At 47.7% G+C, this 930,032-nt stretch overlaps 16 protein-coding genes, 3 long non-coding RNA genes, 3 other non-coding genes and 1 pseudogene across 65 annotated transcripts in view; 8 read left to right on the top strand and 15 right to left on the bottom strand.

Annotated features, from left to right (window-relative positions):
- ASB1 (ankyrin repeat and SOCS box containing 1) overlaps positions 1 to 86,816 on the bottom strand; it is a 105,441-nt gene extending 18,625 nt beyond the window's left edge. The window contains exons 1-6 of one of the 5 annotated variants that reach the window (XR_007718427.1): positions 85,731 to 86,816; positions 79,127 to 79,273; positions 76,819 to 77,121; positions 66,063 to 66,448; positions 64,138 to 64,410; positions 58,658 to 59,125 (exon numbers count right to left, since the gene is read on the bottom strand). Coding sequence is in view for 2 of the 5 variants with exons in the window: in XM_050752679.1 (XP_050608636.1) it covers positions 64,283 to 64,410; positions 66,063 to 66,448; positions 76,819 to 77,121; positions 79,127 to 79,273; positions 85,731 to 86,062 (1,296 nt within the window). In the remaining 3 variants the exon portion in view is untranslated. Of the gene's footprint in view, positions 1 to 58,657; positions 64,411 to 66,062; positions 66,449 to 76,818; positions 77,122 to 79,126; positions 79,274 to 85,730 lie in introns of those variants that run through there. The other 4 variants (XR_007718426.1, XR_007718428.1, XM_050752679.1 and 1 more) reach the window with 4 other exon arrangements.
- A 14,531-nt stretch (positions 86,817 to 101,347) lies between these two features.
- Positions 101,348 to 101,450, bottom strand: LOC126933233 (U6 spliceosomal RNA). Its single transcript, XR_007718477.1, has one exon. It is a non-coding gene; the product is annotated as a U6 spliceosomal RNA (small nuclear RNA).
- A 12,611-nt stretch (positions 101,451 to 114,061) lies between these two features.
- TRAF3IP1 (TRAF3 interacting protein 1) lies at positions 114,062 to 195,426 on the bottom strand. 5 transcript variants are annotated; one of them, XM_050750478.1, is made up of 18 exons: positions 195,189 to 195,417; positions 190,543 to 190,611; positions 189,949 to 190,110; positions 187,119 to 187,262; positions 186,606 to 187,022; positions 183,061 to 183,132; positions 181,939 to 182,014; positions 179,008 to 179,109; positions 176,915 to 177,010; positions 170,471 to 170,572; positions 167,603 to 167,623; positions 166,247 to 166,331; positions 165,693 to 165,776; positions 161,978 to 162,101; positions 161,718 to 161,754; positions 158,603 to 158,679; positions 117,721 to 117,941; positions 114,062 to 116,225 (listed from the first exon to the last, which is right to left on the bottom strand). In XM_050750478.1, the coding sequence occupies exons 1-18, from the start codon at positions 195,309 to 195,311 to the stop codon at positions 116,060 to 116,062; spliced, it is 2,178 nt and encodes a 725-aa protein (XP_050606435.1). In that variant the 5' UTR covers positions 195,312 to 195,417; the 3' UTR covers positions 114,062 to 116,059. The 5 variants fall into 5 exon arrangements, with proteins under 5 accessions (XP_050606435.1, XP_050606437.1, XP_050606438.1 ...); XM_050750479.1 differs by having other exon boundaries at positions 116,118 to 116,282; positions 195,189 to 195,332; XM_050750480.1 differs by lacking the exons at positions 176,915 to 177,010; positions 179,008 to 179,109 and having other exon boundaries at positions 195,189 to 195,332.
- Positions 195,427 to 195,663: 237 nt separating this feature from the next.
- LOC126933057 (uncharacterized) lies at positions 195,664 to 206,317 on the top strand. Its single transcript, XR_007718409.1, has 3 exons — positions 195,664 to 195,763; positions 204,089 to 204,208; positions 206,093 to 206,317. It is a non-coding gene; the product is annotated as an uncharacterized LOC126933057 (long non-coding RNA).
- Positions 206,318 to 217,631: 11,314 nt separating this feature from the next.
- On the bottom strand, positions 217,632 to 230,439 carry LOC126933056 (uncharacterized). The gene is made up of 4 exons (XR_007718408.1): positions 230,366 to 230,439; positions 220,109 to 220,229; positions 218,296 to 218,483; positions 217,632 to 218,032 (listed from the first exon to the last, which is right to left on the bottom strand). It is a non-coding gene; the product is annotated as an uncharacterized LOC126933056 (long non-coding RNA).
- On the top strand, positions 229,449 to 275,459 carry PER2 (period circadian regulator 2). 3 transcript variants are annotated; one of them, XM_050752511.1, is made up of 23 exons: positions 229,449 to 229,637; positions 240,357 to 240,605; positions 241,445 to 241,507; positions 242,546 to 242,700; positions 245,536 to 245,657; positions 247,200 to 247,401; positions 250,466 to 250,517; positions 251,272 to 251,414; positions 253,922 to 254,000; positions 256,429 to 256,535; positions 257,137 to 257,290; positions 257,643 to 257,751; positions 258,526 to 258,651; positions 259,436 to 259,520; positions 260,834 to 260,981; positions 261,078 to 261,202; positions 262,385 to 262,549; positions 263,564 to 263,818; positions 265,770 to 266,557; positions 267,695 to 267,857; positions 268,712 to 268,904; positions 270,246 to 270,396; positions 272,979 to 275,459. In XM_050752511.1, exons 2-23 carry the CDS (start codon positions 240,376 to 240,378, stop codon positions 273,126 to 273,128), a joined length of 3,765 nt encoding a protein of 1,254 aa, XP_050608468.1. In that variant the 5' UTR covers positions 229,449 to 229,637; positions 240,357 to 240,375; the 3' UTR covers positions 273,129 to 275,459. The 3 variants fall into 3 exon arrangements, with proteins under 3 accessions (XP_050608468.1, XP_050608469.1, XP_050608467.1); XM_050752512.1 differs by lacking the exon at positions 229,449 to 229,637 and adding an exon at positions 229,671 to 229,911; XM_050752510.1 differs by lacking the exon at positions 229,449 to 229,637 and having other exon boundaries at positions 237,257 to 240,605.
- On the top strand, positions 247,408 to 249,892 carry LOC126933055 (uncharacterized). 5 transcript variants are annotated; one of them, XR_007718406.1, is made up of 4 exons: positions 247,408 to 248,997; positions 249,043 to 249,222; positions 249,566 to 249,655; positions 249,702 to 249,892. It is a non-coding gene; the product is annotated as an uncharacterized LOC126933055 (long non-coding RNA). The 5 variants fall into 5 exon arrangements; XR_007718405.1 differs by having other exon boundaries at positions 247,408 to 249,312; XR_007718404.1 differs by having other exon boundaries at positions 247,408 to 249,267.
- A 3,857-nt stretch (positions 275,460 to 279,316) lies between the features above and the next one.
- On the top strand, positions 279,317 to 281,182 carry HES6 (hes family bHLH transcription factor 6). 2 transcript variants are annotated; one of them, XM_050752517.1, is made up of 4 exons: positions 279,317 to 279,614; positions 279,692 to 279,778; positions 279,879 to 279,960; positions 280,196 to 281,182. In XM_050752517.1, exons 1-4 carry the CDS (start codon positions 279,534 to 279,536, stop codon positions 280,618 to 280,620), a joined length of 675 nt encoding a protein of 224 aa, XP_050608474.1. In that variant the 5' UTR covers positions 279,317 to 279,533; the 3' UTR covers positions 280,621 to 281,182. The 2 variants fall into 2 exon arrangements, with proteins under 2 accessions (XP_050608474.1, XP_050608475.1); XM_050752518.1 differs by having other exon boundaries at positions 279,386 to 279,614; positions 279,879 to 279,920; positions 280,196 to 280,324.
- A 7,169-nt stretch (positions 281,183 to 288,351) lies between these two features.
- LOC126933050 (TAR DNA-binding protein 43-like) lies at positions 288,352 to 289,515 on the bottom strand (annotated as a pseudogene).
- Positions 289,516 to 289,600: 85 nt separating this feature from the next.
- Positions 289,601 to 300,994, top strand: LOC126933053 (uncharacterized). Of its 2 annotated transcripts, none has more exons than XM_050752519.1 (3): positions 289,601 to 290,134; positions 293,853 to 293,967; positions 296,142 to 300,994. In XM_050752519.1, exons 1-3 carry the CDS (start codon positions 290,116 to 290,118, stop codon positions 296,578 to 296,580), a joined length of 573 nt encoding a protein of 190 aa, XP_050608476.1. In that variant the 5' UTR covers positions 289,601 to 290,115; the 3' UTR covers positions 296,581 to 300,994. The 2 variants fall into 2 exon arrangements, with proteins under 2 accessions (XP_050608476.1, XP_050608477.1); XM_050752520.1 differs by lacking the exon at positions 296,142 to 300,994 and adding an exon at positions 295,033 to 295,318.
- Positions 300,995 to 318,156: 17,162 nt separating this feature from the next.
- On the top strand, positions 318,157 to 352,690 carry ILKAP (ILK associated serine/threonine phosphatase). 2 transcript variants are annotated; one of them, XM_050752513.1, is made up of 12 exons: positions 318,157 to 318,416; positions 328,162 to 328,227; positions 328,702 to 328,758; positions 333,075 to 333,194; positions 334,798 to 334,924; positions 337,527 to 337,633; positions 338,682 to 338,775; positions 339,055 to 339,142; positions 340,902 to 341,023; positions 349,447 to 349,566; positions 352,063 to 352,144; positions 352,419 to 352,690. In XM_050752513.1, the coding sequence occupies exons 1-12, from the start codon at positions 318,362 to 318,364 to the stop codon at positions 352,557 to 352,559; spliced, it is 1,179 nt and encodes a 392-aa protein (XP_050608470.1). In that variant the 5' UTR covers positions 318,157 to 318,361; the 3' UTR covers positions 352,560 to 352,690. The 2 variants fall into 2 exon arrangements, with proteins under 2 accessions (XP_050608470.1, XP_050608471.1); XM_050752514.1 differs by lacking the exon at positions 318,157 to 318,416 and having other exon boundaries at positions 328,212 to 328,250.
- A 1,479-nt stretch (positions 352,691 to 354,169) lies between these two features.
- Positions 354,170 to 355,921, bottom strand: LOC126933054 (uncharacterized). Its single transcript, XM_050752521.1, has 2 exons — positions 355,750 to 355,921; positions 354,170 to 355,687 (listed from the first exon to the last, which is right to left on the bottom strand). The coding sequence occupies exons 1-2, from the start codon at positions 355,919 to 355,921 to the stop codon at positions 355,419 to 355,421; spliced, it is 441 nt and encodes a 146-aa protein (XP_050608478.1). The 3' UTR covers positions 354,170 to 355,418.
- On the bottom strand, positions 354,170 to 364,523 carry ERFE (erythroferrone). Its single transcript, XM_050752515.1, has 8 exons — positions 364,329 to 364,523; positions 361,728 to 361,850; positions 360,612 to 360,714; positions 359,441 to 359,703; positions 359,253 to 359,361; positions 359,084 to 359,174; positions 357,334 to 357,412; positions 354,170 to 356,073 (listed from the first exon to the last, which is right to left on the bottom strand). The coding sequence occupies exons 1-8, from the start codon at positions 364,521 to 364,523 to the stop codon at positions 355,975 to 355,977; spliced, it is 1,062 nt and encodes a 353-aa protein (XP_050608472.1). The 3' UTR covers positions 354,170 to 355,974.
- Positions 364,524 to 371,112: 6,589 nt separating this feature from the next.
- KLHL30 (kelch like family member 30) lies at positions 371,113 to 385,291 on the bottom strand. Of its 2 annotated transcripts, XM_050751662.1 has the most exons (8): positions 385,203 to 385,291; positions 382,442 to 383,286; positions 381,066 to 381,198; positions 379,091 to 379,177; positions 378,191 to 378,346; positions 376,062 to 376,250; positions 374,733 to 374,878; positions 371,113 to 373,225 (listed from the first exon to the last, which is right to left on the bottom strand). In XM_050751662.1, exons 2-8 carry the CDS (start codon positions 383,213 to 383,215, stop codon positions 372,974 to 372,976), a joined length of 1,737 nt encoding a protein of 578 aa, XP_050607619.1. In that variant the 5' UTR covers positions 383,216 to 383,286; positions 385,203 to 385,291; the 3' UTR covers positions 371,113 to 372,973. The 2 variants fall into 2 exon arrangements, with proteins under 2 accessions (XP_050607619.1, XP_050607620.1); XM_050751663.1 differs by lacking the exon at positions 378,191 to 378,346 and having other exon boundaries at positions 385,203 to 385,290.
- A 7,040-nt stretch (positions 385,292 to 392,331) lies between these two features.
- On the bottom strand, positions 392,332 to 422,906 carry ESPNL (espin like). Its single transcript, XM_050751690.1, has 9 exons — positions 421,719 to 422,906; positions 420,323 to 420,513; positions 417,625 to 417,811; positions 414,548 to 414,730; positions 407,352 to 407,483; positions 398,753 to 398,867; positions 396,590 to 396,702; positions 395,427 to 395,624; positions 392,332 to 394,171 (listed from the first exon to the last, which is right to left on the bottom strand). Exons 1-9 carry the CDS (start codon positions 422,010 to 422,012, stop codon positions 392,567 to 392,569), a joined length of 3,018 nt encoding a protein of 1,005 aa, XP_050607647.1. The 5' UTR covers positions 422,013 to 422,906; the 3' UTR covers positions 392,332 to 392,566.
- Positions 422,907 to 422,988: 82 nt separating this feature from the next.
- Positions 422,989 to 491,101, bottom strand: SCLY (selenocysteine lyase). The gene is made up of 13 exons (XM_050751664.1): positions 490,273 to 491,101; positions 463,773 to 463,911; positions 459,739 to 459,851; positions 454,594 to 454,694; positions 453,271 to 453,451; positions 442,543 to 442,670; positions 442,170 to 442,334; positions 441,039 to 441,145; positions 431,339 to 431,375; positions 428,632 to 428,715; positions 428,054 to 428,156; positions 425,416 to 425,491; positions 422,989 to 424,109 (listed from the first exon to the last, which is right to left on the bottom strand). Exons 1-13 carry the CDS (start codon positions 490,415 to 490,417, stop codon positions 423,956 to 423,958), a joined length of 1,533 nt encoding a protein of 510 aa, XP_050607621.1. The 5' UTR covers positions 490,418 to 491,101; the 3' UTR covers positions 422,989 to 423,955.
- Positions 456,797 to 458,197, top strand: LOC126932612 (keratin, type I cytoskeletal 18-like). The gene has a single exon (XM_050751667.1). The coding sequence runs from the start codon at positions 456,839 to 456,841 to the stop codon at positions 458,132 to 458,134; it is 1,296 nt and encodes a 431-aa protein (XP_050607624.1). The 5' UTR covers positions 456,797 to 456,838; the 3' UTR covers positions 458,135 to 458,197.
- Positions 480,757 to 647,123, bottom strand: UBE2F (ubiquitin conjugating enzyme E2 F (putative)). The gene is made up of 11 exons (XM_050751685.1): positions 647,118 to 647,123; positions 556,994 to 557,098; positions 550,622 to 550,755; positions 535,747 to 535,776; positions 528,686 to 528,751; positions 505,859 to 505,926; positions 497,392 to 497,462; positions 492,760 to 492,817; positions 491,130 to 491,162; positions 487,416 to 487,478; positions 480,757 to 482,061 (listed from the first exon to the last, which is right to left on the bottom strand). The coding sequence occupies exons 3-11, from the start codon at positions 550,737 to 550,739 to the stop codon at positions 482,011 to 482,013; spliced, it is 558 nt and encodes a 185-aa protein (XP_050607642.1). The 5' UTR covers positions 550,740 to 550,755; positions 556,994 to 557,098; positions 647,118 to 647,123; the 3' UTR covers positions 480,757 to 482,010.
- Positions 494,039 to 494,141, top strand: LOC126933250 (U6 spliceosomal RNA). The gene has a single exon (XR_007718491.1). It is a non-coding gene; the product is annotated as a U6 spliceosomal RNA (small nuclear RNA).
- Positions 610,111 to 749,254, bottom strand: RAMP1 (receptor activity modifying protein 1). Of its 2 annotated transcripts, XM_050751684.1 has the most exons (4): positions 749,251 to 749,254; positions 665,257 to 665,361; positions 646,633 to 646,771; positions 610,111 to 610,693 (listed from the first exon to the last, which is right to left on the bottom strand). In XM_050751684.1, the coding sequence occupies exons 2-4, from the start codon at positions 665,306 to 665,308 to the stop codon at positions 610,438 to 610,440; spliced, it is 447 nt and encodes a 148-aa protein (XP_050607641.1). In that variant the 5' UTR covers positions 665,309 to 665,361; positions 749,251 to 749,254; the 3' UTR covers positions 610,111 to 610,437. The 2 variants fall into 2 exon arrangements, with proteins under 2 accessions (XP_050607641.1, XP_050607640.1); XM_050751683.1 differs by lacking the exons at positions 610,111 to 610,693; positions 749,251 to 749,254 and adding an exon at positions 614,095 to 614,506 and having other exon boundaries at positions 665,257 to 665,380.
- LOC126933266 (small nucleolar RNA SNORD55/SNORD39) lies at positions 654,021 to 654,099 on the bottom strand. The gene has a single exon (XR_007718505.1). It is a non-coding gene; the product is annotated as a small nucleolar RNA SNORD55/SNORD39 (small nucleolar RNA).
- Positions 682,136 to 705,125, bottom strand: RBM44 (RNA binding motif protein 44). 2 transcript variants are annotated; one of them, XM_050751665.1, is made up of 11 exons: positions 704,277 to 705,123; positions 704,166 to 704,188; positions 703,704 to 703,800; positions 702,000 to 702,114; positions 701,140 to 701,268; positions 698,217 to 698,296; positions 698,039 to 698,112; positions 696,040 to 696,325; positions 691,362 to 691,507; positions 691,077 to 691,222; positions 682,136 to 683,083 (listed from the first exon to the last, which is right to left on the bottom strand). In XM_050751665.1, exons 1-10 carry the CDS (start codon positions 704,511 to 704,513, stop codon positions 691,099 to 691,101), a joined length of 1,311 nt encoding a protein of 436 aa, XP_050607622.1. In that variant the 5' UTR covers positions 704,514 to 705,123; the 3' UTR covers positions 682,136 to 683,083; positions 691,077 to 691,098. The 2 variants fall into 2 exon arrangements, with proteins under 2 accessions (XP_050607622.1, XP_050607623.1); XM_050751666.1 differs by lacking the exons at positions 682,136 to 683,083; positions 691,077 to 691,222; positions 691,362 to 691,507; positions 698,039 to 698,112; positions 698,217 to 698,296 and having other exon boundaries at positions 696,251 to 696,325; positions 704,277 to 705,125.
- Positions 737,202 to 906,092, bottom strand: LRRFIP1 (LRR binding FLII interacting protein 1). 24 transcript variants are annotated; one of them, XM_050751640.1, is made up of 26 exons: positions 905,934 to 906,087; positions 817,821 to 817,907; positions 811,798 to 811,815; positions 807,978 to 808,025; positions 806,216 to 806,260; positions 804,969 to 805,019; positions 802,208 to 802,246; positions 797,517 to 797,576; positions 795,594 to 795,656; positions 793,323 to 793,400; positions 791,899 to 791,943; positions 790,409 to 790,474; positions 786,481 to 786,558; positions 776,146 to 776,181; positions 775,226 to 775,351; positions 773,278 to 773,349; positions 771,071 to 771,241; positions 768,371 to 768,463; positions 767,020 to 767,112; positions 765,735 to 765,827; positions 764,346 to 764,487; positions 754,624 to 754,673; positions 752,419 to 752,536; positions 751,665 to 751,744; positions 750,171 to 750,275; positions 737,202 to 738,094 (listed from the first exon to the last, which is right to left on the bottom strand). In XM_050751640.1, exons 1-26 carry the CDS (start codon positions 906,027 to 906,029, stop codon positions 737,984 to 737,986), a joined length of 2,064 nt encoding a protein of 687 aa, XP_050607597.1. In that variant the 5' UTR covers positions 906,030 to 906,087; the 3' UTR covers positions 737,202 to 737,983. The 24 variants fall into 24 exon arrangements, with proteins under 24 accessions (XP_050607597.1, XP_050607598.1, XP_050607599.1 ...); XM_050751641.1 differs by lacking the exon at positions 791,899 to 791,943; XM_050751642.1 differs by lacking the exons at positions 793,323 to 793,400; positions 795,594 to 795,656.
- Positions 906,093 to 930,032: the final 23,940 nt, after the last annotated feature.

Genomic DNA, 930,032 nt, shown 5'->3' on the forward strand with positions numbered 1-930,032 from the left:
GAGACATGGTTTGTAAGGACATTTATACAATTATGGGAGAGGCTGGGTTTGTTGTGGTGATAAACACATAAAAACAATGCAAATGAAAACATAACTAACTCCAGAGAAAACAAAAAGTTGTTCAGGTAAGGAGAAGTAATATTATTCTAATGGCTTGGCTGTGAATAGTAAACACCAACTATTCATCTTGGTGAAACGGTGAGATGCTGCTGGGAAAATGGAGGGATGGGATGTGTGTGTGTGTGTCTGTATGGGTGCATGTGTGTGTATATGTTAGAAAGAGACACACAGAGTGGCCGGGCATGGTGACTCATGCCAGTAATCCTGGCACTTTGGGAGCCTGAAGCAGGTAGATCACCTGAGGTCAGGAGTTCAAGACAGCCTGGCCAACATGGTGAAACCCCGTCTCTACTAAAAATACAAAAATTAGCCAGGTGTAGTGGCACGTGTCTGTAATCCCAGCTACTTGGGAGGTTGAATGAGGCAGGAGAATTGCTCGAAGCCAGGAGGTGGAGGTTGCAGTGAGCCGAGACTGCGCCACTGCACTCCAGCCTGGGCAATGAGAGCACAGCTCCATCTCAAAAAAAAAAAAAGAAGAAGAAAGAAAAAAAGAAAGAGACACACAAAGAGACAGATAGAGAGCAGAGGACAGAATGTGGGTCAAGGGTGAAGAGAAAACTGGAGCTTGCCCTGAAGGAAGCCAACAGACGATGCCCAAGGTGAAAAATCAGAAGTGGCAACATGAACATGTTATTCTAAGATATCCAGGCAAACATGAAAATAATTGGCTGAAAGACTAAAAGCGTTTGCCCCTGGAGAAGGAACTGTAGGACATCCCTGTGGAAGGGCTGCTGTTTTGCCTTTAAATTCTCTGCATGTATAACTGATTAAAAGAACAAGTAAATGTTTAAAGAAATAAAGTTTTCAAAAATGTAGGTAGGTGTGGAGTGAGAGCCAGGATAAGGATTGAGCCTTTTCAGCAATGGCTATGATTTAATATATGCCTTGGCAGGAAAGTGCAAACGTCTGGGGGTGGGTGTTGGCAATTGCACTGGGGAGGGCATTAGCCCTGGACCTTCATCTCACACACACACAGCCCTAGCACCCTAAATCACACAGATTCGCAGTGAAAATCGTTTGTAAGTACTGGCAGCTTCAGGCCAAAACCTCAGCGGCCTCCCTAAGTTCCTCCTATGTGGAAGGCTGAGGCCACCTGTTCCAGTTTCTTTTTGCTGCTGTAACAAATTACCACAGTTTAGTGGCTTAAAACAATAGGAACTTACTTTCTTACAATCTGAAGCTCAGAAATAAAAAATCAGTCTCGCTGGGCTACAATCAAGTTGCCAGCAGGGCTGGATCCTTGTGAAGGCTCCGAAGAATGCGTTGCCCTGCCTGTCCCTGCCTGGAGGGCCTCCGCAGGATAATCTCCCCATCCCAGAATCCTTGACTCAGTCACATCTGCAAAGACCCTTGCTATGATCCCACTGTCTGTGTCCTCCCAGAATGCATGTGTTGAAACATAAACTCCCAATGTGATGGTGTTAGGAGGCAAGACTCTGGGAGGTGGCAAAGTCACAAGCGTGGAACCCCATGGATGGGATTAGAGCCTCATTAAGGGGGCCCCAAAGCACCGCACTGGCCCTTCCATCGTGTGAGGACACAGTGAGAAGGTGCGTCACTAGCCTGCGAAGCAGAATTGGGGTCCTCTCCAGACACTGCCCCTGCCAGTGCCTTGATCTTAGACTTGCCAGGCTCCAGAACTGTGAGAAATACATTTCTGTTGTTTCTAAGCCACTCAATCTGCAGTGTTTTGTTATAGCAGCCAGAATGGACTAAGACAGAGGTCCCCAACCCCCCGGCCGTGGACCGGTACCCGACTGTGGCCTGTTAGGAAGCAGGCCACACAGCAAGAGGTGAGCGGCAGGTGAGCGAGCATTACTGCCTGAGCTGCCTGAGCTCCACTCCTGTCAGATCCTTAGATTCTCATTGGAGCATGAACCCTATTGTGAACCGCACATGTGCGGGATCTAGGTTGTCTGCTCCTTATGAGAATCTAATGCCTGATGATCTGAAGTGGAACAGTTTCATCCCAAAACATCCCCGTTCCCCTCGGGTCTGTGGAAAAATTGTCTTCCATGAAACTGGTCCCTGGTGCCAAAAAGGTTGGAGACCACTGGACTAAGACATCCTTTTGCCATCTAAAGTTATGGTCACAGGATCCAGGGATTAGGGTGAGAATATCTTTGGAGGTGGCCACACAGCCCACCGCAGCCCTGCTGTTGGTGACGTGGCAACAGAAGCCAGAGGTCAGAGTGACTCAAGGAGTGGGAGGTCCACGGATGAAGGAACACAAGGCATCTGCAGAAGTCAGAAAAGACAAAGAAATATATTTTCCCCTTAGAACCCCTAGAAGGATCCACTGTGGACTCCCGACCCCAGAAGCGTAAGAGAGAAAATGAGTGTTGTTTTAAGCCACTGGCTGTCTGGTAATTTGTGGCTGTAACCCTGGGAAGCGACGTGGCCTTGGGGTAGCGCCTTCCTGCAGCTGCCTTGGGGCACTAAGGGGCCTGGGAACCGAGCAGGAACCAGGAGACAGGCTGGGCTGTGCCTGTGGGTGGTTCTGGCTCCTGAGTCCAGGGGTGGCTCTGGGTGCCAAGCAGGGTCACGTGTCCGAGTCCCAGAGTCCACCAGGAGTGTCCAGGCATCTGGGACACCTGGCAGCGGCGGGAGGCCAGCTCCTTGGAAGCCACAGTGACCAGCGCACACAGGCACCGCACAGAGGGCAGATGTGAGGGGCACTCAGTGTGGCCTCGGTCAACACACTACCTGGTCTCAGGCTCTCAAAAGTCATTTTAAGCTGAAGGGGGTCAGTGAATCACATCTGAGGGTGCAGGGGCCTTGGACCCTCCTGGCTAACAGAGTTCCTTAGGAGGGCAGAACCCCAAACAGAACCGCCTTGGAAAGTCCACCCAGTCACTGCGGGGTCTGGGCAGGGGTGGAGGTGCAAGGTCCCCAGATAGTCTCGGAGATTTTCACGCCATCTCAGCAGCACATTCAGAACTCAGCCTGCACCGGCTGCAGCAAGAAGAAAGAATTATGACTTGTGACTTTGGAAAGCGAGAAGCTGCCCGGATTCCCCCTCCATGAGACATTTGGGGTGGGAAGTTCAGGGAGAATTTCAACTGCAAGACCAAGGTGATTTAGAAGGTAAAACATTTGCGTTTGTGTCAAATTTCCACACCTTCCCCCTCTGGATGCCGCCGCCCCTGCTTCCCACACAGCACGGCTCCCCCCACGGCCCGCCTGATGACAGCCGGCTTTGGGGGCTCACGTCTGCAGGTTAGAGCCCTCCCCACCCCAGCAGCCCCCTAGCCCCCTCGGGGCTCCACCCAAGCCCTTCCTCAGGCTGGATCAGATCCCCAGGCCACCCCGGGGTGGAAACTCGCCCTCCCGCTTGGCCCAAGCGCTCACACTGCCTCCATTGTCCGGGCAGCCCAGCTGGCCCGAGGCCAGCCTCACCCCAGCTATTACAGATTTTTCAAATCCTTCCATTTATGTATTTGGTTTGGTAGCTTTAGGTTGATGATGTACTTAATTTCACCACTATATTGAGTTTGAATGAGCTGAAAGGAAAAACATGCAAATAGAGAACAATGCCTGGCCAGCCCCCGCGAGCCCAGAAGACAGGTGTTTCCCATCGACAGTCTGCTGCGCACCCTTGGCCATTTTCCTCCTGGAGCTAGGTGCACCCCAGGCGTTTTCTTTTAGGCAGCTTTGTGATCAGTGCAGGTCCCAGGGCCCAGCGGGACTCCCTTTGGGACTGCTCTTTCTTGGGATTTTAAATACAGCAGGGTTAGCAGGAGGTAGCAGGAGGGTTCCTCTGTCACATAAATATCTGATCCTCAGGGGTGGCAGCCTCCAAGTTTTTCCCACTCCTGGCAGACACAGAATAGCACGAAGATCTGTGGACAAAGAGGGCAATCTGCTCCTCAATCCACCCCTCCCTCAGTTTAGAATTTGACTCTGTCTACAGTTTTGCAAAAGTGGTTTTGTAAAGGTTGTAAAAGGATAGAATAGCAAAATAAAATGGTCCAGTAAGTAAACCCAGGTATTTTAGAGAAGTTGCTTCTCTCTAGGCTTCCTTTGATGGGGGGCCTTGCTTCAGGCCAGTGACAGACGCTTGCCTCGGTGGAGGGCCTCAGCGGTCACCTCTCCAGGTTCAAGACCTGAGCGCACTCCAGCCACACCAATGGCCTGAGTTCCAGGGCACTGTGTCCACACCTCAGCCATAGAGCCAGCTGCCTGGGTGGGTGACCACACAGCTCCACAGTGCCCATGCTCGGAAGGGACCCCGCACATGGTGGCCATAGTTCTGTGGTCACTGTCTTGAGATTCTTCATAATTTTCTTTGAATTTGTGTTTCGTAAATAAAGTCTGATGGGCCAGTAGAGCTCGCAGCTCCCAGCAGCCCCACCTTCACAGGATGTGTGCTCTGCCCTCACCTAGCACCTGGGCGGGAGGGTCCGGATCAGGCGCACACAGCCTGCCTCCCACCCTGAGTGCCAAGTCACAATATAGGCCGGGCTCCTGTGTGGGCCATGCATTTGCACAGCTCTGCTGTGGGGGTGGGGAGAGGGTCTGCCACCCAGCCCAGAGGCCTCTGCGCTTGGAAACAGCCACAGAAATCCAAGCAAGCCCTGGCCTCAGGACATATGTCTACAAAGCCCAGCCTAGGCTCTGCCACCTCAGCCCAGAGTCCCCTGCACTTGGAAACGGCCCTCCCATCCAAGCAGGCCCAGAGAGGAACCACTGAGAAGACCTACAAGACACCCCATCCAGACCATCCGCATCCCTGTCTCCACCCTGAGCTGCATGGCACTGCATCGCACCCCTTTGTGGCACTCACTGTGATGAAATGGTGCACACTGAATTTTTTTTTTTTTTTTTTTTTTGGCACAGGGTCTCCCTCTCTCACCCAAGCTGGAGTGCAATGGCACAATCTTGGCTCATTGCAACCTCTGCCTCCTGGGTTCAAGCAATTCTCCCTCAGCCTCCTGAGTAGCTGGAATTATAGGCACACGCCACCACAGCCCAGCTAATTTTTGTATTTTTAGTACAGACACGGTTTCACCGTATTGGCCAGGCTGGTCTTGAACTCCTGACCTCAGGTGATCCACCCACCTTGGCCCCCCAAAGTGCTGGGATTACAGGCATGAGCCACTGCGCCTAGCCCGAATTCTTTACAGACACATACGGTGAGAGAAGTCCAGCTGCATCCAGGCTCTGCTAGTCACTTGCTGAGTGACCACAGGGAGTTTCTTAACCTCTCTGTGCATCGGTTTCCTCACCAAAAAGACAGAGGAGACAGACTCTCTGCGTCAATGGGACAATGCATGTGAAGAGCCTGGCCCAGCACCCAGCTGACACCTCATGGGACTCTGGAGCGACTTGTTCCTCTCCTGCACCTGCATGCACACCTGTGCTTGGCTGCACACACACACACTCATGTACACACACACGCATCACACTCATGCACACACATGCACACATGTGCACACACACACACATGCACACGGACACACTCATGCACACACACACATGCATCACACTCATGCACACACATGCACACATGTGCACACAGACATGCACACACACACACTCATGTACACACACGCATCACACTCATGCACACACATGCACACATGTGCACACACACACTCATACACACACACATGCATCACACTCATGCACACATGTGCACACACACACATGCACACGGACACACTCATGCACACACACACATGCATCACACTCATGCACACACACGCACACCTGTGCTTGGCTGCACACACACACTCATGTACACACACACATGCATCACACTCATGCACACACATGCACACATGTGCACACACACACATGCACACGGACACACTCATGCACACACATGCACACCTGTGCTTGGCTGCACACACACACACTCATGTACACACACACGCATGCACACGGACACACATGCACACACACACATGCATCACACTCATGCACACACATGCACACATGTGCACACACACACATGCACACGGACACACTCATGCACACACATGCACACCTGTGCTTGGCTGCACACACACACACTCATGTACACACACACGCATCACACTCATGCACACACATGCACACATGTGCACACACACACATGCACACGGACACACTCATGCACACACACACATGCATCACACTCATGCACACACATGCACACGTGCACACACACACACGCACACGGACACACTCATGCACACACACACATGCACCACACTCATGCACACACATGCACACATGTGCACACACACACATGCACACGGACACACTCATGCACACACACACATGCACGTGCACACAGAGATGCGTGCGCAGACATGCACACACACTCATGCACATGTACACACTCCGTGCACACACATACATGCACACAGAGATGTGTGCAGACATGTGTGCACACACACACCCTCTCGGTGAACACAAGCCATACTCTACACTTGTGTTTCTTACAAAGTCCAAACGTGGGCCTTGAAAATCCCAGGCAGGAAACAGATATTTGTTAAATAAATAAATGAATAATACACTCTTTACATCATGATTTTCTTCCTTCTGATAAGAGGAGATTCTACTCTTGTCCTGCTTTGTAACTGCATCCTTTACTAATCTGAGACTTAACATACATATTTTTGTTTTACTTCTAATACAGTCTAACTTAACCAACAACCCCAGGCCAGAAGCTGTCCACAGGATATTTGCTGTATGCTCAGAGGTGGGTGACCTCTAAAGCCCCCGCAGAACTGAGCATACAGTAAAGGTGTCAGAAAAGTGGTTGTGCCAATGAATAAGTGAATGGATGAGTGAATGGATGAGTGAATGAATGAGTGAACAGGTGAGTGAATGGGTGAGTGAATGGATGAGTGAGTGGGTGAGTGAGTGAGTGGGTGAGTGAATGAGTGAGTGGGTGAGTGAATGAGTGAGTGGATGAGTGAATGGATGAGTGAATGGATGAGAGAATGGATGAGTGAATGGATGAGTGAATGGATGAGTGAATGGAAGAGTGAATGGAAGAGTGAATGGATGAGTGAATGGATGAGTGAATGAATGAGTGGATGAGTGAATGGATGAGTGAATGGATGAGTGAATGGATGAGTGAATGGATGAGAGAATGGATGAGTGAATGGATGAGAGAATGGATGAGTGAATGGATGAGTGAATGGAAGAGTGAATGGATGAGTGAATGGATGAGTGAATGGATGAGTGAATGAGTGAATGGATGAGTGAATGGATGAGTGAATGGATGAGTGAATGGATGAGAGAATGGATGAGTGAATGGATGAGAGAATGGATGAGTGAATGGATGAGTGAATGGATGAGTGAATGGATGAGTGAATGGATGAGTGAATGAATGAGTGGATGAGTGAGTGAATGGCCTGGTGTCTTCATGGCCAATAGGATTTGTCTCCACACCAGCTTGGAGCTCTGTAGAGGGTGGTCATGAGGCTGAGTCTGTCCTCCATGAAGAGGGGTTGCTGACAGGCTGATGGTGTCTGCCCTGGTGTGAGAGGTGGCTGTTGGGTCATTGATGGGCTGGAGGTCTCTGTCCTAGCGTGGAGGTGGCCGTGGGGTTGTTGACAGACTGACAGTGTCTGTTCTGGCATAGGAGGTGGCTTTGGGGTCACTGACGGGCTATGGTATCTGTCCTGGCATGGGAGGTGGCCGCAGGGTCACTGACGGGCTGGTGGTATCTGTCCTGGCATGGGAAGTGGCCGTGGGGTCACTGATGGGCTATGGTGACTATTCTGGCATGGGATGTGGCCAAGGCAAGAGAGGGCTTCACGTATGCCAGCCCAGAGAGCCCTTCTAATTTTAAAGATAAGAAAACTGAGGCCCAGAGAGAAGAGCGAGATCCTAAAGATAAGCCCAGATTGGTTTGAGTGGAGAAAGAAGAACGAGCATGGCACGCACTCCAGGAACTCCATAGCCCGGGGGTGAGACGAACATCTCCAATCTGAGCTCGGTAATGCAAATAAGAGGCAGCAGATCTTGTACGGCCTGGGCCGGTTTCCGCCCCCCAGTAGTTACCATATTGCAGGGAGCTGGGTTCGATATGAAGGAAACGGTCAATAGCTCTTTCAATACCCTAAACCCACTCAGGCTGCCAACACCGCATTCTGCAGGGTAGTTTCCATTCCCTTAGTCAAAAAAAAGAAGAGAAATCACTTCATGTGAAACTACAAATGAGATTAATATAGATTTTTAAAGTTTATTTTGCTCTGACTAGGACCCCAATAACTATATGTATCTGTTAAATAAATGCAGCCCCGGAGTATTATTTCATGAAGCTTCGGAGTCCTCTAAATTCCTTGCCAGCCCCAGCCCTGTGAAAAGAACAGAATTCAAGAACCACAAGAGCATGCACTTGGCGGGGCAGCCACGCCGGTCACAGGGCCCTTTGTGTGACTGCACATACTTTGGCTTGGGGCGGAGAAAACACTTCTGCCAAAAGGGTTATTATTACCTGAACCGTGATTCACGCGAGCGTTTCCCGGGAGGGGTGTTTTATTATGATTTCTCAGCTCTCAGCTCCTTCTTGCCCCCGAAGTGGGGCTGGGCTGCATTCCTGTGATACTGGGCTGTTCATAAAACACAAATGGTCCATTCACTGTGCCCCAGGGGCCGCTGGAGGATGACTCCTACCTCCCACCTGGCCCTCCAGCCACAGTCCTCGCCCCAGGGGAGCTGGCCTGGGGGTCCCCATAGTGAGCCCGGCTGCAGCGGCCGCCTCCTGGTATCAAACCTCTTTTCCGTCTGTCCTAAGTGGCCGACCTTCCACAGTCACAGAAAACAGCCATTATGGATGGCACTGCAGGACCCTCATTCCACAGGAAGGAAAGGAGGCCACCTCTGTACCGGATTCCAGGACTGGGCACATGCGTGTGGTCAGGTCCCCTCAGTGTGTCCTGGCTGTGCCGACGGCACCATCGGGCTGGGCTGCTTCCGCCTTGCCCAGCCCCTAATGATGTCAAAGGAGGACACGGACCATGCACCGAGAAAAGGAATCTTACTCACAAGTAAGGTTTGCAGGAGGGTCAAACTGGAGAAAGATGGCTCACAAGGAAACATACACCGGGCATTTAAAGATGAGACACAGGCCTGGCACAGTGGCTCACTCCTGTAATCCCAGCACTTTGGGAGGCCGAGGCGGGCAGATCACGAGTTCAGGAGTTCAAGACCAGCCTGACCAACATGGCGAAACCCCATCTCTACTAAAAATACAAAAATGTAGCCGGGCGTGGCGGGCGCCTGTAATCTCAGCTACTCAGGAGGCTGAGGCGGGAGAATCGCTTGAACCCGGAAGGCAGAGGTTGCAGTGAGCTGAGATGGCACCACTGCACTCCAGCCTGGGTGACAGAGTGAGACTCTGTCTCAAAAAAAAAAAAAAAAAAAAAAAGATGAGACACAGACAAGATCCCATAGCTATCAAGTTTACAGCAGGTCTACTCCTGCTTTTTGGTAGAAAAATGGCCATTTTTAACATGATTCTCCTACCTGGACGGTCAAGCAAACGTTCCTACACCCAGCATTGCAGGAGTCAGAGAGACTTACAGGAAGGGTCCAGGTTTCTTTATTTGGGGGCGTGGAGCTTACGCCCCTGGAGCTGTGTGTGCCTCCAGCCTCACCCACCTCCACAACTCACTTCTCACAGCCCCGTCTCTCTGCCCCACAGGAGCGAAGCGAGACCCACTTTCTTCCTGAAGCAAGAACCCTCGTGCAGGAGCGCAGAGCCCAGTGGGAAGGGGCTTCCTATGCGGCTGCGGGCTCTGGGGAGGCTGAGGTGGCTCCCTCGAGTTCTGCCGCTCTCCCCAGAGATGACGGCTTCTTCCAGGAAACACGGCCCCACAGCTAGCTCGCCCAGGAGGAGGCCACTCATCCATCTGAAACACAGTGCCCTCCCTCTCGGAGGAGGCTGGCCTTGCTTCTCTTCATCAGGACCACACCCTCCCAGGAGCCACCTGAGCATCGCTGCCCCTCGCCCAGCCCCATCTCACCCTCAGACCTGCATGTCCCACACGGCGGCTGCCAGTCACAGGAGGCCACCAGGCACACGATACAAGGAAGCTGTCACAGATAGGCTACCAGTGTCAAAATCATACCACATGTCAAAGACTCGGGGTGAAAAGGAAGCACGGTATCACATTCACAATTTTACATTAATCATAGATTGAGATAGCATTTTAAACAGAGAGATGAATAAAATACATTGTTAGAATGGATGGCCCCTGTTTCTTTTTCCTGTTTTAATGCAGCATAGACACAGTAAGAAGGAGCCACAGCAGGTGCCATTAACAGACGTGGCCTGCATGTGTGTGCAGTGTTCACCACTGTCCTAGACCGTCCCGGCCACACTCAGCTCCGTATTCACCCCCCAGCTTGGCACAGAGCACCTGCCCCTGCTGGTGACTGGGTCCAGAAGGTCAGAAACTCCCTAAAGTGAAGAGTGGCCTCAGGGAGCCTGGATCGGAGGCCTCGTGTCCAGCCAGCCTCCGCCCTGGGACAGTCCTGAGACCTCCTTGGTCAGCCCCTCTCCTGGTGCCCTTAGGGACCCACCTTTCCCCCAGTCCCCAAGCTGCCAACCCAACTTCCTCCCCAACCCCCTGCCCCCCCTTCATCAGAAAAACAGGAGCCTCTGCTGGAACCCCCTTCCGAGTGGCCCCTTGAGGACTAGGCCTTGCCTGGAATTTCCCAGTCCTCTGTAGAGCCGCCCCTCCCTGAGTGCAGGGCTCAGAGGGGCTTCCTCCACCAGGCCTCCAGACAGCACCCCACTCACTCCATCTCTACCCCGTACCCTGCTTCCTAGCTCTTAACCCCATCTGATAGTCAATCTTCAGTTATTTTTCGTGACACCTCTGTCCTTCCACTAAAATACAAGCTCCCTGCAGGCCCAGACTTTCACTGCCCTTCACAGCCTGGAAGATAGACAGTGAGAGCCCCATGTGGCCCGTGTCCCCACATCCCCATGTGCAAAGGTGCCTGTGTCTCAAAGGCCAAGGGGCTTTTCTGTCCCAGGCCTCCACCCACACTCACCAGTCTCCCTAAGCTCCATCCACTCCCCTTCCCGTCTCCATGCTTCCCCATCCTGGGTCTCTCCCCCAGCTCACTCAGGGTCTCAGCCCTCTCTCTGTGTCTGCCTCTGCTGCCTTCTCCTCCATCCTCCCGTCTTCTGAGTGAAGCTCCCTAAGTGGCAGTGTCCCCAGGGCCCACCCACTCCCTGCGGCTCTGTCCAGGGAGCTCGCTTATGTCCATACTTGAGCCCCTGGGATCCTGAGGAGTGTTTCTGAGGATATTAAACTGGATTGGGGTGGACACATTATCATGAGCTTACGGGACAGGCTGAAGTCAGCAGGTATTTCAAACCCTGCTCTGGCTGTGGCTTCTCCCGCCTGGACAGGTAGTGTCAGCTCTCCAAAAGCTAAGGTCCTCACGCATCAGGATACCAGCTGCCTCTAGGGTGCCTGGGCCAGCACCACCCTCACAAGAAGCCAGGAGTCCACTCCGGACCAATGGCCACATGAGACTCTTGGAGAGCCAGGGGAAGGGTGGGGACAGGCTCACTGCCTCCTCTCCGTAAATGCCCCCGCCTTTCTGTGGGATGTTGGTGGTTATGGTGCCAGGAAGGGAAGCACGTGGGATCTGCCACCTCCTTGACACCTTCTTCCTTCCAGCTGCATGGAGAAGCAACGCACCTGTTCCCAAGATGCCAGTGAGCACACACAAGGTCAATAAGCTCACCCAGTTCTTGATTCCACACAAAAAAATCCACACATTAGCCTCTCTGCCCCCCACTGTTCAGAACCAGCCTGGTCCTCTGGAGCAGAGGCACCCGAATGTCCCGTGGGCACCACAGCAGGACCCGCACGCCATTCTCCATCATCCCCCAAATCTGATCCTCAGCAACAACCTCTCTTCTGTCTGCTTTGCTGTCCAGTCCAGAACCTTCTCTTCTTCAGCACCTCTCAACCCTCAGTCAGACGGTCTCCAGCCTTGCTCACTTAGCTCCTACATATTTCCGGAATCCCCCGCCCAGCCCTCTTTACTCTGCCCTATCCCAAACCTGGCATCTCACCACGACTGTGGCAGCCTCTCCCCATCTGTCACTTCTTTTCAGAGGCTCCTCCCCAAAGGGTCCTCACAGAGACCTATGTCCAGGGTAAGGCACCGTGAACGTTGTCAGAAGCAAAATGGAGTTGCTTGTGTTTAAAAAAAACCCTGACAAATAGAGCCAGGGAAGGGCATGGAGAGAGGTTTCTCATGCACAAATGCCTGACAACAGAAAGTATCACAAAAGACTGCGAAAACCACCACCTAGGCCGGGCGTGGTGACTCACACCTGTAATCCCAGCATTTTGGGAGGCCCAGGAGGGTGGATCACTTGAGGTCAGGAGTTCAAGACCAGCCTGGCCAACATGGCAAAACCCTGTCTTTACTAAAAATACAAAAACTTAGCTGGGCATGGTGGTGCACACCTGTAATCCCAGCTCATCGGGAGGCTGAGACAGGAGAATCGCTTGAACCCCAGAGGCAGAGGTTGCAGTGAGCTGAGATCGCACCACCGCACTCCAGCCTGGGCGACAGAGTAGGACTCTGTCTCAAAAAAAGAGAAAAGAAGAGAGGCGAGGGGAGGGGAGGGGAGGGAGAAAAAGAAAAAGAAATGAAACCCACCAAGAAATCCACCACCTTGCACAAAGGCCGTGGCACAAAAAAATATCTGTGAGGACATCACGGCAACTGCCTGACCAGCCGTGAACTGGCATCACCCTTGTGACTGATCTTTGTAGCCATGGATAATTATCCCAAAACAATGACATGATCCTCCTCGTTTTAGTGGCCAGTGTCTTCTCCCTCCCTGAGGGCGCACATGGCTTACTGTGGCACACGTGCTCCCACTGCAGTGCTCCATTCCCAGACACATTCCATTTTCTTTCAGAGTCTCCCTCTGTGCGTTATTTCGGTTAACAGGGCCTGGTGCTTTTGGGGTTATACCATCCTGTGAGCTCCCGTTCACCCACAGGATAAAAGTCCAAATGTTTAGTTAGTTTTTGAATCAGAAACAAGTCTCTCAATATCTCAAGTCAGGAATTTACTATGAATCTATGTACCATAGAACTTGAAGTATAATTAAAAAAAAAAAAAAGACTTTGTCTTCCTTGAATGTCCTCCTTGCTAAGTAAGCTCAGATTCCCCCAGGAATAAGATACATCAGTGGAGAAGAGAACTTCTCTGCAAGGAACCAATGGTAAGAAAAGGCCCGAGGCATCAGCTCCAGCACCTTCCATCCAGACACTGTCCTCCAAGAAGACACTTGGCTACTTATGCCAAATTGCACAGATTAACGCCCACCACCTCTGTCTGGAGCAGTGGAGAGCAATGTTCTTAAAACCTGCATGAAGAGAATCTGAGTGATTAAAAGATATTCTATGCACAAGAAAGGATCTTCTAAGTGTTCAGTCCAAGCCCTGGTGAAAAGAACAAGATCTGGACTGATGCCCAGCGTGAGAGCCCTTAGGATGTGCTGCCTGGAAGGTCCAGCCCTTTAATCATAACAATTAGGAAACTGAGGTTCAGAAAGGGCAGCTGGCTTTCCCAAGCCACTACAGCTGCCTAGTGGCAGAATCAGATTGCAGCTGGGGCTTGAGGGTGATTCCCTTTTGTCCTCTATTTCACTGGGTTTTTTAGTAACATAGGTGGAGGCAGAATGGAAGAAACTGGAATATTCATCTGCTTTTGCTCAGCTTGGAGCAAGGGAAGGAGGAGGACGCCGAGGAGGAGGAAGCAGACATGGACATGCCGGCAAAATAGAACCCGGTTCCTTGATTTGTACGGATATGTGGTAGGGGTAATATCCAGGCACATATTTTTCCCCCAGTTTTGAAAGAGGTGGTAGGACAATGGCCTGGGATGTGGAGACTCTGCCATGCATGAATCAAAACCAGTGTTCCCTGGAGCGGCCCAGTCTGGGGAAGGGCTTGCCTGGCCTTTCTGTGTCATCACACAGTCTCTGCCTCCCTTTGACCCCCAGGCGGTGGAAAAGACCCTCTCTGTGAATATGAGGTGGGCAACTGTATGTTTCCCCACGAGAATGTCACTAGAGGGACAGAGAAGAGCCGAGAATCTTGTGAGAGCTGCTCAGGCACGCGGAGTTTGTCTGCGAGTCAGCACCCTGCACATGTTTGACGTGTGAATGAATGGTGTGAGAGCATCCAGGAACCCAGACGACATCATTGTTCCCTAGAGGCAAATGGCAGGGATTGTCTTTGTGACAGCAACAATGAGAGGAGAGCAAACAGGGATCCCCTCTCTTCACCCATGTGGCTGCGGCCTGTGTGAGACAGACAAGCACTCAGGAGCAGAAATGTATGTGGGCAGAGAGAGGGCCAAGGGTTCGGGGACTCTGCAGGTCTTGCCGCCTCCACATTTCATCTCCAGAATACACCGACCGAGCCTCCCCGCTGTGCGGCACAGAAAAGGAAGTGAAATAAAAAGGGCTAAGGTCGTTTTCAGCTTCCTTCTGCACCTGGAAACCTCATCGCTGCCTCCCTTCCTAGGATGGCTCAGGTTAGATGAGCAGAGACAGGAAGCCTGCGGCCTGCACGGGCTGCCGGGAGAGCAGAGCCTGCACCTTGCCCACCTGCACGCTCACCTCCTGCGCTTTCCCTATCTGCTTGGACACTTAAACAGACCTTCTGGGAGGGACTTCTGGTACGAAAAACAGTCACTGGACCAGCTCAAAGCCGGAGCCAAATAGGAAGGGGGACGCACAGGTTGCATTTTTCGGGTATTAATTGTGTGAAACGCACAGGGTTGCGATTGTTCTGTTCCTTTCCTCGCATCAGCCCTCCTAGGGCTGAATGAATGTAAACATACAAAGCTGCATGGGAAATTCTGGCCAAAATATTTACATAGAGGTTTATGAGCAAAAGAGCCGTGGTATGGCTCAGATCTGTTGCCACTGGCCCGTTGAGTCCTTGCTCAGATTCATTTCAGCTTTAAGGCAGCCTTCTGCTCATTCTCTAATTTCTTCAACCTAATTACTGTGTAGCACTTGGTGAAACACGATTACATTTTAATTTTTCTGATTATCAAGGCAATGCATGTGGATATTAGCTTCCAGAAAGGTGAAGCAGACCTATGTTCCCTTTTCCTCTGCTAAGTACAACTAAAAGCCCTGGACATTATATGTAAACCAAACATGATAACACCCTGGGCTGGGTGTGGTGGCTCATGCCTGGAATCCCAGCACTTTGGGAGGGTGAGGCAGGAGGATCGCCTGAGCCCAGGAGTTCCAGACCAGCCTGGGCAACACAGCAAGACCCCATCTTTACGAATAACAAATAAAAAATGAGCCAGGCATGGTGGTACACTCCTGTAGTCTGAGCTACTTGGGAGTTGAGGCAGGAGGATCACTTGAGCCCAGGAGTTCCAGGCTGCAGTGAGTTATGATCGTGCCACTGCACTCCAGCCTAGGTGACACAGCAAGAATCCATCTCAAGAAAAGGAAAGGAAAGGAGAGGAGAGAAGAGGAGAGAAGGGGAACGGGAAGGGGAGGGGAAGAGGAGGGGAAGGGGCAGAGGGGAGGGGAGGACCCTGAAAGGTAGAGAGAAGAAGGTGGACCAGCTAGGAACCTTAGGATCCAAGGAAGGACACAATGGTGGGTTCCCTGGCTTTTCTTTTTGTCTCATATATCCCAGACTTAGAGATAAAGAAGTCTGCCACCCAGAAATGTCAACAGGCACAGACTACAAAAACTCCAGCAAAAGCTTGCTCTCTTTAGCCAAAGAATCAAGAAAGGTGCAGTCTCACGGGGCAGAAAACTGAGACAATAACTGTTCTCCAGCCAAACACTGCAGGGAGGACTGTGGACCCACCTCACACTGAGAGCAAGGGCCGAGTGGGGAGCCCCAGACTTCCACCCTCAAGAAGCTTTAATGAGGCACACCTCTCCCTCCCCAACCAGGAAGGGGAGATCTTTAACATAACCCAGGGAAAACAAGGCCACCTCCACCCTAGCATCAATGGTGCCAGGGCAGTGTCAAAAAGGGCCAGCTAAGAAGAAGGATTAGATAAGATCGAGACCCTCATAGCATAAGATGAAATTGTCCAGGTTGCAAGTAAAAATCCCTCATCATACCAAGAACCAGGAAGATCTCAAACTAAACAGGAAAAGACAGCCTGTAGATGCGGACTCTGAGGCAACAGAGATGCTAGAATTGACAAAGATTTTAAAGCAACCATGATAAAAATGCTTCAAGGAGCAATTACAAACATGATTGAAACAGATGAAAATTGAAAGTTTCAGCAAAGAAACAGAATATACCTTCTAAATGGAAATTTATGAATTAAAAAGTAATAACTGAAATATAAAGCTCAGTGAGTAAACTCAACAGCAGAGGGGAGAAGTCAGAGAAAAAGGTCAGTGAATGGAAAGACAGCACAACAGAAATCACCCACATTAAACGGTGGAGAGAAAATGAACTGAAAGACAGAGAGGCAGAGTCTCAGGGGCCTGTGGAATAGTAACAAAAGACCTTCTATTCATGTCACTGAAGTCCTGGAGGGAGAAGAGAAAAAGGGAGAGGCTAAACATTCCTATTTTTTGAAAATGTAATTGCCAAAAACACCCCCAATTTGGAAAAAGACATAAACCAACAGATTCAAGAAACTGAGAAAACCTCAAACTGGATAAGCCCAAAGAAATACATGCCAAGATACATCATAGTTCTGAAAACTAAGGACAAAGAAAAAAATCTTGAAAATAACAGAAGAAAAATAACGTCTTTTAAAATTGTAACCGATTTCTCATAAGAAACCAAGGAGGCCAGAAGGAAGTAGCAAAATATTTTTAAAGTGCTGGGGAAAAAAACAAACTGTCTGCCCAGAATCCGATACTCGGGGAAACTATCCTCCAGGAAAGAAGGAAAAATTGAAAATAAGGAGAATACGTCATCAGTGGACCTACCTAGAAGAATGGCTAAAGAAAATGCTCTAATCAGAAAGAAAATAATGAAAGACGGAAACTGAGAACATCAGGAAGGGAGAAAAACACACATAAGAAAATATATGAATCAATACAATAGGCTTTCCTTCTTTTGAGTTTTCTAAATTATGTTTGATCGTTGAAATGAAATCATAACACTGCGCAATATGGTTCTAAATAGATTTGAAGGAAATATTTTAAAGCAATTCTTTCAAAAATGGAGAGTGGTAAAGGAAAATACAGAGAAGCAAGGCTTCTACTCTTCATTCGGTTTAGCAGAGAGAAAGCAGTTCAACCATGTCTGAACTTGGCATCCAGTGCCAGGACAACAGTGGCCGCACTCACACACTACGAAGGGTCAAAATCTCCATCCTAGGGGCTCATCAGGCCCCTCTCCACCAGAGGAGGCAGAGCCCACATTGCTGGGAGGAATCCCTTTTCCTGGCAGAGGGTTTTCTACCACCTCTTCAAATCAGGCGGAAAGCCACATGCCTCTTGCTGAACATCGCCTGGGAAACAAGAAACTAGGGCAGCCTGAAATTGCCCCCTGAATCTAAGAGGTGGAGTCTGTCTGGGAAATGACTAGGGAACCACGTAAGAGTCATCTCTGCCTGCCTAGGCTTTGTATTAGCCAGTCACTACTATTAGCTCCTCGCTGGCCTCACTGAGGCTATCCTGACACCACGGATTCGTGGGCCCCTAAGCTGAGGCCAAGGTATGGGTTCAGGGTATGGTCGGTCTAAGAGTTTCCTGTGCAGGTACTGCTGTGGTGGGAAGCAGAATCATAGTCCAAATGAAGAACAAGAATGTGAGAATAAGGAAGAGTCAGTGCCCCAGAGTCATGAGTAGGAAGGAGGTCATGTGAGGCATGGATGTCCTAAAGGGATTCAGAGTAATTGTATGAAGAGGGGTCTTGGGAAGTTAGTAGCTGAATGGGAAGGGAAAGGGTGCAGAATCTTGGGTGAGCCCAGTCAGTGGCTCCCCAGCCACCAGCGGGCTTGTGTACAAAACAAGATGGCTACCTTGCCTCAGAGAGGAGATTTCTGAACTCCCACTCTTCCGCTATGGGGATGGGGTAAGGCGGGATCAGTTTCAAAGACTCTGGTGTTCAGACAGCAAATTCTCTTTTAAAATAGGCCAGGCACAGTGGCTCATGCCTGTAATCCCAGCACTCTGGGAAGCCGAGGTGGGAGAATTGATTGAGCCCAGGAGTTCAGGACCAGCCTGGGCAATGTAGCAAAACCCTGTCTATTCAAACAATTGTAAAAATTAGCTAGGTGTGGCGGCACATGCCTAGACTCCCAGCTGCTCCAGAGGCTGAGGCAGGAAGATGTCTTGAGCTCAGGAGTTCTAGGCTGCAGTGAACCATGATTGTGCCATTGCATTCCAGCCAGGGTGACAGAGCCAGACCCTGTGTCCAAAATAAAATTGTTAAAAATAGGGGCCATGAGGACAAAATGAATCTGAATTTTTAAGAGGTGAGCTGAGAGAGGATGCTAAATCACGAAGCATCCCTGGGTTTGATAACAGGTCTGAAGACAAGATTTCAGAGGCGGGGGGGGACAGCGGGAGGAAATACGGCATGGAACCACAGATCTGTCTGTGCTGGGAGAGCACACCTGGAAGGTGAAGCCTGGTGTCTCCTGGACATCCCCCCATGCACCTTTTCCCCTTGCTGATTTAAATCTGGATCTTTTCATTGTAATAAACAGCAACTGTGAGCATCCAGCTTTTCCTGAGTCCTGTGAGCCTTTCTGGTAAATCACTGAGCATGAGGATGGTCTTGGAGGCCCCCTGTACCCAGAGGTGGTTTATGAGGTCCCAGAGTGGCTGAGCTCTGTCAGTGCAGAAGCACTTCCTCTGGCTGCCCCCACTGTCACCTGCTGAGAGGTCACATGTGCTGCCCACTCGTTCATCCAGGACTGACCTCCTCCAGTGGGCCAGGTGATCCCTTCCTGCCCCTCCACAGCAAGGTCTCACCCTGCTCAGGATCCTGGGCCTGCAGGGGAACCTGAGGCCGCAGAGGGAAATAGGGCTGAGAGGGCTTGAGAACCACTGCTGTAGAAGTATTTAAACAATTGTTTATGTCCAGCTATTTTCATTTCTTTACATCTACTTTTGTTTTATCAGAGTGGTACACGCACACACACATGCACCACAAAAGCCAACTTCCCAGAGGTACAAATGAAGAAATATCCCAGAATGCAGTCAAGGAGCTTCAAGTGGGCAGATCTGCAATGGACCAGAGCTCAAGGCAGTGACGCCCCCACCATGCCCAATGCACAGGGAAGGCGGGCGTCAGAGAGGACTTTAGCTCCACATGGAGGTCTGCAAGCCCAGGCTGAGCAGGACTGTCTCCGCTCCGGCAGGCTCACTGTGGTGCCCGAGCTGCCCCTGAGCTTGGCCTCCACCCTGCAGATTCTTTGGGGAGGCCCTGGAACAGCTGGGGGGCTCTCATCCTCTCTCACCTAACAGGCCAAAGAACCATCCAGGCCCCAGTGTTAGCTTGGGGTGGCCCGGCAGGTTGAGGGGCTCCCATCCTCCTGCAGAAGAGTGGCATTAGACCTGGACGTCAGACACAGGGCAGGGGCACATTTTCCACCACTGGGTCTCCGGCAGTCTTTGAGGGCCCTGCCACAACCACAGTGTCTAGAGCAAGGCTTGGCACACAGAGATGCCCATCCAACCACAAACAGAGTAGGCCACTGCAGAGAGAGGAGGCAGAAGATGCCCAAAAGAAAGAGGGCTCAGGAATCCCAGAGCTGGTCGTTCCTATTTCCTGTGGCTGCAGGGAGCCCAGCCAGCCTCCTGCAGAGAGCACAGCTCTGAACGCCTGGGCACATCACAGCCACTTCATTTTTGGTCCCACAAGACCGTATGTTTTTAAAATCTCCCTGTGCACACGGAGGGGACTGAGACCTTTTGAGAACTTCCTTCAAAGCAAGCAACTTCCTCCAGGCTGGGACAATGCAGTGAAGGGGCTAAGCTCAAGTCTGTGAGGACTCCAGGCATCGCGGTCAAAGTCATGAAGAAAAAACCGATTTGATTTAGTCCCCATCCACCTGTCACTCACTCACTCTTTCATTTATTCACACCCCTTCGAATCAGAGGACCTTCCGGGGCTCCAGCATCTACCCAGTTCCCGTGGCTGGATCGGCTGCTGGAATGGGAGTCACACCCACACCCCCCTTTCAGATGGGGGTCAACCCTGGGACAGAGGAATTCCCCATTCCAAATCCTCCTACAAAATGCTGCAGGCAATGTATCAGCAGGCAGGTCCTGCCAAGGGGGCATCAGTGCAGTGGGGGTCCGTACTCTCCCGGGTCCATATTCTTCGGGAAACATCTGGAGGCTGACCGGTGCGAGGCTGTGATGGGAGCCACGTGGGCCAAGGGCGCCCAGGAGGAACAACTGCCCGGGTCACTGCCTTCCTCCAGGACTTTCTGAGAGGCGGCACTGGGGCCCCGGGGGAGGGAGGGAGTTGGCAGGAAGGAGAAATTTGTCAAGACTGACGATGGCCAGAGCGAGTAACCCTCAAACTGTGGTCAAAGTGCAGCCTCTCTCACCTTTCCATAATTCTAGACACTTGGTAAGAATGTGGACTCCACCTCAGGCCTGTGCCATGTAAACCAAAGGTGCAGCCAATTGGAAGCAACTTCTGGACCAAGCAGCGGCGGGGAGGGAGGCCCCTCCTAACAGAAACCAGCCCCCTGGACTGCACGAGGCACCCCTGTCCTCTGAGAGTTGACTCAGACCATGTGCAGGATGCTAGCGTTCAACCTGAACCATACACCAGGAGCCCTTGTGCAGGGAGTCATCTGTCTACCCTTCCCATCCCTGGCCCCCTAGAATGCTCTGGAAAAAATTCTAGCATCCAAAGGTACCTCCTTGACGAGGCCCAGCCTCCTCATGAGGGCTGTGGGCCCCAGGACACTGACACCTCACCAAGGGAGCCAGAATCCCTGGCCCAGGGCTGAGCCCTGCTCAGGGACCTACAGGACAGCCCAGCAAGATACTTGCATGGTACATCTCCTTATCTTTCCGTGGGTCCCTGAAGGGAAAGTCCCAGGAAGGCAGGATCGGGGCTGTCCCTTTTGCCCAAAGCCTTCTGCTGTGGCTGGCGCTCGGGAGGTGCGTATGGGGTTGTGCCAGCTTCCTGGAACTGCCATTACAGGTTGCCACACACCAAGGGGCTCCAAACAGCATCCTCTCACAGTTCTGCAGGCCAGGTCCAAAACCCAGGTGTCAGCAGGCCTGCTTCCTCCCGGAGGCCCTGAGGGAGAGCCTGCTCTGGCTGCTCCGACATGTGGGGGCTGCCAGCAGCCCTCGGGGTACCAACCTCGGCCTCATCCTCACAGGGTCTCTTCCCTTGTGTCTCCAGGTGCCCTCCTTTCCCTTTTAAGGACACAGACACTGGACTTATGGCCCACCCTACTCCGGCATGACTCTAGCTTAACTTACATCTGCCAAGACCCCATTCCCAAATAAGGTCACACTCACAGGTAACTTGGGCTAGGACTTCAACACACCCTCATGGGGCCACAGTTCAACCCCCTACATGATCGGCTGAAGGAAGGAACGTGGTCCCAGCCCCAGGAGGAACCTTCTCAGGTGCTCAGCCTCCCTGGACCTTGCCAAGGCCGCCTCAGTGGCTCCTGTGCAGGAAGAGTGAGTGCAGAGGGGGGCGCTGAGGAGGCTGCAGGGGCCGTCCCTGAGCGTCCGTCCACTCCCCGTCTGTGCACTGCCTGCACCTGCACTCAAACAATGGAAGGAAGCGCTTGGTCACTATCCATGACCGTGTCCCAAACACAGTGTGGGAATACACGCGAGGGGTTGGACGTGCCTGTGAGGAGTGGGTATGCGGAGGTGTGTGCATGGGGTGTGATGTGTGTGTGGTGTGTGTGTGTGGGATGTGTGTGGGGGGGGTGTGTGTGGCGTGTGTGTGGTGGTGTGTGTGTAGTGTGCAGTGTGTGTGCTGTGTGGTGTGCGGTGTGCAGTGTGTGTGCTGTGTGGTGTGCAGTGTGCAGTGTGTATGCTGTGGTATGTGTGTGTGTGGTGTGTGTGTAGTGTGCAGTGTGTGTGCTGTGTGGTGTGCGGTGTGCAGTGTGTGTGCTGTGGTGTGTGTGTGTGTGGTGTGCAGTCTGTGGTATGTGTGTGTTGTGCAGTGTGTGCACTGCGGTGTGTGTGTATACTGTGCAGTGTGTGGTGTGTGTGTGGTGTGCAGTGTGTGTGGTGTGTGGTGTGCAGTGTATGCGTATGTGATGTGTGTGTAGTGTGAAATGTGTGTGGTGTGGTGTGCAGTGTGTGTGTGTGGTGTGTGTGCAGTGTGCAGAGTGTGTGGTGTGCAGTGTGTGTGGTGTGTTCTGTGTGTGGTATGTGGTGTGCAGTGTGTGTGGTGTGTTTGTGTAGTGTGCAGTGTGTGTGGTGTGTAGTGTGTGTGGTGTGTTGTGTGTGTGGTGTGTGATGTGCAATGTGTGTGTGGTGTGTTTGTGTAGTGTGCAGTGTGTGTGGTGTGCAGTGTGTGGTGTGTGCTATGTGTGGTATGGGGTGTGCAGTGTGTGTGGTGTGCAGTGCGTGTAGGTTATGTTGTGTGTGGAGTGTGTGCAGGCATGAAAGCTGAAGTTCTGCTGTATTCTGCTTACTAGGGGAGAAGTTTGCAGTCAGTGGACTCGCTGGGTTTTATTAGACGAACCAGAAAATAACAGGTAGTTTCCCCAGCACGAGCAGGGGAAGGAAGAGCTCTATTTTTCGGGATTCTGAAGGAGAACCCTTCGCTGAGAATTGCAACTACTTCCATTGAACCAGATATTGAGCGTTCGTTTCTCAAAACAATGTCAAATATCCCACTAGTTTCATGTTGTCCTCTTCTTTTACTTTTATAATAAAAGTTATCAAAAAATTAATGACGTTTTATTACTTAGATATGAGTGGGTCCTGAAGGAAAAGTGGATTAGTTAGCTCGGCCTACCATGACCTAGTGCCCCAGCCTGGGAGGCTGACACACAGAAATGTATTTTCTCACAGTTCTGGGAGCAGGAAGTCTGAGCCCCAGGTGCCATCAGGCTGATTCCGAGACAACCTCTTCCCGGCTTACAGGTGGCTGCCTTGCTGCTGGGTCCTCCCACGGCCTCTCCTTTGTGAGCACATGGAGAGGCACACACAGAGACAAAGACCTCCCTCATCTCCTCCTCTTAGAAGGGCACCAATCCTGTCGGATCAGGGCCCCGCCTTTATGAACTTATTTAACTTTATAACCTCCTTACAGGCTCCATCTCCAATACAGTCACATGAAGGGTTTAGAAACTCAACATATGAATTTGGGGGACACAATTCAGTCCATAACAAAGTTACCCAGCAAAAGGGGCTCGCTGCCTATGTCAGTCCATTCTTGCATTGCTATTTTAAAGCAGGGGTGTCCAATCTTTCGGCTTCCCTGGGCCACAATGGAAGAAGAATTGTCTTGGACGACACATAAAATACACAAACACTAATAATAGCTGATAAGCTTTAAAAAAAAAAAAAAGTCCCTGCGGAATTTTCGTGATATCCGCCACCACAGATGAGCAAAACGGTCCTCACACCTGGCAGTCCTAACAATGTGCTGTCCCTTTCAGAGGGTCTTTTAAAATCGGCAAGCAGATCCCAACTTTGCAATCACTGATATAGAAAATGCACGTATCTAAGTAATAAAATGTCATTAATTTTTTGATAATTTTTATTATAAGTAAAAGAAAAGAGGACAACATGAAACTAGTGGGATATTTGACATTGTTTTGAGAAACGAACGCATCAATATCTGGTTCAATAGAAGTAGTTGCAATTCTCAGCGAGTTCTCAAGGTGCTCCTCAGATATTTTGGTTCTAATTTTATTCTTCATGTGCTTTATCCTTGAAAACAGCTGCTCACACACACACCACACACACACACCACACACACCACACACACACACCACACACACATACCACACACACACATCACACACACACACACCACACACAGCATACACCACAAACACATTATGGTGCTGCCAAAAAGTGACGACATGAGTAAGACATGATTGTGAAGTGAGGGATATTTGTCTCTGGGAAGACAGGTCTATAAAAGTCCAATGAAGAAGCAGGATGAGATTTTTGTTTAAGTTGAATGTCACATTGCAGCTCTATGCATTCCATTTGAAAATTGGCAGGTAACATATTTACGTCGGCTGAAAATGGAGTTGCAACTATACCAAAATATTATTTTTCCAGAAATCTTAAAACCTGTTTTCAAATTCCTTTATCAAATCAAAAAGCAAGGCAGAATATTTTTTGCTGTTGACAAGACCGTGTTTAGCAAACATGCTGAAATCTGTAAAATTGTTTGCCTTAATTTGAGCTTGCCATAATTTCAGTTTTATTTGGAACACTGTTATGGTTTGAAACATTGTATTGATAAGTTGGTTTTCACCTTGAAGAGTCATGTTTAACTCATTTAAATGAGTGGTCAAATCCACTAAAAATGCTAAATCTGTAAGTCAGTTCTCGTCATCAAGTTCTGGCACAAACTTTGTTTTTGATGCCATAAATAACTTGATTTCATATCGCAATCATAAAATCTTTTCAACATTTGTCTCGACTTTACTTCCGAAAAGTAAATGATGTTGCCGTAGTCAGCATTCATACTTTTAAGGAATTCCTGGAACTGGCGATGATTCAATCTCTTGGCCCCTATGAAATTCACAGCCTTGATGACAATTTGCATGACGTTATCCATTTTTAAAGCTTTTGTGCCTAAATTTTCTTGATGTACTACACAATGACACTTCATCTAATGTGAGTTTCGGGCGGCAACGGCATCATTTTCTATTAATTGTGCAAGTCCCTCTCTTTCACGTACCATCGCTGGGGCACCATCAGTAACTATACCAGGTATGTTCGCAATGGACAAAGAAAATTGCTTTAATGCGTCTTTTACTGCTTCGCATAAATCTCTTGATTTAGTTGTGTTTTTTAATGGCACTAAAAAAGTCATTTCTTCATTATATGGCTTTATTATTTCTTCATTATACGGCTTTATAATGATGACATTATATTCGTCATCAATGCCTCTAATAAAAATGGCAAGTTGTGCCACATGTGTAGCATCAGTGCTTTCATCCAGTGCCAAAGCACAAAATTTAAAATTAGCAGTTTTACACTCTCTTTTGATACACTTTCCAATTTCTCCAATTCGCCTGGCTACATTCTGGCAAGACAAACTGATTTTATAAATATCTTCTTTTTTATCAGGGCAAATTATATATGCCATGCCTCCCATACGTTGCTTAATAAACTCACCATAAGTAAATAGTTTTGATTTTTTGCTATTAAATTTGCTATCGTATAACTGCCTTTTACAACAGACTCCTTTTGAGTTGCAACTTTAAAAATATTTTTTTTGAGCAGACAGACATTTTTTCAGTTCTGTTATTTTTGTCCTTACGACACATTCCTCAATACGCACCAAATTTGGCAGCATGTCTTTGCATATAATGCCTTTTCAAATTATAGACTTTGAAAACTGGCACAAATTCCCTACAAATTGAGCAGAGTGCTTTACTATTTGCCTTGACAAAAAAGTCGTCATCTGTCCACTTTTCGTTGAACAATCTTCCCTCATCTGTATTTTTTTATTTTTGGGGGGTGGGTTGTTTTCTTTTGAGACATTGTAGAAGCCATGCTGGAATTTTAAAAAATAATAATAGATAAGCAATTCTATTTACTTTTATTATAAAAATTAATAGACAGGAAAATAGAAAGCAAGGTTTAATAACCAAATAAAATACTAATACTTACAGGTCTTCTAACTAATATGAAACACCTATCATTTACAAAGGCAGGTTGAAATATTATCAAAAATCATTGCTCAAGTCGCCAGAAGCACATACAACGCCTGATGGTGTCAATTCAACTGTCCGTGCTTGGAAGATAACACACTGGAGGCCACACATTGCCATAAAACTGAAGCCACACTTGCGTGCAGAGAGTGAGAGCATATGGTGCACGCGGCCTATGCCTAGTACAGAATACACACTTGAGTTCTTAGGCACAATTCATTTTACATGACATTGCAACAGAGTCCTCTTGTTCTTTATTAATTTTAACGTTGTTTTTTGTTTGTTTCTTCTGACCAAAGTGTTTGCAATTGTAATGTGCATTAGGGATAACACTCCAGTATTTGTGGACGTGATATACTCTGATTATTCCATTCTGTTCCGTTGTCATCTACAAAGTTCATGCTTGAGAACTGTGCAATAGGGTTTAAAAAAATCGCAAAAAATCTCATCATGTTTTAAGAAAGTTTACAAATTTGTGTTGGGACACATTCAAAGCCATCCTGAGCCACGTGCGGCCCATGTGCAGCAGGTTGGACATGCTTGCTATAAAGGAATACCTGAGGCTGGGTAACTTATAAAGAAAAGAGGTTTAATTGACTCACAGTTCTGCAGGCTGCACAGGCATGGCCCCAGCATCTGCTTGGCTTCTGGTGAGGCCTCAGGAAGCTTTCACTCACAGTGGAAGATGAAGTGGGAGCAGGCAGGTGGCATGGTGAGAGCAGGAGCAAGAGAAAGAGGGAGACATGCCACGCCTTTTAAACAGCCAGATCTCACAAGAACTCACTCACTATCTCAAGAACGCACCAAGGGGATGGTGCGAAACCATTCATGGAAAATCCACCCCATGATCCAATCACCTCCCGCCACGCGCCACCTCCGACACTGAAGATTACAATTCAGCATGAGATTAGAGGGTACAACATCCACACTGTATCACTGCCTGATGCGCTAGAAGCCAATACTATGACATGGGATTTTGGGAAAAGAAAAGCTTTTGATTGCAAGTCAACTAACAAGGAGATAGGAGTCGAGCTCAAATCTGTCCCTCTGTGCTAGCTTTAAGACAGTACTTTTCTTAGAAAAAAATTTCCAATAAACCTTTTCTGGTTTATTGAATTCTAGGATTATCAGAGATTGGTAGAGGAAAGGGGAGTGCTGGACAGTCCCCGGGCATGCACAGTCATTTCTTCATGCCTCCTCATGGGTCTCATGTGCAAACTCTGCGGTGGATGCCAGCAAGCTGCTTCTGTTCAACCCTAGCTGCCATATTGCTTCCAGGTGATTTCAGCCAGTTTTGTTATCTTACAAGCAGAGAGAGTTTCGGCGTTTCAGCAAGTTGTCTCTTTTCTTATCTGCCATTCTGCAAACTCAAGAATTTCTGTTAGTCATTAGTTTAACTCTTTGGGGCACGGTCTCAACAAGAAGTAATTTACGGAAATATATATTAAGGCAGATGTTACTTTTTTTTTCTTTTTTTTAAGACAAGAGTCTTGCTCTGTTGCCCAGGCTGGAGTGCAGTGGCATGATCTTGGCTCACTGCAACCTCTGCCTCCTGGGTTCAAGTGATTCTTGTGCCTCAGCCTCCCACAGAGCTGGTATTACAGATGCCCGCCACCATGCCCAGCTAATTTTTGTATTTTTAGCAGAGACGGGGTTTCATCATGTTGGCCAGGCTGGTCTCGAACTCCTGACCTCAGGTGATCCACCCGCCTTGGCCTCCCAAAGTGCTGGAATTACAGGCATGAGCCACAGCGCGCGGCCAGACATTACTATTTAAAAGGACGTAAAGCACTGCGGAGAAAGAGGCCTGAGGAGCTCGGAAAGAATTCAGAACATGGCACACCCGAACTCCAGGATGCTGAGGCGGGGGGTGCGACCAGCTTCTCAGCAGCACTCGGAACGGCCTGGAAGTGTGGCTCCTGGGTGTGCACCTGCAAGAAACACCAAGGAGCTTCCTGGCTCCCTGTCAGGGCCCCGAGTTCTCACATGAGGGCTGTGAAGAGAGAGTGTCTGAGAAACAACACTGGCCTGGTCCCTCTCACAGTTTCCCTCCCAGGGCATCCCTCATGGCCTCGGCACCACATGCTGAGCGGCTGAAGGAGGCTCCCAGGAGTGCACAGGCAGACTCTAGGAAGCCCAGAGCCGAGGGGACCCCAGGCAAGGAATGGCAACCAGGGGACCCAGTGCCGCCTGTCCTGAGTGTCCCACACTCCGCGAATGCACTAATGCAGCAAATGCGAAAGATGGCGGAGGGAGACTGGGTTCCATCAGGCGGTCACCCGGGTGCCAGCCATCCACCTACACTGCGAGCCAGCTGTCCACCCATTCAACTTCCTTCCCTGTCAGTTAGCATTTCTCCCAGGAAAAGTGGAGCAAATGGTATTCTGCTGGTGAAACTGGTTTGCAAATTGTCAACGCCAGCCAAGGAAAGTCCACAATTCACCCCTATGCTGCCCCTGGCATTTGAAGAGCGTTCCTGACGCAACAAACCAGTATAGGGCACCTCCATGGCCCCTGAACCTCTGGTCAGTGCAGGCGGGCTGGCATCTGCAGCTCGGCTTCTCAGCACCGCTGCTTGAAGGAGGTGGTGACGGTTCAGTTTGCTGAACATGGAGCAGGTTTATTTGCTGCTGGAATTTCCCAGGCACTTAGAGCTAAAATAATTGCATTTACATGGTATTTGTTTACAGAGAATTCCACTCATGTTTCATTGAGTGCCCTCCTTTTAACCCAGTGGCTGAACCACCACCCACCAGGCTCCTCTTCTTCAGTTAATGCTGTTTCCTCTTCCCTGAGTACAGTTTGGGTCCCATAAGATGGCATCAGGTACAGTGCAAGGGAATTTCAGTGTAGGGTAAGGGTCAAGAAGGTAGTCTACCATGTATTAGCTATGCAAACTCCGCCAACCACTTAACCCATCTGAACCTCAGTGTCCCCATCTGTAAAGTGGGGATAATAACTCTGCTAACTACCTCACAGGCTATTATGATAGTCACATTTTAAAATCATTGACAATACTCTAAGGCAAACCACTACTAAAACAAGTGGTCTGGAATTATTTCATCAATCTGCTTCTGGTATGACAGAGTCACTTTTATCAGACCAAACTCCCTGCCCAAAATAAGAAGAAACACTGGATAAAAGGCAAAGATCCCCGGAAGAAGGAAACTGCACTGAAGTGAACCTGACATTATGTGCTGCTTTCACCCTCCAGGTACTTAAAAATTCCTAAACAGCATGGAGTTGAGAGGATGAGAACCCAAGCAGAAACTGGCTACTATAAGTGAGAGAAGTTAAGCAGTTGCATTAGTCTCACAGGACTGAGGAATAAAAGTGGAGTTCAAGGTTATCAAGTCAGCTAAGAGCTGAGAAACTTAAGCAACAAGGGAGGGAAATGCAGGAAAGTGAGCCCAACCCTCTGTATCACTTATCTCCTCAAAATCATTGCTGATTTGCAAACAGTAGCCCAAAGGCTGAGAGAAAGCAAAAGTCAAGTGCCTGAAAAGCCAAGCAGAGCTTTGAGCACTCTCACTACGCTGTGGCAAAATTAGAGTTGGACCATCACATGTGAATAACAATAATCCAGAAATAGACTTGGACTTACAAAGACTGAAAATCACCTCAACGCAGCCCACTACCTGCCCCTAATCCAACTGCCTGTCATAAGCAAAAGTAAACCTTCTCTAGAGGAACACAACATCATTCATGACTGCACAATTCATGATCACAGTGTCCAGCATTCAGTTGAAAGTTACCAGACACACTGGACACAGCACTAAGATAAAAAATCCACAAGAGAATACTATTGTAGAAACAATTGAAATGTCCATCAACAACAGAATGAATAAATAAAATGTGGTATATTCATATAATGGGTTGATAGATAGCAATAAAAAACTGCTGCAGAGAATAGCATGGATAAATCTCAGGCATGATGCTAAGTTAACAAAGTCAGACACAAAGAGTTAATAGTATGGGATATATTTATAGAAAATCCAAATACACACAAAACTAATCCATGGTGACAGAGGTAAAAAAAAAATTGCTTATCTTTGAAGGAAATATCAGATACAAGGGACATGATGCAGACTTTGGGGTGCCAGAAACTTAAAACATCTTCATCTGTGTGATAATTATTTGGATATGGAGATACAATAGATATGTATACAGATATGCATGTGTGTGTGTGTGTGTGTAACAATTCATCAGGCTAAATACTTAGGATTACTATATACATTATACCTCATAAAAAAAAGTAAGAACTAGTCATTCTAAATAAATAAATAGGTCCAATACATGACTTTCAAAGCGGATTTGACATAGTTGAAGAGAGAATTAGAGAACTAGAAGATAAGTCCATAGAAAATTAAATACAGAAAGAGAAATACAAATAAAAATATAGAAAATCATGTTAAAAGAAATTTGGAGCAAGAAATATTTAACATGTGAGCAAAGAAAAAATAAAGTAACTACAATAAATATAAATTTATTAAATATATCAATTAAAAGACAGATGGATAAAAATACAAAGTCCAACTCTTTTATAAGAGACAGATCTTAAATATAAGGATACAGAGAATGTGAAAGTAAAAGGATTAAAAAAAGAAAAGATATACCATGCAATCACTAACCAATGGAAACACAGCAGAGCTACAATAACCAAATTAGACTTAAGAGAAAGAAACATCATGATCAGCCTGGCCAACATAGGAAACCATGTCTCTACTAAAAGTACAAAAAAATCAGCTGGGCATGGTGGTGGGTGTCTGTAATCCCAGCTACTCAGGAGGCTGAGGCACAAGAATCACTTGAACCCAGGAGGCAGAGGTTGCAGTAAGCCGGGATCACGCCACTGCACTCCAGCCTGGGAAACATAGCAAGACTCTGTCAAAAAAAAAACAAAAGAAAAAAAAAAGAAAGAAAGAAACATGAATAGAGATAACGAGGGATATTTCATAATAATAAAAGTGTCAACCCACCAGAAAGTTACGGCAATTCCTAATTTATATGCACCTAATAATATAGGCCTAAAATATGCAAATCAAATATTTATACAAAAAGAAAAATAGATGAATACACAACCAAAATGGGACATTTTAACAAATATCTCTCCAAAATGGACTGAATAAGCAGACAAAAATATCAGTAAACACATAGAAGATTTGAGCAACATGTTGAAATCTCAACAATTTCAAAGAATTTTCAATTTCAAAGAATAGAGATCATGTTCTCTATTTTCTGACTACAGTGGAATTAAGCTACAATTGTGGGAAAATTAAAATTCCCAAATACTCTTTTAAACAACCTGTGATTCAAAAAAGAAACGATAATGGAAATCAGAAATATTTTGAAATGAATGGACATGAAAATATAACGTATCAAAACATACAAACATATGAAATTAAAGCTGAAGCCATGCTTAGAGGGAAATTTTTATCAATTTAAATACACATAAGAGAAAAGAAGAAAGGCTTAAAACCAATTATCAAAGTCTCCATTTTAAGAAAACAGACAAAAACAGCAAACTAAACACAAAGAAAAAAAAAAAAACAAAGCTTAAGGGCTTATCCAGAAGACATTTGTGAATGTAACTTCTGTCTATTTTTTTGTATGACCTTTCCTGTGGTGCTGAAGCTTCTGTCTAATGGGGTATACCTGCAATGAAATTTACTGTAACCCACAATGTTTTGGAGAGATTTATTTCAGTAAAAAATACTGCCAGCTTAAACTGAAAAGGATAGAGATAGAACTAAATGAAAGGAGGTAGTTTGACCCCAAAACATATACTGACAAGAAGGCTGTGAAAACTACTCCACTCCAAACACACACTACTTTTCACCAAAAAAGAAAAGAAAAGTTGACTCGGGGTAGAACCAAGAGCTCAGAGAGCAGAATGAAGTGCTAGGAAGAGTCATTTCTGGGCCTCGAGACCTAATCAAGGAACTTCTAACATTTCCCCAGCTGGATTTCAGAATTGTTATGGACCAATGACTACTTTTTATCTCTCGTGTTTCCCTTTTACAAAAGGAACATCTATAATGGCAATATTATGCCTGTCCCACTGTGGTATATTACGCAGTGGGCAGACAATTTGTCTCTTTAGTTTCACAGGCCTGAAGATGGAGAAGCATTGTACAGCAGGAACTGTACTCGAAGAGCTTCATCCCAAAGACAGCAAACTTGGGGGTGTTTGACCCACGCATGGGAGGAAAGAGAAGGTGAATATAGCTACAGGGGTGTTTTAGACTGTTTGGGCTTCTATAACAAAATACCATAAACTGGATAGCTTAAAAACAACAGAAATTTACTTCTTGCAGCTCTGGAGGCTAGGAAGTCTGAGATCAAGGTACCAGCAGATTTGGTGTCTGATGAGCGCCCATTTTCTGGTTCATAGACAGTACCTTCTTTCTGTGTCCTCACATGATGGAAGGGGTGGGCTAGCTATCTGGGGCCTCTTTTATAAGGGCGCTAGTCTTCATGACCTAATCTCCTCCCAAAAGCCTACCTTCTAATACCATCGCCTTGTGGGTTATGATTTCAACATATGAATTTTGGAGTGACACAAACATTCAGACCATAGCAAAAGGGATTTGGGGTCAGGAAGATTTGGGGTTCTTTTTAAGGAAGATAGTTGAACCTACAGTCAAAGAAGAAAGTTCACTCTGCCTCTCAAGGGAGGAACTGAAAAGCTATTATGGCCGGGCACAATGGCTCGAGCCTGTAATCCCAGCAGTTTGGGAGGCTAAAGCAGGCAGATTACTTGAGGCCAGGAGTTTGAGACCTGCCTGACCAACATGGTGAAACCCCATCTCTACTAAAAATACAAGAATTAGCCAGGCGTGGTGGTGCATGCCTGTAATCCCAGCTACTTGGGAGGCTGAGACAGGAGAATCGCTTGAACCCAGGAGGCAGAGGTTGCAGTGAGCCGAGATCACACCACTGCACTCAAGCCTGGGCAACAGAGTGAGACTCTGTCTCAAAAAGAAAAAAGAAAAGTTATTCTGGCAGCTGGTATGGATACAGGAAAGATGAAAAAATGAGGCCAGACCTCATCTCTGAACTCCAAAATGGTACATCCTACTAACCTAGTCCATATTTTTCACTGAGTGTCTCAAAGGTACCTCAAATTCAGCATGTCCAAGACCAGGTCTCCAATGGTAACTTGCATCTCAGTGAACAACGAAACTCTATCCAGTGCATGAGGCAGAAATCTAGACCTCATCCTGATAGCTTCCTTTTCCCCACTACACATTATCCATCCAGTCAGTCACCAAGTTAAGGGGTTCTTTTTTTTTTTTCTTTTTCTTTTTTTTGAGACAGAGTCTTGCTCTGCCGCCCAGGCTGGAGTGCAGTGGCGCCATCTCTGCTTACTTCAAGCTCCGCCTCCTGGGTTCACACCATTCTCCTGCCTCAGCCTCCTGAGTAGCTGGGACTACAGGCGCCCGCCACCATGCCCGGCTAATTTTTTTGTATTTTTAGTAGACACGGGGTTTCACTGTGTTAGCCAGGATGGTCTCGATCTCGTGACCTCGTGATCCGCCTGCCTCGGCCTCCCAAAGTGCTGGGATTACAGGCGTGAGCCACTGAGCCCAGCCCAGAGGCTCTTAATTCTAACATCAGCCTCCTTCTACTCCTTCCCCTCCACCATTCGCCACCACCACAGTCCAAGCTGCCAGTATCAAGGCTGAACTCCAGCAATGGCCGGATTTTTAGCCTCCCTCAGACATCAAGGCCAGTTCCTGCAGTCAGAAGGCTCTTTCCAAAATGCAAGTCCCATGTAACTTTCCCTGCTTAAACCTGACCCAGCAATGCTCCATGGTCTCTATCTTCTGGCCTCTCCAGCCTCATTTTGCTCCTCTCTCTAGCCTTCTGCCCTCTAGCCTCACTGGCCTGTCTCCTCTCAGCCCCTGGAGTGGGTTGGGTGACTTCCCACCACAGGCCTCTGTACAAGCTACTCCTCTTCCTCCACTCTCCAACTTGCCCCTCTCCTATAGCAAACTCTCCCTGACAGATTTTGGCTAAATGCAGCTTCCCACAAGGAGCCCTCCCACTCTCACGTTGATGCTTGCCTCATTAAACAGCATCCTTTGCTTGGGGTGCCCCTTGATAAGCCCCAGGAAAGCAGGAGCCAGCTCCTAGCACAGGGGAAGGTGCATGGAGACAACAAATGCTTGTTGAATGACAATGAATCTCACTTAACCCTTGAAATAAACTTAAGCAGTGGACATTCTTGATCTCCCTCTGTAGATAAAGACACAGGCCCAAAAAAGTAAAGAGAAATGGCCAAGGTCACAGAGCTGGGGACAGGTCCCTCTCACTGAAAAGGAACAGAAAGTCTAATTCACTTCTGATTAACAAAGAGAAAAAAAAACTATTGGGAAAGTACATTTTACTTCAAAACTTATGATACAAAGAACAAATGGAGAAATAAAATGCTGTGACTGGGTTCCTTCTTGTTTAATACCTTTCCCCTTGTATTTTCTCTTTCTCTCTTCTGCCTAATTTTTCCCCTCTCCCTGCATTCAGTAGCTGACTTGTATCCCTTTAAATACTTCCCAAGGAAGCAGCCTGAACAGCCTTTCCCACAGATTTGGAAATGCTCTGCAATAAAAACGTCAAGGGTGAAATAAGACAATGCATTTTCTCAGCCCTACATCAGGCCAAATTACATAATAAAGGACCAACATCTGAACAATAAAACTCAGGATGAGAGTCACCTCTAACTTGCTGGAACCCTGGTTAAGGTCTGGATTAAATGGAGTGGGGGCTGGAGCTAAAGTTGTGATTCTCCAAGGACTTTCATACACGGGGCAAAAATCTGCTGGGCCCCTTCCCAATCTCCTCACTTACCTAGTCCCCACTCCGGCCAGAATGATACAAACCTTGCAGAGGCTCTGATGAACTTCCATCAGTTCTCAGTTGATTATTGAGAAATTGGCCTCTTGTGCTAGAATTAAAAGCCTGCATTGCTCCTGCTCGGAGTTCCTCCATCATAAGACAGATGCCCTTAGGCCCCAATATCCCTAGGGCTGTAGAAGCAATCCCCTTCCTGGCTTTCCTGTAGGTACCATGTACCTGCTAGACTAATCAGAGGTTTGTAACCACACACACCCCAAACAGGCCAGCTCAGGCCAGCAGCACAGCCAAATCCTGGGAGGCCAGGCAGCACTGGGCCAGTCCCCACTTGACAGTGTCAGGCCAGGCAGAGCCTGCAGGTCTAGATATCTCACACCCAGGCACAAGGTTGGTGTCCAGGGCTTTTCTCATCACTGTGTCTTTCATCACAGCAGGACCGACTTATGCTTCTGGTTGGTAGCTTTTTAAAGAATTTTCTTACTTAGGTGGAAGGACTGAAAGACTCCTCTCCCAAAGTACCGGAAAATCTCCCTTCTCTTCAAACACCAATTTGCACTTTGTTGCTCCCTCAATGACCAGCACACTTTTTCCCCTGGACTTTTATGATGTTAGAAGACAGTGCAAGTATCAGACATCAGCAGGATGGCCAGCTAGTGCTTCCTGGCACTTCCCCACACACCCCTAGAAAGGGAACAAAACAACAGATACCTGTATTTCCATTCCAGTGACTGAGAAGTTACAATGGAGAGCACCAGGGGAGTGGTGAAATCCCTGTGGGGCACAGAACCCCGGGATAGCACCCTAGAGAGGTGAGTGAGGTATCCTGCCTCTGCCACACTGTCTCCCCCACCAGGATCTGCTCAGAGTGAGGGGACTTCTTAGAACAAAAGCCAATGTGCCATTCCCAACCAACACCCTAGAACCCATTTACAAGGATGGGTTCCTACAAAAGCTGCCTTATAAAATTCAAAAAAGCAACTGTTCCATTAGATGTGCAGGTATGAATGTAGGGATATGAGAAACATGACACACGAAAAAGCAAGGAAACATGATATCCCCAAAGAAACACAGTAAGTATACAGTAACAGACCACAAAGAAAAGGATATTTATAAAGTACCTAAAAATAAATTCAAATAATGACCTTAAGGAAACTCAGTAACATACAAGAGAGTACAGACAAACAATTCAATAAGATCAGGAAAACAATTCACAATCTGAAAAAAAATTCAACTAACAAATAGATATCATAAAAAAATGACCAAAAAAAATTCTTGGAACTCAAAAATTCAATTAATGTAATAAAAAATACAGTTGAGAGCTTCAACAACAGACTAGATGAAGCAGAAAAGAATTTCTGAACTTAAAGACAGGTCTTTTGAAATAATCCAACCAGAGGGAAAAAACGAAACAATATTAAAAAATGAAGAAACTTACAAGACTTATGAGACACCATTAAATAAACAAATATTCACATGATAGGAATGCTACGGGGAGAAGAAATGGAGGAAAAAAGCACAGAAAACCTATTTAATAAAATTATAGCTGAAAACCTCCCAAGTCTTGGGAGAGACATAGATATCCAGATCTGAGAAGCTCAAAGATGCCCAATAAAACTCAACCAAAAATTATCCTCTTTGAGGCATATTATAGTCAAAGTCAAAGAGGGAATTCTAAAAGCCGCAAGAGAGAAGCATCAATTCACAAATAAGGAAATTTCCATTAGACTGTCAGCAGATTTCTCAGCAGAAACCTTTCAAGCTAGGAGAGAATGGGATAATATATTCAAAGTGTTTAAAGAAAAAAAAAAAACTGTCAGCCAAGAATACTATATCTATAAAAGCTGTCTTTCAGTAATGAAGGAGAAATAAAAAACTTCCCAGACAAGCAAAAACTGAGGGAATTCTTCACCACCCAACTGGCCTTACAAAGAATGCTTAAGGGAATGCTATACCTAAAAACAAAGAGACAATAATTACTATTGTTAAAACACATGAAATCATAAAACTCACCAGTATAGGTAAATCTATCATACTTAGAATACCCCAGTGCTGTAATGATGCTATGTAAATCTTTCAATCCTCTAGTTTGATATTTAAAAATAAAAAAGGTCAAAAACATCAACTACAAAAGATAAAGATGTAGATTAAGGCAACTAAAATACAAATTGTAGGAGGATGGGGGAAAGTCTAGAGTACTTTCATATCACCAAACTTAAGTTGTTAGCAGCTTAAAATAGTGTATTATATCACGAGGCACAGTGGCTCATGCCTGTAATTGCAGCACTTTGGGAGGCTGAGGCAGGAGGATCACTTGGGCCCAGGAGTTCAAGAACAGCCTGGGCAACAAAGTGAGACTATGTCTTTACAAAAAATGATCCAGGCATGGTGGCATGGGCCCATAGTCCCAGCTACTCAGGAGGCTGATGCAGGAGGATCTCTTGAGTCCTGGGAGATCAACCTGGGCAAGAGAGCAAGACCTTGTCTCAAAAAAAAAAAAAAAAAAAGTGTACTGTAACTACAAGACTGTTTATGTTAGACCCATGATAACTACAAAGAAAAAAATTACAGCAGATACCCAGATGAGAAAGAGAAAGAAAACAAACCTTAACACCAAAAAACCCACCAAACTACAGCTGTAAACAAAAAGAGAAGGACAAAGGTCTACAAAACAACCAGGAAACAATTAATAAAATGGTAGGAGTAAGTCTTTTTCTACCAATAATAACTTTGAATATAAACAGATTAATTCTACAGCTAAAAGATATAAAGTGGTTGAATTGATTTTTTTAAAACAGATCCATCTATATGCTGCCTACAAGAGACTCCCCTCACTACTAAAGACAAACAGACTAAAAGTGAAGACATGGAAAAAGATATTCCATGCAAACATAAACCAAAAACAAACAGGAACAGCCATATTGATAATCAGACAAAATAGACTTTAAGTCAAAAACTGTAAAAAGAGCAAAAGAAGGTCACTATAAAATAATAAAGGAAGCAATTCATTAAGAGGATATAACAACTATAAATATATATGCACCAAATATCACAGCATCCAAATATATAAGCAATGATTATTAGATCTAAAGGGAGAGATAGTCTACCACAAAAAATAGTAGGGAACTTCAGGGTTCCACTTTCAGCAGTGAATGCAGATCATCTAGACAGAAAATCAACAACAACAAAAAGTTGAACTTATACCACAGACCAAATAAACCTAACAGACATTTACAAAACATTTCATCTGACATCCGACAAAATACACCTTCTTTTCAACTGTACGTGGAATGTTCTTCAGGATAGATCATATGTTAGGCTACAAAACAAATCTTAAACTTAACAAAATAGAGATCTTATCAAGTAGTTCTTCAGACCATAATAGAAGTCAATGACAAGGAAAACTAGAAGTCAACAAGAAGAAAAATTTCAGTAGTCTTACAAGCACATGGAAATTTAACAACATGCTCCTAAATAACCAACGGGTTAATAAATAAATGAAAAAGGAAATTTTTAAACTCCCTGAGATCCAAGGTGGGAGGATCACTTAAGACCAGGAGTTTGAGACCAGCCTAGGCAACATAGTGAGACATTGTCTCTATAAGCAATTTTTTAAAAATAGCTAGGCATGGTAGCACATGGGAGGCTGAGGCAGGAGGATCACTTGAGCCCAGGAGTTCAAGGTTACAGAGAGCTATGATTGTGCCACTGTACTCCAGCCTGGGCAACAAAGCAAAACCCTGTCTGTAAAAAACAAAAACAAATTATAATAATTAAAATTCCTTAAGACAAATGAGAATAGAAACACATCATTCCAAAACCTATGGCACACAGCAAAAGCAGTTCTAAGAGGGAAGTTCATAGTGATAAACTTGTGTATCAAAAAAGAAGAAATATTTCTAATAAATGACCTGCCATGAACATCTAGGAACTAGAGAAGAACAAACTAAACCCAAGATTGGTAGAAGGAAGGAAATAATAAAGCTTAGAACAGAAATAAAATAGAGTGTAAAAAAAGGACCAATTCAAAAGATCAATGAAATAAAAAGTTCGTTTCTTTGAAAAGATAAACCATATCAACAAACCTTTAGCTAGGCTAAGAATAAAAGATGATAGAAACAAATATATAAAATCAGAAATAAAAAAAGAGACATTACAATTAATATCACAGAAATATAAAGGATCATAAGAGACTATTATGAACACATATACAACAAAAAATTTGTAAACAAAAAAGAAATGAATACATTCCTGATATAACCTATCAAGATTAAATTATGAAGAATAGGAAATTTTAACAGACCAGTAACAGGTAAGAAAATTGAATCAGTAATAAAAAGTCTTCCATGAAAAAAATAAGCAAGTTTTTTAAAAAGCCCAGGACCTGATGGCTTCACTGCTGAATTCTACCAAATATTTAATGAAGAACTAATACCAATTCTGCTCAAAATATTCCAGAAAATTGAATAGGGGGGAAAACTTGCGAACTAATTATATGAGGCCAGCATTACTCTGATTCCAAAACCAGATAAGAACACAACAAAAAAGAAAACCACAGGCCAATATCTCTGAGGAACATAGATGCAAAAATTCTCAAAAAGACACTAGCAAACTAAATTGAAAGGTACATTTAAAAGATCATTATGATCAAGTGGGATTCATCCCAGGAACTTGAGGATGGTTCAACATATGCAAATCAATACATGTGATATACTACATTAACCAAATAAGGCAACAAAATGATCATTTCAATAAACACGGAGCATTTGAAAATCCAACATTCCTTTATGATAAACACTCTTAGCAAATTAGGTATAGAAGATATATATACCTTGAAACAATAAATACCATTTATGACAAATCTACAGTTAACATCATACCAACTGGGGAAAAGATAAAATCTTTGCCTCTAAGATCAGGAAAAACAAGGATGCCCATTTTCACCACTCCTATTCCACACAGAACTGTAAGTCCTAGGAAAAGCAATTAGGCAAGAGAAAGAAATAAAAGACAATCTCTATGGAGTCTAAAAGATACTGCTTGAAATCTAAGGTCCTTTTTAGTATCAGTGACAAGGCAACATTGGATGTAGGGCTTCCCCTGAGATGACCATCTCCCAAACTAAGATCAAGAAAAGCAATGCCTCCAACTCCCCAGAGCGTCAGGGAAGGCCACGTGAGTAGGTCAAATCTTCATCTCCACCTGGCAGTAAAAGGTGGCCCTTCCCCTCCCCACTGGGTTTGTGTCAAAGGAAGCACAGTAAAGCCTAAATGTCTACCACTCCCCTACCCAGGAGTAGTAAAACATCTTTCTTCATCCTTCTGGGTGTCAACAGAGGCCAAGAGGGGAATTTGGACTTCCACTCCTCCTGACACCTTCTTTTTTTTTTTTTTTTGAGACGGAGTCTTGCTCTGTCACCCAGGCTGGAGTGCAGTGGCCGGATCTCAGCTCACTGCAAGCTCCGCCTCCCGGGTTTACGCCATTCTCCTGCCTCAGCCTCCCGAATAGCTGGGACTACAGGCGCCCGCCACCTCGCCCGGCTAGTTTTTTTGTATTTTGTAGTAGAGACGGGGTTTCACCGTGTTAGCCGGGATGGTCTCTCGATCTCCTGACCTCGTGATCCGCCCGTCTCGGCCTCCCAAAGTGCTGGGATTACAGGCTTGAGCCACCGCGCCCGGCCCTGACACCTTCTTAAGTGACAAAGTGGCAGAGGAAGCTTGTAAAGACAGGAGATTTAAATAAGATCCTGAATACCCAAAATGTCCAGGATACAACTGAAATTCACTTGTCATACCAAGAACCAGGAAAATAATCAACTTGAATGGAAAAAAAAACAGTAAATAGACACCAATATCAAGATGACACACACACATGGGAACTACATGATGAAGGTTTTTTAATTTGTTAATTAATTTTATTTATGTATTTATTTATTTTTTGAGACAGAGTCTCGCTCTGTCACCAGGCTGGAGTGCAGTGGCACGACCTCGGCTCACTGCAACCTCTGCCTCCTGGGTTCAATAAATTCTCCTGCCTCCACCTCCTGAGTAGCTAGGACTACAGGCATCTGCCACCACCACACCCAGCTATTTTTTTTTTTGTATTTTTAGAAGAGACAGGGTTTCACCGTGTTAGCCAGGATGCTATCGATCTCCTGACCTCATCATCTGCCTGCCTGCCTCAGCCTCCCTAAGTGTTGAGATTACAGGCGTGGCCACTGCACCCAGCCAATTAATTTCATTTTTAATTGACAAATAATAATTGCACATATTCATGGGGTACATAGTGATGTTTCAATACATATAATGTGATCAGAATAACATACATAAAAGATAAACATCAAATGTTTATCTTTTTTTGTGTTAATAATATTCAATATCTTGATGAATATTTTAAAGCAGCCATCATAAAAATGCTTCAACAAGGAATTGGAAACACACTGGACATAAATTTAAAAAAAAAATAGAAAGCCTTGGTAAAGACATGGAAATATGAAAAAGAAACAAATGGAAATATTAGAACTAAAGAATACAGTAACCAAAACAAAGACAAAAACTCACTGAATAGGTTCCACAACAGAACGGGGAAGACAGAGGAAGGAATCCGTGAACTGAAAGAGAGAACAATACAATCAATCTAAACAACAGAGAAAAAAAAACTGACTGAAAAACGAACAGAGCCTCAGGGACCTGTGGGATTATAACAAAAGATATAACATTTATGTCATGAGAGTCCTGGGAAAAGAAGAGAAAAAGGGAGAGACTGAAAAAGTACTCAAAGAAATAATGGCTGAAATTTCTCAAATTTGGCAAAAAACACAAACTTATAGATACAAGAAGCTGAGCAAATGCTAAATAGGATAACTTCAAAGACATTCACATCAAAGATAATCATAATGAAACTCCTGAGAACTATGAACAAAGAAAAATCTTGAAAGCATTAAGAGATAATTGGACGGGCGCAGTGGCTCATGCCTGTCATCCCAGCACTTTGGGAGGCCAAGGCAGGTGGATCACCTGAGGTTGGGAGTTCGAGACCAGCCTGACGAACATGGAACAACCCTATCTCTACTAAAAATACAAAATTACCCGGGCATGGTGGCGCATGCCTGTAATCCCAGTTACTTGGGAGGCTAAGGCATGAGAATTGCTCAAGGTGGAGGTTGCGGTGAGCCGAGATCATGCCATTGTACTCCAGCCCGGGCAAGAGCAAAACTCCCTCTCAAGAAAAAAAAAAAAAAAAAAAAAAAAAAAAAAGGATAATCAACATCTTACCTGTGTGAAAGAAGCAATTCAAATGACAGTAGATTGTTCATGAGAAACCATGGAAGCCAGAAGGAAATGGCACAAAACTTTTCAAATTCTGAAAGAAAAGAACTGTCAGTGAAGATATCCCTCAGAAATGAAGGGGGTGATCAAGACCTTCTTGGACTCAAAAAAACTAAGAAAATTTGGCACCAGAAGACCTGGCCTAAAAGAACGCTTAAGGAAGCTCTTGAAATGGAAAGGAAATGATAAAAGAAGGAATCTTGAAACATCAGGAATGAAAACAGAACAATAAGAAGAATAAAAACAAAATGGGTAAATACAAGAAATCAGGCTTTAGGAAAACATTTTACAAAACATGTATGTTTTTTCAGGCCATTGCAATGGTTACTATCAACAGATGCATGGATAATGAGTACTTGGAAAATCACTAATTCTTTTTAGGTTGTTTGAAAAAGCTAATTTAGAAGGGGTTTATTTAGGTTTTGTAAAGAAAAAAATGTCTTCCTGATTACTTTGTTTGCTTTTCAAAATATCATCATCCTTATTTATGAGTCAAATTTCTCACAGAGATCATTACATACTCATAAAAACTCAAATTTTATTCCTGAGCTTATTCCAAATACAGTTTCCAGATTTAGCAAATAAAAAATACAGGAGGCCCAGTTAAATTTAAATATTGCATGGGACATAATTATAATAAAATGTACGGTTTATCTGAAAGTCAAATTTAAGTGGGCATCATTTAATCCTACAGGATTTCCTGTAGGATTTAAATCATCAGCATCTATAGAACAGAAGCTCTTCCTGATTAGACAGAACAACTCTTCTGGAACCTCCTCCTCTCTCAACAAGCCCTGCCAAGGGACCGTCCATCCTACTATCATCAGTGTTGGACAATAAATAAAAGTCCATCTTCAGAAATGCCTCATTGACATGATCCAGTGGTTTGAATGTATGTGCCTCCCCACCAAAAATTCATATATTGGAACCTAAGACCCAAAGTGATGATATTAAGAGGTGGGGTCTTTAGAAGGTGATTCAGTCATGAGGTCTCCCTCCCTCCCTTATAAAAGGGCTCCAGGGCTGAGCACAGTGGCTCATGCCTGTAATCTCAGCCAAGAGGCTGGGAGGCTGAGGCAGGAGGATTGCTTGAGCCCAGGAGTTTGAGACCAGCCTTGGCAACATAGTGAGACCCCATATCCACACTCACAAATAATTATTTTTAATTATGCTGGTGTGGAGGCACATGCCAGTAGTCCCAGCTCCTCAGCAGGGCGGAGGTGGCGGGGATCACTTCAGCCTGGGAAGTCAAGGCTGCAGTGAGCTGTGACTGCACCACTGCACTCCAGCCTGGGTGACAGAGTGAGATTCTGTCTCCAGAAGAAAAAATAGGGCGGTGGCTCCAGCAAACTAGTTAAGCCCTTTGCCCTTCCTCCCCCTCTGCCATGTGAGGACACAGAAACGAGGTGCCATGGTAGAAGCAGAGGCCAGGCCCTCACCAGCCACGGAACCTGCCAGTGCCTTGATCTTGAACTCCCCAGCCTCCAGGACTATGAAAAATAGCTTTCTATGATTTTTAATTACCTAGTCTCAGGGACTGTGTTACAGCAGCAGGAATGGACTAAGACACATAGATGAGGATATTGTGGGGGCTTTTTTAAAGTTTTAACTCAGAAAGGTAAAACTTACCTGCTCCTAGTGGCCTTAAGAAGTAGGAGGCTTCAGAGCTACTCAGGCAGAGATCAGCTACGGGTCTCTGCACAAGAAGGACCCACTACCCCCACCCCAGCACACCTCCCTACCCTGGCTGTTGACCTACACTCGTTCACTGATCACCTCTGCCGGCCCCTCCAGGCATGAAGATGACAAACCTGTACTCAGACCCTTCCCACAAATGTTTGTTGCTAGGCATGTCTAAGATTACAGGCCTCTGGCGAGAGACTGGGGTGCGGTCACCACTCAGCTGGGAGGGGAGGGAAAGGCTTCCTGACAGAAGCAGCATCTTAAGTGGAGCATCCAAGAGAGAGGACGGGCCCCGCAGAGCTGTGCAACGAGCAGGCCGTGTGGTCAGGGGAAGCGCACAGCTCCCTATGGCTGGGGCCAGGAGAGAGGGCACAGGGCTGGGTGGCCACAGCGATGGGTTGGGAAGGTGAGGGCCAGTGGATTGGCAACCCTTCTCAGGAAGGTTCCCCAGTCTCTCCCCAAGTCCTCCATCCTGTTGTTACCTGGTTACTGGGACATCAAATGTGGTTTGCACACCTGGAATTCCGGTTGGGTTTTACAAGCCATGAAATGTGAGCTCTCAGTGCAGCACAACCTCTCCCGCCCAGGCCCCTTGGTCCTCTAGAGCCGCCCTGGAGCCCAGAGCTCACCACAGCTTGGCTCAGAGCCCAACTGCGCCTTCTGACACAGTGTGGATATCCCATTTGGGATTTCAAATCCATAAATGCACATTTTCTAAAAACCCCTTCCCAGGGATGCTGGATGGCCAGACTCCCAGATACAAGACCTGAAGAGAAAGCAGCCTGGGAGAGCCACAGGCAGCCCAGAGCACGTGGATGGCAGGGTCTCTGCAATGGGCTCCTCTCAGCCCAGGGCACGCGGATGGCTGGGTCTGTGCAATGGGCTCCTCTCAGCCCAGGGCACGCGGATGGCTGGGTCTGTGCAATGGGCTCCTCTCAGCCCAGGGCACGCGGATGGCTGGGTCTCTGCAATGGGCTCCTCTCAGCCTGGGGCACGCAGATGGCAGGGTCTCTGCAATGGGCTCCCCAGAGGCTATTTTAGTCTACAAAATAAATTCATTTTTGTTGAAAAACATCATTTACTCATTCCTTCACTGACTGGCATTGATAAAACACCTACAATGGGAAGGTTCTGAGAGGGACAAGGACACACAGCAAACAAACAGGCTGCCTCATTCCAAACCCAGGCCGCCTGCTTCTGTAGAAAGCATCCGTTACTCTTCTAATCCACTCTATCTTAGTTCCTCAACGAACAGGCTCCTCTTCCGCTCAGAAGGCACAGGGCACGGCATGAGAAAGGCCCTGGGCTCGGTCCTGGCACCGCCAGGGCAGGGGGGCCACCACAGCCAGCTGTGTCTCCTCACCTCCCCGAGCCTCAGTGTCTACAGCGAAAGCCGAGGCTGAGCTAGACTCCACTGGCCGCTCAGGGTCTGAAGATCAAAGCCGGAATACATTGGAACTCAGGTTTCCAACTGATAATCTAATCTTCAGGGGACCCACCTTGTGTATAAAGTTCTCTTTCCTGTAGGAAACAGTCAAAGAATAGCTTAAATACCCGAGGCCTTGATTCCGTTAGGCCTGAAACATCTCCCGACCTCCACCAACAGAAGTTGGAGTACCTCAAGGTCACAGAGTGCTTCTCTCCTAATTTTTTAAATGTACATGAAAGTGAGTCATACAAGAAAAGCCTGCTGGGACCGTCCAGGCCATGCACTGTGTGGAAGAGGCAACTGCGTGATAGAAATCCTGCATTTCTGCAATGCCGAGAGACACACGGGTCCGCATTTTACCACCTCTGATGCCAGGGCGCGTCACACCAGCAACGGTGGTGTCAGCTGTGATTGGCGTAGTCAGTGATGTCATTTATCAACACTGGTATCCTGGATGCAGTGAAGCGTGGGCCAGACATGATGCTCCGCGTCTGAGCTGCATTGTGTCATTTATCCCTCACAACATCCCACAAAGGACATTGCATCGGCAGCCCCACTTTGCAGATGAGGAAACAAGCTCAGTCAGCTACACTCAGCTACACAACGCTCCTAAGGCCCCTCCACTAGGGCATATTAGTGCCATAATCTTAGCCCCGCTGGCTCCGAAGCCTCAAGCTCTAACGAGGATGCCATAGCACCACCCTCATTCAGGGTCCTCGGTGTGGCGGGGAGCGGGGAGAGAGGAGGAGAAAGAGCCACGACGACCAGTGCTCACTGAGCGTCTCTTAAGACACAGGCATTGGCCGGGCGCGGTGGCTCAAGCCTGTAATCCCAGCACTTTGGGAGGCCGAGACGGGTGGATCACAAGGTCAGGAGATCGAGACCATCCTGGCTAACATGGTGAAACCCCATCTCTACTAAAAAATACAAAAAACTCCATCCTGGCTAACATGGTGAAACCCCATCTCTACTAAAAAATACAAAAAACTAGCCGGGCGAGGTGACGGGCGCCTGTAGTCCCAGCTACTCGGGAGGCTGAGGCAGGAGAATGGCGTAAACCCGGGAGGCGGAGCTTGCAGTGAGCTGAGATCCGGCCACTGCACTCCAGCCTGGGCGACAGAGCAAGACTCCGTCTCAAAAAAAAAAAAAAAAAAAAAAAAAAAGACACAGGCATCGTAAGGCGCCTGCCTGCTGGCCCATCCAGCTGTCCTAACAACCCTACCAGGCGGGCACTATTATGCTCCCCATATTGAAATGAAATTAAGAAAACAACCCCATTTACAATAGCATTAAAAGGAATAAAATACTTAGAAATAAATTTAACAAAAAAGAGCAAGACATGCATCCCCAAAACTATAAAACATTACTGAAAGAAATTAAAGAAGACCTAAATAAACTGGAAGATATCTTGGGATAATGAATTATTAGACTTAATATTGTTAAGATGGAAATATTCCCCCTAACAATCAATGGATTCAACACAATTACTATAAAAACCCAAGAAATTGACAAGCTGATTCTAAAATTCATATGGTAATGTAAGAAACCCAAAATAGCCAAAATGATCTTAAAAAACAACAAACTTGTAGTACTCATGCTTCGTGGTTTCAAAACTTATTACAAAACAACAGTAATCAAGACAGTGTTGGCCGGGCGCGGTGGCTCACGCCTGTAATCCCAGCACTTTGGGAGGCCGAGGCGGGCGAATCACAAGGTCAGGAGACCGAGACCACGGTGACACCCTGTCTCTACTAAAAATACAAAAAATGAGCCGGGCGAGGTGGCGGGCGCCTGTAGTCCCAGCTACTCGGGAGGCTGGGGCAGGAGAATGGCGTGAACCCAGGAGGCGGAGCTTGCAGTGAGCCAGGATCGCACCACTGCACTCCAGCTTGGGCGACAGAGCAAGACTCCGTCTCAAAAAAAAAAAAAAAAAAAAACAGTGTTGTATTGCCATAAGGTTAAAAATATATCAATAGAATTGAGAGTCCAAAATAAACTCTTATATTAATGGTCAATTGATGTTTTTTGTTTTGTTTTGTTTTGTTTTTAAATGGAGTGTCCCTCTGTCGCCAGGGTGGAGTGCAGTAGTGCACTCTTGGCTCACTACAACCTCCACCTCCCAGGTTCAAGCAATTATCCTGCCTCAGTCTCCCAAGTAGCTGGGATTACAGGCACCCATCACCACCCTCGGCTAATTTTTGTATTTTCAGTAGAGATGGGGTTTCACCATGTTGGCCAGGCTGGTCTCAAATTCCTGACCTCAGGTGATCCACCTAGCTCGGCCTCCCAAAGTGCTGGGATTACAGGCTTGAGCCACCATACCCAGCCATGGTCAACTGATTTTTGACAAGGGTGCCAAGACAACTCAATGGGGGAAAGAATAGACTATTCAACAAAAATAGTTGCTTGGACAACTAGATATCTGCATACAAAAGAATGAAGTTAGGCCCCCTACCTTATACCATATATACACATTAACTCAGAGTGGATCAAAGACATAAAATGTAACAGATACTAAAAGACTTGGAAGCAAGCATGGGAGTAAATCTTCATGATCTTGGATCGAGCAATGGATTCTCAGATCTGACACCAAAAGCACAAGTAAAAGAGAAAAATAGACAAATTGGACTTCTTCAAAATTAAATGCTTTTGTGCTTCAAAGAACATCATGAAGAAAGTTAAAAGAAAACCTACAGAATGGGAGAAAATATTTGCAAATCAAGTATCTGATAAGAGAATCATATCCAAAATATATAAAGACCTCTTCTAAGTCAAGAATAAAAAGACAACTCAATTTTAAAATGTGCAAAGGATCTAAACATACATTTCTCAAAGAACATATATAAACATCCAAAGAGCACATGAAAAGATGTGTGGTAGTATCACTCACTAGGGAAATGCAAATGAAAACCACAGTGAGATACCAATTCATCTTCACTAGGGTGACTAAAATAGAAAAGACAGACAATAACAAGTGTTAGCAAGAATGTAGGGCAATCAAAACCCTTGTGCATTGACAGTGGGAATATAAAACAGTTCAGCCACTAAGAAAATCAGTTCAGCAGTTCCTCAAAAATTAAACATTGAGTTAATGTATGACTCAGCAATTCCATTCCCAGGTATATACCGAAGAAAACTGAAAACATGTATCTATAGAAAACTTTGTACCCAACATAGAAGCCTTATTCACAATAACCAAAAAATAGAAACAACCCAAATGTTCATGGATAGATAAATGGATAAACAAAATGTAGTGCGTCCACACAGTAGAATATTATTTGTCCATGAAAAGGAAGGAAATTCTGACACATGCTACAACATAGGCGAACCTTAAAAACATCATGCTAAGTGAAAGAAGCCACTCACAAAAGGCCACATATTATATGATTCCATTTACATGAGTATAAATGGGATAGGTAAATCCATAAACACTGAAAGCAAATTAGTTGTTGCCAGGCCTGGCAGGGACAGAACTGGGGAGTGAGTGCAAATAGGTATGAAGTTTTTTGTCGGAGGTGATGGAAATGTTCTGGAATTAAGATAGTGGTGATCAACGCACAACTTTGTGGATATGCTAAAAATTGTTACACTTTTAAATAGCACACTTTAAAATGGTGAACTTTATGGTGTGTGATTAGATCTCCACAAAGGCATATAATTCTCTGCCACTGATGGCATGGCCTTGCTCAAGAACTCTGGAGGTGGTCCAGGCATGGTGGCTCACACCTGTAATCCCGGCGCTTTGGGAGGCCAAGGCAGGAAGATCACTTGAGGCCAGGAGTTCGAGATGAACCTGAGCAACATAGTAAGATCCTGTCTCTGCTAAAAACAAAAAATTTAAAAATTAGCCAGATGTGGTGGTGAGCAACTATAGTCCTAGCTTTCTGGGAAGCTGAAGCAGGAGGATCGCTTGAGCCCAGAAGTTCAAGGCTGCAGTGAGCTATGATCGTGCCACTGCATTCTAGCCTGGGTGGTAGAGTAAGACCCTGACTCACAAAAAAAAAAAAAAAAAAAAAAACCCCACAAAAAACAACAACAACAAAAAAAACCTCTGGGGGTGGGAGGTGCTGTACTGTGTGTCTTGTACTGTGGCTTCGTCTTGTCCAAGACTCCTCAAAATATTTGTGTATGTCCTTTACCCCAGTGCAGTACTCACTTAGTGGACACTGATCCTTTTGAGGAATGGCTGGCAAAACCAAGACTGCCTTGATCCCCAACAGCTGTCACTTGTCCACTGACTCAAGTCCCATCACAGTCCTCCCTCCCCCACCAGCCCACCCCTGACAGTGTAACTGGAACAGTATTTCTGAAATACAGATTGGGCCGCATTACTCCCTTTCTTGAAGCCCTCCAGTTGTTCCCCATAACCAGTCCTAGTTAAATGGCCTCATATTAGAATCCACTGGGAAGGTTTCTAAAACTATTGAGGCTCAAGTTCAGCTCCCAGAAATTCTGATTTTACGGCTGTGGTCAGCAGATAAGAGACTCCGGGGATGTCCACATCCTAATTCACAGAAGCTGTGATTATGTTGTGCTAACTGGGGTTGCTGATGGAATCAGTGTGGCTATTCAGCTGCCCTTAAGAGAGGGAGATCATCCTGGATGATCTGGTTGGCCTAGTATCATCACAGGGTCCTGAAAAGTATAGGAGGGCGGCAGAGTGGAGGTCAGAGTGATGTGCTGTGGGGAGGACCCCCAGCCAGGACTTTGTTGCTGGCTGTGAAGATGGAGGAGGGGGCTACAAGGCAAAAAATGTGGGCAGACTCCAGAAGCTGGAGAAGGCAAAGAAATGGAGTCTCCCCTGGCGTTTCCAGAAAACACACGGCTCTGCCCACATCTCGATTTTGGCCCAGTGAGGCTCATGTGGGGCTTCTGACCTACAGATCTATAAAATAACAAACCTGTGTTGTTTTAAACCACAAAGCTTGTGTCATCTGTTAATAACAATAGGAAACTAACACACAGTTGATCCAGACAATGCCCGGACAACAGGAGTTTTTTAACACACCTCAGTCACTGTGCAGCCAGAATTAAGAACCACTGACCAAGGGCAATATTCCTCAGCTTTCAGCATCCACACAGACTTCTCATTTTAAATAGACATTTTTAATGATCACACATTTTTATAAATAAAGCATTTCTTCATTACTGTCAACCACCTCACTTTCACGTCTGAGAGGGATGAAGGGATGACCTTTCTGCGCCCTTCACCAAAGCGTCTGTGTCTGGTTCAGTGATGGCTAAGTCCAGCTAAAGCACAAGTCTCACTGCCAGGCAGTTTCTTTCCTTATCCTTTTTTATTCCTTTGTTTAAACTAAATCAGAAAATTTTAGCCTACCATTACAGGTTTTCAGAAATGACACCCATCTGTGAGACGTTCTGAACATTTGGATCAAACGTGAATGCTAAACCTTTGGAGCTATCCCTGAGGAAGACTTACAGCGCCATCAGACACCACACCGGCCCCCCTCGCAGCCTGACTGGGACAGAGCGGATCAGGAGAATGGCAGCAGATGGACTCCTTGTTCACTCTTTGTAGCATTTCACTCTAGAAAATATTTTCTTCATGTTCTGCAGCCGCATTTGGACATGATTTTGAAAATATGCCAATAACATCAATTTCTCCAACAAAAGGCAGTGAGTTGGAAAGAACCCTTGTACGAAATCCTGGTACTAGCCAGGCATGGTGGCTCACACCTGTAATCCCAGGACTTTGGAGGCTGAGGCAGGTGGATTACTTGAGGCCAGGAGTTTGACACCAGCCTGGTCAACATGGCAAAACCCCATCTCTACTAAAAACACAAAAATTGGCCGGGCGTAGTGGCTCACATCTGTAATCCCAGTTACTCAGGAGGCTGAGTATCACTTGAATCCGGGAGGCAGACACTGCAGTGAACTGAGATTGCGCCACTGCACTCCAACCTGGGTGACAGAGTGAGACCTGTCTCAAAAAAAAAAAAAAAAAAAAAATCCCGTTACCTGACATCACCACCAACTGTGTTCTCTCGCCTTGAAACAGAAGGTTCACGCCACTCCAGGTACTGGATCCATCAGTGAGGCACACCCCAGGAACAAGCCACATGGCTCTTACTGCTTATTTGATTGTGTGACTGAAACTTGAACTCAGAAATGATCTACACTTAACAAGGTTGAGAGACGCTGGAGTTTTCCTAGTGTGGAGGAGGGATTCCAGAGGCGTAGGGAGATGGGAATGTTGGACTGGGTTTAACATGTGTGACCCGCACACCTATCTCTCAACTACACACTGCAAGAAGGCCCCAAAGCACTCCTGCTTTCACTTGGGCACCGAGAAATGCCTGGGAGCACCTGCACCCCTGAGAAGCTTTACAACTGCTCTCCTTGGCAGGCAGGTGCGATGGTGGGGACGCTGCCACTGAGCTGGGCTCTCTGATTTCAATGGGAATGATAGGGTTCCAGAGGAGCAGAGACCAAATGCCAGTACTTGACCAGCAAAGACCAGGGTGCTACGTCTGCCAAGGGAGGGAGCAGACACACGCCGGGGATCAAAACACCTTGGTCCACAGGGCTCTTTGCCAGTGGCTAATTGAACATGGTGTCCCTAGGAATACAAGAGGACTGACTGATGGGAAAAAGAACAAAACTTTAGGTCTGGGAGCCAAAAACCTGACTGGAGTCACAACTGTGGATAGCAACAGCCTCTGTCCCGGTTCCCAGACCTAGCTCAATTCACAGGCCAAGATTCTTGAAAGGAAGACTGGGTCCCCTGAGGAAGAAGCCTGTAACACTGCTTCAAGCACATGACACGCCTCCTCCTCCAGCCTGCAGATCCGTTCCCCAGTGCTCTGCTGGGACCCGGGAGCACACCTTCCTTGCCAGCTGGCACAGGGCTGATGAGCCTGTCGGTGGGCGGCTCTGGAGGGACACTGGTAAGAGGAAGGGGTTTCTCTTCCTAGTTCCACTGTGCTTTCCTTCCTTCCAACTCCCTTCGCACTCGCAGGTATGCGGGACGCCAGTGGGGCTCACCTCCAGCAGGTTTCAGCAGCACCCAACAGGGAGCATCCTGGCTGAGTTCTGCGGCTGTCCCAGCTAGCTTCCCAAAAAGTTCAGCTGCCCCACAGGCAGCCGTCCAGCATTTCCCCAGGAGCCCAGCCTTCTCCAGCTTCCCAGCAAGTCCAAAAGCATCCCCTGCAAGCAGCTATCCTGCAAATGTCTTTGGCATCCCAGCAAGTAACTTCCTGCCCACAGCTTTACCCTACCAAACATGAAGCCCTGGCCCAGGGCAACCCAGTGAACTTCTCCACCCTGGACTAGGCTGCTTTCGATTATTCACTCTGCCCTTGAGAGTGGCTGAGGGACACAGGTCTAGAGGTCCTGAGCATTTCTGTGCACTGTCATCCCACAGAGCAGCTACTGAACATGCGTGAATGCCTGGTTAGAAGGGGCACCTCCCTAGGTTTGCTGCAGTCTCCCCAACTCCCAACGATTCAGGCCTAGTATTTCTGCACTATAACTCCTACATGGCCCCAGCAGGTCTTACCATCAATGGCACCGCCCACCAGCTTCCCTGCTTCAGGGCACGTGGCTCCTGGCGGTCCCAGGGAAAAGCTTCCCCACACGGAACTGGAACGTGTGAGACATCCCCGGATACAAGGGACCAAGCTCAGGATGCCCCAAGACGTGCTGGGACCGTCCTACCAACCACTCTCTCCTCAGAGTGGCGTGGGCCCAGAAACAATCCTGACATCCAACCAGGTCACAGCACTGAGCTGCACACAGAGCCCTTCAGTCATTCCGAGGTCTTGCACAGCAAAACTTCAGCCAAATGGACTGAGAGCTCTTCCCTGTATCCTATTGCCTCCACACCCCATCCCTACCTCCAATGATGGCCGACCCCATTTCTGTTCTCAGCCACTCCACATAATAAACAAAAACCCCCAAGTTAAAGGTGGCCTAATGAGGCAGGCATTTCCCTTGGAAGTTGAGTTGGAAGCCAGACAAATCCACCCAGAGTCACATGAGGCCAGCAACATCCATGAAAAAAGGTAAACCGTCCCTGTGAGCCACAAAAAGACCCTGGCTAAATTCCCCTAATCGAAGCTAGGTCATGTCCATGCCCTATCCATCCAATCAGGAAGAAGGGCTCAGGCTATGTGGGTTTCCCTCAAGGGACTGGAAAGAGCATAGTGGGGTGGCTCAGGAGTCCCTGGCAGCTGGTAGAGGTGGCGGCTTCTGCCACAGGCACTGACAGTGACATGACTCTGGCAAGGGCTCTGGGCAGGCTGGAATATGCCACGTAGCTCCTGCAAGCTTCCCACGGACCCAGCACCATGCATGAGCAGCACCCAATGTGGACGTCTGAACAGAAGTTCAACTTCTGACTAAGGCCATCCCCACAAAGGCTGCTCTCAGATCTCCTCTCTGGCATGCGCTGTTAAGTCAAACAAGGACAGTGCACATTCCCTGCACACCTAAGGTCCTCCTCCAGCCAGAACTTTCTAGTGCAGAGTGAGGTGGAGCCCTTGGCTGAAGGTTTCCTCACACTGGCTGCACTTGTAAGGACTGGATCTCTGGTGCACATTCCGGTGCTGAATGAGGAGGTCTCTGTGGCAGAAGGCCTTCCCCTACATCTGCATTCATGAGGTCTTCCTTGGGTGGGAGTTTGCCGAGGGTGAGAGGCTGGACCTGCAACTTAAAGCTCTTCCAAACAGGCTGTACTGAGTGGCTTTTATGCAGCGCAAGCCTGGGATTTGGCAGGAGGTTCCTTCCGTTCATTGAACTCCGAGCAACATTCTGGGTGATGCACATTCCAGGGCTAAATCATCAAGCATTTTGAAAATTCCATTCCATTCCCTCCTGCCAAAACCCCCCAAGTTAAAGGTGGTTAGGGTTAGGGTATGGTTCTCCGTTGAGAATTCTGCTGTGAGATGAAACAGAACTCCATTAATTTATGTTATTTATGTTATTTGCTGCTTTTAGGATCCTCTTTTTGTCCTTGACTTTTGAGAGTTTGAGTAGTGTATGCCTTGGGGTAGTCTTATTTGGGTGGAATCTGTTTGGTGTTCTAGACCTTCCCGTGCCTGGATGTTTAACTCCTTCTCAAGCTTTGGGAAGTTCTCTGTTATTATTTCTTTGAATCTACTTTCTACCCCTTGCCCTTGCTCAGCTCCCTCCTGAACACCCATGATTCTCAGATTTGGTCTTTTGAGGTAATTTTCTATCTCTTGTAGGCGATCTCCATTCCTTCTCATTCTTTTTTCTCCTCTGCGTATTTTCAAAGAGACAGTCTTCAAGCTTACTGATTCTTTCCTCCGCTTGGTCCATTCTGCTGTTGAGAGCCTCTAATGAGTTCTTCAGTTCAGCAAACGTATTTCTCAGTTCCAAGATTTGTTTGATTATTTCCATCTTTTGTTAAATTTCTCTGATAAATTTCAGAAGTGATTTTCTGTGTTCTTGGTGATCCCTGAGTCTCCGTAAAACTGCTATTTTGAATTCTTGGTCAGAGCGCTCACAAACTGTCTTCTCGTTAGGATCACTAGGTTTTTGCTTCGTCGTTTTTGAAGAGGTCACAGTTTCCTGTTTGCTGTTGCTTCTTGTGGGTATACATCTGTCTTTGCATTGAAGGATTATTTATTCCCGTTTTCTCTGTCTGGCCTGTTTTGGTTTTTACTGGATTTTTGCTTAGCAAGTCTTTACTACTAGGTCACTGCCTCCTTTTCAGCTCCACATGGCACATTAAGCCCAGGCTCACCTCAACTCCAGTACATGATGGAAGCTTTGCCTGTCCTGAACTGGGAAGGTCCCAAAGGGATTATCCCAGCAGTGTGAGAAGGCTGGTGAGGGGTTTGTGCCCAAGGGACCTGGGAAACATACCTCCTCCAGCGTGCTGCTGCTGAACAGCCGCTCTGATTTGGCATCTCCTATGGCTGCTACAGAGCAGTCTCTCCCGGGCTGGGGATGGTAGTTCCCCCTCCTCCATTTGTCACTACCTGTCCTCAGAGATTTCTCTCTTCAGGCAGTCATGCTGCTGCCTGTGGGTTAATGCAAGGACAGGTCTCCCGCCAGGGATTCTAGCATGGTGGGAAAGCTGATTGACCACCTCAGTCTCACTTTTCCCAGTGTAAAAACTGGTGAGTCGGTGATATGGTTTGGCTCTGTGTCCCCAGCCAAATCTCATCTTGAACTGTAATTCCCATAATCCCCGGGAGTCAAGGGAGGGACCAGGTGGGAGGTGATTGGATCATGGGGGTGGTTTCCCCATGCTGTCCTCGCGCTAGTGAGTTCTCACGAGATCTGATGGTTTTGTAAGTGTGTGACAGTTCCTCCTTCACACACACTCTCTCTCCTGCCACCTTGTGAAGAAGGCACCTGCTTCCCCTTCCATCATGATTGTAAGTTTCCTGAGGCCTCCCCAACCATGCAGAACTGTGAGTCAATTAAAGCTCTTTTCTTTATAAATTACCCAGTCTCAAGCAGTTCTTCACAGCAGTGTACTAATACAGTCAGGGAAAGATTCTCCACTCAACTGTTGCTAGGCAGAATCCGGGGAAGGGGCATCATGGATGCAGAAGTCTGGTTCTCCTACCATCTGCCTGGAGTTTTTTCACTTCTCTGTGGCCCCAGAATCTGTCTCATTCTCTTACTTGAGTCCTGGGTTGTTGCTGGTGAAAATTTCACACTGTATATTTATTTTGGTTTTCTGTTGGAGGTGTGAAGCCAGCTTGATTCTATACCGCCATTTTAAAGCTGAAAATCCTCCAGGGCTAAATCAGAGCAGACCTTTGGCGGAACATTTTCTGCGCATTTGTAAGGACTTTCTATAGTGTGAACTCTCTGATGCTGAATGAACTTAGCGATATGGCTACAGGTTTTCCAACCTTTACTGCATTAATGAGGCCTTTCTGTTGTGAACCTTCTGGCAACAAAGAAAGGTGAGTCCTTTGCTGAATGCTTTCCCACGTCAGCTGCACTCACAAGGCTCAGCACCACAGTGGACTCCCATGTTCAATGCAGCTGGAGTTGCAGCTAAGAAACTTCCCATACTCACTGCACTCATGAGACCTTTCTCCAGCACTGGGTTCCCCGTCCTCGGGTTCCCTGGTGCTGAACTGTGCATTTGCAGCTTACGGCCCCCTCACATGCCATACTTTCCAGGTGAAAGGTTCCCCCAGCTTCGGTGCTCCCGCGTGGCTCCCCTCACCGTGATGGCCTCTGCTGCTGCTGAAGAGGCCAGTGCTGGGTCCCATCCTTGCCTCACACTAAGGGCTTCCAGGATGTGCGGACTCCACAGCTTTCCACGAGGCCCTGCCCTCGGCCCTACTGCAGTGATTCTCTCCGCTGTGCTGCTTCTGGGCTGGTTTAAACTGAAGCCAAAGCTTCTCCCACAGGCCTCTCAGGGGTATGCTTTCTGCCCGGGCTGTGCTCTCCGGCACTCAATCAGGGGCAAAATGCTTTTCAAGACTGAGCATTTTCTCTTCACTTCTCCCCATGGAAATGACGATTATTCAGCTTTTGCTCGCACACACTTCCCATCAGCCCTCCTCCTGCCCTCCATTCTCCTAATAGGGTACTATCATAATATGGTTACTGTTTAGTGCTTATATTTTAGGACTATATAAATACTATTCATAACTAAATTATATAATAGTATTACTGTGGTAACTTTTTCTTTCCTACCCAATTTGTTTTCCTTGGAGTTATGTCCCTTGGTTTCCTAGGTACTTGTCAATAATTCAATCTCAGCTCCTATGTAAACCCTCAATATGTTCAGAGGCAACAGGTGTTCTAACAGTTAAGTCATCTCTGGAGCCGACACCAAACCCAACCTGGCTGACTTCTATGCTGAGTGCACGGCTGCCATCCTGGAATCTCCTTTTGCTGTGCTCCTGGGGAGTCACCTTGCTCTTTGCGTTGGATCTCCCATTGCCTTTATGCCATGCTTTCTCCTTTTGGAGTACATTCTCTAGTCCTTTTATTTAAAAAGCTGTGTAAAGGCCGGGCGTGGTGGCTCACACCTGCAATCCCAGCAATTTTGGAGGCCAAGGCGGGCAGATGGCTTGAGTTCAGGAGTTCAACACCAGCCTGGCCAACATGGCAAAACCCTGTCTCGACAAAAAAATCAGCCAGGCATGGTGGCATATGCCTGTGGTCCCAGCTACTTGGGAGGCTCAGGCAGGAGAATCACTTGAGCCTGGGAGGTCAAGGCTGCAGTGAGCAGTGTTTGTGCCACTGCACTCTAGCCTAGGTGACAGACAGACCCTGTCTCAAAAAAAAAATAAAAATAAATAAAAGGGTGTGTGGAATATACATTTTTCAAGAGCCTACAAGTCTTTTGGCATGACTTTTAATCTATTTGGAAATAATCTTCCTTCAGAATTCAAGAAGGCCCACATTCCCTGTTTCCTATGTGGCATCTGAGGACTGCAAAGCTATTGATTCCTAATATTCTGCATGTGTACTGTTCATTCCCTCCAGCAGTTCCCCAGTGTTCTGAAATCTCACACTCATGTGCCTGGATGTGCACACTGATATGGAATGGAAGAAGGCAAGGTGCTTTCCCCTTCCATTGTGTTGGCACTAGGTTCGCTGAGCCCTTGTAATCTGCAAACTTACAGCCTTCATTCTCAGAATTCTTTTATTCGCTGGGATGCATTGAAAGACGTGTGAGGGCATGTCCTGGGCCACGTTATGTATGGATAACTTTAGGTCTTTCCTTTTAGGCTACTGAGATTCCTCAAAGAAGTATCTTTCTGTTTTATTTCTTGCTAGAGGATACGACTGAGCTATGGATTTGAGATACTGAAGGCTGAAAGCAGCATACCTCCTCCGGTCTTTCACTGGTTTGAAGTAGGCACAGTTGTCCAACCGTGTGGAATGGGGAGTCTAATGGCTTCTTAAACAGGCCTCAGCTTCTAGTTTCACCTTATCTCACAACTACTTCCAGAAGTACCTAGAAGTGCCAGTTCCAGAGCCTCTGGGAGCTCTGCAAGACAACTCGGACATTCAGATGTTCTCATTTATTTCTTACAATGTAGATTTCTCAGGTGTTTCTAAGGCAACTACCATTCACCTATTTTCTGGAGAGCTTCCCAATTTCGTTGCTATTTTTAATCCTCCTAGTGGATTTATGCTCTAAAGAAAAAAATTCCCTGTCATATCAATGGGATTTCAGGAAGCAGCAATGGTAAACAGTTACATTTAGCTGTACAGGAGGCTGGGAAATGAAGCCTTTATTCTGGGAATCCGAGTGTCCAGCTAAAAACTGTGAGTTGTATTATCACAGATGGAGAGAGTGGATGGTGAATGGAAACTAGCAATCTCTGCCACATAAATCCAGCTAGTTTCGAGGCAAAGAGAGACTGAGATTGTTCGTGATAAAAAGCCTTCTTTGCAGGAGAGTAGGAGAGATGGCAGAGGTTCCAGGACAAGCAATGAAGAGGCAGAACACACAAGGAACCGCTGACAGATGGATGCATGTCTTTATTTAGTTCGTTCATTCCAGGTTCATCCCGAATCTTCACATCTCACCCTCCCACTGTGAAAACAGGTCCCATGTAACAACAGGGGGCCAAAAGCAACAGGCTTGCCCACAGTCTCCATCACTCCCCACCCCACGGAACACTGTGGGGACAATGGCACCTTACTTGAAAGCCACGGGTTTCAAACATTTTTAGGGGCACAACTCTCTTCAAACTGGAAACCACGAGCCACTAAATAAAACAGGCTGTCAGGGAGTTTCAAACTGGGCAACATTTGGGGTACGTCCCTGGAGCCCGAAGCTCCCTCAGAGCAGGTGAAAATTCCTGCTTCAGAGTCCTTCTTTCTATCCAATCACTTGAAACGTTCCATAGAAAGAAGAAAGAAAAAAGAACTCCCTTCTTCTTGAAATGTGCACACCAAGATTTCACACGACCAACACTTCCACCTGTTGAAATAAACAGTCCACAAAATTAAGGCATTTGAGGGCAATTAGAGGGAAATAAAGCATTTATTAAAGTTACAATGGCATATCAAAAATGTCCATTATGCTTTTGAAGGCTCTTAACTAGGCACAAGGGCAGAAACAGTCATGATCCCGGCCACTGCAGGCAAACACGTGTTGATTACCAAAGCAGAAAGGGAGACAGAGGGCTGGTGGTGAGCATTCTCTTCAGCAGGTCCCCAGGCACCAGGCCCCCTCCAAGTCATGCCTCACATGCCCAACAGCAAAGAGAAGCAGTGGGAGCTGTGCAGACACCGCAGGGCAGGGCAGGGCACTGCCGGCTAAATTACAGCAGCAACTGTATGCACGAAACAGCTTCTTCATAAACACCATTCTCAAACTGGATTTATGCACATTCATACACTACCTAGTATATCTAAGAGATCTTGAAATCAAAGCAACATAAAAAAGAGAGACCCGCCTGCATTCCAGGCACTGAGCAATGACATGTCAAGGCAACAGAAGTCCCCCTCCTGCCCCCATTCACTTCTCCATCCCACTGTCTGCTGAGAATTTATAGTATTTATTCCACACATCACTGTACTTCAAAATCTGCACATTCCTCTCCGTGGGATTCTCCTGGGATGTGAATCCCACCACCGTGCATCATGTACGCATCTAAACTATTTCATTCCACACTGAGAGACTCGGGTTTGGAGCCGGAGGAGGGAAGTGAGGCGTAAGTGAGAAAGAAGGTCATATGGCCCAAACAGATACTTCCAGAGTCCAATCCCAGCTGGCAGGGATCCAGGCCCCTGGAGGCCAGGCCTGCTTGCTGAGTACAGACGGCCAGTGAGGAGGCGGAAGCTGTAGCCCCAGAGCCAGAAGACCCACACTAGTGTCATCGCCACAGGCTCCCAGAGTCCAGGTGAAGGGGCAGTCCTCACCGAGAAGGCACACCAGCTTCCTGTGAGCGTGTCCCATGGATCCAGGGGTGGCTAGAGGCCCATCACCATGGGTGTTTGCACTTCCTAAAACTGCACACAGCGACCTCCAAACTTGTTCTTGGTTGGCAGCAGTGGAAATGCTGCAGTGCTGTTCGCCAGTGTACAGGCTGTTCAAGGACCCAAGAGGAATTTCTCACCAATACGTAAACATGCACAACAGCTAGACTGCGGTTCCCTGACTTTGGGATTTCAGAGACAGGCGAACTGAAGAAGAAATTCTGGGGCTGACAAACAGCAACCAACATTTTGTTTTGCAACCACGAGCATTTCAAAAAGCAAAAATATTGCCCTCTACTTTTACCTTCATTACATAAAAGGACATTTTATCATCCAAATAAGGAAGAAAATAACCTCAAAACAAAAAACAATCCTTTAAGTTGAACAAATGTGACTTCATCAATTATTTACCATGTTGTTCTCATACACCTCACCTGCACAGAGCGCTCTGTCCCCTGTGCTATGCTATGGGCCACAAGGACTCTGGCCCATTGGGGCCCACAGTCCAGCCTGGATCTCCCAGGTCACAGGCTCATCCAGCCCTGTCATCACCTCAAATGTGTTTCCACTAAGAAGAGGGACAAGTCACCAGGACAGCAGTTTACACGCACATGGGGACTGCTTGCGTCACACACTGCTTCCCATGTGACCCCATAAAACCCTGCCGGAAAGGCACAGCAGGAAGCCTTGTCCCTGTCTAAAGCGGAGCCGCCTCTGTTAACAGGGACTTGGCCAAGGCCACATGGATGGCAGCGAAGCACAGGCCACGCATCTCTCAGACAGACTCTCCCTTAGCTCAGTTCTATGTCTGCTGTATCTTCCTCTCTTTCTCTCAAGAGCTTTTCATTTGAAAAATCAATTCATGGAAAAAGGAAAAAGAAAACTTACTTAAAACAATTGTTCCTTCTCTTTAAAATTACCTGTTTAACAAGTACATTTTAACTAAGTTTTCAAATGCCAAAAGAAAACACAAAAAAACAAGCATTGTTGCCTTAAACACTTTTCTGGAACAAGGCAGAATACAAATAAATAAATAAATAAATATATAAATAACGTGAGTGATACAGAGAGTCACAGAATGTGGGTGATATTGATGGGTTTCTCTAAAACCCCTCACCCGGGACTCCAAAGCTGAATTCTCAGAGGTGTCAGCGTTGTCCCCACTCCACCATGGCCCAGCCCAGCCCATCTGCTGACGGCAGCCAAGGCCCAGGGCCCAGGACTCTGTTCCACGGCCAGCAGCTGCCCTGGCAGTGGTGACAGTCAGATGCTCCTGGGATGCAACCAGGGGCAACCTTCAGGCTCCTTTCCCCTGGCCACCGAGCCCCTCTCCTGGGGAGCACTCCGGGCCAGCCAGGCAGCAGCCTCACTGAGACGGGACTTGGGCGCCCCAGGGCCTAGGAAGGTGATTTCCTAACGTGCTGAGGTGGAAAGTGCTCCTCTTTCCTGTTCTGTATCCTGTCCTTGCCAACAGAAGAAAAAGGGAGCTTTAGTGAAGGGAGTGTCGCTAAAACCAGGAGGAGTGACCTTAGCTACCCACCCTGTTTTCAGATTCATATTTGGCAGCTTTGAAACAAGACACTGAACCTCCAAATTGTTTGGATTCTGAAAAACTTGGCAAAGGCCGGCTTGAACAAAGAGGAAGTTGAACATGTCCTCTGCAAATGAAAAGCTGAGACCCTAGACACCTGCAGGCCAGCCGGGCCAGGCCACAGGCCAGGGAAGGGCTGCGAGAGGCCCCCTCCTCCAGCTCATTCTCTCCCCAGACACATCATTCCCTGGCCGGGTCTGAGTGAGGTTCCTCTGCAAGGATTCAGTCCATTCCTCCTAGAGAGACCAGGGGCAGTGACCTCGTCCCTCCAAAACAGACGCTGGCTGTGCAAAGGAGCGTGACGCCCACGCTACCACACCTGGGTCCTTGCCTCTGCGCAGCCTGAAGGTCACACCAGCGCACTCATGCATGCGACTCCCACAAGGCAGCATTCCCAGGTGCCGCTTCCCAAAAGTTCCAAGAACTGAGCCACCTCCTGTACCGGGCAGGGCTGGGGAGGCCTCATCCTTAACAGGCCCCTGCAGGAAGCACTCAGTAGAGCAGACAGAGCATGTCATGTGTCTACAACACGGCTCACCTTGAGAAAAGTCACCCTCCTCTCCTACACTGAGCCCAAAGGGTGGCAGGAAGAAGAGAGTCGAGGTGGGAGGAGCTAAATACTAAGCCAGTAAAGAGCCAGAGTGCAGGGAGCTAACAAGCCTCCCTGAAAGCCCCTATCAGCCTACCAGGGTGACGAGCCACTGCCTACGCCCTCCAGTGACAAGGCCCAGCCCACTGTGGTGGCTCCAACTTCCATATCATCATCCTTAACTCCCTATAGCGCCTGCCCCAGCCACAGCCCAATTTCTGTCCCAGTCCCGCTTTGGGTGCCACAGAGAACATGCCCACTCCCTCCCCCAGGCTGAAGCCCCCACAGCACCTGGCCGCGGCTGTCCTGGCCCTCCCCCGCCACTCACCTGCGGATCCTCTCCTATCTGGGGAAGACCCTCCTGGCTTCAGCAGGACCCAATCCCAAGCTCCCCTCGGGAACAGCACGCAGCCCATATTTACAGAACCATCGCAGCTTCTAACAGTGTCACCTCAGCTGAGGAAACACCTCCATTTACCCCTCTGAATCCCCTGAGGACTGTTCTTCCCTTCGGAACTGCATCTGCACACGCACGGGTCAGCGGGGGCGACCCACAGAGCCCATTTGTGACACAGGGGGCTGGGGTCTAGAATTCTATCCTCAGGCTGTAGAACGCAGTAATGGCCAGACCCTGCCTGCCGGCGAAGAGACGCAGCGATGCTACTAAGTAAATAAAATGATATCGTTGTTCAATTTTTACAAATTGGAATTCTCTTATTACAGAAAATCTAAACACAGATTTGAAATCTGCTCCTTCCTAAATCTATCTGAAGTCTAGAATCACCATGGATCCACACAATGGTCCTCACGGGCTTCAAATGATGAAATGTGATTCACTGGAAACAGCAGCAACCTGGGAGGGCTCTGAGGCTGCAGCCACCAGCCCACCTGCCAGTGACCCTCAAGCTGGCTGTGCAGCCCTGGGTGAGGGGAAGCCCCACCCACGCAGCCAAAGCTATCAGCAGTGATCACCCAGGCCATGTCTCTCTGGGGAAAGAAAGACTTCTGGCCTCACTGCCATCCCCTTGCAGAGATTCTAGAAGCAGCTACCAAGACAAAAGAGCAATCAACCAACCGCCAAATGTTTTGTGCACTGGACAGCATGCACCTGGAGGCTCAGAACCACCCAGAGGACTGGCTGCATTTTTCACTTTCTGGTATGTGGGGGGGGGTAGAAGACAGCGCCTTGGGCATTTCCTCGCCTGTTAGAACTGGCAGTGAATGCTGTTGGAACGGTCCTTGGTCCCAAGGAAGGCAGTCATTTCCTGGGGAGTTTGGTGTGGGCCTCCTAAAATCAATCACTGGATGCTCCCTAAGGTGAAGTGGCAGAAAAATCATGACACCTGATGAGAGGCACAGAAGGTATTGGAACAAGTGCTGTGCAGCCAGGAAACCACCCTTGAAGGAAGACAATCGCTATGAGACCTCCACCATAAAGCCAGAATACTGAAGTGGCAAGGAAGGGGCATGTATGACAAGCATGTGTTACCCCAGGAGCGGGGAAAAACCCAGCAAGTTCATGTCTGCATTTCTGTCCTCTACTTTGCTTACAAAACTCCCTTTTCATTGAGATACTAGAAGGCTTTAATCGAACAATCAAATTGAGAAGTAGAAAAATAAAGAGAAGCACAGTTCCAGAAGTGCTAGGAGTCCTCCCTACAGGGAAATTCGTAGGCCTCCAACCTCAGTCCCTACATGTACACATTCCATGGCCCGTTACATTAATATGCAACTGAAAATCCAGAAAAGAGAATTTGGGAAAAACAATAATAACTTTTGTATGAGCCTCTCAGCTGACAATGACCCAAGGACTGTTCGGCGGCCCAGGCACCTGAGGAGCAATGACAGTCCACGACGACATCTTCAGTAGCAACAGCCATCAGGATACCACCAGCAGCACAGCACTCAGGGTTTGGTGTCCACCTTCTCTGCAGATCACCTTCTCCCTTGCTGGAATCAACCGCAGCACTCGAAGTCTACTCATGAAGTAGAAACTTCTTTATGGGGTCTGGCAGAGGCAGCGAAGGAATCAGATGAAGCCGGTATTTGCCAAGAGCTCTTCTCACAGCCACACGGCACAGACACAGCAAGGTTCTGGGAACACCTGGAGGCCGTGGGAAGAAAGAGAGGGATAGCGGAAGGTTCATTCTATCCTAGCTCTAGAAAGCAAAGGCAGCCAGGACTGGCAGCCAGAAGTGCACAAATGCTCACGACCAACTTCCAAATGCTCAGCGAAACACAAAGTCATGGCTTTTCCTGATGGATGAGGAGAGCAGGCCCAAGGGCAGAAGGTCTCATTATCTGCTCCTTCTGTCGGTGGAAGGAGCCAAACCTTTCCAGCCTCGTTAACCCAGGGCATCTGCTCCCTGGGTCACAACTTGACCATGTTTAATGCACTAGAGAAAGAAATCAGAGTGGACCACTGAAGGCCCCAGCAGGTGCAGGCCGCTGACGCCCAGCCTCTGTCAGCGTCTTCCCTTAGTCAATCCCTGAAGCGCCACCAGAGCCTGGGGAACACAGGCCAAGCAGTGCTTGAGGGGCACAGGCTGACAACTTTGCCCCCAATGAAAAGAGCGCAGCCAAGTTCTGTCTCGATTAGCGAGGAAGCTGAGGAGTGGAATGGTCATAAATGCAAGCTGCTTTTTCTATCAGTCTAGTTCCCAGCTGACCACTCATTAACTATTTGCGGGAAGGCTACACAGGAGCATGCTTTAATCACTGGTTTAGGGAAATCCAGTAACAAAAACACAATGAATTTCAAGTCCTTTGAGAGGCACGGAGAAGGAAGAGGTTATCAACTTGGATGTCTCAAGACCCAGACTGGGAGCGGTGGGAGGGGCTGACACATGGGCAGGAAGTCAAAGACGACACATGAGGTCAATGTCTGAATCCCACAGAGAGCCTCAGACAACAAGACCTAGCTACGGATCGATTCCAATCTCTCATGTGATTAATGCATTAATCGCTAACAAAATCTTTGTTCATAAATAAGCAGACTAGGAACTTCATTGTAACAAAACTTAGGCTTATCACACAGTCCTAAATAGCGAAACTTCAGTGGAATTGAAAGGAGAGTGAGGAACCCTAGAAAGCCCCGCTTGCAATTTGTTTTAAGGGCTCACTTAAAAACCAGCATAAAAGAAGTCACTGTCTTTAAGAATCTGGGGCCACAAATTAGAGCAAAAGGATAAAGAGAATATAACTTTAGACTAGGGCAGTGGCTCATGCCTGTAATCCCAGCACTTTGGGAGGCTGAGGCAGGCAGATTACTTGAGTCCAGGAGTTCAACACAAGCCTGGGCAACACAGCAAAACATCATCTCTACGAAAAATACAAAAATTAGCTGGGCATGGTGTGCACCTACAGTCCCAGCTACTTGGGCGGCTGAGGTGGGAGGATCGCGAGAGCCCAGGAGGTCATGGTTACATGGTTGTGATTGTGCCACTGTACTCCAGCCTGGGTGACAGAGCAAGACCCTGTCTCAAAAAAAAAAAAAAAAAAGAGAGAGAGAGCAGCATAATTCAAGGAGTTCTGACAATACACATGTACTTTTAGAGATTCCCTGATACCAGTTCTTGGTATTCAGGAATTTAAAAAGAGAAGATCAATCTGAACAACCATCTGGAAAACTGCGAGTGCTAACTGAAGATTCTGGCCAAGTGCTCAGTTGGAGGTTTTTGTTTTTTGTTTATTGCTACATCTTGATTCATTCAATCAACCCAGCCCACAAGTCAGAGCTGAACTCAAGCCACTTACTTCTGGCCTCTTTAAAGACCTGCAAGGCCTCAGGGTCCACCTTTCTTCTTCCTCTCGACTCTGGGCCCAACGATTCCCACTTCACTAGATTCAGGTTGGCTCCAAACTCCACCAGCAGGCTCACGAAGGCTGCCTCACAGCCGTGACGCAGAACAGCATCCATGACGCACCCAGGGGAGCCCCTGTAGAATCCCTGTGTGTTGACAGGACCGTTGCAGTTGAAGTCGGGGTTCGCTCCTGCCAGGAGGAGCAGCCGGAAGCACTGGAGGTTGTGGTAGGCTGCGCTGATGTACAAGGGGCAGACCACCAAGGAAGTGAGCCGCCGGGAGAATCGGGGCTGGATGTCAGGAGTCAGGTGGTGGTTGACGTCGACATCAGCCCCATACCTGCAGGCAAGAAAGGGAAAGTCAGACCGTGCAGGGGACTGACCACAGCCCATAGATACCACAGATCCCACAGCCACCCTGAGCAGAAGGCCTTGATTCAGTGACACCAGCTGATACAGGAGACTCCACAGATCAGATAGCTTCATTACGTCCTGCAAGATAAGGCAGAGGAAAGAACTTGGAATCCCCGCACATACAAAAATTCCTAAGGGAAGTCCTTCAAACCTTTAAAGGTCCAATAATCCCAAGGCTATTTAAACTATTTCAGAGCAAAGACAAAGAAGAGAAACTTACAAATTCATGTGATGAAATTGGCACAATAACCCCAAAACCGGACAACGGCCAAAGCATAAGAAAAACTCCCAGCTAATTTCATTTATGAGTATCAACTTTTAAATCTTCAATAAAATTTTAACCGAAGAGAATCCTTAAGTATATTAAGAAAGCAACATACCATGACCTCATGGAGTTATCCCAAGAACGCACAGGTAGCTCCAATATTAGAAACTGTATTAATATAATCCATTGTAAAATGAGGCTGAGGGGAAAATCCTCTGATTATCTCTGCAGATGCAGAAAAAAAAAAGAAAAAAAGGTGGGCATATGACAAAACTCAAGAGCTATGCATGTTTAAAAATGCTCAATAAAACAGAAAGTGATGGCTTTTCTTTAACATGATAAAACATACTCCCTCAGGCCAGAAGTCAGCATCTCATTTAACAGGGAAAGGCTTGAAGCACTCTGGCTAAAGTTGGAGCAAGACAGCCTCCTACTTTCCAGCCTCCCATTGAACACTGGTGTTAAAGGTACCCCGTGCAATCAGGCAAGAGAACGAAATTAAACGCATAAAACTGGAAAATAAGAGGTAAAAATTTCCTATTTTCAGAGGATACAATGTGTCTGAAAAGCCCTAAATAATATGGAAAAACAATTAACAAGCAATGAGAGAAATGATTGAAGTAGCAGGTTGTCAAACCAATAGCCTTCATATAAAAAGTAGAAGGGAAAATTCCATTTATGATAGCAAAATAAATTTTACAATGACATATCTAAGCATAAACTTAACAATAAATGTCTAAAATTTGCATAAGGAAAATGATAAACTACTACTTAAAGTCAACAAAAGTAGACCTAAGAGAATGGAAAGACATAGCACAGTACTGATTGAGACTCAACATTAAGAATCCTCCCTAAATTTATTTTATAAATGAAAATGTCATTACTAGAACTAAGTAAGTTGATTACAAACATAAATAAATAAAAGTAGCATCCCTGAAGCTACATTAGTTGATTTATAAAGTTCATCTGTAAGATCAAAGAAGATGAAAAAGTCAAGCAGTAAAGGGGGCAGGGGTGAGAGGTAGCCACACCATAAGTGAAGTTTATTATAAAGGCTAAAAATAAAACTGTGGTATTGGTAAGTGTTGCGGGAAGTCAGGGACCCTGAACGGAGAGACTGGCTGAAGTCGCAGCAGAAGAACATAAATTGTGAGGATTTCATGGACATTTATTAGTTCCCCAATTTAATATGTTATAATTTCTCATGCCTGTCTTTACTGCAATCTCTGAACATAAATTGTGAAGATTTCATGGACACTTATCACTTCCCCAATCAATACCCTTGTGATTTCCTATGCCTGTCTTTACTTTTAATCTCTTAATCCTGTCATCTTCCGAGGAGGATGTATGTTGCCTCAGGACCGTGTGATGATTGTGTTAACTGTACAAATTGTTTATAGAGCATGTGTGCTTGAACAATATGAAATCTGGGCACCTTGAAAAAAGGAACAGGATAACAGCAATGTTCAGGGAATGAGGGAGATGGCCTTGGACCCTGACTGCCTGTGAGCCGGAGGGAACAGAGCCATATTTCTCTTCTTTCAGAAGCAAATAGGAGAAATATCACTGAATTCTTTTTCTCAGCAAGGAACATCCCTGAGAAAGAGAATGTGCCCTGAGGGCAGGTCTATGAACAGTCCCCTTAGAGGCATCCGTGTTTTACAGTCGAAGCCGAAGGGATGAAATAAGCCCCGGTCTCCTGTAGTGCTCCCAGGCTTATTAGGAGGGGGAAATTCCTGCCTAATAAATTTTGGTCAGACAGGTTGTCTGCTCTCAAACCCTGTCTCATGATAAGATGTTATCAATGACAATGCTTGCCGAAACTTCATTAGCAATTTTAATTTCGCCCCATCCTGTGGTCTTGTGATCTCACCCTGCCTCCATTTGCTTTGTGATATTTTATTACCTTGTGAAGTATGTGATCTCTGTGACCCACACCCCATTCATGCACTCCCTCCCCTTTTGAAAATCGCTAATAAAAACTTGCTGGTTTTACGGCTCTGGGAGCATCACGGAACCTACTGACATGTGATGTCTCCCCCGGACACCCAGCTTTAAAATTTCTCTCTCTTTCTCTTTCCCTTTACTTCTCAAACCAGTCGAGATGCTTAGGGAATAGAAAAGAACCTACGTTAACCATCGGGGGCGGGCTCCCCTGATAGGTATGTGAACAAAATGGCAGAATGATGGAACTTTAAGAAAAATCTCAAAATGGGCCAAATTGCATATAGAAATTTCATATATGATAAAGGCAGCATCTCAAATAAGGGAGAGTGTAGACGTTTTACTGTTTTTTGGGGTAACTGGACATCCATATGGAAAAAGGTAAAAGTATATCCATTCACCACAGCATATACCGGAATAAATTCCAAACTGACCATAACTTAAAATGTAAAATATGAAACCATGCAAAAACTAGAAAAAAAACTCCAAGTAAAATTTGCCTAATTCTGACACAAAATCCACAAAGAAAATGCTTTTAACATGAAAATTTTTAAAACAAGAACTCTTGCATAGCATAAGAATGACAAAACAACATAAGCAAAAGTAAACCAAGCAATGAAAAACTGGGGAAAAATGTTACAAAGGGGTTAATACCCTTTACATATAAAGAGCTTCTAAAAGAAAAAGATCAATAGCCCTACAGAAAAATTAAGAGAGATGGGGTCGGGCGTGGTGGCTCACACCTGTAATCCCAGCACTTTGGGAGGCCAAGGCGGGCGGATCATCTGAAGTCAAGAGTTCAAGACCAGCCTGGCCAACATGATGAAACCCCATCTCTACTAAAAATATAAAAATTAGCCAGGCGTGGGCGTGCCTGTAATCCCAGCCACTCAGGAGGCGGAGGCAGAGGAATTGCTTCAACTCGGGAGGCAGAGATTGCAGTGAGTTGAGATGGTGCCATTGCACTCCAGCCTGGGCAACAGAGCAAGACTTCGTCTCAAAAATAAATAAATAAAAATAAAAATAAAAAAAATTAGAGAGATGGACAGCTACAAATGGCTCTTAGCCACATGAAAAGACGCTCAGCCTCACTCGGAACAGAAATGCAAACTAAAACTATTCTGAGATATCACTTCTCACTTATCAGATTGGGAAAAATCCAAAAATTTATTGACCAGGCTTTTAGGAAACAGGAAATCTCATTCATTGTTTGAGCAATGGAAAGTGAACTTTCCTCGCGTGGAGGGGGAAATCTGTCAATCGCTAGTAAAATTACATATGCATTTACCCTTCGACCCATCAATCACACTTCTCGGAATCTATTTCCAAAATACATCTGCAAAACTATGAAAAGATATATGCACAAGGCAATTCATTAAAGCACTATCCATAACAGCTGGAGACAGTACACCATCCACGTGTCCACTAACGGGACTGGCTGAATGAACCTGCAGCTCATCTGCACTATGCAGCCCTGTGCAGCTCTGAAAAGGAGGAGGGTCGCTGTACACTGCTCCGGAACGGCCTCCGAGCACAGGAAGAGGGAAAGGAAGCAGCACAGTGAAAGCATACAGTCCACTACTCTTTCTATGGGGGAGGAGGTTGCAGTGTGCTTATGGTAAACCATGGAACTTTTTTTTTTTTTTTTTTTTTTTGAGACGGAGTCTTGCTCTGTCGCCCAGGCTGGAGTGCAGTGGCCGGATCTCAGCTCACAGCAAGCTCCGCCTCCCAGGTTCACACCATTCTCCCGCCTCAGCCTCCCGAGTAACTGGGACTACAGGCGCCCGCCACCTCGCCCGGCTAGTTTTTTGTATTTTTTTTAGTAGAGACGGGGTTTCACCGTGTCAGCCAGGATGGTCTCGATCTCCTGACCTCATGATCCACCCGTCTCAGCTTCCCAAAGTGCTGGGATTACAGGCTTGAGCCACCGCGCCCGGCCCAAACCATGGAACTTTTTAAATGGCTATCTACTAGGGAGGGAGAGAACAGGATCAAGGAGACAAGGACACAAGCTAGATTTCCAAAAATTTATACCATGGCCAAGCGTGGTAGCTCATGCCTGTAATCCCAATGCTTTGGGAGGCTAAGGCAGGCAGATCACTTGAGGCCAGGAGTTCCAGACCAGCTTGGTCAACATGGCAAAACCCAGTCTCTACTAAAAATACAAAAAAGAAAAAAGAAAAAGAGCTGAGCGTCATGCACACACCTGTAGTCCCAGCTACTTGGGAGGCTAAGGCATGAGAATAACCTGAACCCAGGAGGCAAAGGCTGCAGGGAGCCAAGATTGTGCCACTGCACCACAGCCTGGGAAACAGAGCGAGACTGTCTCAAAAAAAAAAAAAATTATACCTTGTTTTACAATTTGACTTTGGAACCACATAAATTTTTTATGTTGTAAAACAAAATTAAGTAAAAAGTAATCCTTAAAAACTGAAAGCAGCAGGATGTGGTGGCTCATGTCTATAATCGCAGCACTTTGGGAGGCCGAAGCAGGCAGATCACTGGAGATCTGGAGTTCGAGACTAGCCTGACCAACATGGCAAAACCCCGTCTCTACTAAAAATACAAAAATTAGCTGAGTGTGGTGGCAGGCACCTGAAATCTCAGCTACTCAGGAGGCTGAGGCAGAAGAATCGCTGGAACCTGGGGGGCAGAGGTTGCAGTAAGCCGAGATCGTGCCACTTCTCTAGCCTGGGTGACAGAGCAAGACCCCGTCTCAAAAAAAAAAGAAACACATGAACTCAATCAGATATCCAGCTGGTGCCATGATGTGCTGCCCACTAGGGCATCTTTCTTTTCAGGCACACTAAACATCCAGACTCCCATGATTAGCACAGATCACTCCCAGCATCAGGTTCACCCGGAAGGCCCCAGGCCAGGATGCACAGCTTGCCGGCAGGGCAGCGTCACACAGCTCTTCACATGGGCATGCACACAGCCATGAGTGAGGTAACCCCTAGGCTGCCCCTCCTGATCCCCACTGACAGCCCGATGGAGGAAACAAAACTCACATAGGGCAGGTGCAGGAGCCACCTGACGTAGAAGCCTCACTCTCCACCAAAGCCAATCTCTAAATGACTCCATTTACTTTACTTGCCCTTGTCACTGTACTCAGAGATGACCAAATATATGGCTCTCTATCAGACATTTAGGGTTCTTCCAGGCCAAGTGCAAACTCCCATTTTTACTCTAAAGAGGGATCAGTCAATGAGGGGGCCCTGGCTCAGAGTCAGAGTCCTGACAAGGTAGGAAGGCCACCTGGCATGAGAGGTGAGCGTCCAAACAGGTCAGGAGCCATGTATGGGAAGGGGCAGTAAAACGAGGCTAGCTGGTGCCACACAGCGGACAACACGGACAACACAGGCAATATGTGGAGGGCAGGGGAACCGGGTTTCTCACTGGTGAAAGGAGAATAACAAATGCGGAAAGGAAGAAAACTAGGATGAGTCTTGTGGTGTGAGCCTGGATTTAAGGTAGCCAGGTGAACTCCTATCAATGTATAATAAAGATATATAAACAGAAATGTGGAATGTACATACAACCTTAGCTTGGTCCAATAGGAGGGTGTGAAAACAGTGATACCCCAAAAGCAATAGGCACTTCTAGTGTCCAAAGGCAGGTTTCCGCACACCATTCTTCACTAAAAGAAACCAGGACTCCTTGGAGAAATGACTTATTCCAGGACTGAGGCAGTCAAAGCACGAGATGAGCCAAAAACATCTTGTTACAGGAGAAAGCAAGGCGCTGCTCACAGAACGATTAAAGACATGTCAAAAGGACAGAGATGGCTTGAAGCAGCTATCAGTAGCCAAACTGAGACAATATGAATATCAAAATAAGTAACAATAATAACTAATTATAACTCATTGAATAAATCAGAAACCATGAGTCTACACTAACAAATAAATGAACAAATTAAAAATCTGAGACGAACAGGACATATACACGGTTGTAAAGCGCCCCTCCACAAAATACTACTTACAGAGAGAACAGGAATAGCTTTACGGTAGCGAAACACAGCAGGCGCCACCTTAATCAAATAACGGAAGTGAGTATCGGCAGTAATGGGCACACGGAGATCATATGTAGCCTGATAGGATGGAAATGTGAATCTCACTTCGAGATTCCTGACCAAAACGCACGACGTGACTCTAATCTGAATCAACGTTAGAGTCGGCACCTGTTTTCTTGAGCTTTCATCAGCCCACACGGTCCCGCAATGTCTCACAAGATTTGTCACCACCGAAGTATTTCATTTGTAATAGGAAAGGGCAATATGTGGGGAGCAGCGATGACAGGGCCAGAACACACAGGGTGCAGGGAGGACAGAACGGCGTCACCTTCTGTGCTGCACTCACACCGCTCGCCAACAGGTAAGGCCAGCAACCACACTTTCTAACCATCTCGGCACCATCCTAAGTGTCCAGAGAAACGTTCCCCTGGAACCAAAACCGCTGCTTTCAGGCAGCACAGGCCTGAGGACGAGCACGTGGACCAACACACTCACATGACAATGAACTTCCTCTACAAACACAAACACCACCCACTCGCCAAGACATTCTAGGAGTGACAGGGGAAGCATTCTGAAGCACACAGAGCCAATGAGAAATTGATACTTTACTTCATACACCCAACCAATTAAGCAAAGGAAAACTAGATCTCAAGCAGTGATGGTTTTTTTCTCCTTATTCTTAGGGAAAATCTTCCAAAACGTTTGTAATTTTGGGCAATATGACAATCTGGTATTAGCTGAGTTATGGGACAGATAGCCCTTCATCCACTCATAAAAATATACTGGATGAGATCCAGTTAATTTTAATCCTGAATATTTTCCAAATTCCTCTATTGCTTTTAATATCACTGGCAAGGAACCACTGGAAGAACTCAATAAATCAATATAACTTTTGCACATACAGAAATACCACTCTGTACCTTTTTTCTAAAATATGAGCAATACATATCAAGGGAATTTACAAATAACAAAATGGAGGTGACTTACAGAGGGACAGAAAATTACAAGAGTGAAAGATGAGAGCCCTAAGGGGGAACTGGCACAGGGAAGGCAGAAGCTAAGTTATTTCCAGATAACATCACTGTTCAGTAACTTAACCACATCACTCTACTTTCCAAAAGTTAATTATCTTGGAATTTAGAACATAGAAAACTTTTTAATAGAATAATACATGTTCTTGGTACCACCTTGTAAAAGTAATGTCCTGTGCTCCAGTGAGGGAGTAAGATGTCTCAGTAACGTTTTCGCAAGAAGGGCATCTGTGGCTGGGCGCAGTGGCTCATGCCTATAATCCCAGCACTTTGAAGAGGCCGAGGTGGGGGGATCACAAGGTCAGGAGATCGAGACCATCCTGGCTAACATGGTGAAACCCAGTTTCTACTAAAAATACAAAAAAGTAGCCGGGCGTGGTGGCAGGTGCCTGTAGTCCCAGCTACTGGGGAGACAGAGGCAGGAGAATGGCGTAAACCCAGGAGGTGGAGCTTGCAGTGAGCCAAGATGGTACCACTGCACTCCAGCCTGGGCAACAGAGCGAAACTCCATCTCAAACAAAAAAAAAAAAAAAAAAAAGAAGGGCATCTGTATATGTACTTCTCGGGTAGCCTGCAGGTAACTCAAAGCAGTTGTGCATCATGAATTGACTGAAATACCCAAAGGGATTTCTGGAACCAACATGGAATTTCACTGATTGATCCTACTCAAAAACATTTCCAAATTAATAGCTTGCATTCTCCAAGGTGCAAAGACATGGGACTGAGGTAACTTAGATAATCAGGTTAGAAATCCTTAAAAAGAGGGAAAAGCCTCACAGCTTTATCACCCTCTAACATAACAACCTTACCACTCTCATTCCTTTATCCTCCCAAAAGCCAATTGTGTAGCTATTTAATTTATAAAACCCTTCAACAGGAAAAACACATTCTCAGTACCTAATTTAAAGACCATGTTCTGTGCTGGGTAAAGGGAATCCCAGGTCCCTGCTCATCGGAGCCACCCTGCAGCGTGTAACAACAGAACCCTTACCTAATCCTTTTCAATATGGGAAAATTTCCCTGAGAACCAGCTACCTAAACTGCACCCTGTCCAAACACAAAGCAATTTGGTCTCCAGAGTAAGACAGGGAAAAAAGCATCTTTGCTGGAAAGAAGTCACTAGAAACATGAAAAATAAAAACAATCTGGTTCAAACAGAAAAAAAAAAAAGGTAATCATTAGTATGATTAAAATAAGACCGTAGGCCAGGTGCGGTGGCTCACGCCTGTAATCCCAGCATTTTGGGAGGCCGAGGCGGGTGGATCACAAGGTCAGAAGATCGAGACCATCCTGGCTAACACGGTGAAACCCCATCTCTACCAAAAATACAAAAATTAGCCGGCCATGGTGGCGGGCACCTGTAGTCCCAGCTACTCAGGAGGCTGAGGCAGGAGAACTGCTTGAACCCGGGAGGCAGAGGTATGCAGTGAGCCAAGATCGGGCCACTGCACTCCAGACTGGGCAAAAGAGCAAGACTGTCTCAAAAAAATAAAATAAAATAAAATAAAATAAGACTGTAAACCTAATACAATGGAAGGGGAAAGCAAAAAAATATATATATATATGAAGAAAAGATATCAAATGGAAATAGTTACAAAACAGAAAGATAACAGAAACAAACCCTAACATCAGCTATAGCAATAATGTGAACTGTATTAAAAAACAAAACTTGGCCAGGCGCAGTGGCTCACGCCTGTAATCCCACCACTTTGGGAGGCCGAGGCGGGCTGATCACGAGCTCAGGAGATAGAGACCATGCTGGCTAACACAATGAAACCCCATCTCTACTAGAAATACAAAAAAAGAAATTAGCCGGGCGTGGTGGCGGGCGCCTGTAGTCCCAGCTACTGGGGAGGCTGAGGAAGGAGAATGGCGTGAACCCAGGATGCAGAGCTTGCCGTGAGCTGAGATCGCGCCACTGCACTCCAGCCTGGGCGACAGAGCGAGACTCTGTCCCAACAACAACAACAACAACAAAAAAAAAAACTCCTAGACAAATAGTTCCACACAAGCACAAATAGAACTTCCGAAACTCCCTAGGATTAAAACTAAATATTACATAACGACATGTAAATGGGCCTTAAATAAAATTAAAAGTACTCTTGTTTTGATAGAGCATAATACCTAAGCAGGAACTTTTATGAGCTCAATTAGCATCAAAATTTTCAAAGCAAAACCTATTCAAAGTACAAGGGGGAAAAAATGGCAAAATCACAAATGTGATCAGAGACTAACATGCTTCTTTAAATTTCTGGCAGATCCAATGACAAAAATGTTAAAAAAATAAAAAGAGAGAGAGAGAGAGAGAGCGCGAGCTAACCTAACAAAGTGTAATGTGTAAATAAAAGACCCATGCTCATGTACCTGTTTCAAGCATTCACGACAATGTAGTATGATATTAAAAAATAATAATAAGTCAGCACTGTGGTGCATAGCTGTAGTGTCAGCTACTAAGGAGGCTAAGGCAGGAGGATCACTTGAGCCCAGTAGTTTGAGGCTGCAGTGAGCTATGATCACCCCACAGCACTCAAGCCTGGGCAACAAAGTAAGACCCCATCTCAAAAACTAAACAATAATAATAATAATAATTTTTTTAATTCAAAGAATCCCCAAAATGAAAACTATCTGAGCATAATACAATAAAAAGTGTTATTAAAACCTTATCTTCCATAACTCTAAGAACAAAGAGGAAATCAACTTCAATTAGAGCTATTTAAACAATAAGGAAAAAGCTCAGACAGGATGGTCAAAACGACAGTAAAAGGTAAAACGTTGCAAGTTTGCATTCTTAATCAAGAAAAAATGAATAAGCAATCAACTCAAAAGGGAAAAAAACAAAAAATTAGAAAAAGATAAAAGTAGATATAAAGGAACAGGTAAGCAGAAAGACAAAGAGAACTGATAAAGTCAAGAGGCAGCTCTTCAGAAGACCAGCAAAACAGGCGAGTCATCTAAAGAGCCGAATTCTAAAGACAGAAAAACTGCAAATACAGAGAAGAAAAATGAAGTGGCTGCAGGAGCCAGGCGAGCTCCGCAGGACTGACCTGATAAGGGCCTTCAGGATGTCGGCCCGGCCCACGCGAGAGGCGTGGTAGACGGGGGTGCTGCGATGGTGCCGGCTTCCGTTGGGGTCCGCGCCAGCTTCAAGAAGGATCTGGGTACTCTCTAGGTGCCCGTTCACCACAGCCACATACAGGGCCGTCTGTCCTTTTACGTCCACCAGATCCACCTCGGCCCCCTTCCGGATGAGGAAGTCCACACAGTTCCCATGGCCTGCAGTGGCCGCGATTCGCAGCGGTGTGCAGGGGAGCCAGCCACAGCACCAGACAGACTTCTCATTGATGCGGCTGCAGGAGGAACACGAGGGGCTCATGAGAGGCAGCTGCAGGACAGGGACGGGCTGCACTGCCCCCCTCACCCTGGCAGCATGGACACGGTCCCCCTCTGGTTCATAACACCTCCACCTGGGCTCTGCCTTCTGAAATGCTCTCACACATTTCCCCTATGGGACCTGGGCATGGCAGGGCAGGCATTACAAGCCCCATTCCAGGGACAGGAAACTCAAGGCACCAGCGGAATGATCAGCACCAAAACTAAGATCTCTAGTTCTTTATTTCCCGACTGCCGTCCGAAGTGCCTTCTTCTATAAAGGTGGGAAGGGTCTGCCTGGGAGGCAGTGCCGAATGAACAGGAGTGTGGGTGAGAGCCCTAGTCTGCTCTTCCCCAGTTACCATCTGTGAAGGCTTGAGGCTGGGCCTCTCTCTGGGCCTCAGCATCCTCACCAGGACTAGCTGACTATGTAGGCCCCCAAACTCTAACACTGCACAAATCAAGGCCTGAAGGAATCACTAAGGTGGCACGGGAGCTACACCCCTGGCCAAGAGCAGCAGAGGAACCTGTCCAGACTCAGCTCTCGGCAGATGTCACAATCAGACTGCAAATGCCTGCCCCACCCACCGACCCAGCAAGGCAGCGACCATGAGGGGTTCACAGCGAGCTCCCAGTGTCACTGAGAACAAAGCTCAGGGGCCCAGAGCACCAAACCAGGGCCCAGGAACATGCAGTGGAAGCAGCTCCCAAGCCAGCCCTCGGGGCTCCTCCGCCAGCTGTGTGTAGGCTCTGACTGCCCAGGAAAGTAGAGGAACACTCCAGTAACTCATCACCGAAGAAAATAGCAATGGGAAAATGTAAAGAACCAGAGATGCCCGGAGCCTGAGTAAAAGGAGGAGAAACAGTGCTGGGAAATGCAATGTGGAAAGACTTGGGCTGAGACCTCACCGAACTCTATTTCATTCTGTTACATCTCCAAGTTGAATTAAGGTTTTCTTTGGGCTTGAGTCACCCACTTTACATATCTGTGCGTAATCCATTCATCTTCCTATGACAGTCCTTTCTGGAATTTTTCTTTTACATACTGATATCTGTTCTGATTAAATACTGCTAAGACACTAGAAGGAAATGAAGAAATACATTCCTGTACTGTTAGAAATCCTTTTCTTGGGAACTATGCAAAGAAAAGTTGTGGCATTAGTCTCGGCACAAACATGCAGGCACTGCTTCTATCACTGCACTGGCATGTGGGTCCTGAAGGGAAAGCGGAAACACAACAGCAGCATGGACAGTTCCTGGCTGCCGCTGAGTTTAAGCTGTAGCTGGGACTCCCGACCTTAGACCCGCAGAACAATCAGAGAACACTCCGGAAAGCAGGCACCGGAAAGCAGGCGGACTCTGCTCTCCCAGCAGCCTGAGCGGGGAGGGGGGGCAGGCGTCACTTGCCGCGAAGGAAGGGCTGGAGATGTTTTGTGGGGACAGGCAGAGTTTGGCAAGGCCAGGGCAGGGGACCACGGATGAGGGGAACAGTAAGGAGAAGGCTGATGAGGTAAAGGGCCTAAGGCTGAGGCCCAGGTCCTGCGGGCAAATGACTGAGGGCCTGAGAAGCTAGAGGAAAGGGCACCAGGGAAGCTGATGAAGCAGGGTGAACGCATAGAAGCGCCTGCAATCGAGAGCCACGAGAGACCCAAGATGGGGCAGGGCCACCACTGAAGAGGGAAACAGTGGTACCTTCAGGAGTGACATCAGGAGGCTGAGGCCCACAGAAGGCCAGAAGCTGCCAGAAGACACTAAGGTCAATGACAGAGCAGGACCTGAACTCAGGGCTCCCTGCCCACACTGTCTGGCTGTCTCCTACAACTCTGCCCATGCTGCCTGATTCTCCTTTATCCCCGTCCTCTAAAACTGGAACACATCCTTCCCAACATCAGGGTCTGCATCTGCACAGGGACTGTGGGGCTCAGCTTCGTGCAGACCTGCAGGGCCCGAGTACCCGGACCAGCCCCGGGGCAGGCCACTCACCTCCGGTAGCTCTCCTCTTGCAACAGGCTCCTGAGGGTCTGGAGGTCCCCGACGTAGGCTGCATCGTGGAGCCTCGTGTCCTCACAGTGCTCCAGCGGGTGATCACAAAATTGCTCCCTCAGCCACTCCTTCAGATTACGACCTGCACTGAAGAGAGGGGCTCCTGTTAGCTCGGGGAGGCCCTGCCAAGATTAATCAAAAGCAGGTGCCATCTGCAGCAAGCCTTCCCTCTCCCAGCTACAGGGCACCTTCAAATGCTCAAGAAATAAATCACAAGCTGGGCATGGTGGCACGTCTATAATCCCAGCTACTCAGGAGGCTGAGGCTGGAGGATTACTTGAGGTCAGGAGTTCAAGACCAGACTGGGCAACACGGCAAGACCCTGTCTGTAAAAACAAAATAAATAAACCACAGAAAATGGTAGAAACTTCCCCTTATTAAACTAGCACACTCCTGACACCAACCCTGACAAAAAATATTTTTAAAAGTTGATGGGGCCCAGGAACTATAACCCAAACCTACTGAAGAATAAAGAAGCAAGATCCTAAAGAAAATATCAGCAGATTGAATCAATATTGTGTCAAAGAATCTACTGATAAGCCAAACCTGAAGAATACAGATGCAAGATCCTAAAGAAAATATCAGCAGATTGAGCCAGACAAGGTGGCTCATGACTGTAATCCCAGAACTTTGAGAGGCCAAGGCAGGCAGATCACGAGGTCAAAAGATCAAGACCATCCTGGCCAACGTGGTGAAACCCCGTCTCTACTAAAAATACAAAAAATTAGCTGGGCGTGGTGCCGCGCACCTGTAGTCCCAGCTACTCGGAAGGCTGAGGCAGGAGAATTGCTTGAACCCAGAGGCAGACATTGCAGTGAGCTAAGATCGCGCCACTGCACTCCAGAGCCTGGTGACAGAGCAAGACTCCGTCTCAAAAAAAAAAAAAAAAGAGAATACTAGCAGATTGAATCAATATTGTAGCAAAGAATCTACTGAATAAGCCAAACCTACTGAAAAGTACAGAAGCAAGATCCTAAATATCATCAGACTGAATCAATACTGTATCAAAGAATCTAGCAAATACCTTAATACTGGGAAACTATGAAGGAGAACCACACTACACTACAAAAAAGACATACGGCAAAATCCAAGGGCTGAGCAAATGCTGCTATCTGCTACACGGGTGACTCCCTACCATGCTGCCCTGGGCAACGGCCACAGGGAGGCCTGCCTAAGAAACTCCTCAGACAGGTGCACTTGACCATAGAGAAATCCCACCTCAATAAAAACAAAGGTTAAAAAATACATGTACGTAAATACAAATCCAGCCCATTTAATGAAGACTATAAAACTCAAAGACAACACAAAAGAACAGAATAAGCCGAAAAAAACACCAAGTACTTGGATTAAAAGATTCAGTATTTAAGGAATTTTAAATAAAGTGCAACCCATTTCTTTGGTGTTTTGTTATCAGATGTCACAAAAAATATTCCAAAGTTTATATGAAAATATAAGGGAGAAGAACTTTTTTGGTTTAGTAAGTGTACAGAGAAAGGACCTACCCTACCAGGTAACAGAACGCTCACCAGAATAAAAAAGATAAATCAAACCATCAGCTGCCCAGAAAGACCTCAGTATAAACAGCTTAATACAGGCAGCCTTCATTTCACTGCATTTCACTTTATCAAGCTTCACAGGTAATTGTGTTTTTTTACAAACTGAAGGTTTGTGGCAACCCTGTGCTGAGCAAGTCTTTTGGTGCCATTTGTCCAACAGGATGTGGCCATTTTGTGTCTTCTGGGTCACAATCTGGTAATTCCTGCAATATGTCAAACTTTTTCATTATTATTTTATCTGTTTATGGTGATGAGTGATTTGTGATGTTACTATTGTAATTGTTTTGGGGTGCCACAAACTGTGCCATATGAGACAATTAACTTAATCCATCAACGTGGTCTGTGTTCTGACTGCTCCACCAACCAGCTGCTCCCTCTCTCTCCTCAGGCCTCCCTGTTCCCCAGACACCATATTGAAATTAGGCTAATTAATAACCCTACAACGGCTTCTGAGTGTTCAAGTTAAAGAAACAGTCACACATCTCTCACTTTAAAATTAAAAGATGGAAATGACGAATCTTAATGAGAAAGGCATGTGGAAAGCTGAGAAAGGTTCAAAGACAGGCTTCTTGTGCCAAACGACCAAGTTGTGAATGCAAAGGAAAAAGAGCTTGAGGGAAATTAAAAGTGCGACCCCCGTGAAGACACAATTGATAAGAAAGCAAAACAGCCTTATTGCTGATACAGAGGAAGTCTCAGTGGTCTGGAGATACGATCAAACCAGCCACAACATTCCCTTAGACCAAAGCCTAATCCAGAGCAAGGCCCTAACTCTCTCCAATTCTATGAAGCCTGAGAGAACTGAGGAAGGTGCAGAAGCAAAGTCTGAAGGTAGCAGAGGTTGGTTCACGAGGTTTAAAGAAGCCATCTCCATCACACAAAAGTTCAAAGTCAAGCAGCAAGTGCTGATGTGGACGCTGCAGCAAGTTATCCAGAAGACATGGCTAAGATAACTGATGAAGGTGGCTACTTGGTGTTTTTCCTGCTTATTCTGTTCTTTTGTGTTGTCTTTGAGTTTTACAGTCTTCATTAAACAACAGATTTTCAATGTGGAAGATGCCATCTAGGACTTTCATAGCTAGAGAGGAGAAGTCAATGCCTAGCATCAAACCTTTAAAGGACAAGTTGACTCTCGTTAGGGGCTAACGCATCTGGTGACTTTAAGTGGAAGTCAGTGCTCATTCACCATTCCAAAACTCCTTCTGCCTGTGCACTATAAATGGATCAACAAAGCCCAGGTGTCAGCACATCTGTTCACAGCATGGTTTAGTGAATATTTTCAGCCCACTGTTGAGACCTACTGCTCAGAAGATTCCTTTCAAAATAGTACTGCTTGCTGACAATACGCCTAGTCACCCAAGAGCTCTCATGGAGATGTACAAGACTCATGCTGTTTTCATGCCTGCGAACACAGCCATTCCGCAGCCAAAGGATCAAGGAGTCATTCTGACCTTCATGTGTTAGCATCATTTAATACATTTTGTCAGGCTATTGCTGCCATAGGTAGTGGTTCCTCAGATGGATCTGGGCAAAAATGAACTGAAAGCCTTCTGGAAAGGATTCACCAATTCAGATGTCATTTAGAACATCTGTGATTCATGGGAGGTCAAAATATCAACAGGAGTTTGAAAGAAGTTGATTCCAACACGCATGGATGACTTTGAAAGGCTCAAGACTTCAGTGAAGGAAGTAACTGCAGATGCAGTGGAAATCACAAGAGAACTAGAATTACAGCCTGAAGATGTGACTGAACTGCTGCAATCTCATGATCAAACTTGAAAGGATGAGCAAAGAAAGCAGTTTCTTGAGATGAAATCCACTCCTGGTAAAGATGCTGTGAACACTGTCATAATGACAACAAAGGATTCAGAAGGCCACATACACTTCATTGATAAAGCAGCAGTGGGGTTAGAGAAGACTGACTCCAATTTTGAAAGAAGCACTACTGTGGGTAAAATGCCATCAAACAACATCTCATGCTACAAAGAAATTTCATGAAAGGAAGAGTCAGTCGATATGGCAAACTTCATTGTCATCTAAGAACTACCATAGCCCCCAGTAAGTCAGGAGCCACCAATACTGGAGCAAAACCCTCCACCAGCAAAAAGACTATGTCTCACTGAGAGCTCAGATGATGGTTAGCATTTTTCAGCAATATTTTTAAATTAAAATGTGTACATTTTTAGACATAATGGTATTATTGCACTGTTTTTGTTTTGTTTTTTTGAGATAGAGTCTCATTCTGTGGCCCAGGCTGGAGTGCAGCAGCAGATCTCTGGTCACTGCAAGCTCCGCCTCCCGGGTTCACGCCATTCTCCTGCCTCAGCCTCCTGAGTAGCTGGTGGCGCTCGCCACCACACCTGGGTAATTTTTTGTGTGTGTATTTTTAGTAGAGACGCAGTTTCACCGTGTTAGCCAGGATGGTCTCAATCTCCTGACCTTGTGATCCGCCCGCCTCGGCCTCGCAAAGTGCTGGGATTACAGCGTGAGCCACCATGCCCTGCCTATTACACTCTTAATAGACCATGGTATCATCATGTAAACATAACATATATGCACTGGGAAACCAAAAATTTCATGTGACTTAGTTTATTGCAGTGTTCACTTTATTACAGTGTTCTGGAACTGAACACGCACTATCTCCAAGGTATGCCTGAATGTGATAAACTGGCATCACAATCAGCGAGAATGGAAGAGTATTCAACAAATGGCATCTGTACAATTAGATACTTATTAGGAAATAATTGAGTTATTCAACTCACATCATAACCCAAAATAAACTCCTGAAGATTTAAGAGTTTTGTAAAAATAGTTACACAGATTCGTGTGTAAGTAAAGAGCAAAAACTCAGACTGCTTGGATTCAAGTCCCTGCTCTGCCATGCTGTCCTAGTGTGAGACCAGACAGGCAGGTATAAAGCACCCCCTCCATAAGGGGGCTCTTTCCAGATGCTGACATTGTTTTTTATATTAAAATTAAATCTCTTTTGAGTACTACTGTACATGAGACTCAACCACAGGTACAATGGGGGTGATCAGTAAGTGTCCATGGTCTCCGGGGTTTGAGAGTCCATTGAGTTGCTCATGCTGATCCCACAACCAGACCAGCCGCAGATCAACAAGCAGGCATGAACAGCTCTTTAGGCCACCATCCCAACCTTCCTTCAGTAATTATCCTCCCCTGTAATTACTCCACAGTTGCAGTTACTATAGGGTGAAAAAGTCCAAAGTCGGAGTGGGAAAGATTCAGGTGTAGGGCAACAACCAACAGGTAAATGGCGGCCACAGGACTTTTGTTGAGCCCTCTTCTGGGCCCCCTCTCCTGGCCTCTGTGCTATCCATTCCTGGCCCTGCTCAAAGCAGACTCAATCTTTCCCCAGCTCCAGATTCAAAAGCAACTTCAAGTTTGTGTTTTGCTGATCAGCTACTCCAAGGACAACTTAACTGCCCCAGAGAGCACTTAAGCTTCAACTGAAAATCTGTTGCCCCTCTACCCCAGCTCTGAAACACACTGAATAACAAAACAGCAGTACATGAGGACATAAAAAGGAGCCCTCAGCCGAGTGTGGTGGCTGCCGCCTATAATCCCAGCACTTTGGGAGGCAGAGGCGGGAGGATCACCTGAGGTCTAGAGTTCGAGATCAGCCTGGCCAACATGGTGAAACCCTGTCTCTACTAAAATACAAAAATTAGCCGGGCATGATGGCCAGCATCTGTAATCCCAGCTACTAGGGAGGCTGAGGCAGTTCAAGTTCAATCGCTTGAACCCGGGAGGCGGAGGCTGCAGTGAGCCGAGATCACGCCACTGCACTCCAGCCTGGGCAACAAGAGCGAAACTCCGACTCAAAAAAAAGGAGTCCTGTGCAGCTGACAAATCCCGTGTTTCTTCCCCAGGACCCCTCTTTATACTGGGAAGTAGCTGTTAGTCCTCTTTTTCCCACAAACACCTATCATTCCGTCTTTCACTCTCACAAGAGATGACATCCTAGACCCTAAGGTCCTGGCTGTCTCTGAAGTCAAAGTCAATGCCAACCAAAGCCCAGGATGGTAGATGCTTTGTCTGGCTTGTTCTGGTCACTGCAGTATTCTCTGCTGGGTCTAGCCAACAGCAGGTCTTCAATACAAGTCTGTTAAATGATTGGAAGGAGGTGGGGAGGGAAGGATGGATGGAAAAGCCTGTCTGCACCAGTCTCCAAGTCAATCTTTTGAGATCTTTAAGAAATTTATTGGTTTATTACTAAGAAGGAGAGGGACCCCTCCAAAGACAAATATAGGCATGTAAAGAAAGCCCAGAGCACATGAAACTATTGGCGCTAATGGCAAGCTCAGAAATCCGGCAAGAAGGAACTCCCACCACACCACTGGGAAAGGGGAACCTGTCCTGACCGCTTCCTTCACATCTGCACGGTAGGGACACTTCAAGGTGGAGACTCTAAGTAGGACAGTTATTTCGGAAGGTGGGTGTGGGCCAAAGGCCCCTGGACATGCTGTGTCACTGACGAGCTCGCTGGAGACGGCGTCCCCGTCGTCCCTGGTCTGTGCCTGTGGGAGGTGGGAAGGCTGCCCCGCTGTGCCACCAGACACGCCATGGGCGGCAGAATGGTGAAAAGGTGCCTGCCCTCCCTACGGCTACCCTCTGGCTGGCTTTCCTGATCCGTGCGCTCAGAGCTGGAAGGTGGCCCACGTCCTACTTTTGCGGTTGGGTCATGTCAAATCCATATCGGCTAACCGGAGGGAAGTTCCACCGGAACGAAAATCTAGCGCGGGGACGGCACTCGAGGCCGAGGAGCGGGCAGCGCGTCCGTGGTGGGGTCGCCCAGCACTGCGAGCCGCGCTGACCCCCACCCCCGGCCTGCGGGGCGCGGCTCCCTGGCTCCCCCGTGGACCCGGCCAGGACGGGACCAGGACGCAGGGCCTCGGCAGGGACGCCGGAGCCAGCCCTCCGCCATCCCCACAAGCCCCGCGGCCCAGCGGCCGCGCGCACGTTACCTGCGGAGCCCGGCCCTGCCCGCCCGTCTGGGCTGCCGCCCTCCGCCATGGGTGCTTCGGCCTCCGCGGCCGCCCCGGGCCCCCGCGCGCCCCTCGGGCAGGAAGGAGAGCGGCCCGCGACCACTTCCGGCGCCGAGAGCGAGGGGGCCACGTCGGGGTCGCGGCTTCCGGCGGGCGCGCGCCGGCCTCACTGGTTTCCGGGGCCGCGCAGAGGCCGCGCCTCCGCTTCCGGCCTCGCTGCGGAGCCGGGTGCTGGCTGGTCTTGATGTCCGGCTAGGACTTCGCCAGTAATCGACTCTCAGGATGCCAGCCGCGCTGTGGTTTCCCCGCATAAGAAGCCAAGGAGTCAGAAAGCGCGTTGCCTGGGGCAGCAGCCTGGGAATTTCAGTCGGGCGGGCAGTCCCCACCCCACGGACGGGGCGTGGCTTCTCCAGATGTGGGCGGGGCCCCGAGGGCCGTGGCTGGCGGGACCCGGGCCTCGGCCGGGCTGGCTGGGTCCCCGCAGGTGGGCCCTAGCCGCGAGCAGCCCCCGGGAGGGTGGATTGGGAGGCGCGGGGACTGGTGAGGGACCACTGCAGGGCTGAGCGTCATGGCGTGCTGTGGTTTTAGATGAATGCTCCCCCAAATCCCTTCCATGAAGCCCCACAATCAGGTCCGTAGCTGATGACAGCCGGTGGCCGACACGAAGTGCATTGAATAAATGAATGCATTCGTGAACAAGTAATATTTCTTGCACACTCCCAACTTCAAATATCGCAGCGTCGTCCCACCATGAGTATTGGTGTTGGTCCTTCAGCGTGGATTCCCTTGGCTCCTCCCATTCTCCCCTGCTGTGTTAGCGGGGCCTCATGCAGGAGGAGGATTTGTACACAGCACAGCAGGAGGCTGATGAGGGAGTCCGGAGACCCCAGCAGTCGTGGGCGTGAGCTGCTGGCCCATCCATGTGTACAACATTCCAGACGGGAGTAAGGGAAGCCGCAGGGGCAGCCCTGCAAGTGCCCCCGCTGAAGCTGGCCCTGGGTGGCCCAGACCGGGTGGGCCCACTGGGGGCAGACATGGCAGGCCCTGTGGGGGGTGGAGGCAGGAGTAGGGGTACTTACTACAGTGGTGTTTGGACTTGTTAACAGCAGAAAGCACCACTGGCATGAGGGACAGGTGACTCCGATGATGACGCTGCTAGGCCAGGAGCCAGGAGTGTGCCCAGCCCCTGGCTCCACCACAGCCGCACATCTCAAACTCTTGGAGCTTCAGCAACTCTGAAGCCTGAAACCGACTCACGTGTTGTTGGATGGATGAATGGATAAACGAAATGCCGTCCATCCATACAGTGGACTGGTACTCAGCCTTAGAAAGTTAATGCCGTCCATCCATACAGTGGACTGGTACTCAGCCTTAGAAAGGAAATGCCGTCCATCCATACAGTGGACTGGTACTCAGCCTTAGAAAGGAAGGGAATCCTGACACACGCCACAACACGGATAACCTTGAGGACGTTATGCTGAGTGAGATAAGCCAGTCACAAAAAGACAAATACAGTACTGTGTGATTCCAGTTATTTGAGGTCCCTGTAGTAGTGAAATCGTAGAGCCGAAGGGGGGTTGCCAAGGACTGGGGGAGTGGGGAATGAGGAGTTAGTGTTTAATGGGGACAGTTTCAGTTGAGGAAGATGAAAAAGTTTTGGAGCCTGGTCGCACAACAATGTGAACTGTGAATTAACAGTACTGAACTGTGCATTTAAAGAAGGTTAAGTTTTATGTTCTGTATATTTTACCACAATCGTTTTAAATACGTTTTTAAAAGAGGTTCCGGTGCAGTCAGTCAGGGGTGCGGGTTGGGTGTTGGGTGTTGGGTGGTTCAGAGCACCCAGGTGATTCTGACGTGCAGCCTGGGCAGAGCCAGGTCTCCGTGGGCCTCCGCTGCTCCACCTGCCTGGTCCCGGTGGGCCAACAGTGGGTGTCCCGCGTGTCAGCAGCCTTTGCATCAAGGTATTGAGTGCCCTGAGCAGAGCGGCCCTCCTGCACCTGCACCTCCGTCTCCTCTGCCACATGTTGCCCTTGGGATCCTGCCTCTTAGAAGAACCTGAGGCAGCACGTGGTCCGTAGTGGGAAGGTGGCCTCACATCCCCGCTTCTGTGCCTCCTAAATGCCCACATGGTGCAGGGCAGTGTCCACAGAGCCAGTAGTGCTGGAGGGGGAAGGACACTCAATCACTGTCCACACTTTGCCAATGCCATCACCCCCATTTCTCAGGACCCTGAGATCTGCGGGCCTGGTGCTATGCCCAAAACCACACAGCCCACAGGTGGCTGAGTTGGGGTCACATCCAGACTGTCCAGCCCCACAGCCTGTCTCCCCCTCAGACCTCACCTCTCCAGGGTCCCTCTTCTTCAGGTCCTCTGAGTCCAAAAGACCCACCAACACAGGGACACTCAGTGACTGCTGGAGATGAATCAACTTGGGTCCCATCACCTACAAGCAACAGGGATTTGCCAGTGCCATCCCAGCCTGGCACAGCAGGGACAGGACCAGTGCACTGGGCTGTCTTGCCCCTCCAGGTCCCAGTGGCTCCCTCCCATTTTCCCACCCCTAAAATCACCTGGTGCTTCCTGTTGCCCCCTGGAGGCTCAGGCCTCCCCCAAAGAGAATGAATAATCCCTGATCAGAAATGCATCTTCCAGGCATTCATTCTAGGGAAATAATCAGATGTGTAAGAGATTCAGCTACAGTAGTGCTTGTTACCATCATTTTGTAACAAAAATGTCCGACAATGGGCTTTCTGGTTCAGGAGGTCTGAGAAGGGGCCCTCATCCCTCATCCTTCCTGTTGCAGGGAACCGGAGTTCCCTCTGGAAGCACGGCAGGTATATGAGAGGCTGGAAACCTGAGCTCCGCAGCTGCAGGCTGGTGAGGACCCTGACGGGCCTGGGTGTGCTGATGATGCTGCCGCTCAACCCCTACAGCTGTCTCCGGGAATTGGGCAGCAGATGTCACCCAGGCAGGGACCAGAAATGGGAATCTCTCCTGATCCTAGGCCCTGTGGGCCTGTGTTTGGGGTGTCTCCTCCCAGGAGGCCCAGCCCTCTCTTCCCCTTTTAAGGATCTCCTGCTTTGAAGGAAACAGGGCAGCTGAAGGTTTACCAGGTGAGGCCACGAGATGAGGGCAGCTCACTGACCCTCCATGCTTTGCCCTGGAAACATCTTTACCAGCCCCTGCCCCGCAGACCCTGTCTCAGGCCTTGGAGCCCACTGCGGACAGTCAGGGTGTTTGCCCCAAGCTAGGGAGCCAGATCCACATCCTTCCAGCTGAGTCATCAGGGCAGGGTGACTCCTCCGAGCACCAGCTGCCTCCCTGTCAAATGAGGCTGAGAATACCCACCTGGCAGGCTTTGTAAAGACACAAAATCCCATAGAACGTGCCACAGGCTTCCTGGGGCAGAGAGCGCCCCGCACACGGTGGGCGTCAGTGTCATGGCTGCTCATGCTCACTATGGCATGGCTTTGCTGAGTGGAGCCAGGCCCGCTTCCAACCTCCCACCCCACCCTACCCTGTCCGAAATTGAGCCCACCTTCTCTGCCCAGCTAGGAATAGAGCAAGGCTCAGGGGCAGAGGCAGTGTCCCAACAGGCCCTCAGCTTGGGGTTGGCGGGGCTGGGCAGGGCCCAGGCAGTGAAGTTCCTTGCAGCCCTTGAAGCCTCCCTCTTCCAGCCAGGTTGGCCTCTGGACATGGTTTAGCCTGGCAGTGGAGGCCCCAGGGGAGGACCGGGGAGCCCAGCCATGGGGACTGCAGAGGACAGTGTGGGCCCTGGGAGCCCTGCCAAGGGGGTGCCCTCTCTCAGTCCCCCTCACAGGTGCCATGCTGCCTCCCTTGGTGTGACCGAGAACTCCACTAGTGTCAGGAGGCCATGGCGCTCAGTGAGACCATGCATTCTCTGCCAGGGCCTGCGTCTCTCCAGGCAGCACCCATGGAAGGACCTACTATGTGCTGGTCACTGCCACAGTGGGAGGAGTCAGAGGTGAGGAAATCTCGGTCCCAGAGCAGGGACTGGCAGCAGAGACAGGAGATTCTTACAGACTCTTCGGCCGCAGGGGGACCCACAGCCCAGCTTGCCCAGCACTGAGTGGGCCCCAGAACACAGGGCTGCCAGTTTTCAAAGCAGGGTGAGTGGAGACCCTGTCCCAGCCCGCTCCCTGCCTGTCCTGCTGCAGTGCTGGAGTCTTTGAGCTGGCCCCACCATGCCCTCCTTACCACCAGGTGAACTTTTCCTGCCATACCAGTTGGTCTCTGTCACTCGGGCTCACAGACTCCTTCATGGTCCCCTGAATGCCCATCTATAGGCTCTTCGAGAAGCCTGGCATCTGAGGCCCTTCCCGAGAGGAGCCCCAACCTCCCTCCCCTCCTCCAGCTCCCAAGCTCCCTGCCTAGGACCTGACCCTCTAGGACCAGCACGCTGTCCCCGGGGTCTGTACACAAGGCTCCCTCCCTCCCACACCCCTGTCCTGGGGACCTCTCCCTCCTCACCAGATGCCCCCCACTCCCCCCACCCCCGCTTCCCACCCCGCAGCTGGGGCCTTGGCTCCAGGCCCTCCCGGCAACATTTATCTCCACCTAACAGCAGCTGCCAGAGGTGCTGGCCTATCTCTCCTGGCAGACACTTAGGTTCCACGAAAGTGGCTTCTGGTGGGACGGGTATTTTGATTCTCTCACAGGAGCTGGCCCAGGCCTTGCTCCTGAACCAATGGATAAAGTCATTCGTGCTCTGAAATTGACAAACTGCCACACCAGGGTACCGGGGTCCTAGGGTTCAGGTTAAGCAAAGCTGGACACCATCCCAAGGAACCTATAGACCAGCATGGGGGCATTGAATGGCAGCCCCCAAAACAGAGACATCCATGGCCTAAGCTCTGGAAACTGTGAATGGGACCTTATTTGGAAAAAGGGTCTTTGCAAATGCAATTAAGGATCTTGAGATGAGATCATTCTGGACTTAGGGCAGGCCCTAATCCAATGGCGGCTGCCTTTACAAGAGAAAGGCAAAGGCGGATTGGAGAGAGAGAAGACAGTGTGGAGACAGGGGTGGAGAGTGCAGTGACGCGGCCACAAGCCAAGGAACACCTGGGGCCCCCAGAAGCTGGCAGAGGCAGAAAGGACCCTCCCCTAGAACATGGGGGTTGGGGGAGCACAGCCCCGCCCACACCTGGGCTAAAGACGGGTCTATGGTGAGTTGTTTCCGCAACTTCAGGGCTCATACATCCAGTAAAGAAACGAATTACAGTTGCTCCTTGAGGTGAAGACCCAGCAGGAGAGCCCGGGGCCGGGAGCCCCGCCGAGGGTAGGAAGACCTAACTCCCCTTAGCCCTGTTACTCAGAAGCACGGCTTTGCTAACAGTTTCTTTTTCAGGAACTTTTCTCATGTTTAGAATGTTTTTTTCCCTAGGTTATCAGCAGAAAACACAGGCCCAAATGGGCACATCGGTGGAGCTGAGCCTGTCGCCTCATCCAGTGCCACTGAGGAGTCCTTGTGGTGTCTCCCTGCAGAGGTCACACTGGGGTCAGAACCGAGGCTGCCTTGGGCAAGGGCCAACCGCAAGGCTGTTTCTGAAACCATAAAGTACCAAGAGAATGCCCTGTGTTACAATTAATAAATAGCATTGTTAATTGACGTGAACAAAGCCGGCCTTCATTGCTTTATTTGGTGGCCCATTTGGTGAAGCACTTAAGAAGAGCCCTGGCCAACATACACACATCATGGTTTTAATTACATCCTGTGAATTTATTTTTCCAGAGAGAAATATTTCTCAGGGAAATGTCCATAAAAGCAACTTTAGCAGAGTGTGATGGTGTGTGTGTGTTTCCTCTAGGAAATCTGTTTAGTTTAAGTCCCAGCTTTGAGCAGCACTTTTTACAAAGACGGGACCTGAAGAAGGCTGCCGACAGCCGGAGCAGGCGGTGTCCCGGTGGAGAGGAAGTCTCCAGGCTGCTCTGCCCTTCGTCTCTCTGGGAACTTGCCCCTCTCCCCTTTTCCACACAGGGATTCTGAATTGCTCTTGAAAGCCCAAAGGGGGCTGGGCTTTTGTCTAAACCCCACACACTTCTGCCCCCTCCCCCAGCTGAGATCCCCTCTGTGGCTGGCATTTCTTAGTGGTGTGAAAAGGACATTTTTGAAAATGGAATCCTGTTTTCACCGCTCTGAGGAAAGTCACAACTTCAAACTCTTTTCCAGTGGTTCCTGTTGTCCCTCGAAAACATCTGTTTGAGGACTAGGCATTCTCCCCCAAACTGCTGGGATTTTTTCTTAGGTTGCCCTTCCAATGTTAAGGCATTTAGCCCCCATACCACTACTGCATCACCTAACTTCGTTCGCAGGCCACTGCTCACTGTGTACATAACCAGCATCACAAGCACAAGGACTCAGGACTGGGCATAACCAGCATCACAAGCACGAGGACTCAGGACTGGGCGCTTTCTAATCTCTTCAGTCTCTGGGTCTCCTGCTTCCAGGACAGGGCTGGAGCCAAGGACTCACTCGCGACTGACTGACTGACTGCACGGCTGGCGAAGGGAGGAGTGCATTTTTAAAAGGAAAGTAAGTTGTCCCCATTACACCAATCTAAGAAATGACCACTTTTCCTTTCTCTACGTGAACTTCATGTCCTTATTCACAGGCACATAAAATTACAAAATCATGATCATGGTGTAGACACACATTTACTCTCCGCTTTCCTTTCTGTCGTGAACCTAACGATGCACTTACCTATATGGAATTCCTCAGGCTGTCTCAGACACAAGCAAATACTTCTGACGGCAGAGAGAAAAGTCAAGACATGGTCAGAAAATCAATGTCCAGGAGCTACGGTTTCTATAGTGTGGGCGATTAGATGGCTGACGGCCCTCCTGATGGAAACAGCTAAAATGCTGAAGAAAATGTAAAACTCGTCTTGCTAGAGGCATCCTCAGGCTGCCATAGAGGCCAGAAGCAAAGAGAAGGCAGAAACCTTGGCAGCTTAGTGGAGCCTGAGCCAGCACTCATCTCAAACTCTGTGCTGAGAGCTTGAACTTCCACCTGGATGACTGCATAGGGTGCAGAAACCAATGAAGAGCAGGAGTCTAATACAAAATGCTTGCATAGCACCGGCACCCCACAGAGCCCCACCCCCAGTGGAAAAAGTAATGAGAATAAGAACAACAACAAAAAACACGAATAACCTCATTTAAAAAACAGGCAAAATGACTGGAAACAGTGGCTCATGCCTGTAATCCCAGTGTTTGGGGAGGCCAAGGTGAGAGAATTGCTTGAGTTCAGGAGTTTGCAACCAGCCTGGGCATCCCAGCAAGACCCTAACCCTATCAAAAGAGAAAACAACAGGCCAAAGACTTGAATAGACATTTGTCCAAAGATACATCAATACCAATAAGCATTTGAAAAGCTACTCAATGTCTTTAATCTTTACGGACATATAAATCAAAACCATAATGTAATAGCATTGTGCACCCATTAGGATGGCTACTATTTAAGAAAAAAAGAGAAAATACAAGTGTTGGCAAAGATATGGAGAAATTGGAACCCTTGTGCACTACTGGTGGGAACTGAAAATGGTACAGGCACTATGGAAAATGGTGTGGTGTGGCTGGGCACAGTGGCTCAAGCCTGTAATCCCAGCACTTTGGGAGGCCGAGACGGGCGGATCATGAGGTCAGGAGATGGAGACCATCCTGGCTAACCGGGTGAAACCCCGTCTCTACTAAAAAATACAAAAAACTAGCCAGGCGACGTGGTAGGCGCCTGTAGTTCCAGCTACACGGGAGGCTGAGGCAGGAGAATGGCGTAAAAACCTGGGAGGCGGAGCTTGCAGTGAGCTGAGATCTGGCCACTGCACTCCAGCCTGGGCAACAGAGTGAGATTCTTTCTCAAAAAAAAAAAAGAAAGAAAGAAAATGGGCCGGGCGCGGTGGCTCAAGCCTGTAATCCCAGCACTTTGGGAGGCCGAGACGGGCGGATCACGAGGTCAGGAGATCGAGACCATCCTGGCTAACACGGTGAAACCCCGTCTCTATTAAGAAATACAAAAAACTAGCCGGGGGAGGTGGCGGGCGCCTGTAGTCCCAGCTACTCGGGAGGTTGAGGCAGGAGAATGGCGTGAACCCGGGAGGCGGAGCTTGCAGTGAGCCGAGATCATGCCACTGCACTCCAGCCTGGGCGACAGAGCAAAACTCCGTCTCAAAAAAAAAAAAAAAAAAAAAAAAGAAAAAGAAAGAAAATGGTGCGGTGGTTCCTCAAAAAATTAAACAGAATTACCACGTGATCCAGCAATTCCACTTCTGAGTCTATCCAAAAGAACTGAAAGCAGGGACTTCGACATTTGTACACCCGTATCTATCTACAGCAGCGTTATTCCCAACAGCCAAAATGTGGAAGCAACCCAGGCGTCCGTGAGTGGACGGACGGAACAACAAAATGGGGTGTGTCCATATAACGGAATATTCTTCCGCCTTCAAAAGGAAGGAAATCCTGTTACATACTACAGTGTGGATGATTCCTGAAGATATTTATGCTATGCAAAATAATCCAGACACAAAAGGGCAGACATTGTATGATTTCACTCATGAGGTATCCAGAGTAGCCCAATTCATAAAGAGAAAGAATGGCAGTTCAGCCAGGGGCTGGGGGAGGGGAAATGGGGAGCTGGTGTTTAATGGGTACAGAGTTTCCATTTTTAAGGTGAAAACTTTCTAGAGATCAGTTGCCCAACAATGTGAACACACGTGACACTACTGAAATGTACACTTCAACGTGGTTAAGACGGTAAATTATATATTACGTGTATTTTATCACAATTTAAAAAAATTTTTAGGCCGGGCGCGGTGGCTCAAGCCTGTAATCCCAGCACTTTGGGAGGCCGAGACGGGCGGATCATGAGGTCAGGAGATCGAGACCATCCTGGCTAACACGGTGAAACCCCGTCTCTACTGAAAAATACAAAAAACTAGCCAGGTGAGTTGGCGGGCGCCTGTAGTCCCAGCTACTCAGGAGGCTGAGGCAGGAGAATGGTGTAAACCCGGGAGGCGGAGCTTGCAGTGAGCTGAGATCCGGCCACTGCACTCCAGCCTGGGCGACAGAGCGAGACTCCATCTCAAAACAAAAAAAAAAAAAAAAAAAAAATTTTTAAGATAACATTGAGGAGGAGCGGTGGAGGTAGAAGTAATAAGAACTAAAATATTGGCTCAGCAAAAAAGCCTGCTCATCTCAACCTTAGCCCAAGCTGGGCCTCACATGAAATTGAGGTCAAAAATCCCACCCAAATTCACACTTTGGTGTTCTGAAAACTCTCAAGCATAGAACCTAAGTGGCAGCAGTTCTAGGTTGATGGGGCCCAAAGCAACTGGCAGAAGCAAATATAGTTCCTTTCTAGAGATGACTTCAACCTGGGCCTCAAAGAATTCCCACAGATAAAGTTCCAAGAAAAATGACCTCTCATTGGGGCAAAAACAGCAAAGCACACACGAAGGGAGAGTCAGCGAAAGGGTTCATCACAGGCTTCAGACACTGACGAGACACCGCATATGAAGCCATCGTCTGTCCAACCAGTGCTGGCTTACTGAGCCCTGTTCAAGGAAGTAGACACAAAAGTGAGATAAACAGACAAAAGTCCCGGCTGCCATGGAGTTGACACACCTGTGCCCTGGAGACACACACAGGAGAAAGGCACAGGAAGTGCCAGGCTGGGGAGACACATACACACAAGAAAGGCACCGGAAGTGCCAGGCTGGGGAGACACACGCAGGAGAAGGGCACAGGGAGTGCCAGGCTGGGGAGACACACACAGGAGAAGGGCACAGGGAGTGCCAGGCTGGGGAGACACACACAGGAGAAGGGCGCAGGAAGTGCCAGGCTGGGGAGATACACACAGGAGAAGGGCGCAGGGAGTGCCAGGCCTGGGAGACACACACAGGAGAAGGGCGCAGGAAGTGCCAGGCTAGGGAGACACACAGGAGAAGGGCGCAGGAAGTGCCAGGCCTGGCAGACACACAGAGGAGAAGGGCGCAGGGAGTGCCAGGCTGGGGAGACACACACAAGAGAAGGGTGCAGGGAGTGCCAGGCTGGGGAAGGTGTCAATTTCAACTTTAATGTTTAAGTAGTAAAGAGAAGCCTGAAAATGTGAACAAAGTTGGTATGCAACAAGATCATAAAAAAAAAAAAAAGAAAATGTGAACAAGGGCCAAGAGACTTCACAGAAAGAACCAGTATATTTGAAAAAAAATTAAACAGAACTTCTAAAATGAAATTAAAAACAGTGGTCGGAAAAAAAAAAAAAACATTTAGTATAATGGTTGCAGTGAAAAGTATATTAGATATGTCTAAAGAAGCAATTGGTTGTGGACTTAAAGACGGTGCTCAAGAAATCATCCTAGCCAGGCAAGGTGGCTCACACCTGTAATCCCAGAGACTCAAGAGGCTGAGGTGGGAGGATTGCTTGAGGCCAGGAGTTTAAGACCAGCCTGGAAAGCAGAATGAGACCCCGTCTCTACAGAAAAAAAAAAAAATCCAGACATGGTGGCATGTGCCTATAGTCCTAGCTACTCAGGAGATTGAGGTGGGAGGATCACTTGAGCCCAGGAGGTTGAGGCTGCAGTGAGCTATGGTCTCACTATTGTACTGTCTGGCCTGGGTGGCAGAATAAGACCCCATCTCTAAAAAATAAATGAAATTTTTAAAATTTTAAAAAATCATCCCAACTATAGGACCAAGAGACAGAGATAGAAGAATATAAACAAGAAGTGAAGGACGTGGTGGCTGGGGTAGGAGGGTCTAAGGAGCATCTACTCTGGAGTTCAAGAAGGGAGTCAAGAGAGAAGAAAGGAAGCAATATTAAAGGAGATACAAATGAAATTTTTCCAGAGTTAGAAATCCAGGTATCTCTGTAAATCCTTACCAAGATTTAAATAAAAGCACACTTCAACGCATGTTGAAGTCCTGAGGCTACAGGACACCAAGGAAAAATTTTAAAAAGCAGCCAGAGAAAGAAGAGAGATCACATAGGAAACAAATGTAACTGAAAGCCGACTTCTCGACAGCATCAGTGGATGCCAGAATGCACTAGAATGACATCTTCAATGTGCTCTAAGAGATCAATTGTCATCCTAGAATTCTACACCCAGTGAAACTACCTTTCTGGTATGATGACAAAATAGACAAAGTTTGTCACTAAAAGGCACTGTCAAAAAGATGGGTCTCTTGGTGGTCACCACTTGCCACGAAGCAGATCTTAGATGATTTCCCAACAAAACACAGGATAGATTAAGGAATAAGCCTTATCAGGGAAGTGATAGCAGAAGGAGGTAGACAAATTATTAGGCAGACTGGGGGCAGGTCCCTAGTGAAACCCCAACTTCAAACCAAAGACAGTTTAAAGCCCGAAAGCCAAGCTACCAGTCTTGGATAAGTCCACAGACCAGACTAACCTGTCTTCCCATTTGGCACACTTTCCTCTGATTGATCCCCACCTTTCACCTATTTTACATATACCTACCCTTCCCTAATTGGTTTTTTTACACCGTCATGCCCTTCTCTGAATGGTGCCTTTGTTTTAGCCTTTTTTGCATACTCACAAACCAATCAGCACACACACCCCAATTCTGAGCCCATAAAAGCCCCAAACCCAGCCACACTGAGAGAGACACCACATGACTTGTGGTGGGAGACCATTCTCGAATCCCATCTATGCTGAGAGCTATTTCATCACTCAATAAAACTCTTCTCCAGGCCAGGCGCAGTGGTGCAAGCCTGTAATCCCAGCACTTTGGGAGGCCGAGACGGGCGGATCATGAGGTCAGGAGATCAAGACCATCCTGGCGAACATGGCGAAACCCCGTCTCTACTAAAAAATACAAAAAACTAGCCAGGCGAGATGGTGGGTGCCTGTAGTCCCAGCTACTCAGGAGGCTGAGGCAGGAGAATGGCGTAAACCCAGGAGGCGGAGCTTGCAGTGAGCTGAGATCCAGCCACTGCGCTCCAGCCTGGGCAACAGAGCAAGACTCCGTCTCAAAAAAAAAAAAAAAAAAAACTCTTCTCCACCCTTCTCACACTTCAATTGTCAGTGTAATCTCATTCTTCTTGGATGTGGGACAAGCACTCAGGACCTCGCTGAACTCAGGTACAAAAAACTCAGGTAACACTGTAGCCCTCTACCCTCCCCACCCATGATCGGTGCCTAGCGGCCGCACCACACCAACAGGGAGCAGCAGCAGGGCCAGGCCAGCCCCAGAGCCATGGGCCGGAGTAGGGCAACAGGACTGACAGAGATTTTAATACACCCCTGTTTGTCGGGCTGTAGCAGGTCTAAAAGACCTGTTAGCACATGTAGCACGACCTCTGGGGCTCCAAGGTTGCAGCCCTCCCTGTTTCGATGCCACCATATTCTCCTCATCTGGACGCTAGAATTCACTACAGGAGCTTGCAACATGCCTGGTCCAGCCACAAGCCCCACACAGGGCCTACTCCTCTGCCAGTGCTTGGAGCAGCTGGCCGGACTCCAGACTCACTCGCCCACACACACCCTCCAGCCGGGGGCTGAGCTCTCAGTCATGGCAGCCATGGGGTCTGCACCAGTGTGCAAGCCACATGCGGGCCAGCAGACTGAATGGGTAGGGCGCCTCCTATGGCAAACCTGGGGCTGAGCAAGGCCTGGGCAGAGGTGTAGCTGACCAGAGGTCTCTAGCTGGCAAAGCAGCCAAGAAAAATCCTGCATCAGAAGCTTACATGAGCAAGTAGCAGCAAGAGACACAAAAGCAGGGAGCCTGCAACCCCAACCTCACCTCAATCTGCTCACACACAGACAGCTCACCTTTCAGGGAGAAGCACCGGCCCCTGTTGCTACCCTTCTAAGGCAAACAGGAAGTGATCTATTAGGAGGGGGATGACTTGCTGAGGCAGCAGCAGTTGGGACTTGGGTACCAGCTGTTTTCATTGCTGTCTGAGAAGCCAGCTGCCCCACACCTGGGCCCCATGGGATGTCGAGCTTGCATCACTCCCCTCTACTGAAAGAAGGCAGGCTGAGTGGGGGCAGCGGTGGTTTTAACTGACTCTTTATCCAGGCCACCCTGAGTGAGCTTCTAGGGCTAGTTCCAGACAATTCTGCTTGTCATATCCTGTATCCCTTAAAGGAAATTCTAAAGGATCAACTTTAGAAAGATGGAAAGGGATCCCAGATGGAGGGTATTTGATGCAATATGTACCCATAAAAATGAAAAGAAATGATAAGCAAATATTGGTAAGTAGGTAAATTCTGACAAACCTTGGCTGCCTAAACAATAGAATGTTTAATTTGTGAGTTTAAAAACAGGATAAAATGGAAACACTGGACAATATAGCATATAAATTGGGATTGTCCTTGTATTATTTGAAGCTAAAGAAATTAAGCTTAGACTTTGTAAACTACCAGTGTTAAAATAGCTACTGTAACTATTAAAATAACAGTTATGTAATGTACAAACTCCAAACTAGACAGATCTAGGAAAAATAAGAGGATAAAACCTTTCTGTCTCCCAAAGAAGTTCAGAAAAAATGAGGTTGAGGAAAAACAAAAAGTGGGAAAAATAGCACTTAATAAGATAGTGTAATAAATCCAAATGTGATAAACTCTCCAGGTAAAAACAAAGACTACTGACTCAATGTTTCCTTTTCTTTTCTTTTTTTTTGAGACAAGGTCTCTGTCACCCATGCTGGAGTGCAGTGGCACGATCTCAGCTCATTGCAACTTCTGCACCCTGGCCCCCTCCCATACCCACTGCAATCCTCCCACCTCAGCCTCCAGAGTAGCTGGGACTGCACAGGCATGTACCACCACCCCCAGCTATTGTATTTATGTGTGTGTGTGTAGTGTGTGTATATTTTTAGTAGCAATGGGGTGTTGCCATGTTGCCCAGGCTCGTCTCAAACTCCTGAGATCAAGCAATCTGCCTGCTTCAGCCTCCCAAAGTGCTGAGATTACAGGCGTGAGCCACCACACCTGGCCCTGACTCAATGTTTATAAAAGACACAGTTAAGGCCAGGCATGGTGGCTCACGCCTGTAATCCCAGCACTTTGGGAGGCTGAGATAGGCAGATCACGATATCAGGAGATCAAGACCATCCTGGCTAATATGGTGAAACCCCGTCTCTACTAAAAATACAAAAAACTAGCCAGGCATGTTGGCAGGTGCCTGTAGTCCCAGCTACTCGGGAGGCTGAGGGAATGGCGTGAACCCAGGAGGCACACCTTGCAGTGCGCCGAGATTGCACCACTGCACTCCAGCCTGGGCAACAGAGCAAGACTCCATCTCAGAAAAAAAAAAAAAAAAGTTAGTTAAAATATAAGAATTCAGAAAGATTTAAAGCAAAGGATGGAAAAATATATGAGCCAGAAAAAACTACAAGAAGAAATAAATTGTTCATCGTAGTACTCGGGAGACTTTAAAACACCTCTCTCATTAAATGATGAATCAATAGAAAAAACATCTGTTAGCATGTCGATTTGAACGAAACAGTTACAAGCTCGACAGAATGGGCGTATATAGATGTAACACTGTGCCCAACAATGTGAAGGTACAGATCCTTTCCAAAGTTATAGGGAACACGAAAACAGCACATGTTGGTGAGGATATGGAGAAACCGGAACTTTCGCACATTGCTAGTGGGAATGCAAAGTAGTGGAGCCACTATGGACAATAGTATGCCAGTTCCTGAAAAGATTAAATGTAAAATTACCATGCAATCCAGCAATTCTGCTTCTGCGCATACACCCAAAAGAATTGAAAACAGGATCTCAGAGATATTTGCATATCCATATTCATAGCAGCATTATTCAAATAGCCAAAAGGTAGAAACAGAAGCTTTTACTGATGGATGAATGGATACACAAAATGTGGCATATACATACAATGGAATATTAGTCTCTGCCTTAAAACGGAAGGAAATGCTGACCCATGCTACAATGTGATGTATCTTGAGGACATGATGCCTAGTGAAACAAGTCAGTCACACAAAAGATAAATACTGTAGGATTCTATTCATAAGAGGTTCCTAGAGGAGTCAGATTCATAAACACAGAAAGTAGAATGGTGGGTGCCAGGGGCTGGGGGTAGGGGAAATGAGAAGTTACTGTTTAATGGATATAGAGCTTTAGTTTTGCAAGGGGAAAAAGTTCTAGGGATCAGCTGCACAATAGTGTGAATGTACTTAATGCCATTGACCTATACACTTAAAAATGGTTAAGATGATAGGCCGGGCAGGGTGGCTCACACCTGTAATCTCAGCACTTTGGAAGGCTGAGGCGGGCAGATCACCTGAGGTCAGGAGTTCGAGACCAGCCTGGCCAACATGACAAAACCCCATCACTACTAAAAATACAAAAAAATTAACTGGGTGTGGTGGTGCACACCTGTAGTCCCAGTTACTCAGGAGGCTGAGGCATGAGAATCACTTGAACCTGGGGGGTGGAGGTTGCAGTGAGCCAAGATCATGCCACTGCACTCCAGCCTGGGCAACAGAGTGAGACTCTGTCTCAAAAAAAAAAAAAAGGTTATTTTTGTTATGTGTATTTTATAGTAAAAAAATATAATGATATGTCAAAATATTATTATTTTTTAATTATATGGAATGCTTCAAAAATTTTGTGCTATCCTTGGCCAGGGGCCATGCTAATCTTCACTGCATCATTCCAATTTTAGTACAGCGAGCAGGAAATGCTATTTGTTAAGCCCAATAAAGTAATTAAGTTGTGAAAAAAATATATGGAGCTTTTATGAAAGTCACCATGTGCTGGGCCATCAGGGCAGCCTCCACACCGTTCACAGCATCAGTATTGGGCAGGCCACATTCTCTCACCAAGATGCAATCAAATCAGAAATCAATAATAAAAAGATAACCCAGGAGAAAAAAACAGAAGCATGTATTTCATAATGCAGTAAAGAATAAATCATTATAGAAATGACAAAATATACAAAACTGAACTAAAATAAGGTGCCCATTCAATGAAACTTAAAATCATGGTTACGAGAACATCAGTTAGTGACAGGGAAGAAATGTAGTAAAATTGTTTACGGAAAATAGAAAGAAGTCAACATTACCTAACACCGTAAGCAGCACAGTCCCGATGGTGTAAACGGGTGCTTCTGTGTATGTTATACGGACAACAGATTGTAATAGACAAGATTGTAAACACACACACACACACACACACACACACACGATGAGAATACATACCAGCAACTAGCATTATAAATTGTGGCCAATTTTGGAAGGTGGGATTTACAAGTGATGTTTGTTTACTTCTTCGTGGTGTTTTCTAGATGAATTAATATGAATTCGGTTATCAGAAAGGAAAACAATAAAGGGAACAAAGATAACAGCAACAGAGGCTTGGGAAACACAAGCCCCCAGGGCCCACCTCTTGTCCTCTCAGTGCTGCTGCAGGACTGACGCCCCTCACATGAACACAATAAACCACAGGACACTGGGTGCCCAGGAAAAGACACCAGAGACACCCCCAATCCTGCCTTCTCGGGTGAGGGATGCCACCCGGCAGGGCCCTGGGTAGGGGCAGCCTGGGTTCTGTCCCTAGATTCACTGAGGCCAGTTCCAATCTGCCTGCAACACCTCTCACCCTCCTTCCCCTATCCTCCCGCCCCCGTTTTCAGGCTCTTCGCTGGTTCTGGAGCCCCCAGCTGAAGCTGCTGGACCCCTGAGAACATCTCAGTACCCAGTTCCCTGGAGCCCGCTGAACCGAGGGGAAGAAGGCCATATCCAAAGCCCCTAAATGTGCCTGTTCACAAAAACAGAGCCTGAAGGAGCTGTAAACTCAGAGGCTGTGTGATGGCGAAGCAGGACAGGTGTAGTCATTTGGAAAGCAACCAACATACCTTCCATCCACACCCCCAGCCCAGCCCTCCCAGATCCAGGGAAACGGCTCTTTACACGGGCTTGGGGACTCGGGGAGAAATGTAACTTGAAGAACCTGTTATGTTAGGAGATGATCTTGGAAAGGAGGGCAAATCCCCAGCGACCCAGAGGATTTTCAGGGGCTGCTCTGGAGCGGAAGGAGGTTTCACTTCTCCAGGGGCCTGAATTCCGTGACCCCCCGCAGGGGTGAGGGCTACAGCTTTCAATGGTGCCCTGTCCCAGCTCTCCAGTCGGAGAGGACCAAAACCAGAGACAGTGTCTCCCCTCCTGGGAGAAGGAGAAATGTATATATATACACACACACACACACACACGCACACGCACACACATATATATAATTTTTTTTTTTAAGACAGAGTCTCGTTCTCTCGCCCAGGCTAGAGTGCAGAGACGTGACTTCGGCTCACTGCAACCTCTGCCTCCCGGCTTCCAGCGATTCTCCTGCCTCAGCATCCCAAGTAGCTGGGACTACAGGCGTGCACCACCACACTCTGCTCATTTTTGCATTTTTTAGTAGAGATGGGGCTTCATCATATTGGCTAGGCTGGTCTCAAACTCCTGACCTTGTGATCCACCCACCTTGGCCTCCCAAAGTGCTAGGATTACAGGCATGAACCACTGTGCCCAGCCTAGAAATATTAATAATAAATATGAAATTTCACCAGTGCGTACTCACAAAAACCTAGATGGTACATATATTCCTATTTGTGTATATATTTTTTCATATGGAAAACCAAATGTCCCAGCACCCTTACTGAATGTCAACCCTACTTGATCTGCAATGCCAGTATCAACTGCAATATATCAGGTTTCTAGATTTGCTCCTTTACGGCCTTAAGGGGACCACCATCCTATGTGCTATCCCTTGTTCACTGAATTGTGTGCCACATGATTGTGACAAAATATACAATATTCTTTATTACAAATTCCATATAGCTGATTCTCACAGAATGCTTTCGATTTTTGCTGAACTCTTATATTCACAGCCAACCTATGGTTCCAATTGACAAGTTTAGTTCAGACACGAATGCTGGTTATTTGCTTTTAACAAGTAAAAGTGAAACAACAAAGACTTACATAGAACCGCACTTGTTTGGCAATGACCCGAGGGACTTCTTTGTTGAACCGGGTAAGTTTCTGAACATTGGAAGAATTTTCCTCCATTTGCTTTGTGCTCATCACAATGGAATGGCTGTGGACATGGTTGTGACCTTTTTTTTTGAGACGGAGTCTCGCTCTGTCACCAGGGTGGAGTGCAGTGGCATGATCTTGGCTCACTGCACCCTCTGCCTTCCAGGTTCAAGCAATTCTCCTGCCTCAGCCTCCTGAGTAGCTAGGATTGCAGGTGCCCGCCACTATGCTCAGCTAATTTTTTGGTATTTTTAGTAGAGACAGGCTTTCACCATGATGGCCAGGCTGGACTCAAACTCGTGACCTCAGGTGATCTGCCTGGCTCAGCCTCCCAAAGCGCTGGGATTACAGGTGTGAGCCACTGCGCCTGGCCGGATGTGACATTTACTTCATGTTTACCAAGCAGTCCTTCCATTCACTTTCACACTATTACCTTCTTAAAATTAGATAAACAACAAAACAACAAGTCAAGCCCTGACTTGTAGCATCTGTCGATTTCCATGGTGTAAATACTCTCACCTTGGGCAATGTGATTTCACCCGACTTGGAGTTATAAGAGATGCACAATAGCACACACCCCCCAGCATTTCCTCCTGAGGTCCAAGATATAAATCACCTCAGGGCACGGACACGAGGAAAATGTAAAATAATTAGTTTTCGGTATTCCTTACCTTTGTATTTTAATGTAATGGCTTGTAACATTTCTGAACATCTAACTTTCACTGTACAGCCAGTCCCAGCTCACAAGTCCCCCTTGCGTCCTGTTCCTGGTGCCTAGGCCCTCGCCATGCCAGCCAGTAGCAGAAGGCTTTGGGGGTTGGAGAGGAGAGTGGGTAAGCATGGCCTGGAGGCCACCATGCAGCCGTGGATGTGCCCCATTCGTTGCATCCTGCCAGGCTTATCTTGGAGGTTACAGGGACCTTAACTCAGCCCAACTCACCCCAGAGGCCACTCTGCTCTTTATATAAATCACAGCCTTTTTCATTTCACTGCTAGGGAGTCCAAGTATTTTACCACCACAAATGGATGTTTTGGCAGGTGTAAAAATAGGGAAAATATAGAAATAAATGGGTGTGCAGTTTTACAGGCAATGGGAGAGAGCCCTTGTGGAGGAATAAAGGCCTGGCTCACAAGTTCACAAGCCTCGCCCATGTGACTATGCTCTGAACTGGGGCTAAGAAGCAACCGCAGCTCAAGAGGCGTCTGAGAGGAGAACTTCCCTGCACAGCATCGCGGGCTGCAAGATCCAGGTCGACGTGCTGACGGAAGGTTTTGATTTTGCAACTATCGAACGAGTTTAATGCTTAAAATCCATGGTTTAAGAGATTTTATTTGAAAGTTCTATTTTTAAAAGCATCCTGGTGTTTGTATTGAAACTGTCCCAAAGACGCTTTTCTTTAGAGCCATAATCCCTGGAAATGGAAACCCACCAGAAGAACGAGAGCTTGCTCCTCTCCCTGGGCGCACGCTGGGCTGCAGAGTAGAATGAGGTCAGCTTTGCGGTGGGTCCAAGCCACACGGGGGATGGCTGCGAGTCCAAGCAACCGGCCAAGGCTCGGGGCTGCATTATGACTTTCAGGAGCCCTTCCTCCATAAAAAATATTAAAAATTCTATTTTACGATGGCATCGATATAAAGATGAATATATTAATATTGTATATTAAAATATTTATTTTGACCTAAAAGTTCATTTTTTTCTTCTGATTATGAAAGAAATGAAAACACTTCCGAGGGCTGTGAAAGCGCCGTGGGGGCTGGCGCCACGCCTGCTGGGCTTAATGGGTCTGGCCACGCGATGTGGCGGACACTCCCACACTGAGCGGCTGCAGCCTCGGGGCAGGATGGGCCAAGTAGCAAGGTCTTGATTCAAGTGCATGGTTTGGGGCGAGCGGAGGCCATGCAGCCCAGTGGAATTGTTTAAGGCAGGAACGCCTGTCTGATTCTGCCCTCTCCAGTGTCCTCTCTCACCCACAGCCCTTGCTGTGACACCAGTCAAAAAAGTGGTCACGCTGATCTCAAGTCACCAACCTGCCCTTTCTCAGCTGTGTGCTCATGCAGACGACAGAACACTCAAGCAGAAAGACCTCAGGGACAGGCAGCTGTTGCCCAGTCTGGAGTGCAGTGGCCGGATCTCAGCTCACTGCAAGCTCCGCCTCCCGGGTTCACGCCATTCTCCTGCCTCAGCCTCCGGAGTAGCTGGGACTACAGGCGCCCGCCACCTCGCCCGGCTAGTTTTTGTATTTTTCAGTAGAGACGGGGTTTCACCGTGTTAGCCAGGATGGTCTCGATCTCCTGACCTTGTGATCCGCCCGTCTCGGCCTCCCAAAGTGCTGGGATTACAGGCTTGAGCCACCGCACCCGGCCCTCCAGGAGGCTTTTCTTTCTTCCCTGCGGCTCCAACAAAACAGCAGAGGGACTTCCCCGGCAGAGCAAATTTCAAGTCCTGACCAGGTGCCAAGCCCTGGAACACTGCAGGGCAGCTGCGGCCAACACAGGCGGCCAGTGTCAGGCACACGGTCACAGAGGGCAACTTTGCCCAGGGTTTGAAAACAATTTTTGGAAGACCCCCAATTCTGAAGGGGTCTTAAATAGGTTCCTTGAAAGTGAAGTAGGAAAACTGGCAAATGCAATCTGTTCTCAAAGAGGCGCAGGCCACTGAAGGCTGCCTGCAAGGTGGCCCCGTGTCCTTGCACCATGGGGAACCTCCCCAAAAGGTGGTTTCTATTCAAAAGGGAATGATGATATTCATTCCCCAGCTTGAAGAAGGACAAGTTAGGGGCCGGACAGGACTCCCCGGGCTAACGCTGAGCAGTGAGGCGGGGGACTGGAGACTTCAGAGGCCTTCCAGGGGTTGGGGGATAGGGGCAGGCAGGAACTGCAGCCCAGCCTCCATCTGCCTGGGGGCTCCTAAAGGTCATGTCTGCCAAGGCCTGAAGCCTACCTGGGGGCTGACATGTTGATGCAGTTGGTAGAAAGTGCAATGGGGGCGTGGAGATCCGGCCAGCTTGCATGCCTCCTGTGACGAGGAGCTCACCATCTACCAGATGAGGGGCTGTCCTGTCATCTTTGAACCCTGTTGGAAAGGAGACTCCCTCCTTACACAGAGCCAAAGTCAGTCTCCCTTTGTCTCCCACCCATGGGTTCCAGCGCCACAGAGAACAGCCTCAACCCTCCCTCTACCCCAGATCTGTAATTTCAAGACAGGGGGCCATGTCCCTGCTCCAGCTTTTTCTTGTGCCGGCAAAATATTTCTAAATTTGAGAAGTACTTCCAAAACGCCCCCAGAAGTCTCGCACAATTTACACCCCCACATCTTCAACCACTCCAAATACTATCAATTTTTAAATTGTTGGCAATCGAAAGATGTGTGCCACTGTGATAGTAACCCACGCTACACAGATCACAAACCAGAGCCAGGCTCCGCCGGGAGCGCGCCGTGTGCCGTGTGCTGAGGGCTGCCCTTCACGCTTTCCACCTGGTGCTGCGCATGTGCTCTGATGACAAGGTGAGGCCAGCACTCTTGGATCCAACCAAGCAGGTGGGAGAGGGAGGCCAGAGTCAGGCTACCTGCCTAAGCCAACAGCCAAGGCCAAGGGCGTGGCAGTGCCTGTCCTGCTGGGAAGCCCAGGTAACTCCTCTTCCAGTCTGGATTCCCACATCTCTGCCACCTTCTCTCTTGACAGCAAAGTCAAACATTGGTTTCTCATGCTTTGTGATTATTTGATTGCCTATTTATTCCTTTCCTCTATCGTTCAATTGGACTGTTTTTCTTATTAAAAAGTCCGTCTTTAAACAGAGTTTAAAATATATTGCAAGTTTATCCCAATGTGTTGTTTGTTTTTTACTTTTGCTTGGAATACAGAAAGTTTCACTTTTTAATGGAGCAAAGTGTCCATTTTTGGTTTTTTTTGCATTTGTGGATTCTGGAAATTGTTGTCTTTTTAAGGAAGTTCTTCAGCCCAAAAAGTATTTAGCACTAGCATCCTAGGCTGGGCTGCAGGAGGGCAGGGTCCCTCTCACCCCAGGTCCCCTGGACAGGGAGACAGAAGGGTCTGGGAGTTTCACAACTGTGCGTCCACACCACTGGGTCCCCACATCAGAATCGGACACAGACACCGCCCAGTCCTCTCGGGAGTCTAGTCCTGTTGAGGGTCCCTCACTGCCTCACCTGAAGCCTCTCCCTCCTCCTCCTCCTTGCGCTATCCCTCTGCCCAAGGTGCAGGGGAAGCTGGCCCTACGCACCCTCTCCCCACAGCCATCGGCCCCGCCTGTCCTCACCGGTTGGTCTGGCAGACGGTGGGCGGCCTGGGGAAGCATCTGCAGCAGCACCGCCAATTTCTTGCTGCTCAAGTCAGAAGGATTTTATGCACTTTATGAAAATAAAATAAATGCTTCCCAGAACTGTCAGGGCCCATTAGCTCTAAAGAGTCACATGCCCAGCTTTGAAACCACAAATTTCTAGCAGGCGCCTCTCTCATCCCAATGCCACTACCTAGGAGGCCCAACCCCCTCCCAAGAGGCCAAGCCCCCGACCCACAGGCCTGAGCCCCCCACCCCACCAGAGGCTGAGGCCGAGACAAACTTGCCCATCCCTGAGGTTCGTCAGTCCTCAGGGGTGGGGCCTGGGCTCTGCTTTCCTCATGTGACCTCAGCTTAGACTGCTGTTTCCGTCCCTCACAGGAACATGCTAATAGCAAGCTACCCAAACGTGGCAGAGGCGTTTCTGAACATCACTGTGTCTTTATGGCCCATTTCAGCCATTGGCTTCTCTGCCTAGGAGATGAGATGTGAGACCATCCACCAAGACGGGGCCACGGGCAACTGGTCCTGAAGGGTCGGAGCCAAGCAGGAGACCCCAGGCCCTGCCAGCCAACCGCTGAGACGAGGGACAGTACACGCCGCCAGCGCACCACACACCAACACTCACCAGGCACCCATGAGCCACACGTGCTCCCCGTGGCTAAGATGACCCATCAATGGACGACCGAGGCTCAAAGGAGACATAAAAAGGAGCACCCCAAATCACACATCCACACCTGACAGGAAGGGGGTCCTGAGCCCACACTCCGTGTTCTTCCACACCACCTCAAGAAGGGGCAAAATTTACCCTGCAGAGGTGCGGTTTGGCAGGGGAGAGGAATGAAGTCCAAAAGGTGAAAGAAGGCCTGAAGCTACGCCCACCACCCACAAAACTGGGAAGGGGAGGAGGAGTCTAGCCATAACCAGTGGTGGGACAGGAGGCCTGGCGGTCAGGGCCTGTGCTGTGGGCTCTGCAGGGCACTCACTGTGGTTCTTGCCTCAGCTACTTCCTGTTCAAGCTTGAACCCCACGCAGATCTGCCACTTACCGTTGATAATAAACCTCCTTTGTGCTTCAGAAACAATGCACATGACCCATGAACGAGACACAGAGGCCGGGGTGAAGAGTGAGACGCCGCTTCGGGCCAGGCTTTCCAAGTCAATCTGTGTGAAGGGCCTCTCAACCCAGTTTGGGTTAAGACCTAGGAAACACCTTCAGAAGTAGTAAGCAGAGGCTTCAGAATTTCCACTCTGGATTTTCTTTTATCTTTTTTTTTTTTTTTTTTTGAGACAGAGTCTCACTCTGTCACACAGGTTGGAGTGTAGTGTCATGATCTCGGCTCACTGCAACCTCTACCTCCTGGGTTCAAGCGATTCTCCTTCCTCAGCCTCCCAAGTAGCTGGGATTACAGGCATGTGCCAACATACCTGGCTAATTTTTATATTTTTAGTAGAGACGGGGTTACACCATGTTGGTCGGGCTGGTCTTGAACTCCTGATCGCAGGTGATCCGCCCACCTCAGCCTCCCAAAGTGCTGGGATTACAGGCGTGAGCCACCGTGCCTGGCTAGAATTTCTTCAGATGAAAAACAGCTGGACAAACCTAAGGACAGATAGCCAGGGGCCAGAGGAGGGTGGGGAGTGCAGGCCAGCCTGGGGAGCAGAGCTCAGTGGGGTGGCGGCAGGACAAGTATGCTCCAGGAGAGAGAACGCAAAGCCCCCGGGGCCTCAACAGGGGTCAGCTGCCTCCCCAAGGCTGTTTCCACAAAATCTCTCAGGAAAGACTGGAGAAAGTCTGAAGTGTCCCTTGCCATGCGTGCGCACCTGAGAAAGACCCTTCTTCCCTATGGGCCCTGTCTCCTACTCCCTTCCCAGCTCCAGCGGATTTCCCCATGCCCTAAGGCTGACAGGCTTCTCACTTGCTCCTGAATGGTATCTTTTGTCCCATAGGGGAGAAGGTTCCAACAGTAGTCATTGCTGGAGGGCACAGAACTCCTGCTGGAATCTTCTCCCCTATGGGACAGAAAACTGCAGGGGCAGGTGAGAAGCCTGTCAGCCTTAGGGCACTGGGGGAATCCCTGTAGCTGGGAAGGAATAGGAGACCCTGACTCCTGGGGGAGGAGCAGGAATGCAAGCTGGTTCCAGAGCTACAGCGAAGACCCAGGGACATGGTGTCCACCTAAGACTGGGGTTAATCAAGGAACAGAGTATGCCCCCAACCCCCCTGCCGGCTGACAAGCACCGGGCAGCAAGAAACACTGGACTCATGCATGTGCGGCAGAACCACTCAGCACGACGGAGGAACAGCCTGCCTGAGCACACAGGACTTCACCTATGAACACAGGATATTTTCATGTTGGGTAATCAAGGATAGCACATTACTAAGCCAAAGGAGAGAAAATGCCATCACCTTAACAGACAAGAACAATTCAACATCTATTCCTGCTAGAGGTTCTCTGTAATGAGGATCAGAAGAGTCTGTTTTCAACATGAGAAAAGAGCCGTCGCCATCATTCCTGGCAGCATCGGGCCAATTGTAAAATCACAAGGACTGTCCGTATTTGTCCAGCATCGCACTGGGGGAAGGAAGCTATAGCACAGTCAAAAGGCAAACTGGGAATAACATGAACTCAAAACACGAAGTGCTTCTAGAAATCCAGGAGGGAAAACCAAGAGTCCAACAGAATAAAGGGCAAATGAGCTGCTGCACAGTCAGCTCACAGAACAGAAAAGCAAACAAGCAAATGGTCCTTAAACACATCAAGAGAGGCTACAACTCAGTCAAAATGCGAAAGCGCAAATGAAAACCACGCTGAGATCCTTTCTCGCCTGAGTGGCGGAAGTCTCTGCGTGTGGCCGTCTGCTGCTGGAAGGCTGCGGGGAAAAGGCACTTCCACTATTCTCTGGTGCAGGAACATGGAACCATCCCACAAACAGCACCTGGCAACACCCACCAGTATGGTGACACACTGTGCTTTCACCCTGCAGTCTCACTTCTGGGTCTCTCCACACATAAGAAATGATGGGAGGACAAAGCCATTCGCGGCGGCATTGCTTTTAATGGTGGAAGATTAGAAACCATGCAACTGAGCACCAGGGAGCCAGCAGGAGAAGCCAGGCAGTTGCAGGGGGAGATCCACGCAGCCTGGAGAGAAGTGAGGATGGTGTCTAGGGTGGACACTCTGAGGTCCCCACAGACTGCATAAACCCAAAAAGCCAAGGTTCAGAACAGCATATTGACTATGACCTTTTGTGAAACTGTATGTTGGGGGGTTATAAAAGTAAATATTCATATCTGCTTGTACAACAGTCTAACGCAAATGGCTGCCTACAGGGGCAAGGAGAAGCAAGGCAGACAGGGACCGCAGGAGGGGACTTCTAAGTGAGGACCCTTTCAGCTAACTGTGATTGTGGATCCATGCTAATATATTACCTTTTCCATTAAAAGCCCTTTAAATAAGAAGAAATGAATACTTTAGGAATATGAATTAGTTATGCCAACATGAATACCAGGCACAACTAAGGGTGATATTGATACATGATTGACAGTAAGGATAATTTTCTTTAAAAACTTACGCATAGCACTATCCACAGGGTGTCATGCCTGGCTGCTGGAGAACACAAATCAGACCCTACCATCTGTGTGCACAGTGGGGCAGGGCCAGCCCACCCTCGTGTCACAAGCATCTCCTAGAATCACATGGCTCTGGGTGCCCGGCTTCATCAGAAGACACCCAGAGGTTTCCACGGTGCTTTGGCCAACACCACATGCCCACCAATCTGGACACACACATTTGACTGCAGTCATTGACATGGATATGATCCTGCCCTGGCTGACCAGAACACAACCTTCTTGTAATATGTGTACTTTAACTTTCTTTTGAACTCCATTTTCTTACCAGAAAGATCAATTTGCTTGGTTTAAGAAACTGATAACCAATTTGGAACTCAGCTCTATGTATGGATTTAAAAACAAGTTTTATGTATTATTATTAATATTTTAGAGTGGATTTTGCTCTGTCACCCAGCCTGGCATGCAGTGGCATGACTGTGACTCACCGCAGCCTCAACCTGCTGGGCTCAAGTGATCCTACCACCTCAGCCTCCGGAGTAACCAGGACTACAGGCGCGGATCACCACACCCAGCTTTTTTGTTTTGATGGGGCCTCACTCACTATGTTGCCAGGGCTGGTCACGAACTCCTGGGCTCAAGTGAGTCTCACGTCTCGGCCTCTGAAAATACTGGGATTGCACACGTGAGCCACCATGGCTGGCCAAAAGAAGTTTTGTGTGTTTTTTTTTTAGACAGGGTCTCACTCTTTCACACAGGCTGGAGTACAGTGGCACAATCTCGGCTCACTGCAACCTCCGCCTCCCTGGTTCAAGCAATTCTTCTGCCTCAGCCTCCCAAGTAGCTGGGATTACAGGCGCCCACCACCATGCCTGGCTAATTTTTTTTTTTTTAATTTTTAGTAGAGACAGGGTTTCACCATGTTGGCCAGGCTGGTCTCGAACTCCTGACCTCAGGTGATCTGCCTGCCTTGGCCTCCCAAAGTGCTGGGATTACAGGTGTGAGCCACCATGCCCGGCCAAGTTCTATAGCTTTAAAAGTCATTTAAATTTCTCTCGCTGAATTTAAAAGAAATCAAAGTCCCTCCCAATCTCCCTTTACGAAAATACACATAATAATCAAAAAGGGGTTCTGACTAGGGGGCTTTACTAATGCCCCAATGTAAAGCTTGCATAAACCATACTTATTGAAACACCTTTTAGAAAAATATAAAATGTTTTTATTAATAAAGTGTATCCTAGGATAGAGTTAAACTCAGAGCCCAAATGCAGCAAGTAGTTACATTTGAGAATGGCTGAGAACAGCTATTCCTTCCCCTCCGACTTAGGCTGGCTCATGCTTGACTTAGAATTTTTCTTTCTTCTACTTTGCTACGTTAGTCTTTGCTGGAGAGCCCCTCAGAGGAGCCCACAGTGGTAGAGGTGCCATGAACAAGGTTATTTACTCTCTGCGTTTTGGGTGTGGAAAGAAGAGTCCAGAAGGGGGAGCCAAGTCCAGGTCTGGGTGTTTAGTGTCTTCCCTGGTGGTGACATGCTGAGCCTTGATCCTGCTTGGGCGTGGCCTCCTTCTGAAGCAGGTTCCTGCAGAAGCTCAAACAGGCTGCTCATCCTGCTTGCTGCTGCCTCACACTGGCTACTGATCCAAAAGCTGCTCAAAGGCCCTGGCCATCTTTTCTCTCATTCGTGTGCCATGACACTGTACACACCGACCAATAGAAGATAAACCCCATGAGTCCAGGGCAGCTCGGAAGAGCAGCACTGGAATAGTTGAGGCGCACTCGCCAATACACTGACTAGAATCCGTATCACCCAAATCCTAAGTACACTTCATATCACCAAATGACATCATTCTTCTTGATTGATTTCAGTTTTTAAAAGTTGATTATTAAAAAGATAAGGATGAATATCAAAGTAGAAAGCTGCATTTTAGTCTTGAACTATTTCTTCCAAAGGTTTATTATGCATTTCCTTTGAATATAAATTATCATCAGCTCAACTTTTAAATTCAAATTCTGGAAGTATGACTCCAGTACTCCCTGAAAACTTATACACCAAAGTATAGAAAAATACTTAATAATCCCATTTGTGTATTTTCTCAAATTAAGAGAAAACTTAAATTTCTCAAATAAGATCAGGATCTGGTGTCTAGATAAGATACAGTAACAATCATGTGTAGAGACCTTCTAAAACTTCACAAATGATCTTACGATTTCCAGTAAATGCTTACCTATCTTATAAAACTTCATTTTATACTGAAAAGAGGTATGTGTCATAATATGAATGAAAAGATATATTTCCCTGAACTTTCCTCATGAGAAAAACAAAATGCACACATTTGAAAATAAAAAATCTAAATGCTTATGATTTTTCCATGTGTGAATTGAACTGCACAATCCATACACTTATGGAAAAAAATGTGATTATTTTTAATGATTTATGTATAAAAGAAAAATAAACTTTATGATACAATTTGACAGACTACTTCATAAAAAATTTTACTTACATACAATGTATGCAATTTTTCGCAATCCCCAAATTCTATTCATATATACAAATTCATAAAAGGCAGACATCTTAACTTGAAGTGAAACAAGGTCCATTCAGGGTCATGGCTAAGTCATTTGATTCAGTAGAAAAGAGATCATAAATACACGAAGGACTACTTAACTAATGTCCCTCCACTCCCCCAAAATGTATTCAGTATAATCTGATCAAACAGAATTTTATGGTGCACTATAGGAAGGAGAAAAAGACCAACGTTTCAGAATGGCAGATCTTAATAATCTGCTCCTGAACTTACTCAGCTCAGAAAGTCATATAACAACCTTAGTACAGAATTTATTTTGGAAATTGTATGAAGAAAAACCCAACGGTGCCATTTGTGCTAATCCTTAAAGAAACAAAACCTGGCAGGGCGCTGTGGCTCACGCCTGTAATCCCAGCACTTTGGGAGGCTGAGGCGGGCGGATCACGAGGTCAGGAGATCAAGACCATCCTGGCCAACATGGTGAAACCCCATCTCTACTAAAAATACAAAAATTAGCCGGGCGTGGTGGCGTGCGCCTGTAGTCCTGGTTACTCAGGAGGCTGAGGCAAGAGAATCACTTGAACTTGGGAGGCTGAGATTGCAGTGAGCCGAGATCACGCCACTGCACTCCAGCCTGGGTGACAGAGTAAGACTCCGTCTCAAAAAAAAAAAAAAGAAAGAAAACTTTTTCAGGCAATCCTCACATTTTAAATGGCACTCCTTAGTTTACATAATAAACACACTATTTAAAAATAAAAGTATTAGGACCCAGACCTTAAGACCCATAAGTATGTCTTCAAACACAATGAAATGTTTTATACAATAACTTAAGACTCTGCTACGTATTTACAATAGTATACGTAAGTGAAAAACTATAAACCATGTTTTTTAAAAAACCTTTGCATTAAAAAACAATTTCCAAAAAAATGGCTAACATCAAAAAACATCATAAATCAGTGCAGCCTTGTAAGTCTTCCTTATGTCATTTTTCCTAAGCTACCTGTCTCTCAGGTGTACACACCCATGCAAAGGAAAAGGCATGATGCCAGTGCCTCGCAGAGCAAGACCCTCTTAAGGAGAACAAGGACTCAAGGGTAGCTGTGCTAGCCTCTGCCTGAGGAAAACCAGGGTAAAATGCTGAAGAAAGTGAGGATGTAGCCCAAGACAATTTCATATCCAGACAATGTCCGTAAAGGCCATCCTGAAATCTCCTTTTTAAATTTATGAACTTCAAGGACTGGAAACACAAGCAAAAGATAGTAGAGATCAAGAAGAAAATTACATAGAGAAGTACATGCAATTACAAAGAGGTCAAAAAACAAAAACGAAAACAATCCAGTAGATAGGTACCTTATATGGAGACAGGCTGAGATTAGCCCTTTCAAATGGAAATTAACTAAAAATATAATTTATTCATTTTCAGGCCTCATTCTACTTATCAAGTGCCTATCAGAAAGTAAACAGTCATCCTTCATTCTGCATGGACCTCTGAGAGTCTTTCCACTAAACCAAAATAAAGGACTACTGTTCCCTCGGTACGGCCACACCACTTACCTGCTGGAGAGTTCTGGTACAGAACTAAACAGGCTACAGCAGAAACACAAAGAACAGGCTTTCAAAAAACCTTTCACAGAGGTGTTTGGAAGCGCTATTTATAACTAGCCAGTATTCCATCTGGAAGGAGGTAAGAAAACATGGTTTTTTTAATACACTTAACATGCTTACAGTTTTAAAGCTCTGAAAATTAGCTGGATAACAACATTGTAAACTGTTCATTTTCTTAGCAAACTGGAACTTAAAAGAGTAACGATTTTCTATCTTCCTTTTTGCTTTTAAACTGAGGTGACTTTTCATCTCTGAAACTTTTGAGTGTTCACCTTCTCGAAGTCAAATTGATACTATACACCATTTTCTGGATTTTTTCTTCATTCTTGAGGATGTTGGCCTTCACAGCGCAGATCTTGTCTTGCTGGTCTTTGATCAGCTGCTCCAGCTCCGCGAGCTCAGCCTTTAAGGGCTCCACGGCACAGTCTGTGATACTGAGGGAGAAGAAAACCAGCGGCTCGTCACTCTCTCATCTCATTGTGTGTTGGCTTCTTAATTAAGACATTGAAAGACAACAGAAGTAAATTATTCATCTCATCCAAAGAAAAGGATAAAATTTATTTCTTATTTTCACAACCCCTGCCACAACCAAAAGTGAAGTCAAACATGAGATTTATAAAAGCAGCAGTTAATATTTCTTCAATGATAAGCTTGAAGCCCTTAAATTATATACAGAACAGCCTCTGGGACAAGGAGGTATGCTGCAAAGTCCCTATCGACTTTGGGGACCTCCCCTCTACTACCCCCTACCTGTGCTCCTGCTGCAGGGCCCCCTCCCCATTACTCCCCCCTCCGCTACCCCCAACCTCTGCTCCTGCTGCAGGGCCTCCCCATTACTAACCGCCTGCTACCCCCCAACCTGTTCCTGCTGCAGGACCCCCTCCCCATTACTCTCCCAACTGCTACCCCCCACCTGTGCTCCTGCTGCTGGGCCCCCTCTCCATTACCCTCCTCCTACCCCTCAACCTGTTCCTGCTGCAGGGCCCCCTCCCCATTACTCCCTGCCTCTGCTACCCCCCACCCCTGCTCCTGCTGCAGGGCCCCCTCCCCATTACCCTCCTCCTACCCCTCAACCTGTTCCTGCTGCAGGGCCCTCTCCCCATTACTCCCTGCCTCTGCTACCCCCCCCACCCCTGCTCCTGCTGCAGGGCCCCCTCCCCATACCCTCCTGCTACCCCCGACCCCTGCTCCTGCTGCTGGGCCCCTCCCCATTACCCTCCTCCTACCCCTCAACCTCTGCTCCTACTGCAGGGCCCCTCCCCATTATTCGCCCGACTCTGCTACCCCCTACCTGTGCTCCTGCTGCAGTGCCCCCTCCCCACTACTCCCTGCCTCTGCTAACCCCACCCCTGCTCCTGCTGCAAGGCCCCCTCCCCGTTACCCTCTCGCTACCCCCAACCCATGCTCCTGCTGCAGGGCACTCCCTCATTACTATCCCCCACCTCTGCTCCTGCTGCAGGGCCCCCTCCCCATTACCCTCCTGCTACCCCCCAACCCCCTGCTCCTGTTGCAGGGCACCCTCCCCATTACCCTCCTGCTACCCCCCACCCCCCCTGCTCCTGCTGCAAGGCCCCCTCCCCATTACCCTCCTGCTACCCCCCACCTCTGCTCCTGCTGCAGGGCACTCCCTCATTACTATCCCCCACCTCTGCTCCTGCTGCAAGGCCCCCTCCCCATTACCCTCCTGCTACCCCCCACCCCTGCTCCTGTTGCAGGGCACCCTCCCCATTACTACCCCCCACCTCTCCTCCTGCTGCAGGGCACCCCCTCATTACTATCCCCCACCTCTCCTCCTGCTGCAGGGCACCCCCTCATTACTATCCCCCACCTCTCCTCCTGCTGCAGGGCACCCCCTCATTACTATCCCCCACCTCTCCTCCTGCTGCAGGGCACCCCCCCCCCCATTACTACCCCCCTGCTACCCCCAACCTCTGCTCCTGCTGCAGGGCCTCGGCGTGCTGCCTGTTCTCGCTGTGCCACAGCTGCAGCTCATTCTGCATGGCATCCACGTCTTCCTGGATGTAGTCCATGATCTTCCCCAGGGGAAGTGCACTCTTGCACAGGGTCTGGATGGACGTGCGGAGCTTCTCTATCTCCTTGGAAACGATGTCCTTCTCCTTCTTCCACGCCGACTCAAAGAGAGATCGCTCCTACAGACAGGGAGACATGGAAGAGGAACACGCCTCCTCAGTCTGAAGGCAGAACAGGGCTGGTTCACTCGGCACATGGCCACGGGGGTGGGAGGAAAGGTGCAGGCAGGGACAGTGCTGGCTGTGGGACACTCACTCCCGTGCAAAGGGAGAGCCATGCCACCTGACAGAGTAACCCTGAAGTGCTGCGTGCCATCAGAGGACACAGCACTGCCAGGGAGGGACCACTCCTTCCCTGCTCAATGGGGACGGGGATCTGTCTTTACCTGGAAATCCATCTGAGGGCAAATCTCTATACAGGCAGATTTCAGTTCCCAACTAACAAGCAACTTTCGTAGCTATTGTTACAAGAGCTTAGTGACATGGAGGATTTTTCCCAAATGGACTGGCAGAGAGGGGGCCTGACCCTACAGCTCCTCACATGGCCCACCTTCCATCCCAAATGACTCCAAAACCCAGCTTGCCAGGAGGAAGGGGGAAAGAAACCCAAAGGAGAGGCAGAAACTGGTGCCATGGAAAGGAAGGCATGGAGAATGTGCAGGGGGGCCAGCGCCAGCAGCACCCAGCGGCACCCAGCAGGCGCCCAGCAGGCACCCAGCGGCACCCAGCAGGCGCCCAGCAGGCACCCAGCAGGCAGACGGTCAGGTCGACTTAGACGTGACTGTGCTGGCCGCTTGGGGAGGCCACAGAGTCCGGGGCTCAGGGGCCAGATGGAAGGGGCCAGGTGGAGACAGCAGCAGGTGAAGGAGGTGAGGAGGCCACAGAGTCCGGGGCTCAGGGGCCGGATGGAAGGGGCCAGGTGGAGACAGCAGCAGGTGAAGGAGGTGGGGAGGCCACAGAGTCCGGGGCTCAGGGGCCGGATGGAAGGGGCCAGGCTGAGACAGCAGCAGGTGAAGGAGGTGGGGAGGCCACAGAGACGAGAGGAGAGCTGCATTCAATTTGGGCCACAGGAGTTCCTGGGTTCTTTGGCAAACAACATTTAGAATTCTCTTCATATGAGCTTTGATCACAGACATCCCTGAATGTCAAAAATTGAAGTGAGTTAAGAATCAATAAGCTAAATACAAAAAACTAGCCGGGCGAGGTGGCGGGCGCCTGTAGTCCCAGCTACTCGGGAGGCGGAGGCAGGAGAATGGCGTAAACCCGGGAGGCGGAGCCTGCAGTGAGCTGAGATCCGGCCACTGCACTCCAGCCCGGGCTACAGAGCGAGACTCTGTCTCAAAAAAAAAAAAAAAAAAAAGAATCAATAAGCTTGGGAAAATTAACATGGGTTCTTTCTCCTTCTTTCCTTTCTTTCTTCTATCTGTCTTTCTTTCTTTACAGCCAGGGTCTCACTATGTTGCCCAGGCTGCTCTCAAACTCCTGGGATCAAGTGATCCTCCTGCCTTTGCCTCCCAAAGTGCTGGGATTACAGGTGTGAGCCATCGTGCCCTGCAACACTGTTTCTTTAGGAAGCCCTCTCTGGGCACCCCCACCCCACTCCAGACCAGCGAAGGTGCCCTTCCTTGCCTCACCCACTTACAGAATGAGCTAGTAAATGCATTCAGTTGTAATAAATCTACTTATTTAGTTTGAACATATCATAGCTACATAATCACTTGCATTACTTCTGCCAGTTTCAGACTGTGGGCTCAGGAGGGCAGGATCTTGGTCTAGATTCATTGTGGTTCAAATAAGCTCTGCTTAAGAATTTGTGAAATGAACTAATGAAGTGGATAAATGATTTATGTATCAAGATCCTAGTTCCACCACTTACTGGCTTGGACAAGTACAAGAAAGCTTTAGCATAATGCCTGGCACACAGAAAGTGCTAAATAATTGGAACTTTAAATAAAACGTAAAACTCATACAACTAATAAGTGAGTTCAGCAAGGTTGTAGTACACAAGATGAGCATATGAAAATCAACTATATTTCTATATACGAGCAATGAACACATGGACACTGAAATTAAAAATACAATGCCATTGGCAATTGTTCAATAGAAGACAATGTTTAGTTGTAAATCTAACAAAACATGTATAGGGCTTGGAAACGGAAAACGAAATGGAAGACTCAACACAGTAAAGACATCAATTTTCCCCAAATCGATAGGCATATTTAATACAAATCCTACCAAACTTCCAGTCAATTTTTTGTATAGACAGGATTATCCTAAAATTTATGTGGAAAGGCAAAGGAACTACAACAGCTAAAACATTTTCAGAAAAAAGAATAAATACAGAACTAACCAGTCTACCCAATTTCAAGGCTTTTTTTTTAAAATTAAGTCTCATTCTTTCGCCCAGGCTGGAGTGCAGTTGCGTGATCTTGGCTCACTGCAACCTCTGCCTCCCAGATTAAAGCAATTCTCCTGCCTCAGCCTTCCAAGTAGCTGGGATCACAGGCGCACACCAGTATGCCCAGCTAATTTTTGTATTTTTAGTAGAGACGGGATTTCACCATGTTGGCCAAGCTAGTGTCGAAGTCCTGACCTCAGGCGATCCTCCCATCTCAGCCTCCCAAAGTGGTAGGATTATAGGCATGAGCCACCGCGCAGGTTTCAAGTCTTTTTAAACAATTACAGTAATCAAGACAGTGCAGTGTTGACAGAGGGACATAGATCAAATGAACAGAACAGAGAATCCAAAAGTAGATCTATACAAATATGTCCATATGCCCAAGCAATCTTTGACAAAGGTACAAAAACAAGTTAGTGGCAGAGAGAGTTTTGCACCATTTGGCACTGGGGTAAGTGGACCTCCATAAGCCAAACAAACAAATAAGACCTTGACCTAATCTCATATCTTAAACAAAAATTAACTCAAAATGAACTATGGATTTAAATCAGGAGGAAAAAGTCTTTGGGATCTAGGACTAGGCAAAGAGTTCGAAGACTTGACACCAAAAGCATGATTTCAAATGTTTGCTCCGCAAAAGACCCTGTGAAGAAGCTGCAAAGATAAGTCACAGAATGAGCAAAACAACCGCAAATGACACATCCAATAAAGACAGATAGCTAGAATAGGCAAAGAACTCCTAAAACACAACAGCAAGAAAGCAAATAATTCAATTACAAAACGGGCAAAAGACACAGATATTTCACTGAAGAGGATATAAGGATGGCCAACAAACAGACGAAAATACGTTTGAAATCATTAAGTATTAGGGAAATGCGAATTCAAACCACAATGAGCCATCACCACACAACAGTCAGAATGGCTAAAATAAAAAACAGTGACAACACCAAATGCTGCTTAGGGGAAACTGGATCACACATTGCTGATGGGAACGTAAAAAGATATGGCCACTCTGGAAAACAGTTTGGCAGTTTCCTATAAAACTAAACATGCGGCTGGGCACGGTGGCTCACACCTGTAATCCCAGCACTTTGGGAGGCTGAGGTGGATGGATCACGAGGTCAGAAGATCAAGACCATCCTGGCTAACACAGTGAAACCCTATCTCTACTAAAAATACAAAAAATTAGCTGGGCATGCTGGCGGGTGCCTGTAGTCCCAGCTACTAGGGAGGCTGAGGCAGGAGAATGGTGTGAACCCGGGAGGCAGAGCTTGCAGTGAGCTGAGATGGCACAATTGCACTCCAGCCTGGGCAACAGTGCAAAACTCCATCTCAAAAAAAAAAAAAAAAAAAAAAAAAAAAGCTCATCATGACTGGCCATCAGAGAAATGCAAATCAAAACCACAATGAGATACCATCTCACACCAGTTAGAATGGTGATCATTAAAAAGCCAGGAAACAACAGTGCTGGAGAGGATGTGGAGAAATAAGAACGCTTTTACACTGTTGGTGAGACTGTGAACTAGTTCAACAATTGTGGAAGATAGTGTGGCGACTCCTCAAGGATCTAGAACTAGAAATACCATTTGACCCAGCCATCCCATTACTGGGTATATACCCAAAGGATTATAAATCATGCTGCTATAAAGACACACGCACACGTATGTTTATTGCGGTACTATTCAAAGACTTGGAACCAACCCAAATGTCAATGATAAACTGGGTTAAGAAAATGTGGCACATATATACCATGGAATACTATGCAGCCATAAAAAACGATGAGCTCGTGTCCTTTGTAGGGACATGGATGAAGCTGGAAACCATCATTCTCAGCAAACTATTGCAAGGACAAAAAAAACCAAACACCACATGTTCTCACTCATAGGTGGGAATTGAACAATGAGAACACCTGGACACAGGGCGGGGAACATCACACACCGGGGCCTGTTGTGGGGTGGGGGAAGTGGGGAGGGATAGCATTAGGAGATATACCTAATGTAAATGATGAGTTAATGGGTGCAGCACACCAACATGGCACATGTATACATATGTAACAAACCTGCATGTTGTGCACATGTACCCTAAAACTTAAAAGTATAATAATAATAAAAAAATACTAAACATGCAACTACAGCATCACCCAGCAACTGTACTCCTGGGCACTTATCCAAACAAATGAAAATTCATGTTCATAGAAAAACCTGTATATAATATATATAGAAAAGTAACCACAAACTGGAAACAACTCCCGTGTCCTTCAACAGGTAATTGGTTAACTAAACTGTGGTGTATCCATACCAGGGAAAACTATCTACCCATAAAAAGGAACAGACTGGCCAGGCACGGTGGCTTATGCCTGTAACCCCAGCACTTTGGGAGGCTGAGGCAGGCGGATCACCTGAGGTCAGGAGTTCAAGACCAGCCTGACCAACGTGGAGAAACCCCACCTCTACTAAAAATACAAAATTAGCCGGGCATGGTGGCGCATGACTATAATCCCAGCTATTTGGGAGGCTGAGGCAGGAGAATCCCTTGAACCCGGGGTGGGGGGCGGAGGGGTTGCAGTGAGCTGAGATCACGCCACTGTACTCCAGCCTGGGCAACAAGAGCAAAACTCCGTCTCAAAAAAAAAAAAAAAAAAAAGGAACAGACTGCTAATCCATGGGATAACCTGGATGGCTCTCAGAGGATTATGAATGAGAAAAGTGAATCCCAAGAGGTTACACGCTGTAGGATTCCTTTTACACAAGATTCTTGAAAGACAAAGTTATAGAAATGGAGAACTGATGGTGGTAGCCGGGGGTGAAGGAAAAGTTCGAGGTGGGGAAAAAGGGTGTGGCCATAAAAAGGCAGTAAGAGGGATCTCTGAGGTGATAAAAATGTTCTGGATCCTGTTTCATTCTCAATATCCTGGTTGACAATGTACTATAGTTCTGCAAGATGTTATCACTGGGGGAAAATGGGCAAAAGGCATACAGTGTATCTCTACTATTTCCTTTTCTACTATTTTTTCTTTACAGGGTTTCATTGTGTTGCTCAGGCTGAACGCAAACTCCTGGGCTCAAGCGATTCTCCTGCCTCAGCCTCCCAAAGTAGCTGGGGCTACAGGCATGTGCCACCACACCTGGGCGTCTATTATTTCTTTTTTTCTTTTTTTTTTTTTTTGAGACGGAGTCTCGCTCTGTCGCCAAGGCTGGAGTGCAGTGGCCGGATCTCGGCTTACTGCAAGCTCTGCCTCCCGGGTTCCTGCCATTCTCCTGCCTCAGCCTCCCGAGTAGCTGGGACTACAGGCGCCCGCCACCTCGCCCGGCTAGTTTTTTGTATTTTTTAGTAGAGACGGGGTTTCACCGTGTTAGCCAGGATGGTCTTGATCTCCTAACCTCGTGATCCGCCCATCTCGGCCTCCCAAAGTGCTGGGATTACAGGCTTGAGCCACCACGCCCGGCCAATATTATTTCTAATAACTGCATATAAATCTATGGTTATATCAAAAGGTTTAATTTTTTAAAAGGCTATATAAAAATGCCTTTAAATTAAGATGCTAAATGACTGAAATGAATTCAATAAAATAATAAACTACTTCCCAAGAGAAAAATATATTTCTTTATTATACACAAATAAGCAAATGTCTCATTGACTTAGTTAACAATTTAAACTTCTATTAAAACTCACTCATAATGACTATTAAGTAATTCCTGTGCATTTGGCATCGTGTTAACTCTAATACAAAAATGTTTAGGGTATAGAACTTACGGTAGGAGACTAATACAAACAAATATCTTACAAAATTGGAGAGTTACAATGTAGAAAAAGACACTAAGAAGTAATCTGGCCAAACTCCTCGTATTTCTATTGCACAGGATCAAGCAGAATTTGGAACACTCATCTTAAAGCTTATAATTTTATTTTTAAGAGATTAAGACTTTAAAATAAATACACTTGGACTGGAATTGTGATAGTCAGGACAAACTTTTACTATTATCATAAAGGCACTGGAATACATTGCTGCAAAACATCAAACTTCTGGCAATTTTCAAGCTTTCATTTAACACAGCAGGGGCAGGGTGAATGCATCAAGCAGTGATTATTTGCTTTAAAAACTCACCTCTCTGATGACAGACCTCGAGTTATATGTTGCTCATGTAGATATATCAACAATTTTCCAGATAAAAACAACTTTGTTTTTAAAGACTTTTAATCCAGTAGTAGTTTGAGGATCTACTACCCCCACACAGGAATTAGTCATACACAATATGCTTAATTTTTGGAAACAGAAAGAAAAAAATATTGAAAATCTGTCATGGCTGGGCGTGTTGGCTCATGACAGTAATCCCAGCACTTTGGGAGGCTGAGGTGGGCAGATCACTTGAGGCCAGAAATTTGAGACCAGCCTGGCCAACATGGTGAAACTGTGCCTCTACAAAAAATGCAAAAATTACCCAGGTGTGGTGGCGCATACCTGTAGTCCCAGCTACTGAGGAGGCTAAGCAGGGAGGATTGCCTGAGCCCAGGAGGAGGAGGTTGCAGTAAGCCAAGACTGTGCCACTGTACTCCAGCCTGGGCAACAAAGCGAAACCCTTTTTTCTCAAAAAAGAAAAGAAAAAAAAAGAAAATCTGTCATTACACAAAATATGACCTAAAACCACCAAGACCATAGGAGGACTCAAGGGCAACAGGACCCGCAGTCAGTGCCTTGTGGTTCCATGGCCTGGTGCCAACCCAGCCTCACCACCTCCTAACTTTATGACCTTGGAATGACCTCTCTGTACCTCAGCTTCCTCACAATAAAATGGAAATAATAATATTTATCCTTCAGGTAAGATTAAATGGGATAATATAAAGTAAGCAGTTCAGTACCTCACACATAGTAAACCCTCAAATAGATGTTAACCATTATCGTAAATTTATTTCGCAGAAAGAAGCAAGTTGCAAGTCCCCCCAGGACGAAGCATGGGTGCTTTTTCCTGTGCACTGATATAGTTATTTTACCTCCTGTCAACTTGTTGGTTATGAAAGATTCTTAGCCAGGCATGTTTGGAATACTTTAGTGCACAAATGAAACAAGGATTTATAGATATTATCAGCACCACCTAACAAGCTGTCATGTCCAGGCAAGTTCTTTCATTAAAACGTAATTTACCTTCCTCATCGACATACTTCCTTCTCCATCTCCATTTTAAGGATATAAATAACCCACAGCTATGAAATTCATCTCTAAGTTCTTTTCTCTGCTGAAAGACTGGTGATCCTGAGCACAGAGGAAGTCTGCCGTGAACACTGCAGAACCACCCACGGCACCTTTTTGTGGCACCCTTGCCGTGGATCCAGTGTCTAAAGGTAGTTTCTCCAGGTTAGGCAAACAGAGAGGTGGCAGCCCATGTGTGTTTCAAGGGGACACGAAGTCACCCCTCTTGTCCCCTCCTGCCTCCTACCTGGCTGGCCTCCCTTTTCCTGCAGGCTGGAGACTGTTTGCTCAGCTGCCTTCTGGCAGGAAGGCCTCTGGCAAAGGCATCTCAGCCTTGGGCCACTTCAGGTGCTCACATACGCACATACTTTTCAGAAAATGCTTCCAAGATTTCTCAGGGGAACAGTTACTTCTGGGACTTACTATTTTATTTACATTTTACCACACACACACTTGTCCCCAGAAACACGGGCATTTGCACTTCTGGTGATTTTTAAATTTATAGTTATTGATTATAAGTCATATAAATACAAATTATTGACCTTAGAGATTTATTTGAATTTCAACTGCAATCCTCCAATAATAATAATAATTATTAATTATTATTATTATTAATATAATTATTATTATAATATAATATATAATATAATTAATAATATATAATTATTATTAATATAATTATTACTGTTAATATAATTAATATTAATTATTATTATTTAAGACAGAGTCTCACTCTGTCGCACAGGCTGGAGTGGAGTGTAGTGGCACAATCTCAGCTCACTGTAACCTCCACCTCCCACGTTCAAGAGATTCTTCTGCCTCAGCCTCCCAAGTAGCTGAGATTACAGGTGTGCGCCACCACATCTGGCTAATTTCTGTATTTTTAGTAGAGATTGGGTTTCACCATGTTGGTCAGGCTGGTCTCAAACTCCTGACCTCAAGTGATCCACCCACCTTGGCCTCCCAGAGTGCTGGGATTACAGGCGTGAGTCATCGCACCCAGCCAAAAGTATTATTTTTAAAATATCTTAAAAATTTTTTAAAATGAAGATGGAAATAATAGACACTGAGTACTCCAAAATGGGGGAGGGTTGGGAGGGGGAGGGCTGAAAAATTACATTCACCACTGGGTGATGGGTACACCACAAGCCAAATCCCTACCCATTAACAAGCATGCCCATGTACCCCCAAATCTAAAATAAAATAAAATGTAAAAAAAAAGAATGTCTTAAAAGTCTGGTCTTTAGATGTTGCCAGAAGTCCCTCTCGGAAGCAGGATCCAGGGCACATGGGGGTGGAGGCCTCCGACCCCTGCCCTGCCCCGCTGCTGGATGTGACTGGTCAGCCACACTCCTGAGCAGAGCTCTACCTGACATTAAGCAAACCCAATAAACAAAAGCCTGATTAATTGTAGGGTGGGGGGTGGGCAATAAATCAAAAAAGTATGTATTTGCTTCAAATAACATAGTCTCTCATGACCCCAGGAATTGATTTATATGCAACCTGTCAAAAGTTTGTTTTCTAGCCTGGGCGCAGTGGCTCACGCTGTAATGCCAGCACTTTGGGAGGCCAAGGCAGGCAGATGGCTTGAGCCCAGGAGTTTGAAACCAGCCTGGGCAACATGGTGAAACTCCGTCTCTACAAAAAATTAGCAAGGCATAGTGGTGCATGTTCGTGGTCCCAGCTGCCTAGGAGGCTGAGGTGGGAAGATTGCTTGAGCCCGGGACGCCGAGGTTACAGGGAGCCAAGATCCCTTGACCCCAGGAGGTCGAGGATGTAGTGAGCTGAGATCATGCCACTGCACTTAAGCCTGGGCAACAGAGCAGGACTCTGTCTCAAAAAAAAAAAAAGGTTGTGTTCTTCATAAATGGAGGAATACCTGCATTCAATTTACAAAAGAAAAGCACAGAATGACAGAATAATTATTCTAAGCGTCCTGTTCTTCCAGAAATAGTCCATCACCAAACTTCTTCATAAACCATACATTCATCTCGAATGCAGGTCAAGTTGGATCCCTTGAACACACAAGCAAAACAATCTGCAAACACATACTTTTTTTTTTTTACAGATGGAGTCTCCCTCTGTCCCTCAGGCTGGAGTGCCAAGGATGGAGTGCAGTGGTGCAATCTCAGCTCACTGCAACCTCCACCTTCCCAGTTCAAGTGATTCTCCTGCCTCAGCCTCTCGAGTAGCTGGGATTACAGGCACGTGTCATCACGCCAGCCTAATTTTTGTATTTTTTGTAGAGATGTGGTTTCACCATGTTGGCCAGGCTAGTCTTGAACTCCTGACCTCAAGTGATCCACCCACCTCAGCCCCCGCAAAGTGCTGGGATTACAAGCATGAGCCACCGGACCCAACCAATTTTTTGAGACAGAGTCTTGTTCTGTCACCCAGGCTGGAGTGCAGTGGTACAATCACAGCTCACTGCAGGCTTGAACTTCTAAGCTTAATAATCCTTCTATCTCAGCCTCCCAAGTAGCTGGGATACAGGTGGGTGTGCACCACCATGCCTGGCTAATTTTTTTAAATTTTTTACTTTCGCAGAGACAAGGTTTTGCTATGTTGCCCAGGCTGGTCTTGAACTCCCGGCCTCAAGTGATCCTCCTCCTTAGATCTCAAAGCATTGGGATTGCAGGCATGAGCCATCATGCCCAGCCTCAAAATTATGTTTAAGAATCAACCATGTTACATGTATTTTGTTCATTTGTGTTTCTGAATAGTGTTTTATTATATGAATGAAATAGCACTACTTATCCATTTTGCCGCTGATGGACAACATTTGGGTTATTATTTATTTATTTATTTATTTTGTCTAGGGCTATTACAAAAAAATACAACTCTGAATAATCTTATATATGTCCCAATAGAGATGAGCACATGACTGTCTCTGGTATGCAACAAGAAGCGGCATTACTGGGTCAAAGGGAGTGTGTGTTCTCAACTTTATGATATAATGCCAAACCATTTTCATATAGTTTTAGAAATGTACATCAACTATTTTTCATTAATCAATATCTTATTTCTAGGCATATAAAGGAAGCTTTAGCTCTACTCCTATGCCATTTCTACAATCTGACAACTGAAGGTAATAACTACTGAACTGTTATCTGGCAGCAGCTAGAAGACTGCTACTCCATGTCAGGAACAGGCTGTTAAAAGGAGCCTTCTAAATGACAGACAGTTGCTCATTAGATGAACTGCTTACAACTACTTACACATGGGTGGTAAGCTTTTAGCATGGATGTACGAGAAGCTGGACAGCATGAGGGCTAACTGGCCAGACTAGGCCCAACGGATCTGGGGTACCTCCTACCTCTAGGACTTACTGTCTATATCATCTTGGACAAGGTAACTTTTGTGCCTCATTTTCCTAACCTAGGAAATGGGTATAACGCCTATCTCATCTGTAGATGACCGTATTAAATACAATATGCAATTCCTTAGTCATGGTAAGTGCTCTATAAATGTTAGCTGTTAGAATCATTACATTGTCTACAATGAATAATGATTAATGGTAAATGTCTATAGGAGAAAAAATGTATACAGAGCAAAATATCATTAAATATTAGCTACTTTTACAGATAAACATGAATGTCCTTGGAAGATGAATGAGAAACCCTCTTAGAATTATGTGTTAAGGGCCGGGCGCGGTGGCTCAAGCCTGTAATCCCAGCACTTTGGGAGGCCGAGACAGGCGGATCACGAGGTCAGGAGATCGAGACGATCCTGGCAAACACGGTGAAACCCCGTCTCTATTAAATACAAAACAACTAGCCGGGCGAGGTGGCGGGCGCCTGTAGTCCCAGCTACTTGGGAGGCTGAGGCCGGAGAATGGCGTGAACCCGGGAGGCGGAGCTTGCAGTGAGCTGAGATCCGGCCACTGCACTCCAGCCTGGGTGACAGAGTGAGACTCCGTCTCAAAAAAAAAAAAAAAAGAATTATGTGTTAAGCCAGGGTGAGTGAGCTTGGCAAGAGCCCCAGTGGGTCACTGTGGTCAAGCCAAAAGATCAGAGCACAAAACAGAGAAATCTTCAGACTGGCCTTTCTGATGGACCTTAAAATGGTCTGAAAGTTGATTTAATCAGTTGGGTTATTCTTGTAATACCCAACTAAACCAGAGATAGGGTTGAGGGGAAAAAGCACTCAGGGCACCTGCTTCACGAGTTAAATTTTGGCTGGGCTCAGTGGCTCATGCCTGTAATCCCAGCACTTTAGGAGGCCAAGGTGGGCAGATCACCTGAGGTCAGGAGTTCGAGACCAGCCTGGCCAACATGGTGAAACCCCATCTCTACTAAAAATACAAAAATTAGCCAGGCGTGGTGGTGCACACCTGTAGTCCCAGCTACTTGGGAGGCTGAGGCAGGAGAATCTCTTGAACCTGGGAGGTGGAAGTTGCAGTGAGCCAAGATCGCACCACTGCACACTAGCCGGGGCGACAGAGTGAGACTCTGTCTCACCAAAAAAAAAAAAAAAAAAAAAATTAAAAAGAGTTAAAATTTTCAGAAGCCGAGTTGCTGAAACAACCTGCTGTAACCCTAAAACAAGTTTTACCTAGGAGCCACTGAAACAACCCTCTTGACTCTGAGACCAGTTTTACCTACCACTGTCACTCACCAATCCCAGCTTGCCAGCTCCCCAAAACTTCTCTAGTGCCAATGAGCTTTCTTCCAAGACAATATGAAACCTTCCTCTTTCTGGTAAAACTCCCAACCTGCTCTGTTCTTCAGACATACTGAAGACCACCTGGTCTGTGTGTATACCCCAAATTGCAATTCTTGCTTCCTGAATAAAACGCTTTAAATTTCAAGATTTGTCAGTATATTTGACTTCGACAATGGAAATATTTATTAAAATCACCTGTTCACTGACGGGTGACAGACTATCCCACTCAAAAATATGCTACTTTGGCAGGAGGATTATTTTGAGCTAAAGGCACTTAAAAAACAATGGTGCAAGAAGGCCAGTCTGACTTCCCCCTTTCTTCTCAAAAGCAGGCGATGAAACTCCCATGTAGCAGATGCTCTCCTTACACCAAAAGGAAAAACATTCTCACCACCAGAGGTGGGTTTGCGGCCAAAAGAATTCTGAACAAACAGACCTAGCAGTCCATGGAAAAACTGGCTTTCACGAAACCAGTCTCCGATAGCAAAAAGGTTGGGGACCACTGTTGTAGAATATCTAAACAGGGTCATGGTACTCCCCCTTGTTCCTGACTGTAGTGGAAGTATCTCCAGCCACTCACTATTACATACGATGTTGACTGTTTGACACAGGTGTTTTCTCTCATGAAAAAGAAGCATTTTTCTATTCCTAGTTCACTACAGGTTTTCAGTCATAATGGACATTATATTTTACATGAGTCATTTATTTTTAAGAGAAAGTACACTGACTAGTGATTTTATCTGGTTCAGGAATGATTTCTTGGTTAAATGTAAGGTAAGTAGTCCACACTTAAAAGATGCTACAGGCCGGGCGCACTGGCTCACGCCTGTAATCTCAGCACTTTGGGAGGCCGAGGCGGGCGGATCACGAGGTCAGGAGCTCGAGACCATCCTGGCTAACACAGTGAAACCCCATCTCTACTAAAAATACAAAAAATTAGCCGGGCATGGTGATAGGCACCTGTAGTCCCAGCTACTTGGGAGGCTGAGGCAGGAGAATGGCGTGACCCGGGAGGCGGAGCTTGCAGCAAGCCAAGATCACGCCACTGCACTCCAGCCTGGGCGACAGAGCAAGACTCCATCTCAAAAAAAAAAAAAAGGCTACAACAACTGACTTGAATTTCTCAAACTGAAATGACTGACTCTTCCCTGGACATGGCTGCATGAAGAAGGAAAAAATACTGAAGAAACTACTAAAGGGACTAGACACAAATATACTTACCTAATAGGAAAAAGAGTTGCAATCCTAGAATATATTCTATCTCACTTTTGATTATATAATAAAATACATGCTTTAGGAAAAAATTACTAGTAATTCTTAACTTTAACTTTTGTTCAAATTTCTTCATTTTTGCTGACATGAAATCTCTAAAGTCCATTCTAGCCATAGAGTTTTAGGATTCTGTGATCCTTTTTAAAGGATATCAGGCCAAGCATCGTGGCTCACGCCTGTAATTCCAGCACTTTGGGAGGCTAAAGCGGGCAGATCACAAGGTTAGGAGTTCGAGATCAGCCTGGCCAACAAGGTAAAATGTATTTTTTTTAAATACAAAAAAAAAAAAAAAAAAATTAGCCAGGTAGGGTGGCATGCGTCTGTAATCCCAGCTACTCCCGAGGCTGAGGCAGGAGAATTGTTTAAAACCAGGAGGCGGAGGTTGCAGTAAGCCAAGATCACGCCATTGCACCCCAGCCTGGGAAACAGAGCAAGAATACATAAACACACACACACACACACACACATATACATGTATCAGGTTGATTCTGGACAGATTAGAAAAGGGGAAACCAGACTAGCAAACAAGTGTAAAACAGAACGAAAGATCAGAGGCAACTGTTGTCAGCAGTGGGTGGAAGCAGCATACAAGTGAAAGCCCTGAAACAAGGGACATTCGGGAGGCCAGCCCACCAGTGCCCCAGCTCTTGTGTGGGGATGACAGCCTGATCAGGGCACAGAGCTAGTCTACATGGAGCATGAGAGTGCCACTGAGCCAAGGAGGATGCATCCAGATAGGGGGCCCTGCAAGACCACAGCTGAATCAGAGAACAAGCCAGTGGACAAAATGCAGTAGAAAACTAACAAATAGTCAACGCCAAAGATGGCAGGAAATGAGCAAAAGAGGAACAAAAACCATAAGGGGAGATAAACAAAGAGCAAGATGACAGACTTAAGCCTACCTACATCAACAACTGCACTAAATGTAAACGGACTAAATTAGAACACCATGCAAAGAATAACAACAGGAATTCACAAAAAGAGAGATGCAACTAGCACAAACAAAAAGTTATTCACCTTAATTTGCAACATGAAAAGTAATAAAACGGGTTTAGCTCCTAGCAAGGAATCCAAAAACAATTAAGCTGTCCAGTGTTTGCTAGAATATGAGGAAATGAACACATTCAGGTATGGGGCAGAAAGATGTTGACAATTTAGACGACCCAAGATTCTACTTCTGAGATTTACCCTTAGGAGATGTTAGAGAGGTGCCCAAAAATACATGGGCAAGATTTTTCATCTCAGCATTTCTAATTATAGCAAAAGCCTGTACCCACACCAGCAGCAAAGTCAGCAGGGACCTAGGGAAACGCCACGGTGTATCCGTGCAGTGGGACAGTGAGCATTCACCTGTTGGATGGTGACTGACAGACTCAATGCAGATTGTTCATTCATAAGTAGTTTCCAAAGGCCTATGCTGGACAGCACCATTATGTGCAGCCACACACTCACAGGCACCTACTGAGCACCACTGCCCTTAGGACCCTCACAATCTAGTCAGAAGAGAGAACAGCAAGTTTGATTCAAGTTGCCAACGAGACACCAAGGAGATGGGGGAATGGAAGAAGAGCCCCACGCAGCCTGGGTGGTAGGAGACTGCCTGGAGGGCAGGTGGGCCTATAGTGGGTGAGTATTCCAGACAAAGGGCAGAGCTGGCTGCAGACTTCCTCGGAGGTGAAAACCACCAGGAGGTTCCGGAAGCCAAGAGGCTGGAGGCAGTGTGCAGAGACAGGCAGGGAGGAGGCTGGAGCCTGAGAGTGGTGAGGATTTCGGACTTGATCCCATGGGCAATAAAAAGTCAGCAAAGGGATTTCAGCAGCACAGAAACCTAATGAGATCAGAGTTTTAATAAAAACACTTGCTTCCACCTTGGGGGAGAGAGAGAGGAGGCAAGGAGGCTCTTGTGACCAACTGTCCAGGGAACCAATGGAGGCAGGAGAAGGAGGCAGCAGGACTGGAGAGAAGCATGCAGGCTTCTTGCTTTATGAGATGTAGATGGGCAGGGAAAGAGGGCTGGGACTCTCTTAAGCAACTTGGGGGACAGTGATGCCCTATGCTGAGCCAGCAAAGGAGGTCTGTCTGGGAGGAAGCTGGTGACACTCGACTGTAAGCTGCTGAGCCTCAGACATCTATGGGGTGCCAAGGGAAGACGTGCAGCTCCCAGGAGAAGGCCTGCCTGCAGGCAGACATGCACATGTCCTCCACCCCCGCTCATCCTCCCCGACCTGCTGATCTGAACGCACCGTTTCACCACCTCCAGATGCAAATGACAACTTGAGCAGGTATATAAAGTTCCTGTATTGCAATGTTTCCTTTACAATCATGAATTTTTTCTGGATTCTTTCAACATTTAATGTTGCAAAAGTTTGTGGTCAATCTGATTTTTGTCCTTTTATCAGCTTTTTTGGCTGGGTCCTTTGTAGCACTCTTTCTTATCCTTGACAGCCAACGATTCCACCAGGATGTGTCTCAGTATCATACTGGTACTTTTTAGCTGACACTCAGGCAGTGCCTTCCTGTCTGCATACTTAGGTCTTCCGTGAAGGAGAACCGCCATGACATCTGTTTCGCCTGTTCTCATATCCTCCTTATGAATGCCAACCGTCACACCTGGGCTCTCTGTCCCCTTTCTGTCATCTCCTCTCTCACATGTCCCCATGGCTTTGGTGCTTCCTCCTTCATATCCTGGGAAGGCTTCTCAAGTTTGCCCCAAACATCACTGGTTGCTTATTCTGTTGTGTTGATTCTGCTTCTTTATGGCTTCAGGTAAATACTTTGTTCCTATGATCACATCCGTGTGCCTCCGTGACAATCCCTCCTTGACTCAGCGTGCTCCTCTTGCCCATCTGTGGCTTCCTACCTGCCAGCCCCTTTCCTTCTCAGCCTGTCTTCATGTCATTTTTTTGTTTTTTGCTAATCATTGGCATTTTTAAATTTGTAGAGCATGATGCACATGTTTACAGAAGTATAACACCCCATGCCCACAAGGAGCTTTCCTCAAAGGTCCCCGTCAGTTCTGCTTATAGACGGCAGGAGGGCCACCCACACATGGGGTGTGTCATGAACCCTCTCTCTGCTCACAACCTGGAACGGTGGTGCAAATGAATGCTTATACCCATATTTGAGGATCCCATCAGGGACAAGTGCCGGGCGGTGGCCCATCAGGGTGGTGTCTGCAAGGGAACTTCCGTCCATCTCTCTTCAGTGACTGGAGGAGCCCCTGGCCAGCATCCTTCCACACAGTGCTGCTCGCAGGCACAGGAATGGCCCCCACCTTCCCGGCTTCCAGTGTGGTACCTGCCTGAACCTGGGAGCTCCTCAGGGCCCACTTCCAAATGCCACTGAGCCACAGCAGGGAAAAAGAATTAAAGAGCACCCCATCCCCTACCCATGCCTATGGCCTTCCAAGGGTGTCAGTGGGGTTCAGTGGGCCCTACAAGCCTTCTCCATCCAGCCCCATCTGCAAGTCCCAAAGAAACTTTTTAAAGTTTCCAGAATGTGGGTGCAACCCTTGCTGGTTTTGCCCCATTTTTATGTCCCATTCATTTCACTGGGATTCTGAGAGGGGGAAGATAAACTTGGGTTCAAGCTACCCTAGCTGACCCAGGAGTTCCATGGAAACAGAATTTTGAAAAAAAATACAAAAAACAAACAAACAACAACAACAAAAAACCCCAAGCATCCTACCCAAGTCCCGTCATTGTGGCAAGAAAAATAGTTGCTATTCTGTAAACAGGACAGATGAAGCCTTTTGAGAGTATCCTCAGGAAACCAAAACAAATGAGTCAGACTCAACAGAGATCTGGAAAAACTGGTTTCAAGCACTCAAAGGAACTTAAGTCTCTATGGAAGACATTCCCAGGAAGGATCCTTGCTCTCCATCCTTGTTTTGTGGCTACAGCACTCACATTTAAACATCGACGCACACACCTTCATGGAAATGAAGGTTATTGACATGCTTTTACCTCATTTTCTTGCATTCTTCTAATCTCTTTACAACAGTGTTTCTGTTATTTTGATTTTTCAGGAGTTCAAAGACTAAAAGGTGTGATGCAGGCATTTCCTTTAAAATATTGTTGGGATCATCTCACCTTGGGGCTGGGGGTGAATCACGGGTAACTGAGGCTGCTCACGGTGAGGCTGGGCTCAGGAAGAACAGGATCTGCCTCTTTCACAACAGCCTGGAAACAAGCCCCCATGAAACAAGACTCATCCACATGCTCGAGAAGAAGATGCTGTGAGTGGCCAGCCCACGCCACTGGGCCGGGCAGCAGTGCGTGTTTCCTATCGGTTAGGGGGATACGGCAAGATTTGCTTCAATTGCAGAGCTTCCTGTTCAAATTAGCCAAATCCAAGAAGACACTCCCAGCATTCCCTTCTTGTGCATGAAGACACCGTATTTTCTGGAGCAGCCGTTGTGCATGGGAACCAAAGGGCCCACCCAGGTAAGCAGCTTCTCCACCTGGTTCCTGCGGGGCTCGGAGAGGCCCTCTGAGAAGCTGGAAGGCACCACAGGGACCCAGCTGCACACAAAGTAACCTGGGGAGCAGTTTTACCCAGTGCCAGCACCTGCCCAGAGACAGACCCTAATTGAGAGGGGAGGGGCCTGGGCACCAGCATTTCAGAAACACTCTGGATGGTTCTAATACGTAGACGTCTCTGAGCAGATGAACCTCTAAGCAAATTTCAAAGGACATAAGGTTCTAAAGTTCACTTTCTCTACATTTTAGAATCTCTTTCCATGTCACAGGCAGCAGCAGCAAAAGAATCTAAGTTCAAAAATGGACTTCAAAATTGTCTTTCTCCATCAATGCTGGAAATGGCCAGTGAGGGGATTATTCAATTACTTTGTTTTTTATTTCCATCTCTGTACTAACTAATTGGATTTGCTATTTTAAATGTCTTACTAAAATATTAATCATTTTCTACTGAGCCTATTGCTACAGTATTTCCTTATCATTCTGGCTCCAGTGTTATTATATATTTTGCCTTCTAAATTATTAACATATTTTTTTTTTTTTTTTTTTTTTTTTTTTTTTTGAGACGGAGTCTCGCTCTGTCGCCCAGGCTGGAGTGCAGTGGCCGGATCTCGGCTCACTGCAAGCTCCGCCTCCCGGGTTTACGCCATTCTCCTGCCTCAGCCTCCCGAGTAGCTGGGACTACAGGCGCCCGCCACCTCGACCGGCTAGTTTTTTGTATTTTTTAGTAGAGACGGGGTTTCACTGGGTTAGCCAGGATGGTCTCGATCTGCTGACCTCGTGATCCGCCCGTCTCGGCCTCCCAAAGTGCTGGGATTACAGGCTTGAGCCACCGCGCCCGGCCAATTATTAACATATTTAATCACTCCAAAAATACCAACTATAAAAGGCAGTTACTGGGCAACATGAGACCCACTGAACTGAATGGCTGGCATGTGAGCTGGGGAGGAAACCGTCGTCTAACCCTGCAGCAGGAAGTGGCCACGAAGTCAGAGGTCCTCAGCAGAAAACAAGTATCACAGAATTAATTATGAATAGAGGAAGTGAGTCTAACGACTGGATGAGCAAAGGAAAATTCACATACAGGAAGGTCAGGTTCCAAACACCCAAGCAATGGCACCACGCTGCCACCTTCACTCGAGCAGGTGTCTGTGGCTGCCAAGGCAGACAGAATGAGGAGTTCTGCTGAAGCTGGCACTCCTCACTCTTCCCTCCACCAGCATCCTGACAGCCAGCCGCACAGTCTCAGTCAGTCGCACGGTCTCAGTCAGTGATCGATGCCGTGAGGATACCAGAGTGGGGGTCAGAGATGGTGAGTGTGCAGCTGAGGCCCCACGCAGCTGGGTGGGCAGGAAAGGCCTCTCTGAAGACAACACTCATGGGCAGGGACTTGAATGTGGTGGGGGCTGCCGGGCCCAAGAGACCGGCAACCTCCAGGTAACTCTGGACTGCAAGAAAACGGGCCCCCAGTGATGCACGGATGACCAAAGAGTAAGTGGACAGGAAACAAGGAGAACAAGTCTGGGGTTTCGCTGAGCACCTGCCACAGGGTAGCTGCATCAGCATCGGTGCCAAGCTGCCTGAGGTGGGGACCGAAGGCTGAGTCACACGGAGAACACCAAAGAAGGACCAGACCCTCCAGGGCCTTTCTACTCCTGACCCACCTCCCCCGAAGGCAAGAGCAGAAGCAACCTGGTACTAGTCAGCAATGACCAACCACAAAATTGCTTGAGTGCCTCACGGTACTGGGTTTGCAAGTGTCTGGTGAGTAAGGAGCTTCCGACCCAGCAGCCTGGGGCCTGTGCGGGTCCCGGCTTCGGACCAAACTGGGGAGAAAGTGCCCATCCTCAAGGTTTCCTTAACCCAGATCGCCCATCAGACTTAAACTGTTCTAGGGCCCAGGAAAAAACACAGGGTCCCAAATTAATTTTATAAAATGGACATAACCTTGATTCTAAAACCTAAACACACACACACACACACACACACACACACACACGCTCGCTTGCTCTCTCTCTCTCTCTCTCTCTCAAACTCCAGGCCAATTCCACTTTAATATAGAGATGAAGTTCTATTTTTAATGTCAGCAAATTAGATATAGTTTTATATTGGGTAAATAATAGATGATGGCCAGGCAAAGGTTACTTGAGGAGTGTAAGAACTGTTCAACATTAGGAATTCTATTAATATAGGAACATCTCAACAGCTGCCAAAAAGACAGTGGTTAACCTTGTCATTCGTTTCTGACTGAATGCCGAGAACAGTGCCTAGCACATGGCAGGTGCCAGATGGCTGGTGAATGAATGAATGCTAACTTTTAAAACACAGTAATTTAGAGTCATAAAACAAGTTTCTGTTAGATTCTTAAAAGGCTAAATAAAAACTAGCAACTTAGGTGTCCAACTTAATAAATTTAAAAAGAAAAATAGTAGAGAAGGAAGAAAATTAAATAAAACTGGAGATATCAATGAAAAGAAAAACAAAGATTAAAAAAAGAGCAACAAAGCCAAAAGCCAGTGGTTTAGAGAGTCAGACAAACTTCTGGAAAAATATATATTTTTAAAAAACGCGTAAGTAGGCTGGGCGCGGTGGCTCAAGCCTGTAATCCCAGCACTTTGGGAGGCCGAGATGGGTGGATCACAAGGTCAGGAGATCAAGACCATCCTGGCTAACACGGTGAAACCCCGTCTCTACTAAAAAATACAAAAAAAAAAAAAAAACTAGCCGAGCGATGTGGCGGGCGCCTGTAGTCCCAGCTACTCAGGAGGCTGAGGCAGGAGAATGGCGTGAACCTGGGGGGCGGAGCTTGCAGTGAGCTGAGATCCGGCCACTGCACTCCAGCCTGGGCGACAGAGCGAGACTCCGTCTCAAAAAAAAAAAAAAAAAAAAAAAAAAAACGCGTAAGTAATATTGGTTAAAAAAAAAAAAAGCCACTAAACTATATCCAGAGCAAATATTAACGAGTTCTAGCAAGAGTTTTTTTCCAATAAGCTTGAAAATTTTCAAACAACTGATAGTCAAAATGGACTCAAAAACACATTTTTAAAATCCTGAATACTCTCATAATTAATACAAAAATGAAAACAATGGTTTACGTATTTCCCACAAAGAAACACCAAGCTCAGGTGGTTTTACATGTGAAACTGTCAAACTGTCAAGAAATATATTCCAATCATATACAATCTCTTCCAGAACAGATAAAAACAAAAAATATTCTCAATTCATTCTTGACCATGGTACTAAAAAAATATAAAGGATCATACAAGAAAAACAAAATTATGGGTCCATTTCATTCATGAATATAAATGGAAAAATACTAATTAGCAACTAGACTCTTTTTTTTTTTTTTTTTTTTTTTGAGACGGAGTCTCGCTCTGTCACCCAGGCTGGAGTGCAGTGGCCGGATTTCAGCTCACTGCAAGCTCCGCCTCCCGAGTTCACGCCATTCTCCTGCCTCAGCCTCCGGAGTAGCTGGGACTACAGGCACCCGCCACCTCGCCCGGCTAGTTTTTTGTATTTTTCAGTAGAGACGGGGTTTCACCGGGTTAGCCAGGATGGTCTCGATCTCCTGACCTTGTGATCCGCCCGTCTCGGCCTCCCAAAGTGCTGGGATTACAGGCTTGAGCCACCGCGCCCGGCCGCAACTAGACTCTTAACAGTGGATTAAAAATAATAATCATATGCCATAACAATGCTGAATTTATCCCAGGAATGGAAGGACTGCTTCATATTAGAAAAGCTACAAGTGTTGTATAGTGAATTAAGGAATATGATAGAATCATCTCAATCAACCCAGAAAAAGCATTTAGTAAAATTTAACACTCATTAATAACCAAGCCCCACAGTGGAGGGACAATCTACAAAAACTTAGCCAGGCACAGTGGCACTCGCCTGCAGTCCCAGCTACTTGGGAGGTGGACGGATCACCTGAGCCTAGGAAGGCAAGGCAGCAGTGAGCCGTGATTGCACCACTGCACTCTAGCCTGGGTGACAAGGGAGACCCTGTCTCAAAAAAAATATCAGGAAGGAAGGAAACAAAGTTACCCACAATGACCATTACTATTCCTATTCTAGCAGAGGGCCTAGCCACAGAAATGCAACAGTAAGAGGGAATAAATGCCTAAGACTGGAAAGAAGGAAATGAAGCCATCAGGACTTTCAGATGACATAGACAATGGTGTGGAGCTCGGGCTAAAGGCGTGGACTCTGGGTGCGATTGCCTGGGCTAGAATCCCGCCTCTGCCACTCACCACTCAAATGGCCCCAGACACGTTCCTTAACCTCCGGATGTTCCAATTTCAAAATGGGTAACAACAGTGCCCTAATCTCACTATGACCTATCTTATTAGCTATCTTAGAACAGAGCCCGCACACCAGGCGCTATTAGGTGTTTGCTGCTATTACAGCAAAGAAAACACAAAAGACTCAACAGACATATGTTTAAAGCAAACAGTTTTAAATGAAGCTGGTTATAAGTCAACAGCACTACTATCTACCAGCAACCAACAACTAGAAAACAATTTTAAATAAATATTCAGTACTTACAATAGCAGATAAACTATAAATACCCACATATAAATCTAACAAAAGATATGAACAACCTTAACAAATAAAATTATAAACATTCACTAAAAGACTTTAAAGCAAGTCTAACTAAATGGAGAGAGAGTTTTGTTCATAAATACTCCAACTGAAATCCCAAGAGGGTTTTTCACAGCACTCAGTAAGCAGGTTATAATATGTAGATGGCAGTGGACAGGATCAATTATTGCCAAAACATAGCTGAAGAGGAATAAGAAGGCAGGGGCTTTGTTACCAGACACGAGGCCTTGTTATGGAGCTACAGTCGTTACAGCAGGGTGGTATCAGTGTAGGCCAGCGGAACAGTATAAACTAGAGCCTGTGGGCCGGCCCACCACCTGGATTTCTGTACAGCCCATGAGCTAAGAATGATTTTTATATTTATAAATAGTTGAAAAACCCTGTTAAAGGATAATATTTTGTGGCACATGAAAGTTAAACAAAATTCAAGTTTCAGTGTCCATAAATAAATAAAGCCCCACTGGAAACCAGTCACATTCATTCATTTCTATATTGTCTGTGGTTGCTTTTACACTACAATAACAACGTTGAGTAGTGGCAACAGAGATTACATGGTTCTCACGGCTGAAAATATTTACTACCTGACCTTTTACAGAAAAAGTTTGCTAACCTCTGAGGTAGAGAACACAGAAAGAGTCCCACGCACGTGGAACTTTCATATTCAGTAGAGACAGCATGGCAGATCAATGTGGAAAGGAGGACAAAATGGTTATCCATCTGAGGAGAGAAAAAAGAAACTACATTTCTGTCCCACAGAATACAGGAGAATCAACTCCAGGTGGATTAAGCATGTACATGTCAAAACAAAGCTTTACTCTTTAAAAAAGAATAAATATCTTTCTGACCTTGGAATAGAGAAGGATTTCTTAATCGACTCGTAAAAAGCATTAACCATAAGAGAAAAGATTGAGAAATTTGATTAAAATTTAAAACGCCTTTAAAATGTCATTGAAAGACACCATAAAGAAAGTGAAGATGCACTCAGCTCTGGACCAAGCAGACCTAATAGACATCTACAGAATTCTACACCCCATATCAACAGAATATACATTCTTCTCAGCACCACATCATATTTATTCTAAAATTGACCACATAGTTGGTAGTAAAACACTCCTCAGCAAATGTAAAAGAACAGAAATCACAACAAGCTGTCTCTCGAACCACAGTGCAATCAAATTAGAACTCAGGATTAAGAAACTCACTCAAAACCGCACAACTACATGGAAACCGAACAACCTGCTCCTGAATGACTGGTGGGTAAATAACGAAATGAAAGCAGAAATAAAGATGTTCTTTGAAACCAATGAGAACAAAGACACAACGTACCAGAATCTCTGGGACACATTTAAAGCAGTGTGTAGAGGGAAATTTATAGCACTAAGTGCCCACAAAAGAAAGCAGGAAAGATCTAAAATCAACACCCTAACATCACAATTAAAAGAACGAGAGAAGCAAGAGCAAACAAATTCAAAAGCTAGAAGGCGGCAAGAAATAATTAAGACCAGAGCAGAACTGAAGGAGATAGAGACACAAGAAAACTTTCAAAAAAATCAATGAATCCAGGAGCTGGTTTTTTGAAAAGATCAACAAAATTGATAGATGCCTAGCAAGACTAACAAAGAAAAAAAGAGAGAAGAATCAAATAGATGCAATAAAAAATGATAAAGGAGGTATCACCACCAATCCCACAGAAATACAAACTACTATCAGAGAATACCATAAACACCTCTGTGCAAATAAACTAGAAAATCTAGAAGAAATAGATAAATTCCTGGACACATACACCCTCCCAAGACTAAACCAGGAAGAAGCTGAATCCCTGAATAGACCAATAACAGGCTCTGAAATTGAGGCAATAATTAATAGCCTACCAATCAAAAGAAGTCCAGGACCAGACAGATTCACAGCCAAATTCTACCAGAGGTACAAAGAGGAGCTGGTACCATTCCTTCTGAAACTATCCCAATCAACAGAAAAAGGCAGAATCCTCCCTAACTCATTTTATGCGGCCAACATCATCCTGATACCAAAGCCTGGTAGAGACACAACAAAAAAAGAGAACCACATGATTATCTCAATAGATGCAGAAAAGACCTTCGACGAAATTCAACAGCCATTCATGCTAAAAACTCTCAATAAACTAGGTATTGATGAAACGTATTTCAAAATAGTAAGAGCTATTTATGACAAACCCACAGCCAATATCATACTGAATGGGCAAAAACTGGAAGCATTCCCTTTGAAAACCGGCACAAGACAGGGATGCCCTCTCTCACCACTCCTATTCAACATAGTGTTGGAAGTTCTGGCCAGGGCAATCAGGCAAGAGAAAGAAATAAAGGGTATTCAATTAGGAAATGAGGAAGTCAAATTGTCCCTGTTTGCAGATGACATGATGGTACATTTAGAAAACCCCATCGTCTCAGCCCCAAATCTCCTTAAGCTGATAAGCAAGTTCAGCAAAGTGTCAGGATACAAAATCAATGTGAAAAAATCAGAAGAATTCCTATACACCATTAACAGACAAACAGCCAAATCATGAGTGAACTTCCACTCACAAATGCTACAAAGAGAATAAAATACCTAGGAATCCAACTTACAAGGGACGTGAAGGACCTCTTCAAGGAGAACTACAAACCACTGCTCAACTAAATAAAAGAAGACACAAACAAATGGAAGAATATTCCATGCTCATGGATAGGAATAATCAACTTCATGAAATGGCCATACTGCCAAAAGTAATTTATAGATTCAATGCCATCCCCATCAAGCTACCAATGACTTTCTTCACAGAATTGGAAAAAACTACTCTAAAGTTCATATGCAATCAATATAAAAATTTCTAAAGAGATAGTTTGTATTCTTCTTTTCCAACATCATATTTGAAATCTGGTGTGTGTTTTATACTTAGAATACATTTCAGTTGGGATTTATCAGTTTTCCAGTACCCCCACCACATGGGCGAGTGGTCACTGTGCTGGTCACCCCAGGCCCACACTCGGCCTTTCCTTAGGCTTGGGTTTGGGGCTTCATTTTGATGTTTGCTTGTCGATTTCTTAGTTATCTAGATATCTCTATTTTCTAAGCAATTTTTCCCCAAGAAGAATACAAGAACAATCTTTTTTTGAGCTCTTGCATTATCTGGATGTGTCTTCCACTGTTTTTCCGTATGAAACGACAGTCTACCTAAATAGTAAGAATCTTGGGTCAGTTTCTTTCTCTCCAAATGTTGAAGCAACTGTTCCTTTTTCTTCTGGCATTTAGGGCCACAGAGAAGTCTATAGCAAATCTGACTATGGTTCTTTTCAAAAGAACCTATGTTTTCTTGATGTACAATATCCTTGTAGGATTGTTTTTGGTTGTTGCCAAAGAAAAAAAAACCCACCTGATCTCAACAATACGGCTAATATTGTGAGTTCCCTTTTTACTTGGCACATGAAAGCCCTTTTCCAGTGCAGACTCATAGAAGGTCAAGCTTCATGCTCTTTACGAAAAGTACCAAAGCACCTCTAAAAAACATACTTTCAAAGTCACATTAACTGAGATCAGAAAGCTAGTAAACTTTATTCTTATCACACTTTACTTAGAAATCTATATTACTGTCCAAATGACAAATGTCCCAATTGCGGCAGAAAACCACATTACAAGGGAATCATGCCCACTCCCCAGCTCAGAGCCTCATGACAGGCTTAAAGCACCCCCTGGTGTTAGCATGGGGCTTACCGGAGGCTACATCATGAAAAATGTCCATAATTCCCCTAAATGCACATAGCTTCGTTTTTCACCTCTGGCAAGTGCTTCCCCACATTTTATCATTCATTCCCTTCCACTTCCCCCTTTCTCTTCTAACTTCTGTTCAACAGGCGATGAAATTCATCTCCTCAACAGTTGATGACATGCACTTACGTCCACTACTATGCTAGCCACGAGAGGGAGGTGACAGGCACTGATCTTCACCTTATGAGATGCCCATTCCAGGGGGAAGTCAGTAACTGATCTTCCCTCCTGAGCCATTTGGTCCTGAAGCCACGAAATGGGCAATGCCAGGGAAGCACGTGCACTAGGCTGGGGGTGGGAGGGCCTGGGGTAGGGAGCATGGAGGCAGCAGCCCAGTGCAGGAGGAAGAAGGCACCCACAGGGCCAAGGAGACCATGTCGGGAGAGCATAGACATGTGCACATACACATGTGTACACACATACATAGACATGCACAGACACACATATCACACATACGCATGCACATGCACACATGCATGCACACATATACATGTATACACTCAGACACGCGCACATACGCACACACACAGACATTCACAATACAGACATATACATACACACATGCACACACATAGACATTCACATAGACATGCATGCATACACATGCACACTTACATAGACACACATACGCATTCACATATATACACACATACATACAGACATGCACACACACGTATATACACAAACACAGACATGTACATTCTTCCCCTCTAGCTCTGCTGAGACGACCTGAGAGCTGAACCTCCAAAAGCGCAAACACTCCATTCTCCTGGGGAAATGGCTGATTCTGGGGCTGGAGCAGGGAAAGAATAGGATGAGCCCGAAAGCAAGAAACAGCTCAAAGAATGCTGGGCACAGGCTGAAAGGACACAAAGCCAGCTTGAAGGAGCTCTCCAGAGCCAAATCTGAGGCCATCTGCGCATGAAAATCATGACAGTAAGAGATTACCGCCCACAGAGTCCAAATGGAAGGCACGAGCCCATAATGATACAAACGAATGATTAAATTTAGTGAAGCACAGGGTACTTAGATTGTACAAAGTACTTCCTCCAAGATGCCAGTAATTACAAAGAGATAAGGAGCGGCTTGACAGCAGAGAAGCTGGCAGACAGCATCCTCATCGAGAAGCCAGAGAGTGTCTGCAGTCAGGAACAATCTGAAACCCCGAACCACTCAGCAGGACAGAGGAAGGGCAGCACAGCCTCGTTTCTGGAACGTTTCGGCCCAGAATGCAAAGTCTGACTCTGATCACAAGGAAACACCACACAAATCCAAACTGAGGGCCAGTCAGGAAAATAGCTGTATGTTCAAAACTATCAAGGCCAAATCAAGGGAAGAGCACAGACTGTTTGAGACTGAGAGAAACTTACAAAACACCTAACTCATTCTGGACTGGATGCTTCTGCAACAAAAAGCAGCAGAGCCAAAAAGCTCCTGCATGGAAGACAGTGGAACACACTCTACTTTTAATATCACTCTAATTAATCTCTGAAGGATCTGAAGTTCCCAAAAGTGTCTTTCACAACTGAATGTTTTGCCTGCTTCTAAACCTGGTTTTCTCAGAAAGCTGATTTTAAAATTGTTAAAAAATATATATTTAATTGCTTGGTTTGGTTATTACTATTAAATAACACCATTATTTTCTTTCATTTTTTACTGTAAATGAACTTTACTTGTAGTACAATAAAAGCTTTGTTAAGCTACCTAGAAACCTAGTCAGAACCAAAATTACTAATAAACAGAAATTACTCCCAAGTTTTAAAAACTAACATGGTGTGTCATATAAGAGTATAGATAGAGTGTATTTTATTTACATAGTATTTATTAATGGCCAGGCACAGTGGCTCACACTTATAATTCCAGCACTCTGAGAGGCCGAGGCGGGTGGATCACCTGAGGTCAGGAGCTTGAGATCAGCCTGGCCAACATGGTGAAACTCTGTCTCTACTAAAAATACAAAAAAAAAAAATTAGTTGGACATGGTGGCAGGCGCCTGTAATCTCAGCTACTGGGGAGGTTGTGGCAGGAGAATCACTTGAACTTGGGAGGCAGAGGTTGCAGTGAGCTGAGATCACGCCATTGCACTCCAGCCTGGGTAACAAGAGTGAAACTCTGTCTCAAAAAAATAAATATATATATATATATATATAAAAAACAATGTCTAAAATAAATGTATTTCTACTTTATTTTCATTTTTTTCTTTAAGGGATTTAAGAATATTCCTGAAAATATAAAACTTACATAGAGCAAAGCCTGATATAATACAAGTCCTTCACTAAGTGAATGTCAGTCCTGCTCTGTGACAAGTATTATAAGTATTATCAAGAGGCTTTATTAGTCTAAAAGGGGTCACATCTGGGGATGGAGGAAGTCTACTGGCCAGAAGAAACCGTATGGAGATTTCAATCAGAAAAACCTTAATAATACTCCAATATGAAAAATTATATATGCATCACTGCTATAAATCGGAAATCGAAGCATTTTAATGCCAAGAATTTTAGTTTTTCTTTATTCTAAAATATCCCCTATAATCCATGCCCTGGAGAAAAGTAATAAAGTTGTGCCATTGTTTCATCCATTTCAACCCTGCTGAGCCTGCTTTACCCACATTAAATTAAAAACTCAATAAAACCTAATTCATTCAGCCAAGTCCTGTTCCTCTAGTGATAGCTCTTCACTAGAAGCTGCTTTTCAGGTCAGAAACAGACAGCAAGGAATAATAGATGGGAACTAGAAAAATACACGTGTTTCTCACAACAGTTAGCACAAGTGAATACGTTTTGGAAAGGACAAAAATAGTAACTAAGACTTTTTAAAAACATAAATTTCTTTTTTTTTTCAAAGGGAAGCTGAAGAAATATGGAATTTAAGGATTAAAATAATCCTAGAAATAAGTCGCTCCAAATAAAGCCAAAAGAAGCTCAACGCACCCACCCGCACTGAGACAGGTAGGCACACGCTCCAGGCCTGGGGCGTGCTGGAGCCACGCGTGCTGCTCCCTCCTGTGGTCAGAACCTGTGCTTTGGGGCTGGATAAGAGTTTGGATCCAGGCTCTGGAGTGCAAGGCCTTGGGCAAGGGACTCAGACTCTCCTAAGCCTCAATTTCCTCAGCAGTGAGTTGTGGTGTGGGTGCAGGAGGCCATGCGTGGGAAGCCCTGCACAGAGAGGGCTCGGTAGTGCAGGCTCTCGGTCCCACTGCGGTCTCTCCCGTGTCCCACGGTCTGAGAAAGCTCAGTCCCACGAGGAGCAAGAGCTGTCACAGCCACCACCACATGCTAAGGGGACCCCAACCCATGCCAAGCGCACACCAAAAGCCCAGGCCCACTCGCTCAGCTAGGTCGTTTCTAAACCATTCCTTTCAAGGCCTAATGGCTAACAGATTTTAATAATTTCATGATGTCTCACTGGGTACCTTCTAAAGTCTTCACACCTCTTCAAACTAGTAAGATCCGCACCCTTAGTCTTCTGTTGCAGGGCGCTGAGGCTTCTCGAACTTGTGCCGCACCCCTTTGATTTCTCTACTTACTGCTCTTCAGATACCTCCTACACTTCTCTCCGCTGAGCTGGGGCATTGTTGAGTAGTGAATTTGACTAAATTCTATTTAATTCTAATCCTCATCCACTAATTTTCTTTTCTTTTCTTTTTTTCTTTTTTTTTTTTTTTTTTTTTTTTTGAGACAGAGTCTTGCTTTGTCGCCCAGGCTGGAGTGCAGTGGTTAGATCTTGGCTCACTGCAACCTCTGCCTCCCAGGTTCAAGCGATTCTCCTGCCTCAGTCTCCTGAGTAGCTGGGACTACAGACACGTGCCACCACGCCCGGCTAATTTTTTTGTATATTTAGTAGAGACGGGGTTTCACCTTGTTAGCCAGGATGATGGTCTCGATCTCCTAACGTCATGATCTGCCCACCTCAGCCTCCCAAAGTGCTGGGATTACAGGCGTGAGCCACCGCGCCCGGCCTCCACTAATTTTCATCCTGGGGCTAACATAACATCATTCTCTCATATATCCATCAATGTGTCACAGTGAATGTATTTAAACACCAGGGTCTACACTACTTAGAAACCCTGAATTGACATCCAAAGCAGACTGTCAAAACCAATCAAACTAAAGATTTTTTTAATGCAAAGCACAGAAAAGGGTACTGGTGAAATTAAGACCAGAAATAACCTATCAAGCCACAACTGACGAAAATCTAAAAAACCGAGGACATAATATGAATTTCGGTGACATTTTGAGTAAAAATAAAATCTTTATTGATTATATTATTTGCTGAATAATCATGAACCAGAAGATAATGGGCATATCAATTTGGAAATGTTTGTGACAATACAGCTAAACACATTTTTTTAATAATATAGTTTTCTTAGGTCATTTATATGTGTATCTTTTTTTGTTGTTTTTTCAGGAAAAGAACTCATATTGTATCCTTCTCACGAACTTTATTTGTCTATAAAGGCCTATCTCCTCCTAATCATCTTTATAAAGTTCACATACATGTAATATTTTAATGGCTCCCAAACCATTTTTGTGGTCTATAATACATCCATGGCATATGCTTATAAATATATATATATATATATATATATTTTTTTTTTTTTTTTTGAGACAGAGTCTCGCTCTGTCGCCCAGGCTGGAGTGCAGTGGCTCAATCTCTGCTCACTGCAAGTTTCGCCTCCCAGCTTCACGCCATTCTCCTGCCTCAGCCTCCCGACTAGCTGGGACTACAGGCGCCCACCACCACTTTGTATTTTCAGTAGAGACGGGATTTCACCATATTAGCCAGGATGGTCTCGATCTCCTGACCTCGTGATCCACCCACCTCGGCCTCCTCCCAAAGTGCTAGAATTACAGGCGTGAGCCACCGCGCCCAGCCAGTACCTGATTTTTTATAAGATAATGGGGTGGTAACAAATTTTATATCCAAAACTTAAAATCCCCAGCCTGCATATTGGAAGATAATTGCATTCAGAAATTTCATTTGGGATCATAAAACTATCACCTTATTTCTTTAAAAACAAAAACAAAACCCCTAAGACACGAACAAAAACACCCACCATAACCCTTCATGATTAGAATCAATTTCAGTAGTTCCCAATTTAACTATTAAAGTCTTACCAACAGAGTATGTCCCTTTTTATTTTTATTTATTTATTTTTTTTATTTTATTTTATTTTTTTGAGACAGGTCTCACACTATCACCCAGGCGGGAGGGCTGTGGCGTGAGCTTGGCTTACTGCAGCCTCAAACTTGTGGGCTCAAGCCATCCTTCTGCCTCAGCCTCCCAAGAGGCTGGAAACACAGGTATGCACCACCATGTCTGATTGTTTTTAATTTTTGTAGAGATGGTGTCTCACTATGTTGCCCAGGCTGGTCTCTAACTCTTAAACTCAAGTGATCTGCTTGACTTGGCCTCCCAAGTGCTAAGATTACAGACGTGAACCACTGCGCCTGGCCCATTTTTATTTCTTTAACAACAATTTCAATGGAAACAATATTCCTAGCAAAGGAAAAATCCAATAATACTAGGACCACAGATATCCAAACTAAAAATACTGTTGTCAGGTGTAGAATTTCAGGTAAGAAGAGATTCTGAATTGCATTTTTCTGAAAGAGTTATAGTACTTGTGATGAAATTGCACCATCTACCTACCAAAAAAAGAAATATGAAGATCTATTCCCATCACGAAAGTAAAATAATTTAAGACTCAAATCCCTGACTTTCATCAACAATTTAGCTAAATACGATTTGTTATATCCTACTGATTTTAATTAAAACATAACTTGTTCATGATAAGGTCACTGTAAGTATTAAGAGGCATTTCAAGATACAAGAAGTTCTTATAAGCCCAAATAAATGCCTCTTTAAGACATTCATCCATAATTTCCAGCAATATTTGCTTACAACTTTCTTTCAGAATGGCAACAAAAAACATATATGCAGGTCAAATTCAATACATGCCCACATGCTCACCAGGACAAGATGATGGGCATGACCTCTAGCAGTCCCAGAACAAGACTCAGTTTACGCGATCAAGAAAGTACAGGAGAGAGCAGTCACAAAACCTTAAAATGAAGAGAGAAGGAAATCTACAAAAAGAAGTACTCCAATAGCTATTTCAAAATAAAAATTTAAATGAAAAGAAAAAGCATCTAAAAATCATATTTATTAATAATTAGATATAAAATGAAAAAGAGAAACAAAGGGAAGATCATGTAAAAGAAGACTGAAAAATTAGGAGTGAGAAATATTTAAATACTTTAAAGTGAGTGAACAGTCTTTGAAACTGTTGGCCATTAGCCTAAAGCATCTTATATATAAACCTTTAGAAAGCATAAGAAACACTGTAATAAAATGGTTCTTTTGATGCTTTTTCAAAAACTTCTTCATAAACCTGAAGAAAGAAAAAAAATGCTGGCAGGAGCTAATATCTTACTATTAACAAAGTTTATATTTCCTCTTGAAAAGACAGCAAAAAAGTCAGGATAATAAAGAAAACGCTTAAAGCAATCTGATTCACATATTTATTCTATAATGTATTATTCAAGTCCATTAGTACAATAAGAAATGGCTTTTCTTCCAACGCAACTTCAAAGACAGGCTGGAGAGAGGCCCAGATTACAAATATGCATTTCTTTACCATTGAAAAAATCCTCCAAAAAAATAAAAAATATCAAAACTAAGGAAGGGCACACCACAACTTATGTGAAAAGCAGAGAAAACACCTGCTTTGTATGTTTTAATGAGACAGAGAGAAAATAAACAATTACTATGATAATATGTATAAATCAATGAAGATAGATTCAGCATACATGCTTTGAGGATATATTTTTATTTTATTTATTTTTTTTTTGAGACAGTGTCTCACTCTGTTGCCCAGACTAGAATGCAGTGGTGTGGTCTTGGCTCACTGCAACTTCCGCCTCCTGGGTTCAAGCAACTCTCTTGCCTCAGCCTCCTGAGTAGCTGAAACTACAGGCACATGCCACCAAGTCCGGCTAATTTCTGTATTTTTAGTACAGACGGGGTTTTACTATGTTGGCCAGGCTGGTCTTGAACTCCTGACCTCATGATCTGCCCACCTCGGCCTCCAAAAGTGCTGGGATTACAGGTGTGAGCCACCACACCTGGCCTGAGGATATAGTATTACATTTGCCTCTCTGTGAAATCAACAAGGGTATGCGGAAGCCTGGACCTGAAGTATGTCTAGAAGTAAGCAGCTTTGCAAGCACTTTGAAACACTTACAAAACTGACCACCAAATAGGCCACAATAAAAGTCTCATCAATTCCAAATAATCAATTTCATTACATTACATATTATCATTGGAAAGACTTTTAAAAATCTTTATGTGTAAAAAACTAAAAAAAGAATCCCAACTGCCCATGTTAAAATCATAACAAAGTACTTCACATTAAAATTCAAGGAATTTTTAAGATTCAATATCAAATTTAATATTCAAGGAATTTAGAAGTCAAGGATAAACCATGCTTAAAAGGAGATGTACAATCTTAAATACATGTAGGTTTAAAATGACAAAGATAAAGGATAAAGAAGCTGTGTGTTTTATTCAAGAGACTAGGAAAAGTCAATGTCCAAAGAAATTAAAAGGAAAAACAAAGAGTAGAAATTAATCAAATAAAACAAAAGTGAGTATCTATAAAACTGAAAGTTGATTCTTTGCTAGAGAGTGTCTATTTTAATAGTTTTTTCAAAGTCTTACCAAGAAGTAAAAAGACACAAAATTTTGGGAAGAAAAGAAAAACTAAGTACAGATAAGATATTTTAAAATCATAAAGGCTACTTCAAACATCTTTATGCCATGATTGTAAGACATGAATGAAATAAACAATTTCCTAGAGAAACATTGTGGAAGAGACAGCTGGCCGGCCCTGTTTCTGATCTCCACTTTGGCAAAACTTCCCGCCACTGTGTGCGGCCCACATGTGAGACGTGTGCTGGGTCCAGGAACCCTCGGCCTCTAGCCAGGGAGGCAGCCTCTTCCACTTACCCATGTGCCTTGCAAGCATTACCACTTTCTGAGCATGGCAGGCACTGAGAAAATTTGACACGTTCTAGTTTGTGATAATGGAATTCCTGATTTCTGGCTATGCAAATGGATGCCTAAAATAGAGATTTCACTTCATGGTTTCCTTTGTGACTAAGTTCCAGCCAACATAATCTAAGTGGAAGTGGTGCACAGCTTTCAGTAAATATCCTGGAGGAGGAGGGCAGGCCTTCTCCTTCCTCCTTTTCTCCCTCTTGCTGGCTGGAAGCTGAAGCTATGCTGGCCCATGAGGCTCCCTGAGGAAGGAAGGTCACATCATGCTGTGGAGGAATGAAGGCATCGGGGTCACTGCCACCTGGACGGCCACCTCCAGACTGACCCATGAGCTAAAACACTTTATACCTCATTAAAGACACTAATGTTTTAGCTTTCTTTTGCTTGCAGGTAAATCTAAACCTAACGGATTCAAACATTAATTACCAAAATAAGCAAGAAAAAGCAGAAAAGTGGAATACAACCACTAAGGAAGCTGACTTAGTAAAAAAAAAAAAAAAGTTTCAAAGGACATCTAATAACATTAAGACGGTGATACTAAGAAAAGAGTGAAAAGAGGAGGAACTAGTGAAGGACAGAGAGAAGGGGGACTGGCCTGGCAGGAGGGGTGCCAGAGGAGAGTGCTGTCCTGGAGGCCACGCCAAGGAGGGAGGGAGTGGCCAACAGCATCAAATGCTGTTGCAGGACACAGACATAACCAGCAGCTATAACAACTGAGAGGTGAGGTGACCCTGCCGAGGGCAACTCGGACAACTCAGACGAAGGTGTAGAGCCAGCGGCCTCCCTGGAATGGGGTTAGGAGAGAGTGGGAAGAGGTAGATTGTAGACAGCAAAAGATAAGCGATTATTTTAAAGTGTTTTGCTACAAAGACAGGCAAGGCAATGGAGTGGAAGTTACTGGTAAAAGTCAAGTCAAGAGAAGATCAATAAAATTCCAGTCAAAATCACAACAGGGTTTTTCATGGAACCACACAAACTGATCCCACAATGACATAAAGCCGTAAAGACTCACAATCAAGACAACCTGGAGAGTCGGGAAGGAGTGGAGGAACATTTAGAAAGGCCTTCCCAGAGATAAAACCATCGTGCTGAAACAAGGAGAGCCCAGAAACATGGGACACCCGGGCTCCCTAGAGAGGCGGGGGTACAAAGGCAGGGGTGAGGAAGCCTAGGCTGGCAACCACACAGCAGAAAATCACACTTCCAGACCACGCAGAGATCTAGACATGAAAAAGAAAACTAAACTAAAGACTACCTTTACAACCAGGATAGGACAGCTTTTTCAGACAAAATCAAAAATAAAGTATAACCTCACCTTAAACTCTTGGCCAAAACAAAAAGAAAAAATAAATAAATAACGTATAAAGAAAAGGCTGTTTAAATTTTACATCAAAATAGAAACGTTTGGCCAGGTGCAGTGGCTCACTTTGGGAGGCCAAGGCAGAAGGATCGCTTGAGCCTGGGAGATCAAGACCAGCCTGGGTAACATGGCAAAACCCCCCTACAAAAAATACAAAAATTAGCCAGGTGTGGTAGCGTATGCCTGTAGTCCCGGCTACTCGGGAGAGTGAGGTGGGAGGATCACTTGAGTCTGGGAGGCAGAGGTTGCAGTGAGCTGAGATTCGGACCACTGCACTCCAGCCTGGGCAACAGAGCCAGACTCTGTCTCAAAAAAAAAAGTTTTTTAAATAAAAAGGCAAAGTCAGACAAGTGATAGACTGGAAAAATATTTACAACATATGAGACACAAGGGCTTATATATTATATACATACAACCATAGGATAGATATTCAACATCATTAGCCATTAAGGAAATGCAAATTACAACTATGAAAAAAAATTTTTGTTTGAGACAGAATCTCACTCTGTCGCCCAGGATGGAGTACAGTGATGTGATCTCAGCTCACTGTAACCTCTGCCTCCCAGGTTCAAGCAATTCTCCTGCCTCAGTCTCCTGAGTATCTGGGACGACAGCCATGTGCCACCATGCCCAGCTAATTTTTTGTATTTTTAGTAGAGACAAAGTTTCACCATGCTAGCCACGATGGGGTCAATCTCCTGACCTCGTGATCTGCCCAACTCAGCCTCCCAAAGTGCTGGGATTACAGGTGTGAGCCACCGTGCCCGGCTGAAAAATTTTACAGTTTGACCATACCTAGTGCTGACGAGGATGTGAAGGAACTGAAACTCTTACACACTGCTGGTAGGAATGCGAAATGATACAACCACTTTGCAACACAGTTTGGCAATCTTTGTTTTTGTTTTTTTGTAGAGATAGGGTCTCCCTACGTTGCACAAGCTGGTCTTAAAATCCTGGCTTCAAGTGATCCTCACACTCCAGCCTCCCAGAGGGCTGGGATTACAGGTGTGAGCCACAGCACCCAGCCCTATAGTCTGGCAGTTTCTTAAAAAGTTAAGCACACATTTACCATATGCCTCAGCAGTACCCACTCCTAGGTATAACAGTCCTATCCCCATCCATAGTTTCACTTTCTGCAGTTTCAGTTACCTGCAGTCTGAAAATATTAAATGGAAAATTCCAGAAATAAACAATTCATTCATAAGTTTTCAATTGCATGCCATTCTGAGTAGTGTGATCAAATCTTGCACAGTTCCGCCGAGGACGTAAGTCATCCCTCTGTCCAATATATATACACACCGTATATACCATCCACCTGTTAAGTCACTTGGTAGCCCTCTCAGTTATCAGACAGTCTAGACGCTGCCAGTATCCCAGTGCTTGTGTGAAAGTAACCTTTATTTTATTTAAGAATGGCCCCGAAGTACAATGGAGTGATGCTGACATACTGTTAAAATTGTTCTGTGTAATATCAGTTATTGTCCATCTCTTATTGAACCTAATTCATAAAGTAAACTTTATCATCAGAACGTATCATGAAAAAACATGGTATATACAGGGTTTGGTACTATCCACAGTCTCAGGCATCTGCTAGGGGTCATGGAACATATCCCCTGCAAATAAGAGGGGTTCTACTGTATTGACACAACATAATGAAAGCATCTGTCAACACAAAGACGTGAACATGAATGTTCACAGCAGCTTTATTTATAATAGTCCAAACTAGAAGCAACTCAAATGTTCATCAACTGATACATGGATGAAACACACTGTGGTATATCCATACAATGGAATACTACTCAGCAATAAAAACAAACAAACTATGGATACATGCTGCAACAACATGGATAAATCTCAGAATAATTATGCTGAGTAAAAATGGCCAGACCAAAAAAAAAACCTCAAAAGAGTGCACATCACATGATTCCATTTAAACACAATTCTAGGAAATGCAAACTAAAGCACAGTGAACCAGAGCAGAGTGGCTGCTGGGGGTGGGGTGTGGGGAAAGGCGAACACGGAGATGGGCTGGAGGATGGGCTCACCAAGGGCACATGACACTGTGGAGGGTGATGAGATGAGTGTGTTCACTATCTTGACTGTTGTTGGCACGGATGTTTGGAAACAGACGTTCATTCTACTGGGAGGATAAATTGGTACAGCCGCTTTGAGGAGGAAAGTGGCCTATCTGGTGAAACTAAAGATCTGTGTACTTCCTGGCACAGCACTTCTAAGCCTGGGCATAGCCCCCAAAGCTGAAATCAGTAAACTATAGCCCACAGCCTGGACCTTGTTTTTGTAAAGTACGTTTTATTGAATACAGCCACACATGTTCATTTACATGGTCTAATGCTGTGGCTGCATTCCTGTGACATTGGCAGAATTCAATAGTTGCAAGAGACCATCTGGCTCAAAAAGCCTGAAGTATTTTTATCCAGCCCTTCACAGAAAGTGACCTGATTCTTGCTGGAAGAGACACTGGCTCTTGAAAGCTAGGAGGCATGGAAAAGAGCCATGGAAGCATTGTTTATGAAAGGAAATGGCTGAAAAACCTAAATGTCCATCAATAGAGTAATTAATAAGCAAATAATGGACTATAAGGCTTCAATTAAAATGAATAAACTACATCTACGAGTATCAAAACATGAGAGAGAGAAAAATGCTGCATGAAGAAAGCGACCTGCATAATGGATCAACACTAAGGTGACATTAGAAACTCACTAAACAACACGAGGCACATGCAAAATAGAAATACACACCAAGTTCATCCTGGGGACTGCCCTCAGGGAAGGGACTGGAGCAGGGGGAAAAAGGACTTTGGCTCTTCCTACATGATTTTTTTTGAGACAGTCTTGCTCTGTTATCCAGGCTGGAGTGCAGCAGTGCAATCACAGCTCACTGCAACCTCTGCTTCCTGGGCTCAGGTGATTCTCGTGCTTCAGCCTCCTGAGTAGCTGGGACTGCAAGTGTGCACCACCATACCCAGCTAATTTTCGTATTCTTAGTAGCAAGGGGATTGGCCATGTTGGCCAGGCTGATCTCAAACCCATGGCCTCAAGCAATCCACCCACCTTGGCTTCCTAAAGTGCTGGGATTACAGGTGTAAGCCACCGCGCCTGACCACATTTTTGTTTATTAAAAAAAAAAAAAAAATGTAGCAGGAGAATGGTGTGAACCTGGAAGGCAGAGCTTGCAGTGAGCCGAGATTGAGCCACTGCACTCCAGTCTGGGCGACAGAGCGAAATTCCATCTCAAAAAAAAAAAAGTAACAAAAATGTTTTAAGAAGACCAACAAGTTAAATTTAAGTCTGATGTTTATCAATAGCCTAAAGAAAATCATACAGACACTTGCTGATTTTCCCCTAACTGTAACATACATCACCCCTGACTTTGAAGTTCTCACTACCTACTTTTTTTCAAAACAGTAGATGTTGACCAAAAAAGGACACTTTTCCTTTTATCCTCTGAATCCAAAAGATTTACCAATCTGAAATAATTTACTCTCCCGGGGATACTTTGAAACACAATCCTAATATGCCTGCGTAAAAATCATAGCTACAAAATTTAAACAAATGGATGCTTCAAAGGTGACCTCCACTAGGAGCCTGGAGGGACACATTCAGGGTTTTCGACTGGGTCTCAGAAATACCACCAGTGACACCAGGACAACCCCTCATGCATACAGAAAGAACTATAATGTATTAACATTCCATCGATGAGAAACAAACTGCAGAAGGCATTTCTCCTTTCAGCAAGGCAAATAGTGGTGCTGTCAGCAAAGCCTCTATCGACATTCTCCAGTTATTATTGTTAAAAGGGCTCCCTCTACTGTTAGTCTCAATTGTACAGTTCTCATTGGCTATTTCAGGCCCTAGCTTCATGACAAACTAGGACATGTTAAGCAGAATTATCTAAAACAACCATTAATTCAGCTGGGGAAAGATATGTATATGTGTGCATGTGTGTGTGTACACGTGTGTGCACACACACCTATATATAAAACTTTTTTAAATTGTTGAGTTATTAGGCTAACTATCCAAGAAACTTCTGTTTAAAAGAAAAAAAAATTATTCTTCCTCTTTAAAGTGACTATAAGAGAAAGCTGGCTGTGGCATTTGAGACACACCCTGCTGGCCCACAGGTGCCCGCCCCAGTGGTCATGTGCCCAAGGAAAGGGTAGTGGCTGGCAAGAAGCCACAGGTCCCAACAAAAGCACATCACACATGTGTGAGGGGGACTGCAGGGAGCCAGGTACAATAGAACGCATATTTCAAAAAAAGACTTAAAAACATTCCCAGTCTCTTTGTAATCAGCCAGGGCCAGGCAGCCAGCCTCCCATTCTGCAGACGGGACCTGGGAGAAGGGATGGGCAAGGCCAGAAGGGGAGGGTCAGGGAGTTAGAGCCCAACAGGCCTTTGGCTCTTGGCTCCTGAGGTCCCCAAGCAAGCCACTGCCCCCTCCCAAGACGGGGCTGGATACCAGGCCAGGGAAGCAGCCCCATACAGAGAGTCCCACACTTTATATCCTCCCAACTGGGAGGAGGGAGGAATGGTATTTTTTGTTTCTTTCTGAGGCAGGGTCTCACTCTGTCACCCAGGTTGCAGTGCCATGGCACAATCAATCCACTACAACCTCCACCTCCTGGGTTCCAGCGATTCTCCTGCCTCAGCCCCCCAAGTAGCTGGGACTACAGACATGTGCCACCACACCTGGCTAATTTTTGTATTTTTTGTAAAGACAGGGTTTTGCCATGTTGCCCAGGCTGGTCTCGAACTCCTGGGCTCAGGTAATCTGTCTGCGCTGGCCTCCCAAAGTGCTGGGATTGCAGGTGTGAGCCACCAGGCCTGGCCAGAAATGGCATTTAAATATGCAAACAGACATCATTGATAATGGCAATATTTGAAAGATGTTCTAATTTGTAAGTTTGTAAATGTATGAAACAGACTGCTAAAATGCCTGTGTTTACGGAAATCATTCCATTACCTTCTCCCCAGGTTTGGGTGACTGCTGCAATTTCTCATAATCTTTCTTCGTCTCCAAAATTTTTTTCACAAGTCCACCTGTTGAAAAATCAGTGATTTTATGTTAAAAGTTTATTCTCTACCCCAAAAACCTATTCCAAATGGGTGGGATGGTGAGAAAAACACTAAGTTTTTATCCTATCTCTTTTTATGCTGAAACAGTTTCAAATAATCTTTATTTGTTAAGGAGATAGTATACAAGAGTGACACGACAGCTGGTAGTGGAAATTATCAAATTTCAAAGTGTTTCAGGGAAATCAGCTCCTTGAAAAGTAAAAAGCTTTAGAAATAAAACAGATTTTCTATTTTCAAAGATTAAGAAGGAATGTAGCTTGACATCCAAAAATACAGCCATCTATTACAAACAGAAATAACAATTAAGAAATGCTTCTAAGTACTGATACTTCTTTTACATTGGGGCAAGAATTTTTCCATTTCTTTCAGAATTTACTCATGGGATAAATATCATATGAAGTTTTTTGGAATAGTGTTTTACCCAAGCATGCATCAGCTCGAGGCTGACTGAATCAATGAGGGTGCGTCCACACAGTGGAGGACCATGTGGCTGTGAAGACAAATGAGGATGATTTCTCTGCATTGCTGCAGAATGAATGCCTGCATCTACTGTCAAATTAAAAAGAAGAGCAAGATGGAAAGAAGTGTAGATATCAATAAATACACATGCACGTGCATATGTATCTATTTATTTGTTTTTCAACTGTAAGCATAAACCCTATTTTTTACTGTTACCTACAGGGAGAGGGAGAGTAGAAGGTAGAGGAGACAGGGAGAGTAAAGGGTAGAGAAGACAGGGGTCAAAGCCCCACATTTCTGATTATACCTGGTTTTGCACATCTGACCTTAAAATCATGTGAATTATATTACATTAAAAAGGTAAACACTAATGCCTAAAGGTTGAATGCAAAATGAAATAAACTTAGTGATATCCAATTGGCAAGCATGTGCCACTAGAGAAGAATTGTTTCACAACTTTAAAACGGAAACTGACTATATATCCCTAATAGGATATACCCAACAAAGAGGAAGACCCACCTACCAAAAAAAAAAAAAAAATCCTTGGGCTGGCGAGGTCAGGAGTTTGAGACCAACCTGGCCAACATGGTGAAACCCCGTCTCCACCAAAAATACAAAAAAAAAAAAAAACTGGGTGTGGTGGTAGGCGCCTGTAATCCCAGTTACTTGGGAGGCTGAAGCAGGAGAATTGTTTGAACCCTGGAGGTGGAGGTTGCAGTGAGCCAAGATCACACCACTGCACTCCAGCCTAGATGACAGGGCGAGATTCCATCTCAAAAATAAATAAATAAATAAAAATTAAAAATAAAAATTAAATAAAATCCTTCAGCATTTCCAGTAATCCTACTGTTGTTAAAAACCGGTGGTGGTGTTCCAAAATTGCTGTGTGTGCATATGAAGGATCATAAAGCATGGGGACAGCTGCTGTTGCTGGGAGCCAGGCTTTTTGGCATGAGATGGAAGAGATGCACATATAAAACCAAAGAATGCAGGCAAAACCCTACAATCCTATATCGGAATTGAAAATATCATCATGAAGTCAGAATAAACTTTCTTATTTTAAAAAAGTATATCCCTGGCCGAGCGTGGTGGATCAAGCCTATAATCCCAGCACTTTGGGAGGCCGAGACGGCGGATCACAAGGTCAGGAGATCGAGACCATCTGGCTAACACGATGAAATCCTGTCTCTACTAAAAAAAATACAAAAAACTAGCCGGGCAAGGTGGCCGGCGCCTGTAGTCCCAGCTACTCAGGAGGCTGAGACAGGAGAATGGCGTGAACCCGGGAGGCGGAGCTTGCAGTGAGCCCAGATCGCGCCACTGCACTCCAGCCTGGGCAAGAGAGCAAGACTCCATCTCAAAAAAAAAAAAAAAAAAATAGTATATCCCTGCTTTTGCAGTGAAAATGCCTGGAAACAAGAAGCAACCCAGAGCAGTAAGCGGCCGGGTGCCTTGGAGAAATGAGGCAGTTACAGGGCACGAAGTACACAAAACAAGCCGGAAACGCCTTGTTGTATCAGAAAACAAGGAAGCTAAAGAGTGTACTGGGCTGTGTCTAAAGGCCCCCAGAAAATAACTCCAATAGGCTCCCCTGGTCAAATACTGGGCAATCTGAACATTAATAAGAAAAATTGAGATGGGCTGAAATGAAACACATCCACTATGTTAAAAATCCGTGACTAGGCCGGGCACGGTGGCCCATGCCTGTAATACCAGCACTTTGGGAGGCCAAGGCGGGTGGATAACTTGAGGTTAGGAGTTGGACACCAGCCTGGCCAATGAAGCGAAATCCTGTCTCTACTCAAAATACAAAAATTGGTCAGGCATAGTGGTGCACGCTTGTAGTCCCAGCTACTTGTGAGGCTGAGGCACGAGAATCGCTTGAACCCAGGAGGCAGAGGTTGCAGTGAGCTGGGATCGCACCACTGAACTCCAGCCTGGGTGACGAGCGAGACTCCGCCCCCAAAAAAAAAAAAAATTGTGGCTTCATATAGATACCAAAAAAAAACCCCAAAACCAACAAGCCCTCATATGTCACCTGTGATGGGTGCCAGGAAACAAAGTCATATTATGAGAACACATCTATAAAGGAAAGTACTCAGCCTGCCTCTTCTGCAGAAACTGTGCTCCAGGACACTCAAACCCTGGTGTGGGGAGCAGGGTTTGCACTTCTGAGTTGTACAGCTAGAAAACCAACAATAATATTCCAGAACTAGACTTGCGAAGGGCCTCAGAGATCATCTACTTCCACAATCTAATCGAACGGATGAGACAAGACGTCATCTGTAGCACAGTTGCCAGTGAGTTTCCAGCTTCCAACAGTGCCCCCGCTCTCCTCTAAGGATTGGGAGCAGCAGCCATCGCCTTAGAGGAATCCATGCCCGCAGCGTCCTATGTACCGCCAGTGTGACCCCGCCAGTGTGACCCAGACCAGAACCTGGCACACAACAGTCCCTTGCACTGGATCCTTTCCAGGAACACGTGGAGAAGGTGCGTAAGCGCACACACATGGACATGCATGCACACTCGTGCCCAGGACTCACCATGCTTCTCCTCTTCTTCTAGTTCCACTGCTGTTACCTGAGCAGGAAAGGAAGGGGAAAAAAGAAGATTCAGGCTTGCTGAATTCTAAAAATCATGCTTCTGTGGATCTCAAAAAAGGAACAACAAAATTAACAAAGGTAAAAAACTAACTGAAAAATTATAGGACATTTTTGTCTACATAAATCTAAAAGCTAGAATATTAATCTCAATGTAGGTAAAACATTGTTATTAAAAAAACACCACATTTCGGTTAACTAACCATTTCAATTTCTGACATTTCAGAGAGCTGAGGGGCAGCTTCCACCACAAATTGATCATCCTCTTCATTGTCAGAATTGTGCGACTCTACAATCACATTTGAGACGGTTTTACCACTCCCTGATCTAAATAAAAAGAAATTAGATTAAATTAGAAATGCTCTATCAGTCACACCTTTTCATCAATCCCAGGCATCTGAAACTGTGTCACAGGTCAGCAGAGAGGAATCTAATCACCAACCATCTCTAGAACAGCATCTCAAGCTACCCACTGAAGCTAAGACGGACTGTCTGCAGTGTCCTCTGCAAGCCCTCCAGGCCTGAGTCCCTGTGAGCCTTGCCCGCCCTCCCCACCCAGTTTCCCCACATCCCTGTGCTGCCCCTCCAGGCCTGAGTCCCTGTGAGCCTCGTCCTCCACCCCCACCCAGCTTCCCCACATCCCTGTACTGCCCAGGCCTCCTGGTCCACACCTGGCCTCCCACCCCCCACAGCCTCACCATGCCCTCTACTGGACAAGGACCCTCAGGGCCTCCGCCTCTCCCCTGAACACGCTCTCAGTGACACCAGCCCTTCACCTGCTGCTTTCTACCTGGAGGCACTTATTGCCCTGGGTCACAAACCTCAGGGCAGGGGCCACACTGGGGTCCCACTGACCAGGGGTGACCCCAGACCTCTCTTCACACACCCAGCTGGAGGCCCCTCATTCAACTCCTAGTCACGGTGGCTGCCCTATGTCCCACCCAGCACCACGTACACACTGCTCTCTCCACCCAGGTCCCATCATCATTCCGGGCAAGTCCAACAGCCTGGCCCTCCAGCCCCACACCTTGTCCTCCTTGGTGACATCCTTCACCCAAGGGCTCTCTCGTGCTCTCCAGGGCCACCCACTAGAACTGCCCCACCTAGAGCTGCCTCACTCCTCACTCAGGCCAGTGTCAGCTCACTCTGTACAAATGTGAGCCCCAGACCCAAACACTCTACAGGCTCCTCGATGGCCCCTCCTGCCTTTGTTTCTTCCCTATACACTCGTGCTTTAAGCAATCACCTAACTCCCCTGCTGCGTTATCATAGTGCTGCATGTGTGCACACGCATACACACACACGCATACACACACACGCATACACACACGCACACACACACGCGCATACACACACATGCACATACACACACGCACACACACACGCATACACACACGCATACACACGCGCGCACACACGCACGCGCACGCACACACACAAGCACACACGCACACGCATACACATACACACGCATACACACACACGCATACACACACACACGCATACACACACACACCCCCCAAAACCCTCCCTTGCTTCAGCGCCACGCACAAGGTCCAGAGGGAATCTAGACACTTGGGAACGAGTTCTTAAAATAACACCCATTGCCTCAAGTATGCTCGACTTCCTCAGCTGGGTCCTCGAGACGCTCAACAACCATCTGTGTGGCTCCGCCAGGACCAACCTCACTTCGCACCCGCTGCTCTGTCAGTACCGCAAGAAGCCTGGGCTCCTGTCCCTCATCTACCGCGCTCCCAGCACACCCTCACTGTGGCCCACGTGGCACCCCCCCGACAGCTGCGCCCCTGTGCCTGCCCTGATTGGCAGCTGCTCTCTGTCCCGCCTTGCTCTCCAGGACACGGCTTCCCCACAGCCCTCAGCTGCAGCTGCCGCTCCTCCCACAGGCCTCTTGTCACAGGCCCAGAGGGAAGGTCAGTAATTTCCTTTTGCTTGCTGTGGCTTCCAGATTATTCTCCCTAGAAACTGCCAACTTTAAATCCTGTCGCCCTCGACCCCATCATTGCTGCCATCAGCTGCCAACCCCTGGTCCCACCCGGTCCTCCTGGACCTGCCACTCTAGCCAACGCTGCTCCTGTCTTAACTTGTGATTTCAAGTACTGAGAAATGATCCTTCCCAGATCCTGGCCTTGGGTCCCTGAACCCTCCTGGGATGATCCCACCTCCCACACTCGACACCCACTCCCAAGGTCACCCTGTCACAACCACTAACAGCAAGCCCCAATCTCCAATCCAGTGCCCCACGCCTTTACCACCACCCATCTTCCTAGCTCATGGCCCTAGGACCTGACTCCAACAATCCTTCCACCTGTCCAGCACCTTCAGCCTCTCAATCCTACTGCCTCCTCCTGACCTTCACCCCAAGGGCTCTTCCCTCATTCACTGGCATAAATCCCACATTGGTCATGACCATGGCGCTTCCACATACTCCAACTCCTTCCCTCCTCTCTCTGGTGCACTTGCTTGGCACAGCTGAGCCCTGTTTAATCCAGCCTGTGCACCCATGCCTGCAGGTGTAGCCAACTGCGGCTGCAGAACAGGCTCCACCACACCATCTCCTGTCTCTTTATGTCCAAGTCTGCCAGATGCTGCCCTGAAGTCAGTTGTCAGCCACGGCCTCTGCCCAGGCACCATGGACAGGCAGCCCATCCTCCTTTGTGGTGGAGACCGTCCTGTGCATTGCAGGAGGTTCAGCAACAGCCCTGCCCTAACCCCTCCCCCTCGTCAGAACACCAGAAAATGTCTCCAAATCATGGCCCAATGTCCCCAAAGGGGACAACCTAGAGGAAAACCTCTGCTCTAGTCTCTTCACTAGCCCACTCTCGTGCACAGCGACTTCACCCAGCCCCTCTTTCCTCTGACATTCTTCTTCCCCCAGACCCTGTTACGGCTCATGAGAAAAATAAGTACCAGAAAATCACCTTAAGAATCTGCACCACACCATGTGCCGACTCCACCTCCACACCAGTTCCTACACCCACGCCGGGACTCTGCTCCACCAAATCCCTGTCTCACGTCGCCTACGTCATCAATTTCACCTCTCCACTGGATCATTCCCATCATCAGAAAAATCGTAACTCCCCTTGACACCACCTTTCCCACTTTCTAGTCTTATTCCTTCACTTCTCTTTGTGGCAAAACTCCTAGAAAAACACATCTACTCCTCCTGCCTCCAATTCCTGCCTCTTATTTGATCTGAAACCCACTCTGGTCCATCCTGTCTGTTCTTTGTCTTTATATTGCTTATGACTTCTTTTTTTGAGATAGTCTCACTCTGTCGCCCAGGTTGGAGTACAGCAGTGCAATCTCAGCTCATTGTAACCTCCACCTCCCGGGTTCAAGCGATTCTCCTGCCTCAGCCTCCTGAGTAGCTGGGACTACAGGCACACCCACAACGCCCGGCTAACTTTTGTATTTTTAGTAGAGACGGGGGTTTCACCACATTGGCCAGGCTGGTCTCAAACTCCTGACCTCAAGCGATCTGCCTGCCTTGGATTCCCAAAATGTTGGGATTATAGGTGTGAGTCACCAGGCCCAGCCTGCTTATAACATTTTGATCACCTTCTATTTTTAATTTTTGTGCAATTAAGCCCCTAATTTTTCCCCTATTTTTTCCTAATTCCTCTACTGTTTTCATGCTTAGAAAGTCTTCAATCTAGGGGTCAGAGAAATGCAGTCCAACATTTTCCCATAGATGTGAAGATTTAATTGTACATGTATGCATGGTTTTTCTCTTTCATCCATCTGACATGTCTGTTGGCTTATGGTGTGAGGCGAGGGCCTACCCTCATTTTTTGTTCCTCAATAGCATGTTTCCAGCACCATGTGCTGCATCCCTCCCCTATCTCTCATCGGAGGCACTGTGCCCACTGGAGAACCGCCCTGCTGAGCCAGTCTTACCTATCTGTTGGTAACGCCTCTGCACTGTCTTGCCGTTTGACCCGGGGAGGGGCTGGTCTTGCACTCCCAGGCCGAGGAATTCTTCTAAACCCAAATATTGGAAAACCAAAAAAGGAGTATGAAAGGCTTATACATTTCCAAGTGGAAAAAGAAAGCCCAGGTGAATGTTAACACTCATCTCCAGGCCATAATCAACGTGCTAGTTAGGACGCACTACTCTGCAGAAGAGCAGGAACGTCCTGGGAACCCAACCAACCAGAAAGTGTCCGTCTTTCAACTTGTATTTTCAGTAATTTCAAAATATCAACAACTATCATTAATCAAAACATCACATAATTCAGCTATAATTTTGAATTCCCCTAAATCTCCAAAATATTCTGCATATAGTGATATGACTCCGGTACAGAAAACTGATATTCTTGTATTTTTTGTACAAGTAATTCCTCATAAGTTAGCTCAAGCACTAAATGAACAGCAACAGGCAGAAAGAGAAGCACAGCAGTGTCCTAGGTGTGATCACTCTGCTGAGGGAAAGGGATTCAAAGCACACAGACCTGATGTGGGATGAAAGCTCATTAGGAATTTCTGGAGTCTCTGGCACGTCAGACTTATCTTGGCCAGCAGGTCCAACGTCTCCTTCTAAACAAATGACAATCAATTAGCAATTCACAAAGGAAAAAACACACCAATAACTATTTGAAAATACTATTTGCATTTGTATTTGCAGTTATTTGCAATCAAATACATTTGTAATTGCAAATACAAATGAGCAATTTTTCCATCAATCATGTTGATGAAGAGAAAACCAATGTCTGATACCTAAACTTGGTGAAGATTTGGGAAAACGGGCACACTCCAACCCAGGGAATACAAACTGGTTCAACTACTTCAGAAATAAAATTCAAAAGGCAGGCCGATCAACTCAGCGCTTACAGGAAATACAGCCCAAGAGGAGAAATGGACACATGTCAAGATGCTCACCCATCACCACTGATGATACTGACAGTCAGTCACAAAGTAAATTATGGTACAGTCACATGCTAGCCCCCTTTTGTGTAACAATCCAGGACAGTAATATATCTAACAATTATATGCATATGCATATATATACAGGGTTCTAGAAGAATATTCGTTTATGTTATAAGCAGTAGAATTACCAGTGCTTTTAATTTTTGTTCTTTTTTTGGCATTTTTAAATTTTTCTACATTGGTATGTACCATATTATGTTTATAATCTGAACAAAGTTTTCTTCATTTTGATGAAAAGAATTAATCAGTAAATAACAAGGCCCAAACTATTAAGACAAGTTTACTCCACTATTTAAAGTAAAAGGAATTAACACTTCAGAAAATAGTCAGAATTTGAATATTAGAAATATACTTTATATTCTGGGAAAAAAAATCTGAAATGTATTCTTTTCAAATTTAAAAGATATAAATTAAATCTCAAATTAAATTAGGGTAGTTCGCCGGGCATGGTGGCTCACGCCTATAATCCCAGCACTTTGGGAGGCCAAGGTGGGCGGATCACCTGAGGTCGGGAGTTCCAGACCAATCTGACCAAGATGGAGAAACCCCGTCTCTACTAAAAATATACAATTAGCCAGGCATGGTGGTGCATGCCTGTAATCCCAGCTACTTGGGAGGCTGAGGCAGGAGAATCGCTTGAACTCGGGAGGTGGAGGTTGCAGTGAGCCAAGATTGCACCATTGCACCCCAGCCTGAGCAACAAGAGTGAAACTCCATCTCAATAAATAAATAAATAAATAAGGGTAGTTAAGATCTTTTTCCATAAAATAAGTTACTTACACTAATGCACTTTATAAAGCACGAATCTGAGAGTCCACATTTACATTCACACACATGCATACAATTGATATGACACATAGGTATCTAAGGCCATTCCTCACCTGCATCACTGGCGGAGTCACCTAAAAAAAAAGCACATCAGAAAATTAGTTTTTGTGTAAGTCAACCTCAATATAGTAAATGATGAGAACAGAATTAGAGAAAAAACACATTGTACAAAATTTTGGATGTCTGTTAAGAAAAAAAGATCATTTCCTCATAGCCGCTTTTCTAATGTCCCTATTGCCATTTTGTTTTATTTTCAAAAATAGAAAAACAAAGAGCAAACAAACTGTGCATCATAAAATGGTACTATATAGAAACAGGACACAGGGATGTGGAGAGAGCACACCGGAGAGAGGAAGTAAACAAGTTCATGAGACAAGAATCAACAAAGCCAGAGCCACAGAAAAAGCACATCCAAATGTGAGGGAACCACCAACAGCCTGAACCTGGCCAACCAAATCCCAGGCCGTTCCACAGACTGGGAGACAGCCAACAACAGCCCATCTTATAGACATGATTGGAAAGTATTTTTCCATCAGCTCCTGAAAGCAGAAGAAACTCTTCCAGCTCAACACAGGGCCACCTCTGCACCTTCACCCAGGATCCTTTTTCTTCAAGTGCTGTGTCTTGGGGACAAATGTGACCTAAACAGTCAAAGTAAATGAGCAGTGGCACCACAGGGCTGGGGTGGATTCAAAACCACAGGTGGGAAATCTCTGTTTCACACTCTTAAGATGCACAAACGCATTTGCAGAGGAGCGGAAAGCGCATGGCTTCACATGACAACTCAGGACACTCTACGGGCAGAAGGGAGGCAGCAGGGCCTGATGCAGCCACTTGTTTAGCACGGCCCCACCCCAGACAGGAACAGTTCATGCAGCCTCGAGACATCAGCCTGGGTTATTCTGAGGGTCCACACGGCGCAGAGTGAGGAGCGCTGCACAGACACCTCCAGCTCGTTTATTCACAGGAGGACTTTCTGTGAGCATAACAGTCACGAGCTCATAAATGCTGCCCTAAGAGGGTGGCTCGGGCAGGGAGAGAGGGGGCCGAGCTTGTGGATCAAGGGGAACCAGGAGGCACTAGAGGACCCTATTAATATGGGCCTGGGAGCCTCCAGAGGTCACACCCCACAAAGTGCCACAGCACAGGGGGCAGCCTGGCACCCGCCAGGGCCTAGGGGACTGCAGGGCACAGTGGTTAGCAGGGTCCTGGAGAATGTGGTTCAGATAGTGCCACTAGAAGCAGTTTCAGAGACCCCAGCACTTTGGGTGCTGCACCCAATGCGGGTGGAGGACTCAGCTCAACCCTGGGATGGGACTGCTGGGGACCAAGAGCAGGTGACAGAAGATCTTCTCCTCATGGCTCTGCGGCCTGGAGCGTGTGCTTAGCAGAAACCAGCACTGAGAGTCCTCGTACAACTTGGGGGCAGGCAGCAGACACAGTTTCAAACCCCCGGCTCTTTCTTCAAAACACCAGGGTGTTCAGGACAGGCCCTGGGTTCACACAGCACTCAGACAGGTTCCTGAGAGGTGTGGTTATTCAGCCACAAGGCTGATACCCCAAAGGAAAGTCAGCACAGTCAACTCTCTACCTTTCAATGGATACTTCCAGTCCCCGTCACCCAGAACCCAAGGCACCTGCCACATGGCCCACACCATCCTCCCCGAGGCCTGTGCTTCTACAGCGCCAGCACTCTGCCAGCTCCTGCCCTCACAATCTCGTCCCAGGTGACCTAGTCCCCACCCAGGCTCCCGCCATCACCCGGCATCAGCAACTCTCACAGCTCCTCTCTAACCTGGGCCCTCCCCCTACACTCCAGGCCGGCTCCCCCATCACATGCCAGCAGCCCTGGAATCCCACCACTTCTCCCTTCCCAGGGCTCCTCCACAGTCCAGGTCTCTCTCTCTTCTCTGGACAATCTTTAACCCTCCCTAATTAACATGGCCAGTCTTCAAAATCTAAATATCATTATACTGTTCCTCCTAAAGATATAATTAGCCTCCCGCTGCTCTTCCAATAAAGGTTAAACTCCATAAGCTGGCACAGGGACGTGGCTCTGGCACTTCCTCTGGGCTGAGCCAGCCCTGCTGCAGTCGCATCCCAGCTGGGATCTTGGTTTATGCAGTCCCTTCTGCCCTGCAGGCTCTCTGGGCCACCCTCACGAACCAAGGCCCCCCGTCCCAGAATGCTACTTCATCCAATGGTTTTGGTGGATCTTCGAGCCTCATCTGCACCAGGAAGGCAGAAGGCCAGCCCGACGCCACTGGCTCATGCACTCCCAGGCTCAGGGCTGACATGTAGTAGGCCTTCAACAGATAATTTTCTGTTTGACGGATCAACAAATATCAGCCCTCGTCTGGCCACACCCCACCCTGCTGCTGCCACCTGCACAAGCCTTGGTTACCTGGGCACTGACACTCTTGCAGGCCTGTTAGGAACTCCAAGGCCTCAACACACAAACATTGAATGGCTAGTTTACCAAAGTTTTTTTTAAGGCTGAGAAAATTTATGGTGAAAGTAAAGTCTCACTGAGGTATAATTCAACACTCAAAGAAAGTGATGGAAAAATCACGGTGGCCACAGCACTGTGACCATGAAGTCTGGGGGGGTACACCTCTTGGCCGGTGGGGCTCTCCAAGTAGTGACCCCGAAACTTTCCAGGGACCACTCATGACACCACCCAAGTGATGAACCATGCCACCTCCTCTCACTAATATTGGGGGAGCACACAAGTGGGTCCAATGCTATCGAGAAACCACCATGTTCGATTCTAGTTTATGCAAAAAGGCAGAAGTGAATCACTTGCCACGTTCAGACCCAAGGGGAAAACCTTGGGCTCTGGGCTGCGGCCCTTTGGGAAGAAGGTTCTGGAGGGCTCACTCTGCTCTCGCCAGGAAAGGGCGAAACGGAACCGTTCTTACCTTTCTGCTTCTCTGCGGGGTCGGGCTCAGTATTCTCACACCGCAGACAAGCTGAATTACCATCTGAAATACTAGTTGACTTAATATTAGCTTCTTTTGTTCCTGACATAAAACAGTTTAAAATTAGTCATTAAGACTGTACACCAAAGGGCCGGTGATCAGCAGCTTCGTTAACACAGAGCACACTCACTTATCTATGTTTTCCCACACTGCAAGTTTACAAAGGACTGACTAAAGGCAGCTTTTAGAAAACATGCGTCCAGAATGTTCCTCCCCCATGGGCGGCTCTGGGGTGAAAGGGAAAGGACACCCCAGACTGTGAGTGGATCCTGGGTCTATTCAGGCCAGGAGGAGCAGACTGCCCTCGCCCCCCATTTCTGGAACTACCTGACACTGCCAGTTTCCACTCACCTCCCCACTACAGCCAGACCCAGTCGGTGAGAGGCTGCAAGTAGGCGGCTGTTTCAGAAACACAGGAAGAAAAGAAAAATATTTTGGACACAGTGCACAGTCCTGGCCATACTGAAAACTTTCACATACTTGTCAACTAATTACTGACTGATGTTCCAAAGTTTATGAAGATAGAAAAATACCAAATACCTGAGAAAATATTTTTGCTGTGAAAAACAAAAACAGGCTGGGCACAGTGGCTTACACCTATAATCCCCGCAATCTGGGAGGCCTAGGTGGGAGGATCACTTGAGCCCAGGAATAAAGACAACCTAGGTAACATAGGGAGACCTCGTCTCCACAAAAAATATAAAATTTAAAAAACTACCCAGGCATGGTTACACACACCTGTAGTTAGCTACGCAGGAGGCTGAGATGGGAGGATCACTTGAGTCCAGGAATTCGAGGCTGCAGTAAGCTATGATCACACCACTGTACTCCAGTCCAGGGAAAACAGTAAGACCCTATCTTGAAAAAAAAAAAAAAAGAGGCCAAGTGCAGTGGCTCATGCCTGTAGTCCCAACACTTTGGGAGGCCAAGGCAGGCACAAGCCTGGGCAACCTGACGAAACCTCATCTCTACAAAAATTAGCTAGGCGTGGTGGCAGGTGCCTATAGTCCCAGCTACCCAGGAGACTGAGGCAGGAGAATCGCGTGAGCCCAGGAGGTCGAGGCTGCAGTGAGCCATGATTGTGCCACTGCTCTCCAGCCTGTGTTTAAGAGTGAGATCCCATCTGGGGAAAAAAAAAAAAAAAAAAAAAGGGTAGGAGGCCGGTATGGTGGCTCACACCTGTAATCCCAGCACTTTGGGAGGCTGAGGCGGGCGGATCACGAGGTCAAGAGAGCGAAACCATCCTGGCCAACATGGTGAAACCCCATCTCTACTAAAAATACAAAAATTAGCCGGGTGTGGTGGCATGCCCCTGTAGTTCCAGCTACTTGGGAGGCTGAGGCAGGAGAATCTCTTGGACCCGGGAAGCAGGGGTTGCAGTGAGCCGAGATGGCACCACTGCACTCCAGCCCGATGACAGAGCCAGACTCTGTCTCAAAAAAAAAAAAAAAAAGATAGGCGGCCCAGATGAGGGGCCAGAAGAATAGGTTCTACATTACAGCAGGACCCAGAGCTGGAAAACTAGCCCACAGTCAAAGGACCTACCGCTCCAAAAAGAAACTGGGAGACAAAAATTAAATTGGAAAAATGTTCCCTTTCCTGAAACCCAATCTAATAATTCTTAAAACTATTCAAAACAGCTTACATCAGAATCAACCTGACATTAACTACCATATAACTGTTTTATTTATAATGTAATACAACTACATAAAATAGATGACATATAATTTTGCAAAGACATTTTTATTAATCTGTGAAAATGATGCTGACTTAGTCCGGTTCAAATAGTTATTTATATTTTATACAGGCTAACCAGAGAATAAACATGAAATATTAAGTTCTTAACAAAAAAAAAATCTAAAAATAAACATAAGCTTGGCAGTTGTAGATGATCAACTTCAGAAGAAAACACTCTAATAATTTTAAGTTGTGTACTTGATTTCAAAGTGTCAAATATTTTCCATATTCTACCATACCCACCATCACAATAAGCAAATTATAAATGCATTATCTTCATTCTGTAATTCAGAGACCAATGACACTTTCACAATTTTACCTTTTCAAAGTTCTAGTGGTATTCTTATGTAAGCTTTACTAAACCCCAAGTTCACACCGAGAGAAAGAACATGAAAACAGACCATACGCTCACTAATGATACCACACTGTAGAATCAATTATTTTTTTTTTTTTTTTTTTTTTTTTTTTGAGACGGAGTCTCGCTCTGTCGCCCGGGCTGGAGTGCAGTGGCCAGATCTCAGCTCACTGCAAGCTCCGCCTCCCGGGTTCACGCCATTCTCCTGCCTCAGCCTCCCTAGCAGATGGGACTACAGGCGCCCGCCACCTCGCCCGGCTAGTTTTTTGTATTTTTTAGTAGAGACGGGGTTTCACGGTGTTAGCCAGGATGGTCTCGATCTCCTGACCTCGCGATCCGCCCGTCTCGGCCTCCCAAAGTGCTGGGATTACAGGCTTGAGCCACCGCGCCCGGCCTAGAATCAATTCTTAATCACAGAGAAGAGACTAGCCAATTTGTCAAATAATAGTTTTAAACAAATAAATAATGCACTTATAAAATGAAAATGATGGCCAGGAGCGGTGGCTCACACCTGTAATCCCAGCACTTTGGGAGGCCCAGACAGGTGGATCACCTGAGGTCAGGAGTTCGAGACCAGCCTGGCCAACATGGTGAAATCCCATCTCTACTGAAAACACAAAAATTAGCTGGACCTAGTGGCACACACCTGCAATCCCAGCTACTCAGGAGACTGAGACATGAGAATCCCTTGAACCCGGGAGGCGGAGGTTGCAGTGAGCCAAGATTGCGCCACTGCATTTCAACCTTGCAACAGAGTGAGCCTCCATCTCAAAAAAGAAATAAAATAAAAATGACTATGAATTGGCAAAATAAAAATTTAAAAAAGAGTCACCGCATAAACACAATCTGTTGTCTGGAGCTACCTGGTAACCAATGAATCTTGTAGGTGAGAATGTAAGCCCTGGCTCAAGATGCCCTAGGGTGGAACACTGGCACTTCCTCTCTCCACGGGCTATGCTTTGGTCAGGTCCCTCAGCCTTCCTGAGTCACAGTTTGCCCCACCTCACGCAGCCATCCTGAGTCAAATGAGATCTTGTGCATAAAGCCAGGAGCACTGTGCCCGGCTGGGAGGGGCCGGTCCCTATCAGTCACTATTAACTGAAACTAAGCATTACGGCCCACAAATACAACTGAAGGAGGTCCATCATTCTGCCAGTGTTCTGTGCAAAATTTAGCTACACTAAGTTAAATGTGATCAAATGGTCAGTGTTTAAAAAAAAAAAAAAAAAGAAAAAGAATAGAAAAACATTTCTGGGACAATCAGAATATGGCTTGGGTTTTAGGTGCTATTAGGAAGCAATAACTGAGTTCAGTTAGACAATACTTTTCTGGCTATATAGGAAAATGTACTTTTTATAAAGCTGCATGTCGAAGTATGTAGCGATAAAGTGCTAGGATGTTTTTTAACATACTTTGAAACAGTTCATTAAAATATGTAACTAGATGCTGGGTATGGTGGCTTATGCCTGTAATCCCAGCACTTTGGGAGTTTGAGGTGAAAGTGATCCTTTGAGGATCACTTGAGCCCAGGAGTTCAAACCAGCCTAGGCAACAAAGTGAGATGCCCTCTCTACAAAAAAAAAAAAAAAAAAAAAAATTAGCTTGGCATGGTCACACATGCCTGTAGTCCCAGCCAGTCAAGAGGCTGAGATGGGAGGATCACTTGAGCCCAGGAGTTCAAGACTGCAGTGAGCTATAATCATACCACTGCACTCCAGGCTGAGTGACAGAGCAAAGCCCTGTCTCAAAAATACACATAAGAAGCCAGGTATGGTGGCACACACCTGTAGTCCCAGCTACTCAGGAGGCTGAAGCAGAAGAATCACTTGAACTTGGGAAATGGAGCTTGCAGTGAGCTGAGATCACGCCACTGTACCCCAGCCTGGGCAACAGAGTGAGACTCTGTCCCAAAAAAAAATATATATATATACACACACATGCATAACTGTACACTAAGCAAAATGGCAAAAATGTTAGAACTAGTGAATCTGGGTGAAAGGTATATGGGCATTAGTTGTACTATTCTTTCTACTTTTCCATATTTTTCACAATAAAAACAGACAAGTAAGCAAAAATGAAATGAGGGAAACTAAGCAAAATAAAGACATGGCTTAATGTTCCAGAAAAACTTGGAACCGTCACACAATTGTAAAGTGAACAAAGCATGCCTTACAGCTTGCCTAACGACTGGAGTACAGGAAGAAATTTGTTCATGTTTTGAAAAAGAAATGGATAAATTCCTTGTTGAACTCTTTAATCCACCCAAAAAACCAAAATAACAATAAAACACACAAATTCTCTGATGATGACCCAGGCTACGGGCACAGGGCTCACAAGGGCCGGGTCAGTCAGTGCAGCAAAGGCCAGCTTTGACAACATGAACTTTTCCTTGAAACACTAAGAAGGAAAGGTAGTGTGAGGACCGGCTTGTTAATCAGACCCAATGGCAGTGCACCAGGGTTCACCTCCAATGAAGAAATTAAGGAACTGTAACAACTGCCAACAAACTCTGAATTCCAAATGTTAAACCATGGCCAGTGCAAGATAACACCTGCAACTGTGAGGACAGAGACCCCCAGGCCCCTGTTGTGGCAGGACCCCAGGGGAGCAGGGCAAGGGTCGGGGGAGGAGAAAGAGGAGGGAGCGGGAGTCTCTCCAGAGCCCAGGCTCTGCTCCTGGCCGCTGTTCCCAATCCCCTGCACCACCACCCACCCCCACACCACCACCCCAGGACAGCGGGAGACTCTGCTCCCTGGCAGGTGGCATCAGGTTCCATCCCAATCTCTGCAAAAAGCTCAACCCAGAAATCACGTTTGCAGTTTGTGCTTCTTACTGCCTAGGCTTGTGTTATCTTCACACTTGTCGATATTACCTATAAAGTCGTCACTACCTGTCTGGAGAATGCTTTCAATTTGTTCTAAATTCATTGCCCGTCTCAGGATGAGCGCTGTCTCGCCCTGATTCGGGGCTGGCAGTTCAGCTGAGGTGATCCGTGATAAAGCGGGTTAGACCATGGCATACCTGGGACGAGCCACCACTTTATGCACACCTCATTCACCTTCAAGGCAGGTATCTTTATGCCCATTTATGACGAGGAAACTGTGGCTCAGAGAACCCACTCATGTGGCTGGCTCAAGGCCATGAGGTGGGTAAGCAGGAGGTGGGGAGTCGCCCCTGTGGCCTCAGAGATGGGGTCCTAGCTAGCCGAGTGGGGGCTACCAGGAGTCCACCCCTCAGCCTTTTGCCACTGCCTGCTGCCCTCTCCTGCAGTGCAGGATTGCAGTGTGCCTGGGTGTTTCCCCACAGACTCCTAGGGATAAGGAAAGCTGCCACAAAAAGGAAACATACATCACAAAGATGTGGCTGAACGGTAACACGCATGCCCGCGTGGCAGGGGCTCTCTTCAGTGGAAACACCCTGCTCCAGCTCGGTCACCGTTTACTCCACCATCCCATGCTACTGAAGACCCAGGCAACTCCCATATAGTCACCCCACTTGGAATAAAATAACCACAGGTCATCTTTCACATTGCAGCTGTACCAAGCACACCCACTCCTGGAAATGCTAGCTCGGAGGGGAACGCACACGGAGAAAGAAGGATGTGCTCATCGGTATTCCAGCTACACTTCAGAATTTGTAAAAGTCAGACAGATATAAGGCAAGTTCGGCCAGCAAAAATTTCCTCTTCCCCTAAAGTCTTCCCACTATTTTTTCCTAAAGTGCCACTGGAGAATTCTAATATTTCTGAAGAATTCCGTCTGAAGTCACAGATGACGGTAATTACTGATACTGAACCAAGGACCATCCCCTCTGAGGCAGCAGGGTGAGGGCTGGGCACGGCCACCACACGCTGGCCTGAATGTGATTGGCTGTGACAGGCCAGCTTCCCAATGCCTAACAAGCACTTTAAACACCTCTACTACCAGCATTTTCTGAGTAGAATAAAGCAGAGCAGCACGAAGAAATAAAAACCGTTTCTCTGTGTCATCACCCACACCACTGTGAGATCCCAACAGCAAGATTAAGAAAGCATTTTGACTGAAGTGTAAAAATAATCTATGTATAGAAAGCCATATAATTAACTTAAAGCTGAGTTAATAAAGTTATCATATAACTTAGCATATTAAAGCAAATAAAACCTCAAGTTATGTCCCATCTTCAGTATATCAGAAAAAGTCTCATGAACATGAAAGTAGTTAGAATAATTTTTTAACAATGTATAACTACATTGAGATAAAACCATTCACAATAAAGTGATGAGGAATTTAAACTAAAGAATATATTTTTCTTACCTATTTCTGAAGTTGTCGTTTCCTGATTTGGCTCATTATTTATTCCAGACACTACGGAGTCTAAAATTTTAGCTGAAATATTATCCTCCTTCCTTCCTGACATAAAATAGTTAGCAACAGATTAAAATATTATAAAAGATTTTGTGTTTGATTGTTTTAGTTGGGATTTATAAGGGTTACACCAAGGTCACCAGCAAACTGTCTTGTCAACTAAATGGTCAATTCTCAGCCTCCACATGACTCCCCTCATTAGAGCTTGACAAGAAACCCCTTCTCCTTCCCTAACACTTTCTTCCTCTCCAAGTTTTCTTCCAACTTGTTGGCCTTCTGTTTCCTTTGCAAGGATGATCCTCCCTCCTCCTCCTCCTCCTCTTCCTCCTCCTCCTCCTCTTCCTGCTCCTTGTCCTCCTCCTCCTCCTCCTCCTCTTCCTCCTCCTCTTCCTCCTCCTCCTCCTACTCTTCCTCCTCCTCGTCCTCCTCCTCCTCCTCCTCTTCCTCCTCCTCCTCCTCTTCCTCCTCCTCCTCTCTCCTCTCCTCCTCCTCCCTCCTCTTCCTCCTCCTCCTCCTCCTCCTCCTCCTCCTCCTCCTCCTCTCCTCCTCCTCCTCCTCTTCCTCCTCCTCCTCTTCCTCCTCCTCCTCCTCTTCCTCCTCCTCCTCCTCTTCCTCCTCCTCCTCCTCTTCCTCCTCCTCCTCCTCCTCCTGCTCCTCGTCCTCCTCCTCCTCCTCCTCCTCCTCCTCCTCCTTCCTCCTCCTCCTCCTCTTCCTCCTCCTCCTCCTCTTCCTCCTCCTCCTCCTCTTCCTGCTCCTTGTCCTCCTCCTCCTCTTCCTCCTCCTCCTCCTCTTCCTGCTCCTCGTCCTCCTCCTCCTCCTCCTCTTCTGACCTGGGGGACCACAGCAGGCTCCAGAGCTCACCACGCCCTTTCCTACCTACACACGCCCCTGGACCCATTACTGCACAAAGGTCCATGTCTGTAAACACCACTTGTATGCTAGAACTCTCCATTTTTTTGTTTTTCCCTTCGGTTTCTCCAGCTCTCTCCTGATCTCCAAGTCAATACATCCAGCTGTCTACTAGATGTTTCTACTTGGTTGGTCCACAGCCATCTCAAATTTGTTGTCCAACACAGAATTCCTAACACTGCCACCCATTCCACCAACCAGCGTCTCCCAGAACCTTCCATGTCAATAAAGGCCAGGCCACCCCCTAGGAGCCCAGACCCCCCCAGAATGAATCTCATCTTTGATTCCTTTCCATTGAAACAAGTGGCGCCCCACCCATCAGCACAGTAAACCCAACCCGCTCTCAGCGCTGGCACTCTGGTCCCAACCCTCACCTCCTCTCATCCAGATGCCACGGCCCCTCCTCACTGCTCTGCAGCCTTTACTCCTGCCATGCCACAGTTTTAAAAGAAGGAGTTCTAAAACCTAAGTCAAATCTTGCCTCTGTGCTGCTTAAAACTCTTCAAGAACTTCTGTGTGCACTCACTGTAAACCACACAACTGCTATGGACCGGGACCAGCAGCTCTGGGACCAGCAGCTCCGGGCCCTGCTTCCTGGCCCAGTCCTTTACCCTATCGCTGTTCCTCTCTCCACCCGCCTCACCACTCACACACCTGCATGTCCTCCTTCACCCAAGTCAGCTCTCTGTCCAGATGTCCTCCCTCGGAGAGGCCTTCCCTGCTCCCGCCCCTCATCCCTGCTCCTCTTGGCTTCATTTTCCTTGAAGATTCATCACAAACTAACATGCACATATGTACCCCTGTGTTCTCTTTATTATCATAAATGTCTGCAGAATCATTGAAAGAAAACTCAAATGGACAATTGAAGCCTGTGATTGACTCAGGGTAGGAAATCCTCACCTGGCCAGGGGCAGCGCTGCATGGGGCCAACATGTCCCTCTGCCCCCTCTCCACTCCGGCCAGAAGGCAGTGTTCTAGAGCTCAGGCCCCAGGTCAAGGAGGGCCACACCTATGCCAACCACCCCCGCAGACTTCCACATGTTCAATGACCAAGTAGAAGCAAAGGACCAGGCAGTAAAGGTTTCAACTGTCATCATTCACTCACAGCCTCCACTGTGGTTCACTGAGCTTACCGAGCTGTTTCATGCTATGTTCCTTCTTAGCTTTACAGTAGGAAGAGTTATGTTCTTTTTCAGGGGAAAGACTATTTTCACTGGTTTTAGGGTCCCTTCTTCCTGACATAAAATAGCACAATGAAAATATATATTAAACTTAATCTGTAATGTAATGTAAAACAGTTCACAAACAAATGAAATTAAAATGTACTCATTAAGGCAAAGTGATCAGCTCTGTATGCACTACTTAGAAATAAGCAAAAATTATAATATTCTTGGGCAGAATGCTTTCTGGATTCTGCAGGGATTCCAGAATGACTTTAAGAGTCTAAGTATGTTTACCAATGTGATACCCTCACACCCTGGAGTAAAGGCTCATTCATCCCCTTGAGCAGAACACAGGGCTCCAGTGTCTCACACACCTCTGGGTACACCAGTGTCTCACACACCTCTGGGTACTCCAGTGTCTCACACACCTCTGGGTACACCAGTGTCTCACACACCTCTGGGTACACCAGTGTCTCACACACCTCTGGGTACTGGGCGTTTGCCCAAACGTGAACCTACTTAAGCAAGGCAGAATGTTCAGGCAGAGTGCCAGCTTTGCTGGGGGACCCACAGGGAAGTCAGTGCCCAGCTAGCAGGAGAGGAAGACAAGAGTCCACTGAGCTGTTGACAGCTCAGGGAATCTCAGTGTCAAAAAGCCCATAAATGTCTGGTAATAAAATCTCTTAAGATCATACAAAAGACCCCTAGAGCACAAGCTCACCTGTAAACACAGATGCACATATCGCAAGCGATTAGAAAAGAAGGGCAGATGATACAACTGTCTGCTTAGGAAGGCCAAAAGAATCAACAAAAGAACTACTGGATTAAGAGGCAACAACAGGCCAAGCACGGAGTGGCTTAGGGCTGTAATCCCAGCACTTTGGGAGGCTGAGGTGGGCGGATCACTTCAGGTCAGGAGTTCAAGACCAGCCTGGCCAACATGGTGAAACCCTGTCTCTATGAAAAATACAAAAAATTAGCTGGGCGTGGTGGCATACACCTGTAATCCCAGCTACTCGGGAGGCTGAGGCAGGAGAATCGATTGAACCCGGGAGGCAGAGGCTGCAGTGAGCCAAGATTGTGCCATTGCACTCCAGCCTGGTGACAGAGTGAGACTCCGTCTCAAAATAAATAAATAAAATAAAATAAATAAAATATAATAAACCAGTGAGCAACCACTGTGACCAACAGACATATCCAAGCACATGCAACGTGTTCTCGGAAGAGGGGAACACCTTCATGAAGCTGAAGTTAGAGGTGTCTAATCTTCCTAAACTAATGAACGCATATATTTAACACAAATCCAATTAAATTCTGAGACGTTTGTTTATTTTGCAAGAGTGGAATTCTTGAGTCATGAAGTGCTTTTAAAATTCATCCAGAAGAATAAGCAAAGAAGATGGCTTAAAACTTTTCTGAAAAGAACAGTGATAGGAAACTAATAGTAAAAACAAAACAGTGGAAGTAAAAAACACCACACACAAAAAAGCCCATAACCCAGACTACAAAAGGCATCACAGAGCAGGAGAGAAGCATTCAATTAAGAAGTGATCCTGGAATTACTGATGAATTATTCTGACAAAATAGATTCAGAGCCTCACCTTATACCATGAAGTAAAGTAAGACAGAACATAAGAAATTAAGTAAAAACAAGTATGATAAAACACAAATCTTCACCTCTCAAATCTCTGGACAGATTACCAAAAAAAAAGATTAGAGGCCTCAAGCACATAACAATTTAACACCCAGGCAAATCAGAAACCAAACCAAATGTAATTAGTAGAAACAAACTGAAAAAGAAACACTTATGCAAAAATTGGCAAACTGGCAGATGTCCTTAACATACAGTATGCGCATGCAAATCAGTAAGAATGCAGACTTCAGAAGTAAGAAGAACCCAGGGAAACCAAAGAACAGGCAGGTCAGAGAAGCCCAAAACATTCACACACGACAACAATTACCATTTCATTAATAATCAACTTTTTTGTTTTTCGTTCATCAAAATCAGCATGCCTTTACGACACTGGAGAAGGTGTGGGGTGAAGGGCCATTAAGGGCGCACAGTAGCCATAATGCCATACCCTTTGTGCCAGCCACTGCGCTTCTGGAGACCCACCCCACAGCGTTCAACCAAAAGACAACAAAGGCTTCTAGCACAAAGCTGGTCACAAACGCATTACTAATTAGTGTGCACAAGTGGAACCTACCATTTAAGCCTCCTTTCTAAGGGAAAAATTCCCACTACTACATCTTGCCACCCTTCTGTAACTTATACAATTTAGGAAAAGGATGATTTTTCAGAAACAAGCACTGCTCATTCAAAGTAACTTCATACTTCAATGAAAAATAAGCCTCCAACGCCAGTGGCCTCCAACAGGGCCTCCCTGCATTTGCCTGACACTCTTGTGTTAGACAGGATTGTGAGGTACTATCCTTCGGCAAACCATAGGCCAGGCCTGCATGTTCGACTTTTAGCATGACTTCCAATCATAATTTCTGCGGTTTTTAAACACATAAACATTATCTGCCTACATGCTCTACGTCCAACCTGCACGAGGATTAAATGTAGGCTGCCAACGCAAAGGACACAACTACTGAAATGAAGATGGCTAAGTATTTCTGGAAAATGAAAATTTGATCACAACTTTTACATTTCAACACAGATCTCCAGCAAAAAGGGGCTACTCTGCCCTGATGTCATCAGCTCACACACTTGTGCACACAGGCATGTGTATGTAACAACCACAAATCTTCATTATTTCCACACGCTATTCATTCCCAGATACAGCAAGTCTGTTTTCCAGCCACAGGAGTTCTTTCCTACTAGACACTGGGATTAAGACAAAAAAAAAAAAAAACTAATATCCATATTTTCAGCTACATATATAAGTTTTGCAGTACCTTCCACTGAATTTTTGGATCGCCGTTTTGATGTTTTTGTTGTCAATGACTTGGATGCTCTAGTGGAAATCTCAGTCTTAAAGAAAAAAGAATGAAAAGAAATTAATTGATGCATTACACAGCAATATCATAAGCAGGTTTACTTTTCAAGCTCTGCTTGAGGAAGAACAAGTATGAAATCCAGCAATAGTGCCCATATGCTTTAAAACTCAGTATCACTAAGGACTTAAGACCTGAGAGTGCGAATTACACGTAGGCCAAAAGCCTTTTCACACTATATTTAGAATTCCATCATTTTGTGCAGCCCTAAAAAGGTCAACAATCTGCTCACCACACTTTGAGAAGCACCGTCTTATCAGTTGTGCTTATGAGGACTCCACTTCTGTTGCTATATACTTAATTACTTAAATGCACTTGTAAGCAACTCTGAAGGTAAAAATTTATACGTATTTAAACAGAACACTAACCAAAGGAAACAGCACATCCTATTCCTCCCTCCACTGGCACAGTTCCAGTCTTACCACCTCTCTCCTCTAACTAGCCCCCCAGCCTCTAGTCGATGCCTAACCCAGCTCCCCTGCAGCCTCATGAATACTTCCTGAAATGTGAATTGGACTACAAAAGTTGGCTTCAACCTCTCAGTGGCCCCTGCTGCTTGGGATGAGTGTAACCTCCACAAGATGGCCCATGTGGAGACCGTGGCGAGCCCCAGGAAACGCATCGTGGAGTCCTGAACAGGCCAACCAGAAGCTGGAGGGGTCTCTCCCACTGGCCCCATCTGCCTGGTGACTTATGCCTCTTCCAGACTCATCCTGAGTGCCACTTCCCCCTTCTCCCCAAAATGACAACCCTATTACACCACACATCACACTAGTCATATAAAGGCATAAGTAAACCCAGGAGTGCCCCACAGAAAATCAGAGAATACATACCCCCATCTATTTTACCAGGAGGTAAAGCATTTAACTCATTACTTTTACAACGAAATAAAATGGACCTATTACAGATAGGCCATGACCATGTGCTCCTTCCATGCCTCAGTGGACCAGGGGAGCACACAGCATTTACTGTTTCAACACAGCTACAAGTTGACATCTCTTAAAGTTATTTTTTAAAGTTTACCTCTGTTTCAGCCTTGGAGTCTTTAAAAGTTCCATCTGACAACTTTTTAGACATCTCCCCTGAGCTTGCTGACTATTAAAAAAAAAAAAAGTTCAAACTTTAGAATTATTCCAATCCGTAATATCTAAAAATATGCCAAGATATTTTCTGTAACACTGACCAACAGTGAAATCATTCTTCCCACGAGAACACCACATCGCCAATCCACCTCTGATTGCCACGATTGTTACTGCTGCCTGCATTCCCCAAGAGTCTTCCAAGCCAATGGCAGGGAGATCTCTTCCCATAAGGGCAAAGTAGGTGGGCAAGGACTTCAAATATTCCTGCCTCTCAGGAAGCTATACGAACACGAATCCCTATGCCACACCGAATTTCCTGGAAACATATTGCAGGGAAACCTAGGGATCTGGAAGCTAGGGAGGGAATGAACAATATAAACCTCCGACACCCACAGAGAAACTGCTCCTAGCCGCCTCTGCTGATCACAGGCTAACTTCATTAACAGAATGGGGCAATTCTTTTTAAGCAAAGGCTTCAGACTATAAGTGAGGAAAGCACTCTCATAACATAAACTACATGAAAACCGTAAACACCATCTCATCTCACGCCTTAAATCACTTCTCTAGAAGACATATCTCGGAGTAGAAGGAGTAGAACACATTATCTTCATTGAGATTTTCCTCCAGGAAGATTGAAAAGCAAAGAAAGCCTGTTCAATATTTCAACAATTCAATGTCCTCATAAGTTAATTATGAAGGTATCAGATTTTATCAGCAGTAATTACCCATGACTGTAGGTTGGGCACTGCGCACGTGCTACCCATAAAGGAGGCAGTTAAGAGAGGGGCCTGGGACCCCCACGTGGCCAGTCTAACCTAGCACCTGTCCTCTCCACTGCACTCTTAATTTTCCGAGTGTTTTCATATCTACTATTTCACTTCTTCTTTGCAAAAGCCCATGAGGTAGCCTAGGATCTCGTCAGCCTCTCAACTAGACAGAAATAAAATGGGGAAGAGGATAAAGAATGACTGCGGCAGAACCGGGGTTAGAACTTGAGTCTCCTGCCTCCCCAGCATAGATGTGACTAAGGTCCCTGGGAACTGGGGTTCCTTGGGAGGCGCCTCACAGCAGCTCACACCTGCCTGGCGCTTTTTACCAGAGGAAAGGACGCAGCTGCCTCCCAGACCCATGCGGCTCAATGAAGCCCCCAGATTGTCCACAGAAGAGCCTGGCAAACAAAACCACCATGTGAGATCCACGCAAATCTCACGGCAACCAAGTAAGCACCAGCTTTGTGTAGGAAAAAATCACTTCGCCACGGTCTCAGACGCTTTTAAACAAAACCATCATTACACTTGGCTCTGATATGTTCCCAAATATCAGCCTCTAAGAATTTCTTCTTGTTGTTGTTGTTGTTTGAGGCAGAGTCTCGCTCTGTCACCCAGGCTGGAGTGCAGTGGCGTGATGTCGGCTCACTGCAACCTCCGCCTCCTAAGTTCAAACAATTCCCCTGCCTCAGCCTCCTGAGTAGCTGGGACTACAGGCGCACACCACTACACCCAGCTAATTTTTGTAATTTTTTTTTTTTTTTAGTAGAGACAGGATTTCATCACCATGTTTGCCAGGAAGGTCTCGATCTATTGACCTCGTGATCCACCCGCCTCGGCCTCCCAAAGTGCTGGGATTACAGGCGTGAGTCATCATGCCCGGCTGAGCCTCTAAGAATTTCTTTGGAATGGTTTCTCTCTACTTAAAAAGCCAGTCATCTCATTAGCAGTTTTAGGGAACATAACGTGGGGACCCCCAATCCGAAGGCCTTGAGAGCTGAGGAAGGTTGGCCCCTTCCTAGGCTGCCTCATGCACAGCAAAATACACCAGAATATACCGGTGCCTCAGAAAAATCAGGTTCATGAAAAATACTTTTTCTTACACCTCTAAAAAGGAGCAAAAGATGGGGAATGTCTCTGTAATTTCTAAGACTCATAAGGAAAGCCAGGTTATGACACATATCATACAGTACATTACTCCAGGATGTGCAGTGGAGGGGGAATGAGTGACATTTTAAATAGTAAAACTCCAAAATGCCCCGTAGAACACTACGTTCAATTACGAACAAAACCACAATCTTGCCCGATAGGCACCCCCTATCCCATTGTGACCCACAGATCTCAAAACGGGCTTGTACTGACCCCCACAGGAAAGCCTGGTTTACAGGATTCCCCTCAGGGTCAGTCCTGTGGCACCCACCCCCCTCCCCTGGGCAGGCACACCCTGAGACGCAGTGCCACAAGACAAGATGGCTGTCCCAGGAGGAAGAGGCCATGGCACCAACCCAGGCCCTGCCCCTCACTGCCCGGCCAGATCAACTGGGCAGATCTGATCCCTTCCCGACCTCAGTGTCCTCCTTCCTAGCAGCTGGAGACCAGATGATTTCCAACATCTTCGCAGGATGCTTTACAATTTTACATTCCCCAAAGAATGGGTGTCTGGGAAAACATCCCCAACACATATGGTGGGTCCAGAAGGAATTCACACATTTAGAAAACAGTTTGAAACCAATAGGATTTTCTAGCAAACCCTAAATTTACCTGAAAATTTAATTAAACAAGAATTACAGTAAACTCCGGTCTTATTGTGCTTATCTGCTAATGCCTAAAAGCCCCTGAAAGCAGCCCTAATCTTTAATAACTGAGCAATGTCCATGCTCCTAAAGACATCACATGCACAACTCAGACTGCACATAAACACTGCTTGCAGTGCTAAGGTGGAGGCTGCTCCAAAGCCTTCAGAGCAATACTGAGAGTGACACAAACGACACAAACGACACGCACGGGAGAAGCCACACATCTTAAAACACCTGCGAGACAAGGACAAGAGCAACGTGGCAAATCAGCTCAAACTCTGAAAAACGTTGATTTCTCTACAGGCCTGGTGGGGAATCATTAAACTCTAAAAAGAGCAAGCATTTAATAATATTTTCCTGACTTCCCCCTTCAAATTATCTTCTACCACTCCCAGATCAAAATTCCATAAAGGGAGACCTCAGAAACCACTATCAATTGATCGATTTCATCCAATGTTTCCTGATCTGAAAAGCCCATCACCCCTTGCCTGGATGCTCAATCCATTCCACCACCAGGTATTTACTGCAAAGCTGCTGTGTGTCAGACACTCTACCAGACTGGGTATCCAACAGTGAACATGAGTGAAATCTCTGGCTTATGCTCTTAGGGAGCTTATAATCCAGCAGACGTCTCCCTAGACATGAAGTAGGAAATGGTTAAAAACTCACTGAATAATGCCTTAATAAATGATTGGCTGAACAATAAACTTCTATTAAGGGATGAACCAAAAAAACCCAAAACACAACTGACAAGAAATAAGTATCTCTTTGGGTTTCCATTGAGAATCCAAGATTGTCGTAATTTTAAATAGGCATAAAAGAAAACCAGTTTCCTAGTCACATTGTAAGAAAGATAAAAATCACGTTTGAGGCCACCACAAACTCTTGCTAAGCAAAAGGCGAGGTTTTCCGGAAGCCTTTACCTTTTTCTCGGGTTTGTCATGCTCTCTGTTCTTCTCCCTGTCCAGGTCCCGGGAGTGCTCCCCGTTTTTCACTCTCCGTCTGTCCCTGTCCTTCCCTTTGTCTCGGTCGCGCTCTCGGTCCCTGTCTCTCAGTCTCTCCTTCTCTTTTCCCCCCTCACTCTTTCTGTCTGTCTCCTTCTCACGCTCGGAGTCTCTGTCCCGCTCCCTGTTGCCTCTGTCTTTCTGTCGCTCGCTGTCTGGCCTGGCCCGGGCTTTGGGTCTCTCTCTCTCCCCTTCTCTGTGTCTGTTTCTGCCATTCTCCTTGGCCTTCCCCTTGTCCTTGTCCTTTTCTCTTGGCTTGCTGTCTTCTTTCAATTCTTCTTTCTGTTTTCGATCTCTGCTTGTGCTTCTCTCTTTTATTTCAGAGTCTCCTCTATCCTACGAAATAAAAATAAAATCATTTATGAACGTTTTTACCTAAACTACAAAAAGACTCACTATTTCATTTTCAAAGATGTGCGACTTGCAATTCACCTCTGTATTTTTGTGAACTCTGGACTCCTCTTCTCGCACATTCTTATTATCCAATTCCTGAGATCTTGAGGTCAGTGAGGCCCGGCCTTTCACTTCTCCTTTCTCTCCAGCTAAAACCCTCCGTACCGCATCGTCACTGGAGAGCTTGTCGTCCAAATGGAAGGAAATGAGGTGTTAGGTGAAATGAGATCCGCACACGTAACAAATAGAACATCGCCATTGAAAGATAGCTCATGAGACAGATTCTCTGTCTACAATGAAATTCAAAGGATAAAATATTTTTTGAACATGTTATTATCACATACAAAGCACAGCATATCTTGATAACTATTACTTTCAGCACTTTGGTCATTAACAGTAGCATCCACCCAAGCTAAATGAATCCTGGTTCAAGTCTACCCAAGCTGTCAAATGTGAATGTGTGTGTTCAAGGTCAATAAAGCTGACCCATGCCTTAAACTTCTAATGGGATGGTAGAATCCCAGCCATAAGTGCCTTAAGATTTTATCTAACCACCTCACACCCATTAGGATGCTGCTCCTAAAAAAAACACAAAACAACAAGCATTGGCAAGGATAAGGAGAAATTAAAACTCTCATGCACTGTTGATGGAAATGTAAAATGATACAGCCATTATGGAAAACAGTATAACAGTTGCTCAAAAAATTAAGCACAGATTTACCATATGACCCAATAATTCCCCTTCTGGGTATTTATCCAAAAAAATGGAAAACAGGGTCTTGAAGAGATATTTATATATCCATGTTCATAGCAGCATTATTCATAATAGCTAAAACGTGGGAGCAAACTGTACCATTGACAGTTGAGTGGATAAACAAAATATGGTATATCCATCACAATGGAATATTATTCAGCCCTAAAAAGGGATGAAATTCTGATACATGCCACAACATGGATAAATCTTGAGAATGTTATATTAAGTGAAATAAGCCAGTCAAAAAAAGGACACTCTATGACTCCACTTATCCGAGGTCCCTAGAGTAGTCAGATTCATAGAGACAGAAAGTACAATGAAGGATGCCAGGGGCGGGGGACAGGAGAAGAGGAAGTTAGTGTTTCATGGGGACAGAGTCTGTTTTGCAAGAAGAGTCCTGGAGATGGAAGGTGGTGATGGCTGCACATGACTGAATTTACCAGCACTGAAGTGTACACTTCAACATGGTTAAGATGACAAATTTTATGTTATAGGGATTTTAACACAATAATAAAATTATGGGGGGAAAAACTGATCTAATTCAAGCCCCGTCAAATGCAGAAATTCCTTCTCCAGCATCCCTGACAGCCACCCAGAGTGTAGGACACCTCCAGTCAGGAGTCCCACTCACTCAACGCACTCATTCCACAAGCACACGCTGAGTGACTGCCACATGCCAGGCTCCATTTAGGCCGAAGACACACCATGTACTGGGGACACAGACAAACACAACAATTAAACAACAGGCTATAGGAAGCCTACAGGGGCACCTAAGTCGGCCTGGGAGGGAGGAGAGGCCCAGGCTCAAGGAAGCGCTCACAGACGCCACATTGCTGCTGGGTGAGGCTGGAGGAGGAAGGCAGCTCAGGCACCAAGAAGCCAACAGGCACCAGGGCAAGAGGCTGACGGGAGACAGCGGGCCAGGGCTGAATGCAAGGGTGCATGGTGACTGGAGTGGAGGGCTCAGGTGTGGGAAATGAGAGAAGGATCTGAAGGGAAAGAAGTAGCAGCAGGTCTCTAGGGGGCTCACAAGCTGTGCCATGGAGCTGGCTCGGCCCCAAGGCTACTGGAAGCCGGAGAAGATTCAGCAGAGGAGATAGGAGCCAGATGTGCTTTTTAAAAAGACGAGCAACATAAAGGACCCGGGAAGGGGAGCTGGGGAGTCTAGGCACAGAGGCCAGTGTACTGGCAAAATCTGCTTCCAAGTCTCTAAGTTTGTATGCTGGACCTGCACCGGGGGGGCCTCCCAGGAGTCAGTCTGACACCACTATGCACCTCCACAACCCACTGCTGTTGAGGGGGCTGAAACCTACCTGTTCCCATTTGGGTCACATTTAAGGTTAGCCCCCAGCCAACCACCCACTAGGTATGTGAAAAACTGTATTAATCATACTCTCAATACAAGTCCAACCTGCTCCTCCATGGGGGACCACTCGGCCTTCAAAAGAAGGAAGACCCTGGGGAAAGACCTTCTCCAACGTTTGGGCAAACATGGCCCAGGCTGGACCTAACCAGAGAAGCCTGAGGCCTGACACCCAAGTTTCTAGCCCACAGTGAAAAGCTCAGGAAGAAAAAAATCTACTCCCTATACAACTGAAACAGCAACCGAGAGAGAGAGAAAGGGTTGAAGAGAGAGAGAGGAAGGGCAACAGACAAGCAGATATCAGAGGCTGGAGATGCAGGAAGAGAACAGAGACTCTCGTAAGACCCAGGGAAGAAGAAAAGTGCTCCTGCAGCCACTGCAGCCCCAGCTGGAAGCAGCCACCTGTCCTCAAAGGAGCCCCAGAAAGGAGAAAGCCAGAGGGCATGGAAGCCTGGGCCTCCAGCCTCCAGCCACCAGCCGGGCACAGAGTACCTGCGGGGTTCCCGATTTTATATTGAAAGCTTGCAGAACTTGCGTATAAGATACCCTTATTTGTCTCATCATTCAGTTTTAAATTACTCCTCCTGTATCTCTGGGGCTCCAGAAGGGGTGGGATCAGATTCAAAGCACAGTGTTTGACAGACGCCACTGAAACGCCTTCCCTAAACCGCCCGTACATGTGAGTCCCTCACCCCCGACTACCTTTTACTCAAGTACTAAGTAAGTTCAAAATGCCAGGACAGCAGTAGTACCTTGTTGAGACAGCATTTTCCAATTATCTGGAGCAGCTCATTTGTTCTTTCAGGCTCATGCCCGGCCACGATTCGGGCTGGTTTGGCTGACAGTGGCTCTCCCGACACCATCACAACCACGTCTATGGCCTTTTGTAGGAAGCTAATTTTTGCATCTTTATCCTGAAACATTTCCATTGAAAATATAAATATTACAATACTTTGAAGAGTATGCATTATCTTCAGTATGTTCTACAGGCATAGGATAGTTTCTGTTTACATACGAAGCTATTTTTAGATCTATAACAAATCTAGAAATACTGACCTTTTACTGACAAAACAAAAACAATTCATTAAAGCCTTTAATTTAGTTGATAGGCTAGCATTAATCTTTGAAATACTAATCCCATTTTTCAGTGAATAAAACGAGCATGAGATCCAGTTACCACAATGAGAAAATGAAATGAGGAAGGGTATATATCAATTCATGAATTCACTGACCTTGTATTCCAACCACATGCAGCACAGAAATGACACACGCCACACGACCCGGCCTACAAAAAATCCCATCCGTTAAGGCGAGGGGTTAACAGGAGAAGCCCGACTCAAACCCACCTTCACATTATCAGACTTCATCTCGGCGTCTGTGTAGAGGCCCTTCATGAAACCAGTCATTCTAATCACCTTCAAGAGAGAAAGAAAGGCCACCACGTCACTGCACAGACAGCCACCTCATCAGCCTCATCCACTCAATTCCACACTTGGGAGATGTCAGAATTGACTAGCAGCCCAGACTTGAATCATCCACTTACTCAAGAAATGTTTGATGTCTACTACACGTGTTGTGCAGGGCAGAAGCCAGCCAGATCCTCTCAGAACTTAGTCTGGCTGTGTGGACAGATGGGTGAAGATGACACCGTGCAGGTAGTAAGGAAGCACTCAGGCTTGGTACCTAATCCACAATCTGAGAGGGGCAAGGGTGGCAGGGAACCCTTCCTGGAGGAATCATACCTAGATGGGGACCAGGCTTACAGAAGAGTTGGGCAAGGGGGCATTTCAGATGCACATGCCAGACATAAGGAAGTCCACACACTGGGCGCGGTGGCTCATGCCTGTAATCCCAGCACTTTGGGAGGCCGAGGTGGACAGATTACTAGGTCAGGATATTGAGACCATCCTGGCCAACATGGTGAAACACCGTCTCCACTAAAAATACAAAAATTAGTTGAGTATGGTGGCACATGCCTATAGTCCCAACTACATGGGAGGCTGAGGCAGGAGAATCACTTGAAGCCGGCAAGTGGAGATTGCATTGAGCCGCTGCACTCCAGCCTGGCAACAGAGCCAGACTCTGTCTCAAAAAAAAGAAGAAAAAAAAAGAAAGAAAGTCCACACAAGGTCCAGGACCCACAGAGTTCTGTGCAAGGGAAATGTACAACGGCAGGAGCCTGAGGCCAGAGAGACACTCGGGGCCTGGTACAGAGGCCCTGTGAAGCCACTCAGGGACGTGAACTGAGCCGAAGGACCACGAGGAGGACCTGGAACAGCCTTTTACAAGAGTCCTTCAGGTGCAATGGAGGGAACAGATTCCAAAAAGAAAAGGAACTTTGGTTGGGCACAGTGGCTTATACCTGTAATCCCAGCACTTTGGAAGGCCGAGGCGGGCGGATCACTTGAGGTCAGGAGTTCGAGACCAGCCTGGCCAACATGGTGAAACCCCCGTCTCTACTAAAAATACAAAAATTAGGCAGACATGGTGGCGGATGCCTGTAATCCCAGCTACTCAGAAGACTGAGGCAACAGAATTGCTTGAACCCGGGAGGTGGAGGTTGGAGTAAGCCGGAATCGCGCCACAGGACTCCAGCCTGGGCGACAGAGTGAGACTCTTTCTCAAAAAAAAAAAAAAAGAAAAGAAAAGGAATTTCTCAGCCTAGTTTTCCAAGACTAGAAGTTCTGCAAAGGTCTTTCTCCTCACCACGTGTCACTACTCACTTCTTAGGATCATGGCAGGCTCCACACCCCATAGCTTTGGTTCTCTCCCCAGTCACCCCTTCCCTCAGGTAACCTGTACCTCTTAATTAGCCCTAAAACCAGCTTTTAGGACAATGATTTTTTCTGTTCCTCTCAACCCCCACACCCAGCCAGGGTCGTGGGTTCTCTCAAATTGAAAATTTTTGAAATGTAGTAGGTTACTGTAAAATCAGTAAAATTTGTAGCAACAAGCATTTTGAACAGCCGGGACCCTTACCAGCAGGCTGCATGGTATGTGGTAAGGACAGGTATGCCCACAGCTGTGTGTCCTAGGTCAGCTAATAAAGCATATTTATTACGGGGAGTTGTGTTTTACAAACAGGACAGTCCCATCCTAACGTCAGCCTCCTCTGGATTCAAGCCACAACTCCTTAATTTGCATGAAGTTAGGTATTAATCAATGTAAGAGTTTTCATTCCACACCACGCTATGTAAGAGCTGTACTACTATTTTTCTTGAGACGACAGGTAGAATACTAAGAGCATCCTGCATTTAACATTCCTGGAACATTTTCATTTTGTCCCTGTTGAGGTTTTCCCAGGATGCTGGCAGTTAAAATTGTGAGCAATAGGCTGGGTGTGGTAGCTCATACCTGTAATCCCAGCACTTTGGGAGGCTGAGACAGGCAGATCACCTGAGGTCAGGAGTTCGAGATCAGCCTGGCCAACGTGGCGAAACCCCATCTCTACTAAAAATATAAAAATTAACTGGGCATGGTGGCATGTGCCTGTAGTCCCATCTACTCAGGAGGCTGAAACAAGAGAATTGCTTGAACCCGGGAGGCGTAAGTTGCAGTGAGTGGAGATTGTGCCACTGCACTCCAGTCTGGGTGACAGAGCAAGACTCCCTCTAAAACAAAAAAAAAAAATTGTGAGCAATAACTGTAAGTGACAAGAGACATTAACGTCACAGGATCCACACTTAGCTTAATGAAACGGGGTGGTTAGTTTAGCTATAGCTAAAATACTAATATAGTAATTTGTGTATAATATTCAGGACAGCAAGGCATTTTCATGAGAGGCTCCCCATCTATTATCTGAAAATCCTTTCCAATGTGTCAGTCATTCTAACATCTTTATCAAGTAGGTGACAATTTATTTATCTTTACACAGGGACAGAAATCAACTTTGGCATTAGATGAGGAAGTCTATGGGAGAAGAGCAGACCAGTAGTTCCTAATTGGGAACACGCAGCTCGTTCCAGGCACCCTATCTACCTGGCCAGGAAAGCAATCCCCTTTTTTTTTTTTTTTTTTTTTTGAGACAGGGTCTTACTCTGTCACCCAGGCTGGAGTGCAGTGGTACAATCACGGCTCACTGCAGCCTCAACCTTCCAGGCTCAAGCAATCTTCCCTACTCAGCCTCCTGAGTAGCTGGGATTACAGGTGCACCACCACATTCAGCTAATTTTTATATTCTCAGTAGAGATGGAGTTTTGCCATGTTGGCCAGGCTGGTCTTGAACACCTGGGCTCAAGTGATCGGCCCGCCTTGGCCTCCCAGAGTGCTGGGATAACAGGCGTGAGCCACAGCACCCAGCCCATATTCTTCCTCCTCTCCCATTAGGATGCCTCTGACCAACCATGTGGTAGTGACTGGACAGCCACCGTGAGCTGAGCGCCACTACTGCCCCACAAGGATAAGGCACACTCCCTGCACCTCCCTCTGTATTTCAGGGCTCTGCATTTCAGTGGGGCAGACAGGACTGGGAGAATAAAGGTTTTGGCAGCCACAGCTATAGCTGGCTGGGCTCACATTGGCTCTTGTTCCCTCTCGGTCAGAGGACGGGTACCTGCCTATTTCATGGGACAGTGGTGATGCGGCACACTGTCCCGCTCCCACCGGGCTATCCACACAGCAGGTCCCCTCCCCACACACTGTCCAGGACAGGCTGTAAGTGCTGCACCAGCTGGGAGGACGTGACCAGGGCTGGCAGTGCCTCGGGATGTGGGTGGATTCGAGAGCATTTTTAGGCACTGTTTTAACACAGAGGCACACGCTCCAGCCCACAAGTTATAAGCTAAGGTAGGAGGGCAGACCAAGTAAAGCAAAGTCTGTGCAAGAATAAGGCACCCAATCTGTTGAAAAGAGTGAGAAACAGAGCTTGAGGACCATCACCAGGTGAGGTCATGAGGCCCTGGAAGTCTGCAAGTCCAACCTGAATCCTAAATCCCAGAACACACCTCTGAGTTCCCACGTGCCCTTGGGTCCACCATGGAAATGGGTGCTGCAACCCCCGCAGTGACACTCCTAAGAGTTACCAGGGAGTTACCACAAGCCTTGACAGGTCCCACTCAACAGGGGATGTTTGTTGTGCAATTTCTATGTACCTTACCCACTGCAGATCACCAGAGCCATACTAATAAGCAAGCCAGGGTCTCCGTCACTGAGGAGCACACCATCTGCAAGTGGGGAAAAGCTACAGAGACCACCAATCTCAATTTAGGGCAGGGTGTGCCGCTCTGTTAGTTTTTCCTGCCAAGTCTCCCTACCACCACCTCCACTAAATTCACCCACAGGCATTTATTAAGCACCCAAAATGTGGTATGGAGGGAAACTTCGGGGCAGAAGGCTGTATAAAAAATATTATTTCCATTCTCCCAGGATTTAGCCTTTCACGTGCCAAATGCTTCAGGGCAAGTGAGAAGGGTTCTGCAGGGTTAGATGAGGTGGGAGTCACAGAAGCAGCTCTGCCAGGCAGAATGGAAGATGCACTAAGGAGACACACGGTAGGCAGGGAAGAAGTAATGGTCCCCGAGGGCCCGGAGCCTCCCTGTAAGCGGCGGCCCGGAGCCGGGGGAGGGGCAGGACCTCCGCGCGGAGGGCGCCGCGGAATTGGGCCTACAGGCCGGGCTCCCGCGCAGGGGCCGCACAGAGCTCTCGTCCCGACCCCGGAACTCACCCCGGTCCCCGACCCGCACCCTGCGCCCGGCCCACACCCGGCCCTGAACCAGTCCCCGACCTGCACCCCGAGCCCGGCCCACACCCGGTCCACACTCGGCCCTAGCCCGGCCCACACTCGGTGCTGACCGGGTCCCCGACCTGCACCTCGAGCTCGGCCCACACCCGGTTCACACCCGGCCCGGGCCCCGACTCTGGCCCAGCACCGGCCCCCGACCCGCACCTGAGCCCGAGCCCGGCTCGCACCCGGCGCCACCCGGCCCGGGCCCTGACCTCGGCGCCCACCGGAACCCCGACCCGCACCTGGCCGGGCCCGGAACCCTGCGCCCACCTCCGTGATGATGTCGTGCAGGTAGCGGAACGGGGGCTTGCTCAGCAGCTTCTCTGTCAGCGGCGGCCTCCGTATCACCTTCCCCAGCGCCTCCTGCGTCTGCCTCACCACCGCCGCGTTCATGACGGCGCCCGCCGCCCGCTGGCCGCCTGCGTTCTCAGCCGGCCCGGCCGAGCCTAAGCCCGGGTCCCTGGCCGCCGCCGGCCCCGCCGCCGCCGCCCGGTCCCGCCAGGACGCGCCGCTCCGGTTTCCATCCCACAGTGCACCGGAGCCCACCACAGCGCCTGCGCGGCCGCCGCAGGGCGTTCGGTCGCTAGGGCTGCGCGGCCTTAGCAACGGACGCGCCGCGATGCCCCTCCCCCTGCCCGCAGTCCCGCGCCCGCGCAGGCAGGATTGCGGGTTCCGCGGGAGGGGTTTGGGGGCGGGCGGCCGTGCCCGCGCAGGCGTGGCGCGGCGGGGCGGGGAAAGGGGATCTGGGATCCGGCGCCTGGCCCCTCCTCTGCCCATTGACGGCCTCGGGAAGCGGGTATTCGCTCGCGTTAGAGGCGACTGCCTGAGGACTGATTAAGAACAAGGTAAACTCCAAGATCTGTGCCTCCTGTTTCCCAGATCTCAAGGGCTTTTGCAGGCACTGGTTCATCGGAGGGGACGGTACTAAGTTATCCCAAAACACAAGGAATAGAAAATACACTGTCCTGGCTGGTACTTAATAAGGCTTCTTGGGCAAGTCACTTGTTTTCTCTGAGACTCTACTTCTGTTCCTACAAAGCAGGGCTAGTGTGCCCCCTGCCTAATCTACCTCCCAGGAAGGTAAATGGTGACTAAATGTGTCGGTGCTCTGAAACCGGGACAAAGCCGTGCCCCGTTGTCTTACTAGGTGTCTGTGATTCTTTCCCACCTGTCCTCTGTGCATCATGCACAGGCCCACCGCAGAAGTCCTTCCAGCGACTTGAGAGCTCTGGGGTCTGTAGTTCTTCTTTTTTTTTTTTTTTTTGATACGGAGTCTTGCTCTGTCGCCCGGGCTGGAGTGCAGTGGCCGGATCTCAGCTCACTGCAAGCTCCGCCTCCCGGGTTTACGCCATTCTCCTGCCTCAGCCTCCGGAGTAGCTGGGACTACAGGCGCCGCCACCTCGCCCGGCTAGGTTTTTGTATTTTTTAGTAGAGACGGGGTTTCACGGTGTTAGCCAGGATGGTCTCGATCTCCTGACCTCGTGATCCGCCCGTCTCGGCCTCCCAAAGTGCTGGGATTACAGGCTTGAGCCACCGCGCCCGGCCTGTAGTTCTTCTTATGAACACCGTTATAACTCTTTTTTTTTTTTTTTTTTTTTTTGAGGCGGAGTCTCGCTCTGTCGCCCAGGCTTGAGTGCAGTGGCACTATCTCGGCTCACTGCAAGCTCCGTCTCCTGGGTTCACGCCATTCTCCTGCCTCAGCCTCTGGAGTAGCTGGGACTACAGGCGCCTGCCACCTCACCCGGCTAATTCTTTTTTTTTTTTTTTTTTTTTTTGTATTTTTAGTAGAGACGGGTTTCGCCGTTGTTAGTCAGGATGGTCTCGATCTCCTGACCTCGTGATCCGCCCGCCTCGGCCTCCCAAAGTGCTAGGATTACAGGCTTGAGCCATCGCGCCCAGCCTTTTTTGTTTGTTTGTTTGTTTGTTTTGAGATGGAGTCTGACTGTCCTCCAGGCTGGAGTGCAGTGGCGCGATCTTGGCTCACTGCAACCTCCCTCCCAGGTTCAGGTGATTCTCCTGCCTCAGCCTCCTGAGTAGCTGGGTCTTCAGGCCCCAGACACCACACCAGCCTCGCTTTTGTATTATTAGTAGAGACAGGGTTTCACCATGTTGGCCAGGCTGTTCTGGAACTCCTGACCTCAGGCAATCTGCCCGCATCGGCGTCCCAAAGTGCTGGTATTACAGGCGTGCGCGACCGCCCCCATTATAACTTTTTAATTGACCTTCATTTTTACCATTTTCAGGGCTCCTCATTTTTTGTGGAGATCTAAATCTCCATCTGGTGTCATACCCCTCCTGTCTGAAGAACTTCCTTTAATATTTCTTCTAGCACAGTTCAGCTGGTAATGGAAAAGTTATACAGACAACCAATTTCAATGCCAGCCAGGCTGTGTGGTTTATCAACAAATACTAAATTGCATTTTTATAGTTTTCCTTCCATGTCCCCCTATAACCACCTCCAATAAATTCAGCCACAAATATTTATTAAGCATAGAAGTACAGAATTCTAGGGTTGGGAGGCCGAGGCAGGTGGATCACCTGAGGTCAGGAGTTCGAGACCAGCCTAACCAACATGGTGAAACCCCATCTCTACTAAAAATACAAAATATTAGCTGGGTGTAGAGGCGGGCAACTGTAATCCCAGCTACTAGGGAGGCTGAGGCAGGAGAATCGCTTGAACCCAGGAGACAGAGGTTGCAGTGAGCCGAGATCACACCACTGCACTCCAGCCTGGGTGACAGAGTGAGACTCCATCTCAAAAAAAAGAATTCTAGGGGTGCAGTGGCTCATGCCTATAACCCCAGCACTTTGGGAGGCTGAGGCAGGCAGATCACTTAAGGTCAGGAGTTTGAGACCAGCCTGGCCAACATGGTGAAACCCTGTCTCTACTAAAAGTATAAAAATTAGCTAGGCATGGTGGTGTGTGCCTGTAACCCCAGCTACTTGGAAGGCAGAAGCACAAGAATTGCTTGAACCCAGGGGGTGGAGGTTGCAGTGAGCCAAGATCGCATCACTGCACTCCAGCCTGGGCAACAGAGCAAGACTCTGTCTTTAAAAAACAAAACAAACAAAAACAAAAAGTATAGAATTTTAGATTGACTGTTTTTGGTTTTGTTTTTCAGTACTTTAAGGATGTTACTCCATTGACTTCTGGCTTGCATAGTTTCTGAATAAAAGTCCTCTGTAATTCTTTGTTCTTTTGTCTATTGTTTCTGGCTGCCTTCAAGATTTTATTTTTATTATTGGTTTGCCAGAAGTTTGCACATGGTATATCTAGATGTGGGGGTCTCTTTTACCTAAAATTTATATTTTATTATTTACATACAATAAAATTCATAGCTGTTAAGTGTGCAGGTTGATACATTTTGGTAATTATATACAATTATGTTACCACCACCACAATCAAAATATAGAACAGTCCCTGCACCCTACAACATTTCTTGCTGCTTATTTGCAGCCCATCTCCTTCCCCACCCTGGCCCCAGGCAGCCACTAATCTGGTTTCTGTCATTATAATTTTGCCTCTTCTAGAATTTCTTTTTTTTTTTTTTTTTTGAGATGGAGTCTCCTCTGTCACCCAGGCTAGAGTGCAGTGGCGCGATCTCGGCTCACTGCAAGCTCCGCCTCCCGGGTTCACACCATTCTCCTGCCTCAGCCTCCCGAGTAGCTGGGGCAAGCTCCGCCTCCTGGGTTCATGCCATTCTCCTGCCTCAGCCTCCCGAGTAGCTGGGACTACAGGCACCCACCACCACGCCCAGCTAATTTTTTGTATTTTTAGTAGAGACGGGGTTTCACCGTGTTAGCCAGGATGGTCTCAATCTCCTGACATCATGATCCACCCTCCTCGGCCTCCCAAAGTGCTGGAATTGCAGGCATGAGCCACCGCGCCCGGCTAGAATTTCACATAAAGGGAATCATACAGTACATAGTCTTTTGTATTTCATTATTTCTCTTATAATATTTTTGAGATTCATTCATATTGTTACATGTATATTAATATCCCATTCTTTTTGTGGGCTGAATGGTATTCCACAGTATAATTTGTTTATTCATCAGTTAATGGACATTTGGGTTGCTTTCAGTTTTTTATTTTTTATGAATAATGCTGCTGGCCAGGCACGGTGGTTCACACCTGTAATCCCAGCACTTCCGGAGGCCGAAGTGGGCAGATCACTTAAGGTCAGGGATTCAGGACCAGCCTGGCCAACATGGTGAAACCCCGTCTCTACTAAAAATACAAAAATTAGCCAGTCGTGGTGGTGTGCACCTGTAATTCTAGCTACTCAGGAGACTGAGGCATGAGAAATGTTTGAATCCAGGAGGCAGAGTTTGCAGTGAGCTGAGATCATGTCACCGAACTCCAGCTTGGGTGACAAAGTGAGACTCTGTCTCAAAAAAAAAAAAAAAATGCTGCTATGACCATTCACTTACAGGTCTTTGTGAAAGTTTTCATTTCTCTTGTATTGGAATTGTTGGGTTGTATGGTAAGAATATGTTTAACTTTACAAATACTACCATACTGTTTTTAAAGTGGCTGCATCATCATTCATTCCCACCAGCAATATATTGAATCCCAAATTGCTCCATATCCCTGCCAACATTTGGTATTGTCAGTCTTTTTGTTTTTCTTCTTCTTCTTCTTCTTCTTCTTCTTCTTCTTTTTTTTTTTTTTTTCTGAGATGGAGTGTTGCTCTGTTGCCTAGGCTGGAGTGCAGTGGCATGATCTCAGCTTACTGCAACCTCCATCTCCCAGGTTCAAATGATTCTCCTGCTTCAGCCTCCTGAGTAACTGGGATTACAGGCACCTGCCATTATGCCCATTTTTTGTATTTTCAGTAGAAACGGGGTTTCACCATGTTGGCCAGGCTGGTCTCAAACTCCTGACCTCAGGTGATCTGCCTGCCTTGGCCTCCTAAAGTGCTGGGATTACAGGCATGAGCCACTGCGCCCAGGCTGTCAGTCTTTCCCCCGTACCCTCGCACCCCGAGACGGAGTCTTGCTCTGTCGCCCAGGCTGGAGTGCAGTGGCGCCATCTCAGCTCACTGCAAGCTCCGCCTCCTAGGTTCATGCCATTCTCCTGCCTCAGCCTCCCAAGTAGCTGGCACTACAGGGGCCTGCCACCACGCCCAGATAATTTTTTGTATTTTTTAGTAGAGACAGTGTTTCACCATGTTGGCAAGGATGGTCTCAATCTCCTGACCTCGTGATCCGCCCCCCTTGGCTTCCCAAAGTGCTGGGATTACAGGCGTGAGCCACGGCGCCTGGCCCCTGTCAGTCTTTTTTAACGTTCGTCTTTCTATGGGTGTGGAATGGTGTCTTGTTATGGTACCTATTTAGATTTCTGTAGTGATTAGTGATTTTGAGCATATTTCCCTGCCCTTGCTAAATATTCATATATCTCTAGTGAAGATACCCCATCAAGTATCATTCAAGCATTTACTGAATCACTGCTATGTATGGATTACTGTCTGGGTGCTGGGGATTTAATGGGGAATTAAGACCTTCTAGGAGGCAATGTCCATGCTGTCCACTGGTCCTAGGAACATCACTCCTCATGCTGCTAACTATATCCAGGACCAAGTGAGCTTTGGTCACCTAGACAGAGGCCAGATGAAAGGCGCCAGGGCTCATCCCCTTCTAACTGTCGGCCTCCCTTCCTCCCGTACTGCACCTTGCAGGTGGGCTGGCTGTGTGAGACTCGGCCGAGAGGCTGGGAGACACCTAAGAGAGAGTGGAGGGAATTTAACGACACTCATCATGTAGACCCATCCCATGCTCCCTGGGGAAAACAAGCCCCCAAGGAGATTCACCCTCAGAGGGATTCCATCTTGGCTCCTCTCTGTTTATAGCCCTGCTCCTTGGCCAGAGCACCACCAGCCTCTGACCCCTGCCTCATGAAACCTTCCTGACTCTGGAAACTCCACTCCCAACCCACAGAAGCTTTTGTGGTTTTCCATGCATCCCCTTTCTCTCAGCACTACACTTCCCAGAGTATGTGGTCTCCAGTCCAGACTCACACCATCCCAAGGACCTCAGCAGGACAGTCCACTGTGACATTTGGCACTACAGTCCCTTGGAATAGTCCAGGGTGACAGTGGACACTGAATCACTGAATCACGCTCCTTCTAGGGCTCCCAAATTCCCGTCCTTCTCCTGATTGTCCACACGCGTCCTTATCACACACATACCTCCTTCCCAAGAACAAGCATTAATTAAACAGTTCATCAAACCCCATAAAGAAAAACAAAACAATTTCCATACTGCCCTGTCATTTGCAAACATCCCCCACCCAGTGAAACTAACACTTCCCCTGAACATGGAGAATGGTGTTAGCTCCCTTCATTCCTTCATTCCACCTTTCCTGCCCACCATCCAACCCCTCCTTAGGCCTCCCTGAAAGTTTTTATGGGGAAGGAGCATGATGAGACTGTACTTCTTCATGACTGGGCCCTCATTTCACAGAGGCTGGCCTAAAGCTCTGAAACGATGAAGCCCCTAGACAAGGCTTCAGCAGCCTCCTGCTCCCAGGTGTTACAGAGAGGGTGATCATCTTCACAGGACAACAGGGAGGCCCTCAGCGGTGCTGCACCAAATGCAGGTGACGCTGTAGTGGCTGAAAGCAGAGTGTCCTCCCAAACTGGAGGAAGCCTGGCTGGGCCGCCTTCCCTGATCTGCCCACCATGGCCAAGCTGGGAGCCAAGAGGCTCCTGCAAGGGCCCATCCCTCTCTGAGCTTTGAGCTGGCTGGGGTCAGCCTGAGGAGTGGTGGAAGGAGCACCCAGACCCCAAGCGCCCTGCCTTCCGAACACTGTTCCCAAGAGCAGAGCTCCCCAGCCCCCACCCCAGAAAGTCCCATGGGGGCAGTATCCTGTGGGCCTGATGGCCAGAAACCTGCTTGTCTGACAGTGGCCTGCCTGTGTGGTGGGAGAGGTAGGTGTGGCCTGGAGAACCCTCAGGCCCCTGAGGTTCTGCCAAGGACCCTGAGCCAATGCTGCCCAAAGGGGAGGCTGGTTCCTATCTCTCCCCCAGCCTATGGAGAGCAGGAACCGTGTGGGCCAAGGCTTTGTGGGGGCCTTGAGGGCACAAGGCCTGGCTGTTTGGAACTGTGAGCCATCGGAGACCCTCCTGCCCACCTGGGCATCAGGAGCTCTGAGAAGACCTGGGACAAGGGAGCAGAGTCACCCGGTCCCACTGAGATCCTTATGGAGGGGGGAGGTGGCCAGGGAGTGGACAGGCATGGAGGGGCGGTGGCCAGGGAGTGGACACACACGGGGTGGGGAGGTGGCCAGGGAGCGGACGCGCGCGCGGGGTGGGGAGGTGGCCAGGGAGCGGACGTGCGCGGGGTGGGGAGGTGGCCAGGGAGCGGACGCGCGCACGGGGTGGGGAGGTGGCCAGGGAGCGGACGCGTGCGGGGTGGGGAGGTGGCCAGGGAGCGGACGCGCGCGGGGTGGGGAGGTGGCCAGGGAGCGGACGCGCGCGGGGGGGGGGTGGGGGGGAGGTGGCCAGGGAGTGGACGCGCGCGGGGGGTGGGGGGAAGGTGGCCAGGGAGAGGACACGCGCGGGGGGGACGTGGCCAGGAAATGGACATGCACGGGGGGGAGGTGGCCAGGGAGTGGACATGCGCAGGGTGGAGGTGGCCGGCTAGTGGACACGCACGGGGGCTGGCCAGGGAGTGGACACGCACGGAAAGGGGAGGTGGCCAGGGAGTGGACATGGGTCCCTGGACAGTGCAGTGTTTGGGGACCATGGGCTCTCTTCCATGCCACACACTGTATCTCCCGAGGCCCCAACACTGCCTCGAGGTGAGTCCTCAATCTCCGCACAGAGGGAGGATGGATGCGTATCCGGGGTGCTTGGAAAGCAGGCCTAAGAAGAGGTAGCTAAGGATTCCTGACTCCAAAAAAAAGACCTGCAACCAGGGCCTCCCAGGGCAGGAGGGTGCAGAGGGCAGTCTGAAGCCTCCAGTTCTGAAGGCTCCAGACCAGGTACCAGCTGGAGGGACAATGCACCTTAAATTACCCCTAAGCTTCTCAGAGTCCTAAAAGCATCAGAGGGAAAGGCAGAGAACATAAAAGAGTCATTCATAAAAAAAAAAAAAAAATAGATAATTGATTAAACAACTATAGAAAATCACAACAAAGAAAGTGTTGGAAACATAAAAGGCTGGCAGGAGATGCTTTTGAAATAAACAGTTTCTGAATGAATGATAACCATGGCCTGACTCTCCCCGGGAGAGAGAAGCCACAAAGCTTCCAATGTGTCTTCCAGGCCCTGCCTCACCTCACCGGGAGGCAGACATTCCCAGAGACAAAGGCCTGGGGAGGCTGACTTAGCCCCACCCTGAACTCCATTTCTACCAAGAGCCCAAGATGTGGGTCAGGCTTTGGGAAGGGCTGGGGAGCAGATACCAGGTCAGAGGAGAAGTGCAGAGCTGCGGATGGGCTCACCAGCCCTGGATCCACAAGGAGTGGGGTGGGGGGGTTGCTATGGAGCAAATGCATGTCCACTGGGCGGAGAGAGGGGAACTAGGCCCAAGAGGCCCAGGAGAAACAGAGTTCCATCACAAGCAGGAAGTCTTTCCTGTAACTGCCGCATCTGCTTCCCCAGCTTGTGGTACAAAAGAAAGTCCCCCACCTTTCTGAAATCCAGCTCAGATATTCTCACCCCCACCCCCGGTACTGAATCTTTTTTTTTTTTTTTTTTTTTTTTTTTTTTTGAGACGGAGTCTCACTCTGTTGCCAGGCTGGAGTGCAGTGGCCGGATCTCAGCTCACTGCAAGCTCCGCCTCCCGGGTTCACGCCATTCTCCTGCCTCAGCCTCCCGAGTAGCTGGGACTACAGGCGCCCGCCACCTCGCCCGGCTAGTTTTTTTTGTTTTTTTTTTTTTTGTATTTTTTAGTAGAGACGGGGTTTCACCGTGTTAGCCAGGATGGTCTCAATCTGCTGACCTCGTGATCCACCCGTCTCAGCCTCCCGAAGTGCTGGGATGACAGGCTTGAGCCACCGAGCCCGGCCTGGTACTGAATCTTTATGTCTGCCTTGTGCAAGCTGGACGGCCCGCTGGGTCCCACAAAGAGTATGGGGGTGCAATACATAGCAAGCAGACCATAATAGTTGGAACTCTCCACCATGGACAGTGCAAGGGAAAGATTCACTACCCTCCCTCTTGCAGGCCCTCGGGCCCTTCCAGGAGGGTCCCATGACTTTGAAGGGGCAGGGGCCTGGATCCCATCATCCATCAAAGGCCCGTGAGCTACCCATGCCGATTTCCCAACAATCTTAAGCTCTGCTGGTAAGTAGCCACTCTTGGGTGAGGGGTGGAAGATACTGCCTCCCCAGGCAGCCCAGGACACCCTTCCTTTGCCCCAGGCAATGCAAAGATGACACCAGGAGGGTGGAGCTGGGGGATCCTGCACACCACAGGCCCCAAGCACATCTGAGAAGAGAGGCCACCATGGGTAGGAGGTTTTCGGGTGTCTCAAGGGAGCCCCTAATTATACTCCTGGTAGATATTCTCCACACTGATTAAGTTACACAGAGCACATTTTACTTTTGTACTTTAGTTTTATATTTTTGCCATGTTATTTATTTTTTCTTCCCCTTCCCTGCAGCTTTACAAAGGTATAACTGGCAAATAAAAAAATAAAAATTGTATATATTTACAGTGTACAAAATGATGTTTTCATTTACATATAGATTGTGAAATAATTAAAAGAAGCAAATTAATATATCCATTTCCTCTCCTACTTATCTTTTTTTGCAGTGAGACCATGTAAGATCTCTCTCAGCAATTTTCAAGTATATAATTAATACATTATTGCTAACTACAGTTACCATGCTATACATTAATCTCCAGGATTTACTCAGCCTGCCCAACTAAAACGTTGTACCCTTTAACCAACATATCCACATCTCATACACACAAGCACTCCCCAGTCCCTGGCAACCACCATTCTACTCTCTGCTTCTGTGAGTTCAACTTTGGATTCCACATATGAATTGAGATCATGCAATATTTGTCTTTTGTGCCTGATTTATTTCCTTCTTTCTTATCTTTTTTTTGTTTTTTGACACGGAGTCTTGCTCTGTCACCCAGGCTGGAGTGCAGTGGTGTGATCTCAGCTCACTGCAACTTCTGCTTCCTGGGTTTAAGCGATTCTCCTGCCTCAGCCTCCCAAGTAGCTTGGATTACAGGTGCCCACCACCACGGCTGGCTAATTTTTGTATTTTTAGTAGAGATGGGGTTTCACCATGTTGGCCAGGCTGGTCTTGAACTCCTGACCTCAAGTCATCCACCCGTCTCAGCCTCCCAAAGTGCTGGGATTACAGGCGTGAGCCACTGCGCCTGGCCGGCTTATTTCATTTAACATAATGTCCTCTATGTTCATCCATCCAAGAAAATGGCAGAATTTTCCCCTTTAAGGCTGACTCATATTCCATGGTGCGTAAATCCCATATTTTCTGTATTCCATTTATGTGCTAATGGACACTTAGGTTCATACCATGTCTTGGCCATTGTGAATAATGCTGGGATGACCATGGGAGTTCAATTACCTCTTTGACATACTGATTTCATATCCTTCAGGCATCTACCCAGAAGTGGGACTGCTGGATCATAAGGTAGTTCTATTTTTTGGCCAGGCGCAGTGGCTCATGCCTATAATCCCAGCACTTTGGGAGGCCGAGGCGGGTAGATTACTTGAGGTCCAGAGTTTGAGACCAGCCTGGCCAATGTAGTGAAACCCCATCTCTACTAAAAATACAAAAATTAGCCAGCCATGGTGGCATGCGCCTGTAGTCCCAGCTACTCGGGAGGCTGAGGCAGGAGAATCACTCAAAATCAGGAGATGGAGGTTGCAGTGAGCTGAGATCACGCCACTGCATTCCAGCCTGGGCAAAAAAGACTTGGTCTCAAAAATAAATAAATACATAAATAAAATAAGGTAGTTCTGTTTGTAGTTCTTTGAGGAATCTTTATATTGTTTTCAGTAATGGCTGCACTAATTCCCATCCCCATCAACAGTGTTTGGGGTTCCCTTTCCCCATATCCTCACCAACATTGTAATCCTTTGTCTCTCTGATCATAACTTTCTGTGAGATGACAATGCCTTGTGGTTTTTATTTGCCTTTTCCTGATGATTGGTAATACTGAACATTCTTTCATTGTTATACCCAGACCGTTTGTTCCCCAAAGAAGACCACCAGAGTCCAGAGTCAAAGCCAAGCGGCAAGGATCTTTTACTGCAAGTTCGAACTTGGCCCCTCCATTCCACAGCATACAAGAGGGCCCCGAACAATGCGAGTGCTTGCTTTTTATAGCCCGATGTAAACAGGATATGTAAAGTTACAGGGGAACAAGGGAATTCTTTTGGTTACAACATTACAATTGGTTAACATTATACATTTAGCGTTTTTTATTGGTTCCCGCTGTGCCCTTATCGGAGATTTCCCAGGTGGTGTTTTTCTAAAGTTGAGAGAGAGATGGAGGAATGTGTTTGTGCTGGGCTTAGGAAGTTGAGAGTGATATATGGTGGGTTGTGTTTGTGCTGGGCTCAGGAAGTTGGGAGATATATGGAGGAATGTGCCTGGTTTCTTTTCATCATATGCCTGTTGGCCATTGATTTGTGTACCTTCTTTTGAGAAATGCCTATTCGGGTCCTTTGCCTATTTTTGAATTGGGTTATTTGCTCTCCTTGCCATGGACTTGTTTGAGTTCTTTATATACTTTGGATTTAACATTTATCAGATGTATGGTTTGCAAATATTTTCTCCCATTCTGCTCATTGTCTCTTCACTCTGCTGATTGTTTCCTTTGCTCTGCAGATATTATCTTTTTAGTTTGATATTATCCCATTTGTCTGTTTCTGCTTTCACTGCCTGTACTTTTGGGGTCATAGTCAAAAATCATTGCCCAGACTACTGTCGCGAAGGTTTTTCCCTACGTTTTCTTCTAGGGTTTTATAGTTTGGGGTCTGACATTTAAGTCTTTAATCATTTTGAGTTGGTTTTTGTATGTGGTGCAAGATGAGGGTCTGGTTTCATTCTTTTGCATATGGATCTAGTTCTCCCAACACCATTTATTGAAGAAATCATCATTTCCCCATTGTGTGCTCTTGGCATTTTTCTTTTTTTTTTTTTTTTTTTTTTCCTGAGGCAGAGTGTCACTTGCCCTGCGTCCAAGGCTGGAGTGCAATGACATGATCATAGCTCACTGTAACCCCAAGTTCCTGGGCTCAAGCAATCCTCATACCACAGCCTCTGGAGTAGCTGGAATTACAGGCGTGTGCCACCATGCTCAGATAATTTTTTGTCTGTTTGTTTTTGGGACGAAGTCTCGCTCTGTTGCTCAGGCTGGAGTGCAGTAGTGCGATCTCGGCTCACTGCAACCTCCATTTCCCAGGTTTAAGCGATTCTCCTGCCTCAATCTCCCGAGTAGCTAGGACTACAGGCATGCTCCACCACGCCCGGCTAATTTTTTTGTATTTTTCGTAGAGACAGGGTTTTGCCAAGTTGGCCAGGCTGGTCTCAAACTCCTGATCTCAAATGATTCACCTGCCTCAGCCTCCCAAAATGCTGGGATCACAAGCGTGAGCCACTGCGCCTGGCCATCAGCTAATTTTTAAATTTTTTTGTAGAGATAGGATGTTGCTATATTGTCTAAGCTACTCTGAAACTCCTGGGGTCAAGCTATCCTCTCACCTCAGCCTCCTAAAATACCAAAATTACAGGTGTGAGCCACCACGTCTGGTGTCTTGGCACTTTTGTTGAAGGTTAATTGACTGAACCCTGCAACCTGAAATATCCCAGCTGCCACTACCTGAAAGCCTGCAGTTGGCTCCTACTGACCCCAGGGGTCCTCCTCCAACCTCCAGCAGTGCTGTCCAGCTCCCCCTGGCCCATGCTTAAACAAAGGCATGACTCTCCCCAGCTACTGCTCAAGGTCCCGGAAGGCTGGGACACGGTCCATATGTCTCCTCGGGGCACCCCATGAATACTGGCTGCATGAACGTTTGGGTGCCTGAAGGAGGAAGTCTTTAAAAAGGAGTGGCGTGGCCGGGCGCCAGAAACAAAACCTGGCTGGGCGCGGTGGCTTATGCCTGTAATCCCAGCACTCGGGGAGGGGGCGAGGCGGACGGATCACGAGGTCAGGAGATCAAGACCATCCTGGCTAACATGGTGAAACCGCGTCTCTACTAGAAATACAAAAAATTAGCCAAGCGTGGTGGTGGGCACCTGTAGTCCCAGGTACTCAGAGGCTGAGGCAGAAGAATGGCGTGAACCTGGGAAGCAGAGCTTGCAGTGAGCCCAGATCATGCCACTGCACTCCAGCCTAGAAGACAGAGCAAGACTCCATCTCAAAAAAAAAAAAAAAAAAAAAAGGAGTGACCCTCTCAGCTATGGCGGCCTTGGCCCCTGTGGTGGGTGCTGTGCCACTCAGGCTGAGGCCCACGCTGCCCCAGCTGCCAGGAGCAGTGCTCCCTGTGGGCTCACAGCCAGGTTCCCTTCTGGGGAGACTTAGCCAAAGGGGCCTGCTGTGCCCTCCGCTCCCTACAGGCACCCCCATTCAAGGACTGATGGAGTTGGGGGTGCAAACCCAGTTTCCCAGAGATCTCTACCCAAGAGAGTTGCTCTCAGAAGTGGTCTGAGGAAATGGATCCTAAATTGAGATTTCAGAGCTGAATCACCACCGACCAGCTGAACTGAAGCCCCCAGGGTGGGCCTGAGAAACCACTGTCTCAAAAACAAAAACAAACAAAAGAACTAGAATCCCCAGATTCTCCCGAACCATCTGCGCCTACAGAGGTGGCCCACTGCTCCTGCTAAAGGCTAGCACCCCCTTTCTTGAAGTGTTTTATATAGAGAGAATATGTGTGTTATAGTTGGGGGGCAGTGGGGAGAGAGAGAAAGAGGTGTCTGCCTTGCAAGACAACACGTGCATTTTTCAGGATCTATGCCAATATCCTCCTCCTGACACCAGACCAATCATGGGGGTCAAATAACAACATAACCTAGCTAGGACATGCTGGCCTGCTAAGGGAGGAAGGGACTCTGTTCTGAAGGAGCTACAGGATCTGCCTAGCATGGACCAGCAAAATCCAGGAGAGCACATCCAGGACTGCATCCCAAGAGTGCTGGACCCAGCAGGGGATAGAATATAAAGACGGATAAGAGAAGAGTTGATGAATGTGGGAGGACTTTCCGTAATAGAAGCTTGTGACCCTGGCTGGGCCCCAGGGAGACAGTGCTAATGTGTTGTTAGAATGGCTCTTGGACGCCTGCAAAGAGCTATGGCCTTAAGTGAAGGAAAACTGCCAGCCCCACCATGGAAGATGGTGGGGAAATGAGCCTACTAGAGTGCATACATGATGTTGGGCCAGCAAACCTACCAGCCCACTGTGTCCCGTGAGAGGGCTCACAGGTCACTTCATTTACCAAAGCAACAATATTTGGCAGGCAATATTGGTTTTTATGGCCAAGAGTGGCAAGGTCAGAATGGTAACCAGGAAGACCTGACATGCAGAGAGCTATGAAGCTGGATAATAGAACAAAATGTTCCTAGGGACCAGGTGGATGGGCAGTCAGCAAGGGCGTGACTGAGCTTACGAAACTAAAAGAAATCAAACATGGATGAGCAGGAGGCTGAGAGTGGCTACCCCAATCCGCCGCTACAATCCCTTGCCTGGTTTCAGACCTAGAACTCATTGAAAGGCCAGGTTCCCAACATCACTGCCGGTGCAGGGAGCCAAAATCTCCCCCCACAGTCCTTCCCCAAAGAAACTTAAGGCCACTCATTCAATAACTGTACACAGGGAGGGAGAATACAGAAACATTTCAAGGACTATTGCATGCAGAATCCTGGGGACATGGGGCATCATCTTGACTCCTGTTAAAGGAGGGCATATGGGTCAGGTGATAAGAGTCCTGGCCCAGCTTTGGGTTCTGGTAGGTCCACAGGGTCCACGGAGCCACCTGGTGGTCATTTCCCAAGCCCTCAAATGCGTGATTGAAGTGGACACACTTGGCATACGGGGTAACCCCCATGTTGGCCAGATACTTGGAATTGTGGAATAAGAGCTATAGACGTGGGAAGCTGAGTGGGAATCCCTGACACTGCCCCTCCCCCAGCCAAGACGGTAAATAAAAACCAGTATTGCGTGCCGAAGAGAGTTACAGCAACTATAAGGGACGAATCTATTCCACTGTTAAAACCGGAAGGATGCAGGTATACTTTCTCCCCGTTATAGAGTCATTTCGTTAGTCAAACCCCTGCAAAAACCAGATGGATCCTGGAGACTGACAGTGGAATACTGCAAACCCAAACAGATAGGAGCCCCAATCATGGTGTCTTTGCTAGAGCAGGTCAACACAGTCTCAAGTCCATGGTAGGAAGCCAATACATTCATTTCCATCTCTACTTAAGAGGAGAAGCAGAAGCCTCTTACATTCATTGGGATGGATAAGGGTACACGCTGGCCGGGCGCGGTGGCTCACACCTATAATCCCAGCACTTTGGGTCTGAGGTGGGCAGATCACCAGATCACCTGAGGTCATGAGTTTGAGACCAACCTGGCCGACATGGTGAAACCCCGTCTCTACTAAAAATACAAAAAATTAGCCAGGCATGGTGGTGGGCACTTGTAATCCCAGCTACTCAGGAGGCTGAGGCAGGAGAATCGCTTGAACCTGGGAGTCAGAGTTTGCAGTGAGCCGAGATCGCACCACTGCACTCCAACCTGGGCAACAGATTGAGACTCTGTGTGAAAAAAAAAAAGAAGAAGAATACACACTGATTGTCTCACCCCAGGGCCATATTAACTCTTTTCCCTCTTTCCTAATACAGTCTGGATGGACCAGACACTGCACACTGCTGCATTGGTTCAGTATACTGATATCATATTAATTAAACTGGATGACCAGATTGACGAGGAGAAACCTCAGAGGCCTTAGTAAGTGCATGTGCTGCCGAGAGCGGGAGAGAAACCCTGTGGAGATCCAGGGGTCTGTGCATCGGTGAAGTTTGTAGGGGCCCAGCGATTGGAGCGTAACAGGCATTTCCACAGTGAAGGGAGGACTACATTGTGTACTTCCCACCACTAAGAAGGACCACAATGACTGGTTGCCTCTGTGTGTTCTGGAGGCAGCACGTGCCACACTTGGGAATACTGTGTGGTCACATTTACCAGGTGGTGTGAAAGGCTGCCAGATCTGAGTGAGGCCCAGCGCAGGGAAGAACTCTGCAGCAGGGTATGGTGTTAGCAGCCCAGCAAATTAGGCCAAATGATCTGGAAGATTCTATGGTTCTAGAGGTACCTATGGTGGAAAAGATGCCATGTTGCTTTAAACCTCTGAGTTTGTGATAACTTCATAGCAAAGCCCCAGTGGGAGAATCACAACCTGGATCCCGGGGGTTCTGGAGCAAGGCCATGCTATCTGCAGCAAAGGAAGAGAAATGCTGGTATGCCTCTGCACCCTAGCAGAGCGGGAGACACCAAGCGGTGATCACACCGCTAGACCTGCCCGCCTTGAGCCAGGCTCTGCCAGAGCCTCCAGGGCGTAGGTCAGGCATACTCAACAGAAATCTGTGATAAGATGAAAAGGCACATTCAGCACTGGGCCTGTGCAGGGCCAGAGCCACAGATAAACTGCACAACACCCTCCTATCATCTGCCTCTGTTGCACCACCGGAGGTCCCTCACCTTCATCACTGCTGTGTTGGGTGGTGGTGTCACTTATGACCACCTAATGGAGGAAGAAATAGGCCGAGCTTGGTTCATGCATGGGTTGGCTCAGTGTGGGATGCAAAAAAATGCCTAAAAATAGATAGCTGCTGCACCGTAGACTCACTCAGGGGCCTCCCTGAAAGCCAGTGCTGAGAGACTGCCTCTCCCAGTCTCCCCATGGACAGAAACTTGGTGTATTAGTTCACCGTTGCTGCTGTAACCAATTTCCAAAAACGCAGGAGTTTAAAACAACACAAATGGAATCTCTTACAATTCTGGAGGTCAGAGCTGAAACTTGGTCTTATTGGGCTGAAGTCAAGGTGTTGTCAGGGGTATATTCCTTCTGGAGGCTCTAGGGAACAATCCATTTCATTTCCTTTTTCGGCTTCTAGAAGCTACCTGCATTCCCGGGCTCATGCACCCTTTCCAGAAACGACATCATTCTAACGTCTGTTTCTATGGCCACATCTCCTTCTCGGACTTTGGCCCTCCTGGCTCCCTCTTTCACTTTTTTTTTTTTTTTTTTTGAGATAGAATCTCACTCTGTTGCCCAGGCTGGCGTGCAATTGTGCGATCTCGGCTCACTGCAACCTCTGCCTCCTGGGTTCAAGTGATTCTCCTGCCTCAGCCTCCCAAGCAGCTGGGATTACAGGTGCCTGCCACCACGCCCGGCTAATTTTTTTTTTTTGTATTTTTAGTTGAGATGGGAGTTCACCATGTTGGTCAGGCTGGTCTCAAACTCCTGACCTCAGGTGATCCACCTGCCTTGGTCTCCGAAAGTGCTGGGATTATAGGTGTGAGCCACACACCCGGCCTCCATCTTTCACTTATAAGGACATTTATGATTGCACTGGGCCACCCAGATAATCCAGGATAATCTTCCCATCTCAAGATCCTCAATGTAATGACATATGGTTGCTTTTCCCCTGTACCAAAACAGATGTACAGGTTCCAGACATGGGCATGTTTGGGGGCCCACTGTTCTGCCCACCATGCTTAGGCAGTACACTCAGCTCTCCATTTTGTGTAGAAAGATAAGTGGCTTGGCTTAAGAATATGTTCAGACCCATGGACAGTGGCAAAAGACTCGGTTGTTGCTGCTCTGGGCCTGGAAAATTCAAAGGTTTGGGACCAGGAGTTTAGTGGAAGGGTCATGCATACAGCTAGGACCATGGGAGTGGACATGTGTGTGAAGGTCTCTGTGTCCCATGCTAACAGCCACCCGAGAGCACCACCACAGAAAAGGCACGCAGCAGCCATGTAGGAAGATGCTTTGATCATTTGGAGTCAGCCTGCCTGTGTCATTGGCCATTCAGTGAGTAGCAGTGGTGGCCGGGAGGCGGGATGTTGTGGGCCCAAAAGTGTGGCCTCCAACTCACCAAGGCTGATTTAGTTCCAGCAACTGCTGAACATCCAGCTTAACAGCAAGACACCAAAGCTGAGCTCCCAGCAGAGTGCCACTGGGAGGAGCTCAACCGGCCACTAGGTGGAAGGTTGATTATACTGGACTTAAACTCAATTATATTGCCCTAAAGGTGAGGCAGTGATTCATTTTGAGTGACCCAAGACATACCCCAAGTGTGGATTTGTCTTTCCTGCCCTTATGAACACTATCTGGAGGTTTATAGAACGTTAGATCAATGGATGTAGAATACCACATAGCATTGCTTTGGACCAAAAAGACTCACTTTACAGCAAAGGAGCTATGGTGTTGGATACATGACCATGGGCTCCCCTGGGCCCATTCCTTACCATGCCATTCAGATGCCACCAATCTGTGTGAGTGATGGAGTGGTCCTCTTCTTGGCTCTGCTGAGGAGAAAATACCCTTTGAGGATGGGATTCCATCTTTTAAGACACAAAATATACCCTAAATCAGTGACCATCATAAATTGCTGTCTCCACCTGATAAAATGCATGGGTCTGGGAACCCAGGAGCAGAAGCAGGAACAGCCCCCTAACCATGACCTCCAGGGATCCAGTTGGCGAATTTGAACTTCTCGTCCCCTCCATGTTGTGCTTTGCAGTTCTAGAAACCTGTTCCCCAGAGGGGGAACACTGCCACCAGGGGACCCAGTGGACAATAAGCTATGACTGTCACTGGTCACGTCAGGCTCTGTGCCAAAAGAGCAGCAAGCAAGGAAAGGAGTTGGTGTCCCAGCAGGGGTGACTGGCTCTGATCCTCAAGAGCAGGAGGGGCTGCTGGAACTGGGGTGGAGAAGTATAACCTTAGCACACAGTTGGCTTTTGGGGCATCACTTGGTACTCTCCTGCCTGGTTTTGATGGGAAATGGACAAGCACGGCAGTTGCAGCCTGAAGAGGGTGTAGCAGCTGGGATGAAGGTCTGTGTCATCCTGCCAGGTGGGTGACCAAGCCCAGCAGAGGTGCTAGCAGAGGGAGTGGGGAATCCAGACTGAGCAGTAGATGACAAAAATCAGTAATGGGCATCCCACTAGCCTTCCTCCTACCTAACCCAGCAAAGAGACAGACCAGAGTCAGTCCTGGGAGGGGACGCTTGAGATGGGGTCCTGGAAATTTTCCAAGAAGAAAGGAGGAGGGAGTTCACTGGAGAGCCATGGCCGAGCTTCCTTCCCACCTGCTAAGACTTCACCACTTCTCTAAAACACAAACCCGGCTCAACTGGTCGCCTATACAAACCCAACAAAGCCTTCGTCGGCTGCAAAAAGATTGTTGCTGAAAATGGGTCAGTCTTTTGACGCCAGTGAAAGATGCTGGTCCCTGCTGATAGCACACACACACACACACACACACACACCCCTACACTGGGTCATGCAGCTGTTGGCACAGAGCTGCCAGGGCTAGACACGGCTTTTCTGGGTGTCACAGGCCTTGGCCTCCGCTCCAATGCCCTGGAGGGGCAATTCCCAGTAGGAGAAGCTCTGCCCACAGATCAACAGGGAGCCCTTCCGAGATGAGGCAGCAGATGCCGCGGCACTCTGTTGGCCAACATAGGATGTCCTAAAGGAAAGTCATCTCTGGAGTTAGATAAATATGGTCCAAAATCTTTATATCCTGAATATTGAGGAGAGGGAGGAGAAGTGGGGAGAAAAGAGTAAAAACAACCATAACAAGCCTTGGACAGGATCAGGTGAAGTGCATCCTTGGGAGAAGGGGGAAATTGTTCTTACTTTAAGTAAGTTCCGAACTGCCTTGGGGAGAAGCCCTAAACCTGTAGCCCAAGATGACAAGAACTTAATTCCTAGAAATAAAAAAGCCTCCACTATCCCTGTCATGGGATGCCATCAAAAGTTGCCTGGGAGGGACACTTGTGTGATGAGTTTTGAGTTTTCGAGAACTCAGGAGTCCTGAGCAGGCACATGGAGAGGACGAGGAAGAATGGGAGTTGGAAAACCGGAGTGGGAGGCACCATGAGACCCAAGTCACTGGTCTCAGGCGCTAGCAGGAAGTGAAAGCAGGGGACACAGGAAGTGAAAGCAGGGGACACAGGAAGTGAACGCTGGGGACAGGGAAAGTCGTTTCTCATCCCATGAGGGCCAGGACTCTAGTGAGTCCAGCACAGACGGACGTCCTGGTGGCAGGACTCAGTGTCTGCACCAGATGACACACAGGGCCCGACCTCATCTTCATGGATAGGGAACCATGAGCTCTGGTAGGGCAGCCCCACGTTCAAACCTGGGCGCCTCTAGGCATCAGAGCAGGAAGGGCCCAAATCACCTGAACAAGCGCTTGCCCCAGAAGGCACAATGACCTGGCTGGGGGCGACATCCAGCGTCCTGAGCAGGAGGAGGGCCCCCTCCACACTGCCCCAACGGTTCCGGGAAGAGCCTCACCGGCACGTCTCCACCTCAGAGATACGTGGCCTTGAAGCAGACACTCCTAGAAAGTTGTTGTGGCCTGGTGCAGTGGCTCATGCCTGTAATCCTAGCACACTGGGAGGCCGAGGCGGGTGGATCACGATGTCAAGAGATCGAGACCATCCTGGCCAACACAGTGAAACCCAGTCTCTACTAAAACTGCAAAAATCAGCTGGATGTGGTGGCGCGTGCCTGTAGTCCCAGCTATTCGAGAGGCTGAGGCAGGAGAATCGCTTGAACCCGGGAGGCGAAGGTTGCATTGAGCCGAGATCATGCCACTGCACTCCAGCCTGGCAGCAGAGCGAGAGTCCGTCTCAAAAAAAAAAAAGAAAGTTGTTGTTATTGTTTTTAATCCAAGTGAGAAAGAGCACGGGAGTCCACCCGAGCAAAGCAGGAAGACCATGTGGAGAGCTGAGAAAACAGCAAGGAAGACACACTCCTCCTTCCACCCCAACGGAAATGGACACTTTTACATTTCCCCTTCTGGGGCTTTCCATTGGCACATTCTTTTCTATGGCTGTCAGAATAGGATATCGGCCGAGAAAAGCACACGTTTTGCTTTGTCTTTTAGCAATATTGCCACCTCTGCCTTCTTTTGCTTCACAGATATACCAATGTCCATTATTTTGTGTTTTACCTTTTCTGTAGCATTTTTGTGCTGATTTGACTGAAAAGCCCTCAAGTATCGAATGTCTTCAATCCCATCTGAGTGTTCACGCTCCTATGTTAGCTATTTGTTGCCCTCACAGTCATGCCTGGTCTGTATCTGTTGAGTTGCTTTCTGTGGTTTATTTGTTTTTATCATCTGAATTTTCCTCTCTAGACTACTTTATTTGTTTACAATCTCTACAAAGGTTTGGATGATAAACATAAGCTTGGTAAACCTCCAGCAACAGGTGCTCAAAATAGCATGAAACTCATATCTAATTACTGAAGACAAAGACTGGAAATGAACAGAAGTCAAATAAAAATAACTTCACAGTACAAAAAATTTAATGCTTTTGCTTTTTACTGCCCAGGTTCTCCATCTCTATTAACAAAGCAAGCCATTTTAAGCAGATACAAAATATCCTGCTCAAAATAAGTTTCTTATTTTATATGTAATAGTCTACAGCATTTCCGTATTTATGTTTTCTAATTATAAAATGCATTTAATATATAAAAGTATATTACATATAATTTATACTTTATGTAAATTATTTTAAATGCTTATTATAGAACATATGAAAGATACTGAAAAATATAAAAAGGATAACTGATGTCACCATATTCTACCAACCAGAGGAAAGCAAGCACTGTAGAAGTTTGAGCATTCCTTCAGGTTTTTCTTGCAAGTATACGCTGACATGAAGGCACACCCCTAAAAACCTATCTGTTAACTCATACACCTCCTCTATAAGGTAAGTTCATTTTTTTTTTTTTTGAGACAGAGTTTTGTTGTTATTGCCCAAGCTGCAGTGCAATAACACAACCTTGGCTCACTGCAACCTCCGCCTCCCAAGTTCAAGTGATTCTACTGCCTCAGCCTCCCAAGTAGCTGCGATTACAGGTGCATGCCACCACGCCTGGCTAATTTTTTGTATTTTTAGTAGACATGGAGTTTCACCATGTTAGCCAGGCTGGTCTTGAACTCCTGACCCCAGGTGATCCGCCCACCTCAGCCTCTCAAAGTGTTGGATTACAGGCGCGAGCCACTGTGCCCGGCCGGTACGTTCGTATTTTTCAAACCAAATAGCAAATCTTGGTTTCTCAGGCCAATATGAGGCACGAAGATCAGCAGGGTCTCACGCCTAGCAAGTCCATGGCTGACAACGCTCACCCTTCCTGCATCCGGGAAACAATCGGGAGCAGTGCAAACCCTTCCCAGATTTCGTGGGACCTCCTCTTGGCCTTTGACCCCAAGAGTTGGAATAAGTTGGGGACTGAAATGCTGAGGTCAGCCTGGACTTCTGGCTCTCTTCACTCAGACAGAACCTGCATCTTTCACTGGAACCCTAATGATTTACATCAATATGTGGGAGAGCTACGCTGGCCTAGCCAGGCCCTCACTCAGCAGACAACTGCCTCCTTTGTATTGATGGTAGATTTTAAGGCCACAAAGAGGAGGAGTGGCTTAACACAGAAAGGCCGGTCGCTACCACACACAATGTCTTGATAGCAATGATTACAAATCCAAAATTATCATTTTTGTGGCTGGTTTCCAACATGAACTGCCTTAGAGCAAAAGGAGTTTATAAGAAGCCATAGGTCTTAATAACCCTGAGAAATATCTTACAATGGACATTTTATTGAGATTTGGTAAGAACAGCCCCTTTTAAAATCTTTTAACAAAGAGTTTAGAAAAATAGTCTTCTAGATGTTGAACGTTGGGAGGTCCATTTCTCCTTGTAACTGGGCAGATCCAAACTCTGTTTTCTAAGGAATTGCTTAGGTTGGCCATGTTGGCCTGAACCCAGGGCAAGCAGGGTGGGCTTCTCTCCATGCATGTGGCCTTAGATGGCATCACCACTTTCACAGGAGGTCACGGTGGTAGCTTGAAATGGGTCATGCAGGAGTATCTGCATTACAGAAATGGATAAATGCTACATATTTCCTCTTTCTTTTTTTTATTTTTTTATTTTTCCAGAGAGCCAATTGTTAAACATTAACTAGCACACCACTGGAGTCAGCCCAACAAATGATTGGAATCAGTTCCTGGTGTCCTTGCCAAAGCATCGAGTTCCAAATCACAGATGACTGCCCCTGTGCCAACAAATTATTCTCCAGCCACTGATCTAGTGTTATGCTCCACCCCCACCACACTGGGAAGAACCAGCGTCACCTGTGTTCCTTAAGATCCTGCTGGCACACGTTAGCTCTGCAATTCCTTTGGAGAATAGGACAGTTCTGACCAAAGCTGAGCATATGCCTCTCTGCTCTAGCTATGGTGAAGACTGACCCTGGATGTCGGCCTGGCATCAAGGAGCAGTGGTGAGGGCAGGTCTTGAGAACAAACACCTTGCAGGACCCCTGCCACAGGTAAGATATTCCGTAAGAACAACCTGTTCTCGGCCGGGCGCAGTGGCTCACGCCTGTAATCCCAGCACTTTGGGAGGCTGAGGTGGGCGGATCACGAGGTCAGGAGATCGAGACCATCCTAGCTAACAAGGTGAAACCCCATCTCTACTAAAAATACAAAAAATTAGCCTGGCGTGGTGGCGGGCGCCTGTAGTCCCAGCTACTCGGGAGGCTGAGGCAGGAGAATGGCATGAACCCGGGAGGTGGACCTTGCAGTGAGCCAAGATTGTGCCACTGCACTCCAGCCTGGGCAACAGAGCGAGACTCTGTCTCAAAAAAAAAAAAAAAAAAAAAAAACCTGTTCTCTGGCAAGGAGGAAGTAATTGCTTCTGTTGGCTTGAAGGCTTCTGAGAATTTGGGGGTTTGAGATTCTCAGCTTATCTACTCAATTGTCCATAGCCATGGTCTCAGGACCATTCGCTATCTGGCTCCTGACTGATGTAGCAGGCCTGTCAAGGCTATGACTTTAGTCTCCTTTGTAGCTTTCAATCCTTATCAAATTTGAGACCTTTCTTTCTTTTTTTTTTTTTTTTTTTGAGACAGAGTCTTGCTTTGTTGCCCAGGCTGGAGTGCAGTGGCGTGATCTTGACTCACTGCAACCTCCGCCTCCTGGATTCAAGTAGTTCTCCTGCCTCAGCGTCCCGAGTAGCTGGGATTACAAGCACGCACCGCCATGCCTGGCTCGCTTTTGTATTTTTGGTAGAGATGGGGATTTTGCCACGTTGGCCAGGCTGGTCTCGAACTCCTGACCTCAAGTGGTCTGCCCCCATCGGCCTCCCAAAGTGCTGGGATTACAGATATGAGCCACTGCACCCAGCCTCAAGATCTGATTTTCGTTTTTCTTTTTGGCTCACTGCAAACTCTGCCTCCCACGTTCAAGCAATTCTCCTGCCTCAGCCTCCTGAGTAGGTGGGATTACAGACGCATGCCACCATGCCTGCTAATTTTTGTATTTTTAGTAGAGATGGTTAATTTTTATTTTTCACTATGTTGGCCAGGCTGGTCTCGAACTTCTGATCTTAGGTAATCCCCCTGCCATGGCCTCCCACAGTGCTGGGATTACAGGCGTGAGTCATGTGCCTGGCCGATTTTCAACAGTGATTTCTCCTACCCAGTGGCTGTAGGAGATGTAAATCTCCTGAGCTGCCAGTGAGGCCCTTGGGCTTTCAAAATTTGTCTTAGATTGGCAATGAACTCTCCCAAGCCCACCGTTTCCTTTCTTCCGGGTGTTCAGCTCCAACATAAGAAGGTACCACCCTTCTGCATAATTATTATCATTGTCATTGTCTCCCACTCAGGAAGCACCACCCAGTGCCTTGCTCTCTGGCTGCTCCCATCATAACTGACCACAGGTGAAAACTCCAGTAATCATAATGCCACTGTGTGATGAGCGGTCACCGGCGGTCAGCAAACTTTTTCTGTAAAAGGACAGATAGTAAGTAATACAGGCTTTGTGGGCCTTGTGTGATACCTGCAGCATATTCTCTGACTTTTCTGCCTCCCTTTCCCTTTAGTCTACAAGCCATGGAAGAACAGGCCATAGTTTGCTGACCCCTGGTCATTACAATCCCACTTACCAGAGGTATGGAGACCCTGTGACTCTGAGACAGGTGGGAAGATCGATTCCAACATGAAGCCTTGAGTGAGGGTCTGCTTTGTCAAACCATTTTCAGTATCCAGTGTCTTAGTTTAGGTTCCCTAGAAAACAGAGCCAGGGAACAGGCTTAAGAACAAAAGCTTTGGCTGGGCACGGTGGCTCATGCCTGTAATCCTAGCACTTTGGGAGGACAAGACAGGCGGATCACGAGGTCAGGAGATCAAGGCCATCCTGGCTAACATGGTGAAACCCCGTCTCTACTAAAAATACAAAAAATTAGCTGGACGTGGTGGCAGGTGCCTGTAGTCCCAGCTACTCAGGAGGCTGAGGCAGGAGAATGGCGTGAACCCAGGAGGCAGAGCTTACAGTGAGCTGAGATTGTGCCACTGCACTCCAGAGCCTGGGCGACAGGGTGAGGAGACACTGTATCAAAAGAAAAAAAAAAAAAGAAAGAAAGCTTTATCGGGAGGTGTGATCCCAGGACAGGACAGGGAGAGTAGAGAAAAAAGGAAGAAAAGGCAAGGTGAGGCATCCCCATGCTGGCCACTGCTTCCTGATGAGCCGCACGAGGCAAGCCAGACACTCAGCATGTCCACATGCTGCTTATGAATGCCAATGCCCTGGCCCAGTGGAAAATCATGCCTTGGATTTTGGCCCAACAGACAGCAAAGGGTAAGGGTATTATCCACTGGCTCTCTCCTGTCTACCACTGAAAAATTTTGGGAAGAACCCTGGCAGCACCTATAGCAGTGGCCTTTCTTCGGCCAGCAGTGACAGTCACCTAGGCTACCCTGTCTAGCAAGCCCGAGACTATCTGGGCCCCCTTCTGTTTCCAGCATGTGTGGTCCAGAGCCACCGCCTTGCGGGGAACTCGGGGAACAGGGTCCCATTCCTCATCTTCCTGTGGTTTGAAAGACTCAAACAGTGTGTAGGGAAGCCCAGATCAAGGCGAACCTAGCGTTACAAGAGTGCTCTTTAGGAATCCCATTTGAGGCCGGGCGCGGTGTCTCACGCCTGTAATCCCAGCACTTTGGGAGGCCGAGGCGGGCGGATCACAAGGTCAGGAGATCGAGACCACGGTGAAACCCCGTCTCTACTAAAAATACAAAAAAAAATTAGCCGGGCGCGGTTGTGGGCGCCTGTAGTCCCAGCTACTCGGGAGGCTGAGGCAGGAGAATGGCGTGAACCCGGGAGGCGGAGCTTGCAGTGAGCCGAGATCGCGCCACTGCACTCCAGCCTGGGCGACAGAGCGAGACTCCGTCTCAAAAAAAAAAAAAAAAAAAAAAAAAGGAATCCCATTTGAATCGTGTCTTCATCTCACCCCCCGAGTCCCTTCTCAGAGGATTCAGAGGCCCTGCAAGGTGGACCAGGAGGTGACAATGCAAGGCTGTGGTCTCAAAGCTCCCTGCCTGGGGGACTCCTGGCTCTGTGCTCCTGCCTGTGCTCCTCCTCTTGATAGCTTCTCCAGTTTTCACACTATTCTTCTAGCACCTTCTCCACGCAATGCCTTTTCTCCCGAGAGCCCCTTTCCTTTGTCATTTCTCCTGGTCCTCTCGCCTTCCTTGGTTTAGGGTTTGGCCAGCTTCAGAGCGAGTGGGGTGGATGTGCAGGGTGGATGTGCTGGGAGGTCTGCATGGGCCATGCAGCCTCAGGTCCTCCCTGTTCTTTGCTCCTCGTTCCTGTCTCAAGTAGAGATCTGAACCACTTTTGGGAGTTCTTTATTTCTGACTCTTCCTTAGGGACCAGGCACGCACCAGCCTGGAAAAACTGCTGCAGCCCGGCAGTGCCTGGAGGAACCAAGCTGCAGATGCTGCCCATGAGGAGGGCCCTGCCTGCCATGAACCGTTCAGCACTTTCTGAGTCCAGAGTGTGGCAGGGATTCTCTGCATTCTCATCAACCACATGAGCCCAGAAAGCTCTTCCAGAGTGGCTGCAGCCTCGGTGGGGATGCCTGGGTTTATGCTCAAGGTCTCAGGGAACGCTCCCTGGGGCCGCCACACCGTGGTCATCAAGCACCCACTGCGAGAAGTGCCCGGGAATGTCTGCCCATGGCCATGGTCACAGGGCACACGACTGACTCTGCAGCAGGAGGGCACACGACTGACTCTGAAGCAGGAGGGCACACGACTGACTCTGAAGCAGGGGTGCTGTGTGGATCCCCCGACTCATCATTTGCTTCATTCAGCAGCACATGTCACCCCTCATCGTGCAAATCAACCATCCGCGCTTTCAAAGAGTTCCCCGGGTGTGGGTGGCAGCAGGGCCAGAAGGAGCCCAGTTTTCCTTTGTGCATCCCAACAGTCCACCTACACATGGCTTCCTCCCTGTAACAAAGCTCCCCAGCTTCAGTGGTGGCCTGGGCAGTGGGTAGGGTGTCTCCCAATTTCCCTTCCTCCTCCTCGCAGGACTCCATCTGTTGAGGAGGATTGAGAAGATGGGTACACGGGCAACCTTCGCTCCCAGCTGCTCTTCACAATGGAACCATCACAGGTCAGGCCTCACGATCACTGCCGTCACAGCTCTAAGTCACCTGGGCTCCTGCCTCTGCCCTCAGCCAGGAAATCCATCACCCAGCTCTCGAGAGGATGCCTCCACCCTCAGGGTAACCCAGTCAGACCCCTTTGCCTGCCTCATGCCTGTAATCCCAGGGCTTTGGGAGACTGAGGCAGGGGGACCATTTGAGGCCAGGGATTTGAGGCTTCACTGAGCCATGATCACACCAATGCACTCCAGCAAGACCTTATCTCTAAAAGAAAAAGAAAGAGGAGGAGAAGGAGAAGAAGGAGAAGGAAAGAAAGGAGGAGGAGGAGAGAAGAAAGAAGGAAAAAGAGGAGAAGAAAGAAGAAGAAGAAAAGGAAGAAGGAGAAGAAGAGAGAAACAACAACAACAACAGCAACAACAACTTTGTTGCTTCCTACCAACAAGATTCGGTTTAGGGACAAGAGATGTTTTTTCCATGTTGGGCACCAGGGAGAAGACAGCAGGAGAGAACAAACACCCAGACACCAAAGGAAACACTCTGTGAGCCACAGAAGCAGGCAGAGGGTGAGGCAGGTGCACAGGCCTGAGCCTTCACTCTCCCAAGGAGGGCACTGTGAACTGGCATCACTGGTGGGCTGGTGATCCCCAAGACGGACCTGCACCCCAGCCATCCCCACCTATGAGCCCTTATGGACTGAGGGGAATTACATTAATAGAATGCAGGGAGCACCTGCATTCGCCAAGTCACAGAGGAGCTTTTGAGTGGGGAGAATGTTTGATATTTGGAGAATGGGAGGCACGTTGGAGCTTGGACTTTGGTCGCTCCTGACTTTGTGGCCTTCCCTGCTGAGTCAGCTGGTTCTCAGGCTCCATAAGGACAGGGTGGTGAGGGTGGCCATGAGATCTTTCTGCAGACAAAGGTAGTTTCTCCTTGATGACATAAAACACAGACGCACAGGATTCCTTTGGTGTCGTGGTGTCGAGAATGTCTTTTGCAAAGGATCAATGGAACGCAGGCGCATGTCCTATAGAGTGGTGAGGATTAAAGAAGAGAATGTGTGCCAAGTGCCAAGCGTGATGCCTCAACACAGCAAGCACGTGCTCCCTCACAGCTTGTTCACAGGCCACGGGGGGGCCCAAGGGCCATACTCATGTATGAATGCAAAGCCCCAAACTCAGGCTTCTGCATTCTTCTTCGTGTCACCCAGGATCAGGAGCCCTAATGACACCGGGCCTTGTTGGTCCCCTGAGCATGCAAGGCCCCCATTCCTGACTCCAAGATGTCCATGGTTGGAGGCGCCAACTGGGCTACCCCTCAGTGACACCCCAGGAATGCTGGCAGAACCACACTGAGGCAACAGCCCTGCAGGACACACACTAGACAGAGAGGGAGAGAGCCAGGGAGCCTGATGCGGGGGCCTGCCTGGGCAAGGTCCATGGCCCAGAAGGTCAGCAGGATGACACCCTGACCGATAAGAGACCCTCCACCTGGGAAGGAAGAGGCGCCTCGGACGTGAGGGATCACCTTGAACACGGGTATCGCCTCAGACAGGGGGCATCGCCTTGGGTGTGGGGGATCAGCTCAGACAGGGCAGGCGTTTTGGCAAGTTGCCTCTCCTTGGGCTCCTTCAGGACAGTGAGGGGTATTGGCTGCCCTGAAGCCCTGGAAAGAAACTCAAGCTGCCTGAGACCAGAAAACCTGATCCACAAATTAGTCCACAAGTTCCTGAGGCAGAGACTTGACCTGCAACTCAAACCAGGAGTGCCATACAGCATCACCTACCCACTGCTACCCTCTCCCCACCAAAGGGCACAGCTTTCGTCTCAGTTAAATCCTTGGTTTCACTTTTTATTTTTTCTTTGTCTTTTCTTTTTTCCTTTTCTTTTTCTTTTTTTTTTTTTCTTTCTTTTTTTTTTTTTTTTTGAGACAGAGTCTTGCCGTGTCACCCAGGCAGAAGTGCAGTGGCATGATCTCGGCTCATGCAGCCTCTGCCTCCTGGGTTCCAGCAATTCTCCTGCCTCAGCCTCCCGAGTAGCTGGGATTACAGATGTGCGCCACCACACCCGGCTAATTTTTGTATTTTTAGTAGAGATGGAGTTTCACCATGTTGGCCAGACTGGTCTCGAACTCCTGACCTCAGGTGATCTGCCTGCCTCAGCCTCCCAAATCCTTGGTTTTTCTTAATGGCCTTAATGACCAGAAAGTTTGAAGTTTTAATCGTTTTTCAAGTGACATGATAGCAAATTGTTTCTTGGCTTTGGTTAAAAGCATGCCTTTTATTTGCAAAACTGATAATAAGAGAAGTCAGTTGGGTACAATTTAATCACTGAATTCTGTAGCAATAAAGAGGGCATGTATAGCATTAAAAAGACAGAATCTTCAGGTACAAATGATTTTATTCATTTATATTTTTTGTCTTAGGATACAATAATAAAGTAAACACATCTATACAGAGTATTGTATAGCAGAGACAAAGCTATGGCAATTTAAATTATTTGCAGATCTGCAAAAAAAAAAAAGAGATTAGATGTATTTGGGAGAGGTATTTTTGAAGTAATAACTATTGTCATGGATTAAAAGCCCACTGCACCTATGTATGATTGGGGAAAAAAAAAAAAAAAAGCAAAACAAGGCTGGGAGTGGTGTCTCATGCCTGTAATCCCAGCACTTTGGGAGGCTGAGGCGGGTGGATCATGAGGTCAGGAGTTTGAGACCAGCCTGACCAACATGGTGAAACCCTGTCTCTGCTAAAAACACACACAAAAAAGCTGGGCGTGGTGATGCGCGCCTGTAATCCAAGCTACTCAGGAGGCTGAGGCAGGAGAATAGCTTGAACCCGGGAAGCAGAGGTTGCAGTGAGCTGAGATCATGCCACTGCACTCCAGTCTGGGTGAAAGAGTGAGACTCCATCTTAAAAAAGGAAAAAAAAAAAAAAAGGAAAAAGAAAAACAAATAAAAATCTTAGCAAATTAGAATATATGGCAAGGGACATCTATAAAAAAGAAAAAGAAAGAAAAACAAATAAAAGTCTTAGCAAATTAGAACATATGGCAATGGACATCCATAAAAAAACAAACATCTAAGGCTCATCATACCTGGTGGTGAAATACTGAACACTTCCTCCCCCAGGGTGGAACGGGGCAAGGATGCCCACTCTCACCATTCTATCCCACATCAAATGCAGGTCTTAGCTTGTGCCACCAGCCCTGTGATCTCTAGGGCATCCTTTGCAAAGGAGTCATTGGGACAAGGATGCTAACGTTCCAGGCTCCAAGCAAGCTCCTTTCCCCAGGCTCTTCTCCAGGGCAAGGTGAAGAAAGATGGGGACTGCACATCCATCGTGGATGGCTCAATCTTGTGACTTCCTTGGGGAAGACATATGAGCACACCACACCCACATGTCTCCACCAAACAAAGAACAGCCTCCCTGGATCTATATTTAGTTTAAAAATCAAAAAGCCTTCTCAGTAGGTAGCTAGCATAATAAAGATGCCTTCTTCTTTTTTTAAAAGACAGGGTCTCACTCTTGCTCTGTTGCCCAGGCTGGAGTGCAGTAACGCAATCACAGTTCACTGCAACCTCAAACTCCTGGGCTCAAGGGATCCTCCTGCCTCAGCCTCCCAAGTGGCTGGGACCACAGGAGCATGCCATCATGCCTGGCTTTCTTATTTTTTGTAGAGACAGGGTCTCACTATGTTGCCCAGGCTGTTCTCAAACTCCTGGGTTCAAGAAATCCTCCTACCTCGGCCTCCCAAAGAGCTGGAAGATACTTCTTTATATTGGTCCACAAACCACCTCATGTCCAGGGACAGGCACCTGCTCTCAGGTCACCAGAGGCAAGTAGTCCTTGTCTCACCCTGAGACCCTAGACACAGGTGCCCACGCCCTTGAGGTCACCTCTGTGAGCCGGGTCTCCCTGCCAGGAGCTGCCACCTTGCTAAGCTGGGGTCAGCTGTAGGTCAGCGCTGGGTTCAAGGGAGGCTGGAGAGTAAGGGTTGGGCATTACCATCTCCAATGTCCCTAAACCCAAGAAAGGGGATCCAGCACTAGAGGGCCAGAAAGCTTGACAGTGTCCCCTCCATCTCTTTAGAGAGGACTTTGGGGGCCACCACCTCCTCCATTTACAGAGGGAATTCTCTTCCTAGCCGCCTGTTCTTTGCCCCTCCAGCTAGCCAACCCACAAACCATGCCACCCACAGTGAGAGGAAGCAGTGACCAGCACAGTGCCTGGTACACAGTAGTTGCTCAGTAAACAATTGGCTGGGTGCTTGAGCGAATGAGAGGGCCAGTGAGTGGACTGGCAAGGGCATGGAGGACTGGGTGCAGAGAAGCCCTACAGGCAGGCCCAGACATAGATGGGCAGGGCCAACTTGGGCCAGGCTTACTGGTGGAAACAGGCTGGTGGGAGTGGGTGGGGCAGGGGCCAAGCAGCCTTTAGCTGGGAGGCCAGCTCCTCCCACTGGTAGCATTCCCAAGGTAGCTGGGGACCCTGGCATACCACCTCACCTCCACCCCCAAATAAAGGACTAGTTTTCTCCTAGCCAGCCTGCCTCCCACAGTGCCAACAGCAATTCTCCTACACAAGAGTTCTGAGCTCTGTGCTGGAGGTGATAGCTGGCCAGTGTGGGCTGGCTAGGAAAGGGTTCATCCCCCTTCCTTCTCCAATCTGACTGCCCAAATTTGCACTCGCTCTCTCTCTCTCTCTCTCCCCCTCTCTGTCACCATCTTGGTTCAGCAAGAATGGTATCCATGCACTTGGCCTGATTGTAGGAGCTCATCCCCTGAGCGCTATCCTCTGTTGGAGCTGGGATGGAGGCATCTGTCCATCGCTGTCCTATTCCCTCAGGACCTACACCACATCTTAGACAAAATTGCCTCTGAATCTGCCTCCTCCCCCCTTCTGCATCACAAACTCCTTACAAGCAGGGATACAGTGACACGTATTTTTGCATACCCCTCAATTCTCAGGTGTCAACGAGTATTTGTGGAGTGTACAAAAATTTCCAATAATAGGAAAGAAGAAACTGGCTGTGAATAACTGAAAATAGATGAGATTCTGAAGAGTCCTAGAGCCCAAAGCACTTGATAATTTCTAAAAGAATAGATTTCGGTGTCTTTCTACCAGATTTATTCGTGGAAATAGAAAAAGGCTACATTTAGGGAGGAAATGTAACATCAGGTAGCAGGCTGAATATGGAGCAAGACCCAGCAAAAGCCTGAAGAAGAATCTCAGTAAGGTGTGGATGAGCTGTTTACTCTTGTTTCCAGAACAATGGAGCTCCCCATTGACGTCAATGGGAGGGAAGAAACAAAAGAGCCTTTGGGTGTGTGCAGGGCGCAACCGGGCCTGGATTTGCTTGGCATTTCTGTGTGTCTGTGTTAGGGGGAGGGGGCGGGGAGTGTGTTGAGATGTCAATGTCAGAGGAACAGGAGGAGGGGCCACCTGACAGTGTGTGAACAGCCTGCAGGCCTCCCTGGGCTTCTGCGGGAAGGGCTGCCCTGATGAACTTGGTATTTGCCCTGGTTTGCATCTGAGAAGTTGCACACACACCTTGTCAAGTAGAAGGGAAAGAGTTAGCACACTCAGGAATTCCTGATGTGGGTTAATAACTTTTCCTTCTGTCCCATCCCTGGTCCCCAGGCGAGTCCAGGTAAAGAAGAACAAGAAGAGTAAAGAGAGATGCTGCGGGTTCCAGCTTCCTGGACAATCTCGCCTTCCCCATGAGAGCCTGCACTTTCAGAGTCTGCTGCATGGGAGCCTGCAAGCTCCTGCCTGTCCTGTAAGTCTCAGGCTTCTACCCAGACCAGGGGAAATTGTACTCTCTCTCCTGACACTTTAAATGGAAGTTTAGAGGCTCATCATGCCCCAAACAATGCTTACTGAAACAGCAAACCCTCAGACAAGGTGATGCACGCTGCCGCACTGGCTCCCAGGACAACCTCCCACCACGGGCTTCTCCGTCTCTACCGCTTGCACCTTCCTAAGGTGTCCCTTTCTCAGGGCCCATCCTACCCGCCCTGGAAGTGCTGCCTTTCTCACGGAGCCTGTGGGGATAGCTCTGGTTAATTTACAGCCCACATCGCCCAATTTAGCATTTGATTAAGTTTCCTTTTTATGAGACAGTCCTTTCTCCCTAGTGATGCGCTTGGGGGCAGAGACAACATCATTTCTTTCTTTTGTACCTCCCCAGAGTAACAGTGACTCTATTTCCTGAACCAAAAATTGTAACACGTGGTAACTGCCGGGACAAGTGTGGACCACAGGCACCTCTGAGGCCCGGGTGGGCGTGCCCCAGCAGCTGCTGCAGGCCGGTGCAGCCACCTTCTCCTAGGCTGCTCTGGGGCCCGGCGATGAATGAGTGAATGAGTAAATGAATGAATGTGTGAATGAAGCATGCTGCGCAGACTTTCCCGCGGCCCTGGCCGCTGGGGGCGCGCCTCTGGCCGGTGGCCGGAGGTGGAGGTTTCCCTGGTCGGGCTTCGGGGCGCCAGGTCGGCCAGGCCGGCCGGAGGTGCACAGGAGCCCCACGCCCAGCTCCCCCGCCCGCAATGGTACGCGCCACTCCGCGCTCCCGGAGCTGGCGGACTCGAGGGCGTCGTGAATGGAAGGCGCCGACGCCGGAAGTGGATGAGACCACTAGGGAGGACGACGGGGGGCAAGAACGCGCCGCATCTCCATTGAAGAACCGACGAGGTGAACATGGAGTTCCATGTGCGTCTTATGTAAAAAGAGCGACGGGCACCGCTACCAATGGGCGCGCGGCGCTAGTGGGCCCCGCCCCACGTGTATGCAGATGAGACGGTGTCGCGGCCAATGGCGGACGCCGGGGGCGGGCGCGGCGCGCGCCGTCACGTTTTCCACTATGTGACAGCGGCGACTCGGCCGCGGCGGAGGCGGCGGCGCTGAGGGGCTACGTGCAGCTGTGGGCGGTGGTGGCGGCGGCGGCAGCGGGCGCGGGTCCGGGCGGACAGAGCCACGAGTCGGCGGAGGGACCGGCGGACGGGCCGACGCGAACGCGGCCGGGCGGTAAGTGGCGCGGCGCGGCCCCGCTGCGGCTTACGTAACCGCCGCCCGCGCGTTGGCCTCGGACAGGTCGGGGTCCCGGCGCCGCCGGGAGTTCCCTGGGCCGCTGGACTCCTCTGCTTGAAACGGCGCCGGCGTGGGGGCGTGTGCCGTTGGCCCTGTCTCAGGTGGAGGGCGGCCGAGCTGCGCGCAGGGTGCGCTCGTTTGAATTGCGCTGACACCGCGGGTTGGGGACTCGAACCCCCGTTTCGCAGCTCAGGAGCCTGAGGTCCGAAAGGTGAGGCGGCAGCGTGTGTAGGGCACCGAGTTGCTGAGTGACTGCGCGTGGGCTGCGGTTCCGTGGGCGATTCTCTTTTGGGAACCCTCCCTCCCCTCCCGTGGGGAAGGCCAAGGAAATCAGGGGTCAGCGCAGCCGGCCCTGGGATCTGGAGGTCCCTCGGGGAGCTGACTGCCTCCTCTGAGGCCACAGGGCCAAGTCCTGGGCTGGGGAAGGGCTGTGGAAGGGCGCTGATCTAGGAGCTTTTCCTGGACACCCACGGGTCTCCTGGAATGGGTGATCAGAGGGACAAGGAAGTCCCTGTGCCAAGCCAGGCCTGGGAACCTGAGGGCAGGGAGACCGCCTGATGTTCGCCCCTTTGCCTCCCCTGGACCACCCTGTATTAATTCCCTCTCCTCGGACTGGATAGAAAGGAATGGGGGTGTCCACTCTTTGGTGCAGCAGTCGCACCTACCTTCTGGGATGTACTTTGGCTGCCAAGTCCCAGACATAGACCAGGAGGTGGGAGGTGGCCTGCTTCCCCCTTCAGGAAGGCCAGGGTAAGGGATGACGAGTTGGTTGCCAGGGTTTCTGTAACCTACACAGAAGGAACCCGTTTGGAAAGCTGATTCATACAGAACAGAGCCAGAAGGCACCCTGAAATCACCCAGAGTAACCCCTCAGCCTGACAGATGAGCAAACTGAGGCCCAGGCCCAGGCTGTCTGCAGGATCTTCCCATCGCCCTGGGGCAGGATGAGCTTCAGAGGTTCAGTGAAGGCCTCAACTTGGGTGCTGAATCCTGGGTGGGCTGTAATTTGGGAGGAGGGGCCTTAAGTCCGGGAAATGTGTTAAGAACCCCACACCATGGCCAGAGCCCCCCTGGACCCCTCTCACTTTTATATGGCACAGCAGGATCACTAGACTTCTTGGCTTCCAAGGGGAGATGCCAACTTCTACCCCGACCTGGGGCTTCTGGTCCCAGACTGGGTGTGCCTGAGAAGAAAATAGGACTCTACCTGAAGGCTTTATTTGGAAATTGAGTTTTAAAATACAAGGTGAATTGAGTTTTGTGTGCTATATGACTATAATGAAGAAAGGGACTCCGTTGTTTTTTTTAAGTGGAAGCTGTGTGGTGTGCCAGCGCGGGGATGGTACCGTGGGTGTTTGCAGTTATCTGTCACTGTCGCCTTGGTGTGATTCATTGGTATAGAACTAACGCAGCCCTGGCTTTCTGTGGAGACTGGAGTGCCAGGTGGGAAGGGGGAGCCCTGCGTCAGCCAGCTGGCTGCTGCTGGGAGCCTTGGCTCCCAGTCTGGGCCTCGGTTTCATTTGTTCGGAGGGACTCAGATTGGGCAGTCTCAGAGGTCTAATTTAATTCCCAGGTTTTTGATTTTCTGTTACCCTACAGTTGATTTTTCCCAGGTTTCTCGCAGGAGACAGAGGCTTCTGATATGCTCTTGCCTTTGGGCCAGGTAATGTTCCCCTGTGAGCCACATCTGCAGTGCTTACAAGGAACAAGGAAAGATTCCTCTCCTGTGCACTATTTCTCATACACACTGAACTTTCTCAAAAATACTGGTCGTCACACTGCTGTTTTTAAGCCATGATGTAACTTCACCAGGACTCAGCAAACCACGGCTCTGTCAGGTCATTGAACAGCTGGCAGGGCCACTTGGCGTTTAGTCAGAAGAAAGACAGGCTCTGGGTGTGCTTTTACCTTTTGAAAACTACTCTGGCAGAGTGAGCCAGAAACACACAATTCCATAAGCTTGGCAGAGACTGTCCCCACACTTCTGGAAAGCTGACCAACCTTCAGAACCAAGGGAGAATCAGACAGTCTAGAGGGGGCCTCTGATGGGCCCCTCCCCAAGCCCAGGCACTCTCCCCTAGGGACCAGGCCCTCCTTTCAACTCATTATGCTCATCGTGTACACATTTGTAACAAGTTTGTTACCATATTTCCAAGTCTAGAGCAAATTAGAAGCAGTAAATGAACAGCAGTGACGGGTGACAGGAGTCAAGGCCACTTGGTTTTCAGAGGCTGGTAGTTCCCAAGACAGAGTGGGCTGCTGTGCTGATCCCTCACCGGCCTCGAAGGGTTCCTCGTGCTCTTCCTGGGGTGACATAGAGGAATCAGAATCTGCTCTTTAAGAAACCAGGTGCAGGAGGAGCAGATGCCTCAGCTTCCCGCAATTCAGAGTAGCTCAGCCGCTGACACTTTTGCCTTTCTTATTGCTGTAAAGTCTTGTAGTTCTAAAAATGTAAGGATTTAAAAGTCTGAATTGAGAGCATTAAAGGTGTCCTGGTGAGGCCAAGACAATGCCTCCCTGGTGCACCTCCTTCCCTCCATATTTGGACGGCTGCGGTCACATTTTCCGCAGTTACCCAACCGTTGCCATGGAGAGCGCGGCTGTTTATTTAGCAGGACAAACATTTTCTCAGGATTACAGCAGGCTGGCCTCAGGGATTTGGCTCCTACCAGGAAGTAGAAAACATGTTATAATATTTGGGGTTGTAAAATCCTGCAGCACTTGCAGAGACAGTACATGCTGTATGATCCTTATTATGTAAAGTTCAAAAGCAGGCAGAATTCACTAGGCTGCGAGAAGCCAAGCTAGTGGGTCCCCGTGGGGTAGACGGTGGCTGGGAGGGCCACAAGGAGCCTCTGGGGGGCTGGCAGTGTCCTGCGTCTGGTGACATGTGACATGGGTATGTTGTTTGTGGATATACATCAAGCTGTGACCTCATGAGGTGGGACTCCTCTGGTAACTGAACACTGATTTCTGATTTCCACAAAAAAATGCCTTTCCGCCTTAGGGTGTGAGGGTATGGAGTACAGTAAGACTTCACCAGTCCTGGCAGTGGCAGTGGAAACTGGAACTGGGTCCCAGGCTGTGCTTTCATTCCTAATTTTTAAACACTATTATGGAAAGTATGAATATCTATGAAAGTAGGGAGAATAGGGTAACGAACCCCTGTGACCCCACCAGCCAGTAGTTTCTGCTCCTGGCCCCTCTCCTTCCCCACCCCCACCGGCTGCTTTTCTTCCTGATCCCAGGCTCTCCATTCTTGTTGTGGACTGTACTTTCTGAATGGTGCTCTGTCAGGTTGAGGCAACCCAGCTACCACAAATATGGCCAAGTGACCTGGTCAGGGGTCCGAGCTTAACCTGTTTCCTTGAGTCTGACTGTTCTTGTGGGCAGAGCCAGTGCGCAGACACGTGAAGGGGGCCTCAAGGGCAGGTTCACGCCCAGAGGCTCATGTTGGCTTCTGGCAGCCCCTTTTCCACCAGGCTGTCATTTTCCGTCCTGGGCTTTGGCACCCAGAGCAAATAAGTGCTTGCCCGCCCTTCCTCCCCCTACCTGCCACAAGGTAGAAACAGGTTTCCTAGGAGCTCACCAGGGACAGCTGGTCCAGCCAGTTCTGGGTACACATCTGTGGAAGGCAGGAGGCAAAGTCCACTTTGACAGGGGTGTTGGTTTTGCCACCTTCTCAAAATGAGGCTGGTCTATTAGAGCCGCCAGGGCTGAGAGACGCATTTTCTGGAATGACGAAGTTTCTGATGATTTGGCTTTCACATTTCTACCAAGCTTACTCTGTCCTCTTTGCAAAAATACTTATTTTCCACTTAAGGTAATGTCGGGGCACTAGTGGGTCGTATTCAGACAGGCTCACAGGGGCTGGACTTGGGTGAAAACCAGGAGCTAAGTGCAAAATAGTGAAAACCAGGAGAGCTACGTGCAAAGTGCCCAGGGCCCAGACAGCACGGTGGCTTCAGATACCTGATGCTCCTCCAAGGACTGCCTGGGCTGGGGGTGGCACTGAGTTCTTAGTCCTTTAAATACAAGAATACAAGCCAGAGACAGCTACTGTGACAATTCACTCTCTGTCTTTTAAAATTACTTTTGTTACCCTTCTGTTTTTCTTTTCTTTTCTTTCTTTTTTCTTTTTTTTTTTTTTTGAGATGGAGTCTTGCTGTGTCGTCCAGGCTGGAGTGCAGTGGTGCAATCTTGGCTTACTGCAGCCTCCATCTCCCAGGTTCAAGCAGTTCTCCTGTCTCAGCCTCCCGAGTAGCTGGGACTACAGGCACACACCATGACGCCCGGCTAATTTTTGTATTTTTAGTAGAGACGGGGTTTCACCATTTTGGTCTGGCTGGTCATAAACTCCTTACCTCAGGTAATCCACTGCCTCAGCCTCCCAAAGTGCTGCGATTACAGGCGTGAGCCACCGCGCCCAGCCCCCTGTCTGTTTTTCTGTAGTGATTAGCAGTGATAATACAAGCTAATATTACAGTCCAGATACCTTGCATGGATTGTGTCATTTAACCCTTCTAACAACCAGTAGGAGGCAGAAACTACTGTTGTTCCCATCTCACGAATGAGGACACAAGGCACAGAGAGGTTAAGGAACTTGTCCAAGATCACACACTTAGGAAGTGGTGAAACCCAGCTGAAACCCAGGCCATCCAGGACCTGTCCCCTTAGCCACTCTGCTGCTACCTCTGATCACCTTAATGACTCACTCAGAGCATAAAGGACCAGCTGCTTGTCTGGGGGAGGGCTATGGGGATGAGATGGGTGGTGTCCAGGATGTTGGGGGGGGTCAGGAATGACAGAATGCCCTTGGTACCCTGGACAGCCTCTTGGCAGCTCCACTGAACCATGGCAAGAGCGCCCTGAGAGGTCTCCTTGTTTCCCCCTTGCCTCAACCCTGCAACTCCATTAAAGTGTAAGTCACATCTTGTTGCACAGAACTCTCCATGGTTTCCTATCGGAGTTCTGACTATCTGCCCCCGCAAGGCACTCCGTGATCTGGCCTTGCTGCCGCCCTCCTGCCCCTGCCCGCTCTGCTCCAGCCTCGTGCACCATCCTCAGACAGGTCAGGTACTCGCCTGCTGGAGGGCCTTTGTGTGTGCTGTCCCCCTGCCTAGAATGTTCTTCCTTGTTCTTCCTCTGGTAGCCCACTCTCCACGCTCTCCAGCTCTGCCTTCAGGCTCTCTTGAGAACGGAGTCTGAGGTGAGCCCTTTACTGGGAATTGCAGTCCCAGGGTAGCAGTAGAAAAGGAAAAGGGAGGTGAGGAAGAAAAGTCTGGAAAGCACACAAGATGACACCCTGCTGAGATGAGGCTCTGCCTTACAGACACACACAGCTGGCTGCTCACCCTGTTGGGACCTCTTCAGAAAGCCTGTCCCAAAAAAGGAAAGAAGGAAAGAAAGACAACTTCAGAACGGTCCGTTTGAGGGAGAGACGGAGGCGGCATTTTCTGCCAGCGCCACCTTGCCTCCTGCCCAGCACGTGAGCTCTCCCTCCTGTCCAGCTGCCTCATCAGACCCTTTGGCGGCAGCCGGGACAGTGAGGGGCAGCAAGGACCCCCACAGTGGAGTGGCACGTTGTCTGAGTTCACACAGGCCAGGCAGAGACAGAGACACCCAGTCCCAGCCTCAGGTGTGAAGCCAGAAGGAGCTGCTGGAGCACGTGACTGCCAGCCTGAGAGAGCGAAGCCCAGGGACTCTGAGTCAGTTCACACATGAGGGCTCAAGTGCAAGGTCCTTGCCAAATGCCACCTACACCTGGGGCCACCCTCACTGAAATGTCACTCCCAGCCCCTCTATTCCCCCTTGCTAGTTGCCTGCTGTACTGTATATTCTACTTTCTTATTTATTGTCTGTTTCCCCCTAATGTAAGCTCCCTGAGGGCAGGAAAGATGTCTGCTCTGTTGTCTGCCCCAGTGCCAGGCCTCAGTGCTAAGTGAGTAAGGGCAAGTCAGTGGGAAACTGCTGGCATCAGGCGGGCCCTGCCTGAGTGCCATCTGTCCTATTTATTGTTGTCGTTATTTATTGTTCTTGGACTTGTTCATCTATGTCTGAGACTCTCCCCACATCAGTGTTTCTGGCCTCCGTCCTTTTAGTGGGTGTATAGTATTCGGAGCATGGATGTCCCAGGTTTGTGTCTTCAACAGTACGTGCCAGGGCCTGGGGATCCAGTAGTGACCAACTCAAACCCCTACCCGCATGGAGCTTAGGTCCCAGAGGGGAGGCAGGCAGTAAACAACCCACCCCTCAGTGCTGGCAAGGAAAGCCCACAGAGCAGGAGTGCAGGGCACAGAGAAGGAGCTGGTGGGGAGGCGGTGCTGCTCATGCAGGCTGCCCAGGGCATCTACAGGAAGAGGGCTGTGGGCACGAGGGAGCAGCAAGTGCAGAGTCCCTGTGGTCAGAGCACACAGGGCTGGGGCCAAGGGGTGGGCAGTTAACAGGACATGCCCAGGAGATTGCAGGAGCTGGACTTGCAGAGCCTCTGGCCCTCATGCCCACTAGAGCTGTGCTCTGAGCAAGGGTCTGAGCACAGGCCAGGTGTAAGCTAAGCCCCTTCACCAGGATCGCTCTAGATGCTGTGTTGACCATAGCAGGGCCAGGTGGAGGCACGGGACCAGTTTGGAATTTGAGGCTGGCTCCTGGCCAGGATGATCGTGGACAGGATGCGTAGCCTCCTTGTTGATGGTTCTTTCCAGATTTTTATATTCCATGCTCACACATCTCTGTGCACATAAATAAGCACTTATCTGCAATGGATTCCTGGAGGTGGGAAGAGTATGCAGATTATAAACGTTGCTGTGAACTCAAATTTTTCTCCAGAAATACCCTATTACTATACCACCATACTCAAGAGCCACTCCTCCACCTGACCAACGCTAGGGTGAGCAGTCCTGTTAATTTTTGGCAACCTGATGGGCATGATAACCTCATCCTTTGCATTTTCCTGATGCTAATGAGGTTGAGCCTGTCTCTACAAATTCACAAATCTTTGGTGTTTCTCTTTGTGGGAATGGCCTAGGCAGTCTTCGTGCTTAGTCTCTCTCTTCCCAAAAGATATTACCATTCATCTTTCATTGAATTTGCTAGAACTGCCATAAAATGTAAACAAACAAAGACAGGAGTAATAGACTTGCTTATTTTGTTCCTGACTTTAAGTGGAATGACACTGGCATTTTGGGTTTTATATGACTCAGGATATTGATAAAACCAGCTATATAACCCACAATCAAGTATCCTGTAATTGAGATTTCCTCCCTTTGACCATAAGCTTTTCCTCTCAGAGCTATTAATATATATAGATAGACAGCTGGGCACGGTGGCTCACGCCTATAATCCCAGCACTTTGGGAGGCCGAGGTGGGCAGATCATGAAATCAAGAGAGCGAGACCATCCTGGCCAGCATGGTGAAACCCCATCTCTACTAAAAATACAAAAATTAGCTGGGTGTGGTGGCGGGCGCCTGTAGTCCCAGCTACTCAGGAGGCTGAGGCAGGAGAATCGCTTGAACCCAGAGGCAGAGGTTGCCGTGAGCCAGGATTGCACCGCTGCACTCCAGCCTGTTGACAGAGCGAGACTCTCTCTCAAAAAAAAAAAAGTAGACATTGTCTTCTGGAAATGTAATATTGCTGAAGAGATATCCAAGACTAGTATGATTTTTTTTCATCCTTTATGGGTAACTTGTTTGTTCTCTTTGAATGTTGATAGGATTTTCTTTATCCTTGGAGATACTGTTTGTCATCTAGATGCAGTTAGGCGTTGGACTCCTGTCCTTTGATTGGCAGATTCAGCTCTGTCTTTGGCTCAGGATGGTTCTCTATGTGTCTCGCTCATTATGGTTTCTGGTTTATTGTTCTCGTCTCTTTCAGAAAGAGCTGTAATCCACAGGTAAAACCCGGCCCTCCTCCGTCTCTCTTCCCTTCTCCTTTCCCTTTGCATTTTAAAAGTTTCTCATGCGTCTCCTCCCTATCACTGAAGCCATTTTCTTTTTATTGACTCTGAACTTTGTCCTTCCTAGTTTTCCATTCTAATGTGGCATTTTCATGTCAGACTGTGTGGCCTTATCGCATCCCTCATTACTTGTTTCATTGAGTCCATCACTTCTTGTATTTTTAGGATGAAAAGTAGATGCTGTCCTAATTTGCTGCTTCCTCTGTGGCATGAGGGTTGTGTTCAGTTGTCTTTGCTGTGTGTCTTTTCCGCAGCCCCGTATTGGCTTTCTTCTGTTTATTAGTTTTTGAACAAGGCAAGGTCTAGTCAGCCCTGCTGTTCTCCAGACACTGATGTGGGTGGACTCTTCGTGAGCCCTGCCTCTCACCAGGCTCTCCCGGAGTGGCTCACCCGTGAACGGACTTGACCTGGGGAAGGGGGTGCTGAAGGCTCTCGTTGGAGCTTAGCCATTCAGTTCCTAGGGCCAGCTGTTGGAATCCGGCTCCCTGTGTGTGTGGCCCTCAGTATTGCTGGATGGTTTCGAGCCCTTTCTCAGAGTCGCCCTGTAGGGGAGGGCACCTGGGGGTGTTCAGTGGGTGAAGCGTGTCCAGGAGAACCTCTCCTTCCCACAGGATTTCTGTTCCAGTGTCCGTTCTTCTCCCACAGCTTCCTCACGAAGCATCTTCCTGGTAGTAGAGCTCTTGACAGTCCAGCCTTGACCGTGGTTCAGGCCGTCTTCTTCCATGGCGGGGGATAGCAGGGATCTCAGCACTAGCCACTTCCTCAGGGGGATTTGGACTCCAGTGCACTCTTCATGCTCCTTCCATCTGAGCGACAAGCAGCAGGACGGATCTTCACTTTGTGGCGAATGATTGGGACTTCTAGGGCTGCTGAAAATAATCCCTCCCCCCAACCAATTGTATAATCCTTGGTCATTTCACGTCGGTTCTGGTGGGAAGGAGGTGGAAGGGGAGGCTCTCCCAGAGCTAGATGGGAATTGGAGCATAAGATGTTTCACAAGATTTGGGGTCTGGAATCTAGAAACCCTTCTCTCCCCTTGTTCCGCCTGCCCTGGGAAGGGCCAGACGGATGCCATGCAGAAGTGGCAGTGCCACACTGGACCAGAGTTGGGGCCGAGCACAGTGCAGTGGCAGGAAGCAGGAGGTCCCCACGTAGCCAAGCCTGGTTGTAGGGTGGGGGTCCCATCTTCAGATGCCGGCAGGCCTGGAATCCATGGCCATCATCTGCTACTGTGTGGTCTGGGGTGAGCTACCCACCCCTGTTGGCACCTCTGTAGAACAGTCCCCTGCACACCATGTAGACAGTGATCCAAAGTTGCTGGGAAGGCTGTGTGTTGAGTGCTTAGCATCATGTCTGTAGTCAGCAGCATCACCCCAGAGCCTCACAGCTGTGTTCGTTAAGCATGACCACTTGTGTCAAGCAGGGCCTTCATCTGGCTCTCTCCAGTGCCCTGCTTGAGTGGGTGCCTGCTTCCTGCTGGGACCCTGCTGAAAACGCTGTCCTGGGGATGGGGGGACATCACTAGGTGAAGAAGGGAGGACCCAGGATGGTATTTTGGCCTCCCACCTGCTAATCAGTCCCACCCCTCCCTACTGCCTGTCTCTGCTCACCCCCTCAGTTCGTGTCCAGGATGATCACTGGTCTGTCTTTTTTCAGCCATTCCACCCACCTACCCCAAAGTGCTGAGGTAAAGCTTCTGTCCAGCACAGCAGTGTGAGCCTGTCCAAATGCGAGCTGAGTTCCGTGGGCCTGGCACTCAGAGTGCCTCAGCAGCTCCCAACCATTCCTAGTAAATGTGAACCCACATTGTCCTGGTCCCTCCCCATCCCACTTGTACATGCCTGCGGGGCCTGGGACTCCCGAGCTGCTGGGAGGGTTCCACACCTGCCAGGCCCCTCTGCCCTCTTTAGCCAGCAAGCCCTGTCTGTCTCCATATCTCCTGCTAGCCTTGGCTCCTCCTCCTGTAACTGTGCCGTGTGTAATGGCCAAGATTTCTGAACCCGGCTCCCCTACCCCACCATCATCTGGGGAAATTTATAAAAGGCAGATCACCCGTTCAGAGGGACTGTGTGCTTCTCCCAGCACTCCACAGGCTGGGCGGTGACTGTCAGTGCTCTTGTTTTTTCCCAGCACTCCACAGGCTGGGCGGTGGCTGTCAGTGCTCTTGTCTGCCTTCTGATGAGGCCTCCAGCAGCTCTGTGTCGGGGGCTGAGGCTGCCTCATTCAACCCTCTTCCTAATCCATGGCAGATAGGAGCTCTGTCAATAAGAACAAATAAGTGATGTGATGAACTAATATGTGTGTGATTGATTGCAATGAAAGGGCAGTTTTGGCTGGGTGCGGCTAGCCACAGCTGGCCTGTAATCTCAACATTTTGGGAGGCTGAGGCGGGCAGATCGCTTGACTTCAGGAGTTCGAGACCAGTCTGGGCGACATGGCAAAACCCTGTCTCTACCAAAAATACAAAAAATTAGCCAGGCATGGTGGTGAGTGCCTGTGGTTCCAACTACCCTGGAGGCTGAGGTGGGAGGATCGCTTGAGCCCAGGCACTGCATTCCCTGTGCAAAGGAGTCAGACCTGTCTCCAAAAAAGAAAGAAAGAAAGAGAGAGAGACAGAGAGAAGAAAGAAAGAGACTGCAGTTTCATTAGTAACAGAAAGAGTCAAACGGGTGCTCTGCCTGACAGCATCCCTCTGTTTGCCAGCTTCATTCCAGAGCCCAACATGAATGGATACGCGGAATTTCCCCCCAGCCCCAGTAACCCCACCAAGGAGCCCATGGAGCCCCAGCCCAGCCAGGTCCCACTTCAGGAAGATGTGGACATGAGCAGTGGCTCAAGTGGACATGAGACCAACGAAAACTGCTCCACGGGGCGGGACTCGCAGGGCAGTGACTGTGACGACAGCGGGAAGGAGCTGGGGATGCTGGTGGAGCCACCGGATGCCCACCAGAGGTAAGTTCAGCCTCTGGCCAGATGGAGGCTGGGCAGGTTGTTTCCTCAGTGGCTCATTTCTGCTGTGATTTGATTGCTTTTGCAATCTTTAAATCATGATTATCAAGTTTTTCAAGATTTTTGAAAATGATTAAAATGTGCCAGTGTCTGTCCTTCCTTATAATGAGGCCCTGTTGATTTTATAGATCCAGTTGCCAACAGACAGGTACTGGGTAGCGTAAGGAGATCTTGGGAGGTAGCAGTGGTGGGTAACTCAGCCAGCGGCTGCTTATACAACACTGGGCGGTTTATAGAAAAGGAACTGGTCCCTGTTGTCATGTGTTTCTGTGTCCTGGTACTTAGTTTTTCTCATGTCTGAAAGTTTTGGCCGGGCGCAGTGGCTCAAGCCTGTAATCCCAGCACTTTGGGAGGCCGAGGCGGGTGGATCACGAGGTCAGGAGATCGAGACTATCCTGGCTAACATGGTGAAACCCCGTCTCTACTAAAAATACAAAAAACTAGCCGGGCGTGGTGGCGGGCGCCTGTAGTCTCAGCTACTTGGGAGGCTGAGGCGGGAGAATGGCGTGAACCCGGGAGGCGGAGCTTGCAGTGAGCCGAGATCACACCACTGCACTCCAGCCTGGGAGACACAGCGAGACTCCATCTCAAAAAAAAAAAAAAAAAAAAAAAAAAAAAAAAAAACGAAAGTTTTATGTTCCAGCTTTATCTTAACCTTGTATTTTTTAAAAGTTGTCTTACCATGGTGTTATCTAACCTGTTATCACTGGTAGGGTGGCAGGGGAAGATGTGTCTGGAGCATACAGTTGTCTAAATTTTGCTTTTATTTCTTGTTTTCATAGTCCAGATGCCTTTAGCCTGATGATTACAAAATCTGAACACAACCCATCTACAAGTGGCTGCAGGTAAGGCCAATTAGAACTTCGTACACAGAGTTTTTAGAGAAATTGAAAGACTTCTTATTGGAGGTTAGTTTTTTGGGAGTGACGTGGCTTTTTTTAAGCTCTGCTGAAACCCGTCTGTGTGGCTGTGTGAGTATGAACCCAGCCTTACCCTGGCCTTTCAGACAGTGACTGTGTCCCCTCGCCATCCAGAGCCCCCAGGATGTCACTCCAGTACCTGTAGCTTCTCCCAGCTCTACTCGAAACCGACTTTGCCTGAGTCTTGGGCATTTTCATCTAGAACATTCTTCACCCTTCTTAGGTGTTTGTAACAAACTTACCCTATGTCAATTTTCCTGTCACCTCTAGAGCAGAACCCGGCTCCTAGTGCAGGACCTGTGAGCACTTTGCATTGCCTGAGAAACCTTGATTTCCATCATTCCTTCTGCACCCTCTGTTCCGAACAGGCCCATCTTCATCAGCCCTGCTGTCCTGTCTCTCTAACATCTCTGTATCCTCAATTAATGTTTGAAGACCCTTCTCCACAATCCCCTTTTCTCTGTTCATGGCTCACTTTTATGTCCCAGGAAGTCACTGTGCTGTCCTCTGTAATCCCATCACTCAGTCCTTCTTTACCTGGGGCAGGGAAGGAGGGCACAACTCAGGGCACAGTCCACTGCACCAGACTGTGGGTCGGCCAGTATCCTTTCCTGAGCAAAGCCTAGCTCTAACCCTTGGCGGAAAAGAACACAGCTGGAGGGACTTCTCCAGCATTCAGTTGGGTTAGAGCGGTGATTCTTGACCGGGTACAATTTGTCTCCCAGCAAGAACCATCTGGCATTGTCTGTCGATAGCTCTGATTGTCATACTTGGCTGTGGTCTTCCTGGTCTATTGTGGGTGAGGCCAGGGATACTGCTAAATGTCCTGCAGAGCCCCACAAGGACCATCCAGATCAAAACGTCTTTAGAGCTGAGGCTGAGAAAATGGACAAGAGGCACGTTTCTTCAGGAAAGGACACCTAGGAGGCTAACATTTGGCTGCCTCTTTCTTGAATCCTGCAGTAGCGACCAGTCTTCGAAAGTGGACACACACAAAGAACTGATAAAAACACTAAAGGAGCTGAAGGTTCACCTCCCTGCAGACAAGAAGGCCAAGGGCAGGGCTAGTACACTGGCCACCCTGAAGTACGCCCTCAGGAGCGTGAAGCAGGTGAAAGGTACGTCGACCTCGCACATCTGCTCCAAACCTATAGAAATATGTTTTAAATCCCCCCAAATTATAGCTCAGATTGTGTTGACTTTCTAAAACTCGAGGCTTATCACAGCTCACTGTAGCCTCGACTTCCGGGCTTAAGCGATTGTCCTGCCACAGCCTCCTGAGTAGCTGGGACCATAGGCATGTACCACCACGCCCAGCTAATTTTTGCCTTTTTTGTGGAGATGGGGTCTCACTATGTTGCCCAGGCTGGTCTCGAACTCCTGGACCCAAGCAGTCCTCCCGCTCCAGCCTGCCAAAGTTCTGGGATTACAGGTGTGAGCCACTGTGCCTGGCCTGGCCTTTTTCTTTACAGTGGAAACAACCAGCTCTGGAACTTTGAAGAATTCCTCAGCTGTGTTGGTCTGTTGTGACGAGCAGGCAGAGACCATCAGTGTGAGCCAGGGTGGGGAAGGAAGGTGCCCTGCAGAGCATCTTCACACCTCCTGCCAGCTGATGTGTGAGCACCTCCCGATTCCGTGGAGCTGTGCCTTTTCATGTGTTGCACACATGCACTGAGGGGCTGGTGGATCTTTTACATTAAAAACGTGCATAAAAGAAAAATCTGAAAGGCTTAAGGTGAAGCAGTAGCTGTATTCTATTATCATCAGTCGTTTCAAAGCACAGCGTACAGTTAGGACAAAGTTCTTCACTAGTAATCATGGGTATAAACTCATTTCAAGCAGTCTTCATATTTTTAAATATTTCAGTAATTTTTCATCAGCAGTGAGCAGGTCATCGGCACTCACCTCTGGGGTCCCTTGAGCCAGGTGTAGAAGGGTTGCTCTGCCATGTGCTAGCTTGGACTTGCATTTTTGGGTGTTGTCTTTGGGTGTCCTATAAGTTTCTCTGCAGGCTCCTCCCTAATCCCATTGTCCATTTGGTGAGGGTTGATATAGACAGAACAAGGTGCCTCAGCTGCTCGTCATTGCTGGTCAGGTCTAAATATAAAATCTGGTGCCCCTGGGATGAGCACCCTGCCATGGAGGGCACCGCTCTGGGCCTGTGTGGCCATGGAGGCCCCGTTTTCCAGAAGGAGGAGCTGGAAGGGAAAGTTCATTCTGATCAGTTGGGGTGCTCTGTTCTCAAGTGATTATGTCCATTTAAGGTGTTTCCCTCTTGGCATCTGCAGTAACTTCAGAGCTCAGAAGCTCTGCCACATGGACATTTTCCAGACTTTCCAGCAGTTTATATCTTGATTTCAGAGCATACTCAGATATGTGCCTGTTTCTGAAATTACTGAAGGTGACAAAACTGAAAGCAGATGAGACCCAGCTGTGGATCCAAAGGTCTCCTCACCACATCACAGGAAGCACATGCATGGCAGAATCCTGGGTCAGTCTCCTAACACAGCCCCAGGTTTCATGTATCCAGGGCCTGTTGAGCCTTGAGGGCAAGTGGCAGCCTCGAGCTGGCCCCTTTGCTCCCGCCTGGAGTGAGGGCCGCTGCGGCCATGAGCACCGACACCCAGAGACAGGCTTGTCACCCCAGAGCCCACTGGATAAGCCAGGATGGCGTGGGAACTCAGATGGAGTGGCCCCCTCCTCTTCAGATTCTATTTTGAAAACTTTCTTTCAAATGTTCTTGTGCCTGCTATTTTTTTAAGCAGTCAGTTTTGCCTGGATGGGGGTGTCTGATGGCATCACCCAGGGAGTCAGATGTGCAGGGGTTGCCATGTGGTCCTGTGTGGAAACATGGATGTACCATAATGATTAAAGACCTTCTGGAGGCCAGGCACAGTGGCTCACGCCTGTAATCCCAGCACTTTGGGAGGCCAAGGCGGGCAGATCACAAGGTCAAGAGATCGAGACCATCCTGGCCAACATGGTGAAACCTCGTCTCTACTAAAAATACAAAAATTAGCTCGGCGTGGTGGCATGCACCTGTAGTCCCAGCTACTTGGGAGGCTGAGGCAGGAGAATTGCTTGAACCCCTGGGAGGTGGGGGTTGCAGTGAGGTGAGATCACGCCACTGCACTCCAGCCTGGCGACAGAGTGAGGCTCCATCTCAAAACAAAACAAATGGGGCCGGGCGCGGTGGCTCAAGCCTGTAATCCCAGCACTTTGGGAGGCCGAGATGGGTGGATCACGAGGTCAGGAGATCAAGACCATCCTGGCTAACACGGTGAAACCCCGTCTCTACTAAAAAGTACAAAAAACTAGCCAGGCGAGGTGGCGGGCGCCTGTAGTCCCAGCTACTCGGGAGGCTGAGGCAGGAGAATGGCATGAACCTGGGAGGTGGAGCTTGCAGTGAGCTGAAATCCGGCCACTGCACTCCAGCCTGGGTGACAGAGCGGAAAAACAAAAACAAAAACAAGAATAATTAGCTGGTTGTAGTGGCGGGTTCCTGTAATCCCAGCTACTTGGGAGGCTGAGACGAGAGAATTGCTTGAACCTGGGAGGCAGAAGTTGTAATGAGCCTAGATTGTGCCATTGCACTCCAGCCTGGGTTACAAAAGCAAAAATCCATCTCAAAAAAAAAAAAAAAAGAAGCCCCTTCTGGAGAACGTGAGAGGTAGCTGGAACTCTGACCATGTAACCTTAAATAATGTAGTTGCCACATTTAAAAAATTTTATAATCAAAGACCTTCTGATGTTTCAGGGAAAAATATCCTGATTTCTGTTTGTGAGTTTGTTTTGCCTTCACGTATCCGTGTGTTCTGTGTCCCAGGAAGACGGGATTTATATCCTACCTTTTCATTTGAGAAAATAGAGCCCCCAGTTCGTAAGAGCTAGTGACTATCTCCGGCCAAGTGCTGGGTTCTGCCCGCTGAGTGTGAGCACTGTCTATCCTGCAGCCAACGAAGAGTATTACCAGCTGCTGATGTCCAGCGAGGGTCACCCCTGTGGATCAGACGTACCGTCCTACACTGTGGAGGAGATGGAGAGCGTTACCTCTGAGCACATTGTGAAGAATGCCGTAAGCCTCTTCCCGAAGTTTCTTTCTAAACGGCGGGAGTTCCTCCTCCAGGCGAGCTAGCTCAGAGCAGTGGCCAGTGGCTATAAGGCAGGAACGTTTGGGGTTTCAGCAGTTAAGTTCCTACCTTTAATAGGAAGAATGTGAAGTCAGTGATTCTGGAAGTGGCATTCATGTTCTGGACTTCTGCCTTCTGTGAGACTGTCTTCTTCGTCCCTGCCCAACTTTGTCCTGTAGCTCATGGGTGCAAGGACAAATCCACTGTGACTGAACTGGGGGGCTCTGGGTTTTCATGTCCTCAAGGTGAGGAGACAGACTTGGTGACAGTCAGTTCACTTGTCCAGGGCTTTGCGGTCATGAGGGGGAGCTGGGATTGGAGACTCCAAAAACCATGCATTTTTAAGCACACCCAAAGGTGGGCCCCTTGGAGGGCGCATGGGCCACATACACACACACCTGCTCTACCACCCTGAGTTCTCAGCCAGTGAGAACAGATGTAAGGGCCAGCGGGGACCCCACGTGTGCTGGGACCATTGTGAAGCTGGCCTCATAACAGGGCTCCCTAATCCTTCCCATCTTCCTCCAGCGTAACCCCCAGGCAGCCCCCAACCCTGAGCCTAGAGGGCCAGCCAGCAGCAGAGCGCCCATGGTGGGCTGGAGGGGCCCACCCAGAGACCTCTGCTCCCCAGGAAGCCCCTAGAACCCTGGGAGAGAGCAAGGCTGGTAGAGGTTGTTGGAGCAGGCCAAGTGAGCAGAGGGTCCCCCACCTCCCTGTCACCCAGCCTGGACACCAGGTGCCATGTCCAAGACAGTGGGGTGAGTGGCACCTTCCAGTGGGTGGAGACAGCTGGAGTTTATTCCAGCAATAGAGCCCTGATGTGTTGTTTCGAATAATATGTTGGACCTCCCAATATCTGTAACAGGTGTAAGAGTTAAAGAAGAAAGAAACATGAAATGCAGCTTGGCAGTCAAAGACAGGTTTCCTTTAGTGAAAACCTGAGAAGCGCTCCTGGCCGATTTTGATCAGGAGCGCTTTCTCTGCAGACTGAGAGTATATGTTGGTTTCAGGGTGAGGGGCTTATCGCAAGCCTGGAATGTTAGTGTGTTGGAGGAGTTTATGGCGGGGCTGGACCGTCTCTGGGAGGGGGAGGTTATCTTGGGACAGGCATCTTTCTGGGCCCTGGAGTGGGGTTATCTCGGGGCTAGCGTGTCTCTGGTCGGGGAGGAGTTTGGAATGTTTCTGGTTGGAGATGTACTTGTGGTTTATGGTCATGTTGACCGTAGCCATTAGGGTGATGCCCTTTGGATGTAGGCCACTTTTTATTAAGGTGAACTTTAGAATGAGGGGCTTGTCCAAGATGGCAATGCTCCTGCTCTGTCAACAGGCAAGATAGGATTTTTTGGTCAGGGCTAGGCAAGGGGCTCAGAGAGCCCCCCACCTCTGACGCTCCTGGTGGGCGGCTCCCTCCAGCCTGCCTGCCTGAGTCAGACGTGGCGGCCAACCCCGTCTGACCTTGTCACCAGAGCCCTACTCTTCCTTTTCAGGATATGTTTGCTGTGGCCGTGTCCCTGGTGTCTGGGAAGATCCTGTACATCTCTGACCAGGTTGCATCCATATTTCACTATAAAAGAGATGCCTTCAGCGACACCAAGTTTGTGGAGTTCCTGGCGCCTCACGATGTGGGCGTGTTCCACAGCTTCACCTCCCCGTACAAGCTTCCCTTGTGGAGCGTGTGCAGCGGAGCAGGTGAGGTCATCGAGGTAGTGCCTTGTTTCCTCTGGGGTCTGGAAAGGGGCCAGGAGCTGGGCCCACCCCAGATGTGGTGCAGGTGCCCTACCTCACCTTTCAGAGCCCACCTGTGGGGGCCACCAGCTGCCTGCTCTGGCAAAGGTAAAGGATAAGCAGTTGTTCATCTCTTCAGAATAAATTTAGTTAAAATAGTCTTTTCATACATTTCAGAGAGAGAAGCCGTTGAGAATTTTAGAAATGAAGTTGTTTTGAAAAGCTGGAATCTTGCTGCAGTTGCAGTCGTGGGAGGCCGGGTCGGGGGCAGTGGGGAGCATGAGCAAGGCGCCCTGCTCCCTGCACTCAGGCATCCCCCTACCACCTTGGCAGCTACAACCAGTGAGTGGGTCATGTCCCAGAATGACTTCCTGAGGGTTCTTTGCCTTGACCAGGGCTGGCTTTGGGTATATAGACTGTGAGGTCCCTAGGCAGATGCCACTGGCCCCCGAGGCACTGCAGGCCAAGTGTGCTGCACTGTGGGTGGCAGCCTTCCTAGCTGCCAGGCCTGCCACTGTAGCTATCATCTACCCTGCCTCATTTCCAGGCTCCACGCCCCAGCCAGGCCCTCCCAGCCAGGTCTGGTCAAGTCCCTAGAGCCAGCTGGGGGCGTGCCTGCCTCTGGGCCTCTGCCAGTGCCTCCGACCCCCACTCTCCTCAAGGCCTCCTGTGCCCCAGCTCCTCCCTGCCCAGCTAAGTCAAGGACCAGGTGAATTCTCAGGGGCCTTTCCAAGCTGCTGATTTTGTATCATTTTCTGTAATTAGTCATTGCTTCTGCTTTCCTAATTTCTTTTGAGTAGACGAAATGTTATATGAAAGACCTAGATCTAAGATTTTTTTTTTTTTTTAGTTTAGATTCCCACGAAAGCAGAGATTTCTTTTTTTAAAATCCCTTTCAACTCTTAGGGAAACACCTCTTCCTTCATTTCTGATGAGGTTGCCTGATTGATTTCATATTTTCACTAGACATTTCATATTTTAAAGGAAGTTACTGTTTCACCAAAATACCAATGTAAGCCTTAAATGCCAAGTTATTTCTGTTAGAACTGACTATCCCAAAATTATGTAGCACTAAATGTTTGGGTTTCTGTTTCACTGTGGCCAGACCTCTGCACACCTACCCCAAAGTCTGAGGCAGCTGAGTGGCCAAAGAAAGAGGCTGACAAATTCAGTTTCTTAGAAAGAAGTATTTAACAGGGACTTAAGAACAGAAGCTGTGCATGTTGTGGGTGGCGATGAGACAAGACTGGATCCCAGTGCCATTCCCCCAGACCTAGGGCTTCTATGGGACGGGCACACAAGCTTCAGAGGGAACCGGCAGGAATTTGCCCTGAGGGCAGGATTTACCTTAAGCACCTGCTCTTACTCAGGGACAGTAGGTAAATGAAATCTCCAAGGCCTTCCCAGAACTGGGGTTAATCAAAAGTCAGCATGGAGGCTTGGCTTCCAAGATGTAGCTGCTGTGGCCTTCACAGCTTTCTTTGTCGATGTTCTGGACTTCCGTGAGTGTGCTTAGTTGGTGTGTTTGCAGCAGTGCACCGTGAGTGTGTTCAGTTGTAGGTTGGTGTGTCTGCAGCAGTGCACCGTGAGTGTGTTCAGTTGTAGGTTACTGTGTCTGCAGCAGTGCACCGTGAGTGTGTTCAGTTGTAGGTTACTGTGTCTGCAGCAGTGCACCGTGAGTGTGTTCAGTTGTAGGTTACTGTGTCTGCAGCAGTGCACCGTGAGTGTGTTCAGTTGTAGGTTACTGTGTCTGCAGCAGTGCACCGTGAGTGTGTTCAGTTGTAGGTTGGTGTGTCTGCAGCAGTGCACCGTGAGTGTGTTCAGTTGTAGGTTGGTGTGTCTGCAGCAGTGCACCGTGAGTGTGTTCAGTTGTAGGTTGGTGTGTTTGCAGCAGTGCACCGTGTAGTTGTAGGTTACTGTGTCTGCAGCAGTGCACCGTGAGTGAGTGCAGTTGTAGTGCAGCAGTGCACCGTGAGTGTGTTCAGTTGTAGGTTACTGTGTGTTGCAGCAGTGCACCGTGAGTGTGTTCAGTTGTAGGTTACTGTGTCTGCAGCAGTGCACCCGTGAGTGTGTTCAGTTGTAGGTTGGTGTGTTTGCAGCAGTGCATCATGAGTGTGCTCAGTTGTAGGTTACTGTGTCTGCAGCAGTGCACCGTGAGTGTGTTCAGTTGTAGGTTACTGTGTCTGCAGCAGTGCACCGTGAGTGTGTTCAGTTGTAGGTTACTGTGTCTGCAGCAGTGCACCCGTGAGTGTGTTCAGTTGTAGGTTGGTGTGTTTGCAGCAGTGCATCATGAGTGTGCTCAGTTGTAGGCTATTTGGTGTGTTTGCAGCAGTGCATCATGAGTGTGCTCAGTTGTAGGCTATTTGGTGTGTTTGCAGCAGTGCACCATGAGTGTGTTCAGTTGTTAATTAATTGATGTGTTTGCAGCAGCATCATATACCGTTTTGAAAATGTAAGCCTCGGCCGGGCGCGGTGGCTCAAGCCTGTAATCCCAGCACTTTGGGAGGCCGAGACGGGTGGATCACGAGGTCAGGAGATCGAGACCATCCTGGCGAACACCGTGAAACCCCGTCTCTACTAAAAAATACAAAAAAAAACTAGCCGGGCGAGGTGGCGGGCGCCTGTAGTCCCAGCTACTCGGGAGGCTGAGGCAGGAGAATGGCATGAACCTGGGAGGCGGAGCTTGCAGTGAGCTGAAATCCGGCCCCTGCACTCCAGCCCGGGCTACAGAGCGAGACTCCGTCTCAAAAAAAAAAAAAAAAAAAAAAAAAAAAATGTAAGCCTCCTGGTGCTAAAATTTTAGTGCTGCATAGTTTGGAATGCACCACACTCATGAAGTGTATGTAATTTTAGTCAAAAATGTAATAGAAGGTTTCTTACATAAAGGATTTAGTTTGTGCTTCCATAAATTTTCAGTTTTCACCTTGGCTCTTGCTTGATTCCGCTGCTCCTCTTTTGTTTGTGAGAAATGAGGAACAGTGTATTTAGTTGTTGATTTGGATGAATGACTGTGGGCTCTCTCTTCTAGATTCTTTTACTCAAGAATGCATGGAGGAGAAATCTTTCTTTTGCCGTGTCAGGTAAACCTTGTTCCCAGTTTTCTTAAATTAGAAAACCATACAAACATTTCACCCCAGTGCCGCTCCGCTTGAGGCTGGGGGGCATGAGCCCTGCCTGCAGGGACCCAGCACGCCTGTTTCTGAAGTCTACCAGAAAACACAGTCAGTTGCATTTTAAATGTGTACAGGTTGCTAAGAACACGGCCAGCAGGGGAGTGATTTAACCTGCCCCTCATGGAAAATGGTGGCCAGGGGACCCTGTACTTTCTCTTTGTCTCCTGCGAAGGCCTGTACCCAGGGTCAACAGAGTTTCTGAAAGCACTGCATCTTTTGGTTGTCTGTGCCTTTTTCTAGGGAGAGACCCACAGCTTTCCCCACAAGGGTCTTGGTCCAAACCAGGGTGACTGATTGAGCATCCAGCCGCACTGTCGGGGGTGGCCCTGAACCAGACCCTGGCACCCTCATGAGTCAGGGCCGAGGTCCTGGAGGGAGCAGCACACCTTTCCGGTCTGCTTTACCCACCCAGAGTGCAGGCTGCTTCAGAGAAGGGCTGTGGAGCGTTCCCACTGGTGGGGGTATTGACTCTAATTTGCCCTTCAGTGTGATGAGACTGAGGGAGGGACTGAAGCGGGCAGGGGAGCAGGCCCAGCTCCTCAGGCAGAGCAGAGGTACACATCACCTGCAGCGTGGCATGGGGCCCAGGTGAGGAGGGAACAGAACAGGGGACTGTTCCTGTGTCACAGTTCCAAACTTTGAGCATGGCCCTTCTCCACAGTGTCGGGAAAAGCCACGAGAACGAAATCCGCTACCACCCCTTCCGCATGACGCCCTACCTGGTCAAGGTGCGGGAGCAACAAGGTGCTGAGAGTCAGCTTTGCTGCCTTCTGCTGGCAGAGAGAGTGCACTCGGGTTATGAAGGTAACAGCCAAGCCCAGGGCGAGGGCAGATGTTGTCTCTGGCTCCCCCTCAGTTACTCTTGTGGTTCAGACATGATATCTATACAATGGACTCCCAGCTGCAGTTCCCCACCCTTGGCTTCTGCACCTCACCTCGGTTCGGGCAGGGTCTCCATCTTTCTGGAGACTCAGCACACCCTGCTTGTCATCCAGCCCTCCCCATGGAAGATCACGGCATCTGGGTGCCAGCTTCTCTCACCCCTGTGCACACCAGTGCTGTGGCCCTTCTCCCCTTTCCCTGGCTGCTCTGCCTTTTGTCCACAAAGTGGGAATAGCCCCGACAGGTCTGGGGCCCCACACCCCTCCCATCCTCATCCCCTGCCCCATACCTCAGCCTCTTGGGCCCCTCTGAAGGGCACTGATGTCGCTGCCTGCTCCAGAACCCCAAACAGTTCCTCAGGCCCCAAGAAATGAAGTGCTGGGCATCCCTCCCTCCCCACCTTGACCTATCCTAAATTTTCCTGGAATTTCCCTTCCTCCCAGACAGTCATGCACGGACATGACTCTCCAGGTGAGTCAGCCTCCATACAAGGCTTGCTGTGCCTCTGTACGCCCAGCATTCTGGACCCCGGTCTCTGCTCCTGCTGCCACCTCACTCGCAGAGTGCAGTCATCAGGCCAACTCGCCTCACTATGACCCTCTTGGTCCCATTAGCTCTTCTGGCTACCTCACCTCCAAAATAATATCTGGGTTCTTCTCTTGAAGCGCAGAGGGTACAAGGCATTGCGCCACCTTTATGGGTCCTTCCTGTGGTCCCTCTTAAGATCCTGCTTTGTGGCATCTTGGTCCTTGTATTGGCCGAAATCCCTGGCCAGGAACTGGAGGTGCTCACCATGGCTGCTGAGCAGGTCACATGATCTTCAGATTCTCTGAAGGCAGGTGCATCCTGCAGCTGCTGAACCCGGGGAGTCCAGCTGAGTCGGTGCTGCGCTGTGCTCACCACCTTCTCTGTGGTGAATGGCAGCTTTTTTTTTTTTTTTGAGGTGGAGTCTCGCTCTGTCGCCCAGGCTGGAGTGCAGTGATGCTATCTCGGCTCACCGCAACCTCCGCCTCCCAGGTTCTAGCAATTCTCCTGCCTCAGCCTCCCAAGTACCTGGGACTACAGGTGGATGCTGCCATACCCAACTAATTTTTTTTTTAATATTTTAGTAGAGACGGGATTTCACCATGTTGCCCAGGCTGATCTCAAACTCCTGAGCTCAGGCAATCCACCTGTCTTGGCCTTCCAAAGTGCTGGGATTACATTTGTGAGCCACTGCGCCAGGCCAAGTTGACAGCCTTTAAAAAAAGCACTTCTTAAAAGTGATAGAAATATTTTAAGTATGTGACTTTCTCCACAATGTTTGATGTGTTCCTGCATGTATTACAGAATGTTCTTTTCCAAATAGTAAGGTTTAGAAAGGGTACTTAGGGTTCAACAAGTTATTCCCCCAAATTACCAGAGTCTCCTTCAAGAAGGAAAAATGTTGAAATTTTGAATGTTTTGTCCATGAATTGAGGAAAATTTTGGATATATGACTCCCTTTATGCGAATTACTCTATCACCTTTGTCCACCTTTGTCTAGTTTCTAAACTGTGAAGCTCTCCAGTACAATGGCATTTGCTAAGAAATCTGAATCCAGACCAGGTGCAGTGGCTCATACCTGTAGTCTGTAGTCTGGCACTTTGGGAGGCTAAGGTGGGAGGATCTTTTGAGCCTGGGCATTTGAGACCATCCTGGGCAACATAATGAGACCCTGTCTCATTAAAAAAAAAAAAGAAGAAGAAATTTGAATCCAAGTATGTAACTCACTTTTCTAAAAGTAATTCGTCAGATCACTCTAGTTTCATCTTAAACATCATAAAGATGGGGCCGGGCGTGGTGGCTCACACCTGTAATCCCAGCACTTTGGGAGGCCGAGGCGGGCAGATCATGAGGTCAGGAGATTGAGACCATCCTGGCTAACACGGTGAAACCCCACCTCAACTAAAAATACAAAAAATTAGCCGGGCATGGTGGCACGCGCCTGTAGTCCCAACTACTGGGGAAGCTGAGGCAGGAGAATCGCTTGAACCCGGGAGGCAGAGGTTGCAATGAGCCGAGATCGTGCCACTGCACTCCAGCCTGGGCAATGAAGCAAGACTCTGTCTCAAAAAAAAAAAAAAAAAAAAAAATCATAAAGATGGACTTCCAGCTTTATTTTGCTGAGAGTAGTGTTTACGTGGTCCGTGTGGTTTTGTTAACATGGCAGTTTCAATTTACTAGACTAAAACTAGCATTCTGTAGAAGCTGAGAAGGCTGGCCGGTGATCCCACAGCCAGCGTAGGGTTCTCAGTGTGGCAGGCTCTGTTGTTCAGAGTCCATGGTTTAATTTTTTTCTTTAGCTGCTCATTACTCTGAATCTACAGGGTGTTTTCTGGTAGTTTTAATATAACATTCAATATGTATTTCTTAGGATCACTAACGTGTGCAATATTCTATTCTTTCAGCCCCTAGAATACCTCCTGAGAAGAGAATTTTTACAACCACCCATACACCAAATTGTTTGTTCCAGGATGTGGATGAAAGGTATGTGGTCTTGACCCACCCCCTTTTTCATGTTTTTGATATAAAAGCTATTTAGCTAAAACCAAGACTGCATATTGGTTTTATAATTACGTGATAATGGACAAAAACTTATATACAGGCAATTAAATAGCTATGGAATTACACTGAAAACTTTCTAAGATATGCACATGGTATAATTGAGGCTTTCTGGAGAGCTGGTGATTGTTCTAATTGAGCCTGTCTTAATTCTCCCATGTAAACCCATTCAGAGTAGACGATGGTCCAGACAGAGGTGGTGTTGCCTGGGACCAGTGTCAGGGTGGAAGCTGGAGATGCCATTGGCTGGATCCCAGCAGAAGTCCATCTTCCAGCCTGTGTGCTCGAGGCTTCTCCAGGGGACAGGATATTCTCCATGCCTCAGAGCCCCATTCAGGTCCCTCTTTCTGGGTCTCCCCCGATCCTAGTGAGATTTGAGGGCACCCATGTTCTGAGTGGCTTCTGCCACCACCGTGTATCTTCTCCCAGCTCCTCCACAAATTCATGAAGACTCCGAAAACACTTGGGCCGGCTGGGTGCGGTGGCTCACACTTATAATCCTAGCACTCCGAGAAGCTGAGATAGGAGGGTCGCTTGAGGCCAGGAGTTTGAAACCAGCCTGTTGGAAACCAGGAGTTCAAAACATAGCAAGACCCTGTCTCTGCATAAAAATAAAAATAAAAATTAGCTGGGTGTGGTGGTGTGCACCTGTAGTTCCAGCTACTGAGAGGCTGAGGCAGGGGGATCACTTGAGCCTAGGAGTTCAAGGCTACTGTGTTGCACCACTGCACTCCAGCCTGGGTCACAGCAAAAGACACTGTCTCCAAAAACAAAAAAGAAAGAAAGAAATGTGTGGGCCACTGGCAGTAGTCACGGAAAAGTGACCTCGGAAGATAGCACAGGAAGTGGACCAAGAAGCACCGGCGTGCTGGGTTCCTAAAATGAGCCAGGTCATCTCCTGGAAGCTGGAGGATCAAGGCTTCTCCCTCCTCTACTCTTGGCCCAGGGACACAGGCCCCCACCTTTGGAGTTGGGGCCACACAGCCTTCTGGGGAGGCTCTGTGGGTAAAAAGGGATCCGTCACTTCCAGCTCCAGGTGGCTCAGGCGTGTCCGCAGGGCTGCCTGGGGCAGAGCCAGTTTGCAGATGCAGGCTTCTGGATACCACCCTGCCCTGCAGAACCAGGATCTTGGAGGACAGGGCCTGGGGCCATATATGTAAAGCAGCCTCGGGAGACTTTTCCTTCAGAGATCTGAGACTGTCTGTAACCCACTCCCGTGCCAACTTGGTGTCCAGCTCAGCCCTGTGCAGGGAGGTTGGCAGACAGGTGCACCTGGCGTGATGGGCCACAGCCTGCAAGCTCCCCTTGATGAAGCCTTGTGTGCGGCCTGGCTCATAGAGCCCAAGGCCACCCAGAGCAGGTGGCCAGGGCTCCCCCTCCCCTCCCCTCCTTCTTTTCACCCTCTACCCCCTTTCTTCTCCCTCCTCTTCCTCCTCCCCTCTGTTTCCTTCCTGTTCCCCCGCTCCTCTCCTCTTCCTTCCTCTTCGTCCTTCAGCAAGGCCTTGATGGGGCCGATGCCAGGAACATTTTGTATATCCTGTCCAAAGGAAAACATGAGGCCTGAAGAGAGAGCCTCAGACAAGGAGGAAATCAAAGAATAACGCCAGGCCCTTGAGAAAGTTCTGCACCATGGTCTAAAGATTGACAGGGAAAACCTTCCCTCAAGCAGCAGAGTTTGCGGAAACATGGGTTTGGATGCAACAAGTGTGAAGAGGCAGCTCGGGAGAAGAAATGGTCGGCGGAGCCGGCAGAGGGCGCTGGACACAAACAGAAGCAGAAGGTGCTGCTGAAGTTCAGCTCCGTCCTGCAAGGGAGCAAAGCCACAGCTCCGGGAGGAGGCATGAGCACACAGGGCAGAGGCCCAGCCAGCCACCGAGACTCCAGAGAAGCCACAGTAAACCAACTGGATGCTGAGGCCAAAGTCACATGAGACCAGGCTGGAAAAGAAGCACATACAAAGGGTTTGCCGAGGTCCAGGCAAAACTTGTTAATCAAAAATCCATGCCAGGCCCCGTGTGGCCAAACTAATGAATGACACAGAAAAAGAAAAAGATGCCAGAAGGAAGAAAACAAAAGCATGATCATGACTTACCTTTTGGGAGGTGAAACGCAGAGCTGAAGCACTCAGGCTCCAGCAGAGGGAGCCTCCTTCGGCGTCCTGGACACTGGACCTTCGTTTGCTATTGATTGGAAGTCTAACTGGTTCTGTTAGTCCAACTTCCACATTTTGACCTCCGGGGGTGGGGAGTGGGATTTGGAGTGTATCTTCTCTTTCCAGGGAATAAGATGGTTCTTAGTGACAGTCTCCTCTGCTGTTTGGACGCCGATCCTAGCATGTCTGCTTGCCTTCCAGGGCGGTCCCTCTCCTGGGCTACCTACCTCAGGACCTGATTGAGACCCCAGTGCTCGTGCAGCTCCACCCTAGTGACAGGCCCTTGATGCTGGCCATCCACAAAAAGAGTAGGTCCCCTTTTCACGGTACATCCTAAAGTGTTTGGCGGAAGTTCGTGTGCCCTTGGGGCTTCTTCTTGGGACCAGTCTAGCTCTGACAGGTCAGATCAGCTAAGGACAAGCAGGTGGTAGACGCTCGCCTCGCCACCTCACTCCTGGCACTGCAGTGCCCAGTGGAGTCAAGAGAGAGGGGTAAACTCATGTGAGTTCCTTTGTGGCCAATTGTTTCTCAGTCCGTGGCCTGAGTCCGTGGCATCTCATGTTTACTGTTGGCTTCAGTGGTGCATGGGAGGAGGGGAGACCAATTCATCTGTGGCTCGGAAGGTTCTGACCAGGCCAGGGGAGTGCAGTGCATGTCCTCATCAAGCCCAGCCCTCATAGACGCAAGTGACACTCTAGCAGAGGTGAAACATGGGATGAAACAGCTTCTGCTGGAAACAGCCTCCTGGTTGTAATCTACAGCAGAAATGGGAGGCTGAAAGCAGTGGCTTTGAAGAAGTGTTCATACCCCTAACGTTTGGAAATGATCCTGGGCCTGAGTGAATCTTGACTTGTCTCTGTCTACTGTTTGCTCCCCTGTTCCCCTGAATGCTGGCTTTTGCTCTCCTAGTCCTGCAGTCGGGCGGGCAGCCTTTCGACTACTCTCCCATTCGGTTTCGCACCCGGAACGGGGAGTACATCACGCTGGATACCAGCTGGTCCAGCTTCATCAACCCATGGAGCAGGAAAATCTCCTTCATCATTGGGAGGCACAAAGTCAGGGTGTGAGTGCTCCAAGGGCCCGAGGTGGCTCAGGGGTCTCGGGCGGGGGTCTTGGGCTGTCCTTACCTCCCAGCAACAGATGGTATAGGGAGGGGCTGAGAGGCCAAGACCGAAACCTCGCCTCCTGCCACCAATCTGGAGCCCCAGGCTGGTAGGCAGGGGTGACCTGTCCTCTGCCCCAGGTGGGAGGGACCTCATTCAGGCCGAGTAGGGAGTGGGCAGGCAGCAGCCTGGGGGGCTACAGGGGAGAGGCAGAGGGCCCACCCAGGCAGGCAGCATGTAGTGGCTATACAGTCACGCCAGAGAGGTCCTCCTGTGGGGCCCCATCTAACAAGATGAATTAAAACCACGCAGGGGCCCTTTGAATGAGGATGTGTTTGCAGCCCACCCTTGCACAGAGGAGAAGGCCCTGCACCCCAGTGTTCAGGAGCTCACGGAGCAGATCCACCGGCTCCTGCTGCAGGTGCGTGTGGTGCCTGCATGCCCTCCTCCCAGGTAGCAGCCTGAGAGCCCCCTGCAGAGGACATAGGCTCTGCACCCTGGTCCTGGCATACCCACTCAGACAACTTCATCTGTCATTCTCTGAACATCCCTCAGGGGACAGTTTGGGCATAGACTGTGCTAGTCTGAGACAGTCCACAGTACCCTTGGCTCTCTCCAGCCTTGCATTCAACATTGTCTGAACCGCAGCCCTGAGTGAGCGGCTGAAGGACATGTGCAGACCCCGTGCTCTGACACAGGCTGCATAGTCCCAGAGTGACCTCTCAGTGGTGTGGGGGCTCATTCTAATCCAGAGCAGTGGGACTTAGGGACGGGACATTGTACTCAAGGTCCCTTAAAAAATCAGGCCCATCGCAGTCAACCCCACGCCTGAGAAGGTGTCTGCCTCTCAGTTCCTGGAGGCTGTGGAGTGAAGCTGTCATCGCATCTTGTTTGTTTTAAACCCCTCCACAGAGGTGCGGCTGGCTGCAGCTCTGCGTTGATGAGTGGGTTGGACACATTCCTTTGGTGCCGTCTTCTCAGTGACTGCATGTCTGGGTCGGGGCACCGCCGCTGGAGGCCGGGAGTCAACCTCTGGAGCTGACCCTGGGGTTCAAACCCCAGCTCCCCTGGTCTTTGTCATGTAGCCTTAGGCAGGTCACCATCCTCTCTGTGAAACAGGGTGTGTTGGCAGGGGGCCACATGTGTAACTCAGCAGCCCTGGCTGTGTCTGTAGCACTGTCTGCTGTCTCCCCAGCCCGTCCCCCACAGCGGCTCCAGCGGCTACGGGAGTCTGGGCAGCAACGGGTCCCACGAGCACCTCATGAGCCAGACCTCCTCCAGCGACAGCAACGGCCACGAGGACTCACGCCGGAGGAGAGCCGTACGTCCCCTTCCGTTCTCCCTGTGAAAATGAGTTTGTGGATGTCCCTCCAGAGTTAGAAAGCACACTCAGGACAACCTTTGGCAGTTAGGAGAGGCTTCATCATCGCAGCTGTTTCTGCTTCCTTTCTAAACTTTGTTCACTTGGGACGTTTTAATCTCTTAAGAGTTGAAAAAGCTAGAAACCATAGCTAAGTGTTTGGTTGAAAATTATTTAAAACAGACAAAACAAACAAAAGTGAAGATTTAACTAGGATAGAAAGAAGAAAATGTGGGCTGGGTGCAGTGACTCACGCCTGTAATCCCAGCACTTTGGGAGGCTGAGGCAGGTAGATCACCTGAGGTCAGGAGTTCAAGAATAGCCTGGGCAACATGGTGAAACCCCATCTCTACTAAAAATACAAATGTTAGCCGAGCATGGTGACGGGCCCCTGTAATCCCAGCTACTCGAGAGGCTGAGGCACGAGAATGGCTTGAACCCGTGAGGCAGAGGTTGCAGTGAGACAAGATTGCACCGTTGCACTTTAGCCTGGGTAACAGAGTGAGACTCTGTCTAAGAAAAAAAAAAAGAAGAAGAAAATGTAATGTGCCATTATGCTTTATTTTTATTACTCTTTAGGATCATCAAATAGGTTTTATTTAGCTCTGCACCTGTCAGATTTCTTATTCACAATTTCCTTCTGTGTTGCTGAAATGATTTCAGCCATCCTCTGTTCTCACTTTGGGGGACAAACTGAAGGAGGTCTCCTAGAATGAATAACGTGTTCATTTTGTTTTTCTTCAAGGAAATTTATAAAAATGGTAACAAGACGAAAAATAGAAGTCTTTATTGTCTTGAATCTGGAGAACAAAAGAAAAATTCCGTTACAGGTAAAAAAAAAAAAAATTCAACATTTCCTTACTGAAACTGGAGTATGGCCATGTGAGAAGAGGGAAGCTGGGTTGAGTGCTGACTCTGGCTGGCAGGGAGTCTACCTTGTAGCCGTGCTACTCCCTCTTCTGTGTTCAGCACAGTCTTCAGCTTCCAAGAGGCGAGAGCAGCCCAGTTCTCTGCACTCAGCCAGTGCGAGCGCTGATGTCCACACTGGGCGCCTGACGCCCTGCAGGCCTGGCGGGGTGTGGCTAGGTGTGCAGGCCTGGGGAGCTGTGGCCAGGTGTGCCTTCCTGCACCCTGGCCTGCCCGCTGGGTGTGCCTGGGCCACTCGTTCTTGCTGTACAGAGTGGCTGTGTGGCTGTGTGTTTACACTTGCACACCCTTCACTCACACACACACACAGACAACTGCCAACAGCCTGCCCAGCATCCACATACACTCCAACCAAACCTGTCTGAAGTGGAGAGTACCACCCAGGGGCTGCCAGCCCACCCCCACTGCCGCAGCCCTTTCCTCATCACGGCACCATACTTCCCAGGCAGCTTCATGCTGTCATGCGTGGGTTCAGGTTCATGCTGCTCCTCTGTCCCGCGTGCATTTCTCACACAGCATGCACATAGACACGTGTGTGCACACATGCATGCATCCCAGTCCCCTCACCTGGTGGGCCCTTGCTCATTCTCTGTGCTCAGGCCAAAGTCTCCTGTGGAGAACACTCTGGCCAGACACCGCTAGGACTTTTGGCCTTGGGGATGTGTTGGTGGACATGCGGCCTCCTGGGCTCTGTGCTGGGTGTTGGGGACACATTAATGAGCTGGACACAGCTCTTTGCTTGAGGGCCCCTAGGGGACAGGCACGTGATGAATGTTGTGGGGGCAAGAGTCGAATCCACAGCACAGTGAGGAGGCAGTTGCCATCATAATTGTTACTAGCAGGGATCACCTTGAAAACTGGCCTGGCCCAGGAGGAGCGTAAAGTACATGGGCTCTCGCCCTGAAAGTTTAAGAGTTCAAGTGAGAACTGGTGTCTCCCACTGCTGAGTCCCTGACCCCTGGGGACAGCCTAGACCCCAGAGAGAAGCAGACACCAGGCTGGGCAGCAGCTCCCTCCTAGGTCTCTCTATGGACGGCACTGTGGTGCTCGTGCCCACAGGGCTGCCAGATGCCAGGCTGTCCCCAGGCTTCCATACCCATGAAGCAGATTCTGAGCCCCCAGCCCTGTCTTCAGGTAGAACGAAAATGCTTTCTAAATACACAGCGTTTTCTTTGGGAGAAAAATTAATGAAAGAACAATTTTGCCATTCCTTCAGAAATGCAAACTAATCCCTCAGCTGAGATGAAAGCTGTCCCTGCCGTGGAAAAGGACAGCCTGGGGGCCAGCTTCCCCGAGGAGTTGGCCTGCAAGGACCAGCCCACCTGCTCCTACCAGCAGATCAGCTGCTTGGACAGCGTCATCAGGTACACCAGCACTTCCAGCCGAGTCTCCACCATCTCACGCACCTTCCCACCTCTCGTGTTGTGTGGCCTCACCCGGGGTTCATGCCCTTCACACAGGTACTTGGAGAGCTGCAATGAGGCTGCCACCCTGAAGAGGAAATGCGAGTTCCCAGCAAACGTCCCAACGCTAAGGTCCAGTGATAAGCGGAAGGCCACAGTCAGCCCAGGGCCACATGCCAGAGGTATCTAACCTGTTCAGAGCCATGCACACGTGGAATAATGTAATAGTCTCTGGAGAGACTAGATGTCCCTGTGGCTTCTGTGGACACAGTGTGGGGGTGGTAGGCTCTTCTTCACATGATGAAAGTAGTTCAAAAGTCAGCACCCTTCTTAGGAGCTAGAAGCAAAGATGGTTCTGTCAGAGCCGTGGCATTGAGAACAGGAACCCAGTGGGGCTGCTGGAGGCCTGGGGCTGTCCCCTGACCCCCCTCATGCAGCCACACTGGTCTCAAGTTGTCAGTCTAGAGCAGGCCTTCTTTCCAGTGTGTCTCAGAGGGGCCCTTGTCCCTGAATGTTAACATGCCCCAGAAATCACATTAAATCCCAGGCTGCTTAAACGCTGTCGGTATTGCTGATGTTCGCCACCAGGTTTAGAAACGGTACCCCAGCTGGGCGCGGTGGCTCACGCCTATAATCCCAGCACTTTGGGAGGCCGAGGTGGGTGGATCACTTGAGGTCAGGAGTTTGAGACCAGCCTGGCCAACATGGTGAAACCACATCTCTACTAAAAATATAAAAATTAGCCGGGCATCATGGCACATGCCTGTAATCCCAGCTATTTGGGAGGCTGAGGCAGGAGAATCTCTTGAACCTGGCAGGCAGAGGTTGCAGCCAAGATTGCACCACTGCACTCCAGCCTGGGTGACAGAGCGAGACTCCATCTCAAAAAAGAAGAAAGAAAAAGAGAGAGAGAGAGAGAGAGAGAGAAGGAAGGGAAGGAAGGGAAGGGAAGGAAAGGAAGGAAAGGAAAGAAAGAGTATCCCAGATTATGGTTGGCTCCTGACTGTCGGAAAAGCCCCCGCCCACAGGCGTGCAAGAAAGGCTGCCTGGCTGCAGGCAAGAGCCCCTCACCGAGTGTTCCCTGCAGCTGCCAAGCTGCTGCGCCTGCCCTCAGAGGACTCAGGATTTAAGTGTGTAACTGCTCCCGTTTCGGAACTTGCTCTTCTCCACTATTCTCCTGTGAATAAACACTGGGGACAAATCATCCCATGCCCGGGCCAGAGCATCTGTGGGATGAGATGGGATGGGATGGGTTGTGTGCACCCTGGTGTGGAAGCTGTATGGGCACTCGGGTGTCAGTTCCTCATCTGCACAGTGCATCGTAATGGCATGCTTGTGTTTGTTCCCCCCTTCCTCTCATGAAGAGGCAGAACCGCCCTCCAGGGTGAACAGCCACACGGGAGTCAGCACGCACCTGACCTCGCTGGCACTGCCGGGCAAGGCAGAGAGTGTGGCATCGCTCACCAGCCAGTGCAGCTACAGCAGCACCATTGTCCATGTGGGAGACAAGAAGCCGCAGCCGGAATTAGGTACATCCATGGGCTCTTGGATCAGAGAGAAGTCTGATTTTTAAACATGAAAACAAGAAGTTTGCCATCTTAAATTTTTCTTTCTCTAAGTGCAGAAGAACCCCACCATAGCCCATTGGGGGCATTTCAGGAAATCCAGTTGTGTAAAATGCAGGGTGGAGTGTGGCCAGCCAGGGCCCAGGCAGCAACCTGTCCTGGTCCCTGTTGCCCTGTGGTGCTCTCCGGTGACAGTTGTCTGTTCTGGCATCAGTGCGGGAGGGTCAATTGTGGTGCAAGATCTTATCCCCTTTAATTGGTGCGGAGAGAGCACTGGGAGCGAGGCCCCACCTCCCTCTTCCCTGGGCGGGCCTTGGGGGTCTTTCCTCTGCCCAGCAGAAGGTGCAACCATTAGCCCTCTCTGTTTGTGGGAGGAACCAGTACAGGTGGTAAATAGATTTACAATGGGTGCATTGGTGGCTGAGTGTTCTTGTTTTTTAGAATATTAGGATTAAAATGAATCCTGAATTTGTTCTTTACTAGGTAGAGGGAGATGATGAGGAAAAAGTATATGTCCAAGATCCGGTCCCCAAGCCTTCCCTTTCAGGATGGTCAGTGGCCCTGCCTGTCCCCTATCCTGTCTGCCTCATGGGCCCACAGGGTCCCAACTGTCACCAAGCCTGGTCCCAAACCCAGTAAGATTCAGCACATTGACCCAAGTTTCTGGTGTTCTGAAAGCTAAGGACAGCCCAGGGATATCTTCAACAGCAGAGTTGAGCCCAAGGGTCCCCACGTTTCAGTTTGTTCAGCCCCCAGGTTCCTGAGCACTTGGCTGTCAGGGCTTTCCTGCCCTGCTTCTTGCCTTTTGCCATGAATTTTCTCGGAAAGCTAAATGAAAACATTGTGAGTTTCATTCTCATGCCACAGGCATGGTGAAGTCACTTTATAGGTGAATGATTTGTCTTGTTCATGAATGTAGTGTGGCCTTAAAACAAACAGGGCATGTGTGGACTGGAGCCCTGGGTTCTTGTGTTACAGAGATGGTGGAAGATGCTGTGAGTGGGCCAGAATCCCTGGACTGCCTGGTGGGCCCTGCCCTGGCCTGTGGTCTCAGCCAAGAGAAGGAGCCCTTCAAGAAGCTGGGCCTCACCAAGGAGGTGCTCGCTGCACACACACAGAAGGAGGAGCAGAGCTTCCTGCAGAAGTTCAAAGAAATAAGAAAACTCAGTATTTTCCAGTCCCATTGCCATTACTACTTACAAGAAAGATCCAAGGGGCAGCCAAGTGAACGAAGTAAGTGATACCCAAATTAAAAGTGGGTTTTAAAAAATTTTATTCCTGTTGGTACTGAGTCCAGTGCTGGTTTCAAAATGTGAAATGTGTCCAGTTTCAGAAGCATTAACATGTAAGACAGCTGTTGGAACTTCCCTGGCAACGCCATCTATTTCTGTAGAACTTCCCACCAGGGGAGTGCTCTCAGGATGTCAGCTCGCATTCCCTGGGGAATAGTCCCAGGCTAGTGCCCGGGGAGGGCAGAGCCATGGCAGGGCAGTGCTGCCATGTCCACGTTTCTTGCGTGAGTAACCATGTGGGCAGGGGCCTCACCTGGATGGGACCTCCAGAGAATCAGCTAATTCAACCTCAAGATAATGGGCATGTGGTGCTGGGCACATGAGGAAGGAGGGGCGTACCATTCATGGCGCCCTTCTCCCCAGGAGATGCACCGTCCTGACGGGGCCAGCCTCAGGCCTGGGCTTCGGACTCCATAGTCGGGCAGAGTCCATGGTCATGCTGTGGGAAGCCGCTCTGTAGGCCAGGTGCCACTTCGGGGGTCGAAGGTCAAGGGATGAAGTAAAATAGATGAGCTTCTTTACCCCTTTCCTGGCTCAGGAATCTGGCTCCTGATCCCCCAGTTCCTTCCCATACCCCCAGACAGGGCCTGCGCTTGTTAGAGATGCTGCCTCTTCCATTCCCCCTGGGACACTGGCGCAGGGATCAGAGCCAGTGAGCCCAGGAAGCCACTCACCACAGGGAACCAGCTCCCCCGGGTCTCTGGGCAGACACACAAAAGGAAATGTGTAAGAAACTAAGCCTACAGCTGCCTTAAGGATTTTGTCTTCTCCACTCTTTCCTTTCTCTCCCTCTTCCCCAGATTCAAGAGTTACGACCAGCCCATAGAGAACCTCTGTAGAAATTAGAAAAAGGTGCCTTCCATGGCCCTGAGAAGACCCACCCCATGGGACCAGCCTAGTACCGAGTTCCCGCTCTTGCTTGCCCCCTAGACAACTCCGTAGCCTTATGCAGTGCACGGTCTACAGAGCTGTATAGGGCAGCCCTACCAGACCCATACATGATATCCCAGGAACCCAGTGCTTTAGCCACTGTTCCCACCAGGGGACGGATTTCTTGGGGAAGGACACCAGATAGACTGAATTGCAAAACCTCCATTTACATAGCAGTTTGCGTTGGACTAGCCTATTTGCTTTCAGCACATCCCAAAGGCATGGGACCGCCTTGGCACAGCTGACAGATGTCCCGCACACCTGCTGCAAGAGTTCAGTCACTCTGCATGATGTGAGAGGAAACCGAGAGTTCCCTGGATCCCCCTCCCACTCCTCAGGGAGGCCATGGGGACATACCCACAGTCCCTCCTTTACCAGTTGAGTCCCTCCATCATCCTGAAGAAAGCCTTACTCCACAGCACTTGTCATTACAGAAGAAGAATGTGGTTGCCAGGCAGTGTCTCCTCTGATCTTGCTCAGGCTGTTTGTCAGGTGAAAGAGGAAGCTGTTTAAGGAACAGTAGTGATAGTGCTTATAAATTGAAAACTAGAGGAGGTCGGTGGCTCCTACCTTTCAGATTTCACAAACCATTTCTTTCCCGTAAATACTGGGGAACAGCAGAGACATGACAGCTTTTTAGTGTATTGATTTAACAAAAAGAACTTTTTTTTACCACTTACTATATTAGCATTTCATAAAAGAAAGGACATTAATACCAGAAGAAAATAAGGAATGTGATCCTGCAATTAAGAGTTTGTCTTTTAAGTTGATTCAATTTAGTTTTATGGAAAAACCTGATGTTTTGCCCTGATTTTTCTCACTTCACTGAGGGTCCGGGAAAACTGCTTGGTGGACCAGGTGGGCCCTGGGTCAGCATTTGGAAACCCAGGACTGTTGGACAAAGAGTGTCTTCAAATTTGGAGTTAAAGTTTTAACTCCAAATGTTTATTTTTCTGCATTAGCTGCCCCTGGACTAAGAAATACTTCCGGAATAGATTCACCTTGGAGAAAACCAGGAAAGAACAGAAAACTGAAGTCCAAGCGGGTCAAACCTCGAGACTCATCTGAGAGCACCGGATCTGGGGGGCCCTTGCCCGCCCGGCCCCCACTCGTGGGCTTGAACGCCACAGCCTGGTCACCCTCGGACACGTCCCAGTCCAGCTGCCCGGCCGTGCCCTTTCCTGCCCCAGTGCCAGCTTATTCCCTGCCGGTGTTTCCAGCGCCAGGGACTGTGGCGGCAACCCCCGCACCTCCCCATGCCAGTTTCGCAGTGCCTGCGGTGCCCGTGGACCTCCAGCACCAGTTTGCAGTCCAGCCCCCACCTTTCCCTGCCCCTTTGGCCCCTGTCATGGCATTCATGCTACCTGGTTATTCCTTCCCCTCGGGGACCCCAAACCTGCCCCAGGCCTTCTTCCCCAGTCAGCCTCAATTTCCGAGCCACCCCACAATCACATCCGAGATGGCCTCTGCCTTACAGCCCGAGTTCCCCAGCCGGACCTCGATCCCCAGACAGCCATGCGCTTGTCCAGGCACCCGGGCCACCCCACCATCGGCCATGGGTAGAGCCTCCCCACCACTATTCCAGTCCCGCAGCAGCTCGCCCCTGCAGCTCAACCTGCTGCAGCTGGAGGAAGCCCCTGAGGGTGGCACTGGGGCCATGGGGACCACAGGGGCCACAGAGACAGCAGTTGTGGGGGCGGACTGCAAACCTGGCACTTCTCGGGACCAGCAACCGAAGGCACCTCTGACCGTAAGGATTTTCTGATGCTCTTTCCCCAAAGTAGGCAGCAAACAGCACACCTGGCAGGCCGGCCGCACATCCTCAGTTCAGACATGGGGGTTACACGATTGAGGGTTCCACCAAACCCTGTAGGTTTTGCCATGAATGTGTGTGCCAGAAATTCATGCTTCCCAGTTAATCCTATCAGAGTAGATTATTCGAAGCCTTTTATTGTCTTGGAATCTGAATGAAGGAGGAGAGATTGTGGCAAATACAGAGTCCAGAAAGCAGCATGTGACTTGACAGTATTTATGGGCTTCGAATTTTTAAATGACACTTCAAAGATAAAGCACGGTCAGTTTAAATACCAGAGCTAGGGCTCCTCGGGGCGTGGCACCAGAGCCTGACTCAGGTGGCCCCGGTGGAGGCAAAGACGAAGGAGGACACAGCCCTAAAATCAGCGGGACCTCAGTTTCCATCCTCCACAGGCATAGTCACACTGTGTGGGATTCTTAACCAGTTAATGAAATGGCAGTTGTATTTGCAGTTAAACACTTGTGTTTCTGAATGAGCTCAAGTGTGTGGGAACGCCAGCAGCAGTGCAGTCCGTAGGCCTCAGGCGATTCCCTGCCTTGGCCGGAGGACCTAGGGCTCCTGGGTGAGGAAGTGCAAGTGTGTAGATCTGTGGAGCTTCTCCCAGTCCTCCTGCCACCTCCGGGCTCCTGCTTTTGGAGTCCTGGGCCTATAGTCTGGGTGTCCAAGGAGAGGAGAGTCAGGGATGCTCCCCAGGCCAGGCCCCTCCCTCACTCCCAAGGCAGCACCCACACGGGGTGCTGTGAGAGGCGTTCTCCCCGTCCATGTCTGCTGCATGTGAGGAGGGGGCTGTGGCCAAGCAGCAGCCTGAGGCTTTCCCCGCTGGAGCCCAGCTATTACCGTTTTCCGTGTGACTCCCAAAATTAAATGTAATTAGATGGCATCCATAGAGCACCAGTGGAATTTGCACTGTAGGCCTGGTGGTGATGCGTGGTCTGCTCATTAAGCCCTCCCTGGTCGTGAACCTCGTAGCCGCTCCACAGCTCCCCTCCACCCTCGCCCCACTCATGCCCCCCACCCCCACCCTGCTGAATGTGCTGTGTCCTGACTGAGCCCCTATTCCTGTCCCTAAAGCGTGACGAACCCTCAGACACGCAGAATAGTGACGCCCTTTCCACGTCAAGCGGCCTCCTAAACCTCCTGCTGAATGAGGACCTCTGCTCAGCCTCGGGCTCTGCTGCTTCGGAGTCACTGGGCTCTGGCTCACTGGGCTGCGACACCTCCCCGAGTCGGGCAGGTATGTTGGCCCTGGCGGGGTGTTAGGCACTTGGGAGGTTCCCACAGGATGCACTGCTCCAGAATCGCAGGCCAGCCTCTGTGCTCAGGACAGGGATCACTGGCAGTCCCCAAGCAGCTGTCAGAGCCCATGCAGACACCCACACAGACACACACTCCCTGTTCAGCATGGCCAGCCCTAGCTAGTCAGAATTCCACATCCTCCCTATTTGCTTCTGATTTCAGTGCCTGCAGGCCTCACCCTGGCTCCTTGTTGGACCATCCCTCTGACTCCCCAGATAGTGGTTTGCCTTCCTGCGTTAGTTCCCCTTGTGTGAACTGAGGGTGTGAAGCACCTGCAAGCCTCTACCCGTTGGGATCTTTCACATGTGATCTGGAATCTCAGTCACCAAAAATGCACACACACTCCACAAAATTGAAGCTCCCCTACTTCTCTGGAGGGAGCTTTCACCTCGTCCCCCTTTGCAGGCCTGCTGCACAGGTGAGGCTGGCTAGGGAGCGCTCCAGGCCAGCTGCCTCCCCTTGTGGGAAACTGCAGTGCCCTGTGGTCCGCATGAGCGGAGATGGTGAGAGCTTGGGAGAGAAGGTCAAGGCTTGTAACACGCAGCTCCATCTGAGCTGCTCAGGGCTTCACAGGAAAGAATCGCCTGCATGGCACTAGCAGAGATCCTGTTTCCTAATTACCCAGAGCATTCAGGAAGTGGGAAGAGAAGGGGAACGTGCACTGGCACACATACCCAATACCTAAGAAGGGGCTGGGCTCTCTCAAATCATTCTGACTTTGAGGAAGCACATTATGCAAGGTTTAATTTCATATGTCAAGGTTTTGATGCACCATGTTTTTTGTTTTTAAAGGCAGTAGTGACACAAGTCATACCAGCAAATATTTTGGAAGCATTGACTCCTCAGAGAATAATCACAAAGCAAAAATGAACACTGGTATGGAAGAAAGTGAGCATTTCATTAAGTGCGTCCTGCAGGATCCCATCTGGCTGCTGATGGCAGATGCGGACAGCAGCGTCATGATGACGTACCAGCTGCCTTCCCGGTAACCACCCAGCGCTTTCCTAGGCACCTGGGGAGGGATGGGATTCAGGAGTTCCCAGAAACAGCAAGGTCAAGGTCATTCAGATGGGGCAGGACACCCCTCTGAAAGACTGAGATTTAGTTGAGTGCAGCAGAGAAGCAGGCTTCCCTCTGGACAATTCTACCAGGCTAGTACAGGATGGCCATGGCCCTGCAGTGTGGCCAGGGTAAGCCAGGGCCCTGTGGATTCACACCCTGCGGCCTTCGAGGAAGACAGGCTCCCGGTGCTTCCTTCACAGTGCCACACTCAACTTTTACAAAGCATTGGTGCCAGCATCTCTTGCTTTGTTGCCCAGTAACCCTGTGAGGTAAATGGGATGTGTCTGTCTGTCTGTCTGACTTAGAGTTGAAGGAACCAAGTGTCAAGGTAGGTGACCAGCCCAGGGAGCTGGCTGCTCTGCAGTGACCCAGGGGCTCTGCGTCCACATCAGGCTGCCGTAGGGAACTGCATGTGGTCCTCTCCCTTGCGGAGCACCCACTTGGCAGGAGAAGCTGGGAGGAAAGAAAGGAAGGAAAAACGAACCCTGTATAAGTCCGTTTCCACACTGCTGTAAAGAAATACCTGAGATTGGGTAATTTATAAAGGAAAGAGGTTTAGTTAACTCACAGCCCTGCAGGGCCAGGGAAGCCTCAGGAAACTTACAGTCATGGAAGGGAGGAGAAGCAAGCACCTTCTTCACAAAGCTGCAGGAAAAGAGCACAAGCGAAGGAAGAACTGCCAAATACTTATAAAGCCATCAAATCGCATTACAACTCACTGTCACCAGGACAGCGTGGGAGAACCACCCTCATGATCCCACCACCCCTCACCAGGTCCCTCCATCAACACATGGGTATTACAGTTCCACATGAGATTTGGGAGGGGATTCAGAGCCAAACCCTATCAAAGCCCTAAGTCCTCTGGTCAGCTAGTGGATATGGAGGCTCCATCTCCAGGGTAGCTGTAGTCCAGACCAGCACTGGCCAGTGACAGGGGAAGGCCATCCTACTGGCAAGAATCTCCCAGATGAACCATGCCTGTTGTGGAACCAAGCCCCAGGGGACAAGGTTACACCTGCAGATACCCAACTCCCAGGCCTGTTGTAAAATATAGTAAAATTAAATCTTGACCAGAATCATCATTTTCATAGAAAAACTACAGATTCTTTACTAGGGAGATTAAGTTACCTTAAACGGTAATTTTTTTAAAGAAAAGGAAATTTGCATTAAAATCATCTAAAACTACATTATTTATACTGAAAGAATAAAAACAGAAACCCTTAAGACATTTGAAAGCTTACCAGTTTCTAAATATCTTGCGAAGAAATTTAGAAGCAGTTTTGAAGGAGGACAGAGAGAAGCTGAAGCTCCTGCAGAAACTCCAGCCCAGGTTCACGGAGAGTCAGAAGCAGGAGCTGCGCGAGGTCCACCAGTGGATGCAGACGGGTGGCCTGCCCGCAGCCATCGACGTGGCAGTAAGCTCATGGGACTTGATTTCTGATACGGCCCTAAAAGGCTCTGTGATGGGGATTCTCCGTACTATCTTTGCAACTTTTCTATCAATTTAAAACTTGTAAAATTAGGCCGGGCGCGGTGGCTCAAGCCTGTAATCCCAGCACTTTGGGAGGCCGAGGCGGGCGGATCACGAGGTCAGGAGATCAAGACCATCCTGGCTAACACGGTGAAACCCAGTCTCTTCTAAAAATACAAAAAATTAGCCGGGCGTGGTGGCGGCGCCTGTGGTCCCAGCTACTGGGGAGGCTGAGGCAGGAGAATGGTGTGAACACGGGAGGCGGAGCTTGCAGTGAGCTGAGGTCGCGCCACTGCACTCCAGCCTGGGCAACAGAGTGAGACTCTGTCTCAAAAAAAGAAAAAAAAACTTCTAAGATTAAAGGTTTATTTTTTTTAAAGGCACGACAACACTAGGTCTGCTTCAAATAACTTTGTTCCAGTGGCTTTTCAACATTGTTTCTAAAAAGGTTGAAAAATCTAATCTCAGTCACTTGCTGAAATCTGTGTTTTCTTTCTTTCAATTCTGTTTTCGATTTTACAAAAAAACCTCTCCTATCACAAACCGTCAGTGTCCATGGAGAGTGTTAAATAATGGTGGAAAAAACAAGTTCCTGCTGGCATGCTCTCCAGGCATATGTCCTTCCAGTGGCCCCATGGGCACACCAGCCCCACTCTCCTGCTCTCTGCCAACCCCTTGCCCACACACACCATGGAAGCTGCTCTTGTCAAGGTCTCAAGTTCTCCAGCAGCCAAACACAGTGTCACTTCTCAGTCCTCATCCCAGGGACCACTGGCAGCAGTGAGCGGCTCTCTCCAGGGGGCTCTTGCTGCCCTTGGCCTCCAGGCCCTGTGCCCTTCAGGCTGTCCCTCTGACCTCTTGGCCTCCCCACAGGCTCTTCCTCTTCTCTGCACCCTCCGGCTCAGTGTCTGTACCTCTTTCCCCCCCACCCCCCCACACCTTGCAAGCCCTGGAGGCATCCCAGGCTCTACTCTTAGGCCCCAGCTAGTTGGTTGGCAAATTGTCTGGGTTCAACCTTGAAGGTAGATAGAAGCCCATCACTTAGTGCCTCCAGCGTCACCACACAGGTCCAAGCCATGAGGATGCTTCCATGGCATGAGCCCTGCATGTCAGAGTGGCCTCGAAGCTGCACTCACTGCTCCCCATGTCACCTCAGTCAGAATCTGTCCCCCACAGTTCAGATCCCTGCCAGCACTGTGCCACCTCAATCAGAATAAATGGTTGCAAAGTCATACACGTCTGACCACCCATCCACATCTACCTCATCTCCCGTTTCTCCTCTCCTTCCCTCCTCTCCAGTTACACTGGCCCCTTGGCTGTTTCCCGGACTGCCCTGGCAGGCCCCTGCCACAGGATCTTCGCATGTACCCAGCCCTTTGCTTGGAATCCTTTTTCCTCAAAGAGACCTGTGGCTCACCCTGGCTGCCTTAGAGTCTGTTTTCCACCTGCTGCTGCATTAGTAATCCCTTGCTGCATGGCAGATGGCCCAACACTTAGTGACTTCAACAACAAACATGTATTCTCTTGCATGGTCTCTCTGGGTCAGGAATTTGAGAGCGGCTTAGCTGGGTACTGCTAGCTCAGGGTCGTTGCTGATGTTGATGGTAAGATACTGGTGGGGGCTTCTGTCACCTGCCAACTGGAGGACCAGCTTCCAGGAGCCTCACTTGCAGGCCTGTCATGCGCTGCTGGCTCTTGGCAGAGGCCTCAGCTTCTTGCCGTGGGGACCTGTCCGTAGGGCTGCCTGGATGTCCTCACAGCGTGGCAGGTGACTTCCCCAGAGAGAAAAAGAGGAAGCCAAGGTGCCTTTAGGACCTAGAATCAGAAGTCAGATACTCTGTTAGAGGCAAATGCCTGACTCCAGCCAAGGGTTAAGGAGAAAGGAATTAGGCCCCACCTTTTGAGGGAGAAGTGGCAAAGAGTGTGGATGCGTTTCAAAACCATTGTGTCACCTTTTCTGTGGTCTGCTGTGAATGTCCAGTTGAAAATCACAGATGTCCTCCATATACTCTATGCCTCTGGAGCCCCTCTTAGTCATTGTCCCTCTCTGCTACAAAGTGCCAGCTCCTGGGGCAGGGATTTTGGCCTTTGCTGCCGGCTGCCTCCTGGCTGACACCTGGTCACCTGCCCCTTACTCGGTTTGACTTTTTTCTTTCTTTTTTTTTTTTTTTTTTTTTTTTGAGACGGAGTCTCACTCCAGGCTGGAGTGCAGCGGCGCGATCTCCGCTCACTGCAAGGTCTGTGTCCCGGGTTCACGCCATTCTCCTGCCTCAGCCTCCCGAGTAGCTGGGACTACAGGCGCCCGCCACCTCGCCTGGCTAATTTTTTGTATTATTAATAGAGGCGGGGTTTTACCGTTTTAGCCAGGATGGTCTCTATCTCCTGACTTCGTGATCCGCCCGCCTGGGACTCCCAAAGTGCTGGGATTACAGGCATCAGCCACCGCACCCAGCCAGTTTGAATGACTTTTGGAACAACTCAGATCTCAAGTTTGTTACTGATTTCACTTTTTTTTTTTCTTTTAAGGAATGTGTTTACTGTGAAAACAAGGAAAAAGGTAATATTTGCATACCATATGAGGAAGATATTCCTTCTCTGGGACTCAGCGAAGTGTTGGACACCAAAGAAGACGAAAATGGACCCCCCTTGAATCACAGGATGGAAGAGCAGACGTAACCCCTGCCCCCCTCAGCCCGGCAGCCACACAGGTGGTGCTTGGAAGAGACGAAGGATCTTCATGGCTGTTTCCACTGAAATGGACACAAACGCTCATGTTGCTTTTTTTGTTTTAGAAAAAAAAAAAAAAACATAGTTTTCTGAAGGGGTGACTTAAAACTGGAGAGTGGGGAGGGTTTGGAAAGAAATATGTTTTTATATATAAAATATATATGTAGAGTTTTGTGGGATGGGAAGAGACTTTAGCTGTTATTTAACTTGAGAAAGACTAAACGCCTCTTCGTGTCAGGGAAGTTGCCTCAGTGCTCCCAGAAGTCCTGTGACTGTGATGAGACCTCTGTCTGCTGCACCAGTTGGGGACTCTGGCTTCCAGAGCTTTCCCAGGGTGTTTGGATCAGATCAAATTTTGTCCTCTCTTGGGGACTGCTTTTTATCTGAATTATCATTTAGTCAAGGTAGATTTTTTTTTTTTTTTTTTTTTTTTACATACCAAGTGGAGATAGCAGCCTCTCCTAGTTTTCTTTCAAAACGTTTCACATTAAATGGTGTGAAGCATTGTTTGGCAAACCAACAGCTTTGGCTTCTGGTGTGGTCAATATTTCAATCTGACATAGCTTTTGTTTGTAGTGAACAAAGTTGAAACATTTGCTCTGGACTAAAGAAGCCTAGTGGTTTGTGTGGCCAACTCCATCGGATGAATGCACACACAGACCCTCTGCATATTTCTGCATCATTCTTGTCTCCTTTTCAGACCATGATGGCCGATACGGAGATTGAAATATGTCATCAGTCATCTCTTTATGGTGACTTCCCTCTGCAAACCAGGCTGTGACCAACACATGTGGGACCCAGTCCTGTTTGGTCTTCTTCTGTTGGAGCCACCCAGACATCAGCTTCCACCAAGCCCACATCACATCTTCTGGCTGAGAGCAGCCACTGCCACTCAGTCCCACAGCTTGCAACTGCGTCTGTATTTTCAGGGGTGCAGTGAGCTTACCTCTCCCGCTGCACCCTGGGTTGGGTGCCCAGCCCTCATTCTTTTCATGAGCCCGACCTCTCTCGGAGCAGCTTTAGGCCTCTGCCAGTGTCCCCAGCACTTTTAAGTCATTTGGACACTTGGGGAAAAGTGAGGCCAGTCTGCCCAACTTTTTACAAAACCTCAAGTTGCATTGTATATTCCAAAGATGGTTTGGAAAATTTAATATTCATACCTGGTGGGAATTCACAGTTATCACTGAAGAACAGTTGACTTAAAATTGGACCAAGACTATGAGGCTTAAAAGGGACCAGGGTTTTCTTTTTTTCTTTTTCTTTTTTTTTTTTTTTTTGAGATGGAGTTTCTCTTTTGTTGCCCAGGCTGGAGTGCAGTGGCACCATCTCGGCTCACTGCAACCTCTGCCTCCCAGGTTCAAGTGATTCTTCTGCCTCAGCCTCCTGAGTAGCTGGGACTACAGGCGCCCGCCACCACGCCCAGCTAATTTTTTGTATTTTTAGTAGAGACAGGGTTTCGCCATGTTGGCCTGGCTGGTCTCGAACTCCTGACCTCAAGTGATCCACCTCGGCCTCCCAAAGTGCTGGGATTACAGGCGTGAGCCACCACGCCCGACCTGGACCAGGGTTTTCTGTTTTTTGATGGAAGTGAAATCTCTTTGTAATCCACTAGGTTTTCATAGTAAAACCATCTTATGCCTGAATATTAAACCTATTTTTCGTAAACACAAGAACACTTTAATTTTTCGTTAATTTACAAAGTAACATCAGCTGCCTATGCCTACGATAAGGTAGCAGTCTGCATTCTTACGGCAATTAGCTGTTACAAACTGCTTCTTGCCTCTAAAGTCAGATCATGAAGGGATAGGTGTTAATCTAAGGTTACATGTATGTTACTGAAACACAAAACTGCCAAAATCTTACTCTGCTGTTATGAATGTTTACCATCAGCATTATTTTGTTATTTAATATATGCTCATTGATTGTAGCTTCAGCGCGTGCCAAGCAGTTGACTTAATAGGATCATCTTGTGAATTTGTTTACATGATGCCAAGCATCGAGTCATGTTTTCTTTAGTGTGTGTGCTTATACAGGTGTTAAACACTTTTTCTCTATTTTAAACTGAGCCTTCTTTTTAATATATTCCTAAAAAGGATATGTAAATAAGCTCTCAGAGTTTGTGTGATGATTTGTTGAGCCTTGCTGGACAAGTGGTTTGTTCGTGTGCAAACCAAACTTTCTTTACCCAGTGCAATAGATTTGTTTGACTGCTTGTGTCTTTTTATGACCTGTTTGCCTTTTAGAAAATTGGTAAATAAAGCGAGTATATTTTTATTTTTACTTGTATGTATTTTTCACATAGCACAGAAGAAAACCTGAATAGAGATCAAAGATTATTAAAAAAAATTTTTCTTAAGGAACTCCAGAAATTCTGCATTAAAGAATCTTACATCCCAAAGGCTGCCTCGCAGTCAGCTCCCTTATAGCGTTTGATTCTTGCTGGCTCCCTTTCTTCCTGTGTGTGTCACACACACACCCTTCTTCAGGCTGCAGAAATGAACTTTGTGTAATGCAAACCTAATCGTGTTATGACCCACAGTCTTCACTTTCGGTTGGAGGGGTGCAGCTGTCTGGCTCAGCTCCAGAGTACCCCCAGCTCTGCCTCCACGCACCTCTCTCTTCCCTGCATCGCTGCCCTGGGTTACCTGGCCTTTCCAGGCTGGCTGCCTGTCTTCGGGTCATCAAGGCTAGGTAGGGTTAAAGGTGGGGCAGTCAGGAGGCTCCACCAGAAAGGTCACATGTATCCATTGCGAATGATATGGGCAGGGCAGCATAGTCCCCTGACCCCAGCCCTTCTCTCACAGTGATGAATGAAGCCTTGTGAGGTCAAAACTGTGGAAGCCCTAAGAGTTGCTCGCCACCCCTCCCACTCTTCAAACCATGACCCTGGGGGTGGAAACAGAGAACTGAATGGATCCTGAACCCAAGGCCCCGCCTCTAAGAAGCTCCCTGAGCTGAAGGGAGGGGCTCTCCTCTGTCTGCCAGCCTGGCTTCCTAACTCCAAGTGCTGATGGGATAAAAGGCAAAGTCCTCCTAGCAAGCACAGAGGCCTCTGCAAACTGCCCTAAATAGCCAAATATGGTGGTTTCACTGAACCTCTGAGTGCTGTTGGGAGATTCTTAATTATATTTTTATTTACCATACAACCCCAAGGGTTTTATTTCCAAATTAAATGGAGATTCTGAGTCTCCTGGGCAGATTGCCCACAAGGGGCCTGGACAGTCTACAGGCCGCAGCTGCCTTTGTTCCCCCCAGGGATTTATGGCCTGCCACCCCCACTGCTAACTGGTCCCCTGCAGCAACCACCACCCTGCCCAGCCTCTGCTGGCCTCTGTTCCTGGCTCTAGGGAGATCAAAGGGCTCAAATGCTCAGGAAGTCCATACTCAGACAAACTTTGAAGGCAGGACTGGCCCAAGGGACAAACGGCAGGAAATGTTAGCTAGGGGGAGGCTGCTGTGAAGGAGGGAGGGAGGGCTTGGTGACCCCAAGATAGGCCAGGCTTCTGGGACAAAAAGGCTATGCCAGCAGGCCAGTGCACTGCTAAAGGGAACTGAAGCTGACCTTGCAGAGGGGACCTTGGGCAACTTCCAGTCCAACCAAGAAGGATTTTGCTGATGTACAGCCTTCTCTATTCTCCTTCCCTCAACCCCCACCCACTCCACTGTCAGACAAGGCTTTTGAGGTCCCTAGTCCTCCCTTTAGCCTCCTCTCTCATAATTCCTATCACCTGTCTTTTGTTTTTACAAGGTCAACTTTATATCATGTCCCATAACCATAAACAATCCTTCCTTGCCTTCTGTATAGATTAATTCTAAACGTTAAAACCCTCTGAACAGTGTTACATTGTTGTGGCTGTGAAAACTGTTGTCTCCTGAGCCAAGTAACGTGCTAAGATTATATTTCTTTTCTTGGGAAGCTTTTGTTTTCCCTAGAGGTCCTAGTTGCTTTTTTTTTTTTTTTTTTTTTTTTGCTTGCACCATTTGCCTTTATCATGTCCTCCTTGCCCCTGAAATCCAGTTCCCCATCCAATCAAGTGTTCAATCAGGCTTTACCCAAAGTCCTCTTTTGGGGCCCTGATCATCCTGTTGCAATATAAATTGCCTAACATAAAGCAGATGTTTTAGGATGAGAGCATCCTAAAACATCTACTTGGCCTTGTTCGTTTGGATAATGAGAGGAGTGTAAATCAGTTTGCAAACTTGGGAGTACAAGAAATATCAGTGAGTTTATTTTTCCCTATCACAGTTTCTCAAAGTAGTGGAAATGTCATTGTAGTCACTTGGGGGAGTGGGCGTTCTCCTTCCCTGGGGTGATGTCTAAGTGGTGAAGGAGAGTAAAGTCACAGAACAATAATCCACTTCCTTGGGATCCACCACTCCAGCCCCACCCTGCCAGCCCCACCCTGCCAGCCCCACTGCTGGGCAGGTGGGGAGTGTGTGAAGTAAAGGGGTAGTTTCACACCCAGGTGAGTGATGCTGGGCTGGGGGAAATCTCAGGACCCTGCTCACAGAGCAACCAAGAGCCAGAGCAGGGACAGTTGGGAGCGGGCAGGAGGGGGTCCCAGGTAATTACAGAGGTCAGTGAGGTGACTTAGGTGACTTTGGGAGCCTTCAAATCTCTCACAAAACTCACCCAGCGGGAAGCCTGCAGGGGTCCCTCTGGTGGAGAGGCAGAAGTAAAGGGGTCGTGGGAGGCCGGTCAGATCTCTCTAGGGGCAGTGGGGCGGTAGGTCTGCAGCCTAGTCCTGTCGCTGCACTCAGCTGCTGGGGTCCCGTGATGTTCCCCTCCCACGCGGCCTTCCAGCCCATCCTGCCAGGGACACCCCTCACCTTCCCTACCTAGCAGCGCTTCTGTGAGGCCAGGCTCTGCTGGGGGTGCGGGGAGGTGGACAGGGGGTCCTAGGTCAGACTGTGCCCTTATCCAGGGACGCTTATAGCCTGGAGGGGCTCCGAACAGACCCTGACGATCCCAGCACGGGTGAGTAGAGGGGACTGAGGAAGGCAGGTGCTGTGCAGGGCAGGCTGGTGGTCGGCTGGCTGGGGTCTGAGAAGGCGTCTCCGCGTTCCGGCTCCTCCACGCAGCGTCTGGACTGACGTCGCAGGAGCCCCGCCGGGGTCCCCAGGGCGTTGCCCTAGGGCGCGGCCCCACTGCCCACGCACCCCGCCCGCGGTTAGGAGGGACCCGGCAGATGGGCGGCCCGCCGCGATGTGGGGGTCGCGGGCGTCTAGTCGGGACAAGCGCCCGCCGCCTGCCCGCGGGACAAAGCGCGCGAGACAAAGGCGCGGCCAACACCTGTCGCTCTTGGCGCGGCCGCCGCTTTTCTCCGCCGAAGCGGCCGCAGCTGCCAACTGTCACAGGCATCAAGTTACGGGGACCAGACGGCAGCTTTGGCGGGCCTGTGGGGGGGGGGCAGAGGACGAGGAGGGGAGGAGGGAGGCGGGCGGGGTGCAGGGGAAGGGAGGGAGGGGCCCCGGGGGGCCAACGGGGACTAGGGGGAAATGGGGGAGCTCAGAGCGGGACGCGGGTAGTGACCCGGAGAGCAGAGCCCCGGGGGAGAGCGGCGCGGGCGGGAGCACAGGGGACCCCGCCCCACTAGGACTCCAGTGCTGGCGGAGGGCGGCGTCGGGGGTCCCGCCCGGCGTCTGGACGAGTCCGGAGGAAACTCACGAGCCGCCCCGCCACCACTGCCCAATGGACCCTGCCTCCCCGGGACTTGGCAGCCACCCCAGCCGGGACCTAAGACCCCTCTAGGTCCGGAGACCAGGGATTTGGCTGTGGCTCTGCACCCCAGGGAAGCAGCTCCTGGGGCCCGTGGCCCGAGCGCTCAGCTCTGGAGGCGCCATCGGTGAAGGAGGGAAATGAATGAATTAATGAGTGAATGAATGAGTGGACGGACCGACGGACGGGTGGACGCCTGCTCGCACGCGCGGCAGATCATTGGTCCTAGAGCAGCAGACGGAGAGAAACAAGCGCAGGCAGGGCCGCAGCTCCCCGGGGTCGCCGCCCCGGTGCCGCCCCCGCGGGGGTCTCGGGAAGGCCGGGCTGGGGGCCCAGCCTAGCTCAGCCAGCTGCCGCCCGTCAGAGCCGCGGGGCCGCACAAAGCGCGCTGCCCCGATTGGCTGTAGCGCGCCTCGCGGTCGGCGGCTCCGGGCCCGCGCGACCAATCGGCGCATTGAGATGCAAATAAGCGACTATAAAAGGGGCGGGGCCGCGGCGGGCCGGAAGCGCGAGGAGCGCGGACCTCTGGGCTGCTGCTGGGCGGCTGCGGGGTAGCCGAGACGCCGGCGCTTCGGTCCCCGCCGCTCTCCGTTCCCGCTGCTCCCAGTCCCCGCCGCGCCCCCAGCGGAGCGGGCATGGCGCCACCCGCGGCGCCTGGCCGGGACCGTGTGGGCCGTGAGGATGAGGACGGCTGGGAGACGCGGGGAGACCGCAAGGTGCGGGCCGGGGCCGTGGGCAAGCAAGCGGGCGGGAGGCCGTGCGGGGCTGGGACTCAGTGCCCCTCTCCCCGCAGGCCCGGAAGCCCCTGGTGGAGAAGAAGCGGCGCGCGCGGATCAACGAGAGCCTGCAGGAGCTGCGGCTGCTGCTGGCGGGCGCCGAGGTGCGGCGGCCGGGCAGGCGCCGTGGGGCTGCGGGGCGGGCGGGCTGGCGGGCGGGTCCGGGAGCGTGCTGCCGGCTCACCGCCCTTCCCGCCCGCGCAGGTGCAGGCCAAGCTGGAGAACGCCGAGGTGCTGGAGCTGACTGTGCGGCGGGTCCAGGGTGTGCTGCGGGGCCGGGCGCGCGGTGAGTGGCGGCGGGGCGGGCGGGGGCGCCGGCCGCGGGCGCCTGCAACCCCCGCCAGACAGAGGACTTCCCTCCCGGCGCCCCTGTCCTGTTGGCGGCGAGGGCTCCCCCCGGAGCAGGGTGCGCCCCCGCGTCTCCTGGGTGAGCAGTGTCCCCGCGGGCCGGGTGGGCTGGGCCACGCAGTCGCGGCTTACCGCGCGGGACGCGGCTCTCTCCCTCCCACCCTCGGGCCCAGAGCGCGAGCAGCTGCAGGCGGAAGCGAGCGAGCGCTTCGCTGCCGGCTACATCCAGTGCATGCACGAGGTGCACACGTTCGTGTCCACGTGCCAGGCCATCGACGCCACCGTCGCTGCCGAGCTCCTGAACCATCTGCTCGAGTCCATGCCGCTGCGTGAGGGCAGCAGCTTCCAGGATCTGCTGGGGGACGCCCTGGCGGGGCCACCTGGAGTCCCTGGGCGGAGTGGCTGGCCGGCGGGAGGGGCTCCGGGATCCCCGATACCCAGCCTCCCTGGTCCCGGGGACGACCTGTGCTCCGACCTGGAGGAGGCCCCTGAGGCTGAACTGAGTCGGGCTCCTGCTGAGGGGTCTGACTTGGTGCCCACAGCCCTGGGCAGCCTGACCGCAGCCCAAATTGCCCGGAGTGTCTGGAGGCCTTGGTGACCAATGCCAGCCAGAGCCCTGCAGGGGTGGGCCCGGCCCTCCTTGGATCTCCTCCCTCCTCCCAGGGGTTCAGATGTGGTGGGGTAGGGCGCCTTGGAAGTCTCCCAGGTCTTCCCTCCCTCCTCCGATGGACGGCTTGCAGGGCAGCCCCTGGTGACCAGCCCAGTCAGGCCTCAGCCCCGTTTCTTAAGAAACTTTTAGGGGCCCTGCAGCTCTGGGGTGGGTAGGGGGAAGGAGCTACAGGCAGGAGGAAGAATCTTGTAGAGCTACCAGCGTTGTCCCAGGTTCACCCGCCCGGCCTTCACCAGCCCTGTGCCAGCTCTGGGGGCAGAGGTGGCAGGAATGGTGCTGGGCACTAGTGTTCCAGGCAGCCCTGGGCTAAACAAAAGCTTGAACTTGCCACTTCAGCGGGGAGACGAGAGGCAGGTGCACTCTGCAGCACTGCCCAGAGCTGTGAGGCTCTGTACATCTTGTTTGTAGCACACTTGAGTTTGTGTATTCCGTTGACATCAAATGTGACAATTTTACTAAATAAAGAATTTTTGAGTTAGTTACCCTTGAAGTATTGTTGAGTGATATGTCATTAATGTGTCAGATGTGTAAATGCTAAACTAAGCACATTCCCCTGCATCTGAGGCTGGTGAATATCCTTTAAAACCTCACCGTTTCTCAGCAGAGTGAGCAGTATGATGGTGGTGGGGATGCACTCGTGGCTGTCTCTGCAGCAGGCAGTGCTTCTGCCCCCCGATGCTAGGCAGGTCCTCAGGCCCAGCCTGTTCTTGGGCATTGTGTGTGTCCTGGAGAAGGATTTTGTTTGCACGAGGGTTGTCTCCAGGGTAACTCAGCGATAGGGAGATGACCTGTCTCTGTGCCATTTTCTTGTTCATGAGCTTCAGGAATAATTAAATAATGCCTAATTGCTACCCATTTGGCTTGCAAGTATCTTTCAAAGACCTGTTTTAGGACCCGCAAGCACGACGTAGACATCGGTCTACTTGTGTGAGGTTGTCGCTTATCTTGACTGAAGAAGGAGCTTCCCCACTGGTGCCATTGACTTCAGGGTCAAGGAGACCCACCCAGTTTGTAGCCTGAAATGAAAGTACCAAGGCCCCAGGGGGCTTGAGCCTTAGGTCAAACTGGGTCCAGGAGGTCAGAACCCTCAGGGATGGAGGGTGGCAGGATGGGCAGCTGGGGTGCAGAAGCCTGCCCTGTTGGGCTGGGTGAGACCTGCAGGTAGCACGTGGTCAGCCGGCTGAAGTCACCACCACAGTTAGCCTAGCCCCATCCTCCTGCTCCAGGATCCCAAAGCAGCAGCTTCTCACTGGGGGTTGGCAGTCCCCAGGCTAGGGCCGAGGTGTGACAACTTAGGATTGACATCGGGGTCTCCTCTCTGGACATGTGCTTTTGCCTTAAGAACACCTTTCCCAGCAGCCCCTTTACGCCCCCAAGCAGGTCCTGGCCACCAGGGCGTTTCAAAGTTTGGGGTTCGCTCTGGCTCACCTCAATTCAATCATAGGGCTATAACCAAATGCAGCTTTAACTTTATCATCTGGAGCTGAGCTGCTGGGGCAGTGAGAAGCCAGCGCCCGACTCGAGCAGTGGAAATATCATTCCTGGGATGATTTTTATTTCCTCAGACAGACTGATGTAGGATGTGCCCACAGGGACACGGATGGATAACGGGCCATCCTGAAAGCCCTGGCTCCCAATACCACCCAGAGGCCATGCCAATGAGCTCTCATGTCATTCAGGGAGCATCAGCCACGGACTGCTTCAAAGGAACAAATTTCACCTCTGAAATCCACTCATCACACCTTCCCAGAGGCCCCAGGAGGGGGTCAAGGGGAAGCCCAGGAGGCAGGGTGCAGGAGGCTGACCTGGAGTAACAGTGTTGCTAGGACCAGGGTCAGAAGCCACTAACCCAGAACTCTGGCCCCGTGCCCCTCCAGCCCTGAAGTCAGCTTCACAGTAATCCTCAAGTGCAGCTTCTTTTGGAAATGTAAACTGGCTCCCACACCAGTGACCACTGTTGGTCTCCTGGGGCTGAGAGCTGCTCTTGCCTGTGGGGTGGCCTGGGGCCACCAGCTTCCCAGTCAGCTGGTTGTTTCACACCAGCTCCTCTCTCCCAGAGCCCCCAGGCTCCCCACAAGCCATTCTCTGAGGGCTGTCTCCTTCCCATCCGAATCCCTGACCCACTGTATTAGTTTTCTATGTCTGCCAAAACCAATGACTACCCTCCTGGTGGCTTCAAACACACAGTTATGATGTTGCAGTTCCACGGTTAGAAGTCTGTCAGGATTCACTGGGCTAAGATCAAGGTGTTGGCAGGCAGTGCTGTGTTCCTTCTCCTGCCCTGTCTTCATTCAGGGGCCACCCATATTCCTAGGAGGACGGTCCCTTCCCCCATCCTCAAAGTTCCTTGGAAGCGTTGCATCTCTCTGACCCTTCTTCCGTGGTCACGTCTTCTCCTTCCTTCTACTTTTAAAGATCCTTGTGATAACACCAGCCACCTCCCCTCCGCCCCCGGAGAATCCAGGATAATCTCCCTGTATGAAGGTCTTTAGCTTAATTCTTAATCACATTTGCAAAGTCCCTTTTGCCATGTAAACTGGCATATTTGCAGGTTCTGGGAATTAGGATGTGGTCATGAAGGACATTCTCTGTCTGTGACACCTGCCTGCGCCCTGGCCCAGGCGTTCTGCCTTCCATCGTGAAGCAGTGTGGTGCCCGCTTCCCACATGGGCATGGGCCCCCATCCCTGCTCACCTGCTCAGGGACTCTGCTCTCCACTGCACCACTAGCTTTTCCTCCCTTCTGGATCATTCTCATTAACATACAAACAGGCTGTAATATGAATACTTTCACTCAGAAAAACCTCCCTGGACCTGACATACTGTTAGCCTCTGCCTTATTTCTTTGCTCTAAAGCAAAATTCCTTGAAAGCGTCATCTACACTTACTGCCTCCACTTCCACACATCTCATTCCTCTTCATTCCTTTCCAATCAAGCTATTGGCCACCCTTCCACTGAAACTGCACAGTCAAAATCTCCAGTGATAAGCATGCTTCCCAACCCAGTGGGCATGTCTGCATGTCAACTTCACCTCTCCTGGGTTATGACTCATGCATCTGGAGGCTCCTCCTCCAACCTCAAGGGCACCACACCAGCCTTCCTTCTACCTCAGTCCCCTGTACTCAATGCTCCTCCCTGCCAACCTCCAACTGGATGTGTCCTTCCCAAGGCTTTGTCCTCAGTCTTCCCTGCCACCCCCACACCCAGTGACTCCATTCGGCCCTTTTTGCCAATCCTGTACTCTTGATTCAAAGCCCCTCTCCAGGCGGCTGTCTCCTCTCTATCCTCCTGTCCACTCAATGACTGCACTTGGATGTCAGATGGGCTCACAACACCACCAAAACAACAGATCCTCAGCCATCACCACTTCTTGGCACCCCATGGATTGAGCAAAAAAATCTAGACATCACCCTCAAGTTCACCCTCTTCCTGCCATCCCACTTCCAATCAGTCAAGCCCATGAGCGCTACTTCTTTTTCTATTTTTATTTTTTATTATTATTATTATTTGAGACGGAGCCTCACTCTGTCGCCCCGGCTGGAGTGCAGTGGCGAAATCTCGGCTCACTGCAACCTCCGCCTCCTGGGTTCAAGCGTTTCTCCTGCCTCAGCCTCCCGAGTAGCTGGCACTACAGGTGCTCGCCACCAAGCCCGGCTAGTTTTTTGTAATTTTAGTAGATACGGGGTTTCACCGTGTTAGCCAGGATGGTCGCGATCTCCTGACCTCGTGATCTGCCCGCCTCGGCCTCCCAAATTGCTGGGATTACAGGCGTGAGCCACCGCGCCCGGCCGAGCTCTGCTTCTAAGCCCTGCCTCCACGTGTCGTCTTTGCCACCGACCGAGTCCAAGGCAGCCGCGTTTCTAACCTGGGCCTCCGCGCAGGCCTCTGACTCCCCTCCCACTCCACGGCAGTCCTGACTGCGACCTTCAAGACTCTGCCCGGCTCAGCACCGCCGCCCCCCCGGGGCTCCTCCCTTCCAGCCCTCCATACGCTTTGCTCGGAACTCAGGCCTCTGCAAGTGACCCGAGGGCCAGGACCCGGACGGTCTCGATCAGCCCGCGAGCCCAGCCCGCGAGCCCTTCCGGGACTGCCCTGAGACGGCGCTGGGGAATCCCCGAGCCCCCTGGAGCCAGGTTCGGGGCGGGGCGCCGTGCACTCGGAGGCGCTCGGAACAGCCGAGGCCTTGACCACGCCCCCTCCAACCCCGCCCCACCAGAGGCGAGCAGCGGGGCCTCATGGGAGATGTAGTTCCAACTCCTCTACTTAGTGTTTTGTTTTGTTTTTGTTTTTCAATTTAAATCAGTTTTATTTAAGAATTTCCGGCCGGGCGCGGTGGCTCAAGCCTGTAATCCCAGCACTTTGGGAGGCCGAGACGGGCGGATCACGAGGTCAGGAGATCGAGACCATCCTGGTTAACACGGTGAAACCCTGTCTCTACTAAAAAATACTAGCCGGCCGAGGTGGCGGACCCCTGTAGTCCCAGCTACTCGGGAGGCGGAGGCAGGAGAATGGCGTGAACCCGGGAGGCGGAGCTTGCAGTGAGCTGAGATCCGGCCACTGCACTCCAGCCTGGGTGACAGCGCGAGACTCCGTCTCAAAAAAAAAAAAAAAAAAAAGAATTTCCAACAATGGCAATTCTTATAAAAAGCATCCAAGCACAGGACACAGAACTGCAGCAAACAACATTCTTATGGGTAGCTAACAGACATTAGAACTTCCACCCTTCTTAGAGACACCAGAGCTCACTGGTGAACTCCGCTTCCAAGTCCTCTTGCAAAGCACACCACAAGCTCAGTCCATATTCTCAACCCATCAGTTTCAGTTCATATTTCCACACTTACATGTCAGTTAATGAAGGGGTGGCCTGCCCCTCCACACCTGTGGGTGTTTCTCGTTAGGTGGAACGAGAGACTTGAGAAAAGAAATGAGACACAGAGACAAAGTATAGAGAAAGAAAAAGTGGGCCCAGGGGACCGGCGCTCAACTTACAGAGGACCCACACCGCACCGGTCTCTGAGTTCCCTTAGTATTTATTGATAATTATCTTTACCATCTTAAAGATAAGGGAGTAGCAGGACAATAGGATCATTGTAGGGAGGAAATCGGCAGTAAGACATATGGACAGGCCGGGCGCGGTGGCTCAAGCCTGTAATCCCAGCATTTTGGGAGGCTGAGGAGGGTGGATCACGAGGTCAGGAGATCGAGACCATCCTGGCTAACATTGTGAAACCCCGTCTCTACTAAAAATACAAAAAACTAGCTGGGCATGGTGGTGGGCCCCTGTAGTCCCAGCTACTCGGAGGCTGAGGCGGGAGAATGGCATGAACCCGGGAGGCGGAGCTTGCAGTGAGCCGAGATTGCGCCACTGCACTCCAGCCTGGGCGACACAGCGAAACTCCATCTCAAAAAAAAAAAAAAAAAAAAAAAAAGACATATGAACAAAAACCTCTGTGACATGAATAAGTTTAAAGGAAAATGCTGTGCCTTGAGATACATATGCAAACATCTCCATAAACCTTTTAGCAGCATTGTTTCAGCCCATCACATGGGGAGAAACCTTGGACAATACCTAGCTTTCCTAGGCAGAGGGCCCTGTGACCTTTGGCCGTGTACGTGTCCCTGGGTAGTTGCAATTAAGAGAATGGTGATGACTTTTAACCAGCAAGCTGCCTTCAGGCACTTATTTAACAAAGACACATCCTGCACAGCCCAAAATCCATTAAACCTTGAGTCACCGCAGCACATGTCTCTTGCAAGGACAAGGTTGGGGGTAGGGTCACAGATTAACAGCATCTCAAATACAGAACAAGATGGAGTCTCTTATGTCTACTTCTTTCTATATAGACACAGTAACAGGCTGATCTCTCTTTCTTTTCCCCACAAGTTAACAGAAGAGAACACACAGCATACAGCATTCACAGCAGTTGACAAAGGGGTGGGGGGAGTATAAGTATCGTTTCACTTAACACATTCAAATAATGTGGGTTATCTAAGAACAAAAACTCACTTAAAGTCTTCCAACAGATGTGGCTGGGCGCGGTGGCTCAAGCCTGTAATCCCAGCACTTTGGGAGGCCGAGACGGGCGGATCACGAGGTCAGGAGATCGAGACCATCCTGGCTAACACAGTGAAACCCCGTCTCTACTAAAAAATACAAAAAAAAAACTAGCCGGGTGAGGTGGCGGGCGCCTGTAGTCCCAGCTACTCGGGAGGCTGAGGCAGGAGAATGGCGTAGACCCGGGAGGCGGAGCTTGCAGTGAGCTGAGATCCGGCCACTGCACTCCAGCCTGGGCGACAGAGCGAGACTCCGTCTCCAAAAAAAAAAAAAAAAAAAAAAAAAAAAAGTCTTCCAACAGATGTGGATGTCCTTTGAATGCAAAAAAACATTTGTACATTATTTGCTATCATTGCCGTCTGCACACTGTCACTAAAGCCACAGGATTGAGACACACCTCTCTAAGTTAAAAAATATCCATTATGCACCACCAAGTCTCTGCACGCGCTCTCTCCTTTTTGTGCTCATACTAGCCTTTCATGCCTGGGCACCACCATCAATCCCACACAAGGTTTCAAAGGTTCAAACAGCCTTCTGGTTCCATATCATAGCCTTGAGTTCATAGCGTTGATACGACTCCATGAAATAAAGAGTAGCGGATAAAAATGGGACACCCACCGTCAAAGACGCGGCCTGTGATGCATGATGACGAATTCTTGAATGAGAAAGCATGTAGACAGAAGTATTCCTGGCCGGGCGCGGTGGCTCATGCCTGTAATCCCAGTACTTTGGGAGGCCGAGGCGGGCAGATCACGAGGTCAGGAGATCGAGACCATCCAGGCTAACATGGTGAAACCCCGTCTCTCCAAAAAGGAAAAAAAAAAAAAAAACAACTGGGCATAGTGGCAGGCGCCTGTAGTCCCAGCCACTCGTGAGGCTGAGGCAGGACAATGGCATGAACGCGGAAGGCGGAGCTTGCAGTGAGCCAAGATCGCACCACTGCACTCCAGCCTGGGCGACAGAGCAAGACTCCATCTCGAAAAATAAAAAGTATTCCTATGGCACAATATTTACAACACTACTTTCAATGAAGTGCTTCTTCTATAAACATTTGAAATGAGATGAACTGCAGAGATTAAATGAAGGCTTCATATTGTACTTTTGTATTTAAGGGGAGACAAATGTTAAAAAACAAAGTGAAAGAACCAAACACTGTGACACCATGATCTCCTAAAAGGAGATTTTCTTAAGGAAAAAAATCCATATGGTGGGGTTCAAATTAAAACAAGGGGTAAAGAATGTAGTTCTAATCCATGGTTTCCATTTTGAACATGCAAAGAATTCACTTGACAAGTCCAGGGATAAAATACTACAGGAGAAACCTTTTACTACCAATTGTAGTGTATTGGTTTACCAATCAGGCAAACAGCAGTTCACTTTCAACCACTCACTATTTCAACCTTTCATGTAACAAAACTTATAAGATTCCTTTAGCTGTTCCTTTTTCTAAAGAAAAATGTCAAAAATACTGCTGAATATACTCCGCACTGAACAAACCAATTTTGAAAATGCATAGCACATATGTGTTTTACAATATGCTTACCATGAGTTTAGAAAAATTTGAATTCCAACCATTCTATACCAACCAGCCCTAACCCCACTGTCTACATTCCCCAGCCGGAAGACTTAGAATCCATGCTTGAGCCAAAGCCTCCATTAAAACCACTGCCCAACCCTGCATTTGATGCTGATCCCCAGCCAATTGCCGCACCAAAATTAGAACCACTCTAAGAGTTATTTCGAGAACCAAACGCCTGGTTTGGCTCCCTCTGCATGTTGCCTTGGCTTTGGTTCTTACCCGATGGGCCTGACTGGTTCTGCTGACTGGCTAACATGCCCATCATACACCAACTGCTCTGTAGCGCTGCCTGGGCGGCAGCCATCATGACTGGATTAATGCTGAGTGCACCAAAGTTTTTCCCACCACCCGTATTACTACCTTGATTGTTTCCCAAACCAGCTCCACCCCCTCTACTGTTACCAAATGCACCCTGATTCCCAAAGCCACCTGGATTACAACCAAATCTTTCACTTCTTTCTATTGCTATTGTGCTTAGGTTCGGCATTGGATATATATGAACGCTGATTCCTTTAATCATCAAGTCCTCTCCACAAAGAGACTGCGCCATCTGACCATCTGCAAATGTAACAAAGGCAAAGGCCCTGAGTGTCTCGGGGATGAAGACATCCGTCACATCCCCACACTGAGAGAAGAACTCCCGCAGCTCATCCTCAGTCATGTCCTCTGTACAGCGCCCCACAAACACTTTCCTGCTTCTCAAAGGCTCGTCTTGGCTTTGTTGCACCGTAAGAGCTTCTCCAAAGGTACTGCAATACTCTTTCAGGCCCTGTTCAGTCGTTCCCCACGGGAGACCCAACACTGTTAAATCGGATGTTTTCTAGACTACTCTTTTCACTTTCACTGCTCATGAAGCATCTGTCTCATCCATTTTTCTTTTGTTATCTTTCGGATAGTTGACAACATACACCAGATTTCCCCAGCCAGCATCGGGGGCAGGCAGAATTCCTTCTACCAGCCGTACACCTCTCATACATTGAGACTCTGGATTTCTGTAGCGAAGCCCACACGCCCCTGGAAACTGTGCCATAAGCGTGGACAGCAGCACCGTCCCCATCGTCTTGCGATGATATTTCAATGGGCTCATCGTTCTCATCTTCGGTTACCTGAATATATTCAGACACCTTTTACTTTTCCGCTAGGCCGCTGCTGGGAAGCCCGACAAGGACACCGAGGCAGCGACGGACCCAAGGGCCAGTTTTTTTTTTTTTTTTTTTTGAATGAGGCCACCGCAGGCCGAGGCAGGACTACAACTCCCAGAGGCCTTCGCGGCCCGGAGACCACGCCCCTTGGTCGCGAGCTCTGAGCCCTTTGCAGCATTTGACACTCGACATTCTCGTGCTTCTTAAAACACTTGTCTAACGGTAAGCAACGGCATCCAACGGTGCCCGAGGGAGTCGCGCTGCTGGATAAGCAGCTCTGCGGTGGCAGAGGCTGGGCTGCGGTCTCTCCGACATCGCGGAACAGAGGAAGAGATGAAGGCCCTGCAGCCCCCGCCGCCCGATTTACGCTTGAGGAAGCGAAGGCGAGAGAGGTCGTCTGCGGGGCCAGCCCAGGGCCGCCGGGGGGCCCAGCCCTAGAGAGCAGGGCCCGGGCTGCGGGGACCGGCGGCCTGAACGGCGGAGCGTTGAAAGCTCCCCCAGGGATAGGAAGTGCAGCGGAAATCAATGACTGAGGTCAAGGAAGGAGGGGACGCTTGAGACCGTGGAGGGGAAGCTGGTTTCTCCAGGGGGGAACCCGGGCCTCCGCTTGCTCAGCGTTCCCCTTGCGAATGTGTTGAGCACCTGTTATGTGCTGGGGGTACAGAGGTGAGTCTCATAGGGCCCCTGCATTCTCTTTAAGATCAGCAAGACCCCGCAGAGAACCCAATCCAATGCACACTGCCCACAGGTAGACAGTGGCATTCCTTGATAGACGGTAGCCAGGGAAGCGCAGGTCTTACTAGATCATTGTCAGTACTTGGATTTGAATGTATCTGGGAGGAGGAAGGTTAAGGTTTAAGCTGTGGCTCAGAAGCCCCTCAGCTCTTCATGGAATCTCCCAGGCTTTTCACTCTTGCATCCTCATGGAAAAATACTGGCCTCCCTGGGAAACCATGCGTTCTGTCCACACCTGCTCTGTTCCCATGTGGCTGTACTGTCTATTGACCTGTCAATGGAGGATGACACTTGGAGTACCATCCTCTCTCCTCCAGATCTTGCCCCACCTTAGCCTTGAAAATATATTAAATGTGCCCTTAGACGTCAGAAACCATCCCTTAAACTTTGCTATTCCTCTCTGTTGAACCTGTTCCAAATCTTAAGGGCCAACCTCCGTCTTATCCACTTAATCCCGGGGAACTTGTCCTCACACCCCGTTGAGGTTTCCGACTTATTGTCCTACTGTTTTCTTCACTCTCGTTTCTTTTTTTTTTCTTTTCTTTCTTTTTTTTTTTTTTTTTTTTTTTTGAGATAGTCTCGCTCTGTCGCCCAGGCTGGAGTGCTGTGGCGCAATCTCAGCTCACTGCAGCTTCCGCCTCCTGGGTTCACGCCATTCTCCTGCCTCAGCCTCCTGAGTAGCTGGGACTATAGGCGCCCGCCACCACGCCCAGCTAATTTTTTGTATTCTTTAGTAGAGACGGGGTTTCACTGTGTTAGCCAGGATGGTCTCGTCTCCTGATCTCGTAATCCGCCCGCCTCGGCCTCCCAAAATGCTGGGATTACAGGCGTGAGCCACGGCGCCCGGCCACTCGTTTCTTAAAATCAGTCTTCATTCTCATTTTCTTTACTTCCTCACCACCTGTTTGTGCCTAACGAAATCTCAGTATGGCTACGTTTCCTGCCATTCTGCTATAGAAAACTTCTGCCAGAGTCTCCAATGAACTCCTGATTGCTGAGTAGACTCTTCAGTTCTCTGACCCGAACTATGCAGCGTTTGATACTGAACATCCTCGTGCTTCTTAAAACATTGTTCTTGCCAGGGTGCGGTGGCTCACACCTGTAATCCCAGCACTTTGGGAGGCTGAGTTAGGCAGATTGCTTGAGCCCAGGAGTTCAAGACTAGCCTGGGCAACATAGTGAGATTCCATCTCTACCAAAAATACCAAAAATTACCCAGACATGGTGGCCCGCACCTGTAGTCCCAGCCACTTGAGACGCTGAGGTGGGGGTATCACTGGAGCCGGGGGAGTCAAGGCTGCAGTGAACTGAGATCACGCCACTGCACTCCGGCCTGGACAATGGGAGTGAGACCTTGTCTCAAAAAATTGTTCTCTGTCTAGTTTTCTTGCTCTTCTTGTTCCACCATTCCTTCTCAGGTTCTGGCAGTGGCTCTTCACAACTGGATATTAAATATTGTCCTTTTATTTATTTATTTATTTATTTATTTATTTATTTTTTTGAGACAGGTTCTCACTCTGTCTCAGGCTGGAGGCTGGAGTGCAGTGGTATGATCATGGCTCACTGCAACCTCGACCTCCCAGGCTCAAGTGATCCTCCCACCTCAGCCTCCCGAGTAGCTGGGACTATAGGCGCACACCACCATGCCTGGCTGATTTGTGTATTTTTTTGTAGAGAGAGATTTTTGTAGTGTTGCCCAGGCTGGTCTAGCAACCCACCTGCCTCACTCTCCCAAAGTGCTGGGGTTATAGGCATGAGCCGCCGTGCCCGGCGAATATTGTCTTCTTAAATATTGTGCCCCACATTGCTTTGCTTGGCCCTCTTCTCTAGCTTCTAGGCTGTAATCTGTGTGATCTCCATGGCTTCGCTTGCTGTGCCACCGGCTGCGAAGTCTATTTCCGGCCCAGCCCTCTCTGGAGCTCTCACAGAGCTGATCCAAATGCCCTGGCTGTCACCTCTCAGGAATCCCACAGGTTCTGCAACAAGTTCAAATGTGAACTCAGCTTTCCACCAAAACCTGTGCCTCCTTTCGCGTTCTGGATCCTTGAGAGCAACCAGGTCATCAGTCCCTCAGGCTGGAAAGCAGGCAGTCCATGGAGACACCTCCTTGGAGCCCTGCCTGGGCAACCTTGACCTCCCAGGTTCCAGGGGACACTGGAGCCCTGCAGGTGGTGTCCAGGAACTGGCAATCCTACCTCTTCAGTAGGTTGAATGCATAAGTGGATGAATCTTAGACCTTGTCCCTTTCCCGCTGTCCGGCTCCTGCATTTTTAGTTCAGGTTCTTGTCTCTCACCTGGAGAATGGCAGTGGTCATTAAGAAAACCCCTACCTTGAAGGTCACACCCTGAGCTTCAGTCCTTTCAAAAGCCCAACACTGCAGATTCTCGAAGAATAGTAGACCTGGTCCTCAGAACTTACCGACTTTGCCTCCACACCCCCTCTGCCACCTTCTGTTTCCATGCCCTTGCCAGATACTTGGCTTTTGCTGCATGACCAAAGCAGCTGCTCTGCCTCCTGCATGCCTCCGGGTTTGGCTCAGATAGACTGTCTGCGTGAAGCCTTTCCTGGTCACCCCAGTTTTATGCAGTTTCCAAGGCTTTTATTTGCCTGACGGCATAGTCCAGATAATGTTTGCTTGTTCATTCCATAGTTGTTAACTGGACGCCTGCTCTTTGTCAGGCATTCTTCTAGTTGCTGGAGACAGACAGCCCTTCTTCTCAAGTTTATGCTGTTATGGGCAGATAGACTGTTGTGTTGTTGTTTGTCTTTTTTTTTTTTTGAGACAGAGTTTATGCTTTGTTGTCCAGACTAGAGTGCAGTGGCACAATCTCAGCTCACTGCAACCTCCGCCTCCTGGGTTCAAGTAATTCTCCTGCCTCGCCCTCCCAAGTAGCTGAGATTACAGGCACACACCACCACACCCAACTAATTTTTGTATTTTTAATAGAGACAAGGTTTCACCATGTTGGCCAGGCTGGCCTCAAACTCCTGACTTCAGGCGATCCACCTGCCTCAGCCTCCCAAAGTGCTGGGATTACAGGCGTGAGCCACCAGGCCCGGCCTGTTGTCTCTTAATCCTTGAATACACAGTCTCTGTCTCATCTGTATTCCTGCGTCATATTTTCTCTCTCCTGCCTCTATTTTCTCTCCCTCCCTCTATCTTTTAAACCTTTGTCTCTTCATCTACATCATGGGAATGGCAGTAGTACCTACTTGTTTTGAGGGTTGAAATAGCGTGGAAAGCCCCTTTCTCAGTGCCTACTGTTGGTTGGAATTCCCTTTCTCTTTGTTTCCACCTCATTCTCTTTGCGTTTTCATCCTCCCCTGCCTTCATACCCTTCCCCATCTCACCAGCTGTCTCTTCCTCTCTCTTCTCTTCCCTGTCTCTTTGCCTCTCTCTGTTTCTTTCATTCTTTCATTCCCATTTCTGTCTCTTCCTCCAACCCACCTTTGCTGGGCTTTCCCTGCTTCTGCCCCGCCTTGCCTTCTTTGTCTTTCTCTAGCCTCCCTCTGCCTCTACCTCCCTCTCAGACGACAGCAGGTGACTCCCCTGATGCTTCCTGCCCCTTCCCTGGCAGTGGGTGTGGAGGGGGTGACTCCAGCTTCTACAGGGCCAGCGACTTCCTCCACCTTGTTCCCACCCTGCAGGGTCTGAGCACCTCCCTCACACAGGCAGAACCCTGGCTCCCATGTTCACCATGCTGAGAGAGACCTTCGGGGAACAGCGGGAGGCCAGCCGGGGAATGGGCCCCCACTTGTCCAGGTGAGTGCTGTGGGGAGTCAGGCCAGCCCTGTGGAGAAGGCCACTGGAAAGGGGGGAACCAGATGCTGTCCTTCCTGTTAAAAAGGGCTACCCAGTCCACGTAGCTGAGGACCAGCACCAGGCAGGATCTTTCATGGGACTTTGGGCTTTGTTAGAGGGCCACAGGCTTGTTTAGGGAGGTGGGGACAGAGTCAGGAGGGAGAAGTACCACTTCCCCTGGGAGCGCACATGGCATGGAACGTAACAGCCCTGGGGTGAGCCCTGAGCCTAGCCCTGGTTTTCTAGTTAAGGATCAGGTGAGAACCCCCAGACCTCTAGCTCTCTGAGGAGCCTGGCTGCTGGCTGGCTCCTGTCCAGAAGTCCCTGCAGATCCTGTCCTCTGGCTCTGCCTTGCCTGAGACCCAGTCTGCACCAAGGCTGAGTCCCTGGACTTCTGGAGAGAGAGGGCTGTCCCTTTGTGCCCTACAAGTGCAGACAGTGTGGGTGCCTCCCCTGGCCCTGGACAGGTTCTGTGGCACCAGCAGCATGCGGGCAGGTGGGAGGAGGCACACCCTGCCCTCGGGAAGCTGAGAACAGATCCCTGGGGGCCACCTGTGCCTCTGTAACCAGGAGGAGTCTCAATAGGAAATTTTAGCTGCTCCTGGTGGAGCAGGGCCTCTGCCTTAAGGAGAGTGGAATTTCAGAGGGACAGACGTTTCCTGACCATTCGTGTACAGGAAACAAGGCAATGAGAGAACAGTCAACAGGGCATGGGATCTGAGAAAAAGGTGAGATGACCTCTGACAGGCAGGCTCCTGAAGGAAGTCTTCCTGGAGGAGGTGGCATGTGAGCCCCGCAGGACAGGGAGAGGTTGGAGGATGAGACAGAGGAGGGAGGCTTGCCTTTCAGACCCCAGGTGCCACCATGCTCCCCATCTTGACTTGGGAATTTCCCAGTGACTGGGCAGGAGTGAAGCGCAGGGCCTTCCCACTGTCGGAAATTCGGCTGTGTTGGCGCGTGGGGTCTGCCCTGGGACGCGTGCTACCTTCGCTGGCTTCACTCCATTTCCCTCTCTCCCTTTCTTAGCATCGGAGGCAGAGCCCGCGCATGCCCGACCTCGCTCCTCGCGGCTCCCTGGGCAGCAGCTCCCTGGCAGTTGGAACTGGAAGGCTTCTCAGAGTCGGCGCAGCCCCACCGCTCTCCCCACTCTCGGGGGTGGGCACTGGGGGGACAGAGCCAGGGCAGGGAGGAAGACAGGGCCCGGCTCACCCCGCAGCTCAGCCCATGAGGGTGCGCAGAGCAGGGCTGGCAGGAGCGGGCCACTCCACACCCAGCCCTGTTGAAGAAAAAGAACAGAAACAGGGAACAGAAACTTGTCGGTTGCTGTGTAACAGTTTGCCCCGCAGCTGAGCCCCTTCAAACAAATGTAGCTCCACAGTGTCTGTGGGTCAGACATCCAGGCCCGGTGAAGGAGCCTCTGCCTCAAGGTCCCTCCCCAGGCCTCCGTCAGGACCCGCCGGACTGTAAGCGGACTGCAGGCTCCGGGCGGGGAGGCTCAGCTTCTCTGCTGGCCCCGCGGCTGTGGGCAGGATTCAGTTCCTCACGGGCTATTAGAGTGAGGGCCTCGATCTTTTCTGCTTTTTGGCTGGAGGCCTCACTCAGTTCTCTGCTGCACGGACCTTTCCTTGGCACAGCTCCCGCATAGCTCAGCAAGCCGCAAAGGCAGGCCCCTGCAGCCAAAGGGAATTCCGCCCTCTTTCGGCTGTGTTCTGTTGGTGTGGCTTCCGCCCAGGGGAGGAGGTTCCTCAGGACAGACACCAGGAGTTGGGGGCGTTGAGGGCCATCTCCCAGGCTGCCCACCACAACCCCCACGTGGCCGCCCGTGTCTGTGTTCTTGCCACTGTCCCTACCCTCCGGGAGTGGGTCTGGTCTCATCAGGGAGGGCAGCGCTCTCTTCACTCTGTCCTTACTCTGGTGTTTCACTGTGATTTTAAAAACTGAAACTGGAATTGTTACCCCTTGACATAGCTGCACCCTGAGTGGGCCTCTGCGACGCCCCTCCTTCTCTTAAGCCTTTCCAAGCTGTCTGACGATTTTTAAGTCCCATTTCCTGAGTGACACAGAGCATCTTCAGCTTCTGAGTGACTTGTGTTTTCCTCAGAGACAAAGGGGACCCCCAATCTGTTTGTTTCCAGAGGCCCTGATGGTGTCGTCTTGGGAGTGGAGGAACCTGAGGGAAAGTCCGGGGGGCGAGTCAGGGGAGAGCTCTGCCCTGGCGCCCTTGCACGTATCCACATGGGCCACAGCTGCACCCTGCTCTCAGCAGAGCACCTTGCCATGCTCCTGGGCACAGCCGGGCCCTCTCACCTCCCTGCGGCTCCTAATGCCTCCCAGGCTCTGCCGAGTCACCTTGGGCACTTAGCGTGGCTGCAGCTCTTTGCGGCCCGGTGTCCTGTCATCCATGTGGCAGTCATGTGGTCACTTTTCAGTATTGCCCTGCACAAGGTCCATGGGGACTGGGCACCTTTGGCCATTCTTTCTTTGGTTGTCTGTGCAAATAATAAACCAAATCTGAAAAGGTCTTCAATTTATTTACCGGCAAATCTGTCAGCCTTGGCCTTACCTTGTGCTTGACAGAGTGGAGGGAAAAGGAGGACAGACTCGGTGGGGAGCAGGGGTGGGTGAGGAAGGCCCGAGCCAGGCCTCCCCCTGTTTTGAGGATGCTCCATGTCTCCCCTCGCCCAGTGCCACATTCTGCTCTCTGCCCTTTCTTTCCACAACTTGACCCATCCCCCGTAAAGCTTGGCTACTTCTCCCTCAGGATACTGTATTTTACCCCAGCCACCCCACCTGCAGAGCCTCCAAGCGGTGGCAGGAGCTCCTCCGGGACGTGCCAGCATCTGAAGCACAGGAGCAGAGGCCTAGACCTCCTTTTGCCCCCAACACCTGGCGACAGACATTTGCCGGCTCATAGCAGTGATGAACGAATTTTGTATTGCACATCTGGATATATACCCACCACCTGAGTGTACCATTCACGTTACTGGACTTTGTCACATCTAGTTAATCCTCCCTGCATTGATCCATTTTACTTTTTATGCATTTCCAAGTAAATTATAGATCCCAGGCGGCTTTCCCTAACACTCCGGTGCGCACATCATTAGAATCCATTTGCTACCGGGTTTTCCTCTGGACGGAAAGCTCGGCATTCGGTGCGATGCCCTGCTCACGGGTGAGTACCTGCGGAGTTTTGACAAGTGTGTGCTGTGTGTGCCTCAGACCCTTCTCAAGGTCCTGAGCATGACCATCAGAAGGTTCCCTCACATACCTTCCAACCAGTACCCTCCCGTGCAGGAGAGTGATGCTAGAGCCTGAGGCAAAAGGAAAAAATGTGGTTTTTGTGTATGTGGTTTTCTTTCTTTCTTTTGAGATGGAGTTTTGCTCTTGTTGCCCAGGCCGGAGTGCAATGGCGCAATCTCAGCTCACTGCAACCTCTGCCTCCTGGGCTCAAGCGATTCTCCTGCCTCAGTCTCCCAAGTAGCTGGGATTATAGGCGTCCACCACCACATCTGGCTAATTTTTTATATTTAGTAGAGACAGGGTTTCACCATGTTGGTCAGGCTGGTCTCAAACTCCTGACATTAGGTGACCCACCTGCCTTTGGCCTCCCAAAGTGCTGGGTGGGATTACAGGCGTGAGCCACTGCACCCGGTCAAAACGTGTTTTTTAATGTTAATTTTTTTCCACAATGTTTCAGTAAGTGGAAAAAAAAAAGGAAAATATGTATATTAAAACTCAAAATATTTTAAGTTTAAATATTTTACTTGTACAAAAACAGTAAGTTTACTCTCCTTACGTAAACGGAAACAAACTCGTGAATATTTCTAAAATCTACTGTCTCATTTTTCAGTTGAGAGAATTGTCATGTGAACTTCTCTTGACCAAGTGATGATCTTAAATAATTTTTCACTAAGTTCAGCTGACCAAAATTTCTTTCAAAGATGCCACCGTGGCCGGGCTCAGTGGCTCACGCCTGTAACCCCAGCACTTTGGGAGGCCTGGGCTGGCAGATCACGAGGTCAGGAGATCGAGACCATCCTGGCTAACACAGTGAAACCCCGCATCTAATAAAATACAAAACATTAACCAAGCATGGTGGCGGATGCCTGTAGTCCCACCTACTCGGGAGGCTGAGGCAGGAGAATGGCGTGAACCCGGCAGGCAGAGCTTGCAGTGAGCTGAGATGGCGCCACTGCACTCCAGCCTGGGTGACAGAGCGAGACTCTGTCTTTAAAAAAAAAAAAAAGAAAATGCCACCATGACTGATAGTATTAAAAAGCTTCTCATGCTGGGTGCGGTGACTCACACCTGTAATCCCAGCAGCACATTAGGAGGCCAAGACTGGAAGATTGCTTGAGCCCGGTAGTTCAAGACCAGACTGGGCAACAATGTGAGACCCTGTCGCTGCAAAAAGTTTAAAAATTAGCCAGGTGCTCACGCCGCTGCACTCTAACCTGGGCGACAAAGCAAGACGCTGTCTCAAAAAAAAAAAAAAAAAAAAAGTTCCGTGTTTACAAATACCTTTAGTTTTAGTTTGTGCAGTGCCTTGGTTGCATTTGATCTTGATCTCCATGGGGAATAGTTTTTTAAAATAGATGTAAGAATATTCTGTCTGTTCACTGAATTCACACACAAACACAAACATACAATGTTAAAACAGGTCATCAAATTTCATTTCACAGAAGCAGAATTTTTGCATATGAATTAAGAGCTGATTGAGCACAGCAGTTTGGGGCTGCAGTGAGCCATGTTCATGTCACTGCTCTCCAGCCTGGGCAACAGAGGGAGACCCTGTCTTTTTTTTAAAAAAATTATGAACCGAGGAAGACGCAATTTGGCATAATCATTTTTGGAGGGAAATAGTAGCTTATACACCCTTGGATAACCTGCCATGGTTGTTCCATGATCATACCCCTGGCCAAAAGCGTGTTTTATGTTAATACCTTTTTCCAACCTGTAATTTCACAGGCTAGACTTAGTTTTTTCTTTGAGTTCAGTAAAGTCAATGCAACTTATTTTACTGTTAATGGCATTATTCTTCATGTGAGCGTGCTCACAGTCTGACACACTTGTTCACAATGGGCTACATCTGGTGCACAATCAAAAGTGAGGGGCTGGGCTTGGTGGCTCATGCCTATAATCCCAGGACTTTGAGAGGCAGAGGCAGGAGGATCGCTTGAGGCCATGAGTTCAAGGCAAACCTGGCAAATACAACAAGACCCCATCTCCTTTAAAAAATTAAAAAATTTTTTTTAAAGTGGGGTGCCAGATGTGGTAGCTTGTGGCTGTAATCCTAGTGCTTTAGGAGGCTGAGATGAGAGCATTGCTTGAGATTAGGAGGTGGAGCTGAAGTGAGCTATGATTACTCCAGCCTGGGTGACAGAATGTGACCCTGTCTCTTTAAAAAAGGAAGCAAATTTATTTGCTTCTTTTATTCTTAATAATATCTCAAATCAAATACCATTTTCTAGTAGCAGCACACATTTGTTTTAATGTTATTAGACACAACATCCTTTTTTATTTTATTCCTTTGGAGACAGAGTCTTGTTCTGTTGCCCAGAGTGGAGTGCAGTGGCACCATCATAGCTCACTTTAACCTTGAACTTCTGGGCTCCAGCAATTCTCCTGCATAGCTAGGACTAGAGGTGTATGCCACAATACCTGGCCTTTTTTTTTTTTTTTTCCGAGTGGGTCTTGCTATGTTGCCCAGGCTGATCTGGAACTCTTGGCCCCAAGTGATCCTCTCACCTTGGCCTCCCAAAACAGTGAGATTTCAGGCATGAGTCATGGCTCCTGGTTCCCTTTTTTTATGATTAGCTATAAACTCACCTAAAGTTAAAAACATGCCACCATTTGGACCTCCAGTAATTTCTTGTGATCCTCTAAGATGTAAAATATTTTTTGCCTAACATGTAATATCTAAAATCACTCAAAATAATCTATTTTTGTTTCACTTATTTATTGTATTCTGCAAAGCACCATTTATTAAACTGTCAATTTGAATATTTTAAAAAGACACTTTGATTTTAGAAAAGCATCACATGAGCCAGGTGCAGTGGCTCACTCCTGAAATTCCAGCTGCTTGGGAGGCCGAGGAGGGAGTGATGCAGTGGCCACTCCAGACGGCTGCTGCTGCCAGGAGCCAGCGACCAGCAGGACCCCTGCCCCTTCTGAGCTGGGGCAGGAGCAGCTCCCCAGTGCCACTGCAGCTGCCCACACTGCGCCTGCAGACCCGGGCCTCCCACTCTACAGAGCAGGCAGGAACCCCACGGGCCCCTTCCCTGCCCAGCAGCAGCTGCCCAAAGCACGCTGCAGACTCAGGCCTCCCTGCACTCTTGGGGACCTGGGAAGGCCCCCCTGCCCTCACAGGCCCAGAACTGCCTGCTCCCACGGCCTGGCCTCTCCCTGTTCCCGGTGCCTGCTCCAATCTCAGAGCAAAATCGGGGCTGAGCTGTGGTGCCATGAACGGCAGCAGAAGGCAGACAGATTCCTGGGCAAAAGAGGACAGGTCCCTGGTGAGGCCCCACCTTCAGGCCAGGGAGGGCCTGAAGGTTGGGGGCCAGGCTGCCAGTCCCAGAGCATTGGAGTGGGAACTTGGGATGCTTTCTCCAGGCTGCCCATGACTGCCCTTGGACCAATCAGCATGCACTTCCTCCCCTCTAAGGCCAATAAAAGCCCTGGCTCAGCCAGAGCTGAGCACATGACAGGAAGACCAGCTGCAGAGAGGAGCTACCCTCTCTGCTGAGAGTTTAGAGACCTTGGGACTACCGGTGGCAGAGAGGAGCAACCCACCCCAGGGCCTCTTCTCTGCTAGGAGCTGGGCAGACACTGGGACAATCCCCCTGCAGAGAGGAGCCACCACTCCAGGGCTTCCTCTCCGCTGAGAGGTGAACACTCAACAGGACGACTTGCCTACAGAGAGAAGCTACCCACTGCGGGGCTTCTTCAGGCTGTTCTAGCAGTCAATAAAGCTCCTCTGTCGTGCTCACCCTCTGCTTGTCTGCGCTTCTCATTCTTCCTGGGTGCAGGACGAGAACTCAGGCAAAGATGCCACCAGCCACAGAGGTTTCCAGCCATAAAAGTGGCACCCCAAAGATTCTGTAACAGGAGGATCACTTGAGCCCAGGAGTTTGAAGCCACAAATGCGGTGAGCTATGATTGATTGCATCACTGCATTCAGCCTGGGTGACAGAGAAAGACCCCGTCTCAGAAGAAGACAAAAAAGAAAGCCTCACAATAAAACAAAATTTTCATGGTCACAAATTCTGTTTAACTGTTTCCAATCTTCGGAACCTTTTTTTTTTTTAAGTTGCAAAAATTTGATTTTATTGCATTACTACAGAAAAGTATACACGAAAAATAAGGATAACTTTTTTTGGAATACATGAGCAGTCACAATGAATTCATTTGCCATTAGAACATTAAAGAAAAATGTTTTGTCAGGTGCAGTGGCTCATGCCTATAATCTCAGCAATGCAGAGGATCCCTTGAGGCCAGGAGTTCAACACCAGCCTGGGCAACTTAGTGAGACGCTCCCTCCCCTGCCCCATTTCTGAAACAAAAAAAGAAAAGAAAACTCTAGAAATGTCCATTGTGTGAAGTAGATTCCCTAAAATCTAAATCTTTTCCTGTGTGATCTATTCAGGTATGTGCTCTATTCAGATCATTTTTACTTTATCACAAAGTAGCAGCCACAGTAGATAATTATTGCAATTCATTTCAAATGGCATCTTCTCACCTTTTTTTTTTCGAGATGGAGTCTCACTCTTGCCACCCAGGCTGGAGTGCAGTGGCGCAATCTCGGCTCACTGCAACCTTCACCTCCCGGGTTCAATCAATTCTCCTGCCTCAGCCTCCCGGGTAGCTGGGATTACAGGTGTGCGCCACCATACCCGGCTAATTTTTGTATTTTCAGTAGAGACGGGGTTTCACCTTGTTGGCCAGGTTGTTCTCAAACTCCTGACCTCAGGTGATCCGCCCGCCTTGGCCTCCCAAAGTGCTAGCATTACAGGAATGAGCCACTGGGCCCTGCCGGCATCTTCTCACTTTTTTGCTCAATCTCATATTCGCTAGTTTCTGAAACTTCTAAAATTTTTCTCTAATGTTTTGAAGCAGATGCTTTAGTTAGTTGACTTTGATGACAACTCTGTTCTGATAATATCAACATTAGATGACTCAGTCATTTTCAGTAGCCAAAATATGGTATTTGTAGCCAAACTTATAGTGGTCTCCTCTAATTTTTATATATTTCTGCATGTATTTTTCTTCTTCTCCTGAACATTGTACCTCTTGGCTTTTTATTTATTATTTATTTTTATTTTAAAAAATTATTTTGTAGAGAGAATCTTGCTATGTTGTCCAGGCTGGTCTCCAACTCCTGGCCTCAAGCAATCCTTCTGCCTCAGCCTCTCAAAGTACTGGCATTACAGACATGAGCCACTGCATTCAGCCACTTGGCTTTTTAGATGCTGAAACCTCCACCTCCCAGGCTCAAGCAATCCTCCCACCTCAGCCTCCCAAGTAGCTGGGACTACAGGTGCATGCCACCATGCCTGGCTAATTTTTGTACTTTTTTTGGTAGAGTTGGGGTTTCTCCACGTTGCCCAGGCTGGTCTCCAACTCGGGAGCTTAAGTGATCTGCCTGTCTTGGCTTCCCAAGTGCTGGGATTACAGACGTGAGTAACATGCCCGGTCTCAATACCGTATTTATCTAAAAACTTTTAGTATGAATTTAAAATATATTTTAATATAGTATTTAATTGTAGAGATTATAATAGATATTGATTTACATTAATTAACAATATGAACTATAATGTTTAACAAGTAGGTATACATAAAATTTTCTATCAAAAATACAGAAATCTCTGGTGTGTACTGAGAGTAAAAGAAAAAAATACAGAAGCCAATTGGTGGGAATGTAAAATGGTGCAGTCACTATGGAAAATAGTTTAGTGGTTCTTCAAAACACTACACATAGAATTACTATATGACCCAGAAATTCCACTCCTAGGTATATACCCAGAAGAACTGAAAATGGGCTGGGTGTGGTGGCTCACACCTATAATCCCAGCACTTTGGGAGGCTGAGGCAGGTGGATCACTTGAGGTCAGGAGTTCGAGACCAGCCTGGCCAATATGGTGAAACCCCATCTGTACTAAAAATACAAAAATTAGCCAGCCATGGTGGCGGGTGCCTGTAGTCCCAGCTACTTGGGAGGCTAAGGCAGAAGACTCTCTTGAACCTGGGAAGTGGAGGTTGCAATGAGCTGAGATTGCAATCTCAATGGTGGCCTGGGATTACAGGCATGAGCCACCATGCCCAGCGTCAATCTTTCAACAACATTTTCTTCTCTCTTTTTAAGCACTCATTAACAGCCTCGAGGCCCATTGAGGTTCTACTAACAGTCTTCTCAAGGCCCTTCCAGCCTTTGCCTGCTGCCCAGTCCCAAAGACAATATCATATGTTTTGGGTTGGGTTTTGTTTTTTAGGCAAGATCTCACTCTGCTGCCCAAGCTAGAGTGCAGTGGTGCGATCATGCCTCCCTGTAGCCTCAGCCTCCTGGGCTCAATCAAACCTCCCATCTCAGCCTCCTGAGTAGCTAGGAACACAGCATGCACCACCATGCCTGGCTAATGTTTTTAGTTTTTGTAGAGATGGGGGTCTCACTGTGTTGCCTAGGTGAGTCTCAAACTCCCAGGCTCAAGCAATCCACCAACCTTGGCCTCCCAAAGTGTTGGGATTACAGGTGTGAGACACCATGCCCAGCCTGTTTTGAGGCTTTGATGTACCCACTCTGGGTACCAAATTTATCTTCCAGTTACTATTGTGTAACAAATTACCTCCAAATTCAGCACCTTCAAAAAAAGCAAGGCTGGGCCGGGCGCGGTGGCTCAAGCCTGTAATCCCAGCACTTTGGGAGGCCGAGACGGGCGGATCACGAGGTCAGGAGATCGAGACCATCCTGGCTAACCCGGTGAAACCCCGTCTCTACTAAAAAATACAAAAAAAAACTAGCCGGGCGAGTGGCGGGCACCTGCAGTCCCAGCTAGTCGGGAGGCTGAGGCAGGAGAATGGCATAAACCCAGGAGGCGGAGCTTGCAGTGAGCTGAGATCCGGCCACTGCACTCCAGCCTGGGCGACAGAGCGAGACTTCATCTCAAAAAAAAAAAAAAAAGCAAGGCTGATTTTTTTTTTCTTGTGGTTTTGTAGGTCAGGAATTCACAAAGGGCTTAGCTGGGCAGACCTTCCTTGGGGTCACTCAGCGGGTTGTAGTCAGATGTTGGTTGAGGAGGTGGAGCATAATGGCCAAATAGAAGCCTCCACCCATCATTCTCTCCACAGGAACACCAAATTCTACAACTATCTACACAAATAATTATCCCCATAAGAACCAAAAATCAGGAATCAGGTGAGCAATCACAGTACCTGGTTCTAACTTCATATCACTGAAAGAGGCAAGGAAAAGGGTAGGAAAGACAGTCTTGAATTGCCAACAACACTCCTGGCCAGTGCCTCCAGAAGTAGCTGGCCATGTAGCATGGAGAGACAATCTGTGTCCCCGGAGGGGAGAGAACACAGTGATTGTGGGACTTTGCATTGGCACGCAGTGCTGCCAACACTGGGCAGAACTCAGCTGGCACCCATGGAGGGATCATTTAAACAAGCCTTGGCCAGAGGGGAATCACTCATCCCAGCAGTCAGAACTTGAGATTCAGCAAGCCTTGCCACTGCGGGCTGAAGTGCTATGGGATCCTAAATAAACTTGAAAGGCAGTCTAGGTTACAAGGACTGTAAATCCTGGGCAAGTCCTGCTGCTGTGCTGGGCTGAGAGCCGGTGAACATGGAGGACACACAACCTAGTGAGACACCAGATGGCGCAGCTAAGGGACTGCTTGCATCACCCCTCCCCCAACCCCAGGCAGCACAACCCACATCTCCAAAAGAGACCCCTTTGTTCTGCTTGAGGAGAGGAGAGGGAAGACCAAAAAGCACTTTGTCTTGCAACTTGGATACCAGCTCAGCCACAGTAGGAGAGGATGCCAGGCAGAGTCCTGAGGACCTCATTCCAGGCCCTAGCTCCCAGATGACATTTCTAGAGACACCCTGGGCCAGAAGGGAACTCACTGCCTTGAAGGGAAGGACCCAGTCTGGCAGGATTTATCATCTGCTGATGAAAGAGCCCTTGAAACCTGAATAATCAGCAGTGGTAACCAGGTAGTACAGCCATGGGCCTTGAGTGAGACTCTGAGACATGCTGGTTTCAGGTGTGACCCAGGACATTCGCAGCTGTGGCGGCTATGAGGAGGGCTCCCTGCTGCTTGAGAACAGCAGAGGGGAGAGTAAAGTGGACTTTCTCTTGAACTTATGTACCAGTTCAGCTACAATGGGGAAGAGCACCAAGCAGGCTCTTGGGGTCCCTGATTGCAGGCCTTGGCTTGAGATTGCATCTCTGGACCTACCCTGGGCCAGAGGGGAGCCCACTTCCCTGAAGGATGAGTTCCAGGGCTGGCAGCATTCACCACAAGCTGACCAAAGAGCCCTTGGGCCTTAAATAAACACGGCAGTACCTGCTGTGAGCCTGTGGTGGTGGTGGACGTAAGAAGAGACTCCTCTGCCTGGAGAAGAGTAGGAAGGACTTTGTCTGGTGGTTTTGGCACCAGCTCAGCTGCAGTAGTATAGAGCAACAGTAGATTTCTATGGTTTCTGCTTCCAGGCCCTGGATCCCAGGACTCACTTGGGGCCTGGGGGAATTCACAATCTCAAGGGAAGGACACAAGCCTGGCTTGCATTGCCAACTGCTGATCATAGAGCTCTAGGGCCTTGAGTGAACACAGATGGTCGCTAGGTAGCAGTTACAGCAGGCATTGGGCAAGAACCAGTGCTATGCCGGCTTCAGGTCTGACTCAGGACACTCCCAGTGGTGGTGGCCACGGGGGTGCTTGTGTTACCTTTCCCCAGCCCCAGGCATCTCAATACAGAGTGAGAGACTTTTTTGTTTGGGAAAAAGTAAGGGAAGAGAACAAGAGTCTCTACCTGGTAATCCGGGGAATTCTTCCAGATCTTAGATCCTCTATGAGTCTGCAAGAACCACAGTGTTACTGGGCTTGCAGTAGTACCTAATGCAGTTACAGCTGCAGTGACCAAAAACATAGATCACAACACCTAAGTCTCTTCAAATACCTGGAAAGCCTCTCCAAGAAGGACAGATACAAACAAGCCCAGAATGTGAAGACTGCAATAAATGCCTAACTAGTCAATGCCTAGACACTGATGAACATCCATAAGCATCAAGACCATCCGGGAAAACATGACCTCACTAAACAAACTAAAAAGGCACCATGACCAATCCTGGAAAGACAGAGATATGTAAGCTTTCAGACAGATAATTCAAAATAGCTGTTTTTTAGAAAACTCAAAGAAATTCAATATAACACAGAAAATGAACTCAGAATCCTATCAAATTTAACAGAGAAGTTGAAATAATTAAAAAGAAGCAGAAATTCTGGAGTTGAAAAATACAGTTGACTGAAGAAGGTATCAGAGTCTCTTAATAGCAGAACTGATCAAACAGAAGAAAGAATTCGTGAGCTTGAATACAAGCTATTTGAAAATACAGTCAGAGGACACAAAAGAAAAAAGAATAAAACAGAATGAAGTATGCCTAAAAGATCTAGAAAATAGCCTCAAAAGGGCAAATGTTAGAGTTTTGTCCTTAAAGAGGAGGTAGAGAGAGAGATGGGGGTAGAAAGTTTATTCAAAGGGATAACAACAGAGAAATTTCCAAACCTAGAGAAAGATATTGATATTAAAGTACAAGAAGGTTATAGAACATGAAGCAGATGTAACCCAAAGTAGACTACCTCAAGGCATTTAATAATCAAACTCCCAAAGGTCAAGGATAAATGATCCTAAAAACAGCAAGATGAAAGAAAACAAACAACATGCAATGACTCTCCAACATGTCTGGCAGCAGACTTTTCAGTGGAAACCTTACAGGCCAGGAGAGAGTGGCATGATATATTTAAAGTACAGAAGGAAAAAAACAAACAAACAAACAAACAAAAACAAAAAACCTTTTACCCTAGAATAGTAAAATCTGGTGAAAAAATTCTTCAAACACGAAGGAGAAATAAAGATTTTCCCAGACAAACAAAAGCTGAGGAATTTCATCAATATCAGACCAGTCCTACAAGAAATGCTAAAGAGAATTCATCAATCCCTTTCATTGAAGAAAAGAACAGTAATGAGCAATAAGAAATCATCTGAAGGCACAAAACTCACTGGTAATAAAAGGAAGACAGGGCTGGGTGTGTTGGCTCATGCCTGAAATTCCAGCACTTTTGGAGGCCAAAGTGGGAGGATCGCCTGAGCCCAAGAGTTCAAGACCAGCCTGGGCAACAAAGCAAGAGCCCATCTCTACAGAAAAATTTAAAAAATTAGTCAGATGTGATATCATACACCTGTAGTCCCAGCTACTCAGGCGGTTGAGACAGAGGGTCACTTGAGCCCAAGAGGTCAAGACTGCAGTGAGCCATGACTGCACCACTGCACTCCAGTCTGGGAAACAGAGCAAGACTGTCTCCAAAAAAGGGTGTAGGGGACCAGGCACCATGGGGAGACAGGAAGGAAGGAAAGAAAGAAAAGAAAACCAAAAACAACCAGAACCCAACAAAATGGCAGGAGTAAGTCCTTACTTATCAATAATAACATTGAATGTAAATAGACTAAACACTCCAATCAAAAGACATAGAGTGGCTGAATGGATTAAAAAACAAGACCCAATGATCTGTTGCCTACATGAAACACTCTTCAACTATAAAGACAAACATAGACTGAAAATAAAAGGATGGAAACGGATATGCACAGAACCAAAAAAAAAGAGCAGTAGTGATACTTAGATAAGATGGATTTCAAGACAAAAACTATAAAAATAGACAATATCACTATATAATGATAAAGGGGTCAACTCAGCAAGAGGATATAGCAATTGTAAATATATATGTACCCAACACTGCAGCATCCAGATATATAAACCAAATATTATTAGTGCTAAGGAGAGTGATAGATTGCAATACAATAACAGCTGGAGGCCAGGCATGGTGGCTCACACCTGTAATCCCAGCACTTTGGGAGGCCGAGGTGGGCAGATCACCTGAGGTCAGGTGGGCAGATCACCGAGGTGGGCAGATCACTGAGGTGGGCAAATCACCTGAGACCAGCCTGACCAACAGGGTGAAAACCCATCTCTACTAAAAAATACAAAATTATCTGGGCGTGGTGGCACATGTCTGTAATCCCAGCTACTCAGGAGGCTGAGGCAGGAGAATCACTTGAACTCAGGAGGCAGAGGTTGCAGTGAGCCAATATCACGCCATTGCACTCCAGTCTGGGCAACAAGAGCAAAACTCCATTTCAAAAAATAAAAATAAATAAAAAATGAAAAAACAACAGTTGGAGATTTCAACACCCCACTTTCAGCATTGGACAGATCATCTGAACAGAAAATCAACAAAGAAACATCACACTTAATCTGCACTACAGACCAAATGGACCTAACAGATATTTACAGAGAATTTAATCCAACAGCTTCAGAATACATTCTTCTCCTCAGCACATGGATCATTCTCAAGGATAGAACACATGTTAGGCCACAAAACAAGACTTAAAGCAGTCAAAGAAACTGAAGTAATGTCAAGTATCTTCTCTGACCACAAGGGAATAAAACTAGAAATCAATAACAAGAGGAATTCTGGAAACTAGACAAACACATGGAAATTAAACAACATGCTTCTGAATGACCAGTGGATCAATGAGGTGATTAAGAAGGAAATTGAAAAATATCTTGAAAGAAATTATAGTGGAAATACAACATACCAAAACCTATAGGATACAGCAAAAGCAATACCAAGTGGCAAGTTTATAGTTATAAATGCCTTCATTAAGAAGAAGAAAAACTTCAAGCTGGGCGCAGTGGCTCATGCCTATAATCCCAGAACATTGGGAGGCCAAGGCGGGTGGATCACTTGAGGTCAGGAGTTCAAGACCAGCCTGACCAACACAGTAAAACCCCATTGCTACTAAAAATACAAAAAAAGTCAGGCATGGTGGTGGCCACCTGTAATCCCAGCTACCTGGGAGGCTGAGACACAAGAATTTCTTGAGCCTGCGAGGCAGCAACTGCAGTGAGCCGAGATCATGCCACTGCACTGTAGCCTGGGCGACAGAACAAGACTCTGTCTGAAAGAAAGAAAAGGAAGGAAGGAAGGAAGGAGGGAGGGAGGGAGGGAAGGAGGGAGGGAGGGAAGGAAGGAAGGAGGGAAGGAAGGAAGGAAGGAAGGAAGGAAGGAAGGAAGGAAGGAAGGAAGGAAGGAAGGAAGGAAGGAAGGGCGGACTTCAAATAAATAACCTAGTGATGCATCTTAAAGAAACGCAAGAGCAAACAAAAGCCAAAGTTGGTACAAGAAAGGAAACAATAAAGATCAGAACAGGAAGAAATGAAATTGAAATGAAGAAGACAATACAAAAGATCAATGAAGTAAAAAGGCTGGGTGCAGTGGCTCACACCTATAATCCCAGCATTTTGGGAGACTGAGGCAGGCAGATCACTTGAGGTCAGGAGTTTGAGACCAGCCTGGCCAACATGGCAAAAAAAATTCCATCTCTACTAAAAATACAAAAATTAGCTGGGCATGGTGGCGGGCACCTGTAATCCCGGTACTCAGGAGGCTGAGGCAAGAGAATCGCTTGAACCTAGGAGGCAGAGGTTACAGTAAGCTGAGATCACACCACTGTACTCTAGCCTGGGCAACAGAGTGAGACTCTGTCTCAAAAAAAAAAAAAAAAAAAAAAAAAAAAGAAAAGAAAATGAAAAACATAATTACATAAGAGCCCCAGGAAAATCCTGCCCTTTTCTTATCACGCCTCACTGAAGCTATGCTAAAATATACCAATTTGGACCCAGAATCTAGAGAAGGTCAAACTTTTTCCACCTCCAATTTATTTCCCAGATATCTAGAAAAAAATTACAAAAACTAGAGGAGGGTCCCCAGACATCTCGGTGGGACCTCCTAAATGCAGCCTTCTGTGTCTTTAACAAGAGATGAGGAACAAAAAATTCAAAAAGACAAGCATCTCCATTTAAAGTACCAGATGCTCACCTCTGCTGTCCAAAAGCCTCTCAATAACCCAAAAGGAAACTCTGCCATCTTTCTAGGAGTCTATTTCCAATGTGGCAACCCTGGACACTGGGCAAAGGCTTGTCTTAACCCCCAGCCCCCCACCAAGCCATGCCCAACTTGTGGTCTTTGGGGACACTGGAAAATGGACTTCCCCCAATGGAGACACCTTCCCCATCTGGGTGTGGCTCATAATGAAGCCCCCGGCCATCACAGGAGGAAATCTCTTCACTGCTGGTGCTGACAGCAGAGGACTGAAGGTACCCAGGATTCTTTGCCCCCATGTCTAGTGAGTCCACAGAATCCAGGGTAATTGGGATGTTATCTGGTAAGATTATTTCCTTTCTTTTGGATACTGGGGCAAGCCTATTGGTATTAACTATCAAGGCCCATTAGAACGTTCATCCATTTCTGTTGTTGGCATGAAGGGCATACAAGAAACCCCATACAAAAGCCCGCCTCTATACTGCTCATTTCAGGGAGTCACCCTCACTCACTCTTTCTTGGTCATTCCTCACTGTCCCACTCCTTTATCAGGAAGGGACATTCTACATAAACAGGGGGAATCATTCATTTATCAGCCCTACACCAAAGACACCCCTATTTATTATTATGTCAAGAACGGAAGCCCTCCTCAGACACTCCACATCAAACAGACTTAAATCTCAAATTTCTCGGCCATGTAAACCCCATCATATGGAATGCTAACTTCCCCATAATAGCTACCCACCATTCTCTAACCTAAATTTCACTGAAGAATCCTAAGCACTATATAGTGGTTCCAACATTGTCCCCTCAACCCTGACGGATTGCGGGGACTCAAACCCATCATCTCCCGATTTGGGGGGCCAGTATTTTAATCCCCACCCATTCCCCCCACAATACTCCTATTCTTCCGATTAAAAAAACTGGACGGCTCCTATAGACTGGTTCAGGATTTGTGACAAATTAACTCCGCTATTATTCCTGTTTGTCCTCTTGTCCCAAACCCCTACACCCTCCTACACGAATTCCTCTCAACACTAGCCACTCCGCTGTATTAGACCTCAAAGATGCCTTTCTTACTATCCCTGTACATCCCTTCTCTCAAAACCTTTTTGCTTTCACTTGGGCTGATCCTGACACAGGCTACTCCCAACAACTCACCTGGACTGTACTCCCCCATGGGTTTAGGGACAGCCCTCACTATTTTGGTTGGGCACTTCAATTAGACCTCTCCCGACCACCTCTACAACCCAGCATTTTGCTTCAATATGTGGATTTACTCCTTTGCACCCCCTCCCTAGAATATTGTATTCAACACACCACCAGGCTTTTACATTTTTTGGCTGAATGTGGATACTGGGTATCCAAAAGAAAGGTTCAAAAGTTTCATACCTAGGACTAATCATAACTCCAAATTCTGTCAGCATGAAAGCAACATGTTCAACAAATCCCATTTCCTAAAACAAAAAGGGACTTACTTTCCTTCCTCAGATTAGAGGGATATTTCCAAATATGGATAGCAAATTTTGCCATTGTCACTAAATCCCTTTATGAACACACAAAAGAATATCTTGACCAACTCCTCACTCCCACCCCAGATCTTCATCATGCTTTCTCTCACCTAAAATGTGTGTTATCACAGGCCCCCGCTTTAGGCCTTCCAAACCCCCAAGACCTTTTCATCTATATTTACACAGTTCTCATAATCAGGTCCTTGGACTATTAGCCCAACCCATGGCAAACTCCCTCCAACCAGTGGTATATTTTTCAAAACAACTACACCCCATTTATAAAATCTGGCCCCCTTGCTTAAACATTTTGGCCACAACAGCATCAATAATTATCTCTGAGGCACAAAATCTCATGTTTTATGAACCTCTTCAGGTATTTTCTTCTCACAGTCTACAAGATATGCTCAGCCATAAGGTGCTCACCTCCAGCTCATCCTCTCGCATGCAAGCCCTATTTTCAACTCTCCTTCAACCCTCTAACTCTCTTCATAGATGCTCCCGACTAATCCCGCCACTCTTTACTTTCAACACCGATTTTAGACCCCAATCAACAGTCACGCTCTGATCTAACTGAAAGTTCTCTATGTATCACCGCCTTACTTGTACTCACATGAAAGGAGCCCCAGATTGGTTTATAGATGGGAGCACATCAAAAAACTCCAAGCAGAATATGCCATCATTGAAAGGATATCATGATGATATCCACTCTCTCCCACCTAGAAAGCCGTAGAGGCTGCCCCCTTGCCTTTGGGCACATCCTCCCAACAAGCAGAATTAGTTGCCCTAATAAGAGCACTAACTCTAGCAAAAAACACACAAGTGAATATATACACCACTTCTAAATATGCCTGTAACATTATCCATTCCAATGCCCAAATTTTGAGTGAGTAGGGCTATCTCACAGCTAAAAGAACCCCTATCATTAATGGAAAACGTATCCATCCTCTATTAAAGGCAGCTATACTTCCAGAAAAGGTTGCAGTTATCCATTGCAAAGGACATCAATCAGACAAAAGCCACATTTCTTTAGGAAACCGTGAGGCTGACTATTGGGCAAAACACACCTCAACCAACCACCCAATTCCCCAACACTTATTTCTCTTCACACAACATGTCCCCTCCTTTAATCCAGAACACCAAACACAACAACTAATCACAGTGGGGACACAATTTAAACCCCCATACTGGTTCGTACAAAACAAATCAGTTCTACTTGACCCTGAAAAAACAATTCTTCTATTGGTCATTCACAACCTCTTCCACACTAGCCATTCCCCTCTGCAGCATTTCTTAAGTTCCCGTATACACATAATCCCAGATACAAAGAAACAGTTAAAAGCCATTTCCCGTCAACGCTTTATTTGTAAAAAAGCTTCACCCCACTTCAACACTAGACCCCCTTCTTTCCTAATCCATCAAGCCAAGTGACACCTTCCAGAACAGGACTGGCAAATTGGTTTTACCCATATGCCCCCAGTAAAAAGTGTTCGATTTCTTTTAGTTCTGGTTGATACCTTCTTGGGATGGGTCGAGGCCTTTCCCACAACCAACAAACGAGCTTCTACTGTACAAATTAATAATAGAAATCATCCCCAGCTTCGGGGTACCTCTGTCTTTTCAATCTGATAAAGGCCCTGAATTCACTTCTCAAATTATTCAAACACTTGCACAAGCCCTACAAATCGCCTGGAAGTTGCACCTCCCCTCTCCACCTCAATCTTCAGGAAAGGTTGAAGAAATGAATGGCATTCTACAGAAACACCCTCACCAGGTACCCACACCAAACACATAAAGACTGGGTTACACTTTTGCCTTTAGCCCTTCTAAAAATTCGGGTGCTCCAATGTAAATCTCTAATGCTCAGCCCCTTTGAACTCATGTATGGGAGACCATTTGCCCCTTCTGCTCCACCTCAGGGTCAACCCCTCTCATTTCTCCTCTTGTACATACCATCTGCCATTTCATTTGGGAATATGCTGACAAATACCTGCCACAACCCATCACCGATTCCTCTAATCCCTTCCTACAGCCAGGATACTGGGTTCTGGTAAAAGATCCCAGTCCTACCCCTAAATTCCCCCTTCACACCTAAATGTTTGATGACCTTACCAGATCATCCTTACCACATCCACAGCAGCAAAACTCCAGGGACTCCCCAACTGGTTTCATTGTACTTCTCTCAAGAAAACAGACTTCCCTTCACCACATACCCAAACAACCAATTCTAAAACCCCTTCAGCCTTCTCTTGTGTCTCCCAGGACACACTTCCCTTCGCCTCACCTGAATCCCCGAGGAAAAGGAGGAGAAATCTACATTAGCCGCTTATATCTCTTTCTCTCCCAAACTTTCATCACTTCCTAACTAACCTTGTTACACACCTTCAGTGGTACCCTTATGAAGCTCCCATTATACATCCTGATCAGCTCATTACTGCTCTATGGGAACTTTGGGTAATTGTCTGTGAGATGGCCATGATCCTGCTGGTTAAGTTGAAAGAATTTTCCAGGACTTTACTCCTACCCAAATAACTTTTTTCTCTTTTTGCTTGTTTCCTTCAATATAAATTCCCTAATCACATCAAGCTCATCAATACAACCACTTCTCATTGGTCTCAAACTAGAACGCTCTATAAACCTTACACAATCTCTCTTGAGGCTAACTCTTCCTTTGCTCTGCAGTGCTGGATGTGCTTATCGCTGTCTTCCTCAGCTTCCACAGCCCTTCCCACATTCCTTCATGACCTTTTAACAGGAAACACAACCCTACTTTACAAACTCCAAAAAGGAGCTTCCTTTTTTGAAAGAGCTGACACTCTGGTCAGCGATTATCCCACTTCCAGGGCCAATCAGGCCAACAAATTATTTCAAACCTATGATAACTCCCTACAGTGCCTTAAGCCCCAAGGCCCTCCCATCGAAGGGTTCATAACTAAACACAACCCCCTCTTACAACAAGCCTCACTTCGCTTTTCAGCCTCGGAAGGAAATTTCCCTGTAGGGTCCTTAACATCTAACCTATGCAATTGAACTATCATTGTTGAACGCCCCTCTGACCATCAAACTAATCGGGTTAACTACCAAGTATCACTTGAAGCAAATGGAGCATTTCTGCAGCTGGCTCGTTTGACAGCCTCTCCCTCAGTCAATGCCTCTGGCCTAAACTGTGCTGCTCCTAGTGCCCATCTTTTTCCGTGGCTCAATATCAATGCTGCAACATCCGACTGCATTAATCTGTAAAAAATAACTCTTCCTATACCTCTAGTATAGTAGGTGTCTCCCTGGCCTCCTCCTTGTCCACTTGGAGTAATGAACCACAGGAAATAACAAACACCTCATCTTTAATTCACTTATTTTCTGTCCACATCTCCGCTTGTATTTACAACAAAGGCTTGTTATTTTTGTGTGGCCTCAACACATATATCTTAGCCTCCCCACCAACTAGACCGGAATCTGTACCCTAGTTTATCTTTCTCCCTCCATTGGACTAGTTCCTCCTAATCAATCTTTACCTGTTCCAACCATCCAATATGTTAGGAAGAGGAGGGTCATCCACGTCATTCCTTTGATGGCTGCCCTAGGTATAATCTCCAGGCTTGGGATGGGAGCAAGTGGATTTGTCACCTGTTTAACATACTTGAAAGCTCTTTCAACAGAACTGCAGAGTTCGTTAGAAGATATGGCCCAAAGCCTAATAAGAGTCCACGACCAACTAGACTCTTTGGCTGGAGTAGTCCTCCAAAATAGATGGGAATTAGATGTTATAACATCTGAAAAAGGGAACCTCTGCTTCTCATTGGGTAAAAAATGTTGCTTCTATCTCAACCAATCAGGTCCAGTAAGAGACGCTGCTAAAAAAACTTAAAGAAAGGGCTAAGGCCGGGCTCGGTGGCTCACGCCTGTAATCCCAGCACTTTGGGAGGCCGAGGCGGGCGGATCATGAGGTCAGGAGATCGAGACCATCCTGGCCAACCAGTGAAACCCCGTCTCTACTAAAAAATACAAAAAATTAGCTGGGCGTGGTGGCGGGCACCTGTAGCCAACACAGTGAAACCCCGTCTCTACTAAAAAATACAAAAAATTAGCTGGGCGTGGTGGCGGGCATGGTGGCGGGCGCCAGCTACTCGGGAGCCTGAGGCAGGAGAATGGCATGAACCCGGGAGGCGGAGCTTGCAGTGAGCCAAGATCACACCACTGCACTCTAGCCTGGGGGACAGAGTGAGACTCTGTCTCAAATAAAAAAAAACAAACAAAAAAAAGAGAGCGCTAAAAAGCTAAGAGAATAGCAAGACAACCAAATAAATTCTTGGTTTTTTTTTTTTTTTTTTTTTTTTTTTTTTTTTTGAGACGGAGTCTCGCTCTGCCGCCCAGGCTGGAGTGCAGTGGCCGGATCTCAGCTCACTGCAAGCTCCACCTCCCGGGTTCACGCCATTCTCCTGCCTCAGCCTCCCGAGTAGCTGGGACTACAGGCGCCCGCCACCGCGCCCGGCTAGTTTTTTGTATTTTTTAGTAGAGACGGGGTTTCACCGTGTTAGCCAGGATGGTCTCGATCTCCTGACCTCGTGATCCACCCGTCTCGGCCTCCCAAAGTGCTGGGATTACAGGCTTGAGCCACCGCGCCCGGCAAATTCTTGGTTTTAAAACAAAGTCCTAACATGGGTCATCCCATTCCTGGGCCCTCTCCTAAAAATATGCCTAGGAATAATGTTCTTACCCTGCTTAATTAACCTTTTTCAAAGATTTTTAACCAGCAGGATCATGGCCATCTCACAGACAATTACCCAAAAATATCTACAGACAGCGTTACTCCTACAATCAATCTGAAACCAAAGAACTCTCTGCTCGCTCCCCCAGCAGGAAGTAGCCAGAAAAAACGTGCTGCCCCTAGTCCTTTTCATAACTGTAGAGACTGGATTGACAGAACAGGAGCATTGCCATCTTGGACAAACACCACCATTCTAAGTTCCCCTTGATTAAAAAACCACCTAAATCCCACCCCAAAACATCAGCCTAATGGCTAATGTCAGCATAATCGGAAGCATTCCAACCCTAAGATAAACCCCTTTTCACCAAGAAACATGTTAACCCCGAAATAGCCTCCCCTCCAACCAGAGACATTCCAACCCTGCAATAAACTTTCCCTCACTTCCAAAACCCTTAAGTATCCTTATTCTGTAAGAGAGAACGCTTAGTCTGTAAGAGAGAGTGCTCCCGATCAAAATTGGCCAGAATCCCCTCTCAGGTTTATTCTCTGAAATAAACCTGTCTTTGACTGTTGAGCCTCTTTTTGTATTCCTTTCCTCTTTAACTCTTACAAGCATTGTTACTTGAGTGTTTCTGCTGTAATGGAGGAGGCAGCATGAAGATCTCAAAGAGTTGCTAGTGAGAAGCCATGTAGATGAGAGGCATGAAGCCTTGTTGGGCTCCCTCCATGTCCTACAGCCAGAGAGCACCAGAAACACATCTGACCTGGAATGAATTGGGCTGAACTCTTTGCATAGAGAGAGACCACATAACCTGGGGAACTTGGGTAAAGGGTATTGGAACGGACGCGTAAGATTTGGGTTTGTGTTAGTTGATTTGCGGAAACATTTATGGAAACGGGGCTTTGCTCTGGACTGGATGTCAGGAAGAGGAGGATTCCATGATTGGATATCTTGATGAAGCTTATCTAGATGGCAGGAAGACTAGACAAAGGCTAAACATGTAATGGTAAAGAAGCAGCAATCACTCTTACTGGCCGAGACGAGGGAAGTTTGGTCACTTTTGCGGCTTGGACAGTGTTCCTGTTTTGTCTATGTTCAGACTTGATTACACAGTGGTCTGTTTTTTTGGTCTTGATCTGTATTATGGCCTGATGTTGGTGTTTTATGAAATTGTCCATATTCAAAGAGAACACTCAGGACTAGCTGTTTGTGCCAGACCAACCCCAAGTCCTGGCTGCAGAACCAGGCCAGGTACCCGATGTCAGTGGCCGCCTTTCTCTTTATAGCCATAGAGGGGGACACCATCAAGGAGGAGTCCCTCTTCTCAGCTCCCCACAGAGACCAGTGGGTGCAGAGAGGTCAGGGAATGCCTCCTTTCCCTCCAGCATCTTTTGGGGTTTCCGTCCTGACGCCCAGGGCCACTCCATCCAAGCCTCGGTTTTTCAGCCTCTAAAACAGCCCAGGAACCAGGCACGCCGTGGTGAAAAGAGGAGCCGAAGAGATGGCAAGAGCTCCAGAAAGCCTTCCCAGGCATCAGGGGCTGCCCTTGGATTGACAGGACAGGCCTTCTTGGACAGGAACTCAACGAAACTTGACAGAAATCGGACACCCCGGCCAAGGAAAAAGCACGACGGGCCCGGGATTCGCCAAGGCGGGAAACACCGCAGGGCCCAGGCGGCACCGCCAGCCGGGCTCGCTGTCCGGGCGGGAGGGGTCTAGGCGCATGCGCACTGCCCCGCCCCTCCCTCGCCCCGCCGCTCCAGCCGCCCCGCCCCGCCCGCGCGCAGCCCTCTGGGGCGGCCGGGCCACGCCGCGCGCGGATTGGTGGCGTCCGGGGCTCTCCCTGCAGGTGACTGACGGGGCCGGCAGCCCCTGCGTGTCGCCCGCCCGCCGCCGCCGCCGCCCGCCCGGGGTGTGGAGCCCCGCCGCTACTCGCGGGCTGAGCGTCTGCCGCTGCTGCCGTCGCCGCCCAGCCTCCGCCATGGACCTGTTTGGGGACCTGCCGGAGCCCGAGCGCTCGCCGCGCCCGGCTGCCGGTAAGCGGTGTTGCCGCCGGGCAGGCCAGGGAAGGGAGGGCGGGCGGGATGGCGGCGGCCTGAGGCCTGGGGCGGCTGAGGCGGTGCCCGCGCTGGGAGGCGGCGGGCGGCGCGGGCAGCACGGGACCTGCTCTTGCCTGGCCCGGCCCTGTCCGGCCCACTGGCCGCCCCGCGAGAGGCCCAGTTGCTCGCGGAGCTCGGGGAGGCCGCTCCGCCATTTTCGCTACGCAGGAAGGAAAGGGCAGCGCCGCCCCGGCCACAGCCCCTCTGCGTGGCGGTGGAAGGCCCTGGCGCGGCCGCGTGGGCCGACCCGAGGGACCAGCTCTGAACGCCCGGCGGCCCTGTGGACCCCCGTGCCACACGATTCCACCCGCGGCCCGGGGTGCCCTGCGCGCCGCCAGCCCCCGGCTTCCGGGCCGCGCTTCACCCGCGGGCTGTGGAACGGCAGCGTTCAGGGCCGGTGCAAGTTCAGGGGCTTGGCGTTTTTTTGCACAGGAGATTGAATTAATCACCATCTTAATCCTTCGCGTTTTTGAAGCCTGGAAGACAGGATGCGTCCTCCGCCATCCTATGATTTTGTGATAATTAACAGTAGTTGTTTTTTTTTTTTTTTCCTGGACCACGGGAAGTTCCCCCTCTCCCTAAAGTTAAGGGGTTCGCTCATCTGCTGAGCCCTGGCCCCTGCCAGTGGGAGGCCCTGTGGGCTGTGGTTTGAGCTCAGCATCCTAGCAGCGTGAAACGGCCCGGGTTAATCCCTGCGTCCCGTGGGTTACAGTCTCCGGGTTTCATTTGTCAAAACGCGTGAATATTTCCTATGCAAGAGTTCCAGCTTGATGTTGTAGTTTAGGGCCTTATTACCAAACTTAACTTGGGGGCAGAAAACCTGGAAAACTTAAGACATTCAGATTTCCAGGCCCACCTCAGCCCCAATAAATCCGAATCCCTGAGAGTGGGGTTTCCGAATCTGTTACTGAATCCCCAGGCCAACCCAGCGGAGGCTGGAGACCAGTGGTTTGGGAACTGCTGTTGTAGGGCAGACGGAGGTGAGTAAGGCCCAGCCTTCGTTTTCTAAGAGCTGCTTTCTGAAGGGTGCTAATTACGGTAATTAAAACTGGCAAAAGTTAATGACTGTGGGAAATGCTGAGGACTCTTGAGGAGGGATTGTCGCGCACCGAGAGACTGGGGAAGGAGGCAGTGTTTGAATTAAGCTTCTAAAGATGAGCAGCCTTGTGATTTGCGGTAATTCTGGGCAAGAAAACATTTTATTTTATTTTATTTTTTGAGACGGAGTCTCGCTCTCGTCCAGGCTGGAGTGCAACGGCGAGATCTCAGCTCACTGCAACCTCCAGGTTCAGACAATTCTCCTGCCTCAGCCTCCCTCGTAGCTGAGATTATAGGCTCCGATCACCACACCTGGCTAAATTTTGTATTTTTAGTAGAGACGGGGTTTCACTATGTTGGGTAGGCTGGTTGAACTCCTGACCTCAGGTGATCTGCGCGCCTCGGCACTTACAGGTGTGAGCCAACGCGCCCTGCCCCCACTGACCATTCTGATGGTACAGAGCATCTCAGTAACTGATCCTGGAGTCTTTGAACTTGACTCAGCCATTCATTTTCAAAATAACCACGGTTCTAGCTGTGGGTAAAAATTGACATTGTGTAGCAGTCTTTTTTCTCTGTTGGTGGAGTATAATTTCTATCAATATATTTGGAGCAGTGTTTGGATTCACTGGTGTGCCTGTAAACCTATGAGTTTTAAAGTCTCCCTTGCCTTTTACCTGCAATTAGGTTCTGCTCGGGGGTAGGCTCCCTTTACTGACAAAAAACCTGGCAACTCAAAATCTCTTAAGGTGGCACGTTAGGAGCCTTTTGCCAGATACAGTGGGAAAGGTACGTCCTGTAGCCGTTTTTTCCAAACTCAGTTTCCAACCTCGACTGAGCTGAAAGGGTGGCAGAGGGGGTGCATGGTGTTTAAACTGCCGACCCCCCGAAAATGGATTGATTAACTGCTCCCCATCTGCCAGGAGGACCCTGACAATTGTCAACAGGTCCTGCTTGGCTGAGTGTATTTTTTAAAATAGCTTTAAAACGAAGAAGATCTCAGAATTTGTAGATGATTGGAAGCTGAGAGGGATTAAATACTAAAATGAGTGACAATTGGGATCCACAGTTATTGCAGGCAGTTAGCTACAAACAACAAGATGAGATTTGACAGGTTAAAATCGTTTGTACAGGAACAGAATCTGGTTTCACATATTTGTGAAAATACTGTGATTTTAAAAAAAATACCATACTTTGAATAAATCATATTGATTGCTAAAGTGAATGGAGTAATGAGCGTACACTGTGCATCATGACCCTCACACATGATATGTGGGTACCACATAATGCAGTGAACAATAAAAGACCTAGTTATTTTCACAGAGCACAATAACAGGAAATGTAACCAGACTATTTGGTTTGGAATCCAACTCTTCACTTACTAACTCTTGCCTTCTGTGGCTATTCCTACATCTGTAAAAAGAGGTGACACTTCCCACTGTTACTGTACAAATCAGTACAGTATGTATGGTGCTGCACATGGTGTGGGGTAGAATGTATCATGTTTTATAGATGTTAGCCGGGGTTATTATTTTTGAGACAGCCTCATTTTGTCGCCCAGGCTGGAGTGCAGTGACACAAACACAGCTCACTGCAGTCTCGACCTCCCTGGGCACAGGTGATTCTTCCACCTCAGCCTCCTGGGTAGCTGGGACTACAGGTGTGCACCACCACAGCCAGCTAATTTGTGTATGTTTTGTAGAGATGAGGCTTTGCCATGTTGCCCAGGATGCTCTCGAACTCCTGGGGCTCAAGTGTTTTGCCCACCTTGGCCCTCCCAGAGTTCTAGGATTACAGGTGTAAGCCACTGTGCCTGGCTGAGCCATTAACAGGTGTTTAAAAGTGGAAAAATGCAGTCTTAAATGAATTATGGGAAAGCACTAAGTGTCCAAAGGGTGAATACTACACTGCTTATATCACATCAAATGCGTTAATATTTTGTTTAGATCTTTTTATTTTTGTTTTAAACATTGCAGCTAATGTTTCCACCCCAAACCTCTTAAATTTTTATAATCTGGAAAGATACATAGAATGCACTAAACATTTCAGGTATTTTGCTAAATTAGTAGTTTTATCAAGCCCTTAAAAGTTTTAATTGCTGAGTGAATCAAGTTTTTTGAAGGAGATATATATACATTTTACCTGAAAAAAAGAAGTGTTTGTTCATATCAGGCAGAAATGGAACTTTTCTATGTCATACCCATGAAAGTGCCAACTTGATGTCTTTAGGATTGGCAGCTTGTATTTGACAATCCGTATATGTCAGTTACAGATGTCATGGTTTAAAATTGCTTTGCCAGTGACTTGGTTTCACTTTTATAGGGTGGTTCTTTTACTTGTTTGGTTGCTACACCAGTACATTAAAAAATGATGGTCAGTTGTTGAGGATGAAGTAAAATATTTGCCACACCATCTTAAAAATACTTTTTAAAAAATTGGAGGCTGGGCTCGATTGCTCATACTTGTAATCCCAGCGCTTTGGGGGGTCAAGGCATGAGGATGGCTTGAGGCCAGGAATTTGAGAAGAGCCTAGCACAACATCGTGAGACCCCTGTCTCTACAATTAAAAAAAAAAAAGTTGGGAGGCCGAGACGGGCAGATCATGAGGTCAGGAGATCGAGACCATCCTGGCGAACACAGTGAAACCCCGTCTCTACTAAAAAATACAAAAAACTAGCCGGGCGAGATGGCGGGCGCCTGTAGTCCCAGCTACTCGGGAGGCTGAGGCAGGAGAATGGCGTAAACCCCGGAGGCGGAGCTTGCAGTGAGCTGAGATCCGGCCACTGCACTCTAGCCCGGGCGACAGAGCGAGACTCCGTCTCAAAAAAAAAAAAATGAATATTTGAACATAAAATAAAGGTTAAGGTATTATAGGAAAACAGATTAATTGTAAAACTACAGGGTTGAACAAGAAAAAAGTCATAAAGTGAATTTGACTATGTAAAAATTTAAAATTTCTGCAGGACAAATGATACTATAAAGGCAAAAGACAGAGAAAATATTTACAATATACTTACTAAGGGTATGAGAAAGGCTCACAAAATTAATAGGAAAAAATAAAACCCACTAGAAAAATGGTCAAAGGATGTATTCTACCGGTCCAGAGGTAAGGGATACAAATGGCCCATCAACAGAAAGTTGCTGAGGAACTAGTTACCTTTTCACCTATCAGATGAGCAACAATTGGTAACATGGGTGAATGTGTAGAGAAATAGACATTCTCATAAAGTGTTTTGGGGGTGAAAATTACAACTTTTTGGGGAACAAATTTTGGCTTCTATGAGATTTAAACTAATATTCTTTGACGAGCAGTCTAGCATATTAAGCAGGAATACATGTATCAGGTTGTTGATTGTGGCGTCACTTGTCCTATGAAGAACTGGGAAAAGCTTGAACCCATCAGTAGGATCTGGTCGAAGGAGTGGAGATGCTTCGCATATGTTGCTGTTGGAGAGAATGAATTAGACTTGAGTGTGTTGGCCTGGAGCATGCCTTGATGGGTTGTGTGAACAATATATCTGGAGTATTGTGTAGAGTATGACTCTGTCTTCTACAAATTAAAATGCATGTATCCATGTACATGAGCGTTAAGGAAAGTGGAAAGGACATACTAAACTCATACTGTGGTTGAGGAGTGCGGTGGAACCCGTCCCCTTTTTCTGATAATACCTGTGTGGCGTTTGGAAAACACCTGGATTTATTTTATAGTTGAAAAGAAAATTGAGGTATAAAAAACAGTTCCAGCAAAGTATTTTAACATCCTTTTTTTAACTTTATTGGATATAGCAACCTTTAACCTGAATATGACCAACCCAAGGGTATTTTTCTCAGCATAGTATATAACTTCCAGTAGACTTAGCTCCAGAATGTAGATAACTGGGGTGGGGGTGGGGGGGTAGTTCTAGGTGAGATTAACTATGATTAATAAACATTTTTAGTCTTGTCTTCTCACTAGGGTTCTAGTATTTTTAAGATTGGGGGAGGGGCCTCTTCCAAATTTTTAGGTCAGGGTCACACTTTGTCCAATGATTGCAAGCTCCCGGTGCTTTGAATTTCAGTTTATTTAAAATAGAATGTAAGGGCCTGGAGCAGTGGGTCACACCTGTAATCCCAGCACTTTGGGATGCTGAGGCAGGAAGATTGCTTGAGTACAGAAATTCGTGACCAACCTGGGCAACATAGTGAGACCCTGTCTCTACAAAAAATTAAAAAATTAGCTGGGCATGGTGGTGTATGCCTGTAGTTACAGCTACTCGGGAGTCTGACAAGGGAGGATTGCTTGAGCCAAGAAGGGTAAGGCTGCAGTGAGCTGTGATCACACCACTGCACTCCAGCCTAGCTCACAGAGCAAGACTCTTGTCTCAATTAAAAAAAAAAAAAAAAGAATCAGCCAGGCGCGGTGGTTCAAGCCTGTAATCCCAGCACTTTGGGAGGCCGAGACGGGCGGATCACGAGGTCAGGAGATCGAGACCATCCTAGCTTAACACTGTGAAACCCCGTCTCTACTAAAAAATACAAAAAAACTAGCCGGGTGAGGTGGCGGGCGCCTGTAGTCCCAGCTACTCGGGAGGCTGAGGCAGGAGAATGGTGTAAACCCGGGAGGCGGAGCTTGCAGTGAGCTGAGGTCCAGCCACTGTACTCCAGCTTGGGCAACAGAGCGAGACTCCGTCTCAAAAAAAAAAAAAAAAAAAGAATCTAAGGTTTTGGCTAATTGGTAGTTTCCTTATGTATCTATGACCTATAGATTTTTATTTTTATTTTTTAAGAATCCGTGTATAAACTTCTAAGATCCTTTTGATGATGCAAAAGATATTTCCAGAGATTTTATACAATCTCAGGATTATCATACGATTGTTGTAAGGGTAAAATGAGTTGATGTTTGTGAAGTTTCTGGAAGGGTGCCCATGTATGGAGGCAGCATAGTACCTCACTAAGAGCATGGACTGCATGGCTTTGAATCCCCAGTCCACTCCTTACTGGCTCTGTAATCTTGGATGGGTAATTGACCTCAGTGCCTAAGTTTTTAAATCAGTAAATAGGCCGGGAGCGGTGGCTCAAGCCTGTAATCCCAGCACTTTGGGAGGCCGAGACGGGCGGATCACGAGGTCAGGAGATCGAGACCATCCTGGCTAACACGGTGAAACCCCGTCTCTACTAAAAATACAAAAAATTAGCCGGGCGAGGTGGTGGGCGCCTGTAGTCCCAACTACTCGGGAGGCTGAGGCAGGAGAATGGCGTGAACCCGGGAGGCGGAGCTTGCAGTGAGCTGAGATCCGGCCATTGCACTCCAGCCTGGGCAGCAGAGCAAGACTCCGTCTCAAAAAAAAAAAAAAAAAAAAAAAAATCAGTAAATAATAATAGTACCTATCTCATAAGAATTAAATGAGTTAAGATGTATAGAGCTCTTAGAATAGTGCCTGACAGGCAGGCAGTATTATCATTTTTAGAAGCCATTCCCAGTTGTGGCCAGCAAAATGTAAGATGGTCTCACTGTGTTTAATTGAAATACTTCTCATAGTATTCTAGAGTGAGAAAGAAGGTGATAGGCAGTTCTCTGGGGATGGGGCTCAGTTTGGGGCACCATGTGATTGAATTGTAGCCAAAGGAGAGGGGGCCAGGCTAGTATTAATACTAAGCTGGAAGTTGCATTGTGAGGAATGCTTGCAAGAACTGAAAATGTATTTATTACCTGGCTAAAAGAAGACTTCCCCCATTGTACAGTGACAATGGAAAGACCTGATTTAGACGGGCAAGTTAATTCAAAAATTAAAATATGATCTGGTACAAGTGGAAGGGTTGTTTGCTCTTCAGGTTGGGCTGTTACCTGTAAATGTCCCCTCCCTTGTCCTAAGACATCTGGCTCTGTGACCCCACTGAATGCAGCGTGATTGCTGGATCATCTCATGTGGTTTTGAGTCTGTCCGGAGAACGGGCGTTTTGATTGTTAGATCCAGTGTCGTTTGGGCAAAAGTGACCTACTTCGAGATATTAGGAATTCTTGTAAGTGGATTAATACATTGAGTAATGGTTATCCTAAATACTTTTTTTTTTTTTTTTGAGACGGAGTCTCGCTCTGTCGCCCAGGCTGGAGTGCAGTGGCGCGATCTCGGCTCACTGCAAGCTCCGCCTCCTGGGTTTACGCCATTCTCCTGCCTCAGCCTCCTGAGTAGCTGGGACTACAGGCGCCTGCCACCGCGCCCGGCTAATTTTTTGTATTTTTAGTAGAGACGGGGTTTCACCGTGGTCTCGATCTCCTGACCTTGTGATCCGCCCGCCTCGGCCTCCCAAAGTGCTGGGATTACAGGCGTGAGCCACCGCCTAAATACTTTTTTTGTGGGGTGGGGACAGTCTGGTTTTGTCCTCCAGGCTAGAGTGTAGTGGCACTATCTCAGCTCATGGCAACCTCCGCCTCCCAGGTTCAAGCTATTTTCCTGCTTCAGCCTCCCAAGTAACTGGGGCTACAGGCACCCACCACCACGCCTAGCTAATTTTTGTTTTTCTGGGAGAGACAGGGTTTCGCCATGTTGGTCAGTCTCATCTCGAACTCCTGACCTCAGTCCTGACCTTGGCCTCCCAAAGTGCTGGAATTATAGGTGTGAGCCACCACGCCTGGCCATACTAAATACTTTTTAATGGCTTTCTTCTGCTTCTTGTATACTTGTAGAGTCTTTATGTCACTTGTAAGAAAAGTGAAAGTATTTGTAATTCCTTAATTTGTTTAGGGTCATCCTGAGAGATGAGAATACATTTTCCCGTTTGTATTAGGGATATAAAGCAAAATAGTTATTTTTTGTTAACTCAGGAATTTCTTGTGTATTTTAGGTACTTCTGACCCAAAGACCCTGGGAGAAATTTCATTCCCTTAAGTTTATAAATTTTAATTAAAGCTTTTGTGTTTAAAAGAAGAAAGTTGATACCCAGCTCATTTCTAAATGGAGGCAAAAAGATGATATGGATGAGCCTCTCGGGGGATATAAATTTATTTGTTTAAGTGAATTGGTGTTTGGCCTTGCACAGTAGCTCACCTGTAATCCCAGCACTTTGGGAGGCTGGGATGGGTCCTCAAGCGTGGACCCCTTGAGGCCAGGAGTTTGAGACCAGCCTCGCCAACGTGGTGAAACCCTGTCTCTACTAAAAATACAAAAATTAGGATGAGCATGGTGGCTCACACCTGTAATCCCAGCACTTTGGGAGGCTGAGGCAAGCAGAACACTTGGTCAAGAGTTCAAGACTAGCCTGGTCAATATGGTGAGACCATATCTCTACTAAAAATACAAAAATTATTTGGGGCCTGGTGGTGTGCGCCTGTAATCTCAGCTACTCAGGAGGCTGGAGCAAGAGAATCGCTTGAACCCGGTGGCGGAGGCAGTGAGCTGAGATCACATTACTGCACTCCAGCCTGGGCAACAGAGTGAGACTCAGTCTCAAAAAAAAAAAAAAAAAAAAGTGAATTGATTTTTAAGTGAGTACTTTTTTTTTTTAAAGACAGGGTCTCATTGTGTTGCCTAGGCTGGAGTGGCCCAGTCATGGCTCACTGCAGCCTTGGCCTTCCTGGGCTCAGGTGATCCTCCCACCTCAGCCTCCTGAGTAGCTTGGACTATAGGCGCCTGCCACCACACCTGGCTAATTTTTGTACTTTTTTATAGACATTTTTTTGCCATGTTGCACAGGCTGGTCTTGAACTCCGGGTCTCAAGCGGTCCTCTCACCTCAGCCTCCCAAAGTGTTGGGTTTATAGGCATGAGCCACTGCGTCTGGCTTAAATGAGCACATCTTTATACTTGAACTCTGAGGAACAAGAGGTGGGATAAAGCCGGTGTGTTTGGTTGGTGTGTTGAATTTTGCAGGAGGTGAACATGTATACTTCTAATTTGGATTCTTGTGTGCCAGTTCAGATATCTAATAGCTTAAATAGAATTTCAGGAAAAAGCTGGATAATAAGGAATGGTGGTTAAATTTTATGTGGAAAAAGATAATTGGGCATAAAACATGTAAGACATACGTTTGGAATGTAAATCTTCACATTTTTTGTTAAAAGCGTTTCCTGACTTTCTCCTGAGGCTATCTTTACCTGAAACTCCTTATTTTCTCCAGAGCTATTTATTGAATCAAGCACTGTGCTGGGGCTGGGGACACCAGGTTCCAGCAGATTTTCTTCCCTTGCAGAATGTCACTGAAATAGGATTTTTACAAACTTGTAGGTCTTTGAAGGTTCCTCCCCTCTTCCCCCGCCCCCAAATTTCTGAACGTCCATCTTGAAATCCTAAGTATTGTTTTCTTGGTTTAGAATCAGTTTTTTGCTTCCCAGGATTCTATTTTAAAGAAAGACTTTTAAATGTTTCATGCTTTCAATAATGAAATTATCAAGAAAATACTTGTTTTCCTCAAAATACTCAGTGGCCCTGAAAATGCCTGTTAGGGCATCATTCATTGCTTTTATGTTGACTGCAACTGTTGGAAACAGATGCCCAGATTTAAAAAGCTGCTAAGAAAATATTTTTTAAAAATTTGTCCAACAGGAAGGAGAAAATTAGAATCTAATAGCAAACTTGTCTCAAAGCAGGGGAGACCACATGATCTTCCTCTTTGAAAATCTGTCCTGGGTGATGGCCATATGCTCTCTAAACAGCTTTTCTGTGTTTTAGGGAAAGAAGCTCAGAAAGGACCCCTGCTCTTTGATGACCTCCCTCCGGCCAGCAGTACTGACTCAGGTACAGTCTTCAGGCTCTCCCAGGTGTGTGTCAACGTCTCTACTCATCCTGGGATTGTAGTTGTCTCAATCTTTTTCCCTTTCCCCCATTTTCAACACACAGATGTTTTAGGTGTTGGACTGTCTTTAAGTTTTGAATCCATGGCATCAGGTAAGGCAGAAAAATCTGCTAGTCGCTAGCCCTGAGAAGTACTGCAAGAAAATGTGGAGCAGTTTTCTCTGGTTCATTTGAGTATTTATTTTACTACCTGAAATACAATTTAACTTTTTAAGGCAGATTTTTATTTCCTCTGAAATAATAGGACTTTAAAATAGGTTCAAGATATTATTCACCGCAGTATGAGTTGCCACTGGATTGACGCGAGAGTTTTGAGTTTATTTCAGTAACCTACATAGGTGTCCTGGTGGGATGGATTCTGAAACTTCAGCCTTACGTATTTTTTGTGGGCTCACTAAGTGTTCTGCTGTGTTTCAGGATCAGGGGGACCTTTGCTTTTTGATGATCTCCCACCCGCTAGCAGTGGCGATTCAGGTAAGTGGTAGGAAAAAAAATCCAAGGTGCTGGTGGAAATAATACATAGTATTTTACTCTTCTGTGAAATTTATGTATAGGTTTTAACAGGATTTGGATGCCATTAAGTCATACAGTATAAGGTTTACTAAAACTATAAACAGGCACATTAATTGGAAGCACAAAGATAAGATAATACTATGTTACTTTCTGGTGATATTAACTTCTTGAGGTTCAGATTGTTGGAACTGCCTTTAAGAATTAAGAGTTCACTGATTTACTCTTAACTTTGTTATTAACATTTTTTTAAAATTCAGAGTTCATTATTCTGATTTGCCTTGTTAAACAGAGTGCTTGACCCAAATGTATCAAGGCTAGTAGCATTGGCTCTACCTTTTCCTGAACATATTCCTTTACATGTCCTCATTAAGTAGAAGGGAAGAGTAGAGCAGATTCCCGTTGCCATTGTGGTAAAGGTATGATTCTGTCTCATGAGGACTTACGTGGAGCTCTTCTGGTTGGGGAAGGTGAGGGTTAGGAGAGGTTGGGAGATAGATGGTGTGGGGGCAGTGGGGATGCAGGTAGTCCTATTTCATATGCAGGTATATTTTCTATATTTTAGAAAAAGTACTATAGTCATCTTACATAAGAATTCTCAATCTTCAGGGCTATAGACTCATACCAAAAAATTGCAGCATCCTCACACCCATAGTGTAGCCTGAAACCTTCCCAATAAAGATAGTACCCTTAGTTGTAATGAAAGTTAGTATGTTCTGGCTGGGCGTGGTGGCCCATGCCTATAATCCCAGCACTTTGGGAGGCCAAGGCGGGTAGATCACTTGAGGTCAGGAGTTCAAGACCAGCCCGGCCAACGTGGCAAAACCCCGTCTCTACTAAAAATACAAAAATTAGCTGGGTATGGTGGCACGTGCCTGTAGTCCCAGCTACTCAGGAGGCTGAGGCAGGAGAGTCACTTGAACCCGGGAGGCGGAGGTTGCAGTGAGCTGAGATCACGCAATTGCACTCCAGCCTGGGTGACAGAGCGACACTCTGTCTCCAAAAAAAAACGAAAGTTAATATGTTTAAAGAAGGCTATTAAGGGATTTAATAAAAGAAATTAAGATATAGCATAGCTGTCTCTTATCTACAGGACAAAAGACAATAAAGTAGTTACAATTTAGAAGATTTATATAACACGATTAGCAAGCTTGATTTTTTGGATATATAATCTTGGGTCTAATGTTTTAGATTTCTTGAGAAGATAACACATTCTTTGTTTTTTCTTGAGACAGAGTCTCGCACTCTCACCCAGGCTGGAGTGCAGTGGCGCAATCTCAGCTCACTGCAACCTCCACCTCCCAGGTTTAAGTGATTCTCCTGCCTCAAGCCTCCTGAGTAGCTGGGACTACAGGCATGCGCCACCATGCCCAGCTCATTTTTGTATTTTTAGTAGAGATGGGATTTCACCATATTGGCCAGGCTGGTCTCGAACTCCTGACTTTGTGATCCGCCCACCTTGGCCTCCCAAAGTACTGGGATTATAGGCGTGAGCCACTGCACCCTGCCGATAACACATTCTTTTTCCTTTTTCTTTCTTTTTTTTTTTTTGAGATGGAATCTCGCTCTGCCGCCCAGGTTGGAGTGCCGTGGCACAATCTCAGCTCACTGCAAGCTCCGCCTCCCGGGTTCATGCCATTCTGCCACCTCAGCCTCCTAAGTAGCTGGGACTACGGGCGCCTGCCACCATGCCCAGCTAATTTTTTTTTGTATTTTTAGTAGAGATGGGGTTTCACCGTGTTAGCCAGGATGGTTTCCATCTCCTGACCTCGTGATCTGCCGGCCTCAGCCTCCCGAAGTGCTGGGATTATGGGTGTGAGCCACCTTGCCTGGCCCGATAACACATTCTTAAGCAGGCAGGAACCATTCTTAAGCAGGCAGGAACCACTTACAAAAGTTAATTATGTACTAAACCATAAAATAAGCCTCAATAATCTGTTTCTTGTACAGACTGTATTCTCTGACTACAGTGTAATTTGCTTAGAAGTCAGTAACAAAGCTGTAAGGTGTCTTTTTGAAATTTTATTATTTCCTTTTCTTTTTTTTTTTTTTTTTTTTGAGACAGAGTATCACTCTGTTGGCAGGCTGGAGTACAATGTCACGATCTCAGCTCACTGCAACCTCTACCTCCCAGGTTCAAGTTCCTATCTCAGCCTCCCGAGTAGCTGGGACTACAGGTGCACGCCATCACACCCAGCTAATTTTTGTATTTTTAGTAGAGACGGGATTTCACTATGTTGGCCAGGATGGTCTTAGTCTCTTGACCTCATGATCCGCCTGCCTCTGCCTCCCAAAGTGCCGGGATGACAGGCATGAGCCACTGCGCCTGGCCTTTTTCTTTTTTTTTTTTTTTTTTTTTTTTTGAGGTGGAGGCTCGCTCTGTCTCCTAGGCTGGAGCGCAGTGGTGAGATCTCATCTCACTGCAGCCTCCGCCTCCTGGGTTCCAGTGAGTCTCATGCCTCAGCCTCCCGAGTAGCTGGGATTACAGGCACTACCACACCCGGCTAATTTTTTGCATTTTCAGTAGAGACCGGGTTTCGCCTTGTTGGTCAGGCTTGTCTTGAACTTCTGAGCTTAGATGATTTGCCCGTCTCAGCCTCCCAAAGTGCTGGGATGACAGGCGTGAGTCACCACACCTGGCCATCTGTTTTGGAATTTTAAAGGAAGATAGTTTCATATCCATTTGGAGAAAACAGGAACCCACACAGTAAGCCACAGGACACTAATGGGGACCTTTGGGAGAGATACTGTTGGAAACATCTGTGTTGCGTTATGCAGGGTGCATATGTGTATTATGTTACACTGTTGCAGAAATAGGTGCTTGTGCAAGTAATTTACTCTTCTTGAGGGCAGGAACATTTTCATTACCTTTTCCTCAGCACTAAGAAATGTCTGACACAAGGAGTTCGAGACCAGCCTGCCCAACATGGTGAAACCTCCTCTCTACTAAAAATAGAAAAATTAGCTGGGTGTGATGGTGCACGCCTGTAGGCTGAGGCAGGAGAATCGCTTGAACCCGGGAGGTGGAGGTTGTAGTGAGCTGAGGTTGCGTCACTGCACTCCAGCCTGGGCGACAGAGTAGACTCTGTCTCAAAAAAAAAAAAAAAAAAAAAAAAACACCTTGTGTTTACAAAAAAATTAAAAAATTAGCTGGGTGTGGTGGTTCCTGCTTTCAGTCCCAGCTGCTCAGGAGGCTGAGGCGGGAGGATCACTTGAACACAGGAGTTGGAGGCTGCAGTAAACTATGATCATGCCATTGCGATCTAGTCTGTGTGACAGAATGAGACCCTGTCTCAAAAACAAAAAGAAAAAGAAATGTCTGGCAAAGAGTAGGTTGAGTAAGTAGTAAGTACTTGCATCCTTTTTTTTTTTTTTTTTTTAAAAAGAGAAGCATCTCACTACTTTGCCCAGGCAGGTCTCAAATACCTGGGCTGAAGTGATCCTCCTGCCTCAGTCTCTGGAAGTAGCTGTGACTACAGGCATGTGCCACTGCATCTGGCTGTTGCATACTTTTATACCTAAATGCAGAGAACATTTCAAGTCATTTATTAGGACAACAGCTGCCCTTATTGGAGATTGATGTGTTAGGCACTGTAACAAATGCTCTTCTTACCTGTGCTCACCCATTTTCAAACGTCCCTCTGAGATGACAGTATTCTTACCATGTTACGCATAGGTGAAGACAGCTGAGACTGAAAAGTTAAGTTGCACACTCTTTGAAACTTGACTTTTCTGATTTCAAACACATATACACTGCAGATTCCCTTCGCTCTGGCTTTGTGTACAGATTCATCCTTTTGCTAGTGGGAACAGCTGTGGCAGCCCTATTTTGCCTTTGAAAGGATGTATTACAGTTCTTAAAGGCTGCCATTTACCTCATTTTGAGTCTTTTTGGGTTCTACTTTTTGGAACTTGTTTAGGATATGTTAGTTTGCTTACAGATTTTGTAAGTGTTTAACACTAAGAACCTGTGGATATAAAAACATGTATATGCTACAGGCCAGAAAAAAATATATTTTTACCACTGAGAAAAGTCTTTTACAAACCCCTTCAGCAGGGTCGGTTTGACTCAGGGCCTAGATCTTTATGTTCTCTCACTGTGGGGACCTGCCCCCACCCCCCGCACCACCATGAAGACACAACTCCTGGGTCCGCCTGTGTCTGCCAGACCTTGCTTGAAATGACCTTGTCTTTGAGTGCAAGGATGAAGCCCAGTCTGCTAGTGACTTTTTCCAACAGTCTACAGCTGTGTTTCTGTCCGGCTTTTACTTTATTTCCAGGTTCTCTTGCCCCGTCAATATCCCAGATGGTAAAGAATGAAGGGAAAGGAGCAAAGAGAAAAACCTCCGAGGAAGAGAAGAATGGCAGTGAAGAGCTTGTGGAAAAGAAAGTTTGTAAAGGTTTTCAGACAGTTTGAAAACAAATGTATTAGACTTCATATTTTAAAACAACCCAGAGCAAAACCAGTTTCAGCTTTCTAATAATACTTTCTTTTTATGTCTGTATTTAAGAGATGAGTAGGGTTCCCTTTTTGCAAATGAATTTCCAAGTTTCTCTGTGCTTTCCCCTACTTTTCATGTACATCTATCTCTGATCCTACCTTTGATCAGATAGGAAACCTACATTTGTTCCTCAAGAGTTAAAAAATACAGGTGGTTTTTTTCTTAGTCTTCTGCAGTGAATGGTTAGTTTTTGACCACCTAGTGTCTCTCTGACTTCCAATCTTTGTTCGCAGTTTGTCGATTAGTGCTTTGAATTACGTGATTTAGCTTTGTAGGCAGCTTCCCTAAGCCTGGAAAAAGCCGTTGAAATTTGTAGTCAGTTGTGTACCTTGTCAAAGTTAATGGGGAAGAAAACGAAAAGAATTAACTAAAGAGAATAAATACTTCAGTTGTGGTACTAAAGTATTCTTGAGCTGTGGAATTTTCTTTCTTTCTTTTTTGAGACGGAGTCTCACTATCACCTGGCCTGGAGTGCAAGTGGTGCGATCTCTGCTCACTGCAAGTGCTACCTCCTGCCTCCTGGGTTCACGCCATACTCCTGCCTCAGCCTTCCTGAGTAGCTGGGGCTACAGGCACCCACCACCACACCCGGCTAATTTTTTGTATTTTTAGTAGACACGGGGTTTCACTATGTTAGCCAGGATGGTCTCGATCTTCTGACCTCGTGATCTGCCCACCTTGGCCTCCCAAAAGTGCCGGGGTTACAGGTGTGAGCCACCACGCCCGGCCCGAGCTGTGGGATTTTCATTGACTGCATTGTCCTTTGCCACAAATTATCTTAGTGAAAGCTGTACGATGCAGGCAGAGGTATTGAAAAAACCCACTTGTAGCTTTGCTGGGAAGATGTCATCTTCAGTTTAGCTTGTCCCTTCCCAGAGGACAGCTCTTCACAGTGTTTATTATTTGGCATTAGTTATCAGAAAATGAGCTTAAATGAGCCTAACCATTAAATTTAAATAGATCTCTGCCTGCATTGGAATCTTTTATCTTTTTCTTCTTCCTCAGTTGAAGTAAAAGCAACCAATTCTACTGTTTGTTCAAATTCTTCACCAGCGTTGAGCATGGAAATACGTATTTTCAGGGCATCTTACAGGGCTTTTGAGACAAACTCTGCTGACTTGCATTTGTCCTTATTCAATTATCACAAGACTAATTTGCACGTGATCCTTTCCCCTGATTTGAATCTCACTTCTCTGGGATGGCAGCACATCCCTTGCCCTGGTGCTTTGACTTATACCCTAGACAGAATTGTTTTGTGCTCACTGACTGCTCATTCGTGTCCCTGTGCAACCTCTTAGAGCTCACCCTGTCCAACAGTGCTCTGATTTTAGTTATAGATTTGCAGCTGGGAAGATGCCTTAAGGGGTATTGCTTATTTGTTTGCACCACTAGGATATTGTTGAGTCAGACAGTCATAGTTCCCTCTCATTTGCTCTGGGACTAGGGTTTCCAGCGGGTTGGGCACAGTTTTGTATTGGCTTTTTTGTTCTCTTTTCCTTAGCCTCTTCGGTGATCTTTGGTCTGAAGGGCTATGTGGCTGAGCGGAAGGGTGAGAGGGAGGAGATGCAGGATGCCCACGTCATCCTGAACGACATCACCGAGGAGTGTAGGCCCCCATCGTCCCTCATGTGAGTCTCATGTGGTAGGAAGCCCAGCCGGCATTAACATCTCCTGGGTTCTGACTGGCATTTTGGACTGGCTAGTATGTATTTACTAGAAAGACTAACACATCACTTGATTGTACATCAATGATTCTCAGCTGGGGTTGATTTTGCTCCCCGCCCAGGGGACATTTGTCAGTGTTTGGGTACATTTTTGTCACAGTGCGGGAGGGAGTTGTTACTGGTGTCTGGTGGGTAGAGACTAGGGATGCTGCTGAGCATCTTAGCAGCGCAGGGCAGCCCCACAACAGAGAACTGTTTAGCCTGGGATGTCAGTAGTGTCGCGGTTGAGCAGCTGAGCGGGAGACGATGCTCCATGGCAGGTCTCTGCAGCGTGTGTTACTCCTTACCAGCAACTGAGCAGCTTCTGGCAGAGAATATTTTTATTCCATGACCTAGAAGATAAGAGTTGGAAGCCACTAATTAAAATATGAATGGTGATCAAGGAGAGCTAGTACAGATAATCAGGGCCTAGGAAGAACAAAAGTCAAAATGATGTCAAGGAAATGACAGACAATGAAAAATTAGCTGCAACTATACAAACTAAAATGAAGCCTTCTGGATAAGCTCTTGGGCCTGGAGAAAAAGAAACCAGAAGGTAGGACATGAAGTTGGCTGTTAATATACATTATAGTACATATTTAATAATATATATTACACAGGTTACATAATTCAGAATTACATAATAAATACATTACGTACGTTTATTGACACCAGTTGGTCATTAACATACAGCGTGCTGGAGTCATTTGGGCTGATGGCGTTTGTCCTGAGAGGTCTACTCATGAAGATGAGGTGATGGCTGCTGCAGAGCGGCTGATCATATGTAGAGGGGACGGTATACACACCCTTTGAGACAAGGTCTTGCTGTCTCGCTCAGGCTGGAGTACAGTGGCACAATTCCGGCTCCCTGCAGGCTTGACTCCTAGGCTTAAGCAGTCCTCCCACCTCAGCGTCCTGAGTAGCTGGGACCATAGGCATGTGCCACCACAGCCAGCGAATTTTTTGAATTTTTTAATAGAGGCAGTGTCTCCTTAAGTTGCTCAGGCTTGTCTCAAACTCCTGGGCTCAAGCCATCCTCCCACCTTGGCCTCCCAAAGTGCTGGGATTACTCGCATGAGCCACCATACCCACCCTGGGATTTGCATTAACACCAGGAAAGGGACCTCTGGAGCCCAAGAAGGCAGATCCTTTGAGTGTAAATTTAATTGGGAACACTAAATCATGCCTTGCAAATAGCAGGCAGTAAGATAACAGCTCTGAGTTACAAACCAGATGAGGTTTTTTCTCATGGCTCAGGATGTCCTAAATTGAAAAGGAATTCCAAAAAATTTGAAAGAAAAGCAGCTCTCTAGAATAAATGTCATTTCTCATAGGCATTTTTTTTTTCTTGAAATAGTTTATTCGATGTCTTTTATTCCATATATGAGGGTTTTCTGGCAAAACTTGAAAGGGGAATAGGAATAAGAGTAAGAGGTTTTTAAAATGAGGTATTTAAAATTTATTTGAGTAACAATTCTGTAATATCCTCCCTGCTCTTACACAATCACGTGCTGAATGACATCATCAAGTCATTGATGGACTGCATATATGATGGTGCTCCCATAAGATTACAAATTTTGTAGAGATGGGGTCTTGCTGTGTTGCCCAGGCTGGTCTTGAACTCCTGGCCTCAAGTGATCCTCCTGCCTTGGCCATCTCCCAAAGTGTTGGGATTAACAGGTGTGAGCTGCTGTGTTCGGCCATAATACCATGTTTACTGTACCTTTTCTATGTTAAGGTATGCTTAAATACACAAATACTACCGTTGTGTTACAGCTGCCTTGGTATTTCGTGCAGTAGCATGCTGTACAGTTTAGCCTAGAAGCAATTAGGCTCTGCCATGTATGTAGCTTAGGTGTGTAGTAAGCTACACTATCTCAGTTTGTGTAAATATGTTCTATGATGTTCACACAACAAAATCACTTAACAGCACATTTCTGTTGTTAAGTGATGCATAACTGTTTTTGACTTTTTTTGATAAATGACTTGATCTGTTTTTTTTGTTTTTTTTTTTAGACGGAGTCTTGCTCTGTCACCCAGGCTGAAGGGTAGTGGTGCAATCTCGGCTCACTGCAAGCTCCGCCTACCATGTTCACACCATTCTCCTGCCTCAGCCTCCCGAGTAGCTGGGACTGCAGGCGCCTGCCACCATGCCTGGCTAATTTTTTTATGTTTTTAGTAGAGACAGGGTTTCACCATGTTAGCCAGGATGGTCTTGATCTCCTGACCTCGTGATCCACCCGCCTCGGCCTCCCAAAGTGCTGGGATTATAGGTGTGAGCCACCACACCTGGCCCACACACAAGTATTTTTTTTTTTTTTTTTTAAAAAGATAAAATGCTGTGAAAGTTACTTAAATGTTTGTCTCAGTTAAAGCCTTTTTTCCCCCATTCATAACAGTGTGACTGGTGTCTTACCAATGTGACTTCCTCATTAATGTTCACTCTTTGAGATGAAATTTTAAGCTTTAATGGAAAAGTGTGGTTTTTGCTGTGAGAATTTGATTAACTCTCAATTCATTATTTCAGTACTCGGGTTTCATATTTTGCTGTTTTTGATGGACATGGAGGAATTCGAGCCTCAAAATTTGCCGCACAGAATTTGCATCAGAACTTAATCAGAAAATTTCCTAAAGGTGAGACTGAGAACGAAATCAGTTGATACTCATTTTGGTTATTGCTGTTCGGATGGCTGTATGAAGCAGTCAGATGTGTCATTTTGGCTTTAGCAGAGAATCACTGATGTCTTAAAAGAGTGGTGCTGAGGAGTGGACTCCATGGCTTCCAGGCATAGCGGCCATGCGGGTGTGACTTCGGGTGGCACTTCTTATGATTCTGAATGATAGGCACCTTTTGTGAATTGTCTTTGGGTTCAGTTAGTGTCTTGCCTTTATTGGAAAACTAGTAAAACCAACTTCAAATGGTACTGTGTTATATGTGAGGAAACAGAGATTGTTCTGGCTGGGCACGGTGGCTCACACAGCACTTTGGGAGGCCAAGGCCAGAAGATACCTCAAGCCCAGGAGTTTGAGACCAGCCTGGCAACATAGGGAGACTCCATCTCGACAAAAAAAAAAAACTAACTGGACATGGTGGTATGCACCTGTGGTCCCAGCTGCTCAAGAGGCTGTGGTGGGAGGATTATCTCAGCCCCAGGAGGTTGAGGCTGCAGCGAACCACAATTGTACCATTGCACTCCAGCCTGGGTGACAGAGTGATACCCAGTCTCAGAAAAAAAAAATTTTTTTTTAAAGAAATAGGGATTGTTCTTAATCATGCTTAAAAATCAGTTGATGTGCAGAAATTACAAAAACAAAATGGCTGGCCCTGGTGACTCAGGCCTGTAATCCCAGCATTTGGGAGGCCAAGGCGGGTGGAACATGAGGTCAGGAGTTCGAGACCAGCCTGGCCAATGTGGTGAAACCCCGTCTCTACTAAAGATATAAAAATTAGGCTGGTGTGGTCGCGCACGCGTGTATTCCCAGCCACTCGGGAGGCTAAGGCAGAAGAATTGCTTGAACCTGGGAGGCAGAGGTTGCAGTGAGCTGAGATCGCGTATTCCAGCCTGGTGACAGAACAAGACTCCGTCTCAAAAAAACCACAAAAAACAAAACAAAATTACAGTGGGAGGAGGATAATCTTCCCTCCTTGAGAGATTGTTTTCTTTTGGCCCTTTTGTAACAGGAGATGTAATCAGTGTAGAGAAAACCGTGAAGAGATGCCTTTTGGACACTTTCAAGCATACAGATGAAGAGTTCCTTAAACAAGCTTCCAGCCAGTAAGTATAACTTGAAAAGTTTGAGTGGACTGTGCGCGGTGTTTTCCTAAATGCATTTCAGTCTTCTGATGTGGTTTGACACTATTGCTTACTGTCTGAAAAGTGCCTAATACTCAGTAAGCCCTTATAACCATTAGCTAAATCTAAAACAGAAAAAAAGCAAGTATCAAGGAAATGGTCCATTTTGAAATATAAGATACTTCCCATTCAGCTCTGGAAATTAGTCCCAAAGTGCTAGGTTGTTGGTGGTGACTGTGTTTCTGATGTGTTTCCCCCCAGGAAGCCTGCCTGGAAAGATGGGTCCACTGCCACGTGTGTTCTGGCTGTAGACAACATTCTTTATATTGCCAACCTCGGAGATAGTCGGGTATGTGGCTCTGGAGCCACCCACTTAGATGACAATACGTTGTATGGGGAAAAGACTTTAGCAAGTACTTGTTGAATAAGATTAAAATGATGATATCTGGTTGAAACCTTTCTTCTCCCGGGGTTACTGCAGAGTGTTCTACTGCAGTTCAACTTCTGGGTAAGGGAACAGCAGCCCAGCTAGAGGCCATTTGTTCTCTGGGGAGACTTACGCCCTGTGATAGACTTGTGCTTTAAAACCCAGATCCTGTCTTTTTTGTTTCTTTTTTCCTCCCGTGGTTTGTGTGTGTGATGCTGTGGATCAGAATGTAATCAGTATGTAAGTAGCCTAGATCTTCTTTTATTTCATTTCTCTGACCTTAGACAGTAATGAATGAAAAGCTTTAACCCCTGCCTCTCAAAGTTGCTGTGATTTCAGAGTAACTCGAAAGCTGTGGCTAGAAAATAACAGATGAGGTGCCATTCATCCCCTGAGCCCAGTCCCTAGCTGAGGGAGAAAGCCCAGGGTGTTGTTCCCCCTGGTGACAGTCATGGGGATGTTGTAAAGCCTAGAGGGTGCTGCTGTGGAAAGCTGGATGCAGACCCTGCTGCCTCTGTGTCAGGACCGTACGTTCCGTTCCATTGCCACTTTTTCAACCGCCTTCCTTGCTCCTTCAGCTGTCACAGGAACCGAGTAACTCTGTCCACACTTAAGCAGCATCTTTAGACCCCTCCCCCTGATACTTTTAGGGGGATGATTCATCAAATACTAAGCGCTAGGGGTATAGCAGGGACTATAACAGATGACAGCCCCTGCCTGGTGGAGTTTATATTCTGGAGACCCTGTAGTAGACTGGCCCTAGCCCACATGTGTTTAGACCACATGACTTCAGAAATAGCAAGAGGAAAATTGGCAACAAATAAAAAAAATAAAGACTTAGGAGTCAGACCCAAATTTGAATCCTGGCTGTGCTCTGTGACTTTATTGCATTACTTATTCTTCGTGCCTCAGTGTCCTGTAAAACCGATACAATGAGCCTGGCAGGGGTAAGAACACCTGGAGGCACTGGTGTGGACGGCCTGCCTGGCACTCGGCCAGCATGCACAACGCCTGCCCTCCTCTTTGCCTTCCATAGGCTCATGGACATGTCTTTGGCCTTGTAGTCTCCAGGCCAAAAGGGACTTTGATACTTGTTGAATGCTTCCTTTCATGTCACAAATGTGACAGCAGCCAGAGTGAGCGCTTGGCTGTAGTTATTCAGCAGAGTTTGCACCAGAGTTGATATCAAAACCAGGGGCGACTCTCTCCCTAACTTTTTTTTTTTTTGAGACAGAGTCTCGCTTAGTCGCCCAGGCTGGAGTACAATGGCGCGATCTCGGCTCACTGCAAGCTCCGCCTCCCAGGTTCACGCCATCCTCCTGCCTCAGCCTCCCGAGTAGCTGGGACTACAGGCGCCCGCCGCCTCGCCCGGCTAATTTTTTGCATTTTTAGTAGAGATGGGGTTTCACCGTGTTAGCCAGGATGGTCTCGATCTCCTGACCTCGTGATCCGCCTGCCTCGGCCTCCCAAAGTGCTGGGATTACAGGCGTGAGCCACCGCGCCCGGCCTCTCTCCCTAACTGTTGTGTCTTTGACACTTCTTTGCTGCTTGATTCTCTGAACTTAGGTTTATCAGCAGGAGGCTGAATGTGAAACTCCGTTGTTAACTGTTTTCTTCAACTGCTACGTTTAGATGTTGGGCCCACTGAATTTCATGACTATTATAATCTCCATCTTCCCAGGCAATCTTGTGTCGTTATAATGAGGAGAGTCAAAAACATGCAGCCTTAAGCCTCAGCAAAGAACATAATCCAACTCAGTATGAAGAGCGGATGAGGATACAGAAGGCTGGAGGAAACGTCAGGTAACCAGGGGACTGAGAGGGGCTCATGGGAAGGAGGGCTGTTGGCTATAGAAGGATCCCGAGACCTTGAAGGAGTAGAACTTTCCCTGTTAGGCAGTCTTCAATATGACGAGGCTCTGTCTGAGATCTAACACTGGTGACATAGGTGGATGACTGTTGTAGATTTCACATGTGTCCAAGTGGAAGGACTCTTGCCTCCCTACATTTGCAAAAGGACAAATTCATATTTACCGTTCACAGTGTTTTCTGTGCCTAGGGGGTTTCTTAAATACTGTCATTTGTCGTGGTGTCTGGCGCCTGTAATCCCAGCTACTTGGGAGGCTGAGGCAGGAGAATGGCATGAACCTGGGAGGCAGAGCTTGCAGTGAGCCAAAATCGCGCCACTGTACTCCAGCCTGAGCAACAGAGTGAGACTCCATCTCAAAAAAAAACAAAAAACACACTGTCTTGTCACTTGTCACACTGAATAAGTTACAGTTTTAGGTGAATTCAAAATATGAAGTAGTTAAGACAGGTTAAGTAATGTCTTTGGACTTCTTGGGAACTGTCTTTGGGCTTTTTGGGAACAACCGGCACAGAGGAACCTGTCTGTCTTGGCTTTGTCTTTTGCAGTTTCGTTTCACTCTCTCTTTAAATCTTTGAAAACCATATGTCTACTTTGGTTTTATTATCTGCTTCTATCCAAGGCAGCTAAAGGAGGGCATAAGTCTTTTCTTTAGAATTCCACTTCAAGAACATTGCATTATGAATTTGACCAGGAGTATTTTCTGGTTTATTGTACAGTTTGACTATTAAAATTTTATTTTCTGCCAGAGATAAGAGAGAGGTCATCTCTTAGTATAAGACTGCACTTACCTATCCTTTGAAGTGTAGTTTCTCTTCTGTTGTTCATTTGGGGAAGCCTTTTTTATTGCTCTAGGCTGAATCTAGTCAGTGGTACAGGGAGGTTTCTAGAGAGTAGTTGGAACCCTTAGCATTTGTTCAAAAAGCTCCTGGATTAGTAAGAAGCAGTTTCATTCACGGTTGCTGCAGTTTGCATGAGCAGTGATGGGATTATAGGCCTGTTTTCAGGCCTCAAGCAGTTGTTTGTCCAGTTTTTGCCACCGTAACTACTGTCCTGGTAACTACTGTGGACAGTCATGCCTGAGGATGTGACTCTTAACGTGAGTGTAAGCATCACCTCTTCTCCCCTTTCTTGTAAGTTTTACATTTATTCTGCTTTTGCCTGAACTCCTTGAAAATAATTTGATACTGACAGTCCTATGGCCGAAAGTAAGGCCAGTTGTGCCTGAGGCCAGGGCTGGCTCCCCCACTCTCAGCTTTTATTATTAAATTTTTCAGACATACAGAAGAAACTTTACAGTAGTAAAACAAACATTTCCAAATCTACTAGCAGTGAACATTGTGACATGTTTAGTCTGTATAGATGTGTGTCAGGTTGAGCTGTTTAAAAGTTGCAGATATGATGACATAACACCCTAAATACTTAAGCATGCACCTCCTGAAGATAAGGACGTTCTTGCCATAAATAATGAGAGTTTTCGCACCTAAGATAATAATATTTCCTTAGGTTATATTAGGTTATCTAATGTCCTGTCCAAATTCTTATTTCCCGAGTTATCCCCAAAGTATCTTTGTTTCAAACGAGGGTCTAGTCAGCATTCATGTCTACCGTGGATTTGACTTGGCATTTCTTTTTTTTTTTTTTTTTTTGAGAGAGTGTGTCTTGCTCTGTTGCCTAGAGTGCAGTGGCACAATCACAGCTCACTGCAGCCTTGACCTCTGAGGCTCAAGCAATCCTCCAGCCTTGGCCTCTCAAGTAGCTGGGAGCACAGCATGTACCACTATGCCTGGCTCTTTTTTTTTATTTTTTGGTAGAGAGAGTCTCTCTCTCTGTTTTCTAAGCTGAGTTCAAGTGATCCTTCTGCCTTGGCCTCCCAGAGTGCAGGGATTACAGGTGTGCACCACTGCACCCTGCCAAGACTAATTTCTTACCAGGCTTTGAACCGTGTTATAGGCTAGCAGTTGTATAGTCACCACCATTCTGAACTTGCGTATTTTTTTTATGGTGTTATTTCCGTATATTTCCTATAAACTGGAAGTTAGGTGTAAGGCCTTCTTTAGATTCAGATGAGATGTTTTATGGGGGATGCTGTTTACTCAGTAGTCCTTCACTTCAGTAGGCACATAATGTGACCTGTCAGTTGCCAAATCCCAGCACTTGGCTCCAGTGGTAACAGCCAGATGCTCCTGTTACCTTGTGTCATCAGCAGGTAATCTGGGGAGGTTCATTGGTACCTTGTGAATATTCTGTTTCCTGTCAGCCTTTCACCTAATGGTCTTAGCATCCCTAAATCATTATTTCATCAGGGATGTCAAAGATGATTTTCATATTCTGTGATTCCTTTCACATGTATTAGCGGGCATTCTGTAAAGAAACTTCTTATTCATCATCAATAAGAGAACATCATAGATTCTTCTAAAAAAGCAGAATAAATGTTTCATTCTGTCCTTTACCAATTTGAAAGGAAGATAGTCACCTATAGTTGTGGAAATTAGTGTTTTTCTTTCACTCCTGTGTCTCTCCCTCCATCCTTCCTTTGTGAATCACTGTGTGCCAATTGACTGTTCAGCGTGTTGTAGTCACAGTCATGGTGTTTTCTGCTGCTCACTTTATTTCAGATATGGCCAGTGGGAACTCCTGCCAGCTGGTTCCTGTGTCCTTTTCATATGTATTTATTAATGTTTAAGAACCGAAAACCAGGCCGGGTACAGTGGCTCAGAGATCTGTAATCCCAGCACTTTGGAGGGCTGAAGGGGGTGGATCTCTTGAGCCGAGGAGTTCAAGACCAATTTGGCAACATTGGTGAAACTGCATCTCTACAAGAAATACAAAAAAAAAGAGAGAGAGAGAAATTAGCCAGGTGTGGTGGCACACACTTGTGGTCCTACTCAGGAGGCTGAGGTGGGAGGATTGCTTGAGCCTGGGAGGCGGAGGTTGCGGTGAGCAGAGATCATACCATTGCACTCAAGCTTGAGTAACAGAGCAAGACTCTTGTCTCAAAAAAAAAAAAAAATTAGTGTAGGGAATAAATTTTTTTAAAAAAAGAACCCAAATCCATGTTCTCAGGTGCTCAGTTCAGTTGGATTGTCGTTAGTTCTATGTCCACTCAAAACATACAGAACTAGGAAGCATAACACATTTTAAATTGCAAGCTTGGAGTGCTATTTCTTACTCATATTTAACATTACAGAGTTTTCTCTTCTTTGGTTTAATATTTGTAGCTCATTTCTCTTAATGCTAGAAATCTTGGTTCTTAACAACAGTATATTTATTTGTTAAAATAGTTTCATAGTATCAAAATTATCACTACTAGGGGAGCAGAGGGCTCACACCTGTAATTCCAGTGCTTTGGGAAGCTGAGGCAGGAGGATCGCTCCATACCAGGAGTTTGAGAGCAGCCTGGGCAAAGCAGTGAGACCTTATCTGTACAAAAAATAAAAATAGCACCGTGGAGCCATTTCTGGTGGTGTGCGCCTGTAGTCCCCCCCACTCGGGTGGCTGAGACAGGAGGGTCACTTGAGTCTAGGAGTTCTAGGATACAGTGAGCCATGATTGTGCCACTGCACTCCAACCTAGTTGACAGAGTGAGACCCTGCCTCAAAAAATAAAAATATCGGCCGGGCGCAGTGGCTCAAGCCTGTAATCCCAGCACTTTGGGAGGCCGAGACGGGCGGATCATGAGGTCAGGAGATGGAGACCATCCTGGCTAATACGGTGAAACCCCGTCTCTACTAAAAAATACAAAAAACTAGCCGGGTGAAGTGGCGGGTGCCTGTAGTCCCAGCTACTCGGGAGGCTGAGGCAGGAGAATGGCGTGAACCCGAGAGGAGGAGCTTGCAGTGAGCTGAGATCCGGCCACTGCACTCCAGCCTGGGTGACAGAGCAAGACTCCGTCTCAAAAAAAAAAAAAAAAAAAAAAAAAAAAAAATCCTAACTTTAGTTTGTGTTCCTTGCTGTTCTCTTGTCCTTAGAATATATCTCACTAAAGCAGTACTGTTGGCACTGTGTGCAAAAGTGAATTAACTATTTCTTACTGTGGTTATTTTGCCACTTTGGTTATTACTATTATTAGTTTTCTGTTTATTTTTACTCAGTTCATTGTTTTCAGTTTATCCAATTTATAAAGGGCTTCTTTCCCTTTATACAATACGGGGAGAAATGAGAACCCCTGTGCATGACTGGTGGGAATGTGAAATGGTGTGCACTATGGAAAACAGTATGGCAGTTCCTCAGACATTCAACAGAGTTAGCATATGATCTGCAGTTCCACCTCTGGGTATATACCCAAAAGAATTCAAAGCAGGGACACAAACAGATATTTGCACACCCATGTTCACACTCTTATTCACCATGGGGAAGAGGGGGAAGCAACCCAGATGTTCATTGACAGATGAATAGATAAGCAACGTGTGAGATGTCTGTATAACAGAGTATTATTTAACCTCAGAAAGGAAGGAAATTCTGACCCATGCTACAAAATGGATGAACCTGAGGACTTTATGCTAAGTAAAAGAAGCCAGATGCGAAAAGACAAACACTAGCATTTCACTCATAGGTACCAGTCAAGTTCACAGAAAGTAGAATGGTGGTTCCGGGGGGATGTGGGGGATGTGGGGTTAGTGTTTAATGGGAACAATCTCAGTTTGGGAAGATAGAAAAAGTTCTGGGGATGGATGGTGGTGCTGATAACACAACAGTGTGAATATATTTAATGCTGCTGAACCTGTACACTTAAAAATGGTTAAGAAGGTAAATTTCATGTATATATTACCATAATAAAAAAAAATGAAAAACTCCCTATTGCATCCTTCAGAATCTAAATTGAGTAAAAAGACATTTATAGATGTCATGCTTTCATCCCTGTCCCCTTCATCCTATTTCTTGATTCTTTCCAGTATTTCTTAACAAAAGTATGTAAATCTTTGTGCATTCTTATTTTTTTCTGCTTTCTTACATTGAAGTAGCTATGTAGCAGTGAATTTTTCTGAGAAGATTAAGACAAGTTTTATTTTTATTTTACAAGGAAGGCAGCTGAACAGATGGGAAGTTTACATACAACATTTAAATTTAAATGTCAGTACTGTGTGCCTAGAACTTGATCAAGTGCAGGCCTCTCACAACTAAAAGTAACTGTTGTAGCATTGTACCTTTGGTTATCTTTGTAGCACTCATTGTATGAATACATTGGATTTAGGCATCCACCAGTCTTTGGATGGTCAGGAGATGGAGCTTCATCCTCCCAACCTTAACTTTGCAAACATCACTTGTGGATGGTCTTGCTTTTACTGACATGCAAGAGGAGCTGAAGTCCAAGCAGCTTCCAGCTGCTTTAGCAGCCAGATTAGCCTTAAACACACAAGTAGTAGGATGTCTCAGTCTCACCCAGTCTCTCTCTCTAGAGAAAGAATTAGAACAGAAAATATCAACAAAAATAGCTAAGATCTGAAGACACTGTTGAACAGCTTGTCAAACAGTAGGAAAACAGTTTTCTGGTTGGCAGAAAACAGAGAAGAGAAATAAAGCAGCACAAAGCAAACGTTGGAAGTGCGTAAGGGCAGGAGGACAGTCCTAATGAGGGCTGGTACCAACGGACAGGCAGATTGGCTTGGTAGGCTGAGACTTAAAATGCCACTACTTGGCCAGGCATGGTGGCTCATGCCTGTAATCCCAGCACTTTGGGAGGCCAAGGTGGGTGGATCACGAGGTCAGGAGTTCAAGACCAGCCGGGCCAAGATGGTGAAACCCCATCTCTACTAAAAATACAAAAATTAACCGGCGTGGTGGCAGGCGCCTGTAATCCCAGCTACTCGGGAGGCTGAGGCAGGAGGATCACTTGAACTCAGGCAGCAGAGGTTGCAATGAACCGAGATTGCGCCACTGCACTCCAGCCTGGGCGATAGAGTGAGACTCCGTCTCAAAAAAAAAGCCACTACTTGTTAAGTGTTGTAATTACGGGGCTGGGGGGAAACTGAGGGAAGGGGAAAGAGAATGAACTTTGGGCAGTCTGTTTGAACTTTGAAAACTGGGCAGTGGGGGAGAACCTGCTGTGTAACAGCTTTCTATTGTGTCTATAGTAGTGCAGACTTTCTAAGAAATGGACATGGATAGATTATGTATTGGTGGCATGCGCCTGTAGTCCCAGCCACTTGGAGGCTGAGGCAGGAGGATCGTTTGAGTCCAGGAGCTTGAAGCTATAATGCGCCACCATGTCTGTGAATAGCCACTGCACTCCAGTCTGGGCAACATCGCAGGACCCTTTCTTTTCAAAACAAAGAAGAAGTCTGGTGAAATGGATAAAGCAGACTGGAAAGTACGAAGCCTGTGTCTCTGGGGTTGAGTCTCGACCAGCCTCATCAGTGGTGATCCTTTTGAACTTGTACCAACAGTTTCCAAAGTAGACGTGGCATGGATTTACCCTTGTGTGATGCTCGATCTCAGAGTTGGGACTCTGTGATTGGCCTTTGTTGAACTGACAGGTATTTGAATGTGCACATCTATGTAGGACATTGCATTGGGTGTAGGCATAGTGCCAGGGCAGCTTGCTGCATCATTACCAAACGCTTTTCCTGGGATCCATCATCCTGTCCGTGTGCTTTCTGCTGTTACTCTAGCAGTTCAGTGAATGTAAGATTACTACTCTGTATGCGGAACTTTGAAAACAAGAATGAGGCCACATTATACCTGTAATCTCAGCACTTTGGGAGGCTGAGGTGGGAGGATTGCTTGAGGCCAATTGTTTAAGGACCAGCCTGGGCAACACCCCATCTGTACAAAAAAAAATTTTTTTTTAATTTTTAATTACCCGGACTTCGTGGCACCTTTAGCTACTCAGGAGGCTGAGGTGGGAGGATCACTTGAGCCCAGTGAGCGATTGCACCACTGCCCTCCAGCCTGGGCAACAGAGGGAGACACTATTAAAAAAATAGAGAATGAGAGATGGCAGTTCCGGTGCTGCTCATGTTTTCCTTCTTTAGACTTAGGAGTTGTTTCACATTTTCTATACTGTGTTGTGCGGTACCAGAAGTTGCTGGTGGCTACTTTGGCTTCTGGGACCTGCCGTGGCAGAGGTGGTTATTGTCATCCTAATCTTGTTGAAACAGGATGGGTTTATGACTGGAATGTGGGGAATCCACACCAGACACCCAGTCACCTGGTTATGGGAGAGGTGCTTTGTTGGTTTTCATAGCACTTCACTGTGAGCTGCTTCCTGAACTGGCACTCTTAAGGCCAAGTGCCCCCACCCATCTTCATCCGCAGCTCTTCCGCTGTGCATTCTGTTTCCTCTTGCTGTTTGTTTTAACAGTTTGTATCCTAGAAGATCACTAGGGTTTTTGCAGATACCGGCAGAAGTCTTTGAAGAAGAAAAAACATGAGAGGGCAACTGGGGCCCAGAGAAGGGCCAGGCTGAATTCTGCTTTTAGGACAGCAGCCCAGGAAGCATTTCCTACCATGTGCATCCATCTGCACCGCATCTTCTGAACTTGCTTGGTCCATGGAGCCCCCTGGTGATCCTAAACACCCACGCACAGCCGTGGCATTTGTGGAGTGCCCTCTCACACTTTTGAGTATGGTTGTCTTCTCTCCCTTTACAAACAAGGGCCTGAAGGGTAGAGAGCTTGCAGCTGCTTAAGGTGACAGTGCTGCAGCCCAGACCAGAATTGTTCTTTGGGTCAATAGGCTCCCCCAAATGGTTTTTCCTTGGCAATAGGACTGTCCCTTAGATGTCTCTTCCCATTTGTAGATCACTGCCCCATCTCCTCCATATCCCCTTACCTAAAAATAGAGTGGGTGAAACTATGGTGCTATGCAGGACACTCTCATTTATATTAACGTTAAACCATCCCTGTGGAGCAAAAGACATGTGCTCCACAGTCCAGGAATAGCCACTCTCAGGGATTTTCCAAATCTAATTAGATTGAAATGCAAAATATCCCTCTGTTCTAGCTGTTGTTAACCCTCGCTGCATGTGGGAAACGCTCAAGGAGCTTTAAGATACAAAAACACTGCCAGGCTCCCCTACCCAGTCCAGTCAAATCCAATTCTGGACTTTGGACCTAGGTGTGTGATGAGAACTGCTGAGTCCTGTTGAAGGTTAAGCTGGACAGTACTGCTTGGCAGCCACTGGAGGTGCTGTTCCCACCCATGTGCAGCTGGGCAGGGTCCCTACCCCAGGGCAGCAGTTAATGGCCTAGACACTCCTGCATATTGGAGACCAAGAAATGTCAGTACTGGTTAATAATGTGAATTCCACAGTCTGTATCTTTCACACTTTCATTCTCTGCTTTTAAGGTGAGATTCTAAGTACTATGGACCCATAATCTGTCAGGTAGAGTCTGAAATGTTTTTCCTCTCATTTTAGGGATGGGCGTGTTTTGGGTGTGCTAGAGGTGTCTCGCTCCATTGGGGACGGGCAGTACAAGCGCTGCGGTGTCACGTCTGTGCCCGACATCAGACGCTGCCAGCTGACCCCCAATGACAGGTAAAAGGGCCCTATCAGAGGCACAGGTGTGCGTGCACGTGGCTTTATTTCTTTTCCTCACTTCTTCCAATTTGTATCAAGCCTTTGTTGGAGGGAAGGTGTCCATGGTGCTAGGCCCTGGGGGTGCAGAGATAAACAGAGTGTGGTTTCTGCTCCGGTGGGGTCCACAGTGGTGGGGAACACACTTGGGGATGGGCAGCTGCAGTCCAGTGTGTCCTAGGCATGTGCCATGTGCTGGGGTCTTTAGCAGGAGGGGAAGGGGGGGTATCCCTGTCAGAGAGAGGAGAAGGGCCTTCCTGGCAGAGGGAACACACACTAAGGCATTAACATATGACAGTGTGAAAGCTTGGCCAGACAGGCGCTTGGAGGACCGAGGGAGTGGTGGGAAAGTGATAGCAGGGTACTTCAGGGGCAGATCCTGAAGGGCCCTCAGTCCCATGCTGGACAGTTTGAATTTTAGTTGATCATTGGTGGAGAATCATAGGTTTTTGCACAGAGCCAGGATTGGTTGAGAAAGAGACTGTTGACTTGTTCATCTCCTGTTCTCTATGCCTAAACGTATGGCACCATGCCGGCCGAGGGCAAGGCCTCAACAGTTAAAGATGGTTAAAGATGCTATTTTGGAGCTAGGGAGGCCCATGAGCAGCGGTGCAGCAGCCCTGGCCTGATGGTGAGGGCGGAACTAAGGTAGTAACAGGAGGTGGACAAGGAAAGCTCCCGGAAGCAGGATTCACAGCATTGAGTTGATGAGGGGAGGCGAGAGACTAGTGGCACTGTGGCGGGGTGGTCCTCTGAGTGCTTCTCTGAGTCCTACCCCAGTGCTATGGATGAAGAGCACTTGCCTTGCTTTGGCACTCGCCTGCTTGGCCTTGTCTCGAGCCACTGCCCCATTCTCCACATCTGCCTTCAGTGTGTGTGTTATATTCTCACATACGCCGGGGTCCTCCATTACCTTTCCAGCAGCCGCCGCCTCTGGTTTTCTGAATGATGCATCTTCTGCTTTGCTTCCTAGCTCCCCTTCCTGGGTTGTAATCATGGGTCTGTGTGATTGGTTATTCAGGGTCTGACTTTGAGGACACTGGAAGGGGCAGGAGCCTGCCAGGACTAGGCCCCACTGTGTTCTTAGCATGGACGACATGCTCAGCAAATAGTGGCTGAATGAAAGCCTAGTCAAAAGAGGAAAACAGGCTGGGTGGGTGGCTCACGCCTGTAATCCCAACACTTTGGGAGGCGGAGGTGGGTGGATCACCTGTGGTCAGGAGTTCAAGGCCAGCCTGGCCAACATGGCAAAACCCCATCTCTACTAAAAATAGAAAAATTAGCCAGGCGTGGTGGTGGGCGCCTGTCATCCCAGCCACTCAGGAGACTGAGGCAGGAGAATCACTTGAACCCGGGAGGCAGAGGTTACAGTGAGTCGAGATCGTGCCACTGCACTCTAGTCTGGGCGACAAGGGTGAAGTCCGCCTCAACAACAACAACAACAACAACAGAAAGGAAAACAGACACAGATATTACAGTGAGAAAAGGAGCGTGGCTTATACCGTAAAGCCGCAGGGAAGCATATTCCCCACCCCCAATACTGGGAGAACTAGAACTGTCAAATGGAATCCATTGGCGTTCAGAAAGATTCCAGGGGCAGTCTAGAGGGGCTTGATTCTGAAAGGGAGAACATGTGGTTTTCAAACACAGGAACACACACAGCTACCCCTTGTTGGGCCTTAGACTTGCATGCAGCCCCCAGGGTGTGCATTGTGTGCCCAAGGATGTTTCACCGAGGCCGGGCTCATTCTCAACTTGATGTCTGGAAGTGGTGGAAGGCCTATGGTGTTATAAACTCTTGTATATTTACCATAACACCCATGTTTTTATTCAGTGATTTTTCTTGTGTTTGTCTAAGAAAGTATAGCACCTAATGTTTGAGGTAATAATTCTGTTAATTGGTGAAGAGAAAGATAGTCTCTGTTTTGATGTATAACATCCTATCCACAAATACTTGTAAGTAGTTTAAACCTTTGTCTCAGAAGTTGAAACCTTTGTCTCAGAAATTAAGTGGGTTTAAACAGATCTTAGCCTGGCCAGGTGCAGTGGCTCATACCTGTAATCCTAGCACTTTGGGAGGCTAAGGCAGGTGGATCACCTGAGGTCAGGAGTTTGAGACCAGCCTGGCCAACATGGTGAGACCATGTCTACTAAAAATACAAAAAATTAGCCGGGCGTGGTGGCGGGCGCCTATAATCCCAGCTACTCAGGAGACTGAGGCAGGAGAATAGCTTAAACTGGGAAGGTGGAGGTTGCAGTGAGCCAAGATTGCGCCATTGCACTCCAGCCTAGGCAACAAGAGTGAAACTCCGTCTCAAAAAAAAAAAAAAAAAAAACCTTAGCCTTTGAATAGTTGGACAAATATTTATTTTATCTCCATCTCCAGGCCTTTTTTTTTTATTTTTTATTTTTTTGGTTGGACCTAAAACCCATTTATATTTCTCCCTGGTGTTGTAGGTTCATTTTGTTGGCCTGTGATGGGCTCTTCAAGGTCTTTACCCCAGAAGAAGCCGTGAACTTCATCTTGTCCTGTCTCGAGGTGAGAAATCTCACATGGGAGTGGTGAGTGGTGGTTGTCCCAGCTGTGTCTTAGTTTTCAGAGAAGTATAAGTCCTGAGACCCCATGTCCTCCCATTGTTGAACAGCTCTTTTGCCCTTTTTCCAGTGTGAACGCTGCCTACTGACTCACTAGTCAGTTTGCCCTGCCAGCCCTGATGGAGACCAGAGCAGCTCCTCTTCCTGGCAGTAATGTCTCAGGAAAGTGACAGGGTGCAGGGTCACCCCATTCACTCATTCCCTTTCTCATCTGGTAGGATGAGAAGATCCAGACCCGGGAAGGGAAGTCCGCAGTTGACGCCCGCTACGAAGCAGCCTGCAACAGGCTGGCCAACAAGGCAGTGCAGCGGGGCTCGGCCGACAACGTCACCGTGATGGTGGTGCGGATAGGGCACTGAGGGGTGGGTGCGCGGCTAGGAGCACGCATGGTGTTGACTTAAAAGGTTCATTTTGTGTGTGTGCACATTGTGTGTTTTGTGTACTCCTGTGGGACTCCCATGGTTGTAAATAAAGGTTTCTTTTTTTTTTTTCCTAGTCTTTTGAGTTATTACACTGTGAGCACCTGTTGACCCTTCAGAGATTATGTTTTTGAATATGCTGTCTTTCCTTGTTAAAACCATTATAGGCATCTTGGACTGGCTCAGAGTGGCCTGCAAGCTGCTGGTTGTGTGATGTTTTATAGTTCACAGGCATTTTGCTGTGCTTTCACTCTCATGATGACCCTGGTCGGGGAAGTGGCATGTTGCAATGAAGAGACCGAGGAGATGACTGGTTAGAGACAAGGCTAGGACCAGACCGGGGCTTTTGGAACCCTCTAGCTCTTTTCAGTTTTCCCTATGGAAATAGTGTTGGAAAATGTTGCATAGCATAAGCTCAGGCTCAGCCAGGAAATAGACTGATATACAAGGTTACTTGTGCATCAGATCCTCCAGAAACAGTACAGAATTAGCGATTCTGATTCCATTGGTGAGAGCTGCAGTCTGGCGGAAGGAGTCTGTGGAGGACTAGATTCAGTGGCTTCCATCTGGACCCCCTGGGTGTAGGTGTGCACCTTCCTGTTGGAGCAGGCAGCCTGCTGCTGAGCATGGCCCGGAAATTCTGCTTCCCACATGAGGTAGGTGTGGAGAGTTGGCCCTGTGCTGGAATGAGGTTAATCTTTGCAGTAACACCTCAACCCTTCTGTGAAAGATGTTAAAAGCATGAAAAGAGTACATGAATAATCTCAGAAGAATAAGCTTTAAAATACTTTTCAAGCACTTGTTTATATAGAAAACATGTCATCATTATGACTAAGTAGTTTTTAGTAAAGCAGCTCTTGGATCCTTGTGTGTAAATGTTTGGCTGAGGATGATGTAAGATTCTAAAAATTTGCGTTTTTCAGAATCTGTTTTGTAATGTTCCCTGGCCCCCACCCAACTCACACACATGGTTTTATCACCCAGCTGATTCAGTGAGTGGAATTGGTATCCATGCTACAAGGACCTCAGTGGTAAATGCTTCATGTAAACCTTAGATGACTCCTGTGGGTCTGTTGTGTAAAAGCCGCAAATAAAAACTAAGTGTTGGTGCTGTCCCTTCCCCAGGGAGTTTTAAGAGCCAAGTACCCATTTTAGTTTGAGGACTGGGACATTGTCCAGTGTGGCATCATTGAAGAAAAGAGCCCTGGTACCCCAGAATCAGGAAATAGAACCATTTATTTGGTAAATAACTTCCTATAGCAAACCAGGTGTTTGGACACTGATGTCTGTGCCTCATACATCCCTATGTCCCACCATCCCCCAGAGGCTTGACCCTAGTTTCCCAGAAAGGTTCACTCCCAGCCTTCAAGGGAGCCCCTCCCACGTAGAGGCTGGAGGCCATCTCTTCACCTTGCAGGTTTCTCCTTACTGTGCTTAGTGAACCTGGGCTAAAGGATTGATTCTGGATCTTAAGGTCTCCCTTTTGTTTTGTAACTGTTGTGTCACACAGTTCTTTAGTTGAACCACCCCCATGAAGTCAGTTATATATATTCCACCTGGCAGTATTAGACAATAAATACTTTAATAAATTGCTGCATAACACACAGAAAATGAAAGAGATGTGGATATGTGGCTTTTTCAAGAGTAAAAGATGAAGTTCTCTAAAATATCTGTGCCCAGTGGATACAAAGTGAAATCTAGATAAGGGTGTGGCCACATCACCCCCTTATCAAAACGCACGGGATGCAATACCCAGGCCAGCCCAGTACTTCTAGGTAGGGTGGGTATGAGTCCTACTGAGAATCGCGCCAGGCCTGCCCCAGGGCAGAGTGGTTGGTTTTTGTGTATTACTGCACTCGGGGATGGAGATGTTTGATTCGGAGTTGGGGTTTGGAAGCTGGGCTCCTGGGGATCATTCAGGCCTGGTGGTGGTCACCTCATCCGAAGGCCAGTTAGAAGGTGAAGGTGACTGGCCATTGCTCCCTTCTTTCCCAGGCCCGAGCACCCTTGCCAGACCAGCTTGGCTCCCAGGAGGTCCTGAGGCACCAGGTTCTTCATAGCCTGTTGTGTTGGGGAGGCAGTGGGTTAACTCTTCCTCAGCAGGTAGAAGGCCGTGGAGGTCACCGCTGAGGGCCTTGTCCTCTTCACTACCTACCCTCAGACAGTCCTGCACTTTAGAGAAAATGTGGGAGGCGGTGGGCTCACAGCCTAGGTCTCCTCATGAGAGCTGCCATCCCCATCCCCAGGCCCCATCACTGCCACAGGAGCACAGCAGGCTTGAGACCAGCCCTCCCGAGACCACCCTTGCTCAGGACCGTCTCTCATCCACCACCTGTCCAATCTCAGCCGCATCGCCACCCAAGTGGGAAAGATGCTTGGGAGGCTCATCCCAGAGCCGCTGGACCAACCCAAGCCCTGGCATCCCTGGTGGAAGTCTCTTGCTTCAGCTGTTCGGATGGGTCAGCAGGCCTGGCTGTCTCCAATCCGTCAAGATGTTCTAGATCTTTCCTCTGGTGGGTGGATCCTAGCAGTGAGTCAGCACCTCAGAGGGGAGGGGAAAAGGGATCTCATCCTCCTCTGGAGAGGGTGGAAGGGGCCTTGGCTGTGAAAAGATTGGCAGAGGAGGGGAAGAGTAGAGCTCTCATTTGGAAAGGCCTTCTGAGGTGAATTTGTGAGTTAATCTTGCATACATTAGAACTGGAAGCTGGGCCCAGACTCATTGTCCCCCAAAGGCCCTTGTCCAGTGTCCCTCTGGCCCAGGCTAAGCAGTGCTCAGCTCCACTGGCAGGTGGAGCACAGTTAGGGGAGGGGCAGGGAAGACCAAGGAGCTGATGGAGACCAGGGGATTGGTGGGAGACCCTGTCCCTTCTGAGCAGTAAGAACACACGGCGTACTTCCCTGTGGCAGCCCCCTCAGGCCTGCATCAGCTGACCCTCTTCCAGGTAGGGGCCCTGGCTGGTACACTCTGTACTCCATGAGAACATGAAGAGAGGTGAAAAAGGTGGGGCTGGGCGCAGGAAAGACGAAGAGGCCATCTGGGCAGGTGCTGAGCAGGCCAGGAAAGAGTCGGCCTGCAGCTGGGGACTAGCAGGTGTCCCCAGGCATGCCGACTGTTTCCGGGATAATGGCTCAAGATGGTGTCCTGAATCACCCCTGGCTCCCGGACCACCAGTGTGCACGTCACGTCCGTAGGCCTGCCTGCCGTGGCTCTGTGAGCTGAACTGCAGTGGCCAGTGTGGGCAGAGTTCCGGGTGGGCCTCTTCCTGCATGTGGCCACTGCTACTCCGACACTGTCCACACATTGTCTAGACCTGTGCTCCATTTGCCCCTGAGAGGAAGGGACTGTGGTGGCTGCTCACACGCCCAGGAGGACAGCACTGAAGTGGGAGCCACTGCGCACTGTGAGGGAGGAGCCGCTGGCGTTGTCCAAGAACACGGAGGCCCACTGCCCCACCTGCAAGGAGGGTGCCTTTGAGGCACTGGGCCACCCCAACAGCCTGCAGAGGCGACCCAGGGGCCAGCCAGCCACACTCCCTCCTGCCCACTCAGTCCCGCACATGGGAAGGGCTCAGGCCCAGAGAGTAACGTGGCTGCCAAGGTCACAGAGCAAGGGCCCGCGCGGGTTGGGCCCTGTGCCCCACCCAGCACCTCTCCTGCTTTCCCTGCAGTGCCCTATGGTTTGCGCGTGTGGGAGCAAGCCCCTGCTCAGGGCTAGAGTGGGATTCAAGAGTCCAACAGGTTTCTCAGCTGCAGGGCTTCTCAGAGCCTGTAAGGGCTCCAAGTCAGGTGGGAGGGTGGCCCTTCCCCACAGGCCTGGCCCTGCAATCATTTGGCAGGGCCTTCCATGAAACCAGCACTCTAGCCTGGCTGCTCCAAACGTGGTCATGTACCAGCAGCATCACATTCTCTGGGAACTCCCAGAAATGCATAATCCGGGATCCACCCAGAGCTGCCTCAGGATCTGCATCTTAAGATCCAGGTGCGGCAGAGACTGAGTTCACCAAGCACGATGTGCGGCACCCAGACAGGAACTCTAAATGCCCCTCAGCAAGCACAGACTCTGGAGCCAGATGGCCTGGCCTCCATTTCTGGCTCTGCTATGTGAACTCGGGCTAACTCGGGGAGTAGCACTCCCTTCTCCAAAGCTCTGGGAGAATTCAATAGCAGCTGTTACTCCACACACCTGCACTCAATTGTTTTCTGTTAGTAAATTCCGCCTTTCTGTCCATTTCTCTACCACTTGCCAAAATTCCCAGTGCCAGAAAGAGATGGTCACTTAGAGTTTTAGGTAGGAAAATAACATCTCTGGCTTCTCACAGTCACAGGAGACTCAGGGCGTCAGCGTGGGCAGTCAGCCTGGCCTCCATTCCCTCCCTCCACCGGTCCCTTCAGCGGACCTGTGGCGGCCGGGAGTACCCGGCCTCAGAATGAGGTGCTCAGGAAGTCTGAATGTTGGGACTGGAGAGCAGAGCAGCTGCTCAAGTAGGCAGGCGCCCTGGGGGAAAGGCTGTTTGGAGGAAGGAGATCAGAACTTGAAGCCTGGCTGTGTCCAGACCAAGGTGAGCACTTGGCATGTCCTGGACCCTCTCCCAGGCCTGGAGTCTGAGGGTGCTACACCCGGTGATCCTGAACATCTAACAGCACCCTTCTGCACCCAGCCACCCGTGGCCATGCCCAGGCGGTGCCCCTCCATGCCCAAGCCTGCCCCACTCACCTGCAGGTACAGGATGCCGTTCACGGAGATGGTGAAGAGCTCACTGCTGTTCTCCAGGCCCATGATGGCCTCCAGGGAGCTGTAGCCAAAACAGAAGGAGGGTCAGCCTTCCCCATGAGACCCCACCAACTTCACCCACAACACACAATCCTGCCAGCAGCCAACACATGCCCAGCAAAGTGCCTGGCCCTGGCCAGGTCTTCCAGTGGAGGTGGTGTCTGAACCGAGTCCCCAAAAGGAGGCAGGATACAGGGCCAGAGGCATGCTTGCTGTATTGGGAAAGGCAAGGCAAGGCCAGGGACCAGCAAGGGGCAGCAAAGCCCTGGCTCCGATGGGAAACAGGACACTGGCTGATACAGCCGGAAGTGGGGGTGTGGTGGAAGGTGATGCTAAAAGTTGGTTCAGGCCAACACACTCTGGGGGTTCAAAGGCAGACTAAGAAGTTCTGAACTTGATCCCTTCATTCACGTCTGCTCCAGGTATCGGCAGGGCATCTCCGCTGTACCTGGGCTGCCTTCTGGGTGTGGGGAGACAGGGAGCTCAGTCACGGCGCTCAGGAGCCAGATGGTGCAGGAGCAAGGGATGCGATGATGGGGAAGAAAGTTCCCGGGTGAGGGGTGGGAGGGCGACTGAGGAGGGGCCCTCCAGAAAGCTGTCTGGAGAGGCCTCTTGGAGTAACACTGGTGCTAACACTGGTGCTTCGGGCCCCAAGATGAAAGTCCCCGGGGTGGGAAGGAGGCGGGAAGCTGGGAGGAGGAGGGCCTCCTAGGACCTGGGGAGGAGGTGAAGGTCTGGGCAGGGAGTGGCCTAGATTCCGGCAGCAGCGCCCCCTGGAGTTTCGGCGGCTTGAGTCCTCAGGAGCGGGGGGACGAAGGGCAGACGGGCCTCCCCGCTTGGCCATCCAGGGACCTGAGGACTCCCCTTCCCGACAGTCCCGCCGCTATGACTGGTGAGGGCCCCGGGCCCTCAGCCTCTCTTGTACAGGCTGAGAGGCTGAGAAATCATCCCCCGAATAACTTTTTCCTCTCTGATTCCCATCCCCAATTTAATATTAAATTAACAGGCAAGCTCGCCCCCACCTCTCCCTGGGGGTCTCAGGGAGAACCTTTCACGGCACCCTTTCCTACTTTTTCCTTCTTTAATCCCCTTACCATGATGACTTCGCCTCTCCATCTACTAACTTGATTTTTCATTCTGCTGCTCCATCTTCAAACCCCTTCACCTTTCCCATTCTACTCCTGCCATGCATTGAAGGGTCTTTTGGGGTGAGCTCTGGGTTTAGGGGCCTCCTCCATCCCTCAGCTACCCTGGATCTTTGCCCACCTCTTCCTCAGAGCCCCCACTGAGGGACCGTAGCCCTGTCTAGGGCTGTGGAAGGAGCAGACTGGTTCCCAACTCTTTCTCCCTACTCCTGCCCACACACATCAGGAGAATCTTCCCTAAACCCTTCTCTGCCTTTACTTTTTGATTTGTGCAACTTGTAACTAGGTGTTTATGGAATAAAGGAGAATGGAAAAAAGAAAAAAAAAAGAAAGAAAGAAAGGTCATTTTTAACAGCCCCTGGTTGCTGTGAAGGGAAGGCCTGATCGGGGCAGGAGCAGACCAGGAGACCTGGAAGGAGGTGTGGGGTCACCCAGGCCACGGCGGGGTGGGAACGGGTGGAAGCCCCGCCCAGTGCCTTGTTTAACCACCCACAGCTTGTGGGGGCCAAGCGAATGCGGGTGTGGGGTCCGGGCTGGGATGCACTCACGTGTTGCGCTGGCACCGGGACTGGATGCAGATGAGCAGGCGCAGGTGGTCTCGGGGGCGCGGCGGCCCCCTCCTCGGCGGCTCCCCGAGCGCTGCGGGGTAGGGCGGGACGTGGTCACGCAGGCAGGCAGGCGGCGGGGTGGGCGGTCCCCCCACGCCCCGGGCCTCACCCACGTGCAGCGTGGCGGCGAGCGCGTAGAAGCCAGCCACGGGCGCCCTGTACTGGCCACTGGTCAAGTTCAGGCCTGAGCCGCGGCGGAAGGCACCCTCCGAGTCGGGCTGCGAGGGGCACGGATGGTCATCCCGGCTCCCGCCTGGCCGCATGGTGCCACCCGCCCTCCCGCGCGCCCACACTCACCAGGTAGTAGATGCCCAGCTCGTGCAGCGCGCGCCGCTCCACCAACGCGTCCCGGCGCAGGCGGCAGAGGAAAGCGGCTTCCACGCGCGGCGCCCGCGGCCCCGGGGCCAGGGGCGCGGCCAGCAGTGCCACCACGTCCCCCGCCGCGTCGTCGTCGTCCTCCCCGGCGGTGGCCGAGACCGGGGCTAGGCTCGCAGCGACGGACCCGGAGGGGCCGCATGTGCAGGGTTCGTGCTCCACGCGCTCCCGCTGCCGCACAGCGCCTGGCACAGAGCGAGCGGTGGCTGCGCTCCGGGGACCCCTCACCCGCCCGCCGCGTGGGTGCGAGCGGGACAGGTGCGAGCGGGACAGGTGCGAGCGGGACAAGGGGCCTGCCCGGCGCAAGGGTGGGGCGAGGGCGACGCCCCCTCGGCTTGAAGGGCCTGGGAGGCTTTGCTTCCTGACCCTGCAGCGGCTTCCGTTTCCCTCACCATTTGGGAAGCTCGGGCAGAAGTGCCCCAGCGCGCCTGGTCTCCAGCCTCACCTCTACCCCACCCACATTTTCCAAAGAAGCTGGGGGCAAAATAAGGGATTGCGACTTTACTGGAAGTACAAGGAGGTTCTTCAGCGCAGAAGGTGCTATATTTAAATGAACAGGACATTGAACTAAAAGGGAAAAAAGGCTCAATTCTAATGACTAATGTGAGCCACTGCTCGGGAGCAGGCCTCAGTGTGGACTCCGCAGCTCGACTCAGCTCTGCCTCCTCCAGCGCAGGTTGCCCCAGCCTGGGCCAGTGGTGACTGTGGGTGCCAGGCCGAGCTCCACCTGGTGCTGCCCCATACACTAGCCTCTGCCTTTCACTGGGCTCTCCTGACTTCCAGGCAGGGCATGGGCGCTGGTCCCTGAGCACCTGCCATGCTGAGTGGCCAGGTCCACCTTCCTCTGTGAAGCCTTCTCCTGGCCATGGTCCCCCACTCCCAGCCACCCCCAGCCCTGACCCTTGGCAGACGTGGGCCAAGACGGGGCAGGGACTGGACCTGGGCCAGCTCCACTGTCCTTGAGTCCAGCCCAGAGCAGGTGCCTCCTTGGGTGCCTTCGGAAGTGCTGAGGTTGGCCCTGTCGGCTCCTTGGGACACCCTCCCAGGCCCAGCTCAGTGCGGGGGGTGTGTGCCAGCTGGTGCACACCCCTACCTTTCAGCAGCAGCTGGAACTCCTTCAGCAGCGCCTCGGGTGGGATGATGGGGCCTGGGGGGCCCTGGGGACCGGGAGGCCCAGGGGGCCCTGGCAAGCCGAACTGAAAGGGAACCTTGCCAGTGAGGACGTATGAGGAGCAGGCTCTTGCCACTAAGAGGCAGGCAAGAGAGCTCCCCAGTGGGCTCCAACCTCCAGCCGAGGGTCTACCTCCAACTGAAAGCTTCTCCTGGAGTGAGTACAAGGACTGTGTTGAAGGTGGGGGCCCTCAGGGTGGGGCTTTGGCAGGGAAGGGCTCTGCCCTGAGTGGGGAGGCAGAGGGCTGATGCCCACTCCTGCAGCCAGGCCTCCTGGAGGGAGGACGACTCCAGGCTGCTTTTGGGGACTTGCATCTCAGGGTCTGCACTGGGCCAGAGTCCACCATCAGCAAGTCCCCACTAGGCTCGGTTGGGACCCGAAATAGGAGCCAGTGAGCCCCTGTCGGGAGCAGCTTAGGGCAGGGCCAGGAGGCTGGGGCAGAGGTGGAAGGCCAGGCCACGGGGACAGCCTGGCCTGTGCACCTGCCTCATGTGCTCTGAGCTGGCCTTCCATCGTGTGGTCAGATCCCAGGCAGGTGAGACTGGCCCCCAGGGGACAGAGAAGCCCACACCCTGTATGTGCCATTTTGGGGGCTCCAAGTAGGAGGCAGCACCAGGACCAAGCACCAAGTTTCCGCTCAGGCCAAGACCCAAGGCTGAGTGAGGGTGACAGCGCAGCAGTCGCCAGGACCCTGTGCCCCTAGTCCCCAGGAGCCAGGTACTCCTGCAGGCCCCCCCCAGCGTGGACAAGGTTCTCACCACAGCCTGCGCTAGCCCAGCCTCCCTGGCCTGGATGCAGAGGGAGGAGAAAAGAGGGAGTGCTTGGCATTTTAGGGGTATGGGGAAATGGTTGGGACCAGGCCCCTAACTCAGGGCTCCCCCTGGGGCTGCCTGGGTTCTTTCTCTGTGTTCTCTGTCCCCAGGCCGAGGCGTGAGGGGTGTGCTATTAGAAATGTTCAGGATGTAGGAGTGGGAGTGGATGAGGAGCGAGGAGGTGGAGCCCCCCGATGGCCTGGTGCTGACGGGATGCCAGCCTCACCTTCAGCTTCTTGGCCTTGCCCTTGGTCCTCTTCTTGCCGTTGACACCCTTGTCACTCTGCCTGACGAAAAGCATCCAGGTGTCCCGGGGGTCGATGCTGTGTGCACGATCGGCGGTGGGCTCCTGGAACACAGCCAGCCCAGCAGGGCAGTTGGCCTCGCTGGACTCCCACCAAGCAGGTGGGACACTTTGCAGGAGGTGACTGTGTGGCCTTCTGTACTCTGGGACCCTGGTCCTTGTCACCTGTGGTGCCCTCAAAGGCAGTGCCTCAAAGGCGGCTCCCAAAGGGGCCCCCACCCCTCGCACCTTCTCCCCTTGGCCCGTGGAGGACGACTCCTAGGGAACAGGCCACACCTCGGCCTGGACTTGGCACTCATGGGAGAAGCAGACCCAAGATGCCTGGAGGGAAGATGGGGTACAGGGCTCAGGTATAGGCGTGAATCCCTGCACTGCTGGGCCTCCTTCCTCCAGAGGAGCTGCAGTGATCACACCACCCTCCAGTCACCAGGAAGATCCAACCACGAGAGCACCCATAGGTGCTCAGGAAGAAGCAACTGTGATTATCAGGGAGCCCAACTACTAGCCAGCCCTCCTCTGTCCATCCCCCACTGTCAGAAGTTCCAAGGAGGTAAATTCAGCTCTCACAGCTGCCTCGGGTTACAGTTCAGTAGGGGATAGGACCAGGTGAGCTGCTCCTCTGTCCATCCCCCACTGTCAGAAGTTCTAAGGAGGCAAATTCAGCTCTCACAGCTGCCTCGGGTTACAGTTCAGTGGGGGAGAGGACCAGGTGAGCTGTCATGACATGAGGCCTCTGCACGGGACGTTCATTTCCTCAGCACTTCTGAGACACTGACTCAAGCACGGACAGTGAAGCTTCCAGAAGTTTCCATTCCTGTCCTTGCTGCATCCTGACTGATGCTGACATTGAGCACAGTTTTGGGAGGGAGCTTTCTGGGAGAGGACTTGGACCCACTGGGCTATCTGGGCTCCAGGCAACGCTGCCAGCTGGGAAGCAAACCAGCCCAAGAGGGCTTAGATGCGGTCATGGGTGCTGACGCTGGGGGCTGACAGAAGGACCCTGGGGTTTTATAGCTGACCAGGCCCTTTTATCAGAGACAAAGCCAGCTGCCAAGTCACTGCCTTTGGTTCCTGGCTGCTCTAGGGGGACGCAGGGCCTTCTTTTGGGAGCTGGCTGACCAATGCACAGGCTAGGGTGCTGTGGTGGGAAGATGGGGCTGCAGTGCCAGAGGAGCCTGTGGTGGACGGAGAAAGGGTTCAGGGTGCCCAGCGCGCTCAGCGCTTCCTTGTGCCTTGGAGGGTCAACTGTACCACCTGCTGGCTGCTCTCCACTCTACCCCCTCCCAGGACCCTCTTCCACTTCGCGTGTGCCCTCTGCGGAAACATGCAGTGAGGATGCCGCACACCAGCCAGGAGGGGTGTGCCCAGCTGACCTTCCAAGCTGCACCTGTAGCCTGTGGATGGACTCTGACCCCAGTTTGGTTTGGGGGTAGAGCTGTTAACAGGCAGAACCATGTCAGTTGGCATACCAGGAGATGGCCCCAGCCATGAGGGTGGGTATTGGGCAGCTGCCCTGGTTCCAGCCACAAAGGGTCTCTCAGAAACAAGCCTTGGAGCCTGGGAGGACCTCTGGTGTCACCGTGTCCCCTACAAACAGGGTCCAACCAAAACTCCACCTGGAAGCACCTGAGCCCCATGTGCCTCCTGCTGACCGTGCCCTGACATTTGGCTGCTGTGCCCACCTGGGTGGTCTGGCCAACTGCACGGGGGGGGGGGGTGCCCTCAGTCCCTGGAAAGCAGCTGGGGGTGGTGGGGCTGGGATAGAGAACGCTGGGGGACCCCAGGCCTAGCTGCCCCCCTGTCGCCTCTAGTAGATGCCCTCCTGACTCTCCCCTCTACTGTCCCTGAGCATCTTCAGAGTAAAGAGCACCCGCCGCCCACCCCGGCTTCCCTGGAGCGGCCCTGCCCCCCTGACCCAAGGCCCGGCCACACTGAGGGCCCCTCTGAAGTTCTCGTCTCCTCAGGCCTGGGCCACACCTCCCCAACCGGACCACCCTCTGCTCAGCAGTCCAGGCTCCAAAACCCTGGAGAGGAGGGGGCAGGGCAGAGCTCAAGATCACCCCTTCACGGCCAGAAGCTACTTGACTCAAAGCCCCATGTCATTCCCCACCCTGAACAGCCCCCTGACCCCAGACCCGCAGGGAAACACTTTGTTTTCAGAGAACTGCACCAAATAGATTGGGGGCGGTGGCAGTCATTTGCTTACACTTTGTACAAATGCGTTCTTCCCAATTTCCTCAACTCAAGTTATTTACACTTTATTTCCCAACTTCCTTCTCTCCCAAAAGAAAAGGGGGTTTTCGCCGACCTAGCAGAACCTTAAGTCAAACTACCCCAAAGCCAAAGTCAAGGCTCCCCGCCGGGCTGAGCGCAGCGTCTACACGGCCCTGAGTCTCGGCGGAGCCCCGGAGCCGGGCATTGCAGCAGCTCTCGCGGATGAGGGCGGGCTCGGCCTCTCCGTCCTCCTCCCAGGCCGGAGCTTGTGGGCGCGGGCTGGGTCCGGAGCGGACCCGGGCGTCTTACCGGCAGACGGGCGGCCGGCCCCGCGCGGCTCTCCCTGGGGCCCCAGGGCAGCTCGTTCCCGGGCGACGGCTCCTCGCGGGCGCGGCTCCTCGAGGGCGCCCCAGGCTCCGGGGACCCCAGGCCCGCGGCGGCGGCCAGCAGGCCCGCGTAGACAAGCAGCAGGCGGGCTCCGGCGGGGCGGCGGGCCGGGGCCATGCGGGCGGCGGCTCCCTCGCGGCTCCGAGTGCGGCGTCTCGGGCGTCTCGGGCGTCCCGGGCTCCTCGCCTTATAACGCGCTTGAATCCCCCGCCTCGCCCGAGACCGCGCGCCCGCCCGCGCCCCCTCCCGGCTCCGGCGCGCGCTGCAGGGGGATGGGGGGAGTGTCCGGGCTGGGGGAGGGGGAGTGTCCGGGCTGGGGGAGGGGGCGCGGGCAGCGGGCAGGGAGAGGGAGGGGTGTTCCCCTGCTGTGCGCGTCCCCCCTGCAACTCCCGGTTCTGGGGTCCCTCCTTCGCGCTGCCAGCGCTTCCGCTTCCTGGGGAGCGAGGCGCCTCTTCTCCCGGCCCTGGACCCTCTGCCCTCACGACCCCATTTTCTTTGCGGAGAGCCAGGCGCTGCCTCCTCCCAGCCGGCCCGAGGATCCTTTCTCCTCTCTCTATCCCTTACGTCCTCTGCAGGGACCCCCGAGGTATCCCCTCCCCATTCTCCTGGACGCGCCCCGCGAGGGCCAGGCCTCTACCACACAAGTGGAGCAAATCGGAGCCAGGAGACCCTCGGGGCCCCTTCTCAGCTCCCCTTTCCCAGGGGGGAACTCCCCCTTCCAGGCCGCCCTCCCTCCATGGCTGGCGTGCTCCGAGCGCAGAGACTGTTCTTCCCCACTCGGCTCACCTGCAGGGACGGAGGGGACGCGGGGAGCCAAGAAACAACTCAGGACAACCGCCTGCCCTGGTGGGGCCTGGGCTGGGAGAACTGACTCCTATCGTGCCCTAGTGGGGGTGTGGGGACAGACCAGACCAGCAGCGAAGCTGCCCACCGCCTACCAGAGTCGGTGCCCCCAGAGGTGGACCAGACCCTGCAGGCCTCAGAGAAGGTGGCAGGCCTCTGGGCACCCCTACCAGGAAAGAGGCAGCCCCCAGCCCCACCCCACCCCTGGCTTTGTTATATGGCATACCCTTTTGGCTATCTGCCCCGCCACTAAGACGCTACGCCGAGGAGGGTCACAGGCTTGGCTCTCCTGCCCCACCCCGGAGGCACCTGCCCCGGTGGGTACACAGTGCGTTTTGTTAAAGACCGGGAGAAGGCTCCGCTGGAGAAGCACCTCCCACTCACACGGAGGGCTGCTGTTCCCCTCTTTTGAGAAGAGCCCACTGGGGAAAGGAGGCCTCACCCTGTCCTGGTTCACAGGATGTGGCAGCAGGGACTGAAAGGGGCACCAGCAGCCACAGGTGGTCCCCGCCCAGGCTTGGGGATGGGCCAAAGTCAGTCCTCAGATGCAAGCTGGCCTTTGTCGCCTGCCTTTTCTGGCCACTCATGCGATGTTCCACCTGGCTGGCCTCATGCCTGGCAGGTGGGGAAACCAGGAAATACTTAATACTTTAGGAAAAGCATGGGATCAGAAGGTAATTATTCCCAGTGATTCCACCCCTTTTCCCATAGGATATAGGAATGGTGTAGAGTTGGGTGGGGAGGGCGTTTAAAGATAAACATGCCCTGCCCAGCATGAGAATCTGTCCAGCAGGGGTGAGTGAGTAAGTCCCACGGACTTACTCTATGAAGATGTATTTCAATGGCAGGTGAGGACACAAGAGAGAAGTCCTGCCTTTAAAAGCCACAAATGGGCCCAGCACAGTGGCCACACCTGTAATCCCGGCACTTTAGGAGGCGGAGGCGGGTGGATCACCTGAGATCAGGAGATCGAGACCAGCCTGACCAAACCTGGTGAAACCCCGTCTCTACTAAAACTACAAAATTAGCTGGGCGTGGGGGCGAGTGCCTGTAATCCCAGCTACTCAGGAGGCTGGGGCAGGAGTATTGCTTGAACCTGGGAGGTAGAGGTTGCAGTGAGCCAAGATCAAGCCACTGCACTCCAGCCCGGGTGACAGAGCCAGACTCCATCTCAACAAAAAGCCACAAATGATTTTTTTTTTTTAAAACCAATGCAACGAAAACATTTGAATTCCTATAAAACATGCAAGTCTTTAAGACACATTTGAGAAATATGAGAAACACTGGCTTAGGTCATATGTGCCCAGCAAGATATGTGAACTTATTTCACCTGCAAACAAACAGGTTTGTCACAATTAGAGACATTTGCTCCTAAATTCACACATATGAGGGGGATGTCTTAAAGCCCTCAAAGAATGAAGGTTTTCTCTGGTGGGCTTTCATGTCTGGTTCTATTGGAATGTCTATTAAGAAGCCTGATGTGTGGAACTTTGTCATGACATGTCTGAATGTGACATGCACATTCAGTATAATGTGTTAACATTTCATTCGGTTTCTCCTATTCAGAGGGACTGTATCTGTGAACCACAGGACCCCCGCGTGCCGTATTCTCCTGTATTCTGCTGGTAGAGAGGGGTTCCTGTCGGCCGGGCGCGGTGGCTCATGCCTGTAATTCCAGCACTTTGGGAGGCCGAGGTGGGCAGATCACGAGGTCAGGAGATTGAGACCATCCTGGCTAACACGGTGAAACCCTGTCTCTACTAAAAATACAAAAAATTAGCCGGGCATGGTGGCAGGTGCCTTTAGTCCCAGCTACTTGGGAGGCTGAGGCAGGAGAATGGTGTGAACCCGGGAGGCGGAGCTTGCAGTGAGCTGAGATGGCGCCACTGCACTCCAGCCTGGGCAACAGAGCGAGACTCCATCTCAAAAAATAATAATAATAATAATAAAAAGAGAGACGGGCTCCTGTCCCCAGGAGTTGCAGCTGTGTGAATGGTACCTTCTTGCTTCTGGAGAAGCTCATCCACACCAGCACCTCATTCGATTCCCCATCAATTAGCCCAGAGAGGTGGGCGGCTTGCCCAGGACGCAGCCCATGGGCAGAACCGGAGTGGGGCTGGAGAGGGCCTCCTGCTCACTGGGCAGGTTACATCTTCACGGCCTTATGTTTTGCTCGTTAGGGTTCCTCCTCCTCTAGTTGGTGTGAAATAAGAGCTCCGTGATGAGTTGGAGCATTACTGCAGAAAACATAGCCCCATCTTTTCCCTGTGAGGAATGGGCATCCCACAGGTCTGAATTCCCTCTGGGGTCCTGGCTGCAGCTGTGGTTCAAGGTGGGCGCCGATTGGTTGCACCTAAGCCCTGGGAAGAGGAGGCTCTGCCACCGTCAGCAACACTGAGGACACACAAGGCTGAGGTGCCCCGATTTGGGGAACATTACCCTTAAGATACTGGTGTGATGTCATTCCACTTCACAGTGGGGGGCCCCAGCTTTCAGGCCAGCATTAAGGACAAGTGCCGTTGCCATGTGAAAAAGTTATTTTCCCAAACAATGAACAATCCTAGTGATGTCATAGGCCCTGCCAGAGGGCCCAAATCAAATCGGTTCTGGTGCTGGGGCAGCCTCCTGTAACACTATCCTGAGGGGATGACTCTTCCTGGGTTGGGGGCAGACAGCGGAGAGGCCAGGGGTCTTCAGGTGCAGCCCCTGCGTGTATCTATGTTCACATTTCAAAGTGGTTTTCACTCAGAGGAAGGTGGAGCTTAGCAAAGAATTGTGCAGATCAAGGAGCAGCAGAAATGGGGGCTTCCCCCTGCAGCAGCAGCCCATGGGTCAGAAGTGGGGCTGGCATCGGGGCAAGCCAGTGCATCCCAGGGTGGAAGGACTAAATGAGTGGCCACAGAACGGGGATCACTGGAGCAGGAGGTGGCCTCCCCCACGCGCCTTCATGCCTGGCTGAAATCTAATCCTCATTCTTGGGCCCTCATGTCACGGCCCAGGCCTGCCTTCCCAGCAGCCTGATGCAGTCAAGCTGTTCCCACTCTTCTCTCTTCCTCCAGAGGAAGGACCTTTGCCGATGAAGTCATGGGAATAAAAGCTCCCTCTGCTCCGAAAACAGTGGGACTGTGAAGTCAGCTTGTTGTGTGGCCTCCCGAGGCCCAGGTGGGCAGCTGTGGCTGTTTACTGGGCCTTGCAAGTCCACGACATCATCTAATTTGCAAATCATGTGATTATCCCCATTGCACAGATGAGGAAACTGAGGCTCAGATCTTGGGACTGGCCCAAGATCATGGAACCATCAAATGAAACCACATCCAGGTCTGGCCCCTACAACTTGAGGTCCGTTGCTCTGGAGAACCCACAGATTTAGTTCAATTCAGTGAGCATTTGTGCAGTTCCCGCAACGTGCCGGCACCAGGCCGAGCCCTCAGAATACACTGTGGCCTGCTGCACGGATGTGTGGGCAGTCTCGGGTCTCACGGGGGACAGTTCTTTCTCACTTCTGCCCAGAGGGTCTCTTGAGTTTTCTGCTAATTGTCTACATGGTTTTAATAGATTAATTAAAATAATCATCTTTAGCTCACCTCTCCATTGAATACAATGCCATTTTGGAAAGAATCACATTCTTAAATGTGACTGTGATCAAAATCACCTTGGCATCTGACAGAGTCATGATGGCTCCTGGGGTCTGTTCCAAAGAGGACACTTCCCCCATGGAGATTCCTCACTCTCAGTGACAGCCACACACCTGGCTGCCCTGCCACGTACCTGGTGCTGCAGAGCCTGGGAGAAGCAGCCACACTTCAGACCAAGCAGCTGGCACCACACCGGGCACTGGGGATGGATAGTACAGACATCTTTTCTGTGTATGTGGCTGTGCCCTCTCTCCTTAAGCCACTGGCACATTCTCCAGCCATACACGTGCTTTCAACTGGATCAACTGACGGCCCAACCAACTGGAGTAGTGGCCTCTATCTGTCTGTTTTCTTTCTATAAAGGAAAACTTGAGGCTGGGTAATTTATAAAGAAAAGAGGTGTATTTGGCTCACAGTTCCACAGGCTGTACAGGAAGCATGACACCAGCATCTGCTTCTGGCGAGGCCTCAGGAAGCTTCCCCTCATGGTGGCAGGGGAAGGGGAGCAGGTGTGTCACACAGAGAGGGAGCAAGGGAGAGCAGGGGAGGTGTCGGCTCTTTAACGATCAGCTCTGCGGGAGCACACCACCATTACTGCACCACGCCACGCCTGAGGGGTCCTCCCACCAGGCCCAGCTCCAACACCAGCGATCAGACTCTACATGACATTCGGAGGGGACAGATCTCCAAGCTATGTCACGGTCTACCTGACTACGGAAAACTGTCAGGTGACCAGTCCATTTAATTACAGTCACATGAGGGTGTCAATGGTCTGATTCCAGGAACCACTGTCCCTGCCTGAATAGAGAAGATGCTGGATAATAAAAGGGGCCTATCTGGCAGGTGTTGGGAAACTCAAGTCCAATGGAAGTGGCTGGAAGCATGCCTAGGCCCTGGCTTACCTGGGGACCCGAGGGAGCTGAGATAGAGTTGGCGGTGCTGGGCCTGGCTGAGGGCCCTGTGTGCCCACTGAAGGCTGAGGGGCCTTAGTTTACCCAGCATCTTCTGTGGCCAAGACAACACACAGCTACCTGGAGGACATGAGCACACGGGGCTGGGGAGGTGGGTTTCACTCGCACACCCCTGTGGGCTTTTGCACATGTTCCAAGGCTACGCGCTCCCCTTTCTAGAAGCCCCTATTAGCCTCAAGCCTTCTAATGAGTCCTTGCTGTCCTGGGATTTTGATGGTGGAAGGGGGTGCCTTGGCTGCCCTATGACTGTTGCTTGGTGAGTGCATTAATGTCCCTTCCTGCAAAGCTCTCAAGTGGGTGACGTGTGCCAGACATTCTGGCTGCCATCCTGGTGCCCTGGCCACCTTCTCCACCTGTTCTCTGTCCCCAATTGGCCACTACAGCCTGTCAATGGCCTCTCTTCCTTCTGGGTTCTGATTGGGTTTGACCTGTAGGAGGCACTAGTGGGAGACAGGGGGCAGGCTGGACAGAGAGGGTAGATGGACTCTGCCACCTCCTCCCAGCTGGGCAACAGGGGTGCTGGCTGCATTCCCCCGCCAAGGCCCTCTCTCAGCAGCTCCCTGGAGTCTGTGTCTGCCCTTTCCCTTCCCCCAAGACAGAGGGGGTTGCGCTCCCCGCTGCTGCTGTCCTGGGACGCCTCTCCAGCCTCTGGGCTCCCTTCACTCTCCCCACAGCATGGGGAGAGGCCGTCGTGAAACTCTCCTTAGCCTCTCACCTCAATACCCAGCAGGCGCCCCTTTCCTCCTGGCGCCATGAAGGGTGCCATGGCCCCCTGAATCAGGAGCCCAGCTGATCGGCACCTCAAAGCTGGGAGCCTGGCCGGGCACGGTGGCTCAAGCCTGTAATCCCAGCACTTTGGGAGGCCGAGACGGGCGGATCACAAGGTCAGGAGATCGAGACCATCCTGGCTAACATGGTGAAACCCCGTCTCTACTAAAAATACAAAAAACTAGCCGGGCGAGGTGGCGGGCGCCTGTAGTCCCAGCTACTCGGGAGGCTGAGGCAGGAGAATGGCGTGAACCCGGGAGGCGGAGCTTGCAGTGAGCTGAGACCCGGCCACTGCACTCCAGCCTGGGCGACAGAGCGAGACTCCGTCTCAAAAAAAAAAAAAAAAAAAAAGCTGGGAGCCAGGACCTGGAGAGGCCCACGCCCTCCACCCGTGGAGCGCCCATATTCCTGCAGGGTGTGCAGGGGTGGAGAGCAGGTCTTGCTCTGGCATGCCGCCCTTGTGGCTACTTTGTGATCAAAGTCAGCCTATTTTGACATTTCATGTCTTCAGTTGTATTTTTATTTATTTTAAAATATTCCTGCAGAAATGGTTTACATGGAGGCTTTGTTTTTAAACAGCCCTTTGGCTGACCTCCTTCCATCACTGTCTAGAAAACATTTCAGATTTCCACGTGGAAACAGAGCCCAGGGCCCCAGAAACCCTCACCCGTGCTTTATCCAATCCACCTGCCACCAAAGGTCTCCTCAGCTCTGGGCTCTTGTTCCTTTGGAAGCACCCAGTGGCCCCACTCTCTCTGGCCCTCCAGGGTCAGCTCACTTCTCCCACACCTTGTAATCCCAGCACTTTTGGAGGCTGAGGCGGGCGGATCACATGAGGTCAGGAGTTCAAGACCAGCCCACTCAACATGGTGAAACCCTGTTTCTACTAAAAATACAAAAATTAGCCAGGCGTGGTGATGGGTGCCTGTAATCCCAGCTACTAGAGAGGCTGAGGCAGGAGAATCGCTTGAACCCAGGAGATGGAGGTTGCAGTGAGATTGCACTCCAGTCTGGGTAACAAGAGGCAAAAAAAAAAAAAAAAAAAAAAAAAAAAAAAAAAAAAAAAAAAATGCTATGAGAGGCAGGTCTGGGAGCAAAGCAGATCCCTACCTATGGAAGCTCAAGAGACCCAGGGGTTCCTGTCCTTAGAACCCAAGGATGTCAGAGGCCCCTCTCGTCCCTAGGGGCAGGGGCTCTTCAAGGAGGAATCCATGGGCTGCTCCTGGAGAGGAAGCCTGGATCCAGTGGGAGACGGGAGCTGCTCAAGGCCTCTGCGGGGCAACACCAGGGCCTGTGCCTGGCCAGGCCTGACTCCTGACTTCTAGCCCCATGTCCTGGGGCAAAGCCTGTGACAGTAAGGACATGCCACTGGGCACCCAGGGAGTGTCCTTCATTGTCTCCTTAGCTCCAAAGGTGGGTGCCTCATTCAGGATGAGGGAGAAGCTACTTAGCCTGAGCCAGCCGGAGTCAGGCTGCGTGCTGCCAGGGGCCCATCAGATGCTACCCCTCACCCTCAGGAGGGTGCCACCAGTGCACCCAAGAATCATCCCCTGCTGGGAAATTCCATTCTGATGCAGAGCCTTTGTTCTGACACAAAGAGATGCAGCAGTCACTTCTGAGAGCAGGCTCTCCTGCTCACCTCCCTGGGACCCTCCGGCCCGCCCCACGCCCCGCCTCCCTCCTTCCTGGTTTCTCTGTGGGCGCTGCCCGCTGGGTGCAAGAGATGGTTGGGGCCTCCTTTGTCCACAGAAGCAGAAACAGCACCGACATGCAAAGGCTGAGTGGGGACCCAAAGCCCACACAGTCAGCCCCATGGGTGGCGGATGCGGAGCTTGAAGCCCAGAGAGGGGAGGTGGCCTGCCATGGTTACACTGCTGTGAGCGACGCAGAAGCAGGCCCACGAGGCCCTGGTGCTGACCCCATCTCTGGGGCCTGCCTTCCCCAGCAGCCTCAGCTTTCTGGGACACTCCGTGTTCACCCTACATTCATGCAACTGCTCCAAAAGGCCCTGCAGGGCAGTAGTGGAGCTCACAAGCTCTGGGAATGCTGGCCCAGCCCCCGGCTCCTCTCTCTGAGGTCTCGGTAACCCCAGGGGCAGCAGAGCTTCCTGACCCTGTTATGCTGGTGTCCGGCACTCAGGCCCTTATCACTGCTCAGCTCAGACTTTAGTGTGGTGGCCACAGAGACCAAGGCTGTGCACTCCGAGCCATGCTGTCTGATCACCCCTGGTGGCCCAAGCCCGGAAGGAATGGTAGCTCCAAGTGAAGAACTAAGCGAAAATGAAAGGGGGCCGTTCCACAGGGTGATGAGGGGCTGCTGGGGGGCCCTTTCCGGGGAGCCCAGCCCTGGCTTAGTGCTCCTGGGTGGAGCTGAAGGGCTGGGTCCACTTGGAGACATCCAGGAAGACGGTGGAGGCCCCGTGGTAGAGCCAGAGCCGGGGCAGGGCGCCATGGCGGGTCCAGGTGTCCCGAACCGTATCATAGGCCTCCATCTCCACATGGTAGTCACCCTCCATGCCCTGCCAGCGGCCGCCCGTCACGTACAGTGCATCGCCCAGTGGCACCAGCGCGCCGTTCTCATGCAGGCTGTGCTGGGACTGCACCTGTACACGGTCAGCGGGTTAATGTCCCATGGTGGGAGCCGGAGAGCAGTGCTGAGGGTGCCCTCAGCAGGGTTGGGGGAGTGGCAGAGAGGACGGCCAGCCACCTGGCCCAGATCCCCTCCACGGCACGAGCACAGGGTCCCTGGGCAGCCCACCCCAGCCCCTCCAGCCTCCTCAGACTCTTCTTTTGGTGGGGAGGCCGCTTTCCCTCTCTGGCCCTCAGCCCTCGGGATGACAATTCCACCCCCTGCAGTCAGGGGGCCCTGAGGCCTGAGCCCAAAGCTGCCTCCCAGGGAGGTCTGGGCTGACTCGAGGCCTCACTGAGGCTTCGCTCTCTCACAGGAGACACCCAGGAAGAGCCTAGCCCACCGTGGGCCCCCTCGCCTCACCCCTGCACCCCTGTTCAGTCTGTGGCCTTGGGAGTGGCCCCGGGAGGGATTGTGGGGTGAGGGCAGTGACTTTCCAGAGGCTGGAGAGAGGTGTGGCTTCAGGAAGAACCTGGGCGGGTGGGAAGCAGGAGGCCGGTCTGTGGTCTCCAGATGAAGACAGGGAAGAGATGAGGACCCAGGCCCGGAGAGGGTAAGGCAGAGTCCTGCTGTGCTGGGACCTGAGGCTGGGACAATGGCCTGGGCTGGAGGAAGGCCTGGCTGTGGCCCAGCTGAGAGGACCCAGGCTGACACGCTGGCCTGGCAGAGCCCACCCTGCACCTGTCTCACCACTGTAATGGGGGCCCTGGGTCAGCTGAGCAGTGACGCCAGGGGACAGCTGTGGGCAGCAGGATTGCAGAGGTCCAGCTGTCACCAGGCCAGGAGCCTGCGGGGTGGCTGGAGAGAGTGCCCCCTTCTCAGACTGCAGGGACTGGGAGTCTTGGGGCAGGTGGGCAGGCCCAGGGCATCTGGCTTGGTGCCAAGACCCACCCCCAACCTCCTGGGCACTGTCCCCTCCACCAGGGAGGCCGCCCAGAGGTCCACCTCCCGCCCCTTCCTCAGGGACTGATGGTCAAAGAGCAGGCCATGGTGGGATGGTGCTGAGGACAATAGGAAGGCCCCGGGGCTGGCGGCTCTCACCTCCCCTCAGCTCAGGAACCCCCTCCCTGACTTGGCCACCCTGAGGCAGAGGACGCCCTCCCTCCTGGTCCCTATAGCACCCTCCATCTGAACCTGGTTTTTCTCCCTGAGAAGGAGGACAGGCCACTCCTCTGTAGGAAGCTGGGTGTGCAGGGACAGAGCACCAGTGGCCGGCAACCCCAAACCACGTTCTCCCACTGTCACTGTCTCCCCTATCCTCAAGGGGGCTCAGGCCAGGGCACTGTTGTCGCCTTGTAGCCTGGGGGGAATCTCAACCTGCACCACCCCCTTCGTTGTGGGCCCTCTGTGGGCACTCCAGCCTGTGCTGTCCCCTTCGCAGTGGGCCCTCTGTGGCACCCCATCCCTCACTTCCCAGGCTGGCTCTCTGATGTCAGGAGTCCCAGGCAGGGGCTCACATGTGGGGGGAGGGGGTGGCCCACCTTCTGCCACAGGTTGGCCCCGGGGTCGTACACGTAGACCTTCTTGGTGTTGTCCCCGATGAGGTAGAGCTCCCCGTGCAGTGCGGCGCAGCGCGGCGAGGACAGGTACTTGGGCAGGAAGGGTGAGGCGATCACACTCCACGCATCTGCGGGGGGCACAGGCACCGGCCACCATCACCAGGGTTGCCAGTGTGGGCACTGGCACTGGCACTGTCCCCCACTCTGAGGGACCCCAGACTCAGTGCCTCTCTGAACCTCAGTGAACTTGTCTGTGAAATGGGAGTAGGTTCCTGTGGTGCAGCTGGGAGGGACCCACACCTGCCTCTCACCCAGCCTTGATATTCCCCCTGGGGACAGTGACCCCTCACAAGGCTGCAGCATAGGTGAGGGGCCTGTGAAGGGTACAGGGATCCCTCAGGTCTCTCCCTGTTGGGGGTGCTTTGGCCTGGCTGCCACCCCACCCACCCCACCTGACTGGCTGGGGCCCCTCCCTGCCCAGCCCCCAACCCCGGGCCTGGTACCCAGGTGGGCCTTGCATGGACCCTGGGCCCAGCCAGTCTCTTGAGGGTCCTCACATCCACGCCTCAGAATGGAGCCCGCCACCATCTACACTGTCCCCACACCCACACTGCGAAACAGGGTCCGCCACCATCTACACTGTCCCCACACCCACACTGCGAAACAGGGTCCGCCACCATCTACACTGTCCCCACACCCACACTGCGAAACAGGGTCCGCCACCATCTACACTGTCCCCACACCCACACTGCGAAACAGGGTCCGCCACCATCTACACTGTCCCCACACCCACACTGTGAAACAGGGTCCGCCACCATCTACACTGTCCAGAGGGTGAAACAGGACTGGAGACCAGGGCCAGGGGTGGACGGCTCAGAGTTCAGGGAGGCTGAGCTGGGCCTCCAACTCTGGCACAGAGTCCAGAACCCAAGATGGTCCTCAGGGCCTTGGAGGTTGGGGGTCACCACTCCTGGTCCGTGAGGCCCTTTTGGGTAGAACCGTCAGGCAGCTGCCAGGTGCTGGGCTCAGTGCCCAGACCCAGCCCACTGCTGCCCTAAGGCCTGAGCAGGACAGATGTGCAGCTCGCCTCTGCGCTGGGACTCTGTGGAGGTGACGCAGTGGGTCCCCGACCCCTTGGGCCCTTGCCTTCCTCCGCGTCCCCTCCTCTTTGTGAGAGGCTGCGGCCACCAGCTCTCTCCACCCCAGGCCCCGTCTATCCTCAGGAGCCCCCATCCTCGCCATCACTGCCAGCAGACTGTCGCCTGTCAGAGGGGCCTGTGGTCCTGTCCTCGGTCCCTGAGCCCTGCCCACCTGTGACAGGGTTGTAGCACTGCAGGGCCAGGGCGTTGTACTTGCAGGCGCTGGAGCCCACCAGGTAAAGCCGGCCCCGGCAGCCGGCGGCCGAGAAGTTGCTGACGTATTTGAGGGCTGGGCTGATGGGTGTCCAGCTGTCTGTGTAGGGGTCGTAGCTCTCCACCTCCACCACATCCAGGGTGGTGCCTGCGGGGTGAGGGCGGGGGCAGGTCAGGGCTGGGGAGGAGAGGGGAGGCCTGGAAACGCAGGGGCTGGGGCTTTGTAAAGCAGCAGGGACCACCGTGGTGGGAAGCGGGGTGGGCTCCCCATTTCGTAGATAGAGAAGCTGAGGCTCTGAGAGGCGCCGGCACCTCCCAAGGCCACCCCGCCAGGAAGTGGTGTAGGGGATGGACACTCGGGCCTAGAAATGCCCCACTCTGGGGCCGATGTTGCGGAACGGGGTGGCAGGGAGCAGTCAGGCTGCCCTCCCCCAGGCCCCTCATGTGCCAGGAGTCATTTCCTGGAGTGCTCTGAACTGGAATGGAGGATGCCAGCCCTGGGAGGGCAGGTTGCGAGACCCTGGAGCTGTAGGCAGCTCCCTCCCAGTCCCAGATACAGTCTGGGTGTGACAGTGATGAGGACGCCTCCTGGGGAGAGCAGGCCTTGGCCTGGGCCTCTGTGAGCACCTGGGGACCTCACAAGCCCTGGGAGCTTTCTGCTGTCTGGTTGGGGACACGGTAGCCACTGAGAGAAAGGGGACAGCTGGGACAGGTGGGGCATTAGAAGTGGCCTCAAGACCAGTTCATCACCTACAGAGCTTTTGGGCCACATGTGTTTTTTCTTTTCTTTTTCTTTTTTTTTGAAACAGGGTCTTGCCCTGTCACTGAGGCTGAAGTACAGTGGTGCGATAACAGCTCATTGCAGCCTCGACCTCTCAGACTCAGCCATCCTTCTACCTTGGCTGACACGTGACACCATGACTGCCTTTTTTTTTTTTTTTTTTTTTTTTTGAGATGGAGTCTCACCCTGTCACCCAGACTGGAGTGTAATGGCTCGATCTCAGCTCACTGCAACCTCTGCCTCCCAGATTCAAACAATTCTCCTGCCTCAGCCTCCCGAGTAGCTGGAATTACACGTCCAGCTAATTTTTATATTTTTAGTAGAGATGGGGTTTCACCATGTTGGCCAGGCTGGTCTCGAACTCCTGACCTTGTGATCCGCCTGCCTCGGCCTCCCAAAGTGCTGAGATTACAGGCGTGAGCCACCGCACCCGGCCTGGATATTTTTTTTTTTTTTTATGGGCTGGGGGCAGTGGCTCCCTCTTGTAATCCCAGCACTTTGGGAGGCTGAGGTGGGTGGACCACTTGAGCCCAGGAGTCTGAGACCAGCCTGGTCAATATGGTGAAACCCCGTCGCTACAGAAAATACAAAACTTAGCTGGGCATGATGGCACGCACCTGTGGTCCCACCTACTCAGGAGGCTGAGGTGGGAAGATTGCTCGAACCTGGAAGATGGAGGTTGCAGAGAGCTGAGATCACTCCACTGCATTCCAGCCTGGGTGACAGAGCAAGACTGTCTCATAAATAAATAAATAATTTTAAAAAGGGAGACAGGGTCTCTCTATGTTGCCCAGGCTTGTCTCAAACTCCTGGGTAACATAGAGAGACCCTGTCCTTCTCCAAGCAGTCCTCCTGCCTTGGCCCCGCCAAGTGCTGATATTACAGGAGTGAGCCACCACACCTGGCCACATTTTGTTTTTCGATGTTCCTTTAATCGGTGAAGGCTCCTGGGTGACTCCCTGCTGTAGCTGCAGGTGCTGGCGGGTGGGTGTGGCTGTCCCCACTGGCCCTTCCTGCAGGAAGCCCTCCTGGGGCCTGAGTCACCATCTTGCTGTCTCTGTCCCAGCACAGCAGAGGCACTGGGAGCTGGCCAGGGAGGACACCCGGGCTGTGGGTCTCGATGGCCCACCTGGTCAGGAGCCCTGGCCTATGGCTTGCCCACCCCACCAGACAGCGAGCCCTGAGGGTGGCACTGGGAGCAGCATCTCTGTGGTCTCTGAGGCCAGCATGGGGCTCTCTGTTGCTATTGCTGCAGGGAAGAGAGGCTAGAACCAGGCCCCGGGGAGGAATGGAGAGGAAGGCCTCACCGCCGATCGCGTAGATCTCCCCATTGAGTGCCGCGCTGGCATGGTTGGTGCGGGCCTTCAGCATGGGCGCCACGGGCTTCCAGGCGGCCTCCTTCAGTGGGAAACACCAGGCCTGGGTGGTTGACCAGGTGTCTGTCTTGGTGCCCCGAGAGCCACCTGCCGGGAGAAGTTCTGTCTACATGGGTACCACCAGCCTGGGGTGCCAGGCCAATGGGGTCTGGGTACCAATGTCCAGGGGCCTCCTCCCATGCCAGGCCATGATCTCCAGTGTGGTGAGCCAGGGGTGGGACCAGTGTAGCACAGTCGAGCTGTGTGACTGCACAGGCCCCTCTATCCCCCATAAACAGGGATGACAAGATCAGTGGTTTCAAGCCCCCATCAGCGGAAGCTTGTCCTCTCCCAAATCTTACAAGGAACCCCAATTTCTTTTTTTTTTTTTTTTTTTGAGATGGAGTCTCGCTCTGTCACCCAGGCTGGAGGGAATCCCAATTTCTAAGGTAGGAAAGAACAAAGTGACCCCTGCATCACATGACTCCTTCTGGGGACCAAGACGGACATCTGGTCAACCACCCAGGCCTGGCGCTTCTCACTGAAGGAGGCCACCTGGAACCTCGTGGCGTCCACAGCAGCCAGGCCAGCGTGGCACTTAGCGGGGAGGTCTGGAGCTTCCCCTGAAGGAGCTGTGCGATGCAGGGGTGGGCCCGCGCCAGCCTGTGTACAGGAGCAGCTCCCGGCTCCCACGAGTGACCGTGGATTTTAAATGTCCTTGTTTTCACATGCATGGAAAGGCCTCGACAAGCCTTGACTAACCATCAGAGACCCCACTCAGCGCGGGGAGTTGCACTGAGCCCGGTGCTTGGCTGGGCAGGGCATCCCTGGAAGGGTCCCTGAGCTGCCTACCTGTGACATAGACGTTGTTGTTCAGGGCCGCCAGGGAGAAACCCCACTTGTGGTAGTCGGGGAAGTCTGGAAGCGCCATCCACCTCTCTGGCAGAAGGAGAGAGGCAGAAGGGTCAGGCTGCCAGGCTCCCTGCTGGGGCGGTCCCCACTACCCCTTCCCAGGTGCCTTTCCGTGCACCAGGTGCAGAAATGCCCCTCTCACTGGTGGGGAAAGGGAAGGGCAGGGGGACACTGGTGCAGGGGCCCAGAGGGTCCTGGGTGCTCTGGCTTAATGCGTCCCCCCACCCCCTCCACAGAGCCTGGCACTCAGAGTGGACACAGGATAGCCCCCTGGAGAAGCAGGAAGGCTTTGGAGGCCGGGGTCTCACCTTGACCCTGCAGTTGACCCCACTGACCCCAAATGGACCATTCAGCCCCTGGGGCTGGCCTGTCGGTTAGATGTGGTGTGGGTTAAGTGGCCTGATCTGTGGGTGTCACTAGTGTGTGATAACACCAACAGCATGCCTTCCTCCCTCCCTCCCTTCCTTCCTTGCACCCTCCCTGCCCTCCAGGCAGCCAGGCACATACAGGGGATCAGGCACAGGCCTTGCAGCAGGCAGAGCGGGTCCAAATCCCAGCTGTCGTGCCCCAGCTGTGTGTCCTTGGGCAAAGCCCAGCCTCAGTTTCCTTGCTGTAGGGTGGGACTGACCCCTGTCTCCCAGGAGCTATGGGGACCCTCATGGGACTGCTCACTGATGGCGGCTGTTAGGATGATTGCTGCTCGGGTTGTGGGGTGGGGCAGAGCGATATGCCCAAGTCAGGCCTGCCTCTCAGAGCTACAAGAGGTAAACTGAGGCAAGAGATGCGAAAATGCTTTGGAAAATCAAGACAATAACTGTGGAAATGGTAAAGTCCTATAAATGGACATATTTTGGGTGTTTGTGGAAGAGCCCCAGGCCTTCGGGACGTCCCCTGGGAAGACTCTGTTTACTGTTTATGACCATTTTTGGGAGATGCGGAATTCCAGGCCTCCCTGGGAGCACAGCCTGGCACTGTGGGCAGGGACCGTGTCCCCGTGACTCATGGCTCTGTCACCCCAGGGAGGGGGTTGCCCAGCCATCAACAGGCCCTTCCTGCCAGCACCCCGCCTCCCGGCCGGGTCTGAGACAGCTGCTCCCTCCTGACGCCAGCCCCAGACCCCTCTCATCAGCCCCTGACCCGAACAGCTGGCCTCGGGCTTCCTGGAGTCTGCCAGCCTCTGACGCCAAGGAGATGGTTGGCGACCTGCCTGGTGGCCCCATGACACCAGCCAGCCTGCATCAGCCCTTCCCAGAGCACCTCCCGGGGCCAGTGCAGGGGCCTCCAGAACTGCTGCGGGGCCCTCATGCCTCCTTTCCCGCCAAATGGCAGACCTGGCCTCAGTGCCCACTTCAGGGCTTCCTACAACTGTGTGAGGAAACAGCAGGAGCCCATTTCACAGATGAGGAAGCTGAGGCTCAGAGAGGTGAGGTCACCTGTTTGAGGGCTGGGATTACAACCCCGTTTGGGCTGACCCAGAAGCTGAGCTCTCACTCCTCCAGCTGCCTGCACCCCTTTACTCCCCACCCCGCTCTCCCCTTGGGGTCTCGATTCCCCCGGCAGGTGCACTGAGCGGGGGGCATGGGGAGGAGGCAGCGGCCAGGCCGCCCACTCCACAGAGTGCAGTCTGGGCCGTGGAGCCCTGTACACCAGTCCCAGAGCCTAAAAGGGACCAGAGTCCTGGGCTCTGGTTGCAGAGAAAGGAAACAGCAGTGCCCCCCAGCTTTCCTCCTCACTGGGGTGTCACAGGCTCCTCTGCAGCCCCCAGGTGAGGCCCACCCAGGCATGCCCCTCACAGTGGCCTCACACAGCTCCTGGTCCTCTGCGAGCCTCAGTCGCTCCACCTGCAAGGTGGACACAGCGGCTCTCGCCAGACCGAGGGACGGCAGGTGGGCCCAGACGCGGGAGGGGTACTTACTGGCCTTGCTGTTGTAGAAGGCAAAGTTTCCAAGGCGGGGAGTGGGCTCCTCACCTGCCTCATCCTCCTCCAGCGCCCGCCCGCCCACCACCACCAGGACCTCCTCCAGCTTCTGCCGGAGGGCGAGTGGTGCCTGTGGGGTGGGAGGCCAGGGTCAGGGCAACGGCAAAGTCTCCCCATGCCCTGAGCCCCCGTATGCCCTGGGCAGGCCTCGGCATGTGTGTGCATGTGTGCATGTGTGTTGCTGGAGATGGTGTGTGCCCGAGTGCACAAGCTGCTCGCTCCTTGCACCACGTGCCTTTCAGGGGCATTCCTGAACCACCTTCAGAACCAGCCCCACAGCAGGTACGCAGCGCCATGCATGAGCTTCTCCCCATCCCCGCTCCCTGGGTGGCCTCCAGCAGGCGGCACAAGGGTGTCCCAGCTCAGTGGGAATCGCTGGCTGTCTTAGGAATGGCCGGTAAGCAGTCGCTGCCTAGGGCTCCCAGAACCCCAGGCTCCCCAACAGCCACCCGCCCTGGCCCCCATATGGAACCCCCAGATCTCCCACTGCCAGGAGTTAGAATACTAGGTGACTGCCTACTGGCAAGGCTCTGAAGCCAGCTCCAGAAGGAGGCCAGGTGCTCTGTGACTGGCTGGAATCCAGTGGGGACAGGGGTTAGGGGTTAGCCCACTACTCACTCCACCCTTGGCCTGAGGACCATCAGCCTGAGCCACTCTTTGTCCTCGGATTTGGCTCTAAAGGAGTGCCCTGGAGCAAGGCCCCTAAACAGGGTGTCTGGCAGCTGACCGCGCAGCCACTCCCAGACCTGTCACTCCATCATGACCTGCCGTGCCCGCCAGGCCCACTGCCAGCACAAACAGGAAGTAGCACCCCATAAAAGCTCCGGTGGACTGCCAGGCCTGTCTGTGCCTCCTTGCCTGTGCATAAGCTGCACCACCTTCCTGGATGGTTTTCCCCTCTTTTTCTCCCTGTGACCTCCTATCCCTCCTCTAAGGCCCAGCTCACATGCTGCCTCCTCCAGAAAGCACTCCCTGACTGCCAGCCCCTCCCAGAATGCATCCTGGGCATATATTTGGCCCTTCCACACTGCCTGTTTCCAGGCTTGTCCCACTGAGCTACAGGCTCCTTCAGGACAGGGTCAGATCTTACCACTTCTACATTCCCCTGCCCCTTGCACCCAGGGTGTGACACGCACACAGGCACGATCTGCACTTGAGGGGTGAATGGTGATGTCCTTATAGGGAACTGGCCCAAAACAAGGAGCATTGCAAGGTCAGTGCACCTTGGAATGTCCACTCCTTACTCTGTCCTGATTCAGGTGGGGTTTCCTCCCTGCTTCCCAGGAATGGGGGCCTCCCAGCTGCTCACTCACCCCATCATGGCCCTGGGACAGGGCTGCCCGGCATGCCTCTGACTCCTGGATCAGGGGCTCTGTGGCCAGCAGTTGTTGCACGCAGGGCCTGGGCACGGCGTCCAGGTGCACTAGGCTGAGCAGCTCAGGCAGGTGGGAGGCTCGGGCCTGTGGGTCATGGCGCACCCAGCGCAGCAGGGCCTCAAGTCGGCTTTGCTCTGGCTGCACCTGCAGCAGGTCACTGGCCAGACAAGTGACCAGCCGGTCTCGAGGAAGCTGCAGGAACTCGTCCTCACGTGCCACAGCCTCAAAATTCTCTCGCAGGAAGGCCCAGGCCTTGGCAGCCACGCCCAGCAGCCCTTGCTGCTCCCCAAACTCACAGATGCCCAGGCAGTTGGCAGCATCCAGTTGCTGCTGCAGGTAGCGGCCGCAGACCTTCTGCACCGAGGGGAAGTGCAGGCGCGCAGCCGTGCGTGTCAGTGCCTCCACGTTGCCCTGGGTGATGGTCAGCCGGCCTGTGTACACGAAGTCCACCAGTTGCCCCACCACAGCTGGCTCCACGTCCCGCAGCTCCACGCGCGCAGAGAAGCTCTCGGCAAAGTCACCCGCAAACATGGCATGGAAGTAGGGGCTGCTGAGTGCCAGGAGGCCACGGTGGCATGGCAGCTCCTGGCCGCCCACCAGCAGTGTGACATCGGCCAGCTTGGGCTGAGAGCGCAGCCGCTGCAGGCCCTCCAGCATGTCCTGGGCATGCGAGGGCAGGTGGAAATCCAGGTCATCCACGTTCCGTACCATGATGCTGTGCCCACGGGACCCTCAGCAGCCCACCCACTCAAGGGAAGAAGTGCGTGGAGCCGCCCGAGCTCCTAGGAGAGAAGACAGCAGGGTCAGCCAAGTGGGGATGGTCTCATCCTCCTGAGTGACTCATCCAGTCTGCCCATCAGCCCTTTCCATCCCTTGATAAACACAGGATGAGCATCGACCATGTGTCAATCACTTCACTCCATCTGCCTCAAGCCACCCCCAGAACCCTGTAAGGTAGGGCAGGAGTCATTCCTGTTTGCAGTGAGGAAATTGAGGTTCGGAGGGGTGGGAGACCTACCCATGGCCAGGCATTCGGGGCAGAACAGGGCTGGCAAGAGAACCCATGCCCTGGGTCTCGTCCACAACCCTGGGCTACACTGAGCCCACCCCCAGGGGCCCCGGAGGCACCCAAACTCCCAGAGGTGTCCTCTGTCCCAGATCCCACACTGCTGGGGAGGCCATTTGGGGGCTGCAGCAGCTCCTGCTCCCGTGGTGCTCCCAGGCACCAGGCCACGTGCCAAACATGCAGAGAAGCTGTGCATTCACCACTCAGCCCCACAACAGTCCTGGAGGGTGGGTGTAATCATTGCTCCTTTTACAGCTGGGGAGACTGAGGCACAGAACGTTTCAGTCACTTGCCCAAGATCACACATCTAGGAAGTGGTGAAGCTGGAATTTGAACTCAGAGCTAGGCTTGGGGGCCCAGGCTCTGAACCCTGCATTCCACGTGGCCTGCTGGAGGTTGCTAAACAGAAACGGCCAGCCAAAGGCAGCGTTCTGGAGGGTTTCGCATCACCACTCTCCTATGGTTGAAGTCAGCAAGGCTGCTTACAGGCTCATGTAATTATACGCATGTGGTTTATGTCCTTCTGGTATTGCACCCTAAGACAACCGTCCCCAGGAGAGATCAAGTCTGTGCACAAGCCTTTGACCCGGGTCACCCCAGGGCGAAAGGCTGCACAGCGGAGGGGCCGTTCGCCCGCTAGGGGGCGCCTCGTGGAGCCATCCCGGGCAAGAGAGGCGGCCGCGCGTCCACAGGTACAAAATGCGTGAGAACGCCAGCAGCACGGAAATGACAAAGCTCAGCTGGAGAACCAGGAGGCCAAGAGTCTGGCCGCGCAGTCACGGTGCAGGTGCAGGCAGTGGGAGCTAGGGCTCCCCGACTTCCCGACCCGGATGCCACCTCTTGACCCCAGAGCGGGGAAGCACCTGGGAGCCCACAGGGCCTCACAGACCAACCCGGGCTCGCGCACAGGGCAGCTCAGGCGGCCGGCGGCCCCACGCCCCAGCATCCCGGCCAGTACTCGAAATACCCACCCAACACTGCAGGCATGGGGGTCCTGCCTGGCCCCTCCCCAGGAGGCCCTGGCCCCCATGAAGGCGGTTCTGCCCTTCCTGGGCAGCTGGGAGATGAGCTGGGGCCTGAGTAGGCGATGGGGCTGTCCCTGGGCCACCGCCTGCAGGCGTCGCATTCCCGTCATTGTTGTGCTCCCTTGGGCCAGCTGCTGCTGGGGCGATGGGCCGGCAGGCGTAAGCGCCCCCACTTTCCCTGGGGGCCTCAGGGGTGCCTGCTGACACTTGTCACCCTGCAGTCCCTGCATGGATCAGGGGCTTCCTGAGGGTCTCAGAGCCTCACCCCAGTGCCTGCCCAGGCCTGGAGTGAGGAAGCTGAGTGGGCAGGACAATAAAAAGCCTGAGCCCAGCAAGGCTGGCGACTGTGGCCGAGTGGCCCTGGCTGCCATCCGAGGGGTGGCCCAGCCTCCCCCTCCCACCTCTCCAGCTGGAACAGAGGGAATCCTGTCTCCTGAGCCCCCACCCTGAGGAGCCTGGCTTGGCCGCTGGCAGGGGCCAGGGGGAGTCTCCGAAGCACTCGGCTGTGATCCCGGCCTCCAGGGCCTAACCCATCCTCCCCGCTGCCCCCTGCTGGGTCCCCCTGCCCTCTCTGCTGTCCCCTGCCCCAGAGCCCCCTGGATCCTACCTCTCACTCGGCCTGGACCTTGAAGCTGAGAACAGAGACCCGAGAGCAGGACTGCCTAGCCGGCAGCCTGGGGACACGGAGGCCTGCAGGGCGGGGCAGGGCGAGGCTGGTGGCCCCGGGGGAGGTATTTTTAGCCTCTGTCTGGAGGGTGGCGGGAGGGTCAGGTGGTGAGGGCTGGGCTGGTGGGGGAAGGATCGAGATGCCGGCTCCTCGGTGACTGTCAGCTCAGAAAGCCCATCGAGGCCTTCCAGGGACTCGCGGCCTAGGACAGACATCAGGAAGGGCTCCAGGGCAAGCACAGGTGAAAGCTGTGGCGGTGGGGCTGGCTGGTGGGGGCAGGGGTGCAGCTTCCCCACCTGTTTCCTCATCTACAAGGTGGGGACAGTGGAGCCTGTCGTGGGGGCCTGGGGTGGCAGAGAGCCTCAGCCCAGGGCCAGGACACCGACAGGTGCTGCCCTCGCTGTTGATGTCAGTGGCACCTATGTGTCCTCTTGTTCTGCTGTCACGTGGGAAAACGTGATTATCATGAATAAGCACAGCTGGTTAGCAGAGGCTTTCCAAGCTGGGAGTCCATGGCAGCGGTGAGGGAACTTTGCCCAGAGAGGGGAGGTGCCACCCTCAGGTGCCCCACCCAGCTGGCGCAGGTAGGAGAGACGCTGGGGCTCCTTGCCCTGCTACCCCACGGCCTTGGCCTCGGGGCTGCCCAGGGCGGCTAAGAAACAGGGTCATCTAAAAATACAGCAGCGGACTCTCAGCTTCCTGTCCAGCGCTTGGTTCACAGTAGTCGCAGGGGGAAGCCCTCACGCCTGGGACTGAACTGGGCTCAGAACCACAGGCCCTGACCAAGGGCAGGTGGGTTGAGTTGGGAGCCGAGGAGGCCACTGGACATTTCCCACATCAGTGGCCAGAGCAGAGCTTTGAGGCTGAGGAGCTTCAGGTGCATGGGAGAGAAGCAATCAGCACTCAGCCCTCAGCCCTCAACCCTCAACCCATCGGCCACGTGGGTCTGACCAGTATGACCATTTCCAGGTGTGCTGCGACCTAGAGGAGCTGGGGAGTGTTGGGTCTGGCTGTGGCCTCTTGATGCTACTAGGGATTGTCCTAATGCTCTTACAGACCAGAGAGGCCCAGGTGGCCCCCAGGGAGACAGAACCCCACTCCTGCTCCTGAGACGCACACAGCCTGTGGAGGGGAAGCTCACCCACAAATTACTGCCAAGTCTGCAAGGTGCCCTGAGGGTTACCTTCCATAGGCGTTCCCTGAGTCCATGCTTCCTCTACAGCCCAGCCTGGCCCAGCCATAGCCCAGTCCAGCCCAGCCACAGCCCAGTTCAGCTCAGCCATAACCCAGTCCAGTTCAGCCACAGCCCAGCCATAGCCCAGTCCAGCCCAGTCATAGCCCAGCCATAGCCCAATTATAGCCCAGCCCAGCTCAGCCATAGCCCAGCCATAGCCCAGCCTGGCCCCCGCCCCTGCTGTTTCCCCTGCTCCTGTCCCACACTGTCCCGGGATTTTCCCCCTGGCCTTGGACATCAGCCTCACGTTGGGTGGGGGACGCTTATGGAAGACCCCAACTCTCGCTGTGCCCAGGACCACTATGGGGTGGGTGCTGGAGTGCTGGGTTTCCCCACTGTCCCCGCTGTTTGCAGGCGGAACATGCAGGGTTAATGCGGTCCCAGCTCGGGCTGGAGGAAATGAGGACAGGGGATTCTGATGACAGGCTGCTGTCACGGGGAGCTGGCTCTGCTCGGGGTACAGCACTGCTTGCCAAGTGTGGAGGCCTCACAGCAGCCGTCGTGGGGCTCGGAGTCCCAGCACCTCAGATGACAGGTCAGTTTGGGAAACTCAACACCGGGGGCGCAAAACAGATCCTCATCAACAGATTGCTACTGAGTGGTGCAGTTTTTAAAAATACACCACTTGTTTCTTTTTATGAGGATAAAAATAACACAAGTTCCTTTTGGAAAACAGAAAAATAAAAAGCAGAAAATGTCACCAGTAAAAGATCATTTGCCATTAACATGCTTCCAGCTCTTTCCTATTGTCAAAATGAGCCTGCCGGTGCGTGTGGGTCAGCGCCCTTTCCTCACACCTTGTTAGATTGTGGGCGTTTCTGATGGGATCAGCACTGAAAGATTTTCTGTTTTTGCCAGGTGCGGTGGCTCACGCCTATAATCCTAGCACTTTGGGAGGCTGAGGCGGGTGGATCACCTGAGGTCAGGAATTCTAGACCAGCCTGGTCAACAGAGTGAAACCCCATCTCTACTAAAAATACAAAAAGTTAGCCAGGAGTGGCGGTGCACACCTATAGTCCCAGCTACTCGGGAGACTGAGGCAGGAGAATTGCTTGAACCTGGGAGGCGGAGGTTGCAGTGAGCCAAGATCGCACCACTGCACTCCAGCCTGGGTGATAGAGCAAGACTCCATCTCAAAAAATAAAATAAAATAAATAAAAAACTGTGTGAGTGAGCTCCCCTCTGCTAGGCCGGGGGCCTTCCAGCTGTGAGGATGTCCCAGGCCGGGTCCGCATGTCAGTCTGCCCGCCTCTCGGGGGCCTTACAGCCCTGCACAGCACCTCTCATCCATCTGGGGTGATTTGGGGCCTGGGTTCCATCAGGCTGTCCTTGTTTCCCTTTCACCAGCACTCTCACCTGTCAGATGGCCGCTCCTTCCCTGCGGACTGGCTGCGGCACCACTTTCTGTGTGTTCGCTGTTGGGATTTGTTGATTCTTGGGTTAAACCACCTTGTTTGACGGCATATCGCGCTGTAATGAGGACGTCTTCTATCTGCGATGGAAGCCCCTGCTGCCCTGCCGCATTAGTGATCTCACACCGCATCATCAACTGCCCCGAAATCCAATGTCCTGGAACAGCACACACTCGTCGTCTCTCCGTTTCTCCTCGGGAGCGCGTGCGTGGGGTGGCTGCACCTCAGGATGTCTCAGGAGGGTCCCACGACGTGCTCAGTCCAACTGCAGTCATCGGAAGGCTGGCCTGGGGCGGGAGGGTCTGCGGGCTGTGAGCTGGAGAACCCATTGCCCCCACGGGTCCCTCTGTAGAGCTACTCCCAACACGAGGCGGCTGCTTCCCCGAAATAAGGCGAGCAGCAGAGATGGAGCCGTAACGCCTTTTGCAGCCCACTCAGAAGTGATGTCTGCAACTTCATCCTATTCTGGGGTACCCTGGGTGGAACGGGGCTGCATGCTGTGACCACCCGGAGGCAGGGGTTGCTGGGGGCCTTCGTGCAGGCTGGCCTCCATGGCAGGCTTCATTCATTTCTTCTTTTAAATGGCCTTCAGAGGCATTAATTCAGAGGCATTAATTTTCTTTTTTTTGAGATGGAGTCTTGCTCTATCACTAGGCTGGAGTGCAGTGGTGCGATCTCTGATCACTGCAACCTCTGCCTCCTGGGTTCAAACAATTCTCCTGCGTCAGCTTCCCGAATAGCTGGGATTACAGGCACCCACCACCACACCCAGCTAATTTTCGTATTTTTAGTAGAGGCAGGGCTTCACCATGTTGGCCAGGATGGTCCCGATCTCTTGACCTCGTGATCCAACTGCCTTGGCCTCCCAAAGTGCTGGGATTACAGGCTTGAGCCACTGTGCCCGGCCGACGTTAAATTTTTAAATGAGTTAGGCTTTGCATTAAATCTGTGCACCAACATGCAGGGAGCCTGCCCTCTGCACATGGACCCAGCTGTGAGGGAGAAGCTGGGGTTCCTGCCCTGCCCTTGGGGAAGGTTTCTGTTTTTCCACATCTCCATCCTGCCCTCATCTATGGGCTGGGGACACAGGGCTCCCTTTCCCCTGGATGTTTTCGACTCATCGGGAAGTCCCCAGGCTTTGCGCCTTTGCTTTGCATGTGGCCACCTCACTGATGTCGGCACCTCCAGGGTGCTGTGGCTGCCATCTCTGGTCCTTAGTTTTTTGTCAATTGAACAACAGATTTATAGGCACCAAACGGGCCCTACAGCTGTGAGTGTGGCATTGCAGGGGCCAGTGCCTGCCTGCTCCAGGGACACGTGCTCCCCATGGGTGAGCTGCTGGTGGGCACGGGTTCCAGCTGCTGGGCATCAGAATCACCTGAAATGTCTTAAAACCCCAGCTTTCCAGACCCACCCCAGGCCAAGGGAATCAGAATCCCTGAGGCAGCTCCCCCAGAGGCAGGGTATTGGCAGAAGGTCATTTAGGGGTCACCCCAGGGCATCCCAGCAGCACTCCAGGGGCCCAGCCTGGATCTGAGCCACACCCCACCCCTTGCCTGGCATTCTACCCCAGGCTCTCCTGGGACCTCTGATGCGTGTGTCTGCTGCTGGCCTTGATCCAGCTCCTCAGTTGGGAAACTGAGGCCTGGAGGCCATGGAAGACTTGCCCAAGGCCACAGCGAGTTGGCAGGGACACCCGGAGCCAGGAGGGCTGACTCCCTGCCCAGTGCTCTCTCTTGAGCACCCTCAGCCGGGGAGCAACCTGAGGCCTGCTGCCCTCACCTCCAGCCTCCTCCTCTGTCAGGGCCCTCAGAACAACACTGCCAGCAAGTGGTGCGTGAGGGGACTCCAGGAGACACCGGAGCACCCAAACCTTCTGACACCCCCAGCCAAGGGCTCTCCCTAGACCCACCTGCTGCCCCTTGCCCTCTGCCAGCCCTGGGCAGTGGCTGTACTGGGTGGAGCAGCCTCGTCGGTCTCCACTGGGCGCGTGTTGTGGCCAAGAGCCAGGGCCCCACTGACGGAGAAGCAGCGTTCAGGATGCTCCTGGCTGCTCCCAGTGCCCTGCTCATTAGAAACAACTCTGAAACACCTGTAATCCCAGCACTTTGAGAGGCTGAGGTGGGCAGATTGCTTGAGCCCAGGAGTTTAAGACCAGCCTGGGCAACATAGCAAGACCTTGTCCCTACAAAAAATACAAAAAAAAAATTAGCTGGGCGTGGTGGCTGACACCTTAGTTTCAGTCACTCGGGAGGCTGAGGTGGGAGGATTGCTTGAGGCCAGGAGGCAGGAGTTGCAATGAGCCGAGATTGCACCACTGCACTCCAGCCTGGACAACAGAGCTAGACCCTGTGAAAGAAAGAAAAGAAAAGAGAAGAAAGAAAGAGAGAGAAAGAAAAGGAAGGAAAGAAAGGAAAAAAAGAAAAGAAAGAAAAGGAAGAAAGAAAAAAGAGAAAGAAAGGAAAGAAAGAGAAAGAAAGACAGAAAGAGAGAGAAGGAACTCTGAAGTGCTCACTGCATGTTGGTGAGTGTCTGAGACGACGCTGATTCCCCAGCAGAGGCCCCTCCCACGTGGGACCTCCGTCCTCCCTCACTGCAACCCCAGGAGCGTGAGCTCCATATGTGTCCCATGCTGCAGATGAGAAACCAGAGCGTCTGAGGGACCAAGGACAATGGCCCCGATATTTCCGCAGAGCTGAGACAAGACTCGGGTTTGGTACCGGGGTCTGTGAGGGCACAGGCGGCTCTCAGGGATGGGTAAACAACAAGTACAAGAGAAGGGGTGGGCGAGGAATGGGAATCTTTATTTAGCAAACACATGTTCAGCTTCAGCTCTATGGCAGTGTCTTCATCAGTGGAGGAAGCCCGAGCAGGCTGGCCGCAGAGCAGGCTCTTGGGGAAAAGCCACTGGCCTGGGGCTGGGGCGGGTGCTACTTCCCTTCCTGGCCCTGCCCGCCCTGATGGCCAATACCACCCCTCCCAATTTTATACCTTCTTTTTTATTTATTTATTTATTTTTTGAGTCGGAGTCTTGCTCTGTTGCCCGGGCTGGAGTGCAGTGGCCGGATCTCAGCTCACTGCAACTCCGCCTCCCAGGTTCACACCATTCTCCTGCCTCAGCCTCCCGAGTAGCTGGGACTACAGGCGCCCGCCACCACGCCCGGCTAATTTTTTGTATTTTTAGTAGAGACGAGGTTTCACCGTGTTAGCCAGGATGGTCTCAATCTCCTGACTTCGTGATCCGCCCACCTCGGTCTCCCAAAGTGCTGGGATTACAGGCGTGAGCCACCGCGCCCGGCCAATTTTACATCTTCTTCAGCGCCCCTCCCCTTGGGCCCCAGTCAGCCGAGAGGGTCTCTCTGTTCCATCTAACAGCTTGCCTGCTGCCTTCCAGGTTCTGCCTGGACAATCCCCGGGAGCGAGGCGGGGACCCCTGACAAGCCTGTCCCCTGACTGCACCCTCCTCTGTCCCAGAGGGCCTGGATGCCAGGAAGACTATTCCTGAAGCCTCCCCTCCCTGCCACTCCCCGCTGGGCCATCTCACAGCTGCAGAGCCCCGCCCCCAAAGTCGCTGTGGGCTTGGGCCCAGCCCTCCTCAGCCCCAGAGCCTGGGTGATGACCCATTCTCCTGGCTGCCATCAGGAGCTGGGGACAAACCACACCCTATGCCAGCCATGCCCAGCACCATGTCCAGGGATACTTGGCAGCACCCAGAGCCCCCGAGGATGGAATCCATCTCCCTTCCTGTATTCCTCCCTCCAGTACCCAGGCCCCCATGAAGAGGTGCACTGTGGGTGATACCCAAGTGCCCTCACGGAGTAGCCATGCCCCACCAAGGTCCGGCTGCTGCCCACCCCTGCCGGCATTCTCCTCTGTGTTCAGAGCCTTTGAGAGTGGACGCCAGCCACCCCGTCTGGAGGACTCTCTCTCAGCCACTGCTACTCCCACGTCCCTGCTCACTGGCCTTGCTGGGGCCCATGACTAGGCTGAGGCTCGTCAGCTGGAGGACAGGGGCCCCATGGGGAGCCTTCCTTTGAGGGAGCAGGGTCTCTGGAGCACCCTGGGGGTGGGGCACTGGCCTGGCGGGCATCGGTGTGTGACCAGCAAGGATGGCCTGGCAGGAAGGTCTCCTCCCCATGGAGTCTGTTCTCGGAATCACTCCATCTCCCCACCATTCACAGGTGGAAGGTGAAGGGGTGTGGCCCAAGGTCAGCAGGAGAAACAGGGGCAGGACCAGGACCTGGGGCCACCTCAGGCTCACATGGAAGGTGGATGTGGCCGAGGCCACCAGCACCAGAGAAACTGAGGGACAGGACGCCCAGGTAACTGGTGGTGCTGGGGAAGGACAAGTGGGAAACAGGCAGCATCCCTGGTCTCGGGGGCTGGCCGGGCAGAGGTGCCCTGGGCTGGGGTGGCCCATTGCCTAACTTCAGGGCCTGCCCAGGGGCTTCCTGGGTGCAGTGGTGAGAAGGAGTCTGAGTCCCAACTCGGAGGAGAAGCATGCCACAACAGAAGAGTCACGCAGCCTCCGATAACCCGCAGGACTGGAGGCAGCCTTGCCCGGCTCACCCGGCCACCAAGGGTGTGAGCAAGGAAAAGAAAAGAGAAACCCCAAGTTACCCCCAAACCACCTTCTGGAAAGCAGGCTGCCAGCTGGGTCATTCTCCAAAGTTGAACATCTCAGCTTCCTTCTCCTTCCAGAAGGCAAAGCTCCGGTTGATGTAGCCGCAGATGTCCTCGCTGTTGAAGCTGCCCCGCTGGGAGCGGGACCCCAGCCGCTGTGCTGTGGGCTCAGGGCCGCTGCAGGGGACGGCTGCATGCGGCAGGGGCCCGAGCGGGGTCAGGCCTGACTTGCGGCCAGGCTCCATATCCCAGGCGGTACCCTGGCTGGAGCCGAAGAAGCGGGCTTTGATGTCCTCGAAGCCGTCGGTCCAGGCCCGGCGGCCGGCGGCCACCTCGTCGGTCACAGCCTTGTGGAAGGCGCGCACCGCCTCCCAGCCGTGGGTGCCCAGGTGCTCGAAGACCTCGAAGCAGAGCAGGTGACGCACCTTCCGCTCCTCGGCCGGCAGGTCGCACTCCAGGAGCTGGAAGTAACCCAGCATGAAGAGATCCAGCGAGAGGCTGCTGTAGGGCACGGGAGCCCCGTCCACGTGGGGCAGGAACTGCTCGGGGGACAGGGCCCCGCGGGGCCGCCGGCTTAGCCGCCGCAGCTGCCGGGTGGGCACGTGAGCCATGATGGCTTTCCAGTTGCCCAGCAGGTGGGTGATGGTGCTGCGCTGCTGCCACAGGTGGCCCAGCCGGGGGCCCTCGCCGGGCAAGGAGGGTGGTCCAGGGCTCCTGGCGGCCTCCTGGCCCCGCAACCCCGCGTGGCGGGCTTCTAGGGTCCTGCAGGCTGCTGTCTTGAGGGCCGGCGTGTAGGCCGACCTCCTCCAGTGGCTGAGGAAGAGCATGATGATGCGCTCCTTGCGCAGGCTGGCCAGGTCTGGGCTGGCTGCGGCGCCCACTTCCAATGGCACCTCCTCGCAGCTGATGCCGGAGTCGCTGGCCTCCTCTGTGTCGCCGGGCCTGGGCTCCCCCGAAGCCAGGCCACTGCAGGGCTTAGGCAGAGCCGGCCAGCAGCCACCCAGGCACTGCCTGCGCTGGGTCCCTGGCTCACAGGGGCCAGGGTTGAAGCCACAGGGTGGGCCGGAGGCCGACTCGAAGTTGCCACGCAGCATCCGCACAGACACCCCCCACTCCTGGATCTGGCGCTGGGCCTCGCTCCGAGGGGGGCTGGCCGAGGCCTCCCTGCAGGTCTCCTGCAGGGGCTGGGTGGCTGGCTTCTCATCCCCCTGCACCAGCCCATGCACACCCTTCAGCAGCAGGGACAGGCTGCGCACCAGGCGGGAGATGTGGCTGCACCAAAAGGGCAGGGGCTGCCCCCCGGGGGCCACCTCCGAGGCCTCCGCAGAGCTTGTGGGCTCAGCCGCTGGGGTTGAGGCCTCCTCAGCCTCCAGTCCAGGCGCCCTGGGCAGGAAGTGACTGTTGACCGTGATGCTGACCAGGGGCTCGGGCAGCAGGGCCTGCAGCTCAGCCGCCAACCGGCCCAGCTCACTCTCATACTCCTGACAGCGGCGCCGAAGCTGCAGGTCTGCAATCTGCTTCTCTAGGTAGACCAGGTCGTCCTCCGTCAGTAGCTCCCCAAAGGGCCCCAGGATGGCCTGGTGGGTCTGTGAGTACCTCCAGGCCGCCTGCTCTGCGGGGCCTGAGCTCCCACCATTGTCCTGGGCACAGGAAGGGCAGGGTGAGCAGGGTGAGCCCGCCCACCTGCCATCAGCCCACCTAGCCTCCAAATCCCTGAGTTCTCAGCATCTCTGGTCCTGCCCCAAGGTAAGACTTTAAAGGGCTTCCCAGCTAGGGCAGAAGCCCCTGACCTGCTCTGCCCCAGTCTTGCTCTGCTCTCAACCCTGTGGCTTTCAGCCCCTATGGCTCCCAGCCCAATAGGCAAGGACAGGCTGGGCCCTCAGACAGGGCTGTCCCACAGTCCTGAGATGATGGATACGGGCTGTATTTCAGCAGCCAGGAGCCACCTGTGGCTACAGAAACGGCAGGCGGCTGGTGCGATGGAGGGGCAGGACTTTTACTTCCCTTAAATTGTAGTGAATTTCAATGGCTGCACGTGGCTGGCGTGATTGTGCTGGACAGCACAACGCTAGACTGGGGATGCAGGACGCAATCGTCCTGACAAAATCGTAGGCCTCTGAGGGTACAATTCCTGAACTCCTGTCTGCACGGCAGCCGGGGGAGCCTGTTAAAATCCAAGGCACATCACAGCCCTTCTCTGCTCAGATTCTCAGTGGCTCCCCATGGCCTCACAGAGGTGCAATAATCCCAGCCAGGTTCCTCTCCAACCTCAGGCGCCCATTCCACACCAGAGCGCTGCCTCTTGCTTCTCCCCAGGCCGGCCGGGCCTCAGGACCCTTGCACTGGCTGCTCCCTCTGCCTAGGAGGTGCCTGCCCCAGATTCCCACAGGGCTCCACCTCTCTTCCCTCTGGCCCCTGCTCAAGGCCACGTCCCCAGAGGGGGCCCCGTAAGCACCCATCTATCATAGTCCCCCAACCACTTTGCTTTCTCCATAGCAGTGGGAATCGCACCCCCACACCTGCTGGCACCTGCCCATGGGCCACCGTCTTCCCTGCTAGACGCTGCGCCCAGGAGGGCAGGGCTTGCCCTTCACTGCCTAGAACAACGCTTGGCACAGGCAGGCGTGTGCCACAAATCCGCCAAGTGGAAGGATACGTGGGACCCATGCCTCCAGAGCAGGTGAACGGGCTCTGCTCAGAGTCCTCTGGTCTGGTTCACTTCATCCTCTGGCGGAAGCAGCAGCTGAGGCCACAGAGGAGAGGGGCCCCTGGGCCTTGGATTTAATTCCGGGCTTCGGGTGCTCTGACTTCCACTTCCACCTACCCGGAAAAGGCCCCGCCCCGCCCACTGGTCCCACCCCTCCCCGGGGCCTACCTGGACCTCCCTGGGCCTACCTGGGCCTCTGCGGAGCTCTCTGCGCCCAGGCGCGCCTGCAGCTTCCGCACCATCACCTGCCGCTTCCACTCGGGGATGGGCCGGCCGCGCTCATCCCGCGTGGGCACCAACCCGTCGATGTCACCTGAGGGCGGCCCATCCAGCTGCAGTGCCGCCAGGCTATCTGAGGCGTCCCCCGCCAGCGCAGTCTCTGTCCCCTGTGCAGAAGGGGGTGGGTCACACAGGCCTGAAGGGGACCCAGGCCCTAAGTGGAGGGAAGATCCGAGAGGACATGGGGGGTTGGCTCCGCCCAGGACACCCTAACAGGGCGCCCTGAGAGAAGGGACAATTGGGGTCACGGACAGCACCCCACCCTCTCATCCCCAGCTTAAGAGTGAGGCCTCGGAGGGGAAGGATGGGAGTGGGGCGGGGGTAAGATGTGTGGGAGGGGATTGTTAGCAGAGAAATGAAACCAGAGGTCCCTCCCAGTCCCCTATACAAGCCCAGCTGATGCTCGCGGAGCACACCATGTCCCTGGGCAAACTTGCTCTGCACAGCTACATAGACAAAGCCTGGCAGCCAATCCTGTGCCACAGGGCTCATCAGAGGCTTCAGTGTACTGTGCACACTCCAGCTCTCCAGGACGGGCAGCGCCACGTGGCATTTCCCACTCCCACCGAACATCTCAGTGGTTGAGAATCTGCAGCACCACTCAGGGAAAGGCTGGGCTGGCTTTCTATGGGCCTGGCGCCCAGGAAAGGGAGGGTAAGGGGGAGCAGGACCCTTCTGTTGGTCTGGGCTGGCGGAGGCCTTGAGGAGGAGGACAGGGGCAGCGGGGCCCTGCCCATGGGTGGCTGCTGCGATCTCTGCACTCCAAGCAGGCACGGAGCACCCCTGAGCTCAGAGGTCGGGCAGAGGGGCTTGGGCCACTGCAGCCCTCTGGGATGACAGAGAAGGGTCCCCGTGTTTCTGTGGTGGGGGGACAGCTGCCGTCGCCCTGACACTCCCGTCTCTCAGAACTCAAGGTGTTCTTGAGCAAGCAGCGGAGTGATGCAGGCAGCCTGGCATCCACCCTTCAGGAAAGGCCTGGCTGTGCTGGGGGCTTCCCTGGGCCCCTAAGAGGATGGGGATGGAGGCTGGCTGGGGGCCCCGGGAGACAGGAATGCACGGGTGGGTGACGCACCGCAGGGTCAGCCATGGCACTGGTGGTGATCCTCGGAGGGGCCGGGCCGGTCATCTGCTCCCTGGAAAGAGGCTGGTCAGGATGGCCAGGCCAGGCCGGGCTGAGGGATGTGGCTGCCGAGAAGAAGGGGGTGTTGCAGAAAGGGCAAGGGCTGGGGAGCAGAGACGCAGCGCCTCGGGGGTCTAGGCCTTGGGGCAGAGCCGGCCTCCTGAACGAGCTGCGAGCTGGGAGCCAACCCCAGGCTGCCCTGCCCCAGAACACCTCAGGGCCCCACTGGACCTTCTCTGGGGAGTCGGCCTGGTCCACTGGAGACCGAGGCACACCCCTGGGCCACGCTGCAGCCTCTCCTGCAGCAGGGGAGGAGCTGGGAAGGGCTTGAGGCCTGGAGGTCACAGGCTGCTAACATAGCTCTGCAGGCCCCAAAGCTGGTCCCCTCGCTGCCCACAATGCTCCTTGCCCCGATGCAAACACACACTTCAGTGTCAACCTTGAGTGAAGAACACGTCTGCATCACAGCCAGGCAGACACACAGAGACACACACAGACACAATCACAGACACAGACACAATCACACACAATCACACAGACACACAAGCACAATCACATACACAATCACACACACACACACAGACACAATCACCCACAGACACACACACACAGACACAATCACAGAAACATACACAGAACACAGACACACAAACACAATCACACACAGACACAATCACACAGACACAATCATACACAGACACAGACACAATCACAATCACACACAGACACACAATCACACACAGACACAATCACACAGACACAGACACAATCACACACACAACCACAGACACAGACACACACGGACACAATCACACAATCACATACAGATACAATCACACACAGACACACAATCACAATCACAGAAACACACGGACACAGAACAAACACAATCACACAGACACAATCACACACATACACAGATACACAGTCATACACACACACAGACACAAGCATACACAATCACATACAATCACACAAAGTACAATCACAGACCAATCACACAGAAAGACACAGAACAGATACCCACAAGCACACAGACACGGACACAATCACACAGAGACACACACGAACAGAATCACCCACAGAAACAGGTACAATCACACACAGATGCATAGACACAATCACACACAGAAACGGACACAGAACAGACTCACACACACACAATCACACAGATACACACAATCACACACTGACAATCACACACTGACACAATCAGAAAGACACAATCACACACATACACAGGCACAATCATACAGAGACACAATCACACACAGACACACAGTCACACACAGACACAATCACAGACACACAAACACAAACATACAGACACACAAACACAAACATACAGACACACAATCACACACAGATACACAGACATAATCAGGCACAGGAACACAAACACAATCACACAGATACATACAGACACAGAACACACAATCACCACATACAGACACAATCACAGAGAGACACACACAGACACAATCACACACAGATACAGACACAATCGCATGGACACAATCATACACAGCTACAGACACAGTCACACAAAGAGAAGGGTCCCTGTATCTATGTGTATCACACACAGAACACACAGACACAACCACACACAGACGCACATTCCCACGTGTGAGTACAGGGCCACAGCGGGGCCTGTGGAGGAAGCTTGCCCTCACTACCTGTGGCACCTGATGTTTTCTTGCCATGCCATGCCATTCCATGCCATTCCAATCAGTGCTGCTCACAGACCCCTAATGGTGGTGGCCCACAGTGTGAGGACCGTCCCCTGCCCTGCTAGCCCACGCATGCAAGGTGTGCTGGGGTCTCAGGGACAGCAGCCCATCCACAAGGGGCCTGGGCCCAACCGGCCCGTCTCCCCGCGTTCACCCCTGGACAAGTTGCTGTGACTGTAAGTGCTCACCATGCAAAATGCTAATCCTCTGCTTTCCAAAGCAACAAAGGCAGCCAAGGACACCCGGAAGCAACTGGGGAGGGAGGGTGATGGGGTGCCCGGCTGCCCGCAGACTTCCCCACCGGTCCAGGACCTTGGAGGGGAGGCCAGTGGCACCCACTCCCAGGCCCATGCCCCAGCCGGCCCACGTGGGGCTGTGCACTCACAGGTGGGGTTCCTGGGCCCTGGGCCTCCTCTTCTTCCATCCTCCAGGGAGGGCCTCGTGGCCAACAGTGGAGGTGGGGGGAACGGCGGTGGTGGGGGTGTCATCAGCAGGGGCACCTGTGGGTGGATGGACCTGGTCAGTGGGGGGCCCCTGTGGGCTCTTCCCTACTCCCCTAGATGGGGTGGGAGCACCCAGTGGGCGAGCCTGTGCATCTGAGAAGGGCTGGGACAGGTAAGGAGGTGGTAAGAAAGAGGGGCAGGTCCTTGATCAGGGTTCTGTCGCAGGGTCATCTCCTGCCTGAGTGCCATCACTTCCCAGCACCCCACCTTGGTTCCCCACCTGCTGCCACCTCTATTGAGTGGGCCACCCCCATCTCAAAACTCAGCTTCCAGGCTCCCTCTGGAGGCAGCTGAGCTCTGGGGTTCTGGGCACTGGGTTAGAGCCTGGTTTTCTTTTTTTTTTTTTTTTTTTTTTTTTTTTTTTTTTGAGACGGAGTCTCGCTCTGCCGCCCAGGCTGGAGTGCAGTGGCCGGATCTCAGCTCACTGCAAGCTCCGCCTCCCGGGTTCACGCCATTCTCCTGCCTCAGACTCCCCAGTAGCTGGGACTACAGGCGCCCGCCACCTCGCCCGGCTAGTTTTTTGTATTTTTTAGTAGAGACGGGGTTTCACCGTGTCAGCCAGGATGGTCTCGATCTCCTGACCTCGTGATCCGCCCGTCTCGGCCTCCCAAAGTGCTGGGATTACAGGCTTGAGCCACCGCGCCCGGCCTAGAGCCTGGTTTTCAGCTGTGCTCAGCGCCCTGTGGTCTCACAAAGACACGTGCACACGTATGCACACACACGCATGTACTCTCCTGCACACACACGCATGTACTCTCCTGCACACACACGCATGTACTCTCCTGCACACACGCAAGTACTCTCCTGCACACACGCATGTACTCTCCTGCACACACACGCATGTACTCTCCTGCACACATGCAAGTACTCTCCTGCACACACACGCATGTACTCTCCTGCACACACGCATGTACTCTCCTGCACACACGCATGTACTCTCCTGCACACACACGCATGTACTCTCCTGCACACACGCATGTACTCTCCTGCACACATGCAAGTACTCTCCTGCACACACACGCATGTACTCTCCTGCACACACACGCATGTACTCTCCTGCACACACGCATGTACTCTCCTGCACACACGCAAGTACTCTCCTGCACACACGCATGTACTCTCCTGCACACACACGCATGTACTCTCCTGCACACACGCATGTACTCTCCTGCACACACACACATGTACTCTCCTGCACACACGCATGTACTCTCCTGCACACACACGCATGTACTCTCCTGCACACACGCATGTACTCTCCTGCACACACACGCATGTACTCTCCTGCACACACGCATGTACTCTCCTGCACACACACATGTACTCTCCTGCACACATGCATGTACTCTCCTGCACACATGCAAGTACACTCTTCCGCACACCCGCCTTCCCGACTGCCCTGACTCCTGTGCTGTAGTCCGCCTGGAACTTCAGCCCTGACTTGGGGCTGACACAGGTCAGTGTCTTGGGGGTGGAGGCCCCGTGAGAAACCTGGTGAGGAGAGGGGAGGGCAGTGGAGTAGGATGGGGGTCCCTAATGTGCCCACCAGCCAAGGGCATGGGCAGCCCTTGTCCCTAGCCAGCAGGGCCACATGCCACCGACCCTCTGGGCACCTCCCCCACCGTGCCTGTCAGACCAAAGCTCTTGTCCCTGCCCTCCAGTGGGCACTGGAAACCAGACGTGGCTATCAGGGCTCCAGGGTCAGTGCTAGCGAGAGCCCTGGGCAGAGCAGAGAATTCACATTGGCCTGTTGGGAGAGTGGGAGGGACCCTTGCTGCAGCTTGCTCGAATGCACGGCTGTCTCTGCCTTCGAATTCCTTCTCCTTTCTGAACGCAGGGGCCCCTTTTCACACTGCACTGGGGCCGGACTGCAGTGAAGCCGGTCCTACGTGAGCAAAACTTTGGCCTCCCCAAGCCTCCCTTGCTCATGGACAAGGTGGCACAGGCTGCCTCCCGGCAAGGATGCTGGGTGGCCCCTCAGCCACCTCCCCTCCAGGACCCTCACCCCACTGGGCCACGGGGGAGGGAACACAGTCTGAAAGCCCATCTTCCCAGCCCCACGCACCTCACTCCTTCCAGGAATCTGTGCCCACAGCCCAGGAACTCTGGTGCACGGTGGGCTGGGGAGTGACCGCCCAGCCCCAGCCCCGGAGGACCTCAGACGTGAACTGCAGAGCTCAGGGAGTACAGCTGTCCTGGGACGCCGGGGGCTGCTGAGGCTGCCGCCCCCAGGAGTGGGAGGTGTCACATGAATATTTGAAGGCCAAGGTGTCAGGTGGCCAGGCGGGGCTTGGGCTGGGTGCCAGATTCCTTACCACGGCCCCTTTAACTCTCCACAGAGCAGCGGCTGGGGAGGGGACGCTCTAGGAGACCAAAGGGGACCTGAGACCCCTGGCCCCATGAGAAGAGAAACCATCCAGAGGAGTCCCCGGCCCCACCCACAGTACGGCGCCCAGTGCACAGATGGGGAAACTGAGACTCAGAGAGGGTAGTGGGGCTTTCTCAAGGCCCCAAGGCCCCAGAGCCGGGCTGCCGCAGAGCTGGGACGAGAGTCTCACGGGAGACCTCAGCCTTTGCTCCCTCCAGTGCCCTTGAACAGCTGCTTCCTTGGTGGGGGACACCACAGAGGTCAGCCTCTGGGGAAAGACCAAGAACACAAAGCCTGGCTGTCCTTTCTGGGCCGCTTCTCAGGGCTGTGTGTGCAGGGAGCGACGGAGGGACGGGGAGCGACTGAGGGACGGGGAGTGACGGAGGGACGGGGAGTGACTGAGGGACGGGGAGCGACTTGCCCTCTGCTGAGCAACACGGTGTTCCCCAGACTCGAGGGTCCTCAGCGGAGATACAAACCTATGCGGCACAGCTGCCATCGGGACCCGACTCGCACCACCTGGGACTCAGGGGCAAGGTAACGCCACAAAACATGATGTGTGCTCCCTGCCATGCTGAAGGAAGGCCATAGTGAGAGGCTGGCTTCGCCGCTTCAAGCAGGGCAGTCAGACTCCAGACCAGACACGGCCAGAAAAGCCGGACACAAGTGGTACCACCAACAGAGGTGGCTAAGCCCTGCCTCGAGTGGGCCCTCAACAGCAAGGCCACCCCAATGCCCTTGCACTGTCCCCTGCCCAGCCAGGACCGAGCCAGGAGTGGGATGGTGCCTCTCGCCTCCTCTCTGCCCTTGCCTGGGAGCCCTGAGCCCCCTCCCTGAGATCAAACCTGCTGTCAGTGGGGAGGGGCCACCCCTGGCAGAGTGAGGGGCTTGGCAGGATGGCAGCGGCCCTCTTGTGCTGGGGAAGACAAAAGAGGTGGAAGTTAGTTTGGGGCTCAGGCGACTACCGGACTCTGGCCCCAGCACGGCACCTGTGGCTTGGGGGACCTTACTCGAGGTCCCTGTGGCCCAGCCCTGCTCCACTCCTCACCAGCGAGAAGCCCCAGGATGCCACCCCCTGAGCCTCCATTTCTTTGCCTATAAATCAGGGTTCTTGGAAAGTTGAGGGACTGTGGAGAGCACCTGGCAGGGGCCTGCATGACGGTGGCATTCAGACCTCCACGCTGCTGCCACCGTCGGTATTAGGATGGTCTCTGGGTTTTAACAGGGATGAGAAGCCTGGCTGTGGCGTTTACCTGGCAACGGGAGTAACCACACCCCTGCCTCCCACAGGAAGGCCCTGGACACAGTGGAGCCTCAGGGATCTGGAGGCACTGATGTGGGAGTCCTGTCCCTTGGGGTTTTAACAGTTAGACACGTGCTGCCCCGAATCCCAGCACTGGACAGTTGCCCTGAGGTTGGTGGTCATGTGGCCCCACGGCCCAGCCCGCTGTCCCTGTCCCTGGTTTTTGGTGAGATTTGAGCACCGCGGAGGCTCCATGCATTATGCATGGAGAGCATCGTGGTGAGCCAGGTCACAGGCCTGTAATGCCACCCAGGCAGAGAGAATCACGGCCCACGGATGGGTGCCGGACAGCAGTTGCCATGGCTGAGATTCCATTACTGACTGGGCAGGTACCACCCTTCCCAGCAGGAGGAGAGTGCCCAGGAAGCCTCTCACCTTCTCTGGGCCTCAGTTTCCTCGTATATAAAGATGTGTCAGTACCTTTCTGGACCGAAGGGGAGAGCACACCTGTCCTGAGGGCCCCCCCAGGGCAGGCGCCTCACTGGGTGCTCGAGGAGCTTCTCCTTTACCCAAAAAACAAGGCTCTGGGCCGGCTGCGGTGGCTCACGCCTGTAGTCCCAGCACTTTGGGAGGCAGAGGTGGGAGGATCACTAGAGCCCAGGAGCTCAAGACCCGCCTGGCCAACATGGCCAGACCCCATTTCTACAAAGAATACAAAACTTAGCTGGGTGTGGTGGCATGTGCCTGTAGTTCCAGCTACTTGGGAGGCTGGGGTGGGAGGATCACTGGAGCCTGGAAGGCTGAGGGTGCAGTGAGCTGAGACTGTGCCACTGCACTCCAGCCTGGGTGACAGAGAGAGACTCTGTGGTGAGAAAATTGGGGTTTAGAGACGCTCAGAACTTGCCAGCGCCCCATGCCCAGGAAGGGCAGCACAGTGCTGGCAGGTGGGAGTGAGTGGGACAGCCCTGGACACCACGGGAGGTGCCAGAGGCTCTTCCCCAAGCATGGAGGGTTCTATGCGCCGTCCCTGCCCAGACAGGGCGCTCAGAGCCCCACAGCCAGGATCCCAGTTGCTTGGCTAGCAGAGGGGAGGGGGCCTGCCTCGAGGGCAGCCCCAGGACTTCAAGACCCCATCTCTCATTGCGTGGAGAGGGGTCCCCAAGGCCCAGGGAGGGGCAGGGCTGGCCTTCCCTAGCACCCTGAGCAGACCCCAAGCTGGGCGGGCCCCACAGACCCGACACAAAGGAGGCACGAGGGGGCACCTCCCACAGGGCAGGTCTCAGCACTGCTGTCAAGCATTGCTCCCCAAGCTGCTGTTGCTCTTGGAGTGCACGAGTTCCCTGGGGGTGGAGACACGCTGTGTTGTCATGGGGAAGATGATGGATTTCACCACCTCTTCTGAGGCCAGCTCGGAGGCGGCCAGTGCGAGCAGCCCCTGCGGATTGCATTCCCATCAATATTGCCGCAGGCACATGGCCTCCCCCGGCCCACAGCTGACAGCCTGCTCTCCCTCAGAGGCCTGGAGGGGAGACAGCTCCAGTGATGAGAGATGAGCACCCCCTGCCGTCACCAGACCCTCCCAGAGGTTGAAGACAGAGACATGCTCCAGTCCCGACCCCGAGCTCCCAAACCGGCTCCTGAAGCTACACACCGAGGAGCCGGGAAGGTGGCAGGGTTGGGTTTTCACGCGCTGGGCAGGGGGCGCCCAGGCGCAGGCAGGAGGGGACTGTGGATGGGAAGGACATGGTGAGCCTAACGTGACCCGTCCTCCACTACCACGGGGTCTGGGGACAGAAGGCAGAGGCGCTGCTTGGACAGGAAGCCCACGCGTGGGACCCCAGAATGGCTGGGCAGGAAGAGTGTCAGAGACTCCCAGGAGGTTGGGCGCGGCTGTTCCCTTGTGCCAGTGGCTTGTGGAGGCTGGGACACCAGCAGAGCGGCTGCCCTCCCCACCGCCTAATTTCGGCTGCCATCCAGGCAGGAAGTGCAGGGAGGGGCCCAAAAAAGGCCGAGGCCAACCCAGCGGCCTTGAAGGAGCTGTGGGAGACCCAGGCAGTCGGGAGACCCAGGCAGTCGGCACTCCTGGGCTGCGGGCCGTGGAGCCCCGCTTTCTGTGGAGAAGCCAGCAGAGCACCACCACCTTCTCAAGCCAAGCCAGAAAGACAGCCTTCTGCTGAACCAGGACCTGTTGGGCGTCTAGCAAGCACACCATTTAGTAAATACATGACTTCCAGCAGTGACTGAATTCTACTTCCTGAAACTGCTGCACCGGGGCAAAACCAGGACAGAGCCGTGCTCTCTGGAGGCCACCTGAGCCACCTGCGCAGCTCGGCAGGACTGGTGTGGGTTTCCACCAGTGCTAACAGAGGCCCCGGTGGTGGCAGTGTGACAAGTGTCCGGCAGGCCCCAGGGGCCGGGGGGTGGGGGGGACTGTGGCTCTGCCCCAGTTGGCCCCAGATGCTCTGAGAGGACACATCAGAGAAGAGGAGGCCAGCAACCCCTTGGGGAGACAAGGGGTTTGGGGGGTGGAGGGCAATGACACCTTCTGGCCCTCAGTCCCCTCACCCAAAAAGAAAGGTCAGGTGATTTCAGAACACCTTTCTGAAGGGGTGGTCACTAAAAGAAGTGTGATGGAAACTGAGGCAGGTTAGATGAATTTGTCACAGTAACTGCCCTGGGCCTGGAATAGAGAGGGAAGGTCGGGTAGGAGCACATGGGGGTGACCTGACTCCAATGTGGATGCCAAAGCACCCTCTCTCACTGGCTCCTTCATTCATTTGCCCCCATCCACCCTCCTCCACCCACCCAGCTCCCATCTCCATCCTTCATCCACCCTCCTCCATCCACCCTCCTCCATCCACCCAGCTCCCATCTCCATCCTTCATCCACTCTCCTCCCTCCTCCATTCCTCTTCTGTCCATTCCTCCTCCATCCACCCTCCTCCATCTCCCCTCCTCCATCCAACTCCTCCATCCAGCTCCTTCATCCATTTCTCCTCCATCCATCCTCTTCCATCCACCCTCCTCCATCCACCCTCCTCCATCCACCCTCTTCCATTAATTTCTCCTCCATTCACCCTCCTCCATTCCACCCTCCTCCATCCCACCCTCTTCCATTCATTCCTCCTCCATTCACCCTCCTCCATCCATCCTCTTCCATTCATTCCTCCTCCATCCAACTCCTTCATCCATTCCTCCTCCATCCACCTCCTCCATCTATCTCCTCCATCCAGCTCCCCCATTCACCCTCCTCTATCCATTCCTCCTTCATCCACCCTCCTCCATCCACATCCTCTATCCACCCTCCTCCATCCACCTCCCCCATCCAACTCCTCCATCCACCCTCCTCCATCCAACTCCTCTATCCACCCAGCTCCCATCTCCATCCTTCATCCACCCTCCTCCATCCATTCCTCTTCTGTCCATTCCTCCTCCATCCACCCACCCTCCATCTCCCCTCCTCCATCCAACTCCTCCATCCAACTCCTTCATCCATTTCTCCTCCATCCACCCTCCTCCATCCACCCTCTTCCATCCACCTTCCTACATCCACCGTCCTCCATCCACCCTCCTCCAACCACCCTCCTCCATCCATTCTTCCTCCGTCCACCTTCCTCCATCCCTTCCTCCTCCATCCACCCTTATCCATCTCCCCTCCTCCACCCACCCTCCTCCAACCTCTCTCCTCCATCCACCCTCTTCCATGCACCCTCCTCCATCCAGCCTCCTCTGTCCACCTTCCTCCATTTTCCCTCCTCCATCCACTCTCTTCCATCCACCCTCCTCCATCCACCCTCCTCCATCCATTCCTCCATCCATTCCTCCTCCATCCACCCTCCTCCATCCACTCTCCATCTATTCCTCCTCCATTCACCCTCCTCTATCCATTCCTCCTCCATTCACCCTCCTCCATCCATTCCTCCTCCACCCATTCCTCCTCCATCCACCCTCCTCTGTCCATCTCTCCTCCATCCACCCTCCTCCTTCCACCCTTCTTCGTCCACTCCTCTTCCACCCATCTATTCTCCGTCCTCCCTCCTGAGCTCTCCCCGCTCCATGTAGCCCTCTCCTCATTTCTCACTCCTTTGGCCTCCCTGCCCCATCCATTCCTCCTCTGTCTGTTCCCTCCCCATCCATCCCTTCCTCTGTTCACCCTCATGCATCCACCTGCTTTTCTGTCCATTTGCTCATTTGTTCATTCAGTAAACACTTGTTGAGCCCTGTCATGTGCTAAGGGCTGGGGACTAGTGGGACAGACAAGATCCCTGTCCTTACAAATGGGGAAATGAGAGGCTGTGGGGTCCCAGGCTGAGAGACAAGAGCCGGGGCTGGAATCTGCTGCCTTCCGGCTGCTGCAGGGCTGTTGGCTGCCTTGCGGTCACCTCCGGGAGGTTCTGCTCCCATTCCTGGGGCTCCTCAGTCTGACGTACATCACCCATGAGGAACCCTGGCCACGGAGGCTCTTGAGTTACAGGTGTGGTCTCTGTGACCCAGACGAATGGCATGACCTGGCCAGGTTCCAGCCACAAGCCCAGGCCGGGCCCTGGCCACAGCCATGGCCCCAGGCCCTGTCACATGCCCTCTCTCCTGATCCCCGTTACAGCCCCTGTCCTTGTCATAGCCCTGGCCCCACCCGTCACAGCCCCTGTCCTGGCCCCTGTCACAGCTCCTGTCACAGCCTGACCCTAGCACTGGCTGCCCTGTGGCACCTCAGTCCTGCCCAGGCCCTTGCTCCTGGCTCCGATGCCATGTATGAGTTGGATATGGTGAGCTTCCCAGCTGACTATGCTGCAGGTTCAGCAGTGGGGTCCTGGCTGGGATCTGGGCCCACCCTCCATGCCTCCAGGGCAGCTGGGGACCCTGAGCCTTACCGGCTGGGCCACCTCCCGCAGGTACTGGGCACAGTCCCGGTGTCCGTGGTACTCCGCCAGGTCCGCCGCCGTGTAACCGTCTTCATCCCGCAGGGAGGGATCCACGTGGTGGGAGACTAGGGTCTGGCAGCACTGCAGTGAGGAGGGCACACGTGGCAGGGCACACGTGTGACCCACCGCGACACTCACTAGGTGCCCATGGGCTGGCCCTGTGCAGGCCGCTCCCCTGGCCCCATGGCACAGGCTGCCCTGGTGCCCTTCCCAGCAGGGGCAGGGCTTGAATCTGGGCCGTGGGGTTCCAGAGACCTGCCTAGGAGCACCCAAGCCTCATCCCACAGCCACCCTGTCCTGGCACAGACAGTACCAGGCACTGCATATGAAGCAGTGCTGAGCTGACAGGCATCAGGGTGCCCTGTCCAGACCCCTCACAGCTGCCATGTCCTAGGCATTAAATGCAGAACCAGTTTCCATGTTTGCCACCCTTGGAGATGTGGATCAACGCACGTGAACAAACAAGGCTCAGAGAGACAAGCAACCGGCCCCCGTGCTGGGGACTCAGGGCCACCTCCCACCACACCCCCACTCTCCATAGGACCATCCTCCTGGCCCCACGAGGTTCCCCTCTGGCACCCAGAGTACCAGCTCATGCCTGACCAAGGCTGCTCACCACCTTTGCCAGGCACACTGCATGCTCCTACCCAGCCAACCTGGGGCCAGGGCCCTCCTGTCTCCTTGTACCTGATGGGCTCTTGTGATGGGAATGGGGAGGAAGAGGGGAGGGAAGAAAGCTGGGGAGGGAGTCCACAGGACTGGAAGGCTGGAGGACATCTGGGCCTGTGAAGGATTCAGATGGGAGAGGGTCAGGGGACCTCAATAATGAATTCTGTACTTTATTCTGTATGTATTTATTCTATAAATATTTCTGTGTCTCTTTGGTGGTACTAGGGAAACACAAAAACGAACTTGAGTGAGGCGAATGCCGTGTTCACAAAACTGTGCCTTTGACGCAAACGTATCTCTGAGATAGACCAGCTGGGCCTCAGCATCTTTGGGTGACACTGAATTGAACTAAGTAAGAAGTTGTGAGACCCTTGGCCGGGCGCAGTGGCTCATGCTTGTAATCCCAGCACTTGAGGCCAAGGCGGGTGGATCACCTGAGGTCAGGAGTTCCAGACCAGCCTGACCAACATGGTGAAACTCTGTTTCTACTAAATACAAAAAATTAGCCAGGTGTGGTGGCAGGTGCCTCTAATCCCAGCTACTCAGGAGGCTGAGGCAGGAGAATTGCTTGAAGCCGGGAGGCGGAAGTTGCAGTGAACCAAGATGGCACCACTGCACTCCAGCCTGGGCAACAAGAGTGAAACTCCATCTCAAAAAAGTTGTGAGACCCCAAAGGAAATTTCAGCTCCTCTCTGGACTACAGGTGCCTCACCTATAAAAGGTGCAATTAGTGTTCATTCTCTACAGATGAATACAGGTTCAGCATGCATGTGGAGCAGCGCGTGTGCCTACCGTGAGTAAACACAACGTGACGCTGTCGTGCGTGGCAGGGGGCCTGGCAGCGAAGTCCAGTGGCCTTGAGCTCATCTGGCTCTGTGACTTGCTGGTCAGAGAACTTGGCCAGCTAACTGGGCCTGTCTGTAAAGTAGGGACAGCTGCACTGATCTATGGCCGACACCACCAGCCTTCGTCGCCCCTGGCCTCTACCAACACCCAGCTGTGCAGCTAGCAGGTCAGCTCGAGACCTCAAGGGTGAGTGCCTCGTCCTGGGGGAATTCTTCTCTGGAGGGCTTCCCTTCCCCTCCTTCCTCTGCCCTGAGTTCCATGGCCTCCAAGGTGGCCACAGCCTGAAGAGGCCACGGCACCGCCAGAGGAAGGTGGACATGAAGATGGAAAGAGCCCTGCATCCTGGAAGCCCTGCAGATCCACAAGGCCTGCTGCAGAACCACAGAGCCACGGGCTTGTACTGCCTGAGGAGAATGACCCTGTGCCTCTAAGCTGTGGACTCGGGTGTCTGCTCACGCACTGCCTGCCTTCCTGGGTGCCGCGCTGCCCTCCAGAGAGTAAGCAGCTCAGGCCGGGGGCCACCGGCTCTGGCACAAATACGTAACCCTGGTTGTGGTGTGAAAGCTGCCACCCATAGCATGGCCGGGTGCACACGAGGCTTTATTTGTGGACACTTTTAACTTCAGATGAGTTTCATGTGTCATGAGATGTGATTCTTTTGCTTTTTCCCCATTTAAAAAGGGGAGAACTATTTTGAGCTTGTGGGGCCACACAAAATCAGGTGTGCGCACACCCCTTCCTGGGGGCCTGCTGGGAGGCTTGAACCAGATAACGCCTGAAGGCTCTTGGAGGACCAGAAGGGCTGAGCCAGTGGCTGGTGTGGCTGAGGAAGCAGGAAGCATTTGTCAGATGTGCAACGAGGCTGGGGCTGGGGAGGCTGGGGCCGGTTGCTGAAGCCAGTCCCTGGGAGAGGCACTGCTCCCAGAGGCTCTGGGCTGGGGGAATGGCAAAAGTCTGCCAGGACGCGGTGGGTGTGTGGGTGGGTGGAGGCAGAGCGTCCCCAAGGAGCTGTTGCTGGGAAGAGGAGGCCAGGATGCGGAGGAGGGGAGTTACGGGGTCTGCAGGAGTATGAGGGGTGTCACGGTAGAGGAAGGGGGACAGGTGTCAGACCTGGCCCCAGATGGTGCTGGGGAGAGAGGGCATGGCCCTGACAGGAACAGAGCCATGGGGAGGAGGAAGGGAACATCTCCCCCAGAGTAATGGACCCCATTGCCGCTGGGATTGTCAGCAGAGGGTGGGTGGTGACAGACGGAACTCTGTCCGGAAGTCTGTGCAGAGGCCACACCAGTGGAAAGGCAGGTGAGCAGATGGATCCACTACTCCAGGGAGGAGAGAACCAGGTAGGTCAAACCAACCCACTGCCCAAGGACATGAAACACGGATTCTCTGTAAAAGTCACCTGCCAACAGCCTCCGTAAGGTAACACAGAAGTCAGGGAGGAGTGATCCGGCCACACTCAGGGGAAAAGGAAAGCCTGGGGGGTAGGGGGGTGGTGGGGGAGCCCAGCACTCAGAACTGCCCTTGCCCTGAGCCTGGGCTGATGCCAGAAGAACACTGTCCTCCAGCAGCCTCAGGGGACCAGGCAGGCCAGGAACAGTGTGGGTTCTGCCAAGGGTGGGAGCTCTGGTTGACCACCTCCCGATGTAGGCCAAGGGCTCTACCCTCAGAGAAAACGGAAGCCAGATGCCAGTCAGGCCCCTGCTTCCTATCATGGAGGTGGTCCTGGGAACTTCCTGCCTGGAATGCAGATTAAGATGATCCTGGCTGGGCGCGGTGGCTCACGCCTGTAATCCCAGCACTTTGGGAGGCCGAGGCGGGCGGATCACAAGGTCAGGAGATCGAGACCACGGTGAAACCCTGTCTCTACTAAAAATACAAAAAATTAGCCGGGCGCGGTGGCGGGTGCCTGTAGTCCCAGCTACTCAGGAGGCTGAGGCAGGAGAATGGCGTGAACCTGGGAGGCGGAGCTTTCAGTGAGCCGAAATTGCGCCACTGCACTCCAGCCTGGGGCACAGAGCGAGACTCCGTCTCAAAAAAAAAAAAAAAAAAAAAAAAAAAAAGATGATCCTGAGCCCACAGGTGCCCAGCAAAGGCAAATAAGATATTGCCAAGGCCTCCAGTTATGCCTACACTTCATTTTTCATATTTAATGTCAGCATACGTCAACAAAAATAAAAAATACAAGGAAATAAGATACCATGAATGAGAACCAGAAGACCCAGCCCACAAAGAAATACAAATAAAGCTCTGAGAACTAACAGACAAAAACAAAAGTGCTTACTACTTTTAAATAAAGAAAACCCAGGCAGCCAGATAACATCTCCTCAAAATAAGAGAGTAAAAATAAACCCCTAAACATTAGTAATTATACGACTGTAGATGGTCTAAATGCACCAATAGATAAAGACTGTCAGGCTGATGAAAAAAACTAAATATGACTGCATGTGGCTAACCAGAGGTACTAGCAAACATAAGGATTCAGAAGGCTGAAAGTAAAGTAAGAATAAGCTTCACCATCAAATGAGTACAGAAAGAAAAGTCATGTGTATACATATATCAGATAAAATAGACTAGATATGGGGTTCAAAATATACAAAACAAATGGTGACAGGATTATAGGGAAACACAGACAAATCCAGAATAATAGCCAGGAATGTTTACACACCTCTCTCGAGCCATTTGAAATCCAATAAACTAAAATGTATACCTATGGAGATCTGAAGAACACAATGATATAATGACATGTAGAGAACAGCCTGCAAACTCTACAGTCTTTCCAAGAACACATGCAACATTGATAAAATTGACCATACACAGGGCAATAAAGTAACTTCTCAAAAAATCAAAGGATTGAAATCACCAGAGTATATTTTCTGACCACAGTGCAATTAATAACAAATAGATAGCCGGAAGGAATGCCTTCATATCTGGAAATTAAGAAACATAATTCCAAGGAATCCCTAGGGCAAATAAGAATCAAAATGGGAATTAGAAAATATTTTTTAACTGAACAATTATCAAACAGTGGGATACAGCTAAAGCAGTACTTGGAGGAAAATTTATAGCCTTCAATAAATATATTACAAAAGAAAAAAGATTGAAAAGTAAGTGAAGTAGGCACCCATCTCAGTAATTTAGGAAAGAAAGTAATAACAAAGATAAATGTAGAAATTAATGAAATAAAAAAAATACATTGGAGACAATAAATGCTTTTTGGAGGACCCTGAACAAGTTAAAACCTGACTGTTGGAAAAACTAGTGACTAATAACCAGTGAAGCTGATTGAGACAAAAAAAGAAAGAAGAAAATAACCAACATCAAGAATTAAAAGTGGGGAACTTACTACGTACAGACAATAAAGGATCATCAGGATATTAAAAATAACTTTATGCTAATACACTTAATAACTTAGATAAAATTGATTCCTAGAACATTTCTAGGAAATAAATCCTAGAAAAATATAATTTGATGAAACCAACACATAAGAAATAGAAAGCCCTAGTAGTTCTATAATTAAATAAATTGAATTAGTAATTAAAAACTTTCCCTTAAAGAAACAGCCAGATCCAGAGGATTTCACTAGTGAATTCCACAAAATCTTTAAATAAAAAAATAAGTCTAATGTAACCAAAACGTCTCAAAAAATAGGAAAAGAGGAAACATTCCCTAATTCGTAGCATATTTTGATACCAAAATATAACAAGGATAAAACAAAAAAAGGACATTCCATGCCAATTTTACTCAAGAATATAAGGCCAAAAAGTCCTAAACAAAATGTTAGCAAATTGAATTCAGCTATATTTAAAAGGAATAATATGTCATTGAATTTATTCCAGGAATGCAAGGTCAGTGTAACATTTGAAAGTAATCAGGGTAGATCCAGGTATTCTAATGCTGGGTATACATATCCAAAAGATTTGAATGCTGGATCTCAGAGATATTTACACACCCATGTTCATAGTAGCATGATTCACAACAGTCAAAGGGCAGAAAAACCCAAATGTCCATTAACAGATGAATAAAGAAAGAAAATGTGGTATACACTATACAATGGAATATTATTTAGCCATAAAAAAGGAAATTCTGGCTCGTTATAACAGGGATGAACCTTGAGGACATTATGCTAAGTGAACTAAGCCAGAGACAAATGGATAAATACTGTAAAATTCCACTTATATGAGGTATCCTAAGTCATCAAGTTCATAAAAAACAGAAAGTAGAATGTTGGTTGCCAGGGGCTGGGAGAAAAGGGAGATGGAGAATTGCTGTTTGATGGCCATAGAGTCTCAGTTTTGCAAAATGACAAAGTTGTGGAGATTCTGCTGCACAACAATGTGAACAGACTTAATGCTGCTCAAGTGTATGCTTGAAAATGGTTAACATGGTAAATTTTATGTTATGCATTTTTAAATCACAATTTAACAATTTTTAAAAATAATTAGTGTAGGCCGGGTGCAGTGGCTCAAGCCTGTAATCCCAGCACTTTGGGAGGCCGAGGCGGGAGAATCACGAGGTCAGGAGATCGAGACCATCCTGGCTAACACGGTGAAACCCTGTTTCTACTAAAAAAATACAAAAAAACTAGCCGGGCGAGGTGGCAGGCGCCTGTAGTCCCAGCTACTCAGGAGGCTGAGGCAGGAGAATGGCGTAAACCCGGGAGGCGGAGCTTGCAGTGAGCTGAGATCCGGCCACTGCACTCCAGCCTGGGCGACAGAGCAAGACTCCGCCTCAAAAAAATATAAAAATAAAAATAATTAGTGTAATTCACACCATTCAAAGAATAACTAGGCTGGGCGCAGTGGCTCCTGCCTGTAATCCCAGTACTTTTGGGAGGCCGAGGTGGGCGGATCATTTGAGATCAGGAGTTCGAGACCAGCCTGGCCAACAGGCTTGCAGACCCAGAATCGATGGTTGGTTGCACTTCCACTTATAATCCCCCCAGACTAGCCTTGCAGAGGCCTGGAGCGCGCTTCTGGGGAACCAGGAGACTTCATAGAGGTGAACAGACCCGACACCGCTCAGGACTGGATGGGGCTGGGGAGAAGTAAACTGTGTGCATTCTCCTGAGATGGGGTCTCACCTTTAGACGAGGTCAACATCGGGTGGGCACCCGTGCAGGGCCAGAGGCTTATGGCTGCGCCCACCCTCAAAGGCTGGGTGTAGTTCTGATGTTGTTGAACATTTGAACACCATCCCTGCCTACGTGGGGTTTTTGGATGTCGTGTCCTGGGCCATGTGAGCCCCCAAGATTTATCTGGGTAATAGCAAAGGGGCTGACATCACACCCCTGCCACAACTCTGCTCGAAGGCTGCTCACGGCAGAGGGTCCGTCCCCAAGGGCTGTTCTGAGAAGACTGTCACCAAGACCAAGCCCTGACCAGGCACCAGGGAGTTTCTGTGCGAAGGGAGGGAGGATGGTACGCAGGATGAGAGCATACAGCTTGGATCTTGCCACTTGACCCTGGGCTCTTGACCTTGCGCAAGTGACTTTGCAACTCTGAGCCTCAGTTTACCCATCTGTATAAGGGAAGTCATCATTCTTACAGGGTGGCCATGAGCGTCAGTGACACAGTGCTGGGCATGGCTGACACTCGTGACTGCTCACCCTGTCTCCCTCACGCCCACCTTACCTCCATCTGTCCGTTCTCTGCTGCGTCGTGGAGGGGGGTCCCACCCCAGGAGTCTCTCAGGACTGGGGCACCCATCAGCAGGAGTCGGTCTAGGATGGGTGTGTGGCCGCCTCGGGCTGCAAAGTGCAGGGCCGTGGCCCCCTCATTGTCCCGTGCCGTGAGTCCGATGTCGGTGAATGTGACCTGGGAAGGAGGAGCAGTGGGAGCAGCCACCCTCCCAGGGAGGAGGCAGAACTGAGAGCAGAACTGAAAGTGGACTCTGGCTGTGCCTCTCAGGGCACAGGGCACAACCTCAGGAAACCTCGGACAGGGCTGGTTCAGCACGTGCGTCCCCGTCACCCTGGGGCAGCAGGACCTCTGGGGTCCAGGTGGGGGTGAAGTGAGCGCAGTAGCTTAATTTGGAGACACCATGGCCCTAAATCTGAAAGCAAATATCATGGCAAATGAAATACCTAGGGAACAGTAAAGAAGCATTTGCTATGAAGGAAGGAGAGAAGGAAAGAAGGAAGGGAGGGAGGGGCAGGGGAGGAAAGAACTTCATTTGGCCTGAGGGTGGCGCTGCCTTGCTGGGCATTTGCACTGAGCCCCTTTGCTGGAGCAGCGGGTCCTTTGGCCTCCCTCCAGGGCCTGGATTTGAGCCAGGCAATGAGGTTTGGGGCCCTGACCTGCCGGCCACCACTGCTGGCTGAGGCCAGCCCTGCCTCTGGGGCCTCATCTGCCTTCTGAACGGCCCCTGCTCTGGTCCACAGCACCAGCCAGGTGATAGTCCCCTACACTGACTCGCTGAAACCTGTGCAGCTGGGACAGCCATGGGGCCTGGGCCGGCCAGTGGGACGCGGGGGTCTTCTAGGACAAACTGCCTTCCTGACAGAGGGGTGATAGGCGTGCTGGCTCCCTGCCTTCGCCCTCCTTCCTCCTTCCTGCCTTGAGTGTGCCCGCTTTCCCTGTCGGGGAGACCAGGAGGACAGCAGAGCCGTCAGCAGGTCCCGCCACCTTCGGTGTGAGTGCCTCTTAGCGCAGCCAGGGCGCTCCTGACTGATCAGAAGTGTCTGCTGGGCAAAGCACAGTGAGCTGGAAACAGACAGGGACAGGGCTGCCGCGGGGCTCCTTCGCATCTGGAGTGGCCTCTCTGGCCCTGAGACCCCAAGGCCTGTCCGCTTTCTCCCCAGGAAGGGCCGCTCATGCCTCAGCACGGTCCCAGGGCTCAGCGGACCCCCTGCGGTGAGCTCTTGCCGCTCTGCCAGCTGTGTGCAGCCACCGCTCATCCCAGGGGCCAGGCATCGTTTGGGAGGCTGAGGTCTGGAGTGAATGGGTCAGAACCGCTGCAGGGGCGAGGGGAGGACGGCCAGGGCGGGACCAGGTCAAGAGAGCTTCCTCTGTGGGAGGCTGCTCCAGCAGGAGGAGCTGCCCCCGGGGTGGGGAGGGGCGCACACGCAGGCGAGGCACCGGGAGGGGCTGCAGTCTCCACAGAGGGAGGCTGGAGGCCAATTCAGGTGGCCTTGGGGCCAAAGTGGGCAGGCTGGCACCAGCCTGAGGACCTTGGGGCCACGGGGAGCAGGCCAGCACCATCCCGAGCGCCCGGGGGCACAGTGAGCAGGCGGGACCCATCCCAAGGGCCTCAGGGCCATGGTGAGCAGCGGGTGCCATCCTAAGGGACTAGGCCCCCGTTCCTTCACTTGCCTATTGGTTCAGTAAACATCTCTCGAGCCTGACCGCATGCCAGGTGCGGGGAACGCAGCGGGTGGCGAAGTCCTGCACCCACGGAGCTCCTGGCGCCTACACCCCGGCGGGTGGAAACCACCACCAAGACCAGGAGTCAGACGTGCCGTGTGCCCGGTGCTGGTGCGCGGGGGAGGAAAGCAGGAGTGAGGATGGTCTGGGCAGGCAGCTCCCCCAAGTAAACCAGCTGGTCAGGGAAGGCCCCAGGGGCGCCTGGGGAGCTGTGTACCAGGCACAGGGTGCAGCGCATGCAAAGGCTCCGGGGGCAGAGCCAGCCTGGCCTGCTGGAGAAGGAGCTGGAGCTGAGTGGGTGGGAGCCGGGAGACAGGAGGCCTCAGGCAAGCGTGGGAGGGCTGGGGGCAGGCAGCTCGCACTTCTCCACCAGCAGCCACAGTGGCCTTCTGATACGTCAGTCAGATCCTGCTGCTCCTGGCTCTGAGCCTTCCATGGCTCCCCAGGACCCTCAGGAAAGAGCCCCAGTCCTCCCAGCACCTCTGTCTGCCTTTCCGGTCCACCCTCAGGCCCCACGGGCCAGGCTCTCCCTGCCTCTGAATGAGGTGTGCCCCCCTCAGGAGGTTGCTTTGGGCCCCGCTCCTTGTTCAGCCACTTCCTGTCCATCCTCAGCTCTGCCCCCAAGTCCCCTCCTCAAAGAGGGCCTCCCCCACTCTTTTTTTTTTTTTTTTTTTGAGACGGAGTCTCACTCTGTTGCCCAGGCTGGAGTGCAGTGGCGTGATCTCAGCTCACAGCAACCTCTGCCTCCCAGGTTCAAGCGATTCTCCTGCCGTAGCCTCCCGAGTAGCTGGGATTACAGGCGCCCACCTGCTCTGCTTTTCTATTGTAGAGGCAGGAAGTCCCCAGCCCACCCTTGAAGATGGCACCTCCCCAACCTCAGTCACTGTGCTCTGGGGTCTCAGGTCTTCCTTCCCCAAAGAGGCCAGAAGTGGAGAAAGGTGGGGACTGGCCCGGGGATATCAAGCGGCAGGGCCTGAACAAGCGGCCGAGTGGCCCGAACTGGGCACTGCTGGTGTGGGCGCAGACAAAGCACATGGGCCACCACCAACTGTGAGAGCACCCGGGAGGCCCACCAGGACTTCCGGGGAGAGAGGGACTAGGAGAGCCCCAGGGGAGCCATGGCACGACCCCACAGAGCAGAGTGCACTGCAGGCGGTCAAAACTTCCGGGGCCCAGCCTGGCCGGGCCTGCAGGGTCTCGGGAGCCATGGACCAGCTCATTGGAGGCCCCAACAGCCCTGCATGTCCCCAGTACCCTCTGGAGCCCCTATCCAGGCTCCAGACTCTGCTTGCTGCAGGACCCACACTCCCTGGATGTCCCCCTTTCCACCTCTGGCACCTACTTACCAGCCAGACGACGAGGGAGTAGTGGCCGCGGGCGGCGGCAGCGTGTAGGGCGCTCATGCCGTCGAGAGCACGAAGGTGCACGTCAGCGCCACAGTCCTTCACCAGGAACTGGGCCAGGTGCAGGTGGCCCTCCTGGCAGGCCAGGTAGAGTGGGGAGGCGCCACTGCGTGTCCGCCGGTTCACGCTGCTGCAGGGAAGGGAGGGTTTGGAGGCCCAGTCCCTGCCTATGGCTGAGCCCATCCCTCAGCTGCTTGGACTTCACTGCTGACTCCTGGCCCTGCCCGTGATGGCTGAGTTTCCCACATGCTTTCCAGCTGCTACTGTGGGGTTCCCTCCTCCAGGTTGTTCCCCCAGGTGGCTGTGCAACCCCACTCTCCTATCCTTCTGTCCTTTTCTGGGAACTCCTGGGTCCAGGTCAGAAACATGCATCTTCTTAGATCTGAGGGGTCACGGTCTTGCCTTCCAGGTTCTCAGTTGTCCCAGTGGAGGCCCGGGATTGACCCCGACTCCCTTAGGGGTTTCCCTGTGCCCTGTGGCAGGTGATGCTGGGTGCCTGGTAGCTGTGGCAGCCTGTGATGAGGTGAGGGTTGCACTGGCTGGGCTGGGGTCGCAGTGGCGGTGTGGAGGCAGGGCCAATGTCACTAGGGAGGGTCAACTCTCTGGCTCGTGCCTCCTTTCCCACCAAGCCTGCTGACCACGCCACCCTGTTCCAGACCCTCCACTTCCAGGCCCTTCCTCTCTCAAGAGGGGAAGCTGGGTAATAATGAAGGGATCTCACGAGCACCCCCACACGTGCTCCCCACTTCTGATGGATGAATCTGAGCAACTCGGGGTCCACCCCAGAGGAGAGTCTAGTCACAGGCCTCAGCTGGCAGAGAGGAGACAGAGGCTGGGAGCTGATCTGTCCAGGGGCTTGCACCTGGGTTTAAGCCCCCCTCCCCTCACAAAGTCCCTGCCAGTACCAGCCCCCTTGCCTTACCAACCTCTCCTCTGCTCCTAGCAAGGGGGACACAGGACCTTGGTGGCTGTTCCCTGGCCTTGGACCACACAGAGATCGTCCCCTGCACCTGCTGAGCCTGAGGGTACACTTGCTCATGGAACGTGCCCCAAAGGGCTGCCAGTATGCCTTGGTGTCCTTCTCGGGGAAGGATCCATGCTTTCACTGGACTCTGCCAGGCGTCCTCGACTGCATCCAGGGTTGGAACAGGCAGTGTCCAGTGCGGTGGCTGGGAGCAGGCCATGATGCAGCCAGTGGGTCGGGGGCCACTGGAGGGGCATGGTCTGGCCAGCAGCAGCCACCTCTCGGCTGCTGGTCAGTGCTAGGTGGGAACTAGGCTAGGGGTACAGGACCTTCCCATTTGTGTGTGTGAGTGTGTGTGTGTGTACATATTAACATGAAGTCTCCTGGTTTTCTTTTTGTTTTTTTTAGACAGGGTCTTGCTCTGTCACCCAGGCTGGAGTGCAGTGGCACAGTCTCAGCTCACTGGAACCTCTGCCTCCCAGACTCGAGTGATCCTCCCACCTCAACCTCCTGAGTATCTGGGACTACAGGCGCTCATCACCATGCCTGGCTCATTTTTAAATACATTTTTTGTAGAGATGAGGGCTTCGCTATATTGCCCAGGCCGGTCTTGAACTCCTGGGCTCAAGCAATCCTCCCGCCCCAGCCTCCAGAAATGCTGGGATTACAGGCATGAGCCACTGCACTCAGCCCAAGTCTCCCAGTTTTCAATGGCGGAAACTTCTTTAAAAGCCAGGTGGGTCTGAGAGAGACTGTGGCCAGCCAAGGTTGGGGGTGGTGTGGATGCTTGGGGAAAAAGCCACAGAAGCGAATCCCAAGGCCTTTGCCAAGCGGTCCAGGATGGGAACACCCAGGAGTGAGAACCCGATTCCACAAGCATGGGGCTTGTCCTGGAGCTAAGAGGATGTGGGGACTGAGGCCTCTGGGGCAGCGACAGGCAAATGAGATGCTCCCTCGAAAAGAGAAGAGCCGTGGTCAGGGGTAGGTGGGTCCCTGGGGGATGGAAAGGTTTACCCTCAGCCAAGACAGCAGGAGGCAGAGGGCCTGTTCTGATGACAACGGTGACCTTGGCAAGCAGGGCGAGGACTGGAGGAGCGTGCAGGTGGGGAGGGAAGCCCTCTGCCTCACTGGCTGTCCTGACCCTGTCCTTCCTCCTTAACCATCCACCAATTCTGGCAGGGGCACAGGGCCCTGGAGACGATGAGGCCAGTGCCTGGCTCTAGGGATGGGGCAGTGCAGAGGCAGCTCCAGTCTCTGTGTCCCCAAGTCCACCAGACAGTCCCCACCCCTGTCAGGTGAGGGGAGGGTGCCCTCACAGGTCGCCGGTTGCCCACGTCCCGAGCTGTTTTAGGTCCTGAGACGCCCCCAGGCAGGGGGCCAGAGCTGCCCTGGGCATCACAGCAGCATCTTGCTGTCCTCACTGCCCCCAGCCACTCTCCAGGCTGAAGCGCTGGCCTGTGTCCCCTTGGGCCCTGGCATGGCACCGCCACTGCCTGGCCTGTGGGTAGAGGCCTCATTGCCCTTGACTCCTGCCAGCTCACCCCACAGTGACAGCATGCCCGTCTGCAGGATTCACCTCAAAGGCTACCAGCCTGTCCTCTTGGCCCTCCTCGGTGCAGCCTCCCCTTGGCCAGCTGGCCCCAGGCTGCCCCTCAGGTGGGACCCTGGGCTCCTTACCTGCCATGCGCAGTTGTCAGGAGCTTCAGGCAGGTCAGGTCCCCACTGACGGCGGCGTGGTGCAGCGGCAGGGCCCCCTCCCGGGTCTCCAGTGTGGTCGAGTGGCCCTCGTGGAGCAGCCACTCCACCAGCACCGGGTGTCCAAAACGGGCGGCCAGGTGCAGCGGGGAGACGCCCGAGGCATCTTGGTCCTACCGAGGCCCAGGCAGGTCAGTGAGTGGGGGGTAGGCCGTGTGGCCAGAGCCAGCTGCTGGAGGAGCCCCAGGCGAGGGCTTACACTGCCTGCAACCCAGGGAAGGGGCTTCCAGCTCCTTCCTCCTTCCCTCCGTTTCTGCCTGCAACATGGAGGGAGGTGCTCCCTGCTGGGACTGAAGTGAGAGGAGGGCCAGGACTCAGGTCCAGGTCTTGGGAGGCCACCTCTGGCAACCCTGCCCCTCCTGGGCCCCCGTCCCCAGTGCGGAGAAGGCCCTTTCCCACTCAGCCGGGTGCCCACAGACACCCGCCCACTCTGCTCATGGTCAGAAAGGCTTCCCAGGACACTTGCCTCTGGCTGGTTCCCTGCCCCAGTGCCCTCCCTCTGGCCACAGGGCCCCGGGGCCAGGGAGCATTCCCACCACAGGTGCCAGGGGTCCAGCAGACCGAGGCCTTCTCCAAGGGCCCTGTGGTCAGAATGGATCCCCAGGCAGGCACAGCTCCCACCTGCTGCCCTTGAGCTTGGCGGAACGGGATGCTAGGCTGGCACTCTCAGGCCCTCTGGTGAGCCAGGTGCCGGGGAACCTTCCCGCTCCCTAATCTCAGCAGGTCCCACCGGCCCTCACCCCAACTCTGACCTCTGGGCAGTGTTCTAAGGCCCGTCAGTCCTGCTCACCCTCAGTCCTGAAAGCTCCACAGGGCTGAGCAACAGCTCGAAGGCCCTCACCTGCACAAGGGGACGGGGCAGGCAGGAGAGGGGAGGGGGCCCAGTAGAAATGCTCCAGACAAGACAGTCACCATCAGCAGCCCTCACTCCCGTCTCCCAACCAGGTTCCCAGCTCTCATGCCCGACTTCCCACAGCCCTTCTGTAAGGATCCCTTTCTAGACCCTTTGGGAAGCGGGCCCTGTGGACCAGGCCTGATCAGAGACAAGGGGTCTTGACCTCTGGCAAGACCCCCACTGGTAACACCCAGCTTCCTGGCAGGCGAGGTGATAAGAACATTTAGGAGGTGTTCTTGGCTCTCAAGACTTTGTGCTCTGAGAAGCGTGGGGCAGAGACGGCGACCACTGAGTCCCCAAGAGAAACGAAGAGCCCAGGGCCGTGGAGCCCGGGGTGGCCAGTGCTGAGCCTGCGTGGCTCACACCTCCCTGGTTCCACCCCAGCCAGGTTTGTGGAGGCCAGGCTGCCCCGTCCCCGCTCACCTGCAGCCCGCAGCCCCCCTCGCGGACCAGCCAGCACAGCTCGGCCAGGCTGCCTGTGGCGGCGGCGTCATGCGCTGGGGTGGCCCCATTGTGGGCCCGCTGGTTGCCGGGCAGCTGGGCCCGCTGCACCAAGAACTTGACACAGTCCAGGTGGCCGGCCCGGGTGGCGTGGTGAACCAGGCCGGCCCCCAGAGCATCGGTGATGCCCGGGCCCAGGGCGCCAGCCTCCAGCAGCCGCTCCAGTGTTGCCACATCCCCATCCTTGGCGGCCACGAGTGCCCGCTGCTCCTCCATTCTCTGGCCCGGGCTCTCAGTGGTGACTCATGCACAGGCCAGGGCTTCTTGTTTCAGACGTGGATGAAGCTGCCGGCTCTGGTTACCTGATAAGCCGCCACAGGGCAGATGGGAGGCGTTGGGGCGGGGTGGGGGGGATACACCTTGGGGACCTGCCCGAGCCACTCCCACAGCGTGAGCGCGCCAGGTGCCTGGAGCTGGGAGGATGGAGTGCAGCACACAGGGAAAGGCCCACACCAGGCTAGGTCAGGGCTGGGCATGGCCCGCGGAGAAAGGAGGCTGGCCCTGAGGCTGCTCACATCTGTCCAGACGGCACGAACCCGCCTCTTCAACTGCGGAGCGAGGGCTGAGGACACGCATCACTGAGCTTCTCACAGGAGCCCCGAGCAGCCTGGGAGATGGTTCCCCCAATTCTCACAGAAGGGCAGACCCCCAGCCGCCACCACAGTGCGCCTGAAGTAAAGGCTGCCCAGTAGGTCTGCGTGTTTGGCTGTGTTGGCACAGAGCTGAGCGCTCCGCCTCTGGATCTGGCCCTGGGCCCTGGAGGCTATGAATCTCTGGGGACGCAGTGGCTCCATAGGGCCTGCGACGGGCCCAGGACCCTGACTTGGGTGTGTCCAGCCCCTGCCTCAGCCCCCTCTCCAACTACACTGACCGAGTCTCTGGGCTGCAGTCCAAAGAGCCCAAGTACATTTAACCCCTTTCCAGATTGTTCTGGACAATCCACAGTTCTTTAGGGAAGTCAGGACCACCAAGCCTCCTCCTGGCAGCAATGGGAAGCTGCAGATCGGGGACCCATTCCATTTGTAGGGGCTCCCGGAGACGCAGCCTCAAGCTGGATTTCTGGGCTAATGCATCCTCACACAATGGTGACCTGGGGGCTGCTGCACCCCTGGTTTCCCCCATCCACAGGCTCCGTCAGATGCCTTCGTGCCCAAGCGCAGGGCCCACTAGAGAAACCACAGGAGACCCAAGCCGGGCACTGAAATCTTTTGTTCATTTAGTTTCTGGCAAGTGTTTCCTCAACATCATTATGTAGTTCCTTGAACCGTAAAACTACACATTAAAAGTGTTATTCCACTGAAAATGACTCCTATGCAAACATCGACATGGGATGTGTGTCCAAATGCCACAGAGTATTTTGAGAAAAAATCCTCTGCAAATAAAATTAAGGTAAAAGCTGAGTCAGGGATGATCCAATTCCCACCCCAGGAATGACCTGGAGCTGCACCAGCTCAGTGAGGTTGGAGCTGAAACCCTGAGTTAATGATCAAAAGGGACAAGACGAGAAGGCCTGGGGACTGTGGATGGGGAAGCGCGCAGCCCTGAGTGCCAGTGGGCAGAACAGGGTCAGGCTCGGGGAAGCAGGAGGGGTGGTGTGCGGTAGGCGCTGAGCAGAGCAGGCCTGGCTGAGGCTGGGGGCCACTGTGCACTGAGGCCAGAGGAGCAGGGTGGTGGGGGCAGCTTTGGAAAGGGACTAAAAAGGGCCTGAGAAGAGACCACTCAGGAAAAGTACAGGTGCGAGGCCACGATCAAAGCAAAAAAATCAAGTTTCCTATGTTCATGATAGCATTTGGCTGACAATGAGTTATAAATACTTGGATTCTATCTTCCTGATAAAAACACCTTCCAGGAAGGGGCACTTCCAACAGGCTTGCCCAGTTCCCAGTGGGGAGGGTGGATGAAGCTGGTGTTTCCACTTCACCACTGGAGGACGGTTCTATGTGGGCGTTCCTATGTGGCATTGGTGTCCTGGGCCCTGTGAGCTCTGCAGGGGTCCAGGGAAGGAAACTGGGGGTGCACACTTGCAGGCACTCCAGGACAGAATGCAGAGGGGGCACGAGACAGTCATCCTGGCCCAGCCCTCAGGAGGGAACTGGAGGGATAATCCTGAGCCCTGCCACGGGCTTCCTAGAAGCGGGGCGGGGAGGGCGGCCCCGGCGCTAGGCCTGGTTCTCCAGCTGCGCCACGGCCTGCTTCAGGTCCTGCACGACGAGGTCCACTTCGGCCCTGGTGGTGCTGCGGCCCACGCTGAGGCGGAGCGCGTTCCTGGCCACGTCGAAGGGGATGCCGTAGTTCAGCAGCACTGGGGACGGCCTGGGGAGGGCGAGACCGGGTGGCAGCTGCTGCCAAAGGCACATGGAAGAGACACAGCGTTCCCCGCTCTGGACTACTCCCCCAGTGGGGCTCTGCCCACCCGGGTGCGCGCCTGCCCTGCCTGGTATCCGCCTCCTGCTGAACTCCTGGACCAAGCACACCCCTAAGACCAACCATATCAAGGTGCAGCTCAAAGTTGCCACCATTCTCCCTGTAGAGTTCTCTTGCACTTGGCACTCCCAGGTGACACTGCCCCCCTCTCGCACTGAGCTCTGGGGCCAGGGGCTCTCCTGTCCTTGAGGGGTCTGAGGTCCTGGAGAACACTGATGCTGACACAGACAGTACCTCACCCATGCGGCCCATCTAAGCCACTTGGTAACTTCACGGCACCTGGCATGGGGCTTTGCAGACACTAGGGATCCAGCCAGTATCTAGCCATGGAACAGATGACTGCGTGTGGGCGTCCGGAAGCAGGGCTGCTGGAGGCTCGAGGTGTGGGCTCTGCCAAGGTGCTTGCCCTCATCACACCCAGACCCCTTTCTTCCCCTGCCCTCTCCTGCCCCTCCTATAGCAGGGCACTGCCCCCCACCCCTACAGGGCCCTGTCCTGCCCCTCCTTTTCCCTGGAGCCGGGCCCACCACTGTCTCGCTCCAAGTGCTCCTACACAATCCCTCCGCCCTGACCCTGATGACCACGTGCTGCTGGCCACAGTTCTCTCTCCCCAGAGCCCTGGGTGTTTCTCCTACATTCACTCCGACCTCCCACAGGGGTCTCACATTTTCAGCAGGCCAGACCCGGAACCGCTTCTCCCCCGCTGCCAGCAGGCTGCTGCTCGGGTGCCCCACGCCCTCTACCCCCCAGTCTCCGCCAGGCAGGCCACCCGCTCACCTGGACCCGCTATCCCAGAATCTCTGCTGCATCTTGCAGATGGCTGATCTGACACCTGAGTCTGCTCACGCCATGGCCCTCAGGGCTCCCCCTTCCATGAGATTTAAGTGAGCACTGACAGGCCACCCCTCCCCAGCCCACCCCAGTCCTCCCCAGCCCCAGCCACGCTGCCCCTCCAGGCCCTGCTCCCCCTGCCTTCAGAACTGAGCACGAGAAGCCCTCTTCCCCCGCGCAAGTCCTAGTCCTTCGGACGGCAGCTTAGAAGTCACTTCTTCCAGGAAGCCCTCCCTCTGCCCTCCTAGGACCCAGACAGGGCCGCCCTTCACGAGCCAGAGCGCGGCCCAGTGGCCGCCTGCCCAGCACACCCAGTGCCCGGAGGACCCCTATGCCCTGGACTGGGTTTATGAAGAGCACTTACTGGTCCCCATGGTCCGAGTGGCACGCGGCCCCCACACTGGCCAGCAGCACTCGGCACTGCGCAAGCACCTCGTGGCCTGTGGAGACAGAGTACGCGCCACTGAGATGGGGCTCCAGCCAGGCCGCCCTTCTCTCCCCTCCCAGGGTCCTGCTGGCGCAGGCTGCTTCCCTCCCTCCGTGCCACCTGGTGGAATTCCAGCACCGGCCATTCTGGCAGCTGGGGAGAGATCTCACAGCAGCAGCCGAAGAAGATGCTTTTTTCTCCTTTGGCCGCAGAAACGTGGACGCTATTCTCCCTCACAAAGCTGGCCTTGAAAATGGCACTCGATTTTAATCAACTGCCTGCGAGGACACCTGGAGTCCTGACCAGCTCCGTCCTTACGAGCTGGCAGTCCCGACAATATCACGTCTCCACCTGTGTTCTGGATTGCAGAGACACGTGGGAGTTCTATGAAGCCAGAAGGCACTTCCCTCTTCTTTCACAAGCATGGCTGATGGAATTAACATGAGAATTTCAGCCAGGCGTAGTGGTTTCCACCTGTAATCCCTGCACTTCGGGAGGCAGAGGCAGAAGGATTGCTTGAGCCAGGAGTTTGAGACCAGCCTGGGCAACACGGGGAAACCCTATCTCTACAAAATATTTTTTAAAAATTAGTCATGGCTGGGCATAGTGGCTTACCCCTGTGATCCCAGCACTTTGCAGGGCCAAGGCAGGTGGATCACTTGAGGTCAGGAGTTCGAGACCAGCCCGGCCAACATGGCAAAACCCCATCTCTACTAAAAATACAAAAATTAGCCAGGCATGGTGGCACACACCTGTAATCCCAGCTACTCTGGAGGCTGAGGCAGCAGAATTGCTTGAACCCAGGAGGCGGAGGTTGCAGTGAGCCAAGATCGTGCCACTGCACTCCAGCCTGGTCAACAAGAGTGAAACTCCGTCTCAAAAAAAAAAAAATGTGGCCGGGCGCGGTGGCTCAAGCCTGTAATCCCAGCACTTTGGGAGGCCGAGACGGGTGGATCACGAGGTCAGGAGATCAAGACCATCCTGGTGAACACAGTGAAACCCCGTCTCTACTAAAACTACAAAAAACTAGCCGGGCGAGGTGGCGGGCGCCTGTAGTCCCAGCTACTCGGGAGGCTGAGGCAGGAGAATGGCGTGAACCCGGGAGGCGGAGCTTGCAGTGAGCTGAGATCAGGCCACTGCACTCCAGCCTGGGCGACAGAGCGAGACTCCGTCTCAAAAAAAAAAAAAAAAAAAAAAGTTAGCCAGGTGTGGTGGTGCATGCCTGTAGTCCCAGTTACTAGGGAGGCTGATCACTTGAACCCAGGAGGTCAAGGCTACAGTGGGCTGTGATTACACAGCACTCCAGCCTGGGTGACGACAGAGTGAGACCCTGAATCCAAAAATAAATATACAATATGAGAATCTCTGTCTCATTTAAAGTGATATAGGTTGTCACTGAATACAAAGTCTGACCCCAGAACAAAGGGAATGTTGACAGAGAACTCTCCTTTCCATGGTGAGGAATCTGAGATGGTCAAGGAAACCCAGGCTTCCTTGCCCACAAGAACGCATTTTAGCCCAGGTTCTCACGAACGCAGCCATCATGACAGTTACCCACGGGCTCTTCTTCATGGGCCAAACACGACTGCTGGGTTTCTCCGCATGATCCAGGAAGAAGAAAGAAGCAACACCTTCATCCTCTAAGAAGTCAAAACCTCGTCTACAAAGGCAGCTCATCGTGATCTCAGGGCCACCATAACCTGCTCCCAAATGACACATGGCTGGTCAATGACCTGGACTTCCACTCTCGGAGTCAGGGCAGACCAGGTTTCAGGTGCATCTGGGACAGGGGTGACCCTAACTGCTCCTAGCTGAGGCGGATGCCGCAGGAAATCCAGATTTGTACTTGCTCCTTAGTCTGCCAGTTATTTTTATTGTTTTTTTGTTTGTTTGAGACAGACAGAGTCTCACAAACTCTGTCACCCAAGCTGGAGTGCAGTGGCTCAATCTTGGCTCACTGTAACCTCCAGGTTCAAGCAATTCTGCCTCAGCCTCCCGAGTAGCTGGGACTACAGGTGCACACCACTATGGCTGGCTAATTTTTTGTAGTTTTTGGTAGAGATGGGGTTTCTCCATGTTGGCCAGGCTGGTCTCAATCTCTTGACCTTGTGATCAGCCTGCCTCGGCCTCCGAAAGTGCTAGGATTACAGGCCTGAGCCACTGTGCCCAGCCTCTGCCAGTTTTTAAAACTGATCGCCTCCCCTTTCCCTTACTCTAATAAAATATTTAATAAAAACTGCCAACAAAATAGATAAATGTCTAGAATTTAATGTTACTTCCTTCCCTGACAGCTTTTGGGGCGGTGCTAATGCCAGACATGAGAGTTCGCCACGGTCCACATCCCAGCAGCAGCAAAATGAGCCAAGTCAGGGAGAGGGGGGGCTGGCAGCAAGAACCCGATGGACCACAGCGCAGCCACCTGAGCCTGCTCTCAGCAATCCCAGCAAGGCCCTCTGACAGCCCGAGCTGTGTCATGCTCAGGGCAGGGAGAGTGGGAGTTGCTGGCTCGGACCAGAACCCGTGCACCGCGGGAGCTATGCTCACACTCAGAGAGACCAGGGTGAGGGGCCGTCACCTTGAAGCCGGGGTCCCCGGATGGAGAAGTTGCAGGTATTGGGAAGCCGCTGGGTCCCTGGAAACTGGCTATTCAGATGGATTCTCTTCTGACCGAATTCAGCCTGAAAAAAATAAGTGAAATATTTGGTGGCCTTCAAAGACACCACCATCAGCAACTGTTTGAAATTTAGACTTTTCCAGAAACACAATCTCAGCAGGTGCATACTTTTCAATCAGCATCTACCCAGAATAGTTATGGGGACAGACTATGGAAAGCAAAGTTAATTAGGAGAAAAACCAAATATTCGGAAACATATGAACCTTCCACATAAACCATGAAGTATACCACCTCTGCATATTTGATCGTGTGTCTCTGAAAAAGATCATGCCCCTGGCCTAGGGCCCCACTTTCGGGGTTTCTGATCCCAGTGTGCTTCCCGCCACTGTTATTTCTTCCCTCACTGCATTCTGACGAGTTCCAGGCTACGCTGCAATCCCCATAGGTCCTGAGGTCTAGGAGCACCACGTCCCCTCTCCCTCCGGGCACCTGCCCCACACACCCTCCCTCTCCTGGTACCCACCCCACACTGCACTCACTTCCAGCCTCTCTTCCAGGTAGTCGCGGATATCCCTCATGTGGGCCTCGTAAGCCTCGCAGTTCTGGGTCACCAGCTCCGCGGCCTGGGGGCAGACACACTAGTGGAAGCACAATTCTTGCAAAACAAAGGAGGGCAAAAAAGCTTTCAACAGCACAGGCAGCATTTCCTGAAACCGCTCATTCTCCTGACAGTCACAGACAGACCATATTTTTTGAGTGCTGCCATTTGGAGGGTGTGGAAGTGCCACAGAAATTGACTTCACCAGGCACTTCCTGACAGCGCCAGGCACTGGAGATGCCCCAGCAAAGCAGCCCTAAAGGGGATCCCAACCCTTGAGGAGCCAGCATCCAAGAGGCAGACAGACAAAAGCAGGGGCGGGGGGAACACTCTCCTACCCACCAGTTGGCGCTGTGAAGGGACCTCGCAGGCCCGAGGTGGGGTGGTGGCAGATGGCTGCACAAGGGCAGGGAGTGGCGTCTCAGCAAGGGCTTTGCAGGGGACAGTCATTCTGTCTCTAGAACAGAGGGGCCTGGTGTGGTGGGTGGAGAGTGCAGAGGGGGTGAAGGCCCAGGGACAGATCCACAGGCCCTGCAGGCCTGGTCACGGGGCAGACGCAGTGAGGCTCTGAGGGAGGGATGCGATGGTCTGACTGGCCTGTGTGTTGGTCCCTCTGTGGCTGTGTAGACAACGGCAGCAGCAGGCCCCCAGGAGGCCATGGCAGGCATCCAGACCCTTGGTCTAGGGTTAGTGGCCAAGAAAATGGACATGAGGCCGGTAGTGGGTGTATTCTGGAGTCCAGACAGACAGGACGGGTGCTGTATGAGAGGCAGGGGACGATGACAAGGACGGACTGAGGGCATCTCCCGGACTTCAGAGGCGAGAACCTGGATAGCGGGAGGTACCCAGGGTGGGAAGAGGGTGGAGGAGAGCGGTCGGGACAGGCTTTGAACTGAGAGGAATGGGTCTCTCAGGAGATGGGCCAGGGCCTAGCTGAGATGTCAAGTTCAAAGGCAGGAGCACAGGCATCACAGTGACAGGACGGACAGAGGGATCCACGCGGGTGCGGGTGCAGGTGCAGGGAAGGGCTACCAGCACGCAACCAAGGCAGAAAGGAATGGGTGGGGGAAAGAATGTTGGGGAGGGCGTGTGCAGGATGGAGTCCAGGCTGGGCAGCAGGGGGGGCTGTCTAACACGCTGGTGGCATCGGGGTCTGGGCGAAGCTGAAGAACCAGCGGGGGTGTGGTGCTGGGGCTGAGACCAAGCTGTGGCACTTGTGCTGTTACAGGTGCAGATGCAGCTGCAGGAGCACGGAGAAGGTCAGGGGCTGGGGGGCTTCAAGCACTGTGAGCTGAGGCTCTATTGAGGAAGCTGTTACCATGATTCCCATCTGGCATGGGGGATAGCCAGGACTCAGGGAGTTCCAGCGACCTGACCCAAGGCACAGGGTGAGTGAAACTTCAAGCCAGGATTTGAACCCTGGTATTTCAAAGCCTGTGGACCGCACCACTACTTCATCATTCAGTTCAATATGAGCAGGTACTGGACTCCACTTAAAACACACTCTTCCGGCCGGGCACGGTGGCTCACACCTGTAATCCCAGCACTTTGGGAGGCCAAGGCGGGTGGATCACCTGAGGTTAGGAGTTCGAGACCAGCTGGCCAACATGATGAAACCCTGTCTCTACTAAAAATACAAAAATTAGCCAGGCACGGTGGTGCATGCCTGTAGTTCCAGCTACTTGGAGGCTGAAGTGGGAGAATTTCTTGAACCTGGGAGGTGGAGGTTGCAGTGAGTCAAGATCACGCCACTGCACTCCAGCCTGGGTGACAGAGTGAGACTCCGTCTCAAACAAAAACACTCTTCCTTCTAGTAAATGTAGCCTTAGTTATCACTGTTAATAATTTTGGGTATTCTAAGTAACAGGGGATCCATTCATATTCTTCCCAAGGCCCGGCCTCCTGGGCGCCAAGCCGTTTCTCTGTACTGGGGATACTGAGGCCAAGCCCCTGCTCTCGTGCAGCTGACAAGCCCCTTCGAAGGGGAAGCAGGAAGTGGGGCATATATCTGAACACACTACAGAGAAACATCAGATAGGGGAAATAAAGCAGGGTCAGGGATAGAGCGTGACAGCAGGGGACATGGGGGGACCAATGTAGCTGTGGTTCATGGAGGGGTGCTTGAAGGTGGTGGCCTTTAAGCAGAGGCCTGCACAGTGAGGGAACAGCCTGCAGATGCCAAGGCGTGACCAGGACCCCTGCCCTCGCACAGCAAAACCTGAGCCTGGTTACTGTGGCAGAAGCAGGACAGGCCCCCGTGGAGGGCTGGCGGCAGGTGCTGGATTGGCCACCCACAGACCAATCGGGGACAGAAGGTCGATGGTCTGGGCGCTGCCAACGCCTGTGGGAATGGTGAACCTGCGGCCTGACGTTTCGCCTCTGCTGTAAGAGTATCACTGGTTCTCATGCCACGAGAGACAAGAGACAAGGAGTTTTTCCCTTTTAAATGCTAAGCAAGTGCCACTAATCCAGACATCTGAAAAAGTACAGATCTCTGCGTTGATAAATCAGATTCCAGGCTTTTTCTTGTCAGTCTGTTTATGAGATCACGAATATGATCTCCCTAAAGCCCCAAATTCCTGCTAGAGCCACTGGGGTCACTGATGACAAAGCAATCAACCCATCTCCTCCAGCTCACCAGGGCTCACCTTCCCAAGGCCAGCAATCATTGGGGTGTTCTCTGTCCTGTAAGAAACAAGGGATTCAGCAAGAATAAACAAATGTCTCAGGAAGGAATCCTGTCTCCATGAAAGTCATTGTGTTAAAACAAAAATAAACTCACGCTCCATCTTTCCTAAGCATGCACCATGTGGCTATCTCAATGGCAGCTGCAGGCCCCAGAAACCTCCCCTGCCAAGTCTGCACTTGCCCTGGCCCAGTGAAGGTCAACAAGGCCCACTGTGGGTGACGCGTTGGGTGTTCACTGTGACAATTCTATCTGGATCCTTTGCCAACCCAAAGCAAGCACTCTTCCTCCCGCAGGCCCCAAGGCACAGCTCTCTTTAGTCCTCACTGCCAAACCAGGACAGTATGGAACAGGGGAGAACCTTTGTTCTCAACATTTCAGGCATCAGCAAACAAGAGGGGTGTGTGTGTGTGCGTGTGTGTGCGTGTGTGGGGGGGTGGGCTTAATTTTTTTTTTTGAGACAGGGTCTCACACTGTTGCCCAGGTTAGAATGCAGCAGATTTCGACTCACTGCAACCTCTACCTCCCAGGTTCAAGTGATTCTCCTGCCTCAGCCTCCTGAGTATCTGGGATTACAGGCACACGCCACCATGCCTGGCTAAGTAGAGACAGGGTTTCTTTTTTTTTGTTGTTATTATACTTTAAGTTCTAGGGTACATGTGCACAATGTGCAGGTTTGTTACATATGTATACATGTGCCACGTTGGTGTGCTGCACCCATTAACTCGTCATTTAAATTAGGTATATCTCCTAATGCTATCCCTCCCCCCTCCCCCTACCCCACAACAGGCCCCGGTGTGTGATGTTCCCCACCTGTGTCCAAGTGTTCTCATTGTTCAATCCCCACCTATGAGTGAGAAAATGCGGTGTTTGGTTTTCTGTTCTTGTGAGAGTCTGCTGAGAATTTCCAGCTACATCCATGTCCCTACAAAGGACACGAACTCATCCTTTTTTATGGCTGCATAGTATTCCATGGTGTATATGTGCCACATTTTCTTAATCCAGACTATCACTGATGGACATTTGGGTTGATCCCAAGTCTTTGCTATTGTCAATAGTGCCACAATAAACATACGTGTGCATGGGTCTTTATAGCAGCATGATTTATAATCCTTTGGGTATATACCCAGTAATGGGATGGCTAGGTCAGATGGTATTTCTAGTTCTAGATCCTTGAGGAATCACCACACTGTCTTCCACAATTGTTGAACTAGTTTATAGTCCCACCAACAGTGTAAAAGCATTCCTATTTCTCCACATCCTCTCCAGCACCTGTTGGTGCTTTTTAATGATCGCCATTCTAACTGGTGTGACATGGTATCTCATTGTGGTTTTGATTTGCATTTCTCTGATGGCCTGTGATGATGAGCATTTTTTCATGTGTCTGCTGGCTACATAAATGTCTTCTTTTGAGAAGTGAGAGACAGGGTTTCACCATGTTGGTCAGGCTGGTCTCGAACTCCTCACCTCATGATTCGCTGGCCTCGGCCTCCCAAAGTGCTGGGATTAAAGGCATGAGCCACTGCACCCAGCCCAGTAATTTCTTAAGTTTGGCTGAACAAAGTTTTCTTAAACCTCTGGACCCGGCTATTGCTTGTTTACCAGTAGATATTTTCTCTGCACCCTCACCAGCATTTGGTGGTGTCTCTATTCTTATTTTAGCCATCTTTATAGGTGTTAGTGATATCTGGTGGTTTTAATTTGCATTTCCCCAATAACTAATGCTGTTGAACATCTTTTCCTGTGCTTGTTACATGGGTCTCGTCTTTGGTGAAATGTCTGTTTATATTTTTTGCCTATTTTCTGATTGAATTTATTGTATTATTTTTGCTGTTGAGTTTTGCAAGTTCTTGATATATTCTAGATACCATTCCTTTGTCAAAGTCATTTGAAAATATTTTTTCCTAGATTTAGCTTATCTTCCCATACTCTTAATATGGTCTTTCCCAGAGCAAAAGCTTTAAATTCTGATGAAGTCTAATTTATCCGTTTTTCCTTTTATGGATGCTTTTGGTGTCAAGTCTAAGAACTCTTTGCCTAGTTCTAGAACTTGAAGATTTTCTCCTATTTTTAAGCGGTTTTATTGCTTTATGTTTTTCATTTAATTTCATGATCTATTTTGAGATACTATTTTATGACGTATAAGACAGGGGTGTCCAAATCCTTTGGCTTCCCGAGGCCACACTGGAAGAATTCTCTTGGGCCACATATAAAATACACTAACGACAGCTGATGAGCTTAAAAATTAAAAAAAAAACGCAAAAAAAAAAAAAAAAAAAAAAACCACCAATGTTTTAAGAAAGTTTATGCATTTATGTTGGGCTACATTCAAAGCTGTCCTGGGCCACATGCAGCTGCAGGCCGCAGGTTGGAAAAGCTTGGTGCAAGACTTGGGTCAAGGTTAATTTTTTGCCTATTGATAACTAACTGCCTTGGCACCATCTGTTGAAAGGCTAACTTGCCATCTGCTGAATAGCTGACTTTCATTTGCTGAATTGATTTGCATCTCCTGTGGTTGTATCTGCACCCGTAACTCATATGGGCCTATTTCTGTATGGGTCTATTCTCCTCCACTGATCTACCTGCTGGCATTTTGACAGAAATTGTTAGGCCTGTGTATCCATTTGGAGAGAACTGACATCTTTGGTATGTAGAATCTTCCAAACTATGAACATGGTATGTGTCTCTGCTTAGATCTTAATTTCTCTCATCCACGGTATACTATTTTTAGCATATAAGTCCTTTATATTTTGCTAGTTTATATCTGAGTAACTTTGTTTCATTGTAAATGGTATTTTTTTTTTTTTTGAGACGGAGTCTTGCTCTGTCGCCCAGGCTGGAGTGCAGTGGCACGATCTCAGCTCACCGCAAGCTCTGCCTCCCAGGTTAATGCCATCCTCCTGCCCCAGCCTCCCGAGTAGCTGGGACTACAGGCGCCCGCCACCTCGCCCAGCTAGGTTTTGTATTTTTTAGTAGAGACAGGGTTTCACCATGTTAGCTAGGATGGTCTCCATCTCCTGACCTCGTGATCCGCCCGTCTCGGCCTCCCAAAGTGGTAGGATTACAGGCTTGAGCCACTGCACCCAGTTGTAAATGGTATTATATTTTTAATGTTACTGTCCACTTGTTCATTACCATTATATAAAAATAAGACAGATTTTTGCATGTTTATCTTGTGTCCTGCAACCTTGCTATACTCACTTATTAGTTCTAGCAGTTTTCTTGTACATTCCTTGGGATTTTCTTTATAGACAATCGTGTGATATGATTAGAAACAACTTTCCCTCTTCCATTCGGATCTATACGCCTTTTGCTTCCTTTTCATGCCTTACTGCGCTGACCAGAACTTCCACCACTATGTTGGATAAGTGTGGTGACAGTGAACATCCTTGCTTTGTTCCCCCAGCCACAGGAGTAAAACACTGAGGCTTTCACCGCTAAGAACGATGTTAGCTGTAGGTTTTATGTAGATGTTCTTTATCAAGTTAAGAAAGTTCCCCACTAATCCTATTATTCTGAGTTTTTAACATGAATGGTTGAATTTTGTCAAATGCTTCTGCTGCATCAAACATGAACATGTTATCTTCTTTATTCGTTAGCTTCTTAATATGGTAGATTACATTGATTAAATTTTTTTATTTTTGTAGAGATGGGTCTTGCAGTTCACCTAGGCTGGCCTTGAACTCCTAGCCTCAAGTGATCCACTTCCCTTGGTATCCCAAAGTACTGGGGGATTATAGGCATGAGCCACCGTGCCCTGCCTTGATTGCATTTTTCCTTTCTTTTTTTTTTTTTTTTTTTTTTGAGACAGAGTCTTGCTCTGTTGCCTAGGCTGAAGTGTGGTGGTGCCATCTCAGCTCACTGTAACCTCTGTTACCCAGGTTCAAGTGATTCTTGTGCCTCAGCCTTCCAAGTAGCTGGGATTACTAGTGTCCGTCACCACACCTGGCTAATTTTTGTATTTGTAATAGAGACGAGGTTTTACCATGTTGGCCAGGCTGGGCCCGAACTCCTGACTTCAAGTGATCTACCCGCCTTGGCCTCCCAAAGTTCTGGGATTGCAGGCTTGAGCTACCACTCCCGGCTCTAGATTGCATTTTGAATACTGAACCAGCCTCGCATCTGTGGAATAAATGCCACTTGGTCACAGTGTATCATTATTTTTTTGAGACAGAGTCTCACTTTGTCACCCAGCCTGGAGTGTACAGTTGTGATCATAGCTCAACGCAGACTCGACCTCCCAGGCTCACTCAAGCAATCCTCCTATCTCAGCTTCTCGAGTAGCTGGGACTATAGGCATGTACCACCATGTCCAGCTAATTTATTTTTTGAAGAGGGGTCTCACTATGTTGCCCAGTCTGGTCTTGAACTCCTGGGCTCAAGTGATCCCAATTCCCCTGCCTCAGCCTCCCAAAGTGCTGGGATTATATGCGTGAACCAGCACACCCAGCTGTGTATAATTCTTTTTATGTATTGCTGAATTCTATTTGTAGACATTTTGTTAAATATTTTTTGCATCAAAATTCATGATGATGTTGGGCTGTAAAGGATTTTTTTGTACTGTCTTTACCTGGTTTTAGTATCAGGATCTAGGTTCATAAAATGAACCGGGAAGTTGTCCTTCCTCTTTATTTTCTGGAAGAGACTGTATAGAAATGTTAATTCTTCTTTAAACAAAGAATTCTTCGATAGAATTCTCTAGTGAAGCCACTGGGCCTGAAGACTTCTCTTTGTGGAGTTTTAAAGCTGTAAGTTCAATTTCCTAATGGTTATAGAGCTATTCAAATGACCTATTTTATATCAAGTGAGTTGTGGTAGTTTGTGCTTTTTGAGGAAGTGGTCAGTTTCATCTAAGTTGTCAACTTCCTATGTGTAGAGCTGTTTGTGTCATTCCCTTCTTATCCTTTTGATGGCTGCAGGGCCTGGAGTGATACTCCTTGTTTCATTCCTGATGTTATAACTTCTCTGTTTTTCTGGTTAGTCTTCATAGAGGTCTGTCCTGGGCTTAAGGAATCCTACCATCTATCTCAGCCTCCCAAGTAGCTGAGACTACAGGCCTGTGCCACCATATACAGCATTTTTCTTTTTGTAGAAACAAGATTTCAGCATGTTGCTCAGGCTGGTCTTGAACTCCTGGCCTCAAGCAATCTACGTGCCTTGGCCTCCCAAAGTGCTGGGATTAGAAATGTGAGCCACCACGCCCAGCTAATGGTTTTGTTTTGTTTTGTTTTGTTTTTTTCCAGACGGAGTTTCACTCTTGTTGCCCAGGCTGGAGTGCAATGGTGCAATCTCGGCTCACCACCACCTCTGCCTCCCAGGTTCAAGTGATTCTCCTGCCTCAGCCTCCCTAGTAGCTGGGATTACAGGCATGTGCCACCACACCTGGCTCATTTTGTATTTTTTTTTTTTTTGAGACTGAGTCTGGCTCTGTCGCCCAGGCTGGAGTGCAGTGGCCAGATCTCAGTTCACTGCAAGCTCCACCTCCCGGGTTTACGCCATTCTCCTGCCTCAGCCTCCCGAGTAGCTGGGACCACAGGCGCCCACCACCTCGCCCGGCTAGTTTTTTGTATTTTTTAGTAGAGACGGGGTTTCACCGTGTTAGCCAGGATGGTCTCGATCTCCTGACCTAGTGATCTGCCCATCTCAGCCTCCCAAAGTGCTGGGATTACAGGCTTGAGCCACCGCGCCCAGCTCATTTTGTATTTTTAATAGAGACGGGGTTTCTCCATGTTGGTCAGACTGGTCTTTAACTCCTGACCTCAGGTGATCCGCCCGCCTTGACCTCCCAAAGTGCTGGGATAACAGGTGTTAGCCACCATGCCTGGCCAATACTGTCTTTTTATTTATTTATTTATTTATTTGAGACGGAGTCTCGCTCTGTCACTCGGGCTGGAGTGCAGTGGCCGGATCTCAGCTCACTGCAAGCTCCGCCTCCTGAGTTTACGCCATTCTCCTGCCTCAGCCTCCGGAGTAGCTGGGACTACAGGCGCCCGCCACCTCGCCCAGCTAGTTTTTTGTATTTTTTAGTAGAGACGGGGTTTCACCGTGTTAGCCAGGATGGTCTCAATCTCCTGACCTCGTGATCTGCCCGTCTCGGCCTCCCAAAGTGCTGGGATTACAGGCTTGAGCCACTGTGCCCGGCCTTTTTTTTAAAGAGACAGGCTCTTGCTCTGTTGCCCAGGCTGGAGTGCAATGGTGTGGTCATAGCTCACTGCAGCCTCGAACTTCTGGGCTTGAGTGATCCTCCCCGCTCAGCCTCCTGAGTAGCGGGGACTACAGGCACGCACTGCCATGTCGGCTAATTAAAAAAAATTTTTTTAGAGATGAGATCTTGCTATGTTGCCCAGGCTGGAGTGCAATGGCGTGATCATAGCTCACTGCAGCCTCGAATTTCTGGGCTCAAGTGATCCTCCCCCCTCAGCCTCCTGAGTAGCTGAGACTACAGGCATGCACTGCCATGTCGGCTGAATTTTTTTTAGAGATGAGATCTTGCTATGTTGCCTAGGCTGGTCCTGAACTCCTGTCCTCAAGCAATCCTCTTGCTTTGGCCTCCCAAAGCAGTGGGATTATAGGTGTGAGCCACCGTGCCAGCCTGTGTTGTCTTTTTCAAAGTTCTAGTGAAGCACAGACCTCATCTGCTTTTATGTTCCTTTACTTTGCCTTTCTATAATTATCTTAAATATGTCCTTTATGTACATTTTGAACCACAGGAGATACTGCTATGAGTTTTGCTTATGCTATCAAACATAATTCAGAAAACTCTAAAGGAGAAGGAAAGCCTATTCTATTTGGTGACAAATTCTTAGTTTTCCTTCATCTGAGAATATTCTGATTACTTCTTCATTCCTGAAAGATACATTCACTGGGTACAGGATTCCGGCTTGATGGTTTTCTTTGAGCACTTGAAGAAAAATAATTGTCCCCCTTTCTTCTGGTCTTTCTGGTTTCTGATGAGACCACTGTCATTCAAATTCTTTTTCCCTTATTGGTGAAATGTCATCTTTCTCTGACTGCTTTCAAGAATTCTCTCTTTCATTTTTAGAAGTCTAATCATATGTCTCTGGCATGGATTTCTCTGGGTTTATGCTATTTGGGGTTTGCTCAGTTTCTTGATTCTGTACGTTTATGTCTCTTGCCAAATTCAGGAAATTTTTTAGCCATTATTTCTTCAAGTACCTTTGCAGGCTGTTATCTTTCTCTGTTTCAGGGGATTTCAATGAAATGAATGTTGTATCATTTGTTATTGTCTCACAGGTCCCTGCAGCTCTATTTTAAATCCCATTATTTTTTTTGAGACAGAGTCTCACTCTGTTGCCCAGGCTAGAGTGCAGTGGTACGATCTCGGCTCACTGCAACCTCTGCCTCCCAGGTTCAAGGGATTCTCCTGCCTCAGCCTCCCATGTAGCTGGGACTACAGGCACGTGCCACCAAGACAGGCTATTTTTTTTTTTTTTTTCCAGTAGAGATGGGGTTTCACTGTGTTAGCCAGGATGGTCTCGATCTCCTGACCTCGTGATCTGCTCCCCTCGGCCTCCCAAAGTGCTGGGATTACAGGTGTGAGCCACCGTGCCCGGCCGAAGCCCCACTCTCTTTCTTCTCTGTGGTCTGGATTTCTATTGTTCTGTCTTTCAGCTCACAGATTTCCTTCCCTGTCCTCTTATTTTTCTATTAAGCCCATCCACTGAGCTTTATATTTTGGCTACTGCAGTTCTTAGTTCTACAATTTCCAATTTTCATTTAGTTCTTTTATGTTGTCCTTCTCTTTGCTGACAGTTTCACTTGTTTCAAGTATGTTCACAATTTCTCATTGAAGCATGTTTACTGTGTCTGCTGTAAAATATTTGTTAGATAATTTTAACGTCATCATCTTAGTGCAGGCATGTATTATTATTGTTCATTCAGTTTGAGACCTTTCTAGTTCTTGGTATGATGAATGATTTTCACTTGAAACCTGGACATTTTTGCCTTACATTATGAGAATCTGGATCTTATTCAACCTTTCTGTTTTGGCTGGCATTTTCTGATGTTGCGCTGGCAGGAGAAGGGGTATGCCATTCATTACTGCCAACTGGAAGTAGAAGTCTAGGTTTCTTTTTTCTTTTCTTTTTTTTTTTTTGAGATGGAGTCTCTCTGTCACCCAGGCTGGAGTGCAGTGGCGCGATCTTGACTCACTGCAACCTCTGCCTCCTGGGTTCAAGTGATTCTCCTGCCTCAGCTTCCCAGTAGCTGGGACTACAGGCATGCACCACCACGCCTGGCTAATTTTTTGTACTTTTAGTAGAGATGGGGTTTCACCGTGTTAGCCAGGATGGTCTCGATCTCCTGACCTTGTGATCTGCCTGCCTTGACCTCCCAAAGTGCTGGGATCACAGGCGTGAGCCACCGTGCCTAGCCTTTTTTTTTTGAGACAGAGTCTCGCTCTGTCACCCAGGCTGGAGTACAGTGGTGCCATCTCGGCTCACTGCAACCTCAGCCTCCCAGGTTCAAGCAATTCTCCTGCCTCAGCTTCCCAAGTAGCTGGGATTACAGGCATGCGCCACCACACCTGGCTAATTTCCATATTTTTAGTAAAGACAAGGTTTCACCGTCTTGGCCAGGCTGGTCTCAAACTCCTGACCCCAAGTGATCTGCCCACCTCGGCCTCCCAAAGTGCTGGGATTACAGGCATGAGCCTATGTCTGGTCAATGTCAAGATTTTTTACTTGGCTGATGTTGACACCCTATGGGAGGACACTCCCTGTGACTGACAGGTGTGGGTTCAAGATCCCTATATGGTCTCTGCTGACACTATGGTGGGGATGCCTAAGTCCTGGTTCTCTACTTGGCCTTCTTGACACACCCGGGGGCAGTGTGGGATGCCTTGTTACAGCCTGTATTGGCGGAAGTCTGGGCTTCCCGCTCCATCTTTGCAGGCGTGGATAGGCGTGGCCGCACAATATCCTCTGTAGCATCTGGCTGGAGTAAAGCAGGTGTTGTCTACAAGTCTTCTGTCTTACTAGGCCATTCCTTTCCTGGTCCACTGACTAGAGAGGACAGGCTTTGGTTGGGGCAATTTGTGTCTGCCCTTACTGGCATTTCAGGTTTGCCAGCTTCTCCAGCACTAAGTGTGGGATATACAAGGTGAGAAGAAAACCTGGGAACTCACCTCACCTCCTCCACCTCCACCTCCACCTCCACCTCTATGCTGTTACTGTTTCTGCCTCTTGTTAACAAGTTTCTAACACAAGGTGTACTGGGGACAACAACTAATTTCCCAGTTCACGTCACTGTACCTAGAGGGGACACAGGAGCTATCAGAAAGGAGACCAGGGTGCTTCTGTGTGGCCCCGAAGTTAAAACAGCAGCAGGCCTCAGCCATGAAGGGTCCAACAGTTCTCTCTTCAGTGGGCTGGGCCAAAATTACAAGGGGAATTGGATGCGTTGGAGCAGTTAAAAGAAACAGAGATTTCCTTCATTGCTTTCAATCATTCCCAAAGAGACCGCAGGTCCTGTAAGTCCTCGGTGTGAAATCAGTCAGTGGAGTCAGTTCTGACAGCAGCAGTGTGGACACTGCTACAGAGCCTCCACGAGACAGAGAAATGGCGCCATGTTTCTTTACAATGTCACTGCTCTACAAATGACACGGTCAGTAGGTCAGAGACCTTGTTAACTTTCTGCCTTACCCTGGCCTGAAATTCCGTTCTTGTCCACCTCCAAACAGCATAGGGTAGAGAGGGGTAAATTCACCAAGTCCTCGTACATAAAGTGCGCCAATCCTGGGACCATAAAACTGGAAGGAAAAGTTGGTCATTTATTCAACAAGAACTTTCCAAGGACCTACTCTGTAGACACACTAAGTGCCTAGAGGCACACAGGAGAAATGCTCTGCGATGCACAGTGCTTCCTTGGGGCGCCTCTGAGGGTCACCCCTTTTGACATGCAGAGTCACAAAAGCCTTCTGGGCAGGGTGGAACTCCAACCTAGGAGGCAGCGCAGGTGCTAGACTCTCGTGCCCAGCTCTGTGGCAGGCAGCTCTCCCTCGCACATCATGTGATAGAATTTGTACAAGGATCTCAAATCATATGGATCACGGTTTAAAAAAAAAAGAGAAAGAGAATGCATAAATAGAGAGGAGTTGGAACCAGCAGTTGGCCGTGGCCTTTCCTGCAAATGATTCCACGTTTCCAACTGACACAATGCAGAACTCTGGAGTGCCAAAGTGTCAGGCCACCACAGATACTCCTTTGGAAACCAGCTGAGGACTGTGCTTCAAAATTGAGTACTACAAATATCTCAGGCCCTGGTAAGCTGTCAGAAAGATGTGCACAATTTTCAGAAGGGTCTTCACTGTTAACTCTTTCCCCCATACTCCCACCTTAAAGATAGCTGGTAAGTTTTTGTTGAGGAGCCGCATCTGAAATCACATTAGAGAAAGCAACAATTTCCTGTCCCCACATCTTCTACCCCACGCCCTCTGCATATGCTCTGTCCGCTGCAGACACTTGCCGCCTGGCTGAACCCCCTGCCTTACTTCCCTGAGATCTCGACGTCTCCTCCCCTAGCTTGGTCCACCGCCCCACCCTGCCCTATGTGGGTTGGGCACCCCCATCATCCCTGCCATGGCATTCAACTTGGCCTGCTGGCCATGTGGGGCTCCTCTCTTAAAGTTCCTGAGGACAGGGATCCCATGTTGCTCCTCGCAGTGCCCCCAAGGCCTGGCTCACAGCGGGCAGTGAGGCTTACGGACCGAGCAGTGAACAGCCACCTGCGCAGCAGACTCTGCCCACAGAGGGAGGAGGCCTCTGCAGACATACCTTGTGGCCCACGATGGTAAGGAAGTCCACGCCCAGGTCCTCCACATCCACGCGCTGCTTCCCCAAGGCCTGTGCAGCATCTGTGTGCATGAGGATGGGAGGCAGCCCAGCTGCCACCCGTTCCTGGTTCAGGGCTTTAATGCGCTGACTGATTTCAGGAACAGGCTGACGGGGAAAGGAAACAGTTGAGTATGTTGCTCCGATTTGATGAAAACTGAATGACAGAAATCAGGAGTAGTGAGCACAGGCCAAATGTTATCAAAGTGAACAGAGAAATGGGAGAAGCCAGAGCTGGGAAACCTGAAACGCCATGAGTCTAAGCCGCTGTTCTTCCCCATGAGCTCTCCCTAAAGAGAAACAAAGGCTGACTCACCATGACAACGCCGGTCTCATTGTTGGCCAGCATGATGGTCACAAGGCGTGTGGTCGGGCGGACAGCTGCGAGGATGTCATCCACCTCTGCCTGCCCGCTCACCTTGGACACAGGGACAAAGGTGACCGCTGAGAAACAAACATGGGTACCGAACTAAGTTGCACAAATTGATTCCTCTCAAAATTGTATTCCAACAGAGCTTAACAAAACAGTTTTCTACAATTATAAAAGTAAATTGTTGTCCAAGTTCAGAAGACTATAAAGAAGAATATAAGCCGCCCATCATCATTCGCCCAGCGTCACTGTCGGGTGCTTCAATGTGAACGCGTCTTTAACGTGGTTGCAGTGGGTGGATCTATGTGCCTTTCTGCTTCTACAGGGACCGAAGGGGAAGTGGCAACAGGGACACAGGCTCTTGCTTTAGGGGAGGGTCCTAGCACACAGCACTTCACTGCCATGTGCTCGGCACCCAGCCAGTGCTGGTGAAGCCACTCCTAGGCGCCAGGCGTTGCCCCAGGCACTGACAGTCTCACTACTGCAGATGGAAAATGAGCAGAGGAGACGACCTTATTTAGCTTTAGTCCTTTGAGTTTAAAATGGTGAAAAACAAATGTATCCACTGCCCGCTCAGGGTCCTACTGAAATGAAAGAGAAAACAGCCACTTCTCCAAATAAGAATCAAATCAAAACACCAACAAAGGGTATCTGGCCGGGCACAGTGGCTCACTTTGGGAGGCCGAGGTGAGCGGACTGCTTGAGCCCAGGGGTTCAAGACCAGCCTGGGCAACATAGGGTAATCATGCCACTGCACTCCAGCCTGGGTGACACAGTAACGCACTGTCTCAAATAAAAGGAGGAGCGGTGAGTTATGTGGACTAGGAATTTTGAGGAGTCCCTAAAATGTAGCAAGATGATGGCATTAAATTAACAGTGAAGAGAATACTTAAAGGCAAATCTGAAAGGATCCAGTGGCCATGCAAGTTCAGGTTGGACAGCGGGAAGCGTAGGGCAGGGGCCAGCTACCAAGGCCGGCAGAGGACAGTGTCCCAATGTCCGAGCACTCCCTGCTCCTGTACACCAAGTCAGCAGCAGAGGCACTGACCTCAGACTGAGACAGCGCCACACGCCCAGAGAGGAACAACAGGCACAAGGCAGGCTCCTTGTCTGGGGGAACGATCTAGAAAATGGGGAAGAGCTTGGGGCATCTGCTAGGGGACTCAGAGGAGCAAAGCAAAAGCAGCTCTGTCCAGGGAAGTCACAGAGAAAAGTGGGCGGGGTCCGCTGCCACTACCTTATGCAGCGCCCACTGTGGGCCCTCCCTTCCTGGGAGACACCTCCTGGGGAAACGCATTGAGAGTTGCAGATGAGCCCTCCCTAGCCCCTACATCAAACAACGAAATGCTTCCTCCATCCACAGGAACAATCCAGGATCCCCAAGTCCGAGGAAAAACCAGGATGAACAGGTAAATGACTGATTCTAGATCACACAGAAGCAATCCCAGGAACAGGAAAACTGAAATAATTTTAACTGGTATCTTCAGTGTGTGGAAAAGCAGGAAAAAAGGCAAGCAATAAAAACTGCCTGCAACTGTACTTAAAGAGATAAAGTATGATGACAGTGGCTCATTACACAGAGAGTCCTCAAGATAACCAAGAGAGAAATTAAGAAAAAGAACCAAAAGGAAATCGTGGAGTTGGAAAGTACAACCGATATGAAAAGTTCACTGGAGGGGCTCAAGAGTTTGTTGGAACTGGCAGAAAATACATTTACTCAACATGAAGGTAGATTTACAGATTATGAAATCCAAATATAAGAGAGGAAAAACATGAGAAAGATAAACAGAGCCTCAGAGAAATGTGGGACACCATAAGGCACCAAATATGGAAAACAGGAGTAGCAGAAGGGCAGGAGCAAGAGAAAGGGGCAGAAAATGTCTCTGAAAAATAACGGCTGAAAATGTCTCAAATATGATGGAAAACATTAATCTACATACCCAAGAGGCTAAATGAATTCCAGGTAGGATAAAACACAAAGACATTCACTCCCAGACACATGATAATGAAAATGTTGAAAGCCAAAGACAGAGAAAGTATCTTGAAATCCGCACAAGAGATTCTGTCTCAAAAAAATAAAGGGAAAAAAGGGCAGTGTAACTGTATATTGCTTCTCTCAACTGATTTAAAAGCAACTGTATAAAGTGACATGTATAGAATTATTTTGTTAGGGCTATAACACAGTATTTCATGAGGACAGCACAAAGGAGGTAGGAGACAGCAGAATTGTCTATTAAGGAAAAGACACCAGATGATAATTCAGATCCATGGAACAAATGAAGATAATGTGAAAAGGCAACTAAGAAGGTTACTCGAACAAAATCTATAAACATACACTTGTTCTTTCTTCCCTTAGCTTCCTTAAAAGACATTAAATTGGCCAGGTGCAGTGGCTCATGCCTGTAAGCACTTTGGGAGGCCAAGGCAGGAGTATCACTTGAACCCAGGAGTTCAAGACCAGTCTGGGCAACGTCAGGACACTTTATCTGCACAAAAAATAAAAAATCAGCTGGGTGTGATGGGATACGCCTGTAGTCCCAGCTACCAGGGCAGCTGAGGTGGAAGGATCACTTGAGCCTGGGAAGTTGAGGCTGTAGTGAGTTGTGATCGTGACACCAAACTCCAGCCTGGGTGACAGGGTGGAATCTTGTCGAAAAGAAAAGAGAGGAAAGAGGGGAGGGGAGGGGAGGGGAGGGGAGGGGAGGGAAAAGGCAGGAAATTAACTAAAATGATATTTGTGGCTGGGTGCAGTGGCTCATGCCTGTAATCCCAGCATCTTGGGAGGCCAAGGTGGGCAGATCACTTTAGGCCAGGAGTTCAAGATCAGCCTGTCCAACCTGGAAAAACCCTGTTTCTACTAAAAATACAAAAATTAGATGGACCTGATTGTACATGCCTGTAATCTCAGCTGCTTGGGAGGCTGAGGCATGAGAATCACTTGAACCTGGGAGGTAGAGGTTGCAGTGAGCCAAGATTGCACCACTGCACTCCAGTTTGGGTGACAGAGCAAGACTGTCTCAAAAAAAAAAAAGATATTTGTAACAATGCACTGTTGAGTTTGTAACATATATAGATGTAACACCGGTAACAATAAAAGCACAAAAAAGAAGAAGGAACAGAACTGTATAGGAGTAACATTTCTACGTCTTTCTGGAATTAAGTTAGTATAAATCTGAAGTAAATACTGATAAGTTTATACATATATAGTAAGCCCTTGATAACTACTAAGGAAATAATTTTTTTTTTTTTTTTTTGAGACGGAGTCTCGCTGTGTCGCCCAGGCTGGAGTGCAGTGGCCGGATCTCAGCTCACTGCAAGCTCTGCCTCCCGGGTTTTTACGCCATTCTCCTGCCTCAGCCTCCCGAGTAGCCGGGACTACAGGCGCCCGCCACCTCGCCCGGCTAGTTTTTGTATTTTTTAGTAGAGACGGGGTTTCACCGTGTTAGCCAGGATGGTCTCGAACTCCTGACCTCGTGATCCGCCCGTCTCGGCCTCCCAAAGTGCTGGGATTACAGGCTTGAGCCACCGCGCCCGGCCAGGAAATAATTTAAAAAGTGAAAAAAGCACTAATGAATTTTGATGTTAAACTAGAAAATATTGGTTAATGCAAAAGAAAACAGTAAAGGGGGAAAAGAAAACAAAAAATATATGAGACATCTAGAAAACAAAAAGTAAAAATATAGGTGGTAATCCAACTATGTCAATAGTAACATTACGTGTGAATGATTAAACAATCTAATATAAAGGCAGAGGTTGTCAGACTAGATTTAAAAAGAACTGGCCAGGTGCGGTGGCTCGCGCCTATAATCCCAGCACTTAGGGAGGCCAAGGCTGATGGATCACCTGAGATCAGTTCAAGGTCTGCCTGGCCAACATGGTGAAACCCCGTCTCTACCAAAAATACAAAAATTAGCCAGCCATGATGGTGGGTGCCTGTAGTCCCAGCTACTCGGGAGGCTGAGGCAGGAGAATGGCTTGAACCCAGGAGGCAGAGCTTGCAGTGAGCTGAGATCATGCCACTGCACTCTATAGCCTGGGCGACAGAGTGAGACTCTGTCTAAAAAACAAAACAAAACAAAACAAGAAAAGAATCTACAGGAGACCCATGTGTCCTGCTCAGGGCTCTTGGGGTGGGCCTAGTTAACCTTCCCCAAAGGTGACTTTTCCCTTTTCGTATTATTCACATCAAAGATAAGTCTTAGATACTGTGTGATGTTCAAGCAGTTTATTCTGGCAGCGCTCTTACAAGATAGCTAGCAGGAGCAGGCAGGTGGCAAGGGTCAGATACATTCAGGTATCATGACTGCCTGACCCGGAGGGTCTCTGTCCGGAGAGCATTCTCAGAGTTTCAGGGATTCTTCCCCGTTCTTATCTTGTATTTAGTCCAGGTCAGTTACCAGGTTTCTCTTCCGTAAGGGAGTTAAGCTATTTTGGTAAGGGTAAGCTTTGTATTTATGGTTTATGAGAGTTCCATCTATGCTGAGGTGGTCTTACCTCCTGGAAATTCCCCAGCCAGGGCTGGAAATCCCTAGGCCATGTTGCGTCATACTGCTAATTGACACACAGTGTCAGCCCTGCAAGACGTTTGCATGGGCCTATGGCTATCATTAATCTTAAAGCCACAATATGTCTCTTACACTGTATTACAACATGTCAGATTTAAAGACATATACGGATTAAAAGTAAAAGGATGGAAAAAGATATTTATGCTAGCAGCAACCATAAGACAGTTGGAATGACTATACTTACATAAAATAAAAGGGACTTAAAAAAAGTTACTAGAGATAAAGATGGACATTTTATAATGATAAAAGAACCAGTTCATCCATAATACATAACAAATATAAATGTATATGCACCTAACAATAGAGCACCAAAATACATGAAGCAAAAGCTGACAGGTTTGCAGGGAGAAACTGATTAATAGTGTGATCAACTATTAATCAGACCACCAATTAATAATAGCAGGATCATTCAAAATCACATTTTCAATAATGGATACAACAACTAGCCAGAATTTTAACAAGGGAACAGGGAACAGAAGACTTGAATAACACTATAAATTAAGTAGACCTAATAGACATCTACAAGACACTCCACCCAACAACAGCAGAACATACATTATCCTTCAGTGCACTTGACATATACTCTCGGATAGACTATATGGCTAGGCTACAAAATAAAAAAAAATAAAGAATTTAAATCAAAGTATTTTCTAGCTCTTAAGGAAGAAAATTAGAAATCACTAGCAGAAAAAAAATCTTAGAAATTAAAAAAACATATGGAAATTAAACATACACTCTTAAATATCTAATGGGTCATAGAAAAAAATCACAAGGGACACTAGAAAATACTTTCTGAGATGAATGAAGATGAAGACACAACACACTAAAACATGTGGAATGTAGTTAAAGCAGTGCTTAGACGGAAATTTATATCTGTAAATGCCTACATTAAAAAAGAAGGTCCAGGCGTGGTGGCTCACACCTGTAATCCCAGCACTTTGGGAGGCCAAGGTGGGTGGGTCACTTAAGGTCAGGAGTTTGAGACAAGCCCAGCCAACATGGCAAAACCCTGTCTCTACTAAAAATACAAAAATTAGCTGGATGCGGTAGTACACACACCTGTAATCCCAGTTACTTGGGAGGCTGAGGCACGAGAATTGCTCAAGTCTGGGAGGTGGAGGTTGCAGTAAGCTGAGATTGCGTCACTGCACTTCAGCCTGAGCAGTAAGACTCTGTCTCAAAAAAAAAATTCTTTTTCAAATCATAACTAAGACACCTTAAGACACTGGAAAAAAGGAACAAATCAAACCTAAAACAAGTAGAAAGAACCTATTTATGCCTAGTGTTCCATTATTGGAACGCTAAGCTTGTGGGAGTTATTTATATCCTACTGCTCAAGGTTATTGCCAAGGTCTGATTTTTCACACACAAAAAAACTTGCAACCTCCGGCATAAATGGGTTAATAAAGATTGGTGTAGAAATTAATAAAATAGAGACTACAAAAATAACACAGGAAAATCAAAAGTTAGTTCTTTAAAGAGTTTAAAAAAGATAAATCTTTAACTAAATTGATCAAGAGAAAAAAAAGAATAAAATTACTAAATTGATCAAGAGAAAAAAAAAGAATAAAATGAAAGGGATATATAAATCTTACAGAAATAAAAAAGCATTACCAGAGACTACTATAAACAATGGTATGCCAATAAAATTAGGTAACGAATGAAATGCACAAATTCCTAGAAGGACACAAACAACTGAAAATGACTCAAAAGAGATACAGCCTGTACAGACCTATAAAAAGTAAAGAGACTGAATCAGCAACTTGAAAATTCTCCACAGAGAGAAGCCCAGGCCCAGATGTTGTCATTGGCAAACTCTCAAATATTTAAAGATGAATGAAAACCAAGTCTTCACAAACCCTTCCAAAAAACAGAAGAGGAGGGAACACTCCCCATGATTTATACGGGGCAAGTTTCACCCTGACACTAAACTAGACAAAGATACCACAAGGAAACTACAGACTAATACCTCTTATGAATACTGACAGGAAAATCTTCAGCAAAATAATAGTGAACTAAATCTAAAAACATATGAAAAGGATTAAATGGTTTAACACCCAAAAATTAGTTAGGGTAATACAACATTACAAACCGAATAAAGAACAAAAACCCACATGATCATCTCAATAAATGCAGAAAAAGCATTTAACAAAATCCAATACCCCTTTCATGATAAAAACACCCAACAAACCAAGCACAGAAGGGAACTTCCTCACCCTGATAAAGGCCATCTAAAAACCCACAGCTAACAGTATATGAAATTATGAAAGAATGAATGCTTTCCCTTACAATCAGCAGTAAGATAAGGATATCCACTTTGGCCACTTCTACTCAACATTGTATGGAGGTCCTAGCCAAGGCAATCAGACAAGAAAATAAAATTAAAGAAATACAAGTTGGACAACAAGAAGTAAAACTATCTCTAGTTGTAGATGATATGACCCTCTATATAGAAAATCCTAAGGAATCCATTAAAAAACTTATTGAAACTAACAATTAGGCTGGGCATGGTGGCTCACGCCTGTAACCCCAACACTTTGAGAGGCCAAGGTTTGGGTGATCACCTGAGGTCAGGAGTTCGAGACCAGCCTGACCAACATGGTGAAACCCCGTCTCTACTAAAAATAACAAAATAAATAAGCTGGGCATGGTGGTACATGCCGTAATCCCAGCTACTTAGGAGGCTGAGGCAGGAGAATTGCTTGAACCCAGAAGGCGGAGGTTGCAGGAGCCAAGATCATTCCATTGCACTCCAGCATGGGCAACAAGAGTGAAACTCTGCCTCAAAAAAAAAAAAAAAAAAAAAAGACTAACAATTAGAACTAATAAATACAGCAAAGTTGCAGAATACAAGAGTAACATACAAAATCAACTGTACAGCTGACCCTTGAACAATGTGAGGGTTAGGGGCGTGGCGCAACTCATGCAGTTGAAAATAGGTGTCTAACTTTTGACTCCCCTAAAACTTTTTATTTTTATTTTTATTTTTTGAGATGGAGTCTTGCTCTGTCGCTCAGGCTGGTGTGTGGTGGCACCATCTCAGCTCACTACAGCCTCTGCCTCCTGGGTTCAAGTGATTCTCCTGCTTCAGCCTCCCAAGTAGCTGGGATTAAAGGTATGTGCCACCATGCCCGGTTAATTTTGTATTTTTAGTAGATGGGGTTTTGTCATGTTGGCCAAGCTGTTCTTGAACTCCTGACCTCAAGTGATCCGTATCCCCTTGGCCTTCCAAATTGCTGGGATTACAGGTGTGAGCCACCACACCCAGCCAGCTCCTCGCAAACTTAACCAACAAATAACCTACTGTTGACTAGAAGCCTAAATGATAACATAAGCACTTGATTAACACATATTTTGTATATTATATATTATATGCTGTATTCTCACAATAAAGCTAGAAAAAAATACTAAGAAAATCATAAGGAATAAAAAATATATTTACTATTAATTAAGTGGAAGCAGATCATCATAAAGGTCTTCATCTTCATCATCTTCACAATGAGTAGGCTGAGGAGGAGGAGGAAGAGGGGTTGATCCTGAAGTCACAGAGACAGTAGAGATAGGAGAAAACCCACATATAAGTAGACCCACAGAGTTCAAACCCATGCTGTTCAAGGATCAACTACATTTACATATATTAGCAATGAACAATCCAAAAGTGAAATAAGAAAACAATTCCATCTACAATAGTATCAAGAGAATAAAACACTTAAGGATAAATTTAACAAAAGTGCAAAAAATCCTGAAAATTGCAAAAATTGCTGGAAGAAATTAAATATAAAGACATCACGTTAATGGATTGGAAAACAATATTGTTACGGTAGCAATACTGACCAAATTCATCTACACATTCAATTCAATCCCTATCAAACTCCTAGCTAGACTTTTTGCAGAAATTAACAAGCTTATCCTAAAATTCTTTTGAGATTTCAACAGATGCAGAATAGCCAAAACAATATTAAAAAATAACAAATTTGGAGAACTCCTACTTTCCTATTTCAGAACTTACTATAAAGCTACAGTAATCATAACAGTTTGGTACCAATCTAAGAATAGAAATATAGGTAAATGGAATAGAGTTGACAGTCAAGAAATAAACCCTCACATATTATGGTCAACTGATTTTCAATAATGGTGCCAAGACCATCCATGGAAGAAGAGTCTTTTCAACAAATGTGCTGGAACAACTGGATGTCCACATGCAAAAAAAGTAAATTTGGATTCCTCCCTCACACCACACACAAAATTAACTCAAAATGTACCACAGATTTAAATGTAAGAGCTAAAACTATAAAACTCTTAGAAGAAAATATAGGAGTACATTTTCATGACCTTGGGTAGGACAAAATCTTCTTACATATGACACAAGGAACAACAACAACAAAAACGGACTTCACCAAAATGAAAAGTTTTTGTTCTCTAAAGGATACCATGAGAGCGAGAGCAAACCCACAGAATGAGAGAAAATATTTACAAATTATCTGTCTGATAAGGGACTCGTATCAAGCATATATAAAGAACGCTTACAACTCAATAAAAAGACAAGTCATCCAATTAAAATACGAGCAAGGACTTTAATAGACATTTTTCCAAAGAAGATATATACAAATGGCCAATGAACACATGAAAGATGCTCAACACTACTGGCCATCAGGGAATTGTAAATCAAAACCACACCTACTAGGATGGCAATAATCAAAAAGACAGATAACAAATGTCAGCAAAGACATGGAGGAATTGGAACCCTGTGACACTGCAAATAGGAGTACTAAGCTGTGCGGCTACTTTGGAAAACAAAGCTTAAGGTTAAACAGTTACCTTAAAAGTTGTCAGATAGTTACCACATGACCCAGCAATCCCACTCAATAGAATGCTAATTTTTTTTCCCCCAGAGATGGAGTCTTGCTGTGTCTCCCAGGCTGGAGTGCAGTGGTGTGATCTTGGCTCACTGCAACCTCCGTCTCCAGGGTCTAAGTGATTCTCCTGCTTCAGCCTTCCCAGTAGCTGGGAATACAGACATGCACCACCACGCCTCGGCTAATTTTTGTATTTTTAGTAGAGATGGGGTTTCACCATGTTGGCCAGGCTGGTCTCGAACTCCTGACCTCAAGTGATCCACCCACCTCAGCCACCCAAAGTGCTAGGATTACAAGGCTTGAGCCACTGCACCCGGCCAGAAAAATTTTTTTTTCCAAAAAGTCTTCATAGTCAAACCAAGCAGTTCAGCCACAGTCCCTTAATCTTGAAGAGAAATGTATTTTCTTTTTATTCACCTTCAGATTTTCATATAGATTACACAAGAAAGCTCAGGCTGAGAAGAAAATCTGTTTCAAGGACAGTGTTGATTAATGGGCTGCCTCCGTTTTACAAGTTAATGGTCTACACCTGGTGAACATGTCACTCCCTTTTGGGACGTCCTATGGCAGGAAAACTGAGAGGTGGCTCTGTCTGTGCTGTGTGACAGCCACAGAGCCACTGCTGCTGCAGCGAGCTTCCTCCTCCTCCCCGCGGGCCCCTGCGCCTCCTGCTGCACCTGGGCCCCACCTCGCTCCGCTTTTCCGTACGCAGCGGGAGGCCTTGCCTCATGGGTGCTGAGATCAGGTGCGGCAGCTCGCTTATTCCAGGCTTCACACCTGAAGTTTAGGGCTATCTGATCCTTTCCCTTCATGGGAGAGGAGAGTGGGAGCTGGGATTTTATGATGAAAACCAAATAATGACAAGCTTCATTTGCCCATTTGCAGGTGTACTATTTAAAGGTTAAATATTTCTTATATGCAAGTTTCAAATATCACTCAGTTTACACAAATGGCTAGTTCTACATATTCATTCTGGATGTTTTTCCTAAGGGAAGGTTTGGCCACACTGGCTGACGCCCTCGTGTCAGCTGGTCTCTGCACTGAGAGGGGCAGCCAGGGAGCCCAGCGCAGTGAGGGGCATCTATTCACCAAGGCACCAGGGCCTGGCTCCCCATCAGAACCGGGGAGTTACAGTGAGTGGCACATTGAATCCACATCTCCGCAGTGGATCCCGGGCTCTGCCTGCAGGCCGCTCCCCGCCTCACAGCTGGAGCCCAGCAGGCTGGCCCCAGGGCCACCCTGCACCCACTCACCTGCCACTTGTTCTTCCGCCAGATGCTCCAGGGGCAGCCGGATGGAGTCGTGTTCCACCAAGGAAGTAATGAAATGGGGCTTGGCCCCCTCCACTGGACTGTGGTGCCCACCCACGTGTCCCTTTGAGGTCTGGTTTGCGTGGAAATGTTTCACCACAGAATGGATTACTAAATTATTTGACTGCAGAGATACAGCAAAAAAAGCATTTACAAAAACTGTGCTGAGGTAAGGGTTAGAGCAACAATTTCTGTTACTTAATTTCTTTTGTGGCTAATATCAAAAAAGCTTCAAAGAAATTCAGCTTCCTGAGTTGGACCTTTTGAAAGATTTAGGGTTTTCCAACATTCAAAAACTTGAGATTCATTTCCAGTCAATCATGTCTATTTTATTGTTAAGCAATATTATTAATTTTTAAGAATTTATATAAATATATTGGTATAAGTGCAGTTTTGTTATATGCATAGAATATTATGAATTTTTAAATTTTATAAATCTGCCATAAAGAGTATTTTGTCCAGCCACCCACTACTGGTGGGAGTATAAATTGGTACAACCTCTACTGTGGGCCATCTGTCACATCTACCAAATGAGCCCCGTGACCCAGCAAGTCCAGTTCTTGGACTTTTTCCTACAGCTACACTCACAGTGAAACCAAATAGTGTGTATAAAGGTTATTTATTAACATTAAGTGCAGCACTGTTTCTTACAGCAAAACCTTGGAAAGCCCTTAAATATCTATCAATTAGGGATTAAAAGGAATGATTCCAGGGCAAAAATGATGGGGAAACCTTTATGGAAATAACAATGCAAAGCAGGTTACTTTACATATTACATTACGAAAATCCTATTAGCTACCTGAAATTTACTTAAAGGATATATACTAATTATCTCGAGCTAGTATGCAATATAGCAAGACCACACATTACTCTTTCTTTCTTTCTGAGACAGGGTCTCACTCTCTTGCCCAGGATGGGGTGCAGCAGCGTGATCATAGCTCACTGCAGCCTTGAATTCCTGGGTTCAAATGATTCTCCCACCTCAGCTTCCCTACTAGCTGGGACTACAGGTGTCACCACCACACCCAGCTAATTTTTTTTTCTTTGTAGATATGGACTCTCCCTATGTTGCCCAGGCAGGTCTCAAACTCCTAAGTTCAACCAACTCTCCTGCCTTGGCCTCCCAAAGTACTGGGATTACAGGCATGAGCCACCACACCTGGCCTACTCTTTCTTTAAATGAAAATGTAGCAAAAGGGAATCACTTTCTGGGTATTTTATTATAACTTGCAGCTAAAAGAACGTGAGCGTGTTCAGAAGCTTTACCTCAGTGCCCCCGGAAGTGAAGATTATATCTTGAGGTTTCCCCCCTATCATCTTCGCGAGGCTTTCCCGGGCTGCATTTATAATATCCTTGGCCTTTCTTCCTTGAGGGACCAAAAAGGAAATTCGTTAACATTGCTTCACCAAGCCCTATCAACGCTTCTAAAAGGACAACCAAATACAAAGGAGTAAGACGTCTGCGTGGGCCGTTCTAAGAAAAACCTGCCCCCTTAATGTGAGCACAGCAAAACACTACAACCTAGACACAACCTGGCAAAGGGGCGGCTGTGAGACAGCAGCGAACCAGTGACCAAACTGAGAGTTATTAACTCCATGAGACCCAGAAACAAGTACGGGAGGTTGGCTAAGAACCTGGATGTCCCACAAGATGTGGCTTTCTTCTTACCAGTTGCTGCGGGGGGAAGCTGTGGCCATCTGCTTTGCTTCCCATTCAAGAAAAGTGGAGAATGAAAGGATGGAATGAGTTGCAAACAACAAAAATAAGCAAAAACAGAACTCATGACTCCTCAACACAAAGTCCAGTGCCATATCTCATTCTGCATGTCGCCCACGGTGTACCTGGGCTGCGAAGGTTACTGTCTCAGGGACACACCTGCTTTCAAACAGGGCTATGCATCCGGCCATCACCCAGTTTCACTGGCTAGAAGGAAAACACAGGAACCATGCTTGCTGGGGCAAAGAAAGAAAGGCTCTGGCATGGGAATTCTGAAAGTTTCAGTGACCATCCTTACTGTACACACCAGGAGTCCCCAAACTTTTTTGACCATTCAGTCTTGTTTAAAAAAAAAAAAAAATTGAACAGGCACCACTAAAACATATACTATTACAAAACATCATAAAAAAGAGAAACATAAAAAGCTGAGGTAAAATAAATACACAAATTCTGCCGCTCCTTAACGCTACTGTATAGATGTCAGTTTTAGTAGCAGTTTCCTAAACACCTAAGGCCTATGGTGTTTAGGAAAACTCCAGCATTTTACTTGGTGACACTAAAAGTTACCGTAATAAACTGTCACCCTCACTCTCAGCCTTCCCTCTCTCAGTGATAATGGTTTGGCTGTGTCCCCACCCAAATCTCATCTTGAATTGTAGCTCCCATAATTCCCACGTGTCATCAGAGGGGCCCGGGGGGGAGGTAACTGAATCACGGCAGCAGGTCTTTCCCATGCTGTTCTCATGACAGTCATTAAGTCTCAGGAAATCTGATGGTTTTATGAAGGGGTGCTCCCCTGCACAAGCCCTCTTGTCTGCTGCCATGTAAGGTGTGACTTTGCTCCTCTTTCGCCTTCCTCCATGATTGTGAGGCCTCCCCAGCCATGGGAAACTGAGTCCATTAACCCTCTTTCCTTTATAAATTACCGAGTCTCAGGTAGGTCTTTATTAGCAGCATGAGAACAGACTAATACACTGAGGAAATGGCAACTCCATCCCTCAGCAGCCCAGGGCAAAAGCACGGGCTCTTTCTCTTTTCTTTCCCCACCAATTAATCCACCAGCAAATGCTGTAGGCTCTGTGTTCAAAAGACATTCCGAACCTGACTCCGCCTCTCCACCGCCCAGCCACCAACCAAGCCAAGGCCACTGCTGTGATGTTCTCCTAGCAGGCCCCCACCAGGGTCCATTCTCCACATAGTGGACAAGGTAATGCCTCAAAAACCCAAACATTCTGGGCACCGTGCTTCATCCCTCCCCAGCAGGGTGCTGAGTACACAGTTGATGCTTAGTCAGTCAGTGCCGCTTACGTCAGCGGTTTCCAAAACCCCAAGGCCCTCTCACGAGCTCCACAAAGTCAAAACTGTTTTCATGATGATACTAAGAGATCAGCTGCCTTGTTGACGCTCCTTTTCTCACAGGTATACAGTGAAGCTTCCAGAGGCTTCCGTCGCTATGACGACGTAGTGACTTCAGTGGGCTGGACGGGGAGGTCTGAGCACTGGCTATCTTCCAGCAACAGGCTGTAAAGAGACCTCCACACGCACAACAGGGCCACGTTCACGAGGTTTCTTCTGTTTTGCCGAAGATAGTTTATCTTTCACAAACATTGATGAACGCTGAGCTTATTTTCAGGTTTTTTTTTTTTTTTTTTTGCTATTATAAGCAAGACTGTGATAAATATCTTAGGTATGTAAAATCTTTCCCCACATCCTCAACATTTTCCTTAAAATAAATTTCCCTCTTCTTCGTCAGCAAAGCCTGAGTCCTGTCGTCTCGCCTTCCTCCCATACAGCATGAGCTTCACCACTCGCTCCACCTTCTCTACCAACTACCGGTCCCTGGGCTCTGTCCAGGCGCCCAGCTACGGCGCCCGGCCGGTCAGCAGCGCCGCCAGTGTCTATGCAGGCGCCGGGGGTTCTGGTTCCCGGATCTCCGTGTCCCCCTCCACCAGCTTCCGGGGCGGCATGGGGTCCGGGGGCCTGGCCTCAGGGATGGCTGGGGGTCTGGCAGGAATGGGCGGCATCCAGAACGAGAAGGAGACCATGCAAAGCCTGAACGACCGCCTGGCCTCTTACCTGGACAGAGTGAGGAGCCTAGAGACCAAGAACCGGAGGCTGGAGAGCAAAATCCGGGAGCACTTGGAGAAGAAGGGACCCCAGGTCAGAGACTGGAGCCATTACTTCAAGATCATCGAGGACCTGAGGGCTCAGATCTTCGCAAATACTGTGGACAATGCCCGCATCGTTCTGCAGATTGACAAGGCCCGTCTTGCTGCTGATGACTTTAGAGTCAAGTATGAGACAGAGCTGGCCATGCGCCAGTCCGTGGAGAATGACATCCATGGGCTCCGCAAGGTCATTGATGACACCAATGTCACTCGACTGCAGCTGGAGACAGAGATCGAGGCTCTCGAGGAGGAGCTGCTGCTCTTCATGAAGAGGAACCACGAAGAGGAAGTAAAAGGCCTACAAGCCCAGACTGCCAGCTCTGGGTTGACCGTGGAGGTAGATGCCCCCAAATCTCAGGACCTCGCCAAGATCATGGCAGACATCCGGGCCCAATATGACGAGCTGGCTCGGAAGAACCGAGAGGAGCTAGACAAGTACTGGTCTCAGCAGATTGAGGAGAGCACCACAGTGGTCACCACACAGTCCGCCGAGGCTGGAGCTGCTGAGACGACGCTCACAGAGCTGAGACGTACAGTCCAGTCCTTGGAGATCGACCTGGACTCCATGAGAAATCTGAAGGCCAGCTTGGAGAACAGCCTGAGGGAGGTGGAGGCCCGCTACGCCCTACAGATGGAGCAGCTCAATGGGATCCTGCTGCACCTGGAGTCAGAGCTGGCACAGACCCGGGCAGAGGGACAGCGACAGGCCCAGGAGTATGAGGCCCTGCTGAACATCAAGGTCAAGCTGGAAGCTGAGATTGCCACCTACCGCCGCCTGCTGGAAGATGGCGAGGAATTCAATCTTGGTGATGCCTTGGACAGCAGCAACTCCACGCAAACCATCCAAAAGACCACCACCCGCCGGATAGTGGATGGCAAAGTGGTGTCTGAGACCAACGACACCAAAGTTCTGAGGCATTAAGCCAGCAGAAGCAGGGTACCCTTTGGGGAGCAGGAGGCCAATAAAAAGTTCAGAGTTCAAAAATAAATAAATAAAAATAAATTTCCCTCAAAGACTTTAGATAATAATATTTAGGCCGGGCGTGGTGGCTCACATCTGTAATCCCAGCACTGTGGGAGGCCGAGGTGGGTGGATCACGAGGTCAGGAGTTCAAGACTAGCCTGGCCAATATGGTGAAACCCTGTCTCTACTAAAAATACAAAAATTAGCCGGGCATGGTGGCGCGTGCCTCTAGTCCCAGCTACTTGGGAGGCTGAGGCAGAAGAATCGCTTGAACCCAGGAGGCGGACGTTGCAGTGACCCGAGACCTGAGATAGTGCCACTGCACTCCAGCCTGGGTGAGAGCGAGACTCAGTCTCAAAATAATAATAATAATATTTAAATATTATTAAATAATGTTTAAATAATAATACTGTGAAAATAATTAAACCACTCTATAAATTGATTTTTTTTCTTTTGCATTTCTATCTGAGTAGCAACAGAAGGTAAACTGCAACACTTCTGAGTTTATGGTTCTTAATTTGTGGAAACAAAGGCTGTCAAGGAAACCTAAAAGCCACTGCCAGGCTTCATTCAGGTCCAGAACATGATTTCTCTGTGAGAGCGATTCCCAGACTTTTTCATGAGACAATGCCTGTCATCCGCATTTAGTTATTCTCCGTATTTTCAAGTTTAATATGTCAAAAAGTTCAATTTTACTAAAGGAGAGACTGGATACAAGGCAATGTGCAGAAGATTAGCCAGAATAGACCAACAAATAAGCCAACAAATAAGTTAATGAATGACTAGTATCTAAGCTGAGGGCTTTGTTATTAAGTTGCTGTGAAGCTTAACAGCAACTGAATATGAGAACATATTAAACCTGTAAAGTTGTACACAAGTGTTACTAAACCATATGGCCTGGCAATATTCTGTTTGAAGTTATTTTAGTTCATCATAATCCACAGTTAACATAGTTTATCTTAATTATCCCTAATAAACATTAAATAAGAAAGGTAAGACTTGAGTTTGCTCATCTATCTGAAAAACAGAATGTAACTCTGCCATATAACTGACTTGAAGCAAATTATTCTCCAAAACCTCCAATTTAATGCTCTACATTACAATAAGAATAAATTGGAAACATATAAGAATATTTATAACTAATTAATGAAAAAGTAATTTTCATTTTTAAAAAGGGCCAGGATTGTATGTTATCCTGATGACCTAAAAGACATATTTTGCGAATTCTGTAAGGATTGACTGAGCTAGATCTGTGCAGTGCTCAACAGGCACTGACAGCCACTGCAAGGAACTCTCAGTGGACACCTTTCTCATCTGGGAAAGGGTGACAGGACAGCATGTTAAAGATTAAACATTAAAGATTAAAGACTACAGTAGCAGCAAGGCTCAGCTTACAAATTGGGACTTCTCAGAAAAGAAACAATCAAAAATTACAGCTAAAGATTTGCAGCTAACAGAAATCTATTCAAAACAAAGCCATCACATGTGGGTGTGCAATTTCTCTAAGAGCGTCCCATCCCCATTATCTCCCATCTGTGAACATGTGCATCTTCTAGAATTACCTGCTGGATACAGGCTGCTGGGATTGCCCCAGGCTTCCCACATGGCCTCGGTCATGGCCTGGATAACTTCTGGCTCCAGGGGAGTGGTTGCATTATAGTCCATATAAACTTTCCTGAAGGAAAGAAAGCAAAGACACCCCTTAAGGAAAAGGAGACAGCACATGGGAAATACGGCTGCTCTGTGTCTATCCCATCAGCAGGAGCAAATAATGTCAAGGGCACGGCGGTCTCCTGCATAAGCACTGCAGACACCCACAAGCTGCACTTGGGAATATCCAGGATCTGCACTACTTGTGGAAAACGTATGCACAATTTCTAATAATCTAGTTTTTGCCAATTCTTTTATAATTGATAGGACTTGGATTTTCATTTAGGTTTTCAAAATTTCTTTCTAGCAAGGCACAGTGGATCGTGCCTGTAGTCCCAGCCACGGGGGAGGCTGAGGCGGAATGAACTCTTCAGGCCAGAAGTTTGAGGCAGTGAGCTATGATGGCGCCTATGAATAGCCACTGCACTCCAGCCTGGGCAACACAGCCAGATCCTGCCTCTAATAACAGACACTCTTTCTACCCCTTGGTAGGGCCCAGATTACCCATCTGACAGCTATAAAGGGCAGATCGCTGGCCTCTTTCTTATGGAAGGAGGGGAACAGCTGCATATTCCCAAGGGAACTTTCCTGTCTGCTGTTTTAACTTCATCAGAGTTTCGCCTTATTTCCCCATACCCGTTTTTGCGATGGCCTGTGGGGTTCGTGGTAACCTGGGCTTCTCCCTGGGGCAGGTGAACTTTGGCCCCAGACCTTGCACTTTCCGTTTCTTTGCCCAGAAAAACTACATGCCCTGCCTCCACCTTACTTTTTTAGATCTTTGTTCCAACTTAGTCCTCTTGTGACCCCCTGCCCCGCAGCTCTGTTTAAAACTACAGCCGGCTGGGCACAGTGGCTCACGCCTATAATCCTAGCACTTTGGGAGGTCAAGGCAGGTGGATCACTTGAGGTTAGGAGTTTGAGACCAGCCTGGCCCACATGGTGAAACTCCATCTCTACTAAAAATGCAAAAATTAGCCCTACTAGGGAGGCTGGGGCAGGAAAATCGCTTGAACCTGGGAGGTGGAGGTTGCTGTGAGCCGAGATCACGCCACTGCCTGGGCAACGGAGTGAGACTCTGTCTCAAACAAACAAACAAACCCACAAAACTGCAGCCACCTATGTCCCTCCCTCCCCAGCCTCCAGGTCCCATTCTCTCCTTCCTTTCCAGGCAGCAGCAGCATCTGACACACTAGACTTGTTCCCTTACTGCCCACCTTCATAGACTGACAGAAGTATGGCTCCACGGGCACAGGGGCTCTGTTTTCCTCACCGCCCTGTCACCAATGCGGAAGCCCATGGGTGCCACACAGCAGGGGCCTGATTTTTATAAGATGACAAAATAAATGCCACAGAAAGTAGATTCCCTGAAAGATCCCTCACTAAGTAAAATTTATCTGTATAAGTTTTTACTAATATCCAAAATCTTTGAAAGCCTTTAGAAACATGTGTAGTAGTCCTGCCTGATATTAATTTACCTAGTTTTAAAATAAACAGCGCTTATACCAATCCACATGAAACCCCAGATACAATGACTAACTACGGCTGTTAAGACACAGAGTGTGGACAGAATGTGCATTAGTTGTAATGAAGCATCTTTTCTGTTCAAAATCACTCAATAGGCTGGGCGCTGTGGCTTGTGCCTGTAATCCCAGCACTTTGGGAGGCCAAGGCGGGCCGATCACCTGAGGTCAGGAGTTCAAGGTCAGCCTGGCCAACATGGCAAAACCCCATCTCTACTAAAAATACAATAAAATTAGCCAGATGTGGTGGCACATGCCTGTAATCCCAGCTACTTGGGAGGCTGAGACAGGAGAATCGCTTGAACCCGGGCAGTGGATGTTGCAGTAAGCCGAGACTGCGCCTCTGCACTCCATCCTGGGTGACAGAGTGAGACTCCATCTCAATTAAAAAAAAAAAAAAAAATCACTCAATAGGTACAAGGCTTTGACAAGTTTGACCTGCCGTCCTTTACCACTCTGGTACTAGTATTAATGTCAGGCCTCTGAGCCCAAGCTAAACCATCATATCCCCAGTGACCTGCATGGATACATCCAGACTGCCTGTAGCAACTGAAGATCCATAGAAGTGAAAAGTCTTAACTGATGACATTCCACCATTGTGATTTGTTTCTACCCCACCCTAACTGATCAATGTTCTTTATAATCTCCCCCACCCTTAAGAAGTTTCTTTGTAATTCTCCCCACCCTTGAGAACTTTGTGGATCCAACCCTCGCCCCCAAAACATTGCTCTTAACTCCACCGCCTATCCCAAAACCTATAAGAACTCATGATAATCCCACCACCCTTGCTGACTCCTTTTTCAGACTCAGCCCACCTGCACCCAGGTGAAATAAACAGCCTTGTTGCTCACACAAAGCCTTTTTGGTGGTCTCTTCACACAGACCCGTGAGACATTAATAGTCTCAGGAAACCCCCAGCCCGGCTTGACTTTGCATGTGTCCTTAAGTCTGTTTCTCTTTCCTATAAATAAGCATCCAAAGGACCTTAGTCTAGCTAGTGTTTGTTGGGCGACTATAGCTCTTCAATCTGCTGCTGGGCTAAACAAATCTATGGCTCGAATTTCAGATTAATACTTTACACATTCCTTTGCTTCATTATTTGCTGCTTCCTTAAAATGCTATCAGTATTGGATGAGCAGGCTCAACTTTATTAGTTTCTTAACCAAAAACTAAAAAGTCTTGGGAATCTCGCTCCACTGATTCCATAGGGGATATTTTCCAAGATCCCTTCACTTTGTTCCAACCAAAGTAGAATGCCAAATGTGTGTGCTTTAGGCCTGGACCCCTCATATTCTAAGCATGGGTAGCTAATGAGCTCACAAAAAGGAAAAAGAGGGGTCTGGAAAAGAAGACACACAGGCCGGGCACACAGGCCGGGTGCGGTGGCTCACGCCTGTAATCTCAGCACTTTGGGAGGCCGAGACGGGTGGATCACGAGGTCAGGAGATCAAGACCATCCTGGCTAACACGGTGAAACTCTGTCTCTACTAAAAAATGCCAAAAATTAGCCGGGCGTGGTGGCGGGCGCCTGTAGTCGCAGCTACTCGGGAGGCTGAGGCAGGAGAATGGCTGAACCCGGGAGGCGGAGCTTGCAGTGAGCCGAGATCGCGCCACTGCACTCCAGCCTGGGCAACAGGGCGAGACTCCGTCTCAAAAAAAAAAAAAAAAAAAAAAAAAAAAAGAGAGAGAGAAGACACACAGACCGGAAAATGCATACCCCTGCCTCCCGCCCTTCTCGGACTTAACAAGTGTGGACACCACGTGCTCCGGGTCTCCGCGCTTCTCAGCGGTGGCCATCCCCAGTTTCCTGCAGCTGGGCCAGTAGCCTGGGAGAATACTTAATTCCCTTTCACCTGTCCCGGTGCAACAGCTTCCTACCAATGCATCCGTTTCTGGGGGCACACCACATCTCCCTCCTAGACGGTTACAAGATCCCCAACTGGCTTCCCGGCTCCCTCCCGTCCCAGGCCTACCCGCGCTCCTTTCTAGGAAACAGCCAGAAGGACTCCTTCAAAACACTTAAATTGCATCGCTCCGTGATCAACCTCCGAGGCCCCATAAGGCTCCGAATGAACCCCTAAGTTCTTCCCGGGTCAGGGGCTCCGCCGGGTCACCTCCGACAAGTCCCCCGCCCTTCGCATCTGCTGTGCCCTCTTCCTGGCAGGCTCTGCTACCCCAGAACCTGTAAACCTCACCCCTGGAAGTCACTCGAGTTTCGGCCCCAAAGTCACCTCTCCGTGGCCCCTTCCCGGGCCACAGCTCGCACCTGCTCCTCCTCGAAGCTCGCATCCCTGACTTAGACCGACCTCGAGGACAACCCCGCGCGGGACGCCCCCCGCGAGAGCGGCCACAGGCCGGCAGCGCCCTCCGTCCTCCCGCGCGGGACACGCCGGCCGCCTCCCCGGCCCTCCCCTGACGGCGCGCACCTCTCCGGCGAGTTGTGTTTTCCGCAGCCGCTGGGCTGACTCGCCGCGGGTGCGGGCGCATCCCTCCCCGGCGCCACTGCCGCCTCCATCCCAGCCCCACGGATACCGGGGCTCCAGCCTTCTTCCCGCGGAGCGCTACAAGTCCCGAGCGCTGGGCAGGAGGCGGGGCCGCGACGCCCGGACGCGCCCGGATTGGCTGAGCGAAGCGCCCCCAGCCAATCCGCCCGCTTCACAAGGCCGCAGAGCGCCCAGTGGGAGGCGGGGCTGCGCGGGGGTCAGGTAAAGGATTGGGGCGGGGCCTAGCGCGTCACAGAGCTTCCCGGGAACTTGGCGCAAATGCCCGCAACTTCACTTCCGGGGGAACCTCGTGACCTTCGCTCTCTGGGGCAGGGCCGCTATCGGGCTGCGGCCGGCTAGTCCGCGTAAGAGCAGGCTAGGCCCGAGCTGGACCTGAGAAGCTGAGGCGGCTGTGCTGTCCTGCGCGTGCCCCCCTCTGGCTGCATGCGCGTGGAACCGTGCGCTCCGGGAGAGCCGGGGCCGCGTGGCCTTGTTCGCCGCGAACACTCGAGGGGAAGTGCCGGAACCACGGCGGCAGGGGCAGGGCCCCGGGAGTCTCCCGCAGGCCGCCCTGGTCAGCGATGAGCAGGTCCGCTGGACCTGCGCGTCCGTAGTCGGAGCGGCTCCATAGGGGACGTGGATGTCGTGAAGTTGGAGTCACGCGTCGAGGAAGGGGATCTGGAGTAGAGGATGGGAGGGCATTGAAAAAATAGGGCGAGAAATGAGGGACTCTAAGTGGGCGTGGAAACGCAGAAAAGATTAATTCAAGATCTGTTTAGGCTGTTAAATAGGAATTGGGGCATGAGGGACAGGAAGGAAGCAAGGATTAGCCAAGTGACTGGAAAGATGTTAGTGCCTTTATCTGGGGTAAGAGGGAACACGGGAGGGGGAAAGATGATGGGTTGAGCTTTGGACATGTTGAGTTGTCTGTGAGACAGTCACAAGTGTAAACATCCACCATTTAGGTGTCCCACCAACCGTTAAGAAAAGTCAGTTGTGAAAGTGGTAAAAAGGAGCAAAAATCCCTGAACTCTCACGAAGCCATCCTACTATCCCTTGTTTTTTTTTTTTTTTTTTTTTTTTTTTTTTTTTTTGTTGTTGTTGTTGTTGTTGTTTTGGCATAATAGTGTGTCTGACTTTAATTGAGCCTTGAACTATGCCAGGCAGTGTTCTAAGTATTTTTCATGTGTTCACTAATTTAATATTGATGATTAACCCAGTCCGGTAGGTATCTTGTATATGAGAAATCCAAGATACAGAAAGGCATCTTGCCCAAGTTCACACGAGTAGCGGTGGAGCCAAAATTCGATTTCAAGCATGCTTTGCCAAGAGGTTGAATTTTAATTGGCTTTTCAGGGGCGTTCTCTATTTTATATCCTGTTGGGGTCCAGAATAACTTGACTTTTCCAGCACAGCAGATCTGCACATTTCTGGACTCATTCTCTCTCATTTTTCCCTATAAACGCAGCTCATTTCTTGCAAATGCAGCCAATAGCAAAGGGCCCACCAACATTTAAGAAGCAAATGGATGCACAGGAGCATGAGAACAGTCAAAAGAGGAGGAAAGGAAAGTGAATTGGGAAGGAATGTCAAAGAAGCCAAGAAGACAGATAATAGTGTCAAGTGTGACTGAGAGGCAATCCGAAGTCTACTGTGCATAACAATTAGGAGGAACCGATAAACTAGCGAAGAAGCCTCAGTTGTGGGAGAGGCGTGGAAGTTAGAATGCAAAGATGGGATATGAAAAAATGAAGAATGCACTCAACTCTTAAAATGGTTGAGAAAGGAGGAATTAAAACGGCGTATGAGATTACGGGCAAGCTGGGCGGAGTGGTTCACGCCTGTAATCCTAGCACTTTGAGAGGCCGAGGTGGGTGGATCACCTAAGGTCAGGGGTTCGAGATCAGCCTGGCCAACATGGCAAAACTCTATCTCTACTAAAAATACAAAAATTAGCCTGGTGTGGTGGTGCATGCTTGTAATCCCAGCTACTCGGGAGGCTGAGGCAGGAGAATCACTTGAACCCAGGAGGTGGAGGTTACACACTGGAACTGAAACCACGCCACTGCACTCCAGCCTGGGAGACAGAGTGAGACTCCGTCTCAAAAAAAAAAAAAAAAAAAAAAAAAGATTAAGAGCAAATAGAGACTGAACATGTTCATAGGGTAAAGGGAGGTAGCTAACAGGCCATGCCAGAAAGAGGAGCCAAAGTCCTGGAGGAGACGATAGGGGATGAAGTTAAGAGCAAAGATGGCTAGGGAAGTTGATAGGTATGGGGAGAGTTCATTCTCTAAATCTGTTTGGAAGGCCGTAAAGATAGAAGCCTAAGGACAACGGACAAGGTGATGATTCATCCCAAGCACTCCTTGGGCCACCTAGGCAGAAATAAGGTTTGTGTTTCCAGGTGGACATAGTGAGTGTAGTGGTGGAGTCAGACAAGATTGTGTCCAACATGGAATGGTGATACCCAGAAAGAATTGAGTACAAACAAACATAAGCCTAGGTGTTGAGATAGCCCAGCTGAAAACAGTGAAGGGTGCAACATGCAGCAGCAGCTACCACCATTCCAAGTGTACTGCTTACACACGCAACATGACCTACCAAGATGTCTCTAATAGAAACGCAATTGCCCCATAGTGGCCAGACATTTGAGGAATGCCATCTCCATGAAGATAGCACATGCACCAAATAGAATTCTCACCTAAGGGAAAAAGTTAATAGAGCTATCAGAGTAAGTCTCCAATACAGCAAGATCTTGAGACAAATGGGTATTTTATTTAAAAAAAAAAAAAAAAAAGGCAGTCATGAAACAAGAACAGTGAAAAGAGATACTGGACATTAATAATCGAAGTTTAAAAAAGAGTTGTCAGGGGTTGGGGGAGGAAAGGATGCATAGGCAGAGAACAGAATTTTTAGGGCAATGAACTATTTTGTATACTATAATGGTGGATACATGTAATATATTTGTCAAAATTCACAGAAGCTACAACACCAATAATGAATCCTAATATAAACTATGGACTATGGGTGATGATCTGTTAATGAAGGTTAATCACTTGTTAACAAAAAATACCACAGTGGATGTTGATAGTGGAGGAGGTTGTGTGTGTGCACAGGCAGGGGATATATGGTAACTCCTCAATTTTCAAGTGAACCTAAAATTCCTCTAAAAAAAAAATTTTTTTTTCAGAACCCCCCAACAGATGGGTTGAAGAGCAGAATAGGCATAGCTGAGGAGTGAATTCGTGAACTGGTCCTAGGAATTCTCTGATTATTGCTCAAAAGGATAGAGATGGAAAATATGAAATAAAATCGTCCATTGAATATGGTGATTCTCAGGCAGGGGTGATTTTTCCTTCCAGGGGTCCTTTGGTCGTATCTGGAGACAATTTTGGTTGCCATAACGGGAGCTGTGGTGCTTCTGGGCTGTAGTGAGTAGGGGCTATTTATACTACTGAGCATCCCCACAATAAATTATTAGCCCCAAAGTGTCATCAGTGCCAAAGGGGAGAAACCCTGATGTGGTTCCACGTTTCCATTTGGTATCATTTCTTCTGCCAGAGGACTTTGTATTGCTAGTCTGCTGGTATGCTTCCTTCAGCTTTTGTACACACAAAAACTCGGTATTTTGCCTTCATATTTAATATGTTCCTTAGATCTAGAATTCTGGCTTGAGTTTTTTCTTTCAGCACTTTAGAGTTACTTCTTTAATATTTTCTTGCTTGTGTTGTCTGCACGAGACATCTGTTGTCACCCCTATCTTTGTTCCTCTCTATGTTGTCTCTTTATTTCCTTCCTGCTTGCTTTGAATATTTTGCTCTGGCCAGGCACAGTGGCTCATGCCTGTACTCCCAGCACTTAGGGAGGCAGAGGTGGGAGGACAGATTGAGCCCATGAGTTCCAGACCTGCCTGGGCAATATAGCGAGATCCCGTTCTTCACAAACAATTTTAAAAAGTATTTAAAATATTTTGCTCTGTCACTGGTTTTGAGCAGTTTCACTATGAGACTTCATTATGGTGTGGCGTTCTTCATGCTCTCGTGCTCTGGGTTTGTTTACCTTTCTAGATCCATTGGATTAGAGTGCTTATCAATTTGGAAAATTTTTCTTTTGAAATATTTTTCTCCCCTGCTTCTTTGGGGATTCACAAGTAGGAGTTATCTCACAGCTCATGAAGTTCTCATGGCGGGAGAGGTTCCCACTTTTTTCCTTTATTTTGGATTGTCTTTGTTGCTCTGCCTTGAAGTCCATGTTTCTTTTGCAACATATAACCTGCTGTTAAAGTCATCCAGTGTCTTTCTCTATTTGATTTTTTTTTTTTTTAAGATGGAGTCTCTCTCTGTCGCTCAGGCTGGAGTGCAGTGGCGCGATGTCGGCTCACTGCAACTTCCGCCTCCCGGGGTCAAGTGATTCTCCTGCCTCAGCCTCCCAAGTAGTTGAGATTACAGGCATGCACAACCACGCCCAGCTGATTTTTGTATTTTTAGTAGAGACGGGGTTTCTGCATGTTGGCCAGGCTGGTCTCAAACTCCTGACCTCAGATGATCCCCCTGCCTTGGCCTCCCAAAGTGCTGGGATTACAGGTGTGAGCCACCGAGCCCAGCCTGTAATTTTTAATTGAATGCTAGGCATAGTATATTTTCTCTGATGGTTGCTGGATATTTATCTTTTTTCTTTTTCTTTCTTTCTTTTTTTTTTTTTTGTAGACAAGAGTCTTGCTCTGTCACCCGGGCTGGAGTGCAGTGGTGTGATCTCAGCTCACTGCAACCTCCTCCCAGGCTCAAGCAATCCTCCCACCTCAGCCTCCCAACTAGCTGGGACTACAGGTGCATGCCACCACACCTGGCTAATTTTTGTATTTTTTGTAGAGATGGGGTCTCACCATGTTGCCCAGGCTGGTCTCCTGCGCTCAAGCCATCCTGGCCTCTGCCTTAGCCTCCCAAAGTACTGGGATTACAGGCATGAGCCACCACTCCTGGCCTGGATATATATTTTTAATTAAAAATTTTATTGAGATCATTGTAGATTTACATGCAGATGTAAATAAATGAAAGAGATCCTGGCCAGACGCGATGGCTTATGCCTGTAATCCCAGCACTTTGGGAGGCTGAGGTGGAAGAATCACATGAGGTCGGGAGTTCGAGACCAGCCTGACCAACACGGAGAAACCCCATCTCTACTAAAAATACAAAACCTTAGCCAGGTGTGGTGGTGCATGCCTGTAATCTCAGCTACTTGGGAGGCTGAGGCAGAAGAATCACTTGAACCTGGGAGGCGGAGGTTGCAGTGAGCCGAGATCGCGCCATTGCACTCCAGCCTGGGCAACAAGAGTGAAACTCTGTCTCAAAAAAAAAAAAAAAAAAAAAAAAAAATCCTTTACCCAGCTGTCCACAATGATTAGCATCTTGAAAACTCTAGTATAACATCACAAGGACCAGGTGAGGCAGCTCATGCCTGTAATTCCAGTACTTTCAGAGGCCGAGGTGGGCGGGTCACGAGGTCAGGAGTTCAAGACCATCCTGGTCAATATGGTGAAACCCCGCCTCTGCTAAAAATATAAAAATTAGCCAGGCATGGTGGAGCGTGTCTGTAGTCTCAGCTACTCAGGAGGCTGAGGCAGAAGAATCACTTGAACCCAGGAGGCAGAGGTTGCAGTGAGCCGAGATCACCACTGCACTCCATCCTGGGTGACAGAGCAATATTTTGTATCAAAAAAAGAAATATATATATCTCACAACCAGGATATTGACATTGATACAATTCATTGTTTTTATTCAGATTTCCCCAGCTTTACTCATTTGTGGGGTGTTTAGCCCTATGCAGTTTTTTGATGTGTACATTTGTGTATCCACTACCACAATCAAGATACAACATTTCCATCATTACAGGGGTCCTTGTATTAGTCTTAAAACAAATCCACCCCCTCCTCCTGCCCATTCCTGCCTCTAACTCCTGTCAGCCACTAAACTCTTCTGTTTCTAAAATTTTGTTTTTCCAAATGTGTTATATAAACAAAAACATACAGCATGTTATTTCTTGAGTTTTTTTTTTTTTTTTTTTTTTTTTTTTTTTAACTCAGTGTAATTCCTGGAGACTCATCCAAGTTGCTGTGAATAGCTTATTCCTTTTCATTGCTGAGTAGTATTCCAGGGTCTATGTGTACCATAGTTTGTTTAACCATTCACAGGTTGAAGGACACCTGGGCTGATTCCAGATTATAGCTGTTATAAATAAGGCTACTATAAACATTGGTGTAAAGGTTTTTGTGTGAACATAAGTTTTCATTTCTGTGGGATAAATGGTCAGGAATGTAGTAGCTGGGGCATACAGTAATTGCATGTTCACTGTAATGACTCAGCAACTGACATTTCCAACTGACATTTCCACTGTAATGACTCAGCAACTGACATTCCAACTATGACTGCAGATTTGTCTCAGCTCTATCAGTTTTTACTTCATGTGTTTTGAGTCTGATGTTGGTAAAGGCACACATAGGACTGTCTGGTGGTGAATCTTCTGTTATGTAATATCGCTCTTTGTCTCTGCCAATTTTCTTTGCTCTGAAGTCTAAGTGATCAGATATCAATATAGTCACTGTTGCTTTTTTTTTAAATTAAATTCCGCATATCTGTTTTCATCCATTCAATCTACAAATGTTTTTTAATTTGATGGGAGTTTCTACTAAACAGAATATAAAGACATAAACAGTTGTGTCTTTTAATCCACTCTGCCAATCTTTGACTTTTTAAGATAATTACTGATATGTTAGCTCTTAAATCTACCGTTTTCTGTTTGTTTCATCTGGTTTTCAGCCTGTATTTCTTTACTTGCCTTCCTTTGGGTTACCTGAACAGTTTTCAGTATTCTGTCTTGATTTCTTTATACTGTTTTCAAAAACTGAGATATAATCCACATACCATAACCTTCACCCTTTTAGAGTACACAATTCAGTGGATTTTCATCTATTCCCAAGGTTGTGTGACCAGCACCACTGATTCCAGAATATTTTCATCACCACAAAAAGAAATAACTGTGCTCATTAGTATTCATTTCCCATACTCTAGCAACCAGTAAACCTTTTTTGTGTGTGAGACAGAGTCTCGCTCTGTTGCCCAGCCTGGAGTGCAGTGGCTCAATCTCGGCTCACTGCAACCTCTGTCTTCTGGGTTCAAGCAATTCTTATGCCTCAGCCTCCCAAGTAGCTGGGATTACAGGCGTGCACCACCACGCCCAGCTAATTTTTGTACTTCTAGTAGACGTGGTTTCCATGTTGGCCAGGCTCTTGTATTTAGGTCTTTAATTCATTTGACTTAATCTTTGTATTATATGACATGAGGTAAGAAAAGACAATTCTTTCTACCATTTAATTGTCTTGATACTCATCAAATATCTATTGACTGTAGGCCAGGTGCAGTGGCTCATGCCTGTAATCTCAGCACTTTGGCAGGCCGAGGTGGGTGGACTGCTTTGAGTTCATAAGTTCGAGAACAGCCTGGACAACACGGTGAAACCCTGTCTTTACAAAAAATACAAAAAAATTAGCCAGGCATGGTGGTGCATGCCTATAGTCACAGCTACTCGGGAAGCTGAGGCAGGAGGATGGCTTGAACCTGGGAGGCCAGAGGTTGCAGTGAACTGAGATCGTACCACTGCACTGCATCCTGGGCAATACAGCCAGACCTTGCCTCAAAGAAAAAAAAAATTGATCAAGTCAGGCATAGTCCCAGATCCTCAGGAGGCTGAGGTGGAAAAATCCTTTGAGCCCAGGAGTGCAAGTTCAGCCTGGGCAACATAGTGAGACCCCTGTCACTTGGAAAAAAAAAACTCAATTGACCATAGATGTATAGGTTTATTTCTGGACTCTTCATTCTCTTATTAATCTATACATGTCTCCTTATGTCACTGTCTTGATTACTATGACTTTATAGTTAAGTTTTGAAATCACAAAGTGTGAGTCCTTTAAATTTGTCCCTTTTCAAGATTGTGTTGGCTATTCAGGACCCCTTAAATTTTCTCAAGACTGTTAGGATTAGCTTGAGAGGGCTTGCACTAAATCTGTGTGTTTATTTAGTGTATTAGTCCGTTTTCACGCTGCTGATAGACACACCTGAGACTGGGCAATTTACAAAAGAAAGAGGTTTAATGGACTCACAGTTCCACATGGCTGGGGAGGCCTCACAATCATGGTGGAAGGCAAGGAGGAGCAAGTCACATCTTATGTGGATGGCAGCAGGCAAAGAGAGAGCTTGTGTAGGGAAACTCCCCCTTATAAAACCATCAGATCTCGTGAGACTCACCCATCACCATGAGGACAGCACGGGAAAGATCTGCCACCATGATTCAATTACCTCCCACTGGGTCCCTCCCACAACATGTGGGAATTTAAGATGAGATTTGGGTGGGGACACAGCCAAACCATATCATTTAGGGAGTACTGTTATCTTAACAATATTAAGTCTTGCAAAGCATAAACACAGAATGGCTTTCCATTTATTTGTCTTCAATTTCTTCCACTGGCATTTTGTAGTTTTTGTCTCTAAGTCTTGTTTCTTTTATTAAATTTATCACTAAGTATTTTGTATGCCATTGCAAATGGAATTGCTTTTCTTCATTTCATTTTTAGATTGTTCATTGCTAATGATTACAGTATATTGAACTTATATATTGCAACCTGGGAAAAGCAGTTTTGTCCTCAGTAAGCTCTAACTCAAGTCAAATACAGCCTTGCAAGTGGGGTCTTTCATGGAACTACAAGATTTGTTAAATGACACATTTCTCAGCTGGGCGAGATGGCTCATGCCTGTAATCCCAGCCTTTTGGGAGGCTGAGGTGGGCGGATCACCTGAAGTCAGGAGTTTGAGACCAGCCTGGCCAACATGGTCAAATCCCGTCTCTACCAAAACTACAAAAATTAGCAGGGTGTGGTGGCGCGCACCTGTAGTCCAGCTACTCGGGAGGCTGAGGCAAAAGAATCAGTTGAACCTGGGAGGCGGAGGTTGCAGTGAGGTGAGATCATGCCACTGCACTCCAGCCTGGGCAGCATAGCAAGAAAAAGACAAATTTCTCCAGGAATGAGGCTTCGAAGGATCTCCAGCCACGTTCTGCTCCCTCCAGTAGTGTCCAGGCTGTGCATTTTCATTGTGAATGTGTTTAAGGCTAATGTGGAGTTTGAGGATGTGAAAGAGGGATAGTGTGCCAGGCATGGTGGCTCACGCCTGTAATTCCAGCACTTTGGGAGGCCGAGGTGGGTGGATCACCTGAGGTCAGGAGTTCAAGACCAGCCTGACCAACATGGAGAAACCCTGTCTCTACTAAAAATACAAAATTAGCTGGGTGTGGTGGTGCATGCCTGTAATCCCAGCTACTCAGGAGGATGAGGCAGGAGAATCGCTTGATTAAGAAGTTCTTGGCTGGACGCAGTGGCTCACGCCTGTAATCCAAGCACTTTGGGAGGCTGAGGCAGGTGGATCACTTTAGGTTAAGAGTTCCAAACCAGCCTGGCCAACATGGTGAGACCCTGTCCCTACTAAAAATAGAAAAATTAGCCAGGTGTGGAGGTGCATGCCTGAAATCCCAGTTACTCGGGAGACTGAGGCAGGAGAATTGCTTGAATCCGGAAAGCGGAGGTTGCAGTGAGCTGAGATCAAGCCACTGAACTCCAACCTAGGTGACAGAGCGAGACCCTGTCTTAAAAAAACAAAATAAATTATTTGCCAATTTCACTGATATCATTTCTATTCATACTGTCTTTTAGTGTGTCTCTGTAGTTTCCTTAGTGGCTCTGGTATTACAATATACATATGTGACTTATTAAGTCTGCTAGTGTCTTTTACCACTTCTAATGAAATAAGGAAATCTTACTTGCATTTAATTTTATTCTTTTTTTTACTTTTTAAAGAGAGAGGGTCTTGCTGTTGGCCAGGCTGGAGTGCAGTAGCAAGTCATAGCTCACTGTAACGTCTAACTCCTGAGTTCAAGTCATCTTCCTGCCTCACCCTCCTGAGTAGGTGTCACTACAGGCATACACCACCATGACGGGCTAATTTTTTTTTTTTCTTTTTTTTTCTGAGACAGAGTCTCGCACTGTCACCCAGGCTGGAGTGCAGTGGCGCAATCTCGGCTCACTGCAATCTCCGCCTCCTGGTTTCACGCCATTCTCCTGCCTCAGCCTCCTGAGTAGCTGGGACTACAGGTGCCCAACACCACACCCGGCTAGTTTTTTTGTATTTTTAGTATAGATGGGATTTCACTGTGTTGGCCAGGATGGTCTCGATCTCCTGACCTAGTGATCCACCCGCCTCAGCCTCCCAAAGTGCTGCGATTACAGGTGTGAGCCACCACACAAGGCCCCATGATGGGCTAATTTTTTAGAGATGGGGTCTTGCTATGTTGCCCATGCTGGTCTCAAACCCCTGCTCTCAAGCAATCCTCCTGCCTTGGCCTCCCAAAGTGTTGGGATTACAGGCATGAGCCACTGCACCCTGCCCTATTTCCTCTACCTTTAAATATCATTATGTTGCGCATCAGACAGCATGATTTTAAATTTAATCAACACATACGATTTATGAAGATTCATTATTTTATCACTTCTTTTGTTTGAAGAACTTCCTTTAGCTAAACTTTATGGGTAGATCTGCTAGTAACTAATTCTTCTTGTTTTATTTCATCCAAGAATGTTTTGATTTCACTCATTCCTAAAAGTAAGTTTTGCTGTATATAGAATTCATGGTTAACAGTTATTTTTCTTTCAACACTTTTATAATACCATGCCACTTCCTTCTGGCCTCCATGATTTCTGAGGAGAAATTCACTGCTTTCAAACTGGTGTCCCCCTATAGGTGATGCACTATTTTCCTCTGGCTGCTTTTAGAACTTTTTGTTTTCAGTTTTTAGACGGTTAATTTATTATTTTCCTTGGCATGGATTTTTTTTTTTTTTTTTTTTTTTTTTTTTTTTTTGAGACAGAGTTTCACTCCTGTTGCCCAGGCTGGAGCGCAATGGCACAATCTCAGCTTACCACAACCTTCGCCTCCCAAGTAGCTGGGATTATAGGCATGCACCACCATGCCCAGTAATTTTTATTTTTAGTAGAGATGGGGTTTCTCCATGTTGGTCAGGCTGGTCTCAAACTCTTGACCTCAGGTATCCGCCCGCCTCGGTCTCCCAGAATGCTGGGATTACAGGCGTGAGCCACCATGCCTGGCCTCTTGGCATGAATTTCTTTGAGTGTATCCTGTGTGGGGATCACTCAGCTTCATGAATCTGTGTTTCAGTCTTTCCATAAAATTTGCAAAGTTTTCACCTTTACTGTTTCAAATTTTTAGTGTTAATTCCCTTTCTCCTCTCCTTTTGGAACTCAATAGGAAATAGAATGTTTCATCATTGTTCCATTGAGGCTTTGTCCTCCTGGACTCCCCCTTTTTGGTTTTTCTCTCTTCAGACTTAGTAAATTCTATTGATCTGTCCTCAGATTTGCTGATTGTATCTTCTGCTATTTCTACTGTACTATTGAGCCCATCCAGTAAAATTTTAAAGTTTCTGTCACCGCACATTTTAGTTCAATAATTTCCATTTGGTTTTCTAAGTTCTATATCCTTGTAGAGATATTCTATTTTTTTCTTTTGTCTCAGAACAATTCATAATCAGCTTTTGAAACATTTTTATGATGGGTACTTTAAAATACTTGTAAGAAAATTCCATCTGATTCAGCTCATGATTAGTGTCAGTTTATTGTATTTTCTAATTTAAGTTGCAATTTTCCTGGTTCTTGGTATGATGAGTGATTTTCATTTGTATCTTAGACATTTCTGTTAGGAGACTGTTAACTAAAATCGCTGTCATGAACTGCCTGATGTCATGTCTGAAAGCCTGAAAACCCATAGATACTGTTGGGTTTTTGCTTATTTCATATAGGAGGGTAGATTCAATCCTTGTTACTCAAGCTGTAAGCACAAGTCCCCTCTGTCCTTTCTGTTATCTTCCTTCTGATGGCTTTTGTCTGTTTTCTTCTGCATTCTGGGAGAATCCCTCAAGTTTGCCTCCATATCATTGATCTACTTTCTCAGCATCAATCCTGCCCTTTGCTGTGCACTTTATGATGATGATTTTAGTTTCCTCATCTAGGTTCTTTTATAGTTTCATTCTGTTTCCTTTCCCTTTGGCCTATTGCCTACTTAGGGCTTTTTAATTTTTAGTCGAAGGTGCAATTTACTGCATTTTCCTAAACATGTGAATTTTTCTTCCCTAAAATATTTTTTTGATCCTACACTTCATTTCTAAAATCATGTTTACCCTTAGAGTCTCCAGGATATTACTTCTTCTTTTCTGCAGCATTTCCCCACAAGCTTTACTCAAGCAAAGCACACTCTGCTCAGCCTTGGCATCTGTCAGCTGATGGAAGGCAGTTACCTCGCTTGGGTGGTGCCAGACGCCAAACTCAGCTATTGCCTGGGTTGGTCAGTGCACCCAGCTCCTGGTTAACTGCCACAAGCAGGCTTGCAGCTGGTGTACTGTGCTCTTAAGCTACTACATATTTACTCAACAGCCAAAAATCACATTGTAGTAACCTGCTCAGTTACTGCAGCTGGCTAAGGCCTGTACTCCAGATGCTGACTCCTGGGAGAGGCGGGAATACATATGTGAGTAAGTGCAGTCCACACCCTTGGTGCTTCTGGAAGCTTGGGAAAGACGAGGATACTCAGGAAGTGTTCATCTACCTGTAAGAGCAGGAACAGTTTCATAGCAGTGGCACTGCATGAACTAAATCTTGAAGGAGTCCCAAGAGGGAGGCTGAGTGTCTTGGAAGAGTGGACCTCATCTCATAGCATGGAAGCACTACTTTGAGGCCAGGGTCTTCAGGGCAGTGGCTGGCAGGTGGACAGGGGCCCAGTGACAATGGGCTCTGTATGCCAGGCACAGGAATGCTTATTCTGAAGGCAAGAAGAAGAGGTGGAATGGTCAAAGGTGTTTCAGAAACCTCTATGGCAGTAAAGTGGAGAGGATGTGGGTGGGGAGGCCATCCCCACGGGTTTTAGTCTCGCCTGGATATCTCGCCAGCTCTTCCACATCCCACTGCCCTTCCTACAATGACCATGGTTTCTGTCACATGCCACTGTGACTGGTGTGGCAGAACACACGGTCATGTGAGTGGGATCCACGAAGTCACTGGGCTCCACCTGTGTCTTCTGGTCTATCTGGGGCTCCTTGCCACAGCACTCCCCAGGGATACAGGTTTTCTCTTTTCAGACTAACTTGAGGCGGAAACCTCTCAGGAATAGGAAAGGAGACTACTGACCCACAGGGCCGCACCAGCTGCAGCTCCTCCACCTCACCATGGTTAGGAGAGGGCAGAAGGACACAGGTGAACGGGGTCACTGAGGTTGGAAGATGTATTTTTAGAAAGGGATATCTGGTAATATCAATGACTGGTTTGACACAAAGTAATCTTTCAACATTAGGCATCAGGGATGACATAGGAGTGATGAGCTGCTAGGAACATCATGAAGTTGGACACTGAGGTGATGAAAAACCAACACTCAAAAATACAACAAATACAGACAGAGGAGGCCTTGTAGGCCACAAGAGCATCACCTGGGCATCACCTAGATTATCAGAGAAGGGGAAACACCCATACATGAACTGTGGACCAGAGGCCCAAGGAAGAGACTAAATGGAAGTGCTAAGTCACTACGGCTACTATGTAAGTCTCTCCTGGTTACTGGTGCCCCCCTGACAAGTATTTACCCCAGTCAGCTGTGCATGGAGGCCCTGTTCACAGGTGTTCTCTTCCCCAGCATAGGGAACTCTTGGGGCAGGCACTGTCATTTCCAGTTGGCCCTGGCATAAGCTTTTTTTTTTTTTTTTTTTAAACAGTGAATTTACTGGAAGAACTCTGGCTCAGTGAATTTGCCAATGAGAATCAACAAGGCCTAAGCTGAATTTTTTGAAGACATCATTCAGTTCTTTATCTACCTGTGTGAACAAATAGATATTTTAACAATGCAGGATCCCCAAATGCTCCCATCAGTGGGTTTCTTGAAGAAGTTTATTTTTTCAAACCACAATTCTTTCAATAAATAAATTTCTGTAACCCATGGAAACCTGGGGTAAGAGAGGTGGCGTACACAGGTGACATAGACGCCTCTGAACCAGCCCCTCTCAGCTGTTCAATATTTTTTATTTTAGGCAGGGCTATAGGAGGGAGGAAAGAGGGGAGTGACAGTTTTCTCATTTTTCAAATTATTCTTTGGCAAAGAACGAGTTAAACATTTTACTAAGACTATGTATCAACACTTTACTAGACTTATTTTATGAATAGTGAATGTGTAGCAAACTTGAATTTCCAAAGTGAAACATATGGATGAAAGTGAAAGCTGGGTGGGGTGGCTCACATCTGTAATCCCAGCACTTTGGGAGGCCAAGGCGGGCGGACTGCTTGAGCTCTGGAGTTTGGGACCAGCCTGGCTAACATGGTAAAACCCCATCTCTACCAAAAATACAAAAAATTAGCTGGGAATGGTGGCAAAAGCCTGTGGTCCCAGCTACTTGGGAGGTTCAGGTGGGAGGATTGCTTGAGCCCAGGAGGTGGAGGTTGCAGTAAGCTGAGATTACACCACTATACTCTAGCTCCAGCCCGGGTGACAGAGTGAGGTCCCATCTCAAAAAAAGAAAAAAAGAAAGTGAAAACAATCCTGAATTGATGGTTTACATCTTCTTGTTGGAATTCTTACATGAAAAAAACACAATCTGCTTGATTTGATTATTGGCAAAAAGGGTGATGTTAACAGGAATATGAGACTTATTTTGAAAATCTCTTAGGGAATAAGAAGGTTCTACTTAACAAAGGTAAATCAGAATGCACCAGTAGTGCCGTGGGTTTTACGGAAGAAACTGGAACTGATTTTCCACAGCAGTTCTTTAAGTAAGTGGGGGTGGGGAGTGGCAGCAGAGCAACCCCAGGAACAGCAAGTGGGGTTTGTTCACTGCAGACTGTGACAGATTTTTGTGATCACCACCGCCTGGGAGTATGCCCTCTGGGATTTTATTTTTCTTTTTTGGGGGGTCTAGAATCCAGCAGAAGGGCTATTCAATCTTTCTGCTGCCATAAGAAAAAAAACATGCTGGGCCTATCACCAGATGGCCTCTGAATGGGCTAGGACTCTGCTGAGACTGGCCTAGCTATGAACACTCTTGTGTTCTACACCCCACAAGGTCTTTCCAGACAAGTGTGCAAGTAACTAGAGACAGAGGAAAATATGCACAGGTGCTTTGAATCATGTGAACAGCCAAATACTAAGGTACATGATCCTTTAAAAGAACAGACATTCGCAATGTTTTAGCTCCTGAGCAGCCTCTCAGGCCTCCCGTGCTTGGAGATGAGGGCAGATGAAGACAACCCTAGCCCAAGACACCCGCTCCCTGTGGTCTGTGCTCTGCGAATAAAGCTGATGGAAACACCACAGACGACGACGAGTGGGAGAAAAGGTGAGGGGCACAGCTGAGATCCACTTTCAATATCTGAGTAATACTCTTGCCTTGGCTCCTTAGTAGAAAGACTGCAAAGGGCTGGTCACCTGCTGGTGGTTATTTAGGGGAAGATCAGAGGTAAGATGTGAGCCTTCTTCTGAGGCTTACCCTGGAAGTGTTTCCTTCTAGGAGTGCTTGAAAAATATATAGCTTACGCATCAAATTCTAAGCAATAGTCATAAGGACCCTCTGGAGTCCAGCCAAGGACCAGGATTCAGGAAGCAAAGGTTCTGGATGTCCAACTGGATGTCAGAGCTTCCCAAGAGCTTCAGTTCCCCAAGGGCCTGCCCACTCCCACCTATTTCCAGGACTGGTCTTTTGGCCAAGTCTAGGGATTCCCATTCCCTGACAGATCAGAAATCACCAACTAGTACCCGGTTGGTTGGGGGCATATGCATTGGAGCCAGAAATGTGACTTTGGCCTGTGAAAGAGGGAGGGGAATGCCAAGAAGTCAAAAAGTCTGGAAGGAAACCAGGTCCCACAGTCACCCAACAGATCCCAAGGGCCCCACCGGCCAAGCACCCAGGACACCAGCTACTTACTGTGATGGACCGCATCTGAGTGTGCTCCTAAGATGGGGTGTGTGTGCAAAATATTTCTAGGGGATTTCCACTAGACAGAATGGGATGATTCAGTTATCTGGACATTTTAAAAGAATTGCTTAATCCCTGATAACGAGCAAAGTGATTTTCTACTGTGCAGATACTTTGATGTTAGAATAACTGATATTACCACTTTCAGTGTGGTCCAGAGGGCACACTGTCTTTCACGTACACTGCATAAATGTTTCCACTGGACAGCAGGCACTGGCATTTCTCCCACAGAAGTGCTCTTCTGAAAAGTCCTGCATCAACACTTGCACCACCAGCCGGGGAACTCCAGGGAGCCTGAGCAACTACTATGGGATGTGCCCTGCCTTGGGCCTGGGAATGGCACCAGGCAGAGAACCTTATTTCCTGGGTCACAGGAGGCAGGAATTAGCTGCTGGCCTCCTGCCCTGACTAGAGAGGATGCCTAGTGCTCAGCCGGCAAGTTCCTCTGACACTAGGCAGAGGACAAGTGTGAAGCTGCAGTACCTCCCTCTCCTAGGCCCTGAGAGGCGAGGATTAATGTGTCTCCTGGAAAAGCCCCGAGTTCCTGAGATGCCATCATTCTCTTTATCTAATCTCACCCTTCCTGCTCTGTGTGGCCCGTTAGCCAGGTGCCACCCTCAAGTCTAATGGGTGCAAAGACAAAGCAAGGCCTACATTCCTCACCTGCTGGGTCTCCGTGACAGAATCTCCGTGACTCAGAGATTCTATAAATTAAGAAAAACAAACTAAACCCAGTAGATGGCAGACAGGGGAATCTAGAGGTCTAAGGAAGCTGGCAGTTAAATCTGAGCGTTAGGCAGGCAGCAAATGAAACTAGACAGACATTTATTTTGCGTTTGATTTCACTGGTTCAAATGTCTACATGCTGGAGTAAATCCATTTGCCTCTCTTCAGGGCTCTTCCTCTGCAGTACATTAACCTGGCCGAGGATGGCATATGCCACTGTTGACTCTTGGTCCTCCAAGGCCTAGGAGGCTCACCCCACAGGCAGGGCCTGAAGCCATAGCAAACTCAGAAGAAGGCCATAGGTACAGTCTCAGTGACATCAGACATTAGGCTGATTCCTGAGGCATCGCTCCTGTCTCCCAGGACAGCAGGGTCTGATGCTCTGGTAAGTAGCTACCAGGTCACAATCACATGACCACTGCAGAAACATCAACCCCAGCTGGTCCAGGTTCCAGCCAGTTTCCTCTGGGCAGCATGTTACAATGGGCTCCCTGCCTTTTTGTTTTGATCATCCAAATCTAGCTTCAAAGGGCTCCAAAACGTCCTCGCCACATCTGGACCTGAAAGCAAGAGCTGATTTTTAAGAGTGAGATTCTCATTGCATTTGGACAAAATGAATAATGTGCCTTTCATATTTTCTTTGTATTTCTCTTCAATAGTTGCTTGACCCAACATCTTTCTGTCTGCTCTATACAATGAAAATACAAACTAAATGAGAATAGAAAAAATAATTAAAGCATTAAATTGTACAAATTACAAATCTGTTCCAAAATATACTTACATTAAATAAAATACGCATTTCAATAAGAGATCTACAGTGAATGACTATGCATTCTGGGAAGCTTCACAACATCTAGGCAGGGCCAACATTCGTGAAAAAGCTAAGAGATTTTGCATCCAATCACAGTTTGTAGCGGGTATCTTATTGCCAATCTGCAAGTTACACTGAACACATCATTAGCATCGCTTGTGCAGAAAACCAATTTTGTTTGGGAAAAGGGAAAGCAAGCTCTGGCCTCAATTTTGAGTTCATTACAACTTCTTAAAAATTTCACCAACAGCCTATACAGTACAAGTTCAAAAAAGTAAACATGTTAAGGTAAGCAGACAACTCTTCAGAAGCCCAAACACATTTTCTTGCTGTATTTATGTTGAATTCTCCATCTACAATGAGCAGTCATGAAGATGGTCTTCTTCAGGGCAACATGGTCACAGGACTGGGGCAATCCAGGGGACTGAGAGGGAGCATGAGGACGGGAGAGGGGGCTACCTCTTGCTGTTTCACGTTAGAGACAAACTGTAACACAGTCCATGGGCCTGCAATCGTCCCCTTTTATCATCTGGCATAACGCTTGATGTAGTCGTCCACTTTATTCCGGAAGTCCTCCTGTGTAGTAAGAGCATTGGGGACAGAAAGAAGAACAGGAAGAGTGAGTGAGTGAGTAAAGCAGCGCTTCAGGGACAAGTCAGATCCACCAGCACCAAGGCCCCCTGTGGTCGCCAAGGTGGTAGAAGGACTGGGACCTTGCGGAGTCTGAGTGCCATTTGCCACGACCTAGGTGCCTACTGCATGCAAGACACAGTGCTGGGTGTGCTGAGCAGGGGAGCATGCGGAAGGCCTGAGTGGGAGGGACCCTCAGGGGGCACCTATCCCTCCTCATTTCCAGACGGGGAAAGTGGAGCCCAGAAAAGTGTGGTCAAGGTCACAAAGCCAAGACTTCTTTGGCCACAATGGGTCTCAGCCACAGCTACTGCTCTCAGGAAGACCCTTGTTTCTGTATTTGTCTTGCTAGAATGATTTCCCTGGATGCTGCTACCTATTTAAAATGTGCCTGCTCTTCACAGCCCATGTACAGCCCCCCATCTCTTCTGGGCAGGATGACTACACCCTGCCCAGAAGAGAGCTGGGTGTGCCACAGAGCTCCATCCTCATGCATTGAAGTGCAGGTGGCCAGTGATCAAAGGCGGTGTGGACCTAGGAATCACCCCAGGCCAGTATGGGTGGAACAATCTCAGATCTGGGCCACTGTCAAGTTTATCCCTGGATCTGGTATCCCCAAGGTTACGAGTAAAATCCCATGGGATTGTATGAGCCATAAGGGTGACTTGGAGCTCTTAACCCTCTCACTCCTACAACACAGCTGCTGGGTCTCGGATGTCCCCGCAGGATCACACTGCTTCAGTCACATCAATGCCATGCAGCCCCCACTGCACAGGGAACACAGCACAGTTACCACAGTTCTTAGTGGGCATGAGTTCCATTTCCTTAGCTAAGCCTCAGTCCTCCTGTCTAAGCCTCAGTCTAGCCTCTTTGCTGATTCCACTGCATAATCCCGACACCTGGCAACGTGCAGGGCGCACCCAGGTACTCGGTGTATACCTCGCTGCTGCCATGATGCCCTCTCGCAGGGGAGACCCTGCCTGGAGCATGGTCCTGGCCAGCTGGGCACCAGGTGCCTGCCCTCCTGCCACACCCTTGATTAGCACAGTGACCCTTTCCAGGGCCGGCAAGTTCCCAATTTGAAGCTATGGATATGGTCCCATATTTTCTCTGGTCTCAGGGTGAGAAAGTGGAGTGCTCTGAGTCTACCCAGGTGCCTCTGCCCTGCCAACTTCCCTATTTATCTACAGGATGGCGTTTGGAGCCTCCCACATGGGCCTTCACCCCGCAACAAAGGGGAGCTGTGCAGAAACCCTACCTGCCCTTTTACAAAACCTTCTCAAGGCCATTTCCACAGTCCCCAGAGCCAGACAATACTGTCAGCTCACAAGGACCCTGCAAAAGCTTACAGGATGTAAAATGAAGATCCCATAAATGCCCCGCCTCTCCATGTTTCAGAGGACAAAAGACGCCATGTACTCTTAGTTGCCCTGTTCACCTCACCCAGCATAGAGCCCAGCATCCATGCCTGCAGCAGGCCCCATGCTCCAGCCTCTGCTGCCTCCCTCCTCCTCTTCTACTGCAAGGGACACAAAGCACAGGGCCCAAGTGAAAACCACAGACTCTGGAGCCACACAGAGGAGGATCCAAGTCCTGGGCTCTGCCTCTGACAGGCTACTCAACCATGGCGAATCTCAGCTTCTTGGCAGCTGTGTCCTCAGCAGCAAAACAGGGATCATAATGGTATCCGGCCCAAGGGGCTGTTGTGAGAAACAAGTGCACTCTGTGTCAAGTGCATGGAAGCGCGCCCGGCTCCTACTATTCCATTCCTCTGACCTGCGCCAGTCATAATGGCCTCTTTTCTCTGCCCTGACCTCTGCAGCACGTTCCTGCCTCAGGGGCTTTGCACTAGCAGCCAAGGTTTTCTGGAGCGCTCCTCTCTCACCACCCGGCCCTCTGTGGCCCGCTCTCCACCTCACATGCTATGTTTGTTCACCTATTTTTTTCATTTTAATTTTCATCATTTTTTTTTTTTTTGAGATGGAGTTTCGCCCTTTTTGCCCAGGCAGGAGTGCAATGGTGCAATCTCAGTTCACTGCAACCTCCGCCTCCTGGGTTCAAGCGATTCTCCTGACTCAGTCTCCCAAGTAGCTGGAATTACAGGTGCCTGCCACCACGCCTGGCTAATTTTTGTATTTTTACTAGAGACGGGGTTTCACCACGTTGGCCAGGCTGGTCTTGAACTCCTGACCTCAGGTGATCTGCCCACCTTGGCTTCCCAAAGTGCTGAGATCACAGGCGTGAGCCACTGCATCTGGCCGTGTTTGTTTGCCTATGCTCCGCGTCCTCCTGCTGGAATGTGTGCGCCACAGGGACAGGGACTGTCATTCCCAGTCATCCCGAGCACTTCGCACCTCCCCTGGCATATAAGTGGCCACCAGCCAAACAGGTGATGAACGAGTGGACATAAGGAAGCGGCGCTCAACAACTGTGACTACTGCTCCGCATGAAGACGTGGGTGGGGCTGCGGCACTGCTTAGGCTTCATGTGGAGGCATCACTGGAGATATTAGGTCCATTTTACTGGGGCTAAAAGTGTATCAGTTGCAAAGTCTTATTTCATACAAATCAGGAATATGAAATCTTATTTCATACAAAGAAAGGTAAAATGGAAGACATCTCTCCACCTGGAGCTGTGGGAGTGCCCCTATTGCCATCACTTTCTATCTGACAAGGCTTGGTCCACAAGGGCTAGTCATCGCCAGCAACAGCAGACAGGAGTGCAGCCACGAATGCCTGCAAGGGGTGGGCCAAGGGGCACATTTGCCCAGGGCTTGTCAGTGCAGTACCAAGCCTAAGGCTTTGCTAGACAACACAAGCCCATCAGAACCACTGACAGACGGCAGGAGTCAGGGACTGACCGCTCTCATGGGGAGCTGTGGGCACAGGGCTGCCTTATACCACTGTTATTTCTCTTGAGGACCCCTGCTGCCCCAGCCCTCAAGACAGAGCTCACCTCCTCGGCAGAACACCAGCCTCAGTAGATGGTCTGCTCTGCCCGCCTGCTTGCACTGCACCGCCCACTGTGCCTGCCACTTGTTTTGTGAGTCTCAGCAGGATGCATGCTGGGTGGCACTTCTCTCGCCTCCCTGTCGGAGGTGCTCCTGCCCACTCTTTGGGGCCGTGGTCAGGCAGCACCTCCTGGTCTGAACTTAGGCTCAAGACTGTAGCAAGGACTTGGCAGGGCACATTTCAAATGCCCTATTCGGTCGTGCCACATAGTAGGTCTAACTAACATTAACGGAAGCCAAGGCGCTGAACATTCTGCACGATGTCTAGAACTAGCTAGGGGGGTTTTAGAATGGTGTTCAAAGCTACATCAGGTCGGGTGCAGTAATCCCAGCATTTTGGGAGGCTGAGGCGGGTGGGTCGCTTGAGGCCAGGAGTTTGAGACCAGCATGGGCAACGTGGTAAAACCCTGTCTCTACTACTAAGAATACAAAAATTAGCCCAGTGTGGTGGCGCACGCCCATAGTCCCAGATACTCGGGAGGCTGAGGCACAAGAATTGCTTGAATCTGGGAGATGGAGGTTGCATCTGGAGATAGAGGTGAGCCAAGATTGCACCACTGCACACTCCAGCCTGGGCAACAGACTCTGTTTCAAAAAAAAAAAAAAAAAAGCAACTTCAGCCAAACGAACAACAGTGGCTGACTGACTGCCACAATGGCAAGGCTGCCACAATGGCAAGGCTGCCACAGGGAATCTGGTTCAGGTAATGGAATGTGAGGTTCTACCACCAAATCCAGCCAGAACCCTTCACCTAAGCTGAGCTACCTTGGTGCCAGCCACACATGACCTGCCTCTGCAGGCTCCTGCTCCATGTGCTTTGCACTGGGCCAATGTTAAAGTCATTTCAGACCCCCTTTCCTGACAGCACTTCCCCTCCTCAAGGCTTGTATGCTTTCTTTTATCAGACAGTTAAAACCACTGCTGCCTTGCTACTCAAGCACAGTGGAAAGGTGACATTCACCGACTATAACTCTTTCAGCTTGGTTTTGTTGTATTTTTTTCTTCCCAGTGAGTTTTAATATATTGTTTCTAGGTAAACTGTCTTCCTTAACAGGTGTCTTACTGGAAGACCTCAATGTGGCTCCTGAAATGAATGACCAATCATTTATGCACTGCATTAGAGGAAAAAACCTTTTAGAAGAGGAATTGAAGATTAAAAGTAATGAATAGGGGGAGCTCTCTGAACCTTTACAATCTCAGGGTACTGCCCTAAAAATTAAATAAATAAATAAAAATTAAAAACAATAATGAATAGGATCTCATTATTTTTGGGTAAAAATCAAAGTCAAGTTTGTATGAATGTGTATGAGCTCAGCAAAAGGTGTGGAAGGATAAGGTGGGCCACTGGAGGTCAGGAGGGTGCTGGTGGGTGTGACACCGTCCATTCTCCTTCTCTGTTCCTACCATTTATTTATTTATTTATTTAAAGATGGGGTCTCACTCTGTCACCCCGGCTGGAATGCAGTGGCACAATCTTGACTCACTCAACTTCCTGGGCACAAGCAATACTCCCACCTTAGCCTCCTGAGTAGCTGGGACCACAGGCATGTGCCACTATGTCTGGCTAATTTTTGTAAAGACAGAGTTTTGCCATGTTGCCCAGGCTGGTCTCAAACTCCTGAGCTCAAGCAATCTGCCCACCTTGGCCTCCCAAAGGTTGGGATTACAGGTGTAATCACAATGCCACCATGCTAGTGCTATATCTGTTTTAAATTACTCATACTAAATTCTACTAGGAAATCACATCAAATAAAAAGCATTTCTCAGCTGGGTGCCGGGGCTCATGCCTGTAATCTCAGCACTTTGGAAGGACAAGGCAGGAGGATCGCTTGAGGCCAACAGTTCAAGACCAGCCTGGGCAACAAAGCAAGACTCTGTCTCTACAAAAAATAAAAGTAAAAAAATTAGCTGAGTGTGGTGTCATGCACCTGTAGTCCCAGCTACTCGGAAGGCTGAAGTGGGAGGATCACTTGAGCCCAGGAGGTAGACGCTGCAGTGAGCCACTAATACAACACTGCACTCCAGCCTGGGTTACAAAGTGAAATCTTGTCTCAAAAAACAAAACAAAACAAAAAACAAAAAAAACAAACACACACCAATTCTCTCTAACCTTGGGTAAAGCATTTTCCTGAGGTTACATACATTTACTATACCATATTGTTTACAAACTGCTTTGAATTCCAGCTTTGCATCCCACCACTCTCAATTTCTCATTTATCCAATCAAGAAACAGTAGTAATCATCTTTGTGACAAGTACATCAACCTAGAATAAGCCTGTTCCTGGCTCACCTTGTCCCGCAAATGATGTTCTGCAGCTTCAATATTCAGTGGATCATCAAAATTCAAAAGATCCTTAAAAAGAGAGAAACTTAAAGTAAACACTGGAAGAATTGCTTTTCTGCTGTTAAAGTCTTCTTTTCATGGCACAGTAAGAGAAGTCTAATTAGCAAATGGCAGACCAAACTGAAGAGCTGAGAATCCCACTAAGAACTCAAGTGCTTGTGATATGGAAGTATCGAACATGTGGGCATTTTTTTCAAAATGGTGACTGACAACTGACTGAAAGAAGTCAGAGATATGTTGACATGCAGTTCTACAAAGTTTGGTGAAGACGGAGTAAACTGCAATCACATTCATTTCTGATGCTATTTGTGATAACTGGAGAATGAAAACCACTCTCATTAAGCATTTCCAAATAAAAATCCCCTTCTTTTCCATAAAAATTATATTTTTCTTTTGTTTTGTGATTAACAGCTTTGACTTTTTGAGCCCATGGGTTCTCTTGGGGCCTTCCCTGGACTTTCCTTTCTCTGCTTCACCAAGCCTCCCATGCACAGTCAGTAGGGACGTCTGGAACCCGAGCAAATTGCATGGCAGTGTCACTAGGCTCATGTCCCCAGACTCAGGAGAGGGTGCCAGACCCATTCTCCCCTAGAAAAACACTGCAACGGCTATGCCCCTCAGTCCCAAGAAGCACTCTGGACTTTGGACCAAGGCCGCATCTTATCTTCACACTGCTCACCCCTCTTGTTGAGAATCAGAGGGGCTTGCTTGGCCGGGCATGGTGGCTCACGTCTATAATCCCAGCACTTTGGGAGGCTGAGGCGGGTGGATCACCGAGGTCAGGAGTTTGAGACCAGTTTGGCCAGCATGGTGGAACCCTGTCTCCACTAAAAATATGAAAATTAGCCAGGCATGGTGGTGCATGCCTATAATCCCAGCTACCTGGGAGGCTGAGGCAGGAGAATCGCTTGAACCCAGAGGAGGATGTTGCAGTGAGCCGAGATGGCACCACTGCACTCCAGCCTGGGCGACAGAGCAAGACTCGGTCTCAAAAACAACAAAAAAAGAAAAAATCAGGGGGCCTCAATTTGTCCTTATGATGAATCATGGCTTTCTAACGCAGGCTATAGGATGGATCATCGTCAAGACAACCGTATTTCTCTTCAGGAAGGACGTTAAATTTGGGGACAATGTTCCTGGAGATTAATATGGCTGTGACCATTAAAATGTTATAAAATAGCAAAAAAACCCTGTAAATCTCTATAGTCATTCACAGTTGGAAAATTAGATTCCAAGTCCCAGAGAAAGGCAAAAATGTAAAGTACATTATTAGATAGACTGTATCAGACACACAAAATTTCTTATCTTCTTTACTGTATATTAGACCTAAGATAAATGAGTTGATCAGAATAACCATTAAAGACTTAATTAGCAATTTTGATTGGCTTTTTTAGAATTTACTGAGAGCACTTAGAGATGGGAAGTTAGTGTGGCTATAGCAGATTTCTCTTCAATTTTTTTTTTTTGATTTGAGATGGAATTTCGCTCTTGTTGCCCAGGCTGGAGTGCAATGGTGTGATCTCGGTTCACTGCAACCTCCGCCTCCTGGATTCAAGCGATTCTCCTGCCTCAGCCTCCCAAGTAGCTGAGATTACAGGTGCCCGCCACCATGCCTGGCTAATTTTTTGTACTTTTTTTTTTTTTTTTTTTTTAGTAGCTGTGAGATTTCACCATATTGTCCAGGCTGGTCTCCAATTTCTGACCTCAGGTGATCTGCCAGCCTCGGTGCCTCCCAAAGTGCTGGAATCACAGGCATAAGTCACCGCACCCAGCCAAAAAATTTTTTTTTAAGTCCAAGGAGTCAGTGTTTCTTTCCTCCCATTAATTCCCCTGCAGCAAGTCGCCAATCAAAACCTACTCAGAGCCAAGGAACCTGGGACAGACATGGTGGGCTCCAGAAAAAAATCATCATGGTGGCTGATGATAATGACGGCACGTGGGCCCCTAGAAGCGCCTGAGTTCACACCTGTTCTCTTTGGCTCTCTCAATCAAATCTAGAGATGCCAAGGCTCAATATTACAATGGAGCACAACGGCCAGACAGATTTCAAATTAGGCTCCAGAAATAAAACTTCATTCACTTCAATGAAAAAGCCAAAGACAGAAGCAGAACAAAGTGGCTGAGAGCAGCAGAAACTGAAGTCCAGGTCTCCATCAGGTATGACCTCCCACGGAGATTCAGGGAGATCCTAAAATCACTGGAAGTGCGTGGTTTCTCTGCTTGTGTGATAGACATTCACCAGCTAACATCAGACAGAAAGACAAAAGGTAGGCAGGGACTCAGTTTAGTTTGAGGCTCTGCTTTTGCTGAAGATAAGAACACTGTGCCCTCAGATGATGGGACAAGGAAGAGCAGACCCGCCCCTAGTTTAACTGAGTCCTGCAGGTGCCTCTGCTGTAGGCAACAGCCAGTGACCCACATGACACCGGCTAGGAGGATGCTCCTAAAACAGCCCCCTGGCCTGGGTGGACTATCCAAGATCATAGAGGCACCTTAGGTTTTATCAAAATAGCAAAAACTTTTTTTTCACAAACAGATCTCTGAAGCTTATTTCTTTAAAAGCACCTTTATGAATTAAAAAGTAAAAATTCAAAGGAATGTATAATATTGTATTAAAAAAATCCAACCAACAGCTTTTAGCTGAGTCCATTTAGCCTCTTCCTGCACTAGGGCCATTGTCTGAGAAATGCTATTTCCTGAGAACAGCAAACTTCAGCAGCTCATCACTGACAAAAAGACAACAACTCTGAGGTTCTGGACTCGTGAAAAAGCCTTCAAGGCTGGGTAACCACAAAATCATCCACCCCAACCAGGACACCTGGGAGGTGACAGGGCCACTCCTTGGGCTGGCTAGTGTAGCCACAGGCACAGACATGGACTGGGCCAAGTGACCCCAGGGTAACAGCCACCCTGCTGGAAGGGGCTAAGGCAAGTGGAACCAACCTCATCCCCTAGAAACTGGGGTCAGCCACCTCAGCAGGGCAGAAGTGAGACTGCTGTGGCCCCTGCCCCAGATAACCTCCCCACGTGTCACTCCAAAGGCCCTTCATTCCCCACCTCACTGTTCTACTTCTGACTCATAAAACAGAAACAGAAAAAAGGGGGGTTATTTTTTCATTTATTATTTTTTTTAGAGACAGGTCTTGCTATGTTGCCCAGGCTGGTCTTGAACTCATGGGCTCAAGTGATATGCCTGCCTCAGTCTCCCAACGTGCTAGGATTACAGGTGTGAGCCACCATGCCCAGCAAGCATGTTTTTTGGGGGTTTTTGTGTGTATCTGTCTGTTTTTGAGGCAGATCTCTGTCACCCAGGCTGGAGTACAGTGGTGCAATCTCAGCTCACTGCAACCTCTGCCTCCCAGGCTCAAGCAGTTCTCCCACCTCAGCCTTCCAAGTAGCTGGGACTACAGACGTGTGACACTATGCCCAACTAATTTTTCTATTTTTTGTAGAGACCGGTTTTGTTACGTTGCCCAGGCTGGTCTTGAACTCCTGGGCTCAAGTGGGGATCCGCCCAAAGTACTAGGATTACAGGCGTGAGCCACTGTGCCCAGTCCACATTTCATTTTTTAACATGGTTTTGTGTTAACGTTAATGTAATATCTAAAACCAGCAACAAGGAAATCGAGAAAAACTTGGGATTTTGATCACTGTACTTACAGTAAACAAAGAGTTTAATCCCCAAACGACATCCTGAAATAAAAAAGAAAACAGAAAACAAGTTTCAGGCCATTGTGCACCTGTATGCATGTGTAAACCCATGATCAAGAAATATGCATTGTACTGTATCAAAACCTGTCTTCAACATGGCTTGTTTTTCTCAAGATAGAAAATTAAAATAACTTGTCTTCAAGTGTAACAACAAACTCTGGAAAATTCAGAGGTGAGCAGTCTCAGGTAGTGAATATAAAATCAAAGACAGCATCAGCTGCCCTCCCAGTCAGACCTGACAAGCCTAATCCTGCACGACAGGGCCCGCAGGCCAGTGTCTGCATAGGGGCTCTACCTTGAATCACCTCTTAGCTGTTACCACCAAATATGGTTCTGACTTCTAAAAAGTCACCTTCAAAATAAAGTCTGTTGTTTTTACATCTACTGCCCCTTGCGGTTGTAGATAAGTTAATTACACCTTATCCTATTAAGTTTTCTTAATGATTTTGCGTTATTTAAAGAATAATGGAAGATTCACAATTCAAGGATCAGAGATTTTCATTAAATAAAACTGAAAGCCAGAGTTGTTCTATCTGTACTGACTTGCCATCTGTGAATCACAAATTCATTCTCCATTTTCCTCTTCATCAACTCAAGAGTTTCGTCCTTTTTAGGCCTGTTCTCACGCTCCTCCCCTACTCTTTGCTAGTTGGTAATTTTATTTGCCCTTCTCTGTTTTCTCTAGTCCATCAATCCATCCACCCACCCATCTCTGACCTTCTGATGTGAGCCAGGCTTAAGGTTGGACTGTGGGTGAAGGTGAGCCCTCAGCCTGAGGAAGGGGGATGGACAGGTGGGCAGGTCAGCAGGCCAGCACTGCTCACGAGACGTGTTCCCCAGAGCACCCACCCTGGGAGGAGAGGCTCCAGAGGCAATGACAGCCATCTGAGCCCCAGGGAAGCAGGAGTCTGCCAGGGAGAGGGCTGGAGGAGAGGGCCGCCTTCCAGGTAGAGACATGGCCTGCAGAGGGAAAGTTTTGAGAGGGAAGGACATTTCTAGAGCGTGGGGAGAGGCTAAGAAAAGGGTGTGGGTTGCCCATGGTGGCAGAGACTACAGCTTGGAGGAGCTTGGTCAGGACTGCATGCAGTCTGCAGTGTTCCCTGATGCAGGGCCAGGGCCAAAAGCCCCTTCCTGTGCTGTTCCCCTAGGGTCCCTGCTTGGTGTTAGGTACCCAACACCTGACAGTCTTCTCTGGCCATAGGGAGTGGTCTGCACATCAATTTGCTGCTCTTCTCCAACACCTAGTGGCCAGAAGAGCTCAAGACATTCCTGTTGAATGAATGGTGGCCATGAGGTTTCCTATGTGGCGAGTGGTTTGGCGGTGAAGCCTGCAATTTGGGCTCCTATCTCTGGTTCTAGAATGGTGACTGGCAAAGCCAACAAGGATGCTCATCCGGCCCAAACTGACTGAGGTCAGTGACTGGCTAAGTAGCCCAGGCAGCAGGGAGAAGAGGAGGCAGGCTGTGTCTGGCCATTGGTGTGGATGTGACAGGCAAGGACATGTGCTGCTTTCTCAGGAGGCTGGCTACTGCAGGGAGAGGACCACAGGGACAACTTATGATCAAGGCACAGACTCTACCTTTAATGTTCTTGTGGGAGCCCAGCCAGTGCCATCAATCGAATGTTCTCTCAGTAAACTGAAAAAGACAGACACACAGTGGTTAGTGAGGAGCAGCCACAGGTGCCTACACACTGCCGACTGGTCCTCTCGGTGCGTATTTTGTCTTTAGGCCATGCAGGAGAACTACTTTTTATTAAACCCACCTTTTCCTCTGTGGCTTCTCAGTTTCCTCTTGCTGAGGAAGGCATTTCTACCTCCAAGGTTATATACATTTTCAAGTATAACGTCTTGTGTTATGTTTGTCTATTTGTTGTAATACTTGACATGGAAGTTTTAGGCAGAGGAAAAGCATGTTTAAAACAACACACAAAGAACATCTGTCAATTTAATGTTCAGAAAATGACAATGGTGGCTGGGTATGGTGGCTCATGCCTGTAATCCCAGCATTCTGGGAGGCCGAGGTAAGGTGGGAGGATCGCTTGGGTCCAGGAGTTTGAAACCAGCCTGGGCAACACAGTGATACCCTGTCTCTACTAAAAATTAAAAATTAGCCAGGCATAGTAGTGCACGCCTGTAGTCCCAAAGGCAGGAGGACTGTTTGAGTCCAGGAGTTTGAGGCTGCAGTGAGCTGTGACGGCGGCCCTGTACTCCAGCCTGGGAACAGTGTGAGGCCCTGTCTCCAAAAGAAAAAAAAAAGAAAAGAAAAGAAAATGACAATGGCAACAAAAGAAAAAAAAAAAAGAAAAGAAAATGACAATGGCAACAAAATGACAACATGACAACAAGAGTAACTGAAGCTTAGAGCTTATGATGTGTATGTCAGGCACAATCCTAGGTGCTGTGCCATTAAATTCACTTAATGCTTTTAACCACCTGTGAAGGAAGGATCACTGTTTCCCTGTCTTATACAGGAGGAAACCAAGGCACAGAGAAGACAGGCCCAAGGGCACATGCCTCATGAACAGTGTTGTTCTTCCAACCCAGGCAGCTCACGGGCACCGACATTCTGAAACACTGTTGATGCAGGTTAACAACAATGGGAGCTCTCAGCGTATGACATTTTAATAACTGGGTTTTTTTTTTTAAGTTCAAAAGAAAATACTTGAGGATAAAAGATTAATGCACAATTCTGAATATTAATCACTTCTTAGGTGAGGGGCCCATGCTCAGGGAAGGCACACCAGGATTCAGAGGTCCGGTGAGGCCCCATTTCTGAAGCTGGTACCTGAGAGTCCTGGTCCTGACTGTCTATCAGCTGTAAGGCACACCATATACTCTCATGGAAATGATCATTCCAGTGCTCACTTCCGCAGCACAAATGCTCAAATTGGGATGATACAGAGAAGACTGGCATTTTCACAATAATCTCAAAAAGTAAAAAAAAAAAATTAAATAATTTTAAAGAGATTAAATGATCATTCCATACTTCGAAAAAGTATAATTTATTGCCAAACCTCCTTCTGGAGATAAAATTACTTTTGCATTTGTTGAATTATTGTGCTGTGGCTTTGATCTGCACATAAAATATCAGGCTGTATAGGCCATAATTGTTACCTCTGATAAACTTTTTTGAATTAGAGCATGTTTAAATTCATGAAAGTCAATTTAGATCAGAAGAAAAATATGTAGAGTTTGAGTCAAAGCTATAATCTTAATTGTCTATGAAGAGCAGTTAAAAAAACAGATAACTAACCTTAAATTGACCATTAAAATTTACTTGTGCGATAAAAAGAAAAAAGGAAAACTCAAATCACATACCCTACCAACTGGATGGATGTCTTTCTACCCGATAGAGGTACTGGTGACTTGTGGATGTGAATCGTCAACTTCTGAATACCTTTTTTGGGAATCAAGTCAAATCCTAGTGGCTACATTTTGTTACTAGAGTGGAACAATTATTTCTGATCTAGCTAATAATTTTCTTATATAGATCTTAATGCAACCTTCAGTTATATATTTGTCATTTATTTGTTGAATGCCCGTTTCATCCATAAAAGCAGGGAATTCTAATTCCTCTGCCAGTGCCTAAGCTCAATCAACATTAGCTGAATGAAGGAGAAGGAAGCTCACCCTGAGCTTTGCTGTCAACAGCACAGCCAGAGCAGGAGGGCTTTGCATCTGGCAGGGTAGGGAATGGGGAGGCAAGGCCGGCCCCAGCATGTGGTGGCCACTGGTCTGGGCAGCAGTGAGGCCCATCAGGGGTGCAGTGCCCCCAGTCACTGAGGAAGTTCTAGCCTGGCCTCACAGAGGACAGTCCCAGCAACAGCTCAGGAGACAGAGACACTCGGCTATCAGAGATGTCATTAAGCAAGGAGACAGAGGATACCCCAGGAACTGTAATAGAAGCTTAGGCTCTAGGAGAAGCTTCGACTGAGCTCTTGACCTAGGCCCTCCAATCCCACAGACATGGAGCCTCTGACCTTGTGTCAGAGCAGGGGAAGTGTCCCTGCTGGGACAACAAGGTGGAGCCAGGGCAAATCTCTCTAAAAGAGGACGGTGCTTCTGTGTGCCAGAAATGAAAGGCCCGTGGAGCACCAGGCATCCATCAGTCCTGCTGTGGGAAGGGCCTGATTAGCTGCTGTCCAGTGGTCACCACAAACCAGAGGTGTGGCTGGGCTTTTCTTTCCCTTTATTCAGGACACACCATAAAGCTGCCACTGGACACTGTCTACTTTTCACTAACAAGGTGGTCCCTGTACATCAATCTGACACATTATTTCCTTAGATTAAATCCCTAGAAGTGCAGCTGACAAGTCCAAGGGTACATTCGAGTTAAAGGTAGTCTACATGGCTGAAGGACCAATGAAAGGTGTGCAAATACACACACCCTCCAACGAGAGAGCCTGCTCACTCTCTATCACTCACTCCCCGCCCCACCACCAAGTATCTACCTTTGTGCCTGCCAATCTGATAAGTGGTAAGCCACACCTCATGGTTTTCTGCACCTTTCTCTGGTTACCGATGAGAGTGAACATCCCCTTAGATATTTACTGCCCACTTCTATTTCTCCTTTTATGAATCACCTGTTTGTAGCCAATGCCACATTTTTCCAGAGGAAGTATCCATCTTTTTTTAATGAATAGTAAGGACTATTTACATACCAAGGATTTTAATCCAGTTGATCATTTCTCCTTCCATTTTGTGTTTTTAATTTTTATGTGGTCAAATCTGACAATCTTTTTCCTTGAGACGTCTGGCTTTTATATCAGAATACCATCTGTTTATCCTTATCAGGCTTTGCTAATCATCTGATTTCCCAGAAGATGGCAAAAAGGACAAGAGAGCTTCCTATTCTGCACCCAATTCTGACTGAGGCAGGGGCAAGACAGGTAAGTAGAGTATGGCCCCCCAGAAAGTGAGCCAGGTGTCCTCACAATCACAGGAGGAAGCGGGGCAATGGGGGCCTGGGCCAAACACATTTATAACCTGCAACCAAAGATGGTGGAATTTTAACATTTCAATACGCAAAGGACAGATACTTCAAAGAGAAGATGCTTTTTTAAAAAGGCATGCCTGGTAAAATGTATTTTTAACTATCTGAAAAATGAGGCTGATACTGAAGAAAGGGAGCAGTATATACAAAAATGAAATGGACAAATGGGCACTAACTGTACTTGTGAAGAGAAAGGCATCCTGAGGTAAGATTTCCAGCAGCCACAGTTTACACATTTCCTTTCAAAGGTGATTAGTATTTACTAAGGAGAGAGGAACGAAAGAAAAGAGATACGGAGGTTGAGCATGAGAACTGACTTAGGCCACTAATTGCATTTCATGTCAAAAGTAGGAGAAATGTGCTAAGAAAACACGTTGTGCCAACTTTCCAGACTGGCTAAGTGTGAGGCACATACGGGTCAAATACCTAGCCTAAAGTCCCACAGCTGCCCCGGGTGGCGGGGCGGGGGCAGCAAGCTGGACTCAGGTCCAGGTGGTCTGATATCAAAGCCCCTGCAATCAATCTCGCTGCCTTAAAGTGATGAAAGGGACAAAGCGCAAAAAAAAAAAAAAAAAATAAAGCCCAAACGTGAAACTTACTTTAAAAACCAACCAATCCACCCATACATCTTTTCCAGCAGCCTTAGGAGGAGAAATCACTGATCCCTGATGTTCTGCCCAGGCCAGGGATCGGGGACACAAGTCACAGTGGACACGAAGCTCTGAGAGGCTGCCTGCCCTAAGTGCCCTGACACCTATTAGGACCATTTTGGTAGAGAGAAGGCAGCTTAAATACAAGTGCCCAAGGTTGTCTTAAGCCTGCTATCTACATTTTTTCTCCTGGGTATCCATCATTAATCATATTTTCTCATCTTAGCTAAAATCAGCCACATGGAGGGAATGTGGTCTCTCATTTAAATAGGGGGGAACAAGGCAAGGGACCCCAAGGGTCCATCCTGGGCAAGCAAGGAGGCTGCACTAAGAACTTGGTAGGGCTGTGGCCCCCAGAGGGCCATGAGAGGACACTGGTCTGGAGGCAGAAGGTAGGGTAGGGTTTGGGAGCAGGCAGGCAACCGCAGCTACTTCAGCTGAGTTCAAGCTCATCCTAATCTTGGGCATGCCTCAAAATCCTCTCTCAGAGGAGACAACATGTTTAAAAGCCCAATGCTCACACGTGACACTCACGAATGTAGAAGAAAGAAAAGACAAGAAACTTACCTCAGACATATTTCCCCTGTCTCTGTGATGTTGGGGTGCCAGATCTTGGTCAGGCATTTCACTTTGGGAGGCTGCAACACAGAAAGAATGAGAGATCACGCTGACAGTCTCTGCAAATCACATATCCAGGCCAGAGCCTTACCACATACCCTATCTAGACGCTTGTTTCATGGCTTACTCAGCGTGTAGTTTGACTCGCTGAGCATGTGTTCAACCTTGAATACTGGCTCACCTCACCCACGAGGCATGTGTTGATGGGCTGCGTCCACAAGGGCTAGTCTCAGCAGCAATGTCTACCCCATGGGCTTCTGAGCACCTCTCTACAAGCCCCAAATGTCCTGCCAGCTGACAGTGCTGGTGACTGGACCTTTGTCACCTCCCACATCCCCTGGGTTTGGGACTGCAGGTATCCACAGTGCACTCTAGGGAATAGTTCTGCATCCTCTGGGCCCAAATCCAACCAGAAGCCCCAGATTCCTTTGCACTACAAGTTACTATGGCTTAAAGTTACTGCTCCTTGCAAGAACAGCCTGTTCCCTTTGCTGGATTTTTCTGAAGATGCTACTGTCACATACGTTTTCCTAGATGAAAGCCCTAGTCCACTTAATATTTAAAGGAGAGAAAGAGAATGAAAATGAACTTGTGGGGATAAAGTATATCAACATCATTTATGACTTGGCATGTTTGGATAAAGTTCTTTTAAGATTTTTCTAGGTCAGGCATTGTGGCTCACTTAGGGAGGCCACCTAAGAGAAGAAAATATAATTAACAATAGATGCCCAGGAGAAAAAAAATCTCAGCACTTTGGGAGGTCGAGGTGGGAGGATCGCTTGAGGCTAAGGGTTTGATATCAGCCAGGGCAATATAGCAAGACCCTGTCTCTCCAGGAAAAAAAAAAAAGAGCTGGGCATGGTAGCTCCTGCTTGTAGTCCCAGCTACTCAGGAGGCGAGGTGGGAGAATCACTTGAGCTCAGAAGTTGTACGCTGCAGTGAGCTATGATCGCACCATTGTACTCCAGCCTGGGTGACAGAGCGAGACCCTGCCTCCAAACCAGAAAACCAAACCAAACCAAACCAAACAGATTTCGTTGTTACAAAGGCAATCCATACTCAAGAGAAAAGGACAACAGAAATGAAATATGTAGATATATAATAAATTATGCTGTCTTTCACATTTGCTTTTTATGTAAGAATATATACACTCCATCAAAATGCTACCCAGAAATTATGTGACACCTGAAGTACATGTGTTTTATGCCTCTTTTCTAGGCCACACACATAGTGTGCATGCAGCATACTCATTTTTCTTTATAGAAGAAAGCTGTGCTACATATGTTTTAGCTATTTCTGCCATTGTTTCAGATGGTGTCCTGCATTCTATGGTACACCTGCCCGAGTTTAACAAGTACTTCCCTACCTCTGGGCCCCCAGGTTGCTTCCTCTTCTCCCAACCCTGCTCTATCAATGCAGGGTTCATCCTGGATGAAATGTTTCCTCAGGATGAAGCCCAGCAAGAGGATTTGCTAGTCAGAAACCCTAGCTTCTGATACACTGCTCATGTTCTTCAGAAGACGTGACACCCACCACCCCCACAACCTGCAGTGAGGGAGAGGGCCTCTTCGCCAGGACTTCCCACAGCAAGGTACCCTTGGTTAACATGCAGAAGTGTCAAATCACAGGATCTCATCAGAAAGGTCATCTCAAAAAGGAATCAACCCTTTGTGAAATGGGTAACATTTTCCCCGTGTATCATTTGCTATTAATTTTTATTTATGATGTTTTCTGAGGAGGTTATTTTTGTAATCAAATTTTTATCTTTGATGCCATACTTAGAAAATACTTCACCATCCAAATATCCTCTTTAACTTTCTAGTAAACTTTTATAGTTTCATCTTTTTATTTATTTCTATAAACCAAAAATACTTTTTCAACACTCTAATGAGCATTGTTTCTAATTTCAAAATACCACAAAATCAGTAGACTCCAAAAAACTGATTAAACTGACTGTGCAAATCCACGTGTCTGAGGACAAAGAATTTAGGTTCAGAATGAGTTTAAATAAATTTCACATTGTGTTTTTCTATAAATAAATGGGAATGTATTTAATAGAAAGGAGCAACTGCATCTTTTCCTTCCACTGAGGCATTTGGGCTGCAGAGGGAAGGTCAGACTGCCATGAGGGGCAGGGCTGTGTGCCCCCGCCTGGGTCACTGGATGGTGGCAGTCTAGTGCTAGGCCGAGTCACCAACTCTGTTTTTGCAGGAACCTAGAAAATTGGCAAACTCACTCTCCCTCCCAAGCAGGTGCCCCTTCTGTGGAGGCCCTCACACATGACCACCCAGCCTGGTGCTACCACATCTCCCAAAGGCTTGGGGGTATTCGCCCTTCCTCCTGTCCCCTTTACACCTTCCATAGTTTGATGTTAACACAGGTACCTACTTTTGTCAATGGTCCTCTTAACTGTGGTTCCAGAACAGAGGGCAAAACTCTGCACCTGGCTTCTCACACACATACTTTCCAAACTGAATTAGGCCCCAGCCCCTTCCCCCCCAACCCCAGTGGCCCACAGCTAGACAAACAATGCCCAGCCCTCCCACATTTCCCCTCAGTGCTTGGCACGGCCACCATCACTCACCCTGCCAGGAGTCTAATGTATGACAAATCTGGCCTTTCAAACCAATAGAGAACTGGGTTATTTGGTGGGCCACTGGCTACCCATTTGGAAAAACACAGTGTTCCAGATGCATTAAAATTAAACATAAAAGAGAACTATAGGAGGACTAGAAGAAAATGTAGATGACCATCTTGGGGTCTGAAGGCTGCTTTAAGCATTTCATAACACACAAAACTCAAGCAGTGAAACAAAAAAACAAAACTTGTATAGAACAACAACTAAAGATGGCAAATGCAAAACAAAGAATTTATAGCATAGCTAAAAAACCTAAGAAAAAAGTTTCACATACTTTGCATGTAAGGACTCTAGTAAACCTAGAAGAAAAACAAATATCCCCAATGGGAAACATGGGCAAAAGACATAATAGCAGCTCATAAAAAATATAAACAGCTAATTAGTGGGAAATACTATTCAGCATCCGACTTAAGAAATGAAAATGCAATTGCTTGAACCCGGGAGACGGAGGTTACAGTGAGCGGAGACTGTGCCACTGGACTCCAGCCTGGGGGACAGAGCAAGACTATATCTCAAAAAAAAAAAAAAAAAAAAAAAGACAACCGGATATTAAATGAGATACCATTTCCTCCCAAAATGGCAACAACAACAAAAAAAAGGCAAACATTCTACCTTGGTAAGTGTTTAGGGAAAGGGAATTTTCAAACACTGATGGTGAGGATGCCAACTGACATTCCTCTTTGGAAGGTAATTTAATAGGATTTATCCAGAACCTTAAAATGGAGCATCAATTACTCAATACCCACAATGCCATGTCTAGGAACTGATCCAGAGGAAAGAGGCAGACAGACATAAGATGCATGCCCCAGACTTACCTCACAGCCCTATTTATTCTGGGGCAGCAGACCACAGCCTACAGACCAAATCCAGGCTGGGACTGTTTTCACATGGTCAAAGACTGGTTTTCACATTTCTAAAAGGTTGTTGAAAAAACAAAAAAGAATATGGGACAGAGACCACATGTGGTCCACAGAGCCTAAAATATTTATTGCTTAGCTCTTTACAGAAAGTCTGCTTTATACTACAAAAGGTTGGTCAGCCAGTGACCAATGATAAAGGACTGGTTTAAATGACACATCATACAAGGAAGTACTCCTATTAATGATGATGCAGTCGTGCACTGACTGACATGAATGTGTACGTCCATCATATTATGATGGGAAAGCCCCGAGTTACCAGACTATGTGTAGCATCACCCCACTGGTATGTAGGATTTATACTGTCTGCAACAGACATTAGAGAGTCATGGTGATCATCTCTGGGTGGAGAGATTACGGGTGATTATTATTCTATTTTTGCATGGCCGTGTTGTCTCAATTCCCTACAAAGTCTGATAATTTCATATGAAGAAGGTGAGTGGGAGTTCAGGTGTCACTTGTGGTCATCATCACTGCTATTCAACAAGTGTTTCTGGTTCTCCTCCTCCAGGGCCCACGGCAGGACAGTCCCTCCGGGCTGGCCATGGTCATGTTATCTGATTTGGCTAAAAACATGTGAGGAGACGTGGTGTCTTCACTTCCAGGAGGAAACCAGAGCCAAGAACAAAGAGCGGTAATCCTTTCTCCTGCTGCAGCACACAGCTTCCTCCAACCAGTCCTGACTGACACACCCGTGGGCTGTGTGACACCACAGGCCAGCTAGGGTCTGGGCTAAGGCTCTCTCCTCCTCCAAGGCATCCCCAGGCCACATCATGTGCTCCTCCTCTGGGCATCCCCACCAGCCTGAGGAATAGCTGTCGCCCACATCACTACCCGGGCTCCTCATTATCATGTCAGCGTCTGTCTCCCCAGAGACTGAAATTCTTAAAAGGTCACCAAGTTCCCATCCTTGGCCCTCCAGTGTCTGACATGGAGCCTGGCACAATGTAGGAGCTCACTCAATGTCTCTACATCCGTTTGGCCAGTTTCTAAATTGACAAATTACAAGGCAAGCTTTAGGCTGGGAGTTAAACTTCAGAGGCAAAGGGACAAAAACACACAAAAAATTTGAATTTTAGCTGCTGGGATATTGGGTGGGGTGGGGGATTCCAAATAGACATTTTTCTTTTAAAAGTTTATTCTGAAATGACGATCGACTTTATTAAAGGTTTTCCACATTCACAGTCTTAATAGACCTTCACTGCAGGAACTATAACTCTTAGGAAAAAAGTCCTTATGAAGTACAGAAATTGTGTCAAGTCAGTCGTGGCAGTGAAGCAGAGAAGCATCTGAGAAGTGCCAGCCCACCCCTAGGCTCCGCACTGGCCGCCGCTGTGTCCGCTCTCACTGACCCACGCGGCGCCTTCAGAGTGTGCCCTCATACTCTGTCCTGAATGCCCGTGCCTACGTGATCTTCCTATGCTGGCTGAATTATTTCATCTCTTTTCTACACTGTTAAGTTTGTGGGGGGCAGAGAGAGGGGCAACCACTGAACAATCTGTGTTTTTTGCCTAGCATGACAGGCTACACATTGGAAATAGTGTGGGCAAGACGGCTGGCACTCCCTCAGGGCTCACAGCCCAGCGGGAAAGAGATGCTCGGGAGAGTCTGTAAGCAATGATTCATTATAAACATGGCAAATGCAACTACTTTTGTGTTCAACCAAGTACTGCACCCTAATGATCTTCTGGAGGGTCCCTGATGGGGACACCAGTGATACACGCTGGCCCCTAAGGAAGTTGCCCCACGCTTGCCTGAATGAGAGGCAGACAGGAAGAAAACATGAGAAGGGGACAGGAGGCCGGGTGCAGTGGCTCACGCCTATAATCCCAGCACTATGGGAGGCCAAGGCTGGTGGATCACTTGAGGTCAGGAGTTTGACACCAACCCAGCCAACATGGTGAAACCCCATCTCTACTAAAACTACAAAAATTAGCTGGGCGTAGTGGTGGGCACCTGTAATCCCAGCTACTCGGGACGCTGAGGCAGGAGAATCGCTTGAATCCAGGAGGTGGAGGTTGCAGTGAGCCGGGATCAAGCCACTGCACTCCAGCTTGGGTGACAAGAGCGAAACCCCGCCTCATTTAAAAAAAAAAAAAAAAAAAAAAAAAGCTGGTGGGACAGGAAGGAAAGGCTGGGGAGAGGAGAGGAAAGGACCCTACAGAAGCAGAGTAGGAACATGGTTCATGCAGAGTCACCAGCTGCTCTCGGTACTTCTGGGTTTGAGAACATGGGGTTTTATTCCTGATGAAATCTGACCAGCCCATCATATACGAAACTTCCAAAAGAGACAGCAGTGGAAATAGAAAAATGTAAGATCATCATTACAGAGTTAAAGGTCAAACACAGCACACCAAACTTCAGAAAGGCTGCACAGGATGATGTTTTCCCATGGGGACTGGGAGTGAGGAAGGGGGGGCAGGGCTGAGGAATAGCAGGTCTGAGAGAAGGACAGGAAAATCACTGGGAAAATTAAAACCTTACCCTCCACCTCAACCTCTGTGCCAGTCTCAAACGAATAAGGGAAACAAGTCTTCAAGGCTCAGTGGCTTTCAAGTTATTCTTTATTCCATTTTCCTTCCTATTTCTTGAAGTCACAAATGGGACAAGACAGTATGACAAACATTTTCTCACCACCTGGTGTGGTAGGAAGAGCACATGCTTAAAAGCTGGGCAGCCCTGGACATGAAGTGACTTCAACAATTCAGCTGTCTCCATTGGCAAAGCTAATATTTTTAACTTTAGCTTTCAGAACCCTAACTTCCTAATGTATAAAGATATAAATGTTAAGATCATCCACTGACAGGAGGCTAGGGCAGGAGAACTGCTAGAACCCAGGAGGAGGAGGAGAATTGCTTGAACCCGGGAGGTGAAGGTTGCAGTGAGCTGAGATCACACCACTGCACTCCAGATCCGTCTCAGATAACGAACTAAACCAACCAACCAACCAACCAACCCACAGAACTATCAGAAGAATGGAATAAAGTGAGTGAAGACACCTGGCACACAGAGGCTCTCAATCATGCCCATTCCTTACCTGGTATTTTCTCTTAGTTTGCTTTCTTCCTATAGTGAAAACAAGGAGCTCTGCTACTAGATGATGCCAGATATACCTGAAACGATGGTTCTCTGATGCCTCATGACTTATCTGGAAAGTTTATCAGCTTACACTTAACTCCCTGCTATGACATCCAGAACAGTCTGTCATAAGTATTTAGAGGCAAATCTAAATATAGAATTTTAGATACTGTATGCCTGTTTGTTTCCAGAAACCACCAAAGAGTCCCCAAATTCTAAATATCTGTACTGAAACCAAGCCTCTGAAACCACCTCGCACTGGACACGGTGCAGTGCTCCGTCACCAGGTTTCTCAGTGTGGTTTGGGAAGAATGGAAAGTCTCAGCAGGTGGTGGATGGACAAAGACTGGAAATGTGTATTTTCCCGTCTTTGTCTACAAATTAAAAAATTACTTGGACTGCCTACTCTTCCCCATCCCCAAAAATTACATTTCAAAAAGAACCCTAAATGGAGTAGTCTGGTAAAAAGTCAATTTCCATAGATGAAGGTTTGGCTTCTCAAACAAGTGTTGCAGCCACTGAATGGAGCCCTGTGGCTGGGGTCAGGGCACCTCCACTCGTCAGGCAGTGGGAGCACACTTCCCACAAGCGAAGTCACAGGCACAGTGTCCCAAATGCCCACATCCTCATGATGGGAGTGAGGCTTCCTTTTCTCTGGCAGCACCATCAGCTTGTGCTTTCCTACTGGATGGGCCAAGAGGGTTAGTTAGAACACGTGAGGAGGAAAACATATCCACGATGCACGCCAATAAAACAAGCACACTGAACTGCCCGTACGCCAACTCCTGGCAGTTTGGGCCTAGACACATCACACCCGTCTCTGAGGCGCAGCCACACCTCCTCTAATACCCCAACTCAGGGGTGTGGAATTATTCAGAATCTCCAGTGGTTTGTCACTGCCAAATCGAAAATGCCCAACCAAACCCACACTTCTGAATTTTCTCATTTTTTCCTCTATTCTTCCCCAACTCCAATTCTTCACTCGAGTTGACCTGGCCCATCCACCTTCTGCGGGTTGCAAGTTCTCATGTCCACACCTGTCACCACAGTTCACCACGTTTCCATGTCACCTACAACACCCTCCCCTGGTTCTGGGCCACATCAGGGTGACTCCAATTGGATTTCCCCCTAAAAGCTTAACTAGCCCTGACCACTTTCCAAAGTGATCATTACTTTCCCTTCTCTGAATTCTCAAAAACTAGTTTCCTATCATTGATCAGTATCTCTACTGTCCTCTACTTACCATTTTTATCACTTTATCAACTTTCTACACTTTATCTCTCCTAATTGGTCTGCAAGTTCCACCAAAGCAAAGACATAATGTAATGGTATTTGGTATAATCATCGCCTAAAAGGATCTTTGAGGGATTAACATGAAACTATAGGTATAAATTACTTAGAGTTTAAACTACAAGTCACCGTTCTCTGAAATTCTAAAATACACATTTTATAGACTTCTGGAATTTTGGTGTCATATCATGAACAAAACTACAATGCTTTTTTTCTTCAGTGCCAGACTGTAACAGATAAGAGTTATAGAAAATACACAGGCAGGCTGCCTGGCACATAGTACTCATAAGTATTTGTTGAATAAACAAATTCTCTACTAACACTCTAAATACTGCTGATGAGTGACATTCATCACAAAAATACTGAAGTGAGTACTCAGTCACACATGGACACACGCAGAGAGGAGTGCTAGGGCCCTGTGCCAGTGGCGGGCCACAGCCACAGGCAGCCCCGCCCGAGAAGTAAAACAACAGGCTCAACGCAGGCTACTCACCACCATGTTGTACGCATCGGGAACTTCAGTTTCAAACTGAAATTTTCCACCCTGGTAGTAACCCTCATCTATCAAAAAACACAAAACAAAACAAAAAAATCCTTTAAATTAAAAAAAAAAGGAAACAAAAAGCAAACACTCTGTTAGGATATGGCAAATACAGAGAATCAGGAGGTTAAAAACAGGCCTGCGGAGTTCCTCGGTTCCATTACCAAATGCACACACACTGGTGGAAGTCATGCCCCCGCCTGAACAGGAATGGGCTCCATGCTGTCACATGCCTGCTGTCTTCTCATGGGGCCAAGCACACCCTCAGGGAAGGGAAGGGACATCCTTCTGGGGCCATCTGCCTTGCCTCCTTGCATCCTACCATCTTCCTGGAACCTACAACCCTCTGAACACATCTCGTGCCTTAAGTGAATTCTTTATCTGCTTACTGCTGGTCTCCCCAAGAGAATGTCAATTGGAGGACACAAGACTAACAGTGACCAACAAACCCTTACTGAGCAACCACCCTCTGCTGGGCATGGTTCTAGGCCTTGGGGACACAGCAGTGAACCTGACAGAATCACTGCCTCAGTGATTGCTTGGCACAGCCTTCAGAACAGAGCAGACCTTCTGGAAATGCGGGCTAATAGGCACAAAGGAGGATGCCCAGGGTCTGAGCATCACTGACATTGCCATCTACATGCTGTGTACCCCCACTCCCTCTTTATCCTGCCCCCCACACCCTGTAGACCCCACAGGGTACTCATATGGTACCCAGCCAGGGGTCACTAAATGGCTGCTGGTGCCAGCAGAGGGCACTCCAGCATGAATGAGCTTGAAAAGCCACTAGAAACTAAATTATTCTCGATTTCCAAATTTGACAGAATTAGCACCATTTTAAAGTTAAAATTCAACTTCTCCTAAAATATTTATCATGAACAAACCAGCAATATTAAATCTTACCACTTTTCTCAATTTTTTATATGAAATGAATGCATAACAGCAAGTTGTTAGCCTCAAACAAATCAACATTAAAAAAAAATTCCATTCCTTAAGAGTTGAGACTGTATCAACATTTATGTCATCTATCAGTTAAAACTGGCATTACCTGGACCCTGACATTTTTTTTATTTGCCAATCTGATAGAAGAGAAATACTAGTTCTCTTTTATTTTACATTCTCTGATGAATACCAGTGAGGCTAAAATTTATATTATTACTGGTCATTTATGTTTTTTCTTTTAAGAACTGAATGATCAATGTTCTGAAACTCTCCTTTTATTACTGAGGTATTCATCTTTTAATTATTAATATACAAATCTCTTAAGAAAATTAGCCTTTGCTTTTTATATGTTACAAGCAATTTTTCTTAGGCTGCTGTTTGCATTTTGATTTTGTAGTTTCTGAACACTAGTTTTCCATTTTTAAGAAGCTAATCTTTCTTTAGGGTTTCTGTCTTTGGTGTCATGCTTAAAAAAGGCTTTTCCCAACGAAGATTGTATCAATACCTTCTTATATTTTCTTTTAGTAATTTAATGGTTTCATAGATTACATGTAATCAGCTCATTCATTCATCAACTGATTACAGACTAAGGTCGTATTTTTTTTCCTAACTGGTTGCTTACTCATCCCAACGGCATTTATCATTCTAGCCTTCCTCCACTTCTTTGAGATGCGTATTTCTAAGTTTTATAAACACACTTGGATTTGTGACTGGCAGTATAAAGTCTTTGGCAAAGACACTTGTTTGGGGAAATTTTTAACGCCAGATATAAGAACTTTTCAAATAAGTGGCATCTTAGGTATAAAATACTCAAGAGTATATATCCTTGTTCGTCAAAGCATGTGTGGATGTTGGTGTCTTACACGTATTCTGATATTGACCACTGTGGCACGACACAGAAATCCAACGTCCAGCTTAACGTTACAAACCATGCAGTCTGCTCTGTGACCACAGCTTCTGGACGCTGCTGCTGCACTGTGCTGTCCTTTTTCTTTTCCTTAGGAATGATTACTACCCACGCGAGACACCTTGGACATGGCTGTGCTCTGGCCATTCCATCCTGCCATGCTATGTTTTTTCTCTAGTTGGCTTTTCATTTCATGGATTACAGAGTTTCAACTCTATTGCCTGCCACTTTCAAATATGTTATTTGGTCTAAAATGATTATCACTTTACCTTATTCCCTCTGCTCCAGTCGAGTTCTTACTTAATAATTATTAGGATTATATCTTCTCTTAACTCATTAAAAAGTGAGAATAGACTGTTCTATTTTTTTCTCTTTCATGAAACAAATCTCTCTCAGGAAAATGATCTGCTTCTGCATCAGTACTTCTTTTTCCCTCTTTGAAGTTGCACAGCTTTGAGACCTGATCCAAAGTTGCTTATTTATTATTGAATTTGCCCAGAAATTCCACAGTCCAACTTAAAAAGCAGCTTGGGAGCAGACTGGACTGTGATGAAACCCAAGAGCATCTCTTATTTACAAGGTCTCCTTCATGATGTCCCCAGCTTAAGAGTTCTGATTCACCTTCTGCACCTGGCTCTGGGAGGGCCTGGCCCAAAGTGGAGACGGTTCAGGGAAGGCCTGCTTACTTCCAGAGCTGGCAGGTAGAGGACTCACTAAGTATGTCTGTAACTACACGTGCTCCGTGGCCCAGAGCACAGTATACAAGTCCAGGACGGGCCAAATATATGTTACTATTGTCCACGGCTGCTGGGGCTGAAAACATTGTACTTCTCAGACAACTAGGTTTTAAAATACAATAATGGAATGCAACTGAGGGAAGTTCCTGGCACTCAGCTCTCAATCAGCCAGCCTGGCCCCTGCCCCACTGTTACAATTAGAGGAATTATCCTCCTCTTTCCTTGTGCTTTAGAGCCCACTCCCCACTACCTTTGAGGAACCATACTCCAGTGTCTTCAAGACTACTGGGAGCCCTGGGAAAACAAACTGTTTGAAGGGGTACGTCGGCACAAATCACTGTGACAGAATCCATTTCTAGATTCTAGATGGCCAACATCCACATATGCTCTGTCTGGTAACAAATCTGTGGACAACACCCTTGAGGCCAAGGAGTCATGCCAGCTCTCCATCCCACCTCCTCTTTTACAACCTTCTTCCTCCCTGCAAAAACGCCTACCTCCCATCTCTCCTTGTACTAGAATGAACTGCCTCGAGGAGTGGACATTCCTAGGGGCAAAAGTACCCGTGACACACTAATAATGGTAAAGCCACCTCAAAGCGACGCATTAAGGTAGGGTCTGCGTCTCCATTTGCTTTTCCCTATCTATACCCATTTCTTCCTTTTTAAAAATTATTTATTTCTGAGACAGCGTCTCATTCCACTGCTCAGGCTGGAGTGCACAGCTCACTGTAGCCTTGAACTCCAGGACTCAGGTGATCCTCCCACCTCAACCACCCAAGTAGCTGGGACTACAGGTGTGCACCACCGCCCAGCTAATTTTTTGTAGAGATGGGGTCTCACCATGCTGCCCAGGCTGGTCTCAAACTCCTGACCACAAGTGATCTGTCCATCTTGGCCTCCCCAAAGTGTTGGGATTATAGGCATGAGCCACCACGCCTGGCCTATGCTCATTTCTGTAAAGGACAAAGCATGGTATTATAAATAGTATGTCCTGGTTCATGCTGAAGTGTCTTGGGTTCAGACACTGTGGAGTCTGATGGCATGGATGATGAAAACTTCATTTAGTAACTTCAAACCCTAAACCACTGTAAAAGCAGGCATCGCCCCTTTGAGAGCCAAGCAAAGAGGATGCCAAGAAACAACAGCCATGGTGCCTTCCTCTACCCAGGGCACCGGCTCCACGCCTCACCCATCTAACTAGGAACAGGAGCTCAGAGTGAGATGGCTGTCAGAGGCATGTTGTTAGAATGAAAATGAAGTGACTTTCGTCTGAGGGAAAGAGTCTGATTTCGCTGACTAGTTTGACAATTAATGTATATGGCAGATCGTTTTGATAAACTGGGCTGAATCTGGAGCTCCAAGTTTTGGGTGAAAATAGGAAGAATGTAATAAGATTTTTAAAACACTACACTGGTATACATATTAGTATGCTGAAATTAATAACACTGCTGTTGGCCGGGCGCGGTGGCTCAAGCCTGCAATCCCAGCACTTTGGGAGGCCGAGACGGGCCGATCACGAGGTCAGGAGATCGAGACCATCCTGGCTAACACGGTGAAACCCCGTCTCTACTAAAAAATACAAAAAACTAGCTGGGCGAGGTGGCGGCGCCTGTAGTCCCAGCTACTCGGGAGGCTGAGGCAGGAGAATGGCGTGAACCCGGGAGGCGGAGCTTGCAGTGAGCTGAGATCCGGCCACTGCACTCCAGACTGGGCGACAGAGCGAGACTCCGTCTCAAAAAAAAAAAAATAATAACAACACTGCTGTTTTTCTCAACTCTTCCTCAGCATTTCCAGCAAAAGCCTGCAAAGCTGCTCTGAAGTGAGGGGTGACAGATGTAACTATTCAGGGCAAAAAAGCGTTCTGATGTCCCTGCAGCTGACAGGGATTGGTAAAGTGATTCTGGTGGACATTTCAGAAACTGAAGCAAAGGATTCCAACAACTGAGTGACAAAGTCTTCTCCAAGTCAGGTGGCTTCCAATTCTCTACTTTCAACAAAATGGAGGAAGGAACCTAATCTAATAGTCAGTGGAAAAATCATGAAAATACTTTACATGAGGACGGGCAAAGTGGCTCATGCCTGTAATCTCAGCACTTTGGGAGGCCAAGGCAGGTGGCTTGCTTGAGCTTAAGAGTTCGAGACCAGCCTGAGCAACATGGCTAAACCCCATCTCCACAAAAAAAAGAAAAATTAGCCGGGTGTGGTGGTGTGCACCTGTAGTCCCAGCTACTTGGGAAGCTGAGGTGAGAGGATTGCTTGAGCCTGGAAATTTGAGGCTGCAGTGAGCCACGACTGCACCACTTCACTCCAGCCTGGGCAATAGAGTGAGACCCTGTCTCAAAAAAAAAAAAAAAAAAAAACTTTATGATCTTTGGCCTTTAACTTGGAAGTCCAAAGACAAAATGGCACAGCCATAACATGACAACTTCCATCCCCATCTATTTATTTATATGAACAAGAAGTCCTGAGTGTTTGTATCTATAAAGACAAAATAATGGAAGAAATCTGGTATTGGACCTTTGTTTCTAGCATAAAATAATATTCATTTACCAATGCATCAATTTAATCAGGGAAAATGCTAATAGTAACCCCATCATCATTTTCAGAGATACACTGCAGGTGAAATGTTATTTTATGTTTAATTATCATCAGAATTTGCTTAAATTCATCATTCATTACACAAACAGTTGATGACTGCCCACCATGTGCCACACACAGTTCTATGCCCTGGAGACACATCAATAAGACATAATTCCCGCCCTTATGAAGAGTACATTCTAGTGGAAGGGAGAGAAAATACACAAATTACATAACAGAAGGAGTAGAAAGTGGGGAGAGGCTGCAATTTTAAGCAGGGAGGTCAGAGAAAATGATGACTTGAAGAAGGAGAGTACTGGGGTGAAGGACACTCCACGTAGATGAAACAGGGTGGGTATGGTAAGAGGCCTAGTATGTTCCGTGAACCCTGCAGAAGCCAGTGTAGTCAGAGAGTGAGGTGGGGGAAGAGGATCTGAGCCCAAAGAGGGAGCAGATGCAAAGGGTATTGGGCCCTGCAGACCCCTGCAGGTAGCTGGCTCTGATTTAGAGTGAGATGGGGCCATGAAAGGGGTCTCAGTAGGGGAGGGACAGGAGCATATAAACGGATCACAGAGCAGGAGCCCAGTTGTGGGTATCTGTTGTAATCATCCAGGTGAGAGATGGTAATGGTTAGGATCAGGGTGGGAGCAGACAGGAGCATATAAACGGATCACAGAGCAGGAGCCCAGTTGTGGGTATCTGTTGTAATCATCCAGGTGAGAGATGGTAATGGTTAGGATCAGGGTGGGAGCAGGTGAAGTGGACAGATTTTGAAGGCAGCAACACCAGAATTTGCTGACAGATTAGGCATGAGGGGAGGAGAGAAGGAGTCAAAGAAGATCTTTGACCTTGCAATGGAAAAGGCAGAGTTGCTACCATGAAGATAAAACGACTGTAGAGGGCACAACTGTGTGAAGTTCAAATCAGACACATTAACTTGAGATTTCAAGTTGGCATCCCAGTGGAGGCGTTGAGTGGGCAGCTGACAGATCATTCTTGAGTGCTTGGAGAGGTTGGACAGAGAGGGCAGCTTGGGAGCCATTTGGGGTATAAAAGCATTCTGTCACAAGATAGCCAAGACACCAGGGAACTGACTATACAGGTCCAAAGACAGGATGAAGCCTTGAGGCTCCCTCACTTCGAGGGGCTGGGAGATGAGGCAAAGGATAGGCAGCCAGGACAACGGAAGAAAAACCAGAAGCAGGAGCCTGTACAAATAACAACTGCAACAATCGTTCAAAAGCAAATATTTAACACTTAAGAGTCTTAGTTACAGGAACTTTTCAAATAGTGAGTTCTGGGCCGTGCGTGGTGGCTCACGCCTATAATCCCAGCACTTCGGGAGGCCGAGGCCCGTGGATCACAAGGTCAAGAGCTCGAGACCAGCCTGGCCAACATGGTGAAACTTGTCTATACTAAGAATACAAAAATTAGCCAGGCATAGTGGCGGGTACCTGTACTCCCAGCTACTCAGGATGCTGAGGCAGGAGAATTACTTGAACCCGGGAGGCAGAGGTTGCAGTGAGCTGAGATTACATCACTGCACTCCAGCCTGGGCTATAGAGCAAAACTCTGTCTCAAAAATAATAATAAAAAAAGCTCAATCTATCTATCTACCTGTATATCTAGTTACAGAAGAGTATAAAAAATCACAAATACAATACTTATAAGCATAAAAATGTTTACATTATGGTGCAATTCGAGGGAACAAGTGGAATGAAAACATGAGCGCTAGGAGAAAAAGTAGCAAAGGTTTTCCAGTCAGTGACGTAGAGCTTATACACATCAAAAAAAAAAAAGTGTGATGATGGGCATATCTGTGGTGGTGGGCGTATCTGTGGTATTTAGATTCTATACTGGAAACATTTCAAAGAGTAATACAATATTTTCATTTTTATTTTTATTTTTTATTTATTTATTTTTTTGGAGACAGAGTCTCGCTCTGTCGCCCAGGCTGGGGTGCAGTGGCCGGATCTCAGCTCACTACAAGCTCCGCCTCCCGGGTTTACGCCATTCTCCTGCCTCAGCCTCCCGAGTAGCTGGGACTACAGGCGCCGCCACCTCGCCCGGCTAGTTTTTTGTATTTTTTTAGTAGAGACGGGGTTTCACCGGGTTAGCCAGGATGGTCTCGATCTCCTGACCTCGTGATCTGCCCGTCTCGGCCTCCCAAAGTGCTGGGATTACAGGCTTGAGCCACCGCGCCCGGCCCTGTTTTCATTTTTAAATGTCAATATTTACAGCACACTGGAAGTTACATCCTATGCAAACTTTAAACTTAAAAGGCTCTGATCCATCTCAAATCAGACTGTTGAAAGAGAAGAGACAGAGACAGACGGTGGAGAAGAGTGAGTGAGTGCGAGTGGAGGCAGGAGGCAGGACAGACACGGGCACAGGGAGCAGGCAGGACTCGGGGATGTGGGGCTGCAGACAAAGACACAATGACAGCTATTATATAGAGATGCTGAGACTTAGAGGAAAACATGAACATAATGAAGCAAGAAATGGACGGTTAGGGGGAAAGCACCAAATGGAATGTCAACAGCTAGAAAATACAGTATCTGAAATGAAAAATTCACTGGATGCGCTTAACAGCAAATGAGACATTGCAGAAAAAGAAATTATCCAAAATGAGTCACAGAAAGAAAAGCGAACAAAGCCTTGTGACCCAATGGAGGTACAATTTACACGTAGAAGTAATCTATATGTAAGACATATATGATATATATATGAACTAGAGTGCCAGAAAAGGATCACAGAAAAAATATTTAAAGAAATGTTGGCCAAATTATTTCTAGATTGGATGAAAACTATAACTCACAGATCCAAAAAGCTTAATAAATCCCAAATGTGATAAAAAAGAAAAAACCACTTCAAAGCACATTATAATCAAACTGCTGAAAACAGTGATAATCTTAAAAGCAGCCAGAGAATAAAATGCACATCGCATGAAGTGGAACAAAGAACCACCACTAACTTCTTCTAAGGAAAAAAATACGAAGGCAGTAGAATGACATCCTTAAAATGCTGAAACTGTCAACTTAAGAATTCAACCTTCAGCAACACTGACAGAATTCGTCACAAGCAAATCTGCACTACAGAAAAATCTTCAAGGATGTTCTTTAGGCAGAAGGAAAATAACAGAGAGAGAAACCTAGATCTACAAAAGGGAATGAGGGTCATAAATGTTAAGTATGTGGAGACATATATATATATATATTTTTTTTTTTTTTGAGACGGAGTCTCACGCTGTTGCCCAGGCTGGAGTGCAGTGGCGCGATCTCGGCTCACTGCAAGCTCCGCCTCCCGGGTTCCCGCCATTCTCCTGCCTCAGCCTCCTGAGTAGCTGGGACTACAGGCGCCCGCCACCGCGCCCGGCTAATTTTTTGTATTTTTAGTAGAGATGGGGTTTCACTGTGGTCTCGATCTCCTGACCTTGTGATCCGCCCGCCTCGGCCTCCCAAAGTGCTGGGATTACAGGCTTGAGCCACCGCGCCCGGCGGAGACATATATTTTTAAAATAGACTGTGTAAAGCACAGATAATATATTCTGGGTTACAATATACGTAAAAGTGAAACAAATGAGAGCTATAGAATAAAGGTTGGACTGGGAAATGGAAACACACTACTGTTTGTCTAAGCTTCCATCTTAAACATCAGAAAAAGAGCAAATTAAACCGGAAATAAAGAGGAGGCAAATAACAAAGACATGAACAAAATTCAAAAAGTAACAGAGCAAAATCAATGAAACTAAAAGTAGGTTCTTTGCAACGATAAAAAAGACAAAAATTACAATATCAGTAATTAAAGAGAAGATACAACACAGACTCTACAGAACTTAAAAGGATAAGATGATACTAAGAACATTATATCAATAAATTAAAAAATGCAGAGGATATGAGCAAATCCCTTGAAGGACACAGATTAGTGAAACCCACTCAAGAATAACCTAGGCAGCCCTATATCTATTAGAAATGTGTTTATACTTAAAATCTTACCACAACAAAACAAAATTCCAGAGACAAGTGGCTTCACTGGTGAATCCTACCACTGAATAAAGAATTAACAGGCCAGGCACAGTGGTTCACACCTCTAATTCCAGCACTTTGGGAGGATCGCTTGAGCCCAAAGGTTCAAGACCAGCCTGGGCAACATAGTGAGACCCCCGTCTCTACAAAAAATAATTAGCTGGGCATGGTAGTGCATCTGCCCACTACAGACGGTGGGCATCTGTAGTCCCAGTTACCTGGGAGACTGAGGCGGGAGGACTGCTTGAGCCCAAGAGGTTGAGGTGGCAGTGAAGCATGATCATGCCACTGCAATTCAGCCTGGGCAAGAGAGTAAGACCTTGTCTAAAAAACAATTAATCAACTAATTAATACTAATTCTACACAAGCTCTTCCAGAGACTAGAACACCTCCCCATTCAAAGACCAGAATACATTACCTTGACACCAAAATTAGGCAACTCATTATAAAAAAAAATTACAAATATCCCTCACAGACAGGTAAGAATTTGTAAAAATTATTAATAAAATACTAATATATCAAACTGAGCAATATATGAAACCATTAACACATAATACATGATGAATTATGGTTTATCTCACAAATGCAGCTTTGGTTCAACATTTGAAAAATAATCTATCAATGTAATTTACCTTATCAACAGATCAAAATAAAAAAACCATTATGATCACCTCAGTAGATGCAGAAAAAGCATTTGGCAAATTAAGCATCCATTCATTATTGACCATTTTTGGTTTGGGGCAAAAAAAGCATCCACTCATGATTTTAAAAAATACATATATATACACACATATATATATGCAAACAAGAAGTAGAAAAGAACTTCTCAACCTGATAAAGGGCATCTGCAAAAACCCTATAGCAAGGCCAGACTCAGTGGCTCATGCCTGTAATTCCAGTACTTTGGGAGACCAAGGCAGGCAGATTACCTGAGGTCAGAAGTTCAAGACCAGCCTGGCCAACATGGTGAAATGCCATATCTACTAAAAATATAAAAATTAGCTGGGCATGGTGGTGGGCACCTGTAGTCCCAGCTACTCAGGAAGCTGAGGCACACGAATCGCCTGAACCCGGGAGGCAGAGGATGCAGTGAGCGCAATCACACCACTGCACTCCAGCCTGGGCGATAGAGCAAGACTCCATCTCAAAAAAACAAACAAAACCCCTACAGCAAACCATACACGTAATGATGAAAGACTGATAACATCCCCCTAAGATCAGAAACAAGCTGGCTGGGTGCAATGGGTCACGCCTGTAATCCCAGCACTTTGGAAGGCAGAGGCGGGCGGATCACCTGAGGCTGGGAGTTCGAGACCAGCCTGACCAACATGGTGAAACCTCATCTCTACTAAAGATACAAAAATTAGCTGGTTGTGGTGGTGCATGCCTGTAATCCCAGCTACTTGCAGGAGAATTGCTTCAACCTGGGAGGCGGAGGTTGTGGTGACCCAAGATCGCGCCATTGTACTCCAGCCTGGCAACAAGAGCGAAACTCTTTCTCAGGGAAAAAAAAAAAAAAGGAACAAGCCAAGGATGTCCCTCTCACCACTTCTATACATGATTGTACTGGAAGTCTTAGACAAGAAAACAAGGCAAGAAGAGGAAACAGAAGGATACAGACTGAAAGGGAGAGAGAAAATTGTCTTTATGCACAGATGGCATGATAGTTTACATAGAAAAGTCTACAGAATCCACAATACAACGACTACCATGAAAAGCAGGTTTGTCAAGATTGTAGGACACAAGGTCACTATACGAAAATCAGCTGTATTTGTATGTACTAGCAACAGAAAACTCAAAATAGATATATAAACCATATTCATGGATTAGAAGATGTGATAATTAAGATGACAATTATATGGTTTGGACGTATGTCCCCTCCAAATCTCATGTTGAAATGTGATGCCCAATGTTTGAGGTGGGGCCTGGTGGGAGGTGTCTGGGTGATGGGGGCAGATCCTTTATGAATGGCTCAGTGCCATGGTAATTAGTGAGTTCTTACTGTTAGTTCATGCAAGAGTTGGTTGTTTAAAAGCGTCTGCATCTCTTTTGCTCCCTCTCTCACCATGTGACAAGCTAGCTCCACTTTGCCTTCCACTAGGATTATAAGCTTCCCGATGCCCTCACTAGAGACAGATGCCAGCACCATACTTCCTACACAGCCATAAGCCGAAATTAGCCTCTTTTCTTTACAAATTACCTGGCCTCAGGTATTTCTTTATAGCAATGCAAATAAACGAACACAGCAATTCTCCCCAAATTGATTTACATTAGAGTCAATGTAGTCCTAATTAAAATCTCAGCAAGTTTTTTGCCAAATTTGACAGGCTGATTCTAAAGTGTATGTAGAAAAGTAAAGGAACAAAAAATCACCAAAATAATTTTGAAAAAGTAGAAAAATGCTGAAGGAGTCAGAGGTCACATGATGGGATTTCAAGACTTACTATAAAGCCATAATAATCAAGCAGCGGTATTTGTACAAGTGTAGACATACAGAACAATGGAATGGAACAGAGTCCAGAAATAGACCCACACACATATAGTCATGTAATGTCAACAAAGGTGCCAAGGTAAGTCAATGAGAAAAATCTTCTTCAACAAATGGTGCTAGAAATGGACAATGCAAAAAGAGATAGCAAAATAACAGAAACTACACTCTTTTCTTGTATAATATGTGAAAATTAACTCAAACTGGATCACACACCTAACTAAAACCTAGAGCTATAAAACCTCTGCTTTAAAAAAAATAAAGCCAGGCATGGTGGCTCCTGCCTGTAATCCCAGAACTTTGGGAGGCCAAAGTGGGCTGACCACTTGAGCCCAGGAGTTCAAGACTAGCTTGCGCAACATGGCGAAACCCTGTCTCTACAAAAAATAAAAAAATCAGCCAGGTGTGGTAGCATGTTCCCGTGTACCAAGCTACCTCAGGAGGCTGAGGCGGAAGGATAACTTGAGCCCAGGAGGTGGAGGTTACAGTGAGCCATGATCGTGCCACTGCATTCCAGCTGGGGCAACAGAGCAAGACCCTGTCTCAAAAAAATAAAATAATTTTAACAATAAGAGAAAATCTTTGTATTTCTTAGACAAAGATTTCTTAGGACACAACAAACACAAACTATTCTTACCAGTTTTGCATTGCTGCTATAATAAATTTTCACAAACTCTATGCCTTGAACAATACAAATTTATTATCTTCTGGAGGCCAGAATACCAAAATGGGTCCCACTGGGCTAAGATCATGACTTTGGCAAGGGGGCACTCCTTTCTGGATGCCCCAGAAAAGGCTGTCTCCTTGCACTACCAGCAGTCAGAAGCTGCCCACAACCAGGGGTCATGGGCCCTTCCTCCATCTCCAGAGGCAGCAGTGGCAGGTGAGTCTTTCTGCCAGTGCATCACCTCACCTGCTTCCTGCTTCCATTGTCACATCACCTTCTCTGACTCTAACTGCTTCTCTCTCCCTTTCCACTTTAAGGATCCCTGTAACTACATTGGGTCCACCTAGAAACTCCAGGACAATCTCCCTGCCTTAAGATCAGATGACTAGCAACCTTAATTTATCTGTAACTCTAATTCCCTTTTGCCATGTAACATAACATATTCAACAGCTTCCAGGAATTAAGACATAGACATCTTTTAGGGCCATTATTCTGCCTACAACATTACCACAAAGAAAAAAATCATAAGTTGGATATCCCCAAATGAATTTAAAATACATGGTCTTTAAAAGACAGTATTAAGGAAATAAAGATGAGCCATAGACTAGGAAAAAACATTTAGAAAACACATCTGATAAAAGACATATCTAGGGTAAAGAACTCTTAAAATTCCACAATAAGAAAAAAAAACTTATTTTTTTTTTAAATGAGCAAAACAGTTGAGCAGATGCGTCTCCAAAAAAGAGATAGTCATTAAGAATATGCAAACTAATACCACAATTAAATACCACTATGTAACCATTACCATGAGTAAAGTTTTTTAAACTAAATGCTGGTGAAAATGCAGAGCAATTAGGATTCTCATACAGTGCTGGTGGGAATGCAAAATAGTACAGCTACTTGGAAAAAACAATTTTGTAGTTTCTTATAACTTAAGAAAACTGAGAGCAACTCAAATGCCTGCCATTTGATAAATGGATCATCAAACTGTGGTACATCCATACAACTGAAATAACAATACATGCAACAACATGGATGAATGTCAAAAGCATTACGCTAAGTGGGAGAAGCCACATACAAAATGTTGCATACTGTTTGGGTTCATCTAAATAATATCCTGGTAAAGGGAAAACTATAGGGAAAGAAATCAGGTTGATGACTGCCAGGCGCTGGGGATGGAGAGGGGATCTACAAAGGGGGTCGAGGGAACTTTTTGAGGTGATGGAAACTTCCTGTATCTTAATTGCAGTGGTGGTTATGTGACTGAGTAGGTCTGTCAAAAGGCAGAGAGCTGTCTACCTAAGAATGGTAAACTTACTGTATGTAAATTATAGCTCACTAAACATGATTCTTAAAAAAGATAAAAAGCCTGTGCCACATAAAAGACACCATCAGGTGGAACAGGAACCTTAAAGAGTGGTGGTAATTTTTTAAATGCTAAAAACCTTAAGATTTAAATACTATGTCATTTTTGGAGATTTTATACACACTATATACATTTTTACTGGAGACCACCAGAATCTATTTTTGCCCATGGAAGCGAATGTTTTTTACAACAATTCCTGTCATATTCGCTTCAGGAAGCTTGAGCATCCCACGAGAGAATATGACTTGGAGTTACGTTTAAGGCAGGGGACAGACCAGCATGAGAACAGATCAGGTGTCCCTGTATCAGATGATGGGGTGGCCTACTCAGTAGGCACAGTAAGCAAAGAAGCATCACATCAGCCAAATTCTTGGAAGGGGCAAGGAGAGAGCAGTGAATGTTTTCCTGATGAAAGTCAAGAGAATGCTTTGGCAGATAACTGACATGTTAAAAGCTCACATCACATTTCTATTCTACATCACAAGAAAATTGGCATCTGTATTTTTAAGATTATTTGAAAGAAAAGATTCCACACACACACACACAAAAACACCTGTGCTTCTTTCAACTTTATCCCCCTTATAATGGTTATTTCCATACTAAAACTAAAAATCAAGCTAGAAAGAACCAGGGATGAGAGTATAAATTTTATGTGTCTGAAACCTTTACATATTAACAATAAACTACATGTAAACTACTACATGGTCAGGATGTTGGTCGAGGCAATAGGACTGTTCCAGTGCTCTGCTCCATTTCCTTATCTTCTTACATGTCTATGACTATGTAAATGTTGTTCCAAAATATTCATGTGTCAGCCAGGCATGGTGGCTGATGCCTTTAATTCTGGCACATTGGGAAGCCAAGGCAGATGGATCACTTGAGGTCAGGAATTCGAGATCAGCCTGGCCAACAGGGGAAACCCTGTCTCTACTAAAAATAAAAAAAAAAATAAAATAAAAATTAGCCAGGCGTGGTGGTACACACATGTAATCCCAGCTACTCAAGAGGCTGAGGCAGAAGAATCGCTTGAACCTAGGAGGCAGAGATTGTAGTGAGTCAAGATCATGCCACTCCACTCCAGCCTGGGTGATGGAGTGAGATTCCGTCTCAAACAATAAAAACAAAATGTTCATGCGTGGAACCAACTCGGGTTTCAGGTTCACCAACTGTAATTCTTTGCTTAAAGATTGGGATATTCCGGTTGGGTGCGGTGGCTCATGCCTATAATCCCAGCACTTTGGGAGGCTGAGGCAGGCAGATCACCAGAGGTCTGGAGTTTGAGACCGGCCTGGCCAACATGGTGAAACCTCATCTCTACTAAAAATATAAAAATTAGCTGGGTGTGGTGGCACATGCCCATAATCCCAGCTACTCGGAAGCCTGAGGCAGGAGAATCACTTGAACCTGGGAGGCAGAGGTTGCAGTGAGCTGAGATTACGCCACTGTACTCCAGCCTGGGCAACAGAGCAAGACTCTGTCTCAAAAAAAAAAAAAAAAAAAAAAAATTGGATATTCCTTTATTACACATTCAGAAACTTCTCCTTCCATAGCTCCAAAGCTCTGAAACAAACCAAAAGTGATGGGGATAGCAGATAAATCCATTAAATGTTTATGACTTAATGTAAGCTGCACATTTACTATCATGTATCAGGGAGTTTTTATAAATTACATTTTCAAAATAAGAAAACATCAAAATCTAATGACATACATTCTAAAACAAATTTAGAGAAATACATACATAACTACATAAGATTTATAATCTAGCTATAGAAGTCTCTAATCAGAATTTTTTCTATACATAATATCAATAAAAACCCTTTAAAAAAACACCACATATCTGATAAAGGATTCATATCAAGGTATATAAGGAAAGCTGACAACTTAATAAGACAATCAGGCCGGGCGTGGTGGCTCACGCCTGTAATCCCAGCACTTTGGGAAGCTGAGGCGGGCAGATCACCTGAGGTCGGGAGTTCGAGACCTGCCTGATCAACATGGAGAAACCCTGTCTCTACTAAAAATACAAAATTAGCCAGGCATGGTGGCGCATGCCTGTAATCCCAGTTACTCAGGAGGCTGAGGCAGGAGAATCACTTGAACCAGGAGGCAGAGGTTGCAGTGAGCTGAGATTGAGTCACTGCACTCCAGCCTGGGCAACGAGAGTGAAACTCGATCTTGAAAAAAAAAAAAGACAATCATATTTTTAAGTGGGCAAAATATTTGAAGACTCACTTGAACAAAGAAAGATACACAGATAGCAAACAAGCAAACAATAAGATCACCATCACTGGTTATTAGGGAAATGCAAGTTAAAGTTATAATGAGATATACACCTACTAGAATGGCTAAAATTGAAAAGAATGACAATACCAGTTGTTGGTAAGAATATAGAGTAACTGGAATTCTCATTCATTGCTAGTAGGAATGTAAAACTTTGCAAAACTTAATGGTGGTGGTTTTATAAAGTTAAACTTACTCTTACCATATGGCCCAGTAATTCAACTGCTTTGTATTTATCCAGAAGAAATAAAAACATACTGGCAAATGAGGACCTGCACATACTTTAACAGCTTCATGTATAATAATAGCCCCAAAGTGGAAACAACACAAAGGTTCATCCACTGGTGAATGGGTAAATAAACTGGTATGCGTTCATACAACAGAATACAACTCATCAATACAAAATACAGAATACTGATTAACAACATAGGTGAAACTCAAAAACATGACACTAAGTAAAAGAATATAACTTATATCTCAATCAACATTACTTTTGAAAACACTAAAATAGATATATACACACCAATGATCTAGGTTCTACTTTAAGAAGCTAGAAAAAGTAAAGTAAAATCAAAGCATTAGGAAGGAAATAACAAAGAGTGGAAATAAACGAAATGGGCAAACAATTGAGAAAAAGTCAGTTCTTTGCAAAAACCAACTGCATAAACCTTTAGCTAACATGATCAAGAAAAATGAGAAGCCACAAATTATTGTATCAGTAATGAAAAAGGAGACATCAACATAAGTCTTACAGATATTAGTAGACTAGTAAGAATATTCTGGGCTGGGCGCGGTGGCTCACACTTGCAATCCCAGCACTTTGGGAGGCCAAGGTGAGTGGATCACAAGGTCAGGAGATTGAGACCAGCCTGGCCAACATGGTGAAACCTGTTTCTGCTAAAAATACAAAAATTAGCTGGGTGTAGTGGTGTGTGCCTGTAATCCCAGCTACTCAGGAGGCTGAGGCAGGAGAATCGCTTGAACCTGGGAGGTGGAGGTTGCAGTGAGCTGAGATCGTGCTCCTGTACTCCAGCCTAGGTGACAGAGCGAGACTCCATTTCAAAAAAAAAAAAAAAAAGAATAACATCAAAATACTTACACTATGAATTTCCAAATAAGTACTATATAAAGCTACGACAATTAAAACAGTGTGGTACGGGCCTAAGGGTAAACACAGATCAATGGAACAGAATCAAGTCCAAAAAGCAGAACTACACATATACAGTCAATGCTTTTTGGTCAAGGTATCAAGGTAATTCAATGAAGAAAGGAAAGTCCTTTCATTGAAACAGTTGGGTATCTATATACATAAAGTAAATCTCAACCTCTGTCTTACTCCATACACAAAAATCAACTCAAGATGGATGATGGACCTTAACATAAAACCTACAATCATAAAGCTTCTAGGAAAAAAACATAGGAGCATATATTTATAAGCTTTGGGTAAGCAAAAATTTCTTGGACAGGACATAAAAGGCACAAACTATTTAAAAAATTGATAAACTGCACATCATAAAAATGAAAATTTCAGCCAGATGTGGTGGCTCACGCCAGTAATCTCAGCACTTTGGGGGCCAGAGTGGATGGATTACTTGAGGCCAAGAGTTTGAGACGATCCTGGCCAACAGAGCAAAACCCTGTCTCTACTAAAATTACAAAAATTAGCTGGGTGTGGTGGTGCACACCTGTAACCCCAGCTACTCAGGAGGCTGAGGCATGAGAATCACTAGAATCCAGGAGGCAGAGGTTTCAGTCAGGTGAAGTCGCACCACTGCACTCCAGCCTGGGTGACAGAGCAAGACTCTGTCTCAAAAAAAAAAAAAAAAAAAAAAAAAATTCCTCCTCAACGAAAGACAGCATTTTTAAAAATGAGCAGAGAAGTCACAGAATGGGAGAAAATATTCACAGCTCGTGCATCTGACAAAGGACTTGTATTCAGACCACAGCATAAAATAAAAAGTGTTTTTAGGGCAAAAGACTGGGGCACTTCAGAAAGGACCATGTATAAATGGCTGGTAAATACATGAAAAGATACTCTACATCATCTGTCACTGGGAAATGCAAATAAAAACCCCAATGATATACCACTTCACACCCAAATGTTGATACATATGTAGAACAATGGAAAATTCTCATACAGTGCTGGTCAGGGTATGGCATAACCACAGTGGAAAGTTTCTTAAAAAGTTAAACATGTTATCTTTCCTATGACTCAGAAATTCCACTCTTGGGTAGAATTAAAGAGAAAGGAAAACAAAGAACATGAAAAGCTTGTTAAAAAAAAAGCTCACAGCAGTCAAACCTCATTGCTTTTGGTTTACTAATATTAGCCAAAAACTAGAAACTACTCAAATATCTATCACTAGGAAGATAAATTATGGCATATTCATTAAAATTCCATAAAAGGGGAATAAAATGATTCACACGTGTAAATTTAAAACTATGTTAAGTGAAAGAAGTCAGAGACAAAGAGTACATATATAGCATTCCATTTACATATAAAAAATTCAAGAATAAGCAAAACTAATCTATGGAAACAAAAATCAGAAAGTAATTTTGGATGGTGGTGTGGGGGGGCAAGGAACCGGCTACAAAGAGGCAGAAGGAAACTTTGGGAATGATGGAAATGTTTTTCATATTTATTGGGGTTATGGTTACGTATGTGTATACATTTTCCAAATGTAAGCTATACATTTCAAATTAGTACATTTTATTGTTTATACTTTTATACTTCACTAAAACTGATTTTAAAAATTTAAATTTAAGGCTGGGCGTGGTGGCTCACGCCTGTAATCCCAGTACTTTGGGAGGCCGAGGTGGGCGGATCATAAGGTCAGGAGATCGAGACCATCCTGGCTAACACGGTGAAACCCTGTCTCTACTAAAAATACAAAAAATTAGCCAGGCGTGGTGGCGGGCGCCTGTTGTCCCAGTTACTCAGGAGGCTGAGGCAGGAGAATGGCGTGAACCCAGGAGGCAGAGCTTTCAGTGAGCCGAGATCGCACTGCTGCACTCCAGCCTGGGCAACAGAGTGAGACTCCCTCTCAAAAACAAAAAAAATTTAAATTTAAATTTAAAAAATTGTCATTGTTATTTAAACCCATGTTCCCTTCAGTCTAAAACCATCACCACCATCACAGCAAGGCAGGCTAAGGTGACCTCCATCAACATGTCAGCCAGGCCACTCACTGAACAGGTCCAGTTTTTCAAACTGTCCCACTAACTTCACAGAAGACTCCATGGGATATTTCAGGCTATCTTTTAAGTTTTTGTTTTGTTTCACTTCACTTATTACTACTTTTTCTTGTTTTGTGAGATGATGTGGACACTTTTTTTCTAAATTCGGTCCCTTTCTTTTCCCCATCACCAAATTACATTTCCATGTTTGTCTCTAAAGAGTGTATATTTATTCCCAAGCATGAGCAACCATTCCAAAAACAAACAAAACTATGAAAATGTTAGCAAGTGTGAATAGGAGCCAGATAAAGAGGTGTGAGCTGAAAACGCAGATGCAATTCTTCCACTCTTGACCATTCTAACCCCCAGATCATAGATACTAGTGAGTTTTCAGCCCTAGCCCCAGGATTACTGGCTACAAATAAGTTCATTTCAAAATTTTTATTTCATATATTGTTAAAACTTCACAACTTAGACATATCACTGTAATTTGTTTTCAATATGAAGAGGAGCATGATTCCAAAAAACTTTTTAAAAACCATGATATTGGCCGGGCGCGGTGGCTCAAGCCTGTAATCCCAGCACTTTGGGAGGCCGAGACGGGCGGATCACGAGGTCAGGAGATCGAGACCATCCTGGCTGACACGGTGAAACCCCGTCTCTACTAAAAAATACAAAAAACTAGCCGGGCGAGGTGGCGGGCGCCTGTAGTCCCAGCTACTGGGGAGGCTGAGGCAGGAGAATGGCGTGAACCCGGGAGGCGGAGCTTGCAGTGAGCTGAGATCCGGCCACTGCACTCCAGCCTGGGCGACAGAGCAAGACTCCGTCTCAAAAAAAAAATAAAAAAAAAAAAAAAAAAAAAAAAAAAAACCATGATATGTGGCAAGTTTTTAGGGTTGGCATATCTTGCCACATATCTTAATAATTAAAAATAATTACACTTAAAAATAATGACACTTCTCTTAATAATTAAAGAGCAGGCATCACCACAGCTTTCTAACTCACAGACATCACAAAATAGGGCATATACACAGTATCTAAAAAGCATGCTGTGTACAGCTCAATGTTAATGTCCCTGAAGTACACTTATTAAAAATATGAATGTTCAGGCATTAAGTATTTACAGGTACCAAGACACAAGTTACTTTTTATTTGTTATTTATTTATTTTTTTTGAGACAGCTCTGTCGCCCAGGCTAGAGTGCACTGGGCTGATCTCAGCTCACTGCAACCTCCACCTCCTGGGTTCAAGCTATTCTCCTGTCTCAGCCTCCTGAGTAGCTGGGATCACAGGCATGAGCGACCACCACGCCGGGCTAATTTTTTTGTATGTTTAGTAGAAACAAGGTTTCACCATATTGGCCAGGCTGGTCTCGAACTCCTGACCTCAAGTGATCCATCCACCTGAGCCTCCCAAAGTGCTGGAATTACAGGCATTAGCCACCGTGCCCAGCCACAAGTTACTTTTTAATCTGATGGAACAGTGAATAGAAAAACTAACAATTATGCTCCATTTTCAAGGACAATTATAAGACCAACATCAAAGATGCTATCATATATATATAATCTCGATAATCACAACATTAATGTGATTCAGTAAAAAAATTCAGTTAAAAAATAAGGGGGGCTGGGTGCAGTGGCTCACACCTGTAATCCCAGCACTTTGAGAAGCTGAGGAAGACAGATCACCTGAGGTTAGGAGTTTGAGACCAGCCTGGCCAACAGAGTGAAATTCCATCTTTACTAAAAATACAAAAATTAGCTGGGCCTGGTGGTGCATGCCTGTAATCCCAGCTACTTGGGAGGCTGAGGCAGGAGAATCACTTGAACCGGGAAGGCAAAGGTTGCAGTGAGCTGAGATCGCGCCACAGCACTCCAGCCTGGGTGGCTCACTCCGTCTCAGAAAACAAAAAAGAAAAAAAGGTGGAGGAGAGGTGGGGAAGAAACATTTATCCAGCAGTTAGACCTGCCAGAAACCCAGTCATGTGACAGTGAAGAGTCTGGAAAAATCAACAAACATCTTTGAGTGGCCAAGGACCACAAAGCCCATGCTTGGGATGGGCAGAGCCACAGAATCCCTGATAGCCATTGAAAATGCCCTAGAAAGGCAGATGAAAGAAAATATTTTACTATTAACACACAAGTCTGAAATTAGTAAACAGAGAACCAATCTTAATCACTACAATAATTTCTGAGAATACTCTACATTACTTAACAGAATAGTAAATGATGTCCATAACAGTGACCCTGAGTCACCAAGAAAGCATTAGAGTGTGCTCAATACGTCTCGTCAAAAACAGCGCAATATGCAATGTGTAGCCAAAGGCAGCCAAAGGATCGTGAGAGTTTTCATCATTTCACAGTTTAAAGTCCTTCACTACATTTATCTATAGATGTCAGGCATGTGGAACACTCCGCTTTCTAATGATGGTGTTCTATTTGGCATAAAGTACGGCTAACAGAAAAAACAAGAAAGAAAAGAAAAAAATATATATATATATAATGATGATGTTCTAGTATTAACTACTATACCCAAGTACTCTCCTTATCTTAATCAGTATCAGATTGATTTACACTTCCAGAGCCCCTTGTAGAACCATCACATAGATAAAATGGAATTTTTTAAAGTTTTCAAGCATATTTTGAAACCAGGATTTCTTGTGCTATTATTATCAAACATCTTCCACAGAAAAAGCCCATCCTACCCACAGAGAGACAAGGCCAGGACTTATTAGTGGGTTCATTGCCACCTACCAAACTCCTGTGTTCTTTTCCACATTTTAATTTAATTTCCACATTTTAATTAACTAGTGACTAATAATTCTCAGTTTCTCACTACCTTTCCATACCCCAAATAAAATAATACCCTATATTTCCACCACCAAACATCCTTCCCTCTTGTTAATTCCCCACAGCAGCATCGACTGGTCGCCACTCACTGTCCAACACAAACACCAGTGGATTGTGAAGTGTGGGAATCTGCAGCTCTTGGAGCTGCATTGTAACTAGAAAATATACAAGTCCTCCTCTTGCTGTCTACTTTAACCAAGAAGAAACATGTTGCCATGCTGGGGCAGCTTAGGGATTAGACACTTATCAGTCTTTCTGAGGTCAGCTGGTAATCTTCTTTCTGTCTGCTTCTGTGTGCCAGACCCTGGGCTTAAGTGCTTTACCCACACTATCTGTTTAATCCTCACAACTGTCCTATGAGATAGGTCCTATTTGACCCCACTTTGTAGATAGGCAGGCTGTGGCTAAAAGGTCAAGCAACTTAACCAAGGTCACACTATTCCTATGTGGGGGAAAAGGATTGGAACCCACTTACAACTTCAAAGCCCACACTCTTCACTATACACCAACTGCTTCAGCTGTCATTAACTTTAGTTACATTTATACATCATTGAGAGTGTACACTGAATGCCTCAAATTCACTTTACTATGCTTTATTTCATTCACTACGAAGTATGTATCTTATCTTCATATGAAATTGTTATTAATGTGTTAATTTTTTAAAAGCTAGAGGACAAACGAAGGCAAAGAATACAGGTTTGGGCAGCCTTTATAATTTGCTGTTTGAAATAACTTTAATACTTAAGTATGTAAGAATGTTACCTGGGGTTACTGTTAGCTGAAAACAATGAAGCTTGTTTGGATCAGGAAAATGCACTTTACATGTACCTGCAAAAGAAACAGCACATCAGGAAGGCCTGGCAGTGAGCAACAGTCCATATGATGAGGCTAACTTTTGAACACATGTAAAGTTAGCGGTGCTAGAGGGATTTGTATGGTTTATGGAAAGCTGGTAGATCTCCCTCCCTATTTGTCTGATAATAACTGTGCCAATAAAATTGCAAACCAGTGGTTTTTGTCATGTGTTTTTCTCCTTAGTCTTTTACTAGTTAATCCCAAATAGAGATGTTTTCCTTCAACCTTTAAGTGGTCACTAAACCATTTATTTCAAAAGAATTATGCTACTGTACTTTGACAAGAAGAAACCATATCTCAGGGACATTAATATATGCAGGCAAAGGCTAACTAAACACGAAAAAACCAGGAAGGAGCCCAGGTCAACTCTGTTCCCCTGGCACCACAGACATTCAGTCACCATGGTAAATGGAAGTTCTTTATAAAGAAGGGTGCTGGCTGGGCGTGGTGGCTTATGCCTGTAATCCCAGCTACTTGGGAGGCTGAGGCAGGAGAACCACTTGAATGGGGGAGACGGAGGTTGCAGTGAGCAGAGATCGCGCCATTGCACTCCAGCCTGGGCAACGAGAGCGAAACCCCGTCTCAAAAAAAAAAAAAAAAAAAAAAAAGAAGAGTGTGCACAGGACTTAGCTCCCACCAGCCAGAGTTTACCATGATATTTTGTCTTTTTAAAAAATACCTTTACTACCTAAGTGGTAAAGCATCTTGCTTTGTTGGTAAAATAATGCTCTACTGACCCAGATGGCAATGTTCTGTGCCCACTGGTCCAAGTCACAAGAGGCCTAAATCAGGACAAAATGTTCCCCTGGGAGAGGGGCTACTGGCTGCTGGTGCAGGCCAGGGAAGTTGACTGCACCCCACCCGTCTCATTCAAACAAATGGCACATGGCTAATTACCCATGGAAAAAATACCCAAGGAATCTGGAAGGAATATATATAGAAATTTTCTACATCTATAAAATCAGAAAATACTACGCTAAACTTTTTTTTTTAGACAGGGTCTCACTCTGTTGCCTGGGCTGGAGGACAGTGGCATGATTCCAGCTCACCGCAACCTTTGCCTCCAAGTCTCAGGTGATCCTCCCACCTCAGCCTCCTGAGTAGCAGGGACTACAGGTGCACACCACCACACCTGGCTAATTTTTGTATCTTTTGTAGAGACAGGTTTTTGCCATGTTACCTAGGCTAGTCTCGAACTCCCTTGCTCAAGTGATCCACTCACCTTGGCCTCTGAAAGTGCTAGGATTACAGGTGTGGGCTACCACACCAGGCCTATGCTAAACTTCTCAGTTCACCACTGGTGGTGAACTAAACATGGAAAAACCAGGAAACAACCCAGGTCAAATTTCTACTCCGTTCTCCTAGTACCATAGACATTCATAGTCACCACGGCAAATGGAAGTTAAAAAGAGTGTTGGCCAGGCGCGGTGGCTCACGCCTATAATCCCAGAACTTTGGGAGGCCAAGGTGGGCGGTTCATGAGGTCAGTAGTTCGAGACTAGCCTGGCCAACAAGGCGAAACCCCGTCTCACCTAAAAATACAAAAATTAGCCGGGCAAGGTGGTAGGTGCCTGTAGTCCCAGCTACTTGGGAGGCTGAGGCAGGAGAATTGCCTGAACCTGGGAGGCGGAGGTTGCCATGAGCTGAGATCATGCCACTGCACTCCAGCCTGGGCAACAAAGCGAGACTCCATCTTAAAAAAAAAAAAAAAAAAAAAAAAAAAAGAGTGCTGCCCAGGAGTTAGCTCCCACCCAGAGTTTACTATGGATTTTGTCTTTTTAAGTTTTTAAAGTTTTTTTAGAAGACTTTTTTTTTTTTTTTTTTGAGACGGAGTCTCGCTCTGCCGCCCAGGCTAGAGTGCAGTGGCCGGATCTCAGCTCACTGCAAGCTCCGCCTCCCGGGTTCACGCCATTCTCCTGCCTCAGCCTCCCGAGTAGCTGGGACTACAGGCGCCTGCCACCTCGCCCGGCTAGTTTTTTGTATTTTTTAGTAGAGACGGGGTTTCACCGTGTTAGCCAGGATGGTCTCGATCTCCTGACCTCGTGATCCGCCCGTCTCGGCCTCCCAAAGTGCTGGGATTACAGGCTTGAGCCACCGCGCCCGGCCTTAGAAGACTTTTTTAAAGTTTTTTTAAAGTTATCTTACAAGTTCCACCAAAAGTATTTGCTTAGTTTGACAATGATAAAAATTTTTATCAAAAACAGGACAATTCAAATTTCTATCAGAGGTGACCTTAGAGACGATCTAGTCCAACGTCCTCAACTAGGAGACATAAGTAGAAGGTCCAGAGAGGTTTGGTGACTAGCCCAAGATCATACAGGTTATCAACAGAAGCAAGGTTAATTCCCACATTAATAACTAGTTCATGACTCCTTCTCCTACTGCATGCCTCATTTCCTTTCAGTACGTAATGAACATTTAAGACATGGGACACCTGTACATACAAACAACAAATAACACAGGACTGTTAGTGGGGTTTCCTTTCCAGAGTGAAACTGCCTAGAAAAGCAAGAAGCAGGCCGGGCGCGGTGGCTCATGCCTGTAATCCCAGCACTTTGGGAGGCCGAGGCAGGTGGGTCACGAGGTCAGGAGATCGAGACTATCCTGGTTAACTAACACGGTGAAACCCCGTCTCTACTAAAAATATAAAAAATTAGCCGGGCGTAGTGGCGGGCACCTGTAGACCCAGCTACTCGGGAGGCTGAGGCAGGAGAATGGCGTGAACCCGGCAGCAGAGCTTGCAATAAGCTGAGATCGCGCCACTGCACTCTAGCCTGGGCAACGAGCGAGACTCCGTCTCAAAAAAAAAAAGCAAAGCAAAGCAAAAAGCAGTCTTAGAGATGACAATGTCACAGTCCTTACTTTAGAAATAAAGAAACTGGAGCCAAAGAGTTCAAGACTTTCTCCAAAATTACACATTGAGAACTATGTGTGAAATACTTAAAATGGGCTTTATTCTTCCTAATCTTAACTTGCAAAGATAAATGCCATCCTTCTAGTGAGTTCTAAGTAACAAAAACATATGATTATGACTTGGGATGTTAATCATGTTAGTCATGTTTCGATGATTAACAGAAGTTGGCATCATGTATTTGTTTTTAATATCTAGCATTCTCCTTTGTTTTAATAGACAGATGAGGAAATCAATGGCTCCAAAAAAGCTGGCCCACCAAGAATAAAGAAATTATCGGCCGGGCGCAATGGCTCACGCCTGTAATCCTAGCACTTTGGGAGGCCAAGGCAGTTGGATCACCTGAGGTTAGGAGTTCAAGCCCAGCCTGGCCAACATGGTAAAAACCCCCTCTCTACTAAAAATACAAAAAATTAGCCAGGTGTGATGGCGCATGCCTGTAATCCCAGTTACTCAGGAGGCTGAGGTGGGAGAATTGCTTGAACCTGGGGGACAGAGGTTGCAGTGAGCCAAGATTGCGCCACTTCACTCCAGCCCGGGTGAAAGAGCGTGACTCTGTCTCAAAAAAAAAAAAAAAAGAAATTATCAAAGTGGATTAAAAAGCAATAAAACTATGCCAGGTGCAGTGGCTCATGCCTGTAATTCTGGCAAAACCCTGTCTCCACTAAAAATACAAAAATTGGCTAGGCGTGGTAGCAGGCATCTCTAATCCCAGCTACTCAGGAGGCTGAGGCAGGAGAGTCACTTGAATCCAGGAAGTGGAGGTCGCAGTGAGTCGAGATCGCACCACTGCATTCCAGCCTGGGTGACAGAGCAAGACTCCATCTCAAAAAAAAAGAGAGAAAAGAAAGGTTAAGTTTAAAAAAAAAATGTTAACAGTCAGGTTTTTGTTCTAGTTCAATTCACTAGAATTAAGCTTTTTATCTATATGTAGGCATGCACTATCTAAGCCTCTAATAATATTTCAGTCTATCTGGAAGAAACATTTTAAATCTTTTTGCAGAGAAACCTCTACAAACTTGCATGTAGAGCTCTAAACTAGTTATGAATAGTTACTAAGTGGTACTGATACAAGGCAAGTTATTTTGTTAGCCTTTGTAAATATGTTAGAAAGATAATTAAACAGATAGTGAAGGGCTATGCATTGGTGGCTTCTTGTTTTCTCTTTAGAATAATGAGACATACTTTTGGAAAGCATGGCTTTTAAAATGATATAATTTCCCCCCTCTTTGATTAGGAGAGAAGGTAGGGAGAAAGAACGAAAGAAGAGGCAGAGAACATGCTGTCTTTTTATCTGACACCATAGCCATAGGGCTAGGAAGATGTGCCATGGTTCTTTCAAACCTAAGGTATGCAGTTACAATGCTGATTTGAAAGCCAGTCATAAATTTTCTTGTTTTTAAAGTACACTCTATGGGTTAAAAATCAACAATCTCTGTAAGATACATATCAAGGATGAATGAACCATTTATAAGTGAGACCTTTTCTGTGATTTTGATTAAATGTCTGTATGTGTTGGCCATGCACAGTGGCTCGTGCCTGTAATCTCAGCACTTTGGGAGGCCAAGGTGGGAGGATCACTTGAACCCAGAAGTTTGAGATCAGCCTGGGCAACACAGGAGACTCCATCTCTACAAAAAAAATAATAATTTAAAAAAATTAGCTAGGTGTAGTAGCATGCACTTGAGGTCTGAGGTCTCAGCTGCTCAGGAGGCTGAGGTGGGAAGATCACTTGAGCCCAGGAGGTTGAGGCTGCAGTGAGCCACACTCATGCCATTGTACTCCAACTTGGGCAACAAAGAGAGATCCTGTCTACAAAAAAACAAAAAAAAAAGTTTACATATACATACAGGCTCAAGCTGGGGGTCTGTGGGAAGATAAGATGGGAGTGGAAAGCAGAGGAGTTATTTTATTTTTATGAGGCAAATGTCCTAATAAAAGAGAAGAGTATAATGAACCCATCCCCCAGCTTCAACATTCTGCCAATCTTGCTTGTCTATCCTGCCCCCCCACAGTTACTTGTTTGTCTTCCTGTAGCATTTTAAAGCAAACCACTTCATCTGTAAATATTTCAGTGGGTAGAAAGATAACCTTTTTGTGTTTTGTGTGTGGTTTTTGTTTTTTTTTTTTTTGAGACAGTCTCACTCCGTTGCCCAGGCTGGAGTGCAGTGGCATAATCTCAGCTCACTGCAACCTCCACCTCCTGGGTTCAAGCAATTCTCTTGCCTCAGCCTCCCAAGCAGCTGGGATTACAGGTGCACACCACCACAACCAGCTAAATTTGTACTTTTAGTAGAGACAGGGTTTCATCATGTTGGCCAACCTGGTCTCAAACTCCTGACCTCAAATGATCCACTCATTTCAGCCTCTCAAAGTGCTAGGAATACAGGCGTGAGCCATTGCACCCAGCCAAAAAGATAACCTTTTAACAGAATCTCAAGATATTGCCTCATTTCTGAGTTGAAGAAAACTTTGAGGTCAAGCAATCCAATGTCTTTCAAAACACCTTCAACTGAGATCCATAGTAAGAAACATATTTTATACCACAACTCACTATACCTACCCATAAGTTTCATGTTGAAAATAATCTTTTGGCTGGGAGCGGTGGCTCATGCCTATAATCCCAGCACTTTGGGAGGCCGAGGCAGGCAGATCACTTGAGCCCAGGAGTTTGAGACCAGCCTGCCCAACATGGCAAAAACCCATCTGTGCTAAAAATACAAAAATTAGCCTGGCATGGTGGTGCGTGCCTGTGGTCCCAGCTACTCGGGAGGCTGAGACACAAGAATTGCTTGAACCTAGGAAGCAGACTCCAGCCTGGGTGACCAAGTGAGACTCTGTCTTGAAAATAATAATAATTTTTTAAGAAACATTACATACTTACCCTCTCAAACTGATTTCACAACCATGTAGAGGTTGCAACCCACCATTATCTTTCCAACTTCAGATGGAGACTGGAATGGGCTCTGCCCTGCCCCATGTCAGAGATACCTCCACATTCAACCCTAAGTTCTCTCTAGCACTCACCCAAACCAACAGACCCACTTATAAAATGCTTCACCATCATCCACAGACATCCTCAGCCTCAGAATTTTAAAGGAAGTATGATGACAAAAAGTTGTAATTAAAAAAATACTAAAATGATCAAATCTTTCAGGCTTTAATGATCTTTTGAAATAATCAAGGGTTTGGAAGAAGATTAATGATAGGGAAAAAAAATATGACATATATTACAAAAGTGAACTGCCTGATAAATGGGCTTTCCAAACGTACCGTGCTCATGAGTGAAGACTGCATGCTGACCTTGTGTGTCTAGGGCAGAAACAATCAAGCAAGATGGACATCCACTGACAGCAAGGCAGTGCAGCCACCCCTCAAACATGCAGACGAGTTACAAATAAGCACTTTGCCAAAAAACTGGTATCATCCCTAACAAAAATGGAACTATTATTGATTTATATACTTTTTCACTCAAAGTGGATGTGGGACAAAATGCATGTGTAAGAGGCAAAAACCTAACCAAATGCACCTCTGCTATGCTAAGGAGAGATACAAAGCACTCAAAAAGATGGCAGAACCTTGCTCTTCTTTTTTTTTTTTTTAAGACAGAGTCTCGTTCTGTCACCCAGGCTGGAGTGCAACAGCGCAATCTTGGCTCACTGCAACCTCCGCCTCTTGGGTTCAAGCGACTCTAGTGCCTCAGCCTCCCAAGTAGCTGGGACTACAGGCATGCACCACCATGCTCAGCTAATTTTTGTATTTTTAGTAGAGACAGGGTTTCACCATGTTGGCCAGGCTGTTCTCGAACTCCTGACCTCAAGTGATCCAGCTGCCTCCACCTCCCAAAGTGCTGAGATTAGCGGCATGAGCCACCATGCCTGGCCTACCTTGTTCTTATTAGATATTTGAAAAAATCCTACCTTTTCACAGAAAATTAAAATTCATTCCTAACGTACATGAAAAATAGGCTTTTTACTACACAAGGTTATTAAGACATAAAAAGTTTTCTTCATGCAATAATTTCACAGTACTTAGCGTTTGGGGATGCTATACTTACAAGGTAAATTAGCTTCAAGTTCTGCAACCTCTGTAGAAACAAAGAAATTATTATTATTAATATTAGTCGATTACTCCACATAAAATCACCAGTTCTAAATTGGCAATTTCCTCTAGAACACTGAAGAAAAAAAAATAAACTGAATGAAGTGAATAAAACCTAGTCTAAAGTTTAGACTTTAAGCCATTTAGCTGCTTTCGATATACAAAGTGACCTGCAGAAGGCCAACAAATTCAGTCAAAAGTCCTTGAATATTCACTTTAATGTAAAAGAAAAACATTTTAAATTAACACAGAAATGACCTACAGGTAGCCAGTTACTACAGTGTTTTTAAAAGTGGTTCCAAGTACTGGAACGAGTCCTCTCAAAATCTGATCTATATGCACCTTGTGTCTACGTCTGTTCCCAATGCTATCTTCTAGTTATCCCCTCATAGCTGCATTTCTTGGCCCCTGTCCTCTGCCAAAGGGCCTCAGACGTCCCAGTTCCTCTTCTACCAGCCACTCATTTGGTGTTTAAGCCCAGCACCCCTCTGTAGGACAAAACTGCAAACCCCCACCACAATCCTGCTCACCACTTCTAGTTAACACAGTACTAGAAGTCTAAACCAGAGCAATCAGACAAGAAAAAGAAATAAAAGGCATTCAAACTAGAAAGAAAGAAAATTATCCCAATTTCAGGTGACATGATCCTATATGCAGAAAGCCCTAAAGAACCGCCCCCCCCCCCCCCCCCCACACACACACACACAGACACACACACACTTCAGAATAAAACGCTTGGGAATAAATTTAAGGAGATAAAAGATCTGTATACTGAAAACTGTAAAACATTAATGAAAGACATTAAAGAAGACACGAATAAATATATGGAAAGATATACCACGTTCATATATTAAAAGAATTAATATTGTTGAAATGTCCATACTATCTAAAGCAATCTACAGATTCAATGCAATCCCTATCAAAATTCCAATGGCATTTTTCACAGAAATTTTAAAAAAAATTCTACAATTTGTCTGGAATCACAAAACACCCTGAAAAACCAAAGCAACTTGAGAAAGAACAAAGTTGTAAGCATCATACTTTCTGATTTCAAGCTACAGAAATCAAAACAGCACAGTACTGGCATAAAAATAGACACATAGAACAGAAAAGAGAGTCCAGAAGTAAACCTAAGCATACACAAGTCAACTAATTTATGACACAGGTACCAAGAAAACACCATGGGGAAAGGATAGCTCCTTGAATAAATAGTGTTGGGGAAAGTAGATATTCACATGCAAGGAAATAAAACTGGCTCCTTATCTTATACCATACACAAAAAATCAACTCAAAATGAATTAAAGACTTAAATGTAAGACCTGACAGTATATAACTCCTAGAAGAAAAGATAGGGAATAAGTTCCTTGACATGGGCCTTGGCAATGATTTTTTTGATATCACACCAAAAGCTCAGGGAACAAAAGCAAAAATAAGCAAGTGGGATTACATCAAACTAAAAAGCTTCTGTACAGTAAAGGAAACACTCAGCAAAATAAAAAGGTAGCCTATGTGCCAGGCACGGTGGCTCACGCCTGTATTCCCAATACTTTGCGAGGTCAGGTGAGTAGATAGCTTAAGCCCAGGAGTTTAAGACCCACCTGGGCAACACGGCAAAATCTTTTTTTTTTTTTTTTTTAACAAAATATACAAAAATTAATGGGGCATGGTGGCACACACCTATAGTCCCAACTGCTCAAGATATGAAGTGGGAGGATCATCTGAGCCTGGGAGGTCAAGGCTGCAGTGAGCTGGGACCACACCACAGCATTCTACACCACTCACTCTGGGTGACAAACTGAGACCCTGTCTCAAAAAAAAAGAAAATGAAAAAGAAAAGGTAGTCTATGAATTGGGAGAAAATATTTACAAATCATATATTCAATGAGATTAATATCTAAAACATATAAGGAAATCACACAACTCAATAGCAAAAAAAAAAATTTTTTTAAACGGGCAAAAAGCATGAATAGACACATCTCCAAAGAAGAAATAAAAATGGCCAACAGATATATGCAAAGGTGCTCAACATCACTGAACATCAGGGAAATACAAATCAAAATCATGAGAAATCACCTCATACCTGTTAGAATGGCTGCTATCAAAAAGAGCGATAAATGTTGGCAAGAAGGTGGAAAAAAGGGAACCCTTGTATACTGATAGCAGGACTGTACACTTGGTATAGCCATTATGGAAAACAGTATGGAAGTTCCTCAAAAAATTAAAAATAGAACTACCATATCACCCAGCAATCCCACTCTGGTTATCTACCCAAAGAAAACAAAATCAGTATGTCAAACAGATATCTGCGCTTCCATGTTCATTGGAGCATTATTCACAATAGGCAAAATATTGAAATAACCTAAGTGTCACTGACAACTGGATAAAGAAATTGTGGTATACATTGTATATATGTTGGAACACTGTTCAGCCTTTAAAAAGAGATCCTGCCATTTGCAACAACATGGGTAAATCTAGACATTATGATATATAAAATAAGCCAGACATACAAAGACAAATACTACATGATCTTACGTATATGTAGACTCTAAAGTCAAAATGAAGAAACAGAAAACGGTGGTGACTAGGGCATGGGAGCAGGGAAGGGGCAGAATGGGGGGATACAAAGTTATAGTTATGTAGGATGAATAAGTCTAGAGACCTGAAGTACAGCATGATGACTATAGTTCATAATATTGTTTTATATGCTGGAAATTTGTCAACGGAGTAGATTCAGGTGTTATCATTTTTAAAAAGGTAAACTATATGAGAAGATGAATATATTAATTCACTTGACTGTAGTAAACAACCTACTATGTTTATCAAAGCAGCATACTGGACCAGGCACTGTGGCTAATGCCTGTAATCCCAGTGATTTGGGAGGCTGAGGCAGGAGGATTGCTTCAGGCCAGGAGTTTGAGACCAGCCTAGGTAACACAGTGAGACCACGATCTCTGTCTCTCTCATTTTTTTTTTTAGCCTTTTTCCACAACCTCCTAACCTCTTAAAACAAAAAAACAAACAAAGAGTGAGGCATGGTGGCGCATGCCTGTAGTCCCAACTACTCAGGAGTCTGAGGTGGGAAGATCACTTGAATCCACGAGTTTGACGTTATAATGAGCAATCATCGCCCCACTGTGCTCCAGCCTGGGTAACAAAGTGAGATCACCTCAAAAAAAAAAAAAAAAAAAAAAAAGTCTTCTTGTATATCTTAAATATTTATAATAAACAACTAATTAATTAAAAATAAAAACCTGCAGTTTAGCAGGGCATGGGGAAGGGTACACTCTGAAATAACTGACCTGGCAAAGTCCTCTGTGCCTCAGACAGAAAGTAGTGTGCTCTGGGGTCTTTGGGCCAGGGAGATTCTCTCCAGCTGTGGGAACTAAGGAAGGAGGAGGTTTCTGGGTTGGGCTTTGGCAAGTAAATAAAATTTAGTCCTGCAGAGTTAGGGGAAGAGAGGAGTATTCCAAGCCGACAAATTAGCAATGTGCGAAAGCACAGCGCATGGAAAAGCACAGAAACCAGACAGCATCCAGTGTGGCCAGAAGAAAGGTCCCAAAACAACAGGTGAGCACTGGGAAACAAAGTAGAAAGATAGAAACAGGAGCGTGGAGAGAGCTATTGGAGACTTCTGAACAGAAGTTTCTAACCTTTGCCTAAAGAGGACAACCTTAGAAAGGACAAAGTGCAGGCCAGGTGACCTAAGAGATGGGCAGCAAGCACCTGGCAAAGGCAGAAAAGCTTGGGGGAATTCAGAGCAAACAGAATGGAGAGGTTCTGGCAACTGTAAGCGGGTGGAGGGTGTCAAAGATAGCACCCAGGGGTGATGAGCTGGGATGTGGGAGTGCCAGAAAGCCACTAGAGACAAAGAGAAGGAGTAGGGGAGGGGGAGGAAGAGGAGTAGCATGGGAGGGGGAGGAAGAGGAGGAGAACAAGGCTGGGGGCACAAAAAGGGCAAAGGTGAGGGGTACCTGCAAAGTGATGCCACCTGTCATCACGAGACTGTGTAAGGTCAACAAAAGGGAGAAAAAAGAACCTTGGAGAAAGCAATGGCCAAGGAACGGTGGAAGTGACAGATGAGAAACATGCCGAAAAGCATTAGAGCCATCAGGAACGTGGTGATTCAGTGAAAGAGCACAGGGCGTCCAAGGGGAAAGGCCGTCGGAAGTGGATCAGACCTTGCTGACTGGCATTCAAAATAGCAGGAAAGCAGGAAGAGAGATGGAACCCAGAGTATCAAGTGAAGAACCAAATGTGTGGTCAACATAGCTGCAGCACAACAACTCCTTCAAGAAGTGAAGTGGGGAAAGGCAGCAAGGGGAAGGGGTAATGGAGGCCAGAATGCTTGCAAAGCTGACCACCGAGTGGAGGAGTGAGAATGCTGGCTGAGGGCTCTACTCCAAGGCTGGGGGTTCAGGAGACCTGCAGGCCTCTGATCTCAGCTATTTATATGCAACAACTAAGCACCTGTATAGAGGCAAGTGGCCCATTAAATGCACTCATTCTTGGGCCCAGGTATGTGGAAGGGGCACCAAAGGTGAAGACAATGGAGGAGCTAGAGAAAGGGAGAGGCCCACCCACAGTAGCTCCCTCTCAGGGCCAGGACATGTTCTGGCCAGGGCAAGCCTTCTCACACTGAGAAAAAGGGCAGATCTCCTCAGCGAAGCTGAGTATGGGGAGAAGAGGAGAAAGAGTTCATCACCCACTTGCCATGATTACAAATAGAGCAAGTTCTGGCAGGGCGCGGTGGCTCACGCCTGTAATCCCAGCACTTTAGGAGGCCGAGGCGAGCAGACCATGAAGTCAGGAGATAGAGACCATCCTGGCTAACACGGTGAAACCCTGTCTCTACTAAAAATACAAAAAATTAGCCGGGCGTGGTGGCGGGCACCTGTAGTCCCAGTTACTCAGGAGGCTGAGGCAGGAGAATGGTGTGAACCCGGAAGGCAGAGCTTGCAGTGAGCCGAGATCGCGCCACTGCACTCCAGCCTGGGCGACAGAGTGAGACTCCGTCTCAAAAAAAAAAAAAAAAAAAAAAAAAAAAAAAAAAGAAAAAGAAAAGAAATTGAGCAAGTTCTGTGACTAAATACAATCCTGGGAGTCTATCTTCCTGGCAGTCTTATGTAGTGGCCCCTACATTAAAAAATATTCCCTTGACTGTGTGCGGTGGCTCACATCTATAATATCAGCACTCTGGGAGGCTAAGGCAGAAGGATCACTTGAAGTCAGGAGTTTCAAACCAGCTTGGGTAATATAGTGAGACTGTCGCTACAAAAACTTAAAATATATACATATATTAACAAAATATAATGATGGTGATCCTAGGAAAGGTTCGCCATTATTCTTCTCATGCCCACACTGATACATAGCTGCCTTTCCAATGGGCCAGATTTTGTCCTTCCTTAGAGCGATGTGTGGGAAGGGCAGAGGGTAGAGGAAGACAACAGAGCCTCGGACCACACCACCCAACGCTGGTCACATCTGATAGGTGTGACCTACACAGGTGAAGAGCAAATGAGTTGTTCATAGTGATCACTTTTAAATAAGGGTTACCTATATAATTAAACCTGATCTTAAAGCAAATACTAACATATTTTATTCTGTATTATTTATATTTTGTTGATTAGAATTTACAAGAAACTGTTCTTTAGGGCCCTTCTTTTGAGAGATTGATGCTGGCCACTGGAATCCAGCTTTCCCTGGCATGACTCTGTGGCAGTGGCCCAAGCCACCTCAGTAGAGAGTCATAACTCCTGTCACCCAGCTTTTCCTAAGGGAATTTAGAAATGTGTCCAGAGGGCATGGTAAGCAACTGTGGATTGCAAGCAGAGGGGCCAGCATGACAGAAGCAAATGGTTCAAGAGGACAGTCTAGTGACAAGGGAAGGGCCGAGGTCTGGACACAGAGGGACAATGAGGAGTGAGGCCACTGACCAGTGCTAAACACTGTGATGTGGTAGGACGGAGGAGTGGGAAGAAATGGGCAACAGAACCAGGCCCCTTCTCCTATGGGGACAGGGGTGCGGGAGCAAGAGGCACTCAGGAGCTAGCAGAGTGACAGCCAGAAAGATGCCAGACAACACCTGACGAAGAAAGGAACGGAAGCCCTGGCTGCACATTCGTCATCTGGGGAGTGTTTTGCTGGTTTGACATTTGACAACTTTGTCAGGGACCAATTTACATACTGTAAAATAGACCCATTTTAAGTAAGTGATTCAGTGAATTGTAGTAAATTTTGGAGCTACGTATCCATCACCACAATCTAGTACCTGCTGAGCTTTTAAAAATCCTAATGCCCCATCCCTAACTTTGACCAATTGTATCAAGAGTTTCAGGTAGAACTTAGGTCTCTGAATTTTTAAAATTCTCTCCCAGAGCTGGGCACAGTGGCTCATACCTATAATGCCAGCACTTTGGGAGGCTGAGGAGGCCAGATTGCATGAGCTCAGGAGTTTGAGACCAGCCTGGGCAACATGGTGAAACCTTGTCTCTACAAAAGATACAAAAATTAGCCAGGTGTGGTGGCATGCATCTGTAGTACCAGCTACTCAGGAGGCTGAAGTGGGAGGATCACTTGAGCCAGAGAGGCAGAGGTGACAGTGTGCTGAGATCGTGCCACTGCACTCCAGCCTGGGCGACAGAGTAAGGCCCTGTCTCCAAAAAAAAAAAAAAAAAAAAAAAAAAAAAAAAAATCAAATTCCAAGATGAGCATCAGGCTCACATTTGCACGTTTGGTGCAATTCAGTCACAGAAGGAGGGCAGGCTGAGGGAGCTCTTGGACCCAGCCTACCAATGACCCCACCACAGTCAGAGTCCCTGCAGGCTTCTGCTCCTAAAGACAGTGCAAGCAAGGACTACAATCCTGGGGCAGAGGATTTCAATACAGATGCCTGGCATTTTAGTTCCACCGGGGCAGAATATAAAGTAAGCCAGGCACACTCCCACAGTGCTCCTCTCAGGGAGTTGTCACAAATGACAAGAAGTTCTGCCGCACTTCCAATGAGGGCAAATTAGAATTCACTAACATCAACAGTTATCACCTTAGAGTCAAGGTACAGTAAGATTATAAGCAAAGCTTGGCAGCCTCTGGGCAAAGCAGCGGCCCTTCTCTGCACACCGTCACCACCTGAAGAACGCCACCCACCTACAAGGTAATGAGAAATGAAGATACTTTTAAAATTGCTCAAGTCTTGCCTATCCCAAGATGCTAACACATCTACCACTCAGTGGCCTGGTATTTCTGGGAGGCACCTGGCTGACACCTTGCACAATTCTGTGACTGCATAACTTCCTTCTGATAAATTAGACTCTTTTCCTTTCTAACTAAAGATCAAACCACAGGACCCATTTGAAGCATGACTACACTGAAATATCAGATTGCAAAATCCACCTGATCACCACAAAGGCCCCCGCACAGCATGTACTCACCTCCTGCCCTGACCCTTACAACACTGGGCTCCTGCTGGCTCCTTGCCACCTGCTCCCTGACCGTGCACACCTGTGGGCAGGGGCCATGTAACCTGCCCCAACCCTATGAGCTCAGTAGCTGGCACTGTGGCTGGGCACACATGGGGTGCTCGGGAAAAGGGGGACACATAAGCATACTTGCCTACAGGGTGGCAGTGCCCCTGCTGTGAGTTTCCTCTAAGACCCAAGAATGTTTCTCTTCACATAGCTGGGAACTGAGGAGGCATTCCAAAGGCGCTGTGGAACGGAATTTATGCTCCACCCCCAAATTCATGCTGAAGCCCTAACCCCCAATGTGATAGTATTTGGAGGTAATTAGGTGTAGATCAGGTCATGGAGGCGAAGGCCTTGTGATGGGATTCATGCCATTATTTAAAAAAAAACAAAAAACAAAGAGGGACCAGAACTCCCCTTCTCTCCTCCATGTGAAGACACAGCGAGGAAGAGGCCATCTGCAAGTCAGGAAGAGAGCCCTCACCAGGAACTTGATTGTGGCCTTCCAGCCTCCAGAAGGGAAACACATGCCTATTGTTTAGGCCAAACCATCTATGGTCCTTTGTTACAGCAGCCCAAGCTGACAAAGACAAAAGGCTGGTCACACAGGCAGATGACTCTTGGCAAAAGCCAGCTCCAAGCCCCATCAGACAACACCAGGCAGAGCTGCCAAGCCCTTCAACCTAGGTAGAGACAGCTGCCATTTTCCAGGTGACCTGATTACTTCCTTAAACCTGAATCACTGCCTCAGATTTCTAGAACTAGAACATTATTTCTTAGCTTCCCACTGCCTCTATGCATTAAAATCCTCAAATCCACCTTTTCTGCATGCCTCACGTCTGGGAGACGACTCACACACAGGGTTTCAGCCCCTCCAGAGAGAGCACCACCACGGCTGAGGCCTCACACTACAGAGTGCAGGCCCACAGTACTCATGGTCCCCTCCATGCTCCAGAGGAGCAAGGCTGTAATCCTGAAAAGCAGTCACAGCCCCGGTAGCAGAGTCTGGTATCACTAAGAATGGAGCCCACAGGCCTCCTACCACTGACTTTGAACACAAATGCAGATGATGTCAACTTCAGCCCTCACCTATGCTTCCATAGGGTCCTCCCTGCCCACTGGGCTATGTGTACACCTGAGGGGCTGCCAAGTTTCCCGGGGCAGCTCCACTGGCATTTAACCCTCCAACAAAGCATGTAAAGGTCAGCCTATGGCCAACTGCCTTACATCCACACTAGCTGGATTCCTCCCCTTGGGCCACTGCTCTAGTTTTTAAAATACGTATTGTAGCACAGAACCTCCCAGCTGCACACACTGCTAAATGCTGTGACTACCCTGACAATGTGGCATGCCACACCCTGAGCCCGCCCTGCTAGAGTTCCATGCCAGGACACGCTGGAGACAGCGGTTCCAGAAAATAGTAAATGCTTCTCTTTCTCCCCCAACACTGAAATGGGGACATGTGGCAGACCTCATACAGGAAGGTGAGGGGTCCCACCTGTGACTGGACTGCTCAGGCAGACACAGACGCCCTCACAGAGGGAGGCCCCTGCACCCCTAGACACTGGGAAGCTCAGGTAGATGGGCAGCCAGACCCTCCCACTCTGCAGTGGTCCCAGCCCCAGCCCCTATCAGCCAAAACAAGAGAAGGTCAGAAACCACCTGGGACTCAGGGGCTGACTGGGACAAGGGGTACACACAAAATCAACCCTATTTAGCTCCCCTAACTCCAGACTTGACCCTGAAATGGCTCAATTCCAAATCCCTATATTTAACAAAGACTGACACAGGCAAAGGGTCCTGTCAGACCTCCTGGAGCCCCTTGAGGTCTTTGGGGGTCACTAACTGTATGCTGAAACTATGATGTGTGTTGGGTGAACAAGTGAAAGAACAGGGAGACAGACAGGCATTCGGCTATTAGATGGAAACAGTGCCAAACTTCAGACAGACAAGAAAGTAATTAATTCTGCCCTGAGGGGTGTCTGGGGGATAGGGAGCACCATGGACTCAGACCCTGATGGACTCAGTCACACACAGGTTCACAGGGAATGCCGACAACACTGACAATGGCCAGCCCTCCAGTCAGGCCTGGGCCCAAGTCAGGGCCAGCTCAAATGCAGATCTGACTCTCTCTCCTCAGTGACCCCAGCTTCTGGGGTCGGGACAGACAGCAGCCCAAAACGCTCATCGTTCCACACCCTCCAGGTAATGCAGCTACAAGCGTCACTCCAGCACCAGCCTGGAAGGTGCCCTCAGAACTGGACTGAGGATGCTGAGGAAATATGGGTGTGGCTGAGGGGGAGCCCTTGTGGGCATCTGGAGGCCTCCCCATGACCAGCCACTCCAAAGCCACATGTTTCCAGAGACCTGGAATCGAGCCAGGACAGCTGACTCTGGCCTCCATTACTGTTCAGACCCGGGCTCCCGCTTCCAAGAAAAAGAAGAGGCCTCTGTTGTGCAGATACCATGGCCCCTCCCCCGCCAGGGCCAAGCTCCTGCCTCCCGCAAGCTCAGCCCTACTGCCATCTGCACCGCACCAGAGCCCACATCAAAGGCGAGCAAGGTGATGAACCAGGTGCTGCGACACAGCAGCACCCAGATCCCCTCAGTGAGGGCTGTGGGCAGGCAGGCTTCAGCAATCAGCCCTTTCAGGGATTTGGTGGCTGCACAGACCTGCACTCCACACGACACCTGTCCCAGGCAACCCTCATCTAACGACTGATGGGTGCAGAGCAGGAAGACCTGACTATCTCACCAGACTGGAGACGGCTCTGAAGGGCTGTGCTGTTGCTTGCTCTTGCTCCAAAGCAGAGGCTATCGTGGGGCCTTCCTCGCCACTTGAGTCTCCCTCTGCCCACTCTTGCTTCCCGCGCCTACCCCACAGGTGTTGTCCCAAAAGTATCCCTTAGTAAGGATCCTGCATGACAAACTCTCTACCTCCTCTTCAGGAAACCTAGCCTATGGCATAAAGTCCCAAAGACAATATATATTGACACAATTTTCTGCCACCTATGGATGCTCGTGAATAACACCCTTACACAAGCCACAGTACCAGATGACAGCTCTGACTATAGTAATCTTTCTGAACTCCAACACCCCACTTTTCTCAAAGTCCCAAAAGGGAGCTTGGATTTCACCTGGAAAGGATTCTCACTTTATCAGCCCTCAAAGTACCTTGCCATGCCCTCCAACAGCCACAGACTCCGCCAGCTTCCATAGCACCACTTCCGCCACAACTCCCCAGAGGACAGAAGGCCAGACTGCCACCAGGGTCAACAAGCCACCCACAGGGCGAGCTAAACAAAGGAGCACTCTAGGTGCGGAGCCCACAAGCATGAACCGTCAGGCACTCTTGCTGCACTCTGTGTGTACAGCCACCTCTCTCAGATCAGGCACACCCTTCTCTACCCAACCTCCACCACAAGCCCAAACTACTCACCACTCAGCCTGGCCTGCAGCCCCTGAGGCAGGTGGAGGGAAAGGCCATGAGAGGGGAGGTTACACTGAATTCTTACTGCCATTTATGGCCAGTGCTTTGGACTCTGAAACTTAATCGCCACCAGTGCCTGGGGAGGATGGAAATGGTGGCCTCAAGAGTTGGCTCTGCACCTTTCCTTGTGAGACCCTTCTTGTTCTTGAGGGGCACACAAAGTCAAAGAACCTCAGCTGGGCCCTGTCAACCCAGACAAAGATACTTCCTTCCTTGGAGCTGGAGGGGAGCCCAGGTTGGTGGGTCTTAGTGGGCTCTGTCAGGCCCTGGAGCCAGCAGAGAGCTCCAGGGTGAGTTCCTGAGCAGGGCAGGAGACACAGAGACGCAGAGCCTCCTTGAACTCTCTTTTCTGTGGACTTGCACTTCTGTTCTGCTACTTTGGTTTCTGCTGGTTGCATCTGCTCCCCCGGAGCCTGTCCTACCCCAGTATGTGGGTCTGGCTGTCTTGCTGCAATAAAGCCACAAACTGGGCAAGTTTCTTAACCTGAGTCTCAGCAGTTCATGGGTAAAATGAAGCATCCATCTGGCAAGGCTTTGAAAAGTCAAACAAGAATTACCCCATTAAGTGCCTACTATGGCTCAAATGGGGAAATTCATGTTGAAGCTCAATCCCCACTGTGGTAGTATTAAGAGGTGGGGCCTCTAGGGAAGTGATGGTCACCAGGGCTCTGCCTTATGAATGGATTAGTGCCTTATAAAAGGGCAGGAGGAAACTAGCTTAGGCCCTTTTTGCCCTTCCATCTCTTCTGCCATGTGAAGACACAGCAACAAGGTGCTATCTTTGAAGCAGAGTACTACCTGTTCCATATACCAATCCTACTAGGATCCTGGACTTCCCAGCCTCCAAAACTGTGAGAAGTAAACCTCTATTGTTTATAAATTACCCAATTTGTGGCATTTTGTTACAGCAGCACAAATGAACTAAGAAGGTGCCCAACAGAGGGCCTGGCCCTAAGTGCTCAGTATACAAAAGCTACTATTAGCTACTATTAACCATGATGACGATTGGGTAAAGAAGATGGGACAGTCCATTTGTCAGCTTCTACCCACTCCTCCTCAGCTAACATCCAGGCCCTCCTCGCTGCAACTCCTTAGTCACCAAAGCACTCACTGTCTACTCCAAGTACAGCAACAACACACCATTTTCCTGGCTTATGCTGCAAATGGAGCCCAGAATCTGAGAAGACATTCAAGTCCTATCAGGCACACCTAAGTAAGGTGCTCCAGCTCTTGCCCCACCCTCTGGGCCTCTTAGGGTAAAGCCTCCAGCACAACGGACACTAAATACAGGCTTAGTAGGTAAGGCCAAAATGTGAAATACCATTCTCACTCCACTTTCAACCAATCATCCAACAGGCTGGATAATCCAAAACTAAGTCCAAACTCAGGGGCAGAGGGAGAATAAGAAAAAGAGTACAGGCCAGGAACAGTGGCTCATGCCTGCTCCCCCAGCACTTTGGGAAGTCGAGGCAGGCAATCACTTGAGGTCAGGAGTTTGAGACCAGCCTGGCCAACATGTTGAAACCCTGTCTCTACTAAACATAAAAAAATTAGCTGGGCATGGTGACGCATGCCTGTAATTCCAGCTACTCAGGTGGCTGAGGCATGAGAATCGCTTGAACCCGGGAGGTGAAAGTTGCAGTGGGCCGATATCGTGCCACTGTGCCCTCACACTTCTCATTCCTACCCCAGTTTAACAGTGATTTGTGTCTGGGAAGGCCAAGCACAGCACATTTATATACAGCAGCTCTTCTGCTGTTAGATTCCTTCAGGACATGTAAATGCCTGTAATCTCCATGTTTTCAACCTAATACAACATGAAAACAGGGAGTGCAAATACACTAATCAACTATTTGCTTTCTAGCTGCTCTATATGTAGGAAATGTAAACACTTCTCAGGTGCGGTGGCTCACACTTGTAATCCCAACACTTTGGGAGAGCCGAGGTGGGTGGATCACTTGAGGCCAGGAGTTCAAGAGCAGCCTGGGAAACATAATGAAACTCCATCTCTACAAAAAAATAAAAATAAAAAATAAAAAAATTAGCCGGGTGTGGTGGTGCACGCCTGTAGTCCCAGCTACTCAGGAGGCTGAGGCGACAGGATCATCTGAGCCCAGGAGGTTGAGGCAGCAGCGAGCCATGATTGTGCCACTGCACTCCAGCCTGGTGACAGAGTAAGACTCTGTCTCAAAAAAAAAAAAAAAAAAAAATAAAGAAATGTAAACACTTGTTATAAAGTAAAGCTGGGCACAGTGGCTCACGTCTGTAATCCCAGCACTTTGGGAGGCCAAAGCAGGTGGATCACCTGAGGTCAGGAGTTTGAGACTAGCCTGGCTAACATGGTGAAAGCTCGTCTTTATTAATGGCTGGGCGCGGTGGCTCAGGCTTGTAATCCTAGCACTTTGGGAGGCCGAGGCAGGCAGATCACCTGAGGTCAGGAGTTTGAGACCAGCCTGGCCAACTTGGCAAAAACCTCATCTCTACTAAAAATACAAAAAATTAGCTGGGTGTGGTGGTGGGCGCCTGTAATCCCAGCTACCAGGGAGGCTGAGGCAGGAGAATCACTTGAACCCCGGGGGCAGAGGTTGCAGTGAGCCAAGATTGCACCACTGTACTCCAGTCTGGGCGACAGAGAGAGACTCCATCTCAAAAAAAAAAAAAAAAAAAAAAAAACAAAAATTTGGCCAGGCGTAGGGGCTCACGCTTGTAATCCTAGCACTTTGGGAGGCCAAGGCGAGCAAATCACCTGAGGTCGGGAGTTCAAGACCAGCCTGACCAACGTGGAGAAACCCCGTCTCTACTAAAAATACAAAATTAGCCAGGCGTAGTAGCGCATGTCTGTAATCCCAGCTACTTGAGGCTGAGGCAGAATTGCTTGAACCTGGGAGGCAGAGGTTGTGGTGAGCCGAGATCGCGCCACTGCACTCCAGCCTGGACAGCAAGAGCAAAATTCTGTTTAAAAAAAAAAAAAAAATTAGCTGGGCGTGGTGGTGGGTGCCTGTAATCTCAGCTACTTAGGAGGCTGAGGCAGGAGAATTGCTTGAACCCGGGAGGTGGAGGTTGCAGTGAGCCAAGATTGCTCCACCGCACTCCAGCCTGGGTGAGAGTGAGACTCTGTCTCAAAAAAATAAATAAATAAAATACAAAGCTAACCTTTTTATAATTAAGCAAATTATAATCTCCTTAAAGGCTGCAACTGTTTCTTCATCTTTCATAAGTCTTATGACCCCCAAGAAACCGACTTCAAAGCACTTGAAAATGTTGAGTTTGCTAAATGAATAAATGCAAAATTTACGCTCAAACATACAAATGAATGCATATTTGCATGCACACATACTCTCACACATTTTACCAACCCTTCTCCAGGATAAAGTTTCTCCTCACCAACATGGATAGCAGAAGTCAACTAAAACTGTAGAATACTACATGTTATTAACTCCGTGAAGAGAACTAATTTTTCACAAGACTCGCCGTAGGCTTTGACCTGAATAAAACAGGAAAAGATCCTAAGAGATTACAAAATTTGACTCCTTCCCCTTTACAGAGCAGAAACTATGGTGCTGAGAATCAGAAAGAAAGGAAGATAATGGCAGCTCTGAAACCAGTCTTAGGCCTTGCCGACTCTCAGCACCTTATTCTTTCTGCTAGCATTTTGGCAGACGTGACAAAGAACATCCCATACCATCTCCCTGCAACAGTGTGCTCATATCATCTGCATGGTACAATGTCCTTCCACTATAAGAGACAAGCAATTATATTTTAAAATCTTTTTAAACAGGTATTTCTATTCAGCAGTGGGTTGCTTTATATCCCCAAAGACTCTCCAGTCAAACTTCCTTTTGTTACAGGATACAAAAACAGTTCACACGAATGATCATTACCTTTAACAAGCAATTTGTCTCTCACAGAAACCCTCCGAGTCGAGTCGGACGCTGTGGCTGCCGTCCGGGACCCTTTGAGACCATCGTCACGCTTCAGTTTGCTTGCTAGCGTTAGCATTACTGCTGCCTTTACCCTGAAAGACAGCAATGAAAGCAGGGTTAAGGACCAGGTCTCCAGAGACTAATTAGACATTGAGGAAAATGTACAGGTGCTTTTGCATTTTGATTTTTCCCATAATTTAGTTATGGAAAAAATTTGCACACATTAATAAGATTGGATTCCTTCATAATACATTTGAAAAGCTCTACGCCATCCTCTATAAGCCTAACTTTTAAAATTATGAATTAACTTTATTTATTTTTATTTTTTATTTCTTGAGACGGAGTTTTGCTCTTGTTGCCCAGGCTGGAATGCAATGGTGCGATCTCAGCTCACCAAAACCTCCGCCTCCCAGGTTCAAGCAATTTTCCTGTCTCAGCCTCCTGAGTAGCTGGCATTACAGGCATGCAGCACCATGCCTGGCTAATTTTGTATTTTTAGCAGAAACAGGGTTTCTCCATGTTGAGGGTTGGTCTCAAACTCCTGACCTCAGGTGATCCGCCCGCCTTGGCCTCCCAAAGTGCTGGGATTACAGGCATGAGCCACCGTGCCCAGCCATGAATTAACAGTTTTTTAAAAAGAGAGTCATGGCTGGGCGCGGTGGCTCACAAATACAATCCCAGCACTTTGGGAGGCCAAGGTAGGAGGACCACTTGAGCCTAAGAACTCAAGACCAGCCTGGGCAATATGGCAAAACCCTATCTCTACAAAAAATACAAAAAAAATTAGCCAGGGGGTGGCATGCACCTGTAGTCCCAGCTACTCGGGAAGCTGAGGTGGGAGAATCCCTTGAGCCTGGGAGGTTGGGGATGCAGTGAGCTGTGATTGTGCTACTGCACTCCGGCCTGGGTGACAGAGCGAGACCCTGTCTCAAAAAAAAAAAAAAATTAAAATTAAAAAGTCATGCATTTCACACTCACTGGTTATCCACTAGGTGCCAGGCCCTGGGATGTGGCTGTGACGAAGCTCCCGTGGAACACAACGTCTAGGGTGCCTCCACAGCTTCTCAACCAGCATGCCCTCACCAACGGGTTCCACATGGGTCCATTACTGTCCACTAGTAAGTCTGCCCTGCCCTGCTGCAGGGGATCATGCACACACATGGTATGGTCCCAGGGTCTGGCCCATCACCAACTGAAGCAGCACAGCCTCTGGTGGAAGAGGAACACCACTCTTTGCTCTCCTTCCTCCTTTAATAAAGGTGTGGCTAGAGCCTTAACAAGCATCTTCTCATTTATTCATGCTGTGTTGCATTTACTTATGTTTGTGTTTTATTTATATTTTTTGGCAATTTCAACATCAAGACCGAATTAAAATTAATGTCCCCAGGTAGATTATGTTCATTGGTGGCTTCCACCCCATCTGTGTTGCAGGTTCCCCTGCTGCAAGCTCACTGGGAGGGACAACAAAGACCAAACACAGGTGACGCCACTTGCTGCCTGGGAGACAGTTGAAGAAATGCCACAATTAGTTTAAGATTTTATTTTTTAAGGGCAGTTTTAAGTACACAGTAAAATTAAGAGGAAGGTACAGAGATTCCCCATATGCCCGCTGCCCCAACACACGGAAATCCTCCCCTATTACCAACATCTCCCACCAGAGGGTACATTTGTTACAATTAATGAACCCACATCAACACATGATAACTCAAAGTCCACAGCTTACGTTATGATCCCACTAATTATACAGGGTAACTATCCTCTAGACTCTGCCTTCTATTTCTAACCTAAACTGACATTAATCTTCCTCCTAACTCTTACTTACTTTGCCATGGTCAGAGAGGGTCTCTGGAACTTCTTTTGACTGAGGACAAATATTTGTCACTAGGGCCAGGTGCTGTGGCTCACACCTGTAATCCCAGCACTTCAGGAGAACGAGGCGGGAGGATCACGAGGTCAGGAGATTGAGACCATCCTGGCCAACGTGGTGAAACCCCGTCTCTACTAAAATACAAAAAATTAGCTGGGTGTAGTGGCGCACACCTGTAGTCCCAGCTACTGGGGAGGCTGAGGCAGGAGAATCGCTTGAACCCGGGAGGCAGAGGTTGCAGTGAGCTGAGATCGTACCACTGCACTCCAGCCTGGCAACAGAGTGAGACTCAAAAATAAAATAAAATAAGATAAATTGTCACCAGTTCAATACTTCCACAATTTCCTTTGTTGCTTTCATATCATTTTATTTCAATACCACTCTGATCATTTCAACAGAAAATGATCTAAAAATTCCACGTGAAAAGCTTGACATAAGCACAGAAATTTTAGGTTGAGACTAAGATCCTGAAAGTCAAATAAGAATACTCCTTTCCTCATTGGCATTTGAAACCATTTTTCACCCAGGTCTCTTACACAGTTTCTCACACCATCTTCTGCCTATCTCCTAAAGGCTGTCAGATTTTATTTTCTATTGTTTGTATCATGAAAACAGTATAGGCCGGGCATGGTAGCTCATGCCTGTAATCCCAGCACTTTGGGAGGCCAAGGCGGGTGGGTCACCTGAGGTCGGGAGTTCTAAACCAGCCTGGCCAACATGGCGAAACCCCATCTCTACTAAAAATACCAAAAAAATCAGCTGGGCCTGGTGGCGGGTGCCTGTAATCCCAGCCACTCAGGAGGCTGAGGCAGGAGAATAGGTTGAATCCAGGAGGTGGAGGTTGCAGTGATGGTGCCATTGTACTCCAGCCTGGGCAACAAGAGTGAAACTGCATCTCAAAAAATAAAAAAATTTAAAGAATTTTTTAAAAATGAAAACAATATGTAGAATACGATCTTCTGAACTGCACAGTCTTTTCCACTCAGAGGACACAGACATACGCATACCATAAACCCCTTAAGAAGTACTGGTCTAAAGGCTTCCAAGACAGCTCTGCGCTTCCACAGTCATAAGCTCTTAGAATTGTAAAGTTGGAATGGACTTCTCCCACTCCCATTCCATTTTACCATGTGGACCCCAGGACAACAGGGGCCCAGAAGGCAGCCTGCCCAAAGCCACTCAGCTGCTAGAAGCAGTCACCAAAGACATACTAGTTTCCCTCTTGTGGATGACAGAAATGTTTTTTGTTTGTTTTTTGAGACAGGTCTTGCTCTATAGCCCAGGCTGGAGTGCAGCGGCGTGACTTGAACTCCTAGGTTCAAGAGATCCTCCCACCTCAGCATCCCCCATCCCCTAAAGCAGCTAGGATTACAGGCACGCATCATTACGCCCAGCTAATTTTAAATTTTTTGTAGAAACAGGGCTTCACCATGTTACCCAGGCTGGTCTTGAACTCCTGAGCTGAAGCAATCCACCTGCCTCAGCCTCCCAAAGTGCTGGGACTATAGACGTGAGCCACCACGCCCAGCAGGACATGTTTTTAACTCGATTGTGGTCATGGTTTCAGACTAATCAATTACACAATTTAAATATGGGCAGTTTAGTGTATTTCAATTATGCCTCAATAAAGTTGACAAAAATGTGAAAATAAGCCAACATTAGTTTCTTCATTGTTACGCTACTGTGCCATCTCCTCAGGTGGACCTCCATAAGAGCACATCTTCACAGCTTCGCCCAGGGCAAAGCAGCTGGGTTCAGCTGATGAAGTTACTTCACAGGAGAATAGTCACAAACACCTGTAGGGTCTTCAGCTACCACAGACAGTAGCACCATCTAGAGCCAAGCTCTCCTGCTTCAGCCCCTACCTGGAATGATCTTGTCAAAAATCCCTCACAAGGATTCCTTGTCATAGAACAGTGTTTCCCTTCCCAGCCAAGTCTGCTGCCACGTGTGCAGACTCAATCACATCAGTCCTGCCACATCATCAGGGCAAGACGTGCATCCATCCATCACCTGAGGGTCAGCTGGATGCACCAGATGCCCTACACAAGGACTACCAGGTCTCTGGCTGACCTTGGGAATGCAAATGAAGCAAAGAGTAAAAAATAAAAGCACAACATGCTTGAACATGAGTTCAGCAGGCAGTAACCTAGGAAAGCCAGAATGAAGAGTCCCATAGAACAGCAAGCACCAGGGCCACACCCAGCTCCCCGAGAACCTGCACTGAAGGAGGCTCAGGGGAGCCTGGGGAGACTGATCCCTCACATACTGAAAGGCTCACCACCAAGAAACTCTTCTGTAACGCTACAGTCCGCAGGCTATGCTTAATGCTCTTATACCCCCAATCACGCCACGACGAAACCCTCTCTGTGGGCAGAAGATGCTAATATTCAGTTCCACTGGAAGAGTCAGATTGCTGGTTTACTACCTTCAAGTTTGTGACTTGCGAGATATAAGAGAATGTTTAACACTGGTGTTTTGTTTCCCATAGAAAGTAATAAAAAAATGTACTTCCCTAACATTCTAAGAAATCTAATACAGTGACCATCTATTTTTCTGTCATGTGTATCATTTTCACATGCCACTTTAAGGATAAACCCAAGGCCTAATTTGGGAATGTTTCCATAGCTATAAAATTAAATCTATACCAAAGGATTCTAACAAAAAATAAGTATTCAGACTGTCAAGCGGCTAGCTGAATACCTGCAGTTGCTTCAGAATTCTTTTCCTTCTTCAATATGTTTCAACTCTTGAAGATTTGGTTTAAAACAAAACTTCCTCTTTCCTGCAAATTACACTCTAAGGCAGCATTTCAGTAACAGATCAGCTGTTCTGAACAGCATTCTCAGTCTCTAAATTCCACAAGTTGTAATTGGCCCAGTTAGGTTCTTCCTCTGGGTGGGACCTGCTTTCTGACGGCCCAGAGAAGAGTATCTTGTGTGCAATGTATTAGTGCCATCAAGTGATATTTACTCAGCATCCCTGCAAGCAATGGCAAAACCAGGCCATGTCACTTTGTGCAGGGACGCCAGGGGCCAGTCAGCTCAAGGTGAGGGGCTACTTATTTACAATTCCTTCCTAATGGAGACATCTCAATCCAAGCATAAAGGATGGGCCTGCGGGTCACTAGGGGACACTCAACTTCCCCGGTCAAAGGGGCCCAGATCAGGGCACAACAAAGTCCATATCCCACTCTTCCACAGAATGCCAGTGCCCAAGAACCTCCCGCTTGGCACAGGAGTACTCTGGTTGACTGACCATCTTTGGAGCCCAGCCCCTTCTACTTTCAGCAGTAAACCTGCCTCTTCCTGCACTGCCTACTACCTGAAAGGCAGGTATGTCCAGGTGGGGGGACAGCACTACACTTGGTGTGATTCTGCCTCTCAATCTCTCTCTCTCCCACCTCTATGCTCCCCCTTACCGTCATCTCACTCCTCAGCCAGGATTCCTCTGCACCAGGCAGGCCAATTTCCTCTTTGTTGCTTCATAACACCCTGCTCATTTCCAGAAGCTTCTATTCAATCTGATACCCAGGTCTGGAATGCCCTCCTTCCTTCACAAACGAATCCTACCCCTTCCTTAAGGGGAAGATTCCTACCTAGATTCCAACGTCTCCTCCTCCAAGAAGCTTTCTCTGGCTGTTCCAACCCTTCCTGCCCCCACTTCCAGGCGGTCGGGAATGCAGGGTGGGGGGCCCAATTATCTCCTGTGACAGATGAGGAAACTGAGCCCAGGGAGGGGAAGGACACACCCAAGATGACACACCAGCAGAACCAGGTCTGGAACCAAGATTCTGCAGCACTAAAACTGCTCCAAGATGCCCTTCCCTCCTCGTCTCCTTTGCTGTGGTAAAAATTTTTCAAACTAGCCTGGCCGCCCCCAATTGTAGGTAAGTGCCCATACTTACTCTTCCCGCTGCAGGTACACGGACGGGGCGCGAGTTGTCACTCCCCTCACCTCCCCCGCTCCTCACGGCCTAGCGTGACTCCTGCCGCGATCCGGAGTCCAGTCCCGCTTTCTGCGGCCACGTCGGGCCGGTGACCTTGGCCAGGCGCTGGACGCCCCGCTTCCTCCCTACAAGGCACGCAGCCGATCCCGCGAGTGGGGCGTGAGCGCGGCCAGGACTGTGCCACGCTCGACCCAGGGCCTGGTTCACACTAGGTGCTCGGCGCGGGCCGTCCCTAGCCGCCGCCGCGGTCACTCACTGCCGGGCGAGGCCAGCGCCCCGGCCACTGACGCCGCCTCCGACCGCCGGCTCGCTGCCCGCGGCCCGCGGTCCCTTCCCATTCACACCGCTCGGCCTTGCGTCCGGGTGCCCGCGCCCGCCCGGCCCCCGGCGTGAGGAACCCGGTGGGCCTGAGGCGGCCCCGCCACCGCCCGCGCCCTCCGCCCGGCCCGCAGGCCAGCCTGTGCACCGGTTTCCGCACCTCGCCCCGCCGCAGAGCCGCGCGGTCGCTCCTCACCTGGGCTCCCCGAGACAGGCGAGGCGGGTCCGGCGCCCAACACCATGCCCGGCCCGGGCGGCTGCTGCGAGACGCGGCCCCTCACAGCCGCACCGGCTCCCGGCGGCGGGACCGGAAGTGGCGGGGCGGGGACTCGGCCGCTCTCGCCCGCGGCTGCAGAGACAGCAGCGGGCGCTTTAAAAAAAAAATTCAAAGTGGCGAAAAACTTTATTGGAACCAGACACGCGAACAGCGGCGTGCGCCGGTCGGGACTGGGCTGGGCGACCGGCCGCTCGGACCTCGCTCATTGGCAGAGGGCGCGGCCGGGGGGCGGGCACGGATTTCGCGACCGTCGCTGATTGGCGAGTAGCGTTAGGGGCGGGGCTTCCGAGTTGGCTCTAGAGTCCGAGCGCCCGAGGGCTGGGGATTTAGCGTCCGGTTCCAACCCGGTTTCGCTTCGTGGTCTTCAGGATTTAGGGGCTCGGAGGAGCCCAGGCTATTCTTCCCTGAAGGAGCGGCCTCCGTGGCTGGAGCTCCCGCTGTCCAGCACCGCACCTGGAGTGCAAAGGACTGGATCGGACCCCGCAGCCTGCAGTGCGGGCGGTGAGGGAGACCGGGCGGTCAGACGCGCAAACCACTACCAACCCCAAACCGTGTGCTGCGCCCGCAGGCCCCACTGTTCTTGTCATGTCTCTTCTATTCCTTATTTTCTCTCTTAAATGTGTTTAAAGTGCCTTAAAAATCCATTTCAACTTGTCCTCTTTTAGGAGCCCAGATTCATCCCGCGCTCATTAGCGTCCTGTGTGATTGACGAGGGGCCGCCCTGGGCGTCAGGCAGGCCCCTGGAGGAGTGGACCATCGGAAAGATGAGATTCAGCATGGAGACGGTCAGAAGGAGACAAGAAGTTAGACTTTCATTTCCAAAAACCCCACTGAGAGGTTTCTAACAGTGGAGTGACAGTATCAGGTTTTCTTCCTAAAAGAGGCTGGCGGGACCGGTGGCTCATTCCTGTAATCCCGGCACTTTGGGAGGCCAAAGTGGGAGGATCCCTTGAGCCCAAGAATTCAAGACCAGCCTCCTGATGGTGGCAAGACCCCATCGCTACAAAAAAAAAAAAAAAAAAAAAAGCCGCATGGTGGAGCGCGCCTGTAGTCCCAGCTACTCAGGAGGCTGAGATGGGAGGATCACCTGAGCCCAGGAGGTTGAGGCTGCAGTTAGCCGTGATCGCACCACTGCACTCCAGCTTGGGTGACAGGGCCAGACCCTGTCCCCATAATAATAATAAAGGCTTTGGCTCTAAGAGAGTCTGTGGGAGGGGAGTCGGGAAAAGTGGTCAAGAACAACTCGGCCAGGCACAGTGACTCAGGCCTGTAATCCTAGCATTTTGGGAGGCCGAGGCAGACAGATCACTTGAGGTCAGGAGTTCGAGACCAGCCTGGCCAACATGGCAAAACCCCGTCTCTACTAAAAATACAAAAAAGCCGGGCTTGGTGGTACGCCCCTGTAATCCCAGCTATTTGGGAGGCTGAGGCAGGAGATTTGCTTGAACCCGGGAGGCGGAGGTTGCAGTGAACTGAGATCCCAACACTGCACTCCAGTCTGGGTGACACAGCAAAACTCTGTTTCCAGAAAAAGAAAAAAGAACGAACGAACACAACTCGTGTTATTTCTTGTGTTTGAGACCATGTCTCTCCCTTTCTTGCCCGGCTAACTCTCAAGTTTTTCTAAGCTAAGACACCACCTTCTCAGAGGCCTCAAAGTCTGGGGGTGGAGTGGGGCAGTGCAGATGTCCTCTGTGTCTTCCTTGGAGCCCTGCACTTCACTCTTCCTTATTGTCATGGCCTGTTTCCCTGACTAAGCTCAGCTCCTCAGCCCTCCTCTTCCTTCTTCCTCCAGCCTCACCTCCTGACACCCCCTTTCCCATCCTGGGACATGCAGGTGATTAAAACACATCTGCTGGATAGAGATTGCATGAGCTGGTGGCGTGAGTCCTGGTGAGAGGAGATAAGGGCTTGAAGATTGCAGTGTGTGAAGGTGCAGCCGGAATGGCATGAGCACTTGCCTTACTCATAAGCATCACTGTCTGCAGAATGGATTGCACCACACATTGGCCCACGTAGGCCCAAATTCCACCGCCATGGATGAATGAAGTCATTTCTAGCTCCATTTCATGAGGCTGCCTAATTCTTTCACTAAGACTTATTTAGGACTTCCTAGTTTATTAACTCAATTAATCCAAACAATAACCCCATGAAACAGGTATTATCCCCATTTTATAGATGAGGAAACTGACATAGAAGTTAAGTAGTCTGTTGACAAAAAAGGTCAAACTGTAAAATATTTGAAGAGATTTTATTCAGGGCCAAATATGAGTGACAAAAGCCTGAGTCACAGCCTCAAGAGGTCCTGAGAACATGTGCCCAAGGTGGTTGGATTGCAGCTCGATTTTTATTTTTATTTTTTATTTATTTATTTTTTTTTTTTGAGACGGAGTCTCGCTCTGCCGCCCAGGCTGGAGTGCAGTGGCCGGATCTCAGCTCACTGCAAGCTCCGCCTCCTGGGTTCACGCCATTCTCCTGCCTCAGCCTCCCCAGTAGCTGGGACTACAGGCGCCCGCCACCTCACCTGGCTAGTTTTTTTTTGTATTTTTTAGTAGAGACGGGGTTTCACCGTGTTAGCCAGGATGGTGATCCACCCGTCTTGGCCTCCCAAAGTGCTGGGATTACAGGCTTGAGCCACCGCGCCCGGCCGCAGCTCGATTTTTATAAATTTTAAGGGTGTCAGAGGCGTTTGAACCAGAACAACTCCATCTTGAATGCGGGCTGGATAAAATAAGGCTAAGACCTACTGGGCTACATTCGCAGGAGGTTAGGCATTCTAAGTCACAGGATGAGACAGGAGGTTGGCACAGGTACAGGTCACAAAGACCTTGCTGATAAAAGGATTCCATAAAGAAGCCAGCCAAAACCAAGATAGCGATGAAAGTGTTCTCTGCTCATCCTCACTGCTCATTATGCACTAATTATAATACATCTGTGCTAAAAGACACTCTCACCAGTGCCATGACATTTGTAAACTGTCATGGCAAAGACAGCAAGTTATCCTATGTGATCTAAAAATGGAAGGACCCCTCAGTTCCAGGAATTGCCCAGACCTTTCCTGGAAAACTCATGAATAATCAACCCCTTGTTTAGCATACAATCAGGAAATGACCATAAAAGTGACCAGTCAGCAACCCTTGGGGCTGCTCTGCCTACGTAGTAGCCATTCTTTTATTTCCTTACTTCTCTAATACACTTGCTTTCACTTTACTCTATGGATTCGCCTTGAATTCTTTCTTGTTTGCGATCCAATGGCCCTCTCTTGGGATCTGGATCGGGACTCCTGTTCGGTAACAGGGGGACAGAAGTTACAGGCAGACACCAATCAATACATGTACATTAGTTCAGTCTGGAAGGGCAGAGGACAACTGGAAGCAGGGAAGAGTAGGTAGGGGTTTCTGGATCATAGGTAGATTCAAAGGTTTTCTGATTGGCAATTGGTTGAAATAGTTCTTGTCTAACGAACTGGAATGAGTAGAAAGGAGTGTCTGGGATAAGAAAAGGTGTTGTGTAGACCAACGTTCTTATGTAGATGAAGCCTCCCGGTAGCAGTAGCAGGCTTCAGAGAAATAGATGGTAAGTATTTCTTATCAGACTTAAAAAGATGCCAGACTCTTGGTTAATCTCTCCTTGGATCAGGAAAAGACCTGGAAAGGGAAATCTACAGAACGTAGATTTTCCCCACAAGAGACGGCTTTGCAGGACCATTTCAAAATATGTCAAAGAAGTCCGGGCACGGTGGCTCACGCCTGTAATCCCAGCACTTTGGGATCACGAGGTCAGGAGTTCAAGACCAGCCTGGCCAACATGGTGAAACCCTGTCTCTACTAAAATACAAAAATTAACTGGGTGTGGTGGCGGGTGCCTGTAATCTCAGCTACTCAGGAGGCTGAGGCAGGAGAATTGCTTGAACCTGGGAGGCAGAGGTTGCAGTGAGCTGAGATTGCGCCATTGCAATCCAGCCTGTGCGACAGAGCAAGACTCCGTATCTCTCTCTATATATATATGTCAAAGAAATATATTTTGGGGTAAAATATTTCTCTTTCTTTCAGGGCCCGCTGTCATGTGATGCTGTACTACATACAGTCCATTGGAATTTGGCATCTTATTCGTACAAAGAGCCTCTTTTGTCAGTCTTATGATCTCTGTTTTAATGTTAATGCTGGTGAGTTGTGTTTGAATGCCAAAGGGAGGGGGGCATAATGAGGCATGTCTGACCCCTCTTTCCTATAATGGCCTGAACTAATTTTTCAGGTTTCTTTGGAATCCCTTTGGTCAAGAGGAGGGGTCCATTCGGTCGATTAGGGGGTTTAGAATTTTATTTTTGGTTTACATGTCCAGCATGACTGTGAGGAATAGAGAAGTTCTTCTTCAAAGTTTTTTAAAACCATAAAGAGCTTGTCATTTATTTGGTTTATGCATATCTATGTATGTTCCAATGCAGCTGCTGTGACTTGGCCTGGCATGCCTGGACAGGGTTAAGCGAGCCCCAGACCATAGTGCATGCCACTCCTTATTTGGAAACCCTCCTGACCCTCTCATGAGTAGCTTCCTCTTTTCTTTGTCCTCTTTCCCCTTTACCTATTTAGAAAAGTTTCAAGCTGCTAGCCAATCAGGTCCAGCTTAGAGTGTGAGGTCCCATTCTGGCCAATGGAAATGGGACACAGCCACAGGACGATTGCATCAGGTTACAAAGATGATAAATATCCCCATCTCCTTTGTTCGGGTGTGCTCTCATGGCAAGACTGCTAGCGAGCAGCACCCTTTCTGCAGAAAGTAAACTAGCCTTACCAAGTGATCCTTTGTCTCAGTGTTGATTTTGCCACATCGAACACCCATTTCCAACAATGGCAGAGCTAGGATTTAAAACCGGGCAGTCCAACTCTGATATTTGCCCTTAGCCAGCACACCTTGAGGCAGCTGATACAAAGAACTTGAGGTTAGCTCTGGGAAGCTGGAGATAGTGCCATGAGTATATTGCCTGCAGTCCTGTCACCTGAGTCCTGGCCTCTGTGGGCTGGCCTTGCCCTCCCAGGTGCCTCCAGGAATCTTGGACCTGGGCTAAGACATCTTCACAATGCAGGACATAGAGGGGGCTGGTGTCCCTAACTCTGAATTTCATGTTCTCTGGGAGAGACTGGCTCTACTGGAGTCACAGAGTCACTGTGTGTGTATGTGGGAGTGGGGGGGGAGTGGGGGGGGAGTGGGGGGGAAATGGGGTGGGAGTGGGGGGAGTGTGGGGGAGTGGGGGGAGTGGTGGGAGTGGGGTGGGAGTGGGGGAGAGTGGGGGAGAGTGGGGTGGGAGTGGGGGAGAGTTGGGTGGGAGTGGGGTGGGAGTGGGGGAGAGTGGGGTGAGAGTGGGTGGGAGTGGGGTGAGAGTAGGGGGGAGTGGGGTGGGAGTGGGGGGGAGTGGGGGGAGGGGAGTGGGGTGGGAGTGGGGGGAGGGGAGTGGGGTGGGAGTGGGGGGAGTGGGGGGGAGTGGGGTGGGAGTGGGGTAGAGGTTCAACCGTGAGCCCCACAGAGGGGTCTTGTTGCCCAAGGAAGGGCAGGGGGAGACAATGTCCTTCGCATCCCTTCCTCCTTTACCCCTTTAAGTTCAACCCCAGAGGCTTCCAGCTAGGATGTGGAAGGTGAGATGGCCTGGGCTATCTATCTTTCCAGCCTGGTCCAGGGCCGTGGGCACTTTGGCCTGGACTGGTGCAGGGACCTGGGAACCTGCTGGGTGAGGGAAGGGTCTCCTAGGCAGGAAAAGTGGCCTCTGCCAGCATCTTATTCTGCTTAGGCTGCCATAAAATACCATAGACTGGGTGGCTTACACAACAGATGTTTATTTTCTCACAGCCCGGAGGCTGGGAAGTTCAAGATCAAGGTCTGGCAAGGTAGGGTTCATTCTGAGGCCTCCTCTTGCTTGTAAGCAGCCACCATCTGGCTGTGCTCACACAGCCTCTATGTGCTGGGGGAGAGAGAGAGAGAGAGAGCGCGCGCGAGCATCGGGGTAGTCATGCCTGGCTCTGGGCTTCAGTGGAGGATTGGCCTCCAGAGGTAAAATCTGCAGTCTGGGTGAGCTGGCATCACCAGGCCCAGCAGCTCCAGTGCTCATGCCCCTTCCTCCAGACACAGTGTCCTTACCCCAGGCAAGACCTTAGCCATGTTCCAGGTGCAAGCCCTTGTTGTGTGAATTGGGAAACAGCTCAGGGGACGCTAAACTTGGAGTAGACATGGGAGAAAGGGTGCAACGCGGCCCTTGGCCAGCCCTTGCTCCACCTGTTCTGTGCTGTTCTAGATTACTCCCAGGTGTGCATCTGCCCTCCAGCCTCATCTGGTGCTCCTGGGGAGCAAGGCCCAGGACACTCAAGTGCAGGCCTCCCCATGTCCCTGTGGAGTCTTCTCAAACCTACTTCAATCCAAGTCAGGCACTATAAGAACCTGTCAAGGGCTGAGCGACACTGGGGACAGACCCTGCCCTCCAAAAGCCCGAGCTCATGGGAGAAACTAGCATTTAGTAAACCACTACAGAATAGGGGCAGGGGTGTGACTGTGGCCGCTAAGCTTTGTTCCAGATAGGGGAGAACAAAGCCTCCACTGACCCACGTGAGTTTAGGGATCACTGGGGAAAGGGGGGAGACAGAACTGTGCTGACGGTAAGCTTCACCTTAGAATTCAACTGAGGAAGCTGAAAATAAATGCCAAAAATCCCATGTGCCACTAGCTCATTCTCTTGCTAAAAGGGGAGACAGGTAAATGGTGTTTCTGTTAGGAAAAGCTTTATTGGGCCTCTTAGGGCCTGGGGTCTAACCTGGAGAGGACAAAGGCGAGACTACAAAGCAGCCGGAGGTGGTGTGGAGTGCTGTGAGGCTGTCTGAGGGGCAGAAGCTGAGAGGTGATAGCCAAGTGCCAGTTCTGGGGTCCCCCGTGGCATGAGGGAGGGATGAGCTTCCTGTAGCTGGGGCAGACAGGGGCTCACATTATCATCATTGTTGTTATTATTTAGTAAGGGGCCATCCAGGAAGCAGACAAGGACAATTCTAAGTAGTATAATTTTAATTACATATCTGGTATAATTGTTTTGCTTTTGCAACTGGCCCCCAGGGAATACAGCTTGTTGCTTTTTATTTCTTAAAATAATAATAATAATAATACAGTGGGCTGTGACGGCTTTGTTGGAGAGGGACTGAGTCAGAGTGGTGTTTTAAATCTGATGATAGGATTGAGATTGTCATCATTCACCCTACAGCAACACTGGGCTCCTTTTAATAAGGTCTGTGCATGGGGACTGGAATAGGGACATGGTAGTCCTGTGGTTCTTCTTCCTTCCTGGCTGCCCGTCAGGTGACCCCAGAACTGGCAAAGCCCTACAGGACCCTCAAATGTGAGAGAAGCCACCTTCCTCCAGGGTCTTTTTGCTTTTACTTTCTTGCAGAAATGGATTTAAGTTGTCTGCCTTCGTCACACTGTCTCCCATTTTGTATTGCATGTTCTTTTGGATTAGTCACTAACCAAGGTTAGTTCAAGTTTTCAGGAGTTTTATTTATTTATTTATTTATTTTTGAGACGAAATCTTGCTCTGTTACCCAGCCTGGAGTGCAGTGGCACAATCTCAACTCACTGCAACTTCTGCCTTCTGGGTTCAACCGATTTTCCCACCTCAGCCTCCCGAGTAGCTGGGATTACAGGCGTGTGCCAGCGCGCCCAGCTAATTTTTTGTATTGTCAGTAAAGATGGGGTTTCACCATGTTGGCCAGGCTGGTCTCAAACTCTTGACCTCAAGTGATCCGCCCACCTTGGCCTTCCAAAATGCTGGGGTGACAGGCGTGAGCCACTGCGCCCAGCTAAGTTTTCAGGTGTTTCTATGCAGCTAAAGAAAAGTGCCGCCTTTTATGGTTTAGCACTGTAGAGGCCTTACGTGGGAGGTGTGTGTGGTATGACAGGTTATAACCACATGCAGAGGGCTGAATAATGGCCCCCAAAGATGCCCTCATCCTGATTTCTGGAATCAGTGAATATGTGGCTTTACATGGTAAAAGGGACTTTGCAGATGTGAGTAAATCCAGGATCTTGAGATGAGATTATCATGGATTATCCAGGTGGGGCCAAGGTAATCACAAAGGTCCTTATGCCAGGAAGGCCAGAGATCTGTCAACAGGAGATGTGAGGATGGAAGCAGAGGTTGGGGGCATTCGAGGAAGGGGCCCAAGCCACAGAATGCAGGTGGCTTCTAGAGGCTACAGAAAGCAGGGAAGCGGGTACTCCCTTGAAGCCTTCGGAAGGAATGCAGCCCTGTCGTTATGGGCTAAATTGTGCCCTCCCCCAAGTTTATACATTGAAACTCTAACCCCAGGACCTTGGAATGTGACTTTATCTAAAGAGAGGGCCCTTAAAGGTAATTAAGTGATCCATGAAGGCTGGTATTCGAGAAAAAATTTTAAATGTAAAAAGTAAATAAATAAAAAGGTAATTAAGTTAAAAAGAGGTCGTTAGAGAAGGCCCTAACCCAGTACAGACTGCTGTCCTTATAAAAAGAGGAGTCTAGGACACAGACATGCGTGGAGAGAAAACCAGGTGAAGAAACAGGGAGAAGACAGCCACCTACAAGCCAAGGAGGGAGGCCTTGGGAGAAACCAGCCCTGCCAACACCTTGATCTTAGACTCCAGCTTCTAGAATGGAGAGAATTGATTTCTGTGGTTTAAGCTGCCCTGCCTCTGGAGTTTTGTTATGGAAACCCGAACAGACTCACACGCCTGCCAGCACCTTGCTCTTAGATTTCTGATGTTCAGAACGGTAAGAGAATGTCTGTCGTTTTGGGCAACTGTTTGTGATGGCCCCCACGGGAAGTGAGTGCACCATGTCTCCCATAGAACATTCCCAGTGGACAGTGGCTGGGGCCGCAGCCTGGGGTCTGGGCTCAGGAAGGCCTGGCTGCAGGGAGAGGCACTGCCATCACCCGAGGGCACATCAAGGTGCTTTTCACAGGCACTCAGGATTCTGGAGCCACTCTTGCAGGGAAGAACTACAGCCATACTTTCATTTAGCATGGCCTCTGGAGTCTTCATTGTTCTCACTATCTGACATTGTGCACTTCAGTGGGTGCTGTGTGGAAAATGCCACAAAACACTTTTCCCTAAAAACCCAGCTGAAAATGTATATCTGCGAGTTCATGGGAACACTTGAGTGCACAAGGCAGAACATGATCGGGAGTAGCCATTCCGAATTTGGAGCATCAGTGATGGTTGAGACGGCATCCATGCTGTTTGCATCTCAGGCTGCCCCCGCCGGGGCCCTACAGGGGCTACCTAAGACAGTCACCTGGCACATCAAGGCAGTCCCTTCACCTGCAGCCACAACTCTTGCTAGAGACTTAGGGGGAACCAACATTCCATAACTCCTTTCCAAACCCACATGACTGAAGTCCAGGAGAATTCAGGTGATGGTGATGCTACAGGTCTTATTTGTAAAGAGCAGGAGCTGCCACTCAGAATGGGCCTGCCAAGCGGAGGAACGGGTTCAAATATCCTATCACTGATGTATCATCAGCAGCAACATCCCAGCCTCTGGAATGGCTAGGACTAGAGGTTCACGCCACCACACCTACCTAAGTTTTCCTATTCATTGTGGTAGAGACTAGGTCTTGCTGTGTTGCCCAGGCTGGTCTCGAACTCCTGGGCTCAAGCAATCCTCCCGCTTCTGCCTCCTAAAGTGCTGGGATTACAGGTGTGAGTCATAGAGCCTGGCCCTACTTATTTTTTCATTTTATCATATGTGATGGATACTTTTCCAGCTGGGAATGTGTGTTTACCTTGTTTTTGGAGCAGCTGTGTAGACTCTCACTAATGCCCCATCACCTATTCCCCAGGGCCCTATGGGGAATACTTAGCTTGCTTTTGGCTGCAGGGAGAGGCACTGCCATCACCCGAGGGCACATCAAGGTGCTTTTCACAGGCAGAGAGAGAGAGAGAGAGAGAGAAGAAAGAAGAAAGAAGAAAGAAGAAAGAAAAAGAAAGAAAAAAAGAAAGAAGGAAGGAAGAAAAAGAAAAAAAGAAGGAAGGAAGGAAAGAAAGAAAGAAAGAAAGAGAAAGAAAGAAAGAAAGAAAGAAAGAAAGAAAGAAAGAAAGAAAGAAAGAAAGAAAGAAAGAAAGAAAGAAAGAAAGAAAGAAAGAAAGAAAGAAAGAAAGAGAGAGAGAGAGAGAGAGAGAGAGAAAAGAAAGAAAGAAAGAAAGAAGGAAAGAAAGAGAAGCCCTCCCAGGGCTGCGTGGAGATACCGCCAGAGCCAGGGCGGGATGTGGGCACAGGGGGCGCCCCTTCTCAGCTCCGGCCCCAACTCCCAACTTGGTCCTTGGACTCAGCGGCGCTGCGGGGCTGAATCCTGAGGCCTCGCATCTCCGCCTTGCCGGAAGGGCCAGGTGGCCGCGCCCAGGGCGCACAGCTTCACCAGGTTGCAGTTACACGGGACCGGGTTACCCAGGGCGCGGGATCCCAGGACACGGGGCGCGGTTACACTCCCCGTGGGGCTACAGAGGGTGCGGGGGTCCAGGGCGTGTGGTTAGTCAGGACGCAAGGGGCATCGCCGCCGGGGCTGGGGGGACCCCTCCCTGTCGCCCTTTGGATTGTGGGAGCTGGTGGCCTCGCCCGGGGTCTAGGGGTCCACGCAGGGGATGACCCAGGCGCCGCAGGTTCCCCAAAGCCCCGAAGCCCGGGCGTCCCGGGGCAGGAGAGTTGGGTGAGGGCGACACCCGGTCATTGGGCTGCGAGTGAGGCTCCCCCTGCAGGGGGCCTGGCTCCGCGGGTCCCGCAGGCAGGTGGTCCTGGCAGTCCCTGGAACTCGCTGGGCCCCCGGAGGGCTGAGCACCGGCAGCGGGGCAGTGCCCGGCCTTTGAGGAAGCGGGAAGAGCTGACTGCAGGGTAGGGCCAGCCTCCGAGGGGGAGCATCTCCAGGAGCCAAGGTCAGAGCAAAGCAGGGGAAATTAGTGAGGGGAGACGCTTGGTACACTGGGGGGCAGGGCTGCCTTTGCACGGAGTGGCCTGCTACCCCCTCCCAGCCCCCTTCCACCACTGCGCACCACCTTAAAGGGGAGATTACAAAGGAATTCAGATTCCAGATGAATTGTAGCTCTAAATGTAAAAGGTAAGACTACACTTCTATTAGCGCTTATAGGAAAATGGTTCCTTGGAGAAGACAAAGCTTCTTTAGGCAGAACACAAAAAAAGGACTAGTCATAAAGGACAAAAAGGATATATTCGAGTACACTATAGCTCAGGACCTCTCTTGATCAAACGACACCATCAAGACAATCAAAAGACAAGCCTCAGGGTGGGAGGAGGTATTTGGCACACATATCTCACAAAGAATTCATAGCCAGAACTGTAGTCTATAAGTCAGCAAGAAAAGGCAGAAATTCCCCAAGAAAAATCATCCAGTGATTTGATTGGACACTTCACAAATGAGGTTAGCCGAATGGCAAGAAGCCTGTGATCGTGGGAGGGGTGGCGCCTGAAGTCCCAGCTACCTGGAGACTCAGGCCCAAGGGTCTCTTGAGACCAGGAATTCCAGGCTTCAGCCAGTCATTGGTCACTCTCTAGTCAGCAGGAAAAGAAACCATCCGACGTTGCTTCACACCTGTCAGGATGGTTACAACGAAGAAGATGGCAAGGATGTGGAGCAAATGCAACTCTTATACACTGCAGATGGGAGTGAATATTTACACATTGGCTATGGAAAATAGGTGGCGTCCACTAAAGTTGAAGAAATGTTTACAACCCAGCAATTTCACCCTTAAGTATGTATACATATATTCACCAGAAAAAGTACTTATTCCACAACTTAGTTCTTTAACTTAATACTATGGCTTTGAAATCTATTCATGTTGATATATAGAAATCCATATTATTCATCTTTTTTTTTTTTTTTTTTTTTTGAGACTGGGTCACTCAGGTTGGAGTGCAGTGGTGCAATCACAGCTCACTGCAGCCTTGATCTCCCGGCCCAAGCAATCCTTCTGACTCAGCCTCCAAAGTAGCTTGGACTACAGGCATGTGCCACCTGGTTAATTTTTTTAAATTAATTAATTTATTTATTTATGAGACAGAGTTTCACTCTTGCTGCCCCGGCTGGAGTGCAATGGCGTGATCTCAGCTCACTGCAACCTCTGCCTCCCGAGTTCAAGTGATTCATTCTCCTGCCTCAGGCTCCTGAGTAGCTGGGATTACAGGCATGCACCACCACACCTGGCTAATTTTGTATTTTTAGTAGAGATGGGGTTTCACCATGTTGGTCAGGCTGGTCTCGAGCTCCTGACCTCAAGTGATCTGCCTGCCTCGGCCTCTCAAAGTGCTGGGGTTACAGGGGTGAGCCGCCACACCCAGCTAATTTTTAAACTTTTTGTAGAGATGTGGTCTCTAACTCCCGGATTCAAGCAATTCTCCCACCTCGATCTCCAAAGTGCTAGGATTACAGGTGTAAGTCCCTGTGTCTGGCCATATTATTCCTTTTAATAAGTGCATATGTTATTCATTCATAAGAATATTTCACAATTGGCCACATGCGGTGGCTCACACCTGTAATCCCAGCACTTTGGGAGGCCGAGGTGGGTGGGTGGATTACTTGAGCTCAGGAGTTTGAGACCAACCTGGGTAACATAGTGAAATCCCATCTCTATAAAAAATACAAAAACTGGCTGGGTGTAGCGGCACACGCCTATGGTTTCAGCTACTCAGGGGGCTAAGGTGGGAGGATTGCTGAGCCTGGGAAGCCAAGGCTGCAGTGAGCCATGATTGTGCCACTGCACTCCAGCCTGAGTGACAGAGGGAGCCCCTGTCTCAAATAAATAAATAAATAAATATAAAAATTGGCTGGGCACAGTGGCTCATGTCTGTAATCCTAGCACTTTGGGAGGCCAAGGTGGGTGGATCACCTGAGGTCAGGAGTTTGAGGCCAGCCTGGGCCAACATGGTGAAACCCCATCTTTACTAAAAGTACAAAAATTAGTCAGGTGTGGTGGCAGACGCCTGTATCCCAGCTACTTGGGAGGCTGAGGCAGGAGAATTGCTTGAACCCAGGAGGCATAGGTTGTAGTGAGTCGAGATGATGCCACTGCACTCCAACCTGGGCAACAGAGTGAGACTCCATCTCAAAAAAATTACATATATATAAAATATATATAAATTAAAAATAAAAAAATAATTTTTTAAACAAAGAATATTTCACGATTGTTTGTCCAGTTTCCTATTTCCATTTCATTGCTTCCAATGATTTGCAATCACAAACAGTGCTGCAGCAAACACGCTGCCTGGTGAAAGTAACCTGGAGTAAGGCCCAGAGGAAAAACTCCTTATCTGAGAAGCTTAGAAGTAAATTAGACTTCCTTGTTATCTAAAGCCAGCATCCGGTTCCAGGCTTCTTTCCCAAAAATGTATACGTAATTCAAATTTCTATACATCTGCAGAATGCAGATGTCAAAACTCATTGTGCAACCCTTGCTGGCATTAAGGCATCAAAATGTCTACAAAGGTAATCATTTATCTGCCATGTCTTACGTGGCTAATATGGTCCAAATTACCTTTAAGCTCCCACTTTACAGTCCATAAATAGCCCTAAGGAAAATCCACTGCAGTGTGCTGTCCTCTCTTGCTGAAGCACCCACTGCACTCTTCCACAGCATATTTTTTATCTAATAAAACTTTCTCTTTCCCTCCCTCCCTCCCTCCCTTCCTTCTTTCTTTCTCTCTTTCTTTCCAGAATCTCACTTGTTGCCCAGGCTGGACTGCAGTGGTGCAGAGTCGGCTCACTGCAACCTCCGCCTCCCGGGTTCAAGCAATTCTCCTGCCTCAGCCTCCCATGTAGCTGGGATTAGAGGCATGCACCGCCACACCCGACTAATTTTTGTATTTTTAGTAGAGATAGGGTTTCACCATATTGGTCAGGCTGGTCTCGAACTCCTGACCTCAGGTGATACACCCACCTCAGCCTCCCAAAGTGCTGGGATTACAGGCGTGCGCCACCGCGCCTGGCCTCCTTTTCAAGCCTATACTATTGGTAAATTCTTCTTACTACCTGAGAGCCAATCACTTTCCTTTGCCTGGCCTCTGACACCTCACCTGACATAAGGTAAGGAATTTCTCTAAAGCCTGCCCCAAGAAGTGAAATAGCTAGATGATAGAGTATACACATTTCAGCTTCGCTAGAATTGCCACATTGGTCTTTAGAGTGGCCATATTACTTAACATGCCTACAAGCAGTATGTGAGGATTTGCATTTCCCCGTAACCTCCTGGCACTGACAGGCTGATTTTGGCAATGTGATGGGGATGAAATGATATCTCCCTGTGGGTCTCCTTTGCACATCCCTCAATGGCAAGTGTGTGCAGCTTTCCTCTTTTCTATTGGCCATTCACAGTTTTCCTTCTGCGAATGGCCTCTTCATATTCTTTGCCCATTTTTTCTGTTATCTTTTTCTTTTTTTTTTTTTTTTTTTTTTTTTTTTTTTTTTTTTTGAGATGGAGTCTTGCTGTGTCGCCCGGGCTGGAGTGCAGTGGCCGGATCTCAGCTCACTGCAAGCTCCGTCTCCTGGGTTTACGCCATTCTCCTGCCTCAGCCTCCCGAGTAGCTGGGACTACAGGCGCCCGCCACCTCGCCCGGCTAGTTTTTTGTATTTTTAGTAGAGACGGGGTTTCACCGTGTTAGCCAGGATGGTCTCGATCTCCTGACCTCGTGATCCACCCGTCTCGGCCTCCCAAAGTGCTGGGATTACAGGCTTGAGCCACCGCGCCCGGCCTTTCTTATTGATCTGTATAAGTTCTTCATGCATTCTGGAATAAATCCTGTGTCTAATACATAAGACATAGTGTTTCACCATATTGGTCAGGCTGGTCTCGAACTCCTGACCTCAGGTGATACACCCACCTCAGCCTCCCAAAGTGCTGGGATTACAGGCGTACATAGTACAAAATCTTCTGTTCTGTGGCTGGTTCCTTAGCTTTGTTTTTTTGTTTTGTTTTGTTTTATTTTGAGACAGTCTCACTCTGTTGCCCAGGCTGGAGTACAGTGGTGTGATCTCGGCTCACTGCAACCTCAGCCTCCCAGGTTCAAGTGATTCTCCTACCTCAGCCTCCTGAGTAGCTGGGATTATAGGCGCGCGCCACCACGCCCAACTATTTTTTGTATTTTTAGTAGAAACAGGGTTTCACCAGGTTGGCCAGGCTGGTCTCGAATTCACCTCAGCCTCCCCAGTAGCTGGGACCACAGGCACTTACCACCACGCCCAGCTAATTGTTGTAGTTTTGTAGAGATGAAGTTTTGCCATGTTGCCCACGCTGGCCTTGAACTCCTGAGTTCAAGCAATCTGCTCACCTTGGCCTCCCAGTTTTGTTTTGTTTTGTTTTGTTTTTTTGAGACAGCATCTTGCTCTGTCAGCCACAGCCAGGGTGGAATGCGGTGGCACAATCTCAGCTCACTACAGTCTTGACCTCATGGGCTCAAGTGATCCTCCCACCTCAGCCTCCTAAGTAGCTGGGATTACAGGCACGCTCCAGAATGCCCAGCTAATTCTTTGTATTTTTTTTAGAGAACGGGTTTCACCACGTTGCCCAGGCTGGTCTCCAATTCCTGGGCTCAAGCCATCCTCCTGCCTTGGCCTCCCAAAGTGTTAGGATTACAGCTGTGAGCCACTGGACCCGACCTATAGTTTTTTGTTTTGTTTTTTGTTTTTGTTTTTGTTTTTTGAGATGGAGTCTCACTCTGTCACCCAGATGGGAGTGCAGTGGTGCAATCTTGGCTCACTGCAATCTCTGCCTCCCAGGCTTAAGCAATCCTCCCACCTCAGCCTCCAAGTAGCTGGGACCACAGACATACACTACCACACCTGACTAAGCTTTTGTATTTTTGGTAGAGATGGGGTTTCACCATCTTGCTCAGGCTGGTCTCAAACTTCTGAGTTCAAGCAATCTGCCCACTTAACCTCCCAAAGTGCTGGAATTACAGGGGCGAGCCATGATGCCCAACCCGGCCTATATGTTTTTATTAGTTCATTCCCACATTGCTATAAAGAACTACTGGAGACTGGGTAATTTATAAAGGAAAGAAGTTTAATTGGCTCTGTCTCCCAGGCTGGAGTGCAGTGGCATGATCTTGGCTCACTGCAGCTTTGTCCTTCTGGGCTCAAGTGATCTTTCCACCTCAGTCCCCCAATTAGCTGGTGCTACAGGTGTGTACCACCATGCCCGGCTAATTTTTGTAATTTTTTTTTGGGAGAGATGGGGTTTTGACATGTTTCCCAGGCTCTTCTCGAACTCCTGACCTCAAGTGATCCACCTGGCTCAGCCTCCCAAAGTGTTGGGATTATAGGCATGAGCCACTGTGCTCAGCCTTTTGTTTTTTTTAAGTCAATCTCTGACAAATAAACAGTCACATTTTCTTTGGAAAAAAGCTCTTCTACTCCAGGACAGATCCAGTTTTGTGGGGTCTCTGTCTTGATGCATAGATGAGGAGTCCTCTTTAAGAAAGAACATAATTATATAAAGTTATTATACAAAGTGCTATATACCTGGCCGGGTGCCGTGGCTCACTCCTGTAATCCCAGCACTTTGGGAGGCCAAGGTGGGCGGATCACTTGAGGAGTTTGAGACCAGCCTGGCCTACATGATGAAACCCCATCTCAACCAAAAAATACAAAAATTAGCTGGGCGTGGTGGCATGTGCCTATAGTCCTAGCCACTCAGGAGGCTGAGGCATGAGACTCGCTTGAACCCAGGAGGCAGGTTGCGGTGAGCCGAAGTCGTGCTGCTGCACTCCAGCCTGGGCGACAGAGTGAGACCCGGTCTCAAAAACCAAACCAAACCAAAACCAAAACTAAAACAAGGTGCTGTATATTCAAAGAATGCACAGTCGGGGTGAAAGTCAATATTTATTTACAGTGAGAAAATAATAAATAGCACAAAAATGACAAAATACAGAAAAATATAATCACATTACATATGGTATGTAATATTATTTACAAAATAAAAATTATATTGTATTAGTCTGTTTTCATGCTGCTAATAAAGACATACCTGAGACTGGGAAATTTAGAAAGGGAAGAGGTTTAATTACTCACAGTTCAGCATGGCTGGGAGGCCTAAGGAAACTTATAATCGTGATGGAGGCACCTCTTCCCAGGGCGGCAGTAGAGAGAATTAGAACCCAGTGAAGGGAGAAGCCCCTTATAAAACCATTGGATCTCATCAAAACTCACTTACTATCACGAGAACAGTATGGGGGAAACTGTCTCCATGATTCAATTATCTCCACCTGGCCCCACTCTTGACATGTGGGGATTATTGCAATTCAAGGTGAGATTTGGAGGAGAGACCCAGCGCCAAACCATATCATATATACAATATGTGATGTATATAATATTATCCTTTTTTTTTTTTTTTTTTTTTTGAGACAGAATCTCGTTCTGTCACCCAGGTTGGTGTGCAGAGGTGCAATCTTGGCTCACTGCAACCTCCGCCTTCTGGGTTCAAGCAATTCTCCTGTCTCAGCCTCCCAAGTAGCTGGGACTACAGGTGTGTGCCACTATGCCTGGCTAATTTTTGTATTTTTAGTAGAGACGGGGTTTTACCATGTTGGCCAGGCTGGTCTTGAACTCCTAACCTCAGGTGATTTGCCCACCTCAGCCTCTCAAAGTACTGGGTTACAGACGTGAGCCACCACCCCCTGCCAGTTTGTAGTATTCGTGATTTGCTTTCTCACCACCAGTAATATTTACTTTCATCCTTAACTTGTCAAAATTGAGTGTACTTTTTCTTAAAGGAACTCTCCCCACCCCAAAGCTGTATAACAAACCTCTCCAGAATTTTCTATGGCCACTGACCATTGTCGTGGGCAGAATAATGCCCTCCTCCCAAATGTCCACATCCTGATCCCTGGAACCTGTGAATATGTTACCTCACAATGCGAAAGGGACTTTGCAGATGTGATTAACTTAAAGACCTTGAGCTGGGAGATTATCTTGTGTTATCTGGTGGGTCCAATGTCATCACAAGGGTCCTTATAAGAGTGAGGCAGGCCAGGCATGGTGGCTCACGCCTGTAATCCCAGCACTTTGGGAGGCTGAGGTGGGCAGATCATGAGGTCAGGAGATTGAGACCATCCTGGCTAACACGGTGAAACTCCATCTCTACAAAAATGCAAAAAATTAGCTGGGCATGGTGGTGGGTGCCTGTAGTCCCAGCTACTCGGGAGGCTGAGGCAGGAGAATGGTGAGAACCCAGGAGGCAGAGCTTGCAGTGAGCTGAGATCACGCCACTGCACTCTAGCCTGGGTTACAGAGCAAGACTCAGTCTCAAAAAGAAAAAAAACAAAAAGAGTGAGGCAGGTGTGTGAGGACATCTTTTTCCTCTGCTCGTCTTAAGTTTTCCAGCTGGGGTCCTGAAAATTGGGCTAACAAAAGACAGACTAACAAGAGAAAAACAAACAGATTGTTAGAAAGTGCAGCACACATCACTTGGGAGAAACCTTGGTTTTGAGTAACTCAGAGGGATATTTAGAACTGGGTTTGTGTAGGCGGGGCAGGATGGCTCACGCCTGTAATCCAAGCACTTTGGGAGGCCGAGGTGGGTGGATTATTTGAGGTCAGGAGTTTGAGACCAGCCTGGCCAACATGGTGAAACCCCGTCTCTACTAAAAATACAAAAATTAGCTGGGTGTGGTGGCATGGGCCTGTAATCCCAGCTACTCAAGAGACTGAGGCAGGAGAATCACTTGAGCCCAGGAGGTGGAGTTTGCAGTGAGACGAGATTGTGCCACTGCACTCCAGCCTGGGTGACAGATCAAGACTCTATCTCAAAAAAAAAAAAAAAAAAAAAAAAAAGAAGAACTGGGTTTATGTAGCATTTTAGCAAAGAAACAATACATTTTTAGAGAAGCGATGATACAAAGGAAAAGGGTTTTATGTTTCCAAGGGTGACAAACTGTGAGAAGGTGACCAGATGAGGGAAGCTAACAGAAGAGTAGGGTTACCTGGGCAGGTCCATCTGGATGCTGACTTTCCATCTTCTACATGGCCATAAAGCTTCCGTGGGAGAGGGAATTTATAGCAATCCTCATTCCCCAGAAATTTCTGCTTTTTTGTCAGGTAAGAAAAGCACCAAGAAGATGTTTTTCTGCATCTACTGATTATCGTTTGCCTCTAAGTCAAATTAATCATTATGCCAACATAGTGTATTTTGGGGTGGCATATTCCTATGAGCTACACAGGAAATCAGAGTCAGAAAGAAAGAGATGTGAAGGCTGGGTGTGGTGGCTCACACCTGTAATCCCAGCACTTTGGGAGCCCAAGGTGGGAGGACTGATTGAACCCAGGATTTTGAGAACAGCTTGGGTAACATAGCAAGACTCCCGTCTCTACCAAAAATTGAAAAATTAGCTGGGCATGGTGACATACACCTGAAGTTCTGGCTACTCGGAAGGTAGTGATCCCCTGAGATAGGGATCACTCGAGTCCAGTGGATTCATATTGCAGTGTGCTATGATAGTCTGGATGACAGAGTGAGACCCTGTGGAGAGAGAGAGAGAGAGGGAGGGAGGGTGGGTGGGTACCCTGAAGATGCCCTTCTGCTAGTGAAGATGGAGGAAGTGGCCACAAGCCAAAGAACTCGGGCAGCCTCTGGAGGCTGAAAAACATAGGAAACAGATTCCCCTGAAGCCTCCAGAAGGAATGCAACCCTGGTGACACCTCGATTTTAGATGTTTCACATCCAGAATTATAAGATAACAAATGTGTGCTGTTTTCACCAGGTTTGTGGTAATCTGTCACAGCAGCAATTGGAAGCTAATATAGCCATGTGTTCATAGCTGCATCTTGAACCCTTTCTCTCTTTCTCTTTTTCTTTTTCTTCCCTTTTTCTTTCTTTCTTTCTCTTTCTTTCTTTCTTTCTTTCTTTCTCCTTCCTTCCTTCCCTCCCTCCTTTCTTTCTCTCTCTTTCTTTTTCCTTCCTCCCTCCCTCCCTCCTTTCTATCTCTCTCTCTCTTTCTCCTTCCTTCCTTCCTTTCTTCCTTCCTTCCTTCCTTCCTTCCTTCCTTCCTTCCTTCCTTCCTTCCTTCCTTCCTACCTTCCTACCTTCCTTTCTTGACAGGGTCTGGCTCTGTTACCCAGGCTGGAGTGAGGTGACACATTCTTGACTCACTGCAACCTCCACCTCCTGGGCTCAAGTGATCCTCCCACTTCAGCTTCCTGAGTAGCTGGACCACAGGCATGTGCCACCAACCCTGGCTTGTTTTTGTATTTTTTGTAGACATGGGTTTTTGCCATGTTGCTCAGGCTGGTCTCAAACTCCTCAGCTCAAGCAATCCACCGCCTTGGCCTCCCAAAGTGCTGCAATTACATGCATGAGCCACTATGCCTGGCCTATTAAGGGTTAATTGAACCATTTCGTACTCAAGTGGGATCATATTCTACGTGAGTTTTGTCGCTTGCTCTTCTTATTTTTCCAATTAACAGCAGGTCTTGAAGCCCTTTTTTGTAAGTGCGTGTGGAGCCACGTCACTCCTGTTAAAGGCTGTTGGAGGTGGTGTTGCTCACTACCTTCCTTCTGCTCCCCATGCGTCCAGCCGTCTGCAGTCAGCCCCATGCCTAGCTACGGCTGTTGGATTGTGAGCAGAAATGATATGACTGGCTCTGATTTACATGGAAGAGGGAATTAGAAGTCCAGTTTCATCATCCAGGCCTAAGAGTCCTACTCAGGCACCCTGTTCCCAGGGGGGCATCTCATGGGGAGACACGCAGCAGACAGAGGAGAGTGGCAGACAATGCTGGTTGCTATGCCAACATCTACCCTTCCCTTTCTTCTCTGTAACAAAGCTCTGGCTTGAAGCTGGGCACATCACTTGGTCTCCCTCGATGCTAAGTGTAGCCTTGTATCTCAGTTCTGGGTGGGAAGGCAGCTCAAATGGGGATGACTCATGTAGGGGGCACTGCTTTGCCTCCTGCGTTCCCTGCGCTCTCCAAAGTGGTTTTAAGAAGCAGGCACTTGAGAACCCAGAAGATTCTCTTCATCCATCACTTGGCTTAATTGAGGTGGTGGTGGGAGGCCACAAAGGCTGCCCAGCCCCTCAGAACCGCTGTCATGTCTTTGGTTGAACCTTCCTTGATCCACATTGCTCTAGCCAAGAGTCTTTGGTAGCAAGCTTACTTCCGCTAAAAGTGGGCAGGCCAGGCAGCAAACTTCAGATTCCAGAAGGCTTCAGGAATAGAAACTTCTCTCTTCTTTGGAGGCCTGCGTCGCTCCACAGCCCTGCCTCTGTCTATTGCTGTCTTACTCTCCATTGTCTCTGAGGCTGCCTCAGGATCCTTAGGGTGTTGCTTTTGCAGTTGGAAACCTCTGTGGCTGCTGGTGCCTTTGCCCGAGTTTTTGCTTGGACCTGCTTGGCTCATTCTGCCCACTTGGCCTGGCAGGCTACACTCAGCTCGTGCTACTGGCCTGGATCTCATACCTGCCAAGGGTGAGCCAGTAGCAAAGTGGAGTGAGCGTGGGGTCTGACCACTGTGCACAGCCAAGTGAACTGGCTGCTGCTATGGGACAGGCAGCTCCAGGCGCTGGCACAGGCACTGACTCCGTGCAAGGCTGCACCTGGATCAGATGTACTGCAAGCAGCTTCCTCTGTGATTACCTGTGTCTGGACAAGGGGAGCATGGTGGTATCTGGAAGCTTGGGGATGCCAGGAACCACAGAGCCCCAAAGAAGGTGTCACAGCCCTGGCTCAGGGAGCCCCTAGGTCTGGGCTTCCTGAAGGGCCACAGCTCTTCTCTCCTTCTTGTTGCCCACAACATGGTGAGTAGGGGGTTGGGGGGCATGTTTCAGCCCTGTTTGTGTTACAGCTCTTTCAGTCACACCATGTGGTGAGTTCTTGTCCCATGTCCAGGAAGAATGTGGTACGTGGATGACTGGAGGGTAAGCAAGATGGACAGGAGTTTTATTGAGTGACAGAACAGCTCTCAGGAGACCCAAAGTGGGTAGTTTGTTTCCACAGGGAGGTAGTCCTGATGAATGCAGCCCTCAGCAGAGAGGAGATCCGGAGTGGGTAGCTCCTTTCTGAAGGCAGGGCATCCTGATGAGTGTCCGGCTCTCAATGGAGAGGAGACCCACAGTGGGTAGGTGCTGTCCACAGGCAGGTTGTCCTGACGAGTTAAGGAGACCCAAAGTAGGTCATCCCTTCCTGCAGCTGGTAGTCCTGATGTCTGTGGGAGTCTGGGGTTTTTATGGGTTTAGAAGGGAGGAAGTGTGTGCTGACCATGGGCAGCCATAGGTGGGCCTGGAAAAAGTGCCATAAGTTCTCACTCCAGACTGTGGACTCCATCTGTAACTGACAATCCAGCCCCTAGGCTTCAGGCTGTCCCTTGCTTGAATGTGGGACTTCACTGGGGACCCTCCTCTTCCCACTCAGGAGCCTGTCTTCCTCCTGCTGCCATCAACGTGCCACCTACGGCCCCCAAGCTGTTCATGTTGAGGGGCACCTGCAGGCCCACACTAAGCTGCCCTCAGCACCCCTTTGGCTTCCCTCCCATCCTGGCTGACACCCAAAGTCCAGAGGGGGCAAGGTGCCAGGGGGCTGGCATGTCAGCACCATCCCAAATGCAGTCACTCAGCCAGGTCATGACAGTGCCCAGACTTGGCCACAACTTTGCTGTACCCCAGAGTGGGTACTGGGAGCAGGGAGAAGCCAGGCAGCAGGAGCAGACACTTTCAAGCCTGCAGGGGTAAGGGGCTTCCTGGTCCCCAAGAGTGCATGGATGCCTGGGGTCTGGAGCTGAGGCTGAGCGGCTGCAGCTGCGCCTGGGAGCATGGAGCTTCCGTGCTGCTGACTCTGTAGGGGCCAGGGCTCCCGCCTGTTATGCGGAGTGTGCTGCCCTGTCCGCACCTCCCCCACTGCAGCTGGCATTTTCACAGTGGCCTCTCCAGATGGGCCACTGTTGTCATCAAAGCCAATGATGTCTACTTGCTCCCTGTCCACATGACTGGTGTTTGCTGTGTCTCTAGAAAAAAAATACATCAACCAAGAGGAGGCTTAATACCCTATGCCAGGCCCTGTATTAGGACTGGCCGATATCTTGATTAGAAAAGACAAGGTATTAGATGTACCTCCCCTTAAGGAAAGCCATGGGACAGGCAGTTTATGTACTTAATAGGAGCTTGGCAGGGCAGATGAAAATCAAAGAGGGGAACATATATTCAGGGCAACTTGACTATGTGTCTCCTGGGTTGCAGTCTTCAAATTTGGCCCAAATAAACTCTCTAATTATACTTAAGAAAGAGAGAGGAAAAAAAAAAAAGAAAATCACAGAAGACAAGAATGGGCTGCACACAAACTTCTTGGTTCAGAGGGGCTTTGTTATCCACCATTACAAAATTAGATAGGAAACCAAAAGTCAGCTGAAAATAATCTCTGAAGAACAATCTACTTATAGCCAGGTGTGGTGGCTCATGCCTACAATGCCAGCACTTTGGGAGGCTGAGGCAGGAGGATCACTTGAACCCAAGAGTTTGAGACCAGCCTGGGCAATATAGTGAGACCCCCATTTCTAATATAATAAAAGGAAAAAAAAGAAAAAAATCAATACGGCAAGTGATGTTAGTGAAACTACAATAAGGGAACCCTGAAACCTTGTGCATTCTAAGAAGCCACAAAACATTGGCCCAAACTGCTGGAGTTAACTTCTTGGAACTCTGGAAATTAAACAAAGACTTGTAAGAAGTCAGGAAGCACTTGATAAGAGGAACAGCTGAAGGAAGGGCTGGGGTCTCTGTAAGAGCAGTAGGCATTGTGGCAGTTAACTCTATTCCTCTTCCTGGCTCCCCAGCAAAGCAGGAAACTTGAAAATGAGAGGCCAGTTCAGGGACAGTGGCTCACGCCTGTAATCCCAGCACTTTGGAAGTTCGACGTGGGTGGATCACCTGAGGTCAGGAGTTTGAGACCAGCCTGGCCAACATGGTGAAATCCCGGGTCTACTAAAAATACAAAAGTTAGCCTGATGGCATGTGCCTGTAATCCCAGCTATCCCAGCTACTCAGGAGGCTGAGGCACAAGAATTGCTTGAATCTGGGAGGTGGAGGTTGCAGTGAGCTATCACGCCACTGCACTCCAGCCTGGATGACAGAGTGAGACTCCATCTCAAAAAAGAGAGACAGACCAAATATACAGACAATGGCCAGGCCATACATACAAACAGAACTCTAACCCACAACCGGTAACAACAAGCCCAGGAAGGAAGCCAAACCCTTATCTGCATAACAACTCAGGAAGCCAGCATGCTACAAGTCAGACTTGTTGGAGGTGCAGTTGCTCTCTCTAGAAACAATTCACAAAGTAAAAACAATTACTTCTGTGACAATTGCCCCCAAGTAGCCAGTTGACTGATTAATAACTAGCCACTTTCCTAATTTTTGTGCCTGCTTCCAGCTTAGGACCAAACAGAGAAAGCCAATTTGCTCCCCTAAGCAATCATATAGGAGCTCCATTTCTCGTGAGCCCTCCAGCTTCCCTAGGTCAATAGCCTCCAATCTGCACACACCTGAGACTTCCCTTTTTTCCGCCATGAAGCTTCCCCACTCCCCTGCCTGCTTTTGAGTCTCTGCCGAAACACAGGATAGTGGCTTCCTCCCTTGTTAAAGCAACCTCTGAGTAGATAAATAGCCTTTGCTTCTCTCTTTGTTTCCATACAGGTAACAGCACACATCCCCAGCACCAGAGAGAGCAGAACAGACCTCATTCTCAAAGAACTGTCATTATTTGACCTGTCTTCCCTGGAAGACCAGCTCAAAACACTTGTCTTTATTTTTTTTGACCCAGAACTTTCCCAGAGTTGAAGACTTATGCAGGGAATGTTTGTCGAAAACACAGCCAAAGGCTTTAGTTGTTGCTGCCTGAGGCAATAGATAACAGTTGAGAAAAACAATAATTAATTGAAATTGTTCCATTAATTGGAAATGGTGTTCAAAACCAATATCTGAGTGCTCAGTGTGCTTATTGCTACTAAGGTGTTTGTGTGTGTGTGTGTGTGTGTGTGTGTGTGTGTTTGAGATGGGAGTCTTTTTATGTTGCCCAGGCTGGTCTTGAACTCCTGGACTCAAGTGATCGTCTGACCAGGTAGCTAGGATTACAGACTCATGCACCATTCCCAGCTCACAGTATTGGTTTTTAAATGCCCTTTCAGCCTGCAGGGTAAAAAATAGTCATGCACCACATGACAATGTTCGGGTCAATGATGGATGATATATATGATGGTGGTCCCATAAGATTATAAGACTGCGGAGGCTAAAGCAATTCCATCTTGGATTCTAATCCACCATGGTGACTTCTCATTAACGCTTGTTCAGGGAGGCCTCTAAGATTTCTATTTCATCTGCTATTACCATAAACTCTGGCCTTGGGTCAAAACAACCTTGACCATAAATCCTGCCCTTAGGCAGATTCACGTAGCATTCTTGCCTTTCCCTAGGGGATCAGCTTCACTTGTCCTACAGATTCCTTCCCCGTGGTAGGAATGGTGTGAGGGTCCACCATCTTTTGGCCACCTGAGACATGGCTTCTGTTCATAAGTCTTTATTAAATGCTTCTTTCTGAGGAGCTGGATTCGTCAGCCTCTTCTTTAGCCCTCAGCTTCCTTGGACTTTGGGGGTAGGTTTGCATAGACTGGCCTGCTATGGAGGAAATACCATGTTTTTACTGTACTTTTCTATGTTAAGATATGTTTAGATACATGAATACCACTGTGTTACAATGGCCTACACTCTTCAGTACAACAACATGCTGTACAGATTTGTGGCCTAGGCACAATCGGTTATACCATACAGCCTAGGTGTGTAGTGGGCTACACCATCTATGTTTGTGTGAGCACACTCTATGATATTTGCACAGTGACAAAATCACCGGACACATTTCTTAAAAGGTACCCTGACGTTGAGACAAGAGAAAGAAACAGATCAGGCAGGCAGTTAGGGTGGGTCCTTGGTTGAATTCTTTCAAACGAGAGAACAGCCTGCAGGCATAGATAAGGGAACTTACACAGGGGAGCTTGCCTAAGACACGCCCACAGCTGCACAGATAAGAAAGGCCAGCAGATCACCTGAGGTTGGGAGTTTGAGACCAGGCTGATCAACATGGAGAAACTCCATCTCTACTAAAAATACAAAATTAGCTGGGCATGGTGGCACATTCTTTTAAAACCAGCTACTCGGGAGGCTGAGGCAGGAGAATTGCTTGAACCCAGGAGGCGGAGGTTGCAGTGAGCAGAGATCTCACTGTCAGGCCTCTGAGCCCAAGCTAAGCCATCATATACCCTGTGACCTGCACATATACATCCAGATGGCCTGAAGCAACTGAAGATCCACAAAAGAAGTGAAAATAGTCTTAACCGATGACATTCCACCTTTGTGATTTGTTTCTGCCCCACCCTAACTGATCAATGTACTTTGTAATCTCCCCCACCCTTAAGAAGGTTCTTTGTAATCTCCCCCACCCTTGAGAATGTACTTTGTGAGATCCACCCCCTGCCCACAAAACATTGCTCCTAACTCCACTGCCTATCCCAAAACCTGTAAGAACTAATGATAATCCACCACCATTTGCTGACTCTCTTTTCAGACTCAGCCCGCCTGCACCCAGGTGAAATAAACAGCCTTGTTACTCACACAGAGCCTGTTTGGTGGACTCTTCACATAGACGCGTGGAACACTCACCATTGCACTCCAGCCTGGGGAACAAGAGTGAAACGCCGTTTCAAAAAAAAAAAAAAAGAAAGACTACGTAGGTGACTTTCCCAGACATGCCCACAATGGAAAATTCCGTGCCCTGACACGTGCACAGTAAGGGTTACAAAGCAATGTGGAGTAACTCAAGCCAAGGGCACAGATGCACATTAGGAGGATGGGGTAGACCTACCAGAAGTTTGCACCTTAAGCAAATGAGACACCCAGCCCTCTCCAGTTTCTTATGAAAGCCTTTGCATTCAGCTGTGAAAATGGCAACGCTCTTCAGGTCCTCTCTCTGCAGCAGAAAGCTTTCTTCTTTCACTTATTATCCTTTGTGTCCACACTCCTTAATTCTCTTGGTTGTGAGACAAAGAACTCCGGGTGATACCTCATAGTGAGAGACTGCTCCATTGTGGTGCATTGACAAGACTGTAACACCATTAAGTGACACATACCTGTATATGTGTTCATACTAACTCATGTCACATATGTAACCAGCAGCATGTATCTACAACTATTTCTATATGTAGCTATCTGCATCTATAGTAAGCTAAGAATGAATTCATACTGATGTTTAATCCATCACCACATGGATCATTCTAGCTTTCTCCCCTTGCTTTTGTGTAAACACACTGAGAAATGTAGCTTCTGCCATCTGCCACTATTTACATAATTGCTGTATTCTAGTATATATGTATAGCAGTATCTGAATTATTAGCTCATACCTCCATAGCAAACAAATTTATTAAGTAGAGTACAGTGCTCATGTGCAATTCCTTCTGTCTTTAGTCTTAGAGGTGCAACTCATTTCCAAGTTACTTAGCTCAGCAACTTCCCATGCCCTCCACCCCTCACACCTCCATCCCCTCCAGCAAAGTTGTTGCATGCATTTGTAATACAGTTTGTTGTGTAAACCAAAAAGACAATTCTAAGCCCCTAACTGACTGAATAGACCCCTCCTGTCTACCAAGGGCATCCAAAGAAACCTGAAAAACTACTTCATGTGATGACAGGAAAGAGAGGCCAGACATGCCTCATTATATTCTCCTCCCTTTGGAGTTCAGGCACAACTGACCAACATTAACATTAAAACAGAGGTCTTAAGATTGACAAAACAAGACTCTTTATAGTAATAAGATACCAGATTCCAACCTGACTCTAGTATAACATCACTTGACATATAGTGTGCCCTGAAAGAAATCAAAATATTTATCCATATATATATATACACACACACACATATATATATGTATTTTTTTTTTTTTGAGACAGAGTTTCACTCTGCCATCCAGACTAGAGTGCAGTGACACAATCTCGGCTCACTGCAGCCTCCACCTCCTGGGTTCAAGTGATTCTCCTGCCTCAGCCTCTCGAGTAGCTGGGATTATAGGCATCCGCCACCACACCTGGCTAATTCTTGTATTTTTAGTAGACATGGAGTTTCACCATGTTGCCCAGGCTGGGCTCGAACTCCTGACTTCAGGTGATCCACCTGTCTCAGCCTCCCAAAGTGCTGGGATTACAGGCATGAGCCACTGGGTCTGGCTCCCAAATATATTTCTTTCTTTTTTTTTTTTTTTCTTGAGATGGAGCCTTCCTCTGTCGCCCAGGCTGGAGTGCAATGGCACAATCTTGGCTCACTGCAACTGCTGCCTCCCAGGTTCAAGCAATTTTCCTGCCTCAGCATCCTGAGTAGCTGGGATTACAGGTGCAAGCCACCATGCCCAGCTAATCTTTGTATTTTTTTTTTTTTTTTGAGATGGAGTCTCGCTCTGTCTCCCAGGCTGGAGTGCAGTGGCACGATCTCGGCTCACTGCAAGCTCCACCTCCCAGGTGCACGCCATTCTCCTGCCTCAGCCTCCCGAGTAGCCAGGACTACAGGCGCCTGCCACCATGCCCAGCTAATTTTTTGTATTTTTAGTAGAGACAGAGTTTCACCGTGTTAGCCAGGATGGTCTCGATCTCCTGACCACGTGATCTGCCTGCCTCGGCCTCCCAAAGTGCTGGGATTACAGGTGTGAGCCACCGCGCCTGGCCATTTTTTCTTTCTTTCTTTCTTTTTTTTTGAGATGGAGTCTCACTCTGTCGCCCGGGCTGGAGTGCAGTAGCACGATTATGGCTCACTGCAACCTCCGCCTCCTGGGTTCAAACAATTCTCCTGCCTCAGCCTACTGAGTAGCTGGGATTACAGGCACATGCCACCCAGCTAATTTTTGTATTTTTAGTAGATACAGGGTTTCACCATGTTGTCCAGGATGGTGTCGAACTCCTGACCTCGGTGATCCACCTGCCTCAGCCTCCCAAAATGTTGGGATTATAAGCATGAGCCACCATGCCCGGCCCTCTGTCACCTAAATTCTGACAAATTTAGAGAATATTGATTTGAAGGGATGGCAACTAATTAACATGCCCTTACTGCCACTGGGTCCCAGAATGACTCAGGATTCCAGGGGTGCCAAGCACATTGGGGTCCACGCAGAGCATCTAGTGGCCCTGGGAATCTGCCCCCACTTATTTGTCATCTTTTTTTTTGTTTTTATTTTTGTTTTTGTTTTTTTGAGACTGAGTCTGGCTCTGTTGCCCAGACTGGAGTGCAGTGGCGTGATCACAGCTCACTGCAACCTCTACCTCCTGGGGTTCAAGCAATTCTTGTGCCTCAGCCTCCCGAGTAGCTGGGATTACAGGTGCCTGCCACCAAGTCCAGCTAATTTTTTGTATTTTTGGTAGAGATGGGGTTTCACTGTGTTGGCCAAGCTGGTCTGGAACTCCTGACCTCGTGATCCGCCCACCTTGGCCTCCCAAAGTGCTGGGATTACAAGCGTGAGCCACCGCGCCCGGCCTGGTATGTTGCATTTACATTTTTATTCAGTTCAAAATATTTTCTTTTTTTTTTTTTTTTTTTTGAGACGGAGTCTCGCTCTGCCGCCCAGGCTGGAGTGCAGTGGCCGGATCTCAGCTCACTGCAAGCTCCGCCTCCCGGGTTTACGCCATTCTCCTGCCTCAGCCTCCCCAGTAGCTGGGACTACAGGCGCCCGCCACCTCGCCCGGCTAGTTTTTTGTATTTTTTAGTAGAGACGGGGTTTCACCATGTTAGCCAGGATGGTCTCGATCTCCCGACCTCGTGATCCGCCCGTCTCGGCCTCCCAAAGTGCTGGGATTACAGGCTTAAGCCACCGCGCCCGGCCGAATATTTTCTTATTTTATTTTTGATTGACTCATGAATTATTTAGATGTGTGATATCTAGTTTCAAATACTTGGGGATTTTCCAGAGATCTTTCTGTTTCTGGTTTATCATTTGATTCCACTGTGGTCAGAAAACACACTTAGTACAGCTTGCATTCTTCAAAAACATTTTTGAGACTTGCTTTATGAACTGCATTCTAGGACACAGGGGTGTCTAATCTTTTGGCTTCCCTGGGCCACTTTGGAAGAAGGAGAATTGTCTTGGGCCACACATAAAATACACTAACACCAACAATAGCTGATGAACTAAAAAAAAAAAAAAAATGCAATAAACATATTATTATCACTATTACTATTTTTGAGACAGAATCTCACTCTGTCACCCAGGCTGGAGTGCAGTGGCGTGATTTCAGTTCACTGCAACCTCCACCTCCCGGGTTCAAGTGATACTTGTGTCTCAGCCTCCCAAGTAGCTGGGACTACAGGCCCCCACCACCATGCCCAGTTAAGTTTTGTGTTTTTAGCAGAGACAGGGTTTTGCCATGTTGGCCAGGCTGGTCTTGAACTCCTGACCTCAAGTGGTCCACTCACCTTGGCCTCTCAAAGTGTCTCATAATGTTTTAAGAAAGTTTATGAATTTGCATTAGGCTACATTCAAAGCCATCTTGGGCCACATGTGGCCCACAGGCTGCGGATTGGATGAGCTTGGCCCAGAATGTGGTCTACCTCTGTAAATGGGTCCAGATACAAGTTCAGCAATTGCTGTTCTGAAATTCTGCACCTTCTATGTTTGTTTGTTTGTTTGTTTATTGTTTGAGACAGTCTCCCTCTGTTGCCCATGCTGGAGTGCAGTGGCACAATCTTGGCTCACTGCAACCTCTGCTTCCTGGGTTCAAGCAATTCTCTTGCCTCAGCCTCCTGGGTAGCTAGGACTACAGGTGTGCGCCACCACACCTGGCTAATTTTTGTGTTTTTAGAAGAGACGGGGTTTCGCCATGTTGGCCAGGCTGGTCTCGAACTCCTGACCTCAGATGGTCTGCCTACCTCAGCCTCCCAAAGTGCTGAGAGTACACATGAGCCACTGCACCCGGCCAGCACCTTCTACATTTATGGTTCATTGTAAAACAGTCTTGAGCTGTGCCAAGGATGCCTGGGGATGAACTGAACTGTTTGGAATGTATACCTAACCTGTAATTGTGGCACTGCAACTGCAATGCATTGTTGGGGGTGGGCTGTCCCATTACATGACAACTATGACAATCATTGCTTTAGAAGAATCAGGTTTCTCATTTGAGATTCCAGCTGGCTTTGATGTTTTGCTTCTAGAGACCCACCCAGCAGTGTAAAAAAATAAACAAACTCCGAGAAGCTGTGAGTTTTGAATTGCATAGAGCCAAAAGTTCCAGAGAAAATATTTCAAGCTTTGGGTGTGTTTGAGGAACTGAGAAGTCACAGAATAGCTGGAAAAGAGGATGTAGTGTAAAGTAAACTCAGCTGCACAGACATATGGTCTGTTGGTGGAACTGGAGTCTGACCAGATAATGATCATCAGTGAGGTAGTGCTCTGAAGAAGCCTCTCATCCACAGGTGGGGGTCAGGGCTGCTGTGAACAGTTGTGCAGGTGTGCACTGCACAACTCAGGGCCAGTGTTAACATCACACACAATGGCACATGACAAAAGCTCTGGCTAGGTACAGCCCTGTGGCTTTACCATGTTAAATGCCTTTCATCTTTCTGGGCCAGCCACTGTGAATCTGAGTGTCTGTGAGGGCACAAACCCTGCACAGTTCCTCTGCTCCTGGCAGTGTGGCATCCCATAACTCCTCCCCAGGGCCATGCCAGTGCCAGCTCAAAAATCTCCCTGGGGGAGGGTGTGGCAGACAGACCCGAGGGTAGCCTCCAGGTTCATGCCCTGTATAATCCCTTCCTCTTGAGTGTGAATGGGACCTGTGACTTGCTTATAACCAGTAGAATATAGCACAGATGACAGGATGTCACTCCATGACTTAGTTACTATAAATACCTAGACAAGCCTCCATCTTACCAGCACACATTGGAGATTTTCCTTCCTGGCTTAATGAAATAAGACCATGTTATGTTTTAAGTTCACCTAACAAAAAAACCACTAACAAGGACCTGAGGGGGACCTTGAGTCAGCAGGCAGCAAAAGCCAGGGCCCCTTGGTCACATGTCCCACCCATTCAGTCCACTGGGCTGCACTGAGCTTGTGCACCAGCTCAGCCCATAGCTGAGCCGTGTGTGCCTCAGCCTGCCTGTGTTACAGCTCCAACCCATGTTCAGTGTTCCTGAGCTCTTGTCTCATGTCCAGGAAGAATGAGGTTACCCTGACCACCGAAGGGTGAGGAGGGCAGATAATAACTTTATTGAGCGATGGAAAAGTTCTCAGTGGAGAGGGGATGCAAGGGTTGTCCTCCACTCTAAGTTGGGTGGTCTCTCCCTCAGTGTTGCTGGGTCTGAGGCTTTTACAGGCTCAGAGTGGGGAGTGTGTGCTGATTGGTTTGTGAGTATGCAAGAAAGGTTAAAACAAAGGCACCGCTCAAAGGTGGGCATGACGGTATAAAAAACCAATTAGGGTAGGGTAGGTTTCTGTAAAATAGGTGAAGGGTGGGGATCAATCAGAGGAAAGTGCACCAAAAGGGAAGACAGGTTCTCAATCCAGTCTGCAGATTTGACTTGTAGCTTGGCTTTCAGGTTTTAAACTGTCTTTGTCTTGGAGATAGGGTTTCACTGGGGTTCCGCCCCATCTGCCTAGGCATTTGTCTGCCTTCTGCATCTATCAAGAGGAGGATATGACCCAGCGGACACCTGATGACAGCCTCATGAGACCCTGCCGTCTCGGAGGACATAGCTGGACTATGCTGGGACTTTTCACCAGCCAGGAAATATATTACCCAGCAGTAGAAATGAATGCAGAGGGTCTTGAGAAATCAGTCCAGTTGGAAGCAGAAAATAGGGGACTTGTCTTCAGATGGTGAACATGCAATTTGTACTTCAATTCTGTGTTTATTTGGGATGGCTTGGGGGTGCTGGTGGAAATTACAGTAGGCAAAGTCCCTGTGGGCCACCCCAGGACCCAGCAACTAGCTCAGCAGCCTGGAGGAGTGGGAGGCAGGGCTGGGCCCTGGCCTGGGGAAGGAAGGGGATATTTGCTTGGAACATTCTAGTACAATCAATTGGAAAGAAAGGGTTGCCATTTTAACTTTCTGACATAGTTTGGTTAGGTTAGACTTTAAAAATCATTATGTGGCCGGGCATGGTGGTTCATGCCTATAATCCCAACACTTTTGGGAGGCCAAGGTGGGTGGGTCACTTGAGGCCAGGAGCTCGAGACCAGCCTGGCCAACATGGCAAAACCCTATCTTTACTAAAAAATACAAAAATTAGGTGGGTGTGGTGGTGTGCGCCTGTAATTCCAGCTACTCAGAAGGCTGAGGCACGAGAATCACTTGAACCCAGGAGGCAGACGTTGCAGTGAACTGAGATTGTGCCAGCGTACTCCAGCCTGGGTGATAGAATGAGACTGTCTCAAAAAAGAAAAGAAAAAGTATAATGTAATGCATGTAATGTTACATGATACACAAAGTAAAACTTCAATACTTAAGAGGGTACACAAATTTCCTTCCTAACCAGTACCCCAGTAACTTTCCTCTGAGTCAACCAGTATTGTTTCTGGTTTGACCTGCTAGAAAATTTCAGTGGACAAATTCAATTATTTTTATGTTCCTTTCACCTAACAGAATTTTGCAGGGTTAATTCCACATCAGTATTTACAGATCTGCACTGTTCTTGTTAGTGGCTACGTGATTGTCTTTTGTACTGGTGGACGCATGGTTCCCTGCCTCGCCTGCCCCAGCAAAACATTCAAATGATCTTCCAGAACAAGTCTCGGTTCAAGGTCAAGATGGTCTCAATTCATGCACAGCTGAAGCTATTGACCCTCACTTTCTGTGGTGACAAAGCCAAGTCCCTGTCAATCACACCCCAGAACCTGGAAGGCTCCTGCTGAAACCCGCCCAATTGTCCCATAGAACTGATGTTTATAGGCCAGGTGCAATGGCTCACACCTGTAATCCCAGTACTTTGGGAGGCTGAGGTGGGCTTGAGGCCAGGAGTTTGAGAACAGCCTGGCCAACTTGGTAAAACTCCGTTTCTACTAAAAGTGCAAAAAAATTTAAAAAAAAATTAGCCGGGTGTGGTGGTGCCTGCCTGTAATCTCAGCTACTTGGGAGACTGAGGCATGAGAATCACTTGAACCCAGGTTGCAGCGAGCCAAGATGGTGTCACTGCACCCCAGCCTGGTCAACAGAGTGAAACTCTGTCTCAAAACAAAACAAAACAAGACTGATGTTTATAGTTTATTTTGAGTAAACATAGAAATTGCCCCTCCCAGTTGTGAAATTTGAGAAAGTTATGTTTGTCTTTTCTGAGCTCCTTTCTCAGGAGACCAACCAGCTGGCCTCCCAGATAGTATCAAGAAGCTGAAACTCATCAGTCACTGCATTTGGACAATGAGAAGCCAAACCCCTCACCTCTGATGATTGCCTAACTGGCCACCTGCTCCCTGTTAACCGACTCCTCTTCCTTACCCCTCCCTAATTCCTGCTTTCCTGCATGTGGTTACGTTTCTGCTATATTATCCCCTAATTGTAGTCAGTCAGGAAGGATTTGAGACATATTCCCATCTCCTTGGCTGCAGCATCCAATTAAAGCCTTCTTCCTTGGCAATAATAGTGGTTTCAGGGATTGGCGTGGCAAGCACTAGAACCTAGGCCAAATTCCTATTGTTTCGGTAACACTGCCAGCCATGCCAAAGTTCCAGTTTGCCCAAGAAGACTTGTAGGAGCAGCTTTGAGGGTTTGTAACCCTCAAAGTGGATCTCCCAAAGCACAGAAAGAGGCTGCCCCAGAGCTAGTTCTCTGCTTCCTGGAGAGAGATCCACTGCTACTTGCAAAAGATGGACTGCCCTGCCCTTCCCGCCTATTTCCCCTAGCCCCCATCCAGCCCCTTTCCTGTTCCAGCCCCCAGCGGGATCAGGTGTGGGGTGCACACCTGTAACCATGGAGTACCCTGAGGAGAGCCAGAGGTATCAATGGCTTTGGTCCTCATGCCGTGGGTTTCCACTTAGAGACGGGTACCATCTTTTAGCTCTGGGGGTTTGGGGTCCTGGTGTTCCTCCTGATCCCTCCTAGGAAGAGTACAGGGTGCTCATAGGTTGCCATAGGCTGAGCCAGGTTGTCATAGGCTGAGCTCTGGTGCAGCTCCAGGGGTCAGGACCCATCATCTTCCTGGTGCCACCTGCCCATTCTAGAACAAAGAATCCATCAGGTATTGATCAGGGTTTCAGCAGCCAGGAGGCTGGACAGCTCCACGTGAACTCCTACCCAGCGTGTTTGGCCTTCTCAAGAAAGAGGGTTACTTTTGCGAGAAAGTACTTGATCAGTTTTCTCCAGTGCTTCTCTGGAACCTTTGATATTCAAAGCACTGTCTTTTGAACCACCTCCACAATCATCTGTGTTGCGTTTGAATTTCAGTGTTGGGTATTTTCATTCTACAACCTACAGGGACACTGACTCATCAAACTGATGGAACAGGGACAGCCACTGTTTTTATCTTTTTAAAATAAGGTTTTATTTTAGAACAGCTTGGGATTTACGGAACAGTTGCAAATAGAGTACAGAGAGCTGCCATATATGCCACACTGTCAACCCTATCACTAACAGTTTATGTGAATAAGGTACATTTGTTACTATTAATAAACCAATATTCGAATGCATTATTGTTAACTAAAGCTTATATTTTATTCCTACTTCCTTAGTTTTTTTCCTAATATTCTTTCTATATTCAGGAGCCCATCCAGGATACCACATGACATTCAGTTGTCATGTTTCCTTGGGTTCCTCTTGGCTGCAACAGTTTTTCAGACTTCTTTTGTTTTTATTATCTTGACAGTTTTGAGGATTGCTGGTATATATATGTATATATATACACATACATATATACATATACGTAATTTTGAGACAGGGTCTCACTTTCTCACCCAGGCTAGAGTGCAGTGGAGTAATCTTGGCTCACTGCAACCTCCGCCTCCAGGGCTCAGGTGATCCACCTCAGCCTCCCGAGTAGCTACACCACCACACCCAGTTAATTTTTGTGTTTTTTGTAGATATAGGGTTTCACTATGTTGCCCAGGCTGGTCTCAAACTCCTGAGCTCAAGCTATCTGCCCGCCTCGGCCTCCCAAAGTGCTGGGATTACAGGCGTGAGCCATCGCACCTGGCCTTTTTACTTTCTTTTTCTTTCCCCCTCAGCAGCTACACAGAAATACTCTCTTAATGGAGTCATTTGATGCAAAAAAGTTTTAAGTTTTGATGAAGTCCAATTTATCTATTTGTTCCTTTTGTTGCTTGTGCTTGTGGTTTCATACTTAAGAAACCATTGCCTGACCCAAGGTCACGAAGATTTACACCTATGTTTCCTTCTAAGAGTTTTAAATTTACATCTAAGCCTTTGACCCATTTCGATTTAATTTTCACATATGGTGTGAGGTAGAATATACATTCTTGACCAGGCGAGGTGGCTCATGCTTATAATCCCAGCACTTTGGGAGGCCGAGGTGTATGGATCACTTGAGTCCAGGAGTTTGAGACCAACCTGGCCAACATGGTGAAATCCCATCTCTACTAAAAATACAAAAAAATTAACCAGGAGTGGTGGCAGGCACCTGTAATCCCAGCTACTCGGGAGGCTGAGGCAGGAGAATTGCTTGAACTTGGGAGGCGGAGGTTGCAGTGAGCTGAGATCACACTATTGCAATCCAGCCTGAGCAACAATCCAGCCTGAGCAACAAGGCCAGGCATGGTGGCTCACACGTGCAAGGCCAGCACTTTGGGAGGCCAAAGCAAGAGGATCACTTGAGGCCAACAGTTTGAGGCCAGTCTGGGCAACACAGTGAGACTCTGTCTCCACAAAAAAAAAAAAAAAAAAAAAAAAAAAAAATTAGCCAAGCGTGGTGGCGTGTGTCTGTAGTTCCAGCTACTCAGGAGGCTCAGGCAGGAGAATCGCTTGACCCTAGGAGTTCAGAGTTACAGTGAGGTATAATCTCGCCACCATCCAGCTTGGTTGACAGAGTGAGACCCCATCTCTTAAAAAGAGAAAACTTGAATATACCAATAGCTATAGGAGAGATTGAAAAGGAAATCCATTTCAAATAGGCACTATGTAGATAGATAGTTTAATGAACCTGTTTTCTCAAGTTCTGAGAGTTAGATAATTTTATTCTATAATTTAAGCTTTTGATAAAAATAAAATATTCTCATTAGAAAATCTCCCATCAATACTGAAGCACATGGCCAGTCACAGCCTATAGTCCCAGCACTCTGGGAGGCTGAAGCAGGAGGATTGCTTAAGGCCAGGAGTTTGAGATCAGCCTGGGCAACACAGCAAGATCCCATCTCTATAATTTTTTTTTTTTTTTTTGAGGCAGGGTCTTGTTCTGTCGCCCAGGCTGGAGTGCAGTGGCATGATCTTGGCTCACTGCAACCTCTGCCTCCCTGGTTCAAGTGATTCGCATGCCTCAGCCTCCCAAGTAGCTGGGATTACAGACGTGTGCCACCATGCCCAGGTCATTTTTTGTATTTTTAGTAGAGATGGGGTTTCATATATTGGCCAGGGTACGCTCTAACTCTTGACCTCAGGTGATCCACCCATCTTGGCCTCCCAAAGTGCTGAGATTACAGGCGTGAGCCACAGCTCCTGGCCTCTGTGAGAATCTTAAGATGATTGTCATAATGGATTTTATCACTCTCTTTTTAATTTAATTTTATTTTATTTTGAGACAGGGCTTCAATCTGTTGCTCAGGCTGGAGTGCAGTAGCGGGATCTCAGCTTACTGCAAACTCCGTCTCCCAGGCTCAGGTGATCCTCCCACTTCGACCTCCAGCATAGCTGGGACTATAGGCGAGTGCCACCATGCCCGGCTATTGTTTTTAGAGATGGGGTTTTGCCTTGTTGCCCAGGCTGGTCTTGAACTCCTGACTTCAAGTGATCTGCCTGTCTTGGCCTCCCAAAGTGCTGGGATTACAGGCATGAGTTATTGGCTGGATTTATCACTCTTTACACATTTTGCTAACATTATATACAAAGAATGGTATCTCCTTTTAATTTGCATTTTTCTGATCATCTTTTTATATATTTAGCAAGCATTTCTGTTTTCCTTCTCTGCATTTCTAATGCTCTGTAAACCATTCCAGGGCATAGAATAAGATGGACATTTTCCAATTCATTTTACAAAATCACAGAAACCTGATAGCTCACAAAATCCTGATCAAAAGAGACTCCTTCCCTGCAGAATAACTACAGACTGGCTTATGAATGTACATGTGAAAACACTCAGGAAAACAGAGGCCTTTTGCGCCTGAACTTGTGGGGGCAGAATGCTATTGTGAAGAGCGTCGTAACTTATACATGGGCCACAGGCCTGCGCAGTAATTCGCCAAAGAAGACTTCCTATGGCCCACACCCCTGGGGAAAACATTGGCCTTGATGTGTGTAATGAAAACTGCAGTTGAGAGCATCTTTTCCTGATCCAGTTGATAAAGTTAATACCCTGTTCTGGCCAAAGTGTGAGTAAGTAGAAACTTGAATCAATGCTGGTGTGTCGGGAAGACGCAAACATGCGTGAAGGATCTGGCAACAGCTACACAGAGCCTAGGGATCTCCTTGACCCAAATATTCTATTTCTAAACATTCGTATTATGGAAGTGCACATCAGGGCATTATTTATAAATAGCAATAAACAAAACAGGCTGGGCATGGTGGCTCACACCTGTAATTCCAGCACTTTGGGAGGCCAAGGTGGGTGGATCAATTGAGGTCAGGAGTTGGAGACCAGCCTCGCCAAGAAGGCGAAACCCCGTCTCTACTAAAAATACGAAAGTTAGCTGGGCATGGTGGCAGGCGCCTGTAATCCCAGCTACTTGGGAGGCTGAGGCAGGAGAATTGTATGAACCCGGGAGGCAGCGGTTGCAGTGAGCTGAGATAGTGCCACTGCACTCCAGCCAGGGTGATAGAGTGAGACTCTGTCTCAAAAAAAAAAAAAAAATTAATAAAAATATAAACAAAACAGATGAACCCCCTGCCCTTCAGAGCTTATAAAAACTGTGTAGTCATTTTCCAAAAAAGTAGTAATTTTTAAATTGATAAAGCCATTTACAAAAGAGTATGAGGCCATTTTAATTAAGTAATTTTTTTTTTTTTGAGACAGAGTCTCCCTCTGTTGCCCAGGCTGCAGTGCAGTGTCACAATCTTGGCTCACTGCAAATTCTGCCTCCTGGGTTCCAGCGATTCTCTCACCTCAGCCTCCTGAGTAGCTGGGACTACAGGCGTGCACCACCACACCCGGCTAATTTTTGTATTTTTAGTAGAGACAGGGTTTCACCATGTAGCCACTGCACCCAGTAGGCCTTTTTTTTTTTTTTTTAAATACAAGCATCTATCTATCATCTATGTACTTAAGTATAAATTAATGCCAAAATGTATGTTAAATATTATCTGAATGGTTGGAATTAAGGCTGTTTGTTTTGTTTACCTGTATTTTCTTTTTATTCTTTATTCCTTCTTTATTATTATTATTTTTCTGAGACTGAGTTTTGCTCTGTCTGCACTGGAATGCAGTGTCATGATCTTGGTTCACTGCAACCTCAGCTTCCAGGTTTCAAGCGATTCTCCTGCCTCAGCCTCCCGAGTAGCTGGGATTACAGGCTACATGGCGCATGCCACCATGCCCAGGTAATTTTTGTATTTTTAGTAGATACGGGGTTTCATCATGTTGGCCAGTCTGGTCTCTATCTCCTGACCTCGTGATCTGCCTGCCTTGGCCTCCCAAAGTGCTGGGATTACAGGTGTGAGCCACTGCACCGGCCTTGTTTACCTATATTTTCTACAATGTACTTCTATAATAAAACAAGGTGACAAGACATGGGGGGGAATTGGTAACAAGCTTCATGTCTAACAATAGAGGATTGGCTGATGAAGTGTATGTCGCATTTATTTACAATTAATGACGCCAATGAATAGTTTTCTTCAGTACCACGTGCTAGGTATTAGATATTCTTTGGCTGTTCTAGGCTGTACATGTGACTATGCTTTTTGTTTAAAAAAAAAAGAAAAGAAAAAAGGAAAGGGGAAAAAAAGGAGAGGAGAGAAAAGGAAAAGAAAAGAAAATTAAAAAAAAAGAAAAGAAGGCCGGGCGCGGTGGCTCAAGCCTGTAATCCCAGCACTTTGGGAGGCCGAGACGGGCGGATCACGAGGTCAGGAGATCGAGACCATCCTGGCTAACACAGTGAAACCCCGTCTCTACTAAAAAATGCAAAAAAAACTAGCCGGGTGGGTTGGCGGGTGCCTGTAGTCCCAGCTACTCGGGAGGCTGAGGCAGGAGAATGGCGTAAACCCGGGAGGCGGAGCTTGCAGTGAGCTGAGATCCGGCCACTGCACCCCAGCCTGGGCGACAGAGCAAGACTCCGTCTCAAAAAAAAAAAAAAAAAGTAAAGAAAAACAAAAGATAGAAAGAAACAAAGGGTGGGGAGTAAGAGCAGGAGAACTCAGGGTGTCCTGGGCCTGGCTGCCGCCTCGCTCCACACAGGGCCCTTGTGGAGCCCCTGGCTCGCGCGCGCCCCTAGCGGGCGTCCGGCGTCCTGCGGGCCGTGCGGTCCTGTGTCCATGCTTTGCACAACCCCAGGCCCACAGGGCAAGCTGCGCCCGTTTTCTTTCCAGAGTCCCCTGCCCTCCAGCGAGCTGAGTTGAGCCCCAGCTGGACTCCAAGTCGAACCTCCACAGCCAGGTGTTCGCCAGATGTCTTCCAAGGCCAGCAAGGGAACTGCCTGGGCACGCGTCAGTCTGGCCTGTTTCCTGATCCAGAAAATTATTTTCAGCTGCGCGTGACCTTCCACGGGGCCAGGACTGGAAAACTAGACAGCGGTGATCTTTTTAAGACCGTGGAATCTATGAACTAGGTAAGTCCCCTCCAAACCCGTCAACAGGAATTTACTGCTTATTGGTACCAGTTTGGGAAATCATTGCTTTTTAATTAAAAATCGGGGGGCTGGGAGGAAAGGAGGGTCCCCTGGCAGCCTTGGGTGGGCTGTAGGGCTGCAGAAGCGTGACAGCAGGGGCAGTGGGGCTGCCCGTGGGGCCAGCTTGTGGTGGGCTGGGGACTGAGCTGTGCCTGGAGACACACAGATTCCTCCCTGGGCTGGGTGGCCTTATGGTCCCAGCGTTTTCCCACAACTTGTCCTGGCTGTGGGGCTGAGCTTGCCAGCCTTCCTGGGGGAACAGGGGGCCAGGGCGGGACTCCATCCCCAGGAAGCACAGGTGAGGCTTACGAAACAGGTGCAGGACTTGCAGACACAGCTCCCCTTTCTGCACACCCTGCTGAGAGGCAGAACGGAGGAAACAGGAGGTGCCCCAGTTTCTTCTCCCGGGTAAGACTTAGACCTGTCCTTGAACCTGAAGGGCCAGAGAGAGTGCCGAGGAGAACCAGAGCATCCCGTGGGGTTCCCTGGGCTGGGCTCCGTCAGGAGGGTTTCCCAGGAGATCGGCCGTGACAGCTGCCGTGTTGGGCACTCCTCCAGGGCAGGGGTGGCCCCGGGAGAGCTTGGGCAGGAGGGGGCATGAGTCACGCAGAGGGTGGCCCACTAGGTTGATGGTACCCGGAGTTGCAAACACTCAGTTGTGAGCCACCCAAGTGTACACATGGCTGGAGGCACACAGCCTCCCTTGTCCTCCCCTCCTCGAATCCCGGTTCCTGATGGTTCTGCTCTCTCCTGTGCCAAGGAGGGCCGCACAGACTCGTTAGCGAACCGGGGGTCCTGGAGTCGGAGAGCTGGCTTCCAATCCTGGCTCTAGTACCTGCGCTCAGGGACACTGGGCACATGTTGTCACCTGCCTGTGCCTCAATCACCTTAACTGCAAAGTGGACATAACCTCCAGGCTGATGAAGACTAGGAGAGCAGAGGTCAGGGACAGGCCCCTTCAGAGGGGCTCAGTGCCTTTCTGTTCCTCCATTGCTTTCTCCCGGGCTGGCCTGCTGTGTGAGGCTGGCCGGCAGACATCTGTCTCTCTCAATGTAAAAAAAATTTTAGTAGGGACAGGATCTCACTGTGTTGCCCAGGCTGATCTCAAACTCCTGGCCTCAAGCGATCCTCCCACCTTGACCTCCCAAAGTGCTGGGATTGCAGGGGTGGCATCTCTTGGCCTCAGGAAGCAGGCCCAGGCTGCACTCCTGCCCTCCTTCCCCACCTCCTGCTGCAGGTTGATTTGTCGGTCTTGCCCTCTCTCCCCGCCCCCGCCATCCCCCATGGGGAACATGGGCATCAGTGAAGAGGAGAGTTGCCCATTTTTCAGAAGTGGGATGACAAGCCCCTGCTGCCTTTCTCCAGTGCCCGTGAATGCACCTGCTTGGGAATCCTCTTTGGAATCTCCCTGAGGTCTTGCTGCCCCTCCCCGTGGCTCCCTCATTAAACCACATTTTCCCACAATGAGAATGTGCCATGATGTGCATTGATGCAAAACAGGTCTTTATTCAATCTTGTGATGTTTCTGTAGCCAAGGCCTTACTGCAGTGCTGTTTTCCACGCCTTTTCACGTGAATTACAACACTTTAATTCCATCCCACCTGAAATTGACTGTGTTGGGTCAGGTAGAAAACCCCACTGCTATGGGTGACACTTTTATGGTTGCGGAGGTGGCTCTTGTCCTGGGCTAAGTTGTGTACCTGCCTCAGAATGTGACTTCACATCTTAAAGTCCTAACCTGCAGTACCTCAGAGTGTGACTGGGTTTGGACCCAGGGTCTTTACAGAGGTGACTAATGTTAAATGAGGCCACTGGGTGGGCCCTAACCCAATGTGACTGTGCCCTTATAAGGAGAGAAGGTTAGGGCCAGTTGTGATGGCTCACACCTGTAATCCCAGCACTTTGGGAGACCAAGATGGGTGGATCACCTGTGGTCAAGAGTTTGAGACCAGCCTGGCCAACATGGTGAAACCCCGTCTCTACTGAAAATACAAAAATTAGCCAGGCGTGGTGGCACACGGCTGTAATTCCAGCTACTTGGGAGGCTGAGGTGGGAGAATTGCTTGAACCCGGGAGGTGGGGGCTGCAGCAAGCAGAGGTTGCGCCACTGCACTCCAGCCTAGGTGACCGGGTGAGACCCCGTCTCAAAAGAAAAAAAAAGAGAGAGATTAGGATGCAGGCACAGAAGGACGACCATGTGAGGCAGGGAGGAAATGACAAGCCGAGCAGAGAGGCATCAGAAGAAACCAACCCTGCCGACCCCTTGATCTCAGCCTTCCAGCCTCCACAGCTGCAAGAAACGCACTTCTGTTGTTTAAGTCCCTAGTCTTACAGCAGCAGCTTGAGCAGACCCTGACTGCACTGCTGTATCCTCAGCTGAGCCCTGGGAGGAGGAGAGAATCCCTGAACTTGATCGTTTCCTATCAGTATGATCACCGATTATTCTCTCTTTGACTCACCCGCACCTTCTGTGCAGAAGGGCTGGGAACGCCGAGAGACAGGAGCATTTACCCACATATGTTCATGCGCACCTGCAGCCACAGCTCCCAGCCCTTCTGTGAAAGTGAATCACTATGGCCCCGGTTAGCAGCGTTTGTGATGTGCCCGGCACGTGGCCAAGGGCTGTCTTCACTGTGAGTCCCTGAAGTGTCCATGGCCAGCCCTCTGCAGGCAATGACACTGAAGCCCAGAGGGTTGAGGAGCTTGCCTCGCCTTTCCCTCCCTCCCTCTCTCCCCTCCCCTCCCTCCCCCTCCCCTCCCCTCCCTCCCTCCTTCCCTCCCTCCCTCCCTCCCTCCTTCCTTCCTTCCTTCCTTCTTTCCGTCTGTCTCATTCTGTCACCCAGGCTGGAGTGCAGTGGTGTGATCATGGCTTTACTGCCTCCCTGGCTCAAGCGATCCCCCCCCGCCTCCTGAGTAGCTGGGACTTCAGGGACATGCCACCACACCCAGCTAAATTTTACATTTTTTTTGTAGAGATGGGGTCTCACTATGTTGCCTAGGCTGGTCTCAAACTCCTGGGCTCAAGTGATCCTCCAGCCTCAGTCTCAGCCTCCCAAAGTGCTGGGATGACAGGTGTGAGCCACTGCACCCGGCCTGCCTCACCATTTTTAATTGGCACAGCCAGCATTTTGTTTGAACTCAGACAGCTTGGTGCCATCACTTCTACGCTACAACTTTTGAAAAAATTAGTTTTTAAAAACATTTTATTTACATTATATACTTTCACACCTATGACCATCTGAAACTTTTTTCTTTTGAGATGGGGTCTTGCTCTGTCACCCAGGCTGAAGTGCGGTGGCACGATCTCGGCTCGCTGCAGCCTCCCACCTCTGGGCTTAAGTGATCCTCCCACCTCAGCCTCCAGAGTAGCTGGGAACACAGGTGTGCGCCACCACACCTGGCTAAGGTTTTGTATTTTTGGTAGAGATGGGGTTTTGTCATGTTGCCCAGGCTGGTCTCGAACTCCTGAGCTCAAGCAATCTGCCCTCCTCAGCCTCCCAAAGTACAGGGATTACAGGTGGGAGCCATTGCACCCGGCCTGACCATCTGAAACGTTTTAAAGGTGGCACTGCTTCTTGTAAGAAGAGACCTTAGGTGTCAGGGGCAGGGCTGGGATGTAGGTGCTGTCACGGCAGGCTGCACTGGGGATGGAAAGCAGCTGCCACCTGTCATGGACATACACCTCCAGTCACCCCGTCTGCCTCCTGCCCTGCCCCCAGACAGGGAGCAAACTTCCCCAGCCTCCTGCCAGGGTGTCTGTGGGGAAGGGATTCGCCTGGGGGCATGAGCGCTGTTCCCAGGCCCAAGGATTGTGACTAGTGTGGGGCAGAAAGGGATGCTCTGGAGAGCTGCCCTCTTTCTGCTGTTCCTCTGCACCCCCTTCACATTTTTGTAACCCAAATAAAGACGGGCACCCATGGCCCACCTCGCACAGGCCCAGGAAGAAAAAACAAAGTCAGATCCAAGTTCACCTCCTAAAATAGCCTTGAAAAGCAATTTAGGTCCTTCTTAAATTTGTTCTAGGGGGAACCAAAGGGCAATTTGTTCCCAATCTAGAGAAAAATGTCTTGAAACCTCTTTCCTCTCCCATTCTCAATGCTCTCAGCCTACATGTGCTCTCTTCTTGCATCCCATCCTCATCCCTGTCCCCGCAAAATACGGGTCCTCTGGCAGGTGGCCTGCTCTTTGGAGCTCAGACACCATCCTTGGAACAGGGCATATGACCAATGCTAAGGCATCTTTTCCATGCACATAAAATTATCGAAAGATGAAGAGGTTGCTCAAAGTCACACAGCTAAAAAGGGGTCCAGTCAAGACCCAGAACCTGCTGGGCATCGTGGCTCATATCTGTAATCCCAGCACTTTGGGAGGTCGAGGTGGGTGGATTACTTGAGGTCAGGAGTTCAAGACCAGCCTGACCAACATGGTGAAACCCCATATCCACTAAAAATGTAAAAATTAGCCAGGTATGGTATCGGGTGCCTGTAATCCCAGCTACTCGGGAGGCTGAGGCAGGAGAATTGCTTGAATCCAGGAGGTGGAGCTTGCAGTGAGCAGAGATCGTGCCACTGCACTCCAGCCTGGGAGACAGAGCGAGACTCCGTCTCAAAAAAAAAAAGGGCTCAGAACCTACTAAATCTGATCTAACGCCAAAGAGTGACAGCCCAGTAATGGGGATGTGGCACCTAGATCCAGACGATAGCCCTGTTGCTACCGTTTCTGCTAGTTGTATATGTGCTCTTCCCCCACTTGGATATGGCCTGGGGAATGTGTTCACACACACTCCAAAACTGAGATCAGTTCACTCTCCTTTTTCATAATCTGCCTTTTCCAATTAACTCTACACTATGAAAAAAAATTCCCATGTACTTAATTTAAGAACTTGTTTTTCCCGGCCAGGCATGGTGGATGGCTCACGCCTGTAATCCCAGCACTTTGGGAGGCCAAGGTGGGTGAATCACTTGAGGTCAGGAGTTCCAGACCAGCCTGGCCAACACGGGGAGTCCCTGTCTCTACTAAAAATACAAAAATACAGCAAGGCGTGGTAGTGCACACCTGTAATCCCAGCTACTTGGGAGACTGAGACAGGAGAATTGTTTGAACCCGGGAGGTGGTGACAGTGAGTGAACCAAGATCGTGCCACTGCACTCCAGCCTGGGTGACGGAGCGAGACTCTAAAGAAAAAAAAGAACCTATTTTCCCTGTCATCTGGATTGGATTGAACAGTTTTTCCCTGTCATCTGGGTTTTAATCTGATTGACAGTCCTCCAGTGTTGGGCATTGAGGGTGTTTCCACCCTTTGCTCTTATAAATAACTCCAGGTGAAGATCTTTCCCTGCAAGTCCTTTTGCATATCTTTAATTATGTCCTTGGGATACATTCTTAGAAGGGAAATTACTGGGAATAAGCATTTCAAGACTTTTGGTACATATTTCCAACTTGGCCTCCAGAAGGATGGTACCATTATCTATCTATCTATCTATCTATCTATCTATCTATCTATCTATCTATCTATCTATCTATCTATCTATCTATCTATCGCTATCTATTTATCTATCTATCTATCGCTATCTATCTATCTATCTATCTATCTATCTATCTATCTATCTGTCTGTCTGTCTGTCTGTCTGTCTGTCTATCTCTCTCTCTCTCTCTCTCTCTCTCTCTCTCTCTCTCTATGAGACGGAGTCTCACTCTGTCTCCCAGGCTGGAGTGCAGTGGTGTGATCTCAGCTCAAAGCAAACTCCGCCTCCCGGATTCAAGTGATTCTCCTACCTCAGCCTCCAGCGTGGCTGGGATTACAGGCGCCTGCCACCATGCCCAGCTAATTTTTTTGGAATTTTAGTAGAGATTGGGGGTTTCACCAAGTTAGGCTGGTGTGGAACTCCTGACCTCAAATAATACCCCCCAACACCCCCAGCCTCCCAAAGTGCTGGGATTACAGGCGTGAGTCACCATGTCCAGCCCAGTTTTCTTTTCTTTTTTTTCTTTTTTTTTTTTTTTTGAGACAGAGTCTCGCTCTGTTGCCCGGGCTGGAGTGCAGTGGCTGGATCTCAGCTCACTGCAAGCTCTGCCTCCCGGGTTTACGCCATTCTCCTGCCTCAGCCTCCCGAGTAGCTGGGACTACAGGTGCCCGCCACCTCGCCCGGCTAGTTTTTTGTATTTTTTAGTAGAGATGGGGTTTCACCGTGTTAGCCAGGATGGTCTTGACCTTGTGATCCGCCCGCCTCAGCCTCCCAAAGCGCTGGGATTACAGGCTTGAGCCACCATGCCCAGCCCAGTTTTCATTTCTGATGAACGAGAGGCAGAGCGCATCTCCAGAGGCCTCGGGGCTTTCTCTCCAGCAGGAATGACCTGTTCCCAGGCTCAGACTCATTGTGCATTCTGGTGCTGCCTCCGCCCCTACGTTCCCAGGCTGTCTGTGGCATCCTTAGTGGCAAATCCAACAGGGATGTCCTTTCTTTGAAGATTTTTCCAATCCAGAGCTGCTTCTTGGTTTACAAGAAATGCTGTCCCCAGAGCAATTTTATTTCTGGGAGCTCATTAAGACAAGCGACTTTGGGAGCAGTGACGTAGTTGGGCAATTCCATTTCCCATGCTAAATTCCATATTTTTCCCTTGCTTTTTAAAGATTTTTTTGACTTCCAATTCATTTTTTTTCCTATGGATTTCTGACATTCTATGACATGGATTTTTATGACAAGCTCTGGGTAAGGGAGTGTTTCTCCAGCTCAGGACACAACAAAGCCACTCAATCTTATTTTTTTAATTAGAATTGCCTTTGGAGTCCAGGTGCGGTGGCTCACACCTGTAATCCCAGCACTTTGGGCGGTCAAGGTGGGCAGATTGCCTGAGCTCAAGAGTTTGAGACCAGCCTGGCCAACATGGCAAAACTCTGTCTCTACTAAAAATACAAAAATTAGCTGGGCGTGGTGGCACACGCCTGTAATTTTAGCTACTCCGGAGGCTGAGGCAGGAGAATTGCTTGAACTCGGTAGGTAGAGGTTGTAGTGAGCCGAGATCACGCCACTGCACTCTAGCCTGGGCGACAGAGTATGACTCTTTCTCAAAAAAAAAAATTAATTAATTAAAAAAAAGAACCACCACCACCAAAAACCCCAAATAAAAATCTCACACACACACACACACACACACACACACACACACACCTGCCATTGGTTTCCCAATCAGCTTAGCAGAGACCCCAGGTCTTCCCTGTGTCAACACTGCCTCCTGTCCTGGGCCCATCAGAGAAGGCTGGAGAAGGAACAGTGCTTCCAGGCCCAGTCCACCTCTCCTTTACCACCTTACGTGCTGGCATTCAGTTCTTGGTTCCCAGCCTTGTGACAGGCAAATACTTGACCAGGAACCTGATCAGACAGGGTACCCTGGTAAGGGCAGAGTTTTGCCCATCCCAGCCACGACAGGCCTTGCCTGTGGACTTCACCCGCTGCCCATCGTGACCTGACAAGGAAGAAGGAAAGCCGAAAGCCGTTATTGTCCCAGTGAGTTGAGAGTTGTGGAGGCGGGAGAGTAAGGAAGACCTGGTCTCAGCGCAGTCTTTTCTGTCGTGTTTCCCCTCCCCTCCCCTCCTCTCCTTCCCCTCCCCTCCCCTCCCCTCCCCTTTCTTTTCTTTTCTTTTTTCTTTTTGAGTCTTACTCTCTTGCTCAGCCTGGAGTGCAACAGCACCATCTCAGCTCACTGCAACCTCTGCCTCCTGGGTTCAAGTGATTCTCCTGCCTCAGCCTCCTGAGTAGCTGGGATTACAGATGTGCGCCACCACACCTGGCTAATTTTTTGTAGTTTTAGTAGAGACGGGGTTTCACCATGTTGGCCAGGCTGGTCTCGAACTCCTGACCTCAAGTGATCTGCCGGCCCACCTTGGCCTCCCAAAGTGCTGGGATTACAGGCATGAGCCACCATGCCCGGCCTGTCACATTGATTTCTGATGTCTATTGTCATCTTTTCCAAGTGGTAGAATAGGCATACTGTCCTTCCAGAACAGCTGACGCTCTGAAGTTTACGAAGTTGGGTGAAATCTTTTGGATCAGACCTTTTTGATCAGAGTGCTCTGGGAACACCTTCTTCTACATAAAACCAGCCTCTGAATTGCAGTGTCTCATTTCCCTTGGTCTGTTTCCCTATAATGGGGCAGTGGTCATGAGGGTCTGTCAGTGCTGTGATGTGAAAAGCAGCCAGTGTCCTGGTGTCCTGGGAAAGGTTACTTTCCTTAATCAGAACAAATCTTATTAATCTGAGGCAAGTGGTAGCACTGTGAGTGGCCACCTAGAAAGATGTGTGGCAGGAGATTCATGTCCACAAAGTATAACGCACCCCTCCACAACCACAACCAGCAGCAAACAGCAGGCCTGGAACCAACGAAAAGCCCATGTCGTGACCAGTGAATAAAACAATAGAACTTTGGAGGGGATAGTGCCACTCGAAGTTTGCTGTTTCTACACACGCACACACATGCACACACGCACACATTCACACATACACATGCATGCACATGCACACACACGTACACACACACACATGCACACACATGCACGCAGACATGCGCATGCACACACATGCACACACATGCGCACGCATGCATGCACACACACACGGCTGGCAAAGCACATGGCAAGGTGAGGGTCCTTGTCCTTGAAGATGCCACAGCCCTAAAACGGATTCTGGAAGGATTCTGCGTGTGCAGCTCAGCCCTGGGTGAAGCAGTGGGCTCTGCACCCCCACCTGGGGGCCCAGGGGCCGCGGGGCTGCTCGAGCCAGGGCCTGGGGCTCTGCCACTGGTGGTGTGACCTTGGGCTAGCCACTAGGGTCCTCAGGGCTCCCTGGCTTTCTGGGGGAGAAGTGGGGGATGAGCCGAGACACTTGTCCCATTTTCTTCCAGCTCTCATAACCACAACCACTTTGTGACATAAGAGTACGGGTGGGTTACGACTGGCTGAGGGCTCAGGGGTCCCTGGATCCCAGGGAGGGGTGAGATTTCTGGAAGTGGAGATGGCAGAGTGAATGCTGTGGACTGGACAGTGTCTTAAAAAGCATGGTCAACTAAGGTGACAAATGCTTACTGGTAAGAGGACAGCCCCAGCCTGGCTTCACTGATAATGTGCCTGGAATGGACCTGTGGGCCATCCCCGTAGGTGCTGTTTTGGTGGTAATTTTCAATGAATCCCTCTTTTCCCCAGTCCCATGTGGGAGGAGTCCATCCGAAGCTCCCAGGCCTGCCTAGCCGACTGACCCAGCCATGGCCCGGGCTCCAGGGTGGCTCAAGGGCTACCTCCTCCGGTGGTCCCTGACTCAGGTCCCAGCACAGCACCCCCACCCAGGTTGGCCCAGCTGCAGTTTGTCTGAGAGATGCCGGCAGTACCGCAGGTCGAAATCGTGTGAGAAGCTCCCACCTCCTGTCTCCTCGCCCTCACTGGGGCCTCTCAGGAAAGGCCAGCTTGTGAGCACAGGGGCAAGGCCGGGCCCCATTGTGGCCCAGGGGGCAGGTAGGGGAGGAGCTGAGGGGGGAATAGAGGAGAGAAGGGGGAGGTGCATCCCGGCCCCTCTTTGCCTTCATCTGTCCTGTGTATTGGAGTATCTCAAGGAATCTTATTGGACAGATTCCTGAGAGAACTCGGGCAAGTGACTTGAACTCTGTTTTCCTCTTCTGTGAAATGGGGACAAGGACAGGCCCTCCCTCAAGGGGCTTCTCTGAGAGTTTCATAAGTACAAGTTCACAGTGCAGTGCCCGGCTCACGCAAACGCTACTGCTGTTCTTGTCATACTTATTCTTTCCTTGTGGCCCCAAACCACTGGCCCTAGGGGACTCTTAGCTTCTCCACTCACAGGTGGTCACATCCTAGAAGTGGAGGAAGCTGGGGCCTCGCGCAGCAGACTGACCAGACCCTCACTGAGGGCCCAAGGCTGAGACTGGGTCATGGACAGTGGAGTCCTGGCGGTTCCCAACAAGACAGAGACGAGGATCAGCCCCTGAGGCCACCGCCCACTGTCAGCAACCCTGGGTTCCTCTCCTGACCCAGTGGAAGGCACAGCCACGCCTGCTCCTCTGGGGAAAACGGGCCCACACCACAGCCATGGTTCTGCTGGAGAAGCTGAGAAGCCACTTGGGGCTCCTTCTGGTCTCTTAGGCTGGGGATGCCTCTTGGGACTGGCTGGGTGGGGAGGTTTGGGTGTACCTTGTAGGGGTGGCGTGGGGACTGCAACACCCAGGAGGAGGCTCAGGGGCTCTATGGGGGGAGGCTGCTGTGATGAGCTGCCTGGCGTCTGATGGGCTTAGCCCAGGCTGGGCGGTGGGTGGCCTCACATGGCTGTGGTGTGCTGAAGCTGAAACTACAAGGCCACGGCACTGGCTGCCATGTTTGGATGGGGCTGTCATGTGGGGCAGAGGGAGAGGCCAAGTCGAAGGTGATGGGGGAGTGGACACTCTTCTCAGTCACTGGAGAAGGGACAGGTCCTGGGGGCTGCAGAGGCCCGAGAGGCGGGGTCTGAACTCAGAGGACACCCAGGAGGGACCATGGAGGGGCTCCTTTGGGGAGCCAGAACCTTCTGGAAGCCCAGCTACAGGTGGGGACATGGGCAGAAGTGTGGATGGGGTGCAGGGAGGTGAGGGACAGAAGGCTAAGCCCGGTGATGCCTCAGGGACAGACAGGAAGAGCTTGCACCCGAGGCCCCAGGTATCTGTGGGGAGGGGCCCAGCCCTTCCTGGTCTGTGATCTCAGTGTATCCAGCCCTGGTGTATGCAAGTGTGACTGTGTGTGCAGGTGTGACTGTGTTATTCTGTGTGACTGTGCAGGTGTGACTGTGTTACTCTGTGTGTGTGACTGTGTGTGCAGGTGTGACTGTGTTACTCTGTGTGTGTGACTGTGCAGGTTTGACTGTGTTACTCTGTGTGTGTGACTGTGCAGGTGTGACTGTGTTACTCTGTGTGTGTGACTGTGTGTGCAGGTGTGACTGTGTTACTCTGTGTGTGTGACTGTGCAGGTTTGACTGTGTTACTCTGTGTGTGTGACTGTGCAGGTGTGACTGTGTTACTCTGTGTGTGTGACTGTGTGTGCAGGTGTGACTGTGTTACTCTGTGTGTGTGACTGTGCAGGTTTGACTGTGTTACTCTGTGTGTGTGACTGTGCAGGTGTGACTGTGTTACTGTGTGTGCAGGTATGACTGTGTTATTCTGTGTGTGTGACTGTGTAGGTGTGACTGTTATTCTGTGTGTGACTGTGTGTGCAGGTGTGACTGTGTTATTCTGTGTGTGTGCATGGGTGTGACTGTTATTCTGTGTGTGTGACTGTGTGTGTGACTGTGACTGTGTTATTCTGTGTGTGACTGTGTGTGCAGGTGTGACTGTGTTATTCTGTGTGTGTGACTGTGTGTGCAGGTGTGACTGTTATTCTGTGTGACTGTGTGCATGGGTGTGACTGTGTTATTCTGTGTGTATGACTGTGTGGGTGTGACTGTGTTACTCTGTGTGTGACTGTGTATGACTGTTATTCTGTGTGTGTGACTGTGTGTGCGGGTGTGACTGTGTTATTCTATGTGTGTGACTGTGTGTGTGGGTGTGACTGTGTTACTCTGTGTGTGTGTGGGTGTGACTGTTATTCTGTGTGTGTGACTGTGTGGGTGTGACTGTGTGTGACTGTGTGTGTGGGTGTGACTGTGTTATTCTGTGTGTGACTGTGTGTGTGGGGTGTAACTGTTACTCTATATGACTGTATGTGTGGGTGTGACTATGTGTGTGACTGTGTGTGGGTGTGACTGTTATTCTGTGTGTGTGACTCTGTGTGTGTGACTGTGCAGGTGTGACACTGTTACTCTGTGTGTGTAACTGTGTGTGGGTGTGACTGTGTTATTCTGTGTCACCGGGGGCAGCAAGGGCCCCAGAATCCCCAGGAGCACCTCAGTGCACTCAGCACTGGCTCCAGTGTCACCCCCGAGCAAAGGCCCCTGATTCCTCCTGTCAGAGGAAAGAGAGTCCACAGGGCCTGGGTTGCCACCCTTCTCCCAGTGATGGGTACTCAGAGGTAATGACTCTTTCCAAGTTCAAGAACATCCTTTTAATCACAAACCACTCATCCACAAATGTGGCTATGGGGTAAGCAGCCTGGGCTGGGACCCTTTCCAGAGGTAAGTTGGGGTCACGTCTCTGTCCCCTTCCTAGGGTGGAAGTGGCCTCCAGCCGGGGGGGGCTTCCAGGTTAATGCCAGAGCCTCGACTACTTTGGACTCCTGTGAGCTCTTCTTGGTTGGAAGAAGGGGGGGTATTGCAGGCCTGCTCTGTCCCAAGGCTCCAGAAGCTGCCCCCACCCAGGCCTGCCTGGCCTCACCCTGAAGCCTGGGTGCACGGTAGCCTGGGCCCTGCCTACACAATGCCCTCTGTGTGCTTGCTCTGCCAGACCACCAGTGCCGTCACCAGCAGGGTCACCGTGATGGGGACCACGATGAAGGGGTAGAGGACGCTGCCAGGCGGGTCCCGCACGGCCCTGCCTGAGATGGGGCAGGCCCTGAAGTAGTGCCCGTGCACTGCCAGGAAGAACCTGTCCACCTCTGCGTTGGGCCAGAAGCAGCCTAGCTTCTCCGCCATGTGCCAGGTGCAGTCGGCCAGCTCCCTGTAGCTCCTGTGGATGGAAGAGGAGGTGGTGAGACCCTGGGCAGGCAGGGGAAACAACGCGGGACCCCAGCCGGGGGCGCTGCACCGTGGCCCCTCACGCGGCCCTGGAGCTTGGCTTGGAAAAGGCCCGGCACCGAGGCAGTGGCCCTGGATTCAGGACGGCAGGGCCCCAACGGCTCCAGGGGGACTCCCAGGCAACCTGCATGGCGGCCCGTGGTGCAGGAAGCCCTGGCGTGGCTGTGGGGCCTCTCACAGCTCTGTCTGCACCGGAAGGACGACCTAGGCTGGGTGGCCAATGAGGCCCACACCTCTGCCACTGGCTCCTCTGCCACCAGCTCCTTCTGCTACCCCGGGCAAGGTCACAGACTGGTGTCGCGTCTGTGTGTGACTGTTATTCTGTATGTGACTGTAACCATTGTTCTTTGTGTGTGACTATGTGTGACTATGTGTAACTGTTATTCTCTGTGTGCAACTGTGTGACTGTTATTCACTGTATGACAGTGTTATTCTCTGTGTGACTGTGTGTGACTGTTATTTACTGCATGAGTGTTATTCTCTGTGTGACTGTGTGTGTGACTGTTATTCACTGCATGAGTGTTATTCTCTGTGTGACTGTGTGTTATTCACTGTATGACTGTTATTCTCTGTGTGACTGTGTGTGTGACTGTTATTCACTTTGTGACAGTGTTATTCTGTGTGACTGTGTGTGTGACTGTTATTCACTATATGACAGTGTTATTCTGTGTGACTGTGTGTGACTGTTATTCACTGTGTGACAGTGTTATCCTGTGTGACTGTTATTCTGTGTGTGACTATTTTCTGTGTGACTGTGTGTGTGTGTGACTATTCTGTGTGTGTGACTGTGTGACTGTTATTCTGTGTGTGGGTGACTGTGTTATTCTGTGTGTGTGACTGTGTGACTTATTCTCTGACTGTGTAACTATAATATTCTGTGTGTGACTGTGTGTGACTGTTATTCTCTTTGTGACTCTGTGTGACATTGTCTCTGTGTGACTGTTATATTCTATATGTGACTGTGTGTGTTACTGTTATTCTCTGTGACTATGTGACTGTGTAACTGTTATTATCTGCATGTGACTGTTATTCTGTGTGTAACTGCGTTATTCTGTGTGTGACTGTTCTCTTTGTGACTGTGTGACATTGTGTGACTGTTTTCTATGACTGTGTGTGACTATTTTCTGTGTGTGACTGTGTGTTACTGTTATTCTGTGTGTGACTGTTATTCCCTGTGTGTGACTGTGTGTGAATAGCTGTGCTATTCTGTGTGACTGTTATTCTGTGTGTAACTGTGTAACTGTTATTCTCTGCATGTGACTGTAATTCTGTGTTACTGTGTGTGTGACTATATATATATATAACTGTGTTATCCTGTGTGTGACTGTGGGTGTGACTGTTATTCTCTGTGTGTGACTGTTATTCTGTGTGTGTGTGTGAGACATTCTATGTGTGACTGTGTAACACTGTGTTATTCTGTGTGACTATGACTGTGTTATTCTCTGTGTGTGATTGCGTGTGTTATTCTCTGTGTGTGACTGTGTAACACTGTTATTCTGTGTGACTGTTACTGTGCTATTCTCTGTGTGTGACTGTGTTATTCTCTGTGTGTGTGTGTCCCTGTGTGTGAGTGTAACTTGTTATTTTCTGTGGGTTTGTAACTGTATTATCCTCTGTGTGTGTCCCTGTGTGTGTAACTGTCATTTGTGAGTGGTGTGACTGTGTTATTCTGTGTATGAACCTGTGTGTGCAGATGTGACTGTGTTATTCTGTGTGTATGACTGTGCGGGTGTGACTGTGTTATTCTGTGTGTGACTGTATGTGCAGTGTGACTGTGTTATTCTGTGTGTGTGACTGTGTGTGTGGACTTCACCACAGGGCCCCTGACCCTATCCTGCCATGGCTGCAGGTGCCTTTACCCACAGGTATGGCTGCCACCAGGCTACAGGGAAGGGAGTGGAGGTGGCTGTGCTGAGCCAGGGGCCCGGGTGGCACGGGCAGAGGGTGTGCCATTGGGGTGTTCCTTGGGCTTGGCTTGGAGAGCAGCCAACGCAGAGTCCCCTCTGCTCCAGGAATTCTAACTCTCGAAGCCGCAGCAGATGAACTCATTCCCACCCTGCCCCTTAGGTGCTCTCAGGACTCTGCTCCCCCAGGGTTCTCTGGGAGAGCAAACACCATCTGTTTCTGAACAACTTTTTCCATAGACAGGGGTTTGTAGGCCACAGCCTGCCCTTTGAAATGAAGTGGACAAAACCCAAGTGGACCCAGCCATCGGTGCTTTTCTGTGTCATCTTCCAACCCAGGACGTGGGTGCCAAGTGCCTCTTCCAGCAGAGGAAACTGAGGCTCTGAGACAGCACTGGACATGGGTAGAACCCAGACCATGCCGGCTCCTTCTGCCTCCAGCCCTGCATTTCCCCCAACCCCGTGACCTCCTGCTTCGCAGAACAGCCCTGAGACTCAGGAAGAAAGGCCCCTCTGGTGTTGCATGGGGCTCAGAGCCTGTTCTCAGGGACTGACTGCCTGAGGGGTCTTGGTGGCATTCACTGTTGTCACCATTCCATGATAACTGCTGTTATCATGCAGATCCACTGGGTGCCCCTGCATGATAGGCACAGGCTTAGCAGGGCCTGTGTGTGATCTCGCTCACGCTTGGGGACCGCTGTTACCCATCGTTTTATAGACAGGGAAACAGAGGTTTGGGAAGGCTGGAGGGCTTCCGGGTGAGAGGGCCAGGGTGTGACTGCACAGGTCTCACACCTCACCACTGTCCCTCGCCCTTGGTGGCCAAATCTGGCCACAGCTTGGACACTTCCTTGTCTGGGTCCAAGTCGCACTCACTGGGGGTTGAGGCCACAGTGGGCATCCATAAGCCAGTAAGCCTTGAATGAGCCCTTGCCCCACAGGGGCAGCCTGAGTGCCTCTAGGGCAGTTGTCAAGTCCTCTTCACCCCCGTATCCACGATGCTAGTGTGATGCCAGGCTTGCCGTGGCAGTTGTGCCACCAGGGCTGCAGCCAGGGTAGGAACAGGCTCAAAGCCCTTTCCACCATCCCAGACTCTTCTCTCCTGGGACCAGATGTCTTAGGCTGCTGAGGGAGGAACAGCACAGCCTGTCGCCCCCAGGGCACAGACAAAGACCATGGCTGGTGGAAGGATAGGAAGGAACTCTTTTTCTTTGGAAGGGCACCAGGAAACCATCCTGGCCTAGGATCCTGCACTATACAAAACAGAGGCCTTGGCTGGGCATGGTGGCTTATGCCTGTAATCCCAGCACTTTGGGAGGCCGAGGCTAGTGGATCACAAGGTCAGGAGTTTGAGACCAGCCTGGCCAAGATGGTGAAACCCTGTCTCTACTAAAAATACAAAAATTAGCTGGGTGCAGTGGCGGGTGCCTGTAATCCCAGCTACTCAGGAGACTGAGGCAAGAGAATCGCTTGAACCCGGGAGGTGGAGGTTGCAGTGAGCTGAGATCACGCCACTGCACTTGAGCCTGGGTGACAGAGCAAGACTAAGACTCTGTCTCAAAACAACAACAAAAAACAGTGATCTCTTCTCGCTGGGGAAGGGACAGGACAGTCGCACCCAAGACCCCAGCAGGGTTTGTCTGCCACAGGAAAAAGGGGTAGGAATTCTGAGGCGAAGGGCACAGGGAAGGGCCTGTCTAAACTGAGGCTGGATCAGGACACAGAGAACCCTCCCCAAGCCTTTGAACATAACCTTGGTGTAGAATAACAAGCAGTACCTGTCTACTGCCAAGAGAAAGTGGGGCGAGATCCATGCTGCAGCACAGGCAGGCAAGGGAAAGCTGAAAGCAGAGGGTGGGGCACCACACTGAGAAATCTCCTCCAGTGCCCTAGTCCCAACCCTGGGCACAAGGCAATGGCAGCTCATTGCTAGAGGTACTTGAGGCCTATGGTACATTGAAGATAACCATAACAATGACAAATCCCAAACCCAGTTCAATTCCTAACAAGATTGACTCAAATCCCACACTAACAGTCTGACAGAAGAGGCTTACCCATTTCCACATGTAAATACTATCGATTGTAGTCACCTCTGTTCTATACATGAATGTTCAGTATTCAATAAAAATTTTATATATATATATATATTTTGCTGAGAAGCAACAAAAAACAACCAATCCATTGCCAAGAGGCAGAACAATGAATGGAATTAGACTCAGAGATGACCTAGATGTCAGACAGGTATGTTAGAATGGCTAGTATGATAATGGGTCTAGTGGAAAGGGTAGACAATATGCATGAACAGATGGAGAATTTAAGCAGAGAGGTGGAAACTCAAAGTCAAAGACAGGTTGCTAGAAATAAAAAGACATAGCATCAGAGAGAATTCCTTCAGTGGGCCCATCAGTGGACACGAAAACTGAGGAAAGAGAGAAATTGAAGATATGTCAGTAGAAATTAACCAAACTGAAACACAAAGAGAAAAAAAAAGTTGGGGAAGACTAGAGCATCCAAGAGCTGTGTAACATGACAATCCTGTAAATGACATCAACCTCAACTCATAATGTGAGAGTCCCTGAAGGAGGAGAGGGAATGGAGCAGAAGAAATATTTGAAGAGGTAATGGCTGAGGCTTTTAAAAAAATAATGAAAGACATAAAATTGCAGATCCAAGAAGCTTGGAGAATCTAAAACAGGACAGAAAACAAAGCAGCTACAATAGCAAACAACCACGTAGACACATCAAAGTCCAACTGCTGAACACCAAAGAAAAAGGAAAAAATCTTGAAGTCAGAAGAAAAAAGACATATAAAAGAACAGTGAGTTATAGCAGATTTCTTAATTTCTTATCAGAGGCTTGTCATGCGGGAAGACAATGGGCAACATTTTGAAAGTATTAGGGGTTGGGGGGAGGGGAAACACATTCTTGTTTTCTATGCCTAGGAATTTTCTATATTCTAGGAATTCTATACCTAGAAAAAAATACCTTTTGAAAATGAGGTTGACGCTGGGCACATTGGCTCACACCTGTAATTCCAGCACTTTGGGAGGCCAAGGCAAGCGCATCACTTGAGGTCAGGAGTGAGAGACCAGCCTGGCTAACATGGTGAAACCTCGCCTCTACTAAAAATACAAAAATTAGCTGGGCGTGATGGCGGACACCTGTAACCCCAGCTACTCAGAAGGCTGAGGCAGGAGAATTACTTGAACCTGGGAGGCGGAGGTTGCAGTGAGTTGAGATCATGCCATTACACTCCAGCCTGGGTGACAGAGCAAGACTCTGTCTTGAAAAAAAAGAAAAAAAAAAGAGGTTGATATAAGAACCTTTTGAGAAAAAAGAAGCTGAGAGAATTCATTGCCAGCAGACCTGTGCTACAAGAAATGTCAAAGAAAGTTCTTCAGTCATAAGAAAGAATTTGAGATCCACATGAATAGATGACGGGCTCCAAAAACAGTGAAAATGAAGATAATAGAAGGATATTTTTCCTTATACTTAATCTGGAAAGTGAGTAAATGGATCAGAGGTCATAAATCAAATGTGAGGAGACCCTCGGGGGCTTTAAGAGGCTATACAGAAAAAGTAGGGGCCTCTCCAGCATCCCAGCGCCCCTCTACCCCAGCCCCTGTCATACGGTCACTGTTTTTCCTCCCTGGCCGCCCTCTAGGTCACTGCCCTGAGTGCATAGCGCCTCCCTTAGCCCATGCAAGAGGCCCAGTAGATGCGGCATGAGGAGGGACAGGCAGTGGAGGGTGTGCCCTGCCTGTGGGCACTGGGGTGTGTGGTCTTTCCAGGTGAGCAAGGACTCATGTTTCAAGAAGAAAACAGAAGTGGAAAAAGCCACAGGAAGTCGGGACAGTCTGAGTCTCATTGTGGGGAAAAAAACGAATGAGTACATGTTATGTGGCTGGTCCACGGTAAATGTTAGACGTGTTATTGTTGCTGAAAACCAAGTCTAGGCTTCTCGCTACAGGGTTAAACAGTGAGAATGCTGCCTCTTTTTTTTTTTTTTTTGACAGGGTCTCACTCTCTCACCTAGGCTGGAGTGCAGTGGTGTAATCTCAGCTCACTGCAACCTCCGCCTCCCTGGTTCAAGCGATTCTCCTGCCTCAGCCTCTTGAGTAGCTGGGACTACAGACACGGTCCACCACACCTGGCTAATTTTTGTACTTTTAGTAGAGACGGGGTTTCACTATGTTGGCCAGGCTGGTCTCGAACTCCTGACCTCAGGTGATCCACCTGCCTTGGCCTCCCAAAGTGCTGGGATTACAGGCGTGAGTCACTGCATCTGACCAATGAATGCTGCTTTGAATGATGATCCTCTCCCATATCTCAGACCCTCCAAACCCACAGGCAGTTTAGGTTTTGGTGTTCTGCAGATCCAGTGATACGTGATCCTCAACACTGCCCCCGTCCCCTGAGGCGCGGAGCTGTGGCATTTTTAGGAGGAGCTATTGCCATCTCTGCACTGGCCAAACAGAATAGGAAGGAGCGGATGCAGGAAGCCACATCACCACAGAACCCACGCTGAGGCCACGCTGAGGCAGATAGGGCCGTGTGTGGGTGGGCTATTCTGGGACCAGGCACTCTCTCCTTGATACGTTAGCCTTCTGGATTGCAGCGCCACCCGCGTCTAAAAATATCTCTAATGTGCTGTCGGCTGCCCACTTCATCCTGTTTATTTATACAGAAGTGACAGCTGAAACTTTCAATAAAAAATATTCCCCTCAGAGTACAGACATTCTTCTGCCCAACACAACACAGAACTGACTGAAGGACCCAAAATAGTCATGAAAGATACACCCTGACTCTAACTCCCTAAAGTTTCAGTTCTCATGTCACTGAGCAATGATCCTTTTTTGGCTAGGACTTTCCATTCTGGGGCTCGAAGCGAACTTTGCTTGGAATGTTCCTGAATCCTCTGGTGGGAGTTTCCAGCATATGTGGGTCCCAAGTCAAGGCCCGGCACCGCAGTTCATGGTGGTTTACTTGCTGGTAAGAAAGTCTGATCGCCGGCCAGGCGCGGTGGCTCACGCCTGTAATCGCAGCACTTTGGGAGGCCGAGGCGGGTGGATCACGAGATCAGGAGATCAAGACCATCCTGGCTAACACGGTGAAACCCCGTCTCTACTAAAAATACAAAAAATTAGCCGGGCGTGGTGGCAGGCGCCTGTAGTCCCAGCTACTCGGGAGGCTGAGGCAGGAGAATGGCATGAACCCGGGAGGTGGAGCTTGCAGTGAGCCAAGATCATGCCACTGTACTCCAGTCTGGGAGACACAGCGAGACTCCGTTTCAAAAAAAAAAAAAAAAAAAAAAAAAAAAAAAGTGTGATCGCCAATGCTCACAGGTGAGTCGTCTACGCTGGGGACACCCTGAGGTTGCAGTTGTCCCCCAGCTACCCCTGGCTGGCCCTAATATGAAATATGAGAGCCTGGGCCCTGTCACCCACAGACCTGGGTTCAAATCCCAGCTCCACTTCTTACCCAGAGTGACCCTGGAGACCTCATTTGCTTGTTCAAGCCTTAGTCTCCTATTAGGATGAAGAGACAGGTCCTCACTTGACTGGCTCATGAGGTATACATTTCTCATCCTTTTTGAGTTTATACTTAAGCAAAAGGTGACCAGGCAATGTGTGTCTAAATCATCAGAAAATCTGAGGGGAAAGCACTTTTGGCTTTAAATTCACTTTTTACAATTTATTTATTTATTTATTAATTTTAGACAGGGTTTTGCTCTGTTGCTTGGGCTGGAGTGCAGTGTGGCATGATCTTGGCTCACTGCAACCTCTGCCTCCTGGGTTCAGGTGATCCTCTTGCCTCACCCTCCAGAATAGCTGGGATTACAGGCGTGCACCACCACAACTGGCAAACTTTTATTTATTTATTTATTTATTTATTTATTTATTTATTTATTAAGTACAGACAGGGTTTCACCATGTTGGCCACGCTGATCTCAAATTCCTGGGCTCAAGCGACCTGTCCGCCTTGGCCTCCCAAAGTGCTGGGATTACAGGCATGAGCCACCACACCCGGCCTCAGTTCACTTTATCTGCATCAGTATTTGCCTCCCTCTGCCCTGGAAGATTCAGCCTGGTGGCTTCCAGCAGCTTTCATTGCCTGCTGGGGCGGGAGGTGCCACCCCATGTATCCTGACAGCCAGCGTGGGTGATCCACTTGAGGCCGGCTCGGGGAGCTTGTCCCAATGCCAGGCAGACATGGGGTAGGGATTCAGATAGGGCGGTGTATGGGTGGCTACAAAACAGAGAGGAATCCCCATGAGGCATTTAAATCACAGTTTCTTCTAGAAATACAAATGACTACTAGGCATGTGAAATGAAAGACCGCACATCCAGATGGCGCTCCTCTTACAGATGAGAATGCTAGGCTGGGCGCGGTGGCTCACACGTGAAACCCCGGCACTGTGGGAGGCCCAGGCCGGAGGATTGCTTGAGCCTAGGAGTTTAAGACCAGCCTGGGCAACACAGTGAGACCTTGTCTCTACAAAAAAATACAAGAATTTGCCAGTGATGGCATGCACCTGTAGTCCCAGCTAGTTGGGAGGCTTAGGTCAGAGGATCACATGGGCCCAGGGAGGTGGGAGATTGAGGCTGCAGTGAGCTGTGTTCCTGCCGCTGCACTCCAGCCTGGGCAACAGAGTGAGACCCTGTCTCAAAAAAAAGAAAAGAATGCTGAATGCTAGTGAAGGTGTAGGACACTGAGGCAGGCACTCACAGCATTCCTCACAGAAGATAAACTGGTACAATTTTTCTGAAACACAATGTGGCAATATGTATCAATAATGTCAAACTCATAGATGCCTCTTGACCCCATAATTCCATTACTGAGATTTATCCTAAATTAATAATGTGAAATATAGATAACAGTGATCTAAGAAGGTGTCCACTGCAGATTTATAATTATGAAAAACAGCAAACAACAGGACAGTGGTCACAGAAATTATTTATGAGCAGCTCTGTTATGTAGCTGTTAAAATTATATTTAGGAAGAAAATTTTAAGATATAGAAAAATATTTATGTTCTAAAGCTGCGCAAAAGAACAGCTCTCATGCCTGTGATCCCAGCACTTTGGGAGGCTGAGGCAGGAAGATCGCTTAAGGCCAGGAGTTCAAGACCAGCCTGGGCAACATAGTGAAACCCAGTCTCTCTGCTAAATAAAGTTTTAAAAAGCAGCAGCAGGTTAGACCAGATACCATAAACAGCCTGGATTGGGGTAAAATGGTCCACATGGGAAGGGGACACACCAGAGTGTTTCAGGGGTGACCCCCACCAGAATGGTGATAACACAAAGGACTTTTCTCTCAACTTGTTTGGATTTTCTGGGTTTTCTACTTTGAGCATACATACTTTTTATAATTATATTTAACAGCTCATTTTAGCAGGAAGGCTCACAGGAAACTAGATGTTGATGTCACTGCATGTGCAGCTACCACGCCTGGTGTCTGGGGCAGCCTGGGTCTTCCCACCAGAGGGCTCTGATATGCAGGTGGGGCTGGGACCCTCTGGTGACAGTGGCTCACGGGGCAGGCGTGCAGTGCAGACAGGGAGTGGGGACAGGCCATTGGGCCTCTCCAGTCTCAGTGGCCTCCTGTGTGGAATTGGGGGCCCTGCGGGACCCACCTCTGAGGCAGGAAGGGGCCCTGTGGGAGGGTGAGTGGGGGTGCAGGGTGGGCCCCGGGGGCAGGACCCCACTTTCTTCCTTGCTCTAACCCCCCCACCCACCCCCTCTGCAGGGACCTCTGCATCCTCCTGGTCCTCCTGTTCCCTCCTCCATCTCCCTGTCCTTCTGGCCCCTCCTCTTCCTCCTGATCCCGCTCTCCTCCTGGCCCCTCCCTCCTCCTCTCAGCCCCTTCTTCTTCCTCCCAGCACCTCCTCCTTCTCCCAATCCTTTCCTCTTCCACCTTGTCCTTGCTCCAGGCCCCTCCTCATCCTCACTCCAGCCTTGCTCCGGGTGGCAGTGGGGAATCCTCACTGACTTAAGCCCCCCGCCCTTCCCAGCCCCCGGAGGAGAGGCATCCCCCGCGAAGCGCTCCTTCTCTCTTGGCCTTGGGCTGCACCTGTGAGCTCCCCATTTTCCCTCCTCCACCTGAAGCCTGGGCCATTCACTTCTGGCTGTGAACACGTGTGACTCAGGGCCCCCATGCCATGCCTATCCCCTGAGTTATCGTGGCTCCCCTTTCCCTCAAGGTTGCCCTCCCCTCCTGAGGCCCCATCACTGTGCCCAGGATGGGGCAGAAGTGACTTGTCCTGGTGGATGGATTATTACAACTCACATACCAGCTTCCACCTTTCTGCAGTGAGTGAGTATGTGGGGGCCTGGCATCTATGTACCCCTTCTTCTGCCTCCTCCAATTTAGTCAGGGGCAGCCATCAAACACCTCCACCGCCCTCGACTCTGCATGCTGGGCTCAGCCACAACGGGCTCTCCAGGCCACATCCCACACCTGGCACCTGCCCTAACCCACCGTCCACACCTTCCCACCCCTGCTTCACGCCTTCAGGGCTCACCATTGCACCTGTCCCCGGATTCAGAAGCCTCTGTGTGGGTTGCTCAACTGGGACCCCTCCCTCCTGCTGGCCACATTCTAGCCACACTCCCCGCTCACCTGGGTCCCTTCCCTCTTGCTAGCCACATTCTGGCCACGGCGGCCAGCGTTCTACCTCGGGACCTTTGCACGTGCTGTTCCTTTTACCTGGAAAGCTGTTAGCCTCATCTTCACAGGCTCACCCTATGCTCACCCTTCACTTAAATGTCATGTCCTCAAAGAGGCCTTTCTGGATGCTTCCATCATATTTGGCTCCCCCAGCAAAGTGGGGTTTTCCTTCCTAGATGTGTGTTACTTTGTGCCTGTCCATGGATTCATGTGATTATTGAATCACTGTTGGTCTCAACAACCAGACTGCAGACACCACCAGGGCAGGGAGGGTGAGAGCCAAAATCCCACTTACTCTGCTCACAGCGGCCACCTCCAAGGCAAAGTGAAACAAAGGCTAAAGGAAGACAGCGAGAGAGGGCTGTGCCCAGGAGACGCAGACAGAAGGTGAGCAGGGGTGCAGGCTTCCCAGCAGACCCGGCCCAGGCCAGTGAGAAGGGCCATCCGTGGGGCTGTTGGGGATACTCCACCCAGAATAGCCGCAGTGCACAGACGGCCGCAGCTGCCAGGAACGCAAGAACGTGGGGCACTTAAACACACCTCCCAAGGCTAGGTAGATAAACAGTAGCATAAAATGATTATGAAAAATAATGTTAATAAACTGATGCAGTGACTGATAAAGGTTCCATTCTACAGAGACTCAGCCAGCTTTGCAAAGGCCCCTGGGTCCGTATTAGGCAGCAAAAAGAGACTCTACTCATCAAATCCCCAGAGAATACATCATAAGTCAATATTCTTAGGCTACAATATTGAAAACTAAAAATTAGTTTTAAAAAAAGGATATATTTTAAAAAACGGAATTCTTAGAAACGAAAGATCGTTTACATAATTTTGAAGTCATGCGAGAAGTTAAAAATTCAATTACAAAATATTAAGAAACAAGAATGGCAAAATACTATGTGTACAAATGAATGGAATGGGGCAAAAGTGGATTCTGAGAAAAATTAACAGTTGTAAATTATCTTATTAAACAAAAATAAATAAACAAAATAAGTATCCAAAGCAAGATATTTTTTAAAAAGAACAAAATAAATCTCTCCAAATGGCAAATAATTTGTCCATCAATAATTATTAAAAGCTAATATTGGCCAGGTGCGGTGGCTCACGCCTGTAATCCCAGCACTTTGGGGGGCCAAGGTGGGCAGATCACTTGAGGTCAGGAGTTCAAGACCAGTCAGGGCAGCATGGCGAAACCCCATCTCTGCTGAAAATACCAAAATTAGCCAGGTGTGCTGGCACACACCTGTAGTCCCAGTTACTTGGGTGGCTGAGGCACAAGAATCCCTTGAAGCCAGGAGGCAGAGGATGCAGTGAGTCGAGATCGTGCCACTGCACTCCAGCCTGGGCAACAGAGTCAGACACTGTCCTAAAAAAACAAACAAACAAATAAAAAAAGAAAAGAAAAGAAAAATTATAAGAGATTAATGTGTAAAAAAAGTTTGTTAAAAATTGGAAAATCCTCTGTGAATTGGGATACTTTTTGGGAAATTATAAACTATCAAATATTGACTTAAAAAGGAGGAATTCCAAGAAGAAAAATGGAAAGTGTTATTAAAGAATTGCTGTCTCAAAAGGCCCTAGATCCCAAGCAGTTCTTTCAAATTCTTTTTTTTTTTCTTTTTAATTGAGACAGGGTCTCACTATGTTGCTCTGGCTGGTCTCAAACTCTTGGGCTCAAGTGATGCCACCTCAGCCTCCCAAAGTGCTGGGATTACAGGAGGGAGAGGCATGAGCCACTGCAAATTCTTTGTTTTGTTTTTGTTTTTTTTTTTGAGACGGAGTCTCGCTCTGTCGCCCAGGCTGGAGTGCAGTGGCGCGATCTCGGCTCACTGCAAGCTCCGCCTCCTGGGTTTACGCCATTCTCCTGCCTCAGCCTCCTGAGTAGCTGGGACTACAGGCGCCCGCCACCGCGCCCGGCTAATTTTTTGTATTTTTAGTAGAGACGGGGTTTCACCGTGGTCTCGATCTCCTGACCTTGTGATCCGCCCGCCTCGGCCTCCCAAAGTGCTGGGATTACAGGCGTGAGCCACCGCGCCCGGCCGAGCCTCTGCAAATTCTTAATGTGAAAGAAAAAGATGTGGAGCTTCCCAGTTCGTTTAAAAAAGGTAAGAAACCCTGATCCCACGCCTCTTAAGATGGCATGACATGTGTCTCAGCACATGCGCACACGGACAGAACAGATGCCCTTCACTTCTACCTATGACTAGGCACTCAAGTCCTCTATCCAACGCTAACAAGTTTCATCTAGCCACATAGCATATTTTATTTAAAGGAGGGCTAATCTCAGGAATGCTTTAAGCCTGTTACTACAAAATCACACTTTAATACGCCATGGGAAAAAAACACACCATCATTTTCGTACACATTGAGAAGGCATTTGAGAAAACTCAACATTCGTTTCTGATTTTAAAAAAAGCCATAACCCTGGAAACACAGAAAGAGACTATTTTCTTAATGTGATAAAAATCTCTCTCCGCTAGGCGTAGTGGTTCACGCCTGTAATCCCAGCACTTTGGGAGGCCGAGGCGGGAGGGTCACCTGAGGTCAGGAGTTTGCGACCAGCCTGGGCAACACGGTGAAACCCAGTATGTACCAAAATACAAAAAATTAGCCGGGTGTGGAGGCGTGTGCCTATAGTCTCAGCTACTCGGGAGGCTGAGGCAGGAGAATTGCTTGAACCCAGGAGGCAGAGGTTGCAGTGAGCCGAGATCGCGCCGCTGCACTCCAGCCTGGGCAACGGAGCGTGACCCTGTCTCAAAAAAAAAAAAAAAATCTCTCTCTCAAACCAATAGCACGCATCCCATTTAGGACTGGAACGCGGGGCATTTTCATGGCATCCAGCAACAGGCTTATTTCGCGTTTAGGCGGCCGGGACTGGCTTCTCCCTTGTGGTTTCTGCCTTTGGTGTCAGGGCTCCCACCCAAGATTCCGTGAATAGCGGGACCTTTCCAAAGCAGGGAGGGGCTGGCCACTTACTGCGCCACTTCCTCTGTGGACAGAGAGCCACGCTGTGGCCTGGCCTGCGTCAGGCGTGGGCAAGCGCAGGGCCGGCTTGTCTTTAAGAGGCCTCAGCCCAGGCCCTGGGGATATGAAAGCCCACGAGCTGTAGCTTCCCACCTACGTCTGCGTGTGTGAGTCGGGAGCCCGGCTTCCTGTCTCACTTCTGCCCAGCACTGCTGGAGGCAGCAGAGAACTGGGCACCTTTTGTTTTTCTTGACACTGGGGAAATGTATAAGGAAGTCTTGTTAACTGTCTGATGAAAAACACTTCAGCACACTGTCGCTGGCCTGGGAAATGTGGGCTGGGCCAGCAGGCTCTGAGCCAGCTGTGCACACCTGGAACTCCTACTGGGACTTGCAGCACACGCCGGGAAAGGCAGATATTGTACTATCAAACCCTTCCTAAATCAGACTGGTCAGAGAGTATAATCAAACTAGGGAAAAGGGCCAAGCGTTACAAGTCCAATGTACCTGTACCAGCCCAGGGATGCCCACACATTTGAACTACCGCACTGCGGAGACAGGAATGCTTTGAAATAAGTGTCATCATTGCATGCAAATGAGTAAGTTAAACAGGAATTTTCCCCAGGTTCTGACTATGGTTTATCTACTTAAGTTGTATTAACAGGGACTTCTGACATCTTAGCAAAGCCATTTTCCCAAGAGCACAAGGAGAAATGCTAACTCCATCCCTCTCCAAAGAATTACAGCATCTGGCCAGGCACGGCCATATGGTTCCACCTATAATCCCAGCGCTGTGGGAGGCTGAGGTGGGTGGATCACCTGAGGTCAGGAGATCGAGACCAGTCTGGCCAACATGGTGAAACCCCGTCTCTACTAAAAATACAAAAATTAGCCGGGTGTGGTGGCGCACTCCTGTGGTCCCATCTACTCGGGAGGCTGAGGCAAGAGAATGACTTGAACTGGGGAGGTGGAGATTGCAGTGAACCGAAATTGCACCACTGCACTCCAGCCTGGGAGACAGAGTGAGATTCAGTCTCAAAAAGAAAAAAAAATTTAAAAAAAAGGCTGGGCACGGTGGCTCATGCCTGTAATCCCAGCACTTTGGGAGGCCGAGGCAGGTGGATCATGAGGTCAGGAGTTCGAAACTAGCCTTACCAACATGGTGAAACCCCGTCTCTACTAAAAATACAAAAATTAGCTGGGTGTGGTGGCGCGTGCCTGTAATCTTAGCTACTCAGGAGGCTGAGGCAGGAGAATCGCTTGAACTCGGAAGGTGGAGGTTGCAGTGAGCCGAGATTGCACCACTGCACTCCAGCCTGGGAGACAGAGCGAGACTCCATCTCAAAACAAAATAAAAAAACAAAAACAAAAACAAAAGGATGACAGCAACCGTGAGCATGTGTTTCTGAGGTTTCCACTAAGACTCTTGGATCTGTAAACAAGAAGCCTCACCACAGGCTTCTTGCAAATACTTCGCCAAATCATGGAAGCCATTCCATTTCACACCTTTGTCACCAGCTGAGTACTGCACTTCACCAGTGATAGGCCCTTGCTGAAAAGGAGGCCAAAGGCCTCTCTCTTGCAGGAAAAGGAACAATGTGAATAACGCACTGAAGAAAGAATCTTGGGAGGGTTTGAGGAAACAGGAGGAAGACAGATGAAAATGGGCCCAGTGTTCTCACTGCTGTGGAGGAGGCCACAATTCCTCCTGTGACACTTGCAGTGACTGTAGAGCATGCTAATAAAGCCAGAGAAAATGGCCAGTCCTCTCTGCATGTTGAGCAGGGAAGGCAGACACGGGACCACCTGTGGCCTCATTCTCACCTTCCCTCGCTCATGGCCTGTCTGGGCCTCAGGCTCTGTCCTGCCCCATGTCATCTGCTTCAGTCTCCCTCTTTCCTGGCCTGAAGTGTAGCTGGTTTTCCCATTCCTGGGATGGAGGCTGAGGCCCAGGTGGGGCCTGTGGTTGCATGCTGGGCTCTGGGGTCCGCCTGGACTGACGGACACCCTGTGATACCTAAGAGTGCCACACGGAGCATCCGGGGAGCTGCAGGCATGTAAAAGAGGGACTCACTGAGGCTGGGGCGGGTGACCCCACCATCCCCACGGACATCACACCACACCCCCAGGACATTTAAAGGCCTGGCTCCTCTGCTGTCCGAAAGTCTAAGAGGCTGGGGGCAGTGACTCACGCCTGCAACCCCCGCACTTTGAGAGGCCAAAGCGGGAGGATCGCTTGAACCCAGGAGTTCCAGACCAATCTGGGCAGCACAGAAAGTCTCTACACAAAATTTAAAAAGTTAGCCAGGAGTGGTGGTGTGTGCCTGTAGTCCTGGCTACTTGGGAGGCTGAGTCAGGAGGATTGCTTGAGTCCAGGAAGTCAAGGCTGCAGTGAGCTAAGATCATGCAACTGCATTCCGGTCCAGGCGGCAGAGGGAGACCCTGCCTTAAAAACGAAACAAAATAAAACAAAAAAAGTCTAAGAAAATACTAAGACCTGTTTCCCCGGGTGAGTGTGACCCTAAGGCAGGTGTTCTTATCCCCTCCTTATGGACAAGGGCGCTTGCTGAGGTGGTGGGGAGGTCCCCAAGGCAGCAGTGCCGAGTGGGGAATGGTCCAGAGGTCTGCTGGGGACTGCTTGGCCTCCTCCACTCAGGGTCCTCCCTGGGCCTGGCTTCCTTGCCTCCCTCCCCTTCTCCTGCTATGGTGGCCCCAGGCTGGGAAGGAATCTGGGCGCCTCTGCCAATGCTGGGAGGAAGCGAGAGTTTTCTAAATCCATCCCTGGCTCCATGTACAGCCAGGTCTGGCACCAGACACAGCCTGGGAGCTGCCAAGCCAGGCTCCCCACAGAGCAGCCACAGCGGGCGGGCAGACGGGCACAATGCCTCCTCTGAGAACAGGCCTGGGCAGCTCCCTGGCTCCGGGGCTGCCAGATGAAGTGCAATTTTACGATGCAGTGGGCGTCCCAGGCAAAGTCACAGACTGTCCTATGCCGGCTGCATCTGGGCCTGAGCAGGGGGTGCATTGCGTCCCGGGGTCCGAGGATCAGGGAATGCTGGGAGATTGCCGAGCTGTGCCCACTGTGGGCTGGGTGCATGTGACCCCAAGGGCTCACTACAATCCCTGGGAGGTGTCCTGGGACCCCTGTGGGGACACCCGGGTCTAGCTGCCCAGCTGTGTGATGGGGCTGAGACCACACTCAGGCCTGCCCAGGCCCCAGGGTTCCCACCTCATGGGGACATGGGTGTGACATGTGTCCGAGTCTCAGGATTAAGCATGACAGCCGGGAAGCTATATTTGGACACTAACACCCTGGGGGCATTGTCCTTGTGAAGCAACACTGGCCTGGAGGCTGGACGGGCTCTGCCCTCCCACCCACCCCCGGTCTCAGCACCAGCCGGCCCAAAGCACTCTTGCCCTCCCCGCGCAAGAAACTCTCTCCCTGATGCCACTGGACTCTGCAGGGTCCCCCGCCAGGCTTCACGAGCCTTCAACAATCCACCCTGCGCACCCACGGGGCGCCCTGCCTCATGCTGGCCCCTATACAGGCATCCCACCAACTGGCCGCCTCCATTCGGGTGGCAGCCTCGCCGCCGCTGCCCTCCTGCCCCAATCTCGCCGCATTTGGAGCTCAGGGCACCACTGAATGTGGGGAAAGGGCCAGGCCAGGAAACGTCCCACCATGGGGTGTTCACTGTGGGGGCTTCGAGGAGTTGGCAATTACGGAGCCTCGGTGTTTTCACTTTTAAAATGGGTTCAGTGATCCCTGGCTCCCAGCAGCAGCGTGGTGAGAACCCCCTCAGAGGGCCACTACCACGCCGCTCTCTGATGGGAGCCCATGACTCCCCACAGGACCGCTTTGCACAGCAGGGGGTGGGCATGTGACTCGCACTGCCCCGTCTTTGGATGGGAGCCCCACACAGGCAGGCAACACGTGGCTTCCTGTCTCGCTCCTGACTCGCTCTACAATCCCCACCATAGGGCTGACCTCAAGGGAGGGTGAGGGGCTCCAGCGCCATGGTACTGGGGGCCCGTGGCTCCAGGAGGGAGGGGGAGGTCCTGTGGCACTGGGTCCTTAGTGGCTGGCACCACTGCCAGGTGTCTGCTGAGTCCTCAGCAAATGGCTGCTGAGCTGAGTCAGGTATCTGGGTCCTGATGAGTACCCTGCTACCAACGTGCCTTCACCTCACTTGTCAAAGGAGAACCACAACCAGACAGGAGCAGGAACAGGCCACCCCTGTTCCCCAGGGCTGGCAACGCTTTGTCTCACCTCCTGTGAACACGTGGCCCTCTGTTCAGTCTCAGAACGTGTTTGTGCACCACGGGGAGCCACCCTCACCCAAGCAGGGGAGAAGGTTCCAGCCATCCAGGGGCTTCTCCACAATTCAAAAGCCGCCCTGGGCAGCCTGGGCCTTGGAACTGCCACAGTGCACCAGGAAGGTGAAGATGCCAAGAAGTAAGTGTGGTGGGGACCCACAGAGCCTCAGGCCCGCCTGGTTTCTGGGATGGAGGGGTGGCAGGGGGTTCTCACCTCCCAGCCAGGCCCAGCTGGGGTGGGGGATTCAGGCGCTGGTGCTGCCTGTCAGCAACATTCTCTGGTGGTCCTGGCTGCCCCAGGTCTGAGGACATATGGCCTGCGAGCTGCCCAAAGGGCCCTTCCACAGACAGCCTCGCCCTGGCCTAGCTCCCACCCCAGCACTGCCCCCGGCTCCTCCTGCCTCCTTCCCACAATGGCAGAAATCCAGCCTCCCTGTAAAGAAGTGAGTTAATATGTCCATTAGGCTTGGGGATAAAGGAAACTCTAATTCACTGCCATATAATTAGTTTCAATCACGGTATCCTAATTAAAAACTACTTTAGGCTGGGCGAAGCAGCTCACGCCTGTAATCCCAGGACTTTGAAGGGCCAAGGTGGGCTGATCACTTGAGATCAGGAGTTCAAGACCAGCCTGGGCAACATGGCGAAACCCTGTCTCTACTAAAAATACAAAAAATTAGCTGGGCATTGTGGCATGCACCTGTAGTCCCAGCTTCTAGGGAGGCTGAGGCACAAGAATCATGTGAACTTGGGAGGCAGACGTTGCAGTGAGCTGAGATCACGCCACTGCACTTCAGCCTGGGTGACAGAGGGAGACTGAATCAAAAAAGAAAAAAGAAAAGAAGCTATTTTTATTTTTATTTATTTTTTTGAGACAAAATCTTGCACTTGTCGCCCAGGATAGAGTGCAGTGGCGCAATCTTGGCTCACTGCAACCTCCACCTCCTGGGTTCAAGCAATTCTCTTGCCTCAGCCTCCGAGTAGCTGGGACTACAGGTGCATGCCACCACGCTCAACTGATTTTTGTATTTTCAGTGGAGACACGGTTTTGTCAAGTTGCTCATGCTGGTCTCAAACTCCTGACCTCAAGTGATCCACCTCCCTTGGTCTTCCAAAGTGCCGGGATTACAGGTGTGAGCCACCACTCCCGGCCGAAACTACTTTAGAAAGAGTAAAAAGCAGAATTTGCATTGCAGAAAATAAAAACAGATTATCTGGAAAAATGTATCCGGAAAGAGGATGTAACATGTACAGGTAGAAACAGTGCAAGACGTGACAAAGAAGTGAAAGAAGGCAAAAATAATTCCAGTGGAGCATGGAGGGGCTAGAGGAGGGGCTGGAGGAACCAGGTTCGGAAACCTCAGCTATCGGGGAATGTCAACGTCCGGTCCTGGAGAAAGGAGTCCGAGGAGGAAACTGCGCTCTGCACACCAAAGCCTCTGCAGGCTCAACGAGGCCATCAGCAAAACAAGTTCTCACAAAATATTCAAACTAAAAAGAATACTGCAAGCAACCACGCCAGGAAGGAGGAGGTCAGATTTTAAAAATACACATAAATCACAACCCCTTCTGCCTTCTCTGATGACATCCCAAACACCCAGAGACAATGGAACAACAGCTACAGGAACTTCACAGAACAAAGTTGCTCCTTGGAGATTTATTATCTTGCCAAGCTGTCACTCACATTGCAAAGACGACAGAGAGCTCCTTAGAAATTGTTGAATACTGAGAATGTATTAATCACATGGCTTATTTCTAGGACCCACTTGAAATAATCGCCTGAATTTAAAAGGTAACATGTAAAAGGGAATGATGCTAAAAATAAGACATGCTTGAATTAACAATCTATTTGCAAAGATAAGTAAACAAGAGCCCTATCAGAGCAAGGCTTATTACTGACAAAAGTATGCAAATAGTGCAACTGTCAGAAAAATGGCGTAAAAATTAAAAACCAAATTACATAGAAGATAGAAAGGACAAAGTAGGTTTTAGAACAGTAATTGCAATCAATGAGAAGGAAGACGTGGGGGAGGCGAGAGAAGGATGGAGAGAGAGAGAGAGAGAGAGAGAGAGAGAGAGAGAGAGAGAGAGAGAGGAAGCCCAAAACCCAGAGATTCCTGTTCTCTCACACAGGGGAGGCCAAAGTGTGTGGTTGGACAGTGTAAGATAATAAATACAAGATAAGAACATCTGTTTGCTTCACATTTCATGGCTGGTTGAATGACAAATAGCTTGCCAATATTTCAATAATAATAAAAGAGAAAACACGGGCTGGGCACGGTGGCTCACACTGTAATCCCAACACTTTGAGAGGCCAACATGGAAGGATTGCTTGAGCCCAGGAGTTCAAGACCAGCCTGGGCAACATAGTGAGACCCCATCTCTACAAAAAATAGAAACAATTTGCGAGATGAGGTGGTGCATGCCTGTAGTTCCAGTTACGTGGGAGGCTGAGGTGGGAGGATCACTTGGGCCCAGGAGGTTAAGGCTGCAGCAAACCATGATCACACCACCGCACTCCAGCCTGTCTCAAAAAAAAAAAAAAAGAAAAGAAAAGAAAAAAAAAACACATGGTGTTTCAACAATTGAGAGGAAAGAAAAATAATCAGCATGGAAAGATAAAAATTAAGAAGACAAAAATTAGAGTGCCGGAAGACTGAAAAAATACAACTTAATTTTCTTTGTTAAAAGGCTCGCCATTCTCCAGAAGAAAAAATGAAATCCAGCAATAAGCTGTGGGTGAGAGAGGTCATTAAAACAAAATAGGAAGACTAAAAAGAGTTATCGGTAAACTTCAAGTAGTTGAAACGCTGGGATTTCAATATTAATATGAAGCAAAAAATAACTTAGAGCAAAAATGATTACATGTGGTAAGGAGAGGTGTCAGGATGAGCGGCATGGGTGATGGCAGCGTAATTACATGGAATCTAAATGCCATAAAGACACAGCAAAACATATATGCAAACACCTCCAAGAAAAAGTAGAAATGATAAAAATATGATTATAAAAATAAAATACTTCATTATCAACTACATAAGAAATTCAGCAACACATAAAGGAGTTGAAGATCAAAGCAAGGTAACATTAACGGTTCTTTTGGTAGGAATTACATGGAATAAATAGATAATTTATTATTTTTCAAGAATTCATGGTATGTTCACAAAAAGTCATCATATACTAGTCTCAAATAAAATCTCCATAAAAATACAAAAGCAGAAATGATTCAGGCTACATTTCCTCCCTATGGCAAAAAAAGAGATAAAGAACAAACAGAAATAGAAATAGTATATTTTAAAATATACTTACCTAAGGAAAAAATTGTCTTAAGAAGAAAGTCAAGAAGACAATAGCTGTCTATTCAGAAAATACAATAGGCGAAGCATGGTGGCTCACACCTGTAATCCTAGCACTTTGGGAGGCCGAGGCAGGCAGATCATGAGGTCAGGAGATTGAGACCATCCTGGCTAACATGGTGAAGCCCCTCTCTACTAAAAACACAAAAAATTAGCTGGGCGTGGTGGTGGACGCCTGTAGTCCCAGCTACTCGGGAGGCTGAGGCAGGAGAATGGCGTGAACCCAGGAGGCGGAGGTTGCAGTGAGCCGAGATCGCGCCACTGCACTCCAGCCTGGGTGACAGAGTGAGACTGTCTCAAAAAAAAAAAAAAAAAAAAAAAAAAAAAAGAAGAATACAATGAAAAAAACTAACATATCAAAATCTATAGAAAGTGATGAATGAGGAAGGTCCTTAGAGAAAAACATCACAGCCTTGAATGCTTTATTATGTTCAAGAAAAGTGAGAAAAGTGATGAACTAAGGATTTAAATCATATCTTAGGAAAGAAGCAATTTCAAAAAAGGGAAAAGGGGGCAAGTGAATGATAAAAGTTAAAGAAAAAAAATTTAGAAAAGACAAGGTGATGGAAAATGTAGCCTATTTTCTAAAGACTACAAAAAGGGGCACGTTCAGTTAATTAAAAAGTGGGCCTCCTCGATTCCTTTTGATGAATGAAATAGCATGTAAACAAAGAAAAAAAGGGGAAAGAAGAAAAACAGAAAAAAACAAAAATGGAGGCATAAATTTGAATCTAAGGGATATTAAACATGTAAAGAAATACTACACATCATGTTTCAGTTAACTGAGGAATCCAAAGGACACAGGCCAAATAAACACAGATGAAGACAACTGTTAAAACAAGAGCTAGAAAGGCAAAATAAATCAACAGTGGAGGAAGTAACTGGAGAAGGAAATCCCCCAAATTACTGAGGTTTGATGGTCTTAGTGATGAATTCATTCAAACGTCTAAGGAATAAGTAATTCTCACATCACAGATTATTTCTGGCTGGGTGCAGTGGCTCACGCCTGTAATCTCAGCACTTTGGGAGGCCAAGGCGGGTGCATCACTTGAGCCCAGGAGTTTGAGACCAGCCTGGGCAACACAGTGAAACCCCATTTCTACCAAAAATACAAAAATTAGCCGGGTGTGGTGGTGCACGCCTGTAGTGCCAGCTACTCAGGAGGCTGAGGCAGGAGGATCACTTGAACCCAGGAGGTAGAGGTTGCAGTGAGCCAAGATCACACCAATGGACTCCAGCCTGGGTGACAGAGTGAGACCATGTCTCAAAAAAAAAAAAAAAAAAAAATTATTTCCCACCCTTGATTCTCATGGTTGGCTAGCATATCTATTCCATTAGGCAAACATGATTCTAACCCTAAAACCTGATTAAGGAAACACAAAGAGGAAAATCCGGAGCTTCCTTATTCATCACTTTCTACACCCGTTTTATGGGGAGGCCACAGAGGCTCACAGCGCTGAAGGAGGGATGCAGCCAGCGGGGTTCCTGCAGGCGGGCCCCACTTGGCACTGCATGCCTGGTCCCCACGGTCCATGGTAGCTTGCCTACTATTCGCTGAAAAGCAGTATCAGGTAACAACCCATCAAACTGTAATCCCAGCACTTTGGGAGGCTGAGGCAGGAGGATCGCTTTAGCCCAGAATTCAAGACCAGCCTGGGTAACATAGGGAGACCTCATCTCTACAAAAAATAAAGATTAGCTGGGTGTCATGGCACATGCCTGTAGTTCCAGCTATTTGGGAGGCTGAGGTGGGAGGATTGCTTGAGCCCAGGAGGTCGAGGCTGCAATGACTTTTTATGGAGTTTAGCAACATGATTCTTAAGTTCTTTTGGAAAAATAGGCAGAAAATATATCAAAGCATGCAAAACATAATGTAAAATATGATGAAACACGGTAGGAGAGGCCTTCTAAATTGTAGGAAATATTGTAAAGTTGTGGTAATTTAAATGGCGTGGTACGACCCCAAAATGTAAGTAAAAATTATTTCAAATAGATTCTAATGCACATAGGAAGGTATTATGTGTTAAATTAAGCAACACAAAACAATGGAGGTTGGCAACATTATTTAACAAATTCTGTTAGGATAATTGAGGTGGGAAGGAAATACATTTCTGTCCATCTACTGTGTTAAGAAGATAAATATCATTTCAAAACACAGAACAACTACAAAATCACAGAACATAATCTTGTGGGCATATGACTCTCACAACTGAGACAATGGAGTCTGCGGACAGTCACAGTTATGCAGAGATCACACGGCTACTGACTGATGGGGGTGAATCGGAGCATCCATGTGTTCACAGATTAGCTAATTAACTACAATGTGGAAAATGAACATCAAAAGAAACACCAATGAAACAAGAAAATATTTAGAGCACAATGGCAAACAGTTAATATTTATATTCTTCAAGAATCTGTGGCCAAAAGTGGCTCATGCCTGTAAACTTGGGAGGCTGAGGCGGATAGATCACTTGAGGTCAGGAGTTTGAGACCATCCTGGCCAACATGGTGAAACCCCGTCTCTACCAAAAACACAAAAAATTAGCCGGGCGTGGTGGCGGGTGCCTGTAGTCCCAGCTACTCAGGAGGCTGAGGTAGGAGAATCACTTGAACCCGGGAGGCAGGGGTTGCAGTGAGCCAAGATTTTGTCACTGCATTCCAGCCTGGGCAAGAGAGGGAGACTCCGTCTCAAAAAAAAAAAAAAAAGAATTTGTAAAAGAAGATTAAAAATACCTCCAATGGGCATATGGGAAATCTCTGTACTTTCCTTTCAATTTTGCTGTGAACCTAAACTGCTCTAAAAAATAAAGTCTTAAAAAAGGGAAAAAAGCACAGTGACTCACAGGACAAACAGGAAAGGTCATGGTGACGTAACTTGCACTTGAGAAGAAACAAATTCCAAATAACTGTCAGAGATTAGTTCAACTTTCCTAATTGCCAAAGACATGCAAATTAAAACCAAAGAGGAAATCTCCTTTTGACCTGCAAAAACAAAATCTCTACAAACTCAATACTCATGAACCTATGAGGAAATAGGCATTTTCATATGTTGCTGATAGAATTATAAACTAGTAAAATTCTTTAGAGGAACAACTGGCAAAAATCTATCAAGAACCACACAATGGGTTCTTGAGCCGGGCATCGTGGCTCACGCCTGTAATCCCAGCATTTTGAGAGGCAGAGGTGGTGGATCACCCGAGATCAGGAGTTTGAGGCCAGCCTGGCCAACATAGTGAAACCTTGTCTCTACTAAAAATACAAAAAATTAGCCAGGCATGGTGGCAGGCACCTGTAATCCCAGCTACTCGGGAGGCTGAGGCAGGAGAATCGCTTGAACCCAGGAGGCGGAGGTTTCAGTGAGCTGAGATTGTGCCATTGCACTCCAGCCTGGGTGACAGAGCGAGACTCCATCTCAAAAAAACCCCCCAAAACCACAGAATGTTCATGGTACATGCTACAGTAAGCCCACTTACATGAATTATTTCTCCCAGGAATGTTTAACAACAAAATTAATGTTAAAAAAAAAAACAAAGGATATATGTACACAAGTTCTTATAGTGTTTTATTTATTTCAGACAGGGTCTCACTCTGTCACCTGGGCTGGAATGCAGTGGCATGACCATGGCTTCCTGCAGCCTCAACCTCCTGGGCTGAGGCAATCCTCCCACTTCAGCCTCCTCAGTAGCTAGGACTACAGGTGCATCCATTACACTCAGCTAATTTTTACATTTTTTTGTAGCTACGTGGTTTCGCCATGTTGCCCAGGCTGGTCTTGAACTCCTGGGCTCAAGTGATCCACATACCTTGGCCTCCCAAAGTGCTGGGATTACAGGTGTGAGCCACTGCGCCTGGCTGCATAGTTTCTAACAGCAAGAACCGGGAAATGGCTTTAACTCGAGTAGGAGTAGGGAACCACAGCGTGCCGGTGTGGCCTGCCCTGGAGGGAGGCGGCCTCCACTGCCTGGGCACTGAGGGTAAACTCAGTCTCTTTTTCAGAAAGTGCATGCTCCATTTTTTGATTGAGACAAGAAGCTGAAACAAGAGTGGACTCAGACCCAAGGCCTGTCCCAGGACGCAGCCCAAAGGGCACCCTGTGCTTAGGTCCCGCAAGACACTCAGTGTCCTTGAATTATGCACGGGGAAGGCTGCGAGGTGCCACTGCTCCCTGGAGGCCCTCCCACAGGGGACCGAGAATGTTTTTGGCCCTGCCTGTGCCTGGGAGATGTCTACCATCTGAGTGATGAATGGATAGATCCTGGGAGGTGCCATGGCCCAGCCTGGGGGCTGGAGTGAAGGTCAGCATTAGGAAGGGGCATCTGCTCCATACTCCACCCGCTGCCCTCCCCACACAGGACCCACAGCCAGAGGTATCGCACACAAGGGCACATCTTCATCCTCTCTCCCCCACTCCCACCCCTTCCCCATGGGCAACCCAGGAGGCTGCCTTTGGGGTTCAGTGAAGCCCCGTGTGCACAAGCTGGCCTGTGTCCCAGGATAGCCAAGTCCCGTTTGCACAGCCTGGATGGTTCTAGGGCTTTCTGGGGGCATGGCTGCCGCAGTGGAGTGTCCACAGGGGAGGCGGGGGTGGATGCTGAGCTGCAACGAGCCCCCACCACCAGACACGTTCCACCTGCCCACCCTTTCACTCACTGCCGGGATCTGCTTAGCGTCACCCCATGTCTGACCCTTCATGTTGACGCACAGGCCTGATTTCATCCCCAAACTCAGGAGGATGTGAAACCAGGCAGTTAATCACCTGATGGGAAAGATGCCATGGTGGGTTCAATGCCACACTCAGCACTAAGTCACCCCAGGGTCTGGAGAAGGTCTCTCCATCTGTGCCTCCCCCCAGGGCCAGAAGACTTCAGATAAAAAGGTGCTGAGGACGACACAGTGGTCCCTGGGTGTGGAGGGGTGAGGCCAGCAGTCGCCCGCCCCAGCCGCAGCCTCCAAGCTCCCCCAACATGAGGGCTCCTCTGCTGTGGGTCCTCACAGATGCATTTCTCCCAGAGCTTTCCGAGAAGGGAAACGGGGCTCCTCCTCCCCATCCCAGAGACCCCCAGCCCAGCAGGCAGGTGTCATCAGATCCTCTGGGGATCCTCATCAGAACCCGCCACGGAGCACACATGTTAAGTGAGGCGACCCTGACCTGAACACATTCCAGGGGCGGCTGCCAAGGACTCTGAGCCCTGGTTTATTTCCCCAGTGCTGAAAGCCAGCAGAAGGTGCTCCCTGCACAACCGCAGCCACTCGTGCCAAGGAGACTCGGGGAAGGTGGAATGACACCCCCAAGGGGCGGCCTGAGCAGGGCCGGCATATCCCCAGCCACTGCCCCACCCTGCCCAGCTCTGGACAGCTGTGTCTACAGCCCTTCCCCATGGGGACCGGGCACCCCAGCTGATGCCTGTGCAGGCCTCGGGAGTGGCGTCCTCAGGGGAGCCAGACTGTGCGAGCTGGATGGCTTTCCTGGCACAGCCACCTCCATCTCTCCTCCTCCGCCCCCTTCTCTATAAGCCACAGCCTGGAGTCTTCGAGGACCCGGCTCCCAGGGGCTCTTCCTGCTCCTCCACCTCCCGCTGGGCTGGCTGTCAGTGCTGAAGGCCCCAGGAGGTCAGGGGTCAGCAGCCGGGTTTGTGTGTCCCTGGGGTGTGCTCTGGAGATGCCTGGAAAGATTCTCCCACCCAGGGGGCGCAGAGGGTGGGGGAACAGGCATCCAGCCAGGCCTTTCCTCACAAGAACTGGCTTCACGCCCAGTGCAGACCACACAGAGAGGGGCACGGCAGGAGAGATGGTGTGGAGGTGGGCAGGGAGGGTGGTGGGCAGGAAGGGCAGCCTCGGCCTGGGCAGTGCTCACCTTTGGATCCTCTGAGACCTGGCTGTGCTGGGCACTGCCATTTGTCCTGTCCGTGCCTGTGGGCTTTCATGGAGCCCACGCTATTCCATCAGCACACACAGGGACAACAGCACCACAGCCACCAGCAGAGCACAGAGGAGCCCCAGTGCTCGTGGGCACATAGCAAGTTCCAGGGCGGACACCTCCATGAACAAACCCATGAGGGCACCGAGGCAGCCCCAGATGCTGTGCTGGGAGCTCCTGATGCGCAAGACAGGCCTCAGGGAGATGGGGGGGCTCCAGTGCCAGGCCGGGCAGGGGCAGGGGCAGGCGGCGGGCAGGACTCTGTGAACAGCCCATCCCGAGACCTCGTGGGGTATCGAGCTCAGCAGGAATCCAGGAGGACGCCACGCCCTCGGTCCAGAGAGCCCTCGTGATTTCAGAAGAAGCCTGCCTCTCAGTTCCTGCTCAAATTCAAAACACAAGCAGCTGTTCCCATGTTGCTGCTGAGTTCTGAAGAATTTCCTGACTTGACTCTTTTAGCAGGAGACACAAAGAAGGCAGCAGGAGGGAGATGCAGCAGGCTGGGAAGAACCCCGAGATGTTGGTGCACCCTGCCCAAGTCAACATCGTGTAGACCCAGAACGTCATGCCTGGCGCTGGCCATGCTGAGCCGCAGTGCCACAGCAGATATTTGTCTCCCGTCCCGCAATTACCACGCCGGGCTGCAGCCCCACTCCCAGGGGCCTGGAGCCCCATCCTCTGGGCAGCTCCTGGGGCTGGGGGAGGGCCCATCATTGCCCAGCACGGGGTCAGCAGGGCAGGGCAGGGCAGGATCCACAGTGGCAGCCTCAGGTAACCGAAGCTGAGGTGACCTGAGGCTGCCATGGTCAGTATACAAACCTGGAAGCTTTAGGGCAGAGGGATGGGGGCATCCCAGCTGGTATGGAAGTGAAGTCTGGTTCTCTGGGGCCCAGTGACCTCGGAAGCCTAGCAGGGCAGGCTGTGGCCCCATCCCTCTGGCATCTTCCCCCAGGACACCTTTCCCCTGCCTAAGATGGCACTCAGACCCTGAAGCTGTATCGGGTGGGGTGGGATAGGTGTGGCCACTTCCCTCTTAAATCAACCAGCATTTCTTGTTTGGGTGAGGAAATCTGATGTGAGGCTTTTTAAAACCCGTGTTTTATAGCTGAGTCCAGCACATTCCAGATTCTTCTCTTGTCTGTTCTGCCTTCTCTCTCCCTCCCCTGCACCCACAGGAAGGTCTCTGGAACTGAGAGTTCCCGATGACACATTTGTCATGTTTTCCATACCTCCTCAAATTAGATTGCAGCCCCAGTTAATACATTAAATCACATCATGCCTCCATCAGCAAACCAAGGCTGCAGCTTAATAAGATGATAACCCCTGGTAAATGACACACCAACCAGCTTGCAGGGGAGCCTGGCCCCACTGAGCTTATTCGGCCACTTTTCAGGGACCCGTTCCATGCAGCTGTGTGGAAGACACCCCACACATGTTAGAGAGGGCTCAGGAATCACCCCCAAGCCTTGCTCACAACAAACAACCTGACAAAAACCACCAACCAGGTAATAAAGCAACAGGATGAGCAAAGGAGCGGGGTCACGGTCAGGGCAAGGGCTGTCAGAGCCCAGCAAGCACCTGCGTGCAGACCCACGCCGGGCACCTAAGGTCCAAGGGCAAGTGTGGTGGCTACAAACCCTAAATGAGGAAAAAAAAAAAAAAAGCAGACCCACAGCCAGGGCAGGGACCCAAGAATGACTCTGTGCAGAGGAGTCTCTCTCTCTCTCTCTCTCTTTTTTTTTTAAATTATACTTTAGTTCTAGGGTACATGTGCACAACGTGCAGGTTTGTTACATATGTATACATGTGCCATGTTGGTGTGCTGCACCCATCAACTCGTCATTTACATTAGGTATCTCTCCTAATGCTATCCCTCCCCCCTCCCCCTACCCCACGACAGGCTCTGGTCTGGTTCTGTCACCCAGGCTGGAGTGCAGTGGCGCCATCGTGGCTCACGGCAGCCTTGACCTCCCAAGCTTGAGTGATCCTCCTGCCTCAGCCTCCCAAGCAGCTGGGCCTACAGGTGTGCAACAAGATGTACAACTAATTTTTACTTTTTTTATAGAGATGGAGTCTCACTTTGTTGTCCAGGCTGTTCCCAAACTCCTGGGCTCAAGTAATTCTTCTGCCTTGGCCTCCCAAACTGTTGGGATTATAGGCGAGAGCCACTGCACCAGGCCATGAGGAGTCTTCCATTCATTTTTTTTTTTTTTTGAGACGGAGTCTCGCTCTGTCACCCAGGCTGGAGTTCAGTGGCCGGATCTCAGCTCACTGCAAGCTCCGCCTCCCGGGTTTACGCCATTCTCCTGCCTCAGCCTCCCAAGTAGCTGGGACTACAGGCGCCCGCCACCTCGCCCGGCTAGTTTTTTGTATTTTTTTAGTAGAGACGGGGTTTCACCGTGTTAGCCAGGATGGTCTCGATCTCCCGACCTCGTGATCCGCCCGTCTCGGCCTCCCAAAGTGCTGGGATTACAGGCTTGAGCCACCGCGCCCGGCCTATTCATTTTTTACTTCTATTCAATGTCCCGAGTAAAGCAGGGGTCACAGGGGCCCTCCTTCCCATCTGCTTTGATAGAGGAGGCAAGCCTGCCAGGCCGGCACCAGGAGCTGGCACGAGCATGTCTCAGTCCCCACTTACTACTGTGTGTGTATCCCACAAAAGGCTGGCCGGCCGCATTTGTCTGTGTCACTCATGGGAAGGTGAGTCCCCTTTGACACACAGTTGTTGTTAAATGAGATATCTGATTTCAGAAGAGTCTGGAAGCTTCCCTCTGCCATATACCAAGATACCTGCAGGCCCAGCCCAGGGCCCCGGGACAGCTGTGACTTTGGGCAGCAGGCATGTGGCGGCTCTGGCCCCGAGGCTCCTGCCTTCAGAGTCCCCTGCCCTCTATGTCAGCCTGGTTTTGGATACCAGACCCCAATAATTGCCTGGTTTTGCTTGCTTGCCTTCTGCCCCAGCTGCCAAGCCTCAACTGCACTTGGCTTAGAGAGGGGCCTTTCCCAGAGCCTACGTCCCCCATCAGGTCACCTGCCTGGCTCACAGTCCTTGAGACCAGCTGGGACCCTGCTCGGTCAGGAGCAGCCCCTGAGAGCAGCCAGCTGTCTGGCTGCCTGCCGGTTGGCCTCACTTTGGGGTCCCGCTCATCCAGCAGACACAGTGCCACCTACCCACACCTGGCGATGGCCCACACCTGGTGATGGCCTGCCTGCAGGCAGCCTAGCGCCTCTCACCCTATTTGTGCCTTTGTGTTCTCTCCAGGGCCCTCTTCTCCACCAATCACTTGGACAAATGTGCCCACCCTAGAACCCCAGACCCTCACTGCTATAGGAGATCCCTGGAAGGCTGCCCTTGGCCCACTGCCAGGCTTGGTGTCTCAATGTGATGGACCGTACCAGGTTGGTGGGGACATTGCCAGGGTGGAGGCAGCACCTGAAGGCTGGCATCCCCATCTCAGGAGGCCACAGTTATATGGCAGCAGGGCATCCCTCCACCTCCGCTGGGAACCAGGAGGGAGCCATGGGTACCAGCTGTGCGAGCCTAGGCAGGTGAAGCAGCAATCACAACAGCTCCACCTCCGCCAGGCTGCTGCTGACCTGAATAAGTCAATGTAAGTTACGTGCTCGACACAAAGCCCGGCACGTGGTAATAAACGCCAGCTACAGTAAACGTGTTTCTTGGAATAAGTTAAGGGATAATTAGGTAAACATTCAGCAGGCGGTGAGGACTCACTGATAGTTTGGAGAATAAATCAATATGAGATTCAGGTGAGATGAGGAAGGTTTGGGAAAGGGACGATTTAAGAAGGCACGGGCCAAGTGCACAGGGAAACTTAGTGCATGACGAAGGTGTCATCTCAGGTCACCGGGAGCAGAGATGGACGTTTGCATAAATGGGACAAGTGGGTAGCCCATCCAGAAAAAGGTAACATTTGATTCACAGTTCACACCATACACAAGAATAAACTGGAATAAACTCCGACGGGCCAAAGATTTGGATGGAAGCAGTGGGATCACACAGGATAGAGACAACCTGGCAAATTCCTCTTTCCCCTGAATGTGGGGAGCGGCTTTCCGTTATGACTCTACTCCAGAGGTGATCAAAGATGGATGGTTTTGACCACATTAAAAAAATTGTGTGGCAACAAAAACACCAAAAGTCAAAGTTGAAAGACAACCAACAAACTAGGAGAAAATATCTACTGCACATGAGAGGCAGGGGCCTAACCCTCATCTCACATCCAAAGAACTCCTTAAGAAGGACCTGATAGAAAATAGGAAAAGACACAATTTGCCAAAAAGATAAAAGAACGACCTGTAAACATACGAAAGATGTTCAGATTCGCTCCTAAGTACAGAAATGCAAATTCACATGCTGCTGAGACATTGTTTCTCACTTATCAGACAGCGACACTTCTACTGTACGACAACACAGTCTGTTGGTGGGTCTGGGGAAACGGGCACCCCACACGCTGCTGGTGGGAACGCAAACTGGCATAAGCCTTCTAGAGGGATGCTGCAAAACCTAACACGTTCCTCCTGCTCTCACCTCTGGTCCTGCGACTCCACTTCTGGTATCTATTCTGAACAGTCAGCTCTGGTGCTGGGAAAACACGGATGCACGAGGCCACTCACATCGATGCTGAAATGGGAAAACACTGGCCACAACCTAAGTGCCTCCGCTCGCTTGGCTTCTGCCCCGGCTGAAAGGAAAATGGCTGAAAAACTCTGCACGGCGGAGTACTATACAGCTGTAAAAATGAGGGAGGAGGCTCCCTCTGCACTGACAAGGAGAGATTTCCAGATTATGCTGTTAAGTGAAGAAAAACCAAAGTACAAAGGAGTGTCATTAGTATACAACCCTTTATACAAGAAAGAAGGGGATATAAGAAAAAATGCAGGCATCTGCTCATTTGTGCAAAAGATATACAGGAAAGAAAGACCAGAAACTGATGAGATAAGTTGCCCACAGGAATTGGGTGGGAACAGGGTGAAAGGAATGAGAGAAATGGGAAGGGGCAGTAGGAGGAGGGACAGTGCCAGTTGTCCGAACACACCTTTGCGCAGAGAGCTCTGCCCCTGGAACCAGTGTGATGATTAGCTTTATGTGCCAACTTGGCCAGAGTACAGTACCCAGTGACTCAGTCAAACACACATTTAGATGTCACTGTGGGAGTATTTGGGAGATGTGGTTAACATCTATCATCAGCTGTCTTTAAGGGGATAATCCTTGATGCTGGGGGTGGGGCCTCGCCCAGCCAACGGGAAGGCCTTACCAGCACGTTCGGAAATTCTGCCTCAAGAATCCTGCATGAGCTCCCAAGAGCCTCCAGCCTGCTGGCCTGCTGGGCCCCGTGATCAGGCAAGCCAATTTTTTGAAACAATATTGTTTTACCCAGCCTTTCTCAATACCATGGCTTAAACAGAGATTCACCCATGTTTTATTCTAGCACCTACATGGTTCCATGGGTTCCATCTAAATCCCTGGTGTGTGTGTATACCCACATATATACATATATGGCTTGGTCTCTAGATACCATTCTCCAACAAAAGGAACTAGGGTTTCTTGGAGAAATGACTGACTTCAGGGCTGGGGCACAAAATGTATAAGATAAGCCTGGAACATCTTGTGGTACCAGAAGAAAGAAAGTGCTCAAAAAAAGCCAGGGGCAATGTCAAAAAGACACAAAAAAGGCTCTCCAATAGCCAAGCCTGGGACCAACTTAAGGGGCCTTGTGATAGCACTGGGCCCCCCAGACGATCCGGATTCTCGCATCTCAAAGCCACCTGATTAGTGTCGCCAGTTCCGTCTGTGCCTTCATTCCCCTTTGCTGTGTAATGTGACACACTCACAGTTCCAGGAATTAGGCATGGACATCTCTGGGGGGCATCATTCTGCCAAATGCAGACCCCAGGGGCTGGCAGGCCTGGGCCGACCTGCTGAGATGCTGTTGTGATGTGGACTTTTCCTTCCTGGTTCCTAAAATATCTTGATTTTTTTTTTTTAGACGGAGTCTCGCTCTGTCACCCAGGCTGAAGTGCAGTGGCGCTATCTCGGCTCACTGCAAGCTCCGCCTCCCAGGTTCACGCCATTCTCCTGCCTCAACCTCCCCAGTAGCTGGGACTACAGGTGCTCGCCACCACGCCCAGCTTTTTTTTTTGAGATGGAGTCTCACTGTCGCCCAGGCTGGAGTGCAGTGGCATGATCTCATGTCACTGCAACCTCCACCTCTTGGGTTCAAGCAATTCTCCTGCCTCAGCCTCCCGAGTAGCTGGGATTACAGGTGTGTGCCACCACGCCCAGCTAATTTTTATATTTTTAGTAAAGACGGGGTTTCACCATGTTGGCCAGGCTGGTCTGGAACTCCTGACCTCAGCTGATCCACCTGCCTTGGCCTCCCAAAGTGCTAGGATCACAGGTGTGAGCCACAGTGCCTGGCTAGATTTTTTAAAAAATTATTATTATACTTTAAGTTCTAGGGTACATGTGTACAACGTGCAGGTGTGTTACATATGTATACACATGCCATGTTGGTGTGCTGCACCCATTATGGGTGCACATGTATAATAATAATAAAAAGAAAGAAAGAAAGAAAGAAAATTTCTCTAGTTCCAGCTATTGCCACTCGGCTCCTCCGAGGATGGCGAACTCTCTGGCCTCAGGGCTAATTATTCCTGTTTGCACTCTGGCACTGTCGGAAGCCATCTGTGGTGGCTTCCATTTCTAAGGACGCCCCACCACGGCTGCTTGTAGAACACTGCGTGCGTTACCCTGCTGTCTTCTGCCAGGCCTCTGGTTCACAATCAATCTACACAAATCAACCATCACTTCCACAGAGCTGGCCGGGGAGAGTGCTTTTCTCCAGGGGCCCCCCACTGTGCCTTCCCTGGATCGTAATAAAATGCAATTTTAATTTAAATACAAATGACTCAGCTGTGGCAGAAAGCCAGTTAGCCTAAAGAACAGGCTGTTCTGATTTTTAACAACCTCTCCCTGCTCAACTCATTTTTCAGCTTAGAAAAGCAGACCCTGAAATCCTGGAGAAGCCTTGAGTACAGTAGAGTGAGGAGACCCTGCTGAGGGCACAGGGAGGCCCCCAGAGACCCCAGAGTGAGGAGACCCTGCTGAGGGCACAGGCAGGCCCCCAGAGACCCCAGAGGGTTGGGGTGGGCTCCCTGGTTCACTGTGTCTCATCAGGGGCCTTTGAGGCTGGAGCCGTGACTTCGGCCCTCCCACCTTTGGGAGCGCCAACTCTCCCACCCGAACCGGGGCAGAGGCTGTGGAGTTTCCGCTGTTTAAATCCCAGGATGCACACCTGCATATACCCCATGCCTTCCTACTTTTTAAAAAGTTTGGGCTCCCAAGGTAGAGAGTTGCCTCAACAACAGTGCATTGAGCATGGACTCTGCTGGGACCAAAGGAGTCCCCTGAGGTGGACGAAGCAGGTAGAGGGCACGCAGCCGACGGGAGAAAACAGAGGCCACTCATCTGCCAGCCTCAGAGAGAAGAGGGCAGGCTGTGGCCAGCGGGGCTCTGAGGGTACAGGGAGGCCCAAACCCAGGCCCAGAGGGTTAGTGGGAGCTACCCAGCCATGGGCTTTCTCCCTGTGCTCACACCAGCCCGCAGCCCACAGGGGAGGGGTGATGAGCCCAACCAGGGATCTTCAATCCCACAGACATGTGCCAGGTGTGTCCTGGACCCTCAGGGTACACCACAGCCACATGTACTCTTGGTGTGGGACCTTGGTGCAACCTTTCCTCCGTGAAGACCCTCCCCAGGGCCTCCTCCCTGCCCCTGGCCCTCCCTACTGGTCCCCAGGGCTCCCTTTCTCTCAGGCACTGGGGAAAGCGCTTGTCATCAGTGGGGCACCAGGACTTGCACTGCGCTGTGAACCGATAGACAGATTTCTATGTGAATTTCGCGTGGCAGGGAGGCGGTGGCCGTCAGCTCCACACACCCTCTGTGGACCCCACTACTCACCCACTGCAGCCCCAGGACACCCCAGCACCTCCCACGGAGGCAGAAACAAGGACTCGAAAGTCGATCGCGGACATGCCGAGTTCTGATCCCTGCTCTGGAGGCAGAGGAGCCTGGGCCTGCTGGGGAGAACCCCCAGGCCTGCTGATGGGGGCCCAGTACCCAGGAGGCTGAGGGAGGCAATGAGGGAGTCCCTCAAGTGGGAAGAAGGGCCCTTGGGCAGGAGGACCGGGCCAGGTGGGGAAGGGTTTGGCTGAAGTCGTCCTGCTGGGGGCTGTGGGTGGTGACAGCCTGCTCCATTACCAGAAGCTCTTAGCCCTGGACAGGGTGGGGCCAGGAAGGACAGCTTTGGCCTGACCACGGGGACGGAGGGAACCAGCAGGGATGTCCCTGAAGCCAGGCTCCAGTCAGAGACCTGGCCACCCGGGCACGAGACCCTACTGTCAGTCATTCCCCAGGCGCCTGCCGTTGGAGAGGCCATGGGCATCTCTGGCTGGACATGGCCCAGTCTGAACCCTCCGCGTTCCCTGCCTTAGGGCTCCACCATCCACCCAGAGGAGATTATTGAGGCCGCGGCCTCCTCCCACCGCCACTCTTCACATCCACCTGCCACCGGCCCCCTCCTCTGTCTTCATCCCGGCACCCCCCGGGGAAGAACCCTTCTGGGGTCTAGAGAGGATCCTCCATGGCCCCCATGTGGTCCACCCCTCCCCCGCTTGCACCCCTCCCTCCCCAACCATGTCCTGCCCACCAGCGGCCATGGGACTCACCCGATGGTCCTGCCCCAGTCACACCACAGCGTCTCCCCGACGGCCTCCATGTCTACCTGGAACTGGGTGAGGCAGAGCTCCTGGAGGAGGGCACCGTAGTTAGCCTCCTGGCAGGCAGTGGCCATGAAGAGGTGATGGGCTGTAACAGACATGACCATGAAGAGGTGATGGGCTGCAGCAGAGGCCTAAGGGCATCACCGCTGGCCCACCCGCTGCCCGCAGCCCAGGCTCCATGAGAATGGTGCCTCTGAGAGACCCCTGGAGAGAGCAACTGTGGCTCCAAGCGGACGCTCTTCATCAATTGTTCTGTGACCTGGCAAAGGCCCTCCCTGCCTGCTAAAGGTGGCTTGGCCCTCAGTGCCCATGCCAGCTTGGGCCAGGGCACTTCCCATCCCACAATGCCACTGGGCTGCCCCAGGCATGGGCGGCATGAGAGGGGCCTGGCTGCCCCTGTTCCGCTGGTACCTGGGCATGGGCTGTGCTGTGCCCCCCCAGCCCAGGAGCTGCAGACACGTCTCCTGTCTGAATATCTGCGGGCTATGAACCGAGCTGACAAACGGAATCACGAACTGTGCTCCCTCCTCCTGCCTCAAGCCATACACCAGAGCAAAAGTGACTTGCCCAGTGGTGCCGCGCACAGAATCAGAATTCACTCATTTACCCTGTAGCTTGCTACTGGCTGGGGGTGGGCGGGGAGAGCATGGACCTTGGTCCCCCACCCACCAGGCCTCTTCTTCCCCCTCAGGCTGAGCCCAGCTTTCTTGGCCAATCTGTAGGGCAGCTGGGCGCAGGGGCTTTGCATTCCCTGTTTAGAGCTTGGCTCCTGGCCCTCCCACCGTCCCCAGGTCCCCCTCCTTTTCCCCCCAGGCCATGCTGCGTATCCTCTGCCCGGGGTGACCCCCAACCCCACCCCTACTGGCCTGGCCCTTCCCAATTCCTGGAAGGAGCTTGGTGCTGGGAGGCCAGGGCTGCCCTGGGAGACGCTGGGGGCACCCAGCCCCTGCAGCCCGCCACCTGGCCCCACCCTGGGCCCCATGAGTGAGGACACCAAACTGCCCCTTGCGGCCTCGGGCCCAGGGAGCCCACCCAAGGAGAGGTGGCCGCCCTTGGGCAGGCAGATTGGGGGGGTTCTGCAGTACCAGTCTCTGGCACGTGGCCCAGGGAGGGGTGTGAGCTTGAGAGGCCCCTCAGGCTGCGGAGTAGAACGCAGAGGAGCTGGAGCTGTCCTGATGCGCTGGGTGCCCTGGAGCTCTTCACCGGCAGCCACCCTGCGATCGGCAGTTTACAGATGTGGGAACTGAGGCTTTGGGGTTCAGAACCGGGCCCCAGGTCCCATGGCCGGAAGTGGTGTGGACCAGAGAGCAGACCAAGTGGTCTGGGCACCAGGTGGGAGGCGGGAAGCATAGGGAAGGGCCTGAGGTCCCTGGAGGTGCACCTGAGGGAGGGCGAGCAGGCGGCCATGCGAGGGTGGGGTGGGGCCGGGGGTGCTGTCGCAGAGCACCACTCCAGGCCCAGTGGCTGGTGTCAGGGTGAACAGATCCCACACACTGCACACCTGGGCACTGACCTGGCCCACAGCTGCTAGAGAGAGCAGAGTGCTGACCAGGGAGGCTGAGCCCTGGCCTGGGCCGAGGCCATGAGTGGGTCCCAAAGAGCCAGGTGTGTTGGATCAGGGACATTTGGGCCGAGGCCATGAGTGGGTCCCAAAGAGCCAGGTGTGTTGGATCAGGGACATTTAGCCCAGGAAGCCAGGGAGGAATGTGGGTGTGGTTGGGCCCGCATGAAAGGCTGGGATTGGAAAAAGCCCCTTGGAGGAGCTCAGGACAGGACCTGCTGGCAAGCAAGATGGAGTCCCCCCAACCCCCACTCCAGCAGGTCACCCACCCTTGACCCCTGGCATGAGCGCCCAGCACTGGAGTTTGTGGCCACAGAGGGAGCTGCACCTGCCCCTGGGAAAGCTGAGGGCAGAACAGTCTCCCCCCAGCACCCCAGGGACCCCTCAGGAGTCTCTGTACCCACCTGAGGGCATGCTGCTTCCTGACAGCACAGGTGTCCACACCAGCACCGTGAGTGCACCCTGGGGCCGGCTGGTCCCACTGTGGATGCACCCCCACCCTGGGGGCTTCTTTCACCCACAGTCAGGGCAGCCTTGGAGAAAGAGCTATTTCTGACACCTGCCCCATCACAATGCCCCCTAGGAAAGCCCACCTAATGGGGACAGTGATGCCCCAGGGGCTCCTAGGAGCTCAGGAGGACTCAGACACTGACTTGATAACTCATGGAAAGAATTCCAGGCTGCCTGTCCAGCTGCACTTGGAGAATCATCCCTCTGTTTGTCCCCCACCCCTCACTGCTCCTGGCATCCCATCCCCGCTTCACTGCCTTTCTCTGGTGAATCCCAGGCCCCTGTCCTCCTCCGCTGCCCTCCTCCACTGCCCTGTCCTCCAAGAGGCCCGCGGCTGACCCTACCTGTGGGAAGCCATTCCCCCACCCTGTCCCCCAGCCCATTTCCTCAGAGCCTCTCTCAGGGCTGGTGGAAGGTCTCTTTCTTTTCTCAGAACTCTCTTGGCCGCCCTCTCATCTCCCACTCCTTTCTGACTCATGCATACATCCTCCCTGGCACCCAGTGGCTTTGCACATTAATATTTGTCAAATGAAGCAGCAAATAAGTAAGACAGCCATATCCGGCTTTCTCAGTGGCCATTCTGCCTGGGAGTGAAGCAAGTGTGCCTCACGCTGTCCTGCGTGGAGTGGACAGATTGGGTGCCAGGGTCACAAACCACTGTGGACTCCCCTCCTCCTCTGGAAGAGCCGCTGTTAGGACGAATGAAGATGAACAGGCACGTCTGTGCCTCAGTCAGGATCCTCGGCTGCACGCAGCAGAAACCAACTGGGGCTGGTGTGAGCGGTGGAGGATCTGGTAAAGGGACGCTGGTGGCTCCCAAGTCCCCAGGAGGGTCTGGGAAGTGGGGTCTGCACAATTGCCCTGCAGAGCCAGTCCCCGTGGGGAGGCCGAGCTGCTCCTTCTGGCGGGGTCCCCAACAGGCGAGGGGAGTGCAGGTGCAGGGGCCAGAAACAATGACAGTGATCCCTTCACCCCAGGCCACAGGGTGTCCTTCCCTGTCATATTCAGGTCAGTCTCCTGCAGTCCCCTGGGCTGTCCAGAGCAGCTGCCTGCCCCCAACCTACTGGGCCTTCCTGTCCTGCAGCCCAGCCAGTTCTAGCTTCCACCACCCATGCAGCCCCCTGTCCTGGTCTGGCTGCAGGGCTGGTCCGGTGGCCTTGACCCTGGCCTGGCTCTGGGCTGGTCTCTCCTGGATGCATCCCCCACCTCTCTTAAAGAGCCACTGTGCCTCTCAAGGGGCGGGGCTACCATGCCCAGCCCATGTCCCTTGCTCCTTAGGGACAGAGCCCTCCCCGACCAATGCTGCCCGTTCTTTCCCGCCCTATGCGAGCCCAGAGTCCCACAGCTGGGATGAGGCCAGGGGCAGCCGTTCAGGCAAATCTGGAAACCTGTTTCATTTTTTAGGTACAGGCGAAGAATGCTTGGGTTTTTCTTAAACGAGACTGATGTGGTTTCTTTCCTTGGAGAGAGAGGTAACATCAAAGTTTTAAAACAGAATAAATTGCCAAAGTTTTAAAACAAGCCATTCAGGGCCAAATAGCTTCCATTCCTCTGTGTGACTGCAAATGTAATCATTCATAAATCATGTCTTTAAAAAGCCGTGTGCAGAGGTTGCTGGGTAGACGGCTGCATTCCTCACTCCGCACTCGGCGTGTTAAGACAGGAACCTTTCCTCGAGCTGTGCATAAGTTAGGAACTCAGTGTTGCTTGGGGGAGTTCAGAGCAATGGCCTCCCTCCCCATAGCAGGCCAGCGCCCCTGAAAAGAGCATACATAGCAGGCACCCCAAAGGTGAGGGCCCCTCAAGCAAAGTGAGAGAGTGGGGACAGAACTACAGGGCAGCCGGGCCCCCCATAGGGGACCCCTGGACTCAGCTCATCAGATGTTTGGACAAAGGAGACAAGGGGCACAGAGCTGATGGGTCTCAGACTCAGCCAATGCACTTGACGTCCGTGTTTGGTCTGTGCCACACGGGGCAGGAAAGGCCAGTTCTGCAGCTGTGTATTTTAGATTTGTAGAGAGAGAAGCTCAGACCCCATCACTGTCCTCCTCCCAGCTGGGGTGGTGGCTAAATGGAGAGTGCAGGTCGGGTTCTAGGACAAGTTCATGCAAATTCCTGACGCCTGCCTGCTCCCCTCCCAGCAGCCAGTCCAGGATGCTGATAGCTTCAGCTCACAGGCCACGTCCTGGCCTAAGTCCCTTACATCCATTAGCCTATTTATTTTGAGACAGGGTCTTGCTCTGTTGCCCAGGCTGGAGTGCAGCAGCACAATCATGGCTTACTGCAGTCTTGACCTCCTTGGGCTTAGGCGATCCTTCTGCCTCAGCCTCCTGAGTAGCTGGGACCAGAGGCACATGCCACCACACCCGGCTAATTTTTCTATTTTTTGTAGAGATGGGGTTTCCCCACGTTGCCCAGGCTGGTCTTGAACTCCTGGGCGTCGTCCCACCTCAGTCTCACAAAGTGCTGGGATTACAGGTGTGAGCCACGGTGCCCGGCCACTATTAGCCTATTTAATCCTCGCAAATAACCCTTACGGCAGGGACAGAGGGGCTCAGACAGGTTAAGAGTCACACAGCCCAGGAATGGTAGAGCCCAGATGCAATCCCTGGCACGCTTATCTCAGAACACGTGGGAGGCATGATGAGGTCAGTGACCTCTTGCGGAGACCCCAACAGCAGCCCCAAAGGCTATGGGTGACCCATGTCTGTGGAGGCCCTGAGACCCTGGGCCAGGAGCCCCGGCTGAAGGCGGGCTTCCTCAGGGTGTCTGCCTCCCTCAGGCTTCCCAGGAGTGGCTTCGGGGGCTCTCACTGGGCATGCGTGAGTCCACGACCTGGACAGTCACCTGGCCACTCCACACTAGTGCCCAGCAGTACAGGGGCCCTGGGAGAGTGGGTGTGTGGCCATCGTCACCGCCACTGAGTGGGCGACTTTTGCGAAGGGGCATGGACTGAAGAGAGCACGAGGTGCCTCTGGCAGCACCAGGGCAGGCTGAGAACAGGCTGCCGAGCTGCCTCTCCTCCCCATGCGAGAACCTCCTGGGCGGAGGGGCTGGCATCGTCCATCTAAACGCAGGCTCGATCCACACTCAATCCTGAAGCCCCCGCTAAGAACCGCTACCGTCCTTAAGACATGGACGATACCCTCGCAGGAGGGCGGAAAGATGGTCATGACTGTAGTACACTATTCTCAGCATCTCTCCTTTCAAAGAAGCCTATGTTTTTTCTCTTCTAAAACACACCTTTATTGAAGTATAGTTTATATACCACAGATTCACCCATTTTATATAGACAATTCAATGATTTTTAGTAAATTCACGAAGTTGCACAACCATCACCATATCTAGTGGTTTTCTTTCTTTATTTTTTTTGAGACAGGGTGTCATTCTGCTGCCCAGGTTGGAGTGCACTGGTGCTTTCTCGGCTCACCGCAGCCTTGACTTCCTGGCCTGTTTTTGCAAATATTTTATAACACATAGCGCAGTGGCACAGGGGTCTAACTTATAAGCAAATCCTGGAGGAGCAGGTCCAGATTATTTTACTGGCAGGGGCAGGACCAAGAGAGTTGGGGACGACTGTTCCAAAGGGCGAAAGTACCCAGGGCCCAAGGGAGTTGGGGCAGGGGTGTGGTGGAGGAACCCGGAGCTCCCCAGCCCACAGGAACGCCTGCTCCTGCCTCCCTGATGTCACGGGAACGCCTGCTCCTGCCTCCCTGATGTCTGGCTCTCCCGAACAGGGCCCCTTCAGTTGCCACGATCTGTCCCTGGTGGGTTGCGAGGCCTCTGCCCCTGGTGAGTGTCTGCTCCCTGCATGGCCTGGTCCGTTTCAGGCATGCGAGTGCCCGCGTGAGGTGTCAACCACAGCCTGGCATTTCCTGCTTGGCCAGGATATCTCCCCAGTGCTTCCCTCCGGCTCAAACTTGACATCCTCTAGAGTGAAAGCACTCAGCAGTCTGAGCTCCCCCTCTCCCTGCCCTGCTCTGTCTAAAGTCCTGTCTCTCCAGGGGTCACCTTGGTACTCTCCTTCCTCCAGCAAGACCCTCTCATTCCAACTTCTCAAGCCCAGGCTGAGAAACTCCCCGCCATCCGCGGACACCTCTGAGCATCCAGTGCCGGGGCTGTTGCCAGAAGAGGAAAGGTCCTTGGGGCCGTGGGCCAGGGCCGGGCCGTTCCCCTCCCACCCACACAGCTGCTTACCCCACCAAAGCCTCCACCAAGTAGATTCTCCTCCACCTGTCACCTGATTTTGGGCCTCAAAGACAGCAAAGCACTGCATTCCAGCCCACCGTCCCCTCTCTTGGGCTCAGAGCCTGTACCCCCACGAAGTGTTTGCTTTGTGCCCGATGGGGGTGCTGTGCACAGTTCTTTGTCCCCGTCTTGGTCTGTGTTGCCCACTCTTACTGGGAATGCCCAGGCCCTTCCAAGTCCTCACTCGGATAACTGTGGCAGCCTCCAGCCTCACCTCCAACCTCAGGAACCTGGTGGCAGACCCCTGACTGCACACAGCACCCTCCATCCTCCTCCCCAGCCTTGGTCCTGTCCACAACTGCCACTCAGTAAAATTCTATGCATTGTCAACAGGCACTCCTCATTTCTGAAGTTGAGAAGTCAAGAAATCCTCATTTTTTTTTTAAGTCATAAAATAAAACACAGGTTGAACTAAAAACATACTGTCTACCTTTCAAATTACCAGAGAAGAATAAGAAAATACTGACCTGGAGAAAAATTAGGAAGCCCCTGTAAGTATTAAGGAAAGAAAATGGAAAATAAGATGTTAGAAGAGCTCCACTTCTTAAAGCCAGAAGGGCGGGTGAGCAGCATCAGGGAGCCGCGTGGGCCAGGCCCTGCCACCACCCCCACCGAGGCCTGGAGAGTCCTCAGGCCGGGACATGGGTGCTCCCACACCGCCCTGTCCTGTAGATCAGAGCTGCACGGGACGGGAAGCGGCCTGCCCAGGGTCACCAGGCCCTCAGGGCAGGCGCCGGGATTTGGTAAACAACATTAACGTGTCCCTAAAATCCACAAGAAAACCGGATGCTAAACCATGTCAAAGAGCTAAGTGACTCAGGGGAACATTCAAAAGATGGGTGGCAGGACATGACACAGAAAAAAGACTAGACAATGAGAAACTACCATGTTGTCCCTGACAAAGCTGCCGCTGTCCACGTATGAAGTAACGAATGGCTCTTCATTCCTGTTAGAACGGCCACCATCGAAAACAAAATCACAAGCTTTGCCAAGGCTGTGGAGACGGTTTTTCTTTGCCGGCTCGGCGCTCCAAGGTTGGCTCCCCCGCCGCGTGTCAGGGAGCCGGCAGCGTGGCAGAGGCAGCCTCACACGGCCCCTGAGAACCAGAGCCTTGTGCACTGCTGGTGGGAACGCACAATGCCACAGCCACGAGGGAAACGCGGTGGCGGCTCCTCAAAACATTAAACACAGAACCACCTGATGATCCAGCAATCCCACTTCTGGGCATATGCCCAAAGGAATTGGAAGTAGGGTCTCAAAGAGATATCTGCACACCCATGTTCACAGCAGCCTGATTCACAACAGCCAGAGGTGGGAGTAACCCAGGTGTCCATGGATGAATGCACAAACACAATGTGGTCTATCCATAACAGTGGAATAACAGATGAATGGACAAACACAATGTAGTCTATCCATAACAGTGGAATATTACTTGGCCTTCAAAAGGAAGGAAATTCCGACTCACACTACAACACGGAAGAACTTTAAGGACATCAGGCTAAGTGAAATGAGCCAGTTACAAAGGAACAAATGCTGTATGATTCCACTTATACAGGTTCCTAGAGTAGTCGGATTCACAGACAGAAAGTAGAATCGTGGGTCCAGGGGCTGGGGGAGGTGGTAAATCAGCAGGAGGTTAGGGTTTAACTGGGACAAGTCTCAGTTTTGCAAAATGAGAAAAGTTCTGGAGATGGATAGTGGCGATGGTTGTACAGCAACATGAGTGTGCTTAGTGGCACAGAACTGTACACTTAAAAATAGGTAAGATGGTACATTTTATGTTGTGTATACTTTACTGCAATTAACAAAGCCTGACTGGGACAGAGGTTAGGCTATAAGAAGTCACTACGAAGCTGTGACTGTCAGGGTCACATATGGAATTCCCCATCTTCTCCCCTGCACAGAACACGCAGCGACATGTGCCCAGGGAAAGCAGGCAGGATCACGAACACAGTGCAGGGTTTTTACACAATGGGCACAGATGGGGAAGACGAAAACAAGGATACGGAGGCCCTAAGTATTAAATTTATATGATGACTGGGATGGATGCATAAAAACACCACAGTCCTCCCATGGGCTTATGGGTCATTTACAACAGGAAAAATCTGCAAGACAAGAAAGAACCCGCAATGCACACTAAGTTGTGGTTGTGGTTCCTGTTCTGCCCCAACCACAGTGCAATAAAACCAGCAATGAGTATCGGGAGAGAAACCAAAAAGCCCGAGCCCCTGAGATTTGCCAAAACTTGCTTCCAAACAATTCACGTGCTACAGAGGAGACAGAAACCACAAATACAGAGAATCCAGAAAATATCAACACGGAGCACAAGGCAGAGGAAAACTCGAGGGATCCAGCAAAGCTGCCAAGCAGAGAACTGATGACGTTTCATTCCCACGCCAGAAAGAACAGAAACAAATGTGTTAGGCATTCAAGAAAGTGTAGGATAAGTAAACTCAAGAACTGGTTTTGTTTTGCGGGGGAGGCGGGCAGGAATCAGTGGGGAAGAGACTAATCACAGATGAACCACTGTCCATTCTGATCAAGAAATAACATGAAAATACAAAGTCACAAAATTGCACTGAAAAGGACAAATGTTCACAGATGTAGAGGGAATTAGAAAAATAATCGTCCACATAATGATATGTTGGATAAAATGAACAATTTCAGAGGAAAATGTAAAACAACATCATTGCTACAAGACACAGAAAACCCTAGCCGGGTGCGGTGACTCACGCCTGTAATCCCAGCACTTTGGGAGGCCGAGGCAGGTGGATCACCTGAGATCAGGAGTTTGAGACCAGCCTGGCCAACATGGCGAAACCCTATCTCTACTAAAAATACAAAAATTAGCTGGGCGTGGTGGCAGGCACCTGTAATCCCAGCTACCTGAGAGACTGAGGCAGGAGAATCGTTTGAACTTGGGAGATGGAGGTTGCAGTGAGCCGAGATCACACCACTGCACTCCAGCCTGGGCGACAGAGCAAGACTCCGTCCAAAAAAAAAAAAAAAAAAAAAAAAAAAAAAGGAAAACCCAAAGGGACCAATAACACCAGAAAGATTCTGAAAAGGTTGCCAATTATCTATACCATGAAAAGGAGCCTGGCCGCGGTGGTTTTGCAGGTGAAAATGAAGACCCTCTAGATCTTCAAGGAACTGCTTATTTCCATCATCCTGACTGTCCTAGCACACAGGAAAAGAATAAAGGTCCACAACCCATATCTTGGGAAGAAAACCCAAAGCTGGTAATAAAACTCCCAAGGGAAAGTACAGAGCAAGCTCACTCAGGAAGAACGAAGCCACACTCAGAACAAACAGCGGCCAACAGACACCCGAGGCTGCGGAAAGGCTGCACAGGAATGAAGGAACACTCCATTCATCCCAGAAACACGGTAGGTTTGCAGTCTCTGACCAATTCTCCTGTGTCACAGCCTCACCAGTGCCAGCGGCCTGCCAGCACCGAGGCAATGCCCAGCGGGCAGGTTGCTGTGTCACATCGAATGGTTCTTCCTTCACATGACAGAAGCTTACTTTATACATGGGAAGAAGACGCATTCTCCATCCCTCTCCCACCCCTACCCCTACAAAAATACAATGAAAAAGCATCTGGCCCGCAGGGTGCGGTGGCTCACGCCCGTAATCCCAGCTCTTTGGGAGGCTGAGGTGGGCGGATCACAAGGTCAGGAGATCAAGACCATCCTGGCTAACACGGTGAAACCCCGTCTCTACTAAAAAAAAAATACAAAAAATTAGCTGGGTGCGGTGGTGGATGCCTGTAGTCCCAGTTACTTGGGAGGCTGAGGCGGGAGAATGGCAAGAACCCAGGAGGCGGAGCTTGCAGTGAACTGAGATTGCACCATCGCACTCCAGCCTGGGTGACAGAGCGAGACACCATCTCAGGAAAAAAAATAAAATAAAATAAAAATAAAAGCATCTGGCCCCAAAGGAGAAAGACAGAAGGTTTAAGGTGTTAACTCTTGACCACATGGTTCTGAACTGTGGGTCACCTATATTAAGCTTCTCTTCTGCCTCTGCTGCCACTGAGACAGCAAGACCAACCCCTCCTCTTCCTCCTTCTTCTTGGCCTCCTCAACATGAAGACCTTATGATGATCCACTTACACTTCATGAAAAGTATATATATTTTCTGTGGGTTTTTCCTTTTTGAGATGGGATCTCACTCTATCGCCCATGCTGATTGCAGTGGTGTGATCTTGGTTCATTGCAACCTCCACTCCCTGGGCTCAAGCAATCCTCCTACCTTGGCCTCCCAAAGTGCAAGGATTACAGGCGTGAGCCACCATGCTGGGTCTAATTTTCTTAATAACACTTTCTTTTCCCTAGCTTACTTTATTCTAAGAATACAGTATAGGCCGGGCACAGTGGCTCACGCCTGTAATCCCAGCACTTCGGGAAGCCAAGACGGGTGGATCACTTGAGGTTGGGAGTTTGAGACCAGCCTGGCCAACATAGTGAAACCCCATCTCCACCAAAAATACAAAATTAGCCGGGCATGGTAGCGGGCACCTATAATCTGAGCTACTGGAGAGGCTGAGGTAGGAGAATTGCTTGAACCCGGGAGTCAGAGGTTGTGGTGAGCCAAGATCGCACCATTGTGCTACAGCCTGGGCAAAACAGGGAGACTCAGTCTCAAAAAAAGAAAGAAAAAAAAAAAGAATACAGTATACATACTTGTAACATACAAAATATAGGTTAATTGACTGACAATGTTGTCAGTAAGGCTTCTGTGCAATAGTAGGCTATTAGTAGTTAAGCTTTCAGGGAGTCAAGAGCTACACTCGAATTTCTGACCATGTGGGGGGTTGGCGCCCCACCTCTGCATTGTTCAAGGGTCACTTGTATTGTCATCACCAGTAGCAAAGGAAGGCAGCTGCTGTCACTCCCCTACTCGGCAGTGAGTCGCTCTCCAACACAGTAAGACTGAAGAACAAAACACAGAAAATTGTGAGGAGGCGGCAGGACCACCCTAGGTTACGGGCGACCTTATGACCAGCCTGAAAAAGCCAAGCAGGAAACAAAACAACTGAAATAAAAAAAACAGGCAGAGGGCAACAACAGTCACCAAACAAACATGCAGAAGGGGAGCTTCCTCCTAGCTGGCGACGACCAGCTAGAAAATAAACTGGGGGAAAATATCCCACTCACGGTCATGGCCAAAAAGCACCAGATTCCTAGACACTGAATGAGTCATCTGCAGGAGAACGAAATCTCTGGAAGGGCCTGGATGCAGATGTGGGGGTGGAAAAACAGACCGCTGTTTCTTGAGCTGGTGGTCTTGATTTAACTCTCCCTGACCAGTTAATACTTTCAGTGCAACTACCATGAAAATCCCCCAAATATTTAGCCATTGAGAAAAATTGCTAGGAAATGAAGGTAAATTCCAGATGCATCAAAGGTTTGCGTATTTAAAACCATAAGGCACTGGAGGAAACCTCCACAGGCATGCTCTCTGGTTTCACCTCCTCGCTGCCTCCTAAGGGCAGCTTTCGCTGCTGCCTCTTCCGCAAAGGACCCTGCCATCTGCCTCGCCCAGCCACCCAAAGGACCCTGCCATCTGCCTCGCCCAACCACCAATCATGTCAAGGTACCCAGTGGTGCCTGGGGCCCATTTCCTTCTCTGTCCTCCCTGGCCAGTCACCAGGAGCCTGGGCCTGTCTCCACCCACTCTTACTGGCCATCCCTCCAAGCAAGGATTTGACATCGTCCAGGCCCTGCTGCTGCCAGAAACACCTATCTTGGCCATACCTCTTTCTGAGCCCTAGATTTGCACAGACTCCTGCCTATGTACCATCACCCCTCAGCATCCAAGGGGAACACTGAACCCCATGTGGCTGCTGAGGACGGGTCTACCAGGTGCAGCAAATGATAGGATGCCTTGTGAAATCTGCATCTCAGAGAAACGGTGGTTTTTGATGTATGTCCCTGATACTGTATGAGACAGGCTTATACTCCTTATTTATCTGAAATTCCAGTTTGCCTGGGGCTCCCATGTTTCCTGGCAGCCCTGGCTGTGGCCCGGGATGTCATCTCCCCTCCCCTCCCCTCTTCTCTTCTCCCCTGCCCGCCCCTCCCCTCCTCTCTTCTCCCCTGCCCTGCCCTCCCTCCTCCCCCAGGAGCTCTGCCAAGTGCTGTTCTTCATTCCTCAGTGCTCACTTCCTGCATCCAGGCCCAGGGACTGGAGTCCATCGCTTTTGCCTCTGGGACTCCCTGGAACCCTCCCACTCTTATCCTTGCCTGGCCTCCTGCCCATGCTGGGGTCCACAGCTGAGGGTTCCTTTAAACCACACCTTCAGTCCTGTCACCCCCTTTAATGCCCTTCAAGGTTTTCCCACTGCCCTAGGAATGAGATCTGAATCCTTAGAGAATGGGTCCTTCCTCCAGCACCAGCTTCGGCTCAAAGCCCTCTTCCCCACCATGCTTCAGTCAAAAAGGCTTCTAGGAACTTCCAAAAAGCAGGGCCTCTGCACAACTGTCCTTGCCCTCTGCCCTCTGGACTGTGCTGCTGCTGCTCCTCAGGGCTTGGACTGTGCTGCTGCTGCTCCTCAGGGCTTGGACTGTGCTGCTGCTGCTGCTCCTCAGGGCTTGGACTATGCTGCTGCTGCTCCTCAGGGCTTGGACTGTGCTGCTGCTGCTGCTCCTCAGGGCTCTGCTCCATGGTCTCCTGTTTATTTCCTGCTGCATTTAAGTGGCACCACATGTCTAGATGGTTGACACGCAGCAGGGCTGCCCCACCTTGGCACTGTGGACATTTGATGTGGGATCATCCTCTGGGGGGTTGCCCTGGGTTGTGTGTAGGACACCCTACTGTAGCAGGCTGCTCTGCACCCCTGGCCTCTGCCCTTCTGAGTACTGACCTGTGCGTCCCATGTGAGAGTCCTCACCCTGCGTATCCCACGTGTGTGTGAGTCCTGACCCCGTGCATCCCACGCGTGTGAGACTCCTGACCCCATGTGTCCCACATGTGTGAGAGTCCTGACCCTGTGCGTCCCACGTGTGTGAGGTGGCAGATGGGTGTTTCCAGGAGAAATGGTGCAGCGCTTTCCTGGCACTCCCTCATCTGTCCATCTCTCCTGCTTCCCTCTCACAACTGTCTCCTCCAGAGGTAAGAAAATCCCTGCAGAGAGAGCCCAGCCGGCTGTCAGTCACCAAGTGTCCGTTGAAGAGGCAGTGCTTTCTAGGCCCCTTCCCCTCCCGGCCTGGGGCCAGGGTACCCGAGAGCGGCAGGCCTTACGAGGCAAACACTTGCATGGTTGGGCAAATCACTGACTTTTCTCCTCCCAGGTGGTGTCAGACTCAAGACAGTCCTTCCTGAGACTCGTGTGGGGGTACGTGGTCTGGGAGAACAGGGGGCAGGGCTTCCTGGGCCAGCTGTACCCCACCCCCTGGAGTGAGCTGGCCCAGGCCATGGGCCAGGTCACTCTGCCTCCCCTCCTTCCCCCATGGTTTTCCAGAACTCTCAGCTAATTCAGGAGCTGCTTCCTCGGAGCCAAGCCGTGGGGGCCTGAACATGGCATGTATGGGGGTGACACTAATGTACCCTGAGGGTCTGTTGGGGGCACAGAGGAGGACCCCCTGTCCCTGGGGTGGTGGGTGGGGTGGGGGTTCTGGGAGGCTGGGCATTGCCCCTGTGAGGGATGGAGGTGGTGCTAACCCTGGCGGAGGGCAGAGTGGATGGCCAGGGCCTGGGGTTTCGGGGTTCTGGTTCTTGGTCCCAGAAAATCCACCGTGTGACTGCCCGTGGGAGGCAGTGAAGCACTCTCGAAGCACGGTGAGGAGTCACTGAGACAGCTGAGAACGCAGAGTCAGCGGAGCTGCGACTCAGGCCCATAGCCCTGCACCCCTGCCACGTCTCGGGGGCTGCGACTCAGGCCCATAGCCCTGCACCCTGCCACGTCTAGAGGGCTGCGACTCAGGCCCATAGCCCTGCACCCCTGCCACGTCTCGGGGGCTGCGACTCAGGCCCATAGCCCTGCACCCCAGCCACGTCTGGCTAGTGTGTCCCCGTGGACCCTGCTCCAATAAAGCCACCCAGAGCCCGTGATTTAAAAGATGGTTAAAATGATGCCTTTTGGATGCTGCAGAAATTACTGAAATAAAACATCTTAGAAAAAAATATTTTTCCTGAACACAAGAACATCATTCGGTGAAGTGAGCATGATTTTGTTTGGGCTGGGAGCTCTCCTATGGTGGCCGTGTTGATGCACCCTCCTCAACAAGGAGAAACAGGTCCTCCAGGAACATCACCCAGCTGGGGGTCCTCCTGTTCCGGAGCGGAGAGGGCTGGGGACAAGGACATCCCTCCGGGGCTTCGTGTGTCTGCTGTGGGATGTGTCAGAGGTAAGCAGGGGGTATGGCAGGCTGGGAACTGGACAGTGCCCTGGCAGTACCATCTCTGCCTCTTCATTTGTTACCAAGAAACTGATGGGCAGGGGCAGTGGGCACACGGTCCAGCAAGTGCTGGAGCCACCAGGGCCACTGCAGCCCAGGCTCCCCTGTCCCCTTCCCAGCTCCCACTGTCTTCCTGGCTGCAGCGCCTCCTCCTTCAGGAGGCCCCCCTGGGTCCCCAGTGGAGGAGGAGGCTGTTAGGCAGGATTCCCACAGTCCCCCAGGTACGCCATTCTGGGAGCCCCCTGAGCCTGCTGTCTACCAGACACCATCCCTGCAAGGGACAGACACCCATCTCAAACGTTATGGGTCACATGATGGAAATGTGTACCGCATGAGCTCGATCTAGGGGCTCAAAAGGTGTCAGGAGGGCTCTGTCTGTGTCACGGACAGGTGCTCTCCCGTGACTCACAGGGTAGACTGTGGCAGCCCCACTCAGATCCAGCCTGGAGGAAGGACGCAGTTTTTCCCCGTGGTTCCAGCAGAACACTGACTGTCCAGCCTGCGGCCAGTCTCCTCCCTGGGACCATCTGGATGGCCAGGCCTGGCTCAGGGCCCACTGAGGGCCAGCCCACCATACCACAAGGACCATCAGGAAAGAGGGGTTCTAGGCCTGAGTTGGGGGTGGGGGCACTGGCGGGCAAGCCCGAGGGGCTTCACTCTCTGGGCTCATCATTTCCCCTGGAATTCACACTACACACGGCACCTGCATCACACAGTCAGCCAGACGCCAGTTGTAACTGATTAGAAGCTAAGAAATGGGTGCATTCTGGGGAAAAAAATCAGGACAGACTTTTCCAACTAGCCTTAAGTAAAGATTCCACCTCAAACACTTCCCGGAGCTGAATCTACCATTCGCACTGCGGATAGAAATGTTTCTCAACAGCCCCGGCCTCAGACTGGCAATAAGCACACTGACAGGCATGCGCCTATGGAAGGAAGACAAAAATCCAGAAATTTCCTCCTGCAGCTAAACACACAGGGTAAACAAACACACTGGGTTGATTAGCAAATAAGAATCCTTCAGATTTGGACTTTGGCATGAGAACTGTGTCCAGATTTAAAACCACATGGCATCTGAAGCAGTCACATAGCATTTCCTGTGATGTCCCCGCCATTCCAATTCTACTTGTATTTATATAAAGTCATATATTTCAATTAATGTTGCAGCCATTAAAAAACCCCTAGCTCCCGGCCGGGCGCGGTGGCTCACACACTTTGGGACAGACATCACAAGGTCAGGATGCGTTTCTCCTAAAAATACAAAAAATTAGCCGGGGGCGCCTGTAGTCCCAGCTACTCGGGAGGCTGAGGCAGAGAATGGCGTAAACCCAGGAGGCGGAGCTTGCAGTGAGCCGAGATCGCGCCACTGCACTCCAGCCTGGGCGACAGAGCGAGACTCCGTCTCAAAAAAACAAAAAACAAAACAAAACAAAAAAACCCCTAGCTCCCACACGACAGACAAGGAAGGCATGCGTTTCCCAGGACAGATGACTGAGTTCATGTGTGACAGCACCAGCCAGCACTCCCTGAGTGAAGATGGACTCAAAAAACCAGGGGCTTCTGACGCATCCTTCTTTCCTGATTAACGAACAGCTTTTCGGTGTCTATACACAAACCTTTAAGAATGCATGTAGAGTCTCCTGTAAACACAAGAGTACACAGGATGCTCAGAGGGAAAAGAACTATATATGGATCCTAAGTTTTTTTTTTTTTTTTTTTTTTTTTTCTGAGACGGAGTTTCACTCTTAGGCTGGAGTGCAGTGGCATCTCAGCTCACTGCAACCTCTGCCTTCTGAGTTCAAGTGATTCTCCTGCCTCAGCCTCCCAAGAAGCTGGGACTAGAGGCGCCCGCCACCACGCCTGGCTAATTTTTTTGTATTTTTAGTAGAGACAGGGTTTCACCATGTTGGCCAGGCTGGTCTGGAATTCCTCACCTCAGGTGATTCACCCACCTCAGCCTCCCAAAGTGCTAGGATTACAGGCGTGAGCCACCATGCCTGGTCAGATGGTGAGATTCTTAATAACTACCTAAGACAAATAACTTGATTGTAAAATTGTCACAGATAAGTTCTCAAACCTGTAAACTAGAGTACTTTAAAAAAAATTCCATGTTGCCATTCTGGGTAGCAAAATCTTCATCACCAAGGAGATCTGGCTAGTGCTGCAGCTTGGGAAGGAAACAGCCTGTGCTCAGTAATTCTACTAATTACAGCTGGGCTCCAATGACATTCATTTACTGATAACCTCATAAAGTTGTGCTTGTTCTTCCAAGACATAACATTAGCCAGGCCACTCAAAATAATGTTAAAATTACAGGACTTTGGACTTTCGGCAGAACATGACTAGTTTTCTTGATAAACAAGTAAGGTCTTTATATGTGATCGCGACATAGTGTTTTATTTACACAAGCTTTAGAGGGTGCAGCCTCTGGACACTAGTAAAGAACATTTATTTATCTGGTTATTTATATAAAAAATATTCCACAAGCCAGCTCTCTGCCTTGCTAACAAAGAAATGTTTGTTTCTTAGGAAACGAAAATAGTGAAGGCCATGTCAAGCCAAATGGAGAGAATAAAATTACTCTGAGATTTTGCTTTCCACGCAACTTCAGCCAAAACTCTAAAGTGGCAAGACCCGCTTTCAGATTATATTATATTGGCCTCTGAGGATTCTATGCAGATCTGCCACCCCTTGGAGAGGTTTACAAATAGGGACCAGAAATCCATGGCTCCCAAGAAGCCCTGGCCCTTCTCCTTGCTGGGCCACGAACTGCTCCCCCAGCTACAAAAACAGCGCCGGTGGTCACTGCTTGCTCAGTGCCAGTGCCAAGGAGTCTTGTGCGGCAGGTGCCTCTGACCAACATCACTGTTTCTGGGGAAAGGCCACACATACCAGAAACAACTGCTCCGGCCTTCCCAGGGGCACTGGGTTCTCCCACGCCAAGAACCTATTCTGTTTCCGTTAAAAGGGAGCTAAATACACGGAATAATGCAATAACCAAAGCGGCTTAGAAGGGGCTTGAGTTAGCATTTTAGAAACACGTTACAGACAAGGGAAGTGAACAGGCCCGTTTCTTGCTGAGTGTCTGGCCAGTTCCTGTGGCCATTGGGCTGTTGATAATCTCCACTTCTCCCTCCAAGTGGAAAGCCAAACATGTTCCACCACTTCACCAAGGGACCCGTCCTTCTTTAAATTTCTATTAGCCAAAAGTGCCAAGTTAACAAGCAAACCAAAAGAAAAAAGAAAAAAAAGCGATGGAAATGTCCCGAAAAGACATGATTTGCAAACAAGCAACTGCTGCATACGACAGATTGTCAGTGTTGACTAATTTCCATACAAACGGGCTGTGGTTCTGATTCCCAAACACTGTGTCTTCTGCAAGGTGCCTGCCTGCAGGTTTTGCAACGCGGGACCCTAGGGAAGGGAGCCTGCGCTGGCGGTCACCGCGGTGCACAGCCTGAGAAACGGAGGAGCGGGGCTGGGGAACCCCGCGTCCTTTTTTTCCTTCTGAAAACAAGTTCTCCAGTGTGCAGGGCTGACTTGCCCCAAGCTTTTCAGAACGCCCGCTCCCCGACGTCCCCAAAGCCGTCCCTTCCCCAGCGAGAAGCGCAACCCCGGTCCGCGCCCTCCGCCTCTCCTGTGCCCTGGGGCCTCCAGCCTGGAACCCGGGCGGCTCGCGTTCAAGGGCAGCAGATCCGTGCGCCCGCGGCGCCCGCCCTCCCCGCCCCCCTGCCGCTCCCCGTCCCCCTGCCGCTCCCCGTCCCCCCGCCGCTCCCCTCCTCTCCCCTAGAGGACACCGGCTGGCCGGGGGAAGGGAGCTCGACCGGGACCCCCGGCCCTACTCACCCAGGAGCAGCCAGAGGCCGCGCTGCGGGAGACGGCACAGGGCCCGGGCCATGGTGCACAGCGGTGCCAAGCCGAGTCCGCTCGCCACGCGCCCCGCTGAGGACTGAGCCCGCCGCCGCGCGGGCCAGGAGGAGACGCGCCGGGGGCGGGAGCGGGCGCGGGAGCGGTGGGAGGCGGCGGCCGCGCGGACCGGCCCACTGCGGCTCCCCGGGTGGGTGCCAGGGCTGGGGACGCCCAGGGCTGGGAAAACCTTGCAGGGGGGCCGCGCGGGCGTCTCCAGGCCCCTCCCGGGGGGCGGCACACTTGGGCTCCGAGGGATGACTCCTGAAATGTTCTCCGAGCAAATAAACACTTTTTAAACTAGGAAGGGTCTCCTAGACGACTCAGCGTGAGCAGCATCTTGGTCTCCACCTGGGGATCTTCCCCTCCTCCTCCTCCGAGGTTCTCGGCATTCCTGCCTGGTGTTTGCCTTGCAAAAGGCTAAGATCTCCCAGCTGTATCTACCTCTCCGCCCAGGTGCAGGCTCTGGGGAGCGTTGGGGGCAAAACTCGCCGCCGCGCCTGGCGAGACTCGTAGTAACCCAAAATGGCGCACACTTACCCTGGAATGCTGCTCCAGATCTGCAGGATGAGTGGGTGGGCAGAGGCGGGGACAGCACGGCAGGTGAACAGAAGCCGTGGGGCTGGAGGGAACAGAGCTGTTTGCGGGGATTGAGATGGCCTAGGGGTCTTGCTGTTGATGGATAGCAAGAGCCTGGCAGGAGGCTGTGAGGGCCTGGCCAGAGTCCTTAGAGACGTGGTTTGCTTTGGGGGCAGTCACTCTGGCAGCTGCATGGAGAACTGATGGGGGATCTTGGGTACATTCGTTTATGTAAAGTGGTGAGAGAAGGGCGCTCTGGAGATGGGCTGGGGAAGCCTGGGGAGGAGCAGGTTCTGGGAGGCACAGGCCTGGCCTCTCAGGGCATTACTGGTGGCTGGATTTCACTTGCAATGGTTCCTTCTTGTATTATCCTGTTCCAATAACTCTTAGCAACAGTACATTTATACTTGCGCTAAGGAATGCACCATTGCCCTTGGAGGGGGAAGAATCACCACCCTGGTGCTGCAGCCACAGCTGTCTCTTTTGTGGTGGAAGCTGCAAGCACACAGCATTGCTGAGTGACCAACGTTTCCTCCTAGGAAAGGGAACAGTCTGTGGCTGAGAGGCTGCTGCCACCTGCAGTAAGCTCAGAGAAGGGGAGACAGCCGACAGCGAGGTCATCCACCGGTTCTTCTAACACAGGCTGGGAGGGCACTCAGGGCCAGCATGCCTACCACCTGCGCGGGGGCCCCAAGTGTTCTGAGAGTGAGGGGTCTGGGTGAGATGGTGGGGGAGGGCACACATTCTCTTGACTTGATTAGCCCCTCTTCTTGAACCCTAGGAGATACACCCCATTGGGTGGCCTGGCCTCCCTACTTTCTTCATTTAACAGACATTTGTGTCCCTATGTGCAAGACAGTGTTAGATCAACAAGCCCTGCCCTTCAATTGGTGAATCTAGGGGTGACCTCTAAAACTCTCAATAACATGAGCGCCACAATACAGGAGCCATACAGAACAAGGGACACTTGCCTCAGCTGCAGTGCAAGTAAGGAGACAAAGGACTCTGGACAAAATACAGCCCAGGCAGTCCTGAGGGCTGGGTGGAGAGAAGTGCACAAGGGGAATGCAGGCCCAAGCACAGGCCTGGCAGCCAGAGGCCGTGCCATGTGAGAGCAGCACAGCTAGTGGGAAGGGTGGATGCCAGCACAGCCCTGGGGCAGGGCCACCGCGCATCCTGCACTAGGTGATAGCCAGTCACAGTGGGGGAGAAGAGCCTGCATCTTTCTGCAACCATCACCCGCACTCCGTACCCAGGGACTCTCTGGCTTGAGCCACCCTTTCTACTGTAGCTTGTGGACTTCGGCTGCATGTTTGTGGTTGGCAACTGGGACGCCTCTTTCATCAGGCTCAGCAGGAGTCTGTCTTCCCAACGTTTTCTCTTTGAAGCTTGACTGCAAGGAGGCAGGGCCAGAGGCCACCGCCATTTTCTCAACACTCCCTAAAGGATACATTTTCCTAAGAAGACAAAGCCTGTTTCTCAAGTTCACATGCTTTAGAAATTCATGGTTCTCTGGAGAATGCTGAAGTGAGACACACACCTAGAGGCAGGTTCTCTCCTCATGATTTTCCTGTCTGTACCTTGGGTCTAAGTAAGAGATTCCTTAGCAACTACTATGGGCTTCCCTTTTTCAAAAGTTGTAGTCCAATGTATCTGTATTTCTAATTTGTCATAGGTAGCATGGAAAATCATTCCTCTCCCAGGGTACCTCAATCTAGAGGGACATTAGGTTAAACAACGGAAGAGATTAGAAAATGGCCAAATGCTTTACTGCATACACAGTAGGGCTAAAGATAACAACCAAAGCCTGGTCAACACTGCTAAAAATTCACTATTAACATAAGACTCCTGCTTCCAGCCAAGATGAAGTTACAGGGACTGGACTTACCTTCCCATCTTAAACTAAAAAACTGGATAAAATGTATGAAACAATGGTTGTCACAGTGGACCACAAGAAGTGCAGGGACCCCTGATAGCAGGGTAACAAATAGAGTGCGAGAACTGCTCACTGCCTGGAGTTTGCAGACCACAGAGAGAGAAAGGAAACCCAAAGAGAGTTTGGGGAAGCCAGGCAGTTAACGCTGGCAGGGCGTAGTACCAGAGAGGAAAGAGCTGCGCAAAAAATGCGCGTGAGAGATCACAGAGGGTCCCACTTGAGTCTCAGCCCACACATCTAAGGACGCTACCCAAGGGAAAACAGCCTAAGAGCTCACACCTGACTGGGAATAGTTCCAGTTCCCACCAACCATAGTGGAAAAATCTTGAAATACACAGAACATCAGAGCATAATTAGAAGGGTAAGGCCCTCTCTGTAGTCAGTAAAAATTACAAAGGCTATTCTGGTGCTGCCTAACAAAACTTAAAAGCAAGAAATAACAGGATCAAATGATTTCCAAATGATGTAGCTATTACATTCCAGAACTTAAAAACAATCAAAGGACAAAGCATCAGAGAGCCATGAGGCAACTCCAAGTGGCAACTCCAAGGTGTAACTGGAGCCCCAGAGGAAGGTGGGTGGGAAATATGTGAAAAACCACCATGTGGAACAGTTTCTATGAACCCATGAGCCAAGAACATCCCCAAACTCCAAGCACAAGAATCATGAAGAAAAGTACGTGAAAGCACATCACGATCAAATTGCCTAAAGCCAGTAATAAAGAGAAAATCTTAAAAGCAGCCAGAGAAAGAAGACATTATGTATAGCAGGGGCCCCCAACCCCACAGGAGTACCAGATCATGGCCTGTTAGGAACCTGGCCTCACAGCAGGAGGCGAGCAGCAGGTGAGCTAGCGAAGCTGAGGTCTGCATACTGTTAGATCAGCAGCAGCATGAGATTCTCATAGGACTGTGAACCCTATCGTGAACTGCTCATGCAAGGGATCTAGGTTGCACTCCTTATGAGAATGATGATCTGAGGTGGAACTGTTTCATCCCTAAGCCATCCTCCTCTCACCCCATGGAAAAATTGTCTTCCACAAAACCAGTCCCTGGTGCCAAAAAAGGTTGGGGACTGCTGATGTACGGAACACAGGTAAGGGTGACAGAAGAGTTCTCATGGGATATAATGCAATCAGAAAACAATGGAACATTTTTAAGTACTGGAAGGAAAAAAGCATCAAATATTCCACAGATAGTTTTTCAATAACTTGCTGATATGAAGGGCAAGACTCCACTGGTGTCCTCATTATCAGGCCTACAATTTAAAGGCTGAACTTCAATCATTATCAATAATGAATCAGTGGTTCTGAAGATAACATGTTTATAATCAATAACAACTTAGTTCTGTGAGTTGTTTAAATTGTGCAATTGCTAGATAAACACTAACAAAAACAGCAGCATCTCAGGGAACTCCGGTTCATCAACTATCAGTTTTTCAAGTCCTGCAGGAAGTCTCACTGTTAAAACCAAAACACTTGCAAGTAGCTGAGAACAGCAGTTGCGTATTTCCCTATTCCCCCAAGAAACAAAACTAACAAAAAAGAAGTGAAAAATAAATTCTATATAAAACTGTCCTCAGCATTACTTGGAGAATTCTCCAACTGCAAAGGAACTGAGTAATAAGGAAAATCCCACTGAATCCCAGTACACAACTTGCACTCCTATACTACCCTCAGCCAGCCGCATGCTTAGTGTGAGCAAAGGCAGACTGAGAAAAATCGTGGAGCCAAGAGGGAGGGCGATGAACAGGCCTAAGGGTGATATGAAACAGTCTCCAGAAAGACGAACTCTTAACACTCTAGAAATGAAAATTGAAAAGCACCCCAATACCATAGAGACAAACAAGAAAGTCCATCCAGAGCTACTGCAGAAAACCGGGACATGAAATGTCACACATACAGACTGAAGGAACCCCCAACCTCTAGGAGACTATATTACAAAGGTGTAACATAGCCACCCTGAGTGGATCAGGAATAAAAGACATAACCTAAGCACATTTAGACAGAAGAGCAAAAGACAAAAGAACTGTACACAAATGATATACTCCAGTTAGTAAATCTGTTTCTCACAGGGCCATGGTTTAGCAATGATTTTATGTGTATAGTAGGATTGATCAAATAAATAAATAAACAGTGAATAACGTGAGCCAGTTTTCTCACTATTGGTCTAAGGTAGAAATAAAGGACAGAAATTCAAAGTATCAGTATGAACACGCACATATATAAGGTGCTGATGACTAGCTGTAAAAATACAGGGACAAATATAGGTGTGTCTATTTGCTTGGATTAACACACACACACATATTTCCCAGCTACATCTACTGAGCGCCTAAGACCAACTCCAACAGCAACAAGCAAACCTACTGACCAGGTCTTCGTTTCTAAATACTATTCTCCAATAAAAGGAAACAGCTTGTTGAAGTGGTGGAGTCCAGTGCTGGGGCAGGGAATGTACAAGATGAGCCAAAAATATCCTGAGATGCCAGAAAATAAGAACTTAAAAAAGAATGGCTTTTTCAAAAGGACACAGACCCCAACCTGAAGAAGCTCCTAATGGCTAATGCTGGAAAAATGTGAGCAACAAAGGAAGAAAAGAATAGTATTGTAATGCACAGAACAAAATAAACATCAAGTGCATACTGATATAAAACACTGAATAAACAGAGAAGGTGTGGCTCCTCCTTACAGAAAAATTCCAAGTAATAAATATAGAAGGGATGAGAGACATACAAAATCATACAGAAGCAAACACTACAAGAGTAACTGTTTCAGCCAAGATCTGATGAATACTAGAACCAGTGAGCAAATGTTTTAGGAGCAGCATATTTGTATACTCTCAAAGAGCTCCCTCAATTACAAAGGAAAACCATTAACCTCATAGTGCAGGAACCCAGCAGAAGTCACCTTAACAAAGTGATCAAGGATAACATCACCTGTAAAAGATACTATCCCCAGGTATGATGTACTAAGAGAGAGAGGTTATTTCCGTGGTACTCATAAAAACGTATAGCTCAATCTAATCATGAGAAAACATCAGATAAATCCAAATGAAGAGGTAATCTACAAAATAATCAATCAATACTCATCAAATGTCAAGATAAAACAATTCACTACCACGACAATAGTCATGAAACTCAAGAAAACACTGAGGAACTGTCACAGATGAAGGATGGAGGATGAAGAAAACACAACAACTAAATGCAAGTGGGCTACTGGATTGGATCCTAAAACAGAAAAAGAATATTAGGAAGAAAATTGGTAAAAATGAGTAAGATTTGTGGTTAATAGTATTGCACCAATGTTAATTTCCTAGTTTTGATAATTTTACTATGGTTACAGGAGTTGTTAACATTAGGGGAAGCACAATGAAGGGCAGACATTAACTTCCTATGGTATTTTTTGCAACTTTTCTGTAAGTCTAAAACTATTTTAGACTTACTTAAGACTTATATAGACTATATTTTAGACTAAATGAAAAGATCATATATATCTAACTTACTAGCAATAAAACTATTGCTAAATAAAAAGGTCAAATAAGCAGTCATATACCCAACTCTTAACATTGCCTGTGCCCCTACTTCCCAGTAATTCTTAGTGAATGCTGGAACCATTCCTAATTACTCAGGATATGTGTGTGAGAGAGGCATAAACGAATCCTTCACATCTGAAGCATCTGACAGTGTTGGCAGCATTTTAGAAAGTCAAAGCTAGTGACCTTACTGTGAATGTGTTTCTAAATTTTGTATGTATACATATTTATCTGCATATGTTTATGTATACAAACATAATTAAAGTCTGTATAACAAAGCCTTTGTATTATAAAATGAAGGAAAAATGCCTCCTGCTTATTCTGCTTCTCTCTGGAGAATCAGGTTTCCTGTTCTCTGGCTGCCCTTCACTTCATGGGTGTTTGTGGAGCCCAGGCCCATCATCTAGGCTTGCCTAATCAGAGTCCTCCCCGGGGTTTTGCTGGAGTTACACGATTTTTTTCTAGAATTAGTAACTCAAAGAATTACATAAATTAGATAAACCTAGATAAACCTGTTAGTGGCCATCTTTGCCCTCATGTGTGAAGAGCCCGATGCCAACCCAGAAGAAAGCATATCCAGCTTCACCTGAATACATTTCTGGAGTATTCAACTATGTAAGTTCATTTCCATTTTCTTATACTTTTGCTAGTTTACGTTTCTATCATTTGTAATTAAGTGTCCCCTGACTAGCAAGCCGACCTATGGCCTGCCTTATTTTAATAAATACTGAGGCAGGTTACAGACATCAATAGAAGAGGAATAAAAATAAATTAAGAAAGTAGAATGAAGTAAAACGAGATTATTACAACGAAGTCAGGGTAAGGTTACTAACAAAGATGCATCATGACACACTGCTAGATGACAGCACTACCAGCAGCAGCAGCAAACCTTGACTGTGCCAAACACCGTGGTAAATGCTTCACTCTAGGCCTGTGCAGTAAAGCTTTAAAGAAAGCCCTTCAGAGCCTGCATTCTTAAATAGCAGATATTAAAGATGAGCCAAGCTGGGCATAGTAGCTCATGCCTGTAATCCTAGCACTTTGGGAGGCTGAGGCAGGTGGATCACTTGAGGTCAGGAGTTTGAAACCAGCCTAGTCAATGGGGTGAAACCCCGTTTCTACTAAAAAAAAAAGGCTGGGCACGATGGCTCACGCCTGTATACTAGCACTTTGGGAGGCCAAGGCAGGTGGATCACCTCAGGAGTTCGAGACCAGCCTGGCCAACATGGCGAAACCCCATCTCTACTAAAAATACAAAAATTAAATGGATGTGGTGGTGCATGCCCGTAATTACATCCTAGCTACTCAGGAGGCTGGGGCAGGAGAATCGCTTGAACCCAGGAGGCAGAGGTTGCAATGAGCCAAGATCATGCCACTGCACTCCAACCTGGGCATCAGAGTGAGACTCCATCTCACACACACACACACACAAAAACAAAAAATTAGCTGAGTATAGTGGTGAACGCCTGTAATCCCAGCTACTTGGGAGGCTGAGGCAGAATTACTGGAACCCGGGAGGTGGAGGTTGCAGCGAGCCAAGATTGCACCACTGCACTCGAGCCTGAGTGACAGAGCAAGACTGTCTCAAAAAAAGAAGTCTGACAGAACTCACTAGACTAAAATCAGGGTTTCAGCAAAGCTGCATTCCTTCTGGAGGCTCTAGGGAGCCCATTTCCCACCTTTTCCAGCTTCTGGGGGCTGTCCACTGGCTCTCAGTCCCTTGTTCTGTCTTCAAAGCCAGCAGGAGTGTGTTGAGTTCTCACAATGCCATTTCTCTGGTTCTCTCTTCTGCCTCCTCTACCACTTTTAAGGACTCATGTAATTAGATTGAGCCCAGCCAGATAATCCAGGATAAGGTCCTAATCTTAAAGTCGGCTAATTAATAATGTTACTTGCATCTGCAGCCTTACTTCCCTTTGTCATGTACAACACATCACAGGATCCAGATGACAACAGGACATTTTAGGTCATTGTTCTGCCCACATGTTAAAACATGTTACTACTACATGCCACATATGTATTTGATAATAAGTAACAATGGTCAATACTGAAAAAGCAGTACTTAAGCCCATATATAGATATTACTGGTTGAGATCTCTTTTTTAAGAGAGAAATTACTTGTTATATTGAGCTTCTGAGTCACACATATTATCTCTCCTTTGACCAGTATAGATTGGCATCAGGCAGAGCCAACTGGGAATTTTTAGTTCCACTGTTTTTGCTGATTATCTTATGGTATTTACAACTTTTCAAATCTCTGGTTATCTCCAAACATATTAATTATCTATATATTCTAGTTGATATAGCTAAGTGCTCTTTGGTATCTAATACAACAGCGTGAAAGAAAAATGGTTTTGAGCACTAATGTATGTTAAATTATCTAAATTTTTGCTAGTGAAAATATATGAAAACTTGGACAATTTGACCAGTCTTTTAAAATTCTACAATAATTTTATCCAATTATCTAATATCAAGTTAGAGATTTTACAGAATAAGATAAACAGAGATTTTTCACTTGAGTTTCCAAAAGATTCATGAAAAATAACTTTCTAAATTTAACTAGGGAATCTTCGTAACAGCTGTCAATTTACTGGTCACAGCTGAAAGCCCTTTAATTTACAAAAGCTGCCTGATTTTACCTTTATATTTTGGATAGGACTTTACTTCAAAAAACCTGAAAGTTAGAATTACTTTCCTCCCCATCCCACCACGCTGAGATGTTGCCCAGGATAGAGTTCAGTGGCATGATCTCAGCTCACTGCAACCTCCTCCTCCTGGGTTCAAGTGATTCTCCCACCTCAGCCTCCAAAGTAGCTGGGATTACAGGTGCATGCCACCATGCCCGGCTAATTTTTGTATTTTTAGTAGAGAGGAGGTTTCACCATGTTGGCCAGGTTGGTCTCGAATTCCTGACCTCGTGATCTGCCCACCTCAGCCTCCCCAAAGTGCTGGGATTACAGGTGTGAGCCACCATGCCTGGCGCTGAAAATTAGAATTTCAAGTGACTCTATATTTTCCCCAAATCAAAGGCAGTAATTTTGTCTCTATGTATTCTAGAATGGAATTCTACTTCATCATTCCTCTGAGAAACAAACGATTAGAGATATGCTTCTTATTTCTAGGAGTATGTTGAAAATAACACCTATTCCATGTTGCTACTTTATTCAATGCTAACTCTGAATGTAGCCTTTTAATATAAATAACCATATAACGAACATACAGGAAAAATCTCCACAATTTTAGTAAAATTTAATTAGTAAAATTAGGATTTTAGTAATTTAATTAGTAAAACTAGGATTTTACTAATTTGTTATATGGCTAAAGCCAATTATTTTCATGTTTCATTAAATATAGTCCTTTTAAATTATTGTTATTTTTACTTTCTGGAACCCAATTCCTGGTAGACATTTGGAGTGGATCTGATAATAACTGGAGACAAATTAATATATGAAATAAAACTTTATTCTCAAATATATTCAATTCTTTTATAAATCCCATAAAAGAGGAAACATTTGAAATCCAGTATTTTGATGTATCGCCTTAACATTCATGTATATCCCAGGTCAACACTGGTAGGTTACTTTATACTTGGAAAATGCCAGACAGAGGTTCCAAGATGGCCGAATAGGAACAGCTCCAGTCTGCAGCTTCCAGCATGAGTAATGCAGAAGACTTCCAGCATGAGTAATGCATTTCCAACTGAGGTACTGCGTTCATCTCATTGGGGCTTGTAAGACAGTGGATGCAGCCCATGGAGCAGGGCAGGGCATCACCTCACCCAGGAAGTGCAAGGGGTTGGGGAATTCCCTTTTCTAGCAAAGGGAAGCCATAACAGATGGTACCTGGAAAATTGGGACACTCCAACCCTAATACTGTGCTTTTCCAAAGGCTTTAGCAAATGGCACACCAGGAGATTATATCCTGCACCTGGCTTGGAGGGTCCCACACCCACGGAGCCTCGCTCACTGCTAGCACAGCAGTCTGAGATTGAACTGCCAGGTGGCAGCGAGGCTGGGGGAGGGACATCCGCCATTGCTGAGGCTTGACTAGGTAAACAAAGCAACTGGGAAGCTCGAATTGGGCGGAGCCCAATGCAGCTCAAGGAGGCCTGCCTGCCTCTGTAGACTCCACCTCTGGGGGCAGGGCATAGCTGAACAAAAGGCAGCAGAAACTTCTGCAGACTTAAACGTCCCTGTCTGACAGCTTTGAAGAGAGTAGTGGTTCTCCCAGCACGGAGTTTGAGATCTGAAAATGGACAGACTGCCTCCTCAAGTGGGTCCCTGACCCCCAGGTAGCCTAACTGGGAGACACCTCCCGGTAGGGGCTGACTGACACCTCATACGGCCGGGTGCCCCTTGAGACGAAGCTTCCAGAGACAGGATCAGGCAACAATATTTGCCGTTGTGCAATATTTGCTGTTCTGCAGCATCCGCTGGTGATACCCAGGCAAACAGGGCCTGGAGTGGACCTCCAGCAAACTCCAACAGACCTGTAGCTGAAGGTCCTGACTGTTACAAGGAAAACTAACAAACAGAAAGGACATCCACACCAAAACACCATCTGTATGTCACCATCATCAAAGACCAAAGGTAGATAAAACCACAAAGATGGGGAGAAACCAGAGCAGAAAAGCTGAAAATTCTAAAAATCAGAGTGCCTCTTCTCCTCCAAAGGAATGCAGCTCCTCACCAGCAACAGAAGAAACCTGGACAGAGAATGACTTTGACGAGGTGAGAGAAGGCTTCAGACAATCGGTAATAACAGAATTCTCTGAGCTAAAGGAGGATGTTTGAACCCATCGCAAAGAAGCTAAAAACCTTGAAAAAAGATTAGATGAATGGCTAACTAGAATAAACAGTGTAGAGAAGTCTTTAAGTGATCTGATGGAGCTGAAAACCATAGCACAAGAACTACGTGACACATGCACAGGCTTCAGTAGCTGATATGATCAAGTAGAAGAAGGGGTATCAGTGATTGAAGATCAAATGAATGAAATGAAGTGAGAAGAGAAGTTTAGAGAAAAAAGAGTAAAAAGAAATGAACAAAGCCTCCAAGAAATATGGGACTATGTGAAAAGACCAAATCTATGTCTGATTGGTGTACCTGAAAGTGACGGGGAGAATGGAACCAAGTTGGAAGACACTCTTCGGGTATTATCCAGAACTTCCCCAACCTAGTGAGGCAGGCCAACATTCAAGTTCAGGAAATACAGAGAACACCACAAAGATACTCCTTGAGAAGAGCAACTCCAAGACACATAATTGCCAGATTCACCAAAGTTGAAATGAAGGAAAAAATGTTAAGGGCAGCCAGAGAGAAAGGTCAGGTTACCCACAAAGGGAAGCCCATCAGATTAACAGCGGATCTCTCGGCAGAAACTCTACAAGCCAGAAGAGAGTGGGGGCCAATATTCAACATTCTTAAAGAAAAGAATTTTAAACCAAGAATTTCATATCTAGCCAAACTAAGGTTCATATGTGAAGGAGAAATAAAATCCTTTACAGACAAATGCTGAGAGATTTTGTCACCACCAGGTCTGCCTTACAAGAGCTCCTGAAGGAAGCACTAAACATGGAAAGGAACAACTGTTACCAGCCACTGCAAAACCATGCCAAATTGTAAAGACCATCGATGCTAGGAAGAAACTGCATCAACTAATGAGCAAAATAACCAGATAATATCATAAAGACAGGATCAAGTTCACACATAACAATATTAACCTTAAATGTAAATGGGCTAAATGTTCCAATTAAAAGACACAGACTGGCAAATTGGATAAAGAGTCAAGACCCATCAGTGTGCTGTATTCAGGAGACCCATCTCACATGCAGAGACATTCATAGGCTCAAAATAAAGGGATGGAGGAAGATCTACCAAGCAAATGGAAAACAACAAAAAAAAGCAGGGGTTGCAATCCTGGTCTCTGATAAACCCGGCTTTAAACCATCAAAGATCAAAAGAGACAAAGAAAGCCATTACATAATGGTAAAGGGATCAATTCAACAAGAGCTAACTATACTAAATATATATGTACCCAATACAGGAGCACCCAGATTCATAGAGCAAGTCCTTAGCAACCTACAAAGAGACTGAGACTCCCATACAATAATAATGGGAGACTTTAACACCCCACTGTCAACATTAGACAGATCAACGAGACAGAAAGTTAACAAGGATATCCAGGAATTGAACTCAGCTCCGCACCAAGTGGACCTAATAGACATCTACAGCACTCTCCACCCCAAATCAACAGAATATACATTCTCAGCACCACATCACATTTATTCCAAAACTGACCACATAGTTGGAAGTAAAGCACTCTTCAGCAAATGTAAAAGAATGGAAATTATAACAAACTGTCTCTCAGACCACAGTGCAATCAAACTAGAACTCAGGATTAAGAAACTCACTCAAAACCGCTCAACTACATGGAAACTGAACAAGTTGCTCCTGAATGACTATTGGATACATAACGAAATGAAGGCAGAAATAAAGATGTTCTTTGAAACCAATGAGAACAAAGACACAACATACCAGAATCTCTGGAACACATTTAAAGCAGTATGTAGAGGGAAATTTATAGCACTAAATGCCCACAAGAGAAAGCAGAAAAAATCTAAAATTGACACCCTAAACATCACAATTAAAAGAACTAGAGAAGCAACAGCAAACACATTCAAAATGCCTTCTAGCAGAAGGCAAGACATAACTAAGATCAGAGCAGAACTGAAGGAGACAGAGACAAAAAAAACCCTTCAAAAAATCAATGAATCCAGGAGCTGGTTTTTTGAAAAGATCAACAAAATTGATAGACCACTAGCAAGACTAATAAAGAAGAAAAGAGAGAAGAATCAAATAGACACAACAAAAAATGATAAAGGGGATATCACCACCAATCCCACAGAAATACAAACTACCATGAGAGAATACTACAAACACCTCTACGCAAATAAACTAGAAAATCTAGAAGAAATGGATAAATTCCTGGACACATACACCCTTCCAAGACTAAACCAGGAAGAAGTTGAATCACTGAATAGACCAATAACAAGATATGAAATTGAGACAATAATTAATAGCCTACCAACCAAAAAAGTCCAGGACCAGACAGATTCACAGTTGAATTCTACCAGAGGTACAAAGAGGAGCTGGTACCATTCCTTCTGAAACTATCCCAATCAATAGAAAAAGACAGAATCCTCCCTAATTCATTTTTATGAGGCCAACATCATCCTGATACCAAAGCCTGGCAGAGACATAACAAAGAAAGAGAATTTTAGACCAATATCCCTGATGAACATCAATGCAAAAATCCTCAGTAAAATACTGGCAAACTGAATCTAGCAGCACATCAAAAAGTTTATCCACCACGATCAAGTTGGCTTCATCCCTGGAATGTAAGGCTGGTTCAACATACACAAATCAATAAATGTAATCCATCATATAAACAGAACCAAATACAAAAACCACATGATTATCTCAGTAGATGCAGAAAAGGCCTTTGACAAAATTCAACAGCTTTTCATGCTAAAAACTCTCAATAAACTAGGTATTGATGGGACGTATCTCAAAATAGTAAAAGCTATTTACGACAAACCCACAGCCAGTATCATACTGAATGGGCGAAAACTGGAAGCATTCCCTTTGAAAACTGGCATAAGACTGGGATGCCCTCTCACACCACTGCTATTCAACATAGTGTTGGAAGTTCTGGCCAGGGCAATCAGGTAAGAGAAAGAAATAAAGGGTATTCAATTAGGAAAAGAGGAAGTCGAATTGTCCCTGTTTGCAGATGACATGATTGTATATTTAGAAAACCCCATCGTCTCAGCCCAAAATCTCCTTAAGCTGATAAGCAACTTCAGCAAAGTCTCAGGATACAAAATTAATGTGCAAAAATCACACGCATTTTTATATACCAATAACAGACAGAGAGCCAAATCATGAGTGAACTCCCATTCACAATTGCTTCAAAGAGAATAAAATACCTAGGAATCCAACTTACAAGGGATGTGAAGGACCTCTTCAAGGAGAACTACAAATCACTGCTCAACGAAATAAAAGAGGACACAAACAAATGGAAGAACATTCCATGCTCATGGATAGGAAGAACCAATATTGTGAAAATGGCCATACTGCCCAAGGTAATTTATAGATTCAATGCCATGCCCATCAAGCTACCAATGACTTTCTTCACAGAATTAGAAAAAACTATTTTAAAGTTCATATGGAACCAAAAAAGAGCCCACATTGCCAAGACAATCCTAAGTCAAAAGAACAAAGCTGGAGGCATCACGCTACCTGACTTCAAACTATACTACAAGGCTACAGTAATCAAAACAACAGAGTACTGGTACCAAAACAAGAGATATAGACCAATGGAACAGAATAGAGCCCTTGGAAATAATACCACACATCTACAACCATCTGATCTTTGACAAACCTGACAAAAACAAGAAATGGGGAAAGGATTCCCTATTTAGTAAATGGTGCTGGGAAAACTGGCTAGCCATATGTAGAAAGCTGAAACTGGATTCCTTCCTTATACCATATGCAAAAATTAATTCAAGATGGATTAAAGACTTAAATGTTAGACCTAAAACCATAAAAACCCTAGAAGAAAACCTAGGCAATACCATTCAGGACATAGGCATGGGCAAGGACTTCATGACTAAACACCAAAAGCAATGGCAACAAAAGCCAAAACTGACAAATGGGGTCTAATTAAACTAAAGAGCTTCTGCACAGCAAAAGAAACTACCATCAGAGTGAACAGGCAACCTACAGAATGGGAGAAAATTTTTACAATCTACCCATCTGACAAAGGGCTAATATCCAGAATCTACAAAGAACTTAAACACATTTACAAGAAAAAATCAAACCACCCCATCAAAAAGTGGGTAAAGGATATGAACAGACCCTTCTCAAAAGAAGACATTTATGCAGCCAAGAGGCACATGAAAAAATGCTTATTATCACTGGCCATCAGAGAAGTGCAAATCAAAACCACAATGAGATACCATCTCACACCAGTTAGAATGGCAATCATTAAAAAGTCAGGAAACAACAGGTGCTGGAGAGGATGTGGAGAAATAGGAATGCTTTTACACTGTTGGTGGGACTGTAAACTAGTTCAACCATTGTGGAAGACAGTGTGGTGATTCCTCAAGGATCTAGAACTAGAAACACATTTGACCCAGCCATCTCATTATTGGGCATATACCCAAAGGATTATAAATCATGCTGCTATAAAGATACATGCACACATATGTTTATTGCAGCACTATTCACAATAGCAAAGACTTGGAACCAACCCAAATGTCCATCAATGGTAGACTGGATTAAGAAAATGTGGCACATATACACCATGGAATACTATGCAGCCATAAAAAAGGATGAGTTCGTGTCCTTTGTAGTGACATGGATGAAGCTGGAAACCATCATTCTGAGCAAACTATTGCAAGGACAGAAAACCAAACACCTCATGTTCTCACTCATAGGTGGGAACTGAACAATGAGAACACTTGGACACAGGGTGGGGAACATCACACACCGGGGCCTATGGTGGGGTGGGGGGAGGGGGGAAGGATAGCATTAGGAGATATACCCAATGTAAACGATGAGTTAATGGGTGCAGCACACCAACATGGCACATGTATACATATGTAACAAACCTGCACATTGTGCACATGTAGCCTAGAACTGCAAGTATATATATATGTGTGTGTGTGTGTGTGTATATATATATATATATATAGAGAGAGAGAGAGAGAGAGAGAGAGAGTGGGCCGGGCGCGGTGGCTCACGCCTGTAATCCCAGCGCTTTGGGAGGCCGAGGCGGGCGGATCACAAGGTCAGGAGATCGAGACCATCCTGGCTAACATGGTGAAACCCCGTCTCTACTAAAAATACAAAAAAAAAAATTAGCCGGGCGCGGTTGTGGGCGCCTGTAGTCCCAGCTACTCGGGAGGCTGAGGCAGGAGAATGGCGTGAACCCGGGAGGCGGAGCTTGCAGTGAGCCGAGATCGCGCCACTGCACTCCAGCCTGGGCGACAGAGCGAGACTCCGTCTCAAAAAAAAAAAAAAAAAAAAAAAGAGAGAGAGAGAGTGGTATGGCACTATTCACAACAGCCAAGACACGGAATTAACCTAGATGTCCAACAACAGATGAATGGATACATAAAATGTAGTACATATACACAATGGAATAAAAAAGAATGAAACCTGTCATTTGTGGCAATAGATGGAACTGGCAGACATTATGTTAAGTGAAATAAGCCAGGAACAGAAAGTTAAACACTGTATGTTCTTACTCACGTGGAAGTTAAAGAAAAGTTGATATCATAGAAATAAAAGGTAGAACAAAGGATACTAAAGACTGGGAAGGGGAAGATAGGGAGAGATTTGTGGGAGAGATTTGTGTAAGGATACAAAATCACAGCTACATAGGAGGAATGAGTTCTAGCGTTCTGTACCACTATAGGATGGCTATAATAAATAACATATGATATAATTTCAAATAGCTACAAGTAGGATATTGAATGTTCCCAAGACAAACAAATGATAAATGCTTGAATTGATAAATATGCTAACTACTCTGATTTGATTACAATACATTATATATATGAAAATATTACTATATGCCCCATGAATATGTACAACTACTATTTGGCAATTAAAATAAATAAAATAAAATAAATAAAGAATATTTGTTATTCTGGGAAAAAAAATGCCACTGAACCCGAAGAAAGCATTAAATTGACAGTGGTACTACAGATTAGATGCCTTTATTAAATATAAATACATCAAATATAAACGTTAAATGGCTAATTTTTAATCAAGTAACACCAACTAAACATTGACTGTTATAAACATTTAAAACATTTAAAGAAAATGCAGACTTAAATGTTAACCTTACTATTAATAAAAATGCAACTTAAATATTATATTACTTTCAAAAAGTAAGCAATTAAAGAAACATCTATTCTATATTTCTATCAGATAAGGCATAAAATTAGCCTTTGAAAATTGTTGTAACAATACAACAGAACTTTTCACAAAATGAATGCAAGCACTATAGGGAACATTTAAATTTAAGTACCAAAGCACATACAAGTTTACCCTTCCTAGCGAAAATGGCTAACGCACCTGAATGTTTTATACTGAAGTCATAAAAATGCATGAAATGTATCATGACGTAATTTAATTATCTTGGAAGCCTGAAAGTATACACATTCCAAAATGTTGTATGATTCTGAATGTATCTATACAGTTTATCTGTTATCCTATAATCCAATATAAGAGTCTTAAGATAAAGTTCAGGTAAATTACCTTTTTTTATGTATGGAAATCATTTCACAAACATTGATATAACAACAAACCTCTTTCTTGGTCAGTATATTTTAAAAGTGACTTAATAAAGGTTTTTAAAATGGACAAGACCATTTCTTTAGATCCCAAATACGCACCTTGATGTTCTAAACAACAAGATTGAAATAAAAAATTTTAAAACTTATTAAAATTATATTTTAACTTTAAACAAACAGAGATCTTAATATTGTATAGACAACTGCTGCTCGATTTTAAAGGAGGGCTATGAAGTAGAATATTTTAACAGCTTAGCCCATTTACACAACCTAATTACATCATCTTGTTATTACTACTTTTTCCTAAGTGCTGTAGAACATTCTCTGAAGGAGGAGACACACTATCCAAGGAAGTTCTAGAATCAAAAGAAAGGAGAAATCAACAATGATTGTTGAGTATCTTTTGTTAAATACATTCCTAGGCCCTTGTTTTTAATGGTACTATAATATCTTTTAACAAATTTCATTTTTCTTACATCATGGATAGTGAGAATTGCAATTAATTTTTGTGTACTGTCTTTGTATCTAGCAATCATTTTAACTCTAATATTTCTTTCACATGCCTCTAATTTTATTTTGATAAAGAAAAATATTTTATTTTAAACTTCTATTTTAGTTTCAGGGGCATATGTGCAGGTTCATTATATATATATAATTTACATGTGGGGTTTAGCGTATAGATTATTTCATCATCCAGTTAATAAGCGTGGTACCAGATAGGTAGTTTTTTGATCCTTACCATCCTCCTACCATCTACCCTTAAGTAGGCTCCAGTGTCTGCTGTTCCCTTCTTTGTCCATATGTACTCAAAGTTTAGCTCCCATTTATAAATGAGAACACGTGGTATTTGATTTTCTGTTTTTGCATTAGTTTGCTTGATAATGGCCTCTAGCTTCATCCATACTGCTGCAAAGCACATCATCTCGTTCTTTTTTATGGCTGCATAGTACTCCATAGTGTATACATACACTTCTCTTTATCCAGTCTACCACTGATAAGCATTTAGGTTGATTTCATGTCTCTGCTATTGTGAATAGTGCTGTGATAAATATACACATGCATGTATCTTTATGGTACAATGATTTACATTCCTTTGGGCATATATTCAACAATGGGATTGCTGGCCCGAATGGTAGTTCTGTTTTAAATTCTTTGAGGAATTACCAAACTGCTTTCCACAATGACTGAACTAATTTATATTCCCACCAACAGTGCATAGGCATTCCCTTTTCTCTACAACCTTGTCAGCATCTGTTATTTTTTGACTTTATTTAATAATAGCCATTCTGACTGGTATAAGATGGTATCTTGTGGTTTTGACTTGCATTTCTCCAATGATTAGTGATACTGAGCATTTTTTCATATGCTTGTTGGCCAGGTGAATGTATTCTTTTGAGAAATGTCTGTTCACGTCCTTCACCCATTTTTTAATGGTTTTTTTTTTCCCTGTTAAGTTCCTTACAGATTCTGGATATTAGACTTTTGTCAGATGCACAGTTTGCAAATATTTTCTCATATTCTGTGGGTTATCTGTTTACTCTGGTGACCGTTTCTTTTGCTGTGCACAAGTTCTTTAGTTTAATTAGGTCCCACTTGTCAATTTTTGTTTTTGTTGTAATTGCTTTTGGCATCTTCATCATGAAATCTTGGCCAGAATGTAATTGTCCTACTGTCCAGAATGGTAATTCTTAGGTTTTTCTTCAAGGGTTTTTATAAGTCTTAGACTGTACATTTAAGTCTTTAATCCATGTTGAGTTGATTTTTGTATATGGTGTAAGGAAGGGGTCTAGTTTCAGTCTTCTGCATATGGCTAACCAGTTTTCCCAGCACCATTTATTGAATATAGGGAGTCCTTTCTCCATTGCCTGTTTTTGTTGACTTTGTTGAAGATCAGATTGTTGTAAGTGTGCATTATTTTCTGAGTTTTCTATTCTGTTCCATTGGTTTGTGTGCCTGTTTTACTTATTTATTTATTTATGAGATAGTCTTGCTCTATCACCCAAGCTGGAGTGCAGTGGCGTAATCTCAGCTCACTGCAACTTCTGCCTCCCAGGCTCAAGGGATCCTTCACTTCAGCCTCCTGAGTAGCTAGGACAATAGGTATGTGCTATCATGCTTGGCTAATTTTCATATTTTTTGTGGAGATGGGGTTTTACCATGTTTCCCAGGCTGGTTTTGAATTCCTGGCCTCAAGTGATTTGCCTGCCTCTGCCTCCCAAAATGTTGGGATTACTGGCGTGAGCCACCTCCTCCCCAGCCTATTCTGGGTATTAACCCCTTATCAGATATATGATTTATAAATATTTTCTCAATCTGTGGGCTGCCTTTTCACTCTTTCGATAGTGTCCTTTGATGTTCAAGTTTTTGATTTTGATGAAGTCTAATATATGTATCTTTTCTTTTGTTGTCCATGCTTTTGTTGCCATATCCAAATCAGCGCTAAATCCAATGCTGCGAAAGTTTTCCACTGTTTTCTTCTAAGAGTTTTATAATTTTAACTCATGTTCAAGTTGTTGATTCATTTTAGTTGATTTTCGGATATGGTGTAAGGTAAAGGTCCAACTTCATTTTCCATATGCTTTTGAAAATTGTTCTTTTAGGGCCTGGGCACGGTAGCTCATGCCTGTAATCCTAGCATTTTGGGAGGCCGAGGCGGATGGATCACGAGGTCAAGAGATCAAGACCATCCTGGCCAACATGGTGAAATCCCGTCTCTACTAAAAATACAAAAATTAGCTGGGCATGGTGGCGGATGCCTGTAGTCTCAGCTACTTGGGAGGCTGAGGCAGAAGAATCGCTTGAACCCGGGAGGCAGAGGTTGCAGCGAGCTGAGATCGTGCCACTGTACTCCAGCCTGGGCGACTAAGCGAGACTCCATCTCAAAACAAAAAACAAAAAACAAAAACAAACAACCCCCCCCCCCACAAAAAAAATTGTTCTTTTAGTAATTGCCCCCAAATTTACAACATGGATTCTTTGTTCTGATATCAACTGGCATATGTGTAGAAAAATAATTAATGTAGCAGTCCTGAGACTGCCATCCTTAGAAAGACCTGCTTGCAAGGTTGGCCCCTGGCTGGTATCTAGGAACTTGGGATTTTGGGGTGGGGGTTCCCACCATTTCCAGAAGTGATGAGTGCCTCATTATACTAAAACTGCTATACAAACAGTGTGGTTTATGCTGAATTGCTGCTCCCTGACAGCCTGGAGCTACAGTATGTGCTAGGCAGAGGGCAGCTACATGACCAACCCCCAGTAAAATCCTTGGGCACTGAGTCTTCAATGAGTTTCCCTGGTAGACAACATTTTATAGGTGTCACAATTCATTGAAATTAAGCACATCTTGTGTGATTCCACTGGAAGAGGACTCTTGGAAGCTTGTTTCCTCCAGACTTCACCTTATGTACCTTTTCCCTTTGCTGATTTTGCTTCATATTTTGTTGCTGTAATAAATCATAGCCATGAACACATCTATGTCCTGAGTTACGTGAGTCCTCCTAGCATATAATGAAGCTTGGGTGGTCTTGAGTACCCCCAACACAGAGCATCTTACTCTCTTCCCAAACTGCAAGGTGTTTAGAATAGTAAGAATACTTAATCCCCTCTCAACTTATGTATTAGTATTATCATGTATTTTAATTACATTAGAACCTATAAAAATCATTATTTTTGTTTTCTACCGCCAATATTGATTGAGACCTACCACATATTTACTCTTCGTTGATCTTCATTTCTCCTGTACCTCTGACCTTTCATTTAAAATCACTTTTTTCCCAGAGAACATTCTGGTATTTTCTTTTTCTTTTTTTTTTTTGAGACGGAGTCTCGCTCTGTCACCCAGGCTGGAGTGCAGTGGCCGGATCTCAGCTCACTGCAAGCTCCGCCTCCCGGGTTCACGCCATTCTCCTGCCTCAGCCTCCCGAGTAGCTGGGACTACAGGCGCCTGCCACCTCGCCCGGCTAAGTTTTTGTATTTTTAGTAGAGACAGGGTTTCACTGTGTTACCCAGGATGGTCTCGATCTCCTGACCTCGTGATCTGCCCGTCTCAGCCTCCCAAAGTGCTGGGATTACAGGCTTGAGCCACCGCGCCCGGCCTTGGTATTTTCTTTAGAGTAGGGCTTCTTCTAAAGTAACAAATTATCTTAGTTTTTAAAATTTGCATGATAATTAGTTATTTTACATTTATTTTTGAAGGCTCTTTTCCTGGGTCTAGAGCTTTGGGCTTGGATAATTATTTGGTGACTTCTGTTGAGTGGGAGTCAGCTGTGAATCTAACTGTTGCACTCTTAAGGTAAACTTTATCCCTCCAGCTGCTTTATAGTTCTTTTAGGCTTTAATTTTTCAAGCAGTTTTTCTCTGATGTACTCATGTCATGCTGAAGGCTGCAGTGGCTGTGGCAACTTCTTAAAATAAGACAACGATGAAGTTTGCTGCATCAACTGACTCTTTCATTCACAAAAGATTTCTCTGTAGCTTGAGATTCTGTATGATAGCATTTTACCCAGATTAGAACGTCTTTCAAAATTGGAGTCAATTTCCTTAAACTTTTTTTTTAAACACCGAATGGGTACTTAATCCCCTCAAACTTTGCCACTGCTTTATCACCTAAGTTTATGTACTATTCCAAATCCTTTGTTGTTATTTCAACAATGTTCACAGCATATTCACCAGTAGTAGACTGCATCTCAAGAAAGCATTTTCTGGGCTGGGCACAGTGGCTTACACCTGTAATCCCAGCACTTTCGGAGGCTGAGTGGGAGAATTGCTTGAGGCCAGAAGTTTGAGACCAGCCTGGGAAAAATAACAAGATCCCATTTCTACAAAAATAACAAATAATAAAAAAAGAAAGTACTTTCTTTGCTCATCCATAATAAGGAACTTCTCATCCATTCAAATTTTATCATGAGGTTACAGCAATTCAGTCATATCTTCAGGCTCCACTTCTAATTTGAATTGTCTTGCTATGTCTACCACATCAGCATACTTCCTCCACTGAAGTCTTGAACCCCTTAAAGTCATCCATGAGTTGGATTCAGCTTTTTCTAAACTCTTGTGAATGTTGATATTTTTACCTCCTCTCATGAATAATACATATTCTTAATGGCATCTAGAATGGTGACTCCTTTCCATAAAGTTTTCAATTTACTTTGTCCAGATCCATTATGGAATCAGCTATGGCAGCTATAACCTTATGAAATGTATTTCTTAAATATTTAAGACTTGAGTCAAAATTACTCCTTGATCCATGGGCTGCAGAATGGATGTTGTGTTAGCAGGCATTAAAAAAAACCCATTAATTTCCTTCTACATCTCCATCAGAGTTCTTGGTGACTAAGTGCGTTGTCAATAAGCAGTAATATTTTGAAATAAATCTTTTTTTTTCTGAGTAGTAGGTCTCAATGGTGAGCTTAAAAGATTCAGTAAACCAGCCTGGGTAACATGGTAAGACCCCATCTCTAGAAAAAAAAAAAATTATCCTGGCATGGTGGTATGTGCCTGTAAACCCAGCTACTGAGGGAGGCTGAGTCAGGAGGACTGCTTGAGTCCAGGGGTTCAGTAAACTATGCTACAGGCTAGGCTCAGTGGGTCATGCCTGTAATCCCTAGCACTTTGGGAGGCTAATGTGGGAGAATTGCTTAAGGCCAGGAATATGAGACCAGCCTGGGCAACATAGGTGAGACCCTGTCTCTACAAAGAGTTTAATTTTTTTTTTTTTTTTTTTTGAGATGGAGTCTTGCTCTGTCGCCAGGCTGGAGTGCAGTGGTGCGATCTCAGCTCACTGCAATCTCTGCCTCCCAGGTTCAAGTGATTCTCTTGCCTCAGCCTCCGGAGTAGCTGGGACTACAGGTGCCCGCCACCATGCCGAGCTAATTTTTGTATTTTTAGTAGAGACAGGATTTCACCATGTTGGCCAGGATGGTCTCGATCTCTTTTTTTTTTTTTTTGAGAGGGAGTCTGGCTCTGTCGCCCAGGCTGGAGTGCAGTGGCCGGATCTCAGCTCACTGCAAGCTCCGCCTCCCGGGTTTACGCCATTCTCCTGCCTCAGCCTCCGGAGTAGCTGGGACTACAGGCGCCCGCCACCTCGCCCGGCTAGTTTTTTTTTGTATTTTTTAGTAGAGATGGGGTTTCACCGTGTTAGCCAGGATGGTCTTGATCTCCTGACCTCGTAATCCGCCCGTCTCGGCCTCCCAAAGTGCTGGGATTACAGGCTTGAGCCACCGCGCCCGGCCTGGTCTCGATCTCTTGATCCGTCTGCCTCGGCCTCCCGAAGTGCTGGGATTACAGGTGTGAGCCACTGTGCTCGGCCGAAAGGTTGAAATTTAAAAAGAAAGTAGCAGGGCATGGTGGCGTGCACCTACTGTAGTTCTAGCACTTAGGAGACTGAGGCAGGAGGATCTTTTGAGTCCAGGAGTTTAGGGTTGCAGTGAGCTATGATTGTGTCACTGCACTCCAGCCTGGGTGACTGCAAGACCCTCTCTCTAAAAAAAGAACAAAACCCAAAAAACCTCCATGCTATAAACAGATGTGTTGTCATCCAGGCTTTGTTGTTCCATTCATAGAGTGGAGGCATAGTAGATTTAGTGTTAATTCCTAAGGGCCCTTAGATTTTCAGAATGGTAAATGAGCATCAGCTTGAACTTAAAGTCAACAGCTGCATTAGCCCCTAACAAGAGAGCCTGCCTGTCCTTTGAAACTAGGAATTGACTTTTCCTCTCAAGCTGTGAAACTCCCAGATGGCATCTACTTTCAGTAGATGGCTGTTTCTTCTACACTGAAAATCTGCTGTTTAGTGTGGCTACCGTCATCAATTATCTAACCTAGATCTTCTGGGCATCTTGCTACAGCTTCTCCATCAGCATTTGCTGCTTCACATTGTACTTTTGTTACAAAGACGACTTCTTAGAATGATACATTGGACTTTGGGGACTGGAAGAAAGGGTGGGAGTGAGGTGAAGGATAGAAGACTACACGTTGGGTATAGTGTACACTGCTCAGGGCTTGGGTGATGGGTGCACCAAAATCTCAGGAAAAAAAAAAATAGATGGCTTATTTCTTTAAACCTCATGAACTAACCTAACCTTCTGTTAGCTTCACACTTTCCTTCCTCAGCTTCCTCTCCTCTCTCATCACCTTCAAATAATGGAAAAGAGGTCCTTGCTCTGATTAGGCTTTGGCTTAAGGCAACGTTGTGGCTGCTATGATCTTCTATATAGACTACTAAAATTTTCACCATATTGGCAATAAGGTTGTTTCACTTTGTTATCATTCTTGTGTCCACTGGAGTAGCATTTGTAATCTCCATCAAGAACTTTTCCTCATTGGCTTCCCAACAATGAACCACGTGGCTAACTGGTACAAAAGGCCTAGTTTTCAGCCTGTCTTGGCTTTTGACATGCCTTCCTCACTAAGCTTAATCATTTCTAGCTTTCGATTTAAAGTGAGCATGTGACTCTTTCTTTCACTGGAATACTAACAGGTCATTGTAGGGTTATCAGTTGGCCTAATTTCAGTATTGTGTCTCAAGGAATAGGGAGGACCAAAGAGAGGGAAAGAGATGGGGAAACAGCCAATGAATAGAGTGATCAGAACACACACATTTATAAAAGTTGCTGTTTTATATGGGTGCAGTTCAAAGTGCCCAAAAATAATTACAATACTAACCAAAGATCACTGATCACAATCACCATAACAGGCGTCATAAAAGAGTTTGAAATGTTGTATGAATTACCAAAATGTGACACAAAGTGGGTACACATTGTTGGAAAATGGCGCTGATAGACTTGCTTGATGCAGGGTTGCCACAAACCTTCGATATGTAAAAATTGCAGTATCTGCGACTACTGAGGGTAGATAATACAAGACAATGCAGCTTCCATCTTGCTCTCTCTCTCTTGCTTAGGGGAAGCCAGCTGCCATGATGCAAAGACAGTTGAAGAGCCTTATGGAAGGGCCTGTGGGGTGAGGAACTGAGGCCTCTTGCCAACAGACATGTGAATGAGCCTCCTGAGAAGCAGATCCTCTGGTCTCAGTGAAGCCTCTGAATGACTACAGTCCAGGCCAACATCTTGACTGCAACATGAAAAACCCTGAGCTAAAACCACCTGACTAAGTCACCCCTGAATCCTGATTTGCAAAATGTGAGTTTATGAGTGTTGTTTAAGCCAGTCAATTTTAGGGTAATTAGTTTTGCATTAGTAGTTAATTACAGTATGCTTGTTTTAAAACTTCATGTTATTTTGTGATTATATTATTATTTTAAATTTAATTTTTTTATGTAAAAATAAAATGAAATCAATAGCTTATAAATTTTAAGTAATATTCAAATATGAAAGAATATGGTTGCTTTACCTCTTTATTGTTTTTTGAATTCCTAACTGGAAGCAGAGTTTTTCAGAAGAGATGAAGTCATCTCCACGATAGTATTAATAGATAAGCCATTCAGAAAACCTTTATGTCTTATTCTCACTTCCTGAAGCGCATTTATAATATGGTCTCTATGCAAAAGGAAAACATACATGAGTATTTATTTGTCTTTTCCAAAGGAACACATTCTGAATATATCTAAGTTATTAACTTGAACTGTATTTTTACACAAAAGTTTTAAACCAGTTAAAATATAATTTTGGTTATTACCTGCTGACTTCTGGATGCAGTTCAGCCAGTTTCTTTATGATCTTGGTAAAGCTACGAAGGTTCAATGTATTTGGAGGTATGAATTGAACAGGTGTATCAGGTAATAATTTAGCAGATTCAATCTGCTTACAATTCTTCTTGACACCCTAAATAAGCATTTAAAAAGTTTTCTTAAAATCAGTAAGGACCATTACATAAAGACAATACAGCTTATTCAATAATAATATATTTGAAAATTAAAATAATAAAATAAAAACTCCTTAAAAGTTTACTTTAACTTGGGATTATTTGTATCAATTGCATTTACTTGGGCTATGTTTCAGGGCCATATACTACAAAACACACCCAACATTTTTTCTTTCTGATAAAGTATACGAGGTTATGTCTAAATAAGCCTTTCTCAACCAGATTTCTCATCTGAACCATAGAACACAGAAAATGATGTAACTACTTTCTCAATTCTCCCAAAGATAGGATATAACTAGTTTCATTTTAGATGCATAGGAGAGAGATTCATTCATTAAATAAACGTTTTAGGCTTAGGGCATTAAGGCTTAATTCTCTTAACCAACCTAAAAAAGGCTACACAGTAATTAGAGATATTTTACATCATATTTACTATATGCTGTATGTAATGAATACAAACTGTATGCCCAGAAGTGCAGTATATGCTGCGTGGGAAAAACTATAGTGATATAAAACAGAGCCCTCTCCATTTGCGAAGAGACAAAATTGAAATGACCAATTAGTTACTGTTAACAATGCAAGTAGGCTATAAATTGTAGAAAACCATTGTAAATACCATAAGAGTTCAACAAAGGAAGGATTCAGACTTTAAAGCCTCGATGAAGTCAGGGCAAGAGACATAATATACTGGACCTTTTACATCAGAACGTTATATCTTTCACTTGCTTGTTTATTGCCTCAACTCCCTCACTAGATTTAAGCTCCTTAAGAGCACAGATTTTTGTCTGTTTTGTTCATTGTTGCTTTCCCAGTGCCTAGAATAGTGTACACAGTTGGTATGTAATAACTATTTGTTTAATAAATAAAAAGTTTGGGATACAATAGTTTAAGTGACAGTTGAAGTAAGTGCTCTCCAAGAAAGAATATGCTCTCTAAGAAAGAAGTCAAATTATTGGTAAGTAATAACAACAACAGCTAATGTTTTCTGGGTACATCTACCAAGGTAGGCACTGTTCTAAAAATTTTTCTGTGGTAAGCTCATTTAAACTCATCAACATTTGTGAGGTAATGGCTCTTATCTCCATTTTATGATAAGGAAGCTCAGAAATGGAAAGGTTAGGTTACTTTTCCAGAGTCACATGGTGAGTAAGTGGCAGAGCCAGGTTATGAATCTAAGAGTGTTTATTAATCACTATGATTCTGCTTCTCACTGTAGATAATCAATATTTTCTAAATGAATGAATAGAATAAATAAATGTGGAGTATCAGAAAAAGAACAATGGAACAAGAAATTGCCAGAAAGGAAAGAGAACTTGGAGTATAGTTTAACAAAGATGGTTACAGGAACTTCCTGATCCACATACTCCTACCAATAGCCCGTATGGCCCTCTTTATAACATCCCTCTCCCAACCCCATGGCCCACTGCCACAGCTGACAGGATCAAGAGTGTTGCTGCCTGAGCTAATGAACATCAAAATCACAGCCTGGATCAATTCAATTTCCTGTCTAAAGCATGTGGAATTAGCAGGGTGTGGTGGCTCACGCCTGCAATCCCAGCACTTTGGGAGGCCAAGGTGGAAGGATCACTTGAGGACGGGAGTTTGGGACCAGCCTGGGCAACATAGCACGACCTGGTCTCTACAGAAAAATACAAAAATTAGCTGGACATGATGACACACCTGCAGTCCCAGCTACTTGGGAAGCTGAGGTGGGAGGATTGCTTGAGCCCAGGACTTTGAGGCTACAGTGAGCTGTGGTTGTGACACTGCACCCCAGCCTAGTGACAGAGTGAGACCCTGTCTCAGGAAAAAAAAAAAAAAAAAAAAAGACTGAAATTAGAACATGAAGCAAATGAATTAATCAGATCACAGGGACTTGAATTGAACATATAGAGTTAGAATCAAGCAAAACAAAGCCAAATGGGGGAAGAAAGCAGTCATGAGCAGAGAAAAGCAGTGTGTAGAGAAAGGGGAATAAGGGGAATAAGCACACGGAGAGCAGAGGCAGGAGACCACATGTGCTACACAAGGAGGAAAGCGAGAGCCACAGATCCCACACCTACAGCTCAGGGCCCCACGCAGCTTCGCTGCACTTTGTTTCCTTCCTTCCTGCTGTAGATTGAGGCTATGTACCAAGTAAATCAATCCCACACATGAAGGGTCACTGAGATGAAAGGAAAAGTTTCAAGAAAGGGATGAACAGTGTCAAACAGGCAAAGTAGTCAAGAGGAAGGCAGATGAGGGAAAGACAAATAAAAGGTCACTAGTGCCTTATGAAAAGGGCCGTTTAGGTAAAATTTTAGAGACTGAAGTCAGATTATCAGGACAACAGAGAAGAAAAGAAACAGACATTGAATATAACCTACTTGATTGAGAACTTTGGCAATAAAAACATAGGACAGGCTGGGTGTGGTGGCTCAGGCCAGTAATCCCAGCATTTTGGGAGGCCGAGGCGAGCAGATGACTTGAGGTCAGGAATTCAAGATGAGCCTGGCCAACATGGTGAAACCAAATCTGTACTAAAAACACAAAAAAATTAGCCAGGCAAGGTAGTAGGTTCCTATAATCCCAGCTACTCAGGAGGCAGAGGAAGGAGAATTGCTTGAACCCAGGAGGCAGAGGTTGCAGTGAACTGAGATTGTGCCACTGCACTCCAGCCTGGGCGACAGAGTGAGACTCTGTCTCAAACAAATAAAACAAAACAAAACAAAAAAACAAAAACAAAAAACTCCCCAAAACAAAACAAAAAAAACCATAGGACAAATAAGGATGGTAAAGTTAGAGGAATGCAAAGTCAAGTGAAAATCCTGTCAGGATTAGGAAGGGCTGTGCCTGACTTTGAGTAGAGGCTAAGGTCTGTGAGTGGAAGTGGAGTTGCTAATGGTATAGAAAAGGAATGTGGTAACTCCAGGAATGAGGAAAGGACTGGATAAAGGACACAGTTAGAAGAGATCCCTTTCTCTTATTAAGGGAAAAAATTATATTCATTTATTCAACAAGTATTGATTCTTGTGCTGATCTATGGATTCAAAATAATCCCAGCAAAAATCCAAGTAGGATTTTTTTTTTTTTGTAGATAGGTGAATTATAAAAGTATACAGCAAGGCGAAGAGACTAAATAGCCACAATAACTCTGAAAAAGAATAAAGTTAGAGGACTCATTCTACCTGATTTCAAAACTTACTATGAGGCTACAGTAATGAAGGCAGTGTACTACGGGTGGAAAGAGACAAAACAGTTCAACAAAACAGTTCCGTCTAGAAATAGACTCACACAAACATGGTCAACTGATTTTTGACCAAGGCGCAAAGGTAATTCAAGAGAAATAGGATCATCTTTTCAACAAATGATGCTGGAACTATTCCATATGCAAAACAGAAACAAATGCAAATAAGCAATAACGACCTCAACAAATACTAGAAACAATATATAAAAATTAACTGAAAATCTCTGTGACCTTGGATTATGCTAAGATTTCTTAGCTACAACACTAAAAGCATACATTATAAATAAAAAAATTAATAAATTGTACTTCATAAATACTAAAATATCCCTATTCTGAGAAAGACACTGTTAACGGAATGAAAAGACAAGGCACAAAGTGAGAAAAATTATTTGCAAATCGCCTATCTGGTAAAGGACTCAAAATCAGAATATTAAAACACCAAAATTCAGTAATAAAATAAACTGAATAAAAATGGACACAACATGAGCAGGAATAAAATGCCAACATACACAACAACATGGATCAATCTCAAATGCATTCAGTGAAAGAAGCCAGGCTAACAGGGCTATATAGTATAATTTCATTTATATAATGTTCTGAAAAAGGTCAAGTTTTAAGAATAAGAAACAGATCAGAGCACCAGGTAATTTTTTGGAACGATGGAACTGTTCTGAATCTTGATTATGGTGGTGCTGATTTGCCTATATGCATTTGTCTAAAGCTACAGGCACCAAAAAGTATTGAATTTTACTGTATGTAAATTAAAAAAAAAAAAAACATATGGAACACCTATGGGATTCCAGGCAATTTGCTGAGCAGTGGAGAGAAAAGACTGAACGAGGCAAACTTTACCACTTTTCACAGGGTGTTTACCTCAGTAACAGAGACATGAGAATATATGAAAATAAAATGACTACACTTTGTGGTTTTAACAATTATGAGATAAGGTTAGCTGTGAAAGAAAAATCAAGATGAAATTATAATTAGTTACTTATAGAGTAGTAATAAAAAGACGGTGAAGGATTGGCAAAGAGCCTAGTTAAAATGAGTTTTTCGTTAGCTCGGTCTACAAAGATCTAGATTTCCCCCCAGGAACAACTGGAGTTGTACAAAACCAGGTTAGGGTGGATTCAAGGTTAAAAAAAATTCAGATTAATGCTGTCATTCCCATTTCAAGACTGCATATTGAAGTTATTTATTCTACAAAGCTACTTACAGCAATATGACATACAAAGACCATCTAAGGGATCTATCAAAAACACTAACCTGGTTGGAAGGGAAAACCTCACTGTCTTGCTCAGATCCCAGCTGCCGTGGTCTAGTTCTGGGCAATCTAGAAATGGAGAAGGCTGAGTGGATTTCTTTGTTGGTGCTTTTCTCTAAATTATTCGAACTAATTCTATTCCCATTTTTGGAGGAAAGTGGTGATGTATATTCTCCAAGAATTTTAACAGGCCGCACATTTACTGACTTTCCATTTATTTCTATCCCATTCATTTCTTTCACAGCTATCTTTGCATCGCTGTTTTTTGTAAAAGTAAGAGATGCATATCTAAAACATAAAAGCAGAAAACCAAAAGGTTGTTAATGACTTCAAATTACATCAAACTTAATTTTGTAACTACGGACGCAAATACATTTTTCACAAGAATAACTGCTTTTAAAAATAAAAAGGTTGCTGTACTTACCTTGGGATTAGGAAGAATATTTATTTAGGATAACTAAATAAAAACCAAGTTAAAGATGGGAAATAGAAGAAAAGTATTTCTTACACATTATCTCCTATTAATTTTATATTAAAATCTAATGTAAAATATGCGCAAAGCTAATATATGATAGAGTTGCCGAGATTAGTGGTCTGGGGACATCTGATTATCCATAACTAAAAAACCTTAAAACTAATCCCTATGTATAAACATAAACTTCAGATAACTTAAAGGCTTAAATGTGAGAGGCAAAATTTTAAATATTTAGCAGAATATGCAACAGTGTATCTTTATGACCTTGTAGTGGGGAAATACACAGACAAAAACAAAGAGTTGGAAAATCTAATCAGAATTTTAATCATATACACAAGAAAGTTGGGCAATAGCTATTCCTATAAAAGCATCAGCCTTAGACAGTGTCAATGGAAGGATATACACCAAATCCTGGGAAGAGTGGCTGTTTTCAAATGATGAGACTATGGATACATTTTTATAAACTCCTTGTATTTTTGCATTTAACTGTATTTTCTAAATTTCTACACAGAATGCAAAATACTTCAAGTAAGAAAAAAACCATAGTTCTTAAAAAGTATTCAACAAGATACTAAAAGAGTCTTTCACATGAAGTAATGCTCCTAAGATTACAATACTACTTTAATGAAATGTATTAACATCATATCAACAGGTCAAATAATTACAGCTAAACAATTATCTTACAATTATATGACTTCATTTAAGACACACATTTTTAATAAATTGCAACCCCAACTACAAATAGGATCCTTTCTTAATTGATAAAAATTTTATATCTGAAATAAACAGCTATCACTTTTAATGATAAAACAGTAAAAAAAATTCCATTAAGCTATGGCCATTGTTATTTAATACTTTTGAATCATCTGGCAATGTCACAAAACAGAAAGTAGCAACATACATACTCAAAGTAACTATATGTAAATGAGGTAGCTGTCTACCTAAAATATATTGAGTGTCAACTAAAAAGTAATTGAAATCAGAAATAGTAAAATGAAACACAATTTTCTGAGCACCTACTATGTGCCAGGCTTTATTCCTAGTGTTTCACATATTTTACTTGTAATAGTTTCACAGCAATGTTGTGAAGGTAGTATTATTATGCTCACTTTATATACAAAGAGGCTGAGGTACAGAAAGGTTAAGTAACTTGCCTAAATTTATTAACCAAGTTGTTGACAGAGCTGGGAATTGAACCAATGTTATCTATTTCTGGAAGCCGTTCTTTTACCTAATGTGCTCTACTTCCCTAAGTAATGGCATGTAGCAAGATAAAGTATACAAAAATCAATAACCCTCCTGTATACCATTAACAAGTTACAAAGTATAATGAAAAAAAAGATCTGGTTAAGAACAGTATCAACTCAAGACTGCAGCTATTTGTCCATGTGTCCCCTTTCCTGGCCTGTGAAACCCTGTGAGAATAGCCCTTGACTTTGTCACCACTGTGGCTGATATCTGGTATAGAACCTTTGGCAAACAGCAGACACATAATAATGCACATTGATTAAAGTTGGGAAACACACCTGTAATTAGTAGAAGAATCATAAATTGAAATTTCAGAAACTTGGTATTTTTGGAAATGAGACCTTAAATCGGCCTAAAAGAAGAGAAATAAAAGTTTGTGAAGGGTAGAAAAGTACAACAAAATATGAACAACTAATAAATTTGAAAATGAAGCTCAAAAAAATAATCCTGGTATACCTCAGATACTGAAGGGCAGAGGCCACCAACATGTATCAAATAACCTTTATCTCTTTGTGAGGGTTCAACATTCTTCATTTCTGCTTAGAGAAAAACATGTAACAGAAATGATCCTTATTGTACTGATATGTTTCAGAGAAAATGTGAACGCTGTTACATATTTTATGCTTCCTTTTTACTAACCCAAAGGTTATTATAAAGTTATCAGCAACTATCAGCACTTCTAGACTGAGGACTAATAGCCTGCCGTATAGTTTTAAGATTTCTGGGCCTTAATCACATCATCTTAAAAACTAAAGAGGTTGGGTTAGTTAAGTCTCTTGTAGCTCAAAAATGGACAAATTACATCTAAACAAAGTAATCAATTACTGTAATTGTTGTTCCTCAGTATCCCTGGGGGACTGGTTCTCAGACACCCCAAGGATGCTCAAGTCCCTTATGTAGAATGGTATAGTATTTGCACATAACCTACACATATCCTTCCGTATACTTTAAATCATCTCTAGATTAGTTATAATACCTAATAAAATGTAAATACTATGTAAATATTTGTTATACTGTATTGTTTAGGTAATGAGACTCCTAAAAAGTCTGTACATGTTTCATACAGGCTTTTAAAAAATATTCTTAATCTGCAGTTGTCTTTCATTTGTCTTTGGTTCAGAGAAGTGCTATCTAGAACATTGGACACACACAGGATTTTAACTCCCTAGTGTTAATGCTGGCTAGAGCTAGTGGTCTGAGAGCTCTCATTATGCAAATTCCCTTGCTGGGGAAACATCACGCCAAGAAAACCTTTTAACTGGACAAGGATCAATAGCAGGTATTATAATATATAGCTTGTAATAATGGTAAGGGCACACAAGAAAAAAAGCGGGGAGACAACTTGAGTTAGAAAGCATGATTTTCCAAACTACAAATACTAGGATTAGGGATAAATTTTTTTCTTGATAAAAAATTTCAAAATTCTTAGAGTACATTTTCATAGTCTCTATTGTGAAGAGAACTTGAAACCAAAAAGGATCCACTGAATAGAGATTCAAATTACTAGCAAATACCATACCTGGCACATAGGGAGAACACAAATATTTGCTGAATGAATCCTTAAAGTAGCTTTTATTTATATGCTTTATAATTTTTATATAGTAATAGGCGATATGGAAATTTTATTTTTTTCATTAAATAATAATATATAAGAGTAGCCTAACACTTATCCAGTGTTTCTGGTGCTCCAGGCAATATGGCAAGCACTTTATACACATCATCTCATGTAATTCTCACAACCACGCCACAAGGTAGCTATTATTATTTTCATTTTGCAGATAAGGAGGCTGAGGTCTCAGGAGTTTAGGTCACAAGTATAGTAAATGGTGGTGCTGGAATCCAGGCACAGTTTGTCATCGTTAGATAATAATACCCAACCTTCATTAACTTATTTCATTTGTTAACCTCTTTGAATCATGATGTATTCTATAGAGAAAATAGCAAAACCACCTACCTTTATATTTTTACATTGGAGTGAGGAGGGAATAATGAGCTACAGTATAGTAAAAAAGGGTAAATAAGAATCAGAAGACATACATTATACCCATCACCTCACCTTTCACTACTTCAACACAAAATAGCTAATGAACATCCAATGGGCTGCATGCCGTACCTGGCACTGGAGATAGGGAGTAAACAAAACATATAAAAATCCCTGAGCTCACTGAGCTAATGAGAGGATGAGAAGGCAGTCAATATATCAGGTAAGCAAACCATACAGTGTTGTGATAAGTGACATGAAGAAAACTAATGCAAGGGAAGAAAAAACAGAATAAAACTAGATGATATGGGGCTGGGTGCAGTGGCTCACGCCTGTAATCTCAGCACTTCAGGAGGCTGAGGCGGGTGGATCACTTGAGGTCAGGAGTTCAAGATCAGCCTGGCCAACTTGGTGAAACCCTGTTGCTACTAAAAATACAAAAATTAGCCAGGTGTGGTGGTGGGCACCTGTAAGCTGAGGCAGGAGAATCACTTGAACCCGGGAGGTGAAGGGTTGCAGTGAGCCAAGATAGTGCCACTGCACTCCAGTCTGGGGTGACAGAGACTCTGTTTCAAAAAACAAATGACAACAACAAAACCCCAAAAATAGATGATATAATGCTATTTACTTTAAATTGCATGTGTGTATTAAATATATACATAAGAAAATGCATAAAAATAGTCATTAAAATATTCATAGTGGTTATTGCAGGTTGGAGAAACCAGTTAATTTTAATTTTCCTATATTTTAAAATGTTATTTAAAAAACCATAATAAACATTATTTAGACAAGCAGGGAAAAAACAATAAAACCAATGCTGATATGGAAAACAAAAGAAAAATCCATAGAAGATACAAAAAAAAATAAGGAAAGGTAGCATAAACTTACCTAGAAATGATAGAAGGGCAATAATCACAGGTACTAGAGAAAACTATAACTATTCTAAGCAATTAAGGACTATCTAAAAATGAAAACATCCCTAAAATTATTGAAATAAGAGAAAGCAAATAGTTTTCATCATTAACACCAATTTGATAGATTAGTACTGGTTGCCTGGTGGTAACTGGGAAGCTGGTTTTATTCACCATGTACCCACGCCTGGAAAGAGGAAAATGATGCCCTGCAGGAGTGCTGATGTTGGCCTTGAGCAAGAGAAAGAATGCGGGTATCTACCTGTTAACTAAATCTTGGATTTAAGCTTTTAGCAGAGTTTTTTTTCCTCTTTAAAAAACTGACCTCCAACTGAACAATTTCTTCATTTTTTTATTTATAAAGAAAAGCCAAAACAGGAATAAAATATTAAAACAACTCAGTTGCCCATCACAACACAGAAGCAGGTAAGCACTATTTTACAAATAATCTAGGTTAGGATTTCTCAGTAAATTCTTGAGAACCAACCTAGTGTAAGATCCAAATTCCATCTGTCTTGTTCTATTTGATTTTCTTGTGTTCCTGAGATGTCAACTCCTGTCAAGTTCTCTTTAGCATCAGACCAGTCTTCACTCATCTCTTGGTAATGTCTGCAGTCTAAGACATTAAACACAATGAGCTATGAATGACATATAATGTCCAACACACTGAAAAGTTATCTAAAAACCATGGATGAATCAGCATGATGATGACTACTAGAGTTTTAGGTATAAATCTAAAGATAAATATTAGCAAAATAAGAGAACCAAGCACAAAGATTCTCTGAGAAGAGATTTTCAGTAGCCCTTGAATAAAAAGTTGCTTTCAGTCTGAGTGATCTGTTTCCTAGTTTTCCTTTAATTAAAACACTATTCCCAGCTTATTGAAACCCTTAATTTTCAGCATTTTGAATTGTCCTTTAGTGAAAAAGACATATTATCTTTATATATGCAATAACATGAAACATCTTTGAAAGAATTAAGCTGCGTTGCAGCTCTTTATTTCATTACAATTAAATTAATAATCTTTTGGAATGATCACAATCTCTTTTCGTGTGCTAAAAATGCACACAATTTAGAGATACAAATTAGATATAACAGAGAATTTTCATACTAAAAACATGAACCAAAAGAATAAGAGTCCATATAATTATTTAGCATTGTCAGCTATATTAGGCAACCTTAAAGATGTCAAATAGCAATAAGAACATATTTGACATTTATAATCAGAATGATGCCTTTCTGTCAATTAAGAATATTTATTTTTCTTTAATGAATAAACACTACCAATACTTTAAACCTTATTTTGTTTTCCAGCAACTATACAAGATAACACATTTTTATACTAACCTTTATCATCAAGTTTCAGTTGACTAAAGTCTGCATTTATATCACCATTTTTAAAGTCATCTTTTTTGGGTGATATGTTTTGTGTAGCACGACTATTGTCAGATGATAAAGACATCTGAGGATTAAGATAACAAAAACAACAATAAATAAGAGCAAATAATTATTATGCTCTTACTATGTGACAGGTACTCTTCACTGGCATTATTCAGCCCTTACAGTAATGAGGGCTATGAAAGCAAAACATTATCAACTTGACCTGACATGTGAGAAAACAGAATCTAAGTAACTTGTTGCTTCATGTTACACAGTTAACAAGAATTACAATTTGAATCCAGTCTGTGTATAATGACTGTGCTAACACTACTATCTGGCAAAGTGTGGCATATACACGAGAAGTAATCGAGATAATTTTTGGAGGTATATATATATACACACAAGTATTTATCACATTAACCTTTAACAGTTATATATTTAATTTAGTGTATGCTTACGTGTATCTTTTATTTATAAGTAGTAGTATTTCTTTCCTATATGTAATAGTTATTATTTACATTTAAATTTATGTAAAAAGGAGAATCATTTAAAGACAAAGTAATATTATAGGTAATACAGGGCTATGGTAAATTGTGAAGATGGTACATGAGTAGCTGAAATTTAGAAACACAGTATACTGAGTTTCATGCATTACCAGTTAATTTAATGAGACAGGAATTAAAACATAATCCCAACTTAAAATAAATATTGTTTTGTAGCTAAAACCAAGATTATAAAGAACGGCATCTTCATCTTGTTCTTTAAAAAATAATTTATTGTTCCCTCTAAATAAACAGGTTATACCATTCCTACCATTAAATACATAAAAATCTAGTTTTTGACCTGTTAATTCTTTGTGGATAACTGAGATTTTTTAAAAAAAGAATTTAACAACGGAATAGACAATTTTAAAGTAATTTAATTTTACTCAATCAAGTATTTGACTTTTAACTTTGGAATTCATCTTGGGGGATTAATATTACTCAAATAAAGAAAATCTCAAGAGTTAAAACCAAAGTCAGAAAAGCAGACTAAACCCCAGCCTTCCTATTCGATTGCCTCCTTGCTCAATAATGGAATATAACCAATGTTTCCGTAACACTTTGTAATTTTCAGAGTGTTCTTACACAGATTAAATATTCCTTCTCGGTTGTCATCTGACAAACATTTTCTTGGGGGAACGAGAGAATAAGAAAACCTATGACAGGCATTTAAAAATGATTTTCATCATTTCAGTAAAGAAGAAATTATAACTTTACCCTGTCTAAAATGACTGAATTATTACTTTATCTCATGAGATGAAGGTACAAAATGTTAGTTTTAATTGAACTGGCTTAACATGATTATGGCACTAAATTATAGTTTGCCCAGGACAGTCCAGGTTTATACTGACTGTCGTAGAGAATTACCATTACGCTCTTTCAACCGCAAAAGTCTCCTGGCGTGGTGTAAATTATATGGTCACCCTACTCAATATATACGGTTGACATCTGTTTGATCAGGATTTGACATAAATATATCATTATAATCAGTTATATCCATCAAATAGTAGTACACAAAGTAAGCCAGCTGAGTGAAAAGAAGGATGTCAGGGTTTCTGAAAATTATGGTTTACTTTACTTAAACCATACAATTAAAGGTTTACATTGATGAACTTTCAAGGACCCTTACTTGAGAGATTGTCTTTTTTAGGTTCGAAGAAACATCAAAATCTTGAGTCCTCTGATCATCTCGTTCAGCATCTGCTTCTGAAAAGCTAAAAGGAACACTTCAGAAGAAAAACGATCTAATGTTTGACAGCAGAGTAAGGTGACTATAGTTAACTACAATGTATATTTCAAAGTAGCTAAAAGAGAGGACTTGAAATGTTCCTAACACATAGAAATGACAAATACACAAGGTGATGGATATCCTGAATATCGACTTGATTAGTACACATCCTATGCATGTAACAAAATATTACATGTACCCCATAAATTTGTACAATATTAAATATCAAGAAAAAAGATAAACACTTCAATAAAACATTTATCAATGTTCTAAATAGGGAACAAAACAGAAAGTTTAAAGTTAACTGAATTAAGCAAGTTTTAGGATCTAATGAATTATAAATCAGATGAAACCATAACTCACACATGTGTTTCTTTTTTCATTAGCTGGAAAGAGAAAAGGAAAAAAATCTTTGTTTAAAATGTTTTGTCTAAATGAAGTAAAATTTTTAATTTCTAAAACATATATACATACCCTGGAAGCAAAAGTAGAGAAGGTAGATAATAATTTTGATTCTACTGACAGTGGGGGCAGCTCTTCCAGTGGTATGCCTTTGTGTATTTTTTCTTTCAAAGTCACATATCTAACTTTTAAGTCCCCCAAAAGAGACAGTAGTGCTGATCCCACTTCCTTCTTAGCAGAATTACTTGATAAATTCCTGTTCAAAAGTTGAGTGCACAAAACTAAATTATTTAGGCCCAAGTCATCCATTTAACACTAATATTATATTATACACTTGGTTCTTGAACTTCTGGGCTCAAGCAATCCTCCTGTCTCCGCCTCACAAGTTGCTAGGACTACATGTATGCCACAATGCCCAGCTAGTTTGTAAAACAATGTATTGTAGGGATGGGCGGGGGGGGGTCTCATTATGTTGCCCACATTGGTCTTGAACTCTTGGCCTTAAGTGATTCTCCTGCCTCAGCCTCCCAAAGTGCTGGGATTACAGGCACAAGCCACCTTGCTCAACCCCACTTGGTTCTAATTTTACTAGAACTCTAAATATTTTCTTTTAAATGTTGAGTAAAAGAAAAAAATGAACCACAGTAAATGTGTTTTTCTAAGGGCAGTACAAACAACTGTCAACACATAAGCCAGAGAAAGTGTGGTAGCATGTCATGCAAAACCCTCTAACTTCATCCTTACTTGAACTTTATAAAGAAACAACAAATCTATGTTTTCACTGGATTTGTCATGCCAACCATGCCTGTGGCCCCTCCATGAAACTCAAGGATTCTATTACCCTTAGGCTAACTAACAAACCCAGTAACAATCTACTCCTTACTTTACTCTTCAAAAATGAAAATTAAAGAAACTGTCTAGAATAAACTTAAAGCTAGTGACAAATTCCTAAGAAAAAACAGATTTAAAATTAATAAACACATATTTAATCCTTCCCTATTTTCCATTACAAGTTTGTAAATATCACAACAATGGCGACGACACATCTGATAGTGAACATTTAAAAGGTGCAGCTCTGCTTTTATGGCTCTCTGCATTATTTTCTGACAGCACATTGATGGCAAATCCTTCTCCGTATCTTTAAAAAGTTGAACTTCCCTTTAAAAATAAAAGATAGGATCAGGTAAGATTCCAAACATTTTTCGATAGTAATAACATGCCTCCAGAAACAGATTTTAAATTTTTTATATTTCCCTGTCAAGTTTAAATCAATTTATACTGAGGTTGAAGAGGCTGTAGGAATATGTAACAACTTCAGAAAACAAGAAGTTAAAGCTTAATATATTCATTCTAGAAGTCCAGGAAGTAAACAATTCTCAGATTCATACTTTCAATACCAAAAAAGGAAGTATGAATTTGAGAATTGTTTATTCTGGAGAATTGCTCATTCTGGATAAAGTCATTTTGGTAATGACCTTATTTATACAGAACCAATGGATTTTTTTCAACCTAAATCAAACTTTGGCCAAGATTTTTTAAAGTTATAAGCATTTTTGATGAAACTTATTCTTAAAACATATTATCTTTTTAATAGAAAATAATTTACATATTTCTTAATAATTAAGGATCATTAACATAAGTAAATATTTTGCAGTACTATTATATCAAAAAGCCCCAAGTCACTGTTTTTTTGAGTATTAGTAGTTTTCGGAGGTCTTCTCTTATTACTAATTACCACTTCTAGCTATTCTCAATAGTTTTGCTTCTAGAAACCAATTATTCTATTTAATTTTATAGAACTGAAACACCAGATTAAACATTAGAAGAATGAGTAACAAGTGAAGGAAAAAGTAAATGACCTCAGAGTATGATAACTAATTTGGCTTATCTTAGACTTTCCCTGTTTCTCTCCCTCCCACTTCCTGGTTCTCCACTGTGTTCTGAATTACAAGAGTATCTAATAAATGCAAAGCAAATTACGCAATGAGTTAAAATCAAGATTAAAATGCTCCTGTGAAAGTAGTTATTTACTTCTCCAAATAAATGACATATTCCAAAGGTGCTAGTTTGTTTTGGTCTACAGGCGAATAAAATGAAAGGAAATGGAAAATTAAATCAGTATGGATTTGGGTTGAACAAGTAAAGATTAGATGCCACAAGTTTCTGAAGAAATTGAGACTGAAATCTCAGTAAGCAAAGAGCTTTAATATTCTATATTGTTTTAATATTTATTTGAAGGCAAACGGTTGAAACAGATGATTTCTTGAAGTCCATTTTAGCTATTATTCTATATGGGTAAGCATGCTATACAGAAAGCAAATACTATTTTGATTTTTTCTTCCAGATGTATCTGTAAGCATATATATATGATGTACCTCTCAGGATGTTTCTTTAGGTCTGTGATACCACATGGTTTTCTTAATTCCAGGAAATCCTGAAAATATGATTTAAAATTAAATTAAAAAAACATATGTTACATCTGAAATTCCAAACTAGTAAAATGTATAATTCAATTTCTAATGGATTTTGTGGGAGAAGCTGCCATGAGAGGAGGATAGAACTGGTGGTAATTTACAAACCTTTCCCCTCATCTAGCATTTTCTCACAAAAGCCCTAATTCAACAAACCAAAAACATTTACGTTAGCATATACTGTCTCTTTATAAAGTCTAAATTTTAATATTACTCATATTGATTTTACCTTATTTAGAAAATTTCCATTAGGTTTTAAACTGTCAACTGAGGGAGATTTTCCTGATCCTTTTGTCATAGCCATCTGTGTATCTATACAATCTTCACTGTATGACCAATCTGTACTACAAGCCACACTTTTTTGTTTCTCATTTTGCCATTCATCAGGTCGTTTTTTATTCATCATTGTTATATCTGTGTTGCTTGATGTAGATACTACAGAAGGTCTTGCACTTGTTGCTCTGCTGGTTGTGAAACAAGCCCTAAAATCAGTGCTAACATCCACTGTCTGATTAATTGTGACTGTACAACTTGCTGCATCTGTCATTGAGTTGGTACATGTTCCTTCCGTATTGTGAAAGCATGTTTTCTTTGTGGTACTGCTATGAGCAACTTTTAGGCAAGTATTATCTTCTATTGCCTGATTATCTCTCACTGCAATCTTCGGTAGCATAGCAGAAAAATCTAAGGCTGAGTCAGGGGTGTTTTGTAGGCTTTCATAATGTGAATATCCACAGGCAGAAATTATTGAATCATCAAAAACAGAGGTCCAGGAAGTTTGACAATCTTTACAGGGTTGGGGTAATGTCTCTAAAGCTTTATCCTGTGGTAATGTGCTAGGATTTTCAAGGTGCAGTAATATTTTGTTCTCAGCAATTTTATTTCCACAAAAATCTTTACTTTCATTTATTTGAGATTTCATGTGTTCAGTATAAGTTTTCGTTTTTAATACTTTTTGAGGGCTCAAGGAACCACTCTTAGATTGAGATTCCTGGTTTCCTGGAGAATTGCTTCTTAGTACACTGCCATCAAATACAGTGTGGTATACTGAACTTGTCTCTTTTTCCTTACACTTTTCATGCTTTAGGTCATGATATTCTCTTAACATAACAGAATTCTGAAATTTGGAGACATGAAGTGACTCTTCTTGTCCATAAACATCAAATGAATCTGAAGAGATGACAGAACCACTTCCCGAGTTAACATGATTATCTTCTACATTGCTAGCACATTTAACTTCATAACCCAAATTTCCTAATTCAACAACTTCTGGATTAGATATACCTAATGTTTTTGTTTGGTCAAAAGATAAGTGGTTACTTATGTATTCTTGTTCTTCAGCACTGTGATATTCCTGCTGTGAGTCTTCATCTGTATCATGCTTTTGTGTATCTTCAGCACTTTCTCTATAATTAGCATCTGAAATATTGTAGATTCTTTCCAAGTCAACAGTCTTATCTTGATGTTCCAAAATATCAAAAAACACCTCCTCTTTTTTCTGCACTCCAAGATCTAACTCTGAACTTAAAGAAATAAGACTTTCCTTCTTTAGTTTTGACTCTGGGTAATGTATAGAATATGTTTCATTCAAGAAAGCATAGTCAGTACTGTCTTCAAGTTCACTTGACTGAAAATGAGTACTCTCTGTGTTAGTATCTTGACTCACTGAAAAAAATGGCTCTAATAAATCCATCTGGTCAATATTGTTGATTTCTTTATTATTAGCTCTTTGCTCTAGTGTTGAAGAATCCCGGTCATCATCAGGAAAAGTCAATTTGACTTCATCACAACCATTGGAGGATAATAACAAATTTCCTTTCTTTGGATTTGAAGGTTTATCTGATTAAAAAAAGGATAAAAACATTAACAGCAACATTATAGAATCTAAACACTAGAAAAACCTTAGACATGATCTGGTTTAAGCTCTTCCCAATGCAGAATTACTTTTTACATCTTCCATGACAAATATCCCTTTTAGTAGCAGCTAAAAACTGAACCATTTCCTCCCAAACGCATATGTTGAAGGCCAGACCCATGTGTTGGAAATGGGGACTTTGAGAGGTCATTAGGTTTAGATGTGGTCATGAGGGCAAGACCCTAATTATAGGATTAGTGTCCTTTCAAGAAGAGACCAAAAGAGCTTGCTTCCCCCTTCTCTCATGTGAGGACACAGCAAGAAGGCAGCCATCTACAAGCTAGGCAGACACCCCTCACCAGAACCTGACCATGCTGGCACCTTGATCTCAGACTTCCAGCCTCCAGAACTAAGAGAAAATAAGTGCCTGTTGTTTAACCCACTCACTGTATGGTATTTTGTTATGGCAGCCTGATCTAAGACAACAGCTAAGATTTTCTTGAATTCTTTCCATGGCAAGGAATTTACTGTTTATAGGGCAGCCACTGTTTGTAAAATGGTCTAATAAGAAACTTTTTTTCTTATAAATTTATTTAATAAATCTTTGGATGCTTCCTAGTGCTAGCCCTAGGCACTGTAAAAACAAAGGAAAAGAAGACACAGATGCTGTCCCCAAGTGCTTATGGTTTTCATAGGGTCATAAGATAAGCATACAAAAATGTAATTTTAAAACAGTGCTGACAGAGTTGTGTTGATGGAGCAGGTAAATTTTTGAAAAAAAGAGAAGCAGACTTCAGAAAAATTTTATATTTCAAACGTGTTTTGAAACAAAATAGACAAAATTATTTTAGGTAAATCCAACACAAGTACAATCAGCTGTGTGAAAGAACATGGCATTTTCAGGAAATTGTAAGACAGCTTGTCTGTAGTAAAAGAACTCTTATGAGTGTGACAGGAATTATGAACTGAAAAAGGCCTTTTATGATGTGCTAAGAAGTTTGGCTCTTATTCTAAGACAACAAAAGACCACTGAAAACTCATTAAAGGGTAGTAATGTGACTGGAATTAAGTTGTGGTCATTCCTGGCAACAGAAAGACTAAAAACTTGAAAGAGGAGAATAAAGGCAGGTACCAAAAGTGTACAGAAGTGGAACTAAAGAAGAGACTGGCACGAAAGTTCCACAACTGACATGTCTTGGTGGCCAATTAGAGATGACAGTAACAGGAAGAGAGAGAGAGCAGTGGTTTTCAAAAGATTTTTTTTTGACTAAGACCATAATCGGAATTACATTTTATATCATGACCCAGTACACACATACATATATGTATGTGTATTAAGTAAAACAAAAGTTTTACCCATGTCCAGTGTATTCTGGTATTTTCTATTTTATTCTATTCCATTTCTTTTAAAAAAAAGTTGATCACAATCAGCTAAACTGATGTTATGACTTACCAATTGGCCAATAAATACCTACTTAAATAGCACTCAAAGATAATGCTTACATGTTTACAACTTGGTACTATAGCTGAATGGGAATATTCAGGGCCAAAGAGATAGGGACTGCATGAAGTGCAGGTTTAGAAGGTAGAGAGGAAAAATGAGGAGGATGATAAGGATAATGAATTCAATTCTGGTCAAGTAGAGACCCAGATGTGAATTGTCTGTCCAGTAAGCTGTTATAAATACGTGGTTGGAGATGACAGAGTTGTTTAGAAGTCTTCTATACATTCTAGATACTAATTCCTTGGTTTTTTTTTTTTTTTTACATTTGTAACATAACTGAATTTTCCTAGCTTATTGCTTATCTTTTATTTTATTTTATTTTTTATTTATTTTTATTTTTGTTGAGACAGAGTCTCGCTTTGTCACCCAGGCTGGAGTGCAGTGGCCGGATCTCAGCTCACTGCAAGCTCCGCCTCCCGGGTTTGCGCCATTCTCCTGCCTCAGCCTCCCGAGTAGCTGGGACTACAGGCGCCCGCCACCTCGCCCGGCTAGTTTTTTGTATTTTTTTTTTAGTAGAGACGGGGTTTCACCGTATTAGCCAGGATGGTCTCGATCTCCTAACCTCGTGATCCGCCCGTCTCGGCCTCCCAAAGTGCTGGGATTACAGGCTTGAGCCACCGCGCCCGGCCGCTTATCTTTTATTTTTTAAAAATTATTTTAAGAGACAGAGTCTTGCCGTGTTGCCTGGGTGCTAGACTTGCATCAAACAATCTTCCTGCCTCAGCCACCCAAGTAGCTTGCCTGGCTTTAACTTTTTATAGTATCTTGTCATATCAGAATTTTCCAGGTTATTTAGTTAAATGAATCAGTCTTCTGTAACTTCTGGGTTTTGTGTCTTTGGTCTTCTCTACCAAGTAATAATAAAAATATTCTCCCATAATTTAATCTAATTGTGTGTGTGTAGGTGGGGTGGAGATTAACACTTAGTCTTTTTACACTACACAGAGTATTATTTTTCTCTTTAGCATAAGGTAGGACTCTAACTTAACTTTCTTCCAAAATGAATGGTCAATTTGTCCTAATACCATTTGCCAAATAATCCACTGTTTTCCTTCTGAGCTGAAACAACACCTTTATCATATTCTGAAGTCTTCCTGTTTCTGTTTCATGATTTTCTAAGAATTTGTTTCTATTTATTCCATTCCATTAACCTATTATCTTTTTGTATGACTGTATTACTGTTTTAATTATTATAGTATCACAGGTTATTTTTATATCTGGTAAGTTTTTTCCTGTATTTTAAAATTTATTTTGCATTCTCTCCAACAGATTTTTTAAAGTTTATTTTTTGGGGACCATTTTGAATTGCATAAAATATCCTATTGGGATTTACTGAGATAGAGAACCATTATCATGTCCAATCTCCAGCAGCCTTTCCCTAGATTTCCAACATTTAATGTATGAATACAAAGTATACTGTTTATTCCATTAGGGTTCATGACTGACATCTTCATTGTATAACTTTATCATTTTAAAATGACCCTCTTAATCCTTTCTGCATTGATTATGCTCTTTATTACTATCACCCCAAATTTTTAAGTTAATTTGTTTAACTTATTCGTTTTATCCTAAACTTTTCTTTTGTTTTAAATATGTCTCATGAACAACGTAGAGTTTTTGTTTTAATCTAGAATATATATATCTTAATAGTTTAAGCTACATATAGTCATAAGCACATAAAGTTTAGTCATCTTGCTTTTTAGACTCTTGCCGTTTCTTATTTTCTTTCTGCCGTGACCCAAGAAAAATACATTTCAGATTTATGGGAAGAAGAAAATATACACAACTTGGGCAGTAGAAGTCAACCTGCGCACTTTCTGCTTATCACCCTGAAGGCAACTATACCTGTCAGCAGTTCCTGAAAGGCTGGCTGGACAGAAATCCTTTCTTCCTGCTCACTTTCCCTTTCCTAAAGATAGGTCCTGCCTAGACTGCCCTGATCCACCAAAAATCACCTGAGTCAATTTGGCAAGTTAAAAACATACTGAGGTCTTACCACCTTAGAGGGAGGAAGAGTTAGAAAGCAGCAACCTGAAGGGCAAACTGTCTGGCACAACACATTTAACACCCTTCCCCACCAAGAATAAGGGTAAGTGGCCTAGACCCTTACCTTTTTGGAGGTTGCCTCCATTACTGTGGTAGCCTTTACCAGATGCTGTCTCCACCACTGCAGTGGCCTGCATCACTCAGATATATAATCTAGAAAAGGTATAAATATTGAACTATTATTATATTTAAAAAGCATAAATTGACAACTACATGAAGGACAGAAAAGATATGTTCTTTTAAAATTTCCAAGGAACATTTTTAAAAAAACCAATGTGTTAGGTCACTAAAAGAAGTTTAAATATAAAAAATAGAGTCTTAAAGACCAAAACATCACCCCATTTATGTCAAACCTAGATAAAAAGTTTCCAAGACAATTGGTACACTTACTAAAAACCAATGACGTGGCAAATCCATACAATGGAAAATCTTTCAGCAACAGAAAGAAATAAACTATTGATAGATGTTACCTTATGGGTTAATATCAAAAACATGCTGCATGAAAGAAACTAGATAAAAGAGATCACCTATTGTGTGATTCCATTTAAGTAAAACATCCACAGAAAGCAAATGTGTATAGAGAAAGTATACTAGTAGCTGCCTGGGATAGGCAGCTAGACGGGAAGAGAGATTAGCTATAAATGGGCATGGGGGATAAAAATGTTCTAAGATGGGTTTATGATGGGATGGTTGCAACACTTGATAAGGCTATTAAAAATCACTGAAATGAGTAAAATATAACTCAACAAAACTGTTTTAAAAAGGTAATAATGATGATTTTTTATTGATACATATTAGATGTATATATTTTGGGGGTACATGCGAAAATGACTCTGAACCCAGCTGCCACATGAAGCAGCCCAAGCTAATTACTGGTAGAACACCCCAATGGACACATGAATGATCCCAGAGGCAACAAGCAGAAGGAAGTCAGCCAACTCACAAAATCATTTTGAGCCTCTGTCCCCTACTTATTGTCACTGTCCATACCCCTAAAAGCTGAGTTGTCTACAGCAGAATTCTGGTAATCAAGTGTTACGAAGGTTCCTGATGAGTTTGTTAAAAAAAAAAAGGAATTCATTGTGTTTTAACTCTGAATTATTTCAATCACTGATCCTGAAAGAAATCATCTAAATGTACTCTCTCTGTTCTATAAGGAGAAGATATTAAAAAGCAGATCTCATGTCATGGAGACAGCCTTGTATCCTGACTTTGTCACTTAGTAAGCTGTGTGGACTTTGATAATTAAAATAAATTAATGACAATAAGAACACAGACTACCAAAATCTACAGGACATGGTCAAAGTTATATCCAAAAGAAGTCACAACTTTAGATGCTTATTATTACATAAAGCTAGAAATAAATGAACACTCAACTCTCAAGAATCTAGAAAAGATTAAAAATAAGCCAAAAAAGTTGAAAATATAATTAGTTAAGACAAAAACAGAAGTGATCACTTTAAAAACAATAAAAATGGTAACTAAAATCGATAGCTATTCTTTTAAAAGACTACTAAAAGTAGGTAAATAACAGCTGGCCGCAGTGTCTCACGCCTGTAATCCCAGCACTCTGGGAGGCTGAGGTGGGTGGATTGCATGAGCTCAGGAGTTTGAGACTAGGCTGGGCAATGTGGTGAGTGAGACCTTGTCTCCACTAAAAATACAAATAATTAGCCGGGTGTGGTGGCGTGTGCCTGTAGTCCCAATTATGTGGGAAGCTGAGGCACGAGAATTACTTGAACCCGGCAGATGGAGGTTGCAGTGAGCTAAGATTGCACTACTGCACTCCAGCCTGGGTGACAACGTGAGACTCCAAAAAAAAAAAAAAAAAAAAGTAGATAAAAGACAAGACAAATCTTGTTAAGAGAAGACGGAAACAAAAATGAGCATTGAGAAAAGGAGCATTTTAGCAAGCAATAAAGAGGTACTTTTAAAAATTGAGAATGCCATGTACGCCACTGAAGGATAATTTTAAAATTTAACAAAAATAGGCAATTTTCTAGGAAATTTTTATTTTAAAAAAGACTCAGAAGCAGGTGAACAGAGTATCAACATGAAAAAAAATGAAAAGGCCATCAAAGATACACCTTATATCAATTCCTATCAAACCACAGAGCAAAGAGAAATGGTGGCTGGGCACGGTGGCTCATGCCTGTAACACCAGCACTTCTGGAGGCTAAGGTGGGGAGATTACTTGAGGCCAGGAAGTTTGAGACCAGCCTGGGTAACATGGCAAAACCCTGACTCTACAAAAAATGCAAAAATTAGCCAGGCATGGTGGCGTGCCCCTGTAGTCCCAGCTACTTAGGAGGTTGGGGTGAGAGGATTGCTTGAGACTGGCAGGTTGAGGTCCAGCGTGAGCTATGATCATGCCACTGCATTCCTGTCTGGGCAACTGGAAACCCAGTATTAAGGAAAAAAAAAAAAGAAACAGTAATTCCTCAAAAATTAACACCAGAAATAAAGCATCGAACAGATAAAGGAATACTGATTTTTGTGGATATGTATTTGTATGTGAGGAGGAGAGGTTTATATGTTAAATAAGGTAGTCCAGGTGAAACTGAGGGGTTAATTTGATCAGGTCTGCCTGCCCTGTTTGCCTTTGGTAGCTTTCGTCTTGTCATTTTTTTTCTTTTCTTAGGAAGCTGAAGGCTGCAGTAGCTGAAGGCTGTGACATTCAAACTTAACCTTCCCTGGCTACTTTATAGATAATGTTCAAAGGTCACCACAGTAACGGTTGCTCGGTTTTTCAGAAACTTGGGCCAGCTCCTGTCCAATTCAAACTGGTCGAGACAACGGATCCTTCAACTGGGCCAGTACAAATACCTGAGAGGTGGCCTTTTGATGCTGGAGGGTCAAAAATGCCACCCTCAGATCCTCCTAAGCATCCTATGAAATGCCATGAACTCTGGCTAGGTTTGTGCAGAATAAACCTGTTACTTCCTTTTTACTCCATGCCAATTACCTTTCCTCATGCCTTAGACCACTCTACTTCCCTAACCCATAAATATCCCTAAGCCTTATCTTCTTCAGGGAGGCAGACTCGAGAGCTCTTCTCCCTCCCTCCTCCTTGCTCAATGCCCTTGCAAAAAAATTTTTCTCTTTTGCAAAATTCATGTTACAGTGATTGATTTACTGTGCATAGGCATAATGGATCTGGAGCTGGCCAGTAATGAAGGAATACTTCTCTGATAAGGTGAGACTTGGAAAATAAACTGAAAGAGAAGAAAAGAACCATGCAGATACCTAGCCAGTCAGGATGTGATAGCTGGGACCACAGTGACTGCAATAGAGGAGATAAAAAGTGATTAGATACTGGATCTACTGAGGTTCAAACCAAGAGGATTTGTCTTTGTTAAAATGAATGCACATTGTAAGAGAAACAGGTATCTATTTGACATTCAAATGGAGATATAAAGGTCTGGAGATCAGCAAAATTACCTACAGCTGCATTGAGCAGCAGCCACACGTGGCTATTAAACACTTGAAATCTGGTTGGCCGGGCGCGGTGGCTCAAGCCTGTAATCCCAGCACTTTGGGAGGCCGAGGCGGGCGGATCACGAGGTCAGGAGATCGAGACCATCCTGGCTAACACGGTGAAACCCCGTCTCTACTAAAAATACAAAAAACTAGCCGGGCGTGGTGGCGGGCGCCTGTAGTCCCAGCTACTCGGGAGGCTGAGGCAGGAGAATGGCGTAAACCTGGGAGGCGGAGCTTGCAGTGAGCTGAGATCCGGCCACTGCACTCCAGACTGGGTGACAGAGCAAGACTCCGTCTCAAAAAAAAAAAAAAAAAAAAAAAAAGGAAATCTGGTTAAGCTGAATTGAGATGTTTTGTAGTGTAAAACACACACCAGATTTCAGAAACTTCATATGAAAAACATGTAATATCTCATTAACATTTTATTTGATTACATGTTGAAATATTTTTTATATACTGGGTTAAATAAAACATTAAAAATAACTTCACCTCTTTCTGCCTTTTTAAAAAATAATAAAGGGGCTGGAATATTATCATGAAGGTTTGCCATTTTTGATTTATTCTTCAGTCAAAAGGTTTTTTTGTTTTGTTTAAAGAGAAGGGGTTTGCTCTTTTACCCAGGCTGGAGTGCAGTGGCACAATCACAGCTCACTGCAGCCCTGAACTCCTGGGTTAAAGTAATCCTCCCACCCCAGCCAGCCTCCTGAGTAGCTGGGATTACAGGCATGAGCCACTGTGTGTGGCTACTAGAAAATTTCAAATCACATATATTGCTTGTATTGCATTTCTGCTGAATAGCACTGACCTAGTTAGTGATACAAATTTGGGAATCATCAGAATAGAGATTTAAATCTATGAACTTGAATGTAATTACCTACTGCTTGAATATAGAAATAGGCAGAGTAGAGACTCAAGAATTAGGTGCTGAGGCATTCCAAAGTTGAAAAAGGTTGAAGAGATAAAAAGGAACCAACAAAGGAGAGTGAGAAGGAGCATTATGTGTGGTAGGAGAAAGACCAGTAGATGCAGATATGGAATATTGAAAGATGCCTTTCTTGAGTAGACTCACAAGTAAAAGAAAGAACTAGAGACATTAAGTATACACATTTCATTCAAATTTCTTGCTGTAAAAGGAAACAAAGGAAGGAGATAGTCGGGGGCTCAAGAAAAAATTTTAAAAAATAATTAGAACCAAGAAAAAGATTAAACAAAATGATAAACTCACGAAAATTATTTCAAACAAAGAGGTAATAGACCTAATGCATAAAGTACTCCTGCAAACTAGTAATATACCAAAAGAAAAGTATATGAAAGTTATGTTTGGACAATTCATAAGACTTGAGTCAACTATATTAAAAAGATATAAACTAGTTACTGTCAAAAATGCAAATTAAAATGGATGGATTCTTGATTATCAAATTGGTAGAGACTGATCATACACTGTATTAAGGGTCATGAAATGGACATTCATATATAATGAGAACTGAAATTCTTCCAACCTTCTGAAAGATGATTTGGCAATGTTGGGTACATATTCCTTGACCTAGAAATGCTTTTTCTAGGACTATTCCTATGGAAAAAAGCTGACATATATGTTTGATTATATGCACAATTATGTTCACTGAAGAATTATTTTTTAGTAACAAATTTTAAAACAGCCAAGGAGATTGCATCAACAAGTATAGCGTTTTAATATAATGGAATACCTATCATGCAGCTTATAAAAACAAGAGAGGTAGATTTTTATTTATAATATGGAAAATGTTTATAAAATACTGGGGATTTCTAGAAGTAGTTTCCTTTATAAGACTCCAGTTGAACTTATTTAGACCTTTTCACTGTATCTGTCACATCTCTTGCCTTGCTTCTGTATTTTTTCCATCCTTTTGTCTCTCCATGCTTCAGTCTGGATAGTTTAACCTTCTATTTCACAAATTCTTTCTATAGTTCTAATTTTGATGTGAAACCCATCCATTGAGTTCCTAATTGACCTGAAATTTTTTAGTTCTAGAATTTTTACCTAGTTTTTTTTTTTTTTCTGATATGCTTTTTTGGCGGGGAGAGGGTGAGGGGACAGGGCCTTGCTCTGTCACCCAGGCTGGAGTGCAGTGGGGCGACCATGGCTCACTGCAGTCTTGACCTCCCAGGCTCAAGTGATCCTCTCACCTCAGTTTCCCTAGTAGCTAGGTGCAAGCCACCATGCCCAGCTAATCTTTGTGTTTTTTGTAGAGATGGGGTTTTGCCATCTCTGGCTGGTCTTGAACTCCTCGACTCCAGTGATCTACCCACCTCAACCTCCCAAAGTGCTAGGATTACAGGCCTGAGCCACTGCACTTGGCCCTGTAATGCCATTTTTAATGCATGATTTGTAGTAAAACTTTTAACATTAGCTGTTCTCTTCTGAAAGACAGTAAATAGTCATTTTACAGTCTGTATTTAGTAACTCCAGTAACTGGAATCTCTGTGGATCTGTTTGTATTGTCTATTATTGTTTTCTGGCTCATTATGTCTTGTCATTTTGGATGTCTGGTGATGTTTTAATTATGTTCTAGAACTATATTTGGTAAGTTGTATATATAAATAATTTGAACCCTAAAATGGTGTTAGTGTCCCTCAAAGAGAACTTGTTTGCTACTTCTAGGTGCCATAGGGAATTAATAATCTGGAATCTCTTTAACTGAAATTTGAGATATTCTAGGCTGCACAGAAAAGTATAGTCTGAGGAAGGGCTGGTTTACTTTAATTGTAAGGCACAGCCCTCTAGGATCCTAAGCACATTGGATCCCAAGCCAAATAATCTATTCCTTGGGTCTCACCTCTGATCACCTGAAGACTCTGACTTTTGTCCTCTTACTGCCCTAAGGCTGTCAAAAGCACAGCCTATCCTCTCAAATCATTTCTTTTAAATTCACAAATATTTTCAGGGCAAAAGTTGTTTGTAATGCTAGGCTTACTTCTTAAGGTTCCCATTCTTTCGCAAATTGTGACCTGGTAACTTCTTTTTTTTTTTTTTTTTTTTTTTTTTTTTTTTTTTTTTTTTTTGAGACGGAGTCTCGCTCTGCTGCCCAGGCTGGAGTGCAGTGGCCGGATCTCAGCTCACTGCAAGCTCCGCCTCCCGGGTTCACGCCATTCTCCTGCCTCAGCCTCCCGAGTAGCTGGGACTACAGGCGCCCGCCACCGCGCCCGGCTAGTTTTTGGTATTTTTTTAGTAGAGACGGGGTTTCACCGTGTTAGCCAGGATGGTCTCGATCTCCTGACCTCGTGATCCGCCCGTCTCGGCCTCCCAAAGTGCTGGGATTACAGGCTTGAGCCACCGCGCCCGGCCTACCTGGTAACTTCTTATCTGACGAGTTCTCAGATGCTTTTGAGAAGATTTAAAAAAATATTTTTCCGGGACTGGGCACAGTGGCTCAGGCCTGTAATCCCAGCACTTTGAGAGGCCAAGGTGGCGGATCACTTGAACTTAGGAGTTTGAGACCAGCTTGGTCAACATGGTGAAATGTCTCTACTAAAAATATAAAAAATTAGCCAGGTGCGGTGGCAGGTGCCTGTAATCTCAGCTTCTAGGGAGGCTGAGGCAGGAGAATCACTTGAACCTGGGAGGTAGAGGTTGCAGTGAGCCAAGATTGCACCACTGCACTCCATCCTGAGCAACAGAGCAAGACTCCATCTCAATTTTTTTTTCCCCTAGGTGTTTAAATTGCCTTCAGTGAGTAAGAGGGCTGCATTACTTAGCCTGTCATTCTCCTTATTATTAAAAATTTAAATGAAGTTCTTACATGACACAAGTGAAATCTCTTGATTTAAAGACAAACTATTAAAATGATACATTTATCTACTTATAAATGAAAATACGCAGTTTTAGAGAATTTATGAAAAAGATAATCTTATAAAATTGAGAAATCTTAAAAAGTAGATATTGTGGCAGTGACAGTGGGACTTACTAAACTCCCTGTACCTGGAGTATTTTCAAAACTCCTTGCCAGGTGGGCAACTTCTGAGCAGAATGCTCTGGGTAGAAGAAATATACATTAAGGTCAAAGCATGTGATAGCTTCATCAGTTTGTAACTACAAATACACATATTAGTGTTTGACAAGTCTTAAGGAGGGAGTCCCCCTGCAGATTTCTGGAGCTTTTCTTCTATATATCTCCCTTCTCTCAGGAACACTGTCCTGCAATTTCTAACTGCTTTAACCTTTCTGAACTCCAATCTCTAGCTCAACTCAGGGAGACTTCTCCTGTGCTTGAAGTCCTTGTTCTTTGTCCATGGTATGCAATGTGCTTCCAGGCAGGAAGCCAGGCTATAATCATAGGACTCACGCTGGGTGTTTCCTTTCTCTCAGAAATCACAGTCCTACACTGTGTCATATAACAATTTTCTCACACAGGTTCTATGTTAAGAAACTAGAAAAAGCAGGAATATTAAGCCCAAAGAAAGTAGGATGGAAACAATAAAAGAGGAGAAGTAAACAAAATAGATGAATAGATAAAAGTTAATAAAACCAGAAACTGTTTCTTTAAAAAGACTGACAAAATTTATAACCCTTCTTATGCCTTTGTTAGACTTACCTAAGAAAAAGAGACAACACAAAATACCAATGTCATGAATAATAAAGGAACATTACTATGGGATCTACAGCCATTAAAATGACAGAGGATATAATAAACAACTTTATCTGCCAAATTCTACAACTCAGATGGACATACTTCCTTGAAAACCACCTTCCAAAATGAATACAAGAAGAAATAAATAAGGCTGATGTCAAGAAGAGTATTTCCTAGGTTGTCTTCTAAGATTTTTATAGTTTATGGTCTTACTTTTGTTGTTGTTGTTTTTAATTTTTTTGAGACAGGGTCTTGCTCTCTCACCCAGGCTGGAGTGCAGTGGTGCCATCAGAGCTCATTGCAGCCTTGACCTCCCAGGCTCAAGTGATCCTCCCACCTTAGCACTCCCCCACACACCCCCTTGAGTAGCTGGGACTACAGGTGCACAATACCATGCCTGGCTAATTTTAAAATTCTCTGTAGAGGCAGGGTCTCCCTATGTTGTCCAGGCTGGTCTCAAACTCCTGGGCCCAAGCAGTCCTCCTGCCATGGCCTCCCAAAGTGCTAGGGTTACAGGCTTGAGCCACTGCACCTGGCCTTGAGGTCTTACATTTAAATCTTTGATTCATTTTCAGTTAATTTTGGTATATGGTGAAAGGTAGATGTCTATCTCCAATCTTCTGCATATGACTAGACAGTTATTCCAGCACCATTTATTTGAATAAGGGAGTCCTTCTCTCATTGCTTTGGCTCTTCAGGCTCTTTCTTGGTTCCATACGAATTTAGAATAGTTTTTTTCTAATTGTGTGAAAATAATATTGGTAGTTTCATAGGAATAGTGTTAAATCTGTAGATTGATTTGGGGAGTATGGCCATTTTTACAATATTTATTCTTTTTATCCATGAGCATGGATTTCATTTATTTGTGTTGTCTGATTTCTTTCAGCAGTGCTTTACAGTACTCCTTGTAGAGATCCTTCACCTCCCTGGTAAGCTGTATTCCTAGGCATTTCATTTTCTTTGTGACTACTGTAAGTGGATTGTGTTCTTGATTCCACTCTCAGCCTTGTCATTGTTGGTGTATATAAATGCTACTGGTTTTTGTACATTGATATATCCTGAAACTTTGCTGAAGTTGTTTATCAGATCTAGGAGCTTTTAGGCAGAGACTATGGGGTTTTCTAGGTACAGAATCATACAGTCTGCAAACAGAGACAGTTTGACTTCCTCTCTTCCTATTTGGATGCCTTTTATTTCTTTCTCTTGCTCGATTGCTCTGGCGAGGACTACAATGAAGAAGAGTGGTGAAAGTGGGCATCCTTGTCTTGTTCCAGTTCTCAGGAGGAATAGTTCGAGCTTCTGTCCGTTCAGTATAATGTTGGCTGTGGGTTTGCCTTGGCAAAGAATGTGTAAGTCCCCAAAAGCAATTGCAGGGAAAAAAAAAAAAAAAAGACAAGTGGGACCTAATTAAACTAAAGAGCTTATGCATAGCAAAAGAAACTATTAACAGAGTAAACAGACAACCTGCAAAATGGGGGAAGATATTTGCAAATTATGCATCTGCTATCTATAGATTCTGGCCTAATATCCAGAATCTATAGGGAATTTAAACAAATCAGTGAGTGAAAAACAACTTTATTAAAAAATGGTCAAAGGACATAAACAGACACATCTCAAGAGAAAACATATGAGCAGCTAACAAATATTTAAAAATGCTCAGCATCACTAATCAGAGAAATGCAAATCAAAACCACAATGTAATACCATCTCACACCAGCCAGAATGGCTATTATGAAAAGTCAAAAAACAACAGATGCTGGCAAGGCTGTGGAGAAAAGGGAACTGTTGGTGGGAATGTAAATTAGGCCAGCTACTGTGGAAAACAGTCTGGAGATTTCTCAACTTAAAACAGAGCTACCATTTGACCCAGCAATCCCATTACTAGGTATATACTAACAGGAAAATAAATCATTCTACCAAAAAGACACATGCACTTGTACATTCATCACTGTGCTATTCACAATAGCAAAGACAGAATCAACGCAGTACCCATCAGTGGTAGACTGGATAAAGAAAATGTGGTATTGGTCAGGCATGGTGGCGCATGCCTATAATCCCAGCACTTTGGGAGGCTGAGGAGGGTGCATCGCCTGAGGTCAGGAGTTTGAGACCAGCCTAGCCAATACGGTGAAACCCTGTCTCTACTAAAAATACAAAAATTAGCTGGGCATGGTGGCACACGCTTGCAGTCCCAGCTACCTGGGAGGCTGAGGCAGGAGAACCCCAGAAGTTGCAGTCAGCCCAGATTGCTCCACTGCACCCCAGCCTCGGTGACAAAGCAAGACTCTGTCTCAAAAAAAAGAAAAAAGAAAAAAGGTCTAAGGCATATTCAATAAATGGTACTGGCACAAGTAGATTTCTACAATCTAGATTTTTACCTGGAGGGGAAAAAATGCCTGGACCCACACCACATCACACACAACAATAAAAGGGAGATTAATCATATTTTTAAATGTGAAAACCAAATTTATAATGCTTCTCAAAACACAACAGAATATATTCATGACTTTGGAATAGGCAAAGATTTCTTAGAACACAAAAGGTGTTAATTTAAAAGTTGTTGATTGGGATTCTGCAAAATTAAGAAACTTCTCCTCATCAAAAGACATTACTTAAAAAATGGAAACACAAGCCAAAGACTGGAATAAAGTATTCACAATCCATATATCCAAAAGAAGATGCTTATTCAGATTACATAAATAACTTGTACAAATAGATTTTTTAAATTGCTTATAGGTATGAAAACATGCTCAACATCATTAGTCATCAGGGAAATGCAAATTTAAACAACCACGGTACCACTTTACATTCATTAGAATGGCTTAAAATTTGTGTGTGTGTGTGTCTCTCTGTCACCCAGAGAGAGAGTATGTGTGTGTGTGTGTGTGTCTCGCTCTGTCGCCCAGGCTGGAGTGCAGTGGTGTGATCTTGGCTCATTGCAACCCCTACCTCCCAGGTCAAAGTGATTCTCCTGCCTCAGCCTCCTTTGTAGCTAGGACTACAGGCGCGCACCACCACATACAGCTAATTTTTGTATTTTTAGTGCAGATGGGGTTTCACCATGTTGGCCAGGTTGGTCTTAAACTCCTGACCTCAAGTGATCCACTTGGGTCCTGAACTCCTGAGCTCAAGCGATCTACCCGCCTTGGCCTCCCAAAGTGCTGGGATTACAGGCATGAGCTACTGCACCTGGCCAAAATGGCTTTTAAAAAGAGTGCTAACACCAGATATTGGTGAGGATGTGGACAAACTAGAATTCTTAAACATTGCTTGAGGGAATACAAATTGTTAAAACCATTTGGAAACTGGGCAATTTCTAATGATGTTAAATAATGTCTACCCTATTACCAAGCAATTACACTTCCAGTTTCAGGGATGAATACCTTTATTTGGAGAAACATTCTTTAATACATTATTCAATAATTACTGAGCCTGTGTTTTCTAAGTTACATGTTAAGTGTTGAGGACAAAGAGGTGATCAGTCACTGGCTCTATGAAGCACAACAGGCATACAATTTCCAAAAGGGGGATGGATGCACGTAAATCTTCTATAAATTTAGAGTACGTTTTCCCAAACTTACCTGATGTAAGAATCACTTGGGGCGCTCATTAAAAATATAGATTCAACAGCCTAATTTGGGGCTCAGAAACAATACTTGAGGACAACAGTCTACAACCTTTTTGGTACCAGACACCAGTTTTGTGTAAGATAATTTTTCCACGGACCGGAGGATTGGAGGTAGGGTAGTGGCTTTGAGCTGAAACTGTTCCACCTCAGATCATCAGGCATTAGTTAGATTCTCATAGGTAGCACGCAACCTAGATCCCTCACATGCACAGTTCACAACAGGGTTTGAGTTCCTATGAGAATCTAATGCTGCTGCTGATCTGACAGGAGGCAGAGCTCAGGCTGGGGGTTGGGAACCCCTGCCCTAAGAAATTCCTACAGTCTGGATATTTTGAGAAGCACAAGGTGCTATGGGAAATATTCAAGACTTAACCTAGTCTAAGGATTAGTGAAGGCTTTTCAGAGAGTTACTTAACCTCAGATCTGAATGATGAGTAAGAGCTAGCCATTGGGGGTAGGACTCCTTTAGTATTGATTTTGACTGAAAGGATAAAATGTAACATGCTCAAAAATGTATTTGGAGTTTTTCAAACTGCTAGTTGTTTTTAAAAAGCAATTAATTTTATGTTCAAATCCTTGCTAGAAAAAAGGATAAAAAGAAATTAAAAACTAAAATTCTGACCCAGAAAAATATAACCTGTACCTACTTTGGGATTCACAAAGTTAAATAAGACAATTAGGGGTTAAATAAGACAGTTACATAGACAATAATTGTATAGCATGGTTGCATTAATAAAGGTAAGGAAAAACTTATCAAAAAAGTAAATGATGGTCAAGTAGGGGCTAGCCAGGCTAAGAAGCAGGAAAGGGCATAGAGCATCCCAATGTAAAAGGAGAAATAAGGAATGGCTCCAAGATAAGAGTCATTCCTTCTTCTTAGATGACAACTAGAGTTATTATGTATGAAAATGAACTAGTCTGGCCAGGTGCAGTGGCTCACACTTGTAATCCCAGCACTATAGGAGGCCGAGGCAGGCAGATTGCTTGAGCTCAGGAGTTCCAGACCAGCCTAGGCAACATGGTGAAACCTGTCTCTAACAAAAATATAAGAAATTAGTTGGGCATGGTGGTGCAAGCCTGTGTTCCCAGCTACTTGGGAAGCTGAAGTGGGAGGTTCACTTGAACCCAGGAGATGGAGGTTGCAGTGGGCCAAGATAATTCAAACACATATATATTTGATACATCTGATTGTTCAAAATATTGTGTGTATATATATCTAGATCAGGGTCTCACTCTGTTGCCCAGGCTGGAGGCTGGAGTGCTATGGCAGCAACACAGCTCATGGCAGTCTCAACCTCCCTGGGGGGTTCCGGTGATCCTCCCACCTCAGCCTCCCGAGTGGCGGAACTACAGGCATGCACCACCATGCCTGGATAACTTTTTTGTAGAGACAGGGCTTCACCATGCTGCCCAGGATGGTCTCCTCGCTCATGGGATCCACCCACCTCAGTCTTCCAAAGTGTTGGGATTATAGGCATGAACCACTGCACCCAGCCAGCTCTTCATATTCTTAAAAAGTATTGAGAACCCTGGCTGGGCACGGTCGCTCACGCCTGTAATCCCAACACTTTGGGAGGCTGAGGTGGGTGGATTACTTGAGGTCAGGAGTTTGAGACCAGTCTGGCCAACATGGTGAAACCCTGTCTCTACTAAAAATACAAAAAATTAGCTGGGTGTAGTAGTGGGTGCCTGTAATCCCAGCTACTCAGGAGGCTGAGCCAGGAGAATCACTTGAATCCGGGAGGCAGAGGTTGCAGTGAGCCAAGATCACGTCATTGCACTCCAGCCTGGGTAACAAGAGTGAAACTCTGTCTCAAAAAAAAAAAAAAAAAAAAAAAAAAATGAGAGTCCCAAGGAGTATTTTTTTTATTTGGGTAATATCCATCAATACTTACCATATTACAAATTAAAGCAACATTTTCAAATATTTATTAATTTATTCTTAGAAAGTACATTCATTACTTAAGTAAAGTTTTAAATTAAAAACACATTTTCAAAAAATTGGTGAGAAAAGCAACACTATTTCAAGCTGGATTCTCATTCACATCTGATTCTACACTCAAATCTGCATTTACTGAAATCTGCAGTGTGTTGCAAGCTTCATTCTTAAATATGAAGACACCCAAAGTTAAAAACGTTTGCCAAAGAGAAAATTGTAGTATAACGAAAGTACTTGTAGATCATGTATGCCCTAGAGGTCTATTATCTAGAATATAGAAAAAACTCTTACAACTGAACAATAAAAAGGCAAACCACCCAATATTAAGAATGAGCAAATGACTTGACAAAGAGGATATAAAAATAGCCAATAAACACATGAAAATATGCTCAATTTATCAAGAGTCATGGGGGAAATGCAAATCAAAACCAAAAGATATCACTTCACACCCACTAGGATGACAGTAACAGTTAACAGTAACAGTGTTGAGCAGGTCATGGAGAAATCAGAACCCTCATCCATTGCTGGTGGGAATGTAACACGGGGCAGCCACTCTGGAGAAGTATGGCAGTTCCTCAGAAAGTTAAACACAAGATAACCACATGATCCAGCAACTCTACTCCTAGGTACATGCCCATTTTTATTATTTTCTTTTAGTTCTCACTTACCAAACTATTTCCTCCAGTGCACCAAACTCCAGGGAACGGTATCGCCAGAACTCAGCCAGAAATCACAGGACTAGCCCTTGACACCTACCTCCCTTCTCTCTGAGGTCTTGTCAATTTTAACTCCTGACTCTCACAACTATTCAGGCAATTATCTCACATCTGGCCAGAATCATCTTTCTAAAATGCTTATCGAATCAGTTACGCTCCTGCTTAAAACTCAGCAACGGACTGTCACTGTTTTCAGACAGATTAAAATCTGAATAAGCCCTGTAAAACCCAACAATGGTCCTCTGTGTTAACCTGGGCACTTTGTGTCTTCCAGATACACCCTCCTTTCCTTTTCCTTAAAAAGTCAGGCCCTGGCCGGGCGCGGTGGCTCAGGCCTGTAATCCCAGCACTTTGGGAGGCCGAGGCGGGTGGATCACGAGGTCAGGAGATCGAGACCAAACCCCTAAAAATACAAAAAGTCTCTACTAAAAATACAAAAAGTCAGGTCCTGTTCGTTCTCTCGCCTGCCCACTCCCCACCCCACCTTTAATTCACGCTCAACTTCAGATCCCATCTTAAATACGCGCTTCTTAGGGAAACCGTCCCGGCCCCTCACACTAGGTCAGGAGCTGGTGCCTCCTCCAGGGCGTCCGACGCGTCAAGGGCACACACGCCTGAGTACAGAATGCACCTCGCGTCCCCCTGTCGCTAGAGTCCCCGCCACGCAGCAGAGGCTCCACCAGTCTCCGCGGCAAGAATAAGCATATACGCGAATTTCTAGCTTTCCCCAGGGACATAACCGCGTTTGAGTGACCAGCCCCCCGCGACTTCGTTCGAGAACGACTTTTGCGGTGCCTGCGCCGCCCGAGGAACGCGCCAGTCCCCAGCCCGCCTCGCTGGCCTCGCCTACACCGCCGTTCGGAGTCCCCGCGTGCCTCAGCAGGACGGGCCTCGCCGCCGGAACCGGCCACACGCGGGGTTCGCCATCCCCAACCGCTCAAGCCCATGGCCTCGCCCTCGCCGGCCTCGCCGCCCGACCTGCCGCCCCGCGTCTCTGTCCGTCGCACCTCGGAGCCGCTAGATAGCTACCGCCGCTGCCCCCTCCAAGGGCCAGCGTCCCGCTCTCTGCAACCGCCTCCGAGCCAGTGGCGTCACCAGAGCAGCCGCGGCGCCTGCCGGGTAACGGTCACCGGCGGCCCGCCCACCGCCTGTTGGTCAGTATGAAAAGCGCGGCACTGTGATTGGCCCAGCCTGTGGGCGCGAAAGCGCGGGAAGGAGGCCGCGTACTTGAATATTGCATGACGTAGAAGAGATTGTGGGCGTCTGGCTTGGAGCGCAGAGCGCCCTCAGGACTTTCCCGCTTTGCAGCCTGAAACCCCCTTCTGGACCGCGCAGCTCTGCAAAGCCACCATATGAAAATACTTGAAAGCGCTGCTTCTGCCAGCAGAGGCCGGACTGCCCCTCGTTTGGGTCTGGTGCAGGCCGAATCCTCCGCCCTCCGTGGTGGGACGGGGCCCGGCCTCCTTGCCGAACTGTTTCCCAGGCCGCATGGTCCCTCCTGGTGTTTGGCTTGTCCTCTGCCCATCTTCTGGAAATGCCCTTAGCAGGGTCGGGCCGCGGCTAGGATGAGGCCAGTGAGGCATTTGTCACGGGCACAGGAGTTTAGAGGCTGCCCAAATCGCAGCAATCAAGATAAATAATATTTTAATGCAGTCTCTAAAAAAGGTCAAGAGTAATGAAAAAAATTCAGTCCTATTTTTTCCTTTCACATCAGACTCTTAAAATGGCTCCACAGGGTACATTGTTACTGGTCCTGTCTTTATTTAAAATTTGAATATTCCAGGCCGGGTGCGGTGGCTCACGCCGGTAATCCCAGCAGTTTAGGAGGCCAAGGCAGGCGGATCACCTGAAGTCAGGAGTTCAAAACCAGCCTGGCCAACATGGCGAAACCCCGTCTCTACTAAAAATACAAAAATTACCCGGGCGTGGTGGTGGACGCCTGTGATCCCAGCTACTCAGGAGGCTGAGGCAGGAGAGTCGCTTGAACCCAGGAGGTGGAGGTTGCAGTGAGCTGAGATCACCCCGTTGCACTCCAGCCTGGATGACGACAGAGCGAGACTCCATCTCAAAATAAATAAAATTAAATTAGATTTGAATATTTTATTATGGATTTTTTGCATTAATTTCGATTTTTTAAAAGACTGCATTAAAATATTAGATTACTGAGTTTTTGCATCCCCCCCCATATTTTGTGCCTGGTGTCATCCCTGATAGGGAATTTAAACCTGTACAAAATGATACAGTCCTGAAGGGGTGGGGACAGGATAGTGCTGCAGATGACTTCATTTGCTTATTAGTCTAAACATGCACTTGATTGTTGAGCCATGGGGGACTTTGGATAGGTGGCAGATAGAGGAGGGGCTCTGAAACTGCACCTACCCCCAAGTTGTCCCCTCAAATGAGGCTGCAGCCTCTGAAATGCACTTCATTCATTCATTCATTCATTCATTCATTCATTCATTCATTCTGCAGATTGCTCTTGGCCTGCCAGGGGCCAGGGGCTGAGGGTGCAGGGGTGGACAGTGGACCGTGAGCATGGATCTTGAGATGATGTAATACACTTATTGCAAATCCTGCCGTTACCGAAAATGCTTTGAAGTGTCTTTTAAAGTGATATGGCCTATCCTTTTACATGGATTTCATTTGGAAGTGCCTATATCATTTGAAATTAACACCAGTGGCTGGAGAGGGCAGCCACGGCAGCAGCAGGCCAGAGCTGCTGATGAGATTATGAGGTCTGGCCTCTGTTATAGAAAGGGGTTCAGACTGAGGCTCACATTAGGAGGCTGGACACTCTCCCCTGGGCTGTTGGGCAGATGGCATCTAGAGCAGGACTGGGCCATGGTGACCCTGGAAGGGGTGGCTCTGGAAGTGTGTCCGTGGGCCAGCAACCCTGATGTCAAGACAGCTGGAAACCACATTCTACTCTAGGCCCTTGGCGTTTCTCCTTTGACTGCTCCAGCACTGTTAGAATTTTGAGAAATTCCTCTGCTGAACAGACATTTGCCAAACGCTTATTTCACTGTTGGTCTCTTCTCCACCCTGTGAGTGGGTACAACACAGAATGAGTCAAATCTTTCATATGTCAACCTTTTAAACCATCGAAGGCAGTGCTCATGCCCCTTAGGGAGGATTATTGGGATTCGGGGAAGAGAGATGAGATGTTGTGTTATGAGTGGACGGGCTGAGCACAGATATCACATGTGTCACCAGGCTACAGAAAAGGTAAGCTGTGCTGGACAGTGATGCTGTGCTTACAGGCAAGCCACGGAGCAGGTGGCAGGAGGGGCTGCCGCGTGTTGGCAGGGAGGCGGTTGAAGGGCAAATGGGCTGTTTGCATGGGACACACCAAGCCTCCTGCTACTGCAAGGGGAAGAAACATTCCCGCTTAAGTGACCTCAGCTGTTTTTGTGTAACTGTGGGATCCAGTGTCCTTGTTTTGCCTTCCTCTAGGCTCTTTGAGGTGTTTAGTTTTGTTTTTTGAGACAGCCTTGTTCTGTTGCCCAGGCTGGAGTGCAGTGGCACAATCTCAGATCAATGCAACCTCCGCCTCCCAAGTTCAAGCGATTCTCCTGCCTTAGCCTCCCAGTAGCTGGGATTACAGGTGCCTGCCACCACACTCAGCTAATTTTTGTATTTTTAATAGAGATGGGGTTCCACCATGTTGGTCAGGCTGGTCTCGAACTCCTGACCTCAAGTGATCCACCCGCTTCGGCCTCCCAAAGTGCTGGGATTACTGGCTTGAGCCACCACGCCTGGCCCACTTTGAGTTTTGTTGACACTGTCTCCAGATACTCCCCATTGGCCCTATGGCATGGGACCCTTGCTCCTCTTGGTCCGAGTTTCCTGTGTCTGTGTGTGGAGCTAGTGGTTCTGCCTTTTCTGCCAGGGAGCACTTTTCTACCACGTTTGGACTTCAGTAATTGATTTGGGGATTATATTGTTTTGATGTGAAATTTTACATTTTTATTAAATCCATCAGTCTCTTTGTCTTTATTTTCAGTGATATTAGAGATTCTTACTCCAGCTCAAGTTCAGAATAATCATATTCAAACAAAGTTTTTGTTTGTTTTTGAGACATGGTCTTACTCTGTCACCCAGACTGGAGTGCAGTGGCACGATCTCGGCTCACTGCAACCTCCGTCTCCTAGGTTCAAGCCATTCTCCTGCCTCAGCCTTTCGAGTAGCTGGGCTTACAGGCTTGCACCGTCACACCCAGCTATCCTTTTTAGAGATGGGGTTTTGCCATGTTGGCCAGGCTGGTCTCGAACTCCTAACCTCAAGTGATCTGCCTGCTTTGGCCTCCCAAAGTGCTGGGATTACAGACGTGAGTCACCATGCCCAGTCACGCAATAACTTTGATTTGTGCCTTTTATGATTTGATTTTTTACACTTAATTTTTTCCTTATCACTTTGAAATATTTTAACGTTATTAAAGTCACATGTGTTTAATGTAGACAATGCAGAAAAGGGTGAAAAAGAAAATAGAAATCTCCTCTAATCCTGTTTCTCACAGAGCCTCACTGTGGGCGTTTTCGAGGAGCTATCTATAGAGAGAAACCATGGAGCTGCTCTCCCACATGGACTGTGATGCCTTTAGACGTTTTTAACCTCTCTATTCAGGAGCCGTTAGAATTTCTTATTCCGCAAACACCTACTGAGGTCTTGCTCTGCATCAGGCAGGCCATGGAATGAAAAGCTTACGGCAGTTCTTGAAGAACGTACAGTCTAACTGATACCACACAACTTACTGGGGCTAAAATGTGTGGAACAGACAGGATGCAGAAAAGGGCGCTGTGTTTGTGGAGCAGTCTCAATAGCATGGAAGCCACACCCTGGGAATCCTCAGGGAGTGCAGAAAATAACGCAGAGCAGAGCAGCTGGGCCCTTTTGACCAAGGCGGGGTCGCCCCATTGCAGGGACCTGTCTATCCTTGCACCTTTGTAACACTGAAAATACCTGGCAGAGGCCCCCTCAACTGTTGTTTTATCAAAGTCATCTAGTCTGGTTGCAATTTTTTTTTTTTAAACTTCCAGGTGAATATTAGAATAATTTTGTTGTTTGCGGGGCATGGTGGCTCATGCCTGTAATCCCAGCACTTTTGGATGAGACAGGAGGGTTGCTTGAGGCCAGGAGTTTGAGGCTGCAGTGAGCTCCGTGTACTGCAGTACACGCCACTGCACTCCAGCCTGAGCGAGTGTGAGATCTTTCTTTTCTTATAAAAAAGAAAGAAAAAAAACCCCAATAATTTTGTGAGATTACCTCCCCCAAAATCTCAAAGGGGTTCTCATAAGAAATGTATTAAATCTGGTGGGGCGCAGTGGCTCATGCCTGTAATCCCAGCACTTTGGGAGGCCGAGGCAGGCGGATCACAAGGTCAAGAGATCGAGACCAACCTGGCTAACATGGTGAAACCCCTTCTCTACTAAAAATACAAAAAATTAGCCAGGTGTGGTGGCGGGCGCCTGTAGTCCCAGCTACTCAGGAGGCTGAGGCAGGAGAATGGCATGAACCTGGGAGGTAGAGCTTGCAGTGAGCCAAGATTGCACCACTGCACTCCAGCCTGGGCAACATAGCGAGACTCATCTCAAAAAATAAAAATAAATAAATAAATAAAATAAAATAAAAAATAATAGATAAGAAATGTGCTAAATATGAAAGTTTTATGTTTATGATATTTATTCTTACCATACATCTTTCTCCATTTTTTTTGTCTTGTATCTCAGCAGAATGTATAAATTTCCTAATGTAGGTTCTTCTATTTCTTAGGATTATTATTATTGCTTCCGTTTGTCGGGGAGGCTTTTTTTGGGTGAGTTTTTTTTTTTTTTTTTTTTTTTTTCCCCGTCTCACTCTGTCCCCCAGGCTGGAGTGCAGTGGCGCAATCTCGGCTCACTGCAAGCTCTGCCTCCCAGGTTCAGCCTCCCAAGTAGCTGGGACTACAGGTGCCAGCCACCATGCCCAGCTAATTCGTTGTATTTTTAATAGAGATGGGGTTTCACCATGTTAGTCAGGATGGTCTCGATCTCCTGACCTCGTGATCCACCCGCCTTGGCCTCCCAAAGTGCTGGGATTACAGGCGTGAGCCACTGTGCCTGGCCTTTTGTATGGTTTTTGTTTGCGATTATGAGCTCCTAATGAACTAATCTTTAGTTAGATAGATTTCTAAATCTAACTGGTAAGTTTTGATACATAGGAAAGCTATTGATTTCTGAACATTAATCACATATCCTAGTATTTTAAGGAATTCTCATTACATCATCAGTAGTTTTGCAATTGACTACAAACAATACTTATGTTGCCAGTTTTCCAATATTATATCTTATTACTATTTTGTGTTTTGCTGTGCTGTCTGAAACTTTACAGTAGTGCTAAACTTAAGGGCTTCAAGGCATCTTTTTTTCTTCCAGATTTAAATGTAAATGTGTCAATTTGCTGTTTTTCTACCAAATGTGATGTTAACTGTTTGAGATAGTATTTTTAACAATATTGCAGAACTACCCTTCTATTTCTGTCTACTTTGTCTTTATGAAATCTTTTCGGGATCTATAGTTTCCCATCTATATTGATAAGTAAGGCTGGGCTTCAGCAGTAGTAGACCATCAAAACTCTTCCTGTTCTTCACCCTGTCCCCAGCCCCCATAAACATATTAATAAGTTTGGTCAAAAACATGCTGAAGGCTATGACCAACCAAATCAATAACATAATGATTATATTATTCTCATTTATGAAAGTTTGTGAATCAACCCTTCTGCTTCTACCTTCATATATTTGGATAAACCAGCTCCTGAGAGTGGAGAACATAGGGCTCTGAAAGTAGGAAAAATGGTGGAACAAAGAAATCTTGATGAAGAGGGTAAGGCATGAGTAGTTCAGTGAATGAAGCTATAGTTTTGCTTGTCGTCTTGAAACATAGTGGCCACACCTAAAGAACAGCTGAAGACCCTCCTGGGTTTGTCCTCTTAAGCAGACATGTGCCTCACATGCCATCTGCAACTTCCAGGGCTTTCTGTAGTGAGAGGAGAATAGAATTTTGCTCCCTGGACTGTAAACAACATTGTGGGGAAGGATAGCGGGGGTGCACCTGGAGGCAGGCTTGGGAGTAGGGACTCAGGCTAGGAGTGTATATGCTTGTGCCTGACCTTGAGGCTAGAAGTGCATTTCCTAATGTGTTCTGCAGAGCCCTGATCCCAGAAGGCTCTGTGAAGAAACGGGTTCCATGTTCAAAGTTTGTGAAATGTTATCTAATCTGTCTCCCTGTTAAGGAATCCCAATGACAGATGCTTCTCAACGAGTAAACTCATCACCTGTTTAACTGTTACCAAAGGCTATTTGTTTATAGAGCTATTTACTTAGAACCCCTCCTAACATTCCTAGAAATTCGTGGTTCATGATAAAACATGTTGGGAAACACATGACTGACAGTAATATTAGTAGTCACGACAACGAAGACAAACCATCAGCTATCTCCTCCTGAGCATCGTGTACCAGGTAGTGTTGTAAGCACTGAGCCATGGTGCTGAGCAAGACAGACACGGCTCCTGACGCCACAGTGCAGTAGAGTGGTTACAACCAGGGCCAAAATAATATTAATGTAGGACCCTCCATTGTGCCCCCTTTATTTATTTTCTTTTCTTTCTTCATCTTTTTTTTTTTTTTTTTTTTTGAGACAGGGTCTTTCTCTGTCCAGTCTGGAGTGCTGTGGTAATCATTGCTTGCTGTAACCTCTAACCCCTGGGCTCAAACCATCCTCCTGCCTCAGCCTCCCAAGTAGTGTGTGCCACCTGCCCAGCTAATTTTTTTAGTCTCCTCTTTTATAAAATGGAGGTATAAGAGTACCCACTTCAATGAGTTATTGCAAAGAACAAAAATGATTATAGTTGGAGAGGGGGTAGTGACATAATCAGGTTTTTTACAAGTGAGTTTCATGGGTTGGAAGTGTGAACAAGATTGAAACTGGGAAGACCAGGGAGGACGGGTTGCTAATGATGATGGCCTGGTCCAGGGGCATTGGCGATGGTAATGGGAAAAGGACAGAGAGTGGAGGGGCGATGAGGGAGAGGAAAGGGCCAACAGAACACTGAGGCTTCTGACCAGGCTGGTGGCGTGAATGAAGGTGCACTTGTATTACTGAGGATCTGGGGAAGAGGAGCATGCTTGTGGGGGCAGGTGGGAGGGAGGCACTGAGTTCAGTTTATGTCAGAAACCTTGGCTTTGTAAGCTGCACTGGTTTTGTATTTTTACACTCTCTATTGCCTTTTGCATCTCTTAATATGTAACCCTTTGCCATCATCCTCAGTCCCCTTTCCTGGCCTCTCCTCCTCTAATCCCTTTTAGATTGTTCTAGGTGCTTTCTGTGCCCTCTACTTAGTTACACCCTCCCCCTAAGAAAGTCTAGTCTCAAGATTTGAAAGTTGCATCTTTGCTGGCGACTCCTAATCTACATCTCCAACCTGGTTCTATTCCCTGAGTTCCACACTCAGTTCCCTACCATCGACCATGGAGCTTCCGTTCCAGCAGGGGACGAGAGGCAGTAAAGAAAAATTTATTGTATGTTAGACAGCGCTAAGGTGAGAAAAACACATCAAGAAAGGGGACAGGAATTGTTGAAAGATTGGAATTTTATTGTATTTTATTGAGGCAGTCTCACTCCGTTGCCCAGGCTGGATTTTGGATAATGAAAGGTACTATGAAAAAAGTTGAAAGCAGCTAGTGGGATAGAGAGCGAGCTAAGGTACGTGTGGTCAAGAGTGTGTACGTTTGGGGAATTTGCTGCTTCAGCTGTCTGGTTAAGAAAGGCTTCACAGAGTGACATTTAAGCTAACACCTGAGGATGAAAAAGTCCTGGCCATTTGAATGTCTAGAGCAGCACTGTCCAATAGAAACATAATATGAGCCATATATGTAATTTTAAATTTTCTAATACCTATATTTAAAAAAATAAACAGATGAAATTCATTTTAACAATACACTGTATTTAACCCAATATATCTAAATTATCGTTTTGCTATGTAATACACATTTAAAAATTGTTAATAAGATATTTTATGTTCTTTTTTTTAATAGCAAATTTTCAAGTCAGTATATATTTTATATTTACAGCATATTTCAATTCAGGCAAAGTTTTCATCATAAATACTTGATCTGTGTTACTATTTCATAAAATTAAATAGAATACCAAAAAATCATTTTTTTTTCTTTTTTTTTTTTTTGAGACAGAGTCTTGCTCTGTCACTGGCTGGAGTGCAATGGCGTGATCTTGGCTCACTGCAACCTCCGCCTCCTGGGTGTTGGGAAAAGCCCACGGTGCAGGGGACAGCCACCCCAGCCACCAAGAACGACCCAGCTCCAGACGACCGTCGTCCTGAGGCTGAGAAATGCTAGGTTGCAAGGATGAAAAAAGCCAGCAACAATTTCCATTAGCTACATCTGCAAAAAAAAAAATTTTATTCTACTAAATAAATTTAAAAATCGTGTTCTAGCTTCCTCTGGATTAGGAAGTGTGCGTAACATTGGTTTGCTGTTTCCAAAAGAATTGGTGGGAAAGGTAGAGACTGAAGGCTTGACTTCCTCAGAGCCACTGATAGGGAAAACGCCATCTTCTCAGGGCAGTGAGACACCTGGGAATCAATGCCTTGCAGCCCTGTACTTACCAGCTGGGGGACTTCTGGCCAGTTCACCTTCCTGGACCCTGGTTCCCTCATCTGTAATGTGGATTTAATAACAGCATCTACCTCATAGAATTTCTGTGCAAATGAAATGAGTGGAAATATGTGAAAATTACGAGTGAAAAATACCTAAAAGCGTCAGCATGCTGCCGAGCATGTCTGCGTGCTGTGTGAGTGTTTGCTACTGGTGTTATTCGTGAGTGACATAGACATTTTCCCGGTTAAACTTGTATTCAGATGTTGTGGAAGAAACCTGAAGGATGGGACAATGAACTGAACATCTCCCCTTTGCTGGTGGGCCCAGCATGGTCAGGACAGGGTCCCTGAGGGGCTTTGTCCAGCTTCCTTCCTCCTTCCTGTTCATACAGCGCCTGGGTGTGCAGTGTGGGTCTCCCAGTGGTGCCCACCTGCCAGCACGTTTTGCTTACCTGTCCTTACCCTTGGTTTCCTACTTGCCAGTGTTGGCCCCCAGCCTCCTATAACTTGTCTGCCTCCCAATGGGCAGTGGCAAATATCCTCTGCACAAGGAGATACAAAAATCTGTGTATTTTAATAGAGATTGCATCTCTTTCTTAATGGAACGCAGCTGTGTATATCCTGGATCCATACAGTTCTGGGGGATGGACGCTGGTGACTCCTAGCATTACTCTGGGAGTGTTTTCTTAATTATACACCCTGAACTCACAACCCTCACTCCAGCATTCTCCGTGCGTTAAGACTAGATATGGTTTTGGATGATACTGATGTGGTTTCCACTTGATAATGTCCGGAAAAGCTGGCTGGCTTCACCAGCCATATTTGAAATACAACATATATGAACAGTCACTAAAAATCAGCAGGTAGCTAAACGTTTTTACTTTTGTCCTTGATGATATCGCCATCATCTCTACTGTTACCTCCTTCTTCACTTCACTTTTTAAGTGCACTCATTCTGTGAAAACACCTTTTTTTAAAAAATAGGGAAAGAAAAATGAATCGATTTGATATTCTTAAAAAATAAAAAAAGACCCAAAATATACAGAACCGTTAATATGAAATTAAAGATCTTCTTTCTCAGTGGAAAAAAATTAAAACCACATTGCTGAAGTCTCTCAACATTTCACTTTTAATTTTTCTAATAGTACATTCTTTAAAAGAAGTTAACAACTTCAATTCCAAATATAAGGATTAAATAATGCAAATGAAAAGCTGTCATTTTCAGTGAAGCTTTGCCTAATTACCCTGGAAAAAAGTATTCCTATGACTGAACTGATGCAAAAATCCCTTAGAAAATCTTAATTTGTTGCCTGTAAAGAGTCTTCTTAAGGTCACTTTTACTACTAGACTGCCCCCTTGTTTCCAGTGAAAGAGTTTTGCTTGGTAATGGCTTGTGGTTCCACAGTGTTTTTGTGTATGAAAAGCGTAGACTAAGAGATACTACTGAAGTCGCTCAAATTGTAGATTCTGCCATGAAAGGAAGTCCCAACACTGTAACATTTCCCCTTAATCTTCAGCAAGACACATGAAAAAAAAAAAACTCAAGTCCCAACTGAATCTTTACTTTGATCACCATTTCCAGTGGCATTCAGAGGCTGCTGTGCGGTCAGACACAGAGCTCCCTCGAGGCCCCCATGTGCTTATGAAGTATCTGCAGGTTCTGAGCGTCGGCCCCAGCCAGGGCCAGGGGTCTGCACACAGAGGCACCTGGTGGCTGCTGGGGCTTCCTCGGGTGAGCCATGGCACGGGAGCCCCTAAGTGCTAAGCTTGCCACGGTCGTCTTCTCTCAGAAGGCAGGGGAAGAAGCAGCGCTCCCAGACAGGACAGAGAAAAGCCTATGAAACAATGCTCTCCAGTCACCAACCAGTTGCCTGTTCAGAGCTGGAATTTACTGCTGGGACAACAGTGCACTCCGATTTGCTTTCATTTTTTCCAGACGCTTCACTAAGTGGCCGTTGCTCACCTCGAGCTCTTCTGTTTTATCCAATGCAGAGCGGAGCTGGGAACAGAGGAAAAAGCAATGAGCTTTGAGGAACTTGTTTCCTCCAAACATAACAGGGTTTTGTGTTACCAAAATTCCAGTCCTACTGAAAAATAAAATAACTTGGACCCTGGTCACTCATGATGCCCTTCCTCTGAAACAACTGGACTCCAGAGAGGGAACACTCCTGGGGATCCTGATGATTTTCTTTTCTTTTTTTTGAGATGGAGTCTTGCTGTGTCACCAGGCTGGAGGGCAGTGGCCCAATTTTGGCTCACTGCAACCTCTGCCTCCCGGGTTCAAGCGATTCCCCTGCCTCAGCCTCCTGGGACTATAGGTGTGCACCACCACGTTCAGCTAATTTTTTGTATTTTAGTAGAGTGGGGTTTCACCATGTTGGCCAGGCTGGTCTCAGTCTCCTGACCTTGTGATCTGCCCACCTTGGCCTCCCAAAGTGCTGGGATTACAGGCATGAGCCACCACGCTCAGCGCCCCACGCCTCCCCCCGATCTTTTTTTTTTTTGAGACAAAGTCTCACTCTGTTGCCCAGGCCAGAGTACAATGGTGTGATCTTGGCTCACTGCAACCTCCGTCTCCTGGGTTCAAACAATTCTCTTGTCTCAGCCTCACGAGTAGCTGAGACTACAGGTGCACACCACCACACCCAGCTAATTTTTTGTATTTTTAGTAGAGATTGGGTTTCACCATGTTGGTCAGGCTGGTCTGATCTACCCACCTTGACCTCCCAAAGTGCTGGGATTACAGGCATGAGCCACCACGCCCAGTGGGGATTCCGATGGTTTCACAAAAGGTAAGTGAGGCATGAGGTAAACAAACACAAACAACAAGAGCTGAGCCTGGACTGCATGGAGGAGGTGGTCCCCATAGCCCTGGCAGCCAGAGTCCAAGGCAGGAATGCCTGAGGCCAAGACGGCCACATCTGGGAGCCAGGGCCATGGAGCCTGAGAGTCAGGCAGAAGACAAGCTATAGAAGCCACATTAGCAGGACATCATCTGGCCCCACAGGCAGCATGGCAGAGTGGGGGTGCCCTAAGCTGGGAGAACATGGTTTTGGGGGGGGTCACAAGAACAGGGTCTACAGCTTTGCTTTCAACCCAAAACACTCAAGGAAGGTTGTCTGGGTCCTGGGACAGAAGTCCCGCCCCCATCTCACCAGCAGAGGCAGAAGCAAGCCCTTTTTGCAGGAGGTTTCCACAAGTTAAGCCTGGAGTATTCCTACAAATTAAAATCATGCATAAGCTCACAAAACACTAAGGTGACAAACCATTTGAGTGAGAGTCAACAGAAGCAATAAATGACAGAATTAGACCCCCAAAGACTGAGCATGTTTCAATCGTCAGATATAGAAAATAGAACAGCTGTGTATGAAATATTTAAAGAATAAGAATACAATTTAAAAAGAGGGCATACATGAACATGCACCAAGAAACTATCAACAATGAAGATACTTTTTTTAAAAAAAGGTGAACTGGATAATCTTTGCAAAAACTTTAGGCATTACACAACAGAGAGAGGTAAGGAGATAGAAAATATGAAAGAGAGATGGTTAAAAAATGTGGAGACAATGAGAATTTCTAACATCCTCTGATTAGAGCTCCAGAGGGGAAAGGGGAGAGACTAAAAAAGAGGAATTATTTAAAGAGTTAATGGTTGAATATTTTCCAAAACAAATTTTTAAAAAGACTTCATAGATCCAAGAAACACTATATATCTCAAGCAGAAAGATTCCAATAAACCACATCTAACAGTAAAACCGTAGAAAATCGAAGACAAAGAACCTGAAAGAAACTAGAGAAGAAAAAAAAAAAAGTCCCCTACAAAGGACCCACCGTTAAAACAACAGCTTTTTCAACAGCTCAATGGAAGCCAGCAGATGGTGGCATAATGGCTATAATCATTGAGGAAAATGACCACCACGCAGAATTGCATGTCCCTCAACACTACTGTCCAAGAACAAGGATGAAACAAAAACATGTATAAACAAAAACAGGGAATTCACCACCAAGAAGTCTGCTCTAAAAGAATTTCTACAGTAAGTACTTCATGGAGGAGGAAAATGATTCTAGTACAGTCTGAAACACTAATATGACAGACATATAAAATGGCCAATATGTAGTTATGTCAAAAAAACATGGGCGATATAAAACAACAAAAACAACACAACAATAGTATTATCTGAGAAGAGGGATTTATGAAGGTCAAAAGTATTTATGTGTGGATGTACATATATACATACACACACATATACACATATGTGTGAGTGTGTGCATGTCAGGCAGGAGAGTGAAGCTAAGGTGTTCAAAAGTCCTTCTATTTTACAGGAGGGGAGTAAAGATAGTGTTCAACTTTAATTTTTTTTAAGTTAAATAAGAATACCCAATATGTGATCACTGAAAAGAACAGAAATTGAATATAAAGTTTATATTTGGAGAGAGAAAGAGGACACACAAAAGACAGGACAAATGGTTATCCGCAGTCAGATGGTGAAAACAAGTCCAAATATACCAATAACAATGGACTAAAGGCTCTATTAAGACGGGCAGATCACGAGGTCAGGAGATCGAGACCATCCTGGCTAACACGGTGAAACCCCATCTCTACTAAAAAATACAAAAAAAACGAGCCGGGCGAGGCGGCAAGCGCCGGTAGTCCCAGCTACTCTGGAGGCTGAGGCAGGAGAATGGCGTAAACCTGGGAGGTGGAGCTTGCAGTGAGCTGAGATCAGGCCACTGCACTCCAGCCTGGGCAACTGAGCGAGACTCCATCTCAAAAAAAAAAAAAAAAAGATACGCAGTTTTCAGATTCAATTAAAAACCACCGCCACCTAGCTATGTGCATCTAAAAGAGATCATCTAAAGCATGACAACACAGGGAAGACTGGAAGCCAAGGGATGGAAAAATCAGAAGTGGACAAATATTAACCAAAAGAAAGCTGATGCAGCCATGTGAATACCTGACAAGGTCAACAGCAGCAGGGACCAAAAGGGTCACTACAAAATGACAAAAAGTTTAACTCATCAAGAAGATATCAGAATTTTAAACACCTAGTATCAATAGCCTCAAAATATATAGGAGAAATAGGGAGAATGAGAGAAATCCACCCTGATTTTATGGAAGAGCTTGACAAGTCTCTATCAGCTACTGAGAACTTAAGCAGACAAAAGAAATCAGATCTGAATACACACTTCACAAGTTTGATCAGTGGACGTATACAGAATTTTGCGTCCATAAATCAGAGACTATACATTCTTCCTAAGCAAATTTGAGACATTTAATTTACAAAAGCGAATCATGTATCGGCCATTAAGCAAGTATTGACAAATTTCAAAGACCAGATATAACAGGAACGATGTTCTCTGACTATAGCAAAATTAAGCTAGGAAGTTAAATGGTCAGGGCCTGGTGGCTCACACCTGTAATCCCAGCACTTTGGGAGGCCAAGGCGGGTGGATCACCTGAGGTCAGGAGTTCAAGACCAGCCTGGCCAACATGGTGAAACCTTGTCTCTACTAAAAATATAAAAATTAGCTGGGCATGGTGGCAGGCACCTGTAATCCCAGCTACTTGGGAGGCTGAGGCAGGAGAATCGCTTGAACCTGGGAGGTGGAGGTTGCAGTGAGCCAAGATTGTGCCACTGCACTCCAGCTTGGGCAACAGAGTGAGACCCTGTGTCAAAAAAAAAAAAAAAAAAAAAGAAAAAAAAAAAAAGTTAAATGAAAAAATTTTACATTTTAAAAAAGTAAAGGAGGGGGGTGCCTAAGATGGCCAAATAGGAACAGCTCCATCCTCCAGCTCCCAGCATGAGCGACACAGAAGATGGGTGATTTCTGCATTTTCAACTGCGGTACCAGGTTCATCTCACTGGGGCGTGTCAGACAGTCTATGTTGGTCAGTGGGTGCAGCCTGACCAGTGAGAGCTGAAGCAGGGCGAGGCATCGCCTCACCTGGGAAGCACAAGGCAGAAGGGAATTCCTTTTCCTAGCCGAGGGAAACTGAGACATACAACACCTGGAAAATCGGCTATGAAGAGAGCAGTGGTTCTCCCAGCACAGAGGCTGAGATCTGAGAACAGACAGACTGCCTGCTCAAGTGGGTCCCTGACCCCTGAGTAGCCTAACTGGGAGACTTCCCCCACTAGGTGCAGACCAACACCTCACACCTCACATGGCTGGGTACACCTCTGAGACGAAGCTTCTGCCAGAGCAAGAATCAGACAGCAACACTCGCTGTTCAGCAATATTCTATCTTCTGCAGCCTCCACTGCTGATACCCAGGCAAACAGGGTCTGGAGTGGACCTCAAGCAAACTCCAACAGACCTGCAGCTGAGGGTCCTGACTGTTAGAAGGAAAACTAACAAACGGAAAGGACACCCACACCAAAACCCCATCAGTATGTCACCATCATCAAAGACCAAAGGCAGATAAAACCATAACGATGGGGAAAAAGCAGTGCAGAAAAGCTGGAAATTCAAAAAATCAGAGCGCATCTCCCCCTCCAAGGAATGCAGCTCATCGCCAGCAACAGAACAAAGCTGGATGGAGAATGACTTTGACGAGCTGAGAGAAGAAGGCTTCAGTCGATCAAACTTCTCAGAGCTAAAAGAGGAACTATGTACCCAGCGCAAAGAAACTAAAACCCTTGAAAAAAGAATGGAAGAATGGATAACTAGAATAATCACCGCAGAGAAGACCACAAATGAACTGATAGAGATGAAAACCATGACATGAGAACTACGTGACAAATGCACAAGCTTCAGTAACCGACTCGATGAACTGGAAGAAAGACTATCAGTGATTGAAGATCAAATGAATGAAATGAAGCGAGAAGAGAAGTGTAGAGAAAAAAAGAGTAAAAAGAAATGAACAAAGCCTCCAAGAAATATGGGATTATGTGAAAAGACCAAATCTACGTCTGATTGGTGTGCCTGAAAGTGACGGGGAAAATGGAACCAAGTTGGAAAACACTCTGTAGGATATCATCCAGGAGAACTTCCTCAACCTAGTAAGGCAGGCCAACATTCAAGTTCAGGAAATACAGAGAACACCACAAAGATACTCCTCGAGAAGAGCAACTCCAAGACACATAATTGTCAGATTCACCAAAGTTGAAATGAAGGAAAAAATGTTAAGGGCAGCCAGAGAGAAAGGTCGGGTTACCCACAAAGCGAAGCCCATCAGACTAACAGCAGATCTCTCGGCAGAAACTCTATAAGCCAGAAGAGAGTGGGGGCCAATATTCAACATTCTTAAAGAAAAGAATTTTCAACCCAGAATTTCATATCCAGCCAAACTAAGTTTCGTAAGTGAAGGAGAAATAAAATCTTTTACAGACAAGCAAATGCTTAGAGATTTTGTCACCACCAGGCCTGCCCTACAAGAGATCCTGAAGGAAGCACTAAACATGGAAAGGAACAACTGGTCCCAGCCATTGCAAAAAAATGCCAAAATGTAAAGACCATCGATGCCAGGAAGAAACTGCATCAACTAACGAGCAAAATAACCAGCTAATATAATGACAAGATCAAGTTCACACATAACAATATTAACCTTAAATGTAAATGGACTAAATGGTCCAATTAAAAGACACAGACTGGCAAATTGGATAGAGAGTCAGGACCCATCAGTGTGCTTTATTCAGGAGACCCATCTCACATGCAGAGACACACATAGGCTCAAAATAAAGGGATGGAGGAAGATCTACTAAGCAGATGGAAAACAAAAAAAAAACAGGGGTTGCAATCGTAGTCTCTGATAAAACAGACTTTAAACCATCAAAGATCAAAAGAGACAAAGAAGGCCTTTACATAATGGTAAAGGGATCAATTCATCAGGAAGAGCTAACTATCCTAAATATATATGCACCCAATACAAGAGCACCCAGATTCATAAAGCAAGTCCTTAGAGACTTACAAAGAGACTTAGACTCCCATACAATAATAATGGGAGACTTTAACACCCCACAGTCAACATTAGACAGATCAACGAGACAGAAAGTTAACAAGGATATCCAGGAATTGAACTAAACTCTGCACCAAGCGGACCTAATAGACATCTACAGAACTCTCCACCCCAAAACAACAGAATATACATTCTTCTCAGCACCACATTGCACTTATTCCAAAATTGACCACATAGTTGGAAGTAAAGCACTCCTCAGCAAATGTCAAAGAACATAAATTAGAACAAACTGTCTCTCAGACCACAGTGCAATCAAACTAGAACTCAGGACTAAGAAACTCAATCAAAACTGCTCAACTACATTGAAACTGAACAACTTGCTCCTGAATGACTACTGGGTACATAACGAAATGAAGGCAGAAATAAAGATGTTTTTTGAAACCAATGAGAACAAAGATACAACATACCAGAATCTCTGGGGCACATTTAAAGCAGCGTGTAGAGGAAATTTATAGCACTAAATGCCCACATTTAGTGAAAGAGAAAGCAGGAAAGATCTAAAATTGACACCCTAACATCACAATTAAAAGAACTAGAGAAGCAAGAGCAAACACATTCAAAAGTTAGCAGAAGGCAAGAAATAACTAAGATCAGAGCAGAACTGAAGGAGATAGAGACACAAAAAACCCTCCCCAAAAAATCAATGAATCCAGGAGCTGGTTTTTTGAAAAGATCAACAAAACTGATAGATCGCTAGCAAGACTAATAAAGAAGAAAAGAGAAGAATCAAATAGATGCAATAAAAAATAATAAAGGGGATATCCCCAACGACCCCAAAGAAATACAAACTACCATCAGAGAATACTATAAACACCTCTATGCAAATAAACTAGAAAACCTAGAAGAAATGGATAATTTCCTGGACACTTACACTCTTCCAAGACTAAACCAGGAAGAAGTTGAATCCCTGAATAGACCAATAGCAGGCTCTGAAATTGAGGCAATAATTAATAGCCTACCAACCAAAAAAAGTCCAGGACCAGGCGAATTCACAGCTGAATTCTACCAGAGGTACAAGGAGGAGCTGGTACCATTCCTTCGGAAACTATTCCAATCAACAGAAAAAGAGGGAATCCTCCCTAACTCATTTTATGAGGCCAACATCATCCTGATACCAAAGCCTGGCAGAGACACAACAAAAAAAGAGAATTTTAGACCAATATCCCTGATGAACATCGATGCAAAAATCCTCAATAAAATACTGGCAAACCGAATCCAGCAGCACATCAAAAAGCTTATCCACCATGATCAAGTGGGCTTCATCCCTGGGATGCAAGGCTGGTTCAACAGATGCAAATCAATAAACGTAATCCAGCAAATAAACAGAACCAAAGACAAAAACCACATGATTATCTCAATAGATGCAGAAAAGGCCTTTGACAAAATTCGACAGCCCTTCATGCTAAAAAATCTCAATAAATTCGGTATTGATGGAACGTATCTCAAAATAATAAGAGCTATTTATGACAAACCCACAGCCAATATCATACTGAATGGGCAAAAACTGGAAGCATTCCCTTTGAGAACTGGCACAAGACAGGGATGCCCTCTCTCACCACTCCTATTCAACATAGTGTTGGAATTTCTGACTACAGCAATCAGGCAAGAGAAAGAAATAAAGAGTATTCAGTTAGGAAAAGAGGGAGTCAAATTGTCTGTTTGCAGATGACATGATTGCATATTTAGAAAAGCCCATCATCTCAGCCCCAAATCTCCTTAAGCTGATAAGCAACTTCAGCAGTCTCAGGATACAAAATCAATGTGCAAAAATGACAAGCATTCTTATACACCAGTAACAGACAAACAGAGAGCCAAATCATGAATGAACTCCCATTCACAATTGCTTCAAAGAGAATAAAATACCTAGGAATCCAACTTACAAGGGATGTAAAGGACCTCTTCAAGGAGAACTACAAACCACTGCTCAGTGAAATAAAAGAGGACACAAAACAAATGGAAGAACATACCATGCTCATGGATAGGAAGAATCAATATCGTGAAAATGGCCATACTGCCCAAGGTAATTTATAGATTCAATGCCATGCCCATCAAGCTACCAATGACTTTCTTCACAGAATTGGAAAAAACTCCTTTAAAATTAATATGGAACCAAAAAAGAAGCTGCATTGCCAAGACAATCCTAAGCCAAAAGAACAAAGCTGGAGGCATCATGCTACCTGACTTCAAACTATACTACAAGGCTACAGTAACCAAAACAGCATGGTACTGGTACCAAAACAGAGATATAGACCAATGGAACAGAACAGAGCCCTCAGAAATAATACCACACATCTACAGCCATCTGATCTTTGACAAACCTGACCAAAACAAGAAATGGGGAAAGGATTCCCTATTTAATAAATGGTGCTGGGAAAATTGGCTAGCCATAAGTAGAAAGCTGAAACTGGATCCTTTCGTTACTCCTTATACGCAAATTAATTCAAGATGGATTAGAGACTTAAATGTTAGACCTGAAACCATAAAAACCCTAGAAGAAAACCTAGGTAATACCATTCAGGACATAGGCATGGGCAAGGACTTCATATCTAAAACACCAAAAGCAACGGCAACAAAAGCCAAAACTGACAAATGGGATCTAATTAAACTAAAGAGCTTCTGCACAGCAAAGAAACTACCATCAGAGTGAACAGGCAACCTACAGAATGGGAGAAAATTTTTGCAATCTACTCATCTGACAAAGGGCTAATATCCAGAACCTACAAAGAAATCACACAAATTTACAAGGAAGAAACAAACAACCCCATCAAAAAGTGGGCAAAGGATATGAACAGACACTTCTCAAAAGAAGACATTCATACAGCCAACAGACACATGAAAAAACGCTCATCATCACTTGCCATCAGAGAAATGAAAATCAAAACCACAATGAGGTACCATGCCACACCAGTTAGAATGGCAATCATTAAAAAGTCAGGAAACAACAGGTGCTGGAGAGGATGTGGAGAAATAGGAATGCTTTTACACTGTTGGTGGGACTGTAAACTAGTTCAACCATTGTGGAAAACAGTGGGGCGATTTCTCAAGGATCTAGAACTAGAAATACCATTTGACCCAGCCATCCCATTACTGGGTATATACCCAAAGGATTATAAATCATGCTGCTATAAAGACACATGCACATGTATGTTTATTGCGGCACTATTCACAATAGCAAAGACTTGGAATCAACCCAAATGTCCATCAGTGACAGACTGGATTAAGAAAATGTGGCACATATACACCATGGAATACTATGCAGCCATAAAAAAGGATGAGTTCGTGTCCTTTGTAGGAACATGGATGCAGCTGGAAACCATCATTCTCAGCAAACTATCGCAAGAACAGAAAACCAAACACCGCATTTTCTCACTCATAGGTGGGAATTGAACAATGAGATCATTTGGACACAGGAAGGGGAACATCACACACCAGGGCCTATTGTGGGGGAGGGGGGCGGGATAGCATTAGGAGATATACCTAATGTAAATGATGAGTTAATGGGTGCAGCACACCAACATGGCACACGTATACATATGTAACAAACATGCACGTTGTGCACATGTACCCTAGAACTTAAAGTATAAAAAAAAAAAAAAAAAAAGTAAATAACTCCTGGGTTAAAACCATAAATCATAATGGCAATGCTAACTGAAACAGTCTACATCAACACATATGGGCTGCAGCAAGAGTGGCACATTGAGGGGTGCACCAGGGAAGCAGAAGGAACATCTGGAGCGTGGGAAGGGCACAGGAGCCGCCACTGGGTCCCACTCATGTGGACAGATGCACAAGCTAAGCTGCGGGTGAAGAACCGACTCCCAGGATCTTCAGGAAAATGATTTTCTAGAATGGGCAAAGGGTCAGTACTACCATCCAAGAACAAGGCTGAAACAAAAACAGGTATAAACAAAAATGGAATTTACCACCAAGAAGTCTGCTCTAAAAGAACCTTTACAGTATGTACTTCAGGGAGGAGGAAAATGATTCTAGTACAGTCTGAGACACTAGCCGGAAAGACATATAAAATGGCCAATATGTAGCTACATCAAACAAACATGGGTGATGAAAAACAACAACACAATTGTATTATCTGATAAGTGGGATTTAAGAAGGTCAAAAGTATTTATGTGTGTATGTACATGCATATATACACATATACATGTATGTGTGAGGGTGTGCATGTCAGGCTCCAAGAAGGGGAGGGCCCGAGGCTCTGACAGCATTTTCAAGGGGTTGCACACTTTGCTGGTGAGGGGCTAAGAACTGAGGTGGTATGGGGGGGCATGTGGGTGAAAAATGATTTTTAAAGAGGAGAGAAGGCCAGGCGTGGTGGCTCATGCCTGTAATCCCAGCACTTTGGGAGGCCAAGGCAGGGGCCAACATGGAGAAACCCTATCTCTACAAAAATGGCCAGCCTGGCCAACATGGAGAACCCCTATCTCTACAAAAATATAAAAATTAGCCACGCATGATGGTGGGTGCCTGTAATCCCAGCTACTCGGGAGGCTGAGATGGGAGGCAGAGTTTGCAGTCAGCCGAGATGGTGCCATTGCACTACAGCCTGGGCAACAGAGTCAGACTCTCTCTCAAAAATAAAATAAAATAAAGTAAATGTAAAAAACAATAAATAAATAAACAAAATAAAGAGGAGAGAAATGACATCTTTGGTTTCTCCTCCATAGTCCCTTTCCTATAGTTTAAATACAAAAGGAGTGATTCTTTCCTTTTTTTTTTTTTTTTTTTTTTTTTTTTGAAACAGGGTCTCACTCTCTGTCACCCCAGGCTGGAATGCAGTGGCACGCTCATGGATCAAAGCAGCCTTCACCTCCCAGGCTCAAGGAATCCTCCTGCCTCAGCCTCCCAAGTAGCTGAGACTACAGGCACAGGCCACCACACCCGGCTAATTTGTTTTTTTGCACTTTATGTAGAGACAGGGTTTCACTATGTTGCCCACGCTGGTCTTGAACTCCTGAGCTCAAGTGATTTGCTCACCTCGGCTTCCCAAAGTGCTGGGATTACAGGCGTGAGCGATCGCGCCCAGCCTGAGTGATCCTATTGAAACATAAATCAACATAAGCCCCTCCTTTGCTTAAAACTGCAGTAGCTCCCACTTTACTCACAGGAGGAGCCCAAGTCCTGTCCACGGCCTCCACGGCCCTGCCTCATGGGCTGGGGTGCTCTGACTGCTCCCTCCACCCCCTCAGCCCCTGCTCACCGCTCTGACTGTTCCTTGACAAAGGCAGTGCCTTGCCCCCAGCTCCCCTGCACGTGCTGATCCTTTGCGTGGAAGGCTTTCTCCCAGGTCCGCCTGGCTCACTCCCTGGGCTGTTCAGTCCTGTTCTTACATGCCACAAGAAGGAAAGTCTTCCTTGGCCACCTACCTAGAACTGCCCTGGCCTGGGCCATTCCGCACCCCAGCCCCTCTGCTGCCTGTGGTCACTTTTATTGACCTCCCTCTTCCAGAGCGTAGGCTCTATGGAGGCAGAGACTTCTGTCAAGGTCACAGCTGCATCTCCAGCACCTGAACCCATGCTCGGCATGCAATGGATGCTGTAAATATTTGTTGAACGAACAACTTTGCCAAGTGTCTTCAGTAAGGTAAAATATGTGTTTTAATTGGGAAGCATGGTAATTTGGGAGTGTGACCAGCAGGTGGAGTGACAGCAGCTCAGTTTCTCAAGGGCACTTTCCACAGGGTGACCTGAGGCAGCTGTGGCCTGGCCCTGGTGCCACACCCAGCTCTTGGCCACAGCGGGCCCATGGGCTCCTGGCTCCTCTACCTGGGCTCATTCTGCATGACACAAAAAATATGCGGAGCATAAGAGGCCTGGCTACTCCTTTATCTCATTACCTTGATGTTTATGGACAAGACCTATAGGAGATGCTCAAAACTGACAGGTCAACTAGTTGTTGCCAACAAGGGTCTGGCCTTAAGCACTAACTGGCTGAGTCATGCCTTCCTTTATTAAGACGCCAGCACTGCAGAGTGGTGTGGGATGATCTGACAATGACCAGCCCAGGGGCAGATGTCACAGTAGTAAATCCTCCCTGTACTGTTCCCACTAGAGAAATACTTGCAGCCATTCTCTTCCTAGAAATTGCCTAGGAAATTTACCTCTCTTTGGAGTTTCCGTTTTTCCGCCTTAAGTTCATCTTCTATTTTTTCTGCATTTTCAGCCGCTGATTTGTAACGTGATACTTGACTTTCTAACCTTATTACCTAAAAGGTAGAAAAAAAACATACGTATAAATTGATAGGCCTGTTTTCTTTCTTCAGTTTCTTTACTTTGAGATCAAAGGGTGTGATTTAATAAAATGGGAGAATACACCATGTAAATACTTATAACATTTTGGACTATGGTGTGGGTTTGAGCCAAGCAAGCTATTATTAGTTCTTATTTCTGGGCGACCCCGTGTTGACGCGATGGGGACCCATTTCCTCTGACCCCGTCCACCAGGGTCGTTTCCGCAGTGCTGGCGCCTTGCTGCCTGCTTCTCCCACTGTGTGGGGCTGCTCTGTTGGAAACAGAACAGTGTGTCCAGGCAGAATGGTGCTGGTAAGGGGTGGGTTCCATCAGGACCTCAGCTCCAGTCTAATCTCTCCTGGGGTGGTGGGGGTGGGAGGAGGAAAGGACAGGGTGAGGAGTGAAAGGAGGAGGCTTAGGCATGGCATTCCCCAGCCAAGATTCTGAGATGAGAGACCGCAGCAGCGAAGGCCTGCCGGACACCTTCATTCTGCTGCAATCAAAAGCACGCATCATCTCTACATGAGCTGTTCTCATTTTTGTTTCTATAAACATTCCAAAAAGTTCCAGCCAAGTATACCCTGTTTTTTTTCCTCTCTTTCTAGCTAGAACAAAATTGCCCCAGGGCCCAGTGTGCTAGAGGCAGGAGTGCCCTATGTCTAGACACCAGGGAGAGCTGGCCTTGCTGCAAGAGACAGGCTAAAAGCCCAGGCAAGAGGGACGTCCCAGATGATGTGGTTTGTTAATTAGCTAAATTATTTATTTATTTATTTTATTTTTGAGACAGAGGCTCGCTCTGTTGCCCAGGCTGCAGTGCAGTGGTGTGATCTCAGCTTACTGCAACCTCAGACACCCCAGTTCAAGCGATTCTCCTGCTTCAGCGTCCTGAGTAGCTGAGATTACAGGTGCCTGCCACCATGCCCAGCTAATTTTTGTATTTTTAGTAGAGATGGGGTTGGCCAGGCTGGTCTCAAACTCCTGACCTTCATTGATCCACCCATCTCAGCCTCCCAAAGTGCTGGAATTACAGGCGTGAGCCACTGCGCCCGGCCAATTAACTACATTATTTTTAAAGAACAAAATTTTAAAACACTCCCAAGCCACATTAGCTATTTTCTACAACTAACTGTTGTTGATAAAGGATTAGTATCTATTATAACAACTTAAATTCTAAGAATTCTTTCCTTCCTACTTGTTCTCTGTAAGAAACGGATGGAAAGACTTGCTGTCCTAACTTATCCCTCTCAGGACATTTTTTGGTTCTAAAAATCTTGGCTTTTTTTGGTCCTCAGCCTTTCAGGGCTATTTCTAGCAAGTAAAACTCCAGTCAATCATCAGTTCTGCCCGTTGTTGCTTACACGTACATTTTGTTCTAATGCAGTTATCTCTTGCTCAGATTTTGCAAGTTTAAATTTGAGGTCGCTGATCTGTCTGTTGGCATCCCCTAAAGGTTGAAAGAGAAGGAAAATCTGTTAAGCTCTTGGGCTTTTCAAATATTAAAACAATAGTTACTGGGAACCAAGCCCTTACTTTGTAATCATCTTGCAAATCTGTTAGTTCTGGCCCTGCCTCCACAACCTCCCAGAGCTGAGAGTAGAAGGCACTCTCTCCCCATGAACCCAGGCTGGGAAAGTGCCTTCCGCCCCTGTGCTTGGGGCAGCAGACCCCAGATAAGAGAGTGCCTGCCTATGAGTAAAGAAAACAAAGAAATGGTGGGGGGGTAGGGAAAAGGGGGGAGAGAGACTGGGCATAATTTTATCTCCCTTAAGACTGTTTCTAGTTTATTGGCATTAAAAAAGCCTTTCTTTTTTCTTTTTTTCATACAATCAACAGATCAAAAGATGGCTGTATCCAGCAAAGTAAATGTGGTTTCCATCAGCACAACATGTGGTGGTATCTTGGCGCACATTTTTGGGCACCTGTTCTATTTCATAGGGTCAGAGAGAAATAGCATTGTTCTGTCCACCTACCCATCCTTGTGCTTCTATTTTCAAGGGCTTTTGTGGGGATGAGAGGGAATGAGGGCATTCTTTGCTGTGACAGTTTTCTCTGCCAGCACAAGTATACTAAAGCAGCACATATGAAAGCATTTACTTCTACACAAGAGTTGACATTTACTTTGTAGGTCCATTACATGCATGTCTGTCCCGTTTTCCAAGACATCATCTTCAGATCGAAGATTGTCTAGTTTGCCAATCTTCTGTCTCTCCTCCAGCTGCCCTTTGAGTTTCTTAATCTGAAAACACCCGCCAGTAAAATATGTTAATTTCTCTATTCTGAATGAAACCAAAAAGCTGAAGTTAGAGCCCATCAGAAAGGAAGCAGCATGTCAACTGACAGAAGGAACTTTCTGTCCATCAGTACTCTTCTCAGAAATACAATTCAATGTACAATGAATGAAAAATGAATCACACTGTAACTCTGGGGGAAAAGTCATTTCTAAAGTGAAATTCTTCTAGGACTCAGGAGGAGACTGTACATGAAATACCTGCAGTGTTTAAGACTCAGTGAGTCACCGTGCTATTCACTTTCTCTTTATTTACTAAGAAACCAGAAAGGGCCACTTGGAGCCTTCTGGGCTCCGATATATTGTAATTAAGTCCCCCAAAAGTCGAGTGCTTTCTCAGAGTCCAGGCAAGCTGCAGGTGTGTTCAGAGGCGGTTTGTCAGCTTTCAGGGAGGTGGCCTCTAGCTAGCTTTCCCTTCTCTAAGCAAGACAGAATCATGTCCAGTCGTCCTTTGGTATCTGTGGGAGATTGGTTCCAGGACCCCCTCAGACACCAAAATCTGTGGATGCTCAAGTCTCTGATGTAAAATGGTGCAGTATCTGCAGAAACCTACATGAATCCTCCTGTACACTTTAAATCACCTCTAGATTCCTTTTAACACCCAATACAACGCCTACAACTCACTTCATTCACGTGGATTCAGTGCAGGACTCCGTGCAGGGCAAATTCAAGTTTTGCTTTTTGGAACTTTGTGGAATTTATAGTTTTTTTTTTTTTTTTTTTTTTTATATTTCAATCTGTGTTGGTTGAATCCATGGATATGGAACCCATGGATGTGGAGGGCTGACCGTATAGTTGGAATTGCAGTTAACAGTCAATGACTGCAGAACTTTCTGGCATCTAGTTGGTGGGGTCTCCGGGGGCTTTTCATGTTTAACTTTCAATCTATGAAAATTGTTGCAGGTGATCGCCTGCCTTCCTACTCCACACATCAAGCATAGGAGACCCCTAATTAAAAACAAACCAAAAGTGCATGCTGCTTTAAGGAAGTAAGTATAGAACTCATGAACGCATATTTTCAAAAGATCATAGGAACTTCAGGAGAATCTTCCTACCATCTTTAGTGCTTTCTCCAATTTTCGGAGAATCTTCAACAGAATGGTAGAAAGTAAGGCAAATATAATTGATTAGGCTTATGAGGAGAAATTAGAGGAAAGTGGTTGTAGAGTGATGTAATCACTATCCTGCATATGAAAAGATCCAAAATAGGACAACTGTTCAGTATTTCTTTGTTTTTGAGATGGAGTCTTGCTCTGTCACCCAGCCTGAAGTGCGGCGGTGCAGTTTTGGCTCACTGCAACCTCTGCTTCCTGTGTTCAAGCGATTTTCTTGCCTCAGCCTCCTGAGTAGCTGGGATTACGGGCGCCCACCATCACGCGTGGCTACTTTTTGTATTTTTAGTAGAGATGGGGTTTCACCATGTTGGCAGGCTGCTCTTGACCTCCTGACCTCAAGTGATCCACCTGCCTCGGCCTCCCAAAGTGCTAGGATTAGAGGTGTGAGCCACTGCACCTGGCCCGCTACTTCTTGAGGTAGGAGAGAGCAATGAAGATAAACATGGTTAAAACAATTTTGTTGAGCTGTAACAAAGAAATACCGGTGAGAGAGGGATGCTGCTCACCAAGAGTACAAACCTGACTTTTATGGACAAACAACCCATATGGACAAGGGAAGTGCTATTTGGAATGACTCAGTAATGCCCTTGCCTCTCAATGGTTAATCATTAATATTATTAATGATTGATATTTATATTTATTTTAAGTAGCAATTCAGTAAAATGTACCAAATTCAGTTCCATGGCTTTGGGCCTTTGAGACATCCTCATTAAACCTCGTGTGACTCAGGATGTTCTCTTTGGATGAAAATATTAACTTTGATGTTCTATTTGGATAACAATCTTAAGAACACCAGTTGGCTTGATAATGACTTTCAGGCATGATTAACTTCGGGGTTTTCTGAGTAAGCAAGAAGGAAGGATGGGCAGGTGGTTTCAGGTGCCCCGTTCAAGAACCGGTAAAGTAATAAAAGATTGTTACCTGTTCCAATAAGCATTCCCGTTCATCAACCAGCTTTTTCAACCTAATATCTAAAGAAATCAGAAAGACACAGGTTTAGGTGAATCCGTGCCGCGCCTTTCAGCACATTGCTAAACTGAAGAATGATCGTTCAGGTTAGTGAAATGAATGATGGAAGTAGTTATACACGTACCACGGTGAATGAGGCCACAGACAGGACGGGGGAAGAATTCAGCCAAGGGGGGTTGGGTCAACCTCCCAGAACATGCTTCACGTCAGGGGCAGCATCCGGCTGCATGCAAACAGGCTGCTAATCTTCTACCTTAGGTTAGCATGCAAGAACGCTAGGGCCAAACCACACTGCAACACAAGATCTCACAGCTTCATGGTTTAACATCATTAGCAATGTACAAACACTGAGAATCACAGTTCAATAGCACCAACATTTTGAACAGCCTCGCCTTTCCAAGTTTACATCCCAGATTTCTTTATCTTTCTAATGTCTCTCATAGACTCATCGATGTCAGTGCTGTGACTATCTGTTTACAACCCTAAGTCCACTAACACCTCTGCTAACCCAGTTATCAAAGGTGTTCTTCTTTTGAGGAAGAAGGCAGTAATGGTTTAAGTGTCTGTAATTCCTCCCACCCCTGATATATAAAGATGCATAAATGTTAAGTGTCTATAAATTACCCAAACATCTCTCTGAAGGAGGGTCAAGTACTACGGTCTTCGGACTGGGTGGGGGAAACCACAGCTTGGGGAGGATTTAGAGGTTTGGGCAAAATCCCACACTAGTGTAAAGGCACAGTCAGAATGCTGGAGTGATGACAGTGATAACGTATGCTACACACTCACTCTGACACAGGTACAGTTCTAGCAGCTTTGACATCATTAGCTTGTTTCAGCCCTGGAAGCCCTACGGGTGGGCTTCATTACAGCCTCCTTCTATAGATGAGGCTCAGAGGCCCAGAACCACTAAGCAATTTTCTTAAGGCCTTGCAGCCCAACCACAGGAACATGCCCCTAACGGGCACCCACTATTTTTCCAGATCTAAACTCACACCTCTGAGTCAGACCCTGACTCAAAGCTCTTAGCCCACTGGGACGCTGCTCTCACGCGGCCTACCTCCAGATTCTTCGCAGAATGAACAACTAACCTTGATTAGCCATGTGAAAAGAAAATAATTCATATAAAATGCATCTTCATTTTCATTTAAAAAATCATCTAGCCACATGCTAATCCAAGTTACATTTTTCTCTAATTATGTTTTCCGAAGATCCTAAGTTGTTGTTTTGAAAGGCACAGTAAAACACCAGATAATATTAAGCACAATATAAATTAAATTTATCATCCTTTTGAGTTATTTTAATTTATAGTCAAATTACTTCTGACAGATGTTTTACTCTTTCCCTCCCGTAACCCACCCAACACTGAAAAAAACATTTTTGCAGTTATAAACCTGATTCTTTTGTCCAGTATCACTATTCATTTTCTTACATGTTTTAATACTCCTACATACAAAAACTACAGGCATCATAAGAAACACTGAATATATCAGAATGTGATCTTGAAGCTCAGTATCTATAGTAAATTATTGTTTTCTTCTAGAAAACTTCAAATATTCTAGATAAGCACTAGAAAGTAACTGTTAAAATGTAATAAGAGCACAAGCAAAATCGATATAGGTAAACTGACATTGAGTTGTATAGTAAGAATATTAAAAATAGAGAGAGAAGAAACTTTTAAGGAAGAGAAATTTTAAAGGAGACTTGGAGAAGAAAACAAGAACGAAAGAGTTTGAAGAAAACAGAAAAAGAAATGAAGCAAAATAATTTGACATGAAGAAAATAAGAGTACTAGTTTTCACAGCGTTAAAAACCACCAAGTCCAATTTGTTGAATAAATAGTGGCACATCACTGGTAGACTTATAATGTCTGCATAATTGGGAAATTTTTCCCTGTATGAGCCACCAGCCATTCACATGTTGAAAAATATTTAAGAGAGGCAGTAGATAGGGACAAAGAGAACAAAAGGATTTTCTTCTTGAAAGACCAAGTTTTCTCCATGTACAACTATCACACTGAACAAGTACATATTCTGAACATAATACATGCGCACACAAACACCCCTCCCTTTCCCTTAGGGGCCCAGACGTCTGGAACAAATCTTACTGTTGTGTTCCCTTGACGGGTGGCCATGGGTGGCATGCTGTACAGGGTTATGGGGTGGTCTCCCAGAAAGGGAGTCTATCAACAGAAAACAGGAACCCCAAACCATCTAAACTCCCCAGAATTAGCATTCAGGGTTCTAGTGATAGTGGAAACTTAAGTGTCAGGTCATTAGGTCTTCTGTTAACTGCAAATATTAAAAACTATGGAAAGTGACCAAGGTCATACATCTCTTTTAGGGTCATTCTTGAAAACTGTTTAAAAACTTGATTGCTGTCCAACCTTTGTATAACAACCTATAATTCAAAATCCATCTTCCTCTGTATTTTTGACAGACACCCATAATTATACTTAATTATACTTTTGAAGGAAGATTTACATTTATATATGGGAGCTATGTTCGGGTTTGGGACTGAAAAATATCCATGCTTTTTGATTTCAGGTGTCAGTAACCAATGTTTTTCTCTATTCTGTATGATAGTGAAACCCCAGTGGTCTAGGTTCCTCTGGGGATATGGCTGGAAGGCAACCTTTCGATTCTTTTCTGAGTTTGAATCTTTTGACGCTATAATCTTTCTAAATTGCCCTATATATTTCTATACCTTCTTACATGGAGTATAGCTAAGTCAACTTTCTCTTTTCTTTCATTTTTTTTGAGACAGGGTTTCACTCCATTGCCCAGGATGGAGTACAGTGGTGTGATCATAACTCACTGCAGCCTCGACCTCCCAGGCTCAGATGTTTCTCCCACCTCTGCCTCCTAAGTAGCTGGGACTACATGCACATGCCACCATGCCTGGCTAATTGTATATTTTTTTTGTAGAGATGGACTTTCACCATGTTGCCCAGGCTGGGCTTGAACTCCTGGGCTCAAGTGATCCACCTACCTCGGCCTCCCAAAGTGCTGGGATTATAGGCATGAGCCAATGTGCCCGGCCTTAACCATTTCTTGGTAAGTTAAGAGCCTTCACAGTAATGTCAATTACTGTGCTTGGCTATAAAGTCATTACACTGGAGAGCAGATAACTGATGCTCAGAACGAAGGCTCTGAAATCATCGAGAAATGGCTTGGCTCCTCAGAAGTCTTTCTTTTTCCTTCTTTTTTGCTCATGGATTTTCAGCTGCCCATTCCCTACTGGAGGGCTGGGTCCTAGCCGCTTGTTCAATGGTACAGTGCCTTCCATGTACAAAGTGATCAAACCTGTTAATTAATTAAACAAATGAGTGGTGAATCACTGAGACAGCTGGATGGCTGAGCTGAGGGATGTGACGTGTGCCCAACGTCCTGCAGGGTGCTGGTGAATAACATGGGAAAGAACTTAAAATGGCTTGATGATCTCACCATTTAGTGACCTTGGTTGTTGAACTGCTTTCCAAGAGCCCTTTAAAGGTAGGAATGAGAGCTGTTTCCAGTATGCATTCCAATATGAATGCAGCTTTGCTAAAGTTAGAGACATAAACTAAAACCCTGTGAAGTCCTATAGAGCCCTTGGACTTGATTTCCTAGCAAGCATTTATCATCCCTACCATCCTCCACTTCAGGACACTTGAGCAGAAATAGTCAAGGTTTTTTCCATTTTCATCATACTCTTCAAAACATTCTAAGTATTGGTGCATTCAAGCACAGCAACAGATGAAGACCGTTTTCAACTGAGGCTGCACATTAGAACCACAGATCACAGGAGATGGTGCGGGACGATCGTCTCAATTCTCCCAGTAATGCTCATGCTAGCCCCAGGCTCGATGCCAGGAGGGAAGTGCATTCCTTACTGAGGACGGGCATCAGGTGTGGGTCTTCCACAGGACCCCAATGGGAATCAGCAACCCGCAAGCAGGTATTACTGGAAAGGTGGTATTACATACAACAGTAGTCAGACTCAGACTTCAAGCAGCCCAAAGAGTGGAACCACAGTCTTGTACAATTATAAAATGTTTTTATTTCAGTTACATAATAACACTTACGTTTTCCTCAAATTTTATTGAGGTTTTGGTCTTTTTGCATTAAATTCTATCTTGTAACAGTAATATGAATCCACATAATTTCATAAAATGTCAACATTCATAAGGTACATTCCTTTGTGATTTTATATTTTACAATTTTAAATCTAACTTTACAATTATTTTTTAAATGTTTCTTTATATAGAAAACAGATATTTTCTTCAGGCAGATCAAAACACAAATTTTCCAATAAGAATACACTGGGACATAACAAATGAAAATATTTATACCAAAATACCAAAAGTGATTCAGCTCTTTAAAATATTCTACTATAGTCTAATTAGTAGTTTGTACAAGAACAAGTAACCTTTTTTACTGCGCTTTTGAATGATGATTAGAAATTCAAACAAAGAGAAGTAATTTTAAGGTTCAAAATCTTTTTTTTTTTTTTTTTTTTAAGAGACAGGGTCTCACTCTGTCTCCCAGGCTAGAGTACCGTGGTGCAATCATAGCTCACTGCAGCCTTGAACTCCTGGCCTCAAGTGATCCTCCCATCTTGGCTTCCCAATGTGCTAGGGTTACAGGCGTGAAAACATTGTTTTGTGGTTTTTTTTTTTTTGACAGAGTTTCGCTCTTGTTGTCCAGGCTGGAGTACAACGGCTTGATCTCGGCTCACTGCAATTTCTGCCTCACGGGTTCAAGCGATTCTCCGGCCTCAGCCTCCAGAATGGCGGGGATTACAGGCACCCACCACCACGCCTGGCTAATTTTTTGTATTTTTAGTACAGACAGGGTTTCACCATGTTGGCCAGGCTGGCCTCAAACTCCTGACCTCAGGTGATCCACCTGCCTCGGCCTCCCAACGTGCTGAGATTACAGGCGTGAGCCACCGTGCCCAGCCAAAAACATTTAAAAAATGACTGTCCCTGCTCAAATACTGCAGTAGGAAATGTAATTTGACATATATCACTACCAGAAAAAAACTTTAAATCTTTCTATAAAATGAAATTGATACATCATCAGCATGAAGTGAAGTTAAAATCTCCTACAGAGTAAATTCAGGTATATCAACAATGAGATCCAAAAGCATTGGTTCAAGATCAAAGACTTCTATGAGGTGAAGGCAAACAAAGCCCCTCGTGCTTTCAGACGTTTACTTGTTATCCTTAAAATGACTATTGTTCTAAGGTGCAAATCTTATCATTCAGTGACCTATTTGCTATTTGGCTGTTTATCCCCTTTAAATAAAATACCATACAGGTTATAATGTACATTTAAAAATCAAATATGAAAATACACATATGTGAACAAGACATTAATTTAAATATCAATTATATTCATAATACATAAGTCTAAGAATGCTATTTGGTCATTTCAACTAGATGCTGATATATTTGGTCAAGAATATCCACATTCCTATCAGCCTAAGGCAAATGGTAAATGCTTCTATTTTTATTAAGTGGACTATAAACAGTAGACATTATTGTTTGATACTACTGGAATGCTCTCAATTAGAACATACACTGATAACAAATATGTCTTTCTAATCTGGGTGATAACCTCAATGATTACATGGAAATCTACAAGTAACAGTCTATAACTTAAAGCAGTAGATCACCTGGTGATTGGCATACAGTGCACCTCTATGAATTTATAACATTCTACTTACATTGGCAGTGGAGAAAAGAGCCCCTCACACTCAGACTTCCTGGGCACCACACCTGCCGCCTGCCTCAGCTTAGGACATGGTACAGTCTTCTTTGCTTTTGCCCTTCTCATTCCCTCCTCTGGTATCTTCTCTGCTTTCTGGATTGAAGTCCCCCGGCTCTCCTCCCGGTGCTGACAAGTCATCATTTTCTAGGCTACTGCTGTCTAAAGCTTTCCTGACAGTCTGACTTGGATGTTCTGACATCCCACACCTCTCTGTACTTTCTGCTTCACAGGCATCGCTAATGTCCTGTGAGGGACTTTCATTTTCGGGCAGGGCGCAGCTATCTGCGTCTTCGCTCTCTGCTTCTAGGGGACTGCTTTGAGTGGCACCATCTGTTTTAGCATTATCTTTTGCAACACCGTCATCTAATTCTTCACCACCAGCCCTCGGGCCTAATGATTGAACTGTGTCATCCTCAAAATCTAATGTGTCTCCATCAGCTAGTACCACCTCAGCTGCTGTTTTTACATCATCGCCTTCTTGGTCAAGTTTTCCAGCCAACTTAATTTTAGGATTCTCCGGACAATCAGCATTTTCACTGCTTTCTGCCGCAATTTTCTGTTTTGGATTTTCAGGCGCCTCGTTTTGGGCTTCCACTGCGGACTTTCTGTCAGTAGACTTTACCTGCTCTTCTTCCTTAATTTCACTTAAATCTGTGTTCTGATAAGTTAACTCTTTTTTAACATCTTTAAGGGTTTCTACAGGTACTGGGGATTTTTTCTTCTTGTTTTTCTTTTTCTTGTTCTTTGTCTTCTTCTGCGAGGAGTCCAATGCCTCTCCCTGTTGGTCATTCTTTTCTTCCTCAGGCTCTTTCATATCTAAGGATTCACTTTGAGTGTCTACTGTACTCGGACCTGTCGCTTCCTGACCATTGCTCTCAGTTCCTGCTGGAGAACCAGGAACTTCTGTCTTGATTGGTTTCTCATCCCTTAATACTGTTTCTTCACCCTCTTCTTCGTTGTGATCCCTACCTACTTCTGTACTCTGCACTGGAACCTCCTTGGGCTCAGCTGCTTCCTGGTTGGTGAATTCTTTCTCTAAACTATGCCCTGTGCTTGTCTCTAACTCTTGGGGGACCTCTACTGTACATTTGTCATCATGATAAACTGTGTCATCACTATGCCCTAAAGGACATGAGGCCACTGTGCCTGCCTGCTCTCCAACCTGAGTCGCCGCTGCCTCTCCCACATTCCCTGTGTGGTTCCCGCCATCTAAGTCATTCCAACAGCTGGATGGCTCAAGGGGAGTTCTGGTCCTGTCATCTGGTGCACCCATGACCTCATCTGACTCAGCCTGTGCTGTGTTTTCAGGGAGAGAAGTGCTCTCTAGAATTTGGTTTTGAACCTGTTCCTCATATGTAGCACCTGCTAAGGTTCCTAGGAATGGGGCAGTGTCTTCAGAGGATTTCTGGTCCTCGGTATTCTCTCCAGCAGGGAATACCTCTATGTCCACACAATCTTTCACTGTGTCCTCTGTGTGTTGTTCTTTCTCAGTATTGTGCAAGATTTCTCTTTTCCCCACATTCGCCACGATTTCATTTTTCACCTCCACTTCACTGGCTCTTCCTAAAAGACCATTGAGAAAATTGAAGGGACCCCATGATGTGGTGGCCACATAATTTACATTAGAATGTAAATACATGTTCTAAATCCCACCCACCCCTATTCCTAAAGAGAGTCATCAAAGAGTCATGAGAAACAAGCCTTTGCCAGTTCTGTGCGGCAAAGCAGCAGTTGCATTAGTAAATTTTGGGTCAGTGAGGGCCACTGCCACCACATCAAAGGCCAGAGTGGCTGCTGGTGCCATCTTGTGTGGACAGATTTTTAAAGGTGAAGTTAAGTTTTGACAAATAGAAAGAACTCTGGATCAGGCAGCCAAACAATCCACAATGATGGGTTTAGGAACGCACTGAAGGTGCAATTCCCCACTCTCACTTCTCAACACACAACTTGACAACTTGTATTTTTGCAGCTGTCAAACTGCACTGCATGTCACACAGCCCTAAAAGCAACTTGCAAGTAATTTTTTCAAAGAATATTCAGTGCACTTTTAGAAATGCAGCCTCAAGGTCAATCTCAAGGAAGATGCTTTTGAAATAGCTCATATGAAAAGAAATCTAGCTTCTGCCACTCAACCATTGTCTTCCTGAGAAAACACCCTGTGTCCGTGCCCTGATACCTCTGCTCCATTCCCTAAGGGACTAGGGAGAGAGGACCAGCAGGAGGCAAATGTTGAAAGATCAAGACGACCACTAAATTAAATAAATTATTCATCGTCTAAAGAACATCAAACTGTTTTGGAATTTTTGGATTCTCCAAACAAAACCGCAGCAGATTAGATATAGTACTATGTTACTGAAAGTCAAAGCTAGATAATTTTATAGCCCAGTGGTCTCCATAGTGGGGTGCCCGTATCCCAGGGAAAATGGAGGAAATATTAGGAATTCTATTTAGAGTTTTACTCTAAAACTTCTTTGCATATGTTTTTATATGCTTTATAATGTACATTTTATACTAATGAAATAGTATACATATATAGATTTAAAATAAACATATATATTGGAAAGTTCCTACAATTATTTACCGAAGGAATGTGTGATCAAAAGTCATTTGAAGGCCACTTTCAAAACTGACATTTCTGGTTCTTTAAACATCTCACAATGGTCATCAAAGATTTAGTAACAGCAGCATAATCAAATTCCTAGCTGTTTGGGTAGCTCATATAAAGGTATGATGGAAATTAATTTATTTATCTTTTTTCAACAATTATATACATATCTAGAGATGGAATCTTGCTATGCTGCCAGGCTGGCCTGGAATTCCTGGTCTCAAATGATCCTCCAGTCTTGGCACCTGCAGCATTGGGATTAGAAGTGTGAGCCGCTGCACTTGGCCACAACTTTTTTACACAATTGAAAAGAGCTGTGTTTCTTTAATAGTCATAAAGATAATGAATGAGGTATCTCCCTGGAATACAAGTCCTGAGAAGATGGGGCCTGGAGGTGTCTACGTTTCCATAAATAAAAAGAAGTAAGATGAAAGTTTCTAAATTAAAACGAAAAGTCATGGACCCTGACCTTATTCCAGCCTCCTTGTGAAACACTGGAATGCAGAGGGTGACCAGTGACAGATGAGGCCTCACTTGCATGCTGCAACTTCAGGTTGCACGCCAGAATCTGAAGGTTCCTCCCAAAGCCAACTCTTAGGACAAATTATGACAAATCAGGTCATTGAAAAGATACTCCTCTAATCTACTGGATTCCCCAGTTTTATATTCTTTCAGAAGCAAACACATGGCATACAAAGGAGGATCTCCTCTGACAAAGTGGGCATACTCAGACTCTCAGCACGGCTACACCCCTACCACGGCCGCCCGCCCGCCTCGAGCGTGGCTTGAAAACGGCAACACAGATGGACCTGCTGTCCACAGGCACCCCGTGCCCTCAAAACGCTGAATGCTTTCCAGGATGTCGAGGTTGGCTTGCAAATATGGCCAACTTACTGACTTGACAGCCTCGACTATTCTGATCTTTTGATAATTCTGTCACAGAATCAGTTTAAAAAGCCACACTTTATATGTACAGATATATATGTGTCTGAGGAAAACCAAATAGTACTCTCCACATTGTTACTTAATTTTGAGACCACTTTCCTTGCCTTCACAGTCTTGCTTGGTAGCTTTGAGCAGCAAAAGAAAAGATATACTTGAGCCACTGATGGTGCACGACACAGAGATGCATGCCAGACAACACGTGGATGACCACACCGGTGGTAAGGAAATTACCATGAAGTGATGAAACAAATGGCATGCCGGTGACTGTTAACCCAGCAGTGACAGTGGCTCCAACCCCAACAGCGCATGGAGGGTGAACCAATGCTGAGTGGAAAGGCGGAAGAAGCCGAAGGAAAGCAAATACTTACCTAGGGTCCCATCCCCTGTCGACTTGAGGGCATTTAACTCTTCTTTCGTCATCTTGGTAGGACCTTGGTATCCAACATTATTGAGAGTGTCAGAAGTCTCTCCATTGGTAGCTATTTCTGAATTTAGGATTATTCCGTGTTTCTGGGAACAAAAATAGGCTCATCGTAATATTTACTCAGTGATATTAGGTTAAACTCTGCTTTAATACAACTAACAAAAAGGAAAAGAAAACCATTTTTTCCTGAAGTACAGGGTAACTCCACAGAGACAGAGAACTGCTAGGGTGCAGCGCTCGTAAATATTCGGTCAACACACACAAATCTGGGATATCGTCCTCTAAAGGCTACTTCTTTCTCAGATGTTCCAATCCATGCCTTCCTTTGCTGGTGACAAGCTACTTCCACCAGGCATCCTTTTCAACTACAGGTAGTGGCCTGTGGGCTGCCCCCAAGTGAAGTGGAGCGGTAGGCAAGTCACTGTCATGCAACCTTTCATTTTAAAACCCTGGTTGCATTCTTTAAAAAGCAGAGCCAGATAAAGAAAGAAATATATCCATGTTCTGAAAGGGGCATATGAAACTTACGTTAAAGAAGGAATTAAGAGGTGGCTAGAACGTTCAGTATATTCAAAAGAAACAGAATTCACTGAAAACAGGGGCACTTCGCAACTGCAGACATCACTCACCCACGCCCTCCTGCCGCCCGCGTCTCTCTCCCTTGTGTGTGAGGAACTCCCCTGTACTGATCGCCTCTTTGAGGAGCAGAATTACGAATCTTAGCTCTAAGCCTGTACCTGGCTGGCTCACTGCTCTGGCTTTGACCCTGGAGGCCAAGCAGCAGATGGTGACAGTTCAGGAAACCCCCACCCAGAGTGCTGTCATTGGCACTTCACCTGTGTCAAGCAGCCCATGAAGACGCCTTAGCATGGCCCACAAAGGACAGGGAACCTTCTTCCACCTGTAATCTAGTAGGTCTCAAAGTCTAATTAGCGGGATCCTTGCTCAAACCACTTACCCAAGTCACTGTTCATCTAGAGAAGTCCTTAAATTGGGGGTTTTAATATAAAGAGGCAAATTAATTCTCTAAGTCTGAGTAATATCCTGGAGAATTTACTAATGAGTATGAGAAAAATTTAGATAATATATCAAAAAATTCTTGCGTTCAAGATCAGCTATGTTTATTAACATCAAAAGACCTTGGGCACCACCCACTGAATCTACATTTATTTTACATCTCATCGGTGTCAGTTAACCCAAGATATGAATTATTAACAGAACTAAGCTCAATGACATAAAATTAATTATGTACACACATATTCACAGAATCCCAAAATTTGCTGTTGTCACTTGGATTTTTTTTTTTTTATAAAACTGTACTTTGGCTTCATACCTTTAATTCCTCTTTCAGCATGACTACTTCTTCTCTAAGATCATCCCGTTCACTCCTTACGGAATCAAAGAACTCTTTCTGCCTCTCTAACGCCTGAGTGTGCAGCAGAGCCAAGAGAAAGAAGATTTGCAGAGACGAGCAAGTTACTTCAGAAGCGGGAACCAGAGGCGGCTTCTACCATCTAAAACACTAGTGGACTCTAGACGTTAAAGAGACTCTGCCTAAAGATACTAACAAAATCCAAGTATTAAGCTTTTCACTTAGTATATATAATCCAAGAAATGTTACTGTTCATACTCCATGAAAGACATGCGCATTCTGAAGCACACAAACACAGCACGGGGTCCCAGAGGTTACTATATTTGCATCACTTTCTAGCTTTGTCTGCGTGTTCACAGCTGCGTTAGAGTTAAGCAAAGTCTCCACTTGAATGAGGGATCAATAAAGAAAAAGGATTGCTTAAGCACCTCCCAGAACAGCTGTTGCAGCCATTTAGACTATTTTTACACATTGATTCTTGGTATCCATCGTCTCAGATAAACAAAGTGGTCCTAAAGTGTGCATGCGTGCATACACATACACACAATCCTAAGTGCTGATGAGCACGACAGTGGAAACACGGTGTGGCTTGTTGAGTCCATGTGCCGACAGTTTGTACAAGTATCTCGATGTCTTTATCAGAGCTGGGTGTATGAATCACTATTTTGGGGAAACCATTTGTCGTTATGAATCACAACAGTTACTTTGTGGGGTTCTGTTCCCCCTATTCTTCAATTCTAAGTGTAGAACTGCCTCTTCTCTTCTTGTGGAGGGAGAAGGGTATGTGGAGGCCCTCCCTGGGGAAGATTTCAAGGTGGGGATATCTGCCAGGTGGTGCTTAGATTTTTTTCTCAAAGCACCGCCAGGCAGTTAATCCCAAGAAGTCTGGCCTTGCACACATCAGACCTCCCCGGAGCGCCCTCCTCACTCCAGGTGTTTCACCAACCACTGGCCCGGCCCACCCACGGGGCAGGCAGACAGCACGGCTACGCATTCACAAGACCCTGCGTGGACGGACCATGTCACATTCCAAGTTCATATCAATTTGGATAAGTTAGTGTATTCACTACTTAATAAAATTAAATAAATTAATACAACTTTGTGTCATGTGGGAGTTGCATGCATACTCAGACAAGCGGTTTTGCAAACTAAAGACTCTGAAAAAACTCTATTTGCTAAGCGAAAAAACTCTATTTGCTAAGCAGGCTGCCCATTTGAGTACATTTTCAAGACTTGAGAATCCTACCCCTATCTTTTTGTCTTTCCACTCTATTGTTTCCTGAAGATCAGAAATCTCCCTGATAGCACTCGCCTGTTTCTGCTGTAGCTGTCGGATTTCCTGAGGAAAGGAACAGATAGAAAGCAGATAAAGGGTTAAAGAGGAAGAAAACCCCAGCCCAAGAGATAACCTGAGAGCTGGGACAGTGAGTGAGGCCGCAAGCACCCTTTTACCTCAACAACCCTGAATTCATCGTCGGCATTCTAAGATTTTTCTCCTTGTCCTACTCCTGGCTTCAAGTGCAGGAAGAAAACCTGCTTTGGGTGAAATTCTCACTTCAGGGCAGCAGTTAAAGAATAAGTCAAAAAATTAAAAACCAACCCTGTATTAGTTTCTTATTGCCATTGTAATGAATCACCATAAATTCAGCAGCTTAAAACACAAATTTATTCTCTTGTAATTCTAGAGGTCAGAAATCCAAAATGAGTCTTATGGGCTAAAAATCAAGCCTTTCTAGAGGCTCTAGTGAGAATCTGTTTCCCTGCCTTTTCCAGCTTCTAAGACTGAGTTACTGTCCTTGGCTCATGGCCCCTTTCTTGCATCACTCCAACCTCAGCTTCCTGTGTCACATCCTCTACTTCTGCTTTTGACTTGCCTTCCTCTTAGAAGGACCCTTGTTCCATCAAATAATCCAGGAGAATCCCTTCTCTCAAGGTCTCTAATCACAACTGCAGGGGCCCTTGAACCATGTAAGGTATCATATTTACAATTTCCAGGGATTTGGATGTGGGCGACTTTGGGGGACCATTATTCTGTCCACCACACCTCCGAAAACAAATACAAGATCACCAAAGAATAGGAATGTCCACCAACGAGAGGGACTGTTTTGTAAGTCTAGGAATGGAGAGTTAGCCTAAACTCTCAGTTTTAAGAAAACTGAAAACTTTAGTAATTGCCATGAATGAACGGTGTCCCTCTAAATTCATCTGTTAAAGCCCTAATGCCCAATGTGGCTGTATTTGGAGATAGGGTCTTTAAGAAGTAATTAAGGTTAAATGAGGTCATAAGAGTGGGGTCCTGATCAAATAGCATTAGTGTCCTTATATGAAGAGACATCAGAGAGATTGCTTTTTCTCCACCATTTGAGGAAGGATACAGCAAGAAGGTGGCTGTCTGCAGGCCAGGAAGAGAGGCCTCACCGGAACCCAACCTTGATCTTGGACTCCCAGCCTCCAGAATTGTGAGAAAATTAATTTCTGTTGTTTAAGCCATGCTGTGTATGGTATTTCATTACTGCAGCCTAAGCTAAGATAGTCATGGTCTGACAAAATGCTCCAAAGGGAAAAAAGGAAAGGAAAAGCAGGAGAATGCTACCTACCTCGAGCATTTCCTCTCTTTGCTTCAGGGCCTCCTTGACTTCCGCAAACTGAAATTGCAGTATACTGTGGGCGTGTTTTTCCCTTTCAAATTCCTGTAAAGGAGAAAAACAGCACTGAAGCAGTGGAATCCCATGTTTCTGGCATGCCAGTTCAGGTTCTCACGATTGATAGTTTCTCTGGAACAAATCACCTGCTCCTAGGTCATCACAATCTTCAAGGTCTTTTATTTGGTTTTTTATTTATATATATATTTTGAGAGGGAGTCTCACTCTGTCACCCAGGCTGGAGTGCAGTGTTGCGATCTCAGTTCACTGCAAGCTCCGCCTCCCAGGTTCAAGTGATTTTCCTGCCTCAGCCTCCCAAGTAGCTGGGATTACAGGCGCCCACCCCCAGGCCTGGCTAATTTTTGTATTTTTGGTAGAGACAGGGTTTCACCATGTTGGTCAAACTGGTCTCAAACGCCTGACCTCAAGCGATCCACCTGCCCCAGCCTCCCAAACTGTTGGGATTATAGACATGAGCCACTGCGCCTGGACTTCATGGCCTTTGAAACAACACGAACAGATTCCTCTGGACTTTACAGATGATGCCTGATGACTTACTGTCAAATTAACCTGATGAGTTGATACAATCAACAAGGATTTCCTGATTTCTTATCTACAGTGAAGCAAGAGCCAAGGAAGGGCCCCCCCAGGGAGCCTGATGCCTTCCACAGCACTGCAAGGACTTACCATAAAATGGCCCCTGCTGAAATATGACAAGGAAGACTCTTTGGGATAAAAAGGAGATAAATATGGCCTACTTAAGCATCTCTCATGAACATCTGGTGGCCAGCTCTGTGCTTCGGGGGGCTGCCCCTTAAGGGACAAAACAGGATAGTTTGGGGGAGCAAGTGAAGAGCCTGCAAAACCTAGCTGCTCCTCAGGCCCCGCCTCCCCTCCTGAGGCTCAGCCCAGGAAGCTGGCAGCTCGGCTCTGCTGTTTTCCTGCCCGGTCACAGCAGCGCCTTCCCTGGTGATGGCCTGGGACCCAACTCACTTTGCTGACAGCTAACAGGCCGGCAGGACGCCCCTTCCCTAGACCTGTCAGGCGGGTGATCTGAGATGGGATCTGGCCTGAGCTTCTGCTCACCCTAGCACTTCTGTTCACCCACTTCCTTTAGCTTGGGGTGGCTGGTGCCCTCCTGGTTATGACAAGGGCCCTCCTGTGGGGCTTTGCATAGCCCCTGTGTCCATCTCGGGACAGCATTCTAGCACCATCCAACTTCTCTGGAGTGAGACTCGAGAGTTCTCAGTCCACTGAATGATGCCTAACGACAGCATTCCAGGAGGAGTGCAAATGCATTACAGGCCCCCACCCGAGGGGGGTTGGGATGTGCTCTCCACTCCTCTGTTCCCACATGACATCAGTCTTGTGAAAAGCTTCTCCCCTCTTTCAGAGTTCAGCTATCAGGAACTCTGGGGTAAAATCTTCAGCTTCCAACTCAATTCTATAGCAGTCAAAGAAGCAGGCCTGAGGGTTATCAAGGGTACCTCGGTTTTAACCCTTCGGATTTAGAGGATATCAGCCAGTTAAAAACAACAACAACAACACCACCCACACATTACATTTTCTGTTTCTCTCAGAATCTCCGAAAAATTGGACAATTCCTAAAAATATGAAAAAAGTATTCCTTGCTTTCTATCTAAAGAACATCCGAGCCCAGCCTTCATGGAATCAGTCCGCTGTCATTACTTATCTTAACACGTGACTCATGCTTGAGACTCACGCTAGAAATTATATCTGATATCAGCTATCAACAAACTAGTTCCAGTGGTTCTTACTGAAAGCTCAAATAAGACTGTCTTTCTCTGAGCTTGATGATATATTTAATTCTTCAGTGGAGTAACTGTGTCTTTTCCCAATCATTAGGAAATAATACAATTTTCTTAAAATCTTTGATACTCATAACTATTTCTCTATGGTGTTAAGAGAGAATAAAATAAAAATCAGAAAATACATATTAACAGGAAAATCCTGAGGCATCTGATCGCACCTTATTTGAGCATGGTGGCTCTTTCATAGGTGTGTTTTTTCACAGTTTGATTTTAGCTTACATGTTCTCCTAGAAAAACTGTCTCTAGTTTACATGTTGAAATTATATGTATCAATATTTCAAATCACTGGGCAAAGAGTATGGTACTTTTATTCTCAGATGTTTGGATTTCCTGGATAACTGGAGAGCCATTGTTTAAAAATACAAAAATACATAATGTAAATTATACATTATATATACATACATACACATGATTATATATCCACACATACATATAAACACACACACACACACGCACACACACACACACACACACACACACACACCCCTACCACTCCCTTTTTTTTTTTTTTTTTGAGACAGGGTCTTCTCTGTTGCCCAAGCTGGACTGCAGTGGTGTCAACACAGCTCATCACAGCCTCAACCTTCTGGACTCAAGTGATCCTCCCACCTCAGCCTCCCAAGCAGCTGGGACTACAGGCATGTGCCACCTGGCTAATTGTTTTAATTTTTTTAGAAATGATGTCTCGCCATGTTGCCCAGGCTGGTCTCGAACTCTTGGGCTCAAGTAATCCTCCCACCTTGGCCTCCCGAAGTACTGGGATTACAGGCATGGGCCACAGCATCCAGCCTATCCTAATATTCTGCATCATACTAATGCTTACTTTGTTTTTCTCTTCGTACTGCCGCCTAGATTCAGCCAGCTGTTCTTCAAGCTCCAGCAACATATCTTTTAGGGTATCAACCTGGTACATGAAGTTCGTCTTTTCATTGTCTAGCTGAGCATTGGAAACCATAGCCTTCTTATATTTCTCTTCAACTTCTGCTAGAGAGTCCTGTGGAAAGCAGGTCATATTTTTGAAATTGCAATAAAAAAAATCAAAACAAAGAATCATTCAGTATTCAGTTAAAAAAAACCCTCAGTCCTAAACTTAGACTATATTTCTTAGAGCAAATGGATCAGAGGAAGAAACACATGGCAACTTCAAATGCATGGAAATTCCCCTTTTCAATTTGGTCAAATTCTCATTGCTCAGAAAGTTCGCTAGTAAAAGCAATGTACACACTCATTAGAACAAACGAGACACCAGTATGGAAAGGGATGTTGTCACAGAGGCAGCAGAGTCTCTGGCTCCACTCAGTAGCTGGGGAATCCTCCCAGCATGGTGTCTTAGGGCTGGATGTCAGGCTGTTCAACAGATTTCTGAAGAATCACTAGAGGCATGTGACCAGCCCCTGTGAAAGAGCCAGTGTGTGATGGCTGAGATAATTACTCAGGGCCACGAGCCACAGTGACCGCCAACCAGCCCTACTCTGGCTGATGAATCAGGAAAGGAGCAGTAGTGATTTCAGATTTTTGACTCATAGGAAAATGGCATGCAGATCTCACTGGGCAGGTCCTGGAAAGACATCATTCCCTTTGAAGGACGGTCCAGAGAAAGAGGCCTGTAAAATATGCATGGCAATGCCCTCACTTGCCTCACACCCTTGCAGGTCCCCAACATGAGGCGGCTAAGGCGATTCCAGAACAGAGAGAGCAGAACCGTCAGGGCGCATATGTGCAGAGCTAGAGGCAGAGGCAGGAGCTGCCTGTTCAGGTGCAGCAGAGGCTACGAGGGGGCTGGAGGGACCAGTGCTGGTCTAGCTCTGCACCTCCACACCAGGACAGCTGTTTCAGGTGGGACCAGTGGGTCTCTGGTTGCTTCAGTGGCTCCCCACCAGCTTTTTTTTTTTTTTTGAGACAATGTCTCACTCTGTCACCCAGGCTGGAGTGCAGTGGCACAATCTCGGCTCACTGCAGCCTCCACCTCCCGGGTTCAAGTGATTCTCCTGACTCAGCCTCCCAAGTAGCTGGGATTACAGGTGTGCGCCACCACACCCAGCTAATTTTTATATTTTTAGTAGAAACGGGGTTTTACCATATTGGCCAGGCTGGTCTCAAACTCCTGACCTCAGGTGATGCACCCGCCTCGGCCTCCCAAAGTGTGGAATTACAGGCGTGAGCCACTGCACCTGGCCAAGGGGCTCCCTTTTTCGCATGAATTGAAAGCCAGAGTCTTATTTTTCCCCCTTTCAGGAAAGGTGACAGATATGAAGATAATGAATTAGTCATGACTGATGTCACCTCCTCTGTCTGGTGCCCTTTGATATTAAATTCAGACGATCTCTCAGGTACTTTCTAGGGGGCTGAAAAGGGAGTAACAGATTTGCCACCTACTTCCAGATCCACAATCTGCTGCTGCCTAATGAAGACAGTCACTGAGTGCTCACCTTACTGTCAAGGAACAGGGCAACCACATCTCCTGGCTGGTGCAATGAAGTCACTGCACACTCTAAAAGCAGTGTGCACATGCTCCAAGAAAGCCAATGCCACAGTCAGTCTTTACTTCAATTAGCAGCATTTTACAGGACGCAAATAACTGGGATGTTTCAAAAGTGTGGCATGTGAGGATGGCCTTATTAGTAGACATCAGATATTTTGAGAAGCAAATCAACCTAAGCATTTTTGTATACAGCTACTACAAAAAGTGAAGAAAACCAAACCTTCTTCAAGTGTCTGGTACACGCCTATGGGAAATAAGAAACTGGTTTGAAGCCTGGGGGAAGGATGGTGAGTACGAGACATGCGTCAGGGAGTATGTTAGTGACCTTTTCTACTGGGGAGTTACATTTTCAAGTCTTGGTTCAAACAACGCATTTGGGAAAATGGTGAGTGTACACCCATGCCGGCATTCCTGCCATTGTGAGTTCTTCTACAACCTGGAGCCTCTTTACAGTAAGCATGCACTTTGAATTTCTTCTTTAGGATTTTGGTTTTTTTTTAAGTGAAGTTGGGTTAATATGGTGAGACCACACTTCTGTGAATTGGTACCTTCATCTCTTTCAACCCCTGCATGTATTTGCCTTCTACATCCTGAATCTGGTCCTTTAACTCGTTGAGTTCCTGGGGGAAATGGCAGAAAAGGCAGACGATGTCAAGGGAAAACAGGTGACTCCCTAAATCTTTCATACTTCGGGGTACTTTCTACTTGGGTAGTCTGAGCACCCAATTTTCTTTTTTATTAAGTGTTAAAGGAAAATAAACTTCAATATTTAAAGATTAAAGTTCAGGTGTATCCCACATGATATTTTTACATGATTTTATGCAATCCTGGTGTATCTCATATGATTTTACACAGTTTAAAAAACAGGCAAAATAGAGCTTCTGAAAATGGTACAGGTTATTTCAACTCCTATTTAGTAATTCATTCAAGCACTTGGAGTTCCTACTCTGCAAGATACAGTGAGATGCTAGAGGCAGAAATCAGCAACACTTTTCCCCTGCATTTATGGAGCTCCAAGTCTCTACTTTGCCAAATTATTGGTGCCTGGAACAGCACCTGGCATGAGCCAGCCTCTCAGTAAGTGCCTGAACAAATGAACGGCATGCACAACCTAAGGACAGAGAAACATCAGGACTGCCACCAAGTCTGCTGTAGAAAGGGGAACAACAGGCCAGGCACAGTGGCTCACGCCTGGAATCCCAGCACTTTGGGAGGTTGAGGTGGGTGGATCACCTGAGGTCAGGAGTTCAAGACCAGCCTGGCTAACATGGCGAAACCTCATCTCCACTAAAAATACAAAAATTAGCTGGGTATGGTGGCAGGCGCCTGTAATCCCAGCTACTCAGGAGGCTGAGGCTGGAGAATCGCTTGAACCCAGGAAGTGGAGGTTGCAGTCAGCCGAGAGTGTGCCACTGTACTCCAGCCTAGACGACAACAGCGAAACTCTGTCTCAAAAAAAAAAAAAAAAAAAAAAAAAAAAGAAAAGAAAAGAAAAGAAAAAGGAAAAAAATGGAAAGCAATGAGGAGCTGCAGGTGGCCCAGGGGTGGCATATGGGAAACGGCTCTTCTGGTTTTGTAAACTTATAAAACATAGGTGTTGGAAGCACCTTCAAGGTGACCCCGGCCAACCTCTGGTGGATGCTTAAATCCCTATCTGTCCTCCCTGGCAAATGGCCATGCAGCTGCTCAGACATCCCCAGTGGGAGCTGCTTCTCTTTTAAACTTAGTTTAAAGCACTAGAAAATTCAGAAACAGAGTCAATTCTGGCTCCTTTCAGCTGCTTCTGTCTTGGTTCTGCTCCCTGGAGGACACAGGTCTAGTCACCTCACCTTCCCTTCCAGTCTTCAGGTTTTCAGATGCACTGTCCCTAGTTACTTTAACAAATAGCACCATGTTTCTCTCTAACACATGGAATGCTACCAAATGCCTGGCACTGTCCTGGGTGCTGAGGATAGAGCAGAGAATAATACCTACACTACAGCGGGAGAGAAGAAATCATTAAAATACAAAGATGAGGTCTACTAAAGGCATATTACAAAGAGAAAGGAAAGGGCATGTTCTAGGCCGAAGGGGAACATACTTAGCGGGGAAGGTTGTGTGAAAGTAGGTAAAGCCATATGGTGTCCAAACATGTGGACTGAATGTCTACGCAGACCAAGCACACAGAGACAACAAGCACACAGAGACGACCAAGCGCATCAACACAACGTGCCTAGTGCTCTCACTAAGGTATGCCCTGGGTGCTGAGAGGCGCAGGGGGCCGGCACACAGTCCGCCCTGCTGTGGGGTCAGTGAGCAGGATCAGATTCCTGCAGGAGACACTATGTGAGCTGGGTCTTGATGTTAGGAGAACACCATATTTTAGGGGAGGTGAGGGAGATAGGACCAAGAAGAAAGATCCAGAACTTTATGAATTAAGTCTTTTTTTTTTTTAATCTAAAGACTGATTTTTACAAAAGGTTCTCTCAAGTCGTGAGTAAGAAGAAAGCATCTCACCTTGATTTCCCTGATGGACGCCTCGGTGTCGATGGAGATGGAGGTGTCTCCGCTGCCTCTCCGAGAGGAAGTCCCACCCAGAGAGGCCAGCGTGGCTGCAGACAGGCCTGGCATGTTACGAGACCCCTGGAACGTTGAGAGGATCAGATGCTGACATGGGTGTCCCCACCCAAATCTCATCTGGAGTTACAATCCCCATAATCCCCACAGGGTGAGGGAGGGACCTGGTGGGAGGTGACTGGTTCACGGGGGCAGTTTCCCCCATGCTGTTCTCACACTAGTGAGTGGGCTCTCAGGAGATCTGACGGTTTTGAAAGTGTTCACGACAGTTCCTCCTGCAAATGTTCTCTCTCCTGTGGCCTTGTGAAGAAGGTGCCTGCTTCTCTTTTCACCATGATTGTAAGTTTCCTGAGGTCTCCCCAGCCATGCGGAACTGGGAGTCAATTAAAGCTCTTTTCTTTGTCAATTACCCAGTCTTAGGAAAGTTCTTTATGGCAGTGTGAGAACGGACTAACCCAGATGCGATTTTAGACAAAACCAAAACTGCATGTAAATCTAACATCACAGGACTGTTACTTTAATTCCATTTCCAAATTGGAAGCTCTTCATGGACTTATGCTAAGCTATAAGGAGAGGATCATTTCCAGGCACCTCCTGGATGCTCTGTGGTCAGCTGGATTAACCCTAAACTCCATGGTGGGGCCCATCATAAACGCCTCCCTGCTCTGCAGGGTCTAACGCACACTGGACAGGACTCCCGGTGGCCTACCTACAGGGAGGTGATGCCAGGTTAGGTGGGCCGCTTTCTAGTCCATTCCCTCACTGGAGAACATCTTTATTAAAAAGACCAAGCAACATATTTTCTTATCAATTTCATCCACAACTTTCGGGACCCTCTAGGTTTATGAACGATTCCTTACCTTCTCAGTAAAATCTTTTTCTGGTCTGTCTTCTACCTGTAGAGGAAAATGCACAACATATTAAATACTTTAAAAGCGTTAAATGGATAACATGAAGATAGGGGCTAATGATTAAAAACACACACACACACACACACACACACACACACACACACACACACACACACACACACAAAAACATTCGCTTCCTTCGTAATTTAGAAGCAGAAAAGTGGGATCCTCCAAATTTGGCTTTTCCCACTTCTCCTACTTGGACGTCTGTGAGGCCCCTTCTTCTCCTGTGCTCATTTGGACGTCCCTGAGGACCCTCTTCTCCTGTCCTCAGGTAGGAGTCTCACTGGGACCCACAGCAGGCTGTGGAACTACAAGTGGGGGTGCAAATGAGGAATGGACCCTGGAGATGGCCCTGCACCATGAGGATGTCTCGGGACAAGAGGCAGAGGCTGGTAGTGGGTTACTTCTTTCTTGGCTCAGGACCCAACAAAAGACAGGCTTATTTTTTTCTCTTTCCTTTTTTTTTTTTTTTTTTGTGGGACTCAGGGTGGGGAAGGGTTGTTTAAACAAATATTAATTACCTGGAGTGCTGCTTTTTTTTTTTTTTTTTTTTTTTTGCACATTGAATGTTCTTATCATAAACCCACTGGGAAAGTTACCAGGATTGAGTTTGTCTCCAAACTCTCTGGGAAAAGCTGTCAACTAATCACGTTTTCCCCATCATGTCTTCAACCCAGCTTCCTGTAGCTCAGAACTTTTTCACTTTGGTTGTCAGAAAATCAGCCAAAGACATTCCCGGCAACTGCAGACCATATGCTTGATTCAGCAGATCTGAGCGGTGACCTGGGACTCTGCAGTTACCCTTGTGAGCTCACACAGAGATAATTCAGAATGAAGCTTGAGAAATCCTGATGGAGAGCTGCCAAGGCCACGGCTCACCAACACTTGATCTGCACAGACGCTGGTGCCAGGGACCAGCAGCTCAGTACAGGGGTACAGGTGCTATGGTCAGGGTGCCAGAGAGATGGTGACCTCCAAATGACCACTTTCCATCTATGGCCCGAGTCCACGCTGGACCAGATGCCCCTGCCCTCACCATCCGGCCCCACCAGGAAGGCTCACTACCTACCACCTTCCCTCCTGCAAACTCCTTGTACCTTCAACTTCTCTTCCAAGGACACCTGGAGCAGCACTAAAACAACATAACCAGGTGTCACAGCTGGTCAGCCAGTTAAGGGATCAAATGGAATCCCACAAAATACTCGGTTAATCCAAAAGAAAGCAAAATCGAAGACCAGTGCTTAGCTCAGGGTAGCCATGTTCAAGGGTCTCCTACTCAACAGATCCAAGCTAAGCCCTGCGGCCTGGCTCCCAAAGCCATCACACGGTCTCACCCACCCACCCTACACCCGGGTCTTCAAAAATAAACTTTCTACTCTCATTGAACCAGTCTCCTGTGTCCCAAGAGCAGGAGCGGAAATGGGGGCAGAGAGGCCACATCTTTCAGGCCAGTAGGATGCAGCCAGGGGCAGGCTGGCCTCTCTCCCCTCTTTGCTAAATAAGCCCTTTGGGCAGGGTGGTGGTGGGGTGGTCCCTCTGCCCACTTAGCCACAGCTGCTAAGGACCCACCCAAGGCCCTGTTTAAGACCATGTGTTCATGGGAGCTGTCCACAATCCCAGGGGCTTACAGCCCTCCTCCCTGATGTCCATTCTCACGCTGGGTGCGGCCTAGCTATATATACTGCAGTGAAGACGGCTCTCTCCAGCTGTGGCCCACACCACCTGCATTTGCTGACGTGTCAAAATGCACACCTAGAGTTATTTTTTCAGATGTGCATGCCACATCAGCCTAACTGTGTACTTGGAGGCACCAAGGCAGACTCTGATCAGATGGGCACCAAGGGAAACTCCGGTCAGATGAGTACCAAGGCAGACTCTGATCAGACGGGTACCAAGACAGACTCTGATCAGACGGGTACCAAGGCAGACTCTGATCAGACGGGTACAAGACAGACTCTGATCAGACGGGTACAAGGCAGACTCTGATCAGACGGGTACCAAGGCAGACTCTGATCAGACGGGTACCAAGGCAGACTCTGATCAGACGGGTACCAAGGCAGACTCTGATCAGACGGGTACAAGGCAGACTCTGATCAGACGGGTACCAAGGCAGACTCTGATCAGACGGGTACAAGGCAGACTCTGATCAGACGGGTACAAGACAGACTCTGATCAGACGGGTACCAAGGCAGACTCTGATCAGACGGGTACCAAGGCAGACTCTGATCAGACGGGTACAAGACAGACTCTGATCAGACGGGTACAAGGCAGACTCTGATCAGACGGGTACCAAGGCAGACTCTGATCAGACGGGTACAAGGCAGACTCTGATCAGACGGGTACAAGGCAGACTCTGATCAGACGGGTACCAAGGCAGACTCTGATCAGACGGGTACCAAGGCAGACTCTGATCAGACGGGTACAAGACAGACTCTGATCAGACGGGTACAAGGCAGACTCTGATCAGACGGGTACCAAGGCAGACTCTGATCAGACGGGTACCAAGGCAGACTCTGATCAGACGGGTACCAAGGCAGACTCTGATCAGACGGGTACCAAGGCAGACTCTGATCAGACGGGTACCAAGGCAGACTCTGATCAGACGGGTACAAGGCAGACTCCGATCAGATGGGTACCAAGGCAGACTCTGATCAGACGGGTACAAGGCAGACTCCGATCAGATGGGTACCAAGGCAGACTCTGATCAGACGGGTACAAGGCAGACTCTGATCAGACGGGTACAAGGCAGACTCTGATCAGATGGGTACCAAGGCAGACTCTGATCAGATGGGTACCAAGGCAGACTCCGATCAGATGGGTACCAAGGCAGACTCCGATCAGATGAGTACCAAGGCAGACTCCGATCAGATGGGTACCAAGGCAGACTCTGATCAGATGGGTACCAAGGCAGACTCTGATCAGACAGGTACCAAGGCAGACTCTGATCAGACGGGTACCAAGGCAGACTGATCAGATGGGCACCATCTCATCCAGCAGAGCCCCAGAAGCCCTGCATCCATGTTCGGAGTTGTGAGGATGACTGGAGCAATTCAAGTGTGGTTCTTCTCTTCATGTGGGAATAAAAATATTCCTGAAATGTTTTTCAAATCAAAATTTCAAGGCCAGGCGCAGTGGCTCGTGTATGTAATCCCAGTACTTTGGGAGGCCGAGGCGGGCAGATCACTTGAGGTCAGGAGTTGGAGACCAAGCTGGCCAACATGGCGAAACCCCGCCTCTACTAAAATTACAAAAATTAGCTGGGTGTGGTGACATGCGCCTGTCATCCCAGCCACTCAGGAGGCTGAGGCAGGAGAATCTCTTGAACCCAGGAGGCGGAGGTTGCAGTGAGCTGAGATCATGCCACTGCAATCCAGCCTGGGCGACAGAGTGTAACAAAAAATAACAAATAAAATAAAATAAATAAAATTTCAAATAACAAGGAAATGTGAACTATCTAGCACTTAGTTTCCTGGAGAATAAATTCATTAAATCTCCTGGGCCCAAAGCCTTTATTCCTTAAAATAAGTTAGTTTGCAGAACACATATTAATAAGATGAAAATAAAGAGGCTAGTTTAACTCTTGGTGGGATAGGAAAGTCCAGTTTAATAGGCTGCCAAGTTACCACTGAAAAGCCTGCGGCATTTTTGCTCCACGGTGTAAAACGAGTGTTTCTGGCTGCTGGTCGGCAATGGATAAATATTGTGGAGAAATAAATGAAGCTCAAGGAGCGCATTCACTTACCTACAAAGATAACTGTGCCCGTAAAAGAAGGGCCTACCCAAGTCTTTTTTTCTTTCTGGTATTTCTTGCAAGAAAGCCGAGAAAGAACAAACAGGGGGTCCGTACACTTTGATTGTGGGAGGACACGGCTTTAACACATCTTTGTTCTGCATGGTTTTAATGAAAACCGTCTACATCTATTGTTTTTACAATTTGTAAAGTATCAAATAAGGGGAAAAAAACCCCAAAACCATCGTTTGCTGTTTCTATCATTTTAAAAAAGTCCTTGCTCCGAAGAACGTGACGGACTCAAAATAAAATCTGGGCATATTTTTAAGTAGAGACCATGCAGAGAAAAATTAAAAATTAAGCTCTTGATGAAAGGCGATGGCAATGAACGTTTAACCTATCTCTGTTTTACACAGTAGAGTAAATTTCATTTTGTGTGTCTTCTGAATGAAAAAGGAATTTGTCAGCTTTCCCGAAACACAGGAAGACTGTTCAGCCCTGTGGAAAGCCACGCAGCCCCACTCGCGTCCACCAGATGGCGGTGTGTCGCAGCTGCAAGGGCCAGGCCCGGACAGAAGCTGCAGGCAGCGGAGCCCACCTTAACAAGCCCACCTTCCTAAGCCCCAGCAGAGCCAGGTAAGGAATCAGGTGTTGTGTTTCATCTTGACATAAAGCACAGCACCTCCTCCCTAAAATGACTAAGAAATCTAAGACAGGACAGGATTTTAAACACTGTCACAGCCACTGCACGGCATGGTGTGGGGACCTGGAGGAGGTGGGCATGGTGCAGAGAAGGGTCCAGAGGACACGGTGGCTGCAGGCGGTCCAGGCTGCTCTGCTCACCCACCCTAGCCCAGGACGGGAAAGCACCGGACCCTGCAGACAGTGGCCTCCTGCACGGGAAGGGCAGCAGCACTGCACACATTGCAGCTTCATGACTCGCGTATTCTGAGTGATACTAAACATTTCAGGTCAGGGTGAAAACTTCACACTAACAGGTTTATAAAGTATGTGTGTCATATTTTATAGTCACAGCTGAGTGTATACAAAGACATCACTGAAAATCTGGAAACAGTCACTTCTAAAACATGTCTGTGGAAGTTTAGTTTACGTCAATTTTCCTTTCAAAAACAAACGCTTCAAGGAGCACATTAAATATTTTATTAATTCCAAACTTCTAACATTGTGTCTAAAGGAGTTTACTATCTAGACTCCTGTACACACGATGCCTGGTGAGGCTAAAATGCCAAGTTTTCCATGTTCCAGCTGCCTGTCCATTTTCCTAGAGAAAGAATATGTGGCACCTGTTCATGTACCCAGAGAGACCCTACTCAAGGGCCCAGGTACAGAAAGAACCTGTCCCCAATGTCCAGCCAGGCAACACCAGACTTGGGTGGAAAAAGGGATCACCGAAGCAACATCCTTGTGAGGTCCCTCTTGAGACACAAACTAATAGCAAACACTGCTCAGAAAACACTGATTTTAAGGGTAAATTTCTTTCACATTTAAATGATAGCACAGTCCATCATTAGGGTGACAGTTTTTGGTTATAAATCCAATAATATGTACTTTAGCCTGAATGACTTATCTTTGAACTCTGGTGTTTATAATTCAAGACCCATTTTTCCACCTGGTCCCTGCCCCTGCCTCTCTGTGCAACAAAAAACATGAGTCAAAATAGTGCTGTTTTTCTAGTTCGAACGGGCAGAGATCTGAGTTCATTGCTCCTGTTTTCTCTGAGTACACAAGGGAAGATATCGACCCGGGCTCCCCTCGGGACATTACTGATGGATGTTTCAGAAACGTGGTGGCTTCGCCAGGTTCCCAGTAGGATTCTGGGGCCTGGATGACCCAGACCTGTTGGCTTCACCAGGTGGAGTCACTCTGCTTGGGTATGGCCCAAGCCTGGGCCGTCAAACCTCCGGATTCCAGCTCTCTGGAGGCACCTTTGCCTCCCCTCACACCCCCGCTGCTGGGCTTCACACCATGTGTGGTCACCCGATGAGCTTCCATCTGCCCTCTGTCTGTGCATCCCATGAGGGCGGGGGCAAGTCTGCATTTCTCATAAAACGGCCCTGTTTCTGGAACATTCTAGGTACTCAATAAACACTCAGTGAATGAGTGAAACACAACTTCCTCAAGGAGAAGATCCTGGCCATGCTGGAGAGGAAGAAAACACAGTTCATCCACAGCATGGACGAAGATGAGAATGAGGTGAACAGTATTCTATGTCTGTCTTGACATGGGGCCGATGCCCTCTCTGCTTTCCCAAGGACCCTGGGAGGACCAAGCGGGTGGAGAAAACTTTAGGTCTTGACCCTGGTGGCAGTCTCTGGACACTGAAGCATTTTCATTTTCTCGAAGTGGGACAGGCAGTCACTTCCTTCTTTCTGGTTACTACTGCCCTTTAATAGCACTGCCCTCCCTCCACCCCTTGGGGGGCACCAGCCCTCCCTCACCTCTAACGGGCGTGACATGCTCACCTGTGCACCTGTGTCTCCCAAACCCAGGGCGGGACTCCCTACAGAGCCTACAGGGCTGACCCTGTCTGACTTCACATTTTTCTTGTCTTCTGTCCTCACTCATAGTGGCCCTGGATACATGTTCCTGATGAAGTCACCGGCCTGGGAGCATTTCCCATGAGCCCTCGCTACAACAACCGTATCCCATCCCTGGCTAACCCCAGCCAAGGAGAAATAAAGTAACCGTGTGTGTGTGTGTGTGTGTGTGTGTGTGTTTTATTTTTCCTTTGTTTTTTTGTTTTTACCTTTTGAGGGAATCATGACCCCTCTTTCCAGAGGAGGCACAAGAAGTTTACATGGCCAGCTAGATGTCCCAAACCAGGAATGAGAGCTGTGACATTTGAACCCGGGTTCTGAAACTCCCTGCCTCAGAGCACTGCCTGCTCCATGTGACCCCAAGGAAGGCCAGACTGGAGGGTCATTCACCTTTGCCACCACGCTTACTCCAGGCCCTGCCCAAGACCTGCTGCTCGTGCCTCCCAGGTAGAAGGACCGGGGAGTCCCATTAAGGCCCTCCTGGCTTCTTCCCATTAACAAGGCCAAATACACCCACTAGCACTTTCTGTCGTCCCAGGAGATCCAAAATATACCAGCAATGGTGTTAATGTCCCAAGACGGAAAACAGAAATGGAGCCGATTCAGTATAAGAGGACCACGAGTTTTAGAAATTATGGAAATGAGCTAGCTTAGTTCTGTCTCCCAGGCTCTCTTCAGATACCAGGGATGCCGCCTGTACTCACCGTTCTTCTATCCTCCACACGATCAATCAAGGGATACCATAACCACATCCCCTAGGGAACTGCCCTGCACTCTACAGACACCCCTCTGCATTCTAAGAACCACATACAGGAGGTGTCATCAGATGTGGGGTCCCCAACCGACATAAGGCACCCAGGATGAGGAAGGGGACAGCCCCGTCCCTCACTGCAGGACTGACCTTTGTTCCCTAAGCGTGTCAACCGCCCCACAATCAACTGACCTTTGTTAGTTGAGCAATTGATTCAGGGAAGGAAGAGCAGATATAAGGAGATCACCCACCCCCATCAGGTCCCAGGACACCCAGGAAGGCTGAACCCACATCTCTCTGTTTATGATCATCTACTATACCTGTGAGTAAATTTTCTGCAAATTTAGAAAACACATGACAAAGAAATTTGTATCATTTCAATCTCTTCAGTCAGTTTCACATGACAAAGAAATTTGCGTCATTTGAATCTCTAAGTGGCTATATTGAGCCCTGTTATTTTGTGACCTCATCATATGATTGAATAAAGACAATGCTTAACAAAATTCAACTGTCATTTCTCACTGGAACCAGGCAGAAGGTACGGAGGGCACTGGAACCAGGCGGAGGGTATGGAGGGCATTAAGGGTGTTTGGGATTCACTGAAAGTAAAGCCACAACATTCTTCTGTCAATTGCAAATACTTATATATTTTTTTGCTTTTCCTTTTTTTTGAGATGGAGCCTTGCCTTGTCACCCAGGCTGGAGTGCAGTGGTGTGATCTTGGCTCACTGCAACCTCTGCCTCTTGTGTTCAAGTGAGTCTCCTGCCTCAGCCTCCCAAGTAGCTGGAATTACAGGCATGCGCCACTACGCCTGGCTAATTTTTGTATTTTTAGTAGAGACGGGGTTTCTCCATGTTGGCTAGGCTGGTCTCGAACTCCTGACCTCAAGTGATCCGCCTGCCTCGGCCTCCCAAAGTGCTGGGATTACAGGCGTGAGCCACCGCGCCTGGCAATATTTATATTTTCTTTTCTGAAAAGTGAGTGTGAGAAGACAAAGCAATTCTACATTAGATTTATTATGGAAAATGTTTCTTCCTGGTAGTTTTAAGTGATCACGTAAGTTAGCTTATGTTTATTGCTCTGCCATAGAGCATGAGATAATACAGAGATCCCAACTTAAAGGAAGACACAGCCGTGGGGGCTGGCCAGGCTTACTGAGTCTGTGATCTGAAACGTCTTAGGTCACAACCATTTACTTTCGGTTACTTGAGTAACAGCATCAAGACCAACTTGTCAGGTTTGAAAATGGGAAATCATGTCATAACGAACAGCTGAGGATCTTCCTGTTATCGCCTGATGCACTCTGGGGAGAGACTTACTGGGGGGCGGTGTGCCCCGGGAGTTTGCACGGTAGCTGCTGCCTCGCACTCCCTGCACACATTTGCCTTCTCTCACTGCTGACTGCTGGGCTCTGGGATGGGGAGGGGTGGAACACAAACTCAAATGCCTGTGAGGCCAGCTGGGCAGAGCCAAATGCGTGACAAGATTGGATGTCTGCAACTTATACAGAGGGGAGAGTCCTCCCCCAGAGAAACAGGCACTGCTGTTGTAATGCCCGCCCCTCTTGAACTCTGTTTTCCTGCTCTCCACGGCTGGACGGAGGAAACATTCCTCTAGTACAGGAAAGCCATGCTGCACAGTGATGAACGGCACCTGGGCCGTGGCCTCGGGGTCATGAAAATAGTGGGTGGCGTGGAGGCTGCGCAGTTCTGCAACATAGCCTCAGAGTCAGTGGCCAGAGACCCTGGGTTTTCCTCCCCCAAAGAAGCTGATACTTGCATTTGCTGATACCTGAATGCAGGTATCAGGTGCGAGGTAGGAAACCTCACAGTTCTAAGATACTGCATCTAATTTAAAACACAAATCACCAGCACCATAACAGGAAAAGCCCGCCAAACAAGGTACATCTGCATAAGCGGAGGTCTCAGCGCTGCGACTTCTTGGTTGATTACTAGGAACATTACGAAATTGTAGGGATCAGCATGCTGAAGTATGGTGTTCAGTAAGTCACTTAAGAGCCACATTTTAATTGCTCTATGGCTGGGAGAAGTTTTTGTTTTTGTTTTCTAGAGACAGGGTCTCACTCTATTGTCCAGGCTGAAATGCAGTGGCGCAATCATAGCTCATTGCAACCTCGAACTCCTGGGCTCAAGCGATTCTCCCACCTCAACCTCCTGAGTAGCTGTGACTACTGGTGCGTGCCTCCACACCTGGCTAATTTTTTTCTTATTACTGTTTAGAGATGGGGAGATCGTCCTATGTTGGCCAAGCTGATCTCCAACTCCTGGCTTCAAGAAATCCTCCTGCCTCAGCCTCCCATGTCACTGGGATTACAGGTGTGAGCCACCACACCCAGCTCAGGCTGGAAATTTCAATATGGGTGGAAACGAACAGAGAAGCTTTGCCCATCTTTGCTTTTTCTCCCCAAGGTTTCCCACTGGCTCTTGAGGGTGGGAACCCTGGTCGGGTTGTGCAGCCTGAAGCCCCTTCCCTGGCCACATGCCCACCTCCCCTCCTCCATTCCCACACCCCCCAGGACAAAACTGTCCTGGAGCCCCTTCCCTGGCCACAAGCCCACCTCCCCTCCTCCAATCCCACACCCCCCAGGCCAAAACTGTCCTGCAAACTCTTCCTGTAAAAAGAGTGATAGCGTCACCTTCGAGTATCAGATCAGGTAAAACCGTATCTAAAATTCCAACAACCCAGGGAAAAACACATAATAATGAGACTTCACGAGCTGGAGATGACCTAACAGGGCTCCTATTTTCCGAAACAAAATTTGGGCCATGCTGAGTGACAAACAGGATGCAGGGCTGTAAATCCACACATTTCGAAGGATCTGAGAACCAGCAGGGTAACGAATGACTGGGGCAGAACTGGGAGCGTCCCGGTATCTACAGATCATGCTTTACCTTAAACGCTGTCTGGGTTTGATCACAGGTAACACTTCAAGCAAAACATTAGGAGTCAATACTTCAAATTTTTAATCATAAAAAGAAAACCACACATCCGTGCACATGGCTATATTATTTTCTCCCTTTGTGTAAAGTTTCCCTCCTCTAAGATCCCCATCTCTAAGCACTGCTAACAATTTCATGGTCCTTGAAAAGTTGAGCAATGTAATCCTAATAATATCACCGCAGAGTAATATTCTAAATTTGGAGACGTTGGAAGAGGAGGGTAAAGGGAAGCGGGAGGGAGGATGACGCTGAGTAGGAGCAAGGCCAGGAGGCCAACTTACCACAGGGCTGGCCCGGGCCGAGCTGGCCCTGGAGGAGGCGCGGGAGCTGGAGTTGAGGTGGCCGCTGTACTCCGAGGGCTGCCCACACAGCCGCCGTCAGGACACGCAGCCAGAAAGAAAGGAACAGGGTCAGCAAAGGAGCAAGGAGAACAGAGGCCGACAGAAAACATGCTGCGTGAGTGGTGGAGGTTAGCCACGCACGGCAAGGAAAAGAGAGTTAGGGTTAGACAGCAAACGCATATTCAAATCACTGCTCGCTAATAAAAAAAAAAATCACATTATCAGAGGAACACAGAATTTCTCAGAGTTAGGAAGAAGAAAATAACACAAAGCATCCATTCAGTTGGGTGTGCAGTCGCATCCAGTGGAGACACAGAAAGTCACCTCGTGGATGTGGAAAGGACTGTTTTGAGAACTTAAGCTGCCTTCCGGCACAGAAACTGAAGACTCGGACAGGGTGCTTGGCGCCTTAGCAAGGGAACATTTTTGCTTCTCCACTATCTTTCCAAGTGGAAGCAAAATGAGATTTAGGGTTAATACAAAATTATGTATGGCTTTTTAAATTGCCAGATTACCTTCTACCTGAGTGGTTGCTATGTACGTATCTGTCTATCCATTTATCTGAACTTTCTCACTTCTGGTGAAGGAAAATACCAGCAACTCCATTATCTGGAAGCCACGCCCTTGTAACTTTGATTTATAGTCACATCTGCTGGTCTTAGATACATTTTCACATTCTTATAAACATCCTCATATTCTTCTTGAGCAAGGCATGGAGGGGCAGGGGCAGGATTTGAACACTATTTAGGTTCCGACACGCCCGGAGGAGACCTTCAAGACAGACCCATGCAGCACCCTACAGCGAGCCCCGCCACTGCTGAAGTCCCTCCACTCCAGCCCCTGGACACCCTGCACTGTGCCGGGCACAGACCCCTCTGCTGGCCTCACAGGCTCTGCTGGGGACCTGCAGGGAGTGCCCTGCTTGCGAATTGTAAGGAAGCCCAGATCTTCAGGGGTGCTCATGATCTCATCTCAAATACCATCTTTTAGTTTGTTTCCTCACCAGGGCTAGTGACCAGATGAGGCCTGGCAAACTCAAGAAATACCTGTTGAATGAATGAATGATTTCAACTGTAGACTAAAATAACCATCAAATGTCAATTGAAAGCATTAAATGTTGTACAGGGCTGTGGTCAAGATGGGCAAGTTCCCCATACCCATCCACCTCTATTTTATTTGATACATGTTTACTATATACTTACACTTAGGTACAAGGTGTTGCTTAAGATACACAGATAATAGTGCTGTGTTCACACCACATGTACAGCATCGATGCCATATTCGAGATATTCAAGAAAATCACCAGTATGCCTAGACTCACTTTTTGGCTTTCTTGTTGAAAATAAAGGAAAACACTTAATGTCAGCACTTGAAAGCAGAAGAATTTTGCCTGAGGGTTTCCTGATATGAGAGAGGAAAACTCCGTCCTGCAGCAAATCCTTCACATTCTATGTCATTTATGCCCTGGGTTATGGTGCAAAGACACAGTGAACTGTTGTGAATAAAGCTTACTGCCCACCCAAGCTTCCCTAAGCAAAAGCAGTTCTCAAACCTTCCAACTCGACCTAATCATGCAGAAAAGAACAAAGTAAAAGTCTTTTATCGCCATGGTCCACGTGCATCTTATGTTTAGGAGTTACGTGGCTACCGTGCAGCTAATGCAAGTCAGAAAGCTTTAAGTCTGAATCACAGCTCCATCTCTTCTTGGCCACGTGGCTGTGGAAGTTCCTTAGCCCGTCATCTGTGACATGGAAGTAAGGACGTGGGCCACACGGAGGAGCTGAGGACTAGGAAGTGACATGGAAGTAAGGACGTGGGCCACGTGGAGGAGCTGAGGACTAGGAAGTGACATGGAAGTAAGGACGTGGGCCACGCGGAGGAGCTGAGGACTAGGAAGTGACATGTAAGTAAGGACGTGGGTCACGCGGAGGAGCTGAGGACTAGGAAAGGGGGTACATGTTGGGCTTCTTCTGTTTCCACTTTCTGCCAGAAACAACTTCCTCGGCTCCTGGATCAGATGAGGCCGCTGGTGATGACTATGTCCCAGCTTTGTCACAACACTGAAGAGAGTCACTTCATACTCAGGAGCTGCACGGGGGCAATTCCTGGTCCTCCAGGGGCAGGGCAAGTCCTCCACAGTAGGAGCAGGGCTGTCTGTGCAGGCCTGGGGGCAGCCTGGACCCTGAGGTCATGACCACTTGGGGCTGGGACCTCAGGCCTGGGCACCGGGGCCACTCTGGACACCATCCTGGGCCGCAACCTCCCTACACGCTGGACTGAGAGCAGGGGTGGCTCTCTCCCAAGGCCCTCCTGTAAACATAAGGAATGGAGGATACACTTGGAGGGGAACTGTGAGGGTTCCAGGGAAAAGATGGGAGAGGTTGGGAGGTCAGGAACTTCCTTGCCCCTTCCCTCTTCCTCACGATGCTAATTTGCTACCCAAGCAGAGCTGATCATCCCTATTTTAGGCAGTTGTGCTGCCAGGACAAGATGACCTTCTGTTTTCTTAACTCTCTAAGGCCATCACTCCCAGGCAACTCTTGTGGGGGCTAAGAGCACAGAAATCACTGCTCGCCGAAGAGCAGTAAGGGCCAAGGACCTAGGGCTGACGACTCACTAGGGCTGGTGACGCAGTAGCATCTAGAGAGCATCAGGAGCCCTCTGTCCTGCCAGATCTTCGAGTCCCTACTTAGGACACCAGAAAGCCAGCTGGTGCTTGGGGGAAATTTCTCTTGAATTAGTATGTTCCCTCTTTTCTGATAAAAGAAAATCATTTAGTTGTGCTTTATCCATCACATCACAGGCAGGGCTATTTCATTCTTCATGCATGGTTTATGAGCTTTCTAATGGCCTATGAAAATGTTTACCAACTGGGAAACATATGTTGTATAGTGCGCTGCAAAATACTGAACAACTTATGCAATATAAAAATTGATAAATGTGTAATCAGTTGTCAACAAAAACGAATGCTATGTCAACTACTGGATTTAACATTCATAAATTACATTTTAAAGAAAACTGTAGGTTAGACTGGCTTATGTCATAAGAATTCATGAATATTCACGATGGCTGGACCAAATGGCATAGTAAGTCATAAAACTGGATTTAGCCAAGTAAGTAGCTGATTAACTTCAAAAGCAAAATTATAAAAGCATTTCAAGTATTTCTTAGTAAATAATTCTATTTCCTGGAAGCTTGAAGCCATTTTTATAGGATTGGGGAGGAGCCTCTGAATACAGGCGCACCCACCGCCAGGGAGCACTGATGAGCACTGAAGGCTCCCTTTCCACGGGCCCCTGGGCCACGCAAATTCGTCTCCCCACTTCCACAGAGTCCATCTCATTTTTCTACCTTGTTGCTTCTCTCATTCATTCATTCACAAATGTTTATTGTGCATCTACTACATTTTTACTCTCATAGCTGAGCCTATCATTTCAAATCAAAGAAAGAGATAGACAACAAAATAAAAACAGGGAACGAAATATGCGTAACAGTCCAACTTTTAAAATTTGTTCCTCTTCCTCAACTATTCAGAGATGAAAATGATGTGTGGCCTGCCAAATTGCCCTTTTTCTGTTTGTATTAGTTTAAGATGATTTCACGACCTGTTAGTATTGTTGGCGTGCTGCAAAGAGAGCAGATGAAACTCAGTGCAAGTGAGTCTCCCTAATGAGTGAGGACATGAAACCAACCACCAGAGGTTTCCCGATTCACATTATTCGTGACCTTCATTATAATGGAAGGTGGTGGTGAGCCCAGTGACTCGGTGCTTCCTCCTGAGGATGGCCAGTCACCCCCCTGCCCAGCGAGCATCCCCAGGTCATGCAGCAGGCAGGGGGGAAAGGCGGTATCACCCAAAGCGCCTTACAGCACGGGAGCCACTGGTGCTGCCCCGTCGGGCCCCACTGAAGCTGCCTTCATCCAACACAGACGCCTGCGACCAAAAGAGACTGTCAGGATGGGCACTCTTCCTTTCTCCGAGTGCCCAGAAAGTACTGAAAACGTAAGCTGTGAAAAACTGACACGTGCCAGGAGCATGGCCTGAAAAGCATGCAGGGGAGGCTCAGAACCACCTTTCCAGCTCTTCCAAGGGTTGCAGAGTGTGACAAGGAAACCTGGAGAGACGGGTTTTAGTCGCTGTCAAGCGGCGTGCAATTTAATCTCCAACAGACCATTTAAATCCATTATTTTGAAAAACATCCCAGGCCTAAGTAAAAACTTGTTAATCCGGGTTAAAATGAGCAGATAATTCTCATATCCTGAATTCTGTCATGGCATTCTCATACTTAATGCTTAGAAAATTACTTTTATGTGAAGCGACTTTGGGATAAAATATCAAATAATGTTAATTACAGTTTTAATGTTAAATATTTTACAACCCTTTAAAAGTTGCTAAGTAGAAGAAAGAGTAATTGGTTAACTGGAAAATGCTACTTAATTAATCAATGTGGGTAAACAGGAGCTGACACTGCCACAAATGGTGATGTCAAACTGTGCCCGGTGTAAAGGAACTTTAATCTCCCTATTTTCCCCTGAGGACATACTAGTTTGCTCAGTCATTTATTAATATATCTAACACATAAGTATGCAATCTGATGGAAATTCAGAAAGTTATTAATGGCTGGGTGCGGTGGCTGACACTTGTAATCCTAGCACTTTGGGAGGCCGAGGCAGGCAGATCAACTGAGGTTGGGAGTTTGAGACCAGCCTGGCCAACATGGTTAAACCCACCTCTACTAAAAATACAAAAATTAACCGGGTGTGGTGGCACGTGCCTGTAATCCCAGTTACCTGGGAGGCTGAGGCAGGAGACTCACTTGAACCCAGGAGGTGGAGGCTGCACTGAGCCTAGATCATGCCATTGCACTCCAGCCTGGGTGACAGAGGGAGACTCTGTCTCAAAAAAAAAAAAGCTATAAAGACAATATAGGTACTTTGAGTATTTATTTACATTTTTTGCATAGCATAAGTACTTATATTTAAAACTGGAAATTGCCAAAGTAATAGAGTAACATGGATTAGTATCTGTCCAGGTTACCAAAGCATTAAAAAGCCACCATTCTTTCCGCCAATAGGTAAAGTAAACATTGCTGTTGTTCCGTTCCTAACAATCCCAGCGAACACAAGGCTTCCTGGAGACGGAGCAGTGTGGCAGCTGCAGTCAGCAATCGGGGGAGAGAAAACCCAGATCCGGCCAAAGGGGACAGACATTCCCCACAGGCACATGTAAACTCCACCTGAAGGTGCAACTTCCCCCAGGGGGCTGGAAACAGGCACATCCACAGCTCTGGGCTTGGTGGGGGCGGTGCATGCACAGTGGGAGTGGGCGCGGAGAAGCAGGGCGGGCAGCACACGCACCCGGTAACTTCCCGAAGGCCGGGCAGCGCTGTACAGACAGGAGGGCTGGAGGATGAAAGCAAATGGCAGGTTTTAAAAGCCTTGAAAAAACAGCAACAAATGACAGTGAAAGGCACGACAGTTTCAAATGACACGATAGTTTCAGCATTCACCACAGCCAACTGCTGGACAGTGGTTAGATGGAAACAAACCGATCAAGGCACTGTGTTTCCTGTAAATTTGATAGATGCAAATCCAAAATTTACAAGAAAGATAAATGAGATGATTTTTAACTTTGAAACAGTAAATTTCCCAGCATCTTTAAAAACAAGATCATTTCTAGTCATCTCAGGCATTCCTGGAAGAAAGAGTCAGGGGATGAGACAGAATGGTGACAAGGTCAACACACTGACAGCAACAAAACCCACAGCTCAAATCCAAGGTTAACGACACACTTGGCAGTATGCGGTACGCAGATGTCCAACATGTGAAGACAGGAGCAGGGAAAGTCTTTATTTCTATGCGAGGGGCCCAGTGACCGTCTTCAAGACACAAAGGGAGTCGCTGCAAGGCTGCCTCAGCTGGTGTGGGAGGCACCCCCAGAGGGGCCGCAGTCTATCCCTGTCAAAGGAGAATCCTGCCTAGCACACACGTCGGGGGAGGCAGTGCTGGTGAGGGGACAGGCTGAGACACAAAGGCAGCTCCAGTGTCAGAGACTGTGCCACGGGACAGAATCCAGACTCATTTCCAGGGCACACTGAGCAAGTCAGGCAAGGTGCACAGCCAGGTGGTGATCCCTCAGCAGCTCCGGTCGACATGCAAGGGAGAGGGAAGTTCAGCCTCCAAATAGCATGTGTACTTTCATCCCTGACACCGACTTCCTTGGATTAGAATGAGACTCGATACCTATAGCTAACAGGCCGAGCACCTCAGCGCCGGACCTAAACCCCACCTTGTAAAAACAGGAAACAGAGGGGAGACCGAGCCAAAGAAATAACACCGTTCTGTCCACTTCTCAGAGACCAAGGAGGCAGATTATGCACAAAAACCTTCCAAATTGCTTCCTGGACACATTTACAAGAGAAAAAATATTAAAAAAAAAAACAAATGAAAGCCCAAATGGGGAACAATTGCTGGAAAAGGAGGAGAGACCCAAGAGACCAATTTTTTGGACTCGAGTTTTTGAAAATACGCATTTAATAAAACCCTCCTTTTCCTTAAGTCTCCTTTTCTATATTAGGTTCTCAACTATTTGACAAGCATTTTTCTAAAAGATTGACAAAAGTCTTAGCAAACTAGTCAAGCCAATTAAAACAGTTGCTAAGCTTTGCTCTTGTGACTTTGTGTGGAGGAGGCTGAAGTATCCACTAAATGTAATCAGCAATTAAAGTGATGCACAGAAGGAAAGGGAAGGAGCGACAAAGTGATGTAAAAAGGAGACAGACCCAGTTTCCATTTGGGGCAGAGAGGGGTGTGGGAGCCAAGCCACCACCGGGAAGCCCAAGGTTGGAGCCGGAGAGTCCCTGTAATCAGAGCAAATGGGCAGCAGAGAGGGGAGAGAGGCTCACACCCCTCACGGCATTGCAAAGGTGCATCAGTCCAGCGACCTTACACAACCATAACAGTGACGGGCATGCACTCACGGGGGAGGGAGAGAATGAGGGTCGGAAGGAAATAAAGACAGCTGGGCCAGGCAACTGACAAAACTAGGAGATTGGGCCAAATTAGGACTTCTGAGTTTATACACAGAAAAAAAGATTTAATTCATATTAAATACTGAAATAAATTTTAATTGATGTTAGGAAGAGTCATCAATACTACATTCTATGCTGATACCTTTCCATTATCATATTTAAATCAAATTGAATGTACCACCTACTGGGCAGGAATAGGTGTCTACAGAGCGCAATTCCCAGAAAAGTTCTGAGGGCTGGTGGGGTGGGTGAACCCAAGAGCCCTCAGGCAGCAAATGATGGGCACCCAGGGCTCAGGGCGAGTTCTGCTGTGGCCCTGTTCGAATGAGTCGGCTCTCATTCTGACGTTTAACCCTTTGGATGTGGGTTATTTCTCTTAAATGGATTGAAGTGAGTCAGATGCAGGCTGAACTTGGGTGAATTGTTCATATCCAAGGATGAGATATTTATTGCCATCTTTATTTTAGAGCAAGTAACTCAGCTTATCAAAAATGAGTTGGAAATAAAGTTTTCTTAATGACTAAGTGCCTTGAAAAATGCTTTGGGCATTTTCTTAATTCAAGGGGAGATTTTGCTGTTGCAGAGAGCACTTAGTCATTAAGTCTGATTTCAGTGGGGGAGCTGCTCCTGCGGTCACCAGGTCCACAGAATGGCCCCAACAGCACCCTGGGCTCAGTCACGTGGCGCCTCTCCTGGGTTCTCACCATTCTGCACAGCCTCTGCTCAAATGGCTACTCACCTTGAAGAGCTTCCCCTCTAGGCTCTACCTGGTTAGTTCCTATTCTTTTCATTTGATCGATCGATCTATCTATCTATCTATCTATCTATCTATCTATCTATCTATCTTATTTATTTGTTTGTTTGTTTGTTTGAGATGGAGTCTCGCTCTGTTGCCCAGGCTGGAATCTATCTATCTATCTTATTTATTTGTTTGTTTGTTTGAGATGGAGTCTCGCTCTGTTGCCCAGGCTGGAGTGCAGTAGTGCAATCTCGGCTCACTGCAACCTCTGCTTCCTGGGTTCAAGCGATTCTCCTGCCTCAGCCTCCTGAGTAATTGGGACTACAGGCACGTGCCACCATGCCCAGCTAATTTTTTGTATCTTTAGTAGAGATGGGGTTTCACTGTGTTAGCCAGGATGGTCTTGATCTCCTGACCACATGGTCTGCCCGCCTGGGCCTCCCGAAGCGCTGGGATTACAGGCGTGAGCCACCACACTCGGCTCTTCCTATTTATCAAGGTTCAGTTCACATCCTTTGTTGTGACATTTCCTGGCAAAACCAGAGTTTCCCTCTCATTCTATTTACTCATCTGTTCACTACTGTACAGGTCTCCAGTGCCAGTGGCTTCTGTTCTAGATGTCAGTGCCTGGAGAGCACCCACCTCCCCTGCTTATCTTTGTGATGATCCCAGGCCTGCTCGATTTTCCTACCTAAACTAGTCCCAATTTACTGAGTAAATCTGAACCTAAACAAACACCAACAAGCCTCAGCAATTTTAGGGCTCTTAAACAATGTAGAAATTATGTTTATCAAGACCGATGCATGTTTATAGAGAATGGGAAGGAACTGTTGTGTAAACATGTGGATTTGGATGAGACTCTGGATTTTCCTTCCAAGTCGAGTCCATGCCCAAGAAACCACCAAAAAGTTTGCATGTACTCTTCAAAGTAGTTCTGTTTTCAGAAACTCAAGAATTCAGGAGCATTCTTCTTATTTTTTTTCCTTTTGATTAATTCTAATTAGAAAACATACACAAAAACACGTCCTTTCATTGCAGCCAGCTGAATGCCACAATTCACATTCGAGCTGGCGTGGTCAAACGCAGCACACTGGAGTGCATCTGAATGAAGGAGCTCATGTTAACTACTGCTTTTCACGTCAATAACGCAGCTACCCAAACAAAAATCCGTCAAACAGACACTGAAAGAGAAAAGTAGAGCTGAATCCACACACACAAGATTGCATGCTACAAAACCTGCGGTTTCTGAAGGGAGGATGTGAAAGATCTAAATGGAAACCAACCAACTTCTCCTCCCTGGATGATGACAAAGTAGAGAATCTGCTGTCACCGCTGTAGCTGGAATTCTGAGCACCAAAGAAGAAAACATGTTTCAGTGACAAGCACTTCCTTATGACTGCAAAGCGCCCCCATCCCATTCAAAAGGCGAACATGAAACCGCACAACCGAGCCAATACTAGGAGCCCAGGAATGCTAGTTTATCTAAAGACACGAGGCACAAACAGTACAGCAGAGATTCTGAACAACTAGAGATTCTAAGCTGTATTTTCTATTTCAGTGTTTATGTCTTGGTGACGCCAGGGGTGTATCTAGTACTGCTTTTCGCAATCTCACATCTTCTAGCACGATTCGTGATTACTGAGTTTCACACTGTGTTGTCAGTAAACTCCTAGTCTGAATTATCCTTGTTACTTATCTCCTTAGGTAACTAAAATTCCATTTATTGCAAAATTTTCAATCTTTCTTCAGCCCAGCCCACCTGCGGGCTATAGCTCAGCCCTGCGGTGCCAGAAAGGTGGGTGGAGTATGACAGCCTGCTGCCACCTGTCCACTGGAGAGCCCTTATCCACACAGGGAAAATGTCCTGCAGGCCGTCTTTACATGTCTTGAATATACATTTTAAAAATGTCACATCCAGCCGGGTGCAGTGGCTCACGCCTGTAATCCCAGCACTTTGGGAGGCCGAGGTGGGTGATCACCTGAGGTCAGGAGTTCGAGACCAGCCTGGCCAGCAGGGTGAAACCCGATCTCTACTAAAAAATACAAAAAAATTAGCTGGGCATGGTAGTGGGTGCCTGTAATCCAAGCTACTCAGGAGGATGAGGCAGGAGAATCACTTGAACCTGGGAGGCAGAGATTGCAGTGAGCTGAGATCACACCATTGCACTCCAGCCTGGGCGACAGAGTAAGACTCTGTCTCAAAAAATAAATAAATATTAAAGTGCATGCAATGCCAAATAGGTAAATAAGAATGATAAAATAAAAACAACTTGATCAGCTGGTTTCAGAAAGCTAAAGACTGGTTTGGTCAGGGAGAGGGAAGAAGGTAACGGTGGGTCACTCATTTGAAGCCCAAAAGTATAATTTAAGTGTATACATGATATCTTAATATAACATAATTAAGATAAATGAAAAGAAATACTATTTTACACAATTAGGAATATTACTAAAAGAAAAAAAAATGAAGCATAAGAACAGGAAATTTTTAGGCCATTTAACACGGAATGGACCTGTGGGATATTGTGAAGCTTGATGGAAATGTATCCAGTGCAACCTTTTAAAATCCCCAATGACCTCCTGTCCTTGATAATCCAAAGCCCTCCCCACCCCGTCCGGTCTCCCTAATGCCCCTGCCACTGGCACCACTCCCTCTCTCTCCCCCTAGAGCATCACCCTTTCCTTCCACCAGCTCTTCCTGCCTCCCACCCCTTAACTGGGAGCCTTCCAAGCATCTGCATTGTTTTCTTCTCCTTTTCCTCTCCAGAAAAACACAGGTTCTTGTACACATGCCTTTAAGGCAAACATTAAAATTACAAGTGAGAGATGTGGAGACTGCGAAAATGTTGGATTTAATATCTTTGAAAGCTGAATACACTTAATACACATATTATATACATACACCCAGGGGAATACAGTAATGAAAGAGCTAATCTTTAATTTCAGATCTTTTTAAACTTGAGGTTCTTATCAATATCTACCCCTTATACTAACAATCAGAATGGTGGAGGGCTAACATTCTCAGAATGTTTGCTAGTTGAAAAACATTATCTTTCATTCCATCATGTGCTAGGAAAAAAAAGACAGACCCATTTTAACATTTAAAAACAGCAAAGAAGCTAAATTTAAATTTAGCAATTAGTTTTTAGTTCTAGAAGCTTTGAAACAACCTATTTCAATTTTGAGCCATGCAAATTTACTATACTAACCCTGCCAGATCTTCTATTCAGGGACTGTGATCCATACAATTCTCCATCATAACCATTTGTCTGTTTCAATGAAGAAAAGAGAAAAACTGACATCAGTACACAAATGAATTCACAGGTACAAATCAGCAGGGACGAACCAACCAGGTATAAGGTGAGCTTACTTGGTGGAGTGGGTGAATGACCAGCCCAGGACTGTACAAGTCCTAGCAGCTCCCAAACTGCATCCCTGCCCCCGTCCACTCCCCCACAGCTCAGGAGAGAACAGCAGTCAAGCTAACCAAGTCAGTAGGCTTCCCGTCGCATGTCACTCTTAGTCTTAAAGCAGCACCAAGTCCCTCTGTGGGGTGGAACATTTGGGCTTGGCGTGGCTGTTTCCTTGTCAGGCTCTGTTTCTGGTTTTATGGTGGCGCTGTGGACATTCTGCTAGCAAGTCGCCACATGCCAGGCCGATGGGTAGTGATTCGGTCTGAGTCAATGAGTTTTCAGTTCCTGGTTCAGGGAGGGTCTTTGAAAATTATGGCACATTGTGATGCTATGGGCCATAATTCAGAAGATTCAGAAATCATTTCTTTTTTTTTTTTTTGAGATGGACTCTCACTCTGTCGCCCAGGCTGGAGTGCAGTAGCACGATCTTGGCTTACTGCAATCTCTGCCTCCCTGGTTCAAGCGATTCTCCTGCCTCAGCCTCCTGAGTAGCTGGGATTACAGGCGTGCGTCACCACGCTCGGCTAATTTTTGTATTTTTAGTAGAGAAGTGGTTTCATCATGTTGGTCAGGCTGGTCTCAAACTCCTGACCTCATAATCTGCCCGCCTTGGCCTCCCAAAGTGCTGGGATTACAGGTGTGAGCCACCGCGCCCAGCCTCAGAAATCATTTCCAGGCAATCTATAGTGAAATGCAAAAGTTCATCGTGGGGTATAGCCTCTACACTAGTTTTTCATTCATCCAGCCCTCCCACTTTATTTTTCAAAATGAAATCTGAACACATATTTAATACTTTCATAATGTGTCCTCCAGAATAAAGGAGAACGATTGTATTAAGTGGATGCCTATCATCCCTCTCTTCTCAGTTCCCAGCCCAGGTTCCCTTAAGTCAAAGCAAGGGCTTTCTAAACGCCCCTTAATTAATCTATAAGGAAATTTCTGCCGATTCAAAATAAGAACTGTCAAACATCAGAGACAAAACCAGCTCTCGGGACAGAAAAAGGAGGAGCAGTCTACACAACTGGTAAAAATGGAAGGAGACGCCATCAGGTTCTGGGCATGAGGCCAAATTCCAGACAGAAGTTCTGTCATGTGACCTTAAGTAATTATTTAATCCACTCGAACATCCGCTTTCTCAGCCGTGAAAATGTGCATAATAATAAATACATTACAAAGCCATCGTGAGGATTAAACGAGATGAAAATGAGTATCTCAAGCACCTAGAACAGTGCTCTCATGAAGCATGTGCTGACTGGGCGGATACCTGAATATACATGGAAGGGGCCCGGGCACGTGGGAGGTGCTGAATGTGGTTCCTTATTCAGGGGATGGGTGCTGCATAGCACATGTTTTGCAGCCATGACATTAAAGTAGAAAAAAATATTGAATTTCCAAACAGATTATAAATCCAGATTCATGAAACTTTGACTATCAAACTATATATTTATCTTTGCTATAACTCAAAACAAATCAAGAAATCAATTTGAAGTTTGGAAACAAAAGAAGTGTAGAAATCCTTCCACATTAAATTTGAGAACTCTATGAGTAACATTAAAACATTTCTGAAATAAATTAATAGTAAAAATCTTTGGAGGTTGGCAAGAGTTTTACTCAGACTAATTTCCTCTCATGTCTTCAGCAACAAGATTATTTGACATGAAAATGCATGTCAAGGACTTGCAAATTGTAGATCTCAATCCCTTGTTATCTCTTCAGAAACTAGATTCCAGAAGAAATTAATATAACAATGAAGGCTAACGTTAATCAATTTCAGATGACTTTGACTTTACTAATAAATGAGGAAGAGAAATGTATGACATAAGCAAGGCCTCTGGCTCTCCACTGCTGCTTATGAAACACACAGCGCTGCTTATGAAACACACAGCGCTGCTTATGAAACACACAGCGCTGCAGAGGAACCCTGTCCTTTGCACTGCAGTTCTCCAGCTCAGCCTGCAGCGATGGAGCAGAAGGTGGGCAAGCCGGAAGCATGACAGTATCCTCTCATTTGTCACCTTTCCACTTACAGGCTTCCACGAAAACCCGGGAAAAACTGTTACTCTGCAGGAAAGCCTGCAAAGCAGTTTCCATGACCACGTCTGTGGTAATGGAATTCTATCATAAGGAATCTATTCCTGGGCTGTATTCCTTGAATGTATTCCCAAATCTATAGGATCTTGTTAACTATATCTCCATAGGGAGAAGAACTTTGACCTTCTTGCTAACTTGCTCCTCTTGGATGGTGTTTTTTGTGCTGTATTTAGATGGGTGGGGCTATTTTTACGTGGCGTAAAAGGGCAAGGGGCACTGACAGTTAACTGACCAATATTAGAACAAAAAGTCCACAGGCAGCATATTAACTTCATCTTAAGTTGGGTCTCTGATGTTCAACAAGCTTTGCTCTATTGTACTGTGTGGCTTTAAGCGGTACATAAGCTTGTTCACTTTGCTGGTTTCATGCTCCAAGACTGGGTCTCAGAGGGGAGTCCGCAGACCACCTGCTTCCTGGTCACCTGGCATGCTTCTCACAAGCAACGGCCCCTGCCTAGGGAATCAGGATACTTAGAGAAAGGGCTCAGGAACATGCATTCTAACAAGCTCTCCAGAAACACTGCCATAAGAGAGAACAAAATAAAGAGGACATACATAAGTTAGAATTTTCTAATACAGGATAAATAAGATACAAGGGTAAATGCCCTATGAAAACGGTAACTTGTGACTAGTCCGAATGCTAATGACTACCACGCAGTGTTATCAAAGCGTCTGTCACCTTCCCATTGGACCATGCAGAAGTCCCCTGCCAACTTTTTGGATTAATAATGTTAGATGTTTTTTCTCCACGAGTCAAAAGACAGAGCACATGTAAAGGGCATTAGAGATGGAAAACAAACAAGGAAGGCAACGTCAAAACTCTTGAGTTCGATCCCTGATGCATTCTATTGAATTTTTAAAAAGAACACCGAAAAAGAAATCCAAAATGTGTTCCTGACCATTGCTAACACATACATTTATCCCACTGGGGGTTAGCTCTTAAATAAAATTAACTTTGAATTTAACATAAAAAGATTAATAATCTAGATTTACATTGCTAATACATTGAATTCCTTAAAGAACAGGGGAGTCGCTGGAGGTACAGTGTCACGGAAATGCTCTCACCTGCCAGAGTGACTTGAAGCGCTCTGTAGGTAACAGATACTCCGTGAAGAGCACTTTCTGAATCTAATGACCTGTCTTTGTGCTTTCCCCTGTCCTGATCCCCAAGCTACTCACTCCAGCCTGCATCTGTTAAGAGCAGAATAGCCGCCCCACAGGAGGCTCACGGCACCAAATATGCTATGCAGATGTATGCTACAATTTATTCATTATAATTGCAAACACAAATTTTTTTTTTTTTTTTTTGGAGAAGGAGTCTTGCCTAGAGTGCAGTGGCACAATCTTGGCTCACTGTAAACTCCGCCTCCCGGGTTCATGCCATTCTCCTGACTCAGCCTCCTGAGTAGCTGGGAGTACAGGCACCCGCCACCATGCCTAATTTTTTTTGTATTTTTAGTAGAGACGGGGTTTCACCGTGTTAGCCAGGATGGTCTCGATCTCCTAACCTTGTGATCTGCCCACCTCGGCCTCCCAAAGTGCTGGGATTACAGGCGTGAGCCACCGTACCTGGCCAAAAATACATTTTTAAAACAGGAATTTACTAAATAATTTTGAAATGCACTGGAACAAATGAAGCACAAAATGCTTCTGGGTAAAGTCCTTCAGGTGAAATAGTACATAATACGCTATAATAACTTTAGTATCAAATCACTTTAATGCTGAGCTGTGCTTTCTGGGGAGAACTTTTTCTTCCTTGAAGTATAACACTGACAGACTTTTAGAAAGCATAAGGCACAGAAACTGTCAGATACATATAAGAAGGAGTAATTCTGAGTTTAAAAGTCTAAAGCCTTAGTTTTTGTTACTGGAAGTAGGAGCTTTCTGAGAGAGTATTTCCTGGCAAAAAAGTCAGATTGTACATTTAATTTGAATGGATATAGATTGGAAAATAATGTATTTTTCATTAGGTAAAATGACTTTACATTTAATTTTTTAAAGGAAATTTAGAGGCTTTGGGAATTCTTGATCTGATTTGAGTTCCTTGAAGGCAGACACTATCTTTTTCATCTTGGTATACACAGCTGCTAACACAAGGCATGGCAAACAGCTGGTGCTCACAGGCCACCTGGTGAGGGAGTGTTCATGCACAGATGCCTGGGGTCCTCCCTCCGGCAGGATCAGGGCTGCACCCTGGAGGCCCCAGGAGGAAGACTGCTCGCTCCGCAGGGTAAGCCTGCCCTCCTGGCCTCACAGCCCCCCAGGCAAAAACTGGAGACAAAGATGTACTTGGTTTTTTAGAAAAGCACCCAGGAGATTCGTGGAAATAGCATAGGTTATTATATGTCACACCACACAGTTAAGGTCACACAGCAAAGTATATCCGACCATCTCACCCAGGCGTAGGGACCCCCATACTCCAAGTCAGGCTGCGACTGTCAGAAGAGAGATAGCAGAAAAAAAAAACAACAGAAAAGAGAGTTGCCAAAAGTAAATTTAAAAGCTAAGTAAAACATAAATACAAGAAATCTTTAAAATCTTAACAAAAATACATTTTTCCATAATCTCTAGGATCTAATATGTACTTACAAAAAGAATTATGTCAGAATGGTAGCTACCATAGAATCCAGTAGTATTAAATAAACTTCCATGGAAAAGGTTGCTATAATTCAGGAAGTCTGAAACAGTTTGATAAATCTTATTTCCTCTTCTACATAATCCATTTTAGTTACATAAGGGAAAAGGTTAACAGATGGATTGTCGTCAGTTTTTCAAAAAGGAAAATTAAAAATCTAGATTTTTCCAGAAAATCTAAAATCTAGAAATTCTAGAAAATTCGAAATCTAGATTTTCTGAGGAGGCATCCATACAAATGCCAGAATAGTATAAATCACTTCCCCACCTTTTTTAGGGTTTATCATCTTTTCTAGTTAAATGAAGAAGGCCTGTGTTTTCAGAGTCAATAAACAAAAGATACGATCTTAGAATCAACAATGTAAAAAGTTCATAATATTAAAATATATAAAAACAGTAGAAACTGACCCTGTATAGAAACAGAGCGAGATGAGAGTCCTCACTCTGGGGAGTGCCCTGCTCGGTGGTACAAAGGGGCAAGCATAGAGCCCAGGGCGCCCAGGGCACCCAGCACATGGAGGGCATGCAGGCCACCAGGCCTCTGAGCAGCAGGCACTGGCCTTGTTCCTAGGAACTGTGACCCCAAGCAGGCCTCTTCACTGCTCTGGGCTTGTTTGGTGCCTATAAATATTAGGAGGTTTGACTCTCATCTCCAGGATCCAAGTTCTTAAGTTCTGAGGAATCTATTTCTTTAGATCAAGTACACGATGGGAAAGTGTCATGTGACTGAAAACGAAAATCCCATCCACTTCCTCCCCATCTTATGTACTGTCCTAATGATGAATCTCCCATAGGGAATTTCAGCTCTTAAAACAAATGTACTTGATATCTTGGCAAAGAGTGGTGTCCAGCAGAAAGATGTAACTTATTTCTGGTTAAAAATCATTGAAAATGAAATGAATGCTGTTACATAACACCATCATACTCGTTCATATTGCAATTGTTTTCAACTCTTTGGGGTCAGGAGACCCTCTGAGAATCTTGAGAAAGTGAACATACTTTTCCCAGGAAAATGTAAGTGCATACCTCTTGCCTATGATTTCAGGAGGGTGTGGCTCTGAAAATGATGCATTTTGAGAGAGAGTCTGGGATTCTGTGTCTCTCTCCTCCTATTCTCTCTTGAACGCGTATAAACCAGGCTTTGCCCTCAACATTTCTGTTAAAAGTTCTCCTGCCAAAGTCACCGACATCCTCTATGCTGCTAAGTCTGAGTTTTCTCCTCTCTTGGTCACTCTCCCTCATCCTTGAAACAGCATTTTCTTCACTGGTTTCAAGGACTCAAGCTTCTCCTGGGCCTGCTCAACAGCTATGATGTCTGGGCCTTGTCTACAGACTTTGTTAATTGAGCTTTGCATTTATTATATTTTGGGTCCATAAATCTTCCCTCTTCCCGGGTGAGTGGTGTCAGAGGGTCCTGAGGTTAACAGTTACAACGGCATTCCTGAGGCTACATCTCAGGAGAAGGTTTTAAGCAGCAAGGAAGCCCTCAGGTGGGCCTCACATTTGAACCACAGCTTTTTGGCAAAATCATTACGGATCTGCTTCTGGCACTGCAAGGACAGTGACAAGGACAGAGTTGCTTCACAGCACAGCAACTCTGTTTCACCTCTGCATTTTATCATTACAAAAGGCCAAATTACACACACACACTCAGCACATGTATAAGTCAAGGAATAATAGGATTTACTTGTCACAGTGAAGTAAAACAAGCCTTCAGCTCTATAGGGTCCCTAAGGATTAATAAAATGGAGTGGCTGCTTTGAGACTTATTTATTACTAGTGGTGAGATGTAATTTCAATCCCGTGGTAAAAGAAACTGACATGCTCAGATTAATCCACTGACTTAAAGCACTGGGCAAAACATAGTTTTTCTGTTTTACTTTCCCCAAAACTCACACTTTTTTCAAGTGTAATTATTAAGGTTTCTGAAATGTTTAAGGAAAAGTCCATATTTGTGTTGATTGACCATTAAGCCTATCAGAGGTGAAGAGATCTAATTATAACTGATACAAGGAAAAGCGGCTGAAGGCAGATCTTACGGATCCAGTCCTGGTCCAGGTTTTCAGCAGGCAGTCTATAGCAGCTGTGTGAAAACACTGCTCAATAATAATTAACTTACAGCTACTTTAATAGAGGCTCCAATTTTACCAGAAGCATGTGTGTCAGTGGATACAGACTTACTGAAGGGCAGATGCGCCTTTGCATTCCTGTGGAACACCAATGTGCTGAGACCACTGTGCTAATCAAGGCTTGGGAGCTTTGTGATGTGGATAAGTATTGAAAAAAAGACGACTTCATCTCGGGAGAAAGAAACAACCAACGTGCCTATGCATATTAATAATCTCTCTACAGCAACAAAGAAACATCCCCCACTGATTTGATTTTAAGTAAGCATCTCATCAGTTAAGTATTGACTATCAGACCACGGGGATAATGGAGAAGAAATCAGAATGCAGGGATGAGAAGGCAAAGGGCTTGGACCAGAAACTGTGCCATGCAAACTCCATCATTCTGGTTACTGACCCTCAGGCTTCCACGACTACCCACTGACATGCGCTCGTCTTCATCAGAAGCCTATTAAAAGAAAGGATGAGAACAACCGTGAAGTAATCATACAACATATGTGAAGAACCAGTGCCCAAGTCTTAGGGGGACGCTGGGAACTGACCCCACCCCCAGCAGTGGGGGGGGGGTCAGCCGCCCCTGGACATCTCAGTGGACACCACAACTAGGTCCCCCACAACATGGCCTTTGTGGATCTCTGTCTGCTTATGGGCAATATGGATTTAAAGTAATTTCAGGGCCAGGCGTGGTGGCTCACGCCTGTAATCCCAGCACTTTGGGAGGCCAAGGCGGGCAGATCACTTGAGGTCAGGAGTTTGAGACCAGCCTGGCCAACATGGAGAAACCCTGTCTCTACTAAAAATACAAAAATTAGCTGGGTGTCATGGTACATGCCTGTAATCCCAGGTACTCAGGAGGCTGAGGCATGAGAATCACTTGAACCCACAAGGCAGAGGTTGCAGTGAGCCAAGATTGTGCCACTACACTCCAGCCTGGGCAACAGAGCAAGACTCCGTCTCAAAAAAAAAAAGTAATTTCAGGGCCAGGCACAGTGGCTCATGCCTGTAATCCCAGCACTTTGGGAGGCTGAGGTGGGCAGATCACTTTAGCCCAGGAGTTCGAGACCAGATTGGGCAACATGGGAAAACTCCACCTCTACCAAAAATACAAAAATTAGTTGGGTGTGGTGGCGTGTGCCTGTAATCCCGCTACTTGGGAGGCTGAGACATGAGAATCATTGAATCTTGGAGGTGGAGGTTGCAGTGAGCCAAAATTGCACCACTGTACTCTAGGCTGGGTGACAGAGCGAGACTCTGTTTCAAAAAAAAAAAAAAAAAGTAATTTCATCCAAGTAGTATTATCTCACCGGTAATATAAATACACAGCATTGGTGTATATTACTATGCAAATTATTTATGGGTATTCAGTGGCACAAAAAGCACTACAGTTGTTATGAATATATTAATACTCAAAAATTTCTCAAACACACTCTCCTTACCAAATTTAGGTCAAAATGCTAAAAGCTGAGTTCATAGTCTTTATTTAGGTAATAATATCAGTATTCCATCATCAATAGTGTTAGTTAATTTCTTTAAGAGATGATATCATCATTAAGATATTATATATATTATATATACTTCAGTCACTACAAGTATAAATTAGAATTCAATCAAATTGCCTAAGTAATTAATGAACACGGTACTAACCGACGTGTTTCTTCTGGATCTACGAGAGTAGCGCTCACTGTCTTCCTACCAAAATAATGGAGGAAACAGTATGAAAATGTTAGAGACAGACGGACACAGGAAAAGTGCTTTAAAAAAGCTTAGGTAGTCCCATTGCAACATAATACAGCAGTTCTGATCTAAATGTCAAATAAATATTTTCTCTGCCTTCGTTTAAAGGCTTCAATTAAACCAGTGGGTAAAAACGTTTTTTTCTGGGGTGGGAGGTTCTTAAGCACAAAAATAATTGGGATACTTCATTTTTGTTGTAAAAACAGTGTCTAGGGCAGAAGCTGGGCCTTAATTTTTTTTAACCTCTATCATCTGGTCCATTTAAATCAATCTACTTTTCCCCTTACTTTCAGAACCTTACTCTCTTCAGGAATCAGAAGACAAATCATTTCCACAAAATATTCGAAAAGGATGTCACTCTTTCTACTATATATTGTGGATTCTAAGACACACATGGTTTTTCACACTTAGACATCTCTGAAGCTGGGATGTATCTTATAATCCAAGTTGTTCAGTTATAATTAGCATTTTTTTCTTTCTCAGTGGTATATAAAACAACGATACAACTTCAAAGAATGTCTTAAGATTTTTAAAATTTTTCTTTTCTTTTTTTCTCTTATATCACCATGCCTGTGGACAAAAATGTCTTAAGGTTTAACAAAAATACATTTATGTCATGTAAGCCTAAAATGATGGTTTGCCTAGGCTGAATGTAATCATATTTCCGACAGAGTAAGTGTGTGCTCTTTATATTTGAAGAGATAACCTCTTTTATACCCAGTATGTAAGATGTTAGGAAATAATTTTGGATTTTCCTCAGATAATTTTATGTATAAGAAACATTTAATAGGACATTTCTATCCTAACCAGGTTCTCAAATGCTACAAGCATGTGATGAAGTCCACGGGGCCAGGCAATAAAGCAAAAGGGACAGGAAGAGGTGGAAGGACTCAGGTAGATGAACTAACGAGAAGGGCCAGGCCATGCTCTCTCGGGACCAGTGGAAAGCACACAGATTATCCCCCTTCTGCAGCCTCCCTATGTGGGTGCTGCTGCTTCCCGAGAAAGCCAGAAAGACAGGAGTATCATCGGGGCGAGCTAGCTCTCCATTCACAGGATGGCAGAGGGGCTGTTCTAGGAAGCAGGTTGAGAAGGTAAAGGAATTTTCTTACCAAAGACCAGTGGTTTCAGCAGGCACAGCGGACAAGATGAAGAGAGAACCCAACAGCAAATGCAGATAAAGTCTAAATGAGGGTGATGGGGCAGCTGGTCGCAATCATGAGTGAAGGAAATGGAGCATAATATACCTCTCAGGTTCCAACCAGAGCCTGGTGAGCTGCGATGCCAATGGGAATGTTCTCTGGAAAGTTCTCAAGCCAGGGGCGCATGCCCAGCCTGAATCCTGGTGGAGGGCCCTGTGCTCAAGGAGATCAGGGTGGCTGTGGTAGTGGAGACCTCCCCAAACCGCTGGCCAGGAGACATCAGCAGTCAGTGGCTACTGAACAGGCAAGACCAGGACTGTTTCTAAGCAGGCTGCATTTGGGGATGTAAACAATCAGAGACCAGATGCAGAAATCCCCGGAAGAAAATCTCTCAGTATTAAATTATGGTGCAATAGGAATCTATCTACATAGTTAAACTACATAAGAATTACATTATAAACCATTTAAGTCTCAACATTGTATTCAAATGGGGAGGGAAGAGTAAAAACAAAATTATATTCAAGGCCTACCATCCACTGCTCGATGTCACCCCATTTTGTATCCAGCCCATAATATTTCTATAGACAGAAGGGGAAAAAAATTAGGCAAGAAGTGAAATTTCTTAAAAAGGCAGTTGTCTAAGGCACTGTTCCGACATGCATTTCCAAACCGCCGTCCAGCCGCGCGGTGAAGGTAACACGCCAAGGCAAAGCAGTCAGCAACACACTTGGCTTCTACGCAGGGAGCCGCCACCCGTGCAGTCATGCAGGCTGTGAGCTGTGAAGAGAGATCCTCCCCGCCCATTCCATCCCGGCAAAGCAAGAGAGCCCAGGACGAAGCTTCCCCCGGACCAAGGGCCTCGGCGGAGAGCAAGACAGTAAAGCCGGCCCAGCAGCCTTCACGCCCCCTCGGACAGGCTGCTCATGCCTTCAAAGCAAACACGATGAAGGAATAAAACACCATCTAAGAGAAGCAGAAGCTCAGAGCCATTCCTGTGTTGGGACCTCAGGGAAACTGAGAGAAGAAGGGGAGAAACCGTGTGCTGACACTTGTTCTAGCTGCCTGATGTCTACGCTGAGTCTAGGCCCATGGGAATTCATAGATTTTGATGTCTTTGTAGCATGGACGGAGAGATGACTGCCACCCACAGAAGAGGCCTTTGTACAGAAGAAAAATATGCAGACCCACAAGTTATGCATGTCTGGAGATGACGTTAGCTCAGAGGTGTCCAGTCTTTTGGCTTCCCCGGACCACACTGAAAGAAGAGTCTTGGGCCACACATAAAATACACTAACGATAGCTGATGAGCTAAAAAAAAAAATTTGCAAAAAAAATTTCATAATATTTTTAAAAAGTTTACGAATTTGTGTTCAGCTGCACTCACAGCCGTCTTGGGCCGCATGTGGCCCGTGGGTTGGACAAGTTTGCTTTAGTTTATACTTCCATGTTTTTATCTTGTTCAGTGGTCCAAGTTAAAAGGAGAAAAGCAGACTCAGAACGGCTACTGATGTCACTGAATTGGGGAATCCCAAAGGTAGGTGGGAACCCAGGTCATGGGCCCAAATAATGGGGTTTTGCTTTTCTGCTTTTTATTTAATTTCCAGTAAGAAAATCAAGAAACAACTAACCAAACTTCCATATTATAACACAGATGCGAATTTTCTCTTTATACATTAAAATCTGATAATCAAGAGAAAAAATCAGACGCTAGACATACAAGACCATTTTTGAAATTATTTTATAATAACCAAAACATGCTGTTGCTATGTTTGGTTTAGTTTCATTTCAAAGTGTGGTCAGATTTTAAAATATGCAGTTCTCAGATGGTCTTACCTCTTTCTCTTAGAGATGATGGTAAGTAGAAAATTGGAAGAGCAAAAATTAAGAGGGAGAATTTAAAATGCTTTTAAAAATTCAATAATACTGAACTCTACTATAAAAAGGACATGAGCCATATCTTTTTCTGTAAGTTATTCCCTTGGAATATAAATTCAGAAAGGAAATAAAAGCAAACATATCCCAAAGTCATGTCTTAACTTCAGTGTCAGGGAAATGCATCAGCTTAAAGCTATTTTGCATTCAATTAATGTTAGCACCTGTCAAGTTCCAGATTTTTCACAAGTAAAATATGATGCCATCGCTCCACCCTATCTTGGCTCAACTAGAAAGAGGGAAGCAAAATATGTTTTTAGAAGGATGAGGGCTATATAAATTCACAATAAAATTATTTAAATTCCAAAAGAAATCTGTATTGTCAGTTTTTCTGTTTTCATAGATTTCTTTTTGCCCATTATATCTGCACACTCTATCTTGCTCTTTTCATGATGAAGAACCGGTATTGAAAATCATTCACCTTATTCATGGGTGGTCTTTTTTTTTTTTGTATTGAGACGGAGTCTCGCTCTGTCGCCCAGGCTGGAGTGCAGTGGCGCAATCTCGGCTCACTGCAAGCTCCACCACCCGGGTTCACGCCATTCTCCTGCCTCAGCCTTCTGAGTAGCTGGGACTACAGGTGCCCGCCATCACGCTGGGCTAATTTTTTTTCTTTTTTGTATTTTTAGTAGAGACGGGGTTTCACCATATTAGCCAGGATGGTCTCGATCTCCTGACCTCGTGATCCGCCCGCCTCGGCCTCCCAAAGTGCTGGGATTACAGGCGTGAGCCACCGCGCCCGGCCAGGGTGGTCTTGTAAGTGTCTACTGTAACTGCATTTCACGTCATTCCTGGGCAGAGAACGCCCCTAGTAACAGCAAGTGCAATTAACTAGTAGTTCCTGGGTTAGCCAGCAGCACTAGCACAGCAAACCCAGGGAGGGCAAACATTTCAAATGTCAATCACTACCATGAGCCGGAAGCCATGCGGAGGGAAGCAGGAGCCGCACTACTTTCAGAAATAGCTTTGATCCCAGAGAAACTGTTCCGCAAAGCAGTTGGCTGGGCCGGAGGAGCAATCGCCGCCTCCTCTCCTCCCCAGACATCTCAGTGATGAGGAAAGCCTTCCCTTCCCTGGGCACACCTTTACCACAAAACTGTGCCTCTGCTCCTCCACTGCGGATTTCCGGGGCTCCTTCTAGCTTCACATTCTACACAAATTCATTCTGACAAAAGTTTTCACAATGTATCCCTGGCACGTTAGTGAAAAGAAACTAACGTGACCTAGCAAAAGAAAGGCATGAATGCGAGTGGAAACGACCAGACAGAGCCCCTCTTCCAGGTTCTGGATGACAGCGTCCTGCTGTCAGTCACAGGCAGTGCTCCCCGCCTGGCCTTGCACCTGTCCAGTTCTTCCCGAGGCTCTCTGAGGACGACGAGGAACGCCAGCTGCAATATCCACTTCTACACTTGGGCCCTGGAAACACTAGCCAAGCACAAGAGATTCTGGCATCTACTTAACAAATTTCTTTGCACTCTTCGGGACAGCAGCTATGCAGAGTGCAGGGCGCCCGCGGGGAAGGCGATTCGTTCTGATGGCCAGCACAGGAATCCAACACAACAGGTCTTAAATCTACCGCCCGTGCATTCCGAGGGCCTGTGGGCTCAACCCTCTGAAATTAAGTGATCTTATTCTGATTTTCTCATCCGCTCTAAGAGAAAAATACAGTTGTTGTTAATCTAGAAACTAAATAAATTTATAAAAGGGAACTATCACAGATGTTGTAAGTATCAAACTAAATTCATTTATAGGAAAGATTCCCTTGTATACAAATTCTATAAATTCTCAAGGAACTCGCTCACTTCTGACTTCATTTTTGCTAGATCTTGAATCACTGACTTGGTTGTCTTTATTTTCTGTGTCCGGCCTGCCCAGTGTATTTACTTCTGAACCTCAGCTGCTTCTACAAAATATTAGGAAACAGAGAGGCGCATTATTTTATGATCTCTCAGCATTAGGGATGAATGGTAGGTTTATTTTATATCATCACTGTCTTTTTACTCAGATTTTTAAGTCAATATCTAATACTCTCTCAATATGTGGTAATCTGCATGGATTTTTTAAGTTTTCTAATAAAATCATCTTTTTCTTTCAATACATAATTTCAGAAGGCTATCCAAATTCTGAAATATAATTTTATTTTGCCTTACAATTACTTTTCTTCTTAAAGAAACAATTTTTAAATTTCTTGAGGAGAATGCAGATGAGAAAAGCATTCAGCACACAGAAATGTGTCTGACTGTGGCTTTGAGTGGGGTAGGATGAGGATCTAGGCAGAATGTTCAAACAAATTCATACACAAAGTAGTAAAATAAACAGTAAGAACGTCTAAGTGCAAGGTGTTATTTCTGAAAGGTGACCAGGCCCTTGGCAAGGAAAAAACAGTACATGCAAGTTAGAAAATAAAGAAGAGCCTACCTTTTGGACCTGATAGATCTATAGAGAAGGACAAAAAAAAAAAAGAAATGTAAAATCCAATTAAAGAAGCTGTAACATCAGAATGAAAGGTTCTCCCCATATGAATCAAAGCCACAATGAATAACAGTAAAATGTGAATAAGAAAACACGTGAGGTCCCACTGACAAGAGTTTGTAATTTTATCACTCACTTTACATTCCATTTTAGATACATCGGGGAAATAGGGGCATAGCCACACGAATCTCTACCAAAAATACTGCTATTATTCTAATACGGAAGTCTGTATAACCTATTGCCATCAGTAAGAAAAAGTTCTTCCTTCATCTTTAATTCAAAATTTCCTTTTGCAGTAATAAAAGTTTAACCAAAAAGTGCAGAAACTTAATTGGAAAGTTAACTGGTCAAATTCACAAATAATGAAGAAAGAGGCTTTGATGTTCTGATTCACAGAGACACATACAGAATAACAGGAAAATTCCAGTTAAATGGAATGTTCATTAGAATGTAACAGAAATCTTCCTAAAAGAGGTTATTATCATACATTGACACATTCGTTTGCTTCAGAGGTTTCTCTTAATTTTGTAGTAATCACTAGATAAAACTGAGATAGCTACTCATTTCCATTCATTCTTCATTAAGACATTTATCATATCAGGCACTATTGAAGGCACTGCCAAAACTGCGAGACCAAGAAGTTGGCATTTCTAGTCTTATATGGGGGAACACATGTGACTATATCCAACAATATGACTGTAAGAAACAAAGCATCTCTAACCAAAATGTGTATCAAGTCAGTAGCAAGAAAAGAGATACCCCGATCACCATTTTTTTCTATCAGTGTAGGTTCTCCCGAAGAAGTTCAAGGTTCCCTTGATTTTCCCAAAAATATGTACATTATTTTCCCCTAACAAATCTGTTAAAAAAGAGCTCATATCCTTTTAAACAGACCCTGGAATGCAGCTAGAGTAAGCTGTGGTGGGTTCTTGCCGTCTGTGTGCTGAAAAGAACCACCTCCACGCTTCCCTTGGGGGACACCAACCCCGGTCAGCTTCCTGCCCTTCTCAGTGTTCTCAGAGCGGCCCCCTCAAGAAAACCCTGAGCCTGCTCAGAAACGCCTGCATGCAGGGGAGATGGCTTTTGACCCAGATGAAAACAGGGATCAGGTTTCTCAATTTTTATACCAAAGTATCAACCCTACCCTTTAAACACTGGTCTTCCAAAAGGTATTCATTTCCCCTTAATCAACAACTTAAAATGCCAGTGCCCCAAGCTACCAGATTGTATAACCTCCAATTGTGTTAACTGGTTCTAATAATAGCCAGGCCCAGAGACTTGATATGCAAAGAAGAGTGTGAGGCACCTTCCTAAATCCTCCAGGCACCGCCCGAAGATGGTCCGAAGACGTGCAAGCTCAGACCCCACTAGCTCGACTCCCTCTTCCCTCTGGATGCATACACAGATGCTCATGTGTGTGAGTGCACATACACACACATGCACACACGAATGCGTGCGCGCACACATGGGTATACCCCTCCTGGCCTCTGCCCCACCCTCTGGATCACATAAAAACACAGCTAGGTGAACGGCTACTGATTCTGTATTTACAGAAAATTCTAACAAAATTGTCTATTTTATGTTTCATATTCCTGTGCCTCAAATTCTGCACCAAGAAGAACTTCAAGGCATGCTTCCACTTGGAAAGTGACTAGGATTATGTGGATCATTCTATTTCCCCCTCTGCTGTGGATGCCAGCATCCTCAGCGTGAACTTCAACCCCATGGTCCACGGACTCACTCCATCCTCCACTCTTACTTGTTTTTATTGTTGGCTGCAGAACTGATTTCGAGACAGAGGGGTGTGCTAGGAAGACCACAGGCTTTGCATCTTGTCAAACCCGGTTTGAACCTTGGCTTGGCCATTTTCTTGGATTCAGGGAAAACTGTGTCTCCCCCTAAGGCCTGTTTTCCCCACCTGTAAAGTTCGGGAAGATGCCCGCCACCGACGGTAGGTGACAGCCCCAAGCCCACCTCTGCTGCATGGCAGGGTCCCTGAGATGACCCCAATCCCAGGCTTCTCTGACTAGTAACAAAATACACATCTATCTTATTTAAGATCTTTCAATCCTTCTTTTGAAGAAGCAGACATAAACTTTAAACAAGAATGTCATCACCTTGCAAAGGCCCTAAATTCATGAAGGCACTGTTGCCGTCGTTAGGAACGCGTGCTGCGCTGGGCTGACTGGGCCGGCCCTTCCTCGTCTGGCTCTCGTCTCCCAGGGCAGCTTCCTGTCTGTCACATCCATCCTCTGCTGCCACAAAGAGTGGCTTTCTCCTCCGTAGAGCTGCTTCACTCCGTGTCCTCACTCACTATCTTGGCCACGTTCATTTCTCTGCCCCTCCCAGGCTCTCGTTCCACAACCTGGTAAATTTGGGTGGCTCTGGGTCCTGGTCCGTGACCAACCCCAGGCAGGAGTCTGCAGCCACGCCCATGACACCCGCCCTGTGTCATAGCCGCAAGCCACAGTCATGAGGGCAGAAGTGCAGGCATCAGTGATGAGGAAGCTGAGACTGCAGATCCACACAGGACCGTGCAAAAGGTAACGTTGGCCAAAGGTGCTGCCTGCTAGGGACACCATCCCCTCCTCTGGTCCCTGCTGTCTGAGAGCACAGACCAAAACCACCACTCTTGGTGGAGGACGTTCCACCGAATTTGCAACAGGATGAGATATTTTGACCCCTGTGGCCCCCTGAAATATCTTTATGATAAAACCATGCAGCAGGGAGAATTTCAAAATCTGAATGCGATCTACTAAGCAAATAACATCTATACACGTGCTGAAGAGGACAAACCATGGAGTTTTACATCAGATTTCATCAGATGTTCTCTGCAAGGCCCGTGCTCATCAGAGGCATCAGCGAGGGCTGCTCTGCACCCCCTTTTTACGATACTAAAATTAAATGCCCAAGACTTGGTTTCCCACCTGGAGTAGCAACTACTTTTTATTTTTTGACTTTTTGAAAGAGATGGGGGTCTCATTATGTTGCCCCAGTGGGAGTGCAGCGGCTACGCACAGGGACAATCACGGCTCGATCATTGCTTCAGGCTCCTGGGCTCAAGCAATGCTCCTGCCTCAGTGTCCTGAGTAGCTGGGACTACAGGCGCATGCTACCACGCCCGGCTTATTTTTTATTTTTCTTCTCGTGTGGCTTGGAATATTACAACAGAGATGCGGGAGTCCAGCAACAGACTGTCCTTACGTTGTACAATTAAAATGCAACAGAAAAGGGCTTCCTTTGAATCAAAGGAATAAAGGGATGCTTTGCTTTTAAAGGAGGCCATTCACATAGATGATTGCTTGCCTTAATTCATCTTAGTTATTTTTTAAATCAAGAACTTTTGCCCAACAACTTTGTAACAAGCTGCTTATATCAATATGTATATATTTAAATCAATTCTATCCATAATTAAGGATATAATATGGGGCAGGTGCGATGGTTAACGCCTGTAGTCCCAACACTTTGGGAGGCTGAAACAGGCAGATCAAGAGGTCAGGAGTTAGAGACCACCCTGGCTAACATGGTGAAACCCCATCTCTACTAAAAATACAAAAAATTAGCCGGGCGTGGTGGCCGGCACCTGTAGTCCCAGCTACTCAGGATGCTGAGGCAGGAGAATCGCTTGAACCCAGGAGAAGGAGGTTGCAGTGAGCCAAGATTGTGCCACTACACTCCAGCCTGGGTGACAGAGCAAGATTCTGTCTCAAAAAAAGATACAATATATTTTTATCTAAATGTTTAATTTGGAAGATGTACGTACATACTATATAATTCTTTTTTCACCTTGATTTTGTAGAAATCCTAGGTTTGTATTCTTGATGAAAGTAACTTTCGTTACATCTACTGTACAAGAGAAAGATGAAGAAAGGATGACGGATGCTATCATGAAGGCCGAGTAGGGCCCACTCACAGCTTCACGGCCATCTGCATCCTCTGGGCCCTTGGCTCTGCTGTAACAACAGAGCTGAGACACAGGAACTATGAACAGGGCAGGGGGCCTTAAAATCCCATCAACCGTGCAAAACCTGCCAGAACAACAAAATATTTTGGGAAATTCTTTTTATAACTCTTTTACAACCTTAATAAAAAACAAAGACTGAGGTCCTATTGGGGAGCCAGGCAAAATGAATTAAAGTCGGATAAGCCTCAGAACGCCAGCATTAGCCTGAGGGGGTGGCTTCTGGCTCTGGAGAAAGAGGCAGCCGTCCGCTCAGGACACACCGCTTAGGACACAGCGGTGTGTCCTAAGAAACAGTGGCCACTGCCCGCCAAATTAACCACCTTGCCCACCTGCTGCCGTTAGGTTTCTAAAACAGATGGAAGGGGCCAGCAGTGTCCTGCACACAAGGAGCTTGAGAGCGTCCACTGAGGTATGAACAGACATTTCTACAGAGACACTGATACTGGGCCGTGTGAAAAAGCACTTGAAATTGTCATTTAAAATATATATATGTAAGCCAGGTGTGGTAGCTCATGCCTGTAATCCTAGCACTTTGGGAGGCCAGGAGGTCAAGGCAGGAGGATCACTTGAGATCAGGAGTTGGAGACCAGTCTGGTCAACATGGCGAAACCCCGTCTCTATTAAAAATACAAAAATTAGCCAGGCATGGTGGTGCGCACCTATAATCCCAGCTACTCGGGAGGCTAAGGCATGACAATCGCTTGAATCTGGAGGCGGAGGTTGCAGTGAGCGGAGCTTATGTCACTGTACTCCAGCCTGGGCAACAGAGCAAGACTTGATCTCAAAAAAAAAAAAAAAAATTATACATATACATATTTAAAAACCAGTTCAGAATAAAAGCACTATTCCTTCAGGTGGCCTCCGGCACCACTATGGATACCAGAGCTTGAGTGTGCAGGACGGTTCCCAGGGCTCGGTGACACCGCCCAGCCTCTGCATGCAGGTTTCTACACGGAGCGGCAACCTCCTAGCAGCAGAGGGCAATGAGCACGTTAGACCGGTGGCAGGGCCCCAACCCTGCAGGGAATGTGGCCAGCTTGGTCTTTGCTGGGAATGTGGCGGGATCTACAACCACTGAAAGAGAATCTGGAAATTCAGGTTTTTATTGGAAATCTCACTGGTTTTAAACACTGGCTCGCCTTTTTACATTTGGCTATGTAAGCCAAACAAGAAAATCAACCCTGGGGAAGGCAGCTGGTTACTCCTGTCTAACAAAATAAATTCAAATCTTCTTAAGAAGAAAAGCCCTTGGGGGTGGGCTCGGGTGTGGACGGTCCCTTGGCCCCAGGGCATGGCCCACGGGAGAACATGGACTGAGTGGGGTCTCAGCTTCTATGTCTCTGAGGTCAGAGAAAAGGTCACACCATAACTGTGAGTTAAAGAACCCTCATGCTGTCGGAAATGACTCCCAGCTCCAGATGATGAAAATAACTTGCAAATGGCTTGAGCAGGTGTGTCAACACATTGCTAGCCATTTTCCCAGGGAGGAATTTCTTCCCTGCCTGCTTCATCCAGGTGTTCATTCCTGTCTCTCTATCACACAGGAGCTCTAGATATCCTGAAACCTGCAGCCCGTGTGTGACCAACACTGTACAAACCACGGGGGACGTATTTTTAAACAAAACAATCTGGCCAGTTTAAAAACTCATTAATCCATTCTTCTTTTCTACTTTAATCCAGAGAATCTAGACTCTAGTACAACAGTTAGAACCTAAAGCTCAGACCCTGAACATTTTGGCTCCCTGCAGCTGGAAACGACGATCTTCACAGGCAAGAGGCTTCTAAGCCCCTCTCAGGAGCCAGCAGGTCTGAGCAGGCATGCCTGATATCCATGCTATGTGCACTCCTGGCCTGACCTTGGGCAGAAGTCAGGCACAAACGTACCCCGACCACGAGCAACGTGAGCCAGCCAGGTGCGTCTGCAGCAACAGGTGCCTGCCCTTGCACGCTGGGCCCAGAACGCAAATCACTGTGAAAAGACCCAACGAGGAGTCCCAAACGTTACCTCCTTCTGCTGCCGCTCCAGCTCCTTCATGCGGATCTCACGAGCCTCCGCGCGGGCCGCCCGTTTTGCAGCGAGCCGGGCCTCCGCCTGAAACAGACAGAATATCTTGTCAGAGGACAGAGCAGCGGGCACCTTCCCAGTGGAGGGTCGGCAGTGATGATGCGGAAAGAAAATCTTGTTCAGAGTTTAACAGATATACAGCAATAAATTCCAGACTAATAGAGTAAAAGGGTGGTCACAAGCAACAGAAATAGTCCTTATAAGAACTGCTACCATTTATCAAGCCCTTACCACATGCTAGGCAGGAACTATTCTAAGAGCTTTATGGATATGATGCCATGTACTTGCTGAAATAGCCTCATTAGGCAGAGACTGTTACCATCCCCAGTTTAAATATGAGGGAACTAAGGCACAGAAAGGGTAACTTGCCTGAGGTCACACAGCCTGTAAGTGGCAGGGCTGGGCAGTCAGCCTCCCTCTGGAGCTCTGACAGACGCATGGAGCGGAGTGTTAACAGCTGGATGCTACTTCAGGTTTCCAGTTCAATCCCTCGCTTTACAGAGCAGAAAGTGGAGGCCTGGAGAAGTTGCCAGACCCATCTGAGGTCATAGGGCTGGCAGGTATGGAGCTGGGACTGTAATCCCAGCGAACTCCCATCCAGTCACTTCTCAGCACACATGCACTCTCAGCTTCCCCTTCAACACAGCCGTGCCAGGAGTCCGTCTTTTCCCAACACAATGTAGATCACAGCAGAATGGTTCTAGCTGTTGGGAGTCCTTCCTTGCACTAAAAAATTAGCCTCCATATAAGTATTTTTCAACTTGTAGCTGTTCTGCCACATTCTGCTCCATGAGAACGTTTCAAATGCTTGAGCAGGAATGGATATGATGCTATCGAGCTTGGCATCTGAACTGTTTCTACAAACGACTTACAAAACATTTTACAAACTGCATGTGTATTCACTGTTTCATGTGATACAACAACCCAGTAAACTCGATGGCATAAGTGTTACTGAATGTAGGTTTTCTGGTATCAAATAAACCCCACCCTCTTTCTACTTCAGTTTTTTTGAGAATACGTCTGTAATCCTTCCACCAATGGTTCTATAAACACAGTTTTCAGACGTCTTGCATAATGTTTTCCTTTTTTTCTTCCTTTTTTTTTTCTTTTTCCTTTGGGGATGGGGTCTTGTTCTGTCGCCCAGGCTGAAGTGCAGTGTGTGTGTATTCACAGGTGTGATCACATCTCACTGAAGCCAGGAACTCCTGGGTTCTAGCAACCTCACTTAGCCTCCTGAGTAGCTGGGACTACAGGTATGCACCACCACAACTGGCTCCTAGATAATATTAAAATGGGACTTCCGAGGTGGCTAGCAAGCTCCTGGCATGGGGGTGGTCCTGACAGGGACATCCATCTCTCCCATCCTAGACTTACACTATATTACAGATGTATCTTCTTTCTCAATTTTAATCTAAGTTGCAAACTGGCCATACTTGATCTGTCGTCTTGAGGTTGCCTGGCTTGTATCCTCATGAGGAATCTGTTCTATTCGCTTGGCTCCTTTATCAACCCACCCCATGTCTTTCAAATCAAGGGGTGTCAAAAATCACAATTGCATCAAGAGTTTGATACCTTGTTGCCATTTTCAATTTCCAAGGATCTTAATTATTTTTTAATACTCTTTGCCACGTAATACAGCCACAATACATGGTGTGAAGGGCCTATTGGGGCCAGGCTAGGCATGGTGGCTCAGGCCTGGAATCCTAGCACTTTGGGAGGCCGTGGCAGGTGGATCTCTTGAGGTCAAGAGTTTGAGACCAGCCTGGGTAACACGGTAAAACCCTGTCTCTACCAACAATACAAAAATTAGCCAGGTGTGGTAGCACACACCTGTGGTCCCAGCTACTTGGGAGGCTGAGGTGGGAGGATCACTGGAGCCTGGGAAGTTGAGGTTGTAGTGAGCTGTGATTGTGCCACTGCACTCCAGCCTGGATGACAGAGTGAGACCCTGTCTCAAACAAAAGAAAGGCCTCTTGGGTCTATACAAAGATCTAGCAAAGAGGAAAGAGACAGAGAAGGAAAGGCATTAGAGTGACGTCCTACAGCCCTACCAATGGGCCAGCAAAGTGACCAAGGCCACGCCAAGGGCAGCCCTTCCTAGTAAGGCAGGTGGCTCTGTGCCATTGGCTCAGTTTCTAAGTCAGTTCAGAGCAGGCATGAGGTTTCAAAGCAGCCATAGCCCACCAGCTTGGGGGTTGGGAGGCGGAGGAACAGAGAGGAGGGGCTAGGAAAAGAGAAGGGAGGCCATACAGAAAGAAGAAGGGGAGCAGACGGGTGAGATATAAGAAAGAGGAAAGGGTTGGGGGAAAGAAAGGCACCAGAAGGGAATGGAGGGAGAGACAAGGGCAGTCGACTGAATTCTGGGTTGGTCTCCAAGACTCTGATGTACACGCCCTGCATAGCCCTCTCCCGCTGTGTGGGACCGTGGAATTGTGGGCTGGTCCCCAAGACTCCCACCACCAGTGTACCTGCCTTGCATACCCCTCTCCCACTGAGTGTGTGGGACCATGGACATAATGGATGACACCACTGTAATTAGGCTGTATTATGTGGCAAAGAGTATTAAAAAATAATTAAGATCCTTCATCAGTTGACTGCCTTGCTCAAAAGAGAGATTATCCTGTGGGCCTGCCCCAATCAGGAGAGCCCTTTAAAAGACGGTCTAGAAGTCAGTGTCCTTGCTGGCTTTGAGAAAGCAAGCTGCCCAGTGGGAGGGACCTCGACGAGCTGAGAGCAGCCCCTGGCTGACTGACACCAGCAGAACAGTGACCTCAGTCCTACAACCACAAGGAACTGAATTCTTCCAACAAAAATGTGGCTCAGAAGAGGGGCCTGAACTCCAGAAAGACCCCAGAGTGGCCAACACCTTGGCTGTAGCCTTGTGAGACCTGAACACAGGACCTAGTGGGGCTGAGTCCAGGCTCTTTTTTTTTTTTTTTTTTTTTTGAGACAGGGTCTCCCTCTGTCACCCAGGCTGGAGTGGCGTGATCACAGCTCACTGCAACCTCCGCCTCCCAGGTTCAAGTGATTCTCCCATCTCAGTCTCCCGAGTAGCTGGCACTACAGGGCAGGTGCCACCACACCGGCTAATTTTTGTAGTTTTTATAGAGACAGGGTTTTGCCACATTGCCCAAGCTGGTCTCAAACTCCTGGGTTCATGCCATTCGCCTGCCTCAGCCTCCCAAACTGCTGGGATTACCAGCATGAGCCACTGCGCTTGGCCAATGTGCCCAGACTCCTGACTACAGAAACTGTGAGATCATAACTATGTGTTATCCTAAGCCGCTGAATTGTGGATATTTATTACACACTAGCAGATAACAGAAGGAGAGGAGGCCTGAGGTGACTCCTGCTCTCACAGGGAAAGTATCTCTGTGAGCTGAGTGGGGTCCCAGGCACCTGCATGCCCACCCACTTCCCTGCCTGCCTGCCCAGCTCCCCACCCTAATCCAGCTTAGCTCTGCTTGGGTCTGGCCAGAGGTCCTTGCAGAGCTCGCCCGCCTGAGCATGCGGTACTCCACCTGGGGGCTCCCTGTCAGGCGTCCCCACTCCAGACTCGCAAGACTCCAAAACAATGTCCTGTCAGAGCCAGCTGCTCTTGGGGGCCCGCCCTCCACCAAGGAAAAGGTTCCCATCATGGCCCGCCTTCGGCCTAACAGGTCTACCCCCGTCCCTCACTTGGGGATAATGACATTTAAAGACTAAAAAACAGTGACCTTTGCTGGGAGGCACATGGGCTTGGGCTGACAAAGGAACCCCATGGATGAACCATGTTACAGCATCAATTCCTCAGGAGGACACGCGCCCACCTCCAGGACAGGTCAACTATGGCGATCTCCACCTTACATGAGAATTCAGAAAGAAGTCCATTTGTCACTGAATACAATTCCAAATCCTTGCAACCCCCGCCTTCTAGAACATCTCCATCCCTTACGATCCTCACATGACTCATATGTGGAAAACAAAGCGCTGGCAATACCGGAAGTGGCAATTTAGTTTACGGGCAATTCTTGGAATCTGCCTGACTAAACACCAACAAATATATGAGCCAGCATTTAAACTGGCACAAAACCCATGCATGACCATCTTCACGAACACAAAACTACACACTTAGCCACAGAATAACTCTTGCCACTCGCTTAAGATGCCTGAAAGAAAATCTGCAGAGTTGGCCAGGCGTGGTGGCTCACACCTGTAATCCCAGCACTTTGCGGGGGCCGAGGCAGGCGAATCACCTGAGGTTGGGAGATTGAGACCAGCCTGGCCAACATGGTGAAACCCTGTCTCTACTAAAAATCTACTAAAAGTACAAAAAATTAGCTGGGTGTGGTGGTGGGTGCCTGTAATCCCAGCTACTCGGGAGGCTGAGGCAGAAGAATTGCGTGAACCTAGGAGGTGGAGGTTGTGGTGAGCCAAGATCGCGCCACTGCACTCCAGCCTGGGAGACAGAGCAAGACTCTGTCTTGAAAAAAAAAAAAAAAAAGAAAGAAAGAAAAGAAAATCTGCAGTTTTGACAAAATTCTTCCCCAAACAGAGACACTGCGAAGAAAGGCACAGCAGCCTGACAGGGCACAGCAGATGACAGACAGTGGGAAGAGTGCTGACTGTGCAGACGCGGGTTCTCAGGGATCAGGGCACCTTGCGCCAGTGCTCCAGTGGTGCAGGACGAATCCTTTATTGACTGACACTTTTGTAAAATATAAAATCTCATGAAGGGCCACAGCCATGTCAGACTGCTTGAAGAGTTTCGGAACACGGCCTGTCACTTTCTGTGAGTAGCCTGTGGGCTAACCATGGCCCGCGGAGGTCACAGGAACGCACTGTGCTGTGAATGCAGGGTGGTGTCTCAGCACCGCTTGAGATGGTGGGAGGGATTTCCAAAATGCGGTTTAGGTGTCCAGTCTCCCGGGAAACAGGCAAAGCGCCTGGTGACAATGTACATGTGATGAGGACCACATGGGGGAAGAAACGTGGGGCCGGGGCTGCTGTGGAGAACTTGACCCAACGCTGGGGGGCTGCGGAAGGCATCCGCAGGACAGGAGCCCTAAGCTGGACCCTGAAACAGGACAAGCAGAGCTGGGTGGCTGCGACCAGGGGCTGGTGACGAGGAGTGCAGACACCTGGGGTGCAGACCCTCGCCCTCAGCCTCCATATCTGGAACCTTGTCTTGAAAGAATTCAGAACCACTGAAGGGTTTTAAGAACACAGTGGAATCTGACTTTTGTTTTAGAAACAGGGCTCCGATAGAAACGTGGGGAGCAGGTATGGGGTGGGGAGAGCAACAGGAAACCCAGGAAGCGAGTTGAGGGGCTGCTTCCAGCATGGGGACAGGAACGGGCTGGGCTGCAGAGGATCAAGCCCAGTGGCAGAGTCCAGGCCCGTGGAGTTTGGGATACAAAGCAAAAACTGCACAGGGCTTCAGAGAACTCAGGAGACCAGACTGCGCATACCCCAAATGGCCTGCAGGCTGAGTCATTCTTTCACCCCGATCCGGGCTTGCTGGATCCTCCACTGATGAGATTAGAACAGCAGCTTCTTGTCATGGTCCTCACTAGTGTCCATGGGGGCTGGTCTGTCCCTACCCCACAGGAGCCAATAGGGAAAGAGCGAACACTCGTCTGTTCCTGGGGTCCTACACTCTGAGGCCTCCCTTCTCTGCCCATGCAATCTCTGCTGGGATACTAAAACACTGAGGAGGACAGTGAAATTATCTCCCTCTGACTTGTCTTCAAAAAACCTGGGTGGGGTGTAAATGGCTGGAAGCGAACAATTGTTGAGGCTGGGTAATGGGGGTACAAGGCTCTTTAAACTGTTGGCTCAGTCCCACCCCAGTTCTGGGTTCCCACAAGCCCCTCCCCCGCCCCCTCCTTGCCCAGCATGTGGGGTCATTCAAGATAAAGGCGCCTGCTTGCAGCAGGCCATGCACAGCTCGGTCTGGTTGCAGTGTTTCATAACAAAGAGCAAAAATTTAAAAAAGAAAGAAAGGAAGGAAGGAAATGAAAGAACCCCAAAACCAAAACTCATGCTTTCTGCTGCTGGAAGGTGGCCCTGCTGCTGGGTTTTGCAGCGCTGCCCCCACCGTGTCCTCTCTCAGCTCCTGCTGCTGCCTGTGGGGTTAGGACGGAGCAGAGGGAGGAGCTGACTCGAGCTCCTCTGACAAGATCCAGGCTCCCTGGCTTCTCAGGAACGCCCACAACGGTTGGTCCAGAAGCATTCCTGTTCGGAGCACACAGCCCGGCCCTTTCCCCGGGATCCCACCCACCCTGGCCAGGGACCCCACAGACAGTTTTACAGGAACTGGGTCTTAGAGCAAGATAGTCTTTGAGGGTGGGGGTGGCTGGGAAAAAAAGATTCCATTTACTATCAAAGTTGCCTCCTTGTCCTAATCCTAGAAAGCCGACCCTCAACTCCAGAATTGTACTTTTGTGTCTTATTTCACCATATGTGAATATGACAGCCCTCTATATGGAGGTGGTGTGTATGGTGATAAGAGATCTAAAAATACACAAGGAAGCACAAGTATGACCCCCAGGGCCTCCGAAACAAATGGCTAAAAAGACAGCTAGGTTCTCCCAGCCACATCCTCGATGCCAGCGCCACAGCCTGCTGTGGAGTCCGAGTCTGTGGGGGCACCTCCATGGGAGCCCCATCTGCCAGGCGCCCAGCCCACAGGCCAGATGGGGAGACAGGCAACCAAAGTGACCCTTCTCCCCCTGCAGGGTCTTCTCTGGGCTGCACAGACCGTGCGTGGCATCTCGGGAGCCAGGCTGGAGAGGCCTGGGGAAGACTGCGTGAAGAAGTCACCATTCCCAGCCCGAGCCACAGATAAAAGCACATGTTAGGAAGCGCTTTGCAAAGGGATCCCACAGCATGCAGAGGGCCCTGAGTGGCTCTAGTCCTAGACAGAACCACACAGCAGAAACGGCTTCTGCTGGGGCAGGGCACACAGGGCAGTGAGGTAAATAGTTCAACTCACGCCTGTTCTTCCAGGGCCCCCCACGGGCCTCCTGCTCAGAGCCCCAGAGATTCCCAGCTGCAAGAAGACAGTCACTCAAAGATAATGGCCGTCCCTTCTTCCGGATTAGGGAACTCAGGGACAGCCTGGCTCAGCTTCTCAGGGAGCTGAGGCCAAGGAGAACCAGAGAGAGAAGAAGTTTTTGACCAGGACGCAAGGAGAAAGCCCCAGCAGAGTGCAGAGTGGAGAGCCTTCCCGCACGCCCTCCTGGCCTAGCCCACACGTGCTTCCATCCTCAGGTGGCCTCAGCCTGCACTGGAGGTGTTGCAGGCAGTGGGGGTACTGCCTAAGGGTGGGGACAGCCCAACACCCTGAACTCCAATTCCAGTGGCATCTGGGACTCTAACAGCTCTAATGGCATTTGTATCCTTCTTCTGGCTCCTACCAGAAGATCATCACGCGGTCTCTTCAAAGAACAGAAACACAACCAACACTGGTGGGCCGGGGCCCTGACTGCGGGCAGAGGGACAGCAGGTGCTGCAGGAGGCTTGCTGGGCAGTTTGCTTAAAAAGCCCCACACTCCTTCAGGGGATCCTGGCGAAGCTCGTACATTTCCCAAGCATTGAAGCTTTTCTGGGATTCCAGCCTAGTGTGGAATTACAGATCCCAGCGCCTCTCACCCTGCAGTCACAGGAAACGTTCCTCCGCTTTTAAACCCTCTGGTGATACCCTGGGGCTCCAGAATTCTCCACAGAAGCTGGAAGGGGTTTATGAGCCACAGCTTTAGGGCAGGCAGTTCCTGCGAAATGCTCTGACGTCACTCCTTCCACCCAGGCTGAGAAAGCCCTGCAGCCTGGAAAGCACCGCATGTGAACCAGAGCCCGGGGAGACCTAGGGCACACGGCTCATGTGCAGATTCGTGGCTGCCATGCCCGCCGTTTGCCAGGAGCCTATTAGCGCACATTAGGGACACCCAGTAGGCCAATGGACAGAGGACCGGGCCATGAACAGCAGCTCTCCTCAGATGGCAGATGGAAATGACGCCCCACAGGGCTGTTCAGGGAGAGAAGCCGTTTACCAGCGGTAAAGCACTCCACAAACAGGAGGAAGTTCTCCAATTAATTACACACATTCATTTTAGCCTCCAGGTTTTAGCATCAAGCAGAGAAGTGAAAAAGCAGCAGCATTATTTTTCCAGGCCCCATGATATGTCACCAGTCTAGTTTATAACCTTTTTGGAAAAGTGTTAAGGATGTAATTCAAGTTCGCTCACGTGAATGTAACAGGAATATGATGCAGCCGAAGGCTGAGTAGCCACAAAGGCCAGTTTGTTCACAGACAAGCAGGAACCTCTGTCCTTGTGCGATTCTTCCCCTGAGCTAAGAAGGAATCAAGCTCCTGGAGGGGCCGTGGTGTACCCAGGCTATGACACGGGATCCCTTTCCTGAGCCACCTTGCTATAGGAAGTGGCCACAGCCACCAACTTTTGTTTTCTCTATAAACCCCCAACCCTCAGATGCAGCAGCCTCTAAAAATAGTTTGCTATTCACAGCAACCAAGTGGGCCGGGTGATGTCCTCCTGCACAGACATGGACAAGAACGGACAGCACAAGGCTAGTGCTTCCGAAACGCAAGGGAGGCTCGCCTCGACTCCGCGTACCCATCACCCCATGTCCCCCAGAGGCCATGTGCATTGTATCTCAGTTCTAAAAGAAATGCTCATGTAGGCAATCTCACCAAGTCCCCCAGTAACCACAAGGGAGCCTTCCCTACGGCCATGACTGTGAGAACGATCATTACCGGGCACAGGGCACTCTGGGGTGGCAGCTGGCAGCGGCAGGAGTGTTGACTTAGAGGACATTTTGGAAATGTTGGGGGGATTGGGATGTCAGAAAGATTGGGAAGAAGCGAAGGGTATTGGGGCAGGGGGGCAGGGCCAAGTCGGCCAACCATCCCGCATTCAGACACGCCTGCAATGGGAAGAACTTTTCCCTCGACTGCTCAGGAAGATAGAAAAACCGCTGTTTTGGCTGGGCATGGTGGCTCACGCCTGTAATCCCAGCACTTTGGGAGGCCGAGGTAGGCGGATCATCTGAGGTCAGGAGTTCAAGACCAGTCTGACCAACATGGTGAAACCCCGTCTCTACTAAAAATACAAAATTAGCTGGGCGTGGTGGCACATGCCTATAATCCCAGCTACTCAGGAGGCTGAGGCAGGAGAATCACTTGAACCTGGGAGGCAGAGGTTGCAGCGAGCTAAGATTGCACCATTGCACTCCAGCCTGGGCGACAGAACGAAACTCCATCTCAAAAAAAAAAAAAAAAAAAAAAAAACCACTTTTTAAATTTTTGGATTTACAAACTTATTGCAACTTACATATAAACTCAAAATATGTTTTACACAGTTCAAATATACATGAAATATTCCAGGAATGCAATCGACATGGAAATTGAGGGAAGATGATACTTGGCTTCGTTCAGAACTTTCCTGAGAGTTAGTCAACTTTTCACAATGTCACATCATAGACAGCAACATGAGGGGTGGTGTGTGGGTCTCAGTGCAACACACCTGTGTTGGCCTCCCTGTGACACCAGGCACAGGTGTGTGCAGGTCTCACCACTGCATTCAACTGCTGGTGTACTTGGTCTTAAGTATTTCTATATCAAAATTCTTATTATGTTACTATAAGCTATTTTATTTTTTACGGAAATGTTATATTGACTTGAAATTATGTGCACTGGTTGATTTTATCACCTATGCATTTCATTTCAGGTTAGTAAGGAAGTTAAGGAACTTATAAAAATACAGGGTTGAGAACCACAGCTTCAGAACTCCAGTGTGGATCTGTCATCTCTCCATCACGTTCTATGAAGCAGCCCCGGCATGATTCAGAACACAGGTCTGGGACCCTGGTGCTCAGGCCATCAAGAAGATTTGGACAGCATAAAGTTAGAGATCAAAGCTTAACTGATTACTTAACACCATGTTTCCATCAAAATTAACTCAGACAAATTATGGAGTAGACTGTGAAATTATCACGAAAGTTTACGGTAAAATGGCAGCCTTCAAAGAAGGCTTTAGCTTCTCTGGGGCCCACAGGCCTCAGGAGCCAGCATACTGTCCTCTGCACTCAGGGGACCTGGCAGACAAGTCCAAGAAATGCTGGGTGCCACCTGCCTCTCTCAGCTGTGGCTGCACTGTTCTCGGTCTGAGTTTATGCAGGTGGGGACTATCAAGAAAGGAGTCTGAAGACCCAGCCACAGCCTCCAGCTTGGGCTCTATCACCTACAGTTATGTGAGCCTGGATAAATTACTTGGTTTTTGAACATGAGCCCTCATTAAAGAAGTAGGAGGGGACATAATCTTTAAGAGCTTCCTTCCCCTCTGAAATTCTTTGTGTTTATGCCAGCGGTGAATTATTTGTACACTGAGATTGCCCACAGACTTTCTCTGTTTTGCTACTGGAAATCTCCAGGCTTTGCTTTTCAGAATAATAAGCTTCTTTAAAGTACTTCGCATACTAAAATAGCAAACATATTAATCAGGAACAAAATGATTGATGTTACTTTATTGATGACTTACACACTGACCTATTCAAACCTCACAACACAATCTTGGGCTTAGCAGCTACCCACACTGGCACTGAGAAATAAATACGCTCCACAGTATCTTCCCTGCAAGTGAACTTCTACTCTTGCTGTTAATACATTTTTTGCTTTTCCTGAGATGAATCAATCTTCATATTTCCTTCAATTGCCTCAACATGCTGGAAATACAAGAAGAACCATGACTACCACTAACAGAGATGTGCGGGACTGAGAGGCGAGGGTGGCTGGGCCTCCCCTGTGCCGTTTCCTCTCCAGGTGACAGGTTTCCCTCCAGGCAGCGCATCTGGGATCCACTCCCTTCACCTTTGCCTGCTCTGCTCAAGATAGTCCAACAAACCCCAGACCTTTAGGGTTTCACAAAAACACTGAAATTGTTTCCTCTGAGAAGGCTGAAAGCTCCATCAGTACCAGGGTTCTCCCACCTGGGGCAGCACACGGCGACTGACGATCTTTCCTATATTCAGCGGATATTCCCTGGAACCCGCTGTAAAAGAAACATCAGCTGTCATGTTTATCCTCCATGAACCTGTCTACTTGGATGAGGTAGGGGAGGAGTTACATCACACCCAGAAAAATAAAAAGGCTTAAATCACAGCGGCTCTCAGGTGTATGCCGACATAAGTAGTAGTTAACATTTTAGCATGGTACAAAAATAGCAAAACAAGTTTCACAGCTATTTCATTTCTACCATTATTTTCCTTATGTAGAAAAGTAAAGTTCATTGGGTTGGGCGTGGTGGCTCACTACAGGCGTGGTGGCTCATCCCAGCACTTTGGGAGGCCAAGACGGGAGGATCACTTGAGGTCAGGAGTTTGAGACCATCCTGGCCAACGTGGTGAAACCCCACCTCTACTAAAAATACAAAAATTAGCCAGGTGAGGTGGCAGGCACCTGTAGTCCCAGCTACTTGGGAGGTCTGAAGCAAGCAGGAGAATCGGTTGAACCTGGGAGACGGAGGTTGTAGTGAGCTGAGATCATGCCACTGCACTCTAGCCTGGGTGACCAAGCGAGACTCTGTCTCAAAAAAAAAAAAAAAAAAAGTAAGTTCTTTGAATGCTCTCTTCTGTCTGGAAATTACTAGGCAAAGAACAGAAAAGTTTGATAGAATGAAGACTTCTCAGTATGCATTCAGGACAAGGACTTCTGTCCTAAGAGGCAGCTTTGGTAAAAAGAAATCCTTCAGCCCCAGTACTGGGGTATGAGACAGCAGGGCTGCAAAGAAAAGCTGACAACAGCGACAAAAGCAGCAGCAGTAGCCGTGGCAGCCACAGATATACCTGGCACATTTACTACCTGCCAGCCCCTGCCTGCAGCATTGTACACAGCGGTGACAGTTGTCAGTACCAGTTCCGAGTCAGCAGGCCTGGGTCTGAACCGGCTCCACTGCTGACTAGCTGTGAGGACTTGGAAAGTCCCTGACATTTCTCAGCCTCAGTTTCCTCTTTATCTGAAAAACTGAGAGAAAACTATCTGCTCCCCACAAGGTTACCTCAAGGGTTAGAGAAGACCTTGGCATAAAACACCAGGGGGGCGTGGCAGGGGTTTGGTAAATATTAGCTACTTTCACTCCTTAATGTCTTCTTTGACAGCTACTGACCTCAGTATAAATCCAGTCCAGAGACGTTTAGCAACACAATGAGAAGGCAAGCATGCTAAGGCACCCACTTAGTAGAGCAGCAGGAAAAACTGGGGAAACTTCAGAGGAAGGGGACAGAGGTTCCCAACCCACAAGGAAAGCCCACTCCTTTCCCTAGGAAAATCACACAGCCACTTACCACATACAGTAAAAAAGACAGAAGGATCACAAGGGGTGTCACTTTGATCATCTTCATTACACAAACATGTTCATGAAACATTTTGGTTAAAATTAAGAGTAAATCTTCATTATAGTGATTTTAAGATAAATTACTTCTCTATTACAAAGTAGTTACACTTTAGATTCAAGGGAAAACTACTTATATAGTTTTAAAGTTGTAAAGTTACAATACCAAGGAGAAACCACTGGAAACACTGGCCCTTTCCAAAATGAATGAATGAGTCTCAGAATACGTATCATTGCCGGGTGTGTGTGTGTGTGTGTGTTCTGGTTTATTGTTTTGGAATCTGGCCTGGGGCAGGGGGATTATAGTAGTGGTCTATAATCAAATACATGGCACTTTTGAATGATTAAATCTTGCATGTAGTCAAAATATTTAATTTGGGAGAAAGAAATGAATTTACTTAATTGTATCTAGGTAGTCTGAATAATAAAAGTTCTAGTAAGTCCATTCCATGAAAACAAGCTTATTTAAAAAAAAAAAAAACAAAACTCAAATTTGGGTGGATTTGGGTGGCCTCCAGTAAAAACAGTAAGGTAATAAAAATCCTCTTCTCCTTTCCCATGTCTAACATGTAGTGAGATTAACGGACTTACTGATTGGTGAAGAGGTTAGTAATCTAAACATTACAGCCTCCAGGGCTTCAAGATCACTCCTTTAAATATGAGCAGATATTTTGGAAGCACTGGCATATGAGTAACCAGTCATAAACAATTCCTTTGCTGAGTCACAGAGCCTGGTTTTTCGGGGATAAGTTCCTCTTGGACATTGCCTTTTGAGGAGCAAACACACTGCACCAACATTTAGTCTCACAATTCTGTAGGGATTGGATAAGAATCTCGCTCTAATCAGGTAACACTCCAATCAACTTCGCTGAAACACCATTTTACAACTATAAATAACTTGGTTTCCTGTGCTCAGCATAAGTGGCAGTTGAGACTGCAGGGTTTTTTTGAAATTTGCTAAGGAGGCTTCCGCTGTGTGATATTAGTTCAGGCTGAACAGAAACTGACTCTTAAAGAAAAAGGGAAATTTAGTCTCCATCTTTGCCCCAGTAGGACACTCTCAATACTACTAGAAAAGACCTACTTTACTATATTTATATCTTACCTGCCCAGGGAAATGACATGCCTAAAACACACTATATGATTCCACGCTCCACCATCTCAGACTGAGCTAGAGCAGGGCCAGCCTGCCTCGTGCCAACTTCATCCCCACGTTGGTCAAGACTCCACTCTCCCAGACCTGGGGACCCTGGACCAGGTACCTATAATGAGATGGGCCTTGGGAGACTGTGTGTCCACACTCTTCCCTAACAGCTCTTTTTTGGGACGGTGCTGGTCATTTAGAAGGGCTGCATGCTAATCAGTATGTGGAAAGACAGCAGGGTGACACAAGCCATCGCAAACACAGGGAAGTTACAAAAGCTGAGGAAATGCACAGTTTCTCCACTGTCCGCATTGGACCCTCTCCTACAGCTCCAGGGCCGGTGCCCACTTGCTGAAGAAGCCCAGGCTCCCACTCAGATCCTGCTTTTGTCTTCTAGTTGAGGTGGAGCTTGCCAAATCCACTTCCTCTGACCGACCCAGCTCTGCTCTGCATGGGTGCGGCCCCCAGTCCCGCCTTTCCACGGGAGACCCATCCCTGAACCCACGGACACAATGCAGAACATAAACTAGCACAAACCAGTGTGAAACGCCCACTACCACTCTCCCATGGGTATACCCAGCCCATGGCCCAGGGCAGCCGCTGGCTGACGCCCTACCCCCGACCCATGCTGACCCCCAATTCCCATCACCATTCAGCACATTTCCTTCCCTACCTGAACATTAACCTCTTAACAGGAACTGCGTTTTGCTTTTGTTCACCATGTCTCACTCTGATAGTTTTTGCTACCATTTACCAAGAACAGCTCCTACAGGTTCACAATTTCTCTCTGAAAACCCCTGGGGCCATGTTTCAGAATTCAGCATTTTTGGACATTAGAAACGTAGTAAGACGCATACACTGTATATTCTGGTACAACTCAGAGTAGCAGCCCTTAATCAAAGACATCAACAAGAAAACTATGAATATTCACATAAGAGGGATAAATGAAGACCAAAAATAGCTCCCCCCCCCTTGGTCAGGGCAAGCCTCACTGCCAAAATTCTGCCACAAACTTATAAAAACAAAACAAAACACAAACCTTCTGGTCTTCAGCGCTTATTGGGTTTTGGAACTGAGGGTGGGGGCTGGGGGGGAGGGGGACAGTGGGCCTGGGATGATCACAAACCTACTCAGTTGGACGCAGTCCAGACTTTCCCCTCCCTTCTTCCCAGCAGCATCTCAAAGTCATCTGAACCCAGACCTGCCCAGGAGGCTCCCGGCCTTAAGTAATAGACCCTGTAACCAGTGCCTTAGCAGCTTCAGGTGTGCCTCTACTTACTCCTCTGATCAGCCTGTCTCTGGCTTCCTCACATCCTGTTCTCAATGTTTACTCTTCCCTTCTCCAAGGACTCTCAGTCCAGCAGGCGGCTCTTCACCTCCACCCTGCTCCTGCGATCTATGGTGTCCCAAGCTGCTCCTCAGAACACCAACACCCTCAGCCACATTCCCACCTTCCTTCTTTCAAGAACCCTTCCCTGACTGTGATTCAAGAGTCTCTCTTCCCAGGCCCCTAGGAACTAATTAGTTGAAGGGGTAAAAACCAGCTCCAGAGGGCTGGCCCACTGCCAGAGTTTTAAACGAGGTCACAGAAAATCCACACTAAAATGGACATTTAAAAAACAGCCACCATCTGACAAGCAAAGAACTGGCTTTTCAGTATGCGTTCATCAGCCTATTTCTACACCTCTCTCTGGCATTTCCTAATAAGCTCTCCCAAGGTCAAGGCAGTCTGATTCATCTTAAATCTTACACACACACCCAGTAGATGATTAATTTCTACCTGATGAAAGAGTGATTGTTTGGGGCTCATACTTTTACCAAGATCCCACGAACATCTGATTAAGTGGAAAGCTAGGATTTTATATTTCTTTTCCAAAGTGCACCCTTTCACTTTTATTCCCATTCACGTTCAATCACAACCTGCATGAAAATGTGTATTTGCAAACCCTTTCCGCCTCATCCCCTGCCCAATTTTAATGCCAAACTACAGCCATAGTCCCACGACTGCATATTGAGCTGGACAACGGCAAAATCCTAGAGGCAGGATACTGTCTGGGCTGGGCGGACCCGGGAGACAAGCCAAAGTGAATTTGGCGTCTGGGGTCTTCGGGGGAGGTGGTCCTCAGGTGCTGAGCGGGATGAGTGCTCCAAAGCACCCCAGCCACTTCACGGTGGTTCCAGCCCGCGGGTGAGGGCACCGGCTCTGGCCACCCGGTCCTTGGTGCTGTATTTTGTAAAACAGCAAACTAGCAGCTCCCTGTGACTCTAAGCCGGGCACAGACCTGGCCAGAGCCTGTCTGAAGCCCACCACCTCGGGCGGGGAGAGACCATGTGCCTTTTCGTCCTTAGAGGTGGCGTCCCACAATAAAATGTGCTTCCCAGCTCACGAGGGACGCCGCTCCCCGGGGCCACTCACGGACCCGCACCCACTGCGCCCGCTCCCACCGCGCTGGGGTCCCGCCCGAGCCCACCCCACGCCTCCCGGGCACCTGCGCCTGCCCTTGACCTCGAACATGCTGGAAGCCCTGAAAGCCCGCCGCAGTCAGGAAAGAAAGTTTCGGAAGCGCTTTCCTCTTACCAGCCTCTGAGCTTCCGGGCTCAAACAGTCGATCTCCCGGCTTTGCGCGGCCGCGGGGCTGGTCATCCTGCCGGGCTCGGCCCGCTCCACCCGGCGGGAAACGCTCGAGGACCACGCCGGGAGCCCCTCGCGGGCCGGGCCAGGGGGCGCGCGTTCTGTCCGCGGAGACGGAGCCCCTCGCAGAGAAGTGAACGCTCCCGCTTCCGGGGCCAGGAGCCAGCCCGCCGGGGAGAGGCTCGCGGCGCTGGGCTCGGGCGCGGCCGGCAGGGGCGGGGCGCAGGTAGCTGCGGGCTGAGCACGGCCGGGCGTGGAAGGGCGCAGGGGAAGCGGGACTCCGGCGCCTCCGCCCGCCCCATGGCCAGCCCCGCCCCCCACGCAGCTCCGCCTCGGAGGGTCCCTCCCGGCCACGCCCGCCCCGTCCCCGCCCCACGCCCCGCCCTTCCTCGCCCCGCCCCCCGCGCCGCGCCGCCTCGAAGGGTCCCTCCCGGCTCCGCCCCTTTCCCCGTCCACACAGGCTCCGTCCTACCCAGGCCCCGCCCCATGGCCCGCCCCGCCCCCCGCGCTCCGTCTCTGCGGGATCTTCCTGGTCTCGCCCGGCCCCTCCCCGCCTGTCCATCACCACCCCTCAGGCCCACGCGGGAAAGAGGACCGGAAGGAAAAGACCTCTCCGACCCCGGCCGCAGCTCCACCCGCAGGGGCCTGAGTCAGTGGCTGGAGCGCGAACTGTGAGGCCGTGGGAAGCCGGCGCTCCGGGAAGGACTCCACGCCCAGTAGGGGTCGACCCGAATAGGGGTCCCCTCCCGGGGCGGGGCTGCCCGGGGCCGGGCGAGGGCTGCGTTCCCGGCTCCCCCACATCCCTCACACTCAGGCCCTGCTGAGCTTCCCGGACGCGGAAGCCTAGGCCCCAGCCCCGCTGCACCTGCCAGCCGGGAACCCCGCTAACACGGCAACCCGAGACGGGCCGACTTCCAGGACGACGCAGCTGCGCGCACACAGCCCCCCTCGGCCCGGTGCGGCGGCCTGCGGGGGATAACGAGCTTCCAGGGCGCGGGTGCGAGCCGCTGGGGCCCATCCGGCGTCGCAGAGCCCGGGGTCCCCACCGTCCAGACTGCAGCCGCGAGGACCCTGCCAGGCGCCGGTCTCCTGGAGGGCACCAGCCTGCGCCTCCTCCAGGCACAGGGCGCCCTCCTAACTCCCAATGAAAGTCCTGCGGGAAACGGTTCCCAAACTCGCCAGGCTGGGGGCAGAAGCGACGGGATGACGCGGATTGTAATCGGAAGATCAGCCTGTCCAGGCCACGCCAGGGAATGTAAAATTTAAAGCACATTTACATTTTACAGCCCCCCAATTCCTAATTCCCTTTTCTCTGCACGCTGACCCGACTTGGTAACGTGAGCGCGCACCTGTGAGCACTCACCTTCCCGCTGTGACCCGGGCCCAGGGCTTCAGGGCAGGGGCTCCGCGGGCTGGAGTTGTCAGGAGGGTGTGCAGCAGGGAAAATGGGTGCTGAGGAGCCAGAGGACGACTTGGGAGGGATGGGGGCGAAGGAAAACAGGGGCCGAGCAAAGGCTTAGCGAACCGCTGGGGAAGAAACGTTGAACTTAAGATGAACAGACGCCAAGCTGTCTTTGAGAGCATCTCAGGCTCACAAAAGCAACTTTCAAAGATAATGAAACGCCTACCTTTTAATAGCTTGTTTTCTCCCTATAACACTTATTTAAATGTTGTTATAACAATTTTTTTTTTTTTTGAGATGGAGTCTCGCTCTGTTGCCCAGACTGGAGTGCAATGGCGCGATCTCGGCTCACTGCGACCTCTGCCTCCCGGGTTCCAGCGATACTCCTGCCTCAGCCTCCTGAGTAGCTGGGATTACAGGCACCCGCCACCATGCCCGGCTCATTTTTGTATTTTTAGTAGAGACGGGTTTCACCATGTTAGCCAGGCTGGTTTTGAACTCCTGACCTCAAGAGATCTGCTTGCCTTGGCCTCTGAAAGTGCTGGGATCGGCCGGGCGCGGTGGCTCAAGCCTGTAATCCCAGCACTCTGGGAGGCCGAGGCGGGCGGATCACGAGGTCAGGAGATCGAGACCATCCTGGCTAACACGGTGAAACCCCGTCTCTACTAAAAAAAATACGAAAAACTAGCCGGGCGAGGTGGCGGGCGCCTGTAGTCCCAGCTATTCGGGAGGCTGAGGCAGGAGAATGGCGTAAACCCGGGAGGCGGAGCTTGCAGTGAGCTGAGATCCGGCCACTGCACTCCAGCCCGGTCGACAGAGCGAGACTCCGTCTCAAAAAAAAAAAAAAAAAAAAAAAAGTGAGCCACTGCGCCTGGCCTATAACAATTCTTGATTGTATAAACTGCAATTATTTGGAGAAAATAATTTTAAATGTTCTCTGGGAATTTATTGTAGAAAGCTGTTAGACTTTTACCAGTGGTCACAACTTCACTGATGAGAATGATAACCCATTAATAAAACAGCCCTCTTCTAGACTTGAGTTTGAATATTCTGATCTAGATAGGCAGATTCTAAAGCTACTCAACACCCGGAACCCTGTAACTGAACCCTGTGACCGCATCTCCCAGAGCAGGGTATTGGGACTAGCTTCGTTCCCTTGGCCTGTCCCTGAGGCAATGCTTGAAGACACCTGTAATTGCCACAAGACGCATTTTCCTAACCCCTAAGCCACCAGTCAATTGCTAGTTACCAGCTTCTGAAAACCATATAGGGAAGGGATTAAGAAGTGGGCTCTGGAATTAAGCCACCTCATTCAGTTCCTGGCCCTGCCACTCACTAAGGGATATTGAGCAAGTTACTTAGCTTCTGTGCCTGGAGTCTCACCCAAAACATGCCGGTGATAATAACAGTGCCCACTGTGAGGGTGAGAACCAAAGGCCCTAACATGGGGATCCCGCTGGGCATAGTCAGGGTGAGCTGCCCAGCTAGCCTGGTGCCTAGTGTCCTGGGAGTCCAGTAAAAGCAAGCCAGCACCTGCCTTGCTGCCTCTGAGCCCCCTCTTTTCCAGAGAGAGTCTCCTTGGTAGGTGCCTCAACTCAAGGTGCCCAGGCCTCCTTCTCCTCCATAGCAGGAAGGAAGCTGGGCACCAGACCAAGAACTGGGATGAGCCAGGCAGCAAGACTGTGGGCAGTCCAGGGAAGAGAACAAACCCACTGCCTGCCACAAAAGCTGTGGGAGGGGGCTGCTGCAGAGGATGTAGGTGGCAGGGAGGGGGCCATGCCAGGACACTCACGGAGTAAGAAGCAGCGAGCTAATGAGTCTTAGTCCCAGGAACAAATGAACATTACCAGCAATAAAATAATGGCTGGTTTCTGATTCCGCTAAGTAGTAGCATATTAAAGAAAACTGCCATCCTGTCACCCTTCTAGATGAGAGGATGCTACATTCTGACTTGGGTTTCAGGCCAGCCAGTCCTGTGAGGTGAAAGTCTCAGAACCATCCCCAACTCAAGGGCAAAGTCTGTACTGTAAGTTGAATGCTAATACATCTTTCTTGGTGTTCTTAGATCCCAGAGCCCAGGAGTAAAATGTAGAGGGTCCACAGTTGCCTCCCAGTTTTATTAGGATGGTGCAAAAGTAATTGCAGGTTTTGCATTAAAATTAACAGCAAAAAATGCAATTACTTTTACACCAACCTAAATAATACAGATAACTTTAATGTTCCCTTCTTGAAGCCCCCTTCTGAGGCAGTCCTCCCTCCTACCCCCAATCTTCTTTTTTTTTTTTTTTTAATTTAACTTAGAGCAAGGTCAATTGTGAGGGTGGTGAAAGGGTGATTGGAACCCACAAATTTGACACTGGAAGGTCCAGTCAGAAGTCAGGGTGTGGGTGTGGCTCTGAAAGGTGGCATTTTATAAAAACATGGAGGTACACAAAATGTGCATCCCAGTACTCACAGCTCTAAAGATGGCTTGGCAGAGTAACATTAAATCCTTCACCTTGAAGACAAAACTCAAAACCCGAGGGCACCTTGGAAAGGTCTGAGCTGGGGGTGGGGGGTTTCCTCGGAAGAGGGTGCATCTGGGGCCGGGCATGGTGACCCACGCCTGTAATCTCAGCATTTTGGGAGGCTGAGGCTGGTGGATCACCTGAACCCAGGCATTCGAGACCAGCCTGACCAACATGACAAAACCCCTTCTCTACTAAAAATACACAAATTAGCTGGATGTGGTGGTGCACATCTGTAATCTCAGCTATTTGGGAGGCAGAGGCATGAGAATCACTTGAACTCGGGAGGTGGAGGTTGCAGTAAGCTGAGATCATGCCACTGCACTCTAGTAGCCGGGACAACAGAGTAAGACTCTGTCTCAAAAAAAAAAAAAAAAAAAAAAAAAGAAAAGGGTCCATCTGGACCATGCCAGCATGATGCCCAGGGTCTTAACTAAAGAGCTGTGAGGTCAGTGACCAAGGCTTGACTTCCTCCTTCTCTTGGTAAAGATGATCCAGGGACAGCCCCTTCTAACAAGTGCCTTGGAATTTACGGCCCCTTCCACACTGCAGTTAATGGCCTGTAGACACACAGAACTGACCTCCCGACATCACTGGTTAAGCCCAGAATCCCTGCACTGAGAGGGTACTTTGGGTTTTGTGACAGGTCTGACTGCCTCAGAGGGCATCCTTAAAAGTTGCCAGGCCTGTGATATAATTTTGTCTTCCTCTGTGCCCTCTCAATGAAGATTACCTGTCTGAAATGTAAAAATTCATGTTCATAAGTATAGGAGACTCCTGAGAAAAAAACAAAATGCGAATAGCATGGTCTAATTTTGTTCTAGGAACATCAGAATCATAGCTAACCAGAAAATGCCAGAACAGTTAACCAATTTGGGGCCACACCCAAACATGGTTTACTTTGTCTCCATGGTGTTGGTCTGTTGCTTGGTTCACTAGCTGTGCCTCCCGCTGTGGTTTGAGGCTACAGAGACAAACCCTTACAGGGATGACAACACAAGGCTGAGGGCAGACAGGGAGGACACAGTGGCTCTCAGCCTCCCCATTAGTCAGATAACTAACATGAAGTCATTTTTCTAAATCAGAGCCCTAACATCTGTTTTTCATGAATGTGAATCACTAGCCATACTGATTACAGCAGAATAAATGTCAGTAAATTACTTCTACAAACCATGAGCTTACATTCATGTTATTGCTTTGGATCCCCTCCTTTTTTTTTTTTTTGAGATGAATTTTTGCTCTGTCACTCATGCTGGAGTGCAGTGCCATGATCTTGGCTCACTGCAACCTCCACCTCCCAGGCTCAAGCAATTCTCCCACCTCAGCCTCCCGAGTAGCTGGGATTACAGATGTGTGCCACCACGCCCAGCTAATTTTGTATTTTTAGTAGAGATGGGGTTTCACCATTGTTGGCCAGGCTCATCTCGAACTCCTGACCTCAAGTGATCCACCCACCTCACCCTCCCATAGTGCTGGGATTACAGGTGTGAGCCACCGCACCTGGCCTATTTGGATCCCTTTGACTGATATCTAAAAACACATCTATTATACGTGTGGCTCATGAAATGCTCACTTGAAATTTACACAGCACCTTTCAGCTTACAACATACTTTATCCACACACTGAGGCTCACAAAGGTTATAGAACTTGTCCACAGATGCATGTTGGAAGAGTGAAGCTAGGTTTTCAACCCAGGTCCCCTCAGCCCTTAGCACATGCTCATGGAATGCACCAGCGGCATGCCGCCTGATGCAGAGCTGCTTCCTTCCTCCCAGCCATCCAGAGGCCTCACTCAGAGCAGACAGTCGTCACATAGACTCAACGAATGCCCTTAGTTGTCTTCCTGGTGGACCAGTGACCACACCTCCCACTCCAGGGGCACTGGCAAAGCAGGGTACATACCCAGGTCAATGCCAGATCTCCCAATAAGACTAGGGGCATTGGTAGGAGCATCAAGTGGGGGAGCCAGACCCTGCCTGCTGTCTGCAAAGAAGGTGGTACCCCATGGCCAGCTGGTCCAGCTCAGGCGCAAAATACACTTGGCCCTCAGGCCAGGGTCCTGACTGCCTCCGGTGGACAGACGAGCAAGAGCGTCTGGAAAGCAACAGTGGGCTTGTCTCTAGCATCCACAACAGCTCCATTGCCTGGCTTACATATGGCAGCATGCTGCCTTCCCACAGCTGCCCTGTGACCTGGGTACTGAATCTCTCCCACCACCTCCCTCAGCCCCCACTGCCAGGTTATGAATGGACTCTCCCGATTAAAAGCATGTTCTCGCCGCTTGGAACATGGTAGGTGCCTTATAAATGATGCGTAGGTAGATGGATAGATGGATGAATGGTTTTCCTAACAAAATGGAGGACTTTGATGAGTTGTCATTAATTCTCATTGATCTTCAGTATTTTATACTTTTGTAGCAATTGGGAATAGAAACTCTCTTTTAAAAATGACATGTCTTTAGGATATTTTTTTTCATAACTGATTGTACCCAGCAATTCATCACACTTATTTTTCATCTAATGGGGTTTTATTGTTTTTGCTTTTTAAATCCCTTTAGATTTTCTAAGGAAGGTGATGGGTTTGATTATTGATTGAACCGAATTTGAATTGGAGGCAGAAAGTTTCAGTGGAGGTGACTAACAGGCACCTCAGCACACACTACCGATTAAAGGTGATGATAAAATCAGGCAGCACGCATAGAACAGAAAGGAGCCTGCAGAAAGGAACCTTGGGACACCTACATGGGAAGGATAAGAGGTGTGTAAGAACAAGTCAAGACAGAGAAGGGGGAGTTAGAGAGTCAGAAAATAGAGACGTCTCCTGGAAGCCACAGAGTGAAGAGAGCAAGGTCAGGAAAGACTTTAATTTGCAACTAGAAAAACACTGGTCATTACATTCTGCCATTAAAATTTGGCAATTAAACATTTTCTGTGATTGGTGCATGTGTAATAAATGGTAGACGGCAGCCTTGAAGGAAGGCGGGACCAAGGAAAAGACTTTGCGTGGGGGAGATTTATTCATGATTTGTTGGTTTTTAAGTATGGAAGAGACGTGAGCCTGTCTGGAGGCTGAAAGGACAGTGAGAAAAGATGGAGTGGGCGGGGTGAGGCCTCAGAGGCTGCTGACCAAAGGCTGGGTGTGGAGAGCGGGGAGGGGAGATGCAGGCACTGGCGCCTTGTACTGACTCAGGAGTTGATCCGATTGTGAGCTCCATGGGAATGAGAACACCACAGTGGCCAGGAGAGGGCAGATAACTAGAAGCAGAGGTTCCTGTGCAGGAAGAGTGGATGGCAGAGTTGAGGGAGGATGAGGAGCAGGAGGACCCAATGTTGAAGGACCTGCCTTGGAGCTGTATGAGTCCCAGTCAAGGTGCACTGTACCTGGGCTCAGAGCCCTTCCATGGTGTTACATTACGTCATTAAATGTTGCCTTGGGATACACTCTGAGGCATACTTAAAATAATTTCTAATGTATTTTACTCTGGAATTAAGCTCATCTCAAAACGTGTCTAGGAATAAGTCTATAGCAATCCTAAATGTATCCGTTTTCCCAGTGTGTTCCACAGAATTGATGATTTTTAAGTCCGTACCACAGAAACCTCCTGTATACACAGTAGCCAAGGAAATGGCCACAAACACCTCCAGTAAAGCATCTCTAAGAAAACCAGTTCTGAGTTTTGGGGTTTTTTTAGGGGGCATGGGGAGACAAGGTCTCACACTGTCGCCCAGGCTGGAGTGCAATGGCACATTCTCGGCTCACTACAACCTTGATTCACTGCAACCTTGTCTCAAGCAATCCTCCCAACTCAGCCTTCCAAGTAGCTGAGACCGAAGGTGTGCACCACCACACCTGGCAATTTTTTTTTTTTTTTTTTTTCAGAGACAGGGTTTCAGCATGTTGCCCAGGCTGATCTTGAACTCCTGGGCTCAAGCAATCTGCCCACTTTGGCCTCCCAAAGTGTTGGGATTACAGGTGTGAGCCACTGCACCAGGCCCAATTCTGTTTTTCATGCAGACAATGCACTGCAAATATCTACCAATTACCTTCTAAAAACACGACAGCTAAAATTCATTATGTATATCTCAGTCTTATAGGCACAAACTCTGAAAAGTCCTCCTAAGGCAGCTCTCCTGTGAAGAAAAAAAAATCTATACATGCTCTCAGAATAGTTCATTTAAAATGTTCAGAATAGATAGCGACATGGGAAAATAAGCTTTATCCTCAACAACTGCATTCACCAGCTAACAGTATACCCCACTGAGAAGAAACAAATCAAATGCTTCAATATATACTTAGGAATAGAAAATGGCAATTTCTTTTCTTTTCTTTTCTTTTCTTTTTCTTTCTTTTCTTTTTTTTTTTTTTTTTTTTGAGACAGTCTTGCTCTATAGCCCAGGCTGGAGTGCAGTGGTGTAATCTTGGCTCACTGCAGCCACCACCTCCTGGGTTCAAGTGATTCTCCTGCTTCAGCCTCCCAAGTAGCTAGGACTACAGGTGTGCGCCACCACGCCCAACTACTTTTTCTGTATTTTTAATAGAGATGGGGTTTCACCATGTTGGCCAGGCTGGTCTCAAATTCCTGGCCTCAAGTGATCCACCTGCCTCAGCCTCCCAAAGTGCTGGGATTACAGGTGTGAGCCACCACGCCTGGCCAAAAAATGGCAATTTCTGTACAAAATAAAAGCAATATGTTTTTTCCAGAGATTCCCTCATTTATTTGGCTTTGCCTCAGTAATCCTGCCTATGAGTTTAACATTCTAGAAAATTCTAGAAAAGTTTAACATTCTAGAAAAGATGTTCTCTGATAATCAGAGCCATGAAGTAAATCTTTATGCTACTAGCTGAAAACTTCAGAAATCAACCAATTACAAATGTCATTGATAAATGTCATTCACAAAAAAAGAAGTGTGGGGAGAATAGGACTTCATAATCTGAATTCAAACAGTACCCATAGCATACAGAGAAGTTTAAGGTACTCAAGATGTATTCAAAGGCTTAAAAGTAAAGCCCTGCCACTAAGCAGCTTGGCTTGCAGACGGCCCGACTGAAGGGCAGACAAACGAACATCAGGAACAGTGAGTATCCTTCCAGCTGAAGGTACAGAAACCCCTAAAACAGCATCCCCAAATTGATCTTTCCAAGCAAATGCATTTCCATAAAGGAAAATAAAGGCTAAAACACACTTCAGCATCACACTAAAAACATAGACCCACACTCTCATAGAAGGGTTTGCCCTTTTGCGCTTTGGCCCTTGAGATATAGCTCAAAGAAAAGTCGTCAACTATTCGACTACAAAAAATGTTCTCCATGTGTACAAATTGGATATCTTTAGAGAAGACTTGGACATAGAACAGACAAGCCTCACCTTTGAAGAATGAAGATCTTAGATGAACTTCAGGGGGAGCACCAAAGAGCAGACGTTTGGAGAGACATGCTTGGCACGAGAGTGGAAATTCTGGAAGAACTGGAGATCAAATAGCCACTCCTGACCACGCCACCTTTATACCCTGCACCTCACTGGGCAGCTGCCTTGGCATGCCGAGGGGGCGTGGTCCCCTAAACGCACTGGAGGCTTTCCAAACGCTTCTCTCACCTGACCGTCGGCTCGATTTTAGTTGCTGAGATTACACTGAAGCCCCTGCCCCTTGTCTCCACCCTGTTGGTGGCATCTGTATCAAATGTGGTGTCGGGCTTTTTGGGAAACCCTGGGATTAATAAAGAGCAGGGTCCCTCGACATTTGGAGTTGCACAGTTCCTTGTTGCGGACAGCTGTCCTGTGCATCCCAGGATGGCTAGCAGCATTCCTGGCTCCACCCACCAGATGCTGGCAGCGCTCTCCACCCTAGCTGTGACAACCAAAGATGTCTCAGACATTGCCAAGTGGCCCTGGATCTAGAGGGGCCCATACCTGCATCCGAGGTGCCCACACTGTGTAAGCACACTCACGTCTCAGCTTACGCAGCTGGATGGGGCCCCAATAGATCCACAGAAAAGCGTACACAGAAAGAATGGTCAAGATGGGAATATGTGCGCACAGCATCTAACATCTGTTGCCTTCTTTCATCCAGTGAGAACGCGAAGGCAGGGCTGCTTGTCAGGGACTGCAAGAAAGTCAGCGCCAGGAGCACTGAAAGATGGGAGGTGCGGGTCACTGGGTGGAAAGTGGGGAGTGGAGATTTCAGATGTGGTGTGGTCACGCCAAAGGGTGTAATTCTGGAAGTTGGCTGGAAGAAAGAGCAGCTGAAGTGAGAAGATCAAAGAACTGGGTTTTGCTTCTCGACACCTCTGGGAAGGCCCAATCCAAGAGTAAGCCGACGGGAGAGCAAGCAACCCTGCACCCCTACGCAGAGAATGCAGTGACCTGTGCAGAAGCCCTCAAAGCTCCAAAGCAGGGGTTTGGCAGATAATCAGGTTCCAGCTCCTGCTCTGCCATTCACTAGCCTGCAATTTCAAGGAAATCCCCTGACCTCTTCCAGCTTCCTACATAAAGCAGGGAGACACAGCCAGCAGACAGGACTGCCCGGAGGCCTGCAGGTAACAGGGGACCTGAGTCTGGCGTGAACAAGTACTTTGTTCTGTTGCACTAGCAACAGATTCTGTCTGGCAGCTCATTCCATCTGTTATTTGACCATACACAGATTATTTTTTCCTGCAAAACAAGGGGCTCTAGAATTACAATTTACATCCAGATTAGAGAAGTTGCGGGAAGGTCTAGTGTCGCTCAGTTAGCTTGGACTAGGTTTAAAACTTCATCAGTGCTTTTGGCACACGCAGGGAGCTTCTGCCCTCTTTCCTGTTTCAGGCAGCTGTCCCCCTTCGAGCCCAGCGCTGTGTTGTTGCTTTACGGCTATTCCGAAAACCAAGCTTGCGGTGTTCTTAGTCCTCAGACAAACACAATTAAGAATAGGACTGCGGCCAGGCATGGTGGCTCATGCCTGTAATTCCAGCACTTTGGGAGGCTGAGGCAGGCAGATCACCTGCAGTCACTAGTTCAAGACTAGCCTGGTCAACATGGTGAAACACTGTCTCTACTAAAAATGCAAAAATTAGACAGGTATAGTAGCGTGGGGCTGTAATCCCAGCTACTCAGGAGGCTGAGGCAGGAGAATCGCTTGAACCCAGGAGGCAGAGGTTGCAGCGAGCCAAGATCGCACCATTGCACTCTAGCCTGGGTGACAGAACGAGACTCCATCTCAAAAAAGAAAAAAGGAATAGGACTGTGCAAAAGACATAGGCACGCAAAGACCAGAAGGACACACAGAATAAACACAGGGCTGCTCGCCGAAGTGGTGGAACTGTGGGAATTTTAAACATTGCTGTTTGAACACCCTTGGGTATTGTCAGAATGCTCTTTTTACAATACGCAAGTTAAAGAACTTGGGCTTTACTCAGGAAGCAGTAAAGGACCCACCAAAAGTATTTGAACAGGGAGGTGAGATTGTGTTTGAATAAAGAATCTGTGGGCTACAAAAAAGTTGAAAACCACCCGTGTTATGTTTTATCAAAAATTTCTTGGCCAGCCTCTCCATTTATTCTTCCAGATTAACTCAGGAGTCTATTTGTTTTTTTTTTCTTTTTGTCATTGTTGTTGTTGTTTCTGACACAGGGTCTCACTGTGCTGCCCAGGCTGGAGTGCAGTGGCATGATCATGGCTCACTGCAGCCTCCACCTCTTTGGCTCAAGTGATCCTCCCAACTCAGCCTCTTGAGTAGCTGGGACCACAGGCATGTGCCACCACGCCTGGCTAATTTTTGTATTTTTGTAGAGATGGGGTTTCACCATGTTGCCCAGGTTGGTCTCCAACTCCTGGGCTCAAGTGATGGGCCCACCTCAGTCTCCCAAAGTGCTAGGATTACAGGCATGTGCCACCATGCTGGCCTAGAGTCTATTTGTTAAGCTTTCAACCAACCTTCCCCTCTAAACTGAGATTTTATTTGAAATGCATTAGACGGTTGTCCCTCAGTATTCAAGGGGCATTGGTTCTAGGACCCCCTCCAACCACTGGGGTATCAAAATTGGAGGATGCTCAAGTCTCTAATATAAATGGTGGAGTATTTGCACATAACCTACGCATATCCTCCTGTGTACTTGAATCATCTCTGGGTTCCTGTTCATACCTAATACAATGTAAATGCTATGTAAATAGTTGTTAGACTATATTGTTTAGAGAATAATGACCAGAAAACGTCTGTACATGTTCAGTACAGAGGCAACCATCCATTTTTCCCAAATATTTTCTTATTTTTTTACTTTTATTTTTTTTGAGACGGAGTCTCGCTCTGTAGCCCAGGCTAGAGTGCAGTGGCCGGATCTCAGCTCACTGCAAGCTCTGCCTCCCGGGCTTACACCATTCTCCTGCCTCAGCCTCCCGAGCAGCTGGGACTACAGGCGCCCGCCACCTCGCCCGGCTAGGTTTTTTTTTTTTTTTTTGTATTTTTTAGTAGAGACGGGGTTTCACCGTTATTAGCCAGGATGGTCTCGATCTCCTGACCTCGTGATCCGCCCATCTCGGCCTCCCAAAGTGCTGGGATTACAGGCTTGAGCCACCGCGCCCGGCCCAAATATTTTCTTATTTACTTATTGTGATGGGGCCTCGCTGTGTTGACCAGGCTGGTCTTGAACTCCTGGCCTCAAGTGACCCTCCCATCTTGGCCTTCCCAAGTGCTGGGATTGCAGGCCTGAGTCACTGTGCCTGGCCAGCCACCGCACCAGCCTTTTTTTTCCCCAAATATTTTTGATCTGAGGTTGGTTGAATCCATGGATGTGGAACGCACAGACACAAAGGGCCAACTGTATTTATCAATTATTTGGGGATGGATCTGTGTCTCTTTAATGTGGAGTCTTCTTGTTCAGAGACAAGGTATCACTCTCTGCAGTTTTCAACTAACTGTGTCCTTCAGTAAATTATTATGGTCTTCATATAGGCCCTGCATATTTCTTTATTCCTATATGCAACTTTGAGTGGGATCTTATCATTTTTTCCATTATTTAAAAATCAGGCTGGGCGTGGTGGCTCATGCCTATAATCCCAGCACTTTGGGAGGCCAAGGCGGGCAGATCACCTGCGGTCACTAGTTCAAGACTAGCCTGGTCAACATGGTGAAACCCTGTCTCTACTAAAAATACAAAATTAGCTGGGTGTGGTGGTGCATACCTGTCATCCCAGCTACTCGGGAGGCTGAGGCAGAAGAATCATTTGAACCCAAGAGGCAGAGGTTGCAGTAAGCTGAGATCATGCCATTGCACTCCAGCCTGGGCAACAAGAACAAAACTCCATCTCAAAAAAAAAAAAAAAATCATTATAGTAGGATATAGGAATGCTTTGGTTTTTGTTTCTGTTATTACAAACTATCTTACTGAACTCTCAGTTTGAGACTGACTTTTTGGATTAGACATATACATAATCTGCAAGTATTTACAAATTTTATCTATACCCTTTCAGTAGTTTTATTGCTGATTTCTTTGTTGGGTATGAATATCAGAACTGCCATTATCATTATAATTTTACAGTTATCGCTGATCTATTCCTTCTTCCTTAAATTACTCTACAATTAGAGAAATAATCAGGACACAGTAGCTTTGTGAGTTAGTGCTTGCTCTGTAATCACACAGTACAGAACTCAGGCTTGTCAGAATTTAAATAGCATTTAAAATTGCTTGTAAGATAAACAGGGAGTTGTGTTGCAAAGCACCTGAAAGGAAACAAATTACACGTCTCACAACAAGATACTCTTGCCTAAAGGCTAGAATCAAAGTTAGACCAATGGAAGATTAACTTGGAGAAGGAATAATACTTAAGTCAGTGAAAAGTTATTTTTATTGTTGATGTTGGAGTACAATTGTCTACTGTGGTGACAGGGAGCACAGATTCTAGGGACGCTGTGCCTGGTGGGAATCTTCAGTGCTGGGCAAGTTACATATCCTCTCTTTGTGTTTCAGTTTCCTCATCTGTAAAATGGGAGTGATAATGGTACCCAGTTCCCAGGGTTTATAACAATTAAATGAGTTGCTATTGATAATCATTATTTAAGTAAATACAATACTAGAAATGTAAGTGCAATGAAGGTGTTTGATCTATATAATACAATCAACAAAATAGTTTGAGAGGCCAGGTGCTGTGGCTCACACCTATAATCCCAGCACTTTTGGAGGCTGAGGCAGGCAGATTACTTGCGGTCAGGAGTTTGAGACCAGCCTGGCCAGCATGGTGAAACCTTGTCTCTACTAAAAAATCCAAAAATTAGCTGGGCTTGGTGGCAGGTACCTATAATCCTAGCTACTCAGGAGGCTGATGCAGGAGAATTGCTTGAACCTTGGAGGCAGAGGTTGCAGCGAGCTGAGATCACTCTACTGCATTCTAGCCTGGGTCACAGAGTGAGACTCTGTCTCAAAAAAAGAAAAAAAAAATAGTTTCAGGATAATTTAATCTAAATCTGATGTACCCAGTCACACTTTACCAAGGGATCTGGGAGCTGACATTTGTCCCTGACACGCCAGCCCCTCCCCACCCACCTTCCTGCACACCCCAGGGCCTCTACCTCGCTCCACACCACATAGCCTGCTGTGTACACCCGCTGTAAGGAAAGAGGTGTGCCTGTTAAACACACAGAACCCCAACAGTAACTGGAAGTCTACATCTTGTGGCTGTAGTAGGAGTAACCTTTCCACTTTTCTAGAACAAGAGGCCTGAACTTTGCGCTGGTTATTTTTGTAAGGCACCCAGCTATTTCCTAGTTGAAAGTTATGATCTAGACAGCTGGACTTGAACTTCGAGAGCCAGATAAGGAGCTATGACTGTGCCTCTGAAGAATGATATTAGGCAATGGAAGCTCATGAACTTCTCCTTTTCGGTAAAGAGACCCTCCCATGGTGTAGGTTTTAGAAAAAGGGGAAATGATCTGCCCGTGGAGATGCGATGGACTCAGAATATTAATGAGATAAATAGATTTTTAATATAAAGCATATTAAACCTTTTTAGCTCTAACATTCTATGATTATTTAAAATATATGTCCTACATTTAGAATATAATATTAGAGCTCCAACTCTAACTTGCAGCATCTTCGTCTCTGGGGGAAGGCGAAGGGACCCAGGCAGTAAGGAAAGCAGAAAAATCAGGCAGACTCTGATGTGACTGGGAGGGTGGCCTCCTGGTACCACAGGTAAGCTGTGCTAGAGGTTTCATGGTGGCTCAGTAATATCAGATAATACAGTGATAAGAAGGGGTCTGCACTGAAACTTCAAATAATCCACATTATATTAATTATGTAATTTTTAGTTTTTTGGGTAGAGATTGGGGTCTTGCTATGTTGCCCAGGCTGGTCTCAAACTCCTGGCCTCAAGGGATTCTCCTGCCTTGACCTCTCAAAATGCTAGGTTTACAGATGTGAGCTACTGTGCCTGGCTTTCAAATACCTTATATTAAATGGACAAAATAATTTGGTCTTTTGTAGGTAGAAGCAACCCAAGTGTCCACTGATGGCTAAATGGAGAAATATGCATGGTATATATACACAGTGGAATGTAACTCAGACTTAAAATGGAAGGAAATGCTGTCACCTGCTACAATGTGAGAAAACCTTGAGGACATAATGCTGAGTGAAATAAGCTAGTCACAAAAGGACAAATGCTGTATGATTCCAGCTAGATAAGGTACCTCATACAATTCATCAAGACAAAGTAGAATGGTGGATGCCAGGGCTGGGTGGAGAGGAGAATGGGGAGTCAGTGTTTAAGAGGGTGGAGTTTCAGTTCTGCAAGATGAAGAAGTTCTGGGTATGGCCGGTGGTGTCGGCTGCACAACAGGATGACTATACCTGATGTCACTGAAAAAATAGTTAGGGTGGCAAACATTGTTATGTGTATTTTAGCACAATTTAAAACTAATTTTTAAGAAAACAATTTACCCTTTTGTTTATGCAATCACAAAAGGAGGAAGACGAAAGCCAGTGCAGAGTTTCCCCAGAAAACAAGCCAGATGGTGTGAATCCAACAGACTCCACATCAAATCAGCCACACCAAAGGTCAGGAGATCTGTGTGGAGATAAACTTTCAGAGAAGGCAACCAGGGCACATCTCTGTTTTAAAACCATCTCCCGGGCCAGGCGCAGTGGCTCAAGCCTGTAATCCCAGCACTTTGGGAGGCTGAGGTGGGCAGATCACTTGAGGCCAGGAGTTTGAGACCAGCCTGGCCAACAGGGTGAAACCCCATCTCTACTAAAAATACAAAAATTAGCCAGGCATGGTGCACGTCTATAATTCCAACTACTCAGGAGGCTGAGGCACGGGAATCGCTTGAACCCGAGAGGCGGAGGTTATCATGAGCCGAGATCGCGCCACTGAACTCCAGCCTGTGCAACATAGCGAGACTCTGTCTCAAAAAACAAAAAACCCACAAAGATAAAACCATCTCACTACCATGAGCCCTCCACATTTGAAATTCATGAAAATGGACAGCTGTCATGTCCCCATATGAATTTTCAGGTCTCACTAGAAAGATAACCTCAGGACCGGCAAGATGGGATCCAAAAACAGTTGCTGGTCTAATTTTTTAAAAAGGAGGAAAGGAGGCAGGCTGGCGTCATGCAACACTGCTTGCGTTAAAGTATATACATTTAAATGATGTACCTTGAACTTTTATTGGAAAAGCGAAGCCCAGTAGTAAAAATTTACATTAGGCCGGGCGTGGTGGCTCAAGCCTGTAATCCCAGCACTTTGGGAGGCCGAGACGGGCGGATCACGAGGTCAGGAGATCGAGACCAACCTGGCTAAACCCGGTGAAACCCCATCTCTACTAAAAAATACAAAAAACTAGCCGGGCGAGGTGGCAGGTGCCTGTAGTCCCAGCTACTCAGGAGGCTGAGGCAGGAGAATGGCGTGAACCCGGGAGGCGGAGCTTGCAGTGAGCTGAGATCCGGCCACTGCACTCCAGCCTGGGCGACAGAGCAAGACTCTGTCTCAAAAAAAAAAAAAAAAAAAAAAAAAAAAAAAATTACGTTAATCAAATTCATGGAGACAGAAAGTAGCATGGCAGTTGCCAAGGGCTGGGGAAAGGGATGCCCATTCCACCTTCAGCTCTGTGAATCTGGGGAGTCAGTGTTTAATGTATACAGAATTTCAGTTTGGGAAGATGAAAAAGTTTTGGAAGTGGATGATGGTGATGGCTACACACTACTGTGCTTAAAACCACTGAACTCTACACCTAAAAATGGTTAAAATGGTAAATCTTAGATATATTTTATCACAATAAAATTATGTTAAAAGTTTTACATTATAAGAAAAGGGCCAGGTCAACCTGCTACTTTATAGCATCCTGTCCAGCTATAAAAATAGTGTTTATGACAAGTATGAAGTAGAATTGGAAATGCTTATGACAAAGTTCATGACAATTATGTCTCTGCAAAAATAAACATCACCAAAGGCCCTAAGGAAATACATCAAAATAGAGCCATGGGTGTTTTTATGTCACAAAGAAGATAGAAATATTTTTTTCTTTACTTCTCTTTTCCAGTGTTTTTTTTTTTTTTTCTTTTTTTCCATGAGCAGGTACTACTTTTAAAGGGGGAAAATAACAAAGTTCATTTTCTTCCATAACTTCATTTGAAAAGAAAGGGAGGAAGAACAGAAAGAAAACCCTTTATGTTTTGTGTTCCTAGAGGCTTTTAAGCCCAGCTCAGGAAAAGGGCAATTAATCAGGCTGGCAACTGCTTTCAGCTCTCTGTTTTTTTGTGTAGTGGATCCCCCGGACAGGCTGGTGAAGCCTGTGGGGCATTCTTGGAATAACATTTTTAAATGCATATAACAAAACATAGGGTTATGAAGGAAACTGATTATTCTGAAACAGGTTGTCAAAAAATATTTTTAAGTCCTGATACAGTATATCAATCAGAGCCAAGTCAGGAAAAAAGAAATGACAGCAGTGATTTCAATAGAAGCAGTACAGGGAGCCCCTAAACAGGTGTTGCATGGCTGAAAAAAAAAAGGAGGTCTCATGCCACAGAGGCCTCATCTCAGGAACAGCTAGGGCTGGAGACAAAGACCGGGGTGATGGTCTCAGAAGGCTTGGAGTGGGGACCCGGACTGTGGGGGCTCAGGCAGGACTGATGAGGGTGGTCTCTGGGCATGTGAAAAACACTACAAACGGAACCAACAGCTGCTGCCAGGGTGAAGTCCCGTTGCTGGGGTGACGCTCAGAGAAACAGGAAGCAGGCAGGAAGCAGCGTGCTCCGGGCTCCCTCCTCCCACTGCCCAGGCTCTTTGGCCCTCCTGGGGGCAGGGCCCGATAGGGCACAGCTCTGGCCCTGTGGTAAGGAAGGGAGGGTTTGCAGTGGAGAGGCAACAGTTCAACAGCCAGCACATGCATGCACGTCCTTATTCTACCAAATACCGACGGTGATGCCTGCCAACCATTTCCCCAGCTCTCAGCAACAACCCTAAAGTGCCGGAGAAATATCTGTGGTTTCTATTGGTGCTGAGGTCACACAGACTTCTAATGCTACTGAAGGTTTTTGCCGGCATTCATAATGGAAGGTAATGCTACCCTTTTATTCCTATTCAATTTCGGGGATCTCTGGAAATCTATCCAAAGGCCCTTGGGGGAATTCTTGGACCCAAGGTGAAGAATCCCTCTGGGCCTTTCAAGGTGTCAAATACAGTTCTTTTGTCTTCTTTAATTTTTGCTTTTGAAAGTCACAGAACTGACCATTGATACCAGGGTTTTAAAAAATGTTTTTAAAGCAAAAATAATAAGAGGGCAAACACATGCCATTCTGCACAGCTCTCATTTAACGGACACTGATGGCCACTCCGGCAGATAGCAAACAGTCACTTTTGCAGTGTATCACATTTTGCCTATTTCTGAATGCCACAGAAAAGAAGGAAAATGCACAACTACCCTTGCGTCCTTGCCCCTGCGCATTTGCGGGCGCAGGCTAGGATTCCGGAGGGCTGCAGAGCTCTTTCCTGTAACACCCCACCACCCACTTTGACCATGACCTAGATGTTGATGGGCACCCAGTCCATATTTCCAATCCTGACTCCTCCAAGCCTCAGCCCCGGCTGTCTGGACACCTCTTCCTGGAAGCCCCAGAGGCACCTCAAATGTGACACATTCAAAGCAGAACTTCTGCCGCCTCCTGAGTCCTTCCTCTGCATGTCCTTCCTGTGGGCACCACCAGTGCCTCCTGAGTCCTTCCTCTGCATTTCCTTCCTGTGGGGCTCCTGCCGCCTCCTGAGTCCTTCCTCTGCATGTCCTTCCTGGGGGGGCACCACCAGCGCCTCCTGAGTCCTTCCTCTGCATTTCCTTCCTGTGGGGCTCCTGCCGCCTCCTGAGTCCTTCCTCTGCATGTCCTTCCTGGGGGGGCACCACCAGCGCCTCCTGAGTCCTTCCTCTGCATTTCCTTCCTGGGGGGCTCCTGCCGCCTCCTGAGTCCTTCCTCTGCATTTCCTTCCTGGGGGCACCACCAGTGCCTCCTGAGTCCTTCCTCTGCATTTCCTTCCTGTGGGGGGCACCACCAGTGCCTCCTGAGTCCTTCCTCTGCATTTCCTTCCTGTGGGCACCACCAGTGCCTCCTAGCAGGCTTCACTTGAAGTCCCTGTGGCCAGACTCGTGTGTAAAGGAGAGACAATAATAGCGACAACTTTATAGGGGTGGTTTTTGTGAGGATGAAACGAGACAATAGACAGTGTTTGTAGACGACGCACTCTGCACAGAGCCTTAGTGTCAGGAAACGCCCACCACTCACTACCAGCTGCTGGCGCTCCCGAGACAGCCTCCGCCCACCTCTCCGCCCGTCATCGAGTCAGCTTCCTCTCTCAATGCCACTCCGTGCCCTCCCACGGCTGCTGTCTTAGAGCAGGCCTCTGCATGTGTCCTCAGAATGATCTGAATTGTCCCCAAACAGTCCCCCCCCTGGCCTCTGCCACCAATGTGACTTCATTCACACATTGATTCATTCCATCAACAAACACGGACCCAGGGCCTCCCCCGTGCCAGATACCACGCCAGCTACAGACAGAACGACCGACCAGGGGCAGCTGCACCTTCTGGGGAGGACTGATGTCAGATAACCACACACCCAGTGAGGATAACTGTGAGGAACCACCGCACACCAGGCCCGGCACTGGCTGTGCAGACAGGAAATCCAGAGAGAAGTGCAGAGGCGCAGGGAGAAGGTGAATCTGGCCCCTCAGGTCTCTTGGTGAGACCCTGGTGAGGCTTCACCTTGAGAATGGGGTAATGTCCAAACTCCTCCCGGACGCCTACTGAGGCTTCCTGGCGAGGCCCTGGCATCCTACTGCCCACGGGCCCTCCCAGCACTGTCCCGTCTTTGTCCCGTCTCCTACAGACCAGGGACAGAGAGGTCTGTTATGCCGCCTGGTGGTGACTTAGAGCCTTGGAAAGGGAATTCCCATGTTTATTTTTTATTTTTTCAGTGAAACCACGTATAAAGATGCAGCAGATTTGTAATAAAAAAAGACCCAGCCCTCAGCTGAAGAAGTTAGGCTAATCCGTGTGGGGGTTTCATTTCACCTGAAGAGAAGGTCCCTCCTTCACTGTCTCACAAAGTGAAAGAAAGCACAATGTGTGGTAAGTCTGTTCTTCACCTAAAACGATGGTACACTGCCACCGTATTGTAAAAGAATTTCTCATGCTTTGTGAAGAATGAAACACTGCAACCATTTATATAAGACACCAAAATTCAGTATTTTGTGACTTATCTATAGCAATACCTGGAAACACAGATGACTCAAATTGAGAGGTTATGTTCACAGCTTCAATATCAGGGACATAGTTACAAGGATATATCATCCACATTTAGATACTGTAAAGTCTTATTTCAAAATATGATAAAGTAGATATTCTCTTAGAACAATCAGAAGGAAACCAAATTTAGAACGTATCAACAGCGGGTGCCCGGGTGAAATCCTGGCAAGGACAAATATTGAAAAAATAGTTCAATATTTTTTCAAGAACAAGATAAACTTTGTGTTGAGGAGTACAGAACATTCCCTGCTTTCTTTCCATTTTGACAGAACCATCTGATCATAATGGAAACCTACGTTTTAAGATCTTTTATTTTTTTATTTTTCAAATATTAAATTCTCCTTGAACACAAAACACTGATTCTCTTGCATAAGAACCACATTCCCCACCTTGATTTTAAGAGATTCATTCCTATTGCCAGTAGATAGCTATATACTGTCTACTATTTTTTAAAAAGCCACTAAGGAAACAAGAAGTTGGGGCACTGATCCTTACTCTCTAAAGTTATTGTAGAGCTGGCCGGCTGTGTGCGCTCAAGGAATTCCAGAAACCATGAGAAGGAACTGAAGGAAGGTGACCCAGCAAGGCAGGTTCTGCTGTGGTTCAAGCCAGCCATGAGGAGGGTCTGAGTTTGGGCAGAGCAGAAAGGAGTGGACTTCGAAAACCTTTTAAAGGCAGAGTTCATGAATGGGGCAGTGGACAGATTTGCAGGACCAAAGGTAGCCGGAGGTGGTCAGACTGGGCATTTGCAGAAAGCGGCTACAGTTAAGGGTAAGCTCGTGTAAAGGCTAGTTTTCAGGGCCAAAAGATAACTTCAGCTCATGAGTAGCTTATGCTTTAGTGAGAAATCACATAAAGTGAAAGTCAAGAGATCAACACATGTGGATGGGAAGAGAAGTAGAAATTGCTACGCTGTTTTTTGTTTTGTTTTGTTTTTTTGAGATGGAGTCTTGCTCTGTCACCCAGACTGGAGTACAGTGGCGTGGTCTTGGCTCACTGTAACCTCCACCTCCCGGGGTTCAAGCAATTCTCCTGCCTCAGCCTCCCAAGTAGCTGGGATTATAGGTATGCACCACCATGCATGGCTAATTTTTGTATTTTTAGTAGAGATAGGGTTTCACCATGTTGGCCAGGCTGGTCTTGAACTCCTGACCTCAAGCGATCCACCTGCCTTGGCCTCCCAAAGTGCTGGGATTACAGGCTTGAGCCACTGCGCCCGGCCACTATGCCATATTTTTTATTTTTATTTTTTGAGGCGGAGTCTTGCTCTGTCACCCAGGCTGGAGTGCAGTGCCATGATCTTGGCTCACTACAACCTCCACCTCCCGGGTTCAAATGATTCTTCTGCCTCAGCCTCCCAAGTAGCTGGGATTACAGGTGCTGCCATCACCATGCCTGGCTAATTTTTGGATGTTTAGTAGAGATGAGGTTTCACTATGTTGGCCAGGCTGGCCTCCAACTCCTGAGCTCAAGTGTACTGGCCTCAACCTCCTAAAGTGTTGGGATAATAGGTGTGAGCCACCACGCCCAGTCAGAATTCATATTCGTAGACCAGAAAGTATCACTGAAATGTGGGCAATTCAAGCGTCACGCTATGGTGGAAATTTTAGAAGGAGAGGCTCATTTGATCAGCCTAATAACAAATGTGTGGCCACATGCCATCTATAATCACAGTACCGCCACATTTGGAGTCTACCATGTGTGCGAGAAGTTCCTTGGTAACATTTTGCTGAATCAATAGGAAGTTACCTTTTTTATTTTTCCGAATACAGGTGCTTGGTACAGGCCAATATTTTATATGATGCAATATTATATATTTTAAAGGATCTAGACAGAAAGGAAAAAAAACAATTTTTTCAGAGATAAATGCCATGTTAAACTACTTCTACCTAAGTAATTGTCTGCTGAAAATAACTATTTACTGAAACACTGAATTTGAAAAGAATGATACTGTATTAAGTCATATCATTTCGTTAAAGATGCAAAAGCCAAAATAAGGAAAAGAAATTCTCAACCTGGTGAACAGTGAAAAAGCATTAAGAAAAGATGTTGCCAGATGGTTTAATTACAGCACTTAAATGTGATTTACTTAGCGAGGGCATCTAGTAAAGGAATACACAGACACACATGCATGCAGGCGTACACACACACGTGTGCACACACACATGTAGGCATGCACACACCTGCACACACACACAGGCATGCACACGTGTGTGCAGACATAGGAGCTGTCTATGAGTGGCGGCCCAGTCCCTGGCCAGCTTCTCCTGAAGGGACACAGACATGGGGAGCAGGGGTGACGAGCTGCCCACTGCGGGGTGAGAGCTCCTGAGCCTCACCTGAGTCACTCCTTGCTGCCCCAGCTTCTGTCCCCTTACCTGTCTTCCTCATCCCTGTGCCCCAGCTCTTCCTACCACACTTCCCTTTAGTTGCTAGAAAACAAAAGGCTCACATGACATGAAACGTATTGTTGCAATAGGTTCATCTCTGATTTAAACATCTCCAACTTAAAAGTACCCAACCTATAAGCCAGTAAGAGAGCATCTATTCTGTGCCTTCCTGGGTTTCTGATGTGTGACAAGCAAATTAGCATTCGTGGGATCACGGATGTGCCCCGATTTGCTTTCATAAGTCGAGGTGAAGCGTTTCAGAGCCTTAGCTGGTTTGAAAGGCCTCTGGCTCTCAGATCTGTATGGCTGTGGCAGCTTATAACCACCTATGGACACGTGTAGGATATGTGTGTAGTGCAGGTTATCACACGAGGGACACAAGTCCATGGGTCATCACTTGGAAAGGGAACTTCTGGGATCATCAACGGTAACGGCCATTCGAAGCTGAAGGGGTTCCCTCGTTCAAAATCTCCGGACTCTTCATACGCAACAGGCCAGTTCTCCCCAGGGAGAACATAGCACTCCTCAGATGAAATGAGAGGGATGGAATGGAACTTTCAAAGTGGGGCCTTGGGCCGCCCCACACAGCTGTTAGTGCCGGCAACCTCTGCCATCCTCACGACCTCTGTGGGACTCCCAGGGAAAATATTTCTAAGAGGAGGAGAGGGAGAAGGAGACCCTGCCACTGAGGATGTGCCAGACGTTGGGAAAATGCCTGGCACGCTTCCATGTGCTTGCTTCTCATAAGAGCCCCCTGGGGAGGAACAGTCACGCTTTCTAGCTTAGATGCGGAAACTGAGGCAGGCAGGAGACATAGCCTGCCGAGGTCCCACAGCCCTGAGCCGCGCAGCTGGAGCTGGACCCAGGCAGGCAGGACCTGCCATCTGGGAGCGCTGTGATAGACATTCCTTAGACTGCCACCGAGTGCTGGCTCTGCAGGCGCTGTGTTGGGCACTTTCTGTGTCTTAGCGCAGGTAAGCCTCAACAGCCTCGCAAAGTCCGTGTTATTATCTTCACAGCACCAGCGTGGAAATTGAGGCCCGGTGAGTCACCTACGGTAGTTGAGGCAGCTTCCGTTCAGCTCGGCGGGACCTCCAGCTCAGCGTGATGGGCTGTCCGTGTTGCTGGCTCTGTCCTCCCCGACGCCTGGCTTTCACAAGACAAATAAACATTTTCCCTTCTTCTTAAAATCACAGCCAGGAAGGGGCCTCCTAGTACATCTGGCCTAGGGCCATGCTTCCCAGCAGACCAGTGTCATTATCTCAAGCTTGACCAGTGACCTGCCCAAGGCCACACAGCCAAGGGACACACCGAGGTGTCGGGGCACTGACGTCCGCAGGACGACCTCCTGTTGACCGATACTGCTTTCCCCTCTGCCAGCTGTGTTCTCATGACAGCAGATAGCTTTATTTGGGACATTTCAGACGTTTTCCTCTCTGCGAAATATCCAATTGACAAATCATCATGAGAATATGCATTACGTTTTCCTTTCTAAAATTATAACTATCTCCCACCATTTGTCAAATGCCCAAGAACACAAGAAAACCGACTCCTCCCAGCTGGTTTTCATTAGATGATTTGGTGTCTAATATTCAAATTTGTCCAAAGACGGTCCCAATCTTCTGCCAGAAGCTGACTCAAGCTGATCCTCCCCAAAGCGATGTGCGAGGCTTTATGTCACGTGCACACATCCCACACATGGACGGAAATGGAGACCTGTCAGGCTTCTGCTACTCAGCCACTGTTTCCTAGGAATGAGCTCATGGAACAGCTGGTCCATGTTTAATGACACTGTCATTTTTACAGGGAGGAGTGTGGTTAAGCATTTACCCAGGGTGGAGGCATCACTGTGGTTCTACTGAACTCCAGCTTTTAGCACTCACTCCTCTGCTCAACAAACCATGACGGCCTCAATATCATATAAGAGAAAGCCCAGCAGAAATCTCCATTTTAGGGTTATCAAGCACCTGGGCAGGCATATTTCTTTAAAGACATGAGGGAGATATTCGGTTCCTAATCTAAACTGCCGAAAAAAATATTTGCAACAGCTATGAAAAAGGTTAATAAGCAATCCACAAATCAACAAGATTATAAATATCAGCACTCACTCTTAGACATGTTTTGACAATTTGAAAAAGAACTTCAGATGACTAAGAATTAGTTAGCTGCCAGTTTTTAGCTGTCAAATTTACAAAGCTGAGATAATCACAGTATTTAATCCTGTGATGAGAAAACACTCTCAGACAACACAAATGAAAGTGTAAACTGATACACCCTTTCAGGAAAGCGACTTGGAAACAAGCTCCTCATAACGGTCCTTAACCGTGTTTATATGCTTTGTATTTAAATTGCACTTCTAATATTCAAATTTAAGGAAATAATTTAAAGTACAAAAACTTCACTCTAAAAGATGTTCACTGCAATGTTATTCACCATAGTAAACAAACACAAAAGCCTGAGTGTCCAGCAACACGGAAATGATGATGTGATGGTGTGTCCTCAAAGCTATATTGTGTGGCCACTAAAACATTTTTACAGAGCATTTGATGCAAGAGTTATGTTTATTTCTTTCCTTAAAAAAAGATTTAAAAATGCACTATTTAGAGACACACAATTGAGACTATGTTAAAAAAAAAGTCACAGATAAAAGAATGGAGAAAAACAAAACCAAATGTTAACAGGTATTATGCTTGGTCAAGTATGAGGTATAATTTTTATTTTCTACTATTGCCTGAATTTTCCTTATTATTTTTCTATAATAAACATGTATTATGTTTAATATAATAAATTAAATATTTTGTTTCAACAACAATTACCCTTGTTGCTGATTTCTTCATTTATTCAACAGAAAAACCTCTTGTAAGCCAAACCTCAGGAAAAATGCTGTGAGGATAATAAGCAGCTAGTGCAAATGTTCCTACCCCAGCCGAGGAAGTCAGGGAGGGCTTCCTGGAGGAGGGGGAACTGAGGCTGGAAGGATGGAAAATGATGGGAAACACTGTTCAGGAGCTCAGTATGACTGGAGTGTAGGACCCCCATGGGAGAGAGGCAGGAAGGAGGAGGCTAAGAGGCCCCCGATGCCATGATATGGGTTTAAAATGTATCCTGTAAGCTATGGGAGTCATTAAGGATGGTAAGGCAGGGAACCATAGCGTGAGGGTTGTGTTTTCTTTCTCCTTTTGTGAAGATAGTAAGGCAGACTTTATTCCAGGGGGCCGCGATGACAGGCACAGGGATGGCTGTGACGGGGCCTTGCCACGGGGAGAGAGGCTGTTTTCAATCCCAAGGCTGGCGTGTCCTAGGATCACTAGGACACCAAGACGAAGATGCAGGTGCGGTGGGGCCAATCTTGGAAGCAGATGGACTAGGAGGCTGCCGAGGTCACCATGCGAGGGGAGGGGCCTCAGCCAGGTTCACGATTCCACTGAAGATGGGAGGGGAACATGCTGGAGGGAGCCCTGCATCAGGCAGCTCTGAGGTGGGGGGACGAGAAACGCAGGAGAAGCAGCTGCTGTCAGGGTGACGAAGAGTGTTGGGGGAAAGGGGGCTGTCAAGTTGTCAGATGGAGTTCAAAACAGGGGTCTGGGCAGGACATGGGGGCGTCCAGGGGTTGTAAAGTCATAATGTGGCTGCAACTGCAAACGAGTGTCCTGTAAATATGGCAAAGGAGAAGGATTAGGAGCAACACCATCACCCGAGGGTGCAAACTGCATGAAAGCAAGTGGAGAAGCCCAGGAACCCGGGGGAGGCTGACGGAGCCTGAGTGAATGGTGTTAGGGAAGCTATAGGGCTTGGGGGCTGGGCCAGTCCTGTGCCGGGAACACAACTGCCACTCCACCCCGGTTAGGCCATTTCATGTCAGGATCCCAAATTAATACTGTGAAAGTCACACACAGGGAACGATCAATGAATGAACGAAAGCATGCTCCACACTTTGATGCTGTTGGTGGGAGTGTAAATTAGTTCAACCATTGTGGAAGACAGTGTGGGGATTTCTCAAGGATCTAGAACTAGAAATACCATTTGACCCAGCAATCCCATTACTGGGTATACACCCAAAGGATTATAAATCATTCTACTGTAAAGACACATGCACACATATGTTTATTGCAGCACTATTCACAATAGCAAAGACTTGGAACCAACCCAAATGCCCATCAATGATAGACTGGATAAAGAAAATGTGGCACATATACACCATGGAATACTATGCAGCCATAAAAAAAAATGAGTTCATGTCCTTTGCAGGACATGAAGCTGGAAGCCATCATTCTCAGCAAACTAACACAGGAACAGAACACCAAACACCACATGTTCTCACTCATAAGTGGGAGTTGAACCATGAAAACACATGGTCATAGGGAGAGGAACAACACACACCAGGGCCTGTCGGGAGGTAGGGGGAAAGGGAAGGGAGAGCATTAGGACAAATACCTAATGTATGCGGGGCTTAAAATCTAGATGACGGGTTGATGGGTGCAGCACACCACCATGGCACGTATATACCTATATAACAAATCTGCACGTTCTTCACACCTATCCCAGAACTTACAGTGAAAAAAAAAAAAACTAGAAACAAGCGATCTGTGAAAATGCTTTGTGATGTGGATTTAAGTCATGAAAGAAAGAAAGAAAAAGAAAGAAAGAAAGAAAGGAAGAAAGGAAGGAAGGAAGGAAGGAAGGAAGGGAGGGAAGGAAGGAGGAAAGCAGGAAGGCAGGGAGGGAAAGAAAGAAAGAGATGAAAGAAAAAGAAAGAAAGGAAGGAAGGAAAGAAGGAAGGAAGGAAGGAAGGGAGGGAGGGAGGGAGGGAAAGAAAGCGAGTGCACTCCAATCTATGATGTCAAGGACACGTCTCTTGGCTCCATGCGGCTTCTGCAGTACCAGCAGAGTTTGCTTCACTCCTCTCGTCTGCAAACCCTTCACCACCAAGACCTCTCAGGGCTTCCCTTTCTCTAGGAAGAGATAAAAATCCCCAGGCCCAAGAAGAGGGGCAGAAGAATAACATACCAAAGACATGTTGGCTTGTTGGTACCTCTGGGAACCAACTCATTCTTAGGTGAAGAGTGGATTCCAACTCTGACTCTAATTAAAACCTTTGAGAAAAATTGGGATCCCTGGGTTTCACAGGTATAGATTACTTCAATTATACATATTTTGTTCAAAATCACAGCACATACGTCATCAAGGACTGCTGATCATTTTAAAAGAAACCTAAAAAGAATTTAAAGGAAACCGAAAACCAAGAATATCTTGCATTACTGCACAGGACTGCCAATGCGCCCATTTACAGACAACTGAGGTGCTCGATTTGGGGGACGGAGCCCGATTCAAGAGCTTTCCATGTGCCAGGCACTGTGCTGAGTGCTGTGTGTCGATTCTCTTATTAATTCTTACAACACGCCCACGAATTAGACCCATTTTCCAAGGAAGGCATAGAAAGGCCAAATAACCTGCTTGAGGTCGTGTGGACAATCAGTGGTGCGGCCAGGGTGGGGCCGTCCATGCCAGAACCCATGCTTGTGAACAGGACCCTGGGACACCCCTGGGGAAGGCCATGAGCACCTGGGTACTTTGAATCAAAGGCACACAGGTTAAGGGATCACTGAAGCAGGACTGCAGTTGCCATGGAAACAGCATTTACTATTCAAAGACCTTCAGAGGTGTTCTTGCAAATCAAGACAGCAAGAAAGAACCCTTCCACAAATGACCGCCCTGTTGACTGCAGTTTGAGGGTCTTCAGAACAGTACGGGACACCCATGTTTGCTGCAGGGAGGTGGCACTGTCTATCCAGACAGTAGAAGTTTCAAGTTCAAAAAGAGCCAACTCAACCATGCTGAAAAAATGTTAACACACCCTCCCTACATAAACACAATGTCACTTCCACACGGTGTCCAGTTTTCATATTAATAACATTTTACAAAGAATGTAAATTCGTTTCATTTTTGTAGTCGTTTTTGGAAGTTTCATAGCATGAAATGAATTACTCAGAATAAAACCCCAATTTTAAATATTGTGCTGATAATAAACAAGGCATCAAAGTAAGATGTGTTGACTTGTTAGTATCTCTGGAAACCATCTCATTCTTAGGTGAAGAGTAGATTCCAACCCTGACTTTCTAATTAAAACCTTTGAGAAAAATGGAGATACCTTTTTCACAGATTATAGATTACTTCAATTATGCATGTTTTGTTCAAAATCACAGGCTCACAAATTAACATTATTTCAATATGTAATATAAAAACATCTTGAGAATTCACATCAGTAAATAAGAAAATCAGCATTTTTTCTTTTTTAAACTAAATTACTATTGTATTTTACCTTAACCTTAGAATTTTTTTCTTTAACCTTAGAATTTTAGTTTCATTAATTTTAAAAAGCATAAGTAAATGAAGTAAATGGTTTATTTCACAATAAGAAATTATTTAATAGTAAGAAGCTTATTTAAATGTTTTCATGAATAAGTAAAATTATAAGTATTCTTAAAGTGATGTGAAGAACTTACAAATTCTTCAGAATCAGCCCAGTGCAATGGTCTGATGACAAGCCTGAAGTCATCTGTTGGCTTCCAAAGAAAACCCTACATTCAGTTTTATGAATGGAAATTCTTGGCTGTCACTGAATTCTGCAATGTAATGGAACACGAGATGAAGGAGGCATGGAAATCTGGATGCTCCAGGAGTCTTAACAAGTGGTCATCATCCTCTGAACCCAGCAATTTCCCTTCTAGCAACAATCAAAGATGAGTACGAAGATGATTGCCTGTGGATGTTCATCCCAACGTTCTTTATACCAGAGAAGGATGGGGCTTGGGTACATCAGCTGTGGGAAGCAGAACGCTACGCAGCCGTAGAAAAAGTACATATAGAATGATTATAAAAGGCGATTTGCTCCAAATTGAAAAACTCACAGAGAAGTTCAAAGGTGGCAGCAAAAACACCCTTGCAGAGGCCAGACCCTTCACTTCAAAAAAAAAGTCCATTCAGTCTTGGAGCAGCACTCCTTGCCGGGGAGTTCTCTTCACGCCTCCCTGGAGCTGTTACCCGTACACACGACAAGGTGGCTTTTCTGTTCCCGAGGCAGCATGCCAGCAGCTGAACACACTGCCAGACCGCCGAGGCCCCATCATTTGCTGATGGACCTCAGTCCGGTCAGAGGTACAATCCAGATCTGAATAACAGCAACCAGCACAGCTGTGGACAGGCCGGGCAGCAGGCGCACCTGCGGACGGAAAGGCAGTGGAGAACCGCCCGGCCTCTTTGCCATGAACTCAATCTCCTGGGCTTGGGCCCCCTCCTCTCCACTGCCAGTCCCACTGCGGCCCCAGTCAGGACTCAGTCCTCTGTGGTCCTTCCTCCCCACGACTTCACTAAAATGGCTCCGGCTGAGGTCGCCAGGACCCTCCCTTTTGCAAGGTGCAAGTGACATTCTTCCCCGTGTCTCCCTTGGGTCTCTCTGCAGCACAGACACTGCTGTTTCCCCTCTGCCCCCACCCCTCACCCTGCTCCTCCCTCCCAGTGCCCTGAGGGCGACCCTTCCTCTGCTCACCCCTTCCTTGTTTCTGAGGTTCCCAGGGCTCCACCCTGAGCACTCTGCTCCACTGACCTACTTAGGAGACCTCATGGAACTATGTGACTTTGACCACCCTGTCCACTGATGGCTCCCCTCTCCCATACGACCCAGGCGAACTCACGTGAACCTTTGCCAGACCTTTCCCTGTGGGTAGTGCTCAGCTGCCTCAAGGCAACATTTCCAGAACAGAACTGAACTCTTCCCTGGGTCCCCACTCCACCAACCCAGGCAGTTCCACAGTGTCTGAGTGATAATGCAACATCACACCATCCTCCCCGAAGCACCCGGCCAGAGGCCCGGAAGTCATGCCGTGTGCCTCATCCATTCAGGCTGAGCCGTTCAGGCTGCTGTAACAAAAGGTCATAGACGAGGTGGCTTATAAACAACAGAAATTAACTTCCCCCAGTTCCAGAGGCTGTGAAGCCCAAGATCAAGGTGCTGGCAGATTCAGTGTCTGGGGAGGGCCCCCTTTCTGGTTCATAGAAGGGGTGAGGACCCCCTTCCCATTGTGTCCTCACTTGGCTGGAGGGGAGGAACGAACTTCCCGGGGTTTGTTTTATAAGGGTACTAATCTCATTTACCCTCATACCCTCATCATCTCCTAAAAGCCCCACCTCCTAATACTGTCAGCTCGGTGGTTAGGATTTCAGTACACAGACGTCGGACTGCAGCACCTTCTTTCACTCCGCGTCTCACAGAATGGTCACAATCCTACTCCTTCTTTAAACATTAAAAATTCTAATAGTTTAGTTAAACTGATGCAGGGCAGGTGAGCCCTAAAGTGGAGCTTAGCCCATCTGGGTTCTTGGCTTTGCTCAGGAAAGAATTCAAGGGCAAGTCGTAGGTAGAAGAAAACAGCTTTACTCAAGTGGCAGTGTTCCAGCTCCCTGTCAGCTCCTGCAGAGCAGGGCTACCCCGCAGGTGGAGAGCAGCACCTCAGGGCAGGTTTGCAGTCATGTTTATACCCACTTGTAATTGCATGCAGATTAAGGAGTGATTTATGCAAGGAAGAGGTAGTAATCACTGGGTCGTGGCCATGGAAAGGGGCAGTAATGCCTGGGTGCTGCCATGGCAACGGTAAATTGATATACATTGGTGGGCATGTCTGATTGAAGACTGCTTTCCCCAGCGGGCCTGTTTTACCTAGTCCTCAATCTAGCCTGGTGTCCAAGCCCCACCTCTGGGGTCAAGTCCCGCCTCCTATCTCAGAAGCAGTTCCAGTTTTTAATGTTAACCAACACAGAGAAAGTGAGGTTTCACTATAAATAGCCACATCGAGAATGGGAACATAAAACTGTCCCAGTTATAGGTATTATTAATGGATTTTGCTGCAGAACAAACAAGTATTTCAGGTCAGTTTATGACATATTGTTATATATCTTGGAATCCTAAGAGAAAGAAAAAAATATATATTCAGTCATTGGACCTGAAAAAAAATAAGTTTCCTTATCTTTTCTAAGGGGCTAAGAGCACATGGCACACACCACACCTTAGCACCCCGAAGAATAAAATCATATATGTGATGGTGAGAATGTAAGAACCCTGCGCTGGGTTCAGTAACATCCCCCAAAAGTTCATGTCCACCCAGAACCCGTGGATGGGGCCTTATTTGGACACAGGCTTTTTGCGGGTACAATCAAGTTAAGATGAGGTTGTACTGCATTAGCGTGGGCCCTCATTCAATGACTTTCTTATAAGGAAACAGAAATTTGCACACAGAGACACAAATACCCAGGGAGACGGTCACGTGAAGATGGAGGCAGAGCCTGGTGTGATGTGTCTACAAGCCAAAGAGGGCCGAGGGCTGCCAGCAGCACCAGAAGCTGGAGAGACGCCTGGAACACCTTCCCCTCAGAGCCTCCAGAAGGAACTCACCTGGCCCATACCTTGACTCCGGACTTCTGGTCTCCGGAACTGTGAGAGAATACAGTTCTGCTGTTTTAAGTCACCCAGTTTGTGGCACTTTGTTATGGCATCCCTACAGACCAACACATGCATGCTGTCATGGGTCACCCTACATGCACGAGGACTCAGCCTTCAGCCAGATTTTACATTTTATCCAAAGGAACCTTGGCAACACCTATTCTGGGGGCTGATAGGTACCTGAGTCAGGAGAGCCTATGCCACACAACTGGGTCACATAACTACAGAGGATGGATTCAGGAAACAGGAGAACATTGCCCTCTCTCTTTCTGGAGCTGTCCCTATGCCCAGCACAGAGAATGTGTGCCCACTCCCGTGTCGCACCAGGGACACAACTGTCCCCCTGGAATGTGCTTTCTGAACTTGCATGGCTCTGGGACAGATGTTAGGTATCACTGAAAAATTCCATCCACAGTGAGGACAAGGATGGTTCCACGGATAAGGACAGAGATGCACATAGGGCGGTTTGCCCTGGGCAGGAACAGAAGGTGAACCGGGGCTGAGAGTAAGGTGGAAGGAAAGGGATTTGCTCACATCTGGAAGGAAGGAGGGAGTCTGGGGAGGGCAGCCCAGCCAGCTGGAGGGCTTTGGGGAACAAAAAGTTTCCACTGTCTGGGAGCATCAGAGGGCTTGTGCTCTAAGGAGAAGAGGGACTGGCAGGCACGGTGACATCTGGGTGGACTGGACACATAGTCCAGCCTCCATTGTGTGGCCCAGTCCACTGTGTCCTCCAGAATTGGCAGCAGCCAGGGGAAGCCAAGCCTCCAGGGCAGAGGGAGAATCATCAGAGGGCCCAGGAATCAGCTCAATCACTTCAGGGGCTTCTGTCCAGGGTCCCCCAGGGTCTCCCTGCATGGCCCCAGATATCCTTCCCTGTTTGTTTGCAGTGCTGATGAGGCATGCACTGTAGCAAGGCCTTTCCCCGCAGCCCAACCCAGGAAGCGGTGGGAGAGCAGAGACGGCACGTTAGTTTCTCGGGGCACAGGGACCGCGTGCCTCTGGAGCCAGGCTGAGCAATGATCTCGCCTCTTTCACAAGGGATCCAAGAGCTTCCTCCTCCCTCTCCCAGGATTACAGTGGGTTCTGCAGGTGGCCAGGTGTCCCGACGATGTATATTGAAGGTGATGGAATACACAAACTCAAACATGCATGCTTTCTCCCTTTTACTGTCACACACATGTAGCACCGTGTGCTGTTCTGCCCTTGCTTTTTTCACTGAACTTATATGTTGAGGCTTTTCTTGCTAAACAATCTAGCTCAGAGCTCCTTCCACAGGTGCACAGGAGCTCGTGGCACTCCTTGTGTGGATGGCAACAGGTTTGACCAGTCCTTTATGGTGGACAAATCGGGTTGTTTCCACATTTTTGCTGCTACAAGCAATACTGCAGCGAATGACTTGGAATTTCATATCATGGGCGTAGAGGTGCAAGATAAATTCCCAGAGGTGGAACTTCTGGGTTAAAGAGCACGTGCCTTTTGAAGTGGACAGATACTAGCCAGCTGTATTCTGCAGAGACGGCTGCTGTGCACTCTTTCATCTGCACTGTGAGGTCCCTATGTCCCCAAACCAACACCGGCCAGCTGTCCTCTGCAGAGATAGCTGCTGTGGACTCTCTCGTCAGCATAGGGGTCCCTATGTCCCCACACCTACACTACGCAGTGAGTTGCCAAGCCGTGTCCTAATCCCTGCTAGTGTGCTGGGGCGTGGGGTGGGCAGACGGTAACCTAGAGTAGTTTTAATGAATACTTCTAATATGCGTGAAGTTTGGACCTTTCTGTTTGAGAGCCATGTGTAGTTCCTTTTGTTTTTAACACACTATTTTATTTCTTTTGCCTATTCTCGCACATTGTTGGCCTTCTTAATAACTTTTTAGTCTTCCTCTTGTGAAAATGAGTTTTAGTGATACAAGTTGCAAATATTATATTTTTTCCCTGTTTGCTGTCTTTTGACCTTAACGTTGGCTTTTGCCTTTATAAATATTTTCATGTCGATGTAAGACAAATCTAAACATCTTTTCTTTGGTAACTTACGGGATTTGTAACTTACATGAAATGTTTTCTAATATTATCTTAAACTTCTCGGCCAGTTGCAGTGCTCACACCTGTAATACCAACACTTTGGGAGGCTGAGGGGAGAGGATTGCTTGAGGCCAGGAGTTTGACACCAGCCTGGGTAATATAGTGAGACCCCATCTCTACAAAAAATGAAAATTAACTGGGCGTGGTGGCACATGACTGCAGTCCCAGCTACTTGGGAAGCTGGAGAGGGTGGACCCCTTGAGCCCAGGAGCCTGAGGCAGTGATGAGCTATGATTGCACCACTGCACTCCAGCCTAGGCAACAGAGCAAGACCCTGTCTCTAAAATACACATATACATATATATATATAAAATATATAATATACATTATATAAATATATTATAAACATATATATTATATAAATACATATAAAATTATATATAGTTTTTTTGGTAAAATTATATATAGCTTTTTTTTGGTAAAAAAATCAAGAAAATTGATTTCTTCTTGTTGTTTCGTGGTTCCATTTGCCAACTTTTGACTTTCTTGTAATTTATTTTGGTATGAGGTATGAAGCATTAACTGATTTTATTGTAATCCACATGGTTTGCTCTCTGTCCCCAAAGTGTTATTTAATAACATATCCTTTTCTGCCTGGCACAGTGGCTCTTGCCTGTAATCCCAGCACTTTGGGAGGTCAGGGCAGGAGGACTGCTTGAGGCCAGGAGTTCGAGACAAGCCTGGGCAACATAGGGAGATGTCATCTCTACTAAAAATAAAAAAAAAAAAATGCTGAGTGTAGTGGTGTGCACCTGTAGCACCAGCTACTTGGGAGACTATGGCAGGAGGATTGCTTGAGCCCAGGAATCTGAGGCTGCAGTAAGCTGTGACTGTACCACTGTACTTTAGCCTGGGTGAGAGAATGAGACCCTGTCTCATTACAAAAAAGATATAATAATAATAATAACTTATCTTTTCCCACTGGTTTGAAATGCCCCTTTTACTGTATATAAAAGTTCATTATTTATTTGGATCTACTTCCGCATTTTCCGTTTTGTACCATTGACCTGCCTGTTCATGAGATGTGCTAGTACCATATAGTTTTATTAATTACAGACTTATAATATTTTCATACCTTCAGGCTAACCACACTGATATGGTTAGGCTTTGTGTCCCCACCCAAATTTCATCTTGAACTGTAATCTCCATAATCCCCATAATCCCCACATGTCAAAGGAGAGACCAGGTGGTGGTAATTGAAACATGGGGGCAGATTCCCCCATGCTGTTCTTGTGATAGTGAGTGAGTTCTCATAACATCTGATGGTTTTTTAAGGGGCTCTTCCCCCTTCACTCGGCACTTCTCCTTCCTGCAGCCTTGTGAAGAAGGTGCCTTGGTTCCCCTTCATCTTCTGCCATGATTTTAAGTTTCCTGAGGCCTCCCCAGCTATGCTGAACTGTGAGTCAATTAAACCTCTTTCCTTTATAAATTACCCAGTCTTGGGCAGTTCTTTATAGTAGCATCAAAACAGATTAATGCACACCCCTCTACTAATCTTTTTAAAAGAATTTCTTGGTTATTATTGCTTGTTAATTTTTCCATACAAATTTTAGAACCAGGCTATCTGGTACCAAAAAAAATTCTATTAATATTTTTATTGGGACCTGCATTATGTAGATAAACTTGGTGAAGTTTGATATTTTTAGAGTGTTAACTCATCTTATCCAAGAACATGGTATGCCATTTCTGCTGTTGAAAGTTCTGGTTTCTCGATAGTGTTTTAAGGATTTCTTTATATAAATTGCACTCATGCCAACCTTATTCCTTGGTATTTTTATATGTTTTATAGCTATTAATATGAAGCCTTTTCTTCCATTCTGTCTTCTAACTGGTTATTGCATGAATATATGGAGGCTATTGATTTCTGGGCAGTAGTTTATACCCAGCTGCCTTCCTAAATCCTTGTACTGTTTGTCACAGTGTTTCAGGTGGTTCTCCCTGGTTTTAGGATTTCCATGCTTGTCTTAGTCCCACAGTTAAATAATCCTCGTTGCCTGTTCTCTTGTGTACTTATTTCACTTATCTTTTGGTTACACTGGTTCTGCAACTTGGGGTTTAAAACAGTATTGATGATTCAGTGCTGTCACTGGAGCTTCTAATTTAACTCATACGGGCTGTGGCCTGAGCCCACAGGTTCATAAAGGATCTCGGCGATTCCACGGAACACTGTCAGATGGAAGACATTGTCTCCAATAGTTTATTTAAGAAGGAATTGTGGGGACAATATTCCTGAATCCTTGTATTTTTTAAAAATGGAATTTCATTTTCTTACATATCCTTCCAGGGAAATTATATGCCTGTATAAATGAATACATAACAAATACATTTTTTTCCTCTTTTATTTTTGAATGACAGTTTGAAGGGTGAACAATTCTGTCACACTTTCTTTCCTTAAGGCTTTGTAGGCATTGCCATAACTTTCTTCTACTAGTGAATGTTGCCGTGGAGAAATCTGTGGCTAGGTTGGATATTTTCCCATTTGATCTTGATGGGTCTTTTGTTATTGTTGTTGTTGCTGTTGTTGTTGTTGTTTGCCTATCTTCTCAAGAAACTCTTCATGATGGCTATCTGAAAACACGATTAAACTGTTTCAGTAGTGACTGTAGTATCTCTGTGTTTTCCTGGGCATGGTGGAGATTTCACTCTTCTTTTCTTTTCTGGTTTTTTGTTTTTGAGACAGTTTTATTACTCTGTCACCCAGACTGGAGTGCAGTAGCGCGATCTTGGCTCACTGCAAGCTCTGCCTCCTGGGTTCACGCCATTCTCTTGCCTCAGCCTCCCGAGTGGCTGGGACTACAGGTGCCCGCCACCATGCCCAGCTAATTTATTTTTATTTTAATTTTTTTACTCTTAGTAGAGACGGGGTTTCACCGTGTTAGCCAGGATGGTCTCGATCTCCTGACCTTGTGATCTGCCCACCTCAGCCTCCCAAAGTGCTGGGATTACAGGTGACTCTTCTTTATTAATTCATATGTAAAAATATTCATTGTTTCATTTATTTTGGTTTTCCTCTTAGAATACTCCTATTTTACATATGTTGCCTTTGCCTGTCTACTCTCTGTTAAATCTTTTTCCTCTCTTTACTTCTGTTTCATTTTGCTCATGTTTCCCATTTCTGTCTTCACTCCCCTGCCTGGCTGGTAGCTGTATCCTCACATTTGACCTGTTTCTGTGATTCTTCATCCAACCTCAGCTCCGCTGTAACTGAAGCCAAAATGGTGCAGGGGATGCCCCCTGCCACTGCCAGCCTTTTCCACCACTGCAAACAAGGGTTTGGGGGTTCTTCTTCAGAAAATGCCCCTTCATGGATAAGTTTACTTTGATGATGATGAAAATCTTAGAACAGCGGTTTTCTATCATTATTATGCTATCTTTGTAACACTGTAAAATTCCACAGAATGTCACATTATATTAGTAGACTTCCATTGACATAGAATTTCATTAATGTTTTTAGGAGCAGCTGCATTTTATTAATCACAAATAGCACTTACAAATGTTTAAAAAGTAAAAATATATACTGGTACAAGGCATATTTAACTTTAGTTCTCTGAAGTGAAATGCATGCTCTTCTGATTATATTTTTTGCCTCTTTAAATTTACTTTTGTTTATGCTGTACAATGAATTAACTTCTGTTGTGGTAGTTAGTCTATGTGTAATTTATGAATAAATAATCATACATGAATCACATGGATATTCCATAAAGTATTTGGCGCTCTGTCCTAGACACTGCTGAGTGTGCATGCAGGAATACCAAGCACTGTGTTCTCGAGAGTGCTCAGGGCCACAGCCAAGAACCACTGCTTGGAAATTTAGACAAAATCCTGCCTATACAGTTGCTCAGTAAATACTAGTTAATTTACCTTCCTCGGCAAGTATTTAGAGAGATATGATAAACCATATATTTCACAAATTTGGCAAAAACAAATGCATACATATGATTTGGATGTATTGAAAATACTCAAATATCTTTAAACTCATGCCCTACTCCTGCTCAGTATAATAACTTTTGACATTTTCTTTAATTTTTCTCACTGTAATCCTGAATTGCATAAAGACAATGACTGTAATCCCAAATAACCAAAGAGAAATTCTATACATAGCACTGATTTGCCTAGACAATCTTGGTGTTGTTTTATTTAGTTTTTTTAAAAAAAATACATATATGCATTGCCACTATATATACACACACACACATATATATATAAAATATATATGTTCACACACATATATAAAATGTATATACGTTTATGTTACATATGTAATTCCTATCAGGAGACACCCCTTACCTTCCACTCCCCAATTATAGTTTCCAGAAGTTAAGGTCAAAATCAAAATGAAACAAAATGAAAATAACCCCAATGAAAAGATTGACAGCTGATTCAGTGAATACACCTCAAACTGGGAACCAATAACTCACATTTCAAAAGATAAGAGTAAACCAGAAAGCGATGTCCACCCTGTTTGTGGAATTATGAGTCTTTTTCATTAGCAGCCTAATAAGAAATAAAGCAGTATTTCTCTTGGTTTGTCTTTAATTATCTCCATTGAGGGTTAACATCACTGGGCTTTTCCCTTTTTGTTTATGTGGTTGGGTTTCAGTCAACACTGGCCTGTCGTGTTGTTTTCTACAGAGAATACAGAGAACTAGTTTTGGTTATATCATATTAGGGAGTTAAAAAATGTCTTATATATATCCAATCACAAAACAAGCACCCAAATCAGCTTTAGTGGATTCAGGAGATTTCATCAATCTTCCCCACGTGCTTTCTTTTTTTTTTTTTAATTATACTTTAAGTTCTAGGGTACGTGTGCACAACGTGCAGGTTACATATGTATACATGTGCCATGTTGGTGTGCTGCACCCATCAACTCGTCAGCACCCACCAACTTGTCATTTACATCAGTTACAACTCCCAATGCCATCCCTCCCCCCTCCCTGCTCCCCATAATAGGCCCCGGTGTGTGATGTTCTCCTTCTCGTGTCCAACACGCTTTCTAACTCACTTCAGATATGACGGATTTGTAGCTGACTTTCACAGTATAGGAACTTAACTTAGCACTTAGCGATGTGAGATGGGAGTGTCATCTACGTTGGCACCGTAAATTCTGTTTCTTATAAAAGTTACAAATGTCAATCCTTCTTTTATAAATGAAAATTCTTTCCATTAAAAGATGAGTGACGGCTGGGTGCAGTGGCTCATGTCTGTAATTCCAGCACTTTGGGAGGTTGAGGTGGGTAGATCATTTGAGGTCAGAAGTTTGGGACCAGCCTGGCAAACATGGTGAAACCTGCCTTTACAAAAAATACAAAAATTAGCTGGGCATGGTGATGCATGCCTGTAGTCCCAGATACTCGGGAGGCTGAGGCAGGAGAATGGCGTGAACCCGGGAAGCGGAGCTTGTGGTGAGCTTAGACCGCGCCACTGCACTCCAGCCTGGGCTACAGAGCGAGACTCCATCTCAAGGAAAAGAAAAATGTGTGACACTGAGAAGGCAAGGCTTGCCTTGAGTCTTCTTCAATGAAAAACAGACTAAAGTAAATGTAACCTCTTGTTATGCAACTGTGATTTTTTTTTTTTTTTTTTTTTTTTTTTTTTTTTGAGATGGAGTCTCACTCTGTCGCCCAGGTTGGAGTGCAGTGGCACAATCTCGGCTCACTGCAAGCTCCGCCTCCCGGGTTCATGCCATTCTCCTGCCTCAGTCTCCCGAGTAGCTGGGACCACAGGTGCCCGCCACCTCGCCCGGCTAATCTTTTTGTATTTTTAGTAGAGATAGGGTTTCACTGTATTAGCCAGAAGGGTCTCAATCTCCTGACCTCATGATCCGCCCACGTTGGCCTCCCAAAGTGCTGGGATTACAGGCTTGAGCCACCGCACCTGGCAGCAATTGTGATTTTTTTAAAAATTATGTTTGATTGTTCTGCCCTAGAATAGTAGTTCCTCTGGAGATCTGTGCATAAGAATATGTTTTTCAGTCATACGGATGCTCAAGCCCTGGGGGAGAGACCTAGGAAGCAGTCTCCGAGCATGAGGCTCCCAGGAGCGACTCTCCCAGAGGGATGGTGTCTCAAAGCCACTGTCTGCTGCTTTTCAAATTAAGTGACTCACACAGCAAAATAATGACTAACATTTTAAAACGCTTTTTATATGCCAGATACCCATAATTTTAAAAAAGTTGTTACTGGCAAACGCTGAAAACCAACTAAATATCTAAAACTACTAGACTGACGTGGATAACATAGTCTATTTGGGCCAACACAGTTTTAGCTCAATCAACTTCTCTCAAGATTGAACGATTTTACTTCCGCTGTGAATCACAGGCATTCATTGATTTCCTAAAATTGTTCGGTTGCTTTTATCATGAATGTGTAAACAATCTCTGCAATGAACAGACATGACTTGCTGAAGTTAAAGCGCAGCAGATTGTAAGAACCTACTGAGTGAAGTATCCAGATAGAGTAAGAAGGGCGTGTGGGGCCGAGAGGGCTGAGGATGGGGATGTATGAAATTGGCCCTGCCCCACGTGCTGCCAGGAGACTTGGAGCAAGCCTGAGTCCTGGCAAAGCGGTTGTATAACCTTGGGCAAGTCACAGACCCATCTGAATCTCATTTTCAAATAACGGAAACGGGATAGAGATAAATAATTTCCTTAAGATTGTCCTATTTGGCCGGGCGCGGTGGCTCAAGCCTGTAATCCCAGCACTTTGGGAGGCCGAGACGGGCAGATCACGAGGTCAGGAGATCGAGACCATCCTGGCTAACACGGTGAAACCCCGTCTCTACTAAAAAAAATACAAAAAACTAGCCGGGCGAGGTGGCGGGCGTCTGTAGTCCCAGCTACTCGGGAGGCTGAGGCAGGAGAAGGGCGTGAACCCAGGAGGCGGAGCTTGCAGTGAGCTGAGATCCGGCCACTGCACTCCAACCTGGGCTACAGAGCGAGACTCCGTCTCAAAAAAAAAAAAAAAAAAAAAAAAAAAAAAAAAAAAAAGTTGTCCTATTTAAAGTTATTAATCTTGGAAAGCACTTAGCAATTGTCCCTGTTGATCTCAGCAGACAGCCCAGTGATGCTTTTTTAATGTGTGATCTTTCATGGAGTCAAACCCTGGCAGACAACAGCTGCTCTCCATCGAGTCCTAAGTGGCACCCCCCACCTCCTCCCAGCCCATCTACATGAAGGGACAGCCTCTGCCATGCCTGTCCTGAGAATGTGCCACTTAATAAAAGCCACCAAGTCCAGCACACCCGCATGGCAGCCACAGGCTGAGTGACAAAATCCAAAGGAATGAGGTGATGAGTGAATCTAAAACAAAAAGCCCGGCCCAGAGTTATTTCCAGGCAGACAGCGTCTGAAGGCCACTCCTCTGGAGAAGGCCCACACCCCAGGCTGGCAGAGCTGCCGTGTGAGTTTCTAGCGGCTGACTCAAGCCTGGGCACAGCCAGCTGTTCCTCCGACTGCAGAAGACATGGGCAGCCACATAGAAATGTGAGCCCCAAGGCGGTCCTGAGTGGCAGGTGGGGCCTGGGGAGACGAGGCCACCCTCCCATCCTCGCTCCAATAGGCAGCGAACAGGCAGTGAATGTGGCTGGAAGCCAGCATCCTGTCGTGTGCTGGAGTTGCTTTTATGGCCCCTCACTTGGGGGAAGCCCATAAGTAGAGTGGAGCCTCCCTGGGCCACTTGGGGAGTCATCTCTGATGAGGTCACCACGTCTAGATTAAAATGCTTTCAAGTTCCAAAATTATGACAGGACCTGAACAGATGACGCTGCCAGTGACACAGCTCCAACACTTCCATTGCTCTTTTCATTGTGAAATGGGGGCAGCTGGCAGAGGGCAGGGAGACTGTGAGTAAGAGACAAGCAGGGTTACAGGGAAGCAGGAGTGTGTGTGTATGTGTGTGTGTGTGTGAACAGCTTTACCGAGGTACATATAATTTACATACCATTAAATTCATCCACTTTACATGTATAATTAAAAGATTTTTAGTTTATTTACTGAGCAGTACAACCATCACCATCATCTAATTTTAGAACATTCCATCACCCAAAGGTGTCTATTTTATGTAATCTGTTCTGTATGATCCGTTTTGTAGAATTGCTCCCTGGAAGCAGTTTCAGCCTTGCCTAAAAGGTATACTGTATCAAGAGTGTGCTGGAGTTTTTTGAGGCCTCCAAGTTCATGGTGAAGTAGCCAAAAACAATTGCTTTCTTTTCTTTTCTTTTTCTTTTTCTTTTTCTTTTTCTTTTTTTTTTTTTTTTAGAGACAGAGTCTCGCCCTGTCACCCAGGCTGGAGTGCAGTGGCGCGATCTCGGCTCACTGCAACCTCCGCCTCCCGGCTTCACGCCATTCTCCTGCCTCAGCCTCCCAAGTAGCTGGGACTACAGGCGCCCGCCACCACGCCTGGCTAATTTTTTTTGCATTTTTAGTAGAGATGGGGTTTCACCATGTTAGCCAGGATGGTCTCAATCTCCTGACCTCGTGATCTGCCCACCTCGACCTCCCAAAGTGCTAGGATTACAGGCGTGAGCCACCGCGTCCGGCTTTTTTCTTAACTGTGTAACATTTTTACATGTCTGGCCCTTGATCTCCTGTGCAGCTAAACTTCTTCACGGCATGACTTCTCCCTTCTCTCCTTTCACATTTTTTTCTGGTCCCTGCTCCTCATCCTCATCTCCCATCTGGGACTCAGACTCTACTCTCCACCTTGTCCCTACAGCTCAACCCTGCCTCGGTTTCCCACTCTTCCCTCAACCCTTAAAAAATTGTAGTAAAATACACATAAGATGAAATTGGCCATCTCAACTATTTTTTTTTTTCTTTTTTGAGACAGAGTCTCACTCTGTTGCCAGGCTGGAGTGCAGTGGCGCAATCTTGGCTCACTGCACCCTCCGCCTCCCAGGTTCAAGCGATTCTCCTGCCTCAGCCTCCCGAATAGCTGAGACTAAAGGTGTGTGCCACCATGCCCAGCTAATTTTTGTATTTTTAGTAGAGATGGGGTTCAAACATGTTGGCCAGGATGGTCTCCATCTCTTGACTTTGTGATCCACCCACCTTGGCCTCCTAAAGTGCTGGGATACAGGTGTGAGCCACTGTGCCTGGCCTCAACTATTTTTAAATGTACAATTCCGTGGCATTAAGTCCATTCACATTGTTGTGCAATCTTCACCACCATCCATCTTCAGAACTTCTTCATCTTCCCCAAACTGAAACTCTGTCCCTATGAAACACTAATTCCCCATCCTCCCTTCCCCCAGCCCCCGGCACTCACCAGTCTATTCTCTGTCTCTGTGAATTTGACTACTCTAGGGTCCTCCTATAAGTAGAATCATACAGCATTTTAATAATTAGCTTATTTCATTTAGCATAATGTTATCATTGTTGTAGTATGTGTCAGAATTTCCTCTCTTTTAAAATAATGTTCCATTGTATGTATACACTACATTTGGTTTATCCATTTATCCAGTGATGACAATCTGAATTGTCAAGTTGTTTTTACTGCTTGGTTATTGTGAATAATACTACTGTGAACATTGGAGTATAAATATCTCCTTGAGACCTAGGTTTCAATTTTCTAAAAGAATTTATTTTTATTTTTAATTAAAAATAAGAAATTATGTATTTTTATGGTGTGCAACATAATGTTTTGATATATATATTATGGAATGGCTAAATCAAGTTAATTGATCTGTGCACCATTTCACATATTTATCTGTTTTGTGGTGAGAACATTTAAAATCCACTCTCAGTAAGTTTCAAGTATACAAGTATAATAATTGTTATAATTATTTAGTAATAGTAATTGTTATTAATGTTATAATTAATAACACTGTTATTAATTGTAGTCAACATGATGTACAATAGATCTCTTGAACTCACCCCTCCTGTGTAACTGAAATTTTGTGTTGTTTGACTGACATCTACCCAACCTCCCCATGCCCCATTCTCTGGTTATCACCATTCAACTCTCTGTTTCTTTGACTCTAACTTTTAGATCTCACATAGAAGTGAGATCATGTGGTATTTGTCTTTCTGTGCCTGGTTTATTTGACGTATCATGGTGTCTTCCAGATTCCTCCATGTTGTTGAAAATGACAGGATTTCCTTCATGTTTAAGGCTGAAGAGTACTCCATTGTGTCTCAATACCACATTTTCTTTAACCATTCATCTGTTGTTGGACACTTAGGTTGATTCCACATCTTGGCTATTGTGAATAGTGCTGCAGGGAAGCTGGGAGTGTAGAGATATTTTCAACAGGCCAGAAGCGGTGGTGGCTCATGCCTGTAATCCCAGCACTTTGGGAGGCCAAGGCAGGGGGATCACTGGAGGTCAGGAGTTTGAGACCAGCTTGGTGAAAAACCATCTCTACTAAAAATACAAAAATTAGCCAGGCATGGTGGCAGGTGCCTGTAATCCCAGCTACCTGGGAGGCTGAGGCAGGAGAATCGCTTGAACCTGGGAGGCAGAGGTTGCAGTGAGCAGAGATAGCACCACTGCCCTCTACCCTGGGCGACAAAGCGAGACTGTCTCAAAAAAAAAAAAAAAAAAGGAAATACTTTCAACATACTGATTTACTGATTTCATATCCTTTGGAGACATACCGAGAAGTGGGATCGCTGTATCATATGGTAGTTTTCTTCTTAATTTTCTGAGGAATTTCCATACTGTTTTCTATGATGGCTGTACTGATTTACATTCCCACCAACAGTGTATAATGGTTCCCTTTTCTCCACATCTCCTGTGACACTTGTTATCTCTTGTCATTTTGATAATAACGATTCTAACAGGTGTGAGGTGATATCTCATTGTGGTTTTAATTTGCATTTCCCTGATGATGAATGATGTTAAGCATTTTTTTTTCATGTATCTATTGGCCATTTGTATGTCTTCTTTTGAAAAATGCCTTTTTGGGTCCTTTGTCCATTTTAAAATCAGGTTATTTGTTTTCTTGCTATTAATTTGTTTATATTTCCTGTTTATTTTGGATATTAACCACTTATCAGATGTACAGTTTACAAATATTTTCTCCCATTTGGTAGGTTAGGTTGTCATTTTACTCTGTTGTTTCCTTTGCTGTGCAGAGGCTTTTTAGTTTACTGCGATCCCATTTGTCTATTTTTTCTTTTGTTGCCTGTGCTTTTGAGTCATATCCAAAAAATCATTGTTTTTGGAACAATATCATGGAGATTTCTCCCTATGTTTTCTTCTACTGGTTTTATGGTTTCAGGTCTTACATTTAAGTCTTTAATCCATTTTGAGTTGATTTTTGTATATGGAATGAGATAAGGGTCTAATTTCTTTCTTCTGCATGTGGATATCCAGTTTTCCTGAACATCACTTATTGAAGAGATTATCCTTTTCCCATAGTGTGTTCTTGGCATCTGTGTTAAAAAACAATTGACTGGAAATGTATGGATTTGTTTCTGGGCTCTGTAGTCTTCCACTGGTCCACCTGTTTCTGTTTATGCCAGTACCATGCTGTTTTGATTGTTACAGCTTTGCACTAGATTTTGGAATCAGGTAGTGTGATGTCTCCAGCTTTGTTCTTATTGCTCAAGATTGCTTTGACTATTTGGAGTCTTTTCTGATTTGGTACAAATTTTAATTTTTTTTCTATTTCTGTGAGCAATGTCATTGGAATTTTCATAGGGATTGCATTGAATCTGTAGATTGCTTTGGGTAGTATGGGCATTTTAACAATATTAATTCTTCCAGTCCATGAACATGGGATATCTTCACATTTATTTGTGTCTCTTTCAATTTTTTTCATCATGTTTTATAGTTCTTAGTGTACAGATCCTTCACCTCCTTGGTTAAATTTAATCCTAAGGTGCTTTTTTTGTAGCTATTGTAAATGGGATTCTTTATTTTTCTTTTTTGAGACAGGGTGTGTTAGTCTGCTCTCACACTGCTATAAATAATTACCTGGGACTGGGTAATTTATGAAGAAAAGAGATTTAATTGATTCACAGTTCCACAGGCTATACAGGAAGCATGGCTGGGGAGGCCTCAGGAAACTTACAATCATGGTAGAAGGGTAAAGGGGAAGCAAGCACCTTCTTCACATGGTGGCAGGAGAGAGAGAGTGAAGGGGGAAGTGCTACACCCTTTTTAAACAACCAGATCTTGGGAGAACTCACTATCATGAGAGCAGAAAGGGAGAAATCTGCCCCCATGATCCAATTACCTCCCATCAGGCTCCTCTCCCAATACTAAGATCATAATTCAACATGAGATTTGGGTGGGGACACAGGGCAAAACCACATAACAGGGTCTCACTCTGTAGCCCAGGCTGGAGTGCAGTGGCATGATCACGGCTCACTGCATTCTCAATCTCCTGAGCTCAGGAAATCCTCTCTCCTTGGCCTCCCCAAATGCTGGGATTACAGGTGCGATCCCACAGTGTGGGCACTGTGCCCAGACAAGATTGTTTTCTTGATTTCTTTTTTGGATAGTTTGTTGTTAGTGTATGTGCTGCTATGAACACTGCTGTACAAGTATCTCTTTGAGACATTGCTTTCAGGTCTTTTGGGTAAACACTCAGAAGTATAACTGCCAAATTATATGGTAATTCTATTTCACTTTTTTGAGGAATCTCCTCTCTTGAAACTCTCCAACCAGGCGCTAACCCCATTACTCCACTGAAACAGCTCTCATCAAGGCTGCTGTAACCTTTACATCCACTGGGTACTTCTCTTCTCACTTGGCCTCTGGGACAATGTCCAACTCCTTTTGCTGGTTCTGCATCTCAGTGACCTCTCAGCACTGGCCCTAGTTCCCTTGGTGATCTCATCCAGCCGTGTTCACATCATTGACACACTGACAACTCCTGAATTTATATCTCCAACTCAGATCTTGAACTCCAGACTCAGATCCAACTGCCTAGTTTACTTCTCCCCTTGCATGTCAAATAGGAACTTGAAATGTGCTGTGCCAAGTTGGGACTCTTAATTCCCTGACTTCTCTCCAGTCTTCTCCATCCAGAGAGTGGGGGCGCCAGTGCTTTCCTGATGGACAAGTTTATGATGGAAAGATCCGCCATCACCACCTACACCTACTTTTCACTAAACATGGGACGACCAGAGGGCCTCCCAGTGCCATGCAACAGGAAGCACACAGCGCCACCTAGGAGCAAAAGGTACACCAGAATCTGGTGGAGCCACTGGAGCTGCACAGCCCAATGCAGCCACGGGCAGCACCTGAGCCTGTGAACTAAAGCTGAGAGGCTACCTGTGCAGAGTACATGCCAGATTCCAAAGGCTTAATGCAATAAAAAGAATGTAACATCTCTCATTAACAATTTTTTATATTGATTACATGCCGAAATACTGTTTTGATATATCAAGTCACATAAAATATATTATTAAAATTGATTTTACCCATTTCACTTTTTAAAAATGTGGCTAATATACAATTCAAAATTACATATGTGGCTCATACTACATTCCCAACAGCACTGTCCTAGAGCTAATTTTCACTCACAGGAAGTACGGAGGAGAGAGGAACAAGTGAAATGACACTGGAAGGAAGCAAGCAGCCAGACTGTAGGGTGCTCTACTGATCCAGTGCCTTGGTTTCCACAGCAACGTGGCAGGGAGGGAGCTTCCCAGATGGAAGGAGGTGTAGGAGGCAGAACACCCAGACATAATGTGTGGACTCTGTAGATCCTGATTCAAACCAACCAATTGTAATATGACACTTTTTGACATAATTGGAAAAAAGTTTATTATGTTTTAGATATTAGATGATACTAAGGAATTCAAGTTAATTTGATTAGATGTGAAAGCATTGTGGTTGTGTGAGAAAACAGTGCTGCTTTAGATGCGCAAGTGAAGAGCGACGTGACCCTGCACCTGGAATGTGCTTTAAAATACTATGAGCACAGACACCCAGAAAAAGAAAGAGATAGCCAGGTGAAGCAATACGGTAAAATCTTGTTGAATCTGGGTGACAGATGTATTGGTGTTCTTGGTACTAGTCTCTCTAATTTGGGGTATGTTTGACAATTTTTAAATTAAAATTCATTTTTAAAACCTCCAACTTAAAGAGTATGATACATGTTGCATAAATTAATTTTAGTCTACACCTTAGGTGCTGTGAATGAGCTACTGAACTCCCCTAATCAGAAACCCATGCCCCAGAGTGACCCGATATGCATTTCAAGGAGGATGTGGAGGACAAAGGGCAGAGTGCTCAGCAGAGGCAACCAGGTTTCCCCCCAGAACCTGACATTTACCCAGCTTCCCACACTGGCACAGGTCAAACCTCAACATCCACTCTGGTCATGCAGGGGAAAACCCTGGGACCATCTTTGATCTCTCTCTCCCATCCCATATTCAATCCATCAGCAAACCCCACAGGCTCTACTTGCAGAAAGCATGCAGAATGCAAGTTCTTCTCTCCACCCCTGCAGCCCATGGCTCCACTCTGGTCTGGCAACGTTCTTCTCTCCTGTGGTCACTGTGCCAACGTCCAGCCTGGTCTCTGGCTTCTGCTCTTGCCCCTGCTGGTCTGCTGCTCCTACAACCAGCCCTGCCCAGGCTTCTGCAGTGTGTAACCTGCCCGGCCATCCAGGGCTATCCTCCACACAGTGTGAGGAAGAATCCTCTTAACACAGGCCAGAGCAGCCAGGTTTCTGTCAGAGCTGTCCAATAGCCACCCCTCTTGCTAGGGTGAAAATTCGAGTCTTACAGCTGCCTAGACAGCCCCAGGGAGTCTCACCCCCAGCTGTCTCCCCTCCCTCATTTCTCTGCACTCTTCCTTCAGATCTCTCTGCTCAGTCACAACAGCCCCCATGCTGAGAGTCAGACAGGTCAGGCTGGCATCATTCATAATTTTCCACTGTTGCACCTGCTGTCTGTCCCATGGCCATGAACATCGCCTTGCCCAGGAGCCCTCCTCTGGCACTCCACAGACAACAGCAACCTCTCCACTTGCCCTCCTTGCTCCTCTCTCCACCCCATTTCCTCTGGAGCCCTTTCCAACACTTGGCATGTTACAGAGCTGTCTGTTCAGCAGTTTATCTTCAGGGTTACAGAGGGTGGGGACTTTGGTTTGTGCGCTATAGTGTCCCCAGTGCCCGGGCAAGTCCCCAGCACAGAGAATGTGCTAAGTAAAAATCTGCCCAGTGGATGGATGGACACTTAAAAGAATAACCTTTGAGATGAGGACTCATCTCTTTTGAAGGCTGCAGTATATTAGGACATGCCGGGGGTAATCAAAGATTTCTTTGTTGAATCAGAGGAAAAGTGAATACATAAAAGAGTGGGTAAATGAACTCAGCCCGAGTGGCACAACCAAGGGCTGGTGAGGCCTGAACAACACTGGCCCCCGTGGAGCTTGCGAACTGCAGCAGGGAGAGAGGAGGCGATGGGGCGAGGACTCAGGTGAGAAATGTGACATGTGAATATCCTTCACAGTCTGCATGGACAGCAACTGGGAAAAGTCACCTTTTTCTCAGAAAAACAAAACACCGTGAAAGTTATACCGGGTATGCACTCAGGCTGACCCACAATTGCCTCTCACACCACAGAGTTCTTTTTTGTTTTTGAGACAGAATCTCACTTTGTTGCCCAGGCTGGAGTGCTATAGCACAACCTTGGCTCCCTGCAACTTCCGCCTCCTAGGCTCAAGCAATTATCTTGCCTCAGCCTCCTGAGTAGCTGGGATTACAGGCACCCACCACCATGCCTGGCTAATTTTTTTGTATTTTTAGTAGAGATGGGGTTTCACCATGTTTGTCAGGTTGGTCTCTAACTCCTGACCTCAAGTGATCCGCCGGCCCCGGACTCCCAAAGTGCTGGGATTATAGGCATGAGCCACCATGCCTGGCCTATAGTGTTCTTAGCTGGGCACAGCTGTAGGAGGACAGGGAGGGGCTGCTCTGGGGCCAGGCTTTGACCCAGCCAGGTCACAGCTAAGGGGGCTCTGAGGCTGGCACCACGGGAGCTTCCAAACCATGGTCCAGCACCCCCTCTAGCTCCAGGGGCCAGCCAAGACCCAGGGCAGCCTCCGTGCTAACCACAGATGGGAGGTAATGAAGGATGGTGACAAGGACGCCTCTTCTCACGCCAGCCATGCCTGTTTCCGGAACTCCTTCAAGGCAGCGAAAACAATGGGACTGATACATGCATTGCAATATCACCCCAGCAAGGAAGCAGAAGGAAAACTTCCTGAAAAGACGGGAGTCTTCCAGGAACTTGAGAAAGTGAGGTGGGGTAATCAATCATTTTTCCTTCCCCTGAGGAGCCTTGTCATCACTGCCTGCTTTGAGGGGGATCCTTGCCACACAGTCACGCAGGCTCTGGCCTCCTTCCTGGGTCTGGGCTGCTCGGGCTGGGCTGAGGGTGGGTGGGGATAGTTTCTGGGAAGATGGTTTCAGTCGCTCATCACAGGCAAGAGAGACAAAGAAAAGTTGAGTTTATGTAACTCCCCCAAGTTCACAAAACAAATACCTGAACTGCGTGAACTGCGGTATCTTTTTTGTTTTTCCTTGTAGAGATGGGGGTCTCCCTACGTTGACCAGGCTGGTCTCAAACTCCTGGCCTCACGGGATCCTCCCACCTTCACCTCCCAAAGAGCTGGGATTACAAGCAGGAGCCAACAGTGCCTGGCTATGAGGCATCTTGTTATACCAGATTACAATGAACACCCCGGACACTTGTAAAACACTTTTGATGTGTGCCACGTAATTTCAGCAAAGAACAATCCCTAAATTAGGGAAAGAGCAGCATTAGGGTGTTGGGAGAGAATCAGCAGCTGTCAGGAAAACACGCTCTGAGTCGCAGCTATTTCTAGACTCCTGCGTCCTTAGAACACAGGTGCTGAGTTGCCTGCTAGGGGAAGGGCGAGGGCTTAGGGCTGCCTGGGTCCACAGCTGGCTGAGAAGCACTAAAGTCATTCAAATGGAACTTGAACGTGGAAGCACGTGAGTGGAGTGTCAGAACCCAAGTAAAGAAAGCAAAGCAAAACCAACCGAAACCAAGCAAAAAGACCCGTGGACTCATACGCTGCCTCTGTTTCCGGTTCGGAGGCCACTACTGTCGGAAGTTGTACTGATGGTTCAGAATATCAAAGAAATGAGTAAGTTCTTCCCCCAGATTCTGGAAAAATTCACACGCAGATGTGGTTCCTGCTTCAAGAACGGTTTGAAATGCTGTCTTGGCAGCAGCCCCCACCTCTATGGAAATGCCATGAAGATATAAAGACCGCAAAACCCGGCGTGCAGTGAGTGGCCAGCCACAGGGCGACAGGGCGCAACCCTGCCCCTGCTCCCTCCACCCTGCCTGCAGCGAGTGCCTGGCCACAGGGCGACAGGGCGAGACCCTGCTCCTGCTCCCTCCACCCTGCTGCAGGGGGTGGGGGGACACCCATCTGAGGGAAGGGACACCCCTCCTCTCCCCGCCCTGCACCAGTGGGTGGGCTCTTTTTCCCCTTTTCTGCTTTGCACAAAGGCCCTCACATTGGCTAGAGGAGGCCACCTGGCACCGTCCCACCATCTGTGCCCAGAAATGATGTGGCACTTCTGGGCAGAAGTGTTAAGAGCCAGTGAATGAGTCTGCGCTGACAGCAGAAGCCATGAGAGCCATGTCCCGCTGGGCAGGGACTGAGACTGCAGTGAGCAGAGGCCCTGCACACCCCTGATGGCCTCCAGTGTGCCCAAGAGAGAAGCCGTGGTCACTGTAGGCCTCTGGGTCTTTAGAATGTTTGTAACAGCATCAGACTTGGCCTATCCTGCCTGACACAAAGGGTTTCAGATGCTAACATTGGAGAAAGGAGAATTCAAAGTGAAAAACGTCAAATGAGGAAAAGGGAAGCAGAGGATGCTGTTAAGTGGGGAAGTTTACAACAAACCATCATGGTCAGGAGCCTTTATGAACTGAATATTACAGTAAATGTAGAAAGCAAAACTATTAGAAGGAAAAATCAACAGAACAATACGGCAAGCGACCCCTTTCCACGATTCAGTCTCTTCAATTTTCATATGGGAATAATAGTATCTGCCTGTCTCAGTCTGCTCAGGCTGCTGTAACAAAACACCACAGACTGGGTGGCTTAAACAACAGAAATGTATCTTCTCAGAGCTTTGGAGACTGGGACATTCCAGATCAAAGTGCCAGCAAGCTCCTGGCTTGCAGATGGCCACCTCGCTGTGTGCACACACGGCCACACTTTGTGCGCATGCCGAGGCAGAGTGAGCTCTCTGGCGTCTCTTCCTACAAGGACAATAATTCTATCGCATCAGGGCCCCACCCTTACGGCCTCATTTAACCTTAATTACTTTCTTAGAGACCCCATCTCCAAATACAGCCACACTGGGGGTTAGGGCTTCAAAATACGAATGGGGGCTTGTGGGGGCAAACATTTAACCACTCAATGAGTTAAGGAAAGGGCTTCCATTATCCTCAGCAAACTAACGCAGAACAGGAAAGCCAAACACCGAATGTTCTCACACACATGGGGGCTTGCCAGAGGGTGCGGTAGGAAGGGAGAGCATCAAGAAGAATAGCTAATGGATGCTGGGCTTAATACCCAGGTGATAGGATGATCTGTGCAGCAAACCTCCATGGCACACATTTACCTATGCAACAAACCTGCACATCCTGCATATGTACACCTGAACTTAAAATAGAAGTTGAAGAAAAAATATATAATATATATATTTTTAAAAAATGAAAGGAGGAAAATAGCTAGTAAATTTTCATCTTCCCTGATGACAATAATTGTCCCTGTAAACTAATCAGAATATTTAGTTTACGTTTTAAATAAATACGTTAACAATTTTAAAAAAAGAAAAATGAAAAGGGCTTAGACACAGGGTGCATATTAACTCCTTCACTGCCGCTACTATGGGCTCTGTTGTTGTCTCTTGTTATCCAGAGTCCCCACGGCGAGGAACAGAGCTAAGGAAAAGAAAAAAGTTAACTGTCTCACAGGAGTGGAGAAGCAGGCCAGAGCTTAGGGACCAGTCCATTTGCAGTGCTCCCTAGAACTCAGTGGACAGGACTTTGTAAAGATTTAGTGTTGATATTTTCGAGGGAAAGGTCACCCTTCTCTGCAATCCAGATGTTTCATCTTTCATAGTCTGCCCTGCATTTCTTTGATCTTTCTCACATTACATTGCTCACCCTTGTTTAAGATAATTTCTAAAAGGGAGTAACTGAGTACATCATGAAGAGTGACATTGAGTTAGGATGAAGAAAGTCGTTATTCTTTCCATCCATTATAAAACCTTCATTCAAGTAATGATCTAGTGTTTAGCCACCCCATCTCCCAAAAGAAGACAAAGTTAACCAATTATCTCCCAAGCATATCTTGTTTTCATCCATGTCAGGGTCCAGAGCACAGAGAGAGCTCCCGCAGGAGCAGCTGTCCCTGGCACCTCGTTTGTCGCTACTGGCTTTGGTGGTGGCAAGCTGGAGGAGAGGGGAACGGTGAGGGGTAGGAAGGTGTCAGAGTCCACATCCCCAGCAGTGAGCAGAATACTCAAAGGTGTTTGTGAGACCAGGGCGCAGCAGCATCTTGGCAGCGAGGAGGGAAGGAACACAGCCAGGAGCACGGGGCTGAGCCACGACCGCTCCAGGGCTTCCCAGTCCCTGCCCTCAAGTCCACTGGTTGCACTGAATAACTGCTTTTGATATTCACACTAAAAGAAGAATGACCTATCCACGGATGAATACTTCAGGGTGACACAGGATATCTGCATAGCCTCTGAGTATCTCTCTCCAAATTTACTAATGATGGTGATGGTTCTAACCTTAGGAACGCTAATTCTTTGATCCTCCTCCTGCCAGGATGGGCAGCCGGGGTCCACTTCCCTGGATGTGGGCTGCACTTAGTGACTTGCTTCCAGAGCAGGGAGAGGGAGAAGCAGTAACTTTATAGAGGAGAAACCCACAGACACCATCTCAGCCTGGTGATCGAGGTCACCATCCCCAGTAAGAAGCCACGTTGGTGCCGTGCGTCCCTGTAGGATGTGAGGGAAAGGGCGCTTCACCTCTATGCGATTTTTCCCCCAAATCCAAGACCTCAGTCTAATCAGACAAATCCAAATTCTGCAAGATACCTAACAGCTACTCTTCAAAAGCACCAGGTCGGGAAGACAAGTAAATACTGAGAAATTGTCACGGATTGGAGGAGTCCAAGGTGAACTGATGACAAAACGCAATGTGGATCCCAGATGGATCCTAGAACAGAAAAGAGACATTAGTGGGAAAACTGGGAAAATCCTGTTGTCAGTTAGAACATGTTACGTATTCTCTTAAAGATCATTCTAGCTAAGCTTTCCGGTTTCACAAAACACATCTCCAACATTGACTCATTTTTATTTCCATCTGAATTCTCCAGCCCGCCGCCTGCCTCTAACCCATGAACACCAGCATAACTCTCCTCCAGAGGTTTTCAGTTACTCCCGGGGTGTCCAGTGCTCCTGAGAAGCACGGCGCTTAGTTGAGGTTAAGGTCAGGCAAAGGTGGCTATTTATTGCACCTGGCAGGGTGTATTAATACACCTAAATTCCTCTGGCCCAATCCCCCTGCCCCAACAGGGAAGCCACACAGAGCATGTTCTACAAACTTGGTCCAAGTGACTTCAGCCCCTGGGCGTGCGCCATCAACCTAGCAGAGTTTTCCTGGACACAATGATTGCCTTTTTAGGGAGTGCAAGCTCATCGTGCCGGCAGTGTGCAGTGCAACCCGATCGCGCACACGACGCCCAGTGAGGCCAAAGCCCCATCGCTAGGATCATTCAGAAGATTTTTTCCAAGTGCATACATTGCAACAAAAGCCAGAGGAGAAACACAAGGGAGGAAAAACCATAAAAACAAGGAACTGGAAAGAGGGAACAACTGTCAGAGTAAACAGGAAAAGGATTTGGTTTCTTGCTTTAATTTTCCCCTCCATATCTTATTACATGAAAGAGGGGTAAGGTCGCAAACCACCCCGGCCAGAGTGAGGGGGAATCAAAATGAACATTTCTGAGAATCCACACCCGTCCAAATTAAATCCTGCTTCACTAAACCTTCACTTATATGTAAGTGACTTCTGACAAGCTTTTTCAAATCTTGTTCTAGTTTGAAAAGAATCAGAATTTCCAAATGTTACGGGAAGTCAGGCTAAGTTCATTCATTCATTCACTCATTCATTCATTCATTCATCCATCTGTTCCTTTATTCATTCACTCACTTTTCTGCCACTAAACCCTAGCGATCCAGGGTCTGCTGTGTGCCAAGTGCAGACCCACAGAGCTGGGGGCCCTGGCCAGGCTCTCCCCTGGGAGAAGGGAGGGAGCCCTCTGAGAGGGAGCAAATCCTCAAACAGCAGCTTCGCCTAGCGGGAAGGTCACAGCAATGCTAACGGTTATGACCGAAGTTATTCACTCCTCAGCCATCTGAACAGGAAAAAGCCACTCTCTGCTAATCGGGAACATCAGAGTAAATGCATTCTCCCATCTCTATAGCCAGATACACCAACGGCATCCATCTACCAAAGGCAGAACTTCTGAAGGTGAGGGTGTGCCCGAATCGTCCAGGGGTGTGTCAGAAGCCCAGATGGCTGGCTCCACCTCCAGAGGTTCTGAGTCAGTAGCACAGGTGGGGCTCAAGACCCAGCATTTCTAGCAAATTCTGGGTGGTGTAGATCTCCTCCAATTGCAGAAGAAAGCAACAGCATTGCCAAAAGAGGCGTAGCGAGTGCGCGGTGGCCCTCTGGCCAGTGAGCACACTGCTCCATGTTCAGAAGCAGCTATAAACTAGCCTGAAACATCTGAGTGTTTAAGAATTTATTTTAAACTTTTCTGACAATAATATCACCACCATCTCACAGCTGCAAAGCCCTTTAGGCTTTATGTGCATCATCTCAAATGTTTTCTCATTGGGACCTCATGTGAACTCTGTGAGGTTAGCAGGCAGATTTATCCCACCTTATAGAGGAGGTGGTAAAACGAGGGTGGACTTGGCCCTGCAACCTTTCCTCCCTTCTCCAGGTAGCCTGGAGCTGGTGTACGAGTCCAGATCCTGCAACCTGGAGCCTAGGATTGAAGACCTAGAGTTCAGAACCTGAAGCCTGGAGCCTAGAACCAGGAACTGGGAACCCTTGGCCTAAACCTGGGGCCTGGAACCTGAAACCCTTAGCCTGGAACCTGGAACTGGAAGCCTGAAGCCTGGAACCTGGAACCAAAACCCTTAGCCTGGAACCTGGAACTCGGAACCTGAAACCCTTAGCCTGGAACCTGGAACCTGAAACCCTAGTCTGGAACCTGGAACCAAAACCCTCAGCCTAGAACCTGGGACTGGGAACCTGAGGCCTGGAGCCTGGAACCTGGAGTGAAGCTGGGGGCAGAAGCCGGGCCTCAACCTCTGAGTCTGAAAGTCTTTGAGCACAGGTGGCAGACGGGGCAACTGCACACACACGGTCCTTAGCCAGCACGATCCCTGAAGGCCCATCCTAAGGCCTCATGTCTGCATTGCCTCATACGCTCCTCACAGCCACCCAGTATCGCCTCTCCTTGCCAGGTGGAAACACTGAGACTCAGAGATGCTTGCCGCTTGTCTGAGGAGGTCTCCCGGCCACAGCACCCAAGGCTGACCCTCTACACTGCACTCTCCCTGGGTCCCCCAAAGATTCTCTCACGAGTGTGTGAAGTGTCTCTAGTCATGGGAGTTAGGAGGAAAACTTCACACCAAGAGAAACTCGAACCCTCCAAGGGCCCAAGAAAGGAAGCACACAGCCATCTAAGACAATGCCCAGGAAGTCCTCCCAAGGATCAGGAGTATCCTTATCTGAAATAACTTAAAAAATTTAAAAGCAGGACACAAAACTGTGCAATATATTGTGCATGTTATATGTTACTTTAACCTGGTATACTTTAACACATTTTAAAAAATCTTTTTTTAAAAAACAAGCTATTGGTAATACAGAGTGCAACCTGTTGATCTGCAAGGCAATCCTCCCACCACACATATATTCAATATAATTTATTAACTATTGCGTTCTATATAGGGAAAAATTGGAAAAGATATTTAGGAAAGAAAAATAGATTGAAATTTTAACACCAATCACAAAAACAGAAATCCAAGGAGAAAAGATTGATTAAGCCTTAAACCAAAAGGAGCACGATTTTTCTTCTTTTCTGAGATGGAGTCTCACTCTGTTGCCCAGGCTGGAGTGCAATAGCATGATCTCAGCTCACTGCAACCTCCACCTCCTGGGTTCAAGCGATTCTCCTGCCTCAGCCTCCCAAGGCACCAGCCAACATGCCTGGCTAATTTTTGTATTTTTAGTAGAGATGGGGTTTCACCATGTTGGCCAGGCTGGTCTTGAACTTCTGACCTCAGGTGATCTGGTTGCCTCGGTCTCCCAAAGTGCTGGGATTACAGGTGTGAGTCACTGCACCCGGCTTTTTTTTTTTTTTTTTTTTTTTTTTTTAAATAGAGAAGAATTCTTGTTATGTTGTCCAGGCTATTCTCAAACGCCTACGTTCAAGCGATCCTCCTGCCTTGGCCTCCCAAAGCGCTGGGAGGAATACCATTTTTAAAAAGAATATTATTGATTAAACCAAATGGAATATTTTTTTTTTTTTTTTTTTTTTTTTTTTTTTTTTTTTTTGAGACGGAGTCTCGCTCTGCCGCCCAGGCTGGAGTGCAGTGGCCAGATCTCGGCTCACTGCAAGCTCCACATCCCAGGTTCACGCCATTCTCCTGCCTCAGCCTCCCGAATCTGAGACTACAGGCGCCCGCCACCTCGCCCGGCTAGTTTTTTGTATTTTTTAGTAGAGACAGGGTTTCACCGTGTCAGCCAGGATGGTCTCGATCTCCTGACCTCATGATCCGCCCGTCTCGGCCTCCCAAAGTGCTGGGATTACAGGCTTGAGCCACCGCGCCCGGCCCCAAATGGAATATTAAAGCTGAATTTTCAATCAGTGAAAGGGACAGTGTATGTGTGTGTTTTCCTTTGCAAATTGTACATAAAAAAGGAAGCAAGAGGTAGAAACCACAGAGCTGAATATGCTGGAACATTCACATGGTTAATGATCCCTTCCTGTCTCATCCCAGCAGGCTGAGATCAAGCCTTTTGGCCAAGGGAAAAGAGAGCCCAGGGGTTGGAAGGGGGAGTCTTTGGGTAGACACTGCAGGTTCTCGGGGTTCTCTTGCTGCGAACAGGAGTGGAGGGGCGGGGACCACACAGTACTTTCTGAGATCAGTTGAGAGATGGTGAGGAGAGTGTCATGCAGAGAGCTGTGGAGACCCAGGGCTGATGCAGCAGGGGTTCCAAACAAGACAATGATCTGGTCATCTATTTTAAGAAGTTCAGCAATGTGCTTTTACAGGAGATATGGGGACAGTTTTAATCCTGTGGAAATGTGGCAGTCACTGATCTTTCTGTTGTCCAACATCCAGTCCCCCTTCTCATCCTGGGGGGTGAAGGATGAATGGGTCTCCAGCCCCATCCCCATAGGTGAGACTAAAGCTGGGGGTCTTCCCCGTCCCTTCTCCTGCAGCCACACCTGGATTTTGAGTAATCTGAAGATGCAGACAAGAGGTGTGCGCTGAATGTGCCAGCACTTAGGTCTTGGACTTCCTGCCTCCAGAACGGGGAGAGATCAACTTCCATGCTAAAGCCCCCGGTCTGTGGTATCTTGGTATAGACTGTCCCCAGCCCTGCCATCAGCTCAAGCACAATTCTAAAGCACAGCAAAGTGTAATCACATTGGCAACTCATGTCTCCATTCCCTGAGCCTGCAGCTGACTTCTAAAATGGCTCCATCTCAGCTTCCAGGGTATGTGGCCCCCTCTGTACTAACTTCCAGGAGGTTTAAATGGAGGAAACGCCAAGAATGTGATGTGGTCAGCTAGGGCTTTCTACCCTCCTTGCAGGAGGGCAAACGGTTGTAGCCACTGCCAGACCCAGGGTTCTCTAGCTGAGGGGAGTGGTTAGAGCTCAAGGTACAAACCCAGCAGGGTGGCAGGGGAAACCTGAAACAGAGATCCTCATTTGGGTATCTTCTTCCCCATGGGCCATTTGACAATGTCTGGAAGCATGTTTGGTGGTCACAGCTGGGGAGCGGGGAGCTACTGGCGCCTACTGGGCAGAAGCCAGGGATGCTGTTTAAAATCCTATAATGCATAGGACAGCACCCCCCAGGAGAGAGAATTACCCAGCCCTAAATGTCAGTAGTGCCCAGATTGAGAAACCCTAACACAAGAGAAAACAAAGAAAAAACTTTGGATACTGAAATGAAGAGTTGGAAAACCATGTGGCCATCACCTCATCTCAACTCATGTGGCAATTCCTCTGGAGCTGGCTCTAGGCATTGGTTAAAAATAGGCGGGTTATTTAGTAGGTTCTAAGAGGTCAGATAAGCCCAAAGATAAACAGTGCAGAACAAGGCTGGGGTGAAGTGGCCCATTATTTCCGGGAAGCCAACCAAAGACCCAGGCACCAAGACTAGGATGCTTGATGGTGAAGCGGCTTGAAAAATCTGATGGCATCTTACTGTCGATTCTTGAATTCAAGACCAAGAAATAAAAGTGACACTGACTGTCTCAATGCCAAGAATGGTAACACGCTTCAAACTTATAAGAAGTCCCCAGGGACACTGACACTAAAGACACACATATTTACAGTGACAGCCATTTGTGCTTTTATTCTGAGTTCATTTAATCAGTCCCAAGGGCTGTCTGTGTCCCTCTTAGGCATGGGAGATCATCTTTCCTGTATTTTTCTCACATGCTCCACCCAACCCCCATCTCAGCCCTGGGGCACGTCCCAACCAGTCAAGAAGCACGACTGCCTCCTTCTAGAGCTAACCACAGCCACCTGAAGGTAGCAAAAGACCACCACCATTTAGTTGCCACCTACCAGGTGCCAGGCAGCACGCCCTGCAGCGTGTGGGCTGTAGTTCATTACCACGACCGCCCCACATGACAGCATTCCTCTTCCTCAGATTAAAAAAAACAAAACAAACAAACAAACAAAAAAATAGACTGGGTTGCATTCACTTGCCTATGGTCACACAACTTAAAAAGGCTGACCCACAGGTCCTGGAGACCACAGTCCCACAAAGGTTCCAATCTGCAATAGATCAGTCCATCAGTCAGTCCGGTCCACCTGCACTGCTCATGAGTGGTATGCAGCCCCATGTGTAAGTAGCCAATAAATATCCCACATTGCAGAACACACCTCTATGACAATGTATTTCCACAAGGGAATTGCTCTGGAACTGCACTGGCCAACATGGCAGCCCCAAGACTTATGTAGCTCTTTACATTTAAATGCATTGCAATGAAGTTAATTTGACATGCAGATCCTCAACTGCACTGACCGCATTTCAAGTGCTCAGTAACTACAGAGGACTAGTGGCTACCACAGTGCACTGCACAGATACAGAGCGCAGAGTCCTATAGACAGCATAGCTTTGGGTGATTTCAAAATATGCTGGGGGTAATTTAAAGCAATATCTTAGGGCAGAGGTCCCCTACCCCCAGGGCACAGACTGGTACCAGTCCGTGGCCTGTTAGGAACTGGGATGCACAGCAGGAGGTGAGCGGCAGGCGGGTGAGTGAGCAAAGCTTCATCTGTATTTACAGCCACTCCCTATCACTCACATTCCCACCTGAGCTCCACCTCTTGTCAGATGAGTGGCAGCATCAGATTCTCATAAGAGCGCAAACCCTACTGTGAACTGCACATGTGAGGGATCTAGGTTGTGTGCTCCTTATGAGAATCGAATGCCTGATGATCTGTCACTGTCTCCCATTACCCCCAAATGGGACCGTGTAATTGCAGGAAAATAAACTCTGGGCTCCCACTAATTCTACATTATGGTGAATTGTATAATTATTTCATTACATGTTACAGTGTAATAATAATAGAAACAAAATACACAATAAATATAATGTGCTTGAATCGTCCCCAAACCATCCCCACACCCTGGTCAGTGGGAAAGTTGTCTTCCACAAAACTGGTCCCTGGTGCCAAAAAGGTTGAGGGCTGCTGTCTTAGGGAATACAGGGTAGAGCCATGCTAGCTCAGCATGGAAGCCCCACTTCCATAAGTGTCAACCTGGAAAACCCCACATCTTCCCAGATGCCTAAGGAATGTCATCAAAGAAAGTGAAAAATAAAAATGAAAGAAATCAAGGACAATGATGGCAAAATTGATAAACCTACATGATGGTTAAACATACATGAACAAATTTAGATCTCCTGATTTCTTTATGTTTAAATATGATCATGACCACTATGTGATTTTTCATTCACTCCCCAAGCCAAGAGTGGGTGGAGAGTTTGTAATATAATATGCCAGTGGAGGCACTGAACAGATCTGGCTCTCAGAGACTTGCTGATCCAAGGGTTTACCTGCTGCCAAGGCCATATCACATTCTGCCTACCTCAACTCTCCAGGTATTTTATTTGTTTTATGGAAAGTATATCTCAGATCTTAGAGAACTTTCCAAGCAAATAAATGAATTATTCCTTTTCTTTTTTTCTTTTTCTTTCTTCCTTTCTTTTCTTTTCTTTTTTTTTTTTTTTGAGATGGAGTCTCACTCTGTTGCCCAGGCTGGAGTGCAGTGGCGCAATCTTGGCTCACTGCAACCTCTCCCTCTCTGGTTCAAGCAATTCTCCTGCCTCAGCCTCCCGAGTAGCTGAGACTACAGGTGCGTGCCACTACACCTGGCTAATTTTTGTATTTTTAGTAGAGATGGGGTTTCACCATATTGGTCAGGCTGGTCTTGAACTTCAGACCTCAGGTGATCCACCCACCTCGGCCTCCCAAAGTGCTGGGATTACAGGCGTGAGCCACCATGCCCGGCCCAATTCTTGATGCCTGAAGATATGAAAATCTCTCTTTTTTTTTTACTATCTGTATTTGCTCACCTAATTTGACATTTTATTTCACTCTCAGTAAAAGAATAGCATAATGATGGGTTCCTTTGTTTGGGCTGTGTAGACACTAGAAGTTAGCTCTTCTTCCCTGGCGTATGTCTCAGATTAATTTTCAACTTTCTTCTCCAGACTTACTAGTCCCTTAATCAAAAACAAAACTCCATTTGTAGCCACCAAATTAGAGAAGTCTGACTTGTTAACACTAAGCGATGTTTCCTCCCGACACTGACATGGTGGTCAAGGGCACTAGCCTCAAAGGCAGGAGACTGGGTTCAAATCAGAGCTGCACGCCCCTGCCTGAGGAACCACTGTCTGATACCAACACTTCAGCCGCCCTGTGTGGCTTCCTGTTCACACTTTGTGACATCTCCCTTCCTGGCCTTTGCTCAAATTGTAGTCACGAGGTTTAGTGCCTCCCTCTAAAATATGAAAGGGTAGCCGAGGATCACCACACATCTGGGAAAGGCTCCAAGATGACAGAGGCCAAAACACACAAAGGAGAAAAAGAAACAGGAAGAAACAGACCAAGATGCAGGGAACAAAAAAAATTTCAGGAAAACCCCCAAATTAAGTGAATTTGCTAAATATCCTTGGAGTAGTAAGAAAAGGTACTGCATCAGTGAGTCAAGAAAGGATGCTATAAAGGAGAAATAAAGACCAACAAAAAAAACTTAGAAATTAAATATAAAACAGGTAAACTTAGTAGAAGGAGTGGAAGGTAAAGTTGAAGAATCTTCCATGAAGTATTACGAAAAGACAAAAAAAAAAAAAAAAAAAAAAAAAAAAAAAAAGAATAAAAAAGAACTTGATGGGGATAGGAAAAAAATTCAAGAAAATTTCCCAGAATTTTAGGATACAAGTTTCCAGATTGAATGAACCCAATGAATGCTCAATAAGTGGGGGGAAAATCGAGAATTCTGAGAATAAAGAGAAGATCCTAAAAGTTTCCAAACTTTTTCTTTTAAATTTTATTTATTTATTTTTATTTGAGACAGAGTCTTGCTCTGTCAACCCAGGCTGGAGTGCAGGGGTGTGATCTCAGCTCACTGCAACCTCTGTCCCCTGGGCTCAAATGATCCTCCCACCTTAGCCTCCCAACTAGCTGGGACCATAGGCACAGGCCACCATGCTTGGCTAATTTTTGTATTTTTAGTAGAAAAGGGATTTCACCATGTTGTCCAGACGGTCTCAAACTCCTGAGTTCAAGTGATCCACTCGCTGGCCTCCCAAAGTGTTGGGATTACAGGCGTGAGCCATTGCACCTGGTCACTTTTTCTTTTCTTTTTTGTGGAGATGGGTGTCTCACTATGTTGCCCAGGCTGGTCTTGAACTCCTGGGCTTAAGTGATGCTCCTGCCTCAGATTCCCAAATAGCTGGGACTACAGGCATGCACCACCATGCCCAGCTAAATTAAAAAAATATATTTTTAGAGGAAGGGTCCTACTTTGTTGCCCAAGCTGGACTAGAACTCTTGGTCCCAAGCTATTCTTTCACCTTAGCCTCCTGAGTTGCTGGAATTACAGGTGTGAGCCATATGCCTGACTCCTAATTTCACTTTTTTGATATTTATTAGTTTATTTTATTGACTAGGTAATACAGTCACATGGTTCAAATATCAAGAGCATGAAGAGTGGCACTTGACAACCTGCTTCCACCTGCATCCCCACAGTCCTTTCATTGTGTTCTGCCAGTGATTTTTATGCAAATGCAGGAAAATTGCAGGCTTTCTCACACAAGGAACAGCATACTATTTCTATTTTTTGTATATTACTTTTTCCAGTTAACAATACTTACTAGAAATTATGCCAAAGAAGACACAGAGTTCTTCATCATTCTTTGGAAAATTATTTTTAACATAGAACTCTATACACAACCAAAGTATTAATCAAGTATGAATGTAGAATAAAGACATTTTCAGACATGTGAATACTTAGAAGAGGCATTCTTACTCCAAAAGCTACTGAAGGATGTGTTCCAGAAAAATAAGATAGCAATCCAAGAAGGAAGATAATATGGAATCCAGAAAACAGGGACCTAACAACAACAATAAAAAGGGGGTAAAAGAAATTCTCAGAATGGTGGCAGAGGGAATGGCAGGTGCAGGAAACCCCCAGGAGAACACCCAGACCAGACTAGATCTAGAGGACAGAGGTCTCCAGTGGGTAGATTTCCATATAATAATAAAATGGAATTGATAGATTATCTGATTTGTTTAATCATATAGAACATAGCATTTTGATGGGTTCTGTTGAAAACTTTCTGGAGATATGTAGATATATAGATAGATAAGCTAGATGGGTAGGCAGATGAGCAATGAAAAAGAAAATAAATCATCAACTTTAGAAGAAACAGAAAGTTGTATAAGGAAGGAAAGATTATATAGTACACTGCTTGGCTCTGCAATTGACATTATTTACATAGCCAGCAACATCATCATCATTACCAGCATTTACTGAGCATTTACTATGTGACAGACATTGTTCTGAGGTATTTTTGTGAAATATCTCATTTACCCTCATAACTGCCCTGGGTGAAGTATACTCCTAAAACTTTCCCATCTTACCTATGTGGGAACTGAGGCACAAAGTTGATAAGTAACTTGCCGTGAGTCATGGTATAAGGGACAGAATGGGGATTTGAACCCAGGAAATCTGATTCTAGCACCCATACTCTTAAGCAGTCTGTCCTGTCAGTGAATATTCATTTAGCCCCACACTACAATGAACTATATAGTGTGATGCAGAGAAGGAAAGTAGGGAGCCTGCCTGAACTGGGCCCATGCACACCAAGTCCTGTCCTTCAATGCAGGAGCCAGTTGATAGCATCTGCAATTGATAAACTAATGTGTAATACATATGCATGTTATTTATAAAGAAGGAGATCATTACCAGATCATTTAGGATCTTGTAGGTTGTTTAAGGACTTGGCTTTTACGGAGTGATACAAGACACCCTTGGAAAGTTTTTTATCAGAGAAGTGACATGATCTGACATATTTTAAAAGGACTGCCAAGCCTGCTGTGTGGGGAACGGCCTGACGATATAGGGTCAGGGTAAAAACATATATTACTCTGATGAAAAAAAATTAAATATTTTAAAGATGAAAGGATGGAAAAAGAAGATGAGAGACATAGTGAGGCAGAGACAGATATGGGACTCTCTCTCCTGAAATGTTACCCCTGGTGGTTCAGAGGCCAGTGGGGGACAACATGTGCCAGGGATAGGAAGCAGGTGGCTTGCCTGCAGGACATGGCCTGAACGGGGTCTTGGAGGAAGCTGAGGGGCTGATCCAGGAAGCAGCCTGGGCCATGAACTAGCAGCCCCTAATTAACAGGTGGCCTCAGCCATGTTCCACACGGTCTCTGAGTCTTTTTTCTCTCTGTCAGACACAGAGACTCGGAACTCTTTTCACAGGATATAAACAAACTATGGGAGTAGAGCTTCCAGAGTACCTGGCACACCTTGGGCCTTAGAAGCAACCTCCGTTCGCCCCTCTCTCCTTTCCTGTCTCACACTCACTGGGGACGGGCAGGGCTCACAGGGGACGGGCAGGGCTCACAGGGGACGGGCAGGGCTCACAGGGGACGGGCAGGGCTCACTGGGGACGGGCAGGGCTCACAGGGGACGGGCAGGGCTAGAAGCCAGGTCCTGGATTTCCCTTATCCACACCGCCTCTCATGTCCTCCACACACACATCCCAACCCTGAGTACCAGGCCAACGAGTGGCTCAAGAGTCACCCAGAAAAGGAAGAAGGGAGACAGCTGGCCCTCTGACAAAAATAGCTGTGGGGTGGGGCCCAGGGCCATCGGGGACCAGCAGGCCTGTCCACAGCTGAGTTTTCTGCAAACTCAGAAACCCAGTAGCATCTTTTGGGAATCGCACAAACAGCCCAAGGTCGCAGGCGCAGTGTTCGCGCCCTCCAACAGCTCAGACTGTCGGTAAAAATCTGTCTGGAACGCCGGTCTTGTCACATTCCTAAAAGCTTGCAGACAATCTGCCAAGATGGTGTTTGGCTTAGGAGAATGAGCTGCAGAACGGCCCTCAGGGCCTCCACTGCGGCTGGGTTACAAATAGAGGCATGATGTTGTTCAGGCTGGACAGTCCTATGTCCTGCCGGGCACTGAACGCCCCTCACCTCTCCCAACTCCTGTGGAACAAAGGGGCAGGGCCCGACCCCAAAGGCAAACCAGTGTCCAGCAGCGTCCAGTTGGTGTGAAATCTGCTGGCCAGCCTCAGAAAAGCAAATTCATAGAGAAAAAAGTCAGGAAATTCACTTTCAAATCAAGTGAAATAGGTTGTAGGGACAAGTCTGACATCTTGGTTGCGTGCAGGTGAATGCCGGCCCCAGGGTCACCTCACCTGAGGGCAGGGGACTGCACTGGGGACCCAGATTTGCATCTTGGCAGCCGGCCTCAGTCCTGGACTCTCCACCCCACAAGGCCCAGGTCAGGGTAGTGCTGGAGACAGGTAGAGCGAAGTTTTCTCACTGAACCCCATTTCTCGGCTGTTCTGGAAAAGAACACATGCACCCCACCCCCAGCTTGGTTCTCCAACAGCCTTGAGGAGAAGAGTGACAGGCTCCCTCCACCCAGGCTGATAGAGGAGGGCTATTTGGGAAGGACAGGGAGAAAAGAGGAATGAAAGGGGGACTTAAGATTAAAAGACCCAATATTTATGAACTACCCAAAACGAGGGGCACGGCTTTATGTTGGGTTCCAGAAGCAGAGCCCATGGCAGGACTGGATGTGAGCCCCGTCCCAGCAGGGGCATGAGGGAGGCAGGCCGGTCAGTGAAGGGCTGGGCGGGGAGGTGGCCTCGGCAGGAGTCAGCCTCAGCCTGGCCCGCAGAGAGCTCCAGAGCAGGAAACACACTGCACAGTTGGTTGCACCTTGAAACAAGGCTGGGGGACATTTTGTGTCCTCACAAAATGGTTACTTGATGGCTGCAGGCTGCCTTGGGGGCAGCGTGACCCCTTCTCCACAACTGGACTCCTGTGTGGCCACGGCTTGAGTGAAAGACGGCGGCTGTGAGGCCTGAACAGCCAGCACCCGCAGGCCCACAAGTCAACTTGGGGCCGGTGAAGGGGAGCCAGGTGGGGCAGCAGTGCCCCGTCATGGATCAGGGCCCAAGGCCACAGGCCACAGAGGGACCAGCTTGGAGAGGAGGCTGCAGAAACAGTTATGGGCGAGAGGGGCCCCGTCCTGCTGGGTGAGGAAGGAGTACCTACCACCAGGACATAATAAGCTCACCGCACTGTCACAAGGCCCCACGGTGAGTTCCTAATGCAGCCTGCGCAAATGACTGTTCCTGTTGGGAAAAGCACCTTCATTGGAGAGCAATACTCAGAGTCGCATGGCGGGACCAGTATCACTTTACTCAGCCGCAGAGTGCTGAATGAAAAGTTTGGGATGCTACCAAAATGCACCAGCTGAATGTGAAACGCGGCAGGAGAGGAAAATCTATCTGCGTTGGAAACACCCCTCCCCAGATGTGGGAGGCGCAGCTCATGCCTTTGGTGCTAATGAGCTTCTCCAGTGCGTACTGAACCTTTTTCCTGATAACATCCCGCCTGAATTCCACTGCAACAAGAGAGTGAGGAATAATCGACTTGTGATAATACAGCATTTGCAAATAAGTCTCTTTACTATATGCTTGCCTAGAGTTTAAACCATAACATGGACGCAGGACATCAGCTGCAGATGCAGAAATGCACCCTCCAAAGGCTGCCCTCGCCGTGAGTCCTGCTTCTACCCAGAAGAGTGCAAAGCCCTGCGCAGTGGAGCCTAGCTCTTACCCTCGCTCCAGCGGAACTGGGACCCACATCTCTGCAAGGTGACTCAGGCTTCCCAATGACCTCGGCCCAGAATATTCCACTTACTCTCTAGAAGGCATGTTCTTGGGTGCCAGACCCAAGTGCCAGCTCACTCCTTCCCACTTTCTTGAAGGCTCCCCAGTTTCCTTTCAGGCCCCCACACCTTCCCAAGTATTTCAGGGAGGCCGGCTCTCCCCAGTCCTAGGACAAGCCTGACAGGTCACAGGGTAGACCCACCCACCTTTGCCACAGGCACTGAGCCCCTAAGTCCATGGTCCTTGTCACAGAGCTTGGTGCAGGAGTGGCCAGGTGGACACATGGAGGTTTACCAGGGAGATACTGCTGGCTCTCTGGAGCGAGCCACCAGAAAAGATGGTGTGTGGGCTCCACAGCGGCAGCCTGGGAAAGCCAAGACCAGTGGCCTTCATGAAGCAAGTCAGCCTGAGGATGAGGCCGCCCACAGAGGATGGCCCAGCCCAACCAGCTGCGCAGGTACTGTGGGAAAAAGAGGCCCGAGCCACTGGTGAGGCTGGCGGGGAATCCTACCCTGCCTCCGGGCTTGCTGTGCTCCAGCCAATATGCTTCCCCTTGTCAATGCCAGTCCAGTCAGGGTTTCCGTCGCAGCAGCCAAAGCATCTTGACTGGTAGATACAGCCTTCAAAAACTCAAAATGCCACTTCCTCCAGGAAGCCACTTCTGACACCACTGGCCTGCTATAATTCTCTCTGTCCAAACCTTCAGAGCATTGTCTACGCCCTTTTTATATCAGATCTCTTCCTGGCTTCTGTTAGCATTATTGATCTACAGGTGTCAACCCCTTTCTGGCCCAACTCCTGGCCCAACAAAAAAACACAGCAGGTCCTTGTTGGGTTCCTCCTTGACTCTCCAGTCTCCCCAGGACAGGAATTTGGATACTATGACTTATATCTGTTGAGTCAATGAGTGAATAAGAAAGCACTGAACCTAAGACAATTTTTTTGATTTCTATAAGAACCCCGATGAATTCAAGGAATAGATATTTGCCATTTGAATAGTGATTTTCATTTTCACAGTTGGGAAATAGAATTTAATTTGTACTAAAACATAAGATGTCACACCTGCTCCCTCCAGCCCTGTCAATCTGTGCTACTCAGCACTCGTAACAGCTGCATCTACGGCTGGGTTTTACAGGGAGGGGTGTGTAAGGAGCTCTCATATTTACCCACCGCCTAGTTACATACTTTACGTTGCTACCCACTTTCTTTAATCCTGACAGCCAGGGGAGATTTATTCTTCTCCATTTTAGAGATGAGAAAACAGAGGCTCAGAGGAGATTGAGTAACTCACCTTCCTAGGATGGCACAGCTAGCAAAGAACTATGTCGTTTCAAAGCCCAGCTCTGACTCACAAGTCTATCTCTGTAACTCCAACTGCATCTTCCTGGGTGGGAGGCAGGACCTGGGGCTCTCAACCCAAGGAGTGTTCCCTTGCCTTTCTTTTCAATTTCTTTTATAAAAAGAGCAGATAGGCTGGGCGCAGCAGCTCATGCCTGTAATCCCAGCACTTTGAGAGGCCAAGGCAGGCAGATCACTTGAGGCCAGGAGTTCGAGACCAGCCCGGCTAACGTGGTGAAACCCTGTCTCTACTAAAAATACAAAAATTAGCCAGGTGTGTTGGTGCGTGCCTGTAATCCCAGCTACTGGTGAGGCTGAGGCAGGAGGATCTCTTGAGCCTGGGAGGTGGAGGTTGCAGTGAGCCGAGATCACACCACTGTACCCCAGCCTGGGCAACAGAGTGGGACTGTGCTAAAAAAACAAAACAAAACAAACAAACAAACAAACAAAAACACCAGTGGATAAAAGGCAAACTCTGGGAACTTTCATTCTTCTCATTCTTTTGCCCCATAACCACTGACATCAAGACAAGACTTGCGATTCACTGGCCACCTCTGGCCCTTGCAGGGAACACTTGTTAGGCGCTGTGGTCAAATGCATACATAAATGACTGTCTTCACAGGAGGGAGTTATACTCAAGCTACTATATTTAGCAAATGTCTATATTTAGCCAAAGGTCCTTTAAATGCCTTGTACTTCTTTTGTTTATTAATTAATGTAACAGACATTGATGAACACCTAGTATGTGCCTGGCTCTGTGCTGAGCTCTTGGGATACAAAAGTAAGATATTTCCTGTCTGGGTGTCACCTTCTACAGGTGAACAAATAATGATAAGGTACTCTGACTGCCATGCCAGGTGTGGGCACGCCATGGAGGGCCATGGAACCAGGGAGACTTAGGCCTGGTGCGATATGAGAGGGCTGAGAGTCTGGAAGGTCTCCTGGAGGTCACGGTGGGCTTCCAGCAGTGAATAAGGGTTTACCTGGAAAGCCCTTTTCTGTATCATACAGAGAGAAACAGAAGTCTATTCACTCAATATTCAACAAATACCGATTGACTGCCACATGTCCGTAAGAGCAAAACCAGGTATTTACAACTACAAACACCTAAGGATTGGTTACAGAGTTGATCCCCCAGAATATCTGACGATGTAGCCAGACACTACAGTCCAAATGGCTTGGAGGTGTTTCCTGTGGGAAGAATCACATGTGGAAAAGCTCGCCATCATACCCAACACGGAAGAGAACCTGTGAGGCGGGCTGCAAGGCAGAGACTTTCTTTGCGTTCATACACCCACCTGGCACAGAGTTCAAACGGTACAAAGGGAACACTGTCAAAAATTAAGCTTCCTTTGTCCCCCTGGGGCCGCAACCTATTGGCTCCCCTTTTCCCAACGGGAAAAGCCGTCCCTGTACGACTTTCTGGATGTCATGTACATTCTTTAGCCTTAAGGTAGAATTCTTGCGGGAGGAAAAAAAAAAAAAAAAAAAAAAAAAGGCATTTGTACAAATACCCACTTCTAGTGTGCCTTCAATTAGTCACAGGTAAAGTTAATCACCAAACATGATCTTAGTTACAATAAACTCTGCCCAGGAAACTTTAATGAAGACCTTTCAGTGTGCCTGGACCCGTTTGCAGGCTCAGTCCTGAAAGAAAATTCACAGTGATCCCCAAGTTCATCTCTGAGCTGCACCTTGAGTGACATCGATGGATGGATGACAAATGGTCACCTGAGCAACTCGGCCATTTCGGCAGGGCCATGTGGCCTCCGGAGACCGTCCACTGCCTCCAGGTCGGGCCTAAGCCCCTGCCTCCTCCCGTGCGGCACAACAAAGCGGGGAGCTCGCCCCCGCCCGGCCAGCCCGGGCCACCACGCGCGCTGGCGGCCCCCGGGTCCTCTCCGGAGGGCGCAGCGGCCAACGGGGGCCGGGGTGGGGGAGGGCGCGCAGCGTTGCGGGCTGGGCCCGGGGCTGGAGGACGGGTGCCGGGTCCGCAGGCCGCCGAGATCGGGGCCGGGGCGCAGCGCCCGGGGATCAGCGCCCCGGCGCTCGCCTGCCCGGCCCACCCGCCTGGAGCCGGACGCGCAGTGGCACAGACGCGCAGCGGGACAGACGGACGCCAGAGAGACCCTGACAGCCGCCCGGCCCCCGCGCCCGCCCCGCGCCCCCCGGCTACCCGCCCGGCGCGCTTACCTCCCGCGCGATCTGGTTGAGCGCGTCGTCCTCCGCCGTGAGCCGCTCCCGATTGGGGAGCCGCTTGCGCCCCGAGCCCTGGGTGCCCATGTCCATCGACCGCGTCGCCCGCAGCTGCCGCGGGGCCCGTTGCTCCAGCCGCTCGCGCCGCCCCTGCCCGGCCCCGGCCCCAGCCCCTCCCTCCGCCGCGGCGTCATGGCGTCAGCGGGCGCTGGGCCGGGGACGCGGGGACGCGGGGGGACGGGGGCCGCGGGGACCCGGGGGAAGCCAGAGCCGGAGGTCCGCAGCAGGGGCCAGGGACGGCGGGGACCAGCGACGGCGGGGCGGGACGGGGCGGGGGACGGGGGTGGGGGGCGGAGACGCCAGGTGTCAGAGACGATGGGGGTCCGATACCACCGGGACGCTGGGGATGCCCAGGGCCGGGCACGCGGGACCTGAGGGACCGGGAGCCCCGGAGGGTGGACTCCGCGGGGACTGTTTGGCGGGCCGGTAATCGCGGAGCGATGCGCCTCAGGGCGGTGGGCACCGGTTGAGTGGGGACCTACCCACCGGAGAGCTGGGGGTAGGAAGGCTTTAAGGGGCTTGGGTTGCCTTGAGGTGTTTGCACGGAGGGGTGGGCACAGGATATGTTTCGGCCTGACGCTCCCCATTCCGCGGTGAGTCGGTGAGTCGGGGTGGAAGTCCCTCGCCGGGGTGAGAGCTAGGCTCTGGGGTCAGGCCGAGATGTGCTCGGATCCGCCCGCCACCACCGCCGGCTCCTGTGACCTTGGCCAGCCTCCTGGGCGCCGGCTTCACAGGCTCTGGGAATATGATGTGGATGTGTGCGTTTCTGTCTTTACACGCGTGTTCTTCGTGCTGGCATCCATCCTTCTCCCCGCTGTCTGCCCCCTGAGATCAAGGACTTGTCACTTCTCTCGTGGGTCTACAGCCTCTAGGATCGGGGCAGGTGCATGGCAGCTCTCTCCTACTTGTTGAAAAAGTAATGAACTTACTTGCGCTCTCTGAAGCTCACAGTCAATGCTCCAGAGGTGGATTTAAAAGTAAATCAAATCGGAGGATTAGGTAAAGGTTAAAAACCCCTGCTTAGGGCACCGCAGGAGCACTGGGTGGGAAAATTACTGGTGTGTTTGGGGTATGGGGAGAACTTCAGTGTGGCTGGACCTGGGGAAGAATGGGAAGAGGGTAGTGATGGAAGAGGAGGGGAGGCTGTACTGAAGTCACCTGTGATGTTTTTCCTCCAGTGTTAGGGACAGTTAACATTTTGGTGTATTTCCAACCAAGTGATGTGTCCAGATTGCTTTGGGTTCTTAGGGATGTAGCCTGGAAGCTGTATGGAGGTGGGAAAGGAAGGGGGCCCCTCCACCCGCAGTGATAGTGGCAGCTGTTGGAGGTTTCATTGCAGGGAAAAGACAGTGAGTCCAGTGACATGGGAGGGAGGGCAGATCCAGGTGACATTGCTCTGGGTGCCTGAGCTGATGCAGGTGAGTTGGCAGGGCTGACTGTGGCCTCATTCATGGTACTGCACCTGCACATTGTAGGCACTAAGGAAATAAGTGTTGACTGAATCTTCCAGGCCATATTCATATTACTTCAGAGGCCATACTCCTTAAGTGACATGGTCCTCCTTGGGGGAAACTTTGAGCCGCAGCCTCTTGCGCTGCCCTGGTCTTGCTGGTGGCTACTCACTGTTTCCTAACCCCTGGGGCACTGTGGCGACTGCGCGTCTCTGCTGAGACTGGTTCCCGTGAGTTCACTCATTCATGCACGCACACCTGCTGCCTGCCAGCTGCTGAGCTGGAGGCTGGGGCGTAGCTGTCAGAGAGGCAGACATGGCCACTGCCTCTCAGGGCTGACTTGAGATGCCTGGAGCTCCTTATCTAAAGCCAAATCCAAGTTCCAACGTCTCCTTTCTAAAAGATGTCTCCCTTTGCTCCCTGTCCTTCACTGGAACTTTGAGCCACTTTTTATTAACACCTAAATCCTCCATCCTGATCTGTTGAGGCCAGAAGGGCAGGCACTGACCCCATCTTCCTCATCTTTAAGCCTTCACTGGGGATTGGCTGTGCCAGTTGCTTAGTGGAGTGCAGTGGTTGAACCTGTGGAACCCTCCTCCCGACTTCTCCTGTCAGATTGTTGTCCAGAAACAGGAGATTCACTGCTGCGGGGAAAAAGTGGCCAGAGGTGTGTCTGAACAGCTCCCGCTGGTAGACGGTGTTCTCCGACACTGTGGTGAATTCAGCTTCCTGCCCCTCCCCCATCACCTGTCCGCTTCCAGAAAAGAGCCGCTTTTTAGGAATCATCAGAAACAACATTGCTGGGTCCTCCGATGGCCCCATGACATCACAACTCCCTGGCTACAGTCCTCTTCCCCTGGCGATGTGCTCTCAGAGTGGACTGGTTCTCACTTCAGAGTCAGTTCCCACCTCTAAATGGAAATATGGGTGCCCACTGTCTTAGTTCCTTTGTGCTGCTACAACAGAACACCTTAGACAGGGGCCATTTACAAAACCACGGAAATGTATTGTTCACAGCTGTGGAGGCTGGGAAGTGCAGCATCAAGCCTCCAGCAGAATCAGTGTCTGGTTGAGGCCCATTCCTCACAGATGGCACCTTCTGTGTGTCCTCTCATGGTGGAAGATGGGCTCCCTCCAGGCTTTTGTGTAAGGGCACTCATTGCATTCATGAGGGCTCTGCTTCAGGACCTGGTCACCTGCAGGCCCCACCTTGCGTTGAAGGTTAGGTTTTGACATATGAATGGGGGGGGCCACCACCATCCAGACCATGGCCTCTACTTTGTCGGGGTAGGGACAGTATTCTAGGCAAGAGCCCTTCCAGGGCTTCACACACAGGCAATCAATCAATCATCCTTGCAGCTCCTGTCCTCGAATGCCCAGGTCTGGAATGAATAGTGAACAGCAGTTCCTGCCTGGGCAGAGGGGAGTAGACAGCAACATTACACAGCTTGGTGGGTCTTCTCTGTGCTTGGGGTGCCTCCTGGAGGAAGATAAAGACCTACAAGACTCCATCATGCTGATCCACGGGTTCACCAAAAAGTTGTGGTGTTTCCTCCACCCTCGACCCTCGGCCCTCCCTGCGTGGATGTGCATGAACCTGTTTCCACTGAGAAGACTGGCCTCTGCCACCAGCACTACTGACCCCTCCCGCGTAGCCCTTCTCCTATTCCAGATGATGACACTGCCCACCAGGGTTTACTTCAGAGCAGGAAATTGAGAAACTATATCACAGATCTGATGTCCAGGGCCAGAGAATTAACATGTTCATCTCCAAGCCTGGTATCAAGTCCCTTCACAAAAATACAGATGCCACCTTCAGGAAGCCTCCACGAGAAAGCGGAAGCAGCCAGGGAAGCCTTGGCAAGGGAAATCACACAGAGGTGCCATCCCCAGCACAGGTTTGCCTTTGTTCAGGAGCTCAGGGGGTAAGCCCTGTGGGCTGGCTGGGAAAGGAAGTTGATGAGCAGCTATGCAGAGGCGTCCAGTCTGCATGAGGACTCAAGCTTCTCAGGCAGAGAGCCATCTGAGCCATCACGTGGGCCATAATGTGACTCACTCTGGGTCCACTGAGAGCATCATCCACGTGGGTCTACCTCAAACCTCTTTTACCAGCACTCCGGTCTTGCTCTTCCAGTTCCCAGAGGATGGAAAGCCCTGCTTTGGATCACAGCTGGAGCAGGGCAGGAGAACTGCAGCCCTCCCCAGGAATGCTGAAGGACCTATAGAAGAGAGCCATCTCTCATGCATGGAACTTGGAGCCAGCACTTTGCCCAGAAGTGTGGCTGGCTGAGGTCAGGGCCCTCGTGATGCTCAGGAGGTGAATGGCGTGTCTCCTTTGTCCTGTTGGATGTTTTCAGGTGCATCTTTCAGTAGCTCAATCACAGCACTTCCAAAATACAACAGTGGATGATGCCTGCCCCAATAAATGCCTCTTCCTTCTCAGGACACCACCACTTCCAGTAACTTTTTCATGTTTCTTGGAGTAAAAACTTTGGAACCATTTTGAAATCCTTTCTCCTTTCTCTACTAAATCCGATCAAATACCCAGTTGGTCTTTTCCTTCATCTCTATCTGATCATTTTGATCCTCCTTTGGTATGTTTGCTGATACCACCAAGGTCTGCAGCTGGTCCCTCTTATACGTCATTTGTGGATTACTAGCATAAGTCGCCTTCTGGACTTGGTGTCTCCAGGGTAGGGTGCCTGAGACAATCTATGGGGAAGGGGAAGCAAATATAGAATTTCTGTTATATATATCTTCAACTAAACGTTAGAAATCCAATGTTACTAATTTTTGATCTATAAGCTCATTTCAAGCAGTCACTCAAGGCATTTCAGGGGCTGGCAGTGGCATGCTCTCTCATTATATCATTTTTTTGCATATTTTGATGTATTTCGGTGGACCAGGTTAAATGGATTTATGGATTGCATAACCTAGTTTTAACTAAAACTCAAAGAGTAGATAAATGGCTTCAAAAGATTTAAAAGATTCCCAAAAGCCACAAATAAACAAGAAAATTGAGAGACTGGTTTCTTAGGTCAGGTAGGAGCTCTTCACTGGCCTCAGTATAAGGTTATCAGACAGGACAAGAACATTTAGTAACCGTCAAAACTATTTACATATGAATTTACGTTTCCTATCATTAATGATTAACTTCATTCTAAGTGGATATTGTGCCTTTATTAACTAATGATGATAGACTAGGAACATAATTTATATATAAATATGCAAATGCTTGTGGGGGGTTAAAAATACTTACGGATCATTTCCATTATCAAAAACATCTGGGTTCTAAGGCCAGGTGCCTGGCTTACACCTGTAATCCCAGCTACTCAGGAGGCTGAGGCAGGAGAATCGCTTGAACCCAGGAGGCGGAGCTTGCAGTGAGCTGATACCGGGCCACTGCACTCCAGCCTGGGAAACAGCGAGACTCCCTCTCAAAAAAAAAAAAAGTTATAGACGAGGAATTCGTGTGTGTGTGTGTGTGTGTGTGTGTGTGTGTGTGTGTGTTGGCAATAAAGAATGAGTTTAATTGATGCAAGAATCTGATGAAAGTTGGATTCCTCTTACAGTGGGGAAAATGGGCATCTGAACATGAAATTTGAGTCCAATTTTAGAGGGTGATATTTTGAAGTCCATCCATGGGCTATCTGAATTCCCATTCTACACTGTCCCAATTTAATCCACTATCTACAAAAGCCAGAATAATCTTCTGCAATACGCTTCATCATGCTGGCATCAGAACTGCAGAATGGCTCTCGGGCGGCTGCTGCCGCAGTTCTGGAGGGTACCAGCAGGTGTGAAAGGCATCAGTTCGCGCGTGATTAGTGATAGTCACAGTGCTGAAGTTTGTGAGATTATTTGCTTTAAATGTTATTGTCATAAAATTTCATGTTCACTAAGTGCTACTGGGTGCCAGGAATTTTGCAGCAGGAACGTGCCTGGTAGAAGGATGTCAGGCTTGGGACACATTGGGACACGCCATGTGTGCCTCTGGGAAACTCGCTGAGGGTGGCGGGTCCTTGGTACACAGTGCCAATTCTGTAGCCAAACCCCTAGAGCACCTTTGAGTAGCTCTCTTGGGACAGCTTCCTGAGAGCTGGGACCAAGATTGCCTTTCCATCCCTCAGAGAGCCTTATTCTGGATTACGGACCCATGGGTGCTTAGAACATGTGGCTTGACTGAATGAAGAATCCTTTTTTAAAGTACGATATCAAATAGGATGTGAAAACCAATTTTCTTTTTACTTGGGGAAGAGTAATGATGCAAATGTAGGTACTTATTGACTAGCAATGTAATCAATTTTCACCTAACATGGGATTTATTAACTATTAATTCAATTGGATTAAAAAAAAGGTGACAGGACTTTCAGCTACAGGACTTTCAGCAATAGGGTAAACCTTATAGGAAACTAACCCTCCTTTCAACAATCATGAACCTCAAACAAAGTCTAGAAAACAGCCCTCTGGAGGCTCTGGGGAGTAAACAAATACACACTGGGACTGGAGTGGACACAACCTTTGAAGGAAGAGAAGTAAATAGGAAGATGTCTGCTTTCCCAGAGGACATACCCCAGCCTGCAAGGCACGTTGGGAGGGCTTGAGAATGACTCGACTGAGGAGTTAGATGTCTGGGTCTGGGGCTATAAGTGCAGCTGGAAATTGTGGGAAGATCCCAGAGAAGAGGGACCATAGAAGGTTGGCTCTCAAGATTTGCATACTAACTTAACCAGAATCCATAGCTGAGTCCCGAACTACACATGTGTGTGGTGAGATGCCAGGACATGCAGAAGGAGGCAACAGCTGGAAGCCTGAAAAAGCTGAGCAGAGATTTCAGCCCAGTGCTGGGGAGATAAACTCAGGAATTCAAGTCCTACCAAGTTAGAGAGTCTTTCCACTGAAATCTCAGAAGACTGACTTAATAGTGAGACACAGGACTAGGGGCTATGACAGAAAAACCAAAATGGGCCCGGATGCGGTGGCTCACACTTATAATCCTAGCACTTTGGGAGGCCAAGGTGGGTGGATCACCTGAGGTCAGGAGTTCAAGACCAGCCTGGCCAACATGGTGAAACCCTGTCTCTGCTAAAAAATACAAAAATTAGCTAGGTGTGGTGGCAGGCACCTGTAATCCCAGCTACTTGGGAGGCTGAGGCAGGAGAATCGCTTGAACCTGGGAGGTGGAGGTTGTAGTGAGGCGAGATTGCGCCATTGCACTCCGGCCTGGGCCACGAGAGCGAGACTCCATCTCAAAAAAACACAACATGACAAAACAAAATGAGCACAAACCTAGAGCCAAGTCTCAGTAAGACGAAGACAAGACGCAGGATGGAGGTGTATTTATTAACTGCCTGCTTGAAGCAAATTCAACACGCTTCAGAAGAAGAGAACAGTCCATAGTCCAGATCCCCTGTAAAGCGTTGCCGACCATGTACAGCACAGACAGAGACTTCCTAGACAAGAAGAATCAGGAAAATGAGACTTGGGGCAGGAGGAAAAATAGTCAATTGAGAAATACTCACAGATGACCTAGATGTTGGAATTAGCAGATAAGTCATATAAAATAACCATGGGAAAGATGGATATAATTGATGAAAAGAGAGGGAATGCCAGCAGAGATCTGGGAATTTTAAACATGGAAATTGTAGAACTATAAAGTATAATATTTGAAATTAAAAATTTATTGAGTAATATTAACAACAGGTCGGATAACGTAGATGAAAAGATCCGTGGACTTGAAGCCTGGTCAAAAAAATTACCCAAACTGGAAAGAGAGAGAAAAAAAACTGTTTTCTTTAAAAAATTTTTTCAGGCTGGGTGCGGTGGCTCAAGCCTGTAATCCCAGCACTTTCGGAGGCCGAGACGGGCGGATCACGAGGTCAGGAGATCGAGACCACCCTGGCTAACGCGGTGAAACCCCGTCTCTACTAAAAAAAATACAAAAAACTAGCCAGGTGAGGTGGCGGGCGCCTGTAGTCCCAGCTACTCGGGAGGCTGAGGCAGGAGAATGGCATAAACCCGGGAGGCGGAGCTTGCAGTGAGCTGAGATCCGGCCACTGCACTCCAGCCTGGGCGACAAAGTGAGACTCCGTCTCAAAAAAAAAAAAAAAAAAAAAAATTTTTCGGCTGGGCGCGGTGCCTCCTGCCTATATAATCCCAGCACTTTGGGAGGCTGAGGCACGAGGATCACGAGGTCAGGAGTTCAAGACCAGCCTGACCAACATAGTGAAACCCTGTCTCTACTAAAAATACATAAATTAGCCAGGCATGGTGGCACCTGCCTGTAATGCCAGCTACTCAGGAGGCTGAGGCAGGGTAATCGCTTGAATCCAGGAGGCAGAGGTTGCAGTGAGCTGAGATCACGTCACTGCACTCCAGCCTGGGTGACAGGGTGAGACTCCAGCTCAAAAATAAAAATAAATAAATAAAAACTTCCACAATTCTGAATAGTTGAAATCAGGAGAAACAATACATATATACATTTTTTTCAGACGAAGTTTCACTCTTGTTGCCCAGGCTGGAGTGCAATGGCGTGATCTCGGCTTACTGCAACCTCCACCTCCCAGGTTCAAGTGATTCTCCTGCCTCAACCTCCTGAGTAGCTGGGATTACAGGCGCCCACCACCACCCTGGCTAATTTTTTGTGTTTTTAGTAGAGATGGGGTTTCACCATGTTGGCCAGGCTGGTCTTGAACTCCTGACCTCAGATGATCCACTTGCCTCAGCCTCCCAAAGTGCTGGGATTACAGGTGTAAGCCTCTTCTCACAACTGAGAAACAGTATTTTTTAAAAGAACAGGTTCCAGGGATTCAGGATCCCACAGTGGTCAACTGAATTTTGACAAGTCACCAAAATAATTCCATGGAGAAAGAAAAGTCTTTTTTAGTAAATGAAGCCAGGACCATTACGTGACAGAAACGAATTTTGGTGCTTCCTCCACAATATACACAATAAGTAAATCAGGATGCTTATTGTGTAGAGTATTAAGTTTAGACCTAAACTTAAAAGCAAAAACTATTAAGTTTCTTGAAGAATATGTAGGAGAATATCTTTGGAACCTTGAGGTAGGCAAAGATTTCTTGGATAATTAACAAAAAGCACAATCACAAAATACAACTATTTATTTATTTATTTATTTATTTATTTATCTCCAAGACGGAGTCTCGCCCTATCACCCAGGCTGGAGTGCGATGGCGTGGTCTTGGTTCACTGCAACCTCCACCTCCCAGGTTCAAGTGAGTCTCCTGCCTCAGCCTCCCAAGTAGCTGGGATTACAGGGGGCCACCACCACGCCCAGCTAATTTTTGTATTTTTAGAGACAGGGCTTTCCATGTTAGTCAGGCTGGTGTCAAACTCCTGACCTCAGGTGATCCGTCTGCCTCGGCCTCCCAAAGTGCTGGGATTATAGGCATGAGCCACTGCGCCCAGCCATAAAATACAAAATTGATAACTTGAATTTCATCAAAATGTTAGAATTCTGCCTTTTACAAAACACCATTATGAAAATGAAAACACAAGCCACAAACCGGGAGAAAATATCCACAACATGTGGATGTGACCCAGCACTTGTATCCAGAATATAGAAAGACTTCCCAAAAGTCAATTAGAAAAGGATAAACAACTCATTTAGAGAGTGGGCAAAGGACTTGGAGACTTGAGTAGACACCGCATATAAGGAGATCTACAAATGGCCAAGGAGATATAAAGAAAAGTGCTCACCATTTTTATCATCAGGGATATGCAAAATAGAACCACAGTAAGATACAACTTCACACCCACTAGAATGTCTACAGTTAAAAAGACTGACAAGACCACATGTTGGTGAGGATGCGGGGCAGCTGGAACACTCATGCATTGCTGGTGGGAGTGGAACATTGCACAGCCAGCCTGGAATGCTGTTTGGGAGTTTCTTGGAAACATAACCTACCCTATGATCCAGTCATTCAACTCCTAAGTACTTACCCAAGAGAAGCGAAAACATTCCCGCAAAGAGATAGGTACAAGGATGCTCATGGAAATCTGATTCACAATATCCAAAAGCTGAAAACAATCCAATGTCCATTAACAGGTGAGGGGATAGGCAAATTATGCTAAATCATGGATTCCATACTATGTGGCAATAACACGAACCCCTAATACAGGCAACAATGTGAATGAACCTCAAAAACGTTGTGTTGAGTGAAAGAAGTCACTCACAAAACCATATGTATGGAATGATTCCATTTCTATGATATTCTAGAACAGGAAAAACCTAAGCTATGATGATAGAATTTAGAAGAGGGGTGACCTTTGGAGGGTGGGTGGGTTGGCTACAAAGGGGCACAAGGAAATTTTGGGGGTGATAGAAATCTTCCGTATCTTCAGTGAGGTGCTGGTTGTGTGGGGTAACCACATGCAGTTTATCTGGCTGTAAGGGGCTTCCCGAAGGATGGCACTTTAGTTTTAAAACTGGGCACCTCACTGGTGTGCATGTACACGTTTGCCAAAAGTCGCATGTGCAAGTGCACACTTCAAATGTATGCCTCTTACTACGTCTAAATCATACTTCAATTAAAAAAAGAGTATTTTAAAAAATCACGGTGGGAAAACAACCAAACCAGTGAAAACACAAGCAACACAAGAGGGTGTTTGCCTTTTAGGTGTCATATTGAACTTACAGTTTTATTATAACAAACATTGAAAGGTCCATAACTTAGGGGGCTGCCTGACACATCGCTTCCTCCAGGCTGTGGAGACCCAGATGAATCAGTGCTGGATAAACAGGTGCTCTGGAGGCATATTTAGTGTTTTGCATAGTTGACTCCTGTTTTCTAGGAGAGCTTGGGGGTTGGAGTAGTTCCATCTATTTGCCCCTTCTCCATTTTCACGGGGCCTCAGATACCCATGGCATTCGGTTCTGCTACAGAAGAACCACAGGTAAGGAATCAGGACTCGAAGATAAGGAGGTGACTCACCCACAGTCCCAGGTTGGCTTTACTGTCTCATTTGTGAAAAGGATCATGAAGCTCGCTTCTTCCCCTGCCCCTTTGCCAGTTAATCACAGTTAATCCCATCGCCCGTGGTGGTTAGGAGCCGCTCTGCACTCCTGGTCACTCACTGAGTGTCTGTAACCCAGGAGGCAGAGCCAGGGTATGTCAGGCTGGGTGTGGATTTTGCTGCTGTTTTTCCATGAACTGCCACGCAGGTGATTTTCGCTATAAGGTGGTTCCTGCAGCCTTCAACAGTTCACACACATCCCTACATCCCGTGGGCATGTTGAGTATGGAATCACGATGTTCCTCCACCATTCCCATGTAGCTAAGCAGCTTTTCCCCTTGAGGAATCACTGTCTTCATGAGCAAAACACCATCCTTATCAATCACTCAACCGCAGTCCTCCAGAACGGAAATGTAGCACAGATGTTTCAGATCTCTTTCAATGTTATAGGAAGATGCTTACCATATTTTTGGCAGTGGCTTTTAAAAGCACTCTATGTCCTTGACTTGCCAATTTTAAAATAGCACAAACATTTCATCAAGTTTTTTGTTGTGCTGAATAATGCTCTGAAGACTTTTTCATGAGAAAATCACTTCAGATTTCTCCACATTGAGATAGCACCCAACAATTGAACACCTTCTGGGGAGGCCTGGGCTTTGCCTAATTTTAGTCTCAGCCATAAACGACGCTTAAGGGGACAGGCCCATCTGAAGCGTTCTGCGCCAGCTCCCAGTCTATTTTAGGAACATAATAGGAAAATAGTTTGCCACTTACTCATTTGCATCCTGTGCTCAAGTAGAATTCTTTCTATCAACATCCCCAGACAAAGAACAGTTCATAAAATTAGCTACAGTTTATAAAATCCAGGCTGGCCTCAAGCAGAACAAAGATGATATGGGTTTTCTTCCTGTGGAAGATTTTTCCTACACTGAAATGTGATCACAATGCAAGATAGGATCATCAAAAGGATCAAATGAAATCACCCCGTCTAGTACATTGGCACAGAGCTCAGCGCCGCTGTAAGTGCACAATAGGGCACCTACTGTGTGCAGTGTGTGGAAGGAGAGATACTGGGATGAATGAGGCACAGTCCCTGCCTTCAGTAGGTCTCAAGATGTCAAAGGAGTGATGAGTGTGTAGATCACCAATCCTGTGCAATGGCTGCGTCTTGGTGGGAAAATCAGGAAGGAGCCCTTCCTGTAAGGATGGATGTGATTTCTTCCCACAGGTAGAAATTGTAGCAGAGGAGAGTCCGGGCAGAGGAAGTCTGACCCTGCAGCCTCCGTTTCAACTGCCATGGTTTCACTGTGTTAAGAGTGGAAGTTCTAAACTGTCTCTGCATCCTCTTTGGGGACTCCCATCTGTACACTCTCAGAAGGGGGGTCAGGATCCTTGCTCAGCAAGAGACCTTAGCTGTTGACCAAAGCTGCTGTCTGCCGTGATGGAACAGAGATAAGATACCCCTCCTAGAAAGAAGCAGGGCCTCTGGCCTTGGAGTGGAGAGGAGGTGGGATGGGTCAAGGCCTGATCCCAAGAAAGAGGACGGCCCTCCAGAGCAAGCCCAGATAAGGGGACAAAGACTAAGACGTACCAGTGTCTGGCTGAGAAAGGAGACAGATATTTGTGTGTGTGTGAGTGTGTGTGTGTGTGTGTGTGTGTGTCTGTGTGTGTGTGAGAGAGAGAGAGAGAGAGAAGAGAGAGGAGACAGAGAATGTCAGGTAGCTCATTAACTTTCTGCTTCCCAGTCTCGGGCTAGAACTTGCTTTGGTCTTTTCCTGCTGGTTGATGAAGGGTTTGAGGGAAAAGCCATTGAAACAGTATACTCGGATTGTTTCAAACTGTTTCATTTCCTAAAGGGATGTGGCAGTTCCTGCATTCACATAGCCGTTGAGTCCTGTGCTGGTCCCTGTGTGCTCCAGGTGGGAAGCCTGACCTTTTTGCTTTTGTATTTTTCATTTACCCACCCATTCACTCACTCAACTCACAAATTCAACCAATATTCACAGAGTGACCATTGGGAATAAGAGAAGTGGTGCATTCTTCTTTGGCTGAACTCAAGGTGAAGGAAAGTCGTCTCCAGGATACTCGAAAGGCCCTCCTTTCTCTTGCCCCATTATAGCATATCTTGTGGTTATCGGGGCTCCCACAGTTGTCATCCTTGGAATAAAAACCCTTCCTCTGTGCAATCTCACTCCAGCTTCCCCCCAGTTCTGCCTCCTTGGAAAATGTCTTCTGGACCCTGCTATGTTCTGGGAGGATAATTTTCTGCTCAGGCTTCAGTATTTAGGGAGAAGAATCCTTCCCAGTGAACCTGGATAGGAGAAAAGATAAATGGAAGCGGACCAGGTTTCTGCTTCCACTTGCCTGGTTTCTAAATTGATATTTTCTTCCAGTGCCTCCACAGCATTCCTGGGGGTTGGGGTTGGGTGCTGAGTGCTTCCGATGATTCTGGTGGCCCCTTATGTCTTAGGGGCTTACCATCTGCTGTTATCACAACACTTCTTCTAATGCTGATGTGAACAATTTAATTTTTATATTGTTATTTAACTTGCGAAACTCTCTTTGGGCTCCTCGATAGACAACAAGCTCTCTGAGGACAGGGATTGTTTTCTATTTCTGTGTGGCCCCACAGTTTCTGGCACAGTTCTGGGAGCTTGGGAAGGTTTCTGATAAGTCCTTAACGAAGGACGAGATCTACTATGCAAGAGAAGGGTGCGTTGACTCCGCCCTGTGCTGGTCACGTTGCTCCTGAGAGTTAGGTTTAGTCCTGGGAATAAATTTAAATGGGAAATTCACAGAGTGTACAGAAGAGCAACTAGGGGTTAGATGCTGTGATGAAGCTGAGCAGTGTGGACTGTCGGGATTACCAAGGGCAGAGGAGGAGGCCCCGGGCAAGGTTCCCAATGCAGTGGGAGGACGGCTGCTCTCAGAACAGAGCCTGAGGGTGGAATGGGGTTTCTTGGCAGCACAAGGTGTCAGGACAGGATGTGCTGTCAGAGACAGCCCAGAGGAGGTGCTAGTGTCAGGCAGTGCTCGTTCCAGGGCACGACAACAGGTGTTTTATGAAAAACGCATTTCCACTGCAGTACCTCTGGGGAATGCTTCAGTGAACAAAGGTAAACAGGTCTCACCACCGTGAGGCTTCTGAAGGTCTTTGATTTGCAATTGTGCATTGACTCCCCAGAAAGGAATGCCAGGAATGGTCATTCCAAACCCACTTGATCCCTTATCTTGGAAACACATCATACAGGTTGAGAATTCACAGAGGCCAGTTTTGGAGATAACAGAATACAGGGTCTGTCTGACAACACATGGGCCCAGGGCCTTTCCCGTTGTAAGGCTGCAACGGAGTGACCCAGCCACTGAGCCGGGCCCCCTATTTGGTGCTTCCTGTGGCTTTCTGAACAGCCACTGGCGTCTTTCCCTCCCGCCTGGAATCAGAATGCATATGAGGTACATTTGTTCTGATAACTTGAAATAGTACATGACCAGGTAAGTCATCATGCTTTGGAGTTTGCAGGCAAGGCATGGTTTAATGATGAGTATTAAAGTAACAGCCATCACTTTGTGGGATCTCTGTTCTGCTTATGAGAACTCCCCTTTGCTCAGAACTTCCTCCTTCCACCATGTTTGTTCATGTGCTTCCCGCTCCTCCCCCTACCTCCCCAAGCTTCCCAGCCCTTGATGACCCCATGTGAATTTGGGATGGGGTGGAGTGACTGACAGCCTGGTAGGGCTGGTCCCCTCTCAACACCTGAGCTGTGGACTGCTGTGGGCACAAAGAAGCAGAGCAGCCAGACAAAAGACACAGAGATTATCCCCATCACAGGGATGACAGCTCTCCCCTTACTGATTCCAGGCCCAGCTGTCCCCGGTCTCCATGATCAACCTCAGCAGACATCTAATAAAATCTCCTTTACTCCAGCTACCTTGAGTTGGTTTGGTAAATTGCAACCAAAGAACTTTTCAAAATACACTGTTGAGACTGGGCACAATGGCTCACACCTATAACCCCAGCACTTTGGGAGGCCGAGGCAGGAGGATTGCTTGAGTCCAGGAGTTCAAGACCAGCCTGGGCAACAAAGCGAGACCCCGTCTTAAAAACAAACAAAACAAACGTACACCGTTGAGTTACTATTGCCAAGCTCTGTGCATACCTGCTCTTAGGAGGTTCATTTTCACACCCTCCCACAGGTTAGGCCCAGGTTTATCTGACTTTTACAGATAGGTGCACTGAGCCTCTGACAGATTGAGTGAACTTCACCCAGCAGCTCATTCCAGCAAGGAGTGCAGTGAGCTCCAAACCCAAGACCATCAGGACAAGTCCGATACCTCTCTGTGCTTGCCAAACCTACCTCGCTGTCTGCAGGATGGAATGCCAGGTGGGGTCCAGACTGGCCTTACTAGGAGCAGATGCTCGGGGTTCCAGCTGCAGAGGGGAGAGGAGGAGGCTCTCTTGTTCTGAGAGCTACCCTGGAGCCCATTCTGTCTGCAGGGCTGGAAAACCAGGTGGTGGCTGGGGAGTGATCCCCACGCGAGGGCCCCTGCTTGGAGCCCAGTGCTTCTATCACCTATGGGGCTTTGCAGTATCAGCTCAGCCCCCTTCTACCCAGCTGCAGCTTCCTCAGCCCCTGCCCTTCTTCAGCTGCAAGGGTGATGGGGACTTTCTGTTGGGGAATTCTAGCCATAGCCTAGGTCTCATGGGAGCCAGCCTGAAGCAATTCAGTTCTAGGTGCCAAATTAGAATCCACGTCCTCTCTAGAGTGTCACCGCTGTCACAACCCTACTATCCTGTTCCTTTTCTCTGTCTGTCTTATTGATTTCCGCTGTCATGGCCAAATGCTTTGCCAGAAAATATGATGGTCCAGTTGGTCACTTGGAGCACAACACCCAGCACACGGTGACCGTGCATTTGTGTTGTGATCATTATTGATGTTGGTTACACTTGGTGCCAGATACTCATCAGCTCGGGCTGGGGTGGGGGAATCTAATGCAGGGCCGACGGCACAGGCATGTCACCCCTGCAGTCCCTCGGGGCCTGTGCACAGAAGGACCCAGCCTGGGTCAGATGTTCTGTGTTAGGCTAATAACCTCCCAAAGGGCATGCATTAGGTTATGTTCTGTGTTAGTCTCCTGGGCTGCCATAAGACCTTACTACAAGCTGTGTGGTGTATAACAGAAATGTATTGGCTCAAGTCTTGCAGGCCAGAAGCCTGAATCAAGGTGTCGGCAGGCACGGCTCCTTCTGGAGGCTCCAAGGGCAAATTCGTTCCTGGCCTCTGGTCCTCCTGGTGGTCCTGGGCGCTGCTTGACTTGTGGACCATCACCCAATCTCTGCTTCTGCCTTTCCGTGGCCTCTTCCCTCTGTGTGCGTTTCTTTGTCTAAATCTCCCTTTTCTCATGAGGAAGCCAGTCATTGGATTTAGGGCTCACCTGAAACCAAGATGACCTCATCTTAAATCATGTTTGCAAAGAGTCAATTTCCAAATAAAGACACATTCTAAGGTGCCAGGTGGACATTAATTTTGTGGGGACACTCTTCAACCCAGTATAAGCTCCCAGAGTATAAAAGCTTCCCATATGGCTTGGGAACTCCCAAAGGACAGGGCCTGGAGTAAATGCCCAATTTGCTTCTTTTTTTTTGAGACAGAGTCTCGCCCTGTCGCCCAGGCTGGAGTACAATGGTGTGATCTCGGCTCACTGCAACCTCTGCTTCCTGGGTTCAAGTGATTCTCCTGCCTCCGCCTCCCGAGTAGCTGGGATTACAGGTGCCCGCCACCATGCCCAGCTCATTTTGTATTTTTAGTAGAGATGGGGTTTCAGAATGTAATCTTAACCGGGGAGAAGGTCTCTACGGGGAGGTCACCAGGATAGGCCCTAAACCAATATGACGGTGTCCTTATGAAAAGGGTAAATTTAGACACACAGACATACACATGCCATGTGACATGAAGGTGGCGATGGTGATGCTTCTACACCAAGAATTCCCAGTGAAGGAACAGATTCTGCTCAGAGCTTCCAGGAGGATCCACCCTGCCGCCTTCCGGCCTCTTCTTGGGCTTCTGGCCTCCAGGACTGTGAGACAATCAATTCCTGTTGTTTAGGCCACTCAGGTTGTGGTAGGTGGTTACAGTAGCCCTGGCAAAGTCACACACAGGGCTGGGGGCAGCACTGTTTTTCTGCTTTTTTTTTTTTTTTTTTGAAATGGAGTCTAACTCTGTCACCCAGGCTGGAGTGCAGTGGTGTGATCTTGGCTCACAGCAACCTCCACTTTCTGGGTTCAGGTGATTCTCCTGCTTCAGCCTCCTGAGTAGCTGGGATTATAGGTACATGCCGCCATGCCCAGCTAATTTTTGTGTTTTTAGTAGAGACGGAGTTTCGCCATATTGGCCAGGCTGGTCTCGAACTCCTGACCTCAGGTGATCCACCCGCCTCGGCCTCCCAAAGCTGGGATTACAGGCGTGAGCCACTGTGCCCGGCCGTTTGTCCATTTTCTCTGGGAGATGGGTTTTCCACATGTTTGGACCTTCCTGTGGGGCTGTGAGTGAGCATCTCACATGAGGGCCCCCCACATATCCCCCACGTATTTCGCCCACGGTGGGGAGGTGGGTCCAGCAGCCTCTGGCCTCGGTGTGCTTGCTTCACAAGGAGTGGCCCCCATGTGGCCCCCTCCAATGAGCCTCCAGGCTTGGGATGGGCCAGGTGCTGGAGTAGGTCCATTTTAGAGCTTGGTTCTTTTTAAAATTACTATATATATATATATTTTATAGACAGAGTCTTGCTCTGTTGCCCAGGCTGGAGTGCAGTAGCGTGATCATAGCTCACTGCAACCTTGAACTCCTGGGTTTAAAGGATCCTCCTGCCTTAGCCTGCCAAGTAGCTGGCAGCTAATTTAAAAAAAGCGTTTTTTTTTTTTTTTTTTTTTTAGATTTGGGGGATCTCACTATGTTGCCCAGGCTGGCCTCGAGCCCCTGGTCTCAAGCCATCCTCCTGCCTCACGATCCCAGAGTGCTGGGCTTACAGGCTGAGCCACCATGCTGGCCAGAACCTGGTTCTTAGTGGGCCAGTCAGGCAATTTCAATGAAAAGTGAGGAGCCAAAGAAAGAGGAAAAGGAAGTTGAAATAGGTCGGGGCTGAGATAATCCTTAGACATCAACATCTCGGGTCTCAGGTGTTTATCTAAATCGAGCTGAATTCCAACCCCCACCCGCACCTCCTGTATCTTTCTGGTGCTCTCAGTTTTGCTTTTTCAGAACGGTTTTCACTGTGTGTGTTGCTGCTGGCTGAGCATGAGGGTGAGTGATTTTACTGGCGCATCCAGTGTAGCCCAGAGCGACAGATGAACTCCGGAACCGAGTCACTTCCTGGATTCTGCTTTCCGAAAGTTCCCTTTCTTGATGTGCAGTTGCTGAGTCGAAGGCTATGTTGTCGTTGAATTCATTGCTACACATCCCAGGTTTGCCCTCCCAGAAACCTGCACTGCCGGACAGTCTCTACCGCGGTTGGTGGACGGTCTCTACTGTTTTGCCAAAGCCTGGACGTGAGGAGGCTTTGCCGATCTGACCTCCGTGCTGACCGGCGTCCGCACGCGCTGGTGAGGCTGAACGCTCCTGCTAGCGCTCCCCACACACCTGGGACTCGCTTTCAGCGAACTGTCTGGCTGTGCCTTTGTCCATTTGTTGCTGATTTTATAAATCAAGGATTTTAAAGCCACATGTTTGTGGCAGTTACAGTCCCAGCATTTTGTTTTATCCACATGCTTTTCTTGATATACAGGAGGCTTTCATCTGCAGTGGTCATTATTTCCTCCCTCTTAGGGTCTGGTTTTTGCACTTGACTCTGGGGTAGGTTAAGAAAGATGTGGATTCGAATCCCTGCTCAGTAGCTACATAACTCTGGGGAATGTACTTAATCTCTCTGAGCCTCAATTTTCTCATCCATAAAATGGGGATAACAATATCCACCTCCCTGGTTCGTTGGTGTGTAACCACATTTTTCCTCTCTCACACCACCACCACCACCACCACAATCGTCAACACAGAAGACGCCTGTGACCAAAGGCGTGGGGTTTGCCCCACACATGAAGCAGTGGGGCCCAGCTGGGTGTTCAATTCTGACACTGTCCACCTGGAGATAGCACCAGATCCCACTGGCTGGGGGGCTCAGTCCCCACGACTGCCACCCACCCCTGACACCAGTCACAAGCCTGGGCCTCTCGAACTTCTGACAGATGGGCTTCAAGTTGGGGTTCCCATGACCTCCTCTCTGGGTTGATCAATTTGCTGGAGCAGCTCACAGAACTCAGGGGAATAACTATGTTTGCTGGCTCATTGTAAAGGATGTTACAGAGGACACAGATGAAGAGAGGCATAGTATGAAGTGTGAAGGAAGGGGAAGGGGCTTCCTAAGTCCTCCCTGGTCACATCAGCCTCTGGGAACCTCCACGAAGTCAGCTCTCCACGGCTCCCTGAACCCAGTCCTCTTGGGTTTTTATGGAAGCTTCCTGTTGTCAGCATTCCTTCCCCCATGGTATGAGGCGGGACCCACCCCGGGGAGGGTGTGAAGACCCACAGTCTGCAAAGTGAGGGAAGGTTAGAGTCCTGCCTTGTGGCAGGAAGAAGGAAGGCAGGAGAGGGTCAGAGAGGTTCTGTTACCTGAGGGTGGCCCCCAGGACTAGCACACCTACCATTCTCACAGAAAACTGTAACAAGGGCTATGGGAGTTATGAGCCAGAAACTGTGGATGAAAAAAAAAAGTATATTTATACGAACATCACAGTTGGTCATTTTATAATTTATGTAAACACTGGGCAGGGAGTGTAATAAGCACTTAATAAATGATACCTTTCCATATTCCTTGATTTTAAGTCCACAAATGTGATGTGGTCCATCAGCTACTATTTAGGTATCTTGAGAAAGGCAGAGGACCTCACGACACAGGTCTTGTCTTAAGGAAAGGAGAAGAGAACCCTTTCTGGGGAGCATGCGCTGCACTTAGGCGACCAGCAGGATTGGAGGAGCCATCAGTGTGGCCCTGGAGGAATCCATCAATGGAGGCCCGAGGGGCGGTGAAGGACTTGCCCATGTAAACTGCAGGGCCTGATCTGCTGCTCCCACACGCCGTGCACCTCCGGTTAAGCCCTGCAGCTTATCACCTCAGTGGAGAGACAAAGCAGTGCTTTGGAATGTGACCCCTTTGATAGCTTGAATGTTGCAGGTTCCGCAGGGGCTTTCATGCCGGTCAGGGGGCAGTGGAGAGTGGCAGCACATCAGCTGAATGTGGGGCTACCAAGTCTTGGGCCAGGCAGGACTTGAGCAGCTTGGGGAGTGGCCTGGAGGAGGGATCCTGGGGGTTGCTGGCCAAAGCCAAGCTGGTTAAGATAGGTGGCCAGTGATAGCTGCCAAGCCTAGGAGGAACAGGACTGCGCTATGTGTTAGGCAAGGGAAGTTATGTCCAGAGTCCAGAAGGGCAGGAAATAGGAACCCTAATTAGAGGACGGTGGTCAGGCCTCAGTCGGTCGGGGAAGGTGAACCCCAGGTCCAGGGCTCCAGCAACCACAGAGCCCCGTGCAGACTGAAGGCCTTGAAATGCTCACTCATTAAACGATGACAATCGACAGTGACTGCAAAGGGAAGGGACACTGTTTATCACACACTCATCTGTCACGTGCCAGGCTCTAGCCTCCACGATAACCTTAAAAACCAAGGAATATTATTTCCTCTCCGAAAGGGGGAGACTAAGGTTTAGAGATGAGCTAACATGACCACACTCACTGCCAGTCAGCACTGGACCTTGGGTTTGAACCCAGGACGGCCCGACCTCTTTCCTGGCTCTTTACCATAGACGCGGCGACCTCTGCAGGGAGAGAGGACAGCTGGGGGATAGTCTACAAGGGATAAAAGACAAGCACAAAGCTTGGCTGGATTAGGGGATGAAGAGGCAGGGCAAAGAACAACTCCTGCAAAACACGCTTTTACCTTCTTTTATTTCCAAACTCTTTCCTGGGGCCGGAACCAGTCATGAACTGAAGCCAGAGGAAGTCCACTGGCAATGTGACTCCCTTCTAAGTGCTGGGGGGAGAGGAGATGGAGAGAAAAAGACAGTTTCGAGAAATATTTCAGAGGCACAATTGGGAGGACTGGCTAATGGGTTGGATGCAAGGATTGTGGACCGAGATGAGTCCAGGGTTTCTGGCCTGAATCACTGGACAGTTCTTTTTCCTGGAAGGAGGGAGCTTAGGGGATGAGCACGTTTGGCCGGGAAGAACCAGGGTGTGGTTTGGAGCACGCTGAGTTTGGGGCATCTGTGAGATGACCTAGAGGAGATGCTGTGCCCTGGCCGACCTCAGCAGGTTCATGTTATGGTTCCACCTGCTTGCAGTACCCAGGCCTGCACGTGGGCCACAGATTTTCCCACCTCTGCTCATGCTGGGGTTAAACAGAGCCACCAGCACTGCCATCTCTGTTGCCTTTTGTAGGATGAGCTCCAGTTGGCTGATACCCCACGGGACTGTGTTCACTGTCTGCCCAAGGCGGTGAGGCTGACCTCAGAGCAGAAGGGGACCCACCCCACAGTCAGCCATCTGTTCTGTTCGCTAGGAGGGCTCCAGAGCTCTGGCTGCCTGCCTTTCAGAGAACAGGGATCATTCACAGAACTGCAGCTTCTGCTAGAGGCACAGACCGGTCTGCAGCTCCGAGGCCAGAGTCACTGATTTCCAAAACGGAAGTGAACATAAGCCCAGCACTTATTTTAGGAGATTTGCTAATCAGAGCGGCTGAGTGCATGTGTAAAACGTGCTGTGAAGGAGTCTGTGTATGGAGGCAATCTCCCAGCTTCTAAGTCGGCATTTAACCTGGATAAATCCCAGGGCCCCACATGGCCCAGTGGCAGTGTGGTTTCACTTTTAAAGAAGCACAAGCCAACCACTAAAGGTAATGTTAAAAATGATTCCAGGAGAGTTCCAGTGGCAGTAATGCTGCAGAAGCATGGATTGAACTAATCTCCCACAAAGAACAATGATAAACTCTGGGTAAGATGTAAAGCAGTGTTGAGGAAAACTGGACAGAGGCCAAAGAAGCAAACTGACCAAAAAAGCAAAGGATGGAGAGGACTCGACCCTTGAAAGAAAGGAACTGCTCTGGATGAAATTCATGCTAAGATGGCTTTCCTCTGAGGCCCCTCTCCAGGCTGCTTGGGGCAGGGTGGCTGGAACATAAGGCCGAGGAAGTCAGGGAATGGCTTTCAGGTTGCCGGAGTGGCTGGAAACTGAAGGCGAAGTCTTAGAAAGAAGGGAGATTGAAGGAGACAGTCCCAAAATATTGCACATTAATTCTATTTTTTGTTTTTTAATTTTTGTAGAAACAAGGTCTTGCTGTGTTGCCCAGGCTGGTCTTGAACTCCTGGACTCAAGTGATCCTCCCACCTTGGCCTCCCAAAGTGCTGGGATGATAGGAGTGAGCTGCTGCGCCTGGCTCACATTAATTCTCAGATCTTCAGCCTACCCTGCAATACCCAAGTGAGACTCCAAGAAGCCCAGTGGGAAGCAATGCCTGTAGGGCCAAAGGCTGAGCAGAGATTTCAGCTGCTGTCCACTGCAGGGAAACAGAATTTGGAGTTTAACTCCTGCCAAGTAGGCCCCTCAGGTTTTCCATGAAAACCCCAGAGAGGCCTCCGCTTAGGCTCAAAGACTATGTACCAGGACTAAGATCCATCCTAGGACTTGGGGTTACAACAGTAAACAGAACAGCCTGGCATATTACAACAGTAAACAAACAAAGGTTCTAGTTGGGAAATGTATATTCTAGTTGGGAAAACTGCAATAAACCAATAAGTGCTATGCAGAAAAATCAAGCCAGGCGGTGGGTAAGGAGGTTCTTGGGTAGGTTAGTCAGAGAAGAACTTACTTGGCGGGGCAGGTGGGTGGGGGGGGGGTCACATTTTCAGCACGGACTTTGTAGGGGGATTGAATGGTGACCCTCAAATGGTGGCTCTCAAAAAGATGCGTCGAAGCTCTAACCTCTGGTACCTATGAATGTGACCTTATTCGAATGAAGAGTCTTTGCAGATGTAATTGATTTAAAGATCTCAAGAGGAGATTATCCTGGATGAACCAGGTGGGCCCTAAATCCTATGGCAAGTGTTCCTATAAGTAGAGGAGACTCAAGGGAGAAGCCATGTGAAGACGGAGGCAGGGACTGGAGGGTGTGTCTGTAAGCCCAGGTACCAGAAGCTCACAGGGAGGCAGGGCTGGCTCCTCCCTCAGAGCCCCTAGAAGAACCGGCCCTCCTGAGGCCTTGATTTTGGATTTGTTAGAGGGTAAGTGTGCTTTCTTCTAAGCCACTAACTTGGTGGTTATATGTTCTGGCAGCCACAGACACAGTGACAGACCTGTAGTGGGAGACAGGGAAAGTACTTCCCAGGGACCTTCCCACGGAGAAGGGACAGCAGGTGCAAAGACCCCAAGTCAGGCTCAAGCACAACCTGCGTGCAGCCAGGGATGCTGGAGGGGAAAGAGCAGAGAGAGAGAAGAATGAGGTCAGAAGTCAGAGGTGATGAGGGTGGGGGAAGGGGGCAGGTTACAGGGTCTTCCAGGCTATGCTAAAAACCTGAACTGCTGCTCTGAGTGAAATGGGAAATGCTAGATGCCATTGCCAGAGGGGTGGCTGCATCGGACTGTGATTGTAAACAGAATCACACAGCTGGTGTGTTGAGAAGAACAAGGCAGGCACGGGGAGGCTGATCAGAAGGCTCTGCATCACCCAGGGGAGAGAGAGCAGGGGAGTGGGACAGGTGGAGGTGATGGAGGAGAGGAGAGGGAACCAGAATGGGGAAAATGGAGAAGGGGAGAGGGAACTAAGGCGGGATTAATGGAGAAGAAGAGAGGGAACCAGGATGGAGGCAATAGAGGAGAGGGGATGAAGGGGGGGACAATGGAGGAGGGAGAGAGGACCAAGGTGGGGACAGTGGGGGAGGGAGGAGGGGACCCCAGTGGGGACAGTGGAGGAGGGAGGAGGGGACCCAGGTGGGGACAGTGGAGGAGGGGAGAAGGGACCAAGGTGGGGACAGTGGAGGAGGGAGAGGGGACCTAGGTGGGGACAATAGAGAAGAAGAGAGGGGACCGAGGTGGGGACAATTGGGGAGGGAGAGGGGACTGAGGTGGGGACAGTGGGGAAGAGAGAGGGGACCAAGGTGGGGACAGTGAAGGAGGGGAAAGGGGACTGAGGTGGGGACAATGGAGGAGGGAAAGAGGACTGAGGTGGGGATGATGGAGAAGAGAGGAGTCTGAGGTGGGGACAATGGAGGAGGGAAAGGGGACTGAGGTGGGGACAATGGGGGAGGGAGAGGGGACTAGGGTGGGGACAGTGGAAGACGGAAAGGGGACTGAGGTGGGGACAATGGAGGAGGGAGAGGGGACCCTGGTGGGGACAGTGGGGGAGGGGAGAAGGGACCAAGGTGGGGACAGTAGGGGAAGGGAGAGGGTACCAAGGTGGGGACAGTGGGGGAGGGAGAGGGGACTGAGGTGGGGACAATGGAGAAGAGAGGGGCCTGAGGTGGGGACAATGGAGGGAGAGGAGACTGAGGTGGGGACAATGGAGAAGAGAGGGGACAG

Source organism: Macaca thibetana, chromosome 12 (genome assembly GCF_024542745.1).
Source record: "Macaca thibetana thibetana isolate TM-01 chromosome 12, ASM2454274v1, whole genome shotgun sequence".
Lineage (NCBI taxonomy): Eukaryota > Metazoa > Chordata > Mammalia > Primates > Cercopithecidae > Macaca > Macaca thibetana.

Excerpts from the sequence above, each read along its gene's own strand:
- TRAF3IP1 (XM_050750478.1), bottom strand. The coding sequence starts at position 195,311 with ATGAACGCGGCGGTGGTGAGGCAGACGCAGGAGGCGCTGGGGAAGGTG. Across the intron at positions 190,612-195,188 it reads TGCACGACATCATCACGGAG|GTGATTAGAATGACTGGTTT; the intron begins GTGGGCGCAGGG and ends TCTCTCTTGAAG. Across the intron at positions 117,942-158,602 it reads CACCCAAACCTGGGGAGAAG|GAGCGATCTCTCTTTGAGTC; the intron begins GTAATGGAATGA and ends CCCTGTCTGTAG.
- PER2 (XM_050752510.1), top strand. The coding sequence starts at position 240,088 with ATGGCAAAACCCTGTCTCTACCAAAAATACAAAAAATTAGCCAGGCAT. Across the intron at positions 241,508-242,545 it reads CCATCTACAAGTGGCTGCAG|TAGCGACCAGTCTTCGAAAG; the intron begins GTAAGGCCAATT and ends TGAATCCTGCAG. Across the intron at positions 260,982-261,077 it reads TGCTTGGACAGCGTCATCAG|GTACTTGGAGAGCTGCAATG; the intron begins GTACACCAGCAC and ends CCCTTCACACAG.
- HES6 (XM_050752517.1), top strand. The coding sequence starts at position 279,534 with ATGGCGCCACCCGCGGCGCCTGGCCGGGACCGTGTGGGCCGTGAGGAT. Across the intron at positions 279,615-279,691 it reads AGACGCGGGGAGACCGCAAG|GCCCGGAAGCCCCTGGTGGA; the intron begins GTGCGGGCCGGG and ends CTCTCCCCGCAG. Across the intron at positions 279,961-280,195 it reads GCTGCGGGGCCGGGCGCGCG|AGCGCGAGCAGCTGCAGGCG; the intron begins GTGAGTGGCGGC and ends CCTCGGGCCCAG.
- LOC126933053 (XM_050752519.1), top strand. Across the intron at positions 293,968-296,141 it reads ATGGGCCCCCACTTGTCCAG|AGGCCCTGATGGTGTCGTCT; the intron begins GTGAGTGCTGTG and ends GTTTGTTTCCAG.
- ILKAP (XM_050752513.1), top strand. The coding sequence starts at position 318,362 with ATGGACCTGTTTGGGGACCTGCCGGAGCCCGAGCGCTCGCCGCGCCCG. Across the intron at positions 333,195-334,797 it reads GGAAAAGAAAGTTTGTAAAG|CCTCTTCGGTGATCTTTGGT; the intron begins GTTTTCAGACAG and ends TCTTTTCCTTAG. Across the intron at positions 352,145-352,418 it reads TCATCTTGTCCTGTCTCGAG|GATGAGAAGATCCAGACCCG; the intron begins GTGAGAAATCTC and ends CTCATCTGGTAG.
- LOC126933054 (XM_050752521.1), bottom strand. The coding sequence starts at position 355,921 with ATGTGTGGACAGTGTCGGAGTAGCAGTGGCCACATGCAGGAAGAGGCC. Across the intron at positions 355,688-355,749 it reads TGATTCAGGACACCATCTTG|GACTCTTTCCTGGCCTGCTC; the intron begins AGCCATTATCCC and ends CAGCTGCAGGCC.
- ERFE (XM_050752515.1), bottom strand. The coding sequence starts at position 364,523 with ATGGCCCCGGCCCGCCGCCCCGCCGGAGCCCGCCTGCTGCTTGTCTAC. Across the intron at positions 359,362-359,440 it reads AGCTGGGCATCTACTACCTG|CCCGACTCGGAGGGTGCCTT; the intron begins GTGAGTGTGGGC and ends TGCCCCTCGCAG. Across the intron at positions 357,413-359,083 it reads TCCCGGTGCCAGCGCAACAC|CTCCCTGGAGGCCATCATGG; the intron begins GTGAGTGCATCC and ends TTTTGGCTACAG.
- KLHL30 (XM_050751662.1), bottom strand. The coding sequence starts at position 383,215 with ATGGTACGGAACGTGGATGACCTGGATTTCCACCTGCCCTCGCATGCC. Across the intron at positions 381,199-382,441 it reads TGTCCCAGGGCCATGATGGG|GCACCACTCGCCCTCCGGCA; the intron begins GTGAGTGAGCAG and ends CCCACCCCACAG. Across the intron at positions 378,347-379,090 it reads CAACAACGTCTATGTCACAG|GTGGCTCTCGGGGCACCAAG; the intron begins GTAGGCAGCTCA and ends TTCTCCCGGCAG.
- ESPNL (XM_050751690.1), bottom strand. The coding sequence starts at position 422,012 with ATGGAGGAGCAGCGGGCACTCGTGGCCGCCAAGGATGGGGATGTGGCA. Across the intron at positions 414,731-417,624 it reads ACTCCCTCGTCGTCTGGCTG|GTCACATTCACCGACATCGG; the intron begins GTAAGTAGGTGC and ends CCTCCTTCCCAG. Across the intron at positions 395,625-396,589 it reads GTGCCATGGCTGACCCTGCG|GGGACAGAGACTGCGCTGGC; the intron begins GTGCGTCACCCA and ends CCTTCTGCACAG.
- LOC126932612 (XM_050751667.1), top strand. The coding sequence starts at position 456,839 with ATGAGCTTCACCACTCGCTCCACCTTCTCTACCAACTACCGGTCCCTG.
- SCLY (XM_050751664.1), bottom strand. The coding sequence starts at position 490,417 with ATGAGGTTGGTTCCACTTGCCTTAGCCCCTTCCAGCAGGGTGGCTGTT. Across the intron at positions 453,452-454,593 it reads TCACTTCCGGGGGCACTGAG|TCAAATAATTTAGTAATCCA; the intron begins GTAAAGCTTCTG and ends GTATCTCTGCAG. Across the intron at positions 441,146-442,169 it reads TTACCATCGTGGGCCACAAG|TTTTATGGTCCCAGGATTGG; the intron begins GTATGTCTGCAG and ends TTTTCCTTCCAG.
- UBE2F (XM_050751685.1), bottom strand. The coding sequence starts at position 550,739 with ATGCTAACGCTAGCAAGCAAACTGAAGCGTGACGATGGTCTCAAAGGG. Across the intron at positions 505,927-528,685 it reads TCAGCTAACAGTAACCCCAG|ATGAGGGTTACTACCAGGGT; the intron begins GTAACATTCTTA and ends GTTTTTTGATAG. Across the intron at positions 497,463-505,858 it reads CCGATGCGTACAACATGGTG|CCTCCCAAAGTGAAATGCCT; the intron begins GTGAGTAGCCTG and ends TCTGTGTTGCAG.
- RAMP1 (XM_050751683.1), bottom strand. The coding sequence starts at position 665,308 with ATGGCCCGGGCCCTGTGCCGTCTCCCGCAGCGCGGCCTCTGGCTGCTC. Across the intron at positions 646,772-665,256 it reads CGGCCTCTGGCTGCTCCTGG|CCCATCACCTCTTCATGGCC; the intron begins GTGAGTAGGGCC and ends TGTCTGTTACAG. Across the intron at positions 614,507-646,632 it reads GACTGGGGCAGGACCATCGG|CTTTCCCTTGCCTGCCTGTG; the intron begins GTGAGTCCCATG and ends CTCTGCTTTCAG.
- RBM44 (XM_050751665.1), bottom strand. The coding sequence starts at position 704,513 with ATGGATGACTTGGGCCTAAATAATTTAGTTTTGTGCACTCAACTTTTG. Across the intron at positions 701,269-701,999 it reads ACTGAAACTTGATGATAAAG|ACTGCAGACATTACCAAGAG; the intron begins GTTAGTATAAAA and ends TTAATGTCTTAG. Across the intron at positions 696,326-698,038 it reads GATTCTTCTACTAATTACAG|ATATGCATCTCTTACTTTTA; the intron begins GTGTGTTTCCCA and ends TTTATGTTTTAG.
- LRRFIP1 (XM_050751623.1), bottom strand. The coding sequence starts at position 906,029 with ATGGACATGGGCACCCAGGGCTCGGGGCGCAAGCGGCTCCCCAATCGG. Across the intron at positions 773,350-775,225 it reads CGTCCATCAGGGAAATCAAG|GAACTCAACGAGTTAAAGGA; the intron begins GTGAGATGCTTT and ends CATTTCCCCCAG. Across the intron at positions 768,464-771,070 it reads AGTACGAAGAGAAAAACAAA|GAATTTGAAAGGGAAAAACA; the intron begins GTAAGCATTAGT and ends TCTCCTTTACAG.